Source organism: Chiloscyllium plagiosum, unplaced genomic scaffold (genome assembly GCF_037043375.1).
Source record: "Chiloscyllium plagiosum isolate Xiang-an unplaced genomic scaffold, Cpla_swu_hap1 HiC_scaffold_27, whole genome shotgun sequence".
Classification (NCBI taxonomy): domain Eukaryota; kingdom Metazoa; phylum Chordata; class Chondrichthyes; order Orectolobiformes; family Hemiscylliidae; genus Chiloscyllium; species Chiloscyllium plagiosum.
In genome coordinates, this window is record NW_028270165.1 from 79049492 (window position 1) to 80202924 (window position 1153433).

A 1153433-nucleotide genomic window follows, 5' to 3' on the forward strand; every position below is an offset into this window, starting at 1 on the left:
AAGTTTGTAAAAATGTTAAATTTTCAATAAAAATATGTATTTTAAAAAACATTGACATTCCACTAACATTTATAAAAAATATTTAATGTAGTTAACAATGTGATACTGATACGATAATTTATTTTTGTGATTTTGATTGAGGAATAAATATTGGTCTGGACACCCAGAAAAAAAAGATTTTTCATGTTCTGTACAAATCTTCTGGGATGCCCAGTAATCTCCCCATACAAGCTGTTATTTTCATCAAATAATGTGACAGTTATTGACTTCCATCAACCTCTTCTGTCCTGGGAAATTTCCTTTCTCTGCAAAGTTTGGTTCACATTGGCAAGTTCAATCCTCCTCCATTTCTCCGGAACACACTTTATAATGTGTAACATTCTCAGTGTCCGCGTAACGTTCAGTGGGGAAAATATTTTCAGTCTCGCAGTTATACACAATTCCTCAGAAATGTTTTTGATAAATGCACTGCTCCCATGAAAGCTGGTGGTTCCACAGTTAAAATGCTTTCAACAGCCCTTTTTCTTATTTACGCACCTTCCCAGGATACAGGATTTCTCCCACCAGAAACTGTTTGCCCTGAAAAAAAATCCAGCGGGAAGATCATTATGCAGCTATCAGTAAAAATGTCTCATTTGGTTCACCAATGATAGAAATGTAAGAACCTGTTTGCTTGGCTGCTCTTTGCTGTTTCCCCTGTAACTGTTCAAAATGTTTAGTTTTATACCCCAAAATGTCAGATCATTTCATTGGTTTGGTGTCATTCCAAACAGTAAAATTAAAATTCAATAGGATTTTGGTATCAGTGGCATAATTTAAACTGATTGGTCCAATTGGAATTTGTTTTTGTTCCATGGCAATGCAACTCCAGCTATTTGTTTCAACCAAATGTTACATCTTAAAATTCTTCACCACACTCTGTGCTTTCAGTCAGTCCTTGCTCACTTCATCTTTCTCTCAAAGGTACAGTGCATACCTACACTTTCATAACACCATCCAAATGTCTTTTAAATATTGTAACTTGTACCTGCCTCTACCACTTTCTCTGGAACTTCATTCACTCACAAACCACTCTGTGGAAAAAGCTTATCTCAGGTTCTTTTTAAATCTCTCTCCTCTCACCTTAAAAAACGTCTCCTAGTTTTTAATTCTCCTTCACTAAGGAACAGACATTTGCTATTCACCTTACCTACAACCCTCATGATTTTATAAGTCTCTATAATGTCACCCCTCAACTCCTACACTCCAGTGAAAAAAGTCCGAGCCTCTCCTTATAACTTAAACCTTTCAGTCCTGGCAACATCCTGGTAAATCTTTTCCAAACCCTCTTGAATAGTATTCTTTCTATAACAGGGCTACCAGAACTGTACTCAGTACTCTAAGTGGCCTCAGCAAAATCCTGTACAACTCAACATGACGTCCCAACTCCCACACTCAGTGTTCTGAATAATGAAGGCAAGTTCGCTAAACACCACCTTAACCACCCTGTCTAGTGGTGATGCAACTTTCAAAGATCTATGTACCTGAAACCCCGTCCCCCAGATGCAATATCTGCAGAGGTGAAAAACGTAACAGTTTCTGACAATACTAACTATAGATTCACTGTTGCTTCTGACACACAACATTGGAAACTTAGTGCAGGAGGCTGAAAGAAATGGGCAGCTTGAAAACAAAAACCTGTTGGATCTCATATTTCAATGTCTGAATCCGATGGTAAGTCAGGTAACCTTTATTATGCCCCAACTTCAGATCTCCCTAGTAAAACAGTGTATGAAAAGTAGCTTATTTCATTTTAAAATGGATTAAGGTCAAACAGAAAACACACCCCACCCTCCACTTTCTTTACTATTGGTCAGCACAGAGTTGTCCCTTTGTAATTGGATCCTTGGTCCAACCTTAACCCACAGGAATTGCCTCACTCAGCAATTTCAACCCACGCACTGTATCCAAATAAATTTCTCCCCACTCATTCCCCATGCATGACGGAAGGTAGTCAAGAGTCAACCACACTGCTATGTGTCTGGGGTCACGTGTAGGCCAGATCAGATAAAGGATGCAGCTGGGACAACTGAGTGGCAGTTCCCGCAATGGCAGTTTCCCTCCCTAAAGTGAATCAGACAGGGATTTTGGATTTTGCCCTGAAAATGGTTTCATCGTTAGATTCTGAACTCCAGATTTCTGACTGAGTTCCAATTCCGCCATCTGCCATGAAGGGATGCAAACCTGGGAGTGCCCAGAACTGGGATGATAGTCCAGTTGATAAAGGCACCTGGCCATCGTTCCTTCAATCCCCCTGCGATGGCACATGATCTCGCCAGTGTGGCAGATCATGTGCCATCGCAGGTAGAAGGAGTTGGTGAAGCCGGAGGAGCTGGTGAAGCCCTTCCCACACTGACAACAGGTGAGCAGGTTGTCTCCAGTGTGGACCCACTGGTGGGTCAGCAGCCCAGAAGAATCGATGAACCCCTTCCCGCCCTCTGAGCAGGTGAATGGCCTCTCTCCCGTGTGGACCCGCTCGTGCCAGCAGATTGCACAGCCAACTGTATCCCTTCCCACAGTCGGTGCAGGAGAATGGCCTCTCCCTAGTGCAAACGCGTCTGTGAGTTTCTAGCATCGAGGGGGAAAGGAACCCTTTCCCACAAACTTCACATTTCCATGGTTTCCCCATGGGGACGAGCTTTCCTTGTGTCACTCTGGATTTGAAATTAAAACAGAACAGGTACACAGAACCTGTCCCCAACATGACAGGTGAGATTGATCCCCCAAGCTGAGTAAATGGTTTGAAGCACTTTTCAGTCAGGGCACTGTATCTTCCTCACTCGGGTGTCTCAGTATTCTTCCTGCCACACTCGAGTCCAAAATCTCTCAAGCTAACAAAAGCAAACGTTTCTTCTGTATTGGAGGCGGCTGATATTCAAGTCCCAATGAATCAAGTAGCTCTGCCAGAAGTCGATGTATTAATTGTTTCCAGATTTCTTTCCGCCTGTTTTCCTGCAAAAGAAATTCACGAAGTAAGTGATTCTTGTCAGTACAGTTAAATAATGTAAAATAGGTGGCAATTCCTGTAGTTTGCCAGATGCCTGATCACATATTATCTAGGACATTGAAACCTGAAAACCCTCATGCAGCCAGATAGCCTTAAGTGTGTATGGAGGAAAACTTCATTTCGGTGACAATGAGCTGGAACAAGCTGCCTACGAAGGTGTTGAAAATGGAGCTGAGTCAAGGACATAATAATGAAATGTCAAGGCTGCTTGAGAAAGGAAAGCCAGTAAAGTTGCTAAATGATTTCCTGCTGTCCTAGTAAATAAAAAGATGACAAGAAATACAGTATGTGACTCCATTACTACATTAGACAAAGAATAATTGCCACGAAGCTTTAACAGCCAATAATATCAGATCTACACCATATGAAGTAACATATGTCTACATTTGAAATCAAAGTGCCAATCCCTTAAATGCTGCTCAGTTCCATGAAAACTACCCTTTTAATTGTGAACATGAGGAAAGAAGTAATCCTCTTCTAAGGTGCAAACTGTATACGTGCCAAACGGAGGGAATATACAATGAAATACCTTTAGGAGGGACAGAGAGCATCTGAGCACCTTTGCAAAGTCTGCTCCCTCCCTGGATTGACTCCAAATAAACAGCGTCTCTCTCTCTCCTTCTCCCCCTTCTCCTCGCCCCCCACCCCCCCCGAAGATTGAGGAATGGAAAGGGGGAGACATTGCTTTGCTCCCAGATGTTGCCCAAAGGGAGGGAGTTTCACTCTGAAACTGACAGACCTGCTTCCACGTTGTGACATCCACAAAGGCTGGGGGGGGGGGTGCAGACAATGGGCTGGCAGTGAATGTAGTGGTGTGAGTCTTCTACTCAGTATTTTACTATTTGGTGGAGTTCCTTGCGCTTGCCCTGCAGTTGAGGCATGTGGGGAGGGGTGGATACTTTGCAAACTCCCTTCGCTCTCCTCCAAGTCAATGCAGTTTGAGTTCAAGCAAAGCACGGGGTTTCATTTTAGCTTCACACTCAGAAAACCGCCTCCTCTGTGAATCCAACACTTTACATCCCCCTCCACTCCATGGAAATAGTAATTTGTGAGTTGCTAATATCCTGTTGTAGGGGTTTGGTAGAAAATGATTTTATCACTCTCAGACCCATAGTCTCACTACCTGGGACACCATTGTACAGACTAGCCAAGGAACTCCACCGAATAGTAAAACACTGAGTAGAAGATTCATACCACTCCATTCACTCCACCCAAGAATTCCTGAACACCAAAGACCCCAAGATAGAAGAGGATGGCCTGCATTGACGTAATAGCCATGTACACATCCATTAACATTAACCTGGCCAAAGAAACACTGAATACATTACTAGAAGAACCAAAGGCACAAATACCAAACAGCGCCAACTTACTTCATCAGCAAAAATAACACTGTCAAGCTATTGGACATGTGCCTTACCACTCACTTCACATTCAATAACAAGCCCTACAAACAAATCAATGGAATACCCATGAAACCACCAGTATCAGGGTTCCTAGCAGAAGCAGTAATGCAGAGACTCAAACAAACAGCCCTCCCAACTATCCAACCCAAACTTTGAGTCGGCTGCGTGGATGACACCTTTGTCATCACAAAATGAAACAAATTAGAAGAAACCTACAATACCATCAACAATATCCTTACTGGCAGAAAATACACAAAAGAGAACAACAAACATTTCTAGATGTCACAGTAGAGCGAACAGTCAATGGGGAACTTCAAACCAGTGTCGACAGGAAAACAACCGACACGAACCAAATACAGGAGCAATCATCTCAACACCCACAAACGAAGCTGCATCAGGACATTATTTCAACAAGCCATCATACACTGCAGCACAGAGAAACTACGAACAGTAGAAGAGAAATACCTACACAGCATATTCGATAAGAACAAGTACACAATCAACCCAGTCCACTCATTTCTCAACAATAAACCCAAACAACCAAACACGACGTGCCCAGAAACCCTGGCCACATTACCTAACAAAGGCATCTCTGAAATGACTTCCAGATTACTCCAACCTCTTGGCATCATGGTAGCCCACAAACCTACTAACGCACTTAACAGCGGCGAATGAACCTAAAAGAGACCATACAAACAACCACCAAAACGAATATCATTTATGAAATATCATGCAAAGAACATAACAAAGATTACATCAGTAAAACAGGCAGAAAACTAGCCACCAGGATACTTGAACATCAACTCGCCACAAAAAAACATGACCAACTATCACTAGTATCCTTACATACAGTTGAAGGAGGATACTACTTTGACTGGGACATGACACCAATCCTAGGACAAACCAAACACACACGAGGATTGCTCAAAGCATGACATTCCAATCAGAACTCCATCAATACATATATTGATCATGGACCCCATCTACCATCCTCTGAGAAAAAGAATCGGAAATGATATCACCCTAAGAAGCCAAAACACACGAAAGCAAGCAGGACATAACACCAGCGCTTCACCAGAGGCTCACTGATGATGTTACCCAGTAAGGGTACGAAATATCTGAAAATGAACCTTCCAGCTGAGCGAGCAAACTTATATCCTGAATGAGAAAATTCCAGTTGACACAAAGGCTGCCACGAGCTTGGAATTCTCTCCCGGAAATTAGGTAATGGTGCCCTCACCAAGATGGCCGCCCCCGCTCCAAGACAACATGCACCTTATCCTCACAAAAGATGGCGGCCGGTTGCCCGGGCAACCCGAAGGGGCCTTCCTCAGTGAAGTAGACACTGGGCCTGTGGGGCTTTTATTCGGGGCCTCCCCCTCGGAGTTTATAAACTCCCCAGTCTCCCTCCTCCCGCGGGTCCCAATCCTACCCTGTCTCACTGTCTCCTCTCCCCGGGGGCAGGAGCCAGGTCTTGGCGCTCGGGGCCTGGCGACCTCCCCGGGATGTTCCTGAAACCTGGTCCTGTTCTGAAGGAGGATCCCCGGACCCGAAACACCTCCTCACATTCCTCCCGACACGAGCTGCCGGACCTGCTCAGCTTTTTCCAGCGGCTCCTGTTCTTGTTCCTTAAGCCACCGGCGCCATTCCTCTCCCACACTCAGCAACACTGTCTTTGTCCCGCTAGAGGACCTACACTGCACATGCGCCAGCCAACAAAGGGCGGGGTCCCGGTGTATGACGTCAGACGACCAAAGGGTCCTGTTCCTCCAAACAATCGGAGACGCCGGGGGCGGGGCTATCGTTTTACCAGCCGCCAGAAAGGTGTGTTTTTAAAACAAGGTTAAACGTAGTCTTTTAAAATTTTTCAGCCTGTTCAGAAATGTTATTCCAGACCTCTGGAAGGCTGAAACATTAGGAAACTTTCAAACATAAACGAAAGGATACTAAAAAAGGAATAAAAGTAAATTACTAAAAGAAACTAGCACAAAATATCAAAAAGAATAGCAAAAGCTTCTGTTGGTATGCTGAAGGGGATAGAGTCGCTAAGGTAAATGTTGGTCCCTGATAAATGAAAACGGTGAGTTAATGGGGAACACTGAAATGGCACAAATGCTAAATCAATACCTTTCCTCAGTTTTCACATTGGAGCACAATACTACAATTCCTATTGGAACGGGCAAGGCAGAGGCTATAGAAAGGGTAGAACTTAAACAATCAGCGTTGACAGGGAAAAGGTACACAGCAAACTATTAGGATTGAGGGCAGACAAGTCCCCTGGGCCTGATGGCCTACATGCTAGGGTACTAAAGAAAGTGACAGTGGAGAAAGTGGATTCATTAGTTATAATATTCCAAAATTCCCTGGACATGGGAAAGATTCATCCAGTTCAAGACTGAGATAGATAGTTTTTGATTGTCAAGAGGATCAAAGGCTATCGGAAGAAAGTGAGAGAATTAATTTGAGAAACTTATCAACAATATTGTATGGTTGGCTCAATGGGCTGAATGGCATAATTTCTGCTCCTATGTCTTATGATCCTACTGTTCCAGTGGATTGGAAAAACGCTAATGTAATGCCTGCTTTCAAAAAGTGAAGGAGGCAATATGTGGTAAAATGCAGATCAGTTAGTTTAACATCTGTTGTTGGGAAGGTGTTAGAATCAATTCTCGAGGAAGCAATATCAGGATATTTGGCAAGTCAAGACTCTATCCATCAGAGTCTGCATCGTTTAATGAAGGGCAAATCATATTTGACTAATTTATTAGAGTTCCTCAACGATGTAACAAGAGAAGTGGATAATGGGGATCTTGCAATTTACAGAAGCATTTGCCAGTGTGCCACACAAAAGGTTAATTCAGAAGGGAATATATCAGCTTGGATAGGTGACTAGCTGATGGGCAGAAAACAGACAGTCCAAATCGATGGCTTTTTTTTCTGGATAGCAAGATGCAACGAGCGAGATGCCACAGGGTTTGGTCCTTGGACCCCAGCTATTTACAATCTACATTAGCAACTTGCATCTAGGAATAAAAGGCTCCATAGCGGATGACACAAAAATAGGTGGGATGGTAAATTGTAATTTAGAACCTTAGGAGAATGGGCCAAAATGTGGTAGATGGAGTTTAACGTGGATAAGTTAATAATGTGGATAACGTAGTCATGCATTTTTGTTGAAAAAAAAACAGGAAGGCGATCTATTACCTAATTGGGGAGACAGTTTGGGGTGCTCTGGTGTAGAGGGATCTGGGTATCCTCGTTTAGTCACAGAACACCAGCATGCAGGTTCAGCAGATAATAAAGAAAGTGAATTGAGCGTTGTTTTCATAACTAAAGGAATAGAATATAAAGGTAAGGAAGTGTTGCTGCAACTATACATGGCACTGCTGAAGGATTGTGCACCGTTTGAATCCTCTTATTTTAGCAAAGATGTAGTGACATTGGAGGCAGTTCACAGGAAGTTCACTAGATGGTTCCCAGAGATGAGGGATTTGTCGTATGAAGAGAGATTGAACAGATTCTCTAGAATTTAGAAGAATGAGGGCAGATCAAATTGAGGTGTTGCAGTTAATAAAAGGTATGGATAAAGTAGACGTGGTGTAGATGTTTCCTCTTGTGGAGCATTATGGGATGAAAGGTCATAGATTTAGAATAAGGGGTAGCAAATTTAAAACAGAGTTGAGGGGAAACTACTATTCCCAAAGGGTTGTGAATCTGTGGAGTTCACTTCCCCAAAATGGTACATGCTGGGACAGTGAGTAAATTTAAAGAGGAGTTAGACAGATTTTCAACTGGTGATGGGATGAAGGGTTATGGGAGAAGGCAGGAAAATGCGGGTGATGAGCATATTAACCATAATCGAATGGCTCAGCAGACTTGATGGGCCAAATGGCCTCATTCTGCTTCTATATCTTATGAACTTATGAAATCTGGAACAGGCAAACATTGAACCCGATCCAGGGTTAGAGTCACTACCTCTGTGTTACAAAACTTCCGTAAAAATATCAAATCCTCCCCAGCAGGGAATTGCATCCCCAGTCTCCTGAGCCACAGGTGGGGTCACTAACTACTACACTACCGAGGATGCTGGACAGTTGCAAGATGATGGAGATAGGAGTGGAGAATGGGTGGGTGTTTCAGGAACTATTACAGACATGATAGTCTGAATGGCCACTTAATATACTGTAACATTCTAAAACATTCTAAACCAACCAATGATCTAACCTGTGCCGTACAAGCGCAGTCCCCCCAAGGAGTCACCAGAGTAATGTACGGGCTGTAGGAAAAGATCGAATTCTCTATTTGACATGGAATGTAATCCCAACACGCACACCAGGAAGCGGTGATCCACTTGTTCCATAATCACTTGTGAGAAGGGAATCACTGACTAATTCGATCCCAAATACATCAGCGACTTCCTATTGGATTATTTAGTGCTTTAGTTATTCAATGGGTCATAATTTCTGCTCACAGGATCTCAGTCAGTTATGCCATCTGCTATTTTGTATGGTCAGTCAGGGAGGATCAGTCAGACCGATGTTTTATAATGATCCATGATTGGGGAACTGCAGGGATTGGGATTAGGACCCCAGGTATTCACAGTATAAATCAATGATGTAGATGAGAGAATTAATTGGAATATTTCACAAATTGCAGATGACACAAGGGTGAGCTGTGAGGAGGATGCAATGTTATTTGGACAGGCTGAGTGAGTGGGTAAATGTATGGCAGGTGCAGTTTAGTGTGGATCAATGTGAGGTTATCCACTTTGGTGACATTAGTAGGAAGGCAGATTATTTGAATAACTGTAACCTGGGAGATGAGAATGTTCACCAAGAATTAATCCAAGATGGAAGACGGGAAAACTATGTGATTGTAAGAACTGCTCCTTTTTTGAGATGTTTTAGGTGTTGGAGCTGATTTATTTCAAATTCCAGGAGCATAATTACTGTTTTTTTATGCTGTTGCAGTGTTTTGGAACTTTGGAGTAAACAAGTGAAACCAATAGCACTTTTAAAAGGGAGAAAATCAGCCAAAGGCAGCGAGCACATAGTCTGTATGGAAGAGGGAAATAAACCTACACTGCTAACTGACACAGCAGTGAATCTGTGCAGTTACTGCCTTTGTTGTTTGAATTCATATATCTCTGGACATCGGAGTGCATCTAGGAAAAATGAACAAACTTCAAAATTCACAGCTGATCTTGGAGCAACCTGTGTAGGAGAGCTGACAACATGGGTAACAGATAAGTGCATAGTTTTAATGAGTAACCTTAAAGTACAGTAGTGAACAGAGTGGGTTATTTCTTGATTATATGTTTTATTGAAATCTGCCTCTCAATTACATTTTAAAAATACAAACCATAAGTACTAAGTTAGCCTGGAGTACTGTCTTTTAGAGCAAAGCCGGTGGGTGCTATTTTCTGGGTCTGTAGATTTGTGAAGGAGCAAAGAACGCCTTCAGTGGAGTGATATGCTCTTCTTGCCCGAGGTGGGAATTTAACATAGAACATAGAACAATACAGCACAGAACAGGCCCTTCAGCCCACGATGTTGTGCCGAACATTTAGGGAGAGTTTACGTGTTATTGAGGGTCATGTCCGTAGAAAGTGGCTTTGGCTGTGAATCCTATCATATTGAATGGATCAGTTAGCGCGACAGTTAGAGGCAGTGAGGAATTTACAAGAGCTAAGGGGGTGTGACTGATGGCCGTTCAAGGAAGGGAGAAAAGTCGCAGATACAGTCAGATAGATGGAAGACTCCAGGAAAGGTAGGAAGGATAGGCAGGTAGTGACCCAGAAAAAGCGATCTACACAGAGACCAGGGAGCGACTTCCCCATCCAACCGCCATCCTGATGTAAAGCAGCTCTTTAACTAATCTGCCCGTGGTTCCAGACTGGGTTCAGGGATTCCAGCTCACTGACCTTCGGTCTTCAATAAGCAACCGCTTCAAGGTGTTCCTCACCTCGAGCTGCTTGTCTCCGGCTGCAAGCGGTTCTGAATCGGGCTCTGGGAGCCGCTGAGACTCGGTGTCACTGAGGCTGCGTGATGCTTCCAGAAGCAGCACAGCGCAGATGCCCCAGGGACAGTCGATCTCCATATTGCGATTGCGCAGTGCCGCCCCTTAGCGGAGACAGACCGTATTCCGCTCGATAGAGGATTCTGGGTACTCTCTGCACCATTCCACTCAGTAAATTATGCATGTAAAGGTAACCTATGGAATCTGTAGCAGTTCGTCTGTAGACAAACATTTCACCGGAGTTTTGGAGAATTAGAGGGATCTCAGAATAACGTCAATAACTCTGACAGGTTAAACAGGGCGTCGAAGGAATGTGTTCCAGGTGACTGGGGTGTCCAGAACCAGACGTCGCAGTCTCATGCATGTAAATGGCTATGAAAGATTGCGAGCCGAAGAATTTTTTTCAGCCAGAGATTGGGGAATTTTCTCAAGCAATAAACAGTTGAAGCTATTATATTGTATGTTTTCAAATGATTTCCATGTAGTTGTTAAGGCGAAAGGGTCAAAAGGCATGGAAAATCGGGAATAAGGCCCTGAATTCACAGAGCAGGAGCAGGCTTGAAATGCCTGAATTACCCTATTCCAGCTCCATTCCCTCTCAACCTCAAGGCAGGAACAAACTACCCTGAAGCTAGAAAATAGAAATAAAGACAGAAGATGCTGGAAATACTCAGTACAGCAGCAATTATGGAGAAAAACAGAGTTAATTGTTAAGATCAGCATCGTTTCATCGGAACCCTCTTCCGATGATACATTTTTTTGGCAAATAACCTAGGAAGTGGATTGAAAAGGTTACAAAAGTTCTATGACCACTCCACTGCCTGTTGAGGACAAATATTCTAGATTAGATTACATTACAGCGCCCATACATTTACCCCTTTTAACTTAACACTACGGGCAATTTTAGCATGGCCAATTCACCTAACCCGCACATCTTTGTGACTGTGGGAGGAAACCGGAGCACCCGGAGGAAACCCACGCAAACACGGGGAGAACGTGCAAACTCCACACAGTCAGTCGCCTGAGTCGGGAATTGAAACCGGGTCTCTGGCGCTGTGAGGCAGCGTGCCGCCCATATTCATCGCTATATTACTCTGCTCTTGTACATCGTTCAGGGGAGCACCTTTTATTTTGTACTGTCTCATCCGTAGGAAGCCCTGCAGTAATCCCGTACACTGTTTCAAATAACAATGTCCTCCGGGGGACATGAAAAGTCATGAATGATAAGATCGTCAGTCGTAATTTCCTGCACAGAACTGATTTTGCCCGTTCTGCTCCTTCCCTATTCCAATGTATGAGAGAGATTTGCAGAGCGTATCCCATCCCCCAGCACAGCCTGCAGTAGAGGAAGATAGTTTAATCCATCTGTCAACGGAAACAACCCAATCACGGGGAAATGGGACAAATTACACCGTCCCTGGAGCAGGGGACAGAATGGAAATAAGCTGTTCATTGCTGCTTTCATTGCCCTAAGCAATGGGCTTTAATTTCTAATCAATCTGTTCAGAGATGTTATTAACCACCACTGGGATAGATGGAACCTGAACACGGGTCTCCCATATCCGAGGTAGGGACACTACCACTGTGTGTGTGTGTGTGTGTGTGTGTGCCACCTGGTTTAGTGGTAAGTGGCTCTCCCTGGTTGGTCTGGCGGGATGATTCTTGCTTCGGGTGAATGGAGAGAATGCAAGAGGTTGCGGTTCAAGCACCTTGTTTGTTTGATTAGGTTCGTTTATTCGTCTTTTAAATCAAATATTTGACAGTGCGTTAAGGTGGCTTTTTTTTAAAATGTGTTGTTCAACTCGTTTAATTCTAGAATCCGAGCTAGAAATGACCAGAGGTTACTCGCTGAATGTGTTCAGAGTATAGATTCGAAGTGACCATGACTCAAAGTATGAAAGTCTGGAGTGGCTCATGAAATAGCGCAGTGACTGTGAGTAAAATGATGGAAAATTGCGGTCGAAAAGGAGGCGATCCTGAAGCAGAAACATGAGGACAAAAGTGTTTCATTTGCTGTGAAAGGCACTGCTTCACAAAGTGGGGACTATTGAAGGAAAGCAGTGACGGTGATTACCTTTCTGGTTGTTCACTTTGTGAAAGATCCCATTGCTGCGCATGTAACGTCACAACTCTGCAGCATGTCAGCCCTAACTGTGCATGCGGCCAGTGGTGCACACATCAGGAGATTGTAAGGTTAATTCCTACTGCACTCGAGTGCAAGTCACGACTTCGTTTTATATCCAAACACATCTTTCTCATTGTCCTGAAGCCGAGGTGTGGTTTGAATTCCTGATGGGCTGGAATGAATGAGAATCCTTTAACTGTCTCACATCAATAAATGTGCCCGAGAGCATCAGTCAATCTCACAGCGCTGTCAGAGGAGGGGAAACTGAAATAGTCCTACAGACTGCTCATGGGCACCATTCCATTTCCCAAACTCACCAACCCAACCACTGCAGTCCTGGGATTGGAAACGAAACAGAACAGCAAACCTTCTCATCAGATTTGTGAAACTTCCGAAATACTTTGGGAATTGGAATCAGATGGGAATGAAAGATGAGCTGTCCGGCTGAGCAGAGACCGACAAGGCAGCTCTCCTTCCTTTTAGAGGCTGCAACATTGACTCTCAAGTGGTTGGGGACATTAACTGATCCGAGACGTTGAAAGGATTCCTGTCGGAGCTGTTTTGCTATTGTTACCATCAGGAACAATAAACTCAGATTCCCTGACTGGGAGTCGAACCCGGACCGCGGTGGTGAAAGCAGCAGATCCTAATCATTACACCACCAGGGATAAAAGCACCAGGGATAAAAGCAGCAGGGCCCGCATCATTTCTTAATGACACAGTTTTTGACCTGGGTTGATCGGAGATAAGTTTCTCCTTCGAAATGCTTGAGGCATCGAGTTTTTACCACACAGCAAGAGGCCCAACATCCCAGTTTGCCAGCATTTGTCCTGTAGTCTTGTGTGCTCTGACGTTTCAAGTGTTCATCTCAATGAACATTCCCCTGTATTGTTTTAGTCTCAAATAACACAACGATTGGGACTGAGGTTTGAGATGGGTTCACACACCCTTGGGAATTGAACTTCATTTTCAGCCACAAGATGAAACACACTGACACATGCCCCGGAGAGTGACAGCGGCCTCTGGAAAGAGCAACCCTCAACGAAGTAGGCTTATATTGCTCAATTTCAGACTTCAAAACCAGAGTGTAGTTACAGCAAAGAAAGGGAGCATTCGGTCATTACCCTGTCCATGTTCTTCCCCTATCTAATCACTGAGCTACTGAGGCAGTACTGTGTGTTTTGAGAGAGGGGTTCTCATGCACTACCAACAGCAATGTAGTAGATGATTGGACAGCTTGTATATTTAAAACAAGTCACAACAAAAAGAGTCAAGGGGATCATGTACAGAAGAATGGGAGAATGCAATGCCGAATCAGACAGTATCCAGAGTGATAGAACATAGAACATAGAAGAATACAGCGCAGTACAGGCCCTTTGGCCCTCGATGTTGCGCCGATCCAAGCCCACCTAACCTACACTAGCCCACTATCCTCCATATGCCTATCCAATGCCCGCTTAAATGCCCATAAAGAGGGAGAGTCCACCACTGCTACTGGCAGGGCATTCCATGAACTCACGACTCGCTGAGTAAAGAACCTACCCCTAACATCTGTCCTATACCTACCACCCCTTAATTTAAAGCTATGCCCCCTCGTAATAGCTGACTCCATACGTGGAAAAAGGTTCTCACGGTCAACCCTATCTAAACCCCTAATCATCTTGTACACCTCTATCAAGTCACCTCTAAACCTTCTTTTCTCCAATGAAAACAACCCCAAGTGCCTCAGCCTTTCCTCATACGATCTCCCTACCATACCAGACAACATCCTGGTAAACCTCCTCTGCACCCGTTCCAGTGCCTCCACATCCTTCCTATAGTATGGCAACCAAAACTGCACACAATACTCCAGGTGCGGCCGCACCAGAGTCTTATACAACTGCAACATGATCTCAGGACTCCGGAACTCAATTCCTCTACCAATAAAAGCCAGTACGCCATATGCCTTCTTCACCGCACTATTTACCTTTCAAAGATCTGTGTACATGGACACCAAGATCCCTCTGCTCATCCACACTACCAAGTATCCGACCATTAGCCCAGTACCCCATCTTTTTGTTACTCTTACCAAAGTGAATCACCTCACACTTAGCTACATTGAACTCCATTTGCCACCTTTCTGCCCAGTTCTGTAGATTATCTATATCCCGCTGTAACCTGCCACATCCTTCCTCACTGTCAATAACTCCTCCGACTTTCGTATCATCCGCAAACTTGCTCACCCAACCTTCTAGCCCCTCCTCCAGGTCATTTATAAAAATGACAAACAGCAATGGTCCCAAAACATCCTTGTGGAACACCGCTAGTAACAGCACTCAAAGATGAACCTTTACCATCAACTACTACTCTCTGTCTTCTTCCAGCCAGCCAATTCCCAATCCGAACCTCCAACTCACCCTCAATGCCATACCTCCGTATTTTTTGAAGTCGCCTACCATGGGGAACCTTATCAAACGCCTTACTAAAATCCATATACACCACATCTACCGCTTTCCCCTCGTCCACCTCCTTAGTCACCTTCTCAAGGAATTCAATAAGGTTTGTGAGGCACGACCTGCCCTTCACAAAACCATGCTGATTATCCTTGATCACATTATTCCTATCCAGATGTTCATAAATCCTATCCCTTACAATTCTCTCTAAGACTTTGCCCACAACAGAAGTGAGACTCACCGGCCTATAGTTACTAGGGTTATCCCTACTCCCCTTTTTGAACAAAGGAACCACATTTGCTATCCTCCAGTCTTCTGGCACTACTCATGTAGACAACGAGGACATAAAAATCAAGGCCAATGGCTCTGCAATCTCCTCCCTTGCTTCCCAGAGAATCCTAGGATAAATGCCATCAGGCCCAGGGGACTTATCTATTTTCACCCTTTCCAGAATTTCCAACACCTCTTCCCTACATACCTCAAAGCCATTCATTCTACTTAATTGTGACTCAGTATTCACATTGACAACAATGTCCTGTTCCTGAGTGATTACTGACGAAAAGTATTCATTCAGTGTCTCCCCAATCTCTTCAGCCTCCACACGCAACTTCCCACTACTATCCTTGACTGGACCTATTCCTACCCTAGTCATTCTTTTATTCCTGACATACCTATAGAAAGCCTTAGGGTTTTCCCCAATCCTACCAACTAAGGACCTTTCATGTCCCCTCCTTGCTGCTCTTAGCTCTCTCTTCAGGTTAAACAGAGATCATCCTGGGTGATCTAGGCTTTTAGATTCAGTCCTTTCACTGCCATGGCCTGTAATTGGATAACATTGATAGTAATAATATGAAATACTTTCTGATTTTTAAAAGCAGTATTATGTTGTATACGCACATACGTTGTCAAAATTGAGAGAAATTAATCTGATCCTTTTTGGATCCAATACTTGGGCTGAAACAGGACCATGTAAACTCTTGGATTATCATTAAAATCCGATATTAAACAGAGTCACTGTTTTCACAAAACTACAAATGGAGAGGCAGAGCTGGGAGATACAGGACTGAAAGAAGCAACTGCTCCTGCGTTTTCCCCACACCTTTTGATCCCTTCTATTCTAAGAACCAGTGCAGACGCAAAGGCAGAAGTCAATTGTAAAAAAAAAACGGAAAATGCTGGGAAGTCCTATCAGGTCTGGCGGCTTCTGAAAGTGTGATAGAGGTCAACACTAACACAACCTGATTGTCTTTACTTTGCATCCACGATATCTAATATCCTATTCACAATTCATTCTGGCACATCACGTTGCCTTTACATCTCCATTACAACATTCTTTTATTGTGCCATGTGGAAACTTTGTGTCAATTAATTGGGCACTGACGGGACAGTTATTTAAACGTGGGTACTATGAAACATGTTAGAAAAAGTCATACTGGATAAAATGAGGAGCCACTTCAAGAAATTTTGGGTTCATTCCGGAAAGGAAATGTAGAATTGTTCACAGAAAATTGTGATGAAAAGTCTCTCGAGTTTTTTTTTCATGAGAAGTGTTAATGATGCTAATCCAATCGACAGGATGAACATAGATTGGTAAAAGTATTTGGTAACAGTTGAGCGAAACCGAGATCTGAAGGAATGAAGGGGACAATCAGAGACAGCATTTCAGAACTCCGTTTTCTCCCACTGGTACTGCCAAACCTGCTGAGTTTCTCCAGCAGTTTCTCTTTTTGTCTGGTATTCTCAGCATCGGCAGTCTTTTCCGTTAGATATTAAATCAATTCAGAGACCCCTTTGTGCTTCCTCAGTGATTAAGATTTCCGTTTGGGGAACGTCTTCCGGAGCCGATTAAAAACCCAGACCTTCCTAGCCAAGAAAGCGTTTGGAGTGAGAACAAAGAGCACTACGTCCCTGGGTGGCTTCGAACCACCAACCGTTCGGTTAACTGCCGAACGCGCTGACCAATTACACCACAGAGACCGCCACCGATGCAGCATTCAGAATCTCTTCGGGGAGGCTATTAGTGAATTCATAATTCAGCCTGCCCCGCCTAGAATTACAATTGTTCTCTATCAGTTTTACTTTTCCATAATAAAACCTGGGACATTCAAAGTGGAGACATGGGGACAGTCTGATCCAACCATCTGCAGACACATCCATGTCACGAAGAACTAGCTCTCCTCCACCGGGGCCATCACCCTTCGAGCCTTTCAGTGTTTTGCCTGTTCCCGAGTTCTCTCATTGGCTCGGAGGCGAGAAGGGGTTTGAATTCCTGATGCGCAGGAACGAGAATTCTTTCAATGTCTCAGATCAGTTCATGTCCCGAGAACATCAGAGTCAATCTCCCGGCCTCTTCAACAAGGGGACGGTGTCTGGACTGTCTCTACTCAGTCGGACAGTTCATCTTTCATTCTCCTCTAAATACGCTTCCCAAAGAGTTTCTAAAGGTTCACAAAGCTGGAGACTGGGATTTCTGTTTTGCTTCATGAACATTTTTCCATTTCCTAACTGACAATATTTTACCAAAATCTCTTCACAATTGTACGTCTTGCATCATGTCCAGGAATGAGGAATTTCCATTTTGTGGAGACATTCCCAAGGTTGGGAATGTTCGCTTTCGAGCAAAGAAGGTTAACTGGAGATTTCCTGGGGCTGTTGGGAATGATGGGAGAAGAAGCGGTGGGAATGGGCAGATTAATGATCAGAAGAATCAATTGCCACTGACCAGAGTCAGTTACCAGAGGACAGGGATTGAAGTTCTTGAATGAAAAGCAGCACTTGTGCCGAATAAACACAGAGAATACTGCAGAAAGCCAAGAGGTCGAGCAGCGTCTGGTGAAAGGTAAACAGAGCTGACGTTGTGAGGCTGGTACGTTGTTTGTTCAGAACCCGAGTTTCCTGCATGGCAATTAATTCCCAGACATGAGAAAACGGGACTTTATTGAGACGGGTTTTGTGAAGTTTGAGCGATAATGTAACCAACAGGAAGTCATTTAAAATCGCCAGCGAAGAAAGCATAGTCAGCACGTTACCACCCTGGGCGGGGGAGCCCCAAAGGATCTCTACGCCAACACCTTAAATGTTCGGCCACAGATACACGCCCAAAGGTGTGGTGTAAAATTTCTCATGGAATGGTTCTAACAGGAAAGGTGAGTATTGGGCTTGTCCTGTCCGCGCCATAGCCCCAACGTATCCTGTTCCCCTGGATTTGATCAGGACAGAGGAGGCTGATGGGAGATCGAACTGAACTACACACATTGATGAGGGATAGAGCGGGTGGGAAGGATCCATTCCCATGCATAGAGAGATTAATAATCAGGGCCGAAAATAAGGAGCCACTTCAAGAAATTTGGGGTTCATTCAGCAAAGCTAATGTAGAACTGTTCACAGAAAATTGTGATGAAAGTCTCTCGAGTTATTTTGATGAGGAGTGTTGATGATGCTAATACAATCGATAGGATGAACGGAGATTGGTAAATGTATTTGGTGACAGTTCTGTTCTAGCCCTGTGAGCGAAACCTGGATCTGAAGGAATAAAAAGGACATTAACAACATCGATCTGAAATTGGATACGTGACAAGAAACAGAGCCATCATTAACAGTTGGCTTTTGAACAGGAGAAGGGTTCTCGTGAAATTAGTTTGAGGCTTGAGGTAAAATTTAGGTAATTTAGGTAAAACACGGAAACGCTATCCTCATTAGCAGACAATGAAAGGATTACAAGACGCAAATTTTCTACAAGTGATCCAGGGGACTGGGAAGATAAGTATTATAAACTGTGAACAACAAAGTTGTTGAGCACAACACTTACATTCAAAGACCGAAAACATCCAGGTCCTGATTAATCAGATGGCATTGTGGTGCTTTTCTGCAAAACATCCACTTGCAATGTCCTACAAAAGAGTGACAAACCCCTTCCCTGTCAGCCCAGGATAGAAAATCCGAAGGGATGAACGTTTTCTTATTTTCTGAACATTCACAAAGCTAAGACTGGGTTTTGGTGATTGTTTCCTTTCCACTCCCAGGAGCCGCAGTGGTTGAGGCGGTGAGTTGGGGAAAGTAAAATGTGGCCGTGAGCAGCGTGTGGGGCTATTTCAGCTTCCCCTCATCTGACAGCGCTGTGACTTGACTCCGATGTTCTCAGGGACATTGACTGACGCGAGACAGTGAAAAGATTCTCATTTTTGTGCATAAATGCCCGATCAATTTTCTCAAAGAGCCGCTTCGTTAAATTATATCGGATTGCCGGAAGTGGGGATGGGGCAGAGCTACCAGAACACGGCGAAGGGAAACATTTGTTCAAAGTGAAAACAAGTGTTGCAGATGGTTCGCCCGCGCAGTCCGACTCTGAATGAATCCTCCAGCTGCATTACTGCTTAATTCTGAGTGTGATACTTCAGGAAACGGAGAAGTGAAGTGATTGCAGACAGAGCTGAACAGGTTGAACGTGTATGAGGAATGTCAGCAATGAAGGTAGATTGGAAAGTTGGGACATTTCTCTTTGGTGAACAGAAGGTTGGAAGTTGGCCTGATTGACGTTTTTCAAGTCATAAGGGGTCGAGACAGAAGAAATAATGGAGTGAGAATGCTCCCACGCCTGAAAGGATCGAGAATGATTAGGCAGATTCATTAGGAAATGAAGTAAAAGTGACATTAGGAAGAACGTTTTCGTACAGGGAGTGGTTAGGGTCAGTAAATCCCTGTTGACATTGACAAAGAGGCAGATTCAATGGACACAAAAAGGAATTCGGTGGTCATATTCAATGTAACAATGTGTAGATTTACAGGGAGAAGGCAAGAGAATGATAAGAACAGGAGAACTCATTGACTTATTGTGCAGAGGCAGCAGAAACTGTGCTGCGACACATTGTGTGATTATGAGTGAAGTCACGCTTCAACCAACAGAATGTGGGAATTTGAACAAAGTTTATATTTACACAGCCTCGACACGTCAATGCAACAAAATGACATAGCAGCAGTGGAAGAGATCTTTGACGTCATTCTCGAACATGCATGTTGCACGCCAGATGAAAAGCTGATATCGTATTTGCAAAGACTGCTGTGCACTGGTGCAATGGGAGTGTGATGGGCCCCAAACCCAGTGGGCGATAGATTGAAGCCATCTCCTACTACCCAGTCAAGGTCGCTTTTTGCAACTTTCCCGTATAACGGTGCTCTGTTCTGCCCCTTACCTTTTCATCTGCTTCCCAAAGCTTGGCGTATCTGAACTAAATAGTCAGATTGATACACGAGTCAAATTTACACAGTTGAGGTGGCACGCTTGTGGAGCTCTGAGTTGTCTTGTCCAGTTCTCTGTCGGTGTGTTCTGATCTCAAGTGTGAAACCTCTTCTCTGAGATGGCAATGAACCGGTGAAGTTGAAACACATGACTTGCTGTTTTTGCCCATTTCCTGCAGTAAAGAAACCGACGCCCATGTTACAAAAGACTTTCTGCAGGATTGCTGTGTCAAGACAAATACTGAATACCAAACAGGCTGCACAAAAATGCACTCATATCAATTTACCTGAGGGAAGAGTCTCCGGTGTCCATTTCTCTCTGTCCCGGCAGCACAGCATCTTTCTATCTCTCCGATAACAGGACCTTTGGAACAAGTTCAAAGTTGCCCATTTCCTACGCATAACTGTAACTGACGTCTCCTACGCCAAGTAATAGTGAGAGAGGGCAGAAGAGCGAATGGGCTCTGCCTTCCCCTAGCACAACTTGCAAGTAGAAACAAAATGGTTCAATTTTTCACCAGTGGAGAGAGCCCGGTCCCTGGGGACGGGACAAACAGCAGCGTCCTGGGAGCAGGGAGACAGATTGAGAAGCAGATGTTCTTGAATCTCTTTGCTGCTGGAAATTCTGGGAGCAACGTACAATGTATTTCGTACTCAGCAAGTCTCAGCTGCTTTAGGAGCTGGTTGTACCCACGGCAGGTGGTTCGTTGGTCTCATGGTGTGATTCCAGCTTTGGGTCTTCCAGCATATGCAGATGTGGGAGAGATCCCGGGATCCAATCCCAAACGAGCCCTCGTTTCTTTAACTGACTTCAGCATAAATGCGCGATCACTTTTCTCAAAAACCCGCTTCATTAAATAAGATCGGACTGCCTGAATTAGGGATGGGGCAGAGCTACCATTTCGGTGAACACGGCGAAGGGAAACATTGTTAAAAGTGAACAGAGGGATTGCAGATTCTTTGCCCGCGCAATCCGAGTCTGAGTGAATCCTGCAGCTGCATTACTGCTGAGTGTGATACTTCAGGAAGCGGGGAAGTGAAGTGATTGCAGACAGAGCTGAACAGGTTGAAGTGAACGAGGAATGTCAGCAATGAAGGTAGATTGGAAAGTTGGGGCAGTTCTCCTTGGAGAACAGAAGGCTGAAAGTTGGCCTGATTGAAGTTTTCCACGTCATGGGGGGGGGGGGGGGGGGGGGGGTCTAGACAGAGGAAATAATGTAATGAAAAAGCTCCCACGCCTGAAAGGATCGAGAACGATTCGGTAGAGATTTAAAGTCATCAGGAAAAGAAGTAAAAGTGACATTAGGAAGACCGTTTTAGCACAGGGAAACCCCTGTCTGACAGTGACAAAGAGGCAGATTCAAAAGACACAAAAGGGAATTCGATGGGCATGTTAGAAATAACAATGTGCAGATTTACAGGAAGAAGGCGACAGAATGATACAAATAGAGACACCTATTTACATATTGTGTTGAGCCAGCAGAGCTAAGGTGGGCCGTGTAGCCTCAGTCTGCGCTGTCACACATTTCGTGATTCTCAGTGAAATCGGAGTTGGACCAACAGAACGTAGGAAATTTGACAACGGGTATATTCTGCCCATCAGGATACTCCATCACAGCAATGAAGGTGTTTTGACATCATTCTCGAGGGTACATGACACAATGCAGATTCAAAACCGAGTATTCCTTTGAATCACGGAGTAATTTGTTTACAGTTATTCAGTTGAGGTGAGCGGAGTTGCGCATTGGGAGCCACTCCAGTTGATAGGTCGAAGCCGTTTTCTCCTGTGTGATAGTCCCACCAGCACTCCAATTTGCTGTGCTTCCAGTCAGTAGATGCAGCTCACTATCCCATACTGATACACGGGCCACGATGACCCAGCTGTGGTGACACGCTTGTGAAGGGCTGAGTGCTCTTCTCCTGTTTTCTGTCGGCCTGCTATGATCCGATTCATCAAACCTCTCTTCTCCGAGATAGGAATAAACTGGTGAAGGTGAAACACATCAATTACGGTGTGTTCCATGTGCAGGAGGTCCTACAGTAATTCCCCACGCTGTTTCACACAGCAGCATCCTCTCGGTGAATTACGCTTGGCAAAAAGTGGCTTGAACCTAATAAATATCCCCCATTGGATTGGACTGACAGTTTATAAACTTCAGGCTAACCGCTAACGTGGAGAGGGGCCGTCAGACTGTGGTTTCCGCTCCTGCTGTTGAATAAATATCACTTTAACTGTGTTCAGTGAGAGGAAAGGATTTGCTGTTGGTGGGAAACATTTCTATCTGAACTCGCTGTCACTCTGCTATAACAGGAGGAGCTGGGACCTCCGGATATAGTGAAACATAAAGCTGGGAATTTCTAGATTATGTTGTAAAAAATATCGGTGTAATGTTATTCACACCGCGCTATAACCAAGCGGCTGCGTTTAAATCCCGTGATGAACAGTTTGTGTTTTATTTCTCACATTGGGGGAGCTGCCCAAACAATGGGCACACCACCTCCCTGACACAGTGTTCACAAATCAAACTGACAGCACAGCTTCACGTGTGATCGAAAGCTTCCGTAAAGAAGACTTGACTCAACAAATAACCCGAGTGAACGTACTCCTTTCATGATTTGAAATGCAAGAAGTTGACGTCAGTGAGCCTGACGTGATTTGAACACACAACCTCTGAACTGGAGTCAGACGCGCTACCGTTGCGCCACAAGCTCACAGAAAGCTATTCACTTCTATTTATGGTTAAGGGAAGTGATCGCACTGCAATGATATTATGCTCTTCGTAACAAAGGAGATCAACAGTTCATGTCTGTTCTGTCTCTCGAAACAATTTCCAACTCTCTCTCAATAAAAATCTGAAAGACCTGCGGATGCTGTATATCAGAAACAAAAAACAGGAGTTGCCGGTGACCCTTCCACAGAACTGATGGTGATTGGGAAAATGTCGGTTTATATGCAGGAGATATTGTGGGAGGAAGGCGGAGATCAGGACAGAGCCCAAAGCGAAGGAAGAACTGTTGGACAGAAAAAGGAGTAGATAACCATCTGCGTTTGAGGGTGAATAACTGTTAATGGAAACTGTTCGGAGCTAACAATAGATTAGATTAGATTACTTACAGTGTGGAAACAAGCCCTTCGGCCCAACAAGTCCACACCGACCCGCCGAACCGCAACCCACCCATTCCCCGACATTTACCCCTAACCTAACAGTACGGGAAATTTAGCATGGCCAATTCACCTGACCTGCACATCTTTGGACTGTGGGAGGAAACCGGAGCACCCGGAGGAAACCCACGCAGACACGGGGAGAATGTGGGGTGGGGAGGGAAATATATCCCTGGCGGTGGGGTCCTCCAAACAGACCCCACCACCAGGGATATATTTTCTTCCCCACCCCTTTCCGCCTTCCGCAAAGACCGTTCCCTCCGTGACTACCTGGTCAGGTCCATGCCCCCCTACAACCCACCCTCCCATCCTGGCACTTTCCCCTGCCACCGCAGGAACTGTAAAACCTGTGCCCACACCTCCTCCCTCACCTCTATCCAAGGCCCTAAAGGAGCCTTCCACATCCATCAAAGTTTTACCTGCACATCCACTAATATCATTTATTGTATCCATCGCTCCCGATGCGGTCTCCTCTACGTTGGGGAGACTGGACGCCTCCTAGCAGAGCACTTTAGGGAACATCTCTGGGACACCCGCACCAATCAACCACACCGCCCCGTGGCCCAACATTTCAACTCCCCCTCCCACTCTGCCGAGGACATGGAGGTCCTGGGCCTCCTTCACCACCGCTCCCTCACCACCAGACGCCTGGAGGAAGAACGCCTCCTCTTCCGCCTCGGAACACTTCAACCCCAGGGCATCAATGTGGACTTCAACAGTTTCCTCATTTTCCCTTCCCCCACCTCACCCTAGTTCTAAACTTGCAGCTCAGCACTGTCCCCATGACTTGTCCGGACTTGTCCGACCTGCCTATCTCGTTTTCCACCTATCCACTCCACCCTCTCCTCCCTGACCTATCACCTTCATCCCCTCCCCCACTCACCCATTGTACTCTATGCTACTTTCTCCCGACCCCCACCCTCCTCCACCTTATCTCTCCACGCTCCAGACTCACTGCCTTTATTCCTGATGAAGGGCTCTTGCCCGAAACCTAGGTTGTGGGAAGTCAAAGGATTCTGGGTAATCCAAGATGGAGGACGGGAAAAATTTCTGACTGTCAGAGCTGCTCCTTTTTTGAGGTATTTTAGGTGTTGGAGGTAATTTCCTCCAATTCCAGGAGCAGCAATTACTGTTATATATGCTGTTGCATTGTTTTGGAACTTTGGGAAAAAAAGTCAAAACAGCAGCAGTTTTAAAAGGGAGAAGAGCGGACATAGGAAGCACATAGTGAGGACTGTGCAGGAGAGAGAGAGAACGAATCTTCACAGTTACTGCCTTTGCTGTTTTAGAATTAATGTGTCGCTGGACATCGGAGTGCATCTGGGAAAATTAACAAACAGTGAATTTCACAACTAATCTTGGAGGATTCGGTTTGGGCGAAGTTCACAGCACAGAATCAGATAAGTTAATTGTTGTTTTAAGTCTGTCCAAGAGAAAGGCTGTATTAGTGAGTACAGTGGGTTCTTTCTTGATTATATGTGTTTGGAGATAAGTCTCTTGATTAAACTTAAAATATAAGCCATAGCTCTTAATTTAACCTGGGGCCGGGTTTTGTAGAGGAATAAGACGGTGTTATTTTCTGGGTTTGTAGATTGTGAAAGAGCAAAAATGGCCTTTGCAATGATATGTACTTCTTGTCAAATGTGGGAGTTCAAAGAGTGTTTAAGGGTTACTGTGGATTATATCTGCTATAAATGCTGTTGGATGTGAATCTTATCAGATCGAGTGGATCGGTTAGAGAGACAGATGGAAGTGATGAGGAATTTGCAACAGCAACAGTATGAGATGGATAGCAATTATAGGAAGGTGGGAAACTCTCAAATAAAGTCACATAGATGGGTTAACTCCAGGAAGTCTAAGTGTGGGCAGCACGGTGGCACACTGCTGCCTCACAGCACCAGAGACCCGGGTTCAATTCCCGCCTGAGGCGACGGTGTGGAGTTTGCACATTCTCCCCGTGTCTGCGTGGGTTTCCTCTGGGTGCTCTGGTTTCCTCCCACAATTCAAAGATGTGCAGGTCAGGTGAATTGGTAATGCTAAATTGCCCATAGTGTTAGGTGAAGGGGTAAATATAGGGGAATGGGTCTAGGTGGGTTGTGCTTTGGCAGGTCAGTGTGGACTTCTTGGGCTGAAGGGCCTGTTTCCACACTGTAAGTAATTTAATCTAATCTAAGGCCGGCACCCAGGGCAGAAGTATTTTGTGGATATACCCATTTCAAACATGTATGCTGTTTTGGAAAATGTAGGGGATGATGAATTCTCAGGGGAACGTAGCACGAACAACCAGGTTTCTAGTATTGAGACTGGCTGTAATGCAACAAGGGGAACGTCAGCTTCCAAGAGATCAATTGTATTAGGGGATTCTGTAGTCAGAGGTACACAAAGACGTTTCTGTGGCCAGCAGAGAAAAAGCAGAATGGTGTGTTGTTTCCCTGGTGCCAGGATCAAGGATGTCTCAGAGAGGGTGCAGAATGTTCTCACGGGGGAGAGGGGCCAGCAAGAGGTCATTGTCCACATTGGAACCAACGATATAGGAAGGGAAAAGGTTGAGATTCTGAAGGGAGATTACAGAGAGTTAGGCAGAAATTTAAAAAGGAGGTCCTCGAGGGTAGTAATATCTGGATTACTCCCAGTGCTACGAGTTAGTGAGGGCTGGAATAGGAGGATAGAGCAGATGAATGCATCGCTGAGGAGCTGGTGTATGGGAGAAGGATTCACAGTTTTGGATCATTGGAATCTCTTTTGGGGTAGAAGTGACCTGTACAAGAAGGACGGATTGCACCTAAATTGGAAGGGGATTAATATACTGGCAGGGAAATTCGCTAGAACTGCTTGGGAGGATTTAAACTAGTAAGTTTGGGGGGGGGGGGGGGGGGGGGGGGTTTGGAACCCAGGGAGATAGTGAGGAAAGAGATCAATCTGAGACTGGCACAGTTGAGAACAGAAGTGAATCAAACAGTCAGGGCAGGCAGGGACAAGGTAGGACTAATAAATTAAACTGCATTTATTTCAATGCAAAGGGCCTAACAGGGAAGGCAGATGAACTCACGGCATGGTTAGGAACATGGGGCTGGGATATCATAGCAATTACAGAAACATGGCTCAGGGATGGGCAGGACTGGCAGCTTAATGTTCCAGGATACAAATGCTACAGGAAGGATAGAAAGGGAGGCAAGAGAGGAAGGGGAGTGGTATTTTTGGTAAAGGATAGCATTACAGCTGTGCTGAGGGAGGATATTCCCAGAAATACATCCAGGGAAGCTATTTGGGTGGAACTGAGAAATAAGAAAGGGATGATCACCTTATTGGGATTGTATTATAGACCTCCTAATAGTCAGAGAGAAATTGAGAAACAAATTTGTGAGGAGATCTCAGCTATCTGTAAAAATAGTAGGATAGTTATGGTAGGGGATTTTAACTTTCCAAACATCGACTGGGACTGCCACAGTGTTAAAGGTTTAGATGGAGAGGAATTTCTTAAGTGCGTACAAGACAATTTTCTGATTCGGTATGTGAATATACCTACTAGAGAAGGTGCAAAACTTGACCTACTCTTGGGAAATAAGGCAGGGCAGGTGATTGAGGGGTCAGTGGGGGAGCACTTTGGGGCCAGTGACCGTAATTCTATTTGTTTTAAAATCGTAATGGAAAAGGATAGGCCAGATCTAAAAGTTGAAGGTCTAAATTGGAGAAAGGCCAATTTTGACGGTATTAGGCAAGACCTTTCGAAAGCTGATTGGAGGCAGATGTTCACAGGTAAAGGGACGACTGGAAAATGAGATAACAAGAATCCAGAGAAGGTATATTCCTGTCAGGGTGAAAGGGAAAGCTGGTAGGTATAGGGAATGCTTGATGACTAAAGAAATTGAGGGTTTGGTTAAGAAAAAGAAGGAAGTATATGTCAGGTATAGACAGGATAGATCGAGTGAATCCTTAGAAGATTATAAAGGAAGTAGGAGTATACTTAAGAGGGAAATCAGGAGGGAAAAAAGGGGACATGAGGTAGCGTTGGCAAATAGAATTAAGGAGAATCCAGAGAGTTTTTAACAAATATATTAAGGACAAAAGGGTAACTAGGGAGAGAATAGGGCCCCTCAAAGAACAGCAAGGCAGCCACAGAAAATGGGGGAGATACTAAATTAGTATTTTGCAACGGTATTTACTGTGGAAAAGGATATGGAAGATATAGACAGTAGGAAAGTAGATGGTGACATCTTGCAAAATGTCCAGATTACAGAGGAGGAAGTGCTGGATGTCATGAAACGGTTAAAGGTTAAAGATTAAAGGACCTGATCAGGTGTACCCGAGAACTCTGTGGGAAGCTAGAGAAGTGATTGCTGGGCCTCTTGCTGAGATATTTGTATCGTCGATAGTCACAGGTGAGGTGCCGGAAGACTGGAGGTTGGCAAACGTGGTGCCACTGTTTAAGAAGGGCAGTAAAAACAAGCCAGGGAACTATAGACCATGAGCCTGACCTCGATGGTGGGCAAGTTGTTGGAGGGAATCCTAGGGACAGGATGTACATGTATTTGGAAAGGGAGGGACTGATTCGGGATAGTCAACATGGCTTTGCGCATGGGAAATAATGTCTCACAAACTTGATTGAGTTTTTTGAAGATTGATGAGGGCAGAGCAGTAGATGTGATCTATATGGACTTCAGTAAATCATTTGACAAGGTTCCCCATGGGAGACTGATTAGCAAGGTTAGATGTCATGGAATAAAGGGAGAACTAGCCCATTTAGATACAGAACTGGCTCAAAGGTAGAAGACAGAGGTGGTGGTGGAGGGTTGTTTTTCAGACTGGAGGCCTGTGACCAGTGGAGTGCCACAAGGATCGGTGCTGGGTCCCCTACTTTTTATGTCATTTACATAAATGATTTGGATGTGAGCATAAGAGGTACAGTTAGTAAGTTTGCAGATGACACCAAAATTGGAGGTGTAGTGGACAGTGAAGAAGGTTACCTCAGATTACAACAGGATCTGGACCAGATGGGCCAATGGGCTGAGAAGTGGCAGATGGAGTTTAATTCAGATAAATGCGAGGTGCTGCATTTTTGGAAAGCAAATCTTAGCAGGACTTATACACTTAATGGTAAGGTCCAAGGGAGTGTTGCTGAACAAAAAGACCTTGGAGTGCAGGTTCATAGCTCTTTGAAAGTGGAGTCACAGGTAGATAGGATAGTGAAGAAGGCGTTTAGTATGCTTTCCTTTATTGGTCAGAGTATTGAGTACAGGAGTTGGGAGGTCATGTTGCGGTTGTAGAGGACATTGGTTAGGCCACTGTTAGAATATTGTGTGAAATTCTGGTCTCCTTCCTATCGGAAATATGTTATGAAACTTGGAAGGGTTCAGAAAAGATTTACAAGGATGTTGCCAGGGTTGGAGGATTTGAGCTATACAGAGAGGCTGAACAGGCTGGGGCTGTTTTCCCTGGAGCGTTGGAGGCTGAGGAGGGAGTTGAGCCTCAAATCCTGGCTGTGTCACATAGTTGCTTAACCAAGTGTGCAAACTCTAAATATCTCTCAGCCATTCCATTTGCAAATCGAACAATATTTTCAAGGCAAGTTGTTGATATCTCGGCATTAGTCCACAAGCCAAGGGAAATACAAGAGTATTTAATAGTTGCCTAATGTGTCCCATATGCCAGATTAATTCAAATCTGGACATCCTGAAACAAACAACTATACTTACTGCAGATTTGTACTTGCCAATTAAAACTAATGTTGGGCACTCGAATTGATTGGAGGCATCTTGAAGCATGCCACAGACCTCAGTGTGGGTCCAGGGCTTATCAAGTGGGGTTTCACCTGTCATAACCCTGGGGCAAGCAAATTCTTTATTCCTAATTTCATAAAGTATACGTCCGGACACTAGGACCTTGTTGAATACACTCACTGGTGTCTTGTGGCCCAGTAGCGGGAATTGTATTAGCACTTCTATCCCTGGCCAGCTTTCCTTTATTTTCGGGCGTGACAAAAGCAGCAACCATCCTCTATATTTCATCTCTCAAACAGTATCGGCCGGAGACCTAGCAGGACCAGGGTCTCTCCTGCCTGGTTCGCCAACTGTTGAGGATGGAAATAAAGTCCTATGCAAGGAAAGAATTTGTTTATCAGGGAGCAGTACAGCTGCAAGGCCAACCGTCTCCGCTGAGCCTGGGAAACATAAACCTTAGCAAGTAGGCACTAAGATGAGATTCAAAATGGTTTCCAGGCTTTTAATATGTGACCAAATGGCTGATCCAAACCTAACAATTTTCCCACATCATTGCAGGGAATAAACAAGAAAAATGAAACAAGACTAGATAAAAACTATGTGCTCGTGCTGAATGTTGTTCATTCAGAAGTAAACCAGAAAGAGGGGTTTCCCAGGTTTCTTCTCGTGCCTTACTTAAGGAATTCTTTCTCCCTTATATCTAACTGTTAGTACCCAGCTAAGATTTTGAGGAATATTTACTTCAATAGAAATAAAGCATCTGTTATCAAATACACATAGAGATATACAGCATGGAAAGAGACATTTTCTCCCTCTCCTGCAGGCAGACACACAAGTCCGTGAGAGTGGATGTGCATTTGCAGAGTTATATTTGTATATACATTGTATTTTGCTCAAAAAAATGCACAATCTGCAGGCAGTCAATACATGTAAACTTTTGTAAAGTGTGTTCTCCCCTCCTTCTGCTGCAGGGCGGAGGGGTGCCCACTGTTGGCCTCGCGTCACCTCACGCTCCTTTAATGACGCCACAACGCGGAAGTGGACCTGTTAGTGTCAGAGGAAAACTCCCTCCTCCTGGCAGCTCTTCGTCTTGGGAGGGGAAATTCTGTTTACCCGTACTTGTTGCAGTTGGAGTGAATCCAGGGAGGGAGCAGGTGCAATCTTAGGTATGTGTCTTAATTAGCCTGGTGAGGAGGGACAGAAGGATAGAGGTTGAGAAGGGGGAGGGGTAGACAGCTTTCCTGTTTTTATTTTTAAAATGCACCCGATTCCTACAAGTAACTGCAACATTCTTCATTGCAGCTACAAGCCGGCTTTGCGTCTTCTGTTCTTCCTGCGCCTTGGCTCCAGCACATTCAGCTTCCTTCCCTCATCCCCATCCCCCCCGCCCTGAGGTCCAAGCTGACCCTCAAAAGTTCGGTTTGTTCCTCCATTCTTTCCAAGTTGTATTTTGTGGGTTTTGAAAACTTTGTCAATTCTCTAATTGAGTACGAGTTGGGAGGTTCTGTTGTAGCTGTTCCGGACATTGGTTAGGCCACTTTTGGAATATTGCGTGCAGTTCTGGTCTGTCTGTTATTGGAAGGTGTTGTGAAACTTGAAAGGGCTCAGAAAAGATTGACAAGGATGTTGAACTCAATAGGGAGTGGCTATTTTCCCTTGAGCACCTGAAACTGAGGGGTGACCCTACAGACCTTTACAAAATCATGAGGAGCATGAATAGGGTAAATAGGTCTTTTCCCTGGGTTGGGAAGTCCAGAACTAGAGGGTAATAGGTCTAGGGTGAGCGTGGGGGGGACGTTTAAAAGGTACATAAGGGGCAACTCCTACATTTAGAGAGCAACCGATGTACGGAATGAGGAAGCGGTGGAGGCTGGTACAATACCCATCCAAATGCCTTTTAAATGTTGTATGTGAATAGGAAGGGTGAGAGGGATATTGGCCAAGTGCTGGCAAATGGGAGTAGATTGACTTCGGATATCTGGTCAGCACGGACAAGTTGTACTGAAGGGACTGTTTTTGTGCTTTACATTTCTGTGATTCTGGCTTGCCATTAACGTTTGCCACGTCTGTATGTTCAGTATCTCTCCGGTGTCGGTGTTCATACTTTGTCTCATTTTGCTCCCCACATCCTTGGGGACATTAACTATTTTGCGTCTGATTGTTACTCAAGAAGCTGCACGGCAGTTTCATCCTGAATTGACACTTTTTCTTGCTTTCCAAAATCAGACCTGCTCACTCTCAGCAGGTTTTGTGAAAGATATTAATTTTCAGATGGAGTTGTCCAAAATTCATAGAAATGTCAGTCTTGATGGTTTTTGCTTTTTTGCCCCGTAAGATCCTGAACCACCACTTTCAGGAGAATTGGAGCGGAGTGAGAACAGAGGGAGAGAGGGAGTGTGTGATGGTTCTTTCAATTTTGTGGAACAATAAAAGAAAATAATGTTCCCCCAAAAGTAGAATTGCTTGATCTGAAATGTTACCTTAGACTGACAGTGATGACTTTCTTTTCCCAGAATATCTGAAGATCTGAAGGCAGAAGTTTTAAAATCAACAGATAAAGGGTTTATGCCCAAAACATCGACTCTCCTGCTCCTCAGATGCTGCCTGACCTGCTGTGCTTTTCCAGTCCCGCAAGTTTTGACTCTGACTGTACAGCGTCTGCAATCCTCATTTTGACGTCAATATCTGACAGTGACTCAATCCAGCGGGACCCCTGCGATTTTCAACTATGATTTTTAGAAGGAGAAAAGCTTTTTGGTTCCTGTTTGAATATGTTTTCAGTATCTGTGGGACTGCATGAGAGACCCTATTGTTGCAGCGCACTGAGTGTGGAGCCTGAAACAGTTATACAACCTGGAAAGAGAAATTCACCCCGGAGAGGGCCTCTACATGTGTTTGTGTGCGGCTGAAGCTTTGGCCATGGAGAAACCTGAGGATCCCACCCTGTGGAGTCGCGACTGGAAGTGTGGCGACTGCGGGAAAGACTTCCATGTTCCATCTGTCCTGGAGACTCATCGATGCAGTCACACCAGAGAGAGGCCATTTCCTGCCTCGAGTGCGGATAGGCTTTCAGCAATTCCTCCAAAATGCTAAAGCGCCAGTGGGTCCATGCCAGGTGGACCTAGTGCCTTTCAGTTGCCTAGTGTGCAGGAAGGCCTTTACCCAGGCCTCTGCTCTGCTAATCCACCAACGGCTCCACACAGGGGAGAAGCCCTTCAGCTACCCCAAGTGCGGGAAGGCCTTCAGCAATCCTTCTGACCTCCAGGCCCACCATTGGGTCCACATGGGGGACAGGCCATTCCCCTGCAGAGCACGGGAAGGCCTTCAGCCATTCCTCCACTCTGCTGAGGCACCAGTGGGTCCACACGGAAGAGAGGCTCTTCAACTGCCCAGAGTTCAGGAAGAGCTTCATCCAGGCTTCCACCCTGCTGACGCACCGGCCCTTCAGCTGTCCCGAGTGCAGGAAGGGATTCATTCAGGTGGGCAACTTGCGGATGCACCAGCAGGTCCACACCAGAGAGAGGCCCTTCAGCTGCCCCAAGTGTGGAAAAGGCTTTACCTGTTCCTTCCATCTGCTGACCCACTGGCGGGTCCATACGGGGGAGCGGCCCTTCAGCAGCCCCAAGTGCGGGAAGGCCTTCACCCAGGCCTCCACCCTGCTGACCCACCAACGGGTCCACACTGGGGAGAGGCCATTCACCTGCTCTCGGTGCGGGAAGGCCTTTACCTGCTCCTTCCACTTACAGAGACACCAGCAGGTTCATGTGCCATCGCAGGGGGATTGAAGAAGCAACGGCTGAGTGCCATTATTGACTGGACTCTCAACCCAGTTCTGGGGATTCCAAGATTCAAATACCACTGCGGCCAATGGCAGAATTGGAGTTCGGTCAGAAATCTGCAGTTCAGAATCTAACATAAAACTATTTTCACTGGAGTGGAGGGGAAAAAAACCCCATCCGATTCACTCACTTGCTTTTTAGGGAAGGAAACTGCCATTGTGGGAAAGGATTCACTCAATTGTCCCAGGTGTATCCTTTTCCTGTTCTGGCCGACATGTGACTTCAGACTCACAGCAGTGGGAAGAAAATTAATTGGATACAGGGAACGTGTTGAAATTGCTGAGTGAGACAATACTTCCTCCGGGTTAAGGATGTCCCGAGGATCCAATTACAAAGCTGACCAATAGTAAAGAACGTGGGGAGAATGTGCGTGCTTTGACCTTGAGATTAGAGTACTGTACAAGTCCTGCCTTTCCTTGTTTTAGCAAAATGCAAGCCCTCGCTTTTGTTCCTCCCCCCCACGCTCTCCCCCCCCCCCCCCCCACCGCTTCCCCCTCCTCTCCTCCCTGCACAGTTAATAAAACTCCCTTCTCTTCAGAGAATCCTCACTGTTCTAACAAGTCCACACCGACCTCCGAATGGAAAACTAACCACACCCATTCCTCTACCCCCATTGCTCTACATTTACCCCCTGACTAATACATCTAACCTGCACATCCCTGGGCACTATGGGTAATTTAGCATGGCCAATCAAACCTTACCTGGACAAAGTTAAAAATTTTGCAAGTTTTGTGAAAGTTAAAAATCACACAACATTACTTGGAAGCACTAGCATTTGGAGCACTGCTCCTTCATCAGGTGGTTGTGGAGTGTAAGATCATAAGACACAGAATTTCTGGAAAAACATTACAGTGTCTTGGCATTGAAATGATATATTGAACACAGCTGGATTGTTAAAACTTTAATCTTTTACAATGGATTGAAGGTATCATTAATATGTAAATCCCAGAACTTCCTGTAAAGCATCTTCTCAGGATAACTTTATAAGAAAAGGAGACACATCAGCTCAGATAATGCATTAAAGGTGTGAGGTCAGAGTCTGTCTGTATCCCAATCTAGAGTCAGACTGGTTCTATTTCCAATGTGGAATTTACAAAATATTACATGTATTAACTGCCTGCAGATTGTGCACTTTTTGAGGAAAATAGAATGCATATGCAAATATCATTCTGCAAACACAAATTCACCCCCATGGACTTGTGCATGTGTGAATGAGAGAGAGAAAAAGTCTGTTTCCATGCTGTGTGTCTCTATGTCAATTTGAGAACAGATACTTTTTTTTTCTGTTGGTATAAATATTGTTGTAAATCATAGTGGGTACTAATAGCTCGATGTAAGGGTGAGAGAATTCCTCAAATAAGGCACTGTAGGAATCCTGGGAGAGTAGTATTTCTGGTTTACTTCCTATTGAACAATATTATGCACAAGCACCTATTTATTTCTAATTTTGGTTCACTTTTCTTGTTTTATTTCCTGCTATGATTACACTCGGTGTCTGGATGGTTAACAGGCTGGGAGATTGTGGGTCTAGTTTGACTGAATGTCTTATTGTTCCAGAAGGTGTAAAAAAAAAAGAGGGGTGTCAAAGCATCAGCAGAAATCCAGGAGAGGTGAGAAATCAGGACCTGAAATCTGACCTGACACCAGATTATCCTGTGATCAGTGCTAACCCTCTACCTTTATCTTGCTTTCCATTTGATCACCTCCTCAATATTGAGGATCCAATCCTTGTCATCCTGGAGCCATATCTCTGTAAGGAGTCCCATATTTTAACTATTCCCTTCAATGTGTGCAGTCAATTCATTCGCTTTTGTTGCAATGCCTCACACATTCAGACAAACCATTTTTAGTTTCAGTTTTTGTGATCTTTAGAATCCAGTTTTGATTGCTGGGACATTTACTCTCCATGTCTTTCTGTCGTTCTCGGATGTTCATTTTTCACATCATTGTATTGCTCACTCGCCTTGATTTGGATTGGCCATGCTAAATTGCCCATAGTGTCCAGGGATGTGCAGGTTAGGTGGGTTAGCCATGGGAAATGCGGGGTTAGAATTTCATAGTAATAGAAGCAGGAATAGGCCATTTGGCTCATCGAGCCTGCTCCGCCATTCATTTCGATTATGACTGATCTATCCATTGTCTCAGCTTCTCCTCCCTGCATTGTCCCAGCTACCCTAATACCTTTACCATGCAAAAAAAATCTAACTGTGTCCTGAATATACTTAATTAAACTTCCTCTGCTGCTTCCCTGGGCACAGAATTACATAGATTCACTATTATCTGGGAAAAGGAGTACCTCCTCATCTCTATCAGAAATCTACTCCAACTAATCTTGAGGCCTGGTCTCACCCACAAACAGAAATGACTGGATAGGGTAGGGCTTCATCCCCACAGTGCAATGAAATTCCACTTTCCACCAAAATCTCGGATGTACTCACTCAGTCAGGTGCTGTCTCATAAATGAAAGATTTCATTGTAACTTCTTCTGCTCCCAGTAAGGGCAAAACATCTTTGAAGGCTGCTCTGAAAGTCCAGTCTTCACAATGACATTTTTGGTTTCACCAAAGACCCAGAGAGTCATACAGCACAGAAATAGACCCTTCCGTCCAACTCATATGTGCCGCCCAGATATCCTAACTTAATCTAGTCCCATTTACCAGCATTTGGCTTATATCCCTCTAAACCTTTCCTATTCTTGTACCTATCCAGATGCAACGTTTCGGGCATAAGACCTTCTTCGATTCTCCTGCTCCTCGGATGTTGCTTGGCCTGCTGTGTCTTTCCAGCACCACATTTTTCAACTCTGGTCTCCAGCATCTGCAATCTTCACTTTCTCCCATCCAGATGCCTTTTAAATGCTGTAATTGTATCAGGCTCCACCCCTTCCTATGACAGCTCATTCAATACATGCACCACCCTCTGCATGAAACAAGTTGCCCTTCATGTCCCTTTTAAATCATTCCCCTCTCACCTCAAACACATGCTCTCTAGTTTTGGATTCCCCAACCCTGGGCATTCACCCTATCCATATCCCTTATAAACATTTATAAGGTCACCCCATATCCTCCGATGCTCTAGGAAAAATATCCCTGACCGATTCAGCCTCTCTCTCTGTAGATCAAACCCTCCAACTTTGGCAACAGCCTTTTAAATCTTTTCTGACACCTTTCAAAGTTTCACACCATCTTTCCTGTCGCAGGGAGACCAGAGCTGAATGCAGTATTTTAAAACTGGCCTAACCAATGTCTTGTACAGCCACAACACGACCTCCCAACTCCGATATTCAATACTCTGACTAATAAAGGAAAGCATACAAAATTCTGGCTACCTGAGACTGCACTTTCAAGGAACAATGAACCTGCACTCCCAAGGTCTCTTTGTTCTGAAACACTTCCTTAACTGTGCTGCCTGGATTGCCTTACCAAAATGCAAACATCACATTTCTCTAAATTAAACTCCATCTGCCACTCCCTGGCACATCGCCCCATCCGATCAATTGTAACTTATAGCGAACTCTCTGTATTTCTTATTGCCTGGAAGCTCAAAATCTCCATGCCACATACTGTCCCTCCATTCTAGTTTTGTTGAACCTAATCCCTGCTGTACCTCATCCTGAAGGGTCTGGGTCATGCTGTTAGAAATGGGGGAATTGTTAGAAATGGGGAAAAGTCTTGTTTTTGCAGACATAGAAAAAGCATACAGAAAAGGGGTACAGCAAGAGAACTATTAACCCTGCAGGTATTTAGGGACTTTTCAGTGTATAATTGTGGTTAATTAAATACTAACATTGGTGTGTAATTACTATAACAAAAAGTTCTTTTTGTAAAATTATGCTTTCAGCAAAAAGCTGAGATAACCAAAATGCTTGAGCTATACAAAACGATACAAGTTAATGAAATGTCCGAGGATGGAATGTACCAGCAGAATTGATACAAAATGTTAAACCAGATCTTGACAAAATAAAATGTATGTGTCAGCATTTACAGAAAGGAATGTTGCCAACCTGGGGAAGGGGGAAGTAATAAGGGTGGAGTGCAGCTGGGCAGTGGTCTGGTACAGTAAGAGAGATTGGGTAATTAGGAGTCTGGAGAGATGCCCTCACTCAGCTCAAACGGTATAACTGTACACTAACCTGAGTGCTAATTTGCTCATTTGCTTCTGCCCTTTCTTGCAAGATCGTAGAATAAATTATCTTGTTTCCAGTTTTGGTGGTCTCGTCTAAATTTTATTAAACTTGTTTCTAAAAGATTTGGGGGCGTGTTCTGGGATTCCAAGCTCCGGTCGCTCGGCATTCTTGGAGAAACGGAGAAGGCGCACCTCGCTGATTTCGGCGATCTCTACTTTCCCCTTGTTGCCGAGGCAGCTCTGGGCGAGCGTGATCTGGACTGGGAGACCCTGGAGACAGGACGGGCAGACACGACGCAGCGGGGTCGGTCGGGTAACTCTTGTGCACAAGACCCAGGTAAGAAAAAGGTCTTAAATAAGTATTATCTGGGTGACTGGGGTAGGCAGCGGGTTTTGTTTTGTTGTCAGTCTTTGCCATGAGCGAGGCGCACTAAGACACGGCGGGTTGGTCAGGTAACTCTTATGGACTTAAGACCCACATTCGCGGGCGGCCAGGATTTGCAGCAGTACTTGCTGTTTTGCCGAGGTTCTAGGTGCGCTGAAACGTGGTGGGTTGGTTGGCATTGGCGGACGGCTGGGATTTGCAGCATTACTTGCTGTTTCGCCACGGTACGAAGGGCATGGTGGTTCGGTCGGGTTACTCTCGTGTACATAAGACCCGGGTAAAGGTAAATTTCAGGCGACCTAGATTGACAACGCATTTTGCTGTCTGGTATTGCCGCGGGACGGGGCGCGCATTCGACCAGGTAACTTTTGTGCACAGGCCAAGGTATGAAAATTGACCTTTAAGTATTACCTTGGTGATCGGTTCCGTACGAGAAGTACGGGGGAATTGGCAACTTAAAAAAATAGAGAATAAAGGTCTTTAATTGGTTAGATTAATCTAACAAGTAAGGTGTCTAACTGATTCGATCACCCAGCCTTAGACCGGTTATTAAGAAGAGAAACCCCCCCGCGGAGATTAGGACCCTGAAGTGGGTGTGGAAGAAGGTAACACCGAACTTCAGAGAGGTTAATTGAAATTATATAAAGAAAACGGCCAAGTATTAAAATGGGAAATAAGAATAGCAATTTAGATGTAGAAGGGGACATGAGAGGGACGTCCGAGGACCACATCCCAACGGACAGTCCTTTAGGAAAAATGTTAAGAGATTGGAAGTACAATCCTCGGACGCGAGGAGAGGATAAAAAAACAAATGATAAAATGTCAATGAAAAACAGCCTTACAGTCAGGAGGAATCAGATCATGCTTCGTGTGAGAAGGGCCAGTAGCTGAAGGGCCACTGAGGGTGCACTTCGTAACTAACTTATGGCCAGACACCTAGAAAAATATTCAAAAGTTAGAGGAGTCGTTGCGGGAAACTAAAAGTGTCTGTGAGACATGGTGTGTGTGTGTGTGTGTGTGAGCGAGAGAGAGCGAGCGAGCGAGAGAAAAAAGAGCTGTACAGCTAGTAGAAAGTTTAACCCTTTGTGATTCAGTGTGAATGCACATTTGTTTGTTGGTGATTGAATGTTCCCTGGAGCTTGAGATCCGGGATTGTTTTGAATCTGATTTCTATTATGGAAATTTTAACATGATTTCTTTTAAGGTTAAGGATTTTGCAAGATGATGAAATAAAATGTTCTTTTTACAGGTCATAACTGCCTTACTATCAGTTTCTAACTAATCTCTTTTATCCTTACATAAGCCCTGAAGAAGGGCTCATGCCCGAAATGTCGATTCTCCTGTTCCTTGGATGCTGCCTGACCTGCTGCGCTTTTCCAGCAACACATTTTCAGCTCTGATCTCCAGCATCTGCAGTCCTCACTTTCTCCTATCCTTACATAAAAGCGATTTATGGAGGACAGTTGAAGTTTTGACTTGAATAGACAAATCCTTTTAAGGCAGCTCTGGTTATTTCACGACCTATAGCATTGTAATTGAGCAATGACTGGTCAGGACTACTTGGGAGGACTAGTTTTGGATTTGAATCAGGGGACTGGAACTCGGGTGATTGTGGTGGATTTCAGAGTTGGGAACTGTGTGCATTTTGAATATTAAACACTGAGTAAATGAATTTATAATATATAAATATATATTTACAAGTAAGATTCCAAAATGTATAGTTAGGAACAGGCTTTAAAGAAAAGCAAGCATAAATTGATAAGTTGTATTTGAGATTACAGGGAGCAAGAAAAATTGCAATATTTCTTGAAAAGAATCAAGGTCTAAACAAACCATTGGGTGATGAGGAATGGCCAGGAGGTGGCCCTAAAGCTGTTCAGTTGGTTAAATCGGCTCAGTAATTGATCTGGCAACGTAACATGAGAAGCAGAAACAGAAGGCAAAAATAATGATAACCACGGTTAATGAGGTAATAAAGAAAAGGACAAAACTAAAAGGAGAAGGAAACCGGAATGGTGGCGGGCAGCATGTTGAAAATAAAGTGAGGAGAAAGGATCGGGGAGGAGATGTTAAGGGGTCTGGTAAACAGGAACAAAGATCAAGGATCAAAGTGGAAATCCCCACAGGCGGGATGTTATTACTGTGGAAAGACAGGTCACTTTAAGAGAGAGTGTCCAGATTTGAAAACGGAAATAAAGGCAGTGCCGTTTATGAACCTTGATGAAAAATAGGGGTGTCAGGAGTTCCTGCCCCCGGGGACCCACCAGGAACCCTTGATAAATTTAAAGGTGGGACCTTACAAAGACGATGTAGTTTTCCTAGTCAATACGGGGACAGCAAGGTCATCCTTAAAATTTAAGCCCAAGGAAGTGGGAACGAAAACAAAGTTAATTGGATTATGGCAACAGTTTTGTGACGAGAGGCACGAAGAATCAGTTTTGCGTTCATGATGAGATATTGCCACCAAATTGGGGATCGAATTAACTGCAAAAGGTGCTATGGAATCTGTTGAGGTTCTTAAAAGTGAATGTGCTCGAGCAAAACAATTACAGAAACAGACGAGATGTCACAAGTGACTGGTAAACAAACAGAACTGCGCGATTACAGTTTTTAAAATGTTTTAATCACTTGTTGTGTTTCCATCCTGAATTATATAATATATAATTAATATTTATAATAATTCAATTGTGTTAGCCTGAATCAATATTAATTGGCAGGATTCCTTCACACATTCTCAGTGACCTGTCATATTGATTCATAGTTAATTTAAAACATGACTGCATTAATTCATTGTTAATTAAAGAATGGAAAGCTACATTACTGGCCAGTGTGTGTGCAGGCAGTGGTAGCAATAGCCTTATTGGTAGAGGAGAGTCGGAAACTTACTATTAGGGGAGCCTTAGTAGTCAGCACCCCACATCAGGTACGGTCAGGAGAAGAAAGGGGCATGATTAGAAGAGCTGCTCTGAGGGAATGGAAAAAAAAAGACATCCGGTGGGTGAGGGAGTGATACCAGCCAAAAACAAATTCCCCAATGTGGACCCCCATTGGAAGGGTATGGATGAACACGATGGAGGAAAAATGAGGGACTTTCGAGAAATGGTCATTTTGGGTATTAAAGAAGCAGCACCTAAATCTCAGAAGTTTTTTAAAGCTTTTGAAGTAAGACAGGAAAAGGAGGAAGCCCTGTCATCCTTTTTACAGAGATTAAAAGAAGCCACTAGAAAATATTCGGGAATGAATCCCGATGATCCGGTAGCACAGGGACTTTTAAAGGTCCAATTTGTGACTAAATCATGGCCGGACATACAAAAGAAATTACAGAAATTAGAAGGCTGGAATGAAAAACAGATAGAAGATCTGTTATATGAGGCACAGAAAGTGTGTGTGAGAAGGGAAGAGGAGAAACAAAAACAAAAAGCTAAAATAATGGTTGTAGCAGTTGAAGAGATTACGATGAGAAAGTTAGAATCGGAGGACAAGAGAGACAGAGAGCAGATGGGAGGGGAAGGATGCAAATGGCAGGATGTTATTACTACGGAAAAATAGGACATTTTAAAAGACAATGTCTAAGGTTAGGATGACAAAGAGAAGCAGTATCATTGATGATTTTTGATGAAGATTAGGGGAGTCAGGGGTTCCCTCCTCCTGTGACCCACCGGGAACCCTTGATAAATTTAAAGGTGGGACCTGAAGGAGAGGAAACAGTGTTTTTAGTGGATATGGGAGCAGCACGATCATCCCTAAGCTTTAGACCTAGCGGTATTAAATTAACTAACAAAGGTCTCAAGGTTTCTGGAGTAAAACGCAAAGAATTCTTAAATCAGAATGCAGGACAATGGCTCACAGACTCGAGGATCTTGAAATATGAGACAATCTTAATAGAATAGGATGACCTTGTGTTAGTCACAGACAGTTGCTTGAATCCAGCTGCATTTCTGTGGCGGAGAGAGGGGGGTGGCCCCTGGCAATCCAGAACATGACTGCTTTGATATTACAGAATATCAGACTAAAGTGCGAGTGAACTTAAGAGACGTACCGTTGCATGCGCGGGCTCGGTTGTTTATCGATGGGTCCTCCCGGCTGATTGAGGGTAAAAAGCACAATGAATATACTGTAGTAGACGGGATAGAGAGAAGCATTATCGAGGCTGAAAGACTGCCTAACGGCTGGTCAGAGTTCAATGATAAGTTTTTAAAGAACTATACTGTGGCGCTCGGCTCTTCTTTGTCTATTCTTAGGAACAGACACTGCCACTCGAGTTTGCAGTACATTGAATACAACTGGGTGATTGGGTCCTGATCAAGACCTGGAAAGATACCAAACTGCACCCGAGCTGGAAGGGACCATTCCTAACCCTCCTGACTACTGAGACAGCTATTCGGACTGCTGAGAAAGGGTGGAGTCATCACACTCACGTTAAAGGTCCTGTGAACGCCCCATTGGTGGAGTGGCATCCTCATCCTACAGAAAGTTAAGCTGAGAAAGAAAGAATGAACTGAGACAAAAGACTCTTGTAACATTTGCTGATATATAATTAATATATACTCACCTCTCCCTGACACCTAAAAGGTTAAGACAGGACGGTAGGCAGGGTTCAGAGATGGGTCGATACTGGTATAGTATTGTAACGTTAGTAGTACTAACTATTCAAGGAAATGCGAAAAATTACTTCAATACGCTGTGCCAGAATTATGCTAAACAAGAGGGACTTGCCGACTGTTGGGTCTGTGCAGAGGTCCCACACCATGGCGAATCTGGAATCCCCACCTCGGTAATATTGCTCACTAAAAAAAAAATACGATGTACAATAATTTGATGTGGGTTCAAATAATACAAAGTGCAGATTTGAAAGGAGCAAATATAACTTTGCGGGATGGTTCCCAAGGTCAGCCCCGAAAAATCAGGGCGCTATTGATAGTCTTAGAATTTCCCCACCGAAAGGAGCAGTGAATACCACCGGTTTCTGTAATCAGAATGATCCTGCACCTTTTCAACTAGGAAAATCATCTTGTGTCCACACCAGTCAAGCCACTGCCATGACCACTCCCCGAATATTAAATGGAACATATTGGGTATGCGGTCTGAAGGCCTATCCATTTATTCCCGGGGAAAAATATGTTCGTGTGATCGAATGTGTCATGTTATGAAGTTGACGAAAGGTTGGAGTGGCTGCTGTTACCTCGCTTATATAGTCCCTCACCTCCGAATAGAAAAGCATGAGCCCAACCTGAGAAAGGAAGGGGGGTTTAAGACATAAGACCCGAGAGGTCTCAGAAGGAGACCGTCTGCTGTGGACACTCCTCCCAAACTACGGCACTACAAGGGCAGGGGTGAAAATACAGAAACTGGTGGCTGCCCTTGAAAATTTAATTAATGATACCACCGGTGCGATGGGAGAAACTCAATCTCAAATATCGGCCATAACCACCGAAATGATTGCCACAAGACTAACAGCTTTACAAAATCGAATGGCTTTAGACTATTTTTTGGTCGAAAAAGGGGGAACCTGTGCTCTGATTGGTAAAGAATGTTGCACCTTCATCCCAGACACTTCTTCCATAGTGGAAAATAAGGCAGAAATAGTAAAGAAAAAGATAAGCAATATAAGAGAAATTGGAGATGAAGTCTGAAAAGATTGGGGATGGGGATGGGGATGGGGGATGGGGATGGGGTAACTGGAGATTGACCAGGTGGGAAAATGGTTAGTGAATTTAGGCATTTATGTGCTACTAATAATTGTAGGTTTACCGATGGGGATTAATGTGTTAAAATGGATAATGACTAAGCTGGTAATGTCTTTGGGAGGACAACAGTCAATAATGGTACAAACTTAGAAGGACAGAAATGACTAGATTGTGAACCTCGACACCATAGGGTGAAAAGAGGTCAGAAAATAAGATTGCAAAAACAACAAATGGTTAAGAAAAGAAATGGGGGAATTGTTAGAAATGGGGTAAAGTGTTGTTTTTGCAGATGTAGAAAAAGCATACAGGAGAGGGGTGCAGCAAGAGAACTATTAACCCTGCAGGTATTTAGGGACTTTTCAGTGTATAATTGTGGTTAATTAAATACTAACTTTGGCGTGTAATTACTTTAACAAAAAGTTCTTTTTGTAAAATTATGCTTTCAGCAAAAAGCTGAGGTAACCAAAATGCTTGAGCTACACAAAATGATACAAGTTAATGAAATGTCCGAGGGTGGAATGTACCAGCAGAATTGATACAAAATGTTAAACCAGATCTTGACAAAATAAATGTACGTGACAGCATTTACAGAAAGGAAGGTTGCCAACCTGAGGAAGGGGGAAGTAATAAGGGTGGAGTGCAACTGGGTAGTGGTCTGGTACAGTAAGAGAGATTGGGTAATTAGGAGTCTGGAGAGATGACCTCACTCAGCTCAAACGGTATAACTGTACACTAAGTTCTAATTTGCTCATTTGCTTCTGCATTTGATGCCCTTTCTTGCAAGATCGTAGAATAAATTGTCTTGTTTCCAGTTTTGGTGGTCTCGTCTAAATTTTATTAAACTTGTTTCTAACAATGCTGTTAACAGGCCCATACTCAGGGGAATCTAACTGAAATAAACAGAATACTCAATGGCCTGGACAGAGTTGATGTTGGGAAGATGTTTCCATTGGAAGGAGAGACTAGCAGCCGAGGGCACAGCCTTGGAGTAAAGGGAAGACCTTTCAGAATGGAGATTAGGAGACATTTCTTCAGCCAGAGAGTGGTGAACCGATGGAATTCATTGCCACAGAAGGCTGTGGAGGCCAGGTAACTGAGGATATTTAACTGTAACTGAGACAAACAGTTCTTGAGTATCAAGGGGATCGAGGGTTACAGGGAGAAAGCAGGAGAATGGGGTTGAGACACTTATCAGCCACGATTGAATGGTACAGGCAGACTAGATGGGGTGAATGGCTTAATTTTTGCTCCTATGGATAAGTACATGAATAGGAAAGGTTCAGAGATATATAGCTGAAAATGTGTTGCTGGAAAAGCGCAGCAGGTCAGGCAGCATCCAAGGAACAGGAGAATCGACGTTTCGGGCATAAGTCGATTCTCCTGTTCCTTGGATGCTGCCTGACCTGCTGCGCTTTTCCAGCAACACATTTTCAGCTCTGATCTCCAGCATCTGCAGTCCTCACTTTCTCCTCAGAGATATATAGGCCAAACAAGGTAGGACTAGTTTAGTTTGTGAATATAGTTAGCATGAAATCAAGTATCTGTTTCTGTGCTGTACGATTCTGTAACTGTTCTTAAAACCATTTTTTCCATTCCCTCATAACCATCAACTTCATTGTTGTTCAAAAATCAGATGAACTCAGCCTTGAATATATTCAATGACCCCCTAACCGCTGGACGGCCCCACTCCACTTCGGAACTCAATTCCTCTTGCTAATACACCACTTGCCTTGTTTCTTGCTTTCTGCACCTGTCTGACAACTGGCATTGACTGGAGTAGAAGGACACTGAAACCTCTTTGTACATCCACATAACATTCCTGATGAACGACTCATGTCCAAAACATCGACTCTCCTGGTCCTCGGATGCTTTCTGACCTGCTGTTCTTTTCCAGGACCACACTTGTCAACTCTGATCTCCAGCATCTGCACTCCTCACTTTCTCCATATCCCAACATAACACCATTAAGACAATGCACCTCCTTTCTGCTTTTTATCCCCCACAGCAAAGGCTATATTACCACATTTGCCATTTGTTTGCCAATTGAGACACAGATCTGGACCAACATTTCTAGACAAAAGTGAGTCCTGCAGATGCCGAAGATTAGAGTCGAGAGTGTGGTGCTGGAAAAGCACGCAGGTCAGGCTGCATCCGAGGAGCAGGAAAATTCCTGATGAAGGACTTTTGCCCGAAACGTCGATTTTCCTGCTCCTCGGATGCTGCCTGACCTGCTATGCTTTTCCAGCACCACACTCTCGACCAATATTGCTACACTCTGTCCCCTCCCTGAATTCACTCCCTTTCCTTTCAGTTGTTGCAAGTCAACAATGAAAAAAAAAGTGGAATAGGTGGCGAGAAAAGAGAGTGCCGTACTCACAGTTGTTGGACAGAGGAAGAAAGTTGCAGTTTGAGGTAAAGCTCAATCTTCATTCAGAGAGACAGGAGCAGCAGCAGGGGCTTCAGAAGCTCATTGTCCAACTTCCGCATTCAGACAATAGCGGTGTTCTGATTGGCAGGAGGACAAGACACCTTCCCGTCCTCCCGAGTTCTCTATTGGCCCATCAAAAGTAGGTCATGAATCGTTTGTGTGTACAACCAGGAGCATGCACAGTCTTTTGCTGACACCAGCCGACATGCGCAGTGCTTGCTGACACCGAGGGACATGCGCATTATGCTCTTCAGAGATGCTCACGTTACTGACAGATTTGAAGAGTCCAAATGCCAATCGGAGGAAAAAAAAAGTAGAACCACAATTTTTTCCCCCCTGTGGCTTTTGCATTTTGGCTGGCTGCTCAACTTTTGTATTTCTTTTCCCTCGGTTAGGGGAGTCACAAACTGGAGGGCATAGGTTTAGGTTGAGTGGGGAAAGATGAGGGACCAAAGGATGAGAAAAAACGTGTGACATTTAATTTGCGTCAAGAAATGCCAGAACTAGAAGACATTAGTTTTGGGTGATTGGGGAAAGGTTGAAAAGGGACCTAAGGGGGTAACTTGTTTCACGCAGAGGATGGTAAATGTATTGAATGAGCTACCGGAGTGGAGGCTGGTACAATTACAACTTTTAAAAGGCATCTGGATGGGTGTACGAATAGGAAGGTTTAAAGGGGTTTGGGCCAAGTGTTGGCAAATAGGAGTAGATTAATTTAGGATATCTGATCGGCACAGACCAAACTGTTTCATTCCATGCTCCATGACTCTATTTCTTCATAATCAGAACCAATTTGACAATATTAGAATGGGCAACTCACCCCTTACAGCCTGTCCTCAACTGTGGCCAGACTGCACATTTTTCAACGCAAGTTTCAGAAAGATGCCTGCAGCTTTTTTTAAAAATAGAATTGAACATGCTTTAATGTTGTTTCTAAGTAGCTATTCTCAATGTTAAAGATCAGCCATTTCTCGTGCACCCCCATCTCCCAGGTAGAGTCATCACCATCTGTCTCTCTCCTCTTAGAAGGGCTTGATACAGCGATCAAAGAAGGATGGAGGTACGAGAAATAACAGGTGGTGGGGAAAGAGAATGGTTGGGGGGGGGGGGGGGGGGGGAGGAGAGGAGCTGAGAGTGGGTGTCAAGAGAGAGAAAATGGACAGGGAGACAGAAAGAGAATGGACGGAGTGCAGTGACACTACAAATCCCACCTTCCCCAGCACCACAGTAATCATTTCTCAATATACAAATGGCTAAAGCAGTAGAATCACATAATCCCTACAGGCCATTCACCTCCAAACAGCATCCCACCAGACCAACCCACTTACCATACAACCCTGCAGTTCCCCATGGCTTACGCACCCGAAAATGCACATCCCTGGACAATTCAGCACAGCTGATCCACCCTAAACTGCAGACCTTTGGACTGTGGGAGGAAACTGGAGCACCCAGAGGAAACCCACGCAGACACAAGGGGGACAATGTGCCAAAGTCACCTGAGGCTGGAATCAAACCCAGCACTGAGGCAGCAGTACTAACCACTGAGCCACCATGCCACCCAGAGCTTTGATGTTCTGCTTTGTCTTTTTAGCTTCTGACGTCTCATGCGCCCTCAGCAGAGGCTCTCTCCTCCTGAGATTTGTGGACCACACCCACTGCAGTTTCCCTTTCCCATTTCTCCTGCCCTGAGCACGTCAGTTCCTGAACCTGGCGCCAGACAGACACCGATACCATCTGGCCTCCTGCTGTTAACTGCAGAGAAAGAAGACAATCACCTGTCATTATTCTGCCCCTTCCTCCCAGCGCCCCCCCCCCGCCAACGTTGTTCTTCTTCCCACCACTCAGCCAGTTAGCTCCTCCCCCTGCTGCCCAATCTCAGATCCCCTTCACTTGTGTGATTCACACTCACACCCTTCTGACCCCATCCACTGACCCAATCCAGAGGGGAATGACCATCTCCTGCAATAAAGTGTCCGGTTAACTTTCCCCGTGACGTGTCTGCAGCCTGGCTTCCAACTCCATCTCTCTGAGCCAAAGGTCTTCCAGTGTGTGTTTACCCTGAATCACAGCATCCAAAACCTCCCACCTTCTGCAAAGTGAAAGACAAGTCTCACCCTGCCCTCTTCAATGTGTGTAGATTAGATTAGATTCCCTACAGTATGGAAACTGGCCCTTCGGCCCAAAATGTCCACACTGATCCTCCAAAGAGTAAACCACCCAGACCCGTTCCCCTACCTTATATTTACCCCTGACTAATGCACCAAACACTATGTGGAATTTAGCATGGCCAATTCACCTGACCTGCACATCTTTTGGATTGTGGGAGGAGACTGGAGCACCTGGAGGAAACCCACGCAGATATTAGATTAGATTAGATTACTTACAGTGTGGAAACAGGCCCTTCGGCCCAACAAGTCCACACCGACCCGCCGAAGCGCAACCCACCCATACCCCTACATTTACCCCTTACCTAACACTACGGGCAATTTAGCATGGCCAATTCACCTGACCTGCACATCTTTGGACTGTGGGAGGAAACCGGAGCACCCGGAGGAAACCCACGCAGACACGGGGAGAATGTGCAAACTCCACACAGTCAGTCGCCTGAGGCGGGTATTGAACCCGGGTCTCTGGCGCTGTGAGGCAGCAGTGCTAACCACTGTGCCACCGTGCCGCCCACATGCGGAGAATGTGAAAATTCCACATAGACAGTTGCCCGAGGCAGGAATCGAACCTGGATCCCTGGTCCTGTGAGGCAGCACTGCTGACCACTGAGCTACCATGCCACCCAATAACTACTTAATTGTTTCTATTGGCCAAGCAGAGGCAATAACCAAGTTTGGAACCCACGAGGGTGGTCTCAATCGGGACCTTGGGTGATCACACTACACTTAACAACTGCCTCTCACTTCCACACGCATACATACACACCCAGTCACACAGACCCTCTCTCATACACATGCTCTCTCTGACACACCCCCTACACTCAAATCCATGCACACACTCTCTCACAGGTTAATACTCCAGTGCATCGACACACTTTATCAAGCATGCACATACAAACACTCACTCACTCTCTCATGCGTGCGCGCACACACACACCCACACACACACACACACCCCCCTATACGGTGAATTTGCATTTGCAGAATCATTTGCAGATACATTGTGCTTTTTGAGCAAAATACAATCTGCAGGCAGTCAATCTATGTAATATTGTATAAATTCCTACTTTGGAAATAGAACAAGTGTGACTCAGGACTGGGATACAGACAGACTTGAACCTCACACCTTTCTTGCATTGTCTGAGCTGAGATGTCACCTATTTTTATAAAATCTTAAGTCATCGGGAGAATGTGACTTAAAAGTAGTTCTGGGATATACATGTTAATGAATCGAAACCTGCAACCCATTCTAAAAGAAGAAAGACTGAACTGCAACTGGACTTGTTCAGGAAATCTTATCAACTGCATGACACTGTAATGTTTTGCGATAAATTCTATGTCTTATGATCCTGCTCAACAGCTACGCGATGAACGAGTAGCGCTTCCAAATAAATCTGTTGGGACTATAACCTGGAGTTGTGTAGATTTTAACTTTATCCACCTCAGTCCAACACCGGCACCTCCACATCATTTCTAATTAACACAGCCCACACCTCCTGGCGCTGCCAGTAAACTTTACAATGCCGATAAAACAACACAGTACCCGCACTCCTGAAATATTTGCAATTTCCAACGATACTAGCTACTCATTCACTGCTCCATCTGATACACGACATTGGAAACTTAGTGCAGGAGGCTGAAAGAAATCAACAGGTTTAAAACAAAAACCATTTGAAGCTCAAAGCCTTCAATGAGAGTCTGAGCCTGGCGGTAAGTTCAGGTAACCCTTTATTGTGACCCAACTTTGTTACAGCTTCAGATTTCCCCCCCAGCAAAAAGGCATAGAAAAAGTAGCTTTTTTTAAAAAAAAACAGCTCAAGGTCAAAGCGCACACACTCCCCTCCTTAACCTGTAGGAAGTATTGCCTCACTCAGCAATTTCAACGTATACTCTGTATCTAAGTAGGTTTCTCCCTACTCATTTGCTGGGGAGAGGGAGGGGCCCAGTGGAGGAGAGAACAGGGGGATGGGGGGCAGTGTAGAGTCAACCACAGGCTAGACAGAGTAAAGGATGCAGCTGGGACGACTGAGTGAATCCTTTCCACAACAGCAGTTTCCTTCCCTAAAAATGATGTGAATGTATCAGAATGCAGTATTATTAGATATAGGGCTCTTGTGAGCAGGTTACAAAAGACTTATGAATGAGTAAATAGAAAGTGTTTGTGAGTAGGTTAGTAAAGAGACCTATAATACAATATCTCACACCATGTTATCGTCCTGGCAGTCTCATGGGGAAGGGAGAAACCGGAGCCAATCTTTACACATGGTAGATTTCTTCACAGAGTCAAACATGACATGTATACACCTCCCGACTCCATTGCGTATTCCAAATCAGTAAGTGTGTCTTAAACAGATGCTCAACTCACCAGTGAATGTGTGCCCTCTTAAATACTCATAGAATTCACATCCACAAAGAATCCAAACGTTCTCTACTCGGTGTGACTGGATTGGTGTCTGAACAGATGGGATGACTGACTGAATGCCTTCCCACAGACAGAGCAGCTGAATGGTCTCTCCTTGGTGTGGACAGGCTGGTGTCTCCGCAGGGAAGACCAATCAATGAATCCCTTCCCACACACTGAGCAGGTGAACGGTCTCTCCCCGGTGTGGACCCGCTGGTGACTCTGCAGGTTGGAGGACTGAATGAATGCTTTCCCACACACGGAGCAGGTGAACGGTCTCTCCCCAGTGTGGACCCGCTGGTGGCTCTGCAGGTTGGAGGATTGAACAAACGCCTTCCCGCAGATGGAGCAGGTGAACGGCCTCTCCCCAGTGTGGACCCGCTGGTGTCTCTGCAGGTTGGAGGACTGAACAAACCCCCTCCCGCAGACAGAGCAGGTGAACGGCTTCTCCCTGGTGTGGACCCGCTGGTGGGTCACCAGGGTGGATGAATGAGTAAACCTCTTCCCGCACACGGAGCAGGTAAATGGCCTCTCCCCGGTGTGGACCCGCTCGTGGATCACCAAGGCAGATGAATGGGTGAACCCCTTCTCACACACAGAGCAGGTGAATGGCTTCTCCCCGGTATGGACCTGCTGGTGGGTCACCAGGGCGGATGTATGGGTGAACCCCTTCCCACACATGGAGCATGTGAATGGTCTCTCCCCAGTGTGACAACGGCGATGACTCTCAAGCAAGGACGGGAATTTGAATTCCTTCCCACAGTCCCCACATTTCCACGGTTTCTCCATTACATGGGAATCCCTGCTGCTCCCCAGCTTCGACAATCCGTTGAAAATCCACACACACGGAACGTGTTCTGTCTCTCGCTGCTGTGAATGGGGTATTGCTACTTCAGGCTGCGTAGCCAGTTAAAGGTCTTCCCACAGTCAGTTCACTGGGGACACTCTCATTGAGGTCTGCGTTCTTCAATCTCACTGATGTTTGAAACCTTTCAAACAGACAGGACAGAAGAGAAATAAAAAATCCTGTGAGATTCAAAGGCTGATGATATTCCCATGCCAATGAAATTGTTGTCTCTATCATATCTTATTTTGAGATTTCTGGCTGCAATTCCTTCCTTTCTCGTATTGTGAAAAAAGAGATTACATAAGCCTCTTTTTTAGTCTACACAGAATAGAAATAGAAATTCCAAACAGACAATTCTGGTTCCTGTGGAATATTCTTTCTTCTCTCCTTTCCCCTCAAAATGTCAATCTCAATGCCACAATCTCCCTCCAGTCTCACTCTGCTGGAGGTGAGGGTAGACTTAACAAAATCTATTGGGCAATCTTTTTTTACAAAGAGGGTGGTTCACATACAAAATGAACTTCCTGAGGAAGAAGTGGATGTGGAGACAATTTCAACGTTTAAAAGACATTTGGATGGGGAAGTGATTAAGAAAGGATTGTTGGGATATGGGCCAGGAGCAGGCAGGTGGGGACGAGTTAGTTTAGGGTCAAGTTCAGCATGGACTGGTTGGATTAAAGTGTCTGTCTTCATGCTATATAACTATGACTCTACAAGTGTACAGCCAAGTTGCTAGTGATAATATGCCATCCTGGAAAATGCTAACCGTCTCCTGGCGAAGCCCACCCCCAAATTAATAACATTAGCCAAACAAATAAATTTACCAAGTTAAGGAAGTAAAGCCTGTCAATGTTCTCAACAGAGACCAAGTTAACCTTCCCAGAGTATGCCCCCTCCCTGGTTTCATTTCCTTTCAGTTCATGAAACTGAGAAGTTTAACCCCAGAATGGAAAAGGAAATCAAAAAGGGGCCGAGAAAAGAGAGTGCCGTACTCACAGATGCTGAACAGAAGAAAGAAGTTGCAGTCTGAGATGAAGATCAATCTTCATTCGAAGTGAAGCAGCAGCAACAACTTCAGAAGCTCATGGTCCAACTTCCGCGTTCAGACACGGGGGCCTCTGATTGACGGGAGGACCAGACTACTTCCGGTACTCCAGGGATTCTAATTGGCTCACGATGGTCTGGTCTGACCCAATGGCGATTGGCCAATAGTAGACAAGGGGTTTGGAACGTGGGTTCGTCATCGGCTGGATCTGCAGAAAGTCCCTGCCCCTTGTGTTGGACGTCACAATGCGGAAGAAGGCCCGTCAGTTTCAGACTGAAAACCCCTCCCTCTCGGCATTATTTCTCCCTTGCCATGGGGAGGGGTGGGATTGTATAGGGAATGTGCACTTGTGGCAACTGGAGGCGGAGAGTGTGAGTCTAAGGGAAGGTGTTTCAGATTCTGTCTCTCTGTGAAGGCTTTATGATCCTCATGGCATTTAGAAGGACTGGAACGTGAGATCTGTCTAGTGTAATTAAATGGTTAAACATTCAACGTGGTATTTGTGGTTCTGTAAGATGCAATTGTAATTATTTGTTGTAAAATTATGTTGTAGCTATGTCATATACTTCCAATTATGCTGTTATTGAAGGGGCTGGTAAGTGGGCATTGGACAGAGTTTCATAGAGATGTCCCTCGGTCTAACTTGTTCATGCTGATCAGTTTTCTGGATAGATTGTGTCCCATTTCCCAGCACCTGATACATATCCCTCTAAATCCTTCCTAATTCATACACCCATCCAGATGTCTTTTAAATGTAATTGTACCAGCCTCCACTGCTTCCTCTGGCAGATCATTCCGTGCGTATATAGAGAGTTCAGTCATCAGTCTAACAATGGCAGGGAAGAAGCTCTTTCTGAACCTGTTGGTGCGTGATTCAAGATGCTGTATCTTCTGCCTGACCAAAGAGGTTGTAAGAGAGCATTACCAGGGTAGGAGGGCACTTTGATTTTGTTGGCAGCCTTTCCGCAACAATGAGAAGTGCAGATGGAGATTGTGCATGATAGGTTGGCTTCCGTGATGGTCTGGGCTGTGCATAAAACCTTCTGTAGTTTCTTCCGGTCCTGGGCAGAGCATTTGCCACACCAGGTTGTTACGCACCCAGATCGAATACTTTCTATAGCGCATCTGTCAAGGTTGTTATGAACATGCTGAATTTCATAAGCCTCCTGAGGGAAAGAGGTGTTGTTGAGCTTTCTTGACTGAGATTGCCCCCATCATTATTCCAGATGGTGAGAACACAAACAACCCACTGTGGAGTTTTCTTTGCTGGCAGAAAGCAGTTTATGTTCAGCAGCAGCTCAGTCACTTGGGCATTAGGTGCTGTGAGACTAAAAGTACAGAGGACCATGAGGAACCAGGGTGTTTCCAACCAACATTCAAACTAATCAGTCTAAACCTTTGAAGTTTCCAAGTTCACTTAGCCAAAAGCTAATGGAGGCATCCTGATGAAATGACCAGGAATACTTGGAATCCTGAGAAGGATTCAAGTGAATCCTAGAGAGATGTTGCATGCCTTGGAGTATTCCTAGGAAGTGAATGAAATATCAAGATTCATATAAAGATTTGTGGGAACTCCTGCAGGGCAGTAAAGAAAATTTAATTTACATTTAAGGCCATACATGCTATTCTGCTAAGTTACTCCGATTAATTGGTCATTTTTCTTTGTTTAAAAATGTGAAATGTTAATGAACAGTTTTTCTCGTTAATCACTGGATATTCAAATTTCTCTTCAGAATTAAAGGTCATATCAAAACTGAGTCTCATTGTGGGATTTTTAATCTGTAGTGTGTGCTTGGTAAAGTTTTAACGAACAATATTTCATAGTGAATTTTATCATGTTAAGTACTGAGACTTTCTGGAGAGGAAAGATTTGCCCTTGTGTGTTTTGCAACACTTAATCAAGGTCAGTTAATAGAATAAGCAGAGAGGTTGACGCTAGACTTGAGAGCTGCAGGCAGGAGCACAGCAATTAGGGTTAGAAGGTTAGCCAAAAGTATAAAACCGGTTGGAAACTTGCGTCAGCTTTTTAAAAATACATTAACAAAATAAGTGTTGGCTTTGTGGAAAATGAGCATTCAGTAACAGAGGATAAAGAGGTAGCAGATGTATTGAAAAGAGCTTGAATCTGTCTTCACTGGAGAGGATACAAGTAACATCCTAGAACTAGCTGTAAATCAGGAATTGAAAGGGAAGGAGGAACTGAAGAAAATGACAATTACCAGGGAAGTAGTACTGAGTAAACTGTCGGAACTGCGAGTTGCCAAGTCCCAGATTTTATCCTAGACGCTTAAAGAAAAACTAGCTAGTGAAACAGTTAATGCATTGGTTTTAATTTTCCAAACCCCATTAGATTCAGGGAAGGTATCTTTAGATTGGTAGACACCTTTCTTCAAAAAGGGAGACACAGAACAGGAAACTGCAGACCTTTTTACTTAACATATGTCAGGGGGAAAATGTTACAAACTATTATTAAAGATGTTATGGCAGGGCACTTGTATAAGTTCAAAGTAATCAGGCAGCGTGAATGTGTTTTAGTCAATTGGAAATAATGTGTAATTTTTTTGAAGGACGGCCTCTCCCCACTGCGACTGAGCTGGTGAATCTCCAGTGCCGACAGGGAATGGAATCTCTTCCCACAGTCCCCACATTCCCACAGCTTCTCCACAGTTCTGGTGTTCCTTTGGCTCTCTGTTTTTGATGAACAATTGAAACTGTGACCACACTCAGGAAACGTGTACAGTCACTCCCTGCTGTGAACAGTGTAATGTTTCTTCAGTCTGTGTAACTGGTAAAAGCTCCTTCCCATAGTAAGCTCACTGGGACTCTCTCTATTTAACTTTCTCTCTCAGTCTCAAAGAATGTGCAACTGGTTAAAACACATCCTACACTCAGCTCACTGGGACACATTGTCTCAGTCTGTGCAATGGGTTAAATCTCTTCCCATAGTCAGCTCAGTGGACCACACACTCTCTCTGTTTGTGTAACTGGTGAAAGCTCTTCCACAGTGAGCTAACATGGAACAAAGTTTCTCGCTCAGACTGTGTAACTGGGTAAAGCTCTTCTAACAGTCAGTTCACTGTGTAATGTTAAAAGATTAAATGGGAACATCCCTCTGGATATGAATGTAATATTAAAAGGTTAAACTAACTGAGTGAACATTCTGGAAGTGGGTGGGGATGACAGTTATGCAGGAATGCGAATGCCTCCCACTCCATTTAGACAGTCATTTGCTACTACTCCCCTACTATTTTCAAATTAAACTATCATTCACTCTCGTCCAAAGATACTTCCATAGCCATCCTCTGAAGCTAGGTATATCACACCTACAATGTCTTGAGGAAATCACTTGCATTATCTGCGAGGATGATCTCACCCTTCCACTGGACTAACATGTGACTGTGAGTGACTGGGTGGTCTTAGTGGTGTGGAGGCATGGCCAGAGTATCTGTGAGCATGACCAGCTGACCTATATAAAGGGGATGTGCTTTCTTTGTTCAGGGCCTCACTTTGACTCGATTTCACATGCTGGCATGGCGGGGTCACCCAGCTTGTACAGGTGTTAATAAACTTTAACTGTTTGGAGAAGTTAGTGTGTGCAAATTGCATCTCGTGTGTGAAACCTCGGGAAAAGAGCCCAACACTGGAACACACTCTCTCTGTCTGTGTAACTGGTTAAAGCTCATCCCACAGTCAGCTCACTGGGACACACTGTCTCTCAAGTCTGTGTAACTGGTGAAAGCTCTTCCACAGTGAGCTCACTAGGACAAACTCTCTTTTACTCAGACTGTGTAACTGGTTAAAACTCTTCCCACAGTCAGCTTCCTGGGATACAGTCTCTCTCTCTCTCTGTCGATGTGACTGGTTAAAGCTCATCCCACAGTCAGCTCTCGGGGATAGAGGCTCTCTCTGCCTGTGTAACTGGGTAAAGCACTTCCCACAGTCAGCTCTCTCTCAGTCTAACTAACCGGTTAAAGCTCTTCCCACAGTTAACTCACTAAGACACCCTGTCTCTCAGTCTAAGTGCGTAAAGCTTTTCCCCATAATCAGTTCACTGGGACACTCACTTTCCCAGACTGGGTAACCAGTTAAAGCACTTCCCGCAGTCAACTCATGATGAAACACTCTCTCTGTGTAACCGTGTAAAGCTGTTCTCACGATCAGCTCACTGGGACACTCGCTCTCACTCAATCTGTGTAACTGCTTAAAGCTCTTCCCACAGTCAGCTCACTGGAACAGTCTCTCCCTCAGTCTGTGTAATTGGTTAAAGCTCAGTTCACTGGTGTGTTCCTGTCTGAGTGCTTTTCTGGTCACATTGATGCCCAGTATCTTTTGAAGCAGGTAGAATGGATTTGTCCTTCCAGATTCAAACATCCAATGATATTGATTGGTCTTGTTATGGCATTTCTTCCAAAATTTATGTCTGCAGATCCTCCCCTTCTCATACTTTGTAAACAAAGTTGAAACAAGTCATCATTGTCTGTACTGAATAGAAATTCTATTACATTATATTTGTCTTTTGTTTATAGTATTAAACCAGTAATGTACAACCTGTATTATTTACTTAAAACACACAGGAGATGTGATGAAGGTTGTGTCAGGACCTGAAACTCTCTGAACCCTAACAGGGTGTTGCAAATTGAAGTGAAAGATTTGAAAATGAAGTGGATGATCATTGAGTTATACACCATAGAAATAGACCCTTCAGTCCAACTTGTCTGTGCCGACCAGATATCCTAAATTAATCTTGTCACATTTTCCAGCATTTAGCCCGTATCTCTCCAAACTCTTCCTATTCATGTACCCATTCCAGACGCCTTTTAAATGTTGTAATTGTAGCAGCCTCCACCAATTCCCCTCGCAGCTTATTCCACACATGCACCACTCTCTGCGTGAAAAAGTTATTCCTGAGGTCCCTTTTAAATCTTTGCCCCTTCTCACCCTAAACCTATGCCCTCCAGTTTTGGACACCCACACCCCAGGGACACCTTGTCTATTTACCCTGTTCGTGCCCTTCATGATTTGATCAACCCATCAGCCTCCGATGCTCCAGGGAAATAGCCTCAGTCTATTCATCCTCTTCCTATAGCTCAAACCCTCCAACCCCGATAGCATCCTTAAAACAGAGAGACACGGACCTACCTATCCAGAGTTTGTCCCCTCCCTGGATTCACTTACGTTCCTGCAAATCCACAGTTTAATTCCAGAACGTGAGAAGAAATGGAAAGGGAGAAAGTAAAGAAAAGAGAGTATAGTGCACACAGATATTGAACAGAAGAAGGAAGTTGCAGTCTGAAGTGAAGCTCAATCTTCCTTCAGAGAGAGGAGCAGCAGTTTCAGAAGTCTAACTTCCGCATTCAGACAAGAGGCGGACTGTGATTGGCAGAAGGGCCAGGCTGCTTCCAGTCCTCCAAGGCTTCCGATTGGTCAATCCGCATCAGTCGATCCGGGGACTCTCGCCCTCAATTGTTGACGTCACAACGCGGAAGCAGCCCAATCCTCGTTTCAGGGTGAAACTCTCTCTGGGCAACGTCTGGGAGCAAAGCAATGTCTCCCCTTTCCATTCCTCAACCTGGAAGGAAGAGAGAGGAGGGAAAACATTGTTCACTTATAGTAAGTGGAGGTCGGGGTTGTGAATCCTGGGAGCAAGTGGACTCTGCCAAGGTTAGTTTCAGCTTCTGGCTCTATTGTTAAAAATGTTGAGATTCAGTGTGACCGAAAAGAACTGAAAATCACGATAGGACAAAGAAATGCTTCCTGCCATTTATTTCGTGGAAGACTGGATGTATTTTCCAGTAACAGAGTCTGTAGGACACAGCAGGATTCTAAAAAGATGGATTCTTTCCCCACATACACACTTGAAGTGGGATCTTTCCCAGAAGAAGACTGCTATTTAAGAGAACCGTTTGTTAACACAAGACCGGGATGAGTGTAGGTTATGTGCTGCATACTGTATTTGGTGTTGTATTTATGGTTCCAAAAGCTTTATTTGTAATTACTTCTGACTTTGTAATATCCTACAGTAGATACATTTTATATAATCTTCAGTAAGAGAGTTAATATTGCACAAAAGATGACTTTAAGCATTGGCCCCATTAGCCTTGGGGATTGAGAGGAACAAATGATCCACAGAAACTCTAATTGTGTGTTCTGAATTTATATCGTGGACTGGCAGTGACAACATCTTCAAACCTCTTTTGCAGGATAACAGAAAAGAAGAATTTGGAAGCAGAAATCTCAAACTAAACTTCACGTCAGTGTCTGGTAGTTAGTTGATTCACCCAAGATGTCAATATCGACGGCTTTGAAAACAAGGAGGGGAAACGAGGTCTGTCTCCTTCGCTCGTTTTGAAATCTGTGTGATTGGAAAAATCACCAAATGTCTCACACTGAGTGAGAGTATCCCAGTGGGCAGTCGTTCTCTCCCTCCCCCTCTCCAGGACAGCCGGGGGGATGAGTCTTAAAATAGTGTGTGCGTGTGCACAGACACACTACTTTTTACCTGTACAGGACAATGTTAGAGAGATTATCTGGAGAAGGGAAGTTTAGGGTATATCCCTGTATAGAACTCTGGGGGAAGTGTGGGGAGACAGGGCAGGTGGTCGGTCATTTGGAGACTGTGCCTGGGCTCCTTTTGATGTCCAGGACTGTTCTCGGCAGCATTTCAGTAAGCCGAGTGCACTTTTAATCAATGTTAAAACATCTCTATGTTTCTATCGGGACCTTGAGATCTTCTTTGGATAATCCGAAATTCAGATTATTGATATTCATATAGTCGAGGTTCCTCTGTACTCTACCCAACTTCACAACACACGGTGGCGCAGTGGTTAGCACTGCTGCCTCACAGCGCCAGAGATCCGGGTTCAATTCCCGCCTCAGGCGACTATCTGTGTGGAGTTTGCACATTCTCCCTGTGCCTGCATGGGTTTCCTCCCACAGTCCAAAAATGTGCAGGTTAGATAAATTGGCTGTGCTAAATTGCCCGTGCTAAATTGCCCGTAGTGTTAGGTGAAGGGGTAAATGTAGGGGAATGGGTCTGGGTGGGTTGCACTTCGGTGGGTCGGTGTGAACTTGTTGGGCTGAAGAGCCTGTTTCCACACTGTAAGTAATTAATTTCTAATCTAATCTAACATCACATCTGGAAGATGAATGCTTCACATCTGCCTTTAAATTAAGGAAGAGATAAGTTTAGACTACTTTCTCAAAGTCTTTTGAAGGGGGGGTGGGCATGGGTCTGGTCTGGTCCATAACAACTGTCACTAACTTGTTACCCACTGCCATCAGCGTATAGTACCCAGTGGCTGCCAATTATGGCCACAGTGATGTGCTTTCTTGGCTCAAACACCACAGAGTAGGATATGGTCTGAATGCTTCTCTGTTACATACTGTTAAGGACCAGGCCAGACCCCCTCAAAACATTTGAAGAATGTAGGCCAAACCCTAACTTTAAAAATTTTTTTTAAACATTTGTGAAGTGGCTATTCCAGGACTGGTGCAGCTGGTCAAACCACTTAGACAAAACAATTTATTTACACACTGCAGATGAAACACAAACAAAAGAAAACCAAATTGAGAATATCTTGTATGAAAACTCAACTGACTATTGCAACTTAATAAAGCTGTTCCAATTCTGCAATATCCTGTGAACACACCCCTTGGCGAAAGGTAAATTTGAACACAGGTTCTTACAGGCAGGAGAGATTTCAGAGAGTGGAGTCAGGCAAGAAAACCTCTATTAAAGCAAGTTTCATTGTAGCTGCTTCTCTAGGACCCCTGCTAAAACTAAACCAAACTGGGAAAACAAAACTGAGCTGGGAGAACGATTTGCTCCCCTTTCATTGTGCAACTGTGTTTTTAAAAAAAACCCTAAAGGCTTCCTCTGTTGACTCAGGCAGTGTCTGTTAACCATTTTGACACCACTGCTTTTAAAACCCCTCTTGAAAATAACCAGGGACAATATAACCTTGTTAAAGAGGCAGGGTCGTCCCGATACCATGTGGTTTGAGTTCTTGTGGAGGCAGATGTCTTGACATTTATTAACAACACTCATTATGTACACCGTTACATGATCTCAGGCTGAGACACTACCATACATCAGGAGCATCTCGGAACTGACAGCCAGACTACTGCGACCCCTAGGACTCATAACAGCACACAAACCAACAGCCACGCTCAGACAACAACTCACCAGAACGAAGGACCCGATACCCAACATGAGCAAAACGAATGTAGTGTACAAAATACCATGCAAGGACTGCACAAAACGCTTTATAGGACAAACAGGAAGACAGCTAACAATCCGCATACATGAGCATCAACTAGCCACGAAACGACACGACCAGCTATCCTTAGTAGCCACACACGCAGACAACAAGCAACATGAATTTGACTGGGACAACACTACTATCATAGGGCAAGCCAGACAGAGAACAGCCAGGGAATTCCTAGAGGCATGGCATTCATCCACAAACTCCATCAACAAACACATCGACCTGGACCCAATATACCAACCACTACAGCGGACAGCTGAAACTGACAACCGGAAGCGGCAGGGACAGACCACTATAAACACCGGAGGAAACATCAAAGAAGCGCTTCGCAGGAGGCTCCCAAGCACTGATGATGTCGCCTAGCCAGGGGACGAAACGTTTGCAACAAAAACTTCCAGCTCGGCGAACAGAACCACAACAACGAGCACCCGAGCTACAAATTTTCGCACAAACTTTGAGACACTGTGCTTATTGATGCATCACATAACTAGAACACAACATGTGGCTGAGTGACCACATATCTCACTGACTACTGAGATGAGGGAATGGCCTTTGTTGTGGAATGCCACATTGTGAGGTGATCCAACTGCCCGAAATATGCAAGGTCTTTCTGCAATCCATGCAAAGCTACAAGAGACTTCATCCTCTCATCTTCAAAAAGGAAGGTGCCGGAACTTCATTTTTAATCTTCCAACATGTCCTAGGTTCTGAAACAGCCGCAGCAGACTGCAGGATATTCCTGTCTTCATGGAAGCAGGGATACAAAAATCAGGAATGGAGAGGCTGCTTGGTTTAACATCAGTCAAAGGGAGAAATCTGCAATCAGTTATTAAGGAAGATAAATTGTGACATTTATAAAATCTTGTTGCAATTGGGCAGAGTCGACAAAGGTTTATGAAATTGACTCATCATTGGGAGATCTATTTTAAGAAAATAACAAGCAATGTGGATCATTCAATTTTATTTTCTTTACTTTATTATTGTCACATGTACCTAAGTACAGTGAAAGGTTTTGTGTGCAGTATAGGCAGATTATACCACACAAGGTGCATCAGAGTAACAGAACTGAGTGAGAATACAATGTAACGGCTGCAGAGAAGGTGCAGAAAGACTGACATCGTCATTAAATTTGAAGTGTCCATTCAGCGGTCTAGTAACAGCAGGGAAGAAGCTGTTCTTGAATCTGTTGGTCAATCAATTTAAGCTTCTGTGTCTTTTGCCAAACGGAAGAGATTAAAACCGGGTGGGAGGCATCTTTGATGTTGGCTGCCTTGCTGAGGCAGCAGGAAGTACACATGGAATCAATGGTTAGAAGGTTGGCTTGTGTGATGGACTGGGCTGTGTTGGCAACAGTCTGTAGTTTCTTATGATCCTGGGCACAGCAGTTGCCGTACCAAGCCACGATGCATCCAGAAAGGAAGCTTCCAACGGTGCATGTATAAAAATTGGTAAGTTTTTACAGATATGCTGAATTGCCTTAGCCTCCTGAAATAGTTTAAGTGAGTGCACAAAAGTCTGGCAGTTGAAGTAAAATGTTTATAAATATGAAGTCATCCATTTTTGTTGGAATAACAGTAGAAAGGATTATTACTTGAATGGTAAAAATAATTGCAACATGCTGCTGTGCAGAGGGACCTGGGTGTGCTTGTGCATGAATCACAGAAGGTTAGTCTGCAGACGCGAAAGGTAATTAAGGCAAATGGAATTTTGCCCTTCATTGCTAAAGGGATTGAGTTTAAAAGCAGGGAGGTTATGTTGCAGCTGTACAGGGTACTGGTGAGGCCACACTTGGAGGACGAATGCGCAGTTTTAGTCTCCTTATTTAAGAAAGGATGTACTGGCACTAGAGTGGGTGCACAAGAAGTTCAATAAGTTGATTCCAGAGGTGAGGAGATTGATTTATGAGGAGAGACTGAGTAGACTGCGATTATGTTAATTGGTATTTAGAAGAATGAGGTGGGATTAGTTAGATTACCTACAGTGTTGAAACAGGCCCTTTGGCCCAACAAGTCCACACCGACCCTCCGAAGAGCAACCCATCCAGACCCATTCTCCTAACTAATACACCTAACACTACGGGCAATTTAGTCTGGCCAATTCACCTAACCTGCACTTCTTTGGACTGTGGGAGGAAACCGACACAGACACTGGGAGAATGTGCAAACTCCACACAGGCAGTTGCCCGAGGTGGGAATTGAACCCAGGTCCCTGGCGCTGTGAGGCAGCAGTGCTAACCACTGAGCCACCATGCCACCCCTCTTATAGAAACATATAAAATGATGAAAGAAGTAGCTGAGACAGACCTAGAGAGGATGTTTCCACTGGCGGGTGAAACCAGGACAAGAAGGCAGAGCATCAAAATTAGGGGGAGCCGATTTAGGACTGAGTTGAGCAACAACATCTTCACCCAGAGGGTTGTGAATCTGTGGAATTCCCTGCCCAGTAAGGTAGTTGAGGCTACTTCAGTAAATGTTTTTAAAGCTAAGATCGATAATGTTTTGAGCAGTGAAGGAATTAAGGGATACGGTGAGAGGGCGGGTAAGTGGAGCTGAGGCCATGAAAAGATCAGCCACGATGTTATTGAATGTTGAAGTGGGCTCGAAGGGCCAGTTGGCTGACTCCTGCTCCTAGTTCTTATGAAGTAGAGGAACCCATGGATGTACTGATATTCTAGAAGTCTTTTGGTATGGTGCCACATCGAAAGTCATTATTCAAAATAAGAGCTCATCTTGTCCAGGTCTTTTAACAGCGTGGATAGAGCATTGGCGGGTGAACAGCACACAGTTGTTAAAATGTTTAGGGTTTCAAGGGGTGATGAATGGAACACAGTGCAAGGGCTTCAGTGTTTATTTTACATTGTCTATTCACAGCTTTGATGAAGGAAGCACCTGCAAAGGTGTTCAGTTTGGTGATGGCCCAAACCTAGGTAGGAAATTCATGTACAAACAGGGAATAAGACAACTATAAAGTGTGGTTGACAGGTTGGGAGCAGGCGAGGTAGGAGTTTAATGCAGGAAAACCTGTCCAGCTTAAATGAAATGTTGTTATTTGTGGTAAGGGGGTAGAATATAAAGTCAGGGTGTTTTCCTCCATTTGTCGGTGGGTATTGGGAAGACCACCATATTTGGTTTCTTTACTTAGTAAATACAATCAAAGCAGTTCATAACTGATTTACTCAACTTCTAGCCAGAGTCAAGGGGTTGTCGGGCTGCGGTTTTATCACTTAGAGCTTAGAAAAATCAGATGATCTGATGGAGATGTATAACATCCTGTGAGGACTTAATAATGTGAATGGATGAATGCCATTGTGCCAGAGACTAGAAATGAGTGGACCCAGTTAACAAATAGGTGGCCGCTCATTTAAGAGAGGAGAGTTATGTTTTTCTCTGAAGGCTTCCTGAGTTTTTAAAATTCACTTCAGGGACCTGAGTTTAATTCCACCCTTAGATGACTGCCTGGGTTGAGTTTGCACATTCTCCCCTGGTGTCTGTTTGGATCTCCTCCAGGTGCTCCAGCTTCCTTCTTCCAGGACAGGGACAGCGTGGGATTACAATCGGAATAACGCTACCTCTACTTTTAAATTGAAAGTGAAGCTACCTCGACACTGTCCCAAACAAATACTGCCAAGACAGGCACAGCATTGGCTTGGATACAGAGTAAATTCCCTCTACGCTCTCCCATTCAAAACACTCCTAGGACAATGACAGCAGAGGATTAAATAAACAGTAGAGCTTCTTCCATTCTGACTGACACTTGGTATGTTCTACACCAATCCTCAAGGATAATTCAGAAGTGAGACTATTATCTGGCACTGAATTCACACTTCCTAATGGGAAATGACAGGTCGTGAAAATCATCTAGTGAAACATAGATAAAACACACACAATGCACAACAGAACCAGAATTTTATTGGGATCAAAGACTTTTAAATAAGAGAAGACACGGTCCTTGTAACAATCCGAATGTGAGCTGGACAATTTTCTCACTCTCATCAGTTTCTCTGCGGATACAGTGTCCACCTCACTGCTGTCTGGTCAGTTCATCTGCTCTCATTCAGAGTGAGTTGTAGCTGACCACATGGTGGCCTAGGGTCAAGAGGTTAGAGGGGAAAGGTCAACTTGGATTGAGGGCATGTGTCATGCAACTGAGGTCGGGTGTTGCTGATTTACTCAACTTATAATAATCAGGGACAAGGGGATGTCAGGCTGGGCTTGTATCAGTTCAAGCTTAGAAGAACCAGATGATCTGATGGAGGTGTATGACATCCGCAGAAGACTTAATGTGAATGTAATGTCCACTCATCTCTAACCAGACACTAGCCTCTCATTTAAGATAAGAGAGTTTTGTTTTGGGGTAGTGGTACAGTGGTTAGCACTGCTGCCTCATGGCATCAGTGACCCCGGTGTGATTCTACCCTCGGGCCGACTGTGTGGAGTTTGCACATTCTCCCCCTGTGTGGGTTTTCTCTGGTGCTCTGGCTTCCTCCCACAAGATGTGCAGGTGGGGGTGGATTGGCCATGGGAAATGCACAGTTACAGGGATAGGATAGCAGAGTGGGTCTGGGTGGGACAGTCAGTGCTGATTCGATGGGCTGAATGGCCTGCTTGCACACTGTAGGGATTCTAGAACTACCTGGAGCCTGTAACTGACCAGATGACACGTGGACACTTTTCTTACACTGCTTTTATTCAAGCCTGCAGAGCCATTTCCACAAGACTGCAACAAACTCCCCAAATACTAAAATACATCAGTTTGATATACTGTTGTTATTTTAAGAGCAGTTTACATGTACCAATCAATAGGATACAGTTGTTTTATGGTTATCAATATTCAGTTAGTGGTTCTGGTTATTTCATCTGCCTTATCTTATCGTACTCAACCAACTACAGCATCTAGACACTTGCCAAATTACAATATCCAATGTTTGCAGAGTATTTTTCTTTTTGTCATGACTGTTACCTTGAACACTGATTTGTGACCTCCTCGTTGCTCTCAAAGTTCCTCATTCGTCCCTACATTGTGAAGGTTTTACTTTGTCGAATGTCTTCCTGGCTTTTTTGCAGTTAGCACCCTACCTTCTGCCCTGGTCAACATTTTCCCTTCCAGGTCTGTACTGAGGATTTCATGAGAAACCTCAGAATGTGGTGAGACTGTGGAACTCACTACCATCGCAACAGGTTGGGGTGAAAGGCATTACAAGCAAGGGTAAGCCAGCCAGTACAAAGGAGTGTCACTGTCACCAGATTCACAACACAGTGAAATTAAAACATGCAAAAATCCCTCAGAATTTCTCAACTGTTCCGAACCAGGCTTGATGAAGAACAGATCTCGCACACCAAAACTATAATTTAAACAAAAAACAAACAATTATAAATGCTGCAACTTTGCTAGGGCAATGTTAACCAAGAATAGCTGAAGGTCTTCCCGCACTCGGGGCAGGAGAACCGCCTCTCCCCAGTGTGACTGTGCCGATGAGTGTCGAGGTGAAACGGGAAATTGAAGCCTTTCCCGCAGTCGCCACACTTCCACGGTTTCTCCACAGGGTGGGATTCCTTGGGTATCTCCGTGACCGAAGCTTCATCCACACACAAAAGCACGTACCGCCCCTCCCCGCCATGAATTCCTCTTCCCAGGCCGTGTAACTGTTTCAGGCTCCATACTCAGAGCAATGCAACAGTAGGGTCTCTCATCTAATCGGAGGAAAACGTGAGGACTGCAGATGCTGGAGATCAGAGCTGAAAATGTGTTGCTGGAAAAGCGCAGCAGGTCAGGCAGCATCTAAGGATGAGAATCGACATTTCGGGCATGAGCCCTTCTTCAGGAATCCCACTGATTCAGGAATCATCTAATCCCACTGATGCTGAAAATGTACTGAAACAGGAACGAAAAAGCTTTGTTCCTTCTCACAGAATCATAGTCGAAAATTGTTGCAGTCCCGATGGATTGACTGACGGTCATTCATTGACGTGAAAGTGAGGACTGCAAATGCTGAAGAGTCAGAGTTGAAAAGTGCGATGCTGGAAAAGCACAGCAGGTCAGGCAGCATCTGAGGAGCAGTAGAGTTGATGTTTCGGGCATAAGCCCTGCATCTGTTGATTTTGAAACTTCTATCTTCAGATCTTCAAATACTCTAAAAAGAGATTACAAAAGTCATCATTGTCAGTCCAGGGTAGAAATTCAGAACAAGCACTTCTACTTTCTGCAGAACATGCTTTTCTTTTCCACAAAACTGAAAGCACTATCCCACTCTCTCTCTCTCCTCCAGTTCTCACTCCACTCAAACTAAACCATTTGACGGTGCTGATTTAGGATCGCACAGGGACAGAAAAGTAAAAACATCAAGACTGATATCTCTTTAGAGTTTTGGATACCTCCACCTGAAAGTTATTATCCTTCACAATGTTGGGATACTGCTGACAGTGAGCAAGTCTGATTTGGGAAGCAAAAAAAATGTCAATTCACAAATGAATCTACAACGCAGCTTCTGGAGAAACAACGAGACACAAAATGGTTAACATTCGGGAAGGTGGTGAGGAGGGAAAGAGACATCAAGGCATTGACACCAACACCAGAGAAAATCTGAACATACTGACGTAGTAAATATTAGTGGCAAGCCAGAGTCATAGAGATAAACAGCACAGCAACAAGTCCTTCGGTCCAACTAGTCCATGCTGACTAGATATCCTAAATTAATCTAGTCCCATTTGATAGCACTTGTCCCATATCCCTCTAAACCCTTCCTATTCGTATAACCATCCAGATGCCTTTTAAATGTTGTAATTGTACCAGCCTCCACCACTTCCTCTGGCAGCTCATTCCTTGCACGCACCACCTTCTGCATGAAAACGTTGCATCTTAGGTCCCTTTTAAATCTCCCCCCCATCTCACCCTAACCCTATTACCGTCTAATTCTGGACTACCCCATTTCCACACCTTGCCATACCTGATCTATGCCCCTTGTTATTTTATAAACTTGTATAAGGTCACCCCTCAGCCTCCGGTACCCTTGGGTAAACAACCCCAGCCTATTCAGCTCAAACCCTGGCAACATCCTTGTAAATATTTTCTGAACCCTTTCAGGTTTCACAACATCCTTCCGAAAGGAAGGAGACCAGAATTGCACACAATATTCCAAATGTGGCCTAACAATGTCCTGTACAGCCACAACATAACGGCCCAACCCCTATACTCAGAGGATTAGGAATATTTTCAAACCGCACAAAGACACAACCAGGAAAGAATGAACTTTTGAGGGTCAGCTTGGAACCATCAATGCCTCAGGGTGACCAAAATAATTGGATTTGTAATTACTTATACCAGATATTGTCATCCTCTCAGGCAAGAACACACCCAATTTTTTTTCAGACAGTATATGTACATGATTCGATACAATTCCCTATTCCTTACTTTACCAGAACAATACCGGGACTGGAGGGTTTGAATTATAAGGGGAGGCGGGATATGCTGGGACGTTTATCCACTGGAGCCTAGAAAATTGAGAGGTGACGTTGTAGAGGTTTGGAAAATCGTAAGAGTATAGATAAGGTGTCTTTTCCCGAGGGTTGGCAGAAAAGATGCTCATAAAGTCAGTACCGTGTGGAAACAGGCCCTTCAGTCCACACCGAGCCCGGAAGAGTAACCCACCCAGACGTATTACCCAATATTTACCCCTGATTAATGCACCTAACCCGCACATCCATCCACGCCCAAGCTGTATTCCATACCAGGCTCCGCCCCCACGCTGCATTCTCCCCCAGGCCCCGCCCACACGCTGCCGTCTCGCCCACGTGGGGACTCCATCCAGCAGCGGGCCTCTCAAGTTCAATGTGAGTTCCGGGGCGGTACACGGGCTATCGCGACCGCCCCTGTACTCACCCACAACCTCTGTCTCCGACAACAAAACTCGGACCGACCTCGCCTTCATTCCAGCTTCTGACTCAAAGTAGACAGGCAGGAGGCTGAAAGAACACAGCGAGCCAGGCAGCAGCAGGAGGGGAAGAAGTCGACGTTTCTGGTGTAACTCTTCCTCAGGTTTGGTATCGGGGAAGATGCAGATAAAGGGGGTCTGGGGAAAGGGTGGCGGAGTGGGGATTGGTGTAGACGGGTAGAGGGTATTTCGTGGTTGGCCAATTGGAGAAATGAATCCGGTTGGTGGCCGGGGGAGAAGGAGGTTATTTGAAATTGGAGAACTCACTGGTGAGTCCTCCAGGCTGAAGGCTGCCCAAGCGGAAGTTGAGGTGTGGTTTGTTATGGCAATGGAGGAGTCTGAGGATGGTCATCTTGGAAAGGGAGTGGGAAAGGGAATTAAAATTGGCGGTGACTGGGAGGTCCTGTCGGCCCCGCTGAGATGGTTGGAGAACTTTCCCTCAGTTTATGTTTTGTCTCCCCGATGTAGAAAAGACCACATCAGGAGCATCTGATATAGCAAACTGGGTTGGAGTTCATCTCTTGTGGTTGGAGGGTTCCCAGGCGGAAGATGAGGCGCTCTTCCTCCAGCCGTCGTATTGCTATGGTCTGGCGATGGGGGAGTCCAAGGACCTGCATGTCCTTGGTGGAGTGGGAGGAGGAGTTGAAGTGTTGAGCCACGAAATCCCTCGAACTCAGCACCGCCTTCCTAACCTGCAATCTTCTTCCTGACCTCTCTGACCCCACCCCACTCCGGTCTATCACCCTCACCTTGACCTCCCTCCACCTATCGCATTTCCAACGTCCCTCCCCCAAGTCCCTCCTCCCTACCCCTTATCTTAGCCTGCTGGACACACTTTCCTCATTCCTGAAGAAGGGCTTATGCCCGAAACGTTGATTCTCCTGTTCCTTGGATGCTGCCTGACCTGCTACGCTTTTCCAGCAACACACTTTCAGCTCTGATCTCCAGCATCTGCAGTCCTCACTTTCTCCTCCACTCCTACCGCCAAGTCTGCATTCACTGCAATTACAGATGTCTTCATGACAGATGGAACAGCTCTCTCCATCAGCACTCTGTCCCATCTAAAACTCCCAGGACAGGGACAGCATGGGAATACAATCATAATAAAGCCTCCTCTACCCTTTTTAGTTGAAAGTGAAGCTACCATGACACTGTCCCAAACAAACAGTGCCAAGAAAGACACAGCATTGGATTAGATACCGAGTAAAACTCCCTCTAACGTTCCCATTCAAACACTCCCAGGACGGGGACAGCAGAGGGTTAAATAGAGAGTAGAGCTTCTTCCATTCTGACTGACACTTGGCATGTTCTACACCAGTCCTAAACAATAATTTCAGAATTGAGACTATAATCTGGTACTGAATTCACACTTCCTAATGGGAATGACAGGAATAGGAAATCATCTAGTGAAACACAGATCGATAAAACACACACAATGCGCAACAGAACCAGAACTTATATTGGGATCAAAGACATTTAAATGACAGGAGATATTGTTCCTGAAACGATCCAAATGGGAGCTGAAAAACTTTCACACTCGAATCGGTTTCTCCTGGGATGCAGTATCCACCTCACCGCTGTCTAGTCAGTTCCTCTCCTCCCGTTCAGAGCTGAGTTGTAGCTGACCACATGCTGGCCTGGAGTCAAGATGTTAGAGGGTAAAGGTCAACTTGGATTGAGGGCATCCTGTGTCATGTCAGTGAGGTCAATAGTCACTGCCTTATTCAACTTATAATTGGGGTCAGGGGGATATTGGGCTGGGCTTGTATCAATTTGAGCTTAGAAGAATTAGATGATCTGATGCAAGTTTCTAACATCCTGAGAGGACTTAACAATGTGAATGTATGAATCCCTTTGTGCCAGAGACTAGAAATGAGTGGACACAGTTAACAAATAAGTGGCATCTCATTGAAGATGGGAGAGTTTTGCTTTTCTCTCAAAGGTTCCTGAGTCTATGAAATTCACTCCCTCATAGAGCAGCACAGGGTGGTGGCTCAATGGTTAGCACTGCTGCCTCACAGCATCAGGGACCCAGGTTTGATTCCACCCTCAGCCGACTATTTGTGTGGAGTTTGTACATTCTCCCTGTGTCTGTGTGAGTTTCCTCCCACAGTCCAAATGATGTGCAGATTAGGATGGATTGGCCATGGGAAATGCAGGGTTACAAGGATGTGATGGTCAGTGTCAACTTGATGGGCTGAACAGCCTATTGCATGCTGTGGGGATTCTAGAACTGCCTGGAGGCTGTAATTTACCAGATGATACGTGGACACTTTTCGTACACTGCTTTTATTCAAGCCTGCAGAGCCAATTTGACAAGTCAGCAACAAACCCCCCCAAATGATCAAGTACATCTGTTTGATATACTGTTCAATTATTTTAAGAGCAGCTTACCTATACCAATCAACAGTGTACGCTTGTCATAGAACATAGAAGAATACAGCGCAGTACAGGCCCTTTGGCCCTCGATGTTGCGCCGATCCAAGCCCACCTAACCTACACTAGCCCACTATCCTCCATATGCCTATCCAATGCCTGCTTAAATGCCCATAATGAGGGAGAGTCCACCACTGCTACTGGCAGGGCATTCCACGAACTCACGACTCGCTGAGTAAAGAACCTACCCCTAACATCTGTCCTATACCTACCCCCCCCTTAATTTAAAGCTATGCCCCCTTGTAATAGCTGACTCCATACGTGGAAAAAGATTCTCACTGTCGACCCTATCTAAACCCCTAATCATTTTGTACACCTCTATCAAGTCACCCCTAAACCTTCTTTTCTCCAATGAAAACAACCCCAAGTGCCTCAGCCTTTCCTCATATGATCTTTCTACCATACCAGGCAACATCCTGGTAAACCGCCTCTGCACCCGTTCCAGTGCCTCCACATCCTTCCTATAGTATGGTGACCAAAACTGCACACAATACTCCAGATGCGGCCGCACCAGAGTCTTATACAACTGCAACATGACCTCAGCACTCCGGAACTCAATTCCTCTACCAATAAAAGCTAGTACGCCATATGCCTTCCTCACCGCACTATTTACCTGGGTGGCAACTTTCAAAGATCTGTGTACATGGACACCAAGATCCCTCTGCTCATCCACACTACCAAGTATCCGACCATTAGCCCAGTACCCCATCTTTTTGTTACTCTTACCAAAGTGAATCACCTCACACTTAGCTACATTGAACTCCATTTGCCACCTTTCTGCCCAGCTCTGCAGCTTATCTATATCCCGCTGTAACCTGCCACGTCCTTCCTCACTGTCTACAACTCCTCCGACTTTCGTATCATCTGCAAACTTGCTCACCCAACCTTCTAACCCCTCCTCCAGGTCATATATATCTTAGGGATATCGACATCCAATTATGATTAGTAGTTCTGGTTATTTTATTTGTCTTACCTTATTGTATTTAGAGCTTAAAAATGTGTTGCTGGAAAAGCGCAGCAGGTCAGGCAGCATCAAAGGAGCAGGAGAATCGACGTTTTGGGAATCCTGAAGAAGGGCTTATGCCCGAAACGTCGATTCTCCTGCTCCTTTGATGCTGCCTGACCTGCTGCGCTTTTCCAGCAACACATTTTTAAGCTCTGATCTCCAGCATCTGCAGTCCTCACTTTCTCCTTATTGTATTTAACCAACCACAGCATCTCGACACTTGCCTAATTACAATATCCAATGTCAATAGAGTACAGTTTTTTGTCATGACTGTTATCTTGAACACTGACTTGTGATCTCTGCATTGTTGTCAAAGTTCCTTATTTGTCCCTACATTGTCAAAGTTTTACTTTGTCGAATATCTTTCTGGCTTTTTGCAGTTAGCATCCTGTATTCTGCTCTTGTCAACATTTTCTCTTCCAAGTCTGTGCTGAGGATTTCATGAGAAACTTCAAGAGTGTGGTGAGACTGTGGAACTCACTATCGTAGTGAGTGGTTGGGGTGATAAGAAGGTTAGCTGAAAATGTGTTGCTAAAAAACCCAGCAGGTCAGGCAGCATCCAAGGAGCAGGAGAATCGACGTTTCGGGCATGAGCCCTCATGCCCGAAATGTCGATTCTTCTGCTCCTTGGATGCTGCCTGACCTGCTGCGCTTTTCCAGCAACACATTTTCAACTCTGATCTCCAGCATCTGCAGTCCTCACTTTCTCCTAGAAGGTGATAATGAGGGTAAGCAAGCCAATACAAATGATTGTCATTATCACCAGATTCACAGCACAGTGAAATTAAAACACACAATGTCCCTCAGAATTTCTCAACTCTTCCTAGTCGGACTTGAAGAACAGATCTTGCACACCAAAACCATAATTTAAACAAAAATTAACAATTTTAATACTGCAACTTTACTCAGGCAAAGTTAAACAAGATAATCTAATTAATAGCAATGATTTAAACTATTATGCCCCCACCATCTCACAGACAGAGACTTAAGGGGTAAATTAAAAAAGAAAATAAAGAAATGACCAATTCAACCAGTTTCCAACAATCGATTCCCAAGTTTTTGTGCAATTCTTGGATGATGAGTCGTTCACACGCACATAACTGTATATCTAATTTCAAAGTCACTGCCGAATGCGAATGGTTGTCCCAATGCACTCAAATACTTCTTACAGACTGCGACTCATTCTCAGAAAAAGCCAACAGTTGTTTAACTGGACAGAAAAAACTAGAGAGTAGCAGCTTCTGGGCTCAACATGCCGCAGCTCCCACTGGAAGCAAAGTTGGATGGAGGGAAGTCCAGCAGAAAACAAAAATAGCTCACCGACTGTCCCACTGCACCCACTGTCAGAACGGGCGGGAGTTTCAGTCCTGGGGGTGACCCACAACAGCATCACCAGTGGAATCCGATTGTTGGGAGCACTGGTGCCCCCGCAAGTTGCAGGTCAACAAAAACCTCCACCTGCACTAGGGGCTGGCAAATGGCCTCTCAACAGTGTGGATCCGCCAGTGCCTCAGGAGATGGGAAGAATTGCTGAAGGCCTTCCTGCACTCGGGGCAGGGGAAGGGCCTCTCCCCAGTGTGGACCCGCCGATGCCTCAGGAGATGGGAAGAATTGCTGAAGTCCTTCCTGCATTCGGGGCAGGGGAAGGACTTCTCCCCAGTGTGGACCCGCTGATGCCTCAGCAGGGTGGAGGAATGGCTGAAGGCCTTCCCGCCCTCGGGGCAGGGGATGGGTCTCTCCCCCGTGTGGACCCACCGGTGGGTCAGTATGGTGGAGGAATCTCTGAAGGTGTTCCTGCACTCGGGGCAGGTGAACGGTCTCTCCCCGGTGTGACTGCGCCGATGAGTCTCCAGGACAGACGGGACACAAGCCTTTCCTGCAGTCACCACACTTCCACGGTTTCTCCACGTGGCGGAATTTCTCGGGTTTCTCCATGGCCGAAGTTTCAGCCGCACACAAATGTGTGTGCAGCCGCTGCCGTGAATTCCTCTTTCCAGGCCGTATAACTGTTAAAGGCTCCACACTCAGGGTGCTGCAAAGATAAGGTGTCATCTAGTCCCACTGATGCTGAAAACGTACTAGAACAGGGACCAAAAAGCTTGGCTCCTTCTCACAGAATCATAGTCGAAAATTATTGCGGTCACAATGGATTGATTGACTGTTAGACATTGAAGTGAAAGTGAGGACTGCAGCTGCTGGAGAGTCAGAGTCGAAAGGTGTGGCGCTAGAAAAGCACCACGGATCAGGCAACATCCGAGGAGCAGGAGAGTCAACGTTTTGGGCATTAGCCCTTCATTTGTTGATTTTTAAATTTTCGTCTTCAGATCTCCAAATACTCTGTACAAAGTGATTACAAAAGTCATCACTGTCAGTCCATGGTAGAAATTATATTTTCTGCGGAACTTTTTATTTGCCGTTGCACAAAAGAAAGCACCATCCCACTTTCTCTTTTCCTCTGTTCTCACAGATCCTGACTGTGATACTTCAGGATCTTACAGGAATAGGAAAGCCAAACGTCAAGACTGACATCTCTTTGAATTTTGGATAAGTCCACCTGAAAGTTAATATCTTTCACGACATTGGCGATACTGCTGAGGGTGAGCATGTCTGATTTTGTGAAGCAAAAACAAAGTGTGTTAATTCAGGATGAACCTACAATGCAGCTTCTTGAGAAATAACCAGACATGAAATGGTTAATGTCGGGGGGTGGGGAGGCTTTTTGATCGTTGAGATGCTCTGTCTTTCATCACCATCCATGGCTGATCATTCATCTAAATTATCTTTCCTGCACATTTTTTTCATGACTTCACCTGATGAAAGGGCTTGTGATTTCAAACAAACCTGATTTGAAGATGCCAATCAAAGTTAAAAATCACACAACACCAGGTTATAGTCCAACAGATTTAATTGGAAGCTCGAGCTTTCGGAGCACTGCTCCTTCATCAGGTGGTTATCGAGTATAAGATCGTAGGACACAATTTATAGCAAAAGTTTATAGTGTGATATAACTGAAATTATATATTGAAAAAGACCTAGGTTGTTTAAGTCTTTTAGAATGGGCATGTTGGTTTCAGGTCTTTCATATGTAAATCCCAGAACTTCCTTAAAGTTACATTCTCAAGTGGGCTTTAACAATAGGTGTCATGTTGGCCCAGATAGTGCATTGAAGGTGCACTGTGTGAGGCTGTCTGTGCCCCAATGTTCCGACTGATTCTAATCCAAAAAAGGATTTATAGAATCTTACATGGATTCATGCAGTTTTTGAGCAAAATAAAATGTAATTCTGCAAGTACAAATTCACCCCACAAACTTATGAGTGTTAAAAATCACACACCAGGTTATAGTCCAACAGGTTTAATTGGAAGCACACTAGCTTTCAGAGCGACGCTCCTTTCGAGCACTCCACTATCACCAGATGAAGGAGCGTCGCTCCGAAAGCTAGTGTGCTTCCAATTAAACCTGTTCGACACCCCAGTCCAACACCGGCATCTCCAAATAATATGAGTGAGTGAGTGTGGGTGGGGTGGGGGGTGGGGGGGGGGAGATGGGTGTTGTGAGAGAATATGTGTATGTGTGAGTGTAAAAAGACATAAGTCTGTGAGAGGTTGCGTGTGCATGTGGAAGTGGATGTGTGTGTATGAGAGAGGGTCTGCATGAGTGTCTGTAGGTGTGTATGTCTCTGTCGGTGTGCCTGTGTGCAGCGCAGTGGGGTCACCTGTAGTGTGACTTGAACCCAACCCAAGGTTGATGCTATCCCCATGGACACCGAACTTGGCTTATCAGCCTCTGCTCGCCTACTTTGCATTGTTGCCTGTCCTGATGTCCGCTTGGAGGATGGCCACCTGGAGGTCCGAGGTGGAATGCCCCGGACCGCTCAAGTGTTCTCGGACTGGGTCTTTTTAAATTTATAATTTCAGTTAAATCAGACGGAAACATTTTGCTATAAATTCCGTGTCCTATGATCCACAATCTACCACGGTATCCCTCGAGCCCATTGTAGTAAATCGGGTCCTCTCCTGTTGAATGAATGAATGGGAGCGGAAAGGGGCGGAGACTCTGACGTTTGTGCGAACCTCTCCGCCAATCCCAAAGTTCGGAGCGGAGGAATCGGTGAACGACAATCTGGGGAGTGTGTCAATGCCGGCCGCCATTGGTCAGGTGGAGTAAGGTGCGCTCTGATTGGAGGGAGCGTGGATGACGTGCGTCACTGAAGGAGGAGACGGAAAGAAGAAGAAAAACAAAGATGGCGGCGCGAGGCTGCGGTTTTCTCATCGACTCAGCGGGCGGTTTCTGACGGAGGGAGGGGGGCAGACAGGCACCGTTTACCTCAGAAAATACCTTTAAAATACATTTCAAATTAAAGTCGGAACTTTTCAAACAAAAGTTGTGAAGAAAAGGAGACAGTCCCCGGTGGGGTTTATTGTTTATTTGTGTATAATTCCCGGGGCCCGGGAAGGGGGAGGTGACGGTTACCGGGTGAACGAGAAAACAAATTAAAAATGTCGGCGGTGGAGGAGAGAGAGCCGGCGCCCGCGGCTTCTTCGGCGGCGGCCGGAGCCCAGGAGCTCAACAACCCCCCGGAGCTGGAGGAAGGTCCGAGCCCCAAGAAGCGGGGGGTCCGGCTGGAGGCTGGATTTGGTCAAGGCTTGTATCTATTAACTTATTTAAATGGTACCTACTGTATGGGGCTATGGTTTACATTAAAACCGGAGGGTCATGTCAGAGTGTTTGTTTATATTGAGCAGTTGTAGTTGGTAAAATACACTCCCTGGAGGAGCACCTTCTATGATGCTGCATTTCTTGCCTTCTGCCCTTCCCCCATTTGTTATCTCCCATCCTGATTTTACATTCTTTTTGGTCAAATTTAATTTCATATTAATCAGCCTTGGTATTCACTGTGTGTTATTAACTAATCTGTTGGATTATTGTAAGACAAAATTAATGGTGTATTTTCATTTCTGATGTCTGAGTTTGACATTGAATGTGCTGGTGTGAATACCAGTCAGTTTTGAAAATAAATCAAGAACTTGTGCTTTTTAACAAAAAGAGTTTACTGATATTGATGGCATTGCCTCCTCCTTTTGAGGAGGATGATTCCAGTCTGACCAACAAACCATTTCATGCAGTCACCCAGTTTAATTAAAGTTTTTTAGAAAATAATTCTGGCAGGCTAAGATTTATACAACCCAAAATATGGTTGGTAATCATGTGTATTCTTACTGTAACAGAAGGCATTGTGTGGCAGTTTGAGACTGAAACTTTGTTGGAAAGAATGTAGATTGATGAGGAAAGTCAAAATGGCAGAGTCTGAGGCCACATTCTATCAGCCTGGCTTGATTGCATGAGTGGTCGTTCTTCAAAAGCGCCTTCCAAGCCATGACCTCAATCACCAAGAACAGACACATGTGAGCACAGCATTCCGACTGCAAAATATATTGCATTGTTTCTTTGTTATTGACCAAAATGCTGGAACTCACTTCTGAACATTGTTGCAGACCACATTTTATTTGTGAAGCATTTTAAGAGGCAGCTCAGCACCACTTTTTCCAAGGTCAGTTTGGGAAGAGTTGTTGGCACAACCAATGATATTCATATCTCATGAAATAATAAGCAAAGAGCCCAGGCTGTTGGAGGCTGTTAGCGTGGATCAAGGATTGGCTAACTAATGACACAGTTGTGATAAGGGGCATAATCAGGATGGCAACTTGTAACTGGTGGTGTACCACAAGGATCAGTGCTGGGGCCAATATTATTTACAATATGTATATGAATTACTTGGATAAGTAAAGTGAATGTACTATTGCCAAATTTGCAGAAGAGACGGTTGATGGGGAAGGCAGGTGATGAAGATGACATGAAATATCTGGAGAGGGATGTTGACAGGTTAAGCAAATGAGCGAAAGCTTGGCAGATGGGAAAATGAGGTTATGCAGTTTGCCAGGAGGTGAAGAACTGAATATTAAATGGAGAAAGCTGCAGAATAGAGGGATTTGGAAACTCGCATCCACGAATCACTTCATCCAGGTTCAGTGAGTAATAGGGAAGGCGAATGGGAGGTTGGCCTTTTCAGTCGAGTATAAAAGTAGGGAGGTTATAGTGAACCTATGTCAGCCACCAGTCAGTCCACAACTGAATACTGTGAACAGTTTAGGGCCCTTTACCTAAGGAAAGATATATTGGCATTGGAGGCAGTCCATAGAAGGTTGACTGTGATGATATCAGGTATGGAAAGAATGTTTTATGAGGAGAAGTGAATAGGTTGGGTCTGTGCTTGTTAGAAGAATTACAGGTAACCTTATTGTCATGTACAAGATTCTGAGGACACTTGACAGGCCAGATGTGAAAAAGTGCATGAGTCGAGGACCAGAGGAAAAAAACCTCCAAATAAGGGATTGCATTTTAGGAAAGATAGGAATTTCTCCTGAAGGCAGTCAATCTGTGGAACTTGTTAGTACAGAGGGCTGTTGAGCCTGGGTGCATTCAAGGCTGAGATAGTTTTTTTTTAAATCAGTAAGCAAATTGAGGATTATGGGACAATGGCAGGAAAGTGGAGTTGATGTTTACCAGAATAATCATGATCTGAGTAAATGGCAGAGTTGACTCAATGGGCTGAATTGAATAGTAAATGATAAAGGGGAAAAGGATACAACTGGCAATTACGGGCCATTCAGTGTTGGGAAACTTAGAGATTGGAGGGAGTTGGTGGCATTTTGGCCTTGTTACTGGAATTAATATCTGGAGTTTCAAATTGATACTGCTATGGCCCCGATACTACATGCCCGCCTCGATATTCAGGATGCAATCCTTGTCATCCTGAAGCCATACCTCTGTAAGGAGTCTCAGATCATAATTATTCTCTTCAACCTGTGCAGCAGATTCATTCACTTTTGTTACGATGCAGCACACATTTAAATACTGACCTTTTATTTTTTGTGATCTTTAGAATCTAGCTTTGATTGCTGTTACATTTATTCTCCTTGTCCCTTTCTACCGTTCTCTGACGTTCAGTTTCCACATCACTACATTGTTCACCTTGATTTGGATTGGCCATGCTAAATTTCCCATTGTATCCAAGAATGTGCAGGTTAGGTCGGTTAGCCATGGGAAGTGCAGGGCTATAGTTTCACAGAAATAGAAGGACTAAGCTATGCTCCTCCTACCTGCATTATCTCGATGACCTTTAATTCCCCTATCCTGCAAAAACCACCGAACTGTGTCTTGAATATACTTAATGATGCTGACTCTACTGCTTCTTTGGGCAGAGAATTCCATCGATTCACTACTGTTCGGGAAAAGCAGTTCCCCCTCATCTCTGTCCTAAATCTCCTCCCCTTAATCTTGAGGCCTAGTCTCAGCCACCAGCAGAAATAACCTGATAGGGTGGGTCTGTGTGGCATGCTCTTCGGAGTGGTCAGTGTGGACTTGATGGGCTGAATGGCCTGCTTGCACACTGTAGGGATTCTATGATTTACCGCACTTGTGCTTGCCCTGGATCACAGCAGCCAGAACCTGCCACATTCTGCAGATTGAAAGACAAGTCCCACCCTGTCCTCTAGTATGTGTTATCTAACTGCTTGATCGTTTCTAGTAAATACAGCCCACACCACCTGCTGCTGCCAGTAACCTTTACAATGCTGATGAAACAATGCAATACCTGCAGTGCTGAAAATGATAAGGCTTCTATCGACATCAGTTACTGATTTACCGCTTCTTCTGATGCACAGCATTGGAAATACAATGTTGGACGCTCAAAGAAATGAGAAGTTTAAAACAAAAACCCATCAAACACTTCACTAGGCTCCCCACTCAGCACATATCACCTACCACCGTTAACATTAAAGCACTTCAACCCCACAGTGCAATGAAGTCCCACTTTCCACCAAAATCACAGATGTACTCACTCAGTTGTCTCACAAATGAAAGATTTCATTGCAACTTCTACTCCCAGTAAGGGTAAAACATCTTTGAAAGCTGCTCTGAAAGTCCAGTCTTCACAATAATACTTCTGCTTTCACTGAAGATGATTAGAGTCATACAGCCCGGAAACAGACCCTTCGGTCCAACTCATCTACGCCAACTAGATATTCTAAATTAATCTAGTCCCATTTGCCAGCACTTGGCAAATGGGACTAGATTATCCCTCTAAACTCTTCCCATTCATGAAACCATCCAATGCCTTTAAAATGATGTAATTGCACCAGCCTCTTGGCAGCTCATTCCATATACGCACCATTCTCTGTGTTAAAATGTTGCCCTTCAGGTCCCTTTTTAAATCTTTCTGCTCTCACCATAAACCTATATCCTCTTGTTTTGGACTCCACTACATTGGTGGAAAAGATCTTGGCTATTTACCCTACTATGCAACTTCTTTTAGGTCACCCCTCAGCCTCTGATGGCCCAGGGAAAATATCACCAACCTATTCAGCCTCTCCCTCTAGCTCAAATCCTCCAACTCTGGCAAAAGCCTTGCAAATTTTTTCCAAACACTTTCAAGTTTCACAACTTCTTTCCTATAGCAGGGAGACCAAAACTGAATACAGTATTCCAAAAGTGGCCTAACGAATGTCCTGTACAGCCACAACAGAACTTCCCAACTCCTATACTCAGTGCTCTGACCAAGAAAGGAAAGCATACCAAATGCCTTCTTCACTATCCTGTCTACCTGCAACTCCACTTTCAAAGTCACTCTAGGGTCTCTTTGTTCAGCAACACTATCAAGGACCTTACCATTAAGTGTAAGCATCCTATCCTGATTTGCCTTTCCAAAATGTAACATCTCATATTTATCTAAATTATACTCAATCTGCCACTACCTGGTTCATCAGCCCATCCAATCAATTCTAATTTATATTGAACTTTCTTTCCTCTCTCATTCCCTAAAAGCTGAAAATCTCCACCTCACACATTCTCACTTTGTTGAACCTAATCCCTGCTGTACCACATCCTGAAGGGTCTGGTTCATGCTGATTAACAGGCCCACACTCCGGAGGGATCAAATTGAAACATACAGAATACTGAACGGCCTGGACAGATAGGATGTTAAGAAGATGTTTCCATTGAATGGATAGACTCGAACTTGAAGGCTTAGCCTTAGAGTAAAGGGAAGACCTTCTGGAATGGAAATAAGGAGAAACGTCTTCAGCCCGAGAGTGGAAAATCTGTGGAATTCACTGCTTCAGAAGGTTGTGGAGGCCGGTTCACTGAGTATACTTAAGACTGAGATAGATAGGTTCTTGAGTATCAAGGGGATCAATGGTTACGGAAATAAACCAGGAGAATGGGGTTGAGAAACTTATCAGCCATGATTGAATGGAGGAGACCTGATGGGCTGAAGGCCGAATTTCTGCTACTACGTCTTATGGGTCTCTTGCTTTACTGGACACTGAGAGAATTGGGAGCAGGAGTAGGCTATTTGATCTTTCGAGCCTGCACCATAACTGGATATGAATATGCCTCCATCTAGGTGGAGAGGCTGGGACATATTTCACTGGAGCATAGGAGTTTGAGAGGAGATCTTACAGAGCTTTATAAAATCCTGAGGGGTATAGATGAGATGAATGGCAGGTCCTTCCCCTTGGGTGGGGGTTTCAAGATTAGGGAGCAAATTTTGAAGGTAAGAGGAAAAATATTTTTAAAAGACATGAGGTGCTCCTTTGTTTTGAAACACAGAGTGGTTTGTGTGTGGAACCAATGTCAAGAGGAAGTGGTGGATGCAGGTACAGTTACAAAATTTCAAAGACATTTGGATAACTACATGAATAGGAAAGGTTCAGAGGCATATGAACCAAACACAGGCTGGTGGGACTAGTTTGGTTTCAGAACATAGTCAGCATGGACTAGTTGGACTGAAGGGTCTGTTTCTGTGCTGTATGACTCTGTAACTGTTCTATACTGGTTTTAAAACCATTTTCTTGCCTTTCTCCATAACCATCCACTTCTTTCTTGTTCAAAAATCAGATGAACTCAGCATTGAATATATTTAATGACCCCCAAACTGGAAGAGATCCCTACTTCTGAACTCAATTCCTCTTGCTATAACATTCCACTTGCCTTGCTCATTGCTGCATCTGTCTGACAACTGGCATTGACTGGTGTAGGACACTGAGGACCCTTTGTACATCCACACATCATTCCTGACGAAGGGCTCGTGCCCGAAATGTCACTCTCCTGCTCCTCAGATGCTGCCTGACCTGCTGTGTTTTTCCAGCGCCACACTTTTTGACTCTGATCTCTAGCATCTGCAGTCCTCACTTTCTCCACATCCCAATATATTCCCATTTAAACCATGCGCTTTCTTTCTGCCTTTATTTTCCACAGCAAGGACTATAATTTCACATTGTGGTACTGCATTTGCCATGTGTTTGCCAATTGAAGCACAGTCCTGGACCAAATTTTCCAGAGTCTGTCCCCTCCCTGGATTCACTCCGTTTCCCTTCCGTTACTGGCATTGACTGGTGGAGAAGGACACTGAGGACCCTTTGTACATCCGCACAGCATTCCTGACGAAGGGCTCGTGCCCGAAACGTCACTCTCCTGCTCCTCAGAACCCCAGAATGAAAAAAAAGAGGGTAAGAAAAGAGTGCCGTACTCATAGATGTAGGACAAAGGAAAGCAGTTTCAGTCTGGGGTGAAACTCAATCTTCATTCTGAGAAAGGAACCGCAGCAACTTCATAAACTAATGATCAAATTTCCAAATTTCAGACAATGGTGGGGAGTCTCTGATTGTCAGGAGGACCAAGCTCCTTCCGGTTCTCCAGGGCTCCCCATTGGTCCAATCAAAGTTGCATGCAGTTTCCTTGAATACCAAGGGGATACGCAGATTTTTGCTGACACCAGTGAACATGCGCAATTCTTGTGGACACCGAGGAACATGCGCAATATACTCTCTGTGGTTGACGGTGTTGACGACAGATGACCTCAGGAGAAAAAAGGCTGGAGCGACATTTTTTTTCCTTTTGCATTTTGTCTGGATACTCAACTTTTGTTGATCTTTTTCCCGTGTAGAGAACTCCCACACTGGAGGGGATAGGTTTCGGGTGAGAGGGGAAAGATTTAAAAGGGTCCTAACGATTTAGAAAAAGAATGTGAAAGTTAATTCCCCTCAAAAATTGCCCTCTTTTACAGCCTGAACAAAATATATTGTTCACAGACTATTAATCACTGAGTAGGAAGGATGTTGTGAAACTTGAAAGGCTTCAGAAACGATTTGTAAGGATGTTGCTTGGGTTGGAAGGTTTGAGCTTCAAGAAGAGGCTGACCATAATTCAGTTACATTTAGTTTAGCGATGGAAAGGGAGAGGTACATGCCACAGGGCAAGAGTTATAGATGGGGAAGGGCAATTATAATGCCACTAGGCAAGACTTAGGCATGGAATGGAATAGCAAAATGTAGGGGACGGGGACAATCAAACTGTGGAGCTGCTTTAAGGAACAAATATTGCGTGTCTTTGATAGGTATGTCCCTATAGAGTGGTAGACAGTGTGGAAGAATGTTGCAGGTTGCAGGAGGACTTGGATAAACTGCAGAATTGGGCTGAGAGGTGGTAAATGGACTTCAATGCAGATAAATGTGAGGTGATTCACTTTGGGAAGAATCAAACAGGAAGGCAGAATACCAGATCAATGGAAAGATTCTTGGTACTGTGGATGTGCAGAGGGAACTTTGTGTCCACATTCATAGATTCCTGAAAGTTACCACCCAGGTTGATAGTGCTGTTAAGAAGGCATACGGTGTGTGAGGTTTTATTGATACAGCGATTGAGTTCCGGAGCCGTGATGTCATGCTGCAACTATACAAAATGCTAGTGTGGCCTCACTTGGAATACTGTGTATAGTTCTGGTCACTCCATTACAGGAAAGACGTGGAAGCATTGGAAAAGGTGCAGAGGAGATATACCAGATTTTGTCTGGTCTGGAGCGAGGTCTTATGAGAAAAGGCTGAGAGACTTGGGTCTGTTCTCATTGGAGAGAAGGCGGCTAAGAGGGGATTTAATAGAGACATACAACATGATCAGAGGATTAGATAGGGTGCACAGTGAGTGTCTTTTTCCTAGGATGATGATGTTGGCTTGTACGAGGAGGCGTACCTGTAAATACAGGGATGATAGATTTAAGACAAATGCCAGAGGAAGATTCTTTACGCAGAGTAATAAGGGTGTGGAATGCCCTGCCTGCCAATTGTAGTTAACTCAGCCACATTAGTGCCATTTAAACATTCTTTGGATAAGCACATGGATGATGATAGGATAGTGTAGGGGGATGGGCTTAGATTAGTTCATAGGTCGGCGCAACATCATCGAGGGCCGAAGGGCCTTTTCTGCGCTGTATTGTTCTGTGTTCTATATTCTACTCCCCCTGCGATGGCACGTGAACTCGCTGGTGCCTCTGCAGGTGGGAGGAGCGGGTGAATCCCTTCCCACACTGAGAGCAGGTGAACAGCCTCTCTCTGGTGTGAACCAGCTGGTGGGTCCGCAGGCCGGAAGAATCAATGAATCCCTTCCCGCACATGGAGCAGGTGAATGGCCTCTCCCCAGTGTGAACACGCTGGTGGGTCAGCAGGATGGAAGACTTGATGAATCCCTTCCCGCACTGAGAACAGGTGAACGGCCTCTCCCCTGTGTGGACCCGCTGGTGGGTCAACAGGGTGGAAGAATTGATGAATCCCTTCCCACACTGTGAGCAGGTGAATGGCCTCTCCCCGGTGTGGACCCGCTGGTGGGTCAGGAGTGCAGCTGACTGAGCGAACCCCTTCCCACACACTGAGCAGGTGAACAGCTTCTCTCCTGTGTGGAGGCGCTGGTGCGTCTGCAGGTTTCCCATCTGACTGAATCCCTGCCCACACACTGAGCAGGTGAATGGCTTCTCCCCAGTGTGGACCCGCTGGTGGATCAGGAGAGTAGATGATTGAGTGAATCCCTTCCCGCACACATGGCAGGTGAACAGCCTCTCCCCAGTGTGTACCCGCTGATGGATCAACAGTCCAGATGACTGAGCAAACCCCTTCCCGCACACAGGGCACATGAATGGCTTCTCTCCCGTGTGGACCCGCTGGTGCGTCTGCAGGTTGCCCATCCGACTGAATCCCTTCCCGCACATGGAGCAGGTGAATGGCCTCTCCCCAGTGTGAACACGCTGGTGTCTCACGAGGTGGGATGCTTCAGTGAATCTCTGCCCACACTGAGAGCAGGTGAATGGCCTCTCCCCGGTGTGAATGCGTCTGTGGTTTTCCAGTGCCGATGGGGAAGGGAATCCTTTCCCACAGTCTCCACATTTCCACGGTTTTCCCATGGGGGAAGCTTTACTTGTGTTGCCCAGGGTTTGAAATTACAAACAGAACGGGTACACAGTCTCTCCCCACCGTGAGGAGTGAGATTTTGATTCCCCAAGCTGAGGAAATGGCGTGAAGCACTTTTCACAGTCAGCGCACTGAATCTCCCTCACTCAGTTGTCTCCTTATTCTTCCTGCCACACCAGTGTCCAAAACCTCTCAAGCAGACAAAAGCAAACATTTCTTCTTGATTCGATTCCCAATGAATCAAGTGGCTCTGTCAGAAGTCGATGTATCAATTGCTTTCAAATTTCTTTCCACGTGACGTCCTGCGAAAAAAAAATCACAAAAGTAAGTGATCACGGTCAGTACTGTTAAATGAACACAACATAGTTGGCAATTCCTGTAGATTGCCCGATGCCTGCTGATCACATATTATCCAGGACACAGAAACCTGAAAACCCTCATGCAGCCAGATAGGCTTAAGTGTGTATGGAGGAAAACTTCATTTAGGTGACAATAACATGGAATAAACTGCCTACAAAAGGTGCTGGAAATGGAGCTGAATCAAGGACATGATAATGAAATATCAAGACTGTTTAAGAAAGCCAGTAAAGTTGCTGAATGACTTCCTGCTATCCTAATAAATTTTAAAAATGACAATAAATAAAGGACGTAACTCCATTACTACATTAGAAGATGAAGAATAATTTTATATCAATGTGCCAATCCCTTAAATACTGCTCAGTTCCATGAGAAACTACCCCTTTAATTGCGAACATAGAGTCATGGAAACAGACTTTTTGGTCCACCTTGTCCATGCCAACCCGATATTCCAACCCAATCTGGTCCCACCTGCCAGCACCCGGCCCAAAATGCGTTTTAAATGTTGCAATTGTACTAGCCTCCACCACTTCCTCTAGCAGCTCGTTCCATACATGTTCCACCCTCTGCATAAAAAAGGTGCCCCTTAGGTCGCTTTTATATCTTGCCCCTCTCTCCTTAAACCTATGCCCTCTAGTTCTGGACTGCCCCCACCACAGGGAAAATACTTTGTCCATTTACCCTATCCATGCCCCTCATGATTTTACAAACATCTATTAGGGTCACTCATTAGCCTCCAATGCTCCAAGAAATGTTCCACACTGTAAGTAATCTAATCTAATCTAATCTAAAAAAAAACAGCCCCAGTCTATTCAACCTCTCCCTATAGCTCAAATCCTCCAACCCTGGCAACATCCTTGTAAATCTTTTCTACCCCTTTCAAGTTCCACAACATCTTTCCGATAGGAAGACCAGAATCGCACGCAGCATTCCAACAGTGGCCGCAACATGACCTTGCACATCCTGTACTCAATACTCTGACTAATAAAGGAAAGCATACCAAACGCCGCCTTCACGATCCGATCTACCTGCAACCTGAGTAAAACAAAAATTTCACCTCATTGTGCGCCTAAGTGGTTTGCCATTACTTTTAAATTCTGGTCCCTGGTTCTAAAATCCCAAAACAGGAAACATCTTATCTGAACCCACCCTGTGAACTCCTTTAAATATTTTGTGGGTTTCATTGAGTCTAAAGACTGTCTGAGGACAGCCCTGCCAGCCTGAGAACAAGTCTGGTGAACCTTCATCACATTTCTCTGTGCGAACCAAGACTGCACATAGTAATTCAGGTGCAGTGCAACCAAGCTACAATACAATTGATGCAAGACTCCATTACCTCTCCACTCAAATCCTCTTGTGGTAAATACCAAAATAGATTGATGTACCTGCATAATAACCCTCAGTGACTTATCAACAAGGAAACCTTTGATGCCTTTGTATACCTACACTTTGCAGCCTCTTCCAAAAAGTGGATAATCCCACATCTGCCACATTATATTCCATGTTTTCAATTGATTTCATTGCTCACCATCACAAGTGTGATTCAGCGCCATTATTGACTAAGCTGACCAACTCAGTGTCAGGGAGCAAGACTTTGCCCTCACCAGTCTACCTGTCAGAGGCACACATCCACACCTGAGATGAGTCGGATAGATTTCAAATAGATACATCAACTCAAAACAAGGTATCATGATGAGTTGATGAGCATCAGCAGCAATACTGGACTTAATTATCATCTAAAATAAAGCTGCTGATTTGATTGTCACCCCATCCACCATCTTCAACATCCACTCTCTCTGCCATTGATGCTCATTTATAGGAACATGTATTACCCTACAAGATTCAAACCAGAAATTCACCATGGCACCTCAGCGAATACCTTCCAAACCCATGAACACTTCCATCTGGAAGGACAAGGGCAGCAGGTGCATAAGAATACCATCACATGCAGGTTCCCCTCCAATCCCCATACCAGTCTGACTTAGAAATTTAGCACTGGGTCAAATTCTGTAACTCCCTCAATAACGGCATTGTGGGTCTACAGACAGCACGGAAATACCAATACTGTGTTGCAGTCCTTCGAGACCGTCAAAATGCATTCTTGAAGGTAGTTTGAGTTTGCATATGCCTATAGCCAGGACTGTCCAGCAAGACTTCAACAGTCCTGATAGTAACTATAAAATAGAGAGGGGACCCAGCTTGGAAAAATGTTGGTATTGACTGGAAGAAGTCAGCTTGGAGTCTTAACATGTAGATGCCCTGGTGTGGAGGCCAAGGAGGAGCTTACAAAAGCTGTCTGATTTGCAGGAGACTCTGATGGAGCCTACAGGCACACACAATCAAAATGGAGAAGGAAACAGGTTCATAACTCAGTTAAATACAACTGCTTAGGATACAACAGCCACTCAGGAGTGAGGAAGAAGAAAGAGTTCATAATTGGAGGCCTGACCCGGACAGAGGAAGAAAGGGGGTCATGACTTTTTTGTTAAAATATTCATTCAAGGGACGAGTGTGTCACTGGCTGGACCATTTATTATCCATCCCTACCTGCCCAGAGGTCAATTAAGAATCAACTACACCATTAGTGGTCTGGAGTCACATGTAGGCCAGACCAGGTAAGAATGGCAGATTTCCTTCCCGAAAAGACATTAGCAAACCAGGCAGGTTTTTTTGAGCAAAGAATCCTTTTCTAGGGTGCAAACTGTATACATGCCAAACTGAAGTAATACACAAGGAAAATATCTTTAAGAGGGACAAGAGAGCATCTGAGCACCTTTCGATAGTCTGCTCCCTCCCTGGATTCACTCCAGTTGCTACAAGTGAAAAATGCTTCCCCCCCCCACTTCTCGCTCCCTCCCAGGGTGAGGAATGGAAAGGGTGACACATTGCTTTGCTCCCAGATGTTGCCCAGGGGGAGGGAATTTCATCAAACTGACAGGGCTATTTCTGTATTGTGACATCCACAATGGGGGGGGGGGGGGGCAGACAGCGGGCCCGCACTGCACCTGTGTTGCCTTGCAGCTGAGGCACGTGGGGAGGGGAAGCCACTTTGCAAACTCCCTTTGCTCTTCTCCAAGTCAATGCAGTTTGAGTTCATGGGTTTGGGTTTAACTTTAACTTTAGCCTCACACTCACAGAAAATCTCCTCCTCTGTGAATCCAACACTTTACTCCCCCCTACAATCCATGAAAATAGCGATTTGAGCAACTCCAGAGTTGGAGATGCTCCCATACCTGCTCTCAGGGGTTTGTAAAAACAATTTATTTTATGAACCATTTCAATTCAACCCCATCCTTGCCATTCAAATACTAATTTTACACAGAGGGTGGTTCATGTGTGGAATGAACTGCCTGAGGAAGTGGAGGATGAGAGTACAATTAAAAGACATTTGGATAAGTACATGAATAGGAAAGGTTTGCAGGGATACAAGCCAGGAGCAGGCAGGAGAGACTGGTCTAATTTGGGATTATGATTGGTACGGACTGGACTGAAGGTCTGTTCCCATGCTGTATGACGCATTGGCAGATCCATAGTTCCTTGAAAGTTGAGTCGCAGGTAGACAGGGTAGTGAAGATGTTTGATACACTTCACAGGACATTAGTTAGGCCATTTGTGCAATTCTTCTACCAGTGATCCCACCCTCACACACCATACAACATAGACGGTGACTAAAATTGATGGGACACAATTAAATCATAAAATATTTGAAATGCAGAAAGAGGCCATTTGGCCCATTGAATGCATTGAGTATAGGGGTTGGGAGGTCATGTTGCAACTGTACAGGACCTTGACAAGGTTACTTTTGGAATATTGCATTCGATTCTGGTGTCCCTGCTATAGCATAGGAAGGATGTTATGAAACTTGAGAGGGTGCAGAAAAGATTGACAAGGATGTTGCCGGGGTTAGAGGTATAAGGAGAGGCTGAATAGAATGGAATGGGGCTGATTTCTCTGGAGCGTCGGAGGCTGACGGATGACCTTATGAAGGTTTATAAACTCACAAGGGGCATGGATAGGATAAATAAGCAAGGTGTTTTCTCCAGGATGGGGATGTTCACACCCCTAACCTATGCCCCCTGGTTGATTTAAAAGGGATCTAAAGGGCAACCTTTTCACACAGAAGGTGAGCTGCCAGAGGAAGCGACCAATAAAATACATTTAAAAAGGCACCTGGATGGGTATGCGAATATGAAGAGAGATGGGCTAAATGATGGCAAATGGAAGTAGACTTCCCAAAAGATATCTTGTCAGCATGGAATGTGTTGGATTGAAAACTCTATTTCCATCCTGTCTATCTCTTTGTCTACTTGATAACATATGCTTTATTTCCGTTGATGTAAATACAGTCATAGAGATGTACAGCATGTAAACAGACCCTTCGGACCAACCCGTCCATGCCGACCAGATATCCCAACCCAATCTAGTCCCACCTGCCAACACGCAGCCCATATCCCTCCAAACCCTTCCAATTCACACACCCATCCAAATGCCCCTTAAATGTTGCAATTGTACCAGCCTCCACCACTTCCTCTGGCAGCTCATTCCATACACGTACCACTCGGTGTGTGAAAAAGTTGCCCCTTAGGTCTCTTTTATATCTTTCCCCTCTCACCCTAAACCTATGGCCTCTAGTTCTGGACTCCCCAACCCCAGGGAAAAGACTTTGTCTATTTATCCTATCCATGCCCCTCATAATTTTGTAAACCTCTATAAGGTCACCCCTCAGCCTCTGACCCCAGGGAAAACAGCCCAAGCCTGTTCAGCCTCTCCCTATAGCTCAAATCCTCCAACCCTGGCAACATCCTTGTAAGTCTTTTCTGAAGCCTGTCAAGTTTCACAACATCTTTCTGATAGGAACGAGACCAGAATTGCATGCAATATTCCAACAGTGGCCTCACCAATGTCCTGTACAGCCGCAACATGACCTCCCAACACCCATACTCAATACTCTCACCAATAAAAGAAAGCATACCAAACGCCTTCTACCTATCCTATCTACCTGTGACTCCACTTTCAAGGAGCTATGAACCTGCACTCCAAGGTCTCTTTGTTCAGCAACACACCCGAGGACCTTACCATTAAGTGTATAAGTCCTACTAAGATTTGCTTTCCCAAAATGCAGCACCTCGCATTTATCGGAATTAAACTCCATCTGCCACTTCTCAGCCTATTGGCCGATCTGGTCAAGATCCTGTTGTAATCTGAGGTAACCTTCTTCACTGTCCACTACACCTCCAACTTTGGTGTCATCTGCAAACTTACTAACTGTACCTCTTATGCTCGCATCCAAATAATTTATGTAAATGACAAAAAGTAGAGGACCCAGCACCAATCCTTGTGACACTCCACTGGTCAAAGGCCTCCAGTCTGAAAATCAACCCTCCACCACCACCCTCTCTTCTACCTTTGAGCCAGGTCTGTATCCAAATGGCTCGTTCTCCCTGTATTCCATGGGATCTAACCTTGCTAATAGTCTCCAATGGGGAACCTTATCAAACACCTTACTGAAGTCCATATAGATCACATCTACCGCTCTGCCTGCAACAATCCTCTTTGTTACTTCTTCAAAAAACTCAATCAAGTTTGTGAGACATGATTTCCCATGCACAAAGCCATGTTGACTATCCCTAATCAGTCCTTGCCTTTCCAAATACATGTACATCCTGTCCCTCATGATTCCCTCCAACAACTTGCCCACCACCGACGTCAGGCTCACTGGTCTATAGTTCCCTGGTTTGTCCTTACAACCCTTCTTAAACACGTTTGCCAACTTCTAGTCTTCCGGCACCTCACCTGTGACTATCGATGATACAAATACCTCAGCAAGAGGCGCAGCAATCACTTCTCTAGCTTCCCACAGAGTTCTCGGGTACACCTGATCAGGTCCTGGGGATTTATCCACCTTTACCCATTTCAAGCTGGGCACTAATAGCTAGATGTAAGAGAGAGAGAATTCCTCGAGTCGGGCACTATAATAATCCTGGGAGACTCCTATTTCTGGTTTACTTGCTAATGAACAGACATTAAGCACGAGCAACTATTTATTTCTAATTTTATTTCATTCTTCTTGTTTTATTCCCTGCTACGATGACACTTTGTGTCTGGATGGTTGACAGGCTGGGAGATTGTGGGTTAGGCCTTGACTGAATGTTTTATTGTCTCGGAAGGTGTAAAAAGGGGGTCAAAGTTTAGCAGAAATCCAGTAGAGCCGAGAACAGGCCGACATCTTACTCTGTGGGAAAAGGGAGATTAGAGGACAGAGAAATCAGGACCTGAAATCCGAGCTGACACTAGACTATCGTGTGATCAATGCTTTGATGAGCAGTGCCAACCCTCTGCCTTCACCGGAGCTTCCCATTTGACTACCCCCTCGATATTCAGGAGCCAATCCTAGTCATCCTGAAGCCATGTCTCTGTAAGGAGTCTCAGATCATAATTATTCTCTTCAATGTGTGCAGTCAATTCATTCACTTTGCAGCACATTGAGTGCCATACTCACAGATGTTGGACAGAGGAAAGATATTGCAATCTGGACTGAAGCTCAATCTTCATTCAGAGAGAGAGAGGAGCAGCAGCTGCAGACGCTCGCCCAACCTCCGCATTCGGACAAAGGGTAATTCTGATTGGCAGCACTACCAGCTTCTTCCGGTCCGTCCAGGGCTCCCCATTGGTTCATGAGAAGGTCGCAGTCGTATCAGCGGACAGCTAAGAGCATGCGCAGGTTGTTTTGCTGACAACGGCGCACATGCGCTGTGTTTACTGACACCGAGAAGCATGCGCAGTATGCTCTGTGGAGGCACTCGTGTAACTTTAGATTACATTACAGTGTGGAAACAGGCCCTTCGGCCCAACAAGTCCACACCGCCCCGCCGAAGCGCAACCCACCCATACCCCTACATTTACCCCTTACCTAACACTACAGGCAATTTAGTATGGCCAATTCACCTGACCTGCACATCTTTGGACTGTGGGAGGAAACCGGAGCACCCGGAGGAAACCCACGCAGACACGGGGAGAATGTGCAAACTCCACACAGTCAGTCGCCTGAGGCGGGAATTGAACCCGGGTCTCCTGCGCTAGCAGGAGGGGAAAAAAAAGGCTGGAATCAGACTTTTATTTTTTTCAATTTGTATTTTGTCTTTTCTCCAGGGTAGAGGTAGTCCAAAACTAGAGGGTGGGGGAAGACTTAAAAGGAACCTAAGTGGTAACTTTTGCATGTCGAGGGTGGGTGCGTGTTTGGAATAACCGGTCAGAGGAAGTTGTGGAGGCTGGTACAATGACAACATTTAAAAGGCATCTGGATGGTACATGAATAGAAACGGCCGAGAGAGATATGGATCAAACGCTGCCGAATAGATCACTCGGTTAATTTAGGATATCTGATCGACACGGACCGAAGGGTTTGTTTCAGTGCCCTACAACTCTATTTCTCCATTGTCGGAGTCAATTTCACAAGACTACAAATAGGCAATTCACCCATTAAAGCCTGTCCTCAAATGTGGCCTAACCGTGCATATTTGAATGCAGATTTTTTTAAAAATTGAACATGATTTCAGACTTTAATGATGTTTCTGAATATGTCATTTGAGGTATTCTCAATTTCTTGAGTACCCCCATGTCTCAGGGAGAGTCATCACCATTCTCTCTCTCTCTCTCTGAAGGACTTGATACAGCTGCAACCTCCCTTTCCAGCTTCTCCAGTCCTTAGCACATCGGTTCCCAAGTCTTCGCATCAGATACACACTGATGCCATCTGGCCTCCTGTTGCCAACTGCACAGAATGGAGACAGTAATGGTAACTGCTTAATCATTTCTAGTGGCTGAGCAGAGACTGATAGCCAAGTTCGGTCCCCATGAGAATGGCCTCAACCAGGACTTTGAGTTCATGTCACACTACAGGTGACCCCACTAGACTATACACTCACACTAAGCACACATACTCTCTTACATTCTCACAATCACGCAGACTCTCTCCGACACATGCTCAGATACACCTACCCCCACACTCCCCCATGCAAACTCCCTCTTTATATTTATATTATATCTTATATTTCATCACACACACACACACAACCAAGCATGCACATTCTCTCTCTGCTGTACGCTAACATACATAAGTGTGTGGGATGAAGTAGCATTTACCGAATAACTTTTGCAGACATTTTATTTTGTTCAAAAAGTGCACAATCTGCAGCAGTTAATGCAGGCAGTCAGTCAGTCAGTCAGTCAATGTAATATTTTACAAATTCATACTTTGGAAATAAAACCAGTCTGACTCAAGGTTGGGATACACACAATGCATTGTCTGAGCTGACATAACCTTTTTGAAAATATATAAAACCTTAGGTTACATCAAGAATGTGACTTAAAAGAAGTTCTGGGTTTTACATATTAATGAACCAAAACCTGCAACCCAATCTAAAAATTGAAAGACCTAACAGCAATCAAGGTTTGTTCAATAGATACTTTCAGCTGCATGAAACTATGGTCTTGTGACATAAATTCTATGTCTTATGATCCTGGTCCACAGCTACCCAAGGAAGGAGCAGCGCTCCGAAAACTCATGCTTCCGAATAAACCTACAGAACGATAACCTAGTGTTATGTGATTTTTAGCTTTGTCCACTTCAGTCCAACACCAGCTTCTCCACATCATTTCTAGGGAATACAGCTCACACGTGCCAGTGGTGCCAGTAAACTTTACAATGCGGATAAAACGATGCAGTTAAAACATAACACTGATACCTATAAGCTAAACTAACTAGGTTTTAATAACCCAGGAGTAGGATATCAGCTCTTCAGGAGTCCTCTCAGGCTACTCTGCTGTACTGTCACAAAGTGGCTTCCTTTATACAAAAAGTTTACAAAAACACCATGTTCTTAGTTAGATAGATAACAGTGAAAGACAATCATTCATAAGGAAGAGAAATTAATTGACAGGTCTGTGCGCGCTTGATTGATCACTCCTACAGGCCCTGAGCCATTCATTAGGTGGGAAAAACAAATCCAGCCGAGTAAGGAGTCTGCTTGGTGAGATAAGTTCCTATCATAAAGAGGTACCAGACTGAGCTAATTGAAGAGTTCATAAGGTAACTGGGTCTGTAGATCATGAAGGAATAAAAATGGCCTTTGCAGTGATATATACTTCTTGTCAGATGTGAGAGTTTAAAGAGAGTTTAAGGGTTACTGCGGATTATATCTGTCATAAATGCTGCTGGATGTGAATCTTATCAAATCGAATGGATCGGTTGGAGAGACAGTTAGAAGCGATGAGGAATTTGCAACAGCAACAGTATGTGATGGATGGCAGTTCTAGGAAGGGGGGAAAGTCTCAGATACAGTCACATAGATGGGTTAACTCCAGGAAGAGTAAGAAAGGTAGGCCCTTTAGGGCAGGAGTCTTTTGTGGATATACCCATTTCAAACAGGTATGCTGTTTTGGAAAATGTAGGGGGTGATGGATTCTCAGGGGAACGTAGCACGAACAGCCAAGTTTCTGGTATTGAGACTGGCTCTAATGCATCGAGGGGTACGCTGCAGCTTCTAAGAGATCAATTGTGTTAGGGGATTCCAAACATTGACTGGGACTGCCATAGTGTTAAAGGTTTAGATGGGAGAGGAATTTCTTAAGTGCGTACAAGACAATTTTCTGATTCAGTATGTGGATGTACCTACTAGAGAAGGTGCAAAACCTGACCTACTCTTGGGAAATAAGGCAGGGCAGGTGACTGAGGGATCAGTGGGGGGAGTACTTTGGGGCCAGTGACTATAATTCTATTCGTTTTAAAATAGTGATGGAAAAGGATAGACCAGATCTAAAAGTTGAAGTTCTAAATTGGAGAAAGGCCAATTTTGACAGTATTAGGCAAGAACTTTCGAAAGCTGATTGGAGGCAGATGTTCGCGGGTAAAGGGATGGCTGGAAAATGGGAAGCCTTCAGAAATGAGATAACAAGAATCCAGAGAAAGTATATTCCTGTCAGGGTGAAAAGAAAGGCTGGTAGTTATAGGGAATGCTGGATGACTAAAGAAATTGAGGGTTTGGTTAAAAAAAAGAAGGAAGCATATGTCAGGTATAGACAGGATAGATCGAGTGAATCCTTAGAAGAGTATAAAGGAAGTAGGAGTGTACTTAAGAGGGAAATCAGCAGGGCAAAACGGGGACATGAGGTAGCTTTGGAAAACATATTTGGATTATCCTTAATTCTGTTAAGGACAAAAGGGTAACTAGGGAGAGAATAGGGCCCCTCAAAGATCAGCAAGGCGGCCTTAGTGTGGAGCCACAGAAAATGGAGGAGATACTAAATGAATATTTTTCATCAGCATTTACTGTGGAAAAGAATATGGAAGATTTAGACGTAGGGAAATAGATGGTGACATCTTGCAAAATGTCCAGATTACAGAGGAGGAAGTGCTGGATGTCTTGAATAAATCCCCAGGACCTGATCAGGTGTATCCAAGGACTCTGTGGGAAGCTAGAGAAGTGATTGCTGCACCTCTTGCTGAGATATTTTTATCATTGATAGTCACAGGTGAGGTGGCGGAAGACTAGAGGTTGGCAAACGTGGTACCACTTTTTAAGAATAGCAGTAAAGACAAGCCTGGGAACTATAAACCGGTGAGCCTGACCTCGGTGGTGGGCAAGTTTTAGATTAGATTAGATTAGATTACTTTACAGTGTGGAAACAGGCCCTTCGGCCCAACAAGTCTACACCGCCCCACCGAAGTGCAAACCCAACCATACCCCTACATTTACCCCTATTCCTAACACTACGGGCAATTTAGCATGGCCAATTCACCTGACCTGCACATCTTTGGACTGTGGGAGGAAACCGGAGCACCCGGAGGAAACCCACGCAGACACGGGGAGAACATGCAAACTCCACACAGTCAGTCGCCTGAGGCGGGAATTGAACCCGGGTCTCTGGCGCTGTGAGGCAGCAGTGCTAACCACTGTGCCACCGTGCCGCCCAAGTTGTTGGAGGGAATCCTAAGGGACAAGATGTACATGTAGTTGGAAAGGAGAGGACTGATTATGGATAGTCAACATGGCTTTGTGCATGGGAAATCATGTCTCACAAACTTGATTGAGTTTTTTGAAGATGTAACAAAGAAAATTGATGAGGGCAGAGCAGTAGATGTGATCTATATGGACTTCAGTAAGGCGTTCGACAAGGTTTCCCATGGGAGAGTGATTAGATCTCATGGAATACAGGGAGAACTAGCCATTTGGATACAGAACTGGCTCAAAGGTAGAAAACAGAGGGTAGTAGTGGAGGGTTGTTTTTCAGACTGGAGGTCTGTGATCAGTGGAGTACCACAAGGATCGGTGCTGGGTCCTCTATTTTTTGTCATTTACCTAAATGATTTTGGATGTAAGCATAAGAGGAACAGTTAGTAAGTTTGCAGATGACACCAAAATTGGAGGTGTAGTGAACAGCGAAGAGAGTTACCTCAGATTACAAGAGGATCTGGACCAGATGGGCCAATGGGCTGAGAAGTGGCAGATGGAGTTTAATTCCGATAAATGAGAGGTGCTGCATTTTGGGAAAGTAAGGAGGACTTATGCACTTAATGGTAAGGTCCTCGGGTGTGTTGCTGAACAAAGAGACCTTGGAGTGCAGGTTCATAGCTCCTTGAAAGTGGAGTCACAGGTAGATAGGATAGTGAAGAAGGCGTTTGGTATATTTTCCTTTATTGGTCAGAGTATTGACTACAGGAGTTGGGAGGTCATGTTGCGGCTGTATAAGACATTGGTGAGGCCACTGTTGGAATATTTTGTGCAGTTCTGGTCTCCTTCCTATTGAAAGCTCGGAGCAGACTCCTGCTTTTTATCTGAATCATTCTGTACCGGAGGCTGAGATGTTACCTTAAGGTTGCATTTAAATTGAATCAATGGACTTGAATTAAACATGCTTTCTTTTCAGGGTTGTGATTCAAATTCAAATAAGATTTACAATCTGATTAATTAACATTAACAGTGGGGCAGTCTGTAAGGTCTGCAAGAACAGCAAGTTAGTTAAAGCTCATCAGTATTACCTTTTACAGAGTTTACAGAGTTTGCATTTCATAACCAGTAATGGCTACTCAATCATCATAAAGTCTCAAAAACTCAATTAAGTTCAATCCATAGCAAGTAAGCGCAAAAAGTTAATTTTCTATTGGATTCGGCAGTCCCAGTACTAAAAGGCTATCTGTCTCTGTCTCTCTTGTCCTTTTGTACTCTCAAGTTAGGGACTTGTAACAGAAACGATGTTTTTCCCTCTGTGTCTGCCTAGCTTGCAAGGGGTAATAAGAATAATAATTGATAGGCCCTGACTATCACTTACAAGGTTTCGTTTCAAGGTCAGAATCAAACACTGTCATTAATTTCACAAGGCCACAGCCGTGAATATCATCATTCGGTGTCTTGTTTACACAGATTCACTGATATTAAAGCAAATGTTCTTAACTGCCTTAGAGCATCCTCTTATCACTTGGCAAGAACAGATGTTTTTATCTTCTGCATAACTTGGGTTTCCTCCCCCCCCCGCCCCCCCCACCAAGTCTCCCTGCCTGTTGGCTTCTTTTCTAGTGTGCAGCAAATGTGTTCTATAATTCAGTATTACATTTTAGTCTAAATGCTTAAGGACAAGTTTTAAGGCTATACTTTCTCAGAACATTTGCCTTAACATCAGTGAATCTGTGTAAGCAGGACACCGAGTGATAACATTCACGGCTGTTCCCTTGTGAAATTAATAACTGTTTGATTCTGACCTTGAAGTAATACCTCGGTATCAATTAACTTCTCTCCCAAATTATTGTCCTTCACTGTTATCTGTCTGATTAAGAACATGCAGTCCTTTTGTAAACTTTTTATATAAAGTAAGCCAGTTTGTGATAGTACAAGAGTAGTCTGTATGGGCTCTTGAAAGAGCTGACATCCTACTCTGCTGGGTTATTAGAATCCAGCTAGCGTAGCTTATAGGTATCAGTGTTGTGTTGTAACAGTGATGCTATGAGTAAATAAAGGGGATGACTAAAATTAAATTAAACTGTCTTAAAGATTTTTTATTCCAGACTACTAAAAGTACAATCTCCAATGCGAAACCAAGAGAGCCTTACAGGTCGAGTCCACAAGGGATTCCCTGGGCCATCTCAAATCTGTACTTTAACAGAGGTCAGAGGTTCACCAGAAAAGTATTAAGCGACATAGGTAAGAATACACATGATTAATAACTGTATTTTGGGTTGCATAAATCTTAGCCTGCCAGAGTTATTTTCTTAAAAGATTTTAACTAATTTGAGTGACTGCATGAAACGGTTTGTTGGTCAGACTTGAATCATCTCCCTCCAATTAGACAATTACATTAATATCAGTGAACTGCGTTTTTGTTAAAAAGGACAAGTTCTTGATTTATTTTCACAACTCACTGGTATTCACAACTGCACGTTCAATGTCAAACTCAGACATCAGAAATGACATTACACCATTAATTTTGTTTTACAATAATCCAATATACAAATTAATAGTACACAGTGAATACCAAGACTGATTAATACGAAATTAAATTTGACCATAAAATAATGCAAAATCAAGATGGGAGATAACAAATGGGGGAAGAGCAGAAGGCAAGAAATGCAGCATCATAGAAGGTGCTCCTCCAGGGAGTGTATTTTACCAACTACACCTGCTCAATATAAACAAACACTCTGACATGACCCTCCGGTTTTAATGTAAACCATAGCCCCATACAGTAGGTACCATTTAAATAAGTTAATAGATACAAGCCTTGAGCAAATCCAGCCTCCAGCCGGACCCCCCGCTTCTTGGAGCTCGGACCTTCCTCCAGCTCTGGGGGGTTGTTGAGCTCCTGGGCTCCGGCCGCCGCCGAAGAAGCTGCGGGCGCCGGCTCTCTCTCCTCCACCGCCGACATTTTTAATTTGTTTTCTCGTTCACCCGGTAACCGTCACCTCCCCCTTCCCGGGCCCCGGAAATTATACAAAAATAAACAATAAACCCCACCGGGGACTGTGTCCTTTTCTTCACAACTTTTGTTTAAAAAGTTCGGGCTTTAATTTGAAATGTCTTTTAAAGGTATTTTCTGAGGTAAACAATGCCTGTCTGCCCCTCTCCCTCCGTCAGAAACTGCCCGCTGAGTCGATGAGAAAACCGCAGCCTCTACACATTTTCAGCTCTGATCTCCAGCATCTGCAGTCCTCACTTTCTCCTAGAAGATTTTAACCTACTGCGAATCCTCTTGCAAGGATGCCTTCCTTGAAGAAGCTCTCTTCCTCCCTCTACAAAGATTTCAGTGAGTCCCTCTCTCACTGCACACCCCAGGTCATCTCCTCTGCTCAGAAGCTACCTCTCTTCCCCCACCCCCACTCCAGCCTATCACCCTCACCTTAACCTCCTTCCACCTATCGCATTTCCAACGCCCCTCCCCCAATCCCTCCTCCCTACCTTTTATTTTAGCCTGCTTGGCACATTTTCCTCATTCCTGAAGAAGGGCTCATGCCTGAAACGTCGATTCTTCTGCTCCTTGGATGTTGCCTGACCTGCTGCGCTTTTCCAGCAACACATTTTCAGCTCTGATCTCCAGCATCTGCAGTCCTCACTTTCTCCACCTGACCAATGGTTGTTACTGACGGAGTTTGTGTCCAATTGCCAATTTGGGATAAAAAAGGCGGGAGCCACATTTTTTTTCCCTGTGACTGCACATCTCATTCCTTTTGCCTGTCTCTTCCCCAGGGTAGGGGGAAATCTCAAACTAGAGGGTTTAGGGTAGGAGAGGAAAATTTAAAACGGTCCTAAGGATTACAAAAAAAAATGTGTGAACATTAATTCGCCTCAAGAAAAGCCCCCTCTTACGACCTGAACAAAATAGATTGTTCACAGCCTATTACTCACTAAACAGGAAGGATGTTGTGAAACTTAAAAGGGTTCAGAAATTATTTATAAGAACGTTGCTAGGGTTGGAAGGGTTGAACTACAGGGGGAGAGTTTGAGCTACAGGAAGAGGCTGAATTGGCTGGGGCTGTTTTCCCTGGAGCTTTGGAGAATGACAGGCATGGGTAGGTCAAACAGATAAAGGTCTTATCCCTGTGGCGGGGGAGTCTAGTACAAGAGGGCATTATTTTCGGATGAGTGGGGAAAGATTTAAAAGGGACCTAAGGGGCAACCTTTTCACGTATAGGTTGGTGTGTGTACTGAATGAGCTGCCAGAGGTGACTGGTATAATTACAACATTTAAAAGGCATCTGGATAGGTATATGAATAGGAAGGTTTTAGAGGGATATAATGAGCAAAGTGCTGACAAATACGACTAGATTAATACCGAAGGGTGTTTTTGTGCTCAACAACTCAATGGTTCTATTTCTACAAGTCAAAACCAATTTCACAAGACTAGGAATTCACCCTGAACAGCCTGTCCTCAACTGTAGCCTAACTGAGCATATTTCAATTCAAGTTTCAGAAAGATGTCCACAACTTTTCTTTTACAAAATTGATGTGTTTTCAAACTTTCATGATATTTCTGAATATTATTATTTCAGCTATTCTTAACTTTAAAGATTAGCCATTTCTTGTGCACCCCTATCTACCAAGTAGAGTTATTAGATTAGATTCCCTACAGCATGGAAACAGGCCCTTAGGCCTAACAAGTCCACACTGACCCTCCGAAGAGTAATCCACCCAGACCCATTTCCCTCTGACTAATGCACCGAACACTATGGGCAATTTAGCATGGCCAATTCACCTGGCCTGTACATCTTTGGACTGTGGGAGGGAACCAGAGCACCTGGAGGAAACCCACACAGAAATCCCCCAAAGAGCATCCCACACAGACCCACCCCATATCCCTGCATTCCCCATGGCTAATCCACCCAACCTGTACATTTTGGCCAGTTTAGCATAGCCAACCCACCTAACCCCAATATTGCTGAATTGTGGGAGGAAATCGGAGCACCTGGAGGAAACCACACAGACACAGGGAGAACGTGCAACTCCATATAGCGTCACCAGAGGTTGGAATCAAACCCAGGTCCCCAGAGCTGAGAGGCAGCAGTGCTAACCACTGGGTCATCATGGAGTTCTTTGAATCCAGCAATTTGTGTGAAAGCTACTCAAACACTGACCATGAATCATTACTAGACTGTCATTAAAAACTCAACTAGTTGACAAATGTCCTTCAGGGAAAGGAGAAAGTGAGGTCTGCAGATGCTGGAGATCAAAGTTGAAACTTTATTGCTGGAACAGCACAGCAGGTCAGGCAGCATCCAGGGAACAGGAGATTCGACGTTTCGGGCACAGGCCCTTCTTCAGGAAGAAGGGCCTGTGCCCGAAACGTCGAATCTCCTGTTCCCTGGATGCTGCCTGACCTGCTGTGCTGTTCCAGCAATAAAGTTTCAACCTTCAGGGAAAGGACCTACCACCTGTTCTAGGCCTCCACAAAGACTCAGCCCTCAATGAGAGCAGAGACAGTGAAAGTAGTGGGATACTCAAAGACAATTTCCTCCATCTCCATCACAGGAATAACTGAGATCATCCCTTCAAGAAGATCAAGATCAGAGTGTATGGAGAACCATCACCTATAAACTCCTGTAGATACATGTCACTGTCTATTTAGACAGAGGGAGAGAGAATTACAGCTCACTTACCTTCAAGAACCAGCCGCTCCAAAACCTCTCCTTCTCAGTGTAGGAGACAAATATTTCTCTTGGTTTGAGATTGCTGTGGGTAAATTCTTCCACTCTAACCTCCAGGGTTCAGTACTAACTCGAATACAAACACTTCCCAACAGATTATTCCTGAACCCATCCAGTCCTTTCTTCCAGCGCATGCTCTATCAACAACGCGGCGCTGCTTTTTTTCATTCTGATTGGCGAGGGGTCCAGTCAATCCCAGAATGTCATTCCGAGCTGCTCCACTTTCTATTGGGCAGGGCATGCCGTCAATCACACAAGAGCTGAAGCATGCTCCCAGGAAGAATGATGAAGGAGCGTCGCTCCGAAAGCTAGTGTGCTTCATATTAAACCTGTTGGACTGGTGTTGTGTGATTTTTAACTTTGTACATCCCAGGAAGAAGGGAGAGATTTTTACTTAAAAAAAGATATGTTGTCATATCTGAGCGGGCGTGTGTTTATTGTCCATCCCTCGTTGTCGGAGGGCGGTGAAGAGTCAATCACAATGTTGTAGGTCTGGAGTCACATGGAGGTTTAACCGGAGAAAAGTGAGCCCAATGGTATTTTACAATAATTAACGGTCCAGATATTTAATAACTTAACGGATCGCCCCTATCTGGCCTACTAGGATTTGAACGCCTCTCATAGAACGTTAGCCAGGGCTAGCCAAGACTCGACCAGTTACATCGAGAGCTGAAAAATGTGTTGCTGGAAAAGCGCAGCAGGTTAGTTACATTGAGACAAAACCACTGTCTCCTGGCACAGGAATTTCCAACTTTGGTCAACAAGAGGAAACATTTGGTCAACAATGTTTCAGGGAAACCAGAATTATCTATTCAGAAATTCCATTCTGAACTCACAGGAATAACTTCTGTAAAACTCCCTCACAGGATTTTAGGGAGAAGATTTATGTATGAAAAGAAGAATCATAATCTATAAATCCATGTGTGAGTAAGAATAATACTTATTGTTATGTCATGGAGATCAAACCCTGTTAATTAAACCAAATGCTCAGAAAAGCTCACCTTGCCACGTAACCTGTTAAAATGTGAGTGACAGAATTCCTAAATTCCACTATTTAAATAAAATATTTTTTCTAACTCTAATAGTGAACATTAAACAAACCTATTCACAAATCCAACACAACCTTTGATTAACTGCTTACTATCTGACCCCAACTCGACACAAATTAATATGCTATTCCAATAACATATTTATTAAACATTACATTAGCTTATTGTCAAGACCACACAATCTCCTCTTCATTGATGTTTTCACTTTTCCAGCTGATCTTCCTGGGTGCTCTTATTTTTACTGTATGTTTCACGTGAACCTTTGATAGAGAGTGTTTTCAATTCCTCTGAGAGCAAAGTATTAGATTGGCAGTTGCTCTCCCTCTAACTTTCAAAATGCTAGGTTTATATACCCCACAGGATACATTAAATTCTTATAATTTGATTAGTTTCCAGGGGTCAAAACAATAAAATTCAAATCTCATTGGCTTCTGGTATCCTGGGCATAGCTTAAATTAATTAATTAAAATCGAATTGTTGTCAAAACATCAAACAGAACTCGGGTATCCATTTAACAGCCAATTGCTGCATTTGAAACAGCCCGACCTTTTGCTGGCAGCTGTGGCTGTACTTTAAGTTGAGAAAAGCACTCTATCTGAAAGTGACCATACATGCTTTCACTTCATGACATTGAGTGATCATTTGTCCTGGACGAACATGAAGACGCCAACATCATGATGAAATCATGTAAATATGGAGACTATGGGAAGAGATTGTAGTTACCCTTTCCAGCTGGAAATTGATTGATACAGTCACACTGGAGATAGACTGGTTCCCTGCTCTACATGTGGGAAGGGATTCATAGTGTTATCCACCTCCAGAAACATCTGCTTATCACACTGAGGAGATACCGTTTAGCTGAACTTCCTGTGGAAAATGTTTCACACAGTCAGTCAACCTCACTGCACACCAATGAGTTCACACTGGGGACAGGCTGTTTATGTGCCCTGTATGTGGGAAGGAATTTGCATGGACTTCAAACTTGTTGCAACACCAGCGAGTTCACACTGGAGGTAAATTATTTACTTGCTTTGAGTTTGCAAAGGGATTCAGATACGCTGATACATCAACACATTCATTCTGGTGAGAGTGTGTAAAAGAATTCACTCAGTATTTTCTTCTGATGTCACATCAATGAGTTCACACTAGGGAGAGATCATTCACTTGTTCCGAGTGTAATACAAAATGCATTCAGTTTTCTCAACTCCTCAGTTCTCCCAGTGCAGTTACAACATTGGCATTTACCCAAAAATTTGGAAAATTGCCAGAGGATGTCCTGTACACAAGTAGCAGGACAAATCCAACTCAGGATTAATCGTCCTATCAGTATACTCTCTATCATCAGTAAAGCTATGGAAGGTGTCAAGTAGCATCCTCTCAGCTATGAGCTGCTCAGTGACCAGTTTGGATGCCACCAGGCTCACTCAGGTACTGACCTCATTCCAGCCTTGGTTAAAACATGGACAAAAGAGCTGAATCCTAGAGGTGAGATGAGAGCGACAGCAAAGCTGTCAAGGCTGCGTTCGACCTAGTGTGGCATCAAGGAGCTTTGATTAGATTCCAGTGTGTAATTTACTATTGCGTATGTTATTATCTATATAAATCACCCTGATCATCTTGATTAGATTCCAGTGGGTAATTCATTCCCGAGTATGTTATTCTATATATGGGCTATCCCGAACCCCTCAATTAGATTATAATCTGTACTTTACCCAGTTTTCTGTAATGCTGGATGTAATCATCCCAATCCACTCGATCAAATTTCCGTCTGTAGCTCACTCTTGCTTGTATTATTCTGCCTGTTAACACCCCTCATCCCTTGTTTAGATTCCAGCCTATTATACCCTCCCTTGAATTTAGCCAACCTTCAGCAAATTTCTGTGTTTATTCATTTTGAGCTTTCTGCAGCGACTGATCTGTAATCGCTCTGTCTGATGCTATAACACCGTCTTTCATGGTACATATTTTACCTAGCATGCTATGCGAATGTGATAGCACCCCATTCTCAATGTAGGAGTCCCACGAGCAAGCGCAATGCGCGTTTACAGGCACACGTGTGGCATGACAGCTGGGAGCATGCGCACTGATGGGCCCGAGGTAGGAAGGGAGAATGATGTCAGTTTCCGTCTAACACTGACAGTGATGGTTCCGAGAAACTCCTTTCACAGGGGGAGAGGGGAAGCATATCCAGATTTTTCCTCGAGTAATGTTTGACTGGAGTCGTGTGGTGAGTCTTTCTTATATCTGCTTCACTCGCTTGATAATTTTGGTGGTTTATAGTTTGCTGCGAATGTTAAGCTGCACTCCTCAATCTTCTGCCTTTATCTTATTCATACATGGGACCTGAACGTATTTAGCATCTATATTCCACGCTCAATTGTGCCATTCTGAGTTCCAGACTTCAGATTCCTGGGGTTCGATTCTAGAGAGTGGTGCTGGAAAAGCACAACAGGTGAGCAGGAGAATCGACGTTTCGGACAAAAGCCTTTCATCAGGAAATCCTGAGGTTCGATGTCAGCTTGAATGAGAATGTTAGGCATTCGCTGAGCTCCTTGAATTCAGAGGTGCAGAGCTGGAGAAGATGATAGGGGTAGTAAGGGACCAGACTAAGCTCAAAGATTGGCATTTTATAATGGAGCTGCGACATCACCAGGGGCCTGTGTGGGTCAGCAGGCACAGCAACCATAGATTAAATGAACTTGGTGTGAGGAAGTTGAGAACCAGCCGTGATCTGGAATGAAATGAGGTCATTAGACCTGAAACTTAACTGAATTGTCTGTCCATTGATGTTGCCAGTCATAGTGAGACACTCCAGCAATTTTTATTTTGATTCTGTTTCTGTTTTCAGATTTCCAGTATCCACAGTTATTTGTTGCTTGTTTACTGATCTGGATGATCTCGGATTTATGGGGAATAGAATGTTTCAGGCCTTCAGGAGTGTGACAGAAGAATCAAACTCAAGAGGTGACAAATGCATGGATGTAATTTTCAGAAGCATATGAACTGAGGTGGGGCAGGGTCAGAAATTATTCCTGAGATTTGAAGCGGTGGTCACAATGAAAGTGTGGACATGCAGTTGGAAGCTCATCCGAGCAGTAAATCATTTACCAAGCTTTCAAGTGGCTAGTTCAGCCTCACACATTTGACATGAAGATAGATGGAACTGGTGGCTGGAGAGTGGTGTTTGCAGTGTGATTTGGACATAATGGATTTGAATTTCTCATTATTTAATTGTGCAAAATTTATGTCAAACGTCTTGTATTAATGATACCTAAAATCTCTCCCATTTCTCACTCTGTCTGTCTCTGTCCCTCTTACTGCCTTTCCTCCTCCAGGGATTAGACTCACGTGTAAGTCCAGACCAGGAAGTGAGGTTTCTTCATTGAAGAACATTGTTGGATCAGTGACAATCCATCCATGTTTGTGATCACTATTTCTGAGTTTTGACCCCATAAATGATCAAAATAATTCAGGTCTCTATAGTTTTCTGATTTCTCAATCATTCCTTTTTTTTGTTTCAGATCATTTATATAAAGTGGGAATCAGTTTAGCTCAGTTAGCAGGATTGTTGGTTTGCAGAGCAGTGTGATGCCAACCTGCAGGTGCGTCAGGAGGTGGGATGCATCAATGAATCTCTGCCCACATAGAGAGCAGGAGAACTGCCTCTTTCCAGTGTGAATGCATCTGATGTTTGCCAGCACTGATGGGGAATGGAATCCTTTTGCACAATCCCCACATTTCCATGGTTTCCTCGAGGTGGAGGGGGGTGCTGTGTTGCTCTAGGTTTTGAAATTACAGACGGAACAGGTGCACAGTCACTGCCCACTGTTAGTGGTGACAATTTGATCCCCCAATCTGAATAAATGGTTTGAAGCACTTTTCACAATCAGCTCACTGAATCTCCCTCACTCGGGTGTCTCAGTATTCTTCCTGCCGCACCAGTGTCCAAACTCTCTCAGGCAGACAAAAGCAAACATTTCTTCTCAATTTGAATGACTGCTGATATTCAAGTCCCAATGAATCAAGTGGCTCTATTGGAAGTTGATGGAGCAATTGTTTTCAGATTTCTTTCCTCATGTCTTCCTGCAAAAGAAAATCACAAAGGAAGCGAGGAAGCGATTATTTTCAGTGTAGTTAAATAAACATAGGTGTCAATTCCTGTAGATTGCCAGATGCCTGCTGATCACATTATCCAGGACACACTCCAGTTGCTACAAGTAAACAATGCCTCCCCTCCCCACCCCACCTCCCAGGATGAGAAATGGAAAGGGGGAGACATTGCTTTGTTTCCAGATGTTGCCAGAGGGTGGGAGTTTCACTCTGAAACTTACAGGGCTACTTCTGCATTGTGATATTCACAATGGGAGGCGCGGGGTGGACAGTGGGCCCGCACTGCACCTGCATTGCCCTGCAGCTGAGGCACGTGGGGAGGGGAGGACACTTTGCAGACTCCCTTCACTCTCCTTTAAGTCAATGGAGTTTGGGTTCAAGCAAAGCATGGGGTTTCATTTTAGCTTCACACTAACAGAAAACCCCCTCCTCTGTGAATCCAACACTTTCCTCCCCCTCAACTCCATGGAAATCATGATTTGTGAGAGTCTGGCGTTGAAGTTGCTACTATATGTGCTGTAGGGGGTTTGGGAGAAACAGTTTATTTTATGAACCATTTCAGTTCAACCTCATCCTTGTCATTCAACTCCTAATTTTACACAGAGGTTGGTTCATGTATGGAATGATCTTCCTGAGGAAGTGGAGGATGCGAGTACAATTAAAAGACATTTGGATAAGTACATGAATAGGAAAGGTTTGGAGGGATACAGGCCAGGAGTAGGCAGGAGAAACTAGTTTAATTTGGGATTATGTTTGGTATGGACTGGTTGGACCAAAGGTCTGTTTCCATGCTGTATGATTTCATGGTATGTCCATAGTTCCTTGAAATGAAGTTGCAGGTAGACAGGATAGTAATGATGATATTTGGTACACTTCACAGGACATTGGTTAGAGCACTTTGATGCAATTCTGGTATCAGAGATCTCACCCTGACACACCATCCACCTGAGATTGTAACTAAAATTGACTGGGACACAGAATAAAATCTTAAAATCCCTGCAGTGCATAAAGATGCCATTTGGCCCATTGAATGCATTGGATATAGGAGTTGGGAGCTCATGTTGCAGCTGTACAGGATGTTAGTTTGGCCACTTTTGGAATATTGCGTGCAATTTTGTTCTCCTTCCTATCGGAAAGGTATTGTGAAACTTGAAAGGGTTCAGAAAAGACTTACATGATATTGCCAGGATTTGAGGTATCGGGAGAGGTTGAATACGCTGGAGCCCTTGTCCCTGGAGGGTCAGAGGATGAGGGGTGACCTCATAGAGGTTTATAAAATCATAAGGGGCATGGATAGGATAAATAGACAAAGCCTATTCCTTGGGGTAGAGGAGTCCAGAACTAGAGGGCATAGGTTTAGGATTAGAGGGGAATGATATATAAAAGAGACCTAAGGGGCAACTTTTTAACACGAGGTTGGTGCATGTTTGGAATGAGCTGCCAGAGGAAATGGTGGAGGCTGGTAGAATTGCATCATTTAAAAGTCATCTGGATAGGTATTTGAATAGGAAGGGTTTAGATGGATATGGGCCAAGTGTTGCCAAATGGGACTAGGTTGGGATATCTGGTCAGTATAGACGAGTTGGACCGAAGGGTGTGTTTTCATGCTGTACATTTCTATGATTCTGTGATTTTACAAACCTCTATAAGTTAACTCCTCAGCTTTCGATGCTCTACGGAAAACTGCTCCATCCTATTCAGCCTCTCCTTTTACCACAACTTCTGCAACCCTGGCGACATCCTTATCAATCTTTTCTGCCTCTTTCAAGTTTCACAATATCTTTCCTATCCTACAGCAGGGAGACCAGAATAGAATGCAATATTCCAAAAGTGGCCTAACCAATGTCCTGAACAGCTGTAACATGACCTCCCAAGTCCTCTATCCAATGCATTCAATGGGCCTAGCGGTCTTTTTCTGCACTGCAGGGATTTTATGATTTTATCCTGTGTCCCATCAATTTTAGTTACTCTCTCTGGTGTATGGTGTGTCAGGATGGGATCACTGGTACCGGAATTGCATGCAATACTCCAAAATTGGCCGAACTAATGTCCTGGACAGCCGCAACATGACCTCTCAACTCCTATACTCAATGCACTGTCCAATAAAGCCAAGTGTGCCAAACACCACCATCACTATCCTGCCAACCTGCGAGTCCACTTTTAAGGAACTATGAACCAGTCATCGAGTCATACAGCATGGAAACAGACCTTCAGTCCAATCAGTCCATGTCAACCATATTCCTAAATTAAACTAGTCTCTCCTGCCAGCTCCTGGCCTGTATCCCTCCAAACCTTTCCTATTCATGTATTTATCCGAATGTCTTTTAATTGTACCTGCATCAACCACTCCCTCAAGAGGTTCATTCCACCCATGAACGACCCTCTGTGTAAAATTAGTATTTGAATGGCAAAGGTAAGGTTGAATTGAAGTGGTTCATTAAAATAAACAAATTGTTATTTCCATGGAGGGTGGAGTAAAGTGTTGGATCACAGAGGAGGAGGAGGATTCCTATAAGTGTGAAACTAAAATGAAACCACGTGCTTTGCATGAACTCAAACTGCTTTCACTTGGAGAGCGAAGGGAGTTTGTAAAGTGTCCCTCACTATGTGCCTCAGCGACAGGACAGGGCAAGCTCAGTGCGGGCCCATTGTCCGCCCGGCCCCAATTGTGGACGTCACAACGCGCAAGTATCTATGAAACTGACAGGGCGAAACTCCCTCCCTCTGGGCAACATCTGGGACCAAAGCAATGTCTCTCCCTTTCCATTCCCCATCCTGGGAGGGGGAGACTCTGCAAAGGTGCTCAGATGCTCTCTGTCTCTCTTAAATGTATTTTCATTGTGTATTCCCTCAGTTTGGTACCTATACAGTTTGCACCCTAGAAAAGTATTACTTCTTTCCTCATGTTCACATTTAAAAGGATAATTTCTCATGGAACCGGGCAGCATTTAAGGGATAGGCAGATTGATAACATGTTGCTTCATATGGTATATATCTGATATTGTTGGCTGTTGTAAAAGCTTCATAGCTATTGTCTCCTAAAAAGTAATGGAGTTATATCCTGTATTTCTTGTCTTTTTTTATTTAATAGGACAGAAGGAAGTTATTCAGCAACTTTACTGGCTTTCTATTCTCGAGCAGCCTTGATATTTCATTTTCAAATCTCTTGTTTTAGCTCCATTTCCAGCACCTTTCTAGGCAGCTTGTTCCAGGTCATTATCACCGAAATGAAGTTTTCCTCCATACACACTTAAGGCTATCTGGCTGCATGAGGGTTTTCAGGTTTCTGTGTCCTGGATAATGTGTGATCAGCAGGCATCAGGCAATCTATAAGAATTGCCAATTGTGTTATGTTAATTTAACTGTACTGACTGTGATCACTTATTTTGTGAATTTCCTTCTGCAGAAAGACATGCGGAAAGAAATCTGAAAGCAAATAATACATTGACTTCAGACAGAGCCACTTGATTCATTGGGACTTGAATATCAGTAGCCGTTTAAATCCAGAGGGAATGTTTGTTTTGGTCTGCTTGAGAAAGTTTGGACACTGGTGCGGCAGGAAGAATATTGAGACGCCCAAGTGAGGGAGATTCAGTGCGCTGATTGTGAAAAGTGCTACAAACCATTTTCTCAGCTTGGGGAATCAAAATCTCGCCCCTCACAGTGGGAAAGATTATGTCCCCGTTCTGTTTGTAATTTCAAACCCAGAGCAACACAAGGAAAGCTCCCCACTTGCGGAAGCCGTGGAAATGTAGGGACTGTGGGAAAGGGTTCCCTTCCCCATCCGTGCTGGAAATGCACAGACGCGTTCACACTGGGGAGACACCATTCACCTGCTCTGTGTGTGGGAAGGGATGCGGTTGGCTGTGCAGCCTGAAGAGACACCAGCGAGTTCACACCGGGGAGCAGACGTTCATCTGCTGCCATTGTGGGAAAGGATTCATTCAGACTTCCCACCTGCAGACACACCATCGGGTTCACACCGGAGAGAGGCCGTACTCCCGCTGTCAGTGTGGGCAGAGATTCATCGATGCATCCCACCTCCTGACGCACCAGTGTGCTCACACCGGGGAGAATCCATTCACCTGCTCCAAATGCGGGAAATCATTTGTCAATTCTTCTGGCCTGTTGAACCATCAGCAGATCCACACCAGGGAGAGGCCGTTCACCTGCTCAGTGTGCAGGAAGGGATTCAGTCAGATGGGAAACCTGCAGATGCACGAGCAAGTCCACACAGGAGAGAAGCCATTCACATGCCCTGCATGTGGGCAGATGTTCACTCAGTCATCTACTGTGCTAATCCACCAACGGGTCCACACTGGGGAGAGGCCGTTCAACAGCTGTGATTGTGGAAAGGGATTTGTGAATTCTTCCAGGCTACAGACCCACCAGTGGGTGCACACTGGGGAGAGGCCATTCACCTGCTTCGGGTGTGGGAAGGGGTTCAGTCAGATGGGCTATCTGCAGACGCACCAGCAGGTTCACACCAGGAGAAGCCCTGCATGTGCTCCGTGTGCAGGATGGAGTTCACTCAGTTAGCTGCACTGCTGACTCACCAGCGGGTCTACACCGAGGAGAGGCCGTTCACCTGCACTGACTGCAGGAAGGGCTTCACCTGCTCCTCCCACCTGCAGAAGCACCAGTGAGTTCATGTGCTATTGCAGGGAGATTGAAGGAGTGATAGCCAAGTGTTATTTTTGACTGGACTATCAACTCAGCCCGGGGTTCGAATCCTGCTGTGGCACATGGCGAAATTGGAATTTGGTCAGAAATCTGGAGTTCAGAATCTAATGATAAACAGTTTTGGGCTGAAATCCCCTTCTGATTCACTCATGTCCTTTTTAGAGAAGGAAACTACGGTTGCGGGAAAGGAATCACTCCATCGTCCCAGCTGTATTCTTTACCCACTCTGGCCGATACATGATTCCAGACCCACAGCAGTGTGGTTGACTGTTGACCGCCCTCCCCACCCCTTCCCTCGGCAAGTGAGCAGGGAGAAACTTACTTGGATGCAGTGTGTAGGTTGAAATTGCTGAGTGAGGCAATACTTCCTGTGGGTTAAAGCTGTACCAAGGATCCAATTACAAAGGGAGAGCTGAAAATGTGTTGCTGGAAAAGCGCAGCAGGTCAGGCAGCATCCAGGGAACAGGAGAATCGACGTTTCGGGCATAAGCCCTTCTTCAGGAATGAGGAACGTTTGTCCAGCAGACTAAGATAAAAGGTAGGGAGGAGGGACTTGGGGGAGGGGCGTCGGAAATGTGATAGGTGGAAAGAGGTCAAGGTGAGGGTGATAGGTCAGACTGGGGTGGGGGCGGAGAGGTCGGGAAGAAGATTGCAGGTTAGGAAGGCGGTGCTGAATTCGATGGATTAGACTGAGACAAGGGGGGGGGGGGGGGAAATGGGGAAACTGGTGAAATCCGAGTTCATCCCTTGTGGTTGGAGGGTTCCTAGGCGGAAGATGAGGCGCTCTTCCTCCAACCGTCGTTTTGTTGTGGTCTGGCGATGACAATTACAATTACAAAGGGACAACTCAGTACTGACCAACAGTAAAGAAAGTGGGGTGCGGGGTAGTGGTTGGGGGCGGGGTGCTTTAACCTTGAGTTGTTTAAAGAAAAAAGGCTACTTTTTGTATGCCTTTTTCCTGGGGTGGGGGGGTGGGGATCTGAAGCTGTAACAAATATAGTATAGGAAGGATGTGGAGGCACTGGAACGGGTGCAGAGGAGGTTTACCAGGATGTTGCCTGGTATGGTAGAAAGATCGTATGAGGAAAGGCTGAGGCACTTGGGGTTATTTTCATTGGAGAAAAGAAGGTTTAGGGGTGACTTGATAGAGGTGTATAAGATGATTAGGGGTTTAGATAGGGTCGACAGTGAGAATCTTTTTCCACGTATGGAGTCAGCTATTACAAGGGGGCATAGCTTTAAATTAAGGGGGGGTAGGTATAGGACAGATGTTAGGGGTAGGTTCTTTACTCAGCGAGTCGTGAGTTCATGGAATGCCCTGCAAGTAGCAGTGGTGGACTCTCCCTCATTATGGGCATTTAAGCGGGCATTGGATAGGTATATGGAGGATAGTGGGCTAGTGTAGGTTAGGTGGGCTTGGATCGGCGCAACATCGAGGGCCGAAGGGCCTGTACTGCGCTGTATTCTTCTATGTTCTATATTCTATGTTCTAAAGTTGGGTCGTAATAAAGGCTACCTGAACTTAATGCCGGGCTCAGACTCTCATTGAAAGCTGAGAGGTCCAAATGGTTTGTGTTTTAAAACTGCTCGTTTCTTTCAGCCTCCAGGACCAAGTTTCCAACGTCGTGTATCAGACAAAGCACTGAATAAGTAACAAGGATTGTTAGAAATTGTAAAATTCTAAGGAATGCAGGTACTGCTTTGTTTCATCAGCATTGTAAAATTTACTGGCAGCACCTAGAGGTGTGAGCTGTGTTCACTCAACATGATGTGGAGGAGCCGGTGTTGGACTGAGATGGATAAAGATAAAAATCACGCATCAAGTTATAGTCCAACAGGTTTATTTGGAAGCACCATCAAGTAGTTGTGAAGCAGGATCATAAGACACAATTTATATCAAAAGATTACAGTGTCATGCATCTGAGAATATATATTGGAAAAATTTAGATTGCTGTTAAGTCTTATATCTTTTACGGTGAGTTGCAGGTGTCAATTCATTAATATTGTAAATTGCAGAACCTCTTTCAAGTCACATTCTTGAGATAATGAAAGGTTTTATAAAACAAAAAAGAAGACAGCTCAGCTACTTTGGAAATAGAACCAATCTCACTCAAGATTCAGATAGAGACAGACTCAAGCTTCACACCTTTAATGCATTGTCTGAGCTGAGCTGTCTTCTCACATGTATATTGAGAAATGACTGCTGTAGGAGGAGTGCGTTCCAGTTAGTGGTACACTGACACCGGTCTTGGGGAAAGTGGGATTTGTACTGTCTCTCCCCCCAACCCATTGTCCCCGTCCATTCTCTCCCCTGCAACCCACTGCCCCCCCATTCTCTCTCCCCATCATTTCTTTTCCCCCACCCTCTGCTCCCCCCCAGTCTCTCAATGGCCCTGATACTCTGTTCCCCTATACATTCTATCTCTCTTCCCACCCCCTCCCCCCCCCCTCTTTGGACTGTGGGAGGAAACCCACGCAGACACAGGGAGAATGTGCAAACTGCACACAGACAGTTGCCCAAGGCTGGAATCGAACCTGAGACCCTGGTGCTGGGAGGCAGCTGTGCTAACCACTGAGCCACCATGCCATCTATAGTAGTATCCATGTAACAGTTGACCCCCTAAATTTAACCTTAAAAAGTAGTAAAAAAAAAATTGACTATCACTTGAGTATATACGGTATAAATGAATTAATGTCCACTGCTTCTTTGCTTTACGCTTATAGAATTCTATAAATGTGTTGAGTACAATATATACCAGTAACTGTATATTTATAATTAAGAATTGCAGCACTTGTCAGAGCACTGTAGGGATGTCACAGGCAATATTGTGTGCGAGAGCCTGTGTAAACCTCTTTGGTTTTGTTTTATAAATGTGATTTGAGGTAATCATACATAAAATGTGGTCACATGCAGTCATTGGTTAAGATTTTTTGTGTGCATCTGTGTATGTTATTTAGATCCTGGGGTTTTGACTTGCCCAGTGATGATTTGGTTGTGGGGAGTGGGGATACTAATTAATCTTTCTACCAAATCCAGCATCTTGATGAAGAGCTTCACTTCTTTGTGATTGTTATCTTCCAAAGAATCAACCTACCCAGTATTTATATGGCCATGTGCATATGTATAGTTGTGTCTGAATGCTAGAAATCTCTTTTTTTAAAAAAAAGTCCTTTAGTATATTTCCTGTTCTCCATGCATGGCAAATTGGACGTGTTTTTTTCTTGCAAGTGCTGTGAAAAGTAGTCTGATCATGTAAAAGTCGACCCTAGTTCTTCATAGACAACAGACCAATGTTTGTGAGTCAGTGTGCTGGCCGTCATGTTCCACTCCAGCTTTTCAATCTGTCGGTTGTTCGTCTCTGCTCCCGTCTTCTAGTCCGTTGTCTGTATGTTCCACTCAGTTTTCAAAATTACTATGATTGAGTATTTTTGCTTTATACATCAGTTGAGCTTCTGCTTATGATACGGTATGAATTTTGACAGACATGGACCCCACCACCAAGGATATATTTCCCTCCCCTCCCCTATCAGCATTCCGTAAAGACCACTCCCTCCGTGACTCCCTCGTCAGATCCACACCCCCCACCAACCCAACCTCCACTCCCGGCACCTTCCCCTGCAACCGCAGGAGGTGCAAGACTTGCGCCCACACCTCCCCCCTCACCTCCCTCCAAGGCCCCAAAGGAAACTTCCATATCCGCCACAGATTCACCTGTACCTCCACACATATCATCTATTGCATCCTCTGCACCCGATGTGGCCTCCTCTATATTGGGGAGACAGGCCGGCTACTTGCGGAGCGTTTCAGAGAACACCTCTGGGACACCCGGACCAACCAACCCAACCACCCTGTAGCTCAACATTTCAATTCCCCCTCCCACTCCACCAAGGATATGCAGGTCTTTGGACTCCTCCATCGTCAGACCACAGCGAAACGACGGTTGGAGGAAGAATGCCTCATCTTCCGGCTAGGAACCCTCCAACCACAAGGGATGAACTCGGATTTCACCAGTTTCCTCATTTCCCCTCCCCCCAGCCTGTCTCAGTCAAATCCATCGAATTCAGCACCGCCTTCCTAACCTGAGATCTTCTTCCCGACCTCTCCGCCCCCACCCCAGTCTGACCTATCACCCTCACCTTGACCTCTTTCCACCTATCACATTTCCGACGCCCCTCCCCCAAGTCCCTCCTCCCTATCTTTTATCTTAGCCTGCTGGACAAACTTTCCTCATTCCTGAAGAAGGGCTAATGCCCGAAACGTCGATTCTCCTGTTCCCTAGATGCTGCCTGACCTGCTGCGCTTTTCCAGCAACACATTTCCAGCTATGATTTTCAGCCCCTCAGAAGTAGTTTAGATTAGATTCCCTACAGTGTAGAAACAGGCCCTTCGGCCCAACCAGTCCACACTGACCCTCCGAAGAGTAACCCAACCAGACCCACTTCCCTCTGACTAATGCACCTAACACTATGGACAATTTAGCATGGCCAACTCATCTGACCTGCACATCTTTGGACTGTGGGAGGAAACCCACGCAGACACAGGGAGAATGTGCAAACTGCACACAGACAGTTGCCCAAGGCTGGAATCGAACCTGAGATCCTGGTGCTGGGAGGCAGCTGTGCTAACCACTGAGCCACCATGCCATCAATAGTAGTATTCATGTAACAGTTGACCCCCTAAATTTAACCTTAAAAAGTAGTAAAAAAAAATTGACTATCACTTGAGTATATACGGTATAAATGAATTAATGTCCACTGCTTCTTTGCTTTACGCTTTCTCACCTTATGAAAGGTTTCATATGAACGCTCCATTTTTGGATAGTGAGTAAAACCTGTATCAGTACAATACACCACAGTCACAAGCCCTTCTTATTTTGTTTAGGCACCCCCGTCAAGCCTGTACCAATTCTTAATCCTTACTTGGACTTGCTATTTATTGCCCATGTGCGGTTTCTATCCCTCTGTTCACCTCCTGTTCATGTGCCTATCAAGATACACCTTAAAAGTTGCTAAGGTGTCTGCTTCCACCACCCATCACCCCTCTGTGTGATAAACCTTCCCCTCCACTTCTCCCCTAGAATGTCCTCCTTTCGCCTTGAACCTGTGCCCTCTTGTAGTTGACCTTTTCACCCTGGAGAATAAAAATACCTCTGAGTATCATGGAATCCCTACAGTGTGGAAAAGACCATTTGCCGCAAAATGTGTACACTGACCCTCTGAAGAGTAAACAATACAGACTCACTCCCCTACTCCTATTGCTCAACATTAGCCCTTGACTAAAGCATCCTCTCCCAGAGCATCCACATCCTTCTGGTAGCGTGGTGACCAGAACTGCATGCAATATTCCGAATGTGGCTGGAATAAATAGCTGTAACATAACTTGTCAACTCTTATACTCGGAAGGCAAGCGTGCTGTGTGCCTTCGTGACCACCATACCCACCTCTGTTTCCACTTTCAGGGATCTGTATGTCCAGATCCCTCTGCATGCCAGTCATTTATTGTCACTTATTGTACAATTCTTGTATTTCCTTCTCTTCCTTTCTCCCTAGTGTCTGTATCCAGCTTCCCCTTAATTCTACTCCCCTCTTCATCTCTTTGCCCCCTCCTTACGCTCCACACATCAGCATATCATAAGACCATAGGACCTGAAATTAGGCCATTCAACCCACTGAGTCTACTCTGCCATTCAATCGTGGCTGTTAAGTTTCTCAAGCCCATTCTCCCCATTACCTTTGATCCACTTGATACTCAAGAACATTTCTATCTCCACCCTTAAATATGCTCAATGACCTGGTCTCTACAGCCTTCTGTGGTAGCGAATTCCATAGATACACCACTCTCTGGATGAAGAAGTATCTCCTTGTCTCCCAACTAGTGTTTTCCCTTTATTCTAAGGCTGTGCCCTTGGGTCCTAGTCTCTGCTATCAATGGAAACATCTTCCCAACATCCACTCTGTCCAGGCTGTTCAATATACTGTAGGTTTCAATTGCAACCCCCCTCATCCTTCTAAACTCCATTGAGTATAGTCCCAGAGTCCTCAGAAGTTCCTCATATGTTAAACTTTTCATTCCTGGGACCATTCTCGTGAACCACCTCTGAACACTCTTCTGGGCCAACACATTCTTGCTAATAGGAGGCCCAAAACTAAGCACAATGCTCCAAATGTGGCCTTACTAGAGCCATACAGAGTCTCAGAAGTACATCCCTGCTTTTGTATTCAACTCCTGTCAAAATAAATGCCATCATTGCATTTGCCTTCCTAACTACTGACTCAGCCTGTAAGTTTATCTTGAGAAAATCCTGAACTTGAACTCCCAAGTCTCTTTGCACTTCGGATTTCTGCATTTTCTCTCCATATTCTCTCCATAATCCTTCTGTTCCAATGGTGACTGTTTGGTGTCAGGGCAGCACCAGTGATTTCCTGACATGTGGATTGTATTTGGGGATACCAAGGAATGTCAGGAACTGCCAGTATCTTAGGAGCAATCGTTATTCCTGGCAGAGGCAGAGAGGAATGTGGTGTGGTTCTGTAAACTCCAGAACTTTGATAACTTCATGAGTCAGCAATAACTATTTCTGGACCAATAAACACAAGGTCCAATGAGAAACTGCTACAAGGGAGTTAACAAACAACATACGTGAGCCATCACTGAGAAGAAGGGGGCAAAACAACTAGCTGTTTCTTTGGACAGATGGGATAATGGTGTTTAATAACTGTGTGACAAAAGGACAATTAATTCTGCCTGTAGAAGGAATGCCCTGACATAAAGGACGTGCTGTTTCAAACAGGCGGCAAACCCTCAAGGATAAGAAGGTCTCCAGAAGTGTGGTTCTATTTCTGCATCGTCAGGATCAATTTCACAAGACTAGGAATAGGCCATCCACAACTTACAGCCTGTCCTCGACTGTGTACATATTTGAATGCAAGTTTCAGAAAGATATCTGCAGCTTTTCTATAAAGTTGAACTTGCTTTCATGATGTTTCTGAATATATCATTTTAGCTACTCTCAATTTTAAAGACCAGTCATTTCTTGTGCAGCCGTGTCTACCAGGTAGAGTCATCAACATCCATTCTCTTTCTCTCTTCCTAGAAGGGTTTGATACAGCGATCAAAGAGGATTTGAGGCACCCGAAAGGACAGGGAGTGGGTGGAAGAGAAGGAGACAGAATGGACGGAGGGGCAGAGTGTCGGGGGTGAGAGAGATAATTGACAGGTGGATGAGAAAGACTGGGGGGAACAGAGGGTGATGGGAAAGGATAAGATTGTGGGGACCGAGGGTGAGGGAAAGAGAAAGACTGGTGGGCAAAGGTGGGGAGGAAGAGAATGCAGGGCAGAGAGCTGGGGATTGAGAGAGAATAGAAGGGGGACAGTTGGTGGGGAGAGATTGGACAGGGGGCAGAGGGGGGGGGGGGGGGGGGGTAAAGACTGCCCAAATCCCACCTTCCCCAGGCCCGGTGTTGATATCTCACGAACTGGAATCCACTCCTCCCACAGCAGACTTGGGGCAATCATTTCTCAATATACATGTGGCGAAGGCAGTAGAATCAAGTAATTCTGACAGGCCATTCGGCCCATCGAATTCACACTGACCTTCCAAACAGCATTTTCCAGACCCACCTGCTGACCCTACAGCCCTGCAGTTCCTCATGGCTAACCCACTCTAATCTACACACTTCAGCATGGCCGATCCCCCCCTAAACTGCAGATCTTTGAACTGTGGGAGGAAACCAGAGCACTCGCAGGTAACCCACACAGACACAAGGAGGAGGATGTGCCAAAGTCCACACAGACAGTTGCCCAAGGATGGAATCAAACATGGACCATTGGCACTGTGAGGCAGCAGTACTAACCACTGAGCCACTGTGCCGTCCAGAGTTAGCTTCTAACCTTTCATGCACCCTCAGCAGAGGCTCTTTCCTGACTTTTGTGGACCACACCTACTGTAACCTCCTTTTCCCACATCTTCAGCCCTGAGCACATTGGTTCCCGAATCCTGGCACCAGATAGACACTGATGTCATCTGGCCTCCTGTTACCAACTGCAGGGACCGGAGACCATCCCTGTCACTATTCTGTGTCTTACCACCGCCTCCCCAACCCAGCCAGTTCGCTTCTCCTCCCCTTGCAGCCCTCTCTCAGATCCCCTTTACCTGCCTGATCCATGCTCACACCCTCCTGATCCTGTCTACTGACTCAATCAGAAGGGTCTGTCTGGAAAGGAATGACCAACTCCTAGAATAAAATGTCTGGTTATCTTTATCCCCAACGGTCTGCAGCCTGGTTTCCAGCTCCATCTCTCTGAGCCGAATGTCCGCCAGCATGTGTTTGCCCTGCATCACAGCCTCCAGAACCTCTCACCTTCTGCAAATCAAAAGGCAAGTTCCACCTTACACTCTCCAACGTGTGTTGTGTAACTGCTTAATCGTATCTGGTGGCCGAGCAGAGGCCAAGTTCAATTTGGCTATTGATACCCAAGTTTGAGGATGGCCTCAAACGAATCTTGTCACATTACAGGTGACTCCATGTCACATTACAGGTGACTCCACTACACTATACAGTCCCTCACTTTTTCTCTCTCTCTCTCTCACACACACACACACACCCTCTCTCATATATTAGATTAGATTAGATTAGAAACAAGCCATTTGGTCCAACAAGTCCACACCGACCCTCCGAAGAGTAGCCCACCCAAACCAATTTCCCTACCCTATATTTATCCCTGACTAATGCTTCTAACACTACAGGCAATTTAGCATGGCCGATTCATTTGACCTGCACATCTTTGGATTGTTGGAGGAAACCCGAGCACGCAGAGGAAACCCACACAGAGATGGGGAAAATGTCTGTGTGGAGTTTGCACGGTCTCCCAAGGAATTGAACCTGGGTCCCTGGCACGGTGAAGCAACAGTGCTAACCACTGAGCCACTGTGCTACCCTCATACACACACTCTCAGAAACACAAATTCACAGTCTTATACTCCATCACACACACTTTACCAAGCATACACACACACACTCATATATACACACATATACACACAAATCAATAGGGTGAATTTGCGGAATTATATTTGCAGATACATTCCATTTTGCTCAAAAGGTGCACAATCTGCAGGCAGTCAATGCATGTAATATTTTATAAATTCCTATTTTCGAAATAGAACCAGTCTGACTCAAGTTTGGGATTCTGACAGACTTGAACCTCACACCTTTCATGCATTGTCTGAGCTTTCACTTGTTTTTATAAAACCTTAAGTTATCTCGAGGATGTGACTTAAAAGTAGTTCTGGGATTTGCATATTAACGAACCAAAACCTGCAACCCATTCTAAAAGATTAAAGACTTAACAGCAATCTTGGTTTGTTCAATATATCATTTCAGTTGCATGACACTGATCTTTTGCTATAAATTCTGTGTCTTATGATCCTGCTCCACAGCTACCTGATGAAGGAGCAGCGCTCCGAAAGCTAGTGCTTCCAAATAAACCTGTTGGACTATAATTTGGTGTTGTGTTATTTTTAACATTGTTTCTCATGAACACAGCCACAACACTTCCTGCTGCTGCCAGTAAACATTACAATGCTGATGAAAAGATGCAGTACCTGCAGAGATGAAAATCTTAACAGTTTCTAACGATACTCGCTACTGATTCACTGCTCCTTCTGATACACGACTTTGGCAACTTAGTGCTGGAAGCTGAGTGAGCAGCTTTAAGACAGAAACCTGTTGGATTTTATATCTTTCAATGTCTGAGTCCGAATTCAGGTAACCTTTATTGCGACCCAACTTTGGTACAGCTTCAGATCTCCCCAGCAAAAAAAATTACAAAAAGTAGCTTTTCTTTTCTTCAACAGCTGAAGCTCAAAGCACACACACACACACCCGACCTCTCCTGCCACCACAGTTGCTTTACTATTGGTAAGCACAGAGGTGTCCCTTTGTAACTGGATCCTTGATAAGTCTTAACCTGTAGGAAGTTATGCCCCACTCAGCAATTTCAACCCATATACTGTATCCAAGTAAGTTTCTCCCCACTCATTTTCTGGGGGTGCGGGTGGGGACAGGGTGTTTAAAGTCGACCACATTGCTGAGAGTCTGGAGTCATGTGTAGGCAAGACCGGGTAAAATATGCATCTGGGACGACTGAGTGAATCCTTTCCCACAACAGCAGTTTCCTTCCCTAAAAAAATCATGAGTGAATCAGGTGGGGATGTTTTCCCCCTGAAAATGGTTTCATCATTAGATTCTGAACTCCAGATTTCTGACCAAATTCCAATTCCCCATCTGCCATGGCGGGGTTCAAACCCGGGAGTTCCCAGAGTTGAGTTGGTAATCTAGTTGATAATACCACTCGGCCATTGCTCCTTCGATCCCAGTGTTGGCACATGAACTCACTAGTGCCTCCGTAAGTTGTCCATCCAACCAAATCCCTTCCTGCACTCAGGGCAGGAAAACAGCCTCTCCCGGTGTGGACCCACTGGTATGTCTGCAGGGTGGATGAACTCATGAACCCCTTCCTGCAGTGACAGTAGGTGAGGAGCCTCTCCCCAATGTGGACCCAAGGATGTTTCAGCAGGCCAGGAGAATTGACGAATGTATTCCTGTACTTGGAGCAAGTGAATGGCTTCTCCCCAGTGTGAACATGCCAGTGCATCAGCTGGTTGCACAGCCAACTGAATCCCTTCCCACAGAGCAGGAAACTGGCCTCTCCCCTGTGTGAATGCTTTTATGAGTCTCCAGCACTGACGGGGAAGGGAGTCCTTTCCCACAGTCCCCACATTTCCACAGTTTCCCCATGGGGAGAACTTTCCTTGTGTTGCTCTGGGTTTGAAATTACCAACAGAATGGGCACACAGTCTCTCCCAAACGAGAGGGGTGAGACTTTGATTCCCCAAACTGAGTAACTGGTTTCAAGCATTTTTCACAGTCAGTGCACTGAATCTCCCTCACTTGGGTGTCTCCGTATTCTTCCTGCCAAAGTGTCCAAAATCTCTCAAGCAGACAAAAGCAAACATTTCTTCTCAATTGGAATGGTTGCTGATATTCAAGTCCCAATGAATCAAGTGGCTCTGTCAGAAGTTGATGTATCAGTTGCTTTCAGATTTCTTTCTACATGTCTTCCTGCAAAAATAAATTCACAAAATACGTGATCACAGTCAATACTGTTAAATGAACATAACATAGGTGACAATTCCTGTAGTTTGCCAGATGCCTGATCACGTATTATCCAGGACACAGGAACCCGAAAACCCTCATGCAGCCAGATAGCCTTTAGTGTGTATAGAGGAAATCTTCATTTCGGTGACAATAACCTGGAACAAGCTGCCTACAAAGGTTAAAAGCAAATGACTGCGGATGCTGGAATTTGAAACCAAAAGAGAAAATGCTGGAAAATCTCAGCAGGTCTGGCAGCATCTGTAAGGAGAGAAAAGAGCTGATGTTTCGAGTCTAACTGACTTTGACAAAGGGTCAGTTAGATTCAAAACGTCAGCTTTTTTCTCTCCTTACAGATGCTGCCAGACCTGCTGAGATTTTCCAGCATTTTCTCTTTTGGTTTCTGCCTACAAAGGCGCTGGAAATGGAGCTGAATCAAGGACAATGAAAATGAAATGTCAAGGATACTTGAGAAAAGCAAACCAGTAAAGTTGCTGAATGACTTCTTGCTATCCTATTAAATAAAAAAATGACAAGAAACACAGGATATAACTTCAGTGCTAGATTAAAATGTGTGGGCGGCACGGTGGTTAGTGGGCGGCACGGTGGTACAGTGGTTAGCACTGCTGCCTCGCAGCGTCAGAGACCCGGGTTCAATTCCCGCCTCAGGCGACTGACTGTGTGGAGTTTGCACGTTCTCCCCGTGTCTGCGTGGGTTTCCTCCGGGTGCTCCGGTTTCCTCCCACAGTCACAAAGATGTGCAGGTCAGGTGAATTGGCCATGCTAAATTGCCCGTAGTGTTAGGTAAGGGGTAAATGTAGGGGGTATGGGTGGGTTACGCTTCGGCGGGTCGGTGTGGACTTGTTGGGCCGAAGGGCCTGTTTCCACACTGTAAGTAATCTAATCTAATCTAAAAATCTAATCTAATCTAATCTAATAGCCATAAAACTTTTATAACAGCGAATAATATCAGATATACACCATATGAAGCAACATATGTCTACATTTTATATCAATGTGCCAATCCCTTAGATTCTGCTCCATCCCATGAGTAACTACCCTTTTAATTCTGAACATGAGGAAAGAAGCGATCTTTTTCCACAATGCAAACCGTATTTAAATAAACGTGCCAAACTGAGGGGAAAAAATTAATATACCATTAAGAAGGACAGAGAGCATCTGACACCTTTGTAGAGTCTGCACCCTCCCTCGATTCAGTCCAGATGCTTCAAGTGAATAATGTCCCCCCCCCCTCCTTCCCAGGATGAGGAATGGAAAGGGCGAAGACATTGCTTTGCTCCCACGATTTCTCCATGATGTGGGAATCTTTGTCTCTCGCCAGCTTTGACAATTTGTTGAAAGACCACTCACGTATGGAACGTGTTCCGTCTATTGCCGCTGCGAATGGGGTGTTGCTATTTCAGGCTGTGTATCCACTTAAAGCTCTTCCCACGGTCAGTTCATTGGGACACACTCACTCAGGTCTGTGTGCCTCAGTCTCACTAATGTTTGAAACCTTTCGAAGCAGACAGGACCGATCCCCCCTAAACTGCAGATCTTTGAACCAATACCATCAGCAGTTGGAACAAGCCCTCATCCTATAAACTCCACCCCACTTTCATCATCTCCTGCAAAGTCAACAAGTTAACCACAGAATGAGAAAGTAAATGGAAAAGGAGAGGGTGAGAAAAGAGTGTGTGGTACTCACAGATATCATACAGAGGAAGGAAGTAGCAGTCTGGGGTGAAGCTCAATCATCATTCAGAGAGAGAGGTGCAGCAGCAGCAGCTTCAGGAGCTCATGGTCCAACTTCTGCAATCAGACAATAGGGAGTTGATTGACAGGAAGACCTAACAAACTTCCGGTCCTCCAGGAATTCCAATTGATCAATCTCTAGGCACAGCTCACAATGGTCTTTATGATGCGAGGGCGGTTGACCAATGTGAGACAGGCAGTTTAGAACACATGGACATCACTGGCTGGCACTGCAGCTCCAAGGCCTCCAAGTATCTTCCACTCCCGGGGTCCCCACTGGTACCCCTCCAATGACACACTCATTCACTTGGCTGAACTGGTTCTCACCCTCAATTCGTTCCCGTATACATGCTGAGCCCTGTGGCTATGTGGTTGGCACTGCTGCCTCGCAGTGCCAGGGTCCCGGGTTTAATGCCAGCCTTGGATGGCTGTCTGTGTGGAATTTGCACATTCTCCCTGTGTCTGTGTGGGTTTCTTCCGGGTGCTCCGGTTTCTTCCCACAGTCCAAAGATGTGTAGGTCAGGTGAATTGGCCATGCTAAATTGCCCATAGTGTTAGGTGCATTAGTCAGAGGGATATTGATTTAGGTGGTTTATTCTTCGTAGGATTGGTGTGGACTTATTGGGCCTGTTTCCACACTCTAGAAAATTGAATCATCTCCTGATTGTCTCCAGCCTTAATTTAAAACATCCACTTGTTGAAACTTTTCCTTCTTTTGAAAATGAAGCATTCAGTCTTCATAGTCGATATAATGCGGATGAGTGACTTGTGCCATCCTAAACCGGGTCCCATCCCAGGGACTAGAGTAATGTTAATGAAGCATGCCCCTGACTGCAAGACCAAACGGCTAAATTTGCTCAATATGTCCAGTGTGATACGGATGCAAATGCAGTGGTTTTCTTTTGGGATGGCCAGAACCAGACTGAACCATGATGCAAGTTACAAGTAAAACAAATTATATTCAGCATCCTCGTGATCCCAAATGCCGTATGCCAGCCCTGATAGGGTTGATTGGAACCAGGATACCCACTGGGGGCGTAACCTTCTCATATACCTACCCGACGACCATGACTGGACAACGTTTTCCCGAGGGGACCCTGAAAATGGGGACAGGCAGGCCCCAATATTTCACCTTTGTGAATGGCAACAAGACATCAAAAAAAAACTCAGGGGCAAATGCCTGGCCCTTGCTTTAATTGTTGAAATTTGGCCAATGGGGAGTAGTGTGTCTTTAATGTTACCTCGGAGCTAACGTTGGGAATCGACAGGCTTTCATCCTATCAAAAGGAAAATCTACTAATATACTAATATACACTGACTCTTCATTGTGCTTTTAATATGATCCACAATTTTGGAGCCTTGTGGGAACATTGAAGATTTTTAACTCCAAAGGGAGTTATAGTATTATTACTATAAAGGGGGGCTGCATTATTTGTCTAATCAATCTGACAGTTATCAAGATATCTGGCTCATGCTGATGAAAATGATACTGTTTATAAAGTGATGGGCAAGTATATGCAGCTGCCAAGCAGTTAGCCTTACAACTCAAACTTCTGATCCTATAGGGTCCCGAACAAAACCCGTTTAGACACAGTATAAGGTATGCCAGACCTGGGTAAGGTACAAAATCACGGGGGAATGTCTATTCAGTGACAATTCACAATGTAGAGGTTGATTTCTCTATTGCTTACTGACTGTAATCATACAGGTTTAGTGTTTGGATTGTTTTCAATATTGTTTAGAAATTTGGAAGTAATTTTCAAATTTCCATTTTTGAAATAATTACAGGCACTTTATATTACCATATACTACTGACTGAATTATCAAGTGATTTGATTTCATACATAGACGCTAAGCCTAAATGTCTTTGCTTTGTGTATGAAGCTTATAAGAATGCACACTGGTTGATTTGATTTATTTTTGGATTGGGCTGTGAGATCCAATAAGGAGTGTCTGTCTGAGCTATTATCTTCACTCAGATATTTAATACTGAACAGTGATGGTTTATAATTTTAAAGACTGCACCAATGTCTAAATTATAGACTTAGCTCAATATTAGAAAAAACATCAGTGTGGTTGGAAAGCTTTGTGTTGTGTTATCATAATTTGGGGATAGCATTGCCCTCCAGCCAATATTCATCGCCAACTTTTCTGCTCAAAATCACCATATGGTTTCTGTACTTAATTCTAAACACTGTTAAGTACGGCTGTACATCAGGCCATTTGATTGGTCACAAGTTTAATGTATGTTTTTAAAAAGAATACAATATATTGCAGAACTAATCTAAATTTTAGGTAATATCGATGTTTTCAGTAGCAAAACTTCGAAGAGTATTACGTCCTAGAAAAGCTAGATTTCTAGAAGTAGGCTTGGGCTCCTTCATATAAAGTAAACAAAAAATGGGTAGGAAGGGAATCTCTAGTGCAGAGTTTAAAATGCGAGCCTTTTGCCGGTGTAGGCATTATATTTACTCCAGTGGGCTACTTGAGTTTGATTAATTTGAGAATTATTTATTTCAAAATTGCTCTTAGGGCTTCCAGCCTGCAAAGAGCACAGATTGTGGCCTCAAATAGGATTCTCCCGCGATACTCAAACCAGAATATGGGTGACCCCTACAAGATTAGTTTGTGTTACTTTGCTGCTGCCTATTTAAATTGATTATATGTATTTTGTTTATACTTATATACAAGGAGGAAATAGAGTCATAGAGATGTACAGCATGGAAACAGACCCTTCGGTCCATCCCGTCCATGCCGACCAGATATCCCAACGCAATCTAGTCCCACCTGCCAGCACCCGTCCCTCCAAACCCTTCCTATACATATATCCATCCAAATGCCTCTTAAATGTTGCAATTGTACCAGCCCCCACCACATCCTCTGGCAGCTCATTCCATATACGTACCACCCTCTGCGTGAAAATGTTGCCCCTTAGGTCTCTTTTATATCTTTCCCCTCACACCCTAAACCTATGCCCTCTAGTTTTGGACTCCCCGACCCCAGGGAAAAGACTTTGTCTATTTATCCTATACATGCCCCTCATAATTTTGTAAATCTCTATAAGGTCACCCCTCAGCCTCCGACGCTCCTGGGAAAACAGCCCCAGCTTGTTCAGCCTCTCCCTGTAGCTCAGATCCTCCAACCCTGGCAGCATCCTTGTAAATCCTTTCTGAACCCTTTCAAGTTTCACAACATCTTTCCGATAGGAAGGAGACCAGAACTGCACGCAATATTCCAACAGTGGCCTAACCAATGTCCTGTACAGCCGCAACATGACCTCCCAACTCCTGTACTCAATACTCTGACCAATAAAGGAAAGCATACCAAACACCTTCTTCACTATCCTATCTACCTGCGACTCCACTATACATTATTACAATGAACACTCCATGGTCTCCAAACTTGCAAGGGGCGGAAGATGACAAAGATCAAACTTGCCAGCATTGGTGTACAAGAAGGGACAGTTTACCTGTGTGATCCTGAGCAAACAGAGACTGTACTAACTTTGCCAGGAAGATGTCCTTGTGTGCCGAGAGACTGAATGTTACCAAGAATGACTATTTCAGTGGTCAACTGCATCAAAAAGATTAACAGTTCATTTACAGAACAAGTCTAAATGGTCTTTACCCTGTAAGGGTGTTGTGTGGCAGTTTGATTACACTTGTACTATGGGCATCCCTGGTAAGCCTTGTCCTCTTTCAGATAGATCACGTAGTAAAAGAGACAAAGGGCGGATGTTATCTTTCACTAACAATTTGTTTCTAGAAACCCATAATAAAATATTTGGAGAGGATGAAGTAGTTTGTTACGCCCTTATTTTAGCAAGAGACTGCCTGACCCCTTTTATCCTTCCAAGCCCTAACATGGTGGTATAGAATAGTTCTAAAGTATTTACATGATTATGGACTTCCTCCAATAAATCCGCAATATCCTATCCAAATTGCTACAATGGAAAGGGATGGGGGTGTGCTTATGTAAGAGTGTCTAAAATTCTCCCCTGTGCTATGATAAAATGTATCAGTTGTCACTGCTTCCCTGAAGGATCTTGCATCTCATGTGTATGCCTTAAGGAGGAATGCGTCTCTATTACCACTGGTATTCAAACCCTTTGTGGGTGGGTAACAACACTCACCTTCATTATGATACCCCTAATGGCACTAATATTTTCCCAGTTATTGGATGGGTAGAACCATTCTGGGATGTCGACCACATCTTTTATCAAGAGACCCACCTCATTCAACTAAATCATTTCAGCCTTTACGTTTGGGACCAAACTATGTAATCATGGATTACCCAGATACTCCAGGAAATCACAGAGAGGCGCACTTCTTATTGGGAAGGTCCCTCCATTATCTCTACTAAACCTGGATATTATGTTTTCAGTTATAATAACGCATCTAACTAACTACCTTGTCCTGAATAGAGTAAGTACTCCTCATGCTGTAGCTGTAGGAACACTATTTCCAACTGCTGTTTCCTGTCCAATTACCTGGCAACGAGATCATAATTCCCCTTTCAAATGTTCAGTTCCTCTGATTTTTGTGCAGAATGGAAGAATCCAAAGGTTCTATCGAAAAGTAAAATTCACTCATTGGCATATGCAGCCCTTAGTGTTCTTTCAGGAATTATTGGTCATCAAAACTGTAATTATCTGATTTGCGGACTCACGATTTTGGGAAGTGAGACAACTGCTGCCCTAATAGAAGTTAGGGACATGCTTTCAGAATTGCACCTATTTATCCAACAACACCCCTATGCCCTCGATTACAAACTTGTGAAGGAAGGTGGAGTGTGCGCCATAGTCAAAGGAAAGTGCATCATGGAGGTCACTAATCTTATCAAAATCATTACTAGACATATAGATAACATCCATACTTTTGTCGACCAAATGTATGAAAGTGCAGGATGGGGAGATTGGGATTTGGCTCATGATACAACTAGCTAATCAATATGCCTATGTTTGTGAAGAACTTTGACCCCTCAAGAGGGGGCTTTTGGTTTGAGATCTGTCAAAAGAATCAATGAATACGGTCAATTAAAAAAGCAAGGGTTATTAGTTAATTGAATTAAGGTACCTTGACGCAATTCTATCCAGCAACACAGAGCTTCAGAGCTTCTGTGTTCCGTGGTGAAGTTGCACAATTACATTTGAAAATTACACATTATTTATGTTTTTTCAGAGATAGTACAGCCTTAGTTACAAGAAAAGACCAATCTCATAATAAGGTGACATGATTTACAGCAGGTTAATCCAATGATATTTCATGGGAAAAACTTTCTTATTTACAAGAAAAGTCCAATCAACTGTAATATGGTGACATGATTGACAACAGGCTAATCCAATGGTATTCCTTGGAAACGAAATCTTATTTACATAAATTGTCACGCCATGTATCAGTTCAAGGTTAGTTGGAATGGTCAATTAATGTGTCAGTATTCATTTTATGAAAACACTATTGTCCTCTAATCTTTGAATTTCAGCATAATTCTGCAAATCAGCAGTACAGGTTCACAGAGTTCAATCACTATTCTCAGCCATTTTTTAGTATTCTTTTAAATTGAAAAACCATTTTGTGGTTAATAAAAATCTACATATACTTGTTGCCTAAATTCAAATTTTAGCTCTTCATATGCTACTATTGGTTTAGTTGGTCTTTTTGTTGGTATTGCTATTGTTAAGTGTATTATTGCTAAAATATTAGTTTCTCTTGACAACATTGGTTCCACCCAGAAAATACTTGTTCTCCACTTAGATGATGATGATGAAGCATTATCATCTGCTCCTGGTTCCTCTTTGGAGGAAGAGAAAATATTGCTGTCTTTTGCTGCCATTGAATTGGATTAATTTGATCCATGCCTTTATGGTTTTGTCATAGAATGACAAAAGAGAGGAATGAGGATCTAAAATTTGAATTTAGGCTGTTGTCAGAAGCAACAAGTATATGTTGATTTTTATCAACTACAAAATGGCTGCAAGTAATGATTTGATTCTGTGAACTTGAACTGATGTTTTGATAAGTTGGTTGTATTTAGAGATAGGAGAGAACAATGGATTTTTCATGATATGAATCATAAGACAGTGATTTGGTATTCGAACTAACCTTGAACTGCTTGCATGGAATGGTGCTCTATGTAAATTAAGAACCCTTTCCCGGGGAATATCATTAGATTAACCTGCTGTAAATCATGTCACCTTACTATATGTGATTGGTCTTTTCTTGTAATTAAGGCTGCACTATCTCTTTAAAAAAAACATAAATAATGTGTAATTTTCAAATGTAATTGCACCATTTCTCCACAGAACACAGAAGCTTTAACCTATGTGTTGTTTTCCCTTGCGCACCAGACCTTGTAGACTTCTAGTAAAGCATGAGAGGCATAGATAGAGTAAATAGACAAGACTTTTTCCTTGGGATAGGGAGTCCAGAACTAGAGGGTAATAGGTTTAGAGTGAGGGTGGGGAGGTGGAGATTTAAAAGGGACCTAGAGGGCAACCTTTTCATGCAGAAGTTGATGTCTGTAAGCTGCCACAGGAAATGATGGATGCTGGTACATTTACGGCATTTAAAAGGCATCTGGATGGGTGTTTGAATAGGAAGGGTTCAGAAGGATATGGGCCAAGTGCTGACAAATGGAACTAGATCGATTTAGGCATGGAAGAGATTGACCGAAGGGTCTGTTTCTGTGCTGAATATCTCTGACTCTGGCTTTCCACTAACGTTTGCTACGTCTGTATGTTCAGTTTCTCTCTGGTGTCTGTGTTAATGGCTGATGTCTTCTTTCCCCCCCTACTTCCCGGGGGATGTTAATATAAGAGCAGAGGGAGAGTGAGAGAGATGGTGTTTTCAATTTTGTGGAATAATAAAAGAAAAGAACATTCCCCCGAAATTAGAATTGCTTGTTCTGAATTTCTACCCTGGACTGACACTAGTGACTTTTGTAATCTCTTTTTACAGAGTATTTGATGATCTGAGGATGGAAGTTTCAAAATTAACAGATGAAGGGCTTATGCCTGAAACGTCGACGCTCCTGCTCCTCAGATGCTGCCTGACCTGCGTGCTTTTCCAGTGCCACACTTTTCGATATTGACTCTCCCCTGTCTGCAGTCCTCACCTTGAAGTCAATATCTGACAGTCACTCAATCCATTGGGACCGCAACAATTTTCAACTGTGATTCTGTGAGAAGGAGCAAAGCTTTTTGGTTCCTGTTGAGTATGTTTTCAGCATCAGTGCGACTGTATAACAGACCCTAGTGTTGCAGCGCACTGAGTGTGGAGCCTGAAACAGTTATACTGCCTGGAAAGAGGATTTCATGGCTGGGAGGGGCTCTACACTTATTTGTGTGCGGCTGAAGCTTCAGCCATGGAGAAACCAGAGGAATTCCGCCCCTGGAGAAACCGTGGAAGTGTGGCAATTGTGGGAGAGGTTTCCATGCCCCATCTGCCCTGGAGATTCATCGGCGCAGCCACACAGGGAGAGGCCATTCATCTGCCCCAAGTGTGGAAAGGCCTTCAGCAATTCCTCTGCCGTGCTGAGGCACCAGCGGGTCCACACTGGGGACAGGCCCTTCAGCTGCCCCGAGTGCCAAAAGGGCTGACACCCTGCTGATCCACACCGGGGAGAAGCTGTTCTGCTGCCCTGAGTGCGGGAAGGGATTCACTCAGGTCGGCAATTTGCACATGCACCAGCAGGTCCACATGGGGGAGAGGTCCTTCAGCTGCCCCGAGTGTGGGAAGGCCTTCAGCAATTCCTCCATCCTACTGAAGCACCAGCGGGTCCACACAGGGGAGAGGCCCTTCAGCTGCTCAGACTGCGGGAAGAGCTTTTCCAGGGTGGCCACCCTGCGGACACACCAGCGAGTTCACGTGCCATCGCGGGGAGATTGAAGGAGCGACGGCCGAGTGCCATTATTGACTGGACTATCGACCCAGTTCCGGGGATTCCCAGGTTTGAATCCCACCAAGGCAGATGGTGGGATACAGGGTATGGGTTGAAATTACTGAGGGAGGCAATACTTCATTCCGGGTTATGGCTGTACCAAGAATCCAATTACAAAGGGACAACTCGGTGTGGACCAATAGTAAAGAAAGTGAGGTGGTGGAGCTGTGCGCTTTGACCTTGAACTGTTTAAAAAGCAGCTACTTTTTCTGTGCCTTTTTGCTGGGGAGATCTGAAGCTGTAACAAAGTTGGGTCACAATAAAGATTACCTGAACTTACTGCCGGGCTCAGACTCATATTGAAAGCTTTGAGCTCCAAGAGGTTTTTGTTTTAAAGCTGCTCATTTCTTTCAGCCTCCTGCACTAAGTTTCCAATGTGGTGTATTAGATGGAGCAGTGAATGAGCAGCCAGTATCGTTAGAAATTGTAAATCTTTAAGGAGTGCAGGTACTGCATCATTTCATTGGCATTGTAAAGTTTACTGGCAGCATCGGCAGGTGTGGGTTGTGTTCACTAGAAAGGATGTGGACTGGGGCAGATAAAATTAAAAATCTCACAACACCAAATTATAGTCCAACAGATTTATTTGGAAGCACTAGCTTTCACAGTGCTGCCCCTTCATTGGGTAGCTGTGGAGCAGGATCATAAGAGATAGATTTTATAGCAAAAGATCACAATGTCTGCAACTGATAGGATGTATTGAACAAACCAAGATTGCTGTTACGTCTTTCATCTTTTAGAATGGGTTGCAGGTTTGGGTCCATTAATATGTAAATCCCAGAACTACTTTTAATTCACGTTCTCCAGATGACTTAAGGTTTTATTAAAAAAAGAAAGTGATTGCTCAGCTCAGACAATGCATTAACGGTGTGAGGTTCGAGTCTGTCAGTATCCCAATCTTGAATCAGACTGGTTCTATTTCCAAAGTAGGAATTTATAAAATATTACATGGATTGACTGCCTGCAGATTGTGTGCTTTATGAGCAAAATTGAATGTATCTGCAAATATAATTCTGCCAATACAAGTTTACCCCATAGAGTTATGTGTGTATGCATGCATGAGAGTGTGTACGTGTGTGTGAGAGTGTGCAGAAAAGTGTGTGCATGCTTGGTAAATTGTGTGTAATGGAGTATAAGCTTGTGAGAGTGTTGTGGGATGTGTGTGTGTCTGAGAGAGCGTGTGTAGAGAAACGTATGAATAAAAGTGAGGGCTTGCATTTTCCTAAAACAAGGAAGGGCAGGACTTGTACAGTTAATGGTAGGGCCCTGGGTCATGTTACAGAATAGACAGTCATGGAGGGGGGCGGTTTCAGGTACATAGTTCTTTTAAAGTTACATCACTCGTAGACAGGGGGGGGGTTAAAAAGGCACTGAGTACAGGAGTTGGGACATCATGTTGAGGTTGCACAAGATGTTGGTGAGACCATTTTAGAGTACTGAGTACGGTTCTGGTGGCCCTATAATAGGAAGAATACTATTAAAGGGGGCTTGGTAAAGATTTACCAGGACATTGCCAGGACTGGAGGGCTTGAGTGGACGGTCATGAGGAGTGGAGGTAAGGTGAATAGCAAAGGGCTGTTCCTTAGCATAGGGGAGGTCAAAACTAGGGGGTATATTTCTTTAAGGTGAGAGGAGAGATATTTAAAAGAAACCTGAGGGGCAGTGTTTGGCAGAGAGTGGTTTGCATGTGGAATGAACTTGCTGAGGAAGTGGTAGATGCAGGGACGGTTACAATGTTTAAACGACATTTAGATGGGTACATTGAAGAGAAAGGTTTAAGAGGGATATCAGCCAAACGGAGGCAAGTCGGGCTAGTTTAGTTTGGGGAATCCTGGTCGGCATGGAGGAGTTGGACCGAAGGGTCTGTTTCTGTGCTGTATGCCTCAATGAACCAGAAGTGATCTTATTGAAACCAACAGAAGTCTGAAAGGGGCTTGACAGGATAGATGCCGATAAAATGCTCCTTTGTGGGTGGAATCATAGAATCCCGACAATGTGGAAGCAGGCCATTCCGCCCATCTATTCCACACTGGCCTTCTGAAGAGCATCCCGCCCATACCCACCCCTTTACTCCGTATTTCCATGGCCAATCTACCCTAACCTGCACATCCCTGGTCACTATGGGTAATTTAGCACGGACAATCCACCCTAACGTGGATCCACGCTAATCTATAAATTACCTTCTCAAGGATGTAATTTAAATGCAGAGCTTTTCTAAGAAAAATGTCAGTCTGACTCACACCTATTGTCTCTTAAAGGCGTATTTCTATTTATAAATAGGCAACGTCTCTTCGAAATGTAGATACATTTAGATACTGCGTCACTTTACATATTAAGATATCCCTTTGAATGTGCTCACATCCCTTTGAAATATAATCTTGTCCCCCATTTAAATCTCTTTATTTGCAGAAATAGCCCGTTAAAATGTCCATGTCCCTTTAAAATGCAGATTTCCCCCTTTAGATATGACGAGGTATCGTTATATGTCGGAATATGTGTTTAAATTGAGCCGTGAGCTTTCCCAATGTAGACAGGGCTCCTGGAAACGTGGCAGTGTCCCCCCTGCAGCTGCAGAGCGAGACAGGAGAGTTTGTTTTTGTGAATGAGCAGTTGTAGCGCGAGGTGGCTGTTGCTTGGTGACGGTGAGGCTCCCCGACCCCGCCCATCCCCCCGTGCAGACGTCACGCGGGGGCGAAGGTGGTTGGGAGGAGAAGTCGCTCGAGCGGGGAAGCGGCGGGAGGGCGGCCGTTAGGAAAATGGCGCCGCACGGCCCGGGGCAGACACCCGTCACTGGGCACCGCCGCCTTCCTGGCGCAGCTGCTGTGTCACGGCCACACCGGCCGGCTGTATAGCAGGCAGGAGCCGGTGAGCATTCTGGAGGCGGATGGGGTTAAGGGCCTGCTTGGGAACTCGTCGGCCGCCTGGGTGGTGGAGTTCTACTGGTCGTGGGGCGGCCCCTGTGTCAACTATGGGGCCACCTGGAAGGTACTGGGCCCGGGAGGTGAAAGGTGAGGCAGGTTGTAGAGGGGGACGGAGGGGAAGGAATGTGGGGCCTGTCCTGTCATAGTGACATTTTACACTCACTTTCCATCTGCTTTTACTGGGGCTTGTGCTTTTACCCTCAATGTTACTTGTGAAATTGCTTAGGGCGAATGTGTAAATACTAGTGAAGGAGATTATGCACCAGCATGTATATGTTCCTCAGTCATTGTAGGGGCAGGACCTGTTGAGAATGGTTAGTAAACCATGTGGTGTACTCAGCCTTGTTAACATGGATATAGTTTGTTATTTGTCAAAGTATACTTTTTATTATTTAGTCATAAGAGTTGTACAGCTCGGAAACAGATCCTTTGGTCCAACCTGTCCATGCCAACCAGATATCCCAAATTAGTGTGAAGAGTGTAGTGCTGGAAAAGCACAACAGGTCAGGCAGCATCCGAGGAGCAACAGAATTGGCGTTTCGGGCATCAGCCCTTCATCAGGAATCAAAAGATTCTCCTGCTCCTCGGATGCTGCACAACCTGCTGTGCTTTTCCAGTACAATGTTCTCAACTGTTATCTCCAGCATCTGCAGTCCTCACTTTCTCTGAGTTGATTTCAACTTCACTATAAAGTCTCTTCCGACGATACCTACCTAGAAGTAGATCTCCTCCCCTCTCTACAAAGATCACAGTCAGTCCCTCTCTCACTGTACCTCCAAGTCCTCTCCTCTGCTCCTCAGATGCTGTGCACCACACTCTTGCAGCCCTCACTTTCTTCCAGTGAAACAGTCTCAGCCTATCCGCCTCAGTCGCAGTAGATTCATATCCAATTGTTCAGTGCTGGAAAGACCAAATGGCCTATTCCTCCCAATTCTCACTGTGTCCAGGACATCAACAGTGAGAATGGAGGGAGTGTGTGTGGGATGGAGATTGTCAGCTGATTTGGATGGGCTATGCTAAATTGCTCATAATGTCCAGGGATGTGCAAGTTAGGTGAGTTAGCCATGGGAAATGCAGAATTATAGTTTCATAGTAAAAGCAGCAGGAGTCAGCCATTTGGCCCGTCCAGCCTGCTCCACCAATCATTAAGATGATGGCTGATATATCCATCGGCTCAGCTCCTCCTCCCTGCATTGTCTCAACTACCCTTAATTCCATCTGTGTCTTGAATATACTTAATGAAGTTATGGGAATAGCAAGTTCCTCCTCATCTCAGTCCAGGCCCCCTCAACTTGAGGCCTGGTCTCATCCACCAGCAGAAATGACTGGATAGGGTATGGCTTTATCCCCACAGTGCAATGAATTCTCACTTTTCACCAAACTCCCAGATGTACTCCCTCATTCAGTTGCTGTCTCACAAACGAAAGACTTCATTATAACTTGTTTTGCTCCCAGTAAGGGCAAAACATCTTGGAAAGCTGCTCTGAAAGTCCAGTCTTCACAACCACACTTCTGCATCCACCGAAGACAATTCCAGTATTACAGCATAGAAAGAGACCCTTCGGCCCAACTCGTCGATGCTGACCAGATATCCTAAATTCATCTGGTCTCATTTGCCTACATGTGGCACATATCCCTCTAACCCTTCCTGTTCATATACCCATCCAGATGCCTTTTAAATGTTGTACTCGTTCCAGCCTCCACCACTTCCTCTGGCAGTCCCATACATGCACCACACTCTGTGTGAAAAGGTTTCCCCTCATGTCCCTTTCCCCACTCACCTAAAAGCTATACCACTTTAGTTCTGGACTCTCCTACCTTGGGGAAAAGGCCTTGGGTATTGACTCTCCATGCCCCTTACAAACCTCTATAAGGTTAATTCTCAGCGTCCTTCTATATCAGTCACTGCCAGTTGTCAGACAGGTAAGACAAACAATCAGCAAGGCAAGTGGTATATTAGCAAGATGAACTGGGAGTAGAAGTGAGGATATCTTCATGCATTTAGGGGGTCATTAAATTTATTCATGGCTGAGTTCGTCTGATTTTTGAACAACAAAGTGTGGATGTTTATGTTGTGTGGATGAGGTGTTTTTTTTTGAGTGGTTTATGTTTTGGATGCAGGTACTGTAGACACATTTAAAGCGGAAGGCAAGAAAATGGTTTTATGACCACGACAGAACAGTTACAGTCAGACAGCACAGAAACGGACCCTTCATTCCCACTATTCCATGCTGACTATGTTCTCAAACTAAACTAGTGCCACTTGCCAGTGTTTGGCTCATATCCTTCTGCACCTTGCCTATTCATGTACTTATCCAAATATCTTTTAAACGTTGCATCTGTACGTGCATCCACCACTTCCTCTGGACGTTCATTCCATACATGAACCACTGTCTGGATATGGAAACCTTTTAGAAGAAAGTGAGGACTTCAGATGCTGGAGATCAGAGCTGAAAATGTATTGCTGGAAAAGCGCAGCAGGTGAGGCAGCATCCAAGGAGCAGGAGAATCGACGTTTCGGGCATGAGCCCTTCTTCAGGAATGAGGAAAGTGTGTCCAGCAGGCTAAGATAAAAGGTAGGGAGGAGGGACTTGGGGGAGGGGCGTTGGAAATGCGATAGGTGGAAGGAGGTAAAGGTGAGGGTGGGGGCGGAGAGGTCAGGAAGAAGATTGCAGGTTAGGAAGGTGGTGCTGAGTTCGAGGGTTGGGACTGAGACAAGGTGGGGGGGGAGGGGAAATGAGGAAACTGGAGACGTTCGAGTTCATCCCTTGTGGTTGGAGGGTTCCTAGGTGGAAGATGAGGCGCTCTTCCTCCAGCCGTCGTGTTGCTATGGTCTGGCGATTGGGGAGACAGGCCGCCTACTTGCGGAATGTTTCAGAGAACACCTCTGGGACACTCGGACCAACCAACCCAACCACCCCGTGGCTCAACACTTCAACTCCCCCTCCCACTCCACCAAGGACATGCAGGTCCTTGGACTCCTCCATCTGTGGTCGTCAATAAGGCGACCAGAACTGTGCTCCGTGCTCTAAAAGTGGCTTCACCAATCTCCTGTACAACCCCAAGTGATGTCCTAACTCCTACTCTGAACAGCGTGAACAATGAAGGCAGGTGTGCTAAACGCTTCTTTCACCACCTTGTTGCAATGATGCAACTTTCAAAGAATTATGTACCTAATTTGGAGAGGCTGGTGTTGGACTGGGGTGTACAAAGTTAAAATTCACACAACACCAGGTCATACTCCCAACAGGCTGGTTTGGAAGCACAGCTTTTGGAGCGCTGCTTCTCCATCAGGTGGTTGTGTCTTATGATCCTGCTCCACAAACACCCAATAAAGAAACTCGTCCTTTCAACCTGCTGGTGTGATTTTTAACTTTATGTATCTGAACCCCTCCATCCCACCCCATGTCTCTCTGTTCTACAAGACGACGCAGGGTCCTACCATTAACTGTACAAGTCCTATCCTTCCTTGTTTTAGTAAAATGCAACCTCTTGCCATCGTCTGTCACTCTCTCAGACACACCCCCCCAACATTCACACCATCTCATAGGCTTATACTCCATCAAACACACACTTCATTAGCATGCATGAATGCATAAACTCGCATGCACACACAAGTCTATGGATGAATTTGCATTTGCAGAATTATATTTGCAGATATATTCAATTTTCCTCAAAAAGCACACAAACTGCAGGCAGTCAATCCATGTAATATTTTATAAATTCCTACTTTGGTTAATAGAACCAGTCTGATTCAAGATTGGGATATTGACTTGAACCTCACACCTTTTTTGCAGTATCTGAGCTGAGATGTCACCTATTTTTATAAAACTTTAAATCATCTCGAGAAGGTGAATTAAAAATAGTTCAGGGGTTTACATATTAACGAACTGAAATCTGCAACCCATGGTAAAAAATGAAAGGATACAAAAGTAGATTGTGGATTAGTCTATCAGTTGTATGACACTGTGAGCTTTTGCTCTAAATTCGGTGTCTTATGATCCTGCTCCACAACTCCACAGGAGCAGCATTCTGAAACCAAGTGCTTCCAAATAAACCTGTTGGACTTTAATCAGGTGTTATGTGACTTTTAACTTTATCCACCTGAGTGGACACAGCCCACACTTCCCAGCGCTGCCAGGAAACTGTACAATGCCGATGACATGATGTAGTACCTGCACTCCTGAAAAATTTACAATTTCTAACGATACTGGCTACTCATTCACTGCTCCAACCGATACACAACATTGGAAACATAGTACAGGAGGTTATAAGAAATGAGCACAGCAGATCAGGCAGCATCAGAGGAGCAGGAACATCAACGTTGCCCGAAATGTCGATTTTCCTGTTCCTCGGATGCTGCCTGACCTGCTGTGCTTTGCCAGCACCACTCTAATCTCTAGCATCTGCAGTTCTCAGTTTCACCTGTAAGAAATGAGCAGTTTTAAAACAACAACCTGTTGCAGTTCAAAGCTCTCAATGAGAGTCTGAACTCGGCGGGAAGTTCAGGTAATCTTTATTGCAACCCAATGTTGTTACAGCTTCAGAAGCTCCCAGCAGAAAAGCGTACAAAAAGTAGCAATTTTTAAAAAACAGTTCAAGGTCAAAGTGCACACACCCCCTCCAACCCCTCACTTTCTTCATTATTGGTCACCACCAAGTTGTCCTTTTGTAATTGGATCCTTGGTACAGCCTTAACCCGGAGGAAGTATTGTCTCATTCAGCAATTTCAACCCATACCCTGTCTCCAAGTAAGTTGGATGGGCTGTGTAGAGCTGAAAATGTGTTGCTGGAAAAGCGCAGCAGGTCAGGCAGCATCCAGGGAACAGGAGAATCGGCAGAAACTCCAGTTTCTGTAGTGTAGTGGGCTGTGTGGAGTCAACCACACTGCTGTGGGTCTGGAGTTACGTGTAGGCCAGACTGGGTAAAGGATGCAGCTGGGACGACTGAGTGAATCCTCTCCCACAACGACAGTTTCCTTCCCTAAAAAGGAACTGAGTGAATCAGATGGGGGTTTTCTTCCACCCCAGCCCACCGTCAATGGTTTAATCGTTAAATTCCAATTCACCGTCTGTCGCGGTGGGAATCGAACCGGGAGCCCTGGAATTGGGTTGATAGTCCAGTCGGTAATGACGGCCGTTAGTCCTTCAATCGCCCTGCAATGGCTTGTGAACTCATAGGTGTGGAGGAGCGGGTGAAGGCCTTCCCACACTCAGGGCAGCTGAAGGGCATCTTCCCCCGTGTGGGTCAGCAGGGTGGAGGCGTGGGTAAAGGCCTTCCCGCACTCTGGGCAGCTGAAGGGCCTCTCCCCCTGTGTGAATCAGTTGGTGGGTCAGCAAGGCAGAGGAATCGCTGAAGGCCTTCCCACACTCTGAGTAGCTGAAGGGCCTCTCCCCGATGTGGAGCCGCTCATGCCTCAGCAAGTTGGAGGAATTGCTGAAGGCCTTCCCGCACTGGGGAAGCTGAAGGGTCTCTCACCCGTGTGGATCTGCTGGTGCCTCAGAAAGGCAGAAGAATCACTCTAGGCCTTCCTGCACTTGGGGCAACTGATGAGCCTCTCCCCTGTGTGGAGCCGCTGGTGGGTCAGTAGGTTGGAGGAATTGATGAAGACCTTCCCACGCTTAGGACAGAAGAATGGCCTCTCCCCGTGTGGATTCGCCGGTGGGTTAGCAAGTTGGAGGCCTGGGTGAAGGCCTTCCCGCACTGGGGGCAGCTGAAGGGCCTCTCCCCCGTGTGGACCAGCTGATGGGTCAGCAGAGCAGAGGAATGGCTGAAGGCCTTCTCGCACTCTGGGCAGCTGAAGGGCCTCTCCCTTGTGTAGATCCGCCGGTGGGTCAGCAGGATGGAGGCCTGGGTAAAGGCCTTCCCACACTCAGGGCAGCTGAAGGGCCTCTCCCCTTTGTGGACCTGCTGGTGGGTCAGCAGGTTGGAGGAATTGATGAAGGCCTTCCCACACTCGGGACAGGAGAACGGCCTCTCCCCAGTGTGACTGCGCTGATGAATCTCCAGGGCAGACGGGACACAGAAGCCTTTCCCACAGTCGTCACATTTCCACCGTTTCTCCATGGGGCGGGATTCCTCAGGTTTCTCCAGGGCCAAAACTTCAGCTGCACACAAATGTGTGTACAGCCCTTCCCTGATGTGAATTCCTCTTTCCAGGCTGTATAACTGTTCCAGGCTCCACGCTCCTTGTATTGCAACGGTAGGGTCTCTCATCCAGTCCCACTGATGCTGAAAACGTACTCAAACAGGAACCACAAAGCTTTGCTCCTTCTCACAGAATCATAGTTGAAAACAGTTGCAATCCCGATGGATTGAGTGATTGTCAGACATTGACGTCAAAGTGAGGACTGCAGACGCTGGAGAGTCAGAGTCAAAAAGTGCAGCGCTGGTAAAGCACAGCAGGTCAGGCAGCATCCGAGGAGCAGAAGAGTCAACATTTCGGGTATAAGGCCTTCATCTGATAATTTTTAAACTTCCATCTTCAGATCTTCAAATACTCTGTAAAAAGAGATTACAAAAGTCATCACTGTCAGTCCAGTGTGGGAATTCTGAACAAGCAATTCTACTTTCTGTGGAACATTCCACAAAATTGAAAGCACTATCCCACTCTCTCTTCCCCTCTGTTCTCACTCCGCTCTAACTAATTCTCCTGAAGGTGCTGATTCAGGATCTCACAGGTGCAGAAAAGCAAAAGCATTAAGACTGACATCTCTCTGAATTTTGGATAACTCCACCTGAAAGTTAATATCTTTCACAACATTGGGATACTGCTGAGAGTGAGCAGGTCTGATTTTGGGAAGCAAAAATAAAAGTTTGTGACAATCCCTTCTCTTCAGAGAATCCCCACAGTGTGGAAGCAGGCCACTCGGCCCAAATATTCCACACTGTCCCTCCGACGGGTAACCCAGCCACACCCATTCCCTAACCCCTATTGCTCAACATTTACCCCCTGATTAATGCACCTAACCTGCACATCCCTGGGCACTATGTAATTTAACATGGTCAATCCATCCTAACCTGGACGAAGTTAAAAAATCACACAACATCGGGTCATAGTTCAACAGGTTTATTTGGAAGCACTCGCTTTCAGAGTGCTGATCCATCATCAGGTGGTTGTGGATGAATAAGATCATAAGGGCGACACGGTGGTTAGCACTGCTGCCTCACAGCACCAGAGATCCGGGTTCAATTCCTGCCTCAGGCAACTGTCTGTGTGGAGTTTGCACATTCTCCCCGTGTCTATGTGGGCACCCTCTGGGTGCTCTGGTTTCCTCCCACAGTACAAAGATGTGCAGGCCAGGTGAATTGGCCATGCTAAATTGCCTGTAGTGTTAGGTGAAGGGGTAAATGTAGGAGAATGGGTCTGGGTGAGTTGCTCTTCGGAGGGTCGGTGTGGACTTGTTGGGCTGAAGAGCCTGTTTCCACACTAAGTAATCTAATCTAAGACACAGAATATATAGAAAAACATTGCAGTGTCCTGCCACTGAAATGATGTATTGAACAAACCTGGATTATTAAGTCTTTCATCTTTTAGAATGGGTTACAGTTATTATTACTATGTAAATCTCAGAAATTCTTGTAGGTCACTTTTTCAAGATAACTTAAGATTTTATAGCAAACTGTGACATCTCAGCTCAGAGAATGCATTAAAGGTGAGGTCAGAGTCTGTCTGTGTCCCAATCTTGAGTCAGACTGGTTCTATTTCCAAACCTATTCCAGAATTTACAACCTATTACATGGATTGACTGCCTGCAGATTGTGCATTTTTGAGCAAAATAGAATGTATCTGCATTTATCATTTTCCAAGTTCAAATTCACCCCCATGGACTTTTAAGTGTGTGTGTGTGCATGAGAGAAAAAAAAGTCTATTTCTGTGCTGTATATTTCTGTGTCTGTTTGATAACAGATACTTTATTTCTGTTGCTGTCAATATTGTTGTAAATCATAGCTGGGTACTAATAGTTAGATGTAAAGGAGACAAATTTCCCCAAATAGGGCACCATACAAATCCTAGGAGAGTCCTATTTCTGGTTTACTTCCAAATGAACAAACACTAAGCATGAACACCTATTCATTTCTAGGTTTGTTCCATTTTCTTGTTCAATTCCCTGCTATGACTGCACACTGTGTCTGGATGGTTGATAGGCTGGGAGATTGTGGGTTGGGTCTTGATTGCTGAATGTTTTATTGTTCCGGAAGGTATAAAAGGAGGGTCAAAGCTTCAGCAGAGCTGAGAACAGACCGACATCCAGATGACTTTTAAAATGTTGTAATTCCACCAGTCTCCACCACTTCCTCTGGCAGTTCGTTTCATACATCCAACACCCTCTGTGAAAAGGTTGCCCCTCAGCTCCCTTTTAAATCATTCCCCTTTCATCTCAAATGTATGCCCTCTAGTTTTGGACTCCCCTACCCTGGGGAAAAGACTTTGGATATTCACCCTATTCATGCCACTTACAAACATAAGATCACCCCTCGGCCTCGGATGCTCCAGGGTAAATATTCCCGGCCTATTCAGCCTCTCCTTGTAGCTCAAACCCTCCAAATCTGGCAACAGCCTTGTAAATCTTTCAAGGTTTCACACATGTTTCCTATAGCAGGGAGACCAGAACTGAACACAATATTCCAAAAGTGGCCTCGCCAATGCCCTGCATGGCCACAACATGACCTTCCGACTCCTGTACTCTATGCTCTGACCAATAAAGGCTCATACCAAACACCTTCTTCACTGTCCTATCTACCTGTGACTCCACTTTCAAGGAACTATGAACCTGCACTCCAAGGTCTCTTTGTTCAACAACACTCCCCTTAACTGTGCCAGTCCTGCCTGGATTGCTTGTCTAAAATGCAATACTTCACATTTCTCTAAATTAAACCCCATCTGCCACTCCTCGGCCCCTCAATCAATTCTAATCTACAGCAAACTATCTTTCCTCCCTTATTCCCTTGAAGCTGAAAATCTCCATCCCCCACACACCCCCTCCATTCTCACTTTGCTGAACCTAATCCCTGCTGTACCTCAGTCTGGCTCATGCTAATAAACAGGCCCATACTCAGGTAGGTCTAATTGAAACGTACAGAATACCATGCGGCCGGGCAGACACCCACCTGGAAGGTACTGGCCCAGGATGTGAAAGGTGAGGCAGGTTGGGGAACAGAGGGGAAGGAACGTGTAGCCTGTCCTGTCATAGTGACATTTTACACTGACTTTCCATCTGCTTTTACTGGGGCTTGTGCTGTTTACCCTCACTGTTTTTTAATCCTTGTGCTGTTTACTCTTGCTGTTACTTGTGCAATTGCTTAGGGTAGTGTGTAAATACTAGTGAAGGAGATTATGCACCAACATGTATATGTTACCCAGTCACTGAAGGGGCAGGACCTGTTGAGAATGGTTAGTAAAGCACAGTGGTGTACTAAGCCTTGTTAACATGGATATAGTTTGTTATTTGTCAAAGTATACTTTTTATTACTTAGAGTCATAAGATTTGTACAGCTCGGAAACGGATTCTTTGGTCCAACGCGTTCATGCCGATCAGGTATCCTAACTCAGTGTCGAGAGTGTGTTGCTGGAAAAGCACAGCAGGTCAGGCAGCATCCGAGCAGCAGGAGAATCAACATTTCGGGCATAAGCCTTTCATCACAAGGGTTGTGGCAGGGAGGAGTGGAAAGGACTGGGAAGGGAGTTGGGGATGGGAAGGGAGGTTATTTGAATTGGAGAATTCAAATGTTGAATCCTCTGGGCTGTGGACTGCTCAGGAGGAAAATGAGGTGTTGTTCCTCCAATTTGTGGTTTGGTTTGTTGTGGCAATGGAGGAGGCCAAAGATGGTCATGTCAGAAAGGGAGTGGGAACGGGAAAGAAAACGGGTGGTGACTGGGAAGTCCGTACAGCCTCTGAAGACCTGGCTGCGATGCCTGGCAAACCATTCCCCAAGTTTACGCTTGGTCTTCCCAATGTAGAGAAGACCACAATTGGCAAACACATGGCAATGTGAAGTCATAGCTTTTGCTGTGTAAAAAAAAAACAGAAAGCAGGTGCATTGTTTAAATGGAGATGTATTTGGATGTGGAGGAAGTGAGAACTGCAGATGCTCGAGATCAGAGTCAAAAAGTGTGGTGCAGGAAAAGCACAGTAGGTCAAGCAGCATCCAAGGAGCAGGAGACTCGACGTTTCGGGCACAGTTCCTTCATCAGGAATGATGTGTGGGTGTACAAAGTGGCCTCAGCGTCCCTCTACACCAGTCAATGCCAGTTGTCAGACAAATGCAGCAAGCAGAATCAGCAAGGCAAGTGGTATATATCAGCAAGAGGAATTGAGTTCAGAAGTGGGGATGTCTTCCTGCAGTTAGGGGGGGTCCTTGAATATATTCAAGGCTGAGTTCAGCTGATTTTGGAACAACAAAGAAGTGGATGCTTATGGAGAAAGGCAAGAAAACGATTTTAAGACCAGTACAGAACAGTTACAGAGTCAGACAGCACAGAAACAGACCCTTCAGTCCAACTTGTCCATGCTGACTCTGTTCTCAAACCAAACTAGTCCCACCTGCCTGTGTTTGGCTCATATCCCTCCAAACCTTTCCTATTTATGTACTTTATTAAATGTCTTTTAAAACATTGTAACTCTACCTGCATCCACCACTTCCTCTGGACATTCATCCCACACATGAACCACTCTGTATGAAAAAAACATGGTGCCCCTGAAGACTTTTAAAAATCTTTCTCCACTCATGTTCAAAATTTGCTTTCTAATCTTGAAACCACCACCCAAAGGAAACAACGCCTGCCGTTCAGCTCATCTATTTCCCCCCCCATGATTTTATAAACCTCGATAAGGTCACCTCTCAACAGTCTATGCTCCAGTGAAAAAGTCCCAGCCTATCCACCTCGATGTAGGTAGATCCATATCCAGTTATGATGTGTTCAATACTGATGCAGGGTCAAAAGACCAAATGGCCAACTCCTGCTTCCATTCTCTCACTTTGTGTCCTTGACAGCAAGAGACCATAGGACATAGGAGCAGAAATTAGGCCATTCAGCCCATCAGGTTTGCCCAGACCATTCAATCACAGCTGATACGTTTTCTCAACCGTATTCTCCCACTTTCAGAAAAGTGAAAACCAAGGGAGTGTGTGGGATGGAGATTTTTAGCTTCTCGGGAATAAGAGAGTTCACTATAAATTAGAATTCATTGGATTGGCCGAGCAGTGACAGTACAGAAATGTCAGGTTTGAATTTTGGTCAAGCAATCCAGGCAGGACTGACACAGTTAAGGGGAGTGTTGCAGAATAAAGAGACCTTGGAGTGCAGGTTCATAGTTCCCTGAAAGTGGAGTCGCAGGTAGATAGGATAGTGAAGAAGGCATTTAGTATGCTTTCCTTTATTGGTCAGAGCATTGACTATAGGCATTGGGACGTCATGTTGTGGCTGTACATTGTTTTCGCCTGTTTTGGAATACTGCGTTCAGTTCTGGTCTCCCAGATGTAGGAAAGAATTTGTGAAACTTTGAAAGGGGTTAGAAAGATTTACAAGACTGTTACCAGAGTTGGAGAGGTTGAATAAGCCAGGGAAATTTTCCCTGAAGTGTCGGAGGCTGAGGGGTAAACTTGTCGACATTTATAAGGGGCATGGATAGGATGAATACACAAGGTCTTTTCCCCAGGGTAGGGGAGTCCAAACTCGAGGGCATATGTTAGAGGTGAGAGGGGAAAGACTTAAAAGGGACCTAAGGGACAACGTTTTCATGCAGAGGGTGGTGCATGTATAGAATGAGCTGTCAGGGGAAGTGGAGGAGGCTGGAACAATTACAACATTTAAAAGGCATCTGAGTGCGTACATAAGTTGGAAGCGTTGAGAAGGACATGGGCCACATGCTGGCAAATGGGAATCGATTGATTTCGGATATCTGGTTGGCACGGACGACTTGGGTTGAACTGTCTGTTTCCATGGTGGAGGACTCTAAACATCTTTGGTGAAAGCAGAAGTGTGGTTGTGAAGACTGGACTTTCAGAGCAGCTTTCATAGATGCTTTGCCCTTACTGGGACCGGAAGAAGTTACAATGAAATCTTTCATTTGTGAGACAGCAAGCAACTAAATTAGTACATCTGGGATTTTGGTGGAAAGTGGGAATTCGTTGCACTGTGAGGATGAAGCCGTACCCTATCCAGTCATTTCTGCTGGTGGATTAGAATAGGCCCAAAGATTTGGAGGACGGGATTTAGAACAGAGATGAGGAGGAACTACTTTTCCCAGAGAGTAGTGAATCTATGGAATTCTCTGCCCAAGGAAGCAGTAGAGGCAGCTTCATTAAGAATATTCAAGACACAGTTGGATGGGTTTTTGCATGGTAGAGAAATTAAGGGTAGTTGGGATAATGCAGGAAGGAGGAGCTGAGACAATGTAAAGATCAGCCATGATCTTAACGATGAAGGAGCAGACTGGATGGGCCAAATGGCCTACTCCTGCTTCTCTTACTATGAAACTGTAACCCTGCATTTCCCATTGGCTAGTCCACCTAACCTGCACATCCCTGGACACTCTGGGCAATTTAGCATGGCCAATCCAAATCAAGGCTGGTGAGTAGTATAGTGATGTGGGAAAATGATCAGAGATCTAAAGAAAGGGACAAGGAGAGAAAATATACCGGCAATCAAAACTGGATTTTAAGGATCACAAAAACAAACTAAAAATGGTGTGTCTGAATCTGTGGATCGTCCCAGCGCCAGGATCCAAATCGAATAGGTTCCGGGTAAGAGTCCTTAAGTAATCCTACATAAAGACTCGTTCTAAGAGAATAAATAAATGCTGCATTGTAACAAAAGTGAATGAATTGACTGCACACATTGAAGAGAATAATTATGATCAGAGACTCCTTACAGAGACCCGCCTTCAGGATGGCACAAATTAGATCCTGAATATAGAGGGTTTGGTCAAATGGGAAGCGAGGTAAAGATAGAGGGTTGGCACTGCTAATCAAAGCACTGATCACAGGGTAGTCTGGTGTCAGCTCGGATTTCAGGTCCTGATTTCTCTGTCCCCTGTTGATCTCCCTGTTACCACAGAGCTAGATGTTTGTCTGAGAACAGTTCTTAGCTCTGCTGGATTTCTGCTGAAGCTCTGACTCCCCGTTACACCTTCCGGAACAATAAAACATTCAGTCCATTGAGACCCAACCCACAATCGCCCAGCCTGTCAACCATCCAGACAGAGTGTAGTCATAGCAGGGTTAACAAGCAAATAAAATGAAACAAAATTAGAAATAAATGGGTGCTTGTGTTTAACGTTTGTTTATTGGGAAGTGTAATGGAAAATTAACATTTATTGTGAAATCTATAAAAGCATAGGGGAACAAAGAAGTAAGGGCCTGACTTTGCAGAGGGCAAGCATTGCAGACAGACAGAAAAAAGTAAGGATAAACCGACCTAACAGCAGACTTCCAAGGCCAGTAAACTACCATTGCAACAGTCAAGTAATGAGAAAAACAACTCCATATATGGAAAGGAACTCTAAATATTCCATGCTCCTAGCCTTGAGGTGTTGATAAGGAAAAGCGAATTATATTATAAAGGGAATATGGGAAAGCTATCAGGCGCCCCTTACATGAGGCGTCTTGCCAATGTACCAGGTCTCTTTGCAGAGGTTAAAAATAAACTTTTTCTTTGCTCTTGCTAATAGTCGAGTTGATTTAATTTGCATGACAGTAAACTTGAGGGCTCGCCCAGGACCCCGAAACTGGGGAAGATTCTGAAGATTCCCAGGAGGTGTAGGTGCCAGGTGAAGGACTTTCACTTCATCTCAAGCGCTAAATTGGCCCCTTTACGCGAGGGAGCTGGGAATCTGTGGATCGTCCCAGCGCCAGGATCCAAATCGAATAGGTTCCGGGTAAGAGTCGTGGCTTAAGTAATCCTACATAGAGACTCGTTCTAAGAGAATAAATAAATCAGGAGGAGGGTCCAGTGAACTCTCGCGTGGTATTAGAGTAAAACTCAAGAGAAAGGATTGCTGTCTCTAGAGTGTTTAAGAGAGAGCAGGTTTAAGGGTGGTTTTAGCCCTGGAACCACCACTGGCTGAGTTGGACTTACCCGGATGCGTCCAATGAGAGGGAACCTCTGGAGATAAAAGCAAGTCAAATTGGCTAAAAAAAGACAGAGACAGACAGAGACACACAGAGAGAAAGACACACAGAGAAAGAGAGAGACCCTTATGCGCCTCACTGAAATCCATAATGCCCATAGTGGACTGACACCACCCGAGGACATAACAACAGCAGAAATCACACCGTATGAGGCTCACCTGAGGAACAGCTTCATCAATGGAATGAAGGACAAAAATAGCAAAAAAGGTAAAAGACATATTTCTTACCTGGGACACGGGAAAGCTCAATTTGATAGCACAACACGCGATACATGCTGAATAATTGCTGGCCCAAGAGAAGGATAAGCTCAGCTTACTATGATGCAAATAGTCGCCCAGCCGTTGGAAGGAGGTACTGCGGGAAAAGGGAGAGGCAGAGGTGGAGGTCGCGGAAAGGGAACTGGCAGGAGGTAGATCTGGCAGGTGCTTTGTTTACGGAGCAATTGACCACCGGGTGAGGCAGTGCCCACACAGGCAGCCTCAGTCAGCCCTGGAGGCTGGACAGCAGGGTGACTGATAGGGGAAGGCTAAGGTGGAGGTGGGCAGCCCACAAGGGACTAGTGAGCCTCTTTCCTTTATGCTTGGCAACGAAGACTCGCTTATGCTAATCTCTTCTACTAACCTAACGGGCACTGAAACATGTCCCACCTCCATAGTGAGTGCTGAGATTGCAGAGCGTGGACCATATGTTCAGTATAACAATGATGCGTATAAGTTGATGCCTACCTCTATGTCATACGTGGAACGTACACCAGTTACCTTTTTGGTAGGTACAGGTGCAACCTATTCAGTCCTTAAATCATACCAGTTCGGAGAGTCAACGCAAATAAAGAGGAGTGGAAGGTTCCTGAACTCAATGGGTGCACCAGGAGTCGTGATACGAGAGAGGTTTACCCCTGTTGTGCCTGCTGTTTACCCCTGTTGTGCAAACCCAGTAATGGGGAAACATTCCAATTCTCAGTTTTGTTATCGGAATTCTGTTCTTTAAATCTGATGGCTCAGAATCTCAGTGAGACTGGGGTTGGATTTGCTCAGACGGGCTTGCAAGTAATACGAAAAGAAGATTTACCAGTGCAGGCTGTAAAATACGGCTCAGGAGCCCTGATGTATGTCTATGAATGGCGATTAAGCCAGACAGCGATAAGTTCAGTGAGCGATTCACTCGCCCTGGAAGCAAGTAACTAAATTGGCTAACTCAAGCAGATAGGGGAGTCCAGGTAACCCCCGCTAGCCTGGAGAGCCTAGGAAGGTGGCCCTATACTATATTGGCGTTTTCCTAAGGTAGAAGTCTTGGACCCAAGATTGAGAAAGGTCCCTACTGAGTTGTGGGCAAAAGGCAAACATGACGTGGGGCTCATACGAGGCTGTGAACCCATACAAATAACCCCGAAGTCTGAGTATCGTCCTTGCAGAGCACAACACCCGTTAAAACCAGAGGCTATCGAAGGAATTACTCCAGTCTTTGAATTCCTCCTAAAGGCTGGAGTGATAATCCCCTGTGAAAACTCACTGGCGAGAACCCCCATTTTTCTGGTCAAAAACGCAAATATTCCGGGTGAACCAGAGGAATGGAGGTTTGTTCAAGACCTACAGGCAGTCAATAACGCTGTTGTTCCGCACGCCCCAAATGTTCCCAACCCCTATACTATATTGGCTCAAATTCCACCAGACAGTAAATGATTCTCTGTTGTGGAGTTAGCAAATGCCTTCTTTAGTGTATTGGTACACCCAGAAAGTCAATTCTGGTTCACTTTTTCATTCAAAAGAAAATCGTATACCCACACGTGACTGTCAAGGTTACTGTGAGTCCCCCCACCATATATAATGAGGCTCCACGCAGGAGTCTGGAGACTCTTGTTCTAACCCCGCGGTCAGCGCTTCTGCTGTATGTAGATGATTGCTTAATAGCAGCACCAACAGAGGAACAATGTGAGAAAGATACCCTTGCATTGCTCTGCCATCCAGCAAGGGAAGGGCACAAAGCTAGTCTCGCAAAGCTACAAAGTTGTGCAACTGGTGAAGTTCTTAGGTCACTTAATATCTGAACAAGGGAAGGCCATTGGTCAAGACAGAGTTCAAGCAATCCAGCAAATTCCAAAGCCTCACACGAAGAAACAATTGCTGTCCTTTTTGGGGCATGTGCTCCGACTGTAGAATGTTTATCCACATTACACAACCCATGAGGCATCTCTAAGTGACGTAGTCCATGGCAAAGGGTTGCTGAGCCAGAGTCCGTTGCAGTGGACCCCAGAGGCCAAGAGTGCCTTTGCTGAATTGAAAAAGACCCTCCAAACTACACAGACACTGGGGATTCTGAATCCAAACAAGCCTTTTGTACAAACGGTAGATGTGAAGCATGGCTGCATGACATCTCTGCTGTTACAAGATCATGGGGCAAAATTGAGGCCGGTAGCTTATTTTTCAGCAAAACTAAACCCTATAGTGGAGGATTGCCTAAATGTCTGTGAGCCGTGGCTGTAGCTGAAAAGGCTGTTGTAGCGTCCAGGGACATAATCAGCTATGGTGAATTAACCCTACTGGCCCCACATGCAGTATCCTTACTGCTACCCATGAGGCAGTCAAAGCGGGATCACTCCCTTCTCATCTGTCAGTGCAAGCAGCGGAGCTGATAGCCAACTTACATGCCTCAGTTAAGGCAAAGGGAAGGACAGTGAATATTTACACAGACAGCAGATATGCATTTGGGATTGTACATGATTTTGGAACCCTATGGAAACACAGGGACTTCTTGACCTCCTCCAGAAAGCCCATCACACACCCTGGCCTGATGTCTGACCTCCTGGAAGCGGTCCTATTGCCCAAATCACTTGCTGTGTGTAAGTGTGAAGCCCACACAAAAAATAACAATTCCATTTCTCAAGGCAATGCGAAGACGGACTCAGCGGCAAGGACAGCAGCCCAGCAGCTGCCAAGTGATCAGTTTGACATGTGTATGACAAACATTTGAACCCCAGCAGCAGACATATGGGAGTTACAGTCACAGGCCACGCTGGAGGAGAAGCATGAGTGGACAAGGACAGGGTGCAGCATGAGGGAAGGGGTGTGGTGTGGCCCCAATGGTAAACCCTGTCTACTACGATCATTATTCCCATTCTATGCCAAACTGACACACGGTAATGACCATATGTCAAAAGAGGGGGAATGTACAACAGTATTTCGGCACACTGGTACACTAAGGGATTCATTACTCCCAGAAATATTGTGAATGATGTGTTATCTGTGCCACTATTAGTGTGGGGAGGGGAATACAGATGAGACAGGCAGCACACCCCCAACCCCAAAGACCTTTGAAAATTTACGGATGGATTTTATTGAACTAACACACAGCTAAGGTAATAGTTGGTATGTTTTCCAAAGGGTGGAAGCATTCCCCACGTCTAAACAGGATGCCAGTGCAGTAGCCAAGGCTTTGCTAACTGAAATAATTCTGAGATGGGGCATCCCTGAAAGGCTTAGAAGTGACAATAGGACACCATTTGTCAATAATGCCTTACAGCAGATCAGTGATTACTTGGGAATAAACATGAGACAACACTGTGCCTACCACCCAGCGAGCAATGGGACAGTGGAACGAGAGAATGCTACCCTAAAAAATAAATTGACAAAATGCTGTGAGGAACTCGGGGTGACATGGACAAAGGCACTTCCAATTGTGCTAATGTATATGAGATCTAGGAGGAGAGGAAGAGCCAATCTTCGCCCGTTTGAGATTTTGTTTGGTAAGCCGCCCAACACAGGAGTTGGCCCAAGACCTAAAGCAAGACAAATAACAGACCACAGTGAGAATGAGATGTTGTGTTACTGTAGAAAACTCTACACTTTTGTCTCAAATACAGAATCAAGTGAGAGCAGTACTACCCCAACCAGCAGGGGGGAAGCTGCACGATCTAGAACCTGGAGACTGGATAGTGGTGAAAGACTTCAAGAGGAAAAGCTGGAAGGCAAAGAGGTGGCTGGGGCCATTTCAAGTGCTCCTTACAACACAGATAGGTGTTAAAATCACCGAAAGAACCACGTGAATATATGCCAGCCATTGCAAATGTGTAGCTGGACCCGAGGAGACATCGGAACCAAATAAGTGCAAGCAGTGAAACTCTAATAACCAGATTGGACTTATATACATAGGGATTGTAAGGTTGCTAGATGCCTCATATAAATATGGGGCTGCCCCAGCTCACACTGTCAGTAAGCACCCTAGCAGGACTATTCCTAAGGGCAGGGGCGTCTGAGATACAGCCGCAGACAGTAATCATAACCGAGGGTGCTAAGGGAACCTTTACATGTGACCCATGGCTGTTTAGTAACCAGGAGGACTATAAATGGGATGATAAATATTTATGCAGGAATCCTTGTGTCCAAGTGACTGGCACTTAATAGTGGCCACCACGGCTACAGGGACACCTGACATGGGAAATAGGTATTCTATTATCAAGGAAGGAGGTCCCAGGGCACGGGTAATAATAACTAAGACTCAGAAGAATGATGAGGGGGTCTGGTGGTGTGGAATAGATAGACCCTTCTCCGACATCTATAGAAAGGTGAATATAGTGGTACAGTTCCCTCCTCCCCTCCAAGATGCAGTGCAGAAGGTCCTACAGAAGATAGCACCAGGGGCATGGCAACCAATCAAACCAAATCATGGACATAACTCCAAGCAGGGCAAAGGGCATTAATGTCACGCCAGAACCTGGAGGGAATCAGCCCGGACTCAGGAGTGAGTCTAATTCGGTAGTGGAATTGGCCCTCCATGAGATAAATGGTGTAAGTGTGACGCCAGTAGGTTGGGAGGTGCGAAGGGCCATCGCTAGATGGGAAGGGAACAGAGCTTGTGCCTTGGCCCAAATACAACACCGGAGATTAGAGGTTGGCTACCCTTGTCGGATATGTTTGCACACAGCCCAATGGTGGGCTGCTGAACCAATCACAGAGAGCCCGGCAAGAAATTCTAGCTGCCTGCTTCCGCAGACTACCCTGACCCTGATAGGGGGAGCAATAAGGGCAAATCTTGCGCCACCACCCGAACGCAAGGCTAACTGCAGTCCCAAGGCTGACACGCTCCCAACCACAGCCTTCCATATAGTATTTGCACAAATCAGGGGAGACTTCATTTGGGGATCTCCCAATATATTACGACGTTATACTTGAACAACGATTCTTACTCAGCAACCTACGCAAATGGTACGATCAACATTACTTGTTCCTTTAATCAGTAATCAGAACATGATGGCGGGTATAATATGGGCCTGTGGAGAGAGAGGGTACCACCACCTCCCTCCGGGATGGAAAGGGTGCTGCTACCCCATGGCACAACAGTGTTCATCCCAAAAGCTAGTAATGGGCAAACCCGAAGGGACATGCCACTGCATTGGAATGGGAAACACACTCGCAGACCCCAGGACTACATCAGGAGCGAACATTGGGTGGTCTATTCTCTTGGGAGCAAGGACAACAGTGGCAATAAACAAGATTAATGGTCTGGCATATAGTGTATAACTGTTAGCAAATGAGACGGAGGAAGGTCTAGCACTCACTAATACTGAGTTAACGGCAGTAAGGGAAGCAGTGATACAAAATTGATTAGTACTAATCATACTGATGGCAGAGAAAGGGGCATCTGCAAATTATTATGTACCTCATGCTGTTTTAATATTCCTGATGCATCCCAGAATATCACTAGTGTGATAAATTATATGAAGGCGGCAGTAAGACCGCCTCCCCCAGCATATGACTCTTGGTTCCCATGGCTTACCTCCCTTTGGGGAGGATAGGGGTATTGGATCCTACACGCTCTACTAGTTGTAGGGCTGGTCATACTGATAGTGCTTTGTATAAGGACCTTGCTTGTGTACCTGCCTATGGCGTTTGCTTATGAGTGCAGCAGGATACCAAATGGTAAAACGACCAGAGACTCCAACGCAGGAAGACTCGATTGCATGGATCCCACCATACAGTAACGTTGAAGTGTGTGACATGTGAAAATGGGCGATGTACAGGGACGATACCACCAGAAAGCTGTGTTACAGGTAGACTGTGTCGGAGGAAAGGCCTGATGCTCCCTAAGCAGTCTGATATATAGCTATCTGGCTCGGTATATTTTTATGTTATTGTTGTCATGAAATGGAAAAGTAACACTTATTGTGAAATCTATAAAGGCATAGGGGAACAAAGAAGTAAGGGTCTGACTGGAACTAAGGGTATTGCAAACAAACAAAAATGTAAAGGCAAACCGACCTAATAGCAGACTTACAAGGCCAGTTAAACTACCATGTCAGCAGCCAAGAAATGAGAAAAATCAACTCCATATATGGAAAGGAACTTGAATGTTCCAGGCCTCTAGCCATGCAGGAGCTGATAAGGAAAAGTGAATTGTAGTATAAAGGGAGTATGTGAAAGCTATCAGGCGCCCCTTACATGAGGCGTCTTGCCAATGTATTGGGTCTCTTTGCAAAGGTCTGAAATAAACATTTTCTTTGCTCTTGCAAGCATTTGAGTTGAGTCAATTTAACTTCCACGACAGTTGTTACTATGTCGTCATGCTCAGTGTCTGACTACAAACAATGTACATAAGCTCTATACAAACTCTGGAAAAGTCAGCGGATTATTTTGACGGTATAGGAATACTCATCCTTCTGGGCTGATTAGAGTCTTGTTCTAAAGAGTAAACAATTGCTTGTGTGATCGACAAAGAGTCATTTCCAGGTGTGTTTATTGACCAATCCCAGAAACCTGAAGACCCAGACAGCAGTCTGGATCATCAGAACAACCAGACAAGAAATGGTTAATGTCCCCAAGATGTGGGGAGCAAAATGAGATATCAAGGCATTAACATCACCACCAGAGAGAAACTGAACATACAGACATGGCAAACATTAGAGAGTTACAGCAGAGGAACAGTCCCTTCAGTCCAACTCATCCATGCTGACCAGATATCATAAATCTATCTCGTCCCATTTGCCAGCACTTGGCCCATGTCCCTCTCAACCATTCCCATTCATATACCCATCCAGCTAGGTTTTAAATGTTGTAATTGTACCAGCCGCCACCACTTCCTCTGGCAGCTCATTCCTTACATGCACCACCCTCTGAATATAGGCGTTGCCCCTTAGGTTCCTTTTAAATCTCACCCTCACCCTAAACCTATGACCCGTCCAGGGAAAAGACTTGTCTATTTACCCTATCCGTGCCCCTCATGATTTTACAAAGGTTTGTAGGGTCACCCCTTTGCCTCTGGCGCTCGAGAGAAAACAGCCCCAGCCTGTTCAGCTCAAACCCTGACAACATCTTTGTCAATCTTTTCAGAACCCTTTCAAGTTTTGCAACATCCTTCCTATAGCAGAGACCAGAACTGCACACAACATTCCAAAAGTGGCCTAACCAATGTCTGGTGCTGTTACAACATAACTTCCCAAATCGTATAATCAGAGAATTGGGAAAGTTTTCAGAAAAGACAACCGGGAAAGAACGGAGGGATAAACCGAATTTTCGCGAGTCAGCTTGGACATCAGGGCGGGGATGGGAATGAGGGAAGGAAGCTGAATGTGCTGGAGCCAAGGCACAGGAAGAACAGAGGATGCAAAACCGGCGTGAAGCTGCAATGAGGAATATTGCATGTGCTGTACTTGCACCTGCTGCAGTTACTGGTGGGAATCGGGTGCATTTTTAAAATAAAAACAGAAAAGCTATCTGCCCTCCGCCTTCCCAACGTCGATCCTTCTCTTCCACCTCAGCCGGATAATTAAGATACATACCTGAGTTTGCGGAGTCTGCTCCAGTTGCTACAAGTGAACAGATTTCCCCATCTCCCATCTCTGTCTCCCTCCCAAGATGAAGAGTTGCCCAGAGGGAGAATCACTTTGAAACTGACAGGGCGACTTCAGCATTATGATGTCAATAAAGGTACAAGGGGCGGGGCAAAATGATGGTAAAGGGGCGGGACGAGACTGAGATCGGCCCACGCACTGAGCATGCGGTGTCCGGCAGCAGAAGAGGAGGAGAACACCCTTTCCCTTTAGAGAATCCCCACAGTGTGAAAGCAGGCCACTCGGTCCGACGAGTCCACACCGACCCTCTCAAGGGTAACGCATCCACATCCATTCCCATACCCCCCACTGTTCTACATTTAACCCTGAGTAACGCACCTTAGCTGCATATCGCTGGACATTATGCATAATTTAGCATAACCAATCCACCCTAATCTGCACATCCCTGGACACTATGGGTAATTTAGCACGACCAGTCCACTTTAACCTGGACAAAGTTTAAATCTCAACTCCAGGTTGTAGTCCAACAGGCTTCTTTGGAAGCAGTAACTTTTGGAGTGCTGCTTCTTCATCAGGTGGTTGTGGAGAATAAGATCATAAAACACAGAATTTATAGCAAAACATTAAGGCATCCTGCCAATGAAATGGTATATTGAACAAACCTGGATTGTTAAGTCTTTCACCTTTTAGAATGGGTTGCAGGTATCATTAAAATGCAAATGCCAGAACTTCTTGTATGTCACCTTCTCGAGAAAATAAGGTTTTACAGCAAAAGGTGACATCTCAGCTCAGACAATGAATTAAAGGTGTGAGGTCAGAGTCTGCCTGTATCCTAATCTTGAGTCAGACTGGTTCTATTTCCAAAGTGGAATTCACAAACTATTACATGTATTGGACTGCCTGCAGATTGTGCATTTTTTAATCAAAATAGAATGTATCTGCACATATACTTCCCCACACACACACACAAGTTTGTTGGGTAAATTTGTACTTGCAGAATTACATCTTTACTCAAAACTGCATGAATCCATATAAGATTCTGTAAATCAGTTTAACCATTGTGGCACAGACTGTCTCACACAGGGGAGCTCACACCTTCAATACATTATCTGGGCTGACACGACACCAATTGCTAAAGTTCACTTGAGAATTTAACTTTTAAAAAACATTTTGTGATTTACATGTGAAAGAACTGAAACCAACATGGTCATTCTAACAGATGAGAGACTGAACAAACAATCCAGGTCTTTTTCAATCTATAATTTCAGTTACATCACACTGTAAACTTTGGTATAATTTCTGTGTCTTACAATCTTATACTCCATGAACACCTGATGAAGGAGCTGCACTCTGAAAGCTGGTGCTTCCAATTAAACCTGTTGGACTATAACATGGTGTAGTGTGATTTTTAACTCTGCAAATATAATTCTGCAAATACACATTTCCTCCCATGGATTTATGTGTGCGTGTATGTGCAAGAGAGAGAAAAGTCTACATCAGTGTTGGATGTCTCTATGTCTATTTGATAACAGATGCTTTATTTCTATTGATGTAAATATTGTAGTAAATCTTAGCTGGGTAATAATAGTTAGATGCAAGAGAGAGAGAATTCCTCAAGTAGGGCACGATAAGAATCCTGGGAGACCCCTATTTCTTGCTTACTTCCTCATGAACAAACATTAAACTCGATCGCATATTTATTTCTAATTTTGTTGCATTTTCGTTGTTCCTTGCAATGATGTGGGAGAATTGTTAGATTTGGATCAGCCATTTTATCACGTATTAAAGCCTGGAAACCATTTTGAATCTCATCTTAGTGCTTGCTTGCTAAAAGTTATATTTTTCCTCGGCTAAGATTGTGTTTCCCAGGCTCAGCAGAGATGGTTGGCCTTGCAGCTGTAATACTCACCTATAAACAAATTCTTTCCTTGCAGGGGACTTTACTTCCATCCTCCACAGTTGGCGAGTCAGGCAGGAGATACCCTGGTTCTGCCAGGTCACTGGCTGATATCGTTTGAGAGATGAAATATAGAGGGTGGTTGCTGCTTTTGTTGTGTCCAAAGGAAAGGGAAAGCTGGCCAGGGACAAAAATGCTGTTAGAAATGCTGATACAATTCTTGCTACTCGGCCATAAGATACCAGTGTGAGTACTCAACAGGGTCACTGTGTCCGGACATATTGTTGCTGAGAGCATCTTATGCTTTACAAAATTAATAATAAAGAATTTGCTTGCCCCAGGGTTATGACAGGTGAAAGCCTATTTGACAAGCCGTGGACCCACACTGAGATCTGTAGCATGCTTCAAAATGCCCCTGACCTGTTAGAGTGCCCAACATTAGTTTTAATTGGCTAGTAAAATTCTGCAATAAGTATGGACGTCCTGCTTGCTTCAGGACGTCCAGACTTGAATAAATTTGGCATACAGGACGCAGTGGGCAATTATTAAAGACTCCATTGTATTTCCCTTGGGTTGTGGACTCATGCAGAGACATGAGCAACTTGCAGCTTTCTTTGGAACTGCTCAACTGAAAATCAAAGTCACCCCGCAGACAATCCTGTGCTCGGCTCAGTTCACTGTTGTGGCCCTCCTCTCCAGCGATATCTCAGATGCCGAGATTTCCCCTTCCTGATTAGATTAGATTAGATTACATTACAGTATGGAAACAGGCCCTTCGGCCCAACAAGTCCACACCGACCCGCCGAAGCGAAACCCACCCATACCCCTACATTTACCCCCTACCCAACACTACGGGCAATTTAGCATGGACCCTGCACATCTTTTGGACTGTGATGAAACCCCTGATGATGATTCCCAGCCCTTGGAGCCTTCTGCCCCTGTCCTTACTGAACTAGAAGACTATCTGTCCAATCTCCAACCACCACCCCCTGACAATCCCCCTGGCTCTGGGTATAATCCCCCTTTTGCTGACACCCCCAATCTCCTCTTTTTAATAAAAAAAAAGGAGGGATTGTGGGAGAACTTGACCAAAATTGACACAAAACTGCATGGAAGTCATTTTGTCACAAAGCAATGTTTGCAGTAAAATGTAGCCTGTTAACATAATGCTGTCTGAGCCCTGGCTAAGGAATTCTGTTTTGAGAGCCTGACCTTGCAGCTGCAGGCTGTCTCTGCTCCTCAGGCCATTAGACTGTGCTGCTTTATAGAGTGATGGATTGGTTCTCTCTGTTCCTTATCGGTAATTCGAGCTGAGCTAAACCTGCAGTAGAAAATAACATTCAGTTTTGTAGACATTAAGAAATGTAGGTCTGGACAATGTATGTGAACCTTACGACTGCCCCTCCATTGCATAATTAATGGAGAGTGGCTTGTGTTTTACCATAAAACTTGTAACACTCTGTATTTCATTGGAATACGTCGGACTTTGTTTTGAACAAATAGGTCGTCCCCATGGCAATGAATAAAGCTAGTTAATTGCTCAAGGTCTCCTCTCCTGACTACTTTGCTTTAAATGATTTGGCACACGAGTTACTTTGCCCCAACAGCACTAAGTTACATCTAAGGGAGAGAGAATTCCTCAAATAGGGCACATGAGAATCTTGGGAGACCCCTACTTCTGGTTTACTTCCTAATGAACAAACATTAAGCATTTATTTTATTCTAATTTTGTTTCATTTTTCTTGTTTGATTCCCCGCTATGGCTACGCTCTGTGTCTGGATGGTTGACAGGCTGGAAGATTGTGGGTTGGGTTTTGATTGACTGAATGTTTTCTTGTTCTGGAAGGTGGAAAAGAGGCGTGAAAGCTTCAGCAGAAATCCAGCAGAGCTGAGAATAGACCGACATCATACTCTGTGGGAACAGGGAGATCAGCAGAGGACAGAGAAATCAGGACCTGAAATCCGAGCTGACACCAGGCTACCCTGTGATTTGTGCTTTGATTAGCAGTGCCAACCCTCTACCTTTATCTAGCTTCCCATTTGACCAGATTCTCAATATTCAGGATCCAATCCTTGTCATCCTGAAGCCATGTCTCTGTAAGGAGTCTCAGACCATAATTATTCTCTTCAATGTGTGCAGTCAATTCATTCACTTTTTTTTACAATGCAGCACACATTCAGACACTGTTTTTGTGTCAATTTTTGTGATCCTTAGAATCCAGTTTTGATTGCTGGTATATTTCCACTCCTTGTCCCTTTCTATTGTCCTCTGATGTTAATTTCCCACACGACTACATTGCTCACCGGCCTTGATTTGGATTGGCCATGCTAAATTGCCCATAGTGTCCAGGGATGTGCAGGTTAGGAGGGTTAGCCATAGGAAATGCAGGGTTATAGTTTCATAGTAATAGAAGCAGGAGTCGGCCATTTGACCCATCCAGCCTGTTCTGCCATTCATTAAGATTATGGCTGATCTCTCCATTGTCTCAGCTCCTCCTCCCTGCATTGTCCCAACTGCCCTTCATTCCCCTACCATGCAAAAACCCATCCAACTGTGTCTTGAATATACTTAATGAAGCTGTCTCTACTGCTTTCTTGGGCAGAGAATTCCATAGATTCAGTACTCACCGGGAAAAGTAGCTCCTCTTCATCTTTATACCGAATGCCACCTTCACTATCCTGTCCACCTGAGACTCCACTTTCAAGGAAATATGAACCTGCACTCCAAGGTCTCTGTGTTCTGCAACATACCCCTTAAGTGTGTCAATCCTGCCCACATTGCTTGACAAAAATACAAAACCTCAATTTCTCGAAATTAAACTCCACTTGCCAGTCCTCAGCCCATCAACCCATCCAGTAAATTCTAATTTATAGCGAACTCTCTTTCCTCTCTTAGCTGAAAATCTCCATCCCACACATTCTCCCTCCATTCTCACTTTGCTGAACCTAATCCCTGCTGTACCTCATCCTGAAGGGTCTGGTACATGCTGATTAACAGGCCCACACTCAGGGGGGATCTAATTGTAACATAAAGAATACTGAACAGCCCGGACAGAGTGGATGTTGGTAAAAACAATGACTGCAGATGCTGGAAACCAGAGTCTCGATTAGAGTGGTGCTGGAAAAGCACAGCAGTTCAGGCAGCATCTGAGGAGCAGTAAAATCGACGTTTCGGGCAAAAGCCTTTCATCAGGAATACAGTATTCCTGATGAAGGGCTTTTGCCCGAAAAGTTGATTTTACTGCTCCTCCACTGCTGCCTGAACTGCTGTGCTTTTTCAGCACCACTCTAATCTAGAGTTGATGTTGGGAAGATGTTTCCATTGGAAGGAGAGACTAGGACCCAAGGGCCCAGCCTTAAAGTGAAGGGAAAACCTTTGAGAACAGAGATAAGGAGAAACCTGTTCAGCCAGAGAGTGGTGAATCTATGAAACTCACTGCCACAGAACGCGGTGCAGGCCAGGTCAGTGAGGATATTTAGGACTGAGCTAGATAGGTTCGAGTATAAAGGGGGAATCAAGGGTTATGGAGAGAAAGCAGGAGAATGGAGTTGAGAAACCAAGCAGCTATGATTGGGTGTGCTCCACCATTCAGTGGGCTGAATGGCCTAATTTCTGCTCCTACGTTTTATGATCTCTTGCTGTCCTGGACACAGAGTGAGAGAATTGGGAGCAGGAGTAGGCCATTTGGTCTTCCAAGCTTGCACTCGCATTGAACACATCATAACTGGATATTAATCTACCAACATCTCGGTGGATAGGCTGGGACTTTTTTCACTGAGCACAGGAGGTTGAGAGGTGACCTTATAGAGATTTATAAAATCATGAGGGGCATAGATGAGGTGACCGCCAGGTATCCTTTCCCTTGGGTGGGAGTTTCAAGATTAGGCAGCAAATTTGATGGTGAGAGGAGAAAGATTTTAAACAGGCAGGAGAGGCACCTTTGTTTTGACACACAGAGTGGTTTGTGTGTGGAATGAATGTCCAGAGGAAATGGTGGATGCAGGTACTGTAACAACATTTAAATGACATTTGGATAAGTAAATGAACAGGCAAGGTTGAGAGGGATATGCCAAACACTGGCAGGTAGGACTTGTTAGGTTCGTGAATATAGTCAGCATGGACCAGTTGGGTCTGTTTCTGTGCTGTATGATTCTGTAAGTGTTCTATACTGGTCTTAAAATAATTTTCTTGCCCTCCCCCATAAACTTCCACTTCTTTGTTGTTCAAAAATCAGATGAACTCAGCCTTGAATATATTCAATAACTCCCTAACTACAGGAAGACAGCCGCATTTCTGAACTCAATTCCTCATTCCTGATGAAGGGCCCATGCCCGAAACGTCAACTCTCCTGCTCCTTGGATGCTGCTTGACCTACTGTGTGTTTCGAGGGCCACACGTTTTGACGCTGATCTCCAGCATCTGCAACTCTCACTTTCTCCACATCCCAGTCCATCACCATTTAAACAATACACCGCCTTTCTGCTTTCTTTTTTTCCACAGCAAAGGCTATAACTTCACATTGTGGTAGGACATTTGCCACGTTTGCCAATTGTGGTCTTCTCTACATTGGGGAGACCGAGCATAAACTTGGGGAACAGTTCACCAAGCATCGCAGCTAGGTCCACAGAGGCTGACCGGACCTCCTAGTCACCATCCATTTTAATTCCCCTTCCCACTCCCTTTCTGACATGACCATCTTTGCCACCTCCATTGCCACAATGAACCAAACCACAAATTAGAGGAACAACACCTCACCTTCCGCCTGGACAGCCTACAGCCCAGAGGACTCGGCATTGAATTATCCAGTTTCATCCCCCGACTCCCTTCTCAGCACCGACCCTTCATTTCCACTCCTCCCTGCCACCAACCAGATTCCTTCTTCCCATTGACCAACCAGGTCGTACCCTCGGCTTGTCTTCACCTATCCCCACTTCACCACACTGCCCCTTGCACTCCCTTTATCTGCATCTGCCCCTACACCCACCTGAAGAAGGGTTACACCTGAAACGTCAACTTCTCCAACTCCTGAAGCTGCCTGGCTTGCTGTGTTCTTCCAGCCTCCTGCTCGTCTATTTTGCCAATCGAGACACATCTGCACCAACGTTTCCAGAGTCTGTCCCACCCAGATTCACTCCCTTTCCTTTCAATTGCTGCAATTCAACAATTGCATTCCACAATGAAAAAGAAATGGAGAAAGGGGAGAGAAAAGAGAATGCCGTACTCACAGACGTTGGACAGAGGAAAGAATTTGCAGTCTGGGTGAAGCTCAATCTTCATTCAGAGACAGTAGCAGCTTCAGAAGCTCATGGTCCAACGCCCACATTCAGACGATGGGGTGGCTCTGAATGGCAGGAGGACCAGACTCCTTCCGGTCCTCCAGGGCTCCCTATTGGTTCATCAAGAAAAGGTCGCGCGCCTTTTTCTGCTGACAGCGATGAGCAGGCCCGATGGTTTGTTGACACTGGTGGACATGCGCACGGCTTTGCTGACACCGGCAAACATGCGTGGTATGCCCTACGTGGATGCTAGTGTTCCCGACAGATTTTAAGTGTCCAAACGCCAAAAGGAAAAAAAGGGCAAAGCCACAAATGTCTTTCCCCATGTGGTTCGACATTTTATTGCTTTTGCATTTTGTCTCGTTTCTCAATTTTTATATGTCTTTTCCCCTTGTTGAGAGACAGTGTGTCCCAGTGAGCTGTCTGTGGGAAGGAGCTATAACCAGTTACACAGATTGAAGAAATATTACACTATTCAAAGCAGGGAGTGACTGTACACGCTTCCTGAGTATGATCACAGTTTCAATTGTTCATCGGAAATACAGAGCCAAAAGGACACCAAGAACTGCGGAGAAGTCGTGGGAATGTGGGGACTATGAGAAGGGATTCCATTCCCTGTCGGCACTGCCTGATTACCTTGAACTTATACAAGTGCCCTGTCATAACATCTTTAATAATAGCTTTGAACATTTTCTCTATGACATATGTTAAATGTAAACAGTCTGCAGATTCCTGTTGTCTGTCTTCCTTTTTGAAGAAAAGAGTTTACCAATCTTAAGAAACCTTCCCTAACACTAATGAGGTTTGGAAAATTAAAACCAATGTATTAACTATTTCACTAGCTAGTTTTTCTTTAAGAGTCTAGGATGAAATCCTTCGGATACCTGGGACTTGTCAACTCGTAGTTCCAACAGTTTACTCAGTACTACTTCCCTGGTAATTGTAATTTTCTTCAGTTCTTCCCTCCCTTTCAATTCCTGATTTACAGCTAGTTCCAGGGTGTCACTTGTATGTCTCTAGTGAAGACAGATTCAAGCTCTTTTCAATTCATCTGCCATCTCTTTATCCTGTTATTGAATCCCCAGACTCATTTTTTGTGAAACTAACACTTAATTTGTTAACTTTTTTTTAAGAAAAGCTGATGAAACTTTCCAACCTGTTTTTATATTTTTGGCTAACTTTCCAACTCTAATTGCTGTGCGACTGCCTGCATTATTTCTGCTGTTTTGCCCCAGCTCTCAACTCTAGCATCAACTTGTCTGCTTATTCTATTGAACTGACCTTGGTTAAGTGTTGCAAAATCTTTCCTCTCCAGAAAGCCTGAGTACTTAACATTCACTTTGAAGTATTGTTCATTAAAACTTTACCAAGCACACACTACAGATTCAATATCCCACAACAGCACCCAGTTTTGTTATGACCTTTAATTTTGAAGAGAAATCTGAATATCTAGTGATTAACTGGAAGAACTGTTCGCGAAGTTTTCACATTTTTAAACAAAAAAAAATCAATTGGAGTAATTTAGCAGAATAGCATGTATGGCCTTAAATTGTAAATCTAGTTTACTTCCGAGTGATGGAGCAGGTCCACACCAGATGAGGATCTAAAATCTTGATTTAAGATGTTATCAGGAGCAAGAAGTGTGTATAAGCTTTTATGAACCACAAAATGACATCTCAATATAAAGTAATATAACAAAATGGCTTTAGGGTGCAAATTAATACCATGTTTAAAATGGCTAAAAGCTGTATTTCTGCATTCCTGATCTAACTGAATTACAGATTAAGCAAACAATACTTTCTTCATAGTTTGAATCGAATTAAGCTAGATAAGACATTACTGACCATCCTGGCACCCAGATTTTCACAATGCAGTGAGGAAAAGAGCTGAAGCATGTTTAATTTGTAAACAAACAAGATGCATGCTCTAAGAGGGATGCCCTGTGTTTGTTTGTTAACCACCTCCTTACCCGGTCGGCCTTTTTACTTGTCTATAACTTGCTTTTATAGAATCACCTCACATACATTGTTATGAATATTGTCTAATAAGAGTAGATGTATTTAGTAGATGAATCAAAACCATCCCAATGGCTGAAACAGCTGACACTGTAGTGTTGGACAAGTGGGAAATATTTGCATCAATTAACCAAAACTCTTCAAAGTTTACATTCATGGGTACGCCAAGCCTAGGAATTAGGACTGGGATATATTGGAGTCAAGATGGAAAGGCCCGTTCCTCATCCTGCTGGTCACCCATTCAGCAGTCATGGTCAAGGGGAGGCCGCATGGATGCACAGGACGCAATGCAAGAGAGCGCCACTCCCTGCAAGAACACCTGAAGGCCCCGTCAGAGAGACATCTTCAGCCTTCATCCATGAATGGCTCAGCCTGATCGTTCTGCTTTTCAGTGCAATCTTCCTTATCTTTTTTTCACTAACTATGTTTGATTGGGACACAATGGGTAGCCTGATAACCTGTAGTAAATGGGAATTACAGTTTAATACTTTTCTTTACAGGACATACCTTTATGCAGAAAAGGACAATCGCTCCAGCTGCTGGGTTTGTGCCCATATTTCCATCCATTCCAAGGGATGGATCCTCCTGAGATCCATACCTTTTAATGAATCTGACCCTGCTGAATGGGGGCTGCATCAGGGTCATTCTGCTGCTGTCACAACTTTTCACACCCCCCTGGTTTCCTTAAGTTAGGGGTTGTCCAAAACACTTCCAGGGATAACACCTGCCTCCGCTGGTGATCAGCGGATACAGGATGGACACATTTAAAGGTTGGATCCAGCCTCAATACAATCCCTCCCATACACCCCCTCCCTGTTCTTCACCAATCTCACGGCTATGACTCCACCTCTAGGAAATATTTGCATCAAGAGCAAGCAGCCCTCAGGATGCCAGGATGATTTAAGTAAATGTCTGCACTCCCTACTCCTTCCTTCAACTGCTTACTGGTCCACTGTGGACAGCAGCATATTTAACCTCAGGGTTCCCAACAAGACCACCATCAATTCCTCATTTACCACCTTTTGGACTGGAGCCCAGTGCAATCATCTATTGCACTTCAACAGCATGGTCTTATGGCCTACTCCTGGCTGCCTACCTCCTGGACTGGCAGCTGGTATTTAGGTTATGTTGTCCCTTTCCTTTACCACTCCCATACTTTGCCTTTTGAGAATTCCAAACGACACATCAAGAGAGCACTCACAACTTTTCGGGACATTTTCTCTACCTTCTCCCCTCCCTATGCTACCCTCCACCTTGATGTTGAGATTTGGCGAATTGCTACCACTCTGGAAGAGATTGCCAATGCCACATTTTCAGCCTTTGACCTGCTCAATGCAGGGAAGGTCGTTGTCCGCACCATTACTCTCCAAAATCACATTGCCCTCGACTACCTGTTAGCCGAGAAAGGAGGCACTTGTACCCTTATCGGCTCTGACTGTTGTACCTACATCCCTGACTCCAGTGAGAACATTACTATCATTGCCGCCCACATTCACAAGGCGGCCTCCTCCCTCCATGACACTACTCCCCGTTGGGACCTTTGGACATGGATGGGTGGCTACTTGGCTCTTGGGCTTCTGCTCTCCTCCAGGGTCTTGTGCTTCTCATTGCTGGTTTTGTTCTGCGAGCACTTACCATTATTTTCCTGAAACAGTGCTGTGCCCGTTTCGGCTGCCTTCCGATGCCGAATATCCCCGCATCTTTCCAACTTGTGTGGCTTCCCTTTTCTGACATTCCCCCACCAATGGATGGTTTCGCTGACTCTCACTCTCTAGATCCTGTTGACTCTGACTATGACAGTTACCTGGGTGACACTAAACCCCCAACATCAACAAACCCCACTGGGTCCGCTATGTCCCTCCTTTTGCCAGTTCCTCTGAACTGCCCTCCTGATTTGCTGAAAGAAAGTGGGGTCTGAGGGCGGAGGTGCGGGATGTAGACGAGATGCGTTGAAGGGCATCTTAAACCACGTGAGAAGGGAAATTGCAGTCTCTAAAGAAGGAGGCCCTCAGACCCCACCCCCTCCAACCGTAACAAGGACAGAACGCCCCCTGGTGCTCACTTTACACCCTACCAATCTTCGCATAAACCAAATCATCCACCGACATTTCTGCCACCTCCAAACAGACCCCACCACCAGGGATATATTTCCCTCCCCAGCCCTTTCCCCTTCCGCAAAGACCATTCCCTCCGTGACTACCTGGTCGGGTCCACGCCCCCCTACAACCCACCCTCCCATCCTGGCACTTTCCCCTGCCACCGCAGGAACTGTAAAACCTGCGCCCACACCTCCTCCCTCACCTCTATCCAAGGCCCTAAAGGAGCCTTCCACATCCATCAAAGTTTTACTTGCACATCCACTAATATCATTTGTTGTATCCATTGCTCCCGATGTGGTCTCCTCTACAGTGGGGAGACTGGGCGCCTCCTAGCAGAGCGCTTTAGGGAACATCTCCGGGACACCCGCACCAATCAACCACATGCCCCATGGCCCAACATTTCAACTCCCCCTCCCACTCTGCCGAGGACATGGAGGTCCTGGGCCTCCTTCACCACCGCTCCCTCACCACCAGACACCTGGAAGAAGAACGCCTCCTCTTCTGCCTCGGAACGGGCGGCACGGTGGCCCAGTGGTTATGGGCGGCACGGTGGCACAGTGGTGAGCACTGCTGCCTCACAGCGCCAGAGACCCGGGTTCAATTCCCGCCTCAGGCGACTAACTGTGTGGAGTTTGCATGTTCTCCCCGTGTCTGCGTGGGTTTCCTCCTGGTGCTCTGGTTTCCTCCCACAGTCCAAAGATGTGCAGGTCAGGTGAATTGGCCATGCTAAATTGCCCGTAGTGTTAGGTAAAGGGTAAATGTAGGGGTATGGGTGGGTTGCGCTTCGGCGGGTCGGTGTGGACTTGTTGGCCCGAAGGGCCTGTTTCCACACTGTAATGTAATCTAATCTAACACTTCAACCCCAGGGCATCAATGTGGACTTCAACAGTTTCCTCATTTCCCCTTCCCCCACCTCACCCTAGTTCTAAACTTCCAGCTCAGCACTGTCCCCATGACTTGTCCGGACTTGTCCTACCTGCCTATCTCCTTTTCCACCTATCCACTCCACCCTCTCCTCCCTGACCTATCACCTTCATCCCCTCCCTCACTCACCCATTGTATTCTATGCTACTTTCTCCTCACCCCCACCGTCCTCTAGCTTATCTCTCCACGCTTCAGGCTCTCTGCCTTTATTCCTGATGAAGGGCTTTTGCCCGAAACTTCGATTTCACTGCTCCTTGGATGCTGCCTGAACTGCTGTGCTCTTCCAGCACCACTAATCTAGGACCCAAGGGCACAGCCTTAGAATAAAGGGAAGACCTTTTAGACTGGAGATAAGGAGGAACTTCTTCAGCCAATGAGTGGTGAATACGTGGAATCCATTGCCAACGAATGCTGTGCAGGCCAGGTCACTGAGGATATTTAAGACTGAGCTAGATAGGTTCTTGAGTATTAAGGAGATTGAGGGTTATGGGAATAAAGCCGGAGAATGGGTTTGAGAAACTGATCAGCCACAATCGTATGGTATGAACAGATCTGATGGGCTGAATGGCCTAATTTCTGCTCCTATGTCTTATGGTCTCTTGCTGTCCTGGACACAGTGAGAGAATTGGGAGCAGGAGTAGGCTTTTTGGTCTTTCAAGCCTGTACCAGCATTGAACAGATCATAACTGGATATGAATACACTTACAGCTAGGGTGGATGACTGAGACTTTTTCACTGGAGCACAGAAGGTTGAGAGGTGACCTGAAACAAGTTTAAAAAACCATGAGGGGTATAGATGAAGTGAATGGCAGGTGCAGTTTTCTTAGGATGGGGGTTTAAAGATTAGGGAGCAAATTCTTAAGATGAGAGGAGAAAGATTTTAAAAAGATTTCAAAATATATTTAAAAAAAAAAGACATGAGGAGCATTTTGTTTTTGAGAGTGGTTTGTGTGTGGAATGAACGTCCAGAGGAAATGGTGGATGCAGATATGGTTACAACGACATTTGGAGAATTACATGAATATGAAAGATTTAGAGGGACATGGGCCAAAAGCTGGTAGATGGGACAAGTTTAGTTTGAGAACATAGTCAGCATGGATTAATTGGGCTCAAGGGTCTGTTTCTGTGCTGTCTGACTCTGTAACTGTTCTGTACTGGTCTTAAAACTATTTTCTTGCTTTCACCCATAAACTCCACTTTCAAGGAACTATAAACCTGCATTCCAAGGTCTCTTTCTTCTGCAACTTTTCCAGGTAAGTCCTGCCTGGATTGCTTGACCAAAATGCAACACCTCACATTTCTCTAAATTAAACTCCATCTAGCACACTTTAGCCCATCACCCCATCTGATCAATTCTAATTTAGAGTGAACTCTCTTTCCTCTCTCATTCCCCAGAAGTTAAAAATCTCCATCCCACACACTCCCTCCATTCTCACTTTGCTGAACCTAATCCCTACTGTACCTCATCCTGAAGGGTCTGGTTCATGCTGATTAACAGGCCCACACTTGGGGGCGGGGGGGGATCTAATTGGAACATACAGAATACTGAACAGAGTGGAAGTTGGGAAGATGTTTCCATTCAAAGGAGAGACTAGAACCAGTGGGCACAGCCTGAGAGTAGATCAGATTAGATTCCCTACAGTGTGGAAACAGGCCCTTTGGCCTAACTAGTCCACACTGACCCTCCGAAGACCCACCCAGACCCATTCCCCCTTATTTACACCAATGGGCAATTTAGCGTGATCAATTCACCCAACTTGCACATCTTTGGTCTGTGGGAGGAAACCAGAGCACCCAGAGGAAACTCACGAGGACACAAGGAGAATGTGCAAACTCCACACAGACCGTCGCCCGAGTAAAAGGAAGATCTTTTAGAATCGAGATAAGGAGAAACTTCTTCAGCCAGAGAGCAGTGAATCTGTGGATGTCACAGAAGGCTGTGGAGGCCAGGTTAGTGAGGATATTTAAGACTGAGATGGAGACGTTCTTGAGTATCAAGGGGATCGAGGGTTACGGGGAGAAAGTGGGAGAATGGGGTGGAGAAACTTATCAGCCATTATTGAATGGTGGAGCAGACCTGATGGGCTGAATGGCCTAATTTCTGCTCCTATGTCTTATGGTCTCTTGCTGTCCTGGACACAGTGGGAGAACTGGGAGCAGGAGTAGGCCATTTGGTCTTTCAAGCCTGCACCAGATCATAACTGAATACATCTAGGTGGATAGTCTGGGACATTTTCATTGAAGGAGGTTGAGAGGTGACCTTGCAGAGGCTTATAAAATCATGAGGCACAGAGAGGCATGCTTTTTCTGGAACCCTACATGAGTTTTCTGATCACAGCATCATGCAGTACAGAAAAGGCCCTTTGTCCCACCAAAATATTGCCACTTACACTAGATTCATAGAGCTGTACAGCATGGAACCAGACCCTTTGGTGTCCAAAACTAGAGGGCATAGGTTTAAGGCGAGAAGGGAAGGGGGATCTAAAGAGTTACCTTTTCACATAGAAGGTAATCCATGTATGGAATGAGCTACCGGAGGGAGTGGTGGAAGCTGGTACAATTATAACATTTCAAAGTTATTTGGATGGATACATGAGTTGAGAGATATATGGTACAAATTCTGGCACACAGGATGAGATTAATTTCAAATTAATCAGAGTGACCATGTTGGATGGAAAGGTCAGTTTCCGTACTCTCCAGCTCAATGGTGGGGACATAACCTGTGTCCACATTCCCCTCCTCCATCCTGCCACTTGTTCCCAGGCTCTGACCTACACAACATCATTGGGTCACCCAGACCCTGACAATTTCCAAATAGCTTCTGGATCAGTGGTGCTGGAAGAGCACAGCAATTCAGGCAGCATCCGACGAGCAGCAAAATCGACGTTTCGGGCAAAAGCCCTTCATCAGGAATAAAGGCAGAGAGCCTGAAGCGTGGAGAGATAAGCTAGAGGAGGGTGGGGGTGGGGAGAGAGTAGCATAGAGTACAATAGGTCAGTGGGGGAGGAGATGAAGGTGATAGGTCAGGGAGGAGAGGGTGGAGTGGATAGGAGGAAAAGGAGCTAGGCAGGTCGGACCAGTCCGGACAAGTCAAGGGGACAGTGTTGCTGGAGGTTAGAAACTAGGATGAGGTGGGGGAAGGGGAAATGAGGAAGCTGTTGAAATCCACATTGATGCCCTGGGTTTGAAGTGTTCCGAGTTGGAAGATGAGGTGTTCTTCTTCCAGGCGTCTGGTGGTGAGGGAGTGGCGGTGGAGGAGGCCCAGCACCTCCATGTCCTCGGCAGAGTGGGAGGGGGAGTTGAAATGTTGAGCCACGGGGCGGTTCGGTTGATTGGTGCGGGTGTCTCGGAGATGTTCCCTAAAGCGCTCTGCTAGGAGGCGCCCAGTCTCCCCAATGTGGAGGAGACCACATCGGGAGCAATGGATACAATAAATGATGTGAGTGGATGTGCAGGTAAAACTTTGATGGATGTGGAAGGCTCCTTTAGGGCCTTGGATGGAGGTGAGGGAGGAGGTGTGGGCATAGGTTTTACAGTTCCTGCGGTGGCAGGGGAAAATGCCAGGTTGGGAGGGTGGGTCGTCGGGGAGCGCAGGTCCATGCCCCCCTACGACCCACCCTCCCATCCTGGCACTTTCCCCTGCCACCACAGGAACTGTAAAACCTGTGCCCACACCTCCTCCCTCACCTCTATCCAAGGCCCTAAAGGTGCCACCTCCACCCTCTCCTCCCTGACCTATCACCTTCATCCCCTCCCCCACTGACCTATTGTACTCTATGCTACTCTCTCCCCACCCCCACCCTCCTCTAGATTATCTCTCCACGCTTCAGGCTCTCTGCCTTTATTCCTGATGAAGGGCTTTTGCCCGAAACGTCGATTTTGCTGCTCGTCGGATGCTGCCTGAATTGCTGTGCTCTTCCAGCACCACTGATCCAGAATCTGGTTTCCAGCATCTGCAGTCATTGTTTTTACCTCCTATCTTGAACTTATACGAGTACCCTGTCATAAAATCTTTAATAATAGCTTTGAACATTTTCCCTATGACACAGTTTCCTGTTCTCGGTCTCCCTTTTTGTAGAAGGAGTTTTCCAATCTAAAGAAACCTTCCCTGAAACTAATGTGGTGTGGAAAATTAAAACCAATGCATTAATTATTTCACTAGCCAGTTTTTCTTTGAGTCAAGGATGAAATCCTTCGGGTACCTGGGACTTGTCAACTTGTAGTTCCAACAGTTTACTCAGTACTACTTCCCTGGTAATTGTAATTTTCTTCAGTTCCTCCCTCCCTTTCAATTCCTGATTTACAGCTAGTACCAGGGTGTTTCTTGTATCCTCTCTAGTAAAGACATTCAAGCTCTTTTCAATTCATCTGCCATCTCTTTATTCTCTGTTATTGAGTTCCCAGACTCATTTTCTACAGAACCAACACTTATTTTGTGGGCAAATCTTTCCTCTCCAGAAAGTCTTGGTACCTGACACGATAAAATTCACTAAAATATTATTCATTCAAACTTTACCAAGCACACCCTCCAGATTTAAAATCCCACAGAGACACCGTTTTGTTATGATCTTTAGTTCTGAAAAGAAATTTGAATACCTGTGATTAACTGGAAGAACTGTACACTAAGTTTTCACATTTTTAAACAAAAAAATTACCAATTAATTGGAGTAACTTAACAGAATAGCATGTTTGGCCTTAAATTGTAAATCTAGTTTGCTTTCATGTGACGGAGCAGGTCCACACCAGGGAGAAGCCGTTCACCTGCTCCGTGTGCGGGAAGGGGTTCATTGATTGGTCTTCCCAGCGGAGACACCAGCCTGTCCACACTGGGGAAGAGACCATTCACCTGCTCCGTCTGCAGGAAGGTATTCAGTCAGTCATCCCATCTGTTCAGACACCAATCCAGTAACACCGAGTAGAGAACGTTTGGAAGCTTTGTGGGTGTGACTTCTATTAATATTCAAGAGGGCATACATTCCTTGGTGAATTGAACACCTATTTAAGACACACTTACTGATTTGGAACATGCAATAGAGTTGGGAGGTGCATACGCGTCATGTTTATCTCTGTGAAGAAGTTTACTCTGTGTAAAGATTGGCTCCGCTTTCTCCCTTTCCATGAGGCTGTGAGGACGATAACATGGTGTGAGATGTTGTATTATAAAGTGGTCTTTTACTAACCCACTCACATACGCTTTCTATTTACTCATTCATAAGTCTTTTCTAATCTGCTCACAAGAGCCCTATATCTAATAATACTGCATTCCCGTTTGATTCATTCATAACTCCTTCCTATTATGCGGCTTTATTCATTCATAAAACCGCGGTTTTGTAGTCTATTTTACTATTACAAGATAGACTAAATTAAAACCCCTTTCAAGTCATTCCTACTTTCTCACACCTTCAACCCTTAACAGCTCTTGTTACAAGCAGTTGTTTCTACTTGCTAACTCTGAACGCAGTAATGTATTCAGAACAATACCACCCCCTGCCATCTTGTCTCCATGAAAAATTATGACATTAATCAGTCCTTACCAGCCACTTCTCGGGACTTGCATAGATACAGAGCATCAAACAGTTTCCCAAACTCGCAGCCACTGTCCCCTTTAAGAAACTGACTATCTAGACTGCATTTCTGTGAAATTGCAGAAAGAATGAAACTCACGCCGGCAAATACTAAAGAAATCTCACGACCCAGCTGCGGGAAGCAGTTTAATATCCTTTATTCTTTTATTCAGTGCAGGTACAATGTCCAACTTATTTAGAGCATACAGGCCTAGTATTTTTACTAACATTTGCTAACTTAAAAGACTAAAGGATTAGCACCTCTTAATTCTGCAAGCAGACCACACAGACAATCTCAATCCTATTGGGAGTAGCAGCCAGCGTTTGTGTACAATAGATAAAACAGTGGAACATCATAGTGACGGAAAGTTAATCTCTGTAAGAACTGTGTGTAAAGAGGTTGCTGTAAGGACGGTATTTCGCGAATCCATCACCATCTCAAACTTGTGCAACTTGCGGGTTGCTAAATAAAGAGGCTATTTTCGCCAGTCGCTGATTTTGGTCGCTATTTGAACAGGATCCCACAACGGGAACAGAGAGTGCTGAAGGTTGGACAAAAAGGACAACTAAAGTTTCTGACAGCGGCTGACAATCAGTGATGCTTGTGAGAAATGCCCGGAACTATTTGGAAATTAGGTAAAAACAATGACTGCAGATGCTGGAAACCAGATTCTGGATCAGTGGTGCTGGAAGAGCACAGCAATTCAGGCAGCATCCGACGAGCAGCAAAATGGACGTTTCGGGCAAAAGCCCTTCATCAGGAATAAAGGCAGAGAGCCTGAAGCGTGGAGAGATAAGCTAGAGGAGGGTGGGGATGGGGGGAAAGTAGCATAAAGTACAATAGGTGAGTGGGGGAGGAGATGAAGGAGATAGGTCAGGGAGTGGATAGGTGGAAAACGAGCTAGGCAGGTCGGACAAGTCCGGACAAATCATGGGGACAGTGCGGGCTGGAAATTTGAAACTAGGATGAGGTGGGGGAAGGGGAAATGAGGAAGTTGTTGAAGTCCACATTGATGCCCTGGGGTTGAAGTGTTCCGAGGCGCAAGATGAGGCGTTCTTCCTCCAGGTGTCTGGTGGTGAGGGAGCGGCGGTGAAGGAGGCCCAGGACCTCCATGTCCTCGGCAGAGTGGGAGGGGGAGTTGAAATGTTGGGCCACGGGGCGGTGTGGTTGACTGGTGCGGGTGTCTCGGAGATGTTCCCTAAAGCGCTCTGCTAGGAGGCGCCCAGTCTCCCCAATGTAGAGGAGACCGCATCGGGAGCAACGGATACAATAAATGATATTAGTGGATGTGCAGGTAAAACTTTGATGGATGTGGAAGGCTCCTTTAGGGCCTTGGATGGAGGTGTGGGCACAGGTTTTACAGTTCCTGTGGTGGCAGGGGAAAGTACCAGGATGGGAGGGTGGGTCGTAGGGGGGCGTGGACCTGACCAGGTAGTCACGGAGGGAACGGTCTTTGTGGAAGGCGGAAAGGGGTGGGGAGGGAAATATATCCCTGGTGGTGGGGTCTTTTTGGAGGTGGCGGAAATGTCGGCGGATGATTTGGTTTATGCGGAGGTTTATAGGGTGGAAGGTGAGCACCAGGGGCGTTCTGTTCTTGTTATGGTTGGAGGGGGTGGGGTCTGAGGACGGAGGTGCGGGATGTGGATGAGATGCGTTGGAGGGCATCTTTAACCACATGCTGTCTCTAAAGAAGGAGGCCTTCTGGTGTGTTCTGTGGTGGAACTGGTCCTCCTGGGAGCAGATACGGCGGAGGCGGAGGAATTGGGAATATGGGATGGCATTTTTACAAGAGATAGGGTGGGAAGAGGTGTAATCCAGGTAGCTGTGGGAGTCGGTGGGTTTGTAAAAAATGTCAGTGTCAAGTCGGTCGTCACTAATGGAGATGGAGAGGTCCAGGAAGGGGAGGGAGGTGTCAGAGATGGTCCAGGTAAATTTAAGATCAGGGTGGAATGTGTTGGTGAAGTTGATGAATTGCTCAACCTCCTCGCGGGAGCACGAGGTGGCGCCAATGCAGTCATCAATGTAGCGGAGGAAGAGGTGGGAGTGGTGCCGGTGTAATTACAGAAGATCAACTGCTCTACGTAGCCAACAAAGAGACAGGCATAGCTGGGGCCCATACGTGTGCCCATGGCTACCCCTTTGGTCTGGAGGAAGTGGGAGGATTCGAAGGAGAAATTGTTAAGGGTGAGGACCAGTTGGGCCAAACGAATGAGTGTGTCGGTGGAAGGGTACTGTTGGGGATGTCTGGAGAGGAATAAACGGAGGGCTTGGAGGAACCAGGCAGCGTGAATATGTTTTTGTCAATGGGAAATAAGGTTGTAATGTTTTGAAGAACGGCCTCTCACCACTGCGACTGAGCTGATTAATCTCCAGTACCGACAGGGAATGGAATCCCTAGTCTCCACATTTCCACAACTTCTCCAGTTCTGGTATCCTTTTGTCTCTCTGTTTCCGATGAACAATTGAAACTGTGATCACACTCAGCACGTACAGGTACCTCCTGCTACGAATAGTGTAATATTTCTTCAGTCTGTGTAACTGGTTATAGTTCCTTCCCACAGACAGCTCACTGGGACACTCTCTCTCTCTCTCTCTCTCTCTCTCAACGAGGGGAAAAGACATACAAACGTTGAGCAACGAGACAAAATGCAAAAGCAATAACATGCCGAACCACAGGGGGAGAAATTGTGGCTCTGCCCCTTTTATTTTCTTTCGGCATTTGGACTCTTAAAATTGCCAGTAACACCATCCGCGTAGAGCATACTGCGCATGTTTGCCGGTGTCAGCAAAATACTGGGCATGCTCATCGCTGTCCGCAAAAAAAAGGCGCGCGACCTTTTCTTGATTGACCAATAGAGGATCCTGGAGGACCGGAAGGCGTGTTGGTCCTCCTGCCAATCACAGCCACTCCATTGTCTGAATGCGGACGTTGGTTCATGAGCTTTTGAAGCTGCTACTCCTGTTCCTCTCTCTCAATAAAGATTGAGCTTCACCCAGACGGCAAATTCCTTCCTCTGTCTAAGATCTGTGAGTACGGCACTCTCTTTTCCATTTGTTTTTCATTTTGGGATTCAATTATTGACTTGCAGCAATTGAAAGGAAAGGGAGTGAATCCGGGAGGGGACAGACTCTGGAAACGTTGGTGCAGGTCTGTGTCTCAATTCGCAAAATAGACAGGCAGGAGACTGGAAGAATTCAGCGAGCCAGGCAGCATCAGGAGGTGGAGAAGTCGACATTTCGGGTGTAACCCTTCTTCAGGACTGGGGCCTGGTGTAGGGGGAGATGCAGATAAAGGGGGTGTAAGGGGCAGTGTAGTGAAGTGGGGATAGGTGAAGGCAGGCCGAGCGTATGACCTAGTTGGTGGCATGGACCAGTGGAAATGAGCCATCCAGGCTCAGAAGGGAGTCGGGAATTGGGAAGGGTGGTTATTTGAAAGTGGAGATATCAATGTTGAGTCCTCTGAGCTGTAGGCTGCCCAGGCAGAGGATGAAGTGTTGTTCCTCCAATTTGCGGTTTGGTTCGTTGTGACAATGGAAGAGGCCGAAGATGGTCATGCCAGAAAGAGAGTGGGAGGGGGAATTAAAATGGGTGGTGACTGGGAGGTCCGTTCGGCCTTTGCCGATCCAGCTGCTACGCTCAGCGAATCAAAAATTTTTTGAAGATGTAACTCTGAAGATGGACAAGGGAGATCCAGTGGATGTAGTGTACTTGGACTTTCAGAAAGCCTTTGATAAAGTCCTACAGGAGATTAGTGAGCAAAATTAGGGTGCATGGTATTGGGGGCAAAGTACTGACTTGGATTGAAAATTGGTTGGCTGACAGGAAACAAAGAGTAGTGATAAACAGCTCCCTTTCGGAATGGCAGGCGGTGACTAGTGGGGTACTGCAGGGATCAGTGCTGGGACCGCAGCTTTTTACAATATATATTAATGATATAGAAGATGGTATTAATAGTAACATTAGCAAATTTGCTGATGATACAAAGCTGGGTGGCAGGGTGAAATATGAGGAGGATGTTAGGAGATTACAGCATGACCTGGACAGGTTAGGTGAGAGGACAGATGCATGGCAGATGCAGTTTAATGTGGATAAATGTACGGTTATCCACTTTGGTGGCAAGAAGAGGAAGGCAGATTACTACCTAAATGGAATCAATTTAGGTAAAGGGGCAGTACAAAGAGATCTGGGTGTTCTTGTACACCAGTCAATGAAGGCAAGCATGCAGGTACAGCAGGTAGTGAAGAAAGCTAGTAGCATGCTTGCCTTCATAACAAGAGGGATTGAGTATAGAAGCAAAAAGGTTCTTCTGCAGCAGTACAGGGCCCTGGTGAGACCACCCCTGGAATATTGTGTGCAGTTCTGGTCTCCAAATTTGAGAAAAGACATTCTGGCTATTGAGGGAGTGCAGCGTAGGCTCATGAGGTCACTTCCTGGAATGGCGGGACTATCTTATGTTGAAAGATTGGAGCAACTGGGCTTGTATACCCTTGAGCTTAGAAGACTGTGAGTGGATCTGATTGAGACGTATAAGATTATTAAAGGATTTGACACTCTGGAGGCAGGAAACATGTTTCCACTGATGGGTGAGTCCCGAACCAGAGGACACAGATTAAAAATAAGGGGTAGGCCATTTAGGACAGAGATGAGGAGAAACTTCTTCACCCAGAGAGTGGTGGGTGTGTGGAATGCTTTGCCCCAGAAGGCAGTGGAGGCCCAGTCTCTGGATTTGTTTAAGAAAGAGTTGGATAGCGCTCTCAAGGATAGTGGAATCAAGGGTTATGGAGATATGGCAGGAACAGGATACTGATTGAGGATGATCAGCCATGATCATATTGAATGGTGGTACAGGCTCGAAGGGCAGAATGGCCTACTCCTGCACCTATTGTCTATTGTCTATTATCATTCCCCAAGTTTACACTTGGTCTCCCCAATGTACAGAAGACACAATTTGCAAACACGTAGCAAATGCAGTACCACCATGTGAAGTTTTAGCCTTTGCTGTGAAAAAAAAAGCAGAAAGAAGGTGTATTATTTAAATGGTGATGTATTGGGATGTGGAGAAAGTGAGAATTGCAGATACTGGAGAGCAGAGTCAAAAAGTGTGGTACTGGAAAAGCACAGTAGGTTAGGCAGCATCCAAGGAGCAGAAGAGTCAACATTTTGGGCACGGGTCCTTCTTCAGGAATGATGTATGGATGTATAGAGGGACCTCAGCATCCTTTCTACACCAGTCGATGCCAGTTGTCAGACAGGTGCAGCAAGCAATCAGCAAGGCAAGTGGTAGATTAGCAAGAGGCATTGAGTTCAGAAGTGGGGATGCCTTTCTGCAGTTAGGGGGTTGTTGAATATATTCAAGGCTGAGTTCATCTGGGTTTTAAACAGCAAAGAAGTAGATGGTTATAGGGGAAGGCAAGAAAATGATTTTAAGACCAGGAAAGAACAGTTATAGTATCAGACAGCATAGATGCTTCAGTCCAACTAGTCCATGCTGACTATATTCACAAACTAATCTAGTCCCACCTACCTGTGTGTGGCCCATATCCCTCTGAACCTTTCCTATTCATGTACTTATCCAAATGTCTTTTAAATGTTGTTACTGTACCTGCATCCATCACTTCCTCTGGATATTCATTCCACACCAACTATTCTCTGTGTAAAAAATAAAGGTGCCCCTCATGCCTTTTTAAAATCTTTCTCCTCTCCCCTTCAAATTTACTGCATAATCTTGATACCCCCACCCTAGGGAAAGGATACCCGGTGGTCACCTCATCGATGTCCCTCATGATTTTATACACCTCCTGTAAGGTCACCTCTCTCCCTCCTGTGCTCCAGTGAAAAAAGTCCCAGTCTATCCACCGAGATGTTGGTAGATTAATATCCCGTTATGATCTGTTCAATGCTGGTGCAAGTTCAAAAGACCAAATGACCTTCTCCTGCTCCCAACTCTGAGTCTAGGACAGCAAGAGATAGGACATAGGAGCAGAAATTAGGCCATTCATCCCATTGGCTGTCATAGAGTCAGAGAGATGTACAGCATGGAAACAGACCCTTCAGTCCAACCCTTCCATGCCGACCAGATATCCCAACCCAATCTAATCCCACCTGCCAGCACCCGGCCCATATCCCTCCAAACCCTTCCTATTCATATACCCATCCAAATGCCTCTTAAATGTTGCAATTGTACCAGCCTTTACCACTTCCTCTGGCAGCTCATCCCATACATGTACCACCTTCTGGGTGAAAACGTTGCCCAGTAGGTCTCTTTTATATCTTTCCCCTCTCATCCTAAATCTGTGTCCTCTCGTTCTGGACTCCCCGACCCCAGGGAAAAGACTTTGTCTATTTACCCTATCCATGTCCCTCATAATTTTGTAAACCTCTATAAGGTCACCCCTCAGCCTCCGACACTCCAGGGAAAGTAGCCCCAGCCTGTTCAGCCTCTCCCTATAGCTCAAATCCTCCAACCCTGGCAACGTCCTTTGGAATCTTTTCTGAACCCTTTCAAGTTTCACAACATCCTTCCAATAGGAAGGAGACCAGAACTGCATGCAATACTCCAACAGTGGTCTAACCAATGTCCTGTACAGCCGCAATATGACCTCCCAACTCCTGTACTCAATACTCTGTCCAATAAAAGAAAGCATACCAAATGCTTTATCCATCTGCGACTCCACTTTCAAGGAGCTATGAACCTGCACTCCAAGGTCTCTTTGTTCAGCAACACTCCCCAGGACCTTACCATTAAGTGTATAAGTCCTGCCAAGATTTGCTTTCCCAAAATGCAGCACCTCACATTTATCTGAATTAAACTCCATTTGACACTTCTCAGCCCATTGGCTTATCTGATTAAGATCCCATTGTAATCTGAGGTAATCTTCACTATCCACTACATCTCCAATTTTGGTGTCAACAGCAAACTTCCCAACTGTACCTCTTATACTCGCATCCAAATCATTTATGTAAATGACAAAAACTAGAGGGCCCAGCACCGATCCTTGTAGCACTCCACTGGTCACAGGCCTCCAGTCTGAAAAACAACCCTCCACCACCACCCTCTGTCTTCTACCTTTGAGCCAGTTCTATATCCAAATGGCTAGTTCTCCCTGTATTTCATGAGATCTAACCTTGTGAATCAGCCTCCCATGGGGAACCTTGTCAAACGCCTTACTGAAGCCCATATAGATCACATCTACTGCTCTGCCCTCATCAATTCTCTTTGTTACGTCTTCAAAAAACTCAATCAAGTTTGTGAGATGTGATTTCCCATGCACAAAGCCATGTTGACTATCCTGAATTGGGCCTTGCCTTTCCAAATACATGTACATCCTGTCCCTCATGATTCCATCCAACAACTTGCCCACCACCGACGTCAGGCTCACTGGTCTATAGTTCCCTGGCTTGTCCTTACCATCTTTCTTAAACAGTGGCACCATATTAGCCAACCTCCAGTCTTCCGGCACCTCACCTGTGACTATCGATGATACAAATATCTCAGCAAGAGGCCCAGTAATCACTTTTCTAGCTTCCCACAGAGTTCTAGGGTACACCTGATTAGATTAGATTAATTACAGTGTGGAAACAGGCCCTTCGGCCCAACAGGTCCACACCGACCCGCCGAAGCGCAACCCACCCACACCCATTCCCCTACATTTACCCCTTCACCTAACACTACGGGCAATTTAGCATGGCCAATTCACCTAACCTGCACACTTTTGGACCGTGGGAGCACCCGGAGGAAACCCACACAGACAAAGGGAGAATGTGCAAACTCCACACGGTCAGTCGCCTGATCGGGTCCTGGGGATTTATCCACCTCCATGCATTTCAAGACATCCAACACTTCCTCCTCTGTAATCTGGACATATTTTGCAAGGTGTCACCATCTATTTCCCTACACTCTATATCTTCCATATCCTTTTCCACAGTAAATACTTATTTAGTATCTCCCCCATTTTCTGCAGCTCCTCACAAAGGCCGCCTTGCTGATCTTTGAGGGGCCCTATTATTTCTCTAGTTACCCTTTTGTCCTTAATATATTTGTGAAAACCCTTAGGATTCTCCATAATTCTATTTGCCAAAGCTATTTCATGTCCCTTTTTTGCCCTCTTGATTTCCCTCTTAAGTATACTCCTACTGCCTTTATACTCCTCTAAGGATTCACTCAATCTATCCTGTCTATACCTTACATATGCTTCCTTCTTTTTCTTAACCAAACCCTCAATTTCTTTAACCCTCAATTTCTTCATTCCTGAAGAAGGGCTCATGCCCAAAACGTCGATTCTCCTGCTCCTTGGATGCTGCCTGACGTGCTGCACCTTTTCAGCAACACATTTTCACCTCAATTTCTGTAGTCATCCAGCATTCCCTATACCTACCAGCCTTTCCTTTCACCCGAACAGGAATATACTCTCTCTGGATTCTTGTTATCTCATTTCTGAAGGCTTCCCATTTTCCAGCCGTCCCTTTACCTGTGAACATCTGCCCCAATCAGCTTTTGAAAGTTCTTGTCTAATACCGTCAAAATTGGCCTTTCTCCAATTTAGATCTGGTCTATCCTTTTCCATCACTATTTTAAGTCTAGTAGAATTATGGTTGCTCCCCCACTGACACCTCAGTCACCTGCCCTGCCTTATTTCCCAAGAGTAGATCAAGTTTTGCACCTTCCCTAGTAGGTACATCCACATACTGAATCAGAAAATTGTCTTGTACACACTTAACAAATTCCTCTCCATCTAAACCCTTAACACTATGGCAGTCCCAGTCTATGTTTCGAAAGTTAAAATCCCCGACCATAACCACCCTATTATTCTTACAGATAGCTGAGATTGTAATATAGACCTCCTAATAGTCAGAGGGAAATTGAGAAACAAACTTGTAAGGTGATCTCCGCTATCTGTAAGAATAATTGGATGGTTATGGTAGGGGATTTGAACTTTCCAAACATAGACTGGGACTGCCATAGTGTTAAGGGTTTAGATGGAGAGGAATTTGCTCCGCCATTCAGTCATGGCTGCTAGGTTTCTCAACCCCATTCTCCCACTTGCCCCCCGTAATCCTTGATCCCCCTTTTCTACTCGAACCTATCTATCTCAGTCTTAAATATCCTCAGTGACCTGACCTGCACAGCCTTCTGTGGGTTTCTCATTTTCTCCGTTCTGAAAGGGGGTCCTTTCACTTAAAGGCTGGGCCTCGGGTCCTAGTCTCTCCTCCCAATGGAAACATCTTCCTAACATCCACTCTGTACGGGCTGTACAGTATTCTGTATGTTTCAATTAGATCCCTCCTGAGTGTGGGCCTATTAATCAGCATGAACCAGACCCTTCAGGATGAGGTACAGCAGGAATTAGGTTCAGCAAAGTGCGAATGAAGGGAGGGTGTGTGGGATGGAGATTTTCAGCTTCTAGAGAATAAGAGAGGAAAGAGATGCGCTTTAAATTAGAATTGATCGGATGTGCCAGTGCTCTGAGGAGTGGCAGATGGAGTTTAATTTAGAGAAATTGAGGTGTTGCATTTTTGTCAAGCAAGGTGGGCAGGACTGACACAGTTAAGGGGAGTATTGCAGAACAAAGAGACCTTGGAGTGCAGGTTCATAGTTCCTTGAAAGTGAAGTCTCAGGTAGGCAGGATAGAAAAGGCGGCATTTGGTATGAAGATGGAGAGGAGCTCCTTTTCCCGGTGAGTAGTGAATCCATGGAATTCTTTGCCCAAGGAAGCAGTAGAGGCAGCTTCATGAAGTACATTGAGGACACTGTTGAATGGGTTTTTGCATGGTAGGGGAATTAAGGATAGTTGGTACAATGCAGGGAGGTGCAGCTGAGATAATGGATAGATCAGCCATGATCTCAATGAATGGCAGAGCAGGCTGGATGGGTTAAAAAAAAGGCCTACTCCTGCTTCTATATAACCCTGCATTTCTCATGACTAACCCACCTAACCTGCACATCCTTGGACACTCTGGGCAATTTAGCATGGCCAATCCAAATCAAGATCAGTGAGCAATGTGGAAAATGAACATCAGAGTATGATAGAAAGGAACAAGGAGATTAAATGTACCAGCACTCAAAACTGGATTCTAAAGATACAAAAGTTGAAACTAAAAAGGGTGTGTCTGAATGTGTGCTGCATTGTAACAAAAGTGAATGAATTGACTGCACACATTGAAGAGAATAATTATGATCTGAGACTCCTTACAGAGACATGGCTTCAGGATGACAAGGATTGGATCCTGAATATCGAGGGGTAGTCAAATGTGAAGCTAGGTAAATGTAGAGGGTGGGCACTGCTAATCAAAGCACTGATCACAGGGTAGTCTGGTGTCAGCTCAGATTTCAGGTCCTGATTTCTCTGTCCTCTGTTGATCTCCCTGTTCCCAAAGAGTAAGATGTTCGTCTGTTCTCAGCTCTGCTGGATTTCTGCTGAAGCTTTGACCTCTGCCTTTTACACCTTCCAGACCAATAAAACATTCTCAATCAAGACCCAACCCACGATCTCCCAGCCTGTCACAGAGTGTAGTCATAGCAGGGAATCAAACAAGAAACATGAAACAAAATTAGAAATAAATAAATGCTTAATGTATGTTCATTAGGAAGTAAACCAGAAATAGGGGTCTCCCAGGATTCTGATGTGCCCTACATGAGGAATTCTCTCTCCCTTAGATGTAACTGTTAGTGCTGTTGGGACAAAGTAACTCGTGTGCCAAATCGTTTAAAGCAAAGTAGTCAGGAGAGGAGACCTTGAGCAATTAACTAGCTTTATTCATTGCCATGGGGACGACCTATTTGTTCAAAACAAAGTCCGACGTATTCCAATGAAATACAGAGTGTTACAAGTTTTATGGTAAAACACAAGCCACTCTCCATTAATTATGCAACTGAGGGGCAGTCGTAAGGTTCACATACATTGTCCAGACCTACATTTCTTAATGTCTACAAAACTGAATGTTATCTTTTACTGCAGGTTTAGCTTGGCTCGAATTACCGATAAGGGACAGAGAGAAACAATCCATCATTCTATGAAGCAGCACAGTCTAATGGCCTGAGGAGCAGAGACAGCCTGCAGCTGCAAGGTCAGGCTATCAAAACAGAATTCCTTAGACAGGGCTCAGACAGCATTATGTTAACAGGCTACATTTTACTGCAAACATTGCTTTGTGACAAAATAACTTCGACAGAGTTTTGTGTCAACTTTGGTCAAATTCTCCCACATTCCCTCCTTTTTTTATTAAAAAGAGGAGATTGAGGGTGTCAGCAAAAGGGGGATTATATACCCAGAGCCAGGGGTATTGTCAGGGGGTGGTGGTTGGAGATCGGACAGATAGTCCTCTGGTCCAGTAAGGACAGGGGCAGAAGGCTCCAAGGGCTGGGGATCATCATCAGGGGTTTCATCAGGAAGGGGAAATCTCAGTATCTGGGAGATCGCTGGAGAGGAGGGCCACAACAGTGAACTGAGCCAAGGACAGGATTGTCTGCGGGGTGACTTTGATTTTCAGTCGAGCAGTTCCAAAGGCTGGGGGAAAAGAAAGCTGCAAGTCGGTCAATTTCCATAAGGGCTCACTTGGTGTGAGTTCAGGACAGATGGGGATATGGGCACATACCCAGCAGCCAGATTGGTTGACCTTCTGTGTATAAAGAAAAGTATTAAACTGTAATTCCCGTTTACTAGAGGTTATCAGGCCCAATCAAACATAGTTCATGAAAGAAAGATAAGAAAGAGTGCAGTGAAAGGCTGAATGATCAAATTAAACACACTTCAGCTCGTTTCCTAGCTGCTTTCTGAAAATCTGGGTGCCAACAGGTTTGTAACAGAGTATTAATCATTCCCTTCTTGCTCAACTGTGTACAATAATGTACATAATCAACTGAAATAGGCAGCAGCAAGGAATGAACATAAACCAGTCCATCAGGGGTCACCCACATTTTGGTTTGGGTGTGGAGGGAGGACCCTATTTGAGGCCATAGTTTGTGCTTTTCAGGGGTTTCCCCTGTGATTTCAGCACCATACCCAGGCAAATGTGCATTCAAACCAGATTAAAAAATGTTAACCTTTCTGTAAACTGCAGGGTGTCGGCGCTGAGTCAGTCTCTCCCTGTCTGTCTCTCTCTGCCTGCCTGCGCCCCTCTGTCTCTCTCTCACTCTCTCCCTGCCTGCCTGCACCTCTCTCTCTCGCTCTCTGCCTGCCTCTCTGCCCCCCCCTCCCCCTATCTGCCTGTCTGCGTGCGTGCGTCTCTCTCTGTAACATTTTCCAACTTTCTTCATATCTCAGTTTGTCAGCTTTTGTTTATTCCTTCCTTCCATGGGTAATGAGGCACTCACATTCCAGAACAGTCCAAGTTAGGGAGTTGAGCCTCATAGATCCTGGTTGTGACACTTAGCTGCTTAACCAAGTGTGCAACCTCTAAATACCTGTCAGCCATTCCATTTGCAAATCAAACACTGTTTTCAAGGCAAGTTGTTCATGTCTCTGCATTAGTCCACAACCCAGGGGAATTACAATGGAGTCTTTAATAGTTTCCCAATGTACCCTGTATGTCAAATTCATTCAAGTCTAGACATCCTGAAGTGAGCAATTATACTTACTGCAGATTTCTACTCCCCAATTAAAACTAATGTTGGGCACTCAAACTGATCAGGGGCCTTTTGACGCATGCCACGCACCTCCGTGTGGGTCAAGGGCTTATCAAGCAGGGTTTCCCTTGTCATAACCCTGGGGCAAGCAAATTCTTTATTACCATTTTTGTAAAGCGTAAATGCTCTCAGCAGCGTTACGTCAGGACACTAGGAGCCTGTTGAGTACTCACACTCGTATTTTGTGGCTGAGTAGCGAGAATTGTATCAGCATTTCTAACAGCATTTTCGTCTCTGGCCAGCTTTCCTTTTTATTTTGGACACTCCAAAAGCAGCAACCACCCTCTATATTTCATCTCTCAAACGATATCGGCCGGTGACCTGGCAGGATCATGGTATCTCCTGCCTGACTCGCCAACTGTGGAGGATGGAAATAAAATCCCATGCAAGGAAAGAATTTGTTTATCAGGGAGCAGTACAGCTGCAAGACCAACCGTCTCTGCTGAGCCTGGGAAACACAATCTTGGCCTGGGAAACGTTAAGCCCTTAGCAAGCAGGCACAAAATGGTTTCCAGGTTTTCAATATGTAACAAAATGTCTGACCCAAATCTAACAATTCTCCTACATCATCGCAGGGAATAAAATAAGAAAAATGAAACAAAATTAGAAATAAATAGATGCTTGTGGTTAATATTTGTTAATTAGGAAGTAAACCAGAAATAGGGGTCTCCCAGGATTCTTATGGTGCCCTACCTGAGGAATTCTCTCTTCTTACATCTAACTATTAGTACCCAGCTAAGATTTACTACAATATTTACATCAACAGAAATAAAGCATCTGTTATCAAATAGACATAGAGACTTACAGCACTGATGTAGACTTTTCCTCTCTCTCAGGGACATACGCACACACAAGTCCATGGAGTGAATGTGTGATTTTTAATTCTGCAAATACACAACACCAGGTTATAGTCCAACAGGTTTAGTTGAAAGCCCTTGCTTTCAAAGTGCAGCTCCTTCATCAGGTGCTTCTGGAGAATAAGATTGTAAGACACAGAATTTATAGCAACAGTTTACAGTGTGATGTAACTGAAATTATATATTGAAAAAGATCTGGATTGTTTAAGTGCTTCACCTGTTAGAATGACCATGTTGATTTCAGTTCTTTTTATTTTGGACACACCAAAAGCAGCAATATTTCATCTCTCAAACGATATCGGCCGGTGACCTGGCAGGATCATGGTATCTCCTGCCTGACTCGCCAACTGTGGAGGATGGAAATAAAAGTCCCATGCAAGGAAAGAATTTGTTTATCAGGGAGCAGTACAGCTGCAAGACCAACCGTCTTTTTTAAAAAAAAGTTACATTCCCAAGTGAACTTTACCAATTGTTGTCGTGTTAGCCTATATAATGTATTGATGGTGTGAGCTCCCCTGTATGAGACTGTCTGTACCACAATGGCTAGACTGATTCTAATCTAAAAAATTGATTTATGGAATCTTACATTGATTCATGCAGTTTTTGAGCAAAGAAAGATGTAATTTTGCAAGTACAAATTCACCCAACAAACTCTGTGTGTGTGTGTGTGTGTGTGTGTGTGTGTGGAGGTGTATTTGCAGATACAGTCTATTTTGCTTAAAAAAATGCACAGTCTGCAGGCAGTCAATCCATGTAATATTTTGTAAATTCCACTTTGGAAATAGAACCAGTCTGACTCAAGATTGAGATACAGGCAAACTCTGACCTCACACCTATAATGCATTGTCTGAGCTGAGATGTCACCTTTTGCTATAAAACCTTGTTATCTCGAAGGTGGCATACAAGAAGTTCTGGGGTTTACATTGTAATGATACCTGCAAACCATTCGAAACGGTGAAAGACTTAACAATCCAGGTTTGTTCAATATACCATTTCAGTGACAGGATGCTGAAATGTTTTGTTATAAATTCTGTGCCTTATGATCTTATACTCCACAACCACATGATGAAGAAGCAGCACTCCCGAAGTCACTGCTTCCAAAAAGGCCTGTGGGACTACAACCTGGTGGTGGGATTTTTGACTTTTATGCAGGTTAGAGTGGATTGGCTATGCTAAATTACCCATAGTGCCCAGGGATGTGCAGGTTAGGGTGGAATGGCCATGCAAAATTATGCATGATGTACAGGTAAGGTGCATTACTCAGGGTTAAATGTAGAGCAATAGTGGTAGGGGAATGGATGTGGGTGGGTTACCTTTGGGAGGGTCGGTGTGGACTTGTGGGGCCGAGTGGCCTGTTCCCACATGGTGGGGATTCTCTGAAGGGAAGAGGTTTTTGAAAAGTGTGTTCGGCTGGACTGCAGCGCATGCGCAGTGTGGGCTCTGTTGACAGTCTTACCCCGCCCCCTTTACCGTCACTTCGTTTGGCCCCGCCCCTCGTTTCTTTAATGACGTCACAGCGCGGAAGTGGGCATCCCCATTTCAAAGTGAATCTCCCTCCCTCTGGGAGGGAGACCGAGATGGGAAAATCTGTTCACTTGTAGCTATGGCCGTGAATCCAGGGAGGGAGCAGACTCCGAAAACTCAGGTATGTGACTCCTGGTGAGGAGGAACGGGAGGATAGAGTCACAGAGATGTACAGCATGGAAACAGACCCTTTGGTCCAACCCGTCCCTACCGACCGGTTATCCCAACCCAATCTAGTCCCACCTGCCAGCACCCGGCCCATATCCCTTCAAACCCTTCCTATACATACATCCATCCTTTTAAATGTTGCAATTGTACCAGCCTCCACCACTTCGTCTGGCAGCTCATTCCACACACGTGCCACCCTTTGTATGAAAACGTTGCCCCAAGGTCTTTTTAATATCTTTCCCCTCTCACCCTAAACCTATGCCCTCTAGTTCTGGTCTCCCCGACCCCAGGGAAAAGACTTTGTCTTTTTATTCTATCCATGCCCCTCGTGATTTAGTAAACCTCTAGACGGTCACCCCTCAACCTCCGACACTCCAGGGAAAACTGCCCCAGCCTGTTCAGTCTCTCCCTGTAGCTCAAATCCTCCAACACTGGCAACATCCTTGTAAATCTTTTCTGAACCCTTTCAAGTTTCACAACACCTTTTCCGATAGGAAGACCAGATTGCATGCAATATTCTAACAGTGGCCTAACCAATGTCCTGTACAGCTGCAACATGACCTCCCAACTCCTGTACTCAATACTCTGACCAATAAAAGAAAGCATACCAAACGCTGCCTTCACTATCCTATCTACCTACGACTCCACCTTCAAGGAGGTATGAACCTGCACTACAAGGTCTGTTTGTTCAGCAACATACCCGAGGTCCTTACCATTAAGTGTATAAGTCCTGCTAAGATTTGTTTTCCCAAAATGCAGCACCACACATTTATCTGAATTAAACTCCATCTGCCACTTCTCAGCCCATTGGCCCATCTAGTCAAGATCCTGTTTTAATCTGAGGCAACCTTCTTCGCTGTCCACTACACCTCCAATTTTGGTGTCATCTGCAAACTTACTAACTGTACCTCTTGTGCTCGCATCCAAATCATTTATGTAAATGACAACAAGTAGAGGACCCAGCACCGATCCTTGTGGCACTGCACTGGTCACAGGTCTCCAGTCTGAAAAGCAACCCTCCACCACCCTCTGTCTTCTACCTTTGAGCCAGTTCTGTATCCAAATGGCTAGTTCTCCTTGTATTCCGTGAGAGGTTGGGAATGGGGAGGGTTAGATACCTTTTCTGTTTTTATTTTTAAATTGCATCCGATTCCCACAAGTAAATTGAACAGGTGCAAGTACAACACATGCAATATTCCTCATTGCAGCTTCACGCCAGCTTTGCATCCTCTGTTCTTCCTCAGCCTTAGCTCCAGCACATTCGGCTTCCTTCCCTCATCCCCATTCCCCTGACCTGATGTCCAAGCTAACCCCCAAAGTTCGGTTTATCCCTCCATTCTTTCCCGGTTGTTTTCAGTGGGTTTTGAAAACTTTCTGAATCCTCTGAGTATAAGAGTTGGGAAGTTATGTTGTAGCTGCACCAGACATTTAGTTAGGCCACTTTTCGAATGTTGTGTGTAGTTCTGGTCTCTGCTATAGGAAGGATGTTGTGAAACTTGAAAGGGTTCAGAAAAGATTGACAAGGATGTTGTCAGGGTTTGAGCTCAATAGGGTGGAGCAGTTTTCTTTTGCGCGCCGGAGGCTATGGGTTGACCTTACAAACTTTTATAAAATCATGAAGGACATGGATAGGGTAAATAGACAAGGTTTTTTCCCTAGGATTGGGTCATAGGTTTAGAGTGAGGGTAGTGGGGGGAGATTTAAAAGGGACCTTGGTGGCAATGCCTATATTCAGAAGTTGGTGCATGTGTGGCATGAGCTGCCAGAGGAAGTCATGGAGGCTGGTACAATTACAGTATTTAAAAGGCATCTGGAGGACTATATGAAGAGGAAAGGTTTAGAAGGATATGGGCCAAGTGCTAGCAAATGGGACTAGATTGATTTAGGATATCTGGTTGGCATGGACAAGTTGGACTGAACAGACCGTTTCTCTGCAGTGCATTTCTGTGACTCTGTCTTGGTACCAATGTTTGCCATGTCTGTATGTTCAGTTTCTCTCTGTTAATGCCTTGATGTTTCATTTTGCTCCCCACATCTTGGGGACATTAACCATTTCCCGTCTGGTTGTTCTGATGATCCGGGTTTCTGGGATTGGTCAATAAACACACCTGGAAATGACTTTGTCAATCACACAAGCAATTGTTTATTCTTTGGTACGGCCAGGTCGGTAGACTGTGATCAGCCCAGAAGTATGAGTACTCCTCGAGTGCCAAAAGAATTGGATAACTTAGAGTTTACATAGAGCTTATGTATATTGTTTATAGTCAGGTGTGGAATATGATCACATAGTAACAATCAATCAGATTTCCTGAGGTCCCCATGGTCTTTTGACTTGGCCTATCACGATTTCTTGTAAACAACCTGTTATTGAAATCGTATTTGTTCTGCCTGTGGATAGGCTTAAACCGTAACTTCTGCGACTAATGGTTAGGGTCCTATTGTTACTTCTGCATTTGTAATTTATTTCACTGGATTTACGTCAGTCTGTAGTTTCTTGTTTATTCTGAGTATCAGCCTGACTCAGTTCAGACCACTTCAGCCAAGCAGAAGCCATTTTGTGCAGCTCCTTCAGCCATTTTGTCCCATTTCCCAGATGCCCACATCCTCATTCCCCCCTTTGATCGCACCGTGATCACTAAAAGGAAAGGCTAATCCAAACAAATGCCCTTCAAGGTGTTCCAGCCATCAACATCCTCTAGTGTGGCACCACCATCTTCGCCGCTCACCTGGTCATTGCCATCGACACATGCGGGTAAGCCATCAAATCTATATCACTAAGGGAGCTCATATGATTCACAATTAAACACTTAACAATAGCAATACCGACATACAGATGAAAATTATTCTGATATACATAGTTAAATTGATAAGCCAATTGTACCAAGAGCCTGATGCCCAGTTTCCCCAACTGGTCCCTTCAAGGAACACCTGGATCTCGGCTTGTTTCTTCGTAAAATTGCAAGTGCGATTGGGAATGCCCATAATGCATTTATGTTGGAAAGTAGCGCAGACCACACCCTCCCGGGCTACTATATAGTCTAAGGCATACTGATTCTGCAGATCTGATAATCCCAGGCTAATCTTTTCCAGAGCCTCTCTAGCCTTATTTCCTAGATTGGTCAGGCTGCAAAAACTCAGGATTCCCCAGCCGATCTTCCAAAACTCAGAATTCCCCAGCCTATTGAGTGTCCTGGATTGTTACTCAGTCCCTTGGGATCATTCCAGTTGGAGCAAGGTCAGCTGAGACGGCCCGCTGCATCCTCCTTAGATGAAGGTACACATCGACTTGTCCACTCGCCAGGACAAGGTACTGTTGTGGGAGCAAGGGCTCTGATAGTGACTTTATGAAGAACATCTTTGCCATCAAGGACAAGGAAATTGGTAGTTTTACCTTGACTGAAGAAATAGTAGCCAGGCTTGGTGTATAATAGGGAGGATTTGTTAAAATAGGTTACTGAAATGTTACAGCAGAGGGTCTGGTCAGGTCTACAAGAGTAAAGGGCTGACGTTTTGCAAGAGGAGTCGCTTGAGCACCATAAAAAAATTGGCAAAGTGACTGTTGAGCGCTCGCACTGTATGGTAGACAAAGGTCGTCTGAATTCTGTTCCCATTAGGCTCTCCCTTAGTTCTGTTGCACATGGTCTTGGTGACAGTCTCAGATTCTGAAAAGAGAAAAGACCTATAAATGCACTAGGGAAGGGTTCCGTTCCGGGTCTGTACATGGAGATGGGTATAGTTACTTTTGCCGCGCAAGGCCTGTTGTACCCCAGCCAGTGGAACGCAAGCTGTTTGTATACATGGGAAGGAGGTATAAGGCCCCTTTTGTCTTACACGTGTGGGCGAGACAAGTCTCAGATAGGCGGGAGATGTTATGTGGAACATGAAGAATTATACACCCAGAGCCAGTTCCATTAAAGCAATTCTCATATGACCCTGCAGTGGAGTTAAAAGACTTGGTAGGAGGGCTAACACAGTATTGAAAAGTGATATTTCAGTTCGGAGGGTCAGCAGTCGGAAGTCTGACGAATAGATTGGGATCGGGGACTGGGAACAGGGCAAGTAAGTTATCTACCAATAGAGAAAAGTAACACACTACTGACTCTGGGGTGAAGAGCATTCTGTGGGCCTGTATAAATAAGTTGTTTGTGGATTGAGGAGTTTCCCCTATCAGGCTTCTCTTTTCTCAAGTAGGTCCGTCCTGCAAAAAGGGATGGTGTTCCCGGGTTTCCTTCAAACATTTACCATAATAACGGGGTTGATCGTTTTTATCCTCACTAGGCTTGCGTCTGCAGATAAAATCAAAAAGGCAGGTTCGGTAACGACAAGGTAACTCTCACTGATTTCTACTGTCCACATGGACCATACGTTTCTGACGTAAGAGTCCATTGCAATAATCAATCTTCGTCACGTTCCACATGCCTCGACATCTCCTTGGCATGGGTGGTGGATAATCTCGGATCGTTCCGGATCGCATCGATACTTAGTGGCTTTCCCCATCATGGGATCAAACAGGTCAGTAGGTAGGCGATCCCCCACATGTCCTTCCTCTTAGTTCAGGTATCTGTAATAAGAATTGCATTAGAACAACAGCAAAATTCAAAAACCCAAATGGACAGGATCCCCTCGGTTTCCAGTATTCTCTCCTCCTCGTGCCCCTTTTGATTGGTGTGGCCAGTCAATTTACAATGATGCAGGTGGACCCATATCAAGCGCCCAGCGATTTTGAACGCCGTAGGGGCAGGAAGTAAAACCTGGTAGGGGCCATCCCAACAAGGTTGGAAACCTTTGCAAGTCCAGTTCTTGATGAGCACCAACGAACCAGGCTCTACCCATGACAACGCTGAAAGGGAGAGAACATCGCCGTAGGCTGTACCCATAACGTTGCTTAGAGCAACTCAAACCAATCATGCTTTGGTCATGTGGTGGAAGTGGACCAAGGAGAGAGCCGAATCATTCCAAGGGGTACGGAGTGGACACCTACAGGCATGGGTTGCATCTGGAATAAGGCCACAGGGAGTAGCGTAACTAATGCATCCGTTAGAATACAGAAGTAGCTCGATAAGATAAGGAAATGTTAACCACACTGGCTAGCTCTCAGTGCAGGTGCAGTGGCACTGTATCACAAGACAAAAGTGACCTAACTGTTATGACATAAGTTGTTTACCAGTTAATATAATTGGATCAAGTAACTGTAAATAGTGATGTATTGATTGGTAATTGTCTGAATATACGATGTGATCATGACCTATGTTCTCCTTTAAGAAAAGTGTACAAGTGTCTCTGTATTAAGCCATATGGGTGCAGTTCCTCTGAGGAATTTGGAAGTGCATAACTTCTGTGTTTCTGGGTGCTCTGCACCCGGTCGCATGAAGAAATAAAGAGTGAAGTCTAAAACAGCCAGACTGAATTTGAGGGTTCATTGACCAATTGCGGAACCGAGAGACCCCACCAGGGGTCCAGATCTTCACTTGCAAATTCAGTTATGTGTCTTAATTACCTGGGTGAGAAGGGATGGAAGGATATAGATGGGGATGGGGATGGGGTAGATATCTTTTCTGTTATTATTTTATCTTTTCTGTCCTGGACTGACAGTGATGACCTTTGTAATCTCTTTTCACAGAGTATTTGAAGATGTGAAGATGGAAGTTTCAAAGTCAACAGATGGAGGGCTTAGGCCTGAAACACCGACTCTCCTGCTCCTCGGATGCTGCCTGACCTGCTGTGTATTTCCAGCGCTGCACTTTCTAATTCTAATTCTAACTCTACTGTGTCTGAAGTCCTCGCTTTGACGTCAATGTCTGACAGTCACTCATTCCATCGGGACCCCAACAATTTTTGACTGTGGTTCTGTAAAAAGGAGCAAAACTTTTTGGTTCCTGTTTGAGTACGTTTTCAGCATCAGTGGGACTGGATGAGAGACCCTACTGTTGCAGTGTACTGAGTGTGGAGCCTGAAACGAGGAACTCATGGTAGAGAGAGGCTGTACACGCGTTTGTGTGCAGCTGAAGCTTCAGCCATGGAGAGACCTGAGGAATCCCGCCCCGTGGAGAAACCATGGAAGTGTGGCGACTGCGGGAAAGGCTTCTGTGCCCCGTCTGTCCTGGAGACGCATCGACGCAGTCACACTGGGGAGCGGCCGTTCCCCTGCCCTGAGTGTGGGAAGGGCTTTTACCAGGCCTCTGCCCTGCTGACCCACCGGCGGATCCACACAGGAGAAAGGCCCTTCAGCTGCCCCGAATGCGGGAAGGCATTTACCCAGGCCTCCAACTTACTGACCCACCGGCGGGTCCACACAGGGGAGAGGCCGTTCACCTGCGCCGAGTGTGGGAAGGGATTCAGTCACGTGGGCAGCTTGTGGACGCACCAGCGGGTCCACTCCGGTGAGAGGCCCTTCAGCTGCCCCGAGTGCAGGAAGGCCTTCCGCGATTCCTCTGCCCTACTGAGGCACCGGCGGGTCCACACGCGAGAGAGGCCTTTCAGCTGCCCCGAGTGCGGGAAGGCCTTCCGCGATTCCTCTGCCCTACTGAGGCACCAGCGGGTCCACACGGGGGAGAGGCCCTTCAGCTGCCCTGAGTGCGGGAAGGGCTTTACCCAGGCTTCCAACCTGCTGACCCATCGGCGGGTCCACACTGGGGCGAGGCCCTTCAGCTGCCCTGAGTGCGGGAAGGCCTTCAGCAATTCCTCCACCCTGCTGAGGCACCAGTGGGTCCACACGGGGGAGAGGCCCTTCAGCTGCCCTGACTGCCGGAAGGCCTTCAGCTTTTCCTACACCCTGCTGAGGCACCGTCGAGTCCACACAGGGGAGAGGCCCTTCAGCTGCCCAGAGTGCGGGAAGGGATTTACCCATGCCTCCACCCTGCTGACTCATCGGCGGATCCACACGAAGGAGAGGCCCTTCAGCTGCCCCGGGTGCGGGAAGGCCTTCAGCGATTCCTCCTCCTTGTTGAAGCATCAGCGGACCCACACGGGGGAGAGGCCTTTCACCTGCTCAGAGTGTGGGAGGGGGTTCAGTCAGGTGAGTCACCTGCAAAAACACTAGCAGCTCCACTCTGGGGGGGGCCCATCAGGTGTCCCAAGTGCGGGAAGGAGTTCACTTGCTCGGTGAAGCAGCTGACCCACTGGTGGGTCCACATGGGAGTGGCCATTCACCAGCTTTCAGTTTGAGACTGGCTTCACATGCTGCTCCCACCTATAGAGGCTCCAGTTCATATAGGGTCAAGTATTGTGCAGGTTAGGGTGGAGTGGCCATGATAAATTACCCATAGTGCACAGGAATGTGCAGGTTAGGTGTATTAGTCAGGGGTAAATGTAGAGCACTAGGGGTAGGGGAATAGGTGTGGGTGGGTAACCCTTCGGAAGGTCAGTGTGGACTCGTTAGGCCGAATGGCATTGCTCCACACTGTGGGGATTCTCTGAAGGTAAAGGATTTTTGGAAACTGTACAGGGCAGTGCAGGCCAGGCCAGGCCAGTGGCCGCTGGCCGTTCGGAGCAAGCGCAGTGCGGCAGCATGTTTTGGGCCTTGCTCCATTGATGACATCACAATGCGGAAGTGTCCCTGTCAAGTTTGAGTGAAACTGCCTCCCTCTGGGCAACTCTTCATCCTGGGAGGGAGAGGGTCGGACCAGGGGGAGGAAGCGAAATCAATTTTTATTTAAGTGGGTGGGTGGGGTGACTCCAGAACTAGACAGCCTATGTTTTGGGTGAGAGGGGAAATTTATACCAAGACCCTCAGGGGCAACCTTTGCACACAATGAAGGAAAAGCTCTGCATTTAAATTACATACTTGAGATTTGATATTTAAAATGAGTTCTGGGATTAACTTTCCTAAGAACAGAAACCCATTCTAAAAGATGAAAGACTTAATCTAAAATTGTTCAAGGTATGACATCTCCATGTCCCTGAAAACCCCATGTCACTCTGTTTTACAACACAACCCAGGGCCCTACCATTAACTGCACAAGTCCTACCCTTCCTTGCTTTAGCAAAATGCAATCCCTCTATTTTATCCATACCTCCCTCTCTCAGACACACACACTTATGCACACTCTCTCATGCACACACACATACACAGGTCTATGGGGTGAATTCGTATAAGCAGAATATTTGCAGATACATTCAATTTTGTTCAAAAAATGCACAATCCATGTAATACTTTATAAATTCCTACATTGGAAATAGAATCATTTTGATTCATTATGGGGGACTGTGACTACCCCAACATTGCCTGAAAATGCTTTCACTCTAGTATGTTGTATGGATCAGTTTTTGTCCAATGTGGGCAGTAGGGTTTTTTGACAAAAAGTGTGTTGAAGAGCTGACAAGAGGGGAGGCCACACTGGATCTGGTGTTTGGTAATGAACCAGGCCAGGTGTTTGATTTAGTGGTAGGGGAGCACTTTGGAGAGGGTGACCATAATTCAGTTACGTTTAGTTTATCGATGGAAAGGGATAGGAACATGCCGCAGGACAAGAATTATCGATGGGGCAAGGGCAATTATAATGCAATTAGGCAAGACTTAGGATGCATAGAATGGGGTAGCAAAATGCAGGGGATGGGGACAATTGAAATGTGGAGCTGGTCTAAGGAACAGATAGTGACATTCAATCAAGGACATGCCATGTCAGGCAGGGAGGAAGTGATAAGGTCTCTGCAAATATAATTATTCAAATTCACCCCCATGCACTGAAATGTGTGTATGAGAGAGAAAAAAAGTCTATTTCTGTGCTGTTTATTAAAAAACAGTGAGGATAAAAAGCACAAGCCCCAGTAAAAGCAGATGGAAAGTGAGTGTAAAATATCACTATGACAGGACAGGCCCCACATTCCTTCCCCTCCGTCCCCCCCACAACCTGCCTCACCTTTCACCTCCCGGGCCCAGTACCTTCCAGGTGGCCCCATAGTTGACACAGGGGCCGCCCCACGACCAGTAGAACTCCACCACCCAGGCGGCCGATGAGTTCCCAAGCAGGCCCTTAACCCCATCCCCCTCCAGAATGCTCACCGGCTCCTGCCTGCTGTACAGCCAGCCGGTGTGGCCGTGACACAGCAGCTGCGCCAGGAAGGCGGCGGTTCCCAGTGACGGGTGTTTGCCCCGGGCCGCACGGCGCCATTTTCCTAACGGCCGCCCTCTCCCCGCTCGAGCGACTTCTCCTCCCAGCCGCCTTCGCCCCCGCGTGACGTCTGCACGGGGGGATGGGCGGGGCTAGGGGAGCCTCACCGTCACCAAGCAACAGCCACCTCGCACTACAACTGCTCATTCACAAAAACAAACTCTCCTGTCTCGCTCTGCAGCTGCAGGGGGGACACTGCCACGTTTCCAGGAGCCCTGTCTACATTGGGAAAGCTCACAGCTCAATTTAAAGAGATATTCCTTTAAATTGTCATCTCTAAATGGGGAAATTAGCATCTTAAAAGGGACATGGATATTTTAACGGGCTGTTGCTGCAAATAAAGAGATTTAAATGGACAAGATTATATTTCAAAGGGATGTGGGCACATTCAAAGGGTATCTTAATATCTAAAGTGACGCAGTCAATTCTAAATGAATCTACATTTCGAAGAGATGTTGCCCTATTTATAAACAGAAACATCCCTTTGAGACAAGAGGTGTGAATTTGTGGGTGGCACGGTGGCACAGTGGTTAGCACTGTTGCCTCGCAGCGCCAGAGACCCGGGTTCAATTCCCGCCTCAGGCGACTGACTGTGTGGAGTTTGCACGTTCTCCCCGTGTCTGCGTGGGTTTCCTCCGGGTGCTCCGGTTTCCTCCCACAGTCCAAAGATGTGCAGGGCCAGGTGAATTGGCTATGCTAAATTGCCCGTAGTGTTAGGTAAGGGGTAAATGTAGGGGTAGGGGTAGGGGTATGGGTGGGTTCGCTTCGGCGGGTCGGCGTGGACTTGTTGGGCCGAAGGGCCTGTTTCCACACTGTAATGTAATGTAATCTAATCTAATCTAATTATGAATGTGTCCCAATGTTGAGGCAGACTGACATTTTTCTTAGAAAAGCTCTGCATTTAAATTGCATTCTTGAGAAGTTAATTAATAGATTAGCGTGGATTGGCCGTGCTAAATTACCCATAGTTCCCAGGGATGCACAAGTTAGGGTGGATTGGCTGTGCAAGTAAGTGTGGATTGGCCATGGGAAATACGGAGTAAGGGGTGGGATGCTCTTTGGAGGGCCAGAGTGGAACAGATGGGCCAATGGCCTACTTCCACATTGGCGGGAATCCCCCGCAAAGGAGCATTTTATCTGCATCTATCCTGTCAAGCCCCTTTCAGAATAATGCTGGTTTATAAGATCCGTTCTGGCTCCTAGAGGTATACAGCACAAAAACAGACCGTTCAGTCCAACTTGTCTATGCCGACCAGTCACACTTGCCTGCATTTGGCCCATATCCCTCTAACCCTTTCTATTCATGTATCCATCCAAATGTTTAAATGTTGTAACTGTCTCTGCGTCTACCACTTCCTCAGCAAGTTCATTCCACATGCAAACCATCCTCTGTCAAAACGTTGCCCCTCAGGTTCCTTTTAAATCTCTCTCCTCTCACCTTCAAGAACTATGCCTCCTAGTTTTGAGCTCCCCGACACCAAGAAAGAGCCGGTCTATTCACCTTACCTACATTCCTCATGATTTTATCAATCTCAATGAGGTCACCCCTCAACCGCCTGTGCTCCGGTTAAAAAAGGTTCCAGTCTCTGCTTATAACTCCAACCCTCCAGTCCTGGCAACATCCTGGTACATCTTTACCAAACCCTCTCAATAGTATTCTTCCTATTACAGGGCCACCAGAACTGTACTCAGTACTCTAAAAGTAGCCTCACCAACATTCTGTACAACTTGAACATGATGGCCTAATTCCTATACTCAGTGGTGTGAACAATGAAGGCAATGGTGCTAAATGCTTTCTTAACCACCCTGTCTACTAGTGATCCAACTTTCAAAGAACTATGTACCTGAACGCCCCCCCCCCATGTCTTTCTGTTTTGCAATATGACCCAAGGCCCTACCATTAACTGTACAACTCCTGCCCTTCCTTGTTTTAGCAAAACACAACCCTCGCTTTTATTCACACCTCTCTCATATACATGCTCTCTCAGACACACACACACACACACACACACACCATCATACACTCACTCGACCAAACATGCACACATTCTTACGCACATTCTCACACACAAACTCACATGCACACTCACACATAACTCTATGGAGTGACTTTGTATTGGCAGAATTATATTTGCAAATACATTCAATTTTGCTCAAAGTGCACAATCTGCAGGCAGTTGAAACTTTATTGCTGGAACAGCACAGCAGGTCAGGCAGCATCCAGGGAACAGGAGATTCGACGTTTCGGGCACAGGCCCTTCTTCCTGAAGAAGGGCCTGTGCCCAAAACGTCGAATCTCCTGTTCCCTGGATGCTGCCTGACCTGCTGTGCTGTTCCAGCAATAAAGTTTCAACTTTGATCTCCAGCATCTGCAGACCTCACTTTCTCCTCGAAGATTACAATCTGCAGGCAGTCATTCCATGTAATATTTTATACATTCCTACTTTGGGAATAGAACCAGTCTGATTCAAGATTGGAATACTGACAGACTCTAATCTCAGACCTTTAATGCATTTTCAGAGCTGAGATGTCACTTTTTTAAAAAAAAACCTTAAGTCATCTCAAAAATGTGACTTAAAAGATGTTCAGGGATTTACATATTAATGAACTGAAACTTGCAGCCCATTCTAAAAGATGAAAGACTTAACAGCGATCTAGGTTTGTTTAATATATCCTATCAGTTGCATGACACTGATCTTTTGCTATAAAGTCAGTGTCTTATCATCCTGCTCCACAGCTACCTGATAAAGGAGTAGTGCTCAGAAAGCTAGTGCTTCCAAATAAACCTGTTGGACTATAACCTGGTGGTGTTGTGTGATTTTTAACTTTGTCAACCCCAGTCCAACACTGGCACCTCTGCATCATCTCTAGTGAACATAGCCCACACCTCCCGGTGCTGCCATTAACCTTTACAATGCAGATGAAACGACGCACTCTGCACTCCTGAACAGTTTACAGTTTCTAATGATACTAGCTACTCATTCACTGCTCCTTCTGATACACGACATTGGAAACTTAGTGCAGGAGGCTGAAAGAAATGAGCAGCTTTAAAACAAAAACCTCAGAGCTCAAAGCTTTCAATGAGAGCCTGAGTCCAGCAGAAAGTTTAGGTAACCTTTATTATGAACCAACTTTGTTAGAGCTTCTGAGCCCCCCAAAGAGGCACACACAAAGTAGCTGGTTTTTAAACAGCTGAAGGTCAAAGTGCACACGCTCCCCCACCACCTCACTTTCTTTACTATTGGTTAGCACCGAGTTGTTCTGTTGTAAATGGATCCTTGGTGCAGCCTTAACCCGGAGGAAGTATTGCCTCACTCAGCAAGTTCAACCCATACCCTGTATCCAAGTAAGTTTCTCCCCACTCATTTGCCAGGGGCAGGGGCAGTATAGAGTCAACCACACTGCTGTGGGTCTGGAGTCACATGAGAGCCAGACAGGGTAAAGGATGCAGCTGGGATGACTGAGGGAATCCTTTGCCACAACTGCCATTTCCTTCTCTAAAAAGGATGTGAGTGAATCAGATGGGGATTTTCACCCCGCTACACCACCAAAAATGTTACATTGTTAGATTCTGAACTCCCAATTTCTGACAATTCTATTTCCACCATATGCCATGGGGGGATTCAAACCCGGTCGTCGCTGGAACTGGGTTGATATTGGCACTCTGCCATCACTCCTTCAATCCCCCTGCAATGGTACATGATCTCGCTGGTGCCTCAGCAGGTTGGAGGAATTGCTGAAGGCCTTCCTGCACTCGGGGCAGTTGAAGGGCCTCTCCCCTCTGTGGACCTGGCAGTGGGTCAGCAGGTTAGAGAAATGGCTGGAGCCCTTCCCGCACTCAGGACAGCTCTCTCCCATGTGGACACGTCGGTGGATCTGGAGGGTGGAGGCCTGCGTAAAGCCCTTCCCACACTCAGAGCAGAAGAATGGCCTCTCCCCGGTGGGGATGCGCTGATGAGTTTCCAGGGCAGATGGGACACAGAAACCTTTCCCGCAGTCGCCACACTTCCACGGTTTCTCCACGGAGTGGGATTCCTTGGGTTTCTCCATGGCCGAAGCTTCAGCCGGACACAAATGTGTGGAGAGCTTCTCCCTGCGGTGAATTCCTCTTTCAAGGCCATATCACTGTTTCAGGCTCCACACTCAGTGTGCTGCAATAGTATGGTCTCATCCAGTCCCACTGATGCTGAAAATATACTGAAACAGGAACCAAAAAGCTTTGCTCCTTCTCACAGAATCGTAGTTGAAAACCGTTGCAGTCCCGATGGATTGAGTGACTGTCAGACATTGACGTCAAAGTGAGGACTGCAGACGCTGGAGAGTCAGAGTCGCAAAGTGCGGTGCTGGAAAAGCATAGCAGATCAGGCAGCATCCAAGGAGCAGGAGAGTTTATGTTTCAGGCATAAGGCCTTTATCTGTTCATCTTGAAACTTCCGTCTTCAGATCTCCAAATACTCTGTAAAAAGAGATTTAAAAAGTCAATGTCAGTGCAGGGTAGAAATTCAGAACAAGCAATTCTACTTTCTGTGGAATAGTTCACGCTGAAATGGACATGGGCACTTCCGCGTTGTGACATCACCAATGCCCATGGTGGCCGTCTGGCCCGCATTGCCCTGCGCAGTATGCAAAATCCCTTCCCTCCAGAGAATCCCCACAGTGTGGTAGCAGGCCCAATGAGTCCACACCGACCCTGCGAAGGGTAACCCACCCACACCCATTCCCCAACCCCTATTGCTTTACATTTAACCCTTACTAATGCACCTAACCTGAACATCCCTAAACACTATGGGTAATTTACCATATCCTAACTTGCATATCCCTGAACCTGACGGGACAACTTAGTATGGCTAATCCGCCCTAACCTAGACAGATGCCGGCCAGACATCCTAAATTAATATTGTTCCATTTGGCCCATATCCCTCCAAACCCTTGCTATTCAGGTACCCAGATGCCTTTTAAATTGTGTCATTATTCCAGCCTCCACCACTTCCTCTGGCAGCAGGTTCCATACATTCACCACCCTCTGCGGGAAAAAGGTTTCACTTCACGTCCCTTTCCCCATTCTCCTTAAACCCATGCCCCTCTAGTTTTGGTCTCCCCTACCCTGGGGATTCACCCTATCCAAGCCCCTTCTAAAACTTCTATAAGGTCATCCCTCAGCCTCTGATGCTCCAGAGAAAACATCCCTGGCTGATTCAGCCTCTCCCTGTACCTCAAACCCTCCAACTCTGGCAAAAGCCTTATAAATCTTTTCCCACCCCTTTCAAAGTTTCACAACATCTTCTCTATTGCAGGGAGACCAGAAGTGAATGCAGTATTCCAAAAGTGGCCGAACCAATGTCCTGCACAGCCGCAACAGGACCTCCCAACACCTATACTCAATGCTCTGACCAATAAAGGAAAGCATACCAAGGTCTCTTTATTCTGCAACACTCCCCTTAACTGTGTAAGACCTGTTTGGATTGCTTGACCAAAATGCAAACCACACATTTCTCTAAATTAAACTCCATCTGCCACTCTTTGGCCGATCAGCATCTGATCAATTCCAATTTATATATTTCTTTCCCCTCTCATTCCAGAGAAAAGCAAAACCTTCAGCCAGAGAATGGTGAAGCTATGGAATTCCTTGACACAAAGCTGTGGAGGCCAGGTTTAAGACTGAGACAAAGATTGGGTATCAAGGGGATTGAGTAGGTACCGGGAGAAAGCGGGAGAATGGAGTTGACAAACTTATCAGCCACGTTTGAATGGTAAGAGCAGACCTGATGGGATGAATGGCCAAATTTCTGCTCCTATGTCTTATGGTTTCTTACTGTCCTGGACATAGTGAAAGAATTGGGAGCAGGAGTAGGACATTTGGTCTTTCAAGCCTGCACTAGCATTGAATAGATCATAACTGGATATTAATCTATCTACATCTAGGTGGATAGGCTGGGATGTTTTCAATGGAGCACAGGAGGTTGAGAGTTGACCTTATAGAGGATTATGAAATCATGAGGGATATAGATCAGGTGAATGGTAGGTGTCGTTTCAAGATTAGGAGCAAATTCTTAAGGTGAGTGAAGAATGATTTTAAAAAGATAGGAGGAGCACCTTTTTTCTTTTAAGAGAGTTGTTTGCGTGTGGAATGAATGTCCGGAGGAAATGGTAGATGCAGGTAGAGTAATAACATTTAAAATACATTTTGATAAGTACGTGAATAGGAAAGGTTCAGAGGAATATGGGCCAAACTCTGTCGGACTAGTTTAGTTTGTGTATATGGTCAGCATGGACGAGTTGGAATGAAGGGTCTGTTTCTGTGCTGTATGACTCTAACTGTTCTGTACTGGTCTTAAAACCATTTTCTTATCTCCCCTAATAACCATCCACTTCATTGTTAATCAAAAATCAGATGAACTCAGCCTTGAATATATTCAATGACCCCCTAACTGCAGGAAGACATCCCCACTTCTGAACTCAATTCCTCTTGCTAATATACCACTTGCCTTGCTGATTGCTTGCTGCACCTGTCTGACAACTGGCAGTGACTGGTGTAGAATGATGCTGATGCTCCTTTTACATCCACACATCATTTCTGATGATTTTTTTTTACATTACAGTGTGGAAACAGGCCCTTCAGCCCAACAAGTCCACACCGACCCGCCGAAGCGCAACCCACCCATACCCCTACATGTACCCCTTACCTAACACTACGGACAATTTACCATGGCCAATTCACCTAACCTGCACATCTTTGGACTGTGGGAGGAAACCGGAGCACCCGGAGGAAACCCACGCAGACACTGGGAGAACGTGCAAACTCCACACAGTCAGTCGCCTGAGTCGGCTAACCACTGTGCCACCCACCCACTGTGCCACCATGCCGCCCAATATGATATAACTTCATATTGAGGTACTGGATTTGTTTGCCAATTGAAACAGACCCGCACCAACATTTCCCGACTCTCTTCCTCCCTGGATTCACTCCCTTTAATTTCAGTTGCTGCAAGACAACAATTGAAGCCCAGAATGAAATAAAAATGGAAAGGGCGTTTGAAAAGAGAGTGCCGTACTCAGATGTTGGACAGAGAAAGGACGTTGCTGTCTGGAGTGAAGCTCAATCTTCATTCAGAGAGATAGGGATAGGAGGAGCAGCAACTTCATAAACTCATGGGACAACTTCCTCATTCAGACAATAGGGGATGTTCTGAATGACAGGAGGACTACCCTACTTCCGGTCCTCCAAGGCTCCCCATTGGCTTCTAAAGAAGGGTGCGCCCCGCTAGGAGCATGCGCGATTTTTTGCTGACAAACTTTAACAAGCGCCGTTCCTGCTGACGCCAGGGAGCATGTGTAATATGCTCTGTGGAAATGCTGCTGTTACTGACAAATTTTAAGTATCCAAATGGAAATAGGAGAGATAAAAAAAACAGTAGAGCCACACTATTTCCTCCGCCGCGGCTCGACATAAACACGCATGCTCCTCGCTGTTTTTGTTATTCACCTTACGATTTTATAAATCTCAAAAAGGTCACCCCTCAACCTCCTAAGCTCCAGTGAAAAACGTCCCAGCCTCTCGTTCTAACTCAAACCATCCAGTCCTGGCAATGTCCTGGACGTTACATCTTTTCCAAACCCTATATAATAGTGTTCTTCATATAATAGGGTGACCAGAACCGTACTCAGTACTCTAAAAGTGGCCTCACCAACATCCTGTACAACCTCAACATGATGCCCCAACTCCTATGCTCAACAGTGTGAACAGTGAAGGCAATGGTGCTAAATACCTTAACCACTGTCTACCAGTGATGCAACTTTCAAAGAACTATGTACTTAAACCACACCCCCGTGTCTCTGTTATACATCATGACTCACATCCCTAAAAGTAACTGTACAAGATCTGCCCTTTTTTTAAGCAAAATGCAACTCCTCGCTTTTATCTATACCTCTCTAAGACACACACCACCCAACACTCTCAATCTCTCACAGGCTTATACTCCATCACACACTCATATTAACAAGCATGCAGACAGGCACACTGTTACGCAAACTCTCACACACAAACTCACATACACACATTCTCTCTCATGCATGCACAGATACGCACAAGTCTATGGGATAAATTTGCATTGGCAAATTTATATTTGCAGATACATTCAATTTTGATTAAAAAGCACACAATCTGCAGGTAGTCAATCCATGTAATATTTTTAAATTTCCTACTTTGGAAATGGAACCAGTCTGATTCAAGATTGGGATACAGACAGACTCGAACCTTACACCTTTCATGCATTATCTGAGCTGAGATGTCACCGATTTTTATAAGACCTTCAGTCATCTCAAGAACGTGATTTAAAAGTACTCTGGGCTTTACATATTAACAAACCGAAACCTGCAAGCCATGCTAAAAGATGAATGACTAAACTGCAATCTAGGTTATTCAATATATCGTATCAGTTGCATGACACTGATCTTTTGCTATAAATTATGTTCCTGCTCCACAGCTGATGAAGGAGCACCACTCCAAAAGCTAGTGGTTCCAAATAAACCTGTTGGACTATAACTTGGTGTTGTGATTTTTAACTTTGTCCATCCCAGTCCAACACCAGCACCTTCACATCGTTTCCAGTGAACACAGCCCACACCCCCCAGTGCTGCCAGTAAACCTTACAATGCTGATGACATGAGGCAGTACCTGCACTCCTGAAAAAATTCTAACGATACTGGCTCCTCATTCACTGCTGCACCTGAACACAATATTGGAAACTTAGTGCAGGAGGATGAAAGAAATGAGCAGCTTTAAATCAAAAACCTGTTGCAGTTCAAAGCTTTCAATTACAGCTTCAGATGCCCTCAGCAAAAAGGCAGAGAAAAAGTAGCTACTTTTTAAACAGCTCAAGGTCAAAGTGCACACATTCCCACAATCCTGTGCTCCCACTTCCTTTACTATTGGTCATCACTTTATAATTGGATCCTTGGTACAGCCGTAACCTGGAGGAAGTATTGTCTCACTCAGCAATTTCAACCACTACCCTGTATCCAAGTAAGTTTCTCCCTACTCATTTCCTGGGTTGGTGGGTTGGCAGTTTGGAGTCAACCACGTTGCTGTGGGTCCGCAGTCATGTGTAGGCAGACCGGGTAAAGGATAGCTGAGATGACTGAGTGAATCCTTTCCCACAACGGCAGTCTCCTTCCCTCAACAAGACGCGAGTAAATCAGATAGGGGTTTCTCCCCTGCCTGCGCCCCCCCCCCCCCCCAAAAATAATTTCATCGCTAGATTCTGAACTCTAGATTTCTGACTGAATTCCAATTCTGCCACCTGCCGCAGCAGGATTCGAACCCGGAAATCTCCGGAACTGGGTTGATAGTGCCGTCGATAATGGCACTCGGCCGTCGCTCCTTCAATCCCCCTGCGATGGCACGTGAATTCGCTGGTGGTTCCACAGATGGGAGGAGTGGGTGAAGGCCTTCTCACACTTGGAACAAGGGAATGGCCTCTCCCCTGTGTGGACCCGCCTGTGGGCCAGCTTTTGGAGGGCTGGGCAAAGCTTTTCCCACACTCGGGACAGCTGAACGTCCTCTCCCTGGTGTGGACCCGCAGGTGCCTCACCAGGGTAGAGGTATCACTGAAGGCCTTCCCACATTCGGGACAGCTGAAGGGCCTCTCCCCTGTGTGGACACGCTGGTGCTTCAGTAGGGAGAAGGAATAGCTGAAGGCCTTTCCACACTCAGGGCAACTGAAAGGCTTCTCCCCCGTGTGGACCCATGGTGCGTGTGCAAGTTGCTTACCTGACTGAATCCCTTCCCGCACTCGGGGCAGGAGAACGGCCTCTCCCCTGTGTGGACCCGCCGGTGACTCAGTAGGGTGGTGGAATTGCTGAAGACCTTCCCGTACTCGGGGCAGGAGAATGGCCTCTCCCTGTTGTGACTGTGCCGATGAATCTCCAGGGCAGATGGAGCACAGAAGCCTTCCCCACAGTCGCCACACTTCCATGGTTTCTCCACAGAGCGGGATTCCTCAGGTTTTTCCATGGCCGTAGATTCAGCCGCACACAAACACGTCTAGAGCCCCTCCACATCGTGAATTCCTCTTTCCAGGCTGTATAACCATTTCAGGCTCTACAATTCAGGCGCTGCAACAGTAGGGTCTCTCATCCAGTCCCACTGATGCTGAAAACACACTCAAACAGGAACCAAAAAGTTTGCTCCTTCTCACAGAATCATACTTGAAAGTCGTTGCAGTCCCGTTTGATTGAGTGACTGTCAGACGTTGATGTCAAAGTGAGGACTGCAGATGCTGAAGAGTCGGTGTCGAGATGTGTGGCACTGGAAAAACACAGTGGGTCAGGCAGCATCCGAGGAGCAGGACAGTCAATGTGTCAGGCATAAGCCCTTCATCTGCTGATTGTGAAACTGCCGTCTTCAGATCTTCAATTACTCTGTAAAGAGAGATTACAAAAGTCATCACTGTCAGTCCAGGGTAGAAATTCAGAACAAGCAATTCTACTTTCTGCAGAACATTCTTTTCTTTTGTTATTCCACAAAATTGAAAGCACTCTTGCTGAGATATTTGTATCATCGATGAGATGCCAGAAGACTGGAGGTTGGCAAATGTGGTGCCACTGTTTAAGAAGGGTGTAAAGACAAGCCAGGGTACTATAGACCGGTGAGCCTGACCTTGGTGGTGGGCAAGTTGTTGGAGGGAATTCTGAGGGACAGGACGTACATGTATTTGGAAAGGCAAGGACTGATTAGGGATAGTCAACATGACTTTGTGCGTAGGAAATCATGTCTCACAAACTTGATTGTGTTTTTTGAAGAAGTAACAAAGAAGATTGATGAGGGCAGGGCAGTAAATGTGATCTATATGGACTTCAGTAAGGCATTCGACAAGGTTTCCCATGGGAGACTGATTAGATCTCATGGAATACAGGGAGAGCTAGCCATTTGGATACAGAACTGGCTCAAAGGTAGAAAACAGAGGGTGGTGGTGGAGGGTTGTTTTTCAGACTGGAGGCCTGTGACCAGTTGAGTGCCACAAGGATCGGTGCTGGGTCCTCTACTTTTTGTCATTTACATAAATGAATTGAATGGGAGCATAAGAGGAACAGTTAGTAAGTTTGCAGATGACATCAAAATTGGAGGTGTAGTGGACAATGAAGAGGGTTACCTCAGATTACAACAGGATCTGGACCAGATGGGCCAATAGGCTGAGAAGTGGCAGATGGACTTTAATTCAGATAAATGTGAGGTGCTGCATTTTGGGAAAGCAAATCTTAGCAGGACTTATACACTTAATGGTAAGGTCCTAGGGAGTGCTGCTGACCAAAGAGACCTTGGAGTGCAGGTTCATAGCTCCTTGAAAGTGGAGTCGCAGGTATATAGGATAGTGAAGAAGGCATTTGGTATGCTTTCCTTTATTGGTCAGAGTATTGAGTACAGGAGTTGGGAGGCCATGTTGTGGCTGTACAGCGCATTGGTTAGGCTACTGTTGGAATATTGCGTGCAATTCTACTTTCCTTCCTATTGGAAAGATGTTGTGAAACTTGAAAGGGTTCAGAAAAGATTTACAAGGATGTTGCCAGGGTTGGAGGATCTGAGATCCAGGGAGAGGCTGAACAGGCTGGGTTGTTTTCCCTGGAGCGTCAGAGGCTGAGGGGTGACCCTTTTAGAGGTTTACAAAATTATGAGGGGCATAGATAGGATAAGTAGACAAAGTCTTTTCCCTGGGGTCGGGGAGTCCAGAACTAGAGGACATAGGTTTAGGGTGAGAGAGGAAAGATATAAAAGAGACCTAAGGGGCAACATTTTTCACGCAGAGGGTGGTATGTGTATGGAATGTGGCGGAGGCTGGTACAATTGCAACATTTAAGAGGCATTTGGATGGGTATATGAATAGGATGGGTTTGGAGGGATATGGGCCGGCTGCTGGCAGGTGGGACTAGATTGGGTTGGGATATCTGGTCGGCATGGACGGGTTGGACTGAAGGGTCTGTTTCCATGCTGTACATCTCTATGACTCTATGACACTCTCTCCCCCTCTGTTCTCACTCCGTTCTAACTAATTCTCCTGAAGGTGCTGAATCAGGATCTTTCAGGGGCAGAAAAGCAAAAACCTCAAGACTGACATCTCTCTGAATTTTGGATAACCCCACCTGAAAGTTAATATCTTTGACAACATTGGGATACTGCGGAGAGTGAGCAGGTCTGATTTGGGGAAGCAAAAAAAAAGGGTGAGTCAATTCAGGGTGAACCTGCAATGCAACTTCTTGAGGAACAACCAGACATGAAATGGTTAACGTCTCCAGGAAAAAAAGGAGGTGGAGACATCAAGACATTAACACCAACACTAGAGAGAACCTAAACATACAGACGTGGCAAACATTGTTGGAAAGCCAGGGTCATAGAGATATACAGCACAGAAACAGTCCAACTCGTCCATACAGAACAGATATCCTAAATCAATCTAGTCCCACTTGCCAGCACTTAGCCCACAGCTCTTTAAACCCTTCCAATTCATTTTCCCTATCAAGATGCCTTTTAAATGTTGTAATTGTACCAGCCTCCACCACTTCTTCAGGCAGCTCAATCCTTTCATGCACCACCCTCTGAATGAAAATGTTGCCCTTTTGGTCTCTTTTAAATTCGCTCCCTGCAGCATCTCCCCCCCCCCCCCCCGCCCGAAATGAATACCTTCTCATTCTGGACTCTCCCATCCCAAGGAAAAGATGTTGCTCCTCATGATTTTATAAACCTCTATAAGGTCACCCCTTAGCCTCCGGCGGTCCAGGGAAAACAGCCCTAGCCTACTTAACCCTTCCCTATAGCTCAAATCCTCCAAACCTGGCAACATTCTTGTAAATGTTTTCTGAACCCTTTCAAGTTTCACAACATCCTTCCAATATGAGGGAGACCAGAATTGCATGCAACATTCCAAAAGTGGCTGTGGTTCTGTTGGGCAATGGTAATTTAATTCCAAAATGTTAATTCCTCCCAGAGAAGAGAACAATTGGCAATGTAACTGTGAGAGGCCCCTTGTGGAAGAGTGAAGAACTGAGTGAGAGAACTTTCCATTACAATTGAGAGCAACAGAGACTTAAACAGAGACTTAGTGGGCGGCACGGTGGCACAGTGGTTAGCACTGCTGCCTCGCAGCGCCAGAGACCCAGGTTCAATTCCCGCCTCAGGCGACTGACTGTGTGGAGTTTGCACGTTCTCCCCGTGTCTGCGTGGGTTTCCTCCGGGTGCTCCGGTTTCCTCCCACGGTCCAAAGATGTGCAGGTCAGGTGAATTGGCCATGCTAAATTGTCCGTAGTGTTAGGTAAGGGGTAAATGTAGGGGTAGGGGTGGGTTACGCTTCGGCGGGTCGGTGTGGACTTGTTGGGCCGAAGGGCCTGTTTCCACACTGTAAAGTAATCTAAATCTAATCTAATCTAAAGTAATCTAATCTAAATCTAAATCTAAAGCAAGGAAATTACAATGGCAGAGGCACAAACAGGCTGCAACAAATGAGGGAACATTATTGAAAGAAATGACAACCATTTAAATAGCACCTGGGAAAACTGCAATAGTTGTCCCTTACTGTCTGAAAAAATAAAACACAGAAGGTGGCCCAGCCACGGCTAACAAGGCACATGATGGATAGGTCTGGATCCAAAGAAGTAGCGTACAAATTAGCCAAAAGAAAAGCAGCTAATCTGAAGATTGGGAGCAGTTCAGGTTTCTACAAAAGGATTGATTAAAAGGAGAAAATGGGGTATGTGAAGAGAAAAAAAGGATTAGAGAAAACAATAACAATTAGAAACAGGCAAAGTTCTCATGTGGAACAAAGAGATGGCAGACCAATTAACTACGTGTTGCTTCTATCATCACAAAGGAGGGCACAAGTAACATCCCCAAAATGTTGGGGAACACATGGTCCATTGACAGCAGGACTGAAGGAACTGAGTTGTTGTGGGGAAATGGTGTTGGGGAAGTTTATGGGATTAATAGTTTAAAATCCCCACCACCTGGTAATTCAAACTCCAGAGTATGGACTGAGATAACTCATCCAATTGTCAAATCTTGGTCTGATCTTAGCAGGACTTATACACTTAACGGTGAGGTCCAGGGGAGTGTTACTGAACAACCAGAACTTGGACTGCAGGTTCATAGCTCCTTGAAAGTAGAGTCGCAAGTAGATAGGATAGTGAAGAAAGTATTGCTTCCTTTATTGGTCAGAGTATTGAGTACAGGAGTTGGGAGGATATGTTGCGGCTGTACAAGACATTGGTTAGGCCACTTTTGGAATATTGCATGCAATTCTGGTCTCTTTCTTATCAGAGGGATGTTGCTAGGGTTGGAGCATTTGAGCTACGGGGAGAAGTTGAACAGGCTGGTGCTGTTTTCCGTGGAGAGTCAGAGTCTGAGGGGTGACCTTATAGAGGTTTATAAAATCATGAGGGGCATGGATAGGATAAAAAGACGTCACTATGAGTACAAGATTAAAAGCTCAGGGGACAGTTCTACTTTCCATGGAACACTTTTCTTATATACAAACTGTAAGTATTAAATTTGAATCCTACCCATTATCCCTCCTCCTGCATCGAAATTCAAATCCAATTTCCTCGTCTTTCCTCCACTCCTGGTGTTCTCTCTTTTCTCCTGTCTACAAACTGAAAACATCAACACGTCAATGCTCTCCTGGTCACTGCGATCTTGGAAATACCCACTTTCTGTTCCAGCACCACAAATTATCACATTCACCTCAAATTCACAGCCCACCTTCGTGCTTTTCAGGAGCTCGCTCTCTCTCTCACTCCCAGTGGACACACAGTCCAAGCTCAGCGCCAGGTCTCTCAAAGTGAAATGAGGAAATTCCAGTTGACACAAAGGCTGTCTCGAGGTTGGAATTCTCTCCCGGAAATGACCTTGGATGGTGCCTTCACCAAGATGGCCGCCCGCGTTGCCCTCCCCAAGACAACAGGCGCCTGACCCTCACAAAGATGGCGGCCTGTTGCCGGGCAACCCGAGAGCTCCTTCGCCGGTGAAGTAAACACTGGGCCTGTGGGGCTTCTATTGGAGGCCTGAGGCCTCCCCCTCGGAGTTTATAAACTCCCCAGTCTCCCTCCTCCCGCGGGTCCCAATCCTACCCTGTCTCACTGTCTCCTCTCCCCGGGGGCAGGAGCCAGGTCTTGGCGCTCGGGCCTGGCGACCTCCCCGGGATGTTCCTGAAACCTGGTCCTGTTCTGAAGGAGGATCCCCGGACCCGAAACACCTCCTCACATTCCTCCCGACACGAGCTGCCGGACCTGCTCAGCTTTTCCAGCGGCTCCTGTTCTTGTTCCTTCAGCCGCCGGCGCCATTTCTCTCCCACACTCAGTCACACTGCCACACCGCACGCATGCGCACTGCTCGAGGCCCATAGAGTGGTTTCTCGATCGCATCGGATTGTGGGAGATAAAGACGCCATTAATGTCATGAAATCAAGTATCCCACATGCCTTCTTTACCGTCCTATTCACGTGTTAATGAATGACACGTTAGGAGCCAATCTTTCATCGATTTTAGATTTATACACCGAGTGAAACACTGCAGGTGTTTAACTGTAAATTCTAGTTTCTGGATCAGTGGTGCTGGAAGAGCATAGCAATTCAGGCAGCATCCGAGGACAGGCAAATCGGATGCTGCCTGAATTGCTGTGCTCTTCCAGCACCACTGATCCAGAATCTTGTTTCCAGCATCTGCAGTCATTGTTTTTACCTTGTAAATTCTAGTTCCAATTCAGTGTCAATTTAATTGCTCTTTTTTTTCTTTTTTTTTTTGTGGACATCAAGTGGTCCTTCTCCAGGAACATTCAGGCTTGAATGTAAGTCTCCTGGTTACTTTTTTTTTTCTTTTTTTTTTAACCCCCACACTACCACCTAAGTGCAGTAGTGCTTATTTTTTCCCAGCATCCATGGTGTGTGTGTGTGCAGGTGTGAGACACAATGAAAGACACAAAGTGCACGAATCTTTATTCAAATTCCACCACCAGGAAGAAAGGAAAACACCCGGGTGGCCAGTGACAAACACTGCCCTTCACATCAAAGGGCAGTGCTGTGTGATCAAAACAGTGAAGGGGAGGGGAGGGACTAAATCAAAATAGAGTTGGAGGGAGAAATGATGCACTCCACTCCCTGCGGCGTTAATTGCTCTTTATCTGTCCTCAAATAAGGACCAAATAAATGCCCTCCATCTGACCCTCCTTAACGTTGATTTTCTTTAGTTTGCAGATTCCAACCCTCTGTTTCGATAATTTATTAAAATCTACTTCTGGTACATGGGCGTTGCTGGTTGGTCAGCATTTAGTTCCCCTTGAGAATGTGGTGGTGAGCTGCCTTCTTGAACCATTGCAGTCCACATCCTGCACAGTAACCCACAATGTCTTGAGGGAAGGAATTCCAGGATTTAGACCTAGTGACACTGAAGGAACAGCAATACATTCCCAAGTCAAGATGGTGAGTGGCTTGGAGGGGTATTTGCAAGAGGTTGTGTTCCCAAGTATCTGTTGTTCTGGTCCTTCTAGATGGAAGTGGTTGTTAGTTTGAAAAGTATTTTTTAAGGCGTTTTGGTAAATTTTTGCAGTGCGTCTTGTAGATACTATACATTACTGCTTCTGAACAGTGGATATGGTACCAATCAAGCAGGCGACATCGACCTGGATGGTATGAAGCGTTTTAAATACAGTTGAAGCTGTAAGCCCATCCAAGCTAGTAGAAGAGTATTCCGTTATACTGCTGACTTGTGCCTTGTAGAAATTGGAACACGTTTTGGAGAGTCAGGAGGTGAGTTACTCACTGCAGTATTTCTGGCCTCTGACCTGGTCTTGTAGCCACTGTGTATATATGGTTTGTCTGGTTGAGTTGCTGTTCAATGGTAAACCCCAAGGATGTTGATCGTGGGGTATTTAGTGACTGTAACATTGTTGATATCACGGGTTGGTGGTTAGATTATCTCTTTTGGGGATGAGTCAGTGCATGACATTTGCGTGGCATTCATGTTACTTGCCATTCATTAGCACATTGGATATGATTAAGATCACCCTTCAGGGTGTCTCCCATGCAGATTTTTCTGTTCAATCTGATAAATGTTGACATTCATCAACCTTTTTGATCTTGGCAGTTTCCTTTCTCTGCAACATTGGTTTCACGTTAGCAAGTTGAATTCTTCTGCATTTTTCAGGAAAATGTTTTACAGAATGTAACATTCTTAATATCTGTGTAATATTCTGTAGAAAAACTGTTTGCAGTCCGCCAGTTGGAGAGAATTTCTCTGAAAAGATTTGTCAAATGCACAGCTTCTAGTAGACCCAGTGTTCCCAAAGTTGAAGTACTTTTAACAGCCTCTTTATATTTTCCAGAATTCCCATGATAGGGGACATGTGCCACTTGTACCCACCACAAATCTCCTGAAACTGGGTGCACTAAAAAAATCCAGCAGGAAGATTATCAGTAGAAAGGTCTGGTTTCAGTCATAGAGTTATAGAGTCACAATGCACGGAAACAGACCCTTCAGTTTAACTCATCCATGATGACCGGATGTTCCAGTCTGACCCAGTGCCAAGTTCCAGCATTTGGCCCATATCCCTCTAAACCCAAATTATTTATCTAGACACTTTTTAACTGGTGTAATTGTACCCACATCCACACCTTTCTCTGGCATCATGTCACACACACACACACACACACCCCTCCGCATGAAAAAAATTGTCCCTGACATCCTTTACACCCCTTGCCACCCACAACAACCCCAGTCCATTCCTTATGCCACCCATAGCGCCCCTGTCCATTCTCGCCTGCCACTCACAGCGCCCCCTGTCCATTTCACCCCACCACCTATTGCACCCCTTGTCCATTCCTCCTGCCACTTGCAGCACTCCCTGTCCATTCTGCTCCTGCCACCCACAGCGCGCCCCCTGTGCATCCCACCAGCCACCCACAGCGCCCCCGTCCATTCTCCCCGTCACCCTCAGTGCCCCTGTCCATTCCCTCCCTGTCTATTCCCCCTTCACCCTGCACACCACCGCAGTCCATTCCCCCATCCACTGCGCAACCTATCCATTCTCTCTCAATCCCCAGCTTCTTGAATATTCTCCCTCTATACCCCAAACTCCCTGTCCATTCTCCCTCACACCACCCTCTGCATCCCTGTTGTTTCTCTCCCCACCTTCTGCCCCCTGTCCAGTCCATCTCCCTACCTTCTGCCCTCCCATCTCATCTCTCTTCCCCCACCCTCTGTCCAATGTCCATTCTTCCAACACACACCCCCCACACCCTCTACTCTCTGTCCATTCTCTCTTGGCTCTCCACCCTTTGCCTCCCTGCACATTCTCTCTCTCTCCCCTCCACTCGTTCTCTCTCTAACCCCCACACCTTCTGTCCCTTGTCCATTCTCTCCCCATGTAGTGCCCACCATCTATTCTCTCTCCTCCCACACTCTGCAACTCCCATTCACTCTCTCTCCTCCCACTCTGCACCCCACTCCATTCTCTCTCATTCCTCCCCAACCCTCTGCCCCGCATTCTTTCTCTCTGTCTGGCACCTCCACCAATCTCTGTTTCCCTAGTCTCTGTCTTCCACCACCCTCTGCCCCCTGTCCATTTTCTTTCTCTCTGTCTCCAATCCATTCTGTCTCTTTTCTCCCCAGCAACAACTGCCCCACCCCTCACCGCCGTCCTTTCTTGTGCCTGGAGTCCTCTTTGATCACTGTATCAATCCCTTCGAAGGAGAGAGAGAGAGAGACAGACAGAGTGAGTGAGTGTGAGAGAGTGAGAGAGAATGAGTGAGTGAGAGTGAGTGAATGAGAGAGAGAATAAGAATGGATGGTGAGAAACATAGAAACTACAGCACAGAACAGGCCCTTTGGCCCACTATGCTGTGCCAAGATTTAATCCTATTGTAAAATATAGTAACTTAACCTATGCACCCCTCAACTCACTGCTATCCATATGCATGTCCAGCAGTCGCTTGAATGTCCCCAATGACTCTACTTCCACCACCACAGCTGGCAACGTATTCCATGCATTCACAACTCTCTGCGTAAAGAACCTACCTCTGATGTCTTCTCTATACCTTCGATTTTTTTTTAAAAAGAACTGCTAAAATCTTTCTGAAACTTGCATTGAAACATGAGCAGTCAGGCCACAGCTCAGTACAAGCTGTAAGGGGTCAATGGCCTTTTCCTAGTCTCACGAAATTGGTTCCAACTGTGTGGAAATAGTCACAGATTTGTACAGCACAGAAACAAACCCTTTGGTGCCCGCCGACCAGATATCCTAAATTAATCTAGTGACCTATTTGCCAGCATTTGACCCACATCCATCTAAATCCTTCCTATTCATATTCCCATCCAGATGCATTTTAAATATTATCATTGTACCAGCCTCCACCACTTCCTCTGGCAGCACATTCCATACACGTATCACCCTCTGTGCGAAAAGATTGCTCATTAGTTCTCTCAGAAATCTTCCCCTCTCACCATAAACCTGTGCCCTCCAGTTCTGGACTCGACCCTGGGGAAACGTCTGAAAAGAAATACAAACGTTGAGCAGCCAGACAAAATGCAAAAGCAAGAAAATGTCGAACCACAGGGAAAAACAAATTGTGGCTCTACACTTTTTTTTCTCTGATTGGTATTTGGACTTTTGAAATCTGTCAGTAACACCCAACATCCCCAGAGAGCATTCTGCGAATGTTTGCCGGTGTCAGTAACGCAATGCGCATGCACGCCAGTGTTAGCAAAATACTGGGCACGCTCATCACTGTCAGCAAAAAAAGGCGCGCGATCTTCTTTTGTTGCTCCAATACCGAGCCTTGGAGGACTGGAAGGAGGCTGGTCCTCCTGCCAATCAGAACCACTCCATTGTCTGAATGCGGAAGTTGGACCATGAGCTTCTGAAGTTGCTACTCCTGTTTTCTGAATGAACATTGAGCTTCACCCAAACTGCAAATTCCTTCCTCTGTCCAAGATCTGAGAGTACGGCACTCTCTTTTCTCGCCCCATTTTCCATTTCTTTTTCATTCTTGCGTTCAGTTGTTGACTTGCAGCAACTGAAAGGATAGGAAGGGGACAGACTCTGGAAACGTTGGTCCATGTCTGTATCTCAATTGGCAAAATAGACAGGCAGGAGGCTAGAAGAACACAGCAGGCCAGGCAGCATCTGGAGGCAGAGAAGTCGACGTTTCGGGTGTATCCCTTCTACAGGATTGGGATGAGTAAAAGGGGGCTGCAGATGAAGGGGATGCTGGGGGTAGGGTGGTGAAATGGGGATAAGTGAAGACAGGTAGAGCGTACAACCTGGTGGGTCAATGGGAGGAAGGAATCTGGCTGGTGGCTGGGAGGAGTGGAAATGAGGGGTATGATGCTGAGAAGGGAGTTGGAGAATGGGAAGGGAGGTGATTTGAAATTGGAAAGCTCAATGTTGAGTCCTCTGGGCTGTAAGTTGCCCAGGTGGAAGATGAGTGTTGTTCCTCCAATTTGCAGTTTGGTTCTTTGTGGCAATACAGGAGGCCTAAGATGGTCATGTCAGAAAGGGAGTGGGATGGGGAATTTAAATGAGTGGTGACTTGGAGGTCTGGTCAACTTCTGCGGATTCGCCTGCGATGTTCGGCGAACCGTTCCCCAAGTTTACGCTCAGTCTCTCTGATGTAAAGAAGACTACAATTTGCAAACAGGTGGCAAATGCAATACCACAATGTGAAGTTATAGCTTTTGCTGTGAAGAAAAAGCAGAAAGGATGTGTATTGTTTAAATGATGATATATTGGGATGTGGAGAAAGTGAGAACTGCAGATGCTGGAGATCAGAGTCAAAGTGTGGCACTGCAAAGGCGGAGCAGGAGAGTCGACATTTCTGGCACGAGCTCTTCATCAGGAATGATGTGTGGATGTACAAAGAGTCCTTCTACACCAGTCACTGCCAGTTGTCAGACAGGTGCAGCAAACAATCAGCAAGGCCAGTGGTATGTTAACAAGAGGAATTCAGCTCAAAAGTGCGGATGCATTACTGCAGTTAGGTGGTCATTTCAAGGCTGAATTCGTCTGATTTTTGAACAACGAAGCAGTGAATATTTACGGGGTAAGGCAAGAAAATGATTTTAAGACCAATATAAAACAATTAGAGTCATGCCGCACAGAAACAGACCCTTCAGGCCAACTTGTGCATGCTGACTATATTTACAAACTAAACCAGTCCCACCTGCCAGTGTTTGGCCCATGTCCCTCCGAACCTTTCCTATTCAAGTACTTATCCAAATGTCTTTTAAATGTTGTTACTGTAGCTGCATCCATCACTTCCTCTGGATATTCATTCCACACACAAGTCACTGTGTTTGTTTGTTTTTTAAAAAAGTGCCCGTAATGTCTTTTTAAAATCTTTCTCCTCTCACCTTCAAATTTGCTGCCTAATCTTGAAACCCCCACCCTTGGGAAAGGATACCCCGCAGTGACCTCATCTCTGTCCCTCATAATTGTATAAACCTCTGTAAGGTCACCTCTCAACTTCCTGTGCTCCAGTGAAAGTGTCCCAGCCTAGATGTTGGCAGATTCAGAACCAGTTATGATCTGTTGAATGCTGCTGCAGGCTTGAAAGACCAAATGGCCTTCTGCTTCCAATTCTCACTCTGTGTCCGAGGCAGCAAGGACCATAGGAGCAGAAATTAGGCCATTCAGCCCATCAGGTCTGCTCTATCACTCTATCATGGCTAATAGGTTTCTCAACCTCATTCTCCCACTTTGTCCCTATAACCCTCTATCTCCTTGATACTCAAGTCTCCATCTCAGTCTTAAATATCCTCAATGACCTGGCCTCCACAGCCTTCTATGGCAGTGAATTCCATAGATTCACCACTCTCTGGCTGAAGAAGTTTCTCCTTACCTCCATTCTGAAAGGTCTTCCCTTTACTCTAAGGCTGTGCCCACTGGTTCTAGTCTCTCCAGCCAGTGGAAACATCTTCCCTACCTCCACTCTATTCAGGATGTTCAGGATTCAGTATTCTTCATGTTTCAATTAGAACTCCCCTACCCCCGAGTGTGGGCCTGTTAACCAGCATGAACCTGACCCTTCAGGTTGTGGAGAAAGTGAGGTCTGCAGATGCTGGAGATCAGAGCTGGAAATGTATTGCTGGAAAAGCGCAGCAGGTCAGGCAGCATCCAGGGAACAGGAGAATCGACGTTTCGGGCATAAGCCCTTCTTCAGGAATGAGGAACGTTTGTCCAGCAGGCTAAGATAAAAGGTAGGGAGGAGGGACTTGGGGGAGGGGCGTCGGAAATGTGATAGGTGGAAAGAGGTCAAGGTGAGGGTGATAGGTCAGACTGGGGTGGGGGCGGAGAGGTCGGGAAGAAGATTGCAGGTTAGGAAGGCGGTGCTGAATTCGATGGATTTGACTGAGACAGGGTGGGGGGAGGGGAAATGAGGAAACTGGTGAAATCCGAGTTCATCCCTTGTGATTGGAGGGTTCCTAGGCGGAAGATGAGGCGTTCTTCCTCCAACCGTCGTTTTGTTGTGGTCTGACGATGGAGGAGTCCAAAGACCTGCATATCCTTGGTGGAATGGGAGGGAGAATTGAAATGTTGAGCTACAGGGTGGTTGGGTTGGTTGGTCCGGGTGTCCCAGAGGTGTTCTCTGAAACGCTCCGCAAGTAGCCGGCCTGTCTCCCCAATATAGAGGAGGCCACATCGGGTGCAGAGGATGCAATCGATGATGTGTGTGGAGGTGCAGGTGAATCTGTGGCGGATATGGAAGTTTCCTTTGGGGCCTTCGAGGGAGGTGAGGGGGGAGGTGTGGGCGCAAGTCTTGCACCTCCTGCGGTTGCAGGGGAAGGTGCCAGGAGTGGAGGTTGGGTTGGTGGGGGGTGTGGATCTGACGAGGGAGTCACGGAGGGAGTGGTCTTTACGGAATGCTGATAGGGGAGGGGAGGGAAATATATCCTTGGTGGTGGGGTCCGTTTGGAAGTAGCGGAAATGACGGCGGATGATGCGCTGTACATGGAGATTGGTGGGGTGGTAGGTGAGGACCAGTGGGGTTCTGTCCTGGTGGCGGTTGGAGGGGCGGGGCTCAAGGGCGGAGGAGCGGGAAGTGGAAGAGATGCGGTGGAGGGCATCGTCGACCACGTCGAGGGGGGAAATTGCGGTCCTTGAAGAAGGAGGCCATCTGGTTGTGCGTTTTTGGAACTGGTCCTCCTGGGAGCAGATGCGGCGGAGTCAAAGGAATTGGGAGAATGGTTTGGCTTCAGGTTGTGGTACAGCAGGGATTAGGTTGAGCAAACTGAGAATGGAGGGAGAGTATGTGAGATGGAGATATTCAAATTCTAGGGACTAAGAGGGGAAATAGAGTTCACTATAAATTTAGAATTGATTGGATGGGCTGAGGGCCAAGGAGCGGCAAATGGCATTTAATTTAGAGAAATGCGTTGTTTGAATTTTGGTCAAGCAATCCAGGCAGAACTGTTCAGGGGAGTGTTGCAGAACAAAGAGACCTTGAAAGTGGAGTCGCAGGTAGAAAGGATAGTGAAGAAAGCGTTTGATATGCTTTCCTTTATTGGTCAGAGCATTGAGTACAGGAGTTGGGAGGTCAAGTTGCAGCTATACAGGGCATGTTTGGAAGACTGCATTCGTTTCTTGTGGTCTGTTATAGGAAAGATATTGTGTAACTTTGAAAGAGGTTGGGAAAGATTTACAAGGCTTTTGCCAGAGTTGGAGGGTTCGAGCTACAGGGAGAGGCTGAATACGCCGGGGATATTTTCCCTGGAGCATCGGAAGCTGAGGGCTGACCTTATAGACATTCATAAGGAGATGGATAGGGTGAATACCCAAGGCCTTTACCCCAGGGTAGGGGAGACCAATACTAGAGGGGCATATGTTTGAAGTGAGAGTGGAGTTTTAAAAGGCATCTGGATGGGTACATGAATAGGAAGGATTTAGAGAGATATGGGCCACATGCAGGCAAATTGGACTAGATTAATTTAGGATAACTGTTTGGCACAGATGAGTTGGACTGAAGGGTCTGTTTCCGTGCTGTATGACTCTAATCGTCTTCGGTGAAAGCAGAAGTCTGGCTGTGAAGACTTGGACTTTCAGAGCAGCTTCCAAAGATGCTTTGCCCTTACTGGGAGCAGAAGAGTTTGACTGAAGCGTGTCGGTGTTAATGCCTTGATGTTTCATTTTGCTCCCACCTTCCTGGGGACATTAACCATTTCATGCCTGGTTGTTCCTCAAGAAGCTGAATTGCAGGTTCACCCTGAATTGACATGTTTTTTTTTTGCTTCCCAAAATCAGACATGCTCAGGTCCAGCATTATCCCAGTGCAGTGAAAGATGTTAACTTTCAGGTGGAGTTATCCAAAATGCAGAGAGATGTCAGTCTTGACATTTTTACTTTTCTGTCCCTGTAAGATCTTGAATCCACGCCTTCAAGAGAATTAGTTAGAGTGGAATGAAAGCAGAGGGGAAAGAGAGTGAGTGGGATGGTGCTTTCCATTTTCCATCCTTTACCCGGTCTGGCCTACACGTGACTCCAGACCCATAGCAGTGCGTTTAACTCTACAGTACCCCCCAACCCCTGCTCTGGCAAATGAGCAGGGCGAAACTTATTTGGAGAAAGTTAGGACTGCAGATGCTGGAGATCAGAGCTGAAAATGTGTTGCTGGAAAAGCGCAGCAGGTCAGGCAGCATCCAAGGAGCAGGAGAATCGACGTTTCGGGAAACTTATTTGGATACAGGGTATGGGTTGAAATTGCTGAGTGAGGCAATACTTCCTCTGGGTTAAGGATGTACCAAGGATCCAATTACAAAGGGACAACTCGGTGCTGACCAATAGTAAAGAAAGTGAGGTGGGATGAGGGGGGAGTGTGTTTGCTTTGACCTTGAGCTTTTTTAAAAGCAGCTACTTTTTCTCTGCCTTTTTGCTGGGGAGATCTGAAGCTCTAGCAAAGTTGGGTCACAATAAAGGTTACCTGGATTTACCGCCAAGCTCAGGCTCTCATTGAAAGCTTTGAGCTCCAAGAGGCTTTGTTTTAAAGCTGCTCATTTCTTTCAGCACTAAGTTTCCAATGTCGTGTATCAGATGGAGCAGTGAATGAGTAGCTAGTATCATTAGAAACTGTAAACTTTTCAGGAGTGCAGAGTGCGTCGTTTCATCGGCATTGTGAAGTTTAATTGCAGCACCGGGAGGTGTGGGCTGTTTTCACTAGAAGCGATGTGGAGGTGCTGGTATTGGACTGGGATGGATAAAGTTAAAAATCACACAACACCAGGTTATAGTCCAACAGGTTTATTTGGAAGCACTAGCTTTCAGTGTGCTGCTCCTTCATCAGGTAGCTGTGGAGTAGGATCAGAAGACATGGATTTTATAGCGAAAGATCACAGTGTCATGCAACTTATAGGATATATTGAACAAGTGGGCGGCACGGTAGCAGTGGGCGGCACAGTGGCACAGTGGTTAGCACTGCTGCCTCACAGCGCCAGAGACCCGGGTTCAATTCCCGACTCAGGCGACTGACTGTGTGGAGTTTGCATATTCTCCCCGTGTCTGCGTGGGTTTCCTCCGGGTGCTCCGGTTTCCTCCCACAATCCAAAGATGTGCAGGTCAGGTGAATTGGCCATGCTAAATTGTCCATAGGTAAATGTAGGGGTATGGGTGGGTTGCGCTTCGGCGGGTCGGTGTGGACTTGTTGGGCCGAAGGGCCTGTTTCCACACTGTAATGTAATCTAATCTAATCTAATCTAAAAGTCTAGATTGCTGTTAAACCATTCATTTTTTAGAATGGGTTGCAGGTTTTGGTTCATTAATATGTAAATCCCAGAACAGCATTTAAGTCACATTCTCAAGATGACTTAAGGTTTTATTTAAAAAAAGGTGACATTTCAGCTCAGACACTGCATCAAAGATGAGAGGTTCAATTCGGTCAGTATCCCAATCTTGAATCAGACTGGTTCTATTTCCAAAGTAGGAATTCATAAAATATTACATGGATTGACTGCCTGCAGTTTGTGTGCTTTTTGAGAAAAATTGAATATATCTGCAAATATAATTCTGCCAATACAAATTCACCCCATAGAGTTGAGTGCGCGTTCATGAGAGAGTGTGAATGTGTGCATGTGAATTTGTGCATGAGAGTGCATGTTAGAGTGTGTGCATGCTTTGTAAAGTGAGAGTGTGATGGAGTATAAGCCTGTGAGTGTGTTGGAGGGTTGTGTGTGTGTTTGTATGAGAGAGGTATGAATAAAAGCGAGGGCTTGCATTTTGTGAAAACAAGGAAGGGCAGGACTTGTACAGTTAATGGTAGGGCCCTGGATTGTGTTGTAAAAGAGAGACATGTGGGGGGGGGGAGAATTCAGGAACCTTTTTAGAGAGGCTGGGACTTCTTTTGTTGGAGCGTAGGAGGCTGAGAGATGACCTCATTGAGATGTATACAATCATGAGCAGTGGAGGTAAGGTAAATAGCAAAGGGCTCTTTCTTCGCATAAAACTAGGGGTTTTTAAAATGATCTCAAAGCTAGGGGACATATTTCTTTAAGGTGAGAGGAGAGAGAGATTTAAAAGGAACCTGATGGGCAATGTTTCGACAGAGGGTGGTTTGCATGTGGAATGAACTTGCTGAGGAAGTGGTAGATGCAAATACATTTACAATGTTTAAACGACATTTGGATGGGTACATGAATGGAAAGGTTTAGAGGGATATGGGCCAAATGCAAGCAAGTAGGACTAGTTTCGTTTGGGAATCCTGGTCGGCATGGATGAGTTGTTTCTGTGTTGTATACCTCTGAACCAGAAGTGATCTTATTGAAACCAGTAGAATTCTGAAAGGGGCTTGACAGGAGAAGCGTAGATAAAATACTTCTTTTTGGGGGTGTCATAGAATCCTGACGATGTACAAGCAAACAATAGATCATCAATTGCATTTCGAGAGTGGTACTTCCAGCCCTGGTAATCTTGTCAGGTCAACAAAGAGAGACAGAGAGAGGATGTCACATCTAAAGTGCATACAGAAGAGTTGTTTCGGTTGTACAGTCAGTTGGCCTGTCCTCGGATGCTGCCTGAATTGCTGTGCTCTTCCAGCACCACTGATCCAGAGTTTCGGGCAAAAGCCCTTCATCCCGAAACGTCGATTTCGCTGTTCGCTGGTTCTGCACTCAGATGAGATTGGATCCTGCTTTTAATAGATCGTAATTGAAACTACAATGGAACATCTTAAATTCAAGGAATTTTGAATGGGCAAATCGAACTGTAACCTTTGAGATATGTTCTTCCATTAATAACGTTGGGTGACCCAAACGAGACATTTTTATTGATAGTTCCACAGTCATCTTCTAACTGGATTTTTTTCAGTGCAAACAATTTCTGGTGGAAGAAATTGTGTATCCTGGGAAGGCAAGGAAATAAATAAACGGTTGTTAAAAGCATTTTAACTGTGGACCCATGAGCTGCTCTTGTCTATTAAATCTCTCTTTATTTGCAGAAATAGGCCGTTAAAATGTCCATGTCCCTTTTAAAATGCAGATTTTCCCCTTTAGATATGATGACTTTCCGTTATTATGTCGGAATATCTCTTTAAATTGAGCTGTGAGCTTTCCCAATGTAGACAGGGCTCCTCGAAATGTTGCAGTGTCCCCCTGCAGCTGCAGAGCGAGACAGGAGAGTTTGTTTTTATGAATGAGCAGTTGTAGCGCGAGGTGGCTGTTGCTTGGTGACGGTGAGGCTCCCCGGCCCCGCCCATCCCTCCGTGCAGACGTCACGCGGGGGCGACGGCGGTTGGGAGGAGAAGGCGCTCGAGCGGGGAAGCGGCGGGAGGGCGGCCGTGAGGAAAATGGCGCCGTGCGGCCCGGGGCAGACACCCGTCACTGGGCACCGCCGCCTTCCTGGCGCAGCTGCTGTGTCACAGCCACACCGGCCGGCTGTACAGCAGGCAGGAGCCGGTGAGCATTCTGGAGGCGGATGGGGTTAAGGGCCTGTTTGGGAACTCGTCGGCCGCCTGGGTGGTGGAGTTCTACTGGTCGTGGGGCGGCCCCTGTGTCAACTATGGGGCCACCTGGAAGGTACTGGGCCCGGGAGGTGAAAGGTGAGGCAGGTTGTGGGGGGGACGGAGGGGAAGGAATGTGGGGCCTGTCCTGTCATAGTGACATTTTACACTCACTTTCCATCTGCTTTTACTGGGGCTTGTGATGTTTCCCCCTCACTGTTTGTTTAATCCTTGTGCTGTTTGCCCCTCACTGTTTGTTTAATCCTTGTGGTGTTTACCCCTCACTGTTTTTGTTAATCCTTGTGCTTTTTCCCCTTGCTGTTACTTGTACAATTGCTGAGGCTAGTGTCGAAATGCTAGTGAAGACTATGCACCAGCATGTATATGTTCCTCAGTCATTGAAGGGGCAGAACCTGTTGAGAATGGTTAGTAAAGCATGTGCTGTACTAATCCTTGTTAACATGGATATAGTTTGTTATTTTTCAAAGTATACTTTTTATTATTTAGAGTCATAAAGATGTACAGCATGAAAACAGACCCTTCGATCCAACCTGTTCGTGCCGCCAGATATCCTAAATCTAGTCCTATTTGCCAGCACTCATATCCCTCTAAACCCTTCTTATTCATATCTCAATCCAGATGCCTTTTAAGAGCTGTAATTGTACCACTTCCTCTGGTAGTTCATTCCATAAGTGCACCATCCCACTCTCTGCATGGAAACTTTTCCCCTTAGGTACCTTTTATATCTTTTCGCTCTCTCCCTAAACCTATGCCCTCTAGCTCTGAACTTCACGCCCGCACTTGGGAAAAGACATTAAAAAAAGTTGAGCCGCCAGACAAGATGCAAAAGCAATAAAATATCGAGCCGGGGGGGGGGGGGAGAAATTGTGGCTCTACCCTCTCTTTTTTTCTCCTATTGGCATTTGGACACTTAAAATCTGTCAATAATGCCAGCATCACCACTGAGCATATTGCGTACGCTCCTTTGTGTCAACAAGCACGGCGCATGTTCACCAATGCCACCAAAACATTGCGCGTGTTCCTCACTGTCGGCAGAAAAGTGGTGAGACCTTCTTTTGATTGACCAAGAGCACAACACTCTGATTTCTCATCCCCGTTTCTATTTATTTTTCATTGAGGTTCATTTGCTGCAACTGAAAGGAAAGGGAGTGAATCCAGGGAGGGGACAGACTCGGGAAAAGTTGGTCCAGCTCTTTGACTCAATTGGCAAAACAGACAGGCAGGAGGCTGGAAGAACGCAGCAAGCCAGGCAGTATCAGGTCAAGAAGGCTTGTTCAGGACTGGGGGTAGGTGTCGGGGGAGCTGCAGAACAGGGGGCAAGGTGGTGAATTGGAGATAGGTGGGGACAGGTAGAGGGTACGACCTGGTCGGTCACTGGGAGGAAGGAATCTGGTTGGTGGCAGAGAGGAGGGGGAGGGGATTCAAGGGGTGGGGAGGGAGGTTATTTGAATTTGGAGAACTCAATGTTGAGTCCTCCAGGCTGTAGGCCGCCCAGGTGGAACATGTGTTGTTCCTCCAATTTGCGGTTTGGTTCGTTGAGGCAATGGAGGAGGCCTAAGATGGTCATGTCAGAAAGGGAGTGGAAAGGGGAAGTAAAATGGGTGGTGACTGGGAGGTTTGGTTGGCTTCTGCAGACCCAGCTGCCGCTTGGCGAACCATTACCCAAGTTTACCCTCGGTCTCCCCAATGTAGAGAAGACCACAATTGGCAAGCACATGGCAAATACAGTACTCTAATGTGAAGTTAGAACTTTTGCTGTGGAGGGGAAGCAGAAAGGAGGTGCGTTGTTTAAATGTATTGGGATATGGAGAAAGTGAGGAGGCAGATGCTGGAGATCAGAGTTGAAAAGTGTGGTGTTGGAAAAGCACAGCAAGTCAGACAGCATTCCAGGAGCAGGAGAGTTGACATTTGGGGCACGAGCCCTTCATCAGGAATGATATGTGGATGTACAAAGGGGCTTCCACACCAGTCAATGCCAGTTGTCAGGTGCAGCGTGCAATGAGCAATGCAAGTGGTATATTAGCAAGAGGAATTGAGTTCAGAAGTGGGGATGTCTTCCTGCAGTTAAGGGGTCATTGAATATATTCAAGGCTGAGTTCATCTGATTTTTGAACAACAAAGAAGTGGATGTTTATGGGAAAGGTGAGAAAATGTGTCTGGACATTCATTCCACACACAAACCACTCTCTTTTATTTTAAAAATGCTGCTCCTCAAGTCTTTTTAAAATCTTTCTCCTCTCACCTTCAAAATTTGCTCCCTAATCTTAAAACTCCCACCAAGGGCAATGACACCCACCGTCCACCTCACCTACCCCCCCCCCCCCCTCATGATTGTATACAACCTCTATAAAGGTTACCTCTCAACCTCCTGTGCTCCAGTGAGAAAAGTCCCACCCTATCCACCTAGATGTGGGTAGATTAATACCCAGTTATGATGTGTTCAATGCTGGTGCAGGCTCGAAAGACCCAATGGCCTACTCCTACTCCTAATTCTGACACTTTCCAGGACAGCAAGAGACCACCAGACATAGGAGCAGAAATTAGACCATTTAGCCCAGCAGGTCTGTTCATACCACACAATCGTGGCTGATAAGTTTCTCAATCCCATTCTTTTGCTTTCTCACTGAAACCCTCGATCCCCTTGATTCTCAAGAACCTGTCTATCTCAGTCTTAAATATCCTCTGACCTGGCCTCCACAGCCTGCTGTGGCAGTGAATTCCATAGATTCACCATTCTCTGGCTGAAGACGTTTCTCCTTATTTCCGCTCTGAAAGGTCTTCTCTTTACTCTAAGGCTGTGTCCTCGGCTCCTTGTCTCTTCTACCAATGGAAACATCTTCCATTGTCCACTCTGACTCGGCTGGTCAGTATTTTGACTCTTCAGGATGAGGTTCAGCAAAGTGAAAACGGAGGTGGGAGTTTGTGGTATGGAGACTTTCAGCTTCTGGGAATAAGAGAGCAATGAGAGTTCGCTATAAATTAGAATTTATGGGATGGGTAATGGGCTGAGGAGTGGAAGATAAAGTTTAATTTCGAGGAATTAAGGTATTGCATTTTGGTCAAGCAATCCAGACAGGACTGACACAGTTTAGTGGAGTGTTGCTGAACAAAGAGACCTTGGAATCGCAGATAGTTAGTTAGGCTAGTGAAGAAGGTGTTTGGTATGCTTTCCTTTATTGGTCAGAGCATTGAGTAAAGGAGTTGTGAAGTCATGTTATGGCTGTACATTGGTTAGGGCATTTTTGGGATACTATGTTAAATTTTGCTCCCACTGATATAGGAAAGAACTTGTGAAACTTTGAAAGGGGTCGTGAGAATGTTTATATCTTTAAAACTTGGCCTTAAACATTTAGACTAAAATGTAATGTTAAATTATAGAACATTTGCTCCACACTAGAAAATAGACAGACAGGCAGGGAGGATAAGGCAATTAAGAACATTTGCCTTAACATCAGTGAATTTGTATAAACAGGATATTGAGTGATAACATTCACGGCTGTTCCTTTGTGAAATGAATAAGTGTTTGATTCTGACCTCAAAATGAAACTCTGTATCTATTACTTCCCTCCTGAATTATTGTTCTTCACTGTTATCTGTCTAGTTCAGAACATGCAGTGCTTTTGTAAAAAATTTCATATAAAGAAAGCATGTTTGCGACAGCACCGCCTTTGTAAAAAAACACGTGTATAAAGATAGTATACAGAGTAGCCCGCCAGGGCTCTTGAAAGAAGAGTGGTTGCTACTCTTTAGGTTAATAGAATCCAGTTAGCTTGACTTACAGGTATCATTGTTATGTTGTAATGGTGATGGTATTAATGAAAAGGATAATTTTAAAATTAAACTAAACTGTCTAAGAGTTTTATTTTAATTCCAGACTTCCAAAGAGTACGATCTCTGGGACAAACTGATAGGCTTACAGGTCTGAGTCTACAAGGGACTCCATGGGCAGTCTCATATCTGTACTTTATCAATTTGGCGCTGCGAGCAGAGTTCCAACAAGGGCTACATTTGAGTGAAACTGGAAAAGAGGAGCTCCACGTAAGGGTTGGACGTGAGACCAATGGGCCCACAAGGTAAGATTGTACATTGATTGCTCTCAGTCTGCATCTTTGTGTGGTGCTTCCCCCATTTCACACTCACAGTACCCTGACGGAACCCTAAATGAGATCGTTTAAATAGGACTAAAAACAGAAACTGTCAGGGTGTTACAATGTTGAGAATGTTTTGTAGAAATCATTAGTCTTGTTGTTTGTTGTCAGGTTGTTGATTAGTGAAAGCTGTAAGTCAAGATTATCTTCTCTGTTGTATCTGTTCAGCTTGGCTTGTCCTGCTTGGCTCTACTGTTTTATCTTGTTTGTCAGTTATGGTTTTTTCTGTTTGGGTGTTCTTCATTTATGAAATATAGAGGGTGGCTGCTGCTTTTGTCTTTTTTAAAAAAAAAACAAGCTGGCCAGCGATACCATTTTTGCATACTTTGTTAAGCAACTATGTGCCACAGCCAGAATTTGAGACTTCTGGAATGCGAGGGCCTCATTCTGTGTGTGTGTGGTGGGTGTGGGGTGTGTGTGGGTGTGTGTCTTGCAGAAAGCTGAATCCTTTGAGATTTGGTTTGGATGCACATTTTCTTGTTGACGAGTGAATGTTTGTGTTTTGTGGGGTCGGAGCCCCTGTAGATCAGTAGTTTTATGAAGATTTAAAGTAGGTAGGATAACTATGAGCGTGCCCCTAAATAAGATGTAAGACAAATGTCCCCTAACAGAAATAACAAGTCTGTTTCCTTAATTATGAGAAACAATTAAGGAGAATATCAGCTGCATCAGCTCAACAGAATAAGGATTGGTCTCTAGGAGGCACACATGATTTAACTCTATTCACTAAAATTGAACAAGGGATTTGGGAAAAAAGAAAGGGAAGTAAGCTGAAAGAAGTCTTATCAGAGTGGAAAAGGGTAGCTTGGGGAAAAATGGGAAAAATCCATGCAATCATCATGGAGACAAAACTGTACTAAAAGGGGAATTAGTCCATTAACTGAGGAAGGACGTGAACTAAATTGGACAGAACTAAAACATAAATGTGAAGCACATGATTTGGAAGCAGAATTGGAATTGGAATTGGCTAGGGAGAAAATAAAAAAAAAAAGCAAAGATTCAGAATCTACGTTGAAACGTCAAGGGCACTAAAGAAAAAGGAAACTGGTGAATAAACAACAGACTGCAATTGCAGCTGCGCAGGACGAAGCTGACAGGGACTGTTCCTTATACCCTATCCTCCCCCTCTTCCAAAGACCCATTACTAAAGAATCCTGATCCATTTGTGGATGGGATACTGATTCGGAGAAGGAAATATTTTATGCCTCTCATCCTGTCAGCTGACCACCTTGGGTTCCCTGCCTGAACACTCCCGCCTTACTCTGATGACGAACGTGCCAAGGCTCATGACCTTCACCCAGAATTCGGTGCCTACTGTACTAGGAGTCAATTAAAATATAAACCTGGAAGAAACACTGAAGAGACTCCTTTTGATTTCCACTGCCCCTAAACTAATAAGTCCTGAAGACATCAATGATTTGCAATCAAAGTCTCGGGACCTTAATATCGGTCCTTGCACTCACCCTGAAGTGGGAGGGGCAAGAAGAGGTTCCTAGCCCACATGCTCTGAATCTGGGACAAGCCCAATTTGTGGATCTTTATCAACCATGGAAACTTCATGACTCTTGAGCATTATCAATAAGGCTGCAGATTATGAAAGGAATCCTGAGGGATCTGTTAATTACAATAATAGGACTAAGACCATTTATAATGTTGCCTCCCAAGACCTATTCACCTCAGAGTGCAGCCTTTTGCCTGAAAAATGGGCTAGTTCTTAGAAATTTTACAAGGTAATAATCATACCCAGCTTGTCCGGCACCCAGCCGAAACTATCAGATTGGATTATTACCTGTCTCCACCAAGCAGTGAGTCATGCAGTTGATGTGGGTAAAGTCTTAACATGTAAACCTAGCTCGGGCAAAGGGGCTGAGGAGTTCCTTACCCACTTTAAGGACTGCTATGGCGCTTTCTCTGGTGATGCTAACTACTTACAAGGGTGATCATCCCAATTTAATGCCCTATGTATGACAGTCTTACCTGATCAGGTACGGAAAGCTATTAAAACCCACAACATCCACTGGCAAGATGCTGAGATTGCACAATTCAGCTGAGAGGTTTGTTACTTCTGGGAAGTAAAGGATCCCAAGAGTAAGGCTACCATTGGCACGGTCAAGACAGAACTTGCCCAAACTACAGTGGCTAAACCTAAAACCAGGATTCAAAGAAGACCTTTCCGTCTGCAAGGTCAGTCAAGCTAGCAAATGAAACCCTTATACTATTGTCCAGTATGGCAGGACAGTAGAAATGGTACTGTGTATTCACAACATCCCAATGGGCCTTGCGGTCCTCCTATGTATCCTTCCACAACAGTCCATGATGCCCCTATACATCCTCTCATTACTCTTCACTGCCTCCCCCACCCCCCCTAGAGTCCCCCAACAACTACATCTTTGTTTCAATTGCAATCAACCAGGTCATTGGTCCCAGAACTGCCCTTTCCATAGCAGTCCCTGGTTCATTACTGGAGTAAAAACAACAGACAATCTCCTGGTCTCCCTCCCCAATGAGCTCAGCAGGTTGCCCCTTTTACTGCACAAAACCCTTTTCAAAACTGACTCCCGGATATAGGGGTGCTTCCTGCTTTGAATTGTCCCGTACTTACCGCTAGCCCAGAGGATGGACCTATGCTAATTCTTAACATTATTGGCCACTATATTGAATTCATGTTTGACACAGGAGCCACTGTTTCATCACTTCCCATCCATCTTGCTAATGCTTTTGATTTTCAACTCTCGGAAGATGATGAAATCCTGCAATGTTTTGATGGTTCCTCTAATAAGTATACACATGCTGTCCCTCTGACAGTGGTGTGGAAAAATTGTATCACGCTTCCTTTTTGTTTTTCTGTAACTAATGGATTACGTATCCCTCTACTTGCTAGAGATCTCCTCTGTCCTCTAAATATTAGTATTGAATGTCATGATGATGGTATCCTGATTCAGGATACACCTCACTTTGTTCAATGCATCAATACCAAACCAAAGCCGCATCGATGGTGGTCATTTGATTTGGATCCTTATGCTTTCGATCCTATTTTACATACCCCCACATTACTTTAGCTTATGACTCATCCAGGAATGATCTCAGGCTTGAACACATACTATAATCCCTTACTTGGCACTACTCAGCACGCTTGGGTGATTGGTGAGATCAGGTCACCAGCTGGTGGCGTTCTTTTCGAGTCAGTTCCTCTTCATAGCTGGAAAACTGGCCCTCTCATCTTCCCCCGTGTCACCAGAACACACTTGAACCCAGAACACACAGTCCAAGAAGTGGGTTTTGATGCTAAGACTCTTTTTGACCGTGCTGATCAAACTTGCCGTGAAATTCAGCTGCTTGCTGAAGGTTCATTCCTATTTTATGCACAGCCTTAGTCGATCCATGGCAGCCTTCATCATCATCATGCCCACCCTCACCCATAGGACGCAGCATATCCTGGAGTCTGGGTGGTCTCTAAGACACAAGTGGGCCTTCCTAAAGTTCCACCCATCTCCATTCTGATCAAACCTAATTCTATCCTCCTGTCTATACCTCAATACCCCCTGAAACCAGAGGGTGAAGCTGGCATTCAACCTGTCATGATCCATTTCTACAGCAAGGCCATTCTTCTGTCAATACACCTATCTTTCCGATCCCTAAACCGGGACGTCCTGAATGTCGTTCATGACCTTCGTGAAGTAAATAAAATCATTGAGCCTCATCATCCTCCAGTTGCCAATCCTGCTACTATCCTCAGCGAAGTTCCAGTTGATGCCAAGATCTTCACTATCGTTGACCTCCAACATGCATTCTTTTGTCTCCCTTTGCATCCAGATAGCCCAATACATTTTTGCCTTCTTTTAAGGGCCACCAATATACATGGACTTGCCTACTTCAAGGGTTTTTTCACTCGCCCACACTCTTTTCAGAAACTCTTCACGCCCAGCTTGAATCATTTGAATTTTTTGGAGACGCTACCCTAGTTCAATGCATTGATGACCTCCTCGCTAGCCCTGACAAAGTGTCCAATTACACTGACTCCAATACCTTTCTCAACCATCCACATCAATGTGGCTATATTGTACCCCCCACAAAGTTAAGTTCCTAGGTACTGTAATTCTGAGTTCGGTGCTTGACACCTGAACGTATTGATCCTATTCTTTGTATTGCCCCTCCAACCACTCCTAAACAATACGGTAGTTTCTCAACTCCTTTATTGCCGACAATGGATTCCTAATTGTGCCCTTCTGACCCAAAGATTATCTCCCCTGTCCTCGTCTAATGAGCCTTAACGGTATGAACTCACCCCATAACAACTACAAGTCTTTACAGAGCTTAAAACTACCCTCTCTTCAGCACCCATGCTAGGCCGATGTTTGTATGACTGCCACTTTCATCTTTATGTTGCCATCCTTGATACCTGTGCTTCAGCTGTTCTCACCCAGCAACATGGCTCCTCTTGGCGCCCTATTGCCTATTTTTCTACTAAGCTTGACCCTGTTGCTCAAGGTATGTCTTCCTGCACCCAGATTCTCTCTGCCATCCACACTATGGTAGTGGCTGCCTCTAATATAACTTTACATCAAAATGTAGAAGTCTGTACCTCGCATTCTGCGGTATCCTTGCTTACCTCTAAACATACTCAGTCGTTATGGCTCGTCTCAGTCGCTATAAAATTTCATTACTCCTGAATCCACTTCTCCCCTTTAAGTACTGCTCTAACATTAACCCCCTAAACTCCTGCAGGAGGAATCGCTTGAACTGTCTGATCCTCCCCATGATTGTGTTCTCATAAATGAACTTGTTACTAAACCATGTCCTGATCTTACGGACGACACAGATGTGATCAACAAAATGGGTGAAGATGCAGGGAAGATACCTGCCCAACTGTCGTCTGATTCATGTGGATGGAATTTTACTTGCTGGTTATGATAGTTGTGTGGATGGATCATGTGGGATGTACTGATAGTCCTTGGTCTCATCCTAGGTGTGAGAAACAAAAGCTCACTCACTTTAATAATTTCAGTCCGAGACTAATTTCTGATCAGCCATTTATTTGTACACCTATAGATGGGTGCTTTGTCTAATTACCTGGTAAGGTAATGACAAAATGCACACCAAATCCAACAAACTCTCGAAATTTATACAGTTTGAATCCCCATATTTTTCCTTATTCCATTGTTTGTTCCCTGCTTCGCTTACGTCACAGATTTCCTTAAGACTGATCCCACAACTTCTGTTTATCCTGTCTTGTCCGTGACAAACTCTTATCTCTGACTCCCATAAGGGTGTTTGACGTCAGTCTATTGTAGATTATTGATTAGGCATATCTTTTCTTCTATCAGCATCTATTTCCATCCAGAGGCCACTTTGACCTCTTTGATTAGGGTTTGTTCCTGTGTCCCCGTGTAAGGGGGAAACAGATGCTTTCCTGTTTGCCCATATATCCACCATTGTTCTGTATTCACGTCTCATGCTAACATATCCTTTCTTTTTGCTGAATATGTATTTCTCATTCCTATTCTGTATCAGAATTTATACTTGCAGAAATAACATTAATTCATTTATATCCCACATAGGGATATACACTGTCGTCCGCTTATGCGTGAAATGGACTGTACGTTGTTTTTCACCTAAGCCAAAGAGGAATCTGGTTAATTGACATTGTCTATCCCTTTACCTCTATGCCTGAACTTTTCATGCTGAAATCCAGTATTTTTCAGACTCTGCTCCTCTGGACGATGACCTGGCAGAGGAGGCACTTGACTGATTTGACAATACAAATTGACTGAATGGACTGATTATAGTTATAAGCCAAGTAGTTGTCATGAAATAACAAAAGGAGGGAATAAGAAAGTCTATAGCCATAAAACTTGTCTTTAAACATTTAAACTAAAATGTAATGTTGAATTATAGAGCACATTTGCTGCACACTAGAAAATAGACAGGCAGGGAGGCTTGGTAAAAGGGAAGAACTCAAGGTATGCAGAAGATAGAGACATCTGTTCTCACCAAGTGATAACAGGATACCCTAAGGCAATTAAGAAAATTTGCCTTAACAGTGAATCTGTGTAAATAGGACACAGAGTGATAACACTCTCTGTTCCCTTGTGAAATTAATGACAGCATTTGATTCTGACCCTGAAACGAAACTCGGTACTATCAAAAGCCTTGTAATTGACAGTCAGGTCCTGTTAATTATAATGGATTCTTATTACCCCTTGCAAGCTAGGCAAACACAGAGGGAAAGACACCTTTGCTGTTACATGTCCCTGACTTGAGAGTTCAAAAGGTCAAGAGAGAGGGAAACCATTATAGCGCTGGGGCTCCTGAAGCCATTAAAAAATTAACTTAGCGCTTTCCTGTTTTGGATTGAACATAGTTGCATTTTTGAGACTTTATGATGGTATTGAGTAGCCATTACTGGTTATTAACTATGAACTCTGTAAAAGGTCATATTAACGAAGCTTTAACTTACTTGCTGTTCTTGCAGACCACTCTACAGACGTTTCAGACTGCCCCACTGTCAATTCCAACTAATCTTATCTTATTTGAATCACAACCCTGAAAAGAAAGCTTGTTTAATTCGAAGACTAATGAATCAGTTTAAATGCAGCCTTTTGGTAACATCTCAGCCTCGGGTACAGTATGATTCAGTGCTTAAAAAGCAGGAGTCTGCTCCTAGCTTAGAAATTATTCGAGGCTGAACATTGAAGAGATTCTGGCACAATGTGTTAGGAAGCCATTTTATGGTCAAAAATTTGCCCTCCTTGCTAAGAAGCCATTTTGGAAAACAGTCGTATCTGACATGTGACCTATGCAAGGTTAGGAACGCTCCAATTAGCTCAGACTGGTACCTGTTAATGATAGGAGTTTATCTCGCTAGCAGGCACCTAACTCAGCTGGGTATGTTTTTCCCACCTAATGAATGGCTTATGGCCTGTAGGAGTGATTAGTCAAGCGTACACAGACCTGTCAATTAACTTTTCTTCCTTACGAATTAAGAACATGCAATGTTTTTGCAAACCTTTGTGTAAAGGAAACCACTTTGTATCAGTACATCAGAGTAGCCCACCAGGGCACTTGAAGAGTTGGTCCCCTACTCTCCTAGGTTATGTCGGACTTTGGCTTAATCTACCAAATTACTTCTGTGTGAGCCAAGTCCTGCATGTTCTTTAAATGAAGCAATAGGAGAAGATATTCGGTCTCACACTCTTAGTTTATTTTAGCAGTAAGTGGATAAAGCATGCAGAGCTCTGGGTCTAGACCTTTCTGTCCCTGACAAACTATATAGTGTGTCAGTTCAGAAAGTACCACACCTTTCTGTGCCTGACCCAGTCTTTTTATATATTAAAAAACGTCATGCAATCTCTGAGGTGGGATTGTCTTCTGATTGGCTGTTGATCTGACTCCACTCTCCGCCTCCTTGCGTTCCCGGATGTCCGACCCCACGTGACTGTTCGCTCTACTGACATCGAGGAATGGCACTTTGTTGTTCTCCTCTTTTGTGAATTTTATGCCAGTAAGGATATTGTTGATGGTGTTGTAGGTTTCCTCTAATTTGTTTCATTTTGTGATGACAGGTGTCATCACTGTGGCGGACCCAAAATTTGGGTTGGAGCGTTGGGAGGGCTGTTTGTTCGAGTCTCTGCATTATTGCTTCTGCTAGGAACCTTGATATTGGTGGTTTCATGGGTGTTCTGTTGATTTGTTTGTAGGTCTTGTTATTGAATGTGAAGTGGGTAATAAGATACGGGTCCACAAGCTTGACAATGTTATCTTTGCTGATGAAGTTGGTGCTGTGTTTGTGTCTTTGGTGGTTCTTGTGGTGTAGTCAGTGTTTCTTTGGCCACGTTGATGTTAATGGATATGAACGGGGCTGTTATGTCAAAGGACAGCATTATTTCATCCTCTTCTATCTTGGTGTCTTTGGTGTTCAGGAATTCTTGGGTGGAGTGAATGGAGTGGCATGAATCTTCTACTCAGTTTTTTAGTCTTCACTGGAGGTCTTTGACTAGTCTGTATATTGGTGTTCCGGGTAGTGAGACTATGGGCCTGAGGGGGGCTCCTGGTTTGAAGAGGAGGAGAACAACAACAAAGTGCCATTTCCTAGATGTCACAGTAGAGCGAACAATCAATGGGGAACTTCACACTAGCGTCTACAAGAAACAATACACATGGACCAAATACCTAACTACAGAAGCAATCATCCCAACACCCACAAACGAAGCTGCATCAGGAGATTATTTCAACGAGCCACCACACATTGCAGCACAGAGGAACTGCAAAGAGCAGAAGAGAAATAAGTTATACGTACTCAAGAACGGATACCCAATAAAACCCAGTCCGCCGATTTCTCATTGATGCTTCCAAGCTGACCCTCAAATTTGGTTTGTCCCTGCATTCTTTCCTGGCTGTCTTTCATGGGTTTTGAAAACTTTCCTCTGACTGAGGAGAAGAATTGGGAAGTTGTGTTGTGGCTGATAGGACATTGGGTAGACCACTTTTGGAATGTTGTGTGCAATTCTGGTCTCGTTCCCATCAGAATGATGTTGTGAAACTTGAAAGGGTTCAGAATGCATTTAAAATGATGTTTCCAGGGTTTGAGCTGAATAGGCTGGGCTGCTTTTCCTCGTGCATCAGAGGCTGAGGGGTGACTGAGAGTCATTAATAAAATCATGGGAGGCATGGATAGGGTAAATAGACAAGGACATTTCCCTGGGTGAGAGAGTTCAGAACTAGAGGGTAAAAGGTTTAGGGTGGAGGAGGGCAAGATTTACAAGGGTCCTAAGGAGTAACCTTTTCATGCAGAGGGTGGTGTGTGTAAGGAATGAGCTGCCAGAGGAAGTGGTGAATAGGAAAGGTTTAGAGGGATATGGGCCAAGTGCTGGCAAATGGGACTAGATTAGGCTAGGATATCTGGTTGGCCCGAAGGGGCTGTTTGTGCTGTAGATCTGACTCTGGCTTGCCACTAACATTTGCCATGTCTGTATGTTTAGTTTCTCTCGGGTTGTCTGTGTCAATGCCTTGATGTCTCATTCCTCCCACCACCACCACCACCACCACCACCACCACCACCACCACCACCCCCACCCACCACAGGGACGATAACCAATTCATGTCTGTTTTTTTTTATCAAGAAGCTGTATTGCAGGTTCAACCTGAATTTATACTTCTTTTGCTTCCCAAAATCAGACATGCTCACTCTCAGCAATACCCCAATATCCTGAAAGATATTAACTTTCACGTGGTGTTATCCAAAATTCGAAAGTGTCAGTCCTGACGTTTTTGCTTTTTCTGTCCCTGTAAGATCCTGAATCAGCAACTTCAGGAGAATTAATTTGAGGGAGTGAGAATAGAGGAAGAGAGAGAGAAAGAGTGGGATGCTTTCAATTTTGTGGAACAGCAAATGAAAAAAATGTTCTGCAGAAAGTGGAGTAGCTTGTTCTGAATTTCTACCCTGGACTGACCGTGATGACTTTTGCAATCTCTTTTTCCAGAGTATTTGAAGATCTGAAGACTGAAGTTTAAAAATCAACAGATGAAGGGCCGATGCCTGAATCGTCGATTCTCCTGCTGTTTGGATGCTGCCTGACCTGCTGTGCTGTTCCAGCACCGCACTTTTCAACTCCTCCAGCGTCTACAGTCCCCACTTTCATATCAATGTCTGACAGTCACTCTGTCCTTACTGGGAGCAGAAGCTACAATGAAATCTTTCATTTGTGAGACAGCAACTGAGTGAGTGAGGACATCCAGGATATTGGTGGAAAGTGGGAATTTGTTGCAATGTGGAGTTGAAGTGATTTAAGTAAAGTGTGCTGAGCAGGGAGCCTAGTGAAGGGTTAGATGAGTTTTTGTTTTAAACTGCTCATTTCTTTCAGTTTCCAACGCTGTCCATCAGTGGGAGTGGTGAATCAGCAACTGGTATCGTTAGAAGCCTTATGATTTTCAGTACTGCAGGTATAGCATTGTCTCATCAGCTTTGTAAAGGTTACTGGCAGCAGCGGGAGGTGTGGGCTGTATTCACTAGAAATGATTAAGCAGTTAGATAACACATGTACAAGAGGGCAGGGTGGACTTGTCTTTCGATTTGCAGAAGGTGGGAGGTTCTGGTGCTGTGGTCCATTGCAAACACAACTGCGGTAAATCATAGAGTCACTACAGCGTGGAAGCAGGCCATTCATCCCATCAAGTCCACACTGACCCATTCGACGAGCATACCACCCAGACCCACCCTATCTAGTTGTTTCTGCTGGTGAGTGAGACTAGGTCACAAGATTAGGGGGAGTAGGTTTAAGACAGAGGAGAAGGAACTGCTTTTCCCGGAGAGTGGTGAATCTATGGAATTCTCTGCCCAAGGAAGCAGAAGAAGCAGCCATATTCAAGACATAGTTCAATGGGATTTTGTGTGGTAGGTGAATTTAGGATAGTCAGGATAATGCAGGTAAGAGGAGCTGAGACGATGGATAGATGAGCCATGATCTTAATGAATGGTGGAGTAGCTCGATGGACCAAATGGCCTACTCCTGCTTCTGTTACTGCGAATGTATAAACGTGCATTTTTTATGGCCAATCCGTATCAAGGCAGGTGAGCAATGTAGTGATGTGGAAATGAACATCAGAGAATGATAGAAAGGGACACGGAAAGTAAATGTCCCAGTCCAAAGATGTGCAGGTCAGGTCAAATGACCATGCTAAATTGTCCATAGTGTTAGGTTCATTAATCAGAAAGAAATGGGTCTGGGAGGGTTACTCTTCAGGGTGCCAGTGTGGACTTGTTGGGCCGAAGGGCCTGTTTCCACACTGTAGGGAATCGAATCTAATCAATCAAAACTGGATTCTACAGAACACCAGAATTGAAACTGAAGACTGTATGGCTGAATGTGTGCTGCAATGTAACAAAACTGAATGAATTGGCTGCACACATTGAAGAGAATAATTATGATCTGAGACTCCTTACAGGGACGTGGCTTCAGGATGACAAGGATTCAATCTGAATATTGAGGGGGTACGTGGCATTCAAGTTGAATAGGAAGCGAGGTAAATGTAGAGGGTGGGCACTGCTAATCAAAGCACTAATAACATGGTACTCTGGTGTCAGCTCGGATTTCAGGTCCTGATTTCTCTGTCCTCTTCTCCCTGTTCCCACAGAGTAAGATGTTGTCTGTTCTCAGCTCAGCTGGCTTTCTGCTCAAACTTTGAGCCCCTTTTACACCTTCCAGAGCAATAAAGCATTCAGTCAATCAAGGCCTAATCCACAATATTCCCAGCCTGACAACCATCCAGACGAGAGAGCCATCATAGCAGGGAATAAAACAAGAAAAATGAAACAAAATTAGACATAAGTGCACATTTGGTGCTTAAAATGTGTTCATTAGATAGTACACCAGAATTGGGGGTCTCCCAGGATTCTTATCGTCCCCTACTTGAGGAATTCTCTCTCCCTAACAATATTTACATCAGCATCTGTTATCAAATAGACATAGAGATATACAGCACGGAAATAGACTTTTTGATCCATCACATCCATGCTGACAAGATGTCCCATTTGCCAGCATTTGGCCCATATCCCTCCAAACCTTTCCTATTCACACACCCATCCAGATGCCTTTTAAATGTTGAAATTGTACCAGCCTCCACCACTTCCTCTAGCCTATTTACTCTATCCATGCCCCTCATGATTTTATAAATTTCCATAAGATCACCCCTCAGCCTCCGACACTCCAGGGAAGCAGCCCCATCCTATTCAGGCTCTCCTTATACCACAAACTCTCCAACCCTGGCGACATCCTTATCAATCTTTTCTGCACACTTTCAAGTTTCACAACATCGTTCCTATCCTACAGTAGGGAGACCAGAATCGAATGCAATACTCCAAAAGCGGCCGAACCAATGTCCTGTACAGCTACAACATGACCTCCCAACTCCTGTACCCAATGCATTCAATGGGCCAAATGGCCTCTTTCTGCACTGCAGCGATTTAATGATTTGATTTTGTATCAGAGTCAATTTCAGTCACTATCTCTGGTTTATGGTGTGTCAGGGTGGGATTGCTGGTACCAGAATTGCATGCAATACTCCAAACGTGGCCTAACCAATGTCTTCTACAGTCGCAACATGACCTCCCGACTCCTGCACTCAGTGCACTGACCAATAAAGGCAGGTATATCAAACACCTTCTTCACTATGCTGTCTATGTACGACTCCCCTTTCAAGGAACTATGAACTTACCATCGAGTCATACAGCATGGTCATGGACCTTTGGTCCAACCAGTTCATGCCAACCATAATCCCAAACTACATCAGTCTCTCCTGCCTGCTGTTGGCCTGTATCCCTCCAAACCTTTCCTATTCATGTACTGAAACAAATGTATTTTTATTGAACCTGCATCCACCGCTTCCTGAGGAGGTTCATTCCACACATCAACCACCCTCTGTGTAAAATTAGTATTTGAATGGCAAGGATGAGATTGAATTGAAATGGTTCATTAAAATAAACAGCTTCTACCAAACCCCCTACAGCAGGTATGGTATCAACTCCAACTCTGGAATCTCTCAAATCGATATTTCCGTGGAGGGGGGAGTAAAGTGTTGGATCCACAGAGGTGGGGGGTCTTCTGAGAGTGTAAAGCTAAAATTAAACCCCGTGCTTTGCTTGAACTCAAACCGCATTGACGTGGAGGAGAGCGAAAGGAGACCCCACGTGCACCCCCTCCTCCATTGTGGACGTCACAACGGGGAGGTAGCTCTGTCAATTTCAGAGTGAAACTCCCTCCCTCTGGGCAACATCTGGGAGCAAAGCAATGTCACCCCTTTCCATTCCTCATCCTGGGAGGGGGGGAGAAAGAGGCGTGGGGAGGTGGGGTGTGGTGGATACTGTTCACTTGTAGCAACTGGAGTGACTCCGTGGATTGAGCAGGCTCTCCAAAGGTGCTCAGATGCTCTCTGTCCCTCTCAAAGATATTTTCCTTGTGTATTCCCTCAGTTTGGCACGTATAGAGTTTGTACCCTGGAAAAGGTTTACTTCTTTCCTCATGTTCAGAATTATAAGAGTAGTTTCTCATGGAACTGAGCAGTATTTAGGGGATTGGCACATTGATTTCAAATGTAGACATCTGTTGCTTCGTATGGTGTATATCTGATATTGTTGGCTGTTATAAAAAACTTTGTGGCTATGATTTTTCACCTTCTAATGCAGTAATAGAGTTACGTTCTATATTTCTTGTCTTTTTATTTACTAGGACAGCAGGAAGTCATTCAGTAACTTCACTGGCTTGCTTTTCCCAAGCAGCCTTGATATTTCATTATCATTTTCGTGATTCAGCTCCATTTCCAGCACCTTTGTCGACAGCTTGTTCAAGGTTATTGCGATCGAAATTGCGTTTTCCTCCATACACACTTAAGGCTATCTTGTTGCATGAAGGTTTCCTGTGTCCTGCATAATATATGGTCAGCACTCATCTAGCGATCTACAGGAATTGCCACCAATGTTGTATTAATTTAACAGTACTGACAGTGATCACTCAATCTGTGATTTTTTTTGCAGGAAGACATGCAGAAAGAAATCTGAAAACAAATGGTACATCATCTTCTGACAGAGCCACTTGAATCAATGGGGCTTGAATATCAGCAGCCATTCAATTCGAGAAGAAATGTTTGCTTTTGTCGGTGTGAGAGATTTTGAACACTGGTATGGCAGAAATAACACTGAGACACGCGAGTGAGGGAGATTCAGTACGCTGTCTGTGAAAAATGCGTCAAACAATTTACTCAGCTTGGGGGATCAAAATCCCACCCCTCACAGTGGGGAGAAACAATGTATCCATTCTGTTTTTGATTTCAAACCCAGCGTGACACAAAGAATCCTCCCCTCATGGGGAAACCATGGAAATGTGAGGACTGTGGGAAAGGGTTCCCTTCCCCATTGGGACTAGACACCCACAGATGCGTTCTCACTGGGGAGACGCCATTCTCCTTCTCAGTATGCGGGAAGGGATTCAGTTGGCTGTGCAGCCTGCAGACACACCAGCGAGTTCACACCAGGGAGAGGCCATTCACCTGCCACCATTGTGGGAAATGATTCATTCAGTCGTCCCATCTGCAGACACATCTTTTGTGTCCTTTTGAAATTTGTCTGGCTGCTCAACTTTATATGTCTATTACTTTATTGCTGGAACAGCACAGCAGGTCAGGCAGCATCCAGGGAACAGGAGATTTGACGTTTCGGGCACAGGCCCTTCTTCAGGAATGAGCAGAGAGTGTTCAGCAGGAGAAGATAAAAGGTAGGGAGGAGGGACTTGGAGGAGGGGAGTTGGAAATGTGATAGGTGGAAAGAGGTCAAGGTGAGGGTGATAGGTCGGAGTAGGATGGAGGCGGAGAGGTCAAGAAGAAGACTGCAGGTCAGGAAGGCGGTGCCGGGCTGGAAGGATCCGGCTGAGACAAGGTGGGGGGAGGGGGGATGAAGAAACTGGTGAAGTCCAAGTTCATCCCCTGCGGTTGGAGGGTTCCCAGTCGGAAGATAAGACGCTCCTCCTCCGACCGTCGGGTTGTTGTGGTTTGGCGGTGGATGAGTCCAATGACCTGCATATCCTCGGTGGAGTGGGAGGGGGAGTTGAAATGCTGTGCCACAGGTTGGTTGGGTTGGTTCGTCCGGGTGGCCCAGAGGTGCTCTCTGAATCGCTCCGCAAGTAGGCGGCCTGTCTCCCCAATATAGAGGAGGCCACACCGGCTGCAGCGGATGCAGTAGATGATGTGGGTGGAGGTGCAGGTGAATCTGTGGCGGATATGGAAGTTTCCCTTGGGGCCTTGGAGAGAAGTGAGGGGGGAGGTGTGGGCGCAAGTGTTGCACCTCCTGCGGTTGCAAGGGAAGGTGCCGGGAGTGGTGGTTGGGTCGGTGGGGGGTGTGGATCTGACAAGGGAGTCGCGGAGGGAGTGGTCTCTACGGAAAGCTGATAGGGGAAGGGAGGGAAATATATCCTTGGTGCTGGGGTCTGTTTGGAGGTGGCGGAAGTGACGGCGGATGATGTGCTGTACATGGAGATTGGTGGGGTGGTAGGTGGTAGGTACCCCACTGGTCCTCACCTACCACCCCACCAATCTCCATGTACAGCGCATCATCCGCCGTCACTTCCGCCACCTCCAAACAGACCCCAGCACCAAGGATATATTTCCCTCCCCTCCCCTATCAGCTTTCCGTAGAGACCACTCCCTCCGCGACTCCCTTGTCAGATCCACACCCCCCACCGACCCAACCACCACTCCCGGCACCTTCCCTTGCAACCGCAGGAGGTGCAACACTTGCGCCCACACCTCCCCCCTCACTTCTCTCCAAGGTCCCAAGGGAAACTTCCATATCCGCCACAGATTCACCTGCACCTCCACCCACATCATCTACTGCATCCGCTGCAGCCGGTGTGGCCTCCTCTATATTGGGGAGACAGGCTGCCTACTTGCGGAGCGATTCAGAGAGCACCTCTGGGCCACCCGGACGAACCAACCCAACCAACCTGTGGCACAGCATTTCAACTCCCCCTCCCACTCCACCGAGGATATGCAGGTCATTGGACTCATCCACCGCCAAACCACAACAACCCGACGGTCGGAGGAGGAGCGTCTTATCTTCCGACTGGGAACCCTCCAACCGCAGGGGATGAACTTGGACTTCACCAGTTTCTTCATCCCCCCTCCCCCCACCTTGTCTCAGCCGGATCCTTCCAGCCCGGCACCGCCTTCCTGACCTGCAGTCTTCTTCTTGACCTCTCCGCCTCCATCCTACTCCGACCTATCACCCTCACCTTGACCTCTTTCCACCTATCACATTTCCAACTCCCCTCCTCCAAGTCCCTCCTCCCTACCTTTTATCTTCTCCTGCTGAACACTCTCTGCTCATTCCTGAAGAAGGGCCTGTGCCCGAAACGTCGAATCTCCTGTTCCCTGGATGCTGCCTGACCTGCTGTGCTGTTCCAGCAATAAAGTTTCAACTTTGATCTCCAGCATCTGCAGACCTCACTTTCTCCTTTATATGTCTATTCCCCACGGTAGAGGAAGTCCAAAGCTAGAGACGAAGGAAATATAAGAATTGTATGATAACTGGCAGAACTCATAGCAGCACTGGCATACAGAAGGGTTTGGGCATATAGATCCGTGGAAGTGGTAAAGCAGGTGGGTACGGTGGTCAAGAAGAAACACAGCACGTTTCCTTGAGAGTAAGAGTTGGCGAGTTACACCTATTTAATCTGGCCATATTTTGAATACTACGTTCAGTTCTGGTCGCCACACTACCGGAAGGATGTGGGTGTTCTGGCAGAGGGTACAGACAAGATTCACCAGGACATTGCCAGGTCTGAAGGGCTCTAGTTATGAGGAGAAGTGGCATAAACCTGATTTTTTTTTTCTCTCTGGGAAGACAGAGGCTGAGGGGAGACCTCGACAATATGATGAGACACAGATTGGTTGGACAGGGGTGGCAGGGTAGCTCAGTGGTTTGCACAGATGCCACACAGTGCCAGAGACCCGAGTTCGATTTCAGTCTCAGGTGACTGTCTGTATGGAGTTTGCACATTCTTTCTGCACGCCACCTCTCATGTCTGCAAGGGCTTCCTCCTACATTCCAAAAATGTGTAGGTCAGGGTGGATTAGCCATGCTCAATTACCCATAGTGTCCAGGGATAGGCAGGTTAAGTTGGATTGTCTGTGTGTAAATTGCCCAAGTGTTCAGGGATGTGTATGTCAGGTGCATTAGTTTGGGGTAAATATAGAGTAATAGGGGTAGGGGAATGAGTCCCTGTGGGTTAATCTTTGGAGGGTCGGTGTTGACTTGTTGGGCTGAATCATCTGTTTCCACCCTGGAGGGATTCTGTGATCGTCAGAGGCTTTTTTTCTGAAAGGTCAACTAAAATAGGGCACAGGTTCGAGACAAGAAGGGGACTTTCAATGTTGTGAAACTTGAAAGGATTGAGAAAAGATTCACAAGGATGTTGCTAGGGTAAGAGCTTTAAACCACAGGGAGAGGCTGAATAGGATGGGGCTGTTTTCCCAGGAGCATCGCAGGCTGAGAGATTTTTTTTAAAGAGGTTTATAAACACTTGAGGGGCGTGGATGGGGTGAATACACAAGGTCTTTTCCCTGGGATGGCGGAGTGCAGAACTGTTGTGGTTCTGTTTGCCGAGCTGGGCATTTGTCTTGCAAACGTTTCGTCCCCTGTCTAGGTAAAATCCTCAGTGCGTGGGAGCCTCCTGTGAAGCGCTTCTGTGCTGTTTCCTCTGGAATTTATAGTGGTCTGTCTGTGCCGCTTCCGGTTGTCAGTTCCAGCTGTCCGCTGTAGTGGCCGGTATATTGGGTCCAGGTCGATCTGTTTGTTGATAGAGTCTGTGGATGAGTGCCATGCCTCTAGGAATTCCCTGGCTGTTTTCTGTTTGGCTTGTCCTATAATGGTAGTGTTGTCCCAGTCGAATTCATGTTGCTTGTCATCTGTGTGTGTGGCTACTAAGGATAGTTGGTCGTGTCGTTTCGTGGCTAGTTGGTGTTCATGGATGCGGATCGTTAGCTGTCTTCCTGTTTGTCCTATGTAGTGTTTTGTGCAGTCCTTGCATGGGATTTTGTACACGACATTTGTTTTGCTCATGTTGGGTATCGGGCCATTTCCGAACTGACAGCCAGACTACTGCGACCACTAGGACTCATAACAGCACATAAACCAACAGCCACTCTCAGACAACAACTCACCAGAACGAAGGACCCGATACCCAACATGAGCAAAACAAATGTCGTGTACAAAATCCCATGCAAGGACTGCACAAAACACTACATAGGACAAACAGGAAGACAGCTAACAATCCGCATCCATGAACACCAACTAGCCTCGAAACGACACGACCAACTATCCTTAGTAGCCACACACTCAGATGACAAGCAACATGAATTGGACAAGATGAATTTTGGATATCCGGTCGGCATGGACAATTTAGATTGAAAGGTCTGTTTCTGTGCTTTACGTCTCGGACTCTATGGCTGGTGAAAAATATTGGCATTCGTCGAAACATTTATGCAACAGAAAATTATAAGAGGGTAAAGATAAGCCTCACGTCATTGATCCACGAATCGCGGTGTAGTATGGATGTATTTCCAGTAATAGAGTCAGTATGACATGGAAGGAGTCCAAAAGATGGCTTCTTTTACAAAAAGTCACACTGGATACTTAAATCCGAGTCTTCTGGGAATCTAAGACAACCGTGCGTTAATATAAGACAGATAAGTCTGGGGTATATGGTACATATTTGATGGAATATTTGTGGCTCTAAAAGCCTGATTTGCAGTTGTTTCTGGGCTCGTAATATTGTACTGCAGCATATTGTATATCTTCAGTAAGAACGTCAATACCGCATGATAGATGTCCATTCAGCAACTTGAGTTCATGTGAACTCTTCATGGAGTATACAATCCACCACATTACCCTGCTGTATACATTTACATATAGATCAGCACAAAGATCTTGGGTATTAAGAGAGGAAAGAATGTCCCACAGAAACTAGAATTGTGTGTTCTGATTTTCTATTGTGGACTGACAGCGATGACCTTTGCAATCTCTTTCCACAGGAATATTACAAGAGAAGAATTTGGAGGCAGAAATCTCAGACCAAGCATCACATCGTAGTCTGACAGTCACTTGACTCACCAGGACTTAGATATTGATGGCCTTGACAACAAGGAGGAGGCGGTCTGTCAGCTTAGTTAGGTTTTAAATGTCAATGTGACTGGAAACTCAGAGTCTCACATACCCACACACCAGAGTAGTGACCTGAACATGAAAAATTACTTCGCTGACTGGGCATCGAACCCGGGCCACGGCGGTGAGAGCACCGAATCCTAACCACTAGACCACCAGGGAGACATAAGTGCATGTTGGTATCTCTGCTGAAAATTGTTACCCTGCCCAGGAATCGAACCCGGGCCACGGTAGTAAGAAGACTTTCGCCGGTACATCCACCGACGTAATTTTTTGTATCCATTGCTCCCGATGCGATCACTACAATATTGGGGAGACTGGAGAGTCAAGTCACATCTCCAGGACACCTGCACCAATCAATCCCAACATTTCAACCCCCCCCACCCCACTCTGCCTTCACCGCCGCTCCCTTCCCACCCGACGCCTGTAGGAAGAACACCCCATGTTCTGCCATAACGTCAATGTGGACTTCACCAGTTTCCTCATTTCTCCTCCCCCACCTTACCTCAGTTCCAACCTTCCAGCTCAGCACTGACATCATGACCTGTCCTACTTGCCAATCTCCCTCCCCCCCCCATCCGCTCCACCCTCCTCTCTGACCTGTCACCTCCATCCCCACCACCATTCACCTATTTTACTCTTTGCTACCTTCGCCCCAGCACACCACCACCCCCAATTTATCTCTCCACCCTGGAGGCGTCCTGCCTCTATTCCTGATGAAGGGCTTTTGCCCGAAACGTCGATTTTCCTGCTCCTGGGGAGCTGCTTGACCTGTTGTGCTTTTCCAGCACCATTCTGATCTAAACACTGGCTTCCAGCATCTCCAGTCCTCACTTCTGCCTACCCAATAAACCCAGTGTGCTGATTTCTCATCAACAAATTGACACAAGCAGACACAACGTCTACAGAAACCCTAGCCACATTACCTTACATTAAATGCATCTGTTAAATGATGTCCAGACAACTCAACCCTCTCACCATCATGGTAGCCCACAAACCTACCAACACACTTAAACAGCGGCTAATGAACCTGAAATACCCGATACAAACAACCAGCAAACGAATGTTATTTACAAAATACCATACAAGGAAATATATACATGAACTCTGCCGCACAGTTCTCTGTGGCAAGAAATGCTGGGATGAGATAAGGAAGATATTTTCAGCCAAAAAGACTCGACACTGACTGGACAGCCATTTACAATCACCCCCGGCTGCAAGATCTGAAAGGATGAACAATTTTCTTATTTTCGGAAGATTCACAAATATGAGACTGGGTTTTGGTGTTTGTTCCCTTTCCACTCCCAGGAGCCGCAGTGGTTGGGGCGGTGAGTTGGGGAAAGTGAAATGTGCCCGTGAGCAGCGTGTGGGACTCTTTCAGCTTCCCCTCCTCTGACAGCGCTGTGACGTGCCTTTGATGTTCTCAGGGACACTTACTGACGCGAGACAGTGAAAAGAGTCTCATTCCCGCAGATCGGGAATTCAAACCGTATGCCGGCTTCAGGACAATGAGAAAGATTAATTGGGGTGTGTGAAGAAGCTGTGAGCTGCATTTCAAACAGGTGGGTGGAGTCAGGTGCGTCATCCATTGCGCCCCGGCACTGTGCGGACCTGACGCCGCCATGATGCAGAGTTCTGACGTTAATACGGACATGCGCAGCAATGGGAACCTTCACAAGGAGAACAACCAAAGATAATCACCGTCACTGCTTCCCTTCCATAGTCCCAACTTTGTGAAGCAGTACCTTTCACTGGCAAATAAAACACATTAATCCTCAGGTGCCTGCTTCATTTCGATCACGACTTCATGCCCCTCACTGTTCTAGTCTCATTTCCAAACACTTGGCTCATAGCCTCAAAAGCAGTTCTGTGGATATCTGCTTGTTCCACCCTGACAGGCAGTGGGTTGCAGATTCCCGACCAGTCCCAATGTGAGTGAAATATCTTTCACCCTTAACTGATTTGAATCTTAAATAAGAAACCGGGGAACAGTCTCCCTTTCTTTTTGACGACATTTCTCAGTTTGTCGTCGGCAGGGTTCACACCTTTGTGCGGAAACCGCAATAGATTTCAAGTCCGTCGCATTAACCACTCTGTCCACGAATGAAGAACCACACTGACAGCTTCCCAAGTCTCTCTGCCTGTGGAGCTGAGAAAGAGTGAATTATTGTTGGGTTTGTTTGAATCCAATCACTTCACAGGTTTCGAAAGGGTTAAATATCTGCACAAGGCGAGTCTGCTTGTTTCATCCCGAAAGATTAAATGAACTTTCAGTTAAAAGCAAAAACAGAAATTGCAGGAGCAACTCAGCAGGTCAGGCACCATTGGTGGAAAGAGAATCAGAGACAATATTTCAGAACTCTTTTTTTCTCCCACAGGTACCGCCGAACCTGCTGAGTTTCTCCAGCAGTTCCTCTTTCTGTCTCGGATTCTCAGCATCCGCAGTCCTTTACGTTAGAAATTAAATCAATTCAGCCTCGTGTGCAGGAATGAAAATCCTTTCAATTTCCAAAAAAATTGGCAGAGATTTCAAGGCATTTGGAAAAAAAAGTAAAAGTGACATTAGTAAGAACATTTTCACACAGGGAGTGGTTCGGATCCGTAAATCCCTGTCTGACCGTGACAAAGAGGCAGATTCACGAACATAAAAGGGAATTCGGTGGTCATGTTCAAAGTAACAATGTGGAGATTTACAGGGAGAAGGCAAGGGAATGATATGAATAGAGACTCTCATTTACTTTCTGTGGAGAACCAGGTGGGCCTCCAAGTGCGCTATGACATGTTTTGTGATTCAGAGTGACCTCACCGTTCGACCAACGGAAGGTGGGAATTTAGAAAAGTTAATATTTACACAGTCTCCTCACGTCAACGCAACAGCAAAATGGTTTAATTATCCGCCAGTGGAGAGAGCCTATTCTTGGAGATGGGACAAACAGCTGGCTCAGGGATACCATTCCAAATTGCTCTCTTTGCCAGCAGTTCAGAGGGAGAACATTGGAGGGACAAAGGAGTGAATAACGATCTGTGTCGGAGGGTGACTAACTGTTCATGGAGACTATTCCTGGCTAACAATAAGTCGTGTGTAACAGCAGACGATGTGATAACAAGGCCTCGTGTGGGTGTGGTAGGGGTCAAGGGCATGGGGGAGTTCGGGTCCAAACAATATTGAACTCGATGTTGAAGGCTGGTGGGCTATAGGATCTCCAAGTGGAAAATGAGGCGTTGGTCTTCCATCTGGAGCTGAGCTTTGCTGAAACACTGCTGCATGCCTGAGACAGAGATGTTGGTCAGGGAACAGGGTGGCGTGTTAAAGTGACAGGCAACCAGAAGCTCAAGGCCTTTTTTTGCGGGCAGAACCGAGATGTTCTGCGAAGCAGTCTCCCAGTTTATGCTTTATGCTACTTTGGGGAAACCACACTGTGAGCAACAAATGCAGTAGACTAGTTTGTGGCAAATGTGCAGGTAAAGCGCTGCTTTACCTGGAAGGTCTGTTCGAGTCCTTGGATATTCAGGAGGGAGCAGGTTAATGGGCAGGTGTTACACATTCGGCGGTTGCAGCGGAAAGTGCCTTGGGACAATGGGAGGTGGGTGTGGGGTGTTGTGAGTGAAGGAAGAGCGGACCCGAGGTGTAAGCCCTGCCCATTTACCTCCTCTCATATATAAATCCGTGATGTTGAAAGAACTTACCATAAAAATGACTCAGTACCACGTGACTCATGAGCTAATTTGTATTCATGTTCCGGGGCCAGCTTCATTATTCTGTCACAGCAGCTGCAGGCCATGACCGGGGGCTCGCCCTATGACGTCACGGTATGGCCGGAAGACCCCGGGGCAATTAATCAAAGAAACCTCCCGGGGGGTCAGGGCAGCCCTGCATCGGGAAACTGGGATGGCCAACCACTACCAGTTTACATGGGGAACACATCTCCACATTACACAGCCTCGAGGCAAATTTCCCTTCCTTTTACTTAAAGTTCAAGAGCACTCAAACCGAAATTCCCCATGTAAGTTTGGAAGAATTTCTTCCAGGTGTTCGCTAAATATATCTATGAGAACTTTGTTAAAGTTTAAACGTTGCGAGTGTTGAAGTTTTGCGCTTTTGGAGAAACCACAGCTCGAAAAAAACAGAATGTAGGAATTTAGGCAGAGTTGATATTTGCACGACGGCGATATGTCTGCAGATGCGTGATGGGAAACCATCTCTTCTATTCAGTCAATGTCGCCTTTAGCAGCTTTCCCGTATAACGGCGCACTGTTCTGCACCTCGCCTTCTCATTTCTTTCCCAAAAAAACTTCGACATAAATATTTCACATTGATATACTAGCCCAATGTGCACAGTTGAGATGACACCCTCGTGGAGGTCTGCGTGGTCTTCTGTTGTTCTCTGTATCCTGTGTTGAGGAGGGCAATGTTTGTCACTGGTCACTCCGGTGTTAGAGAAAAGTTTAGAAACAAAATGGTTTAATTTTCTGCCAGTGGAGGGCCCGGGACAAACGGCAGCAGAGAGACAGAATGAGAAGCTGCTGTTCTGGAAACTCTTTGCCGCTTGCAATTCACAGAGCAATGTCAAATGTATTTCACACTGAGCAAGACTCAGCTGGTTGAAGAGGTAGAGTGGGGGTGCTTGCATGCTGTCTGTGGTGCTCGTTGGTCTCTGGGTCTGATTCTCGCTTTGGGTCTTATACTGCGCAGGTTTGCAAGAAATCCAGGGTTCAAATCTCGGACGAGCCTGCGTTCCCTGGTTTGTGCAAGAGTGCCCGGTTAATTTTCTCAAAAAGCATCTTCGCTAAACCAGGTTGGGCTGCTTGGAGTACAAATTGAGCAGAAAGCAAGGAAGTGAAATGATGGAATATTGCATTGACGTCAGTGGTGCTGTGTTTAAGGAATGTCAGCGACGAGGGCAGTTTGGAAAATCAGGACAGTTCTCCTCGGAGAACAGAAGTTTGAAATCTGGCCTGATTGAAGCTTTCCAAGTCTATGCGGGGTCCAGACAGAGAAAGTAATGCAGTTAAAATGCTCCCACGCCTGAAAGGATCGGCAATGATTCGGCAGAGTTTTAATGTCATCAGGAAAAGAACTAAAAGTGACATTAGGAAGGGTGTGGTTAGGGTCAGCAAATCCCCTGACATTGACAAAGAGGCAGAATCAATAGACGCATAAGGGAATGGGGTGGTCATGATTAAAGTAACAATATACAGAAATACACGGAGAAGGCAAGCGAATGATACGAATAGAGACGCATGTTTACTTACTGAGTCGAACCAGCAGAGCGAAGGTGGGCCGCATGGCGTCCGTCTGCGCTGTGACACACGCTGTGATTCAGAATGAAATCACAGTTCGACCAACAGCATGTGGGAAGTGAGAAACAAGTTTATATTTACACAGTCTCCATACATCTGCGCACCAGCATATCACACGACAGCAGTGGAGGTCTTTGACATCAGGCTCGAACGTGCCTGCCGCGTGCCAGACGAAAGGCTGAAGGGACCTTTGGAAAATGGGAACGTGCTGGGCCCATAACCCAGCGGTCGATGGATTGAAACCAACCTCTGCTGTTGCTCCATGTGTCCTTGAGCAGCTTCCATTTGTAATGGTGCTGTTCTTTGTTCTGTATCTTGCCTTTGCACCTACTTCCTGAGCGTCTGAATGTCCTGTATCATACCGATACACTCGTGAGCCTCACACGGTTCAAGTAACATGCGTTTTGGAGGTCTGAGTGGTCTTCTCCTGTTCTTCATCGGTTTCCTATGAACTGAATCGCAAACCCACTTCTCTGAGATGCCAATCAGCTGATAAAGTTGAAACGCATACCTTGTGGTTTCGTCCATTCCCCGCAGTAATTCGCCACGCCGGGTCGGACGTGAATGACAAGACGATCCGCGTGTCAGAAACCGTATCACCATTCAGACACAGTCCCTTACTATTCGGACAGATATCCCCGATTGTGAATCACCTCAGAGTGAAAGACAAGTGGCAGACAATCGCCGTGACTCGATGGGCTGAACCGCCTCTGTCGGCGGGAGAATGATGCTAAGCGTTTATGCCGTCCCACTGCCTGTCTCTGGGACAGACTGAGGGAGCAACAACGTTCATTTTTAACCGTCCCTTCCGTGTTGGATGCCTGCAGTCCCTCAGCTCAGGGCCGTGGGGATGACTCTCAGTGAGTGAAGGTTTCACTCGGATTCTCTTCATCTGGGACACTTGGGGCTCAGATGTTAACTGCTGCGCGGTCGCAGCAAAGAAAGCGATGCCCACTTTGCAATAGACTTTCCGTAAGATTGCAGCGTGAAGACGATTTCTGAACACCAAGAAGGCTGCACAACAATGTGAATTTACCTGAGCGAAGAGTCCTCGGTGTCCATTTCTTTCTGTCCTGCCAGCACAGCATCTTTCTATCTCTCCGATAATAGACCCTTGGAGAAAGTTCACAATCAAAGTTGTTCATGTTCCCCGCATTAATGTAACTGACACCTCTCACCCCAAGGGATTGAGAGAGAGCGCAGAAGAGCGAATAGAATCTTCCCTCCGCCCCCCCAGAACAACGTGCAAGTAGGAACAAATTGGTTTAATTATCCGCCAGTGGAGGGAGTCCAGTTCCTGGGGATGAGACAAATATCAGCGCCCCGGGGACAGAATGACAAGCAGATGTTCTGGAAACACTTTGCTGCTTGCAATTCTTGGAGCAATGTGGAATGTACTTCACACTGAGCAAGTTTCAGCTGGCTCAGAGTCTCTAGTGTACATTGCTCTCAGTTTATATTTGCACATCGGCGACATGTCTGCACAACAGCACATGACACTACAGCAGTGAAGATCTTTTGACGTCATTCTCCAACGTGCAAGTCACACGCCAGATGGAAAGCTGAATACTTCTCTGAAAAAGCTGCCGTGCAATGCAGGAGAATGGCACAGCGGGTGCATGCTGGGATCATAACCCAGAAGCGAAACCATTTTCTCCGACTCACTCAATGTCGTCTTTAGCAGCTTTCCCGTATAACGGCGCTCTGTTCTTTTCCTTGCCTTGTCATTTGCTTTCCAAAAATTCGGGTATCTGAGCTCAATATATCACATCGATACACAAGTCAAATTTATACAGTTGCGCTGGCACCCTTGTGGAGCTCTGAGTTGTCTTGTCCTGTTCTCTGTCGGTGTGTCCTGATCTCGTGTGAAACCTCTTCTCTCAGATGGCAATGAACCGGTGAAGTTGAAACACATGACTTTCTGTTTTTGTCCATTTCCTGCAGTAAAGAAACCAACGCCTGTGTAACAAAAGACTTTCTGTAGGATCGCTGTGTCAAGACAAATTCTGAACACCAAGCAGGCTGCACAAAAATGCACTCATATCAATTTACCTGAGGGAAGAGTCTCCGGTGTCCATTTCTCTCTGTCCCGACAGCACAGCATCTTTCTATCTCTCCGTTAACAAGACCTTTGGAACAAGTTCAAAGTTGCCCATTTCCTATGCATGACTGTAACTGACTTCTCCTGCCTCACGTAATAGTGTGTGTGTGTGTGAGAGAGAGAGAGAGCAGAAGAGCGAATGGGCTCTGCCTTCCACCAGCACAGCTTGCAAGTACGAACAAAATGGTTCAATTATCCATCAGTGGAGAGAGCCCGGTCCCTGGGGACGGGACAAACAGCAGCGTCCTGGGAGCAGGGACACAGATTGAGAAGCAGATGTTCTTGAAACTCTTTGCTGCTTGTAACTCTGGGAACAATGTACAATGTATTTCGTACTGAGCAACTCCCAGTTGCTTCAGGAGCTGGGCGCACACATGTTTGTTGGTCTCGAGGTATGATGCTCGCGTTGGGTTTTCTTAAATTGACCTGAGCAAAAATGCCGGGTCAGTTTTCTCAAAAAGCCGCTTCGTTAAATCAGATCGGACTGCCTGAATTAGGAATGGGACAGAGGTACCATTGCAGAGAACACGGCGAAGGGAAACACTTGCTCAAAGTCAAAACAAGTATTGCAGATTTTTCGCCCGCGCAATCCGAGTCTGAATGAAGCCTCCACCTGTATTACACTCAATTCTGAGGGTGACACTTCAAGAAGCGGGGAAGTGAAGTGATTGCAGACAGCGCTGAACAGGTTGAAGTGAATGATGCCGTGTATGAGGAATGTCAGTCATGAAGGTAGATTGGAAAGTTTGGGGCTGCTCTCTTTGGAGAACAGAGGGCTGAAAGCTGGCCTGATTGAAGTTTTCCACGTCATGAGGGTTTTAGACAGAGGAAATAATGCAGTGAAAATGCTCCCAGGCCTGAAAGGATCGAGAACAATTTGGCAGAGATTTAAAGTCATCAGGAAAATAAATAAAAGTGACATTAGGAAGACCGTTTTCACACAGGGAGTGGGGTCAGTAAGTCGCTGTCTGACAGTGACAAAGAGGCAGATTCAATGGGAAAAGGGAATTCGGTGGGCATGTTCAATGTGACAATGTGCAGATTTACAGGGAGAAGGCGACAGAATGAGACACTTATTTACATATTGTGTTGAGCCAGCAGAGCTAAGGTGGGCCGCATGGCCTCAGTCTGCGCTGTCACACATTTCGTGATTCTGAGTGAAATCGGAGTTGGACCAACAGAACGTAGGAAATTTGACAACGGATATATTCTGCCCACCAGGATACTCCATCACAGCAATGAAGGTGTCTTGACGTCATTCTCCAAGGTATATGACACAATGCAGATTCAAAACCGAGTATTCCTTTGAATCACGGAGTAATTTGTTTACAGTTATTCAGTTGAGGTGAGCGGAGTTGCGCATGGGGAGCCACTCCAGTTGATAGGTCGAAGCCGGTTTCTCCTGTGTGATAGTCCCACCAGCGCTCCAATTTGCTGTGCTTCCAGTCAGGAGATGCAGCTCACTATCCCATACTGACACACGGGCCACGATGACCCAGCTGTGGTGACAAGCTTGTGAAGGGCTGAGTGCTCTTCTCCTGTCCTCTGTCTGGCTGCTATGATCCGAATCATCAAACCTCTCTTCTCCGAGATAGGAATAAACTGGTGAAGGTGAAACACATCAGTTGCGGTGTGTCCCATGTGCAGGAGGCCCTGCAGTAATTCCCCACGCTGTTTCACACAGCAGCATCCTCTCGGTTAATTACTCTTGGCAAAAAAATCGACTGAACCAAATCAGTGTCCGCCATTGGATTTTACTGACAACGTTTATAAAATTCAGGCTCACCGTTAATGTGGAGAGAGGATGCCAGACTGTAGTTTCCGCTCCTTCTGTTGAATAAAGATAATTTAACTGTGACCAGTGAGAGGAAAAAATATGCTGTTGGTGGGAAACATTTCTATCTGAACTCGCATTCACTCTCCTGATAGATTGAAACATAAAGCTGGGAGTCTCTGGATTATGTTGTAAAGGTATCAGCATTATCTTATTCATACCGCGCTGTCACCAACTGAACGAAGCGGCTGTGTTTATATCCCGTGAAGAACTGGGGAAGTTGAGCATTTACCCAAACAATGGGCACACCACCTCCCTGACCCAGTGATCACAAATCAAACTGACAGCAAAGCTTCACGTGTGATTGAATGTTCCCAGAAAGAAGACTTAGGCTCAACAGTTATCCGGAGTGAACCTACTCCTTTCTTGATTTGGAATGGAAGAAGTCGATTTTAGTGAGCTTGACGTGATTTGAACACGGAACCTTCTGATCTGGAGTCAGACGCGCTACCGTTGCACCACAAGCTCACGAATGGCCAGACACCTCTAGTCATGCTTAAGGGAAGTGATCGCACTACAATGATTTAACGTTATGAGAAACAACGGAGATCAACAGTCCATGTCTGTTCTGTCTCTCCCCTCTCTCCTTCTTTCTCTCGAAACAATTTCCAACTCTATCTCAATAAAAAGCTGAAAGAACTGCGGATGCTGTATACCAGAAACAAAAAACACAGTCGTTGCCGGTGACCCTTCCACAGAACTGATGGTGATTGGGAAAACGTTGGTTTATATGCAGGAGATATTGTGGGAGGAAGGCGGATGCAGTAAATGATAGATCAGGACAGACCCCAAAGCGAGGGAAGAACTGTTGGACAGGAAAGGGAGTTGATAACGATCCGCGTGGGAGGGTGAATGGAGACTGTTCGTGGCTAAGAATAGGTAGTGTGTAATGACAGACTATGTGATAACAAGGCTTGGTGTGTGTGGAATTTGGATTATGGATTTCAGGCCCTAGAATTATTGAATTCGATATTGGGACCAGAGGGATGTATGGTCTCCAAGTGTAATATTTGGTGCTCTTCGTTCTGCTGGTGCGGAGCTTCGCTGGAACACTACAGCAAACCTGAGACAGAGACGTTGGCCAGGGAACAGGGTGAGGTGTGGAATTGGCAGGCAACTGGAAGCTCAGGGTCTTTTTTGCAGGCAGAACGTAGATGTTCTGTGCAGCAGTCACCCAGTTTACGCTTCGTTTTCCCCATTGTAGATGAGACCACATTGTGAGCAGCAAATGCAGTAGACTGGGTTGTGGGAAGTGCAGGTAAAGTGCTGCTTCACCTGGAAGGTAAGTTTGGGCCCTTGGATAGTGAGGAGGGAGCAGGTAAATGGGCTGGTGTCACACATTCGGCAGTTGCAGGGGAAAGTGCCGTTGGACTATTGGTGTGAGAATGGGGTTAGGCTTGGTGGGAATGAAGGAAGAGTGGACCCAAGGTATAACTCCTGCCCATTTACTTATCTGCCAAATAGAGGAATTTGTTAAGTGTGTACAAGGAAATTTTCTAATTCACAATGTGGATGTACATACTGGGCCAGCAACCATAATTCTATTAACATTAAAATAGCAATTGAAAATAATAAATCAGATCTAAAATTTGACGTTCTAACATTGAGGAAGACTCAGGTATTAGGCAAGATCTTTCAAAAGCTGATTGAGGGCAGATGTTCGCAGGTTAAAGGACTACTGGAAAATGGGAAGCCTTCAAATATGAGATAACAAGAGTCCAGACACAGTATATTCCTGTTAGGGTGAAAGGAAAGGCTGGTTGGTGTAGGGAATGCTGGATGACTAGAGAAATTGAGATTTTGGTTAAGATAAAGAAGGATGCATATGTCAGGCATCGACAGAGAGATCGAGTGAATCCATAGAGTATAAAGGCAGTACGAGCATACTTAAGAGGGAAATCGTGAGCGCAAAAAGGGAACATGAGATAGCCTTGGCAAATAGAGTTAAGGATAACCCAAAGTGTTTTTATAAATACGTTAAGGACAAAAGGATAACAAGGGAGAGAGTAGGGCCCCTCAAAGATCAGCAAGGCGGCCTTTGTGTGGAGCTGCAGTAGATGGGGGGGGGGGGGGGGGTGAGATACTGAACGGATATTGTGCATCAGTGTTTACTGTGGAGAAGGGCATGGAAGATATAGACTGTGAGAAAATAGATGGTGACATGTTGAAAAAATGTCCATATTACAGATGAGAAATTGCTGGATATCTTGATATGCATAAAAGTGGATAAATTCCAAGGACCTGATCAGGAGTACCCTAGAACTCTGTGGGAAACTGGGGAAGTGATTGCTTGGCCTTTCACTGAGATATTTCTATCATCAATAGTCACAGGTGAGGTGCCGGAAGGCTAGAGGGTGGCTAACGTGGTGCCGTTATTTAAGAAAGGTGGTGAGGAAAAGCCAGGGAACTAAAGACCGGTGAGCCTGACATCCGTGTTGGCAAGTTTTTGGAGAGAATCCTGAGAGATAGGATTTACACATATTTGGAAAAGCAAGAATTGATTAGGGATAGTCAGCATGGCTTTATGCTTGGGAAATCATGTCTCACGAATTTGATTGAGTTTTTTGAAGAAGTACAAAGTGGACTGATGAGGGCAGAGCGATGGACGTGATCTATATGGAATTCAGGAAGGCGTTCATCAAGGTTCCTCATGGAAGACTGGTGAGCAAGGTTTAATCTCATGGCATGCAGGGACAACTAGCCATTTGGATGCAGAGCTGGCTAGAAGCCAGAAGACAGAGGGTGGTGATGGAGAGTTTCTTTACAGACTGAAGGCCTGTGACCAATGGTGTATCACGAGGATCGATGCTGGATCCGCTACTTTTTGTTATTTATATAAATGATTTGTATGTAAACGGAGGAGGTATAGTTAGTAAGTTTGTAGATGACACCAAATTTGGAGGTGTAGTGGACAGCAAAGAAGGTTACCTTGATCAGATGGGCCAATGGGCTGAGCAGTGGCAGATGGAGGTTAATGTAGATAAATATGAGGTGCTGCATTTTGGTAAAACAAATCAGAGCAGGTCTTTTACCGTTAATGGTAAGTTCCTTGGAAGTGTTGCTGAGCAAAGAGACCTTGGAGTTCAGGTTGATAGTTCCTTAAAAGTAGAGACGCAGGCAGATTGGATAGTAAAGAAGGCGTTTGGTATGCTTTCCTTTGTTGGTCAGAGCATCGAGGATAGATGTTGGGAGCTCATGTTGCCACTGTACAGAACATTGGTCAAGCCACGTTTGGAATATTGCATGTAATTTTGGTCTGCATCCTTTCGGAAAGATGTTGCAAAACTAGAAAAGGTGCAGAAAAGATTTACAAGGATTTTGCCAGGGTTGGAGGGTTGATCTATAGGGCGAGGCTGAATAGACTGTTTTCTCTGGAGCGTCGGAGGCTAAGGGGTGACCTTATAGAGGTTTATAAAATCATGAGGGATATGGAGAGAGCAAATAGACAAGTTCCTTTCCCTGGGATGGGGGAGTCCAGAACTAGAGGGCATAGTTTTAGGGAGGGGAGGGGAAAGATATAGAAGGGACATAAGGGGCAACCTTTTCACGCAGAGGATGATGCATGTACGGCATGAGTTGCTGGAGTAAGCGATGGAGGCTGTATAATTACAGCATTTAAAATGCATCTGGATGTGTATATGAATAGGAAGGTTTTATGGGGATTTGGGCCAAGTGCTGGCAAATGGGACGAGATTAGGTTAGGATACCTGGGCTACATGGACGAGTTGGATGGAAGGGTCTGTTTCTGTGCTGTCCATCTGTGTCACTCTGTGAGACTCCATGGGATTCTCTAGGAGAAAGTGAGGACTGCAGATGCTGGAGATCAGAGCTGAAAATGTGTTGCTGGAAAAGCGCAGCATCCAAGGAGCAGGAGAATCGAAGTTTCCGGCATGAGCCCTTCTTCAGGAATTTTTAACTATAAACTATATACATTCCCTTTGATAAATATTGTGAAGTGTGAAGCCATTGCTTTAGTCCCCAAGTTCAACCTGAGCCCCACCCCGACCCTCCCCCATCCCAGTAACTCTGTTGACAGCCTTCATGTCACATTTAAAACTAGGATCGATAGATTCGTGATCAGTCGAGGGATGAAGTTACAGGAAAAGGGCAGGAAAGTGCATGTGGGGAATGTCAGATCAGCCACGATCCGACTGAATGGAGAAGCAGGCTCAAGGGGTTGAATGGCATTTTCCTGTTCCTATTTCTTATGGTTCCCGAGCCCTTACCTCTGATACAGGACACTGGCTTCAGTATGTGCCATTACTGAGAGTGCTGATGTTCCCTTGTGTAATATCAACAACTTAGCAGCTGCTGAAACCTCTTGCTCCTTTGTTACCTCTAAACATAATATGCCAATGTGTTCAGGGGAGGCGATGGCCGACTTTATTGTCACCAGACTATTCACCCAGGTAATGTTCTGGGGGGCTGGGTTCAAAACCTGCCACAGCAGATGGTGGAATCTGAATTAAATATAAATCTGGAATTAAGAGTCTAATGATGAAACCGTTGTGGTTTGTTGTAAAAACTTCTCTGGTTTCCTGCTGTCCGAACCTGGCCTGATCTTCATGTGATTTCAGATCCACTGTCAGCTGGTTGAATCTTCACTGCCCTTTCAGTCAATCCTTAAAGCTCACCTTTTTTAACTTTGGTGTTGCCAGAATGATTTATAGACGGCATAGGCTGGAGCTTTTTTTCACTGGAGTGTAGAAGGTTGAGGGTGGAGGTTATGGAGGTTTATGAAGTCATGAGGGACAAAGATAAGGTGAATAACCAGTGTCTTTTCCTGAAGGGTAGGGGAGTTCAAAATTTGGGAGTATATTTTAAGATGAGAGGGAGAAGATTTGAAAAGGACGGGGTGGGGGGCAACGTTTTTTACATTGAAGGTGGTTCGTGTGCAGAATGAACTGTCAGAGGAAGTGGTGGATGCAGGTAATGTTACAATGTTTAAACTTATTTGGATAAGTACATATGAGCCAAACACAGGGAGGTGGGTCTAATCTTCCCCCAGGTATTCAAAGGGACAGCCAGTCAGAGTGGGGCAGCGTCACACCTATCGTTGTTGTGTGGCATGTGTGACAGCTGCAACAATACGTCCCAACTCCTGTGCTCAATGCTCTGACCAATGAAAGCAAGCATGCCAAAAGCCTTCTTCACCACCCTGTCTACCCACGACTCCATTTTCCAGGAGCTAATAACCCGCAACCCGAGATCTCTTGGTTCAAAATACTGCATATGAAACAGATTTGGTGCTTGTTGGTAGACGTTAATATTTGGTGCATATCTCTTCTCTAATTTGCTAACTTATACTGAATGCCATCACTGATGAAGTCCAGTGTGCCAAAACCTGAACTTCAACATCCCTCTATTCAAGTGCACTCAAGGTCCTACCATTCACCATGCAAATCCTACGTTGATTTGACTATACAAAATGTAAGACCTCATACTTAGCTATATTAAACTCCATTTGCCAAATAACTTTAAACTTATGCAATCTAGTTCTGAACTCTCCCACCCCAGGTAAAAGACCTTTCCTATTTACCCTATCCATGCCCTCATGAATTTATAAACATCTATAAAGTCACCCTTCACCCTTCAAACTTCTGGGAAAATGACCCCAGTCGATTCAACCTCTTCCTGTACCTCAAACCCTCCAACCCTGGCAGCATCCTTGTAAATGTTTTCTGAACCCTTTCAAGTTTTGCAACCTCCTTCCTGGAGCAGAGAGCCCAGAATTGCATGCAGTCTTCCAACAGTGGTGTAATCAATGTCCTCGCTGAAGAGGACTTTAAAAAACATGACTACAAGCAAATCAGGTTAGTTGGGCATGACTTTCCCATAGCAGTTTGTTTTGGCTGTCCTTCATTACTCTTTGTTTTTTTTCAGTAATGAGAAAATATTTTGTGGGATGTGATGATTGCGGGCACATCCAACTTTGCTCATTGTCCCTCATGGCCCTTGGACAGAGTAATTGTGACTACATGCTGGAAGGCAGTTGAGAGTCAGCCATATTATAGTAGGTCTGGAGGTGTGTGTGTGTCTGTGTACGCACGCACGTGCATACATGCAAGCAGGGTTCATGAATGGTAGATTTCCTGCCCTAAAAAGGACAGTTTCAGGAGAAACGCAACAGTTCTGGTAGCATCTATGAAGAGACAACAGTGTTACTGCTTTGATTTCAGTGGTCCTTCAAAACTTGGCTGGATTCAAAACATTAACTAGGTTCTCTCCACAGATGCTGCCAGACCTGCTGCGTTTCCCCAGCAATTTTGCCTTTTGTTGCTGATCTCCAACATCTGCAATTCATTATTTTAGTGAATAACTGTTTCCTGGTTGCCAGGACCGAGAGAAACTTTCACTTCCAGATCTCTTTATGAGTTGAACATAAATTCCACCAGCAGCCATGATGGGATTTGAATTTGTGTTCTCAGAAGACCTAGATCTCTAGGTTGCTCAACCATTATCACTAGATCCCAATCTTCCCTTCAATGACAATTTTCTCCTGACTATTTTCCTTTATTCATTCATGGGATGTCGCATTTTGTCTCCCACTATTGTTCTGGTAAACATCAACTTCACTTTCCCGCTGTTTCCCCATAATCCTCAATTCCCTTTCTGAGTTAAAATAAAACTTCTTAGTTTTGAATGCACTTAACAATCCAGGCTCAACAGCTGTCCTAAACATGCAATCCCTTATTTGCAGGTTATTCCCTCTGGTTCGAAACTCACCCATAAGGGTAAACTTTCCCACATCTAGCCTGTCACGTCTCCTCAGAATCTTGTTTGTAACAATAAGGTTACATCGAAATCTTCTAACTTCTATTAATCACAGGCCGAACGAATTAATTTCTCCTCATAAGACATTATTTCCTTCCCTGATAGCATCCTGGTCAAACTTCTCTGGACTGCCTCCAATGCCGGTACATCTTACCTTAGATAAAAGGCCCAAACACTTCCCAGTGTTCAGTTGTGGCCGAATTGGTGTTTGGTTTAGGTTCACTATAACCTCCCTACTTTTATAGTCAATTTAAAAACCAACCTCTCATTTACCTTCCCTATTACTCAATGAACTTGGATGAAGTGTTCATGGATGCGAGCTTGGAAATCCTCCTAGTCAGCAGCTTTCTCCATTTAACATTCAGCACTTTTCCTCCCGGCAAAGTGCACAACCTCATTTTCCCACATTCTATTCCATCGGCCAAGGTTTTGCTCATTTGCTTAACCTGTCGATATCCCTCTCCATGTCATCCTCACCACCTGCACTCCAATCAACTGTCTCTACTGCAGTCTTAGCAATAGTACATTCAATTCACATATCCAAGTAATTCATATCCATATTGTAAATAATTTTGGCCCCAGCACCGATCCCTGTGGCACATTGCTTGTTACAATTTGCGATCCTGAACATGCCCCTATCCCTACGGTATCATTGGTTAGCCAATCACCTGTCCATAGGATTTGAGTGTCTCCAATATCATGTGCATATCATTTGCTCTGACAGCAAGTCTTCCCAAACTGTCCTTGAAAAAGTGGTGGTGAGCTGCCTCTTAAATTGCTTCACAAATACGATGTGGTCTATAATAAAGGTTCAGGAGCGAGTTCCAGGATTTTGATCAATAACATCGAAGCAATGCGTATATGTCACAGTTGGAATCTTGCGTTCACACTTATCTCCTCTTGCTGATTGAAGTGATGGAGGGGAAGTTGCTCTCGAAGAGACGCCACTCATATAATCAAGCCAGACAGATCGATTGTGGCCAGAGACTCTGCCATTTTGACTTCTCATCAATCTACATTCTTTCCATCCAAGTTTTAGTCCCATCAAATTGCCGCGCAATGCTGTTACGGCTACAGTAAACTATAATAACGTGAAGATCGCTGGGATGACTTTCTACATCCGACTGCAATATAAACACAGATCACCGTTTCCAGTTTTGGTGGAACAAAAGACATCATATTGGTGGATAATTACAGTTAGTGCAAACACAGCTCGCCATCGATAAATATTAATCCTGTTCACTTCAATGGCCTAATTTCAATTCCGAAACAAAGTGCACTCGGCTGCATGTAACATAGACAACATGACAAAATTGCTCATAGGAGGAGAAATGGGACATTGAGGAGGAGTGAAATGTTTGCTTTTGGTCACCTCCACAATTGTTAGAAAAACAGGTTGAAAGGATTCTTAAAAGGTGGCTGACGTAATGGTGTGGCATAACACTTCAGACAGTGGAAAGTGGGAGACCGCTTTCTCGTGGAAGAAAAAGACATTTCTTATTTCTGAAAGAACTGGAAAACAGAAGAGGGAATGAAATCTGACTTGGGAGCTATTTCCTATTTGTTGAGGATGTTGCTTCATCACAGTCTTGGTTTAGAGCATAAGCTCTTCATCAGGAATAAAGGGTGGCCGAAGGGGGCTGAGAGATAAATGGGAAGGAAGTGGAGCTGGAGGGAAGGCAGCTGGGAGTGCATTAGGTAGATGGAGGTAGGGATTGATGGTGATAGGTCAGAGATGAGGGTGGAGCAAATAGGTGAGAAGCAATGTGGACAGGTATGACATGATAAGAGGTTGGTGTCGAATTGGAAGGTTGGATCTGGGACAAGGTGGGGGAGAGGAAATGAGGAAACTGGTGAAATTACATTGATCCCATGTACTTGGAGGGTCCCAAGTCAGAAGATGAGGTGTTTTTCCCACCAGTGTCGGGTAGCAAGAGTTTGGCAGTGGAGGAGGCCCAGGACTTGAATGTCCTTTGTGGAATGGGAGGGGGAGTTAAAGTGTTTAGCCACAGGGCCGTCGGTCGCTTAGTTTCAGTGTCCCAGAGTTGTTCCCTGAAATGTTCGGCTAGTTGGCGTCCAGTTTCCCTAATGTGGATGAGACCATATTGCGAGCAATGGGCATAATCTTATAAATAGATTGCATAAATCTTAGCCTGCCAGAGTTATTTTATTTTATTAAATTAAAGAAATTTTTAAGTAAATTGGGTGACTGCATGAAACGGTTTATTGGTCAGATTTGAGTCATCACCCCCAAATGAGACAATGCCATGAATATCAGTGAACTGCTCTTTTTGTTAAAAACCACAAGTTCTTGACGTATTTTCACAACTTACTGGTATTCACAGCTGCACATTCAATGTCAAACCCTGACATCAGAAATGAAATTACAGCATTAATTTTGACTTACAATATTCGAAGAAACAAATTAATAGCACACAGTGAATACCAAGTCTGATTAATATGAAATTAAATTTGACCAATAAACCATAAAATCAAGATGGGAGATAAGAAATGGGGGAAGGGCAGAAGGCAAGAAATGCAGCATCATAGAAGGTGCTCCTCCAGGGAGTGTATTTTACCAGCTACCACTGCTAAATATAAACACTCTGATATGATCATCCGGTTTTAATGTAAAACATAGCCCCATACAGTAGGTACCATTTAAATGAGTTAATAGATACAAGCCTTGAGCAAATCCAGCCCCCAGCCTTACACCCCGCTTCTTGGAGCTTGGATCTTCCTCCAGCTCTGGGGTTGTTGTTGAACTCCTGGGCTCCAGCTGCCACTGCCACTCCTCCACTGAAGAAGCTTTGAGAAGTAAATGCAAAGGCAAGATGCAGAACAGAGCACCTTTGCAAAGGAAAGCAGCTCACGGAGACATTACACGGTTTTGACCCTCCGACCTTTGTGTAATGTGCCCAGCACAGTCACGCAGCACTATTCTGCTTCTGTGCTCCCATAAGCTGAATTGTAGATCATTCAAAAGTAGGTCCTATATCCCTGATTACATCGGTACACAAGGCAGTGAAGAAAGGTTTCAGCACACTGGCCTTCATCAATTAGGGAATTGAGTATAGATGTTGGCAAGTTATGTTGTAGTTATACAGGACGTTGATGAGGTTGCACCTGGAATATTGTGATCAGTTTTGGTCCCCTTGGTGTTCTGACTTCTGACTTCTTCAACGCTGGGTTTGTGTTGAACTTGATGGGATACTTTGTGCAACTCAGCATGTTTAAACAGTATCGCTCAGAGGAATTCATTTGAAAATTTTCAGGAGTTGAGCGCAACAAGATTGAACTATTCAAAGTTACTTGGACTCTATTTTAAAATTACATCAGGACCAGTAGTCAGAGACACGTACAGGATGGAAACAGACACTTCGGTCCAAATTGTCCATGCTGACCTGATATCCTAAATTAATCTAGTCCCATTTGACAGCACCTGACCCATATACTCTGGCAGTTCATTTCATGTATCTACCACCCTCTGCATGAAGACATTGTCCCTTTAATATATTTCATCTCTTACCCTAAACCTAATCAGGACTCCCCATCCCAGGGAAAAGACCTTGTCTATTACCCTGTCCATGCCCCTCATGATTTTGTAACCTCTATTAGGTCACTCCTCTGCCTCCGATGCTCCAGTGAAAATAGCCCCAGCCTATTCAGCCTCTCCATGCCGCTCAAATCCTCCAAACCCCAACAACATTCCTGTAAATCCTTTCTCATAGAGAAGTCAACATTTCAGTCCTGAAGAAGGGTTAATACCCAAAGCGCTGACTACTCCACATTCTGGTGCTGCCTGGCTTGCTGTATTCTCCCAACCTCCTGATTGCCTACTTCGGGGTGCAATATGTAGTGGGTCAGTGGTTACCACTACAGTCTCACAGCACCAGGGGCTCAGGTTTGATTCCAGCCTTGGTTGGCTGTCTGTGAGGAGTTTGCACTTTCTCCCAGTGTCTGTGTGGGTTTTCTGTGGGTGATCCTGCTTTCTTCCATAAACCAAAGATGTGCAGGTCATGTGGATGAGCCATGCTTAATTGCCCATAGAGTTAGGTACATTTGTTAGAGGGAAATGGGTTTGGATGGGTTACTCTTCGGAGGGTCGGTGTGGACTTGTTGGGACAAATGGCCTGTTTCCAAACTGAAGCTAATCTCATCTGCGCTACTTTTGTCACTATCGAATGGCAGAGTAGAGTCGACGGGCCGAATGGCCTAACTTCTGTTTTGATGGTCTTGCGGTCTTAGGTTTCTCTGGATCATTTCATTTGGCAATGTGCAGTCCCTGGCTCAATGAGCAGCAGTGTCCACTGAAAGCAAAGCTCATAGGATGGTTGAACTCTTACAATGTGGAAACATATTCTTCAGCCCAACACGCCTGCACTGATCTTCCGAAGGAGTAACTTACTCAGATCCATTTTCCTACCCTACATAAATTGCACACAGACCCCCAAGGGTGAAATTATTCCTGGGTTCCTGGTGCCATGAGGCAGCAGTGCTAACCCTGAGCTACCATGGGGTTGTGGCTGTGGGGTGTAAGGGAGGCAATTGCAGTCCAGCAGAAAACAAAAACAGCCCACCTACTCTCCCACTGCAACCACTGTCAGGAGGTTCAGTCCTGGGGGGTGGCCCAAGGCAGCGTCACCAGTGGGATCTGATTGCTGCCCCTGCTGGTGCTTCCGCAAGTTGGAGGAAAACATGAACCTATTCCCACACTCGGGCCAGCTAAAGGGCCTCTCCCCGGTGTGGACACACTGGTGTTTCAGTCGGGTGGAGGAATTGCTGAAGGGCTTCCCGAACTCAGGGCAGCAGAATGGCCTCCCCGCCTCCGCCACCGCCATCGTTCCCCCGTGTGGACCAGCTGGTGATTCATCAGTGTGGAGGAGTGTGTAAAGGCCTTCCGACATTCGGGGCAGGAGAACGGCCTCTCCTCGGTGTGGACCCACTGGTGTCTCAGCAGGTGGGAAGAACTGCTGAAGGCCATCTCGCACTTGTTTGGAGAACAGCCTTCCCCGGTGTGGACCAACTGGTGCGTCAGCAGGGCAGAGGAATCACTGAAGGCCTTCCCACACTCAGGGCAGCAGAAGGGTCTCGTCCCCTCTGTGGACCCATTGGTGATTCAGAACCCTTTCAAATTTCACAATATCCTTCTGATAGGCGAGAGACCAGAATTGCACACAATATTCCAGAAGTGGTCTAACCAATGTCCTGTACAGCTACAACATAACTTCCCAACTCAAATACTCAGTCAGAGGATTATGAAAGCTTTCAAACCCCACAAAAAATAAACAGGATTGAATGGAGGGACAAACCGAATTTTTGAGAGTCAGCTTGGAAGCATCAATGAGAAACCGGCGGACTGGGTTTATTAGGTATCCGTTCTCCTTAAATATACTGTATACGTATTTCTCTTGTGCTCTTCATAGTTTCTCTGTGCTACGGTGTGTAGTGGCTCGTTGAAATAATGTCCTGCTACAGCTTCGTTTGTGGATGTTGGGATGATTGCTTCTGTGGTTAAGTATTTGGTTTGCGTGTGTTGTTTTTCTGTCGATGCTAGTTTGAAGTTCCCCATTGACTGTTTGCTCTACTGTGACATCTAAGAATGGCACTTTGTTGTTGTTCTCCTCCTCTTCAAACCAGGAGCCCCCCTCAGGCCCATAGTCTCACTACTTGGAACACCAATATACAGACTAGTCAAAGGCCTCCACTGAAGACTAAAACACCAAGTCGAAGATTCACGCCACTCCAGTTACTCCATCCAAGAATTCCTGAACACCAAAGACACTAAGATAGAAGAGGATGGAGTAATGCTGTCCTTTGACATAACAGCCCTGTTCACATCCATTAACATCAACGTGGCCAAAGAAAACTGGAGACACTACTCGAAGAACCAAAGACACAAACACAGCACCAACTTCATCAGCAAAGATAGCACTGTCAACCTCGTGGAACTGTGTCTTACCACCCACTTCATATTCAGTAACAAGCCCTACAAACAAATCAACGAAACACCCATGAAACCATCAGTATCAGGATTCCTAGCAGAAGCAATAATGCAGAGGCTCAAACCAACAGCCCTTCCAACGATCCAACCCAAACTTTGGGTCCGCTATAGTGATGACACTTTTGTCATCAAAAAATGAAACAAATTAGAGGAAACCTACAACACCATCAACAATATCCTCACTGGCATAAAATTCACAAAAGAGGAGAACAACAACAAAGTGCCATTTCTAGATGTCACAGTAGAGCGAACAGTCAATGGTAAATTCAAAACAGCGTCTCCAGGAAAACAACGCACGCGAACCAAGAACTTAGCTACAGAAGCAATCACCCCAACACATACAAACAAATCTGAATCAGGACAATATTTGAACGAGCCACTACACACTGCAGCACCCAGGAACTACGAAGATCAATAAATAACTGCAGCGCATTTAAGAAAATTGCTTCCCCGACCGGGAATCGAACCCAGGCCGCGACGGTGAAAGTGCCGAATCCTAACCACTAGACCACCAGGGAGATGCTGAGGTGGTTGAGAGTTCTACTGAAAATTTCTTCCCTGCTCGGAAATTAAATCCGTGCCATGATCATTAGAAGGCTTTCACCTGTGCATCCACCAATGTCATTTCTTGTATCCATTGCTCCCGGTGCGGTCTCCTCTACATTGGGGAGACTGGCGACTCCTCGCAGAGTCAAGTCACAGCGCTTGAGGGAACATCTCCAGGACACCCGCACCAATCAACCCCATCGCCCTATGGAACAACATTTCAACCCCCCTCCCACTCTGCCGAGGACATGCAGGTCCTGGGCCTCCTCCATCGCCGCTCCCTCCCCACCCGATGCCTGGAGGATAAACGCCTCATCTTCCACCTCGGATAAATTCAATCCCAGGCCATCAATGCGGACTTCACCAGTTTCCTCATTTCCCCTCCCCCCACCTTACCTCAGTTCCAACCTTGCAGCTCAGCGCTGTCCTCATGACCTGTCCTACCTGCCAATCTCCCTTTCCACCTATCCGCTCCACCCTCCTCTCTGATCTGTCACCTCCATCCCTACCACCATTCACTTATTGTACTCTTTGCTACCTCCGGCCCAGCAATCCCCAATTTATCTCTCTATCTTGGGGCGTGCTGCCTTTATTCCTGATGAAGGGCTTTTGCCCGAAACGGCGATTTTCCTGCTCCTCGGAAGCTGTCTGACCTGCTGTGCTTTTCCAGCACCACTCTGATCTAAACTTTGGCTTCCAGCATCTGCAGTCCTCACTTTTGCCGAACCAATAAACCCAGTGTGCCGATTTCACATCAACAAACTGACACATGCAGACACAACGTCTGCAGAAACCCTAGCCACATTACTTTACATTAAAGACATCTGTGAAATGATGTCCAGACAACTCAACGCTCTCAGCATCATGGTAGCCCACAAACCTACCAACACACTTGAACAGCGGCTAATGAACCTGAAATACCCGATACAAACAACCAGCAAACGAATGTTATTTACAAAATACCATACAAGGAAATATATACAGTTCTCTGTGGCAAGAAATGCTGGGATTTGAGATAAGGAAGATTTTTTCAGCCAAAACGAATCGGCACTGACTGGACAGCCGTTTAAAATCAACGTTGTCAGGCCAGGATGGAAGACCAGAAGGGATAATCAGTTTTCTTATTTCCTGAAGATTTACAAAGCTGAGACTGGGTTTTGGTGTTTGTTCCCTTTCCACTCCCAGGAGCCGCAGTGGTTGGGGCGGTGAGTTGGGGAAAGTGAATTGTGTCCATGAGCAGCGTGTGGGGCTCTTTCAGCTTCCCCTCCTCTGACAGCGCTGTGACGTGACTCTGATGTTCTCAGGGACACTGACTGACGCGAGACAGTGAAACGATTCTCATTCCCGCAAATCAGGAATTCAAACCGTATGCCGGCTTCAGGACAATGAGAAAGATTAATTGGGGGTGTGTGAAGAAGCTGTGAGCTGCATTTCAAACATGTAGGTGGAGTCAGATGCGTCATCCATTGCGCCCCTGGCACTGTGCGTACCTGACGCCGCCATGCTGCAGAGTTCTGACGTTATACGGACATGCGCAGCAATGGGAACATTCACAAGGTGAACAGCCAAAGATAATCACCATCATTGCTTCCCTTCCATAGTCCCAACTTTGTGAAGCAGTATCTTTCACTGGGAAATAAAACACATTAATCCTCAGGTGCCTGCTTCATTTCGATCACGACTTCACGCCCCTCACTGTTCTAGTCTCATTTCCAAATGCTTGGCTCATAGCCTCAAAAGCAGCTCTGTGGTTATCTGCTTGTTCCACCCTGACAGGCAGTGGGTTGCAGATTCCCGACCAGTCCCAATGTGATTGAAATATTTCAAACCTCTCCACTGATTTGCATATTTTAAAAAACCGTCGAGCAATCTCCCTTTCTTTCTGACGGTAGTTCTCAACTGTAGTCGGCAGGGTTCACACCTGCGTGGGGAAACCGCAATGGTTTTGATGTCCATCGCATTAACCACTCGGCCCACCAATACAGAACCACACTGACAGCTTCATTTCCCAGGTCTCTCTGCCTGTGGAGCTGAGAAAGAGTGAATCATTGCAGAGTTTGTTTGAATCCAATCACTTCACAGGTTTCGAAAGGGTTAAATATCTGCAAATGGCGAGTCTGAGTGTTTCATCCCGAAAGATGACATGGACATTCAGTTAAAAACAAAACCAGAAATTGCAGGAGCAACTCAGCAGGTCAGGCAGCATCTGTAGAAAGAGAATCAGAGAAAACCTTTTTGAGAACTCTTTTTTTTACCTTATCCAGGTACAGCCAAACCTGCAGAATTTCTCCAGCAGTTTCTCTTTCTGTCTCGGACTGTCAGCATCCGCAGTCTTTTCCGTTAGAAATTCAATCAATTCAGAAACCCCTCTGTGCTTCCTCAGTGGAGAAGATTTCCGTTCGAGAAACATTTTCCAGATACCATTAAAAACGCGCAGCAAAGAAAGCGGTAGGAGCGAGAACAATAAGCACTCCGTCTGTGGGTAGTCTCGAACCACCAACCTTTCGGTTAACAGCCGAACGCGCTGACCAATTGCGCCACAGAGACAGACCCGGACACAGCATGCACAGTCTCTTTGAGAAAGTTGCTATTCAATTCATAATTCAACCTGACCCGCCCAGAATTACCATTGTCTTCTGTCAGTTTTACTTTTCTATAATAAAGCCTTGGACATTCATTGTGGAGACATGGGGTCAGTCTGATCCCACCATCTGCAGGCACATCCATGTCACGAGGAACTAGCCCTTTTACACCGGGGACATCGCCCTCCGAGCCTTTCAGTGCTTTGCCTCTTCCCGTATTTTCTCATTGGTCCCGAGCCGAGAAGAGGTTTGAATTCCTGATGTGCAGAGAATTCTTTCAATGTCTCAGATCAGTTCATGTCCCGAGAATATCAGAGTCAATCTCCCGGCCTCTTAAACAAGGGGACGGTGTCTGGACTGTCTCTGCTCAGTCGAACAGTTCATCCTTCATTCTCCTCTAATTCCACTTCCCAAAGAGTTTCTAAAGATTCACAAAGCTGGAGACTGAGATTTCTGTTTTACTTCCTGAACATTTTTCCACCTGCCAACCGACAATATTTTGCCAAAACCTCTTCCCGATTGTACATTGAACATATTCAAGGCTAAGTTAATCTGAGTTTTGAACGATAAAGATGTGGATGGTTATGAGGGGAGGTAAGAAAATGGTTTTAAGACCAGTACAGGTCAGTCACAGAGTATGACAGCACTGAACAGACCCTTCATCCAACTAGTCCATGCTGAGTATGTTCTCAAACTAAACTCGTCCCACCTACCAGTGTTTGGCCCATAAACCTTCGAACCTCTCGTATTCATGTACTTATCCAAATGTCTTTTAAACGTTGTAACTGTATATGCATAAAATCATGAGGGGCATAGATAGGATAAATAGACAAAGTCTTTTCCCTGGGGTGGAGGAGTCCAGAACGAGAGAGGGCATGGGTTGAGCGTTAGAGGGGAAAGATACAAAAGAGATCTAAGGGGCAACTTTTTCACGCAGAGGATGGTACGTTTATTGAATGAACTGCCAGAGGAAGTGGTGAAGTCTAGTCCGATCGCAACATTTAAAAGGTAGTTGGTTAGGTATATGAATGGGAAGGGAATGGAGGGATATGGGGCCGTGTGCTGTCAGGTGGGACTAGATTGGGTTGGGATAGTTGGTCGGCATGGACAAGTTGGACCAAACAGTCTGTTTTTGTTCTGTACATCTCTATGACTTCCTCTGGACATTCATTCTGCACTTAGACCACTCTCTTAATAAAAACTCCTTGTCCTGTCTTTATAAAGTCTTTCTCCACTCACCTCAAAATATTTGCTCCCAGATCCTGAAACCCCCAGCTGAGGGAAAGGACATCTGTTGTTCACCTCATCCATATCCCTCCTGATTTTATAATCCTCTATAAGGTCACCTCTCAATCTCCTGTGTCCCAGTGAGAAAAGGTCCAGCCTATCCACTCTAGATGTCGGTATATTCACATCCAGTTGTGAAGTGTTCAATGCTGGTGCAGGCTGGAAAGGTCATGTGGTCTACTCCTGCTCCCAATTTATTCTGGCTGTTACGTTTCTCAGCCTCTTTCCCCCCTTTTTTCCCCGCAACTCTCAACCCTTTGATACTCTATCTCAGTGTTAAACATACTCAGTGACCTGGCCTCGACAGCTTTCTGTGACAATGAATTCCATAGATTCACCACTCTCTGGATAAAGAAATTTCTCCTAATCTCCATTCTCCCTCTATGCTGAGGCTATGCCCATGGATATTAGTCTCTCCTGCCAATGAAAACATCTTCCCAATGTCCACCCTGTCCAGGCTGTTCAATATACTGTACGTTTCAGTTAGATCCCCCTTGAATGTGGGCCTGTTAATCAGCATGAACCAAACCCTTCAGGATGAGGACAGCAGGGATTAGGTTCAACAAAGTGGGAATGAAGGGAGAGTGTGTGGGATGGAGATTTTCAGCTTTTAGGGAATAAGAGAGGAAAGGAAGTTTGATATAAATTATAATTAATCAGATGAGCCAATGGGCCAAGGAGTGGTGGATGGAGTTTAACTTAGACAAATATGAGCTGTTGCATTTTGATGTGGCAAATCAGGGCAGGACCTATGTGGTTAATGGTAAATTCCTGGGGAGTGTTGCTGAACAAAGACACCTTGGAAAGCAGGTTCATGGTTCCTTGAAAGTGGAGTTGCAAGTAGATAGGATAGCAAGGAAGGCATTTGATACGCTTTCCTTTATTGGTAAGAACACTGAGTATAGGAGTTTGGAGGTAATGCTGTGGCTGCACGGGAGATTGGAAAGGCCACTTTTGAAATACCGCACTCAGTTCTGGCTTCCCTGCTGTCGGAAAGATGTTGTGAAACTTGAAAGGGTTCGGAAAAGATTTAGGAGGTTGTTGCCAGAGTTAGAGGGTATGAGCTACAGGGAGAGGCTGAATAGGCTGGGGCTGTATTCCCTGGAGCGTCTGTGACCGTTCGAAGTTTATAAGGGGCATGCATAGGATGAATACCAGAGATCTTTTCCCCAGGATATGGGAGTCCGAAAGTCGTGAGTTTCAGTTTGAGGTGAGGGCGGAAGACTTTAAAGGGACATGAGGGGCAGCATTTTCATGCAGAGGGTGATGTGTGTATGGAACGAGCTGCCAAAGATAATGGTGGAGGCTAGTTCAATTACAATATTGAAAGGCATCTGGATGGGTATTTGAATAGGAAGAGTTTAGAGGGTTATAGGCCAAATGCTGGCAAATGGGATGAGATTAATTTTGGATATCTGGTTGGCACGGACGGGTTGGACGATGTGTCTGTTTCTGTGCTGCATGACTCTAATGATCTTTGGTGAAAGCAGAAGTGTCGTTGTGAAGAGTGGACATTCAGAAGCAGCTTTCAAAGATGTTTTGCCCTGACTGGGAGCAGAAATCTTCCATTTGTGAGACAGAAGCTGGGTGAGTGAGTACATCCAGGATTTTGTTAGAAAGTGGAAATTCATTGCACTGTGGTGATGAAGTGTTTTAAGTTTTACCAGTAAGTACAGTGTGCTGAGCGGTGAGCCTAGTGAAGGGTTTGGTTGATTTTTGTTTTAAACTGCTCATTCCTGTCAGGCTCCAACATTGTATTTCCAATGTTGTCAATCAGAAGGTGTAGTAAATCAGTAACTGGTATCGTTAGAAGCCTTACGATTTTCAGTACTGCAGGTATTGCATTGTAAAGGTTACTGGCAGCAGCAGCAGGTGTGGGCTGTATTCACTAGAAATGATTAAGCATTTAGATAACACACATACAAGAGGGCAGGGTGGGAATTGTCTTTCGATTTGTAGAAGATGGGACATTCTGGGTGCTGTGATCTGGGGCAAACATAGCTGCAGTATATCATTGAATCCCTACAGTGTGGAAGCAGGCCATTCAGGCCATCAAGCCCACACTGAGCCCTCCAAAAACATACCACCCAGACACACCTCCCAACCACTCCACCATCACCACCCCATCAGGTATTTTCTGCTGGTGGGTGAAACTAGGCTGCAAGATTAGTGGGGAGTAGATTTCGGACAGAGATGAGAAGGAGCTGCTTTTCCCAGAGGGCGGTGCATCTATGGAATTCTGTGCTCAAGGAATCAGTAGAGGCAGCTTCATTAAGACACTGTTGGATGGGTTTTTGCGTGGTAGGGGAATTAAGGGTAGTTGAGATAATGCAAGTAGAAGGAGCTGAGATGATTGATAAATCCGCCATGATGGGCCGCCACGATGGGCCAAATGGCCGAAGACCATAAGACATAGGAGCGGAAGTAAGGCCATTCGGCTCATCGAGTCCACTCCGCCATTCAATCATGGCTGATGGGCATTTCAACTCCACTTACCCGCATTCTCTCCGCAGCCCTTAATTCCTTGTGACATCAAGAAGTTATCAATTTCTGCCTTGAAGACATTTAGCGTCCCAGCCTCCACTGCATTCTGTGGCAATGAATTCCACAGGATCACCACTCTCTGGCCCACTGTCAGAGGGACAGCGTATGCATGTTTATTAGAGGAACCATCAAAACATTGCAGGACTTGATCATCGTCCGAGATTTGAAAATCAAAAGCATTAGCAAGATGGACGGGAAGTGATGAAACAGTGGCTCCTGTGTCAAACATAAATTCAATATCGTGGCCATTACAGTTAAGAATTAGCATAGGTCCATCCTCTGGACTAGCGGTAAGTATGGGAAAATTCAAAGCAGGAAGCTGCCATATATCCGGGAGTCAGTTTTGAAAAAGGTTTTGTGCAGTAAAAGGGGCAACCTGCTGAGGTCACTGGGGAGGGAGACCAGGAGATTGTCTGTTGTTTTTACTGCGGTGATGAACCAGGGACTGCTATGGAAAGGGCAGTTCTTGGACCAATGTCCTGGTTCATTGCAATTGAAACAAAGGTGTAGTTGTTGGGGGACTCTAGGGGGTGGGGGAGGCAGTGAAGAGAAACGAGAGGATGTATAGGGGCATCATGAACTATTGGGGAAGGATACATAGGAGGACCGCAAGGTCCATTGGGATGTTATGAATACGCAGTACCATTTCTACTGTCCTACCATACTGGACGATAGTATGAGGGTTTCATTTGCTAGCTTGACTGACCTTGCAGACGGAAAGGTCTACTTTGAATCCTGGGTTTAGGTTTAGCATATGCATAACTTCCCCAACATTGACTGGAAATGCTTTAATTCTAGTACGTCGTATGGATCAGTTTTTGTCCAGTGTGTGCAGGAGTGCTTCCTGACACAGTATGCTGAAGGGCTGACAAGAAGGGAGGTCACTCTGGATCTGGTGCTTGGTAACGAACCAGGCCAGATGTTTGATTTAGTGGAAGGTGAACACTTTGGAGAGAGTGACCATAATTTAGTTAGGTTTCATTTAGCAATGTAAAGGGATAGGAACATGTCACAAGTCAAGAGTTATTGATGGGTCAAGGGCAATTATAATACAATTAGGCAAGATTTAGGATGCATAGAATAGGGTAGCAAAATGCAGGGGATGGGGACAATTGAAATGTGGAGCTGGTTTAAGGAACAGATATTGTGTGTCCTTGATAGGTATGTCCCTGTCAGGCAGGAAGTGATAAGGTAAGGGAACCGTGGTTTACAACAGAAATTGCATCTCTTGTTTAGATTACTACTTAGATTACTTACAGTGTGGAAACAGGCCCTTCAGCCCAACAAGTCCACACCGACCCGCCGAAGTGCAACCCACCCATACCCCTACATTTACCCCTTACCTAACACTACAGGCAATTTAGCATGGCCAATTCACCTGACCTGCACATCTTTGGACTGTGGGAGGAAACCGGAGCACCCGGAGGGTGCTCACGCAGACACGGGGAGAACGTGCAAACTCCACACAGTCAGTCGCCTGAGGCGGGAATTGAACCCGGGTATCTGGCGCTGTGAGGCAGCAGTGCTAACCACTGTGCCACCGTGCTGCCCATGTTACAAAGAAGAAGGAGGTTTATGTGTTGATGAGACAAGATGGTTCAGATGAGGCAATGGAGAGTTTCAGGTCAGCTGGGAAGGATTTAAAGAGAGAGTTAAGAGCAAAGAGAGGACATGAGCAGTCTTTAATACATAAAGGAGAACCCTAAAGCTTTCTACAGGTATGTGTGGAATAAAAGGATGATTAGGGTAGGAATAGGGCCAATCAAAGACAGAAGTGGGAAGTTGAGTGTGGGCCATGTGGAGATTGGAGAGGTGTTAATGAATATCTCTCATCGGTCTTCACTCAGGAAAAGGAGAATATTGTAGAGGAGAAGAATGAGGTACGTGATATTAGACTCGAAAGGTTCGACGTTAGTTGCAAACAGGTGTTGTCAATTCTAGAAGGAGTGAAAGTAGACAAGTGCCCTCGGCCGGATGGGATTTATCCAAGGATTCTCTGGGAAGCGAGGGAGGAGACTGCAGACCCTTTGGCTTTGATATTCGAGTCGTTATTGTCTACAGGTTTAGTACCAGAGTGGAGGATTGCAAATGTGGTGCCCTTGTTCAAGAAGGGCAACAGAGATGACCCAGGTAATTATCGACAAGTGAGCCTTACGTCTGTTGAAGGAAAGCTTTTGGAAAGGAATATTAGAGATAGGATTTATAATCATCTAGCAAGCAACAGTTTGATTTCAGATAGTCAACATGGTTTCATCAAGGGCAGATCGTGTCTCACAAACCTCATTGGGTTTTTTGAGAAGGTGACCAAGCATGAAGATGAGGGGAGGGCAGTTGACGTGGTGTACATGGACCTCAGTAAAGCCTTTGATAAGGTTCCACGTGGCAGGCTGTTGGAGAAATTGCAGAGACATGGGTTGTTGTGGTTCTGTTTGCCGAGCTGGGAATTTGTGTTGTAAACGTTTTGCCCTCTCTCTAGGTGACATCCTCAGTGCTTGGGAGCCTCCTGTGAAGTGCTTCTGTGATGTTTCCTCCAGCATTTATAGTGATGGATGTCACCTAGACAGGGGACGAAATGTCTGGAACACAAATTCCCAGCTCGGCGAACAGAACCACAACAATGAGCACCCGAGCTACAAATCATCTCCCGAAATTTGAAGAGGCAAGGGATTGAGGGTGATTTAGCAGTTTGGATTAGAAACTGGCTTTCTGAAAGAAGGCAGCGAGTGGTGGTTTATGGAAAATATTCAGCCTGGTGTCCGGTTACTAGTGGTGTGCCACAAGGATCTGTTTTGGGACTACAGCGGTTTGTCATTTTTATCAATGACTTAGATGCAGGCATAGGTGGATGGATTAGCAGAATTGGACTGAGAAGTGGCAAATGGAGTTCAATGCAGCTAAATGTGAGGTGATTCACTTTGGGAAGAATAACAGGAAGGCAGTGATCTTGGAGTCCATGTACATAGATCCCTGAAAGTTGCCACCCAGGTAGATAGTGCTGTGAAGAAGGCATACGGTTTGTTAGATTAGATTAGATTACTTACAGTGTGGAAACAGGCCCTTCGGCCCAACAAGTCCACACCGACCCGCCGAAGCGTAACCCACCCATACCCCTACATTTACCCCTTACCTAACACTACGGGCAATTTAGCATGGCCAATTCACCTGACCTGCACATCTTTGGACTGTGGGAGGAAACCGGAGCACCCGGAGGAAACCCACGCAGACACGGGGAGAACGTGCAAACTCCACACAGTCAGTCGCCTGAGGCGGGAATTGAACCCGGGTCTCTGGCGCTGCGAGGCAGCAGTGCTAACCACTGTACCACCGTGCCGCCCACTAGGTTTCATTAGGTTTCATTCGTAGAGGGATTGACTTCTGGAACCGCAATATCATGCTGCAACTATACAAAACATGGGTGCAGCCACATTTGGAATATTATGTATAGTTCTGTCCTCCATATTTCAGGAAGGACGTGGGAAGCATTGGAAAAGGTGCAGAGGAGATTTACCAGGTTGTTGCCTGGTCTGGAGGGAGGGTCTTATGAGGAAAGGCTGAGAGACTTGGGTCTGTTCTCATTGGAAAGAAGAAGGCTAAGGGGGGATTTGATAGAGACATATAAGATGATCAGAGGATTAGATAGGGTAGACAGTGAAAGACTCTTTCCTAGGATGGTGACGTCAGCTTGTATTAGGGGGCATAACTACAAATTGAGGGGTGATGGATTTAAGACAGGTGTCAGAGGCAAGTTCTTTATGCAGAGAGTGGTAAGGGCGTGGAATGCCCTACCTGCTAAGGTAGTCAACTCAGCCACATTAGGGAGATTTAAACAATCCTTCGATAAGCGCTTGGTTGATTTTGGGGTAGTGTCAGGGAATGAGCTGTGAATAGTTCACAGGTCGGCGCAACATCGAGGGCCGAAGGGCCTGTTCTGCGCTGTGCTGTTCTATGTTCTAAACTTAGTGCAGGAGGCTGAAAGAAATGAACAGCTTTAAAACAAAACCCTCTTGGAGCTCAAAGCTTTCAATGAGAGTCTGAGCCCGGTGGTAAGTTCAGGTAACCTTTATTGCAACCCAACTTTGTTACAGCTTCAGATCCCCCCAGCAAAAAGGCAGAGAAAAAGCAGTTGCTTTTTGAACAGCTCAAGGTCAAAGTGCACACACCACACCTCCCCTTGTCCAACCCCCCCTTCACTGTCTTTACTATTGCCCAACACCAAGTTGTCCCTTTGTAATTGGATCCTTGGTACAGCCGTAACCCAGAGGAAGTATTGCCTCACTCAGCAATTTCAACCCATACCCTGTCTCCAAGTAAGTTTCTCCCCGCTCATTTGCCAGGAAGGGGCAGTGTAGTGTCAACCAGACTGCTGTGGGTCTGGAGTCACGTGTAGGCCAGACCGGGTAAAGGGTGCAGCTGGAACGACTGAGTGAATCCTCTCCCACAATGGCGGTTCCCTTCCCTAACAAGGGAGAGGGTGAATCAGATGGGGGCTTTCTCCCCTGCACCACCCACTCCCTCTGCCATCTGTCATGGCAGGATTCAAACCTGGGAGTCCCCGGAACCGGGTTGATAGTCCAATCGATAATGGCACTCGGCCGTCACTCCTTCAATCCCCCTGCGATGGCACGTGAACTCGCTGGTGCATCTGCAGGTTGCAGGAGTAGGTGAAGCCCTTCCCGCACTGAGAGCAGGTGAACGGCCGCTCGCCCGTGTGGATCCGCTGGTGCCTCAGCAGGGTGGAAGATGTGCTGAAGGCCTTCCCGCACTTGGGGCAACTGAAGGGCCTCTACCCCGTGTGGACCCGCTGGTGGGTCAGGAGGTGGGAGGAATACCTGAAGCCCTTCCCGCACTGAGAGCAGGTGAACGGTCTCCCCCGCTGTGTGGAACGGCTGGTGCCTCAGCAGGGTGGAGGAATTGCTGAAGGCCTTCCCGCACTCGGGGCAGCTAAACGGCCTCTCCCCGGTGTGGACCCGCTGGTGGGTCTGGAGGTTGAAGGAGCAGGTGAAGCCCTTCCCGCACTGAGAGCAGCTGAAGGGTCTCTCCCCCGTGTGGATATGCTGGTGGGTCAGCAGGTTGGAGGAGCAGGTGATGCCCTTCCCACACTGACAGCAGGTGAACGGCCTCTCCCCGGGTGGATATGCTGGTGACTCCGCAGGGTGCAGGCCTAGGTAAAGGCCTTCACGCACTCTAGGCAGCTGAAGGGCCTCTCCCCCGTGTGTACACGCTGGTGGGCCAGCAGGTGGGAGGATGTGCTGAAGGCCTTCCCGCAGTCTGGGCAGCTGAAGGGCCTCTCCGTGTGGTCCTGCTGGTGGGCCAGCAGGTGGGAGGAATGTCTGAAGGCCTTCCCGCACTCGGTGCAGAGGAATGGCCTCTCCCCGGTGTGACTGCGCCGATGAGTCTCCAGGGCAGACAGGACACGAAAGCTTTTCCCACAGTCGCCACACTTCCACGGTTCCTCCACAGGACGGGATTCCTCAGGTTTCTCCATGGCCACAGCTTCAGCTGCACACAAACAAGTGTAGAGCCCCTCCCTGCCGTGAAATCCCCTTTCCAGGCCGTATAACTGTTTCAGGCTCCACGCACAGTGCGCTGCAACAGTGGGGTCTCTCATCCAATCCCACTGATGCTGAAAACGTCCTCAAACAGGAACCAAAAAGCGTTGATCCCTCTCTCAGAAATCACAGTCAGAAATCACAGTCAAAAATCGTTGCGGTCCCAATGGATTGAGTGACTGTCAGACATTGACATCAACGTAAGGACTGCCGACGCTAGACAGTCAGTCAAAAATTGTGGTGCTGGAAAAGCACAGCAGGTCAGGCAGCATCCAAGGAGCAGGAGAGTCAATGTTTCGGACATAAGCCCTTCATCCACTGATTTTGAAACTTCAGTCTTCAGATTTTCAAATACTCTGCAAAAAGAGTTTACAAAAGTCATCACTATCAGAGCAGGGTAAAAATTCAGAACAAGCAATTCTACTTTCTGTGGAATATTCTTTTGTTGTTCCACAAAATTGAAAGCACCATCCCACTCTCTCTCCCCCTCTGTTCTCACTCTGCTCTAACTAATTCCCCTGAAGGTGCTGATTCAGGATCTTACATGGGCAGAAAAAGCAAAAACATCAAGACTGACATCTCTCTGAATTTTGGATAACTCCACCTGAAAGTTAATATCTTTCACAACACTGGGATACTGCTGAGAGTGAGCAGGTCTGATTTTGGGAAGCAAAACAAAACTGTGTCAATTCAGGGTAAACCTGCAATGCAGCTTCTTGAGGAAGGACCAGACGTAAAATGGTTAATGACCCCAAGAAGGTGGGAGCAAAATGAGACATCAAGGCATTAACACCAACACACTTCAGTCAAACTCTTCTGCTCCCAGTCAGGGCAAAACATACTCTGAAAGTCCAGCCTTCACAACCACACTTCTGCTTTCACTGAAGACAATTAGAGACACACAGCCCAGATATCCTAAATTAATCTAGTCATATTTGCCATCACTTGGCCACTATATGGGCCGTGAGCTGGCAGCTGGGATTAAATTGGGTTGGCTATCTTGTCAGCATGGACGAGTTGGACCGAAGGGTCTGTTTCTTTGCTGTACATCTCTATGACTCCAGTCGCATTTACCATCACTTGGCCCTGACCGAAGTGAACCCTTCATATTCGCATTTACCATCACTTGGCCTCGACCCATCTGAACCCTTCATATTCAGATGCCCGTCCAGGAGCCTTTTAACTTGTCATCGTACCAGCACCCAACACTTCCTCTGGCAGCTCACGCCATCGCTCAAGCAACACCACATTGAAAGGGTCTGGTCTGGTGCACCAGATGACATCAGGATAACCTCAGATCGTTCCAGATCGCATCGATACTCAGTCAGTGGCTTTCCCGATCAGGATGTTGTACGTGATCAAACAGGTCCGTGGGTAGGCGACCCTCCACCTCTTAGTTCAAGTATCTCTACGAGAACTCCCTTGCTGGAGGGTCCCTTGGAGACACTTCAACTGGACTTCATTGAGTTGGAGAAATGAGTTGAGTTGCTATAAATATGTTTTGCTTATTGTTGATGTCTTTTCGAAGGGGATTGGAGCCTCCCCTCCTCCTAATGCTACTGCTGAGACTGTGGTGAAGATTTTGTTTAAGGAAATAATTCCCTGCTTCATTATACCTGTGTGCATTAGCTCGGACAATGGACCACACTTTGTAGGTAATATTAACGGAGAACTCTGTTCCCAGCTTTGTATTTGTCAGCAACTGCATGGTGCTTATCCTCAGGCGGCCGGCCTTGTTGAATGTTTTAACCAGACTCAAGACTAAACTTGCCAAATTAATGGCAGAGTCTGCCCTCTCCTGGTTATGCTAATCCCTGTGGCCTTATTCCAGATGCGATCCATGTCAGCGGGCATCCGTACCCCTTGGAACGATTCGGCTCCCTTCTCAGTCCACTTCCACCACATGACCGAAGCAATGATTGGTTATGTTCTTGCTCTAACTAGTGTTATGCGTGCCTTTCACTCCCAGGAGCGTGCGGCCTACAGCGATGTTCCCTCCCTTTCAGCCTCGTCACGGGTAGAGCCTGGTTCGTTGGTGTTCGTCAAGAACTGCACTGGCAAAGGCCTCCAACCTCGTTGGGATGGTCTCCTCCAGGTTTTACTTCCCACCCTTCTGGCGGTCACAGTCGCTGGGCGCTCAGCTTGGGTCCAACTGCACCATTGTAAATTGATTGGCCGCACCAATCAAAAATGGACTCTTACATCAGAAAGACCAGATGGTCCATCTGGACAGTAGAAATCAGTGGGAGTTACCATGTCGTTACCATGTTTTTTTGATTTTACCTGCAGACGCAAGCCTAGTGAGGATAAAAATGATCAACCCTGCCATTATGGTAAATATTTTAAGGACACTCAGGAACACCATCCCTTTTTGTAGGACGGGCCAACTCGAGAAAAGGGAAGCCTGATAAGGGAAACTCCTCAATCCACAAACTACTTATTTATACAGGCGCACAGAACGCTCTTCACCCCAGACGCAGTAGTGTGTTACTCCTCTCTATCGGGAGATGACTTACTTGCCCCGTCCCCAGTCCCTGATTCCATTCTATTCGTCAGACTTCCTACTGCCGACGCTACCAAGAGAAATATCACTTTCCAATACGTTCGGTCTGTGTATACAAACAGCTGGTGTACCACTGGCTGGGGTACAGTGGGCCTAATGCGGCACATGGACCTGGAACGGAACCCTTCCCTTGTGAATTTATTGGCCTTTTCTCTTTTCAGAATCTGATACTGTCACCAAGACCATGTACAATCGAGCTAAGGGAGAGCTCAATGGGAATAGCATTCTGAGGACCATTGCCTCCCATACAGTGTGAGTGCTTGAGTTACTTGGCCTATTTTTTACAGCGCTCAAGCAACTCCTCTTGCAAAACGTTGACCCTTTACTCCTGTAGACCTGATCAGACCCCCTGCTGTAACATTTCAGTAACCTATTTCGACAAACTCTCCCTAATATGCACCAAACCAGACTATTATTTCTTCAGCTAAGGTAAAGCTACCAATTTCCTTGTCCTGGATGGCAAAGATGTCCCTCATAAGGTCACTATCAGAGCCCTTGTTCCCACAACAGTACCTTGTCCTGGCCAGTGGACAAGTCGATGGAAATTCCATCTGAGGAGGATGTAGTGGTCGGTCTCAGCCAACCTTGCTCCAACTGAAAGGATCCCAAGGGACTGGGTGACAATACAGGACACCCGATAGGCTGGGGACTCGAGTACCCCGAGGTTGGAAGGATCGGCAGGGGTGACAAGTCAACAGAACCGCAATTCTCTCGTTGGCGGCCTGACCATTCGAGGAAATAAGACTAAAGAGGCTCTGAAACAGAGTAAACTGGGATTATCAGACCTATGTCTTTACTCTATACAGTATCAGTAAGCCTTAGACGATATACTCGCCCGGGAGGGTGAGGTCTGCACCATTGTCCAAGATAAATGTACTATGGGCATTCCCAATCTCACTGGCAATATTACTAAGATACAAGAAGAGATCCAGGTATTCCTTGACAGATGACTGAAGGGAAACTGCAGATCGGGTTCATGGTACAATTGGCTAATCAATTTAGCTATGTATGGTAGAACACTTTTCCTCTGTTTGTCGGTATTGCTATTGTTAGCTGTTTAATTGCTAGGCTTATGAGGTCCCTTAGAGATATAGATTTGCCCCAGAAGATGCTCCTTTTGTGATCTGATGGCTCACCCACACGTGTCGATGGCGATGATAAATATGACCAGATGAGCTGCGAGGATGGTGGTGTTACTCTACAGGATGTTGATGGCAGGACCACCTTGAAGGGCATTCGTTTGGACTAGCCTTCTCTTTCAGTGATCTCGGTGCCATCAAAGGTAGGAATGAGGGTATGGGCATCTGGGTGATAAAGTCTATAGCCTTAAAACTTGTCTTTAAACATTCAGACTAAAATGTAATGCTGAATTATTGAATGCATTTACTGCACTAGAAAATAAACAGGCAGGTAGGCTCAGAAAGAGGAGAGAACTTAAAGATAGGGACACCTGGGCTCACCAAGTGATAACAGGATGCTGTAAGGCAATTAAGAACGTTTGCCTCAGCATCGGTGAATCTGTGTGAACAGGACACCAAGTGATAACATTCACAGCCGTTCCCTTGTGAGACCATTTTAGTGCTGAGGCTGTTGAATCCCGTAGAAAATTAACTCTTAGTGCTTATCTGCTATGGATTGAAATGAATTGCATTTTGGGACTTTATGATGATATTGAGTAGCCATTACTGGTTATTAAATACAAACTCTGTAAAAGGAAATATTGATAAAGCTTTACCTTACTGCAGCCGAGGCTCCAGCGGAGGAAACAGGCCGCGCCCCCGGTCCTGGTCCCGCCCCCTCTTCCACCATGGCGACACGTAAACCCCGCCCTTCCGAACGACGCTCGTAAACCCCGCCCTTTGGAGTGCTGCACGCAAATCCCGCTCCTTCGAGACAAAGCCCCACCTCTTGGCCCCAAACATCTTTCCCACTCGCGCACCAAACCCCGCTCTTTCTCCGCGGTCCCCGCGCGAGTCAGAACCACGCCCCCTGCCCCCACGCGCAACCGCCCACAAAGCCGCGCGCCTCCAGGCGAGCCGCGCCGCACCGCCCAGTGAGCCTCGCCCCGCCTATTAGCGCGCGACCCTCTCACGAGACCCGCCTCGCCCATGAGCACCGCTCTCCTGCTAAAACCCGCCCCCAGGATAAACCCCGCCTCTCCTGGTAAACCCCGCCCAGCCAGGTGTATTTGGAAGCACTGGCTTCTGCAGCGCTGCTTCTTCTGCGGGTAGCTGTGCTGCAGGATCATAAGACACAGAATTAATAGCAAAACATCACAGTGTCATGCAACCGATGCAATATTTGGAACAAACCTGAACCACTGCTGAGTCCTTCATCTTTTAGAATGGGTTGCAGGTTTCAGTTCATCAATATGTAAATTCCAGAACTTTCGATCAGATTCCCTACAGTGTGGAAACAGGCCCTTTGGCCCATTAAGTCCACACATACCCACCGAAGCGCAAATCGCCCAGCCCTATTGCCCGTCACCTAATACTACGGGGCAATTTAGCTTGGCCAATTCACCCTAACCCGCATGTCTTTGGACTGTGGGAGGATACCCGTGCAGACGCAGGGGGGGAGATGGGAATTGAACCCGGGGCTCTGGCGCTGTGAGGCACCAGTGCTAACTACAAAAAAAAGGGATAGGGATGTAAGGCAGGATTTCAGGGAGCTAGGGTGGGAGCTGAGGGCTAGAACAAACAGAATGGTTATCTCTGGTTTGTTGCCTCCTTTCCCAGGTATCTGACCCTTGTCTTTCGTGTCCTCCCCTACCCTTGCTGTTATCCCTTGACCCCAGTCTCCTTTTTGTTATTTCTTCTACTGCCTCCACCATCATTTTGGCTTTCTGTTTCTGATTCTCATCTTCCCTTTTCACATACACTTTCTGTGCCTCACGTAAAAGCTCTTCCATCTGTCTTTCACTCCATCCATCTAATTTCTGTAATTTCTTTTGTATGTCCGGCCATGATTTAGTTACAAATTAGACCTTTAAGAGTCCCTGTGCTATCTGATTATCGGGATCCATTCCCAAACACTTCCTTGTGGCCTCCTTGAGCCTTTTAAGAAATGCAGAAGTGGTTCCATCCTTCTCTTGTCGTACTTCAAAGGCCTTAACAAAGTTTTATGATCTTGGTGCCGCCTCTTTAATTCCTAATATTCCCATTTCTCATAGATCCCGCATTGACTCCCTATCTTCTCTGTCATTATTTTCCCAATGAGGGTCAACATTTGGGAATTTTTGTTCTGCTGGGGTCCGTTCTTCCCCAACTGGGTGCCTCTTTTCCCATTCCTATAAAGCCGCTCTCCTAATCATACCTCGTTCTTCCCCTGAAAATAACGCTCTTAAAATTGCCATCAGTTCTCCCCAGGTATATAAATTAGGCCCTAGGAATTGCTCTAATTGTTCGGCTAGTCCAACCGGATCCTATATTAAACTTTTCATTTCCTTTTTAAAGACCCTAACTTCACTGCTAGTTAAGGGAGCGTTTACATATCCGATTGTACCTTCCCCACTCGGAACCTCTTGTAAGGGACATAATTTTACATTTTCCAATATCTCTGCCCCTCCTTTACGTGTGGTGGCTCGAGTGACTCTGGGCCCCCCCCCCCCACCCCAGGTTTTGCATCTTTTAGTTCAGAGTCCATTCCCATTTCTGTGTCTGGACTCGGTTCTACTTCGGGAGCTGTACGCTCGTTCCGGGGAGTAGTATATGGGGGTGGCAAACATGTTCAGGGATCCTAATGTGGCTTCCCTTGTTCATTCTTTTTCTGTTCTTTCCCTGATTCCTCCCTATTCATGGGACATTATTTTTACTCCCGCGCTCCCTATCCAACAAGCCGCATAATCAGACTCTTTTTGACTGTACGCTTCTTTTTGATTGACATATATATTAAGACCTTGACGCAGCCAATCCTCATCGGACCCATATTTGGGCCTTAATACTTTCTCTAGTCCAGACAAAACAACAATAGTTTACCATTGTAGCCTTATCTTTCCCCCGCGTCCGGGAGTTGTGTTCCCAATTTCCCAACCTTCTCCCTAAAGGACTGTCGGGTGAAATATATTCCCCTTTAACGTTATTTATAGATCGATCGTTACCCAGCCAATTCCCTGTGCCTCCCATTGTTGCTAATTTAATTAATCTTAACGAGGTCCGGTGTCACCTTTTTCCACACCCCCTTCAGGGTCCTGACTAGACACCTTACTGGTGGGCGGCACGGTGGCATAGTGGTTAGCACTGCTGCCTCACAGCGCCTGAGACCCGGGTTCAATTCCCGCCTCAGGCGACTGACTGTGTGGAGTTTGCACGTTCTCCCCGTGTCTGCGTGGGTTTCCTCCGGGTGCTCCGGTTTCCTCCCACAGTCCAAAGATGTGCAGGGTCAGGTGAATTGGCCATACTAAATTGCCCGTAGTGTTAGGTAAGGGGTAGATGTAGGGGTATGGGTGGGTTTCGCTTCGGCGGGTCGGTGTGGACTTGTTGGGCCGAAGGGCCTGTTTCCACACTGTAATCTAATCTAATCTAATCGTCCAATTAATCTGACCAACTATATGCTTTTTGAGACTTCAACTGTTTTCCATAAATTACTTTGATGTAAGGATAAAAGAGATTAGTTAGAAACTGATAGTAAGGCAGTCATGACCTGTAAAAAGAACAGGAGTTAACATTTTATTTCATAATCTGTAAAATTCTTAATCTTAAAAGAAATCATGTTAAAATTTCCATAGTAGAAATCAGATTCAAAACAGTCCTGGATCTCAAGCTCCACGGAACAAAGCAGAAACATTCAATCACCAACAAACAAATGTGCATTCAAACCAAATCACACCGGGTTAAACTTTCTAGTTGCTGTACAGCTCTTTCTCTCTCTCTCACACACACACAGACACCATGTCTCACTGACACTTTGAGCTTCCCGCAACGACTCCTCTAGCTTTTGAATATTCATCTGGACGTCTGGCCATAAGTTAGTTATGAAATGCACCCTCAGTAGCCCTTCAGCTACTAGCCCTTCTGACACGGGCTGTTTTCCATTGACATATGCTTAATTTTATATATCACCAATTCCCCATACTTTTATATGTCCCGACCACCAAGGCAATACTTAAAAGGTCTCTCTTCTTACCTTGGTCTATGCACAGAGTTATCTGGTCATTTCAGTGCACCCCATCCTGCAGCAATTCTTGCAGCAAATACCGCTGCCCCCGGTTGCCTGGATATATCCTTTAAGACCTTTCCCTACCCGGGTCTTGTGCACAAGAGTTGCCCGACCGAACCCGCCGGGTCTGCCTGCCTTGTTTCCAGGGTCTCCCAGTCTGGATCGTACTCGCCCAAACCGCGAACGGCAAGCAACGGAGTCGGAGATCAACGAAATGGGCGAGGTGCCCCTCCCCGTTCGTCCCAAGAGTGTCGAGCGGTCTGAGTTTTGGATCCCAGAATGAGGCCCCCAATTGTGAGAAACAGAACTCACTCACAAATCAATCAGCCTGAGACAAAGCCTTGGAAACAAGAACAATTTATTATAGTCTTGCAAGTACCGGATGCTTCTGCAATCAAGCAGAAATGTGCCCAAAGCAGAGCATGTTAGCTTTCTTATTCAGTTTACAAGTTGCGGAATCACGCCTCCCTTTTCCCATCCTATCATAAGCCGATTACCTCACTTGTTAGTTATTTTCTTATTTGGTCATCCTGCTGTCCTTGTCTGCATTCTTTGTTCCTTGTTTGTTACAGCTTGTTCTTTTATCCAGTTTCTCTTATCATACTATAAGCTTTATTGTGAAATGCCCCTGCTGCTTCTTTTTGTGGTCAACTACAACACTTTAAAGTTATTTCCTAGCTTAAAACTATTTTCTTTAAAAGACCCTCCATATTCATTATAGTCTTAACCTTATGTATGCTACATGCTACAAGAATTCCGCTTCCCTTCCCCCCACTACACCACCTCAGCCATCTGCAAAAACATTTCTAATCTCCCACAGAAAGAGGGATAGGGATGTAAGGCAGGATTTCAGGGAGCTAGAGTGGAAGCGGAGGGCTAGAACAGAGTGGTTATCTCTGGTTTGTTACCCGTGCCACGTGATAGCAAGACAAGGAATAGGGAGAGATATCAGCTGAACACGTGGTTGCAAGGATGGTGCAGGAGGGAGGGTTTCAGGTTTTTGGATAATTGGGGCTCATTCTGGGGAAGGTGGGACTTGTACAAACAGGACAGTCTTCTCTTGAACCAGAGGGGTACTAATATACTGAGTGGGAAATTTACTGGTGCTATTCGAGTGGGTTTAAACTAGCTCAGCAGGGGGATAGAAACCAGGGGTGTAGGTGCAGTGCACAGGAGAATGTGAGGAGGAAGGACAGGGACAGGATTTCAGGGTCACAGGAATGTGATGGCAGACAGCGAAATGGTTTGAAGTGCGTCTATTTCAACGCCAGAGCATCCGCAATAAAGTAGGTGAGCTTGCAGCACGGATAAGTACCTGGGACTTGGATGTTGTGGCCATTTCGGAGACATGGATAGAGCAGGGTGCGGAATGGATGTTGCAGTTCCAGGGTTTTGATCTTTCATTAAGAACAGCCAAGGCGGTAAAAGAGGGTGAGGCGTGGCCTTGTTAGTCAAGGATAGTATAACGGTGGCTGACAGAACTTTTGATGAGGACTCGTCTACTGAGGTAATGTGGGCTGAGGTTAGAAACAGGAGAGGAGAGGTCACACTGCTTGGAGTTTTTTTTAATAGGCCTCTGCAGAGTTCCAGGGAGGTGGAAGAGGGAATTAGCAAAATTATTCTGGGTAGGAGTGAAAGGAACAGGGTGGGCATTATGGGGGACTTGAACTTCCCCAACATTGACTGGAAATGCTTTCACTCTAGTACGTCGTATGGATCAGTTTTTGTCCAGTGTGTGCAGGAGGGCTTTCTGACACAGTATGTCGAAGGGCCGACGGGGGGAGGTCACACTGGATCTGATGCTTGGTAATGAACCAGGCCAGGTGTTTGATTTAGTGGAAGGTGAACACTTGAGAGAATGACCATAATTCAGTTAGGTTTCATTTAGCAATGTAAAGGGATAGGAACATGCCACAGGTCAAGAGTTATTGATGGGGCAAGGGCAATTATAATGCAATTAGGCAAGACTTAGGATGCATAGATTAGGGTAGCAAAATGCAGGGGATGGGGACAATTGAAATGTGGAGCTGGTTTAAGGAACAGATATTGTGTGTCTTTGATAGGTATATCTCTGTCAGGCAGGGAGGAAGTGATAAGGTAAGGGAACCGTGGTTTACAACAGAAATTGCATCTCTTGTTACAAAGAAGGAGGAGGCTTATGTGTTGATGAGGCAAGATGGTTCAGATGAGGCGATGGAGAGTTACAGATCAGCTAGGAAGGATTTAAAGAGAGAGTTAAGAGCAAAGAGAGGACATGAGCAGTCTTTAACACACAAAGGAGAACCCTAAAGCTTTCTATAGGTATGTGAGGAATAAAAGGATGATTACGGTAGGAATAGGGCCAATCAAAGACAGAAGTGGGAAGTTGAGTGTGGGCCCTGTGGAGATTGGAGAGGTGTTAATGAATATCTCTCATCGGTCTTCACTCAGGAAAAGGAGAATATTGTAGAGGAGAAGAATGAGGTCCGTGATATTAGACTCGAAGGGATCGAGGTTAGTTGCAAACAGGTGTTATCAATTCTAGAAGGAGTGAAAGTAGACAGTTTCTACTTGGATGGGATTTATCCAAGGATTCTCCAGGAAGCGAGGGAGGAGATTGCAGACCCTTTGGCTTTGATATTTGAGTCGTCATTGTCTACAGGCTTAGTACCAGAGTGGAGGATTGCAAATGTTGTGTCCTTGTTCAAGAAGGGCAGCAGAAATGACCCAGGTAATTATAGACCAGTGAGCCTTACGTCTGTTGAAGGAAAGCTTTTGGAAAGGAATATTAGAGAGAGGATTTATAATCATCTAGCAAGCAACAATTTGTTTTCAGATAGTCAACATGGTTTCATCAAGAGCAGATCGTGTCTCACAAACCTCTGAGATTTTGAGAAGGTGACCAAGCATGTAGATGAGGGTAGGGCAGTTGACGTGGTGTACATGGACCTCAGTAAAGCCTTTGATAAAGTTCCACATGGTAGGCTGTTGGAGTAAATGCAGATGCATGGGATTGAGGGTGATTTAGCAGTTTGGATTACAAACTGGCTTTCTGAAAGAAGGCAGCGAGTGGTGGTTTATGGAAAATATTCAGCCTGGAGTCTGGTTACTAGTGGTGTTTTGAGACGACTGCGGTTTGTCGTTTTTTTAAATAGCTTAGACACAGGCATAGGTGGATGGATTAGTAAATTTGCAGACGACACTAAACTCGGTGGAGTACTGGACAGTTTGGAAGAATGTTATAGGTTGCAGGATGAGCAGAGGATTAGATAGGGGAGACAGTGAAAGACCTTTTCTTAGGATGGTGACGTCAGCTTCCCAAAGTGAATCACCTCACATTTAGCTGCATTGAACTCCATTTGCCAACTCTCAGCCCAATTCTGCAGTTTATCCAAGTCCCCCTGCAACCTGTACAAATTGAGGGGTGATAGATTTAAGACAGATGTCAGAGGCAAGTTCTTTATGCAGAGAATGGTAAGGGCGTGGAATGCCTTACCTGCTAAAGTTGTCAACTCCGCCACATTAGGGAGATTTAAACATTCCTTAGATAAGCGCATGGTTGATTTTGGGATAGTGTAGGGGAACGAGCTGAGAATGGTTCACAGGTCGGCGCAACATCGAGGGCCGAAGGGCCTGTTCTGCGCTGGATTGTTCTATGTTCTAAACGTAGTGCCGGAGGTGGAAAGAAATGAGCAGCTTTAAAACAAAAACCTCTTGGAGCTCAAAGCTTTCAATGAAAGTCTGAGCCCGGTGTTAAGTTCAGGTAACCTTTATTGCAACCCAATTTTGTTACAGCTTCAGATCCCCCCAACAAAAAGGCAGAGAAAAAGTAGTTGCTTTTTGAACAGCTCAAGGTCAAAGTACACACACCACACCTCCCCTCCTCCCCCCGCCATCACACTTCCCCTCCTCACCACACTGTCTTTACTATTGGCCAGCACTAAGTTGTCCATTTGTAATCGGATCCTTGGTAAAGCCGTAACCCGGAGGAAGTATTGCCTCACTCAGCAATTTCAACCCATACCCTGTCTCCAAGTAAGTTTCTCCCCGCTCATTTGCCAGGAAGGGGCAGTGTAGAGTCAACCAGACTGCTGTGGGTCTGTAGTCACGTGTAGGCCAGACCGGGTAAAGGGTGCAGCTGGAACGACTGAGTGAATCCTCTCCCACAATGGCGGTTCCCTTCCCTAACAAGGGAGAGGGTGAATCAGATGGGGGCTTTCTCCCCTGCACCACCCACTCCCTCTGCCATCTGTCATGGCAGGATTCAAACCTGGGAGTCCCCGGAACCGGGTTGATAGTCCAATCGATAATGGCACTCGGACGTCACTCCTTCAATCCCCCTGTGATGGCACGTGAACTCGCTGGTGCCTCCGCAGGTGGGAGGAGTAGGTGAAGTCCTTCCCACACTGAGAGCAGTTGAATGGCCTCTCCCCTGTATGGACCCGCTGGTGGGTCAGCAGGGTGGAGGCCTGGGTAAAGGCCTTCCCACACTCGGGGCAGCTGAAAGGCCTCTCCCCCGTGTGGATCCTCTGGTGCCTCATCAGGGAGAAGACGTGGGTAAAGGCCTTCCCGCACTCTGGGCAGCTGAAGGGCCTCGCACCCGTGTGGACACGCTGGTGGGTCTGGAGTTTGGAGGAGCGAGTGAAGCCCTTCCCACACTCTGGGCAGCTGAAGGGCCTCTCCCCCGTGTGGATCCGCTGGTGGGTCAGCAGGTTGGAGGAGCAGGTGAAGCCCTTCCCACATTGAGAGCAGGTGAACGGCCTCTCCCCCATGTGGACCCGCTGGTGGGTCTGGAGCTTGGAGGAGCAGGTGAAGCCCTTCCCACACTCGGGGCAGATGAAGTGCCTCTCCCCCGTGTGGATCCGCTGGTGGGTCAGCAGGTTGGAGGAGTAGGTGAAGCCCTTCCCGCACTGAGAGCAGGTGAACGGCCTCTCCCCTGTGTGGACATGCTGGTGGGTCAGCAGGTTGGAGGAAGTGCTGAAGGCCTTCCCGCACTTGGGGCAGCTGAAGGGTCTCTCCCCCGTGTGGACCCGTTGGTGGCTCCGCAGGTTGGAGGAGCAGGTGAAGCCCTTCCCGCACTGAGAGCAGGTGAACGGCCTCTCCCCCGTGTGTACACGCTGGTGGGTCAGCAGGTTGGAGGAATAACTGAAGCCCTTCCCGCACGCTGGGCAGCTGAAGGGCCTCTCCCCCGTGTGGTCCTGCTGGTGGGCCAACAGGTGGGAGAAATGTCTGAAGGCCTTCCCGCAGTCGGTGCAAGGGAATGGCCTCTCCCCGGTGTGACTGCGCCAATGAGTCTCCAGGGCAGACGGGAAACGGAAGCTTTTCCCACAGTCACCACACTTCCACGGTTCCTCCACAGGGCGGGATTCCTCAGGTTTCTCCATGGCCACAGCTTCAGCTGCACACAAACACGTGTAGAGCCCCTCCCTGCCGTGAAATCCCCTTTCCAGGCCGTAGAACTGTTTCAGGCTCCACGCACAGTGCGCTGCAACAGTGGAGTCTCTCGTCCAGTCCCACTGATGCTGAAAACGTCCTCAAACAGGAACCAAAAAGCGTTGATCCCTCTCTCAGAAATCACAGTCAGAAATCGTTGCGGTCCCGATGGATTGAGTGACTGTCAGACATTGACATCAAAGTAAGGACTGCAGACGCTGGACAGTCAGTCAAAAATTGTGGTGCTGGAAAAGCACAGCAGGTCAGGCAGCATCCGAGGAGCAGGAGAGTCAATGTTTCGGGCATAAGCCCTTCATCCATTGATTTTGAAACTTCAGTCTTCAGATTTTCAAATAATCTGCAAAAAGAGTTTACAAAAGTCATCACGATCAGTGCAGGGTAGAAATTCAGAACAAACAATTCTACTTTCTGTGGAATATTCTTTTTTGTTCCACAAAATTAAAAGCACTATCCCACTCCGCTCTACCCAATTCCCCTGAAGGTGCTGATTCAGGATCTTACAGGGGCAGAAAAAGCAAAAACATTAAGACTGACATCTCTCTGAATTTTGGATAACTCCACCTGAAAGTTAATATCTTTCACAACACTGGGATACTGCTGAGTGAGCAGGTCTGATTTTGGGAAGCAAAAAAAAAATGTCAATTCAGGGTGAACCTGCAATGCAGCTTCTTGAGGAAGGACCAGACACAAAATGGTTAATGACCCCAGGAAGGTGGGAGCAAAATGAGACATCAAGGCATTAACACCAATACACTTCAGTCAAACTCTTCTGCTTCCCAGTCAGGGCAAAACATGCTCTGAAAGTCCAGCCTTCACAACCACACTTCTGCTTTCACTGAAGACAATTAGAGTCTCACAGCGCAGAAACAGACCCTTTAGCCCAACCTGCCCAGATATCCTACATTAATCTAGTTACGTTTGCCATCACTTGGCCCCTATATGGGCCGGGTGCTGGCAGCTGGGACTAAATTGGGTTGGCTATCTTGTCAGCAGGGACGAGTTGGACCGAAGGGTCTGTTTCTGTGTTGTACATCTCTATGCCTCCAGTTGCATTTACCATCACTTGGCCTCGACCCATCTGAACCCTTCATATTCAGATGCCCGTCCAGGAGCCTTTTAACTTGTCATCGTACCAGCACCCAACACTTCCTCTGGCAGCTCATGCCATCGCTCAAGCAACACCACATTGAAAGGGTCTGGTCTGGTGCAACAGATGACATCAGGATAACCTCAGATCGTTCCAGATCGCATCGATACTCAGTCAGTGGCTTTCCCGATCAGGATGTTGTACGTGATCAAACAGGTCCGTGGGTAGGCGATCCTCCACCTCTTAGTTCAAGTATCTCTACGAGAACTCCCTTGCTGGAGGGTCCCTTGGAGACACTTCAACTGGACTTCATTGAGTTGGAGAAATGAGTTGAGTTGCTATAAATATGTTTTGCTTATTGTTGATGTCTTTTCGAAGTGGATTGAAACCTACCCTCCTCCTAACGCTACTACTGAGACTGTGGTGAAGATTTTGTTTAAGGAAATAATTCCCTGCTTCAGTGTACCTGCATACATTAGCTCAGACAATGGACTACACTTTGTAGTAATATTAATGGAGAACTCTGTTCCCAGCTTTGTATTTGTCAGCAACTGCATGGTGCATATCATTCTCAGGCAGCCGGCCTTGTTGAATGTTTTAACCAGACTCAAGACTAAACTTGCCAAATTAATGGCCGAGTCTGGCCTCTCCTGGTTATGCTAATCCCTGTGGCCTTATTCCAGATGCGATCCATGTCTGCGAGCAAGACACGACTGTCTCCAGCTGAGAGTCTCTCTGGTCACTGCCTCCGTACCCCTTGGAACGATTCGGCTCCCTTCTCAGTCCACTTCCACCACATGACCAAAGCAATGATTGGTTATATTCTTGCTCTAACTAATGTTATGCGTGCCTTTCACTCCCAGGAGCGTGCGGCCTACAGCGATGTTCCCTCCCTTTCAGCCTCGTCATGGGTAGAGCCTGGTTCTTTGCTGCTCATCAAGAACTGGACTGGCAAAGATCTCCAACCTCGTTGTTCTAATGTTAATATGTTGTTCTAATGTTAATCTTAGTTCAAATATCTGTAATAAGAGGAGGGACATATAGGGAACCCAAATGGATACAGTCCACTCCTTTTGTTGGGATTCCAGGATACTCTCCTCCTCTTCCCCACTTTTGATTGGTGCGGTCAATCAATTTACAATGGTGCAGTTGGACCCAAGCTGAGCGCCCAGTGACTTTGATCACCGTAGGGGTGGAAAGTAAAACCTGGAGGGGACCCCTTCCCTTGTGCATTTATAGGCCTTTTCTCTTTTCAGAATCTGATACTGTCACCAAGACCATGTACAATAGAGCTAAGGGATACTGTCACCAAGACCATGTACAATAGAGCTAAGGGATACTGTCACCAAGACCATGTACAATAGAGCTAAGCCCAATGGGAACAGCATTCTGAGGACCATTGTCTCCCATAGAGTGCGAGTGCTCGAGTTAGTTGGCCCATTTTTTTTTTTTAAACAGAGCTCAAGTTACACCTTTTGCAAAACATCAACCCTGTAGACCTGGCCAGACCCCCTGCTGTAACATTTCAGTAACCGATTTTGACAAACTCTCCCTAATATACACCAAACCAGACTATTATTTCTTCAGCTAAGGTAAAGCTACCAATTTCCTTGTCCTGGATGGCAAAGATGTCCCTCATAAAGTCACCATCGGAGCCCTTGTTCCCACAACAGTACCTTGTCCTGGCCAGTGGACAAGTCGATGGAACCTCCATCTGAGGAAGATACAGCGGTCGGTCTCAGCCAACCTTGCTCCAACTGGAAGGATCCCAAGGGACTGGGTGACAATACAGGACACCCGATAGACTGGGCAATCCAGAGTACCCTGAGGTTGGAAAGATTGGCAGGGGTGAAAGTCAAAAGAACCGCATTTCCCTCTTTTGCGGCCTGACCATTCGAGGAAATAAGAGTAAAGAGGCTCTGGAACAGAGTAAACTGGGATTATCAGACCTGTGTCTTGACTCTGTGCAGAATCGGTATGCCTTAGACTATATACTCCCCCAGGAGGGTGAGGTCTGCACCATTGTCCAAGATAAATGCACTATGGGCATTCCCAATCTTACTAGCAATATTAACTAAGATACAAGAAGAGATCCAGAATGACTGAAGGGACAAGTTGGGGAAACTGCAGATCGGGCTCATGGTACAATTGGCTTATCAATTTAGCTATGTATGGTAGAACACTTTTCCTCTGTTTGTCGGTATTGGTATTGTTAGGTATTTAATTGCTAGGTTTATGAGGTCCCATAGTGATATAGATTTGCCCCAGAAGATGCTCCTTTTGTGATCTGATGGCTCATCCACACTTGTCGATGGCAATGATAAATATGACCAGATGAGCTGCGAAGATGGTGGTGTCGCTCTACAGGATGTTGATGGCTGGTCCACCTTCAAAGGCATTCGTTTGGACTAGCCTTCTCTTTCAGTGATCACGGTGCAATCAAAGGGAGGAATGAGGGTGTGGGCATCTGGGTGATGAAGTCTATTGCCTTAAAACTTGTCTTTAAACATTCAGACTAAAATGTAATGCTGAATTATTGAATACATTTACTGCACTAGAAAATAAACCGGCAGGAAGGCTCAGAAAGAGGAGAGAACTTAAAGATAGGGACACCTGGGCTCACCAAGTGATAACAGGATGCTGTGAGGAAATTAAGAATGTTTACCTCAGCATCAGTGAATCTGTGTGAACAGGACACCAAGTGATAACATTGACGGCCGTTCCCTTGTAAAATGAATGATAGTCTTTGAATCTGACCCTGAAACAAGACTCGGTACTATCCATAGCTTTGTAATTAATGGTTGGATTTTGTCCATTATAATGGATTCTTACTACCCCTTGCAAGCGGGGCATTCACAAAATATATCTTTGCTGTCTTGAGAGTTCAAAAGGACACGAGAGAGAGAGAGAGACCATTTTATTGCTGAGGCTGTTGAATCCCATAGAGAATTAACTCTTAGTGCTTATCTGCTATGGATTGAATTGAATTGCATTTTGCGACTTTATGATGAGAGATTTATATTCCAGGCTTCCAAAGAGTATGATTTCCAGGACAAACCAAGAGAGAGGCTTTACAGGTCTGCGTTCTCAAAGGATTCCCTGGGCCACCTCAAATCTCCACTTTAACATGGGAGGTAGGACAAAATGGCTTCTGCTTGGCTAACTTGGTGGGACTGAGTCAGGCATATACTCACGACTCAGAACAAACAAGAAACCACAGAAATCCAGTGAAAAAAACTGCAAATGCAGAAGTAACAAATGTGAACCTATCCATCAATCGCAGAAGTAACATTTTAATCCTACCCACCAGACAGGACAAATACGATTCCAAGAACAGGTTGTCGACAAGGAATTATGATAGATCATATTCCCTACAGTTTGGAAACAGGCCCTTCGGCCCAACCAGTCCACACTGACCCTCCAAAGAGTAACCCACCCAGAACCATTTTCCCTCTGACTCATGTACCTAACACCATGGGCAATTTAGCATGGCCAATACACCTGACCTGCACATCTTTGGACTTTGGGAGGAAACCGGATCACCCGGAGGAAACCCATGCAGACACGGGGAGAATGTGCAAACTCCACACAGACAGTCACCCAAGGCTGGAATCGAACCTGGGAGCCTGGTGTTGAGAGACAGTAGTGCTAACCACTGAGCCACTGTGCCGCTCTAGGCTAAGTCAAAAATGCATGAGGACCTTGCGGGATCTGATTGCGCATGATCACATAGTAACAACCAATGTCTGACTCTAAAGAATGTACGTAAGTTCTATCCAAACTCTGTAAAAGTTGGCGGATTCTTTTGGCACTCTAGGAGTACTCATCGGTGGCCCAGTGATTAGCACTGCTGCCCCACAGCACCAGGGTCCCAGGTCCGATTCCAGCCTCGGGGGGCTGTCTGTGTGGGGTTTGCACATTCTCCCCATGTTAGTGTGGATTTCCTCCCACAATCCAAAGATGTGCAGGTTTGGTGTATTGGACATGCTAAACTGCCCATAATGTTAGGTGCATTAGTCAGAGGGAGATGGGTCTGGGTGGGCTACTCTTCAGAGGGTCGGTGTAGACTGGTTGGGCCGAAGGGCCTGTTTCCACATTTTTGGGAATCTAATCTAATCTAATCCTTCTGGGCTGATCAAAGTCTACCGACCCGGCCATATCAAAGAATAAACTATTGCTTGTGTGATTGACAAAGTCACTTCCAGGTGTGTTTATTGACCAATCCCAGAAATCCGAAGATCCAGACAGCAGTCCAGATCAGAACAACCAGATAGGAAATGGTTAATGTCCCCAGGGTGTGGGGAGCAAAATAAGACACCAAGGCGTTAACACCAATATCAGGGAAAAACTGAACTATACAGACATGACAAACAGGTGTACAGCACAGAAACAATCCCTTCAGTACATGCTGACCAGATATCCTAAATCAATCTTAGCCCATTTGCCAGCACTTGGCCCATGTCCCTCTAAATGTTTCCCAACATGTACCCATCCAGATATCTTTTAAAGGTTGTAATTGTACCAGCAGCCACCACTTCCTCTGGCAGCTCATTCTTTACACACACCACCCTCTGTATTTAGGAGTTGCCCCTTCGGTTTCTTTTAAATCTCACCCTAAACCTATGAGCAATCCCAGATCAAAGATCTTGTCTATTTAGCCTCGCCATGCCCCACATTATTTATACAAAGTTGTAGGGTCACCCCTGTGGGATTATAGGTAAAGCAGTGTTACTTCTGCAACCATAATTGCTTTTACAAGGTAAATGAACTAACGCCAGGGTATAATTGTTTCACCCTTCGAAGCCGTCGGTCATTTCCAGTGCGAGCAGCAGCGAAGGTAAGACCGTTTGGTTTTAAAAGTGCTTACCGGTAGCGGGCAGCGGTGTTTTTTTTTTCTTTCACTCTCTCTTCACAGAAAGAGCGGGAGCACCAGGGGAAAGTGACGACGACCAGAGGGGCAGCCGAGACCCGGAAGCAGTAGTGTAAGCTTACCTGGGTAGGTTTTTTCCCCCTTTAAAAGCGCGAAGGAGAGGAACCCGAGGCACTACACGGGTAGTGCCTCCCACCCGCCCTCCTCCTCTTACCTAATAATAACACCTGTTGTGGTAAGTAGGTAAGTGCTGAATTTTGCTTGTTGTAATCTTTAGACCCAGTTTTTTTTTTAAAATAAAAGTTAGCTTTAGAGGGATGGCAGTGAAGGCAGTGCAATGTTCCTCCTGCAACATGTATGAGGTGAGGGATGCCATCGACGTCCCTGCCGATTACACTTGCAGGAAGTGCACCCATCTCCAGCTCCTCCAAGACCGTGTTAGGGAACTGGAGCTGGAGTTGGATGAACTTCGGATCATTCGGGAGGCAGAGGGGGTCATAGATCAGAGTTATAGGGAAGTAGTAACTCCAAAGATGACAGATAGATGGGTGACAGTGAGGGGGACTGGGAGGAAGCAGCCAGTGCAGGGACCCCCTGCGGCCGTTCCCCTCAAGAACAAGTATACCGTTTTGGATACTTGTGGGGGGGATGACTTACCAGGGGTAAGTAACGGGGCTCAGGTCTCTGGCACGGAGCCTGTCCCCGTTACTCAGAAGGGAAGGGTGAAGAAGAGCAGAGCAGTAGTAATTGGGGACTCGATAGTTAGGGGCACAGATAGGCGGTTTTGTGGGAACGAGAGAGACTCACGTTTGGTATGTTGCCTCCCAGGTGCAAGGGTACGTGATGTCTCTGATCGTGTTTTCCGGGTCCTGGAGGGGGAGGGGGAGCAGCCCGAAGTCGTGGTCCATATTGGCACCAACGACATAGGTAGGAGGAGTGCCGAGGATGTTAGACAGGCTTTCAGGGAGCTAGGTTGGAAGCTCATAGTTAGAACGAACAGAGTTGTTGTCTCTGGTTTGTTACCCGTGCCACGTGATCGAGAGTCGAGGAATAGGGAAAGAGAACACTTAAATGCGTGGCTATAGGGATGGTGCAGGAGGGAGGGATTCCGGTTTTTGGATAACTGGGGTTCTTTCTGGGGACGGTGGGACCTCTATAAACAGGATGGTCTACACCTGAACCTGAGGGGCACCAGTATCCTTGGGGGGAGGTTTGCTAGTGCTCTTGGGGGGGGTTTAAACTAACTCTGCAGGGGCATGGGAACCCAGATTGTAGCTTCAGGGTGCAGGGCCTGGAGTGTAGGGAGGTTAGGAACATGGCATCAATTTCCAAGGAGGGTGTCTGTAAACAGGAAAGTGGCTTGAAGTGTGTATACTTCAATGCAAGAAGTATACGAAATAAGGTAGGTGAACTTGCAGCGTGGGTTGGTACCTGGGACTTCGATGTTGTGGCTATTACGGAGACATGGCTAGAACAGGGACAGGATTGGCTGTTGCAGGTTCCTGGATTTAAATGTTTTAGTAGGGTCAGAGGTGGGGGTAAAAGAGGGGGAGGTGTGGCATTGCTTGTCAAAGATAGTATTACAGTGGTGGAAAGGACGATGGATGAGGACTTGCCATCTGAGGTAGTTTGGGCTGAGGTTAGGAATAGGAAAGGTGAGGTCACCCTGTTAGGAGTCTTTTACAGGCCTCCTAATAGTCCTAGAATCATTGAAGAAAGGATAGGGAAGGTGATTCAGGAGATGAGTGACAGTAATAGGGTGGTTGTTATGGGGGACTTTAACTTTCCTGATATTGATTGGGAAAGCTATAGCTCAAGTTCGTTAGATGGGTCAGTGTTTGTTCAATGTGTGCAGGAGAGTTTCCTGACACAATATGTAGACAGGCCAACAAGAGGTGAGGCCATACTGGATTTGGTTCTGGGTAACGAACCAGGCCAGGTGTTAGAATTAGAGGTAGGTGAGCACTTTGGGGATAGTGACCATAATTCGGTGATTTTTACTCACGTGATGGAGAGGGATAAGTGTGTACTACAGGGCAAGAGTTATAGCTGGGGTCAGGGAAATTATGATGCGGTGAGGCATGACTTAGGATGTGTGGCTTGGAAAAGTAGACTCCAAGGCAAGAGTGTAAATGATATGTGGAGCTTGTTCAAGGAGCAACTATTGAGTGTCCTTGATAATTATGTACCTGTCAGGCAGGGAGGAAAGGGTCGTGCGAGGGAGCCGTGGTTTAATAAGGAATTGGAATCCCTTGTTAAATGGAAGAGGGCGGCCTATCTCAAGATGAGACGTGAAGGTTCAATTGGGGCGATTGAGAGTTATAAGGTAGCCAGGAAGGACCTGAAGAGAGAGCTAAGAGCAGCAAGGAGGGGACATGAAAGGTCCCTAGTCGGTAGGATTAGGGAAAACCCTAAGGCTTTCTATAGGTATGTTAGGAATAAAAGAATGACTAGGGTAGGAATAGGTCCAGTCAAGGATAGTAGTGGGAAGTTGCGTGTGGAGGCGGAAGAGATTGGGGAGACACTGAATGAATACTTTTCTTCAGTATTTACTCAGGAACAGGACATTGTCGTCGATGTGAATACTGAGACACAAATAAGTAGAATGGATGGCTTTGAGGTATGTAGAGAAGAGGTGTTGGAAATCCTGGAAAAGGTGAAAATAGATAAGTCCCCTGGGCCTGATGGCATTTATCCTAGGATTCTCTGGGAAGCAAGGGAGGAGATTGCAGAGCCATTGGCCTTGATTTTTATGTCCTCTTTGTCTACAGGAGTAGTGCCAGAAGACTGGAGGATAGCAAATGTGGTTCCCTTGTTCAAAAAGGGGAGTAGGGATAACCCTAGTAACTATAGGCCGGTGAGTCTCACTTCTGTTGTGGGCAAAGTCTTAGAGAGAATTGTAAGGGATAGGATTTATGCACATCTGGATAGGAATAATGTGATCAAGGATAGTCAGCATGGTTTTGTGAAGGGCAGGTCGTGCCTCACAAACCTTATTGAATTCTTTGAAAAGGTGACGAAGGAGGTTGATGAGGGGAAAGCGGTAGATGTGGTATATATGGATTTTAGTAAGGCGTTTGATAAGGTTCCCCATGGTAGGCTACTGCAGAAAATACGGAGATATGGCATTGAGGGTGAGTTGGAGGTTTGGATTAGGAATTGGCTGGATGGAAGAAGACAGAGGGTAGTAGTTGATGGCAAAGTTTCTTCATGGAGTGCCGTCACTAGCGGTGTTCCGCAAGGATCTGTTTTGGGACCATTGCTGTTTGTCATTTTTATAAATGACCTGGAAGAGGGGTTAGAAGGTTGGGTGAGCAAGTTTGCAGATGATACGAAAGTCAGAGGAGTTGTTGACAGTGAGGAAGGATGTGGCAGGTTACAGCAGGATATAGAGAAGCTGCAGAGCTGGGCAGAAAGGTGGCAAATGGAATTCAATGTAGCTAAGTGTGAGGTGATTCACTTTGGGAAGAATAACAAAAAGATGGGGTACTGGGCTAATGGTCGGATACTTGGTAGTGTGGATGAGCAGAGGGATCTTGGTGTCCATGTACACAGATCTCTGAAAGTTGCCACCCAGGTAAATAGTGCGGCGAGGAAGGCATATGGCGTACTGGCTTTTATTGGTAGAGGAATTGAGTTCCGGAGTCCTGAGGTCATGATGCAGTTGTATAAGACTCTGGTGCGGCCGCATCTGGAATATTGTGTGCAGTTTTGGTCACCATACTATAGGAAGGATGTGGAGGCACTGGAACGGGTGCAGAGGAGGTTTACCAGGATGTTGCCTGGTATGGAAGGAAGATCGTATGAGGAAAGACTGAGACACTTGGGGCTGTTTTCACTAGAGAAAAGAAGGTTTAGAGGTGACTTGATTGAGGTGTACAAGATGATTAGGGGGTTAGATAGGGTTGACAGTGTGAACCTTTTCCCGCGTATGGAGTCCGGTATTACAAGGGGGCATAGCTTTAAATTAAGGGGGGGTAGATATAGGACTGAAGTTAGGGGTAGGTTCTTCACTCAGCGAGTCGTAAGTTCATGGAATGCCCTGCCAGTAGCAGTGGTGGACTCTCCCTCTTTATGGGCATTTAAGCGGGCATTGGATAGGTATATGGAGGATAGTGGGTTAGTATAGGTTAGGTGGGCTTGGATCGGCGCAACATCGAGGGCCAAAGGGCCTGTACTGCGCTGTATTCTTCTATTCTTCTATGTTAACAAGAATGAAAGCTATGTGAAGGAAATACATAATTGCTTTTGTATTAGCTAAAATGTGCATACATGAAATGTGCCTGCAAACAATGGTAGATGTTACAGACAAACAGATAAGGTGCTGAGGGGAGGGGGTGTGGGTTAAGATAGATATGCTCGTACAAACAGTCATAAGCATCTGTTTCCTGCTTCTGCAAAAACAAAAAAAACACAATCAAGGAGATCAGAAGGCTCAGTGTCGACGAAAAATGGGAGGAAACGTTGCTTTCGCAAACAAGGAAGCAGCTGGCAGTGAAAGAGGATATACGCCAAAACTTTGTTCACGCACAAGGCCGGATAAGGCAAGAAATAGACAAGAGTAATGGGCGCCACCGGGAAAGAATGGAGGGACAAACCGATCTTTTGAGGGTCAGCTTGGAACATCAGGGCGGGGGCGGGGGCGGAGGAATGTGAATGAGGGAAAGAAGCTGAATGTGCTGGAGCCGAAGTGGAGAAAGAACAGAGAATACAAAACCGGCTTGAAGCTGCAATGAGGAATATAGCATGTGCTGTACTTGTACCTGTTGCAGTTACTGGTGGGAATCGGGTGTATTTTAAACATCAAAACAGAAAAGATACCCAGCCCTCCCCCTTCCCAATCTCTATCCTTCAGTTCCTCCTCACCCGGGTAACTAAGACACATACCTGAGTTTGCGGAGTCTGCTCCCTCCCTGGATTCACTCCAGTTGCTACAAGTGACCAATTTCCCCTCCTCCCATCTCTGTCTCCCTCCCAGGATGAAGAGTGGTCCAGAGGGCGGGAGATTCACTTTGAAACTAACAGGGCCACTTCCGTGCTGTGACGTCACAAAGGAACTAGGGGCGGGCCGAGGAAAAGTGACGGTTGAGGGGGCGGGGCACTGCGCATGCGTTGCGCCTGCAGCAGACGAGGACGAGAACGCACACTTTCCAAAAAAAACCACTCCCTTCAGAGAATCCCCACAGTGTGGAAGCAGGCCATTCGGCCTCATCGATCCTCCCAATGGTGACCCACCCACACCCATTCCCCTACATTTAACCCTGAGTAATGCACCTTACCTGCACATTATGCCTAATTTAGCATAGCCAATTCACCCTAACCTGCACATCCCTGGGCACTATTGGTAATTTAGCATAGCCAATCCACCCTAACCTGCACATCCCTGGGCAGTATGGATAATATAGCATAGCCAATTCACCCTAACCTGCACATCCCTAGGCACTATGGGTTTTTCAGCATGGCCAATCCACTTTAGATTAGAGTGGTACTGGAAACGTACAGTAGTTCAGGCAGCATCCGAGGAGCAGGAAAATTGACGTTTCGCACAAAAGCCCTTCATCAGGAATAGAGGCAGAGTGCCTGCAGGGTGGAGAGATAAATGAGAGGGTCACGGGGGTGGGGGTGGGGGTGGGGATTGAGAGAGATAAATTTCAGGTTGTCAGGTGTATGTTGATTTTAAAGAATATAAAGGTCTTTTAAGAAATAGTTTTAAGCTAAGAAATTACTTGTAGCTGACCACAAAAAAAAGGGCAGCAGGGGCATTTCGCAATAAGCTCATGGTTTGTAGATCTGCTTTTTGGACTATCAAGATAGTAAAGGATGATCTCAGAAGTCAGATGGTTAGATAAGAGGAACTGGACAAAGTGACAGGAAGGCTGTAACGAACAAAGACAGCCAAATAAGGCAGATTTAAAGAAAAACAAGCGCGGTAATTAATAAGTATGATAGGCTTAGGCTTGGGTGCAGGGAATTACCAAATGAAGGAATAACGGGTGCAAGTAATCACCAAATAAAGGGATAGAATGAAATAGACACTCATAGGTTTATTGCTCAGTGTAGGGGTGTCGAGAGAGCCCTCAGAAAAGTATAAAAAGCTCTGTATTTTACTGTCAGGTATGTCTCTCTTCATACAGCCACCCATCTTGCAAGATGTTCGAATAAATGTGCTGCTTCAGAACTCTGACTCGGACTGAAAATTATTGATTAAGTGGGTTTCGTTTCTCACAGCACTATGGGTAATTTAGCATGGCCAATCCACTTTTGATTAGAGTGGTGCTGGAAAAGCACAGCAGTTCAGGCAGCATCCAAGGAGCAGGAAAATCGACGTTTCGGGCAAAAGCCCTTCATCATGAATAGAGCTTGCAGGGTGGAGAGATAAATGAGAGGAGGGTGGGGGTGGGGAGAAAGTAGCATAGAGTACAATAGGTGAATGGGAGTGGGGATGGAGGGGATAGATCAGGGAGGAGGGTGGGGGAAGGTAGCAAAGAGTACAATGGGTGAATGGGGGTGGGGATGAAGGTGATAGGTCAGACAGGAGGGTGGAGTGGCCTGTTCGGATCTGAACTCTGCTGGTTTAAAGGTGGCCCGGAGTCCGTGTAGGATGAGTTGGTTACGGAGGCAGGCACTGAAATGTGGCTGTGGTAGCGAGTCTGTTTCAGGACATGGTTGAAGAGCTGCAGGGCAGAGGAAATAACCTGGAAGTTGCAGTGGGAGAGAGATTCCTTGAGATTCTTGTAGAGAGAAGAGGAAAACTTCTTCAAGGCAGGCATCCTTGCAAGAGGATTCACTGTAGGGTTAAAATCAACTAGGTAAAAACAAAGACTGCAGATACTAGAAACCAGATTCTAGAATCACATAACTCCAGGTTGTAGTCCAACAAGCTTCTTTGGAAGCAGTAACTTTTGGAGTGCTGCCTCTTCATCAGGTGGTTGTGGAGGATAAGACACAATTTAGAGCAAAACATTCCAGTGTCCTGCCACTGAAATGGTATATTGAACAAACCTGGATTGTTAAGTCTTCCACCTTTTCAAATAGGTTGTAGGTCTCATTACAATGTAAATCCCAGAACTTCTTGTTGTCACCTTCTCGATATAACAAGGTTTTAATAGCAAAAGCTCACATCTCAGCTCAGACAATGCATTAAAGGTGTTAGGTCAGAGTCTGCCTGTATCCCAATCTTGAGTCAGACTGGTTCTGTTTCCGAAGTTGAATTTACAAACTATTACATGTATTGACTGCCTGCAGATTTTTCCTTAAAAAATGCACATAGAATGTATCTGCAAATATACATCGCCACCCGCCCCCCTCCCCCCTCCCCCCACCACACACACACGTGCACAAGTTTGTTGGATGAATTCGTACTCGCAGAATTATGTCTTACTTTGCTCAAAAACTTCATGAATCCATGTAAGATTCTGTAAATCAGTTTAACCATTGTGGCACAGACAGTCTCACACAGGGGAGCTCACACCTTCAATACATTATCTGGGCTGACGCAACACCAATTGGTAAAGTTCACTTGAGGATTTAACTATTTTAAAAGGTTTTGTGATTTACATTTGGAAGAACTGAAACTTTCATGGTCATTCGAACAGATGAGAGACTTAACAAACAATCCGGGTCTTTTTCAATATATAGTTTCAGTTACATCACACTATAAACTGTTGCTATAAATTCTGTGTCTTACAATTTTATATTCCACAATCCCCTGATGACGGAGCTGCACTCCGAAAGCTACTGCTTCCAATTAAACTTGTTGGACAGAATTTCTCAAGTAGGGCACCATACGAATCCTGGGAGACTGCTATTTCTTGTTTACTTCGTAATGAACAAACATTAAGCACGGTCGCCTATTTATTTCATTTTTCTTGTTTTATTCCCTGCGATGATGTGGGAGAATTGTTAGATTTGGGTCAGCCATTTTGTCACATATTAAAGCCTGGAAACCATTTTGAATCTCAGCTTAGAGCCTGCTTGCTAAAGCTCGTGTTTCCCAGGCTCAGCGGAGACGGTTGGCCTTGCAGCTGTACTGCTTCCTGATAAACAAATTCTTTCCTGACATGGGGCTTTATTTCCATCCCCCACAGTTGGCGAGTCAGGGAGGAGATACCCTGGTCCTGCCAGGTCACCGGCCGATATCCTTTGAGAGATGAAATATAGAGGGTGGTTGCTGCTTTTGTCGTGTCCAAAATAAAGGGGAAAGCTGGCCAGGGACAAAAATGCTGTTAGAAGTGATGACACAATTCTCCCTCCTCAGCCATAAGATACTAGTGAGAAAACTCAACATGGTCCTAGCGTCTGGACGTAACGTTGCTGAGAGCACTTGTGCTTTACAAAGTTAGTAATAACGAATTTCCTACCCCAGGGTTACGAGAGATGAAACCCTATTTGATAAGCCCAGGACCCACACTGAGGTCCGTGGCATGCTTCAATGTGCCCCCGATCTGTTTGAGTGCCCAACGTTAGTTTTAATTGGCGAGTAGTAATCTGAAGTATAATTGCTCGCTTCAGGATGTCCAGACTTGAATGAATTTAGCATACAGGACACATTGGGCAACTATTAACTGAGACATGTACAAAGTTGAAGAGTGTTACAGAGAGAGAGACGCACAGGCAGGCAGAGAGAGAGAGGCGCGCAGGCAGAGGGACGCAGGCAGGCAGAGAGAGAGAGAGGGGGGGCGCGCAGGCAGGTAGAGAGAGAGACAGAGAGGCGCGCAGGCAGGCAGAGAGAGAGAGAGACAGAGAGGCGCGCAGGCAGAGAGAGAGAGGCGCACAGGCAGAGGGGGGCATAGGCGGGCAGAGAGAGAGGGACGCAGGCGGGCAGAGAGAGAGAGGGACGCAGGCGGGCAGAGAGAGGGACGCAGGCGGGCAGAGAGAGAGAGGGACGCAGGCGGGCAGAGAGAGAGAGGGACGCAGGCAGGCAGAGAGAGAGAGAGAGAGAGAAAGAGGCGCGCGCAGGCAGAGAGAGGGGCGCAGGCAGGCAGAGCGAGACGGAGAGAGGCGCAGGCAGGCAGAGAGAGAGAGGGGGCGCAGGAAGAGAGAGAGACGTGCAGGCAGAGAGAGGGGCGCAGGCAGGCAGACAGAGACAGAGAGAGGCGCAGGCAGGCAGAGAGAGAGAGGCACAGGCATGCAAATAGAGACAGAAAAAAGAGAGAGAGCGCCGCAGGCAGGCAGAGAGAGTGTGTTTGCTAACCACCTCCTTGCCTGGTCAGCCTTTTTCCCCATCTACAACTTGCTTTCATAGAATCACCTCGCATACATTGTTATAAATATTGTCTAATATGAGTAGATGTATTTAGTAGATGAATCAAAACATCCCAATGGCTGAAACAGCTGACACTCTAGTGTTGGACAAGTGGGAAATATTTGCATCAGTTAACCAAAACTCTTCAGAGTTTACATTCATGGGTACGCCAAGCCTCAGCATTAGGACCGGGGCATATTGGAGCTGAGATGGAAAGGCCCGTTCCTAGTCCTGCTGGGTTACCCGGTCAGCAGTCAGGGTCAAGGGGAGGCCGCATGGACACACACAACACAATGCAAATGAGCGCCACCTCCTGGAGGAACACGAGAAGACCCCGTCAGAGACACATCTTCAGCCTTCATCCATGAATGGCTCAGCCTGATCATTCTGGCTTTCACTGCACTCTTTCTTATCTTTCTTTCACTAACTATGTTTGATTGGGCCTGATAACCGCTAGTAAACAGAAATTACAGTTTAATACTTATGCGCAGAAGGTCAACCACTCTAGCTGCTAGGTATGTGCCCATATCCCCATCCATCCTGAACTCGTACCAAGCGAGCCCTTATGGAGTTTGAGCAACTTGCAGCTTTCTTTCCCCCTGCCTTTGGAACTGCTCAACTGGATATCAAAGTCACCTCGCAGACAATCCTGTGCTCGGCTCAGTTCACTGTTGTGGCCCTCCTCTCCAGCGATCTCCCAATTGCTGAGATTTCCCATTCCTGATGAAACCCCTGATGATGATTCCCAATCCCTGGAGCCTTCTGCCCCTGTCCTTACTGAACCTGAAGACTATCAGTCCGATCTCCAAGCACCAACCCCTGACAATCCTCCTGGCTCTGGGTATAATCCCTCTTTTGCTGACACCCATAATCTCTTCCTTTTAATAAAAAGGAGGGATTGTGGAGAATTTGATCAAAATTGACAAAACTGCATGGAGGCCATTTTGTCACAAAGCAATGTTTGCAGTAAAATTTAGCCTGTTAACATAATGCTGTCTGAGCCCTGGCTGTTTTGATAGCCTGACCTTGCAGCTGCAGGTTGTCTCTGCTCCTCAGGCCATTAGACTGTGCTGCTTCATAGAATGATGGATTCGTTCTCTCTGTCCCTTATCGGTAATTCGAGCCGAGCTGAACCTGCAGTATAAGGTAACATTCAGTTTTGTAAACATTAAGAAATGTAGGTCTGGACAATGTATGTGAACCTTACGAATGCCCCTCAGTTGCATAATTAATGGAGAGTGGGGCTTGTGTTTTACCATAAAACTTGTAACATTCTGAATTTATTGGAATACGTTGGACTTTGTTTTGAACTAAGAGGTACTCCCCATGGCATCGAATAAAGCTAGTTAATTGTTCAAGGTCTCCTCTCCTGACTACTTTGCTCTAAACGATTTGACACACGAGTTACTTTGCTCCAACAATACCAATAGTTACATCGAAGGGAGAGAGAATTTCTCAAGTAGGACACTATCAGAATCCTGGGAGAGCCCTATTTCTGGTAGATTGTGGGTTGGCTTTCGATTGACTGAATGTTTTCTTGTTCTGGAAGCTGTAAAAGAGGCGTGAAAGCTTCAGCAGAAGTCCAGCAAAGCTGAGAACAGACCGACATCTTACTCTGTGGGAACAGGGAGATCAGAGGACAGAGAAATCAGGCTCTGAAACCCGAGCTGACACCAGACTACCGTGTGATCAGTGCTTTGATGAGCAGTGCCAACCCTCTGCCTTTACCTCGCTTCCTATCTGACTCCCCCCTCAATATTCAGGATCCAATCCTTGCCATCCTGAAGCCATGTCTCTGCGACGAATCTCAGACCATAATTATTCACTTCAGTGTGTGCAGTTAATTCATTCACTTTTGTTACAATGTGGCACACATTCAGACACACCATGTATCGTTTCAGTTTTTGTGACATTAGTATCCAGTTTCGATTGCTGGTATATTTACTCTCCTTGTCCCTTTCTATTGTTCTCTGATGTTCATTTTCCACATCACTACATTGCTCACCGGCCTCGATTCGGATTGGCCATGCTAAATTGGCCACAGTGTCCAGGGATGTGCAGGTTAGTGGGTTAGCCATGGGAAATGCAGGGTTATAGTTTCATAGTAATAGAAGCAGGAGTAGATCATTTGACCCATCCAGCCTGCTCTGCCATTCATTAAGATCAGGGCTGATCTATCCATTGTCCCAGCTACCCTTCATTCCCAGACTCAGAGACAGTCTGCCTTGCAGCTGTACTGCTACCTGATAAACAAATTCTTTCCTTGCATGGGAATATCTTTCTCTTTGCAAAGACCTATTGTACACATCAGCTACTAACCAACACTGTCCAGACACTACGTGACTGGGTAAAGTGCCTCAGTTTGCTCAATTTCCTGCAATTAACAGTTTGCTAATTGTTAAATGACTGTAACCTATAGAATCACACAACTCTGTATCTCGTCGGAGTGACTTGAGACTATTAGGTCGACTTGGCTCTCCCCGTGAGTTCCGAATAAACAGTCAATAACTCAAGGTTTGTGTGTCATGATTACTTATCCAATACGTATTGGACTACTACGAGCAAGTCACCCACAGCGTAATCCACTTCCATCCCCAACATGGATCAAGACGCCATCCTTTTTTGCCAGATAAGTAAATGTGTCAAGCTCAGGAAACAAAGCCTGTCAAACATTAACAGGCACAGATCTCGACCAACCTTTTCCAGAGTCTGTCCCTTCACCTCGATTGACTTTCTTTTTCCCTCAGCTCCTACAAACCAACAGCTGAACCCAAGGATGAGAAAAGAAATGGGAAAGGGGACGAGAAAAGAGAGTGCAGTACTCCCAGATGTTAAACAGAGAAAGGAAGTTGCAGTCTGGACTGAAGCTCAATCTTCATTCAGAGAGAGAGAGGAGCAACAGAACTTCAGAAGCTCATGGTCGACCTTCCGCATTCAGACAGTGGCAGGGGTTCTGATTAGCAGGAGGACCAGGCCCCTTCCGGACAGATTCAACTGGCCAAATGCCAAAAGGAGGAAAAAAGGGGAGAGCCACAACTTTGTTTCACCTTCCCACCCCCCGGCTCTACATAACCGCGCATGTTCCTCGCTTTTCTCCTTACCCTCACCCCTCATGATTTTTCAAATCTCAATAAGGTCATCCCTCAACCTCCCCCATTCCAGTGAAAAAATCCCAGCCTCTCCCTATAACTCAAACCCTCCATTCCTGGCAACGTCAAAGTATATCTTTACCGAACCCCCTCTAATAGTATTCTTCCTATTACAGGATGACCAGAATTGTACGCAGTACTCTAAACAAAATGGCCTCACCAACATCCTGTACAACCTCAACATAGAACAAAGAAAATTTACAACCCAGGAACAGACCCTTCAGCCCTTCAAGCCTAAGCCGATCCAAATCCCCTGTCTAAACCTATCGCAGAATTCCTGAATCTGTATCCCTCTGCTCTCCCCTACTCATGCATCTGTACAGATGCACTTTTTTTTAAAAAGATATTTTTATTGAAAATTTAACATGTTTTTACAAGTTTACAAATAGAAAAAGCACAAGTACAAACAGTAATATACAATTAAATCTTAAATAAATAGCCAAAACCTGTGAAACAAAAAGAAGAGATATAAAAAAGAAAAAGACAAAACTCAACTCACTACGAATCTAACCTATAACTAACCAGAGTGTATGATCAAATATCTTACATTAGTCAAAAGAAAAAAGGATAACATAGTAATGAAGTAGTGAAATACATGCTCGTAATGAGTTAACATAAGTTGTAATAAAACCCATATTCATGCGGGATTCCTCTCCCAAGGGGCCAACCAGAACTGTTACCTCAACGAGATGAAAGCCCTTGAAAGAATGGCCGAGATATCTGTATCTATGTAATTCAAAAAGGGCTGCCACATTTTATAAAATAATTCAGTTTTTTGGTGCAGCATATTTGTAAGGAAGTCAAGGGAAATACATTCCATGATTAATCTGTGCCAATTCTGAAGTCCTAGAGGGCCCTCAGCCATCCAGTTTACCAAGATATTTTTCCTTTCATAGAAGGAGAGAATGGAAAATAATTTCCTCCAGTGCACATCCAGAGAAGGTAAGCTCAAGAAGCCCAGAAGAGGAGATACTGGATCTACTGTAATTTTCGTTCCCAAGATTTCTGTCAGGGCGTTTACTACTTTGGTCCAGTATTTCAGGATCTTATGACATGTCCACAAGCGGTGTGTAAGAATGCCCACCTCTGTTTTACATTGCAGATGCTCCTGCCCGAAATTATGCCAATCATTCTGATACCATATGGGCCCTATGAAGTATCTTTACCAGAATGGCCTGGGTTCTGTTACAAATGGAGATTTTTTTTGGCATTTTCCCAGATGTCATTCCACTGTTCTGTAGAAACTTCCAGCCCCAAATCCTGATCCCATGTTCTAAGCACACGGTCCATATCTTCCGACACTTCATCACGTAATAAATGATAAAGAGTGCTGACCGAGGGTACACCCATTGGCCACAACACTCTACATTCTCTATCTGATTTATAGAAAACATCTAATAACGTAGTCGTCTTCTGTATGTAGTCTCAAACGTAGAAGTATCGAAAGAGGTCTCCATTAGGTAATCCAAATTTCTGATGCAGCTGTTCAAAAGACATCAGGACCCCCTTCTCAAACAGATCCCCGAAACAGGAGATACCCCTAGATCTCCAGGATTTGAATGTGGCATCTGTAAGCCCCAGTTGAAAACCCCATGCCCCCACTATAGGAGTATAGGGGGATGTTTTATGTGAATTACCCTCGTTTTGCCACATTATATTCCAAGCTTGAATTGTGTTTAATACTATAGGGTTTCTACAGTCGTTCGTAATGATTTTCATCTTCTCTAAAAATAAGAGGTTAATAGGAGGGCACTGTACTTGAGAAGCCTCGATGTCCATCCAGATTGATTGCGGGTCAGACGTAACCCAATCGGCTACGTAGCTTAACAAGGAACTTAACTGATACTTCCTAAAGTCTGGAAAATCCAGCCCCCCCCCCCCCCTTGCCTGTGGGAGCTGTAGCTTCCTTAACTTAATGAGGGGCTGTCTAGGATTCCAGATGAAAGAACCCAGCCAACCGTACTCGGCAGCATCACTGGAAGCATTCGCATAGGGTATAAGAGACGGGGCAAGACACTCATTTTAATTAGGGCTATTCGACCTAGCCAGGAAATTGGAAGGTCTCCCCAACGTTAGATGCCCTGTCTTACCCTTTCCAATAGATGCACAAAATTGACCTTGTATAGCTGGCCAAATACTGGGGTGATAAAAATGCCTCAGTATAAGAAACCCTCCAGAGACCACCAAAAGGGGAAGTGGCATCCGTCCAATAAATGGGACATACTAGTGAGGCATGGCCTCAGATTTTGAAAAATTAATTTTGTAGCCTGAAAATTCACTACATGTATTAATAACTTGGATTAAGTGAGGCACGGACATCAGAGGATGACTAAGAATAAGGAGATCAATCATCTGCATATGGGGTAATTTTATGTTTACCTGTACCAACCCTCAGGGCCATTATATTAGAGTAGGCCCGTATCGCTTCCGCCAGTAGCTCAATTGTTAGCGTGAATAGCAACGGTGAGAGAGGACATCCCTGACGGCAGCCCCTACCCACACGGAAGCTATCCAAACCTAATCCATTGGTGATCACAACTGCTTTGGGATCATTATACAGTGTTGAGACCCATTTGGCAAATACGTTTCCAACGCCAAATCTTTCCAATGTATAGAACAGGTATGTCCATTCAACCCTGTCGATTGCCTTCTCCGCGTCCAATGAGACTACTATTCCTGGTATTTTTTCCTGATGACAGACTTGATTCACATTCAAGACCCTTCTAATATTAGATGATCTATGGCCCTTAATAAACCCATGCTGGTCCTCATTTATGATATATGGCAGCACCCTCTCTGGCCTCAATGCTAATGTTTTAGAGAGAATTTTAAAATCTACAGTTAGCAAGGATATTGGTCTGTATCATGCACAATCTTCTGGATCCTTTCCTTTTCTGAGAATAAGGGAGATATTCACCTCTTTCAGTGAAGGCAGGAGGCAGCCCTGACTTATATGAGTAGTTATACATGTCCATAAGTGGGCCAGCTAATACTCCTGTGAACTCTTTGTAAAGTTCAACCTGAAAGCCCGCTGGACCAGGTGCCTTACCGCTCTGAAGTTACCCGATTGCATCAAGTATTTCCTGGGTTGTAAGGGGAGCATTCAGGACCGATATCTATTCCGGGATTAAGTCCGGAAAGGCCAGGCTTTTAAAAAAGGACTGCATCCTCCTGGCTCTATCTTCACAATCCTGCGATCAGAATAAAACTTTCTGAAGATTGTGTTGATCCCTTTATGATGTGAATCAGAGTACCAGCACTTTCCCTGATAGCCGTGATAGCTTGAGGGGTCCTTTTTTTCCTTGCAAGAAATGCTAAGCATCTACGAGGTTTATCGCTAAATTCATATAATCTTTGTTTTGCAAATAATATTTCCCTCTTTGCCCTTTGGGTGAAGTCGGTATTCAGAGCTGTCCTAAGGGTCATAATCCTTTGTAATTTGGCAATTGAAGGTCTGTCAGCGTATGCTGTTTCAGCTGCTTTTAAGCGAGCCTCAATTAGACCGTGTTGTTTTCCCTTTAATTTTTTCTGGGTCACCAAGTATGAAATGATCACAACTCTCAAATAAGCTTTAATAGTCTCCCACATCATTGACGGGTTACTAGCCGTACCTGAATTAATTTCCAAGAAAGCTTTAAACTCGAGAAAAATATTTTGCAAATTTAATATCCTTCATTAAGAAGGAATCCATACGCCAATGTCAGGGGGATGCCTCATTGTTCCTAGCCTTGATTTCCATGTACACAGCAGTGTGATCAGAAATTATCATATCACCTATTTTACAGGATGATATGGAATTTAAAAAAGTCGAGGGGGAAAAAAACATGTCAATTCTAGTGTGACATTTATGTGGATTAGAGTAAAGAGAGAAATCTCTGCCTTGCGGATGGAGGCACCTCCACACATCTATTAATCCTAATGCTTGATTCAAATCCGCCAATTGTCTAGATCTGGGGCATCCACCCGCAGTACTCTTGGGAATCCTGTCTATTTCCGGCTCCATAATGCAATTGGAGTCTCCCCCTATAATTGTATGACGAGCACCGAGAGCCATCAGTTTGGAGAAGGCTTCTGTTATAAATTTGAAAGGATGCGCCGGTGGACAATACTGGTTTAAAATCCCATATTCCTCTCCATTTATAAGGGCTTTAATTAGTATATATCGTCCAGATTCATCTTTTATCTGACTTAGGATTTTGAAAGGGAGATTCTTCCAAATAAGAATGACTACTCCCCTACTTTTTGAGCTGAAGGAAGAAAAGAAGGCCTGATCAAATCCATCCTGTTGTAATTTCAAATATCCTTTATCCAATAAATGGGTCTCCTGTAGAAGAGCTATATCAACCCTTTCTTTTTTGAGATTTGATAATATTTTCTTCCTTTTGATTGGAGAATTACTCCCCTTGACATTCCAGGTGCACCATTTAAGCGAATGACTCACCATAATCATCCAGGCAAGTCCGAGACCCCCTGGGAGGAGAAACACCAAAACACCCCAAGCATAGACCATAGAAAATTCACAAAAATAGAGATTCTTTATTACACTCACACCAATATAACAAAAAACTATTTCTAAATTTAAAAAAACAGAGATTTTTCCCCTCGTTACCAGGGGAAATCACTTCCTTTCCAAAAACCTATCATACCCTCTCCCGACCAGTGCCCCACCCTCGACCTAGGCAGCCCATAATAAAGTGAAGAAAATTCAAGTGTATGACTAAGCTAAAGTTAACAATGAGTACCCTACCCTCCTCCCCCTCCCCACCCACACATCAACACCTAGATATATTTGGTGATGTTAAAACCCCTATAAACATATAAAACTATAAAATTACAGTTTCAGCAGGTAACAATTAATTATGGTAATATAAAATAACAGGGGGAAATAACCCCGCTTTAAGAGAAAAAATAAGACATAGCAGAGACCCCTCACCAAAATCTACTAGACCACCCGGCCTATATATATTTCTAACTATATATATAACTATATATATATATAACTATTTCTAAATTTAAAAAAACAGAGATTTTTCCCCTCGTTACCAGGGGAAATCACTTCCTTTCCAAAAACCTATCATACCCTCTCCCGACCAGTGCCCCACCCTCGACCTAGGCAGCCCATAATAAAGTGAAGAAAATTCAAGTGTATGACTAAGCTAAAGTTAACAATGAGTACCCTACCCTCCTCCCCCTCCCCACCCACACATCAACACCTAGATATATTTGGTGATGTTAAAACCCCTATAAACATATAAAACTATAAAATTACAGTTTCAGCAGGTAACAATTAATTATGGTAATATAAAATAACAGGGGGAAATAACCCCGCTTTAAGAGAAAAAATAAGACATAGCAGAGACCCCTCACCAAAATCTACTAGACCACCCGGCCTATATATATTTACAAAAAAAAGGAGAAAAATCGCAGAGTGGAGAACAAATAAGCCCCCCCCCCCCCTTCTCCCCGGAGATAATATTAAGCAATAAAGTAATAAAAGAGAAATAAAAAGGGTGAACCAGAGAATGGGGAGGGCAGAACAACATCATTCACCACACGAGTTAACTCTTACAATTTATCTAAGAGAGTCCAAAAATTCCTTGGCCTTCTCTGGCGATCTGAAGTTATACACGGACCCTTCGTGGCTAAAACGTAGCGTTGCTGGGTAGCGCAGGGAGTACTGAATGTTTAAATCCCTTAAACGCCCTCCTCTTTTGGACCAGAGCCGGGGAAAAGTCCTGAAACAGCATAATCTTGGATCTTTTGTAAATCATGGCTTAGGGATCTTTCCCAAGATTTCTGGAAGCTTCCAGGAGCATCTGCTTCTCCTAAAAGCACTGCAGCTGGAACAGAACCGGGTGGGGGTGCTGGTCCAAGCCGGGCCTGTGTATTGCAACCCGGTGGGCACATTCTACCCTGACCTGGCCTGATCCAGCCTCCAGATTCAATAACTGAGGAAGCCACTGCTCCAGAAACATTGTAAGCTGGTCTTCCTCTTCCCGTTTGGGAAGGCCCAGCAAACAAATATTTTCTCGACAAACTCGAGGCAGAAGATTCACCATCCTCTCAACGTCTATGTCCTCGGCAGAGTGGGAGGGGGAGTTGAAATGTTGGGCCACAGTGGGGTGTGGTTGATTGGTGCGGGTGTCCTGGAGATGTTCCCTAAAGCGCTCTGCCAGGAGGCGTCCAGTCTCCCTAATGTAGAGGAGACCGCATCGGGAGCAACGGATACAATAAATGATATTAGTGGATGTGCAGGTAAAACCTTGATGGATGTGGAAAGCTTCTTTAGGACCTTGGATGGAGGTGAGGGAGGAGGTGTGGGCGCAGGTCTTGCAGTTCCTGCAGTGACAGGATGGGAGGGTGGGTTGTGGGGGGGCGCGTGGACCTGACCAGGTAGAAACGGAGGGAAAGGTCTTTGCGGAAGGCGGAAAGGGGTGGAGAGGGAAATATACAATTTCCCTCACCTGGTGGTGGGGTCTTTTTGGAGGTGGCGGAAATGTCGGAGGATGATTTATGCAAAGGTTGGTAGTGTGGAAGATGAGCACCGGGGGCGTTCTGTCCTTGTTACGGTTGGAGGGGTGGTGTCTGAGGGCGGAGGTGCGGGATGTGGACGAGATGCGTTGGAGGGAATCTTTAACCACGTGGGAAGGGAAATTGCGGTCTCTAAAGAAGGAGGCCATCTGGGGTGTCCTGTGGTGGAACTGGTCCTCCTGGGAGCAGATACAGCGGAGGAATAGGGAATACGGGATGGCATTTTTGCAAGAGGTAGGTTTTACCAATGTGAACAATGAAGGCAAGTGTGCGAAACACCTTCTTCACCCCCGTCTACCAGTGATGTAGCTTTCAAGAACAACGAACCCGAACACCCCCAGGTCTCTGTTCTACAACACGACCCAGGCCCTAACATTACCTGTACAAGTCTTGGCCTCCTTTATTTTAGTAAAATGCAACCCCTCACTTATATCCATACTTCTCTCATACACACGCGCTCTCTCTCAGACATACACATACACCATCCTCTCAAAACTCACCCTCTCGCAGACTCATTCTCCATCACAATCACACTTTATCAAGCATGCACACATGCAAATACACACTCACTGACGCACAGTCTTATACACAAACTCACATACACACACACTTTCCTGATGAAAGGCTTTTCCCCGAAACATTGATTTTCCTGCTCCTGGGAAAATACCATGTCTATTTACCCTATCCATGTCCCTCATGACGATATAAAAGCGTGTACGGTCATTCCTCAGACTCTGGCATACTACGGAAAACAGTCCCAGCCTGTCCTTCTGTCTCTCCTCACCCAGGTAACCAAGACACAAACCTGAAGTCTCAACGTCTGCTCCCTCCATGGATTCACTCCAATTGCTACAAGTGAGCCTGCTCCGCAATCATTAAGATCATGGCTGATCTATCCATCGTCTCATCTCCTCCTCCCTGCACTGTCACAAGGAACCCCTTCATTCCCCTATCAGGCAAAAACCCACCTAACTGTGTCTTGAGTATACTTAATGAATCTGCCTCTATTGCTTCCTTGGCCAGAGTATTCCATAGATTTTGATGAAGGCCTTTTGCCCAAAAGATCGATTTTCCTGCTCCTCGGATGCTGTCTGACTTGATGTGCTTTTCCAGTACCACTCTATTCTAGACTATTCCATAGATTCACGACTCTCTGGGAAAAGCAGTTCCTCTTCATCTCCGACTGAAAGCTCCTCCCTCTAACCTCGAGGCCGAGTCTCACCCACCAGCAGAAATTACTGGACAGGGTAGGGCTTCATCCCCACAGTGCAATGACATTGGGAAGATGTTTCCATTGGTAGGAGAGACTAGGACCAGAGGGCACAGCTTTAAGAATAAAGGGAAGACCTTTAGGAACAGAGATAAACGATGTCGCCATTTCTGCCGACAGCAAGGAGCATGGATAATGTGTTGGTGACACGAGTGAGCAGGCATGCTGTTGTTCACACCACGGAACAGACACAATATGCTCTGTGGCAATGTTGGTGTTATTGACAGATGTTAAGTGTTCAAATGCCAAGAGGAGAAACAAAGTGTAGAGCCACGGTTCATTTTCCCCATGTGGCTCAACATTTTATAGCTTTTGCATTTTGTCTGGCTGCTCAACTTTTTTTTAAAATGACTGTTCGTCAGTGTCGGGGTGAGGTTCACAACTAGAGGGCATAGGTTTAGGGTGAGAGCAGAAAGATATTAAAAGGTACCTAACGGGCAACTTTTCCATGCAGAGGGTGGTGCACGTATGGAACGAACTGCCAGAGGAAGTAGTGGAGGCCAGTACAATTACAGCATTTAAAACACATCTGAAGGGATGAGAGGGATATGAGCCAAGTGCTGGCAAATGGGACTAGATTAATTTAGGATATCTGGTTGGCATGGACAAGTTGGACCAAATGGGTCTGTTTCCGTGCTGTACATCTCTGTGACTCTAAATAATAAAGTCTACTTTTCCAAATAACAAACCATATCCAAGTTAACAAGGCTTAGTGCACCACATACTTTACTAACCATTCTCAACAGGTCCTGCCCCTTCAATGACTGAGGAACATAAACATGCTGGTGCATAATCTCCTTCACTAGTATTTACACACTACCCTCAGCAATTGCACAAGTAACAGCAAAGAGCAAACAGCACAAGGATTAAACAAACAGTGAGGGGGAAACAGTACAAGCGCCAGTAAAAGCAGATGGAAAGTGAGTGTAAAATGTCACTATGACAGGACAGGCCCCACATTCCTTCCCCTCCGTCCCACCACAACCTGCCTCACCTTTCACCTCCCGGGCCCAGTACCTTCCAGGTGGCCCCATAGTTGACACAGGGGCCGCCCCACGACCAGTAGAACTCCACCACCCAGGCGGCCGACGAGTTCCCAAGCAGGCCCTTAACCCCATCCGCCTCCAGAATGCTCACCGGCTCCTGCCTGCTGTACAGCCGGCCGGTGTGGCCGTGACCCAGCAGCTGCGCCAGGAAGGCGGCGGTGCCCAGTCCCGGGTGTCTGCCCCGGGCCGCACGGCGCCATTTTCCTAACGGCCGCCCTCCCGCCGCTTTCCCGCTCGAGCGACTTCTCCTCCCAACCGCCTTCGCCCCCGCGTGACGTCTGCACGGGGGGATGGGCGGGGCCGGGGGAGTCTCACCGTCACCAAGCAACAGCCACCTCGCGCTCCAACTGCTCATTCACAAAAACAAACTCTCCTGTCTCGCTCTGCAGCTGCAGGGGGGACACTGCCACGTTTCCAGGAGCCCTGTCTACATTGGGAAAGCTCACGGCTCAATTTAAACAGATATTCCGACATCTAAATGGGGAAATCTGCATTTTAAAAGGGACGTGGACATTTTAACGGGTAATTCTGCAAATAAAGAGATGTAAATGGACGAGATTATATTTCAAAAGGGATGTGGCACATTCAAAGGATTATCTTAATATGTAAAGTGACGCAGTTATATCTAAATGAATCTACATTTCGAAGAAACGTTGCCTTATTTGTAAGCAGAAGTACCCCTTTAAGTTTGATATCTAAAGCGGTAAATATACATTATCGAGGAGCAACATTGCGCTGAGAGGAACATAACACATTTAAAGGGCTGAGCCACATGTAAAGGGGCATTTTTATATTTAAAAAGGTACATTGAAATCTAAAGAGACATTGTACATAATTAAAAATACATGGTAATATTTAGAAAGCACGACCGTATTGGAAACAGTGGTCATTTTTAAAAAAGGGTGTTGGAATGGCCGTGAGATGGTTTAATTTTTAAGAAAATAAGCAGGTTAATTCTGATCCAATAAAAGCAGTATCCAGTCTCATCTGAGTGCAGAACCAATTCAACTGACTGAACAAGCGAAATAACTTTTCTGTCTGCTCTTTAGATGTGATGCAACAGGATTACCAGAGCTGGAAGTACCACTTTCGGAATACAATTGCTGATCAACAGTTTACTTCCGCTGCTTGACATAAGGATTTAAAAGCTGCTAGCCTGATCTCGCACAAAGCACAGAAAATAAACTGTTCACCCGTGCCTGCGCAGAGGAGAAATTTCACGTGAAATAGATCATAAAATAAGAACTGTTACCAGTTCCACAACTCATGTGTTTCCCATGGACAAAGCTAAACATCACACAACACCAGGTTATAATTCAACAGGTTGTTTGGAAGCACTAAGCTTTTGGAGCGCTGCTCCTTCATCAGGTGGTTGTGGAGAATGAGATCATGATCACAATTTATATCCAAAGGAGTCTAATGTCATGGAAATGTGACACATTAAACAATTTTAGATTAAATCTTTCACCTTTAGAATAGGTTTCTGCTCTTTGGTTTGTTCATCCCAGAACTTGTTTTTTGTTACCTTCTCAAGAATGTCATTCAAATGCAGAGCTTTTCTAACAGTAAGTGTGAATTCTGTCTGCGCCCGAATGTTGAGTCAGGACTGACATTGTTCTTAGAGAAAAACTCTACATTTAAATGATATTTTTGAGAAGGTAATTTATAGATTAGGGTGTAGAGGTTATGGTGGATTGGCTTTGCTAAATTACCCTTAGTGACCAGGGATGTGAAACTTAGGATGGATTGGCCATGGGATGGATGTGGGCGAGATGCTCTTCAGAGGGCTAATGTGGAATAGATGGGCTGAATGGCCTGCTTCCACATTGTTCAGATTCTATGACTCCCCCCAACAAAAGGAGCATTTTATCTGCATCTATCCTGTCAAGCCCCTTTCAGAATTCTACTGGTTTCAATAAGACCACTTCAATAAGATCACTCAATCAGGATTCCCAAACTAAGCTTGTCCCACTTGCCTGCATTTGACCCATGTCCCTCGAAACCTCATGTACTCATCCAAATGTCATTTAAAATTTGTAACTTCATCTGCATCTACCACATCCTCATCCAAGTTCATTCCACATGTAAACCGCCCTCTGTCAAAACGTTGCTGCTCAGGTTCCTTTTAAATCTCTCTCCTCTCACTTTAAAGAAATATGCCCCCTCGTCTTGAGCTCCCCTACGCTAAGGAAGAGCCCTTTGGTGTTCACCTTACCTCCAATCTCAATGATGTCACCCCTCAATTTCCTGTGCTCCAGTGAATAAAGTCCCAGCCTCTCCTTAGAACTCAAACCCTCCAGTCTTGGCAACATCCTGGTAAATCTTTACTGAACTCTCTCTAATAGAATTCTCCCTATTACAGGGACACTAGAAGCATACTCAGTACTCTGAAAGTGGCCTCACCAACATCCTGTACAACCTCAACATGATGTCCCAACCCCTCGACTCAATAGTGTGAACAATGAAGGCAAGTATGCTAAATGTCTTCTTGACCACCCTGTCTAACAGCGATGCAACTTTCAAAGAACTGTGTACCTGAACCCCACCATGTCTCTCTTTTACAGCACGACACAGGGCCCCAACCATTATCTGTACAAGTCTTGCCCTTCCTTGTTTTAGCAAAATGCAAGCCCTTGCTTTTATTAATAGCTCACTCATACACGTGCTCTCTCAGACATCCACACATACACCCCCAACACACTCACAGGCATATACTCCATCACACTCTCACTTTACCAAGCATGCACACACTCTTACGTGCACTCTCATGCACAAACTCACATGCACGCATTCACACATCACTTTGTGGGCAAACTTGCATTGGCAGAATTATGTTTGCAGATACATTCTACTTTGCTCAAAAAGTGCACAAACTGCAGGCAGTCAATCCATGTAATATTTTATAAATTCCTACTTTGGAATGAGAACCAGTCTGATTCAAGATTGGGTTACTGACAGACTCGAACCTCGCACCTTTAATGCATTGTCTGGGCTGAGGTGACACTTTTTTTAAAAAAAAAACTTAAGTCATCTCGAGAATGTGAATTAATAGTAGTTCTGGGATTCACAGATTAATGAACTGAAACCTGCAACTCATTCTAAAAGGTGAAAGACTTAACAGCAATCTTGGTTTTCAATATGTCATTTCAGTTGCATGACACTGTGATCGTTTGCTATAAAATCTGTGTCTTATGATCCTGCTCCACAGTTACATGATGAAGGAGCAGCGCTCCAAAAACTCATACTTCCAAATAAACCTGTTGGACTATAACCTGGTGTTGTGATTTTTAACTTTATCCAGCCCAGTCCAACATCGGCTCCTTCACATCGTTTCTAGTGAACACAGCCCACACCACCCGATGCTGCCAGGAAACCTTACAACGCCGATGAAACGACACACTCTGCACTCCTGAAAAATTGACAATTTCTCACGATACTGGCTGTTCATTCACTGATCCATCTGATACACGACATTGGAAGCTTAGTGCAGGAGGCGGAAAGAAATTAGTAGCTTTAAAACAAAAACCTCTCGGAGCTCAAAGCCTTTAATGAGAGTCTGAGCTCGGCGGTAAGTTCACTTAACCTTTATTGTGACCCAACTTTGTTACAGCTTCAAATCCCCCTCAGCAAAAAGGCAGAGAAAAAGTAGCTGCTTTTTAAACAGCTCAAGGTCAAAGCACACTCACTCACACCTACACCCCCACCCCACCTCACTGTCTTTACTATTGATCAGCACCGAGATGTCCCTTTCTAATTGGATCCTTGGTACAGCCGTAACCCGGAGGAAGTGTTTCATCAGTCAGCAATTTCAACCCATACCCTGTATAGCGCCATCTGCCGCAGCGGGACTCAAACCTGGGAGTCCGGGAACTGGGTTGATGGTCCAGTGAATAATGGCATTCAGCCGTCGCTCCTTCAATCCCCCTGCGATAGTACGTGAACTCGCTGGTGCCTCCGGAGGTTGGAGGAGCGGGTGAAGACCTTCCCACACTCGGGGCAGGGGAATGGCCTCTCGCCGGTGTGGAACTGCTGGTGGTTCAGCCTGTCGGAGGAATTGCTGAAGGCCTTCCCGCACTCGGGACAGCTGAAGGGCCTCTCCCCAGTGTGGACCCGCCAGTGAGTCAGCAGGGTGGAGGAATTGCTGAAAGTCTTCCTGCACTCTGTGCAGCTGAAGGGCTGCTCCCCGGTGTGGACCAGCTGGTGCCTCAGCAGGGTGGAGGAATGTCTGAAGCCCTCCCTACAGACAGGGCAGGGCAATGGCTTCTGCCCGGTGTGACTAAGCCGATGAATCTCCAGGGAAGATGGGAAACAGAAGCCTTTCCCACAGTCACCACTCTTCCACGGTTTCTCCAAGAGGTGGGATTCCTCAGGTTTCTCCATGGCCGAAGTGTGGAGCCACTTCCTGCTGTGAATTCCTCTTTCCAGGCCGTATAGCTGTTTCAGGCTCCACACTCAGTGCGCTGCAATGGTAGGGTCTCTTATCCAGTCCCACTGATGCTGAAAACGTACTTAAACAGGAACCAAAAAGCTTTGCTCCTTCTCACAGAATCATAGTTGAAAACCGTTGCGGTCCCGATGGATTGAGTGACTGTAGACATTGACGTCAAAGTGAGGACTGCAGACACTGGAGAGTCAGTGTCGAAAAGTGCAGCGCTGGAAAAGCACAGCAGATGAGGCTGCATCCGAGGAGCAGGAGAGTCAACATTTCGGGCATAAGAAAATCTGTTGGTTTTGAAACTTCCGTCTTCAGATTTTCAAATGCAGTAACGCCTCGACTTACGAACTGAATCCGTTCCTGGAACCGGTTCGCGAACTGAATCAACTTTTCCCATTGTTCGGATAGCGTAAGAATGCTTGGACGGCTGTTCACAGCACACGCGCCAAAGACGAACTGAATGAGATCACTCGGGGCCCGAGAGCTTTTGTGTTCAACAAGCGCAAAGCAAAGCAGAACAATGAAACCACGTGGTCGCACATGGGCTTTTTGCGTTCGTACCTTGAATTTCGTATGTACATTGAAGCAAAATTTTACGTACAATCCTGTTCGTAAACCGATTTGTACATGAATGGGGTCGTTCGTATGTCGAGGTGCTACTGTACTCTGTATAAAGAGATTACAAAAGGTCATCACTGTCAGTACAGGGTAGAAATTCTGAACAAGCAATTCTACTTTCTGTGCAATATTCTTTTCTTTTGTTATTCCACAAAATTGAAAGCACCATCCCACTCTCTCTCCCCCTCTGTTCTCACTCCGCTCTCATTAATTTCTCCTGAGGGTGCTGATTCAGGATCTTACGGAGCAGAAAAGCAAAAACGTCAAGACTGCCATCTCTCTGAACTTTGAATATCTCCGCCTGAAAAGCTAATATCTTTCACAACACTGGGATACTGCTGAGAGTGAGCAGGCCTGATTTTGGGAAGCAAAAAGAAAGTGTCAGGGTGAACCTGCAATGCAGCTTCTTTATAAACAACCAGACACAAAATGGTTAACGTCCCCAGGAAGGTGGGAGCAAAATGAGACGTCAAGGCATTAACATTGACAGTAGAGAGAAAGTGAACCTACTCACGTGGCAAACGTTAGTGCAACGCCAGAGTCATAGAGATATATAGCACAGAAACAGACACTTCTGTCTAACACGACTGTACTGACCAGATATCCTAAATTAATCTAGTCCCATTTGCTGGCATATGGCCCATGGGGGGGGGGGGGGGGGGGGTCAGAACTAGAGGCCAAAGGTTTAGGGTGAGAGGGCAAAGATACAAAAGAGATCTGAGGGTCTGAGGGGCAACTTTTTCACACAGAGGGTGGTACATGTTTGGAATGAGCTGCCAGTGCAAGTGGTGGAGGTTAGTACAATGCAATATTTAAAAGGCATCTGGATGGGTATATGAATGGGAAGGGTTTTGAGGGATACGGGCCAGGTGCCGACAGATGGGACCAGATTGGGTTGGGATATCTGGTCGGCATGGATGAGTTGGACCAAAGAGTCTGTTTCCATGCTGTACATCTCTATGACCAGTTGGACTAAAGGGTCTGTTTTTGTGCTGTATGACTCTGGAACTGTTCTATACTGGTCTTAAAACCATGTTCTTGCCTTCCCCCACAAACATCCACTTCTTTGTTGTTCAAAATCAGATGAACTGAGCCTTGAATATATTCAATGACATCCTAACTGCAGGAAGACACCCCCACTTCTGAACTCAATTCCTCTTGTTCATATAAAGCTTGCCTTGCTGATTGCCTGCTGCACCTGTCTGACAACTGGCAGTGACTGGAGTAGGAGGACACTGAGGCCTCTGCCCATCCACACATCAGTCTAGATGAAGGGCTCGTGCCCAAAACGTCAATTCTCCTGCTCCTCAGATGCTGCCTCACCTACCGTGCTCTTCCAGTGCCACAATTTTTGATCCTGATCTCCAGCATCTGCAGTTCTCACTTCCTCCACATCCAAATACATCTCCATTTAAACAATGCACTTCCTTTCTGTTTTTCATGGTCACAGCCAAGGCTATAACTTCATATTGTGGTACTGCATTTGCCCTGTGTTTGCTGATTGTGGTCCTCGCTATATCGGGGAGAGCCAGCGCAAACTTGGGGAACGGTTCACTGAACATCACAGCTGGGTCCACAGAGCTGACCAGACCTCCCAGTCACCACCCATTTCAATTCCCCTTCCCACTACCTTTCTGACATGACCATCTTTGGCCTCCTCCATTGCCACGGCGAACCTAACTGCAAATTGGAGGGACCACACCTCATCTTCCAGGCAGCCTCCAGCCCGAACGACTCAACGTTGAGTTTTCCAATTTCAAAAAACCTCCCTCCTCGTTCCCTGCCACCAACCAGATTCATTCCTCCCATTGACCAACCAGGTCGTACCCTCTAACTGTCTTGACCTATCCCCACTTCACTCCCATCCCCTTTATCTGCAGCTTCTACACCCAGCCCCAGCCCCGAGGAAGGGTTACACCCGAAACGTCGACTTCTCCACCTCCTGCCTGTCTATTTTGCAAATTGAGACACAGACCTAGACCAACGTTTCCGGAGTCTGTCCCTCCCGGATTCACTCTCTTTTCTTTCAGTTTCTGCAAGTCAACAACTGAACCCCAGAATGAAAAAGAAATGGAATGGGAGCAAGAGAGTGCCATACTCACATATCTGGGACACAGGAAGGAATTTGCAGTCTGGGTAAAGCTCAATCTTTACTCAGACAGAGAGGATCAGGAGTCGCAGCTTGAAAAGTTCATGGTCCAACTTCCGCATTCAGACAATGGGTTGGCTCTGATTGGCAGGAGGACCAGTCTCCTTCCAGTCCTCCAATGCTGCCTATTGGTCAATCAAAAGAAGGTCTCGTGCCTTTTTTTTGCGTACGATGATGAGCATGCCCAGTGTTTTGCTGACACTGGCCAGCATGCGCACTGCGTTGCTGCCACCGGCAAACATACACAGTATGCTCTACGGGGATGTTCGTGTTACTGACAGATTTTAAGTGTCCAAATGCCAACAGGGGAAAAAAGATAGAGCCACATTTTTTTCCCTATGGCTCGATATTTTATTCCTTTTGCATTTTGTCTTGGCTGCTCAATTTTTGTATGTCTTTTCCCCTTGTTGTGGGGGCAAGGCGCCGAGATCAGAACTGGAGGACATAGATTTAGGGTGAGAGGGGAAAGATTTCTGAGGGTCCTTAGGGGCAATCTTTTCACACAGAGGGTGGTATGTTTATGGAATGAGCTGTCAGAGGAAGTGGTGGAGGTTGGTACAGTTACATTATTTAAAATGCATCTGGATGGGGTTATGAATAGGAAAGATTCAGAGGGGTAAGGGGTGAAATGCTGGCAAATGGGTCACTAAATTAATTTAGGACATCTGGTCAGCGTGGACCGAAGGGTTTGTTTCTGGGCTCTACAACTCTGAGTCTATCTTTAGATAGTATGGAAAATAAAGAGCATGAAAGCATGGGAAGGGTTAGAGCATGGAGACCATTGCCGGTTTGTTGCAAAGGATAGTGGAAAGCTCTTACACTAATTAGCACAGTAAGGTTGAGGTTCTCATGGCAAGATGAGATAACAGTCAGTAAAGTTAGCCTCATCTACTCAATATGATTGACAGGATTGGGACAATAAATATTTGGGACATGACATTAAGTATCTAATTAATAATTAGTAGAGTCAGCCTACTTGAGACTATTGATAATAAATATCTAATCATGACATTGGGAAAATATTAAGTAGGGTCTGGAATGCAAGACCGTTGTTGCAAAAGCTGGCACTAAATCGCCAACTGTGACATTAGAATAACATTAAGTAGAAGGTAGGAAAAACTAAGGGCACAACTAAAGAGATAATGGGAACTAACATCGCTGGTTTATTGTGTAGCTAGCGTGAGGTACTTTTGATTAATATAGTTGGACATGCTGATAAGCTAACAAACACACTGCTCAGCCCAAGATAATGCTGTCCCCTCTGTCCAGGAGTAAACGCTGGAAAGGTGATATTGTTCATAGGGAGGGGGATGGTCCCTGGCTACACTCTGATATCTATCAGCTAGTAAATGTGGCAGAACGATGGAATTTAATCTCCAGGCAGTTTGGGAAATTTATTAAGGGAAGGAAGGAAGTAATAAATAGTAGATTCCTACAGAGTGCTGAGGAACAAAGGGTCCTTGCTGTCCAAGTTCAGAGATCCCCGAAGGTATCAGTACAGGTAAAACAGGGGATGAGGAAGGCATAGATTTGTACTTTTTCACACAGAGGGTGGTGCGTGTGTGCAATGAGCTGCGAGAGGAAGTGGTGGAGGCTGGCACAAATATAATTTTTAAAAGGCAGCTGAATGGGTATGTGAATGGGTAGGGTTTAGAGGGATATGGGCCAAGTGCTGGTAAATAGGATAGATTAATTTCGGATATCTAGTGAGCATGGATGAGATGGACTGTTTCTGTGCTGTACAGTTCTATGGCCATCCACTTCATTTTGAAATGTTTTCATGACCACTTGGAACACCCTGTTAGGGTTCAGAGTGTACCAGGTCCTGACACCTCCTTCCTCACGTCTCCTGTGCATTTTAAATCAATAATACCAGTTGTATGTTACTGAGTTAGTACACAGACACATACAATATAATCAGAATTTCTATTCGGTACAGACAGTGATGACTTGTTTCAACTTTGCTAACAGGGTAACAGAAGGTGAGGATCTGCAGACAGAAATCTTGGAAGAAATTCCATAACAAGATCTGACAGGGTCATTCAATATCATTGGGGGGTTGAGTCTGGAAAGAGAAATCCATTTGACCTGCTTCAAAAGGTACTGGGCATCTGTGTGAGCAGAGAGGAACACACCAGTGAACTGAGCTTTAACTGGTTACACGGAATGAGTGTGTGTGTCCCAGTGAGCTGACTATGGGAAGGAGCTTTAACCAGTTATACAGACTGAGAGGGGCTGGGGCATTTATTTTACCCCTGGAGCATCAGAGTCTGAGGGGTGACCTTAGAGAGGTTTATAAAATCATGAGGGGCATAGATAGGGCAAATAGCCTAGATCTTTTTCCCCAGGGTGGGGGAGTCGAAAACTAGAAGGCATAGGTTTAAGGTGAGAAGGGAAAGATTTAAAAGGGACCGAAAGGACAACTTTTCATGCAGAGGGTTGTGCATGTATGCAATGAACTGCCAGAGGAAGTGGTGGAGGTGGGTACAATTGCAACGTTTAAGAGGCATTTGGATGGGTATATGAATAGGAAGGGATATGGGCTGGGTGCTTGCAGGTGGGACTAGATTAGGTTGGGATATCTGGTCAGCATGGGCGGGTTGGACCGAAGGGTTTATTTCCATGCTGTACATCTCTATGACTAGCACTCGGAGCGTGGCTCCTTCATCAGGTAATTGTGGAGAATAAAATCATAAGGCACAGAATGGATGGAAAAACATTACAGAGCACTAAAATGATATATTGAAAAACCCTGGATTGTTAAGTCTTTCATCTTTTAGTATGGTCTGCTCATATCATTCATTTGTAAATCCCAGAATTTCCTGAAAGACATTTTCTTAAGATAACTCAAGGTTTTATAAGGAAAGGTGACATCTCAGCTCTGACAATGCTCTAAAGGTGTGAAATCAGGGTCTGTCTGTATCACAAACTTGAGTCAGACTGGTTCTATTTCCAAAGTGGAATTTACAAAATATGACATGGATTGAACAGCCTTCAGGTTGTGCATATTTTGAGAAAAATAGAATGTTTCTGCAAAAATAATCCTGCAAATACAAATTCACCCCCATGGATGTATATGTGTATATGTGTGTGAATGAGACAGAGAAAAGTCTATTTCGTGCTGTGTATCCCGATGTCTACTTGATAACAGATGCTTTAATTCTGCTGGTGTAAATATTGTTGTAAACCATAGCTGGGTATGAATAGTTAGATGTTAGGGAGAGATTGCCTCAAGTTGGGCACTGTAAGAATCGTGGGAGAGCCCGATTTCTGGTTTACTTCCTCATGAACAAACGTTAAGCACGAGCATTTATTTATTTCTAATTTTGTTCTGTTTTTCTTGTTTGATTCCTGGCTAGGACTACACTCTGTGTCTGGATGGTTGACAGGCTGGGGAATTGTGGCTTGGGTCTTGATTGAATGTTTTATTGTTCCAGAAGGTGTAGGGGTGGGGGGTCAAAGCTTCAGCAGAAATCCAGCAGAGCAGAACAGACCAATATCTTACTCTGTGGGTACAGGGACATCAGAGGACAGAGAAATCAGGACCTGAAATCCAAGCTGACACCAGACTTCCCTGTGATTAGTGCTTTGATGAGCAGCATCAACCCTCTACCTTCACCAAGCTTCCCATTTGACTATCACCTCGATATTCAGGATCCAATCCTTGTCATCCTGAAGCCATGCCTCTGTAAGGAGTCTCAGATCATAATTATTCTCTTCAATGTGTGCAGTTAATTTTGTTACAATGCACCACATTCAGAAACATCGTTTTTAGTTTCAAGTTTTGTGATCTTCAGAATCCAGTTTTGATTGTTGGTACATTTACTCACCTTGTCCCTTTCTATCGTTCTCTGATGCTCATTTTCCACATCACTACATTGCTCACCGGCCTTGATTTGGATTGGCCATGCTAAATTGCCCATAATGTCCAGGCATGTGAAGGTTAGGTGGATTAGCCATGGGAAATGCAGGGTTATAGTTTCATAGTAAAAAAAGTATGAGTTGGCCATTTGGCCCATCAAACCTGCTCCACCATCCATTATGATCATGGCTGATATATCCGTCGTCTGAGATCCTCCTCCCTGCATTGTCCCAACTACCCTTAATTCCCATGCCATGCAAATACCCATCCAACTATGTTTTGAATATACTTAATAAAGATGCCTCTACTGCTTCCTTGGGCAGAGAATTCCATAGATTGACTACTCTCCAGGAAAAGCAGTTCCGCCTCTTCTCCGTCCTAAATCTACTCCCCTCAACTTGAGGCCTGGTCTCATCCACCAGCAGAAATGACTGGATAGGGTAGGGCTTCATCCCCACAGTGCAATGAATTCCCACTTTCCACCAAACTTGCAGATGTACTCACTCAGTTGCTGTCTCACAAAGGAAAGACTTCATTGTAACTTCTTTTGCTCCCAGTAAGGGCACAACATCTTGGAAAGCTGCTCTGAAAGTCCAACCACACTTCTGCATTCACCGAACACAATTCGAGTGTTACAGCTTGGAAACAGACCCTCTGGCCCAACTTGTCCGTGCTGACCAAATATCCTAAATTAACCTTGTCTCATTTGCCCACGTATGGCCCATATCCCTCTAAACTCTTCCTATTCATGTACCCATCAAAATGGGTTTTAAATGTTGTACCTGTTCCAGCCTCCACCACTTCCTCTGGCAGTTCGTTCCATAGATGCACCACCGTGTGTGTGAAAAGGTTGCCCCTCATGTCCCTTTCCCCACTCACCTACCCTGGGGAAAAGACCTTGGGTATTGACTCTCCCTGCCCCTTATCAAGGTTAACGCTCAGCATCCGATATACAGAAAGTGAGACCTGCAGATGCTGGAATCAAAGTCTAAAAGTGTGGGGCTGAAAAAGCACAGTAGGACAGGCAGCATCTGAAGACGAGGAGAGTTGACATTCTAGGCACGAGCCCTTCATCAGGAATGATGCATGGATGTACAAAGGGGCCTGTGTTCTTCTACACCAGTCATCAGACAGATGCAGCAAGCAATCAGCAAGGCAAGTGGTATATTTGGAAGATGAACTGGGATTAGAAGTGGGGATGTCTTCCTGCATTTAGGGGCCCATTGAATATATTCAAGGTTGAGTTCATCTGTTTTTTGAACAACAGAGTGCGGATTTTTATGTTGTGTGGATGAAGTGTTTTTTTTGTTGAGAGTAGTTTATGTATTGGATGCAGGTACAGTAGCTGTGAGAGGCCCTTGCGAAGTGTTGTTTCTGCAAAAATCACAAGACTGAGTCACAGCGGGGGGATATGTTAAGTTAGATATGCTTGCAAGCAGTTACAAGTAGCTGCATCTTGCTTCTGTAAAAATCACAAGGCAGAATTGTGAGGATATATTCCAAGAAATAACTAACTAAAGGAGGTGGATTAGTGGTGCTGGAAGAACACAGCAGTTCAGGCAGCATCCAAGGAGCCCTCTGGTTTCCAGCATCTGCAGGACTTGTTTTTACCTGACTAAAGGAGGTGGACGACTGGTAGAAGCAGATGTATTAACATGACCGTAGCAATGGTCACGCATATAGGGAGTTAGTATGAACAAGATAACCAAATAAGACCCTGTGTTGCATCAGCAAAAGTAAGAAGACCCAGCTATCGGTTGGGGAGGGGAGGCGGGGTTGCACGCCACAGACAGATGTGGTAAAACGATTAGATTAGCAGAAGTAAGAAGGGAGTCTGAAACAAACTCAATCTTCATTCAGAGAGAGAGCAGCAACTTCCGAAACTCGTGTTCCAGCTTCTGCATTCAGACAATAGGAAGGCTCTGATTGGCAGGACGACCAGTCACCTTCCGGTCCTCCAGCACTCCTGATTGGCCCACCAAAAGTCGCGAGGCACTTGCGTGCAGTGAGGGGCATGCGCAGTTTCATCCAGACGCCGGCGAGCACGCGCAGTCTGCTCTCTGGCGACGAGGCTGTTACTGACAGAATTGAAGTGTCCAAATGGCAAGAGAAGTAAAAAAGGGGAGCTGCATAATTTTCCCCCCTGTGATATTTACCTTTCCTATACGCCCCATGACTTTATAAATCGAAATAAGGTCACCCGACAACTTGTGGTCGTCGATAGGGCGAACAGAAGTGTACTCAGTCCTCTCCACGTGGTCTCACCAATATCCTGTACAACCACAACGTGATGTCCCAACTCCTGCACTGAACGGTGTGAACAATGAAGGAAACTGTGCTAAACGCCTCTTTCACAACCCTGTCTACCACTGATGCAACTTTCAAAGAACTATGCACCCGGTTTGGAGATGCCGGTGTTGGACTGGGGTGTACGAAGTTAAAATTCACACCACACCAGGAGATACTGCAACAGGCTCATTTGCAAGCATTAGCTTCTGGAGCGCTGCTCCTTCATCGGGTGGTTGTGTCTTATGATCCTGCTCCACAAACACCCCATGAAGGAGCAGTGCTCCGAAAGCTTGTGCTTCCAGATAAACCAGTTGGACGATAACGTGTCGTTGAGAGATTTTTAACTTTATGTACCAGAACCCCTCCACGCCGCCCCGCCCCCCATGAATCTGTTCTAGAACACGATGCAGGTCTCTACCATTAACTGTACAAGTCCTGGCCTTCCTTGTTTTAGCAAAATGCAACCCCTTGCCTTTGTCTGTCACTGGCTCAGACACACACACAGCCTAACACTCACACCATATCACAGGCTTATAATCCATCTCTCACACACACTTCATTAGCATAGATGCACAAACTCGCATGCGCACACACACACACTCTCATGCACACACAGTCACACATAAGTCTATGGGGTGAATTTGCATTTGCAGAATTATATTTGCAGATATATTCAATTTTGATCATAAAGCACACAAACTGCATGTAATATTTTATAAATTCCTACTTTGGTTAATAGAACCAATCTGATTCAAGATTGGGATACAGACTCGAACCTCACACCTTTTATGCAGTATCTGAGCTGAGACGTCACCTATTTTTATAAAACCTTAAACCATCTCGAGAAGGTGAATTAAAAGTAGTTCTGGGGTTTACATATTAATGAACTGAAACCTGCAACCCATGGTAAAAGGTGAAAGACTAATCCGCAATCTAGATTTGTTCAATATCTTATCAGTTGCATGACACCGTCAGCTTTTGCTATAAATTCTGTGTCTTATGATTCTGCTCCACAGCTACCTGATGAAGGAGCAGCGCTCCAAAAGCCAGTGCTTCCAAATAAACCAGAAGGAAGATAACCTGGTGTTGTGTGATTTTTAACTTTATCCACCCCACCAGTCCAACACCGGCACCTCCACATCATTTCCAGTCGACACAGCCTACACCTCCCAGTGCTGCCAGGAAACTGTACAATGACAATGGGATGATGTAGTACCTGCACTCCTGAAAAATTCATAATTTCTAACAATACTGGCTACTCATTCACTGCTGCAACCAATACACAACATAGTACAGGAGACTGTCAGAAATGAGCACAACAGGTCAGGCAGCATCTGAGGAGCAGGAAAATCAACATTGCCCGAAAAATGTAGATTTTCCTGCTCCTTGGATGCTGCCTGACCTGCTGTGCATTGCCAGCACCACTCTAATCTTGACTCTGATCTCCAGCATCAGCAGTTCACACTTTCACCTGTAAGAAATGAGCAGGTTTAAAACAAAAACCTGTTGCAGTTCAAAGCTCTCAATGAGAGTCTGAACTTGGCGTGAAGTTCAGGTAATCTTTATTGTGACCCAACTTTGTTACAGCTTCAAAATCTCCCAACAGAAAGGCATAGAAAAAGTAGCAATGCTTTAAAAACAACTCACAGTCAAAGTGCACACACTCCCTCCAACCCCTCACTTTCTTCATTATCGGTCACCACCAAGTTGCCCTTTGTAATTGGATCCTTGGTACACCCTTAACCTGGAGAAATTATTGCCTCACTCAGCATTTTCAACCCGTATCCTGTATCCAAGTAAGTTGGATGGACAGTGCAGAGTCAATCATACTGCTGTGGGTCTGGAGTCACGTGTAGACCAGATCAGGTAAAGGATGCAGCTGGGACAACTGAGTGAATCCTCTCCCTAAAAAAGAACTGCGTGAATCAGGTGGGAGTTTTCTTCCACCCCCACCCCACCGACAATAGTTTCACCGTTAGATTCTGAACTCCAGATTTCTGACTAAATTCCAATTCCACCATCTGCTGCGGTGGGAATCGAACCCGGGAGTCCCCGGAATCAGGTTGATAGTCCAGTCGATAATGGCACTTGGCCGTCATTCCTTCAATCCCCCTGCGATGGCACATGAACTCGCTGGTGGCTCCGCAGGTAGGAGGAGCGGGTGAAGGCCTTCCCGCACTCGGGGCAGCTGAAGGGCCTCTCCCCCGTGTGGACCTGCTGGTGCCTCAGCAGGGTGGAGGAATTACTGAAGGCCTTCCCGCACTCGTGGCATGGGAACGGCCTCTCTCCTGTGTGGACCCGCCGGTGGGTCAGCAGGTTAGTGGAATGCCTGAAGGCCTTCCCACACTCGGGGCAGCTGAAGGGCCTCTCCCCGGTGTGGACCCGCCAGTGGGTCAGCAAGTGAGAAGAATACCTGAAGGCCTTCCCACACTCTGTGCAAGGGAACAGCCTCTTCCCAGTGTGGATCTGCTGGTGGCTTAGCAGGTTAGAAGAATTGGTGAAGGCCTTCCCGCACTCAGGGCAGCTGAAGGGCCTTTCCCCCGTGTGGACCTGCTGGTGCCTCAGCAGGGTGGAGGAATTACTGAAGGCCTTACCACACTCGGGGCAGCTGAAGGGTCTCTCCCCTGTGTGGACCCACTGGTGGCTCCGCAAGTGGGAGGAATTGCTGAAGCCCTTCCCACATTCAGGGCATCTGAAGGGCCTCTCCCCCATGTGGACCCGCCGGTGGGTCAGCAGGTGGGAGGAATTGCTGAAGGCCTTCCCGCACTCGAGGCAGCTGAAGGGCCTCTCCCCCGTGTGGACCCGCCGGTGGGTCTGGAGGTTGGAGGCACGGGTAAAGGCCTTCCCACACTCTGTGCAGCTGAAGGGCCTCTCCCCTGTGTGGACTCGCTGGTGGGTCTGGAGGTTGGAGGCACGGGTAAAGGCCTTACCACACTCAGGGCAGCTGAAGGGCCTCTCCCCCGTGTGGACCCGCCGGTGGGTCTGGAGGTTGGAGGCACGGGTAAAGGCCTTCCCACACTCAGGGCAGCTGAAGGGCCTCTCCCCCGTGTGGACTCGCTGGTGGGTCTGGAGGTTGGAGGCCTGGGAAAAGGCCTTCCCACACTTGTGGCAGCTGAAGGGCCTCTCCCCCATGTGGACCCGCTGGTGGGTGTGGAGGTTGGTGGAATCGCTGAAGCCCTTCCCACAGACAGGGCAGGGGAATCGCCTCTCCCCAGTGTGGCTGTGCTGATGAGTCTCCAGGGCAGACGGGAAACGGAAGCCTTTTTTGCAGTCGCCACACTTCCACGGTTTCTCCACGGGGCGGGATTCTTCTGGTTTCTCCATGGCCGGAGCTTCAGCCACACACAAACGTGTGCAGAGCCTATTCCCCACTGTGAATCCCTCTTTCCAGGCCATATAACTGCTTCAGGCTCCACACTCAGTGCACTGCAATGGTAGGGTCTCTCATCTAGTCCCACTGATGCTGAAAACGTACTCAAACAGGAACCAAAACGCTTTGCTACTTCTCACAGAATCATAGTTGAAAACCGTTGCGGTCCCGATGGATTGAGTGACTGTCAAAGTGAGGACTGCAGACACTGGAGAGTCAGAAAGTGTGGCGCTGGAAAAGCACAGCAGGTCAGGCATCATCTGAGGAGCAGGAGAGTCAACATTTTGGGCATAAGGCCTTCATCTGTTGATTTTGAAACTTCCATCTTCAGATCTTCAAATGCTCTGTAAAAAGAGATTACAAAAGCCATCACTGTCAATGCAGGGTAGAAATTCTGAACAAGGAATTCTACTTTCTGTGGAATATTCTTTTCTTTTGTTATTCCACAAATTGAAAGCACCATTCCACTCTCTCTCCCCCTCTGTTCGCACTCCACTCTAACTAATTCCCTGAAGGTGCTGATTCAGAATCTTAAAGGGGCAGAAAAGCAAAAACGTCAAGACTGACATCTCTCTGCATTTTGGATAACTCCACAACACTGGGATACAGTTGACAGTGAGCAGGTCTGATTCTGGGAAGCAAACATAAGTGTGTCAATTCATGGGGTAACCTGCAATGCAGCTATTTGTGGAATAAAATGGTTAACGTCCCCAGGAAGGTGGGAGCAAATTGAGACATCAAGGCATTAACACCGATACACTTCAGTGAAACTCTTCTGCTCCCAGTCAGGGCAAAACACCTTTGAAAGCTGCTCTGAAAGTCCAGTCTTCACAACCAAAACTTCTGCTTTCACCAAAGATAATTAGAGTCATACAGCACGGAAACATACCCTTTGGTCCAACTTGTCCGAGCTGACCAGATATCCTACATTAATCTAGCCACATTTGCCATCACTTAGCCCCTATATGGGCCGGGTGCTGGCAGCTGGGACTAAATTGGGTTGGCTATCTGTTCGGCAAGAATGAGTTGGACCAAAGGATCTGTTTCCGTGCTGTACATCTCTATGACTCCAGTCGCATTTGCCATCACTTGGCCCCGACCCACTGAACCCTTCGTATTCATACACCCATCCACGTGCCTTTTAACTGCTGGAATTGTACCAAACCCACCACCTCGTCTGGCAGCTCATTCCATAACTGCACCACCCTCTCCATCAAAAAAGTTTCCCCTAAGATCTCTTTTACATCTCCCCACCCCGGCCTTACCGGAAACCTATTACCCTCTCGTTCTGGACTCCCCCCTCCGAAGGAAAAGACCTTGAGTATTGACCCTATCCATGCCCCTCAGGATTCTATAAAACGTCTGTAATGTCACCCTTCAGACTTTGGGGAAAACAGCCCCACCCCATCCTTCCATCTCTCCTCACCCAGGTAATTAAGACACATACCTGAGTTTGCAGAATCTGCTCCCTCCCTGGATTCACTCCAGCTGCTACAAGTGAACAGATTTCCACCCCTCCCCTCTCTCGCCTTCCCAGGATGAACAGTTCCTCCAGAGGGAGGGAGTTTCACTCTGAAACTGACAGGGCCACTTCCGCGCATTGTGACGCCATCAATGGGTCGGGGGTGGGGGAGGGTATGGGAGACGGGGCAAGAGAAAGGGGCGGGACGAGATGCGGGGCTCGGCCGGACGCGGGACCCCGCACTCCGCCTGTGCTGCCCTGCACAGTTTACAGAAATTCCTTCCCTTCAGAGAATCCCCAGTGTAGAAGCAGGCCACTCGGCCCAACGAGTCCACACCGACCCTCCAAAGGGTAACTCACCCTCAACCATTCCCCTAGCCTTTTTGCTCAATACTGTTAGAAATGGGGTAAAGTGTTGTTTTTGCAGATGTAGAAAAAGCATACAGAAAAGGGGTACAGCAAGAGAACTATTGACCCTGCAGGTATTTAGGGACTTTTCAGTGTATAATTGTGGTTAATTAAATGCTAACATTGGTGTGTAATTACTATAACAAAAAATTCTTTTTGTAAAATTATGCTTTCAGCAAAAAGCTGAGATAACCGAAATGCTTGAACTACACAAAACGATACAAGTTAATGAAATGTCCGAGGATGGAACGTACCAGCAGAATTGATACAAAATGTTAAACCAGATCTTGACAAAATAAATGTATGTGTCAGCATTTACAGAAAGGAAGGTTGCCAACCTGGGGAAGGGTGGAAGTAATAAGGGTGGAGTGCAGCTGGGCAGTGGTCTGGTACAGTAAGAGAGATTGGGTAATTAGGAGTCTGGAGAGATGCCCTCACTCAGCTCAAAGGGTATAACTGTACACTAACCTGAGTTCTAATTTGCTCATTTGCTTCTGCATTTGATGCCCTTTCGTGCAAGATCGTAGAATAAATTATCTTGTTTCCAATTTTGGTGGTCTCGTCTAAATTTTATTACACTTGTTTCTAAAATATTTGGGGGCGTGTTCCGGGATCCCAAGCTCCGGTCGCTCGGCATTCTTGGAGAAACAGAGAAGGTGCACCTCGCTGATTTCGGCGATCTCTAGTTTCCCCTTGTTGCCGATGCAGCTCTGGGCGAGCGTGATCCGGACTGGGAGACCCTGGAGACAGGACGGGCAGACGCGACGCAGCGGGGTCGGTCGGGTAACTCTTGTGCACAAGACCCAGGTAAGAAAAAGGTCTTAAATAAGTATTATCCGGGTGACTGGGGTAGGCAGCGGGTTTTGTTTTGTTGTCAGTCTTTGCCACGAGCGAGGCGCACTAAGACACGGCGGGTTGGTCGGGTAACTCTTATGGACTTAAGACCCACATTCGCGGGCGGCCAGGATTTGCAGCATTACTTGCTGTTTCGCCGCGCTGTGAAGGGCACTAAGACGTGGTGGTTCAGTCAGGTTACTCTTGTGTACATAAGACCCGGGTAAAGGTAAATTTCGGGCAACCTCGATTGACAACGTATTTTGCTGTCTGGTATTGCCACGGGACAGGGTGCACATTCGACCAAGTAACATTTGTGCACAGACCAAGGTATGAAAATTGACCTTTAAGTATTACTTTGGTGGTCGGTTCCGTATGAGAAGTACGGGGGAAATTGGCAACTTAAAAAAATAGAGAATAAAGGTCTTTAATTGGCTAGATTAATCTAACAAATAAGGTGTTTAACTGACTCGATCACCCAGCCTTAGACCGGTTATTAAGAAGGGAAACCCCCACGCGGAGATTAGGACCCTGTAGTGGGTGTGGAAGAAGGTAACACCGAACTTCAGAGAGGTTAATTGAAATTATATAAAGAAAACGGCCGAGTATTAAAATGGGAAATAAGAATAGCAATTTAGATGTAGAAGGGGACATGAGAGGGACGTTCGAGGACCACATCCCAACAGACAGTCCTTTAGGAAAAATGTTAAGAGATTGGAAGTACAATCCTCGGACGCGAGGAAAGGATAAAAAACAAATGATAAAATGTCAATGAAAAACAGCCTTATAGTCAGGAGGAATCAGATCATGCTTCGTTTCAGAAGGGCTAGTAGCTGAAGGGCTATTGAGGGTGCACTTCGTAACTAACTTATGGCAGATGCCCAGAAAAATATTCAAAAGCAAGAGGAGTCGTTGCGGGAAACTCAAAGTGTCTGTGAGACATGGTGTCTGTGTGTGTGTGTGTGTGTGAGAGAGAGAGAGAGAGAGAGAGAAAAGAGCTGTACAGCTAGTAGAAAGTTTAACCCTTTGTGATTCAGTGTGAATGCACATTTGTTTGTTGGTGATTGAATGTTCCCTGGAGCTTGAGATCCGGGACTGTTTTGATTCTGATTTCTATTATGGAAATTTTAACATGATTTCTTTTAAGGTTAAGGATTTTTCAAGATTATGAAATAAAATGTTCTTTTTACAGGTCATGACTGCCTTACTATCAGTTTCTAACTAACCTCTTTTATCCTTACATAAAAGCGATTTATGGAGGACAGTTGAAGTTTTAACTTGAATAGACAAATCCTTTTAAGGCAGCTCTGGTTATTTCACGATCTATAGCATTGTAATTGAGCAATGACTGGTCAGGACTACTTGGGAGGACTAGTTTTGGATTTGAATCAGGGGATTGGAACCGGGTGATTGTGGTGGATTTCAGAGTTGGGAACTGTGTGCATTTTGCATTTTGAATATTAAACACTGAGTAAATGAATTTATAATATATAAATACATATTTACAAGTAAGATTCCAAAATGTATATTAGGAACAGGCTTTAAAGAAAAGCAAGCATCAATTGATAAATTGTATTTGAGATTACAGGGAGCAAGAAAAATTGCAATATTTCTTTAAAAGAATCAAGGTTTAAACAAAACATTGGGTGATGAGGAATGGCCAGGAGGTGGCCCTAAAGCTGTTCAGTTGGTTAAATCGGCTCCGCAATTGATCTGGCAACGTAACATGAGAAGCAGAAACAGAAGGCAAAAATAATGATAACCACGGTTAATGAGGTAATAAAGAAAAGGACAAAACTAAAAGGAGAAGGAAACCGGAATGGTGGCTGGCAGCATGTTGAAAATAAAGTGAGGAGAAAGGATCGGGGAGGAGATGTTAAGGGGTCTGGTAGACAGGAACAAGGATCAAAGTGGAAATCCCCACAGGCGGGATGTTATTACTGTGGAAAGACAGGTCACTTTAAGAGAGAGTGTCCAGATCTGAAAAAGGAAGTAAAGACAGTGCCGTTTATGAACCTTGATGAAAAATAGGGGTGTCAGGAGTTCCTGCCCCCGGGGACCCACCAGGAACTCTTGATAAATTTAAAGGTGGGACCTTACAAAGAGGACGTAGTTTTCCTAGTCAATACGGGGACAGCAAGGTCATCCTTAAATTTTAAGCCCAAGGGAGTGGGAACAAAAACAAAAGTTAATTGGATTATGGTGACAGTTTTGTGATGAGAGGCACGAAGAATCAGTTTTGCGTTCATGACGAGATATTGCCACCAAATTGGGGATTTAATTAACTGCAAAAGGTGCTATTGAATCTGTTGAGGTTCTTATAAATGAATGTGCTTGAGCAAAAATATATAATTAATAATTAATATTTATAATAATTCAATTGTGTTAGCCTGAATCAATATTAATTGGCAGGATTCCTTCATGCATTCTCAGTGACCTGTCATATTGATTCATGGTTAATTTAAAACATGACTGCATTAATTCATTGTTAATTAAAGAATGGAAAGCTACATTACTGGCCAGTGTGTGTGCAGGCAGTGGTAGCAGTAGCCTTATTGGTAGAGGAGAGTCGGAAATTTACTTTTAGGGGAGCCTTAGTATTCAGCACCCCACATCAGGTACGGTCAGGAGAAGAAAGGGGCATGATTAGAAGAGCTACTCTGAGGGAATGGAAAAGAGACATCCAGTGGGTGAGGGAGTGATACCAGCCAAAAACAAATTCCCCAATGTGGACCCACATTGGAAGGATATCGATGAACATGATAGAGGAAAAATGAGGGACTTACGAGAAATGGTCATTTTGGGTATTAAAGAAGCAGCACCTAAATCTCAGAAGTTTTTTAAAGCTTTTGAAGTAAGACAGGAAAAGGAGGATGCCCTGTCAGCCTTTTTACAGAGATTAAAAGAAGCCACAAGAAAATATTTGGGAATGAATCCCGATGATCCGGTAGCACAGGGACTTTTAAAGGTCCAATTTGTGACTAAATCATGGCCCGGACATACAAAAGAAATTACAGAAATTAGAAGGCTGGAGTGAAAAACAGATAGAAGATCTGTTATATGAAGCATAGAAAGTGTATGTAAAAAGGGAAGAGGAGAAACAAAAACAAAAAGCTAAAATAATGGTTGCAGCAGTTGAAGAAATTACGATAGACAATGTCCAAGGTTAGGACGACAAAGAGAAGCAGTATCATTGATGATTTTTGATGAAGATTAGGGGAGTCAGGGGTTCCCTCCTCCTGTGACCCACCGGGAACCCTTGATAAATTTAAAAGTGGGACCTGAAGGAGAGGAAACAGTGTTTTTAGTGGATATGGGAGCAGCACGATCATCCCTAAGCTTTAGACCTAGCGGTGTTAAATTAACTAACAAAGGTCTCAAGGTTCCTGGAATAAAAGGCAAAGAATTCTTAAATCAGAATGCGGGACAATGGCTCACAGACTCTAGGATCTTGAAATATGAGACAATCTTAATAGAACAGGATGACCTTGTGTTAGTCACAGACAGTTGCTTGAATCCAGCTGCATTTCTGTGGCGGAGAGAGGGGGGTAGCCCCTGTCAATCCAGAATATGACTGCCTTGATATTACTGAATATCAGACTAAAGTGCGAACGAACTTAAGAGACGTACCGTTGCATGCGAGGGCTCGGTTGTTTATCGACGGGTCCTCCCAGATGATTGAGGGTAAAAAGCACAATGAATATACTGTAGTAGACGGGATAGAGGGAAGCATTATCGAGGCTGAAAGACTGCCTAACGGCTGGTCAGAGTTCAATGATAAGTTTTTAACGAACTATATTGTGGCGCTCGGCCCTTCTTTGCCTATTCTTAGGAATAAAGGCCTGTTGGTACAGACACCGCCACTCGAGTTTGCAGTACATCGAATATAACCGGGTGATTGGGTCCTGATCAATACCAAACTGCACCCGTGCTGGGAGGGACCATTCCTAACCCTCCTGACTAGTGAAACAGCTATTCGGACTGCTGAGAAAGGGTGGAGTCATCACACTCGCGTTAAAGGTCCTGTGAATGCCCCAAAGGCGGAGTGGCACACTCATCCTACAGACAACCCTCTGAAAGTTAAGAAAGAAAGAATGAACGGGAGACAAAAGACTCTTTTAACGTTTGCTGATGGTAGGCAGAGTTCAGAGATGGGTAGATACTGGTATAGTATTGTAATGTTAGTAGTACTAACTATTCAAGGAAGTGGGAAAAAATCACTTCACTACGCTGTGCCAGAATTATGCTCAACAAGAGGGACTTGCTGACTGTTGGGTCTGTGCAGAGGTCCCACACCATGGCGAATCTGGGATCCCCACCTCGGTAATACCGCTCACTAAAAAAGTGTACGATGTACAATAATTTGATGTGGGTTCAAATAATACAAAGTGGAGGTTTGAAAGAAGCAAATATAGCTTTGCGAGATGGTTCCCAAGGCCAGCTCCAAAACATCAGGGCGCTATTGATAGTCTTAGAATTTCCCCACCAAAAGGAGCAGTGAATACCACCTGTTTCTGTAATCAGAATGATCCTGCACCTTTCCAACTGGGAAAATCACCTTGTGTCCACACCAGTCAAGCCACTGCCACGACCACTCCCCAAATATTAAACGGAACATATTGGGTATGCGGTTGAAGGCCTATCCATTTATTCCCGGGGAAAAATATGTTTGTGTGATCAAATGTGTCATGTTATGAAGTTGACGAAACACTTCCCCAAAACCAGAAAGGTTGGAGTGGCTGCTGTTCCCTCGCTTATATAGTCCCTCACCTCCGAATAGAAAAGCATGAGCCCAACCTGAGAAAGGAGGGGGGGATAAGACGCAAGACCAGAGAGGTCTCAGAAGGAGACCGTCTACTGTGGACACTACTCCCAGTATGGCACTACAAGGGCAGGGGTGGAAATACAGAAATAGCGGCTGCCCTTGAAAATTTAATTAATGATACCACCGGCGCGATGGGAGAAACTCAAACCCAAATATCGGCCATAACCACTGAAATGATTGCCACAAGACTGACAGCTTTACAGAATCGAATGGCTTTAGACTATCTTTTGGCAAAAAAAGGGGGAACCTGTGCTCTGATTGGTAAAGAATGCTGCACCTTCATCCCAGACATCTCTTCCATAGTGGAAGATAAGGTGGAAATAGTAAAGAAAAAGATAAGCAATATAAGAGAAATTGAAGATGAACTCCGAAAAGATGAAGGATGGGGATGGGGTAACTGGAGATTGACCGGGTGGGAAAACGGTTAGTGAATTTAGGCATTTATGAGCTACTAATAATTGTAGGTTTACTGATAGGGTTTAATGTGTTAAAATGGATAATGACTAAGCTGGTATTGTCTTTGGGAGGACAACAACCAATAATGGTACAAACTTAGAAGGTCAGAAATGACTAGATTGTGAACCTCGACACCATAGGGTGAAAAGAGGGCAGAACATAACATTAACAAATGGTTAAGAAAAGAAATGGGGGAATTGTTAGAAATGGGTAAAGTATGTTTTTGCAGATATAGAAAAAGCATACAGAAAAGGGGTACAGCAAGAGAGCTATTAACCCTGCAGGTATTTAGGGACTTTTCAGTGTATAATTGTGGTTAATTAAATGCTAACTTTGGTGTGTAATTACTATAACAAAAAGTTCTTTTTGTAAAGTTATGCTTTCAGCAAAAAGCTGTGATAACCGAAATGTTTTGAGCTATACAAAACGATACAAGTTAATGAAATGTCCGAGGATGGAATGTATCAGCAGAATTGACACAAAATGTTAAACCAGATCTTGACAAAATAAATGTATGTGTCGGCATTTACAGAAAGGAAGGTTGCCAACCTGGGGAAGGGGGAAGTAATAAGGGTGGAGTGCAGCTGGGCAGTGGTCTGGTACAGTAAGAGAGATTGGGTAATTAGGAGTCTGGAGAGATGCCCTCACTCAGCTCAAAGGGTATAACTGTACATTAACCTAAGTTCTAATTTGCTCATTTGCTTCTGCATTTGATGCCCTTTCTTGCAAGATCGTAGAATAAATTATCTTGTTTCCAATTTTGGTGGTCTCATCTAAATTTTATTAAACTTGTTTCTAACAATATTAACGCTCCTGACTAATGCACCTAACCTGCACATCCCTGGGCACTGTGGGTAATTTAGAACTGCCAATCCATCCTAACCTGCACATCCCTACACACTATGGATAATTTTGTATTGCAAACCCCCCCTAAAATGGATAAAGTTAAAAATCACAACACCAGGTTGGAGACCAACAGGTTTGTTTGGAAGCACTAGCATTTGGAGCGCAGCTCCTTCATTAGGTGGTTGTCGAGAATAAGGTCATAAGACATAGAATTTATGGAAAAACATGACAGTGTCCATGTCATTGAAATGACATGTTGAACAAACCTGGATTGTTCAGTCTTTCATCTTTTCGATTGGGTTGCAGGCATCATTAACATGCAAATCCCAGAACTACCTGTAAGGCACCTTCTCAAAAGAACTTAAAGTTTTATAACAAAAAATGACATTTTAGCCCAGCTCTGCAAGTGAAGTGTAGTGCAGTGCGGTCATGAGAGAGAGAAAATGTCTATTTCCATCCTGTATGTCTCTACCTATTTGAGAACAGATGCCTTACTTCTGTTGGTGTAAGTATTGTTGTAAATCATAGCTGGGTACTAATAGTTAGATATAAGGGGGAAGAGAATTCCTCAAATAGGGCAGTATAAGAATCCTGGGAGAGCCCTATTTCTGGTTTACTTGCTAATGAACAAACATTAAACACAAGCACCTATTTATTTCAAATTTGGTTTCATTTTTCTTGTGTGATTCCCTGCTGTGACTACACTGTGCCTGGATGGTTGATAGGCTGGGAGATTGTGGGTTGGGGTTTGATTGACTGAATGTTTTATTGTTCCAGAAGGTGTAGAAGGGAACAGGGAGATCAACAGAGGACAGAGAAATCAGGACCTGAAATCTGAGCTGACACCAGACTACCCTGTGATCAGCGCTTTGATTAGCAGTGCCAACCCTCCACCTTTACCTAACTTCCCATTTGAGGACACCCTCAATATTCAGGATCCAATCCTTGTCATTCTGAAGCCATGCCTCTGTAGGAGTGTCAGATTGCAATTATTCACTTCAATGTATGTAGTCAATTCATTCACTTTTGTTACAATGCAGCACACATTCAGACACACCATTTTTAGTTTCAATTTTGTGATCTTTAGAATCTGGTTTTGATTGCTGGTACATTTACTCTTCTTGTTCCTTTCAATTGTTCTCTGATGTTCATTTTCCACATCACTACATTACTCACCGGCCTTGATTTGGATTGGCCATAATGTCCAGGGATGTGCAGGTTAGGTGGGTTAGCCATGGGAAATGCAGGGTTATAGTTTCGGAGTAATAGAAGCAGGAATAGGCCATTTGGCCCATCCAGCCGCTCCGCCATTCATTAAGATCATGGCTGATCTATCCATTCTCTCAGCTCCTCCTCCCTGCAACTACCCTTAATTCCCCTACCATTGCAAAAACCACCTCCAACTGTGTCTTGAATATACTTAATGAAGCTGCCTCCACTGGTTCTTTGGGCAGAGAATTCCAAAGATTCACTACTCTCCAGGAAAAGCAGTTCCTCCTCATCTCTGTCCTAAATTTTCTCCTCCTAATCTGGAGGCCTGGTTTCATTCACCAGCAGAAATTACTCAATAGGTAGAGCTTCATCCCCACAGTGCAATGAATTCCCACTTTCCACCAAAATCCTGGATGCAACTCATTCAGTTGCTGTCTCACAAATGCAAGATTTCATTGTAACTTCTTCTGTTCCCATTAAGAGTAAAACATCTTTGAAAGCTGCTCTGAAACTCCAGCCTTCACAATCACACTTCTGCTTTCACCAAAGATTAGAGTCATACAGCACGGAAACAGCCCATTTGGTCCAACTTGTCCAGCCAAACAGATATCCTAAATCAACCTAATCCAATTTGCCTGCATGTGGCTCAAATCCCTCAAAACCCTTCCTTTTCATGTACCCATCCAAATGCCTTTTAAAATTCTCCCTCACCTCAAACATATACTTTCTAGTTTTGGACCTTTCTACTTTGGCAAAAGTAACTTGGGTATTCACCCTATCCATGCCCCTTACGAACATCGATAAGGTCGCCCTTCAGCCTCCAGTGCTCTAGGGAAAATATCCCCAGCCATTTGAGTCTCTCCCTGTAGCTCGAACCCTCCAACTCTGACAGGAGCCTTAAAAATCTTTTCCGACCCCTTTCAAAGTTTCACAACATCTTTTCTATAACAGGGAGACCAGAAATGAATGCAGTCTTCCAAATGTGGACTTACACAGCTGCAACATGACCTCCCAATTCCTGTACTCTCTGCTCTGACCAATAAAGGAAAGCATACCAAATGCCTCCTTCACTATCCTGTCTACCGGTGACTCCACTTTCAAGGAACTATGAACCTGCACTCCAAGGTCTCTTTGTTCTGCAACACTCCCCTTAACGGTGTCAGTCCTGCCTGGATTGCTTGACCAAAATGCAAACTACACACCTCTTAAACTAAACTGCCACTTCTTAGCCCATCAGCTCACCTGATCGATTCTCATTCATAGTGAACTCTGTTTCCTCTCTTATTCCTTTGAAGTTGAAAATCTCCACCCCACACACCCTCTCTCCATTCTCAGTTTGCTGAACCTAATCCCTGCTGGACCTCATCCTGAACGGTCTGCTTCATGCTGATTAACAGGCCCACACTCAGGGTGGAGGGGGTGGGGACCTAATTGAAACAAGGAATACTGAACAGCCTGGACAGAGTGGAATTTGGAAAGGTGTTTCCATTGGTTGGAGGGATTAGAACCAGTGGGCACAGCCTTAGAGTAAAGGGAAGACCTTTCAGCATGGAGATAAGGAGAAACTTCTTCAGCCAGAGAGCGGTGAATCTATGGAATTCACTGCCACAGAAGGCTGTGCAGGCCAGGTTACCGAGGATATTCAAGATTGAGATGGAGACGTTCTTGAGTCTCAAGGTGATGGAAGGTTACGGAGATGAAGTGGGAGAATGTGGCTGAGGAACCTATCAGCCATGATTGAATGGCAGAGCAAACCTTGAATGGTCCAATTTCTGCTCCGATGCCTTATGTTCTCTTGCTGTCCTGGACACACATACAGTGCATTGGAAGCAGGAGTAGGCTGTTTGGTCTTTCAAGCCTGCACCAACATTCAACAGATTATCGGCAGATTCACAACCATCGAGATGAATAGGTTGGGACTTGTTCACTGGACCACAGGAGGTTTAGAGGTGACCTAACAGAGGTTTATAAAATCACGAGGGGCAGAGATGAGGTGACCGCTGGTATCCTTTCCCTAAGGTGGGGGTTTCAAGATTAGGCAGCAAACTTGAAGGTGCGAGGAGAAAGGATTTTAAAAAGGCAGGGGGGGCACTTTTCTTTTTACACAGAGTGGTTTGTATGTGGAATGAATGTGGATGCAGGTTGAGTAACAACATTTAAAAGACATTTGGATAAGTATATGAATAGGAAAGGTTCGGAGGAATATGCGCCAATCACAGGTAGGTGGAATTAGTTTAGTTTATGAATATAGTCCGCCTTAGACTAGTTTGACTAAAGGGTCTGGTTCTGTTGGTGTCTGACTCTGTAACTGTTCTATATTGGTGTTAAATCATTTACTTGCCTTCCCCCAGAAACATCCATTTCTTTGGTGTTCAAAAATCAGATGAACTCAGCCTTGAATAATGTTCAATGACCCCCTAACACAGGAAGACATCCCCACTTCTGAACTCAATTCCTCTTGTTAATATACCCCTTTGCCTTGCTGATTGCTTGCTGCACCCGTCCAGGCAAAAGTGAGGACTGTAGATGCTGGAAATCAGAGTCGAGATTAGAGTGATGCTGAAAAAGCACAGCCGGTCAGGCAGCATCTGAGGAACAGGAAAAAATCGACATTTCAGGGAAAAGCTCTTCACCTGCACCTGTCTGACAACTGGCAGTGACTGGTGTAGAAGGATGCTGAGGCCCCTTTGCACATCCACACATCATTCCTGATTAAGTGCTCGGAATGAAATGTCCACTTTCCTGATCCTCGGATGCTGCCTGACCTACTACCTTTTTCCAGCCCCACACCTTGACTCTAATCTCCAGCATCTGCAGTTCTCACTTGCTCCACATCCCAATATATCACCATTTAAACAATTCATCTCCTTTCTGCTTTTTTTTCCACAGCAATGGCTATAACTTCACATTGAGATACTGCATTTATCACGTGTTTGTAAATTGTGGTCTTCTCTACATCGGGAAGACCGAGTGTAACTTGGGGAACAGTTTCGCTAGCATCACAGCTGGGTCCACAGAGGCTGACCAGACCTCCCAGTCACCACTCATTTTAAGTCCCCTTCCCACTCTCTTTCTGACAAGAACATCTTAGGCTTCCTCGATTGCCACAACGAACCAAACCATAAATTGGGGAAACAACACCCCATCTTCTGCCCAGGCAGCCTACAGCCTGTAGGACTCAACATCAAGTTCTCCAATTTCAAATAACCTCCCTTTCCATCCCCCGACTCCCTTCTCAGCCCCGTGCCCCTCATTTCCACTTTTTCCTTTCACTAACCTGATTTCTTCCACCCATTGACTCATCAGGCCGTACCCTCTCCCTGTTTTCACTTATCCCCACTTTAGCCCACTGCCCCAGCACCCATCCCCAGTCCTGAAGAAGAGTTACACCCGAAACATCAACTTCTCCACTTCCTGATGCTTCCTGGTTTGCTGTGTCCTTCCAGCTTCCTGCCTGTCTATTTTGCCAATTGAGACACAGACCTCGACCACGTTTCCAGAGTCTGTCCCCTCCCTGGGTTCACTCTCTTTCCTTTCAGTTGCTGCAAATCAACAATTGAATCCCAGAATGAAAACGAAACGGAAAAGGGGGCGAGAAAAGAGAGTGCCGTACTCACAGATCTTAGACAGAGGAAGGAATTTGCAGCCTGGGTGAAGCTCAATGTTGATTCAGAAAGAGAGGAGCAGGAGTAGCAGCTTCAGAAACTCATGGTCCACTTCCGCATTCAGACAATGGGGTGGCTCTGATTGGCAGGAGGACCAGTCTCCTTCCGGTCCTCCAGGGTTCCCTACTGGGCCATCAAAGGAAGGTCGCGAGCCTTTTTTTGCGGAACGAGATGAGCATGCCCAGAGTTTTGCTGATACCGGTGGGCATACGCACTGCGTTGCTGACACCGGATAACATGCGCAGTATGCTCACTGGGGATGCTGGTGTTCCTGTCAGATTTTAAGAGTCCAAATGCCAATGGGTAAATAAGGGGTAGAGGCACAATTTGTTTTTTCGCTGTGGTTCGACACTTCATTGCTTTTGCATTCTGTCTGGCTGCTCAACTTTTGTATGTCTTTTCACCACGTTGGGGGGCGAGTCAAGAACTGGAGGGCATGGGTTTAGGGTGAGCGGGGAAAGGTTTCTGAGGGGTAACCTTTTTGCACAGACGGTGGTGCGTGTCAGCCAAAGAAATTGGTGGAGGCTAGTACGTATGATAATATTTAAAATGCATCTGCATGGGGATATGAATAGGACAGATTCGGAGGGATAAGGGGCCAAATACTGGCAAATGGGTGACTAGATTAATTCAGGATATCTGGTCGGCATAGACCGAAGGGCATGTTTCTGTGCTCTGTGACGCTATTTCTAGATAGTTGGAACAACTTCATTAGGCCATTCACCCCTTACAGTCAAGATCAGAGTGGTGCTGGAAATGTACAGCAGGTCAGGCAGCATCCAAGGGAGCAGGAAAATCGACGTTTCAGACAAAAGCCTTAAATGCTGCCTGACCTGCTGTGCTTTTCCAGCACCACTCTAATCTCCAGCACCTGCAGTCCTCACTTTCGCCCATTCACACCTCCCAGCCTCTCCTGAGCTGTGGCCTGACTGTGCTTATTTCAGTGAAAGTTTCAGAAAGATTTCAGCAGCTCTTTGAAAAACTTGAATGTGCTTTCTGACTTTAACGATGTTTCTGAAGATATCATTTTAGGTATTCTCAATTTTGAGATCAGCATCCAAGGAACAGGAGAATTCCTGAAGAAGGGCTTATGCCCGAAACGTCGATTCTCCTGTTCCTTGAATGCTGCCTGACCTTCTGCGCTTTTCCAGCAACACATTTTCAGCTCTGATCTCCAGCATCTGCAATCCGCACTTTCTCCATTTCTCACCCTTCCCGACTCCCAGGAAGAGTCATCACTATCCATTTTCTCGGTGTGTGTGTGTCCTTTGAAGGGCTTGATACAGCAGTCAAACCTGGTTCGAGGCATGAGAAAGGACGGGTGTGGTGGGGGCTGGGGAGAAAAGAGACAGAATGGATGGGGGACAGAGAGGGAGAGAATGGAGGGGATAGAGAGAAACTGTGGGGGGGGTGGAAACCGAGAGAGAATAAGTGGGGTTGACAGAGAGATTGGGCGGGGGAGAGAGAGTGGGCGTGACGGAGAAGTGGGAGGTGGCACAGGGCACGGTGATACGAGGCACACAGATACACAAGATGACCACTGAGCAGGGTGATACTAGGCACACTGACACACAAGATGGCCGCTGGATCACAATATGGAGAGAAACAGCAGAGCTGATACAGACACTGCCTGGGGCCACCAGAATGCCAGCACATTGGACTCACAACCCAATTGATTAGTTTAAGGCGGGTGGGGGAGAGAATACACACGAGTAATGAACACTGCCCGCCGAAGTGTCTGGCTCCACCCAACACCCATTATAGAAGTGCTAACAGCTTGATACAGACTCAATACCAAATGCTAATAGCCAGGGCTGCAAGAATCCTCCTTCTCAGGAAGAGCAATTAGCGCCCATTACTACAACAATGGATTTCCATGCAGACATTGAAATGGACAATGTCTGCACTGAAACTGACAACGACTGTGCGGAAATTAACAAAGGCTGTGCCTGAACTGACAAAGACTGTACCGAAACTATCAACGATTCTATAATGATTACCATAAACAAATCATGTTACAAAGACAATAATCCCATCCCTGACCGATTGTATCACAAGATGTATAAAAGTTTATTGACGTGTTCTCCAGGTCGAGAGAAGTCTCGCAGCTGACACTGTGCTGTTGGTGTCTTTCTCTCCCCGGAGCCCCGGTATTTCCTTGTGCAATAAACTCTGTCATTGAAAATCAATTCTGAATCCGAGCCTGGTGTTTTTCCCCACAACAGGAGAGAGAGAATGGGCGGGGGTGGCAGATAGTGGGGGGAGGGAGAGAGAGAGAATGGATAGAGAGGAGATGGTGGAGGCCTGGAAGAATAGAAATGGGACAGAGGGTGTGGTGAGAGAATAGATGGGGCAGAGGGTGTGTAGAAGGACTGGTCAGAAGGCAGAGGGTGAGGAATGAAATGACAGGGTTGCAGAGGGTTGCGTGAGATAGAATGGACAGGCTGTTTGAAGTATAGAGGGAGAATGGACAAGAAGCTGGGGATGGAAAGAGAATGGACAAAGGGCGCTGTGGATGGCGGGGGAGAATAGACTGTGGGTGATGGGGGGAATGGACAGGGGAGCTGTGGCTGGCCAAGATCAAAAAAGTTGATGACAGTCAACATTTATCAGATTGTTTCTGGAACAGAAAAACTTGCACTGGCGTCTCCCAGAAGAGGGGTGTCTCGTATGTATTCCTTCAATTTGTTTTAAAATAATTGTTGTGTATCTTAATTGTTAAGGTATACCTGGCACATAGAGAGATGGCTGTGGTTGTTGGAGGTCAGTCATCTCAGTTCCAGGACCGTCTCTGCAGGAATTCATAGGGTAGTGTCTTAGGCTCAACCATCTTCATCAATGACCTTCTTCCATCATAAGGTCAGAGGTGGTGATATTCACCAATAATTGCACAATGTTCACAATTCCTCACAAACTGAAGCAGTTCAGTTTGAAATGCAACAAGATCTTAACAATATCCAATGGGCTGATGAGGAAAGTAACATTTATGCCACGCCAATGCCAAACAATGACTCATCCCCAAAAGAGATAATCTGACCACTGCCGTGTGATATTTAACAGTGTTACTGTCACTAAACACCCCGCTATCAACATCCTTGGGGTTTACCATTGACCAGAAACTCAAGTAGACTAACAACAGACACAATGGCAACAAGAGCAGGCAACAGGTCAGGAATATTGTGGCAAGAAACTCCACAAACCCTGCCCATCTTCTACAAGGCACAAGTCAACAGTATAACGGACTACTCTCCCACCAGCTTGGATGGGTGCGGCTTCAACAACATTCAAAAAGCTTGATACCATCCAGGACAAAGTCGCCTGCTTGATTGGCACCATCTCCACATACATCCACTCCCTCTGCCCGACTGTTCAGAAGCAGGAGTGCATATGATCTACAAGACACAACACGGAAATTCACCAAAGATCCTTAGAAAATACCTTCCAAACCAACAACCACTTCCATCCAGATGGATCAGGAAAAAGATACTTGGGAACACAACTTCTTGCAAATACCCCTCCAAGCCACTCACCATCTTGACTTGGAAATATATTGCTGTTCCTTCAGTGTTGCTGGGTCTAAATCCTGGAATACCGTCTGAAAGGACATTATGGGTCACTGTACAGTGTGTGGACCACAGCAGTTGAAGAAGGCAGGTCACCATTACCTTTTCAAGCGGAACTAAATGCTGGCCAGCCAGCAATGCTCATGTACCATGAATAACTTTTAATAAAAGGTTGGAATCTGCAAACTAAAAAAAAATCAACGTTCAGGTGGAACAGACGTCGGGCTTTGATTTGGTCCTTATTTGAGGATGGACAAAGAGCGATATACTGACACTGAATTGGAAATAGAGTTCCGAGTTAAACACCTGTAGTGTTTCACTCAGTGTATCAATTGAAAATCGATTAAAGATTGGCTCCTGGCGTGTACGTCATGAACACATGAAAAAGGACGGTTAAGAAGTCATGAGGGACTCTTGATTTCATCTCTTTCATGGCTGATGTACTACCCACAGGATATTGAGCAACTAAGTCAATTTGCCCAGCGACGTAGTGTCTGGACGATGTGGTTAGTAGCTGATAAGTGTGCAATAGGTCCTTGCAAAGAGAAGGATATTCCCATGGAAGGAAAGAATTTGTTTATCAGGTAGCAGTACAGCTGCAAGGGAATTAAGGATAGTTGGGACAATGCAGGGAGGAGGAGCTCAGACAATGGATAGATCAGCCATGATCTTAATGAATGGCGGAGCAGGCTGGAAGGGCCAAATGGCCTATTCCTGCTTCTATTACTATGAAACTATAACCCTGCATTTCCCATGGCTAACCCACCGAACCTGCACATCCCTGGGCACTGTGGCCAATTTAGCATGGCCAATCCAAATCATGGCCGGTGAGCAATGCAGTGATGTGGAAAATGAACATCAGAACAACAGAAAGGGACAAGGAGAGGAAATGTATCAGCAATCAAGACTGAATACTAATGTCACAAAAATTGAAATGATACATGGTGAGTGTGAATGTGTGCTGCATTGTAACAAAAGTGAATGAATTAACTGCACACATTGGAAGTGAATAATTATGGTCTGAGACTCCTTACAGAGACATGGCTTCAGGATGGCAAGGATTGGATCCTGAATATTGAGGGGGGAGTCAGATGGGAAGCGAGGTAAAGGCAGAGGGTTGGCACTGCTCACCAAAGCACTGAGCACAGGTAGTCTGGTGTCAGCTTGGGTTTCAGGTCCTGATTTCTCTATCCTCTGATCTCCCAGTTCCCACGGAATAAGATGTCGGTCTGTTCTCAGCTTTCTGGACTTCTGAAGCTTTCACCCCTCTTTTACAGCTTCCAGAACAAGAAAACATTCAGTCAATCGAAAGCAAACCCACAATCTCAGCCTGTCACCCATCCAGACACAGAGTGTAGTCAGCGCAGGGAATCAAACAAGAAAAATGAAACAAAATCAGAAATAAATAAATGCTTAATGTTTGTTCATTAGGAAGTAAACCAGAATAGGGGTCTCCCAGGATCCTGAGAGTGCCCTACGTGAGGAATCCTCTCTCCCTAGATGCAATTATTAGTATTGTTGGGGCAAAGTAACTCGTGTGTCAAAACGTTTAAAGCAAAGTAGTCAGGAGAGGAGATCTTGAGCAATTGACTAGCTTTATTCATTGCCATGGGGAATACCTCTTAGTTCAAAACAAAGTCTGACGTATTCCAATAAAATACAGAATGTTACAAGTTTTATGTAAAACACAAGCCCCTCTCTCCATTAATTATGCAACTGAGGGGCAGTTGTAAGGTTCACATACATTGTCCAGACCTACACTTCCTAATGCCTGCAAAACTGAATGTTTTCTTATACTGCATGTTCAGCTAGGCTCGAATTACTAATAAGGGACAGAGAGAACCAATCCATCATTCTATGAAGCAGCACAGTCTAATGGCCTGAGGAGCAGAGACAGCCTGCAGCTGCAAGGTCAGGCTATCAAAACAGAATTCCTCAGCCAGGGCTCAGACAGCATTCTGTTAACAGGCTACATTTTCCTCCAAACATTGCTTTGTGATAAAATGGCTTCCACACAGTTTTGTGTCAATTTTGATCAAATTCTCCCACAATCCCTCCTTTTTTATTAAAAAGAGGAGATTGGGGGTGTCAGCAAAAGGGGGATTATACCCAGAGCAGGGGGATTGTCAGGAGGTAGTGTTTGGAGAGCGAACTGTTAGTCCTCGGGTTCAGTAAGGACAGGGGCAGAAGGCTCCAGGGATTGGGAATCATCATCAGGAATTGCATCAGGAAGGGGAAACCTCGGCAACTGGGAGATCACTGGAGAGGAGGGCCACAACAGTGAACTGAGCCGAGCACAGGATTGTATGCGGGTGACTTTGATTTCCAATCGACCAGTCCCAAAGGCAGGGGGAAAGAAAGCTTCAAGTTGCTCAAATTACATAAGTGCTCGAGTACGAGTTCGGGATGGATGGGGATATGGGCACATAGCCAGCAGCTGGAGTGGTTGACCTTCTGTGCATAAAGAAAAGTATTAAACTGTAATTTCTGTTTACTAGAGGTTATCAGGCACAATCAAACATAGTTCGTGAAAGAAAGATAAGGAAGAGTGCAGTGAAAGGCAGAATGATCAGGCTGAGCCATTCATGGATGAAGGCTGAAGATGTGTCTCTGACGGGGTCTTCTGGTGTTCCTCCAGGAGGTGGCGCTCGTTTGCATTGTGTTGTGTGTGTCCATGCGGCCTCCCCTTGACCCTGACTGCTGACCGGGTAACCCAGCAGGACTAGGAACGGGCCTTTTCATCTCAGCTCCAATATGTCCCGGTCGTAATGGTGAGGGTTGGCGTACCCATGAATGTAAACTCTGAAGAGTTTTGGTGAACTGATGCAAATGTTTCCCACTTGTCCAACATTAGAGTGTCAGCTGTTTCAGCCATTGGGATGTTTTGATTCATCGACTAAATACATCTACTCTTATTAGACAATATTCATAACAATGTACGCGAGGTGATTCTATAAAAGCAAGTTGTAGACAGGGAAAAAGGCTGACCAGGCAAGGAGGTTGTTAGCAAACACACTCTCTGTCTGCCTGCCTGCCTGCACCACTCTCTCTCCCCCTTTCTCTCTCTCTCTCTCTTTCTCTCTATCTATCTGCCTCACTCATGCGAATACGCACACATAGAAGTCCATGGCAGTGAATGTGTATCTGCAGAATTAAACTTGCAGATACATTCTATTTTGCTCAAAAAATGCATAATCTGCAGGCAGTCAATACATGTAATATTTTGTGAATTTTGTTTTGGAAATAGAATCAGTCTGACTCAAGATTGGGACACAGAAGACTCTGACCTCACACCTTTAATGAATTGTCTGAGCTGAGATGTCACATTTTGCTATAAAACCTTGAGTTATCTTGAGAAGGTGACAGACAGAAGATGTGGGATTTACACAGTAATGATACCTGCAACCCATTTGAATAGATGTAAAACTTAACAATCCAGGTTTGTTCAATATATCATTTCAGTCGCAGGACACTGGAATGTTTTGCTATAAATTCTGTTTGTGATATTATTCTCCACAACCACCTGATGGAGGAGCAGCACTCCGAAAGCTGCTGGTTCCAAAGAAACCTGTTGGACAAAACGTGTTGTTGTGTGGTTTTTAACTTTGTCCAGATTAGGGTGGGTTGACCCTGCTAAATTACCCATAGTGCCCAGGGATGTGCAAGTTAGGGTGGATTGGTCATGCCAAATCACTCATAGTTGGCCATGCTAAATTACCCATAGTGCCCAGGGATGTGCAGGTTAGGGTGAATTGGTTATGCTAAGTTACCCATAGTGCCCAGGGATGTGCAGGTTAGGGTGGATTGGTCATGCTAAATTACCCATAGTGCCCAGGGATGTGCAGGTCAGGGTGGATTGGTAATGCTAAATTACCCATAGTGCCCAGGGATGTGCAGGTTAGGGTGAATTGGTTATGCTAAGTTACCCATAGTGCCCAGGGATGTGCAGGTTAGGGTGGATTGGTCATGCTAAATTACCCATAGTGCCCAGGGATGTGCAGGTCAGGGTGGATTGGTAATGCTAAATTACCCATAGTGCCCAGGGATGTGCAGGTTAGGGTGTATTGGTTATGCTAAATTACCCATAGTGCCCAGGGATGTGCAGGTTAGGGTGGACTGGTCATGCTAAATTACCCATAGTGCCCAGGGATGTGCAGGTTAGGGTGTATTGGTTATGCTAAATTACCCATAGTGCCCAGGGATGTGCAGGTTAGGGTGTATTGGTTATGCTAAATTACCCATAGTGCCCAGGGATGTGCAGGTTAGGGTGGATTGGTGATGCTATATTACCCATAGTGCCCAGGGATGTGCAGGTTAGGGTGGATTGGCTATGCCAAATTCTGCATAATATCCAGGGGTGTGCAGGTTAGGTGTATTACTCAGGGTTAAATGTAGAGCAGTGGGGGTGGGGGAATGGGTGTGGGTGGGTTACCCTTGGGAGGGTCAGTGTGGACTCGTGGGTCAGGGTAGCCTGCTTCCACACTGTGGGGATTCCCTGAAGGGAAGGGATTCTCCTCCCTTCTGCTGCAGGGCCCCGCAGGTGCAGTGAGGTGGCCCGCTGTCCACCTCGCCCCGCCCCTTTTACCGTCACCTTTCCCCGCCCATTTAATGACGTCACAAGACAGAAGTGGCCCTGTCTGTTTGAGTGACACTCCCTCCCTCTGGGCAACTCCTCATCCTGGGAGGGCCGGAGAGACGGGAGGCGGGGAAATCTGTTCTTTTGTTGCAACTGGAGTGAATTCAGGGAGGGAGCAGTCTCCGCAAACTCAGGTAGGTTTCTTAATTACCCCAGTGAAGAGGGATTGAAGGATAGAGATTGGAAAGGGGGAGGGGTGGACATTTTTTCTGTTTTGATGTTTAAAATGCACCCGATTCCCACCAGTAACTGCAACAGGTACAAATACAGCACATGCAATATTCCTCATTGCAGCTTCAAGCCGGTTTTGCACCCTCTGTTCTTCCTCCACCTTGGCTCCAGCACATTCAGCTTCCTTCCCTCATTCCCATCCCCCCGCCCTGATGTCCAAGCTGACCCGCAAAAGTTCCTCCATTCTTTCTACAGTGTCTTTTGTGGGTTTTGAAAACTTTCTTAATCCTTTAATTGAGTAGATGAGTTGGGAAGTTATGTTGTAGCTGCACAAGGTTAGGCCACTTTTGGAATGTTGTGTGCAGTCCTGGTCTCTCTGCTAGAGGAAGGATGTTGTGAAACCTGAAAGGATTCAGAAAAGATTGACAAGAATGTTGTCAGGGTTTGAGCTGAACAGGGTTGGGCTGTTTTTCCTTCGAGCGCCAGAGGCTGAAGGGTGACCCGACAGATTTCTATAAAATCATGAGGGGCATGGACAGGATAAATAGACAAGGTGTTTTCCCTGGGATGGGGGAGTCCAGAACTACAGGGTAATAGGTTTAGGGTGAGGGTGTGGAGAAGATTTAAAAGAGACCTTTGGGGCAATGCCTATGTTGAGGGTAGTGCATGTAAGGAATGAGCTGCCAGAGGAAGTGGTGGAGGCTGGTACAATCACAACATTTAAAAGGCATCTGGATGTGTAAATGAATAGGAAGGGTTATTTTTTTTAAAATTGGCAGCTCTCAGAATGAACAGGATGTCTGTCACTCCTGTGTATTTTAAAAAATTTTTTTTTTCCTTTTTAACCCCCATGTTACCGCCTAACTGCGGTAGTGCTTATTTTTTTCCCCAGAACCCATGTTGTGTGTGTGCAGGTGTGAGACACAGTGAGAGACACAAGGTGTATGAATCTTTATTCAATTTCCACCACCAGGAAGAAAGGAAACACCCGAGTGGACAATGACAAGCAGTGCCCTTCACAAATAGGAAGGGTTAACAGGGATATGGGCCAAGTGTTGGTAAATGGGACCAGATTGATTGAGGATATCTGATCAGCATGGATGAGTTGGACCAAAGGGCCTGTTTCTGTGCTGTGCATCTGGTAGACAATGGTCCTCAGAATTCTGTTCCCATTAGGTTCTCCCTTAACTCTCTTGCAAATGGTCTTGGTGACAGTATGAGATTCTGAAAAGAAACAGGACCCATAAATGCGCAAGGGAAGGATTCCGTACATGGAGATGGGTATAGTTACTTATGCCGCATAAGGCCTGCTGTATCCCAGCCAGTGGAACGCAAGCTGTTTGTCTATACGGGCAGGAGGTATATGGCCCCTTTGTCTTATAGGAATGGGTGAGACAAGTCTCAAATAGGCAGGAGATGTTATGTGGAACATGCACACCCATAGCTGGTTCCATTAAAGCAATTCTCATATGACCTTGCTGTAGAGTTAAAAGACATCAGCAAACAGGTGGCAGGAGGGCTCATACACTATTGGAAAACTTATCCTTAAGCATTTTGACTAAAAATGTTTAATTTTGAATTATACAACACATTTGCTGCACAATAGAAAATAGGCAGGGAGAGTAAGACAATTAAGAACGTTTGCCTGAACATCAGTGAATCTGTATAAACAGGACACCGAGTGATAACATTCATGGCTGTTCCTTTGTGAAATTAATAACAATGTTTGATTCTGACCTCAAAACGAAACTCGCTACAAATTGACTTCTCCCTTGAATTCTTGTCCTTCACTATTATCTGTCTAGTTCAGAACATGCAGTGCTTTTGTTAACTTTTTGTGTTTGTGACAGTATCGTCTTTGTAAACTTGTGTATAAAGGTAGTCTTCTAGGAGTAAGTGAGGACTGGAGATCAGAGCTGAAAATGTGTTGCTGGAAAAGCGCAGGAGGTCAGGCAGCATCTAAGGAGCAGGAGCTCATGCCCGAAACATCGATTCTCCTGCTCCTTGGATGCTGCCTGACCTGCTGCGCTTTTCCAGCAACACGTTTTCAGCTATAAAGGTAGTCTGTTTGTGATAGTACAACAGAGTAGCCTGCCAGGGCTCTTGAAGGAAGAACAATGTCCTACTCTCCTGGGTTATTAGAATCCAGTTAGCCTGGCTTATAGGTATCAGGGTTATGTTGTAACAGTGATGCTATTAGTAAAGGAAAGGGATGATTAAAATTAAACTAAAACTGTCTGCAAGAGTTTTTGTGAAATTCCAGACTACCAAAGGTACGATCTCCGGATGAACCAAGAGAGGCTTACAAGTTGAGTTCATAAGGAATTCCTTGGGCCGTCTCAAATCTGTACTTTATCAAGAGTTCTTCATTACTATTACCAACAAAGTGCGATCCATTGTCCAAGCTAATGCACGCAGGTATACCGAAGCAGGGAATAATTTCCTTAAGCAAAATCTTCACAGTCTCAGCAGCAGTGTTAGGGGAAGGGTAGACTTCAATCCACTTAGAAAAAACATCAACAATAAGCTAAATATATTTATAGCACTGACATTTCTGCAACTCAATGAAGTCCAGTTGAAGTGTCTCAAAGGGACCCTCCGGCAAGGGAGTTCTACCCGGAGTGCAAGGCAAGCCTTTTCCGGGGTTATGTTCCTGACAAATAAGACACCGGCCGCTAACCCTTTGAGCTCGTTGTTGGAGGCAGGGATGCCACCAAGCCGTCAGGAGAAAGAGGGCGACCGAACGGGCACCACCGTGAGTTGCATAATGTACACAGTCAATAACCCATAGAGCAAGATCATCAGACATAGAAGTTTAACCCACGGGAGGAGTCCAGAGTTGGAATTGTCCTCCTGCCTATCAGAGCCCCCCCATTGTCTAAATGCAGAAGTTGGACCATGAGCTTCTGAAGCTGCTATTGCTCCCCTCTCTCTCTCCCTGAATGAAGATTGAGCTTCACCCCAGACTGCAATGCCCTTCCCCTGTCCAACATCTCTGAGCATGGTACTCTCTTTTCTCACCACCTTTTTCCAGAGTGGTGAAGGGAGGTGATTTGAAATTGGAGAACTCAATGTTGATCCTCAGGGCTGCAGGCTGCCCAGGCACAAGATGAGGTGTTGTTCCTCCAATTTGCAGTTTGCTTTGTTGTGGCAATGGAAGAGGCCAAAGATGGTCATATTGGGAAGGGGAATTAAAATGAGTGGCGACTGGGAGGTCCAGTCGGCTTCTGTGGACCCAGCTGCGATGCTCGGCGAACCATTCCCCAAGTTTATGCTCAGTCTCCACGATGTAGAGAAGACCACAGTTAGCAAACACATGGCAAATGGAGTGCCACAATGTAAAGTTACAGCCTTTGTTATGGAAAAAAAAGCAGAAAGGAGGTGAATTTCCAATGCTGGAGATCAGAGTCGAAAAGTGTGGTGCTGGAAAAGCACAGCAGGTCAGACAGCATCCGAGGAGCAAGAGAGTTGATGTTTCAGGCACCAGCCCTTCGTTAGGGATGATGTGTGGACGTGCAAAGGGGCCTCAGCGTCCTCCTACACCAGTCACTGCCAGTTGTCAGACAGTTGCAGCAAGCAATCAGCAAGGCAAGTGGTATATTAGCAAGAGGAATTGAGTTCAGAAGTGGGAATGTCTCCCTGCAGTTAGAGGGTCATTGAATATATTCAAGGCTGAACTCATCTGATTTTGGAACAACGAAGAAGTGGACGTTTGTGGGGGAAGGCAAGAAAATGGTTTCAAGACCAGTACAGAATAGTTAGTCAGACAGCACAGAAACAGACCATTCAGTCCAACTAGTCCATGCTGACTATATTCAGAAACTAAACTAGTCCCACCTAGATTGGGCCATATCCCTCCGAACCTTTCCTATTCATGTACTTATCCAAATGTTAAGTTGTAGAACGAAGAGACCTTGGACTGCAGGTTCATAGTTCCTTGAGAGCAGAGTCTCAGGAACATAGTGAAGAAAGCGTTTGGGATGCTTTCCTTTATTGGTCAGAGCATTGAGTATGGGGTTGGGAGGTCATGTTGCAGCTGTACAGGACATTGGTGAGACCATTTTTAGAATACTGCATTCAGTTCTGGTCTCTCTGCTAGAGGGAAGATGTTGGGAAACTTTGACAGGAGTTGGAAAAGATTTACAAGGCTGTTGCCAGGGTTGGAGGGTTTGAGCTACAGGGGGAGGCTGAATAGGCCAGAGATATTTTCCCTGGAGCATGAGAGGCTGATGTTTAGCGGTAAGGATAAATTATACAAGAGGGACGGGTTGCACCTTAATAGGTGGGGGACCAGTATTCTGGCAGGTAGGTTTGCCACTGCAACACAGCTGCGTTTAAATTAGGTACAGCAGGCAGTGAAGTAAGCTAATAGCATCCTGGCCTTCATAACAAGAGGAATTGAGTAAAGAAGCAAAGAGGTCCTTTTGCAACCATACAGGGCCCTGGTGAGACTGCACCTGGAATATTGTGCGCAGTTTTGGTCTCCAAATTTGAGGAAAGACATTCCGGCTATTGAGGGAATGCAGCATATGTTCACGAGATCAATTCCCAGAATGGCGGGACTATCTTATGCTGAAAGATTGGAGCGACTGGGCTTGTGTACACTTGAGTTTGGAAGGCTGAGAGGGGATCTGATTGAGATGTACAAGATTATTAAAGGATTGGACACTCTGGAGGCAGGAAGCAGGTTTCCGCTGATGGGTGAGTCCTGAACCAGAGGACACAGTTTAAAAACAAGGGGTAGGCCACTTAGAACGGAGTTGAAGAGAAACTTCTTCACCCAGAGAGTGGTGGGTGTATGGAATGCTCTGCCCCAGAAGGCTGTGGAGGCCAAGTCTCTGGATACTTTCAAGAAAGAGTTGGATAGAGCTCTTAAGGATCGTAGAATCCAAGGTTATGGGGATAAGGCAGGAACAGGATACTGATTGCGGATGATCAGCCATGATGGTGCTGGCTCTAAGGGCAGAATGGCCTACTCCTGCACCTATTGTCTATTGTCTGATGGATGTTCATAAGGGGCATGGATTGGGTGAATATCCAAGGTCTTTTCCCCTGGGTATGGGAGTCCAGAACTAGAGGGCATATGTTGAGCTGAGAGGGGAATGATTTAATGGGGACCTGAGGGGCAGACCTGCTCGCTCTCAGCAGTATCCCAGTGTTGTGAAAGATATTCACTTTCAGGTGGATTTGTCTTGATGTTAGTCTTGACATTTTTGTTTTTCTGCCCCTGTAAGATCCTGAATCAGCATCTTCAGGGGAGTTAGTTCGAGCGGAGTGAGAACAGACGGGGAGAGAGAGAGTGGGATGGTGCTTTCAATTTTGTGGAATAACAAAAGAAAAGAATATTCCACAGAAAGTAGAGTTCCTTGTTCTGAATTTCTACCCTGCACTGACAATGATCACTTTTGTAATCTCTTTTTAACAGAGCATTGGACGATCTGAAGACAGAAGTTTCAAAATCAACAGATGAAGGGCTCTCCATTGTCTGCAGTCCTCACTTTGACATCAATGTCTGACAGTCACTCACTCCATCAGAACGACAACAATTTTCCAACTATGATTTTGTGAGAAGGAGCAAAGCTTTTTGGTTCCGGTTTGAGTACATTTTCAGCATCAGTGGGACTGGATGAGAGACCCTACTATTGCAGTGCACTGAGTGTGGAGCCTGAAGCAGTTATACGGCCTGGAAAAAGAAATTCACGGTGGGGAGGGGCTCCACACGCGTTTGTGTGTGGCTGAAGCGTTGGCCATGGAGAAACCCAAGGAATCCTGCCTCGTACAGAAACCATGGAAGTGTGGCGACTGTGGGAAAGTTTTCCATGTCCCGTCTGTCCTGGAGACTCATCGGCGCAGCCACACCGGGGAGAAGCCGTTCTTCTGCTATGTCTGCGGGAAAGGCTTCAGCGATTCCTCCAACCTGCTGACCCACCAGCGAGTCCACATGGGTGAGAGGCCCTTCAGCTGCCCTCTGTGCGGGAAGGCTTTTCGTGATTCCTCCATCCTGCTGACCCACCAGCGGGTCCACACCGGGGAGAGGCCCTTCAGCTGCCCCGAGTGCCGGAAGGCCTTTACCCAGGCCTCCACCCTGCTGAGGCACCGGTGGATCCACTTGGGGGAGAGGCCGTTCCCCTGCACAGAGTGCAGGAAGGCCTTCAGCAATTCCTCCAACCTACTGACGCACTGGCGGGTCCACACAGGGGAGAGGCCGTTCAGCTGTCCCCAGTGCAGGAAGGCCTTTACCCAGGCCTCTGCACTGCTGAGGCATCGGAGGATCCACATGGGGGAGAGGTCCTTCAGCTGTCCCCAGTGCGGGAAGACCTTTACCCAGGCCTCCACCCTGCTGACCCACCGGCAGATCCACACGGGGGAGAGGCCTTTCAGCTGCTCAGAGTTTGGGGAGGGGTTCAGTCAGGTGAGCCACCTGCAGAGGCACTAGCGGCTCCACTAGGGGGAAGAGGCCCTTCAGGGGCCCCGAGTGCAGGACGGGGTTCACCTGCTCGATTTAAGCTGCTGACCCACCAGTGTCTCCACACCAGGGAGAGGCCGTTCACCTGCTCCTCCCAACTGTGGACTCACTGAAGCGGCGACGGCCGAATGCCATTATCAACTGGACTGTCAACCCAGTTTCGGGGCTGCTGGGTTCGAATCCAGCCGCGGCAGATGGCGGAATTGGAATTTGGTCAGAAACTGGAGTTCAGAATCTAATGATGAAACCAATTTTTGTTGGGGGGGTGGGTGGAGAAAACCCCCATCTGATTCACTCGCATCCTTTTTAGGGGAGGAAACTGCCGTTGTGGGAAAGGATTCACTCAGTCGTTCCAGCTGCATTCTTTACCCAGGCTGGCCTACATGTGACTCCAGACCCACAGCAGTGTGGTTGACTCGACACTGCCCATCCAACTTACTTGGATACAGGTTGAAATTACTGAGTGAGGCAATACTTCCCACAGGTTAAGGCTGTACCAAGGATCCAACTACAAAGGGACAACTCGGTGTGACCAATACTAAGGAAAGTGTGGTTGTGGGGGGATGTGCGTGCACTTTGGTCTTGAGCTGTTTGAAAAGTAGCTACTTTTTCTCTGCTTTTTTGCTGGGGGGGATCTGAAGCTGTAACAAAGCTGGATCGCAATTAAGGTTACCTGAACTTACTGCCAGTCTCAGACTCTCATTGAAAGTTTTGAGCTCCAAGAGGGTTTTGTTTTAAAGCTGCTCATTTCTTTCAGCCTCCTGCACTGAGTTTCCAATGTTGTGTTTCAGATGGAGCAGTGAATGAGTAGCTAGTATTGTTAGAAATTGTAAATTTTTCAGGAGTGCAGTTACTGCGTCATTTCATCAGCATTGTAAAGTTTCCTGGCAGCACTGGGACTGTGTTCACTAGATGTGGAGGTGCCAGTTTTGGACTAGGGTGGATAAAATTTAAAAACTCTCACAACACCAGGTTTATTTGAAAGCACCAGCTTTTGGAGTGCTGCTCCTTCATTGGGTAGCTGTGAAGCAGGATCAAAGACATTACATTTTATAGCAAAAGATCACCGTGTCATGCAACTGATAGGATATATTGAACAAACCGAGATTGCTGTGATTGTGTGCATGTGAGTTTGTGCGTGAGTGTGCATGTAAGAGTGTGTGCATGCTTGGAGTATAAGTCTGTGAGAGTGTGGGTGTATGAGACAGGTATGAACGCAAGACTTTATGTTTTACTAAAACAAGAAAGGGCAGGATGTGTACAGTTAATTGTCGGACCCTGGGTCATGTTGTAAAAGAGAGAGACATAGAGTCATAGAGATATACAGCATGGAAACAGACCCTTCGGTCCAACCTATCCACGCCGACCAGATATCCCAACCTAATCTAGTCCCACCTGCCAGCACCCGGCCCGTATCTCTCCAAACCCGAGACATGGGGAGGTGGGGTTTAGGTACGTAGTTCTTTGAAAGTTGTATCACTGGTAGACAGGGTGGTTTAGAGTACTGGGTACAGTTCGGGTGGCCCTGTAATATGAAGAAGACTATTAGAGAGGGTTCGGTAAAGATTTACTAGGACATTGCCAGGACTGGAAGGTTTGAGTTATAAGGAGAGGCCGGGACATCTTTCACTGAGCACAAGGAGGTTGAGGGGTGACCTCATCGAGATTTATAAAATCATAAGGAGTGAAGTTCGGTAAATAGCAAAGGGCTCTTCCTTCGTGTAGGGGAGCTCAAAACTAGGGGGCATATTCTTTCAAGGTGAGAGGAGAGAGATTTAAAAGGAACCGGAGGGGCACTGTTTTGACAGAGGGTGGTTTGTGTGTGGAATGAATTTGCTGAGGAAGTGGTAGATGCAGGTACAGTTACAACATTTAAACGACATTCGGATGGGTACATGAATAGAAACGTTTAGAGGAATATGGGACAAATGCAGGCAAGTGGGACTGGTTTAGTTTGGGAATCCTGGTCGGCATGGACAAGTTGGACCGAAGGGTCTGTTTCTGTGCTGTATACCTCTATGATCTTATTGAAACCAATAGAATTCTGAAAAGGGCTTGATAAGATAGATGCCCATAAAATGCTCATTTTTGGGGAGAGTCAATAGAATCCCAACAATGTGGAAGCAGGCCATTCGGCCTATCTATTCCACACTGGCCCTCTGAAGAGTGTGCCACCCATATCCATCCCCTCACTCTGTATTTCCCCTTCCCCCACCTCACCCCAGCTCCAAACTTCCAGTTCAGCACTGTCCCCATGACATGTCTTACTTGCCTATCTTCCTTTCCACCCATCCACTCCCCCCTTCTCTCTGACCTATCCCCTCCATCCCCACCCCCATTCACCTATTGGACTCTATGCTACTTTCCCACCACCCCCATCCCCACCCTCACCCTCCTCTCAATTGTCTCTCTACCCTGCAGGCACTCTGCCTCTATTCCTGATGAAGGGCTTTTGCCTGCTCCTCGGATGCTGCCTGCACTGCTGTGCTTTTCCAGCACCACTCTAATCAAGAATCTGGTTTCCAGCATCTGCAGTCCTTGTTTTTACCCTGTATTTCCCATGGCTCATGCACCCAACCTGCACATCCCAGGGCACTATGGGTAATTTAACATGACCAATCCACCACAGCCTGCCCATCCCGGGGCACTATGGGTAATTTAGCATGGCCAATCCAACATAACCTACACCTTAATCTATAAATTAGATTAGTCCGCAAGGGTGAAAAGTACAAGGATTTAAAAAAATCAGTGACGATAAAAAGTACAAGGTTAGTGACAGGTGTCTGCCCCGGGCCGCGCAGCACCATTTTCCTAACAGCCGCCCCCCCCCCCCCCGCCGCTTCCTCGCTCGAGCGACTTCTCCTCCCAACCGCCTTCGCCCCCGCGTGACGTCTGCACGGGGGGATGGGCGGGGCCGGGGGAGCCTCACCGTCACCAAGCAACAGCGTCACCAATGGACCAACAATCGAAACTGGATACTAATGTCACAAAAACTGAAACGATACATGGTGTGTCTGAATGTGTGCCGCATTGTAACAAAAGTGAATGAATTAACTGAAATTTAAAATGAACCGAAGGGGCAACTCCTATATTCAGAGGATGATGCGTGTAAGGAATGAGCTGCCAGAAGAAGTGGTGGCGGCTGGTACAATTACAGCATTTAAAAGGTACCCAGCTGGTGTAATGGAAAATTAACATTTATTGTGAAATCTAGAAAAGCACAGGGAAACAAAGAAGTAAGGACCTGACTTTGCAGACAGGCAGAAAAAAAATGTAAAGTTAAACCGACCTAATACCAGACTTACAAGGCCAGTAAACTACCATATCAACAGTCCAGGAATGAGAAAAACAACTCCATACATGAAAAGGACTTCAAATGTTCCAGGCTCCTGGCCTTGAGCTGTTGATAAGGAGAAGTGAATCCAGCCAGGACTGACACAGTTAAGGCGAGTGTTGTAGAGCAAAGAGACCTTGGACTGCAGGTTCATAGTTCCTTGAAATTGGAGTCGCAGGTAGGCAGGATAGTGAAGAAGGCGTTTGGTATGCTGGCCTTTATTGGTCAGAGCAGAGAGCACAGGAGTTGGGAGGTTAAGTTGTGGATGTGCAGGGCATTGGTCAGACCACTTTTGGAATACTGTGTTCAGTTCTGGTCTCCCTGCTGTAGGAAACATGTGTGATACTTCGAAAGATTGACAAGGCTGTTGCCAGATTTTGAGGGTTTGAGCTACATGGAGAGGCTGAATAGGCTGAGAATATTTACCCTGCAGCATCGGAGGCTGCATGGTGATCTTATAGACGTTTGTGAAGGGCATGGATAGGGTGAGTACTCAAAGTCTTTTCCCGAGGGTAGGGGAGTCTGTGGCACAGCAAGGAACCGTAATGACCTCCTTAGGAGACAGACATATGCTGCAACTGACAGGGTACCCTTCGTTGTTCTGTACTTCCCAGGGGCTGAAAAATTACGCCATGTTCTTCGTGACCTGCAACACATTATCAATGAGGATGAGCACCTCACCAAGACCTTCCCCATACCTCCACTACTTGCCTTTAAACAACCGCTAAACCTCAAACAGATCATTGTTCGTAGCAAACTGCCCGGCTCTCAGGACAACTCCATGCAACCCTGTCACGGTGGACGCTGCAAGACGTGTCGGATTGTGGACATAGATACCACTATTATGCGTTGGAACACCACCCACCTTGTACATGGCAGGTACTCATGTGACTCAGCCAACGTTGTCTATCTTATACGTTGCAGGCAAGGATGCCTGGAGGCATGGTACATTGGGGAAACCGAGCAAAGGCTACGACAACGGATGAATGGGCACCGCACAACGATCAACAGACAGGAGGGTTCCCTCCCAGTTGGGGAACACTTCAGTGGTCCAGGACATTCAGCCTCGGACCTTCGGGTGACCATCCTCCAAAGTGGACTTCGGGACAGGCAGCAGAGGAAAGTGGCCGAGCAGAGGTTGATAGCTAAGTTCGGTACCCATAGGGAGGGCCTCAACCGGGACCTTGGGTTCATGTCACATTACAGGTGATCACCATTGCACTACACACACACACACATATATTCCTACACAAACACACACGGACACAGGTACACACAGACGTGCACACAGGCGCCCACACACACCCTTATAGACACACACACTCACACATGCACCCCCTCACAGACTTAAGACACTCTCCACTCACTACACGCGCACACACACACACATACATACACACACATTCTCACACTCACAACTCCCAACCCAGACAGACACACACACACAGGCAAAGACTCACATGCACACATATATTTTGTGTGCTGAATTTGTACTTGCAGAGTTACATTGCACTTTGCTCAAAAACTGCATATATTTATGTAGAACTCTGAGCTCAAAAACTGCATGAATTTATGTAAAACTCTGTTATATCACTTTTTAGATTAGAATCAATCTAAACATCAGGTCATAGACAGAGAACACAGGAGGCTAACTCCTTCAAAGTATTATCTAGCTATCGCCACTGTTAACAGCTAACCCAAGAATGCAACTTTAAAAAAAAAGGGTTTTGTGATTTACACATGAAAGAAGTGAAACTATCACTGTATTCTGACAGATGAAAGGCTTAACAGACAATCAATTTTTCAATGTATAATTTCAGTCACATCACACTGCAAATTTTTGCGATAAATTCTGTGTTACGAACGAGCCCTCCACTATCGCCTGATGAAGGAGCGTCGCTCCGAAAGCTAGTGTGCTTCCAATTAAACCTGTTGGACTATAACCTGGCGTTGTATGATTTTTAACTTTGTACACCCCAGTCCGACAGCGGCATCTCTAAATCAAGGCAATCGGAGGTTTTTTAAAACCCGAAAAGTAACGAAGTTTAACGACGCGAACCCGAAAATAAACGAAGGCAATCGGAGTTTCTTTAAACCGAAAAGTAACGAAGTTTAAATGTCGCGACCCCAAAATAAACGAAGCTACAACCCGAAAAGTAACGAAGTTCAAATGAAACGAACCCGAAAATAAACGAAGTTTAGGCAATCGGAGTTTTTTTTAAAACCGAAAACTAACAAAGTTAACACAACCCGAACCGAAAATAAATGAATTTTAAGCGATCGATTTTTTTTCTATTAAAAAGATAACACCAGAAAATAACCAATCTCTGGAGATTGATTTTGTTTTACTTCTGAAAGCAACGAAGCTCGGGAGAAAGAATTTTTTAAAAAAAAAACAAAAATTAATAAAGCTTGGGAATTCAGATTTCAACCCTCCCCCCAGAGTTCAGCAATTTTCGAAGACCACTGTCCCTAAGTACCAAAGCACCCTCAACTTCAATTAATCTCTCCCCCCTTTTTAAACATTTAACAAGTCCCCCAGACTCAACCATTGCTAAGACCGATCCTTTCGGGCTGGACTGGTCACGTCAGACACCACTTGACTGACAGGAAAACCAAACGTTCTAAAAATAATCACGTCTGGCAGGCCGGATTCCTCAACACTCAATAGTGAAGGACATTTAACTCGTACACTGCTGTTCACAATCTGTCCGAGCCGAAACGTGCCAGGGCACCAAAATGAAGATCTGCGTCTCCTCAAGAGGGGCCTCTTGGTTCGAGATCGGTCAAAGGAATCGACAAATGCGGTGTATTCGAAAAGCAAGGTTCATTAGTTTATTGAATTAAGGTATCTTAACGCAATTCTATCCAGCAACACAGAGATTGAAGCTTGTGTTCCGTGATGAAGTTGCGCAATTACATTTGAAAATTGCACATGATTTATATGTTTTTTAAGAAATAGTAGTCTTAATTACGAGAAAGACCAATCACATATAATAAGGTGACATGATTTACAGCAAGTTAATCCAATGATATTTTCTTTAAGAAGGATATCTAATTTACATAAAGTGTCATGCCATGTATTAGTTCACGGTTAGTTCAAATGGTCAAATAATGTGTCAGTATTCATCTTATGAAAATTCTATTGTCCTCTTATCTTTGAACTGCAAGTTAATTCTGCGAATCAGCAGTATGTTCAGCAGGATCTGTTAGTCAACATTTTTCAGCATTTTTAGGAGAACGGGAATGAGGGTGATAATAGCCACAGTAGAGTAAGAATGGAGGGAGACTGTAGCATTACGATTCACATTTTTGAGGGAAGGAGAAAAGAAAGAATTTTCCACAGAAACCAGAATTGTCTGTTTTGAATTTCTATACTGTGTAGACAGCAATGTCTTCTGTAATCTCCTTTTACAGGATACGAGAAAGGGAGGATTTACAGCCAGAAATCTCAAAACAAGATCTGATAGAGACAATCAATTCATTGGCACGGGAATATCATCGGCCTTTGAATCTAGTAGAATTTTTTTATTTCTCTCCTGTCCTGTCTGCTTCACAAGGTTTCAAACATCAGTGAGACTGAGGTATGCATACCTGAGTGAGAGTGTTCCAATGAACTGACCGTGGGAAGAGCTTTAAGCGGGTACACAGCCTGAAATAGCAACACCCCATTCGCAGCAGCAATAGATGGAACACGTTCCATACATGAGTGGTCTTTCAACTGATTGTCAAAGCTGGAGAGAGACAAGGATTTCCACATCATGGAGAAATCGTGGGAGCAAAGCAATATCTTCGCCCTTTCTATTCCTCATCCTGGGAGGGAGAGAGAGAGGGAGGAAACACTAATCACTTGTAGCAACTGAAGTGAATCCAGGGAGGGAGCAGACTCTGCACAGGTGTCAGATGCTCTCTGTCCTTCTTAACGGTATATTAATTTTTTTCCCCTCAGTTTGATACGTTTATTTATATACAATTTGCATTGTGGAAAAAGATTGCTTCTTTCCTCATGTTCAGAACTAAAAGGGTAGTTACACATGGGATGGAGCAGAATCTAAGGGATTGGCACGTTGATATAAAATGTAGACATATGTTGCTTCATATGGTGTATATCTGACATTATTCGCTGTTATAAAAGCCTTGTGGCTATTATTTTTCACATTCTAATCTAGCACTGAAGTTATATTCTGTATTTCTTGTCATTTTTTTTATTGAATAGGACAGCAGAAAGTCATTCAGCAACTTTACTGGTTTGTTTTTCTCAAGTAGCCTTGACATTTCATTTTCATTGTCCTTGATTCAGCTCCATTTCCAGTGTCTTTGTCGGCAGCTTGTTCCAGGTTATTGTCACCGAAATGAAGATTTCCTCCATACACACTTAAGGCTATCTGGCTGCATGAGGGTTTTCAGGTTTCTGTGTCCTGGATAATATGTGATCAGGCATCTGGCAAACTACAGGAATTGTCACCTATGTTATGTTCATTTAACAGTTTTGACTGTGATCACGTATTTTGTGAATTTATTTTTGCAGGAAGACATGTAGAAAGAAATCTGAAAGCAAATGATACACCAACTTCTGACAGAGCCACTTGATTCATTGGGACTGGAATATCAGCAACCATTCCAATTGAGAAGAAATGTTTGCTTTTGTCTGCTTGAGAGATTTTGGACACCTCAGTGCTTACCAATAATAAAGCAACTGGGGTGGCAGGGGAGGTCAGGGGTGTGTGTGTGTGCTTTGAGCTTCAGCTGTTGAAGAAAAGGAAAACTACTTTTTGTAATTTTTTTGCTGGAGAGATCATGAAGCTGTAACAAAGTTGGGTCGCAATAAAGGTTACCTAAATTCGGACTCAGACATTGAAAGATTTAAAATCCAACAGGTTTCTGTTTTAAAGCTGCTCACTCAGCTTCCAGCACTACGTTACCAAAGTCGTGTATCAGAAGGAACAGTGAATCAGTAGCAAGTATCGTTAGAAACTGTTAAGATTTTCATCTCTGCAGGTACTGCATCGTTTCATCAGCATTGTAATGTTTACTGGCAGCAGCAGGAAGTGTTGTGGCTGTGTTCATGAGAAACAATGTTAAAAATCACATAACACCAGGATATAGTCCAACAGGTTTATTTGGGAGCACTGCTCCTTCAGCAGGTAGCTGTGGAGCAGGATCATAAGACACAGAATTTATAGCAAATGATCAGTGTCATGCAACTGAAATGATATATTGAACAAACCAAGATTGCTGTTAAGTCTTTCATCTTTTAGAATGGGTTGCAGGTTTCAGTTCATTAATATGCAAATCCTAGAACTTCTTTTAAGTCATATCCTCGAGATAACTTAAGGGAGATAGGATAGTGAAGAAGGCGTTTGGTATGCTTTCCTTTATTGGTCAGAGTATTGAGTACAGGAATTGGGACTTCATGTTGCAGCTGTTCAGGACATTGGTTAGGCCACTGTTGGAATATTGCATGCAATTCTGGTCTCCTTCCTAACGGAAAGATTACAGATTACATTATAGTGTGGAAACAGGCTACACAAGTCCACACCAACCCGCCGAAGCACAACCCACCCATTTACCCCTTACCTAACACTACGGGCAATTTAGCATAGCCAATTCACCTGACCTGCACATCTTTGGACTGTGGGAGGAAACTGGAGCACCCGGAGGAAACCCACGCAGACACGGGGAGAACGTGCAAACTCCACACAGTCAGTCGCCTGAGGCGGGAATTGAACCCGGGTCTCTGGCGCTGTGAGGCAGCAGTGCTTACCACTGTGCCACCGTGCCGCCCATAAGATGTTGTGAAACTTGAAAGGGTTCAGAAAAGATTTACAAGGATGTTTCCAGGGTTGGAGGATTTGAGTTATAGGGAGAGGCTGAACAGGCTGGGGCTGTTTTCCCTGGAGCGTCGGAGGCTGAGGGGTGACCTTATAGAGGTTTACAAAATTATGAGGGGCATGGATAGGAGAAATAGACAAAGTATTTTCCCTGGGATCGGGGAGTCCAGAACTAGAGTATATTCCGTTTGGGTGAGAGGGGAAAGATATAAAAGAACCTAAGGGGCAACTTTTTCACGCAGAGGGTGGTACGTGTATGGAATGAGCTGCCAGCGGATGTCGTGGAGGCTGGTACAATTGTAACATTTAAGAGGCATTTGGATGGGTATATGAATAGGAAGGGTTTGGAGGGATATGGGCTGGGTGCTGGCAGGTGGGATTAGATTGGGTTGGGATATCTGGTCGGCGTAGACGGATTGGACCAAAGGGTCTATTTCCATGCTGTACATCTCTAAGACTCTATGACTCTATTTTATAAAAAGAAGTGACAGCTCAGACAATGCATGGAAGGTGTGAGGTTCAAGTCTGTCAGTATCCTAATCTTGAGTCAGACTGGTTCTATTTCCAAAGTAGGAATTTATAAAATTATTACATGCATTGACTGCCTGCAGATTGTGCACTTTTTGAGCAAAATACAATGTATTTGCAAATATAATTCCGCAAATTCACCCTATTGATTTACGTGCATGTGTGTGTGTGTGTGTGTGTGTGTGTGAGAGAGAGAGAGAGAGAGAGAGAGACTGTTTTGTGTAGTGGAGTCACATGTAGTGTGACATCAACCCAAGGTCCATTTGAAGCCATCCTCATGTCTATTGATACCCAAGTTTGGAATCCAAGTAGAACTTAGCCTCTGCTCGGCCACCAGAAATGATTAAGCAGTTACACAACACACATTGGAGAGTGTAAAGTGGGACTTGTCTTTTGATTTGCAGAAGGTGGGAGGCTCTGGATGCTGTGATCCAGGGCAAACACATGCTTGGCTCAGAGAATGGAGCTGAAAGCCAGGCTGCAGACCTTTTATGAAAAAGATAACCAGACATTTTATTCCAGGAGTTGGTCATTCCTCTCCGGACAGACCCTTCTGATTGACCCTGTCCACTGACTCAGGAGGTGTGAGCGTGGATGAGGCAGGTAAAGGGGATCTGAGAGAGGGCTGCAAGGGAGTGGAAGAGCGAACTGGCTGGGTGCTGGGAGTACGAACAACATTGGGGAGATGGTGGAAAGGGACAGAATAGTGACAGGGATTGTCTCCGGTCTCCGCAATTGGTAGCAGGAGGCCAGATGACATCGGTGTCTATCTGGTGCCAGGATTCGGGAACCAATGTGTTCAGGGCTGAAGATGTGGGAAAGGGAGGTTATAGCAGGTGTGGTCCATAAATGTCAGGAGAGAGCCTCTGCTGAGGCTGCGTGAAAAGTTAAAAGCTAACTCTGGACGGCACAGTGGCTCAGTGGTTAATACCGCTGCCTCACAGTGCCAGGGGTCCATGTTTGATTCCATCCTTGGGCAACTGTCTGTGTGGACTTTGGCACGTCCTCCTCCTTGTGTCTGTGTAGGTTACCTGCGAGTGCTCTGGTATCCTCCCACAGTCCAAAGATCTGCAGTTTAGGGTGGATTGGCCATGCTGAAGTGTGCAGATTAGAGTGGGTTAGCCATGAGGAACTGCAGGGCAGCGGATGGGTCTGGATGGGATGCTATTTGGAATGTCAGTGTGAATTCGATGGGCCGAATGGCCTGTCAGAATTATGATTCTACTGCTTTTACCACGTATATATTGAGAAATGATTGACACAGGTCTGCTGTGGGAGGAGTGGGTTCCAGTTCGTGAGATATCAACACCGGTCCTGGGGAAGGTGGGATTTGGGCAGTCTCTCCCCCCCACCCTCTGCCCCCCTGTCCAATCTCTCCTCACCCACTGTCCCCGTCCATTCTCTCTCAACCCCCACCCTCTGCCCTGCATTCTCTTCCTCCCCACCTCTGCCCACCAGTCTTTCTCTTTCCCTCACCATCGGTCCCCACAACCTTCTCCATTCCCATCACCCTCTGTTCCCCCCAGTGTTCTCATCCTCCCACCCTCTGTCCCCCTGTCAATTATCTCTCTCACCCCCTGACACTCTGCCCCCTCTGTCCATTCTCTCTCCTTCTCTTCCACCCACTCCCTGTCCTTGCGGATGCCTCAAACCCTCTTCGATCGCTGTATCAAAACCTTCTAGGAAGAGAGAAAGAGAATGGATGTTGATGACTCTACCTGGTAGACACGGCTGCACGAGAAATGACTGATCTTTAAAATTGAGAATAGCTAAAATTATATATTCAGAAATATCATGAAAGCATGTTCAACTTTATAGAAAAGCTGCAGACATCTTTCTGAAACTTGCATTCAAATATGTCCAGTTAGTCCACAGTTGAGGACAGGGTGTAATTTGTGGATGGCCCATTCCTAGTCTTGTGAAATTGATTCTGACTATGCAGAAATAGAAGAATAGAGTTGTACAAACCCATCGGTCCATGCTGACCAGGTATCCTAAATTAATCTTGGCCCAGATACCCATCGAAATGTCTTTTAAATTTTGTAATTGTACCAGCCTCCACCACTTCTTCTGGCAGCTAATTCAATACATGCACCACCCTTTGTGTGAAAAATTTGCCCCTTAGGTCCTTTTAATATCTTTCTCCTCTCACCCAAAATGAATGCCCTCTAGTTCTGGACTCTCCCACCCCAGTGAAAAGACCTTGTGTATTTAACCTATCAATGCCCCTCATGATTTTATAAATCTCTATAAGATTTCATAAACCCTCAGCATCCAATGCTGTATGAAAAACAGCCCCAGCCTATTCAGCCTCTCCCTGCAGCTGAACCCCTCCAACCTTTGCAACATATTTGTAAATCGTTTTTGAACCCTTCTAAGTTTCACAACATCATTGCTACTCATGATTAATAGGCTGTGAACAATCTATCTTGTGCAGGGCATAAGAGGGGGCATTTGTTGAGGGGAATTAACTTTCAAACTTTTTTTCTGACTCTGAGGTCCCTTTATATCTTTTCCCTCTCAACCGAAATCTATGCCTCGAGGGGACTCCCCCACCCTGGGGAAAAGACATTCAAAAGTTGAGGAGTCACACAAAATGCAAACGCAATAAAATGTCGAGCTACAGGTTTAAAAAAATGCGGCTTCAGCTTTTTTTAAACTCCTGTTGACATTTGACATTCGGGTACAAAATCTTGTCAGCATCACCACAGACCACACTGCGCATACGACTCGGTGTCAGTAAGTACTGCGCATGTTCGGCGGCGTTAACAAGAACTGCGCATGCCCCACACTGTCCGCAATTACGGACCGCGACCTTCTTTTGATGGGCCAATGGGGAGCTCGGGATGACCGGAAGGAGCCTGGTTCCTTTGTCAATCAGAGCCTTGCTATTGTCTGAATACGGAAGTTTGACCATGAGCTTCTGAAGCTGCTACTGATGTTGTTCCTCTCTGAAGAAAGATTGAGCTTCACCCTAGACTGCAACTTCTTTCCTCTGTCGAACATCTGTGAGTACGGCACTCTCTTTTCTTACCCCCTTTTCCATTTGTTTTCATTCTGGGGTTCAATTTTTGTTTTGCAGCAATTGAAAGGAAAGGGAGTGAATCCCGGCGAGGGGAGAGAGTCTGGAAAAGTTGGTCCAAGATTGTGTCTCAGTTAGCAAACACATGGCAAATGTAGTAGCACAATGTGAAGTTATCGCATTTGCTGTTTTTAAAAGAAAAGCAGAAAGGAGACGCAGTCCTTAAATAGTGATATATTGGGATGTGAAGAAAGTGAGGACTGCATATGCTGGAGATCAGAGTCGAAAAGTGTAACGCTGGAAAAGCATAGCAGGTTCAGGCAGCATCTGAGGAGCAGGAGATTCGACATTTCAGGCTCGAGCCCTTCATCAGGAATGATGTGTTGATGTACAAACAGGCCTCAGCGTCCTTCTACAGCAGCAAGCAATGAGCAAGACAAGTGGTACATTAGCAAGAGGAATTCAGAGGTGGCGATGTCTTCTTGCAGTTGGGGGGGGAGGGGTTCATTGAATATATTCAAGGCTGAGTTCATTTGAATTTTCGACAACAAGGAAGTTGATGGTCATGGGGGGAGGCAAGAAAATGGGTTTAAGACCAGTATAGAACAGTTAGATAGTCAGACAGTGCAGAAACAGAGTGTTCTGTCCAACTAGTCCATGCTGACTATGTTCTCAAACTAAACTAGTTGCACCTGCCAGTGTTTGGCCCACATCTCTCCGAACCATTCCTATTCATGTGCTGATCCAAATGCTTTTTAACCCTTTTAACTGGACTACATCCACCACTTGAACTGAATTGAATTTATTTATTGTCACATGTACTGAGGCACAGTGAAAAGCGTTGTCTTGCGATCACATAGTTAAGTAGCATAGTTAATAATAGGTAAACAGCGGCAAAAACAAAAACAAAGGTTCAGGCAAATCCTGAGAGTTTGAGAGTCCATTCAGTGTTCTAACAATAGTAGGGTAGAAACTGTTACAAAACTGGCTGGTGCGTTTGTTCAGGCTTCTGTACCTTCTCCTCGATGGTAGAGGTTGTAGACAAACATTGCCAGAGTGGGATGGATCTTTAAGAATGCTGGCGGCTTCCCTTGACAGCAGGCCTGGTAGATGGATTCTATAGATGGGAGGTTGGCCTTTGTAATTGTCCGGGCTGAGTTCACCACTCTCTGTAACCGTCTCCAATCTTGAATGGTACAGTTGCCATACCAGGTCGTGATACATCCAAGACAGCTTATTGTGGATGACCACTCCCAGGAGCTTGACACTCTCCTCTCATTCCACCTCTGTGCTGTTAATGTGTATGGGGGCATGATTAACATCCCGCCAAAAGTCAATAACGAGTTTCTTGATTTTGCTAGTATTGAGATCTAGTTTGTTTTCAGTGCATCATTTTTCCAGGTCTTCCATCTCCTGTCTGCAGTCTGTTTTGTTGCCATCTGAGATTTGACTGACTATAGTGGTGCCAGTGAACTTGTAAATGGCATTAGTCTTGTATTTGGTGACGCAGTCATGGGTATACAATGAGTACAGTAGGGGGCTGAGTATGCACCCCTGGAGGGCTCCAGTGTTGAGTGTTAGTGAGGATCAAATATTGTCCCCAGTGTTCACTGATTGTGGCCTGTGGGTCAGGAAACTGAGGATCCAGTTGCAGAGAGTGGGGCTTAGTCTGAGATCACTAAGTTTAGTTATCAGTCTCGAGGGGATAACAGTGTTGAAGGCTGAACTGTAGTCAAGTAGGATTCTTACATACCTGTTCTTGGTGTCAAGATGTTCTAGGGAGGAGGGAAGGTCAAATGATATGGCATCTGACGTGGATCCCAATTTGCCGATAGGCAAATTGGAGTGGGGCAAGAGTAGTGGGAAGGCTGGAGTTGATTAATGCCATGACCAACTTTTCAAAGCAATTCATGACCACCGAAGTTAAGGCAACTGGGCGGTAGTCATTGAGACGTGCTGCATGAGTCTTCTGAGGCACAGGGATGATGTTGGCCCTCTTGAAACAGGCAGGGACAATGGCCTGCTGCAGGGAGAGGTTGAAGGTGTGCGAGAAGACCTCTGTCAGTTGATCTGCCTATGCTCTGAGTGCACGGCCTGGTCCTACGTCTGATCCCATCGCTTTCCTTGGATTCACACGAAGGAAAACTGATCTGACCTCTGGGCTTTCTCTGGACATTCATTCCACACACAAACTACTCTCTTAAAAAAGGGTACTTCTGATGTCTTTTTAAAATCTTTCTCCTCTCGCCTTAAAAATGTGCTCCCTAATCTTGATGCTCACATATGAGCGAAAGGACATCTCTATCCTTCGTGATTTTATAATCCTCTGTGAGGTCACCTCTATGCTCCAGTGAAAAAAAATCCCAGTGTATCCACCTAGATGTAGGTAGATTAATATCCAGTCATGATCTGTTGAACGTTGGTGCAGGCTTGAAAGACCAAATGGAGAAAGTGAGGTCTGCAGATGCTGGAGATCAGAGCTGGAAATGTGTTGCTGGAAAAGCGCAGCAGGGAACAGGAGAATCGACGTTTCGGGCATAAGCCCTTCTTCAGGAATGGGGAAAGTTTGTCCAGCAGGCTAAGATAAAAGGAGGGACTAGGGGGAGGGGCGTCGGAAATGTGATAGGTGGAAAGAGGTCAAGGTGAGGGTGATAGGTCAGACTGGGGTGGGGGCGGAGAGGTCGGGAAGAAGATTGCAGGTTAGGAAGGCGGTGCTGAATTCGATGGATTTGACTGAGACAGGGTGGGGGGAGGGGAAATGAGGAAACTGGTGAAATCCGAGTTCATCCCTTGTGGTTGGAGGGTTCCTAGGCGGAAGATGAGGCGTTCTTCCTCCAACCATCGTTTTGTTGTGGTCTGACGATGGAGGAGTCCAAAGACCTGCATATCCTTGGTGGAGTGGGAGGGGGAATTGAAATGTTGAGCTACAGGGTGGTTGGGTTGGTTGGTCCGGGTGTCCCAGAGGTGTTCTCTGAAACGCTCCGCAAGTAGCTGGCCTGTCTCTGCAATATAGAGGAGGCCACATCGGGTGCAGAGGATGCAATAGATGATGTGTGTGGAGGTGCAGGTGAATCTGTGGCGGATATGGAAGTTTCCTTTGGGGCCTTGGAGGGAGGTGAGGGGGGAGGTGTGGGCGCAAGTCTTGCACCTCCTGCGGTTGCAGGGGAAGGTGCCGGGAGTGGAGGTTGGGTTGGTGGGGGGTGTGGATCTGACGAGGGAGTCACAGAGGGAGTGGTCTTTACGGAATGCTCATAGGGGAGGGGAGGGAAATATATCCTTGGTGGTGGGGTCCGTTTGGAGGTAACGGAAATGACGGCGGATGATGCGCTGTACGTGGAGATTGGTCGGGTGGTAGGTGAGGACCAGTGGGGTTCTGTCCTGGTGGCGCTTGGAGGGGCGGGGCTCAAGGGCGGAGGAGCGGGAAGTGGAAGAGATGCGGTGGAGGGCATCGTCGACCACGTCGGGGGGGAAATTGCGGTCCTTGAAGAAGGAGGCCATCTGGGTTGTGCGTTTTTGGAACTGGTCCTCCTGGGAACAGATGCGGCGGAGTCGAAGGAATTGGGAGAATGGGATGGCGTTTTTACAGGGGGCAGGATGGGAGGAGGTGTAGTCCAGGTAGCTGTGGGAGTCGGTCGGTTTGTAGTAGATGTCCGTGTTGATTCGGTCGCCTGAGATAGAAATAGAAAGGTCGAGGAAGGGGAGGGAGGAATCTGAGACTGTCCAGGTGAATTTGAGGTCGGGGTGGAAGGTGTTGGTGAAGTGGATGAACTGTTCAACCTCCTCGTGGGAGCACGAGGCGGCGCCGATACAGTCATCGATGTAGCGGAGGAAAAGGTGGGGGGTGGGGCCAGTGTAGTTGTGGAAGATGGATTGTTCCACATATCCTACGAAGAGGCAGGCATAGCTGGGGCCCATGCGGGTGCCCATGGCTACTCCTTTCGTTTGGAGGAAGTGGGAGGATTGGATGGCCTACTCCTGTTCCCAAGTTTCTCTCACTGTGTCCAGAACAGCAAGAGACCATAAGACCCAGGAGCAGAAATTAGGCCAATCAGCCCACTGGGTCTGCTCCACCATTCAATCATGGCTGATAAGTTTCTCAACCCCATTCTCCAGTTTTCTCCCCTTGATACTCAAGAACCTATCATCTGTTTCAGTCTTAAATATACTCAGTGACTTGGCTACCGCAGCTTTCTGTGGCAGTAAATTTCATAGATTCGCCACTGTCTGGCTGAAGAAGTTTCTCCTTATCTCCGTTCAAAAAGATCTTCCGTTTACTCGAAGACTGTGCCCTCGAGTCCCCATCTCTCCGACCACTGGAAACATCTCCCCCAACATGCACTCTGTCCAAGCCATTCAGCATTCTTATGTTTCAATTAAATCCCCCCTGAGTGTAGGCCTGTTAATCAGCATGAACCAGACTTTCCAGGATGAGGTTCAGTAAAATGAGAATGAAAGGAGAGTGTGTGGGATGGAGATTTTCAGCTTTTAGGGAATAAGGGAGGAAAGAGAGTTTGCTATAAATTATAATCGATCGGATGGAATAATGGACCGAGGATTGGCAGATGGAGTTTAAATTTAGACGAACGTGAGGTGTTGCATTTTAGGAAAGCAATCCAGGACTTAACCAGTTAATGGGGAATGTTCCTATTGAGGGTGAGAATAGGTGGACAGGGCAGATGAATGCGTGGCTGAGGAACTGGTGCATGGGAGAAAGGATCCAAAAATGCGAATATTGGAATCTCTTCTGGGGTAGAAAAGACCTGGACAAGAAGGATGGATTGCACCCGAATTGGAAGGGGACTAATATTTTGCGTCAAGATTTGCGAGAGCTGCTCAGGAGGATTTAAACTAGTAAGGTAGGGGTGGGTGGGGGGCACGGATTGCTGGGACCCAGAGAAATAGTGAGGAAAGAGATCAGTCTGTGACTGGTCCAGTTGGGAAAGGGACTGAGTTAAACAATCAGAGCAGGAAGTAACAAAGCAGAGAACAAGGTAGGACTGGTAAATTAAACTGCATTTATTTCAGTTGCAAGAGGCCGAACAGGGAAGGCAGATGATGGTTAGGAACTTGGGACTGAGATATCATGGCAGTTACAGAAACATGGCTCAAGGATGGACAGCACTGGCAGCTTAATGTTCTAGAACACACATGGTATTGGAAGGATAGAAAGGGAGGCAGGAGAGGAGGGAGAGTGGCTTTTTTGATAAGGGATATATTACTGTACTTAGGGAGGATATTCCTGGGAATACATGCGGGAAGCTTATTTGGGTGGAACTGAGAAATAAGAAAAGGGATGATCACCTTATTGGGATTTTATTACAGACTCCCTAATAGTCAGAGGGAAATTGAGAAAAAAATTGTAAGGAGATTTCAGTTATCTGTAATAATAATAGGGTGGTTATGGTCAGGAATTTTAACTTTCCAAACATAGACTGGGACTGCTATAGTGTTTAAAGGCAGTACAAAGGCAGTTGGAGTACACTTAAGAGTAAACTCAGGAGGGCAAAAAGGGAACATGAGATAGCTTCGACAAGTAGAGTTAAGGAGGAATTTAAATGTGTACAAGAAAATTTTCTGATTCAGTAAGTGGATGTTCTGACTAGTGAAGGTGCAAACCGTGACCTACTCTTGGGAAATAAGGCAGGGCAGGTGACTGAGCTGTCAGTGGAGGAGCACTTTGGGGCCAGTGACCATAATTCTATGAGCTATAAAAGAGTGATGATAAAGTATAGACCAGATCTAAATTGGAGGATGGCTAACTTGGTATTAGGCAAGATCTTTCAAAAGCTAACTGGGAGCAGATGTTCGCAGGAAAAGGGATGGCTGGAAAATGGGAAGCCTTCAAAAATAAGAAACTGAGAGTCCAGTGACAGTATATTCCTGTTAGGGTGAAAGGGGAAAAACTAGGTAAAAACAAGGACTGCAGATGCTGGAAACCAGATTCTAGATTAGATGAAGGACTTTTGCCCAAAACATCGATTTTCCTGCTCCTCGGATGCTGCCTGAACTGCTGTGTTTTTCCAGCACCACTCTCATCTGGAACCCAGGGTGAAAGGGGAGGCTGGTAGGTGTATTGAATGCTGAATGACTAGAGGAATTGAGCTTTTAGTTCAGAAAAAGAAGGAAGCATATGACAAGTATAGACAGGAGAGATCGAGTGAATCCTGACAGTACAAAGCAGTTGGAGTATACTTTAGAGTAAACTCAGGAGGGCAAAAAGGGAACATGAGATAGCTTCGACAAGTAGAGTTAAGGAGAATCCAAAGGGTTTTTATAAATACATTAAGGAGAAAAGGGTAACTGGGGAGAGAACAGGGCCCCTCAAAGATCAGCAAGACAGCCGATGTGTGGAGCTGCAGGGGGAAGGACATGGAAGAAATAGAATGTGTGGAAACAGATGATGATATCTTGAAAAATGTAAAAATGTCCATACTACAAAGGAGGTGGTGCTGGATGTCTTGAAATGCATGCAAGTGGATAAATCCCCAGAACCTGAACAGTTGTACCCTAGAACTCTGTGGGAAGCTAGAGAAGTGATTGCTGGGTCCCTTCCTGAGGTATTTGTACCATCGATAGTCACAAGTGAGGTGATGAAAGACTGGAGGTTGTCTAACGTGGTACCAATATTTAAGAAAGATTGCAAGGAAAAGCCAGGGAACTATCAACCAGTGAGCCTGACATTGCCGGAGGGCAAGTGGTTGGAGGTAATCCTGAGGGACAGGATTTACATGTATTTGGAAAGGCAAGGACTGATTAGGGATAGTCAGCATGGCTTTGTGCGTGAGAAATCATGCCTCACGAACTTGATTGAATTTTTTGAAGAAGCAGCAAGGGGTTGACGAGGGCAGAGCAGTCGACATGATCTCCATGGACTCAAGAATCTGGTTTCCAGCATCTGCAGTCCTTGTTTTTACCCTGTATTTCCCATGGCTCATGCACCCAACCTGCACATCCCAGGGCACTATGGGTAATTTAACATGACCAATCCACCACACCCTGCCCATCCCGGGGCACTATGGGTAATTTAGCATGGCCATTCCAACATAACCTACACCTTAATCTATAAATTAGATTAGTCCGCAAGGGTGAAAAGTACAAGGATTTAAAAAAATCAGTGACGATAAAAAGTACAAGTACAAGGTTAGTGACAGGTGTCTGCCCCGGGCCGCGCAGCACCATTTTCCTAACAGCCCCCCCCCTGCCGCTTCCTCGCTCGAGCGACTTCTCCTCCCAACCGCCTTCGCCCCCGCGTGACGTCTGCACGGGGGATGGGCGGGGCCGGGGGAGCCTCACCGTCACCAAGCAACAGCGTCACCAATGGACCAACAATCGAAACTGGATACTAATGTCACAAAAACTGAAACGATACATGGTGTGTCTGAATGTGTGCCGCGTTGTAACAAAAGTGAATGAATTAACTGAAATTTAAAATGAACCGAAGAGGCAACTCCTATATTCAGAGGATGATGCGTGTAAGGAATGAGCTGCCAGAGGAAGTGGTGGTGGCTGGTACAATTACAGCATTTAAAAGGTACCCAGCTGGTGTAATGGAAAATTAACATTTATTGTGAAATCTATAAAAGCACAGGGAAACAAAGAAGTAAGGACCTGACTTTGCAGACAGGCAGAAAAAAATGTAAAGTTAAACCGACCTAACAGCAGACTTACAAGGCCAGTAAACTACCATATCAACAGTCAAGGAATGAGAAAAACAACTCCATACATGAAAAGGACTTCAAATGTTCCAGGCTCCTGGCCTTGAGCTGTTGACAAGGAGAAGTGAATCCAGCCAGGACTGACACAGTTAAGGCGAGTGTTGTAGAGCAAAGAGACCTTGGACTGCAGGTTCACAGTTCCTTGAAATTGGAGTCGCAGGTAGGCAGGATAGTGAAGAAGGCGTTTGGTATGCTGGCCTTTATTGGTCAGAACAGAGAGCACAGGAGTTGGGAGGTTAAGTTGTGGATGTGCAGGGCATTGGTCAGACCACTTTTGGAATACTGTGTTCAGTTCTGGTCTCCCTGCTGTAGGAAACATGTGTGATACTTCGAAAGATTGACAAGGCTGTTGCCAGATTTTGAGGGTTTGTGCTACATGGAGAGGCTGAATAGGCTGAGAATATTTACCCTGGAGCATCGGAGGCTGCATGGTGATCTTATAGACGTGTGTGAAGGGCATGGATAGGGTGAGTACTTAAAGTCTTTTCGGAGGAGATGATCTGTAAATGAAGAACAGTAGAGGTCCTTTGCAGTTGAGCCCCGCCCCTCCAACCGCCACCAGGACAGAACCCCACTGGTCCTCACCTACCACCCCACCAATCTCCATGTACAGCGCATCATCCGCCGTCACTTCCGCCACCTCCAAACAGACCCCAGCACCAAGGATATATTTCCCTCCCCTCCCCTATCAGCTTTCCGTAGAGACCACTCCCTCCGCGACTCCCTTGTCAGATCCACACCCCCCACCGACCCAACCACCACTCCCGGCACCTTCCCTTGCAACCGCAGGAGGTGCAACACTTGCGCCCACACCTCCCCCCTCACTTCTCTCCAAGGCCCCAAGGGAAACTTCCATATCCGCCACAGATTCACCTGCACCTCCACCCACATCATCTACTGCATCCGCTGCAGCCGGTGTGGCCTCCTCTATATTGGGGAGACAGGCCGCCTACTTGCGGAGCGATTCAGGGAGCACCTCTGGGCCACCCGGACGAACCAACCCAACCAACCTGTGGCACAGCATTTCAACTCCCCCTCCCACTCCACCGAGGATATGCAGGTCATTGGACTCATCCACCGCCAAACCACAACAACCCGACGGTCGGAGGAGGAGCGTCTTATCTTCCGACTGGGAACCCTCCAACCGCAGGGGATGAACTTGGACTTCACCAGTTTCTTCATCCCCCCTCCCCCCACCTTGTCTCAGCCGGATCCTTCCAGCCCGGCACCGCCTTCCTGACCTGCAGTCTTCTTCTTGACCTCTCCGCCTCCACCCTACTCCGACCTATCACCCTCACCTTGACCTCTTTCCACCTATCACATTTCCAACTCCCCTCCTCCAAGTCCCTCCTCCCTACCTTTTATCTTCTCCTGCTGAACACTCTCTGCTCATTCCTGAAGAAGGGCCTGTGCCCGAAACGTCGAATCTCCTGTTCCCTGGATGCTGCCTGACCTGCTGTGCTGTTCCAGCAATAAAGTTTCAACTTAAAGTCTTTTCCCCAGGGTAGGGGAGTCTGTGGCACAGCAAGGAACTGTAATGACCTCCTTAGGAGACAGACACATGCTGCAACTGACAGGGTACCCTTCATTGTTCTGTACTTCCCAGGGGCTGAAAAATTACGTCATGTTCTTCATGACCTGCAACACATTATCAATGAGGATGAGCACCTCACCAAGACCTTCCCCACACCTCCACTACTTGCCTTTAAACAACCGCTAAACCTCAAACAGATCATTGTTCGTAGCAAACTGCCCGGCTCTCAGGACAACTCCATGCAACCCTGTCACGGTGGACGCTGCAAGACGTGTCAGATTGTGGACACCTCCCACCTTGTACATGGCAGGTACTCATGTGACTCAGCAAACGTTGTCTATCTTATACGTTGCAGGCAAGAATGCCTGGAGGCATGGTACATTGGGGAAACCGAGCAAAGGCTACGACAACGGATGAATGGGCACCGCACAACGATCAACAGACAGGAGGGTTCCCTCCCAGTTGGGGAACACTTCAGTGGTCCAGGACATTCAGCCTCGGACCTTCGGGTGACCATCCTCCAAGGTGGACTTCGGGACAGGCAGCAGAGGAAAGTGGCCGAGCAGAGGCTGATAGCTAAGTTCGGTACCCATAGGGAGGGCCTCAACCGGGACCTTGGGTTCATGTCACATTACAGGTGATCACCATTGCACTACACACACACACATATATTCCTACACAAACACATACGGGCACAGGTACACACAGGCGCGCACACAGGTGCCCACACACACCCTTATAGACACACTCACACATGCACCCCCTCACAGACTTAAGACACTCTCCACTCACTACACGCGCGCACACACACACATACAAACACACACATTCTCACACTCACAACTCCCAACCCAGACAGACAAAGACCCACATGCACACATATATTTTGTGTGGTGAATTTGTACTTGCAGAGTTACATTGCACTTTGCTCAAAAACTGCATACATTCATGTCGAACTCTGAGCTCAAAAACAGCATGAATTTATGTAAAACTCTGTTATATCACTTTTTAGATTAGAATCAATCTAAACATCAGGTCATAGACAGAGAACACAGGGGGCTAACTCCTTCAAAATATTATCTAGCTATTGCCACTGTTAACAGCTAACCCGAGAATGGCAGATAATCCAAGTGAGGTGATGAAAGACTGGAGGTTGTGTAACGTGGTACCAATATTTAAGAAAGATTGCAAGGAAAAGCCAGGGAACTATCAACCAGTGAGCCTGACATTGCCGGAGGGCAAGTGGTTGGAGGTAATCCTGAGGGACAGGATTTACATGTATTTGGAAAGGCAAGGACTGATTAGGGATAGTCAGCATGGCTTTGTGCGTGAGAAATCATGCCTCACGAACTTGATTGAATTTTTTGAAGAAGCAGCAAGGGGTTGACGAGGGCAGAGCAGTCGACATGATCTCCATGGACTTCAAAAAGGCATTCAACATGGTTCCTCATGAGAGACTGGTTAGCAAGGTTAGATCTCGAGAAATACAGGGAGATCTGTATTTGGATACAGATCTGGTTTGAAGGTAGTAGACAGAGAGTGGTGGTGAAGGGTTGATTTTCAGGCTGGAGGCCTGTGACCAGTGTTGTGCCACATAGATTGGTGCTGGTCCCACTACTTTTCATCATTCATATGAATGATTTGGATGTGAGCATAAGAGGTATAGTTAGTAAGTTTGCAGATGACACCAAAATTGGAGGTGTAGTGGACAGCAAATAAGGTTACCTCAGATGACAATGGGATCTTGATCCGATGGGCCAATGGGCTAAGGAATGGCAGATGGAGTTTAATTTAGATAAATGTGAGGTACTACATTTGGAAAAGCAAATCAGGTAAAGTCCGAGGGAGTGTTGCTGATCAAAGAAACCTTGGAGTGCAGGTTCATAGCTTCTTGACAGTAGAGTCGCAGGTAGATAGAACAGTGAGGAAGGCATTTGGTATGCCTTCCTTTATCGGTCAGAGCATTGGGTAGGAAAGTTGAGAGGTCACGTTGCAGCTGTATAGGACACTGGTTAGGCCACTTTCGGAATATTGTGTGCAATTCTGGTCTCCTTCCTAACAGGAAGATGCTGTGAAACTTGAAAGGGTTCAGAAATGATTTACAAGAATGTTGCCAGGTTTGGAGGATTTTAGCTATCTGGAGAGGCAGAATAGACTCTGGCTGTTTTCCTGGAGCGTCAGAAGCTTTTGTGGGGGAGGGGGGGGTGACCTTCCACACGCTGATTCTATCCATAATCCTCGTGATTTTATAAACAGACAAGGTCTTTTCCCTGGGTTGTGGAGTCTAGAACTAGAGGGCATAGGTTTAGAGTGAGAGGGGAAAGATTTTAAAAGGGACCTCAGGGACAAGTGTTTCATGCAGAGGGTGGTGAATGTATGGAACGAGTGTCAGAGTAAGTGATGGAGAATGGTACAACTAAGGCATTTAAAAGGCATCTGGATGGGTATATGAATAGGAAAGGTTTAGAGCGATAGTGGCCAAGTCCTGGCAAATGGGACGAGATTAGGTTGGGATAACTGGTCGGCATGGACGAGTTGGACGAAAGGGTCTGTTTCCCTGCTGTACACCTCTACGACTTTACTTCAGGACTCTGAAATTGTTCATGAAAACCACTTCAGTAATCTGCCCAGTTTTAAGACTACAATATGCAGGAGCAGAATGAGGCCATTTGGCCCATTGAGTCTGCTCCACCAGTCGATCATGGCCGATATGTTTCTCAACCCCATTCTGTTGCCTTCTCCTCGTAACCCTTGATCCCCTTACTTATCAAAGACCTATCTATCCCTGTCTTAAACACCCTCAATGACTTGGCCTCCACAGCGCTCTGCAGCAATGAGATCCACAGATTCACCATCCTCTGGCTGCAGAATTTCCTCCTCATCTCAGTTCTGAAGGGCATTCCTTCACCCTGAGCCTGTGTCCTCTGGTCCTCGTTTCTCCTACTGGTGGAAACATCTTCCCCACATCCACTGTATCCAGTCAGAGTCACGCAGCACGGAAACAGATCCTTCGGTCCAACCAGTCTATGTTGACCATAATCCCAAACTAAACTAGTCCCACCTACATGTGCTTGGCCCAATATCCCTCTGAACATTTCTTATTCATGTACTTATCCAAATGTCATTTAAATGTTGTGACTGTAGGCGCATCTACCACTTCCTCTGGAAATTCATTCCACACGTGAAGCACTCTGTAAAAATGTTGCCCCTTATTTTGTTTTTAAATCTTTCTGTTCTCACCTTAAAAATATGTCCGCTCGTCTTGAAATCCCTCATTCCAGGGAAATGACTCCTGGCATTCATCTTCTCTGTATCCAGCAAGATTTTATAAAAATGTTAGCTTGCTCTCTCTATGTGGACGCTGTCTGACCAGCTGTGATCTACAGCATTTGTTGTTTTCAGGACGGATTCCAGCATCTGTCGCAATGCGCTTCTAAATGTTGGCTACCTCTTTCCAGATCCTTTGAGACTCAACCTTACTCAACAATCCACTGTGCGGGACAGTCAATAAAGTTCCACATTGCATCTCTTTCAGCACACACGGGCAGCACGTGGCTCAGTGGTTAGCACTGCTGCCTCACAGCACCAGGGACAAGGATTTGACTCCAGCTTCAGGTGACTGTCTGTCTGTGTGGAGTTTGCACATTGTCCCCCCCTCCCCCCCGCGTAGCTGTGTGGGTTTCATCTAGATGCTCCGGTTTCCTCCCACAGTCCAAAGATGTACAGGTTAGGGTGAATTGGCCATGCTAAATTGCCCCATAGTGTTCAGGGATGTGTGGGTTAGGTATATTAGTCGGAGGTAAATGGAGAGTTGTTGGGCCAAATGGCCTCATTCTGCAATGTAGGGATTCATTGTGGCAACCCCCCAGCTGTTTGCATTTCCTGTGGGGGAAGTGGGGACGGGCCGAAAGTTCAGTGTGTGTGAAGTGAAAATTAAATGTAGTGCTTTGCCTGAGCTCAAGCTGAGTGACTTGGTGGCAGGACTGGAAAAGGAAGGTACGGTGTCTCTGGTTAGTGATGCTGCCTCACGGCACCAGAGAGCCAGATACAATTCCAGCCTCGGGGCCGTTGTCTGTGTGGATATTGCACATTCTCCGTCTGGTGTTTGCTGCGGATTTCTTCCAGTGCACCTGTTTCTTCCCACTATCCAAAGATGTGCAGGTTTGGGTGAATTAGCCATGTTAAATTGTCCATAGTGTCCAGGATGTGTAGGTTAGATGCATTAATCAGGTGTAAATGTAGAGAAGTCAGAGTAGGGTAATGGTGCTTTCAATTTCATGGAATTACAAAAGAAAAGAATGTTCCGCATAAAGTAGAATTGCTTGTTCTGAATTTCTACCCTGACTGACAGTGATAACTTTCATAATCTGTTTTTTCCAGTGCATTTGAAGATTTGAAGACTGAAGTTTCGAATTCAGTATTGAAGGGCTTATGCCCGAAACAGCAACTCTTCTGCTCCCTGGATGCTGCCTGACCTGCTGTGTATTTCCAGCACCACACATTTTTGACTGACTCTCCAGCATCTGCAGTCCTCATTTTCATGTCAATGACAGACAGTCAATCAATCCATTGGGACTGTAACGATTTTTGACTATGATTCTGTGAGAAGGAGCAAAACTCTTTGTTTTGTGTTTCCGTTTCAGTACGCTTTCAGCATCAGTGGAGCTGGATGAGAGACGCTACTGTGGCAGCGCATTGAATGTGCAGCCTGTAACAATTATACAGCCTGGAAAGAGGAATTCACGGTAGGGAGGGTTTGTACATGCGTTTGTGTGCAGCTGAAGCTTTAGCCATGGAGAAACCAGAGGAATCTCGCCTCATGGAGAAACCGTGGAAGTGTGGTGACTGCGGGAAAGGCTTCAGTGCCCCATCTGCCCTGGAAATTCATCAGCGCAGTCACACCAGGGAGAGGCCGTTCTCCTGCCCAGAGTGTGGGAAGGGATTTATCCGCTCTTCCCACCTGCTGGACCACCGCCGAGTCCACACTGGGGAGAGACCATTCACCTGCCCCGAGTGCGGGAACAGCTTCACCCACTCCTCCCACTTGCTGGCACACAAGCGTGTCCACACCGGGGAGAGGCCCTTCCCCTGCTCTGATTGTGGGAAGGCCTTTGGCAAATCCTCTGACCTGCTGAAGCACCAGCGGGTCCACACGGGGGGGGAGGCCATTCAGTTGCCCCGAGTGCGGGAAGGCCTTTAGCGATTCCTCTGCCCTGCTGAGGCACTAGTGGGTCCACACAGGCAAGAAGCCGTTCCCCTGCCCTGAATGTGGGAAGGGCTTCAGCAGTTCCTCCTCCCTGCTGACACACCAGCGGGTCCACACTGGGGAGAGGCCGTTTGCCTGCCCTGAGTGTGGGAAGGGCTTTACCCAGCTCTCCCAACTGCTGATCCACCGGCGGGTCCATACCGGGGAGAAGCCATTCTCCTGCTCAGTGTGCGGGAAGGGCTTTGCGGTCTCCTCCAACCTCGTGGCCCACCAGTGGGTCCACACGGGGGAAAGAGGCCCTTCAGCTGTCCTGAGTGCGGGAAGGCTTTCAGCAATTCCTCCCACCTGCTGAGGCACCAGCGGGTCCACACAGGGGAGAAGTCGTTCTCCTGCCCAGAGTGCGAGAAACGCTTTAACCGCTCCTCCCACCTACTGACCCACCAGCGGTTCCACATGAGAGAGTGGCCATTCTATTGCCGAGTGCAGGAAGGGCTTCAGCAATTCTTCTGCTCTGCTGACCCACCGGTGGGTCTATACAGGGGAGAGGCCACTCAGCAGCCCAGAGTGTGACAAGGGCTTCAGCGATTCCTACAATCTGCTGACCCACCGGCAGGTTCATACAGGGGAGAGGCCATTCAGCTGCCCTGAGTGTGGTAAGAGGTTCACATTTTCCAGCAACTTGCGAAGACACCAGCGGGGGCACCAGTGCTCCCAACAATCGGATTCAGTCAGTGACGCTACTGTGGACTAAATCTTGCCCCATTCTTGCAATGGGTGCAGTGGGAAAGTTGGTGGGCTTTTTAAAAAAAAAATTCTGGACTGCACACCGCCTCGCACCCCCAACTGCAACCCCACAGTGGCTCAGGGCGGCATGGTGGCTCAGTGGTTAGCACAGCTGCCTCATAGAGCCATGGACCGGATTTGATTCTACTCTTGGGGTGACTGTCTGTGTGGAGTTTGTACGTTCTCCTGCCGTGTCTGCGTGGGTTTCCTCAGGGTGTTCCGGTTTGCTCCCACAATACAAAGATGTATAAGTTAGGGTGAGTTAGCCTAGCTAAATTGTCCATAGTGTTCAGGGATGTGTCAGCATGGTGCATTAGTCAGGGGTAAATGTAGACTGGTCAAGAGTGTGGTGCTGGAAAAGCACAGCAGGTCGGGCAGCATCTGAGGCGCAGGAGCATCGACGTTTTGGGCATAAGTCCTTCCTCAGCAATGATGCCTGAAACATTGATTCTCCTGCTCTTCGGATACTGCCTGATCTGCTGTGCTTTTCCAGCACCACACACTCGACTCTGATCTCGAGCATCTGCAGTCCTCACTTTCTCCAAGTAAATGTAAAGTAATAGGGTTAAGAGAATGGGTCTGGGTGGGTAACTCTACGGAGGGTTGGTGTTGCCTTGTTGGGCCAAAGGGCCTGTTTACATTCTGGAGGGATTCTGTGATCCATAAACTTTGCTTCCAGTGGGCAACGCTACTCGGAGTCTGGGACTGCACGTTCCCACTGAAACAATCCACAGAAAGCTAAGACCACTGGAGCAGATATGAGGCCATTCAGCCCATTGTGTCTGCTCTGCCATTTGTTAGAAACAAAAAAAAATTGTGGTTGCTGGAAATCAAAGTAGGCAAGCAGGAGGCTGGGAGAACGCAGCAAGCCAGGTAGCATTAGGAGGTGAAGTTAGCATTTCAGGTATTAACCCTCCTTCAGGACTGAAGAAGGGTTCTTCCCAAAACATTGACTTCTGTATCAGAAACAATTTACCAGGATGTTGCCGGGGGTTGGAGGGTTTGAGCTGCAGCGAGAGGTTATTTGGCTGGGTGAGAGATTTAAAAGGGACGTAAGGGGCAATGTTTTCACGCAGAGGGTAGTGTGTGTATGGAATGAGTTTCCAAAGAAAGTGGAGGCTGGTACAATTATACCACTTAGGCATCTGGTTTCGGACATGAATAGGAAAGGTTGAGAAGGATATGGGCCAAATACTGACAAATGGGACCAAATTAATTTAGGATGTCTTGTCAGCATCGATGAGTTGGACCAAAGGGTCTGTTTCTGTGCTGTAAGTCTCTATGTCTACCGGTCCTGATGTAAGTTTTAAAATGGAGTCCAAGTAACTTTGAATAGTTCAGTCTTGTTGAACTCACCTCTTGAAAGGTTTCAAATGAATCCCTCCAAATGATACTGTTTAAAAATGCCGTATTGGACAAAATATCCCATTAAGTTCGACACAAACCCACAGCTGAAGACATCAGAAGTCACACAACACCAGCTTACAGACCAACAGGTTTATTTGAAATCACAAGCTTTAGGAGCATTGCTCCTTCTTCAATGCTGCTCCTTCGTCACTTCACTGACAAAGGAGCAGTGCTCCGAAATCTCGTGAGTTCAGATAAACCTGTTAGACTCTAACCTGGTGCCATTTGACTTCTGCCCTTGTCCAGCCCAATCCAACACCAGCACTTCCACATCAGAGTTGACTAATGAGATCAGATTTTATTCAGTGTGATTAAGTGAGATGCTCATCTGAAAACTCAAAACTGTTGGAGCGACAAAAAGACACGAGTCAGTGTATGGAATGAGGGTAGTGTGTGTATGGAATGAGTTTCCAGAGAAAGTGGAGGCTGGTACAATTATACCACTTAGGCATCTGGTTTCGGACATGAATAGGAAGGGTTGAGAAGGATATGGGCCAAATACTGACAAATGGGACCAAATTAATTTAGGATATCTTGTCAGCATCGATGAGTTGGAGACAGGCTCATCGGCCCAACTGGTCCATGCCGACCAAAATGTCCATCAAAAGTAACCTCATTTACTTGCAATTGGCCACTATCCTTCTAAGCCTTTCTTCTCCATGTATTTGACCAAATGTATTTTAAATGTTGTTAATGTACCTACCTCAACCACTTCCACTGGCAGCTCAGTCCATATGCAAACCACACTCTGTAAAATTTTTGCCCCACATATTTTTTCAATCTCTCCCCTCTCACCATACAAATGTGTCTCCAGTCTTGAAATTCCGCCATACTTGGGAAGAGACAACAATCCTTAACCCTATCTGTAACCCTCAGGGTTTTATAAACTTCGCCTCTCATCCTCCTCTGCTCCAGGGGGAAAACATTCCAGCCTTAATTCCAATTTGTTAATAATGGTGCAGTGATGATTTCAGCTGTGTGTGTGTCAAGGATCTCTCATTTCTAAACCAATGCCGTGCCACTTAAGTTTACCTGACCTTAAAACGAATGGTACCCCTTCATTTAAAATATCTATGGTTTCTGTGCAAAGTCAGTCCTCATTGGAAAACAGCCAATAGTGTCTTAAATCCCATGGACTGCTTTTGACCAGGTTTGTATGCTCTGTTTTGAGATGTAGGAGTAAAATTTCATGGTAAAAGATTAATGCAGCCTTTATTCATGACTCATTATTAAACACACTTTCTCCATTTACAGCTGTAATTGAGAGGCTTCTCTGAATTAGTCGACATGTTTGTCACAAGTTGTGAAACATGAAAGGGTTCTGAAAAGATTTACAAAGATACTGCCAGGGTTGGAGGGTTTGAGCTGCTGCAAGAGGCTGAAATAGACTGGGGCTATTTTCCCTGGAGGGTCAAAGGCTGAGGGGTGACCTTGCAGACGGTTTTGCGGTAGAAGCGTTTTAGAAAAAAAATCTCAAACCTTTGTTGCCTTTGCCAATATCTGTTGGCCATTAGTGAAGTCCCTGAGCCCAAATGAATCAGACCGTCTGCCTTTTACAACCCCTGTTGGGGGAAAAAAAAATCAAGAACAACATAATCTCCTTAAAGGAGTAACATCATCACAACAGAGAGCACACAAGCTGAAACATTTCTATCAAAAGGTCGTACAGTTAGCAGGCCGAGATAATGACTTTTCAATTTAGCCAATTAATTTAAATCAGGTCCTTTGGCTACTAAAACCTATTAAGTTTAAATCTGACAACAGAGGACCAATCCTATTGTAAAAACTCAATATAGCATCAAGGGTATAAAAGAAGGGGACAGTTGAACAGAGCCCCAGTGCTAACTCCCCATTGCTAGAGCTAAGAGTCCTCAGCACGAGAGAGAGAAATCAGCCCTGACAGTCATTTGTGAATGAGAGAGCATCATTTACAAAAAAACCAGAAGAGCAGGAATTGGAGGAGACATTCCTGACAAAAGATTCAATAGAAGGATGCACAGAATATTCTGGAAGACATATAACCTGGCTGTAATCAGAGAGACTAAATTCTATTTCTTGTTATATTAGTGGGTCTTGTATTTATTGGAACAGCATATGACAAAAATCCTGTTTTATGCCAGAATTGTCAGTAGTTCGAAGGGATTTATTCGGTTTGTTAATAAATTAGTTCAGTTGTTCACCATTCAAGTTGGATATGAAAATTGCTTTTTGTTGATTTTAAAGTGTCAGGGTTTAGTTTTGTTTTTAAGACTAGAGCAGATGACACCACTTTTCACACTAATTTTATAGATTATAGGGCAACGCGCTCCTCTTTTGGTGTTTTGGTTTGAGATCTCAGAGAGGGGAGGGGATTCAGCATTCGCTTTATAACAGTATTGATGTGCCGTCCTGCTGAATGCAAAGGAGTCATTATTAATCCCAGCCCCTCACTCTGATTGTGAGTGAATCGCTTTAATTTGAATACTGACACAGAAACTGCACAGACAACCAACTGTTGAAACAATGATTTACACTTTATTGTAGGTAGCAACCAAAAAATAAAACCCCTCAAGTAAGCAAGTTCAGCCTCTTTCCCCCCACCGCCCCCCCATCTTGGCTATCGCCCAAGTGATGGCGGAATTTAACATTGTTTCTACCAACAGTGCCCATCTCTGGAAGTTGACAGGGGTTTGATGCAGTGTTGTTCTTCCAAGTACTGCTGCTAAATCATTCTGGAGTTGAATTCTGGTGGAGTTCCGTCACTTTCAGATTTGTGGTGTAACGTTTCTTTAGATTCTGACACCACCTCCCTACACTTCTGGAGACCTCTGGTCTGTAGCTTACCTTCTTATCCTTGAGGGTTTTCCACATGTTTGAAACAGCCTGTCCTGCAATTAACCCCTTTACGCCAAGGCCTTCCTTCTACAGGCAGAATTAATTGTCCTTTTGTCTCACAGTTATTAAACATCATTATCTCATCTGTCCAAAGAAATAGCTCATTGTTTTGCCTCTTTCTTCCCAGCGATAATTAATGTATGTTATTTGTTAACTCCCTTGTAGCAGTTTCTCATTGGCCCTTTCGTTTCTTGGTCCAGAAAGAGTTATTGCTGACTCATGAAGTTATCAAAGTTCTGGAGTTTACAGGACCACATCACATTCCTCTCTGTCTCCCCCAGGAATAATGATTGCTCCCGAGATACTCGCAGTTCCTGACATTCCTTGGTATCCCCAAATACAATCCATATGTCAGGAAATCACTAGTGCTGCCCTGACACCAGGCAGCCACTGTTGGAACAGAAGGATTATGGGGAGAAAATACAGTAATCCGAAGTGCAAAGAGACTTGGGAGTTCAAGTCCAGGATTTTCTCAAAGTAAACTTGCCCAGGTTGAGTCAGTAGTTAGGAAAGCAAATGCAATGATGGCATTTATTTTGACAGGACTTGAATACAAAAGCAGGGATGTATTTCTGATACTCTATAAGGCTCTGATCAGGCCACATTTGCAGCATTGAGAGCAGTTTTGGGCCTCCTATTAGCAAGGATTAGATTAGATTAGATTAGATTACAGTGTGGAAACAGGCCCTTCGGCCCAACAAGTCCACACCGACCCGCCGAAACGAAACCCACCCATACCCCTACATTTACCCCTTACCTAACACTACGGGCAATTTAGTATGGCCAATTCACCTAACCTGCACATCTTTGGACTGTGGGAGGAAACCGGAGCACCCGGAGGAAACCCACGCAGACACGGGGAGAACGTGCAAACTCCACACAGTCAGTCGCCTGAGTCGGGAATTGAACCCGGGTCTCTGGCGCTGCAAGGCAGCAGTGCTAACCACCGTGCCGCCCACTATGTGTTGGCCCAGGAGAGTGTTCAGAGGAGGTTCACGAGAATGGTCCCAGGAATGAAAATTTTAACATATGAGGGACTTTTGAGGACTCTGGGATTATATGGAGTTTAGAAGGATGAGGGGGGTTGCAATTGAAACCTGCAGGATACTGAACGGCCTGGAGAGAGTGGATGTTGGGAAGATGTTTCCATTGTTAGGACAAACTAGGACCCGAGGGTACAGCCTTAGAAGAAAAGGAAGACCCTTTAGTTGGGAGATAAGGAGAAACTTCTTCAGCCAGAGAGTGGTGTATTTATGGAATTCAGTGCCACAGAAGGCTGTGGAGGCCAGGTCATTGAGCAGGTCATTGAGCATATTTAAGATGGAGACAGAAATGTTTTTGAGTATTAAAGGGGATCAAGGGTTCTGGGACGAATGGGCTTGAGAAAGTTAACAGCCACGATTGAATGGTGGAGTAGACTCAATGGCGTGAATGGCCTAATTTCAGCTCCTATGGTCTTATGATATGCTGATGTGTGGAGAGGTGATGAGTGGGCAAAGAGATGAAGAGGGGAGTAGAATTAGGGGGAAGCTGGATACAGACACAAGGAAGAAAGAAATACAAGAACTGTACAATAAATAACAGAACTCTTAGGAGCACTGGCATGCAGAGGGATCTGGGCATATAGATCCCTGAAAGTGGAAACAGAGGTGGGTATGATGGTCAAGAAGGCATACAGCACGCTTGCCTTCCCTGAGTGTAAGAGTTGGCAAGTTATGTTACAGCTATCTATTTCAACCACATTCGGAATATTGTATGCAGTTCTGGTCACCATGCTATCAGGAGGACGTGGATGCTCTGGGAGAGGGTGCTTTAGTCAAGGGCTAATGTTGCGTAATAGGAGTAGGTGAATAAGTCTGTGTCGGTTACTCTTCAGGAGGGTCAGTGTGCACATGTTGCGCCGAATGGTCTTTTCCACACTAGGGATTCTATGTTACTCAGAGATTTTTTTTTAATTCCCCAGGGTGAAAAGGTCAACTACAAAAGGGCACAGGTTCAAGGCAAGAAGAGGGCAGTCTACAGGAGAAGTGGAGGGGAAGGTTTTTCACACAGAGGGGTGATGGGTGGTGGAAGCAAGCACCTTAGCAATGTTTAAGGTGTATCTTGATAGACACATGAACGCGAGATGAACAGAAGGATAGAAACCGCACATGGGCAATAAATAGCAGGTCCAAGTGAGGATTAAGAATTGGCACAGGCTTGACAGGGGTGCCTAAACCAAATAAGAAGGACTTGTGACTGTGCTGTATTGTACTGATACAGGTTTTCCCCACTATCCGAAAGTGGAGCGTTCATATGAAACCTTTCATAAGGCAAAATAGCGTAAAGTGAAGAAGCAATGAACATTAATTCATTTATATTGTATATACTCAAATAATAGTTAAAGTTTTGACTACTTTTCAAGGTTAAATTTAGGGGGTCAACTGTTACTTGGATACTACTTGAGGGGCTGAAATTCATGCCTGTCAAGATTCATACCGTATCATAAGCAGAAGCTCAAATGATGAATAAAGCAAAAAAAAGTTATGGTAATTCTGAAAACTGAGTGGAACATACTGACAAGACGGGAGCAGAGCCGAACAACCGACAGACTACAAAGCTGGAGTGGAACATGACGGCCATCACACTGACTCACAAATATTGGTCTGTTTGTCTTTGAAGAACTAGGGTCGACTTTTACATGATGAGACTACTTTTCACAACACTTGCAAGAAAAAAAATCAAACACGTCCAATTGCCATGCATGGAGCACAGGAAATATACTAAAGGATTTTTTTTTAAAAAGAGTTCTAGCATTCAGGCACAACGATACATATGCACATGTCCATTTAAATACTGGGTAGATTGATTCTTTGGAAGATAACAATCGCAAAGTGACGGTTTTCAAGATGCTGGATTTGGTAGAAAGATTAATTAGTATGCCCACTCCCCTCCCTCCACAGCCGAATCATCACTGGACAAGACAAACCCTCGGATCTCAATAACATACCTACATACACATACACAATCCTACCCAATGACTGCATGTGACCACATTTTACGTGCTATTACCTCAAATCACATTTATAAAACATAACCATAGACGTTTACACAGGCTCTCGTACACAATATTGCCTGTGACCTTCTACAGCGCTGTAAAGTGCTGCAAATCCCATGATGACAGTATTTCATATCCAATGTGTTAAATAACATTGTATATTTTATAAAAAAAGATATCTATACATTATACACAATTGAATATCGGAACAGTTCAGTCAGATGGTACAGCCTGCCCTCCTACATGGATTATAGAAGGTGTATGGAGGATTAGATGGTGATTCTAATAGAAATTATGTTTGTTTGAGGAATGGGAGTGATTGTGGCTCCAGGCTAATTGCGATCCGCCTTATCCCCCGGGTTCCCCCTCAGCCCAGCCCGGTACCTAGTAGAGTGAAGCCGCGGGTAGCTCCAGGCTCACGGTCCAGCACAGCACCGAGTGCAGCCTCTCCTCCAGCTTGTGCTCCGCCGGACTTTACCCCCCGCCGCCGCTCCTCCACCTCCCGCCGCCGAAGAAGCCGCGGGCGCCGGCTCTCTCTCCTCCACCGCCGACATTTTTAATTTGTTTTCTCGTTCACCCGGTAACCGTTACCTCCCCCTTCCCGGGCCCCGGGAATTATACACAAATAAACAATAAACCCCACCGGGGACTGTCTCCTTTTCTTCACAACTTTTGTTTGAAAAGTTCCGACTTTAATTTGAAATGTATTTTAAAGGTATTTTCTGAGGTAAACGGTGCCTGTCTGCCCCCCTCCCTCCGTCAGAAACCGCCCGCTGAGTCGATGAGAAAACCGCAGCCTCGCGCCGCCATCTTTGTTTTTCTTCTTCTTTCCGTCTCCTCCTTCAGTGACACGCGTCATCCACGCTCCGCCCAATCAGAGCGCATCTTACTCCACCTGACCAATGGCGACCGGCGCCGGTTGTTACTGACAGAGTTTGTGTCCAATTGCCAATTTGGGATAAAAAAGGCGGGAGTCACAATTTTTTTCCCCTGTGACTGCACATCTCATTCCTTTTGCCTGTGTCTCCCGCAGGGGAGGGGGAATCCCAAACTAGAGGGCACAGGTTTAGGGTGAGAGGGGAAAGATTTAAAAGGAACCCAAGGATTAAAAAAAAAGTGTGAAAGTTAATTTGCCTCAAGAAAAGCCCCCTCTTACGACCTGAACAAAATAGATTGTTCACAGCCGATTACTCACTAAACAAGAAGGATGTTGTGAAACTTAAAAGAGTTCAGAAATTATTTATAAGAATGTTGCTAGGGTTGGAGGGTTTGAGCTACAGGGAGAGGCTGAATTGGCTGGGGCTATTTTCCCTGGAGCATTGGAGGCTGAGGGGTGACCTTATGGAGGTTTATAAGATCTTGACAGGAATGGATATGAGAAAAAGATAAGGTGTTCCGTGGGGTGGGGGGAGTCCAGTACAAGAGGGCATTAGTTTTTGGGTTAAAGGGGAAAGATTTAAAACGGCCCCAAGGGGCAACTTTTTCAAATATAGGTTGGTGTGTGAACTGAATGAGCTGCCAGGAAAAATGGTGGAGGCTGGTACAAATACAACATTTAAAAGGCATCTGGATAGGTACATGAATAGGAAGTTTTAGAGGGATATGGACAAAGTGCTGGCAAATGGGATGAGATTAATTTAGGCTATCTGGTTGGCACATACCGAAGGATTGTTTTTTGTGCTCTACAACTCAATGGTTCTATTTCCACAGAGCCAGAACCAATTGCAAAAGGCTAGGAATAGGCCATTCGCCCCTAACACACTGTCCTCAATTGTGGCCTAAGTGAGCATATTTCAATTCTTAGTGCTATGTAATGAGCCAGACTTTATTAAAAATCTTAAAGCAAATGAACACTTAGGAGGCAGCGATTATAATATGGTAGAGATCAGTGTGCAGTTTGAAAGAGAAAAGGCAAAATTAGATGTAATGGTGTTACAGTTAAATAAAGGGCAATAAGGGAGGAACTGTCAAAAATTGACTGGAAGCAGAGCCTAGTGGGGAAGACAGGAGAGCAACAATGGCAGGAATTTCTGGGTGTAATTGAGGACACAGTACAGCGGTTCATCCCCCCAAAAATAAAGATTATCGGGCAGCGTGGGGAGGGAGGGGGGAAGAAGACTGCCATGGCTGACAAAGGAAGTCAGGAAATGTATCAACGAAAAAGAGAGCCTATAAAGTGGCCAAGACCACTGGGAAATCAGAAGCTTGGGAAGACTACAAAAACAAACAGAAGATAACAAAGAGAGAAATAAGGCAGGAGAGGATCAAATATGAAGGTAAGTGGACCAGTTATGTTAGAAATGATAGTAAAAGTTTTTTTGCAATACATAAGAAACAAACCAGAGGCAAAAGTAGAAATTGGGCTGCTCCAAATTGGTGCAGGAAGGTTAGTGATGGGAGATAAGAAAATAGCTGAAGAACTTAATAAATACTTTGTGTCAGTTTTCACAGTTGAAGACATGAGTAATATCCTAACAATTAAGGAGAGTTAAGGGGCAGAGTTGAGTATGATAGCCATTACAAAAAAGAAAGTGCTAGAAAAGCTAATAGGTCTAAAAATTGAGAAATCTGCTGGCCCTCCTGGCTACAGCCTAGCGTTCTGAGGGAGGTGGTTGAAGAATTAGCAGAGATGTTGGTTGTAATCTTTCAAAAATCACTGGAGTCAGGCAAAGTCCCAGATGATTGGAAAATCACTGTTGTAAGTCCTTTGTTTAAGAAAGGATCAAGACAAAAGCTGGAAAATTATACGCCGATTAGCCTAACCTCAATTGTAGATAAAATTCTAAAATCTATCGTTAAGGATGAGATTTCTAAATTCTTGGAAGTGCATGGCTGGATTAAAATAAGTCAGCATGGATTTAGCAAGGGGAGGTTGTGCCTGACAAACTTGAAGAGTTAACAAGTAGGTTAGACTTGGGAAACCCAGAGGATGTTATCTACCTAGATTTCCAAAAGGCCTTTGATAAGGTGCCTCATAGGAGGCTGCTGAGTAAAGTGAGGGTCCATGGTATTCGAGTTGAGCTACTGGCATGGACTGAGGATAGGCTGCCTGAGAGAAGGCAGAGAGTTGGGATAAAAGGTTCTTTTTCGGAATGGCAGCTGGTGAGAAGTGGTGTCCCACAGGGCTCAGTGTTGGGGCTGCAGCTGTTCACTTTATATATTAATGATCTGGATAAAAAAGACTGGGGGCATTCCCACGATGTTCGCTGACGATACATAGTTAGGCAGACAGGCAGGTAGTTCTGAGGAGGTGGGGAGGCTGCAGAAAGATTTGGACAGTTTAGGAGAGTGGTCCAGGAAATGGCTGATGAAATTCAATGTAAGCAAATGTGAGGTCTTGCATTTCGGAAAAATAGAATACAGCATGGACTATTTTCTAAACAGTGAGAAAATTCATAAAGCCAAAGTACAAAGAGATCTGGGACTGCGAGTCCAGGATTCTCTAAAGGTTGACTTGCGGGTTGAGTCCATGCTTAAGAAAGCAAATATAAATGTTGTCATTTATCTCAAGCGAGTTGGAATGTAAAAGCAGCGATGTGCTACTGACACTTTATAAAGCTCTGGTTAGGCTCCATTTAGAATACTGTGTCCAATTTTGGGACCCACACCTCAGTAAGGACATAGTGGCACTAGAGCGTGTCCAGCGGAGATTCACACGATGATCGCTGGTATCATAGGCCTAACAGACGATGAACAGCTGAGGATCCTGGATTTATATTCATTAGAGTTTAGAAGGTTGAGGGGAAATCTAACAGAAACTTACAAGATAGTGCATGGCTTAAAAAGCGTGGATGCTGGTAAATTTTTTTCCATTAGGCAGGGAGACTAGGACCCATGGGCACAGCCTGATAATTAGAGGGGGTCAATTTAGAATGGAAATGAGGAGACATTTCTTCAGCCAGAGAGTGGTGGGCCTGTGGAATTCATTGCCATGGAGCGCAGTGGAGACCGGGACATTAAATGTCTTCAAAGCAGAGATTGATAAATTCTTGGTATCGCAAGGAATCTTGGTATCTCTATGGGGAGAGTATGATAAGTGGAGTTGAAATGCCCGTCAGCCATGATTAAATGGCGGAGTGGACTTATGACCTTACTTCCACTCCTGTGTCTTATGGTCTTAAGGAAGAGCTCTTTGCTATTCACTGTACCTCCACTCCTAATGATTTTATAAATCTTAGTAAGGTCACCCCTCAACCCGCTACACTCCAATGAAGACAGTCCCAACCTTTCCTTATAACTCAAACCCTCCAGTCCTGGCAACATCCTGGTAAATCTTTACGGAACTCTCTCTAATAGTATTCTTCCTATCACAGAGCCACCAAAACTGTACTCAGTACCCAGAAAGTGGCCTCATCAACATCCTGTACAACCTCAACGTGATGTCCCAACTTCTATACTCAATGGGGTGGACAGTGAAGGCAATGGTGCGAAATGCCTTCTTTACCACCTGTCTACCAGTGATGCAACTTTCAAAGAACTATATACCTGAACCCCCTAACTCCACCCCCCTCCCCCCGCCACCACTGCCAAAGTGTCTCTGTTCTACAACACAACCCAGAGACCTACCATTAACTAGACATACCAAAGCTGAAAATTCTTCGCCTGAAGCCCACTGAAGACGTTACCCAGTAGGTAACGAAACATCTGGAAATGAACCTTGCAGCTCAGCAAGCAAACCTACATCCAAAACCTCAACCTGAGCTACAAATCTTCTCAAAACTCACTATGTCCAGCCCTTCCTTGTTTAGCAAAATGCAACCTCTCACTTTTATTCATACCTCTCTCATAGGTGCACACACACATACACCCCACAACACACTCACAGGCTTAAACTCCATCACACTCACACTTCACTCTTATGCACGCACTCAAACACAAACACACACACAACTCTATGGAGTGAATTTGTATTGGCAGAATTATATTTGCAGATACTTTCAATTTTGCTCAAAAAGCCCACAATCTGCAGGCAGTCAATCCATGCAATATTTTATAAATTCCTACTTTGGAAATAGAACCAGTCTGATTCAAGATTGGAATACTGACAGACTCGAATCTCACATCTTTAATGCATTGTCTGAACTGAGATGTCACTTTTTTGATAAAACATTAAGTCATCTCAAGAACGTGACTTTAAAGATGTTCTGGGATTTACATATTAATGAATCAAAACCTGCAACCCATTCTAAAAGATGAAGGACATAACAACAATCTAGGTTTGTTCAATATATCCTATCAGTCACATGACACTGTGATCTTTTGCTATACAATCGGTGTATTATTCCCCGGCCAACAGCTACCCGATGAAGGAGCAGCACTCTGAATGCTAGTGCTTCCAAATAAACCTGTTGGATTATAACCTGGTGTTGTGTGATTTTTAACTTTATCTACCCCAGTCCAACACCGGCACCTCTACACCGTTTCCAGTGAACGCAGCCCACATCTCCCGCTGCTGCCAGTAAACTATACAATGCTGATGAAACGGTGCAGTACTTGCACTTCTGAAAAATTTACAACTTATAACGATACGAGCTACTCATTCACTGCTCCATCTGATACATGACATTGGAAACTTAGTGCAGGAGGCTGAAATGAAATGAGCAACTTTAAACCAAAAACCTCTTGGAGCTCAAAGCCTTCAATGAGAGTCTGAGCCTGGCGATAAGTTCAGGTAACCTTTATTGTGACCCAACGTTGTTACAGCATCAGATCCCCCCAGCATAAAGGTGTAGAAAAAGTAGCTGCTTTTTAAATAGCTCAAGGTCAAAGCGTGCACCCCCACCCCACACCACCTTACCTTCTTTACTATGGTTACCACCGAGTTGTCAGTTTGTAATTGGATCCTTGGTACAGCCTTAACTGTAGGAAGTATTGCCTCACTCAGCAATTTCAACCCATACCCTGTAAACAAGTAAGTGTTTACCCACTCAATGACCGGTGGCAGTGGTGGGCAATGAAGAGTCAATCATGCTATTGTGGGTCTGGAGTTACGTGTAGGCCAGACCGGGTAAAGGATGCAGCTGGGACAACTGAGTGAATCCTTCCCTACAACAGCAGTTTCCTTCCCTAAAAAGGGATGTGAGTGAATCAGATGGGTGATGTCCCCCAAACAATCATTTCTTCATGAAGTTCTGAACTCCAGATTTCTGACCGAAATCCAATTCCACCATCTGCCACGGCAGGATTCAAACCTGGCAGTCCCTGGAACTGGGTTGATAGTCCAGTCAATAAGGCAATTGGCTATCCCTCCTTCAATCCCCCTGCGATGGCACATGAACTCGCTGGTGCCTCCGCAGATGGGAAGCGCGGGTAAAGCCCTTCTCACACTGAGAGCAGGTGAACTGCCTCTCCCCAGTGTGCACCTGCCAGTGGGCCAGCAGGATGGAGGAATTGCTGAAGGCCTTCCCACACTCAGTGCAGAAGAACGGCCTCTCTCCAGTGTGCCCCTGCCTGTGGGCCAGCAGGGTGGAGGCCTGGGTATAGCCCTTCCCACACTCGGGGCAGCTGAAGGGCCTCTCCCCTGTGTGGACCTGCTGGTACCTCACCAGGTCAGAGGAATTGCTGAAGGCCTTCCCGCATTCGGGGCAGCTGAAGGGCCTCTCCCCAGTATGACTGCGCTGATGAGTCTCTAGGATAGAAGGGACACAGAAGCCTTTTCCGCAGGCGCCACACTTCCACGGTTTCTGCACGGGGCTGGATCCATTGGGTTTCTCCATGGCCGAAGCTTCAGCTGCACACAAACGCATGTACAGCCCCTCCCTGCCGTGAATTCCTCTTTCCAGGCCGTATAACTGCTTCAGGTTCCACAATCAGTGCGCTGCAACAGTAGGGTCTCTCATCCAGTCCCATTGATGCTGAAGACGTGCTCCTACAGGAACCAAAAGGCTTTGCTCCTTCTCACAGAATCACAGGCAAAAATTGTTGCAGTCCTGATGGACTGAGTGACTGTCGGACATTGACGTCGAAGTGAGGACTGCAGAAGCTGGAGAGTCAGAGTTGAACAGTGCGGCGCTGAAAAAGTACAACAGGTCCGGCAGCATCCGAGGAGCAGGAAAGTTGATGTTTCGGGCATTAGCCGTTTATCTGTTGATTTTCAAACTTCCATCTTCAGATCATCAAATGCTTTGTAAAAAGAGATTACAAAAGTCATGACTGTCAGTGCAAGGTAGAAATTCAGAACAAGCAATTCTACTTTCTGTAGAACATTCTTTTCTTTTGTTATTCCACACTGAAAATTGAAAGCACCATCGCACTCTCTCTCTCCCCCTCTGTTCTCACACTGCTCTAACTAATTCTCCTGAAGGTGCTGATTCAGGATCTTACAGGGGCAGAACAGCAAAAACTTCAAGACTGACATCTCTCTGAATTTTGGATAACTCCACTGTTGAGAGTGAGCAGGTCTGATTATGGGAAGCTGAAAAAATAGTGTCAGTTCAGGGTGAACCTGCAATGCAAGTTCTTGAGGAACAACCAGACATGAAGTGGTTAACATCCCTGGAAAGGAGAGAGCAAAATGAGACATCAAAGGCATTAACACCGACACCAGGGAGAAATTGAACATACAGATGTGGCAAGCCAGAGTCAGAGATATACAGCATGGAAACAGTCCAACTCGTCGATGCCAACCAGATATTCTAAATTAATCTAGACCCATTTGCCAGCATTTGGCCCATATCCCTCTCAACCCTCCATTTTATATTTCCATCCAGATACCTTTCAAATGTCATAATTGTACAAGCATCCACCATTTCCTCTGACAGCTCATTCTTTACACGCACCACTCTCTTAATGAAAGAGTGAATTTAGCACAGTGAATCCATCTTACCCATAGTGCCCAGGGGTGTGTAGGTTAAGTTAGCACGGCCAATCCATGCTAACCTGCACATCCCTGGGCACTATGGGTAAAGTAGCACAGCCAATCCACCCTAACCTGCACATCCCTCGACAATATGGGTAACTGAACACTGCCAATCCACCTGAACCCATCCAAATCAGAACACTATGGGTCATTTAACATGGCGAATCCACCCCAACCTGGACAAAGTTACATATAACACAATACCAGGTTACAGTCCAACAAGTTATTTCGAAGCACCGGCTTTCGGAGTACTGCATCTTATTCAGTTGGTTGTGGAGTACAAGATCATAAGACACAGAATTTATGGAAAAACATTATAGTGTCCTGCCACTGAAATTATATAGTGAACAAACCTGGATTGTTAAGTCTTTCATCGTTTAGAATGGGTTGCAGGTATCAATAATATGCAAGTCCCAGAACTTCCTGTCAGGCTCCTTCTCGAGATAACTTAAGGTTTTATAAGAAAAGGTGACATCTCAGCTCAGATAATGTATGAAAGGAGTGAGGTCAGAGTCTGTCTGTATCCCAATCTTGAGTCAGCCCGCTTCGATTTGCAAAGTGGAATTTACAAAATATTACATGTATTGACTGGCAGCACATTGTGCATTTAGAGTTATACAGTCATAGATGGACAGCATGGAAACAGACCCTTCAGTCCAACTCATCCATGACGACCAGATATCCCAACCCAATCAAGTCCCACCTGCCAGCAACTTGCCCATATCCCTCCAAACTCTTCCGATTCACATGCCCATCCAGACTAGCCTCCACCACTTCCTCTGGCAGCTCATTCCATACACATACCACTCCCTGAGTGAAGAAGTAGCCTCTGAGGTCTCTTTCACCCTAAACCTATGCCCTCTAGTTCTGGACTCCCCCACCCCAGGGGAAAGACTTTGTCCATTTATCCTATCCATGCCCCTCATGATTTAATTAAATCTCTGCAAGGTCACCCCTTAGCCTCTGACGGTCCAGGGAAAACAGCCCTTGCCTATTCAACCTCACTATATAGCTCAAATCCTCCAATCCTAGCAACATCCTTGTAAATCTTTTCTGAACCTTTTCAAGTTTCACAACATCTTTCTGATAGGAAGGAGACCAGAATTGCATGTAATATTCCAACAGTAGCCTAACCAATGTCCCGTGCAGCCGCAACATGACCTCCCAATTCCTGTACTCAATACTCTGACTATTAAAGGAAAGCAGACCAAATGCCTTCTTCACTATCCAATCACTATACTATTCTTCACTACCTACAACTCCACTTTCAAGGAGCTATGAAACTGCACTCCAAGGTCTCTTTGTTCAGCAACACTCTCTAGGACCTTACCATTAAGTGTATAAGTACTGCTAAGATTTGCTTTCCCAAAATGCAGCACCTCACATTTATCTGAATTAAACTCCATCTGCCACTTCTCAGCCCATTGGCCCATCTGATCAAGATCTCGTTGTAATCTGAGGTAACCTTCTTCGCTGTCCACTACACCTCCAATTTTAGTGTCATCAGCAAACTTATAGCTATACCTCATATGCTCACATCCAAATCATTTATATAAATGATGAAAAGTAGTGGACTCAGCACAGATCCTTGCGGCACTCTACTGGTCACAGGCCTCCTGTCTGAAAAAACAACCCTCCACCACCACCTTCTACCTTTGAGCCAGTTCTGTATCCAAATGGCAAGTTCTCCCTGTATTCCATGAGATCTAACCTTGCTCACCAGTCTCCCATGAGGGACCTTGTCGAACACCTTACTGAAGTCCATATAGATCACATGTATTCTCTGCCCTCATCAGTTCCCTTCGTTAGTTCTTCAAAAAAACTCATTCAAGTTTGTGAGACATGATTTCCCCACACGGAAAACTATGTTGACTATCCCTAATCAGTCCTTGCCTTTCCAGTACATGTACATCTTGTCCCTCAGTTGGATTCCCTCCAACAACACCGACGTCTGGCTCACTGGTCTATAGTTCCGTGGCTTGTCTTTACCACCTTTCTTTAACAGTGGCACAACGTTAATCAACCTCCAGTCTTCCGACACCTCACCTGTGACTATCAATGATACAAATATCTCAGCAAGAGCCCCAGCAATCACTTCTCTAGATTCCCACAGAGTTCTTGGGTACACTTGATCAGGTCCTGGGAATTTATACACTTTTATTCATTTCAAGGCATCCAGCACTTGCTCCTCTGTAATATGGACATTTTTCAAGATGTCACCATCTATTTCCCATCTATCTTCCATATCCTTTTCCACAGTAAACTCTGATGCAAAATACCCATTTAGCATCTCCCCCACCTCCAGCGGTTCCACATAAAGGCCACCTAGCTGATCTTTGAGGGGCCCTATTCTCTCCCTACTTATTCTTTTGTCCTTAATGTATTTGTACAAATCCTTTGGATTCTCTTTAACTCTAGTTGCCAAAGCTATCTCATGTCCCCCGTTTTCCCCTCCTGATTTCTCTCTTAAGTATACTCCTACTCCCTTTATACTGTAAGGCTTCACTCAATCTGTCCTGTCTATACCTGACATATGCTTCCTTCATTTTCTGAACCAAATCCTCAATTTCTCCAGTCATCCAGCATTCCCTATAGCTACCAGCCTTTCCTTTCACCCTAACAAGAATATATTTTCTCTTGACTCTAGTTATCACAGTTCTGAAGGCTTCCCATTTTCCAGCCGTCCGTTTACCTGCAAACATTGGCGCACAATCAGCTTTTGAAAGTTCTTGCCTAACACCGTCAAATTTGTCCTTCCTCCAATTTAGAATTTTTGAGCAAAATAGAATGTATCTGCAAATGTAATGCTGCAAATTCAAATTCATCCCCATGGAGAGTGTGGTTCTATGTGTGTAATAGAGAAACCCTGTTTCCATGCTGCATATCCATATGTCTATTTGATAACAGATGCTTTATTTTTGTTGGTGCAAGTATTGTTGTAAATCATAGCTGGGTACTAATAGTTATATGTAAGGGAGAGAGAATTCCTCAGGTAGAGCACTATCAGAATCCTGGGAGACCCCTACTTCAGATTTACTTGGACTAGTTGACAGTCTGGGAGATTATGGATTGGGTCTCAATTGACTAAATGTTTTATTTTTCCCGAACGTGTAAAAGGGGGCGTTAAAGCTTCAGCAGAAATCCAGCAGAGCTGAGAACAGACCAACATCTGTGGGAACAGGGAGATCAACAGAGGACAGAGAAATCCGGACCTGAAATCCAAGCTGACACCAGACTACCCTGTGATCAGTGCTTTGATGAGCAGCACCAACCCTCTCCCTTTACTGAGCTTCCCATTTGACTACCCCCTCGATATTCAGGATCCAGTCCTTGCCATCCTGAAGCCATGTCCCTGTAAGGAGTCTCAGATCATAATTATTCTCTTCAATGTGTTCAGTCAATTCATTCACTTCTGTTACAATGCAGCTTACATTCAGTTTTTAGTTTCAGTTTTTGTGATCTTCTGAATCTAGTTTTGATTGCTGGTATATTTACTCTCCTTGTCCCTTTCTATCATTCTCTGATGTTCATTTCCACATCACGACATTGCTCAAAAGCCTTGATTTGGATTGGCCAGGCTAAATTGCCCATAGTGTTCAGGGATGTGCAGGTTAGTTGGGTTAGCCATGGGAAATGCAGGGTTATAGGTTCATTGTAATAGAAGCAGGAGTCAGCCATTTGGCCCGTCCTGCCTGCTCTGCCATTCATTAAGATTATGGCTGATCTATCCATCAACTCAGCTCCTCCTCCCTGCAGTGTCCCAACTATCCTTAATTCCCCAATTATGCAGAAACCCATCTAATTGTGTCTTGAATATACTTAACGAAGCTGCTTTCTATGCTTCCTTGGGCAGAGACTTCCATAGTTTCACTACTCTCCAGGAAAAACAGTTCCTCCTCATCTCTGTCCTAAATCTACTTCCCCTAATCTTGGGGCCGAGTCTCATCTACCAGCAGAAATGACTGGATAGGGTAGGGTTTCATCCCCACAGTGCAATGAATTCCCACTTTCCACCAAATCCCAGATGTACTCACTCAGTTTCTGTCTCACAAATGAAAGATTTCATTGTAACTTCTTCTGCTCTGAGTAAGGGCAAAACATTTTTGAAAGCTGCTTTGAAAGTCCAGTCTTCACAACAACACTTCTGCTTTCACTGAAGATGATTAAAGTCATACAGCACAGAAACAGACCCTTTGGCCCAACTCATCCGTGCCAACTATATATCACAAACTAATCTAGTCCCATTTGCCAGCATTTACTCATCCCTCTAAATCCTTCCTGTTCAAGTACCCATCCAGTGGCTTTTAAATGTTGTCATTGTATCAGCCTCCCCACTTCCTATGGCAGTTCATTCCATGCACGTTTCACCTTGTCTGAAAATATGTTGTCCCTCAGGTCCCTTTCCCTACTCACCTTAAACTTCTGCCCCTTTAGTTCTGGACTCCCCTATCATGGAGAAAAGACCTTGGGTATTCACCCTATCCATGCCCCTTATAAACTTCTTTAAAGGTTACCACTCAGCCTCTGATGCTCCAAAGGAAAATATCTCCCTGGCCTGTTCAGCCCATTCCTGCAGCTCAAACCCTCCAAATCTGGCAACAGCCTTCTAAGTATTTTCTGACCCCTCTCAAAAGTTTCATAACATCTTTCCTACATCAGAGAGACCAGAATTGAATGCAGTATTCCAAAAATGGCCTAAGCAATGTACTGTACAGCCGCAAAATGATCTTCCAGCTCCTATACTGAATGCTCTGGCCAATAAAGGAAAGCATACCAAACATCTTGTTCACTATACTGTCTATGTAAGACTCCACTTTCAAGGAACTATGAACCTGCACTCCAAGGTCTCTTTGTTCTGCGACACTCCCCTTAACTGTGTCAGTCCTGCCTGGATTGCTGGACCAAAATGCAACATCTCACATTTCTCTGAATTAAACCCCATCTGCTACTCCTTGGCCCATCCAATCAATTCTAATTTATGCTAAACTCTCTTTCCTCTCTTATTCCCTAGAAGCTGAAAATCTCTGTCCCACATACTCTCCCTCCATTCTCTCATTGCTGAACCTAATCCCTGCTGTACCTCATCCTGAAGGGTCTGTTTCATGCTGATTAACAGGCCCACACTCAGGGGGATCTAATGGAAACATACAGAATACTGAATGGCCTGGACAGAGTAGACTTTCAGAGGATGTTTCCATTGGTAGGAGAGACTAGGACCCGAGGGCACAACCTTCGAGTAAAGGGAAGGCGTTTTAGAACGCAGATAAGGAGATACTTCTTCAGTGAAAGAGTGGTGAATCTATGGAATTCATTTCTGCAGAAGGTTGTAGAGGCTCGGTCACTGAGGATATTTAAGACTGAGGTAGATAGGTTCCGGAGTATCATGGGATTGGAGAGTTCCAGGGAGAGCGTGGGAGAATGGGGTTGAGAAAACTATCAGCCACGATTGAATGATATGAACAGACCTGATGGGCTGAATGGCCTAATTTCTGCTCCTATGTCTTATGGTCTCTTGCTGTCCTGGCCACAGTGAGAGAATTGGGAGCAGGAGTTGGCCATTTGGTCTTTCGAGCCTGCACAAGCATTGCACAGATCATAATTGAATATGGATCTACTTACATCTAGATGAATAGGCTGGAACTTTTTCACTGGAACATAGGAGGTTGAGAGGTGACCTTATTGAGGTTTATAAAATCACGAGGGGCATAGAGGAGGTCAATATCAGCTGTTGTTTCAAGAATAGGGAGCAATCATTTTAAGGTGAGAGGAGAAAAATTTTAAAAAGACATGAGGAGCACATTTTTCGTTTAAGAGCGTGGAGTGTGTGGCAAATGAATATCCAGAGGAAGTAGTGAATGCAGGTACAGTAACAACATTTAAAATAAATTTGAATAAGTGCACAAACAGAAAAGTTTCAGAAGGATATGGGCCAAATATTGGCAGGTGGGACTAGTTTAATTTGTGAATATAGTCAGCATGGGCTAGTTGGACTGAAGGGTCTGTTTCTGTGCTGTATGACTCTGTAACTGTTCTATACTGGTCTTAAAACCATTTTCTTGCCTTCCCCCAAAACCATCCACTTCTTTGTTCATCAAAGGCAAATGAACTTAGCCTTGAATACATTCAATGACGGGCCTAACTGCTGAAAGACATCCACACCTCTGAACTCAATTCCTCTTGCTAATATATCACTTTGCTCATTGCTTGCTGCACCTGTCTGACAACTGGCAGTAACTGGTTTCGAAGGACGCTGAGGCCCCTTTGTCCATCCACACATCTTTCCTAACGAAGAGCTCGTGCCCGAAACGTCGACTCTCCTCCTCAGTGGCTGCCTTACCTGCTGTGGTTTGCCACACTTTTCAACTCTGATCTCCAGCATCTCACTTTCGCCACATCTCAACATATCACTACATAAACAATGCACCTCCTTTCTGCTTTTTTTTTTTACATACATCAAAGGCTATACCTTTACATTGTGGCACTGCGTTTGCAAAGTGAGACACAGATCTGGATCAACTTTTCCAGAGGTAAAAACAATGACTGCAGGTGCTGGAAACCAGATTCTGGATCAGTGGTGCTGGAAGAGCACAGCAATTCAGGCAGCATCCAAAAAGCTTTCTACAAACCCACCGACTCCCACAGCTACCTGGATTACACCTCTTCCCACCCTACCTCTTGCAAAAATGCTATCCCGTATTCTCATTTCCTTCGCCTCCGCCGTATCTGCTCCCAGGAGGAGCAGTTCCACCATAGAACACACCAAATGGCCTCCTTCTTTGGAGACCGCAATTTCCCTTCCCACGTGGTTAAAGATGCCCTCCAACGCATCTCATCCACATCCCGCACCTCCGCCCTCAGACCCAACCCCTCCAACCGCAACAAGGACAGAACGCCCCTGGTGCTCACCTTCCACCCTACCAACCTTCGCATAAACCAAATCATCTGCCGACATTTCTGCCACCTCCAAACAGACCCCACCACCAGGGATATATTTCCCTCCCCACCCCTCTCAGCCTTCCGCAAAGACCGTTCCCTCCGTGACTACCTGGTCAGGTCCACGCCCCCTACGACCTACCCTCCCATCCTGGCACTTTCCCCTGCCACCGCAGGAACTGTAAAACCTGTGCCCACACCTCCTCCCTCACCTCCATCCAAGGCCCTAAAGGAGCCTTCCACATCCATCAAAGTTTTACCTGCACATCCACTCATATCATTTATTGTATCCGTTGCTCCCGATGCGGTCTCCTCTACATTGGGGAGACTGGGCGCCTCCTAGCAGAGCGCTTTAGGGAACATCTCCGAGACACCCGCACCAATCAACCAAACCGCCCCGTGGCTCAACATTTCAACTCCCCCTCCCACTCTGCCGAGGATATGGAGGTGCTGGGCCTCCTCCACCGCCGCTCCCTCACCACCAGACGCATGGAAGAAGAACGCCTCATCTTCCGCCTCGGAACACTTCAACCCCAGGGCATCAATGTGGACTTCAACAGCTTCCTCATTCTAGTTTCTAACCTCCAGCAACATGAACCCCTTGACTTGTCTGGACTTGTCCGACCTGCCCAGCTCCTTTTCCACCTATCCACTCCACTCTCTCCTCCCTGACCTGTCACCTTCATCTCCTCCCCCACTGACCTATTGTACTCTCTGCTACTCTATTCCCATCCCCACCCTCCTCTAGTTTATCTCTCCACGCTTCAGGCTCTCTGCCTTTATTCCTGATGAAGGGCTTTTGCCCGAAACGTCGATTTCGAAGCTTTTCGGATGCTGCCTGAATTGCTGTGCTCTTCCAGCACCACTGATCCAGAATCAACTTTTCCAGAGTCTGTCCCCTCCCTCGATTCACTCTTTCCTTTCATTTGCTACAAATCAATAACTGAACCCCAGAATGAAAAGAAAATGGAAAACGTGTTGACAAAAACACTATTATACTCACAAATTTTAGACAGAGGAAGGAATTTATAGTCTGGGGTGAGGTTTAGTCTTCATTCAGTGACAAAAGAGTAGCATCAGCGGCTTCAGAGCTCACGGTCCAACTTCCGCATTTCGGCAACGGCCGACTCTGATTGGCAGGAGGACCAGACTCCTTCGGGTCCTCCAAGATTCTCCATTGGTCAAGAAAGGAGCTCGTGCGCCTTTTCGGCGGACACCCAGGAGTATGCGCAGTACTTTGCTGACACCGGCAGACTTGCGCAGTACTTGCTGACACCGGCAGACATGCGCAGTGCTTACTGACACCGCGGAGTATGCTCTGTCACGATGCTGGTGTTACTGACAAAGTTTAGAGTTAAAAATCACAAAACATCTGGTTATAGTCCAACAGGCTTATTTGGAAGCACGGGTTTTTGGAGCGCTGCTCCTTCATCAGGCGGTTGTGGAGTATAACATGGTAACACAGAATTTATGATCTTCTGATCTTATACTCCACAACCGCGTGATGAAGGAGCAGCGCTCCAAAAGCTAAGTGTTTCTAAACAAGCCGTTTGGACTGTAACCTGGTGTTGTGTGATTTTTAACTTTGTACACGCCAGCCCAACACGGGCACCTCCAGATCATGACAAATTTTAAGTGTCCAAATGCGAATACAAGAGAAAAATGCCAACGCCATTTTGTTTTGCCGAAATGTTTTTTTTCCCTGTGCCTCTGCGGTTTATTCCTTTTGTATTTTGTCTGGCTGCTCAACGTTCCTGTCTTTACCCCAGGGTAGAGATATTCCAATACTAGAGGGTACAGGTTTAGGGTGAGGAGGAAAGATTTGAAGAGATTCAAAAGACTCGGCATCGAACATTCACCCCCTACAGGGCGAAAGTGACGACTACAGATGCTGGAGATTAGGGTCGGGAGTATGTGCTGGAAAAGCACAGCAGGTCAGGCAGTGTGCGAGGAGCAGGAGAATCGACGTTTCCGGCAAAACCCTTCATCAGGAAATAGCTACGTGGAATTGCAGAGCTGTAGCATAATCGAGTGGGTCTGGATGGGATGCTATTGGGAAGGTCGGTGTGAATGGCCTGCAGGGATGATATGATTCCACTGCCTTAGCCACGCGTATATTGAGAAATGATTGCCCCAAGTCTGCTGTGGGAGGACTGGGTTCGTTCGTGGGACACTGATACCAGTTCTGGGGAAGGTAGGATTGTGCTGTCTCTCTCTTCACACTCTGCACCCCCCGTCCATTTTCTCCCCCCCCCCCCCCCCGCAAATTCTCTCTCCTCACACTGCATCCCCAGTCTCTCCCCATAACCCTCTGAACCCCAGTCCTTCTCTCCCCCCCAACCCCTGTCCCCCTCTCCATTTCTCTCCCTTCTCCACCCCCACCAGCGACCGGCCCCGTCCTTTCTGGTGCCTGAGCACTCTTTGATCGCTGTATCAAGCACTTTTAAGGAGAAAGAGAGAATGAGTGGTGACGATTCTACCTGGGAAACAGGGTGTGAGAGAAATGACTGATTTTTAAAATTGAGAATAGCTAAAATCATATATTCAGAAACGTTGTTAAAGTCTGGAAGAATGTTCTTTTTTTAAAAAAAACAACCTGTAGAAATCTTTCTGAAACTTGTATTGATATGTGCACAGTTAGGCCACAACCAAGGACAGGCCGTAAGAGTGAATGAGTGAATAAAAGACAAGTTCCACCTCGCCCATGAGGAGAAAGTGAGAACTGCAGATGCTGGAGGTCAGAGTCGAGAATGTGATTCTTAAAAATTACAACAGGTCAGGCAGCATCCAAGGAGCAGGAGAATCAACGTTTCAGACATAAGCCCTTGCCCTCTCCAGTGTGTGTTGTGAAGCTGCTTAACTGCTTAATCATATCTAGTAGCCGAGCAGAGGCTGATAACAAGTTTGGAACACACGAGAATGACCTTAGCTGAGACCGTGGGTCCATGTCTCACTACAGGACACAATACACACAGGACACAGCTACACAATACACACGCAAACTCTCTCTCTCTCTCTCACACACACACACACACACACACAGACACACACTCAAGTACTCACACGGTCATGCAGACCCACTCTGAAAGACAGGCTCTCTCTCAGACACACATTGAGACACCCCTCACACTCACATCCATGCACACACCTTCTCACACAATTATAGTCCATCACACGCACACTTTACCCAGCATGCACACACACACACACAGACTCTCTGTCTCATGCATACACTCACACATAGAAGTCTTTGGGGTGAATTGCATTTGCAGGATTATATATTTGGAAATAGAACCAGTCTGACTCGAGACTGGGATACAGACAGACTCTAACCTCACAGCTCTCATGCGTTGTCTGACCTGAGGTGTCACCTCCCTTTATAAAACATTAAGTTACCTGGAGAATGTTACTAAAAAGAAGTTCTGGGATTTGCAGATGAATGAACCGAAATCTGCAACCCATTTTAAAAGATGAAAGACTTAACAGGTTTCTTCAATATATCATTTATGTTGCATGACACTATAATCTTTTGCTATATATTCTGTGTCTTACCATCCTACTCAACAGCTACCTGATGAAGGAACAGCGTTCCAAAACCCAGTGCTTCCAAATAAGCCTGTTGGATTATACCCTGGTGTTTGTGTCATTTTAAAACTATGTTTCCAGTGAATACAGCCCACACCTCCCACTGTTGCCAGTAAACTTTGCAATGCCAATGAAACAATAAACCTGCAGTCCTGACAATTTTACAATTTCGAACAATACTAGCTACTCATTCACTGCTCCTTCTGAAACCGACACTGGAAACTCGGTGCTGGTGGCTGAAAGAAATGGGAAGCTGTTGGATCTCACAGCTTTCAATGAGAGTTTAAGCCTGACAGTAAGTTCAGGTAACCTTTACTGTGACCCAACTTTGTTACACCTTCAGATCTCCACATCACAAGGGGTACAAAAAGTAGCTTTTCTTTAAAAAAAGCACCTCAAGCTCAAAGTGCACACACTCACCCCCACTCCCCCCACCACACTTTCTTTATTATTGGTCAGTTGAGTTGTCCCTTTGTAACTGGATTCTTCGTACATCCGGGTAAAGCATGTAGCTGGGACGACTGAGTGAATCCTTTCCGCAACGGCAGTTTCCATCACTGAAAAGGACATGAGTGAATCAGATGGGTTTTTGCCCTCTGAAAATGGTTTCATCCTTAGATTCTGAAGTCCAGACTACTGACCGAATCCCAATTCTGCCATCTGCCGCGACAGGATTCGAACCTGAGAGTCCCCAGAGCTGGGTTGTTAGCGGCGCTCGGCCATCGCTCCTTCCATCCCCCTGCGATGGCACGTGAACGCGCTGGTGCCTCCCCAGGTGGGAGGAGCAGATGAAGCCCTCCCGGCACTGACAGCAGGTGAACGGCCTCTCTCCGGTGTGGACCCACTGGTGGGTCAGCAGTGCAGCTGACTGAGTGAACCCCCTCCCGTACATGGGACACGTGAATGGCTTCTCTCACTTGTGCGTCTCCAGATGGCTGATCCGACTGAAGCCCTTCCTGCACACTGAGCAGGTCAATGGCCTCTCCCCTCTGTGAATACGTCTGTGGGTTTCCAGCACGGATGGGGAAGGGAATCCTTTCCCTCGGTCCCCACATTTCCCCAGTTTCCCCATTGGGGGAGCTTTCCTTGTGTTGGTCTGGGTTTGAAATTACAATCAGAACGGGGACATAGTCTATCCCCACCATGAGGGATGAGACTTTGATTCCCCCAAGCTAAGTAAATGGTGTGAAGCACTTTTCACAGTCAGCGCACTGAATCTCCCTCACTCGGTGTCTCAGTATTCTTCCTGCCACACCAGTTTCCAAAATCTTTCAAGCAAACAAAAGCAACCATGTTTTCTTGATTGGAATGGCTGCTGATATTCAAGTCCCAATGAATCAAGTGGCTCTGTCAGAAGTTGATGTATCATTTGTTTTCAGATTTCTTTCGGCACGTCTTCCTGCAAAAAAAAAATCACAAAATAAGTGATCGTTGGCGGGACACTTAAACGAACATAACATGGGTGGCAGTTCCCGTAGTTTGCCAGATTCCTGCTGATCACATAATACCCAGCACACAGAAACCTGAAATCCCTCATGCAGCAGATAGACTTAGGTGTGTTTAGAGGAAAACTTCATTCAAATCTAATCTAATCTAATCTTCAACTAAATGCGTGTACACATATATATCAATATGCCAATCCTTTCAATGCGGCTCAGTTCCATGAGAAACGACACTTTTAATTGTGAACATGAGGAAAAAAGCATTTTCCAGCGTGCAAACTGCATACGTGCAAAACTGAGGGAATACACAAGGAAAATACCTAAAAGAGAGATAGAAAGTATTTGAGCACCTTTGCAGAATCTGTTCCCTCTCTGGATTCACTCCAGTTGCTACAAGTAAACCTCCCTGGGGGTCAGGCAGCCTCGCATCGGGAAGCACTGGGATGGTCCACTACGACCAGTTTACATGGAGAACACATCTCCACATTAAGCAGCCTCGAGGCAAATTTCCCTTCCTTCCACTTAAAGTTCAAGGCCCGTCAAAGCGAAATTCCCCAGGTAAGGTTGGAAGAATTTCTTCCACGTGTTCACTAATCATTTCTATGAGCACTTTGTTAAAGTTTGAATATTGCGAGTTTTGATAATTAGTGATTCTGAGCGAAATCACAGTTCGAAAAACAGAATGTAAAAATTTAGAAAGAGTTTATTTTTGCACATCGACGATATGTCTGTACAACAGCATATGACACGACAACAGTGAAGATCTTTTGACCTCATTCTCAAACGTGCCTGCCACACGCCAGATGAAAAGCTGAATACTTCTCTGGAAAAACTGCCGAGCAATGCAGGAGAATGGCACAACGCGTGCGCGTTGGGACCAAAACCCAAAAGAAAAACCATTCTCCCCTATTCATTCAACGTCGTCTTTAGCAGCTTTCCCGTATAACGGCGCTCTGTTCTGCACCTTGCCTTCTCATCCGCTTCCCAAAAAAATCAAGTCTCTGAACTTGATTTGTGCAAAAATGGCCCATTTATTTTCTCAAAAAGCACCGTCGTGAAACGATGTTGGGCTGCCTGGAGAACGAATGGGGCAGAAAACAGGCAAGTGAAATGGTGTCGACCCAGCAGAGCGAAGGTGGGCCGCATGGCGTCTATTCAGAGTGAAATCACAGTTCGACCAACAGAATGTGGGAAGTTAGAAAAAGTTTATATTTACACAGCCTCCATACGTCTGCGCAACACCATATAAGACGACAACAGTGAATATCTTTGACATCAGTCTCGAACGTGCATGCCACGCGCCCGACGAAAGGCTGCAGGGACCTGTGGAATACGATGCTGGGCATAGGAGCAGAGTGGCGCAGCGGGAACGTGCAAGACCCAGAGGTCGATGGATCGAAACCATCCCCTGCTGTTGTTCAATGTCTCCTTGAGCGATTTTCCTTTGCGATGGTATTCTGTTCAGCATCTTGCCTTTCAAACGACTTCCTGAGTGTCGAAATGTCCCCTATCATACCGATACTGTCGCGAAACTCACACAGTTCAAGTGACGTGCTTTTGGAGGTCTGAGTGGTCTTCTCCTGTTCTTCGTCGGTTTCCTATGAACTGAATCGCAAAACCACTTCTCTGAGATGCCAATGAGCTGATAATGCGGTGAAGTTGAAACACATGACTTGCTGTTTTAGTCCATTTCCTGCAGTAAAGAAACCAACAGCCATGTAAAAAAGACTTTCTGCGGGATTGCTGTCAAGACAAGTTCTGAACACCAAGCAGGCTGCACAAAAATGCACTGATACCAATTTACCTGAGGGAAGAGTCTCCGGTGTCCATTTCTCTCTGTCCAGACAGCACACCATTTTTCTATCTCTCCGTTAACAAGACCTTTGTAACAAGTTCAAAGTTGCCCATTTCCTCCGCATGACTGTAACTGACTTCTCCTGCCTCACGTAATAGTGTGAGAGAGCAGAAGAGTGAATGGGCTCTGCCTTCCACCAGCACAGCTTGCAAGTAGAAACGAAATGGTTCAATTATCCACCAGTGGAGAGAGCCCGGTCCCTGGGGACGGGACAAACAGCAGCGTCCTGGGAGCAGGGACACAGATTGAGAAGCAGATGTCCTTGAAACTCTTCTCTTCTTGCAATTCTGGGAGCAATGTGCAATGTATTTCGTACTGAGCAAGTCTCAGCTGCTTCAGGGGTTGGCTGCACCCATGGCTGGTGGCTCGTTAGTCTGGGATATGATTCTAGCTTTGGGTCTTCTAGCGAATGCAGACGTGTGAGAGTTCCGGGGTTCCAATCCCAGGCGAACCATCATTCCTTAAATTGACCTGAGCAAAAATGCCCGATCAATTTTCTCAAAAAGCCGCTTTGTTAAATAAGATCGGACTGCCTGAATTAGGGACGGCGCAGAGCTGCCATTGCAGTGAACACGGCGAAGGGAAACACGTGTTCAAAGTGAAAACAGTATTGCAGATTTTTCGCCCGGGCAATCCGAGTCTGAATGAATCCTCTACCTGTATTACGCTCAATTCTGAGGGTGACACTTCAGGAAGCGGGGAAGTGAAGTGATTGCAGACAGCGCTGAACAGGTTAACGTGAATAGTGCCGTCCTGAGGAATGTCAGCAATGAAGGGAGATTGGAAAGTTGGGGCAGCTGTCTTTGGTGAACAGAAGACTGAAAGCTGGTCTGATTGAAGTTTTCCACGTCATGAGGGTTTTAGACAGAGGAAATAATGCAGTGAAAATGCTCCCAGGCCTGAAAGGATCGAGAACGATTTGGCAGAGATTTAAAGTCATCAGGAAAATAAGTAAAAGTGACATTAGGAAGACCGTTTTCACACAGGGAGTGGGGTCAGTAAGTCGCTGTCTGACAGTGACAAAGAGGTAGATTCAATGGACACAAAAGGGAATTCGGTGGTCACGTTCAATGTAACAATGTGCAGATTTACAGGGAGAAGGCGACAGAATGAGACACTTATTTACATATTGTGTTGAACCAGCAGAGCTAAGGTGGGCTGCGTAGCCTCAGTCTGCGCTGTCCCACATTTCGTGATTCTGAGTTGGACCAACAGAACTTCGGAAATTTGACAACGGGTATATTCTGCCCACCAGGATACTCCATCACAGCAATGAAGGTGTTTTGACATCATTCTCGAAGGTACATGACACAATGCAGATTCAAAACCGAGTATTCCTTTGAATCACTGAGTAATTTGATAACAGTTATTCAGTTGAGGTGAGCGGAGTTGCGCATTGGGACCTATCCAGTTGATAGGTCGAAGCCGTTTTCTCCTGTGTGATAGTCCCACCAGCACTCCAATTTGCTGTGCTTCCGGTCAGAAGATGCAGCTCACTATCCCATACTGACACACGGGCCACGATGACCCAGCTGTGGTGACAAGCTTGTGAAGGTCTGAGTGCTCTTCTCCTATCCTCTGTCTGGCTGCTATGATCCGAATCATCAAACCTCTCTTCTCCGAGATAGGAATAAACTGGTGAAGGTGAAACACATCAGTTGCGGTGTGTTCCATGTGCAGGAGGCCCTGCAGTAATTCCCCACGCTGTTTCACACAGCAGCATCCTCTCGGTGAATTACTCTTGGCAAAAAAATCGATTGAACCAAATCAGTGTCCGCCACTGGATTTTACTGACACCGTTTATAAAATTCAGGCTCACCGTTAATGTAGAGAGGGGCCGTCAGACTAGAGTTTCCGCTCCTTCTGTTGAATAAAGATAATTTTAACTGTCCAGTGAGAGGAAAGGATTTGCTGTTGGTGGGAAACATTTCTATCTGAACTCGCTGTCACTCTCATGATAGATTGAAACATAAAGCTTGGAATCTTTGGATTATGTTGTAAAAGTATCGGTATTATGTTACTCACACCGCGCTGTCACCAACTGAGCGAAGCGGCTGCCCAGGGGGAGGCGGCTGTGTTTCAATCCGGTGATGAACTGGGGGAGTTGCGCATTTACCCAGAAAATGGGCACACCACCCCCCTGACACAGGGTTCACAAATCAAACAGATAGCAAAGCTTCCCGTGTGATCGAAAGTTTCCGCAATGAAGATTTGTCTCAACAGATATACGGAGTGAACCTACTCGTTTCTTGATTTGAAACGCAAGAAGTTGACGTTAGTGAGCCTGACGTGATTCGAACACGCAACCTTCTGATCTGGAGTCAGACGCGCTACCGTTGCGCCACAAGCTCACGGTTGGGCAGGAATCTGTATTCATGCTTAAGGGAAGTGATCGCACTGCAATGATTTTACGTTATGAGTAACAACGGAGATCAACAGTTCATGTCTGTTCTGTCTCCCCACCCCCCCCACCCCCCGCACACCTTCTGTCTCTCGAAACAATTTACAACTCTACCTCAATAAAAAGGTGAAAGAACTGTGGATTCTGTATATCAGAAACAAAAAAACAGGAGTTGCCGGTGACCCTTCCACAGAACTGATGGTGACTGGGAAAACGTTGGTTTATATGCAGGAGATATTGTGGGAGGAAGGCGGATGCAGTTAATGATAGATCAGGACAGAGCCCAAAGCGAGGGAAGAACTGTTGGACAGGAAAAGGAGTTGATAACGATTTGCGTGGGAGGGTGAATGGAGACTGTTCATGGCTAAGAATAGGTAGTGTGTAATGACAGACTATGTGATAACAAGGCTTGGTGTGTGTGGAAGGGACGAGGATACTATGGATTTCAGGCCCTAGAATTATTGAATTCGATATTGGGACCGGAGGGATGTATGGTCTCCAAGTGTAATATTCGGCGCTCTTCGTTCTGCTGGTGCTGAGCTTCGCTGGAACACTACAGCAAACCTGAGACAGAGATGTTGGCCAGGGAACAGGGTGGGGTGTGGAATTGGCAGGCAACTGGAAGCTCAGGGTCTTTTTTGCAGGTAGAACGTAGATGTCTGTGCAGCAGTCACCCAGTTTATGCTTCGTTTTTCCCAATGTAGATGAGACCACATTGTGAGCAGCAAATGCAGTAGACGGGGTTGTGGGAAGTGCAGGTAAAGTGCTGCTTCATCTGGAAGGTAAGTTTGGACCCTTGGATAGTGAGGAGGGAGCAGGTAAATGGGCTGGTGTCACACATTCGGCAGTTGCAGGGGAAAGTGCCTTTGGACTATTGAGGTGGGAATGGGGTTAGGGTTGATGGGAATGAAGGAAGAGTGGACCCAAGGTATAACTCCTGCCCATTTACCTATCTGCCAAAGAGTGGAATTTGTTAAGTGTGTACAAGGACATTTTCTAACTCACAATGTGGATGTACATACTGGCGAGGGTGCAAAACCTAAGGGCCAGCAACCATAATTCTATTAACATTAGAATAGTGATTGAAAATAATATATCAGATCTAAAAGTTGAAGTTCTAAATTGGAGAAAGACTCAGGTATTAGGCAAGATCTTTCAAAAGCTGATTGGGGCAGATGTTCGCAGGTTAAAGGACTGCTGGAAAATGGGAAGCCTTCAAATATGAGATAACAAGAGTCCAGACACAGTATATTCCTGTTGGGGTGAAAGGAATGGCTGGTAGGTTTAGATTAGATTAGATTAGATTACAGTGTGGAAACAGGCCCTTCGGCCCAACAAGTCCACACCGACCCGCCGAAGCGCAACCCACCCAGGTTGGGGAATGCTGGATGACTAGAGAAAATGAGATAAAGAAGGATGCATATATCAAGTATCGACAGAGAGATTGAGTGAATCCTTACCGTATAAAGGCAGTACGAGCATACTTAAGAGGGAAATCATGAGGGCAAAAAGGGGACATGAGATAGCTTTGGCAAATAGAGTCATGGATAACCCAAAGGGTTTTTATAAATACATTAAGGACCAAAGGATAACAAGGGAGAGAATAGGGCCCCTCAAAGATCAGCAAGGCGGCCTTTGTGTGGAGCTGCAGTAGATGGGGGGGGGGGGGGGGGTGTTGCGGGATACTGAACGGATATTGTGCATCAGTGTTTATTGTGGAGAAGGGCATGGAAGATATAGAATGTGAGAAAGTAGATGGTGACATGTTGAAAAAATGCCCATATTACAGATGAGAAATTTCTGGATATCTTGATATGCAGAGTACCCTAGAACTCTATGGGAAACTGGGGAAGTGATTGCTGGGCCTCTTACTGAGATATTTGTATCATTAATAGTCACAGGTGAGGTGCCGGAAGGCTAGAAGGTGGCTAATGTGGTGCCACTATTTAAGAAAGGTGGTAAGGAAAAGCCAGGGAACTATAGACCAGTGAACCTGACATCCGTGATGGGCAAGTTTTTGGAGAGAATCCTAAGAGACAGGATTTACATGTATTTGGAAAGGCAAGAATTGATTAGGGATAGTCAGCATGGCTTTATGCTTGGGAAATCATGTCTCATGAACATGATTGAGTTTTTTGAAGAAGTAACAAAGTGGATTGATTAGGGCAGAGCGATGGACGTGATCTCTCTGGACTTCAGGAAGGCATTCATCAAGGTTCCCCATGGGAGACTGGTGAGCAAGGTTTAATCTCATGGCATGCAGGCACAACTAGTCATTTGGATACAGAACTGGCTAGAAGGCAGAAGACAGAGGGTGGTGAAGGAGGGTTGCTTTTCAGACTGAAGGCCTGTGACCAATGGTGTATCACAAGGATTGATGCTGGATCCGCTACTTTTTGTCATTTATATAAATGATTTGTATGTAAACGGAGGAGGTATAGTTAGCAAGTTTGTAGATAACACCAAAATTGGAGGTGTAGTGGACAGCAAAGAAGGTTACCTCAGATCACAACGGGACCTTGATCAGATGGGCCAATGGGCTGAGGAGTGGCAGATGGAGGATAATGTAGATAAATATGAGGTGCTGCATTTTGGAAAAACAAATCAGAGCAGGACTTTTACACTTAATGGTAAGTTCCTTGGAAGTGTTGCTGAACAAGGAGACCTTGGAGTTCAGGTTGAGAGTTCCTTAAAAGTAGAAACGCAGGCAGATTGGATAGTAAAGAAGGCGTTTGGTGTGCTTTCCTTTGTTGGTCAGAGCATCGAGGATAGATGTTGGGAGCTCATGTTGCCACTGTACAGAACATTGGTCAGGCCACGTTTGGAATATTGCATGTAATTTTGATCTGTTTCCTATCGGAAAGATGTTGTGAAACTAGAAAAGGTGCAGAAAATATTTACAAGGATGTTGCCAGGGTTGGAGGTTGGAGGGTAGGAAGGTTTTATGGGGATTTGGGCCAAGTGCTGGCAAATGGGACTAGATTAGGTTAGGATATCTGGGCTGCATGGATGAGTTGGACCGAAGGGTTTGTTTCCATGCTGTACATCTGTGTCACTCTGTGAGACTCCATGGGATTCTCTACCCAAGAGAGCAGTTGAGACAGCTTCATGAAGTATATTGAAGACACAGTTGGATGGGTTTTTGCATGGTAGGGGAATTAAGGGTAGTCGGGATAGTGCAGGTTGGTGGAGCTGTGATCTTAATGAATGACAGAGTTGACCAAATGGTCTACTCCTGCTTCTGTTACTATGAATCTGTAACACTGCATTTCCCGCGGCCGGAGTTTTCCCACGGCACAAAGAAGGTTTTCTAAAGTATATTTAAACCCCTTGCTTTGCTTGAACTCAAACTGCATTGACTTGGAGGAGAGTGGGATTTGCAAAGTGCCCGCCCCTCCACACGTGCCTCAACTGCAGGACAGCTGTCCGGCCCGCCCTCCATTGTTGACGTCACAATGCTTATGCAGCCCTGTCAGTTTCAGAGTGAAACTCCCTCCCTCTGGGCAACATCTGGGAGCCAAGCAATGTCTCCCCCTTTCCATATACCATCCTCCAGCAGCGAGGGGGAAGGGGAGGTCGGGGTGGGTGAAACACTGTTCACTTGTAGCAACCGGAGTGAATCCAGGGAGGGAGCAGACACTCCAAAGGTGCTCAAATACTTTCTATCTCTCTTAAAGCTATTTTGCTTGCGTATTCCCTCAGTTTGGCACGTATACAGTTTGCACCCTAGAAAAGGATTGCTCCTTTCCTCATGTTCACAACTAAAAGATTAGATTCTCAAGGAACTGAGCAGCATTTAAGGGATTGGCACATTGCTCAAAAAATGTAGAACGCTCGTGGCCTGTGAGTCGTTGGTCTCGGGGTGTGATTCTCGCTTTGGGCCTTCTAGTGCGTGGGCATGCGAGAGATCCCGGGTTCAAACCTCAGGCGAGTCCTTGTTTCTTACACTGCCTTGTGCAAAAACGGCCAGTCGATACTCTCAAAAAGCAGCTTCGTTTAACGAGATGGGGATGGGGCAGAGTTCCCGTTACAATGAACGCGGCAAGGGCAGCACTTACTCAAAGTGAAAATGCATTTTACTTCACACAGAGGGTGGTGGGCGTTTGGAACGCGTTGCCATCAGGGGTGGTAGAGGCAGGCACGGTCGATTCATGAAAGATGCGTCTGGATAGATGCATGAGTGGGTGGGGAGGAGAGGGCTACAGATGCTGAGGAATTGACCGACAGGTTCAGACAGTACATTTAGATCGGCTCAGGCTTGAATGGCCTGTTCCTGGGCTGTAAACTCTCTTTGTTCTTTGTTCTATATGGTGTATATCTGATATTGTTAGCTGTTGTAAAAGTTTCTGTTGTAATTATTATTCACCTTCTAATGTAGTAATGGAGTTACGTCCTTTTTTTGTCATAATTTTTTATTTAATAAGTCAGCAGGAAGTCATTCAGCAATTTTACTGCCTTTCTTTTCTCAAGCAGCCTTAACATTTCATTTTCATATCCTTGATTCAGCTCCATTTCCAGCATCTTTGTCGGCAGTTTGTTCCATGTTATTGTGACTGAAATGAAGTTTTCCTCCATGCACAGCTAAGCCGATCTGGCTGCATGAGGGTTTTCAGGTTTCTGTGGCCTGGATAAAATGTGATCAGCAGACATCTCGCAATCTACAGGAATTGCCACCAATGTTATGTTCATTAACTGTACTGACAGTGATCACTTATTTTGTGATTTTTCTTTGTAGGAAGATGTGCAGAAAGAAATCTTATAGCAATTGATACATCAACTTCTGACAGAGCCACTTGATTCATTGGGACTTGAATACCAGCAGCCATTTCAATCAAGAAGGCATGTTTGCTTTTGTTTGTTTGAGAGATTTTGGACAGTCCTGTGGCAGGAAGAATACTGAGACACCGAGTGAGGGAGACTCAGTGCGTTGACTGTGAAAAGTGCTTCAAACCATTTACTCAGCTTGGAGGAATCAAAGTCTCACCCCTCAAGGTGGGAAAGGCTATGTACCCGTTCTGTTTGTAATTTCAATCCCAAAGCAACACAAGGAAAGCTCCCTCCAAAGGGGAAACCTTGGAGTCTTTGGGAAAGGATTCTGCAGATGGCTTCAGTCGGATCAGCCATCTGCAGACGCATGAGTGAGTCCACAAGGGAGAGAAGCCATTCACGTGCCCCATGTGCGGGAGGGGTTTCACTCAGTCAGCTGCACTGCTGACCCACCAGCGGGTCCACCCTGAAGAGAGGCCGTTCACCTGCTGTAAGTGCCGGAAGGAATTCACCTGCTCCTCCCACCTGCGGAGGCACCAGCGAGTTCACGCGCCATCGCAGTGGGATTGAAGGAGCGATGGCCGAATGCCAAGTGCTTATGCACGAAACGTCGATTCTCCTGCTCCTTGGATGCTGCCGGACCTGTGCTTTTCCAACACCACACTCTCTGATCTCCAGCATCTGCATTTTTCACCTTCTCCTCGAGAGCAAGGTTGGACTTGTCTTTTATTCACTCATTCACTCCTTACAGCCTGTCCTTTTTTAGATTAGATTAGATTAGATTACAGTGTAGAAACAGGCCCTTCGGCCCAACAAGTCCACACCGACCCGCCGAAGCGAAACCCACCCCTACCCCTACATTTACCCTTTACCTAATACTACGGGCAATTTAGCATGGCCAATTCACCTGGCCCTGCACATCTTTGGACTGTGGGAGGAAACCGGAGCACCCGGAGGAAACCCACGCAGACACGGGGAGAACGTGCAAACTCCACACATTCAGTCGCCTGAGGCGGGAATTGAACCCGGGTCTCTGGAGCTGTGAGGCAGCAGTGCTAACCACTGTGCCACTGTACCACCGTGCCGCCCTTTGTTGCAAGTTTCAGAAAGATTTGTGCAGCTTTTTTTTTGAAAAAAATTAACATTCTTCCCGACTTTAACGAAGTTTCTGAATATATCGTTTTAGTTATTCTCAATTTTAAAAATCAGCTATTTCTCACATGCCGTGTTTCCCAGGTAAAGTCATCACCATCCATTCTCTCTCTTCCCTGAGAAAGACTTCATACAGCGATCAAAGAGGGCTGAGGCACGAGAAAGGACGATTGTGGGGGTCGGGGGGGGCGGGCGGTGAGGGGGTCGCTGATGGTGGTGGAGAAGGGAGGGAAATGGACAGGGGTTCAAAGGGTTGGGGGAGAGAATAGAGGGTGCAGTGTGAGGAGAGAGAATGGGCAGGAGGCAGTGGATGGGGAGAAAATAGACAGGGGGCAGAATGTAAAGAGAGAGACAGCACAAATGCCATCTTCTCCAGGACTCGTGTCAATGTCCCACGAACTGGAACCCACTCTTCCCACATTTCTCAAATACGCGTGGCTAAGGCAGTGGAACCATATCATCCCTACAGGCCATTCACACCGACCTTCCCAACAGCAGGAGAAAGTGAGGTCTGCAGATGCTGGAGATCAGAGCTGAAAATGTGTTGCTGGAAAAGCGCAGCAGGTCAGGCAGCATCCAGGGAACAGGAGAATCGACGTTTCGGGCATAAGCCCTTCTTCAGCCCTTCCCAACAGCATCCCACTATGACTCACTCGTTTACGCTACAGCCCTGCAGTTCCCCATGGCTATTTCCTGACGAAGGGTTTTGCCCGAAACGTCGAGTCTCCTGCTCCTCGGATCCCGCCTGACCTGCTGTGCTTTTCCAGCTCCACAATCTCGACCCTAATCTCCAGCATCTGCAGTCCTCACTTTCCCCCAGTAAGGGGTGAATGTTCTCGTCCTAGTCTTTTAGATCTTTTAAAATCTTTCCCCACACCCTAAACCTTTACTCTCTAGTTTTGGAATACCTCTAACCTGGGGAAAAGACAGAAACGTTGAGCAGCCAAACAAAATGCAAAAGAAATAAAATGTCGAGGCACAGGGAAAAAAAATCAGCAAAATAAAATAGCTTCGGCATTTTTCTCTCGTATTCGCATTTGGACGCTTATTATTTGTCATGATCGGGAGGTGCCCGTGTTGGACTAATGTGTACGAAGTTAAAAATCGCACAACACCAGGTTACATTCCAATCGGCTTGTTTGGAAGCACTAGCTTTCGGAGCGCTGCTACTTTATCAGGTGGTTGTGGAATATAAGATCGTAAGATCATAAATTCTGTGTCCCACAATCAGCCGATGAAGGAGCAGGGCTCCGAAAGCTAGTGCTTCCAAATAAGTCTGTTGGACTATCACCAGGTGCTTTGTGATTTTTAACTTTAAAATTTGTAACAAATTCCTGCACACTGAGCATGCTCCGCGGTGTCAGCAAGTACTGCGCATGACCGCCAGTGTCAGCAAGCACTGCGGAGACTCTTGGGAGTACGCAGAAACGGCACGCGAGCGCCTTTCCGTGGAGCAGTGGACAACCTTGGAGGACCGGAAGGAGTCTGGTCCTCCTGCCAATCAGAGCAGGCCATTGTGGAAATGCGGAGGTTGGACCATGAGCTCTGAAGCTGCTGCTGCTCTTTTCTCTCTGCATAAGGTTAAACTTCACCCCAGACTGTAACTTCCTTCCTCTGTCTAACATTTGTGAGTACAACAGTGTTTTTCTCACCACCTTTTCATTCTGGGGTTCAAGAGTGAACCGAGGGAGGGGCCAGACTCTGGAAAAGTTGATCCAGGTCTGTGTGTCAACTTGCAAACACATGGAAAATGCAGTACCACAATGTGAAGTTCTAGCCTTTGCAGTATAAAAAAAAGCTGAAAGGAGGTGCATTGTTTAAATGGTGATCTGTTGAGATGTGGCGAAAGTGAGATGCTGGAGATCAGAGTTGAATATTGTGGCGCTGGAAAATCACAGTAGGTCAGGCAGCAACTGAGGAGGAGGAGAGTCGATGTTTCGGGCAGGAGCCCTTCATCAGGAGTGATGTGTGGATAGACCAAGGGGCCTCAGTGTCCTTCTACACCAGTCACTGCCAGTTGTCAGAAAGTGCAGCAAGCAATGAGCAAAGCAAGTGGTATATCAGCAAGAGGAATTGAGTTCAGAAGTGGGGATATCTTCCTGCAGTTAGGTCGGTTATTGAATGTATTCAAGGCTGAGTTCATGTGACTTTGAAGAACAAAGAAGTTATGGGAGAAGGCAAGAAAATGGTTTTAAAACCAGTACAGAACAGTTACAGAGTCATACAGCACAGAAACAGACCATTTAGTTGAACTAGTCCATGCTGGCGGTGTTCTGAAACTAACCTGGTCCCACCTGCCAATGATTGGCCTATACCCCTCCGAACCTTTCCTATTCATGTACTTATCCAAATGTCTTTTAAACATTGTAACTGTACCTGCATCCAGCAACTCCTCTGGACATTGATTCCTCAAACGAACTACTCTTTATCTTTTTTAAAAAAGGTGCCCCTCATGTCTTTATAAAATATTTCTTTCTTCACCTTCAAAATTTGCTCCCTCATCTTGAACCACCCACACTAGGGAAAGAATACCTGCCGTTCACCTCATCTATACCTCTCATGATTTTATAATCCTCTCTAAGGTCACCTCTCAACCTCTGATGCTCCAGTGAAAAAAGTCCTAGCCTATCCATCTAGATGCAGGTATATTTATATCCAGTTATGAACTGTTCAATACTGGCGAAAGCTGGAAAGACAAATGACCTATTCCTGCTTCCAATTCTCTCACTGTGTCCAGGACAGCAAGAGACCATACGACATAGGCACAGAAATTAAGCCATTTAGTCCATCAGATCTGCTCCACCATTCAATCACGGCTTATACGTTTCTCGACCCCATTTTGAAATATGGATTTTGGAAAGGCAGATCAGGGCAGGATCTACACATTTAATGAGGAGTGTTGTTGAATAAACATACCATGGAGTGCTGGTTCATAGTGGAGTCGCAGGTAGACAGGGTAGCAAAGAAGGTGTTTGGTATATTTGCTTTAATAGGTCAATGCATTTTAATACAGATGTTGGGAGGTCATGTTGCGGCTGTACAGGACATTGATTAGGCCACTTTTGGAATACTGTATTTGGTTCTGGTTTCCCTGCTACAGGAAAAGTGTTACGAACCTTTGTAAGGATTTGGAAAAGATTTACAAGGCTATTGCCAGAGTTGGAGGGTTTGAACGATATGGAGAGGCTGAATAGACTGGGCTGTTTTCTCTGGATCATTGGGGGCTGAGGGTTGACTTTATAGAAGTTCATAAGGAGCATGGATAGTGTGAATAGCCAAAAGTTTTTCCCCAGAGTAGGGGAGTCCAAAACTAGAGGTCATAGGTCTGAGGTGAGAGGGGAAATATTTAAAAGAAACTTTGCAGGCACCTTTCTCACGCAGAGGGTGTTGTGTGTATAGAATGAGCTGCCAGAGGAAGTGGTGGAGGCTGGTATAATTAAAGCATTTCAAAAGGCATCTGGTAATAGGGAGAATTGAGAGAGGTATGGGTTATGTGCTGACAAATGAGACGATGTTAATTTGGGATATCTGGTCAGCACGGACAATTTGGACTGAAGGAAAGCAGAAGTGTCATTGTGAAGACTGGACTTTCAGAGCAGCTTTCAAAGATGTTTTGTCCTGACTGGGAGCAGAAGCTACAATGAAATCTTTCATTTGTGAGACAGCAACTGAGTGAGTGAGGACATTCAGGATATTGGTGGAAAGTGGGAATTTGTTGCAATGTGGAGTTGAAGTGATTTAAGTAAAGTGTGCTGAGCAAGGAGCCTAATGAAGGCTTAGGTGAGTTTTTGTTTTAAACTGCTCATTTCTTTCAGCCTCCAACATTGTATTTCCAACGCTGTCCATCAGTGGGAGTGGTGAATCAGCAACTGGTATCGTTAGAAGCCTTATGATTTTCAGTACTGCAGGTATAGCATTGTCTCATCAGCTTTGTAAAGATTACTGGCAGCAGCGGGAGGCGTGGGCTGGATTCACTAGAAATGATTAAGCAGTTAGATAACACATGTACAAGAGGGCAGGGTGGGACTTGTCTTTCGATTTGCAGAAGGTGGGAGGTTCTGGTGCTGTGGTCCATTGCAAACACAACTGCGGTAAATCATAGAATCACTACAGCGTGGAAGCAGGCCATTCATCCCATCAAGTCCACACTGACCCATCTGACGAGCATGCCACCCAGACCCACCCTATCTAGTTGTTTCTATGGTGGGTGAGACTAGGTCACAAGATTAGGAGGAGTAGGTTTAAGACAGAGGAGAAGGAACTGCTTTTCCCAGAGAGTGGTGAATCATTGGAATTCTCTGCCCAAGGAAGCAGTAGAAGCAGCCATATTCAAGACATAGTTCGATGGGATTTTGTATGGTAGGTGAATTTAGAATAGTCAGGATAATGCAGGTAAGAGGAGCTGAGACGATGGATAGATGAGCCATGATCTTAATGAATGGTGGAGTAGCTCAATGGACCAAATGGCCTACTCCTGCTTCTATTACTGGGAATGTATGAACATGCATTTTTTATAGCCAATCCGTATCAAGGCAGGTGAGCAATGTAGTGATGTGGAAATGAACATCAGAGAATGATAGAAAGGGACACGGAAAGTAAATGTCCTAGTCCAAAGATGTGCAGGTCAGGTCAAATGACCATGCTAAATTGTCCATAGTGTTAGGTTCATTAATCAGAAAGAAATGGGTCTGGGAGGGTTACTCTTCAGGTGTCGGTGGACTTGTTGGGCCGAAGGGCCTGTTTCCACACTGTAGGGAATCTAATCTAATCAATCAAAACTGGATTCTACAGAACACAAGAATTGAAACTGAAGACTGTATGGCTGAATGTGTGCTGCAATGTAACAAAACTGAATGAATTGGCTGCACACATTGAAGAGAATAATTATGATCTGAGACTCCTTACAGGGACATGGCTTCAGGATGACAAGGATTGGATCTAAATATTGAGGGGGTACGTGGCATTCAAGTTGAATAAGAAGTGAGGTAAAGGTCGAGGGTTGGCACTGCTAATCAAAGCACTAATAACATGGTACTCTGGTGTCAGCTCCGATTTTAGGTCCTGATTTTTCTTTCCTCTTCTCCCTGTTCCCAGAGAAAGATGTTGTCTGTTCTCAGCTCAGCTGGCTTTCTGCTGAAACTTTGAGTCCCTTTTACACCTTCCAGAGCAATAAAACATTCAGTCGATCAAGGCCCAATCCACAATATTCTCAGCCTGAGAACCATCCAGACTGAGAGAATCATCGGAGCAGGGAATAAAACGAGAAAAATGAAACAAAATGAGACATAAATGCACATTTGGTGCTTAAAGTGTGTTCATTAGATAGTAAACCAGAATTAGGGGTGTGCCAGGATTCTTATCGTCCCCTACTTGAGGAATTCTCTCTCCCTAACAATATTTACATCAACAGAAATAAAGCATCTGTTATCAAATAGACATAGAGATATACAGCACGGAAATAGACTTTTTGATCCAACACATCCATGCTAATAAGATGTCCTATATAAATCTAGTGTTCCATTTGCCAGCATTTGGCCCATATCCCTCCAAACCTTTTCTATTCACATACCCATCCAGATGCCTTTTAAATGTTGTAATTGTACCAGCCTCCACCACTTCCTCTAGCCTATTTACCCTATCCATGCCCCTCATGATTTTATAAATGTCCATAAGATCACCCCTCAGCCTCTGACACTCCAGGGAAGCAGCCACACCCTATTCAGGCTCTCCTTATATCACAAACGCTCCAACCCTGGCGACATCCTTATCAATCTTTTCTGCACACTTTCAAGTTTCACAACATCGTTCCTATCCTACAGTAGGGAGACCAGAATCGAATGCAAGAATCGAAAAGTGGGTGAACCAATGTCTTGTACAGCTACAACATGACCTCCCAACTCCTGTACACAATGCATTCAATGAGTCAAATGGCCTCTTTCTGCACTGCAGCGATTTAATGATTTGATTTTGTATCAGAGTCAATTTCAGTCACTATCTCTGGTTTATGGTGTGTCAGGGTGGGATCGCTGGTACCAGAATTGCTTGCAATAATCCAAACGTGGCCTAACCAATGTCTTCTACAGTCGCAACATGACCTCCCGACTCCTGCACTCAGTGCACTGACCAATAAAGGCAGGCATATCAAACACTTTCTTCACTATGCTGTCTGTGTGCGACTCCCCTTTCAAGGAACTATGAACTTACCATCAAGTCATACAGCATGGTCATGGACCTTTGGTCCAACCAGTCCATGCCAACCATAATCCCAAACTAAATCAGTCTCTCCTGTCTGCTGTTGGCCTGTATCCCTCCAAACCTTTCCTATTCATGTACTAAAACAAATGTCTTTTTATTGTACCAACATCCACCGCTTCCTGAGGAGGTTCATTCCACACATCAACCACCCTCTGTGTAAAATTAGTATTTGAATGGCAAGGATGAGATTGAATTGAAATGGTTCATTAAAATAAACAGCTTCTACTAAACCCCCTACAGCAGGTATGGTAGCAACTCCAACTCTGGAATCTCTCAAATCGATATTTCCATGGAGTGGAGGGGGGAGTAAAGTGTTGGATTCACAGAGGTGGAGGTTTTCTGAGAGTGTAAAGCTAAAATTAAACCCTGTGCTTTGCTTGAGCTCAAACTGCATTGACGTGGAGGAGAGCGAAAGGAGTTTGCAAAGTGTCCTCCCCTCCCAATGTGCCCTCCCTCCCCCATTGTGGACGTCTCAACGTGGAGGTAGCCCTGTCAATTTCAGAGTGAAACTCCCTCCCTCTGGGCAACATCTGGGAGCATAGCAACGTCTCCCCCTTTCTATTCCTCATCCTGGGAGGGGGAGAGAGAGAGGCGTGGGTGGGGGGTTGTGTTGGGTGGAGACTGTTCACTTGTAGCAACTGGAGTGACTCCATGGAGGGAGCAGGCTCTCCAAAGGTGCTCAGATGCTCTCTGTCCCTCTCAAAGACATTTTCCTTGTGTATTCCCTCGGTTTGGCACGTATAGAGTTTGTATTCTGGAAAAGGTTTACTTCTTTCCTCATGTTCAAAATTATAAGGGTCGTTTCTCATGGAACTGAGCAATATTTAAGGGATTGGCACATTGGTTTCAAATGTAGACATCTGTTGCTTCATATGGTGTATATCTGATATTGTTGGCTGTTATAAAAACTTTGTGGCTATGATATTTCACCTTCTAATGCAGTAATAGAGTTACGTTCTATATCTCTTGTCTCTTTTGTATTTTCTAGGACAGCAGGAAGTCATTCAGTAACTTCACTGACTTTCTATTCCCAAGCAGTTTTGACATTTCAATATCATATTTGTGATTCAGCTCCATTTCTAGCACCTTTGTCGACAGCTTGTTCCAGGTTATTGCGATCTAAATTAAGTTTTCCTCCAAACATACTGAAGGCTATCTTGTTGCATGAGGGTTTTCTGCGTCCTGCATAATATATGGTCAGCACTCATCTGGCAATATACAGGAATTGCCACCGATGTTATGTTCATTTAACAGTACTGACAGTGATCACTCAATTTGTGATTTTTTTTTGGAGGAAGACATGCAGAAAGAAATCTGAAACAAATGATACATCATCTTCTGACAGAGCCACTTGAATCAATGGGGCTTGAATATCAGCAGCCATTCAATTCAAGAAGAAATGTTTGCTTTTGTCTATGTGAGAGATTTTGAACACTGGTATGGCAGGAATAATACTGAGACACCTGAGTGAGGGAGATTCAGTACGCTGTCTGTGAAAAATGCGTCAAACAATTTACTCAGCTTGGGGGATCAAAGTCCCACCCCTCACAGTGGGGAGAGACTATGTATCCATTCTGTTTTGAATTTCAAACCCAGCGCGACACAAAGAATGCTCCCCTCATGGGGAAACCATGGAAATGTTGGGACTTTGGGAAAGGGTTCCCTTCCCCATTGGGGCTAGACACCCACAGACGTGTTCTCACTGGGGAGACGCTGTTCTCCTGCTCAGTATGTGGGAAGGGATTCAGTTGGCTGTGCAGCCTGCAGACACACTAGCGAGTTCACACCAGGGAGAGGCCATTCACCTGCCACCATTGTGGGAGATGATTCATTCAGTCGTCCCACCTGTAGTCACACCAGCAGGTTCACAGTTGGGAGAGGCCGTTCTCCTGCTCTCTGTGTGGGCAGTGATTCATCGATGCATTCCACGTCCTGAAACACCAGCGGGTTCACCTGGGGGAGAGGCCGTTCACCTGCTCTGAGTGCAGGAAGGGATTTGTCGATTCTTACACCCTGCTGACCCACCAGCCGGTCCACAGCGGAGAGGCGCCGTTCACCTGCCCTAAGTGCGAGAAGAGCTTCAGTCATGTGGGCAACTTGTGGAGGCACCAGCCAATCCACAACAGGGAGAGGCCGTTCACATGCTCTGTGTGCGGGAAGGGGTTCACTCTACACTGTAATCTACCAAAGGGTCCATATCATGGAGAGGGCGTTCATGTGCTCTTCGTGTGGAAAGGGCTTCACCCGCTCCTCCCACCTGCGGAGCCACCAGCGAGTTCTGGAATATTTTGAGGATGTAACTCTGAAGATGGGCAAGGGAGATCCAGTGGATGTAGTGTACCTGGACTGTCAAAAAGCCTTTGATAAAGTCCCACAAAGGAGGTTAGTGAGCAAAATTAGGGCGCATGGTATTGGGTGCAAAGTACTGACTTGGATTGAAAATTGGTTGGCTGACAGGAAACAAAGACTAGTGATAAATGGCTCCCTTACAGAATGGCAGGCGGTGACCAGTGGGCTACTGCAGGGATCAGTGCTGGGTCCGCAGCTTTTTACAATATATATTAATGATATAGAAGATGGTATTAATAGTCACATTAGCAAATTTGCTGATGATACAAAGCTGGGTGGCAGGGTGAAATGTGAGGAGGGTGTTAGGAGATTACAGGGTGACCTGGACAGGTTAGGTGAGTGGACAGATGCATGGCAGATGCAGTTTAATGTATGGTTATCCACTTTGGTGGCAAGAACAGGAAGGCAGATTACTACCTAAATAGAGTCAAGTTAGGTAAAGGGGTAGTATAAAGAAATCTGGGTGTTCTTGTACACCAGTCAATGAAGGCAAGCATGCAGGTACAGCAGGTAGTGAAGAAAGCTAATAGCATGCTGGCCTTCATAACAAGAGGGATTGAGTATAGAAGCAAAGAGTTTCTTCTGCAGCTGTACAGGACCCTGGTGAGACCGCACCTGGAATATTGTGTGCAGTTCTGGTCTCCAAATTTGAGGAAAGATATTCTGCCTATTGAGGGAGTGCAGCGTAGGTTCACGCGGTCAATTCCTTGAATGGCAGGACTATCTTATGTTGAAAGATTGGAGCGACTGGGCTTGTATATCCTTGAGTTTAGAAGACTGAGAGGGGATCTGATTGAGACATATAATATTATTAAAGGATTGGACACTCTGGAGGCAGGAAACATGTTTCCGCTGATGGGTGAGTCCCGAACCAGAGGACGCAGCTTAAAAATAAGGGGTAGGCCATTTAGGACAGAGATGAGGAGAAACGTCTTCACCCAGAGAGTGGTGGGTGTGTGGAATGCTGTGCCACAGAAGGAAGTGGAGGCCCAGTCTCTGGATTTGTTTAAGAAAGAGTTGGATAGAGCTCTCCAGGATAGTGGAATCAAGGGTTAAGGAGATAAGGCAGGAACAGGATACTGATTGAGGACGATCAGCCATGATCATAACGAATGGTGGTGCAGGCTCGAAGGGCAGAGTGGCCTACTCCTGCACCTATTGTCTATTGAGTTCATGTGCCATTGCAGGGGGATTGAAGGAGCGACGGCCGAGTGCCATTATCGACTGGACTATCAACCCAGTTCCGGGGATTCCCGGGGTTTGAATCCCGCCGAGGCAGATTATGGGATTGGAATTTGGTCAGAAATGTGGAGTTCTGAATCTAATAATGAAACCATTTTTGGGGGGAGAAACTGCCATCTAATTCACTCATGTCCCTTTTAGGAAAGGAAACTGCCATTGTGGGAAAGGATTCACTCAGTCATCTGAACTGCATCCTTTATCCGGTCTGACCTACACCTGACTCCAGACCCACAGCAGCATGGTTGACTCCTGACTGCCACCCCCCCATGGCAAATGAGTGGGAGTAACTTCAATGAATACAGTGTGTGGGTTGAAATTGCTGAGTGAGGCAATATTTCCTTTAGCTTCAGGCTGTACCAAGGATCCAATTATAAAGGGACAACTCAGCGCTGACCAACAGTAAAGGAAGTGGAGTTGGGAGGAGTGTGTGAGCTTTGAGATGTTTAAAAAAAAAGCTTCTTTTCATACACTTTTTTTTGCTGGGGAGATCTGAAGCTGTAACAAAGTTGGGTGGCAATAAAGGTTACTTGAACTTAACCCCAGTCTCAGACTGTTAATGAAAGCTATGAGATCCAATAGGTTTTTGTTTTAAAGCTGCTCATTCCTTTCAACCTCTTGCACTAAGTTTCCAATGTCATGTATCAGAAGGAGCAATGAATCGTTAGAAATTGTAAATTTTTCATCTCTGCGGGTATTGCATAATTTCATCGACATTGTAACGTTTACTGGCAGCACCGGGAAGTGTGGGATGTATTCATGAGAAACAAAGTTAAAAATCATACAACACCAGGTTATAGTCCAACATGTTTATTTGGAAGCACTAACTTTCGGAACACTGCTCCTTCATCAGGTGTTTGTGGCGCAGGATCATAGGAGAATTTATAGCAAAAGATCGCAGTTTCATGCAACAGAAATGATATAGAACAAACTTAGATTGTTGTGAAGTATTTCATCTTTTAGAATGGGTTGCAGGTTTTGGTTCATTAATATGTAAATCCAAGAACTTGTTTGAAGACACATTCTCGGGACAACTTCAGGTCTGTATCCCAATCTTGAGTGAGACTGGTTCTGTTTCCAAAGTAGGAATTTATAAAATCTCACATGGATTGACTGCCTGCAGATTGTATTTTGCTCAAAAAGCGCACAATGTATCTGCAAATATAATTCTGCAAATTCAAAATCACACAAAAGCCTTATATGTAAGTGTGCATGCATGAGAGTATGTGTGTGTGTGTGTGTGTGCGAGCTTGATAAAGTGTGTGAGTGATAGAGTATCAGCCTGTGAGAGTATCAGCCTGTGTATATGTGTGCGTGTCTGAGAGAGTGATCTGTGTGAATGTGAGCGTGTGTGAGTGTGTATGCTTTGAGTGGGTGTGAGAGAGCGTGACAGTGAAGTGGGGTTACCTGTCATGTGACATGAACCCAAGGTCCTGTTTGAGGCCATCCTCATGTGTTCTGAACTTGGCTACCAGCCTCTGCTGGGCCACTAAAACTGAATAAGCAGTTACATAGCACACATTGGAGAGGGCAGGGTGGGATTTGTCTTTCGATTTGCAGAAGGTGGGAGGTTCTTGCTGCTGGAAACTAGGGAAAACACATGCTGGAGGACCTTCGGCTCAATGAGATGCAATTGGAAGCCAGGCTGCAGACAGGATGGGGGAATCATCAAACCCCCTACACTGTGGAAACAGGCCCTTTGGCCCAACAATCCACACTGACCCCTGTTCGAGCATCCCACCCAATAACCTCCACAGCTAATCCCTGAATTTAGAACGCCCAATCCACTCCAAGCTGCACATCTTGGGGCCTTGGGAGGAAACCAGAGCACCCAGAGATGGGAGGGGAGGGGAGGGGAGGGGAGGGGGAGGGTAGAAAAGTGCAAACTTCACACAATCACCCTGAGGGTGGGATCGAACTCAAGTCCCTGGCACTGTGAGGCAGCAGTGCTAACCACAGAGCTGCTGCCGCGCCGCCCACAGTCTTGGATTGAAGGAATCGATTGACTTAATTCCAGGATTGAAGGAATCGATTGGCTTCATGCCAGTCCTGGTGACACTCCAGCCGTTTGGGAAATTGAATTTGCTTCCACAGAGTTTCCACGGTGCAGGGGTCATTGCGTCTCAGCAGCTTCAACGATCCAAAGAAGGGCTCGTCTACAGTGAGAACACTAGTCCACATTTCGCTACAGAGTTAAAGTTCTCTGCACAGTCAGAACCCTGGGACACTCCCACGCAGGCTGCGTGTAATCACGGGGCTTCTCAAGTCACGTTGATGTTCGAAATAATTTCCCCTCCTGGATTCAAACGCTGCTGATATTCAGGCCCTGAGTAAATTTCTTGTGCACGCCTGAACAGCAAATCCTCCTCTGCTAATACCTTGCGAAAACAGATCATTGCTGTCAGTGCAGGGCAGGAAATAGGATAAGAGAATTCTAGCTTGTACCGAACAGCCTCCCTATCTCCTACCCGAAATCTCTGTCTCCCATTTCCTCCACCTTTCAATGGATTCCAACTCGAATTCATCCTTCCATCCTCCTGTTTTTGCCCAGCTCCCCTCACCGGAAAGTGCTGACTCTCGGTTCAGTTTCTTAGTCACTTTTTGCCGTTCCCAGTATATTGCCCACATCTTTATTTAGTTTTTAAAACAGAAAGGCAGTGGTTTGCTGATGCCAGGATCTGAGGGGAATTGCGCTCACGCTCCAGATTCTCTCTCGCGTCATCACAAAAATCTGCACTGCACATGTACAAAGAAGGGGATGCTGGGAGTGGGTGGGACGCATTCACCAACTCCCCATTCAATCAAGACCCAATCATGCCCACAGCGCCCCCTGTCTATTCTCTCTCGCTATCCCTAGCTTCCCCCCTCTCACACACATGCCATCCTCTCCATCCATTCTATCTCCATACCCTCTTCCCCCTGTCTAGTCCAGTCTCTCGTCCACCCTCTGCCTTCCTCCATCCAATCCCTCTCCCCACACTCATTCTCTCTCTCCTCCCACTCCCTGCTCCCCTCCATTCTCTCTCTTGCCCCACCCTCTGCTCTCCATCCATTCCCGCTCTCTCCCCCCACCCTCTCCTAACATTCATTGTTGCTCTCTTTCTCCCCCACCCTCTGCCCCCTTCCAATCTCTCTCCCCACCCACTGACCCACGTCCATTCTCTCTCCCCACACTCTGCACCCCCATTCTCTCTCTCTCTCTGTCAAACGCTCTGCCCCCACCCTGTGCACACCCAGTGTTTCTCTAACTCCAATGCTCTGCCCCGGGTCCATTTCTCTCTCTCTCTCTTCCCCCTAGCCTCTGTTTCCCGTCCAATTTCTCTACCTGCATCCCCATCCTCATCCTTTCTTGTGCCTCGAGCCCTCTTCGATCACTGTATCAGCCCTTCTAAGGATAGAGAGAGCGTGGATGGTGATGACTCCACCTGGGAGGTGGGAGGGTGTGGTGTGAGAAATGGCTGATCTTTAACATTGAGAATCGCTAAAATGATATTTTCAAAAACATCAGTAAAGTTTGAAAGCAAATTCAATTATTGTTTTAAAAAGCTGCATTTTTCTGAAACTTGCATTGAAATCTGTGCAATTAGGCCACAGTTGAGGACAGGCTGTCAGGATGGAATGGCCAATTCCTCGTCTTGTGAAGTTGGTTCAGATTAATTAGAAATAGAGTCATAGAGTTGCAGAGCAGGGAAACAAGCCTTTCGGTGCATGCCAACCACATATTCTAAATTAATCTGGTGATCCATTTGCCACTATTTGGCCCATATCTCTCTCAACCCTTCCTATTCATATACCCATCCAGATGCCTTTTAAATGTTGTAATTGTTCCAGACTCGACCACTGTCTCTGGCAGCTCATTCCATACATATACCACGCTCTGCATGAAAATGTTACCAGTTCGGTCCTTTCCCCTCTCACCCTAAACCTATGCCCCTCCAGTTTTGGCTTTCCTCTACCCTGGGGAAACGACATTCAAAAATTGAGCAGCCAGACAAAATGCAAAAGGAATAAACTGTTGAGCCTCAGGAAAACAAACAAGTCTGGCTCCAGCCTTTTTTTCTCTCCGATCGGCAGTTGGACCAGCATCTCCACTGGGCATACTGCGCATGCTTCTCGATGTCAGGAAGCATTGCGCATGTACGCTGGTGTCAGCAAAATACTGCGCATGCTTCTCGATGTCAGCGGAAACGGTACGCAACATTCTTGATCGACCAATGGGAAGCCCTGACGGACCGGAAGGAGTGTGGTCCTCCTGCCATTGAGAGCCTCCCCCCTATTGTCTGAATGTGGAAGTTGGACCATGCGCTTGTGAAGGTGTTGCTGCTCCTCTCTCTATGAATGAAGATTGAACTTCATCCCAGACTGCAACTTCTTTCCTCTGTGAGTACAACACACTCTTCTCACCCCCTTTTCCATTTTATTTTTTCACTCTGGTGTTCAGTTCTTGACTTGCAGCAAAATTGGTTCAGGTATGTGTCTTAATTGGCAAACACATGGTAAATGTAGTAACGCAGTGTGAAATTATAGCCTTTCCTATGAAATAAAAACAGAAAGGAGGTACATTGTTTAAATGGTGATATATTGGGATGTGGAGTAAGTGAGGACTGCAGATACGGGAAATCAGAGTCGAAAATTGTGGCGCTGGAAAAGCACAGCTGGTCAGACAGCATCCGAGGTGCAGAACAGTTAACGTTTTGGGCAAAAGCACTTCATCAGGAATGATGTGTGGATGTACAAACGTGCCTCAGCTACCTTCTGCTCAGGCTTTCTACTCCAGTCAATGCCAGTTGTCACATAGGTGTAGCAAGCAGTCAGCAAGGCAAGTGGTATATTAGCAAGAGGAATTGAGTTCAAAGTGGGGATGCCTTTCTGTAGTTAGGGAGATATTGAATATATTCAAAGCTGAGTTCATCTGACTTTTGAATGTCAAAAATAGTTATGGGGGAAGGCAAGAAATTAAAAAAAATAATAATATTTTTATTAGAAACTTTTTCAAATCTCTCACAACACCTCCATACAAAAAAGAACAGTACCAAAGTACAGAAAAATAGCAGTACAACAATGGCATATTATGATACTATTAATAATGAGCTACCTAATATTCTACTAGAACAAACTTAGCTTAAACTAAACTACAATCAAATTGAATAAAAATAAAATTAAACATAATTTAAGTTAATTTGAATTCTATCACAATTCTTTATTCTATTTCACTCACCACACCTCCATTAAGACTCCCATCCATGGGAGCACCAGTTATTAAACCCGTATTCTTTTCACCCAGCCTTGCCCTCCCAGGGCCCCATGAGCACCCAGACTGATTCCCACAGCTATACCACGGCTCTAATTAATACTGCTGATCAGTCTACATCAATATAATTTAGAAAGGGCTGCCACGTCTTGTAAAACTACTGTTTTGTGGTGCACCATATTTGTGAGGTCATCTTGGGGGGGGGATGCTCCATCACCAGCATATGCCACCCCATAAGCCCTGGGGGTTTTTCCAACGTCCAATTAATTAAAATGTTCTTCCTTGCACAGTGCTTAAGAATGTTACAGTCTGTTCCTGTGTTCTCCGAGAGAAGGCAAATTTGGCAACCCCAGAAGAAGAAATACCGGATTCATTTTAACTTTAATCCCCCAGGATGTCCTTCAGCTCCCTTACTATAGCACTCCAGTATCTCTGGATCTTGCAACATGACCAATAGCAGTGTGTGAGTGCCTATACTAATTTTACATTTGGGACACCCTGGTGATGCTCCTCTCTTGAACTTAGCTAGCCTCTCTGGCACCACATAAGCCCTGTGTAAAATCTTCAATTGCATGCCCTGTGCTTTGTTACATATTGAAATTTTCCTTACATTTTCCCATATATCTTGCCATACTTCTAATGAAATATCCTATCCTAGCTCCCGATTCCACATCCTAGAGAGTCCCTCCACATCCCCTAAGGTACGTCCCTTCTGTAAATGATACAACGTACTAACTGAAAGAGCACCTGTACACCAGAGTACTCTTTATTCCACATTTGACCTGTAATGCTGAGCCAGGAGCGTGGTATTCCTCTGTTTATAATCCCTTAGCTGAAAGTATCGGAAAAGGTCCCTATTAGACAGTGCATATTTCTGACTTAGCTGGCTAAATGACATCAAGACCTCACCCTCGAATAAATCTCCCAGACAGAAGATTCCTTTATTCTCCCATGACTTAAATCCAGAGTCCATTGCCCCAGGTTTAAATCCTTGGGCTGCCCCAGTGGGGTAATCAGTGAGGTCTTCAGCCAATTGCCCTTGTCTTGCCTCATTATCCTCCAGGCTTTCACTGGATTTAGAATGATTGTACTCTTACACTGCTCAGTCTCGGATTTCATCTTATCAATGAATAATAGATTAACTAGGGGACATCTCGACTGCAATGCTTCAACGTCAAGCAAAATCGACCCGAGTCCCCTCGTGCCCAGTCACACACATATGCTAAGAAAGCGCTTATTTGATATCTCTTCAAGTCCAAAAGGTCCACTCCTCCTCACCCTATGAGAGCTGCAATTTGGCAAACTTAATTAGGGGGCGGCTGCAACACCAAATAAAAGAACCTAGCCAACCATTGAGCCTCAGTAAGACTCATCTGGGTAGCAACAACAGGACCATTCTCATGGGGTACAACAGGCGAGGAAGAACATTCATTTTAATCAGAGCTATTCGGCCTAACCATGATAACGGTAATCCGTCCCATCGCTGCAAATCCTGCTTTATCCTCTCCAGTGATTGTACATAGTTAGCTTTACATAGCTGGTGGAAGGCAGGAGTAATAAAAATTCCCAAATACAAAAACCCTTTTGACGATCTAAACAGGAACTGCATTCCCTCCTTCAGATCAGGCACCTCCACTAATTCTTCCCCTCCCCCATCGGCATAGCTTCTGATTTTGTAAATTTGATCTTGCAGCCCGAAAAACAGCCAAATAAATTAATTGTTTGAATCAATCGAGGAACGGACTCCTCCAGATTGGCCAAGAACAAAAGGACATCATCAGCATATAGGGTAATCTTATGTTCCCCCATTCCCACTCCTGGCGCCACTATTTCAGGGTCCCTCCTGATAGCCTCAGCTAATGGCTCAATTGCCAAGGTAAATAGCAGCGGTGAAAGAGGACACCCCTGTCGACTACCTCTCCCAGGTTTAAAGTTATCTGACTTATTGCCGTTTGTGATGACTGCTGCCTTTGGATCATTATACAACACCACTACCCATCAAGCAAAGGTTGTCCCCAGACCAAAGCGCTTGAGGACCCCAAACAGGTATAGCCATTCTATCTGGTCAAATGCCTTTTCTGCATCTAGGGAGGCCACTGAACCCAGGATCAACCTTTGCTGGCATACCTGCACCATGTTCAGTACCCTCCTGATATTGTTGGAGGAGCTACGGCCCTTAACAAAACCCATCTAATCTTCTTTCACAATACAGAATAACACCTTTTCCAACCTCAGGGCCAGCGTCTTGGGTAGAATTTTAAAATCTACATTCAACAGTGAAATGGGTCTGTATGAAGCACATTCTTTGGGCTCTTTCTCCTTCTTTAAAATGAGGGAGATATTAGCCTCCCGAAGAGAGGGCGGAAGATAATCCTGTGCATATGAATAGCTATACATCCTCAGAGGTGGCTCCACCAACACATTTATGAATTCCTTATAGAATTCACTTGGGAATCCATCTGACCCCAGTGTTTGCCACGTTGGAAATGCTTTATTGCTTCCTGCACCTCCTGTATCGTCATAGGCCCATTCAACAGGAAACCTGTTCCGCGTTTATACTAGGGAGGTGCAGGATCTCAAAAAAGGCCTGCATTCTCGCTGCACTGTGTTCATCTCCCTCCGACTGATATAACTCTGCAAAGTATTCATGAAATCTAACATTAATCTTAGTTAACTCACGGGTAACTGTGCCAACCTTCTCTCTAACAGACATAATAGATTGGGAAGCATTTTTCTTTCTAGCCAGATATCTACGTGGCTTATCTCCAAATTCAAACAATCTTTGTTGAGCAAAGCAGACCTTTTTTTTCCCAGTGTGTGCAATGAGTTGGGAGCAGCCCGGAGAGCTGCAGCTTGACCAGTGAAGGCCTATTATAATATACTTCCTCAGCTATCTGCAGCTGGGTCTCCAGCATCTGTTGTTGCTCCTTCCTCTGTGTCCTTCTAGTCGTTGAATAAAAAATAATCAGGCCTCATAAATATGCCTTAGTGGCCTCCTACAGTATTTCCGGATTACTGGCCGTACCCGAGTTGATATCCCAGAAGGCTCTGAACTCTTGTGATGTACTCAACAAATTTGCTATCCCTTAACAGGAATGGGTCCATGCACCAGTGCTGTGCATCCATTCCACCACTCTTGATTTTACCATCTAAATACACTGGCACATGGTCCGAGACAGCTATATTGCCAATTTCACAAGCCAATGTTCTGTCCAAGCAATCCAATGGCATTAAAAAGTGTCAGTTCCCATGTGGTACTTGTGTGGGTTGGAAGAGAAAGTAAAGTCTCTTCCATTAGGGTGGAGATGCCTCCACACATCCACTAATCCCAACTCCTCGCACATGTCCACCAACTGCTCAGGTTGCGCAGGTGTACCTGCCTGGCCCCTTGGCATCCTGTCTACCTCGGGATCTATTAGGCGATTAAAATCCCCTCCAATGACCATGCGGTGAACCCCAAGACTCATTAATTTAGCAACTGCATCAATTAGAAATTTAAGAGGGTGCACCGGGGGGACAATACACATTCAGGACGCCATACTCTTCTCCATGTATTCGAGCTTTAAGAATGACGGACAGTCCATGTTTGTCCTTAATTTGCTCAATTATCTGCAAAGGGAGGTTCCTTCTTACCAGTATAGCCACTCCTCTACACTTGGAGCGAAAGTAGGAGAAGAATACCCTATGATAACCTCCTTGCTGCATTTTCAGATGATCCTTTTCAGTTAAATGTGTCCCCTGCAGCAGGGCGATGTCCACCTTTTCCTTCCTGAGGCTTGACAGCACCTTCTTTCTTTTTAACGGGGGAATGGCTCCCTTTTACATTCCAGGTGTACCACCTGAACGAATCAGTAGCCATGGTCATCCAGGGCAGCCCGTGGTTTCCCAAGAGGAGGAAGCTTATCTGAGGTGCAGTGAGCAACAAAGACATTAACTCTATAAAGTCTAAAAACTGCTCCTATTAAAAACTACGATAAATAAAAATCTAACCACCACATATAGCTTAAGCAAACGCTCAAATAACCCCCAATTATGTAGAGATCTCTTACCCCCCTCCCCAAACCCCACCATTGCCACCATCCTGGCTCCTTTCCACTGAGGCTGTGCCCCAAACGCCAGGCAATTCACAGATTGAAAAAAACATGTTATTTACATTCTGAGAGTTAACAATGGTTGCCCATCTCCCCACACCCCTTCTCCATACATCTTAAGCACAGGTATAGCCACCCCCAATCCAAAAACAAAAGGACAGCAGTCAAAGAAAAGGCCCCACACAAAACGTAACTGACCGATATACTAAATAATTCCAGTTTTTTGTCAAGGCAGTACGTATAAAGCCGATAACCACAAACAAAAGGGGCAAAAAAGTAGCATTGTCTGTAATGATGTCCCTCCCGCCTTCACCCCGACTCGATTTCTTTAATTCAGAGAATTCGCAAAGTCCTTCGCCTTTTCTGTTGAGTCAAAATTATATACCGTCCCTCCATGAGTGAAACGCAATACGGTCAGGGACCTCAAGGAATATTGTATGTTCAGATCCCTTAATTTTCTCTTAACTTCATCAAATGCCCTTTTCTTAATCCAGGCTCCTGAGAAGTCCTGAAAATATATTATTCTTGAGCCTTTGTGCATTAAAGCCTTTGGATCTCTTCCCAGTCTTCTTGCTGTTTCAATCACTAACTGTTTTTCTTTATAATGCAGGAGGCGCACTAGGACCACGCGGGGCTGTGGGTCCGACCCGGACCTGCGCATTTCGATCCGGTGGGCCCGCTCCACACTCAACAGGCCCGACTCCAACTCCAGCCCCAGGAATCCAATAAGGTCTTCGCCTTCCTCACATTCCGGAAGACCCACGAGTAGATATTTCTTCTACTTTAGTTTTCCAGGTCGTCCACTTGCTCCTGAAGGACCCAAACCTGGTCTTCCAGCGTTTGGATCCTTCCTCCTGAGACCTCCGCCACGGTCTCCGATGCCACGGTCCTCTCCTCCGCTGCATATTCTCTTCGGGCCAACATTTGAATTTCCTGCTCCATGCTTTTCCAGTGTGGCAGATAGTGGTTCCACCGCTGCTTCGATCTTTTCTCAGAGTTTGGCAAACACCGAGAGTAACTGCTGCTGTCCCATGAAACCCAAAGGGACTGCCCTGGGAGTTTGAGCAATGGCTCCAGGCGCCCCCGATGCAGTAGGGGAGTGCCCTGCCTGCTGCACCCCTGTCGGCCCCTTTCCTTCATTTGCTTTCATTCTGGTCCTAAAGCTGTCAAACCACAATTATAGCAGCTCCAGACGTTCAGTAAGTTTATATTAACAATTGTTTTCTCCTACGGATGGTTAATGAGGTGGGGGGAGGGGTAAAAGTCCACCTTGCCGGGGGTATGGCACAGAGCCCAGCACAACAGACCACTCAAACCACCGCCATCTTGGATTTCCAAGAAAATGGTTTTAAGACAGAACAGCTACAGGGTCATACAGCACAGAAACAGACCCTTCGCTCCAACTCATCTGTGCTGACTCAAACCCAACTAGTCCCATCTGCCAGTGATTGGCCCATATACCTCTGAACCTTTCCTATTCATGTACTTTTCCAAATGTCTTTTAAACATTGTCACAGTACATGCATCCACTACTTCCTCTGGACACCCATTCCACACACAAACCACTTTCTGTGAGAAAGAAATGGAGCTCTTCATGTCTTTTTAAAATCTTTCTCCTCTCCTCTTCAAAATTTGCTCCCTAATTTTGAAAGCCCCACCCGAGGGAAAGGACACCTGCCTTTCACCTCATCTGTACCCTTCATGATATTATAATCCTCTATAAGGTCACCTCTCAATCTCCTCTGCTCCAGTGAAAGAAAACCCAATCTATCCACCTGGCTGTAGGTATATTCATATTCAATTATGATGTGTTCAATGTTGGTGCAGGCTCAAATGGCCAACTCCTGCTCCCAATTCTCTCACTCTGTGTTCAGGACAGCATTGGGAGATTGGGAAAGGGGAGGGATAGATATCTTGTTTGTTTTTATTTTTAAAATGCACTTGATTCCCACAAATAAAATCAATTCTTCCGCGTTGGCTCTAGCACATTCAGCTTCCTTCCCCCCCCCCCCCCCCCCCCCATCCCCGCCCTGAGCTGTTGATGCTTCCATTGTTTATAAAATCAAGAGAGGGATGGATAGGGTAAATAGACAAGGTCTTTTCTCTGGGAGTGTAGAACTATAGAGTAAAAGGTTTAGGGTGAGGTGGCCCGGGGAGGGGGCGAGGAATTTAAAAGGAACCTGAGGGGCAATTCATGCAGAAGATGGCGCGTGTAAGGAAAGAGCTGCCAGAGGAAGTAGTAGATGCTGGTATAATTATGACACATTTAAAAGGCATCTGGATCGGTTTATGAATAGGAAGGGTTTAGAGGGATATGGGCCAAATGCTGGCAAATGAGACCAGATTCAGCGAGGATATCTGGTCAGCATAGACCAGTGGACCAAAGGACCTGTTTCTGTGCTATATATCTAGATGACTCTGGTTTGCCACGCCAGTCTGTTCAATTTCTCTCTGGTGTCATAGCCTTGATGTCTCATTCTAAAACTCCCCCACCCCTGTGGGGGCACGTTAACCATTTTGTGTCTGATTGATTGCCAAGAAGTTGCATTGCAGGTTCATCCTGAATTTACACACTATATTTTTACTTCCAAAAATCAGACCTGCTCACTCTCAACAGTATCCCAATGTCGTGGAATTTTATTAATTTTCAGGTGGAGGTATCCAAAATTCAGAGGGGTGTCAGTTGTGACTGTTTTGTTCGTATGTCCCTGTCAGATCCTGAATCAGCACTTTCAGGAGAATTAGAATGGAGTGAGAACAGAGGGAGAGAGAGAGAGAAGGATGGTGCTTTCAGTTTTGTGGAATAACAAAAGAAAAGAATGTTCTGCAGAAAGTAGAATTGCTTGTTCTGAATTTCTACCCTGGACTGACAGTGATGACTTTTGTAATCTCTTTTCAGAGTATTTGATCTGAAGATGAAGTTTCAAAATCAACAGATGAAAGGCTTATTCCTGAGCCATTGACTCTCCTGCTCCTCAGATGCTGCCTGACCTGCAGTTTTCGACTCTGATTCTCCAACATTTGTGAGTCACTCAATCCATCAGGACTGCAACAATTTTCAACTGTGATCCAATTGATTCCTGTTTCAGTACGTTTTCAGCATCATTGGGACTGGAAGAGAGACCCTACTGTTGCAGCAACGCACTGAGTGTGGAGCCTGAAACAGTTATCTGGCCTGGAAAAAGGAATTCAAGGCAGGGAGGGGACATACACGCGTTTGTGTGCAACTGTAGCTTCGGCCATGGAGAAACCATGGAAGTGTGGCGACTGCGGGAAAGGCTTCCGTGTCCCATCTGCCCTGGAGACACATCGGCGCAGTCACACCAGGGAGAAGCCATTCTCCTGTCCTGAGTGCGGGAAGACCTTCAGTGATTCCTCCGCCCTGCTGAGGCACCGGCGGGTGCACACAGGGGAGAGGCCCTTCAGCTGCCCTGAGTGCAGGAAGAGCTTCAGCGATTCCTCCGCCCGGCTGAGACACTTGCGGGTTCACACAGGGGAGAAGCCCTTCAGCTGCCTCAAGTGTGGGAAGGCCTTCAGCGATTCCTCCGCCCTGATGAGGCACCAGCGGGTGCACACAGGGGAGAGGCCCTTCCGCTGCCCCGATTGTGGGAAGGTGTTCACTCGCTCCTCCCACCTCGTGATTCACCAGCGGGTCCACACCGGTGAGAAGCCCTTCCCCTGCCCCAAATGTGGGAAGGCCTTCAGCGATTCCTCTGACCTGCTGGCCCACCGGCGGGTCCACACCGGCGAGAGGCCATTCACCTGCTCTGTCTGCGGGAAGTGCTTTACACGCTCTTCCGACCTGCTGAAGCACCAGCGGGTCCACACTGGGGAAAGGCCCTTCAGCTGCTCTGTGTGCGGGAAGGGCTTTACCCAGGCCTCCCACCTGCTGACACACCAGTGGGTCCACACTGGGGAGAGGCCATTCACCTGCCTCGAGTGCGGGAAGGGCTTTGCTGTCTCCTCCACTCTACTGACGCACCAGCGGGTCCACACTGGGGAGAGGCCATTTGCCTGCCCCAAGTGTGGGCAGAGGTTCACAATGTCCTGCAGCTTGAACAAGCACCAGCGGAGGCATCAATGCTCCTAACAATCAGATTCTGCCGGTAACGCTGCTGAGGGTCACCCCCAGGACTGAACCTCCTGCCCTTTCTGACAGTGGGGGTAGTGGGAGAGTTGGTAGGCTTTTTTATTTTCTACTGGGGGAGTGGGGGGGAAGGGGGGGTGGTAGCTCAGTGGTTAGCACTGCTGCCTCATAGCGCCAGGGACCCAGGTTTAATTCCATCCTCAGGGTGACTGTCAGTGTGGCGTTTGCATGTAATTCCCCCCTGTGTCTGCGTGGGTTTCCTCTGCGTGTTGCAGTGTCTTCCCAAAGTCCAAACGTGCGCATGTTTGGGCGAATTGGCCAAGCTAAATAGTCCCATAGTGTTCAAGAATGTGTAGGTGTGGTGCAATAGTTAGGGGTAAGTGCAGAGTGATAGGGTAGGAAAATGTGTCTGGGTGAGTTACTCATCAAAGGGTCGCTCTGAACTTGTTGGGCTGAAGGGCCCATTTCCACACTGTAGTGGCTCTATGTTTCTATGAACCTTGCTTCCAGTGGGCGCTGCTGCTCATTGAGCCCAAGACCTGCACAAACCTACGACCACAAGACCATTGGAGCAGAAGTTAGGATATTTTGACCCATCGAATCTGCTCCACCATTTATTGAGACAAAGTAAAAAACTGCAGATGCTGGAATCTAAAATAGACAAACAGGAGGCTGGGCACAATAAGGCAGGCAGCACCAGGAGGTGGAGATGGCAGCATTTCAGGTATTATCCCTCAGGACTGAAGAAGGGTTCTACCCTAAACGTTGACATCTCCATCAGAAATGATTTATCAGGATGTTGTTAGAACTAGAGGGCATAGGTTTAGAGTGAGAGGGGAAGGATTTAAAAGGGACCTAAAGGGAAAACTTTTCATGCAGATTGTGGTGCGTGTATGGAATAAGCTGCCAGAGGAAGTGGAGGAGGCTGGTAGAATTACAGAATTTAAAAGACATTTGTTTGGGGACATGAATAGAAAGGGTTAGAGGGATTTGGGCCAAGTGCTGGCAAATGGGACTAGATTAATTTAGAATATCTGGTCAGCGTGGACGAGTTGGACTGAAGGATCTGTTTCCACGCAGTACCTCTCTATGACTACTGGTCCTGATGTAAGTTTAGAATTGAGTAACTTTGAATAATTCAATCTTGTTGAATTCACCTCCTGGAAGGTTTCAAATGAACCCCTCCAAGCGATATGATTTAACTATGCCGAGTTGGATAAAGTATCCCATCAAGTTCAACATGAATGCGCGTTTGAAGAAGTTGAAGTCAGAAGTCACACAACACCAGGTTACAGTCCAACAGGTTTATTTGAAATCCCAAGCTTTGGGAGCATTGTTCCTTCATCAGTGCTGCTCCTTCATCACTTCACCTGATGAAGGAACAGTGCTTCAAAAGCTCATGAGTTCACATCAATCTATTGGGATTGTCACCTGGTGTTGTGTGACTTCTGACCTGTCCACCCCCAGCACCTCCACATCAGAGTTGACGAATGAGATCAGATTTTATTCAGCATGATTTAGTGAGATATTCATCTGGATGTCCTTATGCCTCAAACATCGATTCTCCTGCGCCTCGGGTGCTGCCTGACCTGCTGTGCTTTTCCAGCACCACACTCTCAACTCTGATCTCCAGCATTTTCAGTCCTCACTTTTTCCTGGTTCATGTGGAAACTCAACACTCAGAGTTACAAAGAGACGCCAGTCATCGAGTACTATAGCACAGAGACAGGCCCTTCAGCCCAAACCGGTCCATGCTGACCAAAATGTTTGTCAACACTAACCTCATTTCCCTGCACTTGTCCCATATCTTTCTGAAGCTTTCCTATCCATGTATTTGTTGAAACGCCTTTTCAATGTTGTTAATGTACCTGCTTCAACCACTTCCACTGGCAGCTGTTTCCCCAGGCGAACTACACTCTGTAAATATTTTGCCCGACATCTTTTCTTCCATCTTTCTCCTCTCGCCATAAAAACGCGTCCTTGCTCTTGAAATCCTCCCCCTCGGGAAGAGACAGCTATCATTAAGCCAACTCTACCCCTCAAGGTTTGAAAATATTGCCTCTCAACTTCCTCTGCTCCAGTGGAAAAACATCCCAGCCTATCCAGCCTAAATTCTAATTTGATAATAATGGCAGTGATGATTTTGGCTGTGTGTGTGTCAAGGATCTCTCATTTCTAAGCCAATGCTGTGCCTCCTAAGTTCACCTGATCTTAAAACGAATGGCACCCCGTTCACTTAAAATGTCCATGTTTTCTGTGCAAAGTCGGTCCTGGTCAGGAAATAGGCAGTGGTGTCTTATATTCCCGTAGACTTCTTGTGACTGGGTTCATATGCTCTGTTTTGAGATGTATGAGTAAATCTTCAGAACAAAAGATTAATGCAGCCCTTTATTCATGTCTCATTATTAAAAACACTTTCTCCATTTACAGATGTGATTGAGAAGCTTCTCCCAATGAACCTTTGACTAATAACCGCATTTGTCAGGCTTTTGAAAGTCACTGCAGCTCTGTCACAGCACAGGGGAGGGCTCTTTCAGACACAACACGTCATGCAGAAAATTCTCCCACATTAGTTGAGCAAAGTTGACGTCTTTTTAAGACATTGTGAAACTTGAAAGGGTTCAGAAAAGGTTTGGAAGGATGTTGCCAGGGCTGCAAGGTTTGAGCTACAGGGAGAGGCTGAATACACTGGTACTATTTTCCCTGAAGCTTCAGAGTCAGCCAGAAACATCTGTTGAATCAGGAAACATCTCTTCCTGCAGCAGCTTCAGACAGACTGCTTGCTAAAACCCAAACCAAAACCAGGGGAAAAGAATAGGACAACTGCCCTTTCATTGTAGAAGTGGTTTAGAAAATAAAATGTCAAACCCTTTTCCCGGTTGTTGCCTTAGCCAGTATCTGTTAACCATTAGCGAAATCCTTAATCCTAGATGAATGAGAAGCTCTGCCTTTTACAACCCCTCCTGAAAATAAACCAAGAACAACATAATCATCTTAAAGGAGCAGCATCATCACAACAGAAAGCACTTGAACTGAAACATTTGTATCAAAGGGCTGTACAGTTAGCAGGACAAGAAAACAGGTTTTCAATTTCACCAATCAATTTAAATCAGCCCCCTTGGCTACCAAAAACTTAAATTTAAATCCTAAAGTTCTGACAACAGGACCAATCCTATCATAAAGAATTGATGCTCTCAGTCACCTGTGTATTAGAGAAAGCATCATTTAGAAAAATAGAGAAGGGCATCCCTGACAGAGGAATTGGAGGAGGCATCCCTGACAGAAGATGGCACAGAATATTCCGGAAGACACATAACCTGGTTGTAATCTGAGAGATTAAATTCTATTTTGTTATGAGTGGGACATGTGTTGATTGGAACAGCATACCAGAAGAATCTTGATTTATTCCAGAATACTCAGTAGTTAGGACGGATTTATTCAGTTTGTTAGTAATTGTGTTCATTTGTTTACCGTGAGAGTTGGTTAAATAAATTGCTGATTGTCAATTTTAAAGTGTCAGGGATTTACTTTTAACACTACAGCAGGTTACACTACTTATCACACTGACTTTACAGATTAAAGGGCAACGTGCCACTCTTTGGACGTTTCGGTTTGAGATCTTGGTGAGTGGGGGAGGGTGGGCTCAGCGTTCGCTTTATAACAGTATTGATGACATTCTCTTGAATGCAATGGAGTCAATATTAATCCCAGCCTCTTGGTGTGGTTGTGGGTGAATCACCTTAATTTGGCTCCTGACTCAGAAACCGCACAGAGAATCAATTGCTGAAACAATGATTTGCACTTTATTGCACGTAGCAACCTCAAATAAAACCTCTCAAGTTAATTCAGCTCCCCCCCCCCCCCCCCAAACCTGGCTATCACCCAGTTGATGGCTGAATTTAAATGGGTTTCCACCGACAGTGCCCATCTCTGGAAGTGTCCAGGGGTTTGATGCAGTATTATTCTAAGTACTGCTGCTGCTGAATCATTCTGGAGTTGAATTTTGGTGGGGTTTCCTCAATTTCAAATCTGTGGTGTGACTTTTTTTTAAGACTCTAACATCACCTCACATTGCTGGAGACCTCAGGTCTGTAGTTTACCTTCTTATCCTGGAGGGTTAGCTGTCTGTTTGAAACAGCCTGTAATTAACCCCTCTATGTCAGGGCTTTCCTTCTACAGGCAGAATTAATTGTCCTTTTGTCACACCATTATTAAATAACCTTATCTTGCCTGTCCCAAGAAACAACTTATTGTGTTGCCTCCTTCTTCCCAGGGATGGTTAACAAGCCATTTATCGTATTGAATCTGCTCTGCCATTCAATCATGGCTGATATGTTTCTTAACCCCATTCTCCCTGTAACCTTTGAGCCCCTTGATACTCAAGAATGAGTAAATGGTGGGGCAGACTCAATGGGCTGAATGGCCTAATTTCACTTGCTGTGGTGTCACAGTTTCTCGTCAGCCCTTTCATTTCTTACTCCAGAAAACGTTATTGTTGACTCGTGAAGGTTGGGAAGTTCTGGAGTTTACAGGTGCACACCACGCTCCTCTCTGCCTCCTCCTCAGCCTTCAAGTAAAGGGAAGACCTTTTAGAACAGAAATAAGGAGAACTTCAGACAGAGAGTGGTAATCTATGGAATTCACTGCCCCAGAAGGCTGTGGAGGCCAGATCATTGAATATATTTAAGATGGGGATAACTAGGTTCTTGAGTATCAAGAGGATCAAAGGTTATGGGGATAATGGGGTTGAGAAACGTATCAGCCATGATTGAATGGTGGAGCAGACTCAATGGGCTGAATGGCATAATTTCTGCTCCTATAGTCTTATGATATGCTGATGTGTGGAGGGATGAGAATGGGGGAAAAGAGATAAAGAGGGGAACACAATTAAGGTGAAGCTGGAGACAGATACATAGGAAATACAAGAATTGTACGATAAATTTCAGACCACATAGAAGCACTGGCATACAGAGGGATCTGGCCATATCGATCTCCAAAAGTGGCAACACAGGCGGGTAACGTGATCAAGAAGGCACACAGCACGTTTGCCTTGAGTGTAAGAGTTGGCGAGTTATGTTACAGCTATTTATTCCGGTCACATTCAGAATATTGCATGCAGTTCTGGTCACCACACTACCGGAAGGACATGGATGCTCTGGGGAAGAGGGTATAGAGAAGGTTCACTAGGACATTGCCTGGCCTGGAGGTCTCATTATGAGAGTGGCTATGCTAAATTACCCACTGCGCAGGGATTGGCAGGTTAAGTTGGATTGTCCGTGCTTAAATTGCCCCACAGTGTTCAGGAATGTGAAAGTTAGGTACATAAGTCAGGGGTAAATGTCGAGTAATAGAGGTAGGGAAATGGGTCTGTGTGGATTATTCTTTGGATGTTTGGTATTGGGGAGAAAGTGAGGTCTGCAGATGCTGGAGATCAGAACTGAAAATGTGTTGCTGGAACAGCGCAGCAGGTCAGGCAGCATCCAGGGAACAGGAGAATCGACGTTTCGGGCATAAGCCCTTCTTCAGGTGTTTGGTGTTGGGCCAGATAGTCTGTTAGATACTCAGGCTTTCCCCACAGGGTGGAAAAGTCAACTACAAGAGGGCACAGGTTCAAGGCGAGAGGGGGACAGTCTGGGGGAGAATTGAAAGGGAAGGTTTTTCACACAGTTGGATGGTGGATGCCTGGAATGCACTGCCAGTGGACGTAGTGGAAAGAAGCACCTTAGCAACACTTAAGGTGTATCTGGATAGACACATGAATGGGATGTGAATACAGGGACAGAAACCACGCATCGGCAATAAATAGTAGGTCTAAGTTAGGATTAAGAATTGGCACAGGCTTGGGCAGGGAGGGGGTAGGGGGTAAAGTGAACTTTCAAAAAGCATGGGATACCTGTATGCTGATGAAGGGGTGGGTGGAGGCTCAGGTGGAGCATAAACACTGACAGAGGTCAATTGGATCGACTGTGCTGGAGACTCAATGGGACAGAGACAAATGTATCTATTTCAGATCTACCTGCACTTCAGCCGCTTCTGTGGACTGTTTCCGTAGGGAAGGTGCAATGCCAGGCTCAGAGAGCGTCAGCCCCCACTGGAAGTAAAGTGGGTGAGTGAGCAGCCAGTCAGCATAAAGGAACCCCTTACCCCTCCCACTTCACCCACTAAACAGGGTTCAAGATGTGACTCTCAGCAGCGGTAACAGCAGAGTCCAACCTGAATCCCTGCACCATCTCACTTGTGAAGTTGCTGGTGTCTCCACAAGTTGCACGACTGGGTGAAGCCCGTCCCACACACTGGACAGGTGAACGGCCGCTCCTTGGTGTGGATGCGCTGGTATTTGCGCAGGGTGGAGGAATCACACAAGTCATTGCTCCACAGGGGACAGGTGAACGGCTTCTCCCCAGTGTGGATGCGGAAGCTGAGCAGCAGGTGATACGACTGGGTGTAGCCCTTCCCGCACACTGAGCAGGAAAAGTTTCTCCCCGGTGTGCATCCGCTGGTGCGGCAGCAGGTGGTGTGACTGAGTGAAGCCTTGCCCACACACGGGGTAGATGTACGGGTTCTTGCTGGTGTGGACCCACTGGTGGGCCAGGAGGTGGTGTAACTGAGTGAAGCCTTTCCTGCAAAGTGCAGGTGAACAGCCGCTGCCCGGTGTGCAAACGCCAATGAATCTCCAGCACAGATGGCGAAGCGAAACCATTCCCACACTCCCCACATTTCCACGGTTTCTCCATGGTGCAGGTGCCCTCGTCTGTCTCAGACCTTAACAATCAGTTGAAAACTCACTCACGCTTACAGCATGTGTGTGGTGTTACTGGTGAACCCGCTGATAATTGGAACACACTCATTCAGTCTGTAAAGCTTGTTCCAGTCACTACTCTGGTGTGTGGGTATGTGAGACTCTGAGTTTCCAGTCACACTGACGTTTAAAACCTAACTAAGCAGACAGACCTTCTCCCCTTTGTTTTCAAGGCCATCAATATCCACGTCCTCGTGAATCAAGTGACTGTCAGACTTTGATATGATGTTTGGTCTGAGATTTCTGCCGCCAAATTCTTCTCTTGTAATATTCCAGTGACGTGATTGCAAACGTCATCACAGTCAGTCCATGATAGAAAATCTGAACGTAATTCTAGTTACTGTGGAACATTCTTTCCTCTCAATCCCAAAGATCTTTGTGGAGATCTATTTGTAACTGTAAACCAACAGGGTTATGCGGCAGACTGCATACCTCCACGAAGAGTTCCTATGGACTCAAGTTGCTGAATGGACCTCTGCAGTGCAGTATTGACACTCTTACTGAAGATCTACAATATGCTGCAGTTCGATATTACAAGCCCAGAAACAACTGCAAATCAGACAACTTTTCAGAAGTTGGACCATGAATTTCTGAAGCTGCTGCTGTTCTTTCTCTCTCTCTCTCTCTCACGCAATGAAGATTGATCTTCACCCAGACTGGAACTTCTTTTCTCTGTCCAAATATTTGTGAACGCATCCCTTTTTTTGAAGGATGGCATGTTTCCTGATCATCACAATTAAAGGGGTGTCTTCCCCCTGATATGCAAAGGGACAGTCAGTCAGGGGAGGGCAGGGTCACGTCTTGTGTTGTTGTGTGGAATGTGTGACAGCTGCAACAATTCATCCCAACTCCTGTACTCAGTGCTCTGACTGATGAAAGCAAGCATGCCGAAAGTAGTCTTCACCGCCCTGTCTACCCATGACTCCACTTTCTAGGAGCTATGAACCTGCACCCCTACATCTCTTGGTTTGAAATACTGCATATGAAACAGATTTGGTGCTTATCTCGACTCTAATTCGGTATTTTATACTGAATGCCATGACTGATGAAGGCCAGTGTGCCAAAAAATTTCTACCTGTGACTCCATTTTCAGAGAACTGTGAACCTGTACTCCAAGATCCCTCTGTTCCACTACACTCCTGAAGGTCCTGCCATTCACCATGAAATTCCTACCTTGATTTGACTATACAAAATGTAAGACCTCACACTTATCTATATTAAACTCCATTTGCCATTAACCTTAAACCTATGCCCTCTAATTTTGCCCTCATTCCTGAAGAAGGGCTTATGCCCGAAACGTCGATTCTCCTGTTCCCTGGATGCTGCCTGACCTGCTGCGCTTTTCCAGCAACACATTTTCACCTCTAATTTTGGACTCCCCCACCCAAGGGAAAAGACCTTACCTATTTACCCTACCCATGTCCCTCATGATTTCATAAATGTCTTTAATGTCACCCCTCAGCCTCCAAAGCTCCAGGGAAAATAGCTCCAGTCGATTCAACCTCTTCCTGTAGCTCAAACCCTCCAACCCTGGCAGCATCCTTGTAAATGTTTTCTGAACCCTTTCAAGTTTCACAACACCCTTCCTGTAGCAGAAAGCACAGAATTGCATGCAGTATTGCAACAATGATGGAACCAATGTCCTCTCTGAAGAGGATTTTAAAACAATATTTATAACTACAAGCAAATCAGGTTAGTTGGGCATGACTTTCCCATAGCAGTTTGTTTTGGTTGTCCTTAATTAACCTATGCTTTATAATATAAAAGAAAATATTTTGAGGGATGGGATTGCTGCTAGCAGTCCAACATTGCTCCCCATCCCTCATGGCCATTGGACCGAGCAATTGGCTACATGCTAGAAGGCAGTTGAGAGTCAACCACATTGTAGTAGGTCTGGAGTCATATGATGTGAGCGTGCGCACGCATGTGTAGGGTTGTGAATGGTAGATTTCCCTCCCGAAAAGAACACTTTCACAACACTCTGTAATGATTGGACAAAAACAACAGTTCTGGCAGAATCTATGAGGAGACGACAGTGTTACTGTTTTGAGTCCGGTGGCCCTTCAAAATTAGGCTGGATTCAAAACATTAACTGTTTTCTTTCCACAGATGCTGCCAGACCTGCTGCATTTCCCCAGCAATTGTGCCTTTTGTTGCTGATCTCCAACATCTGCAATTCATTGTCTTAGCCAATAATGGTTTCCTGGTTGCCAGTACAGAGACAAACTCTCACTTCCAGACCTTTTTATTCGTTGAAAATAAAGTCCACTAGCATCCATGATGGGATTTTAATTTTTGTTCTCAGAAGACCGAGATCTCTGGGCTACTTAACCAGTATCACTAGATCACAATCTTCCCTTCACTGACAGTGACATTGACAATCTTGTCCTGAATATTTTTCTTTATTCATTCATGGAACGTGACACTTGATCTCCCAAAAAATAACCAAGTGCCAATTCAGAGGGCAGTTAAGAGTCAAGAGTGACACATTCACCAAACTGGAAAGGACTGAAGATTTCCTTCCTTAAAAAAAGGTTATTAGTGAACAAGATAGGTACTTATGACAATTGATAAGATCACCAAAGCAGCGATAAATTTATATTGCAGATACATAAATTGATTTCAAATTGCATCGGGGCCATAGCAGCATCAATTTGAAACTCCAGATGTTAAATCCAGTAACAATGCCCAAATGCCACCAACTCCCTACAATCTCTAGGCTTCCCAACACTGACTGGTCTGTAATTGCCCGTTGCATCCTTTTCCTCCTTACTATTTACTATTCAATTCAGCCCATTGAGTTGACTCTGCCATTTATTCAGATCACGATTATTCTGGGAAACATTTGCTCCATTTTGCTGCCATTTCCCCATAATCCTCAATTCGCTTACTGATTAAAAAAAACGATCTCAGCCTTGAATGCACGTAACAACCCAGACTCAACAGCCCTCTGTAGTAACAAGTTCCACAGATTTACTGCCCTCAGGAGAAATTCCTATCTGTCCTAAACATGCAATCTCTTATTTGGAGGTTACTTCCTCTGGTCCCAGACTCACCCACTTTCCACATCTAGCCTGTCAAGTCTCCTCAGAATCTTGTACGTGACAATAAGGTTACTTCTAATTCTTCTAACTTCTAATAAGCACAGGCCCAACCTATTCAGCTCTCCTCATAAGACATTCTTTCCATACCTGGTATCATCATGGTCAACCTTCTCTGGACTGCCTCCAATGCCAATATATCTTTCCTCAGGTAAAGGGCCCTAAACTATTCACAGTATTCAGTTGTGGCCTGACTAATGCCTTACATAGGTTCACTATAACCTCCCTACATTTCTACTCTATTGAAAAGGCCAACCTCCCATTTGCCTCCCTATTACTCACTGAAACTGGATGAAAAGATTCGTGGATGTGATTCCAAATCCCTCTATTCTAAAGCTTTCTCCATTTAATATTCAGTTCTTCACCTCCTGACAAACTGCATTACCTCATTTTCCCATCTGCCAAGCTTTTGCTCATTTGCTTAACCTGTCTATATCCCTCTCCAGATATCTAATGTCATCCTCACCACCTGCTTTCACATCAACGGTCTCTTCTGCAAATTTCGCAATAGTACATTCACTTGACTTATCCAAGTAATTCGTATATATATTGTAAATAATGTTGGCCCCAGCGCTGATCCCTGTGGTACACCACTAGTTCCAAGTTGCCATCCTGAACATACCCCTTACCACAACTGTGGTAGTTAGCCAATCCTCTATCCATGCTAACATACAGCCTCCAACACCCTGGGCTCTTTGATTATTTCATGAGATGTGAATATCATTGACTGTGCCAACAACTCTTCCCAAATTGTCCTTGAAAATGTGGTGTTGAGCTGCCTCATAAATTGCTTCACAAATATGACGTGGACCACCACAATGTTTAGAAGTGAGTTCTAGCATTTTGGTCAATAACAGAAGTAATGCGATATATTCCACAATCGGAATGCTGTGCTCACACTTGTTTGTTCTTGGTGGTTGAAGTCATGGCTTGGAAGATGGTTTTGAAGAACCACCACTCATAAAATCAAGCCAGACTGATAGATTGTGGCCAGAGACTCTGCCACTTTGACTTTCCTCATCAATCACCCTGGGCTCTTTGCTTACTATTTCATGAGATGTGAATATCATTGGCTGTGCGAACAACTCTTCCCAAACTGACCTTGAAAAGGTGGTGCTGAGCTGCCTCTTAAATTGCTTCACAAACATGATGTGGTCTGCAACAATGTTCAGGAGTGAGTTCCAGCATTTTGGTCAATAACAAAGAAACAATGCAATATATCTTGCAGTCGGAATCCTGTGTTCATACTTGTCTGTTCTTGGTGGTTGAGGTCATGGCTTGGAAGGTGCTTTTGAAGAACCACCACTCATGCAATCAAGCCAGACTGATAGATTGTGGCCCCAGACTCTGCCATTTGATTTTCCTCATCAATCTACATTCCTTCCAGCCATGTTTCAGTCTCAAACTGCCACGCAATGCCTTCTGTTACAGCTTCAAGGTAAGAATACACAAGATAATCAATCGTATTTTGGGTTGTATAAATCTTAGCCTGCCAGAATTATTTTCTTAGACTTTAATTAAACTTTAATTAGACTTTAAATTGACTGCATGAAATGGTTTGTTGGTCAGACTTGAATCATCATGCTCAAAGGAGACAATGCCAATAATATCATTATACTCCTCTTTTTGTTAAAAAAGGTCAAGCTCTTGATTTATTTTTACAACTTACTGGTATTCACATCTGCACATTCAATGTCAAACTCAGACATCATAAATGAAATTACACCATTAATTTGGTTTTACAACAATCCAACAGATTAATTAATAACACACATTGAATACCAAGGCTGATTAATATGAAATTAAATTTGACCAAAAAAGAGAGTAAAATCAAATGGGAGATAACAAATGGGGGAAGGGCAGAAGGCAAGAAATGCAGCATCATAGAAGGTGCTGCTCCAGGGAGTGTATTTTACCAACTACAACTGCTCAATATAAACAAACACTCTGACATGACCCTCCGGTGTTAATGTAAACCATAGCCCCATACAGTAGGTACCATTTAAATAATTTAATAGATACAAGCCTTGAGCAAATCCAGCCTCCAGCCGGACCCCCCGCTTCTTGGAGCTCGGACCTTCCTCCAGCTCCGGGGGGTTGTTGAGCTCCTGGGCTCTGGCCGCCGCCGAAGAAGCCGCGGGCGCCGGCTCTCTCTCCTCCACCGCCGACATTTTTAATTTGTTTTCTCGTTCACCCGGTAACCGTCACCTCCCCCTTCCCGGGCCCCGGGAATTATACACAAATAAACAATAAACCCCACCGGGGACTGTCTCCTTTTCTTCACAACTTTTGTTTGAAAAGTTCCGGCTTTAATTTGAAATGTATTTTAAAGGTATTTTCTGAGGTAAACGGTGCCTGTCTGCCCCCCTCCCTCCGTCAGAAACCGCCCGCTGAGTCGATGAGAAAACCGCAGCCTCGTGCCGCCATCTTTGGTTTTCTCTTCTTTCCGTTTCCTCCTTCAGTGACGCGCGTCATCCGCGCCTCCTCCAATCAGAGCGCACCTTCCTCCACCTGACCAATGGCGGCCGGCTTTGCAGTCAAAAAGGAAGCCACAACCCGGATTGTCGCTCTCCGATTCGTCCGCACCGACCGCAGCCTTTAGGATTGGTGGAGAGGTTCGCAGGCCCTTCACTGTCCCCGCCCCTTTACTACAATGGGCTCGAGGGGTTCAGGAGGAAGGTTTCTCAGCCATTCATTCAACAGGAGATGGGCTCAATTTACTGTAATGGGCTGTGGGGGTACAGTGGTCATGTCTCCTGTTGAGGAAGAAGATGTTTCCTCTCATTCAACAGAAGAGGACCTATTTACTACAGAGGGGCTTTTTTGTGATGAAGCTGTAGTCTCCCATAGAGCCCTGAGGCTCAGGTTTAAATCCCACTGCTCCAGTATGTGTAATAACATACTCAATTTTTTTTCAGTCATAAGTCACACAAACTATAGTCCAACACGTCTATTTGAAATCGTACGCGCTTGGAGCGTAGCCTCTTCATCAGGTGAAGACATGGAAAACAAAACGTGCAGGAAAGAGAATTCAGATAAATGATCAGCCATGGATGGTGATGAAAGACAGAGCATCTCAACAGTCAATTGCCTATTCCCATTCCTATTTCTGATCTTCTTAGTACATAAGTTGTGTATTTTCCAAACATTAATTTTATTTCCATGGTTTAAAAATGAATATTTAAGAATGGTCAGTTTATTCTTTCTCACTTGAGCACATTGTGACCCACAACTGCTAATATCATAGCCCCTCTCATGAGATATCAGGGGAACAATTCATGAACAAAATTTGACACTGAGTCACTCGAGTAGACACTTGAACAGAGAAAGCACCCGACAGTTATTGGGAATCTAAAGGTTATTGAAGTGAAATGTTTAGAGCAGGTGAACACTCCCAATAAGGGAACTCACCTGACTGACCTAATTATAATCACCCACAGTATCCAGTACTACTCTTCACCGAACACTGATTACTTTCCTTTTCAGTTTAATGATCCAACTATCTTTTGAATGCCATAATTGAATCTGACTCCAACACTCTCTCTCGCAGACCATTCCAAAGGTCGAAGATTTTCAATCATTAATGAAATATGTTCTGGATCTCTTCCAATACACAATTCATATGGATCTTGCTTCAAATCATTTGCAGTAAGTTCTTCACATGGACAAATTTGCAGCTTAGAGCATTTGTTTACATTTTATATCATATTGGGGTGGCACAGTGCTTGGCATTGCTACCTCACAGCACTAGGAACCCAGGTTCAATTCCAGCCTCAGGTAAGTGTCTGTGTGGAGTTTGCATGTTCTCCCTATCTGCATGGGTTTCCTTCCACAGTCCAAAGATGTGCAGGTTAGGTGGATTGACCATGCGAAATTGCTCTGTGATGTGTAGGTTATGTAGATTAGTCATACTAAATGCAGGAGAACAGGATGATCCTGGGTGGGATGCTCTTTGGTGTGTCAGTGCAGGCTCAATGGGACAAATGGCCTCTTTCTGCACTGTAGGGATTTTATGTATCTCTGTCTGATTTCTTGCACATGCTACTTTCTGAAAGGGACATTTTACTGTCATGTTCAGTACTGCAGTCTCTACATTTTCATACATACCTCCAAATTAGGTTTGAATGAAATCCCCCATTTCACTCTATTTTAGCTACCATTCCCCCCCACCCCTTCCATTCCTAATTCATTTTTCCATTACCTGTGTTATGATCCCCTCCTCTTTATATATATTATTGTAAACAGGCTAAATCTAGTTACCATGTCTCTAAAATATGAGATGAAATATGATCGCATACTTTGAGTCCATTACTACAGCTTGTTAAGGTCTCTTGCCAAAGAGAACTCTTAATCCTGCATCCTTCGGTAGGATTATATTAGGATATCTGGTCAGCATGGATGAGTTGGATTAAATGGTTTGTTTCCGTCCTGTGCAACTCTATGACTATGGAATAAGGGCGAGGAGCAGGCAGGTGGGACTAGTTTAGTTGGGGATCATGTACTGAACGGTCTGTTTCCAGGCTGTATGACTACACAGCCTCAAATGAATGGGGATCAATCCCAGAGAGATATTAAAGGTCTCGAGCACCACCTTAGGCACATGTGTGGACCCCTTCCAGATAACTGAGAGCAGTGGAGCACTGTGAAGTTCAGTACATCAGTTAGCCAGCAAGTTCTCTTCAGGAGACTTGTCTCGAGAAAGGAAGCGGTTTCCTGTCCCATCAACTGGACTGTGGATCAGTTTGGAGCAGATCCTATATCTCTGACAACATCAGTGGCCAGAGTCGAGAGTGTGGTGCTGGAAAAGCACAGCAGGTCAGGCAGCATCCAAGGAGCAGGAGAATTGACGTTTAGGGCATAAACCCTTCATCAGCAATGAGGCTTGTGGGCCGGGAGCGCTGAGAGATAACTGGAATGGGGGGGTGGGGGGGGTTGTTGGGGAGAAGTTAGCTGAGAATGCGATAAGCAGATGAAGATGATTGGTCGGAGAGGAGGGTGGGGCGGATAGATGGGAACGGTGATGGACAGGTCAGGAGGGTGAGTGGAGGCTTGGGGCTGTGATCAGGGGGGGGGGGTGGAAGAGGAGGAGGAGGAGGAGGATACATGAGGAAACTTTTGAATTCCACATTGATTCCATGTGGTTGAAGGGTCCCAAGGTGGAAGAAGAGGTGTTCTTCCTCCAGATGTCAGGTGGTAAGGGTTTGGCGATGGAGACAGCCCAGGACCTCAATGATCTTGATGGAATGGGAGGGGGAGTTGAAGTGTTCAGCCACAGGGCGGCGATGTTTGTGGGTGTGGGTGTCCCAGAGAGGTTCTCTGAAACAATCCACAAGTTGGCGTCCTGTCTCTCCGACGTAGAGAAGACCACATTGGATGCAATGGATACAGTGGAGTACACTGGTGGAGATAGAGGTAAATTTCTGTCAGATGTGGAAGGATCCTTTGGGGCCTTGGATGGAGGGAAGAGGAGTGGTATGGACACATGTTTTACCCTTCCTGTGGTGGCGGGGAAGGGGCCGGGAGTGGGATGTGGGCTGGTTGTGGGCGCATGGACCTGACGAGGGAGTCGCAGAGGAAATGGTCTCTCTGGAATGCTGGTAGGGGTGGGGAGAGAAAAATATACCTGGTGGTGGGGTCCGTTTGTAGGTAGCAGAGGCTGATGTGATGTATCCGGAGGTTGGTGGGGTGGAAGGTGAGGATGGTTGGGGGTGGGTTCTGTCCTTGTTCCGTTGGGAGGGGTGGGGTTCAAGGGCAGTATTGCAGGATGTGGAGGAGATGTGCTGGAGGGCATTGTCGACCACGTGGGAAGAGAAATTGCGAACTTGGAAGGAGGAGGCCCTCTGGGATTTTCTACGGTGAATTGGTCATCCTGGGAACAGATGCGGCGGAGGAATTGGGAATAAGGGGTTACATTTTTACAGGAGGTGGGGTGGGAGGATGCGTAATCTAGGTAGCTGTGGGAGTCGGTGGGCTTGTAGTAGATGTCCACGGTTAGTCGGTAGCCAGAGATGGAGAGGTCCTGGAAAGGGAGATGGTCCAGGTGAATTTGAGGTCGGGATGAAAGGTGTTGATAAAGATGACGAACTGTTCAAACTCCTTGTGAGAGCATGAAGTGGCACCAATATGGTCATCGATGTACTGGAGGAACAGGTGTAGCTGAGGAAAATGGACTGTTCCACGTACCCGACAAAGAGGCAGGCATAGCTGGGTCCCATGCAGGTGCCCATGGCTACCCCTTTAGTTTGGTACATTGGTTTGGATGCCATCTGAGGTTTGTGTGGATCACTTCAGTGGGAACGTGCAGTCCTGGGCTCAGTGAGCAGCACTGCAAGCAAAGCTCACAGAATCCTACAGGGAAACAGGCCCTTCAACCCAACAAGTCCACACCGACCCTCTGAAGAGTAACCCACCCAGACCCATTCCTCTACTCCATTAGTCTACATTACCCCCTAAACAATACACTGCACCTACACATCCCTGAACACTCTGGGACAATTTAGCTTGGCTAATTCACTTGCTCATGTTTGGATTGTGGGAGCACCCAGAGGAAACCCTTGCAGACATGGGGGGAGAATGTGCAAACTCCACAAAGATAGTCACCCTGAGGGTGGAATCGACCCCCGGTCCTGGCGATGTGACACAGTGGCATTAATCGCTGAGCTACTGTGCCGCCAGTGAGCCAACCTGGGGTTGGGGGATGATGGGAGGGGTGTGGGGGTGTTGTCTAGCAGAAAACAAAGAGAGCTCGCTGATGCTCCCACTGCACCCACTGTCAGAGCGGGCAGGAGGTTCAGTCCTGGGGGTGACCCACAGCAGCATCGCCGGCGGAATCTGCTGGTGCCCCGTCTGGTGTCTCTGCAAGTTACTGGACGACGTGAACCTCCGCTCACACTCGGGGCAGGCAAACGGCCTCTCCCCGGTGTGGACCCGCTGGTGCCTCAGCAGGTTGGAGGCCTGGGTAAAGTCCTTCCCGTACTCAGGGCAGCTGAATGGTCTCTCCCCCATGTGGACCCGCTGGTGGTCCAGCAAGTCAGAGGAGCGTTTAAAGCTCTTCCCACACTCAGGGCAGGGGAACGGCCTCTCCCCGGTGTGGATGTGCTAGTGCCTCAGCAGGGCAGAGGAATTACCGAAGGCCTTCCCACACTCAGAGCAGCTGAAGGGCCTCTCCCCAGTGTTGACCCACCGGTGGGCCAGCAAGTTGGGAGGATTTGCTGAAGGCCTTCCCGCACTCAGGGCAGGGGAAGGATCTCATCCCAGTGTGGACCCGCTGGTGGGCCACGAGGGTAGAGGCCTGGGCAAAGCTCTTCTCACACTCGGGGCAGGAGAATGGACTCTCCGTTGTGTGGACCCGCAAGTGGACCATCAGGTTGGAGGAGCGGGTAAAACCCTTCCTGCACTCTGGGCAGGAGAATGGCCTCTCCCCAGTGTGACTACGCCGATGAGTCTCCAGGGCAGATGGGAAACTGAAGCATTTCCCACAGTCGCCACACTTCCACGGTTTCTCCATGGGGCAGGATTCCTCGGGTTTCTCCATGGATGAAGCTTCAGCCGCACACAAACGTGTGTACAGCCCCTCCTCGGTGTAAATTCCTCTTTCCAGATCTCCACATCCTGCAACACCGCTGTTCGTGCTACATTCCCTGAGAGACCATCACCCCCTACATTTCCCAAAACAGCAGACTTGTTTGAAATGGGGACAGCCACAGAAGACTCCTGCACTACCTGCCTACCCCCCCCCCTACCTTTCCTGGAGTTAACCCATCTCCCTGACTGTAGTTGCGGCTTTTCTCCCTTCCTATAATTGCCAAACCATCATAGCCCCAGGTCTTGTAAATTCCTCATTACTTTGAACTGTCGCTGCAACTTATCCACGCAATCCAATAGGATTTGCAAGCAAACACACTTACTGCAGATATAATCACCAGTAACATGGATACTCTCCCTAATCTCCCACATCTGACAGGAAGAGCATATCACTCTCATAAAGGCCACTTTTGCTCCTTCACAATCTACAGACCCAGAAAATAGCACCGTCTTTTTGCTCTAAAAAAGTGCTCCGGGCTAACACAGTACTTGTGGTTTATATTTTTAAAATTTAATCAAGAGACAGATGTCAGTAAAACCTATAATCAAGAAAGAATCCACTCCATTCACGACTGCAGACTTACAGCTGGTTTACACTATACACTTCTCTGTTCCTGTTCTGTGAGCTCCCTCAAAAGGTTCCTCCATGGTCAGCTGTGAATTTTGCTGTTCATTAACCTTTCCCAGATGCACTGCAATGTCCAGTAACTGTGCAGATTCACTGCAGTGTAAATTTCCTTTTCTCTCTCCCTCGTTTTGGACTCCTATCCATGCCCTTTATAAACCTCTAGAAGGTCATCTCTCAGCCTCCTACGCTCCAGGGAAAACAGCCGCTGTCTTTTCAGCCTCTCCCTATAACTCAAACCTTCCAACTCTGGCAACAGCCTTGTAAATCATTTCCAAACTCTCTTAAAGTTTCACAATATCTTTCTAACATAGGAGACCAGAACTGAATGCAGTATTCCAAAAGTGGCCTAACTAATGTCATGTACAGCCATAACATGACTCCCAACTCCCGTACTCAATGCTCTGCTCAATAAAGGCAAGCGCCCCCAAACGCCTTCTTCACTACCGTGTCGACCTGTGACTCCACTTTCACAGAACTACACATCTGCACTCCATGGTCTCTTGATGCAGGAACACTCCCCACGGCCTTACCATTAAGTGTGTAAATCCTGCCCTGATGTGCCTTTCCAAAATGCAACACCTCACATTTATCTAAATGAAACTTTATCTACCACTCCTCGGCCCATCAGCCCATCCATTCAATTCTAATTTCGATTGAACTTTCTTTCCTCTCTTATTTCCTAAACGCTAAAAATCTCCATCCCACACAATCTCCCTCCATTCTCACTTTGCTGAACCTAACCCGTGCTGTACCTCATCCTGAAGGGTCTGGTTTACGCAGATTTACAGCCCACGCTTGGGGGATCTAATTGAAACATACAGAATACTGATTGGCCTGGACAGGGTGGATGTTGGGGAGATGGTTCCATTGGTTGGAGAGACTAGGCCCCAAGGGCACAGTCTTAGAGTAAAGGGAAGACCTTTGAGAACACAGATAAAGGGGAAACCTTTGTAGCCAGAGAGTGCGAAATCTATGGAATTCATTGCCACAGAGACCGTGTTGGGCAAGTCACTGAGTATATTCAAGACAGAGATAAATAGGTTCCTGTGTATCAAGGATATTGAGGGTTGCGGGGAGAAAGCTAGAGATGGGATTGAGAAACTTGTCAGCTATGATTGAATGGTGGAGCAGATCTGATTGGCTGAATGGCCTAATTTCTGCTCCTAGGTCTTATGGTCGCTTGCTATCCTGGAAATAGTGAGAGAGAACTGGGAGAAGGAGTAGGCCATTTGGTCTTTCAAGCCTGCACCAATATTGAACTGGATATGAATGTACCTACATCTTGGTGGATAGACTGGGACCTTTTTCACTGGAGCATTAGAGGTTGAGAGGTGATCTTATCAAGCTTTATAAAATCATGAGGGATATAGGTGAGGTGAATGATAGGTGTCCTTTCTTTGAGTGGGGGTTTCAAGGTTAAGGAGCAAATTTTGAAGGTGAGTGGAGAAAGATTTTAAAAAGACAGGAGGAACACCTTTGTTTTCCCATAGAGAATGGTTCGTAAGCAGAATGAATTCCAGAGGAAGCGGGGGATGCAGGTACAGTTACATTTAAAAGACATTTGGATAAGGACATGAATGGGAATGGTTTGGACGTGTTATGGACTAGGCCAGACCACTCAAAACATTCTTAAGCAGGCAGCACAGACTGTAACTTTGCTATTTGTTTCAGTAAGTGCACAGTGAAAATTACCCAAAGTTAGCTTGGTTGACTATCAGGATTTAAAACAGATAAATGTATTCACAAGAATACAGAATGAAACACAAAGAACAGAATATAGAATACCCACAGAACTCAGTCTAACTAAACTAGACTTAATTATGCTGTTCCAAATGTACACAACAGTCCCAATTAACAAACCCCTTAAACATACAGTAAAACTGAAACAGAGGCTGACAGGTCGAAGTTAGAAGGGCAGGAGAGAGTTTAACAGCCACTGCTGAACTCACTCAAACAAGGCTTCAGATTTCACGACAGATCACTCGTCTTTCATTATGCAGGTCACTGCGAAAACATAAAAGCTTGGGCCTAAAGTCTCATCTGTTGACGTATAAACAAAAAAGCCGACCAATACCCTTTTCATTTCTGTACTAAACTATCTGTTTTGGAGCCCGGGGCCGTTTTACCACCACTCTGAAAAAAACCCAAGGACACGGTATCCTTGAGAAGAAGGACCAGCTTTTAGCAAAAGGACCAGCTTTGTGACAGAGGGATATGGGCCAAACACTGGCAGATGGGATTAGTTTAGTATGCGAACATAGCATGGACTAGTTGGACTGAAGGGTCTATTTCTGTGCTGTATGATTCTGCAATGGTCTCAAAACCATTTCCTTGCCTTCCCCTATAACCATCCACTTCTTTGTTGTTCAAAAGTCAGATGACCTCAGCCTTGAATATATTCAATGACACCCCCCCCACACACACCTAATTGCAGGAAGTCAACCCCATTTTTGAACTCTATTCCTATTGCCTTGCTGACTGCTTGCTGCACCTGTCTGACAACTGGTGCAGAAGGACGCTGAGGTCCCTTTGTACATCCACACATCATTCTTGATGAAGGGCTCGTGCCCAAAACATCGACTCTCCTGCTTCTCGGATGCTGCCTGACCTGCTGTGTTTTTCAAGCACCACACTTGACTCTGATCTCCAGCATCTGCAGTCCTCACTTTCTCCACATACCAATATATTATCATTTAAACCATGCACATCCTTTCTGCCTTTTTTTAAAAGCAAGAGGCTTTAACTTTACATTGTGGTACTGCATTTGCTGTGCGTTTGCCAATTGAGACACAGACCTGGACCAACTTTTCCAGAGTCTGTCCCTCCCTGGATTCACTCCCTTTCCCTTCATCGTGCAAGTCAGCAACTGAATCCCAGAACGAAAAAGAAATGAAAAAGTGGGTGAGAAAAGAGAGTGCCGTACCCACAGATGTTGGGCAGAGTTGCAGTCTAGGGTGAAGCTCAATCTTCATCCAAAGAGAGGAATAACAGCAGCGTCAGAAACTCACGGCCCAACTTCCGCATTCAGACAAAGAGGCGGCTCTGATTGGCAGGAGGACCAGGCTCCTTCTGGTCCTCCGGGTCTCACCATTGGTCCTTCAGAAGAAAGTCAAGCGCCGTTTCCGCGGACAGCGACGAGCATGCTCAGTGCTTTTGCTGACACCGCAGTACATGCGCAGTTATTGCTGACACCGCAGCACATGCGCAGTGCTCGCTGACACAGAGAAGCATGCGCAGTATGCTCTGTGGAGGTGCTGGCGTTACTGACAGATTTTAAGCGTCCAAATGTCAAAGGAGAAAAAAAGCTGTAGCCACAATTTTATTTTTCCCTGTGGCTCGACATTTTATTCCTTTTGAATTTCGTCCGGCTTTGTATGTCTTTTCCCCAGGGTAGAGCAAGTCCAAAACTAGACGGCATAGGCATCAGGGTCAGGATGGGTACCTGAATAGGAAGGTGTGAGAGAGACATGGGCGAAATGCTGTCAAATGGGTCACTAGATTAACTTAGGATATCTGGAGGGCACGGGCGAGTTGGACTGAAGGATCTGTTTCTCTGCTATATGACTCTATGCATCTATTTCAATGTAAGTTTCAGAAACATGACTACAGCTTTTTAAAAAATAAATTCATATACTTTTAGATGTTAACAATGTTTCTGAATATATCATTTTAGCTGTTCTTAATTTTAAAGATCAGCCATTTCTTGCACACCCCTGTCTTCCAGGTAGAGTCATCACTATCAATTCTCTCTCTTTCCTGAGAAAGAGATACAGCAATCAAAGAGGGAACGAGAAAGCATGGGGGAATGGTAGGAGGGAGATAGAATGGACAGGGGAATGGGGGTAGAGAGAGAGAGAAAATGACAGGAGATGAGGATGGGGTGCAGAAAATGAGGGGAAGAGAGAGAAGAAGGCTGAGCACAGAGAATTGGTGGGTGCAGAGTGTGAGGAGAGAAAGTGGATGGGGACCAAATGGTTGGGGAACAGCACAAATCCCACCTTTCTCAGGACTGGTGTCAGTGTCACATGAATTGGAACCCATTCCACTCACAGCAGACATGAGGCAATCGTTTCTCAATAGCTGCTTGGCTAATGCAGTAGAATCATATAATCCCGACAGGCCATTTGGCCCATAAAATTCAGACTGACCTTCCAAACAGTATCCCATCCAGACCCACCTGTTTTTCCTGCAGTTCCCCATGGTTAACCAACCCTCAGTTGCACATATGTGGACACTTTAGCACGGCCGATCCACCCTGAACTGCAGATATTTAGACTGTGAGAAGAAACTAGAGCACCCAGAGTTAACTCACACAGACAGAAGGGTGAGAACGTGTTAAAGTCCACACAGACAGCTGCTCAAGAGTGGGACCGAATCCAGGTTCCTGACATTGTGAGGCAGTCATATGAACCACTGAGCCACCGTGCTGCCCCGAGATTTGATGTTCTGCTTTGTCCTAGTAGTTTCTAACTTCTCATATGCCCTCAACAGAGGCTCTCTCCTCCTGACATTGTTGGACCACACCCACTGCAACCTCACTTTCTCACTTCTTCAGCCCTGAGCACATCAGTTCCTGACTCCTGGCACCAAACAGACACCAATGCCATCTGTGCTCCTGCTGACAATTGCAGGGAACGGAGACCATCCCTGTCACTGTTCTGTCCCTTACCACCACCTCCCCCTCCCCAATGTTGTTTTTACTCCCACTGCCCAACCAGTTAGCTCCTCCCACTTGCAGCCCTCTATCAGATTCCCTTTACCTGCCAGACCTGCACTTACACCCTCCTGACCCTGTCCACTGATGCAAACAAAAGGCTCTCTCCAGAGGGGAATGACCGTCTCCCGGAATAAAGTGCCTGGTTAACTTTCCCACTTTACCCTCAACATGTCTGCAGCCTGGCCTCCAGCTCCATCTCTCTGAATGAATGTTCTCCAGGATGTGTTTGCCCTGGATCACAGCATCCAGAGCGTCCCACCTTCTGCAAATTGAAAGACAAGCCCCACTCTGTTCTCTCCAGTGTGTGTTGTATAACTGATAGCCAAGTTTGGAACCCATGAGGATGGCCTCAACAGGGACCTTGGTTTCATGTGACACTACAAGTGACCCCACTCATACAGGCTTGTACCCCATTACTCACACACTTTACCAAGCATGGTCGTATGCAAACACATGCTCTTATGCACATACATACACCACTCTCATGCACGCACACACATCAGTTTATGGGGTGAAATTGCAATTGCAGAATTTTATTTGCAGATACATTATATTTTGCTCAAAAAGCACACAATCTTCAGGCAGTCAATCCATGTGACATGTTGTAAATCCCTACTTTGGAAACAGAACCAGTCTGACTCAAGATTGGGTTGCAGACAGACTCTAACATGAGTGAATCAGAGGGTTTTCTTTCCCCAGAAAATTATTTCATCATTAGATTCTGAACTCCAGATTTCTGACTGAATTCCAATTCCGCCATCTGCTGTGGCAGGATTCGAACCCAGGAGTTCCGAGGAGTCTCCAGAACTAGGTTGATAGTCCAGTCGATAATGGCACTTGGCCCTTGTTCCTTCAGTCACCCTGCGATGGCACATGAACTCACTGGTGCCTCCGCAGGTTGGAGGAGGGGGTGACGCCCTTCCCGCACTCAGAGCAGGTGAGCATGCTGTGCCTGGTGTGGACCCGCGAGTACGTCTGCAGTCTGGAAGAATTGATGAATCCCTTCCTGTGCTTGGAGCAGGTGATTGGACATTCCCTGTTGTGGAGTCGCTGGTGAACTTCTAAAATCTCACAACATATAATCAAGAAAGAACCCACTCTATTCACTACTGCAGACGAACAGCAAGGTAACAGGTTAAAAACTACGCACTAATCTGTTCCTATGTTGTGAGCTCTCCTACACATGTTCCTCCAAGATCAGCTGTGAATTTTGCTGTTTGTTAATTTTTCCAAGATGTCCAGAGATACATGATTTCAAACAGCAAAGGCAGTAACTATGCAGATTCACTGCTGTGTCCATTAGTAGTATAGGTTTCTTTCTCTCTCTCTCTCTCCCTTACAGACCATGTGCTCGCTGCCTTTAGCTGTCTTTCTCCATTTTGAAAGTGCTGTTTTGTTGATTTTTTTACTCTAAAGTTCCAAAACAATGCAACAGCATATAAAACTTTAATTGCTGCTCCTGGAATTCAAGGAAATCGCCTCCAACACTGAAAATGCCTCAAAAAAGGAGCAGCTCTTACAGCCACAAATTGTCTGGTCCTCCATCTTGGATTAGTTCTTGGTGAACATTCCCATCTCCCAGGTTACAGTTATTCAAATAATCTGCTTTTCTATTTTTGCTAGAAAAGTGGATAACCTCACATTTATCCACACTAAACTGCACCTGCCATACATTTACCCACTCACTCAGACTGTCCAAACAACATTGCATCCTCCTCACAGCTCTCCCTTCCACACAGCTTTGTGGCATCTGCAATTTGCGACATATTCCAATTAGTTCCCTCATCTAAATCACTGACTGTGAATACCTGGGGTCCTAGTCCCAATCCCTGCAGTTATAAAACATCGATCTGACTGATCTCCATGACTGACCATACAAAATAGCAGATGTTCGCTTGACGTTCACAACTGACGAAGACCTGATAAGCAATTATGAACCACTGAATTACTAAATCACAGAAGCAGACCATTCAGCCCATCATGTCCATGCAGCTCTCTAAATGAGCTTTCTGACGTTGTGCCATTTTCCTGATCCTTCCTTGGAAACTGGTACATTGCTTGTCATCAAATAATTTTCCAATGCTCTTAACTGAATCCGCTTCAACCACTGTTCCATGCGATGTCTTCCAGATCTATTTACTCACTGTGTGAAATTTCTTTCTCACATCACATTTTCTTCCTTGTAATGGATTTGAAATCTGCATTCTTATTCTCAATGCTTTTACCATGGTGAACAGTTTTTCACTGTCTTTTCTGGGTATGATTTTTCTCATAATTTTCAAAACTTATTTTGAATTTGATTTCAGAGAGCAGTCCATGAGGCCAAGCCTCATCAACAACACAGAAACAACCAAGTATCTAAAGGCCCCTCAGTCATCACTGTGAGCCCCATAGCAACCATTGTTACCTGGGCGGCCATGCATTCCAAACCTGGTCTCTCAACATCACCATTATTGGTCCACAGTTTGGAAAACTGTGATTCTCTCTACGACTATAAAAATGAAACTTTTTTAAAAGCGGTTGTTGCTGAGAAGTTTAATCCTTTCTGTCCAGTAGGAAGTCAATGATGTGTTTGAATTTGAATGACTCGGTGAATTCCTTCCCACATGTGCAGCAAGTGGATCACCGCCACTGTGTGCCTGTGGGGATTACATTCCAGGTCAAACCGGGAATTGGATCTCTTCCTACAGCTTGAACATACCTCTGGTAACACTCCAGGGGGACTGTGCTTGTGTGGCACAGGTCAGATCATTGGCTGGCTTAGTCCTGCTCCTCGGATGCTGCTGGCCTGCTGTGCTTTTCCAACACCACTCTAATCTAGATTCTGGTTTCCAGCATCTGCAGTCCTTGTTTTTCCACAGTACATAAGGAGGCCATTCACACTTTCATGTCTATAATATTTCCTGAAGCACCCACCTATTCTCCACTCCTATCTCCATCATCTTGCAACTGTCCAGCATCCTCAGTAGTGTAGTGGTTAGTATCCCCATCTGTGACTCAGGAGACTGTGACTCCCCGATGGGGAGGATTTGATATTTTTATGGATGTCTTGTCGCACAGAGGTAGTAATCCTAACCCTGAATCGGGTTCAAGTCCTGCCTGCTCCAGAGTTCAAAAGTTCACAAATACAGAGCAGAATTAGGCCATTCAGCCTATCAAGTCTGCTGCGTCATTCGATCAAGACTGCTCATCACCCCCATTTTCCTGCCTGCTCCCTTGAAAGGGTTCAGAAAAGACTTAGACTGATGTTTCCAGAGTTGGAGCATTTTGGAGAGACTTAATAGGCAGGGGCTGTTTTCCCTGGAGGTTCGGAAGGTGAGGGGTGACCTCATGGAGGTTTATAAAACAATGACGGGCATGGATAGGATAAACAGACAAGGTCTTTTTGATGGGGTGGGGGAGTCCAGAACTAGTCGGCATAGATTTAGGGTGAGAGGGGAAAGATGTAAAAGGGACCTAAGGGTCAACTTTTTCATGTAGAGGGTGTGCTTGTATGGAATGAGCTGCCAGAGGAAGTGGTGGAGGCTGGTACAATTACATCATTTAACAGGCATCTGGATGGGTAGATGAATAGGAAGGGTTTAGAGGGATATGAGTCAAGTGCTGGCAAATGGGACTAGATTAGGTTAGGATATCTTTTGGCATGGTCAAGTTGGACTGAAGAGTCTGTTTCCGTGCTGCACATCCCTATGACTCTATAACAAATGTTCAATGAAGTGGTCTGCAATTTCCCACATATGGCCTCCCTCCCATTCTGAATACAGGTGTTACATTAGCATTTTTCCAATCCAATGGAACCATAAGATCATACGACACAGGAGCAGAAATTAGGCCATTCAGTCCATCGAGTCTGCTCTACCATTCAATCATGGCTGAGATGTTTCTCAACTCCATTCTCCAACTTTCTTCCCATAACCTTTGATCCCCTTGACAATCAGGAACATATATATATGTATATCAGTCTTAAATAAACGCAATGAATCTTTCCCATGTTAAGAGATTTTTGGAATATTGTAACTAATGAGTTCACTATCTCCGCTGCCACTTCCTTCAGGACCCAGGGTGTAGGCCATCAGCACCAGTGGACTTGTCTGTCCTCAATCCAAATAGTTTGCTGTGTACCTTTACCCTCTCAACGTTGATTGTTTAAGTTCTACCCTTTCTATAGCCTCTGACTTGCCAATTCTAATAGGAATAGTTCTGTTGTCTGCCAACATAAAAACTGAGATCATCTCTGCCACTTCAATGTTCCCCCATGAACTCACAGTTTTCATCTTCCAAGGTACCACACTGAGCTCAGCGACTCTGTTCCATTAGCAAACCAACAGAAGCTTTTGCTGTCCTTTTTGATATTTAGTGCGAGGTCTCTTTTGTAAGTTAACTTACCTATTTTTATTTATATTTTTTAATATCACTTTGTTTAGGTTTGAAACTTTCCTAATGTTTGACCCTTCCAGAGGTCCAGAATAACATTTCACAACAGGCTGAAAAGTTAAAAAAAACACTACGGTGAAACTTTTTTAAATAACACCTTTCTGGAGGCTGGGGGCCGGCAAAACGATCGCCCCGCCCCCGTTGTCACCGATTGGTTGGTGGCCTCCACAGACACGCCCCCTCAACCCGGTAGACGTCACATACCCCGCCCCTTGTGAGCTGGCGCATGTGCAGTGCAGGTCCTGCAGCGGGACTGAGGCAGTGTTTCTGAGTGTGGGAGCAGAATGGTGTAGGTGGCTGAAGTCATAAGAGCCGCTGGAAAATCTGAGCAGGTCCGGCAGCTCGTGCCGAGAGAAATCATTTCGGGTCCGGTGACCCTCCTTCAGAACAGGACCAGGTTTCAGGAACATCCCGGGGAGGTCGCCAGGCCCGAGCGCCAAGACCTGGCTCCTGCCCCCGGGGAGAGGAGACAGTGAGACAGGGTAGGATTGGGACCCGCGGGAGGAGGGAGACTGGGGAGTTTATAAACTCCGAGGGGGAGGCCTCAGGCCTCCAATAAAATCACCACAGGCCCAGTGTTTACTTCACCGGCGAAGGCGCTCTCGGGTTGCCTGGCAACCAGCCGCCATCTTTGTGAGGGTCAGGCGCATGTTGACTTGGGGCGGGGAGCGCGGGCGGCCATCTTGGTGAGGGCACCATCCACTGTCATTTCTGGGAGAGAATTCCAACCTCGTGGTAACCTCGGCCTTGGCCGAGCTTCATTCCCCATACTGTCCAGCGATGTGCAGGTTAGGGGGGTTCAGCCATGCTAAATTACTGATAATCCCCAAGGATGGTCTGGTTAGTGTATGTTGACCATGCTAATTTACCCCCAGTGTCCAGAGATGTGCAGGTTAGAGTGGATTGGCCGAGGTAAGTGTATCCATGGTGTTCGGGGTTCTGCAGGTTGGGGTGAAGGTCTGGACCCCCTCAATTGGGTGTCTCGGTCCGAGATCGGTCAAAAGAATCACTAGGAGTACGGTCTATTTAAAGCAACGTTATCAGCTTAATGACATAAGGCAGCCTAGCACAGATTTGTCCAGCAACACAGGTTAAAAGCTTCTGTGTTCCGTGGCAAAATTACACAATTACATTCGAAAATTACGAATTATTTATTTTTGCGACAGCACAGCCTGAATTACAAGAAAAGACCAATAAAATGTAACAAGGTGACATGATTGACAGCAGGTTAGTCCAACGATATTTCTTGGGAAACAGATTGTTTTACCACAAAATCATCCCAAGCTTGCCAGTTCAAGGTTAGTTCGAATACCAAATTACTTATGATTCATATTATGCAAACTCCATTGTTCTCTTTTATTTCTAAATCCAACCAACTTAGCAAAGCAACAATTCAAGTTCAATGTCAAATCATAACCTGAAGCTATTTTGTTATATTTATTTTAAAATAATATTTAAAATTGAAATGCAATTTTGTGGTTAATAAAAACCTACATACACCTGTTGCTCCTAACAACAGCCTAAATTCAAATTTTAAATCCTGATCTCAATAAAGCAGCAGTTGTCTCATTACCCAAAAGGGTGATGCCACAAACGATATAAGTACGGTTTTGATGGCTAATAACTCCTGAAAATCCTCCTACAGAAAAAAGTCACTGAGAGCTGCATATCCCAAAGAGTGATATTACTGTTTTGTAGAGCTTTTGGGTTCTTCCATTCTATGCAAAACTCAGGGGAGACTATGTTCCTACAGTTACAGCATGAGGAGTACTTACTTTATTCAAAATAATAACCAGGTTTAGTGTAGGTAAGGGAGGGACCTTGCCAATAAGAGGCATGCCTGTCTTTGTGACTTCCTTCAGGCTGTTCAATAGATAGGTCTTTTGGTAAGAGATGCGGTTATTGTACCAGAACAGTTCCACCCATCCCATAATTGGGAAGACATTGGTGCCATTAGGGGTCAAAAAGTCTTTTGCTGAAGTCAGCACATAACAGACCACTTCATCCCTGCCAAATATTCTATTGTGACTTTGAAGAAACAAATTGTAATCGAAAGATAACATTTTCCTATCTTCTCTTTTGTGGTGTGACCTATTTGGATGGGGCAAGGCTTACCAGGGTAGCTCATAGCACAACTGGTATCAAACTGGCACACAACACCTTTACAGGGTAAAGACCATTTAGACTTGTTCTGTAAATGAACTGTTCAATCTCTGATGAAGCTGAAAATGTGTTGCTGGAAAAGCGCAGCAGGTCAGGCAAGCATCCAGGGAACAGGAGAATCGACGTTTCGGGCATAAGCCCTTCTTCAGAAGAAGGGCTTATGCCCAAAACGTCGATTCTCCTGTTCCTTGGATGCTGCCTGACCTGCTGCCCTTTTCCAGCAACACATTTTCAGCTCTGATCTCCAGCATCTGCAGCCCTCACTTTCTCCTGTTCAATCTCTGACCACTGCAATAGTCATCTTGGTAATGTACAGTCCCTCAGCAGACAAGGACATCTTCCTGGCATAGGTGGTGCACAGTCTCTGGTTGCTCGGGATCGCACAGGTAAACTGTCCCTTCTTGTGCACCAATGCTGGCAATGGCAAGTCCACACAGCAGGGCAAGTTCGATCTTTATCATCCTCCCCCCTTGCAAGGGGCTCGTCTGATGAGCTTGCAATGATGGAGATGAACCCAGGGGCAGATGAGAATTTAAAATTTGAATTTAGGCTGTTGTTAGGAGCAACAGGTGTATGTAGGTTTTTATTAACCACAAAATGGCTTTTCAATTTAAAATAGCTTCAGGTTATGATTTGACACTGTGAACTTGAATTGCTGCTTTGCTGAGTTGGTTAGCTTTGGGGAAAAGAAAACAATGGAGTTTAATAATATGAATCATTTGAATTTGGTATTCGAACTAACCTCGAACTAGCAAGCACAGGATGATTTTGAGAGTAAAACAATCTGTTTCCTAGGAAATATTGGACTAACCTGTCAATCATATCACCTTATTACATTTAATTGGTCTTTTAAGGCTGTGCTGTCTCTTAAAAAACATGTAAATGATATGTAATTTTCGAAAGTAATTCTGCAATTTCGCCACGGAGCTCAGAAGCTTTAACTTCTGTGTTGCTGGACAGAATTGCGTCAGACTGCCTTGCTTTATTAAACTGATAACTTTGCTTTGTACAGTCTGCATTCTGTTCGTTCTTTGACCGATCTCGAGACGGAGGGGTCCCGTCTGGGATCCAGATCTTCAAGGGTGGATTGGCCAGGCTAAATTCCCTCCATAGTGTCCAGGGATGTGTAAGTTCGGTGTATTACTCTGGGATAAATGTAGGGCAATAAGGGGAGGGATATGGGTGAATTACCATTCAGACGTTGGTTTGGACTTGTTGGGCCGAGTGGCCTGCTTCCACACTGTGAGGATTCTTTGAAGGGAAGGGATTTTTGCAATCTGCTCTCCTTCCATCTGCTGCAGAGTTCTGCTCTCGGCCTGTCCCCATTCCCTGCCCCATTTTTGACATCACAACGCGGAAGTGGCAGTATCAGTTTCAATATGAAACACCCTCTTCTGGGCAACTCCTCATCCTGAGAGGGAGAGAGGGATGGGGAAATCTGTTCACTTGTAGCAACTGGAGTGAATCCAAGGAGGGAATCTACTCTGCCAACTCAGGTATGTATCTTAATTACCCGGGTGAGGAGGGACGGATGATAGCAATTGGGGAGGGGGAGATACTTTATTTTTATTTTTAAAATGCATCTGATTCCCACAAATAAATGCATCAGGTTCAAGTACAGCACGTGCAATGATCCACATTGCAGCTTCAAGCTGGCTGCAACAGTTTTACATCCTCTGTTCTTGCTCCGTGTTGGCTGCAGCACATTTGGCTTCCTTTCCTCATCTCTTCTTTCTGCCACCCCCCCCCCCCCCCCACCTCCCCGAACTGTTGATGCTTCCAAATTGACCCTCAAAAGTTCAGGTTATACTGCCATTCTTTCCCAGTTTTCAAAACCCACAAAATACAACTTTCCCAATCCTCTGAGTATCGGAGTTGGGAGGTTATGTTGTGGCTGTAGAGGACATTGGTTAGGCCACTTTTGCTCTCACTCCTATCAAAAGGACGTTGTGAAACTTGAAAGGGTTCAGAAAAGATTTACAAGGATGCTGCCAGTGTTGGAGGGTTTGAGCTGAATTGTTTTGGGCTGTTTTCTCGAGTGCGGCAGAGGCGTTTGTATACATTTATAAAATCATGAAAGGCATGGATTGGGTAAATAGACAAGGTATTGTCCCCTGGGTCTGGGGGTGTCCAGAACTAAAGTGTAATAGTTTTAGGGTGAGGTGGATGAGCAAAGATTTAAAAGAAACCTAAGGGCAACTTTTTAACTCAGAGGGTATTGAGCGTAAAGAATGAGCTGCCAGAGGAAATGGTGGAGGCTGGTACAATTACAATATGTGAATGGCATCTGGATGGTTTCTGAATAGGAAGGGTTCAGAGGGGTATGGGCCATGTGCTGGCATATGGGACTAGATTAATTTAGAATATCTAGTCAACATCGATGAATTAAGACCATAAGACATAGGAGTGGAAGTAAGGACATTCAGCCCATTAAGTCCATTCTGTCATTTAATCATGGCTGATGGGCATTTCAGCTCCACTTACCCACACTCTCCCTGTAGCCCTTAATTCCTTAATCAAGAATTTAGCAATCTCTGCCTTGAAGACATTTAACGTCCTGGCCTCCACTGCGCTCCCTGGCAATGAATTCCACAGGCCCACACTCTCTGGCTGAAGAAATGTCTCCTCATTTCTGTTCTAAATTGACCCCCTCAAATTATCAGGCTGTGTCCCTGGATCCTAGTCTCCTCCGCCTAATGGAAACAACTTACAAGTATCCAGCCTTTCATAGCCAAGCATGATCTTGTAAGTTTCTATTAGATCTCTCCTCAACCTTCCGAATGCAAATGAATACAATCCCAGGATCATCAGCCATTCATCGTATGTTAGGCGTACAATTCCAGGGATCGATCGTGTGAATCTCTGCTGGACACACTCTCGTGCCAGTGTATTCTGCTGTTACTGCCGCTGAGTCACACCTTGAACCCTGTTTAGTGGGTGAAGTGGGAGGGGCAAGAGGATCCTTTCTGTCGGGTTTGCTGCTCTCGCACCCACTTTACTTCCAGTGCTGTCTGATAGCACCTTCCCTACGAAATTGATCTGCAGGAGCAGATGGAGGACATTTTTACCCTGGATGGAGTGTAATGTTTGTCCAACCCCTGCAGGTAGGTCTGAAATAGATACATTTGTCTCTGTCCCACAGGGCTAGGCTGGTCGGCTCAATTGGCCTCTATCAGTGTTTTTGCTCTGCCTGAGCCTCCACCTACCCCTCTTCATCGCCCCTTCCCATCCCTCATCAGCAAACTGATATCCCCCACTTATCGCACGTTTGCTTTATACCACTTTGCTTTTACAAAAGACCCACATTAGTACCTGTTTTCGCAAATCAAAAGAAATCCAAAGAGGATTTTTGCTTTCATGAGAGGCAACATCCTAGTGAACCTTCTCTGCACCCTCTCCCAGAGCATCCAGGTCCTTCCGGTAGCATGCTGGCCAGAACTGCATGCAATGTTATGAATGTGGCCGGACTAAATAGCTGTAACATAACTCGCCAACTCTTACACTTAAGGCAAGCGTGCTGTATGCCTTCTTGACCACGTGCTGCATGCTTTGCCACTTTCAGGGATCTATATGCCCAGATCCCTCTGCATGTGTTCTGTAATTTAATGTACAATTCTTATATTTCCTTCTCTTCCTTTCTCCCTCATCTGTATCCAGCTTCCCCTTAATTGTATTCATCTCTTTCCCCCCGTTCCTCACCTCTCCACACATCAGTGTATCATAAGACCATAGGAGCTGAAATTAGGCCATTCAGCTCATTGTGACTGCTCTGCGATTCAGTCATGGCTGATAAGTTTCTAAACCCCATTCTCCCAGTAACCCTTGATCCCTTTCATACTCAAGAAACTATCTTTCACAGCTTAAATGTACTCAATGACCTGGCCTCCACAGTCTTCGGTGGCAGTGAATTCCATAGATTCACCACTCTAGCTGAAGAAGTTTCTCTTTACCTCCATTCTAAAGGGTCTTCCCTTTGGTCTAAGGCTGTGCCCTCGGCTCCTAGCCTTTCCTAGCAAAGGAAACATCTTCCCAACATCCAGTCTGTTCAGAATTCTGTCGGTTTCAATTAGATCCCCCGTCATCGTTCTAAATTCCATTAAATATAGACCCAGAGTCCTCAAACATTCCTTATTTGTTCAGATGTTCATTCTTGGGACCATTCTCGTGAACCTCCTCTGAACACACGCCTAGGCCAGTACATCCTTCCTGAGATTTGGGCCCAAAACTGCACACAATACTCCAAATATGGCCTGACCAGAGTGTTACAAAGCCTCAAGTACATCCCGACTTTTACATTCAAGTCCTGTCAAATTAAATGTCATCATTGCATTTGCCTTCCTAACTACTGTCTCAACCTGTAAGTTTACCTTGAGAGAATCCTGGACTAGAACACCCAAGTCTCTTTGCACCTTAGATTTCTGCATTTTCTTCAGTTCCAAGGGTGACTGTTGGTGTAGGGGCAGCACCAGAGATTTCCTGACATGTGGATTGTATTCGGGGGTACCAAGTAATCTGAGGAACTGGCAGTATCTCAGGAGAAATGGTTATTCCTGGAGGAGGTAGAGAGGAATGTGGCGTGATTCTGTAAACTCGAGGTCTCCAGAAGTGTGCAGAGGTGGTGTTAGAATTTCACACCACAAATGTGAAAGCGAGGAAACTCCACCAGAATGCAGTTATCAGACATGACAGGCCAATGGTGTCTATCTGTGATGTTAGAATTCTATGATGCTTGGAACTGAAACATAAATTTTCAACCCCATGTATTTCATCTCCTTTGTAATAGAGGCCTCTATTTGTATTTTTCAATTGGTGTTTGTACCTGTCTGCTACTTTTGATGATTTGTGTACTTGGTCTCCAAAGTCTTTTTTTCCCTTTTATAGTGCTTAGTTTCTCATCATTTAGCAGTTCTCCAATCAGTCTTTCTTGGGTGAAAAGTAAATGGTTCTGATTTTGTCGTACTGGGTGACATTAAACATTTTTTCCACTCATTCGTTTAACCCATGAATGCTGTTTAGCTTCTTCCTGCTCCTTTCTGCACAAGTTGATGCCCCCCCTGCCCCTGGATAGTTGATAGTTGACCAAGAACTAGATAGGTGACCAAGAACTAGATAGGTGTCCCCTTGATCCAACCTCTCGAGCAATAAGCTATCAGTAACCAAGGACAAAGGTCTTGCACTCCAATTGTTAGCAGTAAACCTCCACTAGGGACAGATTCTTTGGACATGATCTTTGCTTTTGGCACAGAGGCAGGAAACATCTCACCTGTTTCAGATAAATCAAATTACTGACTGTCAACTCCTTTGGTACTGACACTGTCTTAACACTGTCAACTCCTTTGATGCTGAGCAGCATGAATTGAGTATTTACTGGCCCAACAAGAATGGATTTCCCAAACTGCCCCCGTGTTGGTGACAGTCATACACCCAAACCAGCTGCTAGTAGGGATGAGCCTTCTCTCTGAATCAGGAGGTCACAGGTTTAAATCACAGGATGTTGCTGGTAAGAGGTTCAGTGATGGAAATGTCATTCAGTAGAAAATACTAATAGCTTCCAGAAATTATGGCGATTGTAGGGGCGAGTATAAATGAAGAACTGACGGATATTAATATGTATGAAACAAAAATGCATCAGAGAATTGAATAGGATTTAAAGTAGCTAAATTCCCTGGGCTTGGTGGTTAACGCTAGTTCACTGGAAAGTGGTAATTGGAAAGTGGCACATGACATCCCACTGTTTTAGAAAGAAGGAAGAGAGCACAGGGAATCAAATGAAAGGTACAACGACAGTTAAAAATTAATGATAGGACTGAGCAGAATCAACATGGGCTTATTGGAAATATATGCTGATCAAACTCAGGTCATTCTAGCTAACAGAATATATGAATGTCCAAATTAGGAGCTGAAGTAAGCCATTCGGCTCATTAAGCTGCTCCACTCCAAGAAGATAATGGCTGATTACTTTGTGTTATACATTGCACATTCGCATCCATCCCCATAACCTTAGATTCTTTTTAGGCAAAGGAATTAATCTACTTCTGCCTTAGAAATATTCAATGGTCCTGTCTCCACTATCTTCTGTCGCAAAGTATTCCAAAGCTGCACAACCTTCGAAAAATTTCCCTCCTTCTTTGTCACAAATGATTGTGTTTTTTGAAGAAGTAACAAAGAGGATTGATGAGGGCAGAGCAGTAGATGTGATCTATATGGACTTCAGTAAGGCGTTCGACAAGGTTCCCCATGGGAGATTGATTAGCAAGGTTAGATCTCACGGAATATAGGGAGAACTAGCCACTTGGATACAGAACTGGCTCAAAGGTATAAGACAGAGGGTGGTGGTGGAGGGTTGTGTTTCAGACTGGAGGCCTGTGACCAGTGGATCGGTGCTGGGCCCTTTACTTTTTGTCATCTACCAAAATGATTTTGATGTGAGCATAAGAGGTACAGTTAGTAAGTTTGCAGATGACACCAAAATTGGAGATGTAGTGGACAGCGAAGAGTTACCTCAGATTACAACAGGATCTTGACCAGATGGGCCAATGGGCTGAGAAGTGGCAGATGGAGTTTAATTCAGATAAATGCGAGGTGCTGCATTTTGGGAAAGCCAATCTTAGCAGGACTTATGCACTTTATTGGTAAGGTCCTAGGGAGTGTTGCTAAACAAAGAGATCTTGGAGTGCAGGTTCATAGCTCTTTGAAAGTGGAGTCGCAGGTAGATAGGATAGTGAAGAAGGCATTTGGTATGCTTTCCTTTATTGGTCAGAGTATTGAGTACATGAGTTGAGGACATGTTGCGGCTGTATTGGACATTGGTTAGCCCACTGTTGGAATATTGCGTGCAATTCTGGTCTCCTTCCTGTTGGAAAGGTGTTGTGAAACTTGAAAGGATTCAGAAACTATTCAGAAGAATGTTGCCAGGGTTGGAGGATTTGAGCTGCTGGAGCATCGGAGGCTGAGGAGTGACCTTATAGAGGTTTAGAAAATTGAGGGCATGGATAGGATAAATAGGCAAAGTCTTTTCCCTGGGGTCGGAGAGTCCAGAACTAGAGGGCATAGGTTTAGGGTGAGAGGGGAAAGATATAAAAGAGACCTAAAGGGCAACTTTTTCACGCAGAGGTTGGTATGTGTATGGAGTGAGCTGCCAGAGGAAGCTGCTACAATTGCAACATTTAAGAGGCATTTGGATGGGTATATGAATAGAAAGGTTTGGAGGGATATGGGCCGGGTGCTGGCAGGTGGGACTAGATTTGGTTGGGATATTTGGTCAGCATGGACGGTTTGGACCGAAGAGTCTGTTACTATGTTGTACATCTCTATGACTCTATAAATGGGTGATCTAATTGTTCGTTCACAACAGTAAGTAAACATCCCTCAACATCCATCTTTTGAAGACCATTGAGGCTCATAGAAACTTCAATCAAATCACCCCTTGCTATTCCAAACTCTGGTTGGAAGTCAGACCTGCCTGTCTAATGATTTTCCATTAGACAGTCTGTTCATTGTGGGTGTCAATCTAGTTTACCTTCTGTGAATTGCCTTTAATGCATTTTCATTCTTCCTTAGGTAAGGATATCAAAACTGAACACCGTGTTCAAGATGTAGTCCCACCATTGCTCTGTAACTGAGGCATAATCGCCTTACATTTATGTCATTGGCCTTTCTAATCACTTGCTGTGCTTGCATTCTAACTTGTGACTTATTTGCAAGGCCCCCCGATCCCTCTACATCTCAGAATTATGCAGTTGTTCTCCAAGTAGGTAACAAATTGCATTTTACCATATTGTACACCACTTGCAAGAGTTTTGCTTATTTATTTAACCAATTTATCAATCTGCATCATTGATATGTCATCCCCACAATGTACATCTCCATCTATCTTTGTGTTGCCTGCAAATGTAACCACATACCTTTGATCCCCTCCTGTAAGTCATCTATCCAATTGTAGAAAGTTGAGGAGCCAGCAGAGATGCCTGTTGGAACCCCATCATACATTGTCATATACAACCAATTTGACAAAAGAACCATTTTTGCATATTCTGTTTTCTGCCAGTCAGTTGATGTTCTATAACTCTACAACATGAGCTCCTCTGTGCAATATGCTTTTCGTGAAAACGTGTCAAACACCTTGAGGATATTCAAGTTCAGTACATCCGCAGGCTTCAATTTACATACTCTTTCAAAGAATTCCTTTAGGACAGCATGGTGGCAAGGTGGCTCCCTCTCACGGCCATCTATTTGATTTCAGTCTTGAGTCGACTATCTGTTTGGAGTTTGCATGTTCTGTCTATGTCTTTGTGAGTTTCCACTGGGGGCTCCACAGTCCAAAGATGTGTAGGTTGGATGGATTAGCCATGCTGGATTGCGTAATGTCCTTGGATGTACAAGCTTGGTGAGTTAGCCATGCGAAATGCAGGGTTACGGGAGTAGGGTGGCGGTCTGGATCTGGGTGGGATGCACTTGAGGGTTGGTGCAGGACTTGATCGGCCAAATGGTCTCTTTCCACACACTCGGAATTCTATGAATAAATTGGTGAAACAACATTTCGTTTTCATTTTAGCATGCTGATTCTTTTCAATTACCACGAGCTTTTTGACATGGTGGTTAGAATCTCCTTAATTGATTCAAAAACAAATGTTTAATTGCCATAGACTCAAGGGACCACATTTTCCGTGATGTATCTTTCCCTTCAAGAACAGAAGTATTTCCAGTCTGAGGAAAACTTGCCTGAATCAAATAAATCTTGGAAAATTAACATTAATGCAAATATGAACTCATTAGCCACCTTTTAAAATTCTCTGATGAAGTCCACCTGAACTCAGAGATTTGCCAGCCCATAGCACCATCAGTTCGCTCAATAGCATTTATCTAAAGATTCTCATTTCACCAAACTCCTCTGTTTGTTCAACCTATGGGGTTAAAGGCAGGATTCTTGACAGTGTGGTGGAACAGAGGGATCTTGGCGTCCAAGTCCATAGATCGCTCAAAGTTGCCACCCCAGTTGATAAGTTTGTTACAAAGGTGTACGGTGTGTTGGTTTACATTAGCAGGGAGATTGAGCTTAAGAGCTGTAAAGTTATGCTGCAGCTGTATGGAGTACTGGTTAGATCACACTTGGAATATTGTGTTCACTTCTAGTCACCTAAGTTTAGGGAAGATGTGCAGGGAAAATGACAGAGGAAACATCACAGAATCGCTTCACAGGAGGCTCCCAAGCACTGAGGATGTCACCTAGACAGGGGACGAAACGTCTGCAACACAAATTCCCAGCTCGGTGAACAGAACCACAACAGGAAGCTATGTAAGCTGAGAGAGGGTACAGAGGACATTTACCTCGATGCTGCCTGGAATGGAGGGCATGTCTTAGGTTGGGGGAGCTAGGGCCTTTCTCATTGGAGCGAAGAAGGATGAGAGGTGACTTTATAGAGGTGTACTGTATGTTGAGAGGCATAGATAGAACGAATAGCTAGAGACTTTTTCCCCAGGTCAGAAATGACAGGGCATAATTTTAAGGTAATTGGAAGAGGGTTAAGGGGAGATGTCAGAAGTAGGTTTTTTACTCCGAATGGTGAGTGCATGGAATGCACTTCCAGGGTTGGAATGAGAGTCAGATACATTTAAGGACATTTAAGCGACTGCTGAACAAGCACATGGACGGCAGCAAATTGAGGGGAATGCAGGCTACTCTCATCTTCAAGTTGGATAAAAGGCTGGTACAACATCGAGGGCTGAAGGATCTGAACTGTGCTGTATTGTTCTACGTTCTCGCTCCAGAATGTTGCAGCAGCAGTATTGGAAGAACAATATTGCGTCAAACCCCTTGACACTTCCAGAGATGGGCACTGTCGATGGAAACTCGGTTAAATTCTGCCAGCAATCAGGTGATAGCCGGGTGGGGGGAGGGTGGCAGCGGTGAGAGTCGATGGAAACTCGGTTAATTTCTGCCAGCAATCAGGTGATAGCCGGGTGGGGGGAGGGTGGCAGCGGTGAGACTGAACTTGCTTACTTGAGAGGTTTTAGTTTTGGTTGCTGCGTGCAATGAAGTGTGAATCATTGTTTCAGCAGTTGGTTCTGTGTGTTTCTGAGTCAGTGGCCAAATTAAGGCGATTCACCCACAACCAGAGCAAGAGGCTGGGATTAATATTGACTCCACTGCATTCAGCATGACATCACGTCAATACTGTTAGACACCAACCCCCACCCCACCAGAGATCTCAAACCGAAACACCCAAAGAGAAGCGCACCACCCTATAATCTGTAAAATTAATGTGAAAAGTGGTGTAACCTGCTCTAATGTTTAAAAATAAATCCCTGACACTTTAAAATCAACAAAAATCCATTTATTTATCCAACAGTAACGGTGAACAGATGAACTAAACTATTAACAAATCAAATAAATCCCTTCTAACTACTGACTGTTCTGGAATGAACCAAGATTCTCATGATATGCTGATCCAATAAATATGATTCCCTCTCGTAACAAAAAATGGAATTTAGTCTCTCAGATTACAGCCAGGTTACATGTCTCTTGGAATACTCTGTGCTGCCTTCTGTTGAATCTTCTGTCAGGAATGCCCTTCTCAGTTTTTTTTAAATTGATGCATTCTCTAATATACAGATGACTGTCGGCCAATTTCCCCCTCTCAATAGAACTGAGGACTCTTGGCTCTCGCGAGGGGGAGTTAGAGATCTGGGCGTTCAGTCAATTGTACCCTGAAGGTGGCAACACAGGTCAATGGAGTGGTCACGAAGGTTTCATTCAGCAGTGTGTAAATAAATTGTTTTCCTGGAAGCCAAGTGATTTGACCAGCTACATCACTCCTGAGATACCTCTGCCGAAAACAACTAAAAAAAGTTAGGGTCTGGGCTACCTTCCAAGAATGTTTTGAGGGGATCTGGCCTGGTCCATAACACTGAACACCTGCAAATTGTGTCTCCAGGAAGGATGTAGTGAAAGTTGAAAGGGTTCAGAAAAGATTTAAATGGATGGTTCTGAGGTTGGAGGGTTTCCTTCCCCGGGATTGAGTACAATGGTTGGCAGGTTATGTTACAGTTGTATAGGACTTTGGTTTGGCCACATTTGGAATACTTCATACAGTTCTGGTTGCCACATTCCAAAGCATCCACATCCTTTTGGTAGAGGGTGCAGAGAAGGTTCACCAGGATGTTGCCTGGTAAACAGGGCGCTTGCTATGAGGAGAGGTTGAGTATATTAGGATTATTTTTTATTAGAAAGATGCAGATTGAGGGGAGGACCTGAATGAGATCTACAAACCATGGGGTGGCATGGTAGCTCAGTGGTTAGCACTTCTGCCTCACAGCACCAGGGCTCTGGGTTTAATTCCCCCTTGGGCAAGTGTGTGGAGTTTGCATATTCTCCCCGTCTCCGATTGTCCTCCAGGTGCTTTAGTTTCTTCCCACAATCCAAAGATGTGTGGGTCAAGTGAATTGGTGATGCTAAATTGCCAGGTCAGGGGTAAATAAAGGGTAGGATAATGTGTCTGGGTGGGTTACTCTTCAGAGGGTTGGTGTGAACTTGTAGGGCCGAAGGGCCTGTTTCCATACTATATATGTTTCTATATATATATATATATATATATACATATATACACACACACACTAGATACTGTCTTTACTATTGGCCAGCACCAAGTTGTCCCTTTGTAATTGGATCCTTGGTAAAACCGTAACCCAGAGGAAGTATTGCCTCACTCAGCAATTTCAACCCATACCCTGTCTCCAAGTAAGTTTCTCCCCGCTCATTTGCCAGGAAGGGGCAGTGTAGAGTCAACCAGACTGCTGTGGGTCTGGAGTCACGTGTCGGCCAGACTGGGTAAATCCTTTCCCACAATGCCAGTTCCCTTCCCTAACAAGGGAGAGAGTGAATCAGATGGGGGCTTTCTCCCCCCCACCTCCCCCTCCCTGAAACGGTCTCATAGTTAGATTCCGAACTCCACATTTCTGACCGAATGCCAATTCTGCCATCTGTTGTGGTGGGATTCGAACCCGGGAGTCCCCGGAACCTGGTTGATAGTCCAATCGATAATGGCACTCGGCCGTCACTCCTTCAATCCCCCTGCGATGGCACGTGAACTCGCTGGTGCTCCTGCAGGTGGGAGGAGCAGGGGAAGCCCTTCCCGCACAGAGCAGGTGAACGGCCTTTCCCCCGTGTGGACCCGCCTGTGCCTCAGCAGGGTGGAGGCCTGGGGAAAGGCATTCCCGCACTCCGGGCAGCTGAACGGCCTCTCCCCTGTGTGGACCCTCTGGTGCCTCGTCAGGGAGGAGACGTGGGTAAAGGCCTTCCCACACTCGGGGCAGCTGAAGGGCCTCTCCCCCGTGTGGGTCCGTTGGTGCCTCAGCAGGTTGGAGACTTGGGTAAAGGCCTTCCCGCACTCGGGGCAGCTGAAGGGCCTCTCCCCTGTGTGGATCCGCTGGTGGGTCAGCAGGGAGGAGGCGTGGGGAAAGGCATTCCCGCACTCCGGGCAGCTGAACGGCCTCTCCCCTGTGTGGACCCTCTGGTGCCTCGTCAGGGAGGAGACGTGGGTAAAGGCCTTCCCACACTCGGGGCAGCTGAAGGGCCTCTCCCCCGTGTGGGTCCGTTGGTGCCTCAGCAGATTGGAGACTTGGGTAAAGGCCTTCCCGCACTCGGGGCAGCTGAAGGGCCTCTCCCCTGTGTGGATCCGCTGGTGGGTCAGCAGGGAGGAGGACGTGCTGAAGGTCTTCCCGCACTCCGGGCAGCTGAAGTGCCTTTCCCCCGTGTGGACATGCTGGTGGCTCCTCAGATTGGAGGAGCAGGTGAAGCCCTTCCCGCACTGAGAGCAGGTGAACGGCTTCTCCCCGGTGTGGACATGCTGGTGGGTCAGCAGGGTGGAGGAACTGCTGAAGGCCTTCCCACACTCAGGACAGCTGAAGGGCCTCTCCCCCATGTGGATCAGCCGGTGCCTCATCAGGGAGGAGGCCCGGGTAAAGGCCTTTTCGCACACAGGGCAGCTGAAGGGCCTCTCTCCCGTGTGGACCCGCAGGTGGGTCTGGAGGTTGGAGTAATTGCTGAAGGCCTTCCCGCACTCAGAGCAGCTGAAGGGCTTCTCTCCTGTGTGGAACTGCTGGTGCCTCAGCAGGTCGGAGGGATAGTTGAAGGCCTTCCCACACTCAGAGCAGCTGAAGGGCCTCTCTCCCGTGTGGACCCGCCGGTGGGCCAACAGGCCAGAGAAAAACATGAAGACCTTCCCACAATCTGGGCAGCTGAAGGGCCTTTCCCCTGTGTGGTCCCGCTGGTGGGCCAGCAGGTGGGAGGAATGTCTGAAGGCCTTCCCACAGACAGGGCAGGGGAATGGCCTCTCCCCGGTGTGACTGCGCCGATGAGTCTCCAGGGCAGACGGGAAACGGAAGCCTTTCCCACAGTCGCCACACTTCCACGGTTTCTCCACAGGACGGGATTCCTCGGGTTTCTCCATGGATGAAGCTTCAGCAGCACACAATCGAATTTCCAGCCCTTTCCTGTCGTGAATTCCTCTTTCCAGGTCGTATAGCTGCTACACGCTCCACAATTAGTGCTCTGCAACAGTAGGGTCTCTCGTCCAGTCCCACTGATGCTGAAAACATACTCAGTCAGTCAGGAACCAAAAAGCTTTGATCCCTCTCACAGAAATCAGTCGAAAATCGTTGCGGTCCTGGTGGACTGAGTGACTGTCAGACATTGACAGCGAAGTGAGGATCACAAATGCTTGAGAGTCAGTCGAAAAATGTGGCACTGGAAAAGCACAGATTTGTCGGACAGCATCTGAGGAGCAGGAGGGTCAATGTTTTGGGCATAAGTTGATTGAGAAACTTCCGCCATCAGATCTTCAAATACGCTGTAAAAAGAGATTACAAAAGTCATCACTGCCAGTGCAGGGTAGAAATTCTAAAAAAGGAATTCTACTTTCTGCAGAATATTCTTTTATTTTATTATTTCACAAAATTGAAAGCACCATCCCACTCTCTCTCCCCCTCTGTTCTCACTCCGCTCTAACCAATTCCCCGGAAGGTGCTGATTCAGGATCTTACAGGGGCAGAAAAGCAAAAACATCAAGACTGACATCTCTCTGAATTTTGGATACCTCCACCTGAAAGTTAATATCTTTCACAACATTGGGATCCTGCTGAGAGTGAGCAGGTCTGATTTTGGGAAGCAAATACATTGTGTGTCAATTCAGGATGAACCTGCCACGCAGCTTCTTTCGGAACAACCAGAAATAAAATGGTTAACATCCCTGAGAAGGGGAAGCAAAATGAGACATCAAGGTCTTAACACTGACACCAGAGAGAAATTGAATATACTGACATGGCAAACATTAGTGGAAAGCCAGAGTCATAGAGGTATACAGTACAGAAACAGACCCTTCGGTCCAACTCGTCTGTACCGACCAGATATCGTAAATCAATCTGGAACCGTTTGCTCACACGTGGCCCATAGCTGGGGTCATCCCCACCCCCCTGTCCTGAGACCTTTATGCCTCCAAGCTGACCTTCAAAGGTTCGGTTTTTCCCTCTATTCTTTCCCGGTTGTCTTTTGTAAGTTTTGAAAACTTTCCCAATCCTCTGAGTATAGGATTTGGGAAGTTGTATTGTCGCAGTACAGGACATTGGTTAGGCCACATTTGAAACATTGTGCACAATTCTGGTTTCCTTCCTATCAGTAACATGTTGGCGAAACTTGAAAGGGCTCAGAAACATTTACAAGGATATTGCCAGGGTTGGAAGATTTGAGCTAAAGGGAGGCTAGGGCTGTTTTCTCTGGAGCGTTGGAGGCTAAGGGGTGACCTTATAGAGGTTTATAAAATCATGAAGGGCATGGATAGGATAAATAGGCAAAATTTTTTCCCTGCGGTGGGGAGAAGGGGAGGCCCAGAACAAGAGGGCATAGGTTTAAGGTGAGGGGGGAAAGAAACAAAAGAGATCTGAGGGGTAACCTTTTCACACAGAGGGTAGTAAATGTATAGAATGAGCTGCAGGAGGAATTGGTGGAGGCTGGTACAATTGCAACATTTAAAAGGCATCTGGATGGGTATATGAATGGGAAGAGTTTGGAGGGATATGGGCTAGGTGCTGGCAGATGGGACTAGATTGCGATGGGATATCTGGTCGGCATGGACAAGTTGGACCAAAGGGTCTTTTTCTGTGCTGTATGACTCTGGAACTGTTCTGTACTGGTCTTAAAATCATGTTCTTGCCTTCCCCCACAAACATTCACTTCTTTGTTGTTCAAAAATCAGATGAACTCAGCCTTGAATATATTCAATGACCCCCTAACTGCAGGAAGACACCCCGACTTCTGAACTCAATTCCTCTTGCTAATATACTACTTGCCTTGCTGATTGCTTGCTGCACATGTCTGACAACTGGCAGCGACTGGTGTAGAAGGACGCTGAGGCTCCTTTGTCCATCCACACATCACTCCTGATGAAGGGCTCGTGCCCAAAAAGCCAACTGTCCTGCTCCTCGGATGCTGCCTAACCTACCGTGCTCTTCCAGTCCCACACTTTTTGACCCTAATCTCCAGCATCTGCAGTTCTCACTTTCTCCACATCCAATTACATCTCCATTTAAACAATGCACTTCCTTTCTACTTTTTTTCCACAGCAAAGGCTATAACTTCATATTGTGGTACTGCATTTGCCATGTGTTTGCCAGTTGTGGTCTTCTCTATATCGGGGAGAGCGAGCGCAAACTTGGGGAATGGTTCACTGAGCATCATATCTGGGTCCACAGAGCCGACTAGCGTTTCCAGTCACCACCCATTTCAATTCCCCTTCCCACCCCCTTTCTGACATGACCATCTTTGGCCGCCTCTATTGCCACAACGAATCAAACCGCGAATTGGAGGGACAACACCTCATCTTAATAGAGAAGGAAGTAAGCTATATATAATAGATCCCTACAGAGTGCTGAGGAAAAAAGGGACCTTACTGTCCAAGTTCAGAGATCCCCAAAGGTATCAGTACAAGTAAAACGGGGAATGAGGAAGCCAGCTGGATGGGTATGTGAATAGGTGGGGTTTAAAGGGATATGGGCCAAGTACTGATAAATAAGATAGATTAATTTCAGATATCTAGTCAGCATGGACGAGATGGACTGTTTCTGTGCTGTACAGCTCTATGGCCATCCACTTCATTTTGAAACGTTTGCACGACCACTTGGAACATCCTGTTAGGGTTCAGAGTGTGCCAGGTCCTGACATCTCCTTCCTCATGTCTCCCATGTATTTTAAATCAATACTACCATTTGTACGTTCCTGGGTTAGTACTTTAAACACACAGACACATACAATATAATCAGAGTTTCTACTCGGTAGAGACAGTGCTGATTTGTTTCAAGTTTGCTAACAGGGTATCAGAAGGGGAGGATCTGCAGACAGAAATCTTGGAAGAAATTCCATAACAAGAACTGACATGGTCACTCAATATCACTGGGGGGTTGAATCTGGAAAGAGAAATCCATTCGACCTGCTTCAGAAAGGTACTGGACATTAATGTGAGCAGAGAAGCACTCAGAGAGGAACCACCAGTGAACTGAGCTTTTACTGGTTACACAGAATGAGTGTATGTGTCCCAGTGAACTGACAATGGGAAAGAGCTTTAACCAGTTACACAGACAGAGGGGGGCTGGGGCATTTATTTTACCCCTGGAGCATCAGAGCCTGAGGGTTGACTGTAGAGAGGTTTATAAAATCATGAGGGGCATAGATAGGGCAAATAGCCTAGGTCTTTTCCCCCCAGGGTTGGAGAGTCGAAAACTAGAAGCCATAGGTTTAGGGTGAGAAGGGAAAGATTTGAAAGGGACCTAAGGGACAACTTTTCATGCAGAGGGTTGTGCATGTATGGAATGAACTGCCAGAGGAAGTGGTGGAGGTGGGTACAATTGCAATGTTTAAGAGGCATTTGGTTGGGGATATGAATAGGAAGGGTTTGGAGGGATATGGCCTGGGTGCTGCCAGGGGGAATTAGATTGGGTTGGAATATCTGGTCGGCATGGATGAGTTGGACCGAAGGGTCTGTTTCCGTGCTGTATACCTTTATGACTATGATGAGCATTCGGAGCGTGGCTCCTTCATCAGGTGATTGTGGAGTATAAAATCATAAGACAGAAAATGGTTGGAAAATCATTACAGTGCACTGAAATGATATATTGAAAAACCCTGGATTGTTAAGTTTTTCATTTTTTAGTATGAGCTGTTCATATCATTCATTTGAAAATTGCGGAATTTCCTGAAAGACATCTTCTTGAGATAATAAGGTTTTATAACAAAATGTGACATCTCAGTTCTGACAATGCATTAAAGGTGTGAATTCAGAGTCTGTCTGTATCCCAATCTTGAGTCAGACTGGTTCTATTTCCAAAGAGGAATTTACAAAATATTACATGGATTGAACAGCCTGTATATTGTGCATTTTTGAGAAAAATAGAATGTCTCTGCAAATATAATTCTGCAAATACAAATTCATCCCCATGGATGTATGTGTGTGTGAATGAGACAGAGAAAAGTCTATTTTGTGCTGTATATCCCTATGTCTACTTGATAACAGATGCTTTATTTCTGTTGGTGTAAATATTGTTGTAAATCATAGCGGGGTATGAATAGTTAGATGTTAGGGAGAGAGAATGCCTCAAGAGGGGCACTATAAGAATCCTGGGAGAGCCCTATTTCTGGTTTACTTCCTCATGAACAAACATTAAGCATGAGCATTTATTTATTTCTAATTTTGTTCTGTTTCTCTTGTTTGATTCCCAGCTAGGACTACACTCTGTGTCTGGATGGTTGACAGGTAGAGAGATTGTGGCTTGAGTCTTGAATAACTGAATGTTTTATTGTTCCAGAAGGTGTGGGGGTGGGGGTCAAGGCTTCAGCAGAAATCTAGCAGAGCAGAGAACAGACCAATATCTTACTCTGTGGGAAACTGAAATCCGAGCTGATCGTGGCTGATATATCCATTGGCTCAGCTCTTCCTCCCTGCATTATCCCAACTACCCTTAACTCCCTGACCATGCAAACCCATCCAATTGTGTCTTGAATATACTTAATGAAGATGCCTCTACTGCTTCCTTGGGCAGAGAATTCCAAAGATTGACTACTCTCCAGGAAAAGCAGTTCCTCATCTGTCCTAAATGGCACAGTGAGTAGCACTGCTGCCTCACAGCGCCAGAGACCCGGGTTCAATTCCTGCCTCGGGCAACTGTCTGTGTGGGTTTCCTCCGGGTGCTCTGGTTTCTTCCCACAGTCACAAAGATGTGTGGGTTAGGTGAATTGGCCATGCTAAATTGCCTGTAGTGTCAGGTTAAGGGGTAAATGTAGGGGAATGGGTCTGGGTAGGTTGTTCTTCAGGGGGTTGGGGAGGTCTTGTTGGGGGTGAAGGGCCTGTTCCCACATTAAGTAATCTAATATAATTTAAAATCTACTCCCCTTAACTTGAGGCCTGGTCTCATCCACCAGCAGAAATGACTGGATAGGATAGGGGTAAAAACAATGACTGCAGATGCTGGAAACCAGATTCTGGATTAGTGGTGCTGGAAGAGCACAGCAGTTCAGGCAGCATCCAAGGAGCTTTGAAATTGACGTTTCGGCCAAAAGTCCTTCATCAGGAAGAAAGGCAGAGAGCCTGAAGCTTGGAGAGATAAGCTAGAGGAGAGTGGGGGTGGGGAGAAAGTTGCATAGAGTACAATAGGTGAGTGGGGGAGGGGATGAAGGTGATAGGTCAGGGAGGAGAGGGTGGAGTTGATAGGTGGAAAAGGAGATAGGCAGGTAGGACAAGTCCGGACAAGTCATGGGGACAATGCTGAGTTGGAAGTTTGGAACTAGGGTGAGGTGGGGGAAGGGGAAATGAGGAAACTATTGAAGTCCACATTGATGCCTGGGCTGAGTTCGCCTGATTTTTGAACAACAAAGTGTGGATATTTATGTTGTGTGGTTGAGGTGTTTTTTTTTGAGTACTTTGTTTGTTGGATGCACGTTTAAAATGGAAGGCAAGACAATGGTTTTAAGACCACGACAGAACAGTTACGTTAGACAGCACCGAAACGGACCTTTCAGCCCAACTATTCCATGCTGACTATGTTCTCAAACTAAACTAGTGCCACTTGCCAGTGTTTGACCCACATCCCTCCGCACCGTGCCTACTCCGGTACTTATCCAAATGTCTGTTAAACGTTGCATCTGTACGTGCATCCACCACTACCTCTGGACATTCATTCCATACATGAACCACTCTCTGTTTATGAAAACCTTTTCCCGAATCGGTCCACGGCGTGCATTCATTAGCAGCAACCGAAAGGAAAGGGAAGTCAAAGATTGAATCCAAGAATGAAAAAAAAGGAAAAGGAGTTGAGAAGAGAGTGCCATACTCACAGATGGTTGACAGAGTAGGGAGGTTGCAGTCTGGAACAAACTCACTCTTCATTCCGAGACAGAGCAGCAGCAGATTCCGAAACTCGTGTTCCAACTTCTGCATTCAGACACTAGGAAGGCACTGATTAGCAGGAGGACCACTCACCTTCCGGTCCTCCAAGACTCCTGATTGGCCCACCAAAAGAAAGTCGCGTCGTGCGCTTTGCGTGCAGTGAGGAGCATGCGCAGTTTCATCCTTGTACCGACGAGCATGCGCAGTATGCTCTCTGGCGATGCTGCTGTTACTGACAGGATTTCAGTATCTGAATGCCAAGAGAAGTTAAAAAGGGGAGAGCCCCCCTTTCTTCCCTCTGTGATATTTACCTTTCCTACACGCCCCATGACTTTATAAATAGAAATAAGGTCACCCGACAACTTGTGGTCGTCAATGAGGCGACCAGAAGTGTACTCAGTCCTCTCCACGTGGTCTCACCAATATCCTGCACAACCACAACGTGATTTCCCAACTCCTGCACTGAACGGTGTGAACAATGAAGGAAAGTGTGCTAAACGCCTCTTTCACCACCCTGTCTACCAATGATGCAACTTTCAAAGAACTATGTCCCCGGTTTGGAGATGCCGGTGTTGGACTGGGGTGTACGAAGTTAAAATTCACACCACACCAGGTGATACTGCAACAGGCTCATTTGCAAGCATTAGCTTTTGGAGCACTGCTCCTTCATCAGGTGGTTTACTTGTAGCAACTGGAGTGAATCCAGAGAGGGAGCAGATTCTGCAAAGGTGCTCAAATACTTTCTATCTCTCTTTTGGGTATTTTCCTTGTGTATTCCCTCAGTTTGGCACGTATGCAGTTTGCCCCCTGAAAAATGATTTTTTTCCTCATGTTCACAATTAAAAGTGTAGTTTCTCATGGAACTGAGCCGCATTGAAAGGATTGGCATATTGATATATATATATATATATACACATATTTAGTTTAAGATTAGATTAGATTAGATTTGAATGAAGTTTTCCTCTAAACACACCTAAACCTATCTGGCTGCATGAGGGATTTCAGGTTTCTGTGTGCTGGGTATTATGTGATCAGCAGGCATCTGGTAAACTACAGTATCCCCCACCTATGTTATGTTCGTTTAAGTGTCCCGCCAATGATCACTTATTTTGTGATTTTTTTTGCAGGAAGACGTGCCGAAAGAAATCTGAAAACAAATGATACATCAACATCTGACAGAGCCACTTGATTCATTGGGACTTGAATATCAGCAGCCATTCCAATCAAGAAGACATGGTTGCTTTTGATTGCTTGAAAGATTTTGGAAACTGGTGCGGCAGGAAGAATACTGAGACACCGAGTGAGGGAGATTCAGTGCGCTGACTGTGAAAAGTGCTTCACACCATTTACTCAGCTTGGGGGAATCAAAGTCTCATCCCTCACGGTGGGGATAGACTATGTCCCCGTTCTGATTGTAATTTCAAACCCAGACCAACACAAGGAAAGCTCCCCCAATGGGGAAACCGTGGAAATGTGGGGGCTGAGGGAAAAGATTCCCTTCCCCATCCGTGCTGGAAACCCACAGACGTATTCACAGCAGGGAGAGGCCATTCACCTGCTCGGTGTGTAGGAAGGACTTCAGTCGGATCAGCCATCTGGAGACGCACGAGTGGGTCCACAAGGGAGAGAAGCCATTCACGTGCCCCATGTACGGGAGGGAGTTCACTCAATCAGCTGCACTGCTGACCCACCAGTGGGTCCACACCGGAGAGAGGCCGTTCACCTGCTGTCAATGCGGGGAGGGCTTCACTGCTCCTCCCACCTGGGGAGGCACCAGCGTGTTCACGTGCCATCGCAGGGGGGATGGAAGGGGCGATGGCCGAGCGCCGCTAATAACCCCGCTCTGGGGACTCTCAGGTTCGAATCCCGTCGCGGCAGATGGCAGAATTGGGATTCGGTCAGTAATCTGAACTTCAGAATCTAAGGATGAAACCATTTTCAGAGGGCAAAAACCCATCTGATTCTCTCATGTCCTTTTCAGTGATGGAAACTGCCGTTGCGGGAAAGGATTCACTCAGTCGTCCCAGCTGTATGCTTTACCCGGCTGTACGAAGGATCCAGTTACAAAGGGACAACTCAACTGACCAATAATAAAGAAAGTGTGGTGGGGGGAGTGGGAGTGAGTGTGTATGCCTTGTGATGTGGAGATCTGAAGCTGCAACAAAGTTGGGTCGCAGTAAAGGTTACCTGAACTCACCGTCAGGCTTAAACTCTCATTGAAAGCTGTGACATCCAACAGCTTCTCATTTCTTTCAGCCACCAGCACCGAGTTTCCAGTGTTGGTCTCAGAAGGAGCAGTGAATGAGTAGCTAGTATTGTTCGAAATTGTAAATTTTTCAGGACTGCAGGTTTATTGTTTCATTGGCATTGCAAAGTTTACTGGCAACAGTGGGAGGTGTGGGCTGTATTCACTGGAAACACAGTTTTAAAATGACACAAACACCAGGGTATAGTCCAACAGACTTATTTGGAAGCACTAGATTTTGGAGCGCTGTTCCTTCATCAGGTAGCTGTTGAGTAGGATGGTAAGACACAGAATATATAACAAAAGATTATAGTGTCATGCAACATAAATGATATGTTGAAGAAACCTGTTAAGTCTTTCATCTTTTAAAATGGGTTGCAGATTTTGGTTCATTAATCTGTAAATCCCAGAACTTCTTTTTAGTAACATTCTCCAGGTAACTTAATGTTTTATAAAGGGAGGTGACACCTCAGGTCAGACAATGCATGAGAGCTGTGAGGTTAGAGTCTTTCTGTATCCCAGTCTTGAATCAGACTGGTTCTATTTCCAAATACATAATCCTGCAAATGCAATTCACCCCAAAGACTTCTATGTGTGAGTGCATGCATGAGACAGAGCGTCTGTGTGTGCGCGTGTGCATGCTGGGTAAAGTGTGCATGTGATGGAGTATAATTGTGTGAGAAGGTGTGTGCATAAATGTGAGTGTGAGGGGTGTATCAATGTGTGTCTGAGAGAGAGCCTGTATATCAGAGAGGGTCTGCACGACCGTGTGAGTACTTGAGTGTGTGTGTGTGTGTGTGAGAGAGAGAGAGAGTTTGTGTGTGTATTGTGTAGCTGTGTCTCCTGTAGTGAGACATGGACCCAAGGTCTCAGCTGAGGTCATTCTCGTGTGTTCCAAACTTGTTATCAGCCTCTGCTCGGCCACTAGAAATGATTAAGCAGTTAAACAGTTTCACAACACACACCGGAGAGGGCAAGGTCTGAAACATTGATTCTCCTGCTACTTGGATGCTGCCTGACCTGCTGTGCTTTTTCAACACCACACTCTCGACTCTGATCTCCAGCATCTGCAGTTCTCACTTTCTCCTCATGGGCGAGATGGGACTTGTCTTTTATTCACTCTTACAGCCTGTCCTTTGTTGTGGCCTAACTGTGCATATATTAATGCAAGTTTCAGAAAGATTTCTACAGCTTGTTTTTTTTTTAACAAAGAACATTCTTCCAGACTTTAACAACGTTTCTGAATATATGATTTTAGCTATTCTCAATTTTAAAAATCAGTCATTTCTCGCACACCCTGTTTCCCAGGTAGAATCGTCACCACCCATTATCTCTCTCTCCTTAAAAGGACTTGATACAGCGATCAAAGAGGGCTGAGGCACCAGAAAGGACGGGGAGTGGCGCTGGTGGGGGTGGAGAAGGGAGAGAAATGGAGAGAGGGACAGAAGTTGGGGGGTAGAGAAGGACTGGGGTTCAGAGGGTTATGGGGAGAGAATGGGCAGGGAGCAGTGGGTGGGGAGAAAATGGACGGGGGGGCAGAGTGTGAAGAGAGAGACAGCACAATCCTATCTTCCCCAGAACTCGTATCAGTGTACCACGAACGAACCCAGTCCTCCCACAGCAGATTAGGGGCAATCATTTCTCAATATACGCGTGGCTAAGGCAGTGGAATCATATCATCCCTACAGGCCATTCACACCGACCTTCCCAACAGCATCCCATGCAGACCCACTCGACTCACAGCGCCAGACCTGGGTTCAATTCCCGCCTCAGGCGACTGACTGTGTGGAGTTTGCACGTTCTCCCCGTGTCTGTGAGGGTTTCTTCCGGGTGCTCCGGTTTCCTCCCACAGTCCAAACATGTGCAGGGTCAGGTGAATTGGCCATACTAAATTGCCCGTAGTGTTAGGTAAGGGGTAAATGTAGGGGTATGGGTGGGTTTCGCTTCGGCGGGTCGGTGTGGACTTGTTGGGCCGAAGGGCCTGTTTCCACACTGTAATATAATCTAATTATGCTACAGCTCTGCAATTCCAGGTAGCTATTTCCTGATGAAGGGTTTTGCCGGAAACGTCGATTCTCCTGCTCCTCGCACGCTGCCTGACCTGCTGTGCTTTTTCAGCACACACTCTGGACCCTAATCTCCAGCATCTGCAGTGGTCACTTTCGCCCTGTAGGGGGTGAATGTTCTATGCCGATTATTTTGAATCTCTTCAAATCTTTTCTCCTCACCCGAAACCTATACCCTCTAGTTTTGGAATACCTCTACCCTGGGGTAAAGACAGGAACGTTGAGCAGCCAGACAAAATGCAAAAGGAATAAAATGTCGAGGCATAGGGGAAAAAAAACATTTCGGCAGAAAAAAAATGGCGTTGGCATTTTTCTCTCATATTCGTATTTGGACACTTAAAAGTTGTCATGATCTGGAGGTGCCCGTGTTGGACTGGGGTGTACAAAGCTAAAAATCACACAACACCAGGTTACAGTCCAATCGGCTTCTTTAGAAACATTCAACTTTCGGAGCGTGGCTCCTTCATCAGGCGGTTGCGGAGTATAAGATCAGATCATAAATTTTTTGTTACCATGTTATACTCCACAACCGCCTGATGAAGGAGCAGCGCTCGAAAAACCGTGCTTCCAAATAAGCCTGTTGGACTATAACCAGATGTTTTGTGATTTTTAACTCTAAAAATTGTCAGTAACTCCAGCATCGTGACAGAGCATACTGAGCATGCTCCACGGTGTCAGTAAGCACTGCGCATGGCTGCCGGTGTCAGCATGCGATACCCCACACGTTCTCGGGTCAATGAATTCAATACACGGAGTGACACCGAACAATTCTTCCGCCGCCTTCGCCTCCGTGCCTTCTTCTTCAATCAAGACTCTCGCCCACCCTCTGACGACCCCTTCTCCCACCTCCAACACACCCCGTCCACCTGGACACCCCGTGCTGGCCTCCTACCTGCCCTCGACCTCTTCATAGCAAACTGCCGCCGCGATATTAACCGCTACCTGAACTCCCACACTCCTCCCACCCACTCCAACCTCTCACCCTCGGAACGCGCAGCCCTCCACTCCCTCCGTTCCAACCCCAACCTCACCATCAAACCAGCTGACAAGGGAGGCGCAGTAGTAGTTTGGCGCACTGACCTTTACACCGCTGAGGCCAAACGCCAGCTCGCAGATACCTCCTCCTACCGTCCCCTTGACCATGACCCCACCCCCCACCACCAAACCATCATCTCCCAGACCGTCCATAACCTCATCACCTCAGGGGACCTCCCATCCACCGCCTCCAACCTCATAGTCCCACAACCCCGCACGGCCCGTTTCTACCTCCTGCCCAAAATCCACAAACCTGACTGCCCCGGACGACCCATCGTCTCAGCCTGCTCCTGCCCAACCGAACTCATCTCGGCATACCTCGACACGGTCCTGTCCCCATTAGTCCAAGAACTCCCCACCTACGTTCGTGACACCACCCACGCCCTCCACCTCCTCCAGGATTTCCGCTTTCCCGGTCACCAACGCCTCATCTTCACCATGGACATCCAGTCCCTGTACACCTCCATTCCCCATCACGAAGGACTCAAAGCACTCCGTTTCTTCCTTTCCCGCCGTACCACCCAGTACCCTTCCACCGACACCCTCCTTCGACTGACCGAACTGGTCCTCACCCTGAACAACTTTTCTTTCCAATCCTCCCACTTTCTCCAAACAAAAGGAGTAGCCATGGGCACCCGCATGGGCCCCAGCTATGCCTGCCTCTTCGTAGGGTATGTGGAACAATCCATCTTCCGCAACTACACTGGCCCCACCCCCCATCTTTTCCTTCGCTACATTGATGACTGTATCGGCGCTACCTCGTGCTCCCACGAGGAGGTTGAACAGTTCATCCACTACACTAACACCTTCCACCCCGACCTCAAATTCACCTGGACAGTCTCGGACTCCTCCCTCCCCTTCCTAGACCTTTCTGTTTCTATCTCAGGCGACCGAATCAACACGGACATCTACTACAAACCAACCGACTCCCACAGCTACCTGGACTACACCTCCTCCCATCCTGCCCCCTGTAAAAACGCCATCCCATTCTCCCAATTCCTTCGTCTCTGCCGCATCTGCTCCCAGGAGGACCAGTTCAAAATACGTACAACACAGATGGCCTCCTTCTTCAAGGACCGCAATTTCCCCCCCGACGTGGTCGACGGTGCCCTCCACCGCATCTCCTCCACTTCCCGCTCCTCCGCCCTTGAGCCCCGCCCCTCCAACCGCCACCAGGACAGAACCCCACTGGTCCTCACCTACCACCCCACCAATCTCCATGTACAGCGCATCATCCGCCGCCATTTCCGCCACCTCCAAACAGACCCCAGCACCAAGGATATATTTCCCTCCCCTCCCCTATCAGCTTTCCGTAGAGACCACTCCCTCCGCGACTCCCTTGTCAGATCCACACCCCCCACCGACCCAACCACCACTCCCGGCACCTTCCCTTGCAACCGCAGGAGGTGCAACACTTGCGCCCTCACCTCCCCCCTCACTTCTCTCCAAGGCCCCAAGGGAAACTTCCATATCCGCCACAGATTCACCTGCACCTCCACCCACATCATCTACTGCATCCGCTGCAGCCGGTGTGGCCTCCTCTATATTGGGGAGACAGGCCGCCTACTTGCGGAGCGATTCAGAGAGCACCTCTGGGCCACCCGGATGAACCAACCCAACCAACCTGTGGCACAGCATTTCAACTCCCCCTCCCACTCCACCGAGGATATGCAGGTCATTGGACTCATCCACCGCCAAACCACAACAACCCGACGGTCGGAGGAGGAGCGTCTTATCTTCCGACTGGGAACCCTCCAACCGCAGGGGATGAACTTGGACTTCACCAGTTTCTTCATCCCCCCTCCCCCCACCTTGTCTCAGCCGGATCCCTCCAGCCCGGCACCGCCTTCCTGACCTGCAGTCTTCTTCTTGACCTCTCCGCCTCCATCCTACTCCGACCTATCACCCTCACCTTGACCTCTTTCCACCTATCACATTTCCAACTCCCCTCCTCCAAGTCCCTCCTCCCTACCTTTTATCTTCTCCTGCTGAACACTCTCTGCTCATTCCTGAAGAAGGGCCTGTGCCCGAAACGTCGAATCTCCTGTTCCCTGGATGCTGCCTGACCCGCTGTGCTGTTCCAGCAATAAAGTTTCAACTTTGATCTCCAGCATCTGCAGACCTCACTTTCTCCTCGGTGTCAGCAAAGTACTGCGCATACTCCTGGGTGTCCGCAGAAAAGGCGCACGAGCTCCTTTTCATGAACCAATGGAGAATCTTGGAGGATCCGAAGGAGTCTGGTGCTCCTGCCAATCAGAGTCGGCCGTTGTCGAAATGCGGAAGTTGGACCGTGAGCTCTGAAGCCGCTGATACTGCTCTTTTGTCACTGAATGAAGATTAAACCTCACCCCAGACTATAAATTCCTTCCTCTGTCTAAAATTTGTGAGTATAATAGTGTTTTTGTCAACACGTTTTCCATTTTCTTTTCATTCTGGGGTTCAATTATTGATTTGTAGCAACTGAAAGGAAAGAGTGAATCGAGGGAGGGGACAGTTGATCCAGGTCTGTGTCTCACTTTGCAAACGCAGTGCCACAATGTGAAGGTATAGTATTTGATGCATGTAAAATAAAAAGCAGAAAGGAGGTGCATTGTTTATGTAGTGATATATTGAGATGTGGCGAAAGTGAGATGCTGGAGATCAGAGTTGAAAAGTGTGGCGCTGGCAAACCACAGCAGGTAAGGCAGCAACTGAGGAGGAGAGTCGATGTTTCGGGCACGAGCTCTTCATCAGGAAAGATGTGTGGATGGACAAAGGGGCCTCAGCGTCCTTCGAAACCAGTTACTGCCAGTTGTCAGACAGGTGCAGCAAGCAATGAGCAAAGCAAGTGGTATATTAGCAAGAGGAATTGAGTTCAGAAGTGTGGATGTCTTTCAGCAGTTAGGCAGGTCATTGAATGTATTTAAGGCTGAGTTCATTTGACTTTGATGAACAAAGAAGTGGATGGTTTTGGGGGAAGGCAAGAAAATGGTTTTAAGATCAGTATAGAACAGTTACAGAGTCATACAGCACAGAAACAGACCCTTCAGTCCAACTAGTCCATGCTGACTATATTCACAAACTAAACTAGTCCCACCTGCCAATGTTTGGCCCATATCCTTCTGAAACTTTTCTATTTGTGCACTTATTCAAATTTATTTTAAATGTTGTTACTGTACCTGCATTCACTACGACATTCATTTGCCACACACTCCACTCTCTGAAATGAAAAATGTGCTCCTCATGTCTTTTTAAATTTTTTCTCCTCTCACCTTAAAAAGATTGCTCCCTATTTTTGAAACAGCAGCTGATATTGACCTCATCTATGCCCCTCGTGATTTTATAAACCTCAGTAAGGTCACCTCTCAACCTCCTATGTTCCAGTGAAAAAGTTCCAGCCTATTCACCTAGATGTAAGTCGATCCATATTCAGTTATGATCTGTTCAATGCTTGTGCAGGCTCGAAAAATCAAATGGCCAACTCCTGCTCCCAATTCTCTCACTGTGGCCAGGACAGCAAGAGACCATAAGACATAGGAGCAGAGATTAGGCCACTCAGCCCATCAGGTCTGTTCATACCATTCAATCGTGGCTGATAGGTTTCTCAACCCCATTCTCCCGCGCTCTCCCTGGAACTCTCCATCCCCATGATACTCAGGAACCTATCTACCTCAGTCTTAAATATCCTCAGTGACCTGGCCTCTACAACCTTCTGTAGAAATGAATTCCATAGATTCACCACTCTTTCACTGAAGAAGTATCTCCTTATCTGCGTTCTAAAACGCCTTCCCTTTACTCGAAGGCTGTGCCTCAGGTCCTAGTCTCTCCTACCAATGGAAACATCCTCTGAAAGTCTACTCTGTCCAGGCCATTCAGTATTCTGTATGTTTCCATTAGATCCCCTGAGTGTGGGCCTGTTAATCAGCATGAAACAGACCCTTCAGGATGAGGTACAGCAGGGATTAGGTTCAGCAATGAGAGAATGGAGGGAGAGTATGTGGGACAGAGATTTTCAGCTTCTAGGGAATAACAGAGGAAAGAGAGTTTAGCATAAATTAGAAGTGATTGGATGGGCCAAGGAGTAGCAGATGGGGTTTAATTCAGAGAAATATGAGATGTTGCATTTTGGTCCAGCAATCCAGGCAGGACTGACACAGTTAGGGGGTATGTCGCAGAACAAAGAGACCTTGGAGTGCAGGTTCATAATTCCTTGAATGTGGAGTCTTACACAGACAGTATAGTGAACAAGGTGTTTGGTATGCTTTCCTTTATTGGCCAGAGCATTCAGTATAGGAACTGGGAGATCATTTTGCGGCTGTACAGGACATTGGTTAGGCCACTTTTGGAATTCTGGTCTCTCTGATGTAGGAAAGATGTTATGAAACTTTGAGAGGGGTCAGAAGATATTTAGAAGGCTGTTGCCAGATTTGGAGGGTTTGAGCTGCAGGAAGAGGCTGAATCGGCCAGGGAGATATTTTCTTTGGAGCATCGGAGGCTGAGTGGTAACCTTTAAAGAAGTTTATAAGGGGCATGGATAGGGTGAATACCCAAGGTCTTTTCTCCATGATAGGGGAGTCCAGAACTAAAGGTGAGTAGGGAAAGTGACCTGAGGGGCAACATATTTTCAGACAGAGGGTGGAACGTGTATGGAATGAACTGCCAGAGGAAGTGGGGAGGCTGGTACAATGACAACATTTAAAAGCTACTGGATGGGTACTTGAACAGGAAGGATTCAGAGGGATGAGTCACATGCTAGCAAATGGGACTAGATTAGTTTGTGATATATAGTTGGCATGGATGAGTTGGGTCAAAGGGTCTGTTTCTGTGCTGTATGACTTTAATCATCTTCAGTGAAAGCAGAAGTGTTGTTGTGAAGACTGGACTTTCAAAGCAGCTTTCAAAAATGTTTTGCCCTTACTCAGAGCAGAAGAAGTTACAATGAAATCTTTCATTTGTGAGACAGCAACTGAATGAGTGAGTGAGTAAGTACATCTGGGATTTGGTGAAAAGTGGGAATTCATTGCACTGTGGGGATGAAGCCCTACCCTATCCAGTCATTTCTGCTGGTAGATGAGACTAGGCTGAAAATGTGTTGCTGGAAAAGCGCAGCAGGTCAGGCAGCATCCAGGGAACAGGAGAATCGACGTTTCGGGCATAAGCCCTTCTTCAGGAACCTTCAGGAACTTTCCTGAAGAAGGGCTTATGCCCGAAACGTCGATTCTCCTGTTCCCTGGATGTTGCCTGACCTGCTGCGCTTTTCCAGCAACACATTTTCAGCTCTGATCTCCAGCATCTGCAGACCTCACATTCTCCTCAGATTAGACTAGGCCCCAAGATTAGGGGAAGTAGATTTAGGACAGAGAGGAGGAGGAACTGCGTTTCCTGGAGAGTAGTGAAACTATGGAAGTCTCTGCCCAAGGAAGCAGAGAAGGCAGCTTCGTTAAGTATATTCAAGACACAATTAGATAGGCTTCTGCATAATTGGGGAATTAAGTATAGTTGGGACACTGCAGGGAGGAGGAGCTGAGATGATGGATAGATCAGCCATAATCTTAATGAATGGCAGAGTAGGCAGGACGGGCCAAATGGCTGACTCCTGCTTCTATTACTATGAACCTATAACCCTGCATTTCCCATGGCTAACCTAACTAACCTGCACATCCCTGGACACTATGGGCAATTTAGCCTGGCCAATCCAAATCAAGGCTGGTGAGCAATGTCATGATGCGGAAATGAACATCAGAGAATGATAGGGACAAGGAGAGTAAATATACCAGCAATGAAAACTGGATTCAGAAGATCACAAAAACTGAAACTAAAAACTGAATGTGAGCTGCATTGTAACAGAAGTGAATGAATTGACTGAACACATCGAAGAGAATAATTATGATCTGAGACTCCTTACAGGGACATGGCTTCAGGATGGCAAGGACTGGATCCTGAATATCGAGGGGGTAGTCAAATGGGAAGGTCAGTAAAGGTAGAGGGTTGGTGCTGCTCATCAAAGCACTGATCACAGGGTAGTCTGGTGTCAGCTTGGATTTCGTGTCCGGATTTCTCTGTCCTCGTTGATCTTCCTGTTCCCACAGAGTAAGATGTTGGTCTGTTCTCAGCTCTGCTGAAGCTTTAACACCCCCTTTTACATGTTTGGGAAAAATAAAACATTTAGTCAATCGAGACCCAATCCATAACCTCCCAGACTGTCAACCAGTCCAAGTAAATCTGAAGTAGGGGTCTCCCAGGATTCTGATAGTGCTCTACCTGAGGAATTCTCTCTCCCTTACATCTAACTATTAATATCCAGCTCTGATTTACAATCATACTTGCACCAACAGAAATAAAGCATCTGTTATCAAATAGACATATAGATATACAGCATGGAAACAGGGTTTCTCTATTACACACATAGAACCACACTCTCCATGGGGATGAATTTGTATTTGCATCATTACATTTGCAGATACATTCTATTTTGCTCAAAAATTCTAAATTGGAGGAAGGACAAATTTGACGGTATTAGGCAAGAACTTTCAAAAGCTGATTGTGCGCCAATGTTTGCAGGTAAAGGGACGGCTGGAAAATGGGAAGCCTTCAGAATTGTGATAACTGGAGACCAGAGAAAGTATATTCTTGTTAGGGTGAAAGGAAAGGCTGGTAGGTATAGGGAATGCTGGATGACTGGAGAAATTGAGGGTTTGGTTCAGAAAATGAAGGAAGCAAATGTCAGGTATAGACAGGATAGATCGAGTCAAGCCTGACAGTATAAAGGGAGTAGGAGTATACTTAAGAGAGAAATCTGAGGGGAAAACAGGGGACATGAGATAGCTTTGGCAACTAGAGTTAAGGAGAATCCAAAGGGTTTTTACAAATACATTAAGGACAAAAGAATAAGTAGGGAGAGAATAGGGCCCCTCAAAGATCAGCAAGGTGGCCTTTGTGTGAAACCGCTGGAGATGGGGGAGATACTAAACGGGTATTTTGCATCAGAGTTTACTGTGGAAAAGGACATGGAAGATATAGAATGTAGGGAAATAGATGGTGACATCTTGAAAAATGTCCATATTACAGAGGAGCAAGTGCTGGATGCCATAAAATGAATAGAAGTGGATAAATCCCCAGGACCTGATCAAGTATAACCTAGAACTCTGTGGGAATCTAGAGAAGTGATTGCTGGGGCTCTTGCTGAGATATTTGTATCATTGATAGTCACAGGTGAGGTGTCGGAAGACTGGAGGTTGATTAACGTTGTGCCACTGTTAAAGAAAGGTGGTAAAGACAAGCCACGGAACTATAGACCAGTGAGCCAGACGTCGGTGTTGTTGGAGGGAATCCAACTGAGGGACAAGATGTACATGTATTGGAAAGGCAAGGACTGATTATGAATAGTCAACGTGGCTTTACGTGTGGGAAATCATGTCTCACAAACTTGAATGAGTTTTTTTGAAGAACTAATGAAGGGAACTGATGAGAGCAGAGAATAGATGTGATCTATATGGACTTCAGTAAGGTGTTCGACAAGGTCCCTCATGGGAGACTGGTGAGCAAGGTTAGATCTCATGGAATACAGGGAGAACTTGCCACTTGGATACAGAACTGGCTCAAAGGTAGAAGGTGGTGGTGGTGGTGGTGGAGGGTTGTTTTTCTGACAGGAGGCCTGTGACCAGTGGAGTGCCACAAGGATCTGTGCTGGGTCCACTACTTTTCATCATTATATAAATGATTTGGATGTGAGCATAAGAGGTATAGTTATAAGTTTGCTGATGACACTAAAATTGGAGGTATAGTGGACAGCGAAGAAGGTTACCTCAGATTACAACGAGATCTTGATCAGATGGCCAATGGGCTGAGAAGTGGCAGATGGAGTTTAATTCAGATAAATGTGAGGTGCTGCATTTTGGGAAAGCAAATCTTAGCAGTACTTATACACTTAATGGTAAGGTCCTAGAGAGTTTTGCTGAACAAAGAGGTCTTGGAGTGCAGTTTCATAGCTCCTTGAAAGTGGAGTCGCAGGTAGTGAAGAATAGGATAGTGATTGGATAGTGAAGAAGGCATTTGGTCTGCTTTCCTTTAATTGTCAGAGTATTGAGTACAGGAATTGGGAGGTCATGTTGCGGCTGCACAGGACATTGGTTGGGCCACTGTTGGAATATTACGTGCAATTCTGGTCTCCTTCCTATCGGAAAGATATTGTGAAACTTGAAAGGGTTCAGAAATGATTTACAAGGATGTTGCTCAGATTGGAAGATTTGAGCTATAGGGAGAGGTTGAATAGGCTTGGGCTGTTTTCCCTGGAGCGTCAGAGGCTAAGGGGTGATCTTACAGAGATTTATAAAATCATGAGGGGCTTGGATAGGATAAATGTAGAAAGTCTTTCCCCTGGGGTGGGGAAGTCCAAAACTAGAGGGCATAGGTTTAGGGTGAAAGGGACCGAAGAGGCAACTTCTTCACTCAGGGGGTGGTATGTGTATGGAATGAGCCGCCAGAGGAAGTGGTGGAGGCTGGTCTGGATGGGCATATGAATAGGAAGAGTTTGGAGGGATATGGGCAAGTTGCTGGCAGGTGGGACTTGATTGGGTTGGGATATCTGGTCGTCATGGATGAGTTGGACTGAAGGGTCTGTTTCCATGCTGTCCATCTATGACTGTATAACTCTAAATGCACAATGTGCTGGCAGTCAATGCAGGCAGCCAATACATGTAATATTTTGTAAATTTCACTTTGCAAATCGAAGCGGGCTGACTCAAGATTGGGATACAGACAGACTCTGACCTCATTCCTTTCATGCATTATCTGAGCTGAGATGTCACCTTTTCTTATAAAACCTTAAGTTATCTCGAGAAGGAGCCTGACAGGAAGTTCTGGGACTTGCATATTATTGATACCTGCAACCCATTCTAAAAGATGAAAGACTTAACAATCCAGGTTTGTTCAGTATATAATTTCAGTGGCAGGACACTGTCATGTTTTTTCATAAATTCTGTGTCTTATGATCTTGTACTCCACAACCAACTGAACGCAGCACTTCGAAAGCTGGTGCTTCGAAATAAACTTGTTGGACTGTAACCTGGTATTGTGTTATATGTAACTCTGTCCAGGTTGGGGTGGATTCACCAAGTTAAATGACCCATAGTGTTCTGTTTTGGATGGATTCAGGTGGATTGGCAGTATTCAGTATCCTGAAGAAGGGCTAATGCCCGAAACGTCGATTCTCCTGTTCCCTAGATGCTGCCTGACCTGCTGCGCTTCTCCAGCAACACATTTCCATATCAGTATTCAGTTACCCATATCGTCGAGGGATGTGCAGGTTAGGGTGGATTGGCTGTGCTAACTTATCCATAGCGCCCAGAGATGTGCATGTTAGCATGGATTGGCCGTGCTAACTTAACCTACACACCCCTGGGCACTATGGGTAAGATGGATTCACTGTGCTAAATTCACTCTTTCATTAAGAGAGTGGTGCGTGTAAGGAATGAGCTGCCAGAGGAAATGGTGGATGCTTGTACAATTATGACATTTGAAAGGCATCTGGATGGAAATATAAAATGGAAGGGTTTAGAGGGATATGGGCCAAATGCTGGCAAATGGGTCTAGATTAATTTAGAATATCTGGTTGGCATCGACGAGTTGGACTGTTTCCATGCAGTATATCTCTGATTCTGGCTTGCCACATCTGTATGTTCAGTTTCTCCCTGGTGTCGGTGTTAACGCCTTTGAGGTCTCATTTTGCTCTCTCCTTTCCAGGGATGTTAACCACTTCATGTCTGGTTGTTCCTCAAGAACTTGCATTGCAGGTTCACCCTGAACTGACACTATTTTTTCAGCTTCCCAAAATCAGACCTGCTCACTCTCAGCAGTGGAGTTATCCAAAATTCAGAGAGATGTCAGGCTTGAAGTTTTTGCTGTTCTGCCCCTGTAAGATCCTGAATTAGTTAGAGCGGTGTGAGAACAGAGGGGGAGAGAGAGAGAGTGGGATGGTGCTTTCAATTTTCAGTGTGGAATAACAAAAGAAAAGAATGTTCTACAGAAAGTAGAATTGCTTGTTCTGAATTTCTACCTTGCACTGACAGTCATGACTTTTGTAATCTCTTTCTTTTTACAAAGCATTTGATGATCTGAAGACGGAAGTTTCAAAATCAACAGATGAAGGGCTGATGCCCGAAACATCAACTTTCCTGCTCCTCGGATGCTGCCTGACCTGTTGTACTTTTCCAGCGCCGCATTGTTCAACTCTGATTCTCCAGCTTCTGCAGTCCTCACTTCAACATCAATGTCTGACAGTCACTCAATCCATCAGGACTGCAACAATTTTTGACTGTGATTCTGAGAAGGAGCAAAGCCTTTTGGTTCCTGTTGGAACACATCTTCAGCATCAATGGGACTGGATGAGAGACCCTACTGTTGCAGTGCACTGATTGTGGAACCTGAAGCAGTTATACGGGCTAGAAAGAGGAATTCACGGCAGGGAGGGGCTGTACATGTGTTTGTGTGCAGCTGAAACTTCGGCCATGGAGAAACCCAATGGATCCCGCCCCGTGCAGAAACCGTGGAAGTGAGGCGACTGCGGAAAAGGCTTCCGTGTCCCTTCTATCCTGGAGACTCATCAGCGCAGTCATACTGGGGAGAGGCCATTCACCTGCCCCGAGTGCGGAAAAGGCTTCAGCTATGCCTCTGACCTGGTGAGGCACCAGCGGGTCCACACAGCGGAGAAGCCCTTCAGCTGTGTTGAGTGTGGGAAGGGCTTTACCCAGGCCTCCACCCTGCTGGCCCACAGGCAGGGGCACACCGGAGAGAGGCCGTTCTTCTGTACTGAGTGTGGGAAGGCCTTCAGCAATTCCTCCATCCTGCTGGCCCACCGGCAGGTGCACACTGGGGAGAGGCAGTTCACCTGCTCTCAGTGTGAGAAGGGCTTTACAAATGCTTCCCATCTGCGGAGGCACCAGCGAGTTCATGTGCCATCGCAGAGGGAATAAAGGAGGGATAGCCAATTGCCTTATTGACTGGACTATCAACCCAATTCCAGGGACTGCCAGGTTTGAATCCCGCCGTGGCAGATGGTGGAATTGGATTTTGGTCAGAAATCTGGAGTTCAGAACCTAATGAAGAAATGATTGTTTGGAGGACATCTCCCATCTGATTCACTCACATCCCTTTTTAGGAAAGGAAACTGCTGTTGTGGGGAAGGATTCACTCAGTCGTCCCAGCTGCATCCTTTACCCGGTCTGGCCTACATGTAACTCCAGACCCATAACAGCATGGTTGACTCTTCATTGCCCACCACTGCCACCGGTCATTGAGTGGGGAAAGACTTACTTGTTTACAGGGTATGGGTTGAAATTGCTGAATGAGGCAATACTTCCTACAGTTAAGGCTGTACCAAGGATCCAATTACAAACTGACAACTCGGTGGTGACCATTGTAAAGAAGGTGAGGTGGTGTGGGGTGGGGGTGCACGCTTTGACCTTAAGCTATTTAAAAAGCAGCTACTTTTTCTACACCTTTTTGCTGGGGGGGGATCTGAAGCTGTAACAATGTTGGGTCACAATAAAGGTTACCTGAACTTATCACCGGGCTCAGACTCTCATTGAAGGCTTTGAGCTCCAAGAGATTTTTGTTTTAAAGCTGCTCATTTCATTTCAGCCTCCTGCACTAAGTTTCCAACGTCACGTATCAGATGGAGCATTGAATGAGTAGCTAGTATCGTTAGAAGTTGTAAATTTTTCAGAAGTGCAGGTACTGCACCGTTTCATCAGCATTGTATAGTTTACTGGCAGCAGCGGGAGATGTGGGCTGTGTTCACTGGAAACGGTGTGGAGGTGCCGGTGTTGGACTGGGGTAGATAAAGTTAAAAATCACACAACACCAGGTTATAATCCAACAGGTTTATTTGGAAGCACTAGCTTTCAGAGTGCTGCTCCTTCATCAGATAGCTGTTGGCCGGGGAATAATACACCGATTGTATAGCAAAAGATCACAGTGTCATGCGACTGATAGGATATATTAAACAAACCTAGATTGTTGTTATGTCTTTCATCTTTTAGAATGGGTTGCAGGTTTTGGTTCATTAATATGTAAATCCCAGAACATATTTAAAGTTCTTGAGATGATTTAATGTTTTGTAAAAAAAAAAAGTGACATCTCAACTCAGACAATGCATTAAAGATGTGAGGTTCGAGTCTGTCAGTATTCCAATCTTGAATCAGACTGGTTCTATTTCCAAAGTAGGAATTTATAAAATATTGCATGGATTGACTGCTTGCAGATTGTGTGCTTTTTGAGCAAAATTGAAAGTATCTGCAAATATAATTCTGCCAATACAAATTGACTCCATAGAGTTTTGTGTGTGTGTGTGTGTATATGTGAGTTTGTGTTTGAGTGCGTGCGTAAGAGTGAAGTGTGTGTGTGATGGAGTTTAAGCCTGAGTGTGTTGTGGGGTGTATGTGTGTGTGTCTATGAGAGATGTATGAATAAAAGTGAGAGGTTGCATTTTGCAAAACAAGGAAGGGCTGGACATAGTTAGTTTTGAGAAGATTTGTAGCTCAGGTTTGCTTGCTGAGCTGCAAGGTTCATTTCCAGACGTTTTGTTATCTACTGGGTAACGTCTTCAGTGGGCTTCAGGCGAAGAATGCAGGAATTTTCAGCATTGCTATGTACATATAATGGTAGGTCTCTGGGTCGTGTTGCAGAACAGAGACACTTTGGCGGTGGCAACGGGGGTGGGGGAGGAGTTAGGGGGTTCAGGTATATAGTTCTTTGAAAGTTGCATCACTGGTAGACAGGTGGTAAAGAAGGCATTTCGCACCATTCCCTTCACTGTCCACCCCATTGAGTACAGAAGTTGGGACATCACATTGACGTTGTACAGGATGTTGGTGAGGCCACTTTCTGGGTACTGAGTACAGTTTTGGTGGCTCTGTGATAGGAAGAATACTATTAGAGGATTCCGTAAAGATTTACCAGGATGTTGCCAGGACTGGAGGTTTTGAGTTATAAGGAAAGGTTGGGACTGTCTTCATTGGAGTGTAGGGGGTTGAGGGGTGACCTTACTAAGATCTATAAAATCATTAGGAGTGGTGGTAAAGTGAATAGCAAAGAGCTCTTCCTTAGGACCATAAGACATAGGAGTGGAAGTAAGGTCATAAGTCCACTCCGCCATTTAATCATGGCTGACGGGCATTTCAACTCCACTTACCATACTCTCCCCATAGAGATACCAAGATTCCTTGCGATACCAAGAATTTATCAATCTCTGCCTTGAAGACATTTAATGTCTCCACTGCGCTCCATGGCAATGAATTCCACAGGCCCACCGCTCTCTGGCTGAAGAAGTGTCTCCTCATTTCCATTCTAAATTGACCCCCTCTAATTATCAGGCTGTGCCCATGGGTCCTAGTCTCCCTGCCTAATGGAAAAAAACTTACCAGCATCCACGCTTTTTAAGCCATGCACTATCTTGTAAGTTTCTATTAGATCTCCCCTCAACCTTCTAAACTCTAATGAATATAATTCATCGTCTGTTAGGCCTATGATACCAGCGATCATCGCGTGAATCTCTGCTGGACACACTCCAGTGCCACTATGTCCTTACTGAGGTGTAGGGCCCAAAATTGGACACAGTATTCTAAATGGAGTCTAACCAGAGCTTTATAAAGTCTCAGTAGTACATCGCTGTTTTTACATTCCAACTCTCTTGAGATAAATTACAACATTATATTTGCTTTCTTTAGCACGGACTCTACCTGCAAGTCAACCTTTAGAGAATCCTGGACTAGCAATCCCAGATCCCTTTGTACTTTGGCTTTACGAATTTTCTCACTGTTTAGAAAATAGTCCATGCTATATTCTTTTTTCCGAAGTGCAAGACCTCACATTTGCTTACATTGAATTTCAACAGCCATTTCCTGGACCACACTCCTAAACTGTCCAAATCTTTCTGCAGCCTCCCCACCTCCTCAGAACTACCTGCCTGTCTGCCTAACTTTGTATCATCAGCGAACTTCGTGGGAATGCCCCCAGTCCCTTTATCCAGATCATTAACATCTAAAGTGAACAGCTGTAGCCCCAACACTGAGCCCTGCGGGACACCACTTGTCACCAGCTGCCATTCCGAAAAAGAACCTTTTATCCCAACTCTCTGCCTTCTCTCAGGCAACCTATCCTCAATCCATGCCAGTAGCTCAACTCGAATACCATGGACCCTCACTTTACTCAGCAGCCTCCTATGAGGCACCTTATCAAAGGCCTTTTGGAAATCTAGGTAGATAACATCCTCTGGGTTTCCCAAGTCTCACCTACTTGTTAACTCTTCAAGTTTGTCAGGCACGACCTCCCCTTACTAAATACATGCTGACTTATTTTAATCCAACCATGCACTTCCAAGAATTTAGAAATCTCATCCTTAACGATAGATTTTAGAATTTTATCTACAATTGAGGTTAGGCTAATCGGCCTATAATTTTCCAGCTTTTGTCTTGATCCTTTCTTCAACAAAGGACTTACAACAGTGATTTTCCAATCATCTAGGACTTTCCCTGACTCCAGTGATCTTTGAAAGATTACAACCAACATCTCTGCTAATTCTTCAACCACCTCCCTCAGAACGGTAGGCTGTAACCATCAGGGCCAGGAGATTTCTCAATTTTTAGACCTATTAGCTTTTCTAGCACTTTCTTTTTTGTAATGGCTACCATACTGAACTCTGCCCCTTAACTCTCCTTACTTGTTAGGCTATTACTCACGTCTTCCACTGTGAAAACTGACACAAAGTATTTATTAAGTTCTTCAGCTATTTTCTTATCTCCCATCACTAACCTTCCTGCATCAATTTGGAGCAGCCCAATTTCTACTTTTGCCTCTTGTTTGTTTCTTGTGTATTGCAAAAACCTTTTACTATCATTTCTAACATTACTGGTCCGCTTACCTTCATATTTGATCCTCTCCTTCCTATTTCTCTTTGTTATCTTCTGTTTGTTTTTGTAGTCTTCCCAAGCTTCTGATTTCCCAGTGGTCTTGGCCACTTTATAGGCTCTCTTTTTCGTTGATACATTTCCTGACTTCCTTTGTCAGCCATGGCAGGCTTCTTCCCCCCCCCCCACCCTGCCCGATAATCTTTCTTTTTTGGGGGATGGACCTCTGTACTATGTCCTCAATTACACCCAGAAATTCCTGCCACTGTCTTCCCCACTAGGCTCTGCTTCCAGTCAATTTTTGACAGTTCCTCTCTTATTGCCCTTTATTTAACTGTAACACCATTACATCTAATTTTGCCTTCTCTCTTTCAAACTGCACACTGATCTCCATATTATAATCGCTGCCTCCTAAGTGCTCATTTGCTTTAAGATTTTTAATAAAGTCTGTCTCATTACATAGCACTAAGAATTGAAATATGCTCAGTTAGGCCACAATTGAGGACAGTGTGTAAGGGGCGAATGGCCTCTTCCCAGCCTTTTGAAATTGGTTCTGGCTCTGTGGAAATAGAACCATTGAGTTGTAGAGCACAAAAAACAATCCTTCGGTATGTGCCGACCAGATAGCCTAAATTAATCTCGTCCCATTTGCCAGCACTTTGTCCATATCCCTCTAAAACGTCCTATTCATGTCCCTATCCAGATGCCTTTTAAATTTTGTATTTGTACCAGCCTCCACCATTTTTCCTGGCAGCTCATTCAGTTCAACACCAACCTGTATTTGAAAAAGTTGTCCCATGGGGCCGTTTTAAATCTTTCCCCTTTCACCCAAAACCTAATGCCCTCTTGTACTGGACTCCCCCACCCCAGGGAACACCTTATCTTTTTCTCATATCCATACCTGTCAAGATCTCAGAAACCTCCATAAGGTCACCCCTCAGCCTCCAATGCTCTAGGGAAAATAGCCCCAGCCAATTCAGCCTCTCCCTGTAGCTCAAACCCTCCAACCCTAGCAACATTCTTCTAAATAATTTCTGAACTCTTTTAAGTTTCACAACATCCTTCTTGTTTAGTGAGTAATAGGCTGTGAACAATCTATTTTGTTCAGGTCGGAAGAGGGGGCTTTTCTTGAGGCGAATTAACTTCCACACTTTGTTTTTAAAATCCTTGGGTTCCTTTTAAATCTTTCCCCTCTCACCCTAAACCTGTGCCCTCTCGTTTGCGATTCTCCCTCCCCTGCGGCAGAGACAGGCAACAGGAATGAGATGTACAGGCACAGGGAAAAGAATTGTGGCTCCCGCCTTTTTTCTCCCAAATTGGCAATTGGACACAAACTCTGTCAGTAACAACCGGCGCCGGTCGCCATTGGTCAGGTGGAGTAAGGTGCGCTCTGATTGGGCGGAGCGTGGATGACGCGCGTCACAGAAGGAGGAGACGGAAAGAAGAAAAACAAAGATGGCGGCGCGAGGCTGCGGTTTTCTCATCGACTCAGCGGGCGGTTTCTGACGGAGGGAGGGGGGCAGACAGGCACCGTTTACCTCAGAAAATACCTTTAAAATACATTTCAAATTAAAGTCGGAACTTTTCAAACAAAAGTTGTGAAGAAAAGGAGACAGTCCCCGGTGGGGTTTATTGTTTATTTGTGTATAATTCCCGGGGCCCGGGAAGGGGGAGGTGACGGTTACCGGGGGAACGAGAAAACAAATTAAAAATGTCGGCGGTGGAGGAGAGAGAGCCGGCGCCCGCGGCTTCTTCGGCGGCGGGAGGTGGAGGAGCGGCGGCGGGGGGTAAAGTCCGGCGGAACACAAGCTGGAGGAGAGGCTGCACTCGGTGCTGTGCTGGACCGTGAGCCTGGAGCTACCCGCGGCTTCACTCGACCAGGTACCGGGCTGGGCTGAGGGGGAACCCGGGGGATAAGGCGGATCGCCATTAGCCTGGAGCCACAATCACTCCCATTCCTAAAACAAACATAATTTCTATTAGAATCACCATCTAATCCTCCATACACCTTCTATAATCCATGTAGGAGGGCAGGCTGTACCATCTGACTGAACTGTTCCGATATTCAATTGTGTATAATGTATAGATATCTTTTTTTATACAATATACAATGTTATTTAACTCATTGGAAATGAAATACTGTCATCATGGGATTTGCAGTACTTTAAGCGCTGTAGAATGTCACCGGCAATATTGTGTACGAGAGCCTGTGTAAACCTCTATGGTTATGTTTTATAAATGTGATTTGAGGTAATTGCACGTAAAATGGGTAGGATTGTGTGTGTGTGTGCAGGTATGTTATTTAGATCCTGGGGTTTTGTCTTGCCCAGTGATGTGATGGAGGGAGGGGAGTGGGGGTACTAATTAATCTTTCTACCAAATCCAGCATTTTGTTGAAGAGCTTCATTTCTTTGCGATTGTCATTCTCTCTGCTCATTCCTGAAGAAGGGCCTGTGCCCGAAACGTCGAATCTCCTGTTCCCTGGATGCTGCCTGACCTGCTGTGCTGTTCCAGCAATAAAGTTTCAACTTTGATCTCCAGCATCTGCAGACCTCACTTTCTCCTCATCTTCCAAAGAATCAACCTACCCAGTATTTAAATGGACATGTGCATATGTATAGTTGTGTATGAATGCTGGAAATCTTTTTTTTTTAAAAATCCTTTAGTATATTTCCTGTTCTCCATGCATGGCGAATTGGACGTGTTTGATTTCTTTTTCTTGCAAGTGTTGTGAAAAGTAGTCTGATCATGTAAAAGTCGACCCTAGTTCTTCATAGGAGAACCTCCACGAGGAGGTTGAACAGTTCATCCACTTCACCAACACCTTCCACCCCGACCTCAAATTCACCTGTACAGTCTCAGATTCCTCCCTCCCCTTCCTCCACCTTTCTATTTCTATCTCAGGCGACCGAATCAACACGGACATCTACTACAAACCGACCGACTCCCACAGCTACCTGGACTACATCTCCTCCCACCCTACCCCCTGTAAAAATGCCATCCCATTCTCCCAATTCCTTCGTCTCCGCTGCATCTGCTCCCAGGAGGATCAGTTCCAAAAACGTACAACCCAGATGGCCTCTTTCTTCAAGGACCACAATTTCCCGCCAGACGTAGTCGACGATGCCCTCCACCGCATCTCTTCCACTTCCTGCTCCTCCGCCCTTGAGCCCCGCCCCTCCAACCACCACTAGGACAGAACCCCACTGGTCCTCACCTACCACCCCACCAATCTCCATGTATAGCGTATCATCCGCCGTCATTTCCGCCACCTCCAAACGAACCCCACTACCAAGGATATATTCCCCTCCCCTCCCCTATCAGCATTCCGTAAAGACATCTCCCTCCGTGCCTCCCTCGTCAGATCCACACCCCCCACCAACCCAACCTCCACTCCCGGCACCTTCCCCTGCAACCGCAGGAGGTGCAAGACTTGCGCCCACACCTCACCCCTCACCTCCCTCCAAGGCCCCAAAGGAAACTTCCATATCCGCCACAAATTCAACTGCACCTCCACACACATCATCTATTGCATCCTCTGCACCTGATGTGGCCTCCTCTGTATTGGGGAGACAGGCTGCCCACTTGCGGAGCGTTTCAGAGAACACCTCTGGGACACCCAGACCAACCAACCCAACCACCCTGTGGCTCAACATTTCAACTCCCCCTCCCACTCCACCAAGGATATGCAGGTCTTTGGACTCCTCCATCGCCAGACCACAACAACACGACGGTTGGAGGAAGAGCGCCTCATCTTCCGCCTAGGAACCCTCCAACCACAAGGGATGAACTCTGATTTCACCAGTTTCTTCATTTCCCCTCCCCCCACCTTGTCTCAGTCAAATCCATCGAACTCAGCACCGCCTTCCTAACCTGCAATCTTCGTCCTGACCTATCACCCTCACCTTGACCTCTTTCCACCTATCGCATTTCCAACGCCCCTCCCCCAAGTCCCTCCTCCCTACCTTTTATCTTAGCCTGCTGGACACACTTTCCTCATTCCTGAAGAAGGTCTTATGCCCGAAACGTCGATTCTCCTGTTCCCTGGATGCTGCCTGACCTGCTGCGCTGTTCCAGCAACACATTTTCAGCCTAGTTCTTCATAGACAACAGAGCCATGTTTGTGAGACAGTGTGATGGCCGTCATGTTCCACTCCAGCTCTGCAGTCTGTCGGTTGTTCGGCTCTGTTCCTGACTTCCAGTCCGTTGTCTGTATGCTCCACTCCGTTTTCAGAATTACCATAATTTTTTTTTGCTTTATTCATCAGTTGTGCTTCTGCTTATGATACGGTATGAATCTTTATTGCTGGAACAGCACAGCAGGTCAGGCAGCATCCAGGGAACAGGAGATTCGACGTTTCGGGCCCAGGCCCTTCTTCTTCCTGAAGAAGGGCCTGGGCCCGAAACGTCGAATCTCCTGTTCCCTGGATGCTGCCTGACCTGCTGTGCTGTTCCAGCAATAAAGTTTCAACTTTGATCTCCAGCATCTGCAGACCTCACTTTCTCCACGGTATGAATTTTGACAGGCATGAATTTCAGCCCCTCAAGTAGTATCCAAGTAACAGTCGACCCCCTAAATTTAACCTTAAAAAGTAGTCAAAAATTTGACTATTATTTGAGTATATATGATATAAATGAATTAATGTTCATTGCTTCTTCGCTTTACTCTATTTTGCCTTATGAAAGGTTTCATAGGAACGCTCCACTTTTGGATAGTGCGGAAAACCTGTATCAGTACAATACAACACAGTCACAAGCCCTTCTTATTTGGTTTAGGTACCCCTGTCAAGCCTGTGCCAATTCTTAATCCTCACTTGGACCTGCTATTTATTGCCCATGGGCGGTCTCTATCCTTCTGTTCATCTCGCGTTCATGTGTCTATCAAGATACACCTTAAACGTTACTAAGATGCCTCCTTCCACCACCCATCACCCCTCTGTGTGAAAAACCTACCCCTCCACTTCTCCTGTAGACTGCCCTCCTCTTGCCTTGAACCTGTGCCCTTTTGTTGTTGATCTTTTCACCCTGGAGAATAAAAAAACCTCTGAGTAACATAGAATCCCTAGTGTGGAAAAGACCATTCGGCGCAACATGTGCACACTGACCCTCTGAAGAGTAACTGACACAGACTTATTCACCTACTCCTATTATGCAACATTAGCCCTTGACTAAAGCACCCTCTCCCAGAGCATCCACGTCTTTCTGATAGTGTGGTGACCAGAACTGCATACAATATTCCAAATGTGGTTGACATAAATAGCTGTAACGTAACTTGCCAACTCTCACACCCAGGAAAGGCAAGTGTCCTATGTGCCTTCTTGATCACCATATCCACCTCTGTTTCCACTTCCAGATCCCTCTGCATGCCAGTGTTCCTAAGAGTTCTGTCATTTATTGTACAGTTCTTGTATTTCTTTCTCCCTTGTGGCTGTATCCAGCTTCCCCTTAATTCTACTCTCCCTTCATCTCTTTGCCCATTCATCACCCCTCCACACATCAGCATATCATAAGACCATAGGAGCTGAAATTAGGCCATTCATCCCATTGAGTCGACTCCACCATTCAATCGTGGCTGTTAACTTTCTCAAGCCCATTCATCCCGGAACCCTTGATCCCCTTGATACTCAAGAACATTTCTGTCTCCATCTTAAATATGCTCAATGACCTGGCCTCCACAGCACTTCTGTGGCTGTGAATACCATAGAAACACCACTCTCTGACTGAAGAAGGTTTTCCTTAACTCCCAACTAAAGGGTCTTCCTTTTCCTCTTAAGGCTGTACTCTCGGGTCCTACTTTGTCCTAACAATGGAAACATCTTTCCAACATCCACTCTGTCCAGGCCGTTCAATATCTTGTAGGTTTCAATTGTAACCCCCCTCATCCTTCTAAACTCCATATAGTCCCAGAGTCCTCAAAAGTTTCTCATATGTTAAACGTTTCATTCCTGGGACCATTCTCGTGAACCTCCTCTGAACACCCTCCTGGGCCAACACATCCTTGCTAATAGGAGGCCCAAAACTGCTCACAATGCTGCAAATGTGGCCTGACCAGAGCCTTATAGAGTCTCAGAAGTACATCCCTGCTTTTGTATTCAAGTCCTGTCAAAATAAATGCCATCATTGCATTTGCCTTCCTAACTACTGACTCAACCTGCAAGTTTACTTTGAGAAAATCCTGGACTTGAACTCCCAAGTCTCTTTGCACTTCGGATTTCTGTATTTTCTTCCCATAATCCTTCTGTTCCAACAGTGACTGTCTGGTGTCAGGGCAGCACTAGTGATTTCCTGACATGTGGATTGTAATTTGGGGATACCAAGGAATGTCAGGAACTGCGAGTATCTCAGGAGCAATCGTTATTCCTGGGGGAGGCAGAGAGGAATGTGGTGTGGTCCTGGAAACTCCAGAACTTTGATAACTTCATGAGTCAGCAATAACGCTTTCTGGACCAAGAAACGAAAGGGCCAATGAGAAACTGCTACAAGGGAGTTAACAAATAACATACATTAACCATCGCTGGGAAGAAGGAGGCAAAACAATGAGCTCTTTCTTTGGACAGATAAGATAATGGTGTTTAATAACTGTGTGACAAAAGGACAATTAATTCTGCTTGTAGAAGGAAGGCCTTGGTGTAAAGGGCATACAGGAAGCAGGAAAATCGATATTTCGGGCAAAAGCCCTTCATCAGGAATCCTGTATTCCTGATGAAGGGCTTTTGCCCGAAACATCGATTTTTCCTGCTCCTTTAATGCTGTCTGAACTGCTGTGCTTTTCCAGCACCACTCTAATCTCGACTCTGGTTTCCAGCATCTGCAGTCATTGTTTTTACCTTGGCGTAAAGGGGTTAATTGCAGGACAGGCTGTTTCAAACAGGTGGAAAACCCTCAAGGATAGGAAGGTAAGCTACAGACCTGAGGTCTCCAGAAGTGTGGGGAGATGGTGTTAGAATCTAAAGAAACGTTACACCACAAATCTGAAAGTGACAGAACTCCACCAGAATTCAACTCCAGAACGTTTCAGCTGCAGTGCTTGGAAGAACAACACTGCATCAAACCCCTGTAAACTTCCAGAGATGGGCACTGTTGGTAGAAACAATGTTAAATTCCGCCATCACTTGGGTGATAGCCAAGATTTGGGGGGTGAGGGTGAACTTGCTTACTTGAGGGGTTTTATATTTGGGTTCCTACCTACAATAAAGTGTAAATTATGGTTCAACAGTTGGTTGTCTGTACAGTTTCTGAGTCAGTATTCAAATTAAAGCGATTCAACCACAATCAGAGTGAGAGGCTGGGATTAATAATGACTCCTTTGCATTCAGCAGGACGGCACATCAATACTGTTATAAAGCGAATGCTGAATCCCCTCCCCTCTCTGAGATCTCAAACCGAAACACCAAAAGAGGAGCGCATTGCCCTATAATCGGAAAATTAGTGTGAAAAGTGGTGTCATCTGCTTTAGTCTTAAAAACAAAAATAAATCCCTGACACTTTAAAAAATCAACAAAAAGCAATTTACATATCCAACTTGAATGGTGAACAACTGAACTAAACTATTAACAAGCCTAATAAATCCCTTCGAACTACTGACGATTCTGGCATAAAACAGGATTTTTGTCATATGCTGTTCCAATAAATACAAGACCCACTAAAACAACAAGAAATAGAAATTAGTCTCTCAGATTACATCTTCCAGAATATTCTAAGCATCCTTCTATTGAATCTTTTGTCAGGAATGCCTCCTACAATTCCTGCTCTTCTGTTTTTTTTTGTAAATTATGCTGTCTCATTCACAGCTGACTGTCAGAGCTGATGTCTCTCTCTAGTGCTGAGGACTCTTAGCTCTAGCAATGGGGAGTTAGCTCTGGGGTTCTGTCCAACTGTCCCCTTCTTTTATACCCTTGATGCCATATTGAGTCTTTACAATAGGATTGGTCCTCTGTTGTCAAAACCATCACATTTAAATTTAATAGATATTGGTCGCCAAAGGACCGGATTTAAATTGATTGGCTAAATTGAAAAGTCATTATCTTGGCCTGTTAACTGTACAACCTTGTGATAGAAATGTTTCTGTTTGTGTGCTCTCTGTTGTGATGATGTTACTCCTTTAAGAAGATTGTCATCTTGATTTTTTTTCCCCAAGAGGGGTTGTAAAAGGCAGAGGGTCCGATTCGACTGGGCTAAGGGACTTCACTCATGGCCAACAGATGTTGGCAAAGGCAACAATCGGAAAAAGGTTTGAGATTTGTTTTTTCTGAAACACTTCTACAGCGAAATAGTCTGTAAGGTCACCCCTCAGCCTCTGACCCTCCAGGGAAAATAGCCCCAGTCTATTTCAGCCTCTTGCAACAGCTCAAACCCTCCAACCCTGGCAGTATCTTTGTAAATCTTTTCAGAACCCTTTCATGTTTCACAACTTGTTACAAACATGTCGACTAATTCAGAGAAGCCTCTCAATTACAGCTGTAAATAGAGAAAGTGTGTTTAATCATGAGTCATGAATAAAGGCTGTATTAATCTTTTATTGTGAAGTTTTACTCCTACATCTCCAAACAGAGCATACAAACCTGGTTAGAGGGGAGTGATTGAAAACATATGTGGGGCAAAAATTTTAGAGTGTGGTTTGTGTATGGAATGAGCTGCCAGTGGAAGTGGTTGAGGTAGGTACATTAACAACATTTAAAAGACATTTGGTCAAACACATGGAGAGGAAAGGCTTAGAAGGATAGTGGCCAAGTGCAGGGAAATGGGGTTACTGTTGATGGACATTTTGGTCGGCATGGACCAGTTTGGGCCGATGGGCCTGTCTCCGTGCTGTAGCACTGACTCGTGTCTCTTTGTCTCTCCAACAGTTTTGAGTTTTCAGATGAGCATCTCACTTAATCACACTGAATAAAATCCAATCTCATTAGTCAACTCTGATGTGGAAGTGCTGGTGTTGGATTGGGCTGGACAAGGTCAGAAGTCAAACGGCAGCAGGTTAGAATCCAACAGGTTTATTTAAACTCACGAGATTTCAGAGCACTGCTCCTTTGTCGGTGAAGTGATGAAGCAGCAGCATTGAAGATGGAGCAATGCTCCTAAAGCTTGTAATTTCAAATAAACCTGTTGGTCTGTAAGCTGGTGTTGTGTGACTTGTGATGTCTTCAGCTGTGGGTTTGTGTCGAACTTAATGGGATATTTTGTCCAACTCGGCATTTTTAAACAGTATCACTTGGAGGGATGTACAGCACGGAAACAGACCCTTCGGTCCAACTCATCGATGCTGACAAGACATCCTAAATTAATTTGGTTCCATTTGTCAGTATTTGGCCCATTATCTTTCTGAACCCTTCCTGTTCATGTCCGAAACCAGATGCCTTCTCAGTGGTATAATTGTACCAGCCTCCACTTTCTCTGGAAACCCATTCCATACATGCACTACCCTCTGCGTGAAAACATTGCCCCTTACGTCCCTTTTAAATCTCTCACCCAGCCAAATAGCCTCTCCCTGCAGCTCAAACCCTCCAACCCCCGGCAACATCCTGGTAAATTGTTTCTGATACAGAAGTCAATGTTTTGGGAAGAACCCTTCTTCAGTCCTGAAATGCTAACTTCACCTCCTAATGCTACCTGGCTTGCTGCGTTCTCCCAGCCTCCTGCTTGCCTACTTTGGATTCCAGCAACTGCAATTATTTTTTGTTTCTAACAAATGGTGGAGCAGACTCAATGGGCTGAATGGCCTAATGTCTGCTCCAGTGCTCTTAGGTTTCTGCGGATTCTTAGGAACGTGCAGTCCCAGACTCCGAATAGTGTCGCCCATTGGAAGCAAAGTTTATGGAATCACAGAATCCCTACAGAATGTAAACAGGCCTTTTGGACCAACAAGGCAACACCAACCCTCCGTAGAGTTACTCACCCAGACCTATTCTCTTAACCCTATTACTTTACATTTACTTGGAGAAAGTGAGGACTGCAGATACTGGAGATCAGAGTCAAGAATGTGGCGCTGGAAAAGCACAGCAGATCAGGCAGCATCCGAAGAGTAGGAGAATCCTGATGAAGGACTTATGCCCAAAACGTCGATTCTCCTGCGCCTCAGATGCTGCCTGACCTGCTATGCTTTTCCAGCACCACACTTTTGACCAGTCGACATTTACCCCTGACCACTGCACCACACTTGCACATCCCTGAACACTATGAACAATTTAGCTAGTCCAACTCACCCTAACTTGTACATCTTTGTATTGTGGGAGCAAAACCAGAACACCCGGAGGAAACCCATGCAGACACGGGAGAATCAAACAGTAGATTCAAACCTGGGTCCATGGCTCTATGAGGCAGCTGTGCTAACCACTGAGCCACCATGTTGCCCCGAGCCACTTTAGAGTTGCACTTGGGGTGCGAGGCAGTGTGCAGTCCAGAAATTCTTTTAAAAGCCCACCAACTTTCCCACTGCACCCATTGTCAGAGTGGGGCACAAGGTTTAGTCCACAGTAGCGTCACTGGCAGAATCCGATTGTTGGGAGCACTGGTGCCCCCACTGGTGTCTTCGCAAGTTTCTGGAAAATGTGAACCTCTTGCCACACTCAGGGCAGCTGAATGGCCTCTCCCTGAGTGGATCCGCCGGTGGGTCAGCAGGTCTGAGGAATCGCTGAAGCCCTGTTCGCACTCTGGGCAGCTGAATGGCCTCTCCCCTCTATGGACCACAACCCAGGGAAAAGACCTTGTCTGTTTATAAAATCATGAGAATTATGGATAGAATAAACGTGTGGAAGGTCACCCCCCCCCCCCCGCCCCCCCAACAAAAGATTCTGATGCTCCAGGAAAACAGCCCGAGTCTATTCTGCCTCTCCAGATAGCTAAAATCCTCCAAACCCGGCAACATTCTTGTAAATCTTTTCTGAACCCTTTCAAGTTTCACAGCATCCTCCTGTTAGGAAGGAGACCAGAATTGCACACAATATTCCGAAAGTGGCCTAACCAGTGTCCTATACAGCTGCAACGTGACCTCTCAACTTCTGGATCAGTGGTGCTGGAAGAGCACAGCAATTCAGGCAGCATCCGAGGACAGGCAAAATCGACGTTTCGGGCAAAAGCCCTTCATCAGGAATAAAGGCAGAGAGCCTGAAGCGTGGAGAGATAAGCTAGAGGAGGGTGGGGGTGGGAGAGAGTGGCATAGAGTACAATAGGTCAGTGGGGAAGGAGATGAAGGTGATAGGTCAGGGAGGAGAGGGTGGAGTGGATAGGTGGAAAAGGAGCTGGGCAGGTCGGACAAGTCCGGACAGGTCAGGGGATCGAGTTTCTGGAGGTTAGAAGCTAGGATGAGGTGGGGGAAGGGGAAATGAGGAAACTGTTAAAATCCACATTGATGCCCTGGGGTTGAAGTGTTCCGAGGCGGAAGATGAGGCGTTCTTCCTCCAGGCGTCTGGTGGTGAGGGAGCGGCGGTGGAGGAGGCCCAGCACCTCCATATCCTCGGCAGAGTGGGAGGGGGAGTTGAAATGTTGAGCCACTGGGCGATGTGGTTGATTGGTGCGGGTGTCTCGGAGATGTTCCCTAAAGCGCTCTGCTAGGAGGCGTCCAGTCTCCCCAATGTAGAGGAGACCGCATCGGGAGCAACGGATACAATAGATGATATTAGTGGATGTGCAGGTAAAACTTTGATGGATGTGGAAAGCTCCTTTGGGGCCTTGGATGGAGGTGAGGGAGGAGGTGTGGGCGCAGGTTTTACAGTTCCTGCGGTGGCAGGGGAAAGTGCCAGGATGGGAGGGTGGGTCGTAGGGGGGCGTGGACCTGACCAGGTAGTCACGGAGGGAACAGTCTTTGCGGAAGGCGGAGAGGGGTGGGGAGGGAAATATATCCCTGGTGGTGGGGTCTGTTTGGAGGTGGCGGAAATGTCAGCGGATGATTTGGTTTATGCGAAGGTTGGTAGGGTGGAAGGTGAGTACCAGGGGCGTTCTGTCCTTGTTGCGGTTGGAGGGGTTGGGTCTGAGGGCGGAGGTGCGGGATGTGGATGAGATGCGTTGGAGGGCATCTTTAACCACGTGGGAAGGCCCACACCAGCTCCCACCTCCCAGCCCTGCCGAGTTTTCACCATCCCCCCAGACCTCCCCCTCACTGAGGACGAACGATCAGTCCTCAGCAAAGGACTCACCTTCGTCCCCGTCCGTCCACGCATCAATGAATTTAATACACGCCGTGACATCGAACAATTCTTCCGTCGCCTCCGCCTCCGAGCTTACTTTCACAATCAGGACTCCCGCCCACCTTCTGAGGACCCCTTCGCCCACCTCCAACATACTGCATCCACCTGGACACCCCGCGCTGGCCTATTACCTGCCCTCGACCTCTTCATTTCCAACTGCCGCCGGGACATTAACCGCCTCAACCTGTCGACCCCCCTCCCCCACTCCAACCTCTCACCCTCACAACGCGCAGCCCTCCAATCCCTCTGCTCCAATCCTGACCTCACCATCAAGCCAGCGGACAAAGGGGGCGCAGTGGTAGTCTGGCGCACTGACCTCTACATCGCTGAAGCCAAACGCCAACTCGAGGACACCTCTTCCTACCGCCCCCTTGACCATGACCCCACCCCCCATCACCAAACCATCATCTCCCAGACCATACAGAACCTCATCACCTCAGGAGATCTCCCACCCACAGCTTCCAACCTCATAGTCCGGGAACCCCGCACTGCCCGGTTCTACCTCCTTCCCAAGATCCACAAGCCTGACCACCCTGGCCGACCCATTGTTTCAGCATGCTCCTGCCCCACTGAACTCATCTCTACCTACCTCGACACTGTCCTATCCCCCCTAGTCCAGGAACTCCCCACATACGTTCGAGACACCACCCACGCCCTCCACCTCCTCCAAGACTTCCGTTTCCCCGGCCCCCAACACCTCATCTTCACCATGGATATCCAATCCCTCTACACCTCCATCCGCCATGACCAGGGCCTCCAAGCCCTCCGTTTTTTCCTCTCCAGACGTTCCCAACAGTACCCCTCCACCAACACTCTCATTCGTTTGGCCGAACTGGTCCTCACCCTTAACAATTTCTCCTTTGAATCCTCCCACTTCCTCCAGACCAAAGGGGTAGCCATGGGCACACGTATGGGCCCCAGCTATGCCTGTCTCTTTGTTGGCTACGTAGAGCAGTTGATCTTCCGTAATTACACCGGCACCACTCCCCACCTCTTCCTCCGCTACATTGATGACTGCATTGGCGCCACCTCGTGCTCCCGCGAGGAGGTTGAGCAATTCATCAACTTCACCAACACATTCCACCCTGACCTTAAATTTACCTGGACCATCTCTGACACCTCCCTCCCCTTCCTGGACCTCTCCATCTCCATCAGTGACGACCGACTTGACACTGACATCTTCTACAAACCCACCGACTCCCACAGCTACCTGGATTACACCTCTTCCCACCCTACCTCTTGCAAAAATGCCATCCCGTATTCCCAATTCCTCCGCCTCCGCCGTATCTGCTCCCAGGAGGAGCGGTTCCACCATAGAACACACCAGATGGCCTCCTTCTTTAGAGACCGCAATTTCCCTTCCCACGTGGTTAAAGATGCCCTCCAACGCATCTCATCCACATCCCGCACCTCCGCCCTCAGACCCAACCCCTCCAACCGCAACAAGGACAGAACGCCCCTGGTACTCACCTTCCACCCTACCAACCTTCGCATAAACCAAATCATCCGCCGACATTTCCGCCACCTCCAAACAGACCCCACCACCAGGGATATATTTCCCTCCCCACCCCTCTCCGCCTTCCGCAAAGACCGTTCCCTCCGTGACTACCTGGTCAGGTCCACGCCCCCCTACGACCCACCCTCCCATCCTGGCACTTTCCCCTGCCACCGCAGGAACTGTAAAACCTGCGCCCACACCTCCTCCCTCACCTCCATCCAAGGCCCCAAAGGAGCTTTCCACATCCATCAAAGTTTTACCTGCACATCCACTAATATCATCTATTGTATCCGTTGCTCCCGATGCGGTCTCCTCTACATTGGGGAGACTGGACGCCTCCTAGCAGAGCGCTTTAGGGAACATCTCCGAGACACCCGCACCAATCAACCACATCGCCCAGTGGCTCAACATTTCAACTCCCCCTCCCACTCTGCCGAGGATATGGAGGTGCTGGGCCTCCTCCACCGCCGCTCCCTCACCACCAGACGCCTGGAGGAAGAACGCCTCATCTTCCGCCTCGGAACACTTCAACCCCAGGGCATCAATGTGGATTTTAACAGTTTCCTCATTTCCCCTTCCCCCACCTCATTCTAGCTTCTAACCTCCAGAAACTCGATCCCCTGACCTGTCCGGACTTGTCCGACCTGCCCAGCTCCTTTTCCACCTATCCACTCCACCCTCTCCTCCCTGACCTATCACCTTCATCTCCTTCCCCACTGACCTATTGTACTCTATGCCACTCTCTCCCACCCCCACCCTCCTCTAGCTTATCTCTCCACGCTTCAGGCTCTCTGCCTTTATTCCTGATGAAGGGCTTTTGCCCGAAACGTCGATTTTGCCTGTCCTCGGATGCTGCCTGAATTGCTGTGCTCTTCCAGCACCACTGATCCAGAATCTGGTTTCCAGCATCTGCAGTCATTGTTTTTACCTCTCAACTTTCCTACCCAATGCTCTGACCGATAAAGGAAGGCATACCAAATGCCTTCGTCACTGTTCTATCTACCTGCGACTCTACTGTCAAGAAGCTATGAACCTGCAGCACAAGGTTTCTTTGATCAGCAACACTCCCTCGGACCTTACCTGATTTGCTTTTCCAAATGTAGTACCTCACATTTATCTAAATTAAACTCCATCTGCCATTCCTTAGCCCATTGGCCCATCGGATCAAGATCCCATTGTCATCTGAGGTAACCTTATTTGCTGTCCACTACACCTCCAATTTTGGTGTCATCTGCAAACTTACTAACTATACCTCTTATGCTCACATCCAAATCATTCATATGAATGATGAAAAGTAGTGGGACCAGCACCAATCCATGTGGCACAACACTGGTCGCAGGCCTCCAGTCTGAAAATCAACCCTTCACCACCACCCTCGGTCTTCTACCTTCAAGCCAGATCTGTATCCAAATTGCTAGTTCTCCCTGTATTTCTCGAGATCTAACCTTGCTAACCAGTCTCTCATGAGGAACCTTGTTGAATGCCTTTCTGAAGTCCATGGAGATCATGTCGACTGCTCTGCCCTCGTCAATCCCTTGTTGCTTCTTCATAAAATTCAATCAAGTTCGTGAGGCATGATTTCTCAGGCACAAAGCCATGCTGACTATCCCTAATCAGTCCTTGCCTTTCCAAATACATGTAAATCCTGTCCCTCAGGATTACCTCCAACCACTTGCCCTCCGGCAATGTCAGGCTCACTGGTTGATAGTTCCCTGGCTTTTCCTTGCAATCTTTCTTAAATATTGGTACCACGTTAGACAACCTCCAGTCTTTCATCACCTCACTCGTGACTATCGATGGTACAAATACCTCAGCAAGGGACCCAGCAATCACTTCTCTAGCTTCCCACAGAGTTCTAGGGTACAACTGTTCAGGTTCTGGGGATTTATCCACTTGCATGCATTTCAAGACATCCAGCACCACCTCCTTTGTAGTATGGACATTTTTACATTTTTCAAGATATCATCATCTGTTTCCACACATTCTATTTCTTCCATGTCCTTCCCTACAGTAAACACTGATGCAAAATATTTGTTTATTATCTCCCCCAACTCCTGCAGCTCCACACATAAGCTGTCTTGCTGATCTTTGAGGGGCCCTGTTCTCTCCCTAGTTACCCTTTTCTCCTCAATGTATTTATAAAAACCCTTTGGATTCTCCTTAACTCTACTTGTCGAAGCGATCTCATGTTCCCTTTTTCCCCTCCTGAGTTTACTCTTAAGTATACTCCAACTGCCTTTGTACTGTCAGGATCCACTCGATCTCTTCTGTCTGTACTTGTCATACGCTTCCTTCTTTTTCTGAACCAAAAGCTCAATTCCTCTAGTCATTCAGCATTCACTACACCTACCAGCCTCCCCTTTCACTCTGGGTTCTGGATGAGAGTGGTGCTGGAAAAACACAGCAGTTCAGGCAGCATCCGAGGAGCAGGAAAATCGATGTTTTGGGCAAAAGCCCTTCATCTAATCTAGAATCTGGTTTTCAGCATCTGCAGTCCTTGTTTTTACCTAGTTTTTCCCCTTTCACCCTAACAGGAATATACTGTCTCCGGACTCAGTTTCTTATTTTTGAAGGCTTCCCATTTTCTAACCATCCTTTTACCTGTGAACATCTGCTCCCAGTTAGCTTTTGAAAGATCTTGCCGAATACCAAGTTAGCCATCCTCCAATTTAGATCTGGTCTATACTTTATCATCACTCTTTTATAGCTCATAGAATTATGGTCACTGGCCCCAAAGTGCTCCTCCACTGACAGCTCAGTCACCTGCCCTTCCTTATTTCCCAAGAGTAGGTCACGGTTTGCACCTTCACTAGTCAGAACATCCACTTACTGAATCAGAAAATTTTCTTGTACACATTTAAATTCCTCCTTAACTCTACTTGTCGAAGCTACCTCATGTTCCCTTTTTGCCCTCCTGAGTTTACTCTTAAGTATACTCCAACTACCTTTGTACTGCCTTTAAACACTATGGCAGTCCCAGTCTATGTTTGGAAAGTTAAAATCCCTGACCATAAACACCCTATTATTATTAAAGATAACTGAAATTTCCTTACAATTTTTTTCTCAATTTCCCTCTGACTATTAGGGAGTCTGTAATAAAATCCCAATAAGGTGATCATCCCTTTTTTTTATTTCTCAGTTCCACCCAAATAAGCTTCCTGCATGTATTCCCAGGAATATCCTCCCTAAGCACAGTAATATATCCCTTATCAAAAAAGTCACTCTCCCTCCTCTCCTGTCCCCCTTTCTATCCATCCAATACCATGTGTGTTCTAGAACATTAAGCTGTCAGTGCTGTCCATCCTTGAGCCATGTTTCTGTAACTGCCATGATATCTCAGTCCCAAGTTCCTATCCATCATCTGCCTTCCCTGTTCGGCCTCTTGCAATTGAAATAAATGCAGTTTAATTTACCAGTCCTACCTTGTTCTCTGCTTTGTTACTTCCTGCTCTGATTGTTTAACTCAGTCCCTTTTCCAACTGGACCAGTCACAGACTGATCTCTTTCCTCACTATTTCTCTGGGTCCCAGCAATCCCTGCCCCCCACCCACCCCTACCTTACTAGTTTAAATCCTCCTGAGCAGCTCTCACAAATCTTCCAGCAATATATTAGTCCCCTTCTAATTCTGGTGCGATCCATCCTTCTTGTCCAGGTCTTTTCTACCCCAGAAGAGATTCCAATATTCACATTTTTGGATCCTTTCTCCCATGCACCAGTTCCTCAGCCACGCATTCATCTGCCCTGTCTACCTATTCTCACCCTCACTAGCAACATTCCCCATTAACTGGTTAAGTCCTGGATTGCTTTCCTAAAATGCAACACCTCACGTTCATCTAAATTAAACTCCATCTGCCAATCCTCGGTCCATTATTCCATCCGATCGATTATAATTTATAGCAAACTCTCTTTCCTCCCTTATTCCCTAAAAGCTGAAAATCTCCATCCCACACACTCTCCTTTCATTCTCATTTTACTGAACCTAATCCCTGCTCTGCCTCATCCTGAAAAGTCTGGTTCATGCTGATTAACAGGCCTACACTCAGGGGGGATTTAATTGAAACATAAGAATGCTGAATGGCTTGGACAGAGTGCATGTTGGGGGAGATGTTTCCACTGGTAGGAGAGATGGGGACTCGAGGGCACAGCCTTCGAGTAAACGGAAGATCTTTTCGAATGGAGATAAGGAGAAACTTCTTCAGCCAGACAGTGGTGAATCTATGAAATTTACTGCCACAGAAAGCTGCGGTAGCCAAGTCACTGAGTATATTTAAGACTGAAACAGATGATAGGTTCTTGAGTATCAAGGGGAGAAAGCTGGAGAATGGGGTTGAGAAACTTATCAGCCATGATTGAATGGTGGAGCAGAGCCAGTGGGCTGATTGGCCTAATTTCTGCTCCTGTGTCTTATGGTCTCTTCCTGTTCTGGACACAGTGAGAGAAACTTGGGAGCAGGAGTAGGCTATTTGGTCTTTCAAGCCTGCACCAGCATTCAACAGATCATGACTGGATATTAATCTACCTACATCTAGGTGGATACACTGGGATTTTTTTTCACTGGCGCATAGAGGTGACCTCACAGAGGATTATAAAATCACAAAGGATAGAGATGTCCTTTCGCTCAGATGTGAGCTTCAAGATTAGGGAGCACATTTTTAAGGCGAGAGGAGAAAGATTTTAAAAAGACATCAGAAGCACCCTTTTTTAAGAGAGTAGTTTGTGTGTGGAATGAATGTCCAGAGAAAGCCCAGAGGTCAGATCAGTTTTCCTTCGTGTGAATCCAAGGAAAGCGATGGGATCAGACGTAGGACCAGACCGTGCACTCAGAGCATGTGCAGATCAACTGGCAGAGGTCTTCTCGCACACCTTCAGCCTCTTCCAGCAGCAGGCCATTGTCCCTGCCTGTTTCAAGAGGGCCAAAATCATCCCTGTGCCTCAGAAGACTCATGTAGCATGTCTCAATGACTACCTCCCAGTTGCCCCAACTTTGGTGGTCATGAATTGCTTTGAAAAGCTGGTCATGGCATTAATCAACTCCAGCCTTCCCACTACTCTTGCCCCACTCCAATTTGCCTATCGGCAAATTGGGATCCACGTCAGATGCCATATCATTTGCCCTTCCCTCCTCCCTAGAACATCTTGACACCAAGAACAGGTACGTAAGAATCCAACTTGACTACAGTTCAGCCTTCAACACTGTTATCCCCTCGAGACTGATTACTAAACTTCGTGATCTCGGACTAAGCCCCACTCTCTGCAACTGGATCCTCAGTTTCCTGACCCACAGGCCACAATCAGTGAAGACTGGGGACAATATGTGATCCTCACTAACACTCAACACTGGAGCCCTCCAGGGGTGCATACTCAGCTCCCTACTGTACTCACTGTATACCCATGACTGCGTCACCAAATACAAGACTAATGCCATTTACAAGTTCACTGGCACCACTATAGTCAGTCAAATCTCAGATGGCAACAAAACAGACTGCAGACGGGAGATGGAAGACCTGGAAAAATGATGCACTGAAAACAAACTAGATCTCAATGATCGCAAAACCAAGAAACACGTTATTTGACTTTTGGCGGGATGTTACTCATGCCCCCATACACATTAACAGCACAGAGGTGGAATGAGAGGAGAGTGTCAAGCTCCTGGGAGTGGTCATCCACAACAAGCTGTCTTGGATGTATCACTACCTGGTATGGCAACTGTACCATTCAAGATTCGAGACGGTTACAGAGAGTGGTGAACTCAGCCCGGACAATCATAAAGGCCAACCTCCCATCTATAGAATCCATCTACCAGGCCTGCTGTCAAGGGAAGCCACCAGCATTCTTAAAGATCCATCCCACTCTGGCAATGTTTGTCTACAACCTCTACCATCAGGGAGAAGGTACAGAAGCCTGAACAAACGCACCAGTCAGTTTTGTAACAGTTTCTACCCTACTATTGTTAGAACACAGGATTTGCCTGAACCTTTGTTTTTGTTTTTGCCGCTGTTTACCTATTATTTACTCTGCTACTTAACTATGTGATCGCAAGACAACACTTTTCACTGTGCCTCAGTACATGTGACAATAAATAAATTCAATTCAGTTCAAGTGGTGGATGTAGTCCAGTTAAAAGGGTTAAAAAGCATTTGGATCAGCACATGAATAGGAATGGTTCGGAGAGATTTGGGACAAACACTGGCAGGTGCAACTAGTTTAGTTTGAGAACATAGTCAGCATGGAGTAGTTGGACAGAACAGTCTGTTTCTGCACTGTCTGCCTGTCTAACTGTTCTATACTGGTCTTAAACCCATTTTCTTGCCTCCCCCCATAACCATCCACTTCCTTGTTGTCGAAAATTCAAATGAACTCAGCCTTGAATATATTCAATGAACCCCTCCCCCCCGCTCTCCCAACTGCAGGAAGACATCACCACCTCTGAACTCAATTCCTCTTGCTAATGTACCACTTGCCTTGCTCATTGCTTGCTGATATAGAAGGACGCTGAGGCCTGTTTGTCCATCAACACATCATTCCTGATGAAGGCCTCGTGCCTGAAATGTCGAATCTCCTGCTTCTCAGATGCTGCCTGAACCTGCTATGCTTTTCCAGCCCAACACTTTTCGACTCTGATCTCCAGCATATGCAGTCCTCACTTTCTTCACATCCCAATATATCACTATTTAAGGAATGCGTCTCCTTTCTGCTTTTTTTTAAAACAACAAATGCGATAACTTCACATTGTGCTACTACATTTGTCATGTGTTTGCTAACTGAGACACAATCTTGGACCAACTTTTCCAGACTCTCTCCCCTCGCCGGGATTCACTCCCTTTCCTTTCAATTACTGCAAAACAAAAATTGAACCCCAGAATGAAAAAAAAATGGAAAAGGGGGTGAGAAAATAAAGTGCCGTACTCACAGATGTTGGACAGAGGAAAGAAGTTGCAGTCTGGGGTGAAGCTCAATCTTCATTCAGAGAGGAACAACAGCAGTAGCAGCTTCAGAAGCTCATGGTCAAACGTCCGTATTCAGACAACGGCAAGGCTCTGATTGACAAAGGAATCAGGCTCCTTCCGGTCATCCCGAGCTCCCCATTGGTCCATCAAAAGAAGGTCGCGGTCCATAATTGCGGCCAGCGTGGGGCATGCGCAGTTCTTGTTAAGTACTGAACAGGCGCAGTACTTACTGACACCGAGGAGTATGCGCAGTGTGGTCTGTGGCGATGCTGGTGTTGTTGACCAGATTTTGTACCCGAATGTCAAATGTCAACAGGAGTTTAAAAAAAAAGCTGAAGCCACATTTTTTTAAACCTGTAGCTCGACATTTTATTGCGTTGGCATTTTGTGTGACTCCTCAACTTTTGAATGTCTTTTCCCCAGGGTGGGGGAGTCCCAAACTAGAGGCATAGATTTCGGTTGAGAGGGAAAAGATATAAAGGGACCTCAGGGTCAGAAAAAAAGTTTGAAAGTTAACTCCCCTCAACAAATGCCCCCTCTTATGCCCTGAACAAGATAGATTGTTCACAACCTATTAATCATGAGTAGCAATGATGTTGTGAAACTTAGATGGGTTCAAAAACGATTTACGAATATGTTGCAAAGTTTGGAGGGGTTCAGCTGCAGGAAGAGGCTGAATAGGCTGGGGCTGTTTTTCATACAGCGTTGGATGCTGAGAGTTTATAAAACCTTATAGAGATTGATAAAATCATGAGGGGCATTGATAGTTTAAATAAACAAGGTCTTTTCACTGGGGTGGGAGAGTCCAGAACTAGAGGGCATTCATTTTGGGTGAGAGGGGAAAGATATAAAAAGGACCTAAGGGGCAAATTTTTCACGCAAAGGGTGGTGCATGTATTGAATTAGCTGCCAGAAGAAGTGGTGGAGGCTGGTACAATTACAAAATTTAAAAGACATTTGGATGGGTATATGGGCCAAGATTAATTTAGGATACCTGGTCAGCATGGACCGACGGGTTTGTACAACTCTATGGTTCTATTTCTGCATAGTCAGAATCAATTTCACAAGACTAGGAATGGGCCATCCACAAATTACACCCTGTCCTCAACTGTGGACTAACTGGACATATTTGAATGCAAGTTTCAGAAAGATGTCTGCAGCTTTTCTATAAAGTTGAACATGCTTTCATGATATTTCTGAATATATCATTTTAGCTATTCTCAATTTTAAAGGTCAGTCATTTCTCGTGCAGCCGTGTCTACCAGGTAGAGTCATCAACATCCATTCTCTTTCTCTCTTCCTAGAAGGGTTTGACACAGCGATCGAAGAGGGTTTGAAGCATCCGCAAGGACAGGGAGTGGGTGGAAGAGAAGGAGAGAGAATGGACGGAGGGGCAGAGTGTCAGGGGGTGAGAGAGAGATAATTGACAGGGGGACAGAGGGTGGGAGGATGAGAACACTGGGGGGAACAGAGGGTGATGGGAATGGAGAAGATTGTGGGGACCGATGGTGAGGGAAAGAGAAAGACTGGTGGGCAGAGGTGGGGAGGAAGAGAATGCAGGGCAGAGGGGTGGGGGTTGAGAGAGAATGGATGGGGACAGTGGGTGGGGAGAGATTGGACAGGGGGGCAGAGGGTGGGGTGGAGAGACTGCCCAAATCCCACCTTCCACAGGACCGGTGTTGATATCTCACGAACTGGAACCCACTCCTCCCACAGCAGACTTGTGTCAATCATTTCTCAATATATACGTGGTGAAAGCAGTAGAATCATAATTCTGACAGGCCATTCGGCCCATCGAATTCACACTGACATTCCAAATAGCATCCCATCCAGACCCATCTGCTGACCCTACAGCCTTGCAGTTCCTCATGGCTAACCCACTCTAATCTGCACACTTCAGCATGGCCAATCCATCCTAAACTGCAGATCTTTGGACCGTGGAAGGAAACCAGAGCACTCGCAGGTAACCTACACAGACACAAGGAGGAGGACGTGCCAAAGTCCACACAGACAGTTGCCCAAGGATGGAATCAAATATGGACCCCTGTCCTCTGGACCACTGTGCGGTCCAGAGTTAGCTTCTAACTTTTCACGCAGCCTCAGCAGAGGCTTTCTCCTGACATTTGTGGACCACACCTGCTGTAACCTCCCTTTCCCACATCTTCAGCCCTGAGCACATTGGCTCCCGAATCCTGGCACCAGATAGACACCAATGTCATCTGGCCTCCTGCTACCAACTGTGGAGACCGGAGACAATCCCTGTCACTATTCTGTCATTTACCACCACCGGTGGCACGGTGGCACAGTGGTTAGCACTGCTGCCTCACAGTGCCTGAGACCCGGGTTCAATTCCCGCCTCAGGCGACTGACTGTGTGGAGTTTGCACATTCTCCCCGTGTCTGCGTGGGTTTCCTCCGGGTGCTCCGGTTTCCTCCCACAGTCCAAAGATGTGCAGGTTAGATGAATTGGCCATGCTAAATTGTCCGTAGTGTTCAGTAAGGGGTAAATGTAGGGGTATGGGTGGGTTGTAGGTCGGTATGGACTTGTTGGGCCCAAGGGCCTGTTTGCACACTGTAAAGTAATCTAATCTAATCCCCAATGTTGATCGTAATCCCAGCACCCAGTCAGTTCGCTCCTCCACACCCTTGTAGCCCTCTCTCAGATCCCCTTTACCTGCCTGATACACGCTCACACCTCCTGACCCTGTCCACTGACTCAATCAGAAGGGTCTGTCCGGAGAGGAATGACCAACTCCTGGACTAAAATGTCTGGTTATCTTTTTCATCAAAGGTCTGCAGCTTGGCTTTCAGCTCCATCTCTCTGAGCCGAATGTCCACCAGCATGTGTTTGCCCTGGATCACAGCATCCAGAGCCTCCCACCTTCTGCAAATCAAAAGACAAGTCCCACCTTACACTCTCCAATGTGTGTTGTGTAACTGCTTAATCATTTCTGGTGGCCGAGCAGAGGCTAAGTTCAACTTGGATTCCAAACTTGGGTATCAATAGCCATGAGGATGGCTTCAAATGGACCTTGGGTTGATGTCATACTACATGTGACTCCACTACAGTATACAGTCTCTCTCTCTCTCTCTCTCACACACACACATGCACGTAAGTCAATAGGGTGAATTTGCGGAATTATATTTGCAAATACATTGTATTTTGCTCAAAAAGTGCACAATCTGCAGGCAGTCAATGCATGTAATAATTTTATAAATTCCTACTTTGGAAATAGAACCAGTCTGACTCAAGATTGGGATACTGACAGACTTGAACCTCACACCTTCCATGCATTGTCTGAGCTGTCACTTCTTTTAATAAAATAGAGTCATAGAGTCTTATAGATGTACAGCATGGAAACAGACCCTTCGGTCCAATCCGTCTACGCTGACCAGACATCCCAACCCAATCTAATCCCACCTGCCAGCACCCAGCCCATATCCCTCCAAACCCTTCCTATTCATATACCCATCCAAATGCCTCGTAAATGTTACAATTGTACCAGCCTCCACAACATCTTCTGGCAGCTCATTCCATACACGTACCACCCTCTGCGTGAAAAAGTTGCCCCTTAGGTCTCTTTCCCCTCTCACCCAAAAGGAATGCCCTCTAGTTCTGGACTCCCCGATCCCAGGGAAAATACTTTGTCTATTTATCGTATCCATGCTCCTCATAATTTTATAAACCTCTATAAGGTCACCCCTCAGCCTCCGACGCTCCAGGGAAAACAGCCCCAGCCTGATCAGCCTCTCCCTATAACTCAAATCCTCCAACCCTGGCAACATCCTTGTAAATCTTTTCTGAACCCTTTCAAGTTTCACAACATCTTATGGGTGGCACGGTGGCACAGTGGTTAGCACTGCTGCCTCACAGCGCCAGAGACCCGGGTTCAATTCCCGCCTCAGACGACTGACTGTGTGGAGTTTGCACATTCTCCCCGTGTCTGCGTGGGTTTCCTCCCACAGTCCAAAGATGTGCAGGTCAGGTGAATTGGCCATGCTAAATTGCCCGTAGTGTTAAGTAAGGGGTAAATGTAGGGGTATGGGTGGGTTGTGCTTCGGCGGGCCGAAGGGCCTGTTTCCACACTGTAATATAATCTGTAATCCTTCCGATAGGAAGGAGACCAGAATTGCATGCAATATTCCAACAGTGGCCTAACCAATGTCCTGAACAGCTGCAGCATGATCTCCCAATTCCTGGACTCAATACTCTGACCAATAAAGGAAAGCATACCAAACGCCTTCTTCACTATCCTATCTACCTTAAGTTATCTCGAGGATATGCCTTAAAAGAAGTTCTAGGATTTGCATATTAATGAACTGAAACCTGCAAGCCATTCTAAAAGATGAAAGACTTAACAGCAATCTTGGTTTGTTCAATATATCATTTCAGTTGCATGACACTGGTCTTTTGCTATAAATTCTGTGTCTTATGATCCTGCTCCACAGCTACCTGATGAAGGAGCAGTGCTCCGAAAGCTAGTGCTCCCAAATAAACCTGTTGGACTATATCCTGGTGTTATGTGATTTTTAACGTTGTTTCTCATGAACACAGCCACAACACTTCCTGCTACTGCCAGTAAACATTACAATGCTGATGAAACGATGCAGTACCTGCAGAGATGAAAATCTTAACAGTTTCTAACGATACTTGCTAGTGATTCACTGCTCCTTCTGATACACGACTTTGGTAACGTAGTGCTGGAAGCTGAGTGAGCAGCTTTAAAACAGAAACTGTTGGATTTTAAATCTTTCAATGTCTGAGTCCGAATGTAGGTAATCTTTATTGCGACCCAACTTTGTTACAGTTTCATGATCTCCCCAGCAAAAAAATTACAAAAAGTAGCTTTCCTTTTCTTCAACAGCTGAAGCTCAAAGCACACACACACACCCCTGACCCCCCAGTTGCTTTATTATTGGTAAGCACTGAGGTGTCCCTTTGTAACTGAATCCTTGATACAGTCTTAACCCGGAGGAAGTAATGCCTCACTCAGCAATTTCAACCCATATACTGTATCCAAGTAAGTTTCTCCCCACTCATTTCCCGGGGCAGGGGTGGGGACAGGGATTTAAAGTCGACCATATTGCTGAGAGTCTGGAGTCATGTGTAGGCCAGACCGGGTAAAGGATGCATCTGGGACGACTGAGTGAATCCTTTCCCACAACAGCAGTTTCCTTCCCTAAAAAAGTCATGAGTGAATCAGATGAGGATGTTTTCCCCCTAAAAATGGTTTCATCATTAGATTCTGAACTCCAGATTTCTGACCAAATTCCAATCTGCCATGGTGGGATTCAAACCCGGGAGTTCCCAGAGTTGAGGTAGTAATCCAGTTGATAATTCCACTCGGCCATTGCTCCTTCGATCCCAGTGATGGCACATGAACTCACTAGTGCCTCCGGAAGTTGTCCACCCAACCAAATCCCTTCCTGCACTCAGGGCAGGAGAACAGCCTCTCCCAGTGTGGACCCACTGGTATGTCTGCAGGGTGGATGAACTCATGAACCTCTTCCTGCAGTGACAGTAGGTGAATGGCCTCTCCCCAGTGCGGACCCAAGGATGTTTCAGCAGGCCAGAAGAATTGACGAATGTATTCCTGTACTTGGAGCAAGTGAATGACTTCTCCCCGGTGTGAACATGCCAGTGCATCAGCTGGTTGCACAGCCAACTGAATCCCTTCCCACACACAGAGCAGGAGAATGGCCTCTCCCCTTTGTGAATGCTTCTATGAGTCTCCAGCACTTGACGGGGAAGGGAACCCTTTCCCACAGTCCCCACATTTCGACAGTTTCCCCATGGGGAGAGCTTTCCTTGTGTCGCTCTGGGTTTGAAATTACCAACAGAATGGGTACACAGTCTCTCTCCACCGTAAGGGGTGAGACTTTGATTCCCCAAACTGAGTAACTGGTTTCAAGCACCTTTCACAGTCAGTGCACTGAATCTCCCTCACTTGGGTGTCTCTGTATTCTTCCTGCCAAAGTGTTCAAAATCTCTCAAGCAGACAAAAGCAAACATTTCTTCTCAATTGGAATGGTTGCTGATATTCAAATCCCAATGAATCAAGTGGCTCTGTCAGAAGTTGATGTATCATTTGCTTTCAGATTTCTTTCTACGTGTCTTCCTGCAAAAATAAATTCACAAAATACGTGATCACAGTCAATACTGTTAAATGAACATAACATAGGTGACAATTCCTGTAGTTTGCCAGATGCCTGATCACATATTATCCAGGACACAAAAACCTGAAAACCCTCATGCAGCCAGATAGCCTTAAGTGTGTATGGAGGAAATCTTCATTTCGGTGACAATAACCTGGAACAAGCTGCCGACAAAGGCACTGGAAATGGAGCTGAATCAAGGACAATGAAAATGAAATGTCAAGGCTACTTGAGAAAAACAAACCAGTAAAGTTGCTGAATGACTTTCTGCTGTCCTATTCAATAAAAAAGATGACAAGAAATACAGAATATAACTTCAGTGCTAGATTAGAATGTGAAAAATAATAGCCACAAGGCTTTTATAACAGCGAATAATATCAGATATACACCATATGAAGCAACATATGTCTACATTTTATATCAACGTGCCAATCCCTTAGATTCTGCTCCATCCCATGAGTAACTACTCTTTTAATTCTGAACATGAGGAAAGAAGCGATCTTTTTCCACAATGCAAATTGTATATAAATAAACGTATCAAACTGAGGGGAAAAAAATTAATATACCGTTAAGAAGGACAGAGAGCATCTGACACCTGTGCAGAGTCTGCTCCCTCCCTGGATTCACTTCAGTTGCTACAAGTGATTAGTGTTTCCTCCCTCTCTCTCTCCCTCCCAGGATGAGGAATGGAAAGGGCGAAGATATTGCTTTGCTCCCATGATTTCTCCATGATGTGGGAATCCTTGTCTCTCTCCAGCTTTGACAATCGGTTGAAAGACCACTCATGTATGGAACGTGCTCCGTCTATTGCTGCTGCGAATGGGTGTTGCTATTTCAGGCTGTGTACCCGCTTAAAGCTCTTCCCACAGTCAGTTCATTGGAACACTCTCACTCAGGTATGCATACCTCAGTCTCACTGATGTTTGAAACCTTGTGAAGCAGACAGGACAGGAGAGAAATAAAAAAATTCTACTAGATTCAAAGGCCGATGATATTCCCGTGCCAATGAATTGATTGTCTCTATCAGATCTTGTTTTGAGATTTCTGGCTGTAAATCCTCCCTTTCTCATATCCTGTAAAAGGAGATTACAGAAGACATTGCTGCCTACACAGTATAGAAATTCAAAACAGACAATTCTGGTTTCTGTGGAACATTCTTTCTTTTCTCCTTCCCTCAAAAATGTGAATCGTAATGCTACAGTCTCCCTCCATTCTTACTCTACTGTGGCTATTATCACCCTCATTCCCGTTCTCCTAAAAATGCTGAAAAATGTTGACTGACAGATCCTGTGGAACCCTAGGTCTGAATATCATACAGAAGTTGAAGCATTTTATCCATATCTCCCCTGTCAAGGTCCCACAGGATGTTTATCAGCTCTTCGGCCAAAATAATCCATTCACCCCATCGAATCTGCTCCACCATTTATTACCATAATGATTAATATTATAATCCAAACATCCACATTCATGCCTTATTATTGATTCCCCTATTGATTAAAATTCTGCCCAACATCTGCCTTGACTATACTTAGTGATTGAACTTCAATAGCCCTGTCATTCATTACCCTCTGAGAGAAGATATTCACCTCATCTCCATCATAAATATGCAAACACTTAAGATTAGAGGCTATTCCTTCTGGTCTGAGACTCTCCCACAAATGAACACTACCTTTTTGGCAACTAACCTTTGAGGCCCACTAAAATTCTGATATTTATTCATTCAGATCTCCTCTCATTCTTCCAAACTCGAACGAATGCTCAGCTAAGCTACTCAACATTGCATCATGAGCAAACACGTCAATTCCCGGGATTAATTTTGTGAACGCTCTCCCACCAGCTTCCAATGTTTCTGTCATCTCCTCTACTTCGAGGGACCAGAGTGCAAAACACGCAAGTTACAGCATAATAAAAGAATGATAAATAATAGACATTTTTCTAGCAGAAATTCAAAAATGTGCAAAAATAGTCAGATGGAAAAGAGTCCAATCATGTAGTGGTAAGGAGCCTGATGGCTTGGGGGGGAAGAAACTGTTGCCTAGTCTGGTCGTGATAGATTGAATTGGGAGGTGGGTGTGAGGATCTAAAGTTGGAATTTAGGCAACAAAATATGTACATTTTTATTTCAACAAAATGGCTTCTCGATTTAAAAGAATACTACAAAATGGCCTGTGAACCATACTGCTGAATATACTGCTGATTCGCAGAATTAACTTGCAGTTCAAAGATAAGAGGGCAATAGAATTTTCATAAGATGAATACTGACACATTATTTGACCATTTGAACTAACCTTGAACTAATACATGGCATGACAATTTATGTAAATTAGATATCCTTCTTAAAGAAAATATCATTGGATTAACTTGCTGTAAATCATGTCACCTTATTATATGTGATTGGTCTTTCTCGTAATTAAGACTACTATTTTTTTTAAAAACATATAAATCATGTGCAATTTTCAAATGTAATTGTGCAACTTCATCACGGAACACAGAAGCTTCAATCTCTGTGTTGCTGGATAGAATTGCGTTAAGATACCTTAATTCAATAAACTAATGAACCTTGCTTTTCGAATACACCGCATTTGTCGATTCCTTTGACCGATCTCGAACCAAGAGGCCCCTCTTGAGGAGACGCAGATCTTCATTTTGGTGCCGTGACACGTTTCAGCTCGGACAGATTGTGAACAGCAGTGTACGAGTTAAATGTCCTTCACTATTGAGTGTTGAGGAATTCGGCCTGCCAGACGTGATTATTTTTAGAACTTTTGGTTTTCCTGTCAGTCAAGTGGTGTCTAACGTGACCAGTCCAGCCCGAAAGGATCGGTCTTAGCAATGGTTGAGTCTGGGGGACTTGTTAAATGTTTAAAAAGGGGGCAGAGATTAATTGAAGTTGAGGGTGCTTTGGTACTTACGGACAGTGGTCTTCGAAAAATGCTGAACTCTGAGGGGAGGGTTGAAATCTGAATTCCCAAGCTTTGTTAATTTTTGTTTTTTTTTTAAAAATTCTTTCTCCCAAGCTTCGTTGCTTTCAGAAATAAAACAAAATCAATCTCCAGAGATTGGTTATTTTCTGGCGTTATCTTTTTAATAGAAAAAAATTCGATCGCTTAAACTTCATTTATTTTCGGTTGGGGTTGTGTTAACTTTGTTAGTTTTCGTTTTAAAAAAAAACTCCGATTGCCTAAACTTCGTTTATTTTCGGGTTCGTTTCATTTGAACTTCGTTATTTTTCGGGTTGTAGCTTCGTTTATTTTGGGGTCGTGTCATTTAAACTTCGTTACTTTTCGGTTTAAAGAAACTCCAATTGCCTTGATTTAGAGATGCCGCTGTCGGACTGGGGTGTACAAAGTTAAAAATCACACAACACCAGGTTATAGTCCAACAGGTTTAATTGGAAGCACACTAGCTTTCGGAGCGACGCTCCTTCATCAGGTGATAGTGGAGGGCTCGATCGTAACACAGAATTTATAGCAAAAATTTGCAGTGTGATGTGACTGAAATTATACATTGAAAAATTGATTGTCTGTTAAGCCTTTCATCCGTCAGAATACAGTGATAGTTTCACTTCTTTCATGTGTAAATCACAAAACCCTTTTTTTAAAAAGTTGTATCCTCGGGTTAGCTGTTAACAGTGGTGATAGCTAGACAATATTTTGAAGGAGTTAGCCCCCAGTGTTCTCTGTCTATGACCTGATGTTTAGATTGATTCTAATCTAAAAAGTGATATAACAGAGTTTTACATAAATTCACGCAGTTTTTGAGCTCAGAGTTCGACATGAATGTATGCAGTTTTTGAGCAAAGTGCAATGTAACTCTGCAAGTACAAATTCACCACACAAAATATATGTGTGCATGTGGGTCTTTGTCTGTGTTGTGTATCTGTCTGGGTTGGGAGTTGTGAGTTTGAGAATGTGTGTGTGCGTGTAGTGAGTGCAGAGTGTCTTAAGTCTGTGAGGGGGTGCGTGTGGGAGTGTGTGTGTCTATAAGGGTGTGTGTGGGCGCCTGTGTGCACCTGTGTCCGTGTGTGTTTGTGTAGGAATATATGTGTGTGTGTGTGTGTGTGTGTGTGTAGTGCAATGGTGATCACCTGTAATGTGACATGGTCCCGGTTGAGGCCCTCCCTATGGGTACCGAACTTAGCTATCAGCCTCTGCTCGGCCACTTTCCTCTGCTGCCTGTCCCGAAGTCCACCTTGGAGGATGGTCACCCGAAGGTCCGAGGCTGAATGTCCTGGACCACTGAAGTGTTCCCCAACTGGGAGGGAACCCTCCTGTCTGTTGATCGTTGTGCGGTGCCCATTCATCCGTTGTCGTAGCCTTTGCTCGGTTTCCCCAATGTACCATGCCTCCGGGCATCCTTGCCTGCAACGTATAAGATAGACAATGTTGGCTGAGTCACATGAGTACCTGCCATGTACAAGGTGGGAGGTGTTCCAACGCATAATAGTGGTATCTATGTCCACAATCCGACACGTCTTGCAGCGTCCACCGTGACAGGGTTGCATGGAGTTGTCCTGAGAGCCGGGCAGTTTGCTACGAACAATGATCTGTTTGATGTTTAGCAGTTGTTTAAAGGCAAGCAGTGGAGGTGTGGGGAAGGTCTTGGTGAGGTGCTCATCCTCATTGATAATGTGTTGCAGGTCATGAAGAACATGGCGTAATTTTTCAGCCCCTGGGAAGTACAGAACAATGAAGGGTACCCTGTCAGTTGCAGCATGTGTCTGTCTCCTGAGGAGGTCATTACGGTTCCTTGTTGTGCCACAGACTCCCCTACCCTGGGGAAAAGACTTTAAGTACTCACCCTATCCATGCCCCTCACAAACGTCTATAAGATCACCATGCAGCCTCCGATGCTCCAGGGTAAATACTGTCAGCCTATTCAGCCTCTCCATGAAGCTCAAACCCTCAAAATCTGGCAACAGCCTTGTCAACCTTTCGAAGTATCACACATATTTTCTACAGCAGGGAGACCAGAACTGAACACAGTATTCCAAAAGTGGTCTGACCAATGCCCTGCACATCCACAACTTAACCTCCCAACTCCTGTGCTCTCTGCTCTGACCAATAAAGGCCAGCATACCAAACGCCTTCTTCACTATCCTGCCTACCTGCAATTCCAATTTCAAGGAACTATGAACCTGCAATCCAAGGTCTCTTTGCTCTACAACACTCGTCTTAACTGTCAGTCCTGGCTGGATTCACTTCTCCTTATCAACAGCTCAAGGCCAGGAGCCTGGAACATTTGAGGTCCTTTTCATGTATGGAGTTGTTTTTCTTATTCCTTGACTGTTGATATGGTAGTTTACTGGCCTTGTAAGTCTGCTGTTAGGTCGGTTTAACTTTACATTTTTTTTCTGCCTGTCTGCAAAGTCAGGCCCTTACTTCTTTGTTTCCCTGTGCTTTTATAGATTTCACAATAAATGTTAATTTTCCATTACACCAGCTGGGTACCTTTTAAATGCTGTAATTGTACCAGCCACCACCACTTCCTCTGGCAGCTCATTCCTTACACGCACCATCCTCTGAATATAGGAGTTGCCCCTTAGGTTCATTTTAAATCTCACCCTCACCCTGAAGCTATGACCCATCCAGGGAAAAGATCTTGTCTATTTACCCTATCCATGTCCCTCCTGATTTTATAAAAGTTTGTAGGGTCACCCCTCAGCCTCTGGCGCTCGAGAGAAAACAGCCCCAGCCTGTTCAGCTCAAGCCCTGACAACATCCCTGTCAATCTTTTCCGAACACTTTCAAGTTTCACAACATCCTTCCTCTAGCAGAGAGACCAGAACTGCATACAATATTCCAAAAGTGGCCTAACCAATGTCTGGTGCAGCTACAACATAAATTCAACTCCTATAATCAGAGGATTGGGAAAGTTTTCAAAACCCACAAAAGACAACTGGGAAAGAACGGAGGGGCAAACCGAACTTTTGCAGGTCAGCTTGGCCATCAGGGCGGGGGGATGGGAATGAGGGAAGGAAGCTGAATGTGCTGGAGCCAAGGCGCAGGAAGAACAGAGGATGCAAAACTCAGCGTGAAGCTGCAATGAGGAATATTGCATGTGATGGACTTGCACCTGTTGCAGTTACTTGTGGGAATCAGCTGCATTTTAAAAATAAAAACAGAAAACCTAGCTACCCCTGACACAAAACTACGTGGAAGCCATTTTGTCACGAAGCAATGTTTGCAGTAAAATGTAGCCTGTTAACATAATGCTGTCTGAGCCCTGGCTAAGGAATTCTGTTTTGATAGCCTGACCTTGCAGCTGCAGGCTGTCTCTGCTCCTCGGGCCATTAGACTGTGCTACTCCATAGAATGATGGATTGGTTCTCTCTGTGCCTTATCAGTAATTCGAGCCTAGCTGAACCTGCAGTATAAGATAACATTCAGATTTGTAGACATTAAGAAACGTGGGTCTGGACAACGTATGAGAAACTTACGACTGCCCCTCAGTTGCATAATTAATGGAGATTGTGCTTGTGATTTACCATAAAACTTGTAACATTCTGTATTACATTAGAATACGTCAGACTTTGTTTGACTCCCCATGGCAACGAATGAAGCTAGTTAATTGCTCAAGTTCTCCTCTCCTGACTACTTTGCTTTAAATGATTTGACACACGAGTTACTTGGCCCCAACAATACTAATAGTTACATCTAGGGAGAGAGAATTCCTCAAATAGGGCACTCTCAGAATCCTGGGACAGCCCTATTTCTGGTTTACTTCCTAATGAACAAACATTAAGCATTTATTTATTTTTGATTTTGTTTCATTTTTCTTGTTTGATTCCCTGCTCTGACTACACTCTGAGTCTGGATGGGTGACAGGCTGAGATTGTGGGTTTGCTTTCGATTGACTGAATGTTTTCTTGTTCTGGAAGCTGTAAAAGAGGCATGAAAGCTTCAGCAGAAGTCCAGCAAAGCTGAGAACAGACCGACATCTTACTCTGTGGGAACAGGGAGATCAGAGGACAGAGAAATCAGGCCCTGAAACCCGAGCTGACACCAGACTACTGTGTGCTCAGTGCTTTGGTGAGCAGTGCCAACCCTCTGCCTTTACCTCACTTCCCATCTGACTACACCTCAATATCCAGGACCCAATCCTTGCCATCCTGAAGCCATGTCTCTGTAAGGAGTCTCAGATCATAATTATTCACTTTCAATGTGTGCAGTTAATTCATTCACTTTTGTTACAATGCAGCACACATTCAGACTCACCATGTATCATTTCAATTTTTGTGACATTAGTATTCAGTTTCGATTGCTGATACATTTCCTCTCCTTGACCCTTTCTGTTGTTCTGATGTTCATTTTCCACATCACGACATTGCTCACCGGCCATGATTTGGATTGGCCATGCTAAATTGGCCACAGTGTCCAGGGATGTGCAGGTTAGGTGGGTTAGCCATGGGAAATGCAGGGTTATAGTTTCGTAGTAATAGAAGCAGGAATAGGCCATTTGGCCCTTCCAGCCAGCTCCGCCATTCATTAAGATCATGGCTGATCTATCCATTGTCTGAGCTCCTCCTCCCTGCATTGTCCCAACTACCCTTAATTCCCAGACTCAACAGAGACACTCAGCCTTGCAGCTGTACTGCTACCTGATAAACAAATTCTTTCCTTCCATGGGAATATCCTTCTCTTTGCAAGGACCTATTGCACACTTATCAGCTACTGACCAACACCGTCCAGACACTACGTCACTGGGCAATGTGACTTAGTTACTCAATATCCTGCAATTAACAGTTTGCTAATTGTTAAATGACTGTAACCTATATAATCACATAACTCTCTGTTTCTCGTCGGAGTGACTTGTGACTATTAGGTCGACTTGGCTCTCCCCGTGAGCTCCCGAATAAACAGTCAATAACTCAAGGTTTGTGTGTCATGATTACTTATCCAATACTTATTGGACTACTACGAGCAAGTCACCCACAGCATAATCCACTTCCATCCCCAACATGGATCAAGAGGCCATACTTTTTTGCCAGACAAGTGAATGTATCAAGCTCAGGAAACAAAGCCTGTCAAACATTAACAGGCACAGATCTAAACCAATCTTTTCCAGAGTCTGTCCTTTCCCCTCGATTGACTTCCTTTTTCCCTCAGCTCCTACAAACCAACAGCTGAACCCAAGGATAAGAAAAGAAAGGGGAAAGGGGGCGAGAAAAGAGAGTGCGGTACTCCAGATGTTAAACAGAAAAAAGAAGATGCAGTATGTACTGAAACTCAATCTTCATTCAGCGAGAGAAGAGCTTCAGAAGCTCATGGTCAAACTTCCGCATTCAGACAATGGCGGGGGTTTTAATTTGCAGGAGGACCAGACTCCTTCCGGTCCTCCTGGGATTCCCAAAGGTTGGTCGCACCGTCCATCAGAACGACGAGGGGCGGGGCCCCATTCCGATCTCACACATGCGCACCATGAACATTGCTCACAGCCGATAGAGCAGTATCTGGGTCGCATGGGATTGTGGGTAGGACATCTGCCATGAAAGAGCTGAAATAAAGAGTCCCATATGCCTTCTTAACGGTCCTTTTTCATGTGTTCATGACGTACACGCCAGGAGCCAATCTTTAATCGATTTTCAATTGATCCACTGAGTGAAACACTGCAGATGTTTAACTCGAAACTCTATTTCCAATTTAGTGTCAGTATATCGCTCTTTGTCCGTCCTCAAATAAGGACCAAATCATGCCTGCCTTGAAGAAGTTTTCCTCCTCTCTCTACAAGAATCTCAGGGAGTCCCTCTCCCACTGCAACTCCCAAGTCATTTCCTCTGCCCTGAAGCTCTTCAAACTTCCAGCTCAGCACTGTCCCCATGACTTGTCCGGACTTGTCCGACCTGCCTTGCTCCTTTTCCACCTATCCACTCCACCCTCTCCTCCCTGACCTATCACCTTCATCTCCTCCCCCACTCACCCATTGTACTCTATGCTACTCTCTCCCCACCCCCACCCTCCCCTCGCTTATCTCTTCACGCTTCAGGCTCACTGCCTTTATTCCTGATGAAGGGCTTTTGTCTGAAACGTCGATTTCAAAGCTCCTTGGATGCTGCCTGAACTGCTGTGCTCTTCCAGCACCACTAATCCAGAACCAAATCAAAGCCCAACGTCTATTCCACCTGAACATTGATTTTTTGTTAGTTTGCAGATTCCAACCATTTATTAAAAGTTATTCATGGTACATGAGCATTTCTGGCTGGCCAGCATTTAGTTCCGCTTGAAAAGGTAATGGTGACCTGCCTTCTTCAACTGCTGTGGTCCACACGCTGTACGGTGACCCATAATGTCCTTATGGAGGGTATTCCAGGATTGAGACCCAGCAACACTGAAGGAACAGCAATATATTTCCAAGTCAAGATGGTGAGTGGCTTGGAGGGGTACTTGCAAGAAGTTGTGTTCCTAAGTATCTGTTGCCTGATCCTTCTAGATGGAAGTGGTTGTTGGTTTGGAAGGTATTTTCTAAGGATCTTTGGTGAATTTCAATGTTGTGTCTTGTAGATCATATGCACTCCTGCTTCTGAACAGTCGGGCAGAGGGATTGGATGTATGTGGAGATGGTGCCAATCAAGCAGGCGACTTTGTCCTGGATGGTATCAAGCTTTTTGAATGTTGTTGAAGCTGCACCCATCCAAGCTGGTGGGAGAGTAGTCCATTATACTGTTGACTTGTGCCTTGTAGAAGATGGGCAGGATTTGGGGAGTTTCTTGCCACAATATTCCTGACCTGTTGCCTGCTCTTGTTGCCATTCTGTCTGTTGTTAGTCTAGTTGAGTTTCTGGTCAATGGTAAACCCCAAGGATGTTGATAGTGGGGTGTTTAGTGACAGTAACACTGTTAAATATCACGCGGCAGTGGTCAGATTATCTCTTTTGGGGGTGAGTCATTGTTTGGCATTGGCGTGGCATAAATGTTACTTGTCACTCATCAGCCCATTGGATATTGTTAAGATCTTGTTGCATTTCAAACTGAACTGCTTCAGTTTGTGAGGAATTGTGAACATCGTGCAATTATTGGTGAATATCACCACCTCTGACCTTATGATGGAAGAAGGTCACTGATGAAGATGGTTGAGCCGAAGACACTACCCTATGAATTCCTGCAGAGACGGTCCTGGAACTGAGATGACTGACCTCCAACAACCACAGCCATCTCTCTGGGTGCCAGGTATACCTTAACAATTAAGATACACAACAAATATTTTAAAACAAATTGAAGGAATACATACGAGACACCCCTCTTCTGGGAGACGCAAGTGCAAGTTTTTCTGTTCCAGAAACAATCTGATAAATGTTTACTGTTATCAACTTTTTTGATCTTGGCCAGCCACAGCTTCCCCTGTCCATTCCCCCCATCACCCACAGATCCCACTGTCTATTCTCCCCCGCCATCCACAGCGCCTCTTGTCCATTCTCTTTCCATCCCCAGATTCTTGTCCATTCTCCCTCTATACTTCAAACAGCCTGTCCATTCTCTCTCACGCAACCCTCTGCAACCCTGTCATTTCATTCCTCACCCTCTGCCTTCTGACCAGTCCTTCTACACACCCTCTGCCCCATCTATTCTCTCACCACCACACCCGCTGTCCCCATCTATTCTCTCACCACACCCTCTGTCCCATTTCTATTCTTCCAGACCTCCACCATCTCCTCTCTATCCATTCTCTCTCTCTCCCTCCCCCCACCATCTGTCATCCCCACCCATTCTCTCTCCCCTGTTGTGGGAAAAAACACCAGGCTCGGATTCAGAATTGAGGTTCAATGACAGAGTTTATTGCACAAGGTAATACTGGGGATAGAAAGACACCAACAGAACAGTGTCAGCTGCGAGACTTCTCTCGACCTGGAGCACACGTCAAGAAACTTTTATACATCTTGTGATACAATCGGTCAGGGATGAGATTATTGTCTTTGTAACATGATTTGTTTATGGTAATCCTTGTAGAATCGTTGATAGTTTCGGTACAGTCTTTGTCAGTTCCAGCACAGCCTTTGTTAATTTCCGCACAGTCGTTGTCAGTTTCAGTGCAGACATTGTCCATTTCAATGTCTGCATGGAAATCCATTGTTGTAGTAATGGGCGCTAATTGCTCTTCCTGAGAAGGGGGATTCCTGCAGCCCTGGCTATTAGCATTTGGTATTGAATCTGTATCAAGCTGTTAGCACTTCTATAATGGGTGTTGGCTGGACCCAGACACTTCGGCGGGCAGTGTTCATTACTCATGTGTATTCTCTCCCCCACCCGCCTTAAACTAATCACCTGGGTTGTGAGTCCATTGTGCTGGCATTCTGGTGGCCCCAAGCAGTATCTGTATCAGCTCTGCTGTTTCTCTCCGTATTGTCATCTGGCGGCCATCTTGTGTGTCAAGTTGGCCAACTGATGGCTCAGTGATCATCTTGTGTATCTGTGTGTCTAGTGTCACCCTGCCCTGTGCCATCTCCCACTTCTCCGCCACACCCATTCTTTCTCCCCCGCCCAATCTCTCTATCAACCCCACTTATTCTCTCTCTCTCTGTTCCCCCCCCCCCCCCCACAGTTTCTCTCTGTCCCCCATCCATTCTGTCTCTTTTCTCCCCAGCCCCAACCACACCCTTCTTTTCTCATGCCTCGTACCAGCTTTGACCGCTGTATCAAGCCCTTCAAAGGACACACACACACAGAGAAAATTGATGGTGATGACTCTACCTGGGAGTCGGGAGGGGTGAAAAATGGAGAAAGTGAGGACTGCAGATGCTGGAGATCAGAGCTGAAAATGTGTTGCTGGAAAAGCGCAGCAGGTCAGGCAGCATCCAAGGAACAGGAGAATTGACGTTTTGGGCATAAGCCCTTCTTCAGGAATTCTCCTGTTCCTTGGATGCTGCCTGACCTGCTGCACTTTTCCAGCAACACATTTTCAGGGGTGAGAAATGGCTGATCTTCAAAATTGAGAATACCTAAAATGATATCTTCAGAAACATCGTTAAAGTCAGAAAGCACGTTCAAGTTTTTCAAAGAGCTGCTGAAATCTTTCTGAAACTTTCACTGAAATAAGCATAGTCAGGCCACAGCTCAGGAGAGGCTTGGAGGTGTGAATGGGCGAAAGTGAGGACTGCAGGTGCTGGAGATTAGAGTGGTGCTGGAAAAGCACAGCAGGTCAGGTAGCATTTAAGGCTTTTGTCTGAAACGTCGATTTTCCTGCTCCCTTGGATGCTGCCTGATCTGCTGTACACTTCCAGCACCACTCTGATCTTGACTGTAAGGGGTGAATGGCCTAATGAAGTTGTTCCAACTATCTAGAAATAGCGTCACAGAGCACAGAAACATACCCTTCGGTCTATGCCGACCAGATATCCTGAATTAATCTAGTGACCCATTTGCCAGTATTTGGCCCCTTATCCCTCTGAATCTGTCCTATTCATACCCCCATCCAGATGCATTTTAAATATTATCATTGTACTAGCCTCCACCAATTCATCTGGCTGACACGCACCACTGTCTGTGCAAAAAGGTTACCCCTCAGAAACCTTTCCCCTCTCACCCGAAACCCATGCCCTCCAGTTCTGGACTCGCCCCCCAACGTGGGGAAAAGACATACAAAAGTTGAGCAGCCAGACAGAATGCAAAAGCAATGAAGTGTCGAACCATCACGAAAAAACAAATTGTGCCTCTACCCCTTCGTGGGCGGCACGGTGGCACAGTGGTTAGCACTGCTGCCTCACAGCGCCTGAGACCTGGGTTCAATTCCTGCCTCAGACGACTGACTGTGTGGAGTTTGCACATTCTCCCTGTGTCTGCGTGGGTTTCCTCCGGGTGCTCCGGTTTCCTCCCATAGTCCAAAGATGTGCAGGTCAGGTGAATTGGCCATACTAAATTGCCCGTAGTGTTAGGTAAGGGGTAAATGTAGGGGTATGGGTGGGTTTCGCTTCGGCGGGTCGGTGTGGACCTGTTGGGCCGAAGGGCCTGTTTCCACACTGTAATGTAATGTAATCTAATCTAATCTTATTTACCCATTGGCATTTGGACTCTTAAAATCTGACAGGAACACCAGCATACTGCGCATGTTATCCGGTGTCAGCAACGCAGTGCCAATGCCCACCGGTATCAGCAAAACTCTGGGCATGCTCATCGCGTTCCGCAAAAAAAGGCTCGCGACCTTCCTTTGATGGCCCAGTAGGGAACCCTGGAGGACCGGAAGGAGACTGGTACTCCTGCCAATCAGAGCCATAGCATTGTCTGAATGCGGAAGTTGGACCATGAGTTTCTGAAGCTGCTACTCCTGCTCCTCTCTTTCTGAATCAACATTGAGCTTCACCCAGACTGCAAATTCCTTCCTCTGTCTAAGATCTGTGAGTACAGCACTCTCTTTTCTCGCCCCCTTTTCCGTTTCGTTTTCATTCTGGGATTCAATTGTTGATTTGCAGGAACTGAAAGGAAAGGGAGTAAACCCAGGGAGGGGACAGACTCTGGAAACATGGTCGAGGTCTGTGTCTCAATTGGCAAAATAGACAGGCAGGAGGCTGGAACGACACAGCAAACCAGGAAGCATCAGGAAGTGGAGAAGTTGATGTTTTGGGTGTAATTCTTCTTCAGGACTGGGGATGGGTGCTGGGGCAGGGGTCTAAAGTGGGGATAAGTGAAGACAGGGAGAGGTTACGGCCTGATGAGTCAATGGGTGAAAGAAATCAGGTTAATGAAAGGGAGAAGTGGAAATGAGGGGCACGGGGCTGAGAAGGGAGTCGGGGGATGGAAAGGGAGGTTATTTGAAATTGGAGAACTTGATGTTGAGTCCTACAGGCTGTAGGCTGCCCGGGCGGAAGATGGGGTGTTGTTCCCCCAATTTGCGGTTTGGTTCGTTGTGGCAATAGAGGAAGGCTAAGATGTTCTTGTCAGAAAGGGAGTGGGAAGGGGAATTAAAATGAGTGGTGACTGGGAGGTCTGGTCAGCCTCTGCAGACCCAGCTGTGATGCTCGCCAAACTGTTCCCCAAGTTTACACTTGGTCTTCCCAATGTAGAGAAGACCACAATTTACAAACTGACAAATGCAGTATCTCAATGTGAAGTTATAGCCATTGCTGTGAAAAAAAAGCAGAAAGGGGATGTATTGTTTAAATGGTGATATATTGGGATGTGGAGAAAGTGAGAACTGCAGATGCTGGAGATTAGAGTTAAAATGTGGGGCTGGAAAAAGGCAGTAGGTCAGGCAGCATCCGAGGACCAGGAAAGTTGACATTTTGTTCCTGAGCACTTCATCAGGAATGATGTGTGGATGTGCAAAGGGGCCTCAGCATCCTTCTACACCAGTCACTTCCAGTTGTCAGACAGGTGCAGGTGAAGAGCTTTTGCCTGAAATGTCGATTTTTCCCGTTCCTCAGATGCTGCCTGACTGGCTGTGCTTTTCCAGCATCACTCTAATCTCGACTCTGATTTCCAGCATCTTCAGTCCTCACTTTTGCCTGGATAGGTGCAGCAAGCAATCAGCAAGGCAAGGGGTATATTAACAAGAGGAATTGCGTTCAGAAGTGGGGATGTCTTCCTGCGTTAGGGGGTCATTGAATATTATTCAAGGCTGAGTTCATCTGATTTTTGAACGTCAAAGAAGTGGATGTTTCTGGGGGAAGGCAAGTAAATGATTTAACACCAGTATAGAACAGTTACAGAGTCAGACACCGACAGAACCAGACCCTTTAGTCAAACTAGTCTAAGGCCGACTATATTCACAAACTAAACTAATTCCACCTTCCTGTGATTGGCACATATTCCTCCGAACCTTTCCTATTCATATACTTATCCAAATGTCTTTTAAATGTTGTTACTCAACCTGCATCCACATTCATTCCACATACAAACCACTCTGTGTAAAAAAGAAAAGTGCCCCCCCCCCCCGCCTTTTTAAAATCCTTTGTCCTCGCACCTTCAAATTTGCTGCCTAAACTTGAAACCCCCACCTTAGGGAAAGGATACCAGCGGTCACCTCATCTCTGCCCCTTGTGATTTTATAAACCTCTGTCAGGTCACCTCTAAACCTCCTGTGATCCAGTGAACAAGTCCCAACCTATTCATCTCGATGGTTGTGAATCTGCCGATAATCTGTTGAATGTTGGTGCAGGCTTGAAAGACCAAACAGCCTACTCCTGCTTCCAATGCACTCTGTGTGTGTCCAGGACAGCAAGAGAACATAAGGCATCGGAGCAGAAATTGGACCATTCAAGGTTTGCTCTGCCATTCAATTATGGCTGATAGGTTCCTCAGCCACATTCTCCCACTTTATCTCCGTAACCTTTCATCACCTTGTGACTCAAGAACGTCTCCATCTCAATCTTGAATTCCTCGGTGACCTGGCCTGCACAGCCTTCTGTGGCAGTGAATTCCATAGATTCACCGCTCTCTGGCTGAAGAAGTTTCTCCTTATCTCCATGCTGAAAGGTCTTCCCTTTACTCTAAGGCTGTGCCCTTTGGTTCTAATCCCTCCAACCAATGGAAACAGATTTCCAAATTCCACTCTGTCCAGGCTGTTCAGTATTCCTTGTTTCAATTAGGTCCCCCCCCCCCCCACTCCACCCTGAGTGTGGGCCTGTTAATCAGCATGAAGCAGACCGTTCAGGATGAGGTCCAGCAGGGATTAGGTTCAGCAAACTGAGAATGGAGAGAGGGTGTGTGGGGTGGAGATTTTCAACTTCAAAGGAATAAGAGAGGAAACAGAGTTCACTATGAATGAGAATTGATCAGGTGAGCTGATGGGCCAAGAAGTGGCAGTTTAGTTTAAGAGGTGTGTAGTTTGCATTTTGGTCAAGCAATCCAGGCAGGACTGACACAGTTAAGGGGAGTGTTGCAGAACAAAGAGACCTTAGAGTGCAGGTTAATAGTTCCTTGAAAGTGGAGTCACCGGTAGACAGGATAGTGAAGAAGGCATTTGGTATGCTTTCCTTTATTGGTCAGAGCAGAGAGTACAGGAATTGGGAGGTCATGTTGCAGCTGTGTAAGTCCACATTTGGAAGACTGCATTCATTTCTGGTCTCCCTGTTATAGAAAAGATGTTGTGAAACTTTGAAAGGGGTTCGAAAAGATTTTTAAGGCTCCTGTCAGAGTTGGAGGGTTCGAGCTACAGGGAGAGACTCAAATGGCTGGGGATATTTTCCCTAGAGCACAGGAGGCTGAAGGGTGACCTTATAGACGTTCGTAAGGGGCATGGATAGGGTGAATACCCAAGTTACTTTTGCCAAAGTAGAAAGGTCCAAAACTAGAAAGTATATTTTTGAGGTGAGGGAGAATTTTAAAAGGCATTTGGATGGGTACATGAAAAGGAAGGGTTTTGAGGGATATGAGCCACATGCAGGCAAATTGGATTAGGTTGATTTAGGATATCTGTTTGGCTGGACAAGTTGGACCAAATGTGCTGTTTCCGTGTTGTATGACTCTAATCTTTGGTGAAAGCAGAAGTGTGATTGTGAAGGCTGGAGTTTCAGAGCAGCTTTCAAAGATGTTTTGCCCTTAATGGGAACAGAAGAAGTTACAATGAAATCTTGCATTTGTGAGACAGCAACTGAATGAGTTGCATCCAGGATTTTGGTGGAAAGTGGGAATTCATTGCACTGTGGGGATGAAGCTCTACCTATTGAGTAATTTCTGCTGGTGAATGAAACCAGGCCTCAAGATTAGGAGGAGTAAATTTAGGACAGAGATGAGGAGGAACTGCTTTTCCTGGAGAGTAGTGAATCTTTGGAATTCTCTGCCCAAAGAACCAGTGGAGGCAGCTTCATTAAGTATATTCAAGACACAGTTGGATGGGTTTTTGCAATGGTAGGGGAATTAAGGGTTGTTGGGATAATACAGGGAGGAGGAGCTGAGAGAATGGATAGATCAGTCATGATCTTAATGAATGCCGGAGCGGCTGGATGGGCCAAATGGCCTATTCCTGCTTCTATTACTCCGAAACTATAACCCTGCATTTCCCATGGCTAACCCACCTAACATGCACATCCCTGGACATTATGGCCAATCCAAATCAAGGCCAGTGAGTAATGTAGTGATGTGGAAAATGAACATCAGAGAACAATTGAAAGGGACAAGAAGAGTAAATGTACCAGCAATCAAAACTAGATTCTAAAGATCACAAAAATTGAAACTAAAAATGGTGTGTCTGAATGTGTGCTGCATTGTAACAAAAGTGAATGAATTGACTACATACATTGAAGTGAATAATTGCAATCTGACAATCCTACAGAGACATGGCTTCAGGATGACAAGGATTGGATCCTGAATATTGAGGGTGTCCTCAAATGGGAAGTTAGGTAAAGGTGGAGGGTTGGCACTGCTAATCAAAGCACTGATCACAGGGTAGTCTGGTGTCAGCTCAGATTTCAGGTCCTGATTTCTCTGTCCTCTGTTGATCTCCCTGTTACCTTCTACACCTTCTGGAACAATAAAACATTCAGTCAATCAAACCCCAACCCACAATCTCCCAGCCTGTCAACCATCCAGGCACAGTGTAGTCACAGCAGGGAATCACACAAGAAAAATGAAACCAAATTTGTAATAAATAGGTGCTTGTGTTTAATGTTTGTTCATTAGCAAGTAAACCAGAAATAGGGCTCTCCCAGGATTCTTATACTGCCCTATTTGAGGAATTCTCTTCCCCCTTATATCTAACTATTAGTACCCAGCTATGATTTACAACAATACTTATACCAACAGAAGTAAGGCATCTGTTCTCAAATAGGTAGAGACATACAGGATGGAAATAGACATTTTCTCTCTCTCATGACCACACCGCACCGCACCGCACCGCACTACACTTCACTTGCAGAGCTGGGCTAAAATGTCACTTTTTGTTATAAAACTTTAAGTTCTCTTGAGAAGGTGCCTTACAGGTAGTTCTGGGATTTGCATGTTAATGATGCCTGCAACCCAATCGAAAAGATGAAAGACTGAACAATCCAGGTTTGTTCAACATGTCATTTCAATGACATGGACATTATCATGTTTTTCCATAAATTCTATGTCTTATGACCTTATTCTCGACAACCACCTAATGAAGGAGCAGCGCTCCAAATGCTAGTGCTTCCAAACACACCTGTTGGTCTCCAACCTGGTGTTGTGATTTTTAACTTTATCCATTTTAGGGGGGGATTTGCAATACAAAATTATCCATAGTGTGTAGGGATGTGCAGGTTAGGATGGATTGGCAGTTCTAAATTACCCATAGTGCCCAGGGATGTGCAGGTTAGGTGCATTAGTCAGGAGCGTTAGTATTGTTAGAAACATGTTTAATAAAATTTAGACGAGACCACCAAAACTGGAAACAAGATAATTTATCCTACGATCTTGCAAGAAAGGGCATCAAATGCAGAAGCAAATGAGCAAATTAGAACTTAGGTTAATGAACAGTTATACCCTTTGAGCTGAGTGAGGTCATCTCTCCAGACTCCTAATTACCCAATCTCTCTTACTGTACCAGACCACTGCCCAGCTGCACTCCACCCTTATTACTTCCCCCTTCCCCAGGTTGGCAACCTTCCTTTCTGTAAATGCTGACACATACATTTATTTTGTCAAGATCTGGTTTAACATTTTGTATCAATTCTGCTGGTAAATTCCACCCTCGGACATTTCATTAACTTGTATCGTTTTGTATAGCTCAAACATTTCGGTTATCTCAGCTTTTTGCTGAAAGCATAACTTTACAAAAAGAACTTTTTGTTATAGTAATTACACACCAAAGTTAGCATTTAATTAACCACAATTATACACTGAAAAGTCCCTAAATACCTGCAGGGTTAATAGCTCTCTTGCTGTACCCCTTTTCTGTATGCTTTTTCTATATCTGCAAAAACATACTTTACCCATTTCTAACAATTCCCCCATTTCTTTTCTTAACCATTTGTTGTTTTTGCAATCTTATGTTCTGCCCTCTTTTCACCCTATGGTGTCGAGGTTCACAATCTAGTCATTTCTGACCTTCTAAGTTTGTACCATTATTGGTTGTTGTCCTCCCAAAGACATTACCAGCTTAGTCATTATCCATTTTATCACATTAAACCCTATCAATAAACCTACAATTATTAGTAGCTCATAAATGCCTAAATTCACTAACCGTTTTCCCACCCGGTCAATCTCCAGTTACCCCATCCCCATCCTTCATCTTTTCGGAGTTCATCTTCAATTTCTCTATTTACTATTTCCACCTTATCTTCCACTATGGAAGAGATGTCTGGGATGAAGGTGCAGCATTCTTTACCAATCAGAGCACAGGTTCCCCCTTTTTCGGCCAAAAGATAGTCTAAAAGCTGTAAAGCTGTCAGTCTTGTGGCAATCATTTCAGTGGTTATGGCCGATATTTGGGATTGAGTTTCTCCCATCGCGCCGGTGGTATCATTAATTAAATTTTCAAGGGCAGCCGCTATTTCTGTATTTTCACCCCTGCCCTTGTAGTGCCGTATTGGGAGTAGTGTCCACAGTGGACGGTCTCCTTCTGAGACCTCTCTGGTCTTGCGTCTTATCCCCCCCTCCTTTCTCAGGTTGGGCTCATGCTTTTCTATTCGGAGGTGACGGACGATATAAGCGAGGTAACAGCAGCCACTCCAACCTTTCTGGTTTTGGGGAAGTGTTTCGTCAACTTCATAACATGACACATTTGATCACACGAACATATTTTTTCCCGGGAATGAATGGATAGGCCTTCAGACCGCATACCCAATATGTTCCGTTTAATATTTGGGGAGTGGTCGTGGCAGTGGCTTGACTGGTGTGGACACAAGATGATTTTCCCAGTTGGAAAGGTGCAGCATCATTCTGATTACAGAAACAGGTGGTATTTACTGCTCCTTTTGGTGGGGAAATTCTAAGACTATCAATAGCGCCCTGATGCTTTGGAGCTGGCCTTAGGAACCATCCCGCAAAGCTATATTTGCTTCTTTCAAACCTCCACTTTGTATTATTTGAACCCACATCAAATTATTGTACATCGTACACTTCTTTTTTAGTGAGCGATATTACCCAGGTGGGGATCCCAGATTCGCCATGGTGTGGGACTTCTGCACAGACCCAACAGTCAGCAAGTCCCTCTTGTTGAGCATAATTCTGGCACAGCGTAGTGAAGTGATTTTTTCCACTTCCTTGAATAGTTAGTACTACTAACATTACAATACTATACCAGTATCTACCCATCTCTGAACTCTGCCTACCATCCTGTCTTAACATTTTAGGTGTCACACAGCCCTTACAATCAATAACAATATATATATATATATATATATATATATATATATCAGCAAACGTTAAAAGAGTTTTTGTCTCCGTTCATTCTTTCTTTCTTAACTTTCAGGGGGTTGTCTGTAGGATGAGCGTGCCACTCCGCCTTTGGGGCATTCACAGGACCTTTAACGTGAGTGTGATGACTCCACCCTTTCTCAGCAGTCCGAACAGCTGTTTCACTAGTTAGGAGGGTTAGGAATGGTCCCTCCCAGCTCGGGTGCAGTTTGGTATCTTTCCAGGTCATGATCAGGACCCAATCACCCGGTTGTATTCGATGTACTGCAAACTTGAGTGGCGGTGTCTGTATTCTTATTCCTAAGAATAGACAAAGAAGAGCCGAGCGCCACAAGACAGTTCGTTAAAAACTTATCATTGAACTCTGACCAGCCGTTAGGCAGAGTTTCAGCCTCGATAATGCTTCCCTCTATCCCGTCTACTACAGTATATTCATTGTGCTTTTTACCCTCAATCATCCGGGAGGACCCGTCGATAAACAACCGAGCTCTCGCATGCAACGGTACGTCTCTTAAGTTCATTCGCACTTTAGTCTGATATTCAGTAATATCAAGGCAGTCATGTTCTGGATTGACAGGGGCCACCCCCCTCTCTCCGCCACAGAAATGAGGCTGGATTCAAGCAACTGTCTGTGACTAACACAAGGTCATCCTGTTCTATTAAGATTGTCTCATATTTCAAGATCCTAGAGTCTGTGAGCCATTGTCCCGCATTCTGATTAAAGAATTCTTTGCCTTTTACTCCAGGAACCTTGAGACCTTTGTTAGTTAATTTAACACCGCTAGGTCTAAAGCTTAGGGATGATCGTGCTGCTCCCGTATCCACTAAAAACACTGTTTCCTCTCCTTCAGGTCCCACCTTTAAATTTATCAAGGGTTCCCAGTGGGTCACAGGAGGAGGGAACCCCTGACTCCCCTAATCTTCATCAAAAATCATCAATGATACCGCTTCTCTTTGTCATCCGAACCTTGGACATTGTCTTTTAAAATGTCCTGTTTTTCCGCAGTAATAACATCCTGCCAGTTGCTTCCTTCCCCTACCATCTGCTCTCTGTCTCTCTTGTCCTCCTCTGTTCTCTGATTCTAACTTTCTCGTTGTAATTTCTTCAACTGCTGCAACCATTATTTTAGCTTTTTGTTTTTGTTTCTCCACTTCCCTTTTTCACATTCACTTTCTGTGCCTCATATAACAGATCTTCTATCTGTTTTTCACTCCAGCCTTCTAATTTCTGTAATTTCTTTTGTATGTCCGACCATGATTTAGTTACAAATTGGACCTTTAAAAGTCCCTGTGCTACCGGATCATCGGGATTCATTCCCGAATATTTTCTACAGGCTTCTTTTAATCCCTGTAAAAAGGCTGATGGGGCTTCCTCCTTTTCCTGTCTTACTTCAAAAGCTTTAAAAGAATTCTGCGATTTAGGTGCTGCTTCTTTAATACCCAAAATGACCATTTCTCGAAAGTCCCTCATTTTTCCTCTATTGTGTTCATCCATACCCTTCCAATGGGGGTCTACATTGGGGAATTTGGTTTTGGCTGGTATCACTCCCTCACCCACCGGATGTCTCTTTTCCATTCCCTCAGAGCAGCTCTTCTAATCATGCCCCTTTCTTCTGACCGTACCTGATGTGGGGTGCTGACTACTAAGGCTCCCCTAAAGGTAAGTTTCCGACTCTCCTCTACCAATAAGGCTATTGCTACCACTGCCTGCACACACTCTGGCCAGTAATGTAGCTTTCCATTCTTTAATTAACAATGAATTAATGCAGTCATGTTTTAAATTAACCATGAATCAATAAGACAGGTCACTGAGAATGTATGAAGGAATCCTGCCAATTAATATTGATTCAGGCTAACACAATTGAATTATTATAAATATTAATTATTAATTATATATATTATATAATTCAGGATGGAAACACAACCAAGTGATTAAAACATTTTTAAAACTGTAATCGCGCAGTTCTGTTTGTTTACCAGTCACTTGTGACTTCTCGTTCTGTTTCTGTCATTGTTTTGCTCGAGCACATTCATTTTTAAGAACCTCAACAGATTCCATAGCACTTTTTGCAGTTAATTCGATCCCCAATTTGGTGGCAATATCTCGTCATGAACGCAAAACTGATTCTTCGTGCCTCTCACCACAAAACTGTTTCCATAATCCAATTAACTTTTGTTTTTGTTCCCACTCCCTTGGGCTTAAAATTTAAGGATGACCTTGCTGCCCCCGTCTCGACTAGGAAAACCAAGTCCTCTTTGTAAGGTCCCACCTTTAAATTTATCAAGGGTTCCTGGTGGGTCCCCGGGGGCAGGAACTCCTGACACCCCTATTTTCATCAAGGTTCATAAACGACACTGCCTTTACTTCCTTTTTCAGCTCTGGACACTCTCTCTTAAAGTGACCTGTCTTTCCACAGTAATAACATCCCGCCTGTGGGGATTTCCACTTTGATCCTTGATCCTTGTTCCTGTTTACCAGACCCCTTAACATCTCCTCCCCGATCCTTTCTCCTCACTTTATTTTCAACATGCTGCCCGCCACCATTCCGGTTTCCTTATCCTTTTAGTTTTGTCCTTTTCTTTATTACCTCATTAACCGTGGCTTATCATTATTTTTGTCTTCTGTTTCTGCTTCTCATGTTACGTTGCCAGATTAATTACTGAGCTGATTAAACCAACTGAACAGCTTTAGGGCCACCTCCTGGCCATTCCTCATCACCCAATGTTTTGTTTAGACCTTGATTCTTTTCAAGAAATATTGCAATTTTTCTTGCTCCCTGTAATCTCAAATACAGTTTATCAATTGATGCTTGCTTTTCTTTAAAGCCTGTTCCTAACTATACATTTTGGAATCTTACTTGTAAATATATATTTATATATTATAAATTCACTTAGTCAGTGTTTAATATTCAAAATGCAAAATGCACACAGTTCCCAACTCTGAAATCCACCACAATCACCCGGTTCCAGTCCCCTGATTCAAATCCAAAACTAGTCCTCCCAAGTAGTCCTGACCAGTCATTGCTCAATTGCAATGCTATGGGTCGTGAAATAACCAGAGCTGCCTTAAAAGGATTTGTCTGTTCAAGTTAAAACTTCAACTGTCCTCCATAAATCGCTTTTATGTAAGGATAAAAGAGATTAGTTAGAAACTGATAGTAAAGCAGTTATGACCTGTAAAAAGAACAGTTTATTTCATAATCTTGCAAAATCCTTAACCTTAAAAGAAATCATGTTAAAATTTCCATAATGGAAATCAGATTCAAAACAATTCCGGATCTCAAGCTCCAGGGAACATTCAATCACCAACAAACAAATGTGCATTCACACTGAATCACAAAGGGATAAACTTTCTACGAGCTGTACAGCTCTTTTCTCTCACTCTCTCACTCTCTCACACTCTCACACTCTCACACTCTCACACTTTCACACAGACACTTTTTGAGTTTCCCGCAACGACTCCTCTAGCTTTTGAATATTTTTTCTGGACGTCTGGCCATAAGTTAGTTACGAAGTGCACCCTCAGAAGCCTTCAGCTACTAGCCCTTCTGACACGAAGCATAATCTGATTCCTCTTGACTTTAAGGCTGTTTTTCATTGACATTTTATCATTTTTTTTATCCTTTCCTCGCGTCCAGGATTGTACTTCCAATCTCTTAACATTTTTCCTAAAGGACTGTCCATTGGAATGTGGTCCTCGGACGTCCCTCTCATGTCCCCTTCGACACTTAAACAACTATTCTTGTTTCCCATTTTAATAGTCGGCCGTTTCTTTATGTAATTTAGTTAACCTTACTGAGGTCCGGTGTCACCTTCTTCCACACCCATTTCAGGGTCCTAACCTTCGCGTGGGGGATTTTCCCTCTTAACAACCGGTCTAAGGCTGGGTGATCGAATCAGGTAGACACCTTACTCATCAGATTAATCTAGCCAATTAAACACTTTATTTTGAAAGTTGCCAATTTCCCATACTTCTCGTACGTCCCGTACTTCTCGTACATCCCGACCACCAAGGCAATACTTAAAGATCCCTTTTCTTACCTTGGTCTGTGCACAAGAGTTACCTGGTCGAATCCGCGCGCCCTTATCCCACGGCAATACCTGGCAACCACTACCGTTGACTATCCCGGTCGCTTACCGACCGAACTTCCCGCCGCGTGTTTGTGCACCCTGTCCCGCAGCAATTCCCCGGATATATCCACCTGGCAACAGTGACAACTGCTACCTAACCTGGTTGATTGGGTTCGCCTAACCCGGTCGCCCAGAACCCCGGTTCCCTGGATACCCAGATATATCTGACTGGCAACAACTGCCGCTGCCGGCCACCCGGATATATCCACCTGGCAACAGTACCAACGGCCATCCACCCTGGCTGACCAGGTTCGCCTATTCCAGTCACCAGCACTCCGGTTCCCCGGATATATCCAACTGGCAGCAACTACCGCTGCCTACCCCGGTCGCCCGGATAAATCTTTTAAGACCTTTCTTACCCGGGTCTTGTGCACAGAAGAGTCACCCGACCGAACCTGCCGTGTCTGCCCATCTTGTTTTCAGGGTCTCTCAGTCCGGATCACGCTCTCCCAAAGCCGCTGCGGAAACAAGGGGAAACCAGAGATCCCGAAATCAGCGAGGTGCATCTTTTCCGTTTCTCCAAGAATGCCGAGCGACCGGAGTTTGGGATCCCAGAACGAGCCCCCAAATCTGTTAGAAACAAAATTCAATAAAATTTAGACGAGACCACCAAAACTGGAAACAAGACAATTTATTGCGAACTTGCAACTAAGGGCTTCAATTGCAGAAGCAAATGGGCAAATTAGAACTCAGGTTTGTGTACAGTTATACCCTTTGAGCTGAGTGAGGTCATCTCTCCAGACTCCTAATTACCCAATCTCTCTTACTGTGCCAGACCACTGCCCAGCTGCACTCCACCCTTATTACTTCCCCCTTCCCCAGGTTGGCAACCTTCCTTTCTGTAAGTGCTGACACACATTATTTTGTCGACAGTACATCAAGATCTGGTTTAACATTTTGTATCAATTCTGCTGGTACATTCCATCCTCGGACATTTCATTAACTTGTATCGTTTTGTATACCTTACGCATTTTGATTATCTCAGCTTTTTGCTGAAAGCATAATTTTAAAAAAATAACTTTTTGTGATAATAATTACACACCAAAGTTAGTGTTTAATTAACCACAATTATACACTGAAACGTAAAGATACTCTTCCCTAAATACCTGTAGGGTTAATAGTTCTCTTGCTGTACCCCTTTTCTGTATACTTTTTCTATATCTGCAAAAACAACACTTTACCCCATTTCTAACAGACTATCATTAATTTCACAAGGGAACGGCTGTGAATGTTATCACTTGGTGTCCTGTTCACACAGATTCACCGATGCTGAGGCAAACGTTCTTAATTGCCTCACAACATCCTGTTATCACTTGGTGAGCCCAGGTGTGCCTATCTTTAAGTTCTCTCCTCTTTCTGAGCCTTCCTGCCTGTTATTTTCTAGTGCAGTAAATGTATTCAATAATTGTGGGCGGCATGGTGGCACAGTGGTTAGCACTGCTGCCTCACAGCGCCGGAGACCCGGGTTCAATTCCCGCCTCAAGTGACTGACTGTGTGGAGTTTGCACGTTCTCCCCGTGTCTGCGTGGGTTTCCTCCGGGTGCACTGGTTTACTCCCACAGTCTAAAGATGTGCAGGTCAGGTGAATTGCCCGTAGTGTAAAGTAAGGGGTAAATATAGGGGTATGGGTGGGTTGCGCTTCGGCGGGTCGGTGTGGACTTGTTGGGCCGAAGGGCCTGTTTCCACACTGTAATGTAATCTAATTCAGCATTACATTTTAGTCTGAATGTTTAAAGACAAGTTTTAAGACTATATACTTTCTCACGCAGATGCCCACACCCTCATTCCTCCCTTTGATTGCACCGCGATCACTGAAAGAGAAGGCTAATCCAAACGAATGCCCTTCAAGGTGGTCCAGCCATCAACATACTGCAGAGCAGCACCACCATCTTCGCAGCTCATCTGGTCATATTTATCATTGTCATCGACACGTGTGGGTGAGCCATCAGATCGCAAAAGGAGCATCTTCTGGGGCAAATCTATATCACTAAGGGACCGCATAATCTTAGCAATTAAATACCTAACAATACCAATACCGACAAACAGACATAGCTAAATTGATAAGCCAATTGTACCATGAGCCCAATCTACAGTTTCCCCAACTGGTCCCTTCAGTCATTCTGTCAAGGAATGCCTGGATCTCTTCTTATATCTCAGTAATATTGCCAGTGAGATCGGGAATGCCCATAGTGCATTTATCTTGGACAATGGTGCAGACCTCACCCTCCCGGGCGAGTATATAGTCTAAGGCATACCGATTCTGCACAGAGTAAAGACACAGGTCTGATAATCCCAGTTTACTCTGTTCCAGAGCCTCTTTAGTCTTATTTCCTCGAATGATCAGGCTGTAAAAGAGGGAATTGCGGTTCTGTTGACTTGTCACTCCTGCCGATCCTTCCAAACTCAGGGTACTCTGGATTCCCCAGCCTATCGGGTGTCCTGTATTGTCACCCAGTCCCTTGGGATCCTTCCAATTGGAGCAAGGTTGGCTGAGACCAACCGCTGCATCCTCCTCAGATGGAGGTTCCATCGACTTGTCCACCGGCCAGGACAAGGTACTGTTGTGGGAACAAGGGCTCCGATAGTGACCTTATGAGGGACATCTTTGCCATCAAGGACAAGGACATTGGTAGCTTTACCTTAGCTGAAGAAATAATAGTCTGGTTTGGTGTATATTAGGGAGAGTTTGTCGAAATAGGTTACTGAAATGTTACAGCAGGGGGTCTGGTCAGGTCTACAGAAGTAAAGGGTCGACGTTTTGCAAGAGGAGTTGCTTGAGCGCTGTAAAAAATGGGCCAAGTGACTCGAGCACTCGCACTGTATGGGAGACAATGGTCCTCAGAATGCTGTTCCCATTGGGCTCTCCCTTAGCTCTATTGTACATGGTCTTGGTGACAGTATCAGGTTCTGAAAAGAGAAAAGGCCTATAAATGCGCATGGGAAGGGTTCAGTTCCAGGTCCATGTGCCACGTAAGGCCTACTGTACGCCAGCCAGTGTTACACCAGCTGTTTGTATACACAGACCCGAGGTTATTGGAAAACGATATTTCTCTTCGCAGGGTCGACAGTAGGAAGTTTGACGAATAGAATGGAATCGGGGACTGAGGACGGGGCAAGTAAGTCATCTCCCGATAGAGAGGAGTAACATATTACTACCTCTGGGGTGAAGAGCATTCTGTGGGCCTGTATAAATACGTTTTTGTGGATTGAGGAGTTTCCCCTATCAGGCTTCCCTTTTCTCAAGTCGGCCCGTCCTGCAAAATGGGATGGTGTTCCTGGGCATCCTTAAAATATTTACCATAATAACGGGGTTGATCATTTTTATCCTCACTATGCTTGCGTCTGCAGGTAAAATCAAAAAAACATGGTAACGACATGGTAACTCCCACTGATTTCTACTGTCCAAATGGACCATCTGGTCTTTCTGATGTAAGAGTCCATTGCAATAATCAATCTTCATCACGTCAAAGGCGTCTGGTCCGGTGCACTGGACGACATCTCCTCAGCATGGGTGGTGGATAATCTCTGATCATTCCTGGTCGCATCCATACTTAGTGGCTTTCCCCATCAGGATGTTGTACGTGATCAGAAAGGTGAGGATATAAGCGATCCCCCACATGTCCCTCCTCTTAGTTCAAGTACCTGCAATAAGATTAACATTAGAACAACAGCAAAATTCAAAACCCATCAACAATGGTGCAGTTGGACCCAAGCTGAGTGCCCAGTGACTTTGACCACCATAGGGGTGGGAAGTAAAACCTGGAAGGGGCCATCCCAACGAGGTTGGAGACCTTTGCCAGTCCAGGTCTTGACGAGCACGAACGTACCAGGCTCTACCTGTGACGAGGCTGAAAGGGAGGGTACATCGCTGTAGGCCGTACGCTCCTGGGAGTAAAAGGCACGCATAACACTAGTTAGAGCAAGAACATAACCAATCATTGCTTTGGTCATGTGGTGGAAGTGGACTAAGAAGGGAGTTGAATCGTTCCAAGGGGTACGGAGGCGGTGACCAGATAGAGTCTCAGCTGGAGACAGTCGTGTCTTGCTCGCAGACATGGATCGCATCTGGAATAAGGCCACAGGGATTAGCATAACCAGGAGAGGCCATACTCTGCCACTAATTTGGCAAGTTTAGTCTTGAGTCTGGTTAAAACATTCAACAAGTCCGGCCGCCTGAGGATGATAAGCAACATGCAGTTGCCGACAAATACAAAGCTGGGAACAGAGTTCTCCGTTAATATTACCTACAAAGTGTGGTCCATTGTCCGAGCCAATGCACGCAGGTATACTGAAGCAGGGAATTATTTCCTTAAACAAAATTTTCATCACAGTCTCAGCAGTAGCATTAGGAGGAGGGTAGGATTCAATCCACTTCGAAAAGACATCAGCAACAAGCAAAACACATTTATAGCAACTCAACTCATTTCTCCAACTCAATGTAGTCCAGTTGAAGTGTCTCCAAGGGACCCTCCAGCAAGGGAGTTCTCGTAGAGATACTTGAACTAAGAGGTGGAGGATCGCCTACCCACTAACCTGTTTGATCACCTACAACATCCTGATCGGGAAAGCCACTGACTGAGTATCGATGCAATCCGGTACAATCTGAGATTATCCTGATGTCATATGGTGCACCAGATCAGACGCTTTCAACGTGGAGTCGCTTGAGCGATGGCGTGAGCTGCCAGAGGAAGTGGTGGGTGCTGTTACGATGACAAGTTAAAAGGCTGCTGGACGGGCATCTGAATATGAAGGGTTCAGTTGGGTCAGGGCCAAGTGATGGCAAATGCAACTGGAGTCATAGAGATGTACAGCACAGAAACTGACCCTTCGGTCCAACCCGTCCTTGCTGACAAGATAGCCAACCCAATTTAGTCCCAGCTGCCAGCTCCCGCCCCATATAGGGGCCAAGTGATGGCAAACGTGACTAGATTAATTTAGGATATCTGGGCAGGTTGGGTCAAAGGGTCTGTTTCCGTGCTGTGTGACTCTAATTGTCTTCAGTGGAAGCAGAAGTGTGGTTGTGAAGGCTGGACTTTCAGAGCATGTTCTGCCTGACTGGAAGCAGAAGAGTTTGACTGAAGTGTGTCGGTGTTAATGCCTTGATGTCTCATTTTGCTTCCACCTTCTCGGGGTCGATAACCATTTTGTGTTTGGTCCTTCCTCCAGAAGCTGCATTGCAGGTTCACCCTGAATTGACACTTTTTTTTTGCTTCCCAAAATAAGACCTGCTCACTCTCAGCAGGATCCCAGTGTTGTTAAAGATATTAACTTTCAGTTGGAGGTATGTAAAATTCAGAGAGATGTCAGTCTTGATGTTTTTGCTTTTTCTGCCCCTGTAAGATCCTGAATCAGCACCTTCAGGGGAATTAGTTAGAGCGGAGTGAGAACAGAGGGGGAGAGAGAGTGGGATGGTGCTTTCAATTTTGTGGAACAAGAAAAGAATATTCCACAGAAAGGAGAATTGCTTGTTCTGAATTTCTACCCTGCACTGATAGTGATGACTTTTGTAATCTCTTTTTGCAGAGTATTTGAACATCTGAAGATTGAAGTTTCAAAATCAACAGATGAAGGGCTTATGCCCGAAACATTGACTCTCCTGCTCCTCAGATGCTGCATGACCTGTTGTGCTTTTCCAGCGCCACATTTTTTGACTGACTCTCCAGTGTCTGCAGTCCTCACTTTGATGTCAATGTCTGACAGTCACTCAATCCATCGGGACCGCAACGATTTTTGACTGTGATTTCTGTGAGAGGGATCAATGTTTTTCGGTTCCTGTTTGAGGACGTTTTCAGTATCATTGGGACTGGACGAGAGCCCCCACTGTTGCCGCGCACTGTGTGTGGAGCCTGAAACAGTTATACAGCCTGGAAAGGGGATTTCACGGCAGGGAGGGGCTCTACACGTGTTTGTGTGCAGCTGAAGCTGTGGCCATGGAGAAACCTGAGGAATCCCGCCCCGTGGAGGAACCGTGGAAGTGTGGCGACTGTGGGAAAGGTTTCCGTGTCCTGTCTGTCCTGGAGACTCATCGGCGCAGTCACACCGGGGAGAGGCCATTCCCTTTCACCGACTGCAGGAAGGCCTTCAGACATTTCTCCCAACTGTTGGCCCACCAGCGGGTCCACACGGGGGAGAGGCCCTTCAGCTGCCCCAAGTGCGAAAAGGGCTTCAGCACATCTTCCACCCTGCTGAGGCATCAATGGATCCCACACCGGGGAGAGGCCCTTCACCTGCTCTCAGTGCGGGAAGGGCTTCACCTACTCCTGCAACCTGCGGAATCACCAGCGAGTTCACGTGCCATCGCAGGGGGATTGAAGGAGTGACGGCCAAGTGCCATTATTGATTGAATATCAACCCGGTTCTGGGGACTCCTGGGTTCGAATCCCGCCACGACAGATGGCAGAATTGGTATTCGGTCAGAAATATGGAGTTCGGAATCTAATGATCAGACTGTTTCAGGGAGGGGGTGGTGCGGGAGAGAAAGCCCCCCATCTGATTCACTCTCCCCCTTGTTAGGGAAGGGAACCACCATTGTGGGAATGGATTCACTCAGTCGTTCCACCTGCATCCTTTACCCGGTCTGGCCTACACGTGACTCCAGACCCACAGCAGTCTGGTTGACTCTACACTGTCCCTTCCTGGCAAATGAGCGGGGCGAAACTTACTTGGAGACAGGGTATGGGTTGAAATTGCTGAGTGAGGCAATACTTCCTCCGGGTTACGGCTGTACCAAGGATCCGATTACAAAGGGACAACTTGGTGCTGACCAATAGTAAAGACAGTGAGGGGGGTGGGACGAGGGGAGGTGTGGTGTGTGCACTTTGACCTTGAGGTGCTCAAAAAGCAACTGCTTTTTCTCTGCCTTTTTCCTGGGTGGGGGGATCTGAAGCTGTAACAAAGTTGGGTTGCAATAAAGGTTACCTGAACTTACCGCCGGGCTGACTCTCATTGAAAGCTTTGAGCTCCAAGAGGTTTTTGTTTTAAAGCTGCTCATTTCTAAGTTTAGAACATAGAACAAAGAACATAGAACAACACAGCGCAGAACAGGCCCTTCGGCCCTCAATGTTGCGCCGACCTGTGAACTATTCTCAGTTCGTTCCCCTACACTATCCCAAAATCAACCATGTGCTTATCTTCGGAATGTTTAAATCTCCCTAATGTGGCTGAGTTGACTACCTTAGCAGGTAGGGCAGTCCACGCCCTTACCACTCTCTGCATAAAGAACTTGCCTCTGACATCTGTCTTAAATCTATCACCCCTCAATTTGTAGTTCTGCCCCCTCGTACAAGCTGATGTCACCATACTAGGAAAGAGTCTTTCACTGTCTACCCTATCTAATCCTCTGATCATCTTATATGTCTCTATCAAATCCCCTCTTAGCCTCCTTCTTTCCAATGAGAACGGACCCAAGTCTCTCAGCCTTTCCTCATCAGACCCTCCCTCCAGACTAGGCAACAACCTGTTTAATCTCCTCTGCACCGTTTCCAATGCTTCCCACATCCTTCCTGAAATATGGGGACCAGAACTATACACAATATTCCAAGTGTGGCCGCACCAGCGTTTTGTATAGTTGCAGCGTGATATTGCGGTTCCCCGGAACTCAATCCCTCTCCGAATGAAACCTAACACACTGTATGCCTTCTTAACAGCACTGTCCACCTGCGTGGCAACTTTCAGGAATCTATGCACATGGACTCCAAGATCACTGCCTTCCTGTTATTCTTCCCAAAGTGAACCACCTCACATTTAGCTGCATTGAACTCCATTTGCTACCTCTCAGCCGAATTTTGAGTTTATCCAAGTCCCCCTGCAACCTATAACATTCTTCCAAACTGTCCAGTACTCCACCGACTTTAGTGTCATCTGCAAATTTACTAATCCATCCACCTATGCCTGCGTCTAAGTCATTTATAAAAATGACAAACCGTATTAGTACCAAAACAGATCCTTGTGGCACACCACTAGTAACCAGACTCCAGGCTGAATATTTTGCATAAACCACCACTCGCTGCCTTATTTCAGAAAGCCACTTTCTAATCCAAACTGCTTAATCACCCTCAATCCCATGCCTCTGCATTTTCTCCAACATCCTACCATGTGGAACCTTTACGGAGGTCCATGTACACCACGTCAACTGCCCTACCCTCATCTACATGCTTGGTCACCTTCTCAAAAAGCGCAATGAGGTTTGTGAGACATGATCTGCCCTTGATGAAACCATGTTGACTATCTGAAATCAAATTGTTGCTTGCTAGATGATTTTAAATCCGATCTCTAATATTCCTTTCCAAAAGCTTTCCTTCAACAGAAGTAAGGCTCACTGGTCTATAATTACCTGGGTCATCTCTGCTGCCCTTATTGAACAAGGGCACAACATTTGCAATCCTCCACTCTGGTACTAAACCTGTCGACAATGACGACTCAAATATCAAAGCCAAAGGTTCTGTGATCTCCTCCCTCGCTTCCCAGAGAAACCTCGGATAAATCCCATCTGGCCGAGGGCACTTGTCTACTTTCACTCCTTCTAGAATTGATAACACCTGTGTGCAACTAACCTTGATCCTTTCGAGTCGAAGATCTCGTACCTCATTCTTCTCCTCTACAATATTCTCCTTTTCCTGAGTGAAGACCGATGAGAGATATTCATTAACACCTCTCCAATCTCCACAGGGCCCACACTCAACTTCCCACTTCTGTCTTTGATTGGCCCTATTCCTACCCTAATCATCCTTTTATTCCTCACATACCTATAGAAAGCTTTAGGTTCTCCTTTATTCTATTTGTTAAAGACTGTTCATGTCCTCTCTTTGCTCTTAACTCTCTCTTTAAATCCTTCCTAGCTAATCTGTAACTCTCCATCGCCTCTTCTGAACCATCTTGTCTCATCAACACATAAGCCTTGTGACAAGAGATGCAATTTCTGTTGTAAACCACGGTTCCCTTACCTTATCACTTCCTGCCTGACAGGGACATACCTAACAAGGACACACAATATCTGTTCCTTAAACCAGCTCCACATTTCAATTGTTCCCATCCCCTGCATTTTGCTACCCTATTCTATGCATCCTAAGTCTTGCCTAATTGCATTATAATTGCCCTTGCCCCATCGATAACTCTTGACCTGCGGCATGTTCCTATCCCTTTACATCGCTAAATGAAACCTAACTGAATTATGGTCACTCTCTCCAAAGTGCTCACCTTCCACTAAATCAAACACCTGGCCTGGTTCATTACCAAGCACCAGATCCAGTGTGACCTCCCCTCCTGCACACACTGGACAAAAACTGATCCATACGACGAACTAGAGTGAAAGCATTTCCGTCAATGTTGGGGAAGTTAAAGTCCCCCATAATGACCACCCTGTTCCTTTCACTCCTACCCAGAATAATTTTGCTAATCCCCTCTTCCACCTCCCTGGAACTCTGCGGAGGCCTATAAAAAAAACTCCAAGCAGTGTGACCTCTCCTCTCCTGTTTCTAACCTCAGCCCACATTACCTGAGTAGATGAGTCCTCATCAAAAGTTCTGTCAGCCACCGTTATACTATCCTTGACTAACAAGGCCATGCCTCTCCCTCTTTTACCGCCTTGGCTGTTCTTAATGAAAGATCAAAACCCTGGAACCTGCAACATCCATTCCTCATCCTGCTCTATCCATGTCTCCAAAATGGCCACAACATCCAAGTCCCAGGTACCAAGCCGTGCTGCAAGCTCATCTACCTTATTGCAGATACTCTGGCGTTGAAGTAGACACACTTCAAACCAGTTCGCTGTCTGCCAGCACATTCCTGTGACCCTGAAATCCTGTCCCTGTGATTCCTACTCTCATCCTCCTATGCACTACAGCTACACCCCCAGTTCCCATCCCCCTGCTGATCTAGTTTAAACCCACCCGAATAGCACCAGCAAATTTCCCACCCAGGATATTAGTACCCCCCTGGTTCAAGTGAAGACTGTCCTGTTTGTACAAGTCCCACCTTCCCCAGAATGAGCCCCAATTATCCAAAAACCTGAAACCCTCCCTCCTGCACCATCCTTGCAGCCACGTGTTCAGCTGATATATCTCCCTATTCCTTGCCTTGCTATCACGTGGCACGGGTAACAAACCAGAGATAACCACTCTGTTTGTTCTAGCCCTCAGCTTCCACCCTAGCTCCCTGAAATCCTGCCTTACATCCCTATCCCTCTTTCTGTGGGAGATTAGAAATATTGTTTTTGCAGATGGGTGAGGTGGGGTAGTGGGGGGAAGGGAAGCGAAATTCTTGTAGTATGTAGCATACGTAAGGCTACGACTTTAATGAATATAGAGGGTCTTTTCAAGAAAATAGTTTTAAGCTAGGAAATAACTTGAAAGTGTTGTAGTTGACCACAAAAAGAAGCAACAGGGGCATTTCACAATAAAGCTTATAGTATGATAAGAGAAACTGGATAAAAGAACAAGCTGTAACAAACAAGGAACAAAGAATGCAGACAAGGACAGCAGGATGGCCAGATAAGAAAATAACTAACAAGTGAGGTAATCAGCTTATGATCGGATGGGAAAAGGGAGGCGTGATTCCGCAACTTTTTAAACTGAATAAGAAAGCTAACATGCTCTGTTTTGGCGCGCATTTCTGCTTGATTGCAGAAGCGTCTGGTACTTGCAAGACTGTAATAAATTGTTCTTGTTTCCAAGGCTTTGTCTCACGCTGATTGATTTGTGAGTGAGTTCTGTTTCTCACAATTGGGGGCCTCGTTCCGGGATGCAAAACTCAGACCGCTTGACACTCTTGGGATGACGGGGAGGTGTACCTCGCCGATTTCGGTGATCTCCGACTCCCTTGCTTGTCGTTGGCGGTTTGGGCGAGTACGATCCGGACTGGGAGATTTATGGCCGGACGTCCAGAAGAATATTCAAAAGCTCAAGGAGTTGTTGCGGGAAGCTCAAAGTGTCTGTGAGATACGGTGTCTGTGTGTGTGTGTGTGTGTGTGAGATAGAGAGAGAGAGAGAGAAAGAGAAAGAGCTGTACAGCAACTAGAAAGTTTAACCCGTTGTGATTTGGTTTGAATGCACAATTGTTTGTTGGTGATTGAATGTTTCTACTTTGTTCCCTGGAGCTCGAGATCCGGGACTGTTTTGAATCTGATTTCTGCTATGGAAATTTTAACATGATTTCTTTTAAGGTTAAGGATTTTACAGATTATAAAATAAAATGTTAACTCCTGTTCTTTTTACAGGTCATGACTGCCTTACTATCAGCTTCTAACTAATCTCTTTTATCCTTACATAAAAGTGATTTATGGAGAACAGTTGAAGTCTCAAAAAGCATATAGTTGGTCAGATTAATCAGACGAGTAAGGTGTCTCGTCAGGACCCTGAAGGGGGTGTGGAAGAGGGTGACACCGGACCTCGTTAAGATTAATTAAATTAGCAACAATGGTAGGCAAGGTAAGTTGCCTGGGTAATGATCGATCTGTAAATAACGTTAAAGGGGAATATATTTCACCCGACAGTCCTTTGGGGAGAATGTTGGGAAATTGGGAACACAACTCCCAGACGCGGGGGAAAGATAAGGCTATAATGGTGAACTACTGTTGTTGTTTTGTCTGGACTAGATAAAATATTAAGGCGCCTGGTATTTTTTGGCCCAAAATGGGTCCGATGAGGATTGGCTGTGTCAAGATCTTAATATATATGTCAATCGGAAAGAAGCGTACAGTCAAAAAGTGTCCAATTATGCGGTTTGTTAGATAGGGAGCGCAGGAGTAAAATTATGCCCCATGAATAGGGAGGAATCAGGGAAAGAACAGAAAAAGAATGAACAAGGGAAGCCACAATGTGACCCCTTAACGTGTTTGCCGCCCCCATATACTACTCCCCGGAACAAGCCTCCAGCTCCCAATGTAGAACCGAGCCCAGACACAGAAATGGGAACGGACTCTGAACTAAAAGATGCAGAACTGGGGGGGGGGGGGGGGGGGGGGGGGGCAGAGTCACTCGAGCCACCACACGTAAAGGAGGGGCAGAGATATTGGAAAATGTAAAATTATGTCCCTTACGAGAGGTTCCGATTGGGGAAGGTACAATCAGATATGTAAACGCTCCCTTAACTAGCAGTGAAGTTAGGGTCTTTACAAAGGAAATGAAAAGTTTAATAGAGGATCCGTTGGACTAGCCGAACAATTAGAGCAATTCCTAGGGCCTAATTTATATACCTGGGGAGAACTGATGGCAATTTTAGGAACGTTATTTTCAGGGGAAGAACGTGGTATGATTAGGAGAGCAGCTTTATAGGAATGGGAAACCAGGCACCCAGTTGGGGAAGAAGGGGCCCCAGGTGAACAGAAATTCCCAAATGTTGACCCACATTGGGAAAATAATGACAGAGAAGACAGGGAGTCAATGCGGGATCTATGAGAAATGGGAATATTAGGAATTAAAGAGGTGGCACCAAGATCATAAAACTTTGTTAAGGCCTTTGAAGTACGACAAGAGAAGGATGGAACCCCTTCTGCATTTCTTAAAAGGCTCAAGGAGGCCACAAGGAAGTGTTTGGGAATGGATCCCGATAATCAGATAGCACAGGGACTCTTAAAGGTCCAGTTTGTAACGAAATCATGGCCGGACATACAAAAGAAATTACAGAAATTAGATGGATGGAGTGAAAGACAGATGGAAGAGGTGTTACGAGAGGCACAGAAAGTGTATGTGAAAAGGGAAGACGAGAAGCAGAAACAGAAAGCCAAAATGATGGTGGAGGCAGTAGAAGAAATAACAAAAAGGAGACTGGGGTCAAGGGATAACAGGAAGGGTACGGGAGGACACGAAAGACAAGGGTCAGATACCTGGGAAAGGAGGCAACAAACCAGAGATAACCACTCTGTTTGTTCTAGCCCTCAGCTTCCACCCTCGTTCCCTGAAATCCTGCCTTACATCCCTATCCCTCTTTGTTTTGTGGTTAGCACTGCTGCCTCACAGCGCCAGAGCCCCAGGTTCAATTCCCCTCCCCCCCGCACGTCTGCGCGAATATCCTCCCATTTTCCAAAGACGTGCAGGTTAAGGTGAATTGGCCAAGCTAAATTGCCCCGTAGTGTTAGGTGACGGGGAATGGGGCTGGGTGTTTTGCTCTTCGGTGGGTCGGTGTGGACTTGTTGGCCCGAAGGGCCTGTTTCCACACTGGAGGGAATCTGATCTAAAGTTCTGGAATGTATATATTGATGATCCTGCAGCACAGCTACCGGCAGAAGAAGCAGCGCGGCAGAAGCCAGTGCTTCCAAGTACACCTGGGTGGGCGGGGTGTACCATAAGGGGCGGGGTTTAGATTAGAGGGTGGGCGGAGCACATGGGCGGGGCGTGCTCGTGAGATGGTCGCGAGCTAGTAGGCGGCGCAAGGCGGCTATCCTAGAGGCGCGCGGCTTTGTGGGCGGTTGCGCGTGAGGGCAGGATGCGTGGTTTGACTCGCGCGGGGACCGCCGCGTAGGGGCGGGGTTTGGTTCGCGAGGTGGAAAGGAGTTTGTGCCCTAGAGCCGTGGCTTGGTATCGATGGGGCGGGTTTACATGCAGCGTTCCAAAGTGCGGGGTGAACGAACTGCGTTCGGAAGGGGCGGGGTTTACGAGCTGCGTTCGGAAGGGACGGGGTTAACGAGTGCGTCCGGAAGGGGCGGGGTTTACGAGCTGCGTCCGGAAGGGGCGGGGGTTTACAATCTGCGTTCAGAAGGGGCGGGGTTTATGTGCCGATTTGGCGGAGGAGGGGGCGGGACCAGAGCCAGGGGGCGTGGCCACCCCCGAAGCCGGAAGTGTGCCGCGGCCTGTTTCCTCCGCTGGAGCTTCGGCTGCAGTAAGGAAGGTAAAGCTTTATCAATATTTCCTTTTAAAGAGTTTGTATTTAATAACCAGTAATGGTTACTCAATATCATCATAAAGTCGCAAAATGCAATTCTTTTCAATCCATAGCCGATCAGCACTAAGAGTTAATTTTCTACGGGATTCAATAGCCTCAGCACTAAAACGGCTGTGAATGTTGCCACTCCGTTAATATTACCTACAAAGTTGGTCCATTGACCGAGCTAATGCACGCAGGTGTACTGAAGCAGGGAATTATTTCCTTAAACAAAATCTTCACCACAGTCTCAGCAGTAGCGTTAGGAGGAGGGTAGGCTTCAATGCACTTCGAAAAGACATCAGCAATAAGCAAAACACATTTATAGCAACTCAACTCATTTCTCCAACTCAATGAAGTCCAGTTGAAGTGTCTCCAAGGGACCCTCCAGCAAGGGAGTTCTCGTAGAGATACTTGAACTAAGATGTGGGGGATCGCCTACCCACTAACCTGTTTGATCACGTACAACATCCTGATCGGGAAACCTGACTGAGTATCGATGCGATCTGGAACGATCCAAGATTATCCTGATGTCATCTGGTGCACCAGATCAGACGCTTTCAACGTGGAGTCGCTTGAGCGATGGCGTGAGCTGCCAGAGGAAGTGGTGGGTGCTGGTTAAAAGGCTCCTGGACTGGCATCTGAATATGAAGGGTTCAGATGGGTCAGGGCCAAGTGATGGCAAATGCAACTGGAGTCATAGAGATGTACAGCACAGAAAGAGACCCTTTGGTCCAACTCGTCCTTGCTGACAAGATAGCCAACCCAATTTAGTCCCAGCTGCCAGCATCCGGCCCAGATAGAGGCTAAGTGATGGCAAACGTGACTAGATTAATTTAGGATATCTGGGCAGGTTGGGCCAAAGGGACTGTTTCCGTGCTGTGTGACTCTAATTGTCTTCAGTGGAAGCAGAAGTGTGGTTGTGAAGGCTGGACTTTCAGAGCATGTTTTGCCCTGACTGGGAGCAGAAGAGTTTGACTGAAGTGTGTCGGTGTTAATGCCTTGATGTCTCATTTTGCTTCCACCTTCTCGGGGTCATTAACCATTTTGTGTCTGTTCCTTCCTCAAGAAGCTGCATTGCAGGTTCGCCCTGAATTGACACTTTTTTTTTGCTTCCCAAAATCAGACCTGCTCACTCTCAGCAGGATCCCAGTGTTGTGAAAGATATTAACTTTCAGGTGGATGTATCCAAAATTCAGAGAGATGTCAGTATTGATGTTTTTGCTTTTTCTGCCCCTGTAAGATCCTGAATCAGCACCTTAAGGGGAATTAGTTAGAGCTGAGTGAGAACAGAGGGGGAGAGAGAGTGCGATGGTGCTTTCAATTTTGTGGAACAACAAAAGAATATTCCACAGCGAATAGAATTGCTTGTTCTGAATTTCTACCCTGCACTGATAGTGATGGCTTTTGTAATCTCTTTTTACAGAGTATTTGAAAATCTGAAGACTGAAGTTTCAAAATCAACAGATGAAGGGCTTATGCCCGAAACATTGACTCTCCTGCTCCTCGGATGCTGCCTGACCTGCTGTGCTTTTCCAGCGCCACATTTTTTGACTGACTCTCCAGCGTCTTCAGTCTTCACTTTGATGTCAATGTCTGACAGTCACTCAATCCATCAGGACCGCAACGATTTTTGACTGTGATTTCTGTGAGAGGGATCAACGCTTTTTGGTTCCTGTTTGAGGACGTTTTCAGCATCAGTGGGACTGGACGAGAGACCCCACTGTTGCAGCGCACTGTGTGTGGAGCCGGAAACAGTTATACGGCCTGGAAAGGGGATTTCACGGCACGGAGGGGCTCTAAACGTGTTTGTGTGCAGCTGATGCTGTGGCCATGGAGAAACCCGAGGAATCCCGCCCCGTGGAGAAACCGTGGAAGTGTGGCGACTGTGGGAAAGGCTTCCGTGTCCCGTCTGCCCTGGAGACTCATCGGCGCAGTCACACTGGGGAGAGGCCATTCCCCTGCACCGACTGCGGGAAAGCCTTCAGACATTCCTCTTACCTGTTGGCCCACCAGCGGGTCCACACGGGGGAGAGGCCCTTCAGCTGCCCAGAGTGCGGGAAGGCCTTTACTCAGGCCTCCACCCTGCTGAGGCACAAGCGGGTCCACACGGGGGAAAGGCCTTTCAGCTGTCCCGAGTGCGGGAAGGCCTTCAGCAATTCCTCCACCCTGCTGACCCACCAGCATGTCCACACGGGAGAGAGGCCCTTCAGTTGCCCTGAATGCGGGAAGGCCTTTACCCAGGTCTCCAACCTGCTGAGGCACCAGCGTGTCCATACGGGGGAAAGGCCTTTCAGTTGCCCTGAATGCGGGAAGGCCTTCAGCGATTCCTCCACCCTGCGGAGTCACCGGCATGTCCACACGGGGGAGATGCCGTTCACCTGCTCTCAGTGCGGGAAGGGCTTCACCTGCTCCTCCAATCTGCGGAGCCACCAGCGTATCCACACGGGGGAGAGGCCCTTCAGCTGCCCCAAGTGCGGGAAGGCCTTCAGCAATTCCTGCGCCCTGTTGAGGCACCAGCATGTCCACACCGGGGAGGGGCCGTTCACCTGCTCTCGGTGCGGGAAGGGCTTCACCTGCTCCTCCACCCTGCAGAGCCACCAGCGGATCCACACAGGAGAGAGACCCTTCAGCTGCTCTCAGTGCGAGAAGGCCTTTACCCACGTCTCCTCCCTGATGACCCACCAGCGTATCCACACGGGGGAGAGGCCGTTCACCTGCTCTCAGTGCGGGAAGGGCTTCACCTGCTCCTTCAACCTCCAGACCCACCAGCGGGTCCACACGGGGGAGATGCCCTTTAGCTGCCCAGAGTGCGGGAAGGCCTTTACCCAGGTCTCCACCCTGCTGAGGCACCAGCGGGTCCACATGGGGGAGAGGCCCTTCAGCTGCCCCGAGTGCGGGAAGGCCTTCAGGAATTCCTCCACCCTGCTAGCCCACCAGTGGGTCCACACGGGGGAGAGGCCCTTCAGCTGCCCCGAGTGCAGGAAGGGCTTCAGGTATTCCTCCCACCTGTTGACCCACCGGCGGGTCCACACGGGGGAGAGGCCCTTCAGCTGCCTAGAGTGCGGGAAGGCCTTTACCCAGGTCTCCACCCTGCTGAGGCACCAGCGGATCCACACCGGAGAGAGGCCGTTCACCTGCTCTAAGTGCGGGAAGGGCTTCACCTACTCCTCCAACCTGCGGAAACACCAGCGAGTTCACGTGCCATCGCAGGGGGATTGAAGAAGTGACAGCCGAGAGCCATTATCGATTGGACTATCAACCCGGTTCTGGTGACTCCCGGGTTTGAATCCCCCCACGACAGATGGCAGAATTGGCATTCGGTCAGAAATGTGGAGTTCGGAATCTAACGATGAGACCGTTTCAGGGAGGGGGTGGTGCGGGGGAGAAAGCCCCCATCTGATTCACACTCTCCCTTGTCAGGGAAGGGAACCACCATTGTGGGAAAGGATTCACTCAGTCGTTCCAGCTGCATCCTTTACCCGGTCTGCCCTACACGTGACTCCAGACCCACAGCAGTCTGGTTGACACTACACTGCCCCTTCCTGGCAAATGAGCGGGGAGAAACTTACTTGGAGACAAGGTATGGGTTGAAATTGCTGATGAGGCAATACTTCCTCCGGGTTACGGTTTTACCAAGGATCCGATTACAAAGGAACAACTTAGTGCTGGCCAATAGTCAAGACAGTGAGGGGGGGTGGGACAGGGGAGGTGTGATGTGCACTTTGACCTTGAGGTGCTCAAAAAGCAACTGCTTTTTCTTTGCCTTTTTGCTGGGGGGGATCTGAAGTTGTAACAAAGTTGGGTTGCAATAAAGGTTACCTGAACTTACCACTGGGCTCAGACTCTCATTGAAAGCTTTGAGCTCCAAGAGGTTTTTGTTTTAAAGCTGCTCATTTCTTTCAGTCTCCTGCACTAAGTTTAGAACATAGAACAAAGAACATAGAACAATACAGCGCACAACAGGCCCTTCAGCCCTCGATATTACGCAACCTGTGAACTATTCTCAGCTCGTTCCCTGACACTATCCCAAAATCAACCATGCGCTTACCTAAGGATTGTTTAAATCTCCCTAATGTGGCTGAGTTGACTACCTTAGCAGGTAGGGCATTCCACGCCCTTACCACTCTCTGCACAAAGAACTTGCCTCTGACATCTGTCTTAAATCTATCACCCTTCAATTTGTAGTTCTGCCCCCTCGTACAAGCTGACGTCACTATCCTAGGAAAGAGTCTTTCACTGTCTACCCTATCTAATCCTCTGATCATCTTATATGTCTCTATCAAAGCACCTCTTAGCCTCCTTCTTTCCAATGAGAACGGACCCAAGTCTCTCAGCCTTTCCTCATAAGACCCTCCCTCCAGACCAGGCAACATCCTGGTAAATCTCTTCTGCACCGTTTCCAATGCTTCCCACATCCTTCCTGAAATATGGGGGCCAGAACTATACACAATATTCCAAGCGTTTTGTATAGTTGCAGCGTGATATTGCGGTTCCCCGGAACTCAATCCCTCTACGAACGAAACCTAACACACTGTATGCCTTCTTCACAGCACTATCCACCTGAGTGGCAACTTTCAGGGATCTATGCACATGGACTCCAAGATCACTGGCTTCCTGTTATTCTTTCCAAAGTGAATCACCTCACATTTAGCTGCATTGAACTCCATTTGCCACCTCTCAGCCCAATTCTGCTAATCCATCCACCTATGCCTGCACCTAAGTAATTTTAAAAATGACAAACCGCAGTAGTCCCAAAACATATCCTTGTGGCACACCACTAGTAACCGGACTCCAGGCTGAATATTTTCCATAAACCACCACTCGCTGCCTTCTTTCAGAATGCCAGTTTCTAATCCAAACTGCTAAATCACCCTCAATCCCATGCCTCTGCATTTTCTCCAACATCCTACCATGTGGAACCTTTATGGAGGTCCATGTACACCATGTCAACTGCCCTATCCTCATCTACATGCTTGGTCACCTTCTCAAAAAACTCAATAAGGTTTGTGAGCCACCATCTGCCCTTGATGAAACCATGTTGACTATCTGAAATCAAATTGTTGCTTGCTAGATGATTATAAATCCGATCTCTAATATTCCTTTCCAAAAGCTTTCCTTCAACAGAAGTAAGGCTCACTGGTCTATAATTACCTGGGTCATCTCTGCTGCCCTTCTTGAACAAGGGCACAACATTTGCAATCCTCCACTCTGGTACTAAGCCTGTAGACAATAACAACTCAAATATCAAAGCCAAAGGCTCTGCTATCTCCTCCCTCGCTTCCCAGAGAAACCTCGGATAAATCCCATTGGGCTCAGGGCACTTGTCTACTTTCACTCCTTCTAGAATTGATAACACCTGTGTGCAACTAACCTCGATCCTTTCGAGTCTAATATCTCGTACCTCATTCTTCTCCTCTACAATATTCTCCTTTTCCTGAGTGAAGACCGATGAGAGATATTCATTAACACCTCTCCAATCTCCACAGGGCCCACATTCAACTTCCCACTTCTGTCTTTGATTAGCCCTATTCCTACCCTAATCATCCTTTTATTCCTCACATACCTATAGAAAGCTTTAGGGTTCTCCTTTATTCTATTTGTTAAAGACTGCTCATGTCCTCTCTTTGCTCTTAACTCTCTCTTTAAATCCTTCCTAGCTAATCTGTGACTCTCCATCGCCTTATCTGAACCATCTTGCCTCATCAACACATAAGCCTCCTTCTTCTTTGTAACAAGAGATGCAATTTCTGTTGTAAACCACGGTCCCCTTACCTTATGACTTCCTCCCTGCCTGACAGGGACATACCTATCAAGGACACACTATATCTGTTCCTTAAACCAGCTCCACATTTCAATTGTTCCCATTCCCTGCATTTTGCTACCCTATTCTATACATCCTAAGTCTTGCCTAATTGCATTATAATTGCCCTTGCCCATCGATAACTCTTGACCTGCGGCATGTTCCTATCCCTTTACATCGCTAAATGAAACCTAACTGAATTATGGTCACTCTCTCCAAAGTGTTCACCTTCCACTAAATCAAACATCTGGCCTGGTTCATTTGCCAAGCACCAGATCCAGAGTGACCTCCCCTCTTGTCGGTCTTCGACATACTGTGTCAGAAAGCCCTCCTGCGCACACTGGACAAAAACTGATCCATACGACGTACTAGAGTGAAAGCATTTCCAGTCAATGTTGGGGAAGTTAAAGTCCCCCATAATGACCACCCTGTTCCTTTCACTCCTACCCAGAATAATTTTGCTAATCCCCTCTTCCACCTCCCTGGAACTCTGCGGAGGCCTATAAAAAAAACTCCAAGCAGTGTGACCTCTCCTCTCCTGTTTCTGACCTCTCCTCTCCTGTTTCTAACCTCAGCCCACATTACCTGAGTAGATGAGTCCTCATCAAAAGTTCTGTCAGCCACCGTTATACTATCCTTGACTAACAAGGCCACGCCTCTCCCTCTTTTACCGCCTTGGCTGTTCTTAATGAAAGATCAAAACCCTGGAACCTGCAACATCCATTCCTCACCCTGCTCTCTCCATGTCTCCGAAATGGCCACAACATCCAAGTCCCAGGTACCTAGCCGTGCTGCAAGCTCACCTACCTTATTGCGGATACTCTGGCGTTGAAGGAGACACACTTCGAATCACGTCACTGTCTGCCAGCACATTCCTGTGACCCTGAAATCCAGTCCCTGTCCTTCCTACTCTCATTCTCCTGTGCATTGCAGCTACACCCCCCGGTTCCCATCCCCCTGCTGAGCTAGTTTAAACCCACCCGAATAGCACCAGCAAATTTCCCACCCAGGATATTAGTACCCCTCTGGTTCAAGTGAAGACTGTCCTGTTTGTACAAGTCCCACCTTCCCCAGAATGAGCCCCAATTATCCAAAAACCTGAAACCCTCCCTCCTGCACCATCCTTGCAGCCACGTGTTCAGCTGATATATCTCCCTATTCCTTGCCTTGCTATCACGTGGCATGGGTAACAAACCAGAGATAACCACTCTGTTTGTTCTAGCCCTCAGCTCTCCACCCGAGCTCCCTGAAATCCTGCCTTACATCCCTATCCCTCTTTCTGTGGGAGATTAGAAATGTTGTTTTTGCAGATGGATGAGGGGGTATAGTAGGGGGAAGGGAAGCGCAATTCTTGTAGCATGTAGCATACATAAGGCTACGACTTTAATGAATATAGAGGGTCTTTTCAAGAAAATAGTTTTAAGCTAGGAAATAACTTTAAAGTGTTGTAGTTGACCACAAAAAGAAGCAGCAGGGGTATTTCACAATAAAGCTGAAGTATACTGATTCCGCAATAAAGTGATTCCGCAATTTGTAAACTGAATAAGAAAGCGAACAGGCTCTGTTTTGGCGCGCATTTCTGCTTGATTGCAGAAGCGTCCAGTACTTAGAAGACTGTAATAAATTGTTCTTGTTTCCAAGGCTTTGTCTCAGGCTGATTGATTTGTGAGTGAGTTCTGTTTCTCACAATTGGGGGCTTCGTTCCGGGATCCAGGACTCAGACCGCTCGACACTCTTGGGATGACCGGGGAGGTGCACCTCGCCGATTTCGGTGATCTCCGACGCCCTTGCTTGTCGTTCGCGGTTTGGGCGAGTACGATCCGGACTGGGAGACCCTGGAAACAAGGCGGGCAGACGCGGCGGGTTAGGTCGAGCAGCTCTTGTGTACAGGACCCGGGTAGGGAAAGGTCTTAAAGGATATATCCGGGTGACCGGGGGGCAACGGTATTTTCTGCAAGAATTGCTGCGGGACGGGGCGCACCGAAATGACCAGGTAACTCTGTGCACAGACCAAGGTCAGAAGAGAGACCTTTTATGTCTTGCCTTGGTGGTCAGGACATATAAAAGTATGGGGAATTGGTGATATATAAAATGTTAGAAACGAAAATCGCTTCTCAATAATCGCTCTAGACAAATTCAGGAAAACAAAGTTTTATTAACAAGTCAAGTCTGCAGAGTCGGGCACCCTTAAAGAAAAGGCGCGCTGAGGCTTACAAAGTCTTCATTATTTATAGGACAAGTCCCTCCTCTCCTTGGCTCCAACAAGCCATGAGGTTCACATTCTTAAAAACATCATTATTTTTATCACAAAGTCTGCAACAAAAGGCTCCAGAGTCTCCAAAGTTTGTTGTTTTTCTCACCCTGTAGTCTTATCAGTCAAAAGCTTTAATCTGAAACAGATGTCTCAAGTACTCCCATCCTGGAGTCTTATCAACCAAGGACTCATCCTTCTCTGCTGTGTGAATGGCTTCATTAATCAAGAGCCTGCTTGCTTTTACTATCGCTCACAAATTGTCAGCATTCTGCACAATTTAAACTACTCTACTTTTGAGTATATAAAATGGTTGTTAGAAAAGAAACAAAGGTTTTGTCTTTTATTATAGATCAGTCTGTGGTCCAGGCACATCTTAAAGTTTAAACCGAAATTACCTCTCACATAAAATTAAGCACATGTCAATGGAAAACAGCCAGTGTCAGAAGGGCTAGTAGTTGAAGGGCTACTGAGGATGCCTTTCATAACTAACTTATGACCAGACGTCCAGATGAATATTCAAAAGCTAGAGGAGTCGTTTCGGAAAGCTCAAAATGTCTGTGAGACACGGTGTCTGTGTGTCTGTGTGTGAGAGAGAGAAAGAGCAACTAGAAAGTTTAACCCGGTGTGATTTGGTTTGAATGCACATTTGTTTGTTGGTGATTGAATGTTTCTGCTTTGTTCCCTGGAGCTTGAGATCCGGGACTGTTTTGAATCTGATTTCTACTATGGAAATTTTAACATGATTTCTCTTAACGTTAAGGATTTTACAGATAATGAAATAAAGTGTTAACTCCTGTTCTTTTTACAGGTCATGACTGCCTTACTATCAGTTTCTAACTAATCTCTTTTATCCTTACATAAAAGTGATTTATGGAGAATAGTTGAAGTCTCAAAAAGCATATAGTTGGTCAGATTAATTGGACGAGTAAGGTATCTAGTCAGGACCCTGAAGGGGGTGTGGAAGAAGGTGACACCGGACCTCGTTAAGATTAATTAAATTAGCAACAATCGGAGGCACGGGGAGTTGGCTGGGTAACGATCGATCTGTAAATAATGTTAAAGGGGAATATATTTCACCCGACAGTCCTTTGGGGAGAATGTTGGGAAATTGGGAACACAACTCCCGATCGCGGGGAAAAGATAAGGCTACAATGGTAAACTATTGTTGTTTTGTCTGGACTAGATAAAATATTAAGGCGCCTGGTATTTTTTTGGCCCAAATATGGGTCTGATGAGGATTGGCTGTGTCAAGATCTCTCACAATTCCACCCTTTTCTTTCTTTAAGATGTGCCTGACCAAGATAAGCCCCCCCCCCCCCCCCCCCCCCCCTTCCCTCAAGGGCCCGGGAAATCCTTGGTCTTTCGCAGCAACATCACTTTAAGTTCCCGTGTCCCATGTTGTGGAACCACCACTGCCTGGAGTCGGAAAATATTTTTCTGAATTAAAAACTGAATACAGGGAGTTAGGCAGGGTAATACGAGAAGAAGAATCATGCCGCCCCCAACCACCAGCAACGCCGTGCGCCACCAGCTACCACCTAGGAGACCATCCCACCATCCGATGCCACTAAGAGGACGCCAAGATTGTACTGGCACATGGGCCAATCTCCGAATTTCATCGGAAATTTTCAAAACCGCTTTACCATTATCGTCAATTTCTAGACAGCAGTTTGTCAGGTTAAATTTCCCGCACACACACCCCTCCGAGGCCAACAGATAATCCAAGGCAAGTCGGTTTTGATATATAGCAGCCCTCATCTGATCCTGCTGCTGAGCCAACAGCTCTAGGGCCAGGGCAGTCCGGTTAGTAATGACCTCTACGACTGCTTGGAGCCTGATAATTCGATTTAACATGTAGATAGGAGTACGATATCCCCATGATCCGTCCTGTGCCCAAGTAGCCGGCCCATAGTATTCAATAATCCGGGCCGGTGGCCACTCATCCCCCCAATCACCGACTTGGATATCCCTTGGCGACCTACGCAGGGAGTCAAAGAGTTTAACTCCCAAATCATCGCCTTCCTCCCGGGGTAATAGGAAGAACGCAGGTCGTATTAGACCCAGGAAGCATACCCCAGCCCATCCCATGGGCAGTTTGGAGTATGCCTGATTACCGCATATCCAAAATAGGCCATCTGGAGCAGGCCCTCCCTGCCTCACAACGTCATCCCACAACTCCTTTACCCCAGGGACGCCCTCATAAGGACCAGGACCACTGCAATTCCAGTATTCGGATTGTTGACCCCGTGGCAGAGTCTGGACAGGATTATTCCAGCATTGATTCCCCTGACAACCACCGGTCCACACTCTTTTCATGCCATCGGAAGGGTCAGCACTGAGCTCGTAAGAGGAGGAATCAGAACGTAACCGAATGCAATTTTGATGATCTCGGTTTGCAATGTACCAAGCAATATTCTCAGGCCACCATACTCGCGTGGTTGCATCCAATATATTCTGACAGGGGCTAATCCCTACCTTCACGGTCCCCTTGCCTTCAATACAGAACTGGCCCTCAGGGCTGTTTGTCAGTCTCCACCCCTGGCTTTTTCTGTCGTTGTCACGAGTCCAAGTGGTTTGCAGCAATTCCCCTATGTCTAAGCTTTGACCAGTCCACGGCCATTGTTCCGACATATGCGGCCCCCCACAGACCCAGCAATTGCTAACATTTAAAACAGTGGCTATTCTAGAGGTGAGATCAATAAACAGGTTTTGTGTAACATCAGGGAGTTCAATCTGTCCTTCTACCTCTTCGTATACAGATGGCACTTTAGGGAGCACGACCGTTCCCTGTCGGTCTTGCTCTTTCCCCAACCCCCGATCAGGGATCTGTATCTTGGTCTCCTTGACTCTGTCAACCTGCTCCCTGAGCAACACGGAGGATAGGTCCCACCTCCCAGTTTTGCTAATACACACCCAGCGGTCATTTATAGGGCATCCATGGATTTTGCCACCGTATCCTTTATTATATACCTGATAATAGGGTCTCCCATCCTCCCAACATTCATGGCGTGCACTCACATCGTAACACCTATCGTCCACATAGGAATGGGACACAAATGATCCCGAATAGATTCGAATCCCAAGTCTTACTGTAGTTCGACATTTGTCACATCTCCCCTCACCCTCCCCCACATACAGGAGTAAACTGATCAATATCCCCACCAATACAGTCCAAGTAGAGTTCATTATTGCTGTCTTTTCAGTTTTACCGACAACGGCTTGTCCCCTTGCTCGCATGTCCAGGTGCTTTCTTCTTCAGGCGGAACGGGCCCCTCTATCCTTGATGCGTGGACCCACCCTTTTTCTTTCGTTCGAACAGCTGCCTCAGTTGTTAACAGAACCAGGAACGGTCCTTCCCACCGCGGCTGGAGCTTTTCAGCCTTCCAGGTCTTAACAAGTATCCAATCTCCGGGCTCCACCTTATGCAGGAGGAAGTCGAGCGGCGGAGTCTGAGCCAGGAGACCTTTCCTTCGGAGTTCTGCAAAAGAACGGGATAAGGCCAGTAAATAGGTTCGGATAAATACATCCCCCCCTTGTAGAGTGGGACATCCATCAACCTTACTCCAATACGGTAATCCGAAGAGCATTTCATAGGGGGAAACCCCGACATCTCGGCGAGGTGCCGTACGTATCCTCATTAGGGCAATGGGCAGGCACTTTGGCCAGGGTAACTTAGTTTCTAACATCAGCTTAGTCAATTGGGTCTTGAGCGTGCCATTCATTCTCTCAACTCGACCCGAACTCTGAGGATGCCAGGGTGTGTGGAATTTCCATTGGATACCCAGGGCATTACAGATCAAATGGTGTAGCTTAGAAATAAAATGCGTCCCGCAATCGGAGTCAATAGATTCCATTATGCCATATCTCGGGATTATGTTCTCTAACAACAGTCGGGCCACGGTTGGTGCATCATCTTTGGCAGTTGGGAAAGCCTCTACCCAGTGAGTGAAATGGTCTACTATTACTAGCAGATATTTCCATCTCTGTACTGGGGGTAATTCTGTAAAGTCGACTTGGATCCTCTGAAATGGCCTAATCGCTAGGGGCTGACCACCAGCTGGCATAGAACGCATGGCTTTCTGATTAATACGCCGGCAAGTGGGGCATCCGACTACCTCTTGTTGGGCTAATGTGTATATCCCCCTGCATACATAATCTCTCAGGATTGTGTCACACATGGCTTGCACCCCCCAGTGGGTCTGATGGTGTAATCGGTGCAGAATACCCCGGGTGATCTGTTTGTTCAGTACTTATCTCCCATCAGGAACCGTCCACTTCCCGTTAGTATCTAGCCGGGCACCCAATTGATCCATTTTATCAATCTCCCCCTGGGTGAAGACGGGTTGTTTAGCGAGGCCCTCCCTCAACGGTATTAACGTTAACAATTGGACGGATTTTTCGACCGCTGCCCGCTTGGCTTCCTCGTCTGCCAGCCGGTTTCCCACCGCTTCTGGTGTCGACCCCTTCTGGTGACCGGGTACATGGACTACTGCAAGTTCCGTAGGTAACGCCAGGGCTTCCAACGTTAGGCTGATCATTTGTTCGTGAGCTAATTCCTTTCCCCGGGAAGTTATCAATCCTCGCTCTTTCCAGATTTTCTCGAAAGTATGAACGACTCCGTATGCATACTTTGAGTCAGTATATATGGTCCCCACTTTCCCTTCCAACAGCTTCAGGGCCCTCTGGAGGGCGTACAACTCACAGGATTGGGCTGACCACTTCCCGGGCAGTCGTCCAGACTCAATCGTCCGTTTCGTTGCACCATCTATAACAGCATAGCCACTGTATCGTACTCCACTGATGCACCGGGAGGACCCGTCGATATACAGTTCCTGTCCCTCACCCAGCGGGGCTTCTTGCAGGTCCTCTCGGCTTTTGGTCTGCAAGTCCACAAATTCCACACAATCATGCTCCTGTTCCCCGTCTGCAGGACGTCCGTACAGAAACTGGGCTGGGTTGCAACTGAGATCTTTTGCAAAATTGAGATCGTTCCCGGTCATCAAAATCGTCTCATACTTTAGGATGCGAGAGTCTGTTAACCAGCGGTGAGCCTTCTGAGCCAGTATGGCACTAACCGAATGTGGGAAGTATACTGTGATCCTTCCTCCAAAGGTAAGTTTTCGGGCCTCTTCTACTAACATTGCCGTAGCTGCCACTGCCTGTATACAGGTCGGCCATCCACATGACACAGGGTCTAACATTTTTGACAAAAATGCAACCGGCTGACGTTTCCCTGCCCGCAGCTGAGTGAGCACACCCTGGGCAATTCCGCCGGCGCTATTAACATATAACTGGAACGGTTCCTTCAGGGTGGGTAAAGCCAATACCGGAGCTCGAATCAGTTTATTTTTAATAATATTAAATCGCTGCTCCTCCTCATCTGACCAGTCCACCTTTTGTCCTTCTTGTCCCAGTTTGTCGTACAAAAATTTTACTAAAGTGGTGTAACTTTCAATCCATATCCGGCAATACCCTACTAGTCCCAGGAATTGTCTGACTTCCTTCTTCGTCCTGGGTATTGGCATACCCGGAATTCCTGATATTCATTCTGGCGTGATACGGTGGTGCCCCTTACTGACTTGATGGCCCAGATATCTTACTTCTCGCTCCACAAACTGGAGTTTTGTCCTGGAGACGCGTAGACCCTGTTTCCCCAGGAAGTTCAACAGGGCAACGGTGTCTGCTCGTACCTCCTCTTCTCTTGGTCCTGAGAGTAAGAGATCATCGACATATTGGAGCAATTGATTCTCCGCGTTACACTGAAATCCTTCTAAGATCTGCTCCAGTATTTGTCCAAACAAATTGGGTGACTCCGTGAATCCCTGCGGCAAGACCGTCCATCTTAACTGTCGCTTTCGTCCTGTGAAGGGATTCTCCCATTCAAAGGCAAAAAGGTTCCGACTTTCTTCGTCAAGGGGGCAACTCCAAAAAGCATCCTTCAGATCTATTACGCTGAACCATTCATGTTCGGGGGGAATTTTACTCATTAACGTGTAGGGATTAGGTACCACCGGGTATCTAGCCTGGACTACTTCATTCAACCCCCGCAGGTCTTGCACCAGCCTATATGTCCCGTCCGGCTTCCTCACAGGGAGTATTGGAGTATTGAAAGGGGACATGCATTCCTCCAGTAGTCCATCTGTGATTAATCTTTCTATCACAGGTTGTAACCCCTCCCGTCCTTCCATAGCAATCGGGTATTGTTTCCTTCTTACCGGGCCTCTTCCTGGTAACATGGTGATTTGGAGAGGTTTGATGTTTAGACCCCCTCTGTTCCCCTCTCGGTACCAAACTTCCGGGTCTATTTGTTGATCATCTTCTTCGGTGAGGGCGAACAACCTTACCACCATTTCCCCGTTACTTGGTACCGTTCCGATCCCTAGTTTGACCTGCAAGTCTCTTCCTAACAAATTAAATCCCGCCGATGGCAGTAGAAGGAGGTCTCGTTTAGTAGTTCTGTTTTCATATCCAATTTCCACGTCCTCTACCACTGGGACTTGTAATTTCTGTCCTCCAATTCCAGATACCCCCATAACTTTTCCTCCTGCTCGGGTGCCGGGGGGTATTTGGATTATACTTGATCTTTCGGCTCCCGAGTCCACCATAAATGTGATCTCCGATCCTTGGGGCCCTACTTTCAAGTTTACCAGGGGTTCCTGTCGATAGTCCTTTTGCCCCAAGGGTAGGAACCCCCGACCTCCCTCATCTTCCTCCATCAGGGCGTACGACCTCACCTCCTGTTCTTATCCCACTCGGGGTCGGTGAGGGGCAACTTCTGCTCCCCTCCTTCTCCCCCCTCTCTCTCCCAGACCAAGAGCGCAGCTTGTCGTATCATCTGACGCTCCTGGCTAGAGAACAATGTTTTCATGATGGAACACATCTCTTCCCACGTGTAAGTATTCGGACCCAGGAACTGATCCAATTGTTCAGCAAGTCCCATGGGGTCCTCTAGTAGACCCTTCATCTCCCTCCTGAAATTCCGTACTTCAGTACTCGTCAAGGGAACGTTCACATATCCCGTCCTTCCTTCCTCGCCCCCCATGGGCACTTCCCGGAGTGGATTCATTCTTGCAATCGAGACAGGGTCTTGTCTGTGACCCTTTCCAGCTTGAGATCTGGTCTGTACCCCTGAGGTAGTTTGTGATTCCTCCCCATCTTCTTCCCCTTCCCCTGAATCGTCGTCACCCGAAGGAACATTCTGTGGGCAGACGGGGTCACGTAGGGCGGCGGTAAGTGATCTAAAGGGTCCCATTCTTTCTGCCCTTTCGAGTCTTTATTAGTTACCTGCATTTGACAAGATATCGTAACCGGCAGCCAACAAAGGGCATAATCACTTTCTTCCAGATTAACATCAGGTTTTGAATTGACATATAAAATGAGGGCTTGCCGGACCCAGTCTTCGTCAGTACCGAATCTAGGCCACCACACTGAGTCGCCCTGAATAGGTTTCTGGGACCACTTTTGACAGTATTTTACCATCTTCCTTTTAGACTTTCCCTTTCTTCCAGCCTGAACCCAATTATTTAGCATTCTCCCTAACGGACTATCGTCAGGTACCCCGGGGTATGTGTCATTGTCCCTGTTTAAGCCTACCTTTCCCTTAATCACCTTAGATCCCTTATTTCCCATTTCCGAGGACTTCGTATTTTTCCCGTGATAATCTATCACAATGTAGCCAATTCCCGGACCTTCAGTCCCGTGATCGCCCAGGTTCCTTTGCAGGCACCCCCGGTCTTTGGATTCCTGTGTCCTACGTCTCTGTGACACAAATCACAGGCACCCCGTAGGTACACGTTCCTCCTCAAACACGGTCTCTGCAAAATCCCTCACAGGCGAGCCCCGGTCTCCAGATTCCTGAGTCCCACGTCTCTGTAGAAAAAAAAATCCACAGGCACCCCGTAGGTACCCAGTCCTCCGGAAACACGGTCCCCGCAAGTTTTGTCTTACCTGGGTTCGGTGCACCGAAATTACTCGATCGTTAACCGTCCCCACTGCCTCGGGTACACCCCTCCTTTGTTTTCCTGAGCCTCCCGGATATCACTCGCTCAAGCCGCGCGGGGCGACAAGCAAGGAATCAGGGACTGCTGAACTCAGCAGGGTGCACCTTCTCCGATATCCTTCCTCAACTCCCCTTGCGGCCGGAGTGTTGATCCCGGATGACGAGCCCCCAAGTTGTTAGAAACGAAAATCGCTTCTCAATAATCGCTCTAGACAAATTCAGGAAAACAAAGTTTTATTAACAAGTCAAGTCTGCAGAGTCGGGCACCCTTAAAGAAAAGGTGCGCTGAGGCTTACAAAGTCTCCATTATTTATAGGACAAGTCCCTCCTCTCCTTGGCTCCAACAAGCCATGAGGTTCACATTCTTACAAACATCATTATTTTTATCACAAAGTCTGCAACAAAAGGCTCCAGAGTCTCCAAAGTTTGTTGTTTTTCTCACCCTGTAGTCTTATCAGTCAAAAGCTTTAATCTGAAACAGATGTCTCAAGTACTCCCATCCTGGAGTCTTATCAACCAAGGACTCATTCTTCTCTGCTGTGTGAATGGCTTCATTAATCAAGAGCCTGCTTGCTTTTACTATCGCTCACAAATTGTCAGCATTCTGCACAATTTAAACTACTCTACTTTTGAGTATATAAAATGGTTGTTAGAAAAGAAACAAAGGTTTTGTCTTTTATTATAGATCAGTCTGTGGTCCAGGCACATCTTAAAGTTTAAACCGAAATTACCTCTCACATAAAATTAAGCATATGTCAATGGAAAACAGCCAGTGTCAGAAGGGCTAGTAGTTGAAGGGCTACTGAGGATGCCTTTCATAACTAGACGTCCAGATGAATATTCAAAAGCTAGAGGAGTCGTTTCGGAAAGCTCAAAATGTCTGTGAGACACGGTGTCTGTGTGTCTGTGTGTGAGAGAGAGAAAGAGCAACTAGAAAGTTTAACCCGGTGTGATTTGGTTTGAATGCACATTTGTTTGTTGGTGATTGAATGTTTCTGCTTTGTTCCCTGGAGCTTGAGATCCGGGACTGTTTTGAATCTGATTTCTACTGTGGAAATTTTAACATAATTTCTCTTAACGTTAAGGATTTTACAGATAATGAAATAAAGTGTTAACTCCTGTTCTTTTTACAGGTCATGACTGCCTTACTATCAGTTTCTAACTAATCTCTTTTATCCTTACATAAAAGTGATTTATGGAGAATAGTTGAAGTCTCAAAAAGCATATAGTTGGTCAGATTAATTGGACGAGTAAGGTGTCTAGTCAGGACCCTGAAGGGGGTGTGGAAGAAGGTGACACCGGACCTCGTTAAGATTAATTAAATTAGCAACAATGGGAGGCACGGGGAGTTGGCTGGGTAACGATCGATCTGTAAATAATGTTAAAGGGGAATATATTTCACCCGACAGTCCTTTGGGGAGAATGTTGGGAAATTGGGAACACAACTCCCGGACGCGGGGAAAAGATAAGGCTACAATGGTAAACTATTGTTGTTTTGTCTGGACTAGATAAAATATTAAGGCGCCTGGTATTTTTTTGGCCCAAATATGGGTCTGATGAGGATTGGCTGTGTCAAGATCTTAATATATATGTCAATCAGAAAGAAGCGTACAGTCAAAAAGAGTCCGATTATGCGGTTTGTTGGATAGGGAGCGCGGGAGTAAAATTATGTCCCATGAATAGGGAGGAATCAGGGAAAGAACAGAAAAAGAATGAACAAGGGAAGCCACAATGGGATCCCTTAACGTGTTTGCCACCCCCATATACTACTCCCCGGAACGAGCCTACAGCTCCCGAAGTAGAACCGTGTCCAGACACAGAAATGGGAACGGACTCTGAACTAAAAGATGCAGAACCCGGGGGGGGGGGGGGGGGGGGGGCAAGAGTCACTCGAGCCACCACATGTAAAGGAGGAGCAGAGATATTGGAAAATGTAAAATTATGTCCCTTACGAGAGGTTCCGATTGGGGAAGGTACAATCAGATATGTAAACGCTCCCTTAACTAGCAGTGAAGTTAGGGTCTTTACAAAGGAAATGAAAAGTTTAATAGAGGATCCGGTTGGACGAGCCGAACAATTAGAGCAATTCCTAGGGCCTAATTTATATACCTCGGGAGAACTGATGGCAATTTTAGGAACCTTATTTTCAGGGGAAGAACGAGGTATTATTAGGAGAGCAGCTTTATAGGAATGGGAAAAGAGGCACGCAGTTGGGGAAGAAGGGGTCCCAGCAGAACAGAAATTCCCAAATGTTGACCCTCATTTGGAAAATAATGACAGAGAAGATAGGGAGTCAATGCGGGATCTATGAGAAATGGGAATATTAGGAATTAAAGAGGTGGCACCAAGATTTATAAAACTTTGTTAAGGCCTTTGAAGTACGACAAGAGAAGGATGGAACCACTTCTGCATTTCTTAAAAGGCTCAAGGAGGCCACAAGGAAGTGTTTGGGAATGGATCCCGATAATCAGATAGCACAGGGACTCTTAAAGGTCCAGTTTGTAACTAAATCATGGCCGGACATACAAAAGAAATTACAGAAATTAGATGGATGGAGTGAAAGACAGATGGAAGAGCTGTTACGTGAGGCACAGAAAGTGTATGTGAAAAGGGAAGACGAGAAGCAGAAACAGAAAGCCAAAATGATGGTGGAGGCAGTAGAAGAAATAACAAAAAGGAGACTGGGGTCAAGGGCTAACAGGAAGGGTACGGGAGGACACGAAAGACAAGGGTCAGATACCTGGGAAAGGAGGCAACAAACCAGAGATAACCACTCTGTTTGTTCTAGCCCTCAGCTTCCACCCTAGCTCCCTGAAATCCTGCCTTGCATCCCTATTCCTCATTTTTTTGTGGTTAGCACTGCTGCCTCACAGCACCAGAGCCCCCGGTTCAATTCCCTTCCACCCCCCCCCCCCTCGTGCTGCGTCTGCGTGGGGTTTCCTCCCACAGTCCAAAGACGTGCGGGTTAGGGTGAATTGGCCAAGCTAAATTGCTCCGTAGTGTTAGGTGACGGGGAATGGGGCTGGGTGTTTTGCTCTTCGGCGGGTCGGTGTGGACTTGTTGGCCCGAAGGGCCTGTTTCCACACTGGAGGGAATCTGATCTAAAGTTCTGGAATTTATATATTGAGGAACTGAAACCTGCAACCCATTCTAAAAGCAAAGCAGCGGTCCAGGTTTGTTCCAAATATTGCATCGGTTGCATGACACTGTGATGTTTTGGTATTAATTCTGTGTCTTATGATCCTGCAGCACAGCTACCCGCAGAAGAAGCAGCGCTACAGAAGCCAGTGCTTCCAAATACACCTGGGTGGGCGGGGTTTACCCTGGGGACGGGGTTTACGGCTGCGTTCTGAAGGGGCGGAGGAGGGGGCGGGACCAGGGCCAGGGGGTGTGGCCACCCTGAAGCCGGAAGTGTGCCCGCGGCCTGTTTCCTCCGCTGGAGCTTCGGCTGCAGCAAGTAAGGTAAAGCTTTATCAATATTTCCTTTTACAGAGTTTGTATTTAATAACCAGTAATGGCTACTCAATATCATCATTAAGTCGCAAAATGCAATTCATTTCAATCCATAGCAGATCAGCACTAAGAGTTAATTTTCTACGGGATTCAACAGCCTCAGCACTAAAATGGTCTCACAAGGGAACGGCTGTGAATGTTATCACTTGGTGTCCTGTTCACACAGATTCACCGATGCTGAGGCAAACGTTCTTAATTGCCTCACAGCATCCTGTTATCACTTGGTGAGCCCAGGTGTCCCTATCTTTAAGTTCTCTCCTCTTTCTGAGCCTTCCTGCCGGTTTATTTTCTAGTGCAGTAAATGTATTCAACAATTCAGCATTACATTTTAGTCTGAATGTTTAAAGGCAAATTTGAAGACTATATACTTTCTCACGCAGATGCCCACACCCTCATTCCTCCCTTTGATTGCACTGCGATCACTGAAAGAGAAGGCTAATCCAAACGAATGCCCTTCAAGGTGGTCCAGCCATCAACATCCTGTAGAGCAACACCACCATCCTCGCAGCTCATCTGGTCATATTTATCATCGTCATCGACACGTGTGGGTGAGCCATCAGATCGCAAAAGGAGCATCTTCTGGGGCAAATCTATATCACTAAGGGATCTCATAAGCCTAGCAATTAAATACCCAACAATACCAATACCGACAAACAAACATAGCTAAATTGATAAGCCAATTGTACCATGAGCCCAATCTGCAGTTTCCCCAACTGGTCCCTTCAGTCATTCTGTCAAGGAATGCCTGGATCTCTTCTTGTATCTGAGGAATATTGCCAGTGAGATCGGGAATGCCCATAGTGCATTTATCTTGGACAATGGTGCAGACCTCACCCTCCCGGGCGAGTATATAGTCTAAGGCATACCGATTCTGCACAGAGTAAAGACACAGGTCTGATAATCCCAGTTTACTCTGTTCCAGAGCCTCTTTAGTCTTATTTCCGCGAATGGTCAGGCCGCAAAAGAGGGAATTGCGGTTCTTTTAACTTGTCACTACTGCCGATCCTTCCAACCTCAGGGTACTCTGGATTTCCCAGCCTATCGGGTGTCCTGTATTGTCACCCAGTCCCTTGGGATCCTTCCAGTTGGAGCAAGGTTGGCTGACACCAACCGCTGCATCCTCCTCAGATGGAGGTTCCATCGACTTGTCCACCGGCCAGGACAAGGTACTGTTGTGGGAACAAGGGCTCCGATAGTGACCTTATGAGGGACATCTTTGCCATCCAGGACAAGGAAATTGGTAGCTTTACCTTTACCTTAAGAAATAATAGTCTGGTTTGGTGTATATTAGGGAGAGTTTGTCAAAGTAGGTTACTGAAATGTTTCAGCAGGGGGTCTGGTCAGATCAACAGGAGTAAAGGGTCGACGTTTTAGATTAGATTACTTACAGTGTGGAAACAGTGATGAACAGATTGGAATTGGAGACTGGGGACAGGCAAGTAAGTCATCTCCCGATAGAGAGGAGTAACATACTACTGCCTCTGGGGTGAATAGCGTTCTGTGGGCCTGTATAAATACGTAGTTTGTGGATTGAGGAGTTTCCCCTGTCAGTCCACACCGCCCTGCCGAAGCACAACCCACCCATACCCCTACACATCTACCCCTTACCGAACACTACGGGCAATTTACCATGGCCAATTCACCTGACCTGCACTTCTTTGGACCGTGGGAGGAAACCGGAGCACCCGGAGGAAACCCACGCAGACACGGGGAAAATGTGCAAACTCCACACAGTCAGTTGCCTGAGGCGGGAATTGAACCCGGGTCTCTGGCACTGTGAGGCAGCAGTGCTAACCACTGTGCCACCGTGCCGCTCACGGTGGCACAGAGGAGTCGCTTGAGCGCTGTAAAAATGGGCCAAGGGATTCGAGCACTCGCACTGTATGGGAGACAATGGTCTTCAGAATGCTGTTCACATTGGGCTCTCCCTTAGCTCTATTGTACATGGTCTTGGTGACAGTATCAGATTCTGAAAAGAGAAAAGGGCTATAAATGCACAAGGGAAGGGTTCCGTTCCAGGTCCATGTGCCGCATAAGGCCTGCTGTACCCCAGCCAGTGTTACACCAGCTGTTTGTATACACAGACCCGAGATATTGGAAAGTGATATTTCTCTTCACGGGGTCGACAGTAGGAAGTCTGATGAATAGATTGGAATCGGGGACTGGGGACGGGGCAAGTAAGTCATCTCCCGATAGAGAGAAGTAACATACTACTGCCTCTGGGGTGAAGAGCGTTCTGTGGGCCTGTATAAATAAGTTGTTTGTGGATTGAGGAGTTTCCCCTATCAGGCTTCCCTTTTCTCGAGTTGGCCCGTCCTACAAAAAGGGATAATGTTCCTGGGCATATTTACCATAATAACGGGGTTGATCATTTTTATTTTCATGAGGCTTGCGTCTGCAGGTAAAATCAAAAAAACATGGTAACAACATGATAACTCTCACTGATTTCTACTGTCCAGATGGACCATCTGGTCTTTCTGATGTAAGAGTCCATTGCAATATTCAATCTTCATCACGTTCCACACGTCAAAGGCGTCTGGTCCGTTGCACTGGACGACATCTCCTCAGCATGGGTGGTGGATAATCTCTGATCATTCCTGGTCGCATCCATACTTAGTGGCTTTCCCCATCAGGATGTTGTACGTGATCAGAAAGGTGAGGATATAAGCGATCCCCCACATGTCCCTCCTCTTAGTTCAAGTATCTGTAATAAGATTAACATGAGAACAACAGCAAGATTCAAAAACCCAACTGGACAGGGTGCACTCCTTTTGTTAAGATCCAGGATTCTCTCCTCCTCTTCCCCCCTTTTGATTGGTGCGGTCAATCAATTTACAACGGTGCAGTTGGACCCAAGCTGAGCGCCCAGCGACTGGGACCGCCGTAGGGGTGGGAAGTAAAACATGGAAGGGGCCATCAACGAGGTTGGAGACCTTTGCCAGTCCAGTTCTTGACGAGCACCAACGAACCAGGCTCTACCCGTGACGAGGCTGACAGGGAGGGAACATCGCTGTAGGCCACACGCTCCTGGGAGTGAAAGGCACGCATAACATTAGTTAGAGCAAGAGCATAACCAATCATTGCTTCGGTCATGTGGTGGACGTGGACTGAGACGGGTGCCAAATCGTTCCAAGGGTACGGAGGCGGTGACCAGAGAGACTGTCAGCTGAAGACAGTCATGTCTTGCTCGCAGATATGGATCGCATCTGGAATAAGGCCACAGGGATTAGCATAACCAGGAGAGGCCAGACTCGGCCATTAATTTGGCAAGTTTAGTCTTGAGTCTGGTTAAAATATTCAACAAGGCCGGCCGCCTGAGGATAAGCTCCATGCAGTTGCTGACAAATACAAAGCTGGGAACAGAGTTCTCCGTTAATATTACCTACAAAGTTGGTCCATTGACCGAGCTAATGCACGCAGGTATACTGCAGCAGGGAATTATTTCCTTAAACAAAATCTTCACCATAGTCTCAGCAGTAGCATGAAGAGGAGGGAAGGCTTCAATCCACTTACAAAAGACATCAACAATAAGCAAAACACATTTATAGCAACTCAACTCATTTCTCCAACTCAATGAAGTCCAGTTGAAGTGTCTCCAAGGGACCTCCAGCAAGGGAGTTCTCGTAGAGATACTTGAACTAAGAGGTGGGAAATTGCCTACCCATGGACCTGTTTGATCACGTACAACATCCTGATCGGGAAAGCCACTGACTGAGTATCGATGCGATCTGGAATGGTCTGAGATTATCCTGGTGTCATTTGGTGCACCAGATCAGACGCTTTCAACATGGAGTCGCTTGAGCGATGGCGTGAGCTGCCAGAGGAAGTGGTGGGTGCTGATACAATGACAAGTTAAAAGGCCCCTGGATGGGCATATGAATATGAAGGGTTCAGTTGGGTCAGGGCCAAGTGATGGCAAATGCGACTGGAGTCATAGAGATGTACAGCACAGAAACAGACCCTTTGGTCCAACCCGTCCTTGCTGACAAGATAGCCAACCCAATTTAGTCCCAGCTGGCAGCACCCGGCCCATATAGGGGCCAAGTGATGGCAAACGTAACTAGATTAATTTAGGATATCTGGGCAGGTTGGGCCAAAGGGTCAGTTTCCGTGCTGTGTGACTCTAATTGTCTTCAGTGGAAGCAGAAGTGTGGTTGTGAAGGCTGGACTTTCAGAGCATGTTTTGCCCTGACTGGGAGCAGAAGAGTTTGACTGAAGTGTGTCGGTGTTAATGCCTTGATGTCTCATTTTGCTCCCACCTTCCCAGGGTCGTTAACCATTTTGTGTCTGGTCCTTCCTCAAGAAGCTGCGTTGCAGGTTCACCCTGAATTGACACTTTTTTTTTGCTTCCCAAAATCAGACCTGCTCACTCTCAGCAGGATCCCAGTGTTGTGAAAGATATTAACTTTCAGGTGGAGGTATCCAAAATTCAGAGAGATGTCAGTCTTGACGTTTTTGCTTTTCTGCCCCTGTAAGATCCTGAATCAGCACCTTCAGGAGAATTAGATAGAGCAGAGTGAGAACAGAGGGGGAAGAGGGTATGGGAGTGCTTTCAATTTTGTGGAAAACCAAAAGAAAAGAATATTCCACAAAATAGAATTGCTTGTTCTGAATTTCTACCCTGCACTGATAGTGATGACTTTTGTAATCTGTTTTTAACAGTGTATTTGAAGATCTGAAGACTGAAGCTTCAAAATCAACAGATGAAGGGCTGATGCCCGAAACATTGACTCTCCTGCTCCTCAGATGCTGCCTGACCTGTTGTGCTTTTCCAGCGGCACACTTTTCGACACTGACTCTCCAGCGTCTGCAGTCCTCACTTTGACGTCAATGTCTGACAGTCACTCAATCCATCGGGACCGCAATGATTTTCAACTATGCTTCTGTGAGAAGGAGCAAAGCGTTTTGTTTCCTGATTGAGTACGTTTTCAGCATCAGTGGGACTGAATGAGAGACCCTACTGTTGAAGCGCACTGAGTGTTGAGCCTGAAGCAGTTATACGGCCTGGGAAGAGGAATTCACGGTGGGGAGGGGCTCCACACGCATTTGTGTGTAACTGAAGCTTCGGCCATGGAGAAACCCGAGGAATCCAGCCCTGTGGAGAAACGATGGAAGTGTGGCGACTGCAGGAAAACCTTCTGTGTCCCCTCTGTCCTGGAGACTCATCGGTGCAGCCACACCAGGGAGAGCCCGTTCCCCTGTCCCGTCTGCGGGAAGGGCTTCAGCACTTCCTCCACCCTGCTAACCCACCAGCGGATCCACACTGGGGAGACGCCCTTCAGCTGCCCCGAGTGTGCAGGAAGGCCTTCAGCGATTCCTCCACCCTGCTGAGGCACCAGCGGGTCCACACAGGAGAGAGGCCCTTCAGCTGCCCCCTGTGCAGGAAGGGCCTCACCAGCTCTACCAACCTCCAAAGGCACCAGGGAGTTCATGTACCATCGCAGGGGGATTGAAGGCACGATGGTTGAGTGCCAGTATCGACTGGACTACCAACCCAGTTCCAGGGGCTCCCGGGTTTGAATCCCACTGCAGCAGATGGTGCGATACAGGGTATGGGTTGAAATTGCCGAGTGAGACAACACTTCCTCCAGGTTAAGGCTGTACCAAGGATCCAATTACAAAGGGACAACTTGGTGGTGACCAATAGTAAAGAAGTGAGGTAGGGGGGTGGTGAGGTAGCGTGTGCGTTTTGACCTTGAACTGTTTAAAAAGCAGCTACTTTTTCTCTGCCTTTTTGCTGAGGGGTTTGAACCTGTAAAAGTTGGATCTCAATAAAAGTTACCGGAAATTACCCCCGGCTCAGACTCTCATTGAAAGCTTTGAGCTCCAAGGTTTTTGTTTTAAAGCTGCTCATTTCTTTCAGCTTCCTGCACTAAGCTTCCAATGTGGCGTATCAGATGGATCAGTGAATGAGCAGCCAGTTTCGTTAGAAATTGTGAATTTTTCAGGAGTGCATAGTGTGTCATTTCATCGGCGTTGTAAAGTTTACTGGCAGCATTGGGAGGTGTGGGCTGTGGTCACTAGAAATGATGTGGAGGAGCCGGTGGTGGACTTGCCTGGATGAAGTTAAAAATCACACAACACCAGGTTATAGTCCAACAGGTTTATTTGGAAATGTAAGCTTTTGGAGCACTGCTGCTTCATTGGTTCGCTGTGGAGCAGGATCAAAAGACACAGATTTTATAGCAAAAGATCACAGTGTCATGCAACTGATAGCAATCTTGGTTTGTTCAATATATCCTGTTAAGTCTTTCACCTTTTAGAATGCGTTGCAGGTTTCAGTTCATTAATATGTAAATCCCAGGACATCTTTTGATTCACATTCTCAAGATGACTTAAGTTTTTTTTAAAAAAAGTGACAATTCAGCCCAGACAGCCCCGATAAAGGTGTGAGGTTCGAGTCTGTCAATGTCCCAATTTTGAATCAGACTGGGTCTATTTCCAAAGGAGGAATTTATAAAATATTACATAGATTGACTGCCTGCAGACTGTGCACTTTTTGAGCAAAATTGAATGTATCTGCAAACATAATTCTGCCAATACAAATTTGCCCAAAAAGTGATATGTGAGTTTATGCATGAGTGCACATAAGAGTGTGATGGAGTATATGCCTGTGTATGTGTGCGAGAGAGCACGTGTGTATGAGTGAGGTATGAATAAAAGCAAGGGCTTGCGTTTTGCTAAAGCAAGGACAGTCAGGACTTGTACAGTTAATGGTAGGGCCCTGTGTCATGCTGTAAGAGAGAGACATGGTGGGGTTCAGGTACACAGTTCTTTCAAAGTTGCTTCACTGTGAGACAGGGTGGTCAAGAAGGCATTTGGCATACTTGCCTTCATTGTTCACCACATTGAGTAAAGGAGTTGGGACATCATGTTGAGGTTGTACAGGATGTTGGTGAGGCCACTTTCAGAGTACTGAGTATGGTTCTCGTGTCCCTGTAATAGGAAGAATACTATTAGAGGGGGTTCGGTAAAGATTTGCCAGGATGTTGCCAGGACTGGAGGGTTTGAGTTATAATGAGAGGCTGGGACTTTTTTCACTGGAGCACAGGAGGTTGGGGGGTGACATTATTGAGATTGATAAAATCATGAGGAGTGGAGGTAAGGTGAATAGCAAAGGCTCTTCCTTAGCATTGGGGAGCTCAAGACTAGGGGGGATATTTCTTTAAAGTGAGAGGAGAGAGATTTAAAAGGAACCCGAGGGGCAACGTTTTGACAGAGGGCGGTTTACACGTGGAATGAACTTGTTGAGGACGTGGTCAATGCAGGTACGTTTACAAAGTCTAAACGACATTTGGATGGGTACATGAATAGAAAGGTTTAGAGGGATTTGGGCCAAACGCAGGCAAGTGAGGCTAGTTTAGTTTGGGAACCCTGGTCGCCATGGATGAGTTGGACCAAAGAGTCTATTTCTGTGCTGTCTACCTCTCTGAACCAGAAGTGATCTTATTGAAACCAGTAGAATTCTGAAAGGGGCTTGACAGGATAGATGCAGATAAAACGCTCCTTTGTGGTGGGAGTCATAGAATCCCAATAATGTGGAAACAGGCCATTCAGCCCATCTATTCCACACTGGCCCTCTGAACAGCATCTCACACATACCCACCCCCTTACTCCATATTTCCCATGGCCAATCCACCCTCAGTTTCACATCCCTGGTCACTATGGGTAATTTAGCACAGCCTATCCACCCTGACCTCTACACCCTAATCTATAAATTACCTTCTCAAAAATGTAATTTAAATGTCAAGTTTTTCTCTAAGAAAAATGTTAGTCTGACAACATCCGGGCGCAGACAGAATTCACACATTGTTAGAAAAGCTCTGCATTTGAATGACATTCTTGAGAAGGTAACAAAAAAGAAGTTCTGGGATTAACAAACCAAAGAGCAGAAACCTATTCTAAAAGATGAAGGATTTAATCTAAAATTGTTTGATGTGTCACATTTCCATGACCCTAGACTCCTTTGGATATAAATTGTGATCATGATCTCATTCTCCACAATTACCTAATGAAGGAGCGGCGCTCCACAATTACCTAATGAAGGAGCGGCGCTCCAAAAGCTAGTGCTTCCAAACAAACCTGCTGGATTATAACCTGGTGTTGTGTGATGTTTAACTTTGTCCAAGTGAAATTTCTCCTCTGCACAAGCACGGGTGAACAGTTTGTTTTAGTGCTTTGTGCGAGATCGGGCTAGCAGCTTTTAAATCCTTATGTTAAGCAGTTCAAGTAAACTGTCAATCAGCAAATATATTCTGAGAGTGGTACTTCCAGCTCTGGTAATCCTGTTGCATCAACAGAGAGGGAGAGGTTGTCACATCTAAAGAGCAGACAGAAAAGTTATTTCGCTTGTTGAGTCGGTTCCTCACTCAGATGAGACTGGATACTGCTTTTAATGGATCATAAATAAATGCTACAATGGAACACCTTAAATTCAAGGAATTTTGAAAGGGCAAACGAACAGTAACTTTGAACAGAGATGTTCTTCCATTTCCAACCTTGGTTGAGCCAAATGAAGCATTTTTACTGATAGCTCCATAATCATGTTCCTGCTGGATTTTTTTCAGGGCAAACAATTTCTGGTGGGAGAAATTCTGCATCCTGGGAAGGCGGGGAAATGAGAAAAAAAGCTGTTGAAAGCTTTGAACTGTGGGCCCATGAGCTCTCGTGGGAGCAGTGCATTTGCCAAAAACATTTCGGAGGAATTCTGTTTACCTGTTGGACTGAAAATAGTTTCCCCACTGAACGTTAAACAGGTATTGAGAACATTGCGCATTATAGAGTGTGTTCCTGAGGACTGGAGGAGGATTGAACTTGCCAACGTGAACCACACTTTGCAGGGAGAGGAAATTTCTCTGGATGGAATAGGTTGATGGAAGTCAACAATTGTCAGATTATTTCATGAAAATAACAGCTGGTATGGGGATCCCAGAAGAGGGGCGTCTGTAATGAGCACACAGAAACAAACCCTTCAGTCCAGGCCAACCAGACAAGCTAAATTAATCTAGTGACCCATTTGCCAGCATTTGGCCCATATCCCTCTGAATTCTTCCTATTCATGTCCCCATCCGGATGCATTTTTTTCTTCGAAGAATACTTGGGTGAGAGCCAAGATATGCAATATCTCAATGTATAATAATGAAGCAGCTCATTTATTCTGAAATTATTTCAATTAGTTGGTCAATTGCCAAATAATAGCTGCATAACTGTTGTCAATATTGATACCCAGGAAAGCTATTTTGTTTAGTATATTTCCTTTGTAAAGATCTTATCCAAATTATAAAATGAATGTATTTTCATATGAAATAAAATTTGCAGTGTTTTATTAAATGATTGAAAGTAACTTTGCACTTAATTGCTCCATTTGGGTTTAAACATTGTGACTTAGATAAAAGTGATCTTTGCTGGGGGCATCTGAAGCTGTAACAATGTTGGGACACAATAAAGGTTACCTGAGCGTTCTGCCGGACTCAGACTCTCATTGAAAGCTTAGAGCTCCAAGTGGTTTTTGTTTTAAAGCTGTTCATTTCTTGCAGCCTCCTGTACTAAGTTTCCAATGTTAGAAGTTTAAATTTTTCGGGAGTGCAGGCACTGCATCGTTTCATCGGCAGTTTACTGGCAGCACTGGGAAGTATGGGTTGTGTTCATTAGAAAGGAGGTGGAAATACTGCTGTTAGACTAGGTGGGGCAAGGTTTAAAAATCACAACACCGGGTTATAGTCCAACAGGTTTATTTGGAAGCACTAACTTTCAGAGTGCTGCTCCTTCATCGGGTAGCTGTGGAGCAGGATCATAAGACACAGAGTTAAGAGCAAAAGATCAGTGTCATGCAACTGATATGATATATTGCTGTTAAGTCTTTCATCTTTTAGAATGGGTTGCAGGTTTTATTTCAATAATGTGTACATCGCAGAACTATTATTAAGTCGTATTCTCAAGATCACTTAAGGTTTTTTTTAAAAACAGGTGACAGCTCAGCCCAGACAATGCATGAAAGGTGAGTCAGTATCCCAATCTTAAATCAGACTGGTTCTATTTCCAAACTAGGAATTTATAAAATATTATATGGACTGACTACCTGCATGTTGTACGCTTTTTGTGTAAAATTGAATATATCTGTAAATATTATTCTGCAAATGCACCCCATCGTTATATGTGCGTGCGCGCGTGTGTGTGTGCACATGCTTTGTAAATGGAGTGTGATGGAGGAGAAGCCTGTGAGAGGGTGTGTGTACATCGGAGAGAGAGCGTACATATGAGAGAGGTATAGATAAAAGTGAGGGGTTGCATTTTCCTAAAATAAGGGCTGGACTTGTACAGAGGGATATGGGGGGGGGGGGGGGGAGAGAGGAAGGGGTTCAGGTACATACTTCATTGAAAGTTGCATCACTGGTTGGAAGGGTGCTTCACAAGGCATTCAGCCCACTTACCTTATTTGTTCACACCATTGAATAAAGGAGTTGGGACATCATTTAGAAGTTATACAGGATGTTGGTGAAGCCACTTGTAGAGTACTGAGAACGCTTCTGGTGGCCCTGTAATAGGAAGAAAACTACTACAGAGGGTTCAGTAAAGATTTACCAGGATGTTGCCAGGACTGGAGGGTTTGAGTTATAAGGAGAGGCTGAGACTCTCTTCACTGGAGCACAGGAGGTTGAGGGGTGACCTCATTGAGATTGATATAATCATGAGGGTTCTAGGTAACATGAGCATCAAAAATAGCGAGGACCCTGCACGGTTATGTCAAGTGACTGGAGGGGGGGGTTGAAATTGTGACATTTGGACACTTTAAATCCATCAGGAACAGCATCTCCATAGAGCATACTGTGCATGTCAGGTGAGGTGCCAGAAGACTGGAGGTTGGCTAATGTGGTGCCACTGTTTAAGAAGGGTGGTAAGGACAAGCCAGGGAACTTTAGACCAGTGAGCCTGACATCAGTGGTGGGCACATTGTTGGAGGGAATCCTGAGGGACAGGATGTACATGTATTTGAAAAGGCAAGGACTGATTAGGGATAGTCAACATGGCTTTTTGTGTGGGAAATCATGTCTCACAAACTTGATTGAGTTTTTTGAGGAAACAACAAAGAGGATTGAGGAAGGCAGAGCAGTAATGTGATCTATATGGACTTCAGTAAGGCGTTTGACAATGTTCCCCATGGGAAACTGATTAGCAAGGTGAGATCTCAAGGAATACAGAGAGAACTAGCCATTTGGATACAGAACTGGCTCAAAGGTAGAAGACAGAGGGTGGTGGTGGAGGGTTGTTTTTCAGACTGGAGGTCTGCGACCAGTGGAGTGCCACAAGGATCGGTGCTCGGTCCTCTATTTTTGTCATTTACATAAATGACTTGGATGCGAGCATAAGAGGTACAGTTAGAGGGAGAGGCTGAACAGGCTGGGGCTGTTTTCCCTGGAGTGTCAGAGGCTGAGGGGTGACCTTATAAAGATTTACAAAATTATGAGGGGCATGGACAAGATAAATAGACAAAGTTTTTTCCCTTGGGTTGGGGAGTCCAGAACTAGAGGGCATAGGTTTAGGGTGAGAGGGGAAAGATATAAAAGAGACCTACGGGGCAATTATTTCACACAGAGGGTGGTACGTGCATGCAATGAGCTGCCAGAGGAAGTGGTGGAGGCTGGTACGAATGCAACAATTAAGAGGCATTTGAATGGGTATATGAATAGGAAAGGTTTGGAGGGATGTGGGCCAGGTGTTGAGGGGCGGGACTAGATTGGGTTGGGATATCTGGTTGGCATGGACGGGTTGGACCGAAGGGTCTGTTTCCATGCTGTACACTTCTGACTCTATGCTGGTCAAGCAAAAGCCGCGCATGCTCTGTCTACAGAAACAGTGCAAACCCTTCTTCAAATGGACCAATGAGAAGCCAGACAAGGAGCCTGGTCCTCCTGCCAATCAGAACTCCCCAATTGTCTGAATGCGGAAGATGGACCATCAGGTTCTGAAGCTGCTGCTTCTCTTCAAATGAAGATCGAGCTTCACCTCAGACTGCAACTTCCTTCCTCTATCCGCCATCTGTGAGTACGGCACTGTCTTTACTATTTCATTTTTTCATTCTGGGGTTAAATTGTTGACTTGCAGCAACGGAAAAGAAACCGAGTGAATCCAGGGAGGGGACAGAATCGGGAAACGTTGGTCCAGGTCTGTGTCTCAATTGGCAAACGCACAGCAAATGCAGTCCCACAGTGTGAAGTTATAACCTCGGTTATGAAAAAATAACTGCCAAAAGGAGGTACGTTGTTCAAATGGTGACATATTGGGATGTGGAGAAAGTGAGGACTGCAGATGCTGGAGGTGAGAGTCGAAAAGTGTGGCACTGGAAAAGCACAGGAGGTCAGACAGCATCCGAGGAGCAGGAGAATCGACGTTTCAGGCACGAGCCCTTCCTCAGGAATGATGTGTGGATGTAAATAGTGGCCTCAGCATCCTTCCACACCAGTCACTGCCAGTTGTCAGACGGATGCAGCAAGCAATCAGCAAGGCAAGAGGTATATTAGCAAGAGGAATTGATTTCAGAAGTAGGGATGTCTTCCTGCAGTTAGGGGGTCATTGAATATATTCAAGGCTGAGTTCATCTGATTTTGGAACAACCATGAAGTGGATGTTTATGGGGGAAGGCAAGTAAAATGGTTTTAAGACCAGTATAGAACAGTTAGAGTCATACAGCACAGAACAGACCCTTGAGCCCAACTAGTCCATGCTGACTATATTCACAAACTAAACTAGTCCCACCTGCCTGTGTTTGGCCCATATTCCTCTGAACCTTTCCTATTCATGTACTTATCCAAATGTCTTTTAAACGTTGTTACTCAACCTGCATCCACCATTTCCTCTGGACATTCATTCCACACAAATCACTGTTTAAAAAAAAGGTGCTCCTCATGTGTTTTTTAAATCTTTCTCCTCTCACCTTAATTTGCAGCCTAATCTTGAGTCGACACATGCCAATCACGTTATCTACGCCCCTCATGGTTTTGTAAACCTCTATAAAGAGAGCAACGAACCTTACAGTACAGAAACAGGCCCTTCAGCCCTCAAAGGCTATGCTGATCGAGATACTCTATCTAAACCTGCCGCCTATTTTCTAAGGATCTGTATCCCTCTGCTCCTTGCCCATTCATGTCTCTGTCTAGATACATCTTAAATGACGCTATCGATCCCACCCCTACTGCCTCCACTGGCGATGCATTCGAGGCGCCCACCACCCTGTGTAAAGAACTTTCCATGTATATCTCCCTCAAACCTTTCCCCCCTCACTTTGAACTCGTGACCCTGAGTCTTCCCCTCTGGGAAAATAATTCTTACTATCCACCCCTGTTTACACCCCTCATGGTTTTTAGGCCTCAATCAGGACCCCCCCCCCCCCCCCCCCCTCAACCTCCTTATTTCCAATGAAAATAATCCTAATCTACTCAATCTCTCCTTATACCTCGCGCTCTCCATAACAGGCAACATCCTGGTGAACCTCCCCTGCACTCTCTCCAAAAGTATCCACATCCTTTTGGAAATCTGGCAACCGGAATTGTACGCAGTATTCCAAATGCGCCAAACCAAAATCTTATATAACTTTAACATGACCTGCCAGCTCTTTTACTCAATCCGTCCGATGATGGAACGCGTGTTGTATACTGCCTTGACCACTCTACTGACATGCATTGCCACCTTCAGAGAACAATAGACCCGAACACCCAGATCTCTCTGTACATCAATTTCCCCTAGGACCTTTCCATTTACTGTATAGCTCACTCTTGAATTGCATCTTCCAAAATGCATCACCTCGCATTTGTCTGGATTGAACTCCATCTGCCATTTCTCTTCCCAACACTCCAATCTACATTCTGCTGTATCGTCTGACACTCTTTCAACCTCCTGTGCTCCAGTGAAAAAGGTCCCAGCCTACCCACCAATAGGTGTGAATTCTGTCTGGGTCCCAATGTCGAGTCAGCCTGACATTTTTGATAGAAAAGCTCTGCATTTAAATTACGTTCTTGAGAAAGTTACTGAAAACAGGTTCTGGGATTAACATACCAAAGAACTGAACCCCATTCTAAAAGATGGAAGAATAATCTAAATTGTTTAATGTATCACATCTCCATGAACTGGACTCTATTGGCTATAAATAGTCTAATCATGATCTTATTCCCCACAACCACCTGAAGCAGCAGCAGCACTTCAGAGTGCCAGAGATCCGGGTTCAATTCCCACCTCGGGCAACTGTCAGTGTGGAGTTTGCACATTTTCCCAGTGTCTGCGTGGGTTTCCTCCCACAGTCCAAAGATGTGCAGGTTAGGTGACGTGGCCACGCTAATTTGCCTGTAGTGTTAGGTGAAGGGGTAAATGTTGGGGAATGGGTCTGGGTGGGTTGCTCTTCGAAGGGTCGGTTTGGGCTGAAGGGCCTGTTTCCACACTGTAAGTAATAAAATCTAAAATAAATCTAATCGCTCCGAAAGCTAGGGCTTCCAAACAAACCACATTATGGCAGCGGCGGGAGGTGTGTATTATATTCACTAAAAACAGTTAAGCAGTTAGATAACACGTTCGAGTGGGAAGTGTGTATAACATGATCTCACAACTCCTATACTCAATGCTATGAGCAATGAAGGAAAGCAAACCAAACGCTGCCTTCACTACTCTGTCCACCTGAGACTCCAGCACTCCAAGGTCTCTTTATTCTGCAACACTCCCCTTAACTGTCAGTCAGTCCTGCCTGGATCGCTTGACCAAAATGCAAATCTCTGATTTCTCTAAATTAAACTCCAACTGACACTCCTCGGTTCATCAGCCGATCCCATAAATTCCAATTTATAGTGAACTCTTTCCTCTCATTCCCTGGAAGCTAAAAATCTCCATCCCACACTCACTCCCTCCATTTTCACTTTGCTTATAGCAGAAGAATGTAACTGAGAAACTTATCAGCCACGATTGAATGGAATGAGCAGACCTGGTGGCCTAATTTCTGCTCCTATGTCTTGTGGTCTCTTGCTGTCCTGGACACCGAGAGAATTGGGACCAGCATTGAACCGATCATGACTGGATATGGATCTACCTGCATCTAGGTGGATGGGCTGGAACGTTTTCACTGGCGCATAGGAGGTGGAGATGTGACCTTATCAAGGTTTATAAAATCATGAGGGGAGAGATGAGGTGAACGACAGGTGTCCTTCCCCTAGGGTTGGGGTTTCAAGATTAGGGAGCAAATTTTGATGGTGACAGGAGAAAGATTTTAAAAAGACTTGAAGGGCACAATTTTTTTTATACAAAGTGGTGCACATGCGGACTAAATGTCTAGAGGAAGTGATGGATGCAGGTACAGTAACGACGTTTAAAATACATTTGGATAAGTTCATGAATATGAAAGGTTTAGAGGGATATGGGCCAAAACACTGGCAGGTGGGACTGGTTTAGTTTGAGAACATAGTCAGCATGGACTAGTCTGTGAGTCTGTTTCTGTGCTGCATGGCTCTGTAACTCGGTCCTATACTAGTCTTAAAACCATTTTCTTGCCTTCCCCATAAACATTCACATAAAAATCAGATGAACTCAGCCTTGAATATATTCAATGACCCCCTAACTGAAGGAAGAAATCCCCACTTCTGAACTTAATTCCTCTTGCTAATACACCACTTGCCTTGCTCATTGCCTGCTGCACCTGTCTGACAACTGGCACAGAAGGACACTGATGCCTCTCTGAACATCCACGCATCATTCCTGATGAAGGGCTCGTGCCCAAAACTTCGACTGTCCTACTGCTCGGATGCTGCTTGACCTGCTGTGCTTTGCCAATTGTGGTCTTCTCTACATCGGGGAAAGCGAGCGTAAACTTGGGGAACTGAGCATCCCAGATGGGTCCGCAGAGGCAGAGCGGACTTCCCATTTTAATGCCCCTTCCCACTCCCCTTCTGACATGACTATCTTTGGCTTCCTCCATTACCACAACAAACCAAACCACAAATTGGAGGAACAAAACCTCATCTTCTGTCTGAGCAGTCAACAGCCCGGAGGACTCAACACTGAGTTCTCCAGACCCACAGCAGTGTGGTTGAGGGCAAACAGCACAAGGATTAAACCAAACAGTGAGGGGGTAAACAGCACAAGGATTCAACAAACAGTGAGGGGGAAACAGCACAAGGATTAAACACACAGTGAGGGGTAAACAGCACAAGGATTAAACCAAACAGTGAGGGGGTAAACAGCACAAGGATTAAACCAGTGAGGGGCAAACAGCACAAGGATTAAACCAAACAGTGAGGGGCAAACAGCACAAGGATTCAACACACAGTGAGGGGGAAACAGCACAAGGATTAAAACAAACAGTGAGGGGTAAACAGCACAAGGATTAAACAAACAATGAGGGGGCAAACAGCACAAGGATTAAACCAAACAGTGAGGGGGAAACAGCACAAGGATTAAACACACAGTGAGGGGAAACAGCACAAGGATTAAACACACAGTGAGGGGGAAACAGCACAAGGATTAAACCAAACAGTGAGGGGGAAACAGCACAAGCGCCAGTAAAAGCAGATGGAAAGTGAGTGTAAAATGTCACTATGACAGGACAGGCCCCACATTCCTTCCCCTCCGTCCCCCCCACAACCTGCCTCACCTTTCACCTCCCGGGCCCAGTACCTTCCTGGTGGCCCCATGGTTGACACAGGGGACGCCCCACGACCAGTAGAACTCCACCACCCAGGCGGCCGACGAGTTCCCAAGCAGGCCCTTAACCCCATCCGCCTCCAGAATGCTCACCGGCTCCTGCCTGCTGTACAGCCGGCCGGTGTGGCCGTGACACAGCAGCTGCGCCAGGAAGGCGGCGGTGCCCAGTGACGGGTGTCTGCCCCGGGCAGCACGGCGCCATTTTCCTAACGGCCGCCCTCCCGCCGCTTCCCCGCTCGAGCGACTTCTCCTCCCAACCGCCTTCACCCCCGCGTGACGTCTGCACGGGGGGATGGGCGGGGCCGGGGGAGCCTCACCGTCACCAAGCAACAGCCACCTCGCGCTCCAACTGCTCATTCACAAAAACAAACTCTCCTGTCTCGCTCTGCAGCTGCAGGGGGGACGCTGCCACGTTTCTAGGAGCCCTGTCTACATTGGGAAAGCTCACGGCTCAATTTAAACAGATATTCCGACATCTAACGGAACGGCTTCATATCTAAAGGGGGCAATCTGCATTTTAAAGGGACGTGGACATTTTAACGGGTATTTCTGCAAATAAAGATGTTTAAATGGACGAGATTACATTTCAAAGGGATGTGGCACATTCAAAGGGATATCTTCATATGTAAAGTGACGCAGTTATATCTAAACGAATCTACATTTCGAAGAGACGTTGCCCTAATTATAAGTAGAGACAATAGGTGTGAATTCTGTCTGTGTTGCAATGTTGAGTCAGACTGACATTTTTCTTAGAAAAGCTCTGCATTTAAATTACATTCTTGAGAAGGTAATTTATAGATTCGGGTGTAGGTTAGGGAGAATTGGCCGTGCGAAGTTACCCATAGTGACCAGGGATGTACAGGTTCGGGTGGCTTGGCCATGGGAAATACGGAGTAAGGGGTTGGGTATGAGTGGGATACTGTTCAGGAGGGCCAGAGAGGAAGACATGGGCTGAATGACCTGCTTCCACATTGTCGGAATTCGATGACCCTCCCCACAAAGGAGCATTTTATCTGCATCTATCCTGTCAAGCCCCTTTCAGAATTCTACTGGTTTCAATAAAGATATGCAGCACAGAAACAGACCCTTCGGTCCAATTCGTCCATGCCGACCAGGATTCCAAACTAAACCAGTCCCACTTGCCTGCATTTGGCCCATAATCCCTCTCAACCTTTCTATTCATGTACCCATCCAAATGCTGTTTCAATGTTGTAACTGTACCTGCATCTACCACATCCTCAGCAAGTTCATTCCACATACAAAGCCACCCTCTTTCAAAATGTTGCTCCTCAGGTTCCTTTTAAATCTTTCTACTCCAAGCAATATGCCCCCAAGTTTTGTGCTCCCCGACGCTAAGCAAGAGCCCTTTGCTATTCACCTTACCTCCATTCCTCATGATTTTATCAATTTCCTGCACTCGAATGAATAAAGTCCCAGTCTCTCCTTATAACTCAAACCCTTCCAGTCCTGGCAACATCCTGGTAAATCTTTACCAAACCCTCTCTAATAGTATTCTTCCTATTACAGGGCCACCAGAACCGTACTCAGTACTCTTAAAGTGGCCTCACCAACACCCTGTACAACCTCAACATGATGTCCCAACCCCTGTACTCAATGGTGTGAACAATGAATGCTATGCTGCTAAATGCCTTCTTAACCGCCCTGTCTACCTGTGATGCAACTTCCAAAGAACTATGTACCTGAACACCCCACCCCATGTCTGTCTGTTCTATAACATGACCCAGGGCCTTACCATTATCTGGACAAGTGCTGCCCTTCGTTGTTTTAGCAAAATGCAACCCCTTGCTTGTATTAATACCTCTCACACACATGCTCCCCCTCAGACACACACAAACATTCCCCCCCCCCCCAATACTCTCTCAGGCTTATACTCCATCACACTCACACTTTACCAAGCATGTACACACTCTCACGCACAAACTCACATGGACGCACCCACAATTCTTTGGAGTGAATTTGTATTGGCAGAATTATATTTGCAGATACATTCAATTTTGCTCAAAAAGCATACAATTTCCAGGCAGTCAATCCATGTAATATTTTATGAATTCCTCCTTTGGAAATAGAACCAGTCTGATTCAAAATTGAAATACTGACAGACTCAAATCTCACACCTTTAATGCATTGTCTGAGCTGAGATGTTATCTTTTTTATAAAACCTTAAGTCATCTCAAGAATGTGACTTAAGAGATGTTCTAGCAGTTACACATTAATGAACCAAAACCTACACCCATTCGAAGAGATGAAAGACTTGACAGCAATCTAGGCTTGTTCAATATATTCCATCAGTTGCATGATATTGACCTTTTGATATACGTTCTGTGTCTTACGATGCTGCTCCACAGCTACCCGATGAAGGAGCAGCACTCAGAAAGCTAGTGCTTCCAAATAAACCTGTTGGACAATAACCTGGTATTGTGTGATTTTTTTAAACTTTATCAACCCAGTCTAATACCGACACCTCCACATCATTTCTAGTGAACACAGCCCACACCTCCTGGTGCTGCCAGTAAACTTTACAATGCTGATGAAACAACACAGTACCTGAAAGATTTACAATTTCTAATGACACTAGCTACTCATTCACTGCTCCATCTGATACACGACATTGGAAACTCAGTGCAGGAGGCTGAAAGAGAGGAGCAGCTTTAAACAAAAAACCTCTTGGAGCTCAAAGCTTTCATTGAGAGTCTGAGCCTGGCGGTAAGTTCAGGTAACCTTTATTGTGACCCGACTTTGTTACAGCTTCAGATTCCTCCCCTGCAAAAAGGCACAGACAAAGTAGCTGCTTTTTAAACAGCTCAAGATCAAAGCCCACACAAACCCCACTGTCTTTACTATTGGGCAGCACCAGGTTGTAATTAGATCCTTGGCACAGCCTTAACCCGGAGGAAGTATTGCCTCACTCAGCAATTTCAACCCATTCCCTCTCTCCTAGTAAGTTTCTCCCTGCTCATTTGCCAGTGGGGGAAGGGCAGTGGAGAGTCAACCAGACTGCTGTGGGTCTGGGGTCACATGTAGGCCAGTCCGGGTAAAGGATGCAGCTGGAACGACTGAGTGAATCCTTTCCCACAATGGCGGTTCCATTCTCTAACAAGGGAGAGAGTGAATCAGATGGGGGCTTTCTCCCCTGTACCACCCCCCTCCCTGAAACGGTCTCATCGTTAGATTCCGAACTCCACATTTCTGACAGAATACCAATTTTGCCATCTGTCGTGGCGGGATTCGAACCCGGGAGTCCCCAGAACCGGGTTGATAGTCCAATCGATAATGGCTCTCGGCCGTCACTCCTTCAATCCCTTTGCGATGGCACGTGAACTCGCGGGTGCTTCCGCAGGTTGCAGGAGTAGGTGAAGCCCTTCCTGCACTGAGATCAGGTGAACGGCCTCTCCCTTGTGTGGACATGCTGGTGGGTCAGCAGTTTGCAAGAATTGCTGAAGGCCTTCCTGCACTCGGGGCAGCTGAAGGGACTCTGGCCCGTGTGGACCCGCTGGTACTTGTGCAGGTGGGAGGAATACCTGAAGCCCTGCCCGCACTGAGATCATGTGAACGGTCTCTCCCCTGTGTGGATCCGCTGGTGCCTCAGCAGGTTGTAGGATGTGCTGAAGGTCTTCCCGCACTCGGGACAGCTAAAGGGTCTTTCCCCCGTGTGGATCCGCTGGTGCCTCAGCAGGTTGGAGGAGTAGGTGAAGCCCTTCCCGCACTGAGAGCAGGTGAACGGCCTCTCCCCCGTGTGGACCCACTGGTGGGTCAGCAGGGAGGAGGAATTGCTGAAGGCCTTCCCACACTCGCAGCAGCTGAAGGGCCTCTCCCCGGTGTGGACACGCTGGTGCCTCAGCAGGGTGGAAGAATTGCTCAAGGCTTTCCCGCACTCGCGGCAGCTGAAGGGTCTCTCGCCCGTGTGGACCCGCTGGTGGGTCAGCAGGGTGGAAGAATTGCTGAAGGCTTTCCCGCACTCGCGGCAGCTGAAGGGTCTCTCGCCTGTGTGGACCCGCTGGTGCCTCAGCAGGTGGGAGGAATGTCTGAAGGCCTTCCTGCAGTCAGTGCAGGGGAATGGCCTCTCCCCGGTGTGACAGTGCCGATGAGACTCCAGGACAGACGGGAAACGGAAGCCTTTCCCACAGTCGCCACACTTCCACGGTTTCTCCACGGGGTGGGATTCCTCAGGTTTCTCCATGGCCACAGCTTCAGCTGCACACAAACGCGTCGGGAGCCCCTCCCTGCCGTGAAATCCCCTTCCCAGGCCGTATAACTGTTTCAGGCTCCACACACAGTGCGCTGCAACAGTGGGGTCTCTCGGCCAGTCCCACTGATGCTGAAAACATCCTCAAACAGGAACCAAAAAGCGTTGAGCCCTCTCACAGAAATCACAGTCAAAAATAGTTGCTGTCCCGATGGATTGAATGACTGTCAGACATTGACATCAAAGTGAGGACTGCAGACGTTGGACAGTCAGTCAAAAAATGTGGCGCTGTAAAAGCACAGGGGAGTCAGGCAGCATCCGAGGAGCAGGAGAGTCAATGTTTCGGGCATAAGCCCTTCATCTGTTGATTTTGAAACTTCAGTCTTCAGATCTTCAAATACTCTGCAAAAATAGAGATTACAAAAGTCATTAGTATCAGTGCAGGGTAGAAATTGAGAACAAGTAATTCTACTTTCTGTGGAATATTCTTCCATCCCACTCTTCCCACCCCCCTCTGTTCTCACTCCATTCTAACTACGAGAACTCCCTTGCTGGAGGGTCCCTTGGAGACACTTCAACTGGAGTTCATTGAGTTGGAGAAATGAGTTGAGTTGCTATAAATATGTTTTGCTTATTGCTGATGTCTTTTCAAAGTGGATTGAAGCCTACCCTCCTCCTAACGCTACTGCTGAGACTGTGGTGAAGATTTTGTTTAAGGAAATAATTCCCTGCTTCAGTATACCTGCGTGCATTAGCTCGGACAATGGACCACAATTTGTAGGTAATATTAACGGAGAACTCTATTCCAGCTTTGTATTTGTTGGCAACTGCATGGTGCTTATCATCCTCAGGCGGCCGGCATTGTTGAATGTTTTAACCAAACTCAAGACTAAACTTGCCAAATTAATGGCAGAGTCTGGCCTCTCCTGGTTGTGCTAATCCCTGTGGCCTTATTCCAGATGCGATCCATATCTGCAATCAAGACACGACTGTCTCCAGCTGAGAGTCTCTCTGGTCACCCTCTCCATACCCCTTGGAACGATTCTGCTCCCTTCTCAGTCCACTTCCACCACATGACCGAAGCAATGATTGGTTGTGTTCTTACTCTAACTAGTGTTACGCGTGCCTTTCACTCCCAGGAGCGTGCGGCCTATAGCGATGTTCCCTCCCTTTCAGCCTCGTCACGGGTAGAGCCTGGTTCGTTGGTGCTCGTCAAGAACTGGACTGGCAAAGATCTCCAACCTCATTGGGATGGCCCCTTCCAGGTTTTACTTCCCACCCCTACGGCGGTCACAGTCACTGGGCGCTCAGCTTGGGTCCAACTGCACCATTGTAAATTGATTGGCCGCACTAATCAAAATGTTTGGGGGAAGAGGAGGAAAGAATCCTGGAATCCCAACAAAAGGAGTGGACCCTGTCCAGTTGGGTTTTTGAATCTTGCTGTTGTTCTCATGTTGATCTTATTGCAGATACTTGAACTAAGAGGAGGGACATGTGGGGGATCGCCTATCTCCTCACCTTTCTGATCACGTACAACATCCTGATGGGGAAAGCCACTAACTATGGATGCGACCAGGAAGGATCAGAGATTATCCACCACCCATGCTGAGGAGATGTCGTCCAGTGCACCGGACCAGACGCCTTTGACGTGTGGAACGTGATGACGATTGATTATTGCAATGGACTCTTACATCAGAAAGACCAGATGGTCCATCTGGACAGTAGAAATCAGTGAGAGTTACCATGTCGTTACCATGTTTTTTTGATTTTAACTGCAGACGCAAGCCTAGTGAAGATAAAAATGATCAACCCCGTTATTATGGTAAATATTTTAAGGACGCCCAGGAACACCATCCCTTTTTGCAGGACAGGCTTACTCGAGAAAAGGGAAGCCTGATAGGGGAAACTCCTCAATCCACAAACAACTTATGTATACAGGCCCACAGAACGCTCTTCACCCCAGAGGCAGTAGTATGTTACTCCTCTCTATCGGGAGATGACTTACGTGCCCCGTCCCCAGTCCCCGATTCCATTCTATTCGTCAGAATTCCTACTGCCGACCCTGTGAAGAGAAATATCACTTTCCAATAGCTCCGGTCTGTGTATACAAACAGCCGGTGTAACACTGGCTGGCGTACAGTAGGCCTTATGCTGCACATGGACCTGGAACGGAACCCTTTCCTTGCGCATTTATAGGCCTTTTCTCTTTTCAGAATCTGATACTGTTACCAAGACCATGTACAATAGAGCTAAGGGAGAGCTCAACGGGAATAGCATTCTGAAGACCATTGTCTCCCATACAGTGCAAGTGCTCGAGTCACTTGGCCCATTTTTTACAGCGCTCAAGCGACTCCTCTTGCAAAACGTCGACCCTTGACTCCTGTAGACCTGACCAGACTTCCTGCTGTAACATTTCAGTAACCGATTTTGACAAACTCTCCCGAATATAAACCAAACCAGACTATTATTTCTTCAGCTAAGGTAAAGCTACCAATTTCCTTGTCCTGGATGGCAAAGATGTCCCTCATAAGGTCACCATCGGAGCCCTTGTTCCCACAACAGTTCCTAGTCCTGGCCAGTGGACAAGTCGATGGAACTTCCATCTGAGGAGGATGCAGCGGTCGGTCTCAGCCAACCTTGCTCCAACTGGAAGGATCCCAAGGGACTGCGTGACAATACAGGACACCCGATAGGCTGGGGAATCCAGAGTACCCTGAGGTTGGAAGGATCGGCAGGGGTGACAAGTCAACAGAACCGCAATTCCCTCTTTTACAGCCTGACCATTCGAGGAAATAAGACTAAAGAGGCTCTGGAACAGAGTAAACTGGGATTATCAGACCTGTGTCTTTACTCTGTGCAGAATCGGTATGCCTTAGACTATATACTCGCCCGGGAGGGTGAGGTCTGCACCATTGTCCAAGATAAATGCACTGTGGGCATTCCCGATCTCACTGGCAATATTAACTAAGATACAAGAGGAGATCCAGGCATTCATTGACAGAATGCCATGACGCACGCGGCCGCTACATCGCCCGCTGCAATACCTGCCGCCGCCGCCGCCGATGACGTCACCTCCGCCCCCACCGACCTCGCAGACTCCGCGATCGCCGCCCAGACAACCGCCTCCGCGATCGCCATGAAGACAATCGCCGGCAGATTCGCGACCTCCGCGGCTATGGGGAATAACTCTGTCTCTGCGGTCGCCGCAGCCACTTCCGCCCCCACTGACGTCACTAACGCCGCATGTGTCTCCGCCCCCACGCCGTTCTCCACGCCTAACCCCGCCCCTTCGCCGATCTCCGTCACCACGTCTAACCCCGCCCCTTCGCCTATCGCCATCACCACGCCCGACCCCGCCCCCACGCCGATCTCCGTCCCCGCCCCCAGACCTAACCCCGCCCCCACACTCAGCTCCAGCCCCACACCAGGTCCTAGCTCCCAGCCCTGCCGTGTTTACACCATCCCTCCAGACCTACCCCTCTCTGAGGATGAAAGATCAGTCCTCAGCAGAGGCCTCACCTTCATTCCCCTACACACCCGGATTGATGAATTCAACACGCCGCGTGACATCGAACAATTCTTCCGCCGCCTTCGCCTCCGCGCCTACTTCTTTAACCAAGACTCCCGCCCACGCTCTGACGACCCCTTCTCCCGCCTCCAACACACCCCATCCACCTGGACACCCCGTGCTGGCCTCCTACTTGCCCTCGACCTCTGCATAGCCAACTGCCGCCGCGATATTAACCGCCACCTGAACTCCCCCACCCCTCTCACCCACTCCAACCTCTCACCCTAGGAACGCGCAGCCCTCCACTCACTCCGTTGCAACCCCAACATCACTATCAAACCAGCAGTCACGGTGGCACAGTGGTTAGCACTGCTGCCTCACAGCGCCTGAGACCCGGGTTCAATTCCCGCCTCAGGTGACTGACTGTGTGGAGTTTGCACATTCTCCCCGTGTCTGCGTGGGTTTCCTCCGGGTGCTCCGGTTTCCTCCCACAATCCAAAGATGTGCAGGTCAGGTGAATTGACCATGTTAAATTGCCCGTAGTGTTAGGTAATGGGTAAATATAGGGGTATGGGTGGGTTGCGCTTCGGCGGGTTTGGGTGGACTTGTTGGGCCGAAGGGCCTGTTTCCACACTGTAATATAAAAAAAAACAAGGGAGGCACGGTAGTAGTTTGGCGCACCGACCTCTACACTGCTGAGGCCAAACGCCAGCTCGCAGATACCTCCTCCTACTGCCCCCTTGACCATGACCCCACCCCCCACCACCAAACCATCATCTCCCAGACCGTCCATAACCTCATCACCTCGGGGGATCTCCCATCCACCGCCTCCAACCTCATAGTCCCACAACCCCGCACCTCCCGTTTCTACCTCCTGCCCAAAATCCACAAACCTGACTGCCCCGGCCGACCCATTGTCTCCGCCTGCTCCTGCCCCACCGAACTCATCTCCGCATACCTTGACACCGTCCTGTCCCCCTTAGTCCAAGAACTCCCCACCTACGTTCGGGACACCACCCATGCCCTCCACCAGCTCCATGATTTTCGCTTCCCCGGTCCCCAACGCCTTATTTTCACCATGGACATCCAGTCCCTGTACACCTCCATCCCCCATCACGAAGGACTCAAAGCCCTCCGCTTCTTTCTTTCCTGCCGTACCGACCAGTACCCTTCCACAGACACCCTCCTTCGACTGACTGAACTGGTCCTCACCCTGAACAACTTCTCTTTCCAATCCTCCCACTTCCTCCAAACGAAAGGAGTAGCCATGGGCACCCGCATGGGCCCCAGCTATGCCTGCCTCTTCGTAGGATATGTGGAACAATCCATCTTCCGCAACTACACTGGCCCCACCCCCCACCTTTTCCTCCGCTACATCGATGACTGTATCGGCGCCGCCTCGTGCTCCCACGAGGAGGTTGAACAGTTCATCCACTTCACCAACACCTTCCACCCCGACCTCAAATTCACCTGGACAGTCTCAGATTCCTCCCTCCCCTTCCTCGAACTTTCTATTTCTATCTCAGGCGACCGAATCAACACGGACATCTACTACAAACCAACCGACTCCCACAGCTACCTGGACTACACCTCCTCCCATCCTGCCCCCTGTAAAAACGCCATCCCATTCTCCCAATTCCTTCGACTCCGCCGCATCTGCGCCCAGGAGGACCAGTTCCAAAAATGCACATCCCAGATGGCCTCCTTCTCAAAGGACCGCAAATTCCCCCCCGACGTGGTCGACGATGCCCTCCACCGCATCTCTTCCACTTCCCGATCCTCCGCCCTTGAACCCCGTCCCTCCAACCGCCACCAGGACAGAACCCCACTGGTCCTCACCTACCACCCCACTAACCTCCATGTACAGCGCATCATCCGCCGCCATTTCCGCCACCTCCAAACGGACCCCACCACCAAAGATATATTTCCCTCCCCTATCAGCATTCCGTAAAGACCACTCCCTCCGTGACTCCCTCGTCAGATCCACACCCCCACCAACCCAACCTCCACTCCCGGCACCTTCCCCTGCAACCGCAGGAGGTGTAAGACTTGCGCCCACACCTCCCCCCTCACCTCCCTCCAAGGCCCCAAAGGAAACTTCCATATCCGCCACAGATTCACCTGTACCTCCACACATATCATCTATTGCATCCTTTGCACCCGATGTGGCCTCCTCTATATTGGGGAGACGGGCCGCCTACTTGCGGAGCGTTTCAGGGAACACCTCTGGGACACCCGGACCAACCAACCCAACCACCCTGTAGCTCAACATTTCAATTCCCCCTCCCACTCCACCAAGGATATGCAGGTCTTTGGACTCCTCCATCGTCAGACCACAGCGAAACGACGGTTGGAGGAAGAACGCCTCATCTTCTGGCTCGGAACCCTCCAACCACAAGGGATGAACTCGGATTTCACCAGTTTCCTCATTTCCCCTCCCCCCAGCCTGTCTCAGTCAAATCCATCAAATTCAGCACCGCCTTCCTAACCTGCAAACTTCTTCCCGACCTCTCCGCCCCCACCCCAGTCTGACCTATCACCCTCACCTTGACCTCTTTCCACCTATCACATTTCCGACGCCCCTCCCCCAAGTCCCTCCTCCCTATCCTTTATCTTAGCCTGCTGGACCAACTTTCCTCATTCCTGAAGAAGGGCTAATGCCCGAAACGTCGATTCTCCTGTTCCCTAGATGCTGCCTGACTGCTGCGCTTTTCCAGCACCACATTTCCATCTCTGATCTCCAGCATCTGCAGACCTCACTTTCTCCTCAAAGAATGACTGAAGGGACCAGTTGGGGAAACTGCAGATCGGGCTGATGGTACAATTGGCTTATCAATTTAGCTATGTCTGTTTGTCAGTATTGGTATTGTTAGGTATTTAATTGCTAGGCTTATGAGGTCCCTTAGTGATATAGATTTGCCCCAGAAGATGCTCCTTTTACGATCTGATGGCTCACCCACACGTGTCGATGGTGATGATAAATATGACCAGATGAGCTGCGAAGATGGTGGTGCTGCTCTGCAGGATGTTGATGGCAGGACCACCTTGAAGGGCATTCGTTTGGACTAGCCTTCTCTTTCAGTGATCGCGGTGCAATCAAAGGGAGGAATGAGGGTGTGGGCATCTGGGTGAGAAAGTCTATAGCCTTAAAACTTGTCTTTAAACATTTAGATTAAAATGTAATGCTGAATTATTGAATACTTTTACTGCACTAGAAAATAAACAGGCAGGAAGGCTCAGAAAGAGGAGAGAACTTAAAGATAGGGACACCTGGGCTCACCAAGTGATCACAAGATGCTGTAAGGCAATTAAGAACGTTTACCTCAGCATCGGTGAATCTGTGTGAACAGGACACCAAGTGATAACATTCACAGCCGTTCCCTTGTGAAACTAATGATAGTCTTTGAATCTGACCCTGAAACAAGACTCGGTACTATCCATAGCTTTGTAATTAATGGTTGGATCTTGTCCATTATAATGGATTCTTACTACCCCTTGCAAGCAGGGCATTCAGAAAATAAATCTTTGCTGTCTTGAGAGTTCAAAAGGACACGAGAGAGAGAGACCATTTTATTGCAGAGGCTGTTGAATCCCGTAGAGAATTAACTCTTAGTGCTTATCTGCTATGGATTGAATTGAATTGCATTTTGGGACTTCATGATGAGAGGTTTTTATTCCAGGCTTCCAAAGAGTATGATCTCCAGGACAAACCAAGAGAGAAGCTTTACAGGTCTGAGTTCTCAAAGGATTCCCTGGGCCACCTCAAATCTCCACTTTAACATGGGAGGTAGGACAAAATGGCTTCTGCTTGGCTAACTCAGTGGGACTGAGTCAGGCAGATACTCACGACTCAGAACAAACGAAGAAACCACAGACTGATATAAATCCAGTGAAAAAAACTGCAAATGCAGAAGTAACAAATGTGAACCTAACCATCAATCGTAGAAGTAACGGTTTAATCCTAACCACCAGACAGGACAAATACGATTCCAAGAACAGGTTGTCTACAAGAAATTATGATAGATTATATTATATTCCCTACAGTTTGGAAACAGGCCCTTCGGCCCAACCAGTCCACACTGACCCTCCAAAGAGTAACCCACCCAGAACCATTTTCCCTCTGACTAATGCACCTAACACCATGGGCAATTTAGCATGGCCAATCCACCTGACCTGCACATCTTTGGGCTCTGGGAGGAAACCGGAGCACCCGGAGGAAACCCACGCAGACACGGGGAAATGTGCAAACTCCACACAGACGGTCACCCAAGGCTGGAATCGAACCTGGGACCCTGGTGTTGTGAGGCAGTAGTGCTAACCACTGAGCCACCATGCCACCCTAGGCTAAGTCAAAAATGCATGAGGACCTTGCGGGATCTGATTGGTTGTTACTATGTGATCTTGCTCAATGTCTGACTCTAAACAACGTACATAAGTTCTATCCACTTTCTGTAAAAGTTGGTGGATTCTTTTGGCAGTCTAGGAGTACTCATCGATGGCCCAGTGGTTAGCACTGCTGCCTCACAGCACCAGGGGTCCCAGGTTCGATTCCAGCCTCCGGGGTCTGGCTGTGTGGAGTTTGCACATTCTCCCCATGTCTGAGTGGGTTTCTTCCCACAATCCAAAGATGTGCAGGTTTGGTGAATTGGCCATGCTAAACTGCCCATAATGTTAGGTGCTTTAGTCAGAGGGAGATGGGTCTAGTTGGGCTACTCTTCAGAGGATAGGTGTGGACTGGTTGGGCTAAAGGGCCTGTTTCCACATTGTTGGGAATCTAATCTAATCTAATCCTTCTGGGCTGATCAGAGTCTACCGAACAGGCCATATCAAAGAATAAACTATTGCTTGTGTGATTGACAAAGTCACTTCCATGTATGTTTATTGACCAATCCCAGAAATCCGATCCAGACAGCAGTCCAGATTAGAACAACCAGATAGGAAATGGTTAATGTCCCCAGGATGTGGGGAGCAAAATAAGACACCAAGGCGTTAACACCAACACCAGGGAAAGACTGAACATACAGACGTAACAAACATTCGTAGTAAGCCAGAATCACAGATGTACAGCACAGAAACAGTCCCTGCTGACCAGATATCCTAAATCAATCCAGTCCCATTTGCCAGCACTTGGTCCATGTCCCTCTAAATGCTTCCCAATATATACCCATCCAGATACCTTTTAAAGGTTGTAATTGTACCAGCAGTCACCACTTCCTCTGGCAGCTCATTCTTTACACACACCACCCTCTGTATATAGGAGTTTCCCCTTAGGTTTCTTTTAAATCTCACCCTAAACCTATGAGCAATCCCAGATCAAAGACCTTGTCTATTTACCCTCGCCATGCCCCACATTATTTTATACAAGGTTGTAGGGTCACCCCTGTGGGTGATAGGTAAAGCAGTGTTACTTCTGCAACCATAATTGCTTCTGCAAGGTAAATGAACTAACGCCAGGGTATAATTGTTTCAGCCAAGAGTGGAGTTAACAAGAATGAAAGCTATGTGAAGGAAATATATAATTGCTTTTGTATTAGCTAAAATGTGCATACATGTATTGTGGCTGCAAACAATGGTAGATGTTACAGACAAACAGATAAGGTGCTGTGAGGGGAGGGGGTGTAGGTTAAGCTAGATATGCTCGTACAAACAGTTATAAGCATCTGTTTCCTGCTTCTGCAAAAACAAAAAACAACACAATCAAGGAGGTCAGAAGACTCAGTGTCGGCGAAAAATGGGAGGAAATGTTGCTTTCGCAAACAAGGAAGTAGCTGGCAGTGAAAGGGGATATACGCCAAACACTTTGTTCACGCACAAGGCCGGATGAGGCAAGAAATAGACAAGAGTAATGGACGCCACCGGGAAAGAATGGAGGGACAAACCGATCTTTTGAGGATCAGCTTGGAACATCAGGGCGGGGGCGGAGGAATGTGAATGAGGGAAAGAAGCTGAATGTGCTGGAGCCAAAGTGGAGAAAGAACAGAGGATGCAAAACCGGCTTGAAGCTGCAATGAGGAATATTGCATGTGCTGTACTTGTAGCTATGGCAGTTAATGGTGGGAATCGGGTGCATTTTAAAAATAAAAACAGAAAAGATATCCAGCCCTCCCCCTTCCCAATCTCTATCCTTCAGTTCCTCCTCACCCGGCTAACTGAGACACATACCTGAGTTTGCAGAGTCTGCTCCCTCCCTGGATTCACTCCAGTTGCTACAAGTGAACAATTTCCCCTCCTCCCATCTCTGTCTCCCTCCCAGGATGAAGAGTTGCCCAGAGGGCGGGAGATTCACTTTGAAACTGACAGAGCCACTTCCGCCTTGTGGCGTCACAAAGGAACTAGGGGCGGGCCGAGGAAAAGCGACGGTTGAGGGGGCGGGGCATGGCCAACTGCGGGACGCCGCACTGCGCATGCGCCTGTAGCAGACGAGGACGAGAAAACACTTTCCAAAAAACCCCTCCCTTCAGAGAATCCCCACAGTGTGGAAGTAGGCCACTCGGCCTCACCAACCCTCCCAAAGGTCACCCACCCACACCCATTCCCCTACATTTAACCCTGAGTAATGCACCTTACCTGCACATTATGCCTAATTTCACATAGCCAATTCACCCTAACCTGCACATCCCTGGGCACTATGGGTAAGTTAGCATGGCCAATTCACCCTCACCTGCATATCCCTGGGCACTATGGGTATTTCAGCATGGCCAATCCACTTTAGATTAGAGTGGTACTGGAAAAGCACAGCAGTTCAGGCAGCATCCGAGGAGCAGGAAAATTGACGTTTCGGGCAAAAGCCCTTCATCAGGAATAGAGGCTGCAGGGTGGAGAGATAAATGAGAGGAGGGTGGGGGTGGGGAGAAAGAAGCATTGAGTACAATAGGTGAATGGGGGTGGGGATGGAGGGGATAGGTCAGACAGGAGGGTGGAGTGGCCTGTTTGGATCTGAACTCTGCTGGTTTAAAGGTGGTCCGGAGTCCGTGTAGGATGAGTTGGTTACGGGGGCAGGTAATGAGGAAGCAAATGTGGCTGTGGTAGCGAGTCTGTTTCAGGACATGGTTGAAAAGCTTCAGGGCAGAGGAAATGACCTGGGAGTTGCAGTGGGAGAGGGATTCCTTGAGATTCTTGTAGAGAGAGGAGGAAAACTTCTTCAATGCAGGCAGCCTTGCAAGAGGATTCACTGTAGGGTTAAAATCAACTAGGTAAAAACAAGGACTGCAGATACTAGAAACCAGATTCTCGAATCACACAACTCCAGGTTGTAGTCCAACAAGCTTCTTTGGAAGCAGTAACTTTTGGAGTTCTGCCTCTTCATCAGTTGGTTGTGGAGGATAAGATCCTAAGACACAATTTAGAGCAAAACATTCCAGTGTCCTGCCACTGAAATGGTATATTGAACAAACCTGGATTGTTAAGTCTTCCACCGTTTCAAATAGGTTGTAGGTCTCATTACAATGTAAATCCCAGAACTTCTTGTTGTCACCTTCTCAAAATAACAAGGCTTTATAGCAAAAGCTCACATCTCAGCCCAGACAATGCATTAAAGGTGCGAGGTCAGAGTCTGCCTGTATCCCAATCTTGAGTCAGACTGGTTCTGTTTCCAAAGTCAAATTTACAAACTATTACATGTATTGACTGCCTGCAGATTTTTCCTTAAAAAATGCACATAGAATGTATCTGCAAATATACATCCCCCCCACCACACACACACACACACGCACAAGTTTGTTGGGTGAATTCGTACTTGCAGAATTATGTCTTACTTTGCTCAAAAACTGCATGAATCCATGTAAGATTCTGTAAATCAGTTTAACCATTGTGGCACAGAGTCTCACACAGGGGAGCTCACACCTTCAATACATTATCTGGGCTGACGCAACACCAATTGGTAAAGTTCACTTGAGGATTTAACTATTTTAAAAGGTTTTCTGATTTACATTTGAAAGAACTGATACTATCATGGTCATTCGAACAGGTGAGAGACTTAAACAATCCAGGTCTTTTTCAATATATAGTTTCAGTTACATCACACTATAAACTGTTGCTATAAATTCTGTGTCTTACAATTTTATATTCCACAATCCCCTGATGAAGGAGCTGCACTCCGAAAGCTACTGCTTCCAATTAAACTTGTTGGACAGAATTTCTCAAGTAGGGCACCATATGAATCCTGGGAGACTGCTATTTCTTGTTTACTTCGTAATGAACAAACATTAAGCACGGTCGCCAATTTATTTCTAATTTTGTTTCATTTTTCTTATTTAATTCTCTTCGATGATGTGGGAGAATTGTTAGATTTGGGTCAGCCATTTGGTCACATATTAAAGCCTGGAAACCATTTTGAATCTCAGCTTAGTGCCTGCTTGCTAAAGTTTGTGTTTCCCAGGCTCAGCGGAGACGGTTGGCCTTGCAGCTGTGCTGCTTCTGATAAACAAATTATTTCCTGACATGGGGCTTTATTTCCATCCCCCACAGTTGGCAAGTCAGGCAGGAGATACCCTGGTCCTGCCAGGTCACCGGCCGATATCCTTTGAGAGATGAAATATCTGGTTGCTGCTTTTGTTGTGTCCAAAATAAAGAGGAAAGCTGGCCAGGGACAAAAGTGCCGATAGAAATATTGATACAATTCTCCCTACTCAGCCACAAGATACTAGTGAGAGAACTAAACAGGGTCCTAGCATCTGGACATAATACTGCTGAGAGCACTTGTGCTTTACAAAATTAGTCATAAATAATTTGCGTACTGCAGGGTTATGAGAGGTGAAACCCTATTTGATAAGCCCTGGACCCACACTGAGGTCCGTGGCATGCTTCAAGATACCCTCAATCTGTTCGGGTGCCCAACATTAGTTTTAATTGGCGAGTAGAAATCTGAAGTATAATTGCTCACTTCAGGATGTCCAGACTTGAATGAATTTGGCATACAGGACACATTGGGCAACCATTAAAGACTCTGTTGTATTTCCCTGGGTTATGGACTCATGCAGAGACACAAACAACTTGTGTTGAAAACAGTGTTCGATTTGCAAATGGAACAGCTGAGAGGTATTTAGAGTTAGCACACTTGGTTAAGCAGCAATGTGTCACAGCCAGGATTTATGAGGCTCAACTCTCTAACTTGGTCTGTTCTGGAATGTGAGTGCCTCATTAGCCTTGGAAGGAAGGAAGGAATAAACAAAAGCTGACAAACTGAGATATGAAGCAAGTTAGAAAATGTTACAGAGAGACACACACAGGCAGAAGTTTGCAGGAAAGTTAACACTTCATAATCTGGTTTCAATGCACATTAGCCTGGGTATAGTACTGATATCACAGGGGCCTCAAATAGGGGACTCCCTCAATACTCAAACCAAAACATGGGTGCCCCCTGCTGGACTGGTTTGTGTTCATTCTTTGCTGCTGCCTATTTCAGTTGATGGTGTCCATTATTGTGGCACCCAGATTTTTGGAAAGCAGCTAGGAAAAGATCTGAAGCGTATTTAATTTGTAAACAAACAAGATGCATACTCTAAGAGGGATGCCCTGTGTTTGTTAACCACTTCCTTGCCTGGTCAGCCTTTACTGGTTTACAACTTGCGTATATAGAATCACCTCACGTACATTGTCATGAATATTGTCTAATATGAGTAGATGTATTTAGTAGATGAATCAAAACCATCTCAATGACTGAAACAGCTGACACTGCATTGTTGGTCAAATGGGAAATATTTGCATCAGTTAACGAAAACTCTTCAAAGTTTACAGTCACGGGTACGTCAAGCTGAAGAATTAGGACCGGGGCATATTGGAGCCTGCTTCCTCGGACAGAGAATTCCACAGATACACTACACTCTGGGAAAACCAGCAGCCCTCACTTCCTCCTCCTCATCTCTGTCCTAAACCTACTCCCCCAAAGCTTGGGGCCTAGTCTCAGCCACCAGCAGAAATGACTGGATAGGGTAGGGCTTCATCCTCTCAGTGCAAAGAATTCCCACTTTCCAGCAAAATCCCGGAGTTGCTTGCTGTCTCACAAATGGAAGATTTCGTTGTAACTTCTTCCGGTCCCAGTAGGGCAAAACATCTTTGAAAGCTGCTCTGAAAGCCCTGTCTTCACAACCACACTTCTGCTTTCACCGAAGACAGTTACAGTCACACACCACAGAAACAGATCCTTCCATCCAACGAGTCTATGCCAACCATATATCCAAAATCAATCTATTCCATTTGCCAGCATGTGGCCCATATTCCTCAAAAACTTCCTCTTCATGTACCCATCCAGATGCTTCTTAATTGTTGTAATTGTACCAGCCTCCACCACTTCCTGTCAGCTCGTTCCATAAATGCAAAACCCTCTGAGAAAAAGTGGCCCCTCGGGTCCCTTTTAAATCATTGCCATCTGAGCTCAAACCTCTGCCTTCTAATTTTGCACTCCCCTACCCGGAGGAAAAGACCTTGGCTATTTACCCCTATCCATGCCCCTTATAAACTTCTATAATGTCACCCCTGAGCCTCCGACACGAAGGGAAAACAGCCCCAGCCTATTCAGACTCTCGCTCAAACCCTCCAACTCTGACACCAGCCTTATAAACCTTTTCCAAACCCTTTCAAGTTTCACAACATCCTTCCATAGGATGGAGATCAGAATTACACACAATATTCCAAAAGTGGCCGAACCAATGTCCTGTACAGCCGCAATATGTCCTCCCAACTCCTTCACTCAATACTTCACCAATAGAGGAAAGCATACCAAACATCATCTTCACTATCCTGTCTATCTGCCACTCCACTTACAAGGAACTATGAGCATGCACTCCAAGGTCTCTTTCTTCTGCAACACTCCCCCTATCTAAGTCCTGCCTGCATTGCTTGACCAAAATGCAACACATCACATTTCTCCAAGTTCAACTCCATCTGCCCCTCCGTAGCTTATCAGCTCATCCAATCAATTCTAATTTATCGTGAACTCTCTTTCCTCTCTTATTCCTTAGAAGCTGAAGATCTCCCTCCATTTCCAATTTGCTGAACCTAATCCCTGCTGTACCTCATCCTGAAGGGTCTGGTTCATGCTGATTAACAGGGCCATACTCAGGGGAGATCTAATTGAAGCATACAGAATACTGAACAGCCTGGACAGAGTGGATGTTGGGAAGATGTTCCCCTTGATCGGAGAAACTAAGACCCGAGGGCACAGCTTTAGAGTAAAGGGAAGACTTTTTAGAATGGAGCTAAGGAGAAACCTCTTCAGCCAGAGAGTAGCGAATCTATGGAATTCATTGGCACAGAAGACTGCAGAGGCCAGGTCACTGAGGATATTTAGACTGAGATAGCTAGGTTCTTGAGTATTGAGGGGATCGAAGGTGACAGGGAGAAAGCAGCAGAATGGCGCTCAGAAACTGATCAGCCACGATTGAATGGTATGAACAGACCTGATGGGCTGAATAGCCTACTTTCTACTCCTTTGCCTTATTGTCTCTTGCTGTCCAGGACACTGAGAATTGGGAGCAGGAGTCAGCCATTTGGTCTTTTAAGCCTGCACCAGCAATGAACAGATCACAAATGGATATGGACCTCCCTACATCGAGATGCAGAGGCTGGAACTTTTTTCACTGGAGCATCAGAGGTTAAGAGGTGTCCTTAGAGAGGGTTAAAAAATCATGAGGGGTATAGGTGAGATGAATGGCAGGTGTCATTTCAAGATGAGGGAGCAAACTTTTAAAGTGAGAGTAGAACGAGTCTAAAGACATGAGGAGCACTTTTTTTAAAGAAAGAGTGTGGTTGTTTGTGGAATGAATGTCTAGAGGAAGTGGTGGATGCAAGTACAGTTACAATGTTTAAAATACATTTTGATAAATAAGTGAATAGGAAAGGTTCGGAGGGATATGGGCCAAACACAGGCAGATGGGATTAGTTTGTGAATATAGTCAGCATGGATTAGTTGACCTGAAGGGTGTGTTTCTATGCTGTATGACTGTCACTGTTCTGTACTACCCTTAAAACTATTTTCTTGCCTTCCCCAATAACCATCCACTTCTCTGTTGTTCAAAAATGATATGAACTCAGCCTTGCATATATTCAATTACTCCCTAATTGCAGGAAGACATCCCCACTTCTAAACTCAATTCCTCTTGCTCATATACCACTTGCCTTGCTGAATGCTTGCTGTACCTGTCTGATAACTGGCATTGACTGGTGTAGGAGGACGCTGAGGCTCCTTTGTCCATCCACACATCATTCCTGATGAAGGGCTCTTACCCGAAACGTCAACTTTCCTATTCCTTGGATGCTGTCTGACCTGCTGTGCTTTTCCAGCACCACACATTTTGACTCTGATCTCCAGCATTGCAGTCCTCACTTTCTCCACTTCCCAATATATCACCATTTAACCAATACATCTCATTTCTGCTTTGTTTTTTCCACAGCAAAGACTATAACTTCACCCTGTGGTACTGCACTTGCCAGGTGTTTGAGGCACAGACCTGGACCAGTTTTTCCAGAGTCTGTCCTCTTTCTGGATTCACTCCCTTTCTTCTCAGTTGCTGCAATTCAACAATTGGATCCCAGCATGAAAATAAAAGAAATAGAAAAGGCAGTGAGAGAAGAGTGTGCTGTTGGACAGAGGAAGGAAATTACAGTCTTGGATGAATCTCAATATTCATTCAGAGAGAGGAGCAGCAACAGCTTCAGAAGCTCATGGGTCAAGATTAGAGTGGTGCTGGAAAAGTACAACAGGTCAGGCAGCATCTGAGCAGGGTGACGGCAAAAGAAATTCATGCACCATTTTTAGACAGATAGAAGCATGTGCAGTTTTTTGCAGACACCGGCGAACATGCTGACACTGAGGGGCACGTGCAGTAGGCTCTGTAGATATGTTGGTGTAACTGCCAGATTCAACTGGCCAAATGTCAATAGGAGGAAAAAAGGGTAGAGCCACAATTTTGATTCACCTTCCCACCTCTGGCTCTACCCTTATCCTCCGTTCCAGTGAAAAAGTCCCAGCCTCTCCCGATAACTCAAACCCTCCAGTCCTGGCAACGTCCAAGTAAATCTTTACCGAATCCCCTCTAATAATATTCTTCCTATTACAGGGTGACCAGAACTGTACTCAGTACTCTAAACAAAATGGTCTTACCAACATCCTGTACAACCTCAACACAGAACAAAGAAAATTTACAACCCAGGAACAGGCCCTTCAGCCCTTCAAGCCGAAGCCGATCCAAATCCCCTGTTTAAACCTATCGCGCAATTCCTGAATCTGTATCCCTCTGCTCTCCCCATACTCATGCATCTGTACAGATGTACCTTTTCTTTTTATAGATATTTTTATTGAAAATTTAACATTTTTACAAGTTTACAAATTAAAAAAAGACAAGTACAAACATTAATATACAATTAAATTTTAAATAAATAGCCAAAACCTGTCAAACAAAAAGAGATACAGAGAAGAAAAAGAAAAAGACAAAACTCATCTAGCTACTAATCTAACCTATAACTAAGGTAAAAACAATAACTGCAGATGCTGGAAACCAGATCTAACCTATAACTAACCAGAGCGTATGATCAAATATCTTACATTATTCAAAAGAAAACAGGATAACATAGTAATTAATTAGTGAAGTACACACTCGTAATGAGTTAACATCAAGTTGTAATAAAACCCGTAGTCATGTGGGATTCCTCTCCCAAAAGGCCCCGGACCAGCCAGAACTGTTACCTCAACTAGATGAAAGCCCTTGAAAGAATGGCCGAAATATCTGTATCCATGTAATTCAAAAAGGGCTGCCATATTTTATAGAATAATTCAGTTTTTTGGTGCACCATATTTGTAAGGAAGTCAAGGGGAACATATTCCATGATTAATCTATGCCAATTCTGAAGTCCGAGAGGGCCCTCAGCCACCTAGTTTACTAAGATATTTTTCCTTGCATAGAAGGAGAGAATGGAAAATAATTTCCTCCCGTGCACATCCAGAGAAGGTAAGCTCGAGAAGCCCAGAAGAGGAGATACTGGATCTATTGTAATTTCCGTTCCCAAGATGTCTGTCAGGGCGTTTACTACTTCGGTCCAGTATTTGTGGATCTTATGGCATGTCCATAAGTGGTGTGGAAGAGTGCCCAACTCTGTTTTAAATTTGGGACACATTGGAGATACTCCTGCCCTAAATGTTGCCAATCTTTCCGGTGCCATATGGGCCCTATGAAGTATTTTTAACTGAATGGCCTGAGTTCTGTTACAAATGGAGATTTTTTTGGCATTTTCCCAGATGTCATTCCACATTTCTGTAGAAATTTCCAGCCGCAAATCCTGATCCCATGTTCTAAGCAGACGGTCCATATCTTCCGACATTTCATCACGTAATAAATGATAAAGAGTGCTGATCAAGGGTACGCCCATTGGCCACAACACTCTTCGTTCTCTATCTGATTTATAGAGACTATTTAATAGCGTAGTCGTCTTCTGTATGTAATCTCGTATTTCGAAGAATCGAAAGAGGTCTCCATTAGGTAATCCAAATTTCTGATGCAGCTGTTCAAAAGACATCAGGACCCCCTTCTCAAACAGATCCCCTAAACAGGAGATACCCCTGGATCTCCAGGATTTGAATGTGGTATCTGTAAGCCCCGGTTGAAAACCCCATGCCCCCACTATAGGAGTATAGGGGACATTTTATGTGAATTACCCTCGTTTTGCCGCATTATATTCCAAGCTTTAATTGTGTTTAGTACTATAGGGTTTCTACAGTGGTCCGTAATGATTTTCATCTAATCTAAAAATAAGAGGTTAATAAGAGAGCACTGTACTTGAGAAACCTTGATGTCCATCCAGATTGGGTCATGTCTGACCCGCAATCAATCGGCTATGCAGCTTAACAAGAAACTTAACTGATACTTCCTAAAGTCTGGAAAATCCAGCACTCCCCCCTTGCCTGTGGAAGCTGTAGCTTCCTTAACTTAATAAGGGGCCGTCTAGGATTCCAGATGAACGAACCCAGCCAACCATACAATTTGCACAGTGCCAGCCTCGGCAGCATCTCCGGAAGCATTCTCATCGGTTATAAGAGACGGGGCAAGACATTCATTTTAATTAGGGCTATTCTACCTAGCCAGGAAATTGGAAGGTCTCCCCAGCGTGAAGGTCCTGCCTTACCCTTTCCAATAGATGCACAAAATTGGCCTTGTATAGCTGGCCAAATACTGGGGTGATAAAAATGCCTAAGTATAGGAAACCCTCCAGAGACCACCGAAAGGGGAAGTGGGATCGGTCCAATAAGTGGGACATACGAGTAAGGCGTGGCCTCCGATTTTGAAAAATTAATTTTGTAGCCTGAAAATGCACTAAATGTATTAATAACTTGGATTAAGGGACGCACGGACATCAGAGGATTACTAAGAAAAAGGAGATCATCTGCAAATTTTATGTTTACCTGTACCAACCCTCAGGGCCGTTATATTAGAGTCAGCCCGTATCGCTTCCGCCAGTGGCTCAATTATTAGCGTGAATAGCAACGGTGAGAGAGGACATCCCTGACGGCAGCCCCTACCCACACTGAAGCTACCTGAGCCTAATCCATTGGTGATCACAACTGCTTTGGGATCATTATACAGTGTTGAGACCCATTTGGCAAATACGTTTCCAACACCAAACCTTTCTAATGTATAGAACAGGTATGACCATTCAACCCTGTTAAATGCCTTCTCCGCGTCCAAAGAGACTACTATTCCTGGTATTTTTTCCTGATGACAGACTTGATTCACATTCAAGACCCTTCTATTGTCATTAAATGATCTACGGCCCTTAATAAACCAAGTCTGCTCCTCATTTATGATATATGGCAGCACCCTCTCCAGCCTCAATGCTAATGTTTTAGAGAGAATGTTAAAATCTACAGTTAGCAAGGATATCGGTCTGTATCATGCACAATCTTCTGGATCTTTTCCTTTTTTGAGAATAAGGGAGATATTCACCTCATTCAGTGAAGGCAGGAGGCAGCCCTGACTATTTCTGTAGTTTTACATGTTCATAAGTGGGCCAGCTAATACTCCTGTGAACTCTTTGTAAAATCCAACCTGAAAGCCCTCTGGGCCAGGTGCCTTACCGCTCTGAAATTGCCTAATTGCATCAAGTATTTCCTGGGTTGTTAGGGAAGCATTCAGGACCGATACATGTTTTGGGGTTAAGTCCGGAAATGCCAGGCTTTTAAAAAAGGACTGCATTCTCCTGGCTCTACCTTCACAATCCTGCGATCAGAATAAAACTTTCTGAAGATTGCGTTGATCCTTTTAGGATCGTGAGTCAGAGTACCAGCATTTTCCCTGATAGCTGTGATAGCTTGAGAGGCCATTTTTTTTACTTGCAAGAAATGCTAAGCATCTACCAGGTTTATCACTAAATTCATATAATCTTTGTTTTGCAAATAATATTTCCTTCTTTGCCGTTAAGGTGAAGGCGGTATTCAGAGCTGTCCTAAGGGCCGTAATCCTTTGTAATTTGGCAATAGAAGGTCTGTCAGCGTATGCTGTTTCAGCTGCTATTAAGCGAGCCTCAAGTAGACGCTGTTGGTTTCCCTTTAATTTTTTCTGGGTCACCAAGTATGAAATGATCAGACCTCGTGCATAAGCTTCAATAGTCTCCCACATCATTGACGGGTTACTGGCCGTACCTGAATTAATTTCCAAGAAAGCTTTAAATTCTTGAGAAAAATATTTTGCAAATTTACTATCCTTCGTTAAGAAGGAACCCATACACCAATGTCAGGGGGATGCCTCATTGTTCCTAGCCTTGATTTCCATATACACAACAGCATGATCAGAAATTATCATATCACCTATTTTACAGGATGATATGGAATTTAAAAAACTCGAGGGGGCAAAAAACATGTCAATTCTCGTGTGACATTTATGTGGATGAGAGTAAAAAGAGAAATCTCTGCCTTGTGGGTGGAGGCACCTCCACACATCTAATAATCCTAATTCTTGATTCAAATCTGCCAATTGTCTAGATCTGGGGGATACACCCGCAGTACACTCTTGGGTAAGCTGCCTATTTCCGGCTCCATAATGCAATTAGAGTCTCCCCCTATAATTGTATGACGAGCACCGAGAGCCATCAGTTTGGAGAAGGCTTCCTTTATAAATTTGAAAGGATGCGCCGGGGGACAATACTGCTTTAAAATCCCATATTCCTCTCCATTTATAAGGGCTTTAATTAGTATATATCGCCCAGATTCATCTTTTATCTGACTTAGGATTTTGAAAGGGAGATTCTTCCAAATAAGAATAACTACTCCCCTACTTTTTGAGCTGAAGGAAGGAAAGAAGGCCTGATCAAATCCACCCTGTTGTAATTTCAAGTGTTCTTTATCCAATAAATGGGCCTCCTGTAGGAGAGCTATATCAACCCTTTCTTTTTTGACGTTTGATAATATTTTCTTCCTTTTGATTGGAGAATTACTCCCCTTGACATTCCAGGTGTACCATTTAATTGAATGACTCACCATAATCGTCCAGGCAAGTCCGAGACCCCCCGGGAGGAGAAACACCATCCAAAACACCACGAGCATAGACCATAGAAAATTCACAAAGAGATTCTTTATTACACTCACACTAACATAATAAAAAACTATTTCCAAATAAAAAAAAACAAAAACATATTTAAATGGAGATTTTCCCTCATTTCCTTTCCGAAAACCCACCATATCCTCTCCCAACCAGTGCCCCACCCTCGACCCAGGAACCCCATAATAAAGTGAAGAAAATTCAAGTGTATGCCCAAGCTAAAGGTAACAATGAGTACCCTCCCTACCCGCCCACACCAACACTTAGATATATTTGGTGATGTTAATACCACGTATCAACATATAAAACTATAAAATTACAGTCTCAGCAGATAATAATTAATTATGATAATACAAAATAACAGGGGGAAAACAACCCAGCTTTAAAAGAAACAGAAAAAATAAGACAAAGCAGAGACCCCTCCTCACCTAAATCTACTAGGCCTGGCCTGATCCAGCCTCCAGATTCAATAACTGTGGAAGCCACTGCTCCAGAAACGTTTTAAACTGGCCTTCCTCTTCCCATGGGGGAAGGCCCAGCAAACAAATATTTTCGACGACCTTGATTTTCGAGGTCGTTAATGTGATCTTCCAAGGCCCGGATTCGCTGTTCGAGAGTCCAGACCCGACCCACGGCTGATTCTGCAGCAGCCTCGGAGGTCGCAGCCTTTAGCTCCGCCCCTCCGACTCGATGTTCGATTCTTTCAATATCTCGGTTGTGCTTCTGCAGCGCGACCGAGAGTGACTCCCACCTGCTCCTGGACTCTTCTATGAAGGTGGCGATCTTCTCTTCAAGCTTAGAAATCACTGCAACAAGGCTTGCTACCATAGTTAAGTCCCCTGGGGCAGCTGCAGACGCCTCTGCTGCAGCTGGGGAGGGGTTCCTATGTGCTGCGAACTGCGGGCATTCTTTCCTTTAGTCATTTTAACAGGGCACTAAATTGCTCAAGTTTGGTGCAAAATAACTAGCTGTATTTAAATAAAACCTATTTAAATGATTTGGAAGACAGGCAGCCTACTTTGCCTGAGTCTTGGGCAGAGCACGACAGACTCAGACTTGCTGGGTCGCCGCCATCTTGGATTTCCTCCACCCAGATGCACCTTAAATGAATCTACCGTCCCTGCCTCTACTTCTGCTGGCAATGCATTCCAGACATCTAACACCCTCCGAGTAAAGTACTTTCTGTGTGCATCTCCAACATGATGTCCCAACTCCTGTACTCAGCATGTGAACAATGAAGGCAAGTGTGCGAAACACCTTCTTCACCCCTGTCTACCAGTGATGTAACTTTCAAGAACAATGAACCCAAACACCCCCAGGTCTCTTCTACAACATGACCCAGGCCCTAATATTACCTGTACAAGTCCTGCCCTCCTTTATTTTAGTAAAATGCAACCCCTCACTTATATCCATACCTCTCTCATACACACGCTCTCTCTCAGACATACACATACACCATCCTCTCAACACACTCACCCTCTCGCAAGCTCATTCTCCATCACAATCACACTTTATCAAGCATGCACACATGCAAAGACACACTCACTGATGCACAGTCTTATACACAAACACACTTTCCTGATGAAAGGCTTTTCCCCGAAAGGTTGATTTTCCTGCTCCTCGGATGCTGCCTGACTTGCTACAACACCACATTCTTGATTCTAAACTTATTACCCTTTAGTTCTGTGCTCCCCCATCCAAAGGAAAATACCATGTCTATTTACCCTATCCATGTCCCTCATGATGATATGAAAGTGTATAAGGTCACTGCTCAGACTCTGGCACACTACGGAAAACAGTCCCAGCCTATCCTTATGTCTCTCCTCACCCGGGTAACCATGACACATTCCTGAGGCCGTAAAGTCTGCTCCCTCCCTGGATTCACTCCAGTTGCCACAAGTGAGCCTGTTCCACAATCATTAAGATCACGGCTGACCTGTCCATCGTCTCATCTCCTCCTCCCTGCAGTCACAAGGAACCCCTTAATTCCCCTACCAGGCAAAACCCACCCAACTGTGTTTTGAATATACTTAGTGAAGCTGCCTCTATTGCTTCCTTGGCCAGAGTATTCCATAGATTTTGATGGAAGCCCTTTTGCCCAAAACATCGATTTTCCTGCTCCTCGGATGCTGCCTGACTTGCTGTGCTTTTCCAGTACCACTCTAATCTAGACTGTTCCATAGATTCATGACCCTCGGGGAAAAGCAGTTCCTCCGCATCTCTGTCTGAAAGCTACTCCCTCTAACCTTGAGGCCTAGTCTCACCCACCAGCAGAAATGACCGGACAGGGTAATGCAATGGCATTGGGAAGATGTTTCCATTGGTAGGAGAGACTAGGACCAGAGGGCACAGCTTTAAGAATAAAGGGAAGACCTTTAGGAACAGAGATAAGCGATGTCTCCTTTTCTGCCAACAGCGAGGAGCATGGACACCAGCGGGCATGTGTGCTGTTGTTCACACTGAGGAGCAGACACAATATGCTATGTGGCGATGCTGGTGTTATTGACAGATTTAAAGTGTTCAAATGCCAAGGGGAAGAAATAAAGAGTAGAGCCACAGTTCTTTTTCCTCATGTGGTTCAACATTTTATAGCTTTTGCATTTTGTCTGGCTGCTCAACTACTTTTTTAATGTCTTTTTGTCAGTGTAGGGTTGAGGTTCACAACAAGAGGGCATAGGTTATAGGGTGAGAGCAGAACGATATGAAAGATATCTAAGTTGCAACTTTTCCATGCAGAGGGTGGTGCACGTCTGGAATGAACTGCCAGAGGAAGTAGTGAAAAAAAGCCAGTATAATTACAGCACTTAAAACACATCTGGATGGGTATATGAATAGGAAGGATTTAGAGGGATATGAGCCAAGTGTTGGCAAATGGGACTAGATCAATTTAGGATATCTGGTTGGCATGCACAGGTTGGACCGAATGGGTCTGTTTCCGTGTTGTACATCTGTGACTTTAAATAATAAAGTCTACTTTTCCAAATAACAAACTATATCCATGTTAACAAGGCTTAGTGCATCACATGCTTTACTAACCATTCTCAACAGGTCCTGCCCCTTCAATGACTGAGGAACATATACATGCTCGTGCATAATCTCCTTCACTAGTATTTACACACTAACCTCAGCAATTGCACAAGTAACAGTAAAGGGCAAACAGCACAAGGATTAAACAGACAGTGAGGGGCAAACAGCACAAGGATTAAACACACAGTGAGGGGTAAACAGCACAAGGATTAAACAGTGAGGGGTAAACAGCACAAGGATTAAACAAACAGTGAGGGTAAACAGCACAAGGATTAAACACACAGTGAGGGGGAAACAGCACAAGCACCAGTAAAAGCAGATGGATAGTGAGTGTAAAATATCACTATGACAGGACAGGCCCCACATTCCTTCCCCTCCGTCCCCCCCACAACCTGCCTCACCTTTCACCTCCCGGGCCCAGTACCTTCCAGGTGGTCCCATAGTTGACACAGGGGCCGCCCCACGACCAGTAGAACTCCACCACCCAGGCGGCCGACGAGTTCCCAAGCAGGCCCTTAACCCCATCCGCCTCCAGAATGCTCACCGGCTCCTGCCTGCTGTACAGCCGGCCGGTGTGGCCGTGACACAGCAGCTGCGCCAGGAAGGCGGCGGTGCCCAGTGACGGGTGTCTGCCCCGGGCCGCACGGCGCCATTTTCCTAACGGCCGCCCTCCCGCCGCTTCCCCGCTCGAGCGACTTCTCCTCCCAACCGCCTTCGCCCCCGCGTGACGTCTGCACGGGGGCGGGGAGCCTCACCGTCACCAAGCAACAGCACCTCGCGCTCCAACTGCTCATTCACAAAAACAAACTCTCCTGTCTCGCTCTGCAGCTGCAGGGGGGACACTGCCACGTTTCCAGGAGCCCTGTCTACATTGGGAAAGCTCACGGCTCAATTTAAACAGATATTCCGACATCTAACGGAACGGTGTCATATCTAAAGGGGGAAATCTGCATTTTAAAGGGACATGAATATTTGCGGAAATACCCCGTTAAAATGAAGAGATGGAAATGGACGAGATTACATTTCAAAGGGATGTGGCACATTCAAAGGGATATCTTAATATGTAAAGTGACGCAGTTATATCTAAATGAATCTACATTTCGAAGAGACGTTGCCCTAATTATAAGTAGAGACAATAGGTGTGAATTCTGTCTGTGTCCCAACGTTGAGTCAGACTGACATTTTTCTTAGAAAAGCTCTGCATTTAAATTACATTCTTGAGAAGCTAAGTTATAGATTCGGGTGTAGGTTAGGGAGGATTGGCCGTGCTAAGTTACCCATAGTGACCAGGGATGTACAGGTTCGGGTGGCTTGGCCATGGAAATATGGAGTAAGGGGTTGGATATGGCTGGGATACTGTTCAGAGGGCCAGAGAGTAATAGATGGGCTGAATGGCCTGCATCCACATTGTTGGGATTGTATGACCCTCCCCATAAAGTATCCATTTTTTCTGCATCTATCCTGTCAAGCCCCTTTCAGAATTCTACTGGTTTCAATAAAGGTATGCAGCACAGAAACAGACACTTCGGTCCAATTCGTCCATGCCGACCAGGATTCCAAACTAAACCAGTCCCACGTGTCTGCATTTGGCCCATAATCCCTCTCAACCTTTCTATTCATGTACCCATCCAAATGCTGTTTAAACGTTGTAAATGTACCGGCAACTACCACATCATCAGTAAGTTCATTCCATATACAAAGCCACCCTCTTTCAAAATGTTGCCCCTCCGGTTCCTTTTAAATCTCTCTCCTCACCTTAAGTAATATGCCCCCAAGTTTTGAGCTCCCCGATGCTAAGCAAGAGCCCTTTGCTATTCAGCCTCCCTCCACTCCTCATTTTATCAATCTCAATGATGTCACCCCCTCACCTCCTCTCCTCCAGTGAATAAAGTCCCAGCCTCTCCTTACAACTCAAACCCTCCAGTCCTGGCAACTTCCTGGTAAATCTTTACCGAATCCTCTCTTATAAGTTTCTTCTGATTACAGGGCCACCAGAACTGTACTCAGTGCTCTGAAAGTGGCCTCACCAACATCCGAAACAACCTCAACATGATGTCCCAACCCCTGTACTCAATGGTGTGAACAATGAATGCTATGCTGCTAAATGCCTTCTTAACTGCCCTGTCAATCAGTGATGCAACTTCTAACGAACTATGTACCTGAACACCACTCCCCCATGTCTGTCTGTTCTATAACATGACCCAGGGCCCTACCATTATCTGTACAAGTCCTGCCCTTTCTTGTTTTAGCAAAATGCAACCCCTTGCTTGTATTAATACCTCTCTCACACATGCTCCCCCTCAGACACACACACACACACACCCTAATACTCTCTCAGGCTTATACTCCATCACACTCACACTTTACCAAGCATGTACACACTCTCACGCACAAACTCACATGCACCCACACACAATTCTATGGGGTGAATTTGTATTGGCAGAATTATATTTGCAGATGTATTCAATTTTGCTCAAAAAGCACACAATTTCCAGGCAGTCAATCCATGTAATATTTTATGAATTTGGAAATAGAACCAGTCTGACTCAAGATTGGAATACTGTCAGACTCAATTCTCAGGAAGAAAGTGAGGACTGAAGATGCTGGAGATCAGAGCTGAAAAGGTGTTGCTGGAAAAGCGCAGCAGGTCAGGCAGCATCCAAGTAGCAGTAGAATCGAAGTTTCGGGCATGAGCCCTTCTTCAGCCCTTTCCTAAAGAAGGGCTCATGCCCAAAACGTCGATTCTCCTGCTCCTTGGATGCTGCCTGACCTGCTGTTCTTTTCCAGCAACACATTTTCAGACTCAATTCTCACACCTTTAAATGCATTGTCTGAGCTGAGATGTCATCTTATTTATAAAACCTTAAGTCATCTCAAGAATGTGACTTAAAAGATGTTCTGGCAGTTACACATTAATGAACCAATACCTGCACCCATTCGAAGAGATGAAAGACTTGACAGCAATCTAGGCTTGTTCAATATATTCTATCAGTTGCATGATACTGATCTTTTGATATACATTCTGTGTCTTACAATGCTGCTCCACAGCTACCCGATGAAGGAGCAGCACTCAGAAAGCTAGTGCTTCCAAATAAACCTGTTGGACAACAACCTGGTATTGGGTGATTTCTTTTTAACTTTATCAACCCAGACTAATACCGATACCTCCACATCATTTCTAGTGAACACAGCCCACACCTCCTGGTGCTGTCAGTAAACTTTACAATGCTGATGAAACAACGCAGTACCTGAAAGATTTACAATTTCTCACGATACTCGCTTCTCATTCACTGCTCCATCTGATACATGACATTGGAAACTCAGTGCAGGAGGCTGAAACGAAGGAGCAGCTTTAAACTAAAAACCTCTTGGAGCTCAAAGCTTTCAATGAGAGTCTGAGCCCGGTGGCAAGTTCAGGTAACCTTTATTGTGACTCAACTTAGTTACATCTTCAGATTCCCCCCTGCAAAAAGGCATAGACAAAGTAGCTGCTTTTTAAACAGCTCAAGATCAAAGCCCACACACACCCCACTGTCTTTACTATTGGGCAGCACCAGGTTGTAATTGGATCCTTGTTACAGCCGTAATCCGGAGGAAGTATTGCCTCACTCAGCAATTTCAACCCATACCCTGTATCCTGGTAAGTTTCTCCCTGCTCATTTGCCAGTGGGGAGAGGGCAGTGCAGAGTCAACCAGATTGCTGTGGGTCTGGAGTCATGTGTAGGCCAGACCGAGTGAAGGATGCAGATGGAACGACTGAATGAATACTCTCCCACAATGGCGGTTCCCTTTCCTAACAAGGGAGAGAGTGAATCAGATGGGGGCTTTCTCCCCCGCATCACACACTCCCTCTGCCATCTGTCGTGGTGGGATTCAAACCCGGGAGTCCCCGGAACCGGATTGATAGTCCAATCGATAATGGCACTTGACCGTTACTCCTTCAATCCCCCTGCGATGGCACGTGAACTCACTGGTGCTTCCGCAGGTGGGAGAAGCGGGTGAAGCCCTTCCCGCACTGACGGCAGGTGAACTGCCTCTCCCCGGTGTGGACCTCCTGGTGCCTCAGCAGGGTGGAAGATGTGCTGAAGGCCTTCCCACACTCGGGGCAACTGAAGGGCCTTTCCCCCGTGTGGACCCGCTGGTGGGTCAGCAGGGTGGAGACCTGAGTAAAGGTCTTCCCACACTCGGGGCAGCTGAAGGGCCTCTCCCCCGTGTGGACCCGCTGGTGGGTCAGCAGGGGGGAGACCCGAGTAAAGGCCTTCCCGCACTCAGGGCAGTTGAAGAGCCTCTCCCCCGTGTGGATCCGCTGGAGGATCTGGAGGCTGGAGTAATTGCTGAAGGCCTTCCCGCACTCAGGGCAGGTGAACGGCCTCTCCCCCGTGTGGACCCGCCGGTGGGCCAACAGGCAGAGAAAAACATGAAGACCTTCCCACAATCTGGGCAGCTGAAGGGCCTTTCCCCTGTGTGGTCCCGCTGGTGGGCCAGCAGGTGGGAGGAATGTCTGAAGGCCTTCCCACAGACAGGGCAGGGGAATGGCCTCTCCCCGGTGTGACTGCGCCGATGAGTCTCCAGGGCAGACTCCAGGACCTTTCCCACAGTTGCCACACTTCCACGGTTTCTCCATGAGGCGGGATTCCTCAGGTTTCTCCATGGATGAAGCTTCAGCCGCACACAATCGAATTTCCAGCCCCTTCCTGTCGTGAATTCCTCTTTCCAGGTCGTATAGCTGCTACACACTCCACGCACAGTGCGCTGCAACAGTGGGGTCTCTCGTCCAGTCCCAGTGATGCTGAAAACATACTCACTCAGTCAGGAACCATAAAGCTTTGAACCCTCTCACAAAAATCAGTCGAAAATCGTTGCGGTCCTGGTGGACTGAGTGACTGTCAGACATTGATGGCGAAGTGAGGATCGCAAATGCTGGAGAGTCAGTCGAAAAATGTGGCACTGGAAAAGCATCCGAGGAGCAGGAGGGTCAATGTTTTGGGTATAAGCCCTTCATCTGTTGATTGAGAAACTTCCGCCATCAGATCTTCAAATATGCTGTAAAAAGAGATTACAAAAGTCATCACTGCCAGTGCAGGGTAGAAATTCTGAACAAGCAATTCTACTTTCTGCAGAACATTCTTTTCTTTTATTATTCCACAAAATTGAAAGCACCATCCCACTCTCTCTCCCCCTCTGTTCTCACTCCCCTCTAACCAATTCCCCTGAAGGTGCTGATTCGGGATCTTACAGGGGCAGAAAAGCAAAAACATCAAGACTGACATCTCTCTGAATTTTGGATTCCTCCACCTGAAAGTTAATATCTTTCACAACACTGGGATCCTGCTGAGAGTGAGCAGGTCTTATTTTGGGAAGCAAACACAATGTGTGTCAATTCAGGGTGAACCTGCCACGCAGTTTCTTTAGGAACAACCAGACACAAAATGGTTAACATCCCTGGGAAGGGGAAGCAAAATGACACCAGAGAGAAATTGAATATACTGACATGGCAAACATTAGTGGAAAGCCAGAGTCATAGAGGTAGACAGTACAGAAACAGACCCTTCGGTCCAACTCGTCTGTACCGACCAGATATCGTAAATCAATCTGGAACCGTTTGCTCACATTGGCCCATAGCTGGGGTCATCCCTACCCCCTGTCCTGAGACCTTGATGCCTCCAAGCTGACCTTCAAAGGTTCGGTTTTTCCCTCCATTCTTTCCCGGTTGTCTTTTGTAAGTTTTGAAAACTTTCCCAATCCTCTGAGTATAGGATTTGGGAAGTTGTGTTGTCGCAGTACAGGACATTGGTTAGGCCACATTTGGAACATTGCGCACAATTCTGGTTTCCTTCCTATCAGTAAGATGTTGTGAAACTTGAAAGGGCTCAGAAACATTTACAAGGATATTGCCAGGGTTGGAGGATTTGAGCTAAAGGGAGGCTAAGGCTGTTTTCCCTGGAGCGTTGGAGGCTAAGGGGTGACCTTATAGAGGTTTATAAAATCATGAAGGGCATGGATAGGATAAATAGGCAAAATCTTTTCCCTGCGGTGGGGGGAGGGGGAGGTCCAGAACAAGAGGGCATAGGTTTAAGGTGATGGGGGAAAAAAAAACAAAAGAGATCTGAGGGGCAACCTTTTCATACAGAGGGTAGTAAATGTATAGAATGAGCTGCAGGAGGAAGTGGTGGAGGCTGGTCCAAATACAACATTCAAAAGGCAGCTGGATGGGTACGTGAATGGGAAGAGTTTGGAGGGATATGGGCCAAGTGCTGGTAAATAGGATAGATTAATTTCAAATATCTAGTCAGCATGGACAAGATGGACTCTTTCTGTACTGTACAGCTCTATGGCCATCTACTTCATTTTGAAATTTTTGCACTACCACTTGGAACACCCTGTTAGGGTTCAGAGAGTGCCAGGTCCTGACATCTCCTTCCTCACGTCTCCTGTGTATTTTAAATCAATAGTACCATTTGTATGTAACTGGGTTAGTACTTTAAACACAGACACATACAATATAATCAGAATTTCTATTCGGTACAGACAGGGATGACTTGTTTCAACTTTGCTAACAGGGTATCAGAAGCGGAGGATCTGCAGACAGAAATCTTGGAAGAAATTCCATAACAAGATCTGACAGGGTCACTCAATATCATTGGGGTGGGTTGAGTCTGGAAAGAGAAATCCGTTCGACCTGCTTCAAAAGGTACTGGACATCAGTGTGAGCAGAGGAGCACTCAGAGAGGAACACACCAGTGAACTGAGCTTTAACTGGTTGCACAGAATGAGTGTATGTGTCCCAGTGAACTGACTTTGGAAAAGAGCTTTAACCAGTTACACAGACTGAGAGGGGGGCTGGGGCATTTATTTTACCCTGGAGCATCAGAGCCTGTGGGGTGACCTTAGAGAGGTTTATAAAATCATGAGGGGCATAGATAGGGCAAATAGCCTAGGTCTTTACCCGCCAGTGTGGGGGAGTCAAAAACCAGAAGGCATAGGTTTAAGGTGAGAAGGGAAAGATTTAAAAGGAGCCTAAGGGACAACTTTTCATGCAGAGGGTTGTGCATGTCTGAAATGAACTGCCAGAGGAAGTGGTGGAGGTGGGTACAATTGCAATGTTTAAGAGGCATTTGGTTGGGTATATGAATAGGAAGGGTTTGGAGGGATATGGGCCGGGTGCAGCCAGGGGGGATTAGATTGGGTTGGAATATCTGGTCGGCATGGATGAGTTGGGCCGAAGGGTCTGTTTCCGTGCTGTACAGCTTTATGACTCTATGACTAGCACTCGGAGCATGGCTCCTTCATCAGGTAATTGTGGAGAATAAAATCATAAGGCACAGAATGGATGGAAAAACATTACAGTGCACTGAAATGATATATGGAAAAACACTGGATTGTTAAGTCTTTCATCTTTTAATATGGGCTGCTCATATCATTCATTTGTAAATCCCAGAATTTCCTGAAAGACATCTTCTTGAGATAACTCAAGGTTTTATAACAAAACGTGACATCTCAGCTCTGACAATGCATTAAAGGTGTGAATTCAGAGTCTGTCTGTATCCCAATCTTGAGTCAGACTGGTTCTATTTCCAAAGTGGAATTTACAAAATATTACATGGATTGAACAGCCTGCAGATTGTGCATTTTTGAGAAAAATAGAATGTCTCTGCAAATATAATTCTGCAAATACAAATTCACGCCCATGGATGTATGTGTGTGAATGAGACAGAGAAAAGTCTATTTTGTGCTGTATATCCCTATGTCTACTTGATAACAGATGCTTTATTTCTGTTGGTGTAAATATTGTTGTAAATCAAAGCGGGGTATGAATAGTTAGATGTTAGGGTGAGAGAATGCCTCAAGAGGGGCACTATAAGAATCCTGGGAGAGCCCTATTTCTGGTTTACTTCCTCATGAACAAACATTAAGCATCAGCATTTATTTATTTCTAATTTTGTTCTGTTTCTCTTGTTTGATTCCCAGCTAGGACTACACTCTGTGTCTGGATGGTTGACAGGCTGAGAGATTGTGGCTTGAGTCTTGAATAACTGAATGTTTTATTGTTCCAGAAGGTGTGGGGGTGGGGATCAAGGCTTCAGCAGAAATCCAGCAGAGCAGAGAACAGACCAATATCTTACTCTGTGGGAAACTGAAATCCGAGCTGATCGTGGCTGATATATCCATTGGCTCAGCTCTTCTTCCCTGCATTATCCCAACTACCCTTAATTCCCTGACCATGAAAACCCATCCAATTGTGTCTTGAATATACTTAATGAAGATGCCTTTACTGATTCCTTTGGCAGAGAACTCCATAGATTGACTACTCTCAAGGAAAAGCAGTTCCTCCTCATCTGTCCTAAATGGCACGGTGGCACAATGAGTAGCACTGCTGCCTCACAGCGCCAGAGATCCGGGTTCAATTCCTGCCTCGGGCAACTGTCTGTGTGGGTTTCCTCCGGGTGCTCTGGTTTCGTCCCACAGTCCAAACATGTGCGGGTTAGGTGAATTGGCCATGCTAAATTGCCTGTAGTGTCAGGTGAAGGGGTAAATGTAGGGGAATGGATCTGGGTGGGTTGCTCTACTTGTTGGAGTAGTGCATCCACCACGACCTCTGGACATTCATTCCATACATGAACCACTCTCTGTTTATGAAAACCTTTTCCCGAATCGGTCCACGCCATGCATTCATTTGCAGCAACCGAAAGGAAAGGGAAGAAAAAAGATTGAATCCAAGAATGAAAAAAAAGGAGAAGGAGTTGAGAAGAGAGTGCCGTACTCACAGATGGTTGACAGAGTAGGAAGGTTGCAGTCTGGAACAAACTCACTCTTCATTCAGGGACAGAGCAGCAGCAGCTTCCGAAGCTCGTGTTCCAACTTCTGCAGTCAGACAATAGGAAGGCACTGATTGGCAGGAGGACCAGTCACCTTCCGGTCCTCCAAGACTTCCGATTGGTCCACCAAAAGAAAGTCGCGATGCGGGCTTTGCGTGCAGTGAGGAGCATGCGCAGTTTCATCCTTGTACCGACGAGCATGCGCAGTCTGCTCTCTGGCGATGCCGTTGCTGACAGAATTTAAGTGTCTGAATGCCAACAGAAGTTAAAAAGGGGAGAGCCCCCCTTTCTTCCCCCTGTGATATTTACCATTCCTACACGCCCCATGACTTTATAAATAGAAATAAGGTCACCCGACAACTTGTGGTCGTCAATGGGGCGACCAGAACTGTACTCAGTCCTCTCCACGTGGTCTCACCAATATCCTGTACAACCTCAACGTGATGTCCCAACTCCTACACTGAACGGTGTGAACAATGAAGGAAAGTGTGCTAAACGCCTCTTTCACCACCCTGTCTACCAATGATGCAACTTTCAAAGAACTATGTCCCCGACTTGGAGATGCCGGTGTTGGACTGGGGTGTACGAAGTTAAAATTCACACCACACCAGGTGATACTCCAACCGGCTCATTTGCAAGCATTATCTTTTGCAGCACTGCTCCTTCATCAGGTGGTTGTGTCTTATGATCCTGCTCCACAAACACCCCATGAAGGAGCAGCGCTCCGAAAGCTTGTGCTTCCAAATAAACCAGTTGGACGATAACCTGGTGTTGAGAAATGTTTAACTTTATGTACCTGAACCCCTCCCCCACCATGTCTCTCTGTTCTCCAACATAAAGCAGGGCTGAAAATGTGTTGCTGGAAAAGCGCAGCAGGTCAGGCAGCATCCAGGGAACAGGAGAATGGACGTTTCGGGCATATGCCCTTCTTCAGGAATGTTCCTGAAGAAGGGCTTATGCCCGAAACGTCCATTCTCCTGTTCCCTGGATGCTGCCTGACCTGCTGCGCTTTTCCAGGAACACATTTTCAGCTCTGATCTCCAGCATCTGCAGTCCTCACTTTCTCCAACATAAAGCAGGGCCCTACCATTAACTGGACAAGTTCTGCCCTTGTTTTAGCAAAATGCAACGTCTTCCCTTCATCTGTCATGCTCTCTCGGACACTCTCACACACACCCTAACACTCACACCGTCTCACAAGCTTATACTCCATCAAACACACACTTCATTAACATGCATGCACAAACTCGCATGCACGCATATTCTCGTGCACACACAGTCTCACATAAGTCTATGGGGTGAATTTGCATTTGCAGAATTATATTTGCAGATATATTCAATTTTGCTCAAAAACCACACACACTGCATGTAATATTTTATAATCCGTGTAATATTTTATAAATTCCCACTTTGGTTAATAGAACAAATCTGATTCAAGATTGGGATACAGATTCGAACCTCACAACTTTTATGCAGTATCTGAGCTGAGATGTCACCTATTTTTATAAAATCTTAAACCATCTCGACAAGGTGAATTAAAAGTAATTCTGGGGTTTACATATTAATGAACTAAAACCTGCAACCAATGGTAAAAGATGAAAGACTAATCCGCAATCTAGATTTATTCAATATCTTATCAGTTGCATGACACTGTCAGCTTTTGCTATAAATTCTGTGTCTTATGATTCTGCTCCACAGCTACCTGATGAAGGAGCAGTGCTCCAAAAGCCAGTGCTTCCAAATAAACCAGAAGGAAGATAACCTGGTGTTGTGTGATTTTAACTTTATCCACCCCAGTCCAACACCAGCACCTCCACATCGTTTCCAATGGACACAACCACACCTCCCAGTGCTGCCAGGAAACTGTACAATGACAATGGGATGATGTAGTACCTGCACTCCTGAAAAATTCACAATTTCTAACAATACTGGCTACTCATTCACTGCTGCAACTGATACACAACATTGGAAACATCATCCAGGAAGCTGTCAGAAATGAGCACAGCAGGTCAGGCAGCATCTGAGGAGCAGGAAAATCAATATTGCCCGAAATGTCAATTTTCCTGCTCCTCGGATGCTACCTGACCTGCTGTGCTTTGCCAGCACCACTCATCTTGACTCTGATCTCCAGCATCAGCAGTTCTCACTTTCACCTGTAAGAAATGAGCAGTTTTAAAACAAAAATCTGTTGCAGTTCAAAGCTCTCAATGAGAGTCTGAGCTTGGCGTGAAGTTCAGGTAATCTTTATTGCGACCCAACTTTGTTACAGCTTCAGAATCTCCCAGCAGAAAGGCATAGAAAAAGTAGCAATGTTTTAAAAACAGCTCACAGTCAAAGTGCACACACTCCCTCCAACCCCTCACTTTCTTCATTATTGGCCACCACCAAGTTGCCCTTTGTAATTGGATCCTTGGTACATCCTTAACCCGGAGGAAGTATTGCCTCACTCAGCATTTTCAACCCGTATCCTGTATCCAAGTTAGTTGGATGGACAGTGCAGAGTCAATCATACTGCTGTGGGTCTGGAGTCACGTGTAGGCCAGACCGGGTAAAGGATGCAGCTGGGACGACTGAGTGAATCCTCTCCCTAAAAAAGAACTGAGTGAATCAGATGGGGGTTTTCTTCCACCCCCACCCCACCGACAATGGTTTCACCGTTAGATTCTGAACTCCAGATTTCTGACTAAATTCCAATTCCACCATCTGCCGCGGTGGGAATCGAACCCGGGAGTCCCCGGAACCTAGTTGATAGTCCAGTCGATAATGGCACTCGGCCGTCATTCCCTCAATCCCCTGCGATGGCACACAAACTCGCTGGTGGCTCCCCAGGTAGGAGGAGCGGGTGAAGGCCTTCCCACAGTCGGGGCAGCTGAAGGGCCTCTCCCCCGTGTGGACCCGCTGGTGGGTCTGGAGTTGGAGGCCTGGGAAAAGGCCTTTCCACACTCATGGCAGCTGAAGGGCCGCTCACCTGTGTGGACACGCCGGTGGGTCTGGAGGTTGGAGGCCTGGGAAAAAGCATTTCCATACTCGAGGCAGCTGTAGGGCCTCTCCCTCGTGTGGACCCGCCGGTGGGTCTGGAGATTGGAGGCCTGGGAAAAGGCCTTTCCACACTAGTGGCAGCTGAAGGGCCTCTCCCCCGTGTGGACCCGCTGGTGGGTGTGAAGGTTGGTGGAATCACTGAAACCCTTCCCACAGACCGGGCAGGGGAATCGCCTCTCCCCAGTGTGGCTGTGCCGATGAGTCTCCAGGGCAGATGGGAAACGGAAGCCTTTTTTGCAGTTGCCACACTTCCACGGTTTCTCCACAGGGCGGGACTCCTCTGGTTTCTCCATGGCCGGAGCGTCAGCCACATACAAACGTGTGCAGAGCCTATTCCCACCGTGAATTCCTCTTTCCAGGCCATATAACTGCTTCAGGCTCCATACTCAGTGCACTGCAATGGTAGGGTCTCTCATCCAGTCCCACTGATGCTGAAAACGTCCCCAAACAGGAACCAAAAAGCTTTGCTCCTTCTCACAGAATCATAGTTGAAAACTGTTGCAATCCCGATGGATTGAGTGACTGTCAAAGTGAGGACTGTAGACACTAGAGAGTCAGATTTGAAAAGTGCAGTGCTGGAAAAGCACAGCAGGTCAGGCAGCATCTGAGGAGCAGGAGAGTCAACATTTAGGGCATAAGGCCTTCATCTGTTGATTTTGAAACTTCCGTCTTCAGATCTTCAAATACTCTGTAAAAAGAGATTACAAAAGTCATCACTGTCAGTGCAGGGTAGAAATTCTGAACAAGGAATTCTACTTTCTGTGGAATATTCTTTTCTTTTGTTATTCCACAAAATTGAAAGCACCATCCCACTCTCCCTTCCCCTCTGTTCTCACTCCGCTCAAATTCCCTGAAGGTGCTGATTCAGGATCTTAAAGGGGCAGAAAATCAAAAACCTAAAGACTGACATCTCTCTGCATTTTGGATAACTCCACAACACTTGGATACAGTTGACAGTGAGCAGGTCTGATTCTGGGAAGCAAACATAAGTGTGTCAATTCATGGGGTAACCTGCAATGCAGCTATTTGTGGAACAAAATGGTTAACGTCCCCAGGAAGGTGGGAGCAAATTGAGACATCAAGGCATTAACACCGACACACTTCAGTGAAACTCTTCTGCTCCCAGTCAGGGCAAAACATCTTTGAAAGCTGCTCTGAAAGTCCAGTCTTCACAACCACACTTCTGCTTTCACCAAAGATAATTAGAGTCATACAGCACGGAAACAGACCCTTTGGCCCAACTTGTCCGAGCTGACCAGGTATCGTAAATTAATCTAGTCACATTTGTCATCACTTGGCCCCTATATGGGCCGGGTGCTGGCAGCTGGGACTAAATTGGGTTGGCTATCTGTTCGGCAAGAATGAGTTGGACAAAAGGATCTGTTTCCGTGCTGTACATCTCTATGACTCCAGTCGCATTTGCCATTACTTGGCCCCGATCCACTGAACCCTTCGTATTCATACACCCATCCACATACCTTTTAACTGTTGGAATTGTACCAGACCCCACCACCTCGTCTGGCAGCTCATTCCATAACTGCACCACCCTCTCCATCAAAAAAGTTGCCCCTGAGATCTCTTTTACATCTCCCCCACGCCCACCCCCTCCCCGGGCTCTATGGGTAATGTAGAACCGCCAATCCACCCTAACCTGCACATCCCTACACACTATGAATAATTTAGCATAGCAAATCCCCCCTAAAATGGATAAAGTTAAAAATCATACAACACCAGGTTGGAGACCAATAGGTTTGTTTTAAAGCACTAGCATTTGGAGCACTGCTCCTTCATTAGGTGGTTGTGGAGAATAAGGTCATAAGACATAGAATTTATGGAAAAACATGACAGTGATCTGCCACTGAAATGACAGTGTCCATGTCATTGAAATGACATGTTGAACAAACCTGGATTGTTCAGTCTTTCATCTTTTCGATTGGGTTGCAGGCATCATTAACATGCAAATCCCAGAACTACCTGTAAGGCACCTTCTCAAGAGAACTTAAAGTTTTATAACAAAAAGTGACATTTCAGCCCAGGTCTGAAAATATAATTCTGCAAACATACACAAACAAGTCCACGGGAGTGAATGTGTGTGTGTGGTGTGTACGCGCATGAGAGAGAGAAAATGTCTATATCCATCCTGTATGTCTCTGTCTATTTGAGAACAGATGCCTTACTTCTGTTGGGGTAAGTATTGTTGTAAATCATAGCTGGGTACTAATAGTTAGATATAAGGGGGAAGAGAATTCCTCAAATAGGGCAGTATAAGAATCCTGGGAGAGCCCTATTTCTGGTTTACTTTCTAATGAACAAACATTAAACACAAGCACCTATTTATTTCAAATTTGGTTTCATTTTTCTTGTGTGATTCCCTGCTGTGACTACACTGTGCCTGGATGGTTGACAGGCTGGGAGATTGTGGGTTGGGGCTTGATTGACTGAATGTTTTATTATTCCAGAAGGTGCAGAAGGGAACAGGGAGATCAACAGAGGACAGAGAAATCAGGAACTGAAATCTGAGCTGACACCAGACTACCCTGTGATCAGTGCTTTGATTAGCAGTGCCAACCCTCCACCTTTACCTAGCTTCCCATTTGAGGACACCCTCAGTATTCAGGATCCAATCCTTGTCATCCTGAAGCCATGTCTCTGTAGGGAGTGTCAGATCGCAATTATTCACTTCAATGTGTGTAGTCAATTCATTCACTTTTGTCACAACGCAGCACACGTTCAGACACACCATTTTTAGTTTCAATTTTTGTGACGTTTATATCCAGTTTTGATCGCTGGTACATTTACTCTCCTTGTCCCTTTCTATCATTCTCTTATGTTCATTTTCCACATCACTACATTACTCACTGGCCTTGATTTGGATTGGCCATGCTAAATTGCCCAGAATGTCCAGGGATGTGCAGGTTAGGTGGGTTAGCCATGGGAAATGCAGGGTTATAGTTTCGGAGTAATAGAAGCAGGAGTAGGCTATTTGGCCCATCCAGCCTGCTCCACCATTCATTAAGATTATGGCTGATCTATCCATTGTCTCAGCTCCTCCTCCCTGCATTGTCCCAACTACCCTTCATTCCCCTACCATTGCAAATACCCATTCAACTGTGTCTTGAATATACTTAATGAAGCTGCCTCTACTGCTTCCTTGGACAGAGAATTCCATAGATTCACAACATTCCAGGAAAAGCAGTTCCTCCTCATCTCTGTCTTAAATTTACTCCTCCTAATCTTGAGCCTGGTTTCATTCACCAGCAGAAATGACTGGATAGGGTAAGGTTTCATCCCCACAGTGCAATGAATTCCCACTTTCTACCAAAACCTCAGATGTACTCGCTCACTCAGTTGCTGTCTCACAAATGCAAGATTTAATTGTAACTTCTGCTCCCATTAAGGGCAAAACATCTTTGAAAGCTGCTCTGAAACTCCAGCCTTCACAATCACACTTCTGCTTTCATCGAAGAAGATTAGAATCATACAGCATGGAAACAGGCCCTTTGGTATGTGGGGGGGAACCTAATTGAAACAAGGAATACTGAACAGCCTGGACAGAGTGGAATTTGGAAAAGGTGTTTCCATTGGTTGGAGGCATTAGAACCAGTGGGCACAGCCTTAGAGTAAAGGGAAGACCTTTCAGAATGGAGGTAAGGAGAAACTTCTTCAGCCAGAGAGTGGTGAATCTATGGAATTCACTGCCACAGAAGGCTGTGGAGGCCAGGTCACCGAGGATATTTAAGATTGAGATGGAGACGTTCTTGAGGTGACCTGACAGAGGTTTATAAAATCAAGTGGGGCAGAGATGAGGTGACCGCTGGGTATCCTTTCCCTAAGGTGGGGGTTTCAAGATTAGGCAGCAAATTTGAAGGTGAGTGGAGAAAAGATTTTAAAAAGGCAGGGGGGGCACTTTTCTTTTTACACAGAGTGGTTTGTACGTGGAATGAATGTGGATGCAGGTTGAGTAACAACATTGAAAAGACATTTGGATAAGTATATGAATAGGAAAGGTTCGGAGGAATATGTGCCAATCACAGGTAGGTGGAATTAGTTTAGTTTGTGAATATAGTCGGCCTTAGACTAGTTTGACTAAAGGGTCTGGTTTTGTTGGTGTCTGACTCTGTAACTGTTCTATACTGGTGTTAAATCATTTCCTTGCCTTCCCCCAGAAACATCCACTTCTTTGGTGTTCAAAAATCAGATGAACTCAGCCTTGAATAATGTTCAATGACCCCCTAATGCAGGAAGACATCCCCACTTCTGAACTCAATTCCTCTTGTTAATACACCCCTTGCCTTGCTGATTGCTTGCTGCACCTGTCCAGGCAAAAGTGAGGACAGCAGATGCTGGAAATCAGAGTCCAGATTAGAGTGATGCTGGAAAAGCACAGACCCGGTCAGGCAGCATCTGAGGAACAGGAAAAATCGACATTTCAGGGAAAAGCTCTTCACCTGCACCTGTGTGACAACTGGAAGTGACTGGTGTAGAAGGATGTGGAGGCCCCTTTACACATCCACACATCATTCCTGATGAAGGGCTCGGGACCGAAATGTCGACTCTCCTGGTCCTCGGATGCTGCCTGACCTACTGCCTTTTTCCAGCCCCACACTTTGACTCTAATCTCCAGCATCTGCAGTTCTCATTTGCTCCACATCCCAATATATCACCATTTAAACAATACATCTCCTTTCTGCTTTTTTTTCACAGCAATGGCTATGACTTCACATTGAGATACTGCATTTGCCACGTGTTTGTAAATTGTGGTCTTCTCTACATTAGGAAGACCAAGCGTCAACTTGGGGAACAGTTTGGCGAGCATCACAGCTGGGTCTGCAGAGGCTGACCAGACCTCCCAGTCACCACTCATTTTAATTCCCCTTCCCACTCCCTTTCTGACAAGAACATTTTAGCCTTCCTCTATTGCCACAACGAACCAACCTGCAAATTGGGGGAACAACACCCCATCTTCCGTCCGGGCAGCCTACAGCTCGTAGGACTCAACATCAAGTTCTCCAATTTCAAATAATCTCCCTTTCCATCCCCCGACTCCCTTCTCAGTCCCGTGCCCCTCATTTCCACTTCTCCCTTTCACTAACCTGATTTCTTCCACCCATTGACTCATCAGGCCGTACCCTCTCCCTGTCTTCACTTATCCCCACTTTAGCCCCCGGCCCGGACCCCAGCACCCATCCCCAGTCCTGAGGAAGGGTTACACCAGAAACACCGACTTCTCCACTTCCTGATGCTGCCTTGTTTGCTGTGTCCTTCCATCCTCCTTTTGTTTTTATTTCAAAAATATACTTTATTCATAAAATAATTTGATGGTCTGTACAGTTGGTCATGCCATACTGTGGTGAAAGGGTTAAAATTGTGTCCCAATACATGTGTGAATCTAACCGAAAATGGAAGGTGTCGCTTAGTCCCGTGTGAATCTTATTACACACCTTCCCGTGTGAATCTTCTTATCTGTATGTGACCAGAATGGAATGTGTTTTTCAGCCTTGCTCTGCTGTTCACATGAATGTTTAGATCTCGAAAAGAGTATATCAGCTGGAAAAGTCTCCAGTTCGGTAGAGTCTGCTCCGGGGTTGCGTTTAACCGCCGAGCGTGGGTTGTTGGCAACCGCTCTACGAGAACTGACGGCTCCCAGTTCCGGTAACACGTAGAGTGAGTATAAACCAGACCCGTTGTAAGTACGAGACCTGGTTGTGGCGACGCTGCGGGAAATAAAACACTTATATTCTAGCAGACTCGCCTCTTGGCTGTTTGTTCTGTGTCAGACTACTTTCCTGCGAGCCTGGTCCTTGACCTTGAGAATTTTTTTAAAACGTTTTGGCGTAGCCGGCAGGATCAATCGCAATTGAGGAAAGATTTTGATACAGAACAATGTTTTGGAAAAAGGCTAAGAAACCAGAGGAACAAACTGTGGAGGTCCCGACCGTCCCGGGATGGCATGGACCGTGGCATGGCGTGGCAGTTTGTTTGAGAAATGGTGGGGGGCGACCGGAGAACTGGGAGGCCGAGGGCGTAGGAACCCCAGGGTCGCTGCTGTCCACCCTTGAGAGGATCCCAGTCCTGCCGAAGAACCCCTTGCCTGGGGTACAGCGGAGGATGTGGGCCTGTTCGGCGGCTTGTAGACAACAGTCAGACAAGCGCCAAAAAGCTGAAGCAGAATTAGCCCTCCTGAAACATGAGCAGGGACTTAGTTCGGGAGATGCCTCTATGTTGAGGCAAGAAATTATGAAGTTAAAAGCTGAATTGACAGCATTAACTGAACTAGCAGGACGAACTATTATGTATCTGTCTGCTAAGAAACGGAAAGAGAAAAGGAAGGTCCCTCGAACCCCGGACCCAGTACAAGTACGGGCGTTTGTAGCCCAGTTAAATAACGGGGATCGGTGGGATATCGATCATTGGGATGGGAACATTTGGGGAGATTCAGATGATCAGTACGAAGAGGACCCACCCGTACTCCAAGCTAAACCAGTGGTTAGGAGAAAGCAGGTTCAGAGATGTCTCCCAGTGCAACGGGAGGTAATGTTAGATGAGGAAGGAAACCCTATACGGAATGAACAAGGGGAGGCAATTACGCATGAATTACCGCGGGCTCAGCCTCCTGCAGAATTCTCTGAATTAACGGAAGACTTCACTACCGATGAGGTGCTGTTTATCACCCAGAAAACCCGACGTAATCCTGGGGAGCCGTTAGAGCTATGGCTAATTCGGCTCCTCGAGGAAGGGGGGCAACAAGTGCAGGTAGACTATCAGGATGCTCCCAAGTTTGGTGGATTAGCAAAGGATGCTGCCATAGACCTGGGGTACCGCAGACAAGCCAAGGATATGGTAATAGATCGCAGTATGGGGACCTTATTTGGGATGTATGCCAGGGCAGTGGCCGAACAGTATCCCTTCCCGTCCGATTGGCCCCCCTTGGAAGGAACTTGGACAACGATTAAGGAAGGGGTTCAGAGGCTAACCCGTTTGTGTGTGCGGGATGCCCTGTTGCTGGGAGTGCTGGACGAGGTAGATAACACAAATGTTAGTAGACAGACTAGAGACCACCTAGTGAAGACTACCCCCCCCCCATTATAAACCACTGTTATTAACCATAATGTTGAGTGGACGGGGAGAAACCCTAGGAGATGCCCGTAGTATGATGAGGGAGATGGGTGGTTTGGGGGATTGGGGACCCACAACCCGTGCTTCTCAGGGGGGCACGGAGGGGCGTCGCCCTGAGGCTTGGGCAGGGGGAAAAGTAAACCCTAATCAAGGAAGTAACCAAGGCCCCTCACGGCGTGCTTTGTGGCAAGCTTTGATACGGGCGCAGGTCCCAGCATCGGAGATTGATGGCCTACCTACACCGGAATTAAAAGACTTATGCAGACGAAAGGGACTGAAGGTGTCCCGGGTAGAGACGGAGTCCCGACCCACTATGGAAGACCTAGTGGAATTACTAACACAAAAATGTCAGACACGGGGTCCGGTTGTTAATGAGCCTCGAAGGGGTAGAACTTCCACTTCCAGCGGTGGGAATCCTCGGAGGACGAGGAGGAGGAGGAGGTACGGCCTCCCCTCCGAGAGTGTTATAAAGTGGATAGGCGTGGCCGGAAACCTAGTAAGAAAGGCAAGAACAAAGAAGGGCGAGGCAAACGTCTTTACCCAGTGCTGTCTGGGGAAGATGAATGGGAGGAACAATAGGAATCGGGCCAAGCCCCAAGGGTTTGCCCACGAACGAGCCAATGGTCAGCAGACGACATTCGACCTCATGTATCATTGACTATCTATTGGCGCAAATCCGTCCAAACCGTTATGGCTCTAGTGGACACAGGGGCGGAGGCCACCTTAATCTATGGGACGCCCCATAAGTTTAAAGGAACCCCAGTCACGCTGGTTGGGCTGGGAGGTAATCTGATTGAAGGAAAAACAGTACAATTGCCCCTAAAGATAGGTACAATGCCCATTAAAACTTATTCAATTATCATTACACCGGTTAGAGAATGGATCCTGGGAATGGACATTCTGGCCGGTTTAACACTTCACCTCCAACAAGGGAAGTTTGAATTTGGAATCACGAAAATGGCTTTGCGCTGTAGGACGGTGTTAGTGGGAAAGGTTAAAATGGACCCCTTCCCCATCCCGATCGCCGATCGCGTAATAAGTCTTAGACAGTATAGGATTCCCGGCGGACATAAAGAAATATCCGCCACAATTAAGGATTATTTGGAAGCGGGAGTGCTTAGGACATGCACCACGGCGTGGAATAACCCCTTATGGCCCGTACATAAAGCCGATGGGTCATGGCGGATGACGGTAGATTATCGGCAACTAAACCGTCACACTCCGGCCTTGACGGCAGCGGTCCCGGATGCCGTCACTATTATAGGACGAATCCAACATCATCCAGGGGTGTGGTACGGAGTAATTGATTTGGCTAATGCCTTCTTCACAATTCCTATTCCCGAAGATAGGCAGGAACAGTTCGCATTCACTTGGGGGGGGTAGACAATTCACGTTCACGCGATTGCCCCAAGGATATCTGCATAGCCCTACTATCTGCCACCGGATAGTTGCAGAACACTTGGCTGCCTTTAAAGTGCCTGACGAAGTGATGATCTCGCACTATATTGACGATATGATGATACAGGGGACAAGTCAGAAGCAGGTTCAGGAATTGCTGGACCAACTGGTTCAACATATGCGAGGATATGGGTGGGAGATCAACCCAGCCAAAATCCAGGGTCCCTCACAAACGGTAAAATTCTTAGGAATCGTGTGGAACAAGGGGGAAAGGGAAATCACTGCGAAAGCTAAAAATAAGATTCAGGTCTTTGCCGTCCCTCACACCCAGAAGGACGTGCAGCAATTTATTGGGTTATTCGGATTCTGGAGACAGCATATTCCCCATTTAGGACAAATTTTAAAACCTTTGTATCGAGTTACGAGGAAAAAGGCAGCGTTCGAATGGACGGAGGTCCATCAAACTGCATTTGAAATGGCCAAGCAAGCGATACAGCAAGCTGTATCCTTGGGAAAGATACAGTCAGGACCTGTAGAACTGCAAGTCTCAGCACAGGGGATTATGCCAATTGGAGCTTATGGCAAAAACAGGGAAGAACCCGTAAGCCATTGGGATTTTGGTCCCGAAAATTACCCCCGGCAGGGGAACGGTATACCCCCTTTGAGAAACAGTTATTAGCATGCTACTGGGGCTTGGTGGAAACCGAAGCCCTGACCATTGGACATGAAGTGATCATGAGAACAGCTATCCCTATTCTTCCGTGGGTACTTAGTGACCCCACTACCCACTGAATAGGAACTGCCCAAGAGAGCAGCATCATTAAATGGAAATGGTATGTGTCGGAGAGAGTGCGGACTGGACAGAAAGGAGTGTCAGTCCTACATGAGCAAGTGGCGGAGGCCCCTGAGGAAGGGGAAAAACGGTTTGAGGTGATTGAATACAAGGAATCACCCGTTAAGATGGGAAAACGGTATGATGAACTGACCCCGGATGAACAAGCCACGGCTTGGTTCGTAGATGGGTCAGCCCAATGGAAAGCGGGACAGCGTAGATGGAAAGCTGCCGCCTTTAACCCAAAACAAGGCACTACCCTAGAAGAATTAGGGGAGGGAAAAAGTAGTCAGTGGGCAGAATTAAAAGCAGTGCATATGGTAGTCATGCAAGCAGGGGTCATGGGAGTTTGTTTGTTCTCTGACTCGTGGTCAGTGGTTAACGGCATGACACAATGGATGCCAACTTGGCAGGCCAATCAGTGGATGATCCAGAATAGGGAAGTATGGGGTAAACAGTTATGGGAAGATATATGGGAGAAAGCTCAATACCTGGTCATATACATCACCCACACTGTTACGGTCTGTCGATATTATGTATTACCAGTGATTACATCTTCTGGATATTATTTTCTGAAGACAAGGGGACAGTGGTTTAGCCCAGATACCAATATTACCTATGATCTGTCCGCTTGTGAACAGACTGATCAGGGGAAAACTTGCCTACTGATGGACAGGTATCGGGACCCTTGCTTGACTAAGGGAACGGCCCTGTGCGAATGGACTGTTGAGACTCCAAGGGACATGATGTGGCAGATTGGGCCACACACGCTCTGTGTGGCTACCAATAATCCACATCCTATGCTTCCCTCAGCACCGTTCTCGGGATGCCTCTCAAATGTCTATCAGTGGCACTGGCAGAATCAGACCTATTTGTTGACCACTTATAGCAGTGCTCGCCACTTTACCAAGGTGCAGTGGAAAGTGCTGATGAATCCTTGGAACATTTCCCTGGATCGGTTTAAGCGAGCATTGGACCGATCCGAGGAGCTTAAGCAGATATTACGAAAGCATCAAACCAATGTCACCAAGGTTACGGTGTCTACTTTTATACATGGACAGGAGGTAGTACATGCTGCCCGTGTAGTGGACGTGGAGTCAGCTCATCACTGGTGGGACATATTGAGTGGTATGTCCTCCACTGCGGGGACATTCCTGTTCCCACCCTTGTCGATCCTGGTAGCGGTCCTGGTGATTTTAACATGCTGTAATGTCCTGACTTGCTTGTATATTTGGCGTGTACGTAGGCGCTTGTTAGAAAGAATACATATGGGCATAATGTAACACATGTATTGGGCCAAGCAGTGGAATGTGGTGTGTCCCAATACATGTGTGCTCATAATGTAACACATGTATTGGGCCAAGCAGTGGAATGTGGTGTAAAATTATGTCCCAATACATGTGTGAATCATAATGTAACACATGTATTGGGCCAAGCAGTGGAATGTGGTGAAAGGGTTAAAATTGTGTCCCAATACATGTGTGAATCTAACCGAAAATGGAAGGTGTCGCTTAGTCCCGTGTGAATCTTATTCCACACCTTCCCGTGTGAATCTTCTTATCTGTATGTGACCAGAATGGAATGTCTTTTTCAGCCTTGCTCTGCTGTTCACATGAATGTTTAGATCTCGAAAAGAGTATATCAGCTGGAAAAGTCTCCAGTTCGGTAGAGTCTGCTCCGGGGTTGCGTTTAACCGCCGAGCGTGGGTTGTTGGCAACCGCTCTACGAGAACTGACGGCTCCCAGTTCCGGTAACACGTAGAGTGAGTATAAACCAGACCCGTTGTAAGTACGAGACCTGGTTGTGGCGACGCTGCGGGGAATAAAACACTTATATTCTAGCAGACTCGCCTCTTGGCTGTTTGTTCTGTGTCAGACTACTTTCCTGCGAGCCTGGTCCTTGACCTTGAGAATTTTTTTAAAACACATACATATGTAAACATGTACATACAGAGATCAGAATTTATCATTTTATATACAGGTCTGTACATTTTTCAGTCATATGCCCATATGATTAGCTGAGGCGTCAGCAGAGCCCAAATGACTGCATGTGCCCCCTGTTCTTCGTTAGGCAGGCAGATGTTACACAGTGGTCTTTCCCCACCGCGCCTTGGCAGCAGCTGCCCCAAGCTTCAGTACGTCCCTCAACACGTAGTCCTGGACCATGGAATGTGCCAGACTGCAACACTCAGTCGGGGCCAACTCCTTCAGCTGGAAGATCAGCAGGTTTCGGACCACCCAGAGAGTGTCCTTCACCAAGTTGATGGTCCTCCAGGCACAGTTGATGTTCGTCTCGGTGTGCGTCCCTGGGAACAGACCGTAGAGCACGGAGTCCCACGTCACGGCGCTGCTTGGGACGAACCTCGACAAACACCACTGCATTCCTCTCCAGACTTCCTCTGCATAGGCACATTCCAGAAGGAGGTGTGTGACAGTCTCGTCCCCCCTGCAGCCGCTTCGAGGGCAGCGTGCGGTGCGGCTGAGCGTCCGGGCGTGCATAAAGGATCTCACAGGCAGAGCCCTTCTCACCACCAGCCAAGCCATGTCATGGTGCTTGTTGGAAAGTTCTGGCGATGAGGCATTCTGCCAAATGGCTTTGACAGTCTACTCAGGGAACTGCTCGTTAGGATCCGCCCTCTCCTTTTCCCGAAGGGTCTCAAGGACACTACGTGCTGACCACTTCCTAATGGACTTATGGTCAAAGGTGTTTTTCTTCATAAATTTCTCCATGAAGGACAGGTGATACGGAACAGTCCAACTACTCGGAGCGTTCCGCGGCAGCGAGGCCAGGCCCATCCTTCGCAACACCGGGGACAGGTAGAACCTCAGTACGTAGTGACACTTGGTGTTTGCGTACCGGGGATCCACGCACAGCTTGATGCAGCCACACACACAGGTGGCCATCAGGGTGAGGGTGGCATTGGGTGTATTTTTTTCCCCCGTTGCCCAGATCTTTATACAGTGAGTCCCTTCGGACCCGGTCCATCTTTGACCTCCATATAAACTGGAAGATGGCCCGGGTGACTGCAGCGGCACAGGTTCTGGGAATAGGCCAGACCTGTGCCACGTATAATAGCAATGACAGTGCCTCACACCTGATGACCAGGTTTTTTCCCGCGATGGAGAGCGACCGTAGCTTCCATCTGCCCAGTTTCTGCCTCACTTTGCTGATACGCTTCTCCCAAGACTTGGCGCACGCCCCAGCCCCTCCGAACCAAATACCCAGCACCTTCAGGTGGTCGGTCCTGACGGTGAAGGGGATCGAGAATTGGTCGGCCCAGTTCCCGAAGAGCATGGCCTCGCTCTTGCCTCGGTTTACCTTGGCCCCCGAGGCCCGTTCGAACTGGTCACAAATGCACATGAGTTTGCGAACGGACAGCGGATCCGAGCAGAAAACGGCGACATCATCCATGTACAGGGAGGCCTTAATCTGCAGGCCCCCGCTGCCAGGAATAGTCACCCCTCTCAGGCTCGCATCCTTCCTGATGGACTCGGCAAATGGCTCTATGCAGCACACAAACAAGGCAGGAGAGAGGGGGCAGCCCTGCCTGACTTCAGATCTGACTGGGAAGCTATCTGATTCCCACCCGTTGATTGAGACTGCACTGACAATGTTGGTGTACAGCAGTCTGATCCAATTGCAGATTCCCTCCCCAAAGCCCATTTTGGAGAGAACATCTCTCATATACGTGTGTGAGATCGTGTCAAAGGCTTTCTCCTGGTCCAGGCTGATCAGGCAGGTGTCCAACCCTCTGTCCTGCACGTAGGCGATCGTATCCCTGAGGAGTGTGAGACTCTCAGCGATCTTCCTGCCCGGCACAGTACAGGTTTGGTCAGGGTGAATCACCGACCCTAGAGCCGGTTGGCGATTACCTTTGACAGAATTTTGTAATCTGCATTCAACAGTGAGATTGGTCTCCAATTTTTGAGTTCCTCCCTCTCCCCCTGCCGCTTGTAGTCGAGGGTGATGATGCCTTTCCTCATGGATTCACTCATGGTACCTGCCCGAAGCATACTGACATACACCTCCAGCAGGTCCTGGCCAATCAAGTCCCACAGAGCGGAATAGAGCTCAACCGGTAAGCCGTCGCTTCCGGGAGTTTTATTCTTTTCGAAGGACTCGAGGGCCTTGGTCAGCTCGTCCAGAGATAGCGGCTGGTCCAGCCTCTCCCGTGTTCCGTCGTCTAAGACCTCCGTGATAGAGAACAGGAACGACTGGGAGGCTGCGCTGTCGGTCGGCTTCGCGTCATACAGACTGGCGTAGAAGGATTTACTGATCCTCATGACGTCAGCCTGAGATGACGTTAGCGAGCCATCTTCTTCCTTCATGCTGCTGAGCATGGAGCTCTCTTTGTGCACCTTCTGGAAGAAGAAACGTAAGCATGTTTTCGTCCTGCTCCACCGAGGGGTCCCTGGACCGGAAGATTATCTTGGAGGCCTCCGAAGCAAAGAGCGAGGCTTGCTGGCCCTTCACCTCCTTGAGGTCCTACGTGACATCCACCCCCATCGTCTGCAGCAGGAGCAGGTTCTGCATACTTTCCTGGAGCTGGGACAGTTTTCCCCGCCTCTCTCTTGCTTCCTGAACACCTTTGAGGATGAAGACCTCTTGATGTTCCCTTTTACTGTTTCCCACCAGTCCGCTGGGGACTCAAAGAGGGGCTTCACGGTTCTCCAACCTGCGTAGTCCCTCTTGAGCTCCTCAATGTTTCCCGGGGTCAAAAGCTTGGTGTTCAGCTTCCACGTTCCCTTACCAGCCCGCTGCTCGTCCTGTAGGTGACAGTCGGCCAGCAGGAGGCAGTGGTCGGAGAAGAACACTGGCTTGACGTTGGTGGATCTGACCGAGAGCATTCGGGATACAAACAGGTAATCTATCCTTGAGCGGATAGACCCGTCTGCCCGTGACCAGGTGTATCTACGCTGCGCTCCATCTGCAGGGGTGCTGAAGATGTCGTGCAGCTTGGCATCTTTTACCATGTCCATCAGGGCTCTGAACGTGGTGTCCAGTTTACTGTCCCCTCCGCCGGATCGTCCATCTGCATCAATGATACAGTTGAAGTCTCCAGCCAGAATGACCGGCCTGGACGTAGCCAGCAACAGTGGAAGCTGCTGCAGGACGGCCAACCGTTCATTCTTACCCACTGGGGCATACACATTAATCAGTCTCAGGGGAGCATTCCTGTACATGACGTCGGCGACGAGGAGGCGCTCGCCCACCACCTCCTTAACCTCGGAGATGGTGAAGTTGCCTCCTCGCAACAGGATACCCAGGCCGGAGGCGCGGCTATCGTTGCCCCCCGACCAAACTGACGGCCCATGGGCCCATAAGCTCGACCATCTCCTGTAGCTGCTGAGGTGCGGTATCCCACACTCCTGCAGGAACAGGACGTCAGCTTTAACGTTGGCCAGGAAGGCCATCGTAGAAACACATCGCGTAGCCGATTTGATGCTCCGTACATTGATGCTGGCAATTTTTAACCCCATTTTAACAGTTTACAAGGTTAACAGTGTCCATTTGCTGCTGGTCTTGCCCCTCTGGGGTAGCTGTGTGCATTCCCGTGGTGACAGCAAACTGCTGGACCATCCCAGGGCTGAGGTAACTGTCCGGCTCCACGCTGGAGCCATTTCCCCGCTCTGGTGTCTTCAGGTCGGGCCCAGGGTCCGCATGGTCCAGTTCTCCATCTGACAGCGGGGCTGTCACAGGACCGCTGCTCCCAGTTACCTGGAGCTGTGGGCCGGTGGGTACCTCTTGGTTCTCACCGGGTGGGGGGAGGCCTTTACCCGTCCCCTCAGAGGGATTGTCTTTTCCTGCTTGGGCGGTGCTGCCCTCCTTTTTCCCCGCGGCGCTCTGTCTCTTCCTCTGGTGACGACCCGCCTTGCGCCCATCCTCACCGTCGGAAGAGCTGCATGTGTCCTCGTCGCGTAGGTGTCGCTTCCCCCCTCGCTGGGTGGCTTTGGGAGGTTTCCTCTTCCTGCTTTTCATGGTAATCCAATCCTCTGCTTCCTTTGGTCCCTTCTCTTCCATTTCCTCCATCTGTCTTGCAGGAGCTTGGATCGGCTGCTGCACCTCCCCGCTGTCTGCTCTGCTACAGCCCGCCCTTCCTTCTGGTTGCCTCCAGACACTGTTCCCGTGCTGTTTTGTGGTACCTTGCTGGTCTTGGGCGGTCCACAGCTCGTGTTGCCACCTCTGGCCATCTGTGATAGGTGGCCGCCCCTCGTCTTGGGCAGGCCTTGTACATGTGGCCCGCCTCTCCGCACAGATTACAGTTCTTGTCCTCCTTACATTCCTTGGTCGGGTGGCCTTCCTGCTTGCAATTTCGGCAGACGGTCACCTTGCAATCCGCCGCCATGTGGCCTGACCTCCCGCAGGTTCGGCACACTTTTGGCTGCCCTGCGTATGTCAGGTAACCTCTGCTTCCTCCGATGGCAAAGCTGGACGGTAGGTGGAGGATGTTCCCACTGGCATCGACCCTCAGGGTTACCCTGACCTGTTGTTTGCTGGTCCAGATCCCGAAAGGATCGACCACATCGGTACTCTCTCCCTCGACCTGGATGTATCTCCTCAAGAAGGTCAGGACATCTGCTGCTGGGACGTGAGGGTTGTACATCTGGATTGTTACAACCCGACTCTGCGGAGGAAGCACACACAACGGGACCGCCGACAAGATGGAGAACAGAGGTTCCCCTTCCTTCTCCTTGAAGAACTTCAGGAGCTGCTCGCAATTCTTCACGCTCCTGAAGGTCACATCGAAATAGCCTGGCGCAGGGAAATCTTGCAGGCAGTACACGTCCGCTGCTTCGAACCCGCAGCACTCCAGCAAAATCTTCTTCATAAACACCGTCCGATCGACCGGTGTGCGCTCCTCCACCTTCTTCACAGTCACCCTGACTGTGTTGCGAATGCCCTGGCCTGGGCTGCGAGCGGCTGATGAGGCCATAGCTCTGAGGTTGGCTGGTACCTGAATTGGCGTTAGGCTGAAGCCAGCATAAAGATCCACCAAGAGCAGGTCAGCACAACCCAATGATTCTCCAACGGCCAATCATGATCCAGTGATGGTCTCCAGCAGCTCCGACGGCTCGCAGCACGATCCCTGCGGTTTCTCCCCCGCCAGCACACGTCTGCTGCGTCGAACCGACAGCACTCGAGCAGAATCTCTTCCTCTGGTCCTCAGGAACTACACATATTCCGAGCCAAAAGGCCGAGAAGCGATTGTGTACTGCTTAATCATTTCTAGTGGCCGAGCAGAGACTGATAGCCAAGTTTGGAACCCATGAGGATGGCCTCCACCAGGACCTTGGGTTCATGTTACATTACAGGTGACCCCACTACACTGTACACTCTCTGTCTCTCACACACAGCCATACATTCTCACATACTCACGCAGGCACTCTCTCAGATATACGTGCTCTCTCAGATGCACAACACATGTACCCACCCACACTCTCACCCACACACAGATCCTCTCACAGACTTATACTCCTGCACACTCTCACTTTACCAAGCATGCACACACGCAAACACACACTCTCTCAGCCAGACTCACGTGTATGCACACACTCACTCACTCTCATGCATGCACACATAAATAAGACTATGGGGTGAATTTGCATTTGCAGAATTATGTTTGTAGATTCATTCTATTTTGCTCAAAAAGTGCACAATCTGCAGACAGTCAATCCATGTAATATTTTCTAAATTCCTACTTTGGAAACAGAACCAGTATGACTCAAGACAGACTCGAACCTCACATCTTTCATGCATTGGCTGAGCTGAGATGGCACCTCTTTGTAAAACCTGAAGTTATCTCGAGACTGTGACTTAAAAGAAGTTTTGGGATTTACATACTAATGAACTGAAACCTGCAACCCATTCGAAAGATGAAACACTTAAAAGCAGTCGAGGTTTGTTCAATATATCATTTTGCTACAAATTCTGTGTCTTATGATCCTGCTGCACGAAGGAGCAACACTCCAAAAGCGAGTGCTTCCAAATAAACCTGTTGGACTATAACTGGATTTTTAACTATGTTTCCAGTGAAAACAGCCCACCCTCCCATTGCTGCCAGTAAACTTTACAATGCTGAGGAAACAATAAACCATCAGTCCTGAAAAATGTACAATTCTAATAATACGAGCTACACATTGATTGCTCCTTCTGATATAAGACATTGGAAACCTCCCGCCGGAGATTGAAAGAAATTAGCAGCTTTAAAAGAAAAACCTGTTGGATCTCATAACCTTCAATGTCTGAGTCCGACGGTAAGTTCAGGTAACTTTTGTTGGGACCCAATTTTGTTGCAGCTTCAGATCGTCCCAGCAAAATGGTGCACAAAAAGTAGCTTTTTTTTTGAAACACACACAAACACACTCCCCTGCATCCCACTTTCTTCACTATTGGTCAGCTGAGTTGTCCCTTTGTAATTCGATCCTTGGTGCAGCCTTAGCCTGGAGGAAGTATTGCTTCACTCAGCGATTGCAACCCATAGCCTGTATGCAAATAAGATTCCCCCCGCGCATTTGCAGAGGGGCTGTCAAGAGTCAACCACACTGCTGTGGGTCTGGAGTCACATATAGGCCAGACCAGGGAAAGGATGCAGCTGGGGCGACTGAGTGAATCCTTTCCCACATCGGCAGGTTCCTCCCCTAAAGCATGAGTGAATCAGATTGGGGTGTTTGTTCCCCGAAAATGGTTTCATAATGAGATTCTGAACTCCAGATTTCTGACTGAACTCCAAATCCGCCATCTGCTATGGTGAGATTCAAACCCGGGAGTCCCTAGAACTGGGTATTAATGCAGTCGATAATGGCACTCGGCCGAAGCTCCTTCAATCCCCCTGCGATGGTAGGTGAACTCACTGATGTCTCTGCAGGTGGGAGGAGCGGGTGAAGCCCTTCCCGCACAGAGAGCAAGTGAACGGTCTCTTTGATCCTCCAAGCTGAGTAAATGGTGTGAAGTCCTGTACTTTTCACGGTCACCACACTGAATCTCCCTCATTCGGGTGTATCAGTATTCTTCCTGCCACACCAGTATCCAAGCAGACAAAAGCAAACATTTCTTCTCGACTGGAATGGCTGCTGATATTCAAGTCCCAATGAATCAAATGACTCTGTCAGAAGCTGATGTATCTTTTGGATTCAGATTTCTTTCCCCATGTCTTCCTGCAAATAAAACCATGAAATAAGTCACGGTCAGTACAGTCAAATGAACATAACATCGGTGACAATTCCTTAGATTGCCAGATACCTGCTGATCATATATTATTCATGACACAGAAACCTGAAAACCCTCATTCAGCCAGATAGCATTCAGTATATAAAGAGGAAAACTTCATTTAGGTGACAATGACCTGGAACAACCTTCCTACAAAGGTGCTGGAAATGGAGCTGAATGAAGGATATGAAAATGAAATGTCAAGGCTGCTTCAGGAAAGAAAGCCAGTAAAGTTGCTGAAAGACTTCCTGCTGACCTGTTAAAATAAAAATGAATACAAGAACATAGAACATAGAACATAGAAGAATACAGCGCAGTACAGGCCCTTGGGCCCTCGATGTTGCGCCGATCCAAGCCCACCTAAACTACACTAACCCACTATCCTCCATATACCTATCCAATGCCCTCTTAAATGCCCATAAAGAGGGAGAGTCCACCACTGTTACTGGCAGGGCATTCCATGAACTAACGACTCGCTGAGTGAAGAACCTACCCCTAACATCAGTCCTATATCTACCCCCCCTTAATTTAAAGCTATGCCCCCTTGTAATACCCGACTCAATACGCGGGAAAAGGTTCATACTGTCGACCCTATCTAACCCCCTAATCATCTTGTACACCTCAATCAAGTCACCCCTAAACCTTCTTTTCTCCAATGAAAACAGCCCCAAGTGCCTCAGTCTTTCCTCATACGATTTTCCTTCCATACCAGGCAACATCCTGGTAAACCTCCTCTGCACCCGTTCCAATGCCTCCACATCCTTCCTATAGTATGGCGACCAAAACTGCACACAATATTCCAGATGCGGCCGTACCAGAGTCTTATACAACTGCATCATGACCTCAGGACTCCGGAACTCAATTCCTCTACCAATAAAAGCCAGTACGCCATATGCCTTCCTCACCGCACTATTTACCTGGGTGGCAACTTTCAGAGATCTGTGTACATGGACACCAAGATCCCTCTGCTCATCCACACTACCAAGTATCCGACCATTAGCCCAGTACCCCATCTTTTTGTTATTCTTCCCAAAGTGAATCACCTCGCACTTAGCTACATTGAATTCCATCTGCCACCTTTCTGCCCAGCTCTGCAGCTTCTCTATATCCTGCTGTAACCTGCCACATGCTTCCTCACTGTCAACAACTCCTCCGACTTTCGTATCATCCGCAAACTTGCTCACCCAACCTTCTAACCCCTCTTCCAGGTCATTTATAAAAATGACAAACAGCAATGGTCCCAAAACAGATCCTTGCGGAACACCGCTAGTGACGGCACTCCATGAAGAAACTTTGCCATCAACTACTACCCTCTGTCTTCTTCCATCCAGCCAATTCCTAATCCAAACCTCCAACTCACCCTCAATGCCATATCTCCGTATTTTCTGCAGTAGCCTACCATGGGGAACCTTATCAAACGCCTTACTAAAATCCATATATACCACATCTACCGCTTTCCCCTCATCAACCTCCTTCGTCACCTTTTCAAAGAATTCAATAAGGTTTGTGAGGCACGACTTGCCCTTCACAAAACCATGCTGACTATCCTTGATCACATTATTCCTATCCAGATGTGCATAAATCCTATCCCTTACAATTCTCTCTAAGACTTTGCCCACAACAGAAGTGAGACTCACCGGCCTATAGTTACTAGGGCTATCCCTACTCCCCTTTTTGAACAAGGGAACCACATTTGCTATCCTCCAGTCTTCTGGGACTACTCCTGTAGACAAAGAGGACATAAAAATCAAGGCCAATGGCTCTGCAATCTCCTCCCTTGCTTCCCAGAGAATCCTAGGATAAATGCCATCAGGCCCAGGGGACTTATCTATTTTCACCTTTTCCAGGATTTCCAACACCTCTTCTCTACATACCTCAAAGCCATCCATTCTACTTATTTGTGACTCAGTATTCTCATCGACAACAATGCCCTGTTCCTGAGTAAATACTGAAGAAAAGTATTCATTCAGTGTCTCTCCAATCTCTTCCGCCTCCACACACAACTTCCCCCTACTATCCTTGACTGGACCTATTCCTACCCTAGTCATTCTTTTATTCCTAACATACCTATAGAAAGCCTTAGGGTTTTCCCTAATCCTATCGACTAAGGACCTTTCATGTCCCCTCCTTGCTGCTTTTAGCTCTCTCTTCAGGTCCTTCCTGGCTACCCTATAACTCTCAATCGCCCAAATTCACGTCTCGAAATACAGGATGTAATTCCATTACTATATTAGAAGGTGAAAAATCATAGCCATGCAGCTTGTACAACAGCGAATATCAGATATACACCATATGAAGCAATCATAAAATCCCTGCAGTGCAGAAAGAGGCCATTTGGCCCATCAAGCCTACTCCGCCATTCTTTAAGATCATGGCTGATCTATCCATCATCTCAGCTCCACTTTCCAGCATTATCCTGACTACCCTAAATTCACCTACCATCCAAAATCCCATCGAACTGTGTCTTGAATATGCCTGCTTCCATTGCTTTCTTGGGCAAAGAATTCCATAGATTCACCACTCTCCAGGAAACGTAGTCCCTCCTCCTCTGCCTTAAACCTACCCCTAATCTTGTTACCTAGTCTAACCCACCAGCAGAAACGACGAGGTAGGGTGGGTCTGGGTGGCAAGCTGTTCGATGGGTCAGTGTGGACTTGATGGGTTGAATGGCCTCCTTCCACACTGTAGGGCTTCTATGATTTACTGCAGTTGTGTTTGCCCAGAACCACAACTCCCAGAACCTCCCAACTTCTGCAAATTAAAAGACAAGTCCCACCCTGCCCTCTCATATGTGTGTTATCTAACTGCTTCATCGCTTCCAGTGAATACAGCCCACACCTCCCGCTGCTGCCAGTAACCTTTACAATGCTGATGCAACAATACAATACCTGCAGTACTGAAAACTGTAAGGCTTCTGATGATACCAGTTACTGATTCACCGCTCCTTCTGATGCACAGCATTGGAAGTACATTGTTGGGGGCTGAAAGAAATGAGCAGTTTAAAACAAAAACCCACCGAAACCCTTCACTCGGCTTCCCACTCAGGACACTTTACTTAAAACACTTCAACCCCACATTGCAACAAATTCCCACATTCCATCAAAATCCTGGATATCCTCACTTACTCAGTTGTCATCTCGCAAATGAAAGATTTCATTTTAACTCTACTCCTAGCGTAAGGACAAAATATCTTTGGAAGCTGCTCTGAAAGTCCAGTCTTCACAATAATACTTCTGCTTTCCTTCAGTCAAAATTGTCTGTGCTGACCAGATATCCCAAATTAGCATAGTCACATTTGTCAGCACTTAGCCTATCTCCCTCTCAATTCACCCTGTTACCAGATGCCATTTAAAATGCTGTAATTATACCAGCCTCCACCACGTCCTCTGGCAGCTCATTCCATGCTTGCATCACTCTCTGTGTGAGAAAGTTGTCCATATGGTTCCATTTAAATCTTTCCCCTCTCACCTCAAATCTATGCCCTCTAGTTTTGGACTTCCCTACTATGTGGAAATGCTTTTGGCTATTCACCCTATCCATGTTCCATATGAACCTCTATAAAGTCACCCCTCAGCCTTCAATGTTCCAGGGAAAACAGCCCCGGCTTATTCAGCCTCTCCCTATAGCTCAAACCTCCAACCTTGTAAATCTTTGCCAAACCCTGTCAAAGGTTCACAACACTTTTCCTGTAGCAGGGTAACCAGAACTGAACGCAGTATTCCAAAAGTGGCTGAATCAATGTCCAGTACAGGGGCAACATGACCTCCCAAAATCTGTATTGAAAGACACTGACCTATAAAGGCAAGCATACCAAACACCTCCTTCGCAATCCTGTCTACTTGTGACTCCACTTTCAAGAAACTATGAACCGGCTCTCCAAGGTATCTTTGGTCCCCCATTAACTTTGCAGATCCTTCCCTGATCTGCCTTTCCAAAATCAAAACTTCAAAATGGGGTTGAGAAACGTATCAGTTGTCATTGAATGGTGGAGTAGATCTGATGGGCTGAATGGCCTAATTTCTGCACCTTTGTCATATGGTCTCTTGCTGTCCTGGACAGCAAGGGTGAGAGAATTTGGAGCAGGAATAGGTCATTTGGTCTTTCAGTCGGCACCAGCATTGAACAGTTCATAACTGGATATAAATACACCGGCATCTAGGTGGTCAGGGTGGGATTTTTTTCACTGCAGCATCGGAGGTTTAGAGATGACCTTAGAGAGGATTATAAAATCTTCAGGGGTATCGATGAAGTGAATAGCAGGTATTCTTTCCCTGGGATGGGTGTTTCAAGGTTAGAAGCAAACTTTGAAGATGAGAGGAGAAATATTTAAAAAGACATGAGGGGCACCTTTTTATTTTAAGACAGAGAATAGTTCTCATGTGGTATTAATGTCCAGAGGAGGTGATGGATGCAGGTACAGTTACAGTGTTTAAAAGACATTTGGATAAGTACATAGAGATGTACAGCATGGAAACAGACCCTTCGGTCCAACCCGTCCATGCTGACCAGATATCCGAAACCAATCTCGTCCCACCTGCCAGCATATCCCTCCAAAACCTTCCTATTCATATTTCCATCCAAATGCCTCTTAAATGTTGCAATTGTAATAGGAAAGGTTCAGAGAGTCTGGGCCAAACACTGGCAGGTGGGACTAGTTTAGTTTCAGAACACAGTCAGCATGGACTAGTTGGACTTAACGATCTGTTTCTGTGCTGTATGACTGTAACTGTTCTATACTGGTCTTAAAACCATTTTCTTACCTTCCCCCACTTCTTTGTTCTTCAAAGTCAAATGAACTCAGCCTTGAATACATTCAATGATTGACCTAACTGCAGGAAGACATCCCCACTTCTGAACTCAACTTCTCTTGCTAATAGGGTAAAAACAATGACTGCAGATGCTGGAAACCAGATTCTGGATCAGTGGTGCTGGAAGAGCACAGCAATTCAGGCAGCATCTGAGGAGCTTCGAAATCGACATTTCGGGCAAAAGCCCTTCATCAGGAAAAAAGGCAGAGAGCCTGAAGCGTGGAGAGATAAGCTAGAGGAGGGTGGGGGTGGGGATAGAGTAGCATAGAGTACAATAGGTCAGTGGGGGAGGAGATGAAGGTGATAGGTCAGGGAGGAGAGGGTGGAGTGGATAGGTGGAAAAGGAGCTAGGCAGGTCGGACAAGTCCAGACAAGTCAAGGGGACAATGTTGCTGGAGGTTAGAAACTAGGATGAGGTGGGGGAAGGGGAAATGAGGATTTCGAAGCTTCTCTTGCTAATATACCACTTGCCTTGCTGATTGCTTGCTGCTCCTGTCTGACAACTGGCAGTGACTGATGTAGAAGGACGCTGAGGCCCCTTTGTCCATCCACACATCATTCCTGATGAAGGGCTCATGCCCAAAACATTGACTCTCCTCCTCCTCAGTTGCTGCCTAACCTGCTGTGCTTTTTCAGCGCCACAATATTCAACTCTGATCTCCATCATCTCACTTTCATCACATCTCAACATATCACCATTTAAACAATGCGCCTCCTCTCTGCGTTTTTTTAAAACATCAAAGGCTATAGATTGTGTCACTGCATTTGCCATGTGTTTGCAAACTGAGACACAGACCTGGATCAACTTTTCCAGAATTTATTCCCCCGCCGCCCCCCGATTCACTCTTTCCTTTCAGTTGCTGCAAGTTAACAATTGAACCCCAGAATGAAACAAAAAATGGAATAAGTGGTGAGAAACAGACTGTTGTTCTCACAAAAGTAAGACAGAGGAAGGAAGTTAAAGTCTGGGGTGAAGTTCACAGAGAAAGGAGCAGCAGCAGCTTCAGAGCTCACGGTCCAACCACCACATTTCGACAATGGCCGGCTCTGATTGGCAGGAGGACCAGTCTCCTTCCGGTCCTCCAAGGTTCTCCATTGGTCCATGGAAAGGAGCTGACGCGCAGTTTCTGCGGGCACTAAGGAATATGCGCAGTGCTTTGCTGACACTGGCGGTCATGCGCAGTGCTTGCTGACACCGCGGAGCATGCTCAGTGTGCAGGAATTTATTACAAATTTTAAAGTCAAAAATCACAAAACACCTGGTTATAGTCCAACAGACTTATTTAGAAGCACTAACTTTCACAGCGCTGCTCCTCCATCAGGTGGTTATGGAGTATAAGATCGTAAGACACAGAATATATGATCTTATACTCCACAACCGCCTGATGAAGGAGCGGCGCTCCGAAAGCTAGTGCTTCCAAACAAGCCGATTGGACTGTAACCTGGTGTTGTGTGATTTTTAACTTCGTACACCCCAGTCCAACACGGGCACCTCCACAAATTTTAAGTGTCCAAATGCGAATACGAGAGAAAAATACCAAAGCAATTTTTTGTTGAAATGTTTTTTTTTCCCTGTGCCTCGACATGTTATTCCTTTGGCATTTTGTCTTTTGCCCAGGGTAGAGGTATTCCAAAACTAGAGGGTATAGGTTTAGGGTGAGGGGAAAAGATTTTAAAAGATTTAAAAGACTAGGCATAGAACATTCACTCCTTACAGGGCGAAAGTGAGGACTGCAGATGCTGGAAATTAGGGTCGAGAGTGTGGTGCTGGAAAAGCACAGCAGGTCAGGCAGCATCTGAGGAGCAGGAGAATCGACGTTTTGGGCAAAACCCTTCATCAGGAAATAGCCATGGGGAACTGCAGGGCTGTAGCGTAATCGAGTGGGTCTGGGTGGGATGCTGTTGGGAAGGTCGGTGTGAATGGCCTGCAGGGATGATATGCCTTAGCCATGCGTATATTGAGAAATGGTTGCCCCAAATCTGCTGTGGGATGAGTGGGTTCCAGTTCGTGGGACACTGACACCAGTCCTGGGGAAGGTGGGATTTGTGCTGTCTCTCGCTTCCCATTCTGCCCCTTGTCCATTTTCTCCCCACCCACTGCCCCCGCCCTTTCTCCCCTCTTCACACTGCACCCCGATTCTCTCCCCAACCCTCTGAACCCCAGTCATTCTCTACTCCCCAACCTCTGTCCCCTCTCCATTTCTCTCCCTTCTCCACCACCACCAGTGTCCCCGCCCGTCCTTTCTCGTGCCTCAGCCGTCTTTGATCTAGTGGCCGAGCAGAGGTTGATAGCCAAGTTTAGAACACATAAGGATGGCCTCAGCCGAGACCCTGGGTTCATGGCACACTACAGGAGACCCAGCTGCACAATACACTCTCTCACACACAAGCACACTCTCTTACATACACGCTCGTGCAGACCTTCTCTGATAGACATGCTCTCTCTCAGACACACAGTAATACATCCCCACACTCAAACCTACGCACACACCATCTCACATGCTTATACTCCATCACACACACACACACACACACAGTACCCAGCATGCACACGCACACACACGCTCTCTCTCATGCATGCGCTCACATATCGAAGTCTTTGGGGTGAATCTGCGTTTGCAGGATTATATATTTGGAAATAGAACCAGTCTCACTCAAGATTAGGATACAGATAGACCCTACCCTCACAGCTTTCATGCATTGTCTTACCTGAGGTGTCACCTCCTTTTATAGAACCTAAAGTTACCTGGAGAATGTGACTTTTAAAAAGTTCTGGGATTTACAGATTAATGAACCGAAATCTACAACCCGTTTTAAAAGATGAAAGACTCAACAGCAATCTAGGTTTCTTCAATATAAGATTTATGTTACATGACACTATAATCTTTTCTTATACATTTTGTGTCTTATGATCCTCCTCCACAACTTGCAGAAGAGGACACCGATCCAAAGGGATGCAGCTTGAGGTGACACTGAACAATAGTAGAGGATGGTTTCCATCCATCGACCTCTGGGTTATGGGCCCAGCACGCTCCCGCTGCGCCACTCTGCTGCCGCACGCGGTGCCCCTTCCACAGAACACTTCAGGTTTTCGTCTGGCACGCGGCAGGCACGTTCGAGCCTGATGTCAAAGACCTCCACTGCTGTCGTGTAATATGCTGTTTCGCGGACGTATGGAGGCTGTGTCAATATAAACTTATTTCTAAATTCCCACATTCTGTTGGTCGAACTGTGATTTCACACTGAATCACAACATGTGTCACAGCGCAGACGGAGGCCATGCGGCCCACCTTCGCTCTGCTGGTTCTACACTTAAGTAAACGTGTGTCTCTATTCGTTTCATTCTCTCGCCTTCTCAGCGTAAATCTGCTCATCTGAACGTGACCACCGAATTCCCTTTTGTGTCCATTGAATCTTCCTCTTTGTCAATGACAGACAGGGACTTACTGACCCTAACCACTCCCTGTACGAAAACGTTCTTCCTAATGTCACTTTTACTTCTTTTCCTCGTGACTTTAAAATTCTGCCGAATCGTTGTGGATACTTTCAGGTGTGGGAGCATTTTCACAACATTATTTCCTGTTTCTAGGTCCCTCATGACTTGGAAAAGTTCGGTTCTCCGAGGAGAGCTGTTCCAATTTTCCAATCTCCCTTGATCGTTGACATTCCTCAAACACCGCACCACTCACGTCAACCTGTTGAACACTATCTCCAACCATTTCACTTCCCTGTTTTCTGCCTCATTCGTACTCCAGACAGCCCAACCTCGTTTCACGAAGGCGTTTTTTGAGAAAATTAATCAGGCAGTTTTGCACAAGTCAAGTTAAAAAACGCGGGCTCGTTTGGGATTTGAACCCGGGGCCTTTCGCAACAGCAAAGAACCCTAAGCGAGGATCATATGCCTAGACCAAGGAGCCAGACAGCCAACGCACTACCAACCCCCCCCCCCCCCAAACCCACACCGCTTGCGCGACCTGAGACTTGCTCAGTATAAAATACATTTGAGATTCCTGTAAGAATTGCAAGCGGCAAAGAGTTTCCCGAACAGCTGCTTCTCATTCAGTCTCCCTGCTGCTGTTTGTCCCGTCCCCGGGAACCGGGCTCTCTCCACTGGCAGATAATTCAACCATTTTGCTTCGAAACGTTTCTCTGACACCCGAGTGGCCAGTGACAAGGATTGCCCTCCTCAACATAGGGTACAGAGAACAGGAGAAGACCACGCAAACCTCCACGAGTGTATCAACTCGACTGTGCACATTGGGCCAGTATATCACTGGGAAATATTTATGTCCAAGCTATTTTCGGCAGCAGATGAGAAGGCGAGGTGCAGAACAGAGCGCTGTTATTCCGGAAAGCTGCTAAAGACGACATTGAGTGAATAGGAGAGAATGCTTTCTCAGCTGGGTTATGGTCCCAACACGCACCCGTTGTGCCAGGGGTTCCACCTCGGTTCCACTCTTCCTTCACTCGCAACACCCCACACCCACCTCCCATAGTGCCAAGGCACTTTCCCCTGCAACCGCCGAATGTGTAACACCTGCCCATTTGCCTGCTCCCTCCTGAATATCCAAGGGCTCAAACATACTGCCAGGTGAAGCAGCACTTTTGCCACAACCTAGTCCACTGCATTCGCTGCTCACAGTCTCATTTCCCCAATGTGGCATGAAGCATGAACTGGGTGACTGCTTCGCAGAACATCCCGGTTCTGCCCGCAGAAAAAAGGCCCTGACCTTGCGGTTCCCTGCCACTTTAACACATCATCCTGTTCCCTGGCCAACATCTCTGTCTCAGGCTTGCAGCAGTGTTCTCGCTCCAGATGAAAGAACAACACCTCATTTTCCACTTGGAGACCTTACAGCCCTCCGGTCTTCAATATCGAGTTCCACAACTTTAGGGTCTGAACTCCCCCATGTCCTTGACCCCTATCACACAAACGACTCCTTGTTACCACCTCGTCTGCTATGACACACTCCGTATTGTTAGCCGCTAACAGTCTCCATTAACAGTTATTCGCCCTCCCACGCGGATCGTTATTCACTCCTACGTCCTTCCTATTGTTCTCTCTCTGAGCTGGCGGCAAACACAGCAATGTACATCGGAGACTCTGAGCCAGCTGAAACTTGCTCAGTGTGAAGTACATTCCACATTGCTCCAAGAATTGCAAGCAGCAAAGCGTTTCCAGAACATCTGCTTGTCATTCTGTCCCCGGGGCAGAATGCCCACTTTGTCTCATCCCCAGGAACTGGACTACCTCCACTGGTGGATAATTAAACCATTTCATTTTTACTTGCACGTTGTTCTGGGGGATGGGACGGGGTGTAGGGCGGGGGGCGGGTAGAGTCCATTCGCTCTTCTGCTCTCTCTCTCTCTCTCTCTGAAACCCTTGGGGTGAGAGGTGTCAGTTACATTAATGCGGGGAACATGAACAACTTTGATTGTGAACTTTCTCCAAGGGTCTGTTATCGGAGAGATAGAAAGATGCTGTGCTGGCAGGACAGAAAGAAATGGACGCCGAGAACTCTTCGCTCAGGTAAATTCACATTGTTGTGCAGCCTTCTTGGTGTTCAGAAATCGTCTTCACGCAGCAATCTTACGGAAAGTCTATTGCAAAGTGGGCATCGCTTTCTTTGCTGCGACCGCGCAGCAGTTAACATCTGAGCCCCAAGTGTCCCAGATGAAGAGAATCCGAGTGAAACTTTCACTCACTGAGAGTCATCCCCACGGCCCTGAGCTATTGTTCCATCTTACCTCGAGTAAGATCACCTTAAGATCGGTGCTCTCTTCTGCATCTACTTACCAAATGTCGCATATCGATGCACTCGCCAAATCCACTCAATTCAAGTGGCATGATTTTAGAGGTCTCAGTGGTATTCTGTACTTCGTCTGTTTTCTCTGAACCGAATCGCAAACCCAGTTCTCTGCGATGCCAATCAGCTGGTAAAGTTGAAACACATGCCTTGCGGTTTCGTCCATTCCTTGCAGTAATTCGCAACCCTGGTTCAGGCGAGAATGACAAGCATGTCAGAAACCGCATCACGAATCAGACATAGTCCCCTCCTATGAGGACGGATACCACCGATTGTGAATAACCTCAGAGAGAGAGACAAGTGACAGACAGTCGCCGTGGACTCGATGGGCTGAACGGCTTCTGTCTGCGCGAGAATGATGCTACGTGTTTATGTCGTCCCAATGCCTGTCTCTGGGACAGAGAGGCTGAGGGAGCAAAACTGGCTCATTTTTAACCGTCCCTTCCGTGTTTCGATCCATCGACCTCTGGGTTATGGGTCCAGCACGCTCCCGCTGCGCCACTCTGCTGCCGCACGCGGCGCCCCTTCCACAGAACACTTCAGGTTTTCGTCTGGCACGCGGCAGGCACGTTCGAGCCTGATGTCAAAGACCTCCCCTGCTGTCGTGTAATATGCTGTTTCGCAGACGTATGGAGGCTGTGTCAATATAAACTTATTTCTAAATTCCCACATTCTGTTGGTCGAACTGTGATTTCACACTGAATCACAACATGTGTCACAGCGCAGACGGAGGCCATGCGGCCCACCTTCGCTCTGCTGGTTCTGCACTTAAGTAAACGTGTGTCTCTATTCGTTTCATTCTCTCGCCTTCTCAGCGTAAATCTGCACATCTGAACGTGACCACCGAATTCCCTTTTGTGTCCATTGAATCTTCCTCTTTGTCAATGACAGACAGGGACTTACTGACCCTAACCACTCCCTGTACGAAAACGTTCTTCCTAATGTCACTTTTACTTCTTTTCCTCGTGACTTTAAAATTCTGCCGAATTTTTGAGGTAGAGGTAAACAGCCAAAGATAATCACCGTCACTGCTTCCCTTCCATCGACTCAACTTTGTGAAACAGTATCTTTCACTGGCAAATAAAACACTTTTGTCCTCAGGTGCCTGCTTCATTTTGATCACGACTTCACGCCCCACACTGTTCTAGTCTCATTTCCAAACACTTGGCTCATATCCTCAAAAGCAGCTCTGCGGGTATCTACTTGTTCCACCCTGACAGGCAGTGGGTTGCAGATTCCCGACAAGTCCCAATGTGATTGAAATATTTCCACCCCTCCACTGATTTGCATCTTTAAAAAAACCGTGGAACAATCTCCCTTTCCTTTTGACGACAGTTCTCAACTGTAGTCGGCAGGGTTCACACCTGCGTGGGGAACCCGCAATGGATTTCATGTCCATGGCATTCATCTCTCGGCCCACCAATACGGAACCACAGTGACAGCTTCATTTCCCAGGTCTCTCTGCCTGTGGAGCTGAGAAAGTGTGAATCATTGCAGAGTTTGTTTGAATCTAATCATTTCACAGGTTTCGAAAGGGTTAAATATCTGTACATGGCGAGTCTGAAAGATGAAATGGGCGTTCAGTTAAAAAGAAATACAGAAATTGCAGGAGCAACTTCGCAGGTCAGGTAGCATCTGTAGAAAGAGAATCAGAGACAACATTTCAGAACTTTTTTTTTCCTCATCCAGGTGCAGCCAAACCTACTGAGTTGCTCCAGCAGTTTCGCTTTCTGTCTCGGACTGTTAGCATCCGCATTCCTTTACTTTAGAAATTCAATCAATTCAGAAACCCCTTTGTGCTTCCTCAGTGGAAAAGATTTCCGTTTGGGAAACATTTGCCTGACACCATTAAAACGCGCAACTTTGCGGCCAAGAAAGCGGTAGGAGCGTGAACAACAAACACGCCGCCTCTGGGTCGTCTTGAACCATGAACCGCCCTTTTACGGGCCGAACGCGCTGACCAATTGCGCCACAGAGACAGGTCCGAGCATCACGAGCAGTCTCGTTGAGGAAGCTACTATTCAATTCATAATTCAACCTGCCCCGCCCAGAATTACCATTGTCTTCTGTCAGTTCAAACACAGCGAATACTGCAGAAAGCCAACGGGTCGAGCTGCATCTGTGGAAAGGTAAACAGAGCCGACGTTTTGAGTGTGTTACGGTTTTTGTTCAGAACTCAGTGTTTTGCCTCTTCCCGAAGTTGGTCCAGGTCTGTGTCTCAATTGGCAAACACATGGCAAGTGCAGTGCCGCAATGTGAAGTTATCGCCTTGGCTGTTTAAAAAACAGCAGTGCATTGTTTAAATGGTGATATATTGGAATGTGGAGAAAGTGAGGACGAGAGGTGAAAGTCGAAAAATGTGGCACTGGAAAAGCAGAACAGGTCAGGTAGCATCTGAGGAGCAGGACATGATGTATTGATGTATTGATGTATTCATCAGGAATGATGTATTGATGTACAAAGGGGTCTCAGAGTCCCCCCACACCAGTCAATGCCAGTTGTCGGGCAGATGCAGCAGGCAATGAGCGAGGCAAGTGGTATATTACGAAGAGGAATTCAGTTCAGAAGTGGGGTCATTAAACCTATTCAAGGCTAAATTCATCTGAGTTTTGAACAACAAAGATATGGATGGTTATGGGGTGGAGGTAAGAAAATGGTTTTAAGACCAGTACAGGTCGGTCACAGAGTATGACAGCACTGAACAGACCCTTCATCCAACTCGTCCATGCTGAGTATGTTTTCAAACTAAACTCGTCCCACCTACCAGTGTTTGGCCCATAAACCTTCGAACCTTTCATATTCATGTACTTATCCAAATGTCTTTTAAACGTTGTAACTGTACGTGTATAAAATCATGAGGGGTATGGATAGGATAAATAGACAAAGTCTTTTCCCAGGGGTGGGGGAGTCCAGAACGAGAGGGCATGGGTTTAGCATAAGAGGGGAAAGATACAAAAGAGATCTAAGGGGCAACGTTTTCACGCAGAGGATTGTACGTTTATTGAATGAACTGCCAGAGGAAGTGGTGAAGTCTAGTACGATTGCAACATTTAAAAGGCATTTGGTTAGGTATATGAATAGGAAGGGTTTGGAGGGATATGGGGCCGTGTGCTGTCAGGTGGGACGAGATTGGGTTGGGATAGTTGGTCGGCATGGACAAGTTGGACCAAACAGTCTGTTTCTGTGCTGTACATCTCTGTGACTCTATGACTTCTTCTGGACATTCATTCTGCACTCAGACCACTCTCTTAAAAACGATCCTTGTTCTGTCTTTATAAAATCTTTCTCAACTCACCTCAAAATATTTGCTCCCTGATCCTGAAACCCCCAGCTGAGGGAAAGGACACCTGTTGTTCACCTCATCCGTATCCCTCATGATTTTATAATCCTCTATATGCAGTGTGTCGTGGCTCATTGAAATAATGTCCTGATGCAGCTTCGTTTGTGGGTGTTGGGATGATTGCTTCGGTGGTTAAGCACTTGGTTTGCGTGTGTTGTTTTTCTGTAGACGCTAGTGTGAAGTTCCCTATTGACTGTTCGCTCTACTGTGACATCTAAGAATGGCACTTTGTTGTTGTTCACCTCCTCTTCAAACCAGGAGCCCCCCTCAGGCCATAGTCTCACTACTTGGAACACCAATATACAGACTAGTCAAAGGCCTCCACTGAAGACTAAAACACCAAGTCGAAGATTCACGCCACTCCATTTATTCCATCCAAGAATTCCTGAACACCAAAGACACTAAGTTAGAAGAGGATGGAATAATGATGTCCTTTGACATAACAGCCCTGTTCACATCCATTAACATCAACGTGGCCAAAGAAAACTGAAGACACTACTCGAAGAACCAAAGACACAAATACAGCACCAACTTCATCAGCAAAGATAGCACTATCCACCTCGTGGAACTGTGCCTTAACCACCCACTTCATATTCAGGAACAAGCCTCAAACAAATCAACGAAACACCCATGAAACCACCAGTATCAGGATTCCTAGCAGAAGCAATAATGCAGAGTCTCAAACCAACAGCCCTTCCAACGCTCCAACCCAAACTTTGTTGTCCGCCACAGTGATGACACTTTTGTCATCAAAAAATGAAGTAAATTAGAGGAAACCTACAACACCATCAACAATATCCTTACTGGCATAAAATTCACAAAAGAGGAGAACAACAACAAAGTGCCATTTCGAGATGTCACAGTAGAGCGAACAGTCAATGGTAAATTCAAAACAGCGTCTACAGGAAAACAACGCACACGAACCAAGTACTTAGCTACAGAAGCAATGATCCCTACACATACAAACAAGCCTGAATCAGGACACTATTTCATCGAGGCACGACACACTGCAGCAGCCAGTAACGACGAAGACCAAGAAGGAACTGTACAGCGCATTTAAGGAGAATGGGTAGGCAAAAGACCCACTGAGAAATACTTCCCTGACCGGGAATCGAACCCGGGCCGCAGCGGTGAAAGCGCCGAATCCTAACCACTAGACCACCAGGGAGACAGCAGCGCTCCCTCACAGCCCTATTGTAAATTGCTTCCCTGCCCGGAAATCGAACCTGGGCCACGATCGTGAGAATGCTTACACCAATGTCATTGCTTGTATCAATTGCTCCCGATGCGGTCTCCTCTACATTGGGGAGACTGGAGACTCCTCGCAGAGTCAAGTCACAGCGCTTGAGGGAACATCTCCAGGACACCCGCACCAATCAACCCCATCACCCTCTCAACTCCCTCTCCCACTCTGCCGAGGACATGCAGGTCCTGGGCCTCCTTCATCGCCGCTCACTCCCCAACCGATGCCTGAAGGAAGAACGCCCCATCTTTCACCTCGGATAAATTCAACCCCAGGACATCAATGTGGACTTCACTAGTTCCCTCATTTCCCCTCCCCCCACCTTACCTCAGTTCCAACCTTCCAGCTCAGCGCTGTCCTCATGACCTGTCCTCCCTGCCAATCTCCCTTCTCAACTGTCCGCTCCACCCTCCTCTCTGACCTGTCACCTCCATCCCCACCCCCATTCACCTATTGTACTCTTTGCTACCTTCGGCCCAGCCTCCCCCTCCCCCCCCCCTCCCAATTTATCTCGTCATCCCTGGAAGCGTCCTGCCTCTATTCCTGAGGAAGGGATTTTGCCCGAAACGTCGGTTTTCCTGCTCCTCGGAAGCTGTCTGACCTGCTGTGCTTTTCCAGCACCACTCTGATCAAACCTTTGGTTTCCAGCATCTGCAGTCCTCACTTTTGCCTACCCAATAAACCCAGTGTGACGATTTCACATCAACAAACTGACACTAGCAGACACAACGTCTGCAGAAACCCTAGCCACATTACTTTACATTAAAGACATCTGTGAAATGATGTCCAGACAACTCAACTCTCTCAGCATTAAACAACAGCTAGTGAACCTTAAATACAAACAACCCGCGAACGAATGTTATTTACAAAATACCATACAAGGAAATATATACATGAACTCTGCCGCACAGTTCTCTGTGGCAAGAAATGCTGGGATGAGATAAGGAAGATTTTTTTCAGCCAAAACGAATCGGCACTAACTGGACAGCCATTTAAAATCAACGCTGTCAGGCCAGGATGGAAGATTGGAAGGGACAATTAGTTTTCTTATTTCCTGAAGATTTACAAAGCTGAGACTGGGTTTTGGTATTTGTTCCCTTTCCACTCCCAGAAGCCGCAGTGGTTGGGGCGGTGAGTTGGAGAAAGTGAAATGTGCCCGTGAGCAGCGTGTGGGGCTCTTTCAGCTTCCCCTCATCTGACAGCGCTGTGACTTGACTCTGATGTTCTCAGGGACACTTCCTGACGCGAGACAGTGAAAAGAGTCTCGTTCCTGCAGATCAGGAATTCAAACCGTATGCCGGCTTCAGGACAATGAGAAAGATTAATTGGGGTGTGTGAAGAAGCTGTGAGCTGCATTTCAAACAGGTAGGTGGAGTCAGATGCGTCATCCATTGCGCCCCCGGCCCTGTGCGGACCTGACGCCGCCATGATGCAGAGTTCTGACGTTATACGGACATGGGCATCAATGGGAACATTCACAAGGTGAACAGCCAAAGATAATCACCGTCACTGCTTCCCTTCCATTGTACCAAATTTGTGAAGCAGTATCTTTCACTGGCAAATAAAACACCTTTGTCCTCAGGTGCCTGCCTCATTTCGACCACGACTTCACGCCCCTCACTGTTCTAGTCTCATTTCCAAACACTTGGCTCATATCCTCAAAAGCAGCTCTGCGGGTATCTGCTTGTCCCACCCTGACAGGCAGTGGGTTGCAGATTCCCGACCAGTCCCAATGTGATTGAAATATTTCAACCCCTCCACTGATTTGCATCTTTAAAAAAACCGTGGAGCAATCTCCCTTTCTTTTTGACGACAGTTCTCAACTGTAGTCGGCAGGGTTCACACCTGCGTGGGGAAACCGCAATGGATTTCATGTCCATCGCATTCACCACTCGGCCCATCAATACAGAACCACACTGACAGCTTCATTTCCCAGGTCTCTCTGCCTGTGGATCTGAGAAAGAGTGAATCATTGCAGAGTTTGTTTGAATCCAATCACTTCACAGTTTTCGAAAGGGTTAAATATCTGCAAATGGCGGGTCTGGGTGTTTCATCCCGAAAGATGAAATGGACGTTCAGTTAAAAACAAAACCAGAAATTGCAGGAGCAACTCAGCAGGTCAGGCAGCATCTGTAGAAAGAGAATCAGAGACAACATTTCAGAACTTTTTTTTCCTCATCCAGGTACTGAGTTGCTCCAGCAGTTTCGCTTTCTGTCTCGGACTGTAAGCATCCGCAGTCCTTTACGTTAGAAACTCTATCAATTCAGAAACCCCTTTGTGCTTCCTCAGTGGAAAAGATTTCCGTTTGGGAAACATTTCCAGACACCATTAAAAACGCGCATCTTTGCAGCCAAGAAAGCGGTTTGAGCGTGAACAACAAACGCACCGTCTCGGGGGTGGTCTCCAACCACCAACCTTCCGGTTAACAGCCGAACGCGCTGACCAGTTGCGCCACAGAGACAGGCCCGGCCCTTCCTGCACAGTCTCCTTGAGGAAGTTACTATTCAATTCATAATTCAACCTGCCCCGCACAGAAGTGCCATTGTCAAAGCACTGATAACATGGTAGTCTGGTGTCAGCTCGATTTCAGGACCTGATTTCTCTGTCCTCTGGTCCCCCTGTTCCCACAGAGTAAAATGTTGTCTGTTCTCAGCTCTACTCGATTTCTGCTGAATCTTTGACCCCCTTTTACACCTTCTGGAGCAATAAAATATTCTGAGCCTCCAGGAAATGACACCTTATTTTTTCCCCCTCCTGATTTTAAAAATCTCTATAAAGTTATCTGTCAACTTGCTAGGCTTCGTTGGAAAAATGTCCCAGCTTCTTCTTAACTCAAACCCTCCATTCCCAGCAGCACGCTGGTAAAGTAGGGAATAGGGATTTGTATCAAATCACATAAATGTACTGTCTGAAAAAATCTGGCTGTGTTCTTGCCTGAGATATTGAGAGTCCCTGTTGTAAGTAATTACGAATGCAATTATTTTGGTCACAGAATTGAACAATCATTTTGCAACAAAGGGGTCTACTCTGATAAGGAGGTAGTGGTCATTTCTAGGGTAACTGAACAGTTTGTAGATCAGGGAGATGAAGTTCCAGACACTTGTGAAAGGCAAGAAATGACTGTGATAAATAAGACAAAGAACTGTGGATGCTGGAAAACTGAAACAAAAACTGACAACACTGGAAAAACTCAGCAGGACTGGAAGCATATGTGGAGAAAAAGCAGAGTTAAGGTTTCCAGTCCAACAACTCCTCTTCAGGATTCTGAAATAGTTTGTGAGAACCTCTTAAGACTACTGCTCCGCTTTAAGACAATAATACACAGGAGCAGGATGAGGGCATTTGGCCCATCGAGTCTACTCCACCAGTCGATCATGACTGATATATTTCTCCATCCCATTCTGCTGCCTTCTCCTCATAACCCTTGACCCCTTACTCATCAAAAACCTATCTCTGTCTTAAATGCCCTCAATGACTTGGCATCCTCAACCCTTCTCCTAGTGGAAACATCATCTCCACATCCACACTATCCGGTCATAGAGTGGCACAGCGCTGCCTGACCCACTGTGATCTTCAGCATTTGTTGTTTTTAGGAAGGATTCCAGCATCTACAACAACGCGCTTCTAAATTTTGTACCCAGTTGGTTAGCTCTCCCTGGATCCCGTGAGATTTAACCTAACTCAACAATCCACTGTGTGGTACAATTAACAAAGTTCCCAGGCCCCACCTCCTTTTGCACACGTAAGTAGCACAATCAGTGGTGAGCACTGCTGCGTCACCGCACCAAGCACCAGCGTTCGATTCCAGCCTTGGGGCGACTGTCTGTGTGGAGTTTGCACATTCTCCCTGCCGTGTCTGTGTGGGTTTCCTCCGGCTGCTCTGGTTTCCTCCCAAAGTCTCACGATGTGCGGTTTCGGGAGAAGTGACCATACTAAATGGGCCCAGAGTGTGCAGTAAGTGTAGTGTAGTGTAGTGTAATGGGATAGGGGAAATTGTATGCATGGGTTACACTTTGGATGGTCTGCGTGGACTTGTTGGGCTGAATGGCGTGTTTCCACATTGTAGGAATTCTACGTGGCATTCCCCCAACTCCAGAGTCTCAGCACTCTTGGCTTTTCCCATGGACAGTGTTGGGGAGGGAAACAATGTTTTACACGGGAGGGAGGTTCAGCGAGTGTGAAGCTAAAAGTACACGCAGTGCATTACTTGAGCTGTTATCCCCGGTATACCAGAGGCTGAGGGGTGACCTTACAGACGTTTATAGAGTCATGCGAGGCATGGATAGGTTAAATAGACAAAGTCATTTCCCAGGGAAGGGAGAAGTCTAGCACAGGAGGGTAGTATGTTTGGCGTGAGGGAGGCAAGTGTAAGGCATGATCTGCCGGAGGAAGTAGTGGATGTAGGTCCAATTATAGCATTTAAAAGGCGTCTGGATGGGTATATGAATAGGAAGAGTTCAGAGGGATATGGGCCAAGTGCTGGTAAATGAGACGAGATTAATTTAGGCTATCTGGTCGGCACGGATGAGTTGGACTGAAGGACCTGTTTTTGTGCTGTGTATCTCAATGACTCTGGCTTGCCCGTAATGTTTGCCATGCCTGTATGTTCAGTTTCTGTCTGGTGTCGGTGCCAATGCCTTGATATCTAATTTCGTCCACCTCCCCAGATGTTAACCATTCCGTGTCTGGATGTTTCTCAAGAAGCTGCATTGAAGGTTCATCCTGAATTGGTACTTTTTGGTTCCCAAAATCAGACTTACTCACTCCTACATATCGTGAAAGATACTAACTTTCAGGTGGATGTATCCAAAATTCAGAGGTGTCTGTCTTGATGTTTTCACTTTTCGGTCTCTGTAAGTCCTGAATCAGTACCATGGGGAGAATTAGTTTGAGCGGAGTGAGAATAGAGGGTGAGAGGGGGTGGGATGGTGCTTTCAATTTTGTGGAAAAAGAAAAGAATGTTCTGCGTAAAGTAGAATTGCTTGTTTGGAATTTCTAACCTGGACTGACAGTGATGATTTTTGTAATCTCTTTTTACAGATTATTTGAAGATATGAAGACGGAAGTTTCAATATCAATAGCTGAAGGGCTTTGCCTGAAACATTGACTCGACTGCTCCTCGGATGCTGCCTGATCTGTTGTGATTTTCCAGCATTGCACTTTGACTCTGACTCTCCAGCATTTGCTGTCCTCAATTTCACGTCAATGTCTGACAGTCACTGAATCCATCGGGACTATAACAATTTTCGACCATGATTCTGTGAGAAGGAACCAAGCGTTTTAGTTCCTGTTTCAGTACGTTTTCAGCATCAGTGAGACTGGAAGAGAGACCCTACTGTTGCAGCACTTTGGTTGTGGAGCCAGTAAATGTTATACAGACTGGGAAGAGGAATTCACGGCAGAGAGGTGCTGTACACGCGTTTGTGTGCAGGTGAAGCTTCGGTCATGGAGAAACCTAAGGAATCCCGTCCCGTGGAGAAACCATGGAAGTGTGGCGACTGTGGGAAAGGCTTCCGTTTCCCATCTGACCTGGAGACTCATGGGCGCAGTCACACCGGGGAGAGACTGTTCTCCTGCTCTGAGTGCGGAAAGGGCTTCAGCAATTCCTCCCGCCTGCTGAGCCATCAGCGGGTCCACATTAGGGAGAGACCCTTCAGCTGCCCTGAGTGCGGGAAGACCTTCAGCATTTCCTCTGTCCTGCAGAGGTACCAGCGGGTCACACAAGCGAGAGGCCATTCTCCTGCCCCGAATGCGGGAAGGCCTTCAGCTATTCCTCCGTCCTGCTGACCCACCGCCGGGTCCACATATTGGAGAAGCCCTTCAGCTGCTCCAGGTGCGGGAAGGCCTTCAACGATACCTCTGCCCTGCTGAGGCACCAGCGGGTCCACACCGGGGAGAGCCCGTTCTCCTGCCTCAAGTGCGGGAAGGGCTTTAACCAGGCATCCCACCTTCGGGTCCATACCGGGGAGAGGCCCTTCCCCTGCCCAGAGTGCGGGCAGGCCTTCAGCAATTCCTCCCACCTGCTGAGGCACAGGCGGGGACCATACGGGGAGAGGCCGTTCACCTGCCCCGAGTGCAGGCGGAGGTTCTCATCATTCTGCACCTTGCAGAAGCACCAGCGGGCAAACCAGTGCTCCCAACAATCTGATTCTGCTGGTGAAACTGCTGTGGGTCACTGCGAGGACTGAACCCCTGCCCATTCTGACAGTGCTTATAGCGGGAGAGTCGGTCGGATTTTTTGGTTTTATGCCGTCGTGCTCCCCACCCCCGCAACTTTGCTTCCAGTGGGCACTGCTGCTCGTTGAGACCAGGAGCTGTTCTCTCTAGTGTTTTCTGTCCAGTTAAAGAATTATTGGCTCTGTCTGGGAACGAGCCCCAGTCTGTAAGAAATTGCTGAATACTTCAGGGTGTTCATTCACATTCAGCAGTGACTTTCAAATTAAATTTACGGTTATGTGCCTGTGAACAACTCATCATCGAAGAATTGCCCAACGGCTTGGCAATCCATTGTTGGGAATTGATTGCTTCAATTGATAATTTTAAAAATTCTCTTCCTTAATTTACCCCTTAATTTTGTGTCTATGGGATGGTGGAGGACTTGATCATAAGGCTTAAATCATCGCTATTAACTGGATTATCTTGTTTAACTTTGCCCTAGTAAATTTGTGGTATTCATAATTGTTTGTTCTTGTTTAAATTATAATTCTGGTGTGCAAGATGTCTTCATCAAGTGTGGCCCTCTTGATGAAACTGCTGTGAGTCACTCCCAGGACTGAGCCCCTGTGCATTCTGACAGTGTGTTTGTGCAGTGGGAGAGTCAGTGGGCTTTTTTGTTTTATGCCCTTGCCCCGCCCTGCCCCGCCGCCAACTTTGCTTCCATTGGGCGTTGCTGCTTGTTGAGCCCAGGAGCTGTTCTCTCGAGATTCTACTGTCAGTTAAAGAATTGTTGGCTCTTTCTGGGAATGAGTCCCAGCCTGTAAGAAATGGCTGAATACTTTGGGGTGTCTCGTCACATTAAGCAGTGACTTTTAAATTGGATTTACAGTTACGTGTCTGTGAAAAACTCATAGTCCAAGTATTGCACAAAGGCTTGGCAATACATTGTTGGAAACTGTTTGTTTGAATTGGTAAGTTTTAAAAAAAAATTCTTTCTTAATTTGCCGCTGAAATTTCTGTTTCTGAGATGATGGGGGGCTTGATCAAAGGGTTTAATTCATTGCTATTAATTAGATTATCTACTTAACTTTGGCCTAGAAAAGTTGCCGTATTTATAATTGTTGGTTTTTGTTTAAATTATAATGTTGATGTGCAAGATCTGTTCTTCATCAAGTCTGGTTCGGAACAGTTGAGAAATTGAGGGACATTGCATGTTTTAATTTCACTGTGTTGTGAATCTGGTGAGAGTGACATTCATTTGTAATTGGTTGCTTACCCTTAGTTGTAATGTCTTTCACCCCAACTATTCACTATGGGAGTGAGTTCCACAGTCTCACCACACTCTGAGGTTTTTCATGAAATCTTTAGTACAGAATTGGAAGGGAAAGTGTTGACGAGGGCAGAATATAGGGTCTTAACTGCAAAAGCCAGGAAGTCATTTGACAAAGTAAAACCATGACAATGTAGGGACAAATAAGGAACTTTGACAGCAATGAAGAGGTCACACGTCAGATTTCAAGACAATGGTCGTGACAAAAAGAAAAAGTACTCTGCTGATATTGGATATTGTAATTAAGCAAGTTTCGAGATGCTGCAGTTGGTTGAATATGATGACGTAAGAGATGAAATAACCAAAACCACGAATGTAATTTGATGCCGGTAACCATAAAGCAATAGTATACTATTGATTGATATAGGTCAATTGCGTGCAAGTAGGCCATTCAGCCCATCGAGTCAACATTGACTGACCGTCCCACCCAAAACCAGTTCGTTACTCTATCTCTGTAACCCTGCATCTCCCATGGTCAATCTACACTCACCTGCACATCCTTTGGACTGTGGTAGGAGGCCAGAGCACCAGAGGAAACCAACGCAGACACAAGGGGAGAAGTGCAAACTCCACACAGAGAGTCGGCCCGAGGGTGGGTTCAAACTCAGATCACTGATGCCGTGAGGCAGCAGTGCTATCCACCGTGCCACCACCACATGCTGCTCTCTAAAGAAGTGAATTTCAAAGACTTGGGAACACTTGAGAGAAAAACAAAACTCTCCTATCTTAACTGAGAGGCTAGTCTCTGGCTAGAAATGAGTGGACATTACATTTACATTAAGTCCTCTCCAGATGTTATACAGCTTCATCAGATCATCTGTTTCTTCTAAACGCAAATTGATACAAGCCCAGCCTGACATCCCCTTGTCCCCGATTATAAGTTGAGTAAATCAGCGACCCTCGACCTCACTGGCATGACACAGGATGCCCTCAATCCAAGTTGACCTTAATTGTCTAACCTCTTGACGCCCACGCCACCATGTGGTCAGCCGCAACTCAGCCCTGAACGAGAGCAGAGGAAATGAATAGACAGCAGTGAGGTGGACATTGCATTCCCAGAGAATATAGTTCAAGTGAGAAAGTTGTTCAGCTCACATTCAGATCATTGCAGGGATCATATCTCCTCTCATTTAAATATCTTAGATCCCAATAACGGTCTAGTTTTGTTGTACATTGTGTGTGTTTTACCTGATTTTCTGTTGCTGTCATTCCCATTAGGGTGTGTGAATTCAGTACCAGATAATAGGCTCAGTTCTGAATTATCCTTGAGGATTGGTGTAGAACGTACTAAGTGTCAGTCATAATGGAAGAAGCTGTACTGTTTATTTAACCCTTTGCTGTCATTGTCCTGGGACTCAATGAATGGGGAAGTGTAGAGGGAGTTTTACTCTGTATCTAACCCAATGCTCTCTCTGTCTTGACAGTGTTTGTTGGGGACAGTGTTGAGGTAGCTTCACTTTCAATTTAAGAGTAGAGGAAGCTTTATACTGATTGTAATCCCATGCTGTCCTTTTCCTGGGAGTGTGAGATGGCATCTGTAATTGAAGTGAATGCAGACTTGCTGTGGGAGTGGAGGGTACTTCTACCTGAGCACACCCATCTTTGAGATTGCTGTGCTAATCAAGACAATCTCAGACACCTTCATTCACTTTTCCAACCAACCACAGGGTGGTTAAGGTTGGTATAAATGCAAGCATTGCCAGCGATGCCCACACACCATGCATGAATAAATAGTTTTTGTTTAAAAGTTACATTCACGTTCCAAACCATCTAATGTATGATTACTTACATGGAAAATTCCTGTCAGTTTGGAATATCATTTTAAAACATAGGAATGTGTCAACCATGTAGAAATATAACAAGAACAACAAATGGAGAAGTTAACAGGTAATGAGCAGGACCAGAATGCTGAGTCAGTCTGACCTCCATGGCTGAGAGAGTTCTCCCAGATGTTGAAGTTACACCAGTGCCTTTTACTCTTGCAGCTTGCCAAAAGTTTGTCCCCGATGTAAGATCATTCAATAACCCGAAGAACTAACTGTTTTTATCTCCATAGCTGCTGCCAGACTTGCTGAGTAATCCCAGCCCTTCTGCTTTATTCTTTTATCGGATTTGAGCTTCCCTAAGTCAGTGTAATAAAGAACTGCAGATGCTGGAGATCTGAAACACAAAAATGCACCAATTGCTGGAGAAACTCAATAGGACTGGAAGCACAAGTGGAGAGAGAAGCAGAGTTAGCATTTCAAGTGCTGTGACCCTTCTTCACAACTGTTCTGGACGCATGCCAGGATATTTACTCTGTTTCTTTCTCTCTCTCTCTCCACCGGTGTTGCCAGACTGGCTGAGTTTCTCCAGCACTTTCTGTTCTGACACTTTCACAAGGTTGATGTTTGGTATCCATCTTTAAGTGCAAGGTGTCTTGCTTATGCCAATTCAGAGAGCAATTTAAGAGTCAACCACATTGCTGTGTGTCTGGAGTCACATGTAAGCCAGACCAGGTAAGCATGGCAGTTTCCCTCCTGAAAGGACATTGGTGAACATGGGCTTTTATGACAATTGACGTCAGTGCCATCGATACCATACTGAGACTAATTTTGTGTTCCCCATTTATGATTTGAATTATTCACATCTCACCTCTTGCTGTGGTGGGATTTGAACTCATGTTCCCTGGATTACTCATCCTGTGACATTATGTCCACACTGTTGTTTCCCATCCTTTGCTATTTTGTGTTTGCTCTTTATGTCTTAATCCTCAGATGTTTGGGAAATTGAACCTGTTTAAAAGATTGCCCTAAACCTGCCCCTTTGACCAAGTCTTTGGCCACCTGTCCTAATCTGTGCTCCACTCTTGTGATTTTTAAAGGAATTCTCATTATGTTCACGTGAAGCACTTTGAGATAGTTAACTGTACCATAGGTATTATTTGAATGCAGCTTGTATCCCTATCTTAATATCTGAAAATAGAGGGTCATATTTTAAAAGTAGAAGACAAAAATGAGGATGATTTTTTTTCTTTCTGATGGTTGTGTGTCTTCCTCAAAAGGCAGTGAATTCAAAATCTTTACGGCAGAGGTAGACAGGTTCTTGCTAACCAAATGGGTGACAGATTGTCGGGGATGTGGAGGAATGTAGAGCTGAGGTTGTATTCAGATCAGCCATGATCTTATTGAATGTTGCAGCAGGCTCGTAGGGCCGAGTGGCCTACTCCCGCCCTTTGTGTCAAGCAGTCTGTGTCTCCCCTCTTATAGCTATGAACTGGATAATTCCTTTCCAATATTGCGCCTTGTAGACAGTTAAGTGAACACCAGGTGACCTCCTATTGGGAGCAGGCATATTGTAGCAATTGCAATATTTCTTGTGTTAATTTTGTTGCTTCTTACTCAGTAATGCTGAGAATCATCTAAATAAAAACCAAAACACTTCTATAATTATCGCACCAATGGAAGTGTTGGTTTGGATGTAACATTGTTGAATAAGCCATTCCCAGCTTTTCCAGAATTCTGTGTTTAAAGCCCTCGAGTCTGGTTTCTACCCCTGAAACAGTTCTTATCAAGGTCATATTTGACATCCTTTGTAACGGTGATAGGGATGAACATTCCCTCGTCGACCTGCGGACAGCCTTGATCAGGGTTAATGACAGTACTGACCCTCTCCAACATCGCTGTATCCTCTGGGAGGGTCTGCTTTTAGCGTCTTCCGTTCTTATTCATTTAACCGTAGCAGCTGGTGTTGGCATCTATACTGATGATATCCAACTGTGCCTGAACACCACTTCTCTCCCGACTGCTCTGTCATTCATAATTTACCAATAATTTCATCTGAATGCCTGCCCAATTTCCAGCATTGGATAACCATAAACATTCCCTTAGTTAAATATTGTGAAGTGTGAAGCCATTGTTTTAGTCCCCAAGTTCGACCTGAGCACCCCCCGCCCCTCCCCCAACCCCAGTAACTCTGTTGACATCCTTCTTGTCACATTTAAAACTAGGATCGATAGATTCGTGATCAGTCGGGGGATGAACAGTTCCAGGGAAAGGGCAGGAAAGTGGATGTGGGGAATGCCAGATCAGCCACGATCCTACTGAATGGAGGAGCAGGTTCAAGAGGCTGAATGGCGTATTGCTGTTCCTATTTCTTGTGGATCCCGAGCCCTTACCTCTGATACAGGGCCCTGGCTTCAGTATGTGCCATTACTGAGAGTGCTGATGTTCCCTTGTGTAATATCAACAACTTAGCAGCTGCTGAAACCTCTTGCTCCTTTGTTACCTCTGAACACAATATGCCAATGTGTTCAGGGCAGGCGATGGCCACTTTATTGTCACCAGACCATTCACCCAGGTAATGTTCATGGGACTTGGGTTCAAAACCTGCCACGGCAGATGTTGGAATCTGAATTCAATATAAATCTGGAATTAAGAGTCAAATGATGAAATCGTTGTGGTTTGTTGTAAAAACTTATCTGGTTTCCTGCTGTCCAAACCTGGTCTGATCTACATGTGATTCAGATCCACTGTCAGCTGGTTGAATCTTCACTGCACTTTCAATCAAAACCTCCAGGCGGAGGTTCACTATAACCTCCTTACTTTTGTACTCCATTTAAAGGCCAATCTCCCTTTTGCCTTCCCTATTACTCACTGAACTTGGATGAAGAGTTCATGTCATCCTTACCACCTGCATTCTAATCAACTGCAGTCTTGGCAATAGTACATTCACTTTACTTATCCAAGTAATTCATATAAATATAGGAAATAATTTTGTGCCCCTGCACTGATCCCTGTGGAACGTTGCTAGTTGTAAGTTGCGATCCTGAACATGCCCCTTATCCCTCCTGTATCATTGGTTAGCCAATCATCTATCCATACGATTAGACTGTTTCCAATATCATGTGCATATCATTGGCTCTGCCAGCAAGTCTTCCCAAACCGTCCTTGATAAAGTGGTGGTGAGCTACCTCTTAAATTACTTCACAAATATGATGTGGTCTATAATAAAGGTTCAGGAGCGAGTTCCAGGATTTTGATCAATAACATCGAAGCAATGCGTATATGTCACAGTTGGAATGTTGTGTTCACACTTATCTCCTCTTGCTGGTTGAAGTGATGGAGTGGAAGTTGCTCTTGAACAGCCGCCACTCATATAATCAAGCCAGACTGATCGATTGTGGCCAGAGACACTGCCATTTTGCCTTCTCATCAATCTACATTCTTTCCATCCAAGTTTTAGTCACATCAAACTGCCACGCAATGCTGTTATGGCCACAGTAAACTATAATAACGTGAAGATCGCTGGGATGATTTTCTACATCCGACTGCAATATAAACACAGATCATTGTTTCCAGTTTTGGTGGAACAAACGACATCGTATTGGTGGATAATTACAGTTAGTGCAGACACAGCTATCCATCGATAAATATTAATTCTGATCACTTCAATGGCCAAATTTCAATTCAGAAACCAAGTGCACTCGGCTGCTTGTAACATAGACAACATGACAAAGTGGCTCATAGGAGGAGAAATGGGGCATTGAGGAGGAGTGAAATGTTTGCTTTTGGTCACCTCCACAATTGTTAGAAAAACAGGTTGAAAGGATTCTTAAAAGGTGGCTGAAGTAATAATGTGGCATATCACTTCAGACAGCGCAAAGTGGAAGATCACTTTCTAGTGGAAGAAAAAGATATTTCTTATTTCTGAAAGAACTGGGAAACAGAAGAGGGAATGAAATCTGACTTGGGAACTATTTCCTATTTGTTGAGAATGTTGTTTCATAACAGTCTTGGTTTAGAGCATAAGCTCTTCATCAGGAATAAAGGGTGGCCCAAGGGGGCTGAGAGGTAAATGGGAAGGAAGTGGGGCTGGATGAATGGCAGCTGGGAATGCAATAGGTAGATGGAGGTAGGGATTGATGGTAATAGGTCAGAGATGAGGGTGGAGCAAATAGGTGAGAAGCAAGGTGGACAGGTATGACAGGTCAAGAGGTTGGTGTCGAATTGGAAGGTTGGATCTGGGACAAGGTGGGGGAGAGGAAATGAGGAAACTGATGAAATCTACATTTATACCATGTGGTTGGAGTGTCCCAAGTCAGAAGGTGAGGTGTTTTTCTTACAAGCGTTGGTTAGCAAGAGTTTGGCAGTGGAGGCAGCCCAGGACTTGCATGTCCTTGGCGGAATGGGAGAGCGAGTTAAAGCGTTCAGCCACAGGGCGTCGGTCGTTTAGTTTTAGTGTCCCAGAGCTGTTCCCTGAAACGTTCCGCGAGTTGGCGTCCAGTTTCCCCAATGTGGATGAGACCATATTGCAAGCAATGGACATCATCTTATAAATAGATTGCATAAATCTTAGCCTGCCAGAGTTCTTTTCTTTAATTAAATTAATGAAAATTTTAACTAAATTGGGTGACTGCATGAAACGGTTTGCTGGTCAGATTTGAATCATCACTCCCAAATAAGACAATGCCATGAATATCAGTGAACTGCTCTTTTTGTTAAAAACCACAAGTTCTTGATGTATTTTCACAACTTACTGGTATTCACATCTGCACATTCAATGTCAAACTCTGACATCAGAAATGAAATTACACCATTAATTTTGACTTTCAATATTCGAAGAAGCAAATTAATAGCACACAGTCAATATCCAGTCTGATTAATATGAAATTAAATTTAACCAAAAAAACATAAAACCAAGCTGGGAGATAAGAAATGGGGGAAGGGCACAAAGCAAGAAATGCAGCATCATAGAAGGTGCTCCTCCAGGAAGTGTATTTTACCAACTACCGCTGCTCAATATAAACACTCTGATATGATCCTCCGGTTTTAATGTAAACCATAGCCCCATACAGTAGGTACCATTTAAATGAGTTAAAAATACAAGCCTTGAGCAAATCCAGCCTCCAGCCGGACCCCCCGCTTCTTGGAGCTTGGACCTTCCTCAAGCTCCGGCGGGTCGTTGAACTCCTGGGCTCCAGCTGCCACTCCTCCACTGAAGAAGCTTTGGGAAGCAGATGCAAAGGCAACATACAGAACAGAGCACCATTGTAAATGAAAGCAGCTTACGGAGACATTTGACAATAGCATCACATGGTTTTTACCCATCGACCTCTGGGTTATGTGCCCAGCACACTCACGCAGCACTACTCTGTTTCTGGGCTCCCAGTAGCTGGATTGTGGATCAGTTTAAAGTAGGTCCTATATCTCTGATTACATTGGTACACAAGGCAGTGAAGAAAGGTTTCAGCACACTGGCCTTCATCAATTAGGGAATTGAGTATAGATGTTGGCAAGTTATGTTGTAGTTATACAGGACGTTGATAAGGTTGCACCTGGAATATTGTGATCAGTTTGGTCCCCTTGGTGTTCTGACTTCTGACTTCTTCAACTCTGGGTTTGTGTTGAACTTGATGGGATACTTTGTCCAACTCAGCATGTTTAAACAGTATCACTCAGATGATTCATTTGAAACTTTTCAGGAAGTGAGCTCAATAAGATTGAACTATTCAAAGTTACTTGGACCCTATTTTAAAATTACATCAGGACCAGTAGTCAGAGACACGTACAGCATGGAAACAGACCCTTCAGTCCAACTTGTCCATGCTGACCTGATATCCCAAATTAATCTAGTCCCATTTGACAGCACCTGACCCATATATTCTGGCAGCTCATTTCATATATGTACCAGCCCCTGCATGAAGACGTTGTCTCTTTAATATATTTCGCCTCTCACCCTAAACCTATGCCCTCTAGTTCTGGACTCCCCCACTCCTGAGAAAAGACCTTGTCTATTACCTTGTCCATACCCCTCATGATTTTGTAACTTCTATTAGGTCACTCCTCTGCCTCCGATGCTTCAGGTAAAACAGCTCCAGCCTATTCAGCCTCTCCCTGGAGCTCAAACCCTACAACCCCCAGCATCATTCCCATAAATCGTTTCTCATGGAGAAGTTAACGTTTCAGTCCTGAAGAAGGGTTAATACTCAAAACGCTGACTACTCCTCATTCTGAGGCTGTATTCTGCCAACCTCCTGCTTGCAACTTCGGGTTGCAATATGTAGTGGCTCAGTGGTTACCACTGCAGCCTCACAGCGCACGGGACCCAGGTTTGATTCCAGCCTTCGATAGCTGTCTGTGAGGAGTTTGCACAATCTCCCAGTGTCTGCATGGGTTTTCTCTGGGCGATCCTGTCTTCTTACATAAACCAAAAATGTGCAGGTCATGTTGATTGGCCATGCTTAATTGCCCATAGAGTTAGGTACATTAGTTAGAGGGAAATGGGTGTGGATGGGTTACTCTTCGGAGGGTTTGTGTGGACTTGTTGGGACAAATGGCCTATTTCCTGTAGCTAATCTCATCTGCACTATTCTTGTCTCTAACGAATGGCAGAGTCGACTCGACGGGCCCAATGGCCTAACTTCTGCTCCGATGGTCTTGCGGTCTGAGGTTTATTTGGATCATTTCATTGACGATGTGCAGTCCCTGGCTCAATGAGCAGCAGTGCCCCCGCTGGTGCTTCCGCAAGTTGCAAGCAAACATGAACCTCTTCCCACACTCGGGCCAGCTGAAGGGCCTCCCACTGCTGAAGGACACACAGGTGTTTCAGCAGGGTGGAGGAATTGCTGAAGGCCTTCCCGCACTCAGGTCAGCAGAATGGCCTCCCCCCCCCCCCCCCCCCCCGCCCCCGTGTGGACCAGCTGATGCTTCCGCAGTGTGGAGGAGCGGATAAAGCCCTCCCCACACTCGGGGCAGGAGAACGGCTTCTCCCCGGTGTGGACGGACTGGTGCCTCAGCAGGGCTGAGGAATTGCTGAAGGACTTCCTGCACTTAGGGCAACTGAACGACCACTCCCCCATGTGGACTCACCAATGGGCCAGCAGGTCGGAGGAAAGAGCAAAGCCCTTCCTGCACTCGGGGCAGAAGAACGGCCTCTCCTCAGTGTGGACCCACTGGTGTCTCAGTAGGTGGGAAGACCTGCTGAGGGCCATCTCGCACTTGGGGCCGGAGAACAGCCTTCCCCGGTGTGGACCAACTGGTGCGGCAGCAGGCAGAGGAATCACTGAAGGCCTTCCTACACTCAGGGCAGCAGAAGGGCCTCTTCCCCTTTGTAGACCCACTGGTGCTTCAGAACCCTTTCAAATTTCACAGTATCCTTCTGATAGGAGACCAGAATTGCACACAATATTCCAAAAGTGGTCTAACCAATGTCCTGTACAGCCACAACATAACTTCCCAACTCCAATACTCAGTCAGAGGATTGCGAAAGCTTTCAAAACCCACAAAAAACAAACAGGAAAGAATGGAGGGACAAACCGAATTTTTGAAAGTCAGCTTGGAAGCATCAATGAGAAATCGGCGGACTGGGTTTATTGGGGACCCGTTCTCCTTAAATACACTATATACGTATTCCTCTTCTGCTCTTCGTAGTTTCTCTGTGCTGCAGTGTGTAGTGGCTCGTTGAAGTAATGTCCTGCTGCAGCAACGTTTGTGGGTGTTGGGATGATTGTTTCTGTGGTTAAGTATTTGGTTTGTGTGTGTTGTTTTTCTGTAGACGCTAGTTTGAAGTTCCCCATTGCTGTTCGCTCTACTGTGACATCTAAGAATGGTACTTTGTTGTTGTTCTCCTCTTCAAACCAGGAGCCCCCCTCAGGCCCAAAGCCTCACCATTTGGAACACCAGTATACAGACGAGTCAAAGGCCTCCACTGAAAACACCAAGTCGAAGATTCACGCCACTCCATTTACTCCATCCAAGACTTCCTGAACACCAAAGACACTAAGATAGAAGAGTATGGAATAATGCTGTCCTTTGACATAACAGCCCTGTTCACATCCATTAATATCAACTTGGCCAAAGAAAACTGAAGACACTACTCGAAGAACCAGAGACGCAAACACAGCACCAACTTCATCAGCAAAGAAAACACTGTCAACCTCGTGGAACTGTGCCTTAACCACCCACTTCGTATTCAGTAACAAGCCCTCCAAACAAATCAACGAAATACCCATGAAACCACCAGTATCAGGATTCCTCGCAGAAGCAATAATGCAGAGACTCGAACAAACAGCCCTTCCAACGATCCACCCAAACTTTGGGTCCACTACAGTGATGACACTTTTGTCATCAAAAACTGAAACAAATTAGAGGAAACCTACAACACCATCAACAATATCCTCGCTGACATAAAATTCACAAAAGAGGAGAACAACAACAAAGTGCCATTTCTGGATGTCACAGTAGAGCAAACAGTCAATGGTAAATTCAAAACAGCCTCTACAGGAAAACAACGCACACGAACCAAGTACTTAACTACAGAAGCAATCATCCCTCCACATACAAACAAATCTGAATCAGGACACTATTTCAACGAGCCACGACACACTGCAGCACCCAGGAACGACTATAAATAATTACACAGCGCATTTAAGAAGAATGGGTAGCCTGCACCCCTGAAAATGGTTTCCCAGACTGGGAATCGAACCCGGGCAGCGGCGGTGAGAGCGCCAAATCCTAACCACTAGACCACCAGGGAAATGCGGATTCCGCGTGTCAGCTCTCCTAAAAATTACTTTCCTGCCCCGAAATCGAACCTGGGCCGCGGTCGTCAGCAAGCTTTCACCTGTGCATCCAACAATGTCATTTCTTGTATCCATTGCTCCCGATGCGGTCTCCTCCACATTGGGGAGGCTGGAGACTCCTCGCAGAGTCCAGTCACGGCGCTTGAGGGGATATTTCCAGGACAACCGCAACAATCAACCCCATCGCCCTCTGGCCCAACATTTCAACACCCCCTCCCACTCTGCCGAGGACATGCAAGTCCTGGGCCTCCTCCATCGCCGCTCCCTCCCCACCCGATGCCTGGAGGAAGAACGCCCCATCTTCCGCCTCAGATAAATTCAAACCCAGAACATTAATGTAGACTTCACCAGTTTCCTCATTTCCCCTCCCCACACCTTACTTCAGTTCCAAACTTCCAGCACAGTGCTATCCTCATGACCTGTCCTACCTGCCAATCTCCCTTCCCACCTATCCGCTCCACCCTCCTCTCTGACCTGTCACCTCCATCCCCACCCCCATTCACCTATTGTACTCTTTGCTACCTTCGGCCCAGCACACCCCCACCCCCCAATTTATCTCTCCGCCCTGGAGGCGTCCTGCTTCCATTCAGGATGAAGGGCTTTTGCCCGAAAAGTCGATTTTCCTGCTCCTCGGAAGCTGTCTGACCTGCTGTGCTTTTCCAGCACCACTCTGATCTAAACTCTGGTTTCCAGCATCTGCAATCCGCACTTTTGCCTACCCAATAAACCCAGTGTGTCGATTTCACATCAACAAACTGACACAAGCAGACATAACGTGTGCAGAAACCCTAGCCACATTACTTTACATAAAAGACATCTGGGAAATGATGTCCAGACAACCCAACGCTCTCAGCATCATGGTAGCCCACAAACCTACCAACACACTTAAACAGCGGCGAATGAACCTGGAATAGCCTATACAAACAACCCGCAAACGAATGTTATTTACAAAATACCATACAAGGAAATATATACATGAACTCTGCTGCACAGTTCTCTGTGGCAAGAAATGCTGGGATGAGATAAGGAAGATTTTTTTCAGCCAAAACGAATCGGCACTGACTGGACAGCCATTTAAAATCAACGCTGTCAGGCCAGGATGGAAGATCCAACAGGATGAACAGATTTCTTATTTCCTGAAGATTTACAAAGCTGAGACTGGGTTTTGGTATTTGTTCCCTTTCCACTCCCAGGAGCCGCAGTGGTTGGCGAGGTGAGTTGGAGAAAGTGAAGTATGTCCATGAGCAGCGTGTGGGGCGATTTCAGCTTCCCCTCCTCTGACAGCGCTGTGACGTGACTCTGATGTTCTCAGGGACACTTACTGACGCAAGACAGTGAAAAGATTCACATTCCCGCAAATCAGGAATTCAAACCGAATGCCGGCTTCAGGACAATGAGAAAGATTAATTGGAGTGTGTGAAGAAGCTGTGAGCTGCATTTCAAACAGGTAGGTGGAGTCAGATGCGTCATCCATTGCGCCCCTGGCACTGAGCGTACCTGACGCCACCATGCTGCAGAGTTCTGACGTTAACACGGACATGCGCAGCAATGGGAACATTCACAAGAGGAACAGCCAAAGATAATCACCGTCACTGCTTCCCTTCCATTGTCCCAACTTGGTGAAGCAGTATCTTTCACTGGCAAATAAAACACATTCGTCCTCAGGTGCCTGCTTCATTTCGATCACGACTTCACGCCCCTCACTGTTCTCGTCTCATTTCCAAACACTTGGCTCATAGCCTCAAAAGTAGCTCTGTGGGTATCTGCTTGTTCCACCCTGACAGGCAATGGGTTGCAGATTTCCAACCCCTCCACTGATGTGAATCTTAAAGAAGAAACCGGGGAACAGTCTTCCTTTCTTTTTGACGACATTTCTCAACTGTAGTCGGCAAGGTTCACACCTGCGTGGGGAAACCGCATCGATCTCAAATCCATCGTATTAACCACTCGACCCACGAATAAAGAACCACACTGACAGCTTCATTTTCCAGGTCTCCCTGCCTGTGGAGCTGAGAAAGAGTGAGTTATTGCTGGATTTGTTTGAATACAATCACTTCACAGGTTTCGAAAGGGTTACATATCTGCACATGGCGAGTCTGGTTGTTTCATCACGAAAGATGCAATAAACTTTCAGTTAAAAGCAAAAACAGAAATTGCAGGAGCAACTCAGCAGGTCAGGCACCATCGGTGGAAAGAGAATCAGAGACAATATTTCAGAACTCTGTTTTCTCCCACAGGTACTGCCAAACCGGCTGAGTTCCTCCAGCAGCTCCTCTTTGTGTCTCTGATTCTCAGCATCCGCAGTCCTTTACGTTAGAAATTAAATCAATTCAGCCTCATGTGCAGGAATGAGAATCCTTTCAATTTCCCAAAAAATTGGCAGAGATTTCAAGGCATTTGGAAAAAAAAGTAAAAGTGACATTAGGAAGAACACTTTCTTGTCCCTGTCTGACCGTGACAAGGAGGCAGATTCAAGAACACAAAAGGGAATTCGGTGGTCATGTCCAAAGTAACAATGTGGAGATTTACAGGGCGAAGGCAAGAGAATGATACGAATAAAGACTCTCATTTACTTGCTGTGTAGAACCAGCAGAGCTAATGTGGGCCTCAAATTGCGCTGTGACACGTGTAGTGAATCAGAGTGAACTCACAGTTCAATCAACGGAAGGTGGGGATTTAGAAAAGTTTATATTTATACAATCTCCTCACGTCAACGCAACAACAAAGTGGTTTAATTATCCGCCAGTGGAGAGAACCCGGTTCCTGGAGATGGGACAAAGAGCTGGCTCAGGGATATCAGTCCACATTGCTCTCTTTGCCACGAGTTCAGACGGAGAACATTGGAGGGACAAAGGAGAGAATAACGATCTGTGTCGGAGGGTGACTAACTGTTCATGGAGACTATTCCTGGCTAACAATAAGTCGTGTGTAACAGCAGACGATGTGATAACAAGGCCTCGTGTGGGTGTGGTAGGGATCAAGGGCATGCGGGAGTTCGGGTCCAAATAATATTGAACTCGATCTTGAAGACTGGAGGATTCCAAACGGAAAATGAGGCGCTGGTCTTCCATCTGGAGCGGAGCTTTGCTGGAGCACTGCTGCATGCTTGAGACAGAGATGTGGGCCAGGGAACAGGGTGGCGTGTTAAAGTGACAGGCAACCAGAAGCTCATCGCCTCTGGGTGGGCTCAAACCACCAACCTTCCGGTTAACAGCCTAACGCGCTGACCAATTGCGCCACAGAGACAGGCGATGACATGGGCTGCGCAATCGCTTAGGGGAGGCTATTAGTGAATTCATAATTCAGCCTCCACGCCTAGAATTACAATTGTCATCTATCAGTTTTACTTTTCCATTATAAAGCCTGGGAGATTTATTGTGGAGACACCGGGGACAGTCTGCAGACACATCCATGTCAGGAGGAACTAGCTTTCTTACTCCGGGCCGTCACCCTTCGAGCCTTTCAGTGTTTTGCCTGTTCCCGATTTCTCTCATTGGCTCGGAGGCGAGAAGGGGTTTGAATTCCTGATGTGCAGGAATGACAATTCTTTCAATGTCTCAGATCAGTTCATGTCCCGAGAACCTCAGAGTCAATCTCCCGGCCTCTTCCACAAGGGGACGCTGTCTGGACTGTCTCTACTCAGTCGGACAGTTCATCTTTCATTCTCCTCTAAATCCGCTTCCCAAAGAGTTTCAAAAGATTCACAAAGCTGGAGACTGGGATTTCTGTTTTGCTTCATGAACATTTTTCCATTTCCTAACTGACAATATTTTGCCAAAATCTCTTCCCAATTATACACCTTGCGTCATGTCCAGGGATGAGGAATTTCCATTTTGGAGAGACATTCCCAAGGTTGGGAATGTTCGCTTTGGAGCAAAGAAGGTTAACTGGAGATTTCCTGGGGCTGTTGGTAATGATGGGAGAAGAAGCGGTGGGAATGGGCAGATTAATGATCAGAAGAACCAATTGCCACTGACCAGAGTCAGTTACCAGAGGACAGAGATTGAAGTTCTTGAATGAAAAGCAGCACTTGTGCCGAATAAACACAGAGAATACTGCAGAAAGCCAACAGGTCGAGCAGCATCTGTGGAAAGGTAAACAGAGCTGACGTTGTGAGGCTGGTACGTTGTTTGTTCAGAACCCGAGGTTCCTGCATGGCAATCAATTCCCAGACATAAGAAAACGTGGCTTTATTGAGCCGGGTTTTGTGAAGTTTGAGCGATAGTGCAACCAACAGGAAGTCATTTAAAATCGCCAGCGAAGAAAGCATAGTCAGCAGGTTACCAGCCTGGGCGGGGGAGCCCCAAAGCATCTCTACGCCAACACCTTAAGTGTTCGGCCACAGCTAAGCGCCCAAAGTTGTGGTCTAAAATTTCTCATGGAATGGTTCTAACAGGAAAGGTGAGTATTGGGCTTGTCCTGTCCGCGCCATAGCCCCAACGTATCCTGTTTCCCTGGATTTGATCAGGACAGAGGAGGCTGATGGGAGATCGAACTGAACTACACACATTGATGAGGGATAGAGCGGGTGGGAAGGATCCATTCCCATGCGTAGAGAGATTAATAATCAGGGCCTAAAATAAGGAGCCACTTCAAGAAATTTGGGGTTCATTCAGCAAAGCTAATGTAGAACTGTTCACAGAAAATTGTGATGAAAGTCTCTCGAATTATTTTGATGAGAAGTGTTGATGATGCTAATACAATCGGTAGGATGAACGTAGATTGGTAAATGTATTTGGTGACAGTTCTGTTCTCGCCCTGTGAGCGAAATCTGGATCTGAAGGAATAAAAGGGACATTAACAACATCGATCTGAAATTGGATACGTGACAAGAAACAGAGCCATCATTAACAGTTGGCTTTTGAACTGGAGAAGGTTTCTCGTGAAATTAGCTTGAGGCTTGAGGTATGCAAGGTCAAGATAATTTAGGTAAAACACGGAAACGCTTTCCTCATTAGCAGACAGTGAAAGGATTACAAGACGCAAATTAAACATTTTCGATAAGTGATACAGTGGACTGGGAAGATAAGTATTATAAACTGTGAACAACAAAGTTCTGGAGCACAACCCTTTCATTCAAAGACCGAAAACATCCAGGACCTGATTAATCAGATTGCATTGTGGTGCTTTTCTGCAAAACATCCACTTGCAATATCCTACAAAAGAGTGACAAAACCCATCCCTGTCAGCCCAGGATAGAAAATCCGAAGGGATGAACGTTTGCTGATTTTCTGAAGATTCACAAAGCTAAGACTGGGTTTTGGTGATTGTTTCCTTTCCACTCCCAGGAGCCGCAGTGGTTGAGGCGGTGAGTTGGGGAAAGTAAAATGTGGCCGTGAGCAGCGTGTGGGGCTATTTCAGCTTCCCCTCATCTGACAGCGCTGTGACTTGACTCCGATGTTCTCGGGGACATTGACTGACGCGAGACAGTGAAAAGATTCCCATTCCCGCAGATCGGGACTTCAAACCGTATGCCGGCTTCAGGACAATGAGAAAGATTAATTGGGGTGTGTGAAGAAGCTGTGAGCTGCATTTCAAACAGGTAGGTGGAGTCAGATCCGTCTCCATTTCGCCCGGGCCCTGTGCGTATCTAACGCCACCATGCTGCAGAGTTTCTGACGTTAACACGGACATGCGCAGCAATGGGAACCTTCACAAGGTGAACAACCAAAGATAATCACCGTCACTGATTCCCTTCCACAGGCCCAACTTTGTGAAGCAGTATCTTTCACTGGCAAAGGAAACACCCTTGTCCTCAGGTGCCTGCTTCATTTCGATCACGATTTCAAGCCTCTCACTGTTCTAATCTCATTATCAAACACTTGACTCAGCCTCAAAGGAAGCTCTGCGGGTATCTGCTTGTTCCACCCGAACAGGCAGTGAGTTGCAGATTCCCACCAGTCCCAATGTGAGTGAAATACCTTTCCCCCTCCACTGATTTGAATCTAAAAGAAGAACCCGGGGAGCAAGCTCCCTTTCTTTTCGACGACATTTGTCATTTTGTAGTCGGCAGGGTTCACACCTGCGTGGGGAAACCGCAATGGATTTCAAGTCCATCGCATTAACCACTCGGCCCACGAATGCAGAACCACACTGACAGCTTCACTTCCCAGGTCTGTCTGCCTGTGGAGCTGCGAAAGAGTGAATCATCGCAGAGTTTGTTTGAATCCAATCACTTCACAGTGATTCGAAAGGGTTAAATATCTGCACACGGTGTTTGCAGATATTTAGGTGTTTCATCCCAAAAGATGAAATGAACTTTCAGTTCAAAACAAAACTAGAAATTGCAGGAGGAAATCAGCAGGTCAGGCAACATCCGTGGAAAGAGAATCAGATACAACATTTCAGAATTCTGTTTTCTCCGACAGGTACTGTCAAACCTGCCGAGTTTCTCTTTTTGTCGCGGCTTCTCCGCATCCGCAGTCCCTGACATTCGACATTAATTCAATTCAAAAACCCTTTGTGGAGAAGATTTCCGTTTGGGGAACATTTTCCTGACCCCATCAAAAGCGCACAGCTTTGAAACCAAGAAAGAACAGCGTACACACCGCCCCTGGGTGGGCTCGAACCACCAACCTTTCAGTTAACAGCCGAACGCGCTGACCAATTGCGCCACAGAGACAGGCGACAACGGGGCCTGCGCCATCGCTTAGGGGAGGCTATTAGTGAATTCATAATTCAGCCTCCACGCCTAGAATTACAATTGTCATCTATCAGTTTTACTTTTCCATAATAAAGCCTGGGAGATTTATTGTGGAGACACCGGGGACAGTCTGCAGACACATCCATGTCAGTAGGAACTAGCTTTCTTACTCCGGGGCCGTCGCCCTTCGAGCCTTTCAGTGTTTTGCCTGTTCCCGATTTCTCTCATTGGCTCGGAGGCGAGAAGGGGTTTGAATTCCTGATGTGCAGGAATGACAATTCTTTCAATGTCTCAGATCAGTTCATGTCCCGAGGACCTCAGAGTCAATCTCCCGGCCTCTTCCACAAGGGGACGCTGTCTGGACTGTCTCTACTCAGTCGGACAGTTCATCTTTCATTCTCCTCTAAATCCGCTTCCCAAAGAGTTTCAAAAGATTCACAAAGCTGGAGACTGGGATTTCTGTTTTGCTTCATGAACATTTTTCCATTTCCTAACTGACAATATTTTGCCAAAATCTCTTCCCAATTATACACCTTGCGTCATGTCCAGGGATGAGGAATTTCCATTTTGGAGAGACATTCCCAAGGTTGGGAATGTTCGCTTTGGAGCAAAGAAGGTTAACTGGAGATTTCCTGGGGCTGTTGGTAATGATGGGAGAAGAAGCGGTGGGAATGGGCAGATTAATGATCAGAAGAACCAATTGCCACTGACCAGAGTCAGTTACCAGAGGACAGAGATTGAAGTTCTTGAATGAAAAGCAGCACTTGTGCCGAATAAACACAGAGAATACTGCAGAAAGCCAACAGGTCGAGCAGCATCTGTGGAAAGGTAAACAGAGCTGACGTTGTGAGGCTGGTACGTTGTTTGTTCAGAACCCGAGGTTCCTGCATGGCAATCAATTCCCAGACATAAGAAAACGTGGCTTTATTGAGCCGGGTTTTGTGAAGTTTGAGCGATAGTGCAACCAACAGGAAGTCATTTAAAATCGCCAGCGAAGAAAGCATAGTCAGCAGGTTACCAGCCTGGGCGGGGGAGCCCCAAAGCATCTCTACGCCAACACCTTAAGTGTTCGGCCACAGCTAAGCGCCCAAAGTTGTGGTCTAAAATTTCTCATGGAATGGTTCTAACAGGAAAGGTGAGTATTGGGCTTGTCCTGTCCGCGCCATAGCCCCAACGTATCCTGTTTCCCTGGATTTGATCAGGACAGAGGAGGCTGATGGGAGATCGAACTGAACTACACACATTGATGAGGGATAGAGCGGGTGGGAAGGATCCATTCCCATGCGTAGAGAGATTAATAATCAGGGCCTAAAATAAGGAGCCACTTCAAGAAATTTGGGGTTCATTCAGCAAAGCTAATGTAGAACTGTTCACAGAAAATTGTGATGAAAGTCTCTCGAATTATTTTGATGAGAAGTGTTGATGATGCTAATACAATCGGTAGGATGAACGTAGATTGGTAAATGTATTTGGTGACAGTTCTGTTCTCGCCCTGTGAGCGAAACCTGGATCTGAAGGAATAAAAGGGACATTAACAACATCGATCTGAAATTGGATACGTGACAAGAAACAGAGCCATCATTAACAGTTGGCTTTTGAACTGGAGAAGGTTTCTCGTGAAATTAGCTTGAGGCTTGAGGTATGCAAGGTCAAGATAATTTAGGTAAAACACGGAAACGCTTTCCTCATTAGCAGACAGTGAAAGGATTACAAGACGCAAATTAAACATTTTCGATAAGTGATACAGTGGACTGGGAAGATAAGTATTATAAACTGTGAACAACAAAGTTCTGGAGCACAACCCTTTCATTCAAAGACCGAAAACATCCAGGACCTGATTAATCAGATTGCATTGTGGTGCTTTTCTGCAAAACATCCACTTGCAATATCCTACAAAAGAGTGACAAAACCCATCCCTGTCAGCCCAGGATAGAAAATCCGAAGGGATGAACGTTTGCTGATTTTCTGAAGATTCACAAAGCTAAGACTGGGTTTTGGTGATTGTTTCCTTTCCACTCCCAGGAGCCGCAGTGGTTGAGGCGGTGAGTTGGGGAAAGTAAAATGTGGCCGTGAGCAGCGTGTGGGGCTATTTCAGCTTCCCCTCATCTGACAGCGCTGTGACTTGACTCCGATGTTCTCGGGGACATTGACTGACGCGAGACAGTGAAAAGATTCCCATTCCCGCAGATCGGGACTTCAAACCGTATGCCGGCTTCAGGACAATGAGAAAGATTAATTGGGGTGTGTGAAGAAGCTGTGAGCTGCATTTCAAACAGGTAGGTGGAGTCCGATCCGTCATCCATTGCGCCCGGGCCCTGTGCGTATCTAACGCCACCATGCTGCAGAGTTTCTGACGTTAACACGGACATGCGCAGCAATGGGAACCTTCACAAGGTGAACAACCAAAGATAATCACCGTCACTGATTCCCTTCCACAGGCCCAACTTTGTGAAGCAGTATCTTTCACTGGCAAAGGAAACACCCTTGTCCTCAGGTGCCTGCTTCATTTCGATCACGATTTCAAGCCTCTCACTGTTCTAATCTCATTACCAAACACTTGACTCAGCCTCAAAGGAAGCTCTGCGGGCATCTGCTTGTTCCACCCGAACAGGCAGTGAGTTGCAGATTCCCACCAGTCCCAATGTGAGTGAAATACCTTTCCCCCTCCACTGATTTGAATCTTAAAGAAGAACCCGGGGAGCAAGCTCCCTTTCTTTTCGACGACATTTGTCATTTTGTAGTCGGCAGGGTTCACACCTGCGTGGGGAAACCGCAATGGATTTCAAGTCCATCGCATTAACCACTCGGCCCACGAATGCAGAACCACACTGACAGCTTCACTTCCCAGGTCTGTCTGCCTGTGGAGCTGCGAAAGAGTGAATCATCGCAGAGTTTGTTTGAATCCAATCACTTCACAGTGATTCGAAAGGGTTAAATATCTGCACACGGTGTTTGCAGATATTTAGGTGTTTCATCCCAAAAGATGAAATGAACTTTCAGTTCAAAACAAAACTAGAAATTGCAGGAGGAAATCAGCAGGTCAGGCAACATCTGTGGAAAGAGAATCAGATACAACATTTCAGAATTCTGTTTTCTCCGACAGGTCCTGTCAAACCTGCCGAGTTTCTCTTTTTGTCTCGGCTTCTCCGCATCCGCAATCCCTTCCGTTAGACATTAATTCAATTCAGAAATCCCTTGTGGAGAAAATTTCCGTTTGGGGACATTTTCCTGACCCCATTAAAAGCGGACGGCTTTGAAGCGAGGGAAGAACAGACAACACACCGCCCCTGGGTGGGCTCAAATCACCAACCTTTCGGTTAACAGCCGAACGCGCTGACCAATTGCGCCACAGAGACAGGCGTTGGCGTGGTCTGCGCCATCGCTTAGGGGAGGCTATTAGTGAATTCATAATTCAGACACCCCGCCTCGAATTACAATTGTTGTCTCCCGCGCAGTCTTGCGAGAGATCCTGGCTTTCTTAACTTGACTTGTGCAAAATGCCCGATTAAACTTCTCAAAAAGAACCTTCGTTAAACGAGGCTGGGCTCCCTGGAGTAAGAATGGGACAGGAAGTGAAATGATTGGAGATAGCATTGAACAGTTTGACGTGTTTACTTCCCTAATTTTCTTATCCCTGTGCCAATTGGCACGTGTCTTGGGCAGTAATGTTATTACACACACTGGAGCAGTGGAATTTGAACCTGAGTCTCAGGGCTCTATGGGAGACTACAGCTGCACCACAAAAAAAAACTGTAGTAAATAGGTCCTCTTCTGTTGAATGAGAGGAAACAGTTTCCTCCTCAACATGAGACACGACCACTGTCCCCTCCGTGCCCATTACAATAAATTGAGCCGCCTCCTGTTGAATGAATGAGTGGGAACCCCTCTCTGAGCTCCAAGAAGCGGGGGGCCCGGCTGGAGGCTGGATTTGCTCAAGGCTTGTATCTATTAACTTTTTAAAATGGTACCTACTGTATGGGAGTATGGTTTACATTAAAACCGGAGGATCATGTCAGCGTGTTTGCTTATATTTAGCAGTTGTTGTTGGTAAAATACACTCCCTGGAGGAGCACCTTCTATGATGCTGCATTTCTTGCCTTCTGCCCTTCCCCCATTTGTTATCGCTCATCTCGATTTTACATTTTCAGTCAAATTTAATTTCACATTCATCAGCCTTGGTATTCACTGTGTATTATTGATTAATCTGTTGGATTGTTGTAAAACAAAATTAATGGTGTAATTTCATTTATGTTGTCTGAGTTTGACATTGAATGTGCAGGTGTGAATGCCAGTAAGTTGTAAAAATAAATCAAGAACTTGTGCTTTTTAAACAAAAAGACGAGTTCAATGGTATTACTGGCATTGTCTCCTTTGAGGATGATGATTATAGTCTGACCAACAAACCATTTCATGCAGTCACCCAGTTTAATTAAAGTCTTTTGGAAAATAATTCTGGCAGGCAAAGATTTATACAACCCAAAATACGGTTGGTAATCATGTGTATTCTTATCTTTTAAGCCATAACAGATGGCATCGCGTGGCGATTTGAGACTGAAACTGCGCTGGAAAGAATGTAGATTGATGAGGGAAGTCAAAATGGCAGAGTCTGGGGCCACAATCTATCAGTCTGGCTTGATTGCATGAGTGGTGGTTCTTCAAAAGCACCTTCCAAGCCATGACCTCAACCACCAAGAACAGACAAGTGTGAACACAGGATTCCGACTGCAAGATATATCGCATTGTTTCTTTGTTATTGACCAAAATGCTGGAACTCACTCCTGAACATTGTTGCAGTCCACACCATGTTTGTGAAGCAATTTAAGAGGCAGTTCAGCACCACTTTTCCAAGGTCAGTTTGGGAAGAGTTGTTGGCACAGCCAATGATATTCACATCTCATGAAATAGTAAGCAAAGAGCCCACGGTGTTGGGAGGCTGCATGTTAGCATGGATAGAGGATTGGCTAACTACCACAGTTGTGGTAAGGGGCATGTTCAGGATGGCAACTTGTAACTAGTGGTGTACCACAGGGATCAGCGCTGAGGCCAACATTATTTACAATATATATACGAATTACTTGGATAAGTAAAGTGAAGGTACTATTGCTAAATTTGCAGAAGAGACAGTTGATGTGAAAGCAGGTGGTGAGGATGATATTAGATATCTGGAGAGGGATATAGACAGGTTAAGCAAATGAGCGAAAACTTGGCAGATGGGAAAATGAGGTAATACAGTTTGCCAGGAGATGAAGGACTGAATATTAAATGGAGAAAGCTTTAGAATAGAGGGATTTGGAATCACGTCCACGAATCTCTTCATCCAATTTCAGTGAGGAATAGGGAGGCAAATGGGAGGTTAGCCTTTTCAATAGAGTAGAAATGTAGGGAGGTTATAGTGAACCTATGTAAGGCATTAGTCAGGCCACAACTGAATACTGTGAACAATTTAGGGTCCTTTACCTGAGGAAAGATATATTGGCATTGGAGGCAGTCCAGAGAACGTTGACCATGATGATACCAGGGATCGAAAGAATGTCTTATGAGGAGAACTGTGCTTATTAGAAGTTAGAAGAATTAGAGGTAACCGTATTGTCACGTACAAGATTCTGAGGAGACTTGACAGGCTAGACGTGGAAAAGTGGGCGAGTCTGGGCCCAGAGGAAGTAAGCTCCAAATAAGAGATTGCATGTTTAGGACAGATAGGAATTTCTCCTGAGGGCAGTAAATCTGTGGAACTTGATACTACAGAGGGCTGTTGAGTCTGGGTTGTTACGTGCATTCAAGGCTGAGATTGATTTTTTTTAATCAGTAAGTTAATTGAGGATTATGGGGAAATGGCATCAAAATGGAGTAAATGTTTCCCAGAATAATCGTGATCTGAATAAATGGCAGAGTCCACTCAATGGGCTGAATTGAATAGTAAATAGTAAGATGGAAAAGGATGCAACTGGCAATTACAGACCAGTCAGTGTTGGGAAGCCTAGAGGTTGTAGGGAGTTGGTGGCATTTGCGCATTGTTACTGGATTTAACATCTGGAGTTTCAAATTGATGCTGCTATGGCCCCGATGCAATTTGAAATCAATTTATGTTTCTGGAATATAAACTTATCGCTGCTTTGGTGATCTTATCAATTGTCATAAGTACCTATCTTGTTCACTAATAACCTTTTTTTTAAGGAAGGAAATCTTCCCCAGTTTGGTGAATGTGTCACTCTTGATCCAAAGTCATGCAGTTGACTCTTAACTGCCCTCTGAATTGGAACTTGGTTATTTTTTGGGAGACCAAGTGTCACGTTCCATGAATGAATAAAGAAAAATATTCAGGACAAGATTGTCAATGTCACTATCAGTGAACGGAAGATTGTGATCTCGTGATACTGGCTAAGTAGCCCAGAGATCTCAGTCTTCTGATAACAAAAATTAAAATCCCATCATGGATGCTAGTGGACTTTATTTTCAACGAATAAAAAGATCTTGAAGTGAGAGTTTGTCTCAGTTCTGGCAACCAGGAAACCATTATTGGCTAAGACAATGAATTGCAGATGTTGGAGATCAGCAACAAAAGGCACAATTGCTGGGGAAATGCAGCAGGTCAGGCAGCATCTATGGAAAGAAAACAGTTAATGTTTTGAATCCAGCCTAATTTTGAAGGGCCACAGGACTCAACACAGTAACACTGTCGTCTCCTCATAGATTCTGCCAGAACCGTTGTTTTTGTCCAATCATTACAGAGTGTTGTGAAAGTGTTCTTTTAGGGAGGGAAATCTACCACTCATAACCCTGCACACGCGTGCACACGCTCACATCATGTGACTCCAGACCTATTACAATGTGATTGACTCTCAACTGCCTTCTAGCATGTAGCCAATTGCTCAGTCCAAAGACCATGGGGGATGGGGAGCAAATGTTGGACGTGCAAGCAACAATTCCATCCCTCAAAATATTTTCTTATATATTTTAAAGCATAGGTTAATGAAGGACAACCAAAACAAAGTGCTATGGGAAAGTCATGCCCAACTAACCTGATTTGCTTGTAGTTATAAATATTGTTTTAAAATCCTCTTCAGAGAGGACATTGGTTCCATCATTGATGCAATACTGCATGCAATTCTGTGCTTTCTGCTGCAGGAAGGGTGTTGTGAAACTTGAAAGAGTCAGAAAACATTTACAAGGATGCTGCCAGGGTTGGAGGGTTTGAGCTACGGGAAGAGGCTGAATAGACTGGAGCTATTTTCTCTGGAGCTTTGGAGACTGAGGGGTGACATTAAATACATTTACAAAATCACGAGGGACATGGGTAGGGTAAATAGGCAAGGTCTTCAACCTTGAGGTGGGGGAGTCCAAATTAGAGGGCATAGGTTTAAGGTTAATGGCAAATGGAGTTTGGAGATAAGTGTGAGGTCTTACATTTTGTATAGTCAAATAAAGGTAGGAATTTCATGGTGAATGGTAGGACCTTAAGGAGTGTAGTCGAACAGAGGGATCTTAGAGTACATGTTCACAGTTCTCTGAAAGTGGAGTCACAGGTAGAAATTTTTGGCACACTGGCCTTCATCAGTCATGGCATTCAGTATAAAATACCGAATTAGAGTCGAGATAAGCACCAAATAATAACACATACCAACAAGCACCAAATCTGTTTCATATGCAGTATTTCAAACCAAGAGATGTAAGGGTGCAGGTTCATAGCTCCTAGAAAGTGGAGTCAATGGTAGACAGGGCAGTGAAGAAGACTTTCGGCATGCTTGCTTTCACCAGTCAGAGCACTGAGTACAGGAATTGGGATGAATTGTTGCAGCTGTCACAGATTCCATACAACAACACAAGACGTGACCCTGCCCTCCCTTGACTAACTGTCCCTTTGCATATCAGGGGAACACACCCCTTTAACTGTGATGATCAGAAAACATCCCATCCTTCAAAAAAAGGGATGTGTTCACAAATATTTGGACAGAGGAAGGAAGTTGCAGTCTGGGTGAAGATCAATCTTCATTGAGAGAGGGAGAGGAAGAACAGCAGCAGCTTCAGAAGTTCATGGTCCAACTTCTGAAAAGACCTTGTCTGATTTGCAGTTGTTCCTGGGCGTGTAATATCGTACTGCAGCATATTGTAGATCTTCAGTAAGAGTGTCAATACTGCACTACAGAGGTCCATTCAGCAACTTGAGTCCATGTGAACTCTTCGTCGAGGTATGCAGTCTGCCCCATAACCCTGTTGGTTTACAGTTACATGTAGATCTACACAAAGGTCTTTGGGATTGAGAGGAAAGAATGTTCCACAGTAACTAGATTAACGTTCAGATTTTCTATCATGGACTGACTGTGATGACCTTTGCAATCACTTCACTGGAATATTACAAGAGAAGAACTTAGTGGCCGAAATCTCAGACCAAACATCACATCAAAGTCTGACAGTCACTTGATTCACGAGGACGTGGATATTGATGGCCTTGAAAACAAAGGGGAGAAGGTCTGTCAGCTTAGTTCGGTTTTAAACGTAAGTGTGACTGGAAACTCAGTCTCACATACCCACACACTAGAGTAGTGACTGGAACAAGCTTTACAGACTGAATGAGAGTGTTCCAATTATCAGGGGGTTCACCAGTAACACCACACACATGCTGTAAGCGTGAGCAGGTTTTCAACAGATTGTTAAGGTCTGAGACAGACGAGGGCACCTGCACCATGGAGAAACCGTGAAAATGTGGGGAGTGTGGGAATGGTATCCCTTCACCATTTGCGTTGGAGATTCATCGGCGTTTGCACACCGGGCAGCGGCTGTTCACCTGCACTCAGTTACACCACCTCCTGGCCCACCAGTGTGTCCACACCAGCAAGAACCCGTTCATCTGCCCCGTGTGTGGGCAGGGCTTCACGCAGTCACAACACCTTCTGCCGCACCAGCGGATGCACACCAGGGAGAAACCGTTTTCCTGCTCCGTGTGCGGAAACGGCTACACCCAGTCGTATCACCTGCTGCTCAGCTTCCGCGTCCACACTGGGGAGAATCCGTTCACCTGTCCCATGTGGAGAAATGACTTGTGCGATTCCTCCTCCCTGCGCAAACACCAGCACATCCACACCAAGGAGCGGCCGTTCACCTGTCCTGTGTGTGGGAAGGGCTTCACCCAGTCATGCAACTTGAGGAGACACCAGCAACTTCACAAGTGAGATGGCGCAGGGATTCAGGTTGGATTCTGCTGTTATCATTGCTGAGAGTCACATCTTGAACCCCGTTTCGTGGGTGAAGTGGGAGGGGTAAGGGGTTCCTTTATGTTGAATGGCAGCTCTCTCACCCACTTTCCTTCCAGTGGGGGCTGATGCTCTCTGAGCCTGGAATTGCACCTTCCCGACGGAAACAGTCCACAGAAGCGGCTGAAGTGCAGGGAGATCTGAAAGAAATACATTTGTCTCTGTCCAATTGAGTCTCCAGCACAGTCGATCCAATTGGCCTCTGGATCCACTTATTTTCTTCAGTCAATTCGTTCACTTTTCTTACAGTGCAGCACACATTCAGACACAGTGTTTAGTTTCAATTTTTGTAATCTTTTCAATCCACCTTTGATTAGTGGTACATTTATTCCCTTTGTCCCTTTCTATTGTTCTCTGACATTCACTTTCCACATTACGACATTGCTCACCTGCCTTGATTTGGAATTGCCCATCATGTCCAGGGATGTGCAGGTTAGACAGGTTAGCCATGGGAAATGCAGACTTATCGTATCATAGTAATAGAAGCAGGAGTCGACTATTTGGCCTGTCGAGCCTGCTCCACTATTCATTCAGATGATGGTTGATCTATCCATCATCTCAGCTCCTCCTACCTGCATTATTCCATCTACCCTTAATTCCCCTCCATGCAATATCCCATCCAACTGTGTCTTAAATATAATTAATGAAGCTGCCTCATCTGCTCCCTTGGGCAGAGAATTCCACAGAGTCACACGAACTACAACATGAAAAGAGACCCTTCAGTCCAACGCATCCATGTTGACCAGTTATCCTAAACAGTCTAGTCCCATTTGCTAGCACTTGGCCCATATCTCCCTAAACCCTTCCAATACATGGACCAATCCAGATGCCTGTTAAGTGTCGTAATTATACTAGCCTCCACGACTTCCTCAAGCACCTAATTCCATACCCGCACCATGCTCTGTGTTAAAAAGTTGTCCCTTAAGTCCCTTTTATTTCTTTCCCCTCTCAGCGTAAATGTATGCCATCTAGTTCTAGACTCCCTCAATTCAGGGAAAAGACCTTGTCTGATTATCCTATCAATGCGGCACGATTCCTGAAGAAGGACTCATGCCCGAAACGTCGATTCTCCTGCTACTTGGATGCTGCCTGACCTGCTGCGCTTTTATAGCAACAGATTTTCAGCCCGTATCCTATCAATGTCGCTCATAATTTTGTAAACCTTCATCAAGTCACCCCTCAGCTTCCAAGGCTACAGAGAAAACAGCCCCAGCCTGTTCAACGTCAACGATATTTCACTCTGAGCAAGCCTCAGCTGGTTCAAGAGGTAGAGCGGGGCCGCAGACATAGCTGCTGTATGGCTCGTTGGTCTACAGGTACGATTTTCGCTTTGGGTCTCCTTCGACACAGCTGTGCGAGAGATCCAGGGTTCAAATTGCAGTTTGACGCAAATGACAACAGGATCCCATAGTCAGAAACCACATCCCGGGGACAGAATGACAAGCAGATGTTCTGGAAACACTTTGCTGCTTGCAATTCTTGGAGCAAAGTGAAAGCAAGTTTCAGCTGGCTCAGAGTCTCCAGTGTACATTGCTCTCTTTCCCGCCAGCTCAGAGAGAGAACAATAGGAGGGACAAAGGAGTGAATAACGATCCGTGAGGGAGGGTGAATAACTGTTAATGGAGACCGTTAGTGGCTAACAATAAGTAGTGTGTCGTAGCAGACTATGTGATAAGGGCTGGTATGTGTGTGGTAGGGGTCAAGGACATGGGGAATTTCAGGCCCTAAAGTCATGCAACTCGATCTTGAAGACCGGAGGGCTGTCGGGTTTTGAAGTGGAATATGAGGCGTTGTTCTTCCATCTGGAGCTGAGCTTTGCTCGAACACTGCTGCAAGCCTGAGACAGAGATGTTGGCCAGGATACAGGGTGGCGTGTTAAAGTGGCAGGAAAGCAGAAGCTCAGGGCCTTTTTTTACGGGCAGAACCGAGATGTTCTGCGAAGCAGTCATCCAGTTTATACTTAATACTCCGTTGGAGAAACGACACTGTGAGCAGCGAATGCAGGAGACCAGGTTGCTGCAAATGTGCAGGTGAAGTGCTGCTTCACCTGGAAGGTATGTTCGAGCCTGGAAGGATATTCAGGAGGGAGCAGGTAAATTGTGCTTCTGAGTGAAGTCACGGTTCCGAAAAACAGAATGTGGCAATTTAGACAGAGTTAATATTTGTTTGTCGGCCAATATGTCTGCCGGTGCGTGATGGAGACCCAGAAGGGAAACCATCTTTCCTATTCACTCAATGTCGTCTTTAGCAGCTTTCCCGTATCTCGGCGCACTGTTGTGCACCTCGCCTTCTCATCTGCTTCCCAAAAAACTTCGACGTAAATATTTCACATTGATACACTGGCCCAATGTGCACAGTTGAGATGACACACTCGTGGAGGTCTGCGGGGTCTTCTTCTGTTCTCTGTACCCTATGTTGAGGAGGGCAATGCTTGTCACTGGTCACTCCGGTGTCAGAGAAAAGTTTAGAAAGAAAACGGTTTAATTTTCTGCCAGTAGAGAGGGCCCGGTTCCTGAGGACGGGCAAACGGTAGCAGAGAGACAGAATGAGAAGCAGCTGTTAATAGAGTCATAGAGATGTACAGCATGGAAACAGACCCTTCGGTCCAACTCGTCCATGCCGATCAGATATCCTACCCTATTCTAGTCCCACCTGCCAGAACTCGGCCCATATACCTCCAAACACTTCCTATTCATATATCCATCCAAACGCCTGTTAAATGTTGCAATTGTACCAGCCTCCGCCACTTTCTCTGGCAGCTCATTCCATTCACGCACCACCCTCTGCATGAAAAAGTTGCCCCTTAGGTCTCTTTTATATCTTTCCCCTCTCACCCTAAATCTATGCCCTCTAGTTCTTGACTCCCCGACCCCAGGGAAAAGATTTTGCCAATTTACCCTATCCATGCCCCTCATAATTTTGTAAACCTCCATAAAGTCACATTTCAGCCTCCGACGTTCCAGAGAAAACATCCCCAGCCTGTTCAATGTCAACTATACTTCACTCTGAGCAAGACTCAGCTGGTTCAAGAGGTAGAGCGGGGGCGCAGGCACCCCTGCGGTTTGGCTCGTTGGTCTAGGGGTATGATTCTCGCTTTGGGTCTTCGTCCTCCGGCTTCAAATCCCAGACGAGCCCGCGTTTCATGACTTGTGCAAAAGTGCCTGCTTAACTTTCTCAAAAAGCAACTTCGTTAAACGAGGTTGGGCCCCCTGGCGCACCAATGGGACAGAAAGCAGCGAAGTGAAATGATTGGCGAGAGCGTTGAAGAGGTTGACGTGAGTGGTGCAGTGTTTGAGGGCTGTCAGCGATGAGGATCGATTGGAAATTTGGGACAGCTCTCTTCGGAGAACAGAAGTTTCAAATCTGGCCCGATTGAAGCTTTCCAAGTCATGCGACGTCGAGACAGAGAAAGTAATGTAGTCAAAATGCTCCCACGCCTGAAAGGATCGGCAACGATTCGGCGGAGTTTTAAAGTCATGAGGAAAAGAACTAAAAGTGACATTAGGAAGAACGCTTTCGTACAGGGAGTGGTGGTTGGGGTCAGTAAATCCCTAACTGATACTGACAAAGAGGCAGATTCATTAGACGCAAACGGGAATTTGGTGGTCATGTTTAAAGTAACAATGTGCAGAATTACATGGAGAAGACAAGAGAATAATACGAATAGAGACCCACGTTCACTTACTGTGTCGACCCACGTGCACTTACTGTGTCGACCCAGCAGAGTGAAGGTGGGCGGCACAGCGTCTATTCAGAGTGAAATCACAGTTCGACCAACAGAATGTGGGAAGTTAGAAAAAGTTTAGATTTACATACGTCTGCGCAACACCATATAAGGCGACAGCAGTGGAGATCTTTGACATCAGTCTCGAACGTGCATGCCACGCGCCAAACGAAAGGCTGAAGGGACCTGTGGAAAATGCCGCTCTGCGTAGAAGCAGAGTGGCGCAGCGGGAGCGTGCTTGGCCCATAACCCAGAGGTCGATGGATCGAAACCATTCTCTGCTATTGTTCAGTGTCTCGTTAAGCGAATTTCCTTTGTGATGGTACTCTATTCGGCATCTTGCCTTTCAAACGACTGTCTCAATACCCCGTATCATACCGAAACTCACACTGTTCAAGGAACTTGGTTTTCGAAGTCTGAGTGGTCTTCTCCTGTTCTTCGTCGGTTTCCTATGAACTGAATCGCAAACCCACTTCTCTGAGATGCCAGTGAGCTGAGACGCAGACCTTGTGATTTCATGCCTTGCCTGCTGTAATTTGCCACGCCGGTTTGTACGTGAATGACCAGACGATCAGCACATCAGAAACTGTGTCACCATTCAGACATAGTCCCTTAATATTCGGACAGATATCACTGATTGTGAATCACCTCAGAAAGAGACAAGTGGCAGAGAGTCGCCGTGGACACGATGGGCTGGACCGCCTCTGTCGGCGGGAGAACGATGGTACGTGTTTATGCCGTCCCACTGCCTGTCTATGGGGCTGAGTGAGGGACAATGGTTCATTTCACCGTCCCTTCCGTGTTGGACTGCCTGCAGTCCCTCAGCTCAGGGCCGTGGGGATGAGTCTCAGTGAGTGCAGGTTTCACTCGGATTCTCTTCATCTGGGACACTTGGGCTCAGATGTTAACTGCTGCGCGGTCGCAGCGATGAAAGTGATGCCCACTTTGCGAGAGATTTTCTGTAAGATTTCTGCGAGAAGACGATTTCTGAACACCAAGCAGGTTGCACAACTATGTACTCATATGAATCTACTTGAGGGAAGAGTCCTCGGTGTCCATTTCTCTCTGCAGCGCCAGCACAGCATCTTTCTATCTCTCCGATAACAGACGTTTGGAGGAAATTCACAATCAAAGTTTCTCACTTCCCACTCATTAGATTACTTACAGTGTGGAAACAGGCCCTTCGGCCCAACAAGTCCACACTGACCCGCCTAGGCCCAACTCACCCATACCCCTACATTTACCCCTTACCTAACACTACGGGGAATTCAGCATGGCCAATTCACCTGACCTGGACATCTTTGGACTGTGGGAAGAAACCGGAGCACCCGGAGGAAACCCACGCAGACACGGGGAGAACCTGCAAACTCCACACAGTCAGTCGCCTGAGGCGGGAATTTAACCCGGGTCTCTAGTGCTGTGAGGCAGCAGTGCTAACCACTGTGCCACCGTGCCGCCCACGGTGATACCTCTCACCCCAAGGGATTGGGAGTTAAAGAGCAGACGAGCGAATGGACTCTTCCCACCCTCCAGAAAAGCGTACAAGTAGAAACAAATTGGTTTAATTATCCGTCAGTGGAGATAGACCAATTCCTTGGGATGAGACAAATATCAGCGCCCCGGGGACAGAATGACAAGCAGATGTTCTGGAAACACTTTGCTGCTTGCAATTCTTGGAGCAATGTGGAATGTATTTCACACTGAGCAAGTTTCAGCTGGCTCAGAGTCTCCAGTGTACATTTCTCTCTGAGTTTATATTTGCACATCGGCGACTTGTCTGCACAACAGCACCTGACACTACAGCAGTGAAGATCTTTTGACGTCATTCTCGAACATGCAAGTCACACGCCAGATGAAAAGCTGAATACTTCTCTGGAAAAGCTACCGTGCAATGCAGGAGAATGGCACAGCGGGTGCACGCTGGGATCATAACCCAGAAGCGAAACCGTTTTCTCCGACTCACTTAATGTCTTTAGTAGCTTTCCCGTATAACGGCGCTCTGTTCTTTTCCTTGCCATGTCATTTGTTTCCCAAAACTTCGGGTATCTGAGCTCAATATATCACATCGATACACAATTCAAATTTATACAGTTGCGCTGGCACCCTTGTGGAGCTCTGAGTTGTCTTGTCCTGTTCTCTGTCGGTGTGTCCTGATCTCGTGTGAAACCTCTTCTCTCAGATGGCAATGAACCGGTGAAGTTGAAACACATGACTTGCTGTTTTAGTCCAATTCCCGCAGTAAAGAAACCAACGGTGTAAGAAAAGACTTCCTGCAGAATTGTTGTGTTAAGACAAATTCTGAACACCAAGCAGGCTGCACAAAATGTACTCATATCAATTTACCTGAGGGAAGAGTCTCCGGTGTGCATTTCTCTCTGTCCTGACAGCACAGTATCTTTCTATCTCTCCGTTAACAGGACCTTTGGAACAAGTTCAAAGTTGCCCATTTCCTACGCATGACTGTAACTGACTTATCCTGCCTTACGTAATAGTGTGAGAGAGCAGAAGAGTGAATGGGCTCTGCCTTCCACCAGCACAGCTTGCAAGTAGAAACGAAATGGTTCAATTATCCACCAGTGGAGAGAGCCCGGTCCCAGGGGACGGGACAAAAAGCAACGTCCTGGGAGCAGCGAGACAGATTGAGAAGCAGATGTTCCTGAAACTCTTCCCTGTTTGCAATTCTGGGAGCAATGCACAATGTATTTCGTACTGAGCAAGTCTCAGCTGCTTCCGGAGGTGGCTGCACCCATGGCTGGAGGCTCGTTAGTCTGGGACATGATTCTAGCTTTGGGTCTTCGCGCATATGCAGCCGTGTAAGAGTTCCCGGGTTCCAATCCCAGGTGAACCATCATTCCTTCAATTGACCTGAGCAAAAATATCTGATGAATTTTCTCAAAAAGCCGCTTCGTTAAATAAGATCGGACTGTCTGAATTAGGGACGGCGCAGAGCTGCCATTGCAGTGAACACGGCGAAGGGAAACACTTGTTCAAAGTGAAAACAAGTATTGCAGATATTTCGACCGCGCAATCCGAGTCTGAATGAATCTTCCACCTGTATTACGCTCAATTCTGAGGGTGACACTTCAGGAAGCGGGGAAGTGAAGTGATTGCAGACAGCGCTGAACAGGTTAACATGAATGGTACCGTCCTGAGGAATGTCAGCAATGAAGGGTGATTGGAAAGTTTGGGGCAGCTCTCTTTGGAGAACAGAGAGCTGAAAGCTGGCCTGATTGAAGTTTGCCACGTCATGAGGGTTTTAGACAGAGGAAATAATGCAGTGAAAATGCTCCCAGGCCTGAAAGGATCGAGAATGATTTGGCAGAGATTTAAAGCCATCAGGAAAATAAGTAAAAGTTACATTAGGAAGAACGTTTTCGCACAGGGAGTGGGGTCAGTAAGTTACTGTCTGACAGTGACAAAGGGGCAGATTCAATGGACACAAAAGAGAATTCGGTGGGCATGTTCAAAGTAACAATGTGCAGATTTACAGGGAGAAGGCGACAGAATGAGACACTTATTTACATATTGTGTTGAGCTAGCAGAGCTAAGGTGGGCTGCATGGCCTCAGTCTGCGCTGTCACACATTTCGTGATTCTGAATGAAATCGGAGTTGGACCAACAGAACGTAGGAAATTTGACAACGGATATATTCTGCCCACCAGGATACTCCATCACAGCAATGAAGGTGTTTTGACATCATTCACGAAGGTGTATGACACAATGCAGATTCAAAACCGAGTATTCCTTTGAATCACGGAGTAATTTGTTTACAGTTATTCAGTTGAGGTGAGCGGAGTTGCGCATTGGGAGCCACTCCAGTTGATATGTCGAAGCCGTTTTCTCCTGTGTGATAGTCCCACCAGCACTCCAATTTGCTGTGATTCCAGTCAGTAGATGCAGATTACTATCCCATACTGATACGGGCCACGATGACCCAGCTGTGGTGACAAGCTTGTGAAGGTCTGAGTGCTCTTCTCCTGTTCTCTGTCTGGCTGCTATGATCCGAATCATCAAACCTCTCTTCTCCGAGATAGGAATAAACTGGTGAAGGTGAAACACATCAGTTGCGGTGTGTCCCATGCGCAGGAGGCCCTGCAGTAATTCCCCACGCTGTTTCACACAGCAGCATCCTCTCGGTGAATTACGTTTGGCAAAGAAATCGATTGAACCAAATCAGTGTCCGCCACTGGATTTTACTGACACCGTTTATAAAATTCAGGCTCACCGTTAATGTGGAGAGGGGCCGTCGGACTAGAGTTTCCGCTTCTCCTGTTGAATAAAGATAATTTTAACTGTGTCCAGTGAAAGGAAAGGATTTGCTGTTGGTGGGAAACATTTCTGTTTGAACTCGCTATCACTCTACTGATAGATTGAAACATAAAGCTGGCAGTCTCTGGATTATGTTGTGAAAATATCGGTATTACGTTATTCACACTGCGCTATCACCAACTGAACAAAGCGGCTGCCCAGAGGGAGACGGCTGTGTTTAGATCTCGTGATGAACTGATGGGAGCTGAGCCTTTGCCCAGAAAATGGGCACACCACTTCGCTCACACAGTGTTCACAAATCAAACAGGGAGCAAAGCTTCACGTGTGATCGAAAGCTTCCGCAAAGAAGATTTGGCTCAACAGATATCCGGAGTGAACGTACTCCTTTCTTGATTTGAAATGCAAGGAGTTGACGTCAGTGAGCCTGACGTGATTCGAACACACAACCTTCTGATCTGGAGTCAGACACGCTACCGTTGCGCCACAAGCTCACGCAACGCCTGGGGTCTCTTTTCATGCTTAAGGGAAGTGATCGCACGACAATGATTTTACGTTATGAGAAACAACGGAGATCAACAGTTCATGTCTGTTCTGTCTCTCCCTCCTCTCCTTCTGTCTCTCGAAACAATTTCCAACTCTACCTCAATAAAAAGGTGAAAGAACTGTGGATGCTGTATATCAGAACCAAAAAACAGGAGTTGCCGGTGACCCTTCCACAGAACTGATGGTGATTGGGAAAACGTTGATTTATATGCAGGAGATACTGTGGGAGGAAGGCGGATGCAGTTAATGATAGATCAGGACAGAGCCCAAAAGCGAGGGAAGAACTGTTGGACAGGAAAGGGAGTTGATAACGATCCGCGTGGGAGGGTGAATGGAGACTGTCCGTGGCTAAGAATAGGTAGTGTGTTAATGACAGACTATGTGATAACAAGGCTTGGTGTGTGTGGAAGGGACGAGGATACGATGGATTTCAGGCCCTAAAATTATTGAATTCGATATTGGGACCGAAGGTATGTATGGTCCCCAAGTGTAATATTCGGTGCTCTTCGTTCTGCTGGTGCTGAGCTTCGCTGGAACACTACAGCAAACCTGAGACAGAGATATTGGCCAGGGAACAGGGTGAGGTGTGGAATTGGCAGGCAACTGGAAGCTCAGGGTCTTTTTTGCAGGCAGAATGTAGATGTTCTGTGCAGCAGTCACCCAGTTTATGCTTCGTTTCCCCCAATGTAGATGAGACCACATTATGAGCAGCAAATGCAGTAGACTGCGTTGTGGGAAGTGCAGGAAAAGTGCTGCTTCACCTGGAAGGTAAGTTTGGGCCCTTGGATAGTGAGGAGGGAGTAGGTAAATTGGCTGGTGCCACACATTCGGCAGTTGCAGGGGAAAGTGCCGTTGGACTATTGGGGTGGGAATGGGGTTCGGGTTGATGGGAATGAAGGAAGAGTGGACCCAAGGTATAACTCCGGTCCATTTACCTATCTGCCAAACAGAGGAATTTGTTAAGTGTGTACAAGGACATTTTCCAATTCACAATATGAATGTACATACTGGCGAGGGTGCAAAACCTAAGGGCCAGCAACCATAATTCTATTAACATTAAAATAGTGATTGAAAATAATATATCAGATCTAAAAGTTGAAGTTCTAAATTGGAGGAAGAATCAGGTATTAGGCAAGATCTTTCAAAAGCTGATTGGGGGCAGATGTTCGCAGGTTAAAGGACTGCTGGAAAATGGGAAGCCTTCAAATATGAGATAACAAAAGTCCAGACACAGTATATTCCTGATTCGGAGATGCTGGTGTTGGACTGGGGTGTACAAAGTTAAAAATCACACAACACCAGGTTATAGTCGAACAGGTTTACTTGGAAGCACACTAACTTTTGGAGCGACGCTCCTTCATCAGGTGATTGTCTGAGTTCGAGTATATTCCTGTTAGGGTGAAAGGAAAGGCCGGTAGGTTGGGGAATGCTGGATGACTAGAGAAAATGAGATTTTGGTTAAGATAAAGACGGATGCATATATCAGGTATCGGCAGAGAGATCGAGTGAATCCTTAGAGTATAAAGGCAGTAAGAGAATACTTCAGAGGGAAATCATGAGGGCAAAAAGGGGACATGAGATAGCTTTGGCAAATAGAGTCATGGATAACCCAAAGGGTTTTTATCAATACATTAAGGAGAAAAGGATAACAAGGGAGAGAATAGGGCCCGTCAAAGATCAGCAAGGCGGCCTTTGTTTGAAGCTGCAGTAGATGGGGCGGGGGGTGCGGGATACTGAACGGATATTGTGCATCAGTGTTTACTGTGGAGAAGGGCATGCAAGATATAGAATGTGAGAAAGTACATGGTGACATGTTGAAAAAATGCCCATATTACAGATGAGACATTGCTGGATATCTTGACATGCATAAAAGTGGATAAATCCCAACACCTGATCAGGAGTACCCTAGAACTCTGTGGGAAACTGGGGAAGTGATTGCTGGGACTCTCACTGAGATATTTGATCATCAATAGTCACAGGTGAGGTGCCGGAAGGCTAGAGGGTGGCTAACGTGGTGCCACTATTTAAGAAAGGTGGTTAGGAAAAGCCAGGGAACTATAGACCAGTGAACCTGACATCCATGATGGACAAGTTTTTGGAGAGAATCATAAGAGACAGGATTTACATGTATTCAGAAAGGCAAGAATTAAGGATAGTTAAGTATAAGGATGGTTAAGGATGGTTAAGGATAGTCAGCATAGCTTTATGCTTGGGAAATCATGTCTCATGAACATGATTGAGTTTTTTGAAGAAGTAACAAAGTGGATTGATGAGGGCAGAGCGATGGACGTGATCTCTCTGGACTTCAGGAAGGCGTTCATCAAGGTTCCTAATGGGAGACTGGTGAGCAAGGTTTAATCTCATGGCATGCCTGGACAACTAGCCATTTGGATGCAGAACTGGCTAGAAGGCAGACGACAGACGGTGGTGATGGAGGGTTGCTTTTCAGACTGAAGGCCTGTGACCAATGGTGTATCACAAGAATCGATGCTGGGTCCGCTACTTTTTGTCATTTATATAAATGATTTGTATGTAAATGGAGGAGGTATAGTTAGCAAGTTTGTAGATGACACCAAAATTGGAGGTGTAGTGGACAGTAAAGAAGGTTACCTCAGATCACAACGGGACCCTAATCAGATGGGCCAATGGGCTGAGGAATGGCAGTTGGAGGTTAATGTAGATAAATATGAGGTGCTGCATTTTGGAAAAACAAATCAGAGCAGGACTTTTACACTTAATGGTAAGTTCCTTGGAAGTGTTGCTGACCAAAGAGAACTTGGAGTTCAGGTTGATAGTTCCTTAAAAGTAGAGACGCAGGCAGATTGGATAGTAAAGAAGGCGTTTGGTGTGCTTTCCTTTGTTGGTCAGAGCATCGAGGATAGATATTGGAAGCTCATGTTGCCACTGTACAGAACATTGGTCAGGCCACGTTTGGAATATTGCATGTAATTTTGGTCTGCTTCCTATCAGAAAGATGTTGTGAAACTAGAAAAGGTGCAAAAAAGATTTACAGGGATGTTGCCATTGTTGGAGGTTGGAGGGTAGGAAGGTTTTATGGGGATTTGGGCCAAGTGCTGGCAAATGGGACTAGATTAGGTTAGGATATCTGGGCTGCATGGATGAGTTGGACCGAAGGGTCTGTTTCCGTGCTGTACATCTGTGTCACTCTGTGTGACTCCATGGGATTTTCTGCCCAAGAGAGCAGTTCAGACAGCTCAATGAAGTATATTGAAGACACAGTTGGATGGGTTTTTGTATGGTAGGGGAATTAAGGGTAGTCGGGATAGTGCAGGTTGGTGGAGCTGTGATCTTAATGAATGACGGAGCAGGCTTGACCAAATGCTCTACTCCTGCTTCTGTTACTCTGAATCTGTATCACCGCATTTCCCGCGACCGGAGTTTTCCCACGGCACAAAGGAGGTTTTCTAAAGTATATTTGAACCCCTTGCTTTGCTTGAACTGAATTTGCATTGACTTAGAGGAGAGTGGGATTTGCAAAGTGTCCTCCCCTCCACACGTGCCTCAACTGCAGGGCAGCTGCGCGGCCCGCCCTCCATTGATGACGTCACAATACGGATGCAGCGCTGTCAGTTTCAGAGTGAAACTCCCTCCCTCTGGGCAACATCTGGGAGCAAAGCAATGTCTTCCCCTTTCCATATACCATCCTCCAGCAGCGAGGGGGAAGGGGAGGTAGGGGTGAGTGAAACACTGTTCACTTGCAGCAACTGGAGTGAATCCAGGGAGGGAGCAGACACTCCAAAGGTGCTCAAATACTTTCTATCTCTTTTAAAGCTATTTTGCTTGCGTATTCCCTCAGTTTGGCACGTATGCAGTTTGCACCCTAGAAAAGGATTGCTCCTTTCCTCATGTTCACAACTAAAAGGTTAGATTCTCAAGGAACTAAGCAGCATTTAAGGGATTGGCACATTGCTCAAAAAATGCAGGGTGTTTCAGCTTGTGGCTCATTGGTTTAGGGGTATGATTCTCGCTTCAGCCCGGTTGCTGTGTGGGCATGCGAGAGATTCCGAGTTCAAAATCCCTGACGAACCCTTGTTTCTTACACTGCCTTATGCAAAAAGCAGCATCATTAAACGAGATCCGACTGCCTGAATTAGGGATGCGGCAGAGCTCCCGTGACAATGAACGCGGCAAGGGCAGCACTTATTCTAAGCGAAAGCGCGTTTTACTTCACACAGAGGGTAGTGGGCGTTTGGAACGCGTTGCCAGCAGAGTTGGAAGAGGCAGGCACGGTCGATTCTTTTAAGATGCGTCTGGATAAATGCATGAGTGGGTGGGGAGTAGAGGGATACAGATGCTTAGGAATTGACCGACAGGTTTGGACAGTACATTTGGATCGGCTCAGGCTTGAATGGCCTGTTCCTGGGCTGTAAACTTTCTTTGTTCTTTGTTCTATATGGTGTATATCTCATATTGTTGGCTGTTGTAAAAGTTTCTGTTGTAATTCTTATTCACCTTCTAATGTAGTCATCGAGTTACGTCCTTTTTTTGTCATATTTTTTTATTTAGTAGGTCAGCAGGAAGTCATTCAGCAATTTTACTGCCTTTCTTTTCTCAAGCAGCCTTAACATTTCATTTTAATATCCTTGATTCAGCTCCATTTCCAGCATCTTTGTAGGCAGTTTGTTCCATGTTATTGTCACTTAAATGTAGTTTTCCGCCATGCAGAGCTAAGGCTATCTGGCTGCATGAGGGTTTTCAGGTTTCTGTGGCCTGGATAATATGTGATCAGCAGACATCTCGCAATCTACAGGAATTGCCACCTATGTTATGTTCATTAACTGTACTGACAGTGATCACTTATTTTGTGATCTTTCTTTGTAGGAAGACGTGCAGAAAGAAATATTATAGCAAATGATGCATCAACTTCTGACAGAGCCACTTGATTCATTGGGACTTGAATATCAGCAGCCATTCCAATCAAGAAGGCATGTTTGCTTTTGTTTGTTTGAGAGATTTTGGACAGTCCTGTGGCAGGAAGAATACTGAGACACCGAGTGAGGGAGATTCAGTGCGCTGACTATGAAAAGTGCTTCAAACCATTTACTCAGCTTGGAAGAATCAAAGTCTCACCCCTCAAGGTGGGAAAGGCTATGTACCCGTTCTGTTTGTAATTTCAATCCCAGAGCAACACAAGGAAAGCTCCCTCCAAAGGGGAAACCTTGGAAATGTGGGGTCTGTGGGAATGGACTCCTTTCCCCATCCCTGCTGGAAACCCACAGACGCATTCACACCGGGAGAGGCCATTCACCTGCTCAGTGTGTGGGAAGGGCTTCAGTCGGATCAGCCATCTGCAGACGCACGAGTGAGTCCACAAGGGAGAGAAGCCATTCACGTGCCCCATGTGTGGGAGGGGTTTCACTCAGTCAGCTGTACTGCTGACCTTCCAGCGGGTCCACCCTGAAGAGAGGCCGTTCACCTGCTGTAAGTGCCGGAAGGGATTCACCTGCTCCTCCCACCTGCGGAGGCACCAGCGAGTTCACGCGCCATCACAGGGGGATTGAAGGAGCGGTGGCCGAGTGCCAAGTGCTTATGCGCGAAACGTCGATTCTCCTGCTCCTTGGATGCTGCCGGACATGCTGTGCTTTTCCAACACCACACTCTCGACTCTGATCTCCAGCATCTGCATTTTTCACTTTCTCCTCAAGGGCAAGGTTGGACTTGTCTTTTTTTCACTCATTCACTCCTTACAGACTGTCCTTTGTTGTGGCCTAACTGCACATACATCAATGCAAGTTTCAGAAAGATTTGTGCAGCTTTTGTTTTGAAAAAAAAATAATAACATTCTTCCCTACTGTAACGAAGTTTCTGAATATTTGGTTTTAGTTATTCTCAATTTTAAAAATCAGCTATTTTTCACATGCCGTGTTTTCCAGGTAAAGTCATCACCATCCATTCTCTCTCTTCCCTGAGAAAGACTTCATACAGCGATCAAAGAGGGCTGAGGCACGAGAAAGGACGATTTTGGGGGGGGTGGAGGTGACGGGGTCGCTGATGGTGGTGGAGAAGGGAGGGAAATGGACAGGGGAACAGACTGGGGTTCAGAGGGTTGGGGGAGAGAATAGCGGGTGCAGTGTGAGGAGAGAGAATAGGCAGGGGGCATTGGATGGGGAGAAAATGGACAGGGGGGCAGAATGTGAAGAGAGAGACAGCACAAATGCCACCTTCTCCAGGACTCGTGCCAGTGTCCCACGAACTGGAACCCACTCCTCCCACGTTTCTCAAAATACGCGTGGCTAAGGCAGTGGAACCATATCATCCCTACAGGCCATTCACACCGCCCTTCCCAACAGCATCCCACTTCGACTCACTCGTTTACGCTACAGTCCTGCAGTTTCCCATGGCTATTTCCTGACGAAGGGTTTTGCCCAAAACGTCGAGTCTCCTGCTCCTCGGATGCTCCCTGACCTGCTGTGCTTTTCCAGCTCCACACTCTCGACCCTAATCTCCAGCATTTGCAGTCCTCACTTTCGCCCAGTAAGGGGTGAATGTTCTATTCCTAGTCTTTTAGATCTTTTAAAATCTTTCCCCCACACCCTAAACCTTTACCCTCTAGTTTTGGAATACCTCTAAACTGGGGAAAAGACAGAAACGTTGAGCAGCCAGAAAAAATGCAAAAGAAATAAAATATCGAGGCACAGGGGAAAAAAACCGGCAAAATAAAATAGCTTCGGCATTTTTCTCTTGTATTCGCATTTGGACGCTTAATATTTGTCATGATCGGGAGGTGCCCGTGTTGGACTAAGGTGTACGAAGTTAAAAATCACACAACACCAGGTTACAGTCCAATAGGCTTGTTTGGAAGCACTAGCTTTCTGAGCGCTGCTACTTCATCAGGTGGTTGTGGAATATAAGATCGTAAGATCATAAACTTCTGTGTATTACGATGTTATACTCTACAATCAGCTGATGAAGGAGCAGGGCTCCGAAAGCTAGCGCTTACAAATAATTCTGTTCTACTATCACCAGGTGCTTTGCGATTCTTAACTTGAAAATTTGTAACAAATTCCTGCACACTGAGCATGCTCCGCGGTGTCAGCAATTACTGCGCATGACCGCTCGTGCGCATACTCTTGGGTGTCCGCAGAAACGGCGCGTGAGCTCCTTTCCATGGAGCAGTGTCGAACCTTGGAGGACCGGAAGGAGTCTGGTCCTTCTGCCAATCAGAGCCGGCCATTGTCGAAATGCGGAGCTCTGAAGCTGCTGCTGTTCTTTTCTCTCTGCATAAGGTTTAACTTCACCCCAGATTGTAACTTCCTTCCTCTGTCTAACATTTGTGAGTACAACAGTGTTTTTCTCACCACGTTTTCATTCTGGGGTTCAAGAGTGAACCGAGGGAGGGGCCAGACTCTGGAAAAGTTGATCCCGGTCTGTGTGTCAACTTGCAAACACATGGCAAGTGCAGTACCACAATGTGAAGTTATAGCCTTTGCAGTGTAAAAAAAAATAGCAGAAAGGAGGTGCATTGTTTAAATGGTGATATGTTGAGATGTGGCGAAAGTGAGATGCTGGAGATCAGAGTTGAATATTGTGGCGCTGGAAAACCACAGTCGGTCAGGCAGCAACTGAGGAGGAGGAGAGTCGACGTTTCGGGCACGAGCCCTTCATCAGAAGTGATGTGTGGATAGACAAAGGGGCCTCAGTGTCCTTCGACACCAGTCACTGTCAGTTGTCAGAAAGTGCAGCAAGCAATAAGCAAAGCAAGTGGTATATCAGCAAGAAGAATTGAGTTCAGAAGTGCGGATGTCTTCCTGCAGTTAGGTCGGTTATTGAATGTATTCAAGGCTGAGTTCATGTGACTTTGAAGAACAAAGAAGTTATGGGAGAATGCAAGAAAATGGTTTTAAGACCAGTACAGAACAGTTACAGAGTCATACAGCACAAAAACAGATCACTCAGTCGAACTAGTCCATGCTGACGGTGTTCTGAAACGAAACTGGTCCCACCTGCCAATGATTGGCCTATATCCCTTCGAAACTTTCCTATTCATGTACTTATCAAAATGTCTTTTAAACATTGTAACTGTACCTGCATCCAGCAACTCTTCTGGACATTGATTCCTCACACGAACTACTCTTTATCTTTAAAAAAAAATGTGCCCCTCATGTCTTTTTAAAGTATTTCTTTCTTCACCTTCAACATTTTTTCCCTAATCTTGAAACACCAACACTAGGGTAAGAATACCTGCCGTTCACCTCATCTATACCTCTCATGATTTTATAATCCTCTCTAAGGTCACCTCTCAACCTCTGATGCTCCAGTGCAAAAAGTCCCAGCCTATCCGTCTAGATGCAGGTATATTTATATCCAGTTATGAACTGTTCAATGCTGGTGCCAGCTGGAAAGACAAATGACCTATTCCTGCTTCCAATTCTCTCACTGTGTCCAGGACAGCAAGAAACCATACAACATAGGTGCGGAAATTAAGCCATTTAGTCCATCAGATTTTCTCCACCATTCAATCACGGCTTGTACGTTTCTCAACCCCATTTTGAAATATGGATTTTGGAAAGGCAGGTCAGGGTAGGATCCACACATTTAATGGGGAGTGTTGTTGAATAAACATACCATGGAGTGCAAGTTCATAGTGGAGTCGTAGGTAGACAGGATAGCAAAGAAGGTGGTTGATATATTTGCTTTTATAGGTCAGTGCATTTCAATACAGATGTTGGGAGGTCATGTTGCGGCTGTACCGGACATTCATTCGGCCACTTTTGCAATACTGCATTCGGTTCTGTTTTCTATGCTACAGAAAAAGTGTTACGAACCTTTGTAAGGATTAGACAAAGATTTACAAGGGTATTGCCAGAGTTGGAGGGTTTGATCTATATTGAGAGGCTGAATAGGCTGGGCTGTTTTCTTTGGATCATTGGGGGCTGACGGGTCACTTTATAGAAGTTCATAAGGAGCATGGATAGGGTGAATAGCCAAAATCTTTTCCCCAGAGTAGGGGAGTCCAAAACTAGACGTCATAGGTCTGAGGTCAGAGGGGAAATATTTAAAAGGAACTTTACAGGCACCTTTCTCACACAGAGGGTGTTGTGTGTATAGAATGAGCTGCCAGAGGAAGTGGTGGAGGCTGGTATAATTAAAGCATTTTAAAAGGCATCTGGTAATTGGGAGAATTGAGAGGAGTATGGTTTATGTGCTGACAAATGAGACTATGTTAATTTGGGATATCTGGTCAGCACGGACAATATGGACTAAAGGAAAGCAGAAGTGTCATTGTGAAGACTGTACTTTCAGAGCAGCTTTCAAAGATGTTGTGACCTTACTGGGAGCAGAAGCTACAATGAAATCTTTCATTTGTGAGAGAGCAACTGAGTGAGTGAGGACATTCAGGATATTGGTGGAAAGTGGGAATTTGTTGCAATGTGGAGTAGAAGTGATTTAAGTAAAGTGTGCTGAGCAGGGAGCCTAGTGAAGGGTTAGGTGAGTTTTCGTTTTAAACTGCTCATTCCTTTCAGCCTCCAACATTGTATTTCCAATGCTGTCCATCAGTGGGAGTGGTGAATCAATCACTGGTATCGTTAGAAGCCTTACGATTTTCAGTACTGCAGGTATGGCATTGTACCATCAGCTTTGTAAAGGTTACTGGCAGCAGCGGGAGGTGTGGGCTGGATTCACTAGAAATGATTAAGCAGTTAGATAACATACGTACAAGAGGACAGGGTGGGACTTGTCTTTCGATTTGCAGAAGGTGGGAGGTTCTGGTGCTACGGTCCATGGCAAACACAACTGCGGTAAATCATAGAATCACTACAGCGTGGAAGCAGGCCATTCATCCCATCAAGTCCACACTGACCCATCCGATGAGCATGCCACCCAGACCCACCCTATCTAGTCATTTCTGCCGGTGAGTGAGACTAGGTCACAAGATTAGGGGGAGTAGGTTTAAGACAGAGGAGAAGGAACTGCTTTTCCGAGAGTGGTGAATCTATGGAATTCTCTGCCCAAGGAAGCAGTAGAAGCAGCCATATTCAAGACATAGTTCGATGGGATTTTGTATGGTAGGTGAATTTAGGATAGTCAGAATAATGCAGGTAAGAGGAGCTGAGACGATGGATAGATGAACCATGATCTTAATGAATGGTGGAGTAGCTCGATGGACCAAATGGCCTACTCCTGCTTCTATTACTGCGAATGTATGAACATGCATTTTTTATGACCAATCCGAACCAAGGCAGGTGAGCAATGTAGTGATGTGGAAATGAACATCAGAGAATGATAGAAAGGGACACAGAAAGTAAATGTCCCAGTCCAAAGATGTGCATGTCTGGTTAAATGACCATGCTAAATTGTCCATAGTGTTAGGTTCATTAATCAGAAAGAAATGCGTCTGGGAGTGTTACTCTTCAGGGTGTCGGTGTGGACTTGTTGGGCCGAAGGGCCTGTTTCCACACTGTAGGGAATCGAATCTAATCAATCAAAACTGGATTCTACAGAACACAAGAATTGAAACTGAAGACTGTATGGCTGAATGTGTGCTGCAATGTAACAAAACTGAATGAATTGACTGCACACATTGAAGAGAATAATTATGATCTGAGACTCCTTACAGGGACATGGCTTCAGGATGACAAGGACTGGATCTGAATATTGAGGGGGTACGTGGCCTTCAAGTTGAATAGGAAGCGAGGTAAAGGTAGAGGGTTGGCACTGCTAATCAAAGCACTAATGACATGGTACTCTGGTGTCAGCTCGGATTTCAGGTCCTGATTTCTCCGCCCTCTTCTCCCTGTTCCCACAGAGTAAGAAATTGTCTGTTCTCAGCTCAGATGGCTTTCTGCTGCAACATTGAGCCCCTTTTACATCTTCCAGAGCAATAAAACATTCAGTCGATCAAGGCCCAATCCACAATGTTCTCCGCCGGATCACCCCTCAGCCTCTGACACTCCAGGGAAGCAGCCCCATCCTATTCAGGCTCTACTTATACCACAAACTCTCCAACCCTGGCGACATCCTTATCAATCTTTTCTGCACACTTTCAAGTTTCACAACATCGTTCCTATCCTACAGTAGGGAGACCAGAATGGAATGCAATAATGCAAAAGTGGCCGAACCAATGTCCTGTACAGCTACAACATGACCTCCCAACTCCTGTACACAATGCATTCAATGGGCCAAATGGCCTCTTTCTGCACTGCAGCGATCTAATGATTTGATTTTGTATCAGAGTCAATTTCAGTCACTATCTCTGGTTTATGGTGTGTCAGGGTGGGATCACTGGTACCAGAATTGCATGCAATACTCCAAACGTGGCCTAACCAATGTCTTCTACAGTCGCAACATGACCTCCCGACTCCTCCACTCAGTGCACTGACCAATAAAGGCAGGCATATCAAACACCTTCTTCACTATGCTGTCTATGTGCGACTCCCCTTTCAAGGAACTATGAACTTACCATCGAGTCATACAGCATGATCATGGACCTTTGATCCAACCAGTCCTTGCCAACCACAATCTCAAACTAAATCAGTCTCTCTTGCCTGCTGTTGGCCTGCATCCCTCCAAACCTTTCCTATTCATGTACTAAAACAAATGTCTTTTTATTGTACCCGCATCCACCACTTCCTGAGGAGGTTCATTCCACACATCAAACACCCTCTGTGTAAAATTAGTATTTGAATGGCAAGGATGAAGTTAAATTGAAATAGTTCATTAAAATAAACAGCTTCTACCAAACCCCCTACAGCAGGTATGGTAGCACCTCCAACTCTGGAGTCTCTCAAATCGGTATTTCCATGTAGTGGAGGGCGGAGTAAAGTGTTGGATTCACAGAGGTGGGGGTCTTCTGAGAGTGTAAAACTAAAATTAAACCCCGTGCTTTGCTTGAACTCAAACCGTATTGACGTGGAGGAGATCGAAAGGAGTTTGCAAAGTGTCCTCCCCTCCCCATGTGCCTCAGCTGCAGGGCAGCGCAGGGGCAGTGCGCCCCCCCTACCCCATTTTGGACGTCACAACGTGGAGGTAGCCCTGTCAATATCAGAGTGAAACTCCCTCCCTCTGGGCAACATCTGGGAGCAAAGGAATGTCTCCCCCTTTCCATTCCTCAACCTGGGAGGGGGAGAGAGAGAGAGAGGCGTGGGGGTGTGTTTGGGGTGGGGTGGAGACTGTTCACTTGTAGCATCTGGAGTGACTCCATGGATTGAGCAGGCTCTCCAAAGGTGCTCAGATGCTCTCTGTCCCTCTCAAAGGTATTTTCCTTGTGTATTCCCTCAGTTTGGCACGTATAGAGTTTGCACCCTGGAAAAGGTTTCCTACTTTCCTCATGTTCAGAATTATAAGGGTAGTTTCTCATGGAACTGAGCAGTATTTACGGGATTGGCACATTGATTTCAAAGGAAGACATACGTTGCTTCATATGGTATATATCTGATATTGTTGGCTGTTATAAAAAACTTTGTGGCTATGATTTTTCACCTTCTAATGCAGTAATAGAGTTACGTTCTATATTTCTTGTCTTTTATTTATTTACTAGGACAGCAGGAAGTCATTCAGTAACTTCACTGGCTTTCTTTTCCCAAGCAGCCTTGACGATTCATTATCATATTCTTGATTCAGCTCCATTTCCAGCACCTTTGTCGGCAGCTTGGTCGAGGTCATTGCGATCTAAATTACTTTTTCCTCCATACACACTTAAGGCTGTCTTGTTGCATTAGGGTTTTCTGTGTCCTGCATAATATATGGTCAGCACTCATCTAGCGATCTACAGGAATTGCCACTGATGTTATGTTCATTTAACAGTACTGACAGTGATCACTCAATTTGTGATTCTTTTTGCAGGAAGACATGCAGAAAGAAATCTGAAAACAAATGATACATCATCTTCTGAGAGCCACTTGAATCAATGGGGCTTGAATATCAGCTGCCATTCAATTCGAGAAGAAATGTTTGCTTTTGCCTGTGTGAGAGAATGTGTGAGCGCGACACAAAGAATGCTCCCCTCATGGGGAAATCATGGAAATGTGGGGACTATGGGATAGGGTTCCCTTCCCCATTGGGGCTAGACACCCACAGATGCGTTCTCACTGGGGGGACGCCGTGCTCCTGCTCAGTAAGCGGGAAGGGACTCAGTTGGCTGTGCAGCCTGCAGACACACCAGCGAGTTCACATCAGGGAGAGGCTATTCATGTGCCGCCATTGTGGGAAAGGATTCATTCAGTCGTCCCACCTGCAAACACACCAGCAGGTTCACATCAGGGAGAGGCCGTTCTCCTGCTCTCTGTGTGTGCAGCGATTCATCGATGCATCCCACTGAAACGCCAGCAGGTTCATCTGGGGGAGAGGCCGTTCAGCTGCTCTGAGTGCAGGAAGGGATTTGTCGATTCTAACACCCTGCTGACCCACCAGCAGGTCCACATCGGAGAGGCGCCGTTCACCTGCCTTAAGTGCGAGAAGAGCTTCAGTCATGTGGGCAACTTGTGGAGGCACCAGCCGATCCACACCAGAGAGGGGCCGTTCACATGCTTTGTGTGCGGGAAGGGGTTCACTCAGACATCTACACTGTAATCTACCAAAGGGTCCATATCATGGAGAGGGCGTTCATCTGCCCTCAGTGTGGAAAGGGCTTCACCCGCTCGTCCCACCTGCGGAACCACCAGCGAGTTCTGGAAGTTTTTGAGGATGTAACTCTGAAGATGGAGAAGGAAGATCCAGTGGATGTAGTGTACCTGGAGTTTCAGAAAGCCTTTGATAAAGTCCCACATAGGAGGTTAGTGAGCAATTTAGGGCGCACGGTCCTGGGGGCAAAGTACTGACTTGGATTGAAAATTGGTTGGCTGACAGGAAACAAAGACTAGTGATAAACGTCTCCCTTTCAGAATAGCAGGCGATGACCAGTGGGGTACCACAGGGATCAGTGCTGGGACCGCAGCTTTTTACAATATATGTTAATGATATAGAAGATGGTATTAATAGTAATATTAGCAAATTTACTGATGATACAGACCTGGGTGGCAGGGTGAAATGTGAGGAGGATGTTAGGAGATTACAGGGTGACCTGGACAGGTTAGGTGAGTGTTCCGAACTTGGCTACTAGCCTCTGCTGGGCCACTAAAACTGAATAAGCAGTTACATAGCTTACATTGTAGAGGGCAGGGTGGGACTTGTCTTTCGATTTGCAGAAGGTTCTGGGTGCTGGAAACCAGGGAACACACATGCTGGAGGACCTTCGCCTCAGAGAAATGCAGCTGAAAGCCGGCTGCAGACACGTTGTGGGAATCATCAAACCCCCTGCACTGTGAAAACAGGCCCTTTGGCCCAACAATGCACACTGACCACACCCCCCCCCCTCCCTTAGAGCATCCCACTCAATAACCTCCACAGCTAATCCCTGAATTTAGAACACCCAATCCACTCTAAACTGCAACTCTTGGGAGGAAACCAGACCACCCAGAGATTGGGGGCAGGGGAGGGGGGAGGGGTTGGAAAGTGCAAACTCCACACAGACAAACATCCTGAGGGTGGGATCGAACTCAACTCCCTTGCACTGTGAGGCAGCGGTGCGAACCACTGAGCTGCTGCCGCGCTACCTACAGTCTTGGATTGAAGGAATCGATTGACTTCATTCCAGGATTGAAGGAATCGATTGGCTTCATGCCAGTCCTGGTGACACTCCAGCCCATTTGGGGAAGTGAATTTGCTTCCACAGAGTTTCTACGGTACAGGGGTCATTGCGTCTCAGCAGCTTCAACGATCAAAAGAAGGGCTCGTCTACAGCAAGAACACTAGTCCACATTTCGCTACAGAGTTAAAGTTCTCTGCACAGTCAGAACCCTGGAACACTCCCACGCAGGCTGCGTGTAATCACGGGGCTTCTCAAGTCACGTTGATGTTTGAAATAACTTCCCCTCATGGATTCAAACGCTGCTGATATTCAGGCCCTGAGAAAATTTCTTGTGCACGCCTAAACAGCAAATCCTCCTCTGCTAATACCTTGAGAAAACAGATCATTGCTGTCAGTGCAGGGCAGGAAATAGGATAAGAGAATTCTAGTTTGTACCGAACAGCCTTCCCTATCTCCTACCCGAAATTTCCTCCACCTTTCAATGGATTCCAACTCGAATTCATCCTTCCATCCTCCTGTTTTTGCCCAGCTCCCCTCACCGGAAAGCGCTGACTCTCGGTTCAGTTTCTTACTCACTTCTTGCCATTCCCAGTTTATTGCCCACATCTTTATTTAGTTTTTAAAACAGAAAGGCAGTGGTTTGTTGATGCCAGGATCTGAGGTTAATTGCGCTCACGCTCCAGAATCTCTCTCACGTCATTCACAAAAATCTGCACTGCACATATGCAAAGAAGGGGATGCTGGGAGTGGGTGGGACGCATTCACCAACTCCCCATTCAATCAAGATCCAATCATGCCCACAGCACCCCCGTCTATTCTCTCTCGCTATCCCTAGCTTCACCCCTCTCACACACATGCCACCCACTGCACCTCCGTCCATTCTATCGCCATACCCTGTGCCCCCTGTCCAGTCCAGTCTCTCGTCCACCCTCTGCCTTCCTCCATCCAGTCCCTCTCCCTACACTCATTCTCTCTCCTCCCAATCTCTGCCCCCCATTCTCTCTCTTCCCCCACCCTCTGCTCTCCATCCATTCCCTCTCTCTCCCCCGACTCTCTCCTAACATTCATTGTTGCTTTCTTTCTCCCCCACCCTCTGCCCCCTTCCATTCTCTCCCCACCCACTGACCCACGTCCATTCTCTCTCCCCACACTCTGCACCCCCATTCTGTCTCTCTCTGACAAACGCTCTGCCCCCCACCCTGTGCACCCCAGGGTTTCTCTAATTCCAATGCTCTGTTCTCGTGTCCATTTCTCTCTCTCTCTTCCCCCTAGCCTCTGTTTCCTGTCCAATTTCTCTACCCGCACCCCCACCCTAATCCTTTCTTGTGCCTCGAGCGCTCTTTGATCACTGTATCAGCCCTCGTAAGGATAGAGAGAGAGCGTATGGTGATGACTCTTCCCGGGAGATGGAACGGGGTGGTGTGAGAAAGGCTGATCTTTAACATTGAGAATCGCTAAAATGATTTTTTCAAAAACATCAGTAAAGTTTGAAAGCATATTCAATTATTTTTAAAAAACGCTGCAGACATTTTTCTGAAACTTGCATTGAAATCTGTGCAATTAGGCCACAGTTGAGGACAGGCTGTCTGGATGGAATGGCCAATTCCTCGTCTTGTGAAGTTGGTTCAGATTAAGTAGAAATAGAGTCATAGAATTGCAGAGCCGGGAAACAAACCTTTCGGTGCATGCCAGTCACATATTCTAAATTAATCTGGTGATCCATTTGCCACCATTTGGCCCATATCTCTCTCAACCCTTCTTATTCATATACCCATCCAGGTGCCTTTTAAATGTTGTAATTGTTCCAGCCTCGACCACTGTCTCCGGCAGCTCATTCCATACATATACCAGGCTCTGCATGAAAATGTTACCAGTTCGGTCCCATTTAAACCTTTCCACTCTCACCCTAAACCTATGCCCCTCCAGTTTTGGATTTCCTCTACCCTGGGGAAAAGACATTCAAAAGTTGAGCAGCCAGACAAAATGCAAAAGGAATAAACTGTTGAGCTCCAGGAAAACAAAAGAAGTGGGCTCCAGCCTTTTTTTCTCTCCGATTGACAGTTGGACCAGCATCTCCACTGGGCATACTGCTCATGCTTCTCGATGTCCGGAAGCATTGCGCATGTACGCTGGTGTCAGCAAAATACTGCGCATGCTCTTTGCTGTCAGCGGAAATGGCACTCAACATTCTTCTGATCGACCCTGAAGGACCGGAAGGAGTGTGGTCCACCTGCCATTGAGAGCCTCCCCGCTATTGTCGTAATGCGGAAGTTGGACCATGCGCTTGTGAAGGTGTTGCTGCTCCTCTCTCTCTGAATGAAGATTTAACTCTGAAAGAAGACTGCAACTTCTTTCCTCTGTCCAACATCTGTGAGTACAACACACTCTTCTCACCCCCTTTTCCATTTTATTTTTTCACTCTGGTGTTCAGTTCTTGACTTGAGCAAAGTTGGTTCAGGTATTTGTCTTAATTGGCAAACACATGGTAAATGTAGTAACGCAGTGTGAAGTGATATCCTTTCCTATGAAATAAAAACAGAAAGGAGGTATATTGTTTAAATGGTGATATTTTGGGATGTGGATTAAGTGAGGACTGCAGGTATGGGAAATCAGAGTCGAAAATTGTGGCGCTGAAAAAGCACAGCTGGTCTGACAGCATCCGAGGTGAAGAACAGTCAACGTTTTGGGCAAAAGCCCTTCATCAGGAATGATGTGTGGATGTATAAACGTGCCTCAGCTACCTTCTGCTCAGGCTTTCTACTCCAGTCAATGCCAGGTGTCACATAGGTGCAGCAAGCAATGATCAAGGCAAGTGGTATATTAGCAAGAGGAATTGAGTTCAAAGTGGGGGTGCCTTCCTGTAGTTAAGGTGATACTGAATATATTCAAAGCTGAGTTCATCTGACTTCTGAATGTCAAAAATAGTTATGGGGGAAGGAAAGAATTTTAAAAATATATTTTTTTGTTAGAAACTTTTTCAAATCTCTCACAACACCTTTATATACAAAAAAGAACAATACCAAAATACAGTAAAATAGCAGTACAACAATGTCATATTATGATACTGTTAATAATGAGCTACCTATTATTCTACTAGAACAAACATTAGCTTAAACTAAACTACAATCAAATTGAAAAAAAAAATAAAATTAAAAATAATTTGAGTTAATTTGAATTCTATCACATTACTTTATTCTATTTCACTCACCACACCGCCATTAAGGCTCCCATCCATGGGAGCACCAGTTATTGCACCCGTATTCCTTTCACCCAGCCTTGCCCTCCCAGCGCCCCATGAGCGCACAGACTGGTTCCCACAGTTATACCACGGCTCTAATTAATACTGCTGATCAGTCTGCATCAATATAATTTAGAAAGGGCTGCCACGTCTTGGAAAACTTCTGTTTTGTGGTGCACCATATTTGTGAGGTCATCTTGGGGGGGATGCTCCATCATCAGCATATGCCACCTCATAAGCCCTGGGGGATTTTCCAACATCCAATTCATTAAAATGTTCTTCCTTACACAGTCTGTTCCTGTGTTCTCTGAGAGAAGGCAAATTTGGCAACCCCAGAAGAAGAAATACCGGATTCAATTTAACTTCAATCCCCCAGGATGTCCTTCAGCTCTCTTACTATAGCACTCCAGTATCTCTGGATCTTACAGCATGACCAATAGCAGTGCGTGAGTGCGTATACTAATTTTACATTTGGGACAAACTGGTGATGCTCCTCTTTTGAACTTAGCTAGCCTCATAAGCCCTGTGTAAAATCTTCAATTGCATGCCCTGTGCTTTGTTACATATTGAAATTTTTCTTACATTTTCCCATATATCTTGCCATACTTCTAATGAAATATCCTATCCTATATCCCGATTCCACATCCTAGAGAGTCCCTCCACATCCCCTAAGGTACGTCCCTTCTGTAAATGATACAACGTACTAATTGAAAGAGCGCCTGTACACCAGAGTACTCTGTATTCCACATTTGACCTGTAATGCTGAGCCAGGAGCGTGGTCCTCCTCTGTATATAATCCTTTGGCTGAAAGTACCGGAAAAGGTCCCTATCAGAAAATGCATATTTCTGACTTTGCTGGCTAAATGACATCAAGACCGAACCCTCGAATAAATCTTCCCTACAGGAGATTCCCTTATCCTGCCATGACTTAAAGCCGGAGTCCATTGCCCCAGGTTTAAATCCTTGGGCTGCCACCAGTGGGGTAATCAGTGAGGTCTTCAGCCAATTGCCCTTGTCTTGCCTCATTATCCTCCAGGCTTTCACTGTATTTAAAATGATTGTACTCTTACACTGCTCAGTCTCGGATTTCATCTTATCAACGAATAATAGATTAACTAGGGGACATCTCGACTGCAATGCTTCAACGTCAAGCAAAATCGAGCCCGAGTCCCCCCGTGCCCAGTCACCCACATATGCTAAGAAAGCGCTTATTTGATATCTCTTCAAGTCCAAAAGGTCCACTCCTCCTCACATTGTGAGAGCTGCAATTTGGTAAACTTAATTAGGGGGCGGCTGCGACACCAAATAAAAGAACCTAACCAACCATTGAGCCTCAGTAATACTCATCTGGGTAGCAACAACAGGTGCAATCGCATGGGGTACAACAGGCGAGGAAGAACATTCATTTTAATCAGAGCTATTCGGCCTAACCATGATAACGGTAATCCGTCCCATTGCTGCAAATCCTGCTTTATCCTCTCCAATAATTGTACATAGTTAGCTTTATACAGCTGGTGGAAGGCAGGGGTAATAAAAATTCCCAAATACAAAAACCCTTTTGACGACCATCTAAACAGGAACTGCATTCCATCCTTCAGATCAGGCACCACCACTAATTCTTCCTCCGCAGCCACCACCACGCGCCACCCCCCACTCCACCCACCATCGGCATAGCTTCTGATCTTGTAAAGTTGATCCTGCAGCCCGAATAACTGCCAAATAAATTAATTGTTTGAATCAATCGAGGAACGGACTTTTCCAGATTGGCCAAGAACAAAAGGACGTCATCAGCATATGGGGTAATCTTATGTTCCCCCATTCCCACCCCTGGCGCCTCTATTTCAGGATCCCTCCTGATAGCCTCAGCTAATGGCTCAATTGCCAAGGTAAATAGCAGCGGTGAAAGAGGACACCCCTGTCGACTACGTCGCCCAGTGTTAAAGTTATCTGACTTAGTGCTCTTTGTGATGACTGCTGCCTTAGGATCATTATACAACACCCCCACCCATCTAGCAAAGGTTGTCCCCAGACCAAAGCGCTTGAGCACCCCAAACAGGTGCAGCCATTCACTCTGGTCAAATGCCTTTTCTGCATCGAGGGAGACCACCGAACCCAGGATCAACCTTTGCTGGCATACCTGCACCTTGTTCAGTACCCTCCTGATATTGTTGGAGGAGCTACGGCCTTTAACAAAACCCATCTGATCTTTTTTCACAATACAGGACAACACCTTTTCCAACCTCAGGGCCAGCGTCTTGGGTAGAATTTTACAATCTACATTCAACAGTGAGATGGGTCTGTATGTAGCACATTCTTCAGGCTCTTTCCCCTTCTTTAAAATAAGGGAGATACTAGACTCCCTAATCCTGTATATATGAATAGCTATACATCCCCAGAGGTGGCTCCACCAACACATTTATGAATTCCTTATATAATTCACTTGGGAATCCATCTGACCGCGGTGCTTTGCCACCTTGGAGATGCTTTATTGCATCCTGCACCTCATGTATCGTCAAAGGCATATTCAACAGGAAACCTGTTCCGCGTTTTTACGAGGGAGGTGCAGGATCTCAAAAAAGGCCTGACTTCTCGCTGCACTGTGTTCATCTCCCTCCGACCGATACAACTCTGCAAAGTATTCCCTAAATCTAACATTAATCTTTTTTAACTCACGGGTAACTGTGCCAACCTTCACTCTAACAGGCATAATACATTGGGAAGCATTTTTCTTTCTAGCCAGATATCTACCTGGCTTATCTCCAAATTCAAAAAATCTTTGTTGAGCAAAGCAGACCTTTTTTTCACCAGTGTGTGCAATGAGTTTGGAGCAGCCCAGAGAGCTGCAGCTTGACCAGTGCAGGCCTATTATAATATACTTCCTCAGCTATCTGCAGCCGGGTTTCCAGCATCTGTTGCTACTCCTTCCTCTGCGTCCTTCTAGTCGTTGAATAAAAAATAATCAGGCCTCATAAATATGCCTTAGTGGCCTCCGACAGTATTTCTGGATTACTGGCCGTACCCGAGTTGATATCCAAGAAGGCTCTGAACTCTTGTGATGTACTCAACAAATTTGCTATCCTTTAACAGGAATGGGTCCATGCACCAGTGCTGTGCATCCATTCCATCACTCTTGATTTTACCATCTAAATACACTGGCACATGGTCCGAGACAGCTATATTGCCAATTTCACAAGCCAATGCTCTGTCCAAGCAATCCAATGGCATTAAAAAGTGTCAGTTCCCATGTGGTACTTGTGTGGGTTGGGAGAGAAAGTAAAATCTCTTCCATTAGGGTGGAGATGCCTCCACACATCCACTAATCCCAACTCCTCGCACATGCCCACCAACTGCTTAGATTGCGCAGGTGTACCTGCCAGGTCCCTTGGCACCCTGTCAACCTTGGGATCTATTAGGCGATTAAAATCCTCTCCAATGACCATGCGGCGAACCCCAAGACTCATTAATTTAGCAACTGCATCAATTAGAAATTTAAGAGGGTGCACCGGGGGGACAATACACATTCAGGGCGCCATACACTTCGCCACGTATTAGAACTTTAAGAATGACGGACAGTCCATGTTCGTCCTTAATTTGCTCAATTGCCTGGAAAAGGAGGTTCCTTCTTACCAGAATAGCCACTCCTCTACACTTGGAGCTAAAGGAGGAGGAGAATACCCTCTCATAACCTCCTTGCTGCAGTTTCAGATGTTCCTTATCAATTAAATGTGTCCATCCTTTCCTTCCTGAGGCTTAACAGCACCTTCTTTTTAATGGGGGAATGGCTCCCTTTTCCATTCCAGGTGCACCGCCTGAACGAATCAGTAACCATGGCCATCCAGGGCAGCTCGTGCTTTCCCAAGAGTAGGAAGCTTATCCGAGGTGAGGTGAGCAACAAAGACATTAACTGTACAACGTCTGAAAACTGCTCCTATTAAAAACTACGATTAATAAAAATCTAACCACCACATATAACTTAAGCAAACGCACAAATAACCCCCAATTGAGTAGAGATCTCTTCCACCCCGCCCCGCCCCACCCCAACCCCCACCATTGCTACCATCCTGGCTCCTTTCCACTGAGTCTCTGCCCCAAACGCCAGGCAATTTACAGATTGAAAAAAAAACACGTTAGTTACATTCTGAGAGTTAACAATGGCTGCCCATCTCCCCACACCCATTCTCCATACATCTTAAGCACAGGTATATCCACCTCAATCCAAAAACAAAAGGACAGCAGTAAAAAAAAAGGCCCCAGACAATAACTAACTGACCGATATACCAAATAATTCCAGTTTCACATCAATGCAGTACGTATAAAGTCGATTACCACAAAAAATGGGCAAAAAAGTAGCATTGTTTGTAATGATGTCCCTCTCGCCTTCACCCCGACTCGATTTATTTAATTCAGAGAATTCGCAAAGTCCTTCGCCTTTTCTGCTGAATCAGAATGATATACCGTCCCTCCATGAGTGAAACGCAATACGGTCAGGGACCTCAAGGAATATTGTATGTTCAGATCCCTTAATTATCTCTTAACTTCATCAAGTGCCCTTTTCTTAATCCAGGCTCCTGAGAAGTCCTGAAAATATATTATTCTTGACCCTTTGTGCATTAAAGCCTGTGGATCTCTTCCCAGTCTCCTTGCTGTTTCAATCACTGACTGTTTTTCTTTATAATGCAGGAGGCGCACTAGGACCACGCGAGGCTGCGGGTCCGATCCAGACCTGCGCATTTCGATCCAGTGGGCCCGCTCCAAACTCAACAGGCCCGAGTCCAACTCCAGCCCGTGGAATCCAATCAGGTCTTCGCCTTCCTCGCATTCCGGAAGAACCACGAGGTGTAAGATTTTTCTTCTACTTTAGTTTTCCAGGTCGTCCACTTGCTCCTGAAGAACCCGAACCTGGTCTTCCAGCGTTTGGATCCTTCCTCCTGAGACCTCCGCCATTGTCTCCGATGCCACGGTCCTCTCCTCCGCTGTCTATTTTCTTTTCTAGGGTAGGAGAACGTGGCTGGGTAGTTACTCTTCAAAGAGTGACTCTGAACTTGTTGGGCAGAAGGGCCCGTTTCCACACTGTAGTGGCTCTATGATTCTGTGAACGTTGCTTCCAGTGGGCGCTGCTGCTCATTGAGCCCAGGACCCGCACAAACCGAAGACCACAAGACCATTGGAGCAGAAGTTAGGATATTTTGACCCATCGAACCTGCTCCACCATTTGTTAGAGACAAAATAAAAAACTGCAGATGCAGGAATCTAATATAGACAAACAGGAGGCTGGGCACAACAAGGCAGGCAGACCACGAGGTGGAGAATTCAGCATTTCAAATATTATCCCTCAGGACTGAAGAAGGGTTCTACCCGAAACGTTGACATCTCCATCAGAAATGATTTATCAGGATGTTGTTAGAACTAGAGGGCATAGGATTAGCGTGAGAGGGGAAATATTTAAAATGGACCTCAAGGGAAAACTTTTCATGCAGTGCGGTGCGTGTATGGAATAAGCTGCCAGAGGAAGTGGAGGAGGCTGGTAGAATTTAAAAGACATTTGGTTGGGGACATGAATAGAAAGGGTTAGAGGGATTTGGGCCAAGTGCTGGCAAATGGGACTAGATCAATTTAGAATATCTGGTCAGCGTGGACGAGTTGGACTGAAGGATCTGTTTCCGCGCTGTACCTCTCTATGACTACTGGTCCTGATGTAAGTTTAGAATTGAGTAACTTTGAATAATTCAATCTTGTTGAATTCACCTCCTGAAAGGTTTCAAATGAACCCCTCCAAGCGATATGAGTAAACTCCGTCGAGTTGGATAAAGTATCCCATCAAGTTCAGCACGAATGCGCATTTGAAGAAGTCAGAGGTCACACAACACCAGGTTACAGTCCAACAGGTTTATTTGAAATCCCAAGCTTTGGGAGCATTGCTCCTTCATCAGTGCTGCTCCTTCATCACTTCACCTGATGAAGGAACAGTGCTTCTAAAGCTCATGAGTTCAAATCAATCTATTGTGATTCTCACCTGGTGTTGTGTGACTTCTGACCTGTCCACCCCCAGCACCTCGCATCAGAGTTGACGAATGAGATCAGATTTTATTCAGCATGATTTAGTGAGATATTCATCTGGATGTCCTTATGCCTGAAACATCGATTCTCCTGCCTGACCTGCGGTGCTTTTCCAGCACCACACTCTCAACTCTGATCTCCAGCATTTGCAGTCCTCACTTTTTCCTGGTTCATGTGGAAACTCAACACTGTCAGTTACAAAGAGACGCCAGTCATCGAGTACTATAGCACAGAGACAGGCCCTTCAGCCCAAACCGATCAATGCTGACCAAAATCTTTGTCAACACTAACCTCATTTCCCTGCACTTGGCCCATATCCTTCTAAAGCTTTGCTATCCATGTATTTGTTGAAACGCCTTTTCAATGTTGTTAATGTACCTGCTTCAACCACTTCCACTGGCAGCTGTTTCCCCAGGCGAACTACACTCTGTAAATATTTTGCCCCACATCTTTTCTTCCATCTTTGTCCTCTCACCATAAAAACGCGTCCTTGCTCTTGAAATCCTCCCCCGAGGGAAGAGACAGCTACCGTTAACCCAACTCTACCCCTCATGGTTTGGAAATATTGCCTCTCAACTTCCTCTGCTCCAGTGGAAAAACATCCCAGCCTATCCAGCCGAAATTCTAATTTGATAATAATGGCAGTGATGATTTTGGCTGTGCGTGTGTCAAGGATCTCTCATTTCTAAGCCAATGCTGTGCCTCTTAAGTTCACCTGATCTTAAAACGAATGGCACCCCATTCATTTAAAATGTCCATGTTTTCTGTGCAAAGTCGGTCCTGGTGAGGAAATCGGCAGTGGTGTCTTATATTCCCGTAGACGTCTTGTGACCGGGTTCATATGCTCTGTTTTGTGATGTATGAGTAAATGTTCAGAACAAAAGATTAATGCAGCCCTTTATTCATGTCTCATTATTAAAAACACTTTCTCCATTTACAGATGTGACTGAGAAGCTTCTCCCAATGAATCTTTGACTGATAACAGCATTTGTCAGGCTTTTGAAAGTCACTGCAGCTCTGTCATAGCACAGGGGAGGGCTCTTTCAGACACAACGCGTCATGCAGAAAATTCTCCCACATTAGTTGAGCAAAGTTGACGTCTTTTTAAGACATTGTGAAACTTGAAAGGGTTTAGAAAAGGTTTGGAAGGATGTTGCCAGGGTTGCAAGGTTTGAGCTATAGGGAGAGGCTGAATACCCTGGTACTATTTTTCCTGAAGCTTTAGAGTCAGCCAGAAACATCTGTTGAATCAGGAAACATCTCTTCCTGCAGCAGCTTCAGACAGACTGCTTGCTTTCAATCAAAAGCAGGGGAAAAGAATGGGACAACTGCCCTTTCATCGTAGAAGTGTTTTAGAAGAAAAAATGTCAAACCCTTTTCCCGGATTGTTGCCTTAGCCAGTATCTGTTAACCATTAGCAAAAACCTTAATCCTAGATGAATGGGAAGCCTTTTACAACCCCACCTGAAAATAAACCAACAACGTAATCTTAAAGGAGCAACATGATCACAACAAAAAGCACTTGAACTGAAACATATTAGAAAAGGCTGTACAGTTAGCAGGACAAGAAAACGGTTTTCAATTTCACCAATCAATTTAAATCAGCCGCATTGGCTACCAAAAACTTATTAAATTTAAATCCTAAAGTTTTGACAACATGGCCAATCCTATCATAAAGAATTGGCGCTCTCAGTCATCTGTGTATTAGAGAAAGCATCATTTAGAAAAACAGAGAAGGGCATTCCTGACAGAGGAATCGGAGGAGGCATCCCCGACAGAAGATGGCACAGAATATTCCGGAAGACACATAACCTGGTTGTAATCTGAGAGATTAAATTCCAGTTTGCATTATCTGAGTGGGACATGTATTGATTGGAACAGCATACCAGAAGAATCTTGATTTATTCCAGAATACCCAGTAGTTCGGACGGATTTATTCAGTTTGTTAGTAGTTTTGTTGATTTGTTTACCGTGAGAGTTGGTAAATAAATTGCTGATTGTCGATTTTAAAGTGTCAGGGATTTACTTTTCACACTACAGCAGGTTACACCACTTATCACACTGACTTTACAGATTAAAGGGCAACGTGCCACTCTTTGGACGTTTCAGTTTGAGATCTTGGTGAGTGGGGTGGGTGGGTTCAGCCTTCGCTTTGTAACAGTATTGATGACATTCTCTTGAATGCAATGGAGTCAATATTAATCCCAGCATCTTGGTGTGGTTGTGGGTGAATCACCTTAATTTGGCTCCTGACTCAGAAACCGCACATAGAATCAACTGCTGAAACAATGATTTGCACTTTGTTGCATGTAGCAACCACAAATAAAACCCCTCAAGTTCATTCAGCTTCACCCCCCACCAAACTTGGCTATCACCCAGTTGATGGCTGAATTTATCTGGGTTTCCACCGACAGTGCCCATCTCTGGAATTGTCCAGGGGTTTGATGCAGTCTTATTCTTCTAAGTACTGCTGCTGCTGCATCATTCTGGAGTTGAATTTTGGTGGCGTTTCCTCAATTTCAAATCTGTGGTGTGAGTTTTTTTTAAAGACTCTAACATCACCTCACATTGCTGGAGACCTCAGGTCTGCAGCTTACCTTCTTATCCTTGAGGGTTAGCTATCTGTTTGAAACAGCCTGCCCTGCAATTAACCCCTCTATGTAAAGGCTTTCCTTCGACAGGCAGAATTAATTGTCCTTTTGTCACACCATTATTAAATAACATTATCTTGCCTGTCCCAAGAAACAACTTATTGTGTTGCCTCCTTCTTTCCATGGATGTTAACTAGCAGAAATTAAGCCATTTATTGTATTTAATCTGCTCTGCCATTCAATCATGGCTGATATGTTTCTTAACCCCATTCTCCCTATCACCTTTGAGCCCCTTGATACTCAAGAATGAGTAAATGGTGGAGCAGACTCAATGGGCTGAATGGCCTAATTTCACTTCCTGTGGTGTCACAGTTTCTCGTCCGCCCTTTCGTTTCTTGATCCAGAAAGAGTTATTGTTGACTCCTGAAGTTTGGGAAGCTCTGGAGTTTACAGGTGCACACCACGCTCCTCTCTGCCTCCTCCCAGAATAACGATTCCTCCTGAGATACTGGCAGTTCTTGAGATCCCTGGATATCCCGGAATACAAATCAGTGTGTCTGGAAGTCTCTGCTGCTGTCCTGGAACAGAAGGATTATGGGGAGAAAATTCAGAAATCCGAAGAGCAAAGAGACTTGGGACTTCTAGCCCAGGATTCTCTCAAGGTAAACTTACAGTTTGAGTCAGTAGTTAGGAAGGCAAATGCAACAATGGCATTTATTTTGACAGGACTTGAATATAAAAGCAGGGAAACACTTCTGAGGATCTGTAAGGTTCCAGTCAGGCCACAATTGGAGTACTGTACACAGTTTTGGGCCCCATATCTCAGGAAGGATGTACTGGCCCTGGAACATGTTCAGAGGAGGTTGATGAGAAAGGTCCCAGGATTGAAAAGCTTAACATATGAAGAACATTTGAGGATTCTGGGTCTATACTCAATGGAGTTTAGAAGATGACAAGGGAACTAATTGAAACCTACAGCATACTGAACAGCTTAGACAGAGTGGATGTTGGGAAAATATTTCCATGGGTAGGAGAAACGAGGAGCCAAGGGCTCAGCCTTCAAGTAAAGGGAAGACCTTTTGGAACTGAGATAAGGAGAACTTCTTCAGACAGAGAGTGATGTATCTATGTAATTCACTGCCCCAGAAGGCTGTGGAGGCCAGATCGTTGAATATATTTAAGATGGGGATGACGAGGTTCTTGAATATCAAGAGGATTGAATGTTACGGGGAGAAAGGGGTTGAGAAACTTATCAGCCATAATTGAATGGTGGAGCAGACTCAATGGGTTGAATGGCATAATGTCTGCTCCTATAATCTTATGATATGCTGATGTGTGGAGGGGTGAGAATGGGGGAAAAGAGATTAAGAGGGGAACACAATTAAGGTGAAGCTGGATACAGATACATAGGAAATACAAGAATTGTACGATAAATTTCAGACCACATAGAAGCACTGGCATACAGAGGGATCTGGCCATATGCATCTCCAAAAGTGGCAATACAGGCGGGTAACGAGATCAAGAAGGCACATAGCACGTTTGCCTTGAGTGTAAGAGTTGGCGAGTTATGTTACAGCTATTTATTCCGGTCACATTCAGAATATTGCGTGCAGTTCTGGTCCCCACACTACCAGAAGGACATGGATGCTCTGGGAGAGGGTATAGAGAAGGTTCACTCGGACATTGCCTGGTCTGGAGGTCTAATTATGAGAAGAGATTGGATAAACTTGGATTATTTTCACTGTAAAGATGGAGGCAGAGGGATGGCCTCAACAAAATGATGAGACACACAGATTGACTGGACGGGGCGGCGTGATGGCTCAATCATTAGCACTGATGCCTCACAGCGCCAGGGAAACTGGTTCAATTTCAGTCCCAGGTGACTGTCTGTGTGGAGTTTGCACATTCTCCCTGTGTCGATATGGTTTTCCTCCGGTTTCGTCTCACAACCCAAATGTGTAGGTTAGGGTGGAGTGGCTATGCTAAATTACCCCAATGCCCAGGGATTGGCAGGTTAAGTTGGATTGTCCGTGCTTAAATTGCCCCACAGTGTTCAGGAATGTGAAAGTTAGGTGCATTCGTCAGGGGTAAATGTCGAGTAATAGGGGTAGGGAAATGGGTCTGTGTGGATTATTCTTTGGATGTTTGGTGTTGGGCCAGATAGTCTGTTAGATAGTCAGAGGCTCCCCCCCCCCCCCCCCCCCGCCCCACCAGGGTGGAAAAGTCAACGACAAGAGGGCGCAAGTTCAAGGCGAGAGGGGTACAGTCTGCGGGAGAATTGAAAGGGAAGATTTATTCACACAGTTGGATGGTGGATGCCTGGAATGCATTGCCAATGGATGTAGTGGTTAGAGGCACCTTAGCAACACTTAAGGTGTATCTGGATAGACACATGAATGGGAGGTGTATGCAGGGACAGAAACCACGCATCAGCAATAAATAGCAGGCCTAAGTTAGGATTAAGAATTGGCACAGGCTTGGGGGTGGAGGGGGTGGTGGATAAAGTGAACTTTCAAAAAGCAGGGGATACCTGTATGCTGATGAAGGGGTGGGTGGAGGCTCAGGTGGAGCATAAACACTGACAGAGGCCAATTGGATCGACTGTGCTAGAGACTCAATGGGACAGAGACAAATGTATCTATTTCAGATCTACCTGCACTTCAGCCTCTTCTGTGGACTGTTTCCGTAGGGAAGGTGCAATCCCAGGCTCAGAGAGCGTCAGCCCCCACTGGAAGTAAAATGGGTGACAGAGCAGCCATTCAGCATAAAGGAACCCCTTACCCCTCCCACTTCACCCACTAAACAGGGTTCAAGATGTGACTCTCAGCAACGGTAACAGCAGAGTCCAACCTGAATCCCTGCGCCATCTCACTTGTGAAGTTGCTGGTGTCTCCACAAGTTGTACGACTGGGTGAAGCCCTTCCCACACACTGGACAGGTGAACGGCCGCTCCTTGGTGTGGATGTGCTGGTGTTTGCGCAGGGTGAAGGAATCACAGAAGATATTGCTCCACACGGGACAGGTGATCGGCTTCTCCCCAGTGTGGACGCAGAAACTGAGCAGCAGGTGATACGACTGGGTGTAGCCCTTCCCGTACACGGAGCAGGAAAACGGTTTCTCCCTGGTGTGCATCCGCTGGTGCGGCAGAAGGTGTTGTGACTGAGTGAAGCCCTGCCCACACACGGGACAGATGAACGGGTTCTTGCTGGTGTGGACCCACTGGTGGGCCAGGAGGTGGTGTAACTGAGTGCAGGTGAACAGCCGTTGCCCGGTGTGCAAACGCCAATAATCTCCAGCGCAAATGGCGAAGGAAAACCATTCCCACACTCCCCACATTTCCACGGTTTCTCCATGGTGCAGATGCCCTCGTCTGTCTCAGACCTTAACAATCTGTTGAAAACTTGCTCACGCTTACAGCATGTGTGTGGTGTTACTGGTGAACCCCCTGATAAGTGGAACACTCTCATTCAGTCTGTAAAGCTTGTTCCAGTCACTACTCGGGTGTGTGGGTTTGTGAGACTCTGAGTTTCCAGTCACACTGACGTTTAAAACCGAACTAAGCAGACAGACCTTCTCCCCTTTGTTTTCAAGGCCATCAATATCCACGTCCTCGTGAATCAAGTGACTGTCAGACTTTGATCTGATGTTTGGTCTGAGATTTCTGCCGCCAAATTCTTCTCTTGTAATATTCCTGTGAAGTGATTGCAAAGGTCATCACAGTCAGTCCATGATAGAAAGTCTGAACGTAATTCTCGTTACTGTGGAACATTCTTTCCTCTCAATTCCAAAGATCTTTGTTTAGATCTATATGTAACTGTAAACCAACAGGGTTATGTGGCAGACTGCATACCTCCACGAAGAGTTCACATGGACTCAAGTTGCAAATGGACCTCTGTAGTGCAGTATTCACACTCTTACTGAAGATCTACAATATGCTGCAGTACGATATTACAAGTCCAGGAACAACTGCAAATCAGACAAGGTCTTTTCAGAAGTTGGACCATGAACTTCTGAAGCTGCTGCTGCTCTTCCTCTCCCTCTCTGAATGAAGATTGATCTTCACCCAGACTGCATCTTCCTTCCTCTGTCCAAATATTTGTGAACACATCCCTTTTTTTGAAGGATGGCATGTTTTCTGATCATCACAATTAAAGAGGTGTCTTTCCCCTGATATGCAAAGGGACAGTCAGTCAGGGGAGGGCAGGGTCACGTCGTGTGTTGTTGTGTGGAGTCTGTGACAGCTGCAACAATTCATCCCAACTCCTGTACTCAGTGCTCTGACTGATGAAAGCAAGCATGCCAAAAGTCTTCTTCACTGCTCTGTCTACCCATGACTCCACTTTCTAGGAGCTATGAACCTGCACCCTTACATCTCTTGGTTTGAAATACTGCATAGGAAACATATTTGGTGCTTGTTGGTATGTATTATTATTTGGTGCTTATCTCGACTCTAATTCGGTATTTTATACTGAATGCCATGATTGATGAAGGCCAGTGTGCCCAAATTTTCTACCTGTGACTCCACTTTCAGAGAACTGTGAACATGTACTCCAAGATCCCTCTGTTCCACTACACTCCTTAAGGTCCTACCATTCACCATGAAATTCCTACCTTGATTTGACTATACAAAATGTAAGACCTCACACTTATCTATATTAAACTCCATTTGCCATTAACCTTAAACCTATGCCCTCTAATTTTGGACTCCCCCACCCCAAGAGAAAAGACCTTGCCTATTTACCCTATCCATGTCCCTCATGATTTTATAAATGCCTTTAATGTCACCTCTCAGCCTCCAAAGCTCCAGAGAAAAGAGCTCCAGTCTATTCAATCTCTTCCTGTAGCTCAAACCCTTCAACCCTGGCAGCATCCTTGTAAATGTTTTCTGACCCTTTCAAGTTTCACAACACCCTTCCTGGAGCAGAAAGCACAGAATTGCATGCAGTATTGCAACAATGATGGAACCAATGTCCTCTCTGAAGAGGATTTTAAAACAATATTTATAACTACAAGCAAATCAGGTTAGTTGGGCATGACTTTCCCATAGTTTTGGTTGTCCTTCATTAACCTATGCTTTATAATATATAAGAAAATATTTTGAGGGATGGAATTGTTACTAGCACGTCCAACATTTGCTCCCCATCCCTCATGGTCTTTGGACTGAGCAATAGGCTACATGCTAGAAGGCAGTTGAGAGTCAACCACATTGTAGTAGGTCTGGAGTCACGTGATGTGAGAGTGTGCACGCGTGTGTAGAGTTGTGAGTGGTAGATTTCCCTCCCTAAAAGAACACTTTCACAACACTCTGTAATGATTGGACAAAAACAACAGTTCTGGCAGCATCTATGAGGAGACGACAGTGTTACTGTTTTGAGCCCGGTGGCCCTTCAAAATTAGGCTGGATTCAAAACATTAACTGTTTTCTTTCCACAGATCCTGCCAGACCTGCTGCATTTCCCCAGCAATTGTGCCTTTTGTTGCTGATCTCCAACAGCTGCAATTCATTGTCTTAGCCAATAATGGTTTCCTGGTTGCCAGTACAGAGACAAACTCTCATTTCCAGATCTTTTTATTCGTTGAAAATAAAGTCCACTAGCATCCATGATGGGATTTTAATTTTTGTTCTCAGAAGAGCGAGATCTATGGGCTACTTAACCAGTATCACGAGATCACAATCTTCCCTTCACTGACAGTGACATTGACAATCTTGTCCTGAATACTTTTCATTATTCATTCATGGAACGTGACACTTGGTCTCCCAAAAAAAAACCAAGTGCCAATTCAGAGAGCAGTTAAGAGTCAACCACATGACTTTGGATCAAGAGTGACACATTCACCAAACTGGGAAAGGACTGAAGATTTCCTTCCTTAAAAAAGGTTATTAGTGAACAAGATAGGTACTTATGACAATTGATAAGATCACCAAAGCAGCGATAAGTTAATATTTCAGATACATAAATTGATTTCAAATTGCATCGGGGCCATAGCAGCATCAATTTGAAACTCCAGATGTTAAATCCACGAACAATGCCCAAATGCTACCAACTCCCTACAATCTCTAGGCTTCCCAACACTGACTGGTCTGTCATTGCCAGTTGCATCCTTTTCCTCCTTACTATTTACTATTCAATTCAGCCCATTGAGTTGACTCTGCCATTTATTCAGATCACGATTATTCTGGCAAACATTTACTCCATTTTGCTGCCATTTCCCTATAATCCTCAATTTGCTTAATGATTAAAAAAAATGTATCTCAACCTTGAATGCACGTAAAAACCAAGGCTCAACAGCCCTCTGTAGTATCAAGTTCCACAGATTTACTGCCCTCAGGAGAAATTCCTATCTGTCCTAAACATGCAATCTCCTATTTGGAGGTTACTTCCTCTGGTCCCAGACTCACCCACTTTTCCACGTCTAGCCTGTCAAGTCTCCTCAGAATCTTGTACGTGACAATAAGGTTACCTCTAATTCTTCTAACTTCCAATAAGCACAGGTCCAACCTATTCAGTTCTCCTCATAAGACATTCTTTCCATCCCTGGTATCATCATGGTCAACCTTCTCTGGCCTGCCTCCAATGCCAAGATATCTTTCCTCAGGTAAAGGTCCCTAAACTGTTCACAGTGTTCAGTTGTGGCCTGACTAATGCCTTACATAGGTTCACTATAACCTTCCTCTCATTTCTACTCTATTGAAAAGGCCAACCTCCCATTTGTCTCCCTATTACTCACTGAAATTGGATGAAGAGATTCGTGGACGTGATTCCAAATCCCTCTATTCTAAAGCTTTCTCCAATTAATATTCAGTTCTTCACCTCCTGACAAACTGCATTACCTCATTTCCCCATCTGTCAAGCTTTCGCTCATTTGCTTAACCTGTCTATATCCCTCTCCAGATATCTAATGTCATCCTCACCACCTGCTTTCACATCAACTGTCTCTTCTGCAAATTTAGCAATAGTACCTTCACTTATCCAAGTAATTCGTGTATATATTGTAAATAATGTTGCCCCCAGCGCTGATCCCTGTGGTACACCACTAGTTACAAGTTGTCATCCTGAACATGCCACTTTCCACAACTGTGGTAGTTAGCCAATCCTCTATCCATGCTAACATACAGCCTCCCAACACCGTGGGCTCTTTGCTTACTATTTCATAAGATGTGAATATCATTGGCTGTGCCAACAACTCTTCCCAAACTGACCTTGAAAAGGTGGTGCTGATCTGCTTCTTAAATTGCTTCACAAATATGATGTGGACTGCAACAATGTTCAGGAGTGAGTTTCAGCATTTTGGTCAATAACAAAGAAACAATGCGATATATCTTGCAGTCCGAATCCTGTGTTCACACTTGTTTGTTCTTGGTGGTTGAGGTCATGACTTGGATGGTGCTTTTGAAGAACCACCACTCATGCAATCAAGCCAGACTGATAGATTGTGGCCCCAGACTCTGCCATTTTGACTTCCCTTATCAATCTACATTCTTTCCAGCGAAGTTTCAGTCTCAAACCGCCACGCAATGCCATCTGTTACGGCTTAAAAGATAAGAATACACATGATTACCAATCGTATTTTGGGTTGTATAAATCTTTACCTGCCAGAATTATTTTCCAAAAGACTTTAATTAAACTGGGTGACTGCATGAAATTGTTTGTTGGTCAGACTATAATCATCATCCTCAAAGGAGACAATGCCAGTAATACCATTGAACTCGTCTTTTTGTTTAAAAAGCACAAGTTCTTGATTTCTTTTTACAACTTACTGGCATTCACACCTGCATATTCAATGTCAAACTCAGACAACATAAATGAAATTACACCATTACAATAATCCAACAGATTAATTAATAATACACAGTGAATACAAGGCTGATTAATGTGAAATTAAATTTGACTGAAAATGTAAAATCGAGATGAGAGATAACAAATGGGGGAAGGGCAGAAGGCAAGAAATGCAGCAGCATAGAAGGTGCTCCTCCAGGGAGTGTATTTTACCAACTACAACTGCTCAATATAAACAAACACTCTGACATGACCCTCCGGTTTTAATGTAAACCATACTCCCATACAGTAGGTACCATTTAAATAAGTTAATAGATACAAGCCTTGAGCAAATCCAGCCTCCAGCCGGGCCCCCCGCTTCTTGGAGCTCGGAGAGGGGTTCCCACTCATTCATTCAACAGGAGAAGGCTCAATTTATTGTAATGGGCACGGAGGGTACAGTGGTCGTGTCTCATGTTGAGGAGGAAGCTGTTTCCTCTCATTCAACAGAAGAGGACCTATTTACTAGAGTTCTTTTTTGTGGTGCAGCTGTAGTCTCCCATAAAGCCCTGAGGCTCAGGTTCAAATCCCACTGCTCCAGTGTGTGTAATAACATTACTGCCCAAGCCACGTGCCAATTGGCACTGGGATAAGAAAATTAGGGAAGTAAACACGTCAACCTGTTCAATGCTACCTCCAATCATTTTACTTCCTGTCCCATTCGTACTCCAGGGAGCTCAGCCTCTTTTAACGAAGGTTCTTTTTGAGAAGTTTAATCGGGCATTTTTGCACAAGTCAAGTTAAGAAAGCCGGGATGTCTCGCAAGACTGCGCGGAAGACAACTATTGTAATTCCAGGCGGGGAGGCTGAATTAAGAATTCGCTAATAGCCTCACCTAAGCGATGGTGCAGTCCACGCCAACGCCTGTCTCTGTGGCGCAATTGGTCAGCGCGTTCGGCTGTTAACCGAAAGGTTGGTGGTTCGAGCCCACCCAGGGGCGGTGTGTTCGCTTTTCTTCCTTGGCTTCGAAGATGAACGCTTTTAATGGGGTCAGGAAAATGTTCCCCAAACGGAAATCCTCTCCACAAAGGGGTTTCTGAATTGAATTAATGTCTAACGTCAGGGACTGTGGATTCTGAGAAGCCGAGACAAAAAGAGAAACTCGGCAGTTTGACAGTACTTGTCGGAGAAAACAGAATTTTGAAATGTCGTCTCTGATTCTCTTTCCACAGATGTTGCCGGACCTGCCGAGTTCCTCCTGCAATTTCTAGTTATGTTCTTAACGGAAAGTTCATTTCACCTTTTGGGATGAAACACCTAGACTCGCCATGTGCAGATATTTAACCCTTTCGAATCACTGTGAAGTGATTGGATTCAAACAAACTCTGCGATGATTCACTCTTTCTCAGTTCCACAGGCAGACAGACCTGGGAAGTGAAGTTGTCAGTGTGGTTCTGTGTTCGTGGGCCGACTGGTTAATGCGATGGACTTGAAATCCATTGCGGTTTCCCCACGCAGGTGTGAACCCTGTCGAGTAAAAAATGAGAAATGTCGTCGAAAAGAAAGGGAGCTTGCTCCCCGGCTTTTCTTTAAGATTCAAATCAGTGGAGGGGGAAAGGTATTTTACTCACATTGGGACTGGTGGGAATCTGCAACCCACTGCCTGTTCGGGTGGAACAAGCAGATACCCGCACAGCTTCGTTTGAGGCTGTGAGCAAAGTGTTTGGAAATGAGATGAGAACAGTGAGGGGCTTGAAATCGTGATCGAAATGAAGCAGGCACCTGAGGACAAGGGTGTTTCCTTTGCCAGTGAAAGATACTGCTTCACAAAGTTGGGCCAGTGGAAAGGAAGCAGTGACGATGATTACCTTTGGTTGTTCACCTTATGAGTGTTCCCATTGCTGCGCATGCCCGTGTCACGTCAGAACTCTGCAGCATGGTGGCGTTAGATACGCACAGGGCCGGGGCGCAATGGATGACGCAACTGACTCCACCTACCTGTTTGAAATGCAGCTCACAGTTTCTTCACACACCCCAATTAATCTTTCTCATTGTCCTGAAGCCGGCATACGGTTTGAATTCCCGAGCTGCGGGAATGAGAATCTTTTCACTGTCTCCCGTCAGTCAATGACCCTGAGAACATCGGAGTCAAGTCACAGCGCTGGAGTTGAGGGGAAGCTGAAATAGCCCCACACGCTGCTCACGGGCACATTTTACTTTCCCCAACTCAACGCCTCTACCACTGCGGCTCCTGGGAGTGGAAAGGAAACAATCACCAAAACCCAGTCTTAGCTTTGTGAATCTTCAGAAAATCAGCAAACGTTCATCCCTTCGGATTTTCTATCCTGGGCTGAGAGGGAAGGGTTTTGTCACTCTTTTGTAGGACATTGCAAGTGGATGTTTTGCAGAAAAGCACCACAATGCAATCTGATTAATCAGGACCTGGATGTTTTCGGTCTTTGAATGTAAGTGTTGTGCTCCAGAACTTTGTTGTTCACAGTTTATAATACTTATCTTCCCAGTCCCCTGTATCATTTGTCGAAAATGTTTAATTTGCGTATTGTAATCCTTTCACTGTCTGCTAATGAGGATAGCGTTTCCGTGTTTTACCTAAATTATCTTGACCTTGCATACCTCAAGCCTCAAGCTAATTTGACGAGAAAGCTTTTCCAGTTCAAAAGCTAACTGTTAATGATGGCTCTGTTTCTTGTCACGTAGCCAATTTCAGATCGATGTTTTTAATATCCCCTTTATTCCTTCAGATCCAGGTTTCGCTCACAGGGCTAGAACAGAACTGTCACCAAATACATTTACCAATCTACGTTCATCCTATCGATTCTATTAGCATCATCAACACTTCTCATCAAAATAACTCGAGGGACTTTCATCACAATTTTCTGTGAACAGTTCTACATTAGCTTTGCTGAATGAACACCAAATTTCTTATTTTCGGCCCTGATTATTAATCTCTCTATGCATGGGAATGGATCCTTCCCACCCGCTCTATCTCTCATCAATGTGTGCAGTTCAATTCGATCTCCCATCAGCCTCCTCTGTCCTGATCAAATCCAGGGGAACAGGATACGTTGGGGCTATGGCGCAGACAGGACAAGTCCAATACTCACCTTTCCTGTTAGAACCATTCCATGAGACATTTTAGACCACAACGTTGGGCGATCGTTGTGGCCGAACACTTAAGGTGTCGGCGTAGAGATCCTTTGGGCCTCCCCCACTCAAGGTGGTAACCTGCTGACTATGTTTTCTTCGCTGACGATTTTAAATGACTTCCTTTTGGTTGTATTATCGCTCAAACTTCACAAAACCCGTCTCAATAATGTCCCGTTTTCTCATGTCTGGGAATTGATTGCCATGCAGGAACCTCGGGTTCTGAACAAACAACGTTACAGCCTCACAACGTCAGCTCTGTTTACCTTTCACCAGATGCTGCTCGACCTGTTGGCTTTCTGCAGTATTCTCTGTGTTTATTCGGCACAAGTGCTGCTTTTCATTCAAGAACTTCAATCCCTGTCCTCTGGTAACTGACTCTGGTCAGTGGCAATTGATTCTTCTGATCATTAATCTGCCCATTCCCATCTTCTCCCATCTCCCATCATTACCAACAGCCCCAGGAAATCTCCAGTTAACCTTCTTTGCTCCAAAGCGAACATTCCCAACCTTGGGAATGTCTCCCCAAAATGGAAATTCCTCATCCCTGGACATGACGCAAGGCGTACAATTGGGAAGAGATTTTGGCAAAATATTGTCAGTTAGGAAATGAAAAAATGTTCATGAAGCAAAACAGAAATCCCAGTCTCCAGCTTTGTGAATCTTTTGAAACTCTTTGGGAAGCGGATTTAGAGGAGAATGAAAGATGAACTGTCCGACTGAGTAGAGACAGTCCAGACACCGTCCCCTTGTTAAAGAGGCCGCGAGATTGACTCTGATGTTCTCGGGACATGAACTGATCTGAGACATTGAAAGAATTGTCGTTCTTGCACATCAGGAATTCAAACACCTTCTCGCCTCCGAGCCAATGAACTCGGGAACAGGCAAAACACTGAAAGGCTCGAAGGGCGACGGCCCGGAATAAGAAATCTAGTTCTTCCTGACATGGATGTGTCTCCAGCCTGTCCCCGGTGTTTCCACAATAAATCTCCCAGGCTTTATTATGGAAAAGTAAAACTGATAGACGACAATTGGAATTCGAGGCGGGGAGGCTGAATTATGAATTCACTAATAGCCTCCCCTCAGCGATGGCGCCGCCCATGTCATCGCCTGTCTCTGTGGCGCAATTGGTCAGCGCGTTCGGCTGTTAACCGAAAGGTTGGTGGTTCGAGCCCACCCAGAGGCGATGATCTTTTGCTTGCCTGTCTCTTTAACACGCCACCCTGTTCCCTGGCCAATATCTCTGTCTCAGGCATGCAGCAGTGTTCCAGCAAAGCTCCGCTCCAGATGGAATGCCAACGCCTCATTTTTCATTTGGAATCCTACAGCCCTCCAGTCTTCAATATCGAGTTCAATATTATTTGGACCCGAACACCCCCATGCCCTTGACCCCTATCACACCCACACGAGGCCTTGTTATCACATCGTCTGCTGTTACACACGACTTATTGTTAGCCAGGAATAGTCTCCATGAACAGTTAGCCACCCTCCGACACAGATCGTTATTCATTCCTTTGTCCCTCCAATGTTCTCCCTCTGAACTCGTTGCAAACAGAGCAATGTGGATTGATATCCCTGAGCCAGCTCTTTGTCCCATCTCCAGGAACCGGGTTCTCTCCACTGGCGGATAATTAAACCACTTTGTTGTTGCGTTGACGTGAGGAGATTGTATAAATATAAACTTTTCTAAATCCCCACCTTCCGTTGAATGAACTGTGAGTTCACTCTGAATCACAACACGTGTCACAGCGCAATTTGAGGCCCACATTAGATCTGCTGGTTCTCCACAGCAATTAAATGAGAGTCTCTATTCGTATCATTCTCTTGCCTTCGCCCTGTAAATCTCCACATTGTAACTTTGGACATGACCACCGAATTCCCTTTTGTGTTCTTGAATCTGCCTCCTTGTCACGGTCAGACAGGGACAAGAAAGTGTTCTTCCTAATGTCACTTTTACTTTTTTTTCCAAATGCCTTGAAATCTCTGCCAATTTTTGGGAAATTGAAAGGATTCTCATTCCTGCACATGAGGCTGAATTGATTTAATTTCTAACGTAAAGGACTGCGGATGCTGAGAATCAGAGACACAAAGAGGAGCTGCTGGAGAAACTCAGCAGGTTTGGCAGTACCTGTGGGAGAAAACAGAGTTCTGAAATATTGTCTCTGATTCTCTTTCCACCGATGGTGCCTGACCTGCTGAGTTGCTCCTGCAATTTCTGTTTTTGCTTTTAACTGAAAGTTTATTTCATCTTTCGTGATGAAACAACCAGACTCGCCATGTGCAGATATGTAACCCTTTCGAAACCTGTGAAGTGATTGTATTCAAACAAACCCAGCAATAACTCACTATTTCTCAGCTCCACAGACAGAGAGACCTGGGAAATGAAGCTGTCAGTGTGGTTCTTTATTCGTGGGTCGAGTGGTTAATACGATGGATTTGAGATCGATTGCGGTTTCCCCACGCAGGTGTGAACCTTGCCGACGACAGTTGAGAAATGTCGTCAAAAAGAAAGGAAGACTGTTCCCCGGTTTCTTCTTTAAGATTCACATCAGTGGAGGGGTTGGAAATCTGCAACCCATTGCCTGTCAGGGTGGAACAAGCAGATACCCACAGAGCTACTTTTGAGGCTATGAGCCAAGTGTTTGGAAATGAGACGAGAACAGTGAGGGGCGTGAAGTCGTGATCGAAATGAAGCAGGCACCTGAGGACGAATGTGTTTTATTTGCCAGTGAAAGATACTGCTTCACCAAGTTGGGACAATGGAAGGTAAGCAGTGACGGTGATTATCTTTGGCTGTTCCTCTTGTGAATGTTCCCATTGCTGCGCATGTCCGTGTTAACGTCAGAACTCAGCAGCATGGTGGCGTCAGGTCCGCACAGGGCCGGGGCGCAATGGATGAGGCATCTGACTCCACCTACCTCTTTGAAATGCAGCTCACAGCTTCTTCACACACTCCAATTAATCTTTCTCATTGTCCTGAAGCCGGCATACGGTTTGAATTCCTGATTTGCGGGAATGGGAATCTTTTCACTGTCTCGCGTCAGTAAGTGTCCCTGAGAACATCAGAGTCACGTCACAGCGCTGTCAGAGGAGGGGAAGCTGAAAGAGCCCCACACGCTGCTCATGGACATATTTCACTTTCTCCAACTCACCTCCACAACCACTGCAGCTCCTGGGAGTGGAAAGGGAACAAACACCAAAACCCAGTCTCAGCTTTGTAAATCTTCAGGAAATAAGAAATCTGTTCATCCTGTTGGATCTTGCATCCTGGCATTACAGCGTTGATTTTAAATGGCTGTCCAGTTAGTGCCGATTCGTTTTGGCTGAAAACAGTCTTCCTTATCTCATCCCAGCATTTCTTGCCACAGAGAACTGTGCGGCAGAGTTCATGTATAAATTTCCTTGTATGGTATTTTGTAAATAACATTCGTTTGCGGGTTGTTTGTATAGGCTATTCCAGGTTCATTAGCCGCTGTTTAAGTGTGTTGGTAGGTTTGTGGGCTACCATGATGCTGAGAGCGTTGAGTTGTCTGGACATCATTTCCCAGATGTCTTTTATGTAAAGTAATGTGGCTAGGGTTTCTGCACACGTTGTGTCTGCTTGTGTCAGTTTGTTGATGTGAAATCGACACACTGGGTTTATTGGGTAGGCAAAAGTGCGGATTGCAGATGCTGGAAACCAGAGTTTAGATCAGAGTGGTGCTGGAAAAGCACAGCAGGTCAGACAGCTTCCGAGGAGCAGGAAAATCGACTTTTCGGGCAAAAGCCCTTCATCAGGAATGGAAGCAGGACGCCTCCAGGGCGGAGAGATAAATTGGGGGGTGGAGGTGTGCTGGGCCGAAGGTAGCAAAGAGTACAATAGGTGAATGGGGGTGGGGATGGAGGTGAAAGGTCAGAGAGGAGGGTAGAGCGGATAGGTGGGAAGGGAGATTGGCAGGTAGGACAGGTCATGAGGATAGCACTGTGCTGGAAGTTTGGAACTGAAGTAAGGTGTGGGGAGGGGAAATGAGGAAACTGGTGAAGTCTACATTAATGTTCTGGGTTTGAATTTATCCGAGGCGGAAGATGGGGCGTTCTTCCTCCAGGCATCGGGTGTGGAGGGAGCGGCGATGGAGGAGGCCCAGGACCTGCATGTCCTCGGCAGAGTGGGAGGGGGTGTTGAAATGTTGGGCCAGAGGGCGATGGGGTTGATTGTTGCGGGTGTCCTGGAAATATTTTATCAAGCGCCGTGACTGGACTCTGCGAGGAGTCTCCAGCCTCCCCAATGTAGAGGAGACCGCATCGGGAGCAATGGATACAAGAAATGACATTGGTGGATGCACAGGTGAAAGCTTGCTGACGACCGCGGCCCAGGTTCGATTTCCGGGCAGGAAAGTAATTTTTTAGGAGAGCTGACAAGCGGAATCCGCATCTCCCTGGTGGTCTAGTGGTTAGGATTTGGCGCTCTCACCGCCGCTGCCCGGGGTCGATTCCTGGTCAGGGAAACCATTTTCAGGGGTGCAGGCTACACATTCTTCTTAAATGCGCTGTGTCATTATTTATAGTCGTTCCTGGGTGCTGCAGTGTGTCGTGGCTCGTTGAAATAGTGTCCTGATTCAGATTTGTTTGTATGTGGAGGGATGATTGCTTCTGTAGTTCAGTACTTGGTTCGTGTGCGTTGTTTTCCTGTAGACGCTGTTTTGAATTTACCATTGACTGTTCGCTCTACTGTGACATCTAGAAATGGCACTTTGTAGTTGTTCTCCTCTTTTGTGAATTTTATGTCAGCGAGGATATTGTTGATGGTGTTGTAGGTTTCCTCTAATTTGTTTCACTTTTTGATGACAAAAGTGTCATCACTGTAGTGGACCCAAAGTTTGGGTGGATCGTTGGAAGGGCTGTTTGTTCGAGTCTCTGCATTATTGCTTCTGCGTGGAATCCTGATACTGGTGGTTTCATGGGTATTTCGTTGATTTGTTTGGAGGGCTTGTTACTGAATATGAAGTGGGTGGTAAGACATAGTTCTACGAGGTTGACAGTGCTATCTTTGCTGATGAAGTTGGTGCTGTGTTTATGTCTCTGGTTCTTCGAGTAGTGTCTTCAGTTTTGTTTGGCCAAGTTGATGTTAATGGATGTGAACAGGGCTGTTATGTCAAAGAACATCATTGTTCCATCCTCTACTATCTTAGTGTCTTTGGTGTTCAGGAATTCTTGGATGGAGTAAATGGAGTGGCGTGAATCTTCGACTTGGTGTTTTCAGTGGAGGCCTTTGACTCGTCTGCATATTGGTGCTGAGGGGGGCTCCTGGTTTGAAGAGGAGAACAACAACAAAGTCCCATTCTTAGATGTCACAGTAGAGCGAACAGTCAATGGGGAACTTCAAACTAGCATCTACAGAAAAACAACACACACAAACCAAATTCTTAACCACAGAAACAATCATCCCAACACCCACAAACGTTGCTGCATCAGGACATTATTTCAACGAGCCACTACACACTGCAGCACAGAGAAACTACGAAGAGCAGAAGAGGAATACGTATATAGTGCATTTAAGGAGAACGGGTACCCAATAAACCCAGTCCGCCGATTTCTCATTGATGCTTCCAAGCTGGCTCTCAAAAATTCGTTTGTCCCTCCATTCTTTCCTGTTTGTTTTTGTGGGTTTTGAAAGCTTTCGCAATCCTCTGACTGAGTATTGGAGTTGGGAAGTTATGTTGTGGCTGTACAGGACATTGGTTAGACCAGTTTTGGAATATTGTGTGCAATTCTGGTCTCCTATCAGAAGGATACTGTGAAATTTGAAAGGGTTCTGAAGCACCAGTGGGTCCACAGAGGGGAAGAGGCCCTTCTGCTGCCCTGAGTGTGGAAAGGCCTTCAGTGATTCCTCTGCTTGCTGCCGCAACAGTTGGTCCACACCGGGGAAGGCTGTTCTCCGGCCCCAAGTGCGAGATGGCCTTCAGCAGTTCTTCCCACCTGCTGAGACACCAATGGGTCCACACTGAGGAGAGGCCGTTCTTCTGCCCCGGTGTAGGAAGGGCTTTGCTCTTTCCTCCGACCTGCTGGCCCATTGGTGAGTCCACATGGGGGAGTGGTCGTTCAGTTGCCCTAAGTGCAGGAAGTCCTTCAGCAATTCCTCAGCCCTGCTGAGGCACCAGTCCGTCCACACCGGGGAGAAGCCGTTCTCCTGCCCCGAGTGTGGGAAGGGCTTTATCCGCTCCTCCACACTGCGGAAGCACCAGCTGGTCCACACGGGGGCAGGGGGGGGGGGTGAGGCCATTCTGCTGACCTGAGTGCGGGAAGGCCTTCAGCAATTCCTCCACCCTGCTGAAACACCTGTGTGTCCTTCAGCAGTGGGAGGCCCTTCAGCTGGCCCGAGTGTGGGAAGAGGTTCATGTTTGCTTGCAACTTGCGGAAGCACCAGCGGGGGCACTGCTGCTCATTGAGCCAGGGACTGCACATTGCCAATGAAATGATCCAAATAAACCTCAGACCGCAAGACTATCGGAGCAGAAGTTAGGCCATTGGGCACGTCGAGTCTACTCTGCCATTCGTTAGAGACACAATTAGTGCAGATGAGATTAGATACAGGAAACAGGCCATTTGTCCCAACAAGTCCACACAAACCCTCCGAAGAGTAACCCATCCACACCCATTTCCCTCTAACTAATGTACCTAACTCTATGGGCAATTAGGCATGGCCAATCAACATGACCTGCACATCTTTGGTTTATGTAAGAAGACAGGATCACCCAGAGAAAACCCATGCAGACACTGGGAGATTGTGCAAACTCCTCACAGACAGCTATCCAAGGCTGGAGTCAAACATGGGTCCCGTGCGCTGTGAGCCTGCAGTGGTAACCACTGAGCCACTACATATTGCAACCCGAAGTTGCAAGCAGGAGGTTGGGAGAATACAACCTCAGAATGTGGAGTAGTCAGCGTTTTGGGTATTAACCCTTCTTCAGGACTGAAACGTTAACTTCTCCATGAGAAACGATTTATGGGAATGATGCTGGGGGTTGTAGGGTTTGAGCTCCAGGGAGAGGCTGAATAGGCTGAAGCTGTTTTACCTGGAGCATCGTAGGCAGAGGAGTGACCTAATAGAGGTTACAAAATCATGAGGGGCATGGACAGGGTAATAGACAAGGTCTTTTCTCAGGGGTGGGGGAGTCCAGAACTAGAGGGCATAGGTTTAGGGTGAGAGGCGAAATATATTAAAGGGACAACGTCTTCATGCAAGGGGTGGTACATATATGAAATGAGCTGCCAGAATATATGGGTCAGGTGCTGTCAAATGGGACTAGATTAATTTAGGATATCAGGTCAGCATGGACAAGTTGGACCGAAGGGTCTGGTTCCATGCTGTACGTGTCTTTGACTACTGGTCCTGATGTAATTTTAAAATAGGGTCCAAGTAACTTTGAATAGTTCAATCTTATTGAGCTCACTTCCTGAAAAGTTTCAAATCAATCATCTGAGCGATACTGTTTAAACATGCTGAGTTGGACAAAGTATCCCATCAAGTTCAACACAAACCCAGAGTTGAAGTCAGAACACCAAGGGGACCAAAACTGATCACAATATTCCAGGTGCAACCTCATCAACGTCCTGTATAACTACAACATAACTTGCCAACATCTATACTCAATTCCCTAATTGATGAAGGCCAGTGTGCTGAAATCTTTCTTCACTGCCTTGTGTACCGATGTTGTCAGAGATATAGGACCTACTTTAAACTGATCCACAATCCAGCTACTGGGAGCCCAGAAGCAGAGTAGTGCTGCGTGAGTGTGCTGGGCACATAACCCAGAGGTCGATGGATAAAAACCATGTGATGCTATTGCCCAATGTCTTCGTAAGCTGCTTTCATTTACAATGGTGCTCTGTTCTGTATCTTGCCTTTGCATCTGCTTCCCAAAGCTTCTTCAGTGGAGGAGTGGCAGCTGGAGCCCAGGAGTTCAACGACCCCCCGGAGCTTGAGGAAGGTCCAAGCTCCAAGAAGCGGGGGGTAAGGCTGGAGGCTGGATTTGCTCAAGGCTTGTATTTTTAACTCATTTAATGGTTCCTACTGTATGGGGCTATGGTTTACATTAAAACCAGAGGATCATATCAGTATGTTTATATTTAGCAGCGGTAGTTGGTAAAATACACTCCCTGGAGGAGCACCTTCTATGATGCTGCATTTCTTGCTTTATGCCCTTCCCCCATTTCTTATCTCCCAGCTTGGTTTTATGTTTTTTTGGTTAAATTTAATTTCATATTATTCAGACTGGGTATTGACTGTGTGCTATTAATTTGCTTCTTCGAATATTGAAAGTCAAAATTAATGGTGTAATTTCATTTCTGATGTCAGAGTTTGACATTGAATGTGCAGATGTGAATACCAGTAAGTTGTGAAAATACATCAAGAACTTGTGGTTTTTAACAAAAAGAGCAGTTCACTGTAATTCATGGCATTGTCTCATTTGGGAGTGATGATTCAAATCTGACCAACAAACCGTTTCATGCAGTCACCCAATTTAGTTAAAATTTTCTTTAATTTAATTAAAGAAAAGAACTCTGGCAGGCTAAGATTTATGCAATCTATTTATAAGATTATGTCCATTGCTTGCAATATGGTCTCATCCACATTGGGGAAACTGGACGCCAACTCGCGGAACGTTTCAGGGAACAGCTCTGGGACACTAAAACTAAACGACCGACGCCCTGTGGCTGAACACTTTAACTCGCTCTCCCATTCCGCCAAGGACATGCAAGTCCTGGGCCGCCTCCACTGCCAAACTCTTGCTACCCGACGTTTGTAAGAAAAACACCTCACCTTCTGACTTGGGACCCTCCAACCACATGGTATCAATGTAGATTTCATCAGTTTCCTCATTTCCACTCCCCCACCTTGTCCCAGATCCAACCTTCCAATTCGACACCAACCTCTTGACCTGTCATACCTGTCCACCTTGCTTCTCACCTATCTGCTCCACCCTCATCTCTGATCTATCACCATCAATCCCTACCTCCATCTACCTATTGCATTCCCAGCTGCCATTCATCCAGCCCCACTTCCTTCCCATTTACCTCTCAGCCCCCTTGGGCCACCCTTTATTCCTGATGAAGAGCTTATGCTCTAAACCAAGACTGTGATGAAACAACATTCTCAACAATTAGGAAATAGCTCCCAAGTCAGATTTCATTCCCTCTTCTGTTTCCCAGTTCTTTCAGAAATAAGATATGTCTTTTTCTTCCACTAGAAAGTGATCTTCCACTTTGCGCTGTCTGAAGTGTTATGCCACATTATTACTTCAGCCACCTTTTAAGAATCCTTTCAACCTGTTTTTCTAACAATTGTGGAGGTGACCAAAAGCAAACATTACACTCCTCCTCAATGTCCCATTTCTCCTCCTATGAGCCATTTTGTCATGTTGTCTGTGTTACAAGCAGCCGAGTGCACTTGGTTTCTGAATTGAAATTTGGCCATTGAAGTGATCAGAATTACTATATTTCGATGGATAGCTATGTTTGTACTAACTGTAATTATCCACCTATACGATGTCGTTTGTTCCACCAAAACTGGAAACAATGCTTTGTGATTATATTGCAGTCGGATGTAGAAAATCATCCCAGCGATCTTCACGTTATTATAGTTTACTGTGGCCATACAGCATTGCGAGGCAGTTTGATGTGACTAAAACTTGGATGGAAAGAATGTAGATTGATGAGAAGTCAAAATGGCAGTGTCTCTGGCCACAATTGATCTGTCTGGCTTGATTATATGAGTGGCGGCTCTTCAAGAGCAACTTCCACTCCATCACTTCAACCAGCAAGAGGAGATAAGTGTGAACACAACATTCCAACTGTGACATATACGCATTGCTTCGATGTTATTGATCAAAATCCTGGAACTCGCTCCTGAACCTTTATTATAGACCACATCATATTTGTGAAGTAATTTAAGAGGCAGCTCACCACCACTTTTTCAAGGACAGTTTGGGAAGACTTGCTGGCAGAGCCAATGATATGCACATGATATTGGAAACAGTCGAATCGCATGGATAGATGATTGGCTAACCAATGATACAGAAGGGATAAGGGGCATGCTCAGGATCGCAACTTATAACTAGCAACGTTCCACAGGGATCAGTGCTGGGGCACAAAATTATTTACTATATTTATATGAATTACTTGGATAAGTAAAGTGAATGTACTATTGCCAGGACTGCAGTAGAGACAGTTGATTAGAATGCAGGTGGTGAGGATGACATGAACTCTTCATCCAAGTTCAGTGAGTAATCGGGAAGGCAAAAGGGAGATTGGCCTTTCAATGGAATATTAAAGTAGGAGGTTATAGTGAACTTCCGCCTGGAGGTTTTGATTGAAAGTGCAGTGAAGATTCAACCAGCTGACAGTGGATCTGAATCACATGTAGATCAGACCAGGTTTGGACAGCAGGAAACCAGATAAGTTTTTACAACAAACCACAACGATTTCATCATTTGACTCTTAATTCCAGATTTATATTGAATTCAGATTCCACCATCTGCCGTGGCAGGTTTTGAACCCAAGTCCCATGAACATTACCTGGGTGAATGGTCTGGTGACAATAAAGTGGCCATCGCCTCCCCTGAACACATTGGCATATTGTGTTCAGAGGTAACAAAGGAGCAAGAGGTTTCAGCAGCTGCTAAGTTGTTGATATTACACAAGGGAACATCAGCACTCTCAGTAATGGCACATACTGAAGCCAGGGCCCTGTATCAGAGGTAAGGGCTCGGGATCCACAAGAAATAGGAACAGCAATACGCCATTCAGCCTCTTGAGCCTGCTCCTCCATTCAGTAGGATCGTGGCTGATCTGGCATTCCCCACATCCACTTTCCTGCCCTTTTCCTGTAACTGTTCATCCCCCGACTGATCACGAATCTATCGATCCTAGTTTTAAATGTGACAAGAAGGATGTCAACAGAGTTACTGGGGTTGGGGGAGGGGCGGGGGGTGCTCAGGTCGAACTTGGGGACTAAAACAATGGCTTCACACTTCACAATATTTAACTAAGGGAATGTTTATGGTTATCCAATGCTGGAAATTGGGCAGGCATTCAGATGAAATTATTGATAAATTATGAATGACAGAGGAGTCGGGAGAGAAGTGGTGTTCAGGCACAGTTGGATATCATCAGTATAGATGCCAACACCAGCAGCTACGGTTAAATAAATAAGAACGGAAGACGCTAAAAGCAGACCCTCCCAGAGGATACAACGATGTTGGAGAGGGTCAGTACTGTCATTAACCCTGATCAAGGCTGTCCGCAGGTCGACGAGGGAATGTTCATCCCTGTCACCGTTACAAAGGATGTCAAATATGACCTTGATAAGAACTATTTCAGGGGTAGAAACCAGACTCGAGGGCTTTAAATATAGAATTCTGGAAAAGATGGGAATGGCTAATTCAATAATGTTACATCCAAACCAACACTTCCATTGGTGCGATAATTATAGAAGTGTTTTGGTTTTTATTTAGATGATTCTCAGCAATACTGAGTAAGAAGCAACAAAATTAACACAAGAAATATTGCAATTGCTACAATATGCCTGCTCCCAATAGGAGACCATCTGGTGTTCACTTAACTGTCTGCAAGGCGCAATATTGGAAAGGAATTATCCAGTTCACAGCTGTAAGAGGGGAGACACAGACTGCTTGATACAAAGGGCGGGAGTAGGCCACTAGGCCCTACGAGCCTGCTGCAACATTCAATAAGATCATGGCTGATCTGAATACAACCTCAGCTCTACATTCCTCCACATCCCCGACAATCTGTCACCCACTTGGTTAGCAAGACCTCTGCCTTAAAGATTTTGAATTCACTGCCTTTTGAGGAAGACACACAACCATAAGAAAAAAAATCATCCTCATTTTTGTCTTCTACTTTTAAAATATGACCCTCTATTTTCAGTTATTAAGATAGGGATACAAGCTGCATTCAAATAATACCTGTGGTACAGTTAACTATCTCAAAGTGCTTCACGTGAACATAATGAGAATTCCTTTAAAAATCACAAGAGTGGAGCACAGATTAGGACAGGTGACCAAACACTTGGTCAAAGGGGCAGGTTTAGGGCAATCTTTTAAACAGGTTCAATTTCCCAAACATCTGAGGACAAAGACGTAAAGAGCAAACACAAAATAGCAAAAGATGGGAAACAACAGTGTGGACATAATGTCACAGGATGAGTAATCCAGGGAACATGAGTTCAAATCCCAGTACAGCAAGAGGTGAGATGTGAATAATTCAAATCATAAATGGGGAACACAAAATTAGTCTCAGTATGGTATCGATGGCACTGACGTCAATTGTCATAAAAGCCCATGTTCACTAATGTCCTTTCAGGAGGGAAACTGCCATGCTTACCTGGTCTGGCTTACATGTGACTCCAGACACACAGCAATGTGGTTGACTCTTAAATTGCCCTCTGAATTGGCATAAGCAAGACACCTTGCACTTAGGGATGGATAACAAACATCAACCTTGTGAAAGTGTCAGAACAGAAAGTGCTGGAGAAACTCAGCCAGTCTGGCAACACCGGTGGAGAGAGAGAGAAAGAAACAGAGTCAATATCCTGGCATGCGCCCAGAACAGTTGTGAAGAAGGGTCACAGCACTTGAAATGCTAACTCTGCTTCTCTCTCCACTTGTGCTTCCAGTCCTATTGAGTTTCTCCAGCAATTGGTGCATTTTTGTGTTTCAGATCTCCAGCATTGCAGTTCTTTATTACACTGACTTAAGGAAGCTCAAATCCAATAAAAGAATAAAACAGAAGGGCTGGAATTACTCAGCAAGTCTGGCAGCAGCTATGGAGATAAAAACAGTTAGTTCTTCGGGTCATTGAATGAACTTACATCGGGGACAAACTTTTGGCAAGCTGCAAGAGTAAAAGGCACTGGTGTAACTTCAACATCTGGGAGAACTCTCTCAGCATGGAGGTCAGACTGACTCAGCATTCTGGTCCTGCTCATTACCTGTTAACTTCTCCATTTGTTGTTCTTGTTATATTTCTACATGGTTGACACATTCCTATGTTTTAAAATGATATTCCAAACTGACAGGAATTTTCCATGTAAGTAATCATACATTAGAGGGTTTGAAACGTGAATGTAACTTTTAAACAAAAAGTATTTATTCATGCATGGTGTGTGGGCATCGCTGGCAATGCTTGCATTTATACCATCCTTAACCACCCTGTGGTTGGTTGGAAAAGTGAATGAAGGTGTCTGAGATTGTCTTGATCAGCACAGCAATCTCAAAGATGGGTGTGCTCAGGTAGAAGTACCCTCGACTCCCACAGCCAAGTCTGCATTCACTTCAATTACAGATGCCATCTCACACTCCCAGGACAAGGACAGCATGGGATTACAATCAGAATAAAGCTTCCTCTACTCTTAAATTGAAAGTGAAGCTACCTCAACACTGTCCCCAACAAACACTGTCAAGACAGAGAGAGCATTGGGTTAGATACAGAGTAAAACTCCCTCTACACTTCCCCATTCATTCAGTCCCTGGACAATGACAGCAAAGGGTTAAATAAACAGTACAGCTTCTTCCATTATGACTGACACTTAGTACGTTCTACACCAATCCTCAAGGATAATTCAGAACTGAGCCGATTATCTGGTACTGAATTCACACACCCAAAGGGAATGACAGCAACAGAAAATCAGGTAAAACACACACAATGTACAACAAAACTAGACCGTTATTGGGATCTAAGATATTTAAATGAGAGGAGATATGATCCCTGCAATGATCTGAATGTGAGCTGAACAACTTTCTCACTTGAACAATATTCTCTGGGAATGCAATGTCCACCTCACTGCTGTCTATTCTGTTCCTCTGCTCTCGTTCAGGGCTGAGTTGCGGCTGACCACATGGTGGCGTGGGCGTCAAGAGGTTAGACAATTAAGGTCAACTTGGATTGAGGGCATCCTGTGTCATGCCAGTGAGGTCGAGGGTCGCTGATTTACTCAACTTATAATCGGGGACAAGGAGATGTCAGGCTGGGCTTGTATCAATTTGCGTTTAGAAGAAACAGATGATCTGATGAAGCTGTATAACATCTGGAGAGGACTGAATGTAAATGTAATGTCCACTCATTTCTAGCCAGAGACTAGCCTCTCATTTAAGATAGGAGAGTTTTGTTTTTCTCTCAAGTGTTCCCAAGTCTTTGAAATTCACTTCTTTAGAAAGCAGCATGTGGTGGTGGCACGGTGGGTAGCACTGCTGCCTCACGGCATCAGTGATCTGAGTTTGAACCCACCCTTTGTGAGGAGTTTGCACATTCTCCCCTTGTGTCTGCGTTGGTTTCCTCTGGTGCTCTGGCCTCCTACCACAGTCCAAAGGATGTGCAGGTGACTGTAGATTGACCATGGGAGATGCAGGGTTACAGAGATAGAGTAACGAACTGGTTTTGGGTGGGACGGTCAGTCAATGTTGACTCGATGGGCTGAATGGCCTACTTGCACGCAATTGACCTATATCAAGCAACAGTATACTCTTGCTTTATGGTTATCGGCATCAAATTACATTCGTGGTTTTGGTTATTTCATCGCTTACGTCATCATATTCAACCAACTGCAGCATCTCGAAACTTGCTTAATTACAATATCCAATATCAGCAGAGTACTTTTTCTTTTTGTCACGACCATTATCTTGAAATCTGATGTGGGACCTCTTCATTGCTGTCAAAGTTCCTTATTTGTCCCTACATTGTCATGGTTTTACTTTGTCGAATGACTTCCTGGCTTTTGCATTTAAGACCCTATATTCTGCCCTCGTCAACACTTTCCCTTCCAATTCTGTACTAAAGATTTCATGAAAAACCTCAGAGTGTGGTGAGACTGTGGAACTCACTCCTATAGTGAATAGTTGGGGTGAAAGACATTACAACTAAGGGTAAGCAACCAAATACAAATGAATGTCACTCTCACCAGATTCACAACACAGTGAAATTAAAACATGCAATGTCCCTCAATTTCTCAACTGTTCCTAACCAGACTTGATGAAGAGCAGATCTTGCACATCAACATTATAATTTAAACAAAAACCAACAATTATAAATACGGCAACTTTTCTAGGCCAAAGTTAAGTAGATAATCTAATTAATAGCAATGAATTAACCCCTTTGATCAAGTCCCCCATCATCTCAGAAATAGAAATTTCAGCGGCAAATTAAGAAAGAATTTTTTTTAAAAACTTACCAATTCAAACAAACAGTTTCCAACAATGTATTGCCAAGCCTTTGTGCAATACTTGGACTATGAGTGTTTCACAGACACGTAACTGTAAATCCAATTTAAAAGTCACTGCTGAATGTGAATAGACACCCCAAAGTATTCAGCTATTTCTTACAGGCTGGGACTCATTCCCAGAAAGTGCCAACAATTCTTTAAATGGACAGTAGAATCTAGAGAGAACAGCTCCTGGGCTCAACAAGCAGCAATGCCCAATGGAAGCAAAGTTGGCAGCGGGACAGGGCGGGGCAAGGGCATAAAACAAAAAAGCCCACTGACTCTCCCACTGCACAAACACACTGTCAGAATGCACAGGGGCTCAGTCCTGGGAGTGACCCACAGCAGTTTCATCAAGAGGACCACACTTGATGAACACACCTTGCACACCAGAATTATAATTTAAACAAGAACAAACAATTATGAATACCGCAAATTTACTAGGGCAAACTTAAACAAGATAATCCAGTTAATAGCGATGATTTAAGCCTTATGATCAAGTCCTCCACCATCCCATAGACACAAAATTAAGGGGTAAATTAAGGAAGAGATTTTTTTAAATTATCAATTGAAGCAATCAATTCCCAACAATGGATTGCCAACCCGTTGGGCAATTCTTCGATGATGAGTTGTTCACAGGCACATAACCGTAAATTTAATTTGAAAGTCACTGCTGAATGTGAATGGACACCCTGAAGTATTCAGCTTTTTCTTACAGACTGGGGCTCGTTCCCAGACAGAGCCAATAATTCTTTAACTGGACATAAAACACTAGAGAGAACAGCTCCTGGTCTCAACAAGCAGCAGTGCCCACTGGAAGCAAAGTTGCGGGGGTGGGGAGCACGACGGCATAAAACAAAAAAATCCGACCGACTTTCCCACTATAAGCACTGTCAGAATGGGCAGGGGTTCAGTCCTCGCAGTGACCCACAGCAGTTTCACCAGCAGAATCAGATTGTTGGGAGCACTGGTGTGCCCGCTGGTGCTTCTGCAAGGTGCAGAATGATGAGAACCTCCGCCTGAACTCGGGGCAGGTGAACGGCCTCTCCCCGGTATGGTCCCCGCCTGTGCCTCAGCAGGTGGGAGGAATTGCTGAAGGCCTGCCCGCACTCTGGGCAGGGGAAGGGCCTCTCCCCGGTATGTACCCGAAGGTGGGATGCCTGGTTAAAGCCCTTCCCGCACTTGAGGCAGGAGAACGGGCTCTCCCCGGTGTGGACCCGCTGGTGCCTCAGCAGGGCAGAGGTATCGTTGAAGGCCTTCCCGCACTTGGAGCAGCTGAAGGGCTTCTCCAATATGTGGACCCGGCGGTGGGTCAGCAGGACGGAGGAATAGCTGAAGGCCTTCCCGCATTCGGGGCAGGAGAATGGCCTCTCGCTTGTGTGACCCGCTGGTACCTCTGCAGGACAGAGGAAATGCTGAAGGTCTTCCCGCACTCAGGGCAGCTGAAGGGTCTCTCCCTAATGTGGACCCGTTGATGGCTCAGCAGGCGGGAGGAATTGCTGAAGCCCTTTCCGCACTCAGAGCAGGAGAACAGTCTCTCCCCGGTGTGACTGCGCCCATGAGTCTCCAGGTCAGATGGGAAACGGAAGCCTTTCCCACAGTCGCCACACTTCCACGGTTTCTCCACGGGACGGGATTCCTTAGGTTTCTCCATGACCGAAGCTTCACCTGCACACAAACGCGTGTACAGTACCTCTCTGCCGTGAATTCCTCTTCCCAGTCTGTTTCACATTTACTGGCTCCACAACCAAAGTGCTGCAACAGTAGGGTCTCTCTTCCAGTCTCACTGATGCTGAAAACGTACTGAAACAGGAACCAAAAAGCTTGGTTCCTTCTCACAGAATCATGGTCGAAAATTGTTATAGTCCCGATGGATTCAGTGACTGTCAGACATTGACGTGAAATTGAGGACAGCAAATGCTGGAGAGTCAGAGTCAAAGTGCAATGCTGGAAAATCACAACAGATCAGGCAGCATCCGAGGAGCAGTCGAGTCAATGTTTCAGGCAAAGCCCTTCAGCTATTGATATTGAAACTTCCGTCTTCAGATCTTCAAATAATCTGTAAAAAGAGATTACAAAAATCATCACTGTCAGTCCAGGTTAGAAATTCCAAACAAGCAATTCTACTTTACGCAGAACATTCTTTTCTTTTTCCACAAAATTGAAAGCACCATCCCACCCCCTCCCACCCCTCTATTCTCACTCAGCTCAAACTAATTCTCCCCATGGTACTGATTCAGGATCTTACAGAGACCGAAAAGTGACAACATCAAGACAGACACCTCTGAATTTTGGATACATCCACCTGAAAGTTAGTATCTTTCACGATATGTAGGAGTGAGTAAGTCTGATTTTGGGAAGCAAAAAAAGTACCAATTCAGGATGAACCTTCAATGCAGCTTCTTGAGAAACAACCAGACACGGAATGGTTAACATCTGGGGAGGTGGAGGAAATGAGACATCAAGGCATTGGCACCGACACCAGACAGAAACTGAACATACAGGCATGGCAAACATTATGGGCAAGCCAGAGTCATTGAGATACACAGCACAAAAACAGGTCCTTCAGTCCAACTCATCCGTGCCGACCAGATAGCCTAAATTAATCTCGTCTCATTTACCAGCACTTGGCCCATATCCCTCTGAACTCTTCCTATTCATATATCCATCCAGACGCCTTTTAAATGCTATAATTGGACCTACATCCACTACTTCCTCCGGCAGATCATGCCTTACACTTGCCTCCCTCACGCCAAACATACTACCCTCCTGTTCTGGACTTCTCCCATCCCTGGGAAATGACTTTGTCTATTTAACCTATCCATACCTCGCATGACTCTATAAACGTCTGTAAGGTCACCCCTCAGCCTCTGGTATACCGGGGAAAACAGCTCAAGTAATGCACTGCGTGTACTTTTAGCTTCACACTCGCTGAACCTCCCTCCCGTGTAAAACATTGTTTCCCTCCCCAACACTGTCCATGGGAAAAGCCAAGAGTGCTGAGACTCTGGAGTTGGGGGAATGCCACGTAGAATTCCTACAATGTGGAAACACGCCATTCAGCCAAACAAGTCCACGCAGACCATCCAAAGTGTAACCCATGCATACAATTTCCCCTATCCCATTACACTACACTACACTACACTTACTGCACACTCTGGGCCCATTTAGTATGGTCACTTCTCCCGAAACCGCACATCGTGAGACTTTGGGAGGAAACCAGAGCAGCCGGAGGAAACCCACGCAGACACGGCAGGGAGAATGTGCAAATTCCACACAGACAGTCGCCCCAAGGCTGGAATCGAACGCTGGTGCTTGGTGCGGTAAGGCAGCAGTGCTCACCACTGATTGTGCTACTTACGTGTGCAAAAGGAGGTGGGGCCTGGGAACTTTGTTAATTGTACCACACAGTGGATTGTTGAGTCAGGTTAAATCTCACGGGATCCAGGGAGAGCTAACCAACTGGGTATAAAATTTAGAAGCGCGTTGTTGTAGATGCTGGAATCCTTCCTGAAAACAACAAATGCTGAAGATCACAGTGGGTCAGGCAGCGCTGTGCCACTCTATGACCGGATAGTGTGGATGTGGAGATGATGTTTCCACTAGGAGAAGGGTTGAGGATGCCAAGTCATTGAGGGCATTTAAGACAGAGATAGGTTCTTGATTAGTAAGGGGTCAAGGGTTATGAGGAGAAGGCAGCAGAATGGGATGGAGAAATATATCAGCCATGATCGACTGGTGGAGTAGACTCGATGGGCCAAATGGCCTCATCCTGCTCCTGTGTATTATTGTCTTAAAGCGGAGCAGTAGTCTTAAGAGGTTCTCACACACTATTTCAGAATCCTGAAGAGGAGTTGTTGGACTGGAAACCTTAACTCTGCTTTTTCTCCACATATGCTTCCAGTCCTGCTGAGTTTTTCCAGTGTTGTCAGTTTTTGTTTCAGTTTTCCAGCATCCACAGTTCTTTGTCTTATTTATCACAGTCATTTCTTGCCTTTCCCAAGTGTCTGGAACTTCATCTCCCTGATCTACAAACTGTTCAGTTACCCTAGAAATGACCGCTATCTCCTTATCAGTGTAGACCTCTTTGTTGCAAAATGATTGTTCAATTCTGTGACCAAAATAATTGCATTCGTAATTACTTACACCAGGGACTCTCAATATCTCAGGCAAGAACACAGCCAGATTTTTTCAGACAGTACATTTATGTGATTTGATACAAATCCCTATTCCCTACTTTACCAGCGTGCTGCTGGGAATGGAGGGTTTGAGTTAAGAAGAAGCTGGGACATTTTTCCAACGAAGCCTAGCAAGTTGACAGATAACTTTATAGAGATTTTTAAAATCAGGAGGGGGAAAAAATAAGGTGTCATTTCCTGGAGGCTCAGAATATTTTATTGCTCCAGAAGGTGTAAAAGGGGGTCAAAGATTCAGCAGAAATCGAGTAGAGCTGAGAACAGACAACATTTTACTCTGTGGGAACAGGGGGACCAGAGGACAGAGAAATCAGGACCTGAAATCGAGCTGACACCAGACTACCATGTTATCAGTGCTTTGACAATGGCACTTCTGTGCGGGGCAGGTTGAATTATGGATTGAATAGTAACTTCCTCAAGGAGACTGTGCAGGAAGGGCCAGGCCTGTCTCTGTGGCGCAACTGGTCAGCGCGTTCGGCTGTTCACCGGAAGGTTGGTGGTTGGAGACCACCCCGAGACGGTGCGTTTGTTGTTCACGCTCAAACCGCTTTCTTGGCTGCAAAGATGCGCGTTTTTAATGGTGTCTGGAAAATGTTTCCCAAACGGAAATCTTTTCCACTGAGGAAGCACAAAGGGGTTTCTGAATTGATAGATTTTCTAACGTAAAGGACTGCGGATGCTTACAGTCCGAGACAGAAAGCGAAACTGCTGGAGCAACTCAGTACCTGGATGAGGAAAAAAAAGTTCTGAAATGTTGTCTCTGATTCTCTTTCTACAGATGCTGCCTGACCTGCTGAGTTGCTCCTGCAATTTCTGGTTTTGTTTTTAACTGAACGTCCATTTCATCTTTCGGGATGAAACACCCAGACCCGCCATTTGCAGATATTTAACCCTTTCGAAAACTGTGAAGTGATTGGATTCAAACAAACTCTGCAATGATTCACACGTTCTCAGCTCCACAGGCAGAGAGACCTGGGAAATGATGCTGTCAGTGTGGTTCTGTATTGGTGGGCCGAGTGGTGAATGCGATGGACATGAAATCCATTGCGGGTTCCCCACGCAGGTGTGAACCCTGCCGACTACAGTTGAGAACTGTCGTCAAAAAGAAAGGGAGATTGCTCCACGGTTTTTTTTAAAGATGCAAATCAGTGGAGGGGTTGAAATATTTCAATCACATTGGGACTGGTCGGGAATCTGCAGCCCACTGCCTGTCAGGGTGGAACAAGCAGATATCCCCAGAACTGCTTTTGAGGATATGAGCCAAGTGTTTGGAAATGAGACTAGAACAGTGAGGGGCGTGAAGTCGTGGTCGAAATGAGGCAGGCACCTGAGGACAAAGGTGTTTTATTTGCCAGTGAAAGATACTGCTTCACAAATTTGGTACAATGGAAGGGAAGCAGTGACGGTGATTATCTTTGGCTGTTCACCTTGTGAATGTTCCCATTGCTGCGCATGTCCGTGTTAACGTCAGAACTCTGCATCATGGCGACGTCAGGTCCGCACAGTGCCAGGGGCGCAATGGATGACGCATCTGACTCCACCTACCTGTTTGAAATGCAGCTCACAGCTTCTTCACACACCCCAATTAATCTTTCTCATTGTCCTGAAGCCGGTTTGAATTCCTGATCTGCAGGAACGAGACTCTTTTCACTGTCTCGCGTCAGTAAGTGTCCCTGAGAACATCAGAGTCACGTCACAGCGCTGTCAGAGGAGGGGAACCTGAAAGAGCCCCACACGCTGCTCACGGGCACATTTCACTTTTCCCAACTCACCGCCCCAACCACTGCGTCTCCTGGGAGTGGAAAGGGAACAAACACCAAAACCAGTCTCAGCTTTGTAAATCTTCAGGAAATAAGAAAACTGATTATCCCTTCCGGTCTTCCATCCTGGCCTGACAGCGTTGATTTTAAATGGCTGTCCAGTTAGTGCCGATTCGTTTTGGCTGAAAAAAATCTTCCTTATCTCATCCCAGCATTTCTTGCCACAGAGAACTGTGTGGCAGAGTTCATGTATATATTTCCTTGTATGGTATTTTGTAAATAACATTCGTGCGCGGGTTGTTTGTATAGTGTATTTAAGGTTCACGAGCCGTTGTTTAATGCTGAGAGGGTTAAGTTATCTGGAAATCATTTCACAGATGTCTTTAATGTAAAGTAATGTGGCTAGGGTTTCTGCAGACGTTGTGTCTGCTAGTGTCAGTTTGTTGATGTGAAATCGTCACACTGGGTTTATTGGGTAGGCAAAAGTGAGGACTGCAGATGCTGGAACCAAAGTTTTGATCAGAGTGGTGCTGGAAAAGCACAGCAGGTCAGACAGCTTCCGAGGAGCAGGAAAACCGACGATTTGGGCAAAAGCCCTTCATCAGGAATAGAGGCAGGACGCTTCCAGGGATGACGAGATAAATTGGGGGGGGGGGGAGGGGTGCTGGGCCAAAGGTAGCAAAGAGTACCATAGGTGAATGGGGGTGGGGATGGAGGTGACAGGTCAGAGAGGAGGGTGGAGTGGACAGTGGAGAAGGGAGATTGGCAGGGAGGACAGGTCATGAGGACAGCGCTGAGCTGGAAGGTTGGAACTGAGGTAAGGTGGGGGGAGGGGAAATGAGGAAACTGGTGAAGTCCACATTGATGTCCTGGAGTTGAATTTATCCGAGGTGAAAGATGGGGCGTTCTTCCTTCAGGCATCGGGTGGGGAGTGAGCGGCGATGGAGGAGGCCCAGGACCTGCATGTTCTCGGCAGCGTGGGAGGGGGAGTTGAAATGTTGGGCCAGAGGGTGATGGGGTTGATTGCTGCGGGTGTCGTGGAGATGTTCCCTCAAGCGCTGTGACTTGACTCTGCGAGGAGTCTCCAGTCTCCCCAATGTCGAGGAGACCGCATCGGGAGCAATGGATACAAGCAATGACATTGGTGGAAGCCTTCTCACGATCGTGGCCCAGGTTCGATTTCCGGCAGGGAAGCAATATAAAATAGGGCTGCGAGGGAGCGCTGCTGTCTCCTTGGTGGTCTAGTGGTTAGGATTCGGCGCTTTCACCGCTGCGGCCCGGGTTCGATTCCCGGTTAGGGAAATATTTCTCAGTGGATCTGTTGCCTACCCATTCTCCTTAAATGCGCTGTACAGTTCCTTATTGGTCTTCGTCGTTACTGGCTCCTGCAGTGTGTCGTGCCTCGTTGAAATAGTGTCCTGATTCAGGCTTGTTTGTATGTGTTGGGATCATTTCTTCTGTAGCTAAGTACTTGGTTCCTGTGCGTTGTTTTCCTGTAGACGCTGTTTTGAATTTACCATTGACTGTTCGCTCTACTGTGACATCTCGAAATGGCACTTTGTTGTTGTTCTCCTCTTTTGTGAATTTTATGCCAGTAAGGATGTTGTTGATGGTGTTGTATGTTTCCTCTAATTTACTTCAATTTTTGATGACAAAAGTGTCATCACTGTGGCGGACAACAAAGTTTGAGTTGGATCGTTTGAAGGGCTGTTGGTTTGAGACTCTGCATTATTGCTTCTGCTAGGAATCCTGATACTGGTGGTTTCATGGGTGTTTCGTTTATTTGTTTGTAGGGCTTGTTACTGAATATGAAGTGGGTGGTTAAGGCACAGTTCCACGAGGTGGATAGTGCTATCTTTGCTGATGAAGTTGGTGCTGTGTTTATGTCTTTGGTTCTTCGAGTAGTGTTCCAGTTTTCTTTGGCCACGTTGATGTTAATGGATGTGAACAGGGCTGTTATGTCAAAGGACATCATTATTCCATCCTCTTCTAACTTAGTTCTTTGGTGTTCAGGAATTCTTGGATGGAATAGATGGAGTGGCGTGAATCTTCGACTTGGTGTTTTAGACTTCAGTGGAGGCCTTTGATGAGTCTGTATGTTGGTGTTCCAAGTAGTGAGACTAAGGCCTGAGGGGGGCTCCTGGTTTGAAGAGGAGGAGAACAACAACAAAGTGCCATTCTTAGATGTCACAGTAGAGCGAACAGTCAACAGTGAACTTCACACTAGCGTCTACAGAAAAACAATACACGCAAACCAAGTGCTTAACCACCGAAGCAATCATCCCAACACGCACAAACGAAGCTGCATCAGGACATTATTTCAATGAGCCACTACACACTGCATATAGAGGATTATAAAATCATGAGGGGTACGGATGAGGTGAACAGCAGGTGTCCTTTCCCTCAGCTGGGGGTTTCAGGATCAGGGAGCAAATATTTTGAGGTGAGTAGAGAAAGATTTTATAAAGACAGGACAAGGATCGTTTTTTAAGAGAGTGGTCTGAGAGCAGAATGAATGTCCAGAAGAAGTCATAGAGTCATAGAGATGTACAGCACAGAAACAGACTGTTTGGTCAAACTTGTCCATGCCGACCAACTATCCCAAAACAATCTAGTCCCACCTGACAGCGCACGGCCCCATATCCCTCCAAACCCTTCCTATTCATACACCTAACCAAATGCCTTTTAAATGTTGCAATCGTACTAGACTTCACCACTTCCTCTGGCAGTTCATTCAATAAACGTACAATCCTCTGCGTGAAAACGTTGCCCCTTAGATCTCTTTTGTATCTTTCCCCTCTAACGCTAAACCCATGCCCTCTCGTTCTGGACTCCCCCACCCCAGGGAAAAAGACTTTGTCTATTTATCCTATCCATACCCCTCATGATTTTATACACGCAGAGTTACAACGTTTGGATAAGTACATGAATATGAAAGGTTCGAAGGTTTATGGGCAAACACTGGTAGGTGGGACGAGTTTAGTTTGAGAACATACTCAGCATGGACGAGTTGGATGAAGGGTCTGTTCAGTGCTGTCTGACTCTATGACTGACCTGTACTGGTCGTAAAACCATTTTCTTACCTCCCCCCATAACAATCCACTTCTTTGTTGTTCAAAACTCAGATGAACTTAGCCTTGAATATATTCAATGACCCCACTTCTGAACTGAATTCCTCTTCGTAATATACCACTTGCCTCGCTCATTGCCTGCTGCATCTGCCCGACAACTGGCATTGACTGGTGTGGAGGGACTCTGACACCCCTTTATACATCCATACATCATTCCTGATGAAGGGCTTGTGCCCGAAACGTTCACTGTCCTGCTCCTCAGATGCTGCCTGACCTGTTCTGCTTTTCCAGTGCCACATTTTTCGACTTTCACCTCTCGTCCTCACTTTCTCCACATTCCAATATATCACCATTTAAACAATGCACTGCTTTTTTTTAAACAGCCAAGGCTATAACTTCACATTGCGGCACTGCACTTGCCATGTGTTTGCCAATTGAGACACAGACCTGGACCAACTTCGGGAAGAGGCAAAACACTGAGTTCTGAACAAAAACCGTAGCACACTCAAAACGTCGGCTCTGTTTACCTTTCCACAGATGCAGCTCGACCCGTTGGCTTTCTGCAGTATTCGCTGTGTTTGAACTGATCGAAGACAATGGCAATTCTGGGCGGGAAGGTTAAATTACGAATGGAATAGGAGCTTCCTCAACGAGACTGTGCGGGCGATGCACGTGCCTGTCTCTGTGGCGCAATTGGCCAGTGCGTTCGGCTGTTAACCGGAAGGTTGGTGGTTCAAGACGACCCAGTGACGGAGCGTTTGTTGTTCACGCTCCAACCGCTTTCTGGGCTGCAAAGATGCACGTTTTTAATGGTGTCAGGAAAATCTTTCCCAAACGGAAATCTTTTCCACTGAGGAAGCACAAAGGGGTTTCTGAATTGATTGAATTTCTAACGTAAAGGAATGCGGATGCTTACAGTCCGAGACAGAAAGCGAAACTGCTGGAGCAACTCAGTAGTTTTGGATGTTCCTGGATGAGGAAAAAAAAAGTTCTGAAATGTTGTCTCTGATTCTCTTTCTACAGATGCTGCCTGACCTGCTGAGTTGCTCCTGCAATTTCTGGTTTTGTTTTTAACTGAACGTCCATTTCATCTTTCGGGATGAAACACCCAGAATCGCCATTTGCAGATATTTAACCCTTTCGAAAACTGTGAAGTGATTGTATTCAAACAAACTCTGCAATGATTTACTCTTTCTCAGCTCCACAGGCAGAGAGACCTGGGAAATGAAGCTGTCACTGTGGTTCTGTATTGGTGGGCCGAGTGGTGAATGCGATGGACATGAAATCCATTGCGGGTTCCCCACGCAGGTGTGAACCCTGCCGACTACAGTTGAGAACTGTCGTCAAAAGGAAAGGGAGATTGTTCCACGGTTTTTTTAAAGATGCAAATCAGTGGAGGGGTTGAAATATTTCAATCACATTGGGACTGATCGGGAATCTGCAACCCACTGCCTGTCAGGGTGGAACAAGCAGATACCCACAGAGCTGCTTTTGAGGATATGAGCCAAGTGTTTGGAAATGAGACTCGAACAGTGAGGGGCGTGAAGTCGTGGTCGAAATGAGGCAGGCACCTGAGGACAAAGGTGTTTTATTTGCCAGTGAAAGATACTGCTTCACAAATTTGGTACAATGGAAGGGAAGCAGTGACGGTGATTATCTTTGGCTGTTCACCTTGTGAATGTTCCCATTGCTGCGCATGTCCGTGTTAACGTCAGAACTCTGCAGCATGGCGGCGTCAGGTCCGCACAGGGCCGGGGCGCAATGGATGACGCATCTGACTCCACCGACCTGTTTGAAATGCAGCTCACAGCTTCTCAGCTTCTTCACACACCCCAATTAATCTTTCTCATTGTCCTGAAGCCGGTTTGAATTCCTGATCTGCAGGAACGAGACTCTTTTCACTGTCTCGCGTCAGTAAGTGTCCCTGAGAACATCAGAGTCACGTCACAGCGCTGTCAGAGGAGGGGAAGCTGAAAGAGCCCCACACGCTGCTCACGGGCACATTTCACTTTCCCCAACTCACCGCCCCAACCACTGCGTCTCCTGGGAGTGGAAAGGGAACAAACACCAAAACCCAGTCTCAGCTTTGTAAATCTTCAGGAAATAAGAAAACTGATTATCCCTTCCGGTCTTCCATCCTGGCCTGACAGCGTTGATTTTAAATGGCTGTCCAGTTAGTGCCGATTCGTTTTGGCTGAAAAAATCTTCCTTATCTCATCCCAGCATTTCTTGCCACAGAGAACTGTGCGGCAGAATTCATGTATTTCCTTGTATGGTATTTTGTAAATAACATTCGTTCGCGGGTTGTTTGTATAGGGTATTTAAGGTTCACGAGCCGTTGTTTAATGCTGAGAGGGTTGAGTTATCTGGAAATCATTTCACAGATGTCTTTAATGTAAAGTAATGTGGCTAGGGTTTCTGCAGACGTTGTGTCTGCTAGTGTCAGTTTGTTGATGTGAAATCGTCACACTGGGTTTATTGGGTAGGCAAAAGTGAGGACTGCAGATGCTGGAAACCAGAGTTTAGGTCAGAATAGTGCTGGAAAGGCACAGCAGGTCAGACAGCTTCCGAGGAGCAGGAAAATCGACATTTCGGGCTTAAGCCCTTCATCAGGAATAGAGGCAGGACGCTTCCAGGGATGGCGAGATAAATTGGGGGGTGCTGGGCCGTAGGTAGCAAAGAGTACAATAGGTGAATGGGGGTGGGGATGGAGGTGACAGGTCAGAGAGGAGGGTGGAGCGAACAGTTGAGAAGGGAGATTGGCAGGTAGGACAGGTCATGAGGACAGCGCTGAGCTGGAAGGTTGGAACTGAGGTAAGGTGGGGGGAGGGGAAATGAGGAAACTGGTGAAGTCCACATTGATGTCCTGGGGTTGAAATTATCCGAGGCGAAAGATGGGGCGTTCTTCCTTCAGGCATCGGGTGGGGAGTGAGCGGCGATGGAGGAGGCCCAGGACCTGCATGTTCTCGGCAGAGTGGGAGGGGGGTTGAAATGTTGGGCCAGAGGGTGATGGGGTTGATTGCTGCGGGTGTCGTGGAGATGTTCCCTCAAGCGCTGTGACTTGACTCTGCGAGGAGTCTCCAGTCTCCCCAATGTAGAGGAGACCGCATCGGGAGCAATGGATACAAGCAATGACATTGGTGGAAGCCTTCTCACGATCGTGGCCCAGGTTCGATTTCCGGCCAGGGAAGCAATTTACATTAGAGCTGTGAGCGGGCACTGCTGTCTCCCTGGTGGACTAGTGGTTAGGATTCGGCGCTTTCACCACTGCGGCCCGGGTTCGATTCCGGGCCGCAGCGGTGAAATTTCTTTCAATCTCCAGCGCGAGGTTTCCAATGTCTTATATCAGAAGGAGCAGTCAATGTGTTGCTCGTATTATTAGAATTGTACATTTTTCAGGACTGATGGTTCATTGTTTCCTCAGCATTGTAAAGTTTACTGGCAGCAGTGGGAGGGGTGGGCTGTTTTCACTAGAAACATAGTTAAAAATCCAGTTATAGTCCAATAGGCTTATTTGGAAGTACGAGCTTTTGGATTGTTGCTCCTTCGTCACGTCGCTGTACAGCAGGATCATAAGACACAGAATTTGTAGCAAAATGATACATTGAACAAATCTCGACTGCTTTTAAGTGTTTCATCTTTAGAATGGGTTGCAGGTTTCAGTTCATTAGTATATAAATCCCAAAACTTCTTTTAAGTCACAGTCTCGAGATAACTTAATGTTTTACAAAGAGGTGCCATCTCAGCTCAGACAATGCATGAAAGATGTGAGGTTCGAGTCTGTCTTGAGTCATACTGGTTCTGTTTCCAAAGTAGGAATTTAGAAAATATTACATGGATTGACTGTCTGCAGATTGTGCACTTTTTGAGCAAAATAGAATGTATCTACAAACATAATTCTGCAAATGCAAATTCACCCCATAGTCTTATCTATGTGTGCATGCATGAGAGTGAGTGAATGTGTGCATACACGTGAGTCTGGTGAGAGAGTGTGTGTTTGCGTGTGTGCATGCTTGGTAAAGTGAGAGTGTGCAGGAGTATAAGTCTTTGAGAGGATGTGTGTGTGGGTGTGCATCTGAGAGAGCGCGTATATCTGAGAGGGTGCCTGTGTGAGTATGTGAGAATGTATGGCTGTGTGTGAGAGACAGAGAGACAGAATGTGTACAGTGTAATGGGGTCACCTGTAATGTAACATGAACCCAAGATCCTGGTGAAGGCCATCCTCATGGGTTCCAAACTTGGCTATCAGTCTCTGCCCGGCCACGAGAAATGATTAAGCAGTTACACAATAGATACGGGAGAGGGCAGTGTGAGACTTGTCTTTCAATTTGCAAAAGGTGGAAGGCTCTGGATGATGTGATCTGGGGCAACCACAACTTGGAGGACCTTCAGCTCAGAGAGGTGGAGCTGGAAGCCAGGTTGCTGACACCCTGGGAGGGCAAGGCGGAAAGTTAATCAGATGTTTTTTATTCCGTGAGATGGTCTTTCCCTCCGTACAGAGCCTTCCGATGGGGTCCGTGGACAGGGTCAGGAGGGTGTGAGCCCGGGTCAGGCAGGTAAAGGGGATCTGAGAGAGGGCTGGGGGGGGGGAACTAACTGTGGGGTGGTGGGAGTAAGAACAACGTTAGGGAGGGGGAGATAAGTGACAGAATAGTGATGGGGATTGCAGTTGGCAGCAGAAGCACAGCTGGCATCAGAATCTGGTGCCAGGATTCAGGAACCGCTGTGCTCTGGGCTGGAGAAGTGGGAAAGGGAGGTGCAATGGGTGTGGTCCAACGATGTCAGCAGGACACAGCCTCTGCTGAGGGCGCATGAGAAGTTAAAAGCTGCAAAGACAAAGCAGAACCTCAAAGCACTGGGTGGGGTGGTGGCTCAGTGGTTAGCAATGCTACTTAATAACGCCAGGAGCCTGGGTTTGATTCCACCCTTGGGTGACTGTGTGAAGTTTGGCATGTTCTCCCCCTTGTGTCTGTGTTGGTTACCTCTGGGTGTTCTGGCTTCCTCCCACAGTCCAAAGATCTGCACTTTCGGGTGGATCAGCTGTGCTAAAGTGTGCAGGAGAGCTTGCATCTTTTAGGATGACCATGTTAGTTTCGATTCCTTCATTTGTGAATCCCAGAACTTTTTTAAATTTACATTCTCAAGATAGCTTTTAACAGTAGGTGTCATCTCAGCTCAGATAATGCATTGAAGGTGAGACATAAAGTCTGTGTCCCAATGTTAGGTCAGACTGATTCTATTTCTAAAGCGGGAGCTACAGAATCTTACATGGATTTATGCAATTTTTGAGTAATTCGGAATAGAATGGACTTCTGCAAGGAAGTGTACAAACAACTGACCAGGAACACGACAGGCAACTTCCAGCTGATCTGACCAAAGAGCACAACCGTGAACTGACAGCATTCATCAAGACTTCTGATCCAATCCTTCCAGAAGTTCAGCACCCACGGACTAGTTGAATCCGTGGACATGTCAGTACTCTACACCAGCATTCCTCACGATGATGGCATCACAGTAACAGCCTCAGTACTCAATACCAACAACTGCCAATCTCTGAGCACTGTCCTACAACTCATCCACTTCATCCTTGACTACAACATTTTCACCTTTGTCAACCAGTTCTTCATCCAGACACATGGAACAGCCATGGGGACCAAATATGCACCCCAGTATGCCAACATTTTCACGCAGAGGTTCGAACAAGGCTTCGTTTCTGCACAGGACCTCCAACCAACACTATACATCAGATATATTGATGATATTTCTTCCTGTGGACCCATGGTGAGGAGTCACTGAAACAACGATATTGTGACATTAACAAGTTTCATCCCACTATCACATTCACCACACTCTTTAGTATCTGTCTCATTTTTGAACACATGCAGCTCTATCAAGGATGGATATCTCAGCACTTCTCTGTACCGCAAACCCATGGATAACCTGACAGTGCTATACTTCTCTAGTGAAACATATTAAAACAGCCACCCCCTCTGGATAAGCCCTTCGCATACATCGGATCTGTTCAGGTGAGGAGGAACATGACAGACACATGGAAGTACACAAGCATGCTCTCATAAGAACGGGGTACAATGTTCAACTCATCAACTGCCAGTTCCAATGTGTCACAGCAAGAAACTGTAATGACTTCCTTTGGGAGACAGACATGAGCTGCAACCATTGTTTATCCTTTGTTGTCCAATACTTCTCAGGAGCCGAAACACTACGCAATGTTCTTCACAGCCTGCAGCACATTATTGATGAGGATGAGCACCTCACCAAGACCTTCCCCATGCCTCCACTTCCCGCCTTCAAACAACTGCCAAACTTTAAACAGATAATTGTTCGCAGCAAACTGCCTGGCCTTCAGCACAACACGATACAACTCTGCCATGGCAGATAATGAAAGACGTATCAGAATGTTGACACGATTACCACCATTACACGTGGGGACACCACCCGCCATGAGTGCAGTAGGTACTCATGTGACTCAGCCAACATTGTTTATCTCATATGCTGCAGGCAATGATGCCCTGAGTCTTGGTATATTGGTGAGACCGAGCAGAGGCTACAGCAACAGATGAATGGACACTGCACAACAATCACCAGCCAGGAGTGTTCCCTCCCAGTCGGGGAACACTACAGCGGTCCGGGGCATTCAGCCTTGGACCTTCGGGTGACTATCCTTCAAGGTAGACTTCAGGATAGGCAACAAGGGAAAGTGGCTGGGCAGAGGCTGATAGCCAAGTTCGGTACCCATTGAGACGGCCTCAACCGGAACCTTGGGTTCATGTCACACTACACTATACATTCTCTCTCTCTCTCATACACACACACACGCGCGCGCGCGCATGCATTCACACACACCCTCTCACAGACTTATACTCCATTATACACTCTCTCTCACACACACACCCACACACCCACACCCTCTCAGACTTATACCCCATTACACTCTCTCACACACACATGATCACTTGGTTTCTCCTGCACACACACACACAAACACACACACACACACATAAAAGTTTGTGGGTTGAATTTGTACTTGCAGAATCGCATTTTATTTTGCTCAAAAACTCATACACGTAAGATTCTGTAATACAACGATAGAAATAGAATCCGTCTGACCTAACATTGGGACACAGACAGACTTTAACTTAACACCTTCAATGCATTATCTGATTGAGATGACACCTATTGTTAAAAGCTAGCTTGATAACGTAACTTTTGAAAAGTTTTAGGATTTAAATGTGAAGGAATCGAAACGAACATGATCATTCTAAAAAATGGTAGAGGTAAGCTAAAGTTGTTTAATATTCCATCCTATGACACTGCAATCCCGTTGCTATAAAGTCTGTGTGTTATGATTCTGCTCCACAACCAACGATGAAGGAGCAGCGCTTCGAAAACTAGTGATTCCAAATAAACCTGTCGGGCTATAACCTGGCATTGTGTGATTTTTAACTTTGAAAATCTGCAGTAATACCAACATCTCCATATTGCGCATGCTACTCGGTGTCAGCAACGCAGTGCGCATGTTCCACGGTGTCAGCAAACTATTACGCATGCTCACGCAAGAAGCGGAAACACTCCGTGACCTTGTTTTGATGGACCAATGAGAAGCTCTGGAGGACCGGATGTAGACTGGTCCTCCTGCCAATCACAGCAAAACCATCGTCTGGATGCGCAAGTAGGACCATGTGTTTCTGCGCTGGTTGTTGCTGCTCCTCTCTCTCTGAATGAAGATTGAGCTTCACCCCAGACTGCAACTTCCTTCCTCTCTCCAACATCTGTGAGTACAGCACACTCTTTTCTCACCCCCTTTTCCATTCCGGGGTTGAGCTGTTGACTTGCAGGAACTGAAGGGAAACGGAGTGAATCCAGGGAGGGGACAGAATCTGGGAAAGTTAGTCCAGGTCTTTTTTTCAATGGCAAATACAGGAGAATTGACATTTCAGGCTCGAGCCTTTCATTAGCAATGAAGTGTGGATGAACAAAGGGGCCTCTGCGTCCTTCTAATCCAGTCAATGCAAGTTGTCAGACAGGTGCAGCAAGTAGTGAGCAAGGCAAGTGGTATATCAGCAAGAGGAATTGAGTTCAGAAGTGGGGACGCCGTCCAGCAGTTTGGGCGTAATTGAATATATCCAAGGCTGAGTTCATCTGATTTTTGAACAACAAAGAAGTGATGATTATGGGGGAGACAAGACCAGTACAGATCACTTACTATGCTGACTATGTTCTCAAACTAAACTGGACCCACCTGCCTGTGTTTAACCTATATCCCTCTGAACCTTTTATATTGGAGTCATAGAGATGTACAGCACAGAAACAGACCCTTCGGTCCAATTTGTCCATGACTATCAGTTATCCTAATCTAGTCTATTTGCCAGCCCTGGGCCATATCCCTCGAACCCCTTCTATTGTAGACCAATCCAAATGCCTCTTAAATTCTGTAATTATACCAGTCTCCACCACATCCTCTGGCTGGTCATTTCATATATGCACTACTGTGTGAAAAGGCTCCCCTTTGAGCTCTTTTATGTCTTTCCCCGTTCGCCCAAAACCTTTAGTTCTGCACTACCCCACCCCAGGGAGAAGACTTTGTCTATTTACCCTATCCATGCCTCTCATGACTTTATAAACCTCTAAGGTCATCCCTCAGCCTCCGACGCTCCAGGGAAACAGCTGCAGCCTATTCAGCCTCTCCCGAGACCTAATTTTTTCAAATCTGGCAACATGCTGGTAAATCTTTTCTGAACCCTTTCAAGTTTCACACCGTCCTTCTGATGGGCAGGAGACCAGAGTTGCATGCAATATTCCAAGCACGCAATATTCCAAATGTGGTCTCACCAATGTCCTGTAGAGCTGCAACATCACCTACCTCCCAACTCCTTTACTCAGTGCTGTAACCGATAAAGGAAAGCATACCAAATACTGCCTTCACTATCCTATCTACCTGGGACTCGACCTTCAAGGAACTATGAACCTGCACTCCAAGGTCTCTTTATTCAACAACACTCCCCAGGACCTTATACACTTTATGCTAAGTCCTACTTTGATTTGCTTTTCCAAAATCCAGCACTTCACATTTATTTAAATTAAACTTCATCATTCATATACTAATCCAAATGTATTTTAAATGTTCTAACTGTATCTGCATCCATCCCTTTGTCTGGAAATTCATTCCACACACAAACCACTCTCTGGGGGGAAGAAAATGGCGACCCTCATGTCCTTTTAAAATCTTTCTCCTCTCTCTCTTTCAAAATTTGCTCCGTAATCCTGACCCCCAGCCGAGAGAGAGGATTTTGGCCGTTCAACTGATCTATACCCCTCACGATGTTATAATCCTCCTCTGCTCCAGTGGAAAAATTTCCAGCTTATTAACCTGAATGTAGGTATATTCATGGCAGGTCAGGCAGCATCAGAGGAGCTACCTGATCTGCTGTGCTTTTCCAGCACCACTCTAATCTAGACTCTGGTTTCCAGCATCTGCAGTCCTTGTTTTTACCTTTTATGTCGGTATACTCGGATCTACTTATGATCTGTTCAATGCTAGTGCAAGCTCGACAGGCTAAATGGCCTATTCCTGCTCCCAATTTGCACACTCCTAGTCCAGAACAACAAGAGACCATAAAACACAGGAGCAGAAATTAGGCCTCTCAGCCCATCAGGGGTGCTGCACTATTCAGTTCTGGCTGATAAGTTTCTCAATCCCATTCTCCCACTTTCTCCCTGTAACCCTCGATCCCCTTGATACTCAAGAACCTATCTATCTCCATCTTAAATCTACTCAGTGACCTGGCCTCCACAGCCTTCTGTAGCAATGAATTCCACATATTCACCACTCACCGGCTGAAAATGTTTCGCCTTATCTTTGTTCTAAAAGATATTCCTTTTACTCTGATGCTGTGCCGTCGGGTCCTAGACTCTCCTACCAATAGGAACATCTTCCCCATGTGCACTTTGTCCAGGCCATTCAGAATTCTGTCTGTTCCAATTAGATCTCCACCTCCCCCGAGTGTGGGCCTGTTAATCAGCATGAACCACACCCTTCAGGATGAGTTACAGCAGGAATTAGGTTCAGCAAAGTCAGAACGGAGGGAGTGTGTGTGGGATGGAGATTCTCAGCTTTTAGGGGATGAGAGAGGAAATAAAGTTCAATATAAATTCGAATTGATTGGATGGGCTGATGGGCCAAGGAGTGGCAAAATGAGTTTAATTTAGATAAATGTGAGGTGTTACATTTTGAAAGGCAAATCAGGGCACGACTTACATAGTTAATGGGGAGTGTTGCTAAACAGTGTCCTTGCAGGTTCATAATTCCTTGAAAGTGGAATTGCAGGGAGACAGGATTGTGAAGAAGGCATTTGGTACGCTTTTCTTTATTGGTCAGAGCATTGAGTACAGGGGTTGGGAGGTCATGTTAGGCCACTTTTGGAAAACTGTGCAATTCCAGTTGCCCTCCTCTGGAAGAACGCTGTGAAACTTAAAAGCGTTCAGAAAAGATTTACAAAGATGTAGACAGAGTTGGAGGGTTTGAGCGATAGGAAGATGCTGAATACGCCAGGGATAATTTCCCTGTAGCATTAGAGGCTGATGGGTGACCTTACAGAAGTTTATAAGGGGTATGGATCGGTTGGATAGACAAAATCCTTTCCCCATGGTAGGCAACTTCAAACCTAGAGGGCATAGGATTCACGTGAAAAGGGAAAGATTTAAAACGGACCTGAGGGGCAACTTTTTCACACAGAGGGTAGTGCATGTTTGGAATGAGCTGCCAGAGGAAGTCGTGGAGGTTGCTACAATTACAACATTTAAAAGGCATCTGGATGGATATGTAAATAAGAAGGATTTAGAGGGATACAGGCCAAATGCTGGCAAATGGAATTAGATGAGTTTAGGATATCTGGTCGGCATGGATGAGTTGGACCGAAGGTTCTGTTTCTGTGCTGTATGACTTTAATCATCTTGTGTGAAAGCAGAAGTGTTGTTGTGAAGATTGGACTTTCAGAGCAGCTTTCAAAGATGTTTTGCCTTTACTGGAAGCAGAAGTGACAATGAAATCTTTCATTGGTGAGACAGCAACTGAGTACGTGAGTACGCCTAGGATTTTGGTGGAAAGTAGGAATTCATTACTGTGGGGGTGAAGTGCTTTAAGGCTTACCAGCAGTAAGGACAGTGTGCTGATTGGGGTGCCCAGTGAAGGGTTAGGTGGAATTTTGAGTTAAACTGCTCATTTCTGCCAGCCTCCAACATTGTATTTCCAATGTTGTCCATCAGAAGGAGCGGTGAATCAGTAACTGGTATTGTTAGAAGCCTTACGATTTTCAGTACTGCAGGAATGGCATTGTTTCATCAGCATTGTAAACGTTACTGGCAGCAGAGGGAGGTGTGGGCTGTATTTACTAGAAACAATTAAGCATTTAGATAACGTACATACGAGAGGGCAGGGTGGGATTTGTCTTTCGATTTGCAGAAGGTGGGAGATTCTGGGAGCTGTGATCTGAGGCAAACACAACTGCGGTAAATCATAGAAGCCCTACAGTGTGGAAGCTGCATACTCAGCCCATCAAGTCCATTCTGACCCCTCCGAAGAGCATCCTGCTCATACACCCCTCGCGCCCCCACCCCTTAGGGAATCAAGAGTTTGAGATAACACAAGTAAGAAGAGCTGAGATGATGGATAGATCAGCCACGATCTTAATAAATGGTGAAGCAGGCTCAACAGGCCAAACGGCCTACTCCTACTTCTATTACTATGAAACAATAACCCTGCATTTCCCATTGGCTAACCCACCTAACCTGTACATCCCTGGGCACTATGGGCAATTTAGCATGGCCAATCCAAATCAAGGTTGGTAAGCAATGTAGTGATGTGGAAAATGGACGTCAGAGAAAAATAGAAAGGAACAAGGAGAATAAACGAACCAGCAATTAATACTGGATTCAAAAGATTACAAACAATAAAACTAAAAGCTCAGTATCTGAATGTGTGCTTGTTATGAAGGGGTAGAGGTACTGCACCTTGAAGGGAGTTAAAACGCTGAGCAGAACAAAGTGTTCTAAACAAGATGAGAATGTAATATTTGTTCAACACAAATAGAGCAACTGGGTTGCCATGAGGCACAAACAAATTCAAATTTGGCCAATCAGTTGAAATTTTGCCCCAAAATACCAAAGTCCAATCAAGTTTGAATTAAGTATTTTGAGAATATTAACACCAATAAAATGATCCGATGTTTTGGACTATAAAACCAGGCATTTTTATGAGTTTTAATACTCTGTGTTGGACAGAAAGAGTAAAGTTGTTAATTCTTACTTTAAATATTGACCTCTGGGATAGTACTTTGCCTCTCAAACTTTTACATATTACTGCGTGGGGTGAATCATTTCTGTGTTTCTGGTTTAATTTAGCAGAGGGGGTTACTCTGTGTCGTAATAGCGCTGCAACGTAACAAAAGTGAATGAATTGACTGCACACATTGAAGAGAATAATTATGATCTGGGACTCCTTACAGAGACATAGCTTCAGGATGACAAGGATTGGATCTTAAATATTGAGGGGAGATGTGGCATTCAAGTCGAATGGGAAGCTAGGTAAAGGTAGCGGGTTGACGCTGCTAATCAAAGCACTGATCACAGGGTAGTCTGGTGTCAGCTCGGATTTCAGGTCCTGGTTTCTTTGTCCTCTATTGATCTCCCTGTTCCCACACAGTTGTTGTCCGTTCACATCTCTGCTTCATTTCTGCTGAAGCTTTAACCTCCTTTGACACCTTCCGGAACAATAAATCATTCAGTCAATCAAAATCCAACCTACAATCTCCCAGCCTGTCAACCATCCAGACACAGAGTATCATACCAGAAAATATAACACAAAAGGCGAAAAGTTAGAATTAAATAGGTGCTTGTGTCTGTTCATTGGCAAGCAACCTAGAAATAGGGGTCTGCCAGGATTCTTATCGTGCCCTGATTGAAGAATTGTCTCTCCCTTACATCTAAGTATTAGTACCCAGCTACGATTTATAACAATATTTACATCAACAGAAATAAAGCATCTGTTATGCAATAGACATAGAGATATACAGTATGGAACTACACTTTTACTCTCTCTTGTGTGTGCGCGCGCGTGCACACACACACACCGAGGTCTATGGGGTGAATTTGTATTTGCAGATACCATCTATTTTGCTCAAAAAATGCACAATCTGCAGGCAGAGAATACATGGAATATTTTATAAATTCCACTTTGGAAATAGAACCAGTCTGACTCAAAAACTGGGATACAGACAGACTCTGGCCTCACACCTTTAATGCATTGCCTGAGCTAAGTTGTCATCTTTTCTTATAAAACCTTAAGTTATCTCGAGTAGGTGTCTTATAAGAAGTTTTGGGGTTTACATATTAATGACACCAGCAACTCATTCTAAAGATGAAAGACTTTACAATTCAGGTTTCTTCAATGTATCATTTCAGTGGCATGACTCTGTAATGTTTTGCTGTAAACTCAGTGTCTTATGATCTTAGACTCCACAACTAACTGATGAAGGAGCAGCGCTCCGAAAGCTAGTGCTTCCAAATAAACCTGTTGGACTGGCATCATGTGATTTTTAGCTTTGCCCAGGTTAAGGTGGATTGGCTCTGCTAAATTACCCATGGTGCTCAGGGTTTTGCAGGTGTGGGAGAATTGTTAGAAGCGATTTGATTCCACCTTCTCCTGACTGTCTGTGTAAACTTTGGTATGTTCTCCCCCTCTGTCTGCGCGGGTTACCTCTGGGTGCTCCGGTTTCGGATGGATCGGCTGTGCGAAAGTGTCCAGGGATGTGCAGATTAGAGTGGGTTAGCCATGGGGAACTGCAGGGCTGTAGAGTAAGTTGATGAGTCTGGGTGGGATGCTGTGTGGAAGGTCGGTGTGAATTTGATAGGTGAAATGGCCTGCAGGGATTATATAATTCTTCTCCTTTAGCCATATGTGGATTGAGAAATGACCTGCTGTGGGAGGAGTAGGCTCCAGTTCATGGGACACTGCCCCAGTCCTGGGGAAGGTGGGAATTGTGCTGTCTCTCTCCCCATCCACCGCCCCCATCCATTCTCTCTCACCCCGCAACTCTCGGCCCCCCATTTTCTCTCTCTCACCCTCATTCTCTTCCTCCACCCTTTGACCCCCGAGTCTTTCCTTTCCGCCCCCACCACCCTCTGTTCCCCCCAGTCTCTCAATGGCCCCCACACTCTGTCACCCTGTCCATTCTATCTCTCTTCCAACTTCCACTGAACTTTCTCATGCCTCGAGCTCTCTTTGATCGCTGTATCAAGCTCTTAGAAGAGAGAGAGAGAGAGAGAGAATGGTTGGTGATGAAACTGCCTGGGAGATGGGGGTGCACGAGAAATTGCTGATCTTTCAAATTGAGAATAGCTAAAATAATATATTCAGAAACAGCATTAAAGTTTGAACGCATGTTCAATTTTATATGAAGACAAAGCTGCAGCCATCTTTCTCAAACGTGCTTTGAACTATGTGCAGTTGAGGACAGGCTGTTCGGGGTGAATGAGGCTTTTGCTCGAAATGTCAATTTTCCCGAAATGTCAATTTTCCTGCTCCTCGGATGTTGCCTGACCTGCTGTGCTTTTCCAGCACCACATTGTTGACTCTAATCTCCAGCATCTGCAGTACTCACTTTCTCCTGTTAGGGGTGAATGGCCGATTCCTAGTCTTGAAAAATTGGTTCTGTTGGAAGGTGTAGAGGTGTATTCTACCTTCAAGAGAATTGAAAAGCGAGCAGAACCACCTGACATAGCACCGGTGGCACAGTGGTTAGCACTGCTGCCTCACAGCGCCAGAGATCCGGGTTCAATTCCCACCTCAGGTTACTGACGGGTGGAGTTTGCACATTCTCCCCGTGTCTGCGTGGGTTTCCTCCGGGTGCTCCGGTTTCCTCCCACAGTCACAAAGATATGCAGGTTAGGTGAATTGGCCATGCTAAATTGCCTGTACCGTTAGGTTAGGGGTATGGGTGGGTTGCGCTCAGCGGGGCGGTGTGGACTTGTTGGGCCAAAGGGCCTGTTTCCATACTGTTAGTAATCTAATCTAATCAAACGTTCTGAACAAGGTAACAATTTAACATTTGGTCCAACAGCTCAGTAGCTGGGTTGCCTGGAGACAAAAACATACTCAATTTTGGCCAATCGATTTAAATCTTGCCCCAAAATACTGAATTCCAATCAAGTTTGAATTTAGTATTTTGAGAGTATTGGTTAGCACTGCTGCCTCACACCACCAGGGTCGATTCCAGCCTTGGGTGACTGACTGTGTGGAGTTTGCACATTCTCCCCGTGTCTGCTTGGGTTTGCTCTGGGTGCTCCAGTTTCCTCCCACAGTCCAAAGATGTGCAGGTCAGGTGAAGTGGCTATGCTATATTGCCCGTAGTGTTAGGTGCATTCGTCAGAGGGAAATGGGTCTGGGTGGGTTACTCTTTGGAGTGTCAGTGTGGACTGGTTGGGCCGAAGGGCTTGGTTCCGCACTGTAGGGAATTTAATCTAATCTAATATTAACACCAATTAAATGATTTGATGCTTTGGAGTACAAAATCCAAAAAAAAAATTGAACAGTTACAGGAGAACTGTCAAAAGACCAACAAATGTAGGCTGCTAGTGAGAACTCCTGAGAGGTATCTGTCCAGAGAAGGAGTCTGCACAGAGAAAAAACATCGACACTGACCTGGAGAGCAAATCTACAGAGGAAGGTACAAAGAGAAGATTTAACAGCTGGCTGGTTTGAAGTTTGAATCTTTCAGTAAATCTTAATCAGGGGTTTTTATTGGACTGGTATCGTACAGGGGAAGGTAGAAGATAGGTTAGAGACAAGAGTTGTAAATAGTTGTTAATTAATTATTCTCCGTTCGACTGTAATAAATAAAGTTGTTAATTTTAACTTTAAATACTGACCTTTGGGAATAGTTTCTTGGTTCTTGAATTTTCACAGATTACCGCATGGGTTAAACCTTCTCTATGTTGCTGGTTTAAATTAGGTGGGGGAGGTTGCACCCAATGTTTTAAAATTTGAGGGCTTTTGAAGTGGTTCAGACAGATTTGAATAGATTTGGCGGTACAAAAAATCCCAGCAGATTTAAACACTTGCAAGTTAGTGTCCTAGATGATTAAATAAAACTTTAAATAGTGACTTTTAGAAACAGTTCCTTACCTCTTGAAATTTCACATTACCACATCGGGTAAATCTTTTTTGGGTTTAAATTAGTCGGGGTGGGGGGAGGGGTGCAATCCGTGTCATAACAGTTCTGACTATGTAGAAATAGAGTAGTGGAGCGTGGAAACAAACTGTTTGTTCCGTGCCAATCATATATCCTAAATTAATCTAGGCCCATTTGCCAGCTCTTGGCCCATATCCCTCCAAACCTTCCTGTTCATATACCCATCCAGATGCCTTTTGAATATTGTAATTGTACCAGCCTCCACCACTTCCTCTGGGAGCTCATTCAATCCACGCACCACCTGCTGCGTAAAATAGTTGCCCTTTAGGTCCCTTTTAGTCCTTTCCCCTCTCACCCTCATATAAATCAATTGCTGCTTTTTCTGAACAGGCTCAGTGGCTGGCATTGCTGCCTTATAGCGCTTCGGACCCGGGTTTGATCCCAGTCTCGGGCAACTGTCTGAGCGGAGTTTGCACATTCTACCTGTGTCTGCGTGGGATTCCTTTGGTGCTCCGGTTTCTCCCCACAATCCAAAGATGTGCAGGTTTGGAGAGGGCACTTGTGGGGAATTAACTTTCACACTTTTTTTCTACTCCTTAGGTCCCTTTTAAATCTTTCCCCTCTCACCTTCAACCTATGCCCTCCAGTTTGGGAGTCCCCTACACTGAGGAAAAGATGAGTAGTCAAATAAAATGCAAAAGGAATAAAATGTCGAGCCGCAAGATAAATATAAAATGTCGCTCCAGCCTTTCTTGTCTCCGAGTGTCATTGGGCACAAAACCTGTCAGTAACACCAGCAACGTCACAGAGCATGTTGCGCATGCTCCTCGGTGACAACACACACTGCGCGTGATCTTCTTTTGTTGGGCCAATAGGAAGCCCTGGAGGACCGGAAGGAGCGTAGTCCTCCTGCTAATCAGAGATACCCATATTGTGTGTGTCACTCTCTCTCAATCACAATTAATGGAGGGGAGAGATTCTGGAAAAGTTGGGCCAGGTCTGTGTCTCAGTTGGCAAACTCATGGAAAATGCAGTACCACGATGTGAAGTGATAGCATTCCCTGTGGGGGGTGGGGAGGGAAAGCAGAAAGGAGATGCATTGTTTAAATGGTGATATATTGGGATGTGGAGAAAGTGAGGACCGCAAATGTTGGAGATCAGAGCCAAAAAGTGTGGTGATCGAAAAGCACAGCAGATGAGGCAGCATCCGAGGAGCAGGAGAGTCAGCGTTACAGGAATGAGCCCTTCATCAGGAATGTGTATAAAGGGGCCTCAGTGTCCTTCCATACCAGTCAATGCCAGTTGTCAGATAGGTGCAGCAAGCAATGAGCAAGGCAGGTGTTATCTTAGCAAGAGGAATTGAGTTCAGAAGTGGGGATGACTTCCTGCAGTTATGGGATCATTGAGTATATTCAAGGCTGAGTTCATCTGATTTTGGAACAATAAAGAAGTGAAATGTTTATGGGGGAAGGCAAGGAAATGGTTTTCAGACCATTGCAGAACAGTTACCGAGTCAAACAGCACAAAAACAGTCCCTTCAGTCCAACTACTCCATGCTATGTTCTCAAACTAATCTAATCCCATCTGCCAGTGTTTGGCCTGTATCCCTCAGTCACAAAGCTGGTCCTTTTTACTAAAAGCTGGTCCTTTTACTAAAAGCTGGTCCTTCTTCTCAAGGATGCTGTGTCCTTGTTTTTTTTTCAGAGGGGTGGTAAAAAAAAACCCGGGCTCCGAAGTGACTGGTTTAGTACAGAGATGAAAAACAGTATTGGGAGGCATTTTTGGTTATATGTGAACAGATGAGACTTGAGGCCAAAGCTTTTGTTTTCGAAGTGACCTGTACAATGAAAGGGGAGTGGTCAGTCCTGAAAGCTGAAGTCTCGTTTGGGTGAGTTAAGCATGGACTATGTGGAGAAAGGCTGCTAACACTGTCTCCTTCTGCCCTTCTAACTTCAACTGTAAGCCTCTCTTTCAGTTTTACTTTATTTAAGGGGTTTGTTTTTTTTTGGTACTGTTGTGTACCAGCATTGCGAAGAGTGTTAAGAGTTTCTCCACAGCTTGTACTGTACTTAATAAAGTTTGGTTGTTCATAGAAGTTGGCGTATTGCAGTGCAAGAAGTTCAAGCAAAAGAACTTAACAAAGGAACCTAAGGGATAAGTCTTTCATGCAGAAAGTGGCGTGTTTAAGGAAAGAGCTGTCAGAGGAAGTGGTGGGTGCTGGTACAATTATGACATTAAAAGGTATCTGGATGAGTATACGATTAGGAAGGGTTTAGATGATATGGGCCAAATGCTGGCAAATTGGCCGAGATTAGGTTAGGTTATCTAGTTGGCACGCATGAATTAGACCGAAGGGTCTGTTTCTGTGCTACATATCTCGATCACTCTGGCTTGCCACTAACATTTGCCACATCTATATGTACAGTTTCTCTCTGGTGTCAGTGTCAATGCCTTGATATCTCATTCTTAACTGGACTGGCAGTGCTTGGAATATAATGCGGCAAAATGAGGGCAATTCACATAAAACATCCCCCTATGCACCGATAGTGGGAGCATGGGGATTCCAACCGGGGTTTACAGATACCACTTTTAAACTCTGGAGATCCAGGGGTATCTCATGTTTAGGGGATCTATTTAAAGATGGGGTCCTGATGTCTTTTGAACAGCTGTGTCAGAAATTCGGATTACCTCATGGAGACCTCTTTCGATACTTCCAAATTCGAGATTATATACAGAAGAAGACCACGTTATTAGATAGTCTTTATAAATCAGATAGAGAATGTAGTGTCCTACGACCAGTGGGGGTATCTTCCGTCAGTACTATTTATCACTTACTACATGATGAAGTATCGGGAGATATGGATAATCTGCTTAAAACATGGGATCAGGATTTGGGACTAGAAATCTCTATAGAAATGTGGAATGATATTTCGGAAAATGCTAGAAGAATTACTATCTGTAACAGAACCCAGGCTATCCAGCTGAAGATACTTCATAGGGCCCATATTGCACCGGTTCGATTGGAGATGCTCCTGTCTTAAATTTTGCCAATGTGTCCTATATGCAAAATAGAAGTGGGCACTCTTGTACATTGCCTATGGACATGTCATAAGATCCGGAGATATTGGACTAAAGTAGCAAGTACCCTGACAGAAATTTTAGGAACGGAAATTAAAGTGGACCCTGTATCTCTCCTCTTGGGCTTTTCGAACCTTCCCTCCCTGAACACGTACGGGAAGAGACTATTTTCTATTCTTTCTTTCGTGCAAGGAGAAATATTTTGGTGAACTGGGCGGCTGAGGGCCACCCTGGACTTTCAAATTGGCACAGATTAATCATGGAATGTATTCCCCTTGAATTCCTTACAAATATGGTGCACCGAAAGACCGAATTATTTGATAAAATATGGCAGCCCTTCTTGAATTACATAAGTACAGATATTTCGGCTATCCTAACAAGGGCTTTTATTTCATTGAGATTACAAACCTGGCTGGTCCAGGGCCCCTCGGGGGAGGAATCCCGCACGAATACGGGTTTTATTACATCTGATGTTAACACATTCCGAGCGTGTAAGAGACTTAAATATACACTCTGGTTAGTTGTAGGTTAGATTAGTAGATAGTTGAGTTTTGTTTGTTTTTTTTTATTTTACGTTTTTCTTTCTGTTTTTTGTTAAATTTTGACTATTGTATATTTGAGTTAATTGTATATCAATGTTTATATCTGAGAGTTTTGTTTATTTTTGTAAACTTGTTAAAATGTTAAATTTCTAATAAAAATATCTATAAAAAAACTGGACTGGCAGTGATGACTTTTGTAATCTTTTCTTACAGACTATCTGAAGACAGAAGTTTCAAGTCAACAGATAAAGGGCTTATGTCCAAAATGTTGATTCTCCTGCTTCTCTGATGCTGCTTGCCGTGCTGCCCTTTTCCAGCGATGCAATTTTTGACTCTGACTCTCCAGCGTCTCCAATCCTCACTTTCACATCAATGTCTGATAGTTACTCAATCCATCAGGACCGCAACAATTTTTAACTATGATTCTGTGAGAAGGAGCAAAGCTTTCTTTTTGGACCCTGTTTGAGTACGGGGGTACTGGTTGAAAGACCCTACTATTGCAGCAGACTGAGTGTGCAGCCTGAAACAACTCTACTGCCTGGAAAGAAGAATTCATGGCAGGGTTGTACACGTGTGTGTGCAGCTGAAGCTTCGGCCATGGAGAAACCCGAGGAAACACGCCCTGTTGAGAAACCATAGAGTTGTGGCGACTGCGGGAAGGGCTTCCATGTCCCACCTGTCCTGGCGGCTCATCAGTGCAATCACACTGGGAAGCGGCCGTTCTCCTGCCCCGAGCGGGCAAAGGGCTTTACTTGCTCCTGTGTCCTGCTGGCCCACCAGCATATAAACACTAGTGAGAGGAAGTTTTACTGCTCCATGTGCGGGAAAGGATTCACTTGGGTGGACAACCTCCAGACCCACCAGCGATTCCACGCAGGGGAGAGGCTCTTTAGTTGCCATGAGTGCGGGAAAGTCTTCAGCAATTCCTCCAACCTGCTGACGCACCGGCGGGTCCACACGGGGGAGAGGCCATTCAGCTGCCCTGAATGCGGGAAGGCCTTCAGCGATTCCTCCAACCTGCTGAGGCACCGGCGGGTCCACACGGGGGAGAGGCCCTTCAGCTGCCCAGAGTGTGGGAAGGCCTTCAGCAAATCCTCCAACCTGCTGAGGCACCAGCGGGTCCACACGGGGGAGAGGCCCTTCAGCTGCCTAGAGTGTGGGAAGGCCTTCAGCAATTCCTCCTCCCTGCTGGCCCATCAGCGGGTCCACACGGGGGAGCGGCCCTTTAGCTGCCCAGAATGCGGGAAGGCCTTCAGTCAATCCTCCAACCTGCTGGCCCATCAGCAGGTCCACACAGGGGAGAGGCCCTTCAGCTGCCTAGAGTGTGGGAAGGGCTTCAGTAAATCCTCGGACCTGCTGAGACACCGGCGAATCCACATGGGGGAGAGGCCCTTTGCCTGCTCTGAGTGTGCTAAGGCCTTCAGCAATTCCTCTGACCTGTTGTCCCACCAGCGGGTCCACACCAGGGAAAGGCCATTCAGCTGCCCCGAGTGCGGGGAGGGGTTCACCCACTCCTCCAAACTGCTGGCCCATCAATGGGTCCACACCTGGGGGAGGCCGTTTGCCTGCCCCGACTGCGGGCGGAGGTTCACATTGTCTTGCAACTTGCGGAGGCACCAGTGCATTCAACAATCAGATTCCACCAGTGACGCTGCAGTGGATCACCCCCAGGGCTGAACCTCCTGCCCATTCTGACAGTGGGTGCAGTGGGCTTTTGTGTTTTGTGCTGGACTCACCCCCACCAAGCCCACCTACGTGGCTCAGAGGTGGCATGGTGACTCTGTGGTTAGTACCACTGCCTCATGATGCTGACCTGGGTTCAATGTCACCCTTGGGGAGACAGTCTGTGTGTAGCTTTCACATTGCACGCCCCACGTCTGTATGGGTTACCTCTGAGTGCTCTGGTTTCCTTCCCCTGGTCTAAAGGTGTGTAGGTTAGGATGAATTGGCCCATCTAAATTGTCCCATAGTGTTCAGGGATGTGTAGGTGTGGTGCATTAGTTGGGGTAAATGTAGAGGAATAGAGATAGGGGAATGGCTGGGTTACTCTGCGGAGGGCCAGTGTGGACTTGTTGGGCCAAAGGACCTGTTTCCATACTGTAGGGAATCTAATCTTTAAAAAAAAAGAATTCCTCCAAGCAATCTTGATAAAATATGCCGAGTTGGACAAAGTATCCCATCAAGTTTGAGTTGAAGTAGTCAGAAGTGACACGACACCATGTTACAGTGCAACAAGTTTATTTGAAATCACAAGCTTTAGGAGCATTGCTCTTTCATGAGTGCTGCTCCTTCATCACTTCATCTGGTGCCGTGTGACTTCTGACCTTGTCCACCCCAATTCAACACCAGCACCTCCGCATCAGAGTTGACGAATGAGATTGGATTTTATTCGGCCTGATTGTGAGATGTTCCATTTGGAAACTCAAAAATTTCTGACCAACAAAGAGATGCAAATCATAGAGTCCTACAGCAGGAGACAGTCCCTTCGGCCCAACATGGTCCACACCGACCAAACTGTCCATCAACACTAAGCCCATTTCCCTGCAGTTGGCCCATTTCCTACCATACCTTTCCTATCCACGTATTTGCCCAAATGCCTTTTAAATGTTGTTAATGTACACACTTTCGCTGGCATCTCATTCCATATGTGTACCACCGTCTGCGTGAAAAGAAACGTTGCCCCTCACATTCCCTTTTATTCTTTTTCCTCTAACCTTAAACTGATGCCCTCTAGCCCTCACTTCCCCAACCCCGTGCATTCACCCTCTCACGATCTCTTCACTTTTCTAAGGGCCTCTCTCAGACTCTTAATGCTCTAAATAAAAATATCTTAGCTTGTCCAACCTCTCCCTTTTACACAGACCCTTGATTCCTGGTAACATCCTTGTATATGTCTTCAGCACGCTTCCAAGTTTAATAACATATTTGTTATAGACACTGCCCTGTCTACCTATTTTGTTGGAAATATAGGACCTAATCCAAACTGGATAATCTGGCTGATGGGGCAGGAAAACACTTCCTTTCTTGAGAGACAAGTCTCCTGGAGAAAACTGGCTGGCTTACTGATCTACTGACCCTCAGTGTCCCACTGCCCTCAGTTATCTGGAGGGGTGTCCATACATTTGCCTAAGGTGGTGCTTGAAACCTTTATCATCTTTGGGATGGATCCCCATTCATTCCGTGCTATGGAGTCATGCAGCCTGGAAACAGACCCTTCAGACCAACTAGTCCATGATCCCCAACTAAACTAGTGCCACCCATCTGCTCCTGGCCTGTATCCAGTATGTTAATACTTTTGTTCATTTGTTCACCGTGAGAGTTGGATAAATAAATTGTTGATTGTTGATTTTAAAGTGTTGAGGATTTATTCTTATCACTAGAGCAGGTTACACCACTTTTCATGCTAATTTTACTGATTATTGGGTGACACGCTCCTCTGGGTGTTTCTGTTTTGAGATAGGTGTGGTTGTCAGCCTTTGCTTTATAAAAGTATTGACGTAATGTAGTGCTGAATGCAATGGAGTCAACATGAATCCCAGCCTCTCACTGTGGTTGTGGGTGAATCGTCTTAATTTGGCTCTTAACTCAGAAACTGCACACAATTAACTGCTGAAACAATGATTAACACTTTATTGTATGTAGCAACCAAAAATAAAACTCCTCAAGTTTTCATTGGAGAAAAGAAGGTTTAGGGGTGACTTGATAGAGGTGTACAAGATGATTAGAGGTTTAGATAGGGTTGACCATGAGAACCTTTTTCCACGTATGGAGTCAGCTATTACAAGGGGGCATAGCTTTAAATTAAGGGGTGATCGGTGTAGGACAGATGTTAGGGGTAGATTCTTTACTCAGCGAGTAGTGAGTTCATGAAATGCCGTGCCAGTAGCAGTGGTGGACTCTCCCTCTTTATGGGCATTTAAGCAGGCATTGGATAGGCATATGGAGGATAGTGGGTTAGTGTAGGTTAGGTGGGCTTGGATCGGCGCAACATCGAGGGCCAAAGGGCCTGTACTGCGCTGTATTCTTCTATGTAACCAAGTTCAACCTCACTCACAACTTGGCTATCACCCAATTGATGGCAGAATTTAACTGAGTTTCCCCCAACAGTATCTGTCTCTGGAAGTGTCCAGGGATTCAGTGCAACATTCTTCTTCCAAGTACTGCTGCTACATCATTCTGGAGTTGAATTCTGGTGGAGATTCCTCGCTTTCAAATCTGTGATGTGATGCTTCTTTAGATTCTAACACCACCTCCCCACACTTCTGGAGATCTCCGGTCTGTAGCTTGCCTTCTTATCCTCGAGGTTTAGTGGTTTGTTTGATACAGCGTTTCCTGCAAAAAACTCCTTTACGTCAGGGCCTTCCTTCCACAGACAAACTTAATTGTCCTTTTATCATGAGCTTATTAAACACTTCGCTCATCTGTCCCAGGAAACAGCTTGTTGTTTTGCGTCCTTCTTCCCAGGTATGGTTAACTCCCAGAAATTAGGCCATTCAGCCTATTGAGTCTGCTCTACTATTCAATCGTGGCTGATACGTTTCTCAACCCAATTCTCCCTGTAACCCTTGATACTTAAGAATGATTGAGTCTGCTCCAACATTCAATGGGCTGAATGGCCTAATTTCTGCCTCCTGATGTAGCAGTTTCTCAGTGGCCCTTTTGTTTCTTGGTCCAGAAAGAGTTCCTGCTAACTCGGGGAGTTGGAAAGTTCTGCAGTTTACAGGACCCTCTGCCACATTCCCCTCTGCCTCCTCCTGAGATACTGGCAATTCCCAAGATCCCTTGGTATCCCTGAAACAATCGAGGTGTCTGGAAATCTCTGCTGCTACTCTGGAACAGAAGGATTATGGGGAGAAAATTCAGAAATCTGATGTGCAAAGGGACTATGGAGTTCTACTTCAGGATTCTCTCAAGGTAAACTTACAGGTTGAGTCAGTAGTTGGAGAGGCAAATGCAATGATGGCATTTATTTCGATCAGACTTGAATATAAATGCAGGGATGTACTTCTGAGGCTCTGTAAGGCCACAATTAGAGTACTGTATGTAGATTTGGGCCTCATATCTCAGGAAGGATGTACTGGCCCTGGAACATGTTCAGAGGAGGTTCACAAGAATGGTCCAGGAATGAAAAATTTAACATATGAAGAACATTAGAGGACCCTAGGTTTATACTTCATGGAGTTCAGAAGGATGAGAAGGAATCTAATTAAAACCTACAAAATAATGAACGGTGTGGATGTTGGGAAGGTGTTTCCATTGGTAGGACAGACTAGAACCTGAGGGCTCAGCCTTCGCGTCAAGGGAAGACCCTTTAGAACAGAGGGAAGAGAGGCTCCTTCAGCCAGAGTGTGGTGAGTCTATGGAATTCACTGCCACAAGGCTGTGGAGGCCAGGTTACTGAATATATTTAAGACGGAGATAGATAGGTTCGTGAGGATCAAGGGTTAAGGGAGAGAATGGGGTTGAGAAACTTATCAGCCATAATTGAATGGCGAAGCAGACTCAATGGGCTGAATGGCCTAATTTCTGCTGCTATGGTCTTATGATATGCTGATGAGTGGAGGGATGAGAAGGAGGTAAAGAGATGAAGAGAGAAAGGAAGCTCGATAGAGATGAAGGAAATATAAGAATTGTATGATAAATGGCAGAACACATAGGAGCACTGGCATACAGAGAGATCTGGGCATATAGATCCGTGGAAGTGGTAATGCAGATGGGCACGGTGGTCAAAAAAGCACACAGCACACTTCCTTGAGTGTAAGAGTTACGTTACAGCTGTTTATTATGGCCACATTCAGAATATAGTGTGCAGTTCTGGTCACTGTGCTACTGGAAGGATGTGGGTGGTCTGGCAGAGGGTACAGACAAGGTTCACCAGGACATTGTCTAGTCTGGAGGGCTCTCGTTATGAGCAGAAGAGGCATAAACCTAGATTGTTTTCTTTGGAAAAACAGAGGCTGAGAGGAGACCTCGACAAAATGCTGAGATAAACAGATTGGCTGGACAGGGGTGGCAGGGTAGCTCAGTGGTTTGCACTGACACCTCACAGTGCCAGGGACCTGCGTTCGATTTTAGTGTCAGGCAACTATCTGTGTGGAGTTGGCACATTGTCCCTGCACCCCACCTCCCATATCTGTGTGGGTTTGCTGCAGGTGCTCCGGCTTCCTCCTACAATCCAAACGTGTATAGGTTAGGGTGGATTACTGAAGCTAAATTACCCATAGTGTCCAAGGAGAGGCAGGTTCAGTTGGATTGTCTGTATGTAAATTGCCCCAATTTTCTGGGATGTGTAAGTTCGGTGCATTAGTCAAGAGTAAATGTAGATCACAGGGGTAAGGGAACGGGTCTCTATGTGTTAATCTTTGGAGGGCCGGTGTTAACTTGTTGGACTGAATTGTCTGTTTCCACGCTGGAGGGATTCTATGATAGTCAGAGGCGTTTTTTCCCTCCAAAGTGGAAAGGTCAACTAAAAGAGGGCACAGGTTCAAGGTGAGAGGAGGACTGTTTGGGGGAGAAGTGGTAGGGGTGGGGAATATATACAGAGGGGTGGTGGGGTTCTGGAACGCACTGCCAGTGGAGGTAGTGGAAGCAGGCACCTTAACAATGTTTAAGGTGTATCTTGATAGACACATGAAGGGGAGGTGAACAGAGGAACAGAAACCACACATGGGCAATAAATTGCAGGTCTAAGTAAGGATTAAGAATTAGTACAGGCTTGAGGGGGTGTGTGTGCCTAAACCAAGTGAGAAGGGCCTGTGACTGTGCTGTATTGTATTGATACAGCTTTCCCCCACTATTTGAAAGTAGAGTGTTCCTTTCATAAGCCGAAATGGCCTAAAGCGAAGAAGCAATTCCCATGAATTAATTTATATTATGCCTTTCTTTGTAAAAGCAACAATCCTCTTCGGATTTCTTTTGGTTTGTGAGAACAGGTATTAATGTGGTCTTTTGTAAAAGTGAAGTAGTGTAAAGTGAACTTTCGAAAAGTGGGGGATATCTTTATGCTGATGGAGGGGAGATGGGGGAGCAATGAAGAGGGGTAGATGGAGGCTCAGATGGAGAATAAACACTGAGACACCAATTGAGCAGCCCAGCCTGGCCCTGTGCTGGAGACTCAATGGGACAGAGACAAATGTATCTATTTCAGGTATACCTGCAGTATGCTCCATCCAGGATAAAAAAAAAATGTCCTTCATCTGCTTCAGCATACAGGGCAGATGAGCAGTTTCTCCCCAATGTGGACCAGGAGGTGATGCGACTGAATAAAGCCTTTCCTGTGCTGAATGTAGGTGAATGGCCGCTGCCCAGTGTATAAATGCTGATGAATATCAGGCAGGTGGGGAAGGAAAACCGTTCCTACACTCCCTGCATTTTCATGATTTCTCCATGGTGCAGGTGTCCTCTTATTTCTCCAGGTTCAACAATCAGTTGAAACTCGCTCACACTTACAGCATAGGTGTGGTGTTACTGGTGGACTGGTAATTGGAGGACTCTCATTCAGTCTGTAAAGCATGTTCCAGTCACTACTCTGGTGTGTGGGTATGTGAGACTCTGAGTTTCCAGTCACACTGACGTTTAAAACCTAACTAAGCAGACAGACCTTCTCCCCTTTGTTTTCAAGGCTATCAATATCCAAGTCCTGGTGAATCAAGCGACTGTCAGACTTCGATGTGATGTTTGGTCTGAGATTTCTGCCTCCAAATTCTTCTCTTGTAATATTCCTGTGGAAATAGATTGCAAAGGTCATTGCTGTCAGTCCACAATAGAAAATCAGAACACACAATTCTAGTTTCTGTGGGACATTCTTTCCTCTCTTAATACCCAAGATCTTTGTGCAGATCTATATGTAAATGTATACAGCAGGGTAATGTGGTGGATTGCATACTCCATGAAGAGTCCACTCAAGTTGCTGAATGGACATCTATCATGCGGTTTTGACGTTCTTACTGAAGATATACAATATGCTGCAGTGCAATATTATGAGCCCAGAAACACTGAAAATCAGGCTTTTAGAGCCATAAACATTCCATCAAATATGTACCATATACCCCAGACTTATCTGTCTTATATTAACGCACGGTTGTCTTAGATTCCCAGAAGACTCGGATTTACGTGTGAGTTTCTGTAAAAGAAGCCGTCGTTTTGGACTCCTTCCATGCCATACTGACTATTACTGGAAATACAGCCATACTTCACCAGGATTCATTGATCAATGACGTGAGGTTTATCTTTACCCTCTTATAATTTTCTGTTGCATAAATGTTTCGACGAATGTCAATGCTTTTCACCAGTCATACAGTCAGAGACATAAAGCACAGAAACAGACCCTTCAATCTAACTTGTCCATGCCGACCGGATATCCAAAATTAGTCTAGCTCCATTTGCCATCACGTGGTCCATATCCATCTAAACCCTTCCTTTTCATATACCCATCCAGATGCCTCCACCACTTCCTCTGGCAGCTCATTCCATACACGCATCACCCTCTGCAAAAAAAGGTTGACTGCAAGGTCCTTTCAAATTTTTCCCCCCTCGCCCTAAACCTATGCCCTCTAGTTCTGCACTCCCCATATCCCAGGGAAAAGACCTTGTCTATTCACCCCATCCACACTCCTCAATTTTCATAAGCCTCTTTAAAAACACACACTCAGCCTGCGATGCTCTAGGGAAAACAGCCCCAGCTTATTCAGCCTCTCCTTGTGGTTCAAACCCTCCGACCCTGGCAACAGCCTTGTGACTCTTCCCTGAATCCTTTCAAGTTTCACAACATCCTTCCTATAGGAGGGAGACCAGAATTGCACACGATATTCCAGACGAAGCCGACTGAAACTGACTTTTGCAGAGTCTGATCCCTGCTTGGATTCATACTCTCTGCCTCCCGTTGCTGCAAGTGAACAGTGCTTCCCCCCTTCTCTTTCCCTCCCAGGATAAGGAATAGAAAGGGGGAGACATTGCTTCATTCCCAGAAGAGCCCCCCTATTGTCTGAATGCGCAAGTTGGACCATGAGCTTCTGAAGCTACTGCTGCTCCTCTCTTTCTCTGAATGAAGATTGAGCTTCACCCCAGACTGCAACTCCCTTTCTCTGTCCAAACATCTGTGAGCACAGCACATTTTTGTTGAAATAAGGCATCTTTCCTGAATGTTACAATTGAAGGGGTGTCTTCCCCCTGATATTCAAAGGGATGGTAAGTCAGAGAAGGACCACGCCTTGTGTTGTGTGGCATGTGTGACAGTTGCAACAGGATGTCCCAACTTCAATGCTCAATTCAAAGTTTGTGAGACGATTTGTAGCTCGGGTGCTCATTGTTGTGGTTCTGTTCGCCGAGCTGGGAATTTTTGTTGCAGACGTTTCATTCCCTGTCTAGGTGACATCCTCAGTGCTAGGGATCCTCTTGTGAAGCGCTTCTGTGATGTTTCCTCCAGCATTTATAGTGGTTTGTCTCTGCCACTTCCGGTTGTCAGTTCCAACTGTCTGCTGCAGTGGCCGGTATATTGGGTCCAGGTCAATGTGTTTGTTGATAGAATCTGTGGATGAGTGCCATGCCAGAGAACAGCCAGGGAATTCCTAGAGGCATGGCCTCGAGGCATTTTTCCAGCGCCACATTTTTCAACTCTGAATCTGGAGCAAGGGGTGTGGTATGGGGGGCTGGGGGAATAAAGAAACTGGTGAAATTTACATTGATCCCATGTAGTTAGTGGGTCCCAAGGCAGAAGACGAGGTGTTCTTCCTACAAGTGTCAGGTAGCTAGAGCTTGAAGGGGGAGGCAGCAGAGTACTTGCGTGTCTTTGACAGATTGGGAGGGGAAGTTAAAGCGTTCAGAAACAAGGCAGTGGGGTCGTTTAGTTTAGGTGTCCCAGGGCTGTTCCCTGAAATGTTCTGCAAGTTGGTGTCCAGTCTCCCAATATGGCAGAGACCACATTGAGAGCAAGGGACGTATAAATAAATCTTATAAACAAATTGTACAAATCTTAGCCTGCCAGGGTTATTTTCTTCAATTAAGTCAAAGAAAATTTTAATTAAATTGGGTGACTACATGAAATGGTTTGTTGGTCAGACTCAAATGAGACAATGCCATGAATATCAGTGAACTGCTTTTTTTTGTCAGAACCACAAGTTCTTGATTTATTTTCACAACTTACTGATATTCACATCTGCACATTCAATGTCAAACTCTGACATCAGAAATGACATGACACCATTAATTTTTTCTTACAATAATCCAACAAACAAATTAATAACACACAGTGAATACCAAGTCTCATTAATATGAAATTAAATTTGACCAAATAAAATGTAAAATCAAATGGGAGATAACAAATGGGGGAAGGGCAGAAGGCAAGAAATGCAGCATCATAGAAGGTGCTCCTCCAGGGAGTGTATTTTACCAACTACAACTGCTCAATATAAACAAACACTGACATGATCCTCCGGTTTTAATGTAAACCATAGCCCCATACAGTAGGTACCATTTAAATAATTTAATAGATACAAGCCTTGAGCAAATCCAGCCTCCAGCCGGACCCCCCCGCTTCTTGGAGCTCGGACCTTCCTCCAGCTCCGGGGGGTTGTTGAGCTCCTGGGCTCCGGCCGCCGCCGAAGAAGCCGTGGGCGCCGGCTCTCTCTCCTCCACCGCCGACATTTTTAATTTGTTTTCTTGTTCACCCGGTAACCGTCACCTCCCCCTTCCCGGGCCCCGGGAATTATACACAAATAAACAATAAACCCCACCGGGGACTGTCTCCTTTTTTTCACAACTTTTGTTTGAAAAGGTCCGACTTTAATTTGAAATGTATTTTAAAGGTATTTTCTGAGGTAAACGATGCCTCAGAAAATTTGACCACTTAAAATCTGTCAGTAACAGCAGCATCTCCAGAGCATACTGCACATGCTCCTGGGTGTCAGCAAGGTCTGTGCGGGTTAGCCGGTGTCAGCAAGGTCTGTGCGGGTTAGCCGGTGTCAGCAAAAACTGCATGCTCATCACTGTCCCCGGAAACGGCTCGCGACCTTCATTGACTAATGGAGAGCATTTGGCGGACTGGAAGGAAACCTATCCTCCTGGCAATCAGAGCCCCCCTACTGTCTGAATGTGGAAGGTGGACCATGTCCTTCTGAAGCTGCTGCTGTTCCTCTCTCTCTAAATGAAGATTGAGCTTCACCCCAGACTAACTTCCTTCCTTTGTCCAACATCTGAGAGTATGGCACTCTTTTCTCACCCTCTTTTTCCATTTATTTTTCATTCGGGGCTTCAGTTGTTGACTTGCACCAACTGAAATGGAAGAGAGTGAATCAGGGCGGCGGGGGGGGGGCAGACTCTGGAAATGTTGGAGAAATGACTACTGCAGATGCTGAAGATCAGAGTCGAGAGTGTGGTGTTGGAAAAGCCCAACAGGTCAGGCAGCATCAAGGGAGGGTATGAAGGAATGGAGACTTTCATCTTCTGCAGAATGAGAGAAAAAGAGTTCACTATAAATTAGAATTGATCAGATAGGCCAATGGGAGGTGGAGTTTAATTTAGAGAAATACATTTTGGTCAAGCAATCCAGGCAGGACTGACTGGGGAGTGTTGCAGAATAAAGAGACCTTGGAGTGCAGGTTCATACTTCATTGAAAATGGAGTCTCAGGTAGACAGAATAGTGAAGGCAGTGTTTGGTATGCTTTCCGTTATTGGTCACAGCATTGAGTATGGGAGGTCATGTTGTGGCTGTGCTGGACATTGGTTAAGCCACATTTGGGATGCTGCATCCATTTCTTGTCTCCTTTCTATCGGAAAGATGTTGTGAAACTTTGAAAAGGATCAGAAAAGATTTACAAGGCTGTTGCCAGAGTTGGAGGGTTTCAGCTGCAAGGAGAGGCTGAGTAAGCCAGGGATATTTTCTCTGGAGGGTCAGAGGCTGAGGATAAATAGACAAGGTCGTTTCCCTGGAGTCAGTGGCGGGGGGGGGGGGACTAGAGACATAGGTTTTCAGTGAGAGGGGAAAGATATGAGTTCTGAGGGGCATTTTTTCCATGCAGAGTGTGGTGCATTTAAGGAGTAAGCTGCCAGAGGAAGTGGTGGACACTCGTACAATTGCAACATTTAAAGGCATCTGGATGGGTTTATGAATAGGAAGGGTTTGGAGGGATATGGGCCAGGTGCTGGCAAGTGGGACTAGATTGGGTTAGGATATCTGCTCCGCATGGACAGGTTCGAGTGAAGGGTCTGTTTCTATGCTGTACATCTATGACTCTGTCTATTTGATTACAGATGCTGCTCCTCTCTCTGAATGAAGATTGAGCTTCACCCCAGACTGCAACTTTCTTCCTCTGTCCAACATCTGTGAGTACAATACTCTCTTTTCTCACCCACTTTTTCAATTTATTTTTTCATTCTGGCGTTCAATTGTTGACTTGCAGCAACTGAATGGAAAGGGAGTGAATCCAGGGGGGGAACAGACTCTGGAACAGTTGGTCCAGGTCTGTGTCTCGATTGACAATATAGACATTCAGGAGGCTGGAAGAACACAGCAAGCCAGGCAGCATCAGGAGGTGGCGAAGTCGACGTTTCAGGTGTAATCCTTCTTCCGGATGGGGGATGGGTGTAGAACAAGATGCAGATAAAGGGGTGCTGGGGTCAAGGTGTTGAAGTGGGGATTGGTGAAGACAGAGGGTACAACCTGATGGTCGATGGAAGAAAGGAATCTGGTTGGTGGCAGGGAAGAGTGAATGGGAGGGGCAGAGGCCGTGAAGGGAGTTGGGGATGGGAGGGGAGAAATTAGACAACTCCAGGTGGAAGATGAGGTGTTGTTCCTCCAATTTGTGGATTGGATCGTTGTGGCAATGAAGGAGGCCAAAGCTGGTCATGTCAGAAAGGGAGAGGGAACAGGAATTAAAATAGGTGGTGACTGGGACATCTGGTCAGCCTCTGCAGACCCTCTTGCCCTCCTTGTTTTAGCAAAATGCAACCCCTGGCTTTTATCCACACCTCTCTTATGCACATACTCTCTGACACATGCACATATTCTCTGACACATGCACATACTCTCTGACACACACACACATCCCCAATACTCACCCTCGCACAGGCTGATACTCCATAACACTCACTTCACCAAGCAAGCACGCATGCAAAAACACACTCACGCACAAACTCACATGGAGACACCTGTGCTGCCCTGCATAGTTTGCAGAAATCTCTTCTCTCCAGAGAATCCCCACAGTGTGGAAGCAGGTTACTCGACCCAACAAGTCCACCTGACCCTCCAGAAAGTAACCCCCCTACCTCCATTTCTCTACATTCACCCCTGACTAATGCACCTAACCTGGACATCCCTGGGCACTATGGGTAATTTGAGTATGGCCAATCCATCCTAACCTGGACAAAGTTAAAAATCACATAATATATTGGGTGTGGGCGTTTGCACTCCCTTTTTGATTTTCTTAAAAACCTCCTCCTCTGCTTTTGGTTGCACTTCAGTCCCACGCTCCTGATCTTCGAGCACCCGGTACGGAGGAGGGAGGGCAGGTCTGAAGACCTCCTCGTGGGTCTGCTCCTGGGCCTGGCCAAACTGGCCATCAACAGGTCCAGGCAGCGGGCCGTGGTGGGGGTCGTTAGGGCCGACTGCCTGCCCCTCTTCCGCGGTTACGTTAGAGCCCGGTTGTTCTTGGAAAAGGAGCACGCTGTGTCCACCAACCCCCTGGAGTTGTTCAGGGAGAGGTGGGCGCATTATTTCCCCCTCTAACTCTATTTTGATTTAGTCCCTACCCTCCCCTTCACTGTTTTGATCACACAGCGCTGCCCTTTGATGTGAAGGGCAGTGCTTGTCACTGGCCACTCGGGTGTTTTCCTATCTTCCTGGTGGTGGAAATTGAATAAAGATTCATTCACTTTGTGTCTCTCACTGTGTCTCACACCTGCACACACACACCATGGGTGCTAGGGAAAAAAAAAGCACTACCGCGGTTAGGCGGTAGTGTGGGGATTTAAAAAAAACGGAGTAAGAAAAAATAAACAGGAGTAAAAAAAAAAATCACATAACACCATTTGGAAGCACTGGCTTTCGGCACGAAACTCTTTCATCAGGTGGTTGTGGAGAATAAGATCATAAGGGACAGAATTTATGGAAAAACATTGCAGTGTCCTGCCACTGAAATTATATATTGAATAAACCTGGATTATTAAGTCTTCCATCTTTTCAAATGGGTTGCAGGCATCATTAATATGTAAATCTCCAACTTCCTGTAAGACACTTCTCAACATAACTTAAGGTTTTGTAACAAAGATGACATCTCAGCTCAGACAAAGCATTAAATGTGTGAGGTCAGAGTCCAAACCTTGTTCTATTTCCAAAGTCAAATTTACAAAATATTATATGTATTGACTGTCTGCAGATTGTGCATCTTTAAGCAAAATAGAATGTATCTGCAAATAAAAATTCACCCCCATGGACTTGTGTGTACGCGCGCGTGAGAGAGAGAGAAAGTCTACTTCCGTGCTGTACGTGTCTATCTCTATTTGATAAGATGCTTCATTTCTGGTGTAAATATTGTAAATCATAGCTGGGTACTAACAGTTCGATGTAAGGGTGAGAGGATCCTCAAGTTGGGCACAATCAGAATCCTGGGAGAGTCCTATTTCTGGTTTGCTTCCTAATGAACAGAAATTAAGCACTAGCACCTATTTATTTCTCATGTTGTTTCATTTTTCTTGTTTGATTCTCTGCTATGACTACACTTTTGTGTCTGGTTGGTTGGGAGATTGGGAGATTGTGCATTGGGCTTTGATTGACTGACTGAATATTTTATTGTTCCAGAAGGTGTAAAAAGAGGGGGTGGGCATCAAAGCTTCAGCAGAAATCCAGTAGAGCTAAGAACAGACTGACATCTTATTCTCTGGGAACAGGGAGATCAGAAGACAGAGAAATGAGGACCTGAAATGGAAGAGGGCGGCCTATGTAAAGATGAGGCGTGAAGGTTCAATTGGGGCGATTGAGAGTTATAAGGTAGCCAGGAAGGACCTGAAGAGAGAGCAGCAAGGAGGGGACATGAAAGGTCCTTAGTTGGTAGGATTAGGGAAAACCCTAAGGCTTTCTATAGGTCTGTCAGGAATAAAAGAATGACTAGGGTAGGAATAGGTCCAGTCAAGGATAGTAGTGGGAAGTTGCGTGTGGAGGCTGAAGAGATTGGGGAGACACTGAATGAATACTTTTCGTCAATATTCACTCAGGAACAGGACATTGTTGTCGATGTGAGTACCGAGTCACAATTAAGTAGAATGGATGGCTTTGAGGTATGTAGAGAAGAGGTGTTGGAAATCCTGGAAAGGGTGAAAATAGATAAGTCCCCTGGGCCTGATGGCATTTATCCTAGGATTCTCTGGGAAGCAAGGGAGGAGATTGCAGAGCCATTGGCCTTGATTTTTATGTCCTCGTTGTCTACAGGAGTAGTGCCAGAAGATTGGAGGCTAGCAAATGTGGTTCCCTTGTTTAAGAAGGGGAGTAGGGATAACCCTAGTAACTATAGGCCGGTGAGTCTCACTTCTGTTGTGGGTAAAATCTTAGAGAGAATTGTAAGGGATAGGATTTATGAACATCTGGATAGGAATAATGTGATCAAGGATAGTCAGCATGGTTTTGTGAAGGGCAGGTCGTGCCTCACAAACCTTATTGAATTCTTTGAGAAGGTGACTAAGGAGGTGGACGAGGGGAAAGCAGTAGATGTGGTGTATATGGATTTTAGTAAGGCGTTTGATAAGGTTCCCCATGGTAGACTACTGCAAAAAATACGGAGGTATGGCATTGAGGGTGAGTTGGAGGTTTGGATTAGGAGTTGGCTGGCTGGAAGAAGACAGAGGCTAGTAGTTGATGGCAAAGGTTCATCTTGGAGTGCTGTCACTAGCGGTGTTCCGCAAGGATCTGTTTTGGGACCATTGCTGTTTGTCATTTTTATAAATGACCTGGAGGAGGGGTTAGAAGGTTGGGTGAGCAAGTTAGCGGATGATACGAAAGTCGGAGGAGTGGTAGACAGTGAGGAAGGATGTGGCAGGTTACAGCGGGATATTGATAAGCTGCAGAACTGGGCAGAAAGGTGGCAAATGGAGTTCAATGTAGCTAAGTGTGAGGTGATTCATTTTGGTAAGAGTAATAAAAAGATGGGGTACTGGGCTAACGGTCGGATACTTGGTAGTGTGGATGAGCAGAAAGATCTTGGTGTCCATGTACACAAATCTTTGAAAGTTGCCACCCAGGTAAATAGTGCGGTGAAGAAGGCATATGGCGTACTGGCTTTTATTGGTAGAGGAATTGAGTTCCGGAGTACTGAGGTAATGTTGCAGTTGTATAAGACTCTGGTGCGGCCGCATCTGGAGTATTGTGTGCAGTTTTGGTCCCCATACTATAGGAAGGATGTGGAGGCACTGGAACGGGTGCAGAGGAGGTTTACCAGGATGTTGCCTGGTATGGTAGGAAGATCGTATGAGGAAAGGCTGAGGCACTTGGGGCTGTTTTCATTGGAGAAAAGAAGGTTTAGGGGTGACTTGATAGAGGTGTACAAGATGATTAGGGGTTTAGATAGGGTCGACAGTGAGAATCTTTTTCCACGTATGGAGTCAGCTATTACAAGGGGGCATAGCTTTAAATTAAGGGGGGGTAGGTATAGGACAGATGTTAGGGGTAGATTCTTTACTCAGCGAGTCGTGAGTTCATGGAATGCCCTGCCAGTAGCAGTGGTGGACTCTCCTTCATTATGGGCATTTAAACGTGCATTGGATAGGCATATGGAGGATAGTGGGCTAGTGTCGGTTAGGTGGGCTTGGATCAGCGCAACATCGAGGGCCAAAGGGCCTGTACTGCGCTGTATTCTTCTATGTTCTATGTTCTAAATCAGAGCGGATATCAGACTACCCTGTGGTCAGTGCTTTGATTAGCAGTGGCAACCCTCTACCTTTACCTAGCTTCCCATTTGACTACCACCTCGATATTCAGGATCCAATCCTTGTCATCCTGAAGCCATGTTTCTGTAAGGAGTCTCAGATCATAATTATTCTCTTCAATGTGTGCAGACAATTCATTTACTTTTGTTACAGTGCAGCACACATGCAGAAACACCACTTTTTGTTTCCATTTTTGTGATCTTCAGAATCCAGTTTTGATTGCTGGTAGATTTACTCTCCTTGTCCCTTTCTATCATTCTCTGATGTTCATTTCCCACATCACTACATTGCTCACCAGCCTTGATTTGGATTGACCAGGCAAAATTGCTCATCATGTCCAGGGATGTGCAGGTTAGGTGGGTTAGCCATGGGAAATGCAGGGTTATTGTTTCATAGTAATAGAAGCAGGAGTAGGCCATTTGGCCCATCCAGCCTGCTCCGTCATTCATTAAAATAATGGTAAAACTGTCTATCGTCTCAGCTCCTCCTCCCTGCATTATCCCAACTATCCTTAATTAACCTACCATGCAAAAACCTAACCAACTGTGTCTTCAATATACTTAATGAGGCTGTCTCTACTGCTTCCTTGGGCAGAGAATTCCATAGATTGACTACTATCCAGGAAAAATAGTTCCTCCTCATCTCTGTCCGAAATCCAGTCCTCCAAATTATGTGGCCTCGTCTCATCCACCAGCAGAAATATCTGGATAGGGTAGGGTTTCATCCCTACAGTGCAGTGAATTCCCACTTTCCACCAAAGTCCCATACATAACTGGATATTAATCTACCTACATCTAGGTGGATAGGCTGGGACTTTTCTCACTGGAACACAGGAGGTTGAGAAGTAACCTTAGAGATTTATAAAATCATGAGGGGGGGAGATGAGGTGAATGGTGTGTGTCATTCCCCACGGGCGGGGATTTTAAGATTAGAGAGCAAATTTTGAAGGTGAGAGGAGAAAGATTTTAAAAAGACTTCAGGGGCAGCATTTTTTTTTAAAAAGAGTGATTTGTGTGTGGAATGAACATCCCGACACAGTGGTGGATGCAGGTACAGTAACAACATTTAAAAGACATTTGGATAAGTACATGAATAGGAAAGGTTCAGAGGGATATGGGCCAAACACAGGCAGGTGTGACTAGTTCAGTTTGAGAACACAGTCAGCATGGATTAGTCGGACTGAAGGGTCTGTTTCTATGCTGTATGACTCTGTAACTGTTCTGTACTGGACTTAAAAGCCATTTTCTCATCTTCCCCCATAAACATCCTCCTCTTGTTCAAAAATCAAATGAACTCCGCCTTGAATATATTCAATGATCCCCTAACTGCAGGCAGGCATCCCCACTTCTGAACTCATTTCCACTTGCTAATATGCCACTTGCATTGCTCGCTGCACCTGACAACTGGCATTGACTGTTTTAGAAGGACGCTGAAGCCCCTTTGTACATCCACACGTCATTCCTGATGAAGGGCCCGTGCCTGAAGTGTCAACTCTCCTGCTCATCGAATGTTGACTGAGCATTTCCAGCACCACACTTTGACTCTGATCTCCAGCATCTGCTGTCCTCACTTTCTCCATATCCCAATGTCACCATTTAAACAATGCATCTCTTTTCTGCTTTTTTTTTTTAAACACAGCAAAGGCTCTAACTTCACATTGGGGTACTGTATTTGCCATGTGTTTGCCAATTGTGGCATTCGGGAGACAGAGGGTAAACGTGGGGAACGGTTCGCCGAGCGTCACAGCTGGGTCTGCATAGGCCGACCGGACCTCCCAATCACCACCCATTTTAATTCCCCTTCCCACTCCCTTTCTGACATGACCATCTTAGGCCGCCTCCATTGCCACAACAAACCAAACTACAAATTGGAGGAACACCACAACATCTTCCACCTGGGCAGCCTACAGCCTAGAGGACTCAACACTGAGTTCTCCAATTTCAAATAACCTCCTTCCCCACTCCTCGAATCCCTTCCCAGGCTCTTCCCCACCCCTCCCTGCCCCCAACCAGATTCCTTCCTCCCAGTGACCAACCAGTTTGTACCCTCTACTTGTCTCCACCTATCCCCAATTCACCACCCTGCTCCCAGCACACCCTTGTTCTGCAGCTCTTCCAACACCCACCCCCAGTCCTGAACAAGGGTGACACCCAAAGCAAGGAACATGCGCAATGCTTGTTGACACAGAGGAACGTATGCAATATGCTCAGTGGTGATGCTGGCATTATTGACAGATTTTGAAGTGTCCAAATGCCAATAGGAGGAAAAAAAAGGTAGAACCACAACTTTTTTCCCCATCTGGCTCGATATTTTGTGGCTTTTCCGTCTTGTCTGGCTGCTCAACTTTCTTATGTCTTTTCCCTAGTGTAGGGGGTGAAGGTCTGCACTAGAGGGCCTAGGTTCAGGGTGAGAGCAGAAAGATATAAAAGGTATTTAAGGGGCAACGTTTCCATGCAGAGGGTGGTGCGTGAATGGAATGAGCTGCCAGAGGAAGTGGTGGAGGCTGCTACAAATAAAGCACTTAAAAGGTCTCTGGATGGGTATACGTATAGGAAGGGCTTAGAGGCATGAGCCAAGTGCTGGCAAGTGGGACCAGATTAATTTAGGATATCTGGTTGGCATGGACGGGTTGGACCGAAGGGTCTGTTTCCGTGCTGTACATCTCTACCATTCTAAATAATAAAAATGTATACTTTGACAAATTATAAACTATATCCATGTTAATAAGGCTCAGTACATCACACACTTCACTAACCATTCTCAACAGGTCCTGCCCCTTCAATGACTGAGGAACATCCGCCTCCAGAATGCTCACCGGCTCCTGCCTGCTGTACAGCCGGCCGGTGTGGCCGTGACACAGCAGCTGCGCCAGGAAGGCGGCGGTGCCCAGTGACGGGTGTCTGCCCCGGGCCGCACGGCGCCATTTTCCTAACGGCCGCCCTCCCGCCGCTTCCCCGCTCGAGCGACTTCTCCTCCCAACCGCCTTCGCCCCCGCGTGACGTCTGCTTGGGTATGGGCGGGGCCGGCGAGCCTCACCGTCACCAAGCCACAGCCACCTCGCGCTACAACTGCTACCTGAAGCGGGAAATCTGCATTTTAAAAGGGACATGGACATTTAATGGACTATTTCTGCAAATAAATCTAAATGGACAAAATTACATTCAAAGGGATGTAGGCACATTCAAAGGGATATCTTAATATGCAAAATGACGCAGTCATATCTAAATTAATCTACATTTCGAAGAGACGTTGCCCTATTTATAAGTAGAAATGATGCTTTAAGAGACAGTCATATCTAAAGGGGTAAAGATACATTATCGAGGGACAAGATTGCGCTTAGAGGAACATAACACATTTAAAGGGCATAACTATATTTGAAGGGGCATTTTTATATTTAAAAAGACACATTGAAATCTCATAATTAAAAGTACATGGTAATATTTAGAAAGCGTGACCATGTTCGAAGTAGTGCAGCCACTTTATAAGAAAAGGGATTTGGGCTGGGGCGCGGGGGAGAAGGGGCGGGGGGATAAGATTTAATTTTTAAGAAAATAAGCAAGTTATTACGATTTGGAATGATCTTGAAGGGATGATGGCAGCAGTAAGTGGCAAACGTTAATACAAAATTCTTGAAAAGAAAATGATTCCAGATATATGCGGATGCAGGAAAATAATTCAACAAAAGAGCCATTACAAATTTATGGAGCAAACAATATCTTTTTGAGAGATATAAATGGGAGCATCAATATTTAAGTAGGAATTCCAATTTTTGTTCTCCTCCCAAAAATCTGTCTTGTCAGGATGCAGTGTAAGCCAGTACAATTTGTTATGCCACAGTAGGCCTTGCAACTCAACCTCATTGTGTCTTCACCCAATATTCACATCTGTGTGCTTAGTCGTCAAGCTTTCAAGGGAAAGAAGGGATGATGGAAAATACTGGCTCTGCCAGTGCTGCTCACATTTCATGAACAAATAAAACAGATCATGGTGCTGCCACCACTGCAGGTGTCAGAATTAAATGATCAGAAAAATTCTGAACTCACTACAAACAGTTTGTGCACAATGCCGTTATTTCTACTTATTCTTATTATTTTGACTGCGATTTAGTCTGTACCAAATTAAGAGCAGCCTTGGTTTACGTTTCATTGGCAATTCTACATGTTGACTTTCTATTATCACAATCTCTTTGACATTCTTATATGTATTGAAATTAATCTTCAGATTGTTCACAACTGAATGACATTACCAGACCGAAAATTCAGAGCTTAAAAACGTTTTGGCATTTGATGAAGTTATTTGGGCAATAGCAATAGCAAATGAAATATCAAAGAAATACAAAGTTATGAGGAGGGTTACATATCTTGTTTAACCAAATGCAATGGCAGTGCAGAGAATTTCAGAAATGCGCAATAAATATTCACAGTGTACCCCTTATTCAACTCATTCAAGAATTTCAAATTGTGTTTGAGGCAATTCAATGGCAAATGGCAACATTTGTTTGTTAATAAATTGTGAATATGATTTTGATAAAAATAATCTGTTTAATCCCAAATGGAGCAATTAAGTGCAAAGTTACTTTCAACCATTTAATAAAACACTGCAAATTTTATTTCATATGAAAATACAATCATTTTATAAAATCTTTACAAAGGAAATATATTAAACAAAATAGCTTTCCTGGGTGTCAATATTTACAACAGTTATGCAGCTATTATTTGGCAATCGACCAACTAATTGAAATAATTTCAGAATAAATTAGCTGTTTCATTATTATTCATTGAGATATTTTAATTAAAATGTCACAAAGGAAATCTTTAACACAAAGCAAAGTTAGATAAAATACAAAAGTATCTTGCAGAATTCACTTCAACAGATATGATTTGAATCACAAAAAGATGATGCTCAATGTACTAAATGATGGACAATCACTGGTAATGATGGAAAAATATTGTAAAGAATGTATATATCTCAATTATATCTTAAATGAATATTTACTCTGCCTTGGACAACAACAACTGAAAAGTTGTTTTGACAAATTGAAAACTACAATAGCAAAGCTTTAGAAAATCCTCCACTGAGCCAAATCTTGAATAAAAGCTTTTTTCAGGAAATCCTTTAAAGATTTCAGGCTTCTCCAGCTTCAATTAGCTGAAGAAGAAAAAAATGCATCTGGTTGGAGACATGAATAGAAAAGAATCAGAGGGCTATGCACCAAATGCTGGCAAATGGGTCACTAGATTAATTTAGGATATTTGGTTGTCTGGACTGAAGGGTTTGCTTCTGTGCTCTACAACTCTACGACTCTATTTCTACATCGTCAGAATCAATTTCTCAAAACTAGGATTAGGCCATTCATCCTTTACAGCCTGTCTTGGGCTGTGGCCTAACTACGCACGTTTCAATGCAAGTTTCAGAAAGATTTCAGCAGCTCTTTTCAAAAAGTGAACATGCTTTCAGACTTTAACAATGTTTCTGAATATATCAATGTAACTATTCTCAATGTTAAAGATCAGCCATTTCAGAATGTCATTTAAACGTAGAGCTTTTCTAACAATAGGTGTGAATTCTGTCTGTGTCCCAATATCGAGTCAGACTGACATTGTTATTCGAAAAGCTCTGCATTTAAATGACATTCTTGAAGGTAATTTGAAACAAATTCTGGGATTAACGTACCAAAGAACAGAAGCCCATTCTAAAATATGAAAGATTTAATCTAAAATTGTTTAGTGAAGGACATCTCCATGACCGTGGACTCCTTTGGCTATAAATTCTGTGATCATGATCTTACTGTCCACGACCAGCTGATGAAAGAGCAGCACTCTGAAATGGAGTGATCAGTAAAAATGTCTCATTTGGATCACCCAAGGTTAGAAATGGAAGCATCTCTCTTCAAGGTTACAGTTTGATTTGCCCTTTCAACATTCTTGAAATTTAAGGTGTTCCATTGTAGTGTTCAATTCTGATCCATTAAAATCAGTATCCAGTCTCATCGGAGTGCAGAACCAACTCAACTGACGGAACAAACACAACAACTTTTCAGTTTGCTTTTTAGATGTGACATCTTCTCTCCCTCCCTCTTTGGTGACCCAACAGGACTATCAGAGCTGGAAGTACCATTCTCGAAATACGATTGCTAACCTACAGTTTTCTTTTAAGGATTTCAAAGCTGCTAGCCTGATCTCGCACAAAGCACAAAAACAGACTGTTCACCCGTGCCTGCGCAGAGGAGAAATTTCAGGAGGAACAGATCACAAAATAACAACTGTTACCAGTCCCACAACACGTGTTTCCTTGGACAAAGTTAAAAATCTCACAACACCAGGTTATAAACCAACAGATTTATTTGGAAACACTAACGTTTGGAGCCCCGCTCTTTTATCAGGTTGGTTGTGGAGAATGAGATCATGATCATGGCATTTATAGCCAAAGGAGTCCAGTGTCATGGAAATGTGATATATTAAACAATTTTAGATTAAATCTTTCATCTTTTAGAATGGGTTTCTGCTCTTTGGCATGTTAATTCCAGAACTTGTTTTTAATTACCTTCTCAAGAAAGTCATTCAAATGCACAGCTTTTCTAACAATAGGTGTGAATTCTGTCTGGGTCCCAGTGTTGAGTCAGATGGACATTTTTCTTAGAAATGTGCATTTAAATTACATTCTTGAGAAGGTAGTTCTTAGAGTAGGGTGTAGGTTAGGCTGGATTGGCCATGCTAAATTACCCTTATTGTTCAGGATATGCAAGGTAGGGTGGATTAGCTATGAGAAATCTGAAGTAAGGGGGTGGGTCTGGGTCGCAATGGTGCTAAATGCCTTTTAACCATCCAGTCTACCAGTTCTTTGCAGGTTGCATAACTATGTATCTGAACCCTCCCAGGTCTCTGTTTTAACGATACAAGTCCTGTCCTTCCTCGTTTTAGTAAAATGCAATCCCTTGCTTTTATTCATACCTCTCTCATATACGCACACCCTGACATGCTCACAGGATCAGTCCTCAGCAGAGGCCTCACCTTCATTCCCCTACACTCTCGGATTAATGAGTTCAACACACGGCGTGACATTGAACAATTCTTCCGCCGCCTTCGCCTCCGCACCTACTTCTTCAACCAAGACTCTCGCTCACCCTCTGACGACCCCTTCTCACGCCTCCAACACACCCCATTCACCTGGACACCTCGTGCTGGCCTCCTACCTGCCCTCGATCTCTTCATAGCCAACTGCCGCCGCGATATTAACCGCCACCTGAACTCCCCCACCCCTCTCACCCACTTCAACCTCTCACCCTCGGAACGTGCAGCCCTCCACTCCCTCCGTTGCAACCCCAACCTCACTATCAAACCAGCAGACAAGGGAGGCGCGGTAGTAGTTTGGCGCACCGACCTTTACACCACTGAGGCCCAATGCCAGCTCGCAGATACCTCCTCCTACTGCCCCCTTGACCATGACCCCACCCCCCACCACCAAACCATCATCTCCCAGACCATCCATAACCTCATCACCTCGGGGGATCGCCCATCCACCGCCTCCAACCTCAGTCCCACAACCCCGCACCGCCCGCTTCTACCTCCTGCCCAAAATCCACAAACCTGACTGCCCCGGCCGACCCATTGTCTCCGCCTGCTCCTGCCCCACCGAACTCATCTCCGCATACCTTGACACCGTCCTGTCCCCCTTAGTCCAAGAACTCCCCACCTACGTTCGGGACACCACCCATGCCCTCCACCTCCTCCATGATTTTCGCTTCCCCGGTCCCCAACGCCTTATCTTCACCATGGACATCCAGTCCCTGTACACCTCCTTCCCCTTCACGAAGGATTCAAAGCCCTCCGCTTCTTCCTTTCCCGCCGTACCGACCAGTACCCTTCCACTGACACCCTCCTTCGACTGACGAAATTGGTCCTCACCCTGAACAAATTCTCTTTCCAATCCTCCCATTTCCTCCAAACAAAAGGAGTAGCCATGGGCACCCGCATGGGCCCCAGCTATACCTGCCTCTTCGTAGGTTATGTGGAACAGTCCATCTTCCGCAACTACACTGGCCCCACCCCCCACCTTTTCCTCCGCTACATCGATGACTGTGTCGGCGCCGCCTCGTGCTCCCACGAGGAGGTTGAACAGTTCATCCACTTCACCAACACCTTCCACCCCGACCTCAAATTCACCTAGACAGTCTCAGATTCCTCCCTCCCCTTCCTCGACCTTTCTATTTCTATCTCAGGCGACTGAATCAAATACTACAAACCGACCGACTCCCACAGCTACCTGGACTACACCTCCTCCCACCCTGCCCCCTGTAAAAATGCCATCCCATTCTCCCAATTCCTTCGTCTCCGACGCATCTGCTCCCAGGAGGACCAGTTCCAAAAACGTACAACCCAGATGGCCTCCTTCTTCAAGGACCGCAATTTCCCCCCAGACGTGGTCGACGATGCCCTCCACCGCATCTCTTCCACTTCCCGCTCCTCCGCCCTTGAGCCCCGTCCCTCCAACCGCCACCAGGACAGAACCCCACTGGTCCTCACCTACCACCCCACCAATCTCCATGTACAGCGCATCATCCGCCGTAATTTCCGCCACCTCCAAACGGACCCCACCACCAAGGATATATTTCCCTCCCCTCCCCTATCAGCATTCCATAAAGACCACTCCCTCCGTGACTCCCTCGTCAGATCCACACCCCCCACCATCCCAACCTCCACTCCCGGCACCTTCCCCTGCAACCGCAGGCGGTGCAAGACTTGCGCCCACACCTCCCCACTCACCTCCCTCCAAAGCCCCAAAGGAAACTTCCATATCCGCCACAGATTCACCTGCACCTCCACACACATCATCTATTGCATCCTCTGCACCCGATGTGGCCTCCTCTATATTGGGGAGACAGGCCGCCTACTTGCGGAGCGTTTCAGAGAACACCTCTGGGACACCCGGACCAACCAACCCAACCACCCTGTGGCTCAACACTTCAACCCCCCCTCCCACTCCACCAAGGATATGCAGGTCTTTGGACTCCTCCATCGCCAGACCACAACAACACGACGGTTGGAGGAAGAGTGCCTCATCTTCCGCCTAGGAACCCTCCAACCACAAGGGATGAACTCGGATTTCACCAGTTTCCTCATTTCCCCTCCCCCCACCTTGTCTCAGTCAAATCCATCGAACTCAGCACTGCCTTCCTAACCGGTAATCTTCTTCCTGACCTCTCCGCCTCCACCCTAGTCTAACCTATCACCCTCACCTTGACCTCTTTCCACCTATCGCATCTCCTCCCCCAAGTCCCTCCTCCCTACCTTCTATCTTAGCCTGCTGGACAAACTTTCCTCATTCCTGAAGAAGGGCTTATGCCCTAAACGTCGATTCTCCTGTTCCCTGGATGCTGCCTGACCTGCTGCACTTTTCCAGCAACATATTTTCAGCTCTAACATGCTCACACACTCTCAGACTTATACTCCATCACACTCACACTTTACCAAGCATGCGCACACTCTTACATGCACTCTCACCCACAAACTCACATGCACACACACACACACAACTCTATGGAGTAAATTTGTATTGGCAGAATTATATTTGCAGATACTTTCAATTTTGCTCACAAAGCGCACAATCTACAGGCAGTCAATCCATGTAATATTTTATATATTCCTACTTTAAAAACAGAAACTAGTCTGATTCAAGATTGGGATACTGACAGACTCGAACCTCACAACTTTAATGTATTGTGTGAGCTGAGATGTCACTTTAAAAAAAAAATAAAACCATAAGTCATCTCAAGAACATGACTTAGATGTTGTTCTTGGATTTACATATTAATGAACCGAAACCTGCAACTCATTCTAAAAGGCATCAGTTGCATGACACTATGAATTTTGCTATAAGATTTGTGTCTTATGATCCTGCTCCACAGCTACCTGTGGAAGGACCGGCGCTCCGAAAGCTCGTGCTTCCGAATAAATCTGTTGGACTATAACCTGGTCTTGTGTGATTTTTAACTTTATCCACCCCAGTCCAATACTGGCACCGCCACATCGTTTCTAGTGAACACAGCCCATACCTCCCAGTGCCGCCAGTAAACTTTACAATGCCAATGAAACAACACAGTACCTGCACTCCTGAAAAAATTACAATTTCTAATGATACTAGCTACCCATTCACCGCTCCACCCGATACACAACATTGAAAACTTAGTGCAGGAGGCTGAAAGAAATGAACAGCTTTAAAACAAAAAACCTTTTGGAGCTCAAAGCTTTCAATGAGAGTCTGAGCCCGCGGTAAGTTCAGGTAATTTTTATTGTGACCCAACTTTGTTAAAGCTTCAGATCCCCCCAGCAAAAAGGTGTAGAAAAAGTAGCTGCTTTTTAACCAGCTCAAGGTCAAAGCGCGCATACTTCTCACACCCCCTATCCTACCTCACTTTCTTTACTGTTGGTCATCACCAAGTTGTCCTTTGTAATTGGATCCTTGGTACAGCCGTAACCTGGAGGAAGTATTGCCTCACTCAGCAATTTCACCCCACCCTAAAAACGGTTTCATCATCAGATTCTGAAATCCAGATTTCTGACCGAATTCCAATTCCGTCATCTGCCGCGGCTGGATTCAAACTCAGGAGTCCCCGGAACCAGGTTGATAGTCCAGTCCCTAATGGCAATCGGTTGTTGCTCCTTCAATCACCCTGCGATGGCACATGAACTCATTGGTGCCTCCGCAGGTGGGAGGAGCGGGTGAAGGCCTTCCCACACTCTTTGCAGCCGAAGGGCTTCTCCCCAGTGTGGATCCGCTGGTGGGCCTGGAGATTGGAGGAATCGCTGAACCCCTTCCTGCACTCAGGCCAGCTAAAGGGCCACTCCCCTGTGTGAACCCTCTGGTGTCGCAGCAGGATGGAGGAATTGCTGAAGGCCTTCCCGCACTCTGTGCAGGGGAATGGCCTCTTCCCCATATGGATCCGCCGATGGGTCAGCAGAGTGGTGGAACTGCTGAAGGCCTTCCTGCATTCGGGGCAGCTGAAGGGCTTCTCCCCAGTGTGGAGACGCTGGTGCTTCCACAAGTTGCTCACCTGACTAAATCTCTTCCCACACTTGGGGCAGGTAAACGGACTCTCCCCCGTGTGGACCCGCTGGTGAGTCAGCAGGTGGGAGGAATTGCTGAAGGCCTTCCCGCACTCAGGGCAGCTGTAGGGCCTCTCCCCTGTGTGGACCTGCCAGTGGGTCAGCAGGTCAGAGGAATGTCTGAATGCCTTCTTGCACTCGGAGCAAGAAAACGGCCTCTCACCAGTGTGGAGTCGCCTGTGTGTATGGAGGTTGAAGGAATTGCTGAAGGCTTTCCCGCACTCGGGACACGGGAACAGCCTCTCCCCTGTGTGGACCCGCTGGTGAGTCCGCAGGGCAGAGGCCTGGGTAAAGCCCTTCCCACACTCAGGGCAGCTGAAGGGCCTCTCTCTGGTGTGACTGCGCAGATGAGTTTCCAGGGCAGATGGGACATAAAAGCCTTTCCCGCAGTCACCACACTTCCATGGTTTCTCCACAGGGCGGGATTCCTCAGGTTTTTCCATGGCCGAAGCTTCAGCCGCACACAAACGCATGTAGAGCCCCTTCGCACCGTGATTTCCTCTTAACAGGCGGTATAGCTGTTACACGCTCCACACTCAGTGCACTGCAACAGTAGGTCTCTCATCCAGTCCCACTGATACTGGAAATGTACTCGAACAGGAACCAAAAAGCTTTGCTCCTTCTCACAGAATCGCAGTCAAAAATCGTTGTGGTCCTGATGGATTGAGTGACCGTCAGACATTGACACCAAAGTGAGGACTGCTGACTCTGGAGAGTCACTGTCAAAAAGCACGGCACTTGAAAATTCACAGCACATCAAGTAGCATCTGATGAGCAGGAGAGTTGACGTTACAGTTGATTTGGAAACTTCTGTCTTCAGATCTTCAAACGCTGTAAAAAGAGAATATAAAAGTCATCACTGTCAGTCCAGGGTAGAAATTCAGAACAAGCAATTCTGCTTTCTGGAGAACATTCTTTTCTTTTATTATTCCACAAAATTGAAAGCGCCATCCCATTCTCTCTCTCCCCTTCAACTAATTCTCCTGAAGGTGCTGATTCAGGATCTTACACGAGCAAAAAAGCAAAAACGTCAAGACTTATCTCTCTGAAACTCCACCTGAAAGTTAATATCTTTCACGTCATTGGCATAATGCTGAGAGTGAGCAGGTCTGATTTGGAAAGCAAAATAAAGTGTGCCAATTCAGGATGAACCTGCAATGCAGCTTCTTGAGGAACAACCTCAAGAAATGGTTAATATCCCCAGGAAGGGGAGCATAATGAGACATCAAGGTATTAACACCGACACCAGAGAGAGAAACTGAACATACAGACGTGGCAAACGTTAGTGGAAAGCCAGTCAGATACACACAGAAACAGACACAGGCACTTCAGTCAAACTCTTCTGTGCTGACCAGATAGCCTAAATTAATCTAGTCACATTTGCCAGCACGTGTTCCCTGTCCCTCTGAACCGTTCGCATTGATACACCCGTCCAGATGCCTTTTAAATGCTGTAATTGTCCCAGCCTCCACTACTTTCTCTGGCAGGTCATTCCGTACACACATTCATACCCGCCCAAACCTCGTGAAATAGTTGTCTCCTTAGGTCTCTTTTAAATCTCCACGCCCCCTCCCCCGCCGCCCTCACCCTAAACCAATCACCCTCTAGTTCTGGACTCCCCCACCCCAAGGAAAAGACCATGTCTATTTACCCTATCCATGCTCCTTATGATTTTATAAAAGTCTATAAGGTTACCCCTAAGATTCTGGCGCGGGCTGGGGAAACAGCCCCACCATATCCTTCTGTCCCTCCTCACCCGGGCAATTAAGACACATACCTAAGTTTGCAGAGTCTGCGCCTGGATTCACTCCTGTTGCTACCAGTGAACAGATTTTCTCCCTCTCAGATTGAAGAGTTGCCCAGCGAAAGGGTTTTACTCTGAGCCGAGCAGAGCCACTTCCGCGTTGTGACGTCATCGATGTGTCGAGGCGGCGGAGGGAGACAGAGGAAGGGGAGGGGGCGGAGCGACGATCGGGGTCAGGGGCGGGGCGACTGGGTGGAGCGAGAGGCAGGTACAGACGCGGAGCGCGGTCGGGCCAGTGGGAGGAGCAAGTGTCGAGTGACGGCCTGCGAGTCGGGGCGTGACGTGACGAAGGGGCGGGGCGAACGGCGGCTCCGCACTGCGCCTGCTCCGGATTGACGGCCCGCACTGCCCTGCACAGTTTGCGAAAATCCTTTCCCTTCAGAGAATCCGCACAATGTCGAAGCAGGTCACCCGGCCCAATGAGACCACACCGACCCTCCGAAGGGTAACCCACCCACATCCATTCCCCTTCCCCTCCTGCCCGATATTTACCCCCCGAATAGACCTCACCTGCCCATACCTGGGCACTATGGGTAATTTAACATGGCGAATCCACCCTAATCTGCACATCCCTGGACCATGTGGGGCAATGTAGCATGGCCAATCCACCCTCACCCTCCACAGATTAACTACTCTCCGGGAAAAACAGCTCCTCCTCATCTCTACCTTAAATCTACTCCCCCTAATTTTATGGCCGATTCTCATCCTCCAGCAGAAACTACTAGACAGGGCAGGGAGCTGGTGGGCGTGGGTCGGGATGGCATGCTCTTCAGAGGGGTTGACTGGCCTACTTCCACACTGTAGAGATTGAATGATTTACTGCAATCGTGTTTGCCCCGGATCACAGCGCGCAGAACCACCCACCTTCCACCAAATCAAAAGACAAGTCCCACCCTGCCCTCTCGTATGTGTGTTATTTGTCTGCTTAATCGTTTCCAGTGAATACGGCCTAAACCCCGCTGCTGTCAGTAAACTTTAAAATGCTCAGGAAACAATGAGGTATTGAAAACCGTAAGGTTTCTAATGATAACAGTGACTAATTCACTTCTTCTGATGTACAGCTATGGAGCTATGAGGGAGGAGCTGGCCAAAGTTCAATGGTGCAGGGATGACAGTGGAGGAACAATGACAGATATTTCTGTGTATAATGCAGAAGATGCAGGATCAGTTCATTCCAAAAAGGAAGACAGATCCCAGGAGGAGGCATGGGTGTCCATGGCTGATGAGGGAAGTTAAGAAACATATAAAGTTAAAAGAGAAAAAGTATAACAATAGCAAAGATAAGTGGGAAAATGGAGGACTGGGAAGCTTTTAAAGAACAACAGAGGATAACTAAGAAGGAAATACACAGAGAAAAAATGAGGTACGAAGGTAAACTGGCCAAAAACAAAAAGGAGGATCGTAAAAGCTTTTTTAGATATGTGAAAGGCAAAAATATGGTTAAGACTAAAATTGGGCCCTTGAAGACAGAAACAGGGGAATATATTACGGGGAATGAAAAAATGGCAGAAGAATTGAATTGGTACTTCAGATCTGTGTTCACTGGGGAAGACACAAGCAGTCTCCCTGAGGTAACAGTGGCTGAAGGACCTGAACTTAAGCGAATTTATATTTGCCATAATTTGGTGTTGGAGAGACTGTTAGGTCTGAAGATTGATAAGTCCCCGGGGCCTGATGGTCCACATCTCAGGGTACTTAAGGAGGTGGCTCGAGAAATCGTGGATGCGTTGCTGATTATTTTCCAGAATTCGATAGATTCGGGATCAGTTCCTGCGGATTGGAGGGTGGCTAATGTTGTACCATTTTTTAAGAAAGGTGGGGAGAGAAAGTAGTAAATTATAGACCAGTTAGTCTGACCTCAGTGGTGGGAAAGATGCTGGAGTCTATTATAAAGGATGAAATTACGACACAGCTGGATAGAAGTAACAGGATAGGTCAGAATCAGCATGGATTTATGAAGGGGAAATCATGCTTGACTAATCTTCTGGAATTTTTTGAGGATGTAACTCTGAAGATGGACGAGGGAGATCCAGTAGATGTAGTGTACCTGGACTTTCAAAAAGCTTTGGATAAAGTCCCACATAGGAGGTTAGTGAGCAAAATTAGGGCGCATGGTATTGGGGGCAAAGTACTAACTTGGATTGAAAGTTGGTTGGCTGATAGGAAACAAAGAGTAGTGATAAACGGCTCCATTTCAGAATGGCAGGCAGTGACCAGTGGGGTACCGCAGGGATCAGTGCTGGGACCGCAGCTTTTTACAATATATATTAATGATATAGAAGATGGTATTAGTAATAACATTAGCAAATTTGCTGATGATACTAAGCTGGATGGCAGAGTGAAATATGAGGAGGATGTTAGGAGATTACAGGGTGACCTGAACAGGTGAGGTGAGTGGTCAGATACATGGCAGATTCAGTTTAATGTGGATAAATGTATGGTTATCCACTTTGGTGGCAAGAACAGGAAGGCATATTACTACCTAAATGGAATCAATTTAGGTAAAGGGGCAGTACAAAGAGATCTGGGTGTTCTTGTACACCAGTCAATGAAGGTAAGCACGCAGGCACAGCAGATAATGAAGAAGGCTAATAGCATGCTGGCCTTCATAACAAGAGGGATTGAGTATAGAAGCAAAGAGGTTCTTCTGCAGCTGTACAGAGCCCTGGTGAGACCACACCTGGAGTATTGTGTGCAGTTCTGGTCTCCAAATTTGAGGAAAGACATTCTGGCTATTGAGGGAGTGCAGCATAGGTTCACGAGGTCAATTCCTGGAATGGCGGGACTACCTTACGCTGAAAGACTGGAGCGACTGGGCTTGTATACCCTTGAGTTTAGAAGACTGAGAGGGGATCTGATTGAGACATATAAGATTATTAAAGGATTGGACACTCTAGAGGCAGGAAACATGTTTCCGCTGATGGGTGAGTGCCGAACCAGAGGACACAGGTTAAAAATAAGGGGTAGGCCATTTAGGACAGAGATGAGGAGAAACTTCTTCACCCAGAGAGTGGTGGCTGTGTGGAATGCTCTGCCCCAGAGGGCAGTGGAGGCCCAGTCTCTGGATTCATTTAAGAAAGAGTTGGATAGAGCTCTCAAGGATAGTGGAAACAAGGGTTATGGAGATGAGGCAGGAACAGGATACTGATTAAGGATGATCAGCCATGATCATATTGAATGGTGGTGCAGGCTCAATGGGCAGAATGGCCTACTCCTGCACCTATTGTCTATTGCTCCCAGTAAGGGCAAAATATCTTTGAAAGCTGCTCTGAAAGTGCTCTGACTCTTCTGCTTTCAACAAAGCTGATTAGAGTTATAAAGCATGGAAACAGACCCTTCGGCCCAGCTTGTCATGCCAACCAAATATCCTAAATTAACCTCGTCGCATTTGGCCCATATCCCTCTAAATCCTTCCTATTCATGTTCCTATCCAGATGCCTTTTAAATGTTGTCATTATCTGGTAGTTTGTTACACACATGCACCATCCTCTGCATGAAAATCTTGCTGGTCACGTCCCTTTTAAATCATTCCCCTCTCACCTCAAACATATGCCCTCGAGTTTTGGACTCCCCTACCCTGGGAAAAAGTGCTTGGGTATTTACCCTATCCATTCTCCTCAGAAACATCTATAAGATCACCCCCATAACCTCCAATTCTCCAGGGAAAATATCCCTGGCCTCTTCAGCCTCTCACTGTAGGTCACAAGCATGGCAACAGCCTTGTAAATCTTCTCCAACCACTTCCAAAGTTTCACAACCTCTTTGCTATAGCAGGGAGACCAGAACTGAACACAGTATTCCAAAAGTGGCCTAAACAATGTCTTATACAGCTGCAAAATGCAGCACCTCTCATTTCTCTAAATTAAACTCCATCTGCCACTCCTTGGCCCACCTGAACAATTCTAATTTATAATGAACTCTCTTTCCTCTCTTATTCCCTAGAAGCTGAAAATCTCCATCCCACATACTCACTTTCCATTTGCCAAACCTAATCCCTGGTGTACCTCATCCTGAAGGGTCTGCTTCATGCTGACTAACAGGCCCACACTCAGGAGAGATCTAATTGAAACACACAGAATACTGAATGGCCTGGACACAGTGGATGTTGGGAAGATGTTTCCGTTGGTAGGAGAGACTTGGACCCGAGGGCACAGCCTCAGAGTAAAGAGAAGGCCTTTTAGAACATAGATAAACATAAAACACTTCAGCCAGATAGTGGTGAATCTATGGAATTCATTGCCACAGAAGGTTGCAGAGGCGAGGTCACTGAGTACATTTAAGACTGAGACATTTGTTCTTGAGTACCAAGGGGATCGAGGGTTATGGAGAGAAAGCAAGAGAATGGGATTGAGAAACCTATGAGCCACAATTGAATGGTATGAGCAGCCTTGATGGGCTGAATGGCCTACTTTCTGCTCCTATGTCTTATAGTCTCTTGCTGTCCTGGACACAGTAAGAGAACTGGGAACAGAAGTCGGCCATTTGGTCTTTGGAGCCTGCACCAGCATTGAACAGATCATAACTGGATATGAATCTAACTACATCTAAGTGGATCGGCTGGGACTTTTTCACTGGAGCACAGCAGGTTGCGAGGTGACCTTATAGAGGTTTATAAAATCATGAAAGATATAGATGAAGTGAACGGTGGGTCTTCTTTCTCTGGGGTGGTTTCAAGATTGGGGAGCAAAATTTGACGGTGAGTGGAGAAAGATTTTAAAAAGACATGAGGGGCACCAGTTTTTTAAAAAAAACACAGAGCGTGGTTTGTGTGTGGAATAAATGTCCAGAGGAAGGATGCAGGAAATGTAACAACGTTTCAAAGAAATTTGGACAAGTACATGAATAGGAAATGTTTGGAGGGATTAGGGCCAAACACAGGCAGCTGGGACTAATTTAGTTTGAGAACATAGTCAGTATGGACTAGTTGGACTGAAACTGTTCTAAAACCATTTCCTTGCCTTCCCCCTTGAACATCCACTTCTTTGTTGTTCAAAAATCAGACGAACTCAGCCCTGAATACATTCAATGACCCCCTAACTGCAGGAAGACATCCCCACTTCTGAACTCAATTCGTCTTGTTAACATAGCACTTGCCTTGCTGATTGCTTGCTGCACCTGACAACTGGTACTGACTGGTGTGGAATGACGCTGAGCCCCCTTTGTACATTCACACATCATTCCTGATGAAGGGCTCATGCCCAAAACGTCAACTCTCCTACTCCTTGGATGCTGCCTGACCTGTTGTGCTTTTCCAGCACCTTCAGTCCTCACTTTTCGACTCTGATCTCCAGCATCTGCAGTCCTCACTTGCTCCACATCCCAAGACATTACCATTTAAACAATACTCCTCCTTTCTGCTTTTTTTTCACAGCAGAGGCTATAATTTTACATTGTGGTACTGCATTTGCCATGTGTTTGCCAATTGTGGACTTCTCTACATCGGGGAGACTTGGGGAACAGTTCACCGAGCATCGTACCTGGGCCGCAGAGGCTGACTGGACCTCTCAGTCACCAGCCATTTTAATTCCCCTTCCCACTCCCTTTCTGACATAACCATCTTTGGCCTCCTCCCTTACCACAAGGAATCAAACTGCGAATTGGAGGAACAACATCCCATCTTCCGCCCGGGCTGCATAGAGTTGGGAGGACTCAACATTGGGGAACTCAATTTCAAATAAGCTCCCTATCTTTCTAGCTCCTCCTCCTCCCTACCACCAACCAGATTCCCTCCTCTCATTGATGGGGGCTAGAGGGTGGGGCTGGGGAGAACAGAAAGAGAATGGACGGGGGCTGTGGAGAATAGAGAGAGAATGGACGGGGGCTGGGTGGAGCTGCGGAGAACAGAGAGAGAGAATGGACGGGGGAGCAGAGGGTGAGGGAGAGGAGAAGGACTTGGGGGGGAGAGAAAAGCCCGCGGGGCTGAGCGTGGGGGACCCAGAGAATGGGGGGAAGGGTCTGAGAGGGAGAATGTGGGGGTAGAGTGTTGGGGGGGGGGGCAGAAGAGAGAATGGTGTGGGGTGCAGAATGTGAGGAGAGTCAGAGAATGGATGGGGGCAGAGGTGGGTGGAGAGAGAGAATGAGTGGCAAGGAGAGGGTGGGGGCGGTGGAAGAATGGGCAGCAGAGAATTGGTGGAGAGAGAGAATAGACAGGGAACAGAGAGAAATGGAGAGTGGAGGGTGAGGGGAGAGAGAGAGGATGGATGGGTGGGCAGAGGGTGGGGAGAGGGAAATGGACATGGGGCACTGTGGGTGGCAGGGTGGGAATGAACAGGAGGCGGTGTGGATGGACAGGGGGTGCTGAGGGTGGTGGGGAACAGAGAGGAGATGCTGTGGGTAGCAAGAAGGGAATAAGTGACCTTAAGGGCAATTTTTTTATGCAGAGGGTGGTGTGTGTGTGTGTGTGTGTGGAACAAGCTGCCAGGGAAGTAGTGGAGATGGGTACAATTACAATATTTAAAAGGCATCTGGGAGGGATATGGGCCAAAGGCTGGAACTTGGGACTGGGTCAGCTTGGGACATCTGGTCAGCATGGATGAGTTGAACCAAAGGATCTGTTTCCGTGCAGTGTGTCTCTAGATGTCTATAACTCTGTGATTGAAACCAGACCTTTTTACTAATAATCTTCCTGCTGGACATTTGTAGCGCACCCAGTTTCAGGAGATTTGTGGTGGGTACAAGTGGCACATGTCTCCTATCATGGGAATTCTGGAAAATATAAAGGGGCTGTTAAAAGTACTTCAACTTTGGGAACACTGGGTCTTGTGGAAGCAGTGCATTTGACAAACCTTTTCAGAGAAATTTTCTCCAACTGGTGGACTATAGACAGTTTTCCCACAGAATATTACACAGATATTAAGAATGTTACCTTCTGTAAAACATTTTCCTGAAAAATGCAGAAGAATTCAACTTGCTAACGTGAAACAAATGTTGGAGAGAAAGGAAACTGCCAAGATCAAAAGGCTGATGAATGTCAACATTTATCAGATTGTTTCGAGAACAGAAAAACCTGCCCTGGAGACACCCTGAGGAGGGCTGTCTCATACCTATTCCTTTAATTAGTTTTGTATGTCTTAATTGTTAAGTCATACCTAGCAAATGGAAAGATGGCTATGGTTTGTGGAGGTCAGTCATCTCAGCTTCAGGACAACTCTGCAGGAGTTCATAGGCCGAACCATCTTCATCAATGACCTTCCTCCATCATAAGTTCAGAAGTGGAGATGTCACAATAATTGCAGATGTTCAGCACTATAAACAACTCCTCACAAACTGAAGCAGTTCAGTTTGAAATGCTACAAGATCTTAACCATATCCAATGGGCTGATGAATGGCAAGAAGCATGAATGCCACGTAAATGTCACACAATGACTCATCCCCAAAAGAGATAATCTGACCACTGACCTGTGATATCAACAATGTTATTGTCACTAAATACCCCATGATCAACATCCTTGGGGTTTACCATTGAACAGAAACTCAACTAGATGAACCATATATACACAGTGGCTACAAGAGCAGGTCAGAGGCCAGAAATACTGCAGTGAGTAACTCACCTCCTGACTCTCCAAAACGTGTTCCAACTTCTACAAGCCACAAGTCAGCAGTGTAATGGAATACTCCCAACTAGCTTGGATGGGGTTGCAGCTTCAACAGTATTTGAAACGCTTCATACCATCCAGGTCAATGTTCCCTGTTTGATTGGTACCATATCCACTGTTCAGAAGCAGTAATGTGTAGTATCTACAAGATGCACTGCAAAACTTTACCAAAGCGCCTTACAAATTGCCTTTCAAACTCTCAACCACTTCCATCTAGAAGGACCAGGAAAACAGATACATGGGAACATAACCTCCTGCAAGTACCCCTCCAAGCCACTCACCATCCTGACTTGGAAATGTATTACTGTTCCTTCAGTGTCACTGGTCTAAATCCTGGAATTCCTTCCCTCAAGACATTGTGGGTCACCGTACAGAATGTGGACTGCAACGGTTCAAGAAGGCATCTCACCACCACATTCTCAAGGAGAACCAAATGCTGGCCAGCCAGCGACGCCCATGTACTAGAAGTAGATTTTAATAAATTATTGAAACAGAGGGTTGGAATCTGCAAACTAAAGAAAATGAACGTTAAGAAGGGTCAGTTGGAGAGCATTGATTCGGTGCTTATTTGAGAACAGATAAAGAGCGATTATACTGACACTGAATTGGAACTAGAGTTTAGAGTTAAACACCTGTAGTGTTCCACTCAATGTATAAACCTAAAATCGATGAAAGATTTGCCCCTGACGTGTACTTCATTAACACGTGAATAGGACAGTTCAGAAGGCATATGGGATACTGGATTTCATGACAATAATGGCGCCTTCAATTCCCATGATCCCATGCGATCCAGAAACCTCTCCATGGGGCCCTGGTAGTGCGCATGCGTGCGCTGAGTGTGGGAGAGGAACGGCGCCGGCGGCTGAAAGAATAAGAACAGGAGCCGCTGGAAAAGCTGAGCAGGTCCGGCAGCTCGTGTCGGGAGAAATCGAGGAGGCGTTGCGGGTCCGGTGATCCTCCTTCAGAACAGGACCAGGTTTCAGGAACATCCCGGGGAGAGGAGACAGGGTAGGATTGGGACCCGCGGGAGGAGGGAGACTGGGGAGTTTATAAACTCCGAGGGGGAGGCCTCAGGCCGTGAATAAAACCTCCCCAGGCCCACTTCACCACCGAAGGAGCTCTCGTGTTGCCCGGGTAACAAGGCGCCATATTTGTAAGGATAAGGCGCATGTTGACTTGGGGCGGGGAGCACGGGCGGCCATCTTGGTGAGGGCACCATCAGCTGTCATTTCCGGGAGAGAAGTGACAGTTGGTGTCATTCAACTAGAATTTCCTCATTTCACTCTGAGAGACCTGGCCCTGAGCTTGGTCTGTGTGGCCTTAAAACAGGAAAAAGGGAGTGGGAGAGAGAGAGATCTAGAATGACACGAAGGCGGACTGTGAATTTGAGGTGAATGAATCTGATCATTTGTGGAGCTGGAACAGAAACTGGGTACTTCCAAGATCGCAGTGACCAGGAGAGCATTGATGTGTTGATGTTATTTTCAGTTTGTAGACAGGAGAAAAGAGAACGCCAGGAGTGGAGGAAAGACGTGATGAAGATGGATTTGAAATTCAATGCAGGAGGAGGGATAACTTGAGCCAGCACCCAGCCCATATCCCTCCGAACCCTTCCTGTTCACATACCCATCCACATGCCTTTTAAATGTTGCAATTGCACTAGCCTCCTCCACTTCCTCCAGCAGCTCATTCCATACACTTGCCACTCTCTGCATGAAAAAATTGTCGCTTACATCTCCTTTAAATCTTTCCCCTCTCACCCTAAACCTATGCTCTAGAGTTATCAACTACCCCAATCCAGCAAGAAGACTTTGTCTATTTATTCTATCCGTGCATCTCATCATTTTATAAACCTTTATAAGGTCACCCCTCAGCGTCCGACTCTCCACGGAAAACCGCCAGCATGTTTAACTTCTCCGTATAGCTCAAATCCCTCAACCCTAGCATCATCCTTGTAAATCTTTTCTGAATCCTTTCAAGGTTCATACATCCTTCTGATAGGAAGGAGACCAGAATTGCATACAATATTCCAAAAGTGACCTAACCAATGTCCTGTACAGCTGCAACATGACCTCCCAACTCCTGTACTCAATACTCTGACCGATGAAGGAAAGCATACCAAACACCTTCTTCACTATCCTATCTATCTATGACTCTACTTTCAAGGAGCGATGAACCTGCACTCCAAGGTCACTTTGTTCAGTAACACTCCATAGGAGCTTACCATTAAACAGTTCTGCTAAGATCAGCCCAAGATTTGCCAATTGCATGACCTCGGACCATAGTTTGGGGTGTGGGTTACCAGCACAGGGATTTGTAAACTTTTAATCCCATCAGTTTCCCCAACACCACTTCCTCACAACTGCTCATTTCCTTCAGTTCTGCTCTCATTGGACCATGTGTTCCCCAACATGGGATGTTACCTGTGTTTTGATAGAAGCAACATATGTGGTTAATTGGTCTGCCATCTCTTTGTTCCACATGAGAACTTTGCCTGTTCTCATTGTTATTGTTTTCTTTAATTTTTTTTCCTCTTCACATACCCCATTTTCCCCTTTTGACCAATCCTTTTGTTGAAACCTGAACTGCTCCCAGTCTTCAGATCTGGTACTTTATTTTTAGCCAATTTGTACGCCATTCCTTTGGATCTAGTCCTATCCATCATGTCCCTTGTGAGCCGTGGCTATGTCACCTTCTGTGTTTTATTTTTTTCAGACAGGAATGGACAACTGTTGCAATTCCTCCAGGTGCTCTTTAAATGTTTGTCATTTCTTTCAAAAATGTTCCTTCATTTGTTGTGGCCTGTTTGTGCCTCTGCCATTGTAATTTCCTTGCTTTAGATTTAAGTCCCCAGTCTCAGAATCACCTCTGTTCCTCTCCATTTTAATGGAAAGTTCTCTCACTCAGTTCTTCACTCTTCCGCAAGAGGCCTCTTACAGCTACATTGCCAATTATTCCCTTCTCATGAAGAAATTAATATTTTGGAATTAAATTGCCATTGTTCAGCAGAACCATAGCCACTTTTGGAAGGTTGTGTGCAGTTCTGGTCTCCCTCCTATCAGAAGGATGTTGTGAAACTTGAAAGGCTTCAGAAAAGATTTACAAGGATGTTGCCAGGGTTGGAGGGTTTGAGTGAAAGGGAGAGGCCAAGCAGACTGGGGCTGTTTCCCCTTGCGCGCTGGAGGCTGAAGTTGATAAAGTCATGAGAGGCATGGATGGGGTAAATAGTCAAGGTCTTTTCCTTGAGATGGGATACTCCAGAATGTAAGGGTAATAGGTTCAGGGTGGGCAGGTGGGGTGGGGAAGGGAAGGTTTAAAAGGGACGTAAGGGGCAACTTTTTCATTCAGAGGGCGGTGTGTGTAAGGAATGAGCTGCCAGAGGAAGTGGTGGAGGCTGGTACAATCACAACATTTAAAAGGTATCTGGAAGGGGTTAAAGGAAAATGGGCCAAGTGCTGGCAAACGGGCCTAGATTGTTTCTGGATACCTGATCGGCATGTTAACTTTCTCTCTGGTGTTGGTTTCAATACCTTGATGTCTCCTTTTCTCCCCCTTCCTGGGGATGTTAACCATTTCGTGTCTCATTGTTCGTCAAGAAGCTGCATTGCAGGTTCACCCTGAGTTGACACAGTATTGGTTTCCCAAAATCAGACCTGTTCAGTCTCAGCAGTATTCCAATGTTGGGAAAGATATTAACTTTCAGGTGGAGTTATCCAAAATTCAGAGAGATGTCAGTCTTGACATTTTTGCTTTCCTGCCCCTGTAAGATCCTGAATCAGCACCTTCAGGAGAATTAGCGCGGAGTGAGAACAGAGGGGGAGAGAAGAGAGAGAGTGGGATGGTGCTTTCAATTTTGTGGAGTAAAAAACGAAAAGAACATTCTGCAGAAAGTAGAGTTGCTTGTTCTGAATTTCTACCCTGCCCTGACAGTGATGATTTTTGTAATCTCTTTTCACAGATTATTTGAAGATCTGAATTTGTAAGTTTCAAAATCAACAGATTTTCAGGCTTATGCTTGAAACATCGACTCTCCTGCTCCTCGGACGCTGCCTGACCTGCTGCGCTTTTCCAGCGCCGCACTTTTCGACACTGAGTGTCCAGTGTCTGCAATCCTCACTTTGATGTCAATGTCTGACAGTCACTCAATCCATTGGGAACGCAACAACTTTCGACTGTGATTCTGTGAGAAGGAGCAAAGCTTTTTGGTTCCTGTCTCTGTATGTTTTCAGAATCAGTGGGACTGGATGAGAGACCGTACTGTTGCAATGCACTGAGTGTGGAGCCAGAAATAGTTATACAGGCTGGAAAGAGGGATTCACGTTAGGGAGGGGCTCTACACATTTTTGTGCGTAGCTGAAGTTTTGGCCATGGAAAAACCTGAGCGATCCCGCCCTGTTGAGAAACCATGTAAGTGTGGTGACTGTGGGAAAAGTTTCCATTTCCCGTCTGCCCTGGAGACTCATCGGCGCACTCACACCGGGGAGAGGCCGTTCCCCTGCACAGAGTGCGGTAAGGCCTTCAGCAATTCCTCTGACCTGCTGAAGCACCAACGGGTCCACACGGGGGAGAGGCCCTTCAGCTGCCCCAAATGCAGGAAGGGCTTTACCCAGGCCTCCAGTCTGCTGACCCACCGGCAGGTCCACACCAGGGAGAGGCCGTTCCTTTGCACCGCGTGCAGGAAGGCCTTCAGCAATTCCTCAGCCCTGCTGAGGCATCAGCGGGTCCACACGGGGGAAAGGCCCTTCAGCTGCCCTGAGTGTGGGAAGGTATTTAGCAATTCCTCCGCCCTGCTGAGGCACCAGCGGGTCCACACGGGGGAGAGGCCCTTCAGCTGCCCCGAGTGCGGGAAGGCCTTCAGTAATTCCTCCGACAGACTGAAGCACCAGCGGGTCCAAACTGGAGAGAAGCCCTTCAGCTGCCCCAAATGCGGGAAGGGCTTTACCCATGCCTCCACCTTGCTGACCCACCGGCGGGTCCACACCGGGGAGAGGCCCTTCCCCTGCCCCGAGTGCGGGAAAGCCTTCAGCAATTCATCCGACAGACTAAAGCACCAGCGGGTCCATAATGGGGAGAGACCCTTCAGCTGCCCTGAGTGTGGGAAGGGCTTTACACAGGCCTCCACCCTGCTGGCCCACCAGCGGGTCCACACTGGGGAGTGGCCATTCACCTGCTCTCAGTGTGGGAAGGGATTCACCCGCTCTTCCCACCTGCAGAGTCACCAGCGAGTTCACGTGCCATGGCAGGGGGATTGAAGGAGCAATGGCAGAGTCCCATTATCGACTGGACCCCTGGGTTTGAATCCCGTCGTGGCAGATGGCGGAATTGGAATTCGGTCAGAAGTCTGGAGTTCGGAATCTAATGCTGAAACTATTTTTGGGGGAGGGGGCGTGAGATCCCCCGTCTGATTCACTCATGCCCTTTTTAGGAAAGGAAACTGCCTTTGCAGGAAAGGATCCACTCAGTTGTCCCAGCTGCATCCTTTACCCGGGCTGGCCTACATGTGACTCCAGACCTAGAGCAGTGTGGTTGACTCCCCCACCTGCAGAAATGGACAGGGAGAAACTCACTTGGATACAGGGTCTGGGTTGAAATTGCTGAGTGAGGCAATACTTCCTCCGGGTTACGGCTGTACCAAGGATCCAATTACAAAGGGACAACTTGGTGCTGACTAATAGTAAAGAAAGTGGGGGGTGGGGAGACTGTGTACTCTTTGACCTTGAGCTGTTTTTAAAAAAATAAGCCTTTTCTACACCTTTTTGCTGGGGGAATCTGAAGCTGTAGTAAAGTTGGGTCTTGATAAAGGTTACCTGAACTTACTGCTGGGCTCAGACTCTCATTGAAAGCTTTGAGCTCCAGATGGTTTTTTGTTTTAAAGCTGCTCATTTCTTCCAGCCTCCTGCACTAAGTTTCTAATGTCGTGTATCAGATGGAGTAGTGAATGAGTAGCTAGTATCATTAGAAATTGTAAATTTTTAAGGAGTACAGGTACTCCTTAAAAACATCGTTTCATCAACATTGTAAAGTTTACTGGCAGCACCGGGAGGGGTGGGCTGCCTTCACGAGAAATGATGAGGAGGAGCCAGAGATGGACTGGGTTGGATCAAGTTAAAAAATCACACATCAGGTTATAGTGGTTTATTTGGAACCACTAGCTTTCGGAGCGTTGCTCCTTCATTAGGAAGCTGTGGAGCAGGATCATAAGACAGAATTTATAGCAAAAGATCACAGTATAGTGCAACTGATCGGATATATTGAACAAACCTAGATTGTTGTGAAGTCTTTTGTCTTTTAGAATAGGTTGCAAATTTTAGTTCATTAATGTGTAAATCCCAGAAAGTCTTTGAAGTCAGATTCTCGAGATGACTTAAGGTTTTATATAAATAGGTTTCATCTCAGTTCAGACAATAATGAAATGTGTGAGGTTTGAGTCTGTATCCCAATCTTGAATCAGACTGGTTGTATTTCCAAAGTAGGAATTTACAAATATTACATGTATCAATTGCCTGCAGGTTGTGTGCTTTTTGATCAAAATTGAATGTATCTGCAAATGCAAATTCACCCCATAGACCTGTGTGTGCATGAGAGAGTGTGTGTGCATGAGAGCGCGTGTGTCTGTTCGCATGTGTGCATGCTTGAAGCGTGAGTGTGATGGAGGAGAAGCCTGTGAGAGGGTGTGAGTGTCTCAGAGAGAGCATGTGTATGAGAGAGGTATGGATAAAAGCGAGGGGTTACATTTTGCTAAAACAAGGAAGGGCAGGATTTGTATAGTTAATGATAGGGCCCTGGGTTGCGTTGTAGAACAGAGACATGGTGGGTTTCAGGTACATTGTTCTATGAAAGTTGCATCATTGGTAGACAGGGTGGTTAAGAGGCGTTCAGTACACTTGCCTTCATTGTTCACAGCGTTGTGTATAGGAGTTGGGACATCATGTTGGTAAGACCACTGTCAGAGTACTGAGTACAGTTCTGGTCGCCCTGTTATAGCATGTCGGAGAAATTTGCCCAATAAGTTAGAGATCACAAAGCGCGGTTCAAAGTGAAATTGACAAACACTTTATTACAAGCAATGTCACTGGAAGAGAAACTGACGAGGCTGACAACTGACAGTCTGTATAGGTAGATCAGAATTTCTCTTCTAAGAGCTGAGGATGAGACCAGTTTTTATAATAATGCTGTACAATAAGGCTGATTAAGAAATGGGGAATATACAATGTATCTGGAAATGGAGTAATCTAGTTACAAGGATGCTAATTGGAAAACAGTTATCAGATGAATGTCCTGTTCCTTCACAGTGTAACATCCTGACTATCGATGGTTCCATTCCTCTTCACAGGTAGGTGTTAACTTCTCCTCTGAAGTGGTGAGGTGCTTCCATTTCTTGTTCCGGAAGCAAGTCCTTGCTGGTGCCTCTCTGTCTGACCTGCTCTTTGTGTGGCTTTGGTATTGTTGGGTTGTGAAACTGCCCTTGGGGCTTTGAGATACCTGTGGTGCTCTGTCATTGTTAGTGAGGTTGAAGTGTATTCCTTTGTCCGTGTGTGCTGTCTGGTTTGGCTTGCGAGCCTGCATGGGCATTCTGGGTATTTTAGGTACAGTTTGGCCAATTTTGCTTTTGTGGGCCTATTGTGGGTTGGCAGAGTGGCAGATCTTTTTCCACAACTTCTCCCCCCCCCCCCCCCCCCCAATTTCTTTTTGTTTTGCTTAGGGGAGGGATGAGAAGGGGCAATGTAGCCGGAGCCAGGGGGATTGTCGGGTGGGGGTTTCGGTATCAGACAGATAGCTCTCAGTGTCCGAGTCTGGTCCAGGAGAGGCTATTTTAGGGACAGGGATGTTCTCTCAGTGGATCTGTGCTAGCTGAGTGGTGAGAGGGACAGAGGGTAATAGAATTGTACGTAGGCGTGAACAGTACAGTCAGATAGCCATGGCTAGCACTCTAAGCTTGGCAACAATAGCCATGAGGGCTATCAGTCCCTGCAGTCAGGCTCTGCGCGTGCCCTCTTTCACAGTGAGTAGGTAGTCCAGGGCCATCCTGTTCTGCAGAGTCACAGTGCAGATGGCAACAGCCTCCACATTCAGCTGGGCGAATGCGTCTCCTGTGGAGTTTGCCACCTCCTGTACTGTGACAGCAAGTTTGTGGGCTTCTACCTGTAACTGTAAGGTTGCGGAGTGGGGTGACATCAGGTAGAGAGCTGCTTCAATGGCAGCGAGGGCTCATCTGCTGCCTGGCATGGGCTTTGGGAAGGGAGGGGACTGGAAGTGATAAATGAATGGTACCGCATACCCAACATTGTAGGCTCCCAGTCCATGACGACAGCAGCCAGGGGTAGGCTTTGTGGCCACAGATAAAATAGGTGCCGTTGTCGGTCTGGAGATGGAGTGTCTGGGTCCCTGTCCAGCTGGTGAGGAAGGTGGTATTCTGGGTGATCCTGTTGAGGACCTGTCGGTTTAAAATGCTGCCTTCTGCAGCGGATCAGCGTGCTGCGGGAGTTAGGAGCAGGGAGTCAGTGCACCGGCTCCAGCCAGCCTCCCATCCAGTTGGCTGTGTGTGTTTCAAACAGATGGATCCTGCAGGTGGCCCATGTGTGTTAGTGTCAGCAATGGTCAGGGCTGGGGGCTCATGGGAGAGGTTGTAGGCCGGGTAAAACCACCCTTTATATTTTTCCAGGTGGTAACCCGCAGACCTCCAGCGGGCTGGACTGTTGCCCCCATATTTGGTCATTGCTGGTGGTATTTTGAGTGTGGTAACTTCAGGGGACCTGTCTGGCTCCAGGCACCATTCCGCCATGTCAGAGATATTTAAGGGGATTGAGGCTAAGGAAATGCCCCTCGTGAGAGTGGACAGGGACCTAGTGCAGACCCAACAGCGGGTCTGATTAAATCGCTGGGCTTACCCATGGGCCATTTTGAGGAAAGTGTTGGCCTGCAAATCACAGTGGGTTATGAAATGTGCTGCCCCTTGGCCCTGTTTACCAGGAAGCCACAGTGTGATGGTCAGACAGATCAGATGGTGATGGCTGCCGCGAGCAGCTGGATTCATCCTCTGTGTTCAGAGTGGTGCCTTCCTCTGTGTGGTCCCTGTTCAGAGGTTGTGGAGCCCTCTTGCAGCGGGTGGCATGTGTCCATTCGGGCCATCCTTCCGGTTTCACAGCAGTCTGGGTTGTCATCAGGATCCGGTACAGACCTTTCCACCGATGGGAGAGAGAATCTTTTTCTAGTGATTTTATCATGACACAGTCCCCAGGTCAGAACAGATGATTGGGCACTGATTGGGGTGTGGGCAATGCAGCCCTGACCTGGTTGTGTGAGCACTAATGCTCCTGCTAAGGGCCTGGACATACCCTAGTGGGGCCTCTTGTGTCAGAAGCAGGGCTGTGTCTGTGGTGAGTGTCAGGGGTCTGGTGGCAGTGGGCATAGGCTGCCCCATAAGTACTTGAAAAGGGGTGAGCACAGCTGTTCAGTTTGGCTGCGCATGTGTAGCATAGAGGGCAAGTGGCAAGGCGTCTGACCAGGTCAGTCCTATTTTCTGGGTGGTTTTAGTCAGTGTGGTCTTCAGGATGCCATTCATCCGCTCGACCATGCCTGACGACTGGGGTTGGTTGGGGATGGGGTGTCGCCGTGGTATCCCTAGTGCCTCGCTAATGCTGGTCACAAGCCAAGCCATGAGTGAGTCCCCCTCTCCATCGTTATGCTACTGGGAACTCCAAATCTGGGGATGCCACCTTTAGGAGGCATTTTACTACCATACATGCATCATCCTTTCTTATGGGAAATGCTTCCATCCATTCGGAGAACATGTCGTTGATGACCAGGATGTACTTGTAACCCTGTTTTTGGGGCATGTGTGTGAAGTCAATCTGTAAGAGGCTGAAAGGCCCCTCAGGAACTGGCAGGTACTTGGCAACTGGCTTCCCTGCATTGTTCTGCAGGCAGATGAGGCACTGTGACAGCAGGACTTGGGCAGCGGCAGTGAATCCTGGTGCATACCAGGACTGCGTTACAGTGTGTATCATGCCCCTCTTGCCTGTATGGCCAATGCTGTGGGCTGCTAGGGCTAGTGTGTGTAGGTGGGCACTTGGGCAAATGATGTGGCCATCAGGGTGTATTAGCAGGTTGAGGGAAGGAGATTGTGTGGCCCCAGTGCAGGCCCAACTGCCCTTTTCCTGCTGTGGAGCAGTTTCTTGAATAGCTTGCACAGCCTCCATGGGGTCAGGGAATACTGGGGCCTGCGCTATTCTGGGAGCCTGCAGGATGTAGATGGTGGGGTGCAGTGCGACTTCCGGGCTGCTGTGTCAGCTGAGGCATTCTTGAGGGTGACCGGGTCAATGGCTGAGGTATGGGCACGGCATTTGATAATTGCTAGGGCTGAGGGTAACAATGCTGCTTCCAGGAGATTAGAAATCAGCGTAGTATGTTGTAGTGGCCTCCCTGCTGACGTGATGAAGCCTCTCTGTTTCCAGAATGTGGCAAAATTGTGGATGACTCCGAAGGCATATCTGGAGTCAGGATAAATGTTTGCTGTGTGTCCTTTAGCAATGACACAAGCCCTAGTGAGTGCAAACAGCTCTGCAGCTTGTGCAGATGTGCCAATTGGCAGTGCAGCTGACTCTAGAACTGTGAAAGAAGTGCAGAGGGCATATCCTGCCAGTGTGCAGTGGTCTGAGGGCCTGAAGGATGAGCCATCTGTATAGAGTATGAGGTCAGAGTTGTCTAGAGGTGTTTCAGAGAGGTCAGGGCACGTGACAACGGCCTGCTGGACAAGGTCTAAACAGTCGTGGTCATCCGTAATGGTGGTCAGAGTGAGTGGGAGCAGGGTGGTGGGGTTCAGGGCAGGGGCACGTTGTGGGCACAGGATGGCTTTGGATAGTAAAGCAACCTCATAGCCAATTCTCTGGGTGGCAGTGAAATGTTGTTGCTGGAAATGGAGTAATCTAGTTACAATGATGCTAATCGGAAAACAGTTATCAGAGGAATGTTGTAACTCTCTACACAAAGCAACATTCTGACCGTATCGATGGATCAGGAGCTTCCATTCCTCTTCACAGGTAGGTGCTAATGTCTCCTCTGAAGCGGTGAGGTGCTTCCATTGTCCTGTCCTGGGAGCAATGCTCTTGCTGGTGCCTCTCTGTCTGTTTTGTCCTTTCTGTGGCTTTGGTATTGCTGGGTTGTGAAACTGCCCTCAGGGCTTTGGGATAGCTGTGGTACTCTGTCATTGTTAGTGGGTGCTTGAAGTGTACAGGTATTCCCTTGTCTGCAAGTGCTGTCTAGTTTCGCTTGTCAGCCTGCTTGGTCCCTGCTAAGACATTCTGGGTGTTTTGGTCAATTTTGCTTTTGTGGGCCTATTGTGGGTTGCCAGGGTGGCAGATCTTTTCCCACATACAATTACCAGGAATACTTGGAATCCTGAGAAGGATTCAAGTGAATCCCAGAGAGATGTGGCATCCCTTGGACTATTCCCAGAAAGTGAATGAACTATTAAGACTCTTGTAAAGATTTGTGGGAACTCTTGCAGGGATGTAAAGGGAACTAGATTTACAATTTAAGGCCATACATCCCATTCTGCTAAGTTACTCCAGTTAATTGGTAATTTTTATTTGTTTAAAAATGTGAATACTTAATGAAGAGTTCTTCCAGTTACTCACTGGGTATTCAAATGTCTCTTCAGAATTAAAGATCGTAACAAAACTGGGTGTCATTGTGGGATGTTGAATCTGTAGTATGTGCTTGGTAAAATTTGGATGAACAATATTTCAAAGTGAATTTTATCATGTTAAGTACTAAGACTTTCTGGAGAGGAAAGATTTGCCCTTGTGTGTTTTGCAACACTTAATCAAGGTCAATTCAATAGAATGCGCAGACAAGTTGATGCTGGAGTTGAGATCTGTGGCAAAATATCAGAAATAATGCAGGCAGTAGCACGAAAGTTAGCTAAAAAAAGTATAAAAAGAGGTTGCAAAGTTTTGTCAGCTTTTCTTAAAAAAAGTTAACAAAATAAGTGTTGGTTCTGCAGAAAATGAGTCTGGGGATTCAATAACGGAGGATAAAGAGATGGCAGATGAATTGAAAAGAGTTTGAATCTGACCACTGGAGAGGATACAAGTAACACCCCAGAACTAGCTGTAAATCAGGAATTGAAAGGGAGGGAGGAACTGAAGAAAATTACAATCACCAAGGAACTAGTACTGAGTAAACTGTTGGAACTACGAGCTGATAAGTGCCGGGTATTTGAAGGAATTCATCCTGGACTCTTAAAGAGAAATTAGCGAATGAAATAGTTTATGTAAAGGTTTTATTTTTCCAAACCTCATTAGTTTCAGGCATGGTTTCTTTAGATTGGAAAATCCTTTCTTCCAAAAGGGAGGCCGAGAACAGGAAAATGCAGACCATTTAACTTATGTAATGGGGAAAATGTTCAAAGCTATTATCAAAGATATTATGACAGGGCACTTGTATAAGTTCAAGGTAATCAGGCAGCGTGAATGTGTTTTTGTCAATGGGAAATAATGTTGTAATAATTTTTTGAAGAACGGCCTCTCCCCACTGCGACTGAGCTGATGAATCTCCAGTGCCCACAGGGAATGGAATCCCTTCCCTCAGTCCCCACATTTCCACAACTTCTCTGCAGTTCTGGTGACTTTTTGGCTCTGTGTTTCCGATGAACAATTGAAAGTGTGATCACACTCAGGAAACGTGTACAGTCACTCCCTCCTGCGAATAGTGTAATGTTTCTTCAGTCTGTGTAACTGGTTAAAGCGCTGCCCACAGTCAGCTCACGGGGAGACTCTCTCAACAAGGGGAAAAGACGTACAAAGGTGGAGCAGCGAGACAAAATGCAAAAGCAATAAAATGTTGAACCACCGGGAAAAAATATTGTGGACCAACCCTTTTTTTTTCTTTTGGCATTTGGACATTTAAAATCTGTCAGTAACACCATCCCGATAGAGCATACAGCGCATGCTCGCCCGGTGTCAGCAAAACACTGGGCATGCTCATCCCAGTCCGGACAAAAAAGGGGCGCGATCTTCTTTTGATTGACCAATAGGGAGTACTGGAGGACCGGAAGGAGTCTAGTCCTCTTGCCAATCAGAGCCACCCCATTGTCTGAATGCGGAAGTTGGACCATGAGCTTCTGAAGCTGCTGCTCCTGCTCCTCTGAATGAAGATTGAGCTTCACGCCAGACTGCAATCTCCTTTCTCTGTCCAATATTTGTGAGTACGGCACTCCTCTTTTCTCACCACCTTTTCCATTTCTTTTCTTCATTCTGGGGTTCAGTTGTTGACTTGCAGCAACTGAAAGGAAAGGGAGTGAATCGGGGTGGGGACAGACTCTGGAAACGTTGCTCCACGTCTGTGTCGCAATTGGCAAAATAGACAGGCAGGAGGCTGGAAGAACAGAACAAGTCAGGTAGCATCAGGAGGTGGAGAAGTCGACGTTTCAGGTGTAACCCTTCTTCAGGATTGGGGATGGGTGCAGATAAAGGGTGTCCTGGGAGCAGGGTGGTGAAGTGGGGACAGGTGAAGGGTCTGACCTGGTTGGTGAATGGGAGGAATAAATCTGGTTAGTGACAGGGAGGAGTGTAAATGAGGGTGAGCGGCTAAGAAGGGAGTCGGGGGGGCGGGGGATGGGAAGTGAGGTTATTTGAGACTGGAGAACTCAATGTTGAGTCCTCTGGGCTATAGGCTGCCCAGGTGGAAGATGAGGTGTTCCTCCAATTTGCTGTTTGGTTCATTGTGGCAATGAGATAAGGCCTAAGATAGTCTTTTCAGAAAGGGAGTGGGAAGGGGAATTAAAGTGCGTAGTGACTGCGAGATCCAGTCAACCTCTGTGGACCTGCCTGCGACGCTCAGCAAACCATTCCCAAGTTTATGCTCAGTCTCCCCAATGTAGAGAAGACCACAATTGGAAAACATGTGAGAAAGAGTACAACAATGTGAAGTTGTGAAAAAGAGCAGAAAGGAAGTGTATTATTTAAATGGTGATATACTGAGATGTGGAGAAAGTGAGATCTGCAGGTACTGGTGATTAGAGTCAGTAAGTGTGGCACTGAAAAAGCACAGCGGGTCAGACAGCATCTGAGGGGCAGGACAGTCTATGTTTTGGGCAAAAGGGAATAGGGAATGATATGTGGATATAGAAAGGGGGCTCAGTGTCTTTCTACACCAGTCACTGCCAGTTGTTGGACAGGTGCAGCAAGCAATCAGCAAGGCAAGTGGTATATTAACAAGAGGAATTGTGTTCAGAATTGTGGATGTCTTCCTGCAGTAAGGGGTCATTGAATATATTCAAGGCTGAGTTCATCTGAGTTTTGAGCAACAATGAAGTGGATGTTTATGGGGGAAAGCAAGAAAATGTTTTTAAGACAAGTACAGAACAGTTACAGAGTCATACAGCACAGAAACAGACCATTCAGTCCAACTCGTCCACGCTGAATATATTCACAAACTAATCTAGTCCCACCTGCCAGTGTTTGGCCCATATCCCTCCAAACCTTTCCTGTTCATGTATTTAACCAAATGTCTTTTGAAAGTAACATCACTTCCTCTGAACATTCATTCCACACATGAACTACTGTATTTAAAAAAAAGCTGCCTCAAGTCTATCCAAAACCAGTCTCCTCTCTCCTTCCAAATTTGCTGCCTAATCCTGAAACCCCCACCTGAGGGAAATGACACCTGCCATTCACCTCATGTATACTTCTCATGATTTTATAAACCTGTATAAGGTCACTTCTCAACCTCCTGTGCTCCAGTGAAGAAAGCCCCAGCCTATCCACCGAGATGTAGGAAGATTCATATCCAGTTATGGTCTGTTCAATACTGGTTCAGTCTCCAAAGACCAAATGGCCAACTCCTGCTCCCAATTCTCATGCTCTGTGTCCAAAGTTTAAAAATCATAAACACAAGGTTATGGTCCAACAGGTTTATTTGGAAGCACTAGCTTTCAGACTGCTGCTCCTTCATCAGATGGTTGTGAAGAATAAGATTGTAAGACACTGAATTTATAGCAAAAGTTTACAGTGGGGTGTAACTGAAATTATATATTGAAAAAGACCTGGGTTATTGTTAAGTCTCTCATCTTTTAGAATAACCATGTTGGTTTTAGTTCTTTCATATGGAAATAGCAAAACCTTTTTTAAATGTTACATTCCCAATTGGTGTCATGTTGTCCCAGATAACGTATTGAAGGTATGAATTTCCCTGTGTGAGGCTATCTGTACCACAACGGTTAGACTGATTCTAATCTTAAAAAATGGATTAACCGAATCTTACCTTGGATTCATGCAGTTTGTGTCCAGGACAGCAAGAGACCATCAGATATAGGAACAGCAATTAGGCCATTCAGCCCATTGGGTTTGCTCATACCATTCAATCGTGGCTGTTAAGTTTCTTATCCGCGTTCTCCTGCTTTTTCCACATAACCTTCGATCCCCTTGATACTCAAGAACCTAGCTATCTCAGTCTTACATATCCTCAGTGACCTGGCCTCCACAGCCTTCTGTGGCAGTTAATTCCATAGATTCCACTCTCTGGCTGAAGACGTTTCTCCTTATCTCCAATGTAAAGGGTCTTCCCTTTACTCTTAGACTGTGCCTCGAGCCCTAGTCTCTCCTCCCAATGGAAAGATCTTCCTAACGTCCACTCTGTCCAGGCCGTTCAGTATTCTGTATGTTTCAATTAGATCTCCCCTGAGTGTGGGCCTGTTAAACAGCATGAACCAGACCCTTCAAGATGAGATACAGCAGGGATTAGGTTCTACAAAGTGAGAAGGGAGGGAGAGTGTGTGGGATGGAGATTTTCAACTTCTAGAGAATAAGAGAGGAAGCAGAATTCACTATAAATTGGAATTGATCGGATGGACCAATGGGCTAAGGAATGGCAGATGGAGTTTAATTTAGAGAAATGTGAGGTTTTGCATTTTGATCAAGCAATCCAGGCAGGACTGGCACAGTGAAGGGGAGTGTTGCAGAACAAAGAGACCTTGGAGTGCAGGGTCATAGCTCCTTGAATGTGGAGTCGCAGGTAGACAGGATAGTGGTGGTAGTGTTTGGTATGCTTTCCTTTATTGGTCAGAGTATTGAGTATAGGTGTTGGGAGGTCATGTTGTGGCTGTACATAGGTAAGGCGACTTTTGGAATAGTGCATCCAGTTCTGGTCTCCCTGCTTTCGGAAAGAACTTGTGAAACTTTGAGAGGAGTCGGAAAAGATTTGTGAGGATGTTGCTAGACTTGGAGGGTTTGAACTACAGGGAAAGGCTGAGTAGATCCAGGATATTTTCCATGGAGCATCAGAGGCTGAGGGGCAGCCTTATAGAGGTTTATAACTGGCATGGAGAGGGTGAATATCCAAGGTCTTTTCCCCAAGGTAGGAGAGTCCAAAACTAGAGGGCATATGTTTGAGGTGAGAGGGGAATGATTTAAAAGGGCCCTGAGGGGCAACTTTTTCACGCAGAGGGTTGTGGATGCATGGAACGAGCTGCCAGAGGAAGTGGTGAGGCTGGTACAATTATCTTTAAAATGCATCTGGCTGGGTACATGAATAGGAATGGTTTAGAACCATAAGAGCCACATGCTGGCAAATGGGACTAGATTAATTTTGGATATCTGTTTGGCACAGACGAATTTGACCAAAGGGTCTGTTTCCGTGCTGTATGACTAATTGTCTTCGGTGAAAGCAGAAGTGTGGTTGTGAAGACTGGACTTTCAGAGCAACTTTCAAAGATGTTTTGCCCTTATTGGGAGCAGAAGAAGTTACAATGAAATATTTGATTTGTGAGAGAGTGACTGAGTGAGTGTGGACATTTTGGGATTTTGGTGGAAAGTGGGAATTCATTGCCCTGTGGGGATCAAGCCCTCCCTATCCAGTCATTTCAGCTGGTGGATGAGACTCGGCAGTTCATGCAGGCAGTCAATCCAGATAATATTTTATAAATTCCTGCTTTGGAAATAGAAACAGTCTGAGTCAAGACTGAGATGCAGGCAAACTCTGACCTCATACCTTTAATGCATTGTCTGAGCTGAGCTGCCACCTTTTGTTGTAAAGCCTTGTGTTATCTTGAGAGGGTGCCTTGCAGGAAGTTCTGGAATTTACATATTAATGATACCTGCAATCCATTCTAAAAGATGAAAGACTTAACAATCCAGATTTGTTCAATATATCATTTCAGTGGCAGGCCACAAATGTCTTTCCATAAATTCTGTGCCTTATGGTCTTATTCTCCACAACCACCTGATGAAGGAGCAGTGCTCCGAACGATGGTCCTTCCAAATAAACCTGTTGGACTATAACCCAGGTTTGTGTGATTTTTAACTTTGCCCAGGTTCGGGTGGATTGACCGTGCTAAATTATGCATAGTGCCCAGGGATGTGCAGGTGAGGGTGGATTGGCCGTGTTAAAGTACCCATCGTGCCCAAGGAGGTGCAAGTTTGTGTGGGTTAGCCATGCTAACTTACACATAGTGTCCAGGGATGTGCAAGGTAGGGTGGATTGGCCAAGGGATATGGGCCATGTGCTGACAAATGGGACTAAATTGATTTACAATATCTGGTCAGCATAGACGAATTGGACCAGAAGGTCTGTTACTGTGCGGTATATCTTAATGACTCTGGCTTTCTACTAAAGTTTGCCACGTCTCTTCTGTTCAGTTTCTCTCTGGTGTCTGTGTTAATACCTTGATGTGTCTGGTTATTCCTCAAGATGCATTCCTGATTCATCCTGAATTGACACATTTTGTTTTGCTTCCCAAAATCAGACCTGCTCACTCTCAGTATCCCAATGTTGTGAAAGATATTAACGTTCAGGTGGAGTTATCCAATATGTAAGTCTTGACGTTTTTGCTGTTCTGATCCTGAATCAGCACCTTCAGGAGAATTACTTAGAGCGGAGTGAGAACAGAGGGGTGAGGGGGGGGGGGGGGAGAGAGAGAAGGATGTTGCTTTCAATTTAGTGGAATAACAAAAGAAAAGAATTCTGCACAGAAAGTAGAATAGCTTGTTCTGAATTTCTACCCTGCACTGACAGTGATGACTTTTGTAATCTCTTTTTCCAGAGTATTTGAAGATCCGAAGACAGAAGTTTCAAAATGAACAGATGAAGGGCTTATGCCCGAAATGCTGACTCTCCTGCTCCTTGGATGCTGCCTGACCTGCTGTGCTTTTCCAGCGCCGCACTGTTCAACACTGACTCTCCCGCGTCTGCGGTCCTCACTTTCACGTCAATATCTGACAGTCACTCAATCGATTGGGACAGCCACGATTTTTTATTACAATTCTGTGAGAAGGAGCAAAGCTTTTTGGTTCCTATTTCAGTACATTTTCATTATCAGTGGGACTGGATGAGAGACCCTACTGTTGCTGCGCACTAGAGTGGAGCCTGAAACAGTTATACAGCCTGGAAAGAGGAACTCACAGCAGTGAGGGGCAGTACATGCATTTGCTTGTGGCCGAAGCTTCGGACATGGAGAAACCGTGGAAGTGTGGTAACTGTGGGAAAGGCTTCCGTACTCCGTCTGACCATGAGATTCATCGGCGCATCCACACCGGGGAGAGGCCGTTCTCCTGTCCCAAGTGTGGGAAGGGCTTTACCCAGGTCTCTGCCCTGCTTAGGCACCAGCGGATCCACACGGGGGAGAGGCCTTTCAGCTGCTCTGAGTGTGAGAAGGCCTTCAGCGATTCATCCTCCCTACTGACCCACCGGCGAGTCCATACAGGGGAGACCCCCTTCAGCTGTCCCGAGTGTGGGAAGGCCTTCAGCCGTTCCTCCAATTTGCTGACCCACCAGCAGGTCCACACAGGGGAGAGGCCCTTCTGCTGTCCTGATTGCGGGAAGGCCTTCAGCTATTCCTACTCCCTGCTGAGGCACCAGCGGGTCCACACAGGGGAGAAGCCCTTCAAATGTTCTGAATGTGGGAAGGCCTTCAGCTATTCCTCCTCCCTGCTGACCCACCGGCGAGTCCATACGGGGGAGAGGCCCTTCTGGTGTCCCGAGTGCGGGAAGTCCTTAGCGATTCCTCCTCCCTGCTGACCCATCGGCGAGTCCATACGGGGAGAGGCCCTTCTGGTGTCCCGAGTGCGGGAAGGCCTTCAGCGATTCCTCCTCCCTGCTGACCCACCGGCGAGTCCATACGGGGAGAGGCCCTTCAGCTGCCCTGAGTGTGGGAAGGCTTTCACCCGCTCCTCCCACCTCCGGAGCCACCAGCGACTTCACGTGCCATCGCAGGGGGACTGACAAAGCGACTGCCGAGTGCCGTTATCGACTGGACTATTAACCCAGTTCTGGGATCTGTTGGGTTTGAATACCACCGCGGCAGATGGCGGAATTGGAATACGGTCAGAATCTAATGATGAAACCATTTTCTGTGGGGGTGGAGAAAACCCCAATCTGATTCACTCACACCCTTTTTAGGGAAGGAAACTGCCGTTGTGGGAAAGGATTCACTCAGTCGTCCCAGCTGCATCCTTTTCCTGGTCTGGCCTACACATGACTCCAGACCCACAGCAGTCTGTTTCACTCCACACTGCCCCCGTTCCTGGCCCCACGGGTTAAGGCTGTACCAAGGATCCAATTACAAAGGGACAACTATGTGCTGACCGATAGTAAAGTAAGTGAGGTGGGGTGAGGTGGGGTAGGGGGGGCGGGGGAGTGTGTGCGCTTTGACCTTGAGCTGTTTAAAAAGCTGCTACTTTTTCTACATCATTTTGCTAGGGGGGGGGGATCTGAAGCTGTAACAAAATTGGGTGACAATAAAGATTACCTGAACTTACTGCTGGGCTCAGACTCTCATTGAAAGCTTTGAGCTCCAGATGGTTTTTTGTTTTAAAGCTGCTCATTTCTTCCAGCCTTCTGCACTAAGTTTCTAATGTCGTGTATCAGATGGAGCAGTGAATGAGTAGCTAGTATCGTTAGAAATTGTAAATGATTAAGGAGTAAAGGTTACTGGCTGCACCGGGAGGGGTGGGCTGTGTTCACTCGAAACTCTTATCTTTAAAATTGAGAATAGCTAAAATGATATATTCAGAAACATCATTGAAGTCTAAACACATTTCAATTTTTTAAAAGAGCTGCTGAAATCTTTCTGAAACTTGCACTGGAATATTGCAGTTAGGCCACAGCTCAGGACAGGCTGTAAGGGGTGAATGACCTATTCCCCATTTTGTGAAATTGGTTTCAACTATGTAGACATAGTCATAGAGTTGTAGAGCCTGAAACAAACCCTTCAGTCCATACCTTAAATGAATCTAGTGACCCATTTGCCAGCATTTGGCCTATGTTCATCTGTACCCCTCCTATTCATATCCCCATCCAGATGCCTTTTAAATGCCTCCACCACTTCTGGCAGTTCATTCCATACACGCACCACCCTCTGCGTGAAAATGTTGCCCCTCAGATCCCTTTCCCCACTCACCTTCAACCTATGCCCCTTTAGTACTGGACTCCCCTACCTGGGGAAAGACCTTGGGTATTCACCCTATCCATGCCCCTTACAAATGTCTATAATTTTAAGGAGGAGAAAATGAGGACTGCAGATGCTAGACATCATTTTCCACCCCCCCCCACTTTATCCCAGTCCCGTGCCTTCAACTCAGCACGCCCTCTTGACCTGTCCATCAACTTTTCAATCTATCAGCTCCACCCACTTCTCCAACCTATCCATTGCCAAACCGTTACTACCTGATGCCTGGAGGAGGAACACCTCATACTCTGCCTTGCGACCCTGCAACCACACAGGACAAATGTGGATTTCAACAGTTACCTCACCTCCCCCACTTTATCCCAGTCCCAAGCCTCCAACTTGGCGCTGCCCCTTCTGACCTGTCCATCATTTTTTCCTATCTATCTGCACCATAACCCCCTTCGAACTATCATCTTGCCACCCCAACCCCCACCTCTCTCTCTCTCTCTCTCTCACACACTCTCTCACACACACACACACACACACCCACACACACACACACACCCATCCATACACCTACCTTCATCTACCTATGGCATTCTCAGCTACCTTGTCCCCAACCCCACCCTCTTCCCATTTATCTCTCAGCACCCCCGGCCCACAAGCCTCGTTCCTGATGAAGGGCTTATGCCCAAAACGTCAATTCTCCTGCTCCTTGGCTGCTGCCTGACCTGCTATGGTTTTCCTGCACCACACTCCCGGCATAATTTTAAGGTAATTGGAGGAAGGTTTCAGGGAGATGTCAGAGTAGTTTCTCTACTCAGATAGTGGTGACTGTGTGAAATGCGCTGTCAACAGTGGTAGTCGAGTCAGATACATTAGGGACATTTAATCGACTCTTGGATAGGTACATGAAAGTTAGTACAATAAATGTTATGTAGGTCAGTCTGATCTTAGAGTAGGATAAAGGGCCGGTACTGCATCGAGTGCCGAAGGGCCTGTACTGTGCTATGTACCTAAGTAGAGTTAAAAGTTTTGTTTTATCAGCAGTAAAGTCAGATCCGAGCAAACCAAGGACATGCAGGTCATACTGCGCTTAGACAGAGTGAGGCATACAGGGTTACAGCTGCACAAGAGGTGCGCAGAAGCAACATTAGATTTCAAATTGGAGAGCACCATTCAGCAGTCTAATAATGGCAGGGAAGAAGCTATTCTTGAACCTGTTGGTACATGTGTTCAAGCTTCTGTATCTTCTGCCTGACAGAAGATGGTGCAGGAGATCAATCCCAGGGTGGGAGGGGTCTTTGAGGTTGGTAGCCTTTCCACGACAACAAGAAGTGTAGATGGATTACATGGGTGGGAGGTTGGCTTCCGTGATGGACTGTGCTGTGCACACCACCTTCTGTAATTTCTTCCGGTCCTGGGCAGAGCAGTTGCCGTGGCAGGACGTGATGCACCCAGATTCAATGCTTTCTGTGGTGCATCTGTAAATGTTGGTGAGTGTCATTATGGACATGCTGAATTTCTTGAGCATCCTGAGGAAGAAAAGGCGTTGTTGTGCCTTCTTGACCGTTGCATGGGTACGTTTAGATATTTAGCCACTCCTTTCTCATTATTACTAACTCCTTTACTTGATACAGTCAGTCAGTTTCATACCTTGTGCTAAATATTATGAAGGGCAAAGGTAGTGTACATACATAATATGAAATCTTTAAACTTGAATTCATTTTAAAGAGCAGAACAACGTATTTATGGTAAAAATGGGTAAACTTAACAGGTTTTATGAAGGGTGAGAGTGGGAAGTATGTGGAGGTGCATGTTAAAACAGGACAGCGTCTGCATGGCTTTGACAACAGGAGGTCATGTCTGACAAATCTATTAGGATTCATTGTGCAGGTAGTGAGTAAGTTAGACAAAGGGAGAGCCAGTGGACGTGAGTGATTTGGATTTCCAGAAGGCCTTTGACAAGGGGCCGTGCAGGAGGCTGCTAAGTAAGATAAGAGTCCCTGGTGTAGGAGCAAGTTACTGGCACGGATAGAGGATTGGCTGACTGGCAGAAGGCAGAGAGTTGGCATAAAGGGGTCTTTGGAGTTCCAAAGGGGTCCATGCTGAGAATGCTTGGACAGGCCAGGAGAATGGTCAGAGAAGGGGCAGATGGAATACAATGTGGTAAAGTCTGAGGTTATGCACTTTGGTGGGAAGACCAGAAACAGAGACTGTTCTCAAAATGGGAAAGGCTTCGGAAATGTGAAACAGAAAGGGATTGGGGAATCCCAGCTCAGGGGGAGGATTGTACCATTCATTCGGGGTGGTGTGGAAAGGATCGTACCATTGAGATTTGGGAGGATTGTACCCTTAATGGCTGTGGGGGAGTAAAGGATTATACCACTCAGACGGGAACGATTGCATCATTCAAAGGTGGAGGGTTGTGGAGGAGAGGATTGTACCATTCACATCATTGGGTGTGGATTGTACCATTCACAGAGAGAATTATTTATTTTTATTTTTCAGAATTTCCAGGATACAGGACATATGCCAATTTTCTCCACCAGAAATCGACTGAAACTGGGTGCACTAAAAAAATCCAGCAGGAAGATTATCAGTAAAAAAGGTCTAGTTTCAGTCATAGCAGTTATAGACTTATAGAGTCACATGCACAGAAACAGACACTTCATTCAACTCATCCATGCCGACTAGATGTTCCAATCTGGCTCAGTTCCAAGTTCCAGCATTTGCTCCATATTCCTCTAAATATGAACTATTCATCTAGACACCTTTTTAAATGTTGTAATTGTACCCACCACTACCTCTGGCTGCTCATTCCATAACACTCTACGTTCTGCATGAAAACATTGCCCCTTAGTTCCTTTTTAAACCTTTCCCCCTCTCATCTTAAGCTTCTACCTTCTAGTTTTGGACTCCTCCATCTTGGGGTAAAAGACCTTGGCTATTCACCCTATCCATGATTTTCATGATTTTATAAAACTTCTAAGGTCACCCTTCGGCTGCCTCCACTCCAGGGAGAACAGCCTCAGCCTAGTCAACTTCTCCCTATAGCTCAAATCCTTCAACCCTGGCAACATCCTTGTAAATCTTTTCTGAATCCTTTCAAGTTTCACAACATCCTTCCAAGAGGCAGGATGCCGGTATTGTACACTTATTCCAAAAGGGGCCTAAACATTCTCCTGTACAGCCACAACATGACCTCTCTAATCCTATACTCAATACTCTGACCAATAAAGGAACGTATACCAAACACCTTCTTCACTATCCTATCTACCTGCAACTCCACTTTCAAGGAACTGTGAACCTGCACTCCAAAGTCTCTTTGTTCAACAACACTCCCTAGAACCTTCCCATTAAGTGTAGATGTACTGCTCTGATTTGTTTTTCCAAAATGCAGCACCTCGCATTCATCTAAATTAAACTCCATCTGCCACTCTTCAGCCCATTGGCACATCTGATCAAGATCCCATTGTAATCTGAGGTAACCTTCCTCGTTGTTCACTACACCTCCAATTTTGGTGTCATCAGTAAACCTACTAACTATACATCTATGTTCACATCCAAGTCATTTGCATAAAAAACACAGAAAGGAGTGGACCTAGCACCGATCCTTGTGGCACTTCAGTGGTCACAAGCCTCCAGTCTGAAAAGCAACTCTCCACCACCACCTTCTACCTTTGAGCCAGTTCTGTATACAAAGGGCTAGTTCTCTCTGTATTCCATAAGATCTAACCTTGCTAACCAGTCTCCCTTGGGGAACCTTGTCAAACACCTTACTGAAGTCCATATAGATCGTGTCCATTGCTCTGCCCTCATCAATCTTCTTTGTTACTTCTTCAAAGCACTCAATCAAGTTTGTGAGACATGATTTCCCATGCACAAAGCCATGCCGACAATCCCTAATCAGGCCTTGCTTTTCCAATTATGTATAAACCCTGTCTCTCAGGTTTCACTCCGACAACCTGCCCACCACCGATTTCAGGTTCTCTGGCTTTTCCTTATCACCTTTCTTAAATAGTGGTACCACGTTAACCAACCTCCAGTTTTCTGGCACCTCTCCTGTGACTATCAATGATACAAATATTTCAGCAAGGGGCCCAACAATCACTTCCCGTAGCCTCCCACAGAGTTCTCTGGTACACCTGATCAGGTCCTGGAGATTTATCCACCTTCGTGTTTCAAGACATCCAGCACCACCACCTCTGTAATATGGACATTTTTAAAGATGTTACAATCTATTTCCCTACACTCTATATTTTTCATGTCCTTCTCCAGAGTAAACATTGATGCAAAATACTTGTTTAGTATCTCCCCCATCTCCTGTAGTTCCACACATTGGCTGCCTTGCTCATCTTTGATGTGCCCTATTCTCTCCCCAGTGACCCTTTTGTCCTTAATGTATTTGTAAAAACACTTTGGATTCTCCTTAACCCTATTTGCCAAAGTTATCTCATGTCCAGTTTTTGCCCTCCTGGTTTCCCTTTTAAGTATACTCCTACTACCTTTATACTCTAAGGATTCACTCAATCTATCCTGTCTATACCTGACATATGCTTCCTTCTTTTTCTGAACCAAACAATCAATTTCTCCAGTCATCCAACATTCCCTACACCTACCAGACATTCCTTTCACCCTAACAGGAATATACTGTCTCTGGATTCACGTTATCTCATTTCTGAAGGCTTCCCATTTTCCAGCCGTCTCTTTACCTGCAAACATCTGCCCCCAAACAGCTTTTGAAAGTTCTTGCCTATTACTGTCAAAATGAGACATTCTCCAATTTAGAATTTCAACTTTTAGATCTGGTCTATCCTTTTCCATCACTATTTTAAAATTAAGAGAATTATGGTCGCTGGCCCCAAAGTGCACCCCCACTGACACCTCAGTCAGCTGTCCTGCCTTATTTCCCAAGAGTAGGTCAAGTTTTGCACCTTCTCCATATATATATCCACATACTCAGTCAGAAATCTTTCTTGAACACGCTCAATAAATTCCTCTCCATTTAAACCCTTAAACCTATGGCAGTCCTGGTCTATGGTTGGAAAGTTAAATCCCCTACCATAACCATATAAGGGGAAATGAGTTTAAAACTGGGCACAATCCTCCAGGTGCAGTTTCAGCAATGCTATGTTTGGTTGCAGCAACACTTCCTTCCCTTTATGTTCTATTCCTTTAGCGATAAAAGCGAATGCTGCATTCACTTTCTTACTTATCTACTGTACCTGCATGCTAGTTTTCTGTGACTCATTAATGAGGATACCCAGATCCCTCTGCACCAGATCACCCCAAACCCTCTCTTAGATAATAGGTTGCTTTGCTGGTTTTGTTTTTGATCAAAATGCATGACCTCACACTTATCCACCTTAAACTCCATCTGCCACATTTTGGCCCACTCTCCTAACCTATCCAGATCCATTTGTAAGGTTCATATATCCTCATTGCAATCTACCATCACGCCTATTTATGTGTCATCCACAAATTTGGCAAATGAGCCTTTTATACGTGTATCCAAGTCACTAATGTAGATTGTAAATAGCTGGGGTCCAAGGACCCAACCCTGTGGCACCTGACTAGTTACTTCTTGCCATCCAGAATAAAAAGCCATCAATTTGGACTGTCTGTCTTCTGCCCATCAGCCAGCCACCTATCCAAGCTGATAAATCAGCTCATATCGCATATGATCTAACCTTGCGAATTAACGCTTTCTGTGGCACTTTAGCAAATGCCTTCTGAAAAGCCAGATATATTACATCTACAGGACCCCTATTATCCACTTGTTACATCTATGAAGAACTTAGTCAAATCTGATTTGCCCATCATAAAACCATGCTGACTCTGATGGATAGAGTTTTGACTTTTCAAACGTCCTGATATTGCTTCCTTGATAATTGACCCTAACACCTTCCCAACAACAGATGTTAAACTAACTGGTCTGCAATTTCCCACATATTGCCTGCCTCCCTTTCTGAATACAGGCATTACATTAGCATTTTTCCAATCCACTGGAACCATAAGATATAGGAGCAGAAACTAAGCCATTCAATCATGGCTGAAACGTTTCTCAAATCCATTCTCCCGCTTTCTTTGATCACCTTGACAATCAAGAACCTACCTATCTCTGTATTAAATAAACTCAATGAATCTTTCTCATGTCCAGGGAATTTTGGAATATTGTAACTAATGAATCCACAATCTCCACTGCCACTTCCTTGAGTACCCTAAGATGTAGGCCATCAGGCCCAGGGGATTTGTTTGCCCTCAATCCTAACAGTGTACCTATCGACGTTGATTGTTTAAGTTCTACCTTTTCTATACCCGTTGACCTGCTCGTTCCAATACGAATGGTACTGCTGTCCTCCAACGTGAAAACTGAGGAAAAGTATTGATTTAGCAGCTCTGTCATTTCAGTGTTCCCCTTATTAACTCACCTGTTTCACCTTCCAAGGGACCAACATTTACTTTCGCGACTCTGTTCCCTTTGGCAGACCAATAGAAGCTTTTGATATTTTATGCTATGTTTCTGTCGTAATTTACTTTACCTATTTCTATTCATTTTTGAAAATCCCTTTGTTTGTGTCTGGAAGTTTCCCAATGTTTCAGCTTTCCAAAGGTCTGGAGTAACATTCCTGAACAGGCTGGGGGCGGGGAAAACCAACCCCCATTGTCCCCTATTGGTTGGAGGGCTCCCCCAGCCACGCCCCTCAGTTGGTGACGACGCCGTCTGGACCACGCCCCCTGTAAGTTGGCGCATGTGCAATGGGACAAAGACAGTGTTACTGAGTGAGGGAGGGGATTGGCGCCGGCGGCTGAAGGAAGAAGAACAGGAGCCGCTGGAAAAGCTGAGCAGGTCCGGCAGCTCGTGTCGGGAGGAATGTGAGGAGGTGTTTCGGGTCCGGTGATCCTCTTTCAGAACAGGACCAGGTTTCAGGAACATCCCGGGGAGGTCGCCAGGCCCCGAGCACCAAGACCTGGCTCCTGCCCCCGGGGAGAGGAGACAGTGAGACAGGGTAGGATTGGGACCCGCGGGAGGAGGGAGACTGGGGAGTTTATAAACTCCTAGGGGGAGGCCTGAGGCCTCCAATAGAAGCCCCACAGGCTCAGTGTTTACTTCACCGGGGAAGGAGCTCTCAGGTTGCCCGGGTAACCGGCCGCCAGCTTTGTGAGGGTCAGGCGCCTGTTGTCTTGGGACGGGGTTGTTGGATTGTTGTATAATATTGATCTCCTCTGTACTTTTAATCTTAAATATTTTTAAAATGTACACTGGCTTCAATTTATGAATTCTAAGTACAGAAGCAAAATATAAACATCTCCTTACATGCATCCCAACACGTGCATAGGAGCCAAGACTGCCTCAAGATTTACTGAGGTGCTGAATCAATAGCTCTTTCTCTTTTGATTAATGAAGGTGGTGCCCAGCAGACTCCTGTACACAGCCTGTTCTGTCAGCCTTTATGGGAAAGATAGGATAGCAAAACTGAGACACCAATGTAGCCAAGTAATCTGAAGTCACACTTTGGTGCTTTAATCGCCTCAAACGCATGCCATTCAGAATAATGTCAAGGCTATAGGGGTACCAGGCTCCCCAAGATAGCCGGGATGGATAACATACAGGAGAGCTGAAGTGTTATCCTTATCAAGCCTGTAACGTCTTCACAAATCTCTAACAAGTTAGTTAAATGCAGTGTCCCCGTCAGAAATCCCATGCAGACTCTTCCTAGTCAATCCACCTTTCTCCATGTGACTACTAATTTTGACCAGAATAAGTATCACTGGAAGCTTCTCCACCAAATTTAAACTGGCAGGTGGGACTAGATTGGGTTGGGATATCTGGTCGGCATGGACGGGTTGGACCGAAGGGGTCTGTTTCCATGCTGTACATCTCTATGACTCTATAATTGCTGAGATTAACTTTACAACCTTTCTTAAACCAGGCTGCAATGTTTGCAATTCTCCAGTCTTCTGGCACCTCCTCCAAGTCCCTTCCTTCAAGATTGTTGGATGCATTTCATCAGTGCCTTGTCAAACTTTAAGGACCAAATGCTTATCGAAGACTTCTTTCATGTAAATTTTGAACTCTTGGGAGGTCATGTTGCGGCTGTACAGAACATTGGTTAGGACACAGTTGGAATATTACGTGCAATTCTGGTCTCCTTCCAACGAAAAGATGTTGTGAAACTTGAAAGGGTTCAGAAACGATTTACAAGGATGTCGCCAGGGTTGGAGGATTTGAGCTATAGGGAGAGGCTGAACAGACTGGAGCTGTTTTCCCTGGAGTTTTGGAGCCTGAGGGATAACCTTATAGAGGTTTACAAATTTATGAGGGGCATGTATAGGATAAATAGACAGTCTTTTCCCTGGGTTCAGGTCTATTTCCATGCTGTACATCTCTATGACTCTGTTGGTTGCATCTGTAAGATCCTGAATCAGCACCTTGAGAAGAATTAGAGTGGAGTGAGAACAGAGGGGGAGAGAGAGTAGGATGGTGCGTTCAATTTTGTGGAATAACAAAAGAAAAGTATAATCTGCAGAAAGTAGAATTGCTTGTTCAGAATTGTTACACTGCACTAAGTGTAATAACTTTTGTAATCTCTTTTTACAGAGTATTTGAAGATCTGAAGACGGAAATTTCAAAATCGCCTTATGTCCGACGCATTGACTCTTCTGCTCCTTGGATGCTGCCTGACCTACAGTGCTTTTCCAGCATCATACTTTTGAACTCTTGACTCTCCAGCATCTGCAGTCCTCACTTTCACATCAATATCTGACAGTGACACTGGGACATCGGGACTGCAACGATTTTTGACTGTGATTCTGTGAGAAGGAGCAAAGCGTTTGCTTCCGGCTTGAATACATTTTCAGAATCAGTGGGACTGGATGAGAGACCCTACGTTGCAGCGCAGTGAGTATGGAGCCTGAAACAGTTATACAGCCTGGAAAGAGGAATTCACGGCAGGGTGGGGCTGTATCCACGTTTGTGTGCAGCTGAAGCTTCGGCCATGGAGAAACCCGAGGAATCCCGCCCCGTGAAGAAACCATGGAAATGTGGCGACTGTGGGAAAGGCTTCTGTGCCCCGTCTGCTCTGGAGACTCATCGGCGCAGTCACACCGGGGAGAGGCCCTTCAGCTGCCCCGAGTGCAGGAAGGGCTTTACCCAGGCATCTGCCCTGCTGACCCACAGGCGGGTCCACACGGGGGAGAGGCCTTTCAGCTGCCACGAGTGTGGGAAGGTCTTCAGCAATTCTTTCGCCCTGCTGAGGCACCAGCGAATCCACAAGGGGGAGAGGCCACTCTCCTGCCCCGAGTGCGGGAAGGCCTTCAGTGATTCCTCCCACCTGCTGACCCACCAGCGGGTCCACACGGGGGAGAGGCCCTTCAGCTGCTCCGAGTGCAGGAAGGCCTTTACCCAGGCCTCTGCCCTGCTGATCCACCAGCGGCTCCACACAGGGGAGCGGCCCTTCAGCTGCCCAGAGTGCGGTAAAGGCTTCAGCGATTCCTCCACCCTGCAGACCCACCAGCGGGTCCACACAGGGGAGAGGCCCTTCAGCTGCTGTGAATGCGGGAAGTGCTTTACCCAGGCCTCTGCCCGGCTGAGACACCAGCAGTCCCACACCGGGGAGAGGCCCTTCAGGTGCCCCGAGTGCGGGAAGGGCTTTGCCCGGGCTTCCAATCTCCAGACCCACCAGCGGATCCACACGGGGGAGAGGCCCTTTAGTTGTCCCGAGTGCGGGAAGTGCTTTACCCAGGCCATCACACTTCAGAAACACCAGCAGGTCCACATAGGGGAGAGGCCCTTCAGTTGCCCCAGGTGCAGTAAGGTGTTCACCTGCTCCTCCCACCTGCAGAGGCACCAGCAAGTTCACGTGCCATAGCAGGGGCATTGAAGGAGTGACGGCTGAGTGCCATTATCGACTGGAGTATTAACCCAGTTCCAGGGCCTCCTGGGCTCGAATCCTGCTGTGGCAGATGGTGAAATTGGAATTCAGTCAGTAATCTGGAGTTCCAAGTCTAATGATGAAGACATTTTTGGGGGGGAGGGGGAAGAAAACCCCCATCTTATTCACTCACGTCATTTTTCGGGAAGGAAACTGCCGTTGTGGGAAAGGATTCACTCAGTCGTCCCAGCTGCATCCTTTACCCTGTCTGGCCTATGGTTGACTCTACACTGCCTTCCACCGCCCCCCCACCCCCACTCCCTTCTCTTCCCCACTGGGCCCCTCCCTCTCCCCAGCAAATGAACAGGGAGAAACCTACTTGGATATAGAGTATACGTTGAAATTGCTGAATGAGGCAATACTTCCTACAGGTTAAGAAAGGGAGTGTGTGCACTTTGACTTTGAGCTGTTTTTAAATAAAAAGCTACTTTTTCCACGCCTTTTTGCTGGGGGGAATCTGAAGCTGTAACAAAGTTGTGTCACAATAAAGGGTTACCTGAACTTACCGCCAGGCTCAGACTCTCTTTGAAGGCTTTGAGCTTCAAATGGTTTTTGTTTTAAACCTGTTGATTTCTTTCAGCCTCTTGCACTAATTTTCCAATGTCGTGTATCAGATGGAGCAGTGAATGAGTAGCTAGTATCGTTGGAAATTGCAAATATTTCAGGAGTGCAGGTACTGTGTCGTTTTATCGGCATTGTAAAGTTTACTGGCAGCACCAGGAGGTGTGGGCTGTGTTAATTAGAAATGATGTGGAGTTGCTGGTGTTGGACTGAGGTGGATAAAGTTAAAATCTACACAACTCCAGGTTATAGTCCCAACAGATTTATTTGGAAGTGCTAGCTTTTGGAGCGCTGCTCCTTCATCGGGTAGCTGTTGAGCAGGATCATAAGACATAGAATTTATGGCCAAACATTACAGTGTCATGCAGTTGATAAGATTTCCTGAACCAGTCCAGTTGCAGTTCAGTCTTTCATCTTTTAGAATGGGTTGCAGGTTTCGGTTCATTAACATGTATATCCCAGAACTACTTTTAACTCACATTCTCCCGATGACTTAAGATTTTATAAAATTAGGTGACATCTCAGCTCAGACAATGCAAGAAAGGTGTGAGGTTCAAGTCTGTCTGTATCCCAGTCCTGAGTCACACATGTTCTATTTCCAAAGTAGGAATTTATAAAATATTACATAGATTGACTGCCTGCAGATTGTGTTTTGCTCAAATAGCACAATGTATCTGCAAATGCAAATTCACTGCATAGGTTTGTGTGTGTGTGTGCGCATGAGAGAGACAGTGTGTGTGTTTGCATGTGCATGCTTGATAAAGTGTGTCGATGCAATGGAGTATAAGCCTGTGAGAAGGTGTGTGCATGGATTTGAGTGTGGGAGGTGTATGTGTGTGAGAGAGGGTCTGCGTGACTGGGTGTGTATGTGTGCGTGTGGGAGTGAGAGACAGTGTTAAGTGTCATGAAGGTCCCGGTTGAGACCGTCCTCATGGGTTCCAAACTTGCCTATCGGCCTCTGCTTGACCAGTAGAAACAATTAATCAGTTACTGGGTGGCATGCTGGCTCAGTGGTTAGCAGTGCTGCCTCGCAGCACCAGGGATCCGGGTTCGATTCCCACCTTGGGCAACTGTCTATGTGGAGTTGGCACATTCTCCCCAATGCTTGCACGGGTTTCCTCCGGGTGCTCCAGTTTCCTCCCACAATCCAAAAGGTGTGCAGGTCAGGTGAATTGGCCATGCTAAATTCCACATAGTGTTGGGTGCATTAGTCAGGGGTAAATATAGGGAGGGGAATGGGTCTGGGTGGATTACTCTTTGGAAGGTCAGTGTGGACATTTTGGGCCAAAGGGCCAGTTTCCATACTGTAGGGAATCAAATCTAATCTACACGCACACACATTGGAGAGGGCAGGGTGAGACTTGTCTTTCACTTTGCAGAAGGTGGGAGGTTCTGGAAGCTGTGATTCAGGGTAAACACACGCTGGAAGACCTTTGGCTCAGAGAGATGGAGTTGGAAGCCAGGCTGCAGACATGTCACGGGGAAAGTTAACCGGACACTTTATTCCAGAAGATGGTCATTCCCCTCTGGACAGAGCCTTCTGATTAGGTCATTGGACAGGGTCAGAAGGGTGAGAGTGTGAATCACACAGGTAAAGGGGATCTGAGATTGGGCAGTGGGGAAGAGCTAACTGGCTGAGTGGTGGGAGGGGGGGGGGGTGCTGGGGGTAAGGGGCAGAATATTGACAGGTGATTGTCGTCTTTCTCTGCAGTTAGCAGCAGGAGGCCAGATGGCATCAGTGTCTGTCTGGTACCAGGTTCAGGAACCGACGTGCTCAGGACAGGAGAAGTGGGAAAGGGAGGCTGCAGTGGGTGTGGTCCATAAATCTCAGGAGGGGAGAGCTTCTGCTGAGGGCGCATGAGAAGTCAGAAGCTATGAAAACAAAGCAGAACATCAAAGCTCTGGGTGGCATGGTGGCTCAGTCGTTAGTACTGCTGCCTCACAGTGCTGGGTTTGATTCCAGCCTCAGGTGACTTTGGTACATTGTCCCCCTTGTGTCTACGTGGGTTTCCTTCAGGTGCTCCAGTTTCCTCCCACAGTCCAAAGATCTGCAGTTTCGGGTGGATCAGCTGTGCTGAAGTGTCCAGGGATATGCATTTTCGGGTGCGTAGGGTATGGTAAGTGGGTTGGTCTGGTGGGATGCTGTTTGGAAGGTCAGTGTGAGGTGAATGGGCTGAATAGCCTGCAGGGATTATGTGATTCTACTGCTTTAGCCATTTGTATATTGAGAAATGATTACTATGGTCCTGGGAAAGGTGGGATTTATAGTGTCACTGTCCTCTGTCCATTATCTTTCTGTCCCCCTGTCCATTTTCTCTCTCTTGACACCCACCCTCAGCTCCCCCCCCCCCCCCCCCCCAACCATTCTCTTTCCCCACCACCTATTATTTCTCATGCCTCCATCCCTCTTTGATCGCTGTATCAAGCCCTTCTAAGAAGAGAGAGACAGATGATGATGACTACCTGGGAGATGGGGGTGCACAAGAAATGGCTGATCTTTAACATTGAGCATAGCTACTCAAACAACATTAAAGCATGTTCAATTCTATTTTTAAAAAAGCTGCAGGCATCTTACTGAAACTTGCGTTGAAACATGTGCAGTCTGGCCACAGTTGAGGACAGGCTGTAAGGGGTGAGTTGCCCATTCTAATATTGTCAAATTGGTTCAGACTATGAAGAAATAGAGTCATGGAGCATGGAATGAAACAGTTTGGTCTGTGCCGACCAGATATCCTAAATTAATCTACTCCTATTTGCCAACACTTGGCCCAAACCCTTTAAACCTTCCTATTCGTACACCCATCCAGATGCCTTTTAAAAGTTGTAATTGTACCAGCCTCCACTCCGGTAGCTCATTCAATACATTTGCCATCCTCTGCGTGAAACAAGTTACCCCTCAGGTCCCTTTTAAACCTTTCCCCAATCACCCAAAACTAATGTCCTCTAGTTCTGGAATTTCTTGAGATAAATTAAATGTCTCATGTTTTTTCTCATCCTTTGGTCCCTCATCTTTCCCCACTCAACCTAAACCTATGCCCTCCAGTTTGTGACTCCCCTAACCAAGGGAAAAGATGTACAAAAGTTGAGCAGCCAGCCAAAATGCAAAAGGAATACAATGTTGAGCCACAGGGGGGAAAAAATTGTGGTTCAACTTTTTTTTTCCTCCGATTGGCATTTAGAACATAGAACAATACAGCACAGAACAGGCCCTTCGGCCCACGATGTTGTGCCGAACATTTGTCCTAGCTTAAACACCCATCCATGTACCTATCCAATTGCCGCTTAAAGGTCACCAAAGATTCTGACTCTGCCACTCCCACAGGCAGCGCATTCCATGCCCCCACCACTCTCTGGGTAAAGAACCCACCCCTGACATCTCCCCTAACATCTCCCCTATACCTTCCACCCTTCACCTTAAATTTATGTCCCCTTGTAACATTCTGTTGCACCCGGGGAAAAAGTTTCTGACTGTCTACTCTATCTATTCCTCTGATCATCTTATAAACCTCTATCAAGTCACCCCTCATCCTTCGCCGTTCCAACGAGAAAAGGCCTAGCACTCTCAACCTATCCTCGTACGACCTATTCTCCATTCCAGGCAACATCCTGGTAAATCTTCTCTGCACCCTCTCCAAAGCTTCCACATCTTCCCTAAAGTGAGGCGACCAGAACTGCACACAGTACTCCAAATGTGGCCTAACCAAAGTCCTGTACAGTTGCAACATCACTTCACGACTCTTGAATTCAGTCCCTCTGCTAATGAACGCTAATACACCATAGGCCTTCTTACAAGCTCTATCCACCTGAGTGGCAACTTTCAAAGATCTATGAACATAGATCCCAAGATCCCTCTGTTCCTCCACTAAGAACCCTACCGTTAACCCTGTATTCCGCATTCTTATTTGTTTTTCCAAAATGGACAACCTCACACTTGGCAGGGTTGAACTCCATCTGCCACTCCTCAGCCCAGTTCTGCATCATATCTAAGTCTCTTTGCAGCCGACAACAGCCCTCCTCACTATCCACAACTCCACCAATCTTCGTATCATCTGCAAATTTACTGACCCACCCTTCGACTCCCTCATTCAAGTCATTAATAAAAATTACAAACAGCAGAGGACCCAGAACTGATCCCTGCGGAACTCCACTTGTAACTGGGCTCCAGGCTGAATATTTGCCATCTACTACCACTCTCTGACTTCGACCGGTTAGCCAGTTTTCTATCCAATTGGCCAAATTTCCCTCTATCCCATGCCTCCTGACTTTCCGCATAAGCCTACCATGGGGAACCTTATCAAATGCCTTACTAAAATCCATGTATACTACATCCACTGCTCTACCCTCATCCACATGCTTGGTCACCTCCTCAAAGAATTCATTAAGACTTGTAAGGCAAGACCTACCCTTCACTAATCCGTGCTGGCTGTACCTAATCAAGCAGTGTCTTACCAGATACTCATAAATCCTATCCCTCAGTACCCTTTGCATTACTTTGCCTACCACCGAAGTAAGACTAACTGGCCTGTAATTCCCGGGGTTATCCCTATTCCCTTTTTTGAACAGGGCACAACATTCGCCACTCTCCAGTCCCCTGGTACCACCCCCGTTGACAGTGAAGACGAAAAGATAATTGCCAATGGTACTGCAATTTCCTCTCTTGCTTCCCACATAATCCTAGGATATATCCCGTCAGGCCCCGGGGGACTTGTCTATCCTCAAGTTGTTCAAAATGTCCAACACATCTTCCTTCCTAACAAGTATCTCCTCTAGCTTACCAGTCCGTTTCACACTCTCCTCTTCAACAATACGGTCCCTCTCGTTCGTAAATACTGAAGAAAAGTACTCATTCAAGACATCTCCTATCTCTTCCGACTCAATACACAGTCTCCCACTACTGTCCTTGATCGGACCTACCCTCGTTCTCGTCATTCTCATGTTTCTCACATACGCTTAAAATGCCTTTGGATTATCCTTGATCCTATCCGCCAAAGATTTTTCATGCCCTCTCTTAGTTCTCCTAATCCCTTTCTTCAGGTCCCTTCTGGCTATCCTGTATCCCTCCACTGCTCTGTCTGAACCCTGTTTCCTCAACCTTATGTAAGCCTCCTTCTTCCTCTTTACAAGACATTCAACCTCCCTCGTCAACCAAGGTTCCCTCACACGACCATCTCTTTCCTGCCTGACAGGTACATACATATCAAGGACACGTCGTATCTGTTCCGTGAAAAAGTTCCACATTTCCACGACATCCTTCCCTGACAGCCTATGCTCCCAACTTATGCTACTCAGATCCTGTCTTACAGCATCATAATTACCCTTCCCCCAATTGTAAAACCTACCGTGTTGCACGCACCTATCTCTCTCCATAACCAAGGTGAAAGTCACAGAATTGTGGTCACCATCACCAAAATGTTCACCCACTAACAAGCCCATCACTTGTCCCGGTTCATTACCGAGTACCAAATCCAATATGGTCTCCCCTCTGGTCGGACAATCTACATACTAGTTAGAAAAGCTTCCTGGACACACTGCGCAAACACCGCCCCATCCAATCTATTTGATCTGAAGAGCTCCCAATCAATATTTGGGAAGTTGAAATCGCCCATGACTACTACCCTGTGGCTTCTGCACCTTTCCAAAATCTGTTTCCCAATCTGTTTCTCCACATCTCTGCTGCTATTGGGGGGCCTATAGTAAACACCCAACAAGGTGACTGCACCTTTCCTATTTCTGACTTCAGCCCATACTACCTCCAAAGGCAGATCCCCCTCGAACTGCCTTTCTGCAGCCGTTATACCATTTCTAATTAGCAACGCCACCCCCTCTCCTTTTTTACCACCCTCCCTAATCTTACTGAAACATCTGTAACCAGGAACCTCCAACAACCATTCCTGTCCCTCTTCTATCCACGTTTCCGTGATGGCCACAACATCGTAGTCCCAGGTACCGATCCACGCCTTAAGTTCACCCACCTTATTTCTGATACTCCTTGCGCTGAAGTATACGCATTTGAACCCATCTCTGTGTCCGCAAGTATTCCCTGTCTGTGCTACCTTCTTCACAGCCTCCCTACATTCTTGGACATCCTGACAAACAGCTAACCTACTTGCTGGACTACAAGTCCGGATCCCACCCCCCTGCCAAATTAGTTTAAACCCCCCCGAAGAGTGCTAGCAAACCTACCCCCCAGGATATTGGTGCCCTTCTGGTTTAGGTGCAACCCGTCCTGCTTGTACAGGTCCCACCTTCCCCAGAATGCAGTCCAATTGGACACTTCAAATCTGTCAGTAACGTAAGCATCGCTGAAGAGCATAATGCGCATGCCCTTCGGTGTCAGCAAGCACTGCGCATGTCCGTTGGTGTCAGCAAAAGACCGAGCATGCTCCTGGTTGTACACAAAAACGACTCATGACCTACTTTTGATGTACCAATAGGAAACTCGGGAGGACCGGAAGGTGTCTTGTCCTCCTGCCAATCAGAGCACCGCTATTGCCTGAATGCGGAAGTTGGATAATGAGCTTCTGAAGTTGCTGCTGCTGCTCCTGTCTCTCTGAATGATGATTGAGCTTTACCCCAAACTGCAACTTTCTTCCTCTGTCCAACAACTGTGAGTACAGCACTCTCTTTTCTCGCCACCTATTCCACTTTTTTTTTCATTCTGGCGTTCAATTGTTGACTTGCAACAACTGAAAGGAAAGGGAGTGAATTCAGGGAGGGGACAGATTGTAGCAATATTGGTCGAGAGTGTGGTGCTGGAAAAGCATAGCAGGTCAGGCAGCGTCCGAGGAGCAAGAAAATCGACGTTTTCCTGCTCCTCAGATGCTGCCTGACCTGCGTGCTTTTCCAGCACCACACTCTCGACTCTAATCTCCGGCATCTGCAGTTCTCACTTTTTTTGTCGAGAAATGTTGGTCCAGATTTATAGAAGAATACAGCGCAGTACAGGCCCTTCGGCCCTCGATGTTGCGCCGATCCAAGCCCAACTAACCTACATTAGCCCACTAGCCTCCATATACCTATCCAATGCCCGCTTAAATGCCCATAATGAGGGAGAGTCCACCACTGCTACTGGCAGGGCATTCCACGAACTCACGACTCGCTGAGTAAAGAACCTACCCCTAACATCTGTCCTATACCTACCCCCCCTTAATTTAAAGCTATGCCCCCTTGTAATAGCTGACTCCATACGTGGCAAAAGATTCTCACTGTCGACCCTATCTAAACCCCTAATCATCTTGTATACCTCTATCAAGTCACCCCTAAACCTTCTTTTCTCCAATGAAAACAACCCCAAGTGCCTCAGCCTTTCCTCATATGATCTTTCTACCATACCAGGCAACATCCTGGTAAACCGCCTCTGCACCCGTTCCAGTGCCTCCACATCCTTCCTATAGTATGGCGACCAAAACTGCACACAATACTCCAGATGCGGCCGCACCAGAGTCTTATACAACTGCAACATGACCTCAGTACTCCGGAACTCAATTCCTCTACCAATAAAAGCTAGTACGCCATATGCCTTCTTCACCGCACTATTTACCTGGGTGGCAACTTTCAAAGATTTGTGTCTCAATTGGCAAACACATGGCAAATGCATTACCACAATGTGATAATATAGCCTTTTGCTGTGAGAAAGCAGAAAGGAGGTGCATTGTTTTAATGGTGACATGTTGGGATATGGAGAAAGTGAGGAGTGCAGATGCTGGAGATCAGAGTTGACAAGTGTGACTCTGGAAAAGAACAGCGGGTCAGACAGCATCCGAGGACCAGGAGAGTTGACGTTTTGGACACGAGCCGTTCATCAGGAATGTTATGTGGATGTACAAAGAGGTTTCAGTGTCTTTCTACACCAGTCAATACCCGTTGTCAGACAGATGCACTAAGCAGTCAGCAGGGCAAGTGGTGTATTAGCAAGAGGAATTGAGTTCAGAAGTGGGGTAGGGCCTTCCCGCGGTTAGGGGGTCATTGAATATATTCAAGGCTGAGTTCATCTGATTTTTGAACAACAATGAAGTGGATGGTTATGAGGGAACAGAAAAAATGGTTTTAAGAACAGTTACAGCCACTCTCTGGCTAAAGAAATTTCTCCTAATCTCGGTTCTGAAAGGTCTTCCCTTTACTCTAAGGCTGTGCCCTCGGCTGCTAGTCTCTCCTTCCAATGGAAACATCTTCCCAACATCAACTCGTCTAGGCTATTGAGTATTCTGTTTGTTTCAATTAGATTCCCCTGAGTGTGACCCTGTTAATCAGCATGAACCAGACCCTTCAGGATGAGGTACAGCAGGGATTAGGTTCAACAAAGTGAGAATGGAGGGAGTGTGTGGGATAGAGATTTTGTACTTCCAGGGAATAAGAATTACAGAGAGTTTGCTATAAATTAGAATTGATTGGATGGGGCAATGGGCCAGGGAGTGGCAGATGGAGATTAATTTAGGGAAAAGTGATGTTTGCATTATGGTAAGGCAATCCAGGCAGCACAGTTAAGGGAGTGTTTCAGAACAAAGAGACCTTGGAGTGCAGGTTCATTGTTCCTTGAAAGTGCAGTCTCAGGTAGCCAGAACAGTGAAGAAGGCATTTTGTATGCTTTCCTTTATTAGTCAGAGCATTGAGTATCGGAGTTGGGAGGTCATGTTGTGGCTGTACAGGACATTGGTTAGGCCACTTTTAAAATACTGCATTCAGTTCTGGTCTCCCTGCTACAGGAAAGATGGTGTGAAACTTTGAAAGGGGTCAGAAAAGACTTGAAAGGCTGTTGCCAGAGTTGGAGGGTTTGATCTACAGAGAGAGGCTGAATCGGTCAGGGATACTTTCCTGGAGCATCGGATGTTCAGGGGTGACCTTATAAATATTTATAAGGGGCATGGATAGGGTGAATGCAAAACTAGAGAGCAAATGTTTGAGGAGAGAGGGGAATGATTTAAAAGGGACATGAAGGGCAACTTGTTTCACGCAGAAGGTGGTGCATGTATTGAATGAGCTGTCATAGGAAGGGGTGGAGCCTGATACAATTACAGCATTTAAAAGGCATCTGGATGGGTACAAGAATAGGAAGCGTTTAGCGGGATATGGGCCAAATGCTGGTAAATGGGACGAGATTAAGTTAGGATATCTGGGCGGCACATATGAGTTGGACTGAAGGGTCTGTTTCTGTGCTGTATGACTCTCTGGGTCTTTGGTGAAACCAGAAGTGTCATTGTGAAGACTGGACTTTCAGAGCAGCCTTCAAATATGTTTTGTCCTTACTGGGAGCAGAAGAAGTTACAATGAAATCTTTCATTTATGAGACAGCACCTGAGTCAGTGAGTACATCTGAGATTTTGGTGGAAAGTGGGATTTCATTGCACTGTGGGGATGAAACCCTACCCTATCCAGTCATTTCTGCTGGTAGGTGAGATCAGACCTCAAGATTAGTTGGAGTAGATTTAGGATAGAGATGAGGAGGAACTGCTTTTCCCAGAGAATCGTGAATCTATGTAATTCTCTGCCCAGGGATTTACATATTAATGATATCTGCAATCCATTGTAAAAGATGAAAGACTTAACGATCCAGGTTTGTTCAATATATATTTCAATGCCAGGACACTAATGCTTTTCCAGAAATTGTGTCTTATGATCTTACACTCCACAACCACCTGATGAAGGAGCAGCGCTCCAAATGCTAGTGCTTCCAAATAAACCCATTGGACGATAACCTGGTGTTGTGTGATTTTTAACTTTGTCCAGGTAAGGTTTGATTGGCAAGTTCAAATTACCCATAGTGCTCAGGGATGTGCAGGTTAGGGTGGATTGGCGATGCTAAATTACCCACAGTGCCCAGGGATGTGCAGGTTAGATGTATTAGTCAAGGGGTAAATGTAGAGCAATAGGAGTAGGGGAATAGGTGTGGTGAGGTTGCCATTCGGAGGTTGGTGTGGACTTGTTAGAACAGTGAGGGTTCTGTGAAGAGAAGGGATTTTTGTAAACTGTTCAGGAAGGGGAGGAGGGGGGAAGCGGTGGGTGGAGTGTGGGGGGAGGGGGGAAGCGGTGGGTGGAGTGCGGGGGGAGGAAATTTGTTCACTTGTAGCAACTGGAGTGAACCCGGGGAGGGAACAGACTCTGCAGACTCAGATATGTGTCTTAATTACCCGGGGAAGGAGGGTTGGAAGGATTGGGTGCTGCTGTTTTCCCTAGTGCATCAGAGTGTGAGGGGTAACCTGATAGACTTTTTTAAAATCATGAGGGGCATGGATTGAGTAAATAGAAGAGGTCTTTTCCTTGGGATGGGGAGTCCAGAACTCGAGGGTAATAGATTTAAGGTGAGGGCAGGGGGAGGGAGACTGCAAAGAGACCTAAGGGGCAACATTTTCACGCAGAGGATGGTGCATGTATGGAATGAGCTGCCAAAGGAAGTGGTGAAGGCTGGTACAATGACAACATTTAAAAGTCATCAGCATGAGTGTATGAAAAGGAAAGGTTCAAAGGGATATGGGCAAAGCGCTGAGACGAGATTAATTTTGGATATCTGGTTGGGCACAGAGGAATTTGACCGAAGTGTCTGTTTCTGTGCTGTACATCTCGATGACTCTGGCTTTCCACAAATGTTTGTCATGTCTATGTTCAGTTTCTCTCTGGTGGCGGTGTCAATGCCTTGATGTCTCATTTTGCTTTCCTCCCCACTTCCTGGGAATGTTAACCATTTTGTCTGGTTGTTCTTCAAGAAGCTGCATTCCAGATTTACCCTGAATTGAGATTTTTTTGCTTCCCAAAATCCGACCTGCTCACTCTCCGCAATATCCCAGTGTTGTGAAAGATATTAAATTTCAGGTAGAGTTATCCAAAACTCAGAGATGTCAGTCTTGACGTCTTTGCTTTTCTGCCCCTATAAGATCTTCAGGAGAATGAGTTAGAGCGGAGGGCGGGGGGAGGAGAGAGTGTGGGATAGTACTTTCAAATTTGTGGAATAACAACACAAACAAATTGCTTGTTCTGAATTTTTATTCTGGACTGACAGTAATGAATTTTGTAATCTCTTTTGACAGAGTATTTGAAGATCTGAAGACGGAAGTTTCAAAATCAACAGATGAAGAACTTATGCCCAAAATGTCGACTCTCCTGCTCCTCAGGTGCTGCCTGACTTGCTGTGCTTTTCCAGTGCCGCACTTTTCGATACTGACTCTCCAGTGTCTGCAGTCCTCACTTTGACGTCAATGTCTGACAGTCACTCAATCCATCGGGACCACAACCATTTTTGACTGATTCTGTGAGAAGGAGCAAAACGTTTTGGTTCCTGTTTCAGTCCGTTCTCGGCATCAGTGGGACTGGACGAGAGACTCTACTGTTGGAGTGCACGGAGTGTGGAGCCTGAAACAGTTATAAGGCCTGGGAAGAGGAATTCACGGAGGGGAGGAGCTCTACACGTGTTGTGTGCAGCTGAAGCTTTGGCCATGGAGAAACCAGAGGAATCCCGCCCCGTGGAGAAACTGTCGAAGTGTGGCGACTGTGGGAAAGGCTTCTGTTTCCCATCTGCTCTGGCGATTCATCGTCGCAGTCACACCGGGGAAAGGCCATTCCCCTGCACAGAGTGTGGGAAGGCCTTCAGCAATTCCTCCGACTTAGTGAGGCACCGGCGGGTCCACACCAGGGAGAGGCCCTTCAGCTGCCCCGAGTGTGGGAAGGCCTTCAGCAATTGCTCTGACCTGTTGAGGCACCGGCGGGTCCACACAGGGGAGCGGCCCTTCAGGTGCTCCACATGCGGGAAGGGCTTTACCCAGGCCTCCACCCTGTTGGCCCACCGTCAGGTCCACACTGGGGAGAGGCTGTTCCTCTGCACCGAGTGCGGGAAGGGCTTCAGCAATTCCTTCGCCCTGCTGACCCACCAGCGGGTCCACACAGGGGAGAGGCCATTCCCCTGCACAGAGTGCAGGAAGGCCTTCAACAGTTCCTCCGACAGGCTGAAGCACCAGCGGGTCCACACGGGGGAGAGGCCCTTCAGCTGCCCAGAGTGCAGGAAGGGCTTGACCCAGGCCTCTGACCTGCTGAGGCACCAGCGGGTCCACACAGGGGAGAGGCCGTTCACCTGCTCTCAGTGCGGAAAGAGCTTTAGCCGCTCCTCCCACCTGCGGAGGCACCAGAGAGTTCACATGCCATCGCAGGGGGTTTAAAGCAGCGACGGCTGAGTGCCTTTATTGACTGGACTATCAACCCAGTTCCGGGAGCTGCCAAGGCTAATGGCGGAATTGGAATTCGGTTAGATTCTGAACTCCAGATTTCTAATAACGAAACAATTGTCAGGGAGGGGAGGGGGAACCCCCATCTGATTCACTCACAACCTTTTATGGGAAGGAAACTGCTGATGTAGGAACTGCAGTGGAGCAGGATCAGAAGACATCTTTTATAGCAAAAGGTCACAGTTTCATGCAACTGATAGGATATATTGAACAAACCTTGATTGCTGTTAAGTCTTCCATCTTTTAGAATGGGTTGCAGGTTTCTGTAAATCCCAGAACTACTTTTAATTCAGGTTCTCAAATTCGGTGACAGCTCAGCTCAGACAATGCATGAAAGGTGAGAGGTTCGGTCTGTCTGTATCGCAATCTTGAATCAGACTGGTTCTATTTCCAAAGTATGAGTTGATAAAATATTACATGGATTGATTGCCTTCATTAACTGCCTGCTGATTTTTCCATAAAAAGCACACATTGAATCTATCTGCAAATATAACACTGCAAACGCAAATTCGTCCCATGGACTTGTATGTATGTGCGTGCATGAGAGAGTAGTGTGTGCGTGTGTGTTTTTGCATGTGTGTATGATGTTGTATGAGCCTGTGAGGGTGTGTGCAGTGGTGGGTTTGTGTGTCTCTGAGAGAGACCATGTGTGTGAGAGAGGGTCTGCGTGAGTGTAGAGTGTAGTGGGGTCACCCAAGGTTATCCTCATGGGTTATGAACTTGGCCATCAACCTCTGCTCAGCCACTGGAAACAGTTAAGCAGTGACACAACACACATCGGAGAGGACAGAGTGGCACTTGTCTCGCAGAAGGTGGGAGGCTCTGGATGCTATCATCCAGGGTAAACACACGCTGGAGGACCTTCAGCTCAGATTCAGCTGGAAGCCAGGCTGCAGACACTGTGGTGGTAGGTGGGTGGGGGGGATCTTAACCGGACACTTTATTCTGGGAGACGGTCATTCCCCTCAGGACAGCCTTCTGATTGGGTCAGGGATTGTCTCCGTTCTCTGCAGTTGCCAGCTGGAGGCCAGATGATATTGGTGTCTGCCTGGTGCCAGGATTCAGGAACCGATAAGAAAAGGGAGAGAGAATGGATGGTGATGACTCTACCTGGGAAATAGCTTATTTTTAAAATTAAGAATAGCTAAAATGATATATTCAGAAACATTATTAAAGCATGTCTAATTTTATAAAAAAGCTGCAGACATCTTTTGAAACTCTCATTGAAATATGCGCAGTTAGGCCACAGTTGAGGACAGGCTGTAATGGGTGAATGTCGTATTCCTAGTCTTGTAAAATTGGATCAGACTATGTCGAAAAAAAAACATAGAATTGTAGAGCACAGAAACAAAGCCTTTGGTCCCGACCGACCAGATATCCTAAATTAACCTAGTCTCATTTGCCAGCACTTTGCCCATATCCCTGTAAACCTTCCTGTTCATGTCCCCATCCAGATACCTTTTAAATGTTGTAATTGTATCACTTCCTCTGGCAGCTCATTCAATTTACAAACCACTCTCTGCGTGAAACAAATTGCCCCATAGGACACTTAAGTTTTCCCCTCTCACCCTAAACTACTTCTACTTCTGGACCTCCCCACCCCAGGGGAAATATCTTGTCTATTTACATTATCTATGCCCCTCATGATTTTATAAACCTCTATAAACCCCCTCAGCCTCCAATACTCCAGGGAAAACAGTCCCAGCCTTTTCAGCCTCTCCCTGTAGCTCTAAACCTAACAACATCCTTATAAGTCATTTCTGAATCCTTTCAAGTTTCACAACATTCTTCCCACTGAGTGATCAATAGGCTGTGAACAATCTATTTTTGTTGGGGTGTAAGAGAGGGCATTTCTTGAGGCCAATTAACTTTCACACTGTTTTTCTTTCTAATCCGAAGTCCCTCAAATTTTCCCCACTTACCCTACACCTATGCCCTCTCGTTAAGGACCCCGACCCTGGGGAAAAGATATACAAAAGTTGAGCAGCCAAACAAATGCAAAAGGACTAAGAAGTCGAGCCACAGATGGGGAAAAGAAAGTGGCTCCAGCCTTTTTTCTCCTATTGGCATTTGGACGTTTCAAATCTGTCAGTAATACCACCTCCCAGGGTCTCCAGCGTCTCTGTGGCAGCAAGCACTGCGCATGCTCCTCGGAGTCAGCAAGAAAACTGCGCCAGCTGCTCGGTGTCCGCGCACGCGGCTCGCGCCCTTCTTTTGATGGACCAATGGGAGGCACTGGAGGACCGGAAAGCGACTAGTCCTCCTGCCAATCAGAGCGCCCCTACTGTCTGAATGCGGAAGTTGCTGTTGTTGCTCCTCTCTCTCTGAATAAAGATTGAGCTTCACCCCATACTACAACCTCCTTCCTCTGTCCAACATCTGTGAGTACGGCACTCTCTTTTCTAAATTCTGAGATTCAGTTGTTGACTTGCAGCAACTGAAAGGAAATGGGGTGAATCGGGGGTTGGGGGAACAGGCTCTGCACACGTTGGTCCAGGTCTGTGTCCTCATTGGCAAATGCATTACCACAATGTGATGATTTTGCTTTTGCTGTGGAAGAAAATGCAGAAAAAAGGTCCATTGTTTAAATGGTGATATATTGGGATGTGGAGAAAGTGAGGGCTGCACATGCTGGAGATTAGAGTCGAAAGGTGTGGTGCTGGAAAAGCACAGCAGGTCAGGCAGCATCCGAGGACCAGGATTGTTGGTGATGTGGACACGAGCCCTTCGTCAGGAATGATGTGTGGATGTACAAAGGGACCTCAACATCCTTCCACACCAGTCACTGCCAGTTGCCAGACTGGCAATCAGCAAGGCAAGTGGTATATTACCAAGAGTTCAGAAGTTGGGATTGCTTTCTGTGATCAGGCAGCCATTGAATATATTCAAGCCTGCGTTCATCTGATTTCTGAACAACAAAAAAGTGGATGGTGATGGGGGAAGGCAAAAATAATGGTTTTAAGACCAGTACAGAACAGTTACAGAGTCATACAGCACAGAAACAGACACTTCAGCCCAACTAGTCCATGCTGAATATATTCACAAACTAAAGTAGACCCATGTAGTTTGGCCCATATCCCTCTGAACCTTTCCTACTCATGTACTTATCCAAATGTCTTTTAAATGTACCTATATCCACCACTTCCTTAGGATATTGATTCCACACACAAACCACTCTCTTTCAAAAAAAGGTGTTCCTCATGTCTTTTTAAAATCTTTCTCCTCTCTCCTTAAAAGTTTGCTCCCTAATCTTGAAACCCCCATCTGAAGGAAACAGCACCAGCCACTCACCTCATTGACACCCCTCTTGGTTTTATAAACTTCTCAACTTCCTGTGCTCCTGTGAAACAAGTCCCAGCCTATCCACTTAGATGTCGGTATATTCATATCCAGTTATGATCTGTTCAGTGCTGCTGCATGCTCAAAAGACCAAATGGCTACTCCTGCTCCCAATTCTCTCACACTGTGTCCAAGACAGCAAGAGACCATAAAACATAGGAGCAGAAATTAGATCATTCAGCACATCAGGTCTACTCATACCACACAACCGTGGTTGATAGGTTTCTCAACCTCATTCTCCCACTTCCTCCCCGTAACCCTTGATCCCCTTGATACTCAAGAACCTATCTATCTCAGTTTTAAATACCCTCAGTGACCTAGCCTCCACAGCCTCATGTTGCAATAAATTCCACAGATTCACCATTCTCTGGCTGAAAAGTTTCTCCTTATGTCCCTTCTAAAAGGTCTTCCCTTTTCTAGTCTCTTTCAGGTTCTGGTCTCTCCCACCAATGGAAACATCTTCCCAATGCTCACTTTGTTTAGGCCTTTCAGTGTTCTGTATGTTTCAATTATATCTCCCCTGAGTGTGAGTGTGGGCCTGTGTTATGGACTAAGCCAGACCACTCAAAACATTCTTAAGCAGGCAGCCCCAGACCATAACATTGCAATTTGATTTCGTAAGTGCACAGTGAAAATTACCTGGAGTAGGTTAGCTCGGTTGACTACTAGATTTTAAAACAGACAAAAATTTATTCACAAAATAACACAATGAAACATAAAGATCAGAATAAATAACCCCTACAGAACTCAACCTTGCCAACTAGACTCAGTTATGCTGTTCTGAATATACACAACAGTCCCAATAAGCCAACTCCCTTTGAAAACCAGTATAAATGGAACACATGCTTATAGGTTGAAGTTGAGGGGTGGAAAAGAGAGAGAGTTTCCATATAGCTCCCTGTTGAACTGCCAACCAGTTCAATACTGAACTAAAACTGCTCAGCTCACTCCCCTTTCTTTATACAGGTCACCTCTAAAACATGACCAATTTGGCCTGAAGACACACCTGTTTACATATCAACAAAAGGCCTTTCAAAATCCGTTTCATCCACGTTCAAACCAGACTGATCAGAACCCGGCCGGTTTATTACCTCTCTGAAAAAAGTCATGGACAGAGTCTCCTTGAGCCAGGGAAAAGCTTTTAGTCAAAAACGGAACTACCTTTGTGACACCTGTTAATCAGCATGAACCAGACCCTTCAGGATGAGATACAGCAGGGATTAGGTTCAGCAAAGTGAGAATGGAGGGAGTGTGTGTAGGATGGTGATTTTCAGCTTGCAGGGAATAAGAGAGGAAAAAGAGTTTGCTGTAAATTAGAATTGATCAGATGGGCCAATGGACCGAGGAGTGGCAGATGGAGTTTAATTTAGAGAAATATGAGGTGTTGCATTTTGGTCAAGCAATCCAGGCAGGACTGGCACAGTTAAGGGGAGTGTCACAGAACAGAGAGATCTTGGAGTGCAGGTTCATGGTTCCTTAAAAGTGAGTCTTAGGAGGTCATGGAGTGGCTGTACAGGACATTGGTTAGGCCACTTTTAGAATACTGTGTTCAGTTCTGGGCTCCCTGCTACAGGAAAGATGTTGTGAAACCTTGAAAGGGTTCAGAAAGGTTTTTCAAGGCTGTTGCCAGAGTTGGAGTGTTTAAGACACAGAAAGAGGTTAAATAGGCCGGTGAAAATTTTCCGTGGAGCACTGGAGGTTGAGGGGTGACCTTATAGATGTTTATAAGGGGCAGGATAGGATGAGTACCCAGGGTAGGGGAGTCCAAAACTAGACAGCATATGTTTGCGGTGAGAGGGAATGATTTAAAAGGGACCAGAGGAGCAACGTTTTCAAAGAGGGTGATGGAGTCTGATACAATTACTGCAAAATTTCAAAGGCATCTGGATGGGAATATGAAGTGGAAGGGTTTAGGGGGATATGGCCCAAATGCTGGCAAATGATTTAGATTAATTTAGGATTTCTTGTTGGCACAGATGAGTTGGGTTGAAGGGTCTGTTTCTGTGCTTATGACTCTAATCATCTTCGGTGAAAGCAGAAGTGTGGTTGTGAAGACTGGACTTTCAGAGCAGCTTTCAAACATGTTTTGCCGTGTCTGGGAACAGAAGAAGTTGCAATTAAATCTTTTATTTGTGAGACAGCAACTGAATGAGTGAATACATCTTGGAAAGTGAGAATTCATTGAACTGTGGGGATGAAGCCCTACCCTATCCAGTCATTTCTGCTGGTAGATGAGACTCGGACTCAATAGGGGGAATAGATTTAGGACAGAGATGAGGAGGAACTGCTTTTCCTGGAGAGTAGTGAATCTATGGAATTTTCTGCAAAGGAATCAGGAGAGGCAGCTTCATTAATTATATTCAAGACACAGTTGGATGGGTTTTTGCAATGGTAGGGGAATTAAGGGTAGTTGGGACAATGGAGGTAGGAGTAGCTGAGACGATGGATAGGTCAGTCATGAGCTTAATGAATGGCTGAGGAGGCTCGATGAGCCAATGGCCTACTCCTGCTTCTATTACTATGGAACTATAACCCTGCATTTCCCATGGCTAACCCACCAAACCTGCACATCCCTGGACACTTTGGGAAATTTAGCCTGGCCAATCCAAATCAAGGCTGGTGAGCAATGTCGTGATGTGGAAATGAACATCAGAGAATGCTAGAAAGGGACAAGGAGAGTAAATATACCAGCAATCAAAACTGGATTCTAAAGATCACAAAAATGGAAACTAAAAACGGTGTGTCTGAATGTGTGCTGCATTGTAACAAAAGCAAATGAATTGACTGCACACATTGAAGAGAATAATTATGATCTGTGACTCCTAATGGAGACATGGCTTCAGAATGACAAGGATTGGATCCTGAAAATTGAGGGGGGTAGTCAAATGGAAAGCAAGACAATGGGAGAGGTGCTAATGAAAGCACTGATCACAGGGTAATCTGGTGTCAGCTCGGATTTCAGGTCCTGGTTTCTCTGTCCTCTGTTGATTTTCCTGTTCCAACAGAGTAAAATGTAGGTCTGCTCTCAGCTCTGCTGGATTTCTGCTGAAGCTTTGACCCCACCCCCACCCCTTTACACCTTCTGGAACAATAAAACATTGTGAATTGAGACCCAACCCACAATCTCCCAGTCTCTCAAACCAATCAGACACAAGAGTGTAGTCATAGCATGGAATCAAACAAGAAAAATGAAACAAAGTTAAACATATAGGTGCTCGTGCTTCATTAGATTAGATTCCTATAGTATGGAAACAAGCCCTTCCACCCAAAAAGTCCACACTGACCCTCCGAAGAGTAACCCACCCAGATCCATTCCCCGAAATTTACCCCTATCGAATGCACCTAACATTATGGGCAATTTAGCATGACGAATTCACCTGACCTGCGCAACTTTGGACTGTGGGAGGAAACAGGAGCACTCGGTGGAAACCCACTCAGACCCGGGGAGAATGTGCAAACTCCACACAGAATCAAACCCAGGTCCCTAGTGCTGTGAGGTAGCAGTACTAACCACTGAGCCACCATGCTACCCCCAAATGTTTGTTCATTAGGAAGTAAACCAGAAATAGAGATTTCCCAGGATTCTTATAGTGCCCTACTTGAGGAATACTCTCTCCCTTACATCTAACTATTAGTACCCAGCTATGATTTACAACAATATTTACACCAACGTAAATAAAGCATTTGTTATTGTACAGACATAGAGATATACAGCACGGAAAGAGACTTTTTCTCTCCCTCATGCATGCATGCACACACATAACTGACAGGAAGTTCTAAGATTTACATATTATTGATACCTGCAACCCATTCTAAACGATGAAAGACTTAATCCAGGTCTGTTCAATATATCATTTCAGTGGCAGGACACTGTAATGTTTTTCCATGAATTCTGTGTCTTGTGATCTTATTCTCCACAATCACCTGATGAAGGTGCAGCGCTGTTAACACCAGTCCTTCCAAATCAACCTGTTGGGTGTTTGATTTTTAACTTTGTCCAGGTTAGGTTGGATTGGCCAAGCTAAATTACTCATAGTGCTCAGGGATGTGCATTAGTCAGAGCACTAGGGGAATGGGTGTAGGTGGGTTATCCTTCGGAGGTCGGTATGGACTCCTTGGGCCGAGTGGCCTACTTCCACACTCTGGGAATTCTCTGAAAGGAAGGGATTACCCAATTGCAAATTGCAGGGCAGCGCAAACGAAGTGGGCGGAGCTGTTGTGGGCCTTTCCCCGCCCCCTCGCATCATCTATGACGTCATAACGCGGAAGTGGCCCTGTCCGTTTCAGAGTGCAACTCCCTCCCTCTGGGCAACTCTTCTTCCTGGGAGGGAGTGCGGGTAAAATCTGTTCAGTTCGAGCAACTGGAGTGATTCCAGGGAGGGGGCAGACTCTGCAAACTCAGGAATGTGTCTTAATTACCCGGGTGAGGAGGGATTGAATGGGGCTGTTTTCCCTCCCGCGCCAGAGACTTAGGGGTGACCTTATAGACTTTTTATAAACGCATGAGGGGCATGGATAGTGTAAATATACAAGGGCTTTTCCTTGGGATGGGGGAGTCCAGAACCAGAAGATAATAGGTTTAAGGTGGGGAGAAGATTTAAAAGGGACCTCAGGGGCAACGTTTTCATGCAGAATGTGATGTGTGTAAGGAATGAGCTGCCAGAGGAAATGGTGGATGCTGGCATCTGGATGGGTGTTTGAATAGGAAGGGTTCAGAGGGATATGGGCCAAGTACTGACAAATGGGACTAGATTGATTTTGGGTATCGGGTTGGCACGGAAGAGATTGACCGAAGGGTCTGTTTCTGTGCTGTGTATCTCTATGACTCTGGCTTTCTACTAACGTATGTACAGTTTCTCTCTGGTGTCGGTGTTAATGCTTTGATGTCTCCTTTCCCCCCACTTCCCAGAGACATTAATGTGAGAACCGAGAGAGAGAGAGTGAGATGGTGCTTTCAATTTTGTGGAATAACTAAAGAAAAGAAAGTAGAAATGCTTGTTCTGAATTTCTACCCTGGACTGACACTGATGACTTTTGTAATCTCTTTTTACAGAGTATTTGGCGATCTGAGGACGGAAGTTTCAAAATTAACAGATGAAGGGCTTATGCCTGAAACATCGACGCTCCTGCTCCTCAGATGCTGTCTGACCAGCTGTGCTTTTCCAGCACTGACTGTCCAGTAACTACAGTCCTCACTTTGTTGTCAATGTCTGACTGCAACAATGTTTGACTGTGATTCTGTGAGAAGGAGCAAAGCTTTTTGGTTTCTGTTTGAGTACATTTTCAGCATCGGTGGGTCTGGGTGAGTGACCCTACTGTTGGCAGCGCACTGAGTGTGGAGCCAGAAACAGTTGTACAGCCTGGAAAGAGGAATTCACGGTGAGGAGGGGCTCTACACGCATTTGTGTACAGCTGAAGCTTCGGCCATGGAGAAACCTGAGAAATCCCACCCCGTGGAGGAATCGTGGAAGTGTGGCGACTGCGGGAAAGGCTTCCGTGCTCCATCTGCCCTGGAGATTCATTGGCGCAGTCACACTGGAGAGAGGCCATTCATCTGCCACAGGTGTGGGAAGGCCTTCAGCAATTCCTCCGCCCTACTGAGGCACCGATGGGTCCACACCGGGGAGGGGCCCTTCAGCTGCCCCGATTGTGGGAAGGACTTCAGCTATTCTTCTGACCTGAAGACCCACCGACGGGTCCACACGGGGGAGAGGCCGTTCTCCTGCACTGTGTGTGGGAAGGCCTTCAGCACCTCCTCCACCCGACTGACCCACTGGCGGGTCCACACTGGGGAGAGGCCATTCCCTTGTTCCGAGTGCAGGAAGGGATTCACTCAGGAGGGCAAGTTGCGGACGCACCAGCGGGTCCACACTGGGGAGAAGCCTTTCAGCTGCCCCGAGTGCGGGAAGGCCTTCAACGATTCCTCTGCCCTTCAGACCCACAAGTGGGTCCACACACAGGAGAGGCCTTTCCCCTGCACAGAGTGCGGCAAGATCTTCAGCAATTCCTCCTCCCTGCTGAAGCACCAGCGGGTCCACACAGGAGAGAGGCCCTTCAGCTGCCCCGAGTGTGGGAAGGGCTTTACCCAGGCGTCGGTCCTGCTGATCCACCAGCGGATCCACATCGGTGAGAAGCCTTTCTGCTGCCCTGAGTGTGGGAAGGGATTCACTCAGATGGGCAACTTGCGCACGCACCAGCGGGTCCACACGGGGGAGAAGCCCTTCATCTGTCCCAAGTGTGGGAAGGCCTTCAGCGATTCCTCCACCCGACTGAAACACCAGCGGGTCCACACGGGGGAGAGGCCCTTCCGCTGTCCCAAATGTGGGAAGGCCTTTAGCAATTCCTCTGACCTGCTGAAGCATCAGCGTGTCCACACGGGGGAGAGGCCATTCCCCTGTCCCAAATGTGGGAAGGCCTTCAGCGATTCCTCCGCCCTGGTGAAGCATCGGTGGGTCCACACGGGGGAGAGGCCCTTCAGCTGTCCCGAATGTGGGAAGGGCTTTACTCGGGCAGCCACCCAGCGGAGGCACCAAGGAGTTCACGTGCCATCGCAGGGGGATTGAAGCAGCGACTGTCGAGTACCATTATGGACTAGGCTACCATCCCAGTTCTGGAACTCCCAGGTTTGAATCCCACCGCAGCAGATAGCGGATTTGGAATTCGGTCAGAAATCTGGAGGTCAGAATCTAACAATGAAACCATCGGGTGGGGTGGGGGGGAAGCCCCATTCTGATTCAGTCACGTCCTTTTTAGGGAAGGAAATTGCTGTTGTGGCAAAGGATTCACTCAGTCATCGCAGCTGCATCCTTTACCTGGTCTAGCCTACACGTGGCTGCAGACCGACAGCAGTGTGGTTGAGTCCACCTGCTTCGCCCCACTTCTTTCCCTCCCGGCACATGGGCGGGGAGAAACTTACTTGGAGACAAGGTCTGGGTTGAAATCGCTGAGTGAAGCAATACTTCCTCCGGGTTAAGGCTGTACCAAGGATCCAATTACAAAGGGACAAGTCAGTGGTGACCAATAGTAAAGAAAGTGGGGTGGGGGGGCTGTGCTTTGACCTTGAGCTGTTAAAAAGCAGCTACTTTTTCAACACCTTTTTGCTGAGGTGATCTGGAGCTGTTACAAAGTTGGGTCACAACAAAGGTAACCTGAACTTACTGCTGGGCTCAGACTTTGAAAGCTTTGAGCTCCAACAGGTTTTTGTTTTAAAGCTGCTCATTTCTCTCAGCCTCCTGCACTAAGTTTCCAATGTCGTGTGTCAGATGGAGCAGTGAATGAGTATCGTTAGAAATTGTAAATTTTTCAGGAGTGTAGAGTGCGTCGTTTCACCGGCATTGTAAAGTTTACTGGCAGCACCAAGGTGTGGGCTGTGTTCACGAGATATGATGTGGAGATGCCAGCATTGGACTGGGGTGGATAAAGTTAAAAATCACACAACACCAGGTTATAGTCCAACTGGTTTATTTGGAAGCACTAACTTTCGGAGCGCTGCTCCTTCATCAGGTAGCTGTGGAGCAGGATCATAAGACATATTTTATTACAAAAATCACAGTATCATGCAACTAATAGGATATATTGAACAAACCTAGAGTGCTGTTAAGCCATTCATCTTTTAGAATGGGTTGCAGGTTTTAGTTCGTTAATACGTAAATCCCAGAACTACTTTTAAGTCATAGTCTTGAGATGACTGAAGGTTTTTTTTTAAAAGTGATATCTTAGCTCAGACAATGCATTACAGGTGTGAGCTTCGAGTCTATCAGTATCCCAATCTTGAATCAGACTGGTTCTATTTCCAAAATAGGAATTTATAAAATATTACATGGATTGACTGGCTGCATTGGCTGCCAGCAGATTCTGTGCTTTTTTGAGCAAAATTGAATATCTGCAAATATAATTCTGCCAATACAAATTCACTCCATAAAGTTGTGCGTGCATGAGAGAGTGTGATTGTGTGCATGTCAGTTTGTGCATGCGAGTGTGCGTAAGACTGTGAACATTTGGTAAAGTGTGAGTGTGATGGAGTATAAGCCTGTGAGTGTGTTCGGGGGGGTGGGGGGGTGTGTACATGTATATGACTGAGAGAGAGAGCGTGTGTATGAGAGAGGTATGAATAACAGCGAGCGGTTGCGTTTTGCTAAAAGAAGGGCAGGACTTGTACAGTTAATGGTAGGGCCCTGGGTCATGTTGTAAAGCAGAGATATGGGGGGAGTTCAGGTACATAGTTCTTTGAAAGTTGCATCACTGCTAGACAGGGTGGTTAAGAAGGCATTCAGCAGCATTGCCTCCACTGTTCACACCATTGAGTTGGGACACCTTGTTGAGGTACAGAATGTTGGTGAGGCCACTTTCCGGGTGCAGCTCTGGGTGACCCTGTAAGAGGAAGAATACTTCAAAGTTTGGGAGAAGATTTGTAGCTCGGGTGCTCGTTGTTGTGGTTCTGTTCGCCGAGCTGGGAATTTGTGTTGCAGACGTTTCGTCCCCTGTCTAGGTGACATCCTGAGTGCTTGGGAGCCTCCTCTGAAGTGCTTTTGTGATGTTTCCTCCGGCATTTATAGTGGTTTGTCTCTGCCGCTTCCAGTTGTCAGTTCCAGCTGCCGGAACACAGGAGGTTGAGGGCTGCACTCGTTGAGACTTATAAAGTCATGGAGTGGAGCTAAGGTGAATAAAAAGGGTCTTAGTGTAGGGCAGCTCAAACGTAGGAGGCATTTTTTAAGGTGTAAAGAGAGATGTAAAAGGAACCTGAGGAGCAACGTTTTGACAGAGGGTGGTTTACATGAGGAATGAACTTGCTGAGGAAGTGGGAGATGCAGGGACAGTTACAGCGTTTAAATGACATTTGGATGGGTACATGAAAAGAAAGGTTTAGAGGGATATGGGCCAAATACAGGCAAGTGGGACGAGGTTCAGTTTGAGAATCCATGGACGATTTGAACCAAAGGGTCTGTTTCTGTGCTGTATATCTCTCTGAATCAGAAGTGATCTTATTGAAACCAGTAGAATTCTGAAAGGGGCTTGACAGGATAGATGCAGATAAAATGTGCCTTTGTTGGGGAGGGTCACAGAATCCTGACAATGTGAAAGCAGGCCATTCGGCCCATCTATTCCACATTGGCCCTCCATATTGCTACCCATCCATACACACCCCCTTACTCCATATTTTCCATGGCTAATCCACCCTAACCTGCACATCTCTGGGCACTGTGGGTAATTTAGCACTGCCAATCCACCATGATCTATAATTTACCTTCTCAAGAATGTAATTTAAGTACAGAGCTTTTCTAAGAAAAATGTCAGTCTGAATGGACATTGGGACACAAACAGAATTCACACCTCTGTTCAAAAAGCTCTGCATTTCAATGGCATTTTTGAGAAGTTAATTAAAACCAAATTCTGGGATTAACATACCAAAGAGCAGAAACCCATTCTAAAAGATGAAAGATTTAATCTAAAATTGTTTAATGTATCACATTTCCATAATACTTGACTCCTTTGACTATAAATTCCGTGACCATGATCGCAATCTCCACAACCACCTGATGAAGGAGCAGTGCTCCAAAAGCTAGTGCTTCCAAACAAATCTGTTGGATTATAACCTGGTGTTGTGTGATTTTTAACTTTGTCCATGGAAACTCATGAGTTGTGGGACTGGTAACTGTTGTCATTTTGTGATCTGTTCCAAGTGAAATTTATCCTCTGCTCAGGCACAGGTGAACAGTCTGTTCTTTGACTTTGGGGATGACCAGGCTGGCAGTTATTAAATGCTTATGTTAACCAGCAGAAGCAAACTGTAGATCAGCAAACGTTACTCGATAGCCCTGATAATCCTGTTGGGTCAACAGAGAGAGAGAGAGAGAGAGAGAGGGAGAGGATGTCACATCTAAAGTGCATACAGAAAAGCTATTTTGCTTGTTCAGTCAGTTGAGTTGGTTCTGCACTCAGATGAGAGTAGATACTGCTTTTAATGGATCATGATTAAACACTATGATGGAACACCTTAATTTCAAGGAACGCTGAAAGGGCAAATTGAGCTGTAACCTTGAAGAGAGATGTTCTTCCATTTCTAACCTTGGATAATCCAACTGAGACATTTTTACTGATAGCTCCATAATCATTTTACTGCTGGATTTTTTTCAGGGCAAATAATTTCTGGGAGAAAATTTCTATCCTGGAAAGGCAGGGAAATTTAAAAGGAAAAGACTGTTAAAAGCATTTTAACTGTGGCCCCACGAGCTCTCGTGGGAGCAGTGCATTTGCTATAAACATTTCAGAGAAATTCTGTCTAACTGTTGGACTGAAAGTAGTTTCCCCATTGAATGTTAAACAGCTGTTGAGAACATTGCACATTATAAAGTGCGTTCCTGAGGAACAGAGGAGGATTGAACTTGCCAACGTGAACCACATTTTGCAGAGAGAGGAAATTTCTCAGGATTGAAGAGGTTGATAGAAGTCAACAATTGTCACATTATTTCATGAAAAGTACAGCTGGTATGGGGAGATGACTGGGGATCACAGAAGAGGAGTATCTGTAATGAGCACATAGAAACAAACCTTTCAGTCCAGGCCGACCAGATATCCTAAAGTAACCTAGTGACCCATTTGCCAGCATTTGGCCCATATCCCTCTGATTCCTTCCTTATTCATGTTCCCATCGAGATGCATTTTTTTTTCCTTTGGAGAATACTTGGGTGAGAGCCAAGATATTGCTATTGCTCATCCTTTCCCTTTGTGCTAATTGTAGCTGGAGAAGCCTGAAATCTGAAAAGGATTTCCTGAAAAAAACATTGATTCGAGGTTGGGCTCAGTGATGGATTTTCTAAAGCTTTGCTATTGTAGTTTTCAATTTGACAAAAAAACTTTCAGTCATTGTTGTCCAAGACAAAGTAGATATTCATTTAAGATATAATTGAGATATATATGTTCTTCACAATGTTTTTCCTTCATTACCAGTGATTGTCTGTCATTGGTACATTGAGCATCATCTTTTAGTGATTCAACAGATATGATTTGAATTGAATTCTGTAAGATGGTTTTGTATTTTATTTAACTTTGTGTTAAAGATTTCGTTTTCATGACTTTATTAAAATATCTTAATGTATTATAATGAAGCAGCTAATTTATTCTGAAGTTATTTCAATTAGTTGGTCAATTGCCAAATAATAGCTGCATAACTGTTGTAAATATTGATACACAGGAAAGCTATTTTGTTTAATATATTTGTAAAGATCTTATCAAAACTATAAAATTGTTTTTCATAAGAAATAAAATTTGCAGTGTTTTATCAAATGGTTGAAAGTAACTTTGCACTTAATTGCTCCATTTGGGATTAAACATTGTTACTTTGAAAGATTATTTTTATCAGAGTTTATGGTGAGTGTATTAACAAACGAATGTTGCCATTTGCTCTTGAATTACCTCAAGCTCAATTTGAAATTCTTGAATGAGTTGAATAAGGGGTACAAAGTGAATATTTATTGCACTTTGCTGAAATTCTCTGCACTGCCAATGTATTTGGTTAAACAAGATATGTATCTCTCCTGATAACTTTGTATTTCTTTGATATTTTATTTGTCAGTGCTGGTGCCCAAACATCCTAAAAAAAATGTTTTGGCATTTGGTGAAGTTGTGAATTTTCAGTCTGTTTCACAATTAAATGACACAACCAATCTAAAGATTAAATACATATAACAACGTCAAAGAGATTGTGATAATAGAGAGTAAACATGTAGAATTGCCAATGAAACATAAACCGTGGCTGCTCTGAATTTGGTACAGACTGAATATCAATTGAAATGATCAGAATTAGTAGACATGATGGCATTGTGCACAAACTGTGTGTAGTGTGAGTTCAGAATTTTTCTGATCACTTAATTCTGACACATGCAGTGATGGCAGCACCCTAATCTGTTTTATTTGTTCATGGACTGTGAGCATCACTGGCAAAGCCAGTATTTTTCATCATCCCTTAATTTCCTTTGAATATTGGGTGGGGACAAGATGAGATTGAGTTGCAAGGCCTACTGGCTTGCACTGTCCCCGACAAAACAGAGACTTTGGGAGGAAAACAAAAATTGGAAGTTTACTTAAATATTGATGCTCCCATTTATCTCTCTCAAAAGGCAATTGTTTTGTCCATCAAATTTGTAATGGCTCTTTTATAGAGTCATAGAGATGTACAGCACAGTATTCTTCCAGTAACTGAGTGACCAGAACTGTACTCAGTACTCTAGAAGTGGCCTCACCAACATCCTGTACAACCTCAACATGATGTCCCAACTCCTATACGCAGTGGGGGGAACAATAAAGGCAATGGTGCTAAATGCCTTCTTAACCACCCTGTCCACTAATGATGCAACTTTCAAAGAACTATGTATCTAAATGCCCCTCCACCCCAATGTTTCTCTGTTTCACAACATGGTCCAGGGCTCTACCCTTAACTGTACAAGTCCTGCCCACCCCTGTTTTAGGAAAATGCAAGCCCTCACCTTTATTCATACCTCTCTCACAGCTAACCGATGAAGGAGCAGTGTTCCGAAAGCAAGTGCTTCCAAATAAAGCACTGTTGGATTATAACCTGGTGTTGTGTGAATTTTAACTTTGTACACCCCAGTCCAACACTGGCTCCTCCACATCGTTTCTAGTGAATACAGCCCATACCTCCCAGTGTTACCAGTAAACTTTACAATGCTGATGTAACAACACAGTACATGCACTCCTGAAAAGTTTACAATTTCTAACAATACTAGCTCCTCATTCACTGCTCCATCTGGTACACGACATTGGAAACTTAGTGTAGGAGGCTGAAAGAAATTAGCAGCTTTAAAACAAAAACCTCTTGGAGCTCAAAGCTTTCAATGAAAGTCTGAGCCCGGCGGTAAGTTCAGGTAACCTTTATTGTGACCCAACTTTGTTACAGCTTCAGATCCCCCAGTAAAAAGGCATGGAAAACGTAGCTGCTTTTTAAACAACTGTAGGTCAAAGCGCGCAAATACCACCCCACCTCACTTCCTTTACTGTTGGTAACTACCAAGTTGTCCCTTTGTAATTGGATCCTTGGTACAACCTTAATCCAGAGCAAGTATTGCCTCCCTCAGCAATCCATACCCTGTCTCCCTGTAAGATTCTCCCAGCCCATCTACTGGGGGAGGGTGATTGGAGAGTTGGGGCAGTGTAGAGTCAACAGACTGCTGTGGGTCTGGAGTCACCTGTTGGTGAGACCAGGTAAATGATACAGCTCGGGTGACTGAGTGAATCCTTTCCTCAAAAGGATGTGAGTGAATGAGATGGGATTCCCCCCCACCATGAAAATGGTTTCATTTATAGATTCTGAACTCCAAGACTTCCAACAGAATTCCAATTCCACCAACTGCCACAGCGGAATTCATACCCGGGAGTCCCCGGAACTGGGTTGATAGTCCAGTCAATAATGGCACTCGGCCGTCACTCCTTCAATCCCCCTGCAATGGCACGTGAACTCACTGGTGCCTCTGCAGGTGGGAGGAGTGGGTGAAACCCTTCCCACACTCTGAGCAGCTGAAGGGCCTCTCCCCAGTGAGGACTCGCTGGTGGGTCAGCAGGGAGGAGGAATCGCTGAAGGTCTTCCCACAATCGGGGCAGCTGAAGGGCCTCTCCCCTGTGTGGACCAACCGGTGCCTCAGGAGGAATCACTGAAGGCCTTCCCACAGATGGGGGCAGGAGAATGGCCTCTCCCCGGTATGGCTGTGCCAATGAGTCTACAGGGCAGACGGGGCACGAAAGCCTTTCCCACAGTTGCTACACTTCCACGGTTTCTCTATGGGGCGGGATTCCTCAGGTTTCTCCATGGCCGTAGCTTCAGCTGCAAACAATCGTGTGTACAGCTCCTCCCTGGTGTGAATTCCTCTTTCCAGGCCGTATAGCTGTTTCAGGCTCCACACACAGTGCGCTGCAACAGTAGGGTCTCTCATCCAGTCCCACTGATGCTGAAAATGTACTGAAACAGGAACCAAAAAGCTTTGCTCCTTCTCACAGAATCATGGTTGAAAATTGTTGCGGTCCCGATGGATTGAGTGACTGTCAGACTTTGACGTCAAAGTGAGGACTGCAGACGCTAGACAGTGAGTGTCGAGAAGTGCAGCACTGGAAGAACACAGCAGGTCAGGCAACATCAGAGCAGCAGGAGAGTCTGTTTTGGACATAGGGCCAAAAGGCCGTCCCCTCCAAAATGAGACATCAAGGCTGTTCATTTTGAAACTTCAGATCTCAAATACTCTGTAAAAAGAGATTACAAAAGTCATCACTGTCAGTCCAGGGTAGAAATTCAGAACAGTTAATTCTACTTTCTGCAGAATGTTATTTTCTTTTGTTTCTAGATTAGGTTCCCGACAGTGTGGAAACAGGCCCTTCAGCCCAACAAGTTCATACTGACCCTCCAAGGAGTAACCCACCAAGAACCGTTTCCCTCTGACAAATGGACCTAACAATACGGGCAATTTAGCATGGCCAATTCGCCTAACCTGCACATCTTTGGACTGTGGGAGGAAACCGGAGCATCCAGAGAAAACCCACGCAGTCACTGGGAGAATGTGCAAACACCACACGGACAGTCGCCCAAGACTGGAATCGAACCCAGGTTCCTGGCGCTGGGAGGCAGCAGTGCTAATCACTGAGCTACAGTGCCGTCCCCTCCACAAATTTGCAAACACCATTCCACTTACTCTCTTCCCCCTCTGTGCGAACTCATTCTCCTGAAGGTGCTGATTCAGGATCTTATAGGGGCAGAAAAGCAAAAATGTCAAGACTGACATCTCTCTGACTTTTGGATAACTCCACCTGAAAGTTAATATTTTTCACAACACTGGGATCTGCTGAGAGTGAGCAGGTCTGATTTTGGGAAGCAAAAAAAAAGTGTATCAATTCAGGGTGAACCTGCCATGCAGCTTCTTGAGGAACAACCAGACATGAAATAGTTAACATCCCCAGGAAGGTGGGAGCAAAATGAGACCATCAAGGCATTAACACAGACACACTTCAGCCAAACTCTTCTGCTCCCAGTAAGGGCAAAACATACTTGAAAGCTGCGCTGAAAGTCCAGTCTTCACAACTACACTTTTGCTTTCACCGAAGACAATTAGCATCAGACAGCATCGAAACAGACCCTTTGGCCCACCTCATTTGAGTTACCAGATATCCTAAATTAATCAAGTCACATTTGCCATTATTTGGCCCCGATATTGGCCGGATGCTGGCAGGTGGGACTAAATTGGATTGGCTATCTTGTCGGCATGGACGAATTGGACTGAAGAGTCCGTTTCCATGCTGTACACCTCTATGACACCAGTCGCATTTGCTATCACTTGGCCCCTATCTGTCTGAACCATTTGTATTCATGCACCCATCCAGATGCCTTTTAACTGTTGTAATTGTACCAGCCCCCACCACTTCCTCCAGCAGCTCCTTCCATACATGCACCATCCTCTCCATGAAAAAGCTGCCCCTGAGATCTCTTTTACATCTCCTCCGCCCTCACCTGAAACCTATTACCCTTGAATTCTGGACTTCCCCATCCCAAAGAAAAAGCCTTGTCTACTTCCCCTATCCATGCCCCTCATCATTTTATAAAAGTCCATAATGTCACCTATCAGACTCTGGCGCGATGGGGAAAACAGCCCTACCCCATCCTTCTGTCCCTCCTCACCCGGGTAATTAAGACACATACCTGAGTTTACAGAGTCTGCTCCCTCCCTGGATTCACTCTAGTTGCTACAAGTGAATAGATTTCCCCCCTCCCCTCTCTCTCACACACAGGAGGAAGAGTTGCCCAGCGGGAAGGAGCTTCACTCTGAAACTGACAGGGCCACTTCTGTGTTGTGACGCCATCAATGGGTTGGGGTGGGGTAGGGTACGGGAGAAGGGGCAAGAGAAAGGGGAGGGGCGAGATCCAGGGCTCAGCCAGCAGTGGGACCCAACACTGCACCTGCGCTGCCTTGCACAGTTTGCAGAAATTCCCTTCCCTCCAGAGAATCCCCACAGCGTGGAAGCAGGCCACTCGGCCCAACAAGGCCACACCGACCCTCCCAAGGGTAACCCACCCACACTCATTCCCCTACCCCTAGTGGTCTACATTTAGCCCCTGACTAATACACCTAACCTGCACATTCCTGGGCACTATGGGTAATTTAGCACCGCCAATCCACCCTAACCTGCACATCCCTGGGCACTATGGGTAATTTAGCGTAACAAATCCCCCCCTAACCTGGACAAAGTTAAAAATCACAACACCAGGTTATGGTCCAACAGGCTTATTTGGAAGCACTAGAATTTGGAGCGCTGCTTCTTCATTAGGTGGGTATGGAGAATAAGTCACAGAATGTACAGAAAAACATTATAATGACCTGCTATTGAAATGATATATTGAACAAACCTGTATTGTTAAGTCTTTCATCTTTTCGAATGGGTTGCAGGCATCATTAATATGTAAATCTTGAACTTCCTGTAAGGCACCTTCTTGAGATAACTTAAGGCTTTATAACGAAAAGTGACACTTCAGCTCAGCTGTGCAAAAATATACATTCACTCCCATGGACTTATGTTTGTGTGTGCATGTGAGAGAGAAAATGTCTATTTCCATCCTGAATGTCTTTATATCTATTCAAGAACAGATGCCTCACTTCTGTTGGTGTAAATATTGTTGTAAATCATAGCTGGGTACTAATAGTTAGATGTAAGGGAGAGAGAATTCGTCAGGTTGGGCACTATAAGAATCCTGGGAGACCCCCTTTCGGGTTTACTTTCTAATGAACAAACATTAGGCATGAGCACCTATTTCTTTCAAATTTGGTTTCTTTTTTTTGTGTGATTCCCTGCTGTGACTACACTGTGCCTGGATGGTTGACAGACTGGGAGATTTTGGTTGGGAGTTGATTGGCTGAATGTTTTATTGCTCCAGAAGGTGTAAAGGGGGGGGGGGGGGGGTCAAAGCTTCAGCAGAAATCCCACAGAGCTGAGAACAGACCGACATCTTACTCAGTGGGAACAGGGAGATCAACACAGGACAGAGAAATCAGAACCTGAAATCTGACCTGACACTAGCTGACCCTGTGACCAGTGCTTTGGTGAGCAGTGCCAACCCTCTACCTTTACCTCGCTTCCCATTTGACTACCCCCTTGATATTCAGGATCCAATCCTTGTCATCCTGAAGCCATGTCTCTGTAAGGAGTCTCAGACCATAATTATTCTCTTCAATGTGTGCAGTCAATTCATTCACTTTTGTTACAATGCAGCACACATTCAGACACTGTTTTTACTTTCAATTTTTGTGATCTTTAGAATCCAGTTCTGATTGCTGGTACATTTACTCTCCTTGTCCCTTTCTGTCATTCTCTGATGTTCATTTCCCACACGACTACATTGTTCACGGGCCTTGATTTGGATTGGCCGTGCTAAATTGCCCATAGTGTCCAGGGATGTGCAGGTTACGTGGGTTAGCCATGGGAAATAGTAATAGACGCAGGAGTAGGCCCATTTGTCCCGCCTAGCCTGCTCAGCCATTCATTAAGATCATGGCTGATCTATCCATTGTCTCAGCTCCTCCTCCCTGCATTGTCCCAACTACTCTTTATTCCCCTACCATTGCAAAACCCCATCCAACTGTGTCTTAAATATACTTAATGAAGCTGCCTCTACTGCTTCCTTCAGCAGAAAATTCCATAGATTCACTACTCTCCAGGAAACGCAATTCCTCCTCATCTCTGTCCTAAATCTACTCCTCCTAATATTGAGGCCTGGTTTCATTCACCAGCAGAAATGACTGGATAGGATAGGGCTTCATCCTACAGTCCAATGAAATCCCACTTTCCATCAAAACCTCGGATGTACTCACTCACTCAGTTGCTGTCTCACAAATGCAGGATTTCACTGCAACTTCTGCTCCCATTAAAGGCAAAACATCTTTGAAAGCTGCTCCGAAACTCCAGCCTTCACAATCACACTTCTGCTTTCACCGAAGGAGATTAGAGTCATACAGAACGGAAACAGACCCTTTGGTCCAACTTGTCCGGCCAAACAGATATCCTAAATTAATCTAATCCAATTTGCCTGCATGTGGCCCATATCCCTCTGAACCCTTCCTATTCATGTACCAATTCAGATGCCTTTTAAAATTTCCCCTCACCTCAAACATGTGCCTTCTAGTTATGGACTCTCCTACCTTGGGGAAAAGACCTTGAGTATTCACTCTATCCATGCCTCTGATGAATGTCTATAAGGTCACCCCTCAGCCTCCAATGCTCTAGGCAAAATATCCCCAGCCTATTGAGCCTCTCCCTGTAGCCTGAACCCTCGAACTCTGACAGCAGCCTCGTAAATCTTTTCTGACCCCTTTCAAATGTTCACAACTGGGTTCTCCGGGTTCCTCCCACAGTCCAAAAATGTGCAGGTTCGGTGAATTGGCCGTGCTAAGTTGCCTGTAGTGTTAGGTGAAGGGGTGAATGTAGGGGAATGGCTCTGGGTGGGTTGCGCTTCGGCGGGCCAGTGTGGACTTGTTGGGCCGAAGGGCCTGTTTCCACACTGTAAGTGATCTGATCTAATCTAATCTAATCTAATCTAATCTTTTTTATAACAGGGAGACCAGTAATGAATGCAGTCTTGCAAACGTGGACTAACCAATGGCCTATACAGCCACAACATGACCTCCCAATTCCTGTACTCTCTACTCTGACCAATAAAAGAAAGCATACCAAACACCTTCTTCACTATCCTATCTACTGGTGACTCCACTTTCAAGGAACTATGAACCTGCACTCCAAGGTCTCTTGGTTCTGCAACACTCCCCTTAACTGTGTCAGTCCTGCCTGGATTACTTGTCCAAGATGCAAACCACACATTTCTCTAAAGTAAACTGACACTCCTTGGCCCATCAGCCCATCCGATCAATTCTAATTCATTGTGAACTCTCTTCCCTCTCTTATTCCCTCGAAGTTGAAAATCTCCATCCCATACGCTCTCCCTGTATTCTCCGTTTGCTCAACTTAATCCCTGTCGTATGTTATCCTGAAGGGTCTCGTTCATGCTGATTAACAGGCCCACACTAAGGGGGGTTCTAATTGAAACATAAAGAATACTGAATGGACAGAGTGGAAGTTGGGAAGATGTTTCCATTGGTTGGAGGGACTAGAACCACTGGGTACAGCCTGAGAGTAAAGGGAAGATCTTTTAGAATGGAGGTAAGGAGAAACTTCTTCAGCCAGAGAGTGGTGAATCTGTGGAATTCATTGCCACAGAAGGCTGTGGAGACCAGGTCACTGAGGATATTTAAGACATAAAGACGTTCTTGAGTATCAAGATGATGGAGGGTTATAGAGACAAAGTGGGAGAATGTGGTTGAGAAACCTATCAGCTAGGATTGAATAGCAGAGCAGACTTTGGATGGCCTAATTTCTGCTCCGATGTCTTATGTTCTCTTGCTGTCCTGGACACAGCGTGAGAGAATTGGAAGCAGCAGTAGGCCATTTGGTCTTTCAAGCCTGCACCAACATTCAACAGATTGGTTGTGAATCTGCCGACATCAAGCTGAATAGGCTGGGACTTGCTCACTGGACCACATGAGGTTGAGAGGTGACCTTACAGAGGTTTATAAAATCATGAGGGGGATAGATGAGGTGACCTTTCCCTAGGGTGGCGGTTTCAAGATGAGGCAGTAAATTTGAAGGTGAGAGAAGAAAGATTTTAAAAAGGCAGGAGGGGCACCTTTTCTTTTACACAGAGTGGTTTGTGTGTGGAATGAATGTCCAGAGGAAGTGGTGAATGCAGGTACAGTGACAACATTTAAAAACCATTTGAATAAGTACATGAATAAGGAAGGTTCAGACGGATATGGGTCAAACATAGGCAGGTGGGACTAGTTTAGTTTGTGAATATAGTTGGCATGGACTATTTGGACTGAAGGGTCTGTTTCTGTGCTGTATGGCTCAGTAACTGTTCTATATTGGTCTTAAAACCATTTTCTTGCCTTCCCCATTAACATCCACTTTTTTGTTGTTCCAAAATCAGATGAACTCAGCCTTAAATAATATTCAATGACCCCCTAACTGCAGTAAGACACCCCCACTTCTGAACTCTATTCCTGTTGCTGATATACCACTTGCCTTGCTGATTGCTTGCTGCTCCTGTCTGACAACTGGCAGTGACTGGTGTAGAAGGACATTGATCATTTGTACATCCATACATCATTCTTGATGAAGGGATCGTGCCCAAAACGTCAACTCTCCTGCTCCTTGGATGCTGCCTGACCTACTGTGTTTTCCAGTGCCACACTTTGACTCGGATCTCCAGCATCTGCAGTTCTCAATTTCTCCACATCCCAATATATCACCATTTAAACAATACACCTCCTTTCTGCTTTTTTCACAGCAATGGCTATTACTTCACATTGTGGTACTGCATTTATCACGTGTTTGTCAATTGTGGTCTTCTCTACATCAGGGATACAGAGCGTAAACTTGTGGAATAGTTCGCCGGTCATCGCAGCCAGGTCCACAGAGGCCAACCAGACCTCCCAGTCACCACCCATTTTAATTCCCCTTCCCACTCTCTTTCTGACAAGAACATTTTAGGCTTCCTCTATTGCCACAATGAACCAAACCGCAAATTGGGGGGAACAACACCTCATCTTCCGCCCGGGCAGCCTATGGCCTGCAGAACTCAACATCGAGTTCTCCAATTTCAATTACCTCCCTTTCCATCCCCTGACTCCCTTCTCAGCCTCTTGCCCCTCATTTCCACTCCTTCCTGCCACCAACCCGATTTCTTCCTCCCATTGAATAATCAGGTCGTACCCTCTCCCTGTCTTCATCTATCCCCACTTTAGCCCCCGGCCCTGGCACCCATCCCCAATCCTGAAGAAGGGTTACACCTGAAACATCGACTTCTCCGCCTCCTGATGCTGCCTGGTTCGCTGCGTTCTTCCAGCCTCCTGCCTGTCTATTTTGCCAATTGAGACACAGACCTGGACCACGTTTCCAGAATCTGTCACCTCTCGGATTCACTCCCTTTCCTTTCGGTTGCTGCAAGTCAACAATTAAACCCCAGAATGAAAAAGAAATGGAAAAGGGGGCGAGAAAAGAGAGTGCCGTCCTCACAGATCTCAGACAGAGGAAGGAGTTTGAAGTCTGAGTGAAGCTCAATGTTGATTCAGAAAGAGAGAAGCAGGAGCAGCAGCTTCAGAAACTCATGGTCCAACTTCCGCATCCAGACAATGGGCTGGCTCTGATTGACAGGAGGACCAGTCTCCTTCCGGTCCTCCGTGATTCCCTATTGGGCCAAAGGAAAGTCACATGCCTTTTTTCGGGAAGCGATGAGCATGCCCACACTTTTGCTGACACCGGAAAACATGCGGAGTCCGTTCACTGCGGGTGCTGGTGTTTTCAGAGTCCAAAGGTCAAGAGGGAAAAAAGGGGTAGAGCCACAGTTTGTTTTTCCCTGTGATACGACATTTTAATGCTTTTGCAGTCTGTCTGGCTGCTCAACCTTTCTGCGTCTTTTCCCCAGGGTAGAGGCGCGTGTCCAGAACTGGACGGCAGAGGTTGAGGGTGAGAATGGGAAAGATTTCTGATGGGCAACCTTTTTGCACAGAGGGCGGTGCGTGTATGGAATGAGCTGCCAGAGGAAGTGGTGGAGGCTAGTACAATGATAATGTTTAATATGCACCTGCATGGGAACATGAATAGGAAAGATTCAGAGGGATAAGGGGCCAAATGCTGGTAAATGGGTCACCAGATTAATTTAGGATATCTGGTCGGCGTGGACCGAAGGGAATGTTTCTGGGAAAGATTCAGAGGGATAAGGGGCCAAATGCTGGTAAATGGGTCACCAGATTAATTTAGGATATCTGGTCGGCGTGGACCGAAGGGAATGTTTCTGGGAAAGATTCAGAGGGATAAGGGGCCAAATGCTGGTAAATGGGTCACTAGATTAATTTAGGATATCTGGTCGGCGTGGACCGAAGGGAATGTTTCTGGGAAAGATTCAGAGGGATAAGGGGCCAAATGCTGGTAAATGGGTCACTAGATTAATTTAGGATATCTGGTCGGCGTGGACCGACAGGAATGTTTCTGTGCTCTGTAACTCTATTTCTAGATAGTCGGAATTTACTTCACAAGACTAGGACTAGGCCATTCACCCCTTTACAGTCAAGATTAGAGTTCACCTGGAAATGCACAGCAGGCCAGGCAGCAACCGAGGCGCAGGAAAATCGATGTTTCGGGCAGGAGCCCTTCATTCCTGACAGGGGCAGAGGGTGGGGGGTAGAGAGAGATTGGGGGGTACAGAGGGTGGTACAGAGAGAGAGAGAGAGAGAGAGAATGAGTGGGCTTGATAGAGAGAATGGGCGGGGGGAGAAGTGGGAACTGGCACGGGGCAGGGTGACACTAGGCACACGGATAGACAAGATGGCCGCTGAGCCATCCGTTGGCCAACTTGACACACAAAAAGGCTGCCGGATCACAAGAGGGAGGGAAACAGCAGAGCTGATACAGACACTGCCTGGGCCCACCAGAATGCCAGCACAATGGACTCACAACCCAATTGATTAGTTTAAGGCGGGTGGGGTAGAGAATACACATGAGTAATGAACACTGCCCGCCAAAGTGTCCGGGTCCAGCCAACACCTCTTATAGAAATGCTAACAGCTTGATACAGACTCAATACCAAATGCTAATAGCCAGGGCTGCAGGAATCCTCCTTCTCAGGAAGAGCAATTAGCGCCCATTACTACAACAATGGATTTCCATGCAGACATTGAAATTGACAATGTCTGCACTGAAATTGAAAAGACTATGCGGAAATTAACAGGGGCTATGCTAGAACTGACAAAGACTGTATCGAAACTATCAACGATTCTGCAATGATTACCATAAACAAATCATATGAGGGGCATGGATAGGATAAATAGACAAAGTCTTTTCCCTGGGGTCGGGGAGTCCAGAACTAGAGGGCATAGGTTTAGGGTGAGAGGGGAAAGATACAAAAGAGACCTAAGGGGCAACTTTTTCATGCAGAGGGTGGAACGTGTATGGAATGAGCTGCCAAAGGATGTGGTGGAGGCTGGTACAATTACAACATTTAAGAGGCATTTGGATGGGTATATAAATAGGAAGGGTTTGGAGGGATATGGGCCGAGTGCTGGCAGGTGGGACTAGATTGGGTTGGGATATCTGGTCGGCATGGACGGGTTGGACCGAAGGGTCTGTTTCCATGCTGTACATCTCTATGACTCTATGTTACAAAGAAAATATTCTCATCACTGATTGATTGTATCACATGTTGCATAAAAGTTTCTTGACATGTGCTCCAGGTCGAGAGAAGACCCGCAGCTGACACTGTGTTGTTGGTGTCTTTCTCTCCCCAGAGCTCCGGTATTTCATTATGCAATAAACTCTGTCATTGAACCCCATTCTGACTCTGAGCCTAGTGTTTTTCACACAACAGGGGAGAGAGAATGGGTGGGGGTGGCAGATGGTGGGGGTGGGGTGGGAGGGAGAAAGAGAGAATGGGTGGTGGGGGGTTGGAAGAATGGACATGGGTTAGAGGGTGTGATGAGAAAGAATAGATGGGGGCACAGGGTGGGTAGGAGGATTGGAAAGGAGCAGAGGGTGGGGAGAAAAACAACAAGGGTGCAGAGGGTTGCATGAGAGAGAATGAACAGGGTGGTCGGAATACAGAGGGAGAATGGACAAGATGCTGGGGATGGAGAGAGAATGCACAAGGGGAGCTGTGGGTGGTGGGGGGAATGGACAGGGGACGCAGTGAGTGGCAAAGATCAAAAAGGTTGATGAAAGTCAACACTTATCAGATTGTTTCTAGAACAGAAAAGCTTGCACTGGAGACTCGAAAAGAGGGGTGTCTTGTATGTATTCCTTCAATTAGTTTTGAAATATTGTTTGTGTGTCTTAATTGTTAAGCCATATCGGGCACATAGAAAAATTGCTATGGTCAGTCATCTCAACTCCAGGACGCCTCTGCAGGAATTCATAGGGTAGTGTCCTAGGCTCAACCATCTTCATCAATGACCTTCCTCCATCATAAGGTCAGAGGTGGAAATATTCGCCAATAATTGCACAATGTTCAGCACTATTCACATCTCCTCACAAACTTCAGTTTGAAATGCAACAAGATCTTAACAATACCCAATGGGCTGACGAGTGGGAAGTAACATTTATGCCATGCCAATGCCAAACAATGACTCATCCCCAAAAGAGATAATCTGACCACTGCCCCGTGATATTCAATAGTGTTACTGTCACTAAACACCCCACTATCAACATCCTTGGGGTTTACCATTGACCAGAAACTCAACTAGACTAACCATAGCCACAATGGCAACAAGAACAGGTTACAGGTGGCTCAGTGGTTAGCACTGCTGCCTCATAGCACCAGGGACCCAGGTGTGTCCGATCTACAAGCTGCACCACAGAAATTCACCAAAGATACTTAGAAAATGCCTTCCACACCACAAACCACTTCCATTTAGAAGGACTAGGACAACAGATACTTGGGAACAGAACCTCTTGCAAGTACCCCGCCAAGGCACTCACCATCTTGACTTGGAAGCAACTTGTTGTTCCTTTAGTGTCGCTGGAGCTAAATCCTGGAATTCCCTCCATAAGGGCATTGTAGGTCACCGTATAGCATGTCGACCACAGCAGTTGAAGAAGACAGGTCACCACCACCTTCTCAAGGGAAATAAATGCTGGCCAGCCAGAGATGCCTATGCACCACGAATAACTTTTAATAAATGGTTGAAACAGAGGGTTGGAACCCGCAAGTTTAAAAAAAAATCGACGTTCAGGTGGGACAGATGTTGGGTTTTGATTCAGTCCTTATTTGGGGACAGATAAAGAGCGATGTGCTGACACTGAACTGGAAATAGAGTTTAGAGCTGAACAGCTGTAGCGTTTCACTCAGTGTATCAATTTAAAATCGATTAAAGATTGGTTCACGACGTGTACGTTACCAACACATGGAAAAGGACGATTAAGAAGGCATGTGGGACTCTTGATTTCATCTCTGTAATGGCCGATGTAGCCCCCACAATCCCAGGCGATCCAGAAACCGCTCTATCGGCCGTGAGCAATGTTCATGGTGCGCATGTGTGAGATGTGTGGGGCCCCACCCCTCATCGTTCTGATGGACGGGGAGACCAACCTTTGGGAATCCCTGGATGACCGGAAGGAGACTGGTCCTCCAGCCAATCAGAGCCCCCCTATTGTCTGAATGCGGAAGTTGGACCACGAGCTTCTGAAGTTGTTGTTGTTCCTCTCTCTCTGAAAGAAGATTGAGCTTCACCCCAGACTGCAACTTCCTTCCTCTGTTTAACATCGGCGAGGACGGCACTCTTTTTTTCTCACCCCCTTTTCCATTTCTTTTCTCATCCTTGGGTTCAGCTGTTGGTCTGTAGGAGCTGAGGGAAAAAGAAAGTCAATCGAGGGGAAGGGACAGACTCTGGAAAAGGTTGGTCTCGATCTGTGTCTATTAATGTTTGACAGGCTTTGTTTCCTGAGCTTGATACATTTACTTGTCTGGCAAAAAAGGGTGGCCCCTTGATCCGTGCTGGAGATGGAAGTAGATTATGCTGTGGGTGACTTGCTTGTAGTCGTCCAATTTAGATATGTAATCATGACACAAAAACCTTGGGTTATTGACTGTTCATTCAGGAGCTCACAGGGAGAGCCAAGTCGACCTAATGGTCACAAGTCACTCCGACGAGAAAGAGAGAGTTGTGTGATTATATAGCTTACAATAATTTAACGATTAGCAAACTAAGTCACTTTGCCCAGTGATTTAGTGTCTAGACAGTGTTGGTTAGTAGCTGATAAGTATATAATAGGTCCTTGCAAAGAGAAGAATATTCCCATGCAAGGAAAGAATGTGTTTAACAGGTAGCAGTACAGCTGCAAGGCCGACTGTCTCTGATGAGCCTGGAAAAGACAATCTTAGCCTGGAAACAAGCTTGAGCAAGCAGGCACTAAGCTGAGATTGAAAATGGTTTCTAGGTTTTTAATATGTGACAAAATGGCTGACCAGAATGTAATAATTCTCCCACAATTCCTTCCTTCTTTCTTTTCACCAAATCAGGAGGGCAGTTCAGAGGAACCGGCAAAAGGAGGGATGTAGCGGACCCAGTGGTGTGTGTTGGTGATGGGGTTTTAGAGTCGCCTCGGTAACTGTCATAGTCAGGGTCACCAGGATCGAGAGAGTGAGAGTCAGTGAAACCATCCATTGGTGGGGGAATGTCAGAAAAGGGAAGCAGCACAAGTTGGAAAGATGCTGGGATATTCAGCATCAGAAGGCAGCTGAAATGGGCACAGCACTGTTTCAGGAAAATAATGCTATGTGCTCGCAGAACAAAACCAGCAATGAGAAGCACAAGACCCTGGAGGAGGGCAGAAGCCCAAGAGCCAAGCAGCCACCCACCCATGTTCAAAGGTCCCAACGGGGAGTAGTGTCATGGAGGGAGGAGGCTGCCTTGTGAATGTGGGCGGCCATGATAGTAATGTTCTCACTGGAGTCAGGGATGCAGGCACAGCAGTCAGAGCTGATAAGGGCACAAGTGCCTCCTTTCTCGGCTAACAGCTAGTCGAGGGCAATGACATTTTGGAGAGTAATGGTGCAGACAGTGACCATCCCTGCATTGAGCAGGTCAAAGGCTGAAGATGTGGCATTGGCAATCTCTTCCAGAGTGGTAGCAATTCGCCGAACCTCAACCACCTTATAGAGGTTTACAAAATTATGAAGGGCAGGGATAGGATAAATAGACAAAGTCTTTTCCCTGGGGTTAGGGAGTCCAGAACTAGAACGCATAGGTTTAGGATGAGAGGGGAAAGATATAAAAGAGACCTAAGGGGCAACTTTTTCACGCAGAAGGTGGTACATGTATGGAATGAGCTGCCAGAGGATGTGGTGGAGGCTGGTACAATTACAACATTTAAGAGGCATTTGGTTGGGTACTTGAATAGGAAGGGTTTGGAGGGATATGGGCTGGATGCTGCCAGGTGGGACTAGATTGGGTTGGGATATCTGGTCGGCATGAATGGGTTGGACCGAAGGGTCTGTTTCCATGCTGTACATCTCTATGACTCAAGGTGCTGAAAAGTTGTGAGCGCTCTCTTGATGTGTGGTTTGGAATTCTCAAAAGGCAAAGTGTGGGAGTGTTAAAGGAAAGAGACATCATAACCTAAATACCAGCTGCCAGTCCAGGAGGTAGGCAGCCAGGAGTAGGCCATATGACCACAAAAGAAATCAGTACCGTTGAAGGGCAACAGATTATTGCATTGGGCTCCAGTCCAAAACGTGGGAAACGAGGAATTGATGGCGGTCTTGTTGGGAACCCTGAGGTTAGATATGCTCCTGTCCACAATGGACCGGTAAGCAGTTGAAGTAATGAGCAAGGAGTGCAGACCCTTACTGAAACCAGCCTGCCATCCTGAGGGATGCTTGCTCTTGATGCAAATATTCCTAGAGGTGGAGTCGTGGCCGAGAGATTGATGAGGAATGGGGAGGGGGATGTATGGGATGATTGTATTGAGGCGGGATCCAACATTTAAATGTGTCCATCTTATACCCGCTAATCACCAAGGTTATCTCTGGAAGTGTTTGGACGCCCACCAACTTAAGGAAACCAGGGGGTGTGAAAAGTTGTGACAGCAGCAGAACGACCCTGATGCAGCCACCATTCAGCAGTGTCAGATTCATTAAAAGGTATGGATCTCAGGGGGATCCATCCCTTGGAATGGATGGGAATATGGGCACAAACCCAGCAGCTGGAGCGATTGTCCTTTTCTGCATAAAGGTATGTCCTGTAAAGAAAAGTATTAAACTGTAATTCCCATTTACTACAGGTTATCAGGCGATCCGTTGTGTCCCAATCAAACATAGTTAGTGAAAGAAAGATAAGGAAGAGTGTAGTGAAAGGCAGAACGATCAGGCTGAGCCATTCATGGATGAAGGCTGAAGATGTCTCTCTGACGGGGTCTTCTGGTGTTTCTGCAGGGGGTGGCGCTCTTTTCCATTGCGTCCTGTGTGTCCATGCGGCCTCCCCTTGAACCTGACTGCTGTATGGGTGACCAGCAGGACTAGGAATGGGCCCTTCCATCTTGGCTCCAATATCCCCCGGCCCTAATTCTTAGGCTTGGCGTACCCGTGACTGTCAACTTTGAAGTGTTTTGGTTAACTGATGCAAATATTTCCCACTTGTCCACCACTACAGTGTCAGCTGTTTCAGTCATTGGGAGGGTTTTGATTCATCTCCTAAATACATCTACTCTTACTAGATAATATTCATAACAATACGCGAGATGATTCTATAAAAGCAAGTTATAGACAAGTAAAAAGGCCGACCAGGTAAGGAGGTGGTTAACAAACAAACACAGGGCATCCCTCTTAGAGCATGCATCTTGTTTGTTTACAAATTAAACACGCTTCAGCTCTTTTCCTCGCTGCTTTCTGAAAATCTGGATGCCTCCATGTTTGTAGCAGAGTATTAACCATTCCCTCCCTGCCCAAGTGTGTACAATAATGTGCATAATCAACTGAAATAGGCGGCAGCAAAGAATGAACACAAAGCAGGCCAGCAGGGGCCACCCACATTTCGGTTTGAGTATTGAGGGAGAACCCTATTTGAGGCCATAGTTTGTGCTGTTCAGCAGGGGGCCTCCCCTGTGATTTCAGTGCCATAGCCAGGCCTGGCGTACCTGTCCCCATATTGTCTCTATCCGGTTTTGCTGGGGACCCAATGGGACCAGAAGTTTAGGGTGTAAGGCTGCCTGCTTGGCAGCAGCATCTATCTGCTCATTCCTTTGGAGACTGTATCCATTGCCTCAGCATGAGCCGAACATCTTGATAGCTGCCAGATTGCTTGGACAAAATGGCATTACTATTAGTCCACCCCTGGGGGTTAAGAGCCCTATATGTTCCCACAAGGATCTGTAACCATGGGTCACACCAAAAGCACAGTGAGAGTTGAAGATCTCAACCCCTGGGAGGGCTCTCTCAGCTCTGCAATCGGTCAAATGAACATAAGGAGTATGGTCTGCTTCAGCAAGGTTTCATACTTTAAGTGGTAACGGCCGGGCAAAGATTTGTCCAGCAACACAGACGTTGAAAGTTTTTGTGTTCCTTGGAGAAAATGTGTGATTAACTTGGAACCAAAAGCAATTTCAAATGTTTCTTCAGAGACAGTACAGCCTTAATTACAGAATAAATCCAATAAAATGTAATACAATTACATAATGGACCACAGGCCAATGATGTTTCCTAGGAAACAATGTTGTTTCACATGCATTATCTCCTCATACTTGTGCTTCAAGGTTAGCTAGGATGGTCAGTAATATCCTCTCGAGCTTAATTAGATCCATACGATGAAGAAGGCATTGTGTGGTTAATCTGTAATTCAGTTAGCTCAGGAATGCAGTTTTTAGCCATTTTAAACACCGTGTTAATTTGCAGCCTGAAGCCATTTTGTCATTTTAATTTATATTGAGATGCCATTTTGTGGTTCATAAAAGCTTACAGACACTTGTTGCTCCTGACAACAGCCTAAATCCAGATTTTAGATCCTCATCTGGTGTGGACCTACTCCATCACTCGAAAGAAAACTAGATTTACAATTTAAGGCCATACATGCTATTCTGCTAAGTTACTCCAGTTTTTTTGTGTTTAAAAATGTGAAAAGTTTGCAAACAGTTCTTCCAGTTAATCACTGGATATTCAGATTTCTCTTCAAAATTAAAGGTCATTCCAAAACTAGGTGCCATTGTGGGATTTTGAATCTGTAGTGTGTGCATGGTAAAGTTTTAATGAACAATACTTCAACGTGAATGTTATCGTGTTAAGTACTCAGACTTTCTGGAGAGGAAAGATTTGCCCTTGTGTGTTTTGCATCACTTAACCAAAGTCAGTTCAATAGAATAAGCAGACAGGTTGATGCTAGAGTTTAGAGCTGGGGCAAAACATCAGAAATAATACAGGCAGGAGCACAGTAATTAGGGTAAGAAAGTTAGCAAAAAATATAAAAACAAGTAGGAAAGTTTCATTAGCTTTTTTTAAAAAAGTTAACAAATTAAGTGTTAGTTTTGCAGAAAATGAGTCTGGGGATTCAATAACAGAGGCTAAAGAGATGGCAGATGAATTGAAAAGAGCTTGAATCTGTCTTCACTAGAGACATACAAGTAACACACTAGAACTAGCTGTAAATCAGGAATTGAAAGGGAAGGAGGACCTGAAGAAAATTACAATTACCAGGGAAGTATTACTGAGTAAACGGTGTAACTACGAGTTGACAAGTCCCGGGTATCTGAAGGATTTCATCCAAGACTCTTAAAGAAAAACTAACTAGTGAAATAGTTAATGCATTGGTTTTAATTTTCCAAACCCCATTAGTCTCAGGGAAGGTTTCTTAAGATTGGTAAACTCTTTTCTTCAAAAAGGGAGATAGAGAACAGGAAACTGCAGACCGTTTACCTTAAGATATGTCATAGAGAAAATGTTCAAAGCTATTATTAAAGATGTTATGACAGGGCACTTGTATAAGTTCAAAGTAATCAGGCAGCGTGAATGTGTTTTTGTCAATGGGAAATAATGTTATAGAGGCATAGAGATGTACGGCATGGAAACAGACCCTTCGGTCCAACCTGTCCATGCCAGCCAGATATCCCAACCCAGTCTAGTCCCACCTGCCAGCACCCGGCCCATATCCCTCCAAACCCTTCCTATTCAAATACCCATCCAAATGCCTCTTAAATGTTGTAATTGTACCAGCCTCCACCACATCCTCTGGCAGCTCATTCCATACACGTACCACCCTCTGCGTGAAAAAGTTGTCCCTTAGGTCTCTTTTCTATCTTTCCCCTCTCACCCGAAACCTATGCCCTCTAGTTCTGGACTCCCCGACCCCAGGGAAAAAACTTTGTCTATTTATCCTATCCATGCCCCTCATAATTTTGTAAACCTCTAATAAGGTCACCCCACAGCCTCCGACGGTCCAGGGAAAACAGCCCCAGCCTGTTCAGCCTCTCCCAGTAGCTCAGATCCCCCAACCCTGGCAACATCCTTGTAAATCTTTTCTGAACCCTTTCAAGTTTCACAACATCTTTCCGATAGGAAGGAGACCAGAACTGCAGGTAATATTCCAACAGTGGCCTAACCAATGTCCTGTACAGCCGCAACATGACCTCCGAACTCCTGTACTCAATACTCTGACCAATAAAGGAAAGCATACCAAGCGCCTTGTTCATTATCCTATCTACCTGCGACTGCACTTTCAAGGAGCTATGGGCCTGCACTCCAAGGTCTCTTTGTTCAGCAACACTCACTAGGGCCTTATCATTAAGTGTATAAGTCCTGCTAAGATTTGCTTTCCCAAAATGCAGCACCTTGCATTCGTCTGAATTAAACTCCATCTGCCACTTCTCAGCCCATTGGCCCATCTGGTCCAGATCCTGTTGCAATCTGAGGTAACTCTCTTCGCTGTTCACTACACCTCCAATTTTGGTGTCATCTGCAAACTTACTAACTGTACCTCTTATGCTCACATCCAAATCATTTAAGTAAATGACAAAAAGTAGAGGATCGAGCACCGATCCTTGTGGCACTCCACTGGTCACAGGCCTCCAGTCTGAAAAACAATCCTCCACCACCACCCTCTGTCTTCTACCTTTGAGCCAGTTCTGTATCCAAATGGCTAGTTCGCCCTGTATTCCATGAGATCTAACCTTGCTAATCAGTCTCCGATGGGGAATCTAGTCGAACCCCTTACTGAAGTCCATATAGATCACATCTACTGCTCTGCCCTCATCAATCTTCTTTGTTACTTCATCAAAAAACTCAAACAAGTTTGTGAGACATGATTCCCACGCACAAAGCCATGTTGACTATCCCGAATCAGTCCTTGCCTTTCCAAATATATGTACATTCTGTCCCTCTTGATTCCCTCCAACAACTTGCCCACCACCGAGGTCAGGCTCACTGGTCTATAGTTCCCTGGCTTGTCCTTACCACCTTTCTTAAATAGTGGCACCACGTTTGCCAACCTCCACTCTTCCGCCACCTCACCAGTGACTATTGCTGATACAAATATCTCAGCAAGAGGCCCAGCAATCACTTCTTCAGCTTCCCACAGAGTTCTCGGGTACACCTGATCAGGTCCTGGGGATTTATCCATCTTTAACTGTTTCAAGACATCCAGCACTTCCTTCTCTAATCTAGACATTTTGCAAGATGTCACCATCTATTTCCTTACAGTCTATATCTTCCATGTCCTTTTCCACAGTAAATACTGATGGTAATAATGTTTTGAAGAACGGCCTCTCCCCACTGCGACTGAGCGGATGAATCTCCAGTGCCCACAGGGAATGGAATCCCTTCCCTCAGTCCCCACATTTCCACAACTTCTCCGCAGTCCTGGTGTCCTTTTGGCTCTGTGTTTCCGATGAACAATTGAAACTGTGATCACACTCAGGAAACGTGTACAGTCACCCCGCTGCTGCGAATAGTGTAATGTTTCTTTAGTTTGTGGAACTGGTTATAGCTCCTTCCCACAGTCAGCTCACTGGGGCACACTCTCTCTCAACAAGAGGAAAAAACATATAAAAGTTGAGCAACGAGACAAAATGCAAAAGCAATGAAATGTCGAACCACATGGGGAAAATAATTGTGGCTCTGCCTTTTTTTTCCTTTTGGCGTTTGGATACTTAAAATCTGTCAGGAACACCAGCACCCGCGTCGAGCATACCGCGCATGTTTGCCGGTGTCAGCAAAGCAGTACGCATGTCCACCAGTGTCAGCAAAATACTGGGCATGTTCATTGCTATCTACAGAAAAAGGCGCGCGACCTTTTCTTGATGGACCAATAGAGAGCCCTGGAGGACCGGAAGGAGTCTGGTCCTCCTGCCAATCAGAGCCACCCCATCGTCTGAATGCGGGCGTTGGACCATGAGCTTCTCCTGCTCCTGTCTGTGAATGAAGATTAAGCTTCACCCAGACTGTAAATTCTTTCCTCTGTCCAACTTCTGTGAGTACGGCACTCTGTTTTCTCACCCCTTTTGCCATTTCTTTTTCATTGTGTCGTGCAATTGTTGACTTGCAGCAATCGAAAGGAAAGGGAGTGAATCCGGGAGGGACAGACTCTGGAAACGTTTGTGCAGATGTGTCTCAATTGGCATAATAGACAGGCAGGAGGCTGGAAGAACACAGCGAACCAGGCAGCTTCAGGAGATGGAGAAGTTGACGTTTCGGGTGTAACTCTTCGGGACTGGGGATGGGTGTAGGGGGAGATGCAGATAATGGGGGTGGAAAGGGCAGGGGGGTGAAGGATAGGTGAAGACAGGCTGAGGGTACGATCTGGTTGGTCAGTAGGAAGAAGGAATCTGGTTGGTGGCAGGGAGGAGTGGAAATGAAGCGTTGGTGCTGAGAAGGGAGTTTATTTGAAACTGGATAACTCATTATTGAGTCCTCTGGGCTGTAGGCTGTCCAGGCGGAAGGTGAGGTGGTGTTCCTCTAATTTGTGGTTTGGTTTGTTGTGACAATGGAGGTGGCAAAGATGGTCACGTCAGAAAGGGAGTGGGAAGGGGAATTAAAATAGGTGGTGACTGGGAGGTTCGGTCAGCCACTGTGGACCTAGCTGTGATGCTCGGTGAGCTGTTCCCCAAGTTTATGCTCGGTCTACCCAATGTAGACAAGACCACAATTGGCAAACATGTGGCAAATGCGCTACCACAATGTGAAGTTATAGCCTTTGCTGTGGAAAGAAAAAGCAGAAAGGAGGTGTATTGTTTAAATAGTGATACATTGGGATGTGGAGAAAGTAAGAATTGCAGATACTGGAGATCAGCGTCAAAAAGTGTGGCCCTGGAAACTCTCAGTAGGTCAAGCAGCATCCAAGGAGCAGGAGAGTCGATGTTTCAGGCACGGGCCCTTCATCAGGAATGAGAAAATGGGTTCAGAAATGCGAATGTCTTCCTGTAGTTAGGGGCTCATTGAATATATTCAAGGCTGAGTTCATCTGATTTTTGAACAACAAAGAAGTGGAAGTTTATGGGGGAAGGCATGATTTATTTAAAACCAGTATAGAACACTTACAGAATCATACAGCACAGAAACAGACCCTTCAGTCCAACTGGTCCCTGCTGACTATATTCACGAACCTAACAAGTCCTGCCTGCCAGTGCTTGGCCCATGTTCCTCTCAACCTTGCCTGTTCATGTACTTATCCAAATGTCTTTTAAATGTTGTTACTGTACCTACATCCACTATTTCCTCTGGACATTCATGCCACACACAAACCACTCTCTGTGTCCCTCCTGCCTGTTTAAAATCTTTCTCCTCTCGCCATCAAATTTGCTGCCTAATCTTGAAACCCACACCCGAGGGAAAGGATACCTGGCGGTCACCTCATCTATGCCCCTCATGATTTTATAAACCTCTATAAGGTCACCTCTCAACCTCCTGTGCTCCAGTGAAAAAAGTCTCAGCCTATCCACTGAGATATTGGTAGATTAATATCCAGTTATGATGTGTTCAATGCAAGTGCAAGCTTGGAAGACCAAATGGCCTACTCCTGCTCCCAATCCTCTCACTCTGTGTCCAGGACAGCAAGAGACCATCAGACGTAGGATCAGAAATGAGGCCATTCAGTATATCAGGTGTGCTCCACCATTTAATCATGGCTGCTTGGTTTCTCAACTGCATTCTCCTGCTTTCTTTCCGTAACTCTTGATTCCCCCTTTAAACTCAAACCTATCTAGCTCAGTCCTAAATATCCTCAGTGACCTGGCCTGCACAACCTTCTGTGGCAGTGAGTTTCATAGATTCACCACTCTCTGCCTGAACAGGTTTCTCCTTATCTCTGTTCTCAAAGGTTTTCCCTTCACTTTAAGGCTGGGCCCTCGGGTCCTAGTCTCTCCTCCCATTGGAAACATCTTCCTAATGTCTACTCTGTCCAGGTCATTCAGTATTCTGTATGTTTCAATTAGATTCCCCCTGAGTGTGGGTCTGTTAATCAGCATGAACCAGACCCTTCAGGATGTGGTACAGCAGGGATTAGGTTCAGCAAAGTGAGAATGGAGGAATAATGTGTGGGATGGAGATTCTCAGCTTCAAGGGAATAAGAGAGGAAAACAGTTCGCTGTAAATTAGAATTTACCTGATGGGCTGAGGACTGGCAGATGGAGTTTAATTTAGAGAAACGTGAGGTTTTGCATTTTGGTCAAGCAATCCAGGCAGGCCTGACACAGTGAAGAGGAGTTTTGCAGAACAAAGAGACCTTGGAGTGCAGGTTCATAATTCCTTGAAAGTGGAGTCTCAGGTGGACAGGTTAGTGAAGGCGGCGTTCGGTATGAAGATGAAGAGGAGCTCCTTTTCCCGTTGAGTAGTGAATCTATGGAATTCTTTGCCGAAGAAAGCAGTAGAGGCAGCTTCATTAAGTATAGTCAAGACACAGTTGGATGGGTTTTTGCATGGTCGGGGAATTAAGGGATTACTTGTGACATGCAGGGAGGAGGAGCTGAGACAATGGATCGATCAGCCACGATAATAACGAATGGTGGAGCAAACTGGATGGGTCAAATAGCCTACTCCTACTTCTATTACTATGAAACAATAACCCTGCATTTCCCATGGCTAACCCACCTAACCTGCACATCCCTGGACACTCTGGGCAATTTAGCATGGCCAATCCAAATCAAGGCCGGTGAGCAATGTAGTCGTGTGGGAAATTAACATCAGAGAACAATAGAAAGGGACAAGGAGAGTAAATGTACCAGCAATCAAAACTGGATTCTAAGGATCACAAAAATTGAAACTAAAAACAGCGTGTCTGCATGTGTGCTGCATTGTAACAAAAGCGAATGAATTGACTGCACACATTGAAGAGAATAATTATGATCTGAGACTCCTTACAGAGACATGGCTTCAGGATGACAAGGATTGGATCCTGAATATCAAGGGGGTAGTCAAATAGGTAAAGGCAGAGGGTTGGCACTGCTAATCAAAGCACTGATCACAGGGTAGTCTGGTATCAGCTCGGATTTCAGGTCGGGATTTCTCTGTCCTCTGATCTCCCTGTTCCCACAGAGTATGATGTCGGTCTGTTCTCAGCTCTGCTGGATTTCTGCTGAAGCTTTTACGCCTCTTTCCAGCTTCCAGAACAATAAAACGTTCAGTCAATCGAAAGCCTACCCACAATCCCCCAGCCTGTCAACCATCCAGACACATAGTGTAGCCATAGCAAGGAATCAAAGAAGAAAAATGAAACAAAATTAGAATAAAATAAATGCTTAATGTTTGTTCGTTAGTAAGTAAACCAGAAATAGGGGTCTCCCAGGATTCTGATGTCTATTGCATGAGGAATTCTGTCTCCCTTAGATGTAACTGTTAGTACTGTTGGGGCAAAGTAACTTGTGTGCCAAATCATTTAAAGCAAAGTAGTCAGGAGAGGAGACCTTGAGCAATTAACTAGCTTTATTCATTGCCATTGGGAAGACCTATTTGGAATACGTTGCACTTTGTGTTGAACAATGAAATACAGAATGTTACAAGTTTTATGGTAAAACACAAGTCTACTGTCCATTAATTATGCAACGGAGGGGCAGTTGTAATGTTCACATTTCTTAACGTCTGCAAAACTGAATGTTATCTTATGCTGCAGGTTTAGCTCGGCTCGAATTACCGATAAGGAACAGAGAGAAACAATACATCATTCTATGAAGCAGCACAGTCTAATGGCCTGAGGAACAGAGACAGTCTGCAGCTGCAAGGTCAGGCTATCAAAACAGAATTCCTTAGCCAGGGCTCAGACAGCATTCTGTTAACAGGCTACATTTTACTGCAAACATTGCTTTGTGACAAAATGACTTCCAAGCAGTTTTGTGTCAATTTTGGTCAAATTCTCCCACAATCCCTCTTTTTTTAATTAAAAAGAAGAGATTGTGGGTGTCAGCAAAAGGGGGATTATACCCAGAGCCAGGGGGATTGTCAGGGGGTGGTGGTTGGAGATCAGACAGATAGTCCTCTGGTTCAGTAAGGACAGGGGCAGAAGGCTCCAGGGGTTGGGAATCATCATCAGGAAGGGGAAATCTCGGCATCTGAGATATTGCTGGAGAGGAGGGCCACAACAGTGAACTGAGCCGTCCACAGGATTGTCTGCGAGGTGACTTTGATTTTCAGTCGAACAGTTCCAAAGGCAGGGGGAAAGAAAGCTGCAAGTCTGTCAAATTCTATAAGGGCTCGCTTGGTGCGAGTTTGGGATGGATGGGGATATGGGCACATACCCAGCTAGAGTGGTTGACCTACTGTGTAGAAAGAAAAATATTAAACTGTAATTCCCGTTTACTAGAGGTTATCAGGTCCAATCAAACGTAGTTCATGAAAGAAAGGTAAGAAAGAATGCAGTAAAAGGCAGAATGATCAGGCCGAGCCATTTGCGGATGAAGGCTGAAGATGTGTCTCTGGCGGGGTCTTCTGTGTTCCTCCAGGAGGTGGTGCTCTTTTGCATTTTGTTGTGTGTGTCCATGCGGCCTCCCCTGACCTTGACTGCTGAATGGGTGACCAACAGGACTAGGAATGGGCCCTTCCATCTCGGCTCCAATATGCCCAGTACTAATTCTTTGGCTTGGTGTATCTGTGAATGCAAACTTTGAAGAGTTTTGGTGAACTGATGCAAATATTTCGCATTTGTCCAACACTATAGTGGCAGCTGTTTCAATCATTGGGATGGTTTTGATTCATCTACTAAATACATCTACTCTTATTAGACAATATTCATAACAACATACGCAACGTAATTCTATAAGAGCAAGTTGTAGACAGGTAAAAAGGCCCACTAGGCAAGGAAGTGGTTAACAAATACAGGGCAGCCCTCTTACAGCATGCATATTGTTTATTTACAAATTAAACACTCTTCAGCTCTTTTCCTCGCTGCTTTCTGAAAATCTGGGTGCCACCAAGTTTGGAACAGAGTATTACCCATTCCCTCCCTGCCCAAGTGTGTACAATATTGCACATAATCAAATGAAATAGGCAGCAGCAAAGAAGGAACACAAACCAGTCCAGCAGGGGTCACCCACATTTTGGTTTGGGTGTGGAGGGAGTACCCTATTTGAGGCCATAGTTCGTGCTCTTCTTCAGGGGCGTCCCCTGTGATTTCAGCACCATACCCAGGCAAATGTGCATTCACACCAGATTACAAAGTGTTAACCTTTATGCAACCTGGAGGGTGTTGGTACGGAGTTGAAAAATGTGGTGCTGGAAAAACACAGCAGGCCAGGCAGCATCCAAAGAGCAGGAGAATTGACGTTTCGGGCATAAGCTCTTCTTCAGGCCCGAAACATCGATTCTCCTGCTCCTGGGATGCTGCCTGGCCTGCTGTGTTTTTCCAGCACCACATTTTTCAACTCTGGTCTCCAGCATCTGCAGTCCTCACTTTCTCCTCTGTGTCGGCACTGAGTCAGTCTCTCCCTGTCTGTCTCTCTCTATGCCTGCCGATGCGCCTCTCTCTTTTTGTGCTTGTCTGCGTCTCTCTCTCTCTCTCTCTCTGCCTACGCCCCTCTTTCTCTCCCTGCCTGCGCATCTCTCTCTCTCTGCCTGCCTGTTCCTCTCTCTCTGCCTACATGCCTCTCTCTGCAATATTTTCCAACTTTCTTCGAATCTCAGTTTGTCAGTTTTTGTTTATTCCTTCCTTCCAAGGGTAATGAGACACTCATTCCAGAACAGTCCAAGTTCGGAAGTTGAGCCTCATAAATCCTGGCTGTGACACATAGCTGCCTAACCAAGTGTGCAAACTCTAAATACCTGTCAGCTGTTCCATTTGCAAATCGAAACTGTTTTCAAGGCAAGTTGTTAGTGTCTCTGCATTAGTCCACAACCCAGGGGAAATACAACAGAGTCTTTAATAGTTGCCCACTGCATCCTGTATGCCAAATGTATTCAAGTCTGGATGTCCTGAAGCAAGCAATTATACTTATTGCAGAATTTTACTGGCCAATTAAAACTAATGTTGGGCACTTGAATGGATCGGCGGCATTTTGAAGCCTGCCACAGACCTCAGTGTGGGTCCAGGTCTTATCAAAGAGGGTTTCACCAGCCATAACCCTGGGGCAAGCAAATTCTTTATTACTAATTTTTTAAAGCATAAGCTGCTCTCAGCAGCATTACATCAGGACACTCTCACTAGTATCTTGTGGCTGAGTAGCGAGAATTGTATCACCATTTTTGTCCCTGGCCATCTTTCCTTTTTATTTGGACACAACAAAGCAGCAACCACCCTCTATATTTCATCTCTCAAAGGATATCAGCCGGTGACCTGGCAGGACCAGGGTATCTCCTGCCTGACTCGCCAACTGTGGGGGATGGAAATAAAATCCCATGCAAAGAAAGAATTTGTTTATCAGGAAGCAGTACAGCTGCAAGGCCAACCGTCTCTCCTGAGCCTGGAAAACATAAGCTTTAGCAAGCAGGCACTAAGATGAGATTCCAAATGGTTTCCAGGCTTTAATATGTGACAAAATGGCTGACCCAAATCTAACAATTCTCCCACATCATCGCAAGGAATAAAACAATGAAAATGCAACAAAATTAGAAATAAATAGACGATCGACCGTAATGTTTGTTCATTAGGAAGTAAACAAGAAATAGGGGTCTCCCAGGATTCTTATCATGCCCTACTTGAAGAATTCTCTCTCTCTTACATCTAACTATTAGTACCCAGCTAAGATTTACTACAATATTTACATCAATAGAAATAAAGCAACTGTTATCAAATAGACATAAAGGCATACAACACTGATGTAGACTTTTCTGTCTCTCATGCACATACGTGCACACATAAGTCCATGGGAGTAAATGTGCATTTGCAGAATTATATTTGCAGAGTTAAAAATCACACACACCATGTTATAGTCCAACAGGTTTAATTGGAAGCACTAGCTTTCGGAGTGCAGCTCCTTCATCAGGTGTTTATGGGGTATAAGATTGTAAGACACAGAGTTTATAGCAACAGTTTACAGTGTGATGTAACTGAAATTATATATTGAATAAGACCTGGATTTGTTAAGTCTCTCATCTGTTAGAATGACCATGTTGGTTTCAGTTCTTTTATATGTAAATCACAATATTTTTTAAAAGTTAAATTCTCATGTGAACTTTAGCAATTGGTGTCGTGTCAGCCCCGATAATGTATTGAAGGTGTGAGCTCCCCTGTGTGAGACTGTCTGTGCCACAATGGTTAAACTGATTTACAGAATCTTACATGGATTCATGCAGTTTTGAGTAAAGGTGTAATTCTGAAAGTACAAATTCACCCAAACAAACCTGTGCGTGTGTGGGGAGGTATATTTGCAGATACATTCTATTTTGTTTAAAAAATGCACAATCTGCAGACAGTCCAATACATGTAATAGTTTGTAAATTCCACTTTGGAATTAGAACCAGTCTGACTCAAGATTGGGATACAGACAGACTCTGACCTCACACCTTTAATGCATTGTCTGAGCTGAGATGTCACCTTTTGCTATAAAACCTTGTTATCTCGAGAAGGTGACGTACAAGAAGTTCTGGGGTTTACATTGTAATGATACCTGCAACCCATTCTAAAAGGTGAAAGACTTAACAATCCAGGTTTGTTCAATATACCATTTCAGTGGCAGGATGCCTTAATGTTTTGCTATAAATTCCATGTTTTATGATCTTATTCTCCACACCCACTCCAAACGTTACTGCTTCCAAAGAAGCCTGTTGGATTACAGCCTGGAGTTCAGATTTAAACTTTGTCCAGATTAAAGTGGATTGGCCATGCTAAATTACCCATAGTGCCCAGGGATGTGCAGATTAGGGTGGGTTGGTTATGCTAAATCATGCATAATGTCCAGCGATATGCAGCTAAGGTGCATTACTCAGGGTTAAATGTAGAGCAGTGGGGTTAGGGGAATGGATGTGGGTGCGTTACCCTTGGGAGGGTCGGTGTGGACTTGTCGGACCGAGTGGCCTGCTTTCCACACTATGGGGATTCTCTGAAGTTTATTTATCTCAAGAGGGTTAGAATATAAAAGAAGCGATGTGCTACTGAGCCTTTATAAAGCTCTGGTTAGGCCCCATTTGGAGTACTGTGTCCAGTTTTGGTCCCCACACCTCAGGAAGGACAAAATGGCACTGGAGCGTGTCCAGCCGAGATTCACACGGATGATCCCTGGAATGGCAGGTCTAACATATGAGGAACGGCTGAGGATCCTGGGATTGTATTCATTGGAGTTTAGAAGGTTAAGGGGAGATCTAATATAAACTTACAAGATAATACATGGCTTGGAAAGGGTGGACGCTAAGAAATTGTTTCCGTTAGGGGAGGAGACTAGGACCCGTGGGCACAGCCTTAGAATTAGAGGGGGTAAATTCAGAACAGAAATAGATCAGATCACTTACAGTGTGGAAACAGGCCCTTCGGCCCAACAAGCCCACACCGACCCACCAAAGCGCAACCCACCCACACACACTCCCCTGCATTTACCCCTTACCTAACACTACGGGCAATTTAGCATGGCCAATTCATCTAACCTGCACATTTTTGGACTGTGGGAGGAAACTGGAGCACCTGGAGGAAACCCACGCAGACATGGGGAGAACATGCAAACTCCACACAGTCAGTCGCCTGAGGCGGAAATTGAACCCGGGTCTCTGGTGCTGGGTTCTTCATTTCTTCAGCCAGAGAGTGGTGGGCCTGAGGAATTAATTGCCACAGAGTGCAGTGGAGGCCAGGACGCTAAATGTCTTCAAGGCCGAGATTGATAAATTCTTGATGTCACAAGGAATTGAGGGCTACGGGGAGAATGCGGGTAAGTGGAGTTGAAATGCCCATTAGCCATGATTAAATGGCGGAGTGGACTCGATGGGCCGAATGGCCTTACTTCCGCTCCTATGTCTTATGGGGTATTCCCCTCCCCTTATGCGGTGCCCGGCAGCACGCGCAGTGCGTGGTCCGCTCTCGGTCTCGTCCCGCCGCCTTCATCGTCATTTTGCTCCACTTTTCGCCCCGCCCCTCGTTCCATTATTGACGTCACAACGCGGAAGTCGCCCTGTCAGTTTCATAATGAATCCCCCTCCCTCTGGGCAGCTCTTCATCCCGGGAGGGATACAGAGATGGCAGGAGGGGAAATTGGTCACTTGTAGCAACTGGAGTGAATCCAGGGAGGGAGCAGACTCTGCAAACTCAGGTATGTGTCTTAATTATCCGGGTGAGGTGGAAGAGAAGGATCGACGTTGGGAAGGCGGAGGGTCGATAGCTTTTATGTTGTTATTTTTAAAATGCACCCGATTCCCACCAGTAACTGCAGCAGGTGCAAGTACATCACATGCAATATTCCTCATTGCAGCTTGAAGCCGGTTTTGTATCCTCTGTTCCTCCTGCGCCTTGGCTCCAGCACATTCAGCTTCCTTCCCTCATTCCCATCCCCCGCCCTAATGTCCAAGCTGACCCTCAAAAGTTCGGTTTGTCCCTCCTTTCTTTCCCGGTTGTCTTTTGTGAGTTTTGAAAACTTTCCCAATCCTCTGATTATACGAGATGGGAAGTTATGTTGTAGCTGCACCAGACATTGGTTAGGCCACTTTTGGAATGTTGTGTGTACTTCTCGTCTCTGCTGGAGGAAGGATGTTGCAAAACTTGAAAGGGTTCTGAAAAGATTGACAAAGATGCTGTCAGGGTTTGAGCTGAACAGGGTGGGGTTGTTTTCTCTCGAGCGCCAGAGGCCGAGGGGTGACCCTACAAACTTATAAAATCATGAGGGGCACGGAAAGGGTAAATAGACAAGATCTTTTCCCTGGACGGGTCATAGGTTCAGGTTGAGGGTGAGATTTAAAAGGAACCTAAGGGGCAACACCTATATTCAGAGGGTAGTGCGTGCAAGGAATGAGCTGCTAGAGGAAGTGGTGGTGGCTGGTACAATTACAGCATTTAAAAGGTATCTGGATGGGTATATGGATGGGAAGGGTTTAGAGGGACATGGGCCAAGCACTGGCAAATGGGACGAGATAGATTTAGGATATCTGGTCGGCATAGATGAGTTGGACGGAAGGGACTGTTCCTCTGCTGTAACTCTCTCACGTTTGCCATGTCTGTTTGTTCAGTTTCTCTCTGGTGTTGGTGTTAATGCCTTGATGTCTCATTTTGCTCCCCACATCCTGGGGACATTAACCATTTCCTGTCTGGTTGTTCTGATGATCTGGACTGCTGTCTGGGTCTTCGGGTTTCTGGGATTGGTCAATAAATGCACCTAGAAATGACGCTTTGTTAATCACACAAGCAATTGTTTATTCTTTGGTATGGCCGGGTCGGTAGACTCTGATCAGCCCAGAAGGATGAGTATTTCTAGACCACCAAAATAATCCGCTGACTTTACCAGAGTTTGTATAGAGCTTATATACATTGTTTATAGTCAGACACTGAGCATGATGACATAGTAACAACTGTCGTGGGAATTAAATTGACTCGATTCAAATGTTTATTTCAGACCTTTGCAAAAGGACCCAATACATTGGCAAGATGCCTCATGTAATGGGTGCCTGATAGCTTTCACATACTCCCTTTATACTATAATTCGCTTTTCCTTATCAGCTCCTGCATGGCTAGAGGCCTGGAACATTCAAGTTCCTTTCCGTATATGGAGTTGATTTTCTCATTTCTTGGCTGCTGATATGGTAGTTTAACTGGCCTTGTAAGTCTGCTGTTAGGTCGGTTTGCCTTTACATTTTTGTTTGTTTGCAATACCCTTAGTTCCAGTCAGACCCTTACTTCTCTGTTCCCCTATGCCTTTATAGATTTCACAATGGATGTTAATTTTCCATTTCATGACAACAATGACATGAAAATATACCGAGCCAGATAGCTATACATCAGACTGCTTAGGGAGCACCAAGCCTTTCCTCCAACATCATCTACCTGTAGCACAGCTTTCTGGTGTTATTGTCACTTGCTCTGGTGTGCCCTGTACATAGGAGAAAGTGAGGACTGCAGATGCTGGAGAAGGCCTCATGCCCGAAACGTCGATTCTCCTGCTCCTTGGATGCTGCCTGACCTGCTGCCCTGTACATAGCTCATTTTCACACGTCACACACTTCAACGTTACTGTATGGTGGGATCCACGCAATCAGGTCTTCCTGTGGTGGAACCTCTGGTCGTTTTACCACTTGGTATCCTGCTGCACTCCTAAGCAAACGCCATAGGCAGGTACACAAGCAGGGTCCTAATACAAAGCACTATCAGTATGACCAGCCCTACAACTAGTAGAACGTGTAGGATCCAATACCCCCAAGCTCCCCAAAGGGCGGTAAGCCGTTGGAACCAAGAGTCATATGCTGGGGGAGACAGTCTTACTGCCGCCTTCATATAATTTATCACACTAGTGATATTCTGGGACTCATCGGGAATATTAAAACAGCAGGAGGTACATAACAATTTGCAGACGCCCCCTCTCTCTGCCATCAGTATGATTAGTACTAATCGATTTTGTATCGCTGCTTCCCTTACTACTGTTAATTCAGTAATGGTGAGTGCTAGACCTTCCTCCGTCTCATTTGCTAACAGTAATATACTATATGCCACGCCATTAATCTTGTTTATTGCCAATGTTGTCCCAGCTCCCAAGACAATAGACCATCCAATGTTCGCTCCTGGTGTAGTCCAGGGGTCTGCGAGTGTGTCCCCCTTCCAATGCAGTGGCATGTCCCTTCGGGTTTGCCCATTACTAGCTTTTGGGACGAACGCTGTACCATGGGGTAGCAGCACCCTTTCCATCCTGGAGGAAGGTGGTGGTACCCTCTCTCTCCACAGGCCCATATTATACCCGCCATCATGGTCTGATTACTGATTAAAGGAACAAGTAATGTTGATCGTACCATTTGCGTAGGTTGCTGAGCAATAATCGTTGTTCAAGTACAATGTCATCATACATTGGGAGATCCCCAAATGGAGTCTCCCCTGATTTGTGCAAATACATGTTTCTCCTCTGCCTGCCACTATATGGAAGGCTGTGGTTGGGAGCGTGTCAGCCTTGAGACTGCAGTTAGCCTTGCGTTCGGGTGCTGGCGCGAGTTTTGCCCTTATTGCTCCCCCTATCAGGGTCAGGGTAGTCGCTGCCCGCAGAAGCAGGCAGCTAGCATTTCTTGCCGGGCTCTATTATTGGTTCGGCAGTCCACCATTGGGCTGTGTGCAAACATATCCAACAAGGGTAGCCAACCTCTAATCTCCGGTGTTGTATTTGGGCCAAGGCACAAGCTCTGTTCCCTTCACATCTAGCGATGGCCCTTCGCACCTCCCAACTTACTGGCGTCACATTTACACCATTTATCTCATGGAGGGCCAATTCCACTACCGAGTTAGACTCGGTCCTGAGCCCCGACTGACTCCCTCTAGGTTCTGGCGTGACATTAATGCCCTTTGCCCTGCTTGGGGTTATGTCCATGATTTGGTTTGTTTAGTTGCCGTGCCCTGGTGCTACTATCTTCTGTCGGACCTTCTGCCGAGTTAGGGGGGGGGGGGGGGAGAATTGTACCACTATATTCACCTTTCCATAAATGTTGGAGAAGGGTCTATCTATTCCACACCACCAGACACCCTCATCATTCTTGAGTCTTGGTATTATTACCCGTGTCTTGGGACCTCCTTCCTTGATAATAGAATACCTATTTCCCGTGTCAGGTGTCCCTGTAGCCATGGTGGCCACGGATCCCTGCATAAATATTTATCATCCCATTTATAGTCATCCTGGTTACTAAACAGCCATGAGTCACATTTAAAGGTCCCCTTAGCACCCTCGGTTATGATTACTGTCTGCAGCTGTATCTCAGATGCCCCTGCCCTTGGGAATAGTCCTGCCAGGGCGCTTACTGATAATGTGAGCTGGGGCAGCCCCAAATTTATATGAGGCATCTAGCAACCTTACAATCCCCATGTATATAAGTCCAATCTGGTTATCGGAGTTTCACTGCTTGCACTTATTTGATTCCGGTGCTGTCCGATGTCTCCTCAGGTCCAGCTACACATTTGCAATGGCTGGCGTGTATCCATGTGGTTCTTTCGGTGATCTTAATAGCTGTCTGTGTTGTAAGGAGCACTTGAAATGGCCCCAGCTGCCTCTTTGGCTTCCAGCTTTTCCTCTTGAAGCCTTTCATCACTATCCAGTCTCCAGGTTCTAGATCGTGCAGCTTCCCCCCTGCTGGTTGGGGTAGTGCTGCCTTCACTTGATTCTGTATTTGAGACAAAAGTCTAGAGTTTTATACAGTAACACAACATCTCATCCTCACTGTGGTCTGTTATTTGTCTTGCTTTAGGTCTTGGGCCAACTCCTGTATTGGGCGGCCTACCAAACAAAATCTCAAACGGGCTAAGATTGGGTCTTCCTCTCCTTTTAGATCTCATATACATTAGCACAATTGGAAATGCCTTTGTCCATGTCACCCCGAGTTCCTCACAGCATTTTGTCAATTTATTTTTTAGGGTAGCATTTTCTCTTTCCACTGTACCATCGCTCGCTGGGTGGTAGGCACAGTGTTGTCTCATATTTATTCCAAGTAATCACTGATCTGCTGTAAGGCATTATTGACAAATGGTGTCCCATTGTCACTACTAAGCCTTTCAGGGATGCCCCATCTTGGAATTATTTCAGTTAGCAAAGCCTTGGCTACGACACTGTCATCTGTTTAGACGTGGGGAATGCTTCCACCCATTTGAAAAACATACCAACTATTACCAGGCAATACCTTTTCCCTCAGTTGTGTGTTAGTTCAATAAAATCCAACCATAAATGTTCCAAGGGTCTTTGGGGTTGGGGGTGTGCTGCCTGACTCATCTGTATTCCCTTCCCCACACTAATAGTGGCACAAATAACACATCATTCACAATATTTCTAGGAGTAGTGAGTAAATCCCTTAGTGTATCAGTGTGCTGCAATCCTGTTGTACATCTCCACCTCCCCCATCCCCACTTTCTGACACATGGTCATTACCGTGTCATAGAATGGCTTAGAATGGGAATAATGATCGCGGTAGACAGGGTTTACGATTGGGGCCACACCACGCCCCTTCCTTCATGCTGCATCCTGCCCTTGTCCACTCATGCTTCTCCTCCGGCGTGGCCTGTGACTGTAACTTCCATTTGTCTGTTGTTGGGGCACAAAGTTTTGTCATACACACGTCAAACTGATCACTTGGCGGCTGCTGTCCTTGCTGCTGAGTCTGCCTTCATATTGCCTTGAGAAATGGAATCGTTATTTTTTGTGTGGGCTTCACACTTCCACACAGCGAGTGATTTGGGCAATAGGACCGCTTCCAGGAGGTCAGACATCAGGCCAGGGTGCGTGATGGGCTTTCCAGAGGAGGTCAAGAAGCCCCTGTGTTTCCATAGAGTTCCAAAATCATGTACAACCCCAAATGCATATCTGCTGTCTGTGTAAATATTCACTGTCCTTTCCTTTGCCTTGACTGAGACATGTAATTTGGCTATCAGCTCTGCTACTTGCGCTGACAGATGAGAAGGGAGTGATCCCGCTTTGACTACCCTTTGGGTAACAGTAAAGATACTGCATGTGGGGCCAGTAGGGTTAATACACTATAGCCGACTTTGTCCCTGGACGCTACAACACCCTTTTCAGCTGCAGCCACAGCTCGCAGATATTTAGGCAATCCTGCCACTATGGGGTTTAGTTTTGTCGAAAAATAAGCTACCGGCCTCAATTTTGCCCCATGATCCTGCAACAGCAGAGATGTCATGCAGCCATGCTTCTCATCTACCGTTTGTACAAAAGGCTTGTTTGGATTCGGAATCCCCGGTGTCTGTGTAGTTTGGAGGGCCTTTTTTCAATTCAGCAAAGGCACGCTTGGCCTCTGGGGTCCACTGCAACGGACTCTGGCTCAGCAACCCTTTGCCATGGGCTATGTCACTTAGGGATGCCTCAAGGGTTGTGTAATATGGATAAACATTCTACAGTAGGAGCACATGCCCAAAAAGGACAGCAATTGTTTCTTCGTGTGAGGCTTTGGAATTTGCTGGATTGCTTGAACTCTGTCTTGACCAATGGCCTTCCCTTGTTCAGATATTAAGTGACCTAAGAACTTCACCAGTTGTTGCACAAATTGTAGCTTTGCGAGACTAGCTTTGTGCCCTTCCCTTGCTGGATGGCAGAGCAATGCAAGGGTATCTTTCTCACATTGTTCCTCTGTTGGTGCTGCTATTAAGCAATCATCTACATACAGCAGAAGCGCTGACCCTGGGGTTAAAACAAGAGACTCTAGACTCCTGCGTAGAGCCTCATTATATATGGTGGGGGGACTCACAGTAACCTTGACAAAGTCACGTAAAGGTATACGATTTTCCTTTGAATGAAAAAGTGAACCAGATTGACTCTCTGGGTGTACTGGTTACACTAAAGAAAGCATTTGCTAAATCCACAACAGAGAACCATTTACTGTCCGGTGGAATGTGAGGTTATATAGTTGGGAACATTTGGGGCGTGTGGAACAACAGCGTTATTGACTGCCTGCAGGTCTTAAACAAACCTCCATTCCTCTGGTTCACCCGGAATATTTGCGTTTTTGACTGGAAAAATGGGTGTTCTCGCTAGTGAGTTTTCACGGGGGATTATCACTCCAGCCTTTAGGAGGGATTCAAAGACTGGAGTAATTCCTTGGATAGCCTCGGGTTTTAACGGGTGTTGTGCTCTGCAAGGCCGATACTCAGACTTGGGGGTTATTTGTATGGATTCACAGCCTCATATGAGCCCCACGTCATGTTTGCCTTTTGCCTACAGCTCAGTAGGGACCTTTCTCAATCTTGGGTCCGAGATTTCTACTTTAGCAAAATGCCAATATAGTATAAGGCTACCTTCCTAGGCTCTCCAGGGCTAGCCGGGGTTACCTGGACTGCCCTATCTGCCTGAGTTAGCCAATTTAGTTTCTTCCTCTATGTCCACATATCTTCACTGAACCAGATACCCACATCGTCCCTCAAGACCCAATCTTTTTGTTTTTTATGCCTTTCGTACCCATGGTCCCAAATCCTGCCACCCATTGCCGGACGCTTTCGCCAATGACACATGAGAAAAAGAGCCTTCCACGTCAAAAAGATAGGTTCTCCTTGCCATCACAGAGACCTTAGATAAGTTCACACTGACTGCACATCTGTCGTCATTCCAATGAAATTCGCACAATGACAATTGATCTGGTTTAACCCGTCTCCTGAACCAATCCTTCCCATATGATTTGTCAGGGCTATTGCGGTGTATGTGTGCTGTGCAGTGCAGCATATCCCCCGAGAAAATCGGTGTTAATAGGATGAACATGGTTACTTGCTTCCAGGGCGAGTGAATCGCTCACTGAACTTATCGCTGTCTGGCTTAATCGTCATTCATAGACATACATCAGGGGTCGTGAGTTGTATTTTACAGCCTGCACTGGTAAATCATCTTTTCGTATTACCTGCAAGCCTGTCGGGATACTGAGCAAATCCAACCCCAGTCTCACTGAGATCCTGAGCCATCAGATTTAAAGGACAGAATTCCGATAACAAAACTGAGAATTGGAATGTTTCCCAATTACTGGTTTTGCACAACAGGGATGTGGTAAACCCCACTCTTATCACAACTCCTGATGCACCCATTGAGTCCAGGAACCTTCCACTCATCTTTATTTGCGTTGACTCTCTGAACTGGCTTGATTTTAAGGACTGAATATGTTGCCCCTGTACCTACCAAAAAGGTAACTGGTGTACGTTCCACGTATGACATAGAGGTAGGCATCAACTTATACGCATCAATGTTATAGTGAACGTATGGTCCACGCTCCGCAATCTCAGCACTCACTGTGGAGGTGGGACATGTTTCAGTGCCTGTAAGGTTAGTAGAAGAGATTAGCATAAGCGAGTCTTCATTGCCAAGAATAAAGGAAAGAGGCTTAACTGTCCCTTGTGGGCTGCCCACCTCCATCTTAGCCTTCCCCCGTCAGTCACCCTGCTGTCCAGCCTTCAGGGCTGACTGAGGCTGTCTGTGTGGGCACTGCCTCGCCCGGTGGTCCATTGTTCCACAAACAAAGCACCTGCCAGATCTACCTCTGCCAGCCCCTCTTCCGCGACCTCCACCTCTGCCTCTCCCTTTTCCCACAGCATCTCCCTCCAATGGCTGGGCGACCATTTGCATCATAGCAAGCTGAGCTTATCCTTCTCTTGAGCCAGCAATTTTTCAGCATGTATCGCGTGTTGTTCTATCAAATTGAGCTTTCCCGTGTCCCAGGTAATAAATGTGTCTTTTACCTTTTTTTGCTATTTTGTCCTTCATTCCATTGATGAAGCTGTTGCTCAGGTGTGCCTCATACGGTGTGATTTCTGCCGTCGTTATGTCCTCGGGTGGTTTCAGTCCACTCCAGGCATTATGGATTAGAGTGAGGCGCGGAAGGTACTGGGACGCTGTCTCACCTTTGTGTTGTTTACACATTGCAATTTTGGTCATGTCCATTCATACTGGGAATGTCTCTGTCTCTCTGTCTGTCTCTCTCTCTTTCTGTGTCTGTCTGTCTGTGTGTGTGTGTCTCTCTCTCTCTCTCTGTCTGTCTCTATCTTTTTTTTTGCTAATATGACTTTTATCTCCAGAGGTTCCCTCTCATTGGGCGCATCCGGGCAAGTCCAACTCAGCCAGTGGTGGTTCCAGGGCTAAAACCACCCTTAAACCTGCTCTCTCTAAAACACTCTAGAGACAGCAATCCTTTCCCTTGAGTTTTACTCTAATACCACGCGAGAGTTCAACGGACCCTCCTCCTGATTTATTTATTCTCTTAGAACGAGTCTCGATGTAGGATTACTTAAACCACGACTCTTACCAGGAACCTATTTGATTCGGATCCCGGCGCCAAGATGATCCACAGATTCCCAACCCTCTTGCGAAAGGGGCCAATTTAGCGCTCGAGATGAAGTGAAAGTCCTTCAATGCGCTGGCGCCTACACCTCCTTGGAATCTTCAGAATCTTCCCCAGTTGCGGGGTCCTGGGCGAGCCCCCAAGTTTACTATCATGCAAATTAAATCGACTCGACTATTAGCAAGAGCAAAGAAAAAGTTTATTTTTAATCTCTGCAAAGGGACGTGATACATTGGCAAGACGCCTCATGTAAGGGGTGCCTGATAGCTTTCCCATATTCCCTTTATAATATAATTCACTTTTCCTTATCAACACCTCAAGGCTAGGAGCCTGGAACACTCGAGTTCCTTTCCATATATGGAATTGTTTTTCTCATTACTTGACTGTTGATATAGTAGTTTACTGGCCTTGAAAGTCTACTGTTAGGTCGGTTTAACTTTACATTTTTCTGTCTGTCTGCAATGCTTGCCCTCTGCAAAGTCAGGCCCTTACTTCTTTGTTCCCCTATGCTTTTATAGATTTCACAATAAATGTTAATTTTCCAATACACTTCCCAATGAACAAACATTAAACACAAGCACTTATTTATTTCTAGTTTTGTTTCATTTTATTTGCTTGTTAACCCTGCTATGACTACACTCCACGTCTGGATGGTTGACAGGCTGGTCAATTGTGGGTTGGGTCTCAATGGACTGAATGTTTTATTGTTCCGGAAGGTGTAGCAGGGGGTCAGAGCTTGAGCAGAAATCCAGCAGAGCAGAGAACAGACACACACCTTGCTCTGTGGGAACAGGGAGATCAACAGGGGACAGAGAAATCAGGACCTGAAATCCGAGCTGACACCAGACTACCCTGTGGTCAGTGCTTTGATTAGCAGTGCCAACCTTCTACCTTTACCTAGCTTCCCATTTGACCAAACCCTGTATATTCAGAATCTCATTTCTGCCATCCTGAAGGCGGGTCTCTGTAAGGAGTCTCTGATCATAATTATTCTCTTCAATGTGTGCAGTCAATTCATTCACTTTTGATACAATGCATCACACTTTCAGACACACCGTTTTTAGTTTCAGTTTTTGTGATCCTTAGAATCCAGTTTTGATCGCTGGTATATTTTCTCTCTTTGTCCCTTTCTTTAGTTCTGATCGTTTTCCACATCACTCACCGGCCTTGATTTGGATTGGCCATGCTAAATTGCCCAGAGTGTCCAGGGATGTGCAGGTTAGGTGGGTTAGCCAATGGGAAATGCAGGGTTATAGTTTCATAGTAAGAGAAGCAGGAGTAGGCCATTTGGCCCGTCCAGCCTGTTCCACCATCGTTAAGATCATGGCTGAGCTTTACATCATCTCAGCTTCTCCTCCCTGCATTATCCCAACTACCCTTTATTCCCCTACCATGCAAAAACCCATCCAACTGTGTCTTGAATATTTGTAATGAAGCTGCCTCTCCTGCTTCCTTGGGCAGAGAATTCCATAGATTCACTACTCTCCTGAAAAGTAGTTCCTCCTCATCTGTGTTCTAAATCCCATCCTCCAAATCCTTTGGCCTAGTCTAAACCATCAGCAGAAATAACTGGATAGGGTATGGCTTCATCCCCACAGTGCAACGAATTCCCACTTTCCACCAAAATCCCGGATGTACTAATTTAGTTGCTTGCTGTCTCACAAATGAAAGATTTCATTGTAACTTCTTCCGGTCCCAGTAAGGGCAAAGCATCTATGAAAGCTGCTCTGAAAGTCCAGTCTTCACACTATACTTCTGCTTTCACCAAAGATGATTAGAGTCCTCCACCATGGAAACAGACAGTTCGACCCAACTCGTCCATGCCAACCAGATATCTGAAATCAATCGATTCCCATTTGCCAGCATGTGGCCCATGTCCTTTTCAACCCTTCCAATTTATGTACGCACTCAGATGCTTTTTAAATGTTGTAATTGTACCAGCCTCCACCACTTCCCCTGGCAGCTCATTCTATACATGCACCACCCTCTGCGTGAAAACGTTGTCCCTGAGGTCCCTTTTAAATCTTTCTCCTCTCACTTCTAACATATGCCCTCGAGTTTGGACTCCCCTGCCCTGGGGAGAAGACCTTGGGTATTCACCCTATCCATGCCCCTTATAAATGTCGACAAGATTACCCCTCGGCCTCCGATGCTTCAGTGAAAATTTCCCTGGCTTACTCAGCCTCTCCAACTCCGGTAACAGTCTTGTAAAGCTTTCCAACCCCTTTCAAAGTTTCACAAGTTCTTTCCTATATCCGGGAGACCAGAACTGAACGCAGTATTCCAAAATAGGCCAAAATAATGTATAGCCACAACATGATGTCCCAACGCCTATATTCAATGCTCTGACCAATAAAGGAAAGCATACCAAATGCCGCCTTCACTATCCTATCGACCTGTGACTCCACTTTCAAGGAACTATGAACCTGCACTCCAAGGTGTCTTTATTCTGCAACATCCCCCTTGACTGTGTCAGTCCTGCTTGACCAAAATTCAAGCCTGACATTTCTCTAAATTAAATTGCATCTGCCACTGCTCGGCCAATCCAATCAATTCTAATTTATAGTGAACTCTCTTTCCTCTCTTATTCCCTAGAAGCTAAATATCTCCATCCCACACACTCCCTCAGTTTTCACTTTTCTAAAAGTGGGAGAATAGGGTTGAGAAACGTATTGGCTGCAATTAAATGGTATGAGCAGACCTGATGGGCTGAATGGCCTCATTTCTGCTTCTATGTCCTATGGTCTCTTGCTGTCCAGGACACAGAGAGAGAGAATGGGAGCAGGAGTTGGCCATTTGGTCTTTTGACCCTGCACCAGTATTGAACACATCATAACTGGATATGGATCTACCTACAATCGAGGTGGATAGGCTGGACTTTTGCACTGGAGCATATACGGTTGAGAGGTGACCTTATCGAGGTTTATAAAATCATGGGGGGGGGGGATAGATGAGCTGAATGGCAGGTGTCATTTCCTTCGGGTGGTGGTTTCAAGATTACAAAGCAAATTTTGAACGTGAGTGGAGAAAGATTTTAAAAAGTTTTCAGGGGCATCATTTTTTTCATAGAGTGGTTCGTGTGTGGGATGAATGTCCAGAGGAAGTGGTGGATGCAGGTACAGTTACAATGTTTTGATTATGTATCGTGAATAGGAAAGGTTTGGAGGGATATGAGCCAAACACAGGCAGCTGGGACTAGTTTGGTTTGAGAACACAATCCGCATGGACTAGTTGGTCTGAAGGGTCTGTTTCTGTGCTGTCTGACTCTGTCACTGTTCTGTACTGGTCTTAAAACCATTTTATTGCCTTCCCCCATAAACATCCACTTCTGTGTTGTTCCAAAATCAGATGAACTCAGCCTTGAATATATTCAAGGACCCCCTAACTGCAGGGAGATATCCCCAATTCTGAACTCAATTCCTCTTGCTGATTGCTTGCTGCATCTGTCTGATGAGTGGCATTGACTGGTGTAGGAGGGCGCTGAGGCCACTTTGTACACCCACACGTCATTCCTGATGAAGGGCCTGTGCCCGAAATGTCGAGTCTCCTCCTTGGATGCTGCTGGACCTGCTGTGCTTTTCCTGCACCACACTTTCTGACTCTGATCTCTAGCATCTGCAGTTCTCACTTCCTCCACATCCAAATACATCTCCATTTAAACAAAAGCTATGACTTCACATTGTGGTACTGCATTTGCCATGTTTTTGCCAACTGTGGTCTTCTCTACATTGGGAAGACCAAGCGTAAACTTGGGGAATGGTTCGCCAGGCATTGCAGCCGGGTCTGCAGAGGCCGTACGGACCACCCGTTTTCATTTCCGTTCCCACTCCCTTTCTGACATGACCATCTTTGGCCTCCTCCATTGCCACGACAAACTAAGCCGCAAATTGGAGGAACACCACCTCACCTTCCTCCTGAGCAGTCCACAGCCCAGAGGACTCAACATTGCGTTCTCCAATTCAAATAACCTCCCTTCCCATCCCCAACTCCCTTCCCAGTCCTTCCCCCTCCCTTCCACTCCTCCCTGCCACCAACCCTCGTGATGAAAGGCTTATGCCCGAAATGTTGATTCTCCTGCTGCTTGGATGCTGCCTGACCTGCTGTGCTTTTCCAGCACTACACTCTCGACACTGAGTTAGGATACCTGGTCGGCATGGACGGGTTGGACCAAAGGATCTGTTTCCGAGCTGTACAACTCTATGGCTCTAAATAATAAAAAGTATACTTTGACAAATAACAAACTATATCCATGTTAACAAGGGTTGGTGCATCACATGCTTTACTAACCATTCTGAACAGGTCCTGCCCCTTCAGTGACTGGGTAACATATACATGCTGGTGCATAATCTCCTTCACTAGTATTTACACACTACCCTCAGCAATTGCACAAGTAACAGCAAAGGGTAAACAGCACAAGGATTAAAAAAACAGTGAGGGTAAAAAGCACAAGCCCCAGTAAAAACAGATGGAAAGTCACTGTAACATGTCACTATGACAGATTCTGGATAAGTGGTGATGAAAGAGCACAGCAGTTCAGGCAGCATCCGAGGAGCAGTAAAATAGACGTATGTGTGCATGTGGGTCTTTGTCTGTCTGGGTTGGGGGTTGAGAGTGTGAGAAAGTGTGTGTGTGTGTGTGTGTGTGTGTAGTGAGTGCAGAGTGTCTTAAGTCTGTGAGGGGGTGAATGTGGGAGTGTGTGTGTCTGTAAGGGTGTGTGTGTGTGTGTGTGTCTGTCTGTGTGTGTGTGTAGGAGTATCTGTGTGTGTGCGTATAGTGCAATGGTGGTCATCTGTAATGTGACATGAACCCAAGATCCCGGTTGAGGCCCTCCCTATGGGTACCGAACTTAGCTATCAGCCTCTGCTCGAACACTTTTCTCTGCTGCCTGTCCTGAGAATGCTAACCCGAGAATGCAACTTTTTTTTTAAAAAAAGGTTTTGTGATTTACACATGAAAGAAGTGAAACTATCACTGTATTCTAACAGATAAAAGGCTTAACAGACAATCAATTTTGCAATGTATAATTTCAGTTACATCACACTGTAAATTGTTGCTATACATTCTGTGTTAGGATCGAGCCCTCCACTACCACCTGATGAAGGAGCGTCACTCCGAAAGCTAGTGTGCTTCCAATTAAACCTGTTGGACTATAACCTGGTGTTGTGTGATTTTTAACTTTGTCCACCCCAGTCCAACACCGGCATCTCTAAATCATGACTGTTATCAAACAGGCACAGAAATATGCAGCACAGAAATAGACTTTTCTTTTTCTCTCATGCACATACAGACTTTTAAGTCCATGGGGGTGAATTTGAACTTGGAGAATGATAAATGCATATACATTCTATTTTGCTCAAAAAATGCACAATCTGCAGGCAGTCAATCCATGTAATAGTTTGTAAATTCTGCTTTGGAAATAGAACTAGTCTGACTCAAGATTGGGAAACAGACAGACTCTGACCTCGCACCTTTAATGCATTGTCTGAGCTGAGATGTCACATTTTGCTATAAAATCAAGTTATCTTGAGAAAGTGACCTACAAGAACTTCTGGGATTTACATGGTAATAATAACTGGAAACCATTCTAAAAGATGAAAGACTTAATAATCCAGTTTTGTTCAATACATCATTTCAGTGGCAGGACACTATAATGTTTTCCTATGAATTCTGTGTCTCAGATTAGATTACTTCGTATGGAAACAGGCCCTTCAGCCCAACAAGTCCACACCGACCCTCCGAAGAGCAACCCACCCAGACCCATTCCCCTACATTTACCCCTTCACCTAACACTACAGGCAATTTAGCATGGCCAATTCACATAACCTGCACATCTTTAGACTGTAGGAGGAAACCGAAGCACCCAGAGGGTGCACACACAGACACGGGGAGAATGCAAACTCCACACAGACAGTTGCCCGAGGCAGGGATTGAACCCGGGTCTCTGGCACTGTGAGGCAGCAGTGCTAACCACCGTGCCACCCTTATGATCTTATTCATCCACAGTCCCCTGATGAAGGATCAGCGCTCTGAAAGCGAGTGCTTCCAAATAAACCTGTTGAACTATAACCCGATGTTGTGTGATTTTTAACTTTGTCCAGGTTAAGATGGATTGACCGTGCTAAATTACATAATGCCCAGGGACATGCAGGTTAGGCACATTAATTAGGGGGTAAATGCTGAGCAATAGGGGTAAGGGAATGGGTGTGGCTGGGTTACCCTTCGGAGGGACAGTGTGGAATATTTGGGCCGAGTGGCCTGCTTCCACACTGTGGGGATTCTCTAAAGAAAAGAGAACTTTTGTTTTGCTTCCCAAAATCAGACCTGCTCACTCTCAGCAGTATCCCAATGTTGTGAAAGATATTAACTTTCAGGTGGAGTTATCCAAAATTCTCCCCGTGTCAGTCTTAATGTTTTTGCTTTTCTGCCCCTGTGAGATCCTGAATCAGCACCTTCAGGAGAATTAGTTAGAACGGAGTGAGAACAGAGGGGGAGAGAGAGTGGGATGGTGCTTTCAATTTTGTGGAATAATAAAAGAAAAGAATGTTCCACAGAAAGTAGAATTGCTTGTTCAGAATTTCTACCCTGCACTGGCAGTGATGGCTTTTGTAATCTCTTTTTTTACAGAGTATTTGAAGATCTGAAGACGAAAGTTTCAAAATTAATAGATGAAGGACTTCTACCCAAAACGTTGACTCTCCTGCTCCTCGGATGCTGCCTGATCTGCCGTGCTTTACCAGCGCTGCACTTTTTGACTCTGACTCTCCAGCGTCTGCAGTCCTCACTTTGACGTCAATGTCTGACAGTCACTCAATCCATCGGGACCGCAACTGTTTTCAACTATGATTCTGTGAGAAGGAGCAAAGCTTTGTGGCCTGTTTGAGTACGTTTTCAGCATCCGTGGGACTGGCTGAGAGACCCTACCATTGCGGTACACGGAGAGTGGAGTCTGAAACAGTTGTACAGCCCAGAAAGAGGAATTCACGCCGGGGAGGGGCTGTACACACATTTGTGTGCGGCTGAAGCTTTGGCCATGGAGAAACCCGAGGAATCCCGTCCCGTGGAGAAACTGTGGAAGTGTGACGACTGTGGAAAAGGCTTCTGTGTCCCGTCTGCTCTGGAGACTCATCGGCGCAGTCACACCGGGGAGAGGCCCTTCAGCTGCCCCGAGTCTGGGAAGGCCTTTATCAGTTCCTCCGACTTGCTGACCCACCAGCGGGTCCACACAGGGGAGAGGCCTTTCAGCTGCCCTGAGTGTGGGAAGGCCTTTACCCAGGCCTCCACCCTACTGACCCACCAGCGTGTCCACACAGGGGAGAGGCCCTTCAGCTGCCCAAAGTGTGAGAAGGCCTTCAGCCATTCTTCTGCTCTGCTAACCCACTGGCGGATCCACACGGGGGAGAGGCCGTTCTTCTGTCCCAAGTGTGGGAAGGCCTTCATCAATTCCTCCAACCTGCTGACCCACCAGCGGGTCCACACAGGGGAGAGGCCCTTCAGCTGCCCTGAGTGCGGGAAAGCCTTTACCAAGGCCTCCAACCTGCTGACCCACCAGCAGATCCACACGGGGGTGATGCCCTTCAGTTGCCCCAAGTGTGGAAAGGCCTTTACCCAGGCCTCCACCCTGCTGACCCACCAGCAGGTCCACACAGGGGAGAGGCCCTTCAGCTGCCCTGAGTGCGGGAAGGCCTTTACCAAGGCTTCCAACCTGCTGACCCACCGGCGGGTCCACAGGGGGGAGCGGCCCTTCAGCTGCCCCCAGTGCGGGAAGGCCTTCAGCCATTCCTCTGCTCTGCTGACCCACCAGCGGATCCACACGAGGGACAGGCCCTTCAGCTGCCCCCAGTGCGGGAAGGCCTTCACCCAGGCCTCCAACTTGCTAACCCACCGGCGGATCCACACACAGGGGAGAGGCCCTTCAGCTGCCCTGAGTGAAGGAAGGCCTTCAACGATTCCTCTGCCTTGCTTAGGCATCAGCGGGTCCACAAGGGGGACAGGCCCTTCAGCTGTCCCGAGTGTGGGAAGGCCTTCACCCGCTTCTCTCACCTGTGAGTTCACATGCCATTGCAGGGGGATTGAAGGACTAACGGCCATCATTACCGACTGAACTATCAACCCTTGTCTCCAAGTAAGTTGGACGGGCAGGGATCCCGGTTCGATTCCCACCACGACAGATGGTGGAATTGGAATTTGGTCCGAAATCTGGAGGTTGGAATTTAATGATTAAACCATTGATGGTGGGCTGGGGGTGGAAGAAAACCCCCATCTGGTTCACTCAGTTCCTTTTTAGGGAAGTAAACTGTCATTGTGGGAGAGGATTCACTCAGTCATCCCAGCTGCATCCTTTACCCAGTCTGGCCTACACGTAACTCCAGACCCACAGCAGTCTGGTTGACTCTACACCTGCCCGTCCAACTTACTTGGAGACAAGGTATGGGTTGAAATTGCTGAGTGAGGCAATACTTCCTCCGGGTTAAGGCTGTACCAAGGATCCAATTACAAAGGGACAACTTGGTGGTGACCAATAATGAAGAAAGTGAGGGGTTGGAGGGGGTGTGTGCACTTTGACCTTGAGCTGTTGTTTAAAAATTGCTACTTTTTCTACGCCTTTCTGCTGGGAGCTTCTGAAGCTGTAACAAAGTTGGGTCGCAAAAAAGATTACCTGAACTTCCCACCGAGCTCAGACTCTCATTGAGAGCTTTGAACTGCGACAGGTTTTTGTTTTAAAACTGCTCATTTCTTACAAGTGAAAGTGAGAACTGCAGATGCTGGAGATTAGAGTGGTGCTGGCAAAGCACAGCAGGTCAGGCAGCATCCAAGGAACAGGAAAATCGACATATCGGGCAACGTTGATGTTCCTGCTCCTCGGTTGCTGCCTGACCTGTTGTGCTAATTTCTTATAACCTCCTGTACTATGTTTCCAATGTTGTGTACCGGTTGCAGCAGTGAATGAGTAGCCAGTATTGTTAGAAATTGTAAATTTTTCAGGAGTGCAGGTACTACACCACGTCATCGGCATTGTACAGTTTCCTGGCAGCGCTGGGAGGTGTGGGCTGTGTCCACTAGGGTGGATAAAGTTAAAAATCACCCAACACCAGGTTAAAGTCCAACAGGTTTATTTGGAAGCACTAGGTTTCAGAACGCTGCTCCTTCATCAGGTAGCTGTGGAGCAGGATCATAAGACACAGAATTTAGAACAAAAGCTCACAGTGTCATACAACTGAAAGGATATATTGTACAAACCTAGATTGTGGATTAGTCTTTCATCTTTTACCATGGGTTGCAGGTTTCAGTTCGTTAATATGTAAACCCCTGAACTATTTTTAATTCACCTTCTCGAGATGGTTTAAGGTTTTATAAAAATAGGTGACATCTCAGCTCAGATACTGCAAAAAAGGTGTGAGGTTTGAGTCTATATCCCAATCTTGAATCAGACTGGTTCTATTAACCAAAGTAGGAATTTATAAAATATTACATGGATTGACTGCCTGCAGTTTGTGTGCTTTTTGAGCAAAATTGAATATATCTGCAAATATAATTCTCCAAATGCAAAGTCACTCCAGAGACTTGTGTGTGCATGCGTGTTTATGCATGCATGCTAATGAAGTGTGTGATGGATGGAGTATAAGCCTGTGAGACGGTGTGAGTATTGGGTGTGTCTGAGAGAGTAACAGATGAAGGTAAGGAGTTGCATTTTACTAAAACAAGGACGGACAGGACTTGTACAGTTAATGGCAGGGCCCTGCTTCGTCTTGTAGAACAGAGACATGGGGTGGGGTGGAGGAGTTCAGGTACATAAAGTTAAAATTCACACATCATCAGGTTGGCAGCACGAGCTTCTTCATTGGGTGTTTGTGGAGCAGGATCAGAAGACACAACCACCTGATGAAGGAGCAGCGCTCCAAAAGTTGTGCTTGCAAATGAGCCTGTTGGGAGTATCACCTGGTGTTGTGTGAATTTTAACTTTGTACACCTCAGTCCAACACCAGCATCTCCAAATCAGGTACATAATTCTTTGAAAGTTGCATCATTGGTAGACAGGTTGGTGAAAGAGGCGTTTAGCACACTTGCTTTCATTGTTAAAGCCGTTCAGTGTAAGAATTGGGACATCATGTTGAGGTTGTACAGGATTTTTGCAATATTGGTGAAGCCATATTCAATTTTGCTCAAAAAGCACACAAACTGCAGGCAGTCAATCCATGTAATATTTTATAAATTCCTACTTTGGTTAATAGAACCAGTCTGATTCAAGATTGGGATATGTGGCTAAGATTGGGAGTACAGTTCTGGTCGCCTTATTGACGACCACAGGTTGATGGGTGACCTTATTTCGAATTATAAAATCATGAGGCGTATTGGAAAGGTAAATATCACCGGGGGAAAAAAATTGTGAATCTCCCCTATTTTTACTTCACATGGCATTTGGACACTTAAATTCTGTCAGCATCGCCAGAGTGCATACTGCCGGTGTCAGGAAGAAAATGCGCATGCTCCTGGCTGCACGGAAGGCACGCATCACGACTTTCTTTTGGTGGGTCATGATTCGGAGATGCCAGTGTTGGACTGGGATGTACAAAGTTAAAAATCACACAACACCAGGTTATAGTCCAACAGGTTTAATTGGAAGCACATTAGCTTTTGAGGCTGTTGCCACGATGCCATCCTTGTGGGGGATGCTGGTGTAGAGTGCGGAACCGTCCATTGTAACGAGGAATGTTCCCTGTTCGACTGGTCCATGGGTGCTGAGTTTCTGTAAGAAATCTGTAGTGTCGCGACAGAAGCTGGAGATCCCCTGTACAATACGTTTCAAGATGCCTTCCACATAGCCAGAGAGATTCTCACATCGGGTCCCATTGCCCGACACGATGGGACGTCCCGGTGTGTTGGCTTTGTGTACCTTTGGAAGGCAGTAGAAGTCGCCTACACGAGAAGTACGTGGGATGAGGGCGCGTAGAGAACTCTGAAGGACTGAATCCAAAGTTCTGATCAGTGTGTTTAATTCATGGGTTTGTTCTTTGGCCGGATCAGCTGGTAGTTGCCTGTTCCTGGTTGTTCAGTTGTCGGTACACTTCCTTGCAGTAATCTGTTCTATTCTGAATGACAATGGCTCCTTCTTTATCTGCTGGTTTGAAGACAATGTTGTGATTAGTTTTGAGAGCCTGGATGGCATTGCGTTGTGAACGGGTGATCTTTTGCTCTACCTTGAGGGTACGGCTGATGAATCTGGCATTTAGATATTTCCTGACAGATTGAGCATACATGTCAAGCCCAGGGCAGCGGCCCTTCGGTGGGGTCCATGTTGACACCTTCTTTGGTCGCTCCTGTACAGATCCCTGTGATGACTGTTCTAGTTCATCAGTGGGCTCCGTGGGATCACTGCCGGCACCTTGAAAGGATTCCCGGAGTCTCATTCGTCTGATGAACTCCTCTGAGTCTGCTGCCAGAACCAACGAGTCCATTTTGGTGGTGGGGCAGAAGTTGAGACCCCTACTCAGGACTTCAATCTCTTCCGGTCGAAGGGTGTGGTCCAATAAGTTGACAATAGACTTCCCCACAGTGATAATGTTGTCCACTGTGGTTCCAGGGCGGGCTTTGCTATTACTGGTGAGAATGCCAAGCTTCTCCAGTTTTTTGTTCTTGGCGTGCATGTACGTGGTGTAGTTTTGTCGCCTTGTCTGTTTGGCAATGTCACGTAATTGTACTGGTATATCCTGTGTGCAGGCTGTGAGTGTGGACTCCATCTGAATTTCAAGGTTGTGGCGCCTGCTGTAGAGTTGGTGCACGAGATGATTGAGAGGTTTACAAGAGGTGCAGTGGCAAAGTCTCTCTGCGTAGTCTGTGTTGTAGGTCGACCTAACTGGGTTCGTGATTCGTAATCCTTTCAGGATCTTGCCTGCGTTCCTGTAGAAACTTGATGTCTGTGTCGATATGTGCAATCTTCTTGGAGATCCTCTCCACTTTAAGCTGGCGGTTAGTGGGGTCGATAGTGGTCATGATTACTACTTGATTTTACGCGCGCACGCACACAGACAGACAAAGACCCACATGCACACATATATTTTGTGGGGTGAATTTGTACTTGCAGAGTTACATTGCACTTTGCTCAAAAACTGCATACATTCATGTAGAACTCTAAGCTCAAAACTGCATGAATTTATGTAAAACTCTGTTATCTCACTTTTTGGATTAGAATCAATCTAAACATCAGGTCATAGACAGAGAACACAGAGGGCTAACACCTTCAACATATTGTCTAGCTAGCACCATCGTTAATAGCTAACCCGAGAATGCAACTTTATAAAAAAAGGGTTTTGTGATTTACACATGAAAGAAGTGAAACGATCACTGTATTCTACAGATGAAAGGCTTAACAAACAATCAATTTTTCAATGTTTAATTTCAGTTACATCATACTGTAAAGTTTTGCTATAAATTCTGTGTTACGATCGAGCCCTCCACTATCACCTGATGAAGGAGCGTCACTCCGAAAGCTAGTGTGCTTCCAATTAAACCTGTTGGACTATAACCTGGTGTTGTATGATTTTTAACTCCGAGTTCTTGGAGGACTCCTCCAACCACACCCCCTAAACGGGTGATGACATCAAAGTTTTTATAATAGCCAACAATATCAGATATACACCATATGAAGCAACATATGTCTACCTTTGAAATCAATGTGTCAATCCCTTAAATACTGCTCAGTTCCATGAGAAACTACCCTTATAATTCTGAACATGAGGAAAGAAGTAAACCTTTTCCAGGATTCAAACTCTATACGTGACAAACTGAGGGAATACACAAGGAAAATACCTTTGAGGTGGGACAGAGAGCATCTGAGCACCTTTGGAGAGCCTGCTCCCTCCATGGAATCACTCCAGTTGCTACATGTGAACAGTCTCCACCCCCTCCACACACCCCCAGGCCTCTCTCTCTCTCTCCCCCCCTCCCAGGTTGAGGAATGGAAAGGGGGAGACATTGCTTTGCTCCCAGATGTTGCCCAGAGGGAGGGAGTTTCACTCTGAAATTGACAGGGCAACCTCCACGTTGTGACGTCCACAATGGGGTGGGGGTGGGGACGCACTGTGCCTGCGCTGCCCTGCAGCTGAGGGACATGGGGAGGGGAGGACACTTTGCAAACTCCTTTCGATCTCCACCACGTCAATGCGGTTTGAGTTCAAGCAAAGCACGGGGTTTAATTTTAGCTTTACACTCTCAAAAGACCCCCACCTCTGTGAATCCAACACTTTACTCCACCCTCCACTATGGAAATACCGATTTGAGAGACTCCAGAGTTGGAGTTGCTACCATACCTGCTGTAGGGGTTTGGTAGAAACTGTTTATTTTAATGAACCATTTCAATTCAACTTCATCCTTGCCATTCAAATACTAATTTTACACAGAGGGTGGTTGATGTGTGGAATGAACCTCCTCAGGAAGCGATGGATGCGGGTACAATAAAAAGACATTTGTTTTAGTACATGAATAGGAAAGGTTTGGAGGGATACAGGCCAACAGCAGGCAGGAGAGACTGATTTAGTTTGGGATTATGATTGGCATGGACTGGTTGGACCAAAGGTCTATGACCATGCTGTATGACTCGATGGTAAGTTCATAGTTCCTTGAAAGGGGAGTCGCACATAGACAGCATATTGAAGAAGGTGTTTGATATGCCTGCCTTTATTGGTCAGTGCACTGAGTGCAGGAGTCGGGAGGTAATGTTGCGACTGTAGAAGACATTGGTTAGGCCACGTTTGGAGTATTGTATGCAATTCTGGTACCAGTGATCCCACCCTGACACACCATAAACCAGAGATAGTGACTGATATTGACTCTGATACAAAATCAAATCATTAAATCGCCAATGTGCCAATATGGGCCAATCATTGGCAGGTGGGACCTGTTTACTTTCAGAACACCGCCAGCATAGACTGGTTCGACTGAGTGGTCTGTTTCTGTGCTGTATGACTCTGTAACTGTTCTGTACTGGTTTTAAAACCATTTTCTTGCCTTCTCCCATAACTTCTTTGTTCTTCAAAGTCACATGAACTCAGCCTTGAATACATTCATTAACCGACCTAATTGCAGGAAGACATCCCCACTTCTGAACTCAATTCCTCTCGCTGATATACCACTTGCTTTGCTCATTGCTTGCTGCACTTTCTGACAACTGGCAGTGACTGGTGTAGAAGGACACTGAGGGCCCTTTGTCTATCCACACATCAATCCTGATGAAGGGCTCGTGCCCGAAACGTCGACTTTCTTCCTCCTCAGTTGCTGCCTGACCTACTGTGCTTTTCCAGCGCCACAATATTCGACTCTGATCTCCAGCATCTCTTTTCGCCACATCTCAACATATCACCACTTAGACAATGCACCTCCTTTCTGCTTTTTTTTACACTGCAAAGGCTAGAACTTCACATTGTGGGACTGCATTTTCCATGTGTTTGCAAGTTGACACACAGACCGGGATCAACTTTTCCAGAGTCTGGCCCCTCCTTCGGTTCACTCTTGAACCCCAGAATGAAAAAGTGGTGAGAAAAACACTGTTGTACTCACAAATGTTAGACAGAGGAAGGAAGTTACAGTCTGGGGTGAAGTTTAACCTTATGCAGAGAGAAAAGAGCAGCAGCAACTTCAGAGCTCATGGTCCGTCCAACCTCCGCATTTCCACAATGGCCGGCTCTGATTGGCAGGAGGACAAGACTCCTTCCGGTCCTCCAAGGTTCTACACTGCTCCATGGAAAGGAGCTCGCGCGCTCCCAAGAGTATGCGCAGTACTTGCTGACACTGGCGGTCATGCGCAGTGCTTGGTGACACCGTGGAGCATGCTCAGTGTGCAGGAATTTGTTTCAAATTTTAAAGTTAAAAATCACAAAGCACTTGGTGATAGTCCAACAGACTTATTTGGAAGCACTAGCTTTCGGAGCCCTGCTCCTTCATCAGCTGATTGTAGAGTATAACATCGTAAGACACAGAATTTATGATCTTACGATCTTATATTCCACAACCACCTGGTGAGGTAGCAGTGCTCCGAAAGCTAGTGCTTCCAGACAAGCCTATTGGACTGTAAACTGGTGTTGTGTGATTTCGAACTTCGTACACCCCAGTCCAACACGGGCACCTCCCGATCATGACAAATATTAAGCGTCCAAATGCGAATACGAGAGAAAAATGCCGAAGTTATTTTATTTTGCCGATTTTTTCCCTGTGCCTCGACATTTTATTTCTTTTGCATTTTGTCTGGCTGCTCAACGTTTCTGTCTTTTCCCCAGGGTAGAGGTATTCCAAAACTAGAGGGTAAAGGTTCAGGGTGTGGGGGAAAGATTTTAAAAGATCTAAAAGACTAGGAATAGAACATTCACCCCTTACTGGGCGGAAGTGAGGACTGAAGATGCTGGAGATGAGGGTCAAGAATGTGGTGCTGGAAACGCACAGCAGGTCAGGGAGCATCCGAGAAGCAGGAGACTCGACGTTTCGGGCAAAACCCTTCGTCAGGAAATAGCCATGGGGAACTGCAGGGCTGTGGCATAATCGAGTGAGTCTCAGTGGGATGCTGTTGGGAAGGTCGGTGTGAATGGCCTGTCGGGATGATATGGTTCCACTGCCTTAGCCATGCATATATTGAGAAATGTGGGAGGAGTGGGTTCCAGTTCGTGGGACACTGACACCAGTCCTGGAGAAGGTGGCATTTGTGCTGTCTCTCTCTTCACATTCTGCCCCTTGTCCATTTTCTCCCCATCCACTGCCCACTGCCCATTCTCTCTCCTCACACTGCACCATCTATTCTCTCCCCCAACCCTCTGAACCCCTGTCCATTTCCCTCCCTTCTCCACCACCACCAGCGACCCCTTCACCCCCCCCCCCCACCCTCACAATCGTCCTTTCTCGTGCCTCAGCCCTCTTTGATCGCTGTATGAAGTCTTTCTCAGGGAAGAGAGAGAATGGATGGTGATGACTTTACCTGGGAAACACGGCATGTGAGAAATAGCTGATTTTTAAAATTGAGAATAACTCAAACCATATATTCAGAAACTTCGTTACAGTCGGGAAGAATTTTATTTTTTTCAAACAAAAAGCTGCAGAAATCTTTCTGAAACTTCCATTGATGTTTGTGCAGTTAGGCCACAACAAAGGACAGGCTGTCAGGAGTGAATGAGTGAATAAAAGACACGTCCAACCTTGCCCTCGAGGAGAAAGTGAAAAATGCAGATGCTGGCGATCAGAGTCGAGAGTGTGGTGTTGGAAAAGCACAGGTCCGGCAGCATCCAAGGAGCAGGAGAATCGACGTTTCGTGCATAAGCGCTTGGCACTCGGCCACCGCTCCTTCAACCCCGCTGTGATGGCGCGTGAACTCACTGGTGCCTCCGCAGGTGGGAGGAGCAGGTGAATCCCTTCCGGCACATGCAGCAGGTGAATGGCCTCTCTCCAGGGTGGACCCGCTGGTGGGTCAGCAGTGCAGCTGACTGAGTGAAACCCCTCCCGCACATGGGGCACGTGAATGGCTTCTCTCACTTGTGGACTTACTCATGCGTCTGCTGATGGCTGATCCGACTGAAGCCTTTCCTACACACTGAGCAGGTGAATGGCCTCTCCCGGTGTGAATCCGTCTGTGGGTTTCCAGCAGGGATGGGGAAGGGAATCCTTTCCCAAAGACCCCACATTTCCAACGTTTCCCCTTTGGAGAGAACTTTCCTTGTGTTGCTCTGGGATTGAAATTACAATCAGAACAGGTACATAGCCTTTCCCACCTTGAGGGGTGAGACTTTGATTCCTCCAAGCTGAGTAAATGGTTTGAAGCACTTTTCACAGTCAGCGCACTGAATCTCCCTCACTCGGTGTCTCAGTATTCTTCCTGCCACAGGACTGTCCAAAATCTCTCAAACAAACAAACAAAAGCAAACATGCCTTCTTGATTGGAATGGCTGCTGATATTCAAGTCCCAATGAATCAAGCGGCTCTGTCAGAAGTTGATGTATATTTTGCTATAAGATTTCTTTCTGCACGTCTTCCTGCAAAGAAAAATCACAAAATAAGTGATCACTGTCAGTACAGTTAATGAACATAACATTGGTGGCGCTTCCTGTAGACTGCGAGATGTCTGCTGATCACATATTATCCAGGCCACAGAAACCTGAAAACCCTCATGCTGCCAGATCGGCTTAGCTGTGCATGGAGGAAAACTTCATTTCAGTGACAATAACATGGAACAAACTGCCTACAAAGATGCTGGAAATGGAGCTGAATCAAGGATATGAAAATGAAATGTTAAGGCTGCTTGAGAAAAGAAAGGCAGTAAAATTGCTGAATGACTTCCTGCTGACCTATTAATTAAAAAAATATGACAAAAAAAGGACGTAACTCCATTACTACATTAGAAGGTGAATAATAATTACAACAGAAACTTTTACAACAGCCAACAATATCAGATATACACCATATAGAACAAAGAACAAAGAAAGTTTACAGCCCAGGAACAGGCCCTTCAAGCCTGAGGCGATCCAAATGTACTGTCTAAACCTGTCGGTCAATTCCTTAGCATCTGTATCCCTCTACTCCCCACCCACTCATGCATTTATCCAGACGCATCTTTAATGTATCGACCGTGCCTGCCTCTACAACCTCTGCTGGCAACGCGTTCCAAACGCCCTCCACCCTCTGTGTGAAGTAAAACGCGTTTTCGCTTTGAATAAGTGCTGCCCTTGCCGCGTTCATTGTAGTGGTAGCTCTGCCCCATCCCTAATTCAGGCAGTTGGATCTCGTTTAATGAAGCTGCTTTTTGAGAGTATTGACTAGCCGTTTTTGCACAAGGCAGTGTAAGAAACAAAGGCTCGTCTGGGATTTGAACCCGGGATCTCTCACAACCCCACGTATCAGAAAACCCGAAGCGAGAATCATACCCCTAGACCAACGAACCACAGGCCGCAGGCGCCCTACATTTTTTGAGCAATGTGCCAATCCCTTAACTGCTACTCAGTTCCTTGAGAATCTAACCTTTTAGTTGTGAACATGAGGAAAGGACCAATCCTTTTCTAGGGTGCAACTGTATACGTGCCAAACTGAGGGAACACACAAGGAAAATAGCTTTAAGAGAGATAGAAAGTATTTGAGCACCTTTGGAGTGTCTGCTCCCTCCCAGGATTCACTCCAGTTGCTACAAGTGAACAGTGTTTCACCCACCCCGACCTCCCCTTCCCCCTCGCTGCTGGAGGATGGTATATGGAAAGGGGGAGACATTGCTTTGCTCCCAGATGTTGCCCAGAGGGAGGGAGTTTCACTCTGAAACTGACAGGGCTGCATCCGCATTGTGACGTCAACAATAGAGGGCGGGCCGGATAGCTGTCCTGCAGATGAGGCACGTGTGGAGGGGAGGGCACTTTGCAAATCCCATTCTCCTCCAAGTCCATGCAGATTGAGTTCAAGCAAAGCAAGGGGTTTAAATATACTATATAAAACCTCCTTTGTGCCTTGGGAAAACTCCGGCCGCGGGAAATGCAGTGTTACAGATTCAAAGTAACAGAAGCAGGAGTAGAGCATTTGGTCAAGCCTGCTCCGTCATTCATTAAGATCACAGCTCCACCAACCTGGACTATCCCGACTACCCTTAATTCCCCTACCATGCAAACACCCATCCAACTGCGTCTTCAATAAACTTCATGAAGCTGTCTCAACTGCTCTCTTGGGCAGAGAATCCCATGGAGTCTCACAGAGTGACACAGATGTACAGCACGGAAACAGACCCTTCGGTGCAACTCATCCATGCAGCCCAGATATCCTAACCTAATCTAGTCCCATTTGCCAGCACTTGGCCCAAATCCCCATAAAACCTTCCTACCCTCCAACCTCCAACCCTGGCAACATCCCTGTAAATCTTTTCTACACCTTTTCTAGTTTCACAACATCTTTCCGATAGGAAGCAGACCAAAATTACATGCAATATTCCAAACGTGGCCTGACCAATGTTCTGTACAGTGGCAACATGAGCTCCCAACATCTATCCTCGATGCTCTGACCAACAAAGGAAAGCACACCAAACGCCTTCTTTACTATCCAATCTGCCTGCGTCTCTACTTTTAAGGAACTATCAACCTGAACTCCAAGGTCTCTTTGTTCAGCAACACTTCCAAGGAACTTACCATTAAGTGTAAAAGTCCTGCTCTGATTTGATTTTCCAAAATGCAGCACCTCATATTTATCTACATTAACCTCCAACTGCCATTCCTCAGCCCATTGGCCCATCTGATCAAGGTTCCGTTGTGATCTGAGGTAACCTTCTTTACTGTCCACTACACCTCCAATTTTGGTGTCATCTACAAACTTGCTAACTATACCTCCTCCGTTTACATACAAATCATTTATATAAATGACAAAAAGTAGCGGACCCAGCATCAATCCTTGTGACACACCATTGGTCACAGGCCTTCAGTCTGAAAAGCAACCTCCATCACCACCCTCTGTCTTCTGCCTTCTAGCCAGTTTGTATCCAAATGGCTAGTTGTCCCTGCATGCCATGAGATTAAACCTTGCTCACCAGTCTCCCATGAGGAACCTTGATGACCGCCTTCCTGAAGTCCATATAGATCACGTCCATCGCTCTGCCCTCATCAATCCACTTTGTTACTTCTTCAAAAAACCCAATCATGTTCATGAGACATGATTTCCCAAGCATAAAGCCATGCTGACTATCCCTAATCAATTCTTGCCTTTCCAAATACATGTAAATCCTGTCTCTTAGGATTCTCTCCAAAACCTTGCCCATCGCGGATGTCAGGTTCACTGGTCTATAGTTCCCTGGCTTTTCCTTACCACCTTTCTTAAATAGAGGCACCACGTTAGCCACCCTCTAGCCTTCTGGCACCTCACCTGTGACTATTGATGATACAAATATCTCAGTAAGAGGCCCAGCAATCACTTCCCGAGTTTCCCACAGAGTTCTCGGGTACTCCTGATCAGGTCCTTGGGATTTATCCACTTTTCTGCATATCAAGATATCCAGCAATTTCTCATCTGAAATATGGACATTTTTTCAACATGTCACCATCTACTTTCTCACATTCTAGATCTTCCATGCCCTTCTCCACAGTAAACACTGATGCACGATATCCGTTCAGTATCTCGCCCGCCCCCCCCCCCCCCCACCCCCCCCATTCTACTGCAGCTCCACAAAGGCCGCCTTGCTGATCTTTGACGGGCCCTATTCTCTCCCTTGTTATCCTTTTGTCCTTAACGTATTTATAAAAATCCTTTGGGTTATCCATGACTATTTGCCAAAGTTATCTCATGTCCCCTTTTTTGCCCTCATGATTTCCCTCTTAAGGATGCTCGTACTGCCTTCTCCTCTAAGGATTCACTCGATCTCTCTGCCGATACCTGATATATACATCCTTCTTTATCTTAACCAAAATCTCATTTTCTCTAGTCATCTAGCATTCCCCAAGCTACCAGCCTTTCCTTTCACCCGAACAGGAATATACTCAGATGAAGGAGCGTCGCTCAGAAAGCTAGTGTGCTTCCAAGTAAACCTGTTGGACTATAACCTGGTGTGGTGTGATTTTTTAACTTTGTACTCCCCAGTCCAACACCGGCATCTCCGAATCAGGAATATACTGTGCCTGAACTCTTGTTATCTCATATTTGAAGGCTTCCCATTTTCCAGCAGTCCTTTAACCTGCGAACATCTGCCCCCAATCAGCTTTTGAAAAATTTTGCCTAATACCTGAGTCTTCCTCCAATTTAGGACCTCAACTTTTAGATCTGATACATTATTTTCAATCACTGTTCTAAAGTTAATAGAATTATGGTTTACCCTTAGGTTTTGCACCCACGCCAGTATGTACATCCACATTGTGAATTAGAAAATGTCCTTGTACACACTTAACAAATTCCTCTATTTGGCAGATAGGAAAATGGGCAGGAGTTATACCTTGGGTCCACTCTTCCTTCATTCCCACCAAGCCTAACCCCATTCCCACCCCAATAGTCCAATGGCACTTTCCCCTGCAACTGCCGAATGTGTGACACCAGCCCATTTACCTGCTCCCTCCTCTCTATCCAAGGGTCCAAACTTACCTTCCAGGTGAAGCAGCACTTGACCTGCACTTCCCACAACCCAGTCGACTGCAGTTGCTGCTCATAATGTGGTCTCATCTACATTGGGGAAAACGAAGCATAAACTGGGTGACTGCTGCACAGAACATCTACGTTCTGCCTGCAAAAAAGACCCTGAGCTTCCAGTTGCCTGCCAATTCGACACCCCACCCTGTTCCCTGGCCAACATCTCTGTCTCAGGTTTGCTGTAGTGTTCCAGCGAAGCTCAGCACCAGCAGAAAGAAGAGCACCGAATATTACACTTGGGGAGCATACATCCCTCTGGTCCCAATATCAAATTCAATAAGTCTCGGGCCTGAACTCCATAGTATCCTCGTCCCTTCCACACACACCAAGCCTTGTTATCACATAGTCTGTCATTACACACTACCTATTCTTAGCCACGAACAGTCTCCATTCACCCTCCCACGCAGATCGTTATCAACTTCCTTTCCTGTCCACAGTTCTTCCCTCGCTTTGGGCTCTGTCCTGATCTATCATTAACTGCGTCCGCCTTCCTCCCATATAAACCAACGTTTTCCCAAAATATCTCCTGCATATAAACCAACGTTTTCCCAATCACCATCAGTTCTGTGGAAGGGTCACCGGCTACTCCTGTTTTTTGTTTCAGATATACAGCATCCACAGTTCTTTCACCTTTTTATTGAGGTAGATTTGGAAATTACTTCGGGAGACAGAAGGAGAGGGGGCAGAGAAGAACACCCATGAACTGTTGATCTCCGTTGTTACTCATAACGTAAAATCATTGCAGTGTGATCACTTCCCTTAAGCATGGATAGAGGTTGCGGGCTATGGTGAGCTTGTGGCGCAACGGTAGCGCGTCTGACTCCAGATCAGAAGGTTGCGTGTTCGAATCAAGAAAGGAGTACTTCACTCCGGATATCTGTTGAGCCGAATTTGTGAACACTGTGTCAGGGAGGTGGTGTGCCCCTTGTCTGCGTAAATACTCAGCTCCCCCAGTTCATCACGGGATTTAAACACAGCCGTCTCCCTCTGGGCAGCCGCTTCAATCAGTTGGTGACAGCGCGGTGTGAATAACGTAATACCGATAGTTTTACAACATAATCCAGAGACTCCCAGCTTTATGTTTCAATCTATCAGGAGAGTGTTAGCGAGTTCAGATAGAAATGTTTCCCACCAACTGCAAATCCTTTCCTCTCACTGGACACAGTTAAAATTATCTTTATTCAACAGAAGGAGCGGAAACTCTAGTCTGATGGCCTCTCTCCACATTAACGGTGAGCCTGAATTTTATAAGCGGTGTCAGTAAAATCCAGTGGCGGACACTGATTTGGTTCAATCGATTTTTTTTGCCAAGAGTAATTCACCGAGAGGATGCTGCTGTGTGAAACAGCGTGGGGAATTACTGCAGGGCCTCCTGCGCATGAGACACACCGCAACTGATGTGTTTCACCTTCACCAGGCTCAACACAATATGTAAATAAGTGTCTCATTCTGTCGCCTTCTCCCTGTAAATCTGCACATTGTTACATTGAACATGCCCCACCGAATTCCCATTTGTGTCCATTGAATCTGCCTCTTTGTCACTGTCAGACAGCGACTTACTGACCCCACTCCCTGTGCGAAAACGTTCTTCCTAATGTCACTTTTACTTATTTTCCTGATGACTTTAAATCTCTGCCAAATTATTCTCGATCCTTTCAGGCCTGGGAGCATTTGCACTGCATTATTTCCTCTGTCTAAAACCCTCATGACGTGGAAAACTTCAATCAGACCAGCTTTCCGCCCTCTGTTCACCAAAGAGAGCTGCCCCAAACTTTCCAATCTCCCTTCATTGCTGACATTCCTCAGGACGGTACCATTCACATTAACCTGTTCAGCGCCGTCTGCAATCACTTCACTTCCCCGCTTCCTGAAGTGTCACCCTCAGAATTGAGCGTAATACAGGTGGAGGATTCATTCAGACTCGGATTGCGCGGGCGAAAAATCTGCAATACTTGTTCTCACTTTGAACAAGTGTTTCCCTTCGCCGTGTTCACTGCAATGGCAGCTCTGCGCCGTCCCTAATTCAGGCAGTCCGATCTTATTTAACGAAGCGGCTTTTTGAGAAAATTCATCAGGTATTTTTGCTCAGGTCAATTTAAGGAATGATGGTTCGCCTGGGATTGGAACCCGGGAATTCTCACACGGCTGCATATGCTCGAAGACCCAAAGCTAGAATCATATCCCAGACTAACGAGCCACCTCCGGAAGCAGCTGAGACTTGCTCAGTACGAAATACATTGTGCATTGCTCCCAGAATTGCAAGTAAGGAAGAGTTTCAAGAACATCTGCTTCTCAATCTGTCTCGCTGCTTCCAGGACGCTGCTGTTTGTCCCGTCCCCAGGGACCGGGCTCTCTCCACTGGTGGATAATTGAACCATTTCGTTTCTACTTGCAAGATGTGCTGGTGGAAGGCAGAGCCCATTCACTCTTCTGCTCTCTCACACTATTACGTGAGGCAGGAGAAGTCAGTTACAGTCATGCGGAGGAAATGGGCAACTTTGAACGTGTTCCAAAGGTCCTGTTAACGGAGAGATAGAAAGATGCTGTGCTGTCGGGACAGAGAGAAATGGACACCGGAGACTCTTCCCTCAGGTAAATTGATATGAGTGCATTATTGTGCAGCCTGCTTGGTGTTCAGAATTTGTCTTAACACAACAATCCTGCAGGAAGTCTTTTGTTACACCGTTGGTTTCTTTACTGCGGGCAATGGACTAAAACAGCAAGTCATGTGTTTCAACTTCACCGGTTCATTGCCATCTGAGAGAAGAGGTTTCACACGAGATCAGGACACACCGTCAGAGAACAGGACAAGACAACTCAGAGCTCCACAAGGGTGCCAGCGCAACTGTGTAAATTTGACTTGTGTATCGATGTGATATATTGAGCTCAGATACCCAGATTTGTTTTGGGAAACAAATGACATGGCAAGGAAAAGAACAGAGCGCCGTTATACGGGAAAGCTACGAAAGACATTAAGTGAGTAGGAGAAAATGGTTTCGCTTCTGGGTTATGATCCCATCATGCACTCGCTGTGCCATTCTCCTGCATTGCACGGTAGCTTTTCCAGAGAAATATTCAGCTTTTCATCTGGCGTGTGACTTGCATGTTCGAGAATGACGTCAAAAGATCTTCACTGCTGTAGTGTCATGTGCTGTTGTGCAGACATGTCGCCGATGTGCAAATATAAACTCAGAGAGTAATGTACACTAGAGACTCTGAGCCAGCTGAAACTTGCTCAGTGTGAAATACATTCCACATTGCTCCAAGAATTGCAAGCAGCAAAGTGTTTCCAGAACATCTGCTTGTCATTCTGTCCCAGGGGCGCTGATGTTTGTCTCATCCCCAGGAACTGGTCTATCTCCACTGGCGGATAATTAAACCAATTTGTTTCTACTTGTCCGCTTTTCTGGAGGGAGGGAAGAGTCCATTCGCTCTTCTGCTTTTTAACTCCCAATCCCTTGGGGTGAGAGGTATCACTTACACTTTGTGGGCGGCACGGTGGCACAGTGGTTAGCACTGCTGCCTCACAGCGCTAGAGACCCGGGTTAAATTCCCGCCTCAGGTGACTGTGTGGAGTTTGCAGGTTCTCCCCGTGTCTGCGTGGGTTTCCTCCGGGTGCTCCGGTTTCCTCCCACAGTCCAAAGATGTGCAGGTCAGGTGAATTGACCATGCTAAATTCCCCGTAGTGTTAGGTAAGGGGTAAATGTAGGGGTATGGGTGAGTTGGGCTTCGGCGGGTCAGTGTGGACTTGTTGGGCCGAAGGGCCTGTTTCCACACTGTAAGTAATCTAATGAGTGGGAAGTGAATAACTTTGATTGTGAATTTCCTCCAAACTTCTGTTATTGGAGAGATAGAAAGATGCTGTGCTGGCGGAGCAGAGAGAAATGGACACCGAGGACTCTTCCCTTAAGTAGATTCATATGAGTACATTGTTGTGCAGTCTGCTTGGTGTTCAGAATTCGTCTTCACGCAGCAATCTTACAGAAAATCTCTCGCAAAGTGGGCATCGCTTTCATCGCTGCGACCGCGCAGCAGTTAACATCTGAGCCTAAGTGCCCCAGATGAAGAGAATCCGAGTGAAACCTTCACTCACTGAGAGTCATCCCCACGGCACTGAGCTGCGGGACTGCAGGCAGTCCAACACGGAAGGGACGGTTAAATGAACCATTGTCGCTCCCTCAGCCTCTCTGTCCCATAGACAGGCAGTGGGACGGCAGAAACGCGTACCATCGTTCTCCCGCCGACAGAGGCGGTCCAGTCCATCGTGTCCACGGCGACTCGCTGCCACTTGTCTCTCTCTGAGGTGATTCACAATCAGTGATATCTGTCCGAATACTAAGGGGCTGTGTCTGAATGGTGATACCGTTTCTGACATGCTGATCGTCTTGTCATTCACGTACGAACCGGCGTGGCGAATTACGGCAGGCAAGGCACGAAATCACAAGGTATGCGTCTCAGCTCGCTGGCATCTCAGAGAAGTGGGTTTGCGATTCAGTTCGTAGGAAGCCGACGAAAAACAGGAGAAGACCACTCAGACTTCGAAAACCAAGTTACTTGAACGGTGTGAGCTTCGGGATGATCCGGGGCATTCAGATAGTCGTTTGAAAGGCAAGGTGCTGAGCACTATCACAAAGGACAGCTGCTGTAGAAGACACTGAACAATAGCAGAGGATGGTTTCGAGTCATCGACCTTTGGGTTATGGGCCCAGCGCACTCCCGCTGCGCCACTCTGCTCTTACGCACAGCGCCCTATTCCACAGGTCCCTTCAGACTTTCGTCTGGCGCCTGGCATGCACGTTCGAGACTGATGAGAAAGTGAGGTCTGCAGATGCTGGAGATCAGAGCTGAAAATGTGTTGCTGGAAAAGCACAGCAGGTCAGGCAGCATCCAGGGAACAGGAGAATCGACGTTTCGGGCATAAGCCCTTCTTCAGGAAGTTCGAGACTGATGTCAAAGATCTCCACTGCTGTCGTCTTATATAGTGTTGCGCAGACGTATGGAGGCTGTGTAAATACAAACTTTTTCTAACTTCCCACATTCTGTTGGTCGAACTGTGATTTCACTCTGAATAGACGCCATGCGGCCCACCTTCGCTCTGCTGGATCGACACAGTAAGTAAACGTGGGTCTCTATTCGTATCATTCTCTTGCCTTCTCCATGTAATTCTGCACATTGTTACTTTAAACATGACCACCGAATTCCCGTTTGCGTCTAATGAATCTGCCTCTTTGTCAGTGTCAGTTAGGGATTTACTGACCCCAACCACCACTCCCTGTACGAAAGCGTTCTCCCTAATGTCACTTTGGGTTCTTTTCCCCATGACTTTAAAACTCTGCCGAATCGTTGCCGATCCTTTCAGGCGTGAGAGCATTTTGACTACATTACTTTCTCTGTCTCGACGTCGCATGACTTGGAAAGCTTCAATCGGGCCAGATTTGAAACTTCTGTTCTCCGAAGAGAGCTGTCCCAAATTTCCAATCGACCCTCATCGCTGACAGCCCTCAAACACCGCACCACTCACGTCAACCTATTCAACGGTATCGCCAATCATTTCACTTCGCTGCTTTCTGTCCCATTGGTACGCCAGGGAGCCCAACCTGGTTTAACGAAGGTGCTTTTTGAGAAAATTAAGCCGGCACGTTTGCATAAGTCACAAAACGCAGGCTCGTCCGGGATTTGAACCCGGGATCTCTCGCACGTCTCCGTCGACGAAGACCCAAAGCAAGAATTATACCCCTAGACCAACGAGCCAGCCAACTGGCGCCCCTGCGCCCCCACTCTACCTCTTGAACCAGCTGAGTCTTGCTCAGAGTGAAGTACAGTTGAAATTGAACAGACTGGGGCTGTTTTCTCTGGAACGTCGGAGGCTGAAGGGTGATTTCATGCAAAATTATGAGGGGCATGGATAGGATAAATAGGCAAAGTCTTTTCCCTGGGGTCGGGGAGTCAAGAACTAGAGGGCATAGATTTAGGGTGAGAGGAGAAAGATATAAAAGAGACCTAAGGGGCAACTTTTTCACGCAGAGGGTGGTGCATGTATGGAATGAGCTGCCAGAGAAAGTGTCGGAGGCTGGTACAATTGCAACATTTAAGAGGCGTTTGGATGGATATATGAACAGGAAGGGTTTGGAGGTATATGGGCCGGGTGCTGGCAGGTAGGACTAGATTGGGGTGGAATATCTGATCGGCATGGACGGGTGAGACCGAAGGGTCTGTTTCCATGCTGTATATCTCTATGACTCTTTGAAGAGCTGCTTCTCATTCTGTCTCTCAGCTGCCGTTTGTCCATCCCCAGGTACCGGGCCCTCTCTACTCGCAGAAAATTAAACCGTTTTCTTTCTAAACTTTTCTCTGACACCGGAGTGACCAGTGACAAGCATTGCCCTCCTCAACATAGGGTACAGAGAACAGGAGAAGACCCCGCAGACCTCCACGAGTGTATCATCTCAACTGTGCACATTGGGCCAGTATATCAATGTGAAATATTTACGTCGAAGTTTTTTGGGAAGCAGATGAGAAGGCGAGATGCACAACAGTGCGCCGTTATACGGGAAAGCTGCTAAAGACGATATTGAGTGAATAGGAAAGATGGTTTCCCTTCTGGGTTATGCTCCCATCACGCACCGGCAGACATATCGCCGACAAGCAAATATTAACTCTGTCTGAATTGCCACATTCTGTTTTTACGAACCGTGACTTCACTCAGAAGCACAATTTACCCGCTCCCTCCTGAATATCCTTCCAGGCTCGAACATACCTTCCAGGTGAATCAGCACTTCACCTGCACATTTGCCGCAACCTAGTCTACTGCATTCGCTGCTCATAGTGTCGTTTCCCCAACAGAACATGAAGTATAAACTGGGTGACTGCTTCGCAGAACATCTCGGTTCTGCCCGCAAATAAAGGTCCTGAGCTTCTGCTTTTCTGCCACTTTAACACGCCACCCTGTTCCCTGGCCAACATCTCTGTCTCAGGCTTGTAGCAGTGTTCCAGCAAAGCTCAGCTCCAGATGGAAGAACAACGCCTCATATTCCACTTCAAAACCCTACAGCCCTCCGGTCTTCAAGATCGAGTTGCATGACTTTACGGCCTGAAATCCCCCATGTCCTTGACCCCTACCACACACATACGAGCCCTTGTTATCACATAGTCTGCTACGACACACTACTTATTGTTAGCCACTAACGGTCTCCATTAACAGTTATTCACCCTCCCACACTGATCGTTATTCACTCCTTTGTCCCTCCTATTGTTCTCTCTCTCTGAGTTGGCGGGAAAGAGAGCAATGTACACTGGAGACTCTGAACCAGCTGAAACTTGCTCAGTGTGAAATACATTCCACTTTGCTCCAAGAATTGCAAGCAGCAAAGAGTTTCCAGAACATCTGCTTGTCATTCTGTCCCCGGGATGCGGTTTCTGACATGCGGATCGTCTTGTCATACACGTCGGAACCGGCGTGGTGCACTACTGCAGGGAAGGCACGAAACCACAAGGCATGCGTTTCAACTTTATCAGCTCATTGGCATCTCAGAGAAGTGGTTTTGCGGTTCAGTTCAAAGGAAACCGACGAAGAACAGGAGAAGACCACTCAGACCGCCAAAAGCACGTCACTTGAACGGTGTGAGTTTCGCGACAGAATCGGTATGATACGGGGCATTCAGACACTCAGGAAGTCTGAATGCCGAACAGAGTGCCATCACAAAGGAAAATCGCTCAAGGAGACAGTGAATAATAGCAGAGGATGGTTTCGATCCATCGACCTCCGGGTTATGGGCCCAGCACGCTCCCGCTGCGACACTCTGCTCCTACACAACGTGACTTCTTCCACAGGTCCTTTCAGCCTTTCGTCGGGCGCGTGGCATGCACGTTCGAGACTGATGTCAAAGATCTCCACTGCTGTCGTCTTATATAGTGTTGCGCAGACGTATGGAGGCTGTGTCAATATCAACTTTTTCTAACTTCCCACATTCTGTTGGTCGAACTGTGATTTCACTCTGAATAGACGCCATGCGTCCCAGCTTCGCTCTGCTGGGTCGACACAGTAAGTGAACGTGGGTCTCTATTCGAATCATTCTCTTGCCTTCTCCATGTAATTCTGCACATTGTTACTTTAAACATGACCACCGAATTCCCGTTTGCGTCTAATGCATCTGTCAGTGTCAGTTAGGGATTTACTGACCCCAACCACCACTCCCTGTACGAAAGCATTCTTCCTAATGTCACTTTTGGTTCTTTTCCTCATGACTTTAAAACACTGCCGATCCTTTCAGGCGTGGGAGCATTTTGACGACATTACTTTCTCTGTCTCGACGTCGCATGACTTGGAAAGCTTCAATCGGGCCAGATTTTGAAACTTCTGTTCTCCGAAGAGAGCTGTCCCAAATTTCCAATCGACCCTCATCGCTGATAGCCCTCAAACACCGCACCACTCACGTCAACCTATTCAACGGTATCGCCAATCATTTCACTTCGCTGCTTTCTGTCCCATTGGTACGCCAGGGAGCCCAACCTGGTTTAACGAAGGTGCTTTTTGAGAAAATTAAGCAGCCACTTTTGCACGAGCCACGTAAACGCGGGCTCGTCCGGGATTTGAACCCGGGATCTCTCGCACGTCTGCGTCGACGAAGACCCAAAGCGAGAATCATACCCCTAGACCAACGAGCCACACCGCCGAGCTGGCTGCGGCCCCACTCTACCTCTTGAACCAGCTGAGTCTTGCTCAGAGTGAAGTATAGTTGACATTGAACAGGCTGGAGCTGTTTTCTCTGGAACGTCGGAGGCTGAAGGGTGACTTTATGGAGGTTTACAAAATTATGAGGGGCATGGATAGGATAAATAGGCAAAGTCTTTTCCCTGGGGTCGGAGAGTCAAGAACGAGAGGGCAGAGATTTAGGGTGAGAGGGGAAAGATATAAAAGAGACCGAAGGGGCAACGTTTTCACGCAGAGGGTGGTGCGTGCATGGAATGAGCTGCCAGAGAACGTGGCGGAGGCTGGTACAATTGCAACATTTAAGAGGCTTTTGGATGGATATATGAATAGGAAGGGTTTGCAGGGATATGGGCCGGGTGCTGGCTGGCAGGACTAGATTGGGGTGGGATATCTGATCGGCATGGATGGGTTGGACCGAAGGGTCTGTTTCCACGCTGTACATCTCTATGACTCTATGAACAGCTGCTTCTCATTCTGTCTCTCTGCTGCCGTTTGCCCGTCCCCAGGAACCGGGCCCTCTCTACTGGCAGAAAATTAAACCGTTTTCTTTCTAAACTTTTCTCTGACACTGGAGTGACCAGTGACAAGCATTGCCCTCCTCAACATAGGGTACAGAGAACAGGGGAAGACCCCGCAGACCTCCACGAGTGTGTCATCTCAACTGTGCACATTGGGCCTGTGCATCAATGTGAAATATTTACGTCGAAGTTTTTTGGGAAGCAGATGAGAAGGCGAGATGCACAACAGTGCGCCGTTATACGGGAAAGCTGCTAAAGACGACATTGAGTGAATAGGAAAGATGGTTTCCCTTCTGAGTTATGCTCCCATCACGCACCGGCAGACATATCGCCGGCAAGCAAATATCAACTCTGTGTAAATTGCCACATTCTGTTTTTACGAACCGTGACTTCACTCAGAAACACAATTTACCCGCTCCCTCCTGAATATCCTTCCAGGCTCGAACATACCTTCCAGGTGAAGCAGCACTTTACCTGCACATTTGCCGCAACCTCGTCTACTGCATTCGCTCGTCCTCCTGACGTGAAAGCTCTGCCGAATCACTATCGATCCTTTCAGGCATGGGAGCATTTTCACAGCATTATTTCCTGTTTCTCGGCCCCTACTGACTTGGAAAAGTTCGGTTCTCCGAGGAGAGCTCGCCCAATTTTTCAATCTGCCTTTATTGCTGACATTCCTCAAATACCGCACCACTAACGTCAACCTGTTCAACGCGATCTCCAACCATTTCACTTCCCTGTTTTCTGCCCCATTCGTACTCCAGGCAGCCCAACCTCGTTTCACGAAGGTACTTTTTGAGAAAGTTGTGCGTCTCTTAACTTGCACAAATCAAGTTAAGAGACGCAGCCTCGTCTGGGATTTGAATCCAGGACCGCGCACAAGTCTGCACAGTTAAAGACTCTACCTGAGAGTCACGCGCCTCGACCAACAAGCCAAACAGCGGCTATTGCCCCACCCACCACACACCTCTTGAGCCAGCTGAGACTTGCTTAGTGTGAAATACATTTGACATTGCTCTCAGAATTGCAAGTGACGAAGAGTTTCCAGAACAGCTGCTTCTCATTCTGTCTCCATGCTGCTGTTTGTCCCGTCCACTGTTTCGAAACTTATCTCTGACAACCGAGTGGCCAGTGACAAGCATTGCTTTCCTCAACATAGGATACAGAGAACAGGAGACCACTCAGAGGTTATACGGGAAGGCTGCTAAAGACGACATTGAGTGAATAGGAAAGATGGTTTCCCTTCTGGGTTATGCTCCCATCACGCACCGGTAGACATATCGCCGACAAGCAAATATTAACTGGGCCTGTGTATCAATGTGAAATATTTACGTCGAAGTTTTTTGGGAAGCAGATGAGAAGGCGAGGTGCACAACAGTGCGCCGTTATACGGGAAGGCTGCTAAAGACGACATTGAGTGAATAGGAGACAATGGTTTCTCTTTTGGATTATGGTCCCAACATGCACGCGTTGTGCCATTCTCCCGCATTGATCGGCAGTTTTTCCAGAGAAGTATTCAGATTTTCATCTGGCGTGTGGCAGGCACGTTTGAGAATGACGTCAAAAGATCTTCACTGCTGTCGTGACATATGCTGTTGTGCAGACATATCGTCGATGTGCAAAAATAAACTCTGTCGAAATTCCCACATTCTGTTTTTCGAACTGTGATTTCGCTCAGAATCACTAATTTTCAAAACTCGCAATATTCAAACTTTAACAAAGTGCTCATAGAAATGATTAGTGAACACCTGGAAGAAATTCTTCCAAACTTACCTGGGGAATTTCGCTTTGAGGGGTCTTGAACTTTAAGTGGAAGGAAGGGAAGTTTGCCTCGAGGCTGTTTAATGTGGAGATGTGTTCTCCATGTAAACTGGTCATAGTTGACCATCCAGTGCTTCCCGATGCAGGGCTGCCTGACCCCCAGGGAGGTTTACTTGTAGCAACTGGAGTGAATCCAGAGAGGGAACAGATTCTGCAAAGGTGCTCAAATACTTTCTATCTCTCTTTTAGGTATTTTCCTTGTGTATTCCCTCAGTTTGGCACGTATGCAGTTTGCACCCTGGAAAATGATTGCCTTTTTCCTCATGTTCACAATTAAAAGTATAGTTTCTCATGGAACTGAGCCGCATTGAAAGGATTGGCATATTGATTTAAATGTGTACACGTATTTAGTTTTAGATTAGATTAGATTAGATTTGAACGAAGTTTTCCTCTAAACACACCTAAGCCTATCTGGCTGCATGATGGATTTCAGGTTTCTGTGTGCTGGGTATTATGTGATCAGCTTGCATCTGGCAAACTACAGGAACTGCCACCTATGTTATGTTCGTTTAAGTGTACTGCCAGTGATCACTTATTTTGTGATTTTTTTGTGCAGGAAGACGTGCCGAAAGAAATCTGAAAACAAATGAAACATCAACTTCTGACAGATACACTTGATTCGTTGGGACTTGAATATCAGCAGCCATTCCAATCAAGAAGGCATGTTTGCTTTTGTTTGCTTGAAAGATTTTGGACACTGGTGCGGCAGGAAGAATACTGAGACACCGAGGGAGGGAGAGTCAGTGCGGTGACTGTGAAAAGTGCTTCATACCATTTACTCAACTGGGGGAATCAAAATCTCACCCCTCACGGTGGGGAGAGACAATGTCCCCGTTCTGATGGTAATTTCAAACCCAGACCAACACAAGGAAAGCTCCCCCAATGGGGAAACTGGGGAAATGTGGGGGCTGAGGGAAAGGATTCCCTTCCCCATCCCTGCTGGAAACCCACAGACGCATTCACAGCGGGGAGAGGCCATTCACCTGCTCGGTGTGCAGGAAGGGCTTCAGTCGGATCAGCCATCTGGAGACGCACGAGTGGGTCCACAAGGGAGAGAAGCCATTCACTGCCCCATGTACGGGAGGGGGTTCACTCAGTCAGCTGCACTGCTGACCCACCAGTGGGTCCACACCGGAGAGAGGCCGTTCACCTGCTGTCAGTGCCGGAAGGGATTCACCTGCTCCTCCCACCTGCGGAGGCACCAGCACGTTCACGTGCCATCGCAGGGGGAGGGAAGGAGCGATGGCCGAGCGCCGCTAACAACCCCGCTCTGGGGACTCTCAGGTTCGAATCCCGTCATGGCAGATGGCAGAATTGGGATTCGGTCAGTAATCTGGACTTCAGAATCTAAGGATGAAACCATTTTCAGAGGGCAAAAACCCATCTGATTCACTCATGTCCTTTTCAATGATGGAAACTGCCATTGCGGGAAAGGATTCACTCAGTCGTCCCAGCTGCATGCTTTACCCGGCTGTACGAAGGATCCAGTTACAAAGGGACAACTCAACTGACCAATAATAAAGAAAGTGTGGTGGGTGGAGTGGGGGGGAGTGCGTGCACTTTGAGCTTGAGGTGTTTTTTTTAAAATAAAAGCTACTTTTTATACGCCTTGTGATGTGGAGATCTGAAGCTGTAAGAAAGTTGGGTCGCAGTAAAGGTTACCTGAACTTACCGCCAGACTTAAACTCTCATTGAAAGCTGTGAGATCCAACAGCTTCTCATTTCTTTCAGCCATTAGCACCGAGTTTCCAATGTCGTGTCTCAGAAGGAGCAGTGAATGAGTAGCTAGTATTGTTCGAAATTGTAAATTTGGCAGGACTGCAGGTTTATTGTTTCATTGACATTACAAAGTTTACTGGCAACAGTGGGAGGTGTGGGCTGTATTCACTTGAAACAAAGTTTTAAAATAACACAAACACCAGGGTATAGTCCAACAGGTTTATTTGGAAGCACTAGGTTTTGGAGCGTTGTTCCTTCATCAGGTAGCTGTTGAGTAAGACACAGAATGTATAGCAAAAGATTATAGTGTCATGCAACATAAATGATATATTGAAGAAACCTGTTAAGTCTTTCATCTTTTAAAATGGGTTGCAGATTTCGGTTCATTAATCTGTAAATCCCAGAACTTCTTTTTAGTAAAATTCTCCAGGTAACTTAATGTTTTATAAAGGGAGGTGACACCTCAGGTCAGTCAACGCATGAGAGCTGTGAGGTTAGAGTCTTTCTGTATCCAGGTCCTGAGTCAGACTGGTTCAATTTCCAAATATATAATCCTGCAAATGCAATTCACCCCAAAGACTTCTATGTGCGAGTGCATGCATGAGACAGAGCGTCTGTGTGTGTGCGTGTGCATGCTGGGTAAAGTGTGCGTGTGATGGAGTATAATTGTGTGAGAAGGTGTGCATGGATATGAGTGTGAAGGGTGTATCAATGTGTGTCTGAGAGAGAGCCTGTCTATCAGAGAGGGTCTGCATGACCGTGTGAGTACTTGAGTGTGTGTGTGTGTGTGTGTGTGTGTGTGTATGTGTGTTTGTGTGTGTGTGTGAGAGAGAGAGTTTGTGTGTGTATTGTGTAGCTGGGTCTCCTGTAGTGAGACATGATCCAAGGTCTCAGCTGAGTTCATTCTCGTGTGTTCCAAACTTGTTATCAGCCTCTGCTCGGCCACTAGAAATGATTAAGCAGTTAAGCAGTTTCACAACACACACTGGAGAGGGCAAGGTGAAGGGCTTATGTCTGAAACGTTGATTCTCCTGCTCCTTGGATGCTGCCTGACCTGCTGTGCTTTTTCAACACCACACTCTCGACTCTGATCTCCAGCATCTGCAGTTCTCACTTTCTCCTCATGGGCGAGGTGGGACTTGTCTTTTATTCACTCATTCACTCCTACAGCCTGTCCTTGGTTGTGGCCTAACTGTGCATATATCAATGCAAGTTTCAGAAAGATTTCTACAGCTTGTTTTTTTTTTAAGAAAAGAACATTCTTCCAGACTTTAACAACGTTTCTGAATATATGATTTTAGCTATTCTCAATTTTAAAAATCAGTCATTTCTCGCACACCCTGTTTCCCAGGTAGAATCGTCACCACCCATTCTCTCTCTCTCCTTAAAAGGGTTTGATACAGCGATCAAAAAGGGCTGAGGCACCAGAAAGGAGGGGGAGGTGCGCTGGTGGGGGTGGAGAAGGGAGAGAAATGGAGAGGGGGACAGAGGTTGGGGGGTAGAGAAGGACTGGGGTTCAGAGGGTTATGGGGAGAGAATGGGGGTGCAGTGTGGGGAGAGAGAATGGGCAGGGGGCAGTGGGTGGGGAGAAAATGGACGGGGGGCAGAGTGTGAAGAGAGAGACAGCTCAATCCTACCTTCGCCAGAACTGGTATCAGTGTCCAACGAACGAACCCACTCCTCCCACAGCAGACTTCGGGCAATCATTTCTCAATATACGCGTGGCTAAGGCAGTGGAATCATATCATCCCTACAGGCCATTCACACCGACCTTCCCAACAGCATCCCATCCAGACCCACTCGATTATGCTCCAGCTATGCAATTCCACATAGCTATTTCCTGATGAAGAGTTTTGCCGGAAACGTCGATTCTCCTGCACCTCGCACGCTGCCTGACCTGCTGTGGTTTTTCAGCACACACTCTCGACCCTATTCTCCAGCATCTACAGTCGTCACTTTCGCCCTGTAGGGGGTGAATGTTCTATAAGGAGAAAGTGAGGTCTGCAGATGCTGGAGCAGAGCTGAAAACGTGTTGCTGGAAAAGCGCAGCAGGTCTGGCAGCATCCAGGGAACAGGAGAATCGACGTTTCGGGCATAAGCCCTTCTTCAGGAATGAGGAAAGTTTGTCCAGCAGGCTAAGATAAAAGATAGGGAGGAGGGACTTGGGGGAGGGGCGTCGGAAATGTGATAGGTGGAAAGAGGTCAAGGTGAGGGTGAATGTTCTATGCCGAGTCTTTTGAATCTCTTCAAATCTTTCCTCCTCACCCTAAACCTATACCCTCTAGTTTTGGAATACCTCTACCCTGGGGTAAAGGCAGGAACGTTGAGCAGCCAGACAAAATGCAAAAGGAACAAAACTTCGAGGCACAGGGGAAAAAATGGCGTTGGCATTTTTCTCTCGTATTCGCATTTGGACACTTGAAATTTGTCATGATCTGGAGGTGCCCGTGTTGGACTGGGGTGTACAAAGTTAAAAATCACACAACACCAGGTTACAGTCCAATCGGCTTGTTTAGAAACACTTAGCTTTCGGAGCGTGGCTCCTTCATCAGGCGGTTGTGGAGTGTAAGATCAGACGATCATAAATTCTGTGTTACCATGTTATACTCCACAACCACCTGATGAAGGAGCAGCGCTCCAAAAGCCCGTGCTTCCAAATAAGCCTGTTGGACTATAACCAGATGTTTTGTGATTTTTAACTCGAAAATTTGTCAGTAACACCAGCATCGTGACAGAGCATACTGAGCATGCTCCACGGTGTCAGTAAGCACTGCGCATGGCTGCCGGTGTCAGCACTGTACTGCGCATACTCCTGGGTGTCCGCAGAAAAGGCGCACGAGCTCCTTTCCATGGACCAATGGAGAATCTTGGAGGATCCGAAGGAGTCTGGTCCTTCTGCCAATCAGAGTCGGCCGTTGTCGAAATGCGGAAGTTGGACCGTGAGCTCTGAAGCCGCTGATGCTGCTCTTTTGTCACTGAATGAAGATTAAATCTCACCCCAGACTATAAATTCCTTCCTCTGTCTAAAATTTGTGAGTATAATAGTGTTTTTGTCACCACGTTTTCCATTTTCTTTTTATTCTGGGGTTCAGTTATTGATTTGTAGCAACTGAAAGGAAAGAGTGAATCGAGGGAGGGGACAGACTCTGGAAAATTTGATCCAGGTCTGTGTCTCACTTTGCAAACGGAGTGCCACAATGTGAAGGTATAGCCTTTGATGTATGTAAAATAAAAAGCAGAAAGGAGGTGCATTGTTTATGTAGTGATATATTGAGATGTGGCGAAAGTGAGATGCTGGAGATCAGAGTTGAAAAGTGAGGCGCTGGCAAACCACAGCAGGTAAGGCAGCAACTGAGGAGGAGAGTCGACGTTTCGGGCACGAGCTCTTCATCAGGAAAGATGTGTGGATGGACAAAGGGGCCTCGGTGTCCTTCGAAACCAGATACTGCCAGTTGTCAGACAGGTGCAGCAAGCAATGAGCAAAGCAAGTGATATATTAGTAAGAGGAATTGAGTTCAGAAGTGTGGATGTCTTTCAGCAGTTAGGCCGGTCATTGAATGTATTTAAGGCTGAGTTCATTTGACTTTGATGAACAAAGAAGTGGATGATTTTTGGGGAAGGCAAGAAAATGGTTTTAAGACCAGTATAGAACAGTTACAGAGTCGTACAGCACAGAAACAGACCCTTCAGTCCAACTTGTCCATGCTGACTATATTCACAAACTAAACTAGTCCCACCTGTCAATGTTTGGCCCATATCTTTCTGAAACTTTTCTATTTGTGCACTTATTCAAATTTATTTTAAATGTTGTTACTGTACCTGCATTCACTACTTCCTCTGGGCATTCATTTGACACACACTCCACGCTCTGAAACGAAAAATGTGCTCCTCATGTCTTTTTAAAATTTTTCTCCTCTCACCTTAAAAAGATTGCTCCCTATTCTTGAAACAATAGCTGATATTGACCTCATCTATGCCCCTCGTGATTTTATAAACCTCAAAAATGTCACCTCCTATGTTCCAGTGAAACAGTTCCAGCCTATTCACCTAGATGTAAGTAGATCCATAATCAGTTATGATCTGTGCAATGCTTGTGCAGGCTCGAAAGACCAAATGGCCAACTCCTGCTCCCAATTCTCTCACTGTTACCAGGACAGCAAGAGACCATAAGACATAGGAGCAAAAATTAGGCCATTCAGCCCATCAGGTCTGTTCATACCTTTCAATCATGGCTGATAGATTTCTCAACCCCGCTCTCCCTGGAACTCTCCATCCCCATGATACTCAGGAACCTATCTACCTCAGTCTTTAAATATCCTCAGTGACCTGGCCTCTACAACCTTCTGTAGAAATGAATTCCACAGATTCACCACTCTTTCACTGAAGAAGTATCTCCTTACCTGCGTTCTAAAACAGCCTCCCTTTTCTCGAAGGCTGTGCCCTCTGGTCCTAGTCTCTCCTACCAATGGAAACATCCTCTGAAACTCAACTCTGTCCAGGCCATTCAGTATTCTGTATATTTCCATTAGATCCCCCTGAGTGTGGGCCTGTTAATCAGCATGAAACAGACCCTTCAGGATGAGGTACAGCAGGGATTAGGTTCAGCAATGAGAGAATGGAGGGAGAGTATGTGGGACAGAGATTTGCAGCTTCGAGGGAATAAGAGAGGAAAGAGAGTTTAGCATAAATTAGAATTGATCGGATGGGCCAAGGAGTGGCAGATGGGGTTTAATTCAGAGAAATGTGAGATGTTGCATTTTGGTCCAGCAATCCAGGCAGGACTGACACAGTTAAGGGGAGTGTCGCAGAACAAAGAGACCGTGGAGTCCAGGTTCATAGTTCCTTGTAGGTGGAGTCTTACATGGACAGTATAGTGAACAAGGTGTTTGGTATGCTTTCCTTTATTGGCCAGAGCATTCAATATAGGAACTGGGAGATCATTTTGCTGCTGTACAGGACATTGGTTAGGCCACTTTTGGAATACTGCATTCAATTCTGGTCTCTCTGATGTAGGAAAGATGTTATGAAACTTTGAGAGGGGTCAGAAAATATTAAGAAGGCTGTTGCCAGATTTGGAGGGTTTGAGCTGCAGGAAGAGGCTGAATAGGCCAGGGAGATATTTTCTTTGGAGCATCAGAGGCTGAGTGGTAACCTTTAAAGAAGTTGATAAGGGGCATGGATAGGGTGAATACCCAAGGTCTTTTCTCCATGGTCAGGGAGTCCAGAACTAAAGGGGCAGAAGTTTAAGGTGAGCAGGGAAAGGGACCTGAGGGGCAATATATTTTCAGACAGAGGGTGGAACGTGTATAGAACGAACTGCCAGAGGAAGTGGTAAGGCTGGTACAACGACAACATTTAAAAGCCACTGGATGGGTACTTGAATAGGAAGGATTTAGAGGGATGAGTCAAATGCTGGCAAATGGTACTAGATTAGTTTGTGATATATAGTTGGCACGGATGAGTTGGGCCAAAGGGTCTGTTTCTGTGCTGTATGACTTTAATCATCTTCAGTGAAAGCAGAAGTGATGTTGTGAAGACTGGACTTTCAGAGCAGCTTTCAAAAATGTTTTGCCCTTACTCAGAGCTGAAGAAGTTACAATGAAATCTTTCATTTGTGAGACAGCAACTGAGTGAGTGAGTGAGTACATCTGGGATTTGGTGGAAAGTGGGAATTCATTGCACTGTGGGGATGAAACCCTACTCTATCCAGTCATTTCTGCTGGTAGATGAGACTAGGCCCCAAGATTAAGGGAAGTAGATTTAGGACAGAGATGATGAGGAACTGCTTTTCCTGGAGAGTAGTGAAACTATGGAAGTCTCTGCCCAAGGAAGCAGAGAAGGCAGCTTCGTTAAGTATATTCAAGACACAATTAGATGGGTTTCTGCATAATTGGGGAATTAAGGATAGTTGGGACACTGCAGGGAGGAGGAGCTGAGATGATGGATAGATCAGCCATAATCTTAATGAATGGCAGAGCAGGCAGGACAGGCCAAATGGCTGACTCCTGCTTCTATTACTGTGAACCTATAACCCTGCATTTCCCAAGGCTAACCCAAATAACCCGCACATCCCTGGACACTATCGGCAATTTAGCCTGGCCAATCCAAATCAAGGCTGGTGAGCAATGTCGTGATGTGGAAATGAACATCAGAGAATGATAGAAAGGAACAAGGAGAGTAAATATACCAGCAATCAAAACTGGATTCAGAAGATCACAAAAACTGAAACTAAAAACTGAATGTGTGCTGCATTGTAACAGAAGTGAATGAATTGACTGAACACATTGAAGAGAATAATTATGATCTGAGACTCCTTACAGGGACATGGCTTCAGGATCGCAAGGACTGGATCCTGAATATTGAGGGGGTAGTCAAATGGGAAGCTCAGTAAAGGTAGAGGGTTGGTGCTGCTCATCAAAGCACTGATCACAGGGTAGTCTGGTGTCAGCTTGGATTTCAGGTCCGGATTTCTCTGTCCTCTGTTTATCTCCCTTTTCCCACAGAGTAAGATGTTGGTCTGTTCTCAGCTCTGCTGGATTTCTGCTGAAGCTCTTATGCCCCTTTTACGTGTTCGGGAAAAATAAAATATTTAGTCAATCGAGACCCAATCCATAATCTCCCAGACTGTCAACCAGTCCAAGTAAATCTGAAGTAGGGGTCTCCCAGGATTCTGATAGTGCTCTACCTGAGGAATTCTTTCTCCCTTACATCTAACTATTAATATCCAGCTATGATTTACAACCATACTTGCACCAACAGAAATAAAGCATCTGTTATCAAATAGACATATAGATATACAGCATGGAAACAGGGTTTCTCTATTACACACATAGAACCACACTCTCCATGGGGATGAATTGGTATTTGCATCATTACATTTGCAGATACATTCTATTTTGCTCAAAAATTCTAAATTGGAGGAAGGACAAATTTGACGGTATTAGGCAAGAACGTTCAAAAGCTGATTGTGCACCAATGTTTGCAGGTAAAGGGATGGCTGGAAAATGGGAAGCCTTCAGAACTGTGATAACTAGAATCCAGAGAAAGTATATTATTGTTAGGGTGAAAGGAAATGCTGGTAGGTATAGGGAATGCTGGATGACTGGAGAAATTGAGGGTTTGGTTCAGAAAATGAAGGAAGCATATGTCAGGTATAGACAGGATAGATCGAGTGAAGCCTTACAGTATAAAGGCAGTAGGAGTATACTTAAGACAGAAATCAGGAGGGGAAAACAGTGGACATGAGATAGCTTTGGCAACTAGAGTTAAGGAGAATCCAAAGGGTTTTTACAAATACATTAAGGACAAAAGAATAAGTAGGGAGAGAATAGGGCCCCTCAAAGATCAGCAAGGTGGCCTTTGTGTGGAACCGCTGGAGATGGGGGAGATACTAAACGGGTATTTACCATCAGAGTTTACTGTGGAAAAGGACATGGAAGATATAGAATGTAGAGAAATAGATGGTGACATCTTGAAAAATGTCCATATTACAGAGGAGCAAGTGCTGGCTGCCTTGTAATGAATAAAGGTGGATAAATCCCCAGGACCTGAAAAAGTGTACCCTAGAACTCTGTGGGAATCTAGAGAAGTGATTGCTGGGCCTCTTGCTGAGATATTTGTATCATTGATAGTCACAGGTTAGGTGTCAGAAGACTGGAGGTTGATTAACGTTGTGCCACTGTTAAAGAAAGGTGGTAAAGACAAGCCACAGAACTATAGCCAGATGTCGGTGTTGTTGGAGAGAATCCAACTGAGGGACAAGAAGTACCTGTATTGGAAAGGCAAGGACTGATTAGGGATAGTCAACATGGCTTTACGCGTGGGAAATCATGTCTCACAAACTTGAATGAGTTTTTTTGAAGAACTAACGAAGGGAACTGATGAGGGCAGAGAATACATGTGATCTATATGGACTTCAGTAAGATGTTCAACAAGGTTCCCCATGGGAGACTGGTGAGCAAGGTTAGATCTCATGGAATACAGGGAGAACTTGCCATTTGGATACAGAACTGGCTCAAAGATAGAAGGTGGTGGTGGAGGGTTGTTTTTCTGACAGGAGGCCTGTGACCAGTGGAGTGCCACAAGGATCTGTGCTGAGTCCACTACTTTTCATCATTTATATAAATGATTTGGATGTGAGCATAAGAGGTATAGCTATAAGTTTGCTAATGACACTAAAATTGGAGGTGTAGTGGACAGCGAAGAAGGTTACCTCAGATTACAACGAGATCTTGATCAGATGGGCCAATGGGCTGGGAAGTGGCAGATGGAGTTTAATTCAAATAAATGTGAGGTGCTGCATTTTGGGAAAGCAAATCTTAGCAGTACTTATACATTTAATGGTAAGGTCCTAGAGAGTGTTGCTGAACAAAGAGGTCTTGGAGTGCAGTTTCATAGCTACTTGAAAGTGGACTCGCAGGTAGTGAAGAAAAGGATAGTAATTGGATAGTGAAGAAGGCATTTGGTCTGCTTTCCTTGAATGGTCAGAGTATTGAGTACAGGAATTGGGAGGTCATGTTGTGGCTGCACAGGACATTGGTTAGGCCAATGTTGGAATATTACGTGCAATTCTGGTCTCCTTCCTATCGGAAAGATGTTGTGAAATCTGAAAGGGTTCAGAAAATATTTACAAGGATGTTACTAGGATTGGAAGATTTGAGCTATAGGGAGAGGTTGAATCGGCTAGGGCTGTTTTCCCTGGAGCGTCAGAGGCTAAGGGGTGATCTTACAGAGATTTATAAAATCATGAGGGGCTTGGATAGGATAAATGGACAAAGTCTTTCCCCTGGGGTGGGGGAGTCCAGAACTAGAGGGCATTGGTTTCGGCTGAAAGGGACCTAAAGAGGCAACTTCTTCACTCAGGGGGTGGTATGTGTATGGAATGAGCCGCCAGAGGAAGTGGTGGAGGCTAGTCTGGATGGGCATGTGAATAAGAAGAGTTTGGAGGGATATGGGCAAGTTGCTGGCAGGTGGGACTTGATTGGGTTGGGATATCTGGTCGTCATGGATGAGTTGGACTGAAGGGTCTGTTTCCATGCTGTCCATCTATGACTGTGCACTTAGAGTTATACAATGTGCTGGCAGTCAATGCAGGCAGCCAATTCATGTAATATTTTGTAAATTCCACTTTGCAAATCGAAGCGGACTGACTCAAGATTGGGATACAGACAGACTCTGACCTCACTCCTTTCATGCATTATCTGAGCTGAGATGTCACCTTTTCTTATAAAACCTGAAGTTATCTCGAGAAGGAGCCTGACAGGAAGTTCTGGGACTTGCATATTATTGATACCTGCAACCCATTCTAAAAGATGAAAGACTTAACAATCCAGGTTTGTTCAGTATATCATTTCAGTGACAGGACACTGTAATGTTTTTCCATAAATTCTGTGTCTTATGATCTTGTACTCCACAACCAACTGAATAAGATGCAGCACTCCGAAAGCCGGTGCTTCGAAATAACTTGTTGGACTATAACCTGGTATTGTGTTATATGTAACTTTGTCCATGTTGGGGTGGATTCGCCATGTTAAATGACCCATAGTGTTCTGTTTTGGACGGGTTCAGGTGGATTGGCAATGTTCTGTTCCCCATATCGTCGAGGAATGCGCAGGTTAGAGTGGATTGGCTGTGCTAACTTAACCTACACACCCCTGGGCACTGTGGGTAAGATGGATTTACTGTGGTAAATTCACTCTGTCATGAAGAGAGTGGTGCGTGTAAGGAATGAGCTGCCAGAGGAAATGGTGGATGCTTGTACAATTATGACATTTGAAAGGCATCTGGATGGAAATATAAAATGGAAGGGTTTAGAGGGATGTGGGCCAAATGCTGGCAAATGGGTCTAGATTAATTTAGAATATCTGGTTGGTATCGACGAGTTGGACTGTTTCCATGTTGTATATCTCTGACTCTGGCTTGCCACATCTGTATGTTCAGCTTCTTTCTGGTGTCGGTGTTAGTGCCTTTGATGTCTCATTTTGCTCTCTCCTTTCCAGGGATGTTAACCACTTCATGTCTGGTTGTTCCTCAAGAAGTTGCATTGCAGGTTCACCCTGAACTGACACTATTTTTTGAGCTTCCCAAAATCAGACCTGCTCACTCTCAGCAGTGGAGTTATCCAAAATTCAGAAAGATGTCAGCCTTGAAGTTTTTGCTGTTCTGCCCCTGTAAGATACTGAATCAACACCTTGAGGAGAATTAGTTAGAGCGGTGTAAGAACAGAGGGGAAGAGAGAGTGGGATGGTGCTTTCAATTTTCAGTGTGGAATAACAAAAGAAAAGAATGTTCTGCAGAAAGTAGAATTGCTTGTTCTGAATTTCTACCTTGCACTGACAGTCATGACTTTTGTAATCTCTTTTTACAAAGCATTTGATGATATGAAGATGGAAGTTTCAAAATCAACAGATGAAGGGCTGATGCCCGAAACATTAACTTTCCTGCTCCTCGGATGCTGCCGGACCTGTTGTACTTTTCCAGCGCCGCACTGTTCAACTCTGACTCTCCAGCTTCTGCTGTCCTCACTTCGACGTCAATGTCGAACAGTCACTCAATCCATCAGGACTGCAACAATTTTTGACTGTGATTCTGTGAGAAGGAGCAAAGCCTTTTGGTTCCTGTTGGAGCACGTCTTCAGCATCAATGGGACTGGATGAGAGACCCTACTGTTGCAGCGCAATGATTGTGGAACCTGAAGCAGTTATACGGCCTGGAAAGAGGAATTCACGACAGGGAGGGGCTGTACATGCGTTTGTCTGCAGCTGAAGCTTTGGCCATGGAGAAACCTAATGGATCCTGCCCCGTGTAGAAACCGTGGAAGTGTGGCGACTGCGGAAAAGGCTTCCGTGTCCCTTCTATCCTGGAGACTCATCAGCGCAGTCATACTGGGGAGAGGCCATTCACCTGCCCCGAGTGCGGAAAGGGCTTCAGCTATGACTCCGACCTGGTGAGGCACCACCGGGTCCACACCAGGGAGAGGCCCTTCAGCTGCCCCGAATGCGGGAAGGCCTTCAGCAATTCCTCTGACCTGGTGAGGCACCAGCGGGTCCACACAGGGGAGAAGCCCTTCAGCTGCCCCGAGTGTGGGAAGGGTTTTACCCAGGCCTCCACCCTGCTGGCCCACAGGCAGGGGCACACCGGAGAGAGGCCGTTCTTCTGCACTGAGTGTGGGAAGGCCTTCAGCAATTCCTCCATCCTGCTGGCCCACCGGCAGGTGCACACTGGGGAGAGGCAGTTCACCTGCTCTCAGTGTGAGAAGGGCTTTACCCGCGCTTCCCATCTGCGGAGGCACCAGCGAGTTCATGTGCCATCGCAGGGGGATTAAAGGAGGGATAGCCAACTGCCTGATTGACTGAACTATCAACCCAGTTCCGTGGACTGCCAGGTTTGAATCCCGCAGTGGCAGATGGTGGAATTGGATTTCGGTCAGAAATCTGGAGTTCAGAACCTGATGAAGAAATGATTGTTTGGGGGACATCACCCATCTGATTCAATCACATCCCTTTTTAGGGAAGGACACTGCTGTTGTGGGGAAGGATTCACTCAGTTGTCCCAGCTGCATCCTTTACCCGGTCTGGCCTACACGTAACTCCAGACCCACAACAGCATGGTTGACTCTTCATTGCCCACCACTGCCACCGGTCATTGAGTGGGGAAAGACTTACTTGTTTACAGGGTATGGGTTGAAATTGTTGAGTGAGGCAATACTTCCTACAGTTAAGGCTGTACCAAGGATCCAATTACATACTGACAACTCGGTGGTGACCATAGTAAAGAAGGTGAGGTGGTATGGGGTGGGGGTGCACGCTTTGTCCTTGAGCTCCTTAAAAAGCAGCTACTTTTTCTACACCTTTATGCTGGGAGGGATCTGAAGCTGTAACAACATTGGGACACAATAAAGGTTACCTGAACATATCGCCGGGCTCAGACTCTCATTGAAGGCTTTGAGCTCCAAGAGGTTTTTGTTTTAAAGCTGCTCATTTCATTTTAGCCTCCTGCACTGAGTTTCCAATGTCATGTATCAGATGGAGCAGTGAATGAGTAGCTAGTATCGTTAGAAGTTTTTCAGAAGTGCAGGTACTGCACCGTTTCATCAGCATTGTAAAGTTTATTGGCAGCAGCGGGAGATGTGGGCTGCGTTCACTGGAAACGGTGTGGAGGTGCCGGTGTTGGACTGGGGTAGATAAAGTTAAAAATCATACAACACCAGGTTATAATCCAACAGGTTTATTCGGAAGCACTAGCTTTCAGAGTGCTGCTCCTTCATCGGGTAGCTGTTGGCCGGGGAATAATACAAAAGATCACAATGTCATATATTGAACAAACCTAGATTGTTGTTATGTGTTTCATCTTTTAGAATGGGTTGCAGGTTTTGATTCATTAATATGTAAATCCCAGAACATCTTTAAAGTCACGTTCTTGAGATGACTTAATGTTTTTCAAAAAAAAAGTGACATCTCAGCTCAGACAATGCATTAAAGATCTTGAATCAGACTGGTTCTATTTCCAAAGTAGGAATTTATAAAATATTGCATGGATTGACTGCCTGCAGATTGTGTGCTTTTTGAGCGAAATTGAAAGTATCTGCAAATATAATTCTGCCAATACAAATTCACCCCATAGAGTTTTGTGTGCGTGTGTGAGAGAGTTTGTGTGTGAGTGCGTGCGTAAGAGTGAAGTCTGAGTGTGATGGAGTTTAAGCCTGTGAGTGTGTTGTGGGGTGTATGTGTGTGTGTGTGTGTCTATGAGAGAGGTATGAATAAAAGTGAGAGGTTGCATTTTGCTAAACAAGGAAGGGCTGGACATAGTGGGTTTTGAGAAGATTTGTAGCTCAGGTTGAGGTTTTGGATGTAGATTTGCTTGCTGAGCTGCAAGGTTCATTTCCAGACGTTTTGTTACCTACTGGGTAACGTCTTCAGTGGGCTTCAGGTGAAGAATGCAGGAATTTTCAGCATTGCTATGTACAGTTAATGGTAGGTCCCTGTGTCGTATTGTAGAACGGAGACACTTCGGCAGGGTGGGGGGTGGGGGGAGCGGGGGGTAGTTAGGGGGTTCAGGTATATAGTTCTTTGAAAGTTGCATCACTGGTAGACAGGTGGTAAAGAAGGCATTTCGCACCATTGCCTTCACTGTCCACCCCATTGAGTGTAGAAGTTGGGACATCATGTTGAGCTTGTACAGGATGTTGGTGAGGCCACTTTCTGGGTACTGAGTACAGTTTTGGTGGCTCTGTAATAGGAAGAATACTATTAGAGAGAGTTTTGTAAAGATTTACCAGGATGTTGCCAGGACTGGAGGGATTAAGTTATAAGGAAAGGTTGGGACTGTCTTCATTGGAGTGTAGGGGATTGAGTGGTGACCTTACTAAGATTTATAAAATCATTAGAAGTGGAGGTAAAGTGAATAGCAAAGAGCTCTTCCTTCGGACCATTAGACATAGGAGTGGAAGTAAGGTCATAAGTCCACTCTGCCATTTAATCATGGCTGACGGGCATTTCAACTCCACTTACCCATACTCCACCCATAGCTCTTAATTCCTTGCGATACCAAGAATTTATCAATCTCTGCCTTGAAGACATTTAATGTCCCAGTCTCCACTGCGCTCCATGGCAATGAAATGCACAGGCCCACCACTCTCTGGCTGAAGTAATGTCTCCTCATTTCCATTCTAAATTGACCCCCTCTAATTATCAGGCTGTGCCCATGGGTCCTAGTCTCCCTGCCTAATGCAAAACACTTAGTGCATGGCTTAAAAAGCGTGGATGCAGATATCTTAAAAGTTTCTATTAGATCTCCCCTCAACCTTCTCAATTCTAATGAATATAATTCCAGGATCCTCAGCTGTTCATCGTCTGTTAGGCCTATGATACCAGCGATCATCGCGTAAATCTCCGCTGGACACGCTCCAGTGCCACTATATCCTTACTGACGTGTGGGGCCCAAAATTGGACAGAATATTCTAAATGGAGCCTAACCAGAGCTTTATAAAGTCTCAGTAGCACATCACTGCTTTTACATTCCAACTCTCTTGAGATAAATAACAACATTATATTTGCTTTCTTAAGCACGGATTCAACCTGCAAGTCAACCTTTAGAGAATCCTGGACTACCAGTCCCAGATCCCTTTTGTACTTTGGCTTTATGAATTTTCTCACTGTTTAGAAAATAGTCCATGCCTGTATTCTTTTTTCCAAAGTGCAAGACCTCACATTTGCTTAAATTGAATTTCATCAGCCAATTCCTGGACCACATTCCTAAACTGTCCAAACATTTCTGCAGCCTCCCCACCTCCTCAGAACTACCTGCCTGTCTGCCTAACTTTGTATCATCAGCGAACTTCGTGGGAATGCCCCCAGTCCCTTGATCCAGATCATTAATATATAAAGTGAACAGCTGCAGCCCCAACACTGAGCCCTGCGGGACACCACTTGTCACCAGCTGCCATTCCGAAAAAGAACCTTTTATCCCAACTCTCTGCCTTCTCTCAGGCAGCCTATCCTCAATCCATGCCAGTAGCTCAACTCGAATACCATGGACCCTCACTGTACTCAGCAGCCTCCTATGAGGCACCTTATCAAAGACCTTTTGGAAATCTAGGTAGTGACATCCTCTGGGTTTCCCAAGTCTAACCTACTTAACTCTTACCCTTACTAAATCCATGCTGACTTATTTTAATCCAACCATGCACTTCCAAGAACTTAGAAATCTCATCCTTAACGATAGATTTTAGAATTTTATCTCCAATTAAGGTTAGGCTAATCGGCATATAATTTTCCAGCTTTTGTCTTGATCCTTTCTTGAACAAAGGACTTCCAACAGTGATTTTCCAATCATCTGGGACTTTCCCTGACTCCAGTGATTTTTGAAAGATTACAATCAACATCTCTGCTAATTCTTCAACTACCTCCCTCAGAACGCTAGGCTGTAGCCATCAGGGCCAGGAGAGTTCTCAATCTTTAGACCTATTAGCTTTTCTAGCAATTTATTTTTTGTAATGGCTACCATACTCCACTCTGCCCCTTAACTCTCCTTAATTGTTAGGACATTACTCATGTCTTCCACTGTGAAAACTGACACAAAGTATTTATTAAGTTCTTCAGATATTTTCTTATCTCCCATCACTAACCTTCCTGCATCAATTTGGAGCAGCCCAATTTCTACTTTTGCCTCTCGTTTGTTTCTTATGTATTGCAAAAAACTTTTACTATCATTTCTAACATTACTGGTCCGCTTAGCTTCATATTTGATCCTCTCCTTCCTTATTTCTCTCTTTGTTATCTTCTGTTTGTTTTTGTAGTCTTCCCAAGCTTCTGATTTCCCAGTGGTCTTGGCCACTTTATAGGCTCTCTTTCTCATTGATACATTTCCCGACTTCCTTTGTCAGCCATGGCAGTCTTCTCCTCCTCCTCCCCCCCCCCTCCCCCGATAATCTTTCTTTTTTGGGGGGATGAACCTCTGTACTGTGTCCTCAATTACACCCAGAAATTCCTGCCAGTGTTACTCTACTGTCTTCCCCACTAGGCTCTGCTTCCAGTCAATTTTTGACAGTTCCTCTCTTATTGCCCTTTATTTAATTGTAACACCATTACATCTAATTTTGCCTTCTTTCTTTCAAACTGCACACTGATCTCTACCATATTATAATCGCTGCCTCCTAAATGTTCATTTGCTTTAAGATTTGATAAAGTCTGGCTCATTACATAGCACTAAGAATTGAAATATGCTCAGTTAGGCCACAGTTGAGGACGGTGTGTAAGGGGCGGATGGCCTATTCGTAGCCTTTTGAAATTGGTTCTGGCTCTGTGGAAATAGAGCATTGAGTTGTAGAGCACAAAAAACAATCCTTTGGTATGTGCCGACCAGATAGCCTAAAAGTAACTGTAGTCAGTCAGATAAAAATATTGGAGAGCTGAAAATAGTGCACAGAGGAAAGAAATCGCAGGCTGAGGAATAATTGACTTAATTGAACTGTGAATGTGCACCTCGATGAAGATGGATCTCAGTACAACAGTCTTTGCCAAGTGGGGGTACTAATTAATCATTCTACCAAATCCAGCATTTTGTTGAAGAGTTTCATTTCTTTGCGATTGTCATCTTCCAAAGAATCAACCTACCCAGTATTTAAATGGACATGTGCACATGTATAGTTGTGTATGAATGCTGGAAATCTTTTTTTTTAAATTCTTTACTTTATTTCCTGTTCTCCATGCATGGCGAATTGGACGTGTTTGATTTCTTTTTCTTGCAAGTGTTGTGAAAAGTAGTCTGATCATGTAAAAGTCGACCCTAGTTCTTCATAGACAACAGACCCATGTTTGTGAGACAGTGTGATGGCCGTCATGTTCCACTCCAGCTCTGCAGTCTGTTGGTTCTTCGGCTCTGTTCCTGTCTTCCAGTCCGTTGTCTGTATGCTCCACTCAGTTTTCAGAATTACCATAATTTTTTTTGCTTTATTCATCAGTTGAGCTTCTGCTTATGATACGGTATGAATCTTGACAGGCATGAATTTCAGCCCCTCAAGTAGTATCCAAGTAACAGTCGACCCCCTAAATTTAACCTTAAAAAGTAGTCAAAAATTTGACTATTACTTGAGTATATACGATATAAATGAATTAATGTTCATTGCTTCTTCGCTTTACGCTATTTTGCCTTATGAAAGGTTTCATAGGAACGCTCCACTTTTGGATAGTGGGGAAAACCTGTATCAGTACAACACAGTCACAAGCCATTCTTATTTGGTTTAGGCACCCCTTTCAAGCCTGTGCCAATTCTTAATTCTCACTTGGACCTGCTATTTATTGCCCATGTGCGGTTTCTATCGTTTTGTTCATCTCGCATTCATGTGTCTATCAAGATACACCTTAAACGTTGCTAAGATGCCTCCTTCCACCACCCATCACCCCTCTGCGTGAAAAACCTTCCCCTCCACTTCTCCTGTAGACTGCCCTCCTCTTGCCTTGAACCTGTGCCCTTTTGTTGTTGTTCTTTTCACTCTGGGGAATAAAAAAACCTCTGAGTAACATAGAATCCCTAGTGTGGAAAAGACCATTCGGCGCAACATGTGCACACTGACCCTCTGAAGAGTAACTGACACAGACTTATTCACCTCCTCCTATGACGCAACATTAGCCCTTGACTAAAGCACACTCTCCCAGAGCATCCACGTCCTTCTGATAGCGTGGTGACCAGAACTGCATACAATATTCCGAATGTGGTTGAAATAAATAGCTGTAATGTAACTTGCCAACTCTCACACCCAGGAAAGGCAAGCGTCCTATGTGCCTTCTTGACCACCATACCCACCTCTGTTTCCACTTCCAGATCCCTCTGCATGCCAGTGATCCTAAGAGTTCTGTCATTTATTGTACAGTTCTTGTATTTCTTTCTCCCTTGTGGCTGTATCCAGATTCCCCTTAATTCTACTCCCTCTTCATCTCTTTGCCTACTCATCACCCCTCCACACATCAGCATATCATAAGACCATAGGAGCTGAAATTAGGCCATTCATCCCATTGAGTCAACTCTACCATTCAATCGTGGCTGTTAACTTTCTCAAGCCCCTTCGTCCCGGAACCCTTGATACTCAAGAACATTTCTGTCTCCATCTTAAATCTGCTCAATGACCTGGCCTCCACAGCCTTCTGTGGCTGTGAATTCCATAGATACACCACTCTCTGGCTGAAGAAGGCTTTCCTTATCTCCCAACTAAAGGGTCTTCCTTTTCTTCTTAAGGCTGTACTCTCGGGTCCTACTTTGTCCTAACAATGGAAACATCTTCCCAACATCCACTCTGTCCAGGCCGTTCAATATCCTGTAGGTTTCAATTGTAACCCCCCTCATCCTTCTAAACTCCATATAGTCCCAGAGTCCTCAAAAGTTCCTCATATGTTAAACGTTTCATTCCTGGGACCATTCTCGTGAACCTCCTCTGAACACCCTCCTGGGCCAATACATCCTTGCTAATAGGAGGCTCAAAACTGCTCACAATGCTGCAAATGTGGCCTGACCAGAGCCTTCTAGAGTCTCAGAAGTACATCCCTGCTTTTGTATTCAAGTCCTGTCAAAATAAATGCCATTATTGCATTTGCCTTCCTAACTAGTGACTCAACCTGCAAGTTTACTTTGAGAAAATCCTGGACTTGAACTCCCAAGTCTCTTTGCACTTCGGATTTCTGTATTTTCTTCCCATAATCCTTCTGTTCCAACAGTGACTGTCTGGTGTCAGGGCAGCACTAGTGATTTCCTGACATGTGGATTGTATTTGGGGATACCAAGGAATGTCAGGAACTGCGAGTATCTCAGGAGCAGTCGTTATTCCTGGAAGAGGCAGACAGGAATGTGGTGTGGTCCTGTAAACTCCAGAACTTTGATAACTTCATGAGTCAGCAATAACGCTTTCTGGACCAAGAAACGAAAGGGCCAATGAGAAACTGCTACAAGGGAGTCAACAAATAACATAGATTAACTATCGCTGGGAAGAAGGAGGCAAAACAATGAGCTGTTTCTTTGGACAGATGAGATAATGGTGTTTAATAACTGTGTGACAAAAGGACAATTAATTCTGCTTGTAGAAGGAAGGCCTTGGTGTAGAGGGCATACAAGGAGCAGGAAAATCAACATTTCGGGCAAAAGCCCTTCATCAGGAATCCTGTATTCCTGATGAAGGGCTTTTGCTCGAAACGTCAAGTTTTCCTGCTCCTTGAATGCTATCTGAACTGCTGTGCTTTTCCAGCACCACTCTAATCTCGACTCTGGTTTCCAGCATCTGCAGTCATTGTTTTTACCTTGGCGTAAAGGGGTTAATTGCAGGACAGGCTGTTTCAAACAGGTGGAAAACTCTCAAGGATAAGAAGGTAAGCTACAGACCTGAGGTCTCCAGAAGTGTGGGGAGATGGTGTTAGAATCTAAAGAAACGTTACACCACAAATCTGAAAGTGACGGAACTCCACCAGAATTCAACTCCAGAACGTTTCAGCTGCAGTGCTTGGAAGAACAACCCTGCATCAGACCCCTGTAAACTTCCAGAGATGGGCACGGTTGGTAGAAACAATGTTAAATTCCGCCATCATTTGGGTGATAGCCAAGATTTGGGGGGTGAGGGTGAACTTGCTTACTTGAGGGGTTTTATATTTTGGTTCCTACCTCCAATAAAGTGTAAATTATGATTCAACAGTTGGTGGTCTGTGCAGTTTCTGAGTCAGTATTCAAATTAAAGCGATTCACCCACAATCAGAGTGAGAGGCTAGGATTAATAATGACTCCTTTGCATTCAGCAGGACGGCACGTCAATACTGTTATAAAGCGAATGCTGAATCCCCTCCCCTCTGAGATCTCAAACCGAAACACCAAAAGAGGAGTGCATTGCCCTATAATCAGAAAATTAGTGTGAAAAGTAGTGTCATCTGCTCTAGTCTTAAAAACAAAAATAAATCCCTGACACTTTAAAAATCAACAAAAAGCAATTTACATATCAACTTGAATGATGAACAACTGAACTAAGCTATTAACAAACCTAATAAATCCCTTCGAACTACTGACGATTCTGGCATGAAACAGGATTTTTGTCATATGCTGTTCCAGTAAATACAAGACCCACTAAAACAACAAGAAATAGAATTTAGTCTCTCAGATTACATCTTCCAGAATATTCTAAGCATCCTTCTATTGAATCTTTTGTCAGGAATGCCTCCTGCAATTCCTGCTCTTCTGGTTTTTTTGTAAATGATGCTGTCTCATTCACAGCTGACTGTCAGAGCTGATGTCTCTCTCTAGTGCTGAGGACTCTTAGCTCTAGCAATGGGGAGTTAGCTCTGGGGTTCTGTCCAACTGTCCCCTTCTATTATACCCTTGATGCCATATTGAGTTTTTACAATAGGATTGGTCCTCTGTTGTCCAAACCATCAGATTTAAATTTAATAGATATTGGTAGCCAAAGGACCGGATTTAAATTGATTGGCTAAAAAAGTCATTATCTTGGCCTGTTAACTGTACAACATTGTGATAGAAATGTTTCTGTTTGTGTGATGATGTTACTCCTTTAAGAAGATTATGTCATCTTGATTTTTTTTTCCCCAAGAGGGGTTGTAAAAGGCAGAGGGTCCGATTCGACTGGGCTAAGGGACTTCACTAATGGCCAACAGATGTTGGCAAAGGCAACAATCGGAAAAAGGTTTGAGATTTTTTTTTCTGAAACACTTCTACAGCGAAACAGTCTGTAAGGTCATCCCCCAGCCTCTGATCCTCCAGGGAAAATAGACTGGGGCTATTTCAGCCTCTTGCAACAGCTCAAACTCTCCAACCCTGGCAATATCTTTGTAAATCTTTTCAGAACCCTTTCATGTTTCACAACTTGTTACAAACATGTCGACTAATTCAGAGAAGCCTCTCAATTACAGCTGGAAATAGAGAAAGTGTGTTTAATCATGAGTCATGACTCAAGGCTGTATTAATCTTTTATTGTGAAGTTTTACTCCTACATCTCCAAACAGTGCATACAAACCTGGTCAGAAGGGAGTGATTGAAAAAATATGTGGGGCAAAAATTTTAGAGTGTGGCTTGTGTATGGAATGAGCTGCCAGTGGAAGTGGTTGAGGTAGGTACATTAACAACATTTAAAAGACATTTGGTCAAACACATGGAGAGGAAAGGCTTAGAAGGATAGTGGCCATGTGCAGGGAAATGGGGTTACTGTTGATGGACATTTTGGTCGGCATGGACCAGTTTGGGCCGATGGGCCTGTCTCCGCGGAGTAGCACTGACACGTGTCTCTTTGTCTCTCCAACAGTTTTGAGTTTTCAGATGAGCATCTCACTTAGTCACACAGAATAAAATCCGATCTCATTAGTCAAATCTGATGTGGAAGTGCTGATGTTGGATTGGGCTGGACAAGGTCAGAAGTCAAATGGCACCAGGTTAGAGTCCAACAGGTTTATTTGAACTCAAGATTTCAGAGCACTGCTCCTTTGTCAGTGAAGTGATGAAGCAGCAGCATTGAAGAAGGAGCAATGCTCCTAAAGCTTGTAATTTCAAATAAACCTGTTGGTCTGTAACCTGGTGTTGTGTGACTTCTGATATCTTCAGCTGTGGGTTTGTGTCGAACTTAATGATATTTTGTCCAACTCGGCATTTTTAAACAGTATCACTTGGAGGGATTCATTTGAAACCTTTCAAGAGGTGAGTTCAACAAGACTGAACTATTCAAAGTTACTTGGACTCAATTTTAAAACTTACATCAGGACCAGTAGACATAGAGATGTACAGCACAGAAACAGACCCTTCGGTCCAACTCATCGACGCTGACAAGACATCCTAAATTAATTTGGTTCCATTTGTCAGTATTTGGCCCATTATCTTTCTGAACCCTTCCTGTTCATGTCCGAAACCAGATGCCTTCTCAGTGGTATAATTGTACCAGCCTCCACTTTCTCTGGAAACTCATTCCATACATGCACTACCCTCTGCGTGAAAACATTGCCCCTTACGTCCCTTTTAAATCTCTCACACAGCCAAATGGCCTCTCCCTGCAGCTCAAACCCTCCAACCCCCGGCAACATACTGGTAAATTGTTTCTGATACAGAAGTCAATGTTTTGGGAAGAACCCTTCTTCAGTCCTGAAGGAGGGTTAATTCCCAAAATGCTAACTTCACCTCCTAATGCTACCTGGCTTGCTGCGTTCTCCCAGCCTCCTGCTTGCCTACTTTGGATTCCAGCAACCACAATTATTTTTTGTTTCTAACAAATGGTGGAGCAGACTCAATGGGCTGAATGGCCTCATGTCTGCTCCAGTGGTCTTAGATTTCTGCGGATTCTTAGGAACGTGCAGTCCCAGACTCCGAGTAATGTCGCCCACTGGAAGCAAAGTTTATGGAATCACAGAATCCCTACAGAATGTAAACAGGCCTTTTGGACCAACAAGGCAACACCAACCCTCCGTACAGTTACCCACCCAGACCTATTCTCTTAACCCTATTACTTTACATTTACTTGGAGAAAGTGAGGACTGCAGATGCTGGAGATCAGAGTCAAGAATGTGGTGCTGGAAAAGCACAGCTGATCAGGCAGCATCCGAAGTCCAGGAGAATCCTGATGAAGGACTTATGCCCAAAACGTCGATTCTCCTGCGCCTCAGATGCTGCCTGACCTGCTATGCTTTTCCAGCACCACACTTTTGACCAGTCTACATTTACCCCTGACTACTGCACCACACTTACACATCCCTGAACACTATGGACAATTTAGCTCGGCTAACTCACCCTAACTTGTACATCTTTGTACTGTGGGAGCAAAAGCAGAACACCCGGAGGAAACCCATGCAGACACGGGAGAATCAAACAGTAGATTCAAACCCGAATCCATGGCTCTGAGGCAGCTGTGCTAACCACTGAGCCACCATGTCGCCCCGAGCCACTTTAGAGTTGCACTTGGGGGTGTGAGGCAGTGTGCAGTCCAGAAATTTTTTTTAAAAGCCCACCAACTTTCCCACTGCACCCATTGTCAGAGTGGGGCACAAGGTTTAATCCACAGTAGCGTCACTGGCAGTATCCGATTGTTGGGAGTACTGGTTCCCCCGCTGGTGTCTTCGCAAGTTGCTGGAAAATGTGAACCTCTTGCCACACTCACGGCAGCTGAATGGCTTCTCCCCTCTATGGACCCGCTGGTGGGCCAGCAGAGCAGAAGAATTGCTGAAGCCCTTCCTGCACTCAGGACAGTAGAATGGCCACTCTCCCATGTGGACCCGCTGGTGGGTCAGTAGGTGGGAGGACCGGTTAAAGCGTTTCTCGCACTCTGGGCAGGAGAACGGCTTCTCCCCGGTGTGGACCCGCTGATGCCTCAGCAGGTGGGAGGAATTGCTGAAAGCCTTCCTGCACTCGCGACAGCTGAAGGGCCTCTCCCCCGTGTGGACCCGCTGGTGGGCCACGAGGTTAGAGGAGACCGCAAAACCCTTCCTGCACACTCAGCAGGAGAATGGCTTCTCCCCGGTATGGACCCGCCGGTGGGTCAGCAGTTCGGCGGGCTGGGTAAAGTTCTTCCCACATTCAGGGCAGGCAAACGGCCTCTCCCCAGTGTGGACCCGCTGGTGTGTCAGCAGGGAGGAGGAACTGCTGAAGGCCTTCCCACATTCAGGGCAGGGGAACGGCTTCTTGCCTGTGTGGACCCACTGGTGCTTCAGCAGGTCAGAGGATTTGCTGAAGGCCTTCCCACAATCAGAGCAGGGGAAGGGCCTCTCCCCGGTGTGGACACGCTGATGCGCCAGCATGTGGGAGGAGTGGGTGAAGCTGTTCCCGCACTCGGGGCAGGTGAATGGTCTCCCCAGTGTGGACTCGGCGGTAGTCCAGCAGGTGGCAAGAGCGGATAAATCCCTTCCCACACTCTGGGCAGGAGAACGGCCTCTCCCTGGTGTGACTGCGCTGATGAATTTCCAGGGCAGATGGGACACTGAAGCCTTTCCCGCAGTCACCACACTTCCACGGTTTCTCCATGGGGCGAGATTCCTCTGGTTTCTCCATGGCCAAAGCTTCAGCTGCACACAAACGCATGTACAAACCCTCCCTGCCGTGAATTCCTCTTTCCAGGCTGTATAATTGTGACAGGCTGCACATTCAATGCGCTGCCACAGTAGCGTCTCTCATCCAGCTCCACTGATGCTGAAAGCGTACTGAAACAGAAACCAAAGAATTTTGCTCCTTCTCACAGAATCATAGTCAAAAATCGTTACAGTCCCAATGGATTGATTGACTGTCTGTCATTGACATGAAAATGAGGACTGCAGACGCTGGAGAGTCAGTCAAAATGTGTGGTGCTGGAAATACACAGCAGGTCAGGCACCATCCAAGGAGCAAGAGAGTTGCTGTTTCGGGCATAAGCCCTTCAACTACTGAATTTGAAACTTCAGTCTTCAAATCTTCAAATGCACTGGAAAAACAGATTATGAAAGTCATCACTGTCAGTCAGGGTAGAAAGTCAGGGTAGAAATTCAGAACAAACAATTCTACTTTATGCGGAACATTCTTTTCTTTTGTAATTCCATGAAATTGAAAGCACCATTACCCTACTCTGATTGCTCTACATTTACACCTGATTAATGCATCTAACCTACACATCCTGGACACTATGGACAATTTAACATGGCTAATTCACCCAAACCTGCACATCTTTGGATAGTGGGAAGAAACAGGTGCACTGGAAGAAATCCGCCACAAACACCAGTCGGAGAATGTGCAATACCCACACAGACAACGGCTCTGAGGCTGGAATTGTATCTGGCTCTCTGGTGCCGTGAGGCAGCATCACTCACCACAGACACTGCGTACCTTCCTTTTCCAGTCCGCCACCAAGTCACTCAGCTTGAGCTTAAGCAAAGCACTACGTTTAATTTTCGCTTCACACACACTGAACTTTCGGCCCGTCCCCACTTCCCCTACAGGAAATGCAAACACCTGGGGGGTTGCCACATCGAATCCCTACAGTGCGGAATGAGGCCATTTGGCCCAACAACTCTCCATTTACCTCCGACTAATATACCTAACCCACACATCCCTGAACACTATGGGGCAATTTAGCATGGCCAATTCATCCTAACCTGTACATCTTTGGACTGTGGGAGGAAACCGGAGCCTCTCGATGAAACCCACACAGCCACGGGGAGGACAATGTCTGTGTGGAGTTTGCACAGTCACCTGAAGCTGGAGTCAAATCCTTGTCCCTGGTGCTGTGAGGCAGCAGTGCTAATCACTGAGCCACGTGCTGCCCGTGTGTGCTGAAAGAGATGCAATGTGGAACTTTATTGACTGTACCGCACAGTGGATTGTTGTGTAAGGATCTGGAAAGAGGTAGCCAACATTTAGGAGCGCATTGCGACAGATGCTGGAATCATGAACTCATGAACCTCTTCCTGCAGTGACAGTAGGTGAACGGCCTCTCCCCAGTGCGGACCCAAGGATGTTTCAGCAGTCCAGGAGAATTGACGAATGTATTCCTGTACTTGGAGCAAGTGAATGGCTTCTCCCCAGTGTGAACATGCCAGTGCATCAGCTGGTTGCACAGCCAACTGAATCCCTTCCCACACACAGAGCAGGAGAATGGCCTCTCCCCTTTGTGAATGCTTCTATGAGTCTCCAGCACTTGATGGGGAAGGGAACCCTTTCCCACAGTCCCCACATTTCCACAGTTTCCCCATGGGGAGAGCTTTCCTTGTGTCGCTCTGGGTTTGAGATTACCAACAGAATGGGTACACAGTCTCTCTCCACCGTGAGGGGTGAGACTTTGATTCCCCAAACTGAGTAACTGGTTTCAAGCACTTTTCACAGTCAGTGCACTTAATCTCCCTCACTTGGGTGTCTCCATATTCTTCCTGCCAAAGTGTTCAAAATCTCTCAAGCAGACAAAAGCAAACATTTCTTCTCAATTGGAATGGTTGCTGATATTCAAGTCCCAATGATTCAAGTGGCTCTGTCAGAAGTTGATGTATCATTTGCTTTCAGATTTCTTTCTACATGTCTTCCTGCAAAAATAAATTCACAAAATACGTGATCACAGTCAATACTGTTAAATGAACATAACATAGGTGACAATTCCTGTAGTTTGCCAGATGCCTGATCACATATTATCCAGGACACAGAAACCTGAAAACCCTCATGCAGCCAGATAGCCTTAAGTGTGTATGGAGGAAATCTTCATTTCGGTGACAATAATCTGGAACAAGCTGCCGACAAAGACACTGGAAATGGAGCTGAATCAAGGACAATGAAAATGAAATGTCAAGGCTACTTGAGAAAAACAAACCAGTAAAGTTGCTGAATGACTTTCTGCTGTCCTATTCAATAAAAAAGATGACAAGAAATACAGAATATAACTTCAGTGCTAGATTAGAATGTGAAAAATAATAGCCACAAGGCTTTTATAACAGCGAATAATATCAGATATACACCATATGAAGCAACATATGTCTACATTTTATATCAACGTGCCAATCCCTTAGATTCTGCTCCATCCCTTGAGTAACGACCCTTTTAATTCTGAACATGAGTAAAGAAACGATCTTTTTCCACAATGCAAATTGTATATAAATAAACGTATCAAACTGAGGGGAAAAAAATTAATATACTGTTAAGAAGGACAGAGAGCATCTGACACCTGTGCAGAGTCTGCTCCCTCCCTGGATTCACTTCAGTTGCTACAAGTGATTAATGTTTCCTCCCTCTCTCTCTCCCTCCCAGGATGAGGAATAGAAAGGGTGAAGATATTGCTTTGCTCCCACGATTTCTCCATGATGTGGGAATCCTTGTCTCTCTCCAGCTTTAACAATTGGTTGAAAGACCACTCATGTATGGAACGTGTTCCATCTATTGCTGCTGCGAATGGGGTGTTGCTATTTCAGGCTGTGTAACCTCTTAAAGCTCTTCCCACAGTCAGTTCATTGGAACACTCTCACTCAGGTATGCATACCTCAGTCTCACTGATGTTTGAAACCTTGTGAAGCAGACAGGACAGGAGAGAAATAAAAAAATTCTACTAGATTCAAAGGCCGATGATATTCCCGTACCAATGAATTGATTGTCTCTATCAGATCTTGTTTTGAGATTTCTGGCTGTAAATCCTCCCTTTCTCGTATCCTGTAAAAGGAGATTACAGAAGACATTGCTGTCTACACAGTATAGAAATTCAAAACAGACAATTCTGGTTTCTGTGGAACATTCTTTCTTTTCTCCTTCCCTCAAAAATGTGAATCGTAATGCTACAGTCTCCCTCCATTCTTACTCTACTGTGGCTATTATCACCCTCGCTCCCGTTCTCCTAAAAATGCTGAAAAATGTTGACTGACAGATCCTGTGGAACCCTAGGTCTGAATATCATACATAAGTTGAAGCAATTTATCCATATCTCCCCTGTCAAGGTCCCACAGGATGTTTATAAGCCCTTTGGCCAAAATAATCCATTCACCCCATCGAATCTGCTCCACCTTTTATTACCATAATGATTAATATTATAATCCAAAAATCCACATTCATGCCTTATTATTGATTCCCCATTGATTAAAATTCTGCCCAACATCTGCCTTGACTATACTTAGTGATAGAACTTCAATAGCCCTGTCATTCATTACCCTCTGAGAGAAGATATCCACCTCATCTCCATCATAAATATGCAAACACTTTAGAGGCTATTCCTTCTGGTCTGAAACTCTCCCACAAATGAACACTACCTTTTTGGCAACTAACCTTTCAGGCCCACTAAAATTCTGATATTTATTCATTCAGATCTCCTCTCATTCTTCCAAACTCGAACGAATGCTCAGCTAAGCTACGCAACATTGCAAAATTAGCAAACACGTCAATTCCCGGGATTAATTTTGTGAACGCTCTCTCACCAGCTTCCAATGTTTCTGTCATCTCCTCTACTTCGAGGGACCAGAGTGCAAAACACGCAAGTTACAGCATAATAAAAGAATGATAAATAATAGACATTTTTCTAGCAGAAATTCGAAAATGTGCAAAAATAGTCAGACGGAAAAGAGTCCAATCATGTAGTGGTAAGGAGCCTGATGGCTTGGGAGAAGAAACTGTTGCCGAGTCTGGTCGTGATAGATTGAATTGGGAGGTGGGTGTGAGGATCTAAAGTTGGAATTTAGGCAACAAAATATGTACATTTTTATTTCAACAAAATGGGTTCTCGATTTAAAAGAATACTACAAAATGGCCTGTGAACCATACTGCTGAACATACTGCTGATTCGCAGAATTAACTTGCAGTTCAAAGATAAGAGGACAATAGAATTTTCATAAGATGAATACTGACACATTATTTGACCATTTGAACTAATACATGGCATGACAATTTATTTAAATTAGATATCCTTCTTAAAGAAAATATCATTGGATTAACTTGCTGTAAATCGTGTCACCTTATTATATGTGATTGGTCTTTCTCGTAATTAAGACTATTATTTCTTAAAAACCATATAAATAATGTGCAATTTTCAAATGTAATTGCGCAACTTCATCACGGAACACAGAAGCTTCAATCTCTGTGTTGCTGGATAGAATTGCGTTAAGATACCTTAATTCAATAAACTAATGAACCTTGCTTTTCGAATACACCGCATTTGTCGATTCCTTTGACCGATCTCGAACCAAGAGGCCCCTCTTGAGGAGACGCAGATCTTCATTTTGGTGCCCTGGCACGTTTCGGCTCGGACAGATTGTGAACAGCAGTGTACGAGTTAAATGTCCTTCACTATTGAGTGTTGAGGAATTCGGCCTGCCAGACGTGATTGTTTTTCGAACGTTTGGTTTTCCTGTCAGTCAAGTGGTGTCTGACGTGACCAGTCCAGCCCGAAAGGATCGGTCTTAGCAATGGATGAGTCTGGGGGACTTGTTAAATGTTTAAAAAGGGGGGAGAGATTAATTGAAGTTGAGGGTGCTTTGGTACTTACGGACAGTGGTCTTCGAAAATTGCTGAACTCTGAGGGGAGGGTTGAAATCTGAATTCCCAAGCTTTGTTAATTTTTGGTTTTTTTAAAAAAATTCTTTCTCCCGAGCTTCGTTGCTTTCAGAAATAAAACAAAATCAATCTCCAGAGATTGGTTATTTTCTGGTGTTATCTTTTTAATAGAAAAAATTCGATCGCTTAAAATTCATTTATTTTCGGTTCGGGTTGCGTTAACTTTGTTAGTTTTCGTTTTAAAAAAAACTCCGATTGCCTAAACTTCGTTTATTTTCGGGTTCGTTTCATTTGAACTTCGTTATTTTTCGGGTTGTAGCTTCGTTTATTTTGGGGTCGCGACATTTAAACGTCGTTACTTTTCGGTTTAAAGAAACTCCGATTACCTTCGTTTATTTTCGGGTTCGCGTCGTTAAACTTCATTACTTTTCGGGTTTTAAAAAAACTCCGATTGCCTTGATTTAGAGATGCCGTTGTTGGACTGGGGTGTACAAAGTTAAAAATCATACAACGTCAGGTTGTAGTCCAACAGGTTTAATTGGAAGCACACTAGCTTTCGGAGCGACGCTCCTTCATCAGGTGATAGTGGAGGGCTCGATCGTAACACAGAATTTATAGCAAAAATTTGCAGTGTGATGTAACTGAAATTATACATTGAAAAATTGATTGTCTGTTAAGCCTTTCATCCGTCAGAATACAGTGATAGTTTCACTTCTTTCATGTGTAAATCACAAAACCCTTTTTTTAGAAGTTGCATTCTCGGGTTAGCTGTTAACAGTGGTGATAGCTAGACAATATTTTGAAGGAGTTAGCCCCCTGTGTTCTCTGTCTATGACCTGATGTTTAGATTGATTCTAATCTAAAAAGTGATATAACAGAGTTTTACATAAATTCATGCAGTTTTTGAGCTCAGAGTTCTACATGAATGTATGCAGTTTTTGAGCAAAGTGCAATGTACTCTGCAAGTACAGATTCACCACACAAAATATATGTGTGCATGTGGGTCTTTGTCTGTGTGTGTGTGTGTGTGTCTGTCTGGGTTGGGAGTTGTGAGTGTGAGAATGTGTGTGTATGTGTGTGTGTGCGTGTCGTGAGTGCAGAGTGTCTTAAGTCTGGGAGGAGGTGCATGTGAGAGTGTGGGAGTGTGTGTGTCTATATGGGTGTGTGTGGGCATCTGTGTGCGCGTCTGTGTGTACCTGTGTCCGTGTGTGTTTGTGTAGGAATATATGTGTGAGTGTGTGTAGTGCAATGGTGATCACCTGTAATGTGACATGAACCCAATGTCCCGGTTGAAGCCCTCCCTATGGGTACCGAACTTAGCAATCAGCCTCTGCTCGGCCACTTTCCTCTGCTGCCTTTCTCGAATCCACCTTGGAGGATGGTCACCCGAAGGTCCGAGGCTGAATGTCCTGGACCACTGAAGTGTTCCCCAACTGGGAGGGAACCCTCCTGTCTGTTGATTGTTGTGCGGTGCCCATTCATCCGTTGTCGTAGCCTTTGCTCAGTTTCCCCAATGTACCATGCCTCCGGGCATCCTTGACTGCAACGTATAAGATAGACAACATTTGCTGAGTCACATGAGTACCTGCCATGTACAAGGTGGGAGGTGTTCCAACGCATAATAGTGGTATTTATGTCCACAATCTGACACGTCTTGCAGCGTCCACCGTGACAGGGTTGCATGGAGTTGTCCTGAGAGCCGGGCAGTTTGCTACGAATAATGATCTGTTTGAGGTTTAGCAGTTGTTTAAAGGCAAGTAGTGGAGGTGTGGGGAAGATCTTGGTGAGGTGCTCATCCTCATTGATAATGTGTTGCAGGTCACGAAGAACATGGCGTAATTTTTCAGCCCCTGGGAAGTACAGAACAACGAAGGGTACCCTGTCAGTTGCAGCATGTGTCTGTCTCCTGAGGAGGTCATTACGGTTCCTTGCTGTGCCACAGACTCTACTACCCTGGGGAAAAGACTTTAAGTACTCACCCTATCCATGCCCAGGGTAAATATTCTCAGCCTATTCAGCCTCTCCATGTAGCTGAAACCCTCAAAATCTGGCAACAGCCTTGTCAATCTTTCGAAGTATCACACATATTTCCTACAGCAGGGAGACCAGAACTGAACACAGTATTCCACAACTTATCCTCCCAACTCCTGTACTCTCTGCTCTGACCAATAAAGGCCAGCATACCAAACGCCTTCTTCACTATCCTGCCTACCTGCAACTCCAATTTCAAGGAACTATGAACCTGCAGTCCAAGGTCTCTTTGCTCTACAACACTCGCCTTAACTGTCAGTCCTGGCTGGATTCACTTCTCCTTATCAACAGCTCAAGGCCAGGAGCCGGAACATTTGAGGTCCTTTTCATGTATGGAGTTGTTTTTCTTATTCCTTGACTGTTGATATGGTAGTTTACTGGCCTTGTAAGTCTGCTGTTAGGTCGGTTTAACTTTACATTTTTTTTCTGCCTGTCTGCAAAGTCAGGCCCTTACTTCTTTGTTTCCCTGTGCTTTTATAGATTTCACAATAAATGTTAATTTTCCATTACACCAGCTGGGTACCTTTTAAATGCTGTAATTGTACCAGCCGCCACCACTTCCTCTGGCAACTCATTCCTTACAAGCACCATCCTCTGAAGATAGGAGTTGCCCCTTAGGTTCATTTTAAATCTCACCCTCACCCTGAAACTATGACCCATCCAGGAAAAAGATCTTGTCTATTTACCCTATCCATGTCCCTCCTGATTTTATAAAAGTTTGTAGGGTCACCTCTCAGCCTCTGGCGCTCGAGAGAAAACGGCCCCAGCCTGTTCAGCTCAAACCCTGACAACATCCCTGTCAATCTTTTCCGAACACTTTCAAGTTTCACAACATCCTTCCTCTAGCAGAGAGACCAGAACTGCATACAATATTCCAAAAGTGGCCTAACCAATGTCTGGTGCAGCTACAACATAAATTCAACTCCTATAATCAGAGGATTGGGAAAGGTTTCAAAACCCACAAAAGACAACTGGGAAAGAACGGAGGGGCAAACCGAACTTTTGCGGGTCAGCATGGCCATCAGGGCGGGGGGATGGGAATGAGGGAAGGAAGCTGAATGTGCTGGAGCCAAGGCGCAGGAAAAACAGAGGATGCAAAACCCGCGTGAAGCTGCAATGAGGAATATTGCATGTGATGTACTTGCACCTGTGGCAGTTACTTGTGGGAATCAGCTGCATTTTAAAAATAAAAACAGAAAACCTAGCTACCCCTGACACAAAACTACGTGGAAGCCATTTTGTCACGAAGCAATGTTTGCAGTAAAATGTAGCCTGTTAACACAATGCTGTCTGAGCCCTGGCTAAGGAATTCTGTTTTGATAGCCTGACCTTGCAGCCTCAGGCTGTCTCTGCTCCTCGGGCCATTAGACTGTGCTGCTTCATAGAATCATGGATTGGTTCTCTCTGTCCCTTATCGGTAATTCGAGCCTAGCTGAACCTGCAGCATAAGATAACATTCAGATTTGTAGACATTAAGAAACGTAGGTCTGGACAACGTATGTGAAACCTACGACTGCCCCTCAGTTGCATAATTAATGGAGATTGTGCTTGTGATTTACCATAAAACTTGTAACATTCTGTATTACATTAGAATACGTTTGACTCCCCATGGCAATGAATAAAGCTAGTTAATTGCTCAAGGTCTCCTCTCCTGACTGCTTTAAACGATTTGACACACGCGTTACTTTGCCCCAACAGTACTAATACATCGAAGGGAGAGAGAATTCCTCAAGTAGGGCACTCTCAGAATCTGGGACAGCCCTATTTCTGGTTTACTTCCTAATGAACAAACATTAAGCATTTATTTATTTCTGATTTTGTTTCATTTTTCTTGTTTGATTCCCTGCTGTGACTACACTCTGTGTCTGGATGGGTGACAGGCTGAGATTGTAGGTTTGCTTTCGATTGACTGAATGTTTACTTGTTCTGGAAGCTGTAAAAGAGGCGTGAAAGCTTCTGCAGAAGTCCAGCAAAGCTGAGGACAGACCGACATCTTACTCTGTGGGAACAGCGAGTTCAGAGGACAGAGAAATCAGGCCCTGAAACCCGAGCTGACACCAGACTACCGTGTGCTCAGTGCTTTGATGAGCAGTGCCAACCCTCTGCCTTAACCTCGCTTCCCATCTGACTCCCCCCTCAATATTCAGGATCCAATCCTTGCCATCTTGAAGCCATGTCTCTGTAAGGAGTCTCAGACCATAATTATTCACTTCCAATGTGTGCAGTTAATTCATTCCCTTTTGTTACAATGCGGCACACATTCAGACACACCATGTATCGTTTCAGTTTTTGTGACATTAGTATCCAGTTTCGATTGTTGGTCCATTGGTGACACTGTTGCTTGGTGACGGTGAGGCTCCCCCGGCCCCGCCCATCCCCCCGTGCAGACGTCACGCGGGGGCGAAGGCGGTTGGGAGGAGAAGTCGCTCGAGCAGGGAAGCGGCGGGAGGGCGGCCGTGAGGAAAATGGCGCCGCGCGGCCCGAGGCAGACACCTGCCACTAACCTTGTACTTGTGCTTTTTACCGTCACTGATTTTTTCACCCTTGCGGACTAATCTAATTTATAGATTAAGGTGTAGGTTGTGGTGGATTGGCCATGCTAAATTCCCCATAGTGCCCCGGGATGGGCAGGTTGTGGTGGATTGGCCTTACTAAATTACCCATATTGCCCCGGGATGGGCAGGTTGTGGTGGATAATTTAGCATGACCAATCCATAGTGCCCTGGGATGTGCAGGTTACGGTGGATGACCATGGGAAATACAGGGTAAAAACAAGGACTGCAGATGCTGGAAACCAGATTCTTGATTAGAGTGGTGCTGGAAAAGCACAGCAGTGCAGGCAGCATCCAAGGAGCAGGAAAATGGACGTTTCAGGCAAATGCCCTTCATCAGGAATAGAGGCAGAGTGCCTGCAGAGTGGAGAGACAATTGAGAGGAGGGTGGGGTGGGGAGAAAGTAGCATAGAGTACAAGGTGAATGGGGGTGGGGATGGAGGGGATAGGTCAGGGAGGATGTGGGGGGAAGGTAGCAAAGAGTATGATGGGTGAATGGGGGTGGGGATGAAGGTGATAGGTCAGAGAGAAGGGTGGAGTGCATAGGTGGAAAGGAAGATAGGCAGGTAGGACAAGTCATGGGGACAGTGCTGAGCTGGAAGTTTGGAGCTGGGGTGAGGTGGGGGAAGGGGAAATATAGAGTGAGGGGATGGATATGGGTGGGACACTCTTCAGAGGGCCATTGTGGAATAGATAGGCTGAATGGCCTGTTTCCACATTGTTGGGATTCTATTGACTCTCCCCAAAAAGGAGCATTTTATCGGCATCTATCTTATCAAGCCCTTTTCAGAATTCTATTGGTTTCAAGAAGATCACCTCCAGTACATAGAGGTATACAGCACAGAAACAGACCCTTCGGTCCAACGTGTCCATGCCGACCAGGATTCCCAAACTAAACCAGTCCCACTTGCCTGCATTTGACCCATATTCCTCTAAACGTTTCTATTCATGTACCCATCTGAATGTTGTAACTGTAATGTTGTAAATGTTGTAATGTCGTTTAAATGTTGTAACTGTACCTGCATCTCCCACTTCCTCAGCAAGTTCATTCCACACACAAACCACCCTCTGTCAAAACAGTGCCCCTCCGGTTCCTTTTAAATCTCTCTCCTCTCACCTTGAAAGAATATGCCCCCTAGTTTTGAGCTCCCCTGCACGAAGGGAGAGCCCTTTGCTATTCACCGAACTTCACTCCTCATGATTTTATAAATCTCGATGAGGTCACCCCTCAACCTCCTTGTGCTCAGTGAAAGATGTCCCGCCCTCTCCTTATAACTCAAACCTTCCAGTCCTGGCAACGTCCTAGTAAATCTTTACCGAACCCTCTCTAATAGTCTTCTTCGTATTACAGGGCCACCCGAACTGTACCCAGTACTCTAAACCACCCTGTCTACCAGTGATACAACTTTCAAAGAACTACGTACCTAAACCCCACCTCCCCATATCTCGGGTTTGGAGAGATACGGGCCGGGTGCTGGCAGGTGGGACTAGATTGGGTTGGGATATCTGGTTGGCGTGGATAGGTTGGACCGAAGGGTCTGTTTCCATGCTGTATATCTCTATGACTCTATGTCTCTCTCTTTTACAACATGACCCATGGTCCTACAATTAACTGTACACATCCTGCCCTTTCTTGTTTTAGTAAAACGTAAAGCACACATACTCCCACACTCTCACAGACTTATACTCCAACACACTTTCACTTTACTAAGCATGCACACACTCTTACACGCACACTCACGCACAAACTCACATGCACACAATCACAGCAATCTAGGTTTGTTCAATATATCCCATCAGTTGCATGACACGGTGATCTTTTGCTATAAAATGTAATGTCTTTGATCCTGCTTCACAGCTATCCAATGAAGGAGCAGCACTCCAAAAGCTGGTGCTTTCAAATAAACCTGGTGTTGTGTGAGTTTTTAAATTTTATCCACCCCAGTCCAAAACTGGCACCTCCACATCGAGTGAACACAGCCCAAATGTCCCAGTGCTGCCAGGAAACTTTACAATGCTGATGAAATGACGCAATACCTGCACTCCTGAAAAATTTACAATTTCTAACGATACTAGCTACTCATTCACTGCTCGATCTGAAACACAACATTGGAAACTCAGTAAGTTCAGGTAACCTTTATTGCAATCCAGCTTTGTTACAGCTTCAAATCCCCCCAGCAAAAAAGGCAGAGAAAATGTAGCTACTTTTCAAACAGCTCAAGACCGAAGTACGCACACATCCCCCCACAACTACACTTTCCTTACTATTGGTCACCACCAAGTTGTCCCTTTGTAATTGGATCCTTGGTACAGCCTTAACCTGTGGGAAGTATTGCCTCACTCAGTAATTTCAACCCGTATCCTGTATTCCAAGTAAGTTGGATGGGCAGTGTCGAGTCAACCACACTGCTGTGGGTCTGCAGTCACATGTAGGCCAGCCTGGGTAAAGAATGCAGCTGGAACAACTGAGTGAATCCTTTCCCACAACAGCAGTTTCCTCCCCTAAAAAGGATGTGAGTGAATCAGATGGGGGTTTTCTCCACCCACCCCCACCCCAACAAAAAATGGTTTCATCGTTAGATTCTGAACTCCAGTTTCTGACCAAATTCCAATTCCGCCATCTGCCGCGGTCGGATTCGAACCCAGCAGCCCCGAAACTGGTTTGACAGTCCAGTCGATAATGACACTCGGCCGTCGCTGCTTCAGTACGTCCACAGTTGGGAGGAGCAGGTGAACGGCCTCTCCCTGGTGTGGAGACACTGGTGGGTCAGCAGCTTAAATCGAGCAGGTGAACCCCGTCCTGCACTCGGGGCCCCTGAAGGGCCTCTTCCCCCTAGTGGAGCCGCTAGTGCCTCTGCAGGTGGCTCACCTGACTGAACCCCTCCCCAACACTCTGAGCAGCTGAAAGGCTTCTCCCCCGTGTGGATCTGCCGGTGGGTCAGCAGGGTGGAGGCCTGGGTAAAGGTCTTCCCGCACTCGGGGCAGCTGAAGGGCCTCTCCCCCATGTGGATCTGCCGGTGCCTCAGCAGGGCAGAGGCCTGGGTAAAGGCCTTCCTGCACTGGGGGCAGCTGAATGGCCTCTCCCCCGTGTGGACCCACCGGTGCGTCAGTAGGTTGGAGGAATTGCTAAAGGCCTTCCCGCACTCTGTGCAGGGGAACGGCCTCTCCCCCAAGTGGATCCGCCGGTGCCTCAGTAGGGTGGAGGCCTGGGTAAAGGCCTTCCTGCACTGGGGGCAGCTGAACGGCCTCTCCCCCATGTGGACCTGCTGGTGGGTCAGTAGGTTGGAGGAATTGCTGAAGGCCTTCCCGCACTCGGAGCAGCTGAAGGGCCTCTCCCCCGTGTGGACCCGCTGGTGGGTCAGCAGGTTGGAGGAATTACTGAAGGCCTTCTTGCACTCGGGGCAGCTGAAGGGCCTCTCCCCGGTGTGGACTCGCCGGTGGGTCAGCAGGGCTGAGGAATCACGAAAAGCCTTCCCACACACGGGGCAGTTGAAGGGCCTCTCCCCCGTGTGGATCCGCCGGTGGGTCAGCAGGGCTGAGGAATCACGAAAAGCCTTCCCGCACAGAGGGCAGATGAAGGGCCTCTCCCCCGTGTGAATCCGCCGGTGGGTCTGAAGGTTGGAGGAATTGCTGAAGGCCTTCCCGCAGTCGGGGCAGTTGAAGGGCCTCTCCCCCGTGTGGATCCGCCGGTGCCTCAGCAGGGTGGAGGAATTACTGAAGGCCTTCCTGCACTCGGGGCAGCTGAAGGGCCTCTCCCCTGTGTGGATCCGCCGGTGGGTCAGCAGGGCAGAGGAATCACGAAAAGCCTTCCCGCAATCGGGGCAGCTGAAGGGCCTCTCACCCGTGTGGACTCGCTGGTGGGTCAGCAGGTTGGAGGAATCGCTGAAGGCTTTCCCGCAGACATAGCAGAAGACCGGCTTCTCCCCAGTGTGGCTGCGCCGATGAGTCTCCAGGACAGACGGGACATGGAAACCTTTTCCACAGTCGCCACACTTCCACGGTTTCTCTACGAGGCAGGATTCCTCGGGTTTCTCCATGGCCAACGCTTCAGCCACACACAAACGCGTGTGGAGCCCCTCCCCACCGTGAATTTCTTTTTCCAGGCCGTATAACTGCTTCAGGCTCCACACTCAGTGCACTGCAACAGTAGGGTCTCTCATCCAGTCCCACTGATGCTGAAAACGTACTCAAACCGGAACCAAAAAGCTTTGCTCCTTCTCACAGAATCATAGTTGGAAAATTGTTGTCGTCCCGATGGAGTGAGTGACTGTCAGACATTGATGTCAAAGTGAAGTCTGCAGACAATGGAGAGCCCTTCATCTGTTGATTTTGAAACTTCTGTCTTCAGATCGTGCAATACTCTGTTAAAAAGAGATTACAAAAGTCATCATTGTCAGTGCAGGGTAGAAATTCAGAACAAGGAATTCTACTTTCTGTGGAATATTCTTTTCTTTTGTTATTCCACAAAATTGAAAGCACCATCCCACTCTCTCTCTCCCCGTCTGTTCTCACTCCGCTCTAACTAATTCCCCTGAAGATGCTGATTCAGGATCTTACAGGGGCAGAAAAGCAAAAATGTCAAGACTAACGTCAAGATAAATCCACCTGAAAGTGAATATCTTTCACAACACTGGGATACTGCTGAGAGCGAGCAGGTCTGCCCCTCAGGTCCCTATTAAATTATTCCCCTCTCAGCTCAAATTTAGATTTAGATTAGATTACAGTGTGGAAACAGGCCCTTCAGCCCAACAAGTCCACACCGACCTGCCGGAGCGAAACCCACCCATACCCCTACATTTACCCCTTACCTAACACTACAGGCAATTTAGCATGGCCAATTCACCTGACCTGCACATCTTTGGACTGTGGGAGGAAACCGGAGCACCCGGAGGAAACCCACGCAGACACGGGAAGAACGTGCAAACTCCACACAGTCAGTCGCCTGAGGCAGGAATTGAACCCGGGTCTCTGTCGCTGTGAGGCAGCAGTGCTAACCACTGTGCCACCATGCCGCCCACAAATATATGCCCTCTAGTTCTGGACTCCCAAACCCAGGGGAAAAGACCTTGGATATTCACCCAATCCATGCCCCTTATGAACATCCATCAGACAATAGACAATAGGTGCAGAAGTAGGCCATTCTGCCCTTCGAGCCAGCACCATCATGGCTGATCATCCGCAATCAGTATCCTGTTCCTGCCTTATCCCCATAACCTTGGATTCCACTATCCTTAAGAGCTCTATCCAACTCTTTCTTGAAAGTATCCAGAGACTTGGCCTCCACAGCCTTCTGGGGCAGAGCATTCCATACACCCACCACTCTCTGGGTGAAGAAGTTTCTCTTCAACTCCGTTCTAAGTGGCCTACCCCTTGTTTTTAAACTGTGTCCTCTGGTTCAGGACTCACCCATCAGCGGAAACATGCTTCCTGCCTCCAGAGTGTCCAATCCTTTAATAATCTTGTACATCTCAATCAGATCCCCTCTCAGCCTTCCAAACTCAAGCGTACACAAGCCCAGTCACTACAATCTTTCAGCGTAAGATAGTCCCGCCATTCTGGGAATTGACCTCGTGAACCTATGCTGCATTCCCTCAATAGCCAGAATGTCTTTCCTCAAATTTGGAGACCAAAACTGCGCACAATATTCCAGGTGCAGTCTCACCAGGGCCCTGTACAGCTGCAGAAGGACCTCTTTGTTTCTATACTCAATTCCTCTTGTTATGAAGGCCAGCGTGCTATTAGCTTACTTCACTGCCTGCTGTACCTGCATGCTTACTTTCATTGACTGATGTACAAGTACACCTAGATCTCCTTTACCTAACTTGACTCCATTTAGGTAGTAATCTGCCTTCCTGTACTTGCCACCACAGTGGATAACTACACATTTATCCACATTAAACACCATCTGCCATGCATCCGTCCACCCACCTAGCCTATCCAGGTCACCCTGTATTCTCCTAACATCCTCCTCATATTTCACCCTGCCACCCAGCTTTGTGTCATCAGCAAATTTGCTAATATTACTTTTAATACCTTCATCTATATCATTAATGTACATTGTAAAAAGCTGCAGTCCCAGCACTGATCCCTGCGGCACACCACTGGTCACTGCCTGCCATTATTCTTACTTTCATCATCACTATTCTTTGTTTCCTGTCAGCCAACCAATTTTCAATCCATGTCAGTATTTTGCCCTTTATACCATGTGCCCTAATTTTGCTCACTAACCTCCTATGTGGGACTTTGTCAAAGACTTTCTGAAAGTCCAGGTATACTACATCCACTCGATCTCCCTTGTCCGTCTTCAGAGTTACATCTTCAAAAAATTCCAGAAGATAAGTCAAGCATGATTTCTCCTTCATAAATCCACACCAACCCTGACCTATCCTGTTACTGCTATCCAGATGTGTTGTAATTTCATCCTTTATAAGTGACTTCAGCATTTTTCCCACCACTGAGGTCAGACTAACTGGTCTATAATTCTGTTTTCTCTCTGCCTCCCTTCTTAAAAAGTGGGACAACATTAGCCACCCTCCAATCTGCAGGAACTGATCCTGAATTTATAGAACATTGGAAAATGATCACTAATGCATCCACGATTTCTCCCAGTCTACCTGCATGTTGAAATCCCCCATAACAACTGTACTAATATCTTTGCGACAGGCCAATTTCAGCTCCTTATTCAACTTACACACTACATCCAGGCTACTGTTTGGGGGCCTGTAGATAACTCCCATTAGGGTCTTTCTACCCTTAGAATTTCTCAGTTCTCGCCATACTGACTCTACATCCCCTGATTCTAGGTCCCCCCATGCAAGGGACTGAATATCATTCATTACCAACAGGGCTACCCCACCCCCTCTGCCAGTTAGTCTGTCCTTATGATAGCACGTATACCCTTGAATATTCATTTCCCAGGCTCTGTCCACTTGAAGCCACATCTCAGTTATCCCCACATCATCGTAACTGCCAATTTCCAAATGAGCCTCAAGCTCATCCACTTTATTTCTAATGCTTCGTGCATTCATATTTAATATTTTTAATTTGTTACTCCCCTCACCCTTCCTATCAATCCCTATTTCACTTGACCTTACGGCATGATCCTTTTCTTTTGAGTTTTCTGCTCCATTGATTCCATTGTCTTTCTTGACTTCTCTTGTTCTAACTTTCTTCTTAAACTTCCAGTTTGTCCCCTCTACCACCCCCCCCCGCTAATTTAAACGCAGCTACGTTGCAGTGGCAAACCTACCTGCCAGAATGCTGGTCCCCCACCTATTAAGTTGCAACCCGTCCCTCTTGTATAATTTATCCTTACCACTAAACATCAGCCTCTCATGCTCCAAGGAAAATATCTCTGGCCTATTCAGCCTCCCCCTGTAGCTCAAACCCTCCAACCTGGCAACAGCCTTGTAAATCTTTTCCAACTCCTGTCAAAGTTTCACAACATCTTTCCTCCAGCAGAGAGACCAGAACTGAATGCAGTATTCCAAAAGTGGTCTCACCAATGTCCTGTACAGCTGCAACATGACATCCCAACCCCTGTACTCAGTGCCCTGATCAATAAAGAAAAGCATCCCAAACTTCACTATGTTCCTGAGACTCTGCTCTCAAGGAAGTATGAATCTACACTCCAAGATCTCTTCGTTCTACAACTTAACATTTGTATAAGTACGTGAATAGGAAAGGTTCGGAGGGATATGGCCCAATCTAGGTGGGACTAGCTTAGTTTCTGAATATAGTCAGCATGGACTAGTTGGACTGAAGGGTCTGTTTCTGTGCTGTCTGACTAACTATTCTGGACTGGTGTTGAAACCATTTTCTTGCCTTCCCCCACAAACATCCACTTCTTCGTTGTTCCAAAATCAGATGAGTTCAGCCTTGAATATATTCAATGACCCTCTAACTGCAGGAAGACATTCCTACTTCTGAACTCAATTCCTCTTGCTGATATACTACTTGCCTTGCTGATTGCTTGCTGCACCTGTCTGACAACTGGCAGTGACTGGTGTAGGAGGACGCTGAGGCCCCTTTGCACATCCACACATCATTCCTGATGAAGGGCTGGTACCTGAAACATCAACTCTCCTGCTCCTCGGATGCTGTCTGACCTGCGGTGCTTTTCCAGCACCACACTTTTCGACTCTGATCTACAGCATCGGAAATTCACCTCCTTTCTGCTTTTTTTTCCATAACAAAGGCTGTAACTTTACATTGTGGCACTCCATTTGCCATGTGTTTGCCAACTGTGATCTTCTCTACATCATGGAGACTGAGCATAAACTTGGGGAATGGTTCGCCGAGCATCACAGCTGGGTCCGCAGAAGCCGACTGAACCTCCCAGTCACCACCCATTTTAATTCCCCTTCCCAATATGATCATCTTTGGCCTCTTCCATTGCCACAACAAAGCAAACTGCAAATTGGAGGAACAACACCTCATCTTGTGCCTGGGCAGCCTGCATCCCTGAGGATCAACATTGAGTTCTCCAATTTCAAATCACCTCCCTTCACCACTCTGGAAAAAGGGGGTGAGAAAAGAGAGTAGCGTGCTCAGAGATGTTGGACAGGGGAAGGGCATTGCAGTGTGGGGTGAAGCTCAATCTTCATTCAGAGAGAGAGAGGGGAGCAATAGCAGCTTCAGAAGCTCATGGTCCAACTTCTGCATTTAGACAATGGGGGGGGGTCTGACAGGCAGGAGGACAATTCCAACTCTGGACTCCTCCCGTGGGTTAAACTTGTATGTCTGATGATCTTGCTCTATGGGTTATTGACTGTGTACATTATACAACTCACGGTGGTACCTGTTCAGTCGCCGACTTTCTCCTGATGGCTTGGTGGCATCCCCGCCTCCAACAACGAGGTCAAAGGGTTAGCGGCCGGTGTCTTATTTGTCAGGAATAAAACCCTGGAAAAGGCTTGCCTTGCACTCCGGGTAGAACTCCCTTGGCGGAGGGTCCCTTTGAGACACTTCAACTGGACTTCATTGAGTTGCAGAAATGTCAGTGCTATAAATATGTTTAGCTTATTGTTGATGTTTTTTCTAAGTGGATTGAAGCCTACCCTTCCCCTAACACTGCTGCTGAGACTATGGTGAAGATTTTGCTGAAGGAAATTATTCCCTGCTTTGGTATACCTGCGTGCATTAGCTTGGACAATGGATCTCACTAGTTGGTAATAGTAATGAAGAACTCTTGATGAAGTACAGATTTGAGACGGCCCAAGGAATTCCTTATGAACTCAACTTGTAAGCCTCTCTTAGTTCATCCCGGAGATCGTACCTTTTAGTTTAATTTTAATCATCCCCTTCATGTAACAGTGTTGCTATTAGTACAACTTAACACTGATACCTATAAGCCAGGCTCACTGGATTCTAATAACCCAGGAGAGTAGGACATTGTTCTCCCTTCAAGAGCCCTGGCAGGCTACTCTGTTGTACTATCACAAACAGACTACCTTTATAGCTGAAAAAGTGTTGCTGGAAAAGCGCAGCAGGTTAGGCAGCATCCAAGGAGCAGGAGAATCGATGTTTCGGGCATGAGCTCCTGCTCCTTGGATGCAGCCTGACATCCTGCGCTTTTCCAGCAACACATTTTCAGCTCTGATCTCCAGTCCTCACTTTCTCCTCGAAGACTACCTTTATACACAAGTTTACAAAGGCTATACTGTCACAAACACAAAAAGTTAACAAAAGCACTGCATGTTCTGAACTAGACAGATAATAGTGAAGGACAATAATTCAAGGGAGAAGTCAATTTGTAGCGAGTTTCATTTTGAGGTCAGAATCAAACATTGTTATTAATTTCACAAAGGAACAGCCATGAATGTTATCACTTGGTGTCCTGTTTATACAGATTCACCGATGTTCAGGCAAACGTACTTAATTGTCTTACTCTCCCTGTCAATTTTCTATTGTGCAGCAAATGTGTTATATAATTCAACATTAAACATTTTTGTCAAAATGTTTAAGGATAGGTTTTCCTCCTGCCACCTGTTTGCTGAAGTCCTGAACTGCAGGGTCGTATGAGAATTGCTTTAATGGAACCAGCTATGGGTGTGCATGTTCCACATAACATCTCCTGCCTATTTGAGACTTGTCTCACCCACTCCTGTAAGACAAAGGGGCCATATACCTCCTGCAGGTTCGGTGGGTTAGCCATGGGAAATGCAGGGTTATAGTTTCATAGTAATAGAAGCAGGAATAGGCCATTTGGCCCTTCCAGCCTGCTCCGCCATTCATTAAGATCATGGCTGATCTATCCATTATCTGAGCTCCTCCTCCCTGCATTGTCCCAGCTACCCTTAATTCCCAGACTCAACAGAGACACTCGGCCTTGCAGCTGTACTGCGACCTGATAAACAAATTCTGTCCTTGCATGGGAATATCCTTCTCTTTGCAAGGACCTATTGTACACATCAGCTACTAACCAACACTGTCCAGGCACTACGTCGCTGGGCAAAGTGACTTCGTTGCTCAATATCCTGCAATTACCAGTTTGCTAAGTGTTAAATGACTGTACCCTATATAATCACATAACTCTCTGTTTCTCATCAGAGTGACTTGTGAGTATGAGGTCGACTTGGCTCTCCCCGTGAGCTCCCGAATAAACAGTCAATAACTCAAGGTTTGTGTGTCATGATTACTTATCCAATACTTATTGGACTACTACGAGCAAGTCACCCACAGCATAATCCACTTCCATCCCCAACATGGATCAAGACACCATCCTTTTTTGCCAGACAAGTAAATGTGTCAAGCTCAGGAAACAAAGCCTGACAAACATTAATAGACACAGATCTAAACCAACCTTTTCCAGAGTCTGTCCCTTCACCTCGATTGACTTTCTTTTTCCCTCAGCTCCTACAAACCAACAGCTGAACCCAAGGATGAGAAAAGAAATGGGAAAGGGGACGAGAAAAGAGAGTGCGGTACTCCCAGATGTTAAACAGAGGAAAGAAGTTGCAGTCTGGACTGAAGCTCAATCTTCATTCAGAGAGAGAGGAGCAACAACAACTTCAGAAGCTCATGGTCGAACTTCCACATTCAGCCAATGGCGGGGGTTTTAATTGGCAGGAGGACCAGACTCCTTCCGGTCCTCCTGGGATTCCCAAAGGTTGGTCGCACCGTCCATCAGAACGACGAGGAGCGGGGCCCCATTCCGATCTCACACATGCGCACCATGAACATTGCCCACAGCCTATAGAGCAGTATCTGGGTCGCATGGGATTTTGGGTAGTACATCAGCCATGAAAGAGATGAAATCAAGAGTCCCACATGCCTTCTTAACCGTCATTTTTCATGTGTTCCTGACGTACACGCCAGGAGCCAATCTTTAATCGATTTTCAATTGATCCACTGAGTGAAACACTACAGGTGTTTAACTCGAAACTCTATTTCCAATTCAGTGTCAGTATATCGCTCTTTATCCGTCCTCAAGTAAGGACCAAATCAAAGCCCGACGTCTGTTCCACCTGAACGTCGATTTTTTTTTAGTTTGCAGATTCCAAACCATTTATTAAAAGTTATTCATAGTACATGAGCATTGCTGGCTGGCCAGCATTTAGTTCCGCTTGAACAGGTAATGCTGACCTGCCTTCTTCAACTGCTGTGGTCCACACGCTGTACGGTGACACATAATGTCCTTACGGAGGGTATTCCAGGATTTAGACCCAGAAACACTGAAGGAACAGCAATATATTTACAAGTCAAGATGATGAGTGGCTTGGAGGGGGACTTGCAAGAAGTTGTGTTCCCAAGTATCTGTTGCCTGATCCTTCTAGATGGAAGTGGTTGTTGGTTTGGAAGGTATTTTTTAAGGATCTTTGGTGAATTTCAGTGTTGTGTCTGTTAGATCATACACACTACTGCTTCTGAACAGTGGGGCAGAGGGAGTGGATGTATGTGGAGATGGTGCCAATCAAGCAGGCGACTTTGTCCTGGATGGTATCAAGCTTTTTGAATGTTGTTGAAGCTGCCCCCATCCAAGCTGGTGGGAGAGTATTCCATTACACTGCTGACTTGTGCCTTGTAGAAGATGGGCAGGGTTTGGGGAGTTTCTCGCCTCAATATTCCTGACCTGTTGCCTGCTCTTTGTTGCCATTGTGTCTGTTGTTAGTCAAGTTGAGTTTCTGGTCAATGGTAAACCCAAAACATGTTGATAGTGGGGTGTTTAGTGACAGTAACACTGTTGAATATCATGGGCCGTGGTCAGGTTATCTCTTTTGGGGATGAGTCATTGTTTGGCATTGGCATGGCAGACATGTTACTTGCCACTCATCAGCCCATTGGATATTGTTAAGATCTTGTTGCATTTCAAACTGAACTGCTTCAGTTTGTGAGGAGTTGTGAACCGTGCTGAACATTGTGCAATTATTGGCGAATATTTCCACCTCTGGCCTTATGATGGAGGAAGGTCATTGATGAAGATGGTTGAGCCTAAGACACTACCCTATGAATTCCTGCAGAGACGTCCTGGAACTGAGATGACTGACCTCCAACAACCACAGCCATCTCTCTATGTGCCAGGTATACCTTAACAATTAAGATACACAACAATTATTTTAAAACAAATTGAAGGAATACATACGAGACACCCCTCTTCCGGGAGACTCCAGTGAAAGGTTGTTTCTGGAACAGAAAAACCAAGTGTTGACTGTCATCAACCTTTTTGATGTTGGCCAGCCACAGCTCCCCCTGTCTATTCCCCCCCCATCACCCACAGCTCCCACTGTCTATTCTCCCCCGCCATCCACAGCGCCCCTTGTCCATTCTCTCTCCATCTGCAGCTTCTTGTCCATTCTCCCTCTATACTCCAAACACCCTGTCCATTCTCACTCACGTAACTCTCTGCAACCCTGTCATTTCATTCCTCACCCTCTGCCTTCTGACCAGTCTTTCTACACACCCTCTGCCCCCATCTATTCTCTCTCACCACACCCTCTGTCCCATTTCTACTCTTCCAGGCCCCCACCATCTCCTCTCCATCCATTCTCTCTCCCTCCCCTCACCATCTGCCACCCCCGCCCCTTCTCTCTCCCCTGTTGTGGGGAAAAACACCAGGCTCGGATTCAGAATTGAGGTTCAATGACAGAGTTTATTGCACGAGAAAATACCGGGGCTCCGGGGAGAGAAAGACACCCAACAGCACAGTGTCAGCTGCAAGACTTCTCTCGACCCGGAGCACAGGTCAAGAAACTTTTATACATCTTGTGATACAATCGGTCAGGGATGAGATTATTGTCTTTGCAACATGATTTGTTTATGGTAATCATTGTAGAATCGTTGATAGTTTCGGTACAGTCTTTGTCAGTTCAGGCACAGCCTTTGTTAATTTCCGCACAGTCGTTGTCAGTTTCAGTGCAGACATTGTCCATTTCAATGTCTGCATGGAAATCCATTGTTGTAGTAATGGGCGCTAATTGCTCTTCCTGAGAAGGAGGATTCTTGCAGCCCTGGCTATTAGCATTTGGTATTGAGTCTGTATCAAGCTGTTAGCACTTCTATAATGGGTGTTGGCCGGACCCACACACTTCGGCGGGCAGTGTTCATTACTCATGAGTATTCTCTCCCCCACCCGCCTTAAACTAATCACCTGGGTTGTGAGTCCATTGTGCTGGCATTCTGGTGGCCCCAGGCAGTGTCTGTATCAGCTCTGCTGTTTCTCTCCGTATTGTGATCCGGTGGCCATCTTGTGTGTCAAGTTGACCAACTGATGGCTCAGTGGTCATCTTGTGTATCCGTGTGCCTCGTATCACCCTGCCCTGTGCCATCTCCCACTTCTCCGCCACACCCAAACTCTCTCCCCCGCCCAATCTCTCTATCAACCCCACTTATTCTCTCTCTCTCTGTTCCCCTCCCCACAGTTTCTCTCTATCCCCTCCATTTTCTCCCTCTCTGTCCTCCATCCATTCTGTCTCTTTTCTCCACAGCCCCCACCACACCCGTCCTTTCTCATGCCTCGAACCAGCTTTGACCGCTGTATTAAGCCCTTCAAAAGGACACACACACACAGAAAATGGATGGTGATGACTCTACCTGGGAGTTAGGAGTGGTGAGAAATGGCTGATCTTCAAAATTGAGAATACCTAAAATGATATCTTCAGAAACATCGTTAAAGTCCGAAAGCACGTTTAAGTTTTTCAAAGAGCTGCTGAAATCTTTCTAAAACTTTCACTGAAATAAGCACAGTCAGGCCACAGCTCAGGAAAGGCTGGGAGGTGTGAATGGGCGAAAGTGAGGACTGCAGGTGCTGGAGATTAGAGTGGTGCTGGAAAAGCACAGCAGGTCAGGCAGCATTCAAGGCTTTTGTCTGAAACGTCGATTTTCCTGCTCCCTTGGATGCTGCCTGACCTGCTGTGCATTTCCAGCACCACTCTGATCTTGACTGTAAAGGGTGAATGGTTAAGTTGTTCCAACTATCTAGAAATAGCGTCACAGAGCACAGAAACATAACCTTTGGTCTATGCCGACCAGATATCCTGAATTAATCTCGTGACCCATTTGCCAGTATTTGCCCCTTATCCCTCTGAATCTGTCCGATTCATATCCCCATCCAGATGCATTTTAAATACTATCATTGTACTAGCCTCCACCACTTCCTGTGGCTGATACGCACCACCGTCTGTTCAAAAAGGTTACCCCTCAGAAACCTTTCCCCTCTCACCCTAAATCCATGCCCTCCAGTTCTGGACTCACCCCCCAACGTGATGAAAAGACATACAAAAGTTGAGCATCCAGATAGAATGCAAAAGCAATGAAGTGTCGAACCACAGCGAAAAAACAAATTGTAGCTCGACCCCTTTTTTGTCCTATTGGCATTTGGACTCTTAAAATCTGACAGGAACAGCAGCATCCCCAATGATCATACTGCGCATGTTTTCCAGTGTCAGTAACGCAGTGCACATGCCCACCGGTGTCAGCCAAATTCACGGCATGCTCATCGCTTTCCGCAAAAAAAGGCCCGCGACCTTCCTTTGATGGCCCAACAGGAAACCCTGGAGGACCGGGAGGATACTGGTCCTCCTGCCAATCAGAGTCACTGCATTGTCTGAATGCGAAAGTTGGACCATGAGTTTTTGAAGCTGCGACTCCTGCTCCTCTCTTTCTGAATCAACATTGAGCTTCACCCAGACTGCAAATTCCTTCCTCTGTCTATGATCTGTGAGTACGGCACTCTCTTTTCTCGCCCCCTTTTCCATTTCTATTTCTTTCCGGAATTCAATTGTTGGCTTGCAGCAACTGAAAGGAAAGGGGGTGAACCCAGGGAGGAAACAGGCTCTGGAAACGTGGTTCAGGTCTGTGTCTCAATTGGCAAAATAGACAGGCAGGAGGATGGAAGGACACAGCAAACAAGGCAGCATCAGGAAGTGGAGAAGTCGATGTTTCGGGTGTAACCCTTCCTCAGGACTGGGGATGGGTGCTGGGGCCCGGGCCGGGGGCTAAAGTGGGGATAAGTGAAGACAGGGAGAGGGTACGGCCTGATGAGTCAATGGGTGGAAGAAATCGGGTTAGTGAAAGGGAGAAGTGGAAATGAGGGGCACGGGGCTGAGAAGGGAGTCGGGGGATGGAAAGGGAGGTTATTTGAAATTGGAGAACTTGATGTTGAGTCCTACAGGCTGTAGGCTGCCCGGACGGAAGATGGGGTGTTGTTCCCCCAATTTGCAGGTTGGTTCGTTGTGGCAGTAGAGGAAGGCTAAGATGTTCTTGTCAGAAAGGGAGTGGGAAGGGGAACTAAAATGAGTGGTGACTGGGAGGTCTGGTCAGCCTCTGTGGACCCAGCTGTGATGCTCGCCAATCTGTTCCCCAAGTTTACGCTCGGTCTTCCCAATGTAGAGAAGACCACAATTTACAAACACGTGGCAAATGCTGTATCTCAATGTGATGTTGTAGCCATTGCTGTGAAAAAAAAGCAGAAAGGAGATGTATTGTTTAAATGGTGATATATTGGGATGTGGAGCAAGTGAGAACTGCAGATGGTGGAGATTAGAATCAAAGTGTGGGGCTGGAAAAAGGCAGTAGGTCAGGCAGCATCCGAGGACCAGGAGAGTCGACATTTCGATCCCGAGTCCTTCATCAGGAATGATGTGTGGATGTGTAAAGGGGCCTCTGCATCCTTCTACACCAGTCACTGCCAGTTGTCAGACAGGTGCAGGTGAAGAGCTTTTGCCTGAAATGTCGATTTTTCCTGTTCCTCAGATGCTGCCTGATCGGCTGTGCTTTTCCAGCATCACTCTAATCTCGACTCTGATTTCCAGCATCTACAGTCCTCACTTTTGCCTGGACAGGTGCAGCAAGCAATCAGCAAGGCAAGGGGTATATTAACAAGAGGAATTGAGTTCAGAAGTGGGGATGTCTTCCTGCGTTAGGGGGTCATTGAACATTATTCAAGGCTGAGTTCATCTGATTTTTGAACATCAAAGAAGGGGATGTTTCTGGGGGAAGGCAAGTAAATGATTTAACACCAGTATAGAACAGTTACAGAGTCAGACACCAACAGAACCAGACCCTTTAGTCAAACTAGTCTAAGGCCGACTATATTCACAAACTAAACTAATTCCACCTACCTGTGATTGGCACATATTCCTCCGAACCTTTCCTATTCATATACTTATCCAAATGTCTTTTCAATGTTGTTACTCAACCTGCATCCACATTCATTCCACGTACAAACCACTCTGTGTAAAAAGAAAAGTGCCCCCCACTGCCTTTTTAAAATCTTTTCTCCACTCACCTTCAAATTTGCTGCCTAATCTTGAAACCCCCACCCCCACCTTAGGGAAAGGATACCCAGCGGTCACCTCATCTCTGCCCCACTTGATTTTATAAACCTCTGTCAGGTCACCTCAAGAACGTCTCCATCTCAATCTTAAATATCCTCGGTGACCTGGCCTCCACAGCCTTCTGTGGCAGTGAATTCCATAGATTCACCACTCTCTGGCTGAAAAGGTTTCTCCTTACCTCCATTCTGAAAGGTCTTCCCTTTACTCTAAGGCTGTGCCCACTGGTTCTAATCCCTCCAACCAATGGAAACACCTTTTCCAAATTCCACTCTGTCCAGGCTGTTCAGTATTCCTTGTTTCAATTAGGTTCCTCCCCCCCACACACACACACACCAAAGGGCCTGTTTCCGTGCTGTATGACTCTAATCTTCTTCGATGAAAGCAGAAGTGTGATTGTGAAGGCTGGAGTTTCAGAGCAGCTTTCAAAGATGTTTTGCCCTTAATTGGAGCAGAAGTTACAATGAAATCTTGCATTTGTGAGACAGCAACTGAGTGAGTGAGTACATCTGAGGTTTTGGTAGAAAATGGGAATTCATTGCACTGTGGGGATGAAACTTTACCCTATCCAGTCATTTCTGCTGGTGAATGAAACCAGGCTCAAGATTAGGAGGAGTAAATTTAGGACAGAGATGAGGAGGAACTGCTTTTCCTGGAATGTTGTGAATCTATGGAATTCTCTGTCCAAGGAAGCAGTAGAGGCAGCTTCATTAAGTATATTCAAGACACAGTTGGATGGGTTTTTGCATGATAGGGGAATGAAGGGTAGTTGGGACAATGCAGGGAGGAGGAGCTGAGACAATGGATAGATCAGCCATAATCTTAATGCATGGTGGAGCAGGCTGGATGGGCCAAATAGCCTACTCCTGCTTCTATTACTCCGAAACTTTAACCCTGCATTTCCCATGGCTAACCCACCTAACCTGCACATCCCTGGACATTCTGGGCAATTTAGCATGGCCAATCCAAATCAAGGCCAGTGAGTAATGTAGTGATGTGGAAAATGAACATAAGAGAATGATAGAGAGGGACAAGGAGAGTAAATGTACTAGCGATCAAAACTGGATACCAAACGTCACAAAAATTGAAACTAAAAATGGTGTGTCTGTATGTGTGCTGCGTTGTGACAAAATTGAATGAATTGACTACACATATTGAAGTGAATAATTGCGATCTGACACTCCCTACAGAGACATGGCTTCAGGATGACAAGGATTGGATCCTGAATACTGAGGGTGTCCTCAAATGGGAAGCTAGGTAATGGTGGAGGGTTGGCACTGCTAATCAAAGCACTGATCACAGTGTAGTCTGGTGTCAGCTCAGATTTCAGGTCCTGATTTCTCTGTCCTCTGTTGATCTCCCTGTTCCCTTCTGCACCTTCTGGAACAATAAAATATTCAGTCAATCAAGCCGCAACCCACAATCTCTCAGCCTGTCAACCATTCAGGCACAGTGTAGTCACCGCAGGGAATCACACAAGAAAAATGAAACCAAATTTGAAATAAATAGGTGCTTGTGTTTAATGTTTATTCATTAGGAAGTAAACCAGAAATAGGGCTCTCCCAGGATTCTTATACTGCCCTATTTGAGGAATTCTCTTCCCCCTTATATCTAACTATTAGTACCCAGCTATGATTTACAACAATACTTGAAAACAGGCATCTGTTTTCAAGTAGACAGAGACATACAGGATGGATATAGACATTTTCTCTCTCTCATGCGCGTCTCAATTTGCTCCCACCTTCCTGGGGACATTAACCATTTTGTTCCACAAATAGCTGCATTGCAGGTTACCCCATGAATTGACACACTTATGTTTGCTTCCCAGAATCAGACCTGCTCACTGTCAACTGTATCCCAGTGTTGTGGAGTTATCCAAAATGCAGAGAGATGTCAGTCTTGACGTTTTTGCTTTTCTGCCCCTTTAAGATCCTGAATCAGCACCTTCAGGGAATTAGAGTGGAGTGAGAACAGAGGGGAAGGGAGAGTGGGATGGTGCTTTCAATTTTGTGGAATAACAAAAGAAAAGAATATTCCACAGAAAGTAGAATTCCTTGTTCAGAATTTCTATCCTGCACTGACAGTGATGGCTTTTGTAATCTCTTTTTAGAGTATTTGAAGATCTGAAGATGGAAGTTTCAAAATCAACAGATGAAGGTCTTATGCCCAAAATGTTGACTCTCCTGCTCCTCAGATGCTGCCTGACCTGCTGTGCCTTTCCAGCACTGCACTTTTCAAATCTGACTCTCCAGTGTCTGCAGTCCTCACTTTGACAGTCACTCAATCCATCGGGATTGCAACAGTTTTCAACTATGATTCTGTGAGAAGGAGCAAAGCGTTTTGGTTCCTGTTTGGGGACGTTTTCAGCATCAGTGGGACTGGATGAGAGACCCTACAGTTGCAGTGCACTGAGTGTGGAGCCTGAAGCAGTTATATGGCCTGGAAAGAGGAATTCACGGTGGGGATAGGCTCTGTACACGTTTGTGTGTGGCTGACGCTCCGGCCATGGAGAAACCAGAGGAATCCCATCCTGTGGAGAAACCGTGGAAGTGTGGCAACTGCAAAAAAGGCTTCCGGTTCCCGTCAACACTGGAGACTCATCGGCACAGCCACACTGGGGAGAGGCGATTCCCCTGCCCTGTCTGTGGGAAGGGCTTCAGTGATTCCACCAACTTCCACACCCACCAGCGGGTCCACATGGGGGAAAGGCCCTTCAGCTGCCACTAGTGTGGAAAGGTCTTTTCCCAGGCCTCCAACCTCCAGACCCACCAGCGAGTCCACACAGGGGAGAGGCCCTTCAGCTGCCCCGAGTGCGGGAAGGCCATCACCTGCTCCTCCTACCTGGAGAGCCACCAGCGAGTTTGTGTGCCATCGCAGGGGGATTGAAGGAATGACGGCCGAGTGCCATTATCGACTGGACTAACAACTCGGTTGTGGGGACTCCCGGGTTCGATTCCCACCGCGGCAGATGGTGGAATTGGAATTTAGTCAGAAATCTGGAGTTCAGAGTCGAACGGTGAAACCATTGTCGGTGGGGTGGGGGTGGAAGAAAACCCCCATCTGATTCACTCAGTTCTTTTTTAGGGAAATAAACTGTCGTTGTGGGAGAGGATTCACTCAGTTGTCCCAGCTGCATCCTTTACCTGGTCTGGCCTACACGTGACTCCAGACCCACAGCAGTATGATTGACTCTGCACTGCCCATCCAACTTACTTGGATACAGGATACGGGTTGAAAATGCTGAGTGAGGCAATACTTTCTCCAGGTTAAGGGTGTACCAAGGATCCAATTACAAAGGGCAACTTGGTGGTGACCAATAATGAAGAAAGTGAGGGGTTGGAGGGAGTGTGTGCACTTTGACTGTGAGCTGTTTTTAAAACATTGCTACTTTTTCTATGCCTTTCTGCTGGGAGATTCTGAAGCTGTAACAAAGTTGGGTCGCAATAAAGATTACCTGAACTTCCCGCCGAGCTCAGACTCTCATTGAGAGCTTTGAACTCAACAGGTTTTTGTTTTAAAACTGCACGTTTCGTACAGGTGAAAGTGAGAACTGCTGATGCTGGAGATTAGAGTGGTGCTGGCAAAGCACAGCAGGTCAGGCAGCATCCGAGGAGCAGGAAAATCGACATTTCGGGCAATATTGATTTTCTTGCTCCTCAGATGCTGCCTGACCTGCTGTGCTCATTTCTGACAGCTTCCTGTACTATGTTTCCAATGTTGTGTATCGGTTGCAGCAGTGAATGAGTAGCCAGTATTGTTAGAAATTGTGAATTTTTCAGGAGTGCAGGTACTACATCATCCCATTGTCATTGTACAGTTTCCTGGCAGCACTGGGAGGTGTGGGCTGTGTCCACTGGAAATGATGTGGAGGTGCCGGTGTTGGACTGGGGTGGATAAAGTTAAAAATCACACAACACCAGGTTATCTTCCAAATGGTTTATTTGGAAGCACTGGTTTTTGGAGCGCTGCTCCTTCATCAGGTAGCTGTGGAGCAGAATCATAAGACACAGAATTTATAGCAAAAGCTGACGGTGTCATGCAACTGATAAGATATTGAACAAATCTAGATTGCGGATTAGTCTTTCATCTTTTACCATTGGTTGCAGGTTTTAGTTCATTAATATGTAAACCCCAGAATTACTTTTAATTCACCTTGTCGAGATGGTTTAAGGTTTTATAAAAATAGGTGACATCTCAGCTCAGTTACTGCATAAAAGGTGTGAGGTTCGAGTCTGTATCCCAATCTTGAATCAGATTTGTTCTATTAACCAAAGTGGGAATTTATAAAATATTACATGGATTATAAAATATTACATGCAGTTTGTGTGATTTTTGAGCAAAATTGAATATATCTGCGAATATAATTCTGCAAATGCAAATTCACCCCATAGACTTATCTGAGACTGTGTGTGCACGAGAGTGTGCGTGCATGCGAGTTTGTGTATGCATGCTAATGAAGTGTGTGTTTGATGTAGTATAAGCTTGTGAGACGGTGTGAGTGTTAGGGTGTGTGTGAGAGTGTCCGAGAGAGCGTGACAGATGAAGGGAAGACGTTGCATTTTACTAAAACAAGGGCAGAACTTGTCCAGTTAATGGTAGGGCCCTGCTTTATGTTGGAGAACAGAGAGACATGGTGGGGGAGGGATTCAGGTACATAAAGTTAAACATTTCTCAACACCAGGTTATCGTCCAACTGGTTTATTTGGAAGCACAAGCTTTCGGAGTGCTGCTCCTTCATCGGGTGTTTGTGGAGCAGGATCAAAAGACACAACCACCTGATGAAGGAGCAGCGCTCCAAAAGCTAATGCTTGCAAATGAGCCTGTTGGAGTGTCACCTGGTGTGGTGTGAATTTTAACTTTGTACACCCCAGTCCAACACCGGCATCTCCAAATCGGGGACATAGTTCTTTGAAAGTTGCATCATTGGTAGACAGGGTTGTGAAAGAGGCGTTTAGCACACTTTCCTTCATTGTTCACACCGTTCAGTGTAGGAGTTGGGACATCACGTTGTGGTTGTACAGGATATTGGTGAGACCACGTGGAGAGGACTGAGTACACTTCTGGTCGCCCTATTGACGACCACAAGTTGTCGGGTGACCTTATTTCGATTTATAAAGTCATGGGGCGTGTAGGAAAGGTAAATATCACAGGGGGAAGAAAGGGTGGATCTCCCTTTTTTAACTTCTCTTGGCATTCAGACACTTAAATTCTGTCAGTAACAGCAGCATCGCCAGAGAGCAGACTGCGCATGCTCGCCGGCGTCTGGATGAAACTGCGCATGCTCCTCACTGCACGCAAAGCCCGCCTCGCGACTTTCTTTTGGTGGACCAATCGGAAGTCTTGGAGGACCGGAAGGTGACTGGTCCTCCTGCCAATCAGTGCCTACCTATTGTCTGAATGCAGAAGTTGGAACACGAGCTACGGAAGCTGCTGCTGTTCTGTCTCAGAATGGAGAGTGAGTTTGTTCCAGACTGCAACCTCCTTACTCTGTCAACCATCTGTGAGTACGGCACTCTCTTCTCAACTCCTTTTTTTTCATTCTTGGATTCAATCTTTTTTATTCCCTTTCCTTTCGGTTGCTGCAAATGAATGCACGGCGTGGACCGATTCGGGAAAAGGTTTTCAATAAAGTGGTTCATGTGTGGAATGAATGTCCAGAGGTAGTGGTGGATGCACTACTCCAACAAGACCTCACCAACCCTCTGAAGAGCAACCCACCCAGGTCCACTCCCCTACACCTGACACTACAGGCAATTTAGCATGGCCAATTCACCTAACCCGCACATCTTTGGACTGTGGGAAGAAACCAGAGCACCCGGAGGAAACCCACACAGACAGTTGCAGGAATTGAACCCGGGTCTCTGGCGCTGTGAGGCAGCAGTGCTACTCATTGTGCCACCGTGCCATTTAGGACAGATGAGGAGGACTATTCTCAAGGAAAACTGCTTTTCCTTGAGAATAGTCAATCTATGGAGTTCTCTGCCAAAGGAATCAGTAGAGGCATCTTCATTAAGTATATTCAAGACGCAATTGGATGGGTTTTCATGGTCAGGGAATTAAGGGTAGTTGGGATAATGCAGGGAGGAAGAGCTGAGCCAATGGATATGTCAGCCTCGATCAGCTCAGATTTCAGTTTCCCACAGAATAAGATATTGGTCTGTTCTCTGCTCTGCTGGATTTCTGCTGAAGCCTTGATCCCCACCCCCACACCTTCTGGAACAATAAAACATTCAGTTATTCAAGACTCAATCCACAATCTCTCAGCCTGTCAACCATCCAGACACAGAGTGTAGTCCTAGCTGGGAATCAAACAAGAGAAACAGAACAAAATTAGAAATAAATAAATGCTCATGCTTAATGTTTGTTCATGAGGAAGTAAACCAGAAATAGGGCTCTCCCAGGATTCTTATAGTGCCCCTCTTAAGGCATTCTCTCACCCTAACATCTAACTATTCATACCCCGCTATGATTTACAACAATATTTACACCAACAGAAATAAAGCATCTGTTATCAAGTAGACATAGGGATATACAGCACAAAATAGACTTTTCTCTGTCTCATTCACACACATACATCCATGGGGATGAATTTGTATTTGCAGAATTATATTTGCAGAGACATTCTATTTTTCTCAAAAATGCACAATCTGCAGGCTGTTCAGTCCATGTAATATTTTGTAAATTCCACTTTGGAAATAGAACCAGTCTGACTCAAGATTGGGATACAAACAGACTCTGAATTCACACCTTTAATGCATTGTCAGAGCTGAGATGTCACGTTTTGTTATAAAACCTTGAGTTACCTCAAGAAGATGTCTTTCAGGAAATTCTGGGATTTACAAATGAATGATATGAGCAGCCCATACTAAAAGATGAAAGACTTAACAATCCAGTGTTTTTCTACATATCATTTCAGTGCACTGTAATGTTTTTCCATCCATTCTGTGGCTTATGATTTTATTCTCCACAATTACCTGATGAAGGAGCCATGCTCCGAGTGCTAGTCATAGAGTCATAAAGCTGGACAGCACAGAAACAGACCCTCCGGCCCAACTCATCCATGCCGACCAGATATTCCAACCCAATCTAATCCCCCCCTGGCAGCACCCAGCCCGTATCCCTCCAAACCCTTCCTATTCATATACCCAACCAAATGCCTCTTAAACATTGCAATTGTACCCACCTCCACCACTTCCTCTGGCAGTTCATTCCATACATGCACAACCCTCTGCATGAAAAGTTGTCCCTTAGGCTCCTTTTAAATCTTTCCCTTCTCACCTTAAACCTATGCCTTCTGGTTTTTGACTCCCCCACACTGGCGGGTAAAGACCTAGGCTATTTGCCCTATCTATGCCCCTCATGATTTTATAAACCTCTCTAAGGTCACCCCACAGGCTCTGATGCTCCAGGGTAAAATAAATGCCCCAGCCCCCCTCTCAGTCTGTGGAACTGGTTAAAGCTCTTTTCCAAAGTCAGTTCACTGGGACACATACACTCATTCTGTGTAACCAGTTAAAGCTCAATTCACTGGTAGTTCCTCTTTGAAGCAGGTCGAATGGATTTCTCTTTCCAGATTCAACCCCCCAATGATATTGAGTGACCCTGTCAGATCTTGTTATGGAATTTCTTCCAAGATTTCTGTCTGCAGATCCTCCCCTTCTGATACTAGTTGAAACAAGTCATCCCTGTCTGTACCGAATAGAAATTCTGATTATATTGTATGTGTCTATGTTTAAAGTACTAACCCAGTAACATACAAATGGTACTATTGATTTAAAATACACAGGAGACGTGAGGAAGGAGATGTCAGGACCTGGCACTCTCTGAACCCTAACAGGGTGTTCCAAGTGGTAGTGCAAAAATTTCAAAATGGAGTAGATGACCATAGAGCTGTACAGTACAGGAACAGTCCATCTTGTCCATGCTGACTAGATATCTGAAATTAATCTATCCTATTTACCAGCACTTGGCCCATATCCCTCTAAACCCTACCCATTCACGTACCCATCCAGCTGCCTTTTGAATGTTGTATTTGGACCAGCCTCCACCACTTCCTCCTGCAGCTCATTCTATACATTTACTACCCTCTGTGTGAAAAGGTTGCCCCTCAGATCACTTTTGGTTTTTTCCCCCCCTCACCTTAAACCTATGCTCTCTTGTTCTGGACCTCCCCCTCCCCCCACCGCAGGGAAAAGATTTTGCCTATTTATCCTATCCATGCCCTTCATGATTTTATAAACCTCTATAAGGTCACCCCTTAGCCTCCAACGCTCCAGGGAAAACAGCCCTAGCCTCCCTTTAGCTCAAATCCTCCAACCCTGGCAATATCCTTGTAAATGTTTCTGAGCCCTTTCAAGTTTCACAACATCTTACTGATAGGAAGGAAACCAGAATTGTGCGCAATGTTCCAAATGTGGCCTAACCAATGTCCTGTACTGCGACAACACAACTTCCCAAATCCTATACTCAGAGGATTGGGAAAGTTTTCAAAACTTACAAAAGACAACCGGGAAAGAATGGAGGGAAAAACCGAACCTTTGAAGGTCAGCTTGGAGGCATCAAGGTCTCAGGACAGGGGGTGGGGATGACCCCAGCTATGGGCCACGTGTGAGCAAACGGTTCCAGATTGATTTACGATATCAGACGAGTTGGACCGAAGGGTCTGTTTCTGTACTGTCTACCTCTATGACTCTGGCTTTCCACTAATGTTTGCCATGTCAGTATATTCAATTTCTCTCTGGGAGTGAGAACAGAGGGGGAGAGAGAGTGGGATGGTGCTTTCAATTTTGTGGAATAATAAAAGAAAAGAATGTTCTGCAGAAAGTAGAATTGCTTGTTCAGAATTTCTACCCTGCACTGGCAGTGATGACTTTTGTAATCTCTTTTTACAGCATATTTGAAGATCTGATGGCGGAAGTTTCTCAATCAAAAGATGAAGGGCTTATGCCTGAAACATTGACCCTCCTGCTCCTCGGATGCTGTCTGACATCCCTGTGCTTTTCCAGTGCCACATTTTTCGACTGACTCTCCAGCATTTGCGACCCTCACTTCGCCGTCAATGTCTGACAGTCACTCAGTCCACCAGGACCGCAACGATTTTCGACTGATTTCTGTGAGAGGGATCAAAGCTTTTTGGTTCCTGACTGAGTATGTTTTCAGCATCACTGGGACTGGACGAGAGACCCCACTGTTGCAGCGCACTGTGCGTGGAGTGTGTAGCAGCTATACGACCTGGAAAGAGGAATTCACAACAGGAAGGGGCTGGAAATTCGATTGTGTGCGGCTGAAGCTTCATCCATGGAGAAACCTGAGGGATCCCGCCCCGTGGAGAAACCGTGGAAGTGTGGCAACTGTGGGGAAAGACTTCCGTTTCCCGTCTGCCCTGGAGACTCATCGGCGCAGTCACACCGGGGAGAGGCCATTCCCCTGCCCTGTCTGCGGGAAGGCCTTCAGACATTCCTCTCACCTGCTGGCCCACCAGCGGGACCACACGGGGGAGAGGCTCTTCAGCTGCCCTGAGTGCGGGTAGGCCTTTACTCAGGTCTCCACCCTGCTGACCCACCAGCGGGTCCACACGGGGGAAAGGCCCTTCAGCTGCCCCGAGTGTGGGAAGGGCTTCAGCACATCTTCCACCCTGCTGAGGCACCAGCGGGTCCACACCAGGGAGAGGCCGTTCACCTGCTCTCAGTGCGGGAAGGGCTTCGCCCGCTCCTCCCACCTGCGGAAGCACCAGCGAGTTCACGTGCCATCGCAGGGGGATTGAAGGAGTAACGGTCAAGTGCCATTATCGATTGGACTATCAATCCGGTTCCGGGGACTCCCGGGTTTGAATCCCACCACGACAGATGGCAGAGGGATTGGGTGGTGCGGGAGAGAAAGCCCCCATCTGATTCACTCTCCCCCTTGTTAGGAAAGGGAACCGCCATTGTGGGAGAGTATTCATTCAGTCGTTCCATCTGCATCCTTCACTCGGTCTGGCCTACACATGACTCCAGACCCACAGCAGTCTGGTTTACTCTACACTGCCCTCTCCCCACTGGCAAATGAGCAGGGAGAAACTTACCAGGATACAGGGTATGGGTTGAAATTGCTGAGTGAGGCAATACTTCCTCCGGATTACGGCTGTAACAAGGATTCAATTACAACCTGGTGCTGCCCAATAGTAAAGACAGTGGGGTGTGTGTGGGCTTTGATCTTGAGCTGTTTAAAAAGCAGCTACTTTGTCTATGCCTTTTTGCAGGGGAGAATCTGAAGATGTAACTAAGTTGAGTCACAATAAAGGTTACCTGAACTTACCGCCGGGCTCAGACTCTCGTTGAAAGCTTTGAGCTCCAAGAGGTTTTTAGTTTAAAGCTGCTCCTTCGCTTCAGCCTCCTGCACTGAGTTTCCAATGTCATGTATCAGATGGAGCAGTGAATGAGAAGCTAGTATCGTGAGAAATTGTAAATCTTTCAGGTTCTGCGTTGTTTCATCAGCATTGTAAAGTTTACTGACAGCACCAGGAGGTGTGGGCTGTGTTCACTAGAAATGATGTGGAGGTGTCGGTATTAGTCTGGGTTAATAAAGTTAAAAAGAAATCACCCAATACCAGGTTGTTGTCCAACAGGTTTATTTGGAAGCACTAGCTTTCTGAGTGCTGCTCCTTCATCGGGTAGCTGTGGAGCAGCATTGTAAGACACAGAATGTATATCAAAAGATCAGTATCATGCAACTGATGGAATATATTGAACAAGCCTAGATTGCTGTCAAGTCTTTCATCTCTTCGAATGGGTGTAGGTTTTGGTTCATTAATGTGTAACTGCCAGAACATCTTTTAAGTCACATTCTTGAGATGACTTAAGGTTTTATAAAAAAGATGACATCTCAGCTCAGACAATACATTTAAAGGTGTGAGAATTGAGTCTGAAAATGTGTTGCTGGAAAAGCACAGCAGGTCAGGCAGCATCCAAGGAGCAGGAGAATCGATGTTTCGGGAATGAGCCCTTCTTCAGGAAAGGGCTGAAGAAGGGCTCATACCCGAAACGTCGATTCTCCTGCTCTTTGGTTGCTGCCTGACCTGTTGCGCTTTTCCAGCAACACATTTTCAGCTCTGATCTCCAGCATCTCCAGTCCTCACTTTCTTCCTGAGAATTGAGTCTGACAGTATTCCAATCGTGAGTCAGACTGGTTCTATTTCCAAATTCATAAAATATTACATGGATTGACTGCCTGGAAATGGTGTGCTTTTTTTTTTAGCAAAATTGAATACATCTGCAAATATAATTCTGCCAATACAAATTCACCCCATAGAATTGTGTGTGGGTGCATGTGAGTTTGTGCGTGAGAGTGTGTACATGCTTGGTAAAGTGAGTGTGATGGAGTATAAGCCTGAGAGATTATTGGGTATGTGTGTGTGTGTATGTCTGAGGGGGAGCATGTGTGAGAGAGGTATTAATACAAGCAAGGAGTTGCATTTTGCTAAAACAAGGAAGGGCAAGACTTGTACAGATAATGGTAGGGCCCTGGGTCATGTTATAGAACAGACAGACATGGGGGAGTGGTGTTCAGGTACATAGTTCGTTAGAAGTGGCATCACTGGTAGACAGGGTGGTTAAGAAGGCATTTAGCAGCATAGCATTCATTGTTCACACCATTGAGTACAGGGGTTGGGACATCATGTTGAGGTTGTCCAGGATGTTGGTGAGGCCACTTTCAGAGTACTGAGTACGGTTCTGATCGCCCTGTAATCGGAAGTATTCTTATCACAGAGGGTTCGGTAAAGATTTACCAGGAAGTTGCCAGGACTGGAGGGTTTGAGTTTTTTTTTCTTTATCTCTCTTTTTTTTTTCCCACACTACTACCTAAGTGCGGTAGTGCTTACTTTTTTCCCAGCACCCATGGTGTGTGTGTGCAGGTGTGAGACACAGTGAAAGACAGTGCACAAATCTTTATTCAAATTCCACCACCAGGAAGATCGGAAAACACCCGGGTGGCCAGTGACAAACACTGCCCTTCACATCAAAGGGCAGTGCTGTGTGATCAAAACAGTGAAGGGGAGGGTAGGGACTAAATCAAAATAGAGTTGGAGGGAGAAATGATGCACTCCTCTCCCTGCGGCGCCCACCTCTCCCTGAACAACTCCAGGGTGTTGGTCGACACCGCGTGCTCCTTCTCCAAGGACACCCGGGCTCGAACGTAACCGCGGAAGAGGGGCAGGCAGTCGCCCCTAACCACCCCCTCCACGGCCCGCTGCCTGGACCTGTTGATGGCCAGTTTAGCCAGGCCCAGGAGCAGACCCACGAGGAGGTCTTCGGACCTGCCCTCCCTACTCCGTACCGGGTGCCCAAAGATCAGGAGCGTGGGACTGAAGTGCAGCCAAAAAACAGAGGAGAAAGTTTTTAAGAAAATCAAAAAGGGAGTGCAAACACCCACACCCAATCTACATGTGGTCCACAGACTCCACAGCGCCACAGAACAAGCAGTTGGGCTGGGAGTCCGTGAACCACCGCAACCTGCGGTTGCAGGGGACTGCTGCGTGCAGCACCCTCCACCCCAGATCCCCGAGAGAAAGGGGGAGGACTCCCGCTTAGAGAGCCCTCCACTGGGGATCCCCACCGCCCGGTGGCAAATGGGCACGCCAAGGCGTGTCCGGACGGTGGATGAGGGAGAAGAGGTGGACGGTGTGCAGTAGCAGTCGATACAGGGCCTTTCTCTTCACCTCCCTAAACAAAACAAAATTAAAATTTCGGAGGCAGCTCAGGTTGTGGGGCACAGGCTCCCACGGGAAGTACGGGACCTTGGGGCCAATGTGAAATTCCGTCCGGGCTGGGGTGAGCGCGGACAGGATCCCACCGCACACCTGAGCGTCCTCCAACTGGTGCACTACGTCGGGTCCGAGCACCGCCGTTTTAAGGCGTCGGATGGCGGTGGCCACGTACCGGACGTCTACCGCTGCCCTGCTCGCTATGTCCTGCGGCAGCGTCCAGCCCAGGCCCCCGGCACCCAGCACGTCCCCGACCCTGGTCACCCTCGCCACCACGGCCCTCCCCTCCGACAGCCACTCGAACCCGCGAGTACGGAGGTGAGGATTCCTGAGCAACGGCTCCCTGACGACAGCCGCTACTCCAGCCGGAGGGTAGGCGCGACGCGATTCGACCATGTTCCAGACAGTGATCAGGTCCTGGTAAAAGACATGCAGCGTCTTGAGGGCGACCTCCAAACCGTCACGGTCGACGAACAGGAGCTGCGTGTCGTAGTTGAGGTTACGCACCTGGCGGAAAAAATACGTCGCCAGGGCGCACCACCTAGGAGGAGGCTCGACGTAAAGGTATCGCCGCAAGGTCTGAAGGCGGAACATCGCGACCTGGGTGCGGACGGACACCAGCGACTGACCGCCCTCCTCAGTAGGGAGACTCAGAACCTGCGCGGCGACCCAGTGCATCTTTTTGTCCCAGAAGAAATCGACCAACGTTCTCTGGATGTCAGCGACAAAGCCAGGAGGAGGGACCAAAGTGACCAGCCGGTACCACAGCATGGCGGCCACCAGCTGGTTTATTTTAATCCTTGTGCTGTTTCCCCCTCACTGTTTGTTTAATCCTTGTGCTGTTTCCCCCTCACTGTTTGGTTTAATCCTTGTGCTGTTTGCCCTCAACCACACTGCTGTGGGTCTGGAGAACTCAGTGTTGAGTCCTCCGGGCTGTTGACTGCTCAGACAGAAGATGAGGTTTTGTTCCTCCAATTTGTGGTGTGGTTTGTTGTGGTAATTGAGGAAGCCAAAGATAGTCATGTCAGAAGGGGAGTGGGAAGGGGCATTAAAATGGGAAGTCCGCTCAGCCTCTGCGGACCCGGCTGTGATGCTCAGCAAACCGTTCCCCAAGTTTACGCTCGCTTTCCACAATGTAGAGAAGACCACAATTGGCAAAGCACAGCAGGTCAAGCAGCATCCGAGCAGTAGGACAGTCGAAGTTTTGGGCACGAGCCCTTCATCAGGAATGATGCGTGGATGTTCAGAGGGGCATCAGGGTCCTTCTGTGCCAGTTGTCAGACAGGTGCAGCAGGCAATGAGCAAGGCAAGTGGTGTATTAGCAAGAGGAATTAAGTTCAGAAGTGGGGATTTCTTCCTTCAGTTAGGGGGTCATTGAATATATTCAAGGCTGAGTTCATCTGATTTTTATGTGATGTTTATGGGGAAGGCAAGAAAATGGTTTTAAGACTAGTATAGGACTGAGTTACAGAGCCATGCAGCACAGAAACAGACCCTTCAGTCCAACTAGTCCATGCTGACTATGTTCTCAAACTAAACCAGTCCCACCTGCCAGTGTTTGGCCCATATCCCTCCAAACCTTTCCTATTCATGAACTTATCCAAATGTCTTTTAATCGTCGCTACTGTACCTGCATCCACCACTTCCTTGAGACATTTAGTCCGCATGTGAACCACTCTGTATAAAACAAATTGTGCCCTTCAAGTCTTTTTAAAATCTCTTTCTCCTGTCACCATCAAAATTTGCTCCCTAATCTTGAAACCCCAACCCTAGGGGAAGGACACCTGTCGTTCACCTCATCTCTCCCCTCATGATTTTATAAACCTTGATAAGGTCACATCTCCTCCTCCTATGCGCCAGTGAAAAAGTCCCAGCCCATCCACCTAGATACAGATAGATCCATATCCAGTCATGATCGGTTCAATGCTGGTCCCAATTCTCTCTCTCGGTGTCCAGGACAGCAAGAGACCACAAGACATAGGAGCAGAAATTAGGCCACCAGGTCTGCTCATTCCATTCAATCGTGGCTGATAAGTTTCTCAGTTACATTCTTCTGCTATAAGCAAAGTGAAAATGGAGGGAGTGAGTGTGGGATGGAGATTTTCAGCTTCCAGGGAATAAGAGAGGAAAGAGTTCACTATAAATTAGAATTTATGGGATCGACTGATGAGCCGAGGAGTGTCAGTTGGGGTTTAATTTAGAGAAATCAGAGGTTTGCATTTTGGTCAAGCAATCCAGGCAGGACTGATACAGTTAAGGGGAGTGTTGCAGAATAAAGAGATCTTGGAGTGCTGGAGTCTCAGGTGGACAGAGTAGTGAAGGCGGCGTTTGGTTTGCTTTCGCACCTACTGGTGGGTAGGCTGGGACCTTTTTCACTGGAGCACAGGAGGTTGAAAGGTGAAGGTATCGGGTGCCTCATTCGCAAGTTTGCAGATGGCACTCAGATTGATGGAATATCAGATAGTGAAGGGGACTGTCAGACGATACAGCAGAATACAGATTGGAGAGTTGGGAAGAGAAATGGCAGATGGAGTTCAATCCAGACAAATGCGAGGTGATGCATTTTGGAAGATGCAATTCAAGAGCGAGCTATACAGTAAATAGAATGGTCCTGGGGTAAATTGATGTGCAGAGAGATCTGGGTGTTCAGGTCTATTGTTCTCTGAAGGTGGCAACGCATGTCAGTAGAGTGGTCAAGGCAGTATACAACACGCGTTCCATCATCGGACGGATTGAGTAAAAGAGCTGGCAGGTCATGTTAAAGTTATATAAGATTTTGGTTCGGCCGCATTTGGAATACTGCGTACAATTCCGGTCGCCAGATTTCCAAAAGGATGTGGATACTTTTGGAGAGAGTGCAGAGGAGGTTCACCAGGATGTTGCCTGTTATGGAGAGCGCTAGCTATGAGGAGAGGTTGAGTAGATTAGGATTATTTTCATTGGAAATAAGGAGGTTGAGGGGGGGGTTCTGATTGAGGCCTAAAAACCATGAGGGGTGTAGACAGGGGTGGATAGTAAGAATTATTTTCCCAGAGGGGAAGACTTAATTAGGGGAGAAAGTGAGGACTGCAGATGCTGGAGATCAGAGCTAGTTGGGCTGAAGGGTCTGTTCTGTGCTGTATAACTCTGTAACTGTTCTGTACTGGTCTTAAAACCATTTTACTTGCCTTCCTCCATAAACATCCACTTCATGGTTGTTCTAAAATCAGATGAACTCAGCCTTGAATATATTCAATGACCCCCTAACTGCAGGAAGACATCCCTACTTCTGAAATCAATTCCTCTTGCTAATATACCTCTTGCCTTGCTGATTGCTTGCTGCATCCGTCTGACAACTGGCAGTGACTGGTGTGGAAGGACGCTGATGCCACTTTTTACATCCACACATCATTCCTGAGGGGCTCGTGCCTGAAACGTCGATTCTCCTACTCCTCGGATGCTGTCTGACCTCCTGTGCTTTTCCAGTGCCACACGTTTTGACTCTCATCTCCAGGATCTGCAGTCCTGACTTTCTTCACATCCCAATATATCACCATTTAAACAACGCACCTCCTTTCAGCAGTTATTTTTGGGCGGCGCGGTGGCACAGTGGTTAGCACTGCTGCCTCACAGCGCCAGAGACCCGGGTTCAACTCCCGCTTCAGGCGACTGACTGTGTGGATTTTGCACGTTCTCCCCATGTCTGCGTGGGTTTCCTCCCACAGTCCAAAGATGTGCAGGTCAGGTGAATTGGCCATGCTAAATTGCCCGTATTGTTTGGTAAGGGGTAAATGTAGGGGTATGGGTGGGTTGCGCTTCGGCGGGTTGGTGTGGACTTGTTGGGCTGAAGGGCCTGTTTCCACACTGTAATGTAATCTAATCTAATAACCGAGGCTATAACCGGGAATTGAATTGCCCGGGTTCAGTTCCCGCCTCAGGCGACTGAGTATGTGGAGTTTGCACGTTCTCCCCGTGTCTGCGTTGGTTTCCTCCGGGTGCTCCGGTTTCCTCCCACAGTCCAAAGATGTGCAGGGTCAGTTGAATTGGCCATGCTAAATTGACTGTAGTGTTAGGTAAGGGGTAAATGTAGGGGTATGGGTGGGTTGCGCTTCGGCGGGGTGGTGTGGACTTGTTGGGCCGAAGGGCCTGTTTCCACACTGTAAGTAATCACACTGTGGAACTGCATTTGCCGTGTGTTTGCCAATTGAGACACAGACCTGGACCAACGTTTCCCGACTCTGTCCCCTCCCTGGATTCACTCGCTTTCTTTTCAGTTGCTGCAAGTCAACAATTTAACCCCAGAATGAAAAAAGGAAGTTGCAGTCTGAGGTGAAGCTCTATCTGTATTTGCAGAGGAGGAGTAGCAGCAGCTTCAGAACCTGATGGTCCATCTTCCGCATTCCCCGTCACATAACACTACGGGGCAATTTAGCTTGGCCAATTCACCCTAACCCGCACGTCTTTGGACTGTGGGAGGATATCCACGCAGACGTGGGTGGGGAATTGAACCCAGGGCTCTGGTGCTGTGAGGCAGCAGTGCTAACCACAAAAAAAAAGGGGTAGGGATGTAAGGCAGGATTTCAGGGAGCTAGGGTGGAAGCTGAGGGCTAGAACAAACAGAGTGGTTATCTCTGGTTTGTTACACGTGCCACGTGATAGCAAGGAATAGGGAGAGATATCAGCTAAACACGTGGCTGCAAGGATGGTGCAGGAGGGAGGGTTTCAGGCCTTTGGATAATTGGGGCTCATTCTGGGGAAGGTGGGACTTGTACAAACAGGACAGTCTTCACTTTAACCAGAGGGGTACTAATATCCTGGGTGGGAAATTTGCTGGAGCTATTCGAGTGGGTTTAAACTAGCTCAGCAGGGGGATGGGAATAGGGGGTGTAGCTGTAGTGCACAGGAGGATGAGAGTAGGAAGGACAGGGACAGGATTTCAGGGTCACAGGAATGTGCTGGCAGACAGCGAAGTGGTTTGAAGTGTGTCTACTTCAACGCCAGAGTATCTGCAATGAGGTAGGTGAGCTTGCAGCACAGATAGGTACCTGGGACTTGGATGTTGTGGCCATTTCAGAGACATGGAGAGAGCAGGGTGAGGAATGGATGTTGCAGGTTCCAGGGTTTTGATCTTTCATTAAGAACAGGCAAGGTGGTAAAAGAGGGAGAGGCATGGCCTTGTTAGTCAAGGATAGTATAACGGTGGCTGACAGAACTTTTGATGAGGACTCGCCTACTCAGGTAATGTGGGCTGAGGTTAGAAACAGGTGAGGAGAGGTCACACTGCTTGGAGTTTCTTTTTATAGGCCTCCGCAGAGATCCAGGGAGATGGAAGAGGGGATTAGCAAAATTATTCTGGGTAGGAGTGAAAGGAACAGGGTGGTCATTATGGGGGACTTTAACTTCCCCAACATTGACTGTAAATGCTTTCACTCTAGTACATCGTATGGATAAATTTTTGTCGAGTGTGTGCAGGAAGCCTTTCTGACATAGTATGTCAAATGGTTGACAAGAAGGGAGGTCACACTGGATCTGGTGCTTGGCAAATGAACCAGGCCAGATGTTTGATTTAGTGGAAGGTGAACACTTTGGAGAGAGTGACCATAATTCAGTTAGGTCATATAGCAATTTAAAGGGATAGGAACATGCCACAGGTCAAGAGTTATCGATGGGGCAAGGGCAATTATAATGCAATTAGGCAAGACTTAGGATGCATAGAATAGGGTAGCAAAATGCAGGGGATGGGGACAATTGAAGTGTGGAGCTGGTTTAAGGAAAAGTTATTGTGTGTCCTGGATAGGTATGTCCATGTCAGGCAGGAAGTGATAAGGTAAGGGAACTGTGGTTTACAACAGAAATTGCATCTCTTGTTACAAAGAAGAAGGAGGCTTATGTGTTGATGAGGCAAGATGGTTCAGATGAGGCAATGGAGAGTTACAGATCAGCTAGGAAGGATTTAAAGAGAGAGTTAAGAGCAAAGAGAGGACATGAGCAGTCTTTAACACATAAATGAGAACCCTAAAGCTTTCTTTCGGTATGTGAGGAATAAAAGGATGATTAGGGTAGGAATAGGGCCAATCAAAGACAGAAGTGGGAAGTTGAGTGTGGGCCCTGTGGAGATTGGAGAGGTGTTAATGAATATCTCTCATCTGTCTTCACTCAGGAAAAGGAGAATATTGTAGAGGAGAAGAATGAGGTACAAGATATTAGACTCGAAAGGATCAAGGTTAGTTGCACACAGGTGTTATCAATTCTAGAAGGAGTGAAAGTAGTCAAGTGCCCTGGGCTGGATTGGATTTATCCAAGGATTCTCTGGAAAGCTAGGGAGGAGAGAGCAGAGCCTTTGGCTTTGATATTTGAGTTGTCATTGTCTACAGATTTAGTACCAGAGTGGAGGATTGCAAATGTTGTGCCCTTGTTCAAGATGGGCAGCAGAGATGACCCAGGTAGTTATAGACCAGTGAGCCTTACTTCTGTTGAAGGAAAGCTTTTGGAAAGGAATATTAGAGATCGGATTTATAATCATCTAGCAAGCAACAATTTGATTTCAGATAGTCAACATGGTTTCATCAAGAGCAGATCGTGTCTCACAAACCTCATTGAGTTTTTTGAGAAGGTGACCAAGCATGGAGATGAGGGTAGGGCAGTTGACGTGGTGTACATGGACCTCAGTAAAGCCTTTGATAAAGTTCCACGTGGTAGGTTATTGGAGAAAATGCAGAAGCATAGGATTGAGGGTGATTTAGCAGTTTGGATTACAAACTAGCTTTCTGAAAGAAGGCAGCGAGTGGTGGTTTATGGAAAATATTCAGCCTAGAGTCTGGTTACTAATGGTGTGCCACAAGGATCAGTTTTCGGACTACTGCGGTTTGTCATTTTTATAAATGACTTAGACACAGGCATAGTTGGATGGATTAGTAAATTTGCAGACGACACTAAAGTCGGTGGAGTACTGGACAGTTTGGAAGAATGTTATAGGTTGCAGGGGGACTTGGATAAACTGCAAAATTGGGCTGAGAGGTGGCAAATGGAGTTCATGCAGCTAAATGTGAGGTGATTCACTTTGGGAAGAATAACAGGAAGGCAGTGATCTTGGAGTCCATGTGCATAGATCCCTGGAAGTTGCCACTCAGGTGGATAGTGCTGTTAAGAAGGCATACAGTGTGTTAGGTTTCATTCGTAGAGGGATTGAGTTCCGGAACCGCAATATCATGCTGCAACTATACAAAACGCTGGTGCAGCCACACTTGGAATATTGTGTATAGTTCTGGTCCCCATATTTCAGGAAGGATGTGGGAAGCATTGGAAAAGGAGCAGAGGAGATTTACCAGGATGTTGCCTGGTCTGGAGGGAGGGTCTTATGAGGAAAGGCTGAGAGACTTGGGTCTGTTCTCATTGGAAAGAAGGAGGCTAAGAGGTGATTTGATAGAGACATATAAGATGATCAGAGGATTAGATAGGGTAGACAGTGAAAGAATTTTTCCTGGGATGGTGAAGTCAGCTTTTATTAGGGGGCATAACTACAAATTGAGGGGTGATAGATTAAAGACAGGTGTCAGAGGCAAGTTCTTTATGCAGAGAGTGGTAAGGCCGTGGAATGCCATACCTGCTAAGGTAGTCAACTCAGCCACATTAGGAAGATTTAAACAATCCTTAGATAAGCACATGGTTGATGTTGGGATCGTGTCAGGGGATGAGCTGAGAATAGTTCACAGGTCGGCACAACATCAAGGGCCGAAGGGCCTGTTCTGCGTTGTATTGTTCTATGTTCTAAACTTAGTGCAGGAGGCGGAAAGAAATGAGCAGCTTTTTTTTAATAGATATTTTTATTAGAAATTTAACATTTTTACAAGTTTACAAAAATAAACAAAACTCTCAGATATAAACATTGATATACAATTAACTCAAATATACAATAGCCAAAATTTAACAAGAAACAGAAAAAAAAATGAAAAAGAAGAAGAAAAAACAAACAAAATTCAACTATTTACTAATCTAACCTACAACTAACCAGAGTGTATATTTAAGTCTCTTACATGCTCGGAATGTGTTAACATCAGATGTAATAAAACCCGTATTCGTGCGGGATTCCTCTCCCGAGGGGCCCCGGACCAGCCAGGTTTGTAATCTCAATTAAATAAAAGCCCTTGTTAGGACAGCTGAAATATCTGTATTTATGTAACTCAAGAAGGGCTGCCATATTTTCTAAAATAATTCGGTCTTTCGGTGCACCATATTTGTGAGGAAGTCAAGGGGAATACATTCCATAATTAATCTGTGCCAATTTGAAAGTCCAGGGGGGGCCCTCAGCCACTCAGTTCACCAAAATATTTTTCCTTGCACAGAAAGAAAGAATAGAAAATAGGCTCTTCCCGTACGTGTCCAGGGAGGGAAAGTTCGAAAAGCCCAAAAGGAGAAATACAGGGTCCACTTTAATTTCCGTTCCTAAAATTTCTGTCAGGGTACTTGCTACTTTAGTCCAATATCTACGGATCTTATGACAGGTCCATAGGCAATGTATAAGAGTGCCCACCTCTATTTTGCATTTAGGACACATTGGAGATGCTCCTGCCTTAAATTTTGCCAGTCGAACCGGTGCTATATGGGCCCTATGAAGTATCTTCAGCTGGATAGCCTGGGTTCTGTTACAAATAGTAATTCTTCTAGCATTTTCCCAAATATCATTCCATGTTTCTATAGAGATTTCTAGTCCCAAATCCTGATCCCATGTTTTAAGCAGATTATCCATATCTCCTGATACTTCATCATGTAGTAAATGATAAATAGTACTGACGGAAGATACCCCCACTGGTCGAAGGACACTACATTCTCTATCTGATTTATAAAGACTATCTAATAAGTAGTCTTCTTCTGTATATAATCTCGAATTTGAAAGTATCGAAAGAGGTCTCCATTAGGTAATCCGAATTTCTGACGCAGCTGTTCAAAAGACATCAGGACCCCATCTTTAAATAGATCCCCTAAACATGAGGTACCCCTGGATCTCCAGAGTTTAAAAGTGGCATCTGTAAACTCCGGTTGGAATCCCCATGCTCCCACTATCGGTGCATAGGGGGATGTTTTATGTGAGTTGCCCTCATTTTGCTGCATTATATTCCAAGCCTTAATTGTGTTTAGTATTATAGGGTTTTTACAGTGATCTGTAATGATTTTCCTCTTGTCTGAAAATAAAAGGTTAGTAAGTGGGTATTTTACTTGAGAGGCCTCGATGTCCAACCAGATTGATTGTGGATCAGACAAGACCCAATCAGCTATGTAACATAATAGGGAACTTAACTGATATTTTCTAAAGTCTGGGAAGGCCAATCCTCCCCTTGTCTGTGGAAGCTGTAGCTTCTTCAGCTTAATGAGGGGCCGTCTATGATTCCAGCCAGCCATATAATTTACATAGAGCCGTCCTCGGCAGCATCACCGGAAGCATTCTCATAGGATATAGGAGACGGAGCAGGACATTCATTTTGATTTAGTGCTATTCTACTCAACCAGGAAATTGGAAGGTCTCCCCATTGCTGGAGGTCCTGCCTTATCCTTTCCAGTAAATGCACAAAATTAGCCTTATACAACTGACCAAATACTGGAGTAATAAAAATGCCTAAATATAAGAAGCCCTCCAGGGACCAACGAAAGGGAAAAAGGGATCCATCCACTAAGTGGGGCGTCACAGCAAGACCACCCATTGGCATAGCCTCCTATTTTGAATAATTAATTTTATAGCCTGAGAATGCGCTAAATGTATTAATAACTTGGATTAGGCGAGGTACGGATATCAGAGGGTTACTGAGGAGTAGAAGAACATCATCTGCATAAAGGGTAATTTTATGTTTACCTGTACCAATCCTCGGGGCCGTTATATTAGGATCAGCTCGTATAGCTTCTGCTATTGGTTCAATTATTAGTGTGAATAACAATGGCAAGAGGGGACATCCCTGACGGCAGCCCCTACCCACACTGAAGCTATCTGAACCTAATCCATTGGTAACCACAACTGCTTTGGGATCACTATACAATGTTGAGACCCATTTGGTAAACACCTGACCAACGCCAAACCTTTCCAATGTGTAAAACAAATATGACCATTCAACCCTATCAAATGCCTTTTCCACGTCTAATGAAACCACTACTCCTGGTATCTTTCCCTGATGACAGGCTTGAATCATATTCAAAACCCTTCTAATATTATTGGATGATCTACGGCCCTTAATAATCCCCTGTCTGATCCTCCTTTATAATATGTGGCAGTACCCTTTCTAGTCTCAGTGCTAACGTTTTAGAAAGGATTTTAAAATCTACATTTAGCAAGGATATTGGTCTATATGATGTACAATCTTCTGGATCCTTTCCTTTTTTAAGGATAAGAGAGATATTTGCCTCTTCAGCGAAGGCGGGAGACAGCCCTGATTATATGCATAGTTATACATGTCCATAAGTGGACCAGCCAGTATTTCTGTAAATTCTTTATAGAATTCAGCTTGAAAACCATCTGGGCCCGGTGCCTTACCACTCTGAAATTGCCTAATTTCATCAAGTATTTCTTGGACTGTAAGAGGAACATTTAGGACCGATACTTGTTTCGGAGTTAGGCCTGGAAAGGTCAAATTTTTTAAAAATGACTGCATCCTCCTCGTCCTATCTTCACAATCCTGCGATTTATATAACTCAGAATAAAATTCTCTAAAGATCGCATTAATCTTTTTATGATCATGAGTTAAAATACCCGTACTTTCCTTGATAGACGTAATAGTCTGAGGGGCCTTTTTTATCTTTGCAAGAAATGCTAAGTATCTACCTGGTTTGTCGCCATATTCATATAACCTTTGTTTTGCAAATAATATTTCCCTCTTAGCCGTTTTGTCCTAAGAGCCGTAATCCTTTGCAATTTAATAATAGAAGGTCTATCTGTGTATGCTGTTTCAGCCGCTTTTAAGCGGGCTTCAAGCAGACGCTGTTGTTCTCCCTTCAATTTCTTCTGGGTCGCTGAGTAGGAGATGATTAAGCCTCGCGTGTAAGCTTTGATGGTCTCCCACATCATTGATGGGTTGCTAGCTGTACCTGAATTAATATCTAAAAAAGTTTTAAATTCTTGAGAGAAGTACTTTACAAATTTACTATCTTTCATTAGGAAGGGGTCCATACGCCAATGCCGAGGGGATGTCCCATTGTTCCTCGCCTTAGTTTCCATATATACAGCAGCGTGATCGGAAATTGCTATACTACCTACTTTACAGGGTGATATGGAATTTTTAAAAATCGAGGGGGGCGAAAAACATTTCAATTCTGGTATGACATTTATGTGGATTGGAGTAAAAAGAAAAATCTCTGCCCTGTGGATGAAGACATCTCCATACATCTACTGATCCTAATTCTTTGTTCAGATCCATCAATTGTCTAGATCTGGGAGATACTCCTGCAGTACTCTTGGGAATCCTATCTATTTCCGGATCCATAATACAATTAAAGTCTCTCCCTATAATTATATGACAGGCACCAAAAGCCATCAATTTTGAAAAGGCTTCCGTTATAAATTTAAAGGGGTGTGCCGGAGGGCAGTACAAATTTAAAATCCCATATTCCTCTCCATTTATGAGGGCTTTAATCAAAATATATCGTCCAGATTCGTCTTTTATCTGCTTTAGGATTTTGAAAGAGAAACTCTTTCGGACAAGAATAACAACTCCCCTGCTTTTTGAGCTAAAAGAAGAAAAAAAGGCCTGATCAAATTCACCCTGTCGTAATTTCAAGTGTTCTTTATCCGACAGGTGTGTCTCCTGTAGAAGAGCTATATCAACTCTTTCCTTCTTAAGATTTGATAATATTTTCTTCCTTTTGACTGGCGAATTATTCCCCTTGACATTTCAGGTGCACCACTTAACCGACTGATCAACCATAATCATCTGGGCCAATCCGAGATCCCTCGGGAGGGGGAACCCTATCCAGAACATCCCGAGCGTAGAGCATATAAAATTTACAACAATAAAGCCTCTCTAATACACCCACAACAATACAATAAAAAACTATTTCTAAATAAAAAAAATATAAAACGTATCTAAGTGGAGATTTTCCCCCTTGTTCCCAGGAGGTGTCACTTCCTTTCCAAAAGTCCATCATATCCTCTCCCAACCAATGCCCCACCCTTGACCCAGGCGCTCCTCAATAAAATGAGAATTCAAATATAATACAAAGCTAGAGTTAACAGTGAGCACCCTACCCCCACCCACACCAACACCCGGATATATTTGGTAATGTTAATACCATATATAAACATATAACTATAAAAATTACCACCTCAACAAATAATAATTAAATATAATAATACAAAATAACAAGGGAAAACAACCCCGCTCCTAGAGACAGAGGTAAAATTGAATAAGGTAACCACCTCCCCCTGCCAACACCAACCAAACCCCCCAGCTTATATTTATATATATATTTTTACACATACACATATATCCCTCATATATACATAAAATAATAAAAGAAAACAGCCCCAAGGGGAGGGAGAAAATCAAATCCCTCTCCCCACCCCCATGATAATATTAAACAGTAAAGTAAGAGAAAGAAAAAAAAAAGGGGGGATATAAACCAAAGCGGGGGGAAAGGCAAACCAACATCCATTATGTCTTACAGTTTTTCTAAGAGAGTCTAAGAATTCCTTAGCCTTTTCTGGCGATCCAAAGTTATATTCGGATCTTTCATGGTTAAAGTGTAACGTCGCTGGGTAGCGTAAGGAGTACTGAATATTTAAGACCATAAGACCATAAGACATAGGAGTGGAAGTAAGACCATTCGGCCCATCGAGTCCACTCCGCCATTCAATCATGGCTGATGCGCATTTCAGCTCCACTTACCAGCGTTCTCCCCGTAGCCCTTAATTCCTCTAGACAACAAGAATCTATCAATCTCGGCCTTGAAGACATTTAGCGTCCCGGCTTCCACTGCACTCCGTGGCAATGAATTCCACAGGCCCACCACTCTCTGGCTGAAGAAATGTCTCCGCATTTCTGTTCTGAAATGACCCCCTCTAATTCTAAGGCTGTGTCCACGGGTCCTAGTCTCCTCGTTTAACTGAAACAATTTCCTAGCATCCACTTTTTCCAAGCCATGTATTATTTTGTACGTCTCTATTAAGTCTCCCCTTAATCTTCTAAACTCCAACGAATACAATCCCAGTATCCTCAGCCGTTCCTCATATGTTAGACCTGTCATTCCAGGGATCATCCGTGTGAATCTCCGCTGGACCTTAGAGAATCACATTGACGACCTCGATAAAAAATATTCGTTTGCTGGGCCTTTCCGAACGGGAAGAGGAAGGCCAGTTTACAGTATTCCTGGAGCAGTGGCTGTCACAGCTTTTAAATCTGGAAGCTGGATCAGGCCAGGTAAGGGTGGAATGGGCCTACCGGGTCCCTTAAACGCTTCTTCGCCTCGTCGAATGCCTTCCTCTTTCGAACCAGAGCCAGGGAAAAGTCCTGGAATAACATGATCTTGGATCCTTTATAGATCATAGCTTGGGGGTCTTTTCCGAGATTTCTAGAGGCTTCTAGAAGTATCTGCCTCTCCTTGTAGCTCTGTAGCCGAAACAGGACCAGGCGGGGACGCTGGTTCGAGCCGGGCCCGCGTACTACGACCCGGTAGGCCCATTCCACCCTTACCTGGCCTGATCCAGCTTCCAGATTTAAAAGCTGTGACAGCCACTGCTCCAGGAATACTGTAAGCTGGCCTTCCTCTTCCCGTTCGGAAAGGCCCAGCAAACGAATATTTTTTATCGAGGTCATCAATGTGATTCTCTAAGGTCCGGACTCGCTATTCGAGAGTCCGGACCTGATCCACGGCCGATTGTGCTGCAGTTTCGGAGGTCACGGCCTTTAGCTCTGCCCCTCCAACTCGGCGCTCGATTTCTTTAATGTCTCGGTCATGCTTCTGCAGCGCGGCTGAGAGTGAGTCCCATCGACTTCGGGACTACTCGATAAACACGTCGATCTTCGCGTCCAGCTTGGAAATCATCTCCACAAGGCTTGCCCCTATAGGTAAGTCCCCCGGGGCGGCTGTGGACGCCTCTGCTGCAGCTGGAGAGGGTGGGGGAGGTGGTCGGGGTTCTGCTTGTTGAGAGCTGCAGGCTCCCTTCCCTTTAGTCATTTTAACTAAAGATTAGATTGTTTAAGTTTAATATTAAACAACTAATTAAATTAAACAACTATTATAAATGATTTGGTGAGTGTGGTGGGGGTGGGTGACCCACTTTACCCAAGTCTTGGGAGGAGCACTGTAGACTCAGGCTTGCTGGGTCACCGCCATCTTGGATCCCCCTCAGAAATGAGCAGCTTTAAAACAAAAACTGGTAATGTATGAGTGTGATGGAGTATAAGCCTGTGAGCGTGTTGGGTGGTGTGTGTCTGTGTCCGAGAGAGAGCGTGTACACGAGAGAGGTATAGATAAAATTGAGGAATTGCACTTTGCTTTAAAAAAAAGGGAGGACCTGTAGCAGTTACTGGCAGGGCCCTGGGTTATGTTGTAGAACAGAGACATGGGGGTGTGGTTCAGGTACATAGTTCTTTGAAAGTTGCATCACTGGTAGACAGAGTGGTTAAGAGTTGATTAGCCCACTTGCCTTCATTGTTCACACCTTCATTAGATTAGATTACTTACAGTGTGGAAACAGGCCCTTCGGCCCAACAAGTCCACACCGCCCTGCCGAAGCGCAGCCCACCCATACCCTTACATTTACCCCTTACCTAACACTACGGGCAATTTAGCATGGCCAATTCACCTGACCTGCACATCTTTGGACTGTGGGAGGAAACCGGAGCACCCGGAGGAAACCAACGCAGACATGGGGAGAACGTGCAAACTCCACACAGTGAGTCGCCTGAGGCGGGAATTGAACCCAGGTCTCTGGCGCTGCGAGGCAGCAGTGCTAACCACTGTGCCACCGTGCTGCCCACACCGTTGAATATTGAGTTGGGACATCATTTTGAAATTATACAGGATGTTGGTGAGGCCACTTTTAGAACACTGAGTACAGTTCTGGTCGCCCTGTTATCGGAAGAATACTATTAGAGAAGGTTCGGTAAAGATGTACCAGGTTGTTGTCAGGACTGAAGGGTTTGAGTTATAAGGAGAGGCTGAGACTTTATTCACTGGAGTGGAGGAGGTTGAGGGGTGACCTTATTGAGATTTGTAAAATCATGAGGGGTGTCGGCAAGGTGAGTAGCAAATATAGTGAGGAGCATGTTTGGTTATGTCGAGTCATAAATAAATAAATATTGGCTCTCCCGTTTCTTTTTCTCCTATTGGCATTTGGACACTTAAATTTGTCAGTAATCGCAGCATTGCCACAGAGTGTACAGCGCATGCTCCTCGGTGTCAGCAAGAACGGCGCATGCTCCTAGCTGTGCGCTGCAACGGGGCGCGATCTTCTTTAGAAGCTAATGGGGAGCCTTGGAGGACCGGAAGTTGGGTAGTCCTCCTGCCAATGAGAACATCCACTATTGTCTGAATGCCGAAGTTGTCCCATGAGCTTCTGAAGCTGCTGCACCTCTCTCTCTCTGAATGAAGATTGAGCTTCACTCCAGACTACAACTTCCTTCCTCTGTTTGACATTGTGAGGACGGCACTCTCTTTTCCATTTCTTTATTTCATTGTGGGTTTCGATTGTTGACTCGCAGCAACTGATTGTAAAGACAGTGAATCCAGGGAGGAGCAGACTCAGGAAATGTTGATCCAGGTCTGTGTCTCAATTGGCAAAAACAGTCCCACAGTGTGAAGTTATAGCCTTTGCTGTGGGGGGAAAAACAGCAGAAAGGAAGTGCATTGTTTAAATGGTGATATATTGGGATGCGGGGAAAGTGAGGACTGCAGGTGTTGAAGATCAGAGTCAAAAAGTATGGCACTGGAAAAGCACAGCAAGTCAGGCAGCTTCCAAGGAGCAGGAGAGTCGACGTTTCGGGCCCGAGCCCTTCATCAGGAATGCCGTGTGGATGTACAAAGGGGCCTCGGCGTCCTCCTACACCAGTCACTGTCTGTTGTCAGACAGGTGCAGTAAGCAATCAGCAAGGCAAGAGGAATTGAGTTCAGAAGTGGGGATGCCTTCCTGCAGTTAGGGGGTCATTGAATATTCAAGGCTGAGTTCATCTGATTTTTGAACAACAAAGAGGTGGATGTTTCTGGGGGAAGGCAAGAAAATGGTTTCAAGACCAGTATAGAACAGTTACAGAGTCGAACAGCACAGAAACAGACCCTTCAGCCCAACTAGTCCGTGCTGACTATGTTCACAAACTAAACTCATTCCACCTGCCTGTGTTTGGCCCATATCTCTTAGAACCTTTCCTATTCATGTCCTTATCCAAACATCTTTTAAACGTTGTTACTGTACCTGCATCCACCATTTCCACACATTCATTCCACACATAAACCACTCTCTCAAAGGAAAAAGGTGCTTCTCATATCTTTTTTAAAATCTTTCTCCTTGCACCTTAAAAATTTGCTCCTAATCTTGAAACAATACCTGCCATTCACCTCGTCTATGCCCCTCATGATTTTATAATTCTCTATAATGTCGCATCTCAACCTCCTGTGTTCCATTGAAAACATCCCAGCCTATCCACCTAGATGTAGATAGATTAATATCCAGTTATGATCTGTTCAAAGCTGGTGCAGGCTCGAAAGACCAACTGACCTACTCCTGCTCCCATCTCTCACTATGTCCAGGACAGTAAGAGACTATAAGACAGGAGCAGACATTTGGCCATTCACCACATCAGGTCTGCTCATACCATTCAATTGTGGCTGATCAGTTTGTCAACCCCATTCACCTGCTTTCTCCCAATACCTCTCGATCCCCTTGATACTCAAGAACCTATCTATCTCAGTTTTAAATATCCTCAGTGACCTGGCCTCCACAGCCTTCTGTGTCAAGGAATTCCATAGATTCACCACTCTCTGGCTGAAGTTTTTCCTTTTCTCCATTCTAAAAGGTCCTCTGTTCCTAGTCTCTCTTACCAATTGAAACATCTTCCCAATGTCCAGGTCGTTCAGTATTCTGTATGTTTCAATTAGATCCCCCCCAGGTGAGTGTGGGCCTGTTAATCAGCATGAACCAAACCTTTAGGATGAGGTACAGCAGGAATTAGGTTCAGCAAACTGAGAATGGAGGGAGAGTGTGTGGGGTGGAGATTTTCAGCTTCTCTGGAATAAGGGAGGAAAGAGATATAAATCAGAATTGATCGGATGGGCTGATCGGCCAAAGAGTGGCAGGTGGAGTTTAATTTAGAGAAATGTGAGGTTTGCATTTTGGTCAAGCAATCCAGACAGGACCTAAACAGTTAAGGGGAGTGTTCCAGAACAAAGAGACCTTGGTATGTTTTCCTTTATTGGTCAGAGCATTGAGTACAGGATTTGGGAGGTCCTGTTGCGGCTGTGCAGGACATGTGGTTAGTCCACTTTTGGAATACTACATTCAGTTCTGGTCTCCCTGCAAATAGGAAAGATGTTGTGAAACTTTGAAAGGGGTGGGAAAACTTTTATAAGGCTTGTTGGCAGAGTTGGAATGTTTGAGGTACAGGGAGAGGCTGATAGGCCAGGGATATTTTCCCTGGAGCATCAGAGGCTGAGGGGTGACCTTATAAAAGTATAGAAGGGGCATGGATCAGAGCAAGGTCTTTTCCCCAGGGCAGGGGAGTCCAGAACTAGAAGAACATAGGTTTAAGGTGAATGGGGAAAGGGAAGTGAGTAGAAACTTTTTCACGCAGAGGGTGGTGGATGTATGGAACCTGCTGCCAGAGGAAGTCGTGGAGGCTGGAATAATGACACAATATAAAAGGCATCTGGATATATGAATAGCAAGGGTTTAGAGGGATTTGGGCCAAATGCTGGCAAATGGAACTACATTAATTTAGGATGTCTGTCTAGGTTAGGGTGGATTAGCCATAGGATGTGCAGGTTAGGTGCATGCGTAAGGGTTAAATGCAGAGCAATGGCGGGGGGGAATGGGTGTGGGTGGGTTACCCTTGGGAGGGTCGGTGTGGACTCCCTGGGCCGAGTGGCCTGCTTCCACACTATGGAGCTTCTCCGAAGGAAAGCTGTTTTGCAAACTGCGCAGGCGCACTGCGGACCAGACGACCGCCGTCCGGAGCAGGCGCAGTGTGGGGTGCCCCGTTGCCCGCCTCGCTCCGTTGGTGACGTCACAACGCGGAAGTGGCCATGTCAGTTTAAGAGGGGAACTCTTAATGCAGGGAGGGAGGGGGAATATGTTCACTTGTAGCAACTGGAGTGTATCCAGGGAGAGAGCAGACTCTGCAAACTCAAGGTGAGGAGAGACGGATAGTTGGGGGGTGACCTGAAAGACTTTTATAAAATGAAGAGGTGGGAGGGAGAGGGTAATTAGACAAGATCTTTTCCTTGGGATGGGGGAGTCCAGAACTGGAGGTTAATAAGTTAAGGGTGAGGATGGGGATGGGGGTGGGGGCGGTGGTGATTTAAGCGACCTAAAGGGGTATTGTTTTCACGCAGAGGGTGGTGCATGTATGGAATGAGCTGCCAGAGGAAGTCGCTCAGGCTGGTACAATTGTAGTATTTTAAAAGTCATCTGGTTGGGGATATGAATAGGAAGGGCTCAGAGGGATATGGGCCAAGTGCTGGCAAATGGGACTAGATTAATTTCGGATATCTGGTCAGCACCAAAGTTTGATCCAAGTGTCTGTTTCTGTGCTGTATATCTGTGACTCTGGCTTTCCACAAACATTTGCCACATCTTTACATTCAGTTTGTCTCTGGTGTCTATGTTAATACCTTGATGTCTCACTTTGCTCCCCCGCTTCCCGGGGACGTTAACCATTTTGTGTCTCGTTCTTCTTCAAGAAGCTGCATTGCAGGTTCACCCTGAATTGACACTCTTCCCAAATCAGACCTACTCACTCTTAGCAGTATCCCAAAGATATTAACTTTCAGGTGGAGGTATCCAAAATTCAGAGAGATATCAGTTTTGACGTTTTTGCTTTTCTGCCCCTGTAAGATCCTGAATCAGTACCTTCAGGAAAATTAGAGTGGAGTGAAAACAGAGGGGGAGGGAGAGTGGGATGGTGCTTTCAATTTTGTGGAATAACAAAAGAAAAGAATATTCCACAGAAAGTAGAATTCCTTGTTCCGAATTTCTACCCTGCACTGACAGTGATGGCTTTTGTAATCTCTTTTTACATTTGAGGATCTGAAGACGGAAGTTTCAAAATCAACAAATGAAGGGCTTATGCCCAAAACGTTGACTCTCCTGCTCCTCGGATGCTGCCTGACCTCTTGCGCTTTTCCAGCGCTGCACTTTTCAACACTGACTCTCCAGTGTCTGCAGTCCTCACTTTGACATCAATGTCTGACAGTCACTCAATCCATCGGGAACGCAACGGTTTTCAACTCTGATTCTGTGAGAGGGAGCAAAGCATTTTGGTTTCTGTTTGAGTACGTTTTCAGCATCAGTGGGACTGGATGAGAGACTTTACCGTTGCAGTGCACTCAGTGAGGAGCATGTAATAGCTATACGGCCTGGGAAGAGGAATTCAAGTTGGGGACGGTCTCCACACATGTGCAGCTAAAGCTTCGGCCATGGAGAAACCCAAGGAATCCCGCCCTGTGGAGAAACGGTGGAAGTGTGGCGACTGCGGGAAAGGCTTCCGTGCTCCGTCAGCCCGGAGGTTCATCGGCACATCCACACGGGGAGAGGCCGTTCTCTTGCCCCGAATGCGGTAAGGGCTTTAGCCAGGACTCTACCATGCTGATCCATTGGCGTATCCACACAGGGGAGCGGCTCTTCAACTGCCCCGAGTGTGGGAAAGCCTTCAGGAATTCCTCGAACCTGCTCAGGCACCAGCGGCTCCACACTGGGGAAAGGCCCTTCAGCTGCCCCCAGTGCGGGAAGGCCTTTGTCCGGGCCTCCCACCTCCTGACCCACCAGCGGGTCCACATGGGGCAGAAGCCCTTCAGCTGTCCTGAGTGTGGGAAGAGATTTACCCAGGCCTCCAACTTGCTGACTCACCAGCGGGTCCACACAGAGGAAAGGCCCTTCAGCTGCCCCGAGTGCTGGAAAGGCTTCACCTGCTCCTCCCACCTGCGGAGGCACCAGCGAGTTCACGTGCCACCACAGGGGGATTGAAGGAGTGACGGCCAAGTGCCATTATCGACTGGATTATCAACGCAGTTCCGGGGGTTCCCGGGTTTGAATTCCACCGCGACAGATGGTGGAATTGGAATTTGGTCAGAAATCTGGAGTTCAGAATCTAACGGTGAAACCATTTTCGGGGGTTGGGGGTGGTGAAACCCCCATCTGATTGACTCACTCCTTTTTAGGGAAGGAAACTGTCGTTGTGGGAGACATTTCACTCAGTCGTTCCAGCTATCTCCTTTTACCCGGTCTGGCCTACACGTGACTCCAGACCCACAACAGTCTGGTTGACTCTCCACTGCCCTCCCCCCACTGGCAAATGCGTGGAGAGAAACTTACTTGGAGACAAGGTATGGGTTGAAATTGGTGAGTGAGGCAGTATTTCCTATGGGTTCCGGCTGTAGCAAGGACCCAATTACAAAGGGACAACTCGGTGCTGACCAATAGTGAAGGAGAGAGGTGGAGGGGGGTGGCAGTGTGTACGCTTTGACCTTGAGCTGCTTATTTAAAAAAAAACAGCACTTTTTCTACGCCTTTTTGGTGAGGGGGGTGCGGGGGTGGAATCTGAAGCTGTAACAAAGTTGGGTCACAATAAAGGTTACCTGAACTTACTTACTGCCAGGCTCAGACTCTCATTGAAAGTTTTGAGCTCCAAGAGGTTTTTGTTTTAAAGCAGCCTCCTGCATTTTTTTGCAGCCTCCTGCACTGAATTTCCAATGTCGTGTATCAGATGGAGCAGTGAATGAGGAGCTCGTATCATTAGAAATTGTAAATTTTTCGTGAGTGCAGGTACTGCATCATTTCATCAGCATTGTAAAGTTTACTGGCAGCACCCGGAGGTGTGGGTCGTGTTCACTTTATCTTTACAATTAAGAATACCTAAAATGATATATTCAGAAACATAGTTGAAGTCTGAAAGCATGTTAAATTTTTTAAAAGAGCTGTTGAAACCTTTCTGAAACTTGCACTGAATTATATGCAGTTTAACCACAGCTCAGGACAGGTTGGAAGGGGTGAATGGCCTGTTCATAGTCTTGTGAAATTGGTTCTGACTATGTAGAAATAAAGTCATAGAGTTGTACAGCATGGAAACAAACCCTTCAGTCCACGCCAACCAGATATTCTAACTTAACCTAGTGACCCATTTGCCAGAATTTGGCCAATGTCCCTCTAAACCCTTCTTATTCATATCCCCATCCAGATGCCTTTTAAATGCTGTAATTATATCGGCCTTCACCACTTCCTTTGGCAGCTCATTCCATAAACTCAGCACCCTCTGCGTGAAAAGGTTGCCCCTTAGGTCCCTCACAAATCTTCCACTCCCCCCACCCTAAATCTATGCCGTCTAGTTCTGGACTCCCCCCTACCCCCAAACTCATCTGATCTAAAAATAAGAGGTTAATAAGAGGCACTGTACTTGAGAAGCCTCGATGTCCATCCAGATTGATTGTGGGTCAGACGTGACCCAATCGGCTATGTAGCTTAACAAGGAACTTAACTGAGACTTCCTAAAGTCTGGAAGATCCAGCCCTCCCCACTTGCCTGTGGAAGCTGTAGCTTCCTTAACTTAATGAGGGGCCGTCTAGGATTCCAGATGAAAGAACCCAACCAACCATACAATCTGCGCAGTGCCGGCCTCGGCAGTATCACCGGAAGCATTCTCATAGGGTATAAGAGACGGGGCAAGACATTCATTTTAATTAGGGCTATTCTACCGAGCCAGGAAATTGGAAGGTTTCCCCAACGATGAAGGCCCTGTCTTACCCTTTTCAATAGATGCACAAAATTGACCTTGGATAGCTGGCCAAGTACTGGGGTGATAAAAATGCCGAAGTATAAGAAACCCTCCATCCAATAAGTGGGACATACTAGTGAGGCATGGCCTCTGATTTTGAAAAAATAATTTTGTAGCCTGAAAATGCACTAAATGCATTAATAACTTGGATTAAGTGAGGCTCGGACATCAGAGGATTACTAAGAAAAAGGAGATCATCATCTGCATATAGGGTAATTTTATGTTTATCTGTACCAACCCTCGGGGCCGTTATATTAGAGTCAGCCCGTATAGCTTCCGCCATTTGCTCAATTATTAGCGTGAATAGCAACGGTGAGAGAGGACATCCCTGACGGCAGCCCCTACCCACACTGAAGCTATCCAAACCTAATTCATTGGTGATCACAACTGCTTTGGGATCATTATACAGTGTTGAGACCCATTTGGCAAATACGTTTCCAACACCAAACCTTTCCAATGTATAGAACAGGTATGACCATTCAACCCTGTCAAATGCCTTCTCCGCATCCAATGAGACTAGTATTCCCAGTATTTTTTCCTGATGACAGACTTGATTCACATTCAAGACCCTTCTAATATTATCAGATGATCTACGGCCCTTAATAAACCCAGTCTCCTCTTTTATGATATATGGCAGTACCCTCTCTAGCCTCAATGCTAATGTTTTAGAGAGAATTTTAAAATCTACAATTAGCAAGGATATTGATCTGTATGATGCACAATCTTCTGGATCCTTTCCTTTTTTGAGAATAAGGGAGATATTTGCCTCTTTCAGTGAAGACAGGAGGCAGCCCTGACTTATATGAGTAGTTATTCATGTCCATAAGTGGGCCAGCTAATACTCCTGTGAACTCTTTGTAAAATTCAACCTGAAAGCCCTCTGGGCCAGGTGCCTTACTGCTCTGAAGTTGCCTGATCGCGTCAAGTATTTCCTGGGTTGTTAGGTGAGCATTCAGGACCGATACCTGTTCCGGGGTTAAGTCCGGAAAGGCCAGGCTTTTAAAAAGGACTGCATCCTCCTGGCTCTATCTTCACAATCCTGCGATCAGAATAAAACTTTCTGAAGATTGTGTTGATCCTTTTAGGATCGTGAGTCAGAGTACCAGCACTTTCCCTGATAGCTGTGATAGCTTGAGAGGCCCTTTTTTTCCTTGCAAGAAATGCTAAGCATCTACCAGGTTTATTGCCAAATTCATATAATCTTTGTTTTGCAAATAATATTTCCCTCTTTGCCATTTGGGTGAGCGTGGTATTCAGAGCTGTCCTAAAGACCGTAATCCTTTGTAATTTGGCAATAGAAGGTCTATCAGCGTATGCTGTTTCAGCTGCTTTTAAGCGAGCAGCAAGTAGACGCTGTTGTTTTCCCTTTAATTTTTTCTGGGTCACCGAGTATGAAATGATCAGACCTCGCGCATAAGCTTCAATAGTCTCCCACATCATTGACGGGTTACTAGCCGTACCTGAATTAATTTCCAAGAAAGCTTTAAACTCTTGAGAAAAATATTTTGTAAATTTACTATCCTTCGTTAAGAAGGAATCCATACACCAATGTCAGGGGGATGCCTCATTGTTCCTAGCCTTGATTTCCATATACACAACAGCGTGATCAGAAATTATCATATCACCTATTTTACAGGATGATATGGAATTTAAAAAAGTCGAGGGAGCAAAAAACGTCAATTCTAGTGTGACATTTATGTGGATTAGAGTAAAAAGAGAAATCTCTGCCTTGCGGGTGGAGGCACCTCCACACATCTATTAATCTTAATTCTTGATTCAAATCCGCCAATTGTCTAGATCTGGGGGATACACCGGCAGTACTCTTGGGTATCCTGTCTATTTCCGGCTCCATAATGCAATTTGAGTCTCCCCCTATAATTGTATGACGAGCACCGAGAGCCATCAGTTTGGAGAAGGCTTCCTTTATAAATTTGAAAGGATGCGCCGGGGAACAATACTGGTTTAAAATCCCATATTCCTCTCCATTTATAAGGGCTTTAATTAGTATATATCGTCCAGATTCATCTTTTATCTGACTTAGGATTTTGAAAGGGAGATTCTTCCAAATAAGAATGACTACTCCCCTACTTTTTGAGCTGAAGGAAGAAAAGAAGGCCTGATCAAATCCACCCTGTTGTAATTTCAAACGTCCATTAACCAATAAATGGGTCTCCTGTAGGAGAGCTATATCAACCCTTTCTTTTTTGAGGTTTGATAATATTTTCTTCCCTTGGATTGGAGAATTACTCCCCTTGACATTCCAGGTGCACCATTTAATTGAATGACTAACCATAATCATCCAGGCAAGTCCGAGACCTCCCAGGAGGAGAAACACCATCCAAAACACCTCGAGCATAGACCATAGAAAATTCACAAAAATAGAGATTCTTTAATACATTCACAATATAATAAAAAACCACTTCTAAATATAAAAACAAAAACATATTTAAACGGAGATTTTCCCCCATCGTTTCCGGGGGAATCACTTCCTTTCCGAAAACCCATCATATCCTCTCCCGACCAGTGCCCCACCCTCGACCCAGGCACCCCATAATAAAGTGAAGAAAATTCAAGTGTACTACCAAGCTAAAGTTAACAGTGAGTACCCTACCCTCCTCCCCCTCCCCACCCACCCACCCCAACACCTAGATATATTTGGTGATGTTACCACGTATAAACATATAAAACTATATAAAATTACAGTCTCAACAGGTAATAATTATGGTAATACAAAATAAACAGGGGGAAAACAACCCCGCTTTAAGAGAAAAAAATAAGACAAAGCAGAGACCCCTCCTCACCTAAATCTACTAGACCACCCAGCATATATATATTTACAAAAAAGGGGAAAATCGCAGAGTGGAGAACAAATAAGCCGCCCCTCCCTACTCCCCAGAGATAATATTAAGCAATAAAGTAATAAAAGAGAAAAAGGGGTGAACCGGAGAAGGGGGAGGGCAGAACAACATCATTCACCACATGAGTTAACTCTTACAATTTATCTAAGAGAGTCCAAAAATTCCTTGGCGTTCTCCGGCGATCCGAAGTTATACATTGACCCTTCGTGGCTAAAACGTAGCGTCGCTGGGTAGCGCAGGGAGTACTGAATGTTTAAATCCCTTAAACGCCCTCCTCTTTTGGACCAGAGCTGGGGAAAAGTCCTGAAACAGCATAATCTTGGATCCTTTGTAAATCATGGCTTGGGGATCTTTCCCAAGATTTCTGGAAGCTTCCAGGAGCATCTGCTTCTCATAACAGCACTGCAGCCGGAACAGGACCGAGTGGGGGCGCTGGTCCAAGCCGGGCCTGTGTATTGCAAACCGGTGGGCCTATTCTACCCTGACCTGGCCTGATCCAGCCTCCAGATTCAATAACTGTGGAAGCCACTGTTCCAGAAACATTGTAAGCTGGCCTTCCTCTTCCCCTTCGGGAAGGCCCAGCAAACGAATATTTTTTCGACGACCTCGATTTGAGGTTGGTGATGTGATCTTCCAAGGCCCGGATTCGCTGTTCGAGAGTCCAGACCCGACCCATGGCTGATTCTGCAGCAGCCTCGGAAGTCGCGGCCTTTAGCTCCGCCCCTCCGACTCGATGTTCGATTCTTTCAATATCTCGGTCATGCTTCTGCAGCGCGACCGAGAGCGACTCCCACCTGCTCCTGGACTCTTCTATGAAGGTGTCGATCTTCTCGTCAAGCTTAGAAATCACTGCAACAAGGCTCACCACCATAGTTAAGTCCCCTGGGGCAGCTGCAGACGCCTCTGCTGCAGCTGGGGAGGGGTTCCTGCGTGCTGCAAGCTGCGGGCATTCTTTCCTTTAGTCATTTTAATGGGGCACTAAACTGCTCAAGTTTGGTGCAAAATAACTAGTGTATTTAAATAAAAGCTATTGAAGTGATTTTGAAGTAGTGGAGGCAGGCAACCCACTTTGCCTGAGTCTTGGGCAGAACACTACAGACTCCAGACTTGCTGGGTCGCCGCCATCTTGGATCTCCCCCGCCCAGATGCACCTTAAATGAATCTACTGTCCCTGCCTCTACTTCTCCTGACAATGCATTCCAGACATCTATCACCCTCTGAGTAAAGTACTTCCTGTGTGCATCTCCAACATGATGTCCCAACTCCTGTACTCAGCATGTGAACAATGAATTCTGGTTTGGTGGTGCTGGAAGAGCACAGCAGTTCAGGCAGCATCCAAGGAGCAGTAAAATCGACGTTTCGGGCAAAAGCTCTTCATCAGGAATAAAGGCAGAGAGCCTGAAGCATGGAGAGATAAGCTAGAGGAGGGTGGGGGTGGGGAGAAAGTAGCATAGAGTACAGTAGGTGAGTGGGGGAGGGGATGAAGCTGATAGGTCGGGGGCGGGGGGAGGGTGGAGTGGATAGGTGGAAAAGAAGATAGGCAGGTAGGACAAGTCATGGAGACAGTGCTGAGCTGGAAGTTTGGAACTCGGGTGAGGTGGGGGAAGGGGAAATGAGGAAACTGTTGAAGTCCACATTGATGCCCTGGGGTTGAAGTGTTCCGAAGCAGAAGATGAGGCATTCTTCCTCCAGGCGTCTGGTCGTGAGGAAGCGGCGGTGAAAGAGGCCCAGGACCTCCATGTCCTCGGCAGAGTGGGAGGGGGAGTTGAAATGTTGAGCCATGGGGCAGTGTGGTTGATTGGTACGGGTGTCCCGGAGATGTTCCCTAAAGCACTCTGCTAGGAGGCGTCCAGTCTCCCTAATGTAGAGGAGACTGCATCGGGAGCAACGGACACAATAAATGATATTAGTGGATGTGCAGGTAAAACTTTGATGGATGTGGAAGGCTCCTTTAGGGCCTTGAATGGAGGTGAGGGAGGTGGTGTGGGCACAGGTTTTGCAGTTCCTGCGGTGGCAGGAGAAGGTGTCAGGATGGGAGGGTGGGTTGGAGGGGGCGCGTGGACCTGACCAGGCAGTCACGGAGGGAACGATCTTTGGAGAAGGCCGAAAGGGGTGGGGAGGGAAATATATCCCTGGTGGTGGGGTCTTTTTGGAGGTGGCGGAAATGTCGGCGGATGATTTGGTTTATGTAAAGGTTGGTAGGATGGAAGGTGAGCACCGGGGTGTTCTGTCCTTGTTACGGTTGGAGGGGTAGTGGCGGAGGCGCGGGATGTGGACGAGATGCGTTGGAGGGCATCTTTAACCACGTGGGAAGGGAAATTGCGGTCTCTAAAGAAGGAGGCCATCTGGTGTGTTCTGTGGTGGAACTGGTCCTCCTGGGAGCAGATACGGCGGAGGCGGAGGAATTGGGAATAAGGGATGGCATTTTTGCAAGAGGTAGGTTTTACCTATGTGAACAATGAAGGCAAGTGTGCGGAACACCTTCTTCACCACCGTCTACCAGTGATGGAACTTTCAAGAACAATGAACCCAAACACCCCCGGGTCTCTGTTCTACAACACGACCCAGGCCCTAACATTACCTGTACAAGTCTTGCCCTCCTTTATTCTAGTAAAATTCAACCCCTCACTTACATCCATACCTCTCTCATACACACGCTCTCTCAGACATACACATACACCACCCTCTCAACACACTCACCCTCTCGCAGGCTCATTCTCCATCACAATCACACTTTATCAAGCATGCACACATGCAAATACACACTCACTGATGCACAGTCTTATACACAAACTCACATACAAAGGCACTTTGACCAAAACATCGATTTTCCTGCTCCTCGGATGCTGCCTGACTTGCTGTGCTTTTCCAGCACCACTCTAATCTAGACTATTCCATAGATTCACAACCCTGTGGGAAAAGCACTTCCTCATCTGTCTGAAAGCTCCTCCCTCTAAACTTAAGGCCTAGTCTCTCACACCAGCAGAAATTACCAGACAGGGTAGGGCTTCATCCCCACAATGCAATGACATTGGGAAGATGTTTCCATTGGTCGGAGAGACTAGGACCAGAGGACACAGCTTTAAAAATAAAAGGAAGACCTTTAGGAACAGAGATAAGCGATGTCACCTTTTCTGCCGACAGCGAGGAGCATGGACAAGGTGTTGGGTGACACCAGCGAGCAGGTGCGCGGAACAGACACAATATGCTGTGGCGATGCTGGTGTTATTGACAGATTTTAAGTATTCAAATGCCAAGAGGAGAACTAAAGGGTAGAGCCACAGTTCTTTTTCCCCATGTGGCTCTTATAACTATTGCATTTTCTCTGGCTGCTCAACTTTTTTTTAAATGTCTTTTCATCAGTGTAGGGGTGAGGTTCACAACTAGAGGGCATAGGTTTAGGTTTAGGGTGAGAGCAGAAAGATATTAAAGGTACCTGAGGGGCAACTTTTCCATGCAGAGGGTGGTGCATGTATGGAATGAACTGCCGGAAGAAGTAGTGGAAGCCGGTATAATTACAGCATTTAAAACACATCTAGATGGGTATATGAATAGGAAGGGATTAGAGGGATATGAGCAAAGTGCTGGCAAATGGGACTAGATTAATTTTAGGATATCTGGTTGGCATGGACAGGTTGGACCGAATGGGTCTGTTTCCGTGCTGTACATCTCTGTGACTCTAAATAATAAAGTCTACTTCTCCAAATAACAAACTATATCCATGTTAACAAGGCTTAGTGCACCACATGCTTTACTAACCATTCGCAGAGACCCCTCCTCATCTAAATCTACTAGACCACCAGGCCTATATATATTTACAAACAAGGGAAAAAAAATCGCAGAGTGGAGAACAAATAAGCAGCCCCCCCTCCCTACTCCCCGGAGATAATATTAAGCAATAAAGTCATAAAAGAGAAAAAAGAGTGAACAGGAGAAGGGGGAGGGCAGAACAACATCATTCACCACACAAGTTAACTCTTACAATTTATCTAAGAGAGTCCAAAAATTCCTTGGCCTTCTCCAGCAATCCAAAGTTATACACGGACACTTCGTGGCTAAAACGTAGTGCTGCTGGGTAGCACTGAATGTTTAAAACCCTTAAACGCCCTCCTCTTTTGGACCAGAGCTGGGGGAAAGTCCTGAAACAGCATAATCTTGGATCCTTTGTAAATCATGGCTTGGGGATCTTTCCCAAGATTTCTGGAAGCTTCCAGGAGCATCGGCTTCTCCTAAAAGCACTGCAGCCAGAACAGGACCGGGTGGGGGCGCTGTCCAAGCCAGGCCTGTGTATTGCAACCCGGTGGGCCCATTCTACCCTGACCTGGCCTGATCCAGCGTCCAGATTCAATAACTGCGGAAGCCACTGCTCCAGAAACATTGTAAGCTGGCCTTCCTCTTCCCATTCGGGAATGCCCAGCAAACGAATATTTTCTCGACGACCTCGATTTTTGAGGTTGTTGATGTGATCTTCCAAGGCCCGGATTCACTGTTCGAGAGTCCAGACCTGATCCATTGCTGATTCTGCAGCAGCCTCGGAGATCGAGACCTTTAGCTCCGCCCCTCCGACTCGATGTTCGATTCTTTCAATATCTCGGTCATGCTTCTGCAGCGCGACCGCGAGCGACTCCCACCTGCTCCTGGACTCTATGAAGGTGGCGATCTTCTCTTCAAGCTTAGAAATCACTGCACCAAGGCTCACCACCATAGTTAAGACCCCTGGGGCAGTTGCGGACGCCTCTGCTGCAGCTGGGGTGGGGTTCCTATGTGCTGCGAGCTGTGGGCATTCTTTAGTAATTTTAAGGGGGCACTAAATTGCTCAAGTTTGGTGCAAAATAACTAGCTGTATTTAAATAAAAGCTATTTAAATGATTTGGCAGGTATGATGGAGGCAGGCAGCCCACTTTGCCTGAGTCTTGGGCAGAGCACTACAGACTCAGACTTGCTGGGTCGCCGCCATCTTCGATCTTCCCCGCCCAGATGCACCTTAAATGAATCTACCGTCCCTGCCTCTACTTCTGCTGTCAAAGCATTCCAGACATCTATCACCCTCTGAGTAAAGTACTTTCTGTGTGTGCATCTCCAATATGATGTCCCAACTCCTGTACTCAGCATGTGAACAATGAAGGCAAGTGTGCGAAACACCTTCTTCACCCCCGTCTACCAGTGATGGAACTTTCAAGAACAATGAACCCGAACACCCCCTGGTCTCTGTTCTGCAACACGACCCAGGTCCTGACATTACCTGTACAAGTCCTGCCCTCCTTTATTTTAGTAAAATGCAACCCCTCACTTATATCCATACCTCTCTCATACACACGCTCTCTCTCAGACATACACATACACCATCCTCTCAACACACACATTCTCCATCACAATCACACTTTATCAAGCATGCACACATGCAAATACACACTCACTGATGCACAGTCTTATACACAAACTCACATACAAACACACTTTCCTGATGAAAGGCTTTTCCCCCGAAACATTGATTTTCCTGCTCCTCGGATGCTGCCTGACTTGCTGCAACACCACACTCTCGAACCTAAACTCATTACCCTTTAGTTCTGGGCTCCCCCATCCAAAGGAAAATACCATGTCTAGTTAGCCTATCCATGTCCCTCATGATGATATAAAAGCATATAAGGTCACTCCTCAGACTCTGGCAAGCTACGGAAAACAGTCCCAGCCTGTCCTTATGTCTCTCCTCACCCAGGTAACCAAGACACATACCTGAGGTCGCAAAGTCTGCTCCCTCCCTGGATTCACTCCAGTTGCTACAAGTGAGCCTGCTCCGCAATCATTAAGATCATGGCTGATCTATCCATCGTCTCATCTCCTCCTCCCTGCACTGTCACAAGGAACCCCTTAATTCCCCTACCAGGCAAAAACCCACCTAACTGTGTCTTGAATATACTTAATGAAGCTGCCTCTATTGCTTCCTTGGCCAGAGAGTATTCCATAGATTTTGATGAAGGCCTTTTGCCCAAAACATCGATTTTCCTGCTCCTCGGATGCTGCCTGACTTGCTGTGCTTTTCCAGCACCACTCTAATCTAGACTATTCCATAGATTCATGACCCTCTGGGAAAAGCAGTTCCTCCTCATCTGTCTGAAAGCTCCTCCCTCTAACCTTGAGGCCTAGTCTCACCCACCAGCAAAAATTACCAGGCAGGATAGGGCTTCATCCCCACAGTGCAATGACATTGGGAAGATGTTTCCATTGGTAGGAGAGACTAGGACCAGAGGGCATAGCTTTAAGAATAAAAGGAAGACCTTTAGGAACAGAGATAAGCGATGTCACCCTTTCTGCCAACAGCGAGGAGCATGGACAATGTGTTAGTGACACCAGCGAGCAGGTGCACTGCTGTTCACACCGAGGAGCAGACACAATATGCTCTGTGGCGATGCTGGTGTTATAGACAGATGTTAAGTGTTCAAATGCCAATAGGAGAAATAAAGGGTAGAGCCACAGTTCTTTTTCCCCATGTGGCTCAACATTTTATAGCTTTTGCATTTTGTCTGGCTGCTCAACTATTTTTTAAATGTCTTTTCGTCAGTGTAGGGGTGAGGTTCACAACTAGAGGGCATAGGTTTAGGGTGAAGTAGAAAGATAGTAAAGGTACCTAAGGGGCAACTTTTCCATGCAGAGGGTGGTGCATGTATAGAATGAACTGCCAAAGGAAGTAGTGGAGGCCGGTATAATTACAGCATTTAAAACATATCTGAATGGGTATATGAACAGGAAGGGATTAGAAGGATATGAGCCAAGTGCTGGCAAATGGGACTAGATTAATTTAGGATATCCGGTTGGCATGGACAGGTTGGACCGATTGGGTCTGTTTCCGTGCTGTACATCTCTGTGACTCTACTTTTCCAAATAACAAACTATATCCATGTAAACAAGGTTAGTGCACCACATCCTTTACTAACCATTCTCAACAGGTCCTTTCCCTTCAATGACTGAGGAACATATACATGCTGGTGCATAGTGTCCTTGACTGGACGGGACGGGACGGGACGCGAGTGAAGGAGATTATGCACCAGAATGCTCACCGGCTCCTGCCTGCTGTACAGCCGGCCGGTGTGGCCGTGACACAGCAGCTGCGCCAGGAAGGCGGCGGTGCCCAGTGACGGGTGTCTGCCCCGGGCCGCACGGCGCCATTTTCCTAACGGCCGCCTCCCGCCGCTTCCCCGCTCGAGCGACTTCTCCTCCCAACCGCCTTCGCCCCCGCGTGACGTCTGCACGGGGGGATGGGCAGGGCCGGGGGAGCCTCACCGTCACCAAGCAACAGCTACCTCGCGCTACAACTGCTCATTCACAAAAACAAACTCTCCTGTCTCGCTCTGCAGCTGCAGGGGGGACACTGCCACGTTTCCAGGAGCCCTGTCCACATTGGGAAAGCTCACGGCTTTAAACCGATATTCCTACATCTAACGGAACGGCGTCATATCTAAAGTGAGCAATCTGCATTTTAAAGGGACATGGACATTTTAACTGGTATTTCTGCAAATAAAGAGATGTAAATATTTCAAAGGGATGTGGACACACTCAAAGGGATATCTTAATATGTAAAGTGACGCAGTTATATCTAAATGAATCTACATTTCGAAGAGACATTGCCCTATTTATAAGCAGAAATATCCCTTTAAGAGACAATAGGTGTGAATTCTGTCCGTGTCCGAATGTTGAGTCAGACTGACATTTTTCTTAGAAAAGCTGTGCATTTAAATTACATTTTTGAGAAGGTAAGTTATAGATTTGCGTGTAGGTTAAGGAGAATTGGCCGTGCTAAGTTACCCATAGTGACCAGGGATGTACAGGTTAGGGTGGATTGGCCATGGGAAATACGGAGTAAGGGTTTGGGTATGGGTGGGATACTGTTCAGAGGGACAGAGTGAAATAGATGGGCTGAATGGCCTTGCCTGCATTTGGCCCATATCCCTCTAAACCTTTCTATTCAGAGACCCATCCAAATGCTGTTTAAATGTTGTAAATGTACCTGCACCTACCACATCCTCAGCAAGTTCACTCCACATGCAACTCACTCTCTTTCAAAATCCCCTCCGGTTCCTTTTAAATCTCTCTCCTTACATTTTAAAAAAATGCCCCCCCTAGTTTTGAGCTCCCCGACGCTAAGCAAGAGCATTTGCTATTCATGTTACCTCCACTCCTCATGATTTTATCAATCTCAATGAGGTCACTCCCCAACCTCCTGTGCTCCAGTGAATAAAGTCCCAGACTCTCCTTACAAACTCAAACCCTGCAGTCCTTACAACATCATGGTAAATCTTTATTAAACCCTCTCTAATAGTATTCTTCCAATTACAGGGCCACCAGAACTGTACTGAGTACTCTGAAAGTGGCCTCACCAACATCTTGTACAACCTCAACATGATGTCCTAACCCCTATACTCAATGGTGTGAACAATGAAGGCAATGTTGTGAAATGCCACCTTAACCACCCTGTCTAGCAGTGATGCAACTTCCAAAGAACTATGTACCTGAACACCTCCCGCCCATGTCTGTCTGTTCTATAACACGACTCATGGCCCGACCATTAACTGTACAACCCCTTGCTTTTATTAAGCCTCTCTCTCCCACACACATACTCTACCTCTCAGACAGACAGACACACACCCCTCAACACTCTGTCACACTCACAGCCTCATACTCCATCACACTCTCACTTTCCCAAACATATACATACACACACTTCTGCACACTCTCACACACAAACTCACATGCACACACACACTACTCTTTGGGATGAAATTGTATTGGCAGAATTATATTTGCAGATAGATTCAATTTTGTTCAAAAAGCACACAATCTGCAGGCAGTCAATGCATGTAATATTTTACAAATTCTGACTTTGGAAACAGAACCAGTCTGATTCAAGATTGGAATACTGACAGACTCAAATCTCACACCTTTAATGCATTGACTGCGGAGATGTCTTTTTTTTATAAAACCTTAAGTCATCTCAAGAACATTGTTACATATTAATGAACCAAAGCCCGCACCCATTCTAAGAGATGAAGACTATCTAAGTTTGTTCAATATTTTCTATCAGTTGCATGACACTGATGTTTTGATATAAGTTCTGTGTCTTATGATGCTGTTCCATGAGGCTTATGTGTCGATGAGGCAAGATGGTACAGATGAGGCGATAGAGAATTACAGATCACCGGGGAAGGATTTAAAGAGAGAGTTAAGAAGAGAAAAGAGAGGGCACGAGCAGTCTTTAGCAAAGCTTTCTATAGGTATGTGAGGAATAAAAGGATGATTAGGGTAGGAATAGAGCCAAAGACAGAAGTGGGAAGTTGAGTGTGGAGATTGTAGAGATCGGAGAGGTGCTAAATGAACATTTCTCATCAGTGTTCACTCTGGAAAAGAATGAGGTACGAGATATTAGACTCGAAAGGATCGAGGTTAGTTACACACAGGTGTTATCAATTCGAGAAGGAGTGAAAGTAGACAAGTCCCCTGGACTGGATGGGATTTATCCGAGGATTCTCTGGGAAGCTGGGAAGGAGATAGCAGAGCCTTTGGCTTTGATATTTGAGTCATCGTTATCTACGGGTTTAGTACCCGAGGACTGGAGGATTGCAAATATTATACCCTTGTTCAAGTAGGGCAGCAGAGATGACCCAGGTAATTATAGACCAGTGAGCCTTACATCTATTGTAGAAAAGATTTTGGAAAGGATTATAAGAGAAGATTTAAAATCATCTAGTAAGCAACAATTTGATTTCAGATAGTCAACATGGTTTCGTCGAGAGTAGGTTGCGTTTCACAAACCTCATTGAGTTCTTTGAGAAGGTGACCAAGCATGTAGATGAGGGTAGGGCAGTTGATGTGGTATACTTGGACTTCAGTAAAGCCTTTGATAAGGTTCCACATGGTAGGCTGATGGAGAAAATGCAGAGGCATGAAATTGAGGGTGATTTAGCAGTTTGGATTAGAAACTGGAAGAAGGCAGCGAGTGGTGGTTGATGGAAAATATTCAGTCTGGAGTCCGGTTACTAGTTTCAGGACCGCTGTTTGTCATTTTTATAACTGACTTAGACACAGGCATAGGTGGACGGATTAGTAAATTTGCAGACGACACTAAAGTCGGTGGAGTCCTGGACAGTTTGAAAGAATGTTACAGGTTGCAGGGGGAAATTTGGATAAACTGCAGAATTGGGCCGAGAGGTGGCAAATGGAGTTCAATGCAGCAAAATGCGAGGTGATGCACTTTGGGAAGAATAACAGGATGGCAGAGTACTTGGTAAAGATTCTTGGTAGTGTGGATGTGCAGAGGGATCTTGGAGTCCATGTGCGAAGATCCCTGAAAGTTGCCACCCAGGTGGATAGTGCTGTTAAGAAGGCATACGGTGTGTTAGGTTTCATTGGTAGAGGGATTGAGTTCCGGAACCGCAATATCATGCTGCAACTATACAAAATGCTGATGCGGCCACCCTTGGAATATTGTGTACAGTTCTGGTCACCCAATTACAGAAAGGATGTGGAAGCATTGGAAAAGCAGAGGAGATTTACCAGGATGTTGCCTGGTCTGGAGGGAAGGTCTTATGACGAAAGGCTGAGAGACTTGGGCCATTTCTCATTGGAAAGAAGGCGGCTAAGGGGGGGATTTGATAGGGACATACAAGATGATCAGAGGATTAGATAGGGTAGACAGAGAAAGACTTTTTCCGAGGATGATCACGTCAGCGTGTACGGGGGGGCATAACTACAAATTGAGGGGTGACAGCTTTAAGACAGATGTCAGAGACAAGTTCTTTACACGGAGAGTGGTAAGGGAGGGGAATGCCCTACCTGCTAAGGTAGTCAACTCAGCCACATTAGGGAGATTTAAACAATCCTTACATAAGTGCATGGATGATTTTGGGACAGTGTTGGGGAACGAGCTGAGAATAGTTCGCAGGTCGACGCAACATCGAGGGCCGAAGGGCCTGTTCTGCGCTGGATTGTTCTATGTTCTAAACTTAGTGCAGGAGGCTGAAAAAAATGAGCAGCTTTAAAACAAAAACCTCTTGGAGCTCAAAGCTTTCAATGAGAGTCTGAGCCCGGTGGTAAGTTCAGGTAACCTTTATTGCAACCCAACTTTGTTACAGCTTGAGATCCCCCCAGCAAAAAGGCAGAGAAAAAGTAGTTTTTGAACAGCTCAAGGTGAAAGTGCACACACCACACCTCCCCTCCTCCCCCCACACCACACTTCCCCTCCTACTCACCCACCACCCCGCCCCCACCCCACCACCACACTGTCTTTGCTATTGGCCAGCACCAAGTTGTCCCTTTGTAATTGGATCCTTGGTAAAGCCGTAACCCGGAGGAAGTATTGCCTCACTCAGCAATTTCAACCCATACCCTGTATCCAAGTAAGTTTCTCCCCGCTCATTTGCCAGGAAGGGGCAGTGTAGAGTCAACCAGACTGCTGTGGGTCTGGAGTCACGTGTAGGCCAGACCGGGTAAAGGATGCAGCTGGAACGACTGAGTGAATCCTTTCCCACAATGGCGGTTCCCTTCCCTAACAAGGGAGAGAGTGAATCAGATGGGGGCTTTCTCCCCCGCACCACCCCCCCCCCCCTGAAACGGTCTCATCGTTAGATTCCGAACTCCACATTTCTGACTAAATACCAATTCTGCCATCTGTCGTGGCGGGATTCGAACCCGGGAGTCCCCAGAATTGGGTTGATGTGCCAATATTGATTGGACTTCGGCTGTCACTCCTTCAATCCCCCTGCGATGGCACGTGAACTCGCTGGTGCTTCCGCAGGTTGGAGGAGTAGGTGAAGCCCTTCCCGCACTGAGAGCAGGTGAACGGCCTCTCCCCGGTGTGGACCCGCTGGTGGGTCAGCAGGGTGGAGGCCTGGGTAAAGGCCTTCCCACACTCGGGGCAGCTGAAGGGCCTCTCCCCGGTGTGGACCCGCTGGTGGGTCTGGAGGTTGGAGGAGAAGGTGAAGCCCTTCCCGCACTGAGGGCAGGTGAACGGTCTCTCCCCTGTGTGGACATGCTGGTGGGTCAGCAGGTTGGAGGAAGTGCTGAAGGCTTTCCCACACTCGGTGCAGCTGAAGTTCCTCTCCCCCGTGTGGACACGCTGGTGCCTCAGCAGTGTGGAGACCTGGGTAAAGGCCTTCCCGCACTCTGGGCAGCTAAAGGGCCTCTCCCCTGTGTGGATCTGCTGGTGCCTCATCAGGGAGAAGACATGGGTAAAGGCCTTCCCGCACTCTGGGCAGCTGAACGGCCTCTCCCCCGTGTGGACCCGCTGGTGAGTCTGGAGGATGGAGGAGCAGGTGAAGCCCTTCCCACACTCGAGGCAGCTGAAGGGCCTCTCCCCTGTATGGACATGCTGGTGGCTCTGCAGGGTGGAGGAGCAAGTGAAGCCCTTCCCGCATTGAGAGCAGATGAACGGCCTCTCCTCCATGTGGACACGCTGGTGGGTCTGGAGGTTGGAGGAGCAAGTGAAGCCCTTCCCACACTCGGGGCAGCTGAAGGGCCTCTCGCCCATGTGGACCCGCCAGTGGCTCTGCAGGTTTGAGGAGCAGGTGAAGCCCTTCCCGCACTGAGAGCAGGTGAACGGCCTCTCCCCCGTGTGGACACGCTGGTGGGTCAGCAGGTTGGAGGAAGTGCTGAAGGCCTTCCCGCACTCGGGGCAGCTGAAGGGCCTCTCGCCCGTGTGGACCCGTTGGTGGATCTGCAGGTTGGAGGAGCAAGTGAAGCCCTTCTCGCACTGAGAGCAGGTGAACGGCCTCTCCCCCGTGTGGACATGCTGGTGGGTCAGCAGGGTGGAGGAAGTGCTGAAGGCCTTCCCGCACTCGAGACAGCTGAAGGGCCTCTCCCCAGTGTGGACCCGCTGGTGGCTCCGCAGGTTGGAGGAGCAGGTGAACCCCTTCCCGCACTGAGAGCAGGTGAACGGCCTCTCCCCCAAGTGGACGCGCTGGTGGGTCAGCAGGTTGGAGGAATTGCTGAAGGCCTTCCCGCAGTCGGAGCAGCTGAAGGGCCTTTCCCCCGTGTGGACACGCTGGTGCCTCAGCAGGGTGGAGGCCTGGGTAAAGCCCTTCCCGCACTCTGGACAGCTGAATGGCCTCTCCCCCGTGTGGACACGCTGGTGGGTCAGCAGGGTGGAGGCCTGGGTAAAGGCCTTCCCGCACTCTGGGCAGCTGAAGGGCCTCACCCCCGTGTGGTCCTGCTGGTGGGCCAACAGGTGGGAGGAATGTCTGAAGACCTTCCCGTAGTTGGTGCAGGGGAATGGCCTCTCCCCGGTGTGACTGCGCCGATGGGTCTCCAGGGCAGACGGGACACAGAAGCCTTTCCCACAGTCACCACACTTCCATGGTTTCTCCACAGGGCGGGATTCCTCAGGTTTCTCCATGGCTACAGCTTCAGCTGCACACAAACACGTGTAGAGCTCCTCCCTGCCGTGAAATCCCCTTTCAGGCTCCACAAACAGTGTGCTGCAACAGTGGGGTCTCTCGTCCCGTCCCACTGATGCTGAAAATGTCCTCAAACAGGAACCAAAAAGCGTTGATCTCTCTCACAGAAATCACAGTCAAAACTTGTTGCGGTCCCGATGGATCGTGTGACTGTCAGACATTGACATCAAAGTGAGGACTGCAGACACTGGACAGTCAGTCGAAAAAAGTGGCGTTGGAAAAGCACAGCAGGTCAGGCAGCATCCGAGGAGCAGGAGAGTCAATGTTTCAGGCATAAGCCCCTCATCCGTTAATTTTGAAACTTCAGTCTTCAGATTTTCAAATACTCTGCAAAAAGAGATTACAAAAGTCATCACTATCAGAGCAGGGTAGAAATTCAGAACAAGCAATTCTACTTTCTGTGGAATATTCTTTTGTTGTTCCACAAAATTGAAAGCACCATCCCACTCTCTCTCCCCCTCTGTTCTCACTCCGCTCTAACTAATTCTCCTGAAGGTGCTGATTCAGGATCTTACAGGGGCAGAAAAAGCAAAAACATCAAGACTGACATCTCTCTGAATTTTGGATACCTCCACCTGAAAGTTAATATCTTTCACAACACTGGGATCCTGCTGAGAGTGAGCAGGTCTGATTTTGGGAAACAAAAAAAAAGTGTCAATTCAGGGTGAACCTGCAATGCAGCTTCTTGAGGAAGGACCAGACACAAAATGGTTAATGACCCCGAGAAGGTGGGAGCAAAATGAGACATCAAGGCATTAACACCGACACACTTCAGTCAAATTCTTCTCCTGCTTCCCAGTCAGGGCAAAACATGCTATGAAAGTCCAGCCTTCACAACCACACTTCTGCTTTCACTGAATACAATTAGAGTCACACAGCACGGAAACAGACCCTTTGGCCCAACCTGCCCAGATATCCTAAATTAATCTAGTCAGGTTTGCCATCACTTGGCCCCTATATGGGCCGGGTGCTGGCAACTGGGACTAAATTGGATTGGCTATCTTGTCAGCAAGGACGAGTTGGACCGAAGGGTCTGTTTCTGTGCTGTACGTCTCTATGACTCCAGTTTACCATCACTTGTCCTCGACCCATCTGAACCCTTCATATTCAGATGCCCATCCAGAAGCCTATTAACTTGTCATCGTACCAGCACCCACCACTTCCTCTGGCAGCTCATGCCATCGCTCAAGTGACTCCACATTGAAAGCATCTGGTCTGGTGCACCAGATGACATCAGGATAATCTCAGATCATTCCAGATCGCATCGATACTCAGTCAGTGGCTTTCCCGATCAGGATGTTGTACGTGATCAAACAGGTTAGTGGGTAGGCGATCCCCCACCTCAAGTATCTCTACAAGAACTCTCTTGCTGGAGGGTCCCTTGGAGACACTTCAACTGGACTTCATTGAGTTGGAGAAATGAGTTGAGTTGCTAGAAATATATGTTTTGCTTATTGTTGGTGTCTTTTCGAAGTGGATTGAAGCCTACCCTCCTCCTAACGCTACTGCTGAGACTGTGGTGAAGATTTTGTTTAAGGAAATAATTCCCCGCTTCAGTATACCTGCGTGCATTGGCTCGGTCAATGGACCACACTTTGTAGGTAATATTAACGGAGAACTCTGTTCCCAGCTTTGTATTTGTCGGCAACTGCATGGTGCTTATCATCCTCAGGCGGCCGGCCTTGTTGAATGTTTTAACCAGACTCAAGACTAATCTTGCCAAATTAATGGCAGAGTCTGGCCTCTCCTGGTTATGCTAATCCCTGTGGCCTTATTCCAGATGCGATTCATGTCTGCGGGCAAGACGCGACTGTCTCCAGCTGAGTGTCTCTCTGGTCACCGCCTCCGTACCCCTTGGAACGATTCGGCTCCCTTCTCAGTCCACTTCCACCACATGACCAAAGCAATGATTGGTTATGTTCTTGCTCTAACTAGTGTTATGCGTGCCTTTCACTCCGAGGAGCGTGCGGCCTACAGCGATGTACCCTCCCTTTCAGCCTCGTCACGGGTAGAGCCTGGTTCGTTGGTGCTCGTCATGAACTGGACTGGCAAAGGTCTCCAACCTCGTTGGGATGGCCCCTTCCAGGTTTTACTTCCCACCCATACAGCGGTCACAGTCGCTGGGCGCTCAGCTTGGGTCCAACTGCACCACTGTAAATTGATTGACCGCACCAATCAAAAGGGGGGAAGAGGAGGAGAGAATCCTGGAATCTCAACAAAAGGAGTGGACCCTGTCCAGTTGGGTTTTTGAATCTTGCTGTTGTTCTAATGTTAATCTTATTACAGATACTTGAACAGAAAGACCAGATGGTCCATCTGGACAGTAGAAATCAGTGGGAGTTACCATGTCGTTACCATGTTTTTTTGATTTTACCTGCAGACGCAAGCCTAGTGAGGATAAAAAATGATCAACCCCGTTATTATGGTAAATATTTTAAGGACGCCGAGGTACACCATCCCTTTTTGCAGGACGGGCCAACTCGAGAAAAGGGAAGCCTGATAAGGGAAACTCCTCAATCCACAAACAACTTATTTATACAGGCCCACAGAACGCTCTTCACCCCAGAGACAGTAGTATGTTACTCCTCTCTATTGGGAGATGACTTACTTGGAGAAGAAAGTGAGGTCTGCAGATGCTGGAGATCAAAGTTGAAACTTTATTGCTGGAACAGCACAGCAGGTCAGGCAGCATCCAGGGAACAGGAGATTCGACTTGCCCCATCCCCAGTCCCCGATTCCATTCTATTCGTCAGACTTCCTACTGCCGACCCTGCGAAGAGAAATATCACTTTCCAATACCTCCGGTCTGTGTATACAAACAGCTGGTGTAACACTGGCTGGGGTACAGCAGGCCTTATGCGGCCCATGGACCTGGAAAGGAACCCTTCCCATGCGCATTTATAGGCCTTTTCTGTTTTCAGAATCTGATACTGTCACCAAGACCATGTACAATAGAGCTAAGGGAGAGCCCAATGGGAACAGCATTCTGAGGACCATTGTCTCCCATACAGTGCAAGTGCTTGAGTCACTTGGCCCATTTTTTTTACAGAGCTCAAGCGACTCCTCTTGCAAAACGTCGACCCTTTACTCCTGTAGACCTGTGCAGACCCCCTGCTGTAACATTTCAGGAACCTATTTTGGCAAACTCTCCCTAATATACACCAAACCAGACTATTATTTCTTCAGCTAAGGTAAAGCTACCAATTTCCTCATCCTGGATGGCAAAGATGTCCCTCATAAGGTCACTATCGGAGCCCTTGTTCCCACAGCAGTACCTTGTCCTGGCCAGTGGACAAGTCGATAGAACTTCCATCTGAGGAGGATGCAGCGGTCGCTCTCAGCCAACCTTGCTCCAATTGGAAGGATCCCAAGGGACTGGGTGACAATACAGGACACCCGATAGACTGGGGAATCCAGAGTACCCTGAGGTTGGAAGGGTCAGCAGGGGTGACAAGTCAACGGAACCGCAATTCCCTCTTTTGCGGCCTGACCATTCAAGGAAATAAGACTAAAGAGGCTCTGGAACAGAGTAAACCGGGATTATCAGACCTGTGTCTTTACTCTATGCAGAATCGGTATGCCTTAGACTATATACTTGACCGGGAGGGTGAGGTCTGCACCATTGTCCAAGATAAATGCACTATGGGCATTCCCAATCTCACTGGCAATATTAACTAAGATACAAGAAGAGATCCAGAATGACTGAAGGGACCAGTTGGGGAAACTGCAGATCGGGCTGATGGTACTATTGGCTTATCAATTTAGCGATGTCTGTTTGTCGGTATTGGTATTGTTAGGTGTTTAATTGCTAGGCTAATGAGGTCCCTTAGTGATATAGATTTGCCCCAGAAGATGCTCCTTTTGCGATCCGATGGCTCACCCACACGTGTCGATGGCGATGATAAATATGACCAGATGAGCTGCGAAGATGGTGGTGCCGCTCTGCAGGATGTTGATGGCTGGACCACCTTTGAAGGGCATTCGTTTGGACTAGCCTTCTCTTTCAGTGATCGCGGTGCAATCAAAGGGAGGAATGAGGGTGTGGGCATCTGGGTGAGAAAGTCTATAGCCTTAAAACTTGTCTTTAAACATTCAGACTAAAATGTAATGCTGAATTATTGAATACATTTACTGCACTAGAAAATAAACAGGCCGGAAGGCTCAGAAAGAGGAGAGAACTTAAAGATAGGGACACCTGGGCTCACCAAGCGATAACAGGATGCTGTGAGGCAATTAAGAACATTTGCCTCAGCATCGGTGAATCTGTGTGAACAGGACACCAAGTGATAACATTCACAGCCGTTCCCTTGTGAAATGAATGATAGTCTTTGAATCTGACCCTGAAACAAAACTCGGTGCTATCCATAACTTTGTAATTAATGGTTGGATCTTGTCCATTATAATGCATTCTTACTACCCCTTGCAAGCGGGGCATTCACAAAATAAATCTTTGCTGTCTTGAGAGTTCAAAAGGACACGAGAGAGAGAGAGAGACCATTTTATTGCTGAGGCTGTTGAATCCCGTAGAGAATTAACTCTTAGTGCTTATCTACTATGGATTGAATTGAATTGCATTTTGGGACTTTATGATGAGAGGTTTTTATTCCAGGCTTCCAAAGAGTATGATCTCCAGGACAAACCAAGAGAGGGGCTTTACAGGTCTGAGTTCTCAAAGGATTCCCTGGGCCACCTCAAATCTCCACTTTAACATGGGAGGTAGGACAAAATGGCTTCTGCTTGGCTAACTCGGTGGGACTGAGTCAGGCAGATACTCACGACTCAGAACAAACAAGAAACCACAGACTAACGTCAATCCAGTGAAAAAAACTGCAAATGCAGAAGTAACAAATGTGAACCTAACCATCAATCGCAGAAGTAACGGTTTAATCCTAACCACCAGACAGGACAAATACGATTCCAAAAACAAGTTGTCTACAAGAAATTATGATAGATTAGATTATATTCCCTACAGTTTGGAAATAGGCCCTTCGGCCCAACCAGTCCACACTGACCCTCCGAAGAGTAACCCAGCCAGAACCATTTTCCCTCTGACTAATGTACCTAACACTATGGGCAATTTAGCATGGCCAATCCACCTGACCTGCACATCTTTGTGACTCTGGGAGGAAACTGGAGCGCCCGGAGGAAACCCACGCAGACACGGGGAGAATGTGCAAACTCCACACAGACGGTCACCCAAGGCTGGAATCGAACCTGGGACCCTGGGGCTGTGAGGCAGCAGTGCTAACCATTGAGCTGCCGTGCCGCCCTCGGCTAAGTCAAAACTGCACGAGGACCTTGCGGGATCTGATTGGTTGTTACTATGTGATCATGCTCAATGTCTGACTCTAAACAATGTACATAAGTTCTATCCAAACTCTGTAAAAGTCAGCAGATTCTTCTGGCACTCTAGGAGTACTCATCGGTGGCCCAGTGGTTAGCACTGCTGCCTCACAGCACCAAGGTCCCAGGTTTGATTCCAGCCTCGGGGGGCTGGCTTGTGGAGTTTGCACATTCTCCCCATGTCTGCATGGGTTTCCTCCAGGTACTCTGGTTTCCTCCCACAATCCAAAGATGTACAGTTTGGTGAAGTGGCCATGCTAAACTGCCCATAATGTTAGGTGCATTAGTCAGAGGGAGGTGTGTCTGGGTGGGCTACTCTTCAGAGGATCGGTGTGGACTGGTTGGGCCGAAGGGCCTGTTTCCACACTGTTGGGAATCTAATCTAATCCTTCTGGGCTGATCAGAATCTACCGACCCAGCCATATCAAAGAATAAACTATTGCTTGTGTGATTGACAAAGAGTCATTTCCAGGTGTGTTTATTGACCAATCCCAGAAATCTGAAGATCCGGACAGCAGTCCAGATCAGAACAACCAGATAGGAAATGGTTAATGTCCCCAGGATGTGGGGAGCAAAATAAGACACCAAGGCGTTAACACCAACACCAGGGAGAAACTGAACATACAGGCGTGACAAACATTTGTGGCAAGCCAGAATCACAGATGTACAGCACAGAAACAATCCCTTCAGTCCATGCTGACCAGATATCCTAAATCAATCCAGTCCCATTTGCCAGCACTTGGCCCATGTCCCTCTAAATGCTTCCCAACATATACCCATCCAGATACCTTTTAAAGGTTGTAATTGTACCAGCAGCCACCACTTCCTCTGGCAGCTCATTCTTTACACACACCACCCTCTGTATATAGGAGTTGCCCCTTATGCTTCTTTTAAATCTCACCCTAAACCTATGAGCAATACCAGATCAAAGATCTTGTCTATTTACCCTCGCCATGCCCCACATTATTTTATACAAGGTTGTAGGGTCACCCCTGTGGGATATAGGTAAAGCAGTGTTATTTCTGCAACCATAATTGCTTCTGCAAGATAAATCAACTAACGCCAGTGTATAATTGTTTCAGCCAAGAGTGGAGTTAACAAGAATGAAAACTATGTGAAGGAAATACATAATTGCTTTTGTATTAGCTAAAGTGTGCATACATGAAATGTGCCTGCAAACAATAGTAGATGTTACAGACAAACAGATAAGGTGCTTTGAGGGGAGGGGGTTTAGGGTTAAGCTAGATATGCTCGTACAAACGGTTATAAGCACCTGTTTCCTGCTTCTGCAAAAACAAAAAAAAACACAATCAAGGAGGTCCGAAGGCTCAGTGTCGGCGAAAAATGGGAGGAAATGTTGCTTTCGCAAACACGGAAGCAGGTGGCAGTGAAAGAGGATATACGCCAAACACTTTGTTCACGCACAAGGCCGGATAAGGCAAGAAATAGACAAGAGTAATGGGCGCCACCGGGAAAGAATGGAGGGACAAACCGATCTTTTGAGGGTCAGCTTGGAACATTGGGGGAGGAGGGGAGGAATGTGACTGAGGGAAAGAAGCTGAATGTGCTGGAGCCAAAGTGGAGGAAGAACAGAGGATGCAAAACCGGCTTGAAGCTGCAATGAGGAATATTGCATGTGCTGTACTTGTACCTGTTGCAGTTACTGGTGGGAATCGGATGCATTTTAAACATCAAAACAGAAAAGATATCCAGCCCTTCCCATTCCCCCTTCCCAATCTCTATCCTTCCGTCCCTCCTCACCCGAGTAACTAAGACACATACGTGAGTTTCCGGAGGCTGCTCCCTCCCTCCATTCACTCCAGTTGCTACAAGTGACCAAATTCCCCTCCTCCCATCTCAGCCTCCCTCCCAGGATGAAGAGTTGCCCAGAGGGCGGGACATTCACTTTGAAACTGACAGGGCCATTTCCGCGTTGTGACGTCACAAAGGAACTAGGGGCGGGCCGAGGAAAAGTGACGGTTGAGGGGGCGGGGCATGACCCACATCGGGACGACGCACTGCGCATGCGCTACGCCTGCAGCAGACGAGAACGAGAAAACACTTTCCAAAAAAACCCCTTCCTTCAGAGAATTCCCACAGTGTGGAAGCAGGCCACTCGGCCTCACCGAACCTCCCAAGGGTCACCCACCCACACCGAATCCCCTACATTTAACCCTGAATCATGCACCTTACCTGCAGAATTTGGCGTGACCAATCCACCCGAACCTGCACATCCCAGAGCACTATGGGTAATTTAGCATGGCCAATCCATCATAACCTGCACATCCCTGGGTACTATGGATAATTTAGCATGACCAATCCACCCTAACATGCACATCCCAGGGCACTATGGATAATTTAGCATGACCAATCCACCCTAACATGCACATCCCAGGGCACTATGGATAATTTAGCATGACCAATCCACCCTAACATGCACATCCCAGGGCACTATGGATAATTTAGCATGACCAATCCACCCTAACATGCACATCCCAGGGCACTATGGATAATTTAGCATGACCAATCCACCCTAACATTCACATCCCAGGGCACTATGGATAATTTAGCATGACCAATCCACCCTAACATGCACATCCCTGGGCACTATGGATAATTTAGCATGGCCAATCCACCCTAACCTGCACATCCCTGGGCACTATGGATAATTTAGCATGACCAATCCACTCTAACCTGCACATCCCTGGGTACAATGGGTAATTTAGCATGACCAATGCACCCTAACATTCACATCTCAGGGCACTATGGGTAATTTAGCATGACCAATCCAACCTAACATGCACATCCCTGGGCACTATGGGTAATTTAGCATTGCCAATCCACCCTAACCTGCACATCCCTGGGCACTATAGGTAATTTAGCATGGCCAATCCACCCTAACCTGCACATCTCTGGGCACTATGGGTAATTTAGCATGGCCAATCCACCCTAACCTGCACATCCCTGGGCACTATAGGTAATTTAGCATGGCCAATCCACCCTAACCTGCACATCCCAGGGCACTATGGGTAATTTAGCATGGCCAATCCACCCTAACCTGCACATCCCTGGGCACTATGGGTAATATAGCATAGCCAATCCACTTTAGATTAGAGTGGTACTGGAAAAGCACAGCAGTTCAGGCAGCATCCGAGGAGCAGGAAAATCGACGTTTCGCACAAAAGCCCTTCATCAGGAATAGAGGCAGATTGCCTGTAGGGTGGTGAGATAAATTAGAGTGAGAGTGAGAGGGGGAGGGGGAGGGGGAGGGGGAGGGGGAGGGGGAGGGGGAGGGGATTGAGAGAGATAAATTTCAGGTTGTCAGTTGTATGTTGATTTTAAATAATATAAAGGGTCTTTTAAGAAATAGTTTTAAGCTAAGAAATTACTTGTTGCTGACCACAAAAAAAAGGGCAGCAGGGGCATTTCGCAATAAGTTCATAGTTTGTAGGTCCGCGTTTTGGACTATCAAGATAGTAAAGGATGATCTCAGAAGTCAGACGGTTAGATAAGATAAGAGGAACTGGACAAAATAACTGGAAGGCTGTAACGAACAAGGACAGCCAAATAAGGCAGATTTAAAGAAAAACAAGCGAGGTAATTAATAAGTATGATAGGCTCAGGCTTGGGTGCAGGAATTACCAAATGAAGAAATAATGGGCGCAAGTAATAACCAAATAAAGGGATAGAATGAAATAGACACTTATGATAGGTTTATTGCTCAGTGTAGGGATGTTGAGAGACCCCTCAGAAAAGTATAAAAAACTCTGTATTTTACTGTCGGGTGTGTCTCTCTTCATACAGCCACCCATCTTGCAAGATGTTCGAATAAATGTGCTGCTCCAGAACTCTTTGACTCGGACTGAAAATTATTGATTAAGTGGGTTTCGTTTCTCACAGCACTATGGGTAATTTAGCATGGCCAATCCACCACAACCTGCACATCCCTGGGCACTATGGGTAATTTAACATGGCCAATCCACTTTAGATTAGAGTGGTGCTGGAAAAGCACAGCAGTTCAGGCAGCATCCGAGGAGCAGGAAAATCAATGTTTCGGGCAAAAGCCCTTCATCAGGAATAGAGCCTGCAGGGTGGAGAGATAAATGAGAGGAGGGTGAGGGTGAGAGTGAGGGTGAGGGTGAGGGTGGGGGTGAGGGTGAGGGTGAGGGTGAGGGTGGGGGTGAGGGTGGGGGTGAGGGTGGGGGTGAGGGTGGGGGTGAGGGTGGGGGTGAGGGTGGGGGTGGGGGTGAGGAGAAAGTAGCATAGAGTACAATAGGTGAATGGGGGTGGGTTTGGAGGGGAGGTCAGGGAGGAGGGTGGGGGAAGGTAGCAAAGAGTACAATGGGTGAATGGGGGTGGGAATGAAGGTGATAGGTCAGACAGGAGGGTGAAGTGGCCTGTTCGGATCTGAACTCTGCTGGTTTAAAGGTGGTCCGGAATCCGTGTAGGATGAGTTGCTTACGGAGGCAGGCACTGAGGAAGCAAATGTGGCTGTGGTAGCGAGTCTGTTTCAGGACATGGTTGAAGAGCTGCAGGGCAGAGGAAATGACCTGGGAGTTGCAGTGGGAGAGGGATTCCTTGAGATTCTTGTAGAGAGAGGAGGAAAACTTCTTCAAGGCAGGCATCCTTGCAAGAGGATTCATAGTAGGGTTAAAATCAACTCGGTAAAAACAAGGACTGCAGATGATGGAACCCAGATTCTAGAATCACACAACTCCAGGTTGTAGTCCAACAGGCTTCTTTGGAAGCAGTAACATTTGGAGTGCTGCCTCTTCATCAGGTGGTTGTGGAGGATAAGATCCTAAGACACAATTTAGAGCAAAACATTCCAGTGTCCTGCCACTGAAATGGTATATTGATCAAACCTGGATTGTTAAGTCTTCCACCTTTTCAAATAGGTTGCAGGTCTCATTACAATGTAAATCCCTGAATTTCTTGTTGTCACCTTCTCGAGATAACAAGGTTTTATAGCAAAAGCTCACATCTCAGCTCAGACAATGCATTAAAGGTGTGAGGTCAGAGTCTGCCTGTATCCCAATCTTGAGTCAGACTGGTTCTGTTTCCAAAGTTGAATTTACAAACTATTACATGTATTGACTGCCTGCAGATTTTTCCTTAAAAAAATGCACATAGAATGTATCTGCAAATAAACATCCCCCCCACACACACACACACATGCACAAGTTTGTTGGGTGAATTTGTACTTGCAGAATTATGTCTTACTTTGCTCAAAAACTGCATGAATCCATGTAAGATTCTGTAAGTCAATTTAACCATTGTGGCACAGACAGTCTCACACAGGGGAACTCACACCTTCAATACATTATTTGGGCTGACGCGACACCAATTGGTAAAGTTCACTTGAGGATTTAACTATTTTAAAAGGTTTTGTGATTTACATTTGAAAGAACTGAAACTATCATGGTCATTCGAACAGATGAGAGACTTAACAAACAATCCAGGTCTTTTTCAATGTATAGTTTCAGTTACATCACACTATAAACTGTTGCTATAAATTCTGTGTCTTACAATTTTATATTCCACAATCCCCTGATGAAGGAGCTGCACTCCGAAAGCTACTGCTTCCAATTAAACTTGTTGGACAGAATTCCTCAAGTAGGGCACCATAAGAATCCTGGGAGACTGCTATTTCTTGTTTACTTCGTAATGAACAAACATTAAGCACGATCCCCTATTTATTTCTAATTATGTTTCATTTTTCTTGTTTTATTCCCTGCGATGATGTGGGAGAATTGTTAGATTTGGGTCAGCCATTTTGTCACATATTAAAGCCTGGAAACCATTTTGAATCTCAGCTTAGAGCCTGCTTGCTAAAGCTTGTGTTTCCCAGGCTCAGCGGAGACGGTTGGCCTTGCAGCTGTACTGCTTCCCGATAAACAAATTCTTTCCTGACATGGGGCTTTATTTCCATCCCCCACAGTTGGCGAGTCAGGCAGGAGATACCCGGGTCCTGCCAGGTCACCGGCCGATATCCTTTGAGAGATGAAATATAGAGGGTGGTTGCTGCTTTTGTTGTGTCCAAAATAAAGGGGAAAGCTGGCCAGGGACAAAAATGCTGTTAGAAATGTTGATACAATTCTCCCTACTCAGCCACAAGATACGAGTGAGAGAACTCAACAGGGTCCTAGTGTCCTGACGTAATGTTGCTGAGAGCACTTGTGCTTTACAAAGTTAGTAATAATGAATTTGCTTACCCCAGGGTTACGAGAGGTGAAACCCTATTTGATAAGCCCTGGACCCACACTGAGGTCCGTGGCATGCTTCAAGATGCCCTCGATGTGTTTGAGTGCCCAACATTAGTTTTAATTGGCGAGTAGAAATCTGAAGTATAATTGCTCGCTTCAGGACATCCAGACTTGAATGAATTTGGCATACAGGACACATTGGGCAACTATTAACTGAGACATGTAGAAAGTTGACGAGTGTTACAGAGAGAGAGGCGCGCAGGCAGACAGAGAGAGAGAGATGTGTGCAGGCAGAGGGGGAATAAGTGGGCAGAGAGAGAGAGGGACGCAGGCAGGCAGAGAGAGAGAAAGAGAGAGGGGGGCGCAGGCAGGCAGAGAGAGAAAGAGAGAGAGGGGCGCAGGCAGGCAGAGAGAGGGGCGCAGGCAGGAAGAGAGAGAGAGAGGGGCGCAGGCAGAGAAAGTAAGAGAGGTGCAGGCAGGCAGAGAGTGAGAGAGATGCAGGCAGGCAGAGAGTGAGAGAGGTGCAGGCAGGCAGAGAGTGAGAGAGGTGCAGGCAGGCAGAGAGTGAGAGAGGTGCAGGCAGGCAGAGAGTGAGAGAGGTGCAGGCAGAGAGAGAGAGAGACAGGGGCGCAGGCAGGCAGAGAGAGAGGGGGGGGCGCAGTTAGCGGGAGAGAGGTGCAGGCAGGCAGAGAGAGAGAGGCGCAGGCAGGCAGAGAGAGAGAGGCGCAGGCAGGCAGAGAGAGAGGCGCAGGCAGGCAGAGAGAGAGAGGCGCAGGCAGGCAGAGAGAGAGGCGCAGGCAGGCAAATAGAGAGAGAGAGCCGCAGGCAGGCAGGCAAATAGAGAGAGAGAGAGAAAAAAGAGAGAGAAAAAAAAGAGAGAGCGAGAGCCGCAGGCAGGCAGGCAGAGGGAGTGTGTTTGTTAACCACCTCCTTGCCTGGTCGGCCTTTTTCCCTGTCTACAACTTGCTTTTATAGAATCACCTCGCGTACATTGTTATGAATATTGTCGAATAAGAGTAGATGTATTTAGTAGATGAATCAAAACCATCCCAATGACTGAAACAGCTGACACTCTAATGTTGGACAAGTGGGAAATATTTGCATCAGTTAACCAAAACTCTTTAGAGTTTACATTCATGGGTACGCCAAGCCTCAGCATTAGGACCGGGACATATTGGAGCTGAGATGGACAGGCCCGTTCCTCGTCCTGCTGGTTCCCGGTCAGCAGTCAGGGTCAAGGGGAGGCCGCATGGACACACACAACACAATGCAAACGAGCGCCACCTCCTGGAGGAACACCAGAAGACCCCGTCAGAGACACATCTTCAGCCTTCATCCGTCAATGGCTCGGCCTGATCATTCTGCCTTTCACTGCACTATTCCTTATCTTTCTTTCACTAACTATGTTTGATTGGGCCTGATAACCTCCAGTAAACAGGAATTACAGTTGATTACTTTTTTTTTATGCACAGTAGGTCAACCACTCTAGCTGCTAGGTATGTGCCCATATCCCCATCCGTCCTGAACTCGTATCAAGCGAGCCCTTATAGAGTTTGAGCAACTTGCAGCTTTCTTTTCCCCTGCCTTTGGAACTGGATACCAAAGTCACCCCGCAGACAATCCTGTGCTCTGCTCAGTTCACTGTTGTGGCCCTCCTCTCCAGCGATCTCCCAGATGCCGAGATTTCCCATTCCTGATGAAACCCCTGATGATGATTCCTAATCCCTGGAGCCTTCTGTTCCTGTCCTTACTGAACCCGAGGACTATCAGTCTGATCTCCAAACACCAACCCCTGACAATACCCCTGGCTCTGGGTATAATTCCTCCTTTTGCTGACATCCACAATCTCTTCTTTTTAATAAAAAGGAGGGATTGTGGGAGAATTTGATCAAAATTGACAAAACTGCATGGAAGCCATTTTGTCACAAAGCAATGTTTGCAGTAAAATGTAGCCTGTTAACATAATGCTGTCTGAGCCCTGGCTAAGGAATTCTGTTTTGATAGACTGACCTTGCAACTGCAGGCTGTCTCTGCTCCTCAGGACATTAGACTGTGCTGCTTCATAGAATGATGGATTCGTTCTCTCTGTCCCTTATCGGTAATTAGAACCTAGCTGAACCTGCAGTATAAGATAACATTCAGTTTTGTAGACATTAAGAAATGTAGGTCTGGGCAATGTATGTGAACCTTACGACTGCCCCTCAGTTGCATAATTAATGGAGAGTGGGACTTGTGATTTACCATAAAACTTGTAACATTCTGTATTACATTAGAATACGTCAGACTTTGTTTTGAACTAAGAGGTATTCCCCAATGGCAATGAATAAAGCTAGTTAATTGCTCAAGGTCTCCTCTCCTGACTACTTTGCTTTAAACGATTTGACACACAAGTTACTTTGCCCCAACAATACTAATAGTTACATTGAAGGGAGAGAGAATTCCTCAAGTAGGGCTCTATCAGAATCCTGGGAGAGCCCTATTTCTGGTAGATTGTGGTTTGACTTTCGATTGACTGAATGTTTTCTTGTTCTGGAAGCTGTAAAAGAGGTGTGAAAGCTTCTGCAGAAGTCCAGCAAAGCTGAGAACAGACCGACATCTTACTCTATGGGAACAGGGAGATCAGAGGACAGGGAAATCAGGACCTGAAACCCGAGCTGACACCAGACTACCGTGTGCTCAGTGCTTTGATGAGCAGTGCCAACCCTCTGCCTTTACTTCGCTTCCTATCTGACTCCCCCGTCAATATTCAGGATCCAATCCTTGCCATCCTGAAGCCATGTCTCTGTGATGAGTCTCAGACCATAATTATTCACTTCAGTGTGTGCAGTTAATTCATTCACTTTTGTTACAATGCAGCACACATCCAGACTCACCATGTATCGTTTCAGTTTTTGTGATCTTTATAATCCAGGTTTGACTGCTGGTATATTTACTCTCCTTGTCCCTTTCTATTGTTCTCTGATGTTCATTTTCCACATCACTACATTACTCACCGGCCATGAATTGGATTGGCCATGCTAAATTGGTCAGTGTCCAGGGCTGTGCAGGTTAGGTGGGTTAGCCATGGGAAATGCAGGGTTATAGTTTCAGAGCAATAGAAGCAGGAGTAGGCCATTTGACCAATCCAGCCTGCTCTGCCATCCATTGTCTAAGCTCCTCCTCCCTGCATTCTCCCAGCTACCCTTAATTCTCAGACTCAACAGAGACAGTCTGCCTTACAGCTGTACTGCTACCTGATAAACAAATTCTTTCCTTGTATGGCAATATCTTTCTCTTTGCAAGGACCTACTGTACACATGCAACACTGTCCAGACACTACGTGACTGGGTAAAGTGCCTCAGTTTGCTCAATTTCCTGCAATTAACAGTTTGCTAATTGTTAAATGATTGTAACCTATAGAATCACACAACTCTGTTTCTCGTCGGAGTGACTTGTGACTATTAGGTCGACTTGGCTCTCCCCGTGAGCTCCGAATAAACAGTCAATAACTCAAGGCTTGTGTGTCATGATTACTTATCCAATGCTTATTGGACTACTACCAGCAAGTCACCCACAGCATAATCCACTTCCATCCCCAACATGGATTAAGAGGCCATCCTTTTTTGCAGACAAGTAAATGTGTCAAGCTCAGGAAACAAAGCCTGTCAAACATTAACAGGCACAGATCTAGACCAACCTTTTCCAGAGTCTGTCCCTTCACCTCGATTGACTTTCTTTTTCCCTCAGCTCCTACAAACCAACAGCTGAACCAAAGGATGAGAAAAGAAATGGGAAAGAAGGCGAGAAAAGAGAGTGTGGTACTCCCAGATGTTAAACAGAGGAAGGAAGTTACAGTCTGGGCTGAAGCTCAATCTTCATTCAGAGAGAGAGGAGCAACAGCAACTTCAGAAGCTCATGGTCGAACGTCCGCATTCAGACAGTGGCGGGGGTTCTGATTGGCAGGAGGACCAGGCCCCTTCCGGTCCTATAGGGTTTCCCAAAGATTGGTCTCCCCGTCCATCAGAACGACGAGGGGCGGGGCCCCATATCGATCTCACACATGCGCACCATGAACACTCCTCACGGCCGATAGAGCAGTATGTCGATCGCATGGGATTTGGGTCCTACATCAGCCATTAAAGAGATGAAAGCAAGAGTCCCGTACGCCTCCTTAACTGTCCTTTTTTATGTGTTGGAGACGGACACGTCAAGAGCTAATCTTTAATCGATTTTCAATTGATACACTGAGTGAAACACTACAGGTGTTCAACTCTAAACTCTATTTCCAGTTCAGTGTCAGTATATCGCTCTTTATCTGTCCTCAAATAAGGACCGAATCAAAGCCCAACGTCTGTTCCACCTGAACGTCAATTTTTTTTTTAGTTTGAAGGTTCCAACCCTCCGTTTCAATCATTTATTAAAAGTTAGTCGTGTTACATGGGCACCGCTGGCTGGCCAGCATTTAGTTCCCCTTGAGAAGGTGCCTTCTTCAACTGCTGTGGTCCACACGCTGTACGGTGACCCACAATGTCCTGAGGGAGAGAATTCCAGGATTTGGACCCAGCAACACTGAAGGAACAGCAATGTGTTTCCAAGTCAAGAGGTTGTGTTCCCAAGCATCTGTTGCCCTGATCCTTCTATATGGAAGTGGTTCTTGGTTTGGAAGGTATTTTCTAAGTATCTTTGGTGAATTTCTGTGTTGCATCTTGTAGATCGTACACACTACTGCTTCTGAGCAGTGGGACAGAGGGAGTGGATGGATGTGGAGATGGTGCCAATCAAGCAGGCGACTTTGTCCTAGATGGTATCAAGCTTTTTGGATGCCCCAAGAACGTTGATAGTGGGGTGTTTAGTGACAGTAACACTGTTGAATATCACGGGGCAGTGGTCAGATTATCTCTTTTGGGGATGAGTCATTGTTTGGCATTGGAATGGCATATATGTTACTTGCCATTCATCAGCCCATTGGATATTGTTAAGATCTTGTTGCATTTCAAGCTGAACTGCTTCAGTTTGTGAGCAGTTGTGAATCGTGCTGAACATTGTGCAATTATTGGCGAATATCACCACCCCTGACCTTATGATGGTTGAAGGTCACTGATGAAGATGGTTGAGCCTAAGACACTACCCTATGAATTCCTGCAGAGATGTCCTGGAACTGAGATGATTGACTTCCAACAACCATAGCCATCTCTCTATATGCCAGGTATACCTTAACAATTATGACACACAAACAATATTTCAAAACTAATTGAAGGAATACATATGAGACACCCCTCTTTTTGATTAGATGATTAGATTCCCTATAGTGTGGAAACAGGCTCTTCAGCCCACCCAGTCCGCACCGACCCTCTGAAAAGTAACCCACCCAGACCCATTTACCCCTGACTAATGCACCTAACACCATGGGCAATTTAGCATGGCCAATTCACCTGACCTGCACATCTTTGGACTGTGGGAGGAAACTGCAGCACCCAGAGGAAACCCATGCAGACACAGGGAGAATGTGCAAACTCCACATAGACAATCGCCCGAGGCTGGAATCAAAACTGGCAGCCTGATACTGTGGGACAGCAGTGCTAACCACGCAGCTCCCCCTTGTCCATTCCCCCTGACACCCACAGCTCCCCCTGTCCATTCCACCCACTGTCCCTCGCCATCTCCAGCGTCCCATGTCATTTCTCTCTTCACCCCCAGCTTCTTGTCCATTCTCCCTCTCTAATTCGAACACCCTGTCCATTCTTTCTCACGCAACCCTCTGCACCCCTGTCGTTTGTTTCCCCACCCTCTGCCTCCTGACTAGTCCTTCTATCAACCCTCTGCCCCGCCATCTATTCTCTCTCCATCCCACCCTCTGCCCCCATCTATTCTCTCTCACCCCACCCTCTGTCCCATGTCCATTCTCCAGCCCCCATCATCCATTCTCTCTCGCTCCCCCCACTATCTGCCACCCCCCGCATCATTCTCTCTCCCCTGTTGTGGGGAAAAACACCAGGCTTAGAGTCAGAATTGGGGTTCAATGACAGAGTTCATCATGACAGGGCTCCGGGGAGAGAAAGACACCAACAGCACAGTGTCAGCTGCGAGACGTCTCTCGACCTGGAGAACACGTCAAGAAACTTTTATACATTTTGTGATACAATCGGTCAGGGATGAGATTATTGTCTTTGTAACATGATTTGTTTATGGTAATCCTTGCAGAATCGTTGATAGTTGATACAATCATTGTCAGTTCCAACACAACCTTTGTTAATTTCCAACAGGCGTTGTCAGTTTCAGTGCAGACATTGTCCATTTCAATGTCTGCATGGAAATCCATTGTTGTAGTAATGGGCGCTAATTGCTCTTCCTGAGAAGGAGGATTCCTGCAGCCCTGGTTATTAGCATTTGGTATTGAGTCTGTATCAAGCTGTAAGCACTTCTATAGGAGGTGTTGGCTGGACCCAGACACTTCAGCGGGCAATGCTCATTACTCATGTGTATTCTCTCCCCCACCCGCCTTAAACTAATTACCTGGGTTGTGAGTCCATTGTGCTGGTATTCTGGTGACCCAGGCAGTGTCTGTATCTGCTCTGCTGTTTCTCTCCATATTGTGATCCAGCGGCCATCTTGTGTGTCAAGATGACCAACTGATGGCTCAGTGGCCATCTTGTGTATATATGTTGAAAATGTGTTTGTAGAAAAGCGCAGCAGGTCAGGCAGCATCCAAGGAACAGGAGAATCGACGTTTCGGGCATAACCCTTCTTCAGCTCTGATCTCCAGCATCTGCAGTCCTCACTTTCTTCTTGTGTATCTATGTGCCTAGTATCACCCTGTCCTGTGCCATCTCCCACTTCTCCGCAACGCCCACTCTCTCTTCCCCGCTCAATCTCTCTCTCTCTACCCCCACACTCTGACCGCCATTTGCTCTCTCTCTGTCCCCCTTCCTTTCGATCTATTTTCTCCCCAGTGGTTGGAGTGCCAGGCCTTGTAGCCCCACACACAGATGAAAAAAAAACACCATTTCGACTGGGACAACACATCTATCCTGGGGCAGGCTAAGCAAAGACTTGCCAGAGAATTCCTAGAGGCCTGGCACTCCAACCTCAACACCATAAACAAACACATAGACCTAGATACCATCTATCAACCTCTCAGAAAACGAACAGGAAATGACATCACCACAAACCCCAGGAACCCCATCCAGGAGAAAGATATAAATAGAAAGCAGGAGACAACAGCTTCGCTTCATTTGGAGGTCGCCACTGATGATGTTACCGAGCCAGGTGATGAAACGTCTGGATATCAAACCTACACCCTAAACCTAAAATGATATCTTCAGAAACATCATTAAAGCCAGAAAGCGTATTCAAGTTTTTTAAAAGAGCTGCTGAAATCTATCTGATTCTTTCACCGAAATAAACGCAGTCAGACCACCGCTCAGGACAGGCTGGAAGGGGTGAATGGGCGAAAGTGAGCACTGCAGATGCAGGAGATTAGAGTCAAGATTAGAGTGGTGCCAGAAAAGCACAGCCGGTCAGGCAGCATTCGAGGCTTTTGCCTGAAACGTCGATTTTCCTGCTCCTTGGATGCTGCCTGACCTGCTGTGCATTTCCAATACCATTCTGATCTTGAATGTAAGGGGTGAATGGCCTAGTCCTAGTCTTGTGAAGTTGGTTCCAACTATCCAGAAATAGCGTCACAGAGCACAGAAACAAACCCTTCGGTCTATGCCGACCAGGTATCCTAGATTAATCCAGTGACCCATTTGCCAGCATTTGGCCCTTTATCCCTCTGAATCTGTCCTATTCATATCCCCATACAGATGCATTTTAAATATTATCATTGTACTAGCCTCCACCAATTCCTCTGGCTGACACGCACCACCGTCTGTGCAAAAAGGTTACCCCTCCGAAACCTTTCCCCTCTCACCCTAAACCCATGCCCTCCAGTTCTGGACTCGCGCAATGTGGGGAAAAGACATACAAAAGTTGAGCAGCCAGACAGAATGCAAAAACAATACAATGTCGAATCACAGGGAAAAATAAATTGTAGCTCGACCCCTTTTTTGTCCTATTGGCATTTGGACTCTTAAAATCTGACAGGAACACCAGCATCCCTAGTGAGCATACTGCGCATGTTTCCCGGTGTCAGTAACGCAGTGCACATGCCCACCGGTGTCAGCTAAACACTGGGCATGCTCATCGCTCTCTGCAAAACATGGCGTGCGACCTTCCTTTGATGGTCCAATAGGGAACCGTGGAGGACCAAAACAAAACTGGTCCTCCTGCCAATCAGAGCCACCCCATTGTCTAAATGTGGAAGTTGGACCATGAATTTCTGAAGCTGCTACTCCTGCTCCTCTCTTTCTGAATCAACATTGAGCTTCACCCAGACTGCAAATTCTTTCCTCTGTCTGAGATTTGGGAGTACGGCACTCTCTTTTCTCGCCCCCTTTGCCATTTCTATTTCTTTCCGGAGTTCAATTGTTGACTTACAGCAACTGAAAGGAAAGGGATTGAACCCAGGGAGGGGACAGACTATGGAAAAGTGATCGAGGTCTGTGTCTCAATTGGCAAAATAGACAGACAGGAGGCTGGAAGGACACAGCAAATCAGGCAGCATCACGAGGTGTAGAAGTCGATATTTCGGGTGTAACCCTTCTTCAGGACTGGGGATGGGTGCCGGGGTCGGGGGCTAAAGTGGGGATAGGTGAAGACAGGGAGAGGATACAGTCTGATTAATCATTGGGTGGAAGAAATCAGGTTGGTGGCAGGAAGGAGTGGTAGTGAGGGGCACGGGGCTGAGAAGGGAGTCGGGTGATGGAAAGGGAGGTTATTTGAAATTGGAGAACTCGATGTTGGGTCCTGCAGGCTGTAGGCTGCCCGGGCAGAAGATGGGGCGTTGTTCCTTAATTTGCGGTTTGGTTCGTTATGGCAATAGAGGAAGGCTAAGATGTTCTTGTCAGAAAGGGAGTGGGAAGGGGAATTAAAATCGATGGTGACTGGGAGGTCTGGTCAGCCTCTGCGGACCCAGCTGTGATGCTCGCCAATCCGTTCCCCAAGTTTATGCTCAGTCTCCCCGAAGTCGAGAAGACCACAATTTACAAACACGTGGCAAATGCAGTATCTCAATGTGAAGTTATAGTCTTTGCTGTGAAAAAAAAGCAGAAAGGAGATGTATTGTTTAAATGGTGATACTTTGGGATGTGGAGAAAGTGAGAACTGCAGATGTTGGAGATTAGAGTCAAAGTGTGGCGCTGAAAAAGGTGGTAGGTCAGGCAGCATCTGAGGACCAGGAGAGTCGACATTTCGGTCCCGAGCACTTCATCAGGAATGATGTGTGGGTGGACAAAGGGTCTGATTCGGTTCTATATAACTCTAATCATCTTCAGTGAGAGCAGGAGTGTGATTGTGAAGGCTGGAGTTTCAGAGCAGCTTTCAAAGATGCTTTGCCCTTAATGTGGATGGACAAAGGGTCTGTTTCTGTGCTGTATGACTCTAATCATCTTCGGTGAGAGCAGAAGTGTTTCTGAGGACTTTTCAAAGATGTTTTGCCCTTAATGGGAGTAGAAGGTACAATGAAATCTTGCATTTGTGAGACAGCAACTGAGTGAGTGAGTAAATCCGAGGTTTTGGTGCAAAGTGGGAATTCATTGCACTGTGAGGATGAAACTCTACTTATTGAGTCATTTCTGCTGGTGAATGAAACCAGGCTCAAGATTAGGAGGAGTAAATTTAGGACAGAGATGAGGAGGAACTGCTTTTCCTGGAGTGTAGTGTATCTATGGAATTCTCTGCCCCAGGAAGCAGTAGAGGCAGCTTCATTAAGTATATTCAAGACACAATTGGATGGGTTTTTGCAATGGTAGGGGAATTAAGGGTAGTTGGGACAATGCAGGGAGGAGGATCTCAGATGGTGAATAGATTAGCCATGATCTTGATTGGATTTTTGAACAAGAGGAAGGCATGAAAATGGTTTCAAGACCAGTTTAGAACAGTTACAGAGCCAACTAGACCATGCTGACAGTGTTCACAAACTAAACTAGTCCCACCTGCCCCATTCTCCCCATAACCTTTGATCCCCCTGATACTCAAGAACCTATCTGTCTCAGTTTTAAATATCCTCAGTGACCTGGCCTGCACAGCCTTCTGTGGAAATAGATTCCACAGATTCACCGCTCTCTGGCTGAAGAAGTTTCTCCGTTCTAAAAGGTCTTCCCTTTACTCTAAGGCTGTGCCCTCTGGCCCGAGTCTGTCCTACCAATGGAAACATCTTCGCAATGTCCACTCTGTCCAGGCTTTGAAGATTATGTATGTTTCAATTAGACACCCCCCTCCTCGAGTGTGCGCCTGTTAATCAGCATGAACCAGACCCTTCAGGATGAGGTACAGCAGGGATTAGGGTCAGCAAAGTGAGAATGGAGGGAGTGTGTGTGGGATGGAGATTTTCAGCTTCTAGGGAATGAGAGAGAAAAGTGAGTTCGCTATAAATTAGAATTGATCGGATGGGCCAAAGAGTGGTAAATGGAATTTAATTTGGAGAAATGTGAGTTGTTGCATTTTGGTCAAGCAATCCAGGCAGGACTGACACAGTTAAGGGGAATGTTGCAGAACAAAGAGTCCTTGGAGTGCAGGTTCCATAGTTCTCAGGTAGACAGGATAGCCTTTGTTGGTCAGAGCATTGAGTAGATGAGTTGGGAGGTCATGTTGTGGCTGTCCAGGATGTTGGTTAAGCCACTTTTGGAATACTGCAGTTAGTTCTGGTCTCCCTGCTGTAGAAAAGATGTTATGAAACTTTGAAAGGGGTCAGAAAAGAATAGGCCAGGGGCATTTTCCATGGAGCATCCGAGGCTGAGGGGTAAACTGATAGACCTTTGTAAGGGTCATGGATAGAGGGGAAACCCTAAGGTCTTTTCTCCAGGGTATGGCAGTCCAAAACTAGAAGGCATATGTTTGAGGTGAGAGTGGAATGATTTAAGAGATTGGAGGGGCAACCACTTCAGAGGGTGGTGCATGTATGGAACGAACTGCCAGAGGAAGTGGTAGAGGCTGGCACAATTACAACATTTAAAAGGCATGTGGATGTCTGTCTGTTCTCAGCTCTGCTGGATGTCTGTTGAAGCTCTGAACCCCCCCCCCTTCTACACCTTCTGGGTTAAACAAACATTCAATCAATCAAGCCTCAATCCACAATCTCCCAGCCAGTCAACAATCCAGGCACAGTGTCGTCACAGCAGGGAATCAGCTGACCTGAGTGCGGGAAGGCCTTTACCCAGGCCTCTGCCCTGCTGAGGCACCGGTGGGTCCACACGGGGGAGAGGCCCTTCAGCTGCCCCGAGTGCAGAAAGACATTCCGTGAATCCTCCAACCTGTTGAGGCACCAACCGGTCCACACAGGGGAAGAGGCCCTTCAGCTGCCCAGAGTGCGGGTAGGCCTTTACCCAGGCTTCCTTCTTGCTGATCCACCAGTGGGTCCACATGGGGGAAGAGGCCGTTCCCCTACACAGTGTGGGGGTAGGCCTTTTTCCAGGCCTCTGCCCTGCTGAGGCACCGGTGAGTCCACGCAGGGGAGAGGCCTTCAACTGCTCCTCCCACCTGCGGAGCCACCAGCGGGATCATGTGGCATTACAGGGGGATTGAAAGAATGACAGCCGAGTGCCTTTATTAACTGGACTATCAACCCAGTTCCAGTGGCTCCCGAGTTCAATTCCCACCGCGACAGATGGTGGAATTCGAATTTGGTCAGAAATCTGGAGTTCAGAATCTAACGGTGAAACCATTGTCGGTGAGGTGGGGGTGGAAGAAAACCCCCATCTGATTCACTCAGTTCTTTTTTAGGGAAGACTTGAGCAGTTATTAGAGCAGTCGTCCCAGCTGCATCCTTTACCCGGTCTGGCCTACACGTGACTCCAGCACCACAACAGTCTGGTGGACTCTACGCTGCTCATCCAACTTGATTGGAATACAGGTTGAAATTGCTGAGTGAGGCAATACTTCCTCCAGGTTAAGGCTGTACCAAGGATGCAGTTACAAAGGGACAACTCAGTGGTGACCAATAATGAAGAAAGTGAGGGGTTGCACTTTGACCTTGAGCTATTTTTTAAAAATTGCTACTTTTTCTACGCCTTTCTGCTGGGAGATTCTGAAGCTGTAACAAAGTTGGGTCACAATAAAGATTACCTGAACTTCACACTGAGCTCAGACTCTCACTGAGAGCTTTAAACTGCAACAGGTTTTTGTTTTAAAACTGTTCATTTTACATGTGAAAGTGAGAACTGCTGATGCTGGAGATCAGAGTCAAGATTAGAGTGGTGCTGGCAAAGCACTGCAGGTCAGGCAGCGTGCGAGGACCAGGGAAATTGACATTTCGGGCAAAAGCCCTTCCTCAGGTTTTTGCCAGAAACGTTGATGTTCCTGCTCCTCAGATGCTGCCTGACCTGCTGTGCTCATTTCTGACAGTCTCCTGTACTATGTTTCCAATGTTGTGTATCGGTTGCAGCAGTGAATGAGTAGCCAGCATTGTTAGAAATTGTAAAATTTTCAGGAGTGCAATGTCATCAGCATTGTAGTTTCCTGGCAGCACTGAGAAGTGTGTGCTTGGTTCACTAGACATGATGTGGAGGTGCCGGTGTTGGACTGGGGTGGATAAAGTTAAAACTCAACACCAGGTTATCGTCCAACTGGCTTATTTGGAAGCACGAGCTTCTTCATTGGGTGTTTGTGGAACAGGATCATAAGACACAACCACCTGATGAAAGAGCAGTGCTCCAAATGCTAGTGCTTACAAATGAGCCTGTTAAGAGTATCACCTCGTATTGTGTGAAATTTAACTTCGCACACCCCAGTCCAACAGCGGCATCTCCAAATCAGGTACATAGTTCTTTGAAAGTTGCATCATTGGGACACAGGGTAGTGAAAGAGGCCAGTCAGGAGCCCTGGAGGACCGGAAGGTGACTGGTCCTCCTGCCAATCAGAGCCTTCCTATTGTCTGAATGCAGACGTTGGAACATGAGCTTCGGAAGCTGCTGCTGCTCTCTCTGAATGAAGATTGAGTTTGCTCCAGACTGTAACCTCCTTATTCTGTCAACCATCTGAGTGTATGATACTCTCTTCACAACTCCTTTTCTATGTTTTTCATTCTGGGCTTCAATTTACGACTTGCAGCAACCGAAAGGAAAGGGAATGAATTCACGGAGCGAGCAGAATCAGGAAAAGTTTGTTTATAAACAGAGTGTTTCACGTGTGGAGTGAATGTAAAGAGGAAGTGGTGGATGCACATTCAGATGCAACGTTTAAAAGACATTTGGATAAGTATATGAAGAGGCACGGTGCAGAGGGATATGGGCCAAACACTGGCAAGTGGCACTAGTTTAGTTTGAGAACGTAGGCAGCATGGAATAGTTGGACTGAAGGGTCCGTTTCTGTGCTGTCTAACGTAACTGTTCTGTCGTGGTCTTAAAACCATTTTCTTGCCTTCCACCTTCAACGTGGATACTGTACCTGCATCCAACACATAAACCATTCAAAATAAAAAAAAACACCTCCTGCGCACAAAGAAATCCACACTTTATTGTTCAAAAATCAGATGAACTCAGCCTTGAATATATTCAATGACCCCCTAACTGCAGGAAAACATCCCCACTTCTAATCTCAGTTCAGCTTGCTAATATACCACTTGCCTTGCTGCACCTGTCTGACAACTGGCATTGACTGATGTAGAAGGATGCTGCTAATCAAAGCACTGATCACACGGTGGTCTGGTGTCAGCTCAGATTTCAGGCCCTGATTTCTGTCCTGTGTTGATCCTTCTGTTCCCACAGACTAAGATGTCGGTCTGTTCTCAGCTCTGCTGGATTTCTGTTAAAGCTTTGACCCCGCCTTTTATAACTTCTACAACGATAAAATACTCAATCAAGACCCAACCCACAATCTCCCAGCCTGTCAACCATCCTGATACAAGGTGCAGTCATAGCAGGGAATCAAACAAGAAAAAATGAAACAAAAATCATAAATAGGCGCACGTGCTTAATGTTTGTTCATGAGGAAGTAAACCAGGAATAGGGGTCTCTCAGGAATCTTACAGTGCCCTACTTGAGGAATTCTGTCACCCTTACATCTATTAGTACCCAGCTATGAATTACAACAACATTTACACCAACAGGAATAAAGCATCTGTTATCAAATAGACAGAGATATACAGCACGGACATGGACTTTTTCTCTATCTCATGCACACATGATAGATCATCCATGGTGGGAGTTTGTCTTTGTAGCATGATGTTTGCAAATACATTCTACTTTGCTCAAAGACTGCACAATCTGCAGGCAGTCAATACATGTAATATATTGTAAATTCCACTTTGAAAATAGATAATGGGCCCACTACCTTTTGGATGTGAGCATAAGTGGTATAGTAAGTAAGTTTGCTGATGACACCAAAATTGGAGGTGTAGTGGACAACGAAGGAGGTTACCTCAGATTACAATGGGATCTTGATCAGATGGGCCAATGGGCTGAGAAGTGGCAAGTGGAATCTAATTTAGGTAAATGTGAGGTGCTGCATTTTGGGAAAGCAAATCTTAGAAGGACTTGTACACTTAATGGTAAGGTCCGAGGGAGTGTTGCTGAACAAAAAGACCTTGGAGTGCAGGTTCACAGCTCTATGAAAGTGGAGTCGCAGGTCAATAGGATAGTGCAGATGGCATTTGGTATGCTTTCCTTTATTGGTCAGAGTATTGAGTACAGGAGTTGGGAGGTCATGTTACAGCTGTACAGTTGGAATATTGCATGCAATTCTGGTTTCCTTCCTATCAGAAAGCCCTATGCAATGTTTGTTTTTGTTTAGTGGGCGGCACGGTGGCACAGTGGTTAGCACTGCTGCCTCACAGCTTCAGAGACCTGGGTTCAATTCCCGCCTCAGGAGTTTGCACGTTCTCCCCGTGTCTGCGTGGGTTTCCTCCGGGTGCTCTGGTTTCCTCCCACAGTCCAAAGATGTGCAGGTCAGGTGAATTGGCCATGCTAAATTGCCCGTAGTGTTAGGTAAAGGGTAAATGTAGGGGGTATGGGTGGGTTGCGCTTCGGCGGGGCGGTGTGGACTTGTTGGACCGAAGGGCCTGTTTCCACATTGTAAGTAATCTGATTAATGATTGCTGCAACCTATTCTAAAATATGAAAGACTTAACAATCCAGGTTTGTTCAATATATCAGTTCAGTGGCAGGGCACTGTAATGTTTTCCTATCAATTCTGTGCCATATGATCTTATTGTCCACAATCACCTGATGAAGAAGCAGTGCTCCGAAGCTCGTGTTTCCAAATAAACTGTCGGACTTAGCCTGGTGTTGTGAGATTTTTAACTTTGTCCAGGTTCAGATAGTGCCCAGGGATGTGCAGGTTAGGTGCATTAGTCAGGGGTAAATGTTGAGCAATAGGGGAATTGTGTGGGTGGGTTACCTTTCGGAGGATCGGTGTGTAGTCTTTGGGCCGAGTGGCCTGCTCCCACACTGTGCGGAGTCTCTGAAGGGGAAGGGATTTTTGTACACTGTGCAAGGCAATGCAGGCGTAGTGTGGGGGCCTGCTGTTGGCCTTGCCCCGCCCTTTGCTCCTCTCCCCTGTTGTGGAGTTGTCTAAAAAACAGCTACTCTTTCTCTGCCCTTTTTGCTGGGGGAGGGGGGGGGGATCTGAAGCTGTAACCGTGTTGGGACACAAAATAAAAGAACGTACTGCTGGGCTCAGGCTCTCATCGAAAGCTCCAAGCGGTTTTTGTTTTAAAGCTGCTCATTTCTTGCAGCCTTCTGCACTAAGTTTCCAATGTTGTGTATTAGATGGAGCAGTGAATGAGTAGCTGGTTTCGTTAGATACTATAAATTTTTCAGGAGTGCATCGTTTCATCGGCAGTTTACTGACAGCACTGGGAAGTATGGGCTGTGTTCACTAGAAAGGAGGTGGAGGTGCTGCTGTTGGACTAGGTTGGACACGGTTTAAAAATCACAACACCAGGTTATAGTCCAACAGGTTTATTTGGAAGCACCAGCTTTCGGAGTGCTGCTCCTTCATCGGGTAACTGTGGAGCAGGATCATAAGACACAGAGTTAAGAGCAAAAGATCAGTGTCATGCAACTGATGATATATTGACAAACGTAGATTGCTGTTAAATCTTTCATCTTTTAGAATGGGTTGCAGGTTTTAGTTCATTAATGTGTACATCGCAGTACTACTATTAAGTCATATTCTCAAGATCACTTAAGGTCTTTTTAAAAAACAGGTGACATCTCAGTCCAGACAATGCATGAAAGGTGTGAGAGTATCCCAATCTTAAATCGGACTGGTTCTATTTCCAAACTAGGAATTTATAAAATATTACATGGATTGACTACCTGCGTATTGTGCGTTTTGTGCAAAATTGAATATATCTGCAAATATAATTCTGCAAATGCACCACATTGTTATGTGTATGTGTGCAGCATGAGAGTGTATGTAAGAGAGTATGTGCGCACATGCTTGGTAAAGTGAGTGTGATGGAGGAGAAGCCTGTGAAAGGGTGTGTGTGTTGGGGGGGGGCATGTATGTGTGTATGTCTGAGAGAGAACATGTGTATAGATAAAAGGTGAGGGGTTGCATTTTGCCAAAATAAGGAAGGGCAGGGCTTGTACAGAGGGATATGGTGGGGGGCGGGGGGGGGTTCAGATATATACTTCTTTGAAAGTTGCATCACTGGTTGGAAGGAAGCTTCAGAAGGCATTCAGCACACTTACCTTAATTGTTCACACCATTGAATAAAGGAGCTGGGACAATGTTGAAGTTGTACAGGATGTTGATGAAGCCACTTGTAGAGTACTGAGAACGCTTCTGGTGGCCCTGTAATAGGAAGAATTCTATTAGAAAGGGTTCAGTAAAGATTTACCAGGATGTTGCCAGGACCGGAGGGTTTGAGTTGTAAGGAGAGGCTGAGACACTCTTCACTGGAGCACAGGAGGTTGAGGGGTGACCTCATTTGAGATTTATAAAATCATGAGGGTTCTCGGGAAGATGAACATCAAACACAGCGAGCAGCGTGCGTGGTTATGTCGAGTGACAGGGGAAGAAATTGTGGCATTTGGACACTTTAAATCCATCAGGAACAGCATCTCCATTGAGCACACTGCGCATGTCAGGTGAGGTGCCGAAAGACTGGAGGTTGGCTAACGTGGTGCCACTGTTTAAGAAGGGTGGTAAGGACAAGCCAGGGAACTATAGACCAGTGAGCCTGACATCGGTGGCGGGCACGTTGTTGGAGGGAGTCCTGAGGGACAGGTGGTACATGTGTTTGGAAAGGCAAGGACTGATTAGGGATAGTCAACATGGCTTTTTGTGTGGGAAATCATGTCTCAAATTTTGAGTTTTTTGAGGAAGTAAAGAGGATTGAGGAGGGCAGAGCGGTAGATGTGATCCATATAGACTTCAGTAAAGCGTTCAACAAGGTTCCCCATGGGAGACTGATTAGCAAGATTAGCTCTCATGGAATACAGGGAGAACTAGCCATTTGGATACAGAACTGGCTGAAAGGTAGAAGACAGAGGGTGGTGTTGGAGGGTTGTTTTTCAGACTGGAGGCCTGTGACCAGTGGAGTGCCAGAAGGATCGGTGCTGGGCCCTCTACATTTTGTCATTTACATTAATGATTTGGATGTGAGCATAAGAGGTACAGTTAGTAAGTTTGTAGATGATACCAAAATTGGAGGTGCAGTGGACAGCGAAGAGGGTTACCTCAGATTACAACAGGATCTTGACCAGATTGGCCAATGGGCTGAGAAGTGGCAGATGGAGTTTAATTCAGATAAATGTGAAGTGCTGCATTTTGGGAAAGCAAATCTTAGCAGGACTTATACACTTAATGGTAAGGTCCTAGGGAGTGTTGCTGAACGAAGACACCTCAGAGTGCAGGTTCATATCTCCTTGAAACTGGCGTCGCAGATAGATAGAACTGTAAAGGTAGTGTTTGGTATGCTTTCCTTTATTGGTCAGAGTATTGAGTACAGAAGTTGGGAGGTCATGTGGCGGTTGTACAGGACATTGGTTAGGCCACTGTTGCAATATTGTGTGCAATTCTGGTCTCCTTCCTATTGGAAAGATTTTGTGAAACTTGAAAGAGTTCAGACAAGATTCACAAGGATGTTGCCAGGGTTGGAGGATTTGAGGTATAGGGAGAGGCTAAACAGGTTGGGGCTATTTTCCCTGGAGCGTCGGAAGCTGAGGTCGACAAAAGGGGCATGGATAGGATAGATAGACAAAGTCTTTTCCCTGGGGTGGGGGAGTCCAGAAGTCAAGGGTATAGGCTTAGGGTGAGAGGGGAAAGATATAAAAGAGACCTACTGGGAAACTTTTTCACACAGAAAGTGGTACGTGTATGGAATGAGCTGCCAGAGGAAGTGGTGGAGGCTGGTACAATTGTAACATTTAAGAGGCATTTGGATGGGTACATGAATAGGAAGGGTTTGGAGGGATATGGGCCAAATGCTGGCAGGTGGGACTAGATTGGGATGGGATAGCTGGTCGGCATGGACGGGTTGGACCGAAGGGTCTGTTTCCATGCTGGTTCAGCAAAAGCCATTCATGCTCTTCGCTGTCTGCAAAAATGGCGCAAATCCTTCTTCAAATGGACCAATGAGAAGCCAATTGTTGACTTGCAGCAACTGAAGAAAGTGAGTGAATCCAGGGAGGGGACAGAGTTGGGAAACGTTGGTCCAGGTCTGTATCTCAATTGGCAAACACATGGCAAATGCAGTCCCACAGTGTGAAGTTATAGCCTCAGTTACGAACAAATAACTGCTGAAAGGAGGTGCGTTGTTTAAATGGTGACATATTGGGATGTGGAGAAAGTGAGGACTGCAGATGCTGGAGATGACAGTTGAAAAGTGTGGCACTGGAAAAGCACAGCAGATCAGACAGCATCCGAGAAGCAGGAGAATCAACGTTTCAGGCATGAGCCCTTCCTCAGGAATGATGTGTGGATGTAAAAAGTGGCCTCAGCATCCTTCCACACCAGTCACTGCCAGTTGTCAGACAGGTGCAGCAAGCAATCAGCAAGGCAAGTGGTATATTAGCAAGAAGAAATGAGTTCAGAAGTCTCTGCAGTTCGGGGGTCATTGAATATATTCAAGGCTGAGTTCGTCTGATTTTAGAACAAGAAAGAAGTGGATGTTTCTGGGGGAAGGCAAGTAAAATGATTTTAAGACCAGTACAGAACAGTTAAAGGGTCATACAGCACAGAAACAGACCCTTCAGCCCAACTAGTCCATGCTGACTATATTCACAAACTAAACTAGTCCCACCTACCTGTGTTTGGCCCATATCCCCCTGAACCTTTCCTATTCATGTACTTATCCAAATGTCTTTTAAATGTTGTTACACAACCAGCATCCACTATTTCCTCTGGACATTTATTCCACACACAAACCACTCTGTTTACAAAAAAGGTACTCCTCATCTCTTATTAAAATCTTTCTCCTCTCACCTTAATTTGCGGCCTAATCTTGAAATGACACATGCCGTTCACCTTATCTATGCCCCTCATGGTTTTGGAAACCTCTATAAAGAGAACAAAGAACCCTACAGCACAGGAACAGGCCCTTCAGCCCTCCAAGGCTATGCTGATCGAGATTCTCTATCTAAACCTGCCGCCTATTTTGTAAGGATCTGTATCCCTTTGCTCCCTGCCGATTCATGTATCTGTCTAGATACATCTTAAATGACGCTATCGATCCCAGCCCTACTGACTCCACTGCATGAGGCACCCACCACCCTCTGCGTAAAGAACTTTCCATGTAGATCTCCCTCAAACCTTTCCCCTCTCACTTTGAACTCGTGACTCCTAGTAATTAAGTCTTCCCCTATGGGGGAAAAAAAATTCTTCCTATCCACCCCTGTCTACAAGACTCATGGTTTTATAGGCCTCAATCAAGACCCCTCCTCAACCTCCTTATTTCCAATGAAAATACTCCTAATCTACTCAACCTCTCCTCATAGTTAGCGCTCTCCATAACAGGCAACATCCTGGTGAACCTCCTCTGCACCCTCTCCAAAGCATCCACATCCTTTGGGAAATCTGGCGACCGGAATTGTACAGCAGTATTCCAAATGTGGCCGAACCAAAATCTTATATAACTTTAACATGACCTGCCAGCTCTTGTACTCAATACTCCGTCCGATGATGGAAAGCATGTTGTATGCTGCCTTAACCACTCTACTGACAGACATTGCCATCTTCAGAGAACAATAGATCTGAACACCCAGATCTCTCTGTACATCAATTTCCCCCAGGACCTTCCCATTTAATGTATAGTTTGCTCTCGAATTGCACCTTCCAAAATGCATCACCTCGCATTTGTCTGGATTAAACTCCATTTCTCTTCCCAACTCTCCAATCTATATTCTGCAGTATCATCTGACAGTCCCCTTCACTATCTGATATTCCATCAATCTGAGCGTCATCTGCAAACTTGCTAACGAGGCATCCGACACCTTCACCTTCCAACCTCCCGTGCTCCAATGAAAAAAGTCCCAGCCTACCCTTCAATCGGTGTGAATTCTGTCTGGGTCCCAATGTCGAGTCAGCCTGACATTTTGGATAGAAAAGCTCTGCATTTAAATTACGTTCTTGAGAAAGTTACTGAAAACAGGTTCGGGGATTAACATACCAAAGAACAGAACCCCATTCTAAAAGATGGAAGATTTAATCTAAATTGTTTAATGTATCACATCTCCATGACACTGGACTCCTTTGGCTATAAATTCTGTGATCATGATCTTATTCTCCACAACCACCTGATAAAAGAGCAGAACTCCAAAAGCTAGTGCTTTCATGTTATGGCAGTAGCGGAAGGTGTGGGCTGTATTCACTTGAAACAATGAAGCAGTTAGATACCACACATTTGAGGGGGAAGGGTGTATTACATGACCTCCCAACTCCTATACTGAATGCTCTGAGCAATGAAGGAAAGCAAACCAACGCCTTCTTCACTATTCTATCCACCTGAGACTCCACTTTCAAGGAACTATGAACCTGCACTTTATTTTGCAACATTCCCCTAACTGTATCAGTCCTGTATGGATTGCTTGACCAAAATACAAACCTCAGACTTCTCTAAATTAAACTCCAACTGACACTCCTCGGCTCATCAGCCGATCCCAAAAATTCTAATTTATAGTGAACTCTCTTTCCTCTATTATTCCCTAGAAGCGGAAAATCTCCATCCCACACTCTCTCCGTCCGTTTTCACTTTGTTGAAAGTGGAAGAATGGGATTGAGAAACTGATCAGCGATGATTGAATGGAATGAGCAGACCTGGTGGTCTAATTTCTGCTCCTATGTCTTGTGGTCTCTTGCTGTCCTGGACACCGTGAGAGAGAATTGGGACCAGCATTGATCCGATCATGACTGGATATGGATCTACCTGCATCTAGGTGGATGGGCTGGGATTTTTTCACTGGAGCATAGGAGGTGGAGATGTGACCTTATCAAGGTTTATAAAATCACGAGGGGAGAGATGAGGTGAATGACAGGTGTCCTTCTCCTAGGCTGGGGGTTTCAAGATGAGGGAGCAAATTTTGAATGTGAGAGGAGAAAGAGATTTTAAAAAGACTTGAAGGGCACAATATTTTTTATATACAGAGTGTGGTTCACGTGTGGACTGAATATCCAGAGGAAGTGGTGGGTGCAGGTACAGTTACAAGGTTTAAAAGACATTTGGATAATTACATGATTAGGAAATGTTCAGAAGGGTATGGGACAAAACACTGGCAGGTGGGACTGGTTTAGCTGGTGAACATAGTCAGCATGGACTAGTTGGACTGAAGGGTCTGTTTCTGTGCTGTATGGTTCTGTAACTCGGTTCTGTACTTGTCTCAAGACCATTTTCTTGCCTTCCCCATAAACATCCACATAAAAATCAGATGAACTCAGCCTTGAATATATTCAATGACCTGAAAATGTGTTTCTGGAACAGCACAGCAGGTCAGGCAGCATCCAGGGAACAGGAGAATCGCGTTTCGGGCATAGGCCCTTCTTTAGGAACCAAACGTCAATTCTCCTGTTCCCTGGATGCTGTCTGACCTGCTGCGCTGTTCCAGCAACACATTTTCGGCTCTGATCTCCAGCATCGGCAGACCTCACTATCTCCTCGAATATTCAATGACCCCCCAACTGCAGAAAGACATCCCCGCTTCTGAACTTAATTCCTCTTGCTAATACACCACTTGCCTTGCTCATTGCCTGCTGCACCTGTCTGACAACTGGCACAGATGGACACTGATGCCCCCTGAACATCCACGCATCATTCTTGATGAAGGGCTTGCGCCCAAAACCTTGACTGTCCTACTGCTCGGATGCTGCTTGACCTACTGTGCTTTTCCAGCACCACACTTTTTGACTCTAATCTCCAGCATTTCCAGTCCTCACTTTCTCCACATCCCAATATATGACCATTTAAACAATATACCTTTCTACTTTTTTTCACAGCAAAGGCTGTAACTTTACGTTGGGGTACTATATTTGCCAACTGTGGCCTTCTCTACGTCGGGGAGCACGAGCATAAACTTGGGGAACGGTTCGCCGAGCATCGCAGCAAGGTCTGCAAAGGCCGACCGGACCTCCCAGTCACCACCCATTTTCATTCCCCTTCCCACTCCCTTTCTGACATGACCATTTTGGTCCCATCCATTGCCACAACAAACCAAAGTGCAAATTGGAGGAACAACATCTCATCTTCCACCTGAGCAGTCCACAGCCCGAAGGACTCAACAGTGAGTTCTCCAATTTCAAATAACCTCCCTTCCGAGCCCCTGCCCCTCCACCTCCCTGCCACCAACTAGGTTCCTTCCTCACATTCACCAACCAGGTCGTACCCTCTACCTATTTACACCTATCCCCACTTCATCACCCTGCCCTCAGCATACCCTTGTTCTGCAGCTCTCCCTATACTCACCCCCAGTCCTGAACAAGGGTTACACTCGAAACGTCGACTTCTCCACCTCCTGATACTGCCTGGCTTGCTGCATTCTTCCAGACTCCTGCTTGTCTGTTTTGCCAATTGAGACACAGGCATGGACTAACTTTTCCAGAGTCTATCCCCTCGTTGGATTCATTCCCATTCCTTTCAGTTGCTCCAAGTCAACAATTGAAACGTAAATGGAAAAGGGGGTGAGAAAAGAGAGTGCTGTACGCACAGATGTTGGACAGAGGAAGGAAGTTGCAGTCTGAGGTGAAGCTCAATCTTCATTCAGTGTGAGGAGGAGCAGGACCTTAAGAAGCTCATGGTCCACCTTCCGCATTCAGACAATAGGGGAGCTCCAATTGGCATGAGGACAACTCTCCTTCTGGTCCTCCAGTGCTCCTTATTTGTCCATCAAAAGTAGGTCTCGCCCCTTTTCTGCCAACAGCGAGGAACATGCCCAATGTTTTGGTGACACCGGCAAACATGTGCCCTGCTTGTTGACACTGAGGAGTGTACACAATATGCTCTGTAGCAATGCTGATGTTATTGACAGATTTTAAGTGTCCATATGCCTCAGAGAACAAAAAGGATTAGAGCCATAATTTGTTTTACACTATGTGCCTCGATATTTTATTGCTTTTGCATTTGTCTGGATGCTCAATGTTTTTATGTCTTTTCCTCAGTGTTGGGGTGAAGTTCACAACTCGAGGGCATAGGTTTAGGGCGAGAGCAGAAAGATATAAAAGGTACCTAAGGGGCAACGTTTCCATGCAGAGGGTGGTGCATGTATGGAATGAACTGCCAGAGGAAGTAGTGGAAGCCGGTATATTTACAGCATTTAAAAGGCATCTGGATGGGTCTATGAATAGGAAGGGTTTAGAGGGATATGAGCCAAGTGCTGACAAATGTGACTAGATTAATTTAGGATATTTGGCTGGCATGGACAGGTTGGACCAAATGGGTCTGTTTCCGTGCTGTACATCTCTATGACTCTAAATAATAAAAAGTATATTTTCCAAGTAACAAACTATACCCAGTTAAAAATCACAACACCAGGTTATAGTCCAACAGGTTTAATTGGAAGCACACTAGCTTTCGGAGTGATGCTACTTCATCAGCTGATTAAACCTGTTGGACTATAACCTGGTGTTGTGTGATTTTTAACTTTGTACATCCTTGTCCAACACTGGCATCTCCAAATCATAACTATACCCATATTAACAAGGTTTAGTACACCACACACTTGACCAGCCATTCTCAACAGACCCTGCCCCTTCAATGCCTGAGGAACATTTGCATGCTGGTGCATAATCTCCTTCACTAGTATTTACACACTACCCTCAGCAATTGCACAAGTAACAGCAAAGGGTAAACAGCACAAGGATTAAACACACAGTGAGGGGCAAACAGCACAAGGATTAAACAAACAGTGAGGGGTAAACAGCACAAGCGCCAGTAAAAGCAGATGGAAAGTGAGTGTAAAATGTCACTATGACAGGACAGGCCCCACATTCCTTCCCCTCCGTCCCCCCACAACCTGCCTCACCTTTCACCTCCCGGGCCCAGTACCTTCCAGGTGGCCCCATAGTTGACACAGGGGCCGCCCCACGACCAGTAGAACTCCACCACCCAGGCGGCCGACGAGTTCCCAAGCAGGCCCTTAACCCCATCCGCCTCCAGAATGCTCACCGGCTCCTGCCTGCTGTACAGCCGGCCGGTGTGGCCGTGACACAGCAGCTGCACCAGGAAGGCGGCGGTGCCCAGTGACGGGTGTCTGCCCCGGGCCGCGCGGCGCCATTTTCCTAACGGCCGCCCTCCCGCCGCTTCCCCGCTCGAGCGACTTCTCCTCCCAACCGCCTTCGCCCCCGCGTGACGTCTGCACGGGGGGATGGGCGGGGCCGGGGAGCCTCACCGTCACCAAGCCACAGCCACCTCGCGCTACAACTGCTCATTCACAAAAACAAACTCTCCTGTCTCGCTCAGCAGCTGCAGGGGGGACACTGCCACGTTTCCAGGAGCCCTGTCTACATTGGGAAAGCTCACGGCTCAATTTAAACAGATATTCCGACATCTAACGGAACGGTGTCATATCTAAAGGGGGCAATCTGCATTTTAAAAGGGACGTGGACATTTTAACGGGTATTTCTGCAAATAAAGAGGTTTAAATGGACGAGATTACATTTCAAAGGGATGTGGGCACATTCAAAGGGATATCTTCATATGTAAAGTGACGCAGTTATATCTAAATGAATCTACATTCCGAAGAGACGTTGCCCTATTTATAAGTAGAGACAATAGGTGTGAATTCTGTCTATGTCCCAATGGTGAGTCAGACTGACATTTTTCTTAGAAAAGCTCTGCATTTAAATTACAATCTTGAGAAGGTAAGTTATAGATTCGGGTGTAGGTTAGGGAGAATTGGCCGTGCTAAGTTACCCATAGTGACCAGGGATGTACAGGTTAGGGTGGCGAGGCCATGGGGAATACGCAGTAAGGGGTTGGGTATGGTTGGGGTACTGTTCAGAGGGCCAGAGTAAAACAGATGGGCTGAACGGTCTGCTTCGACATTGTCGGAATTCGATGACCCTCCCCACCAAAGGAGCATTTTATCTGCATCTATCCTGTCAAGCCCCTTTCAGAATTCTACTGGTTTCAATAAAGGTATACAGCACAGAAACAGACCATTCGGTCTAATTCGTCCATGCCGACCAGGATTCCAAACTAAACCAGTCCCACTTGCCTGCTTTTGGCCCATATCCTTCTCAACCTTTCCATTCATGTACCCATCCAAATGCTGTTTCAATGTTGTCACTGCACCTGCATCTACCACATCCTCAGCAAGTTCATTCCACATGCAAATCACCCTCTTTCAAAATGTTGCCCCTCAGGTTCCTTTTAAATCTCTCTCCTCACATTAAAAAAAAGCCCCCTAGTTTTGAGCACGCCGACGCTAAGCAAGAGCCCTTTGTTATTTACCTTACTTCCAATCCTCATGATTTTATCAATCTCAATGAGGTCACCCCCCCCCCCCCCCGCCCCCAACTTCCTGTGCTCCAGTGAATAAAGACCCAGCCTCTCCTTATAACTCAAACCCTCCAGTCCTTAAAACATCCTGGTAAATCTTTATTAAACCCTCTCTAATAGTATTCTTCCTATTACAGGGCCAACAGAACTGTACTGAGTACTCTGAAAGTGACCTCACCAACATCCTGAACAACCTCAACATGATGTCCCAACCCCTATACTCAATGGTGTGAACAATGAAGGCAATGTTGCGAAATGCCACCTTAACCACCCTGTCTAGCAGTGATGCAACTTCCAAAGAACTATGTACCTGAACACCTCCCCCCCATGTCTGCCTGTTCTATAGCACGACCATTATTTGTACAACCCCTTTCTTTTATTAAGCCTCTCTCTCACACACACATACTCTATCTCTCAGACAGACAGATACACACCCCTCAACACTCTATCACACTCACAGGCTCATATTCCATCATACTCTCACTTTCCCAAGCATGTATACACACACACACATGCACAAACTCACATGCACACAGATACACACACACTACTCTTTGGTGTGAAATTGTATTGGCAGAATTATATTTGCAGATACATTCAATTTTGTTCAAAAAGCACACAATCTGCAGGCAGTCAATGCATCTAATATTTTACAAATTCCGACTTTGGAAACATACCCTGTCTGATTCAAGATTGGAATACCAACAGACTCAAATCTCACACCTTTAATTCATTGTCTGAGCGGAGATGTCTTTTTTTAAAAAAACCTTAAGTCATCTCAAGAACATTGTTACATATTAATGAACCAAAGCCCGCACCCATTCTAAGAGATGAAGACTATCTAAGTTTGTTCAATATATTCTATCAGTTGCATGACACTGATCTTTTGATATAAGTTCTGTGTCTTATGATGCTGTTCCATGAGACTTTTGTGTTGATGAGGCAAGATGGTACAGATGAGGCGATGGAGAATTACAAATCACGTAGGAAGGATTTAAAGAGAGAGTTAAGAAGAGCAAAGAGAGGACACGACCAGTCTTTAGCAAATAGAATAAAGGAGAATGCTCAAGCTTTCTATAGATATGTGAGGAATAAAAGGATGATTAGGGTAGGAATAGGGCCAGTCAAAGGCAGAAGTGAGAAGTTGAGCATGCACCCTGTAGAGTTTGGAGAGGTGCTAAATGAACATTTCTTATCGGAGTTAACTCAGGAAAAGAATGAGGTACGAGATATTAGACTCGAAAGGATCGAGGTTAGTTACACACAGTTGTTATCAATTTGAGAAGGAGTGAAAGGAGACAAGTCCCCTGGACTGGATGGGATTTATCTGAGAATTATCTGGGAAGCTAGGGAGGAGATAGCAGAACCTTTGGCTTTGATCTTTGAGTCGTCATTGTCTACAGGTTGAGTACCAGAGGACTGCAAATATTGTGCCCTTGTTCAAGTAGGGCAGCAGAGATGACCCAGGTAATTATAGACCAGTGAGCCTTACCTCTATTGTGGAAGCATTGGAAAAGCAGAGGAGATTTACCAGGATGTTGCCTGGTCTGGAGGGAAGCATTGGAAAAGCAGAGGAGATTTACCAGGATGTTGCCTGGTCTGGAGGGAAGGTCTTATGACGAAAGGCTGAGAGACTTGGGCCTTTTCTCATTGGAAAGAAGGCGGCTAAGGGGGGGATTTGATAGGGACATACAAGATGATCAGAGGATTAGATAGGGTAGACAGAAAAAGACTTTTTCCGAGGATGATCACGTCAGCGTGTACAAGGGGGCATAACTACAAATTGAGGGGGGATAGCTTTAAGACAGATGTCAGAGACAAGTTCTTTACACAGAGTGGTAAGGGAGCGGAATGCCCTACCTGCTAAGGTAGTCAACTCAGCCACATTAGGGAGATTTAAACAATCCTTACATAAGTGCATGGATGATTTTGGGATAGTGTAGGGGGACGAGAATAGTTCACAGGTCGACGCAACATTGAGGGCCGAAGGGCCTGTTCTGCGCTCAATTGTTCTATGTTCTTTGTTCTAAACTTAGTGCAGGAGGCTGAAAGAAATGAGCAGCTTTAAAACAAAAACTTCTTGGAGCTCAAAGCTTTCAATGAGAGTCTGAGCCCAGTGGTAAGTTCAGGTAACCTTTATTGCAACCCAACTTTGTTACAGCTTCAGATTCCCCCAGCAAAAAGGCAGAGAAAAAAGTAGTTGCTTTTTGAACAGCTCAAGGTCAAAGTGCACACACCACACCTCCCCTTGTCCGACCCCCCCCTCACTGTCTTTACTATTGGCCAGCACCAAGTTGTCCCTTTGTAACTGGATCCTTGGTAAAGCCGTAACCTGGAGGAAGTATTGCCTCACTCAGCAATTTCAACCCATACCTTGTCTCCAAGTAAGTTTCTCCCCGCTCATTTGCCAGGAAGGGGCAGTGTAGAGTCAACCAGACTGCTGTGGGTCTGGAGTCACGTGTAGGTCAGACCGGGTAAAGGATGCAGCTGGAACGACTGAGTGAATCCTTTCCCACAATAGCGGTTCCCTTCCCTAACAAGGGAGAGAGTGAATCAGATGGAGGCTTTCTCCCCTGCACCACCCCCTCCCTGAAACGGTCTCATCGTTAGATTCCGAACTCCACATTTCTGACCGAATACCAATTCTGCCATCTGTCGTGGCGGGATTCGAACCCGGGAGTCCCCGGAACCGGGTTGATGGTCCATTCGATAATAGCACTCGGCCGTCACTCCTTCAATCCCCCTGCAATGGCACGTGAACTCGCTGGTGGCTCCGCAGGTGGGAGGAGCGGGTGAAGCCCTTCCCGCACTGAGAGCAGGTAAACGGCCTCTCCCCCGTGTGGACCCGCTGGTGGATCAGCAGGGTGGAGGAATCGCTAAAGGCCTTCCGGCACTCAGGGCAGCCAAAGGGCCTCTCCTCCGTGTGGATCCGCTGGTGCCTCATCAGGGAGGAGACGTGGGTAAAGGCCTTCCCGCACTCGGGGCAGCTGAAGGGCCTCTCCCCCGTGTGGACCCGCTGGTGGGCCAGCAGGTGGGAGGAATGTCTGAAGGCCTTCCCACACTCAGAGCAGCTGAAGGGCCTTTCCCCAGTGTGGATCCGCTGGTGCCTCATCAGGGAGGAGACGTGGGTAAAGGCCTTCCCGCACTCGGGGCAGCTGAAGGGCCTCTCCCCGGTGTGGACACGCTGGTGGGCCAGCAGGTGGGAGGAATGTCTAAAGGCCTCCCCGCAGTCGGTGCAAGGGAATGGCCTCTCCCCGGTGTGACTGCGCCAATGAGTCTCCAGGGCAGACGGGACACGGAAGCCTTTCCCACAGTCGCCACACTTCCACGGTTTCTCCACGGGGTGGGATTCCTCAGGTTTCTCCATGGCCACAGCTTCAGCTGCTCACAAACACGTGTAGTGCCCCTCCCTGCCGTGAAATCCTCTTCCCAGGCCGTATAACTGTTTCAGGCTCCACACACAGTGCGCTGCAACAGTTGGGTCTCTCGTCCAGTCCCACTGATGCTGAAAACGTCCTCAAACAGGAACCAAAAAGCGTTGATCCCTCTCACAGAAATCACAGTCAAAAATAGTTGCTGTACCGATGGATTGAGTGACTGTCAGACATTGACATCAAAGTAAGGACTGCAGACGCTGGACAGTCAATCGAAAAGCACAGCAGGTCAGGCAGCATCCGGGGAGCAGGAGAGTCAATGTTTCGGGCATAAGCCCTTCATTTGTTGATTTTGAAACTTCAGTCTTCAGATTTTCAAATACTCTGCAAAAAGGGATTACAAAAGGGATTATCAGTGCAGGGTAGAAATTCAGAAAAAGCAATTCTACTTTCTGTGGAATATTCTTTTGTTGTTCCACAAAATTGAAAGCACCATCCCATTCTCTCTCCCCCTCTGTTCTCACTCAGCTCTAACTAATTCCCCTGAAGGTGCTGATTCAGGATCTTACAGGGGCAGAAAAAGCAAAAACATCAAGACTGACATCTCTCTGAATTTTGGATACCTCCACCTGAAAGTGAATATCTTTCACAACACTGGGATCCTGCTGAGAGTGAGCAGGTCTGATTTTGGGAAGCAATTAAAAAAAAAGTGTCAATTCAGGGTGAACCTGCAATGCAGCTTCTTGAGGAAGGACCAGACACAAAATGGTTAATGACCCAGGGAAGGTGGGAGCAAAATGAGACATCAAGGCATTAACACCGACATACTTCAGTCAAACTCTTCTCCTGCTTCCAGTCAGGAGAAAGTGAGGACTGCAGATGCTGGAGATCAGAGCTGAAAATGTGTTGCTGGAAAAGCGCAGAAGGGCTCATGCCCGAAACGTCGATTCTCCTGCTCTTTGGATGCTGCCTGACCTGCTGCGCTTTTCCAACAACACATTTTCAGCTGCTTCCAGTCAGGGCAAAACATGCTCTGAAAGTCCAGACTTCACAACCACACTTCTGCGTTCACTGAAGACAATTTGAGTCATATAGCACAGAAACAGACGCATGGCCCAATCTGTCCGAGTTGGCTATCTGGTCAGCAAGGACGAGTTGGACCGAAGGGTCTGTTTCTGTGCTGTACATCTCTATGACTCCAGTCGCATTTGCCATCACTTGGCCCTGACCCATCTGAACCCTTCATATTCAGATGCCCGTCCAAGAGCCTTTTAACTTGTCATCATACCAGCACCCACCACTTTCTCTGGCAACTCACGCCATCACTCAAGCGACTCCACGTTGAAAGCGTCAGGTCTGGTGCACCAGATGACATCAGGATAATCTTAGATCATTCCAGATCGCATCGATAATCAAGTCAGTGGCTTTCCCGATCAGGGTGTTGTACGTGGTCAAACAGGTCAGTGGGTAGGCGATCCCCCACCTCTTAGTTCAAGTATCTCTACGAGAACTCCCTTGCTGGAGGGTCCCTTGGAGACACTTCAACTGGACTTCATTGAGTTGTAGAAATGTCAGTGCTATAAATATGTTTTGTTTATTGTTGATGTCTTTCCTAAGTGAATTGAAGCCTTCCCTCCTCCTAACGCTACTGCTGAGACTGTGGTGAAGATTTTGTTTAAGGAAATAATTCCCCACTTCAGTATACCTGCGTACATTAGCTCCGACGATGGACCACACTTTGTAGATAATATTAATGGAGAACTCTGTTCCCAGCTTTGTATTTGTCGGCAACTGCATGGTGCTTATCATCCTCAGGTGGCCGGCATTGTTGAATGTTTTAACCAGACTCAAGACTAAACTTGCCAAATTAATGGCCAAGTCTGGCCTCTCCTGGTTATGCTAATCCCTGTGGCCTTATTCCAGATGCGATCCATGTCTGCGGGCAAGACACGACTGTCTCCAGCCTAGAGTCTCTTTGGTCACCGCCTCCATACCCTTGGAACGATTCGGCTCCCTTCTGAGTCCACTTCCACCATGTGACCGAAGCAATGATTGGTTATGTTCTTGCTCTAACTAGTGTTATGCGTGCCTTTCACTCTCAAGAGCGTGCGGCCTACGGCGATGTTCCCTCCCTTTCCGCCTCGTCACAGGTAGAGCCTGGTTCGTTGGTGCTCATCAAGAACTGGACTGGCAAAGGTCTCCAACCTCGTTGGAATGGCCCCTTCCAGGTTTTACCTCCCACCCCTACGGCAGTCACAGTCGCTGGGCGCTCAGCTTGGGTCGAACTGCACTGTTGTAAATTGATTGACTGCACCAATCAAATGGGGGAAGAGGAGGAGAGAATCCTGGAATCCCAACAAAAGGAGTGGACCCTGTCCAGTTGGGTTTTTGAATCTTGCTGTTGTTCTAATGTTAATCTTATTACAGATACTTGAACTAAGAGGAGGGACTTGTGGGGGATCGCTATCTTCTCACCTTTCTGATCACGTACAACATCCTGATGGGGAAAGCCACTAAGCATCGATGTGATCAGGAACGATACGAGATTATCACCACCCATGCTGAGGAGATGTCATCCAGTGCACCGGACCAGACGCCTTTGACGTGTGGAACGTGATGAAGATTGATTATTGCAATGGACTCTTACATCAGAAAGACCAGATGGTCCATCTGGACAGTAGACATGAGTGGGAGTTATGTCTTTTTGATTTTACCTGCAGACGAAAGCCTAGTGAGGATAAAAGTGATCAAACCCGTTATTATGGTAAATATTTTAAGGGCGCCCAGGAACACTATCCCTTTTTGCAGGACGGGCCGACTCGAGAAAAGGGAAGCCTGATAGGGGAAACTCCTCAATCCACAAACAACTTATTTATACAGGCCCACAGAACACTCTTCACCCCAGAGGCAGTAGTGTTACTCCTCTCTATCAGGAGATGACTTACTTGCCCCGTCCCCAGTCCCCGATTCCATTCTATTCATCAGACTCTGCCGACCCTCCGCAGAGAAATACAGTATCACTTTCCAACACCATATGAGCCTCCTGCTACCTGTTTGCTGACATCTTTTCACTCTACTGCATGGTCGTATGAGAATTGCTTTAATGGAACCAGCTATGGGTGTGCAATTGTTCATGTTCCACATAACATCACCTGCCTACTTGAGACCTGTCACGCCCACTCGTGTAAGGCAAAAGGAGCCTTATACCTCCTGCCCATGTACAAAGATGGCTTGCGTTCCACCGGCTGGGGAACAACAGGCCTTATGCGTCATAAGTAACTATACCCATCTCCATGTACACAGCCGGAACGGAACTCTTCCCTTGCGCATTTATAGGTCTTTTCTCATTTCAAAATGTGATACTGTCACCACGACCATGTGCAATAGAGTTAAGGGTGAGCCTAATGGGAACAGAATTCTGAGGACCATTGTCTACCAGATATACAGCACAGAAATAGTCCCTTCGGTCCAACTCAACCATGCCGATCAGATATCCTCAATCACTAGTCCCATTTGACAGCACTTGGCCCATATCCCTCTAAACCCTTTCTATTCATATACCCAGCGAGATGCCTTTTAAATGCTGGAATTGTACCAGCCTCCACCACTTCCTCTGGCAGCTCATTCCTTACATGCACCGCCCTCTGAATACAAGAGTAGCCCCTTAGGGCCCTTTTAAATCTCCCCCCAATCCTAAACCTATTACCCTCTCGTTCTGGACTCCCCCATTCCAGGGAAACACCTTGTCTATTTATCCTGTCCATGCCACTCATGATTTTATAGAAATCTGGAGGGTCACCCCTCAGCCTCTGGTACTCAGGGGAAAACAGCCCCATCTTGTTCAGCTCAAACCCTGACAACATCCTTGCCAATCTTTTCTGAACCCTTTCAAGTTTCACAACATCCATGACTCTATGACATCCTTCCTACAGCAGAGAGACCAGTACTGCACACAATATTCCAAATGTGGCCTAACCAATGTCCTGTACAGCTGCAACATAATCTCCCAAATCCTGTACTCAGACGATTGGGAAAGTTTTCAAAGCCCACAAAAGACATCCGGGAAAACATTGAGGTATCAACACCCGGGGCGGGGGTGGGGGGGAGTGGAGAAGGGAAAGGAAGCCAAAAGTGCTGGAGCCAAGGCAGAGGAAGAACAGAGGGTGCACAGCCGGCTTGAAGCTGCATGTGCTGTACTTATACCTGTTGCATTTACTTGTGGAAATCGGGTGCATTTTGAAAAGGAAAACAGAAAAGATATCTAATCCTCCCAATCTCTGTCCTCCTCACCTGGTAATTAACTCCCATACCTGAGTTGACAGGGTCTGCTCCCGCCCTGGATTCACTCCCGTTGCTACAAGTGAACAGATTTTCCCGCCCCAGGATTCGCCCAGACGGAGGGATTTTCATTCATTCGGTGTCACTTCCGCGTTGTGTCGTCACGAAAGGAGTGGATGGGCGGGGCCAAGCCGGGCGCACGCACTGCGCCTGCGCTGTCCTGCACCGTTTGCAAATATCCCTTCGCTTCAGAGAATCCCCACAGTGTGGGAGCAGGCCACTCGGCCCAACGAGTCCACACCGACCCTCTGAAGGGGAACACACCCAGACCCATTCCCCTACCGCTCTACATTACCCTGACAAATACACCTAACCTGCACATCCCTGGGCACTATGGCCAATCCCAATCAAGGCCAGTGAGCAATGTAGTGATGTGGGAAATGAACATCACAGAATGATGGAGACAGGGAGAGTAAATGTACCAGCAATTAAAACTGGATTGCAAAGATCATAAAAATGTAAACCGAAAACAGTGTGTCTGCATGTGTGCTGCACTGTTACAAAAGTGAATGAACTGACTGCACACATTGAAGAGAATAATTATGATCTGAGACTCCCTACAGAGACATGGCTTCAGGACGACAAGGATTGGATCTTGAATATCGAGGGGGTAGTCAAACGGGAAGCTAGGTGAAGGTAGAGGGTTGGCATTGCTAATGAAAACACTGATCACAGTAATCCGGTGTCAGGTCGGATTTCAGGTCCTGGTTTCTCTGTCCTCTGTTGATCTCCTGTTCCCACAGAGTAAGATGTTGGTCTGTTCTCAGCTCTGCTGAAGTTTTGATTCTCCAACACCCCACCCCCCACCCCTTTACACCTTCCAGAACAATACAACATTCAGTCAATCGAAATCCAATCCACTATCTCCCAGCCTGACAACCGACCAGACACAGAGTGTAGTCGTACCAGGAAATCAAACAAGAAAAGTGAAGCAAAAAAATAGAAATAAATATGTGCTCATGCTTAATGTTTCTCAATAGGAAGTAAACCAGAAATAGGGGTCTCCCAGGATTCTGATAGTGCCCTACTTGAGGAATTCTCTTTGCTTTATATTTTACTATTAGTACCCAGCTATGACTTACAACAATAGTTATGCCAACAGAGATAAAGCATCTGTTACCAAATAGACAGAGATACACAGCACGGAAATAAACTTTTTAGCTGTAAGCACACAAGTCCATGGGGGTGAATTTGCATTTGCAGAATTATATTTTCAAATAAATTCTATTTTGCTCAAAAATACACAATCTGCAAGCTGTCAGAACATGTTGTATTTTATAAATTCCTACTTTAGAAACAGAACTAGTCAGATTCAAGGTGGGGATAAAGACAGACTCTGACTTTTAACGCATTGTCTGAGCTGAGATTGGATTAGATTCCCTACAGTATGGAAACAGGCCCTTTGGCCCAACAGGTCCACACCAACCCTCCAAAGAGTAACCCACCAGGCCCCATTCCCCATATTTACCCCTGACCAATGCATGTAACAGAATGGGCAATTTAAGCATGGCCAATTCACCTAACCTGCATATTTTTGGATTGTGGGAGGAAACCGGAGAACCTGGAGAAAGCTCATGCAGACACGGGGAGAATGTGCAAACTCCACACAGACTGTGGCCAGTGGCTGGAATTGAACCTGGGTCCCAAGCGCTGTGAGGCAGAATTAAGAACCACTGAGCCACCATGCCACCCAGATGTTGTTACCTTTTGTGATAAAACCTTATGTTATCGAGATTTACATATGAATGATAGTTGCAACCCACTATACAAGATGAGAGGTGTAACAATCCAGGTTTGTTCAATATATCCTTTCAGTGGCAGGACACTTTAATCTTCTTTCATAAATTCTGTGCCTTATGATCTTGTACTCCATAACCACCTGATGATGGAGCAGTGCTCCGAAAGCTAGTACTTCTTGGTGTTGTGTGATGTTTAACTTTGTCCAGGTTCGGGTGGATTGACCATGCTAAATTACCCAGTGTTCAGTGTTGTGCGGATTCAGTTGGATTGGCTGTGCTAAATTACCCATGGTGTCCAGGTAGGGTGCAGGTTAGAGTAAATTACCCATAGTGCCCAGTGATGGGTTAGCTGTGGGAAATAGTTTCACAGTAATAAAAGCAGGAGGAGAAAGTGAGGTCTGCAGATGCCGGAGATCAGAGCCGAAAATGTGTTGCTGGAACAGCGCAGCAGGTCAGGCAGCATCCAGGGATCAGGAGAATCGACGTTTCGGGCATAAGCCCTTCTTCAGGAATAAAAGCAGGAGTCAGCCATTTTGCCCATCTAGCCTGCCCAGTTCTTCATTGCGATCATGGCCGATCTATCCATCGTCTCAGCTCCTCCTAGCAGCATTGCCCCAACTACCCTTAATTCCCCAACCATGCAAAAACCCATTTTGAACATATTTAATGAAGAGAATTCCATCGATTCACTACACTCCAGGAAAAGCAGTAGTCCTCACTTTCTCCTCCTCATCTCTGTCCTAAATCTACTCCCACGAGGAGGTTGAACAGTTCATCCACTACACTAACACCTTCCACCCCAACCTCAAATTCACCTGGACAGTCTCGGACTCCTCCCTCCCCTTCCTAGACCTTTCTGTTTCTATCTCAGGCGACCGAATCAACACGGACATCTACTACAAACCAACCGACTCCCACAGCTACCTGGACTACACCTCCTCCCATCCTGCCCCCTGTAAAAACGCCATCCCATTCTCCCAATTCCTTCGTCTCCGCCGCATCTGCTCCCAGGAGGACCAGTTCAAAATACGTACAACACAGATGGCCTCCTTCTTCAAGGACCGCAATTTCCCCCCCGACGTGGTCGACGGTGCCCTCCACCGCATCTCCTCCACTTCCCGCTCCTCCGCCCTTGAGCCCCGCCCCTCCAACCGCCACCAGGACAGAACCCCACTGGTCCTCACCTACCACCCCACCAATCTCCATGTACAGCGCATCATCCGCCGTCACTTCCGCCACCTCCAAACAGACCCCAGCACCAAGGATATATTTCCCTCCCCTCCCCTATCAGCTTTCCGTAGAGACCACTCCCTTGTCAGATCCACACCCCCCACCGACCCAACCTCCACTCCCGGCACCTTCCCTTGCAACCGCAGGAGATGCAACACTTGCGCCCACACCTCCCCCCTCACTTCTCTCCAAGGCCCCAAAGGAAACTTCCATATCCGCCACAGATTCACCTGCACCTCCACCCACATCATCTACTGCATCCGCTGCAGCCGGTGTGGCCTCCTCTATATTGGGGAGACAGGCCGCCTACTTGCGGAGCGATTCAGAGAGCACCTCTGGGCCACCCGGACGAACCAACCCAACCAACCTGGAGCACAGCATTTCAACTCCCCCTCCCACTCCACCGAAGATATGCAGGTCATTGGACTCATCCACCGCCAAACCACAACAACCCGACGGTCGGAGGAGGAGCGTCTTATCTTCCGACTGGGAACCCTCCAACCGCAGGGGATGAACTTGGACTTCACCAGTTTCTTCATCCCCCCTCCCCCCACCTTGTCTCAGCCGGATCCCTCCAGCCCGGCACCGCCTTCCTAACCTGCAGTCTTCTTCTTGACCTCTCCGCCTCCATCCTACTCCGACCTATCCCCTCACCTTGACCTCTTTCCACCTATCACATTTCCAACGCCCCTCCTCCAAGTCCCTCCTCCCTACCTTTTATCTTCTCCTGATGAACACTCTCTGCTCATTCCTGAGGAAGGGCCTGTACCTGAAACGTCGAATCTCCTGTTCCCTGGATGCTGCCTGACCTGCTGTGCTGTTCCAGCAATAAAGTTTCAACTAAATCTACTCCCCCTAGTCTTGAGGTCTGGTCTCACCCACCAGCAGAAGTGACTGGATAGGGTTCGGCTTCATCCCCACAGTGCAATGAATTCCCATTTTTCGCCAAAATCGCAGATGTACTCCCTTTACTCAGTTGCTGTCTCACAAATGCAAGATTTCATTGTAACTTCTTCTGCTCCCAGGAAGGACAAAACATCTTTGAAAGCTGCTCTGAAAGTCCAATCTTCACAACCACACTTCTGCTTTCTCCAAAGACGATTAGTGTCATACAGCACTGAAACAGACCCTTTGGTCCAATTCATCTGATCAGATATCCAAAACTAATCTAGTCTCATTTGTCTGCATGTGGCCCATATCCCTCTGAACCCTTCCTATTCATATCCCCATCCAGATGCTTTTCAAATGTTGTAATTTTACCAGCCGCCACCACTCCCTCTGGCAGCTCGTTCCATACATGCACCACTCTCTGCGTGAAGTTGCCCCTCAGGTCCCTTTGAAATCATTTCCATCTCACCTCAAACATACGGCCTCGAGCTTTGGACTCCCTTACCCTGGCCAAAAGACCTTGGGTATTCACCATATCCATGCCTCTTACAAACATCTATAAGGTCACCCCTCAGACTCTGATCCTTCAGATGAGGATCTAAAATTTGAATTTAGGTTATTGTCACATGCAATTATATGTAGATTTTTACTAACCACAAAATGGCTTTTCAATTTAAAATAATAGAACAAAATGGCCGAGAATAATGATCGAACTCTGTGAACTTGTCCTGCTGTTTTGCAGAATTAAGCTAAAATCCAAAGATAAGAGGACAATGGAGTTTGTGTAAAATGAACACTGACACATTAATTGACCAATTGAACTAACCTTGAGCTGCTACCATGCATGATGATTTACGTAATTAAGACTCCTTTCCCAGGAAATATCATTGGATTAACCTGCTGTGAATCATGTCACCTTATTATATTTGATTGATATTTTCTTGAAATTAAGGCAGTACTGTTTCTTAAAAAAAACTTAAATAAATAACGTGTAATTTTCAAATGTAATTGCACAACTTCACCATGGAACACAGAAGCTTTAACCGCTGTGTTGCTGGACAGAATTGTGTCAAGATGCCTTATTAAACTGATAGCCTTGCTTTGTACAGACGCATTCCATTGATTCTTTAGACCAATCGCGAATCAAAAGGCTCCTTAAGAGGGGTCTAGATCTTCACTCTGGATAAGTTAGCCTGGCCAATTAACCCTAACCTGCACATTCCTGGGCACTACAGGTAATTTAGCATGACCAATCCGTTCCTGGACACGATGTGTAATTTAGCACAGCCAATTCACACAAACCTGCACCTCCCTGGTCACAGTGAGCACTTTAGCATGGTCAATCTACCCTAACCTGTACAAAGTAAAAAAAAACTCACACACCCAGGTTATCGTCCAACAGGTTTATTTGGAAGGACCAGCATTTGGAGTGCTGCTCCTTCATCAGCTGGTTGTGGAGAATAACATCATAAGGCACAGAATTTATAGAAAAACAGTAGTGTCCTGCCACTGAAATGATATATTGAACAAACCTGGATTGTTAAGCCTTTCATATTTCAGAATGGGTTGCAGGTATCATTAATATGTAAATCCCAGAACTTCCTGTAAGACACTTTCTTGAGATAACTTAAGGTTTTATAACAAAAGGTGTCATCTCAACTTAGACAATGCATTAAAGGTGTGAGGTCAGAGTCTGTCTGTATCCCAATCTTGAATCAGACTGGTTGTATTTCCAAAGTGGAATTTACAAAATATGACTGGATTGACTGCCTGCGTGAACTGCCGAGTCTCATCCACCAGCTGAAATAACTGGATAAGATAGGGCTTCATCCCCATAGTGCAATGAATTCCCATTTTTTTGCCAAAATTGCAGATGTACTCCCTTTACTCAATTGCTATCTCACAAATGCAAGATTTCATTGTATTCTTCTGCTCCCAGTAAGGGCAAAACATCTTCGAAAGCTGCTCTGAAAGTCTAGTCTTCACAACCACACTTCTGCTTTCATCAAAGACGATTAAGAGCCATACAGCATGGAAACAGACCCTTAAGGCCTAACTTGTCCATGATGACCAGATATCCAAAATTAATCTAGTCCTGTTTGCCAGCATGTGACCCACACAGTTTCAAACCGTCCCAATTCATGTATTCAGCCAGATGCATTTTAAATATAATTGTACCAGCCTCCACCAATTCCTCTGGCAGCTCGTTCCACGCATGCACAACTGTCTATGTGAAAAAGTTGTCCTTCACGTCTCTTTTAAATCATTCCCCTCTCACCTCAAACATATGTCCTCTAGCTTTGGAGTCCCCTACTCTAGGGAAATTCCTGATGAAGGGCTTTTGCCCGAAACGTCGATTTTCCTGCTTCTCGGATGCTGCCTGACCTGCTGTGCTTTTGCAGCACGACTCTGATCTAACCTCTGGTTTCCAGCATCTGCAGTCCTCCATTTTGCCTAGGTCGAACCCTCTACCTGTCTACATCTATCCCCACTTCACCAACCAGCACACCCTTTATCTGCATCGTCCCCTAAACCCATCCCCAATCCTGAAGAAGGGTTACACCTGAAACGTTGACTTCTCCACCTCCTGATACTGCCTGGCTTGCTGTGTTCTTCCAGCCACCTACCTGTGTATTTTGCCAATTGAGACACAGACCTGGCGCAACGTTTCCAGAGTCTGTCCGCATCCCGACTCACTCTCTTTCCTTTTAGTTGCTGCAAGTCAACAACTGAATCCCAGAATGAAAAAATAAATGGAAAAGGTGGCAAGAGAAGAGTGCCGTACTCATAGATAATGGACAGAGGAAGGAATGTGCAGTCTGGGATGAAGCTCAATGTTCATTCAGACACGAGCAGCAACAGCTTCAGAACCTCATGGTCCAACTTCTGCATTCAGACAATGGGGTGCCTCTCATTGGCAGGAGGACAAATGTCCTTCCGGTCCTCCTGTGCTCCCTATTGGTCAATCAAAAGAAGGTCCCGCGCCTCTTTTGCCAATAGTGATTAGCATGAGCACTATTTTTTGCTGACACCAGCGAGCATGCGTACTGCGTTGCTGACACTGGCAAACATGCGCAGTATGCTCTTTGAGGCTGCTGCTGTTATTGACAGATTTTAAGTGTCCAAATGCCAACAGGGATAAAAGGGGTGGAGCCACAATTTCTTTCCCCTGTGGTTCGACATTTTATTGCTTCTGCATTTTGTCTGGTTACTCCACTTTTGTATGTCTTTTGCCCTTGTTGAGAGAGAGTGTGCTCCAGTGAGCTGTCTATGGGATGGAGCTGTAACCAGTTACACAGACTGAAGTAACATTGTAGTATTCGCAGCAGGGAGTAACTGCACACATTTCCTGAGTGTGATCACAGTTTCAATTGTTCATCAGAATCCGGGAGCCAAAAGGACACCAGAACGACAGAGAAGTCGTGGAAATGCGGGGAGTGTGCTAACGGATTCCATTCCCTGTCGGAGATTTATCAGCTCAGTCGCAGTTGGGAGAGGCAGTTCTTCAAAACATTATTACAACATTATTTCCCATTGACAAAAACACATTCACGCTGCCTGAACTTATACAAGTGCCCCGTCATCACATCTTTAATCATAGCTTTGAACATTTTCCCTATGGCATATGTTAAGGTAAATTGTCTGCAGTTTCCTGTTCTCGGTCTGCCTTTTTGAAGAAAGGAGTTTTCCAATCTACAGAAACCTTCCCTGAAACTAATAAGGTTTGGAAAATTAAAACCAATGCATTAACTATATCACTAGCTAATTTTTCTTTAAGGGTCTAGAATGAAATCCTTTGGACCCCTGGGACTTGTGAGCTTGTAGTTCCAACAGTTTACTCAGTACTACTTCCCTGGTAATTGTAATTGTCTTCAGTTCCTCCTTCCCTTTCAGTTCCTGATTTCCAGCTAGTTCTAGGGTGTTACTTGTATCCTCTCTACTGAAGACAGATTCAAGCTCTTTTCAATTCATCTGCCATCTCTTTATCCTCCGTTATTGAATCCCCAGACTCATTTTTTACAGAACCAACACTTAGCTTTTCTTTAAAAAGTTAACAAAGTGACAAAACTTTCCTTCCTGTTTTTATATTTTTGGCTAACTTTCTAACTCTAATTGCTGTGCTCCTGCCTCCATTATTTCTGATGTTTGCCCCAGCTCTTAACTCTCGCATCAACCTGACTGCATATTCTATGGAACTGACCTTGGTTAAGTGTTGCAAAACACACAAAGGAAAATTTTTCATCTCCAGAAAGTCTTAGTACTGAACACGATAACATTCACTTTGAAATATTGTTCATTCAAGCTTCACAAGCACACCCTCCAAATTCAAAATCCCACAATGACACCCAGTTCTGTTATGATCTTTAATTTTGAAGAGAAATTTGAATATTCAGTGATTAACTGGAAGAACTGTTCACGAAATGTTCACATTTTTAAACAAAAAAAATCAACTGGATTAATTTAGCAGAATAGCATGTATGACCTTAAATTGTAAATCTAGTTTTGTTTTGAGTGACGGAGCAGATCCACACCAGATGAGGATCTAATATGTAGATTTAGGCTGTTGTCAGGAGCTTTTATTAAACACAAAATGGCATCTCAATATAAAGTAATATAAAACATGTCTTCAGACTGCAAATTAACACTGTGTTTAAAATGGCTAAAAGCTGCATTTCTGCATTCCTGAGCTAACTGAATCACAGATTAAGCAAACAATGCCTTCTTCATAGTATGGATCTAATTAAGCTAGATAGGACATGACTGACCATCCTAGCTAACCTTGAAGCACAGGTATGAGGAGATAATGCATGTGAAACAACATTGTTTCCCAGGAAATATCATTGGGTTAATCTGTTGTCCATTATGTAATTTTATTGGATTTACTCTGTAATTAAGACTGTACTGTCTCTTTAGAAACATATGAAAATTGATATTTTATTCCAAGTTAATCACGCAGTTTCTCCAAGGAACACAGAATCTTTTAATATCTGTCTTGCTGGACAAATCTTTGCCCGGCCATTACAAATTAAAGCGTGAAACCTTGCTGAAGCTTGCTGTTGATGTGACCAATCTCAGAACTGAGAGAGCCCTGCTGGGGGTTGAGATCTTCAACTCTCACTGTGCTTTTGGTGTGACCCATGATTACAGAGACTTCTGGGAACATAGAGGATTTGTAACCCCCATGGGGCAGATGAATAGTAATGCTGTTTTGTCCAATCAATATGGCAGCTTTCAAGATGTTCAGCTCATGCTGAGGCAATGGATACAGTCTCCAAAGGAATGAGCAGATGGATGCTGCTGCCAAGCAGGCACCCTGACACCCCAAACCTTTGGTCCCATTGGGTCCCCAGCAAAACCCGAATAGAGACAATATGGAGACAGGTATGCCAGGCCTGGGTAAGGGACTGAAATCACAGGGGAGGCCCCCTACTGAGCAGCACAAACTATGGCCTCAAATAGGGTACTCCCTCAATACTCAAACCGAAATGTGGGTGACCCCTGATGGACTGGTTTGTGTTCCTTCTTTGCTGCTGCCTTTTTCAATTGATTATGTGCATTATTGTACACATGTGGTTAAGGAGGGAATGGTTAATACTGTATTACAAACCTGGTGTCACCCAGATTTCCAGAAAGCAGCTAGGAAAAGAGCTGAAGCATGTTTAATTTGTAAACAAACAAGATGCATGGTTTAAGAGGGATGCCCTGAGGTTGTTAACCACCTCCTTGCCTGGTCAGCCTTTTTACTTGTCTACAACTTGTTTTTAGAGTCATAGAGATGTACAGCATGGAAACAGACCCTTTGGTCCAACCCGTCCATGCCGACCAGATATCCCAATCCAATCTAGTCCCACCTGCCAGCACCTGGCCCATATCCTTCCAAACTCTTCCTATTCATATACCCATCCAAATGCCTCTTAAATGTTGCAATTGTACCAGCCTCCACCATATTCTCTGGCAGCTCTTTTCATACACGTACCACTCTCTGCATGAAAATGTTGCCCCTTGAGTCTCTTTTATATCTTGCCTCTCTCAACCTAAACCTATGCCCTCGAGTTCTGGACTCCCCGACCCCAGGGAAAAGACTTGGTCTATTTATACTATCCATGCCCCTCATAATTTTGTAAACCATTATAAGGTCACCCCTCAGCCTCCGACGCTCCAGGGAAAACAGCCCCAGTCTGTTCAGTGTCTCCCTGTAGCTCAGATCCTCCAACCCTGGCAACATCCTTGTAAATCTTTTCTGAACCCTTTCAAGTTTCACAATATCTTTCTGATAGGAAGGAGACCAGAATTGCACGCAATATTCCAACAGTGGCCTAACCAATGTCCTGTACAGCCGTAACATGACCTCCCAACTTCTGTACTCAATACTCTGACCAATAAAGAAAAGCATACCAAATGCCTTCTTCACTATCCTATCTACCTACAAGTCCACTTTCAAGGAGCTATGAACCTGCACTCCAAGGTCTCTTTGTTCAGCAAGACTCCCTAGGACCTTACTATTAAGTAAATAAGTCCCGTTAAGGTTTGCTTTCCCAAAATGCAGCACTTCACATTTATCTGAATTAAACTTCATCTGTCACTTCTCAGCCCATCGGGTCCAGACCCTGTTGTAATCTGAGGTAACCCTCTTCGCTGTCCACTACATCTCCAATTTTGGTGGCATCTGCAAATTTACTAACTGTACCTCTTATGCTCGCATCCAAATCATTTATGTAAATGACAAAACGTAGAGGGCCCAGTACCGATCCTTGCGGCACTCCACTGGTCACAGGCCTCCAGTCTGAAAAATAACCCTCCACTGCCACCCTCTGTCTTCTACCTTTGAGCCTGTTCTGTAACCAAATGGCTAGTTCTACCTGTATTCCGTGAGATCTAACCTTACTAATCAGTCTCCCATGGGGAACCTTGTTGAATGCCTTACTGAAGTCCATATAGATCACATCTACTGCTCTGCCCTCATCTATCCTCTTTGTTACTTCTTCAGAAAAACTCAATCAAGTTTGTGAGACATGATTTCCCATGCACTAAGTCATGTTGACTATCCCTAATCAGTCCTTGCCTTTCCAAATACATGTACATCCTGTCCCTCAGGACTCCCTCCAACAACTTGCCCACCAATGACATCAGGCTTACTGGTCTATCACCCTTCTTAAACAGTAGAACCATGTTAGCCAAGCTCCAGTCTTCCGACACCTCACCTGTGACTATTGATGATAATATCTCAGCAACAGGCCCAGCAATCACTTCTCTAGCTTCCCACAGAGTTCTAGGCTACAGCGGATCAGGTCCTGGGGATTGATCCACCTTTATGTTTCAAGACATCTAACACTTCCTCTTCTGTATTTTAGGGTGTAGGTTAGGGTGGATTAGCCATGGGAAATATGGAGAAAGGGGTTAGGTATGGGTGGGATGCTCTTCAGAGGGCCAGTGTGTAATAGATGGGCTGAATGGCCTGCTTCCACATTGTTGGGATTCTATGACCCTCCCCACAAAGGAGCATTTTATTGGCATCTATCCTGTCAAGCCCCTTTCAGAATTCTACTGGTTTCAATAAGATCACTTCTGGTTCATAGAGGTAGACAGCACAGAAACAGACCCTTCGGTCCAACCCATCCATACCGACCAGGATTCCCAAAATAACTAGTCCCACTTACTTACATTTGGCCCATATCCTTCTAAACCTTTC

General features: G+C 46.0%; 20 protein-coding genes, 4 long non-coding RNA genes, 10 other non-coding genes and 1 pseudogene across 67 annotated transcripts in view; 15 read left to right on the plus strand and 20 right to left on the minus strand.

The window, feature by feature from the left end:
• Nucleotides 1–6106, minus strand: part of LOC122543561 (uncharacterized) — a 696117-nt gene extending 690011 nt beyond the window's left edge. For 2 of the 9 annotated variants that reach the window (XR_015751539.1, XR_015751538.1), the window contains exon 1: nt 5882–6095. The gene's annotated coding sequence lies outside the window, so the exon portion shown is untranslated. Of the gene's footprint in view, nt 1–103; nt 580–2373; nt 2992–5026; nt 5127–5881 lie in introns of those variants that run through there. The other 7 variants (XR_015751534.1, XR_015751533.1, XR_015751535.1 and 4 more) reach the window with 7 other exon arrangements.
• A 16794-nt stretch (nt 6107–22900) lies between these two features.
• On the minus strand, nt 22901–22971 carry trnaw-cca (transfer RNA tryptophan (anticodon CCA)). Its single transcript has one exon. It is a non-coding gene; the product is annotated as a tRNA-Trp (tRNA).
• A 7142-nt stretch (nt 22972–30113) lies between these two features.
• Nucleotides 30114–33423, plus strand: LOC148144632 (uncharacterized). Its single transcript, XM_087974982.1, has 2 exons — nt 30114–30305; nt 31653–33423. Exon 2 carries the CDS (start codon nt 32129–32131, stop codon nt 33050–33052), a length of 924 nt encoding a protein of 307 aa, XP_087831108.1. The 5' UTR covers nt 30114–30305; nt 31653–32128; the 3' UTR covers nt 33053–33423.
• A 12587-nt stretch (nt 33424–46010) lies between these two features.
• LOC122543533 (uncharacterized) lies at nt 46011–52116 on the minus strand. Of its 2 annotated transcripts, none has more exons than XM_043682332.2 (3): nt 52013–52116; nt 49312–51158; nt 46011–46495 (listed from the first exon to the last, which is right to left on the minus strand). In XM_043682332.2, exon 2 carries the CDS (start codon nt 50956–50958, stop codon nt 50197–50199), a length of 762 nt encoding a protein of 253 aa, XP_043538267.2. In that variant the 5' UTR covers nt 50959–51158; nt 52013–52116; the 3' UTR covers nt 46011–46495; nt 49312–50196. The 2 variants fall into 2 exon arrangements, with proteins under 2 accessions (XP_043538267.2, XP_087831110.1); XM_087974984.1 differs by lacking the exon at nt 46011–46495 and adding an exon at nt 47224–47355 and having other exon boundaries at nt 50134–51158.
• A 5464-nt stretch (nt 52117–57580) lies between these two features.
• LOC122543563 (uncharacterized) lies at nt 57581–75021 on the plus strand. The gene is made up of 3 exons (XR_015751546.1): nt 57581–57722; nt 58262–61776; nt 74165–75021. It is a non-coding gene; the product is annotated as an uncharacterized LOC122543563 (long non-coding RNA).
• An 8416-nt stretch (nt 75022–83437) lies between these two features.
• LOC122543528 (uncharacterized) lies at nt 83438–91924 on the minus strand. Its single transcript, XM_087974979.1, has 2 exons — nt 91849–91924; nt 83438–85294 (listed from the first exon to the last, which is right to left on the minus strand). Exon 2 carries the CDS (start codon nt 84983–84985, stop codon nt 84044–84046), a length of 942 nt encoding a protein of 313 aa, XP_087831105.1. The 5' UTR covers nt 84986–85294; nt 91849–91924; the 3' UTR covers nt 83438–84043.
• A 48231-nt stretch (nt 91925–140155) lies between these two features.
• Nucleotides 140156–165562, minus strand: LOC148144633 (uncharacterized). Its single transcript, XR_015751554.1, has 4 exons — nt 164686–165562; nt 160672–160780; nt 159472–159636; nt 140156–142150 (listed from the first exon to the last, which is right to left on the minus strand). It is a non-coding gene; the product is annotated as an uncharacterized LOC148144633 (long non-coding RNA).
• A 20732-nt stretch (nt 165563–186294) lies between these two features.
• Nucleotides 186295–251968, plus strand: LOC148144634 (uncharacterized). 8 transcript variants are annotated; one of them, XR_015751558.1, is made up of 4 exons: nt 227430–227529; nt 231469–231667; nt 241222–241459; nt 250316–251968. XR_015751558.1 is itself a non-coding variant. In XM_087974999.1 (3 exons), exons 1-3 carry the CDS (start codon nt 227633–227635, stop codon nt 241250–241252), a joined length of 270 nt encoding a protein of 89 aa, XP_087831125.1. In that variant the 5' UTR covers nt 227562–227632; the 3' UTR covers nt 241253–242191. The 8 variants fall into 8 exon arrangements, 2 of the variants coding, with proteins under 2 accessions (XP_087831124.1, XP_087831125.1); XR_015751560.1 differs by lacking the exon at nt 250316–251968 and adding an exon at nt 245268–245756; XR_015751556.1 differs by lacking the exons at nt 227430–227529; nt 250316–251968 and adding an exon at nt 186301–186403 and having other exon boundaries at nt 241222–242191.
• On the minus strand, nt 202880–214879 carry LOC122543555 (uncharacterized). Of its 3 annotated transcripts, none has more exons than XR_015751563.1 (4): nt 214732–214879; nt 214165–214254; nt 209390–210039; nt 202880–204076 (listed from the first exon to the last, which is right to left on the minus strand). It is a non-coding gene; the product is annotated as an uncharacterized LOC122543555 (long non-coding RNA). The 3 variants fall into 3 exon arrangements; XR_015751564.1 differs by lacking the exon at nt 214732–214879 and adding an exon at nt 214364–214475; XR_015751562.1 differs by lacking the exon at nt 214732–214879 and having other exon boundaries at nt 214165–214466.
• Nucleotides 251969–260077: 8109 nt separating the features above from the next.
• trnaw-cca (transfer RNA tryptophan (anticodon CCA)) lies at nt 260078–260149 on the minus strand. The gene has a single exon. It is a non-coding gene; the product is annotated as a tRNA-Trp (tRNA).
• Nucleotides 260150–296419: 36270 nt separating this feature from the next.
• Nucleotides 296420–629632, minus strand: LOC148144635 (uncharacterized). 8 transcript variants are annotated; one of them, XM_087975024.1, is made up of 3 exons: nt 332473–332598; nt 329260–330418; nt 296420–297864 (listed from the first exon to the last, which is right to left on the minus strand). In XM_087975024.1, exons 2-3 carry the CDS (start codon nt 329695–329697, stop codon nt 296998–297000), a joined length of 1305 nt encoding a protein of 434 aa, XP_087831150.1. In that variant the 5' UTR covers nt 329698–330418; nt 332473–332598; the 3' UTR covers nt 296420–296997. The 8 variants fall into 8 exon arrangements, with proteins under 8 accessions (XP_087831150.1, XP_087831148.1, XP_087831143.1 ...); XM_087975022.1 differs by lacking the exons at nt 329260–330418; nt 332473–332598 and adding an exon at nt 629545–629632 and having other exon boundaries at nt 296420–298457; XM_087975017.1 differs by lacking the exons at nt 329260–330418; nt 332473–332598 and adding an exon at nt 325266–325463 and having other exon boundaries at nt 296420–298457.
• Nucleotides 340208–355808, minus strand: LOC122543546 (uncharacterized). 2 transcript variants are annotated; one of them, XM_087975012.1, is made up of 2 exons: nt 355701–355808; nt 340208–342384 (listed from the first exon to the last, which is right to left on the minus strand). In XM_087975012.1, the coding sequence occupies exon 2, from the start codon at nt 342064–342066 to the stop codon at nt 340774–340776; it is 1293 nt and encodes a 430-aa protein (XP_087831138.1). In that variant the 5' UTR covers nt 342067–342384; nt 355701–355808; the 3' UTR covers nt 340208–340773. The 2 variants fall into 2 exon arrangements, with proteins under 2 accessions (XP_087831138.1, XP_087831139.1); XM_087975013.1 differs by lacking the exon at nt 355701–355808 and adding an exon at nt 348375–348780.
• Nucleotides 363975–371946, plus strand: LOC148144636 (uncharacterized). Its single transcript, XM_087975037.1, has 2 exons — nt 363975–364081; nt 369544–371946. The coding sequence occupies exon 2, from the start codon at nt 369868–369870 to the stop codon at nt 370552–370554; it is 687 nt and encodes a 228-aa protein (XP_087831163.1). The 5' UTR covers nt 363975–364081; nt 369544–369867; the 3' UTR covers nt 370555–371946.
• Nucleotides 383167–398905, plus strand: LOC148144637 (uncharacterized; annotated as a pseudogene). Its single transcript, XR_015751570.1, has 3 exons — nt 383167–383285; nt 396007–396163; nt 396929–398905. The product of XR_015751570.1 is annotated as an uncharacterized LOC148144637 (transcript).
• Nucleotides 429808–429879, minus strand: trnaw-cca (transfer RNA tryptophan (anticodon CCA)). Its single transcript has one exon. It is a non-coding gene; the product is annotated as a tRNA-Trp (tRNA).
• On the plus strand, nt 486708–895529 carry LOC148144639 (uncharacterized). 5 transcript variants are annotated; one of them, XR_015751572.1, is made up of 2 exons: nt 486708–486865; nt 509101–511315. XR_015751572.1 is itself a non-coding variant. In XM_087975029.1 (2 exons), exon 2 carries the CDS (start codon nt 894089–894091, stop codon nt 894959–894961), a length of 873 nt encoding a protein of 290 aa, XP_087831155.1. In that variant the 5' UTR covers nt 486746–486865; nt 893692–894088; the 3' UTR covers nt 894962–895529. The 5 variants fall into 5 exon arrangements, 3 of the variants coding, with proteins under 3 accessions (XP_087831155.1, XP_087831154.1, XP_087831153.1); XM_087975029.1 differs by lacking the exon at nt 509101–511315 and adding an exon at nt 893692–895529 and having other exon boundaries at nt 486746–486865; XR_015751571.1 differs by lacking the exon at nt 486708–486865 and adding an exon at nt 489496–490042.
• LOC148144640 (uncharacterized) lies at nt 500286–502901 on the minus strand. The gene is made up of 3 exons (XM_087975025.1): nt 501764–502901; nt 500840–501595; nt 500286–500673 (listed from the first exon to the last, which is right to left on the minus strand). Exons 1-3 carry the CDS (start codon nt 501992–501994, stop codon nt 500608–500610), a joined length of 1053 nt encoding a protein of 350 aa, XP_087831151.1. The 5' UTR covers nt 501995–502901; the 3' UTR covers nt 500286–500607.
• On the plus strand, nt 581209–596895 carry LOC148144641 (uncharacterized). Of its 3 annotated transcripts, none has more exons than XM_087975007.1 (2): nt 581209–581291; nt 594635–596895. In XM_087975007.1, the coding sequence occupies exon 2, from the start codon at nt 595042–595044 to the stop codon at nt 596428–596430; it is 1389 nt and encodes a 462-aa protein (XP_087831133.1). In that variant the 5' UTR covers nt 581209–581291; nt 594635–595041; the 3' UTR covers nt 596431–596895. The 3 variants fall into 3 exon arrangements, with proteins under 3 accessions (XP_087831133.1, XP_087831131.1, XP_087831132.1); XM_087975005.1 differs by lacking the exon at nt 581209–581291 and adding an exon at nt 593121–593175; XM_087975006.1 differs by lacking the exon at nt 581209–581291 and adding an exon at nt 593607–593815.
• LOC148144642 (endogenous retrovirus group 3 member 1 Env polyprotein-like) lies at nt 602601–610275 on the minus strand. Its single transcript, XM_087975428.1, has 2 exons — nt 609213–610275; nt 602601–604743 (listed from the first exon to the last, which is right to left on the minus strand). Exon 2 carries the CDS (start codon nt 604500–604502, stop codon nt 602601–602603), a length of 1902 nt encoding a protein of 633 aa, XP_087831554.1. The 5' UTR covers nt 604503–604743; nt 609213–610275.
• LOC148144643 (uncharacterized) lies at nt 632177–658385 on the minus strand. Its single transcript, XM_087975038.1, has 3 exons — nt 658114–658385; nt 640120–640287; nt 632177–634057 (listed from the first exon to the last, which is right to left on the minus strand). The coding sequence occupies exon 3, from the start codon at nt 633647–633649 to the stop codon at nt 633014–633016; it is 636 nt and encodes a 211-aa protein (XP_087831164.1). The 5' UTR covers nt 633650–634057; nt 640120–640287; nt 658114–658385; the 3' UTR covers nt 632177–633013.
• On the minus strand, nt 703172–703243 carry trnae-uuc (transfer RNA glutamic acid (anticodon UUC)). The gene has a single exon. It is a non-coding gene; the product is annotated as a tRNA-Glu (tRNA).
• Nucleotides 727915–727988, minus strand: trnan-guu (transfer RNA asparagine (anticodon GUU)). The gene has a single exon. It is a non-coding gene; the product is annotated as a tRNA-Asn (tRNA).
• On the minus strand, nt 745670–745741 carry trnaw-cca (transfer RNA tryptophan (anticodon CCA)). Its single transcript has one exon. It is a non-coding gene; the product is annotated as a tRNA-Trp (tRNA).
• trnan-guu (transfer RNA asparagine (anticodon GUU)) lies at nt 780950–781023 on the plus strand. The gene has a single exon. It is a non-coding gene; the product is annotated as a tRNA-Asn (tRNA).
• trnan-guu (transfer RNA asparagine (anticodon GUU)) lies at nt 784301–784374 on the plus strand. Its single transcript has one exon. It is a non-coding gene; the product is annotated as a tRNA-Asn (tRNA).
• On the plus strand, nt 805628–805699 carry trnae-uuc (transfer RNA glutamic acid (anticodon UUC)). Its single transcript has one exon. It is a non-coding gene; the product is annotated as a tRNA-Glu (tRNA).
• On the plus strand, nt 827632–883950 carry LOC148144650 (uncharacterized). The gene is made up of 3 exons (XM_087975000.1): nt 827632–828820; nt 869161–869832; nt 883214–883950. The coding sequence occupies exons 1-3, from the start codon at nt 828110–828112 to the stop codon at nt 883715–883717; spliced, it is 1887 nt and encodes a 628-aa protein (XP_087831126.1). The 5' UTR covers nt 827632–828109; the 3' UTR covers nt 883718–883950.
• On the minus strand, nt 853487–857179 carry LOC148144651 (uncharacterized). The gene is made up of 2 exons (XM_087975026.1): nt 857082–857179; nt 853487–856135 (listed from the first exon to the last, which is right to left on the minus strand). Exon 2 carries the CDS (start codon nt 855775–855777, stop codon nt 854890–854892), a length of 888 nt encoding a protein of 295 aa, XP_087831152.1. The 5' UTR covers nt 855778–856135; nt 857082–857179; the 3' UTR covers nt 853487–854889.
• A 92-nt stretch (nt 895530–895621) lies between the features above and the next one.
• Nucleotides 895622–902127, plus strand: LOC148144652 (uncharacterized). The gene is made up of 3 exons (XR_015751580.1): nt 895622–895697; nt 898146–898217; nt 902020–902127. It is a non-coding gene; the product is annotated as an uncharacterized LOC148144652 (long non-coding RNA).
• Nucleotides 902125–908139, plus strand: LOC148144653 (uncharacterized). Its single transcript, XM_087975032.1, has 2 exons — nt 902125–902192; nt 906604–908139. Exon 2 carries the CDS (start codon nt 907009–907011, stop codon nt 907723–907725), a length of 717 nt encoding a protein of 238 aa, XP_087831158.1. The 5' UTR covers nt 902125–902192; nt 906604–907008; the 3' UTR covers nt 907726–908139.
• Nucleotides 908140–910090: 1951 nt separating this feature from the next.
• On the plus strand, nt 910091–922697 carry LOC148144654 (uncharacterized). The gene is made up of 2 exons (XM_087975015.1): nt 910091–910172; nt 916184–922697. Exon 2 carries the CDS (start codon nt 916557–916559, stop codon nt 917691–917693), a length of 1137 nt encoding a protein of 378 aa, XP_087831141.1. The 5' UTR covers nt 910091–910172; nt 916184–916556; the 3' UTR covers nt 917694–922697.
• A 13748-nt stretch (nt 922698–936445) lies between these two features.
• LOC148144655 (uncharacterized) lies at nt 936446–1007228 on the plus strand. The gene is made up of 5 exons (XM_087975429.1): nt 936446–936613; nt 947802–947910; nt 968657–969596; nt 979378–979380; nt 1006713–1007228. Exons 3-5 carry the CDS (start codon nt 969063–969065, stop codon nt 1007226–1007228), a joined length of 1053 nt encoding a protein of 350 aa, XP_087831555.1. The 5' UTR covers nt 936446–936613; nt 947802–947910; nt 968657–969062.
• On the minus strand, nt 991712–991801 carry trnap-ugg (transfer RNA proline (anticodon UGG)). The gene is given in 2 exon segments: nt 991712–991747; nt 991766–991801. It is a non-coding gene; the product is annotated as a tRNA-Pro (tRNA).
• A 24399-nt stretch (nt 1007229–1031627) lies between the features above and the next one.
• LOC148144657 (uncharacterized) lies at nt 1031628–1132981 on the minus strand. The gene is made up of 6 exons (XM_087975430.1): nt 1132840–1132981; nt 1124936–1125038; nt 1099283–1099444; nt 1094978–1097001; nt 1087737–1088017; nt 1031628–1032872 (listed from the first exon to the last, which is right to left on the minus strand). The coding sequence occupies exons 4-6, from the start codon at nt 1096611–1096613 to the stop codon at nt 1031628–1031630; spliced, it is 3162 nt and encodes a 1053-aa protein (XP_087831556.1). The 5' UTR covers nt 1096614–1097001; nt 1099283–1099444; nt 1124936–1125038; nt 1132840–1132981.
• Nucleotides 1132982–1136863: 3882 nt separating this feature from the next.
• Nucleotides 1136864–1137541, minus strand: LOC148144658 (uncharacterized). Its single transcript, XM_087975039.1, has one exon. It carries the CDS (start codon nt 1137539–1137541, stop codon nt 1136909–1136911), a length of 633 nt encoding a protein of 210 aa, XP_087831165.1. The 3' UTR covers nt 1136864–1136908.
• Between the last annotated feature and the right edge of the window lie 15892 nt (nt 1137542–1153433).

Excerpts from the sequence above, each read along its gene's own strand:
- LOC148144632 (XM_087974982.1), top strand. The coding sequence starts at position 32,129 with ATGTTCCATCTGTCCTGGAGACTCATCGATGCAGTCACACCAGAGAGA.
- LOC122543533 (XM_043682332.2), bottom strand. The coding sequence starts at position 50,958 with ATGGAGAAACCGTGGAAATGTGGGGACTGTGGGAAGGAATTCAAATTC.
- LOC122543528 (XM_087974979.1), bottom strand. The coding sequence starts at position 84,985 with ATGGGAAAACCGTGGAAATGTGGAGACTGTGGGAAAGGATTCCCTTCC.
- LOC148144634 (XM_087974998.1), top strand. The coding sequence starts at position 196,527 with ATGGAGAGACCTGAGGAATCCCGCCCCGTGGAGAAACCATGGAAGTGT.
- LOC148144635 (XM_087975024.1), bottom strand. The coding sequence starts at position 329,697 with ATGGAGAAACCTGAGGAATCCCACCTCTTGGAGAAACCGTGGAAGAGT. Across the intron at positions 297,865-329,259 it reads ACCTCCGGAGGCACCAGCGA|GACCACACGGGGGAGAGGCC; the intron begins GTTCACGTACTA and ends GCCCACCAGCAG.
- LOC122543546 (XM_087975012.1), bottom strand. The coding sequence starts at position 342,066 with ATGGCCTGGAAAGAGGGATTCACAGTGGGGAATAGGCTCTGCACACGT.
- LOC148144636 (XM_087975037.1), top strand. The coding sequence starts at position 369,868 with ATGGAGAAACCCAAGGAATCCTGCCTCGTACAGAAACCATGGAAGTGT.
- LOC148144640 (XM_087975025.1), bottom strand. The coding sequence starts at position 501,994 with ATGGAGAAACCCGAGGAATCCCGTCCTGTGGAGAAACCGTGGAAGTGT. Across the intron at positions 501,596-501,763 it reads GCTGCCCAGATTGTGGGAAG|GCCTTCAGCAATTACTCCAA; the intron begins GTCTTCATGTTT and ends GAGTGCGGGAAG. Across the intron at positions 500,674-500,839 it reads GCTGCCCCGAGTGTGGGAAG|GGCTTCCCCTGCTCCTCCCA; the intron begins GCCTTTACCCAC and ends CTGTGCGGGAAG.
- LOC148144641 (XM_087975007.1), top strand. The coding sequence starts at position 595,042 with ATGGAGAAACCCGAGGAATCCCGCCCCGTGGAGAAACCGTGGAAGTGT.
- LOC148144642 (XM_087975428.1), bottom strand. The coding sequence starts at position 604,502 with ATGCGAGCAAGGGGACAAGCCGTTGTCGGTAAAACTGAAAAGACAGCA.
- LOC148144643 (XM_087975038.1), bottom strand. The coding sequence starts at position 633,649 with ATGGAGAAACCTGAGGAATCCCACCCCGTGGAGAAACCGTGGAAGTGT.
- LOC148144650 (XM_087975000.1), top strand. The coding sequence starts at position 828,110 with ATGTGCGGGAAAGGATTCACTTGGGTGGACAACCTCCAGACCCACCAG. Across the intron at positions 828,821-869,160 it reads CCCACTCCTCCAAACTGCTG|ACTCATCGGCGCACTCACAC; the intron begins GCCCATCAATGG and ends TCTGCCCTGGAG. Across the intron at positions 869,833-883,213 it reads CACAGGCCTCCACCCTGCTG|ATTCATCGGCGCATCCACAC; the intron begins GCCCACCAGCGG and ends TCTGACCATGAG.
- LOC148144651 (XM_087975026.1), bottom strand. The coding sequence starts at position 855,777 with ATGCGTTTGTGTGCGGCTGAAGCTTCGGCCATGGAAAAACCTGAGGAA.
- LOC148144639 (XM_087975029.1), top strand. The coding sequence starts at position 894,089 with ATGGAGAAACCCGAGGAATCCCGCCCCGTGAAGAAACCATGGAAATGT.
- LOC148144653 (XM_087975032.1), top strand. The coding sequence starts at position 907,009 with ATGGAGAAACCAGAGGAATCCCGCCCCGTGGAGAAACTGTCGAAGTGT.
- LOC148144654 (XM_087975015.1), top strand. The coding sequence starts at position 916,557 with ATGGAGAAACCTGAGAAATCCCACCCCGTGGAGGAATCGTGGAAGTGT.
- LOC148144655 (XM_087975429.1), top strand. The coding sequence starts at position 969,063 with ATGGAGAAACCCGAGGAATCCCGTCCCGTGGAGAAACTGTGGAAGTGT.
- LOC148144657 (XM_087975430.1), bottom strand. The coding sequence starts at position 1,096,613 with ATGGAGAAACCTGAGGAATCCCGCCCTGTGGAGAAACCATGGAAGTGT. Across the intron at positions 1,088,018-1,094,977 it reads TCACGTGCCATCGCAGGGGG|AATGCCCACAGCTCGCAGCA; the intron begins ATTGAAGGAGTG and ends AAATTACTAAAG. Across the intron at positions 1,032,873-1,087,736 it reads CAGAATCAGCAATGGATCAG|ACTCATCGGCGCAGCCACAC; the intron begins GTCTGGACTCTC and ends TCTGTCCTGGAG.
- LOC148144658 (XM_087975039.1), bottom strand. The coding sequence starts at position 1,137,541 with ATGGAGAAACCTGAGGAATCCCACCCCGTGGAGAAACCGTGGAAGTGT.